General features: G+C 36.9%; 10 protein-coding genes and 1 long non-coding RNA gene across 38 annotated transcripts; 8 read left to right on the plus strand and 3 right to left on the minus strand.

Annotated features, from left to right (window-relative positions):
* The first annotated feature begins 17,452 nt into the window (after positions 1 to 17,452).
* STK39 (serine/threonine kinase 39) lies at positions 17,453 to 101,304 on the plus strand. Of its 3 annotated transcripts, none has more exons than XM_050339588.1 (17): positions 17,453 to 17,545; positions 37,024 to 37,136; positions 42,107 to 42,215; positions 43,526 to 43,667; positions 45,796 to 45,851; positions 47,524 to 47,633; positions 47,736 to 47,837; positions 48,031 to 48,164; positions 51,456 to 51,504; positions 51,611 to 51,676; positions 65,261 to 65,383; positions 65,512 to 65,544; positions 67,483 to 67,550; positions 83,962 to 84,014; positions 85,882 to 85,950; positions 95,749 to 95,813; positions 99,810 to 101,304. In XM_050339588.1, the coding sequence occupies exons 1-17, from the start codon at positions 17,515 to 17,517 to the stop codon at positions 99,882 to 99,884; spliced, it is 1,398 nt and encodes a 465-aa protein (XP_050195545.1). In that variant the 5' UTR covers positions 17,453 to 17,514; the 3' UTR covers positions 99,885 to 101,304. The 3 variants fall into 3 exon arrangements, with proteins under 3 accessions (XP_050195545.1, XP_050195547.1, XP_050195546.1); XM_050339590.1 differs by lacking the exon at positions 17,453 to 17,545 and adding an exon at positions 17,799 to 18,030; XM_050339589.1 differs by lacking the exon at positions 17,453 to 17,545 and adding an exon at positions 37,924 to 38,044 and having other exon boundaries at positions 37,021 to 37,136.
* A 19,837-nt stretch (positions 101,305 to 121,141) lies between these two features.
* B3GALT1 (beta-1,3-galactosyltransferase 1) lies at positions 121,142 to 305,573 on the minus strand. 5 transcript variants are annotated; one of them, XM_050339329.1, is made up of 5 exons: positions 305,431 to 305,573; positions 222,312 to 222,450; positions 172,995 to 173,099; positions 124,087 to 124,125; positions 121,142 to 123,501 (listed from the first exon to the last, which is right to left on the minus strand). In XM_050339329.1, exon 5 carries the CDS (start codon positions 123,270 to 123,272, stop codon positions 122,292 to 122,294), a length of 981 nt encoding a protein of 326 aa, XP_050195286.1. In that variant the 5' UTR covers positions 123,273 to 123,501; positions 124,087 to 124,125; positions 172,995 to 173,099; positions 222,312 to 222,450; positions 305,431 to 305,573; the 3' UTR covers positions 121,142 to 122,291. The 5 variants fall into 5 exon arrangements, 4 of the variants coding, with proteins under 4 accessions (XP_050195286.1, XP_050195288.1, XP_050195289.1 ...); XM_050339331.1 differs by having other exon boundaries at positions 305,394 to 305,498; XM_050339332.1 differs by lacking the exon at positions 305,431 to 305,573 and adding an exon at positions 233,752 to 233,825 and having other exon boundaries at positions 121,142 to 123,339.
* A 6,320-nt stretch (positions 305,574 to 311,893) lies between these two features.
* Positions 311,894 to 317,095, plus strand: LOC126652533 (uncharacterized). The gene is made up of 3 exons (XR_007632001.1): positions 311,894 to 312,057; positions 315,841 to 315,978; positions 316,989 to 317,095. It is a non-coding gene; the product is annotated as an uncharacterized LOC126652533 (long non-coding RNA).
* A 125,171-nt stretch (positions 317,096 to 442,266) lies between these two features.
* Positions 442,267 to 611,092, plus strand: LOC126653003 (sodium channel protein type 1 subunit alpha). 8 transcript variants are annotated; one of them, XM_050340354.1, is made up of 28 exons: positions 518,480 to 518,674; positions 526,446 to 526,525; positions 547,847 to 548,162; positions 554,606 to 554,723; positions 559,475 to 559,565; positions 560,037 to 560,165; positions 560,689 to 560,780; positions 561,878 to 562,150; positions 567,512 to 567,575; positions 567,912 to 568,053; positions 568,203 to 568,409; positions 568,890 to 569,198; positions 569,917 to 570,297; positions 571,463 to 571,595; positions 572,390 to 572,628; positions 574,838 to 575,011; positions 575,617 to 575,973; positions 576,689 to 577,171; positions 579,316 to 579,433; positions 580,694 to 580,848; positions 583,500 to 583,673; positions 586,095 to 586,217; positions 598,068 to 598,349; positions 604,533 to 604,586; positions 604,923 to 605,060; positions 606,747 to 606,851; positions 607,221 to 607,491; positions 607,846 to 611,092. In XM_050340354.1, exons 3-28 carry the CDS (start codon positions 547,899 to 547,901, stop codon positions 609,012 to 609,014), a joined length of 6,045 nt encoding a protein of 2,014 aa, XP_050196311.1. In that variant the 5' UTR covers positions 518,480 to 518,674; positions 526,446 to 526,525; positions 547,847 to 547,898; the 3' UTR covers positions 609,015 to 611,092. The 8 variants fall into 8 exon arrangements, with proteins under 8 accessions (XP_050196309.1, XP_050196315.1, XP_050196311.1 ...); XM_050340360.1 differs by having other exon boundaries at positions 569,917 to 570,264; XM_050340353.1 differs by lacking the exon at positions 560,689 to 560,780 and adding an exon at positions 560,879 to 560,970.
* Positions 611,093 to 612,893: 1,801 nt separating this feature from the next.
* Positions 612,894 to 646,619, plus strand: TTC21B (tetratricopeptide repeat domain 21B). The gene is given in 30 exon segments (XM_050339958.1): positions 612,894 to 612,930; positions 612,933 to 612,973; positions 613,207 to 613,336; positions 614,300 to 614,410; positions 615,071 to 615,237; positions 617,803 to 617,925; positions 619,394 to 619,551; positions 619,948 to 620,032; positions 621,548 to 621,646; positions 622,234 to 622,426; positions 623,339 to 623,436; positions 623,947 to 624,147; positions 625,016 to 625,145; positions 625,589 to 625,746; positions 627,054 to 627,278; positions 627,825 to 628,063; positions 628,370 to 628,442; positions 629,458 to 629,568; positions 630,489 to 630,627; positions 632,559 to 632,665; positions 633,958 to 634,137; positions 636,834 to 636,944; positions 638,120 to 638,201; positions 638,903 to 639,053; positions 639,452 to 639,613; positions 640,013 to 640,208; positions 642,448 to 642,672; positions 643,529 to 643,649; positions 645,247 to 645,314; positions 646,271 to 646,619. Coding segments are annotated over 30 exon segments (3,999 nt in total). The 3' UTR covers positions 646,349 to 646,619.
* Positions 646,620 to 650,524: 3,905 nt separating this feature from the next.
* On the plus strand, positions 650,525 to 670,583 carry GALNT3 (polypeptide N-acetylgalactosaminyltransferase 3). Of its 4 annotated transcripts, none has more exons than XM_050340017.1 (11): positions 650,525 to 650,685; positions 660,373 to 660,964; positions 661,803 to 661,975; positions 663,107 to 663,256; positions 663,476 to 663,734; positions 664,501 to 664,618; positions 664,990 to 665,190; positions 665,944 to 666,075; positions 666,700 to 666,801; positions 669,445 to 669,597; positions 670,049 to 670,583. In XM_050340017.1, exons 2-11 carry the CDS (start codon positions 660,456 to 660,458, stop codon positions 670,169 to 670,171), a joined length of 1,920 nt encoding a protein of 639 aa, XP_050195974.1. In that variant the 5' UTR covers positions 650,525 to 650,685; positions 660,373 to 660,455; the 3' UTR covers positions 670,172 to 670,583. The 4 variants fall into 4 exon arrangements, with proteins under 4 accessions (XP_050195974.1, XP_050195976.1, XP_050195977.1 ...); XM_050340019.1 differs by having other exon boundaries at positions 663,500 to 663,734; XM_050340020.1 differs by lacking the exons at positions 669,445 to 669,597; positions 670,049 to 670,583 and adding an exon at positions 667,193 to 669,414.
* Positions 670,584 to 674,432: 3,849 nt separating this feature from the next.
* CSRNP3 (cysteine and serine rich nuclear protein 3) lies at positions 674,433 to 785,086 on the minus strand. Of its 5 annotated transcripts, none has more exons than XM_050339752.1 (7): positions 784,944 to 785,086; positions 753,360 to 753,531; positions 708,200 to 708,370; positions 694,744 to 694,773; positions 692,782 to 693,041; positions 685,216 to 685,512; positions 674,433 to 683,714 (listed from the first exon to the last, which is right to left on the minus strand). In XM_050339752.1, exons 2-7 carry the CDS (start codon positions 753,505 to 753,507, stop codon positions 682,671 to 682,673), a joined length of 1,950 nt encoding a protein of 649 aa, XP_050195709.1. In that variant the 5' UTR covers positions 753,508 to 753,531; positions 784,944 to 785,086; the 3' UTR covers positions 674,433 to 682,670. The 5 variants fall into 5 exon arrangements, with proteins under 5 accessions (XP_050195709.1, XP_050195708.1, XP_050195712.1 ...); XM_050339751.1 differs by lacking the exon at positions 784,944 to 785,086 and adding an exon at positions 767,734 to 767,838; XM_050339755.1 differs by lacking the exon at positions 694,744 to 694,773.
* Positions 785,087 to 786,484: 1,398 nt separating this feature from the next.
* On the minus strand, positions 786,485 to 862,905 carry SCN2A (sodium voltage-gated channel alpha subunit 2). Of its 6 annotated transcripts, none has more exons than XM_050340271.1 (27): positions 862,611 to 862,905; positions 841,385 to 841,704; positions 838,413 to 838,533; positions 835,844 to 835,931; positions 834,037 to 834,165; positions 833,264 to 833,355; positions 832,074 to 832,346; positions 828,574 to 828,637; positions 827,861 to 828,002; positions 826,867 to 827,073; positions 825,433 to 825,723; positions 821,937 to 822,284; positions 820,658 to 820,790; positions 818,844 to 819,082; positions 817,806 to 817,979; positions 815,729 to 816,085; positions 813,677 to 814,156; positions 803,714 to 803,834; positions 803,352 to 803,506; positions 801,141 to 801,314; positions 798,952 to 799,074; positions 793,997 to 794,278; positions 793,409 to 793,462; positions 792,251 to 792,388; positions 791,507 to 791,611; positions 791,067 to 791,337; positions 786,485 to 789,816 (listed from the first exon to the last, which is right to left on the minus strand). In XM_050340271.1, exons 2-27 carry the CDS (start codon positions 841,649 to 841,651, stop codon positions 788,621 to 788,623), a joined length of 6,024 nt encoding a protein of 2,007 aa, XP_050196228.1. In that variant the 5' UTR covers positions 841,652 to 841,704; positions 862,611 to 862,905; the 3' UTR covers positions 786,485 to 788,620. The 6 variants fall into 6 exon arrangements, with proteins under 6 accessions (XP_050196228.1, XP_050196225.1, XP_050196229.1 ...); XM_050340268.1 differs by having other exon boundaries at positions 821,904 to 822,284; XM_050340272.1 differs by lacking the exon at positions 833,264 to 833,355 and adding an exon at positions 833,452 to 833,543.
* A 9,661-nt stretch (positions 862,906 to 872,566) lies between these two features.
* Positions 872,567 to 945,563, plus strand: LOC126652968 (sodium channel protein type 2 subunit alpha-like). Its single transcript, XM_050340275.1, is given in 28 exon segments — positions 872,567 to 872,806; positions 888,378 to 888,694; positions 892,359 to 892,476; positions 893,350 to 893,440; positions 895,079 to 895,207; positions 895,903 to 895,994; positions 896,847 to 897,119; positions 897,402 to 897,465; positions 898,371 to 898,512; positions 898,661 to 898,867; positions 901,208 to 901,265; positions 901,268 to 901,506; positions 904,965 to 905,312; positions 907,050 to 907,182; positions 908,718 to 908,956; positions 911,811 to 911,984; positions 913,244 to 913,600; positions 914,661 to 915,146; positions 925,177 to 925,297; positions 925,896 to 926,050; positions 927,069 to 927,242; positions 932,702 to 932,824; positions 934,307 to 934,588; positions 936,879 to 936,932; positions 938,098 to 938,235; positions 939,952 to 940,056; positions 941,169 to 941,439; positions 942,268 to 945,563. Coding segments are annotated over 27 exon segments (6,033 nt in total). The 5' UTR covers positions 872,567 to 872,806; positions 888,378 to 888,427; the 3' UTR covers positions 943,461 to 945,563.
* Positions 945,564 to 981,163: 35,600 nt separating this feature from the next.
* SLC38A11 (solute carrier family 38 member 11) lies at positions 981,164 to 1,003,984 on the plus strand. 3 transcript variants are annotated; one of them, XM_050340278.1, is made up of 12 exons: positions 981,164 to 981,282; positions 983,634 to 983,751; positions 984,168 to 984,242; positions 984,838 to 984,972; positions 986,637 to 986,702; positions 988,413 to 988,519; positions 988,670 to 988,749; positions 996,493 to 996,563; positions 997,375 to 997,536; positions 999,208 to 999,320; positions 999,996 to 1,000,127; positions 1,000,816 to 1,003,984. In XM_050340278.1, the coding sequence occupies exons 1-12, from the start codon at positions 981,253 to 981,255 to the stop codon at positions 1,001,059 to 1,001,061; spliced, it is 1,335 nt and encodes a 444-aa protein (XP_050196235.1). In that variant the 5' UTR covers positions 981,164 to 981,252; the 3' UTR covers positions 1,001,062 to 1,003,984. The 3 variants fall into 3 exon arrangements, with proteins under 3 accessions (XP_050196235.1, XP_050196233.1, XP_050196234.1); XM_050340276.1 differs by lacking the exon at positions 997,375 to 997,536; XM_050340277.1 differs by lacking the exons at positions 981,164 to 981,282; positions 997,375 to 997,536 and adding an exon at positions 981,709 to 981,829.
* A 22,344-nt stretch (positions 1,003,985 to 1,026,328) lies between these two features.
* Positions 1,026,329 to 1,104,385, plus strand: COBLL1 (cordon-bleu WH2 repeat protein like 1). Its single transcript, XM_050339902.1, is given in 18 exon segments — positions 1,026,329 to 1,026,402; positions 1,026,686 to 1,027,164; positions 1,069,735 to 1,069,912; positions 1,076,346 to 1,076,547; positions 1,077,469 to 1,077,697; positions 1,079,384 to 1,079,422; positions 1,080,426 to 1,080,520; positions 1,080,645 to 1,080,884; positions 1,086,314 to 1,086,458; positions 1,087,511 to 1,087,579; positions 1,092,997 to 1,093,255; positions 1,095,712 to 1,095,797; positions 1,097,495 to 1,097,885; positions 1,097,887 to 1,098,524; positions 1,098,527 to 1,098,711; positions 1,098,713 to 1,099,120; positions 1,099,754 to 1,099,936; positions 1,102,858 to 1,104,385. Coding segments are annotated over 18 exon segments (3,987 nt in total). The 3' UTR covers positions 1,102,945 to 1,104,385.
* Positions 1,104,386 to 1,113,706: the final 9,321 nt, after the last annotated feature.

Here is a 1,113,706-nt window from a genome sequence, read left to right on the forward strand (position 1 = left end):
GTGTAAGAGGACTTCTCTTGTTTTCTTATGCACAAATATATTCTTGTCAAGACACAGGATTTTACTTTTTCACAAATATTGTTCCAATCTTATTGATACAAACTCCTTCATAACATCAGATCTACACAATGGAATCAACAGGACAGGGACAGACAGGAGACTACTTTTTTTTTCTCAGGCTGCTGACCTGAAGCTCTTATCCCTTATCAAGAACTAAAGAATATTTAAAGTTGGAAGGACCGACGAGAATCATCAAGTACAACTCTTAAGTGAATGGCCCACACACGGCATTGAACCTGTGACCTTGGTGTTATCTCAGGGTCACTAGTTGTCTTCAGTTGTAGGTGCCACTCTACAGTTTGAGAAGTCACAAATAAGATGCTTATATACCAAGACATACTAAAGTCCTGAAAAATATGGAGGAAATAATCAACAGATTTTACTTCTCTTGCTTGGAGCAGTTTTTAAAACAAAGTGGGAAAGAGATGAGAGGGCAGATGATCACAGGCTGTGCTGCTAAGAACTAGGAACAAAGGTGGCTAAATCATCTTTTACATCTCACTGGAAAGTTTCCAGGAGAACTATACTTCACTGAATTAGTAACAAAAACTACACACAAGTAAAAAATAGTCCTACTATTTTTACGTGCTGTGTCAGATAGAGTTTTACAACACATGGTCTAAAGGAGGAGTTTTTCCAAATAATTCTTTAGGTAATAATTAAGTAGAATTTGGAAATCCACTGCAAAACACTGAATACTGCTTTTAGCTCAATTTATACACTGTGAACTCTGTTTTCAGCTACAGTTTGGGCATGAGATGGAGCCTCCATTCCTTAAAAAATATTTTAAAAATCATCAAGAAATCTGCAATCAGATATACACTCCCTTGTATTTTGGCTCTTGCTTGTCTATAGAGACCAGGCATTGGTTCAAGTTGTTGTCTCATACCTGGAAGATGGCATTTTCTGCAGACTCTCTGCCTCTACATGTTTATTAGCCAATATTTTCTGAACTAGGGTGACCTTTTCAATTGATACTGAGGCATATGAAGTGGATAATCATAGCAGAGGGAGACAGAAAAAACCTTTTTTGTTGAGGAAGTCCATTTTCCTTTAAGGACAGTCTGCAGTCCCAGAGATATTGTATCAGATTAAATTGTCATCACAATTTGACTTTTCCAGGCATCTGCAAAAATTATTTATTTATGGTAAGGGAGAGCTTCAAGTGTAGAAAGGGAGTAACAGCTCTCTCTCAAAAAATCATCTTCCTAAAATTGTTTTTTCTTGTGGATGTTTTTACTTTTCCCTGAAACAGTTAAAATATTTTAACTATTATTGGAACTGCAGAGGTTCAGTGTCTTTGTATAGCCACTATAATAAGTATCAAGAGCAGGAAGTCAAAACGAGGTAGAAATGACAGTTAATCAGGGCACAGACAATTAAAAATCCAGTAGCATCACTTAATTTGTTTAGGTTGATTGATCTCTATGAGGGAAGAGAAAAATTTCCACCTTTTAAATTTGGATGATGTTTCTAGGAAAAGCAAGAGCTCACTAAATCTGTGAATTAATTACCAGAGGCATAAGGGTTGATCAAAGCTTAGAGAAGGAGGACATTGGAGACCCAGTGGAAAAGCATACTACTGTCTCCTTGGCGTGTTACCATGGGGCAGATAGGACCAAAATGGTTAAAACAGTAGGAGTATAGAGCCAAAAGCTTGCCCAAGCAATCACACGGGTAATGATGCTAACTGCCAGGAAATAAGTGATTTGCAGTATGTTATGGCTGCATCAGTTGGTGAACTACCTGCTATTATCTAATGGAAGAAAAATACTTATTGAATTTTCCCTCTGTGATTTCAAAGATCATGCATTTAAAAAATTCTGTATGTTTTGCACATAGAAATTCCTATGATAAATTATCTTATCCACTGCACTATCTGCAGTAAGAACTGATATTTTGCTGATGTACAAATAAGAGGTCTTATTGATTGTAGATTTGTCTCAAACAGTTTTGCACTGCTATTCCTTTGAGACCACTGCTTTTAATTGCATAGAGTCATTGTCTGAACATAGAGCTGGGAAGCACTCTTCATCTCCAGTCTCAGCATTAAGTGTAAATTTCATCACTTCATTTTTAGTTAAATCTTGAAGAACTCACTGAAGAAAACAAATATTCCACAAAGTTGTAATCCTATGATTGTATGAGAGGACTTTAGAACTGCTGAAATAGGGTTAAGAGTGTCAGTTGGTTTTTCAGAAAAATATCAGGATCAAAGACCAATTGAAAAAAAATTGAGTCAACAAGGGATTCTGAAAGGCAATCAGGAAGTACTTTTGTAGACAAGAGATTGGATAAATTCTTCTTCTCTTTATTATGTGCTTGTCAAAATTGCAGTGCTTGTGAAAAGTACTGTACTCTGATCACCAGAGAATGCAGCATCCTCTTTGAAATCCAATTTTATGGAAAAAGTCAGGAAGAAAGGTAGGTACCCTATTGCCTGCTTCTTTGCGTGGCTTGGATACTATGGCATGGTGCCACCCTACGTTCCCTCTGCAATTTCAACATCAAAATGTAAAGTTCATATGTAAAATTGCTTTTCTGGGTACTTCTATCCACAAAATATAAATATTACATAATTTGAAATTGCATTTAATACATCAATTTCATACAAACAATTATCACTTCAGTACCACAGGAAAAAGGTGAGGAAAAATGTCAGACATTGAGCGTTACACGTCTTGATTGCCCACAGCAGCACAGAAGAAGGGATGGAACTACCTGCTTGAGTTCACAGGAGGTCCCTCTCCATTGCTGTGGTGCTCAGGCAGGTGACAGCCATTTGACTGCCACCTTCAGCCTTCCCCTAAGGAATCAGTTGTTTTGCTCCCAATGGTTTGATGTTCATTGCAGCAGTAATTGGTCTTAAAAGTAATCTGGGGGTTTGGATTAGTCTGGGAGAAGAACAGATGGAAAAGACTATCGTAACATAATAGATTTCAGGGGAGAAGAGCATCTAAAGACATTTGTGTGCTCTCTGAACCAAAGAGGACTAGACTGAGGTTTGGAAGCAGTAAAGGGCTTGGGAAATACAAATACCTTAGTGACAATGGGGGAAGGGGTGTTTAGGCAGCAGGAATGAGGTCTCTGGATTTTAATGGGAATTTCAACAGCTGAAAGATTGATTGTCACTGTATAGGACGTAGAGAGGTTAGGAAAATGCAACTAGAACTAATAAATGAGTTAGCAATATTCTGTTACCTGGATGTTGAGAAAGTGAATTATATTATGTCTGAAGAAGGCACATGTGATGTTGCATAAAAATCTCACTCTGGTATCATGCTTTGATCCGGTGTGATCCTCCCTGCCTTTTTAACATAACTGTGTTATGCAGAGCAGTGTCCATCCCCAGGGTTACTTTCTATTTGCCTTCCCAAACAGAGCCAGCGCTGGTCAGGAACAAAAGAATTTCTTTGAGACATGAGCTAAAGCCTGGGGTTCTCTTAAAAAAAATTCTGGGACATCCCACCCCCAAAAAATTGTATTCTAAAACCAAAATGCAAAAAAAAATGGCAAGGGACAGGTTTTAGATAACCTTGGTCCAAGTTACAATAATAATGATTAAACTAAATATGTGCCTTAGAATTGTTAAGGTTGGAAAAGACCTGCAAGATCATTGAGTCCAACTGTTAACTATGATTTTGGAAAATGAAGTGATTTACATTTTTTCTTTTTTCTCTCACTCCCTCCAACACTTGAATCATAATAATGACGATTGGAATAGAAAAGGAAGTATTTTTTTCTTTTTAAACTTTATGGTAGCCACTTAAGTAGCCATAATGACACTGCAGAGAGATTACCTGGTTGATTCCAAGATTTGTGGCATACGATAACTATCTCAAGTCACTTTGTATAATAAAAGCCATAAACAGACTTAAAACATACACGACAAAGAAAAACTGGGGACATAATTTTCAGAGTTGGTATTTCATTAAAAGTTGCTCTTTCATTCTCAGCTTCTATTTCAATAATTTATCACTTAAAGTGTTACGTGGTCCACAATTTCTGCTTTCTGAGAGAAGATTTTATTAAGTAATTTGATAATGAAATAGATACAAATTTCAGCTCCATAATCTCAATTTCATTAGTTGCTTTGCCAAGAAGCTGTTGGTACAGTCAGAGAAAAACACAGCCCTGCTCTGTTCAACAGCGCCAGGTTGGAAGCCCTTCCAACTCCTGGCAGTGCTTGGTGCAGTGCTGGTGCCCCTGTCTCAAGGAGACAATGAGCTGCCTCTGGGCGAGGGCATTCAGCGGGAGCAAAATGCAGCCTCCCCATGCCCTGAGCAGTAGCTCCCACAGCCATTGGCATATCTCAGCAAGCACACCATAGAATAGTGGTAATGGAGGGGCATAGTGTTTTGTGAATCTGTTTTATATTTGTCTCACTTGCCTGTGCCTCAGCTTGCCCTTTCCCCACCGAGGCAGGAGGAGTGGGCTCTTCTGGGACAACCCGTGTCTCTGTTCCCCATCTCTCTGGTGTCTAGGGAGTCTTTGAAATCTGAGGGCAAACTCTAGACTGGGGTATCTTTTGAAGGGAAAATCAAAGCATTAAAAATAGTTTTAACAAATCATTTAACAACCAAATACTGTATTTGAAGAAAGGTAAACTGTGGAAGGATTATCTTTTTGGTATGCTGGCATGATAGTGGGGTGGCTTTTTATAAAATTCCAAAGAGCTCTGCAAAACAACTATTTAACCCTCCAAAGTGAAACCCTCCAAACTTCTCTGAATGCCTTCATATTAGGAATCCATCTAGTTTTGCAGTTCTCTTACAAAGAGCTTGTATACCAACTAAATTATGTTGCATGTTCATCATACATGCACATATCCACCAGGGAACAAAGTCGATGCAAACAGATACACCAAAAACTCCCGCAAACAAGTAAATCCTCAGTAGGTCTTTCTCCCTCAGTTATCTCACAATGTTCATTTGAATACAGACTTTTAGAAGACTTGTTTCAGACATGTCAAATGTAGATGTCCTTTCTGATTAAAGGAAAATATTTTAGATGGTAGTTTTCAGCATTCAGATTTCACTGTTAATCTCTACCTTTTTTTTTCTTTTTCTAAAGACAAAGAAAAGACAAGGAAAGGACAAGGAAAGACAGCTTAAAAATCAGGTAACATAATGAGAATAAAGAGTATTATTAAATAAATAAACCAGCAGTGGACTGAACACACGTTGGGAGAAACATTATGTTGACACACATTTTCTGGCCACCCTTCCCTTCTCACCAGTGCTAGGTAGTGCTAGGAGGAGCCAGACACAGCTGTGAACTTTCTGAATCCCCATGTGTGAATGAAATTTTAAAAAATTGAACTGTAGTTACACAAGTGACCACTGAATTCTTTGGTTGGCTGCCATTAAGCACAACATAACTAGCACAAAATGTTAACATGCATCAGCTTCTCTTCAACATTACAGCTCTTGAGCTCCATTAGAAATGATGGACCCAAGTCAAGGAGCACTGCTTCTTCTTTGACTACAGGTCCCACCAGCAGCCCCTATAATTTACAAACCTGAACTTCAAATGGACAAAACTGAGTAAAACAAAGCCATAGGTCTGTCAGGACCTTGAGTGCATCATGAGGCTGTGTCCCCTTGCAGGGATTTCAGTGCCTGTGCTCAAAGCCTACTCTGATATAATGGGGCTTGGTGACCTGAAGCATCCTGATGTGAAAAGCTGTGAGACCTTTCCCCCGTCCCTGGCTGGGGTCTTGCCAGACTGACCCCTGCTCGGCATGGCCACTGATCCTTCTGCCTCGCTGGCACCCACAGCTCCCAGATCACCTGCCCTTGCAGGGCATGCAGCCCTTGCTGCTCCCTGATTGACACAGATGTACACAGTCACCTTCCAGAAAGCTTCAAATCTGGGAATACAGCCAACGCTAAAACCAAACAGAAGATGTATTCTCCCTTTTATGCACCTAAATGCACTTGCACTCACCCTCCCTGCCCTGTGATAAGTCCCAAAAATAGCCCATGGGTAAAAGTAATTGAGGTATCTGGAAGAGAAAGGAATGGTATTGTAAAGCTATGGTGGGACAAATATGAGAGATTACATCTTTTATAGAGCATTGATCAACCTACAAATCTAGAAACTGATAGTCTGCAAGTGAGATAGGTCCATTTGCCCCTGATTACAGAGTGTACCTGGCTCCGCCACCTAGATGAGAGAAATCAGTTTGTTTTCTCCTTGCAGTTTGGGGCCACTGCTAAATGATGTTCTGTGGCATTCTCTGCAGAGACCCCAAAGATTGATGGGGTGGTGGAGTCTGAGATTGTGTTGATTCTGCAGCTGGAGAAAACCTGTCTGCCTGCCTTGCAGTATTATTCTTCTTCCATTAAGCAAGTGGTTCCAGCATCCAGGATAGCCAGCTTTGCAACTTTCAGGGGCATGAGGTTAAAAATGCTTCAAGACCTGAGAAAACATCAGCTCTTTCTGTTTTGAAACCTCTCATGTGAAAGTAATAGTTCTTTGCATTTGTCTGGCTTGCCTCTACAAACAACATGAACTTATAATTAATCAAGAGAGAGGAAATGTCACCTGAAAGTTGCTGAGGAATCTAAGATCAGCACTAACACAAATCAATACAGGTTACTTTCCTGATTCATAAAGCGTGTGTCAGGTTGCAGTTCCCCTGGCTGAAGGCAGCCTGCCTAATATATTTATCTACTACTTGAATCAGTGCCGAGCTCTGCAGAACTTAAGATTTTCATTTAAAAGCAATAGTGAGTTTTGAAGCTTGTTGAGAGATCTCATATTGTCACTGGGGTGCACAGGTGTTTAAGTATGTTTGGATGTGCACACTAAGAAAATAGTCCTGGTGGTGGTGAGCGAGCAGCCCTATTTTCTGCTCAGGGTCCGCCACAGTCAGCAGGGGCAGTTTTCTGAAGGGTCTATCATTCATATGCTGGTGCATCACTGTACTGTAGCCAGTGAGCCTTAGACACTAGGAGAGAGTCCTGCACCTCTCATGAGTCACCTTTCTATTCTTTGCAAACATACCTAGTGAATGTTCTTTTCTTTTTTTCTTTCTTTTTTTTTTCTTTTTTTTTTTTAATCTGAAATATCAGTCAGTTTGGGATAAGGACCATTTAAACTGATTTAGGACCTTCCTCCTGCGTTTTGACTAGTTCATACACCAATTCTTCATAGAAGTTACACAGTTGGATAAATAGTTTCTCAGAATCTCTAAGCAGCTTTGAAGAGAACCAGTACTGTGTGCAGTGCAAATGCTAATTGAAGAAAACAAACACCAAACTATTTTATTTTTATTACAGGAAAATCTTGTGTAAGCCCAGAGTAGTTAATATTTTTACTTCACAGCCCAGAATCTAAGGCACTAATTAAAATTATAAGTCTTTGTTATTTGATTTAAAAGCATTGACGGACAAGAGCTGAATCTAAAAAGAAAACATATTTTCTCATTTCTTTTTGTCTCTATACATATGCTGTTGTTTTAATTGCTCAATGCAGCATTCATACTGCAAAGTTTATCAGAGAACATCAATAAATATGCACACTATTAGTGTGGAAAGAAAGGTTCTGTTTATTGCATTAAAATTAGCAGTATTTTACTGCAGTGGAATAAATAATTCTTGCAAATGTTAAAAGTCTTGGATATTTCTGGTTTACATATTGCACTGTTTCAAGCAGTGAAAAATACTCTTCTATAACTCCATCAAAGAGACAACATAAACTTGTCCCTTTAAAGGGCAGATAACAAACAGCCCTTTATGTGTTGTCACTTGCTGGGAGACTTCAGAGAATTAACAAAATAGAACTCATAATTTATTCCTCGTTTGACAAAGCAGCAGAGGAAATATTAATTTATATTAATTTCCTCTGCCATTATTAAAGGCTACAATTTTTCTGCCTATTAGAGAGAAACTATTAGATTTAAAAGCAAATACAAAACCTGTTGGGTCTTCCTTACCATGGTATTAATAGATTATTGGAATGCATTCAGATATCTGCTTGTTAAAAAGCTTGTAGCAGAGAAAGAAGATTCTACTCTTCAGTTGGGGTGGTGTAAATGACTATAGGAAAAGTCCTTACCTGATCTGACTGCTTCAACTTTCTTTCTGGACAACATTTAAAAATATATAGATATTTTTAAAATTTCCAAGTGATAAATGGCATCTACTTAGATGGCTTACAACTTTAAAATGACAGTGATTCTCAGATGAAATATTGCTGCCACTATTGATACAGAAAATTCATTTGTTCTGCTTGGTTTGTATCAGGAGATTTGGTGGTCTTGCCTTAGTTCTGCAGCAAGCCATCATTCTTACATCTGATTTTGTATGTTTGGTCTCACACCTTTCTGGGGGCTGGGTAAGGTGCCATATGTTCCTTTGACTGTCTCTGGCTGGAGATGACCTTATCTGTCATTTCTGATACCTGTTCCCATCTTTTCTTTTGCCTCCAGCTTCTTCGATTACAAGTATTATAGTTGGGAGTTTTCTATCAAAAATGTCTGCAGGTTACCAACAATCATTCATTGTTGAAACTGTCAAATTATACTTTGCACTATTAAATAACAGGACATGGCATCAATGAAAGCTGAATCTGACACTGTTTCATTACAATTCCTTTTCCATACGGATGGCATTACTTTCAAAGGACTTTCAGCAATCTACTAAATTAGGGATAAAGATGACCAACTTTACTGTGACCTGCCCAAACTTGTGCCACATAAACTGCAACTTAGAGGATTTATGTAGTTAAACAAGTCTGACTTTGTCAATCAGCTGCTTAGCTGAGATGCTCCTTTAGCATATCTGTTTCAGCAAATTGAGAGTATTAAATTGTATATTGTTGCCATCAACATAGGTCTATGAAAGATTTTACTTATGTCCTTTTTTTTTGTTACCAGGAAACACTCTTTTGTCTCCACTGAAGTTGTGTTGTGGCATATCTTGTTTGCTTTTAAAGTCCACTCATAGTCTATAATTTTTAATAAATTTTTATCTTAAAGATCAGCACTGCTGTTTTTTTAAAAAGATTGACATATGGGTGGTTTCTTGCTCCAGAATTGCTTAAGTGGAGCTGGGCACCTTCTGTCCCAACCTGTGCTAGCTTTAACTTTGCAGGGTCTGCCCTTCAGATATGTTTTGACAATCACAGTCCACATTTTGTTCAAGTCAATTTCTGGGTTTTGGTGAGGGTTTTTTGTTTGTTTGTTTTTGGTTTTAAATATAATTATTATTTATCTGCCTGCCTTTTACTTTTCTTCATGCATGGAAGCAAAGGCTTTCATGGCATTTCTTTGTTTTCTGTATATTGGGTAGTACCCTTGTTTGTGCTACTGTTAGAATCACCTGCAGGTCTTCCTGGATTCAGAGCTCTGCCACCTTTCCTCCCTCACGGGCTGTACTGGTTCTCAGTCCCAAATTTCTTCCTAGATGGATAACTTCAGTTGTCTCAGCATGTCAGCAGGCTAGCCAAGATTTTGGGCTATTGAAAGATGGGAATTAAGTTTTTGTTCATGCTTCCAGCCACAGTCCAGTCAACTGCAGGAAACCAGAGCAGGTTCATAAAGGCACAAGGCTTAGATAGGTTGCATATTCTCTTATAGTTTCACTTTCCTTTGGTTAAAAGACATCACACACATACATTTCAAATGTATGTGTAGCACATCGCTCAAGTCTTTATAATAAAATAAACTTATTCTAAGTGCCTGAGGTGCATGATGAAGAATTTTTAGTTATTGTAGGAAATGAGGTGATACTCCAAGAGTTTTTGTTTGTTATATTGGGTTTTTTATCGCTAACACTGCAGATTCAGGTGAAAGCTCTGTTTAAGTATCTTCCTGTTGTCTTTTGTACTGTCAGATCACAGAATAACAGAATTGCTAGGGTTGGAAGAGACCTCTGGAGATCATCATCTAGATATTCAGTTGTCCCAGAGCTTCCAGATACCCAGTTCTTCCCATCAGATACCATTCTTGCCTTTTGGTTGTTACCCAGCAATAGTCACCCTGGGCCCTACCCTGCTGCCCTGGCTTGTAGTATCCTCTTCCCATACAGCTCTCTCTGGTGCCACTCGAAGATCACATCCTAGAACTACACTGCTGCAGCTGATGCTCTGGGTAAGTGGCATGACCCATACCAGTGAGTACTTTCATACCAGCATAGTGCTGTGTGTTGGTGGTGTAATCATGGGTAAAACAAAGCTGTGCCTACGCTAGAACTAGTTTACCAACAGAGATAATTTGCGTTTTACTGGCACTGTTTTCAAGTATGTTTTTCTGTGTATTGGCAAAATTAGGCTTTTATATCAGTTCAGTAAGCACCCTTACATAAGCACAGCAAACAGAACTAGTCAGAGTGTGGTTTCTGCTGCTGTAACTAGTTTTGTAGGTGAAGTTTTACTCAGAGTACTGAGTCAGAGTTCAGACTTTGATTGCTGTTTGGCAGAGGATGCATTACAGGCTATAACAGCAAAACCTACTTAAACTAGGGTAGCCAACATTTGTGCACAGTTGATTCAACTATTTGTAATGATTGAAACAAAATCAGAAGTTCTTTCTTGTTGTATTACACTTAGTGGTATATACTGAATTTAGAGCTTTTATGGGTACATCACCCATGAATAATGATGTCTGCTATGGGTGTTTTATTTTAATGATATAGCAGTCAAAATTAAAAATAGATTGTGCCTAAACTGCCTAATTTCTGTTTCTTGTCTATTAAAAACACAGTGTTGATTAGTTTAGGTTTCTGGCATTCATGGATAAATTAGATTTTTAAAGAAACAATAAAACAAATAAGGGGTACAATAGAAAATAATGTTGTTTATATCGCTACATTTAAAGCCTTCTTTCCTGAATTATGCCAATGATGCAAGACTCAAAGCAATTGTTAAAGGTCTTTTAAAGATCTAAATATTTGAGTCAACAAATGGGTTTTTTTTAAATAAAAACATTCACATAAAAACATGTGAACATTCTAGGAGATACAGATAAGAATTAGAGTGTTTAGGAATTTTAAAGCACTTCACTGTTCTGAGGAAGAGAGATTTTTCTTTAGATTTGAGTTCTATTTTTAATGTTTTAAGTGGTATTTTTATCTTCCTAGAGTGAAGGCTGCTCATTTGTTGCTGGATTTTTATTTCAGACATTATTCCATAGCTTGTCTTAGGGCAGGGAAGCGTTACAGGCTTTAATTGATAAATAGGAAAGAATGGCATTTTCTGAACTTTCCCAAAAGGTAGTTTCATGCCATGTTTTAGCACTTTATTAGAGTAGAGGGAATTAGAGCCCTGGGCAGTTTTCTGAATTAAAATCTGAAGCTGTGCTGACAGTATTTTTGATCCGTCACGCGACAGTGGAAATTAATGGTGGGTATTGGCAAGCACTCCTAATAAGGGAAACACTTGAGACTTCTTGATGCTAAGCCCATGTTGCCAGGGCTCTGAGTGCACTGAGTGCATTTGCAACCTCTTTTCCTACTCCTAGGGGTTTTACTGTCTGTACTCAAGGCCAGCTCAGACATGATGCTCTGTAACCTTGGATCAGGTGTTGTGAAAACAGCCAAGTTGCAAGAAGGAGCTGTGAGAAGCCATGTCTGGGTCCACTTCTGTTCAAGCTCAGCCCCTTGCCTGTGGTTTTTGCCTGAGCAATGCTGTAGCTATGCTGGGTCCTTGCCTGAGCCTACTATGCTGTAGTAGTGCCCAGACTTGCACCTTGATGATCCTGACCTTGCCTTGCTGACTGAGCTTCCTCTCAGGTTTGGACCTGCCCTGTCCCTAGACTCACCTGACAGTCACTGAACTGTCACCAACCCTGGCTGCCATCCCTGGGGTCCTGCCAGGATGCCCCTGCTCGGTGTGGACACTGGCTCTGCTGCTTCACTGGCACACTTGTTGCTCCCAGCTCACCTGCCCTCCCAGGCAGCCCAGTCCTTGATGCTCCCTGACACAGCTTGCTCAAGCAGAAGCTCTTCATTAAACAGCTTTCTTCGTCTTGGATGACCTAGACTGAGGAGCTCTGCCAGTGCTGTCAAAGCCGAGCAAGCTGCCCTGAGAGATAGGAGCCTGAGCTTTTTATAATGCTCAAGTTGGACTCGGAATCTTGTTGAATTACTTGAGGAGAAATTTAGCCAGCAGCACTGGACAGTTTAATGTCTTGTTTATAAATCATAATGTTGGAGAGAAAGCATAAAATATGAGCAAGGTTTATGTTGGTTTTAACTGCCATTTTGGTTTCCCAGGAAGCACTGCTCATCAGACCCCAGGTTTTGCATCAGAAAAAGAAAATTCAAAATGTAATCACAATTTTTTTTTAATGGTTGAATTTCATACACAAGCTCACTTACAGCATTTAGATTACAAAATTATTTCAACTTATATCCCCCAAACTAAAAGGACAACCTTTAATCCCAGGAACTAAAGCACTTTCTAAACATTGCTGAATTGAACTTTGTAGCTTTGCAGTGAACTGTTCCCTAACCCTATAAAAAGAAAATGAACAAAGGCTAGGGTAAATTACTCAAATGATAAATAGCCTTTTACAATTAAGGTATTTGTTTTGAATTTAGTGTCATTCCATGACCATCTAACAAATGTCCACAACATCTAACTGTGCTCCTGTTAAAATGGTGGCATATCCCATTCTCCACTATTGGTCACATTTTTCTCATGTCTCCCTTGCTTAGCCTGTCTATCACTTGTTTGGCTGCCCAGTGACTAGCCAGTGTTTTCAGATGAGCCCAACCAGGAATTAGCCAGCTGTCAACCAGATTAGATCCCTGATCTTGCTGTGAGGCTGTGTGAAATCCCATCCTAAGAAAATACGTGTTACACTCCCAGTTTTGCTACACACTTCTTTTATGACCTTTAGCAAATCCCTTAAGCTTTCTCTGTTTCCACTTGTGAAATTGAGATAATTATATTCCCCAGTCTTTTTGTATGAGAAGATTAATTTATTAATATGCATGAGGTGTTCATATCCTACAGTGATGAAAGCTGTAGAAGTTCCTAGATCAACTCTTTTATATGTTTGAGTTTTATTCATTCACAGCTACGGAGAGTTCATTCCTGCTAAAAGCCTCAGTAAGCCCAGACACCTCCACATCATCTTAATGATAATAAACTGGAATGCAAAACCAACAGTAATCTTTAGTTTATTGTCATTTTCATGGTGACTGTATCCTAAATTAATTCAAATAATCATACTGGAAATGGTGATTGCTGCAGGTTCCAAGAGGCACTTGTTGTAAAAAGGTTACTGTTGCCAATACATGAATGGCTCACATGTAAATATTCTAAATGTAAGAAAAACTCTGAATTCTGAATGTTTGAAATGTGTAATCATTAGTGTGCCGTCATGATTTAGGTAATGAGACACTGGTGCTCATGCTGCTGGAATTAGCAAGTGATTTTTAGCTGGTGATTTTAAAGTTTTGGGTTGGTAACTACAGCAAGTTAACTGAAAAATGTGTTCACATGGCCTTATTTGAAAAGCTGGATAGGTGGATGTGAAGACTTACCTGCCTTAACAGGGATTCTACCTTGCAGTGCTAGCTGTGACATTGAGGGACAAACTCTGTTGACACTGAGGTTTCATCTGCTCTCCAGCTCTGCAGAGAAGTTCACATAGGCTCTGTTATTCTTCCGAGTGATGTCTTCAACATGCCTGTCAAGGTTCCTCACTTTCAGAGGGGTTGAGACAAAGATGAGAGCATTTCCTGTATCTGTGGTCTGAAAAACGGGATGATCAAACAAGAAAATACTTAAGAAAAAGCTTTGGTGTTCACATGAAAGAGAACAGTAGTTCATTCTGTTTGTAACAGAGTCACTAATCGCAGTGACATGTATTGTGGTGTTGAGTGTACTTACCAGAAAGGCAATGGAAGTTTCTATTTTAAAGGACCAGTAACAGCTTGGAGTGTGGCACATAAGGAAATAACTCAAAGGTGCATTTGACTTTATGTCAACAAACTATAGCTTAATGGTTACTGGCTCAACAATAACTAATATACAGAACATACAGTTTTCCTAGGAACTTAATAGGAATAATTTTCTCAGCTGAGCAGCTTGCAAAGGTTTACAAGGAGGAGGGGATAAGAAAAGAGATGAAGGCATCAAGGCCTTCAACCTAGGAAAAAAATAGGAGTGGCTTATTTTGTGAGGTGACTATGCTCTGACAGACATTAACTTCAGTGAGACTTAGTAAGAGTACATCTGACAGTGCCTTCAGAATCAAAGGTTTTCCAGTGTAAATCTTCCATTGTTTCCATCTCACCATGAGGAAGAACTCCTTTACATGGAGGGTGGCAGAGCACTGGAACAGGCTGCAGGGGAAGGTTGTGACTCTCCTTCTCTGGAGATATGCAAATCCCACTGGGTGTGTTCCTGTGTCACCTGCTCTAGGTGCTCCTGCCTTGGCAGGTGCAGAATTGGACTGAATGATTTTCAGAGGTCCCTTCCAACCCTAACATTTCTGTGATTCTGTATTAGGTAAGATGCTTTTTGTAATGTGAATTGCCAAGAAGATACTCATGTATTCTTTGTGAGCAGAAACTAAAGCTGCAGGCTTTGATGACAGTGAGCATCCTAGTGACAGTACCTTAAATAGCACGTTACCTATTTACCTATGCATTCACCAGAGAAGAAAGAGAGGTTGAAAGCATTTAACCCGCTCCCATCAGCACCAGCTGCTGTTGTGTCAGCCTTCGTATCCCATGATGTTGTTTAAAGCACAGCTATCCATTGCTGCTACCAAATTAGAGGCTTTCGGATCTTACCTACATAATTGGAGAGAGTTGTGCTACAGTATGTGATGGTCATAAATCCAATCTTTGACCATTTTTGGGGAGAGAGGGTGGTTTTACTTCACTAATTTCTCTGAGGTGGAAGCGAATTTGGAGAGAATAGTTCCTTCTTTCTCTGGTTTAGTCTTTGATAGGTTATATTGCTGTTTAGGTTGCATCTACTGCCTTTCTGCTCAGAAAAAAAGGAGTTTGGGTGGATGCTGTCCCTTTTCTATGCTACTAGTGTTTGTACCATTGCTTATAAACCAGTGTTTCTTTCTTAAATCCTGCACACCTAAAATGGAGTCTGAGTTATTTTGCTCTAAACACTTTCTAAATTTTTTTTAATTTTTTTTTTTTTTTTTTACCGTCTGCTGGGAACTTTTGAAAGGTCTGAGCATAGCTTAACTCTTCTCCCACGGTGGCCTATGTGGTTTTAAATATTGACAGTTTTGATTGTAGCCTGGCTATGTAAAGCTTTTATTCAGTCACCAAATGATTAATTCCAAAGTGGACCTAGTGACCCAGACAATCTCATGGAGTCCTATGTCTTCAAGCTCTCAGAAAGACCAAACCACGTTCAGAGGGGACAATTCTGAACTGCCATCAATTCGGAGAACAGTGATTTTTACGTGATTTCTATCCATACCTCTGGGATCTCCAAAACCGGCAGGTTACCATTCTCCCCAGTGTCGGAAAAGCCTTGCGAGAGCGGCGCGCAGCGGAGCGTGGGGCTGCGGGTGCTTCCCCGCCGCCTGCAGCAGGGGGCGGGCGGCCACAGGCACCGGCCCCGCTCGGGGACCGCACCGGCGCTGGGGCGCTCAGACCTCTCCTGAGTGGTACCCGGAATGCACAGAACACTTCCCGCGGGTCCGCCTGTTTATAAAATTGCCATCCTGGAAGGTTCTTCCTGTAAACACTGTTCATTTCGACAAATTGCAGAGTGCAGGTGCACCTAGGAATCCCCAAAGTTGTAGGGGGACAATAATAGGGACAAAAATAACTATAATGGTATCAGATGTTAACCAGAAGTTTAGATAGTGATATGGCAGCATCATCACAGAAATTCGTGGCTCATGAATAACCACCTCGTACCCTCCCTGCCACCACCCTCAACAACTGAGTACAGATGGAGAAATTGGCTGTTTTCCATCAATAGTGAGTAACCCATTTTCTGTGCTGATTGATTTGGCCTGTGCTGTTGCTCTCTTACTTCTCCCCCCAACCCCCGGTGCTATTGCTGGCAAAAAGGTCTTGGCATTAGACTAAATACTGAATAACAATTTAATACTTCCTCTTCCAAGTCTTGCTGCCCTTTGGTTTTGTAGCAAATAATTTCCAATTTGTGTATAGGAAAATATAGCAATCACCTATCTTATAAAAATGCGATTGAAAGGAATCATTGTTTTAGCACCAAAATGTGTGTTTTGGTTTTTTTTTTTTCTACTACTAGAAGCCTTTGTTGCTTTTGAGAAAATGGTGCAGTGCACAAATGATTCCATATTTGCAAGTTGCTGATACACCTTCTGATGAAACATTAAGCAGTGGCTGGGACAACTTCTTCCTTCAGCTTTTTCAGCAACACAACAAAAAACCCCACAAACTTCCTTTTTTGAGTAACTTTCAATTAACTGAAAGTCTTTGCTGAATAAGCCACACAAAAAAATTTAGTTACTAGAAGACGATTATCCCTAACTGAACTAGGACTGAATAAAGTATCCAACAGGTGTTAGTTGTTATATGTATCTTTTTGTGACTTTAAATCACATTACATCATAATACTTCACAATTTAAGAGGTTCAGTTCTTTTAATCAGTGCTGACTTTGAAAGCTTTCCTGTTCAAGTACTGTATTAGTTCCAATCACCTTAAATTCATGCTGTAGTAGGAAGTAAGATTATGAAATACATGGAAATCTTTTACTACCACTCTTTCTTCCAGATCTCCATAAATCTTAAAATACAAAGCATTCAGAGTAGGAGTGAGACTGTAGACTGCACAAATAGCTATGTGCTGTTACTTCATAGTAAGTAAAATCCTGCTGATATCACAAACACTTGACACAACTAAAAGGGTAGAAAGAAAAAAAAAATCTATACAGCAGAGTTTCACCTAACCATAGGGTCTTTTTTAACCTGATCTTGTATAATGGGAAGCATTAGAGAAGTTTAATTATGATTATTTCTTTATATCACTTGGTTCTGGTTAGCCAGGGGAGCATTCTCAACTGTGCTCACCCCTCGGTGGCATGACCTGAGGCAGTGTCTGCACTAAGATGACATGGTGTGGTTCTGCTACTCTACCATGAAAGGGACACTCATGCTATATGGCGATTTAACCACTTTGCAGGACTGCAGCCCGATCACCGATGAAAGCAAAGGCTTTCTTCACGTCCTCAAGTTTAAATACAAGTCATTTTGCGGCAGCAGCGTTCTCGGCAGTGACACTCGTGAGCTGTGCTCCAGAGAAGCCTGTGTGCTTCTGTTACCGGCCTAACAGGCGCAGCATCCCCGCCACGGGAAGAGGCTTCCCTGCAGCGCTTCCCGGCCCCGCGCTCGGCCCTGGCGGGTCCGGCAGTCCGCCGGCAGGGCCGTGGCCTGCACACGCTCAGCCCGCAGCCCTACGCGGCACCTCGCAGTGCTTCCAGCAGCGGAGAGCATCCCAAGGAGCCGCGGGATGAGCGGTGAAGGACGATGGGCAGGGATGCCGCCAGCAGGCGGACAGGTAAGGAGGCGCGGGGGAAGGCGGCGATCCCGGGGTGCCCGGAGCCGCTCCCGGGGGGCGCCTCTGCCGGAGCGGCTCCGCTTTTGCCGCGGGCGAGGCGCGTCCGGGGGCAGCGTCGCGCCCTGCCGGCACCGCCGGGCCCAGGCACCGGGCTCGGGTTCCGTCTCCCCGCAGCGGCAGCGGCCGGGGCCGGCGGCGGCGCCCGCCTCTGCCTCCTCCCCCTCGGTGCCCTGCCTCCTCCCTCCGCCGGGCGGGCGGCCGGCTGCGCGGGCAGGGCGGGCGGCAGGCAGAGCGCGGCCGAAAGGTGTTGCTGGAGGGGAAGTTTGGAGAAGGTCGCCGGGTGCCTGGGCGCTCCAGCAGCATCATGGCGGAGCAGGGCGAGTCGCCGGTCCACGTCCAGCAGCCCCAGCCGGCAGCTGCGCCCGCCGCCCCGGCCGCCGGCTGGCCCATCTGCAGGGACGCCTACGAGCTGCAGGAGGTGATCGGTCAGTGGAGCGGGGGCGCGGCGGGGCGGAGGCGGGGAAGGCAGGCAGGGATGCCGCGGCGGCCGGCCGGCCCCGGGCCTACCGGCGCTCGCTCTCCCGCAGGCTGGGCTCGCTCACTGCGGCGGACGCGCCCGGCACTGCAGCGGCGGCGCCGGCTGCTGCTGCTGCTGCAAACTTTATCCGCCCGGCAGCGGGCGGGCGGCCCCGGGGGGCGGTGGCTCCTTCTAGAACCCGCCGCGCCCCGCCCGGTGCGGCTCGGTGGTAGTGTCGGTGCTGCCCCGCGGTGCAGCGGGACCCTCCGCCACAGCCCTGACGTGCTGGTTGCACCGGGACCCCGACAACTCCGCGGATGCGCTCTCTGAGCTTTGTGTGCCTGCGCGTGTGTGCTTTCTGTGGATGCGCACATGTGCGTTTATCCGCTTAGATTACTCTGCATTTTTCCTGTGCTTTCATGGGGGAGGTAAATCTCACCCATAGGTCTGCTATTCACGTGATGACTTTCTCTTAATTCATATATATGTATCCTCCTCTCACTGTTTAATCTCGCTCCCATCTCCTTGCGTCCCTCGGCCCCGTCGCCAACGATGGCACGTAAGGCCAGCGGGGGATTACACTTCGTTTTGACCCCAGCCAACCTGCTTCTGACCCGGTTTGCCGTGTGAGGTTTAACCTGTCTGCTGGCCCCCTCCCATGTCCCTGTAGGAAGGGGACTTTCTGGCTGTGTGCTTCAGCGCTTCGTTCACGTGTCCAACTAATGCAGATCAGATGTGTTCAGTCTCCATTCCCTTTATTTGGATTAGATTATTTAGAATTTTACTTTGTGAAAGGGTAACTGTTGTTAACAGTATGTATGATGGAAAGTTTTTCATATCTTGGCCTAGATGTTGCCAATGAACTACTTTGGGATAACTTGGTTTTATTTGTGTGCAACATTTTAAACTTCCAGCAAATACTGCAAACGACAAAGGCCAACTCTAAGACTGTTGTTTCTTAGGAATGAGGCCACTTCAGTGAAAAAAGTCCAGGGGTCTTGCCTGCTGATGCTGTTGGCTATCTTCAGTATAATACACCAATTGCTAACTGTTGTCAGACTTATGACAATGAGAACTACATGTTATCCATCTGGGTTGGAAGCTTTGTGTACTCAGCTTTGTCCTTAAGCATTTTATTTTCCACAGGCAAAACCAAAATAGTTGAGAAAAGTACTTCCTTAGAACGGGATGGCTTTCTGTTGACCCAGGTGGTGCCTTTGTGCTTCTGTTTGCATTTCCTCAGCTGTGAATGGGGGCTGAGGAGGGATGAAGGTTCAGGTGTTCAGATCCCTGGAGGTGGCTGATCTGGACCAGTCTGGTGCTCAGTGTTGAACAGGTGCTGCCTGTGGAGTCCCCCCCGGGGTATGGGTTTACTGGACTTTGTCTTACTCTGGGGAATGGATCAGTTAGCCAAGAGGAAGCAGTTCTACTAGCATAAAGATGTAACTTTGCTGAGGAGTAAATCCCTCTTCTAAGGTAAAAAAGGCCTCAAAGGTGTTGGATTAATCCTTGTCTAGGGTGTAACATGAGCCATATGAGTTATTTAAATAGTAGTTGTTTTTCTGTTGCAGTACCTGTAGAATACCTCTGTGAAAGCTTCCTTTGGAAACTCCTTTCCTTCTTTCCACTTAAAAAACTTGTATCTTTTGGTATGTAAAATGTATTTCTAAATGTCTATATATAAGCATACGCCCATTAAACAGGTGGATACTAAATCTGTAGATAAACTTTATTGCTAGTTACTTATGGGTGCTATTAAATATTGATATTATTTCTTTAACTGACTGCCTAGGGAAGAAATTGAAGTCAGGGTATATTGAATCAGATTCTCGGACACAGTGAACTTGCCTGCCATAACTTTCACTAAGGTTAGGTTGCTTACATGACTTTCTTTCAAACTCATGGAGATTTATTTTATACCACTTGAGTTAAAAATTTTGTGCTTAGTCAAATACGTCTTTTCTCATTAACACCTTGTATTTGTTCTCTTAATTTACAGGAGACTTTCTGTGAGATTAAATTTAGTCTTAATACCATTAAAAATAGTAAAAAAACAACCAAACACACCCCACCCCACTTTCTCAAAAAAAAAACCAACAACAAACCCAAACCATATAAATGCTATGCATTTGACCAAATGCTGATATAATTTTGGAGCTGTTGGAGAATGTTGTTGGTTTTAATGAATCTGGTGAGGTACTCTTAAAACTATGTCATTCTCCTCTCCATCAGATATAAAAAGATGCTTTAACATGGTCCAGCGGTAGCTCTTTGTATGGGCTGTGCTGGGGTTAAGTACGTTGTGAACATGAATAGTTACCACTTGCTGAAGCAGAGCCAATCACCTCTGGAAAGCACTGGTACCTCTCCCTGAGGAGCTGGGTAGTGTCTTCAGGGAGGAGTTCAGTTACAACAGCCCTTTGCCAGTTAAATGAGAAAAATAACAATATATTGAAGCGCCTTTGTGGGCTTTGCAAGAGGAAAGGTGTGCAGGGTGATACACCATGATGGTTCATCACAAAGCTTTCAAACAGAACAGGCTTTAGATTCTCTGGGAACTAAGCACGGATGCAGAATAGCCTTTTTTAGGGAGGCATTTAAAAGTTTTAGTGGGGATTATAAAATTAAAGTAATTGTTAGTCATGTGGGCATCCATCCCTTTGATTTAGCAGGTTGGAGAAGTTCTGTTCTTTTTCTCTGTGAGAATGTGAATTTTTCTTGTTGTTCATCTGTGTCCAGCCACATGCGATTTTGAAAATCAAGGCCACGTGATGTGGATTTCCGATGATAAAGCTTTTTTGTCTGTTGTATCCTTCATGATGGGATATCCAAAGGCCTGTTGAAGAGAAAATGCTAGCTTTAAGGAGTGCTTCTTGTGATATGTTACTTGCTTTATTTTTTGAGGTGGCTAGCTAGGTCTCTGTAAACTCTTGGTGTGCAGTTTCATGATACGTTTATTCTGCTCTAACGGGCAGCTGCTGAAAGAATCTCATTGATCTGACAGCAAACTAGTTCTTCTGCTGGGTCAGTTTTCTGTTGGATCAGATTCCCTGTTTGACTTGCTGCATGACTGCGTGATTGATAGGTCTGATGCAAGGAAGAGGTTCTTCCTATTAATGCCTACATACTAATCTTTTCTGGAGCAGGAAAAAAACATTCTAATTGCTATCTGTAAGTGTATAGTGATTATATACAAATTGGAATATAAATTATATACAAGTGGAAAGTTAAGAGAAAGTTTTCACATTAATTCAGATTGATACAGGCTGTCAATAAACAAGCACATTTGGAAGTTAGAAGGGGGTTCCTAACTGTTAGGACAGGAGAATCCAACCAACCTTAAGGCAGTAGTTACAGAGATAAGAACTGTAATTGCTATTAAGGTAGAGCCAGATTTAGTTTAGTGAAGATCTGGGAGATCTCTTTCTAAGATTTTAATGCATTAAGTTAAAATATGCAGTGGATTTTTGTATTTTTGTATTTTTGGATTAAAAAAAAGCAGCTAATGAAAGCAATACTTTGAGAGGTGTCTGTATGCAGTTTGGGTTTATAACCAAGTATTCAGAATAAGATAACTGAAATGGATTTCTCTGAATTTATGTCATCTACATATGAGAGTCTTTTTCCTGAGAAACAGTATAAATCTTCACAAAACAAACATTTAAATCGTAATCAACATAAGAAACTGGATAGTGTTAAAATTGTCTGTATTTTTCACATTGTAATGAGCCTTACATCACCTGGATGAGACAAAACAACATTAAATCTTGGTTGAGTTTTTTGTCTTATTTTGGATGGTTTTTTTAAATTTCTGTTTTGGTTTTTAAAGGTTTTCTTAAACTGATATGATCAAGTGACTTTGACTTGTGTATGGAGAATCAGTGGATTATCTTATGATTAGGTTGGGTTCTAGTCTTCATTATAAAATTATATTTTTCTCTCTTCTGCTACAACTAACTTGGAAAATCAATTTGGCTAGAAAACAACCAGAATTAGATCGAGAAGAAAGGGTTACTTTTACAAGATGGATTATCTATATTGGCTGCAAATAATTAAAAACGTTACCCTAGTTGAACTTGTGCATTTGTCTAGTTTTGCCTTTCTAACTTTGAGCTCAAAAATATCTTGTGGTTTGTTGCCTCATGAGGTGCAGTGTTGCTAAGTCAAATGTGTTGGGATTTTGAGTAGAACAAGTTACCATTTGAGACTGTTCTGCTGATTTTATGGTTCTTATTGTAAGCAGTCTGTGAACCACTCTCAGTTAATGGCGCAGGGGTCTTTGTTGGTGTTTCCATGGTATGTTATTTACTTTTTCTTTCTCCCCTGCTGCATATATTGCTAATGGCTCTTTGTCTGACAGAGAATAGACTCTCCTATGTTTTTTGTTGTCAGAGATCTTTGACTCTGTAGAGTGGTCTCTGGTGATGATTCTCAGGAACCTATGTTCATGTTTGTAATGCTGTATGCTGCTTTGAAAAGCCTCTCTATAGAGGTAACATTACGAGTCTGTGGTGTTCTATTAATCAGATGCTTGTGTCTCATTCACTTTCCAAAATTTCTTATCCCTGTGCTTAATCAGATTTATTTATTTTTTTTAAACAATAGAAGGGCTTTCTTTCAGTAGTTTTTATGTATATGCTGTAAATTAAATCAAACTGTGCTTAGTGAAATACCACACTAGAGCAACTAAAGCTGTGGTAAAACTTGATAGTTGCTCTTGCCAAACCTCCGTAATTCTTGCACGAGAACCTGCATAATTTGATAAGTAATACTTAATGCTACCTAAGGTCTTTTACTAAAATTTTTTGTAAAAAGAAGGGCGTATCTGCCTTAATTCTGCTCCAAAGCAAATTCTGTTCCTTACCAATACATCTTAAAAGTTCCTACAGCAGCCCAAGCCTATCATACACGCACGTATTAAATACAGCCTTCATTACATTAATAGTAATTAATACAACTGTAATGAGACAGGAAGGGTTTAATTTTGTAAATTAAATTTTACATTTTGGGAAATATTGGTCAAGATTTTCTACAACCATTTGTAGAAACTGTGGAAATATTAGATCCCAATATAGTATTCTAACAAGGAGTGGCTTTTAATTCAGTTGCCAGGGTAAAGGTGGTCATGATGCAATTTGAAAATACCATGTAGAAAACTCACAGTGCTGTGCTGTTAATGAGGCTGTGCAGAGCTTGTAGTTAATTATTTGCCTTGTCTGCACATGATAGTAATAGTGTTGGGGAAGGAACCTCCGTCTTGGCTTTTATTTTGAATGGAAATGAACTTTCTGCATTAGAAATACCCGGACTGGAGACAAGGCTGTAGTTTTCATTGCTTCGAAGAAGTTAGACTTTAAGTGATTCAATGATCAAACTTTGTTATATAATTTAGTGACTTTAAAAAAAAAATTAACTCATGCAATTGGATTTCAGACTTGTCAGAAAGAAGATTATTTATAGTGCATGAAAATAAAATAAAAAAAAAGACAGCAAAACTTTCTTTGGGTTTCTCATGATAGCAAGTAACCACCATACAAAGCTTTTTTTAAAGTTACTGTAACTGGAAGGGTAAAGGAACATGTATCAACACATCAGACAGTTGACTGGTGCTATGTAATGATAATGTATAGAAAATATGCTTTCCTGCTCTTGGAATCTGCATACTTCCCTCCAGTCCCTATGCTTTCTCCTTCCTCTCTGATTATCCAAGTTCTTCCTACAGATAAGGCCCAGTACCTCTGGGACCTGGAAAGTCCTGGCTCAACTGAGTTGCTTGAGTGCTAGAAGAGGAGAAGTTCTACTGGTGAGCGAGTCGGAATTTGAAGGGATTGTGTAATTTTGACTCTTGCTAAGTGTTACAACAGCAAGGCTTTGCATCTTCAAAGTGGAACCACTGCTTGTAACCTGTGTTGTATTTCAGTAGCAGGGGCCAAATTCAAACCTGGGAGAGCTATTTTAGGTTGGGTCATAGCTTGCTCTGAAATAACTTTAGAACTATTTTACTTTTTTTTTTTCTTTCAGCAAAGAACCACTTTCTCTTGGGTCCAAGACCAGTTGTTTTTTTCCAGAATCTGTTTGTCAAATGGAGCTTCTCTTTGTTAACTGGAAACAAAACCACATCTGTTCTGAGTGGCTTGAGAGGAAAAAACAGTGAGCTCTCCATGCAAAGGAGATGTGGGTGGCTTATACAGAGGTTGCTTGTCTAGGTCATATTTCATTTCTGTGTGCCCCCTTTGGTTCTCTCCCTCTTCCCCTTCTCCCCCTCCAAAATAATTCAGAACTATAAGGCAGCAGTTGATAGAGGGTGTTTTTCCTTCCCATAATAACAGCAGTTCTTGGTTTTTAAGGAATGGGCTTTAAAAATTAACTTGGTTACTCTTGTTAACTTCTTGGGTTTGCTGAAGTCACTGTGATACTACTGAGCAGAGGCTTCACAGGAGCAATCTGCTTGCGGAACTTGGAAAATAAATGTTTTGTTAGGAAATTTTCTGATGCCCAAAATTAAAAGTGAGTTTCTCCAGTCCCCCACAAGGAATCATACTTAAACAGGTGTTGATACAGTTTACCCTGTGTAAATAAAGAATGAACTGTATTGAGTGAGTGGATTTTTACTTATTTCTGCCTTTTGCAGCACAGTCTTGCTAGTAGGATGAAATCCTGATGGCTCTGCTAGATTTCACTGTTTCTTTCTAAGTTTGAATGTCTTTGGGTGTGCATAAGGGTTGCATAGGTGAAGCTTGTGGGTGTAAGAACATTATTATCCAGCAGTGGCAGAATGAGGCAATGCTGGTACGGTATGACGTCAAGAATTTTTCTAAAACTTTGATTTTTTTCCCTCTAGGAAGGAAAAAGTCTATATCTATACATATATATCTATCAGTCTCTAGAACAGGATCTAGAACACTGTTCTAAATTCTGTGTGGTTGTAGGATCAAGTCTGTAAGTGAAACAAGCAGTGCATGCTGAATGTTTGTCTCTTGCCTTCTTTGATGGGATTTGGCTGCTGTCCTCCCTTGCTGACCCTAGGGTTGTGTGGTGGCTGTGCAGCGCTGTTGGCCACCTGCTTCCTCCTGCACAGTGCTTCTGGCTGGACACCATGCTGTGGTATTTAACATGTGCCTGGTAGACTAGGAGCACTAGACTGAAAAGATGGGGAAAAAAACAACCCTGCCCTGAAGCAGAAAATGTATTAAAGGAGAAAAAACAAGGAGAGTATACAGGGAGAAACAATTGTGGTACCTAACAGTGGGGGAGGAACCTGTTTTTTCCTGAAACTGCTGTCAAGTCGGAGTTACTTTGAGAGTTGGTTACCTTTCAAGAGATAAATGGTTGGGGAATGGCAGTAAAGAGGAAGCAGCTTAATCTTCATGGGAAAGTGTGCATGCTTCCTGGGATTGAGGCAGGCTTCACTTGACTAGGTGACTGCTCTGTAGAAAATTTACATGGCAGTAGTGGGATGCTGAAAATGCTGATGAAGGCAGTGAGTTTTAAAAAGTCCCTCAGAACAATTCTCAGGTTTGTTGTCACGTTTTTTCACGGTTGCTCTTTGTGACAGTTCTGCAGCTTCCTTGTGAGAGAAGCTCAGTGAAAAGTTGGGACAATGTTCTCCATTTGTTAGCTGAAGTGATAAGCTTGTGGCATTGGTGGAGTTAATATTTTCAGTCCTTTACCCTGTGGTATTTGACTAGGTATGTGGCTTTAGTCAGCAGCTTTGTGGAACTCCAGTATGATAAATTAGCTGTCTCCATTAATCCTTTGCCTTTACAAATAACAATTCCTGAATCATTTTATTAGCATAATTATTCCTGTGGATGTCTAAATGCCTCTGAGGTATTGTGATTGTAAGTTAAATATAGATGAAACTTGAGAATGTCCTGTAAGGCTGATGTAATGATTATGTTACATAGCTTTTAAGCTGAGCTGTGGTTATGCATTTAGAGAAATTAGAACTAGCAGCAGACTGAAAATTTGAGGCTTTTTCTGTGCTTGTGCTCTTAGAGAAATTAGAACTAGACTGAAAATTTGAAGCTTTTTCTGTGTTTCCAGTCATGCTTTCAGAAGAATTGTGTACTTAAAGGTCTTGAAGGTCAAGATCCATTTTGAATGTCTATGTGCCTCTTCAGCATAGTGGTATAAAAATAGTTAATTTAACAGATAAAAAAAATATTGTGTATTTGTTGATCGTGGTTTCTGACTTGTAGGAGTAATATGAACAAGATCCTAAACTTGAGCTGTTGTTTTAGACTTCTGAGAAGCAACATACTCAGCTTCAGAAGCATAGCCATTCAATTACAAAGTTGCTTTTTTTCTTCTCACTTCTCTGCTTTGAAGACATTTTATTACAGGGACTGAATTTAAACTTATAAATTATTCCTGTTAGTGTCTCGTGCTTCCAGACTCTGATCCACTTCAGACTAATAATAGGAACTTCATTAGAATTACATTAGAATCACCTAATGAAAATTTAATGATATGATAGTATTTATATTGCTTCAACTCTTCCATTGCTTCATATGAGGCAGTATGAAAAATAGGTATTTTTTTGCTTGTAGTGTGTGACTGCAATGAACTTAAATTCTAGCAGGCACATTCTGTTGGAGTGAACTAGCTGAAGATGATTTGTAGCTCAACACTGCAGTATTAATTAGAGATCTCTATGACTGGTCTAGTAGCAATAATGCCTTTGTTTTGGTAGGTTGCTGTTCTTCATTCTCAGAAGAGAATGATGCACTATGTGATGACATCCGGAAGACTTGGAAAATACTGCTTTCATGGTATTAGAATTGTTCCAAGTGTTTACTTTCAAACTAAATGACAAACAATAAAATATGCCAACTAAATCAACACCAGCATTTGTTTATAGTGCTACTTCAGAAATGAACAGTAATTCTCTTTTAACAGCTTTTTTTCTAGGCAGGAAGTCTGGTTCAGCATAGCAAATCTTCAATTTATCCTGTTTGTATAATGAGGAGTTCCGTGGAGTTCGGATGATACCCTGGTAAGGTAACTTTTGGCCCCACAGTGAATACCAGATATCAAGTTCTTGCGTAGTTATGCAGAGACATTTTCAGTGTGAGTTTTACCTTCCAGATGGTAAGATTTGTATGCATATTGAATAATGGTTTCTGTATTGACGATGAAACAACAGGGAGAAGGAAACAATCAGAATCCATGTTTCTCCTCGTGTGAGGATGAATGGATAATAACATGGCATATAAAATCCATAAATTCTTAAACCAAGTACTATCCTTTACTTTTTTTCATGCCTTTTGTTGTGAAAATGCAGAATGAATGTGGATTTGTTGGATTCATTCACGTGGAGTGCAGCAGATCTCCATTTCTCCCTATCACACGACAGCCCCACCGTGGTGTGTAGGATGGGAGCTGCCCCTGCCCGCGCTGTGCCGGCCGGGCAGCTGTGCTGCCGACCGTGCTGCAAGAGCAAGTGGCAGTGTGGGTGAAAGAGCCTGCTGCAAGTGCTTTGGCTGCTACTTTCTGTGTTTCTTCTTGCCTAACAAATTTGCAGTGTGAGTGAAGTTGGATTCTTTCTCATTTTGAAGGAAGCCGGAGTTTATCTGATTACAGAACTAATGTGAACTGGAGAAGGCCTCGTGTGCCTCAGAGGTTTTCTTCCCCTCTTCTGTCTTTCGAGCTAGTTTAACAGATAATAATACCTTTTGTATATGTGACATTATTACTTGTGGCTCAGCTCTTTGTTTTTGTCTTTTCAAGAATCCTTTCAGAAAACCTTTAAAGATGATCCACATTCCTACCAGCACATTCTTTTAGATAATCTAACCTAATGACAAACTAACAGAGTAATCTTTCTGTTTTTCCCCCTAGGTGCTGGACTCAAATGGATTTATTTATTTAGCTAGTTATTTTTCATTAACCCCAAAGAAAAGTATTCCTTTAAGTCTCTTTAAGTAATGGACTGTTATATGTTACTCGTTGTTTATTGGCACATGTATTTTTTAGTCCATAAGTAAATTGTAGTGAAATTCATATTCCAAGTGTAGTTGATTTTGCCCTTACATAACACCTTGTTTCACTTTTTTTTTGTCTTAATAATGGCAGCTCATATGGAAGTAATGAGTTTGAAAGGAAAAATCATTCCAGGTATAGAACTTGACTTTTCACTGCTCAGTTCAGTTTCATATTCTATAGTTCATTAAGCTCTTAAAATGCTGTGCTTGATATTACATCCTAATCACAACTTTGGAAACATGATAGTGAAGAGAGTATAAGTGGACAAGGTATATAAAGTGGCTATAAGATACTTCAAGCAGATCTGAAAGCCATGGGACTTGTGAGGAAAGCATAAGTTCTGCAAGCTGGAACAGAGGTGCTTTGTTTGCATTTCACATTTGATGCCCATTAATATATCGTATGTTTTAAGGAGCATGTTTTAAGAGAGGTTCGACATGTTTTGGGGTCAGAACTGAATGTTTTTAGCTAAATTACCTGTTTGCCTTAAGTTCAGCTGTATTTATTAAATAGTCTCTGTGGTTTGGTTGTTCCCCTCATACCCTTCTTTTTCAGCATATGAAAGCAGAGTAATTTTGAGGTGCCTGAGGAGTAAATTATGCACCAGATAATAACATCTCTTTGCTCCCAAGTATCTGCTAATCAAGCTTACCACTAAGGTGACAGACAGGTTGTTTTAGGGATCCTTGGCAGAATGATATAGTTGTAATTGGAGCTTTAGTTTCTTAGCAAGATAATATGAATACTGTAGCACAGAATGTGTGATTAGAATGGCACAGTTTCTACAATCAGAATCAGTTTAGTACAATTTATTAGTAGTGTAATACAGAATTTATAATATGACAAGGTAAGATTTCTAATTGCCTAGATCCTAACATGACTTATCATCAACTAAATAATACAGAATTTATAATACAACTTGACTTGCTATTTCTAGTCATGTGGACTCTCTGCAGATAGGGTCAAAATTCAATACGTTGTTTGTTGCATCAATACAACAATCATAATCTAGACTCGAGGATCAGACATGCGTAAGAGTCAGTCCTCAGAGGAAGCAGATGATGATGGAAGCTTATCTGGCCACCAGGGGTCATGGCTCTCACTGTCCTTACTCAGGACTTGTAAATTGCCCTGTTGCTCAGGAATCTTGAGGCTGGTAGGGAAAGGAAGAAGAAATCTGGTTTGTCTACTTGATTCACAGGACCTTCAGTAAGGGAGTAAGAGAAAAAAGAATGGCTGTGGGACCTGTTCGGTCACAGAGAATAACTGCTTGCCTTATGAAGTCATGTTAGTTATGTTAATCACATTACAAGGGGTCAGGAGCAGGGGCTACTGGTCACACCAGTCTAATCCTGACATTTCCACAAAGCAAATTCCAGTTCTAATTACTCTAAATTCTGAAATAGCGGCAATTGTGGATTTTGTATATGAACATTTTTCACTTATAAATAACACTTCTTATAAAGTTATTTGAAATGTGGAGCAGAGCAAAAGGAATTTAGTCTTGGATAGGGTTTATAATAGGGGGCTTACCTAGACAGCCTAATTTGAGTTGCTGTAGTTCCCTTTCAACTTTATTTAGATGACTTACCTATTTTAAAGGATAAGTCAGGGAGAAGGTAACACCTGTTGAAAGTGGACTGCTTTGCTTTAGGTTTTCCTTACTAGCTGTGGTGCTGATGTTTCTGTGGTGTAGCATACTTATGAATGGGAAGATGCTCTTAGATCTGAGAATGTTCCAGGCTCCCTGTGAGCTCTGTGACCAGCATGTAAGGACACTCGAGGCCATGAAGTACTCAGTTAAAAGTTAATTTTTGTGACAACACATGCAGATGAGCATTAAGCTGCCTGGATTTTTGGCATCACTCCACTTTCCTTTGTGACTTGTCTACATCTTTCTTTCAGTGTAAAGTATGAAGGTGTGATTGGAGTGTGTGCAGATTCATACTCAAAGATAAGCAAAAGGAGAGGCATTGTGGTTGCTGTTTCTTTCTGATGCACTTCTAAAGTTGATCCTCAACTTTGTTAGCACATTATCTTACCCAAAATACTTGAATTCCTTTGTAAGTACTTAAAAAGAGGGCAGGAATGTGTTTTTGTTATGTGCTGTATATTATTTTTCTGGGTGATAGTTTTCCGGTGTTGAAATGCGGGGCTAAGTGTGTCTCCTGTGGTGTTATCATTTTAAGCACTAATGATGATAGCACAGGGGGATAAAATCATATTCTGCACTAAAGAGAGTCCAGTGGATAGAAAAATTCATAAGGGAGCTGGGATACTAAATATCTTGCTGCTGTAGATTCAAAGGCAAGACAGTGAGTGTGTTATATGTGACGTGACTGTATGGGGTAGCAAGATGTATTTCTCCAGTAGTGAGGATTTGCTTCTACTGAACTTCAACAGAAAGTATCATCTTGATCCACCTCTAATTTATTGTTTCTCCCATAGGCTTAACAAACACAGCCGCTTTATTTTTGGTGCTTCATTTATTTTACTTGTATTAATAGAGTTGTAGTACATAAAGTCTCTATGACAAAGGAAAACAATAATCTCAGACTGGGGTTTAACATCAACGCTTGTCAGTCTGTTGGGAGAGCTGGGGAGGGCACAGAGAGGGGAGAGTTGTGAAGTGGAAGGAGGTAGTGGGGATAGTCTCTATTTTTTTATCCTCCCATTCTCACTGTGTGCTTATTACCAGGTTTACTTGAATGCCCCAGACATAGTTAATGGTCATCCTTGGACTTTTTAGTGTGTTGATGGCCTTGTATCAAGCTGACAAGTGCTGAGATATGTATGGCTCTAGGCAGAAGGGAAGTGCCTGAAAGCAAAAAGCCATCACATAGGCTGGTATTTCATTTCAAAGCTGAACACAGTGACTGTTAAATAAACCTATGTCAGATCTAAATATATCTGGTTTCACTTTCTAGCCACAGATTTCTTAAATACCTTTGTCAGTCAGACTAGAACACTTAAAATTCCTTTAACGATGACTGGTGGTGATAACTAATTATTTGTCAGATAAGATAGACACTTCAGAAGAGTTCCTGCAATATAGTGTGTCTGGGCACACCAATGGAGGGAAGCAAGACTTTTACATTTTCCAAATCATTGGTCTAGGTTCTCCACTTTTTTTGTATAGCTTCATTTGTCTTATTTCCTGAATAATTCGTGGTTGATAGTTATTTGCTGTACTCTGATGCTAGAACCCTCTGTGCTCGAGAAAGTAGATTTGAATTCTCCTGTGCTTTTAGCAGCAAAATTTTATTCTATTCTGCAGACTTGACAGGGGGCGATAACGTAGTACTGCATAGCAAACCTCAAAATATTTTCTATAATATGTCTTGGCAAAACATCTGTTATAACCAGTCCTTTCACTATTTTGGTGAGGAAATAAAGAGAATAGTTCAGAAAGTGAGATCATTCCCTCCTGTTCCTGTTTTTCATGTATGTAAATGGTTATTGTTGATTGTGAATCCTCCCACCTTTTTCCTTCTGTGTAGAGAACATGATGTCTGGTCCGTGCCAAAGCTTGCTGTATCTTACTTAGCCATAGTACAGATTGGCTTCATGTTACAGACGTATTTTCTTGGAGATTTTCTATAATGCATAGTAATTTTGATGTGGACATTTAGACTATTTCTCTAACATTTCATTGGGATCACAGAAATATTTGCAGACCTTTAGCTTATTTGGAGAGATTTTTCTGGATTGTTTATACAACATGCTTTTAAAGAGTAGCATGGGATAGGCTAGACCTCAGACTTTGTGTAAGCTACTGTCCCAGAAAAAGGTAAATACAACAGTTGAGTAACCCAGTGATTCTGTAGCCATAATGATGTTTTTAAATGTCCAGCTGCAAAGCAAATTCATTTTGTATAGTTCAATGAAGAACTAAAAGCGATTACTTGTTGAATGTTGAAAATGTAGAAGTAGCAGTTCTCTGTGTGGGCATAGGTTTTGATAGAACACTTAGTGTGTTTTAAGTGAATTATGTCATAAGCCTAATGGCTAGGATAAGCAAAGTAGTATCCAGGTGAGTTATAAGGGGAGAGATTTAATCCCAGCATGAATTAAGAACTCAAAAGGGGCAGAAATTGTTAGTAAATTGTATTTACATAATTATTGTGGAGTTTAAGAACACAAGTATTTATCATGATAATGTGAAGGGAAATCATGACTCATTTTCTGTGAAGCAGTTTCAGAAAGATTAAGAGTTTAGTATGGTGGTATAAATGAGCTTTAATCAGCTGATTTATAACTAATTTTTAATAAATGGAAGTAATATGAAAGAAAGTGAGTAATATTGAAAGTTGTCTAGAGTGTGGTAGAGTAAAAACTAGAAATAAAAAAAAATTAAAGGTTCTTTGTTTTCTGTTTCTTAACTGAAAGTATTGCTTTACCACCATCAGAGTTTATTCTTTCAAAATTGAAGAAACTAGTTTGGCCCAGTGCTGCTCTGGAGTATTTTGAAGTGTTGATCAGTTCATAATGCATTTATACTGGGAATATGCTACACAATATTGTATGCAATATGCAGGATATATGACATAGCTGTCCAAGCTTGTATATGAGCACAGAAGCTTTGTATGTTATGTAAAAAAACCTCCATGTTTTCATGAGTGGAAACCTAACCTAGGTTTGTACACTCACAGTTTGTGTGCACAAATCCATTCTGTTCTACACAGAAGGAATCCTGCAGTTACAACTGTGTATGATTTACATTTAAGAACGGTCTCGGGGACTCTTCTTTAGAAATGGGCTGTCTTGAGAGATTAAATAGAAATACTTGCATAGCTGCTTCATCCATTTTCATAGATTTTATTCTGTTTAGTACTGGCTCTTTACAGATAGCTACAGTTTAGTCTTGGATTTGAGGCTGACTTAAAATTTGTGTCCACTAATCAGCTACATTTAATAGAAGGTTTCTGTATGTTGGGGGAGCAGAAGATGTGTATAAAAATGCAAATGGTATAGGTTGGGATGTGAGACTTCGTAGATTCTGAGATAAGATATTTAGTATCCTCCATACCTAACCCTTCAGATACCTAGGCAACAAGAAAACTTACTGTTGTCAGTAAGTTTCATCCTCCTCTTCAGAAACTAGAACCACTGTGGTGTTGGGAAGGTCTGTTTGGGTAGGGACCTAGAATGCAGAAATCTTTAAAAGACATTTGTGCTGGAATACTGCAGAGACTTAACTCTGAGCTACTAAAAAGAAAAAGACTTGATAAATCATTATGGTCTAATGAGCTTACTGGCTTTTGTTTTTAAGGAGAAGAAGAAAATTGAAAAGAAATGCTGGTGATCTATTTCAGATACAGTTACTGTGCCATGATGAGTGGAAAGTGCCAGACCTTTATAAATAATGGAATAAATGAAGTGTCACATCCTTGTATGAGGGATGTGTGCATGTGCAATGTGCAAGTGATATGGTCCAGCCATCTCACCTCACTGTCCATCTTTTTGGGCCTTGACTAGTGGAGAGTAGTTAAAACTCAAATTTTAATTTTAGTTGTTGAACACAGTTGTTCAAATATCCTTCTGTTTGCCAGCTGTAAACAGGTTCTGCAAGGGTTATATTTGTGTTTAAAGAAAAAAGAGAAAAAATTTCTTTATGTCAGATTTAGAACAACTTGAAGGAACTTTTTCAGATAAGCTTAAATCCTGGATAATTTGTGGAGTTTTTATGAGTTTTCTGCGAAGTATATGCTAAGTGGAATGCAGAAAACTGCTTTTTCGCTATATCCTTTCAGAAGAGAAGTGTGGCCATATATAGAAGGTCTTTATAAGGTTTCTATTGTGTGAACCCAAATAGTTAAAGCAATTATAATGGTTCTGTTGCATTGAGGGCAGGATGGTAGGGAGTGCATGAAGGGGCAAGTTGTCTGTAAGGGCATGCTTGCACTAGAGGGAAGGATGGCAGCAAATACATAAGGACAAGATGAAACGCTCTGACCTGTTGTCTGTTGTGTAATGGGAGTAGTAGGCATCTTGATGTGGACTGAAATTGCATTATTTGACTGCTAACTTCTGAAACTGGCAAAGAGAACTTGTCTGCAGCAGAATGACTTTTCCAGTAGTGGAAAAAAACCCGTTGTTCGTACAAAGCTGTTTTTTTGAGTCTAACCACTGGTAATCCTTTTGTTTTGCTCTTCTCCAGGAGACAACTGGGTGCAAAGACTTCTTGGTTTATCCAGCCTGAACTTTCTTTAGAAATATATATATATATAATTTCATACAAGTTTCCTAAATAGAGACTGGATGCTAAAACCCGCCTGTGCTTTGGTTGTGGTATAGTTAATATTCTCTGCTGTGAGGGTTTTGGAAGACTTATAAGGCTCAACATACCCGAAGAAGTCCTGCCTTCTGACAAGATTGACTGCAATCTATTCTATGCAATCATTTTCTGTGATCCTAATTCGTTATGCTAAATAGTTGTCTGTGACAATTCAGTTTCACTGTATGATAGTGTATGACTTCTGTAGTCTGTTATCTCTCAACTGAAATGGGTAGTCTTGTCTGGGTAGTCTGGTTTCTGATAGCTGCTCTGGAACACTTCACACTTCTACTTGTTTAGTAGACCTCTCTTTATTGACACAAAAGGAGTCTTCTGACCAGATGTGGAAGCTGCACGTTTTCCTTATCTATATCTGTGGTTGTTCACCTTGTAAGCCAGAGGAGAGGAGAACATCTTTTAAGAGGAAGAAGGCATATTGCTACTTAGTGCTCAGCTCCTACTTCAGTACTTCAAACTGCATTCTCGAGTGAGTTTTATATATGTGTAGGTCCCACTGAGAATGCAGACTGCACAAACTGGCTTTACTGTCAAAACACTGTGTTGTGTAGAGTATTCAGAAAGATAGAGAAAGGCCAGTATGTCTGGTTTCTTCTTGTTCTAAACCTGGAAAGTTTTTTGCTTTGCCAGTGCATCACATTCATGAGGTGAAGAACATCCCATTGCGGGTCATCTCTGTCTGAGATGGAAAACATGGGAAAACATGGAAAAATGTACTTTTTTTTGTAACTTAATTTTTCCAAAATATTTGAAGTGTTACTTATTGTCATTTAACTTGAGGAAGCAGTCAAGATTTCATCCTGGCATTGGGTGAATAATTTTTTGGTGTGCTTTTTCTGATTTTCTTTTATGTGGCCTTATCTATTTTGAAAATTATTTTAGTTGTTTCCTGTATGTAGATAAAACTACTGGTATAGATGAAAAAGATGCATAAGTAAAATCTCAGTCTTTGTTCCTGTATACATAATAGCTAAAAATTTGATTTCTTTATCCTGCTTCAACCTATACTTGTGCAGTCAAAGTAACAATGTCTACTGAGGGATTCATTAAAGTGATGTTGATGAGTCTTACCCGAGCTGAATTGTCCTGACTTGGTGGTTCCTTCCTTGGGACGTCTTATTTAATTTTTAAAATCTCTTAATTCTTTTATTACTTACACTATTGGAATTTTGAAAAGCTTTGTTCTTAAGCAGACAGAACAGGACATGTCAATATTTGTCTGTGACCACATCCTGCAAAACCATGAGTAGTAAGTCCTGTTGAGACTTTTTTTTTTTTTAAAGATGAGCTCAGAATTTTGTAATGAAATTCATACACAGTTAAAAAGCTTTGTGATTTGAGTGAAAACATCATGTGAACCAACAATACATGAAAATAGCTAAGCAAGTAGCAATTAAAACACGGACAATAACTTTCAGTCATGAGGTATTGTTGGTGCTGTTTTCAGATGTGCAGAGGGAAAAGCTCTCAATTGTTCTTAAGTCGGCTGGTAACTGAATCCACGTTTGTAGAGCTTGACAACAAAAGGCTTTTTGTTCAAAATTTGTATTCATCTAGGACATGCCAAATAAATAGAACATAGTGTATAAGCAGGCCAATATAACACGTTGCTCAAAGGACTTACCAGAAATCCATAATTTATAATAAAATATTTAGAATAACAGGTAGAAGCTGCTTGTTGGGGGATTTTAGATTTCTGCATGGATGAACATGATGTAATTACTGTGAGGAAGCACACACTGCTGTATTTGATGGGGCAGCAAGATGTGCAATATGAGCAAAACTCTGTCTCAATATTACTTCCAATCATTTCATTAATTTAGTGAGGCAATACTGACTGGGGCAAGGCTGGTGGGTGCTTAATAAAAGAAGCAACAAGACCTTTTACTCTTGTTGTTCACAAAGAAAGCATAGTAAAGAAAATTATTCTATTCCTTTCCCCCAGATCTGTTCGATTCCCCCAGGCTTTGTTATCAGCGTAGTTGTGTGGCCGTATGTGATTTGCATGCCAAGTAAGCATGACTGACTTTCTCTGATGGGTCATTCAGTAACCTTCATCTTCACACTGGTGATGTGATACTTGTGCTTCCTGTGCTCTTTACGAGAATCAGCATGCTTTTTGTAGGATGTTACTCTAATCAGGATGAGTGAGCAGGAACACTGGTGGAACTGTGGAAGATTTGGCATATACAATTTTCCTGATATTTTTCTTTTCTTTGCATTGTGGGAAAAAAACCTAGTTAAACAGGGACTGACTTGAAAGAACACAAAGAAATAACCTTTGATAAAGCACACTTCTCACCCCAGTGTGTAATGCTTTAAATTGTATCACCTGTGCAGGTCATGTTCTTGATTGAAACAGATGTGTCTAAAGACAAAAGTGTAGTGATTCCTAAACTGTGAAATGCATTGAGGTGGTGGTTGTGATAAATGAGCACATCATTTTAAGTCGTTGACTTCAGAGTTTTTTGTGGAGTATGGAACAGAAACTTTGAGGTTTTTCTTCTCCATCTGAGAAGAAAAGTGTCTTGCCTAGTGGAAAGGTATGCATGTGGGGAAAACAACGCAAAAGGATAAACAGCAGATTTGAAGTTCTTGGTCAGTGTGGTGTTTTCATGTTGATCATTGGTTCAGACGCCTGTTGCATTAAGACTGTGTTCCTTCTCTGCCCTTTTTCAGGTAGTGGTGCTACAGCAGTTGTCCAGGCAGCACTGTGCAAACCCAGGCAAGAACGTGTAGCAATAAAGAGGATCAACTTAGAAAAATGCCAAACCAGTATGGATGAATTACTTGTAAGTAAATGGGCAGGGGGGTGGGGGGGCAGGCAATATATTACAGGGAGACGTACCTTGTGTTTTGGTTTTGTTTTTTCCTTGGTCCAAGAGCGAGGGTAGGATTTTATACAGGATGTGAGAGAAGGATTTGAAAACAATCTGAAAGACTTTTTACCCTTCCCTAAAAATAAAATTCACTAATGTGTATTTTTCTAATGTCAGAAAACCAAGATGTGCAAACTTGAATCCCAACTTGGGATAACTCTGGGAAGACCCTAACCCCTTGTTTTCTGGAGACTCAGTTTTTAAGAGATTACTGTCTGGTTGTCTGTCTTTTCTTAATACTGAGGAAAGATACATTTTTCTTTGGTTAAACACTTGATTAAAAAAATGGAGGTAAAATTTAGTAGGTCTCCTTAAAATGTCTAAACCACCAAAACATGTTGGAGGAATGGCTACATTGCCATCTACACAAGGAAACTCTTGTTAAAGGTGATAGCACGCATTTATCCGATAGGCCATAAGAAACTGTTTGAAGAATGCTGTTTGTTTGGGCCACTGATCAGAGAAGAAAAGGACCTGTAAGAGGCCCTCTGTAAAGGAACTGCAAGAGTTTTTCCTCTGCACTGGTTATGGCAATCCAGACAAAGTCACAAAGAACTGTTAAAATCCAAAACCTATTGCTTTCTAATGCTGCTAGTTAGGTGCTTATAAGACTAATGCATATTTATATATAGGCAGCATAACAAGATTTTAAGGACACAAAACCATTCTAAAAGTGAGAACACTTTCTTCTGTTCCACAGGTTATACTACTGCCTAGAGACTGTGGGCTTTTTCTAATGCAGAAATTCCTGCCTCTGAAGGAAATGATCTCCTCAGCAGGGAATTGCCAGTGCAAAAGATATCTTGAATTTGATACAGAGGGTATGGTCCGTCCAGTTTCTTCAGATAAAATGACTTTTTTACAGTGGAGGACCCAAAATGCTCTTCCCCTGGTGATTGATGACATTCACCTTCAGTTTATGTGACAGCTTGTATGCGACATTGTTGTGTTTTTTAAGAGGATTGTGGTAGTGGAAGTTACTTCTGAGGTAGTGAGAATTCTGTCAACTAAAAACTCAAAAGATAAATTCTGAAGTGCGTTTAAAAAGAAAACAGCCCAAGGTGAGATGCTGTGCATGATGTATTAACATCTATAGTCCACAAAGAACATTTCTATAAAAAGATAAATACTAATAATTGTAACATAAAGTGGTTTAAATTGGATCTTTTTAGTTAGAATTTGAACTTATAATGGGAATTAAGAATTAAAAAGTTAAAACAAATAAAATCAAACAAAACTGCCAAAAATCTGCAAGAGAGATTCATGTGGATTAGAGAAATGACTGCAGTTAGTTACCAGCTTGTTCAAAGTTACCTTACCAAGTGCTTGAGTGTCTTTACTGTTGATGTGTCTCCACTGTCTGTCAAAATAGGCAGCAGATCTAGAATTTTTGGTCCCATATTGCTTTTTTTTTTGGTACGAAGACAACTGTCCATACCATCTTTATTTTTTAGCATAAGTCAATTTCTGCTTTTCTGTGCTCAGATTTTTGTTTCTTTTATTTGTTGATCTGTTTTGATCTGAACATAAATTCTGTGTCTCCCAGTTCCTGGTTAGCAGAGCTTAAAAAGTGAGTACACACATGTGCATGCATACGCATATATAATTAACTTTTCTCTGTGAGGGTCAGTATACTTGCTCTGACTCAGTTCTCATAGAGAGATTTAAAAATTTTGTTTAAAATATAGATAGGTTTTTCTGGAAAGGTGTGCCATTGACCTTCAAAACTCTTGTTACAACTGTACTAACATTTTTATTTCAGTCGATAGTACTTAGAATGCTCTTGCGTTTTTGGCAGATTTTTGAGTCTAAAAATTATGAGTCTAATCAGTTTTTGATCACTTATTTTTCTGATGAAATGATGAAACAGTTTTTATTGGCACAGGGACGTTCTAAAACTGTCTGCTCTTTGAACACGCTGTTTTGTAAAATGCTGGTGCTGAGTGCTTACGGATGGTGTGCACGGGCACCCTTCAGGAATTCTCAGCTATGTGGCCTTCAGAGAAGTGGAAATGCAGCAAGCCTGGTGCCCATGTAAGCAGACTTAGGATTTGGGCCAGTGTCAATTAAAATAGAAAGGCAGTGTGGGAGTGAGTTCAAATAATACTAAGGTTACACAAACTGCCAAACTCCTGAAATTTGATACTCTGTTTCCTGCAATGTCCTGGGTTCTCACTATTGTAAGCGAAGTGTAACTTAACCCCATGAGCCAAGGAAAATGTTCCTGTCCTTAGTACTGTCCTGACTGGGCATCTTCTCCATCCCCTTACCTCCATTGTTTTTTTTAAATAATCAAAAACTCAAGACTACAACACAAAGAATATTCTGCAGAATGGTTGTTTGATTGAACAGTTTTTCTAGGCTGTTGGTGTTTCTGCTCTGGATAGCCCTTGGAGGCAGGCTCTCTGGAGGAGCCCCTGGCCTGTTAGGGGCCATGCCTGGGTGCTGGTGGAGGAGGCCCTGGGGAAGCACCTGTGGAGCGGTGGTCCCTGCCCAGTGACCGGGAGCGGGACCGGAGCCGTGGGCGCTGCAGCCGAGCGCTGAAAGAGCCGTCCTGCAGTTGCTTATTAACTGTGTCACCCACCTGCCCTGAGGCTGACAGACATTTTTGTGCAGCTGCTCAGTGAAACTGGATCAGGAATAACCTGGCCAAAACAAGTTAGCTTTTAACCTGGGCATATTGCCTGGCACAGTGCACAAATGCTCGTGCTAGTGCAAGGCAGGGAGAAGTAGAGGGATGAGGGAGAGACTGAAATTCCTGTTGAGGCTTTGGTGCTGTTGAATGTTTAAGGTGACATGGATGTGAAGGAGGTTCCAGGTTGTCCTCCTGGATGTTCTGTTGCAAGCTGTTTATCTGCAGCATATTTTAAGTGAATACTTTTTTCTCTTATCAGTGTTTATCATTAAACAAATAACTGAAGTTTATGAAGGCTTCCCATTCTCTGTGTGATAGGGGCTTTCTAGAACTGCAGGTCTGAAATGAATTCTTTCCTGACTAAATTTCATCCCTTATCTCTCATGGAGTGCTTTCTGTTTGTTTATTTTTGTTTTGCAAAGACTCTTTGAAAAAAGTCACCAAAGGTGAGACACAGGGTGCCTTTGGCCATGGCTACTGTGGTAGCTCAGTTTTTGCCTACGAGTTGATGCAGGTAGATAAAATACTCAAAGCACTTTTCAGTTAAAATAGTGAAGGTTATCTCAGTCAATTAGTTACATTTCTGCATTATTAATGTGTGAGAAAAAAATAGATAAGGTCCATTTTTGCTCAGTAGTGGCAGGTGGACTTTTTGAGATATTGTTACGTTACCAGCATAGGAAAATAGTAAAACAGTGTAAGAAATGAAATAGTAATTAGGAGCGGGAGAATTACACTTAAGATTTGGAATGGGTAGCTGAATTAAGAACTTCAGACAGTGATTTGATGTGTGTTTAAGACAGAAATGTACCCCACACGTCTGCCTTCTGTTTTCCACCTACTGTCTTCCTGAGGAATGAGGGAGCTATCTTGCAAATCGCTCTTGTTATTCAGTCTCATTGACTCATTATCTAGGCATTCTTTCTTCTGTGGTTCAGGACTCAGAAGTTGTCTAAGGAGGAGGACTTTGGTCAACAGGACAAGCTGAAATGTGTCTCAAACTACAGCCTGACTTTAATAGTCACCAGCAAGCATCATGAGATTAAATCACCATCTTTAATACATATAATTAAGTTTTTATTAGAAAACAGCTGTGATTTCAAGTACATTGCAAATAACAAAAAACCTCTTTCAAACATTTGCTAAATTGAAGTTGGAAGTTGAAAATGGCATTTGTGGCAGTTTTAGTCAACTTAAGTGGGACCTGCACAGTGCCTGCCTTTCACAAGTGCTGGTGAGTCAAAGTGTAACACAGGTCCACTTCAAAGCAGTTGCTTTTTGTGGAGGAAGGAGAGGTGGAAGAGTTTGGTTTTGAGCTGGATTGGCTCCCTGACTGGCTCATCCCCAGGACCATGTCCTTAGCACCAGGGATGGATCAGGGCTGTGTGGCCAAAGGTGGAATGGGAGAAGTGGGGTTGTGGGAGCTCAAATTGGTGTGAGGCCAAACTCTGCAGTAAAGAGAAGGTCTACGTGTTCCCATGTAAAGGATTGACAGAACAATGAGAGCTGCCAGAAAGGTGTTACAGAACAAATATGTGAAAGTGTGAATAGAAAAAGGACTCTGCTTGAATTAATAGATACAAGGCTGTCATTCTTAATGTGTACAGCTGTGGCATGTCACAGATAGCGTTACTTGGTAGTGCCACATTGTGCGTCTGTTGGTGGCTGTATGCTCCTCTAGGCAGTTGTTTCCTCTGACTTTTGGTCTGTAACACTGCTTTTTCTCCATTTCTGTTTGATTGCGTGGCTCTGGTGTCCACCTGTCCATCTCACAGTAACTGAGCCACTGGTGCTGCGTCCTTTGTCTGACAGCTTCCTTTCTCCTTTACCACCTGCTCCCATTCTACTCTTTGTATCCCTTTTGAACAGGAAAGGCATTAGATTTTGATCTTTCATTGCATTTTGTTGTCCAGGCTGTACCCACACCTTCAGCTCTTGGAGACTACTTGTTCTTCATTGCTTACTGTGAATTTGGGTCTTTTACAGTAATTTCTTTGCTGTTCTCAGAAGAAATGTGATGTAGCTGTGCCTGTATCTCCTGACCAAACCTCCCCCATGTTCTTAGCAATAATGTTTTTTTTTCTTGCATGCAGATCTATAGGTAAATTGAAATGTTTTAATGTCTTGATGCATATTCTGTATATACTTCAGTTCTGTTATAGTATTTTACTTTGGAAATTAAACTGTCTCTCTATGCAAGCAAAACTGATAGCTGGCTTTGTTATGTTGGGCTTTTTATTTCTTACAGAAAGAAATTCAAGCAATGAGTCAATGCAATCACCCCAATGTGGTGACCTATTACACATCTTTTGTGGTGAAGGATGAACTTTGGCTGGTTATGAAGCTGTTGAGTGGGGGTAAGTTACTGGTTTTATTTGTTCAGCTGCAAGGAAATACTATGATCTTTTTTCTGATGTACCTTCTTTGAGTTAATTCACCTAAACAAAGTAATGAGAGGGGGTAGATACTGTACAGGATGAACCTTGAGATGTAGGCGTGTTATAGCGGGAACGTGCAAGCTGAAAAAGTTTGTGTATGTATATTCATAGTACAGACTAAGAATTACTGAGATACAGTAGTTACATCAGCAGGATTTAATTTTTGTTCTGCATCAACATATCAAAATTCTCTATTAAGGCTCTATAGGGAAAACTGGTGAGAATTAAGTCAGTTCTGTCAATGTGGCCTTATTTTGAGTTTCTCTAGAATCCAGTCCATTTTTGTAAAAATGCATATTTCTGATTTCGTAAAGAGTGTTACTCATTCCTTATTCAGGGAAAATTCATCCTAGGACAAGTATTACAAATGTTGCATCCTTCTTCTTGCTTAAACTAACGAAACACTTACTGCCATTTTTTATCATGATGGTTTATGGGATAAAATCCTTATTTGGTTCTGGGAGAGGAGAAAGGGGATGAACTTAATGCGCTTCTGGCTTAGAAAAGAGAGGCTCCAAATTAAGATGTGGTGGTCCTGGTTGTTACATGATGTCCTTCAAGAGTAGTCTTGATGACAGGAGACTACTGCACCATGGTGCTAGAAAACAAGGATGGGAAATGCTCATAACACTTGTTACGTCGTAATGATTTATTTTGGCCAGTTCAATCTAAAGCAAGCATGGAACATGAGATAAACCAGTGATTTGTGACAGGAATTTACTGTGAACTGTTGAATAATGCTTGGTTAAAATCAAAATGTTTTTATTAAATACCTTTAAATTTATAATAGCTGAAGTTCAATGTCAAACTGTGTCGCTGGGAATGTTGTCATCATTTGTTTGCAGACAATATCTTCTTCCAATCTTGCAGCTATGGGTCTACATTGTGAACACATGAACCATAATCTAAGCTGGATAATAAACCAAGACCTTTGCAGCATATGTCTGTTTAAATGTGGAGTACTCCTGAATTTTAAATAAGTAGTCGCTTAGCAAGATGTCAACATATTCTTCTAACTGTTTTTGACAAAAAGCAGTGCTCTGTGTCTCATTTGAACAAGTTAGCGGTGTGCTTTATTCTAACAGCTAGTTACATGAAGCATTTATACACACATGCAAAAACTTAAATTGTAGTAGCATAGAAAGACTGAAGAAATACAGCTTTCTTAAGAATTTGATATAATAATGCTTTGTATTTGCTTTTTTTTCCTTCCTGGATCTGCAATACAGGTTCAATGCTTGATATAATAAAGTATATTGTCAACAGAGGAGAGCACAAAAGTGGAGTGCTTGAAGAACCCATAATAGCAACAATTCTTAAAGAAGTTTTGGAGGGCCTAGACTATCTACACAGGAATGGGCAAATTCACAGGTAGGAGCATATACACAGTGAAAAGCATTTCCCACATTGGCTGTGTAGTTTGTTGACACTGGTCAGCTGCAGTGGCCTGGCCAAGCAAACTGTACTGCCTCTGTCACGTACTGTAAATGCGATCGATAATTATCAGATGATAATGCTGGAGCAGATGCTGCAATCTTGATTGCAGTTTGTCACTAATACTTAGTACTTGCCTGGTCTTTATGCCATGTGTCTCTCTTCTAGTTGGGATAGGCCTGTGCTGCGATAAGGATGCCAGAACTGGGGACTATACTCCCATGCTTGCTGGTGCTCCAATATCTAATCTGATTCTAGCTTATGTGATATGTTTTGTGACTGGGTTATCGTGTTGCACAGTAAAACCTGTAATCTTGGTCTTGGGCACTCCTGTACAAATGTGAGATTATTTTTTTTCCTGGTAATCAGTAAATATCTATTACAAGTCTACAGATCTTTTTTATGATCACATGTGAAGCCAAGTTGGGTACTATGAAACTGCATCTTGGTGTGCATGCATCTAGTGATTGCTCTCTTATGCATATTCTCTCTCCACTGCCTTACACCATGTGAATTGTGCAGATCCCCTGGGGTGGTCTATACGTATCTGCTGAAAGAATCCAGAGGGTGCTTTCACTGTTTGGTTGTTGAAAGTGCTGTAGTCTGACTTTGCTAATTAAATTTACTGTGGTGAATTTGTCTTTTAAGAAAGGTACCTGCAGTAGATTCTCTCTTTCAAGCATTAACCTATTATAATTACACAAAAAACAGATTCACTGCAAACTGGACTCTGAGAATGGAGGTAGTGCAGATGTAACACAGTAATTGTTCTTTGTGTGCCTCTTATGTCTTGTCTTATAAATGAACTGCCTCTGATGTAAATCGAGAGCTATTTCCTCCTTTTGCAGAGGGAAAATTGAGATAAATGGAGAAATAAAGAACAATTATCTTGACTTCTGGTCTGGAATGCTGAAGATCTGCCTCAAACCTTAATTCATAGTCTTCTGTTAAGCTGATATTGTTGTGAAAGGCACATTCATGAGCTTTAAGGATAACAGGACTCTTTGAGGTCAGATGTGGGAATTCCCCTTGTCTCTTCTTAAAGTACATTATAAAACATAAAAAGAGAGAGATCTCTGTTACATGTGACATTTCTCCATTTTTATAAAATCGTCTGTAAACTGTGCCTTACCACAAAAGTCCTGTTAAAGATGATATGGTGTCCTTCTTTTTCTGATGTACATTGTAGGTGAAAGCTGTGGTATAGTTCAGTGAATACTGTGTCAGGTGGCATTTGCTAGTTAGAGATGTTTCCAAAATTGTTCAGGGTTTTTGTTCTGTTGTTTCAGTACATTCTTGTTTATATATTTATATATGTGTATATATATATATACAGGGAAACAGATTATGTTACCTTTCAGCAGTGATGCATTAAAAATGGAAGGCATGTTTCTATAAGAAAAAGAAACAAACCAAAGGAAAACAACCACAGAGGTTTCTTCTTAACATTACATGTGAATAGTATGGTAAATGGGTATAGTTGACACTTTAGTACATGCTGACTTTTTGACACATTCAGTGCCAAGTAACTTTTCATCACTGTACTCTGTAGCAAAATATGGCTGCTATTCCTGAGCTTTAATAGTTTAATTGGATAGAAATGTACAGTACATTTACCTTTCTTGAAAATGGGTCTCTTCTCTGAAGAGGTCAAAGAGGAAAACTTTTTTAACTTTTCTTTCTCAGTACTGGTACCGTTAGATTTGACAAAGTATTAATTCTTGGTTTATAGCTCTGAAAGCTCTCAGTTGGTGACAATATATTTATCAAAGGTGATAAAGTAGACTTTGGACCTAAATATTTATCTTCTTAAAAATCTACCCCTGAATTTTTTAATTTTATGCCAAAGCTGAATCCAGCTCTCTTTCTCTATGAGAATTTGTGAGTGTTTGAGTTCTACGCTGTGCTTTTATGTTATTCAGTTACATTTTATACTTCAGTTTCCTTTTTCTGCGTTTTAAATTTGAGAATGGTATCTTGTAAAACTATTCATTACGCAATATTTATTTGTTTACATAAAGTGCACATATGTACTGTCATGCTAACCTCTGTTTGTACATTCTAGAGATCTGAAGGCTGGCAACATTCTTCTGGGTGAGGATGGCTCTGTACAAATAGCAGGTAATGGCAGTTGTAGAGTGATGGATAAATAAAAGAAAAAGGTCACTGCAGCTGGATCAAGGGCAATATATACAGGTTTTTCTGTTGGCTTTTAACTGTTTCCTTTGGAGTGCTGTAGCCACAAGTTCCCCAGTTACATATTTCAGGATTCTTGGTTACTGATATGTGATTCAGAAATTATTCAGTGTTTCTCTGTGTCCCATCGAATGTATAAGGAAACTTTTTAATGTCCTTTTAATATTTGCTTTTGATTTGCCTATGTGCCCTAAAAAGCTTGCAAATGGTAACCAGTCATATTTCTATTAATTTTATTTATTTCTGTAAGTAATTATAATAGTTCTTGAGGATCCAAAAATCTGGATGTACTCCCTTCATAAGGACCTTGGCTATAAGTTAACTAGTCACTGAGATGCATGAGATATTTCTCACTGAGAATTGCTTTTGGCGTATCTGCCATTTGTCTTGTGGTGGTATCAGCTGGATACAGTTTAGCATCTTAAATATCCCCTGAGTGTGTCGATGTGCTTCTCAAGTGGTAGTCTGTAAGAATCAAATGATTTGGTCTCATAAGAGCTTCAGTACTGAGAAAGGCTCATATCCTGTCTCTCAAGTTAGTATGAGATTATCTGGAAGGTAGAGTGAGCAGGTGGTGACACCTGCCCCCTCTCTCAGCATACTGCCAGGCCTTTTGCAGTTTATAGCTGGTGACCGAGTGTTGAAAGCTGTGTGTTTAGCAGTCCTTGGTAATAAAAATGGCTATAAACAGAACTTGTATTTTTTTGTATAAATGATGCTTTCAAAGTACAATGTAAACATGTATTTTGAGAGTTTTAATATGCCAGTGTAAAATAATAATAAAACTACATTTTTCTGTAGTTACTGGGAGTTTTTTTCAACCTTAAAATCAAGTAACAATAAGAAAGCAATAGAAAAATTAAAAATTGAAGTAAGTCTACAGTAAACTACTTTATTTCAGTATAACTGGATTGTAAGTAGTACAGTGGAAAATATTCTTCATATAGCTCCATTCAAAATTGACAGTATTTCTCCATACACTGGTAACCTGCTTTTTCTTCCGCTTATAGCCCGATCTCTCCCATACGGCTGTCACCGACGTAGTAACAAGTTAACAGAACACTGAGCTTTTGTTTTTTGTTTTTGTTTTTCTATTTTAGAATTTGGAAAAAGCTATTCATGTCCTGGTCTACTGTTAAGTATACATTATTGATGACTTTGGTGTTGATCTTTGGTTTGTCAAATCTCCAGAAATATTTAAATTACATGTAATATTCCCATTTGTTCAAATTGCATTCAAATTTAGTAACTGTCAGAAGTAGCTTCTTGTCTGAACAACAGCAGATGCAAACCTTGGCTCAAAGTGCTTATTTGAAAACCTTAAGTGACAGATATTCTGGAGTCCTTTGCAACCTTACTCAGGAAGACACAGACTAGGAGCTTGGACTTGAGGGTGTTGTAGTGCAGATCTCCCAGATAAAACTATACCTTCTATTCCATAGGATTTTATGAACAGTTTGTCGTGGAACAAAGGTCAGCTCTAAAATGGAGAGTTTCTAGAAGTATACTGTTATAAACTGAGTTAATTTCTGAAATGTAAAACTTTTGCTTTTTTATTGCTAGTTTAACACATTTTGACTTTTTTTCTCCTTCCCAGATTTCGGTGTTAGTGCATTTTTAGCAACTGGAGGTGATGTTACTCGTAATAAAGTAAGGAAAACATTTGTTGGTACTCCCTGTTGGATGGCCCCTGAAGTCATGGAGCAGGTATTTCTGATGTTAAAAAAAAAAAAAATTAAAAGATTTTCAGTCTTATTTGTGGAACTTAAGACATTATCACCTTGGTTTTCCTTTCTGATTCTGTTTCAGGTGCGAGGTTACGACTTCAAGGCTGATATGTGGAGTTTTGGGATAACAGCCATTGAGTTAGCAACAGGAGCAGCACCTTATCACAAATACCCTCCTATGAAAGTAACAATCACTTTGCATTACTTAATGCTGTTGCCTGCATTATTAATGCTGCTAGATAGAGAGTACTACTTCATTTTCAATAGCAACTCAAGATATTTAAGTAGATGTATTCTGTGGATTATTTATTCTCTTGTAATTTCTGTGTTTTGAATTGGTTTTGCTTCCAACACCTCTTTTTTTGGATTTATTTTAGGTGTTAATGCTGACACTTCAAAATGACCCTCCCACTTTAGAGACAGGTGTAGAGGACAAGGAGATGACGAAAAAGTATGGCAAATCTTTTAGAAAACTAATCTCATTATGCCTTCAAAAAGATCCTTCCAAAAGGTAGGTCACTACTGCCATGTACAGTAGAATTATTTATTTTAAATATATGGGCTACTTTAAGTTACAGTGACATAATTTTTTAAGTGTATGATTTGAATTTTGTAAATAAAAGCCTTCAGTCATCTTCATCTGGGGAGAAGAAATTGCCTCTTAATGATGCCTTAAGTTTTCTTCTTCTGGGTTGTGAACCTAATGTATTTATAGGTAAACATGCTATTGAATTAAACTCTGATCAAACGAAAGTCCTTGCTCTACATCTTAATTTCTCATTTGAGACAAGATATAAGTCTTAATACATCTAACAATACTGCTCAGATTGATCAGCAGAACTGTGGGTAACCAAACGTATCAGTCTCTTGGCCTCTAAATGAAATTATAAATAAATAATTCTATGTTGTTTTTTGTAATTTTGTGACATTAACTTATTTTCCAGAGAAAATTACTTTTTAAGATATATTTATTTTTTACTGTAATGTTATTAGCTCCAAGGTTATTGAGTTTTCTTCATGTGTGTGTGGGCAATTGTGCATCATAGCATCTTTGCAATTTGTTCTTTCTTACTATGTTTTGTGGATGGGACAGCCAAGATGATGAAATTATTAAACATCTATTCCAAAGCCATTGCTGAGGTCCCAAAATGATTAATTTATTCATCCTTTGTTCATTTTTATGCAGACCCATTTTTGTAGGCTTCTTTTGCTGAAGACTTGTAGAAAGCACATTCTAATTAACATTGTTTCTTAAGGCATTTAATATATCACTGTTTTGTAGAGTTTCAGAGCTAGTATTTTTGGGGAAAGATTGTTCTGAGAGAGCAGTCCTGATTGTACGTGTCTCTTATGGTGTGTACTTCACTGATGTTATGCTAAGGATGTTTTTGTAGGGGGCATCAAGTCAAAAAGGTGACAGTAGGCATACTAGAGAAAAAGTATGATTAGTGAAACACCTTTTTATTCTCAAAATACTTGAAATTTTTTTATTTCACTCAAGGATCATTTGTGTACTGTTTTCAGATTCCCAAACCCCTTACACTTGTTGATCTTAGTAGCAAGTCTTGATGCTTTAAGCTTAGTGCTAGAGTTTGTCTGCTTAGGGATAAGCATGAAATGTGGTCTGGGTAATCAAGCTTCTTTTAGCTTCCAGTGTTCAGCAATTTTCAGGGCAAGATTAAAGAGGTTTGAAATCACAAGGAGTAAATAAAATGGGATTTCCTTGTCTCCTTGAACACATAATGCCAAGTTACATGACCTGTAGCTATGACATTAGTGCTGAAACACTAGTGTTTAAGGTAATTATGCTATTTTATTAAATCACATGCAGTATCTTCATACTCAGGATTGCCTTGCATTGAACAATAAGACCAGCAGATAGATGCTCAGAACTGTGCCAGTTACTCTATACTGGTATAGAGCGAGTATTTTTGTATTGGGGGTCATCTCTATTTTTTACATTTCTCACAAGCCAGGATGTAATTTAGCATGGAGATACCTCCAACAGCCATGTCAGTTGTGGGAAAAGTGCTTGGTCTTTGTGGCAAATTCTAGGACTGGCATTGCACTGTTGTTTTCTCAGACTGTGATGTTTTCCTTTTTGGGGATCTGTGTGTGGGTGTTTCTCTCTCTCCCCAGTACCAAGGATGCTGCTCACAGTCCTCAGCTGCAACTCCCTGCCGCAGGCTGGGTGGAAAAACAGGGCCAGAAAGCATGTCCAGACTGGTTCAGAAGTGTCTGACATAATTAATGATAGAGGAATGGAGAACAGTAGTTTGGATAAAACTTTAGTAAAATCTAGCTTTAACTGTGCTTAGCCCTGTTATGAGATGTGATGGTACTGGCTCACTGTAATCTGAGAAAGAACTTTAAAACTTTGACACAGAAGCTGATTTTTCTTTTTAATTGTTTCCCTTCCTTTTTTGCTCATCCAAGATACATGTATGAATTACTGCCAAGTCTGGTGGTCTCCATAGGACCATTAATGAGAACTCCTTTGCTGTAGAGTTTGGTATTTTGGAGGAGAAAAAAAACCCCATGCTCTATGGAACCTACTACCTGTGTCTAAATTGAATGCTTTTTGTCAATATCAAGGGTTGAGTCATTATTTCTAGCAGGAGTGAATTGATATGTACATACAGACCACTTACTACTCCTTTTTTCATCGCTAAAGAGATAGACTAGTTCAGATTTTAGATAGTTTTTAGACAGTTTTTAGACAGTTTTGAGTTTTAGATGGTTTTGAGACAGGAATGTTCCCCATTGAAGCTTTCTGCTGTCTCAACTAGTTTGTGCGATATTCCATCTCTTGCTTGAATTAAAATGGAAAACGGGAGCAGATGTTGCTACTGTTCATTTGGAAGTGACGAATCTTGAAGATTGCGACTTCCCTAAATTTAGCTGTGTCAAAATTACGCTTGGATGTGGTATGGGCTCCTCATGGAAATGATGAAAAGAACATGGAGGATTTCATTTCATCCCAGGAGATGCTTTGTTTTCTCTCCAGAGTCTGCTTCAGTACTAGAGTCTGGCTTTGGGTAGATAAGTAGCTTTTCTGTTCCCTGAAGCTAGGGGAGACAAAATCTGCTGTTGGAATCACTTTGGTAGCTCTGAGATTGTGATTATCTGTTGAAAATGTCAAAAATATAAACTTAATGATGATGGGAAGAACCAGACTTGAACAGAACTGCAAGTGAAAGTGGAATGTCTCAGTTTTGACATTACAGCTGTTGCTTTGATTTGTGTTTGTCCATTTGATTGGAAGATGCTCCTGAGGACTCTCTTTGGTTTATGCATCATGTTAATCGTGTCGGTATAGTTTCTTTTGAATACCTGCTAACATCAATCAAGTTAAAGAATGCCAGTAGCAGGTATCGATGCTGCTGTTTGGAAAATGTAATTATGCTTTTATTGCTGTGGAGCAAAGTTTTAGTTGCATTCATAGAGTCACTTGGGGAAGAAACCAATACCTGACTTTTTTGTGTGTTTTGTTTTTTGTTTGTTTTAAAGGTAAAATGCACTTGCACTTGTGTTAAACAAAAAAAGGGGGGAAATTGGCAGCTTGAGAGACTGATATTTTTTTCTCTTTTTTTTTTGGTATTTTTACCATAGAGAGGCTTAATTTTTTTCATGTGTGGTAAGTGAGTTTGTGTGAATTAATTCAGTAGCTATTATCATTCATTCCCCATTCATACAGTACTAATTCAAAAGTATTAGAGACGTACCATTTAACTAACGTCTTGTACTGTATTCACTGAGAGGGGTCTATGTTTTCTGTTCTAATTTATTATTGATCTTTCAGGCCCACAGCAGCAGAACTTTTAAAATGCAAATTTTTCCAGAAAGCCAAGGTAAAATGTTTAACCCTACGAGTAAATTTTGCTCTGCCTTAAAATCTATGTGAAATTTCTTCTTTCCTCATATTGATTTTTAACTTAACAAATGTTGGTTTTGCAGAATAGAGAGTACCTGATTGAAAAGCTTCTGACTAGAACACCTAATATAGCACAAAGAGCAAAAAAGGTGAGTATATTCACATCTTTTTCTTGACCGGTGTGGAAGAGAAAGCAGGGACTCTTTGGTTGCCTCACCTATTTAGTTGACTGACTGAGTCATTTATTTAATGCAGTCCTTCAAATATGGTGACTGTTGAATGAATGTTCTCTACAGCCTCGCTTTGTCTAGGAAGCCCTGAGGCATTTTGACTTCTTTTCTGGCCTTGTCAAAGTGATACATGAGGTTTTTCATACATGATATGATTTTTTAACATTTTTAGGAAGCTACAGGTGAAGTAGTTGTAGAAAAAAAGGTGATGTGCAAGCATAAAGGTTCATAAACTGCAGAATTGTTATCTTCACTGATGACTTAGAGAAAGGGTGAAGACAGTATAAATGGTATTTATTGAGGACTGCCTGGTTCTTTTGATTATTTCAGATGTTATTCTCAAGTGTACATAAGTCAGGTCCAAACTCTGCAAGAGTGCTTCTGAGTTACTCAGACCAGTGGAGCCTTATTCCATGGGTGGCAGAGTTAAACCCCAGCTATGGCATATAGTGGTATTTCTGTGGTGCCTTTGGCACTTGTATAAATGAGCTCATGTGCAGGAGAACGCAAAAAATAATAGTTCTCAATAGGTAGGTATTTTAAAACCTTTAAGTATACAGCAAACTACTGTTCATAAGAACTAAGAAATAGGAACGAATGTAGAATCCTGCTTGTTGTGTGTGACATTATGGAACTCCCTTTTCCTTTTCTGTTGTGACTGAACTCACATGTCTCTTCAGTATAAGGAACCTGCTCAGAGGCTGCTGTGGCTCTGCAGCTGTCAGGGTAGTGAGCCAAGTCCAGCTTTCTAAAAGTAGGCTTTCTGGGACAATGTTTTGAGGAGGGCATTTCAGAAAAGGACCTGTTTCAGGCTTTGTTGGCACATCAGTTAGACTTTGGCTGCCTGGACTGGTGTTTGGGAGATGTTCTGTTGTCTCTGAGAGTTACTGCTGTGGTGTAATTCTACAACACTGAAATTTCTGACAGCTGATGGCTCATATTTGGAAGACGCGGTCAGCAAGATTTGAATGCTATAAGTTCTTTCTAATCTTCTTTTAGATGGAAGTTATTCGGGGAAATTGTTGGCAGTGGTGGGGCTTTGAGAAGTTGGAGTGGAAAGCGTTCCTGAGAGGGCTTGTGGCAGGGGTGTGTGCTGAGCAGGTTCGCACCTGAGCGGGGCAGGGGAAGGGCAGTGCAGCGCTTTGGCCGTGTGGTGGCAGCAATGCCCACGTAAAAAATTATCTATCTGGGAAAAGTCAGAGTCGTTTGGTTTTCATTTTATGTCTCGAGCTGTACAGGAGTGACTCAGACATGTGCCAGTGCAGGCTGGTTCTCTCATACAGCGTGAGATTCGTCTCCCAGCTCATGCATGTTAACTCGTGCATATATGTGCATATACTTATTTCTTTAGGTAGCTTAGCTTTTGGAATTGCAAAATGAATGCAGGATAGCCTCCCGTACACCACCAGAAATAATTTTCTGAATGACTTTTTTGACAATTCTTTCTTATTTGCAAGATGTGTCAATCTTAAGAAATCAAAACTGGACAGTGATAGAGATAAATTAACAGGAATTTAATTACATCCTAAATAGAAAAAAATTTGGATTTTAGCTAGTGAAAATGCTACATTCTGTATATTTTAAAAAGGCACTATTAAAATTCATTTGAGATTTTAAATTTGATTAACTTCTTAGAACTTTGAATGTAGCTGCAGTTTTAAGACAACATAAAATATAAATGTACTCTAACAATAAAATGTTGTTGTTGTTGTTTGTTTGTTTTTAAAAAAGCTTGTGTAAGTAGAGTTTGGTTGCTCAAACATTAACATGTAAAATGTCTAAGACGTTGCTCTTGGAAGAAATAACCCCTGTAATTCAAAAACTGATGTCACTGGGGCAATAGAGAGGAAGGAACTGGTGTCATCACTGCTTAAATTATCTTCTGTAGCGCTTGGTGTAAAATGCCTGTGACTAATGATCTGTAGCACCACTGCTAGTACAGATGTCAGATCTGCCCTGCAGTAATTTAATTTTTCTTCCATTTACCACATCTATAATTGCTTTGCCTTGTTGCCCAGAACTCCAGCCTCAGTTTAGTTTTAACTTTAAATTCTTTTCTCTTGGCATATTATACACGTTTTGCTTCTGCCTTTACAACTTATACTGGACAGCTCTTTTTTACAGAATATGAGTTTAGGTCTGTTTGTAAAATCCTTAAACCAGGTACACAGGTCTTGTATATGTGAGGAAAACATTTGATGCTGTAAAGATGTGTCCTACTTTATATTTTGATACTAATTTGATAAGCAACATCTACACTGTTCCAGTGTTTCGTTATTTGTTTTTAATTCTACCTGTTTTTAAATGATGCCCTTTTTCCTTGCCTTAGCCTGGTAATTAAGGATGACACTGAACCCCTTCTGGAGTTCAGTTACTCAGGAGACACGCGTTGCCTCTCCCTGTGCAGAACCTGCTTAGATATACACTGGGGCTGATCCACAGGAATGAGTGTTACACCATACAACTTCTTGCTGACAATCCTGGGTTTCATTAATGGGACTGCTCACCTGTGAGAGTATTGCTGGTGTAAAAAAGAACTGGAGGAAAGGTATTGGTGGATGGTTTGAGCTCAGTGCAATTTGGTAAGCGAGGACATGGTCTGAAGCCACACTTTTGTCACTGATAGAAATGTGGGAGCAGAAACCCCCTTGCAGCCTCTGCATGGTTACGTGGTGTGATGGTAAACCAGCCTGCCCTGTCCTGCTTGGATGAGGGCTGTGTACACCCCCAGCTCGCCCAGATTTTGGATCTACTATTTATTAACCTGTGCTGAAGTAGTTTTGATTTTGAACCGAACCCGAAGTCGTATCATTTGTGATGATAATTGCTATATTGGAATAGAGCAAATCTGAAACAGCTTTTAAGAGTTCCACAGTCAGTTTTCAAACCTTGTCACACTAAAAAATTAATTATAACTATAAGTACTTTGTATGCCCAAAGGCCCTGGGTCAATTTTATGGTTTTATAATCCTATTTTTTTAATTTTGAAAATCTCCTGCATGACTGCCACTTCCACAAAGTGAACAGGGAAAAATACATTAAATGTATCTGCATTTCGTTTTATTGCTGTCTGAAGTGCTGCTAGTAAAAAAAAAAATCGAAGTAATAATTAGTCTTGAATTCTATTTTTGGAAAGGTGGTACTGCATTGTGCTCTTAATAGAAGCTTTTTTAGAGCTGGGAGTTGTAAGTTACTGGGGAAAACCTGTGACAGCATGAAGAGATGATTAGTATGAGCAATATCAGCTTTTATTATACTTCACTAAAAATGCCCTTACTGATGGGTTGAAATTCTAGCTCCTCAGTACAGCTATTTTAAGGAAATGGCCATGTTTCCTTACATAAGAAATCATCAATCCCCTGCATTTAATGAGCAAAATATCATTATATCCCGGATTTCTTGGACAGCTCTAACAGCATGATTGCACCTCAGCAAGCCATACAAGTGCAGCACTTCCTTGTTTCAGTAATGGACTTAATCTGATAGATACAGCACACCAGTGTTGCATGTTAGTACAGCTGGACTCCAGCTGGTTTGAAAAGCAAATAAAGTTAATAAAAATGTGTATTAATTTTTCTTTGCACTTTAAGAAATACTTATTTTATTAATGTTGATGTATCAAGTGAAGGGATATGTACTATACTGGAATACTTTTTCTGGAAAGCAGTAACTCAACTATAAATATGTATTTGGCAAGGCTTTGTGTGAGGGAGGCCTCTCCATCGCAGAGGATTAGTTGTTCAGTTTATCCAGAACACTGCTACAAATAAATAGTGCAACTGTGTTTATATATTTGGATATTACTAGAAAAAAATAAAGGAGAAATTGGTATTCAGACCATGTCAGGTTTTTTGTTTATTTTCAAGGAGTTGTTGGAAGGGAAATTTAATTAAAACACTTATTGCATAAAATGTAAATTTGACAAAAATTCACGTAGTGAGAAAGCAGTGCCTACTGTAGTAGTTAGTAGTAGTCGAAAGTGTTTTAAGGGACAGATACATGCAGTTGCATCAGCTTTATTTTAACATTTCAGATAAAGGAGGAAAATTGCTCAGCTTCTTAGCCTAAATGTAGTTGTACCATTAGATGCAAAGAACTTTATACAATGTATGGGTTTGTCCACCTTTTCTTTCATAGAGTGCATTTACCATCTGTATGGAGTTGGTGAGGTTGGATTTTTTGCCCTCTCAGATGGACTGAATTGGTACAGAATAGGCAAGCTTTAAAACAAACCATGGCTTACTTGAGTGCCTTTGTACTTTGTACAGATGGCCATATGCATATCTAAAATAAGTTGTGTTACTTGTTATGGCAGAGTTTAAAAGCTCATACATGATTCATCTTGGTCATTAAAAAGCAGCCCTCTTCTGTATTGGTGGGTTCATGGACTACCCCTGAGATTAACTTAGTTGGTTAAAGCATGGTGTTAATAATGCCAAGGTTGCATTCATACCGGTGATATTCTTGGGAGTTCCTTGGGGGAACTGCAAGGGAAGTATAGATGAAGCAGGACATCCTTGAGATGCTGCTACCTGGTGGTATTATAGGGGACTTAATTTAGCTGAGAAGTGCTCCTGGCTCAAAAATGGCTGGAGCCGAAAACTTCAAGGTTTTAATCAGAACAAGTAGATTAAGGCAAGCAGAGCAGAAAGGTGGGCTGGAATAGTAATAGTTCATTTCTGTTTAGCAGTGAAAAGCAGCTTCAGGAGAAGATGATTCAAACAGTGCATCTGCAGGTGAAGGTAAATCACACAGTATATGAGGAGAAAGGGGAATGACAGGGATGTGTGGATTCTCGTGGAGCTGTGTGGGGTTTCCCGGCAGCAGAGGGCAGCTGCGTTCAGTGTGCTGTGCATCCTGCCTGAGCTGTGTGTGGAGTCAGTCTGGGAGAGCATCACTCAATTAGGAGCACTTCCAGGTCTGGGATTTTAAATGCTGTAGCCTGGTTGAATGCATGCTTGAATGTGTGCTTCATTTTGGTGTCTGACTAAAACAGAAACACTGGCATTTTATAAAACTGGATTTTATAAAAAAATGCAGATCTGTGTTCATTATTTTCATGCCTATTTATAACTTTTTGGAGAACTACACTCAAATTTCATTTTAATCACTCTAATATTTTAGAAAATGTCTTGAATAAGTTTAGGTTTCTTTAAAATCTGTGAGGAATGCAGAATATATATTACAGTAATTTCTCGTATGCGCAAAAGCAAATGGAAACACTGGAGAAAATAGAAAAGGATAGAAGTCAGAATTTCACCTTGAAATGGTACTTTAAAGCCTCTGAGTTTGAAAGTAAGTGAAAGTCATAGTAAATTCTTCTTTGAATTCTACAGTAATAGACTATTTTCCTGAATATTTTTAAATGTCTCTATTGCTGACAGTGAAACTCACCTTATAAGGTGTTTTCTACTACTGAATAATGAAAGCTCTAAATAAGGCTTATTTGTCTTCTTTCTTTTCACCACTGGTTATTTTAAGAAAGTAAACGGCTTGCATGATAGAAAAGGATGGTGGAACCAGAAAACGCTGATTATAAAGGTGGATGTAGTGATCCCTCTAATGGAAAGTCTTTCAGTAGTGGATCTTTATCTTTCTTTGTCACCTTTCAGACTATTAAGTTACTTCGCCAATTTGCTGTATCTTTGATTTGCTTCCTTTGATTTTTGCAGGTACCTTCTTGGCCTTGGCACCTTAGTTTGATTGGGAGAAAGAAGGGGGGCAGGCAGGGAAAAGAAAGAGGATAGAAAAGAGCTTCTCTCTACATGTCATTCCTGATGGCCCTTTTGGGATTCCTTGTTTTTGAGGTGAAGTGTTGCTTTTGAGGAACAATGCATCTCCTCTGCACAATTAATTGAAAACATCCTCCTCAGCACAGGTACACATCATGCCTGAAAGGACTATTGTTAAAATGTGAATGAAAGGATCATTTGCAGTTAATAACATTCAGTAATGAAGTTTATGTAGTGGAACTTATAAAAGGAGAAATAATGTCTGAAAACCAAAAATCGTACTGAGTTACTAAATTTGCACATTTGCCATGCTACTGGAATTTCAGCAGAACACTGCAGTTTCTCAAAGCAAGATCAGATTCAAATTTTGGACTCCAGCTGAAAACAGAGATAATAAGTATGTTGCAGTACTTATGTAAAACTTCACGGTTTTGGAAAGCAGAATTAGGAGTGCAGGGAATTACCTACACTTGTAAACAAGACGGTAACAAAATAGTATCTCTAGTTTGAGCTGCTAGGTTTTGCTGTCTCTAAGCAGCATTATCCCAGCAGCAGAAGAATCTGTGATGAGCCATGGGAGGAGAGCTTTGGACAAGGAATCCCCCAGAGTGGATGGGCAGTTGTTACACTGGGCGTCTATACCCATTTTTCATCATTTCCTCTAGAGATGTAGGAATGTACTCTCTCCTCCCCTCTCTCTTCAGCTAATAATGCCTTTTTTTCCTCTCATTGATAGCTCCACTGTATTCCATTTCTAAACTGAGAGTGTAGGTAAGATTTCATGCCAGACAATTGGTGGCCATGCCCTCGGGTGTCATGCTTGTCATCATGTAAGCACGATACTGTTTGGCTATAAAAACAAACCATTATCATACATATTTAAAGAAAATGGTCTCTCTCTCTCTCTCTTTTTTTTTTTTTCTCCCTTAACAGGTTTCTGATTTTTGTTGACTTCTGCTGTGTTATCCCTTAAAAAGGGTGCTCTTCAAGAACCTGTAGAGAGAGCTAAAGAAACCCTGTTCAATGCAGAATTATCAGTTTCATTTATTCGGTGTTCTTCCATGAAGGAAAATGTAATGATCTTAGATTTCTTGACTTTAAATTGCCAGTGTAATTTATTCCAATAGTTCCTGCATATGAATACAAAACATTGCAAGTTCTGCCTAACTTTTTTTTCCAAGTGGAGAAAAACAAAAACTGACTAAGGACAATGTTTTTTTCCCATGATATTTGCAGTATGCAAGAGTGGCTTAAGAGAAGGGGACACTAACACCAAATTACTGGTATATCTTAACACCTTTTGAGTTCTACAAAGCAGAAATGCCAGAGTGTTGCTTTAGAAAGGCAGCCCCATTAATAATAGTCTGCATAAGTCATGGGGGAAAAACAAGGTTTCAAATTGTGTAAGACACATTCAGGTTTGCAGAACTTCTGTGGCTTCCATCAGAATAAAAAGAAGACTTCACATTATAATGAACTCAGAGGAATTTAAGAACAGTCAGCACTGAAAGGATTAGGATTTTCATGGGACCTGTGAGACTGGGTTGAATGGGGACTAGCCTTGTCTTGAGCTGATACCTCAACTCTTGTACAAAGGATCATGCGTACGTGTGGGAATTCATGCTCTGTCTTGGACCCAAGGTTATTTCTTTTTCTTTTTTGGCAAAAATGGGATTACAGTGTAGATGTTCTTATGCAAAAAGACTAATGTTCTTTTGCATTAATATATATTGTGAAAGTGACTTCTCCATGCATTTACCTCAGGTGCTAAGCTGTGAATTAATTTGTGACTGTTTTAAACAAAAGGCTCGTGTTGTGATTGGATAAACACAATGATATGCTGATTTTCTTTGTTCCATTGGAATAAAAATAATTTCACAGGGATGGGGATTAAAATTTGCTCTTGTACCTTGGGAAAGGTTTGCAAGGTGGCCAAAGGTAAAAATTATAAAATCTGGTTGCTCTATAGGCTTAAGCTATGTATGGAAAGAACTGGTCAGGTTTTTTTTGAGAGAAAAATATACCGAGCGAAGTGTGGTGCTAAAACCGAAACTGTGTTCAGTAACGTCCTATTTTTCATCATTGTTCTTTTAATAAAATAACTGGCATGGTAACTGATTTTGTAAATACTTCTCATGAAGTTGCATGAGAAGTGAAGCTCTTGGAACTTGATTTAAAAAAAAAAAAAAAGTAGGGGAACACTGGCTATGCAAAAACCCTCATCTTACCAATTACTAAGTAATATTCACACTTTAAAGAGTGTATTTTTTTCTATGAGAACTTCTGTATAATGGGGAGTCCTGCCTGCTGTAAGAACCAGTCTTAAGGGAAGGTGAAGGTACACAGTGTCAGTTGACTGGTCTGTCTTTCTCTCTGCCTGAAAGCCAAATTTAGGACAGAGGACAGAGTGCAGAAAATGAAAAACAATGAGGTGTTTAAATACTTTGTCATTCTTGCTCTCTGGGGCATATGGGATTGGATGTATCTTTACTGCTCTACTAACAGATGTACCACTGATGCTCTTTGGCTACAAGACAAAACAATTTTATCTCCAGGAAAAGCTAAGCTGCAGTATTTCCAGAAGGATATGTAAGTTGAAAAAAAAAAAAATGGATTGCCTTTTGTAGATATACAGATGCAAAAAATGGAGAACAGTACTGGCTGTTCCCGAGTTAGAAATTAATAGGAAGAAGTGTTAAGATTCCACAAAGACTTTTGCAGATGTGTTTAAAATGGGTGGAGTCTACACATTTGCTGCTCTCCAGCAATTCAGAAACAAATTAAATTGGAGTCTAAGTTACCTGTTTATGGAGAGTGGCAAGGCACCTTCCATGATAATGAATTATTAGTGCCATCAATTTTGCTTACACAAGTGCATTTCATTTACCATATCTTCAGGTCACCGCACTCTCTGTGGAACAGAATTTAAAAATGCTGTTTTAAATCTATCCAGGACTCCATTGCAAATATTCAGTTGCAAGAGACTTCAATAAGGATACCTTAAATAATTCAGATATTGGGTAAAAAAGATTACTAGCTTAGTCATTATATTCTAGAAAGAAGAAAAATACAATAGATACATAATATTACTCTTAATGAAAGAAGCAATTTGTAATGTGGTCTAGATCGTGGGCTGTACCTTGTATGAAATGCAGTAATGTGTGTATACATTGGTATTCCACAGTGTATCCTTTTTATTTATTAAATTTAGACACTGAAATAAAATTCTAAATCTGCAAGTGGGCCCAGTTCTTTGCTGTTTTGAGCAGTTGTGAATAACGAAGTAGAAAGATCTTAATGTTCAGAAAATGTTCATTCCCTTTCTTGTCACTCTACAAAAATAAACTTGTGAAGAGATTGCAGCAGCTAAAGAGTCAGTGATGAATAATAGATTCTTCTTTCCCCAGTCTCTAGCATCTACATATAGCCAGCACAGCAGTGCCTAGTAGACAACAATTTATGTTTTGCTTCCTTATGCTGCAGCCTTCTTTTTGTCAAGCCTTGGGAAATGTGGGCAGCTTCTGCATTCTGCTGCTGGAGGTCTCTCTCTTGTCAGGGTGATTTGGGCTAACCTTTGGTGGTGGGATTTAGTGTTGCCCTGTTCATCTGGTTAAACAAACATTTTCCTGGAAAGCTTCTGTGTGCTGTTATTACCTGGGAGTGTTAAAGTGTCTGTATCCTGTTTTTAAAAGGGCGGGGACAAAACAGTTCTGTCAGCAGCCTAATTTATTCTTAAATCTTTGTGACTGTGTTGTATTTTGGAATAAGCTTTAACCAGCGACAGCATATACAACAACAATAATAATATGCTGGTTAATATGTTGTGGTGGTCATGGTTTTTTCACTCACTGAACTGTCCAAGCATTCTCTGTTGTAACTGATGTTCGTAATGCCTCTCTTTCACAGCTGTGGTAATGTTGGCAGTGGTTTGTTAAGCTTTCCCTCTAGAAACTGCTTTTGGTTTTAGATTAAACTGTTCTGAGCTGCTTTTGTGTTGGGTGCAGTTTAACTGCCAGTAACTCAGATTCATTTTTTATTCTCTGGTGCTCTTGATTTATGTGAAATATGTTTTCTAATACACGTCAATTTATCTTGTAAAACTGAAGGCTTTAGTTTTTTTCTGTATTAGATAAAATTATGTATCAGTTCAGTTCCTACTTTGGAAGGGTCATTTAGATTTTGAATCAGTAAAATCCCAATTACAATTGGACATGTTTTCATTTGTTTTCCTTTCCCTCTGAAATGTTTCCTGAGAGATACACAATCCAAGGGATTATTGATGCTGTGTATTTTGACTGAAGCTGATGGAGAAAATGCATTTGTATGGCTACTGCATGCCATGTAAAACAACTTCTTTCTTATTTTTGTAGAGATACAAAGAGTTTGCTGTGATTCCCTACTCTGTCTTGAATTTGCTCCATGCCCTTGTATAAGTCGTTTCATTTGTCTGCTGCATTGTTTCCTTCTGTAAAATGGAAGACCTGTAGCAGGATGTCAGGAGAAATGTATAGAATATTCTCAACTGCCTTAATGCTGTAATTACTGGAGTGAAATGCAAGCATGCTGCCTAGGATACCAGTCTCCAAGTAGTATCTAAAATGATAGCCAGAACAGACATTTAAGCTAATGTATTTCCATCCAATATATGATATTAGTTATACATGTTTATGATGAATGAAGAGGCCATTAGTTTATCTGCAGACATAATGTGCTGCTTATTCTGTCTTGCACGTAGGTAGAGTGCATGTCCTCCATATGTGACTGATTCTTTGTGGCTCTAACCAGAACTGACCCGAGTTAAGCCAGGCTTGTCAGTCAAAAATCGTGCAAATGAGTTCACTGAGTGTTGCAAGTGTTAAGCACACACTTTAAGCACATCAGTTAAAACTTTGTAGACAACAACTTCACATTTTTAAAAGTTGAATAGGGTGTGTGCTTTGCTCTAGCTGAAATTATAATTTCTTTTCTGTGAATATGTTTGCTGGTGGGAGCCAGACTGATTGCAACAGAGTACTAGTAAACTTGTTTTTCTGTCTTCAGAAACCTTTCAAGAAAATAATTTAAATTAACATGGTATTTTGCTTTGTAGTAACTTTCTTTTCCTTGAGCCATTTGTTTATTGTTTATTAAAAGGCAATCTATTTAAAACTTGAAATGCACTCCATCTTCATCAGTAAAGCTTTCGGCCATAACTCTGCAGATGATGTGGACATCATTAGGCTCCATTAAAATAATTCTATTTAGAATAAGTGTTCAGAACAGTTGAAAATGGAAGCAGAAAAGATTTTGATTAATGCACGATGCAGTGTGTAAATGTGTCTGTAAACCATTCTGTTCTATTCTGTTTGAAAAGCATGTGTTTAGTTGTGGATGATGTCCTCTCCTAGGTTTGTGTATAGCTGTTGGGAAAATGCTTGTGCTGTTAAACAAAAGCCTTCGTCAGGAACTGAAGGATAATAAATTACATCCACAAGCACCAGGCAAACTGCCTGCTAGATTACCTTGTATCTGTGCTAATCCCTGATGATGTAGACAGTAAGAGCCCACTGATTGTGCCTGGGCTGATTGCAGCTGAGTAAAGAATTGCTGTGCTATTGCTTCCTTTGATTTCTTCTTGGTCCTTCCTCCCAAACATACACAAGCTTCTTTTGCCAAGCTTTGAGGCAGCTAGGCTAAAACTGGTGTATTAGGAGCCTGTAATGAGAAACAGGGAAAATGGTGCAGAATTTGTCCAAGTGATGGAGTAGGATGTTCCCCCAGTGTCCTGCATAGGTTTCCCCTCTTCTCAGTTACAAAGGAGTACAAAATATGGAGAAACTAAGTAGGGCACTCTAATCCAGTTGTGCAGGGAAGAAATGAAAGGGAGGAATATCGTAAGGACTGAAGAAGGTACAGAAACACACTGAGGTTCTGAAATCTTCACTCTTTTCTCTGGTTTTGCTCAAAAAGGAAGGAGAGGAGCAGATGGGTGTTTGGGAAAGTGAAGGAAAGAAGAGGAGAAAAACATCCAGGCAGATATCAAGATACCTGCTTGTGTATGACCAAGGTTTTGAAAGAAGGCTGCTCAGTTCACACTCATTCATGCTCTCGTGGTGTCAGGCCAGTCAGCTCCACACTGTGCTTGGTCCAAACCCAGTACAGAAATAGCTCAAGTGAAAAGCTACCCCATGAAGAGCTGCTTTGGAAAAAATGTATTAGTACCTGCATCACACAGTGTTCTTGGAAGGCTCACGATCTCAGACTTCTGGTATCCTGTGCTATTTTCATGCCACACATTGTGCTAATACAGTATCTGATGGGATTTAGAAGCAGCTGGAATTTGTCACATGCTGCATCTTTCTGCACATTGTGATTTGCAGCAACTGGAGCAGTTTAGAGCAGGGCTAATAGCAGTTTAGTCTTTTAAGTTTCATTTTGTCGAAAAAACCAGTAGTTTTCCTAGTAAAAAATCAGATTTTATATTTAAATTTTTTCCCCTGTTTTGTGGGGTATCTGTGCTGGCAGAATGGGTTTCCATCGCTGCCACCAACCATCAGAATGGTAGAACTAAGTTAATCAGTGCTCAGTATACTTCAGTGCAAGACAACAAAACACCACAGATGGGAATCTGGGAAACCAAAGTTTAGCTAAGCAGGTGTACAGTGCTGTGAATACTGGCAAACAGGTTATGCAATTCTAGGCTAAGACCATGTAGGTGGGGTTTTTTGGGGGGGTGTTTTTTGTTTGTTTATTGGTTTGGGTTTTTTAAAGTTATTTTTATTGATGTCTTTTCCAACAGTAGGTTTTGGTCTGAAATTACTTTTCTGCAAAGTTAGATCTTTCTTTTGTGTGATGTGAACATTTAATGCTTGGTTCCTTTTGTTCTCTTACCAATGTACAGTCTGTTTTCTGGAATAACTTCTTTGTAATGAAAAGGATATGCTTTAAGCTTTACAAATTTATAGCACTGGGGAGCTTACCTGTACAAGCATTTGAAGTTGTACAATGGAAACTCTATATTGGTTCAGTGGTGTGAAATAATTAGAGAAACAGATTCTAATCTAAACACCAGCAGGGCTCCTGCTTATTGTGCTTATTCCAGCATCGTGGGTCTCAAAATGGATAGGTGTGGGAAGAATTGATGGATGAATTGTTGTAGTCTAAACATGATCTGGGGGAAAACAAGCATGTTGTCTGGCTCTGAAAAAGAGCAAGATAACACCAGAGGAGTATTTGATTTTCAGATTTAGCTGCTGGATACTCCTATTATCCTGCGTTAGACTTTTTGATCTACAAGAGTTTGCCCAGCTAGTTTGGTGTGATGCATACCTGCCTGTCTTCTTAGTCTGCATACAATTGCTGGGTTTTTTTTCTTTTTTCTTAATAAGGATAACTTCACTTTTAAAGTATTCTTTATACCTTTACTTGAAGCTTTTTAGCAGAGCAATCCAAGTTCTTGTGTCCCAAAAACAACCTTGTCTGTGTAACTTTACTTTCTTGAATGGCTTCCTTTCATTTCAAGCAGTAAAGCAGTTGTCATTTACTTGAGCTTCTTCCTAAGTGGTTGTAAAATATATCCAAGCTCTGTTTCCCTGTATGAATTTTGCACAGTTTAGCTATTCCTGCTGGCTTAAGGATGACCCCTAAGGTCAAATATTATTAGAATATGGTAGCGACTCCTGCAGCAAATTACTGAAAGCACATAAAATAAAAATACCAAAGAATTGCTGATTAACCAGAACACTGATAAAGACTAAGGATGTCTGCGTAATGGTCAACAATATTTTGGTAGGTCAGGCGAGTGCCGGGTTCCAGTGGTCACCTCCATAAAACAGAAGATGGAGACTGGGAATGGAGTGATGATGAAATGGATGAGAAGAGCGAGGAAGGCAAAGCTGCTGTTTCTCAGGAAAAGGTACCTTCTGTTTCTGCCAAGACATTTACACTGTGCAAGATATTCTATCTTTATGTTAATTGTTCGTATTTCTGGATCTTTACTGTGTAAAGCTGCATAGCTCATATCTCACTGCATTTGTTTTCCAGTCACGAAGAGTGAAAGAGGAGGAGAACACAGAGGTAAAAATGTCTTTATCAATTTTTCTTTTCTTCCAAGTGTTTGAGTGAAGGGATTTCTTTTTTGTTTCTGCTGTTAAAAATGTGAATTGAGGTGGGAGTGTTCTTCTGCAGTCTCGTAGAGCAAGTACTTGTGAGGATAGAGCTGTATGCAATTGTACCTGTAATAATGAAGTTGAGCACACAGTGGATAAAATGGATAGGAATTTAAAAGTCATGTTTGTGCCCAGGAGAATTCACAAAAATAGGTAATTTGGCTATTTTTAGGGAACCTTCATAACTGGATCACAATGATTGCTGTCTTTGTCAGAGTAATGATGACTGTGTTCAGGAATAGCCAGAGGATCTCCAAATAATTTTTCATTCTTAGGATTTGTATCATGACTTGTAACTTATAATTAAAATGTTTTACTTATAATTATAAGTAAAATAGTTCAGAACTGAAACATATTTAGGTTAATTCAGAGGAACAAAATATCATGTTGAATTTCATGGCCCTGTGCTGCGAGTGTGGGAAGCATCACTGATATAAATAATTGCTTAATAGGACTATGTCTTAGAGAAAAAAATTCTCTTTCAAAAATGTCTCTTTCTTGGGTGGGTGACCCTTACCACTTTACCTGCAATTTTGGATTCTCTGGTTTTCATTGGTGTCATAGAAATCTTCTAAAAGACTAACAGCTTCCTGCCAGATTTGGGCCTGTTAGCTCCTGTGATGACTCCAGTCTCTTCGTTGCAGACCTAGCTTACACAGTGCTTCAGCATCTGAGACAAAGCTGAGTAGAATAAAAAAGGACTTCTACCTCACAGTCTTTCTGTGTCTTAGTTATTAAGAGTTCTACAGTTTGTGATTCAGTTTATACAGGTAGCTCGTAATAAAATAGTTGCTTAGTTTATGAAGGAGAAAAAAGCCTCTGCTTGAAGTCTTCTGTTGAGTTTTGTTTTCCTAAATGTGCCAGAAGATGACTTGGAACTAAGACTAGTGCAGCTTGCCACTGTTGGTGTGTGTCTGTTGGGTCTTTGGGATGCACATTCCTATACATTGAAATAACATGTCTGTTGAAGATGCAGAGGTAATAGTAGTAGTTTATATGAATGGAAGGAATTTAATAGAAGCAGGAAAAAAATCTGCTCTTGTTTTGTGGTAGTGATAATTTTCCAAATATGCATTAATGTTTGTTGAAAATACAAAGATAATTAAAGATAGATCCTGTGTAACATTTTTATAAGTAGCTCTGATATCGAAGACTGTTGCAAAAACAAGAAGAGAGTTGTGATGCAAGTCTTTTATTTTGGGAGAACTTGACTGTAACTTTTGAACTGGCTTCTGTGAGTGGTGACAATATGCCAAGTTGGCTATGAGGAGCGTGAGGTACCCTGTATGTAGGATAGAGTTTTGCCTGAGACTTCACGTGAATGTTAGTTGAGAGCCGGGGAGGATATCATAGTGTGAGGGAGGAGTGAGAGTGTGAAAGATATCCATATTCCTGATTTTTCTCTGTGAAGGACATCTCTGAGTTGTGATGCATGCTTTGATGTGGTACTAGTTCTTTGCATATGGGTAGATGCAAGACTTGCTTAACAACCAGAACTGTTACACAAAAATAATGTGAGTAGCTGTTTGGTATTCTCACTGTGTGCATATTATTTAATAGGTTATTTGAGCTTTGATGCAAGGTGGATTAAAAGCTCCTACACTCAGTACTTTAATGCATTATCATTTGTATCTCTGTAATTGAAATTTGGCAGTTTTACTGGTATCAGCTATATTTTAGACTGTGTACTGAAAGTGTTTAAAAGGTTTCTGAGAGTTAGAGAATGTGTTAAATATTCCATGCTAACTTCAAACTGTTAGCATGGAAAGTTTTTTTGTGATTTTTCTTTTCTTCTATTTCTTTTCATTTGGCATCCTTTATAAAACTTTCCTTTTTTCTCTAATAGTCTCAGCCTGTTGCTAGTGACGAATATAGTGAAGTTCCATGTGCGGTGAATCTTGTCTTAAGATTAAGGTAAGAGATTCTTCTATTTATTTAGCTGTATTATCTTGATCTCCCTCATTACTTTGATAATATTAACATAAAATCAGTACTTTATACCTCTCAGTATGACTGGTATGAGTAGTGTTTCTGTGACTAATTGCTGTCTTTTAATTACTTACCAAAACGGTGTAAAACGAAAATAAGAACATGAATGGGACTTCTGGTTAAGTGTACCCTTCATTAAGTATTTTCTTTCTTTTTAGCCTTGCAATGAAGGATCACAGTGAGAGATTTTTAATGAGTTTCTTTCACACTTCAGCAGTCAGCCTCTGACACAGGGAAACCATAGCTATATTACAAGTTGCCTACTCAAAACATTTTTCACTGGCAAGTTTGATCAGTCATTGTGGAGAAGTGACAGATATCTTAGAAAATGGATACAAATATGTTGTCTGACTTATACTTAGTTAAAATAAGTCAGATTACCTTTAATTATAATGGGTTTATAACTAAGATTTGAATTACTTAATTATGCAGTCTAGGTCTTGTATAAAACTGTTTTTTCAAAAGAAACTTTGGTAACTTTTTATGTATTTACAGCCATTTTCCTTAAATGGCTAACATAGCTAAAAAAACTCACTACCACTCTAAAACTTGCTTACATCTAGTTTGTGTTGACAGGCTATTTATGAGAGATTGTAAAGTCTTAATTATTGTTATTGGGAAAAGTTAAATGTTACAGGGGTTTTTTATGCTAATAAAGAGATAAGAAGACAGAAATAATTAGAAAATTACAACCAATGTATTGGAAACTAATAACAGATTTATGCATAACAAATAGCTTTAAAACAGTAACATAAAAAATCGTTAATATCCTGGTTTCAGCTGTTACCAATCAGAAAAAAACCAACTACACAGAATGAATGCCAACTTCTAAAATCTATTTTCTTACCTTTTCTTTTACTGCTTTTCTAGTGACAGCTGCAAAAAAATTGCAAAGGTTGTTTACAAAAGGGAGGATTAATAAATTTTATTGTGGGGATAGGAAAGACTTAGAGATTATTTGGAATCGTTTTAGTTGTCCAATTTACATAACTGCCCAGTTATGCTATCAATATTCTTTTTCATCTCTGCTGGCCGGTAGATGAAACCATTTACAAAGAGACCAATTTGTACTGCTATGTGGATGTGCCAGTGAGGTGCTTTGGGTACTTATAAATTATGATGAAACCTGTGGAGTGATTACCTTCTACCCAGTTACTTGCATATTCAGAGGGCAAACATTTTAGTCCTGCAAGTACAGTGAAATGTCAGGGATTATGCTTTCAGCTTTCTGCAGCTCTTAAGCCAGAAGTGAAGGGAGACTGATCCCAAGAGACTTGAGTTTCCGGGCTCTTATTTGCACAATGAACTTTTGTTCTTCTTAAGGATCCTCTTAATTTGGGTGGAAAAAATTCCCTCTCCCTGCCTTCCCTAAAAGCAAGTCTGTAGTAGCTAGATTAATGTGTTATAAATATGAAGGTTTGGGTGGCTATTGGTAGAGAGGGAAGAAACAAGAATTTCAGTTTTTAGGAATCAGAAAGTTTCCTTTAAGCAGAAAAAAAAAGTTAGTCTTGGAAAGCAGAGGCACTCTGGATTCTGGCAACACTGTTAGTGGTGTCTTGGAAAAAACCAAAAATCTGATGCATGATTTTGCAGAGTGAGTTTTGTTAATTTAGCTGTCCTACTTTTGAGGGAAGGATGATCTGCAGTGCAAACTTCTGTCCCCATGTAAGCCCTGGCTGTGTCCTGTCTCAGTGGTAGGAGTTGGGCAGAGTTAGAGATCTTTGCACTGTGCGTCTGGGTTTCCTTCAGATGGAAGCCTGAGCATGTGGGTAGGGTCAGAGCTGGCCCCTAATCAATGTGTGTGTGTCTGGGGGGAAGGCAGGAGCACGGGCTGTACTAAGCAACAGGCTTTTCTTTTAGCTGGCAGTCTACAGAGTGCTTATCTGAGAACAAGGGCTACAGGCTCCCTATGCTTCTGCCCAGTGGTGTAGATTTAGAGTTAGTATTTTAGCATTCCTTTATATTTGCTAATTTAAAGGCAAGAATTATTTTCTGTATGGAACACTCACCAAAATTCAGGGCAGCCGCTGTCTGACCGCTATATACATTGTGTTTAGCAAGGTACCTTCGACGGCATTTGAGTTGTGCTTCCTCTTCACTGTTGACCCCAGGAGGGGAACAGCTGAGGCTGCCGTGGACACAGCAGGGCTGTGCAGTCTGCTGAATACTTGTTGAGATTTGTGTTCAAATGTCTTGGTCTTCAGTAAGTTAACAGAAACCTTATTTTGGGAATGGAGCTGGTGATTATTTGTTAACTTTTAATAAAATACTTAAATTTCTTCCATTATTGGATTACCAGTGGGGAGTTATCTAGCTCATTTGCCCGTCAGTGTTAAGTGTCTTTCAGTATATTGTTAAAAGCTTTTCACCTTTGACCTTGCTGCAGACACGTTAATGGTGGCCCTGGCCTGGCAGTGAGTGGTTTCACCCAAGAACAGAAGGCTCTGCACATTTGGGTCTAGGTCTGTCTACAGTGAGCAAATTCAGAAAAGCCAGACCTGGAGAAGTAGTAACTGTGGTAACAGTGTCTGGGAGTCTTCTTCCTCAACACCAAAGTCTCGATACTTGGACCTTACTGCTGTGCTAAACAAAAGCCAGAGTAGGTTTGAGGCTGGCATTCTAGTGAAGTATTGACAAGCTTGTACCACACCAAGTAATGTAAGTGACAAGCTACAGAGATGCTGTTTTGGGAACACAGTGTTCAGAGCATTGAAGTGTTAGTGCTCAAACTATTCCTGTAATCTGTACAATTAATTCGACTGTGTCTTCTGTTCTTTTAGCAGAAATGCAAGTGTATGTGTTTTCTCCATAAAAGTCTTCCTGTGCCATAGGATGTAAACGTGGAGGCCCTCAGTCCCTCACAGTCAGTCCAGGATAACAGAGGAAGTTCCCTCTGCATTCCAGCGTGTGCAGCTGTCCTTACCCTGGGATCACTGCAGGGTGAATGAGCTTACATTTAGGGCAGCTGTATATGGAGAAAGGAGCCCCTGGTGGTCTAGTGGTAAAGGCGCCGCGCTATCACCGCCGAGACCCAGGTTCGATTCCCGGTCAGGGCCACTCCCGGGCAGGTGGGGCTCGTTAGCCCTTAAAGGCAACCCACCTACGTCCTAAGGACCTCACTGCCACCGTCCAAGCTCGCTTGGCCCCGGCAGATGAACCTTAGGATTAAAGGGTGGGCTCAGTTCCGCGCACACTGTGTCTCACCTAAAAAATCCAATGCGCAGGCTGGAAGGTGGAAAGACCTTCCCTGGATCTTCGCTCGCGAAGACTGGCCATTATATTATTATTATTATTATATGGAGAAAGATGCTCTGGCCCCAAACTGCTCTCTTTTGTTGTAATTAACTTACTGAGTAAAGGTTTTTTTGCGCATCTGAAAGTAAGAACACTGCTAGTTTCGGCATTTGTAGCCAATAAAAGGGGTGTAGGTGACTTGCTTTGTGTTATGCAGGATTCCCCTGTGATTGTAAGGTAGTAAACAGCTAATTTTATGAATTTATCTACCTCCACTGCAGATTTTAAACTATTCTGTTGATGTCTTTTGGTGAATCAATCATTAAGTCATATAGCAGATAGAGACTACAGCATATCACAGGGTTTTTATGGGATTTGTTAAAATGAACTAAATTGTGAATCGTATTAATAAGGATCAAGTTATTGTGATAACTGTGATGCTTCATCTACTACTATTAAATAGGTTTTAAAGTGTGGCTTGATATTCAGATAAACGTTGTAAGCATTAGATGCCAGACTTGAAGACTCAAAGCTCAGTTTATCATCCTAAATGTTGGAAGCTTTTTCTTTTAAAATAATTCAGTTCGTGCAATCAAATTATATAAACTGCATAGCTTGGTGAGTTCAGAACACACTGGTTTTAGATGCTGAGAATTACTGCTAAAAAAAAGAAAGTTCAGTACTGATGTGGGTAAAAATATAAATATTTGCAAAATATAAGAGGAATGAATTGACTGATGAGAAGGATGAGAGTGGAAGGGAAGTAAACACATCGAGGGAAGGCTCAGGGAGGTCTCATCTCTTCATTACTGCCCCAGAGAGGGGTCATGTGGTTTGGGGACAGCAAAAGGTGAGCATCTCCTATGAGAAGGAGCTCTTCCTGTGTGATAGAGGCCAGCTGGGCTAGGACCTGAGGGGAGAAGGCATTTCCCCAGGGCCCTTGGGCAAGAAGGGATGGTGGAGAGAAAACCTAGATGACATTTGTGGGTGCTGCTGAGCTTTTGGTTGCATGGTTTGTTGTGGAAGTTGATGCAAACATTTAGAACCTTATGGGCAGAAACAATTTAATACGAGGCTGCAGAGTGTGGACCATAAGGTTTAAAGAGTAGTTCCTGGGGATTTGGACAGGGCAAAAGCTTGGGAGATAGGCAACCTTAAACAGGAGGAGGGGGGCATGTGTGGTGCCTGATGGGCAGGAAGAAAATGCTCCTCTGCTTTGTTCTTTTTTCTTCTTCTACAATGAGGCTACACTGTGACAAAACCCATCAAAATTTAAATGATAGTTTGAATTTTTTTTAGCGGTATGTTCCAAGAAAGGTTAATAGTACCCATAAAAATTAAAAATTACTTTCACAAAGGAGGAATTCTGGCAGAAGAATCAATGCATTTTAGTAATTCTTTACCTGAATGGTCAGGTTCTGTTATTTTTTTCCCAACTGGAGCAGGGTTGGACTCATTCAGTAATTGAGTAGGGAGTGCTAAATTAACACCAGCCTCTGTTTAGTGCAAATGCCTTGATGTGGATCAGAAGCAGAACTCATGGCACCCTTTATACAAGCCGTGGTATTTAATACTCTTACTAAAGTTGGAAACCACACAGACCATCTGATTTTCATGTCCTTAAATTGTATTTAATACCTTTCTGTTTTCATAGTTTTCTCAGAAGGACTAACTTGTCAAAATATTCTCTCCTGTCAGAGTTGCTTCTTCAGTTGGAGATGACAATTTCCAGTTTATTTTCTATCTTTTCCCCTGTTGTGCCTTGGAGTATGTTTCCCCAGAAGTGAAATTAGCAGTAGTCTCTTTTAGGTAATTCCATGCAAAGCTTTTGAAAGGCTCTAGTATTAAATGCTAAATACAGTCCATTAGTGTTTTAAAGCTAAAGAGTAATTAAGAGATTTTGCTTGAATTTTGCAGTGAACTGAAAATACAGGTTCTTAGTTGCCACAGCGTGTAACCAGACTGAGCGATCATTACATTAAAATGCTGATGCTTCTGTATCCTCAGCCTCACAGAGGAAGGGGAATTTGAGAGTAGGGAGGAATGAAATCTGTAATTCACGTTTTGTCCAGTAAGACTGTTCACACCATGTGTCCTAGCAGCAGACCCTGGCAGAAACTCCACAAAGAGGGGCTGAAGGCAATTGCCTGTGATTTAGTCCTACAGCAGGTTCATACCACCAGGGAAAGGGAGCGGGGAGGAATTATCACCCTTGATTTGAGATTTCCAGTCTGACCACCAAGCTGTTACATTTACAGATTTCAGGAGGTGCCTGTCAGAGGATTTGACTACTTGGATTAATTACAGATATTTCATGTTATATTAGGAGACTTGTTAATGCTTAATAGTTAAGAATTGCAAATTATGTGCAGCAATCTAAAATGGTTAAATTAGCTCATATGACAGGAAGATAATTTACTGACAGTAATTTGCAATGTCCCAGGACCTAATTTCCTGCGCACTAGATGATTAAGCCTGTGGAAGAACAAAAGGGGCAAATGGAAATGTTTTACTGGCAAATGAATATTTCTGTTATTGCATATCTGATTTTAAATAGTGTGTAGGGAAAATGCTGAGGCAAACTTGTCTGTTATGTCACTCTGTTATTTACATGTAAATGCTTGTGTGCGTATTTCATACAAAAACAGTATTAGTATAACTGGAACCCAAGTGTTATTTGATCAGCTCTGTGGAATGGATCTTCTGGGGATCTGGGCAGGCACATACAAGTCCAAAGAGTAGTTAGTAGTGCCTGTGTCACACTACAGCCAGAGTTGTTAGGACTTCAGTCAAATGCGATTTCTTCTGTGTGCAAGAGCGTAGATGATGGGTACCACTCATCCATCTGAGCAGAAGCTCAAGTGCTAATCTTCCTGCTTTCATGTATGCCTAGTTTTTTTATCTCTTTCCTACAAAATTAGTTACATGTAAAATTAAGAGGGGAAATGTGCTTAGCTGGAGGTACCTAGTAGAGCTACTCCTGTGTTGCTAATATTTAGGTTTGAGGCTTAGATTGGTAGGAGTAAATACCCAAAAAACTATAAATAAACAAACCCCAAAATCTGTTCTGGCTAGAGGCAGAATGAGTTTGATAATTGTGTTAGTGTACCATAAGCCAGCGTTCTAAATTCTCATTATTTTCTTTTTTTTTTCTTTTTTTCTTTTTTTTCTTTTCTCCTTCTAATTTCATTTTGGTATCTTAAAAAAACTTCTGTCATTTCAGTCTCTTTTGTAAGAGGGGGGGCTGATGTGTGTCCTTCACCAAGGACAAGTAGCTCTCAACGTTGTTGCTATTAGAGTGATTTCTGTTCTCAAGTGTATTTAATGACAAAATCCACAAACTCGCAGCTGTGTGGTAGATTTACAACTGGAAAGTAACAGAACTTGTCTATAGTCTGGGAACTGATCCAGTAGCAAACATCATAAGCAAAACCATTTGTAGTATTCTTGAAATAAATGCACCTGTGATTACAGTATTGAGCATGTCTTATGTTTTATTTTGCCATCACCGCTCAGGCTTTGTCCTGTGAATCAGGGAGGTGTGGGCATGTGGTTACTGAACTAAATTTTATTTTCACAGCATGGAGACTTTATTTAAATAACCTGTTTAATCATGATTAAATCATGACTGAAATCAGTAAGCAGAACCCTTGATTAAACTATTGATTCTAATCCTGCTTTCTGTTTGTACCTCTATTTCCTTCAAAGTTTGCTCTTTAAAAATGATAAATTAATGCATTTCTTATTCACTAGTTAAGTATGTTTTTATTCCTTGCTGTATTTTTATTGAAAATACATTTTAAATTGAAAAATCTAATATAATTATGATCTGAATAATCCTGTATGCAATCATTATACCATCACTTATTTAACTGAGGAATGGTATATATATTTGGTTATAAAAATAACTTTTTAGTGTAAAAATTATAATTATTGAGCCAAAGAATCAGTATATTTTTTCTGCTTATTAAATTTGGGTTATCAACAAGATTTGCATGTCTAAATATTTAGATGGAAAGGAATTAGGCTTTTAACCTGCACAGCTGTGGTTGTAAATTATGCAGGCAATTGCATTTGGGGATGTTGCTGATACTGAAATTTTAAAATCACCAGAGCTTTTCTGTTCCATTCTTTTTATTGTACTAATTACAAAAGGAAAAAAAACCCCAAACAACAGGAGGAACAAAAAATAATAAAGAAACCTCAAACTTCAACCCCCAAGCTTCTTTATACTAAAGGAAATAATTTAAATCTTGACTTGATTTCAGTATTAAAAATAACTGTATTATTAATGGCATGTATGTTACTGGTCAACTGTAATAGGGTTTACATTTTGATAATTCAAAATTTAATTCTAAATGGATTTTTTTCTAATACTTTTAAGAATGTTGCTTTTTCATTGACAGACCACACTGCTTCATCTAACTGCTCTAGAGCTGCCTGTGAATGTGGCAATGTAATACACTGGGCAGGGTTGAAACCATTTGAAATAATTTTACCTGTTTGTTCCCACTTAGCGTTGTGGTTCTCTGCCTTTCTACTAGTAGGGATGTTCCTGGGACTGTATTGGGTCGCTGTAAAGCAGTCAGGTTTTGGTTGGTTCATTTGTGACTGCTGACATTTTTGAGGGAAAGGCAAAATTTTAACTAAACTGATTTTATTGATCTTGTTTCTCCATAAAGCACTTGTCATTGCTCCTTTAGTGAGGCCAGTGAACAGCCACAGGAGATGCACTGGGACACAAGAGGGACAAGAACTTTACCATAGGAGCAGACTTTACTGGTGAAGCTGATTTACTGTAAAGAGAAAGTTTGGCCTATGGCAGGAAAACCAGGTGAAACCTTTGAAAATTTTAAAACAAGACTTAGATTTTTTTCAATGCTTCCCACTCCTTTCGATAAGCAAGTTAGGATCCATGAATTTTAGATGGATGATATGCAGATAGTCATAATTTTTATGGTGGCTCAGATGTCTTTTTCCTTTACCTACAAATCTCCTTTGGTTTTAACAGTAATATACCGATAGGTAATCAGGAGTGTAAAACTCCAAGCGTCATTGACAGGATGCACACATCCAGGGAGTTTTTGATTCAACACGTTTAAAACTTCCTTTGATTTGGACAAAGCCAAAGGTTTCTCTGTACCTTCCCCTCAAAACCTGTGTGGTGCACTGAGGCCTTACACTATTCTGTTAAAAAATACATATACTTGTAGACCTTGTTTGCAGGTCTTTTGTCTTGATTTCATAAATGAAATCACTTTTCTAGAGCTCTATTCTGAAGTACCCTTGGCCTTCAGGCAACGATCGGCCTTTCACACTTTGATTTAAAGAAATTAAATTTTGCTTCAAGCAGTGTGGCTGTTTTTCAGGGCTGTAGTTGAAGAATTTGTCACTGGAATAACAGGTTATAATCTCTTTTCTTGTGCACCAGGCGTGCAGAAGCAAACAAAGTCAGCCATTACATGCTTAGTCTGTGTGTTGCTCTGGTATTTCTTACCAGTCAGGCAGATGGTGCATCATTTCAGTCACGCAGGTTATAGAGGTTTGACTTCCTTAAGGTGTGCACCAATCAATATTTGGTATCAAGAAATACAGAGATCTTTCAGAGACATAGTCATTAAATTATAAGCAAATCCAGAAAGGTGACTAAAACCAAAATAATGTAGTATTTAACAAAGTGATCAAATTATGTGCATGTTGTCCTCTCTGTTATTGAAATGCTCTCACTTCAGGATGATTGTTTTTTAACATTACTGGAGTTACGGGTACTTAACTTCAGTTCTTTTCAGGAACAGGTCTGTTTTCAGACTGAAATTTCTGGTTTCAACCGAGCATTGAGATTTTACCACATTAATAAATTCTCAGTATTACTGTGTACTGTCCTTTATTGTATTTCAAGTACTTGTTAAAAATTGATGCTTTTCAGAAGTTAAATCTTTACCTCTGGTCTTAAAAAAACTTTTGTGCTACTTCAGGAATAATATCAGGGGAAAAACACTTATGATCAATAATACCATCTCTGCAGCAAAAAAATCTGAGAGCTCTTTGACTAAGTTGTTTCCACCTACTGATATATGAAAGAAGGTGGAAAGTGTGAACCTCAGAAAAGATTATGCATGTGAATGCTTTTCACTGCCTGTGCAGTGAAAGGAGTCACTGATAACTGGGGCAAAAAATACTGTTTGTTTCAGTTTACTCTTTGATTTAGCTGGGAACGAACATAACAAGGAGGAAAAAAATTGAACGGCTTTTAATGTTCTTCTGATTTAGCTTCTGGCATCAGCATCTGCAGAAAGAGAGAAGCAGCATATTTAGATTTAGATATATCTAAAATGTCTCTAGTTCTAGCACTTCTATGTCACAATATGTAGACTGGGGCTGTAAACCAGGGGATGGAGAGAAAGGATATAATGTTCATATATCACTTCTACAATGTTAAACATGATTTTCCGGACTTGCCTGGTGGCATTTGCCATCAGCTAGTTTTCTTGAGTTTCTTCTATCACACAATTTGTGCGCCTTCTTAGTTTTACTATCACATCCCATCTGTTTTTACTAGGCTGAAGGCACTCTGGTTTCTCTTGAGTCTTAGGAAACATGGGCCTCTTAGCTATGGATAGAATAGCTGTAAAGTCCTTTCCTGAGGGAGGAGCTGTCAGCTACCCTGGAGCCTTGGGCAGTGTTCTTAGCTGATCTAATTGTGACCATAACAGTTCCTTTAGTGGCTGCTTTTTGTGATGTACACTTGCCTGTTCTGTATGGTAAGTGGCATACAGGCAGTAAATCCTTAACAGCTAACTGCTATCTCATTCCAACAGCTTAGCAGCCAACTGACAGTGTTTCATTTTGACACTGGCTGTTTTTCAGTCCTGAAAGCATCATTTGGCTGTGCTTTGCCTTTAATGTTGTTGCTATCTCTTGATGTGTACTGATTATCAAGAGTGTTGCATCATTTCAGGGATCTGCTCTTTACTCAAGATCGTGTGATGATTAAATGGTAGGAGCAGTTTTGTATATTTAACTATTGAGTCCTGTAACTTGATCTCGAAACATTGTATGCTAAATGTATTTCCTTCTTCCACTAATGTATACAGAGGGGGGAGAAGTTGTAAACCTATGGAGTATTTTCAGAGCCACTGAAGTAAATGTTAGGGTTTTAATGGACTTATAACTGTGTATTTCAGAACTACATTTTATTAATACAGAGAGATTTGAGTCCCATTCTTCTTGGTGGCAATCTGGAAGCAATCAGACTTCAAACATCTATTTTGCCCTTATGAAAAGTTAACAGCAATGCCTTTTCATTAAATCTAGAATTGACCTGAAGTCATTAAAAGTAAGTTGAGGAGAACCATCTCCATAGTGCTGAACAGACATAATCTGCTCTTGATAGTATGGTAATATGTAATGAGGAGCCTGGTTATTGATTAGCAAATGACAACTGAGCATGAAAGAAAGGGATTTACATAAGCATGTGGTGAATCCTCAGGAGCATAATGCTTCTTTACAGCAAATGCTCTGTTCTGTTGGCATTTATATGATCCCACAGGAGCTTTACAGTTCTGATTCACAAAATCACTTTAATAAACAGACTTCCTCTTCTTACTCCTCTGGTTCATCTGTGTGCACAGTACCGTGACTTCAGATATCAAGAAGAAAAGAGGGGCAGGGGCAGGGAAGAAGTGAGCGGTGATTTTTATTGGGGTAGGAGAGGGGTCTTACTTGCTCTGCTCTAGCTGAATGCTTAAATTACCACAGCTGATGCATAAGAATATTGCAGGGCAAGGAAAGTAAAGGTACAGAAAATTGAGATGCCAGGCCAAACCTTGACTTTGGAACCAATGTATACATTCACTTACAAAGATTTTACTCCTGCATCCTCTTTGCGATATTGGAAATACAGTGCCGGTTTGCATTTCACTGTTTTGTGTGTATTAACTGTGTTCTGTAAATCCAGTTGAAACAAAGTTTTAACTAATCAAAACTGATGTAAGAAACAGGTACTATGTACCTTCAGAACAGGTATTTAATATTTAAAATGGGGTACAGCATCACTTAATCTGTGGCTAGTCAGAAAATAAATTCGGCTGTTAATAAAAAATACAGGGCATTGACTGAAAAATACAGCACCTGTGAAATAAACTAGCACTATAAAAACAAGATTACAAAGGGAACCGTGTTTATCTTGTGTTTTATGCCTTAAGCATGTGAAAGTGAAAAATGGGTGAGAAGTTATTGATAGAATGATGACCTTTTGAATTTGAGTGACACTTGGTGTGGTCAAATACTGTTTGTCCCTCCGGCAAATTTTTTTTCAGCAAGAAAAAAAAAAGTAAAATTTCTTTTTAAAAAAACCTGCAAACCCTAGTCTTCTGTGGGTTTTTCCTCAATTATATTTCTCACATCATATGGACAATGATCTTGCCCCAGAGATGTAGAATAAAAATTGCATGAGTACAGCTCTAGGATGTACAACCCACCTATCACTCTGATTAGTCCACTTCATTTTGATGTGAACTGCTGCTTTCTCTGCAGTCTAAATGAGTAAGTAATTTAAATTCTTCTGTGATTTTAATTACACCAGCAACTGCAGTGAGGTAGTGCAAATGCCAGACTGCTTGCCCTTGTTTCTTAGGCTATGATGTCTTGTTTTTTCCATTCTAACTTAGTTTGCTTCCATGGTAGTTTCAATGCGGTTCAAATTATGGATGGAAGGAGCATCTGAGAGAATGAAATTTTGTACAAGTGTGATAAGTGTGGTTTGGTTTGGTTTTTTTTTATTTTCAGTGTGTGTTTTTTGTTAAAGCACGCTGACTTAGACTTGGCCAGTGTCTTTGGTCGCTGGTGGTGGGGGAGATTCTCTCCTGGTGGGAATAGGGCTTGTTAGAAGTATGAGGACGGGAGAGGCTGATTGATGAAGGGTACCATATGGCACCATGTGTTATGCTGCTATTCATAATAAAGTTTCTACAGTTTTAGTTGAAGACAAACTTACTTCTGGTTCTAGAAAAAAATATGTATCCTGCATTCTGCTGTTGTCTGTTCCACTCATGAGTCAACTTCCTTGATTACCACTGTCAGTACCTGCATTCTTGGAGGACTCTGGCTCCGTATTTCAGTCTTTGTAAAACACACGTGATGACTGAGTACATGCAGTCTGAAAATTAAGCAAGCAATGCAGAGACAAAAACAGGGTGTTCTTACACACATGCAAACACCCTTCATTTGGCTTACCTTGTCTGGGAATTTTTTCCTTATTTTGGGAAGGAAGAATATACAGTTACTTATCTATGGTAGGGTGCATCTCATCCAGGAATACAGTCTCTTCCTAAGGTGCTGAAGCTTGTGTGAAATAGAAAGCTGATGTTTCAGATAAGCTCTTCATGAGAAGTAGTGGATAAATTTGTAGGGGGAAAAAAAAGTAGTAAAGAAGAATGAAAATCTGCTGCTTGATATGTAATCAAGGTGTGCCAGCATGATTTAGACCTAAAGTTTAATCTTTTTCTTGAATCTCATTTTCTTGAATTGCAGTTAAATGATAGACATTCTGCATTTAAAGACAAAAGAAATAATGACATTTAATGTCTCTAATTTACAGTTGCATCATTACACAAACACGATTTCTATTTCAATTCAATATTGTAGATCTTTTGTCAATCATGTGGAACATAACTAATTGACTTTAGCAGGAATTATGCTATCATTGGGTAATTATTTGGAAGGATTTGGCATTAAATGTGAATGCCTGAAATCTCTTGTGGTTTAGGATTTTTTCAGTAGAACCGTGTCAATCTGAACAGCTGCATAATTTGTTTAGTCTCTAGTCCTGATTTTGGTAAATATTAGCATTGTTTGCCAAATAATTTCCTTCAAAACAGAGTATCTTCCTTTTTTATCCTAATGACAGGATTGCTGAAGTTAGTATGTGGGGGGCTAAGTGATGAAGTTGGCCTATGTGTTTTTTCTAGTTCTTTAAGGAAACATTATTCCCTAGAAAATCAGATCTGGCAATCTTAGTGTGCACATCAAGTGGTCCTGATAAAAGCAAAGTAATAATAACTTGCAGAACATGCTTTCATAAAGTATAAAGTTTTAAATTCTGAAATTATTTTGCCAGAAAGTTGGCTGACAAAACATCTTAGCATGGCATGCTTTGTTGTCCACCCTTATTCAAAGCATGTGGAATTCTTCCCGTTGGAGGTGAGTCCATAATGAAAAGCAACTTGCAGTGTACTAAAATGCACAAAAGTACCTAAAGTTTACTACTTTAAAAAAGAGATGGGCTGGTTTTATCCATGATAATCAAGGTATATTAGTCTGTAATGGCACAGAGCTAGAAGCAAATAAGAGGTATTATAAGAGATGGCAAAAAGGTCTGAGTTGGCAGTTTAAAATAGAAATAACTTGTTCACAAATACATTTGAGAAACCAGGAACCATTAAGAAATGATGAAGAAGATAAAATTATTAATCACAAAGATAGTAAGTACCTTTCTTTAAATCCTATTTCTATTTAGCAGAAATTTATTTAGCAGTCTATGTGTGCTGCTGCATGATAAGAGTGTAATGGATGTAAGTAAAAAAAGGAACAAATGAAACACTGCTTGGAAACTCTGCCTACAAATAAATCAACAAATCCAAACAGTTTTCACCAAGGGAACTAGCAAACTAATTTGCAGTTACGGTGTCATTAACTAGAACCAGAAAAGTGTCTGAAGGCTGGAGAAGAGCATGAGCAGCTTTTAGGGGAGAACTCAAGTGCATCTTCTATTTGGTGGATTATATAATGGAATACATAATTTATGGAAATCAATAACTGTCTGGAAGGTAATGGAACAATAAGCAAAAGCACTTACAGGCTTCTAACAAATTAATCTTGCCAAACTTCCTTTGTTTTGCTTTCCTGAATAGTAGTATATCATTAAAGAGAAAGCAGTGTCATGAGTTCAAAATACTTCAGAGTATAACAGTTCCCAACAGCAAAGTTGGATTGCTGAATACATATCAAGCTTCCTTGAATTTCCACCTTCACTTAAATAAACTGATTTGACGAGGTAAATTTCTCTTTGGGATATTCTGCCATTTGGAGACAAAGTAAAATGGACCCCACGTGCATCCTGCTTAAGGAAAGAGTCTTTGACAGGAGCAGCTGGTCTTTCACAGAGCTGTATCAGTCTGTTAAAAAGTGGTAATTTTTCATAAGAGATCATAATTACTTAGTGCCTTTTTATATGGGGGATATTTTACTTATGGGAGGTCTGTGGAAAGATACAATCTGAGAACTTAATGTATCACATTTCTAGGTCATAGAATCATAAAATGGTTTGGGTTGGAAAAGACTTTAAAGATCATTTAGTTCCTTCCTTCTGATTTATTTCTGCAAAGGTGCAAGAGACAGTTTTTATATGTTTGGTTTGTTTCTTCCAAAGTGTGTGCAGGAAATAAGTATTTGAGTTACATCACACATTCAGTCGAAACACATAATGCTAAATTTCTGTGCAATTTCCCTTTTATTGGAAAGCAGTAGGTTTAACAGACTTATTAGTTGTAATAAATGTCAGCAAAGGGATGTGGATTGTCAAAAGGGAACTTGGAGATGGGTCATATGTTGATTTTTTTGTTTATTTGTTTTCCTAAATATTTTTTTTAACAGAAAGCCATCCAGGTTCTTCTAGGAGGGGGGTGGAGGGGTGGGGGGAAACTAAGATTCATACTAATTCTCTGTTGAATAAAAATATAATGGCATACTTCTACAGAAGAAGTAAATAAGCCTTGTAAATCTGTACCTGGCTAACTGCATTATTTGCAGCTTTCTGTTAGTCATCTTAAATTCCTGTAGTTCCTTATTTAGGGAACATGAAACTCCTTCATCTTTGAAGCATTCAGTAGATTTAGTAAATGAGTACTTTTCATTTTAGGCACTGCATGTGGCATACTTATTTTTCAGGGTTTGCTGTCTTGCTGCTGCCTGTGCTGCCAATCATTCTGGGTTTTGTGTTTCTGCATGTTGCTGGCTTTGACTCTGTAGTATTCTTAGAATTATTTAGCAAGCGATAATAGCTGTTAAGTCACAGCTGAATATGCCTGCCTATTGGATTTAGTTTTCCCACAGCAAGACTTCATGGCCTGGTATGCTGAAATATGAGGTTGCATACAGATTCCTTGCTGAGGAGAAGAATAATGAACTGCAAAACACATTCTGTTGCTATTAGCTTTTCAAGTGGATTGAGCTATTCATTGGAAAAAGAGTGTGCTACAGCAATTAAGTTCATCCCTATGCTCAGTTGGCTTACCGTTTCCAAAAATTGGGTGGACGTCTGTTTTGCGAAGAGGCTAATGTTTTGTTGATGGTAGAAATTATTAACTAAGACTGAAGCTGGAAACATGCGAGGAATGGAGGTTTGGGGCACAGTATGAGGCTGTAAGGGAATTCTTTAGCATTGGTAATAAGCGGCTTCAGACAGTTTCACACACTGAACTGGTTAAAACACTCTTCGTGGCAAAGCAGGAAAGGAGAAAACCTTTGGCTTTACCACTCTGCTGCTTGTTTTATGTGTAGGTAGAACCTCACTGCTGAGGCAATGGTGGTCAGTGAAAAAATGTACTAATTTTAAAACAGTTTTATAAACATTCTGCATCAACACCACTTTTCACCATTTAACATTTGCTGGCTGCTTTGTCTCTTAAATGAACATCTTTGTATACATGTGATCTAAGGGAGGGAGCGTTAAGTCCAAGCCAATCTTGCATTGTTCTTGGACGATAAGGTACATAGGACTCAGACTGTATTAGCTATTAGAGTCAATATGGCAGAGTGTCTTTTGAAGATGAAAAGGAAAATATTAATCAGAGGACTTTATTTTATCCTTTAAGTTACTGAAGGAATTTTCAGCTTAAGCATATTTTTTTATTAGTTTTCCCAAAATACTGCCGTAAAAATGCAATGGAGTCTCTCCAGTCTGTGTGTGTTGGGAGAGTAGTGTTTTCAAGGAAATACACACTACAAAAATGTGATTGTCAATACCAGAGGTATTCTTTGGGTATAAGAGCTGAATAGTTCTATTCTTCATTACATTTTAATGTATACACTGACTGTTTTTCAGGAACTCCAGGAAAGAACTTAATGACATACGGTTTGAGTTTACTCCAGGCAGAGGTAAGGCTTCTGCAATTGAATTATTCTTTTACTGCTTAAAAAGGTATTTTGGAAATTGTGGTTAGTAGAGACTGCTTCTCTGGAGTGTTTCCTACTTTGCAGAGCTTTATATGGAACCTCACTTGAGTAAAAATGGCATATGTATGTAAACTCTACTGGCAAGGTTGCATAATATATATATTAGAAGACTTGATTTGCAGTATACTTTTACCAATTTCATGTCTTATTGAAATGATCTATGTGGTATGTAAGATTGTGCATAGTAATATTTACAGCTTTTGAATTTCCATTTTCACCCTTGGAAGACATCATAGGAAATGGAATATAGTAGCCATAAAAGTGTTTGTGGTGACGGTGGTAATGTTTAAGTTTCTTTCCACTTTGTAATAAAAGAAAGTCTTTTAATGAGTATAAAGTTCACAGCATTTTTCAAATGCTGTCTTCAACAGAAACTTCAGCTGTATCTCTAGCTTTGTTATTATCACCAGAAAGAAATTCTGATATCGAGACTGTAAATTCTGCTGCACGCTTGTAGAACTGTATAGGCTTTCTAGTGCTAAGAGTTTTAAGAGCTTGTACAGTTACCTTTGTTAGAAGAAAACCAAGTATTACTGGGATATTAATGCACAGTAGGCTGGTATGTTGAATAAGAAGGTATCATCCTTGTAAAATTACAACCCTTTGAACTACGAACACATTTCATATTCTTCAGAAGTCAGTATTCACTATATTTAGAATAGCCTTCAAAGAGTTTTCACCTAAAAATGAATCCAGATTGGGAGAGGTCTCTTTTCCGATAAATCCCAGCGTCTGTCATGTGCAGTAGTTCTGTGCATGGATATATTCTGTGTTCTCTGCCTGCCTTTCTCGTTGATTTTGGCAATGAGTAATAATGAAAGAGACCAGTTACTGAATTGGGCACAGAGCATCTTGGTTTGTCAAAAGAATTGCTTGGGAAGCAGTTACTTAAGCCATTTGAGAATTCTAACTTGGTCAAACAGTGGGAGGGTATACCAGGACTGTTCTAGTAGTCAGTCACTGAGGCAGCCAGAGGGCTGCTGTGGTTCTCATCTCCAGAGCTCTCCAGAAACTGCAGCTAGCTCAGCTATGTTGTTTTTCACCTGTGTGTGTTTCTTGAGGAAATTAAACAACTTCATGTAACTGCCTCAAAGCATTGACTCCATACAGATGTTTGGTGTTGGGGGCACATTACAGTTGAGATTTAGCTGGAATTTAGCTTGCTCCTGCTGTTTATGCCTAATTCCCTTTAAACCTTCTAAAGTCTTTATCCAGGAGCAAGTACTAGTCACAGCATCTTAGGAATTAACCCACTCAGGTACAGGAGTTAATAGAAAATAATCCAAAGCTTTGAATTTCCTGAGTCATAATACTTAAAAGGTATTTTAAACCTAAAGCTCAAAATAATGACTGTTCAACTCCTTTGCCCCACTGGTAACAAATAAGAAAGGCTACTCAGCGTATCTCTGTCTAGATATGTGGAACAATGGAGGGAATGAAGAAAACAATGAAAATCACACTAAAGCATAGTTTATTTTCTTGGTTGTGAAGATATTGAACTTGTAAAATGTGTAGAATATGTAGTTAGATAATAAAGGAAAAATGCTAGTGGCCAGGGGAGGTCTGTAGGGAGTTTGAAATGAATCAAATCGGCACCTCATGCAATTTGCTGTGCAGAGGCTGATAAGATAATTATCTTTTTTCCTTCTAATTAAAGATAATTTTGAATTCAAGCCTGCCTCCATTGGTGTTTTGGAACTAGAATATATTTTTGTTAAATTGCTTTGGATGATGATACTTTTTGTTGTTTTTGTGGCTCTCATACTTATTCATTTCACCTTTTGCACAGACACAGCAGATGGCGTTTCCCAGGAGCTGTTCTCTGCAGGCCTGGTTGATGGCCATGATGTAGTTATAGGTAAATTACATTTTAGTTTTGCTATTATGCTCTTGTGACAAGTTTGTGTTAAATGGATGTGACAAAATGTTTTCTCTGATGCTGGTTTTCACAAAATCCTTTTTTGTCCTAATTTTGCTTTTGTGTATGCATAGTTCAGTCAACAAGACAATTTTGATACCAGTCCAAGGACTGCTTTTGGAAGTCAGAACTCTTCAATGGTTTGAGAGGGATGATGTAATATAGTTCTCCTGAAGGATTATTTATAGTTCAATGATTGATCATTTTTGTGATAACTTCATTTTTTTGTTTAAAAATAAAATTATTTTTCAGTGGGATTTTGCAAAGTGTGCTTTGGCAGCTCTAAAGTTAGTAAGCAATCTGTTTATGTTCATAGAAATAGAAGAAAGACAGAGTTCAGGACCTATGGAAATTGCATCTAGAGATATTTTTTCTGTGGTAAACAAAGAGGTAATCAGAAATGCTTTCTGGCTGCTGAGAAGAAAGATAATTCTCTATTATTCTATTCTGTGCTTCAGTAATTTTTAAGGGGTTTTTTTTGGTTTTTTTTGGTTGGTTGGTTGGGGTTTTTTGGGGGGTTTGTGTGTTTTTTGTGTGGTTTTTTTGGTTGTTGTTGTTGGTTTTTTTAACTTGAAATTCAGTGGGTTGCTCAAGACTGGTAGATGTATACTCACCAATATCAGAGGGGGATAGTATAGGTTAAATGTGGGAGTAATGATTGGAAGAATATAAGCAAGTCAATTTTTGTGTTCCAGTCAGAGAAGTTCATATCAATTGGTTAAGAGATCCTTAACCAAACTCCTAAGTGGTATGAAGAGCGTTTTACAACTCCGTAATGTGACAGTGAGATGTAGTTCCCAATTAATCACAGCATTAAAGCATTTCAAATTGACACAGCTGTCTGACAGCTTCACATCTGCTGAAGGTACTTTCGTACTAGAATGGAACCATGATAAAGCAAGAAGCCCAGTTTATTAGTACACTGTCCTTAACATCTTAGTTTACAGTGACACTGCTAATCCAGTTCCTAGAAAAGCCACAGTGTTACACAGTAAATATCCTTTTGCTTTCCTTGATTTGCTCTGTGTTTGCTTATACCCGGTTTTATTTTGTCTTGTTAGATTATTTTTGAAACTGAATGAAGTGATGGCTTTTGTTCAACTAATTCTAACTCATCTTCTTACTGTAATCAGAAAATAGGATAGAGCTGCATGAGTAGCAAACACACTGCATGTATTTATGTGCTCAAAGAGCACTGTATTCTAAGGCATTTTGTAGAAAGTTTCGTGCCTTCAACAGGTGTGCTTAACTCAGTATTTCCAGCAAGATACACAAATGTATTACAGGTGGAAGAATATCTCTAAATCCTAGGGTTTAACTAAGGACTTAAATATTTCAACCCCTCTGGCTCATTTAGAGCTAATGCAATGAATGGTGACTCATAATGACTACACTGCCAGGAGTTCCGGAGGCTTGAGGGACATCCGCAGGTAATGAAGTTTTGCATCAATTGCACCGAAGTTATTTTAGCTGTATCTGTTGTGTGACAAAGGTGCACTTGAGAAAGTATATTGTGTGAAGCGGAGAGGTTTCACAGAAGTTCCCACACTGCTGAATTTTTGGCGTGGTGGAAACTTCAAGGTTCAAGGTGGAAAAAACCCTGTGTTAGGTGAATAATCACTGCTGCTGTAGTTGTGGCAGAACTATAAATACATGAGATAAGAAATTCTCCAAGTGTGCAAATTATTCTTCACACATACATATATGTAACATAGTGAATGTCCTTGTCTTATAGCCATGATAAAGTAAATAATAATTTTTAGCTACTTTAAAGAAAAAAAAAAAAAAGGAAAAGTAGAATTGGCAATTGCCTTCAAAGAAAGTTCCTTTTTTCAGCATGCAGTCCACCAGTTCCTACATAATTGTGTAAATGAGGAATAAATCTATATGGTTACTAGTGGGATTGAGTTTGCCTGATAGAGAAGTGATAAACTCTTAGGCCTAGAGTGTGTTCTCTGCCCTCGTGGATCTGAATCATAGTTTTGAGGACTTTCCTTTCTGGTTAAGATGGAAAAAACCCACAACTGTGAATTTGAATCAGAAATTGCAAAAGCAGCAATGTAAGGAATGGTTCCTATTTTTAATAGCAATTTAGTTGCTGTTATTTATTTCCTTGGCATTCACTTCTCTGCCAGTGGTTAGTATGTCACAATAAGGATTTATTGAGGTTTTACAAATTAGAGGTATTCTATTTCAGAACCTAACTTGAGCACATCAGGGAGGCTTTTTCAAATATATTTTTCCTTGTTTCAAGCTTCAGATAAAAAGTATTGAAGTAGCCTGGCTATTTCATCTTCTTAATAGTTTTGTCAGAACAATATCTATAATTCATAGCTGAATTTGGGACAGGAGGACTTGTGAAGATCTGATGGGGAGAGGAGACTACTAAGTAATACTATGCATAGCAGAATGTGACCTCCCTTATTTCTGCATAGACCTGTATTTCAAATCTAATCCAGCGTGATAGAAATGTTTGTTAGAGCTGTCTTCAACATCTTGACGACTATTAAACTGTTGCCAAAACCTGTGTCTGAAAGCCAGCACTTGCTTTCTACATTCAGTCGCAGGCAAATGATTTTTTTCAACTTTGTACTCTGACTCATTCTTTTGTATAGAGACTTTATGAGCACAATTTACTATAATAGCTCAAGCTCATTAAGTATCCCTACTAGCAGTGATCAGAAGCAGCTCTAAATTTTTATTTTAAATGTTCATTTGAGACTAGACTGAGGTTTAGAATGCTCAGGATCATCAAAATGAAGGGGAAATTATGAAATCTGTGTGTACTCATCCCTTATCTTCCTGGATAATCTACCCCATTAGACACATGTAGAATCAAGGTCTGAAATAGATAAGCATTTAAGTATCCAAATATATTCCACTTACCTTTTTGTAAACATTGTTTATCAACCTTGTTTTAAACATGCAGTGGTTTGCCTAAGTGGTGTTCTCACCCTCTGGGGGAAAAAATCAATTTGAAATACCAACCACCTATTTTTAATAAGTTTCTGGGAAAAGGTATAATTTGCCAGTTATATTAATATTTTAATTTATCAATAAAACCAGTTATCACAATTTCAGTCTTTTTCCTTTTTTTCCCTCTTCTCAACAACTGTAGAATGTAAAACACTACCTTGGAATCAGATATCCATACTAAGCAATTGAGAATTTAGTAGTTTAATAATGTGTTATTGGAATTGAAATAGGTAAATTTCTAGCACTAACTTATTTCACTTTCCATTTTGATACAGTGCTCCTATTTAGTAAAAATATACTGCCTCTGTTGGGTAGGAATTTTCCCATTAGCTACCTAGAGGAAGTTAAATCTTGTGTATTATTTTATCAGTCCTCAGTTTTCCCATTTTTGCTGTGACCTCTGGTTATTAATACCCCATGTTAAAGAATCTTAATGTGAAGACATTTGAGGTCTATTATTTTTCCATAAACTTGTAAGTTGTTTTTTTGTGTTTTTTTGTTTTTGTTTTTGTTTTTTTGTTGTTTTGGTTTGGTTTGGGTTTTTGTTTTTGTTTGTTTGTTTTGTTTTGTTTTCCCTTTTTTCCTCATTTTTTTTTTTCCATTTTTTTTCTTTTTTTTTTTCATTTTGGGCATGGGTAATTATTTAGTCTTTGTTTGTCAGTAGAGGTCAATCAGGAATATATGACTGATGTCTCTTCCATGCCTTTGAGTAACCTAGTGGAACTGGTTAGTCATTAAAGCTTTGATCCCAACCACCCCTTTTTTCTTTTTTTTTCTTTTGGAAAAAGATAGCCTGATGCCAAAATGCTAGTTAATGTCCTTGATGTCTAAAAAGACATGAACTAACCTAAACCTTGGTTGTCTAGAATAATGAATTAATAACCAAGGGAAATCAGCACACATCTTGGTACTCCTTAAGGGTAGAACAGCGTGCACCTACGAGTATTCTGTTCATAATTTGAGCATTGTTTGCTGCCTTTCTTTACTATTGCTGTACATTGGGCCATCCTTTGGGAGATGAGGATGGTTTTACTTGGTACTGTTCTTCCTTTCTACCCCGGACTTTACACAGGCATGAAACTGCATGCATTGCTGGGTTTACCAGGTTTGTGGTATTGGGGCTCAGAACTCGTATGAACCACAGGGTTCTAGTGGTTTTAATAATTGTTTTAAGCTGTGGAAATTGCACTGTGAAATTGTAGTCCTGTTCACTAGGATGTTCTGGGAGACCGTTTTCAGTCTCTTGGTGTTCTTTTCAAGATACAACTGCTTTGGCCTTCTTTTGTCCTGTAGCTGTCCTCTTGAAGCTGTGTTTTCTGATTGTAAGGCTGCAAATCAAGCTGTTGGATATTATTATAGTATCAAATGTTGAAATGGAGACAGTTTCCACTGTCTTTTATCTATATCTACTGATTTAGCAATGTACTTGGAGAATTTAGACAAATTTGTGAGCCTTAATCTCCCTTTGATAAATTCCTAATGACAACCTCATCGTAAATAATACATTTCTAAATGTTTTTAATGTTTCTGCCTTATCAGTGTCCAGTATCTTCCTCAGAAGAGAAGCCAGGCTTGCTGTTGATCTTTCTATTTGCTTTTATTTCTTTCTTATAGGAATCATGTCTAGGTCCTTGCAGTTGTCTGGTAATAAACACTTGTTACTTAGTTGCTTTAATGTTTCCCTTGCTACTGTTCTCAAGGAACATAAACCAAAGGGATTTTATGACTAACATCCTGAATGGGTGAACTGCTGGAATCACACTACACTTAAGTGACCTTTTTGATCTCTCTTTGAAAAAAACGGTAATGTTTCAGGCAGACAATTTGTGAGCTGTTAGATGGTAACAAGACAGAGATCTAGAGGAATTCCAAGTGCTCTAAAGGCTGATGGTTTTGATTGTTTGCATAATATACTATACTATATGTAATCCAGTGCTTGCTATGTTTTAAAACTTAGTTTTGATTTTGTTCTGAACTTGCAAATGCACAAACCCCAGTGTGTAGTATGAAATATAAATGAACGTGCAGATTACAACGAACCTCTTGCAATATGTGAAACTGCCTCAAGAGTGTGCATAATAAATTCAGCCCTTTGGAGGAAAACCCTAACAGTAGCTGAATTTTGAGGAGAGCTCATTCCACTGAAAAGTATTCCCTGCCACTCAGGCATCCTGCTTGCTAAGACCCATACAGGAGAACACAGCATTAATCCTCAAACCAGCAGACTCCCAAGGCGGTTAATTATGGTGAGCTCGGTGTATCAGATGAAAATGGTAAAATAACTACCTACAGTTGAGGAAGAGGTAATATTTGAAGCAATCAACAGGGAAGCCAATAAATCCGTGGAGCTTTGAGCCTGGTTTCTCTAACAGCCATACTGCTGATGAAGTAGGGAGCAGTGGAAGATGGCTATTTTTTACAGACTGAGTTTTGGACTATATTTTTCTTTTAACTTATTAAAAATATTTTTCATTGTCTCAGAGCTTACAATTTTTCTCTTTTTTTGGTGACAGTAATTTTCTGCCTGAATAATAGTTTTCCTTTCCTCATATCTGAATTTTAGGATTACAATATGCAATAGCTTTGCAAACTGTTGAACCTAAGCATCCTTTCAGAGGTTGCCGATCCATTCTCTGCAAAATAGAAAAGCAGATGAATCATTACTCTTTTGAGAGCACCCCAGAAATATCATCTCAAGCTTTAGATTCTGCTTGTGTCTGTGTTTATGCCAGATGGCTCCGACTCAGTTGGCTGGTTGGGCATTGTACTGGAAATAGTTTAACTGTACTTCATATAGCTTTATTTACTGTCTCATTAATTTTAACTTATCCAGAAGTTTTCCCTCTTCAGAAGCCATTAGGCTTAGGTTTCATGCCATGTTACAAATTTTTAAGTAACCAAAGAGAGCCCTGTCACATTACAGGAGCAAAACAATTATTTGAAACTACCTGAATTATGGTTATTCTCGTATATTTATTTGTGATCTTGAAGGTGGCATTTTTTGCTCTGTTACCTCAGCTTATACTGATCACTTGTTTAAAAATATAATTTCTATGTTAAGCAAAATTGTCATATAGCAGAGTGATTTGTATTGTATACGTGCTAGAGACTCTAGTTAGGTGTTGCTTTTTCTTTATTACATCTGCAATTAGCAGCCTGTGTTTATGTGCTGGGTTTAACCTTTTATCCTACTGCACTGTTTCACAAATGCAGATACTTATTTTGTTAGAGTGGCATAACCATTTGTCTCTGAGCAAAACCTGCAAAAGAGCCTGGAATGATTTGTGGTATATAGGTTGATCAAGTGTCCTTCAGAAGCCTTCTGAAGAAAGCAGAACAGCACCTCATTTATTGTTGAAAACAACAAAAAGCCTCTTGTGGTAACTGCTGGTAATGTTTGAAGAGGACTTTTGCTCCAAGGCATGAAGTATACTCTATTTACTCGAGGTTATGGCTAGCGAAGATTTTTCCGTTACCACTTAATTTTTTCCTGCGGTTATCTTGTTCATGTTTCTTCTTCTGACTTTTATAGGATCATGGTCATAACATATTGAGGAAAGACTCTGCAAAATAAAGTTGAGTATAGCATATCCAGATTTTGTAAAAATAGCGAATTCCCAACAGGGTTTTAATTATCAATTAGTGCTGCTTGCAGGCAAACTAATCTATGAATTTCACAAGTACAACATCCAAGGCATGACTTCAGAGTACTTGAAAGAAAAATGGTTTTGTCAATGGGAACTACAGTATACTTAACTTAGAGATAAGGTATAAAGTAGACTCAGAGACGTGTATTTTACAACACTCTCTACTTTTCCAAATAATTTAAGTATCAGTGGAGAGAACAATTTCTGCCTCTCAAGAAAGTCCTAATGTGAAACTCCTTTTCACTTTAGGAGAGCAGTACGGCATTAAATTGACTTTCTTCACCAACTTGCAATACAAGAATTGTTGGGAGTGCAGGACAGGGAGATGTGAGAATAGAATGGTGATTTTCCTCCCTAGTATTTACAGATGTGATTGGGTTCACCTGCATTTAGAAACTTTAGCCTCATTTGTCGTATTTAAGCCAAATTAGAACTTTGTACATGAACTGTACAAAGAGGGTTAGTGAGTCTCAACCTAGTGAATCATTTTCCTTGATGAAAGGAGCTGGGGGAGATTTTCATCAGTAAAACCCAATAGCAGTTCCACCTAAAAATAATTTGTTTTTCTTACTTGCCTGATGTGACCAGTGTTTCTGAATAGTACTGAACAGTAGCATCAACTGCCTGTAAGGGAGAGCATTGTTTAGTTGTGAGGGTATGCTGTCATGAATTTTTTGGTGTCTTTCAGGGTACTTTGCATATTTGGTGGTCCAAACTGTGTATGTTTATTAACAGTCCTGAATTTTTGGAAGTATATTCATAGGAGTGGTAAGCCAGTTATATTTAATGCAAATGATAGCTCAATTTAATTGCATTTAAATTAGGATGACTATTTAAGTGTAGAGTATGTTGTTGTATTTATAGTTTTGAGCATGTCTTTAGTGTAGTTAAGCTGGGATTCCCAAACTTTCTGGAGAAATAATTGGAAGTGGCTGCAGGCTGGCGTTCAGGAAGGACTTTCACCTGCTTGGATGGCTTCTCCTGACTGTGCTCCAGGCTCTATTTCCTAAGAAAATTAACTAAACTAGAGGTGCCGGGGACATCTCAGTTCATGGGTTAGGGCTGTTTTTCTTAGCTGACTACAGCAGGATCCAAAAGATTCCAGTTACCGTTTTAGATGCAGAGAGACACATCCAGTGCTTTGTGCTTGCTGAGGTCCTACTGAGTCCTTACTGAGAACCTTTGGCTTGCACTAAGGTGAGAGAAGTCATGGTTGTCTTATCACTAAAGAAAATGAACTATATTTTAAATAATTTCCTGAAGTACAGTCAGATATCCCAATTCTGACAGTTACCTCTGATTGGTGCCCTTGTGGTCTAAATAAGGACAAGACCCAGGAAAACCTTTTCTATATTTGCATGTATTTTATCAGGTAGGAGGTACTGCACTAAAATTTACTTACAGATTGTAGAAGCGAATTGTGTAATTAAAATAAAAACTGTTTGTAATGGTGAGATTAAAGAAGATTATGAATAATGAAGCTTAAAAAATGGAAATACTTTCTGTTGTAGTGCCTGTAGTTGAGTTCATTTTACTATGAAGGGTAATTTTTTTTCTCTCCAAAAACTACTCTCTACAAAATGCTTGCTTTTAAATCCTGTTTTTAATTTCAATCGCACTTTCATCTCTGGTTAAATTTATTACAGGTGTAGAAACAGTCCTTAGTGCCATTTTAATTGTATAAAGAAAATGAGACCCCAAAAAATTGATTTACATTTAACAGTGGTAGATTTGCCTAATTGTTTACTTCTCTAAATTCTCTTGCTAAATGCTGTACTTCCCCTGTGCGGCCAATTTCTGTTATTACAGAGTGAATCGTGTATGATCAGGCACGGAAGGAGTGAAAATGGTGCCATCACAATGTTAGAAGATGGAGGAAGTGGGAACCTGAGTTGATAGCAGTAGGACATTGAACATGCAAATGTTTGATGTGTTTCTCCCACCACATGAAGTATGTGGAAAGGGTTATTTATGGATAGCATCTAGTTTCTTGCTTCTCTGCTTTGTGGTACTTACCTATTCAGTGTACTAAGACATATCTGCTACTTAACACCTGTTTATTTCCTTTTTATAATCTTGTTTAAACAGCTCTGCCAGGTGTGAAGGCTTTATCTCGTATTCATGTCCTGTTGATGGCATCTTCCGCTCATAAGTCAGTCTTGAACAAAGGCACTTAATGATTCAGTCTGAGTTCAGGATCTATAAATGTGCAAAGCTGGGGAGCAAGTTTAGTAAACATACAAAGCTGAAAACAGCCCATTTTTTTTTCAAGGTAAATGGTAGCAATATTGTTAAAAAATACCAGTTAAAATTGTAACTTAGGTCTTTTGATAGAAAAAGAGTTTATTTTTTCCTGCCTCCTCCTCTGTTTTCAACGAGTATATTATTTCCTTTCTGCTACTTCTGTTACATCATACAGCTTCCTCTTTTGGACACTTGGGCTCTGTTCATCTAATTAAACTGTTTATTGCTATTACTTCACAAATCTTGATCATGTTTGCTAAGGGACTAGTTTGAAGATCAGCTCTTGTTGTATCACTCTTTTATTTTAACTCTTTTTTATTTTTTTGCTAGTGAACTGTAGCCACCAAGAGTCTGTGTGGCTGCTACTGCCCAGAAAGGAACAGAATAATATGCATATTTAAAGGGGACATTGAGCTCAGCCTTCTGCTAGAAACTTGTGCTGATGGTGGCCCTGGCTATAGCAGAAACATGATATAAATCATGCCAGCCATCAACTTATCCTTTGCTGCATGATTCTGTCACTTTTCTTGCACTTACATTTGTGTGATTGTTAATTGTTTATGGAATAGACTACACCGAAAATAAGTAGTTATTTTTTTCTGTTATTTGATTTGCAGGCAGATTTTTTTCCTTGAATCAGTTCTCATAGTCACAAAGTATCAAAGTGACTGTAAAGAAAGGAGGCAGGATTTCAGGCAGCCCAACTGCCCTCTGACTTTGAAACAACAGCTAGAGAGTGATTAAATGATTGAAGTAGTAATTTACAGACCTGTATGTGTGTAGAATTAAGCAGAAGATTCAATATGAGGCGTGATGGCATGTTGAATGCAATTTTCTATAAATCATGTTATTTTCATACTTTATTTTACAGTTGCTGCTAACTTACAGAAAATAGTAGATGATCCAAAGGCCTTGAAAACATTGACTTTTAAGTTGGTAAGTAACAGCATGAAGGGAAGAAACAAACTAATTATCACAATATTCACACACAACTGATTCTATCTCATTTACAGCTATTTTGTTGAATAAATGTGTTGACAGATGACTGAAACTGCCACGTATGAGAGAAAAAGCTTAAACCCTGTTATGACAGGATAGCTCCATAGCTCTACATGGGGAAGGAGGTTCAGTCACATGAGTTCTGAGGAAGTCTGAGGTTTAGGTGAGAAACTGCAGGAAGAAGACCCATGAGAAGAATTTCGGAAACAAGTAAAGCAGAGAAAACTGTAATTCCTAGGTTAACACTCCTTCAGCCCCACTCGCTTAGCTCTGCCCTGACTGAAATGTCCTCTGCTAATGGACATTTTGTTCCAACCCCATTTTTTCTAACGCCTGCCATCATTTTTCTTGCGTGCAGGTCACCCTCTTCACTTGCTGCTTCTTAGTTGTTCTTTTCAACCTTCTTTCAGTTGACCATCCACACCTGCAGGTTTATCTTGCTCCCACTCTATTTCATTACTTTTTCTCCTTCACTTTTGGTCTTCTGGATGTACATCATTAGATGTTGGGTTTGACTCTGTGACTCTTTTCTGTGCTGCATTTTGTGCCCTGGACCATGGGTCCTAATTTTGGTTGGTTTTGATGGTATCACGATAGATCTAATTTAATATTAATAAATTTACATTGCAGAAACTTTAGTCAGAATTAATGTGCTCTTTTTTTATTTTTTGCTAAAATTAAGTTGAAAAATTTATATGCCTGAAATAGTTGAATTATTAGCTATGGAAATACCAAGTTTTTACCAATTAAATTTCAGCACCTTTTGCTGAGAGTGACTCATCACATATGGAAAACTAGAATGAATATCTATTAGATAAGCTTTGTTTATAAAAGCAGCTACTTCAGATGGGCTGTAGAGAGCCATTTTTAGATCTGGTTGATGATAATGTATTCATTCAGGATTGTCGTTACCGTGCCATTCCTAGAATACAAAGCTGAATAGTTTTAGCTGACTCATTTGGACTCTTCTACAGTCCAGTAAAATCTCCAGAACTGACATGTTTCTTGTGAGAAGGGGTTGGGTGGGGGAATGAAGACATGTCACTCAAATGATTTTATTTCTGTGGCCTTTGCTATAAATACAGTGTAACAGCTGATGCTTCCCTCTTTGCAGCTGATCTGTGCTCTTGCTGCCTAAACATCTGAATTGGCTTTATTGTGTAGTCAATGGTTTCTCAGTAAGAGGATTTAGATAGATAGATATTCCTGAGGCTCTACAAAAGTCTGGGTTTCTTGTTCACACACTTAAAATAGAGGCTTGAAATTCCAAAGTGTAATATCCCATAATATTCAGGTTATATATGCTGAAAACAAATCCTCTTGAAAATTTAGGTTGAGGTATTTCTGTGATTCAGTTGGATTTATTCCTGGGGTGCAGTCAATGCCACATGGTATTTCAGATTCCAGTGAGTGAATGCTGCTATCATCCTTCTCCTTACCTTAATCAGAATTAATAGACAATGCAAACTCAATGCCTCTGTCCCTTCTGAAGGTAAGTCTCATTGGCTAGATAACAATTCCTGAGGTTATTTTTTTACCTAAGTTTCTTCCTGATAACTTTTGACCTAGGTTTCCTGCATTAGTTCCCTACTTCACAGGAAAAGAACATAACCACGAGAAATATACTAATTTATTTTTATCCTTGGATTAATTTAATGTATGTTCCATTTCTGCCTGTTTCTGTATTGTGTAGTTGCTAAATTAATTGTTGCCAGGAGAACTGTGTCATATCTTTGTAAGCCCCCCTGGGTCTTTGCTACCTCTTAGCAAGATCTCACTGAATTTGAGAGTGTTTGTATACAACATGATTAAAATACATTTTGCTGGTAAATATTTAATGGGGATTCAAGGTCTAAATGTAGCTAATCCTATATCCATTCAGAGAATTCAATTGAAAAATACTCCTTAGTCTAGGACTAGTTACTGCTATTTGTGGACAAAGAATCTGGCTAGTATCTTACTACTTGCAGATAGCTTTTGCTGGTGTAGAGTATTTCTGTTCAAATGACAAGCATTTCATCTTTGGGGGGGGAAAAAGGTAAAAAATTTATGTCTTGCCTATTTTTGTCTTTAATTATTACCAAAATGGTAAAGAACATTATTTTAAAGTGAGGTGCCTGGAGGGCAGGGGTTGGATTCTCCCTCTTGTGTATTTTTGAAACAGTGTGTCTTTGATCTTAAAATGTCATTCTGCAGAACATATATAGTATTAAATCTCCCTTAGTTGTTTTGACTAACACAGGATTAAGACTTCCCTGCAGGATCCAGCTGTGCACACTTAGGGAAGGAGGCTGCTTTAGTACACAAGTTATTGTGGCAACACTCAAGGAAACATAAAATTATTGCACAGCATAATTTGCATTTTATGTAAGGATTTTTTTTATGAGAAAGGATGGGAAAAAACACTAACGAAAGAGTGCTTTCAGTCACTACTGAATACTTTCATGTTGCAGTTTGTGTATAGTAGTTGTACTTACATTAAGCACAAAATCTAAGCTAATAAATTCCAGGTACATTACATAAATATAAGATGGTATTTATTGATAAGGAAGGCATTTAAAAATCTATATGCATCTAGGTATGTTACTTACATGGCTTTGAGAAGATTGATAGCTAGCTAGAGTGTAGAATGATGTTAGTAGTATTAGCTCTTTTTCGCATTTCAAGTGCAAAATACAAACTACATTTATTTAGTAAATTCCATTCCAAGAACCATTCAGATATCTTAATAGTAACCAATGGTGATGATCTCAGATCTTTAACTTGCTGCTTCAGTGAAATAACAGCTGTGAAATACTATCTGAAGAGAGAACTTCTGTTCTCTGTGTCTGCTCAATGTAAATTTAAAGGATTAGCCTGATGTAATACTTCCACAAGTGGCAACACAGTTTCTTTTTGGTCATGAAAATTGAGCAGATTATGTCACTTGGCACACCTTGTATGCACCGTCTGAGAGCTCTTTACCTTATCCTGCGTGAACATGAACTGGGTCTATTAAAGGATTCAACTGCTACTCATGCATGAAAGGTTCAAGAGCATTTTTATGGGGTGAATCAACTGTTCTGTTGGGGATTGTTTGTGATATGCAAAAAAATCTGAAGGCATCTGTCATATAAGTAAATTAGAACTACACACTTTTAATCCACTTGTACTATTGTTTTGTCTACCACACAGATAAAAATGCATAAAAAACTTTATTTAAAATGTAGTCACTTTTGTCCTACAGAAAAAAAAATAGATTTTAAAAGTGAAAATACAAAAATATTTTGCCTCCAGCATAATTGTATTTAAAGCAGACCTAAAGTAACAGTTCAGTCCTGAGCAAGGTGGGTTTATGTCCTTACCATTATGTGTGAAACTGATCTCTTGTGCCAGTTTGTGTTGTGACAGGCTTTACTGAAGAATCTCAACTATACAACTTCAAGTACCAGATTGTACTGTCAGAAGAGAGCTGTCCTTTTGCAAATCTTAATATTCACTCTTTGTAAACTGCTTCAGTTTCTTGTGTAAAAATTTAGTTGGTTGGTATTCCAAACTGACTTGCTGGCTGGACTCACGAGACGTTTGCTGTGTATAGCACAGTGGTAAAAAGTGGATTCTATACATGTATATTAATTGCTCTTCATGAGTAGGCAGCATGCTCACATGAAAAAACAAATTTGGCTCCAGTTGGGAAAGTTTGGTTTAAAGAACTTGGCTCTTTCATTGTTCATTTTCCAGTATGTTTTTCCCATAATCTTTAATATTGTTTACAGTGGTTTGCTAAAATTAAGGATACAATTGGCTGATGTTGACAGGGGCTATATCAAGCAGTCTGAAAACTCATTCAATTAAGGTATTTGCTGACTGGGCGATATGGGGAAAATTTGTATCCTGGCTGTCAGCTCCTCTGTTGTAGCGTGATATGCTAAACATTTCTGTTTGTACTTGCAGGCCTCTGGCTGTGATGGCACTGAGATTCCCGATGAAGTGAAACTGATTGGTTTTGCTCAGTTAAGCGTCAGCTGATGTCTGTCCCTTGACCCCAAGCCGAATTGTGAGATTGCGAAGAGGCCAGCTTAGATGCAAAGGAAAATTAATGCACCACACACTGAGTTCTGCTTCATTATCTAGCAATTCACAAAGTCAGAACAAGCAAAGCCCACAGCTACACTGCTGCTGTTAACATTCAAAATGCTCCTAAATGTCTCTTAGCAGTTGATTTGGATTCCCCCTAAGTGAAAAGCTTGTGGAAGTACACTCAGGTGGCTATATTTATTGGTTAAAAAAGGAATTTTCTATCAAGCTTACTTCTTTCATAAACTTTGAGTGATACTACTTTACCTGTACTTGTGGTTGATAATACTGCCTCTGTTCTGTTCTATTTAGAAATTAACATACATACAAAAGTTTAGAATTATTAGCCAAACTTGAATTCTAGTTTTAAAAATTACTGTGAATTTTATTTTTCATATATTTATGCATTACACATACTAGTAATAAGAAAATGATTTTACTTGATTATGTACTATTTGCAGTTAATCTCCCACTATTTAAAAAAGTTTCAGGTATGTCTTTGAAGTGTTTGGTAACTTCTAGAGGTTTTTTGAAATTAATTGATTCGGCATTAGCAAACTTTTGTTGGTTTTGTGTTAAAAAACCAGTCTACAAACTGATTGTCAAGGGAGTGGGAGGTGCCTTGAAGATATTAATGTTTTAAGAATGTGCCTGAGGCTGCTTATATAAATAATCTCCATTTTCTAAGTACCATACGTGTGGTACAATATATATAAATATATATAGTTATTTGAGCAAGGAGGGGATATAGAGTAGCAAAGGTATTAGAGTATTTTGACTATGCTTTATTGGGGAGTCTATGAGCTAGAGCTATTCTGAACTGTTGTTGTTAAGGTAGAATGCGTACTGTGTCCATCTCTGATCTGACTTACCCTTAATGATAGAAACTGGTTTCATACAGGTGATAAAAACTTGAAGAATGGAACTGAAGCTTTATTTCAAGTTCTGTAAAATACCAAGGTGGAGTGAAAATAATAGGGCTTTGTGCAATGATCAAGTAAAACTCTGTTACAAAGAAAACACTTCCGACCCAAGTAGTCTTCTGCTTAACCTGTGACATAGATGTTATGGAGCTAGTGAACCTTAGAAGGAATTCCAAATTTGGAGACGTTTCTCAGAGGTTACAATTTAAACTACTTCCTAGCTAATTCTAGATAAGCGGCAGCTCTGTAATGTACTGAAAATGGCAAATATATATTATTAAGAGAATTTATTTATAATGCCTTGTCATAATCGTTGAGGTGTTCTAGAACCATTTGCATACGACTCAATGTAATCCCATCCCATCCTACTGTTTACATGATGATTACTCCAAGATGACTGCAAAGGTTAAAAAAATAAAGTAAAAATAAAGGTGTATTGCACAAACTGATTTGTGTTTTGAATTTCCATGCTCTGTGTGCATCTCGGTGGCACGGCGGTGTTACAAATGGGGGCCGCCCTGACTTTGTTTATGAGCAGCACCTGAGGAGGAGGGAAACGATTGCTGCTTGCTCTCCACTGCTTTGCAGAAGCCGTTTTTAAGACTGCCAAGGTGTTTGTACTTAAAGAAATAATTTGTGTTTCTGGAGCTGTGCACCTGTGGGGTGCTGGTAGGTGTGAGGAGAGAAGGGATGGCCCCAGCTGAGGCGCGTTAGGGCTCATCAGGCCTCTGGGGGCAGGTGGTGCCCTCAGAGCACTTGGTGGGCGAACCCCCGTCAGGGGTGAGTTTGTCAGCCCTGGAGCAGCCGAACAACAGCGGTAAGTGAACCTTTCCCCAGTGACGTGGGCACTGTGGCCGGCCTTGGCTCCAGGGTGTCTCTGTGGGTGCAGCGGGCAGGGGCCTAGCCCCAGCCGCCTGTGGCCGTGTGGGGATGGTCCTGACTCCGGGGAGCTCGGCTGTGCCGGCTGGGAACACGTCATGTCTGGGCTGGGGGCAGGCTGCGACTGGGCAGCTGATTACTCACCTCTGTATTGGAATATGGAGTAAATTGGAAAGGTACCTTAAACGTGCCTCTACCAGTGACACAGTTGATAACCTGCAGTGGGGTGGTTGCTGAGCAGGACCGGGAGGAGTTAAATGCTGAGCGTTGCAATTGGTTTATTTTTGTTACATATCTTAATGTAGACTTCTCTAAACATTGCACCAGTATTGATTAATCCACCTGCAAAGTAGTTAGCTGGTTAGATTTCTTTTTCCAGACCAAAAAAAAGAAAAAGAAAAAACGTTCAGGGAAGCTTGTTGTTTGTACAGATTGAGAAAAAGAAGTGGGAATATATAGTTGGATGAAAATCATGTTCCACTCATTACATGCTTCCCCAAAGGCTGGGGAAAAGGTGTTGGGGTATGAATAGCAACTGTCGAAAGTGCTAATCTGCTGTGCTGGTTAGGGCTGCAGGAGGTATCTAAATAAAGAATGTAATACTTTAATTGTGGCAATCAGCAGTATTGTGCCAAGATAAAGTGGTAACAGTTGTTGCTCACTTGTAGTCTGATGTAGAAACGTGGTGATGCTTCACTGGGCTTCCTTGATTCAGTGAGACAGCAAATTCGTGCAGCAGTGTTATTTATCTCATCTGTGTTGGTTTCTTAATTTTTTTTTTTTGTGGCTGCCAAGATATTGTGAATAAATACAAAGTGAGCAAAACTAGTTTTTGAAAAAGTAGAAAGAAAAGGTAGTTAGAGCCTTAGTGTCTGTTAAAATTAGTTTATGAGTAGTTTATTCTCTTGGTACATACAGGTGGAAAAAAATGTGAAAATATATGCTATGTTGCACTAGAAAGCTGTGCAAGCAGTGATGCAGTAGAAATAAATGCTACATGCAATAGGAATTTTCTTCCTGAACACTGTGCTTGCATCTTCTGTTAAATAATATGTGAAAAGAGAAAATCAGCAGCTATTCATTTGTTCATGTTTACATGAAAAGCATTTAGGAGGTGGGTAAAGGTCTCACGTGTAGGACATGACTTGCCCCAAAGGAGTTGTGGTGCCTCTGTTAGAAAGGTGTTGCTGGCTGCAGCATGTGTCTGTGTTTGAAGGAAGAGGGCTCTAATTAATGAGGTGAAGCTGTAACAAGTGAGCTACCATATAGTTGTCTCTAAGGCCAAGAAAATAGGACCTAATTAGATGCTGCTAAAAATATAATCATCTCTGGTGATTATATGCCAGTGCTTGCAGCTGGGCACTTGCAGGCTCTGTGGGCTGATTAATGTCAGTATCCATGGAGCCAGCCATGCCAGTGGGCTCTGCTTCAGTTTGCTGAATGTAGCTCTGTGGGCTGAGATGAAAGTCCATTGATGAAACACAGTTCTGTATTTATTATTTTAAAGTGTTAGAAAAGATGAATGTAAATGTAGAATTTAGATCAGTACATAACTAGGCCTGGAGTGTAAAGGAGTGGGAGAGGAGGGACATTTCCAGCTTTTTATCTCCTGGGACTCCAGCATGGGCTTTAGGCCAGAAAAGCTGCCTCCCATGCTGGCACCATATGCTTTTTGTGCCAAGAGAACAGGAGCACGTGTCTGTTTCTTCTGACAAGTGCTGACCTCAGATATTCCCACCAACAATACAGTTTTGTGTTCAAACTGAAATTCAGCTAGCTAGTTGGGATAAGTATTCTTGCTTCCTAGAATATTATCTTATGTCCAATCACAATTTCCTCTGTAGAATTTCCTGCCCCAGAGCACATTTCTGTTTTGTGCATGTAAGTGGAAGGGGGAACAGGGAAATAAGTCAGGAAACATAATTGGATTTTCTCTCTCCATGTTCTCTCCTGAGATGAAGATGTGTGTCTCTTCACCCAGCTTGGTCCAATTTCACATCTCCCATTTTGGGGCTTCCAGAATGGTCCTATAAAATTTGATTGTGGGGCATCTGTTCGGAATGTTTTTAAACACGGTTATTTCTCTGAGAAGGAAATTCTGTGTGCAGCTTGTCATCGGTGTGCCTTCCCCTCATGCTTTTCTTCAATCAGAGATTTGTTTTCCTTCTCATCACCTACCTCTGCATAATGATGTTGGATGGTGAGATTGGCCTAGCGCCTGAGATCAATTAGCTGTGATGAGCAATGTGACACAGACCTAAAACACTGCTAATTGAGAGCATTGAAAATGCTGATTTCTGTTTAGCAGGAGCAGAGGATGTTACTGCCTGCTCCCCCCTCGTCTCCCGTATTTTATCAAAGCTGAAAAAAACCCCGAAGACCTTGTTGATAATGAATAGCAGTTGGTCTATTTTTTCCTCTGAATCAATTGTGATATAACTTTATTCAGTCAATTGCTGCGGGTTTTTCCACTCCATCAAGTGGGCAGCCTTTCCACCCTCTTGCAATGTACTCATGCATGTGCACACACAAAGAATACTAATTACTTTAAAATAAGTTGGAAAAGCAGCAGGAGCCTGTATCTTCAAGTTCCCTATCCATGAGCGCTGCTAATGAGCAGCTAGATTTACTCAAACCATGAAAACTCCAACCACGTTTTATTATACAGTGGTCCAGCTGATGAAATATCCAGACACAGTAGTTGAGTACTGTGACATTTTAGTTTTTTATTTCCCCTCAATGACTAAGAGTAACGTTGCAGTGCACATAAAAATGTGGGTTTATAGCTGCTTTATGATTGTTAGATTGATGCTCATCAAGCTGCTTGCATAGTCATTGTCATCTGAGATGTTGAATCAAACTCAGGAGTTGTGACGTTGTCTACTGCTAATAACATTCAGAATATGGAAAATGGTGGATCAATGAGCAAATACAGGGATTTGGAAGTGTCTGTAGTAAGAAGGAGAAATGTCATTTTCACTGCATAAACCAGTAGGGAGGCAATCTTGTTCTTCTTGGGACATAAATATTTTGTCATCTAATTATCAAATGTGAATTTGAAAGGCTATGCTTGTTTATTGTCTCAGTAGATGTAGAAAATCACTTATGCAATTGGATGCATTTATGTAGAGGAACAGCTATAAGAAATGGAATAGATGGGAAATACATGCCTTTCTCTTCTTACTTTTTTCCTTTAGGTACATATTTTAAGAATTAATGAAAACCAGGTATCTTTCAAATATGGAGCTTTCTTATTTATTTATTCTTGTGGAAAGAAACCAAATGGTTACATGGGGTTTTCTCATCCAAATAATAATTCAGATTCATTAACAAAAGATGCTGCTCTTGCATAGGAGTGCTGCATTCTTTAGATTTACTTTGAGCAAGAGGCTTTTTTAGTTTTGTCATGGTTTTCTCTCCTTCTGTATTGATATAGCTTTCTTTCCTTTGATGAGAGTTATGACATCTCAAAAATGTAAAGGAATTTAAGGTTATTTGGTAATGCAACCGTCCCTTCACATAAAAAGCAGTGCACGTAGCTGTCATCAACAGGCTATTCTGAAGAAATGAAGCAGAAGAAGCAGCAAGGGTCTAGTGGTTATGAGTAGGTGGACTCTGTGCTACTCATGTCATATAGAAATAAGTAAATAAGTAGGCAAAAAGATTTTATCCCCAGTAGTAAAACTTCTCTGTTCTAGAAGATGCAGTGTGTAGTGCTAAACTGCCTCTTTAAGGGAGAGGCCTGCATTTCTGCCTGCATCTCTGTTTTTGAAAGCTTGGAATGGGTTTTAGGAAGCAGTCTGGTGTTGGGGGAAACCCACCAAAATAATGTAAATAATTTGTAATGTAAAGGGCAAGAAAAGTTATTGAAGACTATTACCTTAACCTGCTGATATTTGTATTATTAAGTTTGATAAATTTTGGTTGTTTTGTTCTGGCAAAGATATAATTTTGCCAATGCCTTGCATTGTACCGATGCTCTCTTATTGACCCAGAAAGAACTAAATACTATATTAGAGAACAAAGTATAAAATCAAATGGTCAGCAAACACGACCTTGTCCAGATCAAGGGAGGTGTGGGTGTCAATCCTTCCCCTTCTCCTGAGCTTTCCTGTGGTTTAGTCCTGCTTCCTGCTGCAGCGCATCCCACCTCGCTGATGCTGCTCATCACTCTCGCAGTGAGCTGGGGCCTTTAGCTCTCAGCATGCCCAGGCAAGAAGTGAACAGTGCTCCATTCTGATATAAAAAGTACCTTCTTAAAGGTAAACTTGCTATGTCTTTTTTTGCAGGACTTTTGTGCTTACACCAAGAGCTATGTTTTAGGGTTTTCTAGGTTGTGTCAGTTGCAGAGGTTTTTCAGCATAAGATGAAAGCTGCAGCTTTCTGACAGTGCAAAATGTGCAGTTTGAGAAATTGAAAATTCCTAACCATTTTTTTCAGCTCTACAGAAAGGTTTTTGTGAAGTAAGTGTTTACATTGAGGAAAAGTGCAATAGATATCTGATTGAGGTTGTTAAACCTGGAACTAATCCCAGCATCTCATAGAATCAACTGAGAATCCTGCTGAATTCAGGACTTTTTTTTTTTCTCTCTCTTTTTTTTTTCCACCTCCTTGTTAGAGCACCTCTGATTAAAACAAACTTTAACTTCACTGGAGCGTTTACTCTATATTATGAGAACTAGGGAGAGGGTGGAGAAATCCACCTTAAATTAGAACAGAGAATCCAGAGGGAAGGACCATTACTGAAATCTCTGCCCCATGAATTAATAATACTTCACAATAGCTTCAGCGGGACTAAAATTTCACTCCCAATCTGCGCTGATTATGAGCTCCTCAGTTTACTCCTGGGGCTATAAAATGGAAAAGGATCCGATCATGATTAAAGAGTAGGTGTGATTTGAATGGAAGGTGATTACTAAAATCTCCCTGAAGTCTTCCACCCTGCTTGTGCTGCAAGCTTTTCCTATTTATAATAGCATAGCAGAGCTATCCAAGCAGAAAATGACACCAGAGAGAAAGAGTTTTCTGATTGTTTCTGATTAGGTTCAGTGCTAACCTTGTAAATCTGCCTGTCAGATGGGGCACTGCCAAGTCAACCATAAGCCTGATGCTTCACAAAAGATAGAAAGGGTGAGAGAAGTCCTGCATTTATGTGTTGCTTGATATTTTCTTTTTTTCTTTTTTTTTCACCAGAAGAATTTTTGAAAAGATAAATCTAGACTCTTGGTGGACAGCTACTGAGCTACAGTTTAGTGTTATATAAATTACTCATTTAAAACTGCTTTGTATTCACAGATTTGTGTGTATGTATTTATGTGTGTGAATTTATAAGGCCAACAAGGGTCTCAATCTCTGAGGTCTGTCCTATTTGAAGGTAGTTTAGCATAGATTGGTCTGTGGAAATCAAAGCAGGGCTGTGTTTAGGTGAACAAGTGAGTGTTACTTCTTCCCTTTTTTATCATCTATGTTCTGTTGTCAGCATACTCAAGTTTTTTTCGTAGACAAAGTTTTTAATTTTTAATAAAATAATTGCAGATAAAGTCTTGCAGTTAGGCTATATATATTTAAATCCAAAGATGACTAGGGCTTTTACATTTGCATATGCCCTATAAATTGTTTTAGGCAACATACATTATTATGCTAAAAATAACAGTACTGAAGTAAATTTAATATTCCTCTCCTAGTATAAGCCAAAGACCTAAAAATACCAATCAGAAGAGCACTCAAGTGACCTTGTGACAAATCAAATTTAAACTGAAGACAGCTGTTGGATGCAAAAAATTAAAGTGAATTAAACATTCTGTTTCAGTCCAGGAGAGTAAATAGATTTGTTTTCCAGTTTAGGGTATGTTTTCAATGTTATGGTTTTAATTGCTGTGAAATTAGCATCCTGACAAGATTTGGTACCATTTTAGTTTAGCAAGGGATATACTTTGACATACTGGAACATGCAGATAATATATTCTCAAATCCATTTGAGGCAAAATGTGTTCTTTAGCCTAAGATAAATTTTGACTGGTTAATGATTGCAAAAGGCCTGTTTTGTTGCATGTGCCAGGTATCCACGGTATCAAGTACACCTTATGTATGTATTTATGCTAATCACTGCCAAAGCAATGCAGAGAAAAAATTATTCCATAATATTTTGTAACTCTGTATGTCCCCATGTGTTTATCTGTCATAGTTTCTTTTCTATGCTGAACTGTCGTTATCATTCATGTTCACCTGGAAGTAAATTTGTATTAATTTATGTTAACTTATGTTAACCTGTATTTACCAGAACAATCTCATCTGAAAGAGAGGTTCCAGGTGATTCTACAAGTCAGCATGGTTTTGTAGAAGCTTTGTAAGTTAGGATACTTTGTGATCCTTGCAGATGTTAAGCAGGTGTAAGCTACACAGAGATCCTCCCTGACCGGTGCTGCCGAGGGCTGGGGACGGCCACACACTTCTGTTGTGCTCAGCTTGTACTGCTGGAGCTGGAATTAGCCTCTCCCTGTGCTGTCTCTGGTGCATCCCCCCTAGGTGTTTCTGGAAGAACAAAGCAAGTTTTGCAAAAATAGTCCATGAAAACAAAATTTAAAATAAAAAATAAAAAAAATGAAGCCATGTTTCCCCTGCCCCACTGCGTTTGGGATGCAGTGAGCTTTGCCAATTCCCCTTCCAAGGTAGCGTGCAGGACACAGCCCTCAGCCAGGGTGGTTTTAGTGCAGGTACCTGGAATAATCACATAGCAGTATGTAAAAACAACGGACTAAGGAAACAGACAGTGACATAAAAAGCAGTTCTGCTGCTGTGATGTGTTGTCCTTTTGGCTGGAAATGTTTTTTCCTATGGAGACTGGGTCAGTTATGGTACTAATGTACTACAATTCCAAAACTGCAGCTCAGGAAACTTGTTTGTCTTATGCTCTTCCTCGTGCAACTTTGTTCATGCTTTGTCCCCGCTGAGACAGTCAGTCCTTTCCTGGTGCAATCTTCCACATGGGCTCTCTGCTCTCTCTTGCATCTCTCCTCCCAGAGCCCTTGTCTGAGCTGCTCCAGCGAGGTCTGCTCTGTTTTTACGAGGTGGCTGAGCTCTTGTGCTCAAGGTAGCCCCGGGGCCACCCAGCAGGGCTGATCCTCCTGCCTCTCGCAGCGCCGCAGGGCATGGAGGCAGCAAGCCTTGCGTGTACATGGAGAGCAGGCGTGATAAACACCGAAGGAACTCCAAAACATTGCCTGAGTCTTGGTGCTCAGCCTGTGCTCATTATTTATTCAAAGAAGAGAGGAGAAAATTCTGTGGAGCAGGATGGCAAGTGCAGCGTTGCCAGTAGATACAGTGTATTTTATTACATCCTGGATTGCAGGTAGATTTTAAGTACCTGAAAACGAGTATCTTGGCTCTGTTCTCTCACTCTGCACCAGCTCTCTTGGAAATTTCTTTATTTTCTTTATTTTCACTCTGTGGTTTTAGTACTTGCTTGTACTGAGGTAGATGACAATAAAAACTTGAGAGTGAGGACAGAGTTCCTGATAAAGTAGTTAATAAGTCCTGGAGGTGTACACATCCTTTTGTGCTACTCTTGCTTGATTATAGGCTGTCTTTGCTTCCAATCTAGAAAGTACACGGTAGCAATTTCCTAAACAAACAAAACTTCACTACTTCACATACCAATTTAATTTTATTAGTGGCATTTGATTTTTCAAAAAAAAAAATAATTGAACAATTGATAATTGTTCAGCTTTACACAATATTTATTTTCTATTCTCAATTTATAGATACAATTATATAAAACTATTGTGAACCTTGCAGTTCACAAAATGCTTTGTTTTCTTTTTCCTCTGTTCTGCAGTATTTTTTTTTACAGGTGGATTTATCTTTTTGGGTGGGTTCCAGCATCACAGCCCTTCACTTGACAATGTGAGGTATCAGGCCCCTTGTTCCATCTTCCTACTCCTCTCTCGCCTTTGCCCTTTCCATGGACAGCTTGCTGTCTAATGAGGAAACCTCTGGGACCCACAACTGTCGTGTTGTGGTTCGTGCAGAGCTGTATGTGCAAACTCTTCAGAACTTGTAACTGCTTTTGCTTGGGAACTGCCCCTTCTAGAAGAACATTTCAGAGCTTCCTCACAGCTTTACACAATTTAGTTCCTGACAGACAGTGCTGGAGACAAGAGATGCAGCTGCACTAACTGTTGAGCAATTCCTAAATATTCCATATTACAAAATCCCCCAGGTTTGACTTACTCCAGCAGTCATTTGTGGTCTTTAAAGCTACCACTATAACTATGAACAAAATCAAATGGAGCTTTGATATTTGCAGAATTATGTGTAATGTGAGGAAAAAATCCAAACCTGTTCTGTAGCTGATACTTCAGCTGTATACGTAACTTAAAATATTGAGCTTTTGGTATGTCCATGCCACAATTTTTCTTTGATTGTCGCCTCTGAACTTGTGGTTTTTGTCCTAGACCTGAGGTCTGTTTGTGTGTCAGCACAAATTAAGCTAATGGAGCATTACTACTGCTTGACAAAATAAACCTGTGCACTTTAATGATTTGTTACTACTTTGAAAGGCATTTGTTATTAAAAAAAAAAAAAAACAACAAACCAAAACCATTTTAGTCACTTTCATGCTCACATCTCAATGAGAACCTGGTAAGTGCAGACAGTGATAAATTTAGGGACAAGGATATAAATGCACTTTGCAAGGTATAAAATGATACCTATATAAATTCAATTTTAACAATCAGGCAGGTGAAGCTAAGTTTTTGGTGTATGCCATCTGCATTTATATTACTAGCTTCTTTCTGGTTTGGATATTCTTTCAAACTGGCATGGAAAAAGTTTTTCCAGAAAAAAGAAAATTAGGTAAGTTTTAGTAATTTTGCCTGGTGGTGACATATGTTGAAAAAAATCTCATGTGGTTTATGGTCAAATAAGGTCTATGTTGTAATTTAAATTTGATATAACAAATGTAGTTTTGGCTTACATGCACTGTTTGAACTGAATTTGTTGGACAGCATGTTAGAATGAGTCGTAGGAAGAGGATGGAGTGCACACTACTCCTTTTAAAAATGCTGCTTTTCATCATGGTGTGGGTCCTGATACAATTAGAAGTGCAGTTTCAAAGATGTGTACTTTATGAACTGTTGAGATAAATCCGTTGCCAGTTGTCTAATGTGTTCCAGGCAGCTGCAAATCTCATAGATGATGTTGCCTCACGCATTGTGAGTTATTGCTTGAAGCAAAGATATGTCTTTACAGCAAACTGTAAATGTGGCATTACAGCAAACTGAGAATAAACACGTGGATCAGAGGCAGTGGTGGACATGAAATTTCACAACATGTTTATTTTTCTAAAGTTTTGTTATCTGGCATAGGCTTCAGAGAAATAAGTATTTTGTCATCTGTAGTGTACCACTTCCACTAAAATTTATGCGTCTCTCAAGTTTTTTGTGTCCTCGTATGTAAGGCTCCTTTGTTCCTTCTCCTGTTCAGAGTTTCTTCACCTGTAGCCAGTGATGTTGTTTTCACTTCCTTTTGTAGAATGGTTTGGGTTGGAAGGGACCTTTAAATGATCATCTGTTCCAATCTCCCTGCAATGAGCAAGGACATAGAATCATAGAATAGTTTGGATTGTAAGGGATCGTTAAAGGTCTTCTAATCCAACACTCAGTCTTTGATTAGATCATGTTTCCTTGCTCTCAAACAATAGCATGATAGTAAAAGTAAAACCTGGAAAAGGGTAGTGCTGTTTTCTCTAATCTCTCCTCATGAGCTGTCACCCATCCTCACAGTACATGTTCAGGGACAACAAAATATTTCTCACTTTGTTTCTATATTTCACGTCCATGTTACCAGCAAGCATATCCATGCAAATACAATTTTCCATTTGTTGTTTTATTTCTTTATTTTAAAAAGTTTGCATTACATTAACCTTTTTTTTTTTTAATTTAAACAAAATGCAGCTTTACAGAAATTGTGGTGCATAAAACAATAATAGACTGTTAGCTGCCATTGAAATGAAGGGCATAGAAAAGAAGAGAATAAAATGATTGATGATCAGAGCTGGAAAGGGAAAACATGGTCAGGTGGTAGTATTAACACAGACAGTTCTTATGATTTCAGTTTACTTACTGAAGTGTTTGTCCCAGCATTCAAATGAAATGTAAGGCACTCCTTTGAAGTGATATTTCTCTTGGACTTAGCAGAAGATAAAAGTTCAAGCTTGTTTTCAATGACATTTCCAGCACAGCAATTTCAAAGCCATGAAAAAAAAATTTAAAGCATTTAATTTTGAATGTCCGGGAAAGAGATTATTTGTTCACAGATGAGGTAACTTTGTCTGCTGAGAGTTCACTCTCATTACTCTCCTTAGATCCTAGAAATCCTAAAATGTAACATTTTGGGGCACCAGGATTTTTTTCTCTCCAGGTAAAATGTGCTCTTCCTTAGAGCAAGCTTTGTGCCAAAGTGTGACCTGGGATCCTGAAAGGTTTTTGCTTTGTTATGCTAGAAAGCTTTTCTAATATGGCTATTATGGAGCTCGATAACCATTCTTGCCCTACAGATTTTGTTTGGCTATCTAATTTGGGTGTACTCTTCTATGGTACTTAGTAGATTAGCCATTTTTCTACTCACTGACTTAGGATATCCACCACTTGTGGATTTAGGATATTCCCAGAGTTCAAGATGATAAGCGACATCTGGAGCTTAAACCTTAAATTGACTAGAATAGAGGTCTAGAGATTTCATAGGCTATTGCACGTTCTTGTGGACCTTCTTCCACTTATCTCATGTTTTAATAAGTGACTTTGCCCTTAACAAGGACCACAGTAATCATCCCACACTAGTTACATCAATTCCACACATAACAAGTGGGTTTTTTGGGGATAGTAAGGGTAATCTGTTTACATTTCCTTAATCTGATCATTCTCCACATATGGCTGGATATATTGTCTCCAACAGTCACCTGTCTCTGAGATACAATTATACAGCAATATCTGTCATTAGGCACACTTGTCTTGCGTGAATGGTGGGCTTTTTTGATCTTGTTTACATGTATTTACTTATATAAAACAAGCTGCCAATAACTATTTTGTTAAATACTTACTTGCAAGGCTCAGTTTGTTTTCCTATAGATACATGTTCAAAGTCCCTTTTAAAGGAATCTGTGAACCCTTGTGTGATTTACTGCACCAATTAACACAAGCCAATACTTTTACAAGTAATTAAATCAGTTTAAAAATGTTGCACAGCTCACCCATCTGTTTGAAGTAACAGCTAAATTGCATTATAATACCAATTAAAATGTATACTTCCATAACCTCTACTTCTAAGTAGATGACAGCACCTGCACTGTGTGCATGTATGTTCCCCTACTAAATAATGTAATTTTAATTACCTGCTGTATATATTTTTTATTCTAGCCCATTAGTTTTATCCCCATGTGTAGAAATGCTGAATCCAAGAAACAAGGCAGTAAATAATACTACCTTTTAATGACCAATTAAAGCAGCCTATCATCAACCTTGGCATCAGCTGAATCACTAATTGAAAGTACAGATATGGTTAGAATAAAATGGTGCTTGGGAAGTAGAGACTCAGCCTAATCTGTACTGGACACTACTCTCCAGAGGCAGCAATACTTCGTTTCATAAATTATCTTGCAACCAAAGCTTGTTAAAACTAGAAGCTAAATAAGTGATTCCGAAGTGATGGTAGGCATAATACAAAGCCTCAGTGCACCTTGATGGCTGTATCCTGAATGATCTGGACCTTTTTATGGCTTTTGTGAGGGGAAATGGTGCTGAATATAAAATTCATTAGCTACATACTTTAAAAAATACCGTGGGTCTGTTGACGCCTGTTGAGGAATACATCTTGTGCAGGTAGCTCTGTTTGCAAGCTGCAGTGTGAGATGCAGATTGAGCTCTGGGCGGGAGCCCAGAGAGACAAAAGGCTGTGAACTGCCAACCCTTTGCCAGGTGAATGGATACTGGGAGACAGTAGGAGTGGAGGACATAGGAGGAGAATCCAGACCTTCCTGCACCTGGACTGGGAGGGTATAAAAGCCCAGGGGTTCCTTTGTTGGGGTTCCCTCCTCAGAGGCAGCAGCTCGAGCTGTTTCTGTGTTACTGCACCGTGAATAAATTGCCTTATGGAACGAGATATTTGAAACTCTACCATGGGAAACTCAGGGTGAACCAGTATGGAAACTGGTCTGACTGTGAGTGGGGTTTGTAGGGAGTAAAGCAGGGACCTGTTGAGTCACTGGAGCTGCCGGTGTGAAGGGGCTTCAGTTCCAGCAGTGAAAGTCTCTGGTGTTTGGAGTGTCTTGTGCATGGTCAGACTGGGAAGTTTCCTTTAAAACACCTATGGTGTCTATAGCTGCTCTAGCCCTGTAGACTTGTTGTCTGTTCCAGATACCAGCAGAAGTTCATTTTCTGCTTTAAATGTGATAATATAAGATAAGCCATCCTATCTGGTGAAACCAATCCAATAATGCAGTAGTTGATATCTCAAAGACAGGGACAGAGAAAAATACTGCTGTGCTCAGCCTTCATGCAAATACTCTTGTAATAAGCTCACTGCTAGGTGTCAGACTATTAGGAAGATATGAGGAAAATGGAAGCAACACAGGGAGCAGAAGCAAGGTTAAAACATTGAAATTCTAGGGTAAAGTATACTTGATTAAATGGAAGTTAAAATGAAATATGAAAAAATGCTTTTTTCAAGGTTATGTGAGGAAAGGTAAAAGGAATAAGGAGAAAACCCCACCAAACCTTACAAAGTGTGTGACAATGAGATCTCTTAGGCCATGCAGTGATCTCTGCAGGCAGAGGCAAGATGAAGGATGATGGACCTATTTTTTTTCCCATATACCTTAAACTATACTAAGCAATATCAAAGAAGAAACTACTTCAAGTGCAACTTGTCCCCCGAAACTGGCTGAATTTACTTTGCCAGGTACTGACAGTGTAGGGACAGTGTAGGGACCATCTCCTCATAAAACCCCTGTTCTTATTTTTGTGGCTGGTTGCAATGGATACATTTAGAGTGGAGGATGCTGAGCTATGTAAAAGCACATAAGAAAAAAGGAGAATGATGAAAATGACAGGGAATTGTACCAGATTGAAGCAGATTAAAACTACAACAGAGTGAGGTTAAAGAGATTTTTGTAAATCAAGCGAAAAGCTGGAGTGGGAAGAGAAAGAGAGGAGACGGAATGTGTGGGAAAGTCAAGGTGCCTGTCCTGTCTTATGGTAATGAACTAATGTTGGGACTGGCAAACCATGTGCAACTCTCAGTTTTGTAAAAACTAATAATGGAAAGAAGTAAACATTCTTACAAGGAGAAAAAAGAATAATAGAAAAGCAAACAGGTGACAGCTTTCTAGAGTGTGCTGGCAGAAGGAGGAGTTACAGGGAAGAAGAATGTGTTGAGGGCTAAGCCACCCTGAAGCATCTGCTGATGCCTGAAGTCAACTGTGGCGATGACAAGGGTATGTGAGTGTGGAGGGAGAGCTCTGTGGATGCTGGAACTATACTAAATGAAAAGCTACCTGCACACAGAGAAAACAGAGCAGGTTTAGTGTTGCTTTAAGGTGAGAGACTAGAGCCAGAAGGGATCCACACTCAAAACTTTGAGGGTAGTGACTGGTCAGACGAATGGAGATGAAAGAACTGCAGGGACACCAGCAAGTCCTGATGCCAACTTGAAAAGACCATCTCTACTTGTTGCATTATCAAGGGGGAAGAAAATAAATCTTAAATTAGATTGTTGGGATTCTTCCAGATGAATGAAGTTTAAGAAAGGCATCATTATACCACCAATTTTTCTCCGGTGCAATGACTTCAGAAATAAAAGCTGGGTAGGAAATGAAACAAACAATTTCAAGAAGTAGGCATGGCCTCGTGAGGCTCTTGCTCTCATAGTGGCATGTGTTTGTTAGTGCTGCCAAACAAACTTCATGGGCAGAATGTAACATATTTATGAACTGGCAGAGAGCCAGGTGACAGATAACTCAGCACAGAGCCCACTCCTGTCAAGAGTTGGTGCTATGTGCCTGCTTTCATTGCACAGGTTACAAATGCCTTGGTCTCCTGTTCCATCTACTTTGTCTTCATAAAGAGCAGGCTTAATGGAAAATTGGAGGGATTTGTCTTCCTACTTGTGTTTGATACCAGGTTAAGTTTCAGGTGAGTGAAGTTCTGCATGGGATGGAGTGTTCTTCCCCAGGAACCTAGATGGTATTCCAGCTGATTTCACTGTAAGACTTGAGTTGGACAGAGAGGATGAAATTCAGCCCTTTGAAAACAGGCATGAATCCCACAGAAACTTATGGGGTTTGTGACTTGAATCAAATCTGATTTGCCTCTCACAGCTCAAACCAAATGCAGTCTGCAGGACAGTGGATAGTGGAGCCCAGTGTTACACTGTGCTGTCTTTAAGTATGTATGAGGATAAGATCTGCTGGATAATGGATAACTGTTGAAAATTCCTGCAGTAGAAGATGCTTTTTGAGAAGGGATTTTAATGCAAGTGAATAAACAATAAAAATTTATAAGATCTCAAAATTATAAGATCTCAAAATTATAAGATCCTGTTCTGCTCCTGCTACATTTTGGCACCACTTCTCTGTTATGATGTTCTATCAATGTCTCATGCTGGAAAGAATCGGTGCATGATCTGAGCATAATGCACTTGGAGCCCAATAGCTCATGCATCAAGATGGACAAGCTCAGGTGCTGGTTGTGGCTTATCTCACTTCTGTGGCTGCTTCTTTATTGCCAAAAGAGGATGGATGTCATGCTGAATAATTTTGTTCACTGGGCCTGCTAGCACTTCCATAATGATACTGTAGGGAGCCCTCTGCTTCCCTCTTGCTTTTACTACTATGCTAGGGTGCCTAGAGGTCCCATTTCTCTTTGAGAAAAGAGGTCATATTAGAAAATAGGCCAGAGAAAGGAACTCCTAGAGGAAAAAGGGATGTAGGGAGTGGACTTATTCTTGACAGTTTTCATTTAGCTGCAGATATGGTAGGTGTTAGCCAGGACACCTCAATTTTGGGGTATTTGCTTCCCCCAAATAAAAGTTGTCTGCATTACAAAACCACTGCACATAATTCTGCCTGGCTTGATATGTAATGCTGGCTTTGCAGAATAAATGCTCAAGGATAAATCTTGCATGACAAATAAATCGCCTCTTGCTCTCCTTGGCTCCTTCAGGTGAGACAGAGATATAATGTAGAGTCAGCTAATGTGCAGACCTAGCAGAAAAATGGATCTTTTTTCCTGCATTAGGCATGTCATCAGAGGTGATATTTAAGACAAGTCTCTTACAGGTGCAGCTGAATCAATAAGGTGGTTTTTTTTCCCCCAGATGACTCCTCTTCTTCCATTTCATAAATTCATATTTTTAACAAGAGAAAAGGAAGCAGCTGTTATTCAGTACAATGCTTCATGTCATATGGATCTCCCTTTTTTTTTTTTTTTTTTGGCACATTGCTGCTTCAATAAACCAGTTTCAGCCGTTTTAAGAAGGTTTTTTACATACTGTTTTCACTTAGGGCAGTGCAAATTTCTTTGGAAATCTATGACAATCAATTAAGTAAATGAGAGAATAGAATGCTTGTAATTAAGATAATCAAACTACATGAAATCCATCCTACAAGTGCTAATATCTGTATATCTCCAAGCTGTCTATTAATTAAACACCATGTAAGTGTTGCAATTAGGCTGCTTTCGTGAAAACGAGAGAAAGATGAAAATGATCGAAGGGGTTTTACTGTGTGTGGAACTCTTTGTTGGTTTAAAGCATCTCATTATGGTTTGTAAGGTTGCTGCATTGCTGCAGACACTCCCAGGATGCCTGAGGACTCTGTTGCAGGCTTGAGCTACTTCTGAAACAGGTGACCCAAAGCAAACATACTTTGTTTTCCAAAAGCTACATTTCTGCTGAGGGAGGGGTGTTATTTTCCCCTCAGTTTCATAAATGAAGCCAGTGGTCAAGATGTTAGGTATTTCCTTCTACATAGGGAACTGCAAAGGGAAGAATATAGAGAGAGGAATTTTTATGACTATTTCTTATGGTAAAAGGGAAGTTTTGCTACTTTTGTGTTATTTTGTCTTGTGTTTCTATTTTGTTGTGAGGACCCTGAAGTCACCCAGACCTTCCTGCTAGAAAAAACAGCATCTTCATATATTTTTGTTGGTAGACAAACACTACACAAGGTTAATTGGGTAATCTGGGTGTATTCGCACTGTGATCCTTCATTTATTTGCTGGTGCTTTGGGGGGGGCTTGGGGAAGTAAAAGGCTCTGTCATGCATCTATGAGAGATCAGGGGAGGACCCTTTCCCTCTGTTTAGGTACCCTCCTGGTGGTCACACAGCAACTTCAAAGCAATTTATTGTGTTTTTGTGAGATGGGGTTTTGGGGCTTTCTCTTTTTCTCCTGTGTGTAACTTTTGATGGCTGCAAGCACACATGTTAAGACACGACGGAGGTAGCAGAAGAACCATGTTGTAGGGCCAAGGGAGTCAAAAAGCTTCAGCACGTTAGAACAGCCAGACTTTGGTCTCATTGGCTGGGGCTGCCAAAACAGCTAAACAGGACAAAGCAGATGATGAACCCCTCTGCTACTTTGTCAGATATTGCCATGGCTACTTTAATATTATGTCTTTGGCTTCAAAGGAAGTAGTACACCTGATCCATGTGGACATCAGCTTGATGAAGTTGTTGCACAAATGATGAATAAAAGTAGTATTTTTTATTTTTTCAATTATTATTATTTTAAAATCTGCTTTTACAGCACAATATTCTTCCTTATGACAAATGAGCCTATTCACTGATACTGAATTTTCAGATAATACCATTTACATTTCTAGAAAGAAGCGAAGAAGAAAACTTACAGGACATCTTTAATTTTTCACTTGATTTTGTCGTTTTGTTTTTGTTAAATTTTTTTATTTCTGACATTGATACAAAAAATAGTATCTTGATTAGCAGCTTTGCTGGCAATCCCACAAAACTGTAAATAATACATTAATCTAAAAGAATACACTCCTACAGACACTATAGATAAAACAATATATACAATTTAGACAAATAAATACATAAGTACAGCCAGTCATATATAATGATACACCTAAAATTTGGTTACTGTTGACAAGCTTTTCTAGTTAATTACACTCTTCATTTACAAATTGCCATTGCCATCTACATTGGAAAGACAAAATAATCCCAATCAAGAATCAAAACTGATATTCATTATTATTAGGAAAGATGGAAAATGAACCTTGAGACTTCTGTTCAAATACTCTCATGGTTTTAGCAAAAAAAAAGAAGAAACACTTTTATGGAAAAACTCCTCCCAAAGAGAGGCACTTCCCCCTCAACCTGCTTTGCTCAATGTGCTTTGTTCATGTACATTTTGGAATCAAAATGTGATTATAGTCACACTTTCGATGTGACTGGAAGCCAGCATGTCTAACCAAGTTGTCATTTGTCCCATGCTCAGTGAAACAAAATGACTTTTAAGGTAATGTAAATACTTCTTTGATTAAAGGAAGTCTATTGCAAATATTTGTTTGTTAACAGTATTCCATGTGGCAAAAATACTACTGAGTGGAAGGGGCAGCTGTCCCTATGAGTAGGTGTATTGCTCCTTTTCTATCTGCAGGTTGCAATACTGAAATTTCTGAAATTTCTGAGCAAAGAGAAAATAATAACTCGTAAGTGTAACAAGTGAGTGAAATTTAATATCAGAAAATTAATAGAATTAGAAAATTAGACTTTTGTTTTGTTGCATTAAATTCACTTGACAGCAAAAGAAAAAATATCTTGTACATTCAAAAGTTAGGGCACACATGCTTAAGGCTCTTGAAACACTGGACAAATATGCCTCACTCAGCTCCATGCATAACAGAATGCTACATAGCAAGCAGACTTACACATATATACAGCTGAATACAGAAGAAAATGCCTTAGAAATATGTACATCAGTTTCAAGATGAACATTTACATTTCTGTTGAAGATCTATCTATTTATAAATGGCAGGAAATACACTTTTTCAGATACTATTTTCAAGGTGTACCTTGCAGCCACTAATGCAGTCTACTTGTGGTAGGAGAAATTCAAGGCTACCATGCTGCTTGAGCCCTGAGGTATCTGGACTGGGAGCCTTGCTGTCCTCTTGGTTACTAACCAAAGGCCACAGGAGCATCAGCAGAAGTAAGGCAACCAAATCCATTCAGTTGTGGATTCAGAAACCCCAAATTACTGCACAGTGCAGAGGGATAGCAGAAGTGATTGCAGCCTGTGTGTTCAAATCATTACAAAGTGTGTTCCTGGTAGGGTGGCATCTATGCTGTCTGACTTACCCAAGGGCTGGGGATGAATTCCAGCCTCCTTTCTGTTCATAAACAAGCATATTCTGGGGCTTGGGTAAGAAAAGCTGAACTTCATCCAATCACTGTGTTACGTATTCACTTATGCAGTTAGTTGTACCCTGTTTAGCTGGAGTTCTGAGTTTGACAGGAAGCGCAACTTTAACAAGGACTAGAACAACTAGGGAAGGATAAATCTTAATTATACTGCAAGAGATTCAGTATTTTTATAAAAATATCTGATTTTTTTTTTAAAATTTATGAAGGGTAGACGAGCTCCTGTTGATTAACAGTAACTCTTAGGCTGTCTGTTGTACAGCTTCACCTTAGATTTGTTTGAGATGGCTCCTGCTAGTGACTTGATTGCCAAGCACACTTTACCTTACTTAAAAGTATTTTCTTTCAAAATGATTCTGCTGCATCTGTGAACAACACTAACAGTATGACACGAAACTGCAAACCTTTTAGGGTAGCATCTTCATTCCTCTGTTACTGTTGTAAAGTGCTGCGTACACCTATGGCAAAATCAGGTCAGAGTTTTCTTCTAAATTCTTCTTCCATTAATTTCTGACAACTTTATAGACATCCTGAATAACATACAGACAGAACAGTTTTGCATATGTTGCACATAGTGCCAGGTGAAATGAATGAGGCTTTTGAATGTGCTGTGGATGGTGTGAGTAATCTACAGCTAATAATATATTTGGTGAGTTTTGTATTTTTGTAACTTGTCTGTGAGTTCTTCATTCCAAGTTATTTGCTGAGTGATATCGTATTTTATTTCTTTGTTATAAGATGGTGCTGAATAGAGAGAGCTTGAATTTATCAAAGAGTTTTCATGACATTTCATAAGCATTCATATTGAAAACACATATAAGCACATTATACAACTTGAATAAAATCTCGTGTATTTGAGTTCTGTTGCATGCTCAGGGGATCTCCTGAGTGGCACCTCAGTGAGTGTTGGCTCTGTGATAAGTAACCTGAGAGCTTTAACAGGTTTTTTAAAAGGCTAGAATTTTTTGTTGTTGTTTGGGTTTTTTTACTAGATGCTTCTTAAAAGCCCTCTATTTTGCTGTGAAATTTGTACATAACTCTTATGTACTCTGCTGTCCAATTGACAGAAAATGGACTCCATTCTTTTACTGGACTAAATTCTTCCTTTCTACACCATTAAAAATCTGGTAGAATCTCATTCCTGTATGTACTGTAGAAAAAAGTAGAGCTTACTTGTACAAAGCTGCTTTTGTGTTACTTTTTTTTAGGTAAATATGGCACTGACTGACACTGAAGAAATATGCTGCTTATTAACACTTTTAGCATTCAACATAATTAGATATTGCTACACCAGAGATTTAATTGAGAATCCATTGATACTTACGAGAGACATTGCCTTGCTTTGAAATTAAAACATAGTAATGCTTTTCTCATGTATTTTTAAGATAATTTTTCATACATCTCCTGTGTATTATTTCTCCTACAAATTCTACTTAATTTTTAAACTGTGTTACATATTTTATGGGCTATTTTAGGAAGTGTAAAGAAATGTACTGTCTTCTGAAATAAATTAAAGAAATACCATTTGGTAGATGAAAATATACTTCAGTGTGTGGGTTTGTTTCTAAGGCCAGTGGGACTTTGATGTTCTTACCTGTCTAAGTTCTGCTATTACACCATCAGTAAGCTATTTGGGAACTGCACACATTGTACTATCAAATATACATGTCAAGGTAGGTATATAACTTCAGTGCAAATGTAGACTGCTTAATTTATGAACACAGCTCTAAATAGAGATGGTTGTAGGGTGTCAAAAAAGAATAAAAGTTTCTTAGGGTCTGAGTCTTATCTCAGAGGCTGGGGCATGAACTGTTAAGCAGCTCATAATAGCTTATTACTGTCCTTTTACACACAGATGCAAGAGCTGATATGTGTGATAGATGATAATATACAAAATCTGAGACTTGACTCGAGTTCCTTTCGGTTGGTATAATGTCCTTACCAAAAAGAGCCTGAAGTTTGTAAACTAGTAGTCAAAGCGAGAATGAAAAATCAGTCATAAAAATCCTCTCACAGTTAATATCCCACAGTTCAACTTGTAAATCAGCAGATCACTTTGTCAAAAAATAACCCGACTAAACCAAAAAAAAAAAAAAAAAAAAGGTATTTACATCTGTAAAAATCTTAACATCTAAGATGTTTCTTGCTGGACATGTCATTCCAAATTCTGTGCATTTCTTCTGGTGTTATCTGGTGTACTGTGATCACCCTGCGGTACCTGCACAAGCTGTAGGCCATTTTCCAGTGATTGAAGCCACTGTTTTGGAAGGGGTGAATGCCCAGTTTCCGAAGGCAAAGTCCAACGTACACATCTTCAAGATGAAGAAGTCTGGTATGAAGGGAGGTTTTGTAAATCAGTTCTGCTACGTCAGCTGAAAAAATGTAGCCAGTGCCTGAACAGAAGGGTGGGTAATTGCTGTCAGGATACAAATCTCTCGGCATGTACCACTTACTGCGAACATCTCTTATTGGTCCTCCGTTTATAACGTAACCAGTGAAGTACCTTCTCCTTGGCTTGGTGTTAGGTTTGAGCAGCTTATAAATAAGATTGTCCATATTTACAAAAATATCACTGTCTGTCTTCATAACATACTTTGCTTTTGAACAAAATGTTGCTACCCACCTCATCCCCATCAGCGTTTTCAGAGTGAGGTTATGGTAAGAGTCGATAAAATCCTCCACAATAATGTCATGAAAAATTTGGCTTTCTTGCTCTACCATTTGATTTAACACAGGATCTGTATTTTTTCCAAGAAGAAATAGTGTAGCGATTTTAATTCCTTTAAAGTTGTTTTCATCTCCCCATGTTTCTCGAATGGCTTGCCTTGCATCAAACTCTTTGTGAGTTGTGCTGATAAGAATGACCAAGAAAGGGATGCTCTTCTCACATTTGTTGGGTTCATTGATAAGAAAATCAAAGGAATGTGGATTTATAGGTCGAGTTCTTATGTTGCCAAAGGAAACGTTTTTTCTGGCTATGGATATGCTACTGACCTGTCTGTGGCCAGTGTAGGAAGAAGTAGGACGAGTTATACTTAAGTACCAAAGAGCGCTTGCCCAACAAACTACTGTCAAAATGTATAAGCATGAGACCTTTGAAGCCATTGTTCCTCTAGCTCTTCTATTCCATGTGATGAATAAACAGCCTTTGTACGAGGAGTGCACCTATGTCCTGGAAAGGCAGCATATTATTAATGAAACTTGAAAGTTCGATATAGAAAAGCAACTCTGTAATCATTCATGGATCTCAAATAGGAGCTATTAACCCTGATGATACTCAGCTTTTCTTCTTTTACTAGCAGCGACTTCCATTTCTTGGAATTTTCTGTTATTTCTGAAAAATACGAAGAAAAATTTTCCATTGCTAGATCATAAAAGCCTGGGGCAAGAAAATGAGCTTATATAGGGCTGGCCATTAATAAGCTAAGTGTCTTAGTGCATTTCTCAGATATTCCTTTTTTTCTCATGAGGTACCACAATGCAAGATAGTGTACTAAAATAGAGCAGTGCAACTGAACTAATGCTTTTATGATTGGTAATTTCTCATAGATGGTTTTATATAGAAAACATTAAGCATGCATAGCATGTTGTTATTTAGATAACTTAAAAGGTATATGAAAATAATTTTCTGGTTTCTAGCATTTTCTTTCTTCATAACATTTTTTCTGAACAATCTTTCAAAATGTGCTTTGGAATATTTTAAAATTATTTAAAGAATGAAAAATAATGTACTTTATCTTAGGATCAACAGCGTCTGTGGCAGCTATGCACATGAATACCTACAAATCTAATTTGGCGTTAATGTTGTTAATGCCTGTCCTGCTAAGAAGAGCATGCTTTGGTGGAAATCAGACAGGAAATGGGACTGCTTGATAAAGGTACAGGAGAGGGAGAGAGCGAGATGCATGTGCTGTCTTACCCATGTAAAGATCAGCGCTGGAGTAGAGTCCATAAAAGTCTAGAAATAAATTAATACAGTTCAGTTATTTTTCTTGGCTTGTTTCTCCTCTCCCCCCAAACTGGTCTTTTCCTGAGCAAACATCATTTGTGTCCCATTAAAATAAACCACGATGGCAGCCTAGTAACAGTGTTGCCTTGCTGGTTAACCTGCAGAACACTCGCCAGCCTGGCCGGGGTTCCTGCAGCCCTATCCTGCTGCTGTTCCAGTCTTGCCTCCAGCATTGGGTGGATTTGAGGCTTTCCTGGATCCAGGGAGTGGTCAAGCCCTGTAGCTTCATCTGCTCTTAGCAAGTTGGCTGGGAACCAGTTCCATTTATCATCATTTCATGGATATTGGATAAGCTGCCTCAAGCCTGCCAGGTCAGTGCTGACTCCTCCAAGGAACACCAGCAGCTGGAGACTGCCTGCAGGCTCCACCTTCCTGGGTTTTACCACTGTGTTAGTTCAGAGCTAAAGGACAGCAGAAGCATGCAACAGAGGAGCTTTTTTGCAAGAGTCTTTGAAATATTTAACATTTGCTTTGGATAGAACAACAAAAAAAATATGGATTTGGATAAAAAGATAGAAGCTCTTTTTAGAAACGTCCTTTTTGATTTCACGCTGCTTTGACACAGACCCCCCGCCTCCCTAGGCAGGCCATCAGAAGGGAAGGACTGTTACCCTCTGTCACTATTTCACACTCAGGTTTAAGAACAGGAGAGAAACAATTTTAACATTTGCTAAATCCATACAGACTGTAATCTTCTTACAAGTTCTTATAGCTAGCACTGTCCTGCTCATCTTAATTACATGCACTTTTAGTTATTTAATGACCAGAACCTACATACTGCTCTTCCCTTCCACAAAATAGGGTAATGTGAATTTTTCACCTGTTCCAGAGCTCTATCAGTTTCAATTGGTTTTGCCCTATTCCTGAGGGAATTTAATGAAGTAGAGGTTGACTGTGATCTCCTTCATTACCTGCCCCAAGACCCAGGGTTTGTGATATTTTCCCACCAAGTAGTACCAGCAAACATTTGGGAGCAGTGTATTTAAGTGAGACTTTTAATTGCTCCATGGGGCTGCAGAGCAGGATGATCTTGGCAAGGCAGGCACATGTACATCCTTACAAATAAATACAGTAGCAATAAATATACACACAAATGCTACTGTAATGTCTGGAGAGGGGATCTATGCTGCTGTAACAACCCACTGTGATACAGTTCTGAGAAAGGCAAAACACATCCCTAATCTGGTGAGTTGGCTTGGTTTCTGGCTTAGTTTTTGTGCTCTGCAAACCACCCCCCCCGAAGTGCCAGAGAGGAAAACCACCAAGTGAGAAATGCCATAATGGAATGAAGACATAAGAGTGTAAAGTCTAGAAAACTGTGTTATTAAAGCAAGAAATACAGAAATCATGGATTGGAGATGTAGAGTGAGAGCTATGTAGGTCAGTGTATACAATGGACTCCTGCATTAAGATCTCACAAATAAGTAAAATATTCTGCATATGATGAATTATTTTAGGAAACTATATATTGCATTGTCTAAATGTGTATGGTGTTCTACATCTTTTCTTTCATAAAGGCAGGTGCATTAGTTACCATGAACACTGTGCAGATATCTGAGGGAAAGGAAAATTGCAACCACTGCCTCTTACAAACTGCAAAATTACATAAAATAGCTTTTCAGTCCAGCAATGTCATAGCTGTGATATCCAATCTTGCGTGCTCTGAAAGGATTAGAAGCAACAAAAACCTTACTCCATTTTGAAGAAAAATCCCAAGGTATTGTAGGGATTTTTTTTTCTCAGTTATTTTCTCAGATAACTGTGCGGGATGAATGTTTATTATGTTGGCCCTTCAATTGCTATCTCTTGAAACAAGTTTATCGTTTTCTGTTGTGTGCTTTGTTGGGAGTTTTTGTTTGTTTTGCTTTTTTAAAAGAAAAATAAGAGTTCAGATGGTATGCCTAGGCTTGGAGTGTTTACGCCATCCCTCTGGTAACTTTTGAGCAAAGTGCAGGTAAAGTGGTTAAGAATGAACTGGCTGTAGTTTTCCCCATGAGTGAGGTTTTAAATTTAATTACTTTTGGGGAAGATTGAGGAGGAAAAACAAAAAGAGAGCTTTCTGCTTTCCTGTGATGGGTCTCTCTGCTATTCCTACTCTGTTATGAGGTAAAGATGTAAAAATTAAAGTTCATGTTTCTGCTTTACTTGAGCTTTTTGCTATGAATGGGGAAGAAATTTGAAAGAAAATAATATAAGCAAAATTGGCCAATAATGTAAATACAACACTAAATTAGCTGAGGAGTCTTGGTGTGTAATTTAGGTGAGATTATTGTTGCCTCCAAAACGGATCTCTCCCCTCTTCATAGTATCACAGAGGGGGTTGAATAAGTAGCTATGTCATGTATTTTTTTTGGCCACAGTCAAATGCTCCTACAAATTATTTCTGGTTATATTGTTCCTGCACAGGAACTTCAATTACATTTAGCTTGCACAAGTAAGAAAATACATATCTTGATTAGGCAGGGAAATATGAACTAAGTAGTGAAACAGTTTGTGATGATTTAGTCAAGAATTTCAGAGGTTGCCAAGTTCTATTATCAAAGACTGCTAATTAATCAAGGACCTAAATAAGCGCCTAACTCAGGCTTACCCTCAACACAGGAATAGTTCTAGGAACCTTGCAAAATTATTCACAGTGTCAAAGTCTGTGATAGCAAACCTTTTCCTCGTCATGTGTTGTGACTTGAAAATAAAATTTTCAGCCATGCAATATGTGGGACTTGTATATCAAAAATGTGAATTACACGGAATGAAATTAGAGTGTACAAATAATGTACTCAAATTATAGTGAGTTAAAACTTTTGTGTTAATTCCTCATTTGGAAGAGGAGGAATAACGTATGTGAACTAAGATCACTATGATCTGAATAACAAGTGGAAGGGCTTCAATGCCCACATGTTACTGTGGTTCTTTTAGCAGTTTCCCCAGCAGCTGTTCAGAACATTTTTAACCTAGTCAATAGCACATAAAGCTGCCTTCAGTATTAAAGTGTCTAGCAAATTCATTAATATACTGTGTTTTAGTCCTGATTCGGGCTTCAGTACATTGTCACTGTAAGGAGGACTGGTTTTTTGGGGGTTTTGTTGTTGTTGTTGTTTTTGGTTTTTTTTCAGTTTTGCCATGATCATCTTGAATTTGGTATTGAAATTTGAAGATCCTGTGATGGGAGGATGTGGGTTATCACAGGGAGAGCGAAAAGCTTTTATCAGCTTTGGATATTATCTGTTGGAATAGGCTGTGTAACATTTGGGGACACACACAGGCAAAGGGAAGTGCCACCTCCTTTCTCCTGTGAAGTGAAAGAAATCTTTTTAGCAGGGCAGTAGCAACGCTTTAAGCTCTTGGATCCTTGTTTTTAAAAATATTTTCATTCAATCTGTCCCTTTTCTCAGCCTGTTTGTAACACTGTAAGTAATCAAAGGCTCAGGCTTTGCTAGGGTAGATGTTTGCAAAAAGCAAATGTTTAGCATCATGTTTCCGTACTGTGACATGAAGTTGAACACTTAATTGCACCATTCACAGCTCATGCTGTGAAAGCCAGAGAAGCCACCCAGCCAGAGCACAAAAAGCTGTACTGTGTAACTTCTGCAAGTAATTGTCTTGATGAGGACTGTGAGGATTTGCAGCAAGCCTTTTATGAACTGACTGCACATCAAGGATAATCCTCCAGATAATGAGCACATTTGAGAATCTTACTAACTGTTCATGGGCAATTTTCAGGCAGATGTCAAAAGAGTTCAGCAAACATTACTGTCAACTGCAATATTTTGCCAACATTTTGGAACATCGCTGTCTCTGCTGAGAGGCTGTTGATCTTTCTTTCAAGAAAGCCCAACCTATGTAAGTGCAGCAGCGTTAATGTATCTAAGATCTTGGTGGATGCACAGGATAGAAACCACAGCTCTTGAAGTCTGGCTTGTTGCCACAGCTGTAATCCATACTGTGTCACTACTGCTGAGGCAGGTGCTGAGTGGAGGCAGTCAGGATGCTGAGCCCTGGGGATGACCCTGAGTGAGAAGTTGAGGGAGATCACAGCTGCTCATCCAGACACCCAGGAGTCTGTTAGGCAGAGCACAACTGAGTCAAATTAACACTTTGCATCTCTGCCAGAATGTACCTTGGAAAAAAAGAGGGAATGCAGCTGCTAAATTATTTAGTAAATATAGCAAACTCTTCTCATTTTCCCCAAAGAGATGTTTTTGTAAGTTTTCTATGATCATGGCTTTCATCTGTATGTAGACCAAGGTGCTGAAATGCCTTCAACATTTATGAAGCCCTTAAATTACCAAATCTTGTTGAGAAGATAATTATCCTGAACATTAAGAACACATCTACAAAGAAATCTGGGGATGCTGTTATGTTCTTGGCTGCATGTTTTCATAGTAATTTCTTGAGGAAATTCTGGACAGATGGCATAGGTGATTTAACAGGAGATTGCAAGCTCCTCTCTGGCAACTTCATTTGAAGGTTTCTTAAATATTCTAAATAGTTTTGCTGTGCCTGGGTGTAATGGATCTGAAACCAAACCAGTGCTGCAAAGAAAGACCTTACTCTCTAGAACATTGTGGAGAGAGATTGTAATAGATGTAGGACCTACAGTCTTGGGCTGAAGGGAGGAAAGAACAAGCATTCATTTCAGGCCTACGTTTTTCAGAAAAATAAATTCCTCTATTTATGGGATTCCTAGAAGAGACGTGGGAGCTGCTAGGTTGGCCATGCACTGTTCAGTGGTTTTCACACAGTAAACTCCCTGGGGGGTTGGGCAATAGCAATTGGCTTCAGTGTGTCTGGGAGGCAGCTGCCTTCTCTCACGGTGACCTGGAGCCCACTATGCACCACATGTGGCTACATGGATCTTCTGTAGCTGCATTTTTTTCTCAGAGGTCTGATTCTGAATAAAACTGGTCTTGGAGAACCCCCTTTACTGGTGGCAGAGGACAAAGCAGGGAATGATCAAGATTCAAACTTGTCTAAACTGGACACTGTCTTTGAATATTTCATAAAAGCAAAACATTGACAGCTGGTTTGCTAACCAGAAAAAAAAGGCATGGTTTTGTAAAATCTGGTATCCATATGACATTGAAATAGGTTTTTATCCCATTTGGCACATCTCAGATTTACGTTTTCAATAGTTCTCTTACTGTTTTGGTAATTTTTTAAAAACAAGTCTCCCTCACATACAATGATTTATGACAACCTAGTCAACAGTGGTACCACAGAGCTGATTCCATGTGGAAAGAGATGAAAGGACAGATCAGACAGACCCTGAGGACTGCCTGTACAATAGATAGGTATCTAAAGTTTTAGCAAACAAGTTATGCTTTGTCATATATTAATCTATAATGGTTATATGCTAGATCTTTCTCAAAATAATATTACAACTCAGGGACATGCCAATCAGCAGTTCTGTCTTGCTGTATTGCTGATTACAGGTGATTTACCTGAAGACAGTGCATGCTGCTGTTAATTGGAGTTTTGCTGCTGTCTTTAGTAGAAGGCATTTTAAACATGTATCATTTGCACTAACTAAAAGGGAGAGGAATGGAAAACATCAAATGAAAGAGCAGAATATTTTTAAGCAGAAATCTTTTTCTTTTCTTTTTTCTCTTCTTTTAAAGTCACCCATGAGATGTCACGGTTCAAATCTGTGCATTTTTGTCCATGAATGCTTCTCAGAAACAAATTTAAAAAACACTTTGTGACTTCATGTTGTGATAGGTCATTTGTGACTACATCAATCATGTCCTTTTAGATCAGGAATGTGTAAATTGCATCTCAGTATGATTATAAACTGATGCAAATAACATATTTCACTTTCAGCTACCATAGTCACAACTGTTATTTCTGTAATTTTTTTTTGGCTATTCTGCTGTGTTCTAGTGTGAAATCTAACAGCAAGGTTCCTTAGCTCATGTCACAACCAAACTGGTTACATCTAATGAAAGTCTGGGACCAAAAAAAAAAAAAGTCGAGTTCTTAAAAAAAATTCAAGGAGAAAACCTTTAGAACTGCTTTAACAGAATCTTTATTACTCATGAAGCAATTTCACATACTCTATTACCAGTGTCCATAGCTTAAATTATTTTCAAGTAATAGTGTTTGAAATAAAGTATACTGCTGTTCTTGTCTTAACCTTCTTAAATTTCACTATTAGGTTCCTTTTGTATTCACAGCAGTGACTGTGAAACTGTAGTTTGGGTTATGACACCAAGAATAGATGACAGTGGCCTTGATTATAGAGATGCCTACCCTAGTGGCACTGCTATCCTCAATTAATCTTTGTCAAAAAAGAAGGAGTAACAATTATGTGAGGACTGGAACATCTGAAATCACAGTGTCTGTACTGATGGTAACTCATCAAACTGGATAATGAATCTACTTCCCATATTTCACGTGCTACTGGGGGCATTGATAGAAAAATACAAACAACTAAAACTTTTTGATTTACTGGGAAGAGTTCTAAAATAGTTTTGCACCTGCCCATCAAGGTATAAGTCATGATGCTTGGGGAACTTTGGTTTTAAGCTCATCAAAACTGGGGGTGCTTGGGGCTGGAAACAGCTGTGTATAAAGACATTGTTATAATCTCAGAGCACAGTTGTTATTGATAGACAGTGAGTGGAAGGATTCTGCAGTATCTCAGGCATATCTGTATGATACCTATATTTATTGCAATTGTTATGTATCTGTAAATGAGGATGTTGGAGACATATTTTTTTAAGGGCTGAAAAATAGCTGGAATTCATGTTATTTTCTCATTTCTTCCACGGCACTGAGGCCAGAAAATTTTGTAAACAGTGAATTTAGTCGATCATATAATAGCATAGTTCCAACTTCTTGTGCTTAAGAAAAAAGTTATGTAATATCAGATGTCCAAGGAAACTGTTGGATACTGTGTCTACATGGGTGTTTTTTTCCTTTCTTTTCCCTGCAAATATTCCTTATGTTGAGAAGGTCCCAGAGCCCTGAGCTGTCCATTCAGGAAGAGGTTGCAATATGATTTTTTCCATGTTCGCATTAGAGTAATTAATGCAAATCTACGTTGTGAAGCATTTGTCCCTGTGAGCTGTTCATGTCAAGCTTCAGGTTTTGAATTCCCTGTGTGAAGCAGTTATGATACATTTAACACAAGCTGTTGCTTTCAGAATTGCATACTTCTCACAGAACTGTAACTTAAAAAACCTCACAACCAAACAAATGACTTTTGTCTTCAACTTGGAAGATACAGCCCATACATCAGCCAGATAACTTATTCTCAGATATGTGAAACGCATTTCCTAGACATACAGCTTTTTCTTTTTTTCCTTTTTTGTAATTGGTTAGTCATGATTGAGATTCCCCATTTTATAGGGGCTTTCCTGTGCAGGATTTTCTGAAAGCATTGCCTTAAACCTGGCAGAGACAAATAGCTGGAGCTCTCCCACAGGCAGGCAGTGGCTGCAGGCAGCTGGCTGTGCCCCCTCCCCTCCAGCTGGTAGGTATTCCTAGGAGGCTCCCTCCCACACCTCTCCAGCTGCCACACCAAGCACCTGCAGTGCCAGCTGAGCTTCCCAAGCAAGTTACCTTGCAGAAAAGGATAGGCCTGTTGGGAAAGTGGGATTTGCCTACTCTTTGCATTGAAAAGAGATGGAATGATGTTTTACTGGCTTGAATGTTTTCCTTAAGTACATGAAATGGTGCTTTTCCACACAAGTGTTGGTGTGGCCACCAGCTGGTGTCCATGCTCACAGCCCCGCTGACCTCAGTGCAGCTGAGGGCCAGCACTTCTGGCTGTTGCCTCTGTATCACTGCCTTACAACGAAGACTGAAAACAGGTTTCTTTTCACTTTGTCATAACTAAATGATAGATGGGGTTTTGCTTGAACTTAAACAAAAGCCTACTTTTATTGGGGATTGAACAAGAAAAATTTCAGCTGCAGAAGAGAGGGCATTTTTTTGCAAAGCTGTTAACATTTGAGAGCAAGCTCGAGTCAGACTCTTTCAGCCGGCACATATGGAGCATTTCACAGATGTGACCCCAGACTATTTGTCAGCATTTAGTTTTCTGAGGCTCGCAGTTGAAAGGACCATTGCACATTGTTACACTTCGGCATTCACTCAACACAAGAGGCCATATCTCTTGTGGCAAGATTTAAAAATGGGCTTATAATAACTGGAGTTTTTTTGATGAATCAAATAATGGAGAGCATGCTATAGTAAATTGGTAAATACATATCCTGGTGAATCCACAGGAGTGAAACTGTCCTCCTTCTTCTACGATATTTCAAAAGTGCAGCAAATTGTGTCCTCAGCTGAGACACAAGTTTGAAAAATACTGTTTGGGTTCAGAAATGGGTTGCTACCTCCTTAGCTACACTTTAAACCTGTTCAGGATTATCAGCTATGCCTATCTAGTCCACCCTCTTTCCCAAAAAATTGTTTCTTTATTTTTCCACTTTATTTCCTTTATGAAAATTGTGAACATTGTCTATTAATATCAATGAAAGAAACCTGGGTGTCTCTGGAGAAAGCAACCAGTTAATAGCTTGTCCATTTTTGCTCAGATCAGCTTTTAACTTGAGCCCTATGAGAATCCTTAAAGGCAAAAATAGAGGAAGCTTTCTCGCAAACTGTTATTGATGAACATTTTGTGAGAATTTCTCTCTTAATAACTCTTATCTGCCAGCTGGGAAGAATATGGCTTACAATTTTGGGTATCTGATAAAGCTGCAGGAAGAACTGCATTCCAGTAAAGAGTAAATCTGAAGTCTAGTTTCAACTCACTTTTATCACTTATGTCATTAGAGATGTCCTTCATGTGTACCTTTAAAGCTTTCACTAGGGAGCATAAATTTCAAACCCCGAAGATCTATGTGAGTAGTCAGGAATACTAACTCTGATTTCTTACATTTTTTGTCTGTGAGCATTCCTAATTAGAGGTATTTGCAGTGACTGGTAACAAGGAAAATAGCTAAGCAAACTTCTTGCTAATATGTGTGCATGTGTGTTTGTCTGTCTTTTCACTAAACATAACAGGGGCCACTTCTATGGGCTCATTATGCTGCTAGCACACTTTACTTTCTCTTTTTCCTGTTGTGACTAGGGAAGCATAACCATTGCAATTGCAACTTCTCGGAATAATTGGAAACTCTCCAGTTGGCTTCTCCACCTGTAATTGCATTGTCTCTAGTGGGCTGATGTAGGTGTAAATGTGGACTCATTGTCCATACTGAAGGATTTCTCAAAACAGAGGCTAAGAACTGTTATGTAAAGGATGACCTCAAGTACAGAGTTGAAAAGCAGGGAAAACAGACTTCTTCCTCCTCCTTGACTCTCACTGAAACTCTGCTGTGGCAGAGGTAAAGCATGTGATTCCAGTGCCTCTCGGCAGAAGATTCAGCAGCAACTTGAACACAGTGCTGCTCAGTGCTTTCTGTTCATAGGATACACTGAGTTGGAAGGAACCCATCAGGATCATTGAGTCCAACTCCCAGCCCTGTGCAGGATACCCCAAGTGTCACACCTGAGAGCATTAGAGAGCATTATCCAAACGCTTCTTGAACTCTGTCAGGCTCGGGGCTGTGAGCACTTCCCTGGGGAGCCTTTCCAGTGCCCAACCACCCCCTGAGCGAAAAACCTTTTCCTGATATCCAACCTAAACCTCCCCTGACTCTGCTTCATGTCATTGCCTTGAGTCCTGTCACTGGTCATGAGAGTAAAGAGGTTGGCGCCTGCCCCTCTGCTTCCCCTCGTGAGGATGTTGAAGACCTCATGAGATTGCTCTGCTTTGGTGCATTGTGCCACGAGCATCACTGCCATCAAGGATGGCTGGCTGCTGCCTTGATTATGATGCAGCTCAATAGACAAAATTCTATTTTTTATCACCCACTTTTCTTTGGAATGTGTTGGCTCCTACTTGGATAGGAATGTAATGCACTTCTGATAGAAATCAACTTTGTGAGGCAATAAGCAGTAAATATGTTCTGTCACTGTGCCCAAGGGGAATCATATCATACCTTAGTTATCCATGTGTTCAAGGCCAAGCCTTAAAGAAGAAGAGGATACATGAATATCCAATGTAAAAATATAGATTGCTTCTCTTTGCTCTCCATCTGTGGACCTTCAAGAGTTTTATAAACACAAGCTCACTGAGCATCTGTATACCCCAAGGAGGCAGATAATACAGTAATAAAATCTGCCAAGCAAGTTAAGGGTCCAAATCTTGATTCATACCTCAGGGTTGTAAAAATTAAATTGAGTGGTTTCACAGAGAGACATTCTCCTGGGAGACTTTGTCTTACAGAAGCAGCATAAGATCAAACTCCCCTTTTGATCATTTTCCAGATTTCAGGTGTACTTAGTCTTTGAGCAGAATCAGAAGAGATTGCTGTATAAATAACGTGAACTCAGACCTTCTCTGGAGGAAGGTGTTTGGCTTACAGGGTGGCTGGAAACAACAGGGATTCTCCTGAGCATGTATTGACTCTGTGTAGGTCTTCCTCAACATCCTAAACCCTTTTCTCACTTTTAGCAGTCTCCTTTCAGCATTATTTTAATCTGAAAGATCTCTTGAACAAAAGAGATTTTAATGCAGTCTGCAGTCTTTGGTTCCATTTATTTCCCAGCTATTCTGATATCAAAGGCAGCATGAAGCAAAAATGAAATGAAATGTGGCAAAGCAGCTGTGGGGCCAACTGTTGTGGGATCACAGAGGCCATGAAAGGAACACTGCTCTGCTGTGTGACCCAGCACTTGACGTGGGGTCTGTTAGATGACACAGCCGGTGTCTCCGCTGGCACTCTGTGTCCAGCAAGGGAGGTGTGCTCTGACTCATTCTCCTCATGTAGAAAAAGCTAGGAAACATGAGGGTTGATGCAAACATCAGTAATGCTTCCTCCTGCTGCTCGGGATAAAAGGATTGATTTTTTGACACTCTCAGGAAAGGAGGATAAGAGCATGCTGGAGAGGCAGAGGGTGTCTATCTAAACCCTGCTGGGTATACAGAGGACAGGCCTGGGGTTTGTGGAGTGAAGACTCCGGTGTGGTTCAAGGTGAGAGGAAGACAAATGATCTAAATGTACAAAATTTCAATTTATTCTTTAAAAACCTTTCTTGCTACTGATGCAATGAAGAGTAATGCCACAAAGTAAAGGGATTTCTTGATTCTTTCTTTTGGCTACGTGGAAACGACATAGCTAAAAGCTGCCCCAGAACTTTTAATGAGAATTTCACTGTTTCGTTATTCTTTCTCGCTCTTCCTTTTTCTTTTCTTTGAACAAATTAATTTCCCTGTCTCTGTAGCTCAGAGTGCACACACTTTGCAAAGATGCTGCCATCTGCCATTTAGTTTCCTTTCTAAGCTGTGATCTTAGACATATATTTCAGGGAAAAGGAAACGAAGTGGTTGAGTTTATTTTCCCTTTGTGTGAACAACAATGGGAATAATTCCAGAGCCAGGCAGTAAGGCTGCCTGAAATGTCAACTGCAAATCACTTTTTCAGCAAGGCATTAATTCATTCTGTGAAAAATACGCTGAGTAAAAGAACTCCATTTCCATTCCTCCTCCTGTTCAGTGGCTGGATCAATTAAGTTCCACATAGCAAATTTTTGAGATTATGTCAAATAATTTTTTCCTTTTTCTAACCCTTATTCCAGATCATTTTCTTGCCCTCTCAGCCCCTTGCTACTTATGCCTCTTGCAGAAGACAGGGGAGAGGTGGAGGGTGCTGCTGGACATGTGGTAGGGCCAAGGCTGCCTGTCCTCAGGTCACCCCAGGTTGTCACCTCCGGCCAGAGCGTGGCCCTCCCAGCAGTCAGGAACCCCTCAGTGGATGAGGGGGAATAACTGTCCCTGCCTGCACACAGAGAGAGCAAGAGGAGGAGAAAGGGAGTCATCTTGTGCCTCCTTGACTGTTTGTGCCTTGTTATTGGAGACAAGTACTTTCAGGAGCTGAGAAAAATACTACATGACATCAAGATGGAAAACATTTCTTTGTATCTGAGAAACTGCAGCCACGATGTGTGTCTGTGTGTGTGTAAGCTGGCACTGTTCCCCAATCAGATGTGCCTCATAGTCACACAAAAGCCTTGATCAGCACAGCTAAAGGGCATCATCAGCCTGAGGCAGACGGGGCAAAACTGGACAGATCTGTTTTCACAACCTCAGTCTCATCTTAAGTGATTATCAGAGACCTCAGGTCTCCCCTTATTCCTCTGGGGACTGTAGCAGTAGCCCTTAGATTTCCTCTTACAAGAATAAGACCAAGAACTTAGCTCCTTTCTTCCTCTTGCATCAAAAAAAGCCTTTGCTTGCCTTTTAAATATTTAAATTTACATTTAATCGATTACTGGAAAGTTTTGGAAAACCATTCATGCACTTTTTGAGAATTAAAAAAAATACTCCCATTTTAATTTTTTTTTTCATTTGTTTTCACAATACCAAATGATCCTTTGTATCCTTTGACTCTCCCCAGATCACTTTGAACTTAAACTGGAAACTTAATTGGATTTTAACAGGAAACCTGGTCATGCATATAGCAGCTTTGAAGGGCATGAGTAGCGCAGTATTTGAGAATGTGCTGCTATTTTGAAGATTGATGTGATTTTCTGATTTTGACAGAAAATGAAAACATAGTGAGAGGCTGTCACAAGCCTCTGAATCAGCCAGATTCTTCTTAGAAGTCAAAGACAGCTTTTGGCTCAGGTAGGCTTTTACCCACACATGCATTTGCCAAAACAGAGTGTGTGCCAGGGCTTTTTTTTGCTGTTGTTTTTTTTCTCCAGATGGTGTAATGAGGGCTAGACTGCTTGTTGCTTGCCAAGGGTTGTATAATATGGTGGTAAAATGCAATCCCAAGCTGCAGTTTTGAAGGTAGCATATCAATCACTTACTCATCAGGTTCCTATACTTCTTGCTTTTAGGGTCAAATCTTTGTCATCAGGCCAAGCCTGTTATAACAAGTTTCATCCAAATGTTTTGAGAGCGATGAAATTTGGTACATTTTCTTTCCAAATGTTGATTAAAGTGTGCACTGTTAGGAAGGTAAGAGGCAACATGCAGCTGATCCTTTTTAAAAATCTGTACCTCAAACCTAAATCACTAAATCCCTCAGCTCAGCTAAAGATAATAATGCTTTGGGTTTGCTTGTGATTTTTCTCTATAGTATATCTAAAGTAAAAGCAAGAAGTATTGGGTGTCACAAATGATTTACTTTTATGGTTGTGGTTTGAAACACATTGAGTTTTTTAATTTAAAAAAAAAAAGCTAATTTAGGCTGTTTGGATGGAGCACGGATGAGATTTTAAGCATCTTAATGATATGACAACAGACAAAGTCTACAATCTTTCTTTAGGTGCCCTATACACTGTATTTGGACCACCAAAAGGATTTTCTTCCTCAAGCATACCAGATTATTATCCTGGCTGGCAGGAAATAACCTGTAAATTATATCTATATCTAGCACATATGGAAGAAAAGCCATCAGACAGTATCATACATGAAAAATTGGTTGCCTTGGTCGAATAACTAAAGGTTTAGGCACATCATCTTTTAACTTGAGAAATGATGAAAACAGCTGTGACAAGAACTACACTGCAAGTTTCCAAAAGTACATATATTGCATTGAGAGGTAGGTAATTTGTCAGCCACCTCCATAGATAAAATAAAATGGAAGACAAAAAAGTTTGCTCTGTATCACAAAGCCAGAGACTGCAGCACAAGATTACATATTCTAAGGCATCTACCTCTCTCTCTGTGCACCTCTAGAGACACCAAAGTAGGTCTTAAATTTCAGCATGCTCCAGCATCTCAAGTTCTGGAGGGAGATAGAGATTGCAGAGTTGTCTTTATACAGCTGACATCTGTAGCCTCGAATGCCATCCATAAATTAGGCCCCTATCGAACAACAGTGCCCCCGGGCACCTGCTGCTTAAAAACAGCCCTTTGGAGGATGTGAGCAATCTTCTGTAGGATGGATTACACATTTTACAGTCCTCATAAGAAACTAATCTGAAAAATAGTTACCAAACCAATTAAATAATCTCTGTTGGTGGATCTCCTTTAAGTCTTTTAAAAACCCGCTGAAAGAATTGAAGTTCCTTTTGCAGTATTTTTGGAAATTCTTTAGCTATAACTTTACTGATACAAGCAGAACAGGAATATAAAGGGACATTTCAATTCTGTCTTTCTTCTTTGTTTGGCAGTTGATCTTGAGTGCCCACAGAGCCTATTAAACTCATTTTGCTATAACTTTACTATTGACATTTGAGATTAAATGCCAGGGTATGAAAGATTTTTTTTTTAAGGGCTACGATGTTTTGTTTCAATACAACATTGTCAGGACCATAAGACTGTAACAGCCTCCTCTAGTGTGTTATTCCATCGTTTCCTCCTACCTAAGAAAAACATCTGGGATTAGCACAGCTACTGTACCTTTGTTACAAGGTTTATACAAAATTCAGCAGTGTTGATGCAATTGAACTTTATGGGACCTGTGAATGCTTGGTGCTGTCTTTTTCCTGTTTGCAGTGCTCACTTATCTCCTCTCACCTGAGAAGCTACAAAACAAGACAGCTCCTTTACCAAAGCAGGGGTGAATCTTGGCACTACAATACTACAGTAAAAGATTTTTTCAGTGCTAAGGTGATGCTTTACACATTGTATTCTCACCCCTCCAGTTGTCATTCAGTCTGAAAAAAAAAAAAGGAGGTTGGAGATCTGGGATGCTTTAGAAGCTGGGCTGAGAGTGCCCACCTGGACTGGCCTGCACACAAAGTGAGCCCAAAAGCCTTGTGTGAGGAGATGTGATGCAGAGTCATTGCCTTTTTACCTGTCGTGTTTGTTCAGGGGCAGCATCGCAGCACATCTGTGTTAACCTAGTTCTGTATATTCCTACCAAAAAACTAGGAGAGTCTATGGAAAGTTCATATTGGATTTGGGAGCTATTGGTAAAATAAAGATGTACCAAATCACTGTTTTTCAATATTTTCTGCTGTCAGAAATGTAAACCTCTGTATGCTCTATTTTAACTCAGTAGACAGAATATTTTGTTCCAGTGCATCATAGAATTGCTTTTAAATACTTGGTACTTTCTCTGAATTTATGATAGTAAAGGACAGAGCTAAAGTAATTTACAGATATTACGGATTTAGTGAAGACTTCAGAGTGATTTGCATGCCATGTGTTATACTGACATAAATTTAGAGCTCAATTCATTGCAATGAAAGAATTTTCATCAAAACTATTCCAAAATAAAGAATCACCTTATTTTCTATCTTAAAACTGCTGTTGTGTGATCAGATGCTTTTGCAGACTTAATCAAACAATGCATTTACAGAAAACATGTTCCTCCTATCATTATGCCCAGCACTACGGACTTGAATGATTCTTATTTCAGAATGAACTACACCTTTTACTGTTATCTGCCATGTAAAAGGCCACTGCAGCTTGCCTCTGTTTCACATAATATGTAGGTCTGTCTCGTTGGACTGAAGATACTGGAGACACCATCCATGGTACTGTTTGTTTCAGGTGTGTCATTGCAATTCTTTCCTCCCTGCTCTTTCTTACTGTAGTTTGTCCATCTTATTGTAGCTTGTCCATTACTTCCAAATTGGTCATGTAAAACTAGTCTGAATTGGTATCTTCAAAGCTCCCCATGAACAGCCAAATGCTTGGTCTCAGTGGTGGATGAAGTATTTAAATACTGATGGAAGCAGTTGTAGGACAATAGTTGTGCTAAGACAATAATGATTTTGGTTGCTGCAGGTTTAGTGTAGCTTGAATGTAGATAGCATTACATTTTTATGTGCTTCATAAAATAGCATTTTCCAATTCTGTGTCTCACTTTTAGAAGTGGTAGGGGACTACCACAGGGTAGTGTGTAAGTTAAAACTTTTTCAGTGTTTTTTCATGGTCTGAAACAATCCCAAAATTTCAGGGGCAATGAATGGTAGAAGAGGTGCTCATGAGGTGTTTATATAATTGTGATTGTGTGCAGCCTAATGAGACACTTTCTGCTCTCCTGCTTGATGGAAGCTTTTTCTTGATGTCCATTGGATATTAAGCAATCTACCGACTTGATGAGTAAGAACAAGGTGATTGCAGAAGTACTCTTGGCCGGCTAAAATAGAGCATGCAGCTCCTTTTGCTGCTCTGCATTCTGTTTAAATGGTGCATTTTACTGTAGGCATCACATCTGGGAGGAGTTCTTTGGTTTAAGGCAGATGCCTGACAATGTCATCTGAGTTTTTGTCTTCTGCCCTGAACTGATGCATCTGGTATTGAACGTTACAGTAAAGGGTTTGCCTGAGGGTTTGCCTGAATGATGTCCTTGTATCGCACCCAGCGCATAAGAAAAGACCTTCAGGGAGCAAACCCAGCCCAGGTATCTATTGCTGAAGTCACCTAAAAGGACTCAAAGCTTGCATGAGCTTTGAGCACTGTGCTGTCTCAGTGGCTAAAGAAAGGTTTTGGCCAGGACTGTGGCTGTCATCTTGCTTTCGTGGGGTTATTGCAGTCTGCCTGGGCCTTCCAGTGTAAATAGCATCTACACAATTAGTGTTGGCAGAGGTTATTTGAGGAGATTCTTCCTTTTTGCTGCTCATTTTCTTTTCTCCAAGAGCTCATGCACATACAGATACAGCTTTTAGTTACGGTTTTGACTACTAAATTTATAAATGAGTCTCAAGCTTCTTGTTGTGCTACTGCTGTTGCTGTCATCCATTTCATCTTTAGTGGGATGGGTCTTGCGACATCTGCAAGCTTTTTGTTTCTTAGTCTCTTCTTGAAAGGCACCCAAAATAGTATTAAATACTTCTGAAATGACTCCACAATATGTTTCTAGCACGTTTTCAGGCCTGTTATTTTTTTTTAGAGTATTTTGAATAGAATCTAGATTGGCATGTTAGATCCAGTTTGAAGCAACAGAGCTCTTACTGTGACCCCTGTGTGGCTCCATGGCAGGCTACTGAACTACTGAACATCTGCAGCTTCTTACCAGGGACGTGTAGCAATGTCTGATCAGCAGCAACTGCATTGCCATAGATTTCAAACAAGGAAAATCCAGAGTGTCTTCTGAGGAAAGGCTAATTTACCAAGGTCATTTGAAAGTCCTGCTGATGCCTGGTTTTCTGTCTCCTGTGTCTATAATTCGCCTGGGCAGTGCATGGCTGTTTGCATCTCATAAGGTGCAGTGCTTCATTTCAGTGGTAAAGGTTATGCTGTTTAACTGATTAATTGCCCAGTGCCAACAGACTAGATTCAGCAGTGGCAGCTCTTGGATTTTGAGATGATGCAGCGCATTGACTTTGCAAATGTAACATCTGGCTTTTCCTATTTTAACATGTGATAACATTTAAAGAGCTGGTCAGGCTTCTGGGATTTTAAATACCAGATGTGAATTTTATATTCCCTGTATACTTTGTCAGTGTCTTGTGCAGAGCCAGGAGTTGGACTCAATGATCCTTGTGGATCCCTTCCAGCTCGGCATGTTCTGTGATTCCATCATCTAGTAAATACTGAAAGAAGTGGTGGCTAACTCGAAGAGGACCTGTGCTTTTCAACTCATGATTGTGCATTCCTACTGCACAATGTTACTACTTTTAGAATTCTCATTATCACCTCTGTCCCTTCACCACCAAAACCTTGTCCATGTCCAGCATGTCTGCTTATCACTTCTCTAACACCTTTTTTTGGAGCAAGATGCTGCCTTATTCTTTTGTTGTCACAGTAGCTAAACTTAACAGCAAAAGGCAGATAGGAACTGGGCTGTACCCAGAGAAAGTTTGTAATGTTCTCAAGCATTTTAATATAAACAAAATTATTTTCAAAATAAATAAAGCCTATAGAGTCTTTTACTCCGCACTAGAAAAACAACAAGGCAAAAACCAAGCAGATTACAAGGCAAATGGTTTTAAATGCTTATGTACTGGTGCTGACTCCGTTTTAATTTTTAAAATATTTTTAAAGCTTCAAAATACTGAAATATGTCTTCTTCTTTATTTCTTATCATAAGTAGAAAGGTAAACACTGGATAACTGGAGAAAGAGTGCCTGTTCACTTGAGATTTACAGCTCACTATTGCAGATCCAGAAACTGAGTTGCTCATCTGAGCATCAAACCTTTAAACATTTGGTTTTGTCTTCTGACGTATAGGAATTCCTTTGAAAATATCAGATCACGAAACCTGCATAATTAGCACTGAATTCCCTGTATAATGAACAGAATTGTCAGACTATATTGTCTGTTCCTCATGATAAATCTGCTACCTAGCCATTGAATTATTATTGTATCATATATTTAAGCAATTAAAATAAAAATGAAACTTATTATCTGACATTTTCTAATTGTGGTTTTAATGGACAACATGAAAACAGGAACAGTGAAAGAAAAGTTTTCTATTCTTTACACTTCACTGGCCTTCATCCTTATTTCTAGCTTTTCTGCTAAATATCAAAAGATCTAGTGTAATAGAGAATGACAGGGAGCACATCTGACAAAACTCTCTCTTAAGTCTTGTTGAATAAAACATTTGGAGGAACTGCTTCTTAGCACCAGCAGGTTAGCATTAAAAGTTTTAAAGCAAGCCTAAACACCCCTCTGACAAATGACGGTTCCAGATTTTAAAATTAGGATTACAGATGCTGCTGAAGTTATCAAAAGCAATGTGCCCAGCAGTTGCCTGGTGCACTTGCTCATGACAGTGCTATTTGTCTGTCAGAAGATCACTCGTGTCGGTGATCTAACGCTGATGATGCTGGCACACATTATGAAAAGTAGAAGCCTTGATCATATTGTCAGTCACGCAGCCATGGTTCTTGCCCTCCTCTTTAATACATTAAGTTTCCCTTTCAGATTTCTCTAGCAGAGAAATTAACAGTTTGTTTCCATTTACTTGAAAAGTAAATCAGAAAAAAACAGTCCATAAAAGTTATTTATTTTGCTTATTTGTTTTCAGTAATAACCATGCTAAAAACTAAAAATATGGAAGGATATTTTGAAGGATTTAATCCTGGACAGAATTCTTAAGAGTTGGACTTAGATGATCTCTAAGGTGCCTTCCAACCCAACCCACTCTGTTTCTATGTTGAAGCCTAATATAGTAGAGGAAACTCCAGGCTTAGCTTCAGGTGCTTCGTACACAGGGGTTTTGCAGAGCAGATTTGAAAATCATAGACACGATACCTGCTGAAGTTGACTCCTGCTGTGAACTAGTCAGTGTGTTTGCACAACTTGTCTAGCACTCTCGAGCCTCCCCAAAGCTACACCACCGGGAAGCATTGCCTCCTTCAGCCTGTGATGCTATCAGAAGAGCCCGTTCATTATGGGTAATTACGAACACAGAATCCTTTTTCTGTATTTTACATAGTATGTTCAATCATCTTGAACTGCTATTAGTATTTTTCCTAACTAAATTGAGGACTACAGATTTATTTTTTTTTAATGCTATATCCAGACACTTAAAATGAAAGACTCCTGATATGCTCTCCTTGCCATTGGCTGTTGCTCAGGCAATAGTCACTGGATATGAGAATGAAGGTCTTGTCATCACTTGTTTTACATTTCTCTTGGAAAAGTTATCCCTCTGAGAACCATTAATCCTCCCCTTTTCAGAAAGAAATATCAATTAAAGTTGGAAATTTGAATGTAGATTTCAAAGATCCATGTTTAAAAATGAGAGATCAACTTCATCAGGCAATTCTGACCTAATTGCGTTTTTTTTTCAGTTTCTTGATAAGAGAGCTTAGAGAAAAATAAACAGAACATTGCTTAAGTTGATAGATACAGTTTTAGATTTCAAATATTTTTACGACTTACAAAAAATTACTCATTTTGCTCTTAAGACCTCTGGTATCACATAATTATTAACAAGTTGGGTTATTTTCTATTCAAAGGCAGTTCTGGTCTCATTATCCTCATATAGACACAACTCTCATTGGAATCATCCTGAACTTTGCTTCTGGTACCAGTATGTGTTTGAATAAGACATTGACATTTCCAGGAGGCCCATTGTTACACTTCTTCTACTTTGCTATATCTTCCATTTCCCTCCACCTTTATTGTGGCCAACCTATTGCCCAGTTTTCTTTTGTTCCAAAAATCTATTCATTCTTTTTTTTTTTTTTCTTCAGAGAACAAAAATAATCTCTGTATCAAAGAAAATGAATATTTGTGTCTCAAGGAATACTTCCTTTTAAAAGTTCCTTGAAAAACTTCAAGAAAATAAAACCTTAGATATATCCTGCATGTACTCTGGTGTATAAATGTCTGTATTTTTACCCAGTCTGTTTCAAGCAAGTCCATTAACAAGAACGTTTGACTTTTATATTGGTATAAAACAGCAATTAAATTAACTAGATGCTGAGTATATTTAAACTATAATTTCGCCAGTAGGTCATATGGTGAAATAATTTTTCCCTCCCCCTGCCTTCTAACAACCTGCTGTTTCTTGTCACTGTTGACATCAGAAAGTTCTTACAGACTATAATATACTAAACAAAGCATGCATTAGCCAAGAAATAATGGCAAAAGCCAGTACAATAAATGTTCCCTATGATGAAGTGCCCCATACACATAGGATTTCCAGGGTGCAACAAACTTCATCCAGTGCATCAGATGTCCCTGGTGAAACTCTTTAGAGAAAATTAAGTAACCCTCATGCACTGAGTGAAGCCATTAAAATATGTGAGAACAGACAAGAGTGTATAGTTGTGACAATACAGCTTCATCTCTAACATCAACCTTTCATGGAAGATGAGCTTGGAAAAGAAATTTCTTAGCACTGTTGGATAAAAATTCAGTAGATACTGTTTTTATGGCACATTGCAATTTTCTGTGTAAGACACCCTCACCTCACTGTTCCAAAGAAAATAATTAATTGGTTATCTGTCAAGCTTATCCCACAGGACCTAATCATCTCCCTTTTTGCTAGCACTCCCTTCTCCAAAGGTGCTTTTTCTTTCAAATTTAATAAATGATTACCATAATTAATTTAAGCATGGAGATTTGTTTGCAAGCTGCCCTTAGGCTGACGTCTGTTGTTTCTTTTTCAGACCTTGCTGGTGTTTCATACCTAAAACCCTGTCTGTTCTTTTGTCTGCTATATAATATCATCTTACAAACAGTGCTACCTCTGCCTACAAACTCAGTCTTACTTAGAAACTACATTAATTAGCTTCCATTATCCTTCTACTTTGCATATTTTCCTCTCTACTTATAGTTTTATGTAATTTGCTTTGCTTGGCTTTGTTTTGGTTTTTTTTTTTTTTTTTTTATTGGACTGTGAGCTTTTAAATTCAGGGATATAACTTGATTTAATAGGATCTGATTTAATAAGATGCCAGCAGGTAGTACGGGACATAAGTAGTAGAAATAATTGTCCATAAATGCCTATTAATGCAAATATGTCTCCAGTACTTATTTTTGAGCATATTATTTCAAATTTTCTATTTTGATCTAAAAGTTCTCTTTGTATTCTTTGTTCTCCTGCTCATCCAGCCTGTGAAGTTAAGCACTGAATGTTCTGCTGCTGCCAGGGGGCTAAGGGGAAATGTGTCACCAGCTAAAAGTCAGAGTGTTTTTAATTGCTATTTGCTACTAATTTGATGAACTTCCACATAGGACAGGTGTAATAGGATGTCTATTCAATATTCCCTTGAGTTCAGATTTAGACTGTTCAGTTTAGACTGTTCCCAGTCTAAACAGAGTGCTGACATTTCTGTCATCAAGTTTTAGTTTAGAATCCCAAAGTTAAGGTAGTTTGAAACAAATGATTTTGTGAACTTTATGATGATGATTAAAGAGAAAAGAAGTTCTACCCTCTCCAGAACATTAATGACAAACCAGATGATGCATCTTCCATACTAGAAATAAGATTAAGTACTTTGAAAGCCAAGGCATATCAATAGAAGTGAAATTGAGCTTTTCAGAGCAGACTATCCAATCATCTCACATAGCAAGTAAATCACTCAGCTCAGTGATTTTCTAATGTGTAATGTTTTTGGAGTGCTGTTGCAAAGCAAACTTCATACCATCCTCAAGCATAAGGCACCATACGTTTGTTATAGAAATGACCCTATTAGGGACAGCTGTACAAGTGACAAATCTGCACACAGACTGCCAAATAAAGTAGTACAAATTCTAGGCAGTAGCTGTGCTATTTAAACCTTTCAGTTTTCTTAAATACACTTCTCTAATGATGCTCATGTTGTTATTCCAGTAATAGATTACATCCAATCATTTCAGGATTTTAAAGCTAGTCTGGGAAAATATCAGCAAATGTAATTTACCATGCATTTGCAGTCGGCTGTAGTGAGCGAATTGACTGGCATTTCCTCCTCCTACAGTTTTTTGATCACTTTTACAATTTGATCATGAATTTTGGAAGGACAATGCCAGGTAATTCTACTCTTTTCACAACTGTGCTGGTGATGTTTGCTATCTCTTTCAAGGGGGGATAGAACAACATTCCTTTTACCAAAATTGGAAACCTACTTTATCAAATTGCAACCTGTTTTTGCACCTCAAGCCAATCAGAACTGTGCTGGAGCAAAATTCCATGAGCAATCCTCACCAAATGCTCTTCCTTAAGCCATTAAGCCACTCGGTACCTGTTTCTTTTAAACCTTCTGATAAAGAAATAATGACATTTCAGCATACAACATTATTTAAAGTCCAGGCTTGAGATGTAACTTTTCATAGTTTTAAAGTGTTCATATTTTTAGAATCTTTGGTGCTTTCTTCATGGCCAGGCAATTTTGCAGGGTGGAGAGATAGGAGGGTATTGCTATATAGTAGCTTGCTTTCACTTTCTAACTTGCCGGTAAGAAAGTGTTGCTGCATTTCGGAATATAAAACTATGCTTGTTTTTTGGTGAAGGCTGCAAAATTGGAGACTTGTGGCAGCTGTGGTGTATGCTTAGTTTTTCTCAGACAGATCTGGACTTCTGTTTCCAGAGGTCAAACCACAACCATGTGGCTCCAGCACAGGCAACGGACAGGGAGAGCTGAAATTTTGCCAGAAAAATACTGTTTTGCCTTAATCTGATGGAGGTTATGTCTGCAAGTTGACTTGTCCTTACTCTGACCTGCTTTATTCCTCTCATTCTGCTTGAGGAAAGTGGGTCTAAATTCTGCATATATTATCTAAAGCACTTTGAATGTTTGTTTCCCATTATCATTGGAGCTTTACTTATCAGCCGGTTTTAATCCTTTGCAAACATGGTTTAATAGAAAGCATAGGGGAAGGAACAAAGTAATCTAAATCTCCACGTGGATTTGCATCAGGAATGTAGCAAAGGACACATCCCCCAAAGCTGTAGATCCCCAATTACAGTACTTGCCTTTCGCATGCTGCAGCAGCAGGAGCTGTCAAGTCTGCAGTTGTCCTCTGCACCGCTGCTGTGCTCACAGAGCAGAAGTTACCTTTGCTTTGAGCCCCTCCTAAAACTTGGTTCCCAAAGGGATCTTCACCGTGCAGTGACTGCGAAGCGTGGTGGGTGGAACAGCTACTTCTTGTTTATCCTCACTCTCAGGCTCTGTCCTTGTTGGAAAGCACCAGAAAATAGATGTCTGTGTGGGGAAGGAAGAGGAATGTTCCCTTTGAGTGTCTTTTTTTCAGATTTCCTATCACTGAAGCCTGACAGGGACTTCATTATAAATAATTACTGTAATTTTCTGTAGCCAAGTTGTAAAGCAAAATGCCTATGTGGATACTTTTATACATTTACAGTATGGTCTGGCAGCTGGGAACTTTGTAAAGATGGAACTTTTGAATTCTGGGTGATTTTAGGAAGCCATTGTATCATGAATGCTTTGATATGAATGTGAACCATGATATGCTGTCAAGGTAGTGTCAAGGCTCTCAGAACAGGACTGAGGACTGGTGAGGAGGAGACGAAATGGCTGCTGAGCAGCTCTTCAGGACATGGGTGCAGGGATGTGAAAATTCAACCTCTAAAGAATGCCTGAAGAGCTTGGAGCAGTTACATTCTTTCACTGGATGTAGCAGCAAGCCTAAACTGTGTTCATTATTTAATATTCTAATATTTGCTTTGAAACACTGTTTTATTCTTATAGCGTGCCTTTTTAGTTTTATTAGTTTTATTATAGTTTTATTTTATAGCATGCCTTTATATGTTCTCTCTATATAGAAAGTATTTCTACAAAGTTTGTAAGATTTCCTTTTCCATTTACTGATTTAAATTAAACAGGAGAACCTTAACATGCTGTAGCTGTCTTTTAACCTTGCAGCACAGCACTATGGTATGTTATTATTTTTTATTAACTTGATAGTTTTGTCCATACCAAATGGAAATGCTAACAAATGAAAAACAGTAAAGCAGAATGCAGTAACACATCATATACTATCACTGCTCCATTGACAAAATTTATCTTTTTGCTCTAATGTGATAGGATCAGTCTTACCTCTCACTTCAAAATGTCATTGTATTGTAAATAGCACATACAGCATTCTGTATACACACTATAATTGCACTTAGGCTTGATTTGGTCTCATGCATCTTGTTTCACCGAAGTCAGTGAGGTTATGTGGTTAAGTGAGAGCAAAATGTACTCCTTTCATTTAGATTAAAATGGCAAATTACAGCTCTGAGTGCTTCTGGGAACATAGTGAAAGTCGCAATAAAATTAAAGCATAATTTCTGCATTGATCTGAAATGGGAAACTTTGAGTGCTCATGAATTTTACAGATTGGAGTCACTAGTGTTGAATTTTGGGCCTGTTTCTTCATTGTGTTTTCACCATCTCAGTACAGCTTATTACAGAATTTGAGATCTGGTATAGCTTCTCACAAAAGAGGAAAGTAGTTTTTGTCTAATGACAAAAGTAAAAGTGTTGGACTTAATTTTACTAGAAAGAAGTTAAAAAATTAGTTGAAAGAAATAAAATAATTTTTGTAAGAACATTTCATTTTTGAACACAGATATGGGCTGAAGATAATAAAATTTCATAATAAAATACTGGAACAGTGACTTTATCATCATTGTTATTTTAAATATGAATGAAGAGGGTTGAGGTTTGCACAAGTCAGTACACATATTCATCTGCATTAGATGTGCAAGCAAGACTTGACCTTTTCCTATCTTAGCTTTTTCTGTTCATACTATGGTATTCTCTGATCTTACACATGGAATAAAATAGAAGATTATATCCTCAGATTCCAACACCCAGTCCAAGTGTGAAAAGTCACCTACATGTATGCTTTAAAGACCAGCTTGCAGGATATCTATTACCTTTTTTAATCCAGAAGTACAGAGCCCTAGCAGCATTTGTGATTTATCAGGCAATCCAAAGAAGAGACTGGTTTCTTAAATCCACTAGACTTGCCTGTCCTGGCTCAGAGCTGAATCTTGGACTATTACTGAATTTTCAGTTTAGTGGGATAGATGCTGCATGGGGGCAGTGAAGACTGGCCTTATGATAAAGTGAGGAAGGCTTGGACAGCCTCTCAGCAGCAGTGCTTGGTATGGTGGCACAGATAATGCTCTGGGCATGTGTGAGGTATAGCAAATGAGGGCAGTGGTGCAACAAGGATTTTGTGCCAATCTCAGAAATCCAGGGAATTTGGTCTAAGGTATAACTTACAGTGAAACAAACAGAGGTGTACAGATGAATTGGCGGTGTACCAAAAGTTACAGGGATGAATGCTGATTCTCAATAGAAAGGCATGCTTCCTCATGTGTTTAGTTTCATGTAGGAAAATAAATCTAGTTTTGAATATCAGTAATATTTCTGCAAAAGTGAATGTTTTCCAGAGGAAAAACTGGACAGACTCACCTCTGCATAAGCAGCTACCATTAATACCACACTGTGGAACCTTTCAGTGAGTGGGTGGGTGTGGAGCATTGACCCAGGTGTTGCATGTGCAAGAAGTGGAACATGGAACCCCCTGGCTCCGATTGCTCTCTCCTGCACTCTCAGAAGCTGTGTGGGCCTTTCTGAATGTATGCTAGAGAAGTATAGTTTTACATGAGCAACTTAATTCCTTTCAGAAAGTCATAGAGCAAATAAATGCCCCCAGCTATGGCTCTACTTTTCACCTCACAGAGAGCTAATGTAGCCTGGTTAAATGGATCAAAGGAAAAAGTAGCTTTTTCTTGTAGCTTGGCCACAAGAAAAGTAAGTCCTCTAATTGATTGGGTCAAGAGGAGCTCAGGGACACCTGCTTGGATGAAAATGCAATGTCATTTACAATAGAGGCAGGAAATCTGATCTTACATGGCTAAAACAACTCAGGACTCTCAGAGATTCGAGTTAAAACTGAATTTAGAGACAAATGTGAATAGCTGAAGCTGTGGAGGGCCAACCTTTCTATGCTCAGAGCCATGTTCATTCCCAGGCTGATAGACAGGCCAAACCATGATAGTTATATTTTCCATGAAGAGCAGTTTTGCTAGGAAACCCTGCTCAATGCAAGCAAAATCTCTGTCTTTCACTGGCTTTCTTAGCTGACCCCTCCACCCAGCTGCCAAATCTGGCAGGCTCATAGGTCAGGTTAGGGTCCTGAACTGATTTGTTGGTCATTGTTAGTTGAAATCAATGTGAATTTGTGAGGACATGTGAAGCAACAACAACAAAACCGGTCATGTCTTCCTATACATTAGAAATAGAGGATATCATGGGTTAAAGCTGCAGTTTTCAGGAAAAGCTCTTACATTCTTTCAGATGCATTCTGCAGAGGAAACTGAACAGTATATTCTTTATGCACTAAGAGCAACCCAGAACACTGTCAGTGATATGAGGAAAAATCTAAAATCAACTCATAATACCAAGTATGCCCATTTTGTCTCTCCTTTCTGTGCTAATGTTTATGTCTTTTCCTACAAGTGCTCAGATTCATGTCCCCAACAGGATTCCCCTGGCAGGCAGAAATTGATGCAGCTGCCTCTTGCAGTTGCTAGTAAACATTATATTGGTCATGGGGCTCGGGCAGGGGAGCAGAGTGGTTTGTATATGATGAGTTATAGTCTCCATTTATGCCCTCGTGGGAGGACCACAGCCACCTGGAACACATCAGTGCAAACAGCTTTAATGTGTTCAAGAGGTGGGGCAGGAGATCAGGGCCCAGCCACAGGTGGTGGTGCTGGAGGGGATCCTCAGAAATGTCAGCTCCTGAAGTGTCAGCAGCCTCAGGTTTCCTCTAACAGGTTACTGCTTTGCACAGTAGTAGATTGGTAACACAAGGGAGGGAAGAATCAGCTGTACCAACTCCAGCCTGTAAACTGCACGAGTTTAAAGGAGTAAAGGATTATCTCATGTATATTAATTACCCACAGGTATGTGTGGGAGAACAACATGAGTGACTCAATCCATGGGTTATGACTTGTATAACATATTTGTCTATCTATGTACCTATAGAGAGACCTTCCTATAAGTATATAAATACAGATGGTTTGTTATGGCTGAATGATGTGTCTCCTTATTTTGTATTTGAAATTGATGTCTTTTTTTCTGACTAGGATTTTAATGCGCTCCTAGGAAATGCTCACTTTTCAGAAAATCTGTGATTATTTCAAAAGTTTTCTCTGAATTAATTGTCAGAAACTGATCTTGATCTCATTTTCCAGACCTTGGACAAAATGAAACTTAAGCAGTTGACAGCTACATATTAAATGACGACTTTGCACAATAATTTATTGTTAATTTATCTACTTGGAGATGACTGTCCTTGTACAGTGGGTTATTAGTATTTTTCTGTTATCTGCATTTCCCTTTTAATTATGCTATTAGTGTTCTATACACTGTTTTAGTAATATAGAATTTAGACTTTATTTTGGTTTTGTGAAGCTGTTAATTATTTTTCTACGTAAGTTTTTAGTGCCACCGCAGGAAAGAATGGTTCTGGTTTTGATTTATTTTGAAGTAAGATTCCTGAGGGCTGGATTCAATAATACAATCCATTTGTCTTAAGGACTGCAAAGGCTCATGGCAAAGCCCCGAAAATCAATTTTTTGACAGACAGAGAGAAGATGTGTAACTGTACACAGGTTTAAGCAGTGTGGAACTGCAAGGTGTTTTATTTTTTAACCAGTCTGTAAATGATTATAGATTTGTTTGTTCTAATAGGATCATAGTTAAGTATTTAAGGCTCAAAATACAGACTCTGTAGGCAGAAAAAGTGGAAAATGTTTGTAAAAGCAAATAAGAATATATTCCTGAATTTAAAATAAAATCCCATCAAAGCAGGTTGATTAGAATGCAAGATCTCTCTGACGACAGAACTGGATATAAAACTAAAACTAGGATGTTAACTAGAAATCACTTAATGCCGTGGTTCTGTGCTGACTAAATACAACATGTGAGTGGCCTGGCTGTCAAAAGTGAATTTGGAACCAAACGCAGGGATAATTTGAAAGGCTGTTAGCACAGCACACACACAGAGGGGGGTGGGAAGGAGATATTTTAGTCTTGATGGCATTGCCTTGAGTTCAGGCAGCTCCCCAGTGCTGAGCTGCTCCCAGGGGAAGTTCAGCTTTTGTCTGTGATGGAGCAACCTCTGCATCCTCCACAGCATTTCCAACCAAACTGGTGTGAGCTCTGCCTGTCACCTCTCTGGCCACTACCAGGAAGGCAAGTGCTCCAACGGGAGGTGGTGCCTTCCTTGGAGCCCAGCCAAGTGCTGGGGCTGGAGCAGCTGCTGGCACACAAGGGCCTTTGCCTGGTTGCCAGCACAGTGAGCCCCATTTCATCAGGTTTAATCAAATTATAAAGGTTTATAAAGTAACTTGCTCAGGAAATTGTTTGCAAATTTGTGATTCAAGTTTAGGAATGAAAATGGGGCTCAGAGTCCTTTGAGTTATTCAGCTCTTTCTATAGGCAGAGAAGTTGTCCTATGAAGCAGGTTTATTCTAGATTGCAGTAAGGCCTGACTGTAGTAATCCTGAAAATTAAGCAGTGAAAGTGTTATGGATAATATTACGCAAAACACAGTGAAGGAACTGAAGTATGTTTCTGATTTGCAATGCAGCAGGGAATATATCAAAAGGTCCTGTTTCGCTTTGCTACTGTGGAACAAAGTTTGCGAGAGCAATATGTGTATTGGTTATATTCTACATAAATCCTTAAAATGTTAACATTGGAGTGGATTTGTTTGAACAGAATAGAGATATGTTCAGTTCATTGGAAGCCTTCACAATATTCAGCGATAACAAAGCTGAGAAATAATTTAAGTAGACATTTTATTAAACATGAGAGACCTAATCCGTGTTTCAAAAATGTATTTGCATGGTTTGAGGGAACTTCTGTGACCGAAAGATGGTGAAAAAGAGGCTTAAAAGTAAGGAATTATACGGCAGTGAGACTTTAAAAAGACACTATGAATTTAATCCTATAAACCCTGTAGGAGTTACAGGACAGGACTTTAGCTGATACAAAGTTTTTGTTGCCCCATCAAAGTAATTCTCCTGTGTTTATGGAGAAGATCTGAGGACTTGCATTCTTATATAAAAATTCATCTCTGAATGGAAGTCTGTGATTAGGGGTTCACCTAAATGCAGGTTATATGACACTGCTGTCTCCTCCTTCTCACCCAGCCTGTAATGCCCAGAGCTGAAGACCGGGGATGTGCAGAGCCAGTGCTGAAAAGCAGGTAAGCTGATGGACCACAGTGACATTTTAAAGCAGGAAAAAATCAGATTAACCAGAAATAATGATGTGCCACTTTTAAAACAAAGAATTTACATGCAAGAAAGCATCCTCCCCTGTTTTCACCCCCATTCTCAGCTTGTCAGCCCTGGCAGAGTGAGTCTGTTGCTGGGCACGCGAGATGGAGCGGGAGGTGTGAGCTGTGCCATCCTGCACACACCCTGCCCACGCACAGGGAGATCTGCTCTGGCAGCTGTGTGCCCCACCTGTGAACAGTCATATGTTGGATTGGTAACTATGTGTGCATGGTAGGCACTTGCTCAGTGCCTCAAAAAGCCTTTCAGGTAATTGAAAAGTGGCCTGTTTTTTTGAAATGGATCTATGTGGATGTCTTTTTATTTCTTTTGTGAACCTCCAGACTCATATATGAAACAAATGAACTTTTAAGGTCCAAAGGAAACCAATTCATGTACCGACTTGCTGCAGAGACTTCTTAAGTAAAGACAGACATTTCTTTTGCCTCCATGTCACTTTTTTAAAGTGAAATGGATAGCATGTAAATGTTGACATTTAGAAATATATTATTTGCTAAATTATTAGTGGGTTTGCTCCCTGTTATCTTAATAATTTTGGGGTGCTAACTGCTAGCAAATTCTCCCTTTTTAGTAGTGGTGACTACTTTTAAAGTTATGAAGTTTTGTGAGTCATAGCATTACATGGAATTACACAGAAATGCTAAAACCAGATATTTTAGTTTACCTAAAACTTAGTAAGGTGAAATTCCTGGATAGCTGTGTCTGTAAGTTGTACAACGAATAATTTATGTGATTAGTTTGGCCTTTTTTCCTGTTTGTGCAATATCACTAATAGATCATAATTTCGTAATGGTGTCCATGTTTATTTACCAAAATGTCTTCTCAGCTTTTATCTCAAAGGACTGCAATTTAAAAAAAATTATGCTGTGATATTTAATTGTGCCTGTTTGGTTAAGCAAAATAGTAGGGCTTTATTTTAATCATTGGATAAATTTTCAAGTGTTTCTAGAACATATTTGTGTGTGTGAATTTACCATTTTATGGCTATGAATTCTCATACCTTCAGTTTTGAAATTTTTTTCTTCTGTTTGTGCCAACAAGTACCTGAATATTGTAAAAAGAAAATGCTAAGGAGTCTGGAGAAAATCAAGTAGGTGATTTAGAATCTAAAATAAAGAACTGGTACTTTTTTTGTGAAATTATGGGGAAAAAAGTGGGATAATAATACCGAAGACCAGGAATTAATTTATTCATCTCCTAATAAGCATTAAAAGTGAAGAAATTCTGGAAATTATTCAGAAAATGTGAATTGAAAGAAGGACCAATTAATGTAACCCTTACAAATTGAACGGAGTATTGAATGCATTTTATGCATTTATTATAAATTTTCTCTTGAGTCAAGGGTGATTCTACTGCTTTTAATCCCTTGACTGTTGACTTTTATTTTTAGGGTAGGATGTTTTCATAATTTTTTCTGATTTTGTAATTTATCAGTTAGGTCTCTGAAACATCCCTTTTAAACTTGAGCAACTTCACAATATGGTACCAGTAATTTAGCAGTTGCTGAAGTAGAATGGGATTGGGACATTCCTGTGATGTTTTTTCTAAACCTAAAGTAAATAAAGAGGAAATTGTACTTTTTCTCTGTGGTATGTTTCTTGAGGAATTGGTTTATGAGAGAGACGTAGTCATGTTAAAGACTTGGGAAATTTTGGCAGGAGAAAGACTTGAAGGTTATGGACTAATTTAGATAGAGGTTTATTTCACAGATAACTTATTTGGATTATTGGGATTTTACAAAAGGAGTCTGGGGAAATACATCTGTTTCTTTGAAGTGACTAAAGTATATGGTATTATGATTGTTCTCACTTTATTGGGTAATGCACCTTCCTGATTTCCTTCTAATGGCTCCCCAGGATGTGTTTATAACTTATAGGATCATGCCTAAGCTCAGTATGTGAACACGTGTTCATTGCCTGTGTGAATTAATAAATGATAATGGAAGAAGAGTACTGTTCTGTCAGATGCAGGGATTAGACACCTCTTTTTTGATGACCATGAATAAATACAGCTGATGGAAGATAACTGAATTCATGTACCTATTTATCTTTGTAGAAACATGGAGCATAGACTATGAGATACATATATATGAAGAGAGGGGAGAATTGAGGACATATGTTGGGCATTCCAGCAGTGTAAAGAATGCACATTTAAATGTGCTTATGAATAGGTCTATAAAGTTGAGCTAAACACCAAAAAACAAAAAAGTCAGCCAGATGTGACTTCCTATGCCTTGTAAGCCCTATTGAATAACTGCTTTTATTACTTTGAACACAGTGCTTTGCTAAACATGATTATAGAGATCTTAAATCCATATTGGTTCAGGGTAATGGGAAAAGAGCTCTGTTTAAAATCAGCAGGTAAATACATCCCATATTGATGGAATCTATGTCATCTAAGCTTGACCATGTGATTCTTATTATCATGATTGCCTTCATCTTAAATTGTATAATTAAAATGTTCCTAACTACCAGCTTATTAGGAGGGGCTTTGAATGAAGCTGTTGAGAAATTTGGATGAGAAAATAGGATAATTTTATGGTTTTATTGTTCTTTGTTCTTAGTGATGCTTGCTCCGTCCTCACAAGCTATCCCTGTGTGTGGTCACTTCCCTTTGTTGCAAGGCTTTGTTCTCATCTTGTCATGACATCTGCTCACAGCCTGTGTTATGGATTTCACTGCAGTGTCGTTTTTCCTGATGCTGTCAAAGTTTCTTTTTAAAAACATCCAATTCAGAAGATGCAAACAATGAAGTGAGAGTTAGAGATCATGTCTCTTATGTGAGTTCTGCTTTGCTAGATTTCCTGGTTTTATACCATAGAACAAAACTTTGTTGGAGAGCATGTAGTTACTGCAACCTCTCCTTACACTGTTTGCTGTTTTGCAGTATTGCTGCAAAATTTTACAGTGAAACCTGGAAGCATTCACAGTGTCAGTATGAGTCGCCACAGCTCTCTTGGCTCAGTAAAGCTGGCAGAGGCTAAACTCCATTTCTTTCTCTTCTGTTCCTTTCCTGCTGTAATTGCGTTTCCTGAAACTAAGACGACCGAACTTTCTATGGAAAATTTAAGATTTCATGCTACTTCCACTTTTCTTGTCATAATTTAGGAAAATAAACTCAAGAGAGTGAGAAATTGAGGTATCAGATGGGAATGAAAACCAAAAATTTTGTCTCTGAGCTCATGGAAGAGAGTGTCAACCCTTATAGATAGACACTTTTCTACTGCTGGCACTGCTAGTACTGTTCACTATGGCTTATGAAAAAGCATAATACAGAGAATGATCTGATTCTTTTTTAATCTTGTCTGTCTTTTCCTTCTTTTTACCTAGTACTTCAGGCTTTCAAACCCCTTCTACTTAAACTTCAAGTTCAGCCTTTAAAATTCCCTGTAGATAATTTTCTTCTGCTAACTAATGTACCAAAAGTAGATTTAGTTTGTCTTTGGATATAAGCCATGTCAATACTTGTCTATACAGAACATTTAATGAACTTCTCTGTACAAGGAAAATAGATAAAGAAAAAAAGACTGGATTAGGAACACAAAACCATGTGGAACAGAGAGGACAGAGTTTCTTGATTTAACCACCCAAAGTATAAAAGGTTTTGCAATACTTTTTTATCCCCAGAGATTCAGTTTTTTCCAAAATGCCTAGTGGTACAATATCTATGATGGAGTCCTTTTCTTAATTTCCTAAAATTTCTGCTGTTTCTTGAGATGCAGAAAAAAACCCAAACAGTGCATTTTAAAATTTATATTGTCTCCATTTATTGAGTAAATCACCCTGACAGGAGAGGAAATAGCTATCTCCCTGCTGTGGATATAAAAGATACACTCATCTTTGTACTGAATCTCTAGATCTCATGCATGTTATTGTAATAGACTTTGTTACTGCTGAGACATGGAATAAAGCTTTCACCAAAGGTTTATTTTAAATGCAGTGGTTTTTGAAACCTAAAGTGAGTATTAAAGTAATGAAATGTTTCATATTCAGCTTTAGCACTGGACAATCATTGCAAAAAGGAAATACTGCTCCATTCAGCCAGGTATTTTGTATTTAATGTTATTTATGTTAGGCAGGGAGAATAAGAGATGCAGAGGTAGCATGGAGATAGCTACGATTTTGCTAGAATTTTGCTTTTTAGGTGGTTTATAGAAGCTAACATTCTTTTAAGAATTTTTTTCTTTTTTAATATTACTAACTGTCATTGTTCTGTTAAGTATAAATTATGAAGCTTCAACTCATTCCAGCTTCATTGTAACATAGGGCCAGATTCCAAGTTCTGCATAACGTGCATATCCTTCTGCCAGACCAGACTGTATCAGCCTTGAAAACTCTTTAACATCAAGGTAGCTTCTATAAATAGCAACATTAGTAATTTGAAAGGATACAAAATGTCTCCTATTCTCTGGAAGTTCACAGAAACTTCTTTCACTTACTGAGATGTTTTACTACTTCTCTGTCCTTTAGAGAGGCGTGCCTCTATTCAGTCTGCTTGATAGTAAAGGATGTGATACTGGACAGTCATAAATGAACCTCTGGCTTAAGGGGAGGCATTAGGCAGACTGAGAAGGTCAGTTCCATTTAACCATCTGCTACATAAATACAGGGCTGAATTAATGTAGACTCGAGTAGCTGGACTGGTGAAGGCATAATTTATGAAAAGTAAAATATAAACACTTCATTTTATGGGGCTTTTACAGGTGGAAGTGCAGAGAATACTAGGAAATGACAGTGCCTAGAGGGGTTGGTACCTACTGAGGGTTGGAGATTCCATGTATCCATCATTTGTATGAGCTGGATTTTATTAAAATCAGCAGGCATTTTACCACTAATTTTCACTATGCTGATATCCTCTGTGCTATAAAAGCGCTCAGACAAGTACAGAGCAGTTGTCAAATCTCACCATAAATTGTACATTCCTGTGAGCTTGTTGCAGCACACAGTTTCTTCAGAATTTCAGTCATCCATAGCAAACCAAAGCATGTTATCAAAGTTTCTGTCAAATGAGTATGCAGTGATGCACAAAGCACATATTTTAGATTCTGGATTGTTAGGAGATTATGTAGGCTTACATGGACTAATATGAAAGTAAGCTCTTTCACATCTGTCCAGAAACGAATGTTATTTTTAAGTGACACTTCAGTATTCCTGTATGTTTTTTGCTAGCAGAAAGAGTCTGGGCAGGTACTGCTCAAGCTCATCTCCAAAGCTCTTTATTAAATAGTAAACTGAACTTTGGTAACCAGAGTTGCCAATGTCTGTGAGAAATATTAGTCTCAAAAAGGGAGATAGCTGCTGCTTTAACAAATATTATCCTCCAATGAAACAGTTGCTAAACAGTTGCTAAAAGCCAAAACTATGTTTTAGGAGATGTGAATTGTGGGTTTCCTGTTGATTTGGTCTATGGCCTCTGCTCTTCTCTATCTGCAAAACTTAGGTGGTCTTATATCATTCAGTGCTTCAATGATGCTTATGTCATTAATAATTCTCAGATGCTCCTCTGAAAGTTGCATAGTAGGATAAATCCTGTACAGCTTGTCAATAGACAGGGAATTTCAGGCTCTTAAAAAAATATTTCTCTATTAAAATGAAGATGCTTCAGGAACACTGATTTTATGATGATGGATGCTGAATGAAGGCTTTAAAATAGAGATGTATGTTAGTTATGTGTTGTTGCCCATTTTCTCTGGAGGATTTTTCCCCTCGTAATTTCTGGATGGATCTCTTCCTTTGGCAGACTCCCAGAACAGCAAGTAACCATACTAGGCTGTTGGGCATATGCTGTTAAAACTGATTGTCCGTGGCAGTGTTCAGACAATTTATATATTCCCTAAAACTTATTTTAAAAGGTCTTTTTTGTTCACCCTCTATCTTGAAAGTCAGTTTCAACAAGCAATACTGAGAGATTTGATTTACTGTTATGAGTGATTGTTTTAAATGTGCTGGCACTTTCACAGGAAGATGAAAAACTCTGGTGTTATGTTTTTTCAGTCCTGCCTGGGATTTCAAATACATAAGGCAGATTGTGCTTTTGCTGTACAAAGGCTCCTCTGACATTCCAATGACATTTAGGTATGGATTAATATTTTTGTTGATTATTTTTGGGCTAAGCATTACTAAATCCAAAGTCTGAGTGCGTTGCAAGCCTTTTTTTCAGAGAATTATTCATTCTTATTATCTGTAAAAGGATCTGTCATTCCATAATTTCATTACAGTCAAATAATCAGCAGTTATATACCTGAAGGGGATTATAAAATACTAAGAAGCTGTGAATGCTACAGCTTTGTTCATAGTAGGATTATTAAGATTTTGAGGTTTCTGTCCATCAATTGTTCTATAGAAAACAACAAAAGTGACAAATTTGGGGAATGATGAATCAGTGCTGAAATATTTGCACTAGGAAAATGACAAACTAAGTTTACAAATATTTTTTATTCATTAAGAATAAAGATAAGTGGGTATAGATAAAGACTGGGTATATAGAAAGATAATACCATTAACCGCTCACCAGACAATATTGCCTCTCCATCCTTTTATTCAGAAACAAATGTTGTGTGAAGCTACCATAAATGTAATCACTTTTATCTCACTGAATTTTTTTTCTGAATAAATATTTCAGTAAGACGTTCTGTTTTATTTATGTGCACAACGTGTATTTTTCTGAGAATGATTTGACTTTGATTTAAAATTCTTCATATAGGATATTCTTGTTTCTAAGTTCAAAATTACATCTTAAGAGTAAAAAATGAGCTTTTGTATTGATTTTTAAAATTCAGTCCTCAGCATGAAAAGAATAGGTGCTCGAACTAAACATTTGTAATAGCTTGAATTGTGACTTTTAAAAAATAGAAATATGCTAGGCTGAATTTTATTTAGGACAAGATTTTCAATTTCTCAAAATAAACAGTAGTTGCTTACCCAGTTCTACATAAGTTCGATTTCACACTGAGCTGCTCCCAGCTATACATAACCTTTAGTGAATGAGACTTCTACAAAATTAGAGTCTAACTTTTGGTCTAATTTTGTGGTGACTAGTATGAAAAATTCAGAACAGCTCAGTTGCAGAGTTCCATGGTTATTACTATCTTGAGTGAACAGTGCTCCAGGCATCTAAAAAATGAGATCCTCGGTTTTGCTTTTAATTATCGTCAGTGATCTTTTAAAATGTGGGTTTAATGGTGCAATGAGTACTGCAGTTGCTCTAAGATTGGGATATTACTGAGGACATCTTTTTCTGGTTCAGTGATCCCAACAGATGTCCTTTATCTCTGCTTCTTCTACAACTTGAAATGAACTGAAATGCATTTGCTTTCAGTTCAAGTTCAAGCCCTTCTTACGTTTCAGTAGAAGCATTGGTTACACAAAGACCTGCTTGAGAAGTTTTACTTTGCTCATAGTTTGACTGACATGAGCTGTCTTTTCTTTCAACCTGACTACATATATATGATTGTCACATGACAGAATTTCCCAATTCCTTTTTAACTGTATGGTGATACAGTCATAGGTGTAGTTGTGTGGTTTTAGGATGGAAAGTTCTCTCTGGGATGTAAAAATCTATTTCCTCGCCTTTTAACACAGTCTTTCTAACTTTGACAAGACTAGATAATTATTGGCTTTTGAATGTTGTAGTTAGAGACACGTAGCTTCATATTTATGTGAACTATTAGGCAACTATTAACCTGGAACTAGTCTAATATCAAAGCTTTCCCCATATCAGAAGTTTTTCTGACATATTCTGAATCCTCTGCAAAACTGGACAGTTGTGTGATGCTATGGTGATGCCCAGAAAAGTCCATGGTTATCAGTTTCAGCAGAAGTATTTATATAAACTCCCAGCTGTATATATATAAATACTCATAGGTATTTATGCAAACTCTTATCCTGGCATAATCCTTCACAGTACACACTTCAGACCAGTGAGAAAAAGCCTCACCACTGGAAAAGCACAATTCTAATGAAGCCAATTTATTCTTTGCATGTTGTAAGAAATATCCTGAATTATTATTCTCTAAAAAGTAAAATTTGTATGTACATATTTGCAAGGATCTGAGAAATATTAGACACACATTGATAACATAGTTGAGTTGTGTTGGGTTTTTTAATTATTATTTTTAAATTCCAAATAAATAGTTGGGTTTTTAATGATAGCAAAAACAGCACTCCAGTATCTTAACAGATTCATAATGACCACTGAAATGCTTGGATTTAATTAAATAAGTGGCTTTATTTAAGTAAAAACCAAGAAGAGAAACAATAAAGGTAACTCAGAACCTTACAGTGGATTGCAAAAATGCCACAAAAATTCCAGAAAGAACATTGCCCAAACTGAAACTGCTGAAGTCAGTAGGAATCTTGTGTAATGTAGTGCTCAGCTATTGTGGTTGTGACACCCACACATGAAGAAGAGTGCAACAATACTTTAATCTTTTTTCTTGTATCCCAGAGAGTTCTAATATACATTTTTATTGTGTTTACAGTGTCTTTTGGCTATGCAGTGCTAGCAATTGTCCATTGCCTTTTACTCCTCCTTCCTTTCTCATTTATGCATTATAATCAGATATGCCACTTACTTCTCTTGACAATCTCAATTTATAGTTGAGCTAGAGTACCCAGTTCTAGCTGGTCGTGGTTCTCAACTACTGCTTGTGTGTGAGGCCAAACTGTACTTTTCATGGACTTCTTAAGGATGTTAGAATAGACCTTTGTCTAACTCCATGTAACAGTCTTGACCAGCTACCCTGTAACCTCACCGTGCCTTTGTCATGCTTGTTAAGTCAACTAAAAGTCTTTTTCAAATACCTCTCAAATACTTCTTGACAGTGAAGTAAACGTCTTTGTGGTGCATTAGAGCACAGTTTGGGTAATGAAATTTCTAATCTCTGTGCATTTAGATGACTGGTAAGAGTAGAAAATGCTTGGAAAATTAAAGCCCATTGAGTAGCCTAAACATCCAGTCACTTGCATGTTGGTCCCTCTTACCTTACTGTTTAATTCTTTTGGACGCTACGATCCTCCTGAAATAAGCACAGAACATTGAAGTTCTGCATGGTTTACATTTTAAGAATAGATGGATAATGGCTGATCCTTAGCACCTTGACTGACATAATCCTAACATGCAGTGGGCGAAGTTTGATCCCTGGAACGATCTATCTGCTTTGCATGAACTACTTATGCACTAATATATAGCTAGAGGTATGATAAATGTACTATGTGATGACATACAGAGCTCATATTAATACTTGACACTACATATGGAATGAAAAGAAAGACCTTTTCTCTAATAACATGTACAAAGACTCCCATGGATATTTTGCTATTTTTAACTGCATACACGTGCAGTGAAATGAAACCTAATATTGACATAGCTCTGAAGTAAATGAAAAGATTATTATTATCATTGCAAGTATTGACTAGTGTGCATTTAAGTAACTTGCAGATTACCTTCCTCTGAATTTTAATTCTATTTAGTTTATCTTCCTTTAGATTTACCAAGAAATTTCCTTCATCTCTTTTCCTATCTGTTTGCAAAATAGAAATATACCTAAATATAAAAAATTAAAACTTTTCCAGTAAACATGACCAAGCATCTACCAGAAGCTTCCCTGAGGTAGGACATATACATTATGGTTAACCACAATGTTATCAAGCTATTTTTAATCAATACTTTTATTCTGAGTCACTGTTCCATTAGTGACTTGTGTAATACTAACCCAACTATTTGAGCCAAGGAGCCTCTACAGACCTTAAAGTTTCAAACACCTTTCTGAACAACTAATAATCTGTGCACACCAGGAATGTTGGCTCTATGGAGACATGAAGTAGCATTATAAGTTTAAAATTATTAGAAAATAGCAAAAAAAAAAAAAGTTATAACAAGGTAATCAGGAAAATCAAGAAAGATAAAAGATGTTAAACACTTCCCATTCCTAATCTCCCTGCTCACAAAGGTGTCTCAGCAGCACCTTCAGTGTGTTCAGTCACTGTGGTGGGAAATGTTTTCCTTACTTGCTTGTCATGCCCTGATGCAGTTTTAATTCTAGGGTTATAATCTGTCTCCTTAAAGCTAATATGTCAGATTCTGTTTTCTTCAGAAACATTAGATCTGGGATATGAGCTTAAGCCATTTCCATGGCAAGAAGGCCTCATATGATCCAACGTTTCATCTTGGTAGCTTCAGTGCTTTGAGTAGATCGCAACAACATCATAACTCTCATAGCAAACTGGGAATAAGCTAGGTTTGTGCTCTGAAGGCTAATAATTATTAATTAAAGGGAGCTTGAGACTGAGGGTATAACTGGTGAATGACAGTGCCCATCCCTGGCTGGTGGATAGTCACTTTGCTGCCGGGGTGGGAGTGTGACGCAGGGTTCTGCTTGGGTGACTCCCTGAGTTCCTCATTGTTCTGCCTTTGGTTATTTCATCCAGAGGTGCTCTAGATATGCTGTACATTCAGAACTACACCAAGATGTACCAAGAAGAAAAACAGAATTGTTAAACACATTTTTTTTTGGGGGGGGGGAGAGGGGTGAAGGATGTATCTTTTGATGATATTTCACAAAGATTGTTGTGTAATTGGGCAGGCATTAATCCAAACTTAGTTTATTTGTGTGCTTCAGTATCATTGTCTTGTACTGTCCAAAATAACTAGGCTTCAGACTTCAGCTTTGAGCTTGCATAGTAGGAGACATTCAGAACACTGTCATTAAGATTAATTTCATACCTGTCAATACAACTCATAAGTGATGATCTTGCCCCTTTACAATGCATAGAAAATTATGTAATAAACCAGTAAATTATGTAATAAACAAGTTCTGTGACAGTTTAGATAATTTTTGTGCTAGTTTTACAGGAATAAAAATAATCATCTGCATAGAATTAAAAAATTCAATTGCACTTTTATCTCTAAAGTTGAAAAGCTTGAAGGATGTGCAGTTACTGCTACATCTAAAATGTGCCTTTGTCTGTCAGTGGTGAATTGGTTTAAATGTTCTCTCATTTTTTCTAGTGTTTTTCTGTAAATAGGATTTCTATCATGTATGTTAGGAAATAGTTAGTTTTCATGTAAAGTCCCCATGTTTGGATTTGAGAATATTTACTGCTGGTGGTAGAAATGCTCACGCTTTGCTGAAAAACAGCAGCAGTAGTCCTGTGCAATGATGTCACCATAGTACTTGGTCTAAGATAAAGTAAAAGGAGAATTAATCATGTGTCCAACTTTTGCTTCGATTATTTTTCTTCAGAGGCTTCTATCAGATACTGCTAATGCATATTATTCTAGGCGAAAACAGTTAATGGCTCAACATGTTTCAGCCTGAAAGTATTCTACAGGGTGTGATGGATACACAAGACACCCGGAAGGAATGTCAGCTAATTTATATCTGAGCTGATGCATAGCTGACTTTTTTTTTTTTTTTTTTTTTTAAACAGAATCTTTTTTTGCTGTCACTTTATTTGGGCCAAAATCAATCTTGTATGGAAACTGTTTTGCAGGTTGTGCAGAATGCATGTGTGGTTTTGATTGGTTTCCTAACAAGATGGCCTTGCGCAGTAACTGTGAAAACAACCTTTACCTGATGCGTTTTATGGTCCTGTTGTCAAGATTAAAGAGATAAGAAAGGCATATCCTCAGGCAACTGAACATGTGGAGTTATTTACATTGCCAATGAGAGATGAATAAGTTTGATCCTCGTGATGTAGTTTGTTCTCTAAGCAAACAAAAAATGCTCATGCACAGATATTTGTTTGGACATATTCCCCAAAAGCTGTTTTCATATATGAAACCCCCCCAAAATTGAATGTATTTTGTAGCTTGGCAACCAGAAGATGTGCAGGCAGTTAGAGAAATGCTGATCCTATATTTAATTAACTTGTATGTCCTTTTTAATGTAGAGGACACAGTTATGCTGTGTTGTATCTTTTATGGGGGTATCAGGGTGCTGATTTTTATAACATGGAAAGAAGAAATAGAAGAGTCAGCAGGACAGGAACCTTTCTATGTTAGTAGCCAAAACAATAAAATCCGCCTCGGAATTACCACCTCCCGGCAGCGGTAATTCCAACAAAGACATAAAACTACTCCTGAGCAGCTTATACATGAATAGAAAGAAATAATCACTGTTTGACATGTTACTAGTATTTTTTTTTTATTATTTCTTCTGTTTCCTAAGTTTAGTCTAAATATGGAACTTTTTGAAAGCCACTTATAAGTGGTGTATACACTTATCCTATTATTCATTTATAGGATTAATGAGTGCACCTCCTGTATTAAGCTTTGAAAATCTATCCCTTAGGTCCCAAGCTTCCTTTTTTTGTGAATTGATTGTCAAGATAATCCACATCTATGTAAAGAAAAAAATCTAATATATTCATTCATCTATAACTTCAAACACAAATGGACAAATTATTATATTATGAAGATCAAAGTATCAGTGCATTATTAAAGTTGCAAACAGCTTTCTTAGTTCATAATGTTCTGGCTGCTGGTTTTTTCCTAAACAGAGCAGATACTGACGTGAAGGACAGACATCATGTGTTTCACTTTAAAGATCCAAAGTTGTTTCGAAGGCAGGTTCATTTTCAGAAGTATCATTGGTGTTCCTACAGGACTAAAGTTTTGAAAAGGCAGGTTTTTCTTTCCATTTGAACCTAAAAATGAGCTAGAATTGCTAAGAACAAAACTCAAGAGCTACCAATTAGAAAGAAACACTAGACTTCCTAATAATGTCATACTTTTCTTGTATTTGAAGTCCACTTCATCAGCTTCAGAGGCAAAGTGCTCATGTCTGCCAGCAGTTTTCAAGCTGGGATGTAGCTTAAATGGTGAATTAGAGTTGGGTTTTTCTTAAATTTATTTCTACACTGACATTGTACCAGATATGTCATCTAGTCAGCTTGCCTGCTTTACCTCTGAAGAAGTCATGCCTGTATAGTATTATTTTACATCCACAGGATTGTTTGGGGGTTTTTTTACTAGTATATTTTACTCTCCAGAGATTTAAATTTGTTTTGTAAAGTGTTTTTTTTACTGCTGGAGAAAAAACAAATTGACAGAAGCACAAAACATTTGCTACCTCTCACTTAATGACTTTTTGCTTCAGTGTTTTAATCGTTCATCGAATGATTCTTCTCTGCAAAATTATGTTGTTATAGAAGACAGGCTGACCATCTGCACAGATAAATTCCAGAGGTCTTATATTGGCTTAACGAAAATGTGGAAAAATATTTTAATTTTGCAATCGATAATACGTTCTTGATCTTTCCCTGAGCTTAACTCTTGATGTATTAGCAAAATCTAACATTATGTCTCTAATGCAATTCTAACAGAAAAATGGGTTTTGGTCTACGCAAAATGTTTGTTATTCACTAATAGGGCACTTAATGTTAACTGATTAAGTTCAAGAATGGAATAAATTTATCTTTGTGCATATTTTCATGAAATTAGCACAGTCTTAAGAAAATGAAATTAGAGAATCAAAAAACATTTTGCAAAATACCTTATTTAACATGGGTGTATATATATATTTTCAGAGACAAAAGTACAAAACTCCACAACTTCATATGAAAATTGGTGGGAGTTCAGACCTAGTTAGGCTTATGCAATTCTAACCATTGTACTTCTGTGTCAAAATACGTACTGTAATTTATTTTTTAATTTGAGTTTGTTCTGCATATGAAATATATTTGAGATGATTTTTATCATATATGTGAGTCTAAACCATTCTTGTTTTATCAATGCAGTGGATTAGCTGATGTCTTTTAGGACATGATTGAAAGGAAGAGTTATCTGCTTCTGTGCATATCTTTTTGTGTGGTTTTTGTCCTTTTTATTGTAACGGATAAAATAAGCACAATTAATATTTCTGGCTATAGACATGGTCTGTAGCAGTGAAATGGAGGCAGCAGTGTAAATGAAAATACATACATGATACCATGAATGGAAGAGGTCTGGACTGTACTTTTTCTCTACACAAACTTGCTGGAGCTAAACACAAGTATTTTGTGACCTTACAGAAGCCTGACATTTGCATTTTTTCAGTTCTAGCTCGTACTAAATGCATTCAATTTTCTATCAATAAGTGAAGAAAAAAGATGTGCAAAAAGGACAATAGAGGCATATATAGCTATTTTGCTACTAAATCTAATAACTGAGTATTTTGTGTCAGTTGTGGGTTAACCCTGGTAGGCAGCGATTTATCCATTTCAAGGAGAGTAGGGAGTCACTGTGCATAACAGTTACTTGGGAAGACAAACACTGTTACTCAGACCATCCCTCTTTCCCCTTTCTTTCCCCCAGCTTTATTGATCAGCTTGATGTAATGTGGTGTGTGGGGGATATTCTGCTCGTCATTTGGGGTTAGTTCTCCTGGCTGTGTCCCCTCCCAACTCCTCGAGCACCCTCAGCTTACTCAGTGGTAGGGTGGCATCAGAAAGAGGTGGCCTTGATGCTGATAACACTGTTCTGGCCACAAGTTCAAAACACAGCACCATACAAACTGCTATGAAGACAACTAGCTCTGTCCCAGCCAAAACCTTTTACAGGGTATGAAAGGAAGGGAGAAAGTCAACAGGCAAAGAATTAATCCAATAAATAGAAAATAGACGGCTGTACTAGCCTGACCAGAAGAGAACAAAAGCTCCTGCGTGAGCTACCGAAAAGTTGTGCCTTAGCTACAAGTGCTTTGGTACAGTAAAGAAAATAATCGAGTGACCATTAGCATGGTGAATTTCCTTGTACATCCAGGGATTATCATGGAGGAATATGCAAGCTTGACATTATGCAGGACTGGGCCTATATATGTTTCTTGCACACTGCTGCAGTTCTCCTGTAACATGACAGCATTCAGTGCTCATTTCTGTATGGATGGATATCAGTGTCATTTAAACCCATGTACAAGAAAAACAAGGAAAAGCTGTTTCTTTCTATGAGATATGAGTAAAGTGAAATTTCACCTCTTTGCTTTGCAATGTGAGTGCAGTTTGTTTTTGTCTGCCTAGCAAACTAAAGAGCAATTTCATGCCAGACCTAAACCCTACATATACATACATAATTAACTGCAATTTTAGTATAGCTCCTCAGGTTGCCATCATGAAAACTGTATTGGGTTTGTTCTTTAATACATTGATTGCAATAGATTATTCAGTAGCAGAGAGACCAGGCACAGCTGAGAAATATTGCCATGCTCACGGCATCAGGGCTGCTGTGCTTAACTTTGTTTCAGAAGGTAAAATATGTCCTACTGATAACGCTGAACTTGATGATGCAGAAGGTGGGCAGAAAAGAAAAAGGCATATCCCTCTGATGATTGATAGATCCTATTTATTTGCCTGTCTTTCAAGAGGCTATGTAAACACACTGTCAACATTTTCCATGTTTTGTTTGAATTAATGCAGATATTTGGTTTATTTGTGTCTCCAGCCTTGAGGATTCTCCTTTTTCTTTGCCATGTTCCTCAAGTCATCATTCACACAATTTGCTTTATGTAATCCTTGTTGTATTCTTGCCTCCAATATGCCATTCAGTTTGAATTTGAACAGGGAATTTTGCTTTTGGTGAGGTGAGGTGAGGTAAGCTAAGGTTTTTTCAGTTTGTTTCCTTCTTGGCACCTCCCCCTCCAAAGTTTCTATGTTTCTGAAGTCAGCCTTCTAGAAGAATATGAAACACCACAGACAATCATAATTTTGTGTTAATGAATATGTTATTTGTCAGTGAATTGAAATTCTGAAGTTTTCAGGTAATTAAATATAAAAAGATACCAAAAACTGCAATAGGCCCTGCTATTTTGATGTTAAGTTCCATTTATTTGACACTGCCTCTTTAGCTTTCAGTATTATGCAGATTTTCTGCATTAACAGTAAAATCTAAAAATCAAGTATGAATGAAAAGCATATTCTGATCTGTTAACCATAGAAAAATAAAATCCTGTAGTTCAGCACCTGTCTACAAACCAAAAGTAATTGAATAAATTTTCAGGTTGTGGTCTCATAGTCTTGAGTAGCTGGAAATTAAATAATTGGGGCTGTAACTACCTAAATGCATTCTCTGTGATCTAACTGCTTTTTCTTTAAATGATTATCTGTGTTCCTCACTTAGCATTCCCAGCGCATCCACTTAGACTTCCTTACACAATTAATTTTGCCCTCGCTTTAGGATAGACTGAAGTGATTGTGCTGTTCTGCTCTGAATCAGGAAGTTACGACAGAGTGTGTAATTTATTTGAAACTCAGGTAAATGCTATTTAGGTTAACATCCAGCTGGTGTGAAATAGGTTTCTGAAGGCACAGACTAGGGCTGGTCTAGGCTGCAAGTGCTGCCTCCTGTGCCATTGAGGGATCCCTATATTTGTGCAAATATTCTGCATGTCAGGGTAGCAGTATATAGCAAACAGGGAGCGTGGACACTGGGTTGTGTATTCCATCCTAGGCTGTGCTTTTTTGCACACTGATAAATAGTCAGTTGCTTTGGTTTATTTTTGTCACAGAAAATGTATATGCCAAGACTGAAGGGATATAGAATAGTCCCTTTTTAGGTGAAGGGATTGCTGCTACTTGGCTGGCAAAATGTTATATGTAAATTAATGCATTTTGCCTTTTTCTGTAGGCAGATGGTAGGTTGAGGCAAACCTAAAGATATTTCCTCCCATTTTGATTTTGTAAAGCAGCATAGCAAATTGTCAGTTTGTACACTGTTCTAATGGGACACATTTTTTGACTGCCGGCTTGCTGTGTGGTGCTAAAACTATGTGAATTATAGCTCAGTGCTGTATCCTGGTGAATCAATGTTTACAAGTGTCTGCAATCATACAGATCAGATTTCTAAGTGACTTTGCTTGTGAAGGATAATCATTTCAGGCTTCTTAATCTCCCTTCCTTTAGTGCAGATGTCTAAAAATAAAGGACACAGTTGTGCTTAACTTTGTGAAATCCAGCATGCAGCTTTTAACTTGGCTGACTTTAGTGGCACCTCTTCCTGTCCTTTCCCAAGGAAAATAACTTTCCCGACCCAGGTCCATTTCAGTCTCTCTAATGATGCTCTCCAGCTCTGAGTGGCTGAAGTGCCTTCTATTTTGTCCTTCATCAGCCTCCTTTTGCCAACATACAAAGATGTTGCTATTTGCTCCAAGAAACTGCTTGATATGCAATTCTGCAGTAAGTCTGTGAAACATGACTGTCCAAAACCAGCAGCTGAGCTACCCTTTGAAACTGAGAAGCCCTTACACCCACCTTGATGGAATTGACTCAGCATATCAATTTGAAATTTCAACCTCACTGCTGACCCCTATACTGTGTCAGCGTTGAGGTTTGAATTATAGCCTTGGATCATGCTTGTTTCTGAAGTTAACTTTATTCTCCTGCTTTTTTTATAAATATATGTTAAAAGAAAACTTATATCAAATTCCTGGAAAGGAATGGATTAGGTTACTAAGCACTCCCCAAGCCTCTGTTTTATTGATCATGAAAAAGAAAGCAATATGAGCAGCAGCTGACTTGCTGATCTCTGTCTTCACTTGAAAGTCAGAGCTCAGGCATTAATTTACAGGTCTGAATACTTTTTTTCACTAGAGTCTTTACAGTTCTGCCATTCACAGTTAATATTGATACTTTGCAGGGTAGGAAATATTACTAGTGAAAGAATGCACCAACACTGATTCTGCCTTTAATGGAGTTAGTGAAACTTTAACTATTGCTTGTAAAAGGAGAAAGATTAGACCAAAAAGATTAATGTGTTAAATATGTATCTGTATGATACAGATTTACTCACACCATTTTGAGTATACTTTAAAAGACTGCCCCTTATTTCCTAGGGCATTGTCTTGGTTTTAGTCTCTCCAAAATTAGTTTCTATTTATAGAGCAGATCAAGGTAAGTAGCTAGCAGATGTCTAAAAGATACATGTTTTTGCATGTAAGAGTTTTCTTGCTTTAGCTTTATGCAAATATTAATGCTTTTTAAAGGACTACAGGAGGCATATAGACTCTTATTTTTTTCTGTATGATTAATGCCATCCATTTGTTTTTTGCTTTCATTTGTAAGTGCTTCAAACTCGGCCATAGAAAGGAAAAATGGGCTTATATGTATTCAAATACTCATAAAGATTAAAAGAATGGCAATCCTCATTTTTTTAGCTGCCTAAATGATGGCAAATACTAAATAATGGATCTGTAATATGAAAGTTCTATTTTACAAAGTGCTATTACCAGGGCTTGTTTCTGTTTTCATCTTGGAAAAATATTTTATTTCTAACTTAAGTTCTCACTACACATTTCTAAGTTCCCTTATATTATAAACACTTCTATGTCGCAAGAGAGAGACAGCTTTTGACTAAATAAAATTCTTTCAGGCAGTTATGCTACTGAAATTTCGGTAAAATAATGTGTTGAATTAAAAAAACCTGAAGTGATAAGTAGAGTTACTATGATCCTAATCACAAAGTTGGGTGTTTAATTGCATGTTCCTGTAAACTGTATTCTGTATGCTAGTGTTCTTGATTATTCTATTCTGTGTAAATTCAATATCAGTTAAAAGACCTTTGTAGCACAAATAAATTGTAACTATTCCCTTTTAATGTGATGCCAATAATGAAGTGGTAAATGCATAAACCAAAGGCATGTAGGTATTCTAGATACCATTAGTGTAAAAGTTAAAGGCACCATGAACACTGACATACTTACATTTAAAGTGTGAGCCCTTTTATAGAGCAACAGCAACCCCCCTTGTTGACCTTTGAATGACCTCACTTACCACACTGCCTTAAAGATTAGATAATAATGGAAATATCCTTTGTTTATAGTATCCCATAAAACACATGGGGTTTAGTAGTGGCTTTTTTATTTGTGCTATTCAAAATTTCTCAAATAATTATTTTCAGCCTTTATATTGTATCTTCCATTTTGGATTGTAAGAGAGGAGGGATTTCTTGGATTTTCTTTTCCTGTTAAACACTTACATTTAGTGTAAAGAGTCAAATCCAAATCTTTAATCATTAACAGGCCAAAGAATTGTTGAAGATTAAAAAAAGTCAGTCAACACAGTTTAATAAAGGCTATATAATCCAATTAAATCACATAATTGTTGCATTTATATGTTATATTAGCTATAAAGATCTCACCCAGTCTATAAATCATACAGTTAAATAGGTACTTACCATTTTAAAAGCAGCATTAAGTGGACTTGGTGGAAAATCCCCAAGGTGTACTCAATAATTGATTAAAATGGTGAGCCGTTATGGTATTATTTTGAAATGCACCATCTGAAATCAGAAGAAATTTACTGACAGTTTATATTTTGTGGAAAGAAAGATTGCTCAGACACATATTAACCAAAAAATCTGTGTCTGTTGCCTTCTGCAGAGTAGAAGGGTGATTTATTTTGAAAATGTCTTTCAGCTGGGTAACTAGGTAACTTACACTGTGCTACATGAAAGAGCTTGGGTTTCATTTTGTGAAGCTGGATTCCAGTGCAATGAGTGAAGGAAACAGATGGAGTAAGAGGAGGACAGATGGGTATCAAAAAAATTACAGCCACTGTTTTCAGTACCTGTGAATTAACTGTTGTAAATCAATTTATTTTCATTTACTGAAACAGGAAAGTCAAGATTATTAAGCCAAAGCATTACAGGTCCCCAAACTACTCCATGTTGAAAGCATCTGTTTGTAGTAATTAATAGGAGCTCTAGATGAGCGACATCTGAGAATAAAGTTTTCTGTGGGCGAGAACATCACCCCAGGTCCAGTCCTTTCATTCTGTTAGGGAGATTTAAACATCTCTCTTTCAGTGGGGGGAAGGTTTGTTGGTTAGCAGTTGCTGTGTTGGACAGCTGTAAAATTTTCCTTGTAGACAAGAGTTAGGCTACTGAAGTGATGTAGTGAGTGCTAAGAGGCTGCTCCACCGTGAAGGCTTCAGGCAGCCTGCGAAGGAGCTGAACCTGTAGAACTCAAAGGCTGAGAGTGCAGGAGGCCACTTTCTCTCTCCTGCAGCAGCTCTGAATTGCAAGACATGAATGGTGGGTTAGAAAATCAAAACAGTATTGCTATATATATATATATATATATACACACACACCAGTAGTCCTCATTTGCTGCATGGCACAGCTGCTCTGTCACATACTTGACCTTGACTTAATTTGATCATCCCTGTGGTTAAATAGGAAGTTCAGCTGTGAGCCAAATAATTTCTTATACCCCTCAGCCCACCAGTTACTGCTAGCTTGTTGCTGATACTGTTGAATTTTTATGTGAACACCTGTCCATTAGAAATTGGATGGTGCTCATCAAGACAATTTACATTCATTTTAGAATTGCAATTAGTGGACTTGCAAAACTGTAGAATGCAAATAGAAATCACCCTAGTATTAAGAATATTTGAGAAACGAAGAAACACAGGTCAGAATATGTAATTGCTCTCTTTCTTGTTGACTTTATATCAGGAAGTTTTATGCTTAGAGGTACTGCATGAATTGCCACTGTATTTTGGTGCAGCAAAGGCAAAAGTAGGAAAAAGTCTGTGACTTGAATACCTTGGAATTGGTTTCTTTTTTTGGTCAGATTTTATCACAGGTCCTTTAAAATTTGTCTAAGAATAGTTTGAATTAAAAATCTACAGTTTTCTTGATTTTTTTTTTCTGAATAATTTTCTAATTAAAAAAAAATTTAGTGGTTAGACTGACTACTTTTGTAATAAACCAAATATGGTGTTGTCATATGTAAAAAGATTGGTTAGACTCTGTCTCACAATCTATTAAATGCAATTTAGAGCACAATGTGGCAAACACAAGTATTTACCTTTGTCAGGTGTTTGGAGATACCTCCCCAATACTGTCTCATTCAAGGTGAGCACTGTAGTGCTGGCTATTGTCACTGCTAGAGGCTGGGTTACAGTCTTCAGCCATCAACAAATCCTGTTCAAAATACATCATCTTCTCCTCCTACCTTTAAGGAAATCTCTGTTGGATGAGGATGTAGCCTATAAATCAGGCAAACAGTTCAGGAGGGGTGTGATGGGATAAAAAGGAAACAAAATGGTTTCCCTTGGTTTCATAACTGAAGTGGAAGAGAAGTCATCACTCAGTTTCCTTCAGCTAGGAAATATTAGCAATCTGAATCCATTTTCAGAAGGGTTCTATTTATGCAAATGCAAATATACTAGTTTTTAAATACAATTATAACTGTTGTCGTTATTTTGTTTCACTGGGGCTTCTTACAAAATTCTGCCTGTCCACAGTAACTGAGCTGCTTCTGCTCCCCAACCAATCACTCCTTTTCCAATCTGAGTTTGGAATAAAAGAAATGTGAAGTATTTTCTTGAAGCAGGTAGGAGAAGTAACTGTAAACTTCACAGCATTCTTAAACCATTGATCTGAAAGAGACCATTTAAAATCTTGACCAAGGTCAAAAGAGTGAGAAACTGTTTCTGATTTTTATAGTTTAAAGTAATTAAAGTAATGGAAAGTAATTATAACTTAATAATTTTAAAAGCATAGAATTGATTTAGAAATTAAACTGAGATTGGAACTTACTATTTGCTGCTATAATTCTTTGGAAAACAAACAAGCCTGCAACACACAAAGTAGTGACTCTTAAATCCCTATTAAATGTAATATCACTACTAAGTCCGCCTTAATAGATGACCCTTCAGCCCATTGAAATCTTGCAGCATGTAGTGTCAGGAGCATTTTGGATACTAGTAGGGAAGAGCAGTCTAACTATATAAGTTAGACTTGAAGAGTCCAGGGAAAAGGAAAAGGCCATGCTGCTGTCAATACTTCTCAGCAGTAAGTTTAAGTGATGTACAATTTCATTTATTTATTTGATTTGTATTCAGTGCAGGCTAAGATTGCCCTTTCTCAAACTGTCTGATCACTTTTAATTCCCTGGAGGAATGCTTTTAGAAAAGACAGCAATCTTGCATGACACTCTTGCTGATGACAAAAATGGGGGCTTCTTGCCCTGATGTGTAGAAACAAAGAATGTGTATGCACTGCAGAGAAGAGGGCTCTTGGTTAAAGATCTCCTGGCAGCCCTGAGCTGTTACACGCCGAAGGCTGGTTACTCAAGGACTAACAACACTAATCTAAGTTGCAGCAAAGAGGAAAACTCTCTAAAGTGGTCAAAGCTCAAGTGCTTGGTCTTGTTTTTTACCCACTACAAAAGCTGGTACACTAATTTAAGTGTTTCCTTGAGCTATCATCCCTGTGGGTCTGGTTGTACTGTTCTCAGAGCAGGAGACCGTAGGCAGTGGCTTATTAGGGTAACATAAGATGACTGTGGAAGAGCCGTGGGGAATACATGTCAAAAGAAAGGTCACAATCTTCTTAAAAGTACAAATGGGAATAAATGCCCAGTGTATTTGCTGCTTTTGGAGCATCTGTCAAGAGCTGACTGTCCAGCAAGATTCCCATATAGGAAATTACTCTTACCACAGAGTTGTTTCTTCCTGTATTTTTGTCAGACATCCAATCATTTGCAAATGAGTTGAGCATCATCTAATCTGCCAGTTGAAACCAATGAATTCTGTTCTCTATGTATATGCAATATATATGGATTAGTCTAATGGACTAGTTAGTAAGTTCACCAAAACAGCAGATTCCATTCTGTATATAAAATTAGAATCTTACACTTAAGATGCCAGTATCAAATTTTCAGATAATGAAAAACCTTTCAAATAAATTACTTCAGTGTGGTTCTGCTTTGCTGTCTCACTGTTAAGTAGTAGATTAAAAATGAAACTTAAATCTCAATGTATTGGTGGTTGTTAACACTGTTTCTGTTGTATCTTTGGGATTCTTGCTTACTACTCTTACTTATTCCAAAATACTTTAAAAATTAAAAAAGGCCCCTGGCAAGCAGTTATTCTCCTGACACTGGTTCTTCTTGTTGAAATTATTGGAATTGCAAACTCTTTTTGTGAGGGGAAAGATGGAGGTATAAAGGCTTGAGGCAAGTTTTAAAATTTTCAAGTCACAGCTAAAGCCAGTTTAGATCACTTGGCATGGGCTTGAGTGAATGTATGGACAAGCTGAGAGGAGATGGTTTGGACATACCATGAAAAATAAACACAGACAAACAAGAATATGATGAGGAAAACTGTAAATTAAGGTATAAAGAAACTTAAAATGTGGAGAGAACAGTGATTATTATATATAGCATAGTAAAAAACAAATGAGTACATAGCAATAAACCTCCAAAAATCAGAGACAGTGCAAGTGTAAAAGGATTGGGACTAAGAAGAGAAAAGTTTTCTGAAGATAACACCAGTCTGGCCTCTTTTGTTCCAGACTGATTCCATGATCCTCCACAGCTTTTTTTTGTGTTGTTTGGTTTTTTTGTTTGTTTGTTTGTTTGTTTGTTTTTAATCTCTCACTAAATAGTCACATAAAAAATTGCAGTGATTAATCAGGAAACATGGTACGTCAAGTGTTTTGGGTGAAGAGGGAAAAATAGGAGCAGTATCCAAAATGACTTCAAGAACACTGAAGAAGAAATAGGATGGGGAGGGAGTCTGAAGATACTTTTTTTAATATTTAGCTCTAACAATCAAGTGTTAATAATTTTGAGTGGTAGAAACAAGAACCAAAGCACCGTCTTGTCTGTATGTGTTTATTATAGAATCATCTGTAAACAAGATAATTTTTAAAATATCCAGTTCTGAATTTCTGACAATACCTTCTTCTCCCTCTTGACAACCATATTAGCAGTATAATAGGTTATGTTGTTTTCCCTTTTAAAATTTATATATATATATAAAATCTCCTACAAGTACAAAATACTGGGTACATACACAAATAAGAAGGTGTTAAGCAGAGAAGTTTGTATGAGGAAGCTGATTTTCTGATGATGAATGTTTTGCAGAATGGCTATCATGATATATCCTCCTACTTAGCAATAGGAGAGGGATGTATAACTAAATAACTCATCAGAACGATGAAGATCATGTTTAAGGCACATTCATTTTCCACATCCCTTTTTTCTCCCCCAGACATCCAGCTCACTAAAGAATTTATTGCTGCAAAGGATGATGTCTGGTGTATGACTGGTTTTATGCCAGCTATCTTTCACAGATGACCTTATTTGTATGACCTTATTCCTTTGACTCCATCCAAAAGGAAAGGTGCAGGATCACATGCCCTTGTATGCCCTTGCATTAGAAAGTAGGCCAGTGCTTGATTTTTGCCATGCATTTAATCAAGCCAGAGTAGTTCAGTAAGCTTCAGCATTAATACTTTTAAGCAAACAGAAAACAGTTATGACTACTATCGTAATTACTGTACTTCAAGCGAACGACTGAACTGTTGATGATGAAGAACTAGAAACCACCAGCCATGCTTAAACTTATATGTTCTTACTTTCTGTAGCCGGTTCTGTAATCCTAGAATTGAATCTCAAATTTTGCTTTATTCTGGTCGCATTTCCATTTGGAAATGTCATGTATTTCAGGAGAAATTTTATTCCTACAACTTCTTGAATTGAAGCCCTTTTAAGCAAATTTTTTTCTTGAAAAGCTGCATGGAATTCTAAATACACCCAATTCTAAACTTAAAACCTTTCTGAAATGTTTTATGTTAACATATGGACTCAGGAAAAAACCCCGAATATCTTAAGTTAATCTAAACTAATCTAATAGCATATTGGGTATGTGTTTGTCTGTATATGGCTAATAAATCCAACTATAAATATCCATTTGTTTTGTCATGACTGCTGTAGATTATAAGTGGGGCATCTGTATGCTGTCTGAGATGAAGTGGTTGCTTCTTCAGTTAGTAGCAGCAGAATTTTGATCTTTTTAAATAGCTGTTTATTGCAAAGTTCATGCCACCCTCATAAACTGAAGCTCTACTGTGTTTACATTAAATAATGACCAAGGTTTAGTTCTGCAGCCTACAATTATTTGAGTTATTTTTGCTTTGTGCTGAAGTCAGCAGAACTTATCACAGGTCAGGGACTCAGAACCAGCTTCTTGTGTTTGCTGAGTACTGTAATTCCATGCCAGCTTGACTTCTAATTATGTTCCTGACACTTGCTAAGTTTCTATCTGTTTTATATACAGTGAAAAAGGCCGCATATATTTTAAAAAGAGGCTTATCAAAAGATTTTACAGTCTCATTAAAACTTTTGACCAGTATGATCTATAATTTCATCTCTTTTTAATGCATTTCCATTTTCTCTATTTTGCCTACACATATGGAATTTAGAGGAGATATTACTTTATAAACTGTCTGCTTTTGTTACAGTCATTTTACACTTATTTCATCATTATTGCATGAGAATTGTATTGAGTACATAATTTAGCTTGCTGCCTGCCCTGTGTTCAATCAAAACACGAATTCTCTGCTGTAGCACTTTTATAAAAAGAAAAAAATGAAGCACTTAAACAGGATAAGGTTTGTTTTAGCATGGTGTGCAAAGTGAAACATCATACTTGTGGATGCAGGTTTGAATCCCCTACAGTTTTTCTTAAATAGCTGATGAGTATTTGGTTGTTTATATGAAGGGCTTCAGGACTTCTGCTGCAGTTCATAACACAAAAGCTTCTGGCACCATTAAGATCCTTAATGTGCTGGCTGGAAGTCCAAGGCAGAACAGGCAGGGAGTCAAAACCACTGCAACACCCATGAAATCTGGGCTGCCCTGACTTCAGTGGGAGTTTTGCCATGGATGACAGTGGGCCAAAGCTTTAATCCAGAAGTAGTTCTCCCTTGCTGATAATCCTAGTGTATGCCCCAGGGAAGCTTTTGCTTCTTTGCTGTCACCCAGACCGTGTCTGTCTGTGCAGAGAAGACACAATCTCTTAGGGTGTCACACTATGCCTTTTACAAGCACAGCATTTCCGGGAAGGAAATTAGGACAGAGCAGAAATAAAACCCTAAATGTGGACACATGCTGTCTTGTTGCTCATGTCCTGAGTCATTCCCAGGAACGTGGATGAAGCCCTCTGAACTGAGCAAGATTAGCTTCTTGAGACTGCAGTGGAGGGAGCCATCAGTGGCTGCAGCCAGTCCCTGCATCTCCCAGTCCCTGCTTCTGCATTTGCAGATTATCATTTAGTGACAGACATTTAGTATATGAAGCAATAGTATGTTCATTAATTCAGTCCTACGTAGCCCATGCAGACCGAGTTTTCCATGTAAATGTGATCTAGTCAGCTATTCACAGAGACCCTTCATAAATTTTTATGTTAAATGACAGCAGCAAATGGGAAGTGTTTGATACTTTTTTTGTTATGTGGAGGATGCGCCGTGCAGAGCATCAGAATTTGCATTTAGTCAGTGCTGTTTGAAAGAAGAAATAGCCTCAAGTTGTGCCAGGGGAGGTTTAGGTTGGATATTAGGAAAAATTTCTTCACAGAAAGGGTTATCCAGCACTGGAACAGGCTGCCCAATGAAGTGGTTGAGTCACCATCCATGGAGGTATTAAAAGATGTGTAGATGTGGCACTTAAGGACAAGGTTTAGTGGTGGACTTCACAGTATTAGGTTAATGGTTGGACTTCATGATCTTAAAGTATTTTTCTTTTCCTTTATGATTATAAAAGAAGAGAAATGGGTAAAATTAACTCCTTGTCCTTCAGGAAAATATATTTTATTCTTTCTGTCAGCTGAAACTGTTCTCATTAGAAATGTACTCAAGTTGTCTGTTTTCCAACAAGTTCTTATTCTCTTATGCATCCAATCTAAATTTTGCTGCTTTGTGAAACTGAATCAGAGACTTCCAGAATTCAGAATCCCTTAAGAGTTGTAAATAACACTCATCCCCCATCACGTACAAATAAATCACTGTTGCTTTACAGTGCTGAAAGTAAAAATAGTCTCTGTTAATAGCTGTGTTACTGTCTTAAATCTTCATTTAAAAAAATTTATAAAGTAATTAAAAGCAGTTTCGGGAGTTTTTAAAGAGTTACTGTTTGCTGCCTGTCTTTATACATCTCAAAGGTATGAAAAGAAATTGCTGTTGCTGCTTCTGCGGTAGGAGACATTAAATTCAAAAGTTGTTTACACAGCTAGTGTATAGTTCATTCATTTCACATTGAAGGTGGAAACTTAGTATTTTTATCTGTAATGAACTGAGAAGGCTCGTTAACTTCATTGCTAGTGGTTTATACAATATGAATAAGAATTTCTACATGAAGTACAATACATGTATCCATTACACTCACACAAGCCTTGTGCTCATTTTACAGAAAACAAAGTAAAAAAGTAGTGGTGCTATAATTCACAGAAAATTGTCAGATTTATTCTGTTACTTCAATCTTCACAGGACATACTTCCTTTCTACAATAGATCATAGGGGGTGGCAACTCAAATAGCACTTGCTGGTTGGGTAGTCATAACTATTACAATGCACTCCCATTTTTGGGTCTGAATGTGAGAAACTCTGCTAGATGTGCATTATTCTAGATTTATCTCTCAGTCAGTCCTTTCAATCCCTCTTGAATCTTTGAGTCCTTACAACATTCAATTCCCTTGTAGAATTCAGGTATTAATGAAGTAAATAAAATAGTCTTGCATCACTCAGAACAATTAAGTGTGTGCAAGTATGAAAGTTGTATTCTGAGACAACATTTCTGGATTCTGATACCTATACAGTGTATTTTGGGAGCAGAAAATAAGTGATGCTTCTTTTGCACTTCACAAGAAGTTCTGTTTGTGTTCTATCTTTTCTGTAGTTTGTAGAAAAGGTTAGTCTTTGAGAAGACATCCTTTTAGGAAATAATTTCTGCTTAGGATATCAGACCTCTTCTTTGGATATCTCTGTACATGGCTTTTGCTATTATGTATTTTCTAATCTTGCACCTTTTTTTTTTTTCTCAACAGTTGTCTACTTATTGCTAATTCCTGTCTGAGCACCCCTACATTGTATAGTGACACCTTAGGCCTTATTAGCAAGACACTGGATACTTCTTCAGAATAATTCATTGCATTTTTATTGTGATGACTAGAGGATAAAGCAGTTCCTATTCCACAATAATTTAGTTCATTCTAATACTCTCTTCATAGCAATTCTGATTTCCCATCTCTCCTCTTTGAGCAATCTGCACCAATTTAATTTTTATATGACAAAGCACTACACACATCTATGCAGGTCTATAAATAAAAAGCAATAAGCTGACATCTTTCACCTGTATCAAATGTATTTCATACCTTTTTTTTTTCTAGTATACTTGCTATTAAACTTCTGTTCTCTATATCCATTACCTGTCTGTATTTCCCACGTACCTCTTCCCCTTTTCTGTCAATTGACAGAATTTTCAGCTGCAGATGAAGTGTTATACCTCTTCTGCCTCTGTGCTGATGGGTTCACACAGACATTGCAGACAATTTTTCTGCTATGGCATATATATGTCTACAACCACGTACATTTGCTTTCACACATATAAAGTACTTCTTTCAAGCAATATGTCTACATCTGGGGGAAAGTTGTGGATCTCCCTAAAATCTGTTTCTAAAATGAAGATGAGGCTTAAAAACCAGAAACAACAATGGGCTGAGATCATTGTCAACTCAAAGCTCTCAATGATCTTCTCAAGCCACTTACTACATAGCAGTATCTAATATATTTTAAGCATCCATGTTATATTTGTGCATTGAGATTGTCCTATATTTCTCAGATTCAGATGGACATTCATGCACTCTTTTTTCAGTATTTGACTACCGCTGGTCACCTGGATGTAACTGGTCTACCAGGGTTGAAGACTGGTGTCTTAGCCTGACTGACAGTTGCCTACCCATCAGCCGTGGGAGCAAACTGCACTAATTGCTCTAGGACACTCAGCAGGTTGCTTTTGATTTTACTCCTACTGCATATTACTGTACCTTGTCCTTGTGGCTTGCTTATTATCCCTGCTGTTTAGCCCCTGATTCCTGCTCTTACTCCTAGAGCTCTCACTTGCAGTGCAATCCCTCTCTGGGTTTTGCTCACTTATCTTCTTTGCAGGCAGTACTCATATTTCTCAAGCCCTAGCATTCTATGATTTGTCCAGTTCTTGACTTAGAATCATCTTAAGTAGACCTCTCATCTACTGAACAAAACAGGAAGTTGAGCAGAGACTTGGATGACAATTTCTGTATGAGCCTGGACTTAACACTTATTTCAGGTTATTGTTGTAAAGTGGTCTGTCAATCCCTGTTAATGTTGTTTATTCACGCAGGTTTTTTACAACTTTAGATATTTTGGCCTTAAAAAATAACTTTTAAACCCTGTAACACCTAAAAGTGCAGTTCTAATTTGCAACCAAAGGAGATTAAGACTTCCTTGTAAACACTTTTGATTGAAGGATCTGAAAACCTAATAAAAATACCTTGTAAAATATTGTGAGATTTTTAGCAGAATCCCAAATTATAGTGATAATACAGTCTGTTCACTAAAGAAGTGACAGGATTTATAAATCCAAGTAAAGAGTTATGGAGAAATAAAGGAAAGGAGTAGATACCTTGGGTGTCAGCAGAAACAGTTGAGGTATTTCAGTTTGAATTTTATTCTTGTGTAGCAAGATATATAACTGAAGCTGAGTCTCTGTGTTGTTTTAAAATGTAAACATCAAGATTAAAAATATATGATGTCATATATGAGAGGATGGAGAAAAAGACAACAAACAAATTCTCAACAGTGAGGTAAATCAACATGCCCTCAAGTGGTAACAATGAGATCTTTAGGGGTACTTCTGTTAAACAAGTCTGCTTCTTGTATATTTGTCCTTTTTCATTTCCTTTTCCAGATGTTAGGCAAAATCCTATGGAATTTTATCTTACAGCAATATCACTGATGGATGCTATAGCTGTGATCTGTTCAAAGAACCAGTGAAATGACACTGGGCTTTTAACTGAACTGCACTGCTCACAGCTTTTCTGTTAGTAATATAACCAAATAATCAATGGATAAGTAAATTAAAAAAATTCTGGAAGAAGCCCTAAACAGAGAAATGTCCTAAGTAAAAAAGCAGCTCAGTCTAATCTTGTGTTCACTTCTAATGCACAGGAGTATAATCCTGTCAACAAAGGGAAGCATTTAGACAGATGAAAATAAAAGGTCTTTGTGTGCATAGGCTAAGTCAAGATTTTCATATTATTGAGCTTTGCTGTGATTTTAGCATTAGTGTTGTAGGTGAAGAGGGGAGCTTTTGGCTGTGAACTGAACTAATTGTCGACCTTTGTTTGGTCTTCCCACCTTCTGACCCTTTAAATGCTTTTTCACATTATTCCATATGTGCAACAGTAATCTTAGTCCTGGTAAAAAGCTCAAATCTGTCTGGAACATACAATTTTGATATATAGCTTTCACAGTCATGTACATTTGTCACCTTTTCACACTTGATTTTGAAACTACAGGTATAGCAGCTGGTGGGTTTAAAACTAGGAAGTGCCAGTCAGCAGAAGGACCCTTGCCAATATGTTTATTTCTGTACATTAGGATTGTTTATAATTCATTTTAATAAGTTTGAAAACACAAAATTCTTCCCTAGAAAACTCCTCCTTTCTATTGAAAACCTGTATCTCTGTCTTACTCCACTACAATTGCTTTTGTTGCTTACTAAACTGATTCCATAGTTTTTCCTCAGATTGCTTCCCAACGATTAGGGACAACAGCAGAATTCAGCCTTCAATTTATATCTACCCTTTGAAAGAAATTAGTCTTATGCAATCACATTATCTCTTTTTAACTCTTAATTGCATGCTTAAAAATATATAACCAATTTTTTTCCTACTAAATTCAGACAAATTTGAAAGAATAATAGATTTCCTAAGGATCCCACAGATACTTTGTGAAAACCATCAGCAGAAGTAGAGGAGAGACCAAAATTACTTTCCCCGCTAAGGGAATGAAAAGAACGACTCAGTATTTATAGGTTCTGTTAGACAGCAGCTGCTGGTTGGTTTTAATGCACATACTGAGCACTGCAGTGGCACAAATGGAGAGAGCAGGGGCAGTGGGACAGATAAGGATGCTGCTTTTGAAGATATTTCTGTGATATTCCTATGAGGGATGGGAGCATGACCCATTATATCACGTATCTCTGTGAATATTGGCCTTTCTTTTTAGTGGTTCAGTTATTATTTTACTTAACAATCTTAACTGCCTTGAAGGTATTCGGAAACTTATCTTAAAGCACAATTTTAAATGCAAATAAATTTAGCAGGCTCTACTATGCATTATTCATACTTTCTCCCAACCCCGGTCCCTGTATGGACAAAATGAACTGGAGGAACTGGGGAGAGAGTTCTTTAAAATATGAAAAAATGTATGTATGTTAAATTAGAGGCAAGAATAACTCCACTGCAATACCACTTCTTAATTGCAAACATTACTGTCCCTGTCTTTGATATCAGTTGAATTCATGTCTTTCTTCAGTTTTACCGATGCAGGCAATAACATACAGTACTGCAAAACCTGACAGCATACAGTATATTGTACAGTATCAGTATGGGTGCAGTGCTCAGGTTTATCCTTAGAAATCCATATCTGAAGGTTCTGATTTCACCTTTATCTGTGATATTAAGGTCTCAGAGGCACTACCACACAAGCTTGTAATGTGTAGAACTGAAACGTGAGATCATAATCTAAACAAAGAGAAAATAAAAAACACCACTCAAGAAAGAAGATAAAACCTTAGATTAGGGCTTTAATACTTCAGTACTTTGGTGAATAAGGTTTTTGTGTGTGTGAGATCTAGCATTTATTGTAGGCTTGTTATGTGTAACAGCATGTTGGAGCACTAATTGTTATTCATATTAGGTTTTTCACTTCCTATTTTTCAGGAGCTGTTTCAATGCGAAATAGTAGCAATCATCTGTCAGATAATAGATAAAAATCTGGTATTGCAATTAAATGTAGCTATAGTACATGCACTTAAATACTAATTAAATGACACCAACTCTGAGATCATAATCTGAGTGGTATTAACTAGACTCAATTCATGAACTGATTTTATCCATATAAGAGTTTTTTAATTCCTAATTCTTGTCTTGTATAAAAATAACAAAGAAGCTCTCATTCAATGAGAATTTCTGTCTTAAAGTTCTTAAAACATAAAACAAAGCTTTTTGACAGATTTGATCTTCCACCGTTGGAATGCTGTTCCAAACTGTTCTTGTGTTAGTTTGCAAAAGTGTTTCATTAGTTTTATGAGATTTTTTGTAATAAGTGTATGTTAGATGTGAGACAGGAAACAAGGCTATATTTGCACTTCCCAGAACTCATTATCATTGTAAGAGTTTTCATTCAGTTGCTAGGAGCTTAGCCAAACTTTTAAAATATTTGGGCTAAAATGTGGGTTTGTATTACGATGCAGACTTTAATTATGTGAGAGCACACTATTCTTCTCCAACTCTTTCCCTGCCTGCCTCATTCAGGCCACAAGATGGATAGTACTCATTTAACAGGCAGTTTGCAAACGTCATTTATAAATGCACTTCATTCAGTTTGTGGCCCCCTGGCCCATTGCAGCATTCAAATATTTCTCTGAATATGGCACGATTGATTTCCTCAAAAGAGCGATGGGCTCCACTGAAACTACAAATGTTACTGTCTCCATTTTATAATACTCTTGTGAAATGAGTGTTATTATTTCTGTGTTACAATGTGGTACTACGACACAGTAATATATCCTCAAAAGCAGTTTGGGTGACTAATGCGAAATAATTGTTACCTTATTTCTCAAAGAAAACAATTTTTAATGGTTGTCTAAAGCTGTAGTTTTTAAAACTGGCAAGTCAATTCACTTCACTTGTACCTATGAATTCTTAAAACTTCTGCAAACTGAAGCCTTTGTGTGTCACACTGAGTGCTCAGAATGCACAGCACTTTTGACTGAAGCAATATGCCTCAGTTCATGCAAGAATCAGTGGCAGAACTAAGAAGGAAATTCAGTTCTCTATTTTCTTTAGCACAAGAACTAGGCCTCCTTTCATTTCTGTAGCAAAGGAAAGTGGGATTACAAACATCAAGGCCATTCTCTACACAGCTGGCTTTCATCCTCCAAACCTCATTTTTCTGTGCACTGCAGTGACAAGATTTTTCTTTTTGAATTAAAAAATGCTGATGCTTGATATTTCACAGATAAGTAGGAGTCAGCAAGACATATGTTGTTTTATCTTCCCTCTTAGTCCCATAGAAGAAATCATCTAATTTAAGTAATATGGAAATATTTCAAGAACATTCTTTGCTCTTGAGTTTAGCTTGAACCCCCACTGCCATTTTAACCCCAGTCACTTGCAAAATGCACATGCTTGGGATCTACATGATGCAGCCCATGCCACTGCTTGTTTTAAACCTATATCAGTATTTCAGGTCCACATTGAGATACACTGGAATGACCTAATGACATATTCCAGAATATCTTCTCTGGCAATGTCTTCAACACTTTACTAAAAATATGACTTGATTATAGAAGCTGGAAGCTGACCTTCCCCCCTGCCCCCCTCATTCTTATGTGAGAAGCCTGCTTTTGAAAATACGGAGCCAAAAGCTTCTCTCACAAGGTGGTAAGGTGGACAAGCCTCTGCTCTGTCAGGACATAGGGCCTCTGGTGCTGAGGCTGGTTTAATCACCCACAACTACATGGTCCTGCCTTAATGTAGTAAAAGACTCCCTTCTGTATTGGTTGAAATATATACTATACTAAGCTGGCATAGGTATGCTAATTCAGGAAAACAGTATTTCTGGAGGGTTATTTTTAACCTGGATCAGTTCATAACATGGTTTATAGCAGAATTTCACAAGCAGTTACAGTGCTTCAAAGGAAAGTGTGAACCTCTTAAGCCAGCTTTTCACTGAAGTCCACTGATTGTGGAATTAGGAGTTAAGCATTGCAGTGTGACACCTAATTAACATCCTAAATCCTCTCTATTTGTGCGGTTTGTTACAAAGACTGTCAGTTCAGGTCAGGATTAACATCTTGGCTTATCCAAACCCACTTAGATGGAATCTGTGTTTACGGCAGCAAAACTGAGTTATCTTGCTCACCTTTTAAGTATAGAACCGAAAAGGATGGAGAGCAGCCATTGAATAAATTCCCAGGCAGAATCCTGCTGCTGTCGGTTTTTTTCCCAACCGAACAGTGTAGGGCATGTACATTATGGGATATGAAACCAGATACACAAGATATGACATTAACCTACATGAAGCTTCAGGAAAATGAGTGTCAAGAACAGAATGGAGAATCCCCACTGCCACTGGGATGCTATGGATATGTGGTCAGTTGTGATCCAACTGAAAAGAAATCTGATCCATGAGATGAAAGTGAGAAAATTAGTTTTGTGTGTGTTTTTGATAATGTACCTCTAATTCATCTTTGAAGGTGTCTCACAAGACTCAGGAATAAGGCTGCACCCTACACTTCATTATGAACCTCAATACCACAAGGAGGCTTGACCATGGTCATGAACACAATATTCAATAGTCTGCGAGTAAACTGAGCACTATCTCCTTAGAACGTGGCATTTTCATGTTAATAGGTGGGCACAGTGGAAATACTTCAAAGTTATCTCTTTTTTTAGAAAATAAATCATTCTTTTGGGGAAGCTGAGTGGCTTGTTTGTTTTGTTCATTTGTATCTTATACGGCCTTTGCAATCTTCTAGGCCTGATTTATGCATCTCTAGGGCACCAGAAAAATGGAATACATTAAATAAGTACAAAGGTTGTTCTACACATTAAATATCTGTGGAAGTAGACACTGGAGAAACTGCATGTGTTAGGCAGAATGAACAGTTTTCCTTTATTTTTTAAATGGCAGAGTTAGAATCTGTAGTTTATTAAAACTAGATAAAAAAAAATCAGCAAATCAAACTGCACTCTGAAGCAACGATTTTACTAACATTGTCTTTCAGCCTATCATTCAAAATTTCTACTTTTTGTTTTGTATTTATCATTAGTCAGTTTTTAGATGAATATAACCATATCCTTCCTAAATCATAGAATGGTTTGGGTTGAAAGGGACCTCAAAGTTCCTCTGGTTTCAACACCCTCTCTATATATGTAGACTAAAAAAATCAAAAGTAAGCATTCTTGCACATTTAGATATACTCATATCTGAAGGTGAAAAAGAGGGAGAACCATAATTACTCTTTCTCAGTAACAACTTCCATGAAACTGCCTCAAGACTCTAATGAAATGAAGAGATTTTGTCCTGCTGAGCAGCTGTCACTAAGAATGTTCTAAATTAATATTAAATATCTTTAAGTAAACGTTGTCTACATCTGAATAAGAATTTTTATTTTCTATACAATCTTTTAATAAGAAATATTTGTCGAGAAGTAATCCTTCATCATTATGTTTGGAATTATTCAGTAGATAGCTGAAAGGAAAAAGAAATCATTTAGACAAAGTAGTGTTGCAAGGTGACACACAATTATAGACCTGGAACAGTGTCAGCCAGTTAGATATTATTAATTTTTGTTAACTTCATGGAAGCTTGCTTTAATGTTCAGGAAAGAAGACTGCAAAATTGAAAACATATAACTGGTTGCAAAATTATTCTGTATTTTGATAACCTAAGGAAAAGAAACTCTGTCTTGTAAGATTAAAGTCCCAAATTGTCTGAAATTCATAATAAAATATAATTCTTCTGTCTTCCAGTGAAGCATGCACATAAATTCTGTGTGTATTCTTTGCCAGTAATTAGAAGTCAGCTTGGTAGAATTTTCTTTCTATAATCAGTGTCACTTATCTACATCTCTGTGGCAGTGCTATTGCAGGCTTACTAAAAGGTTTTTGAAGAACTAATGACAGATTTAGATTGTCCTGCTGAACCTACCCTGGCAACACAGAGAAAAACACACCTCAAGGAGGTTCAATTCACTGGACTACTAGAATTTATTTTAAAAATAGCAGTTTTCACATCTAACTCCTAAAGTTTTTAGTACTTTATCTCCACTGCCTGATGACAGGTAGTGGCCAGCAAACGCACCTGCAGAAGGCTAAGCTAGCAGGCCATCAGGTACCCATAGTGTATAATGTATTTGGAAAGGAGATGCAGATTCTGACATCCTGTGACTAAACAGCTGTATTTGTACTAGAAGTCCATTATGGTTATTTTTCTTTTAGTTTAAAGGGTAACCATATTAAGTACTTTAAATTTTTTCTTAATCTTACACAGGTACTCACTAAAGCTTTTTCTTGCTTAAATAGTGAAAGTGATGTCCCTCTTCATAGCATCTCAGAAATTCATTGCAGGATTCAAAAGCATTCACAGTGTCTTAAACGTTTTAAAAGTGATATGAACACTAAACCTGACTCACAATCTAGAGTGAATTTGCTGTGGAATTCTAGCTGTGGCACCGTGCTACGTCTTGGGAGCTAACACCAAAGTTCAGTTAAAAAACCTCATGGTAAACAAGAAGCCTCCTTGCTGAGGCTGTAAAACTTCAGAATTTTCAGGAAATGCAGCAAAATGCTTGGAATTGTTTATAATATAGCTGGCAGCATGTAGTTTCTTAACTGGGGCTAGCCCAATGACATGAAATGTCACTTCCATGTGGGAGTGTTATGTGTGATATTGTCTGTGGATTCATCCACACCAAGACAATGCAGAAAAAAGGGAAAATCTCATCTCCTCACAAAGAAGGAAAAAGACCTTCAATTGTATACAAGCAATATTCCTCTGAAGAGATAATAAATGTAACCAGTGCATAGATTTCCAGCTGGAAAAAGCATTAACCTTTTCGAGACTTGTGGGGAGTGATGGTCCTAGAATAATTATCCATATTATCAGGGAAGAGATAATGGCTAGAGAATATGTAAAATGTGTAAAATTAACACAAAAAATCTCTCAAAAGTTTTTGACAAGAGAAAAAAAATCCAATCCCTCCTTCCTGATATTTTTTCTGATTAAAATACATCCTAATTACTGTATTTTTCTATTATTCTGAATCAGTCTTGTGCTTCAAATGCTTCTTTGTTCTGAACCACTCTTGCCATTGCATCATACCCATTTTGTAAATGAGCATCACTAGCACAAAGATCAAAGCACACTGGTAAGAGAACATAAGCAGCAATTCTATACAAAAATGTGACATCTTTCTTGGAAAGGAAGATATGGCTAAGCTGTCTTAGTATCCACAAGTGGAAATAGACCATTTTTAAAATTTATTTTTCAGTTGTACTGTTTTCTAGAATTGTTTCCCAAAGAGTCAAATTCTGAAGGATTTCTTTAGGATCCAGTGGAATTATTAATTGTAGTACTTCATTGAATTTTGAATTAGATCACTGCTACTATTAATATTATTACTGCTATTGAGTTCTGATGAGATTAACCATGAGCGGGTGAGTCAGTATAAAATTCATCCTTCTGTAGAAAGGCCTGTGTGAGTTTGTGTGTCACTTTGATCTTATTTCACTTCTAATTCTTAATGCTACAGTCCTGTGCACTAATTTGATGTGTGTTGCTGGGAAGCTGGGTGCAGTTGGGCAAATATTTTACCTCTCAAATTCATATAAGAGCTCTGCAACACTCTGCATTTCAACAATGGCAGGTCTCTTGTATTTATTACATATCTCTCCATAGCTGGTGTTTTTCTTAAAGTCCTAGCTGCTAAATCAGGTTCTCAAAAATTTTTTAGGTCCTAATGACTACTGAAAGAAGTCTGAAAAAATGAGCAAATGTATATCAAGTCTCAAAAATCTGAAATAAACCAGAAAAACAAAGTGAAAAGGCTTTAAGTTCTTGGCACATGAGGGTAATCTCTATAAACACTTGGTGGTGAATTATTTGAAGCTTCTGGGGCTATAGAAGAGGTGTGTGATGTATGCACTTTTATTTTTTATATTTTCCTTTTCCTCTTCTATTTCCCAGTAAAACCCTAGCAGTTTTATAGTCACCCTGCAATGATGTAGCAATTAAGTGATTGCCACATTGCTTTAAGCCATGCTTGCAATACTTGGAAAAACTGGGTGGTTTTGATGCTACAATGTTCCTTGTTTCCACTATGAGGAGAATAATGGCATCTTCATGTTGCTCATTTGAGTATCAGCTCAATAACTGGGATTGTGCTACTTTTTATTGGTAGGCTTAGTTGGTCCTGAAAAAAAAGTATCCCCCAATATTTGTACGGGTTTTAGAATTCAGTTTTTTAATGCTGTTTGCTTTTTATGAATGCTCTAGCAAATAAACTTTACAGGAGTGTTCACAGAAGAATACACTTTGAGTTTATACTGGAGAAGAGGGTATTTGGAAAACTCACACTGGTTATAAGAACAACGTTCAGGCAAATACTAAACAAAGTCTAATGCATGGCTTAATTATTTTCACAGACTAAATTTTGAATAATAAACATTCATAATGGGATTGGGCTACAAAAGAGGAACTGTTTGCAGAAATTATTCAGCAAATAGTTGTAATGAATAATAAATATGAGAAAATTGTGATCCATTCATAGGCATTTCATTAGAAAGTAAAAAAGGCCAAAAAAAATCTCAGTTATGAATGGCAAGTAAATTATTAATAATTTCCACAAATTTACTGTTGCGAGATCATGTGATGACTTTGAAATTACTCAGAGTAGGTATGTGATTTCTTCTCCCTGGTTTTATTTTAACATGACAGGTTCTGAGTTCAAAAAGCAGATGCTGCTCACAAGAGATGTAACCCCTAGTAAATTATAAATCCAAAGCACCATATTGCTCTAGAGGCATTTATCCATATGTAAAGTCATTTATCTAATATAAATGAAAGGGTGTATTTGCCTTCAAACATACAAAAATGCTGGTTGACTTTGCTGGTCTATTTATGTGCCTGAAGATAAGCAAAGCCCCAAGTGTTTGCTTGCAGGTTGGATTGCAGATAGCAGTTGGGGCAGACTGCCTTGCCAGAGCTAATGAATGGCCCAAGTTCTTATTTTCGAAGTGCCACACAGCATGAGGTATCAACTTCTGGTAATGAACACCTGCATCTTTCACTGGGCTTTACAACAGGGGCTCACAGCTCCCGTTTTCACAGAATCACCGTAGCTGAGGTTGGACAGGACCTCTGGGGGTCAGCTGGTCCAACCTGCCTGCTCTAGCAGGGCCACCTAGAGCTGTTTGCCCCCAACTCTGTCCAGGTGGGTTTTGGCTATCTTCAAGGGTGGAAGTTCTACTTCATAGGCAGTAGGGCTTTCATGCCACAAGGGTAAATGCTGCTGCCGGATTACCATGCTGGTGAGAGGGATTCTTCATGGATCCCTAACCGTCATAAGTGGTTATATCCTACTTACATGCCACAGAGTAAATATAGTCATATTTTTTGGTTGAAGGGAAAAAGGAACTTTCGTATTATAAGGAAACTTCTTTAGGCTTTCTTGGCTTCACTTAGTTATCTGTAAGTGCAATGAGTACATACCTGTGGTGTAATGATTTCTCACTGTTTATAAAGTTTGCATAAGAAATCATTCTGGAAATTAGGAAGATATGTATTAGTACTTATTACACTAAACCACACTTTTAAGCAGAAGAGTAGAAGAACTCTGTTAGTTAAGTTACACACAGTGAATGTAAGTTCACTGAGATAGAAATCCCATGTACCTGAACAGTATACCAGTTCCAAAATATAAATAAAAATGCTGTTTTTTCCATGACAGTGTTTATTAGTAGAAATTATTTCCAAAATGTCTTACTAGAATAAACTATCCAGGAATTGGAGCTTTACAAAAATAAATAAATAGTAAAATAGCATTCCTCGGGAAATTTACAGGACTTACAGTTTGTGCACGAGTCCATAAATTTGTCTGTGATTGTCAATAACTGGCAGACTGTTGTGTTTTTCTCACATTTTTATATCCAATAAAGCCAAAATGCAGTTTTGAGAGGATATTTCTTCCCACATGTCACAAGGACATATGCTGGTTTTATAAATTACTATATTACTTTCAGACCCTAGTTTGTATACCACTGAGAGTAAAATGTGTTATTAACCATACATCTATATCACACATTTAGCCAGAATGATAAATGATAGTTTACCACATGTCCTTGAGAACTCCTTTTTTCTCAAATTTCAGAAGCATTTATTCCATTCCAGTCTCTGAAAAGCTTTTTTGAAAGGTTTCTTTTCTTATGCTTTTTATATCTTCCTATTTTTAAGATACAAATACTCTAGATTTCTACATTAATGTGTTCCATGTCTAAGCTTTGGTTTTCATGTCTCTAAGTGTTTTAAAAAGGAAAAAACAGTATTACTTGGGATATTATAGTGTATTCTAACTGCTGTTATACTAGTGGATGTTACGTTAGGGCTGGATGAGTTTGGTATTTAAAAGGAAGGATTCATGGTGTTATTAGAGAATTGGAATTCTATCCCTGAAAAACTGTTCAATTATTTTTCATCTCTCAAAATGGGCTGTGATCAAAATTCCTTTCCTCTAATGGAGAAGCTTGTGCATGAACACCTAGGACATGTAATATTCATTACAAGATCAGGTTCTGCAATATACACTGAATGTGTGAACAGGTCACTGTAAATTCTTTGCTTTCAAACATGTATGGCCAAAAAAAAAGGCTTCAATTTAATTGATTTATTCCTGGAGCCACTGCAGTGTTAGTGAGCATGAGAAGCAATCACCTTTCTTGACTGCAACAAAGAATGAGAGAAAACCTTTTCAGCTCTGGGTAACAGAAACTGATGTTTAGCGTGCCTGGCAAGTTTTCTTATCTGCTAATTCCCAAATGCTCATCTTTTCACTGTTGAACTGTGAAGTTCCTACACTGAACAGGGAGAAGGTGGATGAAATTTACACCTTCTTTGCCTCAGTCCCCAAGGACATCACTTGATGGTTTTTCAGAAAATCTGAACATAGCATATTGAATCTACACCACTGATCTTGGCAGTTAAAGAAGTGTTTCAGTTTATGTTTTGAGACAGTCATCATTGCTTCTGAATAAACTGAACAGTTTACCCACCTTTGTGGATAACAGTAAGCATTATTTAAGACCATGAGTAACACACTTTTCAAAATGGAAGACCAAAATGCCAAGTTATATTGAATTGTAAAGTGATAGAAAAACTACATGATCTCTTTGTTCTAGATATTGGTAATTACCTATGTTTCCATTATTATAAATCTGTACATAAGATCCTAATAGCAGTTATTTGCCAAGTGAAATGGTGATGGCACTCCCAATGTTATATAGCCATTGTAACCAATGAAAGTGTAATAACACATGATGACTTTAAGTTTGCAAAAGGGTTTCCAGTGGCATAACTCAAATCTAGCCTGAAAATGTGAGAAATCAATATTTCATTTGGGAAATATTACAGTTTGGGAATTTTTAATTGCAATACTGTGACAAGCTATTCTGTGTTATGCTTGATAAACTTCATGAGGAGATGGCAAATGGAACACCTGCATGTTTTGGACTGGGCTAGTTTCTATGTTTTAGCCTTCAGTAAGTTGTCGGCTGAGGGGTAAATTGCTAAAACAAAAACAGGGAAACTTCCTTTTGAGAGAATGGTTCTCTTTGCTTCCACTGGAGATCTGCTTTTGAATTCTGCTGCAATTTTATTGAAATTGTTCAGTTCTCTACATAATGGTTTGATTTTGACAAATCAGCAAGTTCTCATTTAAAAAAAAGTACATCTGGTGCTCTTTCTCTTTTCTTTCTTTGATACACTTTTATGGCACAGCACGGTTGAGGTGTTCTGCAGTGCTGCATTCCACTGCTGCAAGCAGGAGTAAATACACAGGTGCTGATTATTTTCATCAGTGGACACCTTACAAGACTTTTTCTTTTTAAACAATTATCAGAAATATAAATACTGACAATATAGTGAAAAGTATAAAATTGCCAGCCAGCCAAGGTGCCAATTGGCTGAGTAAGATATGGGGATATACTTGACATGTTTTCAAGGTTCCATTAAGAGCAAAATGCTGTGACTGGACTTCATCAGATATTATATTTAGTGTTATAGCTGTGTTCTTAGAAATTTAATCTGATACTTTAATAACATCTTGTGTTCTTGTGAATATTTTTTGTTCCAACATAATTTCCAGTCTAGCTCTTCTTGTTCACAAATGACTGCATTAGAATCCTGCTGCAGACTCTAAGAACAGCCAGGGAAGGAATTGTCTCAATCCCTAGCCCTTAACTCCAAACCATGCACACAGGACGAGACATGATAAGGGTTTAGTTATCCTTTGTAAATAGTTTTGCAGTGCAGACATTTTCTCAAAAGGTTAGTGTTGTAAGTTCTCACCGTTGCATCTCTCTGCTTTAATTTAAGGCATTTCCATTGGGATGCAACAGTCAACTTTTCTCATTTGATATTTACTTTATTTCCTCTGTGATTTAAACCTGCCTACATATCAATTTCCTTACCTCTTTAAAAAATTCAGTGATGGCTTTTTCCCTTCCACTAAAATATCCTGTTTCTAGGACTTTTACTTTTTTCTCTTGTATAAGTTGGCAAGTTTTTAGTGAACTTCTTGGAAGTTTCATTGCTTCTTCAGTCATTAAAAATCTCCTCAAAGTTTACATGTAGGACTTGTCACAGTTTTTGTGTGCTGAAAGATTATTCAATGCTGAAATTATATTCTCTGTCAACTCCCAGATTTCTCTTTTAATGCATATCTGGAGAAAGTTAGATAAATGAGAGACATTAGAGCTGAAGTAAATAATACAGTAGCAACAAAATAACTTAAAATGATATATAGGCTTCTATTGTACAAGAAGGTCATGCAACAGTATTATCCTTGCAGCTCGCTCTAAGAGACTGAGCTATTCTAAGATACATATGAAGCAGTTAAAATAATAATGTTACTAATCAAAAGGTGTCTTTTGAATACTCTGCTTTCTTAAACAGAGCTACGTGCACTGGTTGTGGTTTAAAATTTGTTGTTGACTTCAAGGTTGGTGCATTGCAGCTACTGAGTCACTCAATATCTAAGAGCTGGCTCACGGTAAATTTTTTTCTTACTTTGCTTAATTTGCATTCTTTTCAAATTGACATCTTTCCATTTTACTGTTTCAAAAATTTCCAGTTGATAAGGAAGTGCTGACAGAAGTGTAGGTAACTGAACTGCTGGGTTCTGAATGCTTTTGGCTTCTGGCCTCTATATTTATCAGTGCACGAGTGAATCTTTTAAGACCTTAGGTTGATTTCTGACTGGTTGTTACTGAGAAGGAAAATAGCTTAAAAAGTACTGCCATGGCCAGTGGAACTTAGTTTTGTTCTGTTCCTGCTGTTATACTCTTCTACTGGCTGCACGTGATAATTTCAAATCTGATTGTTATTATTTGTTTAGCCATCAGAGTCTGTTTTCTCTCCCACTATGATTATGTTTCAACATGGATTTTGGCACACAGCAGATCTGTGCTCTGACATTGTCAACCTTCTGGACTGGATGCCTCTAACATAAACCTACATCCTCTACACTCAGAGAGGGGGCATGTAGAAAAAATGTTCTGGACATGTACAAGCGCCTAAGAGATCACTGGGGCTGCAAAGTCACATTACTGACCAAAATGTATTGTCATCAGTGTTTCAGTAGGCTGCTGATCAAGATCAACAGGTTAATTGTTGTCAGCAGAGGAGGCAGGTTACTGGCAATCATTATCAATCACCAAACCTGGAAGGAGTTTGGGGATAGGCTGTTATTTCATGACTATTGATAACAATTACTGCTAGTCAGAAGAAGTTCCTTTTCATTATGAACAGAATCAAGGTAAGAATTCCTTAGCCCTACAGGACTTAGTGGAATGCGGACCATTCCCCTTTTCTTACAGCTGACGTGAAGTCTCCAAGGCTTTGGAGATGAGTCTTTCTTCTCTACTTGCTAAAGGATGAGCCATAACCAGGATCAGGCTATTGTGGGGAGACTGGGAGGGTTTAAGTATTGTGGTTTTTTGTTTTGCTTTGGGTTTTTTTGGTTGGTTGGGTTTTGGTTGTTTTGTTTCGGTTTTTTTTTTTTAAATCTCAACACCTATCTATCCATCAAAACAGCTTTATGCATTAAGATGGCTGTAAAAGCACTTCATATCAGTTCTCTGTGGGCTCAGGTCTCTCATAGTTTTTGCCTCCCCTACATCTAGTTGCCTTATTTGTTATTGGTTAAATAATTAAGACTCCTGTACCAAAATACTTTATTGTTGCAAACTGCTACATGTCATAGTGATGAATTGGCAAACAAATGCTTTCCATCGTGTAGTAATAATTTTAAAAATTACAAATGGGCATTAAATGAATAGCTAGCAAAGTTAAAGGATTGTACAGTCAAAGGTCAGAATAATTGTGGTGCTGTGAGTACTTCTCAAAAGGTTAACTCATTCATTTTAACTTCAATGGCATTTTGGTGGCCTTTTAGAGAAGCAAGCAGGTCTGTACTGGTGCAACATTAAAATACACTTGACTTGGATTTTAGAATACTTTGGAAGAAGATCATGAAGGAGTTTTTATATTGAGATTTCCATGTAATTTAACAGTAGTGTCCCTACATGTTTCTGAAATTTATTTAACTTTCTTGGCAAGCTTTTTGTAGAAAAGGGAGAAATTATAATTTTAATAATTGCAGCTTGAGATTTACTTTTCATTCAAGGTCAGGCCTTATGTTCTTTGGGAAACAGGTTTTGGTCTGACGGACACTAAATCCTGGAAAACTACACAGAGGTCATTAACTGATTGCTCAACCAACCCTCCCAATTCTTAGGAAAGCTATTGAGATTTATTTTCTAAAATAAAGAAATATGAGTAACTGTAGGTCATTCCAAGCTGGTTCATTATAAAAAATTGTAGGTGTTTCTATTTTGGCGTCAATTAAATTATAAGCAAATTATCATATTAAACAATATTTAAGCATTCTAAAAGATCTTAGAACTGTACATGCATATCTGTTTATAAAGAACAAATGAAACAACAGGACTAAGAAAGAATACGTCCTTTACAACATATATGTTCTCCTTTCCAATAAAACAAATGAATTAGATTTCTACAGACACACAAGTCCTGGTCTGGACTATTGGCAGGTATGAAGAGTATTTATTGTTAAGTTATAAAGAATTACAGCAGTTGTGTTGACATTTTCCTCAATATGGATATTTTGATAAAAGGAACAAATACAGGATCCAGCTGCAGAGATTTCAATTAGGTCTGAAGGAGAACAAGACAGTTTTCTGAGGTCACAGAATTTCTTGTAATCTCACTGTTGTCCTGGATGATATTTAGAAGACCTTTCCAAATTCTCTTTCTGAGTTGTCCTCATTACTTGAGTAATTCCACTTGTGGTCTGCGTTAAATGTTGCTGAAATTGCAAGGCTTGGAATGGATTAGCACTGATTACACATTAAATTCAGTATGCATGTCACAATATCAGTGGCAAATAAATTTCAGTGCTTGCTGAGACATTTTTATTAGAATTCTGTGTATCATTAATAAAACCTTTGCTTTTGCTCCTCTTTTTCCTAGCTGATATTATCTCTGCCTCACTGCCTCACCCAAAATTGGAATCCTTCTGCCTGGAAGAATGTTATATTTTTTTAGGGCATTTACTTAAAGACTGTTTATTCCTATTCCTTGGGCGAATGCTGTATGCACACTGCATGGCAGGAAAAGGCAGTGAGTGCCAGCAGCCTGTATAAATCTGTATGTGAGGTGCTCTCTGATCTCATTTGCCCCCCTCCCCAGCCTGACAATTACAAACCATTGGGAAGCTGGGAATGATATGAGCTCTTCTACATGTCTGATGACCTTCCCCACATATTTAGCCAGGATTTCAGGGAGCTGAGTTTGCCACAGAGGAATAGATACCTATGTGCAGCCTCAGCAAACAGAAAAAGTATTTTCTTCTGCTAAAACCAACCTATTAATTTCAGACAATCCATTAAAATCATGTCCAAATAGCCATGGCTCCCTGCAGCCTAATCCAGTTTTCTGTGAATCGCAGTCAGAGATGACTTGTTGACTGACTCCGATTGACTGAGAAATGAGATTTGAGAGGGGTGTTATCAAAGATGACTAGGATTAAAAGAAGAGCTGCTTCTGTAAATGAAACATAGTGATTGCATGGGATGCAGGAGGTTGTATCTGTGTGGTGTTACAGTGCAAAGCATCCACATGACCTTCGCAAGATACCATGCCCAGCTTGGCTTTAGAAAACACTGCCTTATCCCACATGAGACTGACATCTTAAGCAGCTACAACATTGCAGTGAAGAGCAATGACATCCAAGTTCCCAACACTTCATCATTCATCCCTCACTCAGGTTCAGTATCCAGCTATTTTCCCTGCACATTTTTCCTCTATCTCCTATCATCATCACAAACCGAGCACATTGCAAAGCAAACTTCATTCACCCTTCCTCATGCTTCACTGCCAGCTCTATATCCAGGTCTGCTGATGACTGTCCTTTCCTTTCTTCTGAACTGTCATGACAGGACAGCTTCCATAATGTTTTCTTTTCTGCCCTGTTACTGAAGTTCTTTTTCCTATTGTTCTCACTTGTGCCCTCTCTGACTCCTTGAACACCAAGCTCTTTTCTAATTCTCTCCCCTCCCCACATCATACCTCTCTGCAACAGTTGTATTTCTCTTAGTTTTCCTCTCCTTCCTTCTTCCTTGATATTTCTATTTTCTTTAATTTTAGAATAAAACAGAGTAGACCATTTCAGTTTGAAGGGACCTATAGGGATTATTTAGTGCAATGGCCTGACCGATTCAGGACTGAAGAGTTTAAGGCAGTCATTAAGGACATTATGCATAAGCCTCTTAAACACTGTCAGGCTCAGGGCATCAACCACCTCGCTAGGAAGCCTCTTCCAGTGTTTGACCACCCTCTTGGTAAAGAAATACTTCCTAGTGTCCTTTCTAAACCTCCCCTGGCACAGTTTTGAACCATTCCCATGTGTCCTATCACTGAATACCAGGGAGAAGAGATCAGCACCTCCTCTCCAAAGGAAGCTGTAGAGAGTGGTTACATCACCCCTCAGCCTTCTTTTCTCCAAACTAGACAAACGATGTCTTCATTAATGCTTCTCCTTGTATCTTGACAGAATTAAATTTACTGTCTACAAGATACACTTATCTCCTCTGTGCTCTTTTTTCTTTCTTTTCTATCTATCCTAAAAATATCATTCTAAGAGTTCTTGCTCTGTTCCCCTCACAATATTGTTTTTTGTCTTGCTCTTTTTGCATTCCATTAGACTGTGAGTTACTGTGTCTTTCTTACATTTTCTAACTCTTTGTTACTCAGCATCAGAATATACAAACAAATTTTGCTATTTCAATTAAATAAAAATGCGTTGTAGTAGTTAGTGTGAACACAGAAATGCAGCATTTTGGGGAGAAAACTGTATTTTTCATGTATGTAGCTACAATTTATTAAAAAAAAACACTTGCAAAAAGATTGCTCAATAATAGGGGTTTTTTTTCTTCTTCAAACATACAGTTTTGACACCCTAGATATTATTATAAGAGTATATTTATATGAAATGTTCTAGATTTTGTTGATCCTGCAGCATCTTGGAATATAAATGCAGAATTTATATACTAAACTTTTATATACTATTAAAATATTTTTCTGTCAGCTCAAATAACTAATATTTTAGAAGTATCACCACAAAGAAGACAGCATGTGGACGCTTCTTTACACATGGGGGAAATTTAGATATTGCTGTGTGCTGTTTGCATTCCATTTGTATATATACTTTGTAAAGTACTATTGGCAGCTCCTAGTGTAACCCTCAGAGGTCAAGAATTAATAAAGTATTTTGGTCAGGACAGCATAATTTGCCCCTTGTGAGGTAAAACAATGCATTATAACACCCCACTGTAGTGCGACAGAACCCAATACCATCCCAAGAAATGATGCTGGAGCATGTGAGCATGTGGGCATGTCTGATTTATCCCCTTCCTCTCGTATTTGTGCAAGAAAGGCTGGCTTATGAAACAACCACAACCTTCAAGGTGTACCTCAATATAGGACAAAAATTATTTCCATGCATTCAAATGACTTTTTCAGTCTCTTAATATAGACATTCCTGGATCATGGAGGGAATGAGCTAGCTGATGCTCACCTGAAGGGCCTGTGCTCAAGCTGATGCAGCAAGACATGGCCAGAGCAGGGTGTTGTCTAAGCAAGGCAGACTTGCACTCAGTAACCTTAGAGCACAGGCAGGATGAGCCCAATGCTGCCTGTGGGAGACCCAGCCATCTCCTTCTGTGTGTTCCCCTCACTTCATAATACCATGATTATAATTCATATCAGATGGGCCTAAGTAGGAAGGAGAAAAGAGGGAAAGGAGTCTTTTAATCACTGTTTTGGATGCATGGCCACAGTGATATGACTGTAATGCTTCTGGTGTCTCAGGCTGGTACAATTTCATTGCATCTTTCTGCAATGGTAGCTGTGTTTATGTTAGCACAGCTACATAAACACCCCTGCATTCCGCACGGCATTCCGTCCAACTTGGCACTTGGTGCACAGTGTACCTACTGGCTTAAGGTAGTAACCAGCTGCAACACATCTGTTCAGTACCTTGTTAGGGGTCTTGGGTTATCACACTGGAACATCATTTCACTTCACGGTGCAAATTAGCCTGTGATAGAAGTAGCAGTGTCACTGCCCTTCCTCAAATGCCAATTACGAACATTTTCTATATCGTTGTAGTACAAGTCACTTTTTACATTAGCAGTCTCAGCTACCTCCTGGAAGTGCTTTTCTATTTGATCGTTTTTAATTTTTTTCCAGGGGATAATGGAAAGAGTGGTTCTGTGACAGTGTTGTTCTTGACCTGCTTTGAAGGGAGGAATGGAAATGCTAATGGTTTACTGTAGGTGAAAATGTGTCTAAGTCTCAGTCTCGGTGCAAGAATCAGCCTGTCATGTTTGCCTCAGAATACTTGGATACAGCATGCTCTGGTAATTGTTTTATTGAAAAAGCAACTCAAAAGAAATTATATAAAACAAAGCATTGGTCAGGTTCTTTATCTGATAAACTTATTCAGCATTCTGTGTATTTGAAATGCAGAGGACCAATGGATACACTTTTTAATTTTTTTTTATTTTTTCTGTGAGCTAAAAAACCAGTGAAATATCTTCAAACTAAAGGTATATGAAAAAATAATTTTTCACAGCCCTAAGTGGAGGTCTGAAGGAAAGAAAAACTTGTTTTATAATAAATGATTTTATTCTCAACAAAATAGAAAACAAAAACTTTTGATACAATAATGGTATTTATTAGAGAATTGCAGACATGACAGACTACAGTTTGTTTGTCATCTAACTAATGAGTTGCTCTGTTCAAAGACATACAGATGTTTGTTCAGGGGGGCTTGGGCAAGAAGGTTGACAATCATGAAGCTACCATATCAGGAGTTCCATTTTACTTGCCAAAACAATTAGATGATTTTTATGTTATAATCCAGATGTGGACATAAAAAATAGAATGAAGTTTCTAATTTGTCTGAAACTTCTTACTCAGCTTTACTGAGTATTCCTGTCCTGTCAGTGTTTTTCATAGCTTGTTTGTATAGATATTTTCAAAATTTTTCTCTTTACCTTGATGTGATTTTTTGACTTTCTTTTCTCTATCATGTGCCGTGTTTTTCCTTTGTGAATGTTAATATTTTTTCCCCGTGTTAATAATGCAAATGAAAGAACACTAGCACTAAATCTCATTAGAACATAGTATAGTTAGATGGTGTTCTGAATGTGTTATATCTTTTAAGAAATCCTAGTTGGCCTAACAGCATGTGTTGTGCTACTGATTAATTATAGTCATGGAAGACACTACAGTTATCATGGAGGCAGTACTTGGTGTTGAAAGATCATCTGCTTTCAGGACTTGACATATTTCTGTCTGTAAAATGTTACTCTGAAATTTTTAATTTTCCATCTTCCAGCACAAATGCAGGATTATTTATGATTTTGGGGATGCTTAAGTCTTCTTTACTACATCTCTTTCCCTCAGCATAGAAATAGCCAAAATTCACTTCTCCTCCTTCTGTTCACCACATACACTTCCAGATATTTTATATGATTCTTAGATGAAAGAAAACAGATTTTACAAAGGAACAAGGGGTTCTTTTATGCATCTGAAGAAGCATATTTTAGAATAAAAGTTGGAAAATTCAGCATAGCACTCAGAGAAGTAGGTTAGGCCAATTATTGAACAGAAAGAACAGCCCTACATGACAGAATGGGTTTTCTGTGACCATGTGGCTCTGTTAAATGGAATGTTTGGAATATAACTTCACATAAATGTGTACCTGCTGTAGGCTGATTTAGGATGTCATATAAAAAGTTGTACATCTTGAGCTTAATTCTAGGAAATGAGCAAATGGAGATGATCTATAGAGACAAATTACTTCTTCAGCTCCCAACTCCTAACTGTCTAGTTAGAAAAGACAAGATACCACTACAGTAGCATCTTAAAAAAGGTTTATTCTTGAGATATTCTGCAGGGCCAGCCTATTCAGTCTTTTCTCTAGAGGACCCTGAGTGCATATGAATCCTAAGATAGCTATTTTCCATCAGTACAAGGTCTGTCTTAGACTGCTGGAGCTCCTAAAGGAGGATAAGATGTCATTAACTAGTGACTTATTTATGATCTACAAGTAGCTTCTATATGGCCATTGCTACATTTCTGTAAATTCTTATTTAGCTGTCATCAAATTCTATCAGGATCTTCCAGCTGACTGGATTTTTAGGAGTTGGATTTGTTAATTCTGTGTTTGTAGAGACAATATATTAATCCTTTTCTAAGGCACAGAAGTGCTCTATGATCACCTTTTTGTACTGAAATAGTCTGCCTCTTGCTTCTCTTCTTCTCAGATAGAGTTAATCAATCCCATACAAGTAACAGTTCACTGGTCCTTTGATTCCCCTACCCATTAAGCACAGGGGACTCTTATAAAGATGAACAGTCCTTGTGCTTCACTTGCACAAATTACCTGCAATGATGTTACTGGACAATGTCAGAATTTAGGAACTCAGCAGAGCTGGTCCCTCTGGGCTGAGCGATGAACATGCCTGTTGAGAGACTCTCTCAAGAAACTCTCTCATTGCATGAGGGTTCAGCTGCTGGGAGGGATATGACTCACCCTCAGAAGTGGTGGCAGTTTTTGAGGTTAATTGTGTTTAATTGAATCTGACTCTGCAGTTTCAGATAAACCATATAATACGTTCATTTGAATTTGCTATCAAACTTCTAATTCTTGGTTTAAAAAAGCCAAAGAAATTGCACGAGACAAAGTCCTGTGTTGTAATTACTGCTGGCATTTAAATACAGTAAGGAAATTCAACTCCTATCTCAAAGATAAGGTTTGGGGTTTTTTTAACAGAAACTTGGCCATAACATATATATAAATTTAACTCATAGCAAAAATCTAAGAGCTTGAAGACGTTTTTAGACATAAAAGAAAGCTTATGGGAAACAAGAAGACATGATATTAAAATATATCATAAGAATGTAAGAACAAGAAAAAACAAAAAAATGAACAAAGACAAAGGACAAAGTACTTGCCTTTTTTTCAAATACCTTGACTTTGGAAAAGAGGAATATATTGAGCTATAATATCTGTATGCCCATGTACAAGCATTCATGCAGTCATACATATGAATTACTTCTCCCTTCCACGGTAAAAACATTTTTATGAACTGCTACCATAGGAGCTAGGGGTAGAACTCTCATCAGTTTTAATGGCAGTGAGATCAGACCTTAGCTGTACTTTGTCATAAATATTTTCCAACTTCACGCATTAGGGTCAGGGATGTATGTTTACAATGAATTATTTCTGTATTTTCATACCCTTAGAACTTGGTTTAACATTAACTTGAAGCATTTAATAGTTATTAGTGCTGTTGCTTCATTTGAAGCTTTAAGGAACATGTTTTCATAGAATAAAGTCAGTGTGACTATGAACACTTCTGGCTGCCTGCCTGTTCCACACAAACAGGTCCTCCTGCATGTGACAAATAACTGTTTTGCACAGCAAAGGCTGTTGGAGAGGAGGCACTTGCACCTTCCTCTGTAGGTGAAAAAACACTTATCAATGTTTATGGAAACAATAAGCCTATGGCAAGTCCTACTGCAGCAGGGAGGGAGGCAGCAAACCTATAGGAAAGGGCTATGGAAAGTTGTACTGCAATACTTTCAAGAGATTATTTTACCATTTAGGTAATGAAGCTACTTAAAGGAAACTGCCATTAAAATTAAAGCTTCTGTTATCCCAGTTGCTATATACTAGTCTCACATTTAGAGTCTGTTTCCCTGTATTCTTCACATTACCTTCACACAGGGAAATCTCCTATTATGTTCATCATTTAGGACCAGAATAACTGAATAGGGTCAAAGTGAGTCTGTTTTCTGGGAGTACTCAATAGCACTCTGTCTACCTTATGTTCCAGGTTTTTTGTATGGTGAATAAATCTTATTTACTTTGTGTTAGACAAGACAGATAAGTTCAATTAAAATGTTTAAATAGAAAATTGTAAAATTTTGCAGGGGACCTAGTATTTGCAGAAACTTTTTTTTTCTTGTGTAATTCTCTGACCTTTCTCAATAAATGTATGTTACCTCAATATAATGCAAAAAATAGTATTTATGCGTATTACTATGGTATCATCACTACTTCACTGCTTGAGAGAAGGTGAGGTTGTAGGAAAAGAGGATGTATTTTGCTAAAACTAGCTCATATGGCTGGGTAAAATAGATGTGCTAACTCAGTGTTTGATAAGAGAAGCCCCAGTGGTGTATGTTAACTTGTAGTTAAGGGTTTGACTCTCTGAATATGCCCTACGTCACATTACTACATTGGTTATAATAGTGATATATTAAAAGGTGTTGTTCTAGATATCAAAAGGGAAGTTTTCCAGGGATTAGAGTTTCTATGAAAGCTGACAAGCTGCACTGGATGTTGCAAGAAGCAAAACCAGACCCATAATGTCTATTAATGTAATTCAAATACAATGAGGAGAAAATGGACTTATTTAAAGTTTTTTATCAATAATTAGGTTTTAGAGTAGAAGAGTACTACTCTTTAGAAGAGTATTGTGTGGTTACTCCAAGTAATTACAATTATTTTCTTACCCAGACCTGTTAATTTGTTTTACACTCTGCCTGCCAGAAATATATGGGGTTTTTTGAGGTTTCATGGCACCTACCTCAAAGGTACCACTCTTTTGCTACAACAAAAATTACAGTTAATTTTACATTTGCAGGTCAGTGCGAGGTAAAGATGGAATTTCTTTTTTTTTTACACACAGGTGATCATCATCCCCTTTAAAGATCATGTTGTGGATGGTTCCATACCAAGCAAGTTCTATTGCTATCTCCCAGTCATGTTGATAGCCAAAGCAGTTCATCAACACTGTGCTTACGCACTCTTTCAAATTGAACAATCTGTCACATTAATTTCCTCGCAGAACAGGAAAAATGACAGATTGTATTTTCAGGCTTTGCAAATGATTCCAGAGTCCTGGTGTAGAAAGCATTTAGGATCACTGTGGAAGAATTAGTTTTGAAAAGAAAGCAGAATTTAAAAAAATCTTGCAGCTGGAGAGTTCTGTTATAATTCTGGAATGTAATTAATGAACCGGTTTTGGACATCTAGAAGCTTAAATATAAATCAGGGCTCTAATTGCAAAACATAAAAAAATTACAGTAAATCAAAAATTACAGTAAACACTGTGTCATCTTCTGTATTAGGAATGGATACTTTACAGAGACACTACGAGAGAGGTACATGAAATCTGATCCTGGCATAAAGGCCTTGCCAGGGGCATCTTCAGTGAAAGCACTGGTTTTTATAATGCATATTTTCAGATTATTTTGTACAGTGCTTGTTCCTGCACAGGCATTTTCTACTAAAAACCAACTTTTTATAACTTGGTACCAAAAATAACTATGATTTTCAAAGAAAGATGAAGACCATGGCTCAATGATTCATTCATTTATCCATCCTGCACAGCAGTTTGTGGCAGGCCCTGAAGCTGGAGCAGCTGGATTAACTTTTGCCAATATATATGAAGGCACAGGCTGTTCTCTCCACCCACAAATCTGTAAAAGCATGCGATTTTCATAGAATGCAGTAGTTAAAATTTAACTGCTTTTTTCTTTTCCTTTGAAAAGATTGACAAGATTAAGCATTTAATTTAGCTTGTTGTTTTCTTATACTTCATGTTATATCATCACTGACAAACTGCAAAATAGCTATTGCTGGGCAGAATAAACCCATAGGGAAAAAAAAATTACATTTCTACCATGAGCATGAAACTGAATTAGTTTATCCAGTCTTAATAGGTAGGATGCAATCCCTAAGACTTTGTGACTTTCACAGAGGTTTTACCTGCAAGCTTTGGATCTTCCAGTTTTGGAGCCAGGTGAGCAGCCAGCTGAGATTTCTTTGTTTATAATTTATAATAAGGAGTGTGTATGCCTGTTGTCCAGTGAAAGGATCTTGAGCTGGTCCTAAAGACTGTCACTCAGTTCTGCCTTGAGGAAGACAACACTAGGTTTACCCCAGTGGCTTATTTAGTGGTGTCAGTAGAAGTTTTGTTTAATGGCAGGTTTTTGGAAAAAAAAATTTAAACCTGTAAATTCCTATTCACAAATGTGAAAGACTATAAAGAAATAAGAGACACCTACATGCAAATACTTTGTTATTTTGTACCCTGGTTCTTTCTTATTTTAGTCCATTAACACTATTGCAATTGCAAAAAGAATTTATGCCAGCCTTTTAACTTCTCTTTCTGTAGTCAAAGGCATCAGGTAAGTGTAAGATGAACAATTTTACATACTTTGCTACATCTTATTTAATTTACATGGCTAGTTAGACACTTCAGCACATGAGAAAGCCACCTTCTTTTAGACTAGCTTCTTAGGAGGGGAAACTGTTGCATAAATTGTCAGCAGTTGAGGCAGCCATGGGTGAAATGGCCCTTCTTATGAAATGTCACAAGATTTAATGTCAGAGTATAATTGGGATGGAAAGATAACTGAGCTAAGCTCAACATGTCTTTTTCTGCTAACACATTATTAATCTACAGGAGTGTTAAAATATGTGTTATAAAGGCCCTATTCACTTGAAAATTGTTGCTTCATAAGGAAAAAAAAACCAAACTGTTTTATTGCAGAGCTTATGAACAACAATTTTGGACTTCCTTCACAGAGAATTTAATTTGTAGGTAAAGCATACAGCAGAATGGAGCACAATAGTGGAATTCATGAAACACATAGCTTTAAAGATTATTTTTTTCAACCAGCAAACCCTACATATATAGCACCCAAACACCATAAAACAAGTAACAACTGAGAACTGATTTCCATTTGAAATTCCAGCATTTAACCCTCATTTGAGAAATTTCTTTTATTAATTTGACCTGATTAAATGTAAAAAATAATTTCTTGATATAATGAATTCATAGTTACTAACTCTCACTAACCACTTAGCTAAGCAATTCGGTGATGAAAGCCTTTCTGTCTCAGTAAGAAACCATTGTAGAACATTGTTTTACATGGCTGTGTCTTGAAATTTTAGATTTTTCCATTACCTTTCAAGTAAAATACAATAGCAGTAGAGAAGCCTTTTGCAGACATCATTACATTTCTGACCGTTTGTTCTTGAAATGTAAAAGAATTTTTTTATGGCACAGGTTATATCATAGAATCATTTAGGTTGGAAAAGACTTCTAGGTCACCAAGGCCATTTCCTCTTGTCCTGTCACTTGTTACTTAGGAGCTCCCTCAGCTGCTCCTCATTACACTTGTGCACCAGATTCATTGCCTTTGTCTGGACGTGCTCCATCACCTCTGTGTCCTTCCTCAGTTGAGGGGCCCAGAACTGGACAAAGGACTCAAGGTATGGCCTGACCAGTGCTGAGGACAGAGGGACAATCACTGCCCTGGTCCTGCTGGCCACACTGTTCCTGATACAAGCCAGGATACCACTGGCTGCCTTGGCCACCTGGGTACAGGCTGGCTCATGTTCAGGTGGCAGCTGACCAGCACCCCCAGGTACTTTTCCACTGAGCCACTTTCCAGCCACTGCCCCCAGCCTGTAGCACTGCTTGGGGTTATTGTGGCCAAAGTGCAGGACCCAGCGCTTCGCTTTGCTGAACCTCTTACAATTGACCTTGGCCCGTCGATCCAGCCTGTCCCAGGTCCCTCTGCAGAGCCTTCCTGCTCTCCAGCAGATTATTACTCTGAGCCAACTTGGTGTTGTCTGTAATATATTTATGCAATTTTTGGTAAGAAGACAATTCCCATGAGAAAGGTGACCAAATGTATGAATTAGTGATCCAATTATATCTATTTTTAAATTATATTTTTCCTTAGGTTTTTTGTTTTTTTTTGTTTTTTGTTTTTTTTTTTTTTTTTTCCAAATGGTTTTGATTGTTTTTCCAGCTGGATGATATAACATGAGTAAAGGAAACTATAATATACACACTTAAAATACATCATAAGTGTTCAGCTCTACCTTGACATCTTCTGGGGAAGCAGACTTTCATCACACAGCTTTTGCCACTAAGAATCATTCAGAAAGCTGAGAAAAAAATATTCCCATAGCCCTTTGTTACTGTTTCTCATTTGAAAAAATTGTTGGCAAACAGTTAAAGAACATTTCTCTTGTACTTTATATCTTGTACTTTTTGCTTATTTCCAAATGGAAAGCAGCTACTGTATTTGTCATCTTTTAAGGTGATGATGTCTTTGCACTCAGGAAGCATCCTTGCCAAAAAATTATTTTCAAACAAATGCTACAACTTTTATACTAAAAAGTCAGAAATATTTCTAACCAGAAACATTTTCCAATTAGATTAGCCTCTCTAAACAAAGCAAAAAGAACTACTTTCACTGAATATTTGAGTGCCACTTTGCTGTGATTCAGAAGGTTACGAATTCCCCATGTGCTGAGTTTGTTTTCTTTATTGGTCTGAATATATGAACTTTTTATGGCAAATAACTTGAAGGAAGCCAAATAACTTTAGGAAGCTAAATCTTTATAAATGTTCTGGAAAAGGAAGTCTTACACTTTAAAAGTACTGACTCTAATTTTAAATGAAAAATAAGAGAAGGCTATTCAAGCAATATATTCTCTTGTCTTTTTCCTTCTCAAAGAAAAAAATAAACAAAGGGCGCCTATGCTGATTAATCAAAATAATAACAGACAGTGGAAATGTTTAGAATTTGATGCAAATTCACTCAGTCTCCAAATCTTTTTGCCCATTTAATCATTTCTTCATCAATTATGTTCTGCATAATTTATCACAGTACTTTAATCTATATTCACATTCTGAGTATACAAAATGTCTTAGTCATGCAGAATGGCTGAAGTAAATTGCAGAGAACTTCAGAATACTGGCATTTCTAAAATAACCAGAGTAGAAAAACATGGAAAACCAGATCCATCTCACAGTATTTGCATGAGAGGTTTAGCATGATGAAATTCTTTTTTCAAAATAAAAAGTTAGTATTAGAGTTAAAGGACTTTTCTAATTTTTGGTTCCAAGTGGAAGTAATCACAGACAACCAACCAATTTGATAGCACTTGCTTCTATGCTTTTTTAATACAGTCTCAGTTCAAATGTATTCAGGCTCCCAAGGAAGTAGAATGCCAGGCAGAGCAGGTAGTTAAAAGAATTCTACACCAAGCTCTGTGTTATTCTGTTGAACTGTAGTGCAGCCTCACTATCTGTCAGTGCAGTAAGCTCAGCTCAGTTTTTTTACAGGCTGAAAGAACTGGATGTATCCAATCTTATTTAAGTGACTAAGTTAACGATGGTGATTTTGAGAAATGCACACTTAATAGGAATTCTGTCTTGTTGAGCTGCCAGACAGTAGTCCAAAGTTTACATATACTATGCCTAGGGTGCCTATTTCTGCAAGAAGTAGCTGAGGGGAAATTTCGTCTGTAAGACACCTTCCACTGTAATGGAAATGGATGAAGTTCACTCAGAAATATTGCACAGGTAGAACTCGGGACTGTAACTCCCTACAGAAGAACCATATGGCAAACTCAGGTGTTGCCAGGTACTGATAAATTACTGTGCAGTTCTCCTCCTGGTATTTGTAGACTAGCATTAGAGAATATAAAGAACTTTGCTTCAAAGGGAAAAATATTAAAAGTCAGCGCTTTTATTCCAGCTGGCTAAAAAATTCCTTAAAACTTTTCACAACTTGTCTATTTTCCTCAAATGTATTTTTGTTTTTAGTTGAAAAAAATCCTGAGTACTTTTATTTTCCAGTCTGAGAGTTGCTGTTTGCTTGTTACTTTTATAACAGAAATAAGTTTTTGGCCAGCTTGTCTCATTGTGAATTCAAAAGGAAGAATCCTCATTAAAGTCAAATCCCAATGAATTACAGATAAGTTTTACTGGTTTAGTTTGGGGTTTTGTTTTGTTTTAATCTCAGAACAAAATAAATACTTCATACAAATTCTTTTTACTAAAAAACATAGGTGGAAGAGCTCAAGGTGCATTTTTCCTACAGGAAGGAAAAATATGGCAAAATATTTCAGCAGGAGCTCTTCTGTGAAATAAGGGAGACAAAGCGAGTTCCTCCCAGAATTAAATTACTGCTAATTAAGCTCCCTATCTAGCATGAGAAAAAAAAGCCTTTTATTCTGCTGGGCTCTTATAATTACTGATAGTCATACAAATCATAAGATAAAATCCGTTCTTGTAGAAACAATTTATGACTAACATAGGCATATCAGGTGAACTTAGAAAAGCTGACAAAACCTGACAAAAATTATTTCTTGAAAACTGCACTCATTCTGTACCTGAAAAAGCATCTGTGACTACTTCTGTTTGGGATGGTTTATTTTCTTTTGTTTGCATGATGACACCACTGCAGTTTCCTGCAGTATTATAAAGGCTTAAAGTGGCCATCATCAGTTTCCAAAGTTTGTAGTACCTCTTACAGGTCATTCTCAATGTTACTTTGGGAACCAGACATGAAAAGTGGAATTAATGTGCCTTAAAAAACTTACTAAAAGAAGATTTCCATTTTGTAAGAATTGAGCCCAGTTTTTGTCAAAACATCCTGTTTGCTCAGAACTAAAAAAATGAACAGTTCTGTTTATCATGGTTTCCAAGATATCTGAGCATTATTTACTCAGTGCACATAGGTATCAGAAATATCAGCATAAATGGTCAGACCACAATTGCTCTCCTCAGTGCACACATTTCAATACTAGCTATTGAATGAAGCCTGGGCAAAGGAAGACAATGTACTTCTGAACTTTCCAGGATGAATGAATACAAGAGTTATATTCCTGTTAATGATACTGCTCCAAGACTGGTTAGTTGTCTTTCACAAAGACTTTTAGTTTTGGGCAAATGAAAGCAAAATTCAGATAAACGATTTCTTGAATTACCGAATCGTTTAGTTATAGTGGTATGTACAGCCTCTTGCAGCAGTGGATAAGTAGTTTTTCACTGAGAGGAAAGGGCTGGTGAGAAATCGTTCTGGCCATTGATGGAATCAGTGAACACCTGGAATAAAAGTCAGGTTTGCAACTCCCTCTCCTGTACGTCAAGGAACTTCTCTGATCAGTGCTGAGAAAAACTTTTAAGTATGCCCGTGTTTTGAGTCCATGTTCTAGGCTAAAGCCACAAAATTTAATTTCACTCTGCAGGAGGCTGAACTGCAAGTGCACAAAGTAATTAACCATTAGCAACTGATGTATGTTATAGTGCTGGAGAGGAAACTGCAGAGAATATAGACCAATTACCTCCTGCTAGGAGAGCTCAGAGAAGCTTTTGTCTGCTTATTAAACGTAAGTTATAGAAAGTAAGAAGGACAAATTGGAGAAGGCACATGCCTGAAATCCATGCACCTGAGAAGTGTAACAATGATGTGAGCATAGAAGCTCTGATACAGAGCTCTGTGAAAACTTGTTCGTATAATTGTGTGGTTTTTCCTGCTGCGAAAGTAAAGCAAATACTGATGAGCCTTCTATTAAAAATTGTGGCCAAACTCTTTTAGAGTTTAATTTTTCATGTGTGTGTACACTGGCAGTGTAGGCTAAAATAATCGTGCTTCTCCTGAAGTTCAGAAATAAAGCTACAAGCTGCAAACATAAACATAGCAGCAGTAAAATGTTAAGTTTTTAATTTCTTCTATTAATCAGATAAATTCTCAAGCACTACAGTCATAACATATGCTTACCATTAGTAAATAAGCAGAAAATCCCCAAATTCTAAAAGCCATAGGTTTTAGAGTAAAGGTAAAAGATGATATTCATCTCTCATGTTAAACACAGTCTTCCAGAGCACAGTACAACATGTGTGTGAATTTATTTCCACTTCACTCCATAGTAATATAAGTAGTTTTCTGGGCAGAGCCACTAGAATAGACAACATCCTCTGAGAAGATGGAGTAGCTAATGCTTTAGTGAGAGCTCTTCTAGCAGATGTTTTGACTGAATTTTTAAAACACACTCAGACAACCTCAATTTTATGTGAACAAAAGAGTATTTGTGTGGCCTATTCCTCCTTTCTGCTTGTAGCTTATGTTCTGCTTGGTTTCACTGTTCCCAATACTTACAGGCGCTATTCACAGTAAAAAAAAAAAGAAAATAACAGACAATTCTTCTGAGCAGCAAACAGCTGGGTCTCAGTTTCTAAATTTTTGCATGTATGTTCTGATGATTTTAATGCTATTGAATGTATGCATATTTGAATTATCTTGTTGCCCAAGGCATACTAAAACTGCTCTGTACTTGAAAACAAGAAAGGCACACAGATGCTAGAATCTATATCCCAAAAGTGACAACTAATGAAGCTCTGACATCCCTTGTTCTGCCCAGATGTACTGGCTTTCCCATGTCCCTGGAGTTTGCTTCAAGAAAATGTCTAGTTCCCTTACATGTTTGTAAAAGACTACATTTTGAAAACAGTAACTGAATTGCCAACATGAATTCTATGATGTTTCCAGAAATTCTTCAGTCATAAAATAAGTAACCCACACCTGATAAATTCAGCACTGGATATAGGACATACATTATGGGATTATCTTTGTTGGTATTGTCAAACCTTAGAGTTCCTGAAAATGATTTGTCTGAATAAGACATAAGAATTGGATCTACAGCCATTGCAATGCCTGGATTTGTGTTTCACAACAGAAAGATTAATGTTTTATTAGATTAGATCAAAGAATAGAACTGAATTGCTTTTTTGAACTCCCTCATCCTTCTCCATTGGATTACTGACATACATCTGTATACTTTGTTCTCCTTAGTCACGATGCTTTACGTCATAATTGTGAATTTAATTCAATGGCTTTTTTCCTTTAAATTTTATTATCCAAATAACATTGGGAGTTCAACAAAAATTATAAGAAAAAAAATTGTTCATAAAAAACCCCTAACTTACACTTAGCCAAAATTTACCTTGGGAATTGCAAAGCTGGTTATTTTTTGTATTTAGTCCCAACTTACTCTGCACTTGGTTTCACCTGGTCACAGTAGGACAAATACTAATTAGAGCTGTGAGGTGTAATATGCAACAAATAACTAATAGTAGTGTCACGAAACTGTAAGAAAAAACAGATGGTCTGAAGGCCAGGAGCAAAGTAAATATATCTGTATAATCATCCAAACTTTCACATTATGATTTTTCCAGGGAAACAAACAGGAATATCTTGGGAGGTTTTGCTATCACCAGCAGTAATTTTCTGCTTTTGCAAATCTGCCCAAACTAATCAAATAGTAATAAGGAAGGTCCTGATCCTGTTCTCATTGATTTCATTCAGAGTTTGGCATTGACTTGGAAATGATCACCCCTGAATGGAGATGTGCAACAGACAGCAGTTTTGACACGGAATTTTGTTAGAATTATCATAGTCATTTTTACTGTTGACTTTTCCCTTAACCTACTTTGCTGCAATAATTCGGTACTTCTTGGGGCAGGTTCTCATCTTACACTAGAATAACTTCCTTGTTTGGAAGAAAATTACAAGATTGAATTAGTAGAATTGTCTTTATTTGGGAGAGTAGTTAGATAATTTGTTTAAGATTAAACTAGAAAAATAATCAAAATTATCAGCAAATTTTAAGAGCATGTTGAAATAAGAGACAAAGCAGAAGAAACATTTATTTACAGTATTGTCATAGAAATGGTATCCTCTGCATCAAAAAATAAGTCAAGCAGAGTCCTAGGCAAAAGCACTTATGCAAGTGAAATCAGTATGTGCCTTGCTAATCAAGAAGCTTACTTTATAAAGTTCTTTCTCCACATTGTTCCCTTTCCCACTTTGTTGAACTTTATTCAGTGATCTGTGACTCAGATCCTGACAATGTAGATGTCTGTGTCAGAAATGCACTGGCTTCCTGAGTGTCAGAATTTTTATTAGTACACTTATATTTTCAAGATTTATCTCACAAGCATGTTAAACTTCAGAGCCTGTTGATTTCTCAGTTAAGAAACTTTAAAAATTGTTCTGTGAAGTTTAATGTAGCCACAATAAAGAATTATACCCTTTCCAGTCTCTCACAATAAACTCCATGCACCATTTTGTCCTGATGCAGATGACATTTTCAATCAACTTTATTTTGCATAGCTCTTTATTTCTCCCCTGTCCACTCCTCTGTGCCAGTCCTTGATTCCCTCTCCCTTCCTATTGGTTTTTTCGTTTGTTCCTTTGCTTTTTTTTTCCTTTTGACTGTAGGAAGTTTTTTCTACTGGGGAAATGGCCAAAGGTGAGGATGCTTCTCGGTGACTCTCCAAAAATCCATCTTTCACTTTACTGAAGATTCCCCTCCTCACTTCCACCATGCTGGAAATGAGAGTTACTGCCTTACATCTACAGCCCAGCCAGGTGTAGGCAGGACACTTGCAACTGGGTGGCTCTGCAACACTCCATTCCAGCTGGTGCTCGATACCAAGGAACAGAAACTTTTCTTGCCTCCCTTAAACATTGCACCTTGCCTATCAAATACCAGGGCAAAAACAACATCAATGACATTCAAAACCATCTTTACTGATACAGACCAAAGCACCCCATATTTCCAGAGAAATGTTAACATGTAATTGAATAATTTTAATGACTATAAAAATGATAATTCTCCAGATAAACATACATGTAACAAGAGTGATTACCACGCAACAATAAACCATCATTGCTATTATAAAACCATAAACTGTTATTCAATATACTATAAAATTCAAAATCTAATTGAAAGTACTAGTTTAGCATAATTCCCACAAGCCATCAAGTCTTTAATATTGTGAAATGAACGGGGGGTTTGTGGAGCTATTAATTGTTACTGACAAGCAATAACCACTGGAATGAAACTCCAATTATCAGCAGCCATTAATCACATCTACTGTCATCCGTGATGTCAAAAAAAATCAATAATATTCTAAACAGCAAAGAGGAATTTATATTTCTTATGTTTTAACTCACTTTATAAAAATCAGATGGTCTTTTGGTGGGATAAGCAAGGAATTACAAAAGAATATTTTCATTCCTGTTCAGTCTTGTGTTTTCCGGTTTAAAAAAATCCTTCCCCTTTATTGCATTTTGATGGGCTCTTAGATACCTCACAGTTTATTTCTATACAATTATGTACAATTTACAACACAAATGTTGCTAGCATGATGTTATTGCAGTCACTGCCTTTAAAAATAAGAAATTACAGTCATCATCTGAGCATGCAGTTCAGTAATCTGTTCCAGGAAAGCACTTAATGTTGCTTTTAGGATGCAGCTTGATCAGGAGGTGTTCTTGGAGATGAGGGTGTAAACAAGGGTGGTAGAGCCTCACTCAGAAAACATTTCTATACTTTTCTTCTTGTTCATTTTTCATATTCTGTGTTTACTTCAAATAATTACCTTCCTTTGAACATACACAGTATATCAAAAATATACACGTACATCTTTGGGAATAAAAGGATAGGGATCTGTTCAGTGCTAGTGAATGGACTGGCCAAATGTGCAATGTAGGCATGGCAGTTAAAAAGCCTCACTTGCAAAATGGAATCTGCTTTCTGAAAATTTCCCCTGAAAACAATAAATAACATTGTTGGACTACTAAGGACATATCATTATTAGGGCATATCATGTCCTTAAAACTCTCAAATGATATTGAGGTTTTTTCCAGAACTGCAGAAAATACAGATCATGCTGGGTGCTCAGGAGACTTTGTCAGTTGTTTACCTTGAGAGTCTGTCAGCTTTTACTGGCATAAAAAGACTTAGATTTAGAATAAGGAAACATTTTAGAAGCAGAATAAGGAAGAAGAATAAGGAAGAATTTGGAAACACTGGTCCACAGTCTGCTATGAAACATGTTTTTTTAGAAAAAGCACTGAAATCCTAATATATTTTGTTTACTACACTGTGTTTTCACTTACAGTTTAATCAACACTTCATAATCCAGTAAAGATATAAGAACTCTAACAGGAATCAGCAGAGCAGGTATAACATCTGTTCATAATGTACTGCAAATATCCAGCAGAGTATCTTTTTACAAGAAACATATGAGAATTGACAGTTGAATATATATCAAAAGAAACCCTAAAATGTACATAAATTGCATTTAACCAGGTCTTCGGCACCTCTAAAACATGGAGCAGCTGTTTATTTTTCAAGTTTTGAGTAGAGGTGTATTTATAAAATTGAATATAGTAGTGCCTCCGGAAGTGAAAATCAGAGGTTGACCATACTAAAAATTTATTATTCCAGTTTATATAACCAGTTTTCCAAGTTTTTAAATACTGCATTGTCTCTAAAAATGGGGGTTATGTAATCAACAATATGGTTTTATAGTGTACAATGTACTCTTGCATAGATCATGTCTTAGAGATCATATCTTTTCTCTCTGAAATTTTCTTAAAATACGGACACTGTTCAAGCCTGGTTACTAATAAACTATGGTTGGATAAAAATACTCCTGATTTTCCTGCTAGATGTAATTCAACATTCTACCTCTGAAGCATAGAAAATTTTTGGCTTATCTGAATTTTCTTAAACTAATTGAAGACTTTAAAAGTGTACACATCTAAATTAATCAATATTATGCTATAATACTCTTATGATCAATTAATAAAAAAATTAACTGCCTAAAAGAAGTGAACTAGCAGAAAAAAACTTTGTTTTTCTTGCGTTGTTCAGTGTGAAGCTTGAATGGTAAACTTGAATTTAGTAAAAAATAATAGTAGAAATAATTACTATGCTATGATGAGATTTTAGTTTTTAAAATTCATATTGACATTCCATTTCCCATATTTAATTAAATATTTCAATCTTTTCAGCAGAAATTACTAAGTATTTTAAAAAAAGTTATTTTCCAGTACCAATTTAAAACTGCTGCACTGAAAATTTATCATGACCTAACATATTCATTTATGCTTGTTGTCAGGGTAACAGAGCTTATCAGAATAGCAGAAATCAAAGTATTTAAAATGTAGTTGTAAATTCTCAATTTATTATGGTAAGGTAAACACTGATTCTGTCGAACACTGGTTATCTTTCATTAGCATGGAATTGAATACATTCTACAAATATTACTCTATCTTGTAATAATAAACAACTTTCCTTTAAAGAAGATAATAATAGACAAATGTTTGCTAATTTACCAAGTATGTTGACAACACTGAATCTTTAAACTTGAGCTGTTAGTTAACTCATATTCAAGATTCCAGCTCACTTAAAAAGGAAGAACACCCTTGAGTACAATAGTCAGAACTGGCTTTTCCCCTCCCTCTCTCCCTCCCTTTCTTTCCTTATCTCTCACTGAATAATAACCCTCATTTAGTGACATCAGTCATTTTTGCCATCAGCCTATTTTATGGCTGGAACAGAAGCTTGAGTGGCACACAGACTGAAATGTGTGAAAACTTCATAGATCTTGATAATACAGTGGAGAATGTGTTAGGAGTTGGTGTTCACATTAGCTGAGAAATGAAAATGGATGCAGTAATTTGCAGAGTAGTTGCAGTTCCTCCTGACATCACTGGATAGGGAGTATTTACAAATGTAAACAGTACAGTGTCAAATCTTGATACTGGTAAACTGCACTGGTTTTGGTAGGGAATGCAAGCTTTACAAGGGCCATATAGCCATGATCCTCTATTCTCTTTCCTGTGAGGTTCTGTTAGCTTTAAATGACCGTGAGACACTTGAATGACTTACCAAAAAAAAAAAAATCTTTTTAAAAGCTGGTAAAAACTAATAGGAAAGCAAAGTGCAAGTGGAAATACTGAGAATTACTAGAATTTTATCTGATTTATTCCTGCTAAAGATCTGGCTAATGGGAGTGATCTACTTTTTGGCTGCTCAAACTGAACAGTTGAATAGTTTTGAGGATGTCATCTGAAATATTGCACAATTATCGTGAATAATTTGAAAATGTCCTATTCCTGTAACTTAAAATGCCCCATCTAATGGACTATGGCATTTAGAGCCAAACTAGTGCAAAAAAAAGCAGGCCCATATGTTTATGCTATTTGGTATCACAACATTTGTCATTTAAAATTTAAGTGGTGACTGAATAATATCTCCCAATGAATGATCTAACCTTGGCCGAATTTTGGTTCAGAGTCAGATAAGAGCTGCAAAGATGGCACTCCAGGATAGAGAGGGGTAAAGCTCAATTTATTGGCATGCAAAGAATGGAGTTGGCAGACAAATACTACCATGTAAAATACGAAGTATTTTTTCACTGAAGAGTCTTTCCTCAAATCTTGCTTAAGTTTTGGCCACATTCATAACAATCTGCTTGTTAATTTTGATATATTGCAAAGAGAAAGCCTTTTTAACTTTGGAGTTTCTGCTTGTTTTGAAATTTCTTAGGCCCTGTGGACAGCTCACTTACCCGGTATCAAACGGACACAACTAATTGTTATGCTTTTACTTTAGCTGTTTTCAGCAAATACCCTCCCTTTATTGTTCCAGTAATTCATGTCATGGTTTTATTATAGCTGAGCATATGGGCTCTCATTTAGAGATTACTGATTAAATGTTTTCTCCAGCCTATCCCATGTAAAACTATTTTTGATGTAAACCCATATTTTGGGAATGTATGTAGCATTAAACATAGCATTTGCTGACTTTTGAGTCAACCTGCTTTGAGGTTGTCTGTAGGCTTTTACATATGGTGACTGGCAATTTCTTTCTGTTTAAATATTCCTGATAGAGTTCATTACTTTTCAGGAGCTGGGAAGCAGTATAATGCACTTTCAACTCTCATGTTTAGTTCCATCTCCATTTCACTTACAGTCTGTACTGATATAATTAAGAACTATGCAATTTGCCCTTATTATTCCATATACCTTGAGTGTGTTCTGTTCTTTCACTTTTAATGCACTCCCCAAGGTAATACAAAATAATAACATGACATATGGCAAATGGAATCAGCTGTAACACCACACAGCGTCTTTTATCACGTAGCTTTTACAATATGACATTCCCAAGTTTGTAACTGATGAATATTGCATGTCCTAGAGAAACTCCAGCTGTAGGATGCTGCTTCTCCCATTAGAGGCATCCTTGTGATACTCTGCATACATGCAGCAGTTATCAATCAGCAACGTACAAAGGGATAGACAGAATGTCTCAGTGTGTGCCAGTCTTACCAAACTGCACAAAGTTATCATGAACACAATACTGCATTATCAGGAATTGTGCAAGGTATAATCAGTATGACGCAAGAGTAATAATGACTTTTGAGGATTTTCGTTTGGTTGGTTTTTAATGTCTTTAGAGCTCTTAAGAATTCATAGAATGTGTTATTTCAGTAGTGAATTTCCACAGATATGGAGTCAGTTCTTCTGAAAAATGCTGTCTGGAAGCATTAGATGTTGTTCTACAGAAGTTAAATATAAGCATAACATTTTGTAGATGGGTTAAAGCTCTTCTACAAGGCCAAACTCTAAAAGGATTTCTGTTTTGTGGATAAACTAAATGGATGTGATAAGGTGATGGTGTTACTCAGGAATGCAAAAACCTATAAGTAACTATTTATTAATACTTCATGTGTGTTGCTATACCAGCATCTCAACTTAGTGTTAGTTTTGTGAGTGGAAAGGAGAGGTAAGGATTAAGCAGATTGATATGTAATGTTTAGCTATGATTTTCTTTCCACCTTCTGTTAAAGGTGAAAATTCAATTTCTGCAGTGTGCTTGTAATGCCCAAGAGATCGGTTCAAGGACAGAATCTACATTATAAGTTTTGAAAACTTAGAACTGTCGAGAAGGAACAGTAACACACATAGCACAGCATTCTTTTACTCCCCTGTCAAAATATTACTTGTCTGGCTTCCTGTAGAAATAGTACAATGTTTTATGTAAAGGAAATAAAATGAAATACAGAAAATGGATTTTATGAAGAGAAATGCCAAATACCAGTATAGTAAATATTTTCACTGAGGGTAACAGCAATTTTTTCAAAAAGTAAATTCCTTGTGTGAGTGGGTGTAAGTAGGGTATGTGTATGTCTGCGTGTAGGTATGTCCACAGACACATACAGCAGTAATTCTCAGAAATACTAGGAAGGGCAAGATCAACATACACTAGTTGAAACAATTCTTTTTACATTTTACACTTTACACAGAATCATCTGAATTACTTACCTGCTTTTTAGTAACTGCTCTGTCTTTTTGTTCTTAATTTTTCTTTCTTGCTTATCTGCATCACATGTACTGCCGTTCTCCACTGTTTGCTTGCCTCCTTGTCACATGTGAAACCAATGTGGACTCTATATTGATAAACCTGCATTGACAAATATCCATGAGTTACATGTGGGTAAATGAAAGACTTTTATTACTTTTCTTTCTGTCTTCCATGAAAACAGAGATAGAACAATTAGAGACTTGGGGTCAAGTACTAAAGTAGTAAGTTTGCAGATGTGAATACTGACATTTTTATATTGCTAACCACTTAGATTCATGCACAGAATCTACTTATATACATTTTTTCTGCATAAACTGTGGCAACACAAACATATATAAATAATATGTCTCTTGCAACACAAAACATGTGGGCTCAAGAGAAACACAAATCACCAGTGTTTGGCAAGTTGTCCTCTGTAAGTCCAAGCAACACCTTTAGAATGACCAGTTACACCTGGATGTGTCACAGACTAGTTTAGTTACAGCACTGATCTCTTTTCTTTCAGATCTGATCTTGAAGTTTACAACCAGCTGGCTATCTAAGACACCTCTGCAAGGTTCAACAATTTTCACAGAATTCTAATCGGGCACGGAAGACTTATCCTTGCATTGTAAATGGTAATTTTGTCCATTGCAGTTTTAAGGAGGTTTGCCTGATCCCTTTTCTGTTTTATCACTTTTTGGTTGGTTGTGTTTTGTTTTGTTTTGTTGTTGTTGTTTTGTTGGTTGGTTTTTTGGGGTTTTTTTTGGGTGTCTGCCCCCACTTCCTGAATTTTTATTTTGGCTTTTTCCGGTTCCTAACAATCCCTTCTCCATCTCTTGTGCCTCTTTTCCCCACTTTTCCTTTTTAATAATCATGCCTTTAGGCAAGAATTTGTAAATTAAAATTGTATTGTCCTAGGTTATGAACTTCATCTATTACCAACATTCTTATTTCTAAACCTCTAACGTCCTTAATTAAGCCCAAAATAAACACTTGTATCTGGAATCTGATGATGATTACTTGAAATGACACATTTTTGTCAAAGAAGTAGATATGAAAAATAGTTACAATTTGGGAACATAGAATGGTGCCAAGGAATTCTAATTGTATTAAACTATCAACTATTGGGACACCCTTTATAGAATTAAAAGAATATATTTGAAATAAATTTTACCTTCATGAGGAATTTATTTGCTTGAGGAAAACAACTACCGTATTTGTTGACCCTTTTCCAGGAGGATTTATGTCAGAATGAAGACAAAAAGCATAGAAATACTTAAAATGGTTTCTCCTTTACATGGTTCTACCTCTTAATGCAAGGAGTCCTTGAGTGTCCAGTGTCAAGGACTGCACAAACCTCTGCCCAAGCATGACTGACAACTGAGCCTGGACTGGCAGCCAGGGACACTCAAATATTGTACAGTGGACAGAGCCCTAAAAAAGATGTAATCAGCCTAAAACCAGCAGAATTTGAGTTCATGTTTCCCTTTGTCTCATTACCAAAAAGCTTTACATGTAATAAAGAGTTATAAAACTTCACTTCTGACAAGTGACAGTTAGCTTGTGCATCATTTATAGCAGTTCTGTGATTAGTCTCATCATCATACTTCATATTACTTTAACATGTGAGTTTCCTTACAGCTTGCCACATTTTATTAAGGTATCCAGCTTTTCACAATATTAAATGAAAAGCATTCTTATTTGCCTGGAAATTTATGCCATGCACCAAATACCATTTTATCTCTGATTACTTAGCAGGAACCATCTGTCATGTCGCCACCCCCACGGTGCTGAGGAAGGCACACACTGAAGGTGAGAAGTATATTTACTTTTGACTACAAAACCAGCTGTTGCCATTACTTTTATCTGGAAGGCAAACATGCTGGAAAAGGTGACTATCTGTTGTGATTCTAGTGTACTGGGACCAACTATGTCTGTTGACGACATCTGACCTCTTAAAATCTGGAAGAAAATTGCTTTATGGCTTATGCCAGGAGGGCATGTACAAATACAGCTCCAGCTGGAAGCTGGAACCAAGAAGAAGAAGAAACTTTGGGCTAGGAAAATACTAGGATGAATTCAAGGAAGAATCTGCCCCTTTTGCCTTCCTTTTGGTAGAAAATTATATCGCAAAAGAGATTGTTTTTCTCTAATGATAACACAAGATTCTGAAATTAAGCACCGCAGGTAGAAACATCCGGCACAGAATTAAAAAAATGTTGCATATTCATATGCTGAAATCTTTTCCAGTGCTGACAGTTAACTATTCCAAGTGGAAAAGGTACAAGCTCTGCTGTTCATTCTGCCAACTTCCCTTTTTAAAACTCTGGCACTGTGTTTTGGGGACTGTGTACTCTAATCCCTGTTATTCTTACCATCATCCATCAGACTTAGAAAGATATTTACAGAGCCAAATCATTTTGACTTTGAATAGGATTGTAGAAAATAGGTATATTTTCAAATTTATGGGAAAGGGAAAAGGGGTATTTCTTCACTAAAATGACAATGCCATTGTTACCTTCTTTCATATTGTACAAGGGGAGTGCTGTGCTGAGATGTAAATGTACCTAGAGCATATTTCAGGACCACAATATAAACACTGCTGGGAAAGGGCACTTTATGCAAATGTGTTTCCTGAGTGATGGCTCTTCCTCCCTGATGATTCTGGAAAGACATAATAATTTGGGAAAATAAGTGGAGTGCCCTGCCCTTCAGCTCTTTTCTCTAGAGCACCAACATCCCCTTGCAAATAGGATTATGACAAAATAAAAGGTTCATTTAGGTCGGAGCTTCTTTTAAAATATGTTCCATATATCACTGCAGAAAATAGTAGAGATAAAGCAGAGCTATAAATGCTCTCTCTTGCTTTTAGAAAGGGAAAACAGACCAACGTGCCTAACTCTATATTGCACTCCTTTTCCTTTTACAGCCCACCTGTCAGTCCTGTTATCATTGTCTAGAAAAGAATTTACGGTGAGTCTTTGCTTCAATCAGTTTCCATGGTAACTTGGTTCTGTTTTAAAACCTTTACATAACAATGGCTTGGTTAAAATGATAATGAGCTGCTGTGCTCGCCCATACCTGAACTACACCCTTCCCATTGCTCAGAAATAATCAGATAGGGATGTCACTCCACCTGCTCTAGTTCCTTCAGCTCCTACAGCACTTTCACTAACCAAGTAGGATCAGACTGCCACCAGGAAATCTCAGATGTAGTGGGTTCAGGGTACTGGGCAGTGTTTACATATGACACGCTGTGAAGCAGAGTAAGGTATGTTGGGATCTGGAGTCTTGGGTTCACTGGGGCAGGATCCCTGTGCATGTACAGTACCTACAGTGGGGCTGAAAGCTCCAAGGACCATGGCATCTTTTAAGATATGAACCAGAAGAGATCAGGTTGTCTACATTGTAGAAAACACTTTTCTCAAGGTAGGAAAATAAATTACCTTCGGGCTAGATCAAGGGAAAAAAAAATTCAGGAAAAAAAAAGTTTTACTTGATCCTAAGAATATTTTGATAATGTCCCACCATTGCATATAGGTATGTTTTATCCAACCTTTAGTTATCCCTTATCCTAATTTCAAGCTCATCTCTTGCACTTATAATTTCTGATTCTCTGGCCCAATTTGATTTTGTCTTTGACAGTCTTTTTCGTAATTCTGCTTACTTTATACCATCTCAAATCTTTTCTAGGAGAAAAATCAACTTTATTTTTATGTAACTTAAATAACTTCAGTAATAACACAAGGTTCAACTACAGGGAAATCTTAAAAGAACTTCTAGTGTGTATTTGTTAGAGCTCTTCACCAAGTATTCTGAAACCTTGCTGCAATTCATAGAAGATGATAACTTCTCTCTGATAGCAGATATTCTTAAAGTTCTATACTAAATCCCCTCTTGTTGTATTGGGTAGCTTAATATTTGTATAGGGAAGTTTTTTGTTGCATTAGAGGCACTGATAGAATTTATGAAAAATAATTTTACACATCCGTATCTTCCAGGCAGGCATTTAAAAAGCTGCTGAATGGTATGCACCAGATAATTTATACTTGAATTTGTCCAAAGACTTGGTAAAGATCTCATGTTTCAGCATGGGACAACACAGTATTATTTTTCCATGGCAAGTGGTTGCCCAGCTGTATTAAGCATCTTAAATAACAGATACAGGTCCATATTTTCATTGTGTTTCATGGTTTGGATAGTGTGAGATCCTGATGCCTTGGCCTTGGCAAAACACTGCAGGACACTGCTCAGGGATGTTTCACCCCTCCTCATTCCTCAATGGTGTTACTACACAAGGTGTATGCACACATATCCTGACACAGGTTTACTTCTGTATAGACTCAATTTGGTCATTTACTGATCCCTCTAGATATTGCAATCTTCCTGAAATTTACTTGCCATTTAAAGAAAGAATCAAATAAAGAAAGAATTAGTATCCTTGTCCCAAACCAAATAATATGGGGATACTAGAAGTTTGATTTAAACCTACATAAATCCTCCCAAAACAACTTGAAAAAACAAGCTTTCAAATGCATTTTTTTTCCCCAGGTCTTATTTTTACCTAACAGTTCCATTTACTCCTTATGTCCTAATGCTGTCCTGTAGTCATTAATTTCTGAGGGAAGGGCATTGTCAAATCAGGGTATCATAAATCTACTGAATTCCTTTCATCAGTCATGGCAGTAACGTCTTCACAGTACTCCTGTGTGTCAGTAAAGTATGACCTTCTCTGACTGATCTGTGCAGGCTATGCTTAATTGAACTGTGCTTTTCCAGGGAGCATTTTAACTTTCACACAATGATTTTGCGATAGCTGACATCCAAACAACTGGTCTCTGTTTTCTGGGTGAAAGAATAAATAACATCTGATGCTTCGTCAATTGAAAAATAGTTGCTTATTCTTAATACCTTTAACATCTTTTAACTCAATTGAACAATTAAATATGCTTACAATTTCCATTTTTTTATTCCTTTCATAATCTTTTGTATAAAAAAGAGGAGCGATTTTGTGCCTCATTACTCTTATAGCATTATCGATTCCATCCTGATGCTAATCACTGCTCCAGAAATACTGTAGCTTGATGTGAAAACTGATCATTTGAGTTGGCTGCTTGAGATGTGAAATTCCTTGTTAGACATGGCTTTAATACAGTTCTTACTGTATTTAATTAATCTAGTAATTACTGTGTAGTGCAATAGGGTATATTTTCTTTTGCCCTGAATATTGTTCATACGTATAGCAGATCAATTGCTAACTGCAAAACTATCTTGTATGTATTATTTAGTATTTCAGCCTCTGATTAAAAATTACTGTTAAATTAGGAGTCAGCTCATTACGGTGACTTACACTTTTAAAAAAATTCCTTTCTTGATTCTTTATTTTGAACTGTCTTTTATCATCTTATATTAATTATCAAGTATTTGTGAATACCAGTATCTATTACTAATTTAGTTGCCTTCTTGTAGGAATGCCAAATAGTTTATTTCTGTTCCTTAAATAATTATATGATTTTTTTCCCTCTGCTTTATGACTGCCCTCATGTTGCTCTACACAATTTTTCTTTTAATTTTGCACGAAATTAATAAGATTTTATTTGGTACCTATTTTCCCCCTCACTGTGCTTTCTGAAGATAGATATCATAATTTGAATGCTAGTTGTATTGTGATAAAAGTAGAACAAAACTGTTTGGATAAAATACTTAAAACTCAAATATTCATGCATCCACGAACCTTCACACTACATATCTCAGACACCTCTGCTGATGAAGGCTAAATGGGCTACATATAAACAAGTATGTAAATTGAGAATTAGTATGGGGAGAAGTTCACTGTGCCTGTATTTCCAGTTTGCTGCCATCTGTGGTATATGCTTTTGAGCTGGATAAACTTTGCAATGGTAATACAAACCTCAATCTCCCTCTTTCTTTCCTGGTTCCTTTGGTCCTCTTATGTCCTAAGTGATGCATCCTCTAAACTCCCACAGTATGTCCTAAAGTTACTTTCAGGATACCTCCCTCTGATTTTATTCTCTTTATGCAAAGTACCTCCTTTCCCTGGTTATATGTGAGAAATCATGTTTTGAAGTGTGCTACCCAGGAAGAGCTGAGCAGAGGAACACCATGGTGAATGTCGTGGGAGGGGAACCGGAGGCGCAGAGAGAGTTTGGAGAGCGTGAAGGCAGGGAAGGGCAGTGCTTTGTTTTCTCTCTCTGCCTACTTCTCCTGTGAGTAGCACAGCCAGGAGAGGAGTTTGAAAGCAAGTTTAGCAGGATCACTAAGTTGCTTGCTGCCAAATTATCAAAGTAGGAAGACTCATAAAACTGAATCGGATACTTTCCCTTTGGGATATGACATTTGTTTGAGTCAGTACTGCAGCACATGAATAGTCTTAAACTCTCTCACTTCTGCTGTTGTCTTGCCTCCAGTCCTCCTCCTGCTTTCAGCACTGTCCTAAATGCTAATGAATTTTATTGCTGTGAGTAGTAAACAATAATTATTTTATAATGGTACAGGACAGGATAGAGTGAATGGGTGCAACGGGCAGAGGAGTTAAGAGCTCAAACCAAACCTTCAGGTACACTTCAGAGACCACCAAACCCTGTTCTGTTCTGGAAGATCAAAAAAAAAAGGTTTTCAAGAAGTCTAATTTCAAACTAATGTCATACCCACTCAATTTAATTAAGAGACTCTTGTCTCTAGATACTCTTGTGATAAAAATTGAGACATTTTTTAGCATTACTGTTTTTAAAAAAACACACGTTCTGGACCCACTAAAATTTTAAAAGTTCCACCTGACTGGAACATAACCAGTTACCAGTGAAAATAAGAAGAACAAACAATGTTTTGATGTCACCTAACAGCACTGAATAAGTAGGTACATATAAAGTCAAACTGAGTTTGTTGTCACAAAATGACAAAGACACAATTAGCCATTGGGTCTGGATTATAACACAGGCAGGCCGGTGAATGGGCTAGGGGAAATTCAGGTTTCTTGCATGGCTCCTGGGCTTTTCTCCCTCTTCTATAAAATGGAGACAATAATACTTTCATATTTTGTATAGTAGTAAGAAATATATTCCAGATTCTGTGACTCCCAACTCTTATAGGGAAGAATGAGAGAGTTGCAGTGTATGTAAGTACCTAAACAGTAAATAGAAAAGAAATATTTCCTATTTTCTGGTCAACTGTCATACTTTTATCTGGGTTTACTTCATGATTTGTATCTTCCAGTGTAAAGCTTTTCAATGACATTACGCAAATAAATCTAGTTTAACATATCATTCTTCCAAAATTTATATCAGTTTCTAGATCATTGCATTTCTAGAAAGGAAGTATTGTATAACTCAATTTTTATCTGTGTACTGAGAATCTGGGGTTTAGGGATTTAGTAATAAAGTCCAAATTAGGATGTTTGATTTTCCACCTTCCTTTCCTTCTTTAAAAAAGCGTATAATTTGAAGGAAGCACAAAATCAGATTGAAGAAGTCAATTTTGGCTCTTAAGAGTATATGGCAATTACATTTTCTTTTACAAAGGAAAAAGAATTAATCTTTTCTAAATTACAGATGTGCAAAGAATCAGCTGTGGAGGTGTATGTCTTAAATAAGCTACAACAAGAAAAGCAGGGTCACTCAACAAGATAACTATCAGTCTGGCATTGAAAATGGGGCAAATAATAATCTAATTTACAGAATATTGTGAATTCCAGTGTTACATATGCCATAGCTATGTGGCTGATTCACCATCTTTGAAGTCCAGAGTGCCTTATAGATAAATGTGCTTTTGAACTAGAAGTAAAGCTTAAAGGTTTGATGATGTCAGCTTAGTCAGAGAATTGCTTAGAAAAATAGTATTAGGATGAAACACAAAGATTTTCACAAATCTGCCAATGTGTAAATGTGTAAGCTTCCTGGGCCACCTGTATTTTTCCCCACCACCTCCAAACCCACAAATATAAAATCAAGACATATTTAAAATAGAGTAACCTGTAACAGTGGAAGAAGCTCAGCTTTAAAAGGCTGAAAAACAAATCAAATCTATTCCTGTGAGAAAATTAGGGTAAGACTCTCCAGAAAAGCACAATCCCAAACACATGCTGAGGAGCTGACTGGTGGTCTGACTCTAGTTAAAAACAAAATAAAACAAAATATAGGTGATGTTCTAATCTTTGTGATGTTCATGTGTTTTCCTGTCAGAATTTTTCTACCCTAGCTTTTTCCTCCCCTCCAAACCCTGCAAATCTCTAATGCTGACTTTAATTCATATACAATTATCTTTCTAGCATCTCTTTTATACTGTTAAACTGCCCTATATTCAGAACCTTCACCAGCTAAATAACTTCTTTATGCATGACTTTCATTAGGAAGACACTGCATTTAGTGATTAGTAGAACAAAAGCCCTCTGAATTACTACCCTAACTGGTTTTTATGGAAGAACTTAATAGGCAAGCATAAAAATGTGGCTTTTTTTTTTTAGCAATTTTGTTTCAATAGGGCCATAATAGTGGGACTTGTTGTTCAATTGTTATTAGATTTTTTTGTCATTTTTTGTCTGATTTTGATCAACAGAAATTGCAAGACAACTTTTTGGCTCAACAAGCTTACTCACTTGGGAATTTTTTACCTTCTTTACTACTATGAAATTTACAAGCCCAGTAATTTTAGAAAATTAAGTGACAATTAAGTAAAATTAGCCATGCCAGACTTAAAAACAACTAAACCATTATTTTTTTTAAATAAGCATAATGAGTGCTGCGTAAGTGGAGTTGAGAGAACACAATGACACATCCAACAAATACAACGCAAGAGCTCAGTATTTTTAAGGTCAATTCTCTTTGTTATGAATATCCCTGATGGCTGCCTAAGATCAATTAGATTTAATTCACTCTGTTATTCCTCACTAAACTTCTGCTCCTCAGTCCTACAGTAACACATTTTATTAACAGTTGTGAGAGGGAAAACTGAGTTTTGGAGTTTTTAAAATACAGGAAAAGAAAGAAGTAAAAAAAGGAGAAAATGAAAGAAAGGTCATGAAAAATGTTGGTTGAATTACGGTTTTTTTCCTCTTAGGTTTGCTTTTCGTTTCTATGAATATTACATTGGGAAATATTTTTTTAACTTTTGTTTGTTTGGTTTGGGGTTTTTGTTTGTTTTTTTGTTTGTTTTCATTTGGTTTTGATTTCTAATTTTTTTGTTTGTGTCAGATGCCCAGGTGGTATAAATTAGCTACAATGACTTCACTGATGGAGTATGGATTTTTATCCCCATGGAATGGAGAGCATAGATGTGTAACACAGCATAGCATAACATAGCATAAAAGCTTTCTCATTTAGCAGAGATTATTATCTTCATGAGAATTTCCAGGTACTTTGTATCTTGGACTAAGGAATGAAAACTTGGTGGGAGCTTTACCACTACCTTCTCTGGAGCTAATGGGGAATATTTACACTACTCAATTTTAGGCTATTAGCTCAGATCAGATGATTACACAGAAATTTAGAAAAGGTAAAGTTGATTTTTTTTTTTTTTTTTGTGGCCCAAGTCCTTATTTAACATAAAAGAAAGGACTAAGCTCTTTTTTGAAATTCAAATTATGATGATACCTTAGGGGAAAGACTAACGAGAGGCTAACAGGGTTTGTGTGAGCTCCAGATGATTAACCTACTTTGTATTGCTCTCTCCATGCTGCATTGGTTAATCATTGTCTTTTAGCAGTGTCTTTAACAATTAGATAAAACAGCATTTATCTCCTTTCTATATTTAGAAGACCTTACACAGACTAATCTTATTTTTCCTTTGTTTTCTACCATGCTTGGCATATGATTGAATATGTACAGTAGAATTAATGTAAAACAAAAACCAACCAAACACCTCTATCCTTGACTCGATTCAGAGGAGTTAATTCTTTACTGTCTGTCCAGGCCCAGTGTCCATTACTGTTGAATGAAATAGTATGAGTTCCTACCTAGCAATGAGCAAATTTTAAAATTCAGTCAGGCATTTTCTCACTCAGAATCTGGTTTATCAGCTGATTTTTTTTTCCTGAAAAATTAGACAACTAATTGGGAAATCTGGTTAAAAGAACACAATTTGGAATGTTCTTTCCAGAATGAAACAATCAGTTATTATGGTAGTTCTGTGAGACAGTCTTGCGTATGTTTGATGATTTCATGGTGTATTTCAGCTCATAAAACAATTATGCTAAAGGTAGGAGAGATACTGGGTTGTCAGTTATTATAGATGAGCTTCTTAATGGTGATACATTTTGGGGGGGATGGGAAGAAGAGTTTTTCAGGTTCGTTTCTAGGCCTGCCAGCTGCAACCCTGCAGCCATAGCACAACTAGAGATGTCTAATCCACCTACTCATCCCTTCTCCTTTTTCAGGGATATAAACTTTAGTCTTCAGCTTTTCAAGACAGTCTTTCAGAATGTTTTCAATATTTGGTGTTGCAATGATTTTTTCAAATGACATGGGAATTTGCAATGGCCAGTTCTGCTCTATGTGCTGTATATTTGCAACTCACAGAGGAATCTGACAAAGGGACTTGTATTGTTCCACTAGAAAGTTCTCTTTTTGTATCCTCACATCCTCTTATAAAACTTCTTGTGTTTTTGTAAGAGAAATACAGTAGCTGGTTCTTACAACACTGTGAATGTTTGAAACATAATGTCAAAAGTGCTGTTTTTCTTTTTAACTTTTCTTAAGATGCTAAACTAACAAAGAATTCAAAAGCATATTCTCTATTCATTTGAAAAAAAGACTATATGTAAGAAAGGAACATATAATTGTGTTTACTAGTGTGCCTCATCATATCAATTTTTTTTCTGGTAGAAAACTAAGCTTCTTATTAAGTAGAAATATTATTAAGTAGAAATACATTTAGACATCTCTGAGAAAATCTTCTGGAGAAAAATAAATACAAACATTTAATAAATTTTTTACACATAAACCAGAAAATAGCAACGAAGTTCTTTTTCGCAAGGAATGCCATCACAATATCAGGCCATGTCATTTCCTTTGGGAGAAGGTATTTATCTGTGCCCTGTATCAGGGTAGAGTCAGCGTTTAAGGCCTCAAAATAAGGAACTAGTGATGAAGGAGTACAGAAAATGCAATAGCTGAGAAAAAGAGCAGGTTTACACTTATTTACTCTGCTAGATTGTATAGTGGATCTGATTTTTATCCATCTGTGTCATGAATTCCACAAGAATACTTAATTCTTATAATTCATGGGAGTAACAGGATAAAGAAAATAATTTTCCCTGGACTTCAGACAATTCACTAATGACATTGTCAAGAGTAATCCCCAAGAAGAGTTGGTCTTTTTTTTTTCCCAATCTTCCTGTACACTATCAAACAGAAATATCTCTCCCTAGAGAGACTTAGTTATCAAAAAAACTATTATAATACTTACTAAAACCACACAAATCCTTGAAAACTTCTATGTGGCATCAGAAAAGAGTTAAAGACGTGTGACATCAACATGTCCTACAAATAGAACAGAAGGAATGTTACCTGGTAAAAGTGCTCAAGTGACTGAGAAAAAAGGCTATCCCACATGTTATAGGAGGAGGCAAATGAAAATCAAGAGCTCCTGTCTGATTCTGTGCTAACTTCTTACCTAACTCTGACTGTTGCTAACCTTGGGCACGTAACCACAGTGCTCTAGTTGCACACCATAAGGTGCCTCTGCCCCTCAAAGCGTTCCCTCACTGTGCTCAGCTTCCAGCAGCAGTATGTGCATCTCAGCCATGCACACAGACCCGTCATCCCCTCCTGTGCTCAAACACCCGCGGTATTTACACTGCCTCGAGATGCCCAGTGCTACAAGTCAGAAATGTCAACTGAATAACTAAGACAAGCATGTATTTGTGGTGGCAAAGACTGGCTAATTTTGGAGACCTTTTATTTATGAGAATCCCACCCCATTTAAGAAAAGAATTATATATTGGGAGCATTTGAGAAAAACAGAGAACCCCACAAGCAGAGTTCATGCATAATAGCTTTTTTTTAATACAGCTTCTTCTAATTCAAAGAATTCAGTGCCACGTTTTTAACATTTCCCAAGCCCATATGTTTCAGAAACTATGTATTTAAATCTCTCTTTCCCAGAGCTGTAATAATAGAGGATTTCATTAGCAACTCTTACGTGTTTAAATTATTGCTGCAGAAACTGATATATTATACTGCACAAAGAGAATAGTTCCCCCCCTAGCATATTCTCAGTGTATATTACATGATTTATAGGGAGAACAATCATGTAAATGAACTGTGTTTTTCTGTTTGAAAAGATATAAAGCTAGATTTATATCCAAATTAAGAAAGTGTTATCAAAGTAAAATAAAAAATTCTCACCAGCAAAACCCCTAAATGAATACTAAGCATATACTGTATGCTCTGCATCTAAGCAATTTGTATTTGAAAAGGTAAAAAGGTGAGGTTTTTTAGAAAGAAACTGTGAAGAGCTGCTGTAAATTCTTGGAGACAAAAATGGTCTTCTAATGTGTCATAATAAATACCTTATAGTCCTGTGTTATTTTTCTTCTAAATTTCTACACAGGCTATGTACTAGACAAAAAAAAATCCATCCATTCTACTTCATTTTACTTTGATTTTATTTCACATGCCTGCTCAGTCTCATTCATTTAGTACAGACTCAACTCTTCCACCTCCCACACAGTTCCATGTCCCTTGGCATGGTGGTGGCACGTCATGTACTTGCTGGGCAGCTCCTCTCCTGATCCTGGACCACACATGCTGCACATAGTGGATCAGTAGATGGGTCAACTAATTTTGCCTGCAGTGTATTGTCCTGGGACAGAACAGAGGCACCAGCATTGCATATCAATGGCAAATTTGTTGCTAGCTCTGAAGGGGTTTGTTTGTGCCACCACCCTTCCAGCCTCGAATTCTCTCCGCTCTGAGAGATGTTATTTCCCTGCTGTCACTAACTCCACTGGTCAGACTGGTGAAAGAAGGGAGATCACTGTGCTGGATTTGATTATAGGCTTTTAAGCCATGCCAACAGCTTTTTAAAATTACATACTTACTATTTAACAATTAAAATAATGTAAAACTATCCATGCACTAGCTATTTCATTTTTTATCCTGCACATGACCTCTCGTGTCGTTCTGTGTACTCTGAATTGCAGCTGAAGTGCAATTATTTTTGACAACTCAAACACTGACTGTGCATCTGCTGCAGAAAAGAACTTTATGTGGGATAAGAATCTATGTGGGAGCCCTTAATGCAGGTGGTCAGCTCACACTGCCTTTGGCTTGGCAAACTGGTGCTTTGTTTGGATGTGTTTATGCGAGCTGCAGCCTACTTTTAACCACCTTGTAGACATGACCTCAATAGTAAACCTTTCACAACAAAATAATAACTCAAAATTTGAAAATCTGCATGGTAATGTTTTCGTTGTGCTCCAGATGCTACCATGACACTGCCTTACAGGCATAAAAAGTACTTTCACAGTGAATGCAGCTTATCAGCTTTTTGTTACTACAAATGTTTAATTGGCTTGAGAGCAAAATATTTTAATGAAAACTAGAGAAAGCAAAACAAGAATTTGATTTAAAACCTACTTCAAACAAACTCATTATCGGGCTGTTTCTGACATGGTTTAGGATTGAGGAAAAAAATTTAAACAGATTTACTATATAGTACTAAACATTAGAACAGAGAACATGCTATAGCATCATTCTTAATGTACTGCATAATGAGTGCAAGGGGTAATTGGCACTGCCTCTCACTTCAGTTCATTGCTGGCCTCAACCATTACTGTCCAAAGTTGCATTTTAGGCTGAATGCTGACTCTTCTGTCTGTGCAGAAACTTTCTGTTCACTCTAATTAAACCGGATAATACAATTCATGAACTGTTTCTGGATCAGTGCTCTCCTTACTTTAATGGAAATCAATGAAAAATAAGTAGGCTTCCGCAGGAGGAAATAAAAGTACAAACTCAATCCCAGAAAAACAACCCATGAAGATTTGTCAAAAGTAGAGCACATTGGTGACCTGTAGCCTTAATACACAGTGCTTGCCTTGGAAATGCTAATGGCCAGAGGGTACTATTTCATGCTACCTCAAAATGAATTATCAAATCAAGCTGCTAGTACACAACCAAATAAGCCAGAGTTTTGAAATAAGTCATCAAATCTCAGCACCAGTGCACCACCAACCACAGGTTTTGCAATAGAGCACTGTGGAATGACCAAAACAAATTTCCATGAAAGGAAAACCAGAACATTTTTGTGAATGCAGTTACAACAAAAAAAGGCTGCAGGTTGCTCAGTGCAGCAAATTCACTACCTCTACAAGCCTCTTCTCCAACATGTTTTGCTACTTAGGCTTCCTTTGTAAACTTGAAGATATAATGATTCCTGCTAAGAAACAGAAACGCAGCACCAAACTAGAGTCTCCTAGCCCTTCTCCAGTTTGTTTCCCTTTGCCTGTGCAGAGGGAGCTTTAAAAGATTTTTGTTTCTTCTGTGGCCTAAAGCATTCTTCCTTTAACACAGTGAATAGCTCCCTGTATTAATCTGGAGAGACAGCACTTGGGTAGTAGTGCGTGATGTGTTGCTCTTAGAGGAAGCCAAGGGGGGCTTTGGACAGTAAAGCAGAATTTGTGTTGCCTTCTTAATTTTTTCTTTTTTTGTACCTGTTCAGACATAAGTCTCTTTCTTATTTGGTAGCAGAGGGTGTGTAGGTCTTTTTTAACTACTGTCACATGGTGCAATAAAGGTGCTTTCCAGTTTCCAACATGTGATATAATTTGGAGGAAAATATTCATCGACTTTGGGGTGAACCAGCATTTCCACAACCTTGTATTTGATATGATAAAACAACTTTGTCGTCTGGAAAGCTAGAAGAGCCTAAATGCACTGAAAGAAACCTGTCCAAATTTTAATTTTAAAATTATAGATTTTAAAATTCTGCAAGAATCTTCCGTAAACAGGTTCTGAATATTTTTAACTCTGTGACTTATTTAACGTGTGCAATTTATAACTATCTAGGATGTTTAATGATAATACTTAGGTTTAAATGGAGACTTAGAGATATTATAGACTGACAACAAAAGCCCTTCAGTCCTACAGGGGCAACAAGGCGGATGACAAGTCACGTGCCATCTGTGCAAGAATGATGCACATCACTGTAAGGGGTTGGCAGGGAAGGTGACCAGGTCTCTATCTTTAGCTACGGAGCCCAAGCAGAGGACTACTCATCACATCTCAGATTATCAGTTCCAGCTCTCTATCCCTTCCTGCTTTTGTCAGTTTTGTCTGTTTTCCCCAGACTATTTCTCCTCTGTGCACTTTTTCCTGTCTCCTAACCCTCGATGAAATTAAAGTTTCAAGCCATTAATTGCAAAGGCATAATTTGTTTTCCACGATGTGAAACGAGTTCTTCCAAACATGGATTGTCTAGAAGAAAAAAAAAATTCCAAATAATCTGTTAAAGTGTTAAAAATAGTAATATTTCACATGATAACACACACTTCTTCAGTAGTCTTGAAGTTTTCATTTCTTAATAACTGAGGTTTCATCTGCTTGAGTTAGCTAATTAATATCTCTTCCATGTAGTAGTAGTGTTTGTTGCTACCTAAGAACTCCCCTACAAGAGGAAGGAACTACTGTTTAATGCTGAATAGTAAGGAATTAAGAAACTCCCATGAAAAGCTTTTTTTTAATTATGATGACAGGATGCAGATGAAACAATGACAAAAAGATTTCTTTTGTGAGACTAAGACTTGCCCTGCATGAAGAACCACACTGGAGAATGCCTAAAATAGATGTCTGTGCTTCTGTATCTGCCTGAGGTTACCAGCAGTTCACCTGAAGTAAGAGGCTTCCTGGCATTTCTCTCAGCACGTATCTAACAATTTAGTCACTCTGAGCTCAACAGTCATTATCTACCTTAGTTGTGTCACCTCCAAATGATCCTTTAAATATTTATAACATAAAACGTTTAAACATGAAAAAAGCAAGCAAAATCCTGTAAAATTAAAAAAAGGCATTAGAGATAGACTGCAGAGTCCTTAACAGTGTGTAACTGATTTTCCTCAGATGCAGTGAGAGAGTACTTAGTATACCTAAATATCAGACTCAAAGTTCCCTGGAGTTATTCACCTTTGAGGAAAAAAACAAGCTGAAAACATTTAAATACCAAAGTGGCTGCTGCTTTTAAATGGCTTTATTCCATTGCAATAAATTCCTGAAGCCATGTATAATATAAATCCCTGAACCCATACTCATTCCTGCCCTTGTATTTGTCATCCTCCTATCAGAAATAATTAAAGCCATCTCAAATTCTGCATCTTAATTGGACTAAATAATTTCCATGTAGATTTTACTTTCCAGGAGTCTGTTTATGATCTTCAAAGCCATTTCATCTTTAGAAATCCTGTATCTTTGATCATATGGTTTCAAAATGTATCCTATCATACCAGTAAAAGGATATTAATATTTAGAGGACACCTCCAGGTAATTGAGAATCCTAAAACAATAAAAGCATAATTACTTGGAGAAATACAGATTAAACCAGGGATCTAGTCCTCTTCTTTCTCATTAAGGGAAGATTTTGCAAAGGAAAGAGCCTTTTCTGAAATTTCACATGTATCAATAAACCATGTTATCTTTCCGTGCTGGCACACAGAGATCGCAGATTTTGCAGAATTAAGGACATTCTTGCAGATAATTTCAACTATGTCTTTCATCCTGCATACTTGTACTTCTCTTTTTTATTCTACCTAAAAGTCTGAAGAAAATTTCTGTGGTTCAGGAAAACCTCAGTGAAAAATTGACAAAAACAGGGGAGTATGTTGTATGTCATTCCCATTGTACCCTCTGCCCTATGCCTGTGTCTTTGCTCCCTGAATCCATAGTGTGTTGTGGCCTACAAGGAAATTTCCTTCTATGACAACAGTTTCATGGCAAAAAAGAGGCAGAGAATAGTTGTGGTGGCAGCTTGCTTTACTCTGACAACCAGATATTTCCTCCTTTTACAAAGCACAAATCTGTGGTGTCTATGTGGGAAGAGAGAGGGAAGCAGTAAATTGTGGGATTCAATTTATTGAATATTTAGCCACATCAGTGCAGTCTGCAGCAATAAGATAACCAAACCATGCATACCTCCATTGCAACTAACCAAATCAGACTACTAATTCAAAATCTAGAAGAAAACAGAATCAGAGTAAATCCAGAGTTGCTGCTCTGTCCCTATAATTTTTAGATGAATGATATTGTCCTGCCCCCTGAAACTCATTAAGGTGCAAACTACGCACAAACTGTGAAGGAAAGTCATGTTATTTAAGATCCTTCACTGATCATTCAAGCTAGGTTGTTGAAAGTAGTCTTATTTATGATCTTTCACTGTTTTTTCAATTTGCCATCTATCAGACAATTTATCATAAAGTTGTAATGAACACAAGATTCAGTGCTATTAACATCTGCACAAACAATACAAGCTGTAGATCATTAGTTTCTAAAATTCAATTTTATGTTCAAGTCACAGAGTATCTTGATTTTAGATTGCAAGTCATCCTGCCAAAGGCTATTTAATTTCTGTGCAATATCTGTAGCTGATTCCTGGGCTACCTTCTAACATTAAAAATAGCAGACACTTCTGAAATATTTTCAGACTTGATGCCTCAGTGATTTATGCAATTATTCTGATATAAGCAAGTACTAAAAGAAGGCTTTGGTTTGCAATGTTGACTCTTGGGGACACTAAACAGTTCCACCTCTCTCTAAGCTCATTTAATCAAAATTGTACTATCTATACACACATCTAGATAGGAATGGGAGGAATACCTATTCTCTTCTCTCCTGTACTGCTGGACAGTACTAAAATTTACTGTGTGCATGCTACCAAAGGCACAAAGACCTGAAACACTCTTTTGCAAACCAAATTTATTTATCCCTATCTTAACATTTGAATTAGTGCATTTTTATCTCAACCATTCATTTTGTTTCTCTGATACACTGAAAACAAAGACTCAATTTTAACCAAAATAAAACCACATGCTACAACTGTTTATACAAAATCACAGGTTAGGAAAGGACATCACTTCAAAAGGTAGAGAGTAGTAGTGGAAAGTCTTTAGATAAGATTGTAAATTGAAATGACTCCTGACGCAATGACTATTTATAGGTAAATAATGACTATCTATATAGTTCCTAGTAGGAATTAAAAAAACATTTCATGCCTTTTAATGAGTAAACAATAATTCTATGAAAACAATATGATTTTTTTTGTCTGAACCAGCAGCTTGATTTTAATGTATAATTTTTGCACAAGCAGTTCTAAGGATAATACTCTTTGAAATACTATATTCCATGTGTGCCACAGAATCCATTTGAAAGCACTACTCCTTGTGATTTTACACCTCCAGTAAGATAGAGCAATTTAAACTCTCTCACTCTGTCAAATATGCCATTTGTCTCAGAGATTATACAGATTATACAGCAGTACCATTCTTTTTAAGCTTGTTAGGACTAAGTATCCTTCAACACGTTGGGGATGATATTTAACACTTTCCCTCTTACCATGGATTAAAATCACTCCCTGAAAAGGGAATCTCTTTGTCACAGATAAATCATAATAGATTCACATATTTTAATTGAAAAATATGGTACAGAATCGCGGAATTGCAGCACAGAATTACCAGCACCATCAAATATGTCCTGTAAGGATAACTGTGATCTTTGAATTAGGAGTATGTATTTGCTAACAACTCAAACAACTTATATTTAAACAAGTAAAGGAAGAAACTATCCTTTTATCATAGTTCAATGAGACAAATTTGCTTTAATATAAATGAAAATCAAATGTGAAAGTGCAACTGTGAAGTCTGCACACAAACGCTGTTAGAGAAATGTTTCTAGATATTTCCAGCAGCTCACTTTATCTCCTTTCCCAATCTTAGCAACTAATTTCTTTGATGGACAGTCTTTTAGAATTTGTTCTTTGTTCAAGACTCATAAAATCTACTCTGAATTTTCTCTTAAATGAAAAAAACTACCTCTTTTCCCTCATATAAACAGTACCAAAAAAGTATGCTTTACAAATATTTTTAGTTCTAGACTTGGAATTCCTTCAGCTTCATTACTTGACAGTGAATCCTACCATAATCAGCAAGCACTGAGCAGAACATAGCTGCATGCTAAAGGAATCCAGATAGTTAGAGAGAGTGACAGTGCCTCCCCGAATAACAAAACTGGCTAAGGGTTGTCCACCTCAGCACATAAACTAGTGTTGCACAGATATTCACCAAGCACTTATGAACAGACCAAAGCTAATTTTTTGGAATATTTTTAATAGGGTCACCTAGGTAACCATCCCAGGCGATGCAATATGTTTCTGTCAGTCATCTTGCACTATGGATGAGCCATTTTCTAACATCTTAGTGACACAGAAAAGGTTTTATCTGTCTGTGTTACTGTTCCTGCATCTGCAGGAAAATGCTGCAGAAATTGTTCTGGGAACTCCTTGGGACCCACAGATTCTCTATTCAGGATGTTTATTAACAAATTTAAGCATTAATACAGTGCCTATGAAGTGTCTTAGGCACAGCAGAGGCTGTTTTTGGGAGTCTCCAGGACAGTCTGAAATTGCCACTTGTAGACCTGCAACAATTAGTCAAGTGCTTTGCTGTGAAAACAGGCAGATGTTCAGTCAATCTCAGGGTCTTTTGCTGGACTCATTTCCACAGAGACTAGCTGGGAAGTTCCTGGGCCAGTGATGGAATTAATACTTCAGTGCAGGTGTCTGACCGGGACATACTGAATACTAGGGATGATAAAGTTGCAGGTACACTAGGATTTTGGTAATATAAACTAAGTATAAGGCTTACAAAAGGTCATAATATTTGCTGTGCCTACAGGAAAGAAAGACAAACTGAGAAGTGAGTTTCTGCTGAGAAGCTGCCATGAGAGTGGCTACAAATTTGAGTCTGTGGTAGTCTTTGCAGGTACCTACGTCACCTCCCTATGGCTTTCCTTATTCCTATGGTAGCACAGTTTAACACCCTTTCAAAGCTTTACTTCAGTATTCTCTCTTGAGAGTACCCAGTACAGTGTACAGTTAATCTGATAAGGGTGCTGCTAACAGAGTCTGCAAGATCAACTAAAACTAATAAACGATACAGTGAGGAAGAGAATTAACGTTTTTTCCCGTAACACATTTAGTACCTTAAAGTCCACAGAACACACAGAGATCATATTTTTCATTCCCCGTCTCATGATGATAAATGTAGGAAAAAATAAGGAGCTTGATCCAGTGCCATATGAAATCAAGGCTGTCCTTTGTAGTCTTCCTTTTTCTTTTACTCTCTATTCTCAAATAGACAAAATGCTTGCAGCTAAGTATCAAATTGGAACTGTGAAATGTAACTTTATAGTGAATCATATTAGAAAGTTAAAGGTTATGAACAGGTCACTGTAATCTTGTTATCCAGGCACTTATTTCCTTACTCTTCAGTTCTAAGTATTTGGTGTAGCTATCTGATCTGCTTTTTTCACATAGTTTCCCATTTTGTCTGTTTGACTGCAATAGTGAGAATAACCATTGTATTTTATTCAGAATGCATTTTTGGTGTGGCAATTACGTTTAGTCTTGCTAGATATGAGTTGTCTTTCTAAATGCTGCGATGGGCAAATATGATTCTGTTTGACATTTTTGTTAATTCAACACACTTTTCTTGAGATGGAAATGATGCCTATCAACAGTAGCTCGCCTGCCCTTCCTGTACTGCCATTTACCCTTCAGGTATATTAGCCTGGGTTCTCATGTGCTCCCCATATCAGTTTGCTCTTCTACTACATCGTTACATTAACTTATGTGTATATGTTGGTCTTTAGCTGCCTCTACCCAATTTTTTAAGGTATACAACTGCTTTAAAGGGTGTAGGTTTGTTAGAATACTAACTAGAGTCTCTGCCAACCTGAAACAGGTAAAAAATTTCTCTAAGATATCTTCCTGTTGGTGAAAGTTAAAGACGTTATCTTTTACACCTAGCAAGGAAAATCGACTATTTCTGGGAGCAAAACAATGCAATGAATCCATTTTCACAAGCCTTAACAGACCATTATTTTTCCAACATTTCTCAGTGTGTTTTTCTATTAGGAAAGAACTATATTTCTAATAATAACAGTTTAGCTAAGAGGCCTTTTATTATTCTGAGTTTCAACTGTGTTGTACTCTATTTTTATTGGACAGCAAGAATACCTAGTTGTTAATTGCATTCTTCTCTTTTGATCCCTATTGTTTTTGAAGATTTTGGGCAAGTTATATAGCAGAGAAGAGGAGAAATAAAATGGGAAAAATTATAAGGTTGTAGAGGAAAAGAAACCCAAAAAATTAGAAAAGGAGAGAAAAATAAAGAAAAACTACAGGAAAACAGAGGTTACTGCTCTATTCTTGATATTTTTATATGAAATCTCATAGACTGAGCATGACCCTCTCCCCTTTCATTGCTTCTGCAGTGAGGTACCAGTACCACACATTTGTAGCACAGCTCCAGTCCTGCACCAGGATCCCACGTGTCTGAGTCAGCTGTTTTATTTGTGATCTGTCAACCACATCAGCTTCCAGGCTGAAAGAGGACAGTGCAACTTTGCAGCCAGAGATACCACTCCAAATATTGCCCTGCTAAGAGGCACACTCCCAGTGATGCCAGCCCTTCTTTCTCATGTGACAAGGCAGAGTCACAGCAGTACTGATTAACATGATTGAATGTCTGCATCCAGCATGGGGTAAAAGCTAATAGCTGCCCACTCTGTTGCAAGAGCCAGTGTTAAATTCAGTGCCTTGGAGAAAGCTGAGAATTCATCTCTTCTGTAAGGTCACAAAATCCCCAAACAGGGATTATGCCTCACTGCATGTTTGGGGCAGGAGTTTCACATGCACTACTGGCTCAGTGTAATTTCCATATGGGGTCAGCCTCTTCCTGCTTTCATTTGCAGCAGTAGATGTCTGATATTGAATGTTTTGGGAACCTCACCTGAAAAGATTTCCTCATGTTCATTCTACTGTCTGAAGTGAAATGCAGGCAGCATTAGATGCTTCTAAAGGTGATTGTGCTGGCTGTACTGCAGAGCATTTCACCTCCTGGTAATTAGACTCTGAGTGCACTGAGAACAGCTAGGCAGCTAATAGAGGAGGTTTTTGATTGTTGCTTATCTTTGCCATATTCCTAGCTGGGTAGATAGCAACCAGTTGTCAGTCTCGGCAGATTCAACCAGGACTTCAGTGTGCAGGGAAACCGAATTACCCTCATTTGCATTAGAATTAATTCCTCCAGCTCCAGAGTTTAGGAATGCTGGTAGAGTGTGCAGGTTCCTTCAGTGTACAAACAGCACACTGGTATCAGATTAATGTCTTCCAAAGAAGATAAAATTCACTAGGAAGAAAAAGAAAACATTGACGTGTTTAGGTTTCCACAGACACGCAGCTCATAATTCCTATAGATTTGGGAGATTTTTAAAATTACAAAATACCATAATTTCTGTGTTCTGCAAATGGCTGGGGGAGACATGTTAATGAATGCTGGAAACTTTACATGGTATGAACAAATGCTGCGGTTTTGCTTCTGTAGTGAAGTCAAAGTTGTTGGTATATTCCAATGTTTTGAATCTTTCTACCGATTCTAGGCATAATTTGTTTTCTGCTATTACACTGGTGTGGTACTTGGCTCTCTTTTTCATTTCTTCAGTTGTACATGTAGCTCAGTGTGCTGCCTTTCTTTTCTTTCTTATTTATTTTCTCTATTGTGATTCATGTTGCACAGTATTCTGGTAGAGATGTGAATTTCCATTTGTTCTGTCATGTGAAGACTGACTGTACGATCTTTCTTTGTTCAGTCCTCTACTGATTCATCCCCAAATTGCAGAAACACTGGGTTTCATATGTATTCAGATATCTTCTTGTCTAAAGTATCAATACAAATGCATTATATTTAGTTGATAAAGTCAGTAATTAATTCTAGTTTGAACTGCAGCTTAACTGCATTTACCACTAAGCTAAATTTTAAATAAGGAGATTTTGAGGTCCAAATGGAAAAAAAACATTCTGCAATTTTTCATGGAATGAATCCTTGTCCCTACCAAAATCAGTTTGGTTTACTGAAAGCATTTCTATCAATAAAGTCAAAAGGATTTTGACCTCTTTTATGACCTATTTTATTTAAAAATTTCATTCAAAAAAACTGTTTCAAAACAAAGAATACACAATATTTTGTTTGTCCTTTTTTAAGTGTCATATTAGGACATATTCCTAGCTGAAATAGTTAAATTATAAACTCTTAATTTCAAGAAGCATCAGTCTTGTTTTATAAACAATATTTTGCAAGTATTTGTTGTTTGACAGATTTTGATTATGATGAGTATATAATTTCTTCCTGAAAAAGCATTTTGACAGAAAGCTTTAATCAGCTCTGTTGAGAACCTAAATGATTAAGATGTTGCTTAGCACACTGCTAAGCTAGACCAGCACTCCCAGGCTGATAGTCTGTATTAAGAGGACAGAAAACATCCTCACTGAGACAAGGACAATTTCTTTCTCTTCTATTTTTCTCTAGCATTCTGCCTCTGCAGGTAACGGTGTCAAAAAGAAACTTCAGAAGTATTTTTTGGAGTTGCACTGTCAAAGGGATGGCAGGTTGTGTCACAACCTTCTAACCAGGTCATCTTTAAGGCTGCTCACCCCAGGCTGCCAGCTGATAAAAGCTGTTTTTCTCATGTTGCCTCCAAGAAACAAAAAATCAGAACAAGGTGTTTTTTTTAATTAAAATTATATATAAAAAGGAGGTTGCTGAATTACATACAAATATACATAAAATTTAAAACTTATTACTTGATAGTTTTCCTTTTATGATGTTTTTTAATTTTATACTGTAAATAAGTTTTTACATTATCACGATTGACTAAACCGTTTGGGTAATTTTGGAACAACTTCTAAATTGTGCTAGGGCTTTTGATGCCTATATCAAGTTGTGAATTGGCAGAAGGGTTGTGTTTCGCTATTGGACTTAGGCTTTCTAGGAGAGTTTACCACAGCAAGAAACCTCACCATATTCTTAATGCTTTGGTCTTCTCATTTACTTAGGAAAAGAATCGAGCACCTTTGTGTCTTTACAATGCTGTGTCATGGCTTCACCAGGGCAATGCAATATTGAACAGTATTCTCAGCTACCTTTTCAAAATGTGACATTTCCCTCAACAGCTTAGTTCAGCTAAGGAGGAAAACAACTCATCCACAGTATATCAGGAAGCTTCTACACAACTGTAATGATGCCAGCAGAGAGATACTTATTCGCACCTGCCTAGACATTTTCTGTCTTTATAGCAATAGTTTAAATCTAGTTTGAATCAAACCATTACAGCACACTACTGCGATTAGTGCCTTGAAATAATTTTGGTATGAAGACAGAATAAGACACCTATTAAAATTTATTCTTCCTTAAAAAAATTTTCATGTTGGGCTACTTGGCAAATGAGGACCCATGTTTCATTGAGTGGTTGCACCATCTACAGCCTGCCATCACAGAATCATAAAAAAATTATAATAATTGTGTTACAAGTGTGAGCTCATGGTATTTTAAACATTGCACAGCATGTTTTCAAGTTTTCTCTTTCATCCAGTCCTCCAGGTTTTGATATATTATTTATTGAGAAAATTCTCATTTCAGTAATGTTGGAATTCAGAGTGTGTTTTCTGCCCAGTTCTTGGTGCTGCAGCATCATAATAAAAGATAAATACTAGCTTTTAACAAAGTTGAACTGAAATTGCAGTGTTAATAAACATAAGCTCTGCACAAGCAGCAGTCTCCCATGAATAGCAGGATTCTGCTACTGCTTCAGATTTTGTCTCTCATCTCCAAGTGGTCAGGCTATGGGAAAAGTTTGTGTGCCATAGCCCAGGTTTGCAACTTTTCTAAATATTGGTAGCATTACTCTCCTTTTGTTGTTGTGGTAGTAGTGGTGTTATTAAGCCATTCTCTATTTGTCAAGGGATTAAGAAATGTCAGCCTAGTATTTATCTGTCATATGGAAAAGGGCCAACAGCAGAAGTTCTGCAAAGGTATACTGGAGCACAGTGTGAACAAGAGTACCAACTCCAGGTCAAGAGGTTAGCAAAATGTTAGCAGAAGAATGAGAAATGCTCAGCACTTATGCAAATCATGTTGGATATATGCTGTACATACGAAATCAATTACTTATAATTACATTAAAACACATGTATTACAAAACTAATATTTATAGAACCATAAAATATGCTGAGTTGGATGGGACTCATCAGGATCGTTGAGTCCAACTCCTGGCCCAGCACAAGACACCCCAAGTGTCACACCATGTGCCTGAGAGCATTGTCCAAATGCTTCTTGAACTCTGTCAGGCTTGGTGCTGTGACCGCTTCCCTGGAGAGCCTGTTCCAGTGCTCAAAAACTTTCTGAGTGAAAAACCCTTTCCTGATATCCAACCTAAACCTCCCCTGACTCAGCTTCATGCCATTCCCTCAGGTTCTGTCACTGGTCATGAGAGTGAAGGGGTTGGTACTTGATCCTCCACTTTCTCTTGTGAGAATGTTGAAGACTGCACTGAGGTCTCCTCTCAGTCTCTTCTCCAGGCTGAACAAGCCAATTGACCTCAGCTGCTCCTCACCAGATTTTCCTTCCAGACCCTTCACCATCCCCGTTGCCCTCCTCTGGATGCTGTCAAACAGCTTAATGTCTTTTTTATGTTGTAGTGCCCAAAACTGCACACAGTACCCACAGTGAGGCTGTACCAGTGCAGAGTGGGACAATCACCTCCTTTGACAGGCTGGCCATGTATTATTCACTTTATGTATAAAAATAATTTTTACTTTAAAAATAAAAATATAAAAATATTATTTACTTTAAAAATACTATTTAGCATTTTTTAAATGCTCTGAATATTTAAAAGGCCTTTTGAATCACTACCCGATAACAGAAACAGATGAAACAATCCCCTGGTGAATTTAAAATATAGATGCTTGTAGAATGTACTAAGTCATTAGTTTAAAAGAAACCTGTTGACAAACATTAATATCTTTGTCTCAATGGCTGTGGCAATAGTATTTTTAATGTGCTCTATTTGTTCTTGAGGTTTTAGCATTGGCATTATACTCTATAATTTACACTAATTCACAACAGGATTAACCTATAAAATACGTATTACTGATTTACTTTTGGACTATTCCCCTTACGATTCCTCTAATGCTCATCTGTCCATACCTGATTATATTCCTTTTTTTCCTCATTTTGTTAGATTTTTTCCACCATCCCTTCTGATTTCTGTATTTCTTCTGATGATTTTTTTTGTGCGCTTAAAAAGTTTATAGAGGTACAGAGTATAAGGACTCCATCACCTGCAGTTTACTAGAAATCCTGACCTGAAATATTGAGTATCTGTTAGCTGAGTGCTTGTTCTGCCTACAGGATACGTTAGGAGCACTGCATGAGTAAAAAGGTTTTCATCTGATCCACATACTGCATGCTCATTTGGAAGTTATTTATAGATGTGCTGTGCTGTTTCCATTTTCTATCCCTTTATCTCTCTCTCTCAAGATCAGTATTGCTTTCTGCCTCTTTCTGAATGCGAGCACTTCTACCATTGTAATTCTCCTGCTTTGATCCATTATTGTTCTACCACCTTTATTTAATACAAGTCATTAATTGAACTTCATACATTTTGGACAAAAGGAAGAAACATGATACAGATGGATTCAGTTGCTGTCACGTGAGAAACAGGACAGATAAGTGTGTTACAGTTGTACCCAGGCCAGTAAGAAGTTCAACTCATTGTGAACTCCCAAGTGTTTGGGGAAAACATGGGATAGTTTCAGGTCGAGTTAACTGCAGATCACCTCATGTTCCCTTCTTCCTTTCTGTTGTCAGAACACGATGCTGTAATTCAGCTGTAGCTGTACAGTCACCTTTATCTGAGTGCAGCCTCTCACTGCAGGTGTGATTCTCATTGCTCCTTTTAACTCAAGGCCAACCCTGCACTACCAGGCTACCATTCGCACAGCCAGACGATGGATCATGGACTAATCTGGCTACACACTAATCTAGCAAAAAGAAGCAAAAAAAATCCGTTGGCTCAGGCAGACTCGCTGCACTGACATGCAATTCTGGGATGAGAAAGTGCAATCATGCTTTTCAGCAGCTACCCATATATACCTGCACTAAAGCAGCCATGGAATTATAGTGTCAGGCAGTAGACTTGGGGGATGGGAGGGGAAAAACCCTATTGACTGTTTGAGCTACACGATTAAGGCTCCCCTTTTCACAAGTTCACGTGTCTCCACATTAACTCAGGGAGTTGTCTAGAAACACTGGACTTGCATGAAAGATTTATTTGCATTACAGTCATCAAAAACATTTTTCACTGCAATACTATGAAGATCCCAATTTTTTTTCACTTCACTTAAACAAAAAATTCTTCAGCACCCCTTACTCAGGTCAACAGAGAAATATCAGCATAATATAAAAGAAAATCTGTCCCAAAATATTTAATATGTAGGAGAAGGGATACTAAGTTCCTCTTTGCTTACAGTAACAAATTGTTTCAGTGAAAATACATGGGGGAAGGAATCTGGCTGAATTCTTGAAACAGTGGGAGGGGAAATGAGCGGCTGGAGGTTGAAACAAATTGGTTTCTGGGCCCTTGAGATGTCATGCCAGCCCTGTGAGCAGTACACTCTTCATTGCTTTTGATATCAGATAGTCTGTTTGTAAGGAAAATAAAATACCCAATGACAGTATCTACTCATTTTCTTTTGGACAAGAAATAATCCTTGCTGGAGCCCATGTGGTGCATAGGACTTGAAAGTGATGGCAATATGCAGTGCATTACTATAATCAAATAATCATAAATAAAATATTTTATGATTTGCAGCTGCATGCTTTCAGAAAAGCTGTACACAACTTTTCCAACACTCTGCTTTCAGAAATAAAAAGAAACCCACTCGAACTCGGTCAGTTCAAAATGTACTCTTGGCAGTGGAAACTCTGAAAGATGGACCGTATTTGGCATCATTTGTATCTGTTGGCTTCTATTAGTTCTAATATAAGTATTTCAAACAAAGATAGGATGTTTTCTTAGCTCTCTTGGAATGTTGACATTAAATCATCCATACTACAGGGATACTTGTCTAAGGATCGCAGAGTCTATTATGTACTTCCTGTGGCGAAAGAACAAAGATAACACTAAATCTGGTAGTAAAACAGTTTAACTTAGGAACAGCAGCACCAGCCTAATGTTGGGTTTTTGAACCCAAAAGCAATCAGTAGTCAGGAAAATATTTGAAATATTGTGAAAGTTTTAAGCATTTTAATTTATTGTTTGCATTTTATAGTGTTATTTTCTAGTTACACATATAATTCAAGCCTATATAATGAATTTTAATAGCTTTAAATATTTTTTTATTAATACTTTTTAAATTCTTGTGTGCATTGAAATACTTCATTACATTAATGTTAACAGATTCTGCTCCCAGTAATGCTAGAATCATGCAGTTCACTGAATGGAGTTATTCCAGTTGCAACAGGGTCACTAAAAGTAAAACTATGTCATGCTTTCTTGCCATATTCAGTTAAAAATAACTCAAATATTACATAGGCCATGTGGATTCTTTTTCATCATAGCAAAGATTGACATTCCATACAAGTACTCAGGTTCCAGGGGAGAAAAACATTCACAATCACGTACATTTTTTGTGAAGGACAAAATTAAACATACGTTTCCTACCATAAATAACTTGTTTTCCCACTGTATATACATAAATCATAAATAACTTGCCCACGCTAGAACTTTACAATTGAAGAAATTTCAGGATTTGAAATTGAAATTAATTAGTCATTCTATTCTTTTTATCACCTGTTGTCAAAAGTATTTACTGAAACTGCATTAACAAGAACTATATGCACTATGTAATACAATGACTAAAGAATTTCTCAGACTAGTTTCTTAAACATAGTATTATATTAGCAAAATATAATAATAAATTTTAAAATACAATAAAACCAATAAATATATATTACTAAAACATAATGATTCATAATAAAATAAATATAATAACCCCCATAATATTAGGGGGAAAAAAGCTATTACAGACTGTAGCATCATTAAAAAACACTGAAGGATTTGTGCAAGACAGAGACATTTGAAAGAAAGTCTCACCTCTGTTCTTGATGTGATTTGCTTAGATTGAAATGTCGGGTAAAAATTTCACAAAAGAAAAAAAACTCAGCTGCTCTTGAAGCAGGGAGAGGCAGGGCCTGCTTCACACCTCTACTGAGCAGCCTCATTCCCAAGATAAATGGGGAGAAAAGCAACCAAAAGATACCACTTCCATAGGAATGTCTTATATTCCTCGCTCAATTTGCTTTTGCACAGGTTGTCATGGTCAGAAATGCAAATTTCTCTTCAGGATATGTTTTTAAGCACCTTTAATGATGGTACTTTTGGTTTTGATGTGCACACAGTTTCCATTATTGGAACAACTTGATATGATTTGGTTTTCAAATTACTCGCAAGTAGCATTATATATCTGCTAACAACCTGACTAGAAGAATACAGAAAGGCAGAGAGCTCTTTCCAGTGACAGGAAATGGCTACACTTCTTCAATTAATTTACAAGACTCCCTTTTTTGCCCATACATTTATGCACATACTTATATTTTTTTACTGTCTTTATTTTTGACATAATGAATAATTTCTTCTATAAACATGTTGCTTAGGATAAAACAGAGCATTATAAAACAGCACAAATAATTTCTGCTCTCTGTCTTTTTTCAATACTTTGATAGCACGTCTAGAATTGTTTTCACTGTTTACATAATTGCATTCTAGTCATTTTAATAATGATTTAAGAGGGGCTTTCAGTGAAAACCTTAAAGTAAGAATGTTTTGAGAGTAGACAATATTCTTGCTTTCTGTGTGAAGAGCTTTGGGATTACATGTCTTATCATTCATCTTCCAAACCTAAAATATTAGTTTTCATGGGCTAAGACTTGTTGTTTCCTCAGCTTTCTTAACAATATCGTGTGGGGAAAAACTCCCCTGATTTTACCTCTGTTCCATTCATCAAAGGAAAAAATATTCCCTACCTTTATAGAACGGTAGAATGATTACAGTCATTTCCAGTAGGTTACATAGTAACCAGATTATCTATAAATGGCACAAAGTTACATCTCTGTAATAACTGGAAAAATGGAAGAGGAATAGAATTTATCCCTAAACTTCCTACAGTATTTCTGTGTTTGGTCTGTAAAGCTGATTTGCTGATCTGTTTTCTGCTGTTGCGGCTGATGTTTTGAGATGTCTGCCAAACACAGGAGAAAGAGCAATGAAAACTTAAAGACAGAGAATTTAGAACCAAACCTCAATAAATCAATTCTAACCCTAAAGATAAGAGGGTTTACACACCCAGCCTACCCTACCTAGAATAGTTAAATTTTGTCGCAGTACCTTAATTTATTTTTGTAAGTGCTTCTGTTCTGTCTGTGCACTTGCATTTAAATTTGAGAACCTTTGTGTAACACACTGCAATAAATTCTTGCCTATTCAAAAATAGTTATCTATGAATGTTTCCTAAGTCATAGCACTCTTTTCAGCCTGTTTATATTTCTATATAAAAAATTGGCATAAACTTTTTCAGAAAAAAAGCAATCACAAAATGAAAAATTAACAGTTGTTTTCAAAAAAGAAAAAATCATATTGGAATGCCTGTTCACTAAAGAGGTGTCCCTGTGAGTTCATCCTCCTCCTTTTTCTTCTCTTGAAAACCTCATTATTGAAACTGGAAGCAGTGTATTGATTATCTTGAAAAACCAGAGGCACTAATGAGTTTTCAAAAACGTATCTTTTCATATACATCATACCTGTAAACTTTCCTTTGAACAGATGGACATAATCTGGGATTACTGCTGTCCACAAAAAATCCTTTTTTTGTGGCTTTTTAGTTTAGCTCTGACAGGAGTGCCCTTGGCCACACAGTTGGTCAGACTTAACATAAAATTTGCTTCACAGTAACAGACTGCCTTTTACAGTCACAGAAATACTGCAACTGTAGTTTTAATCTCCTTTCACTTTAAGTTAATTTTAAAATAAGAAAATATAAATAATGAAATGTACAGTGGAGTTAGTAGTTTCCTTAGGAAAGCTTAATATCGTCAATGTTTTCTGAAAGTTGTACCTCCATTAATCACAGACACCTATAAGAAAACAAATGTTTTAGTAATAAATATGGGCTTAGGTACACTTGGCATACTAAAAGATTTTATTTTCCAAGTAGGGAAAAAAATGTCTCCTTTATCATTATTTACTGTCAAGCTTATGCAAACATCATTAAATCTATCCTTGCACCACCCTTCAGAAGATATTTGCTGCATCAGGTCTTTGCTATTTAAGATGTCTCTGGCAAAGCAAATAAAATCTGAAACCCATCCACAGTTTTTCTCCACAGTTGGGTTCCTTCAGTAATAACAGGTCAACATGGACTGAACTTTACAGGTCCATCTCCTTTGCCTTCTCCTAATGGTAAATGAATAGATGCTGTGTTTGCCTTCACTATTGCAGATGATTGCTAGTATTATGTTTCCCTCTTGAAAATATTTTGCCTCATGCTCCACCCTTTTAATCATCATTTACATTACAAAAAGCTATAGTGGTTGAAGGTCTTGCTGTCAGTATGATTTCTACTATACAGGTCCTCTGTCCCTCATCTAAGCAAGCCTGGAGATCCCAGAATAGCAGCTTAGGCACGCTAAAGTACCTTGTGCTGGTTTCTGCTTCTGTGTAAAGATGTAAAAGTCTGGAAAGCCAAATTCTTCTAGGTTTCTCTTACCATCTACATGCTAATGAAGTGGGGAGCAGATTCTGGGATCCATTTTAAACATAACATCTCAAAGAACAATTACCATTGGAGTAAGTATCCTTATCCATTTTTTTTTTTTGCCCCTGTGCTACTGAATCCTCCTGTAAATAAGTGATTAGCAGAGAATTTGTATTGTCTTCAGATGTGTGTTCTGGCTATATCCATCAAACCGTAATGCTAGGAGTGCTCTCCAAAGCAGACTTTGGAGTCCAAGGCACCTTTTTGTACAGAAATTGTTCTTCTTCTAGATTCCTCTCATATTCTAATCAAACTGCTGCTTTTACCGGGTTTTGCAGTGTCATGCACAAGAAAAAGAACACGCAAGAGCATGTAACAGAGCATACTCCAGCCACATCTGCTAGACAGCTGTATTTAAATGACTACAGTGTTACTGTAGAGCCTCAGGGGAGTAAATTTCATCTTTTCAGTTTCTAATAATTCAATATTCATTATATTTTCTAATTCTTTTGCTAGATCTGGTGCTTGACACACACAACAGACCTCCAAGCTGCTGCTTCTTCCAGAGGTTCTGTTGCAAGCCAGGACCCAAATGTTTTTTCTCTGGAGACTTGCTGTTAGGTCCTTGTCTGGAGTGATGCTTGGAGATCTTCAGGATTGAATTTGTCTCTATTTGGGTTGGGGTGACACTGCTGCTGCTTTTTTCCATCATCTTTTCACTCCTGGGTCCTGGCTGTGTATGCTTCTTGAAGAAAACTTTGTTCAAATGTCACCACATCGAGTAGTGGCACAGTAAAATTTGAGACTACTATTTCTGGACATAGGATTGAGAGAAAAGAAAATTGAGCATCTACATGAAAAAAATCTATTCTCCAGTCTGAAAAATAACAAAAGTAACTTTCTTGTATTGGTGTGGATCACATCCAAACCATTCAGCAGTACTTGCAGCAGTCAGAGCAAACTAACTGCTTCTTTGTATTTCACTACTTCTGCTACTGCAGGTCATTTTCTGTTAGTGCACATCACTGGAGCTGTGGCTTGTATGTTACTGGGTTTGGTCAAACTGTGTTTGGTGGTAGATGATTTACATAAAATATTGTGACCTTGTATTCATGAAAAGCACTAACATCTTCGTCTCCAGAACATGCATGACCTTGGAGCTCTTTTTATTTGGTATTAGATGTGCTCTGATTGTGCCCCAAAAATGTGTACATACAAATGTCTCAGCTCTTGTATTTCTGGCATTTGTAATTGCTAAGTCCTGTTCTGATTCTAGCCAATCAACCAGGATAATCTCAACTAGTACATGAGATTAAATGGCGTATAGGAAAAAGATGCTTCTGGAGATCATGTATCCTCAGTATATTATATGACTAGTTTAAATTCTATTTCTCCATCATAGAAATTATTCCTTCAGCCAAAAAAGAATATACCTCCATATGTCTGTCATGTTTGATTCTCAATTGTGAGCTACAATGATCTGATAAATCAGTTTTGGGCAACTGATGTTTTCATATTTCTTACTGGCATTCTTCGAGTATTCAATCTGAATCTGATACACATCAGCTGTAAACTCATTTTTTATTTTGTTGTTCTAGCACTAGTATTTTTAGGATTTAGAAATACTCTCTGCCATACTTATACTATATTAAAGTATTTGGCACATCTCAAAACTGTAGTTTATGTAAGTTCTGAAGATTTCTGCCCCACACCCAAAGCTATCCTATTAAGTGGGCAAGAAAATAGTAAGGATTAAGGTGAAGAATTATACAGAAGACTGTAAATCTTAAAGCAGCCACCTTCCTTCAATTCCCATCCTCTGTTGATCTGTCAGGGTGCTGACATTACTGATAAGCTCTGTGCAATGCTGCCTTCTTCCCCGTTCGTCAGATGAGGCACATCATTGCAGTGGGAACTTTAATTTCCCTTAGCAGGATCAGCAAATGGAAACGGATGGAGGAGCTTAAGCCTCTCCCCAACAAAATCCTTATACCTATGGGCTCTCTCCTGCCTGTGAGAGCACAGGTAACCACATATTAGCTTGGGTAACAATGACATTTGTTTACCATCCTAATATATGCCAGGGATTGTTGGGACAGCTGATCCCCAACTTGCTTCTCTCTAAAGCCAATTTTGCCCAATCCAGAAGTTCGACAAGTACCACACTGCATGGGAGCACATAAATATATGCCATTATTAGTGACTACCAGGCTCTTTTTGTTTGACAGCTTTCTTCATCAAGGTGCCACGAATTCTGAAGAAGACTAGGCCTCATTATATTAAATACTGTGCTAATGTACTTAAATTTGCCTTAATAATCTGAAGCTAATGGTATGCTGGACCAGCAACTTAATTTTACAAGATAAAGACTTGACTATTCCAAAACACTGAAGCCATTCACTGGATATGGAACGAATCTAATTCTCTTAAATCAGAATTTACATGATATTAAATATATTCTGACAGCACAGTGATAAAGAAGATTAAAAGAAAATTGTGTGCAGAGCTGTACCGGTTGCATCCATCTTCCTATTACTTTGAGGAAGTTTTTTTCCCCACTTAATCCTTAAGTTTAAAGAACCTTCCACAAAATGCAAATAAAAGGACAGGAGTTCAAATATAATAGCTTGTGTTTGTTACTATTAAGAAGCCCTGATGTTCTCAGTCATAACAAATTGGTTGGATCTGTTATGCATCATCAGATAAGAATTCAGGCAGATTATATCAACAAAACAGACACTAAATTAGTAGCTGGAATAATATGAATTAACAGACACTGCTTTAACATTTTTTTATATAGTAGATTTCCACAGCATAATCTTGACTCATTCATACAAATAAAATACCATGCTATGACCCCCAAAATGTACAAGTTTAGCCAAGTGCCCTTACGAACAGCAGAGATGTCAAGCACCAGTGTAAACAGCATTGCCAAATCCCTGGGTTTCTTTTATCTTTGGCTGGTTTTTGACCATGGGCTGTTATTGCCAGGCCAAGGACAGATAGCTGTAATTTGTGCTTCTTCACAGCTACCCACAGTCTCCTGAACTGGAAAATTGCTGACTGGACGGCATCCAGCAGCTGCCCAGGGCTGTGTTAGAATGGCCAGAAACTGGACAAGGTAATCATTAATCTGTGCCCGTGCTGCTTGGGCAGCTATCAGACTCGCTCATGGCCTGCCTAGGGCACTGAGGAAGCAGCATTTCTGACAGAGAGGCTCAGTGTTGCTCCCTCACACTTCTGAATGAGCTGGCAGGGCTTATGCCAAGCACTCAGCCATCAGTAAAGGGCACAGTAAAGAAACCTGAATGAAGTGAATATAGGAACACAAGAAAAGAGTTGGCAGGACCCATTGTTTAGGCCTGATAGTTTTGTTTCTTTGCCCCAGCTTCCTACAGACAATATTTTCTTTTAACCCATATTGAGCTTTTGAATGCTTTTACTGTGTATATTGTCAGTGTTATAAAGGTTACTTCTATGTATTGCTGTCCCTTTTGTTCATATTCCAGCCTGCTACAGAGAACATCAAGTTTTCTTCCTAAAGTCTTTGGGCTAGAGAAAGCTGCAGATACCTCAAGTGCCGTGTCCTCAGCCCTCCTGGTAAGCACACTGCTGTGCTTCTCTGCTGCATCCCAGGTAAGAGCACATCAGGGGATTTAGACCAAGTGAAAAGGCACAAAGAGCTGAAACTCAATTTCTTTTGAGGCTTAACCACTGTCACCTCAACTTTAACTGAAACTTATATTATACCACTGAACTTGTAGTGGCTTGTATTAGTACACTGTATCTGAGCAATTGATTAAATGGATTCCAAAAGGAAAATCTGGAGATTCAGGCACTTTGGACTTGAAAGAATTGTATGTATACAGCAGGAGTTGTAATTCCTTTACTTGGGCATAAGATTAGAAAATAACTTTTCACAAAATGAAGCATACAAAGGGGAATACAGAACTTACTTTTTTCTTGCATATATTATTTTTTTAAAGCAGTTGTATTAATAAAGGATCACTGGAGACACTCCCTAAATCTCTAGTTTTAGAAAGCTTTTCAGCTGATCTTATAAAACATTAAGCATTACTTATGATCTTTGATCACTATATTTTAATAAAACAGCTCAACCCTCCTTTCCTCTTTCTTCTCTCCTCCACTTCCCTGCTCCTGGAATTGTTTTTCTAATTCACCTTTGCTTCTAATATTACATTATTTATATAAATAATTTACATTGGCCAGGTTCATGCAGTTTGACAGGAAATTACATTCCATATTAAAAAGGAATAAACTCAGTTCATTCAACAATCTCAACAAGACAGAATATGCAAAAGTGCAGCCAAGCTAGAGAAATCTCCCTGATCCTATCTCTCCAAGTGACGTTGTACCTTACAACTTGGCTGCAGTGTTTGGGTCTGACCACGTGTTGTTGCCTGCACACAGACCCCCACAGTAAGAGGACTAAGCATTCCTTGGAAAACTTGGGCTAACAAATCTGGATAGATTTAAATAAAATTTGATTAGATTAATTTTAAACTGTTTCTGATTCCTGTTCCTGACTGTTCCCCTTGTGAAAAGATATGTATGAACAAATCCAGCAGATTTTTTCTGTTCTGTCCATTCAGAAATAAGATTTTACTTTCACGATTTATACATTGAGCATTATTGGAAATAAGATACAGTTCCTTATAATACTAAAACATTCTTACTGCACAAAATTTGCTTTTTAAAAATTTTACTTTAGTTTTCCTTGTGTAGTGCAGTATGAGTAAATTTATCTTTAAAAATATCATTTGAGCTGATACTATTATACCCATACCTTGTAACAGTAGTATTTTGACAGTTACATGATTTAACCCAGTATAATGTATGTAAACCCTATAGGGTAGATTATTCTACTGGAAGTACTCAGAAACCTGAGTTCAACATGCATGAGAAGACGAACACTTCTGAAACAATACTATTTAAAAATAGAAGTATCACATTACACCACAGTTAAGACTTTTTGAAGAATGGTCCATGAAAAATAATCTGCTTAAAAACAAACAGTCTAAAACTTACAGACATCAGTAAGTCAGTGTAAGAAAATTCTGTCAATGTATTCTGCCAATGCTGTGCAGTATTTTCAGACTCCTTTAACACATGAAGACCAGCAGGTGGAAAATTTAATCATATAATTACATATATTTAATCATTTCATGTAGCAGAATGACAGAATTTTACTGAAACATTATTACAGCTTTTAATTTTAAATTGCTTATTGAATAGACTAATTTTGACCTTTAGCCAAAGATAAAATTATCCATAAAAACAAAGGAATAAGAACGTCAGGTACTGCAATTTGTGATAGCTACTACAAGGTCAGCAGAGCTTTGGAGGTTTATCACTCCTGTCTAGTCAAATTAATTCAAGACAGGAATTCTAGATGTGCCAAGAGACGTAATGTAAATTAAGTGATAACTTCATTAATAATTTTAATTTTTAGTTAAAATTTTAAAATTTTTTTAAACTATTAAATTTGATTATTTTTCTAACCACTGAAGTTACTCCTGAGCTTTGTATTATAAATACATAATCTGTTTTTCATAAATTCTGTCTATATCATAAACCAACTATAAGCTAAAATTTTTAATGTATTATATTGTATATTTTACTTCCTTAGAAAGAACATAGAGAAAAACTGCAAAATTTTTTATCATTTTAAAGCATAGGCAGTTTCATTTCTGGTTTTCTGTTTGTTTGGTTTGGTTTTTTTTGTTTTGTTTTAGAAAAGCTCTCTCAGGACTTACTTTTGTGGGGGCTCGATATCATTCAGTAAATGCAGTTAGTAAAGGTAATAGCGCTACGGAACTATTGATATTCTCAGACATAACAAGTCATTATGCTGGTGATTCTGTCCATTTGACATGCACATCGATCCTTTGGGATTTACAGCTGAGTCCAGAAGAGGATCAGCTCTGTACTGATCAGCAAATTTAAGAACATGTAACACACAAACATGAGAACTGTGCTCTGCATCTTCTCAGGGGAGGGGCCTCCAGTGTGATTTACTCTTGCTGCCCAGAGAAGTCATGCATAATTTTGCAGTAACTTTGTGGTGATACCAGGTATCTCTAAACACTATTTTTCTCAATTTATTCACAGAGTAGGCACAAGATAGCCTCAGCACAGTTTTCACTAAATGATCTAAACTCCATGCCTAATCTCTGTTCTATTCCCTGTAATTTCCAAACTCTGCATTTAGACTGTAACTGCAGTTGATGGTCCCAGTTTGTGCAAATCTAGATGATTTTCCTGAAGAACTGTTCAGCAAAAGATTACACATTCTTTCCTTTCACTGTTTATAGGAAACAATTTATTAGATAAATACATAGATGTCATTTGATTTACAACTTTTTATAAACTGAAGATCAGGTTGCATATTCTGTCCATCTGTTCTTCAGGATTATGGTTCTTTAATCATATCTGTGTTTCGAATGAAGCACATTTCAGTATAAGGACTAAAAAATATGTTCTGTGTATGGAATTACATGGTTAATTTCATTTTTACATTTTCAGCTGTTATTTTTTGTATGGAAAACTTGACAAAATGCCTACGTATAAATGGTTAGTTAGGGAGATGATACCTGCCTATACAGTGTACTTGCCCACGGTGTTTCTGTAGTCCTGTGAAGTCTTTCATCAATACTAACCAAAATTAATCAGTTTAAAAATGAATAGCTGTGTCACACTGGAGACCATAATGAATTTCACAGCTAAGCACCATTTCTGTATTTCAAAGAAAGGTCAAAAATACTTAGGGTATTCTCAACCAGACTGCAATCTCATTTATATATAATGAGTCTCAAAAGGTTATGACTTTACATTCATTATGCTATCATTGCAATCTGTATATTCTTCTTCTAAGTCCCAAGACCTACACATTCTCCTAATGGAGTCAGTATATATTTATTAGTTAGAAAATAATTTAAATTCCTATTGCATTTAACCAATAATTAAAAAAAAGCTGTAGGTGTCAACAACTCACTGTCTTTTGCCTCTCAGTTACATCTGTCTGTACTGCATAAGCACCATGCACTGCTGAACAGACACGCTGTTCATATTAAAGCATTCCTAGATTTAGAAACCATCAATAGGAAATTCTGAGATGAGGGTGTACCTTCATGTTGCTATTCATTCATCACCTTTGTCACCAAAATAATATTGAAATTCAGATTTATTTCTAGTTCTGAACAGAACTTCTGTCATGGTTCAGACACAAGCTGCACTTGTGATCTCTTGAAAATTTCCTGCTCCAGGAAAACTTACACTCTGTGATCCAGCTGAAATTCATAATTAGTGAGGCACCCTCTTTGTTGTACTGTTGTTCTAGCAGAGACTTCTTACTGCAGTCTCCTCTGAGTGCCATGTAGGCTGTGTTGCCCAGCCTATGTTACCTCAGCTCGATCTGTCACTACTTTCTCAATATCATGAAGCCACAAAACAGTTTCCTACCTTGAATCATAGATTTGTTTTCAGATTACTTTGCCTAATACCTTCTTTTTAATTTAGCTCTGCCTAGTCAAACAGAGTAATACAAAACAGAGAAACCAATGTAAATATACTTTAGTGGCATCTTATACTACATTGTATAGCTGTATCTTAGCAGAAAAGAATAAAAATATTTTAAGGACATTAATATATTCACAGACTCTTGTGAGCAAAGAGATTTTCACAAATACTTCTGTGAACTGTTTGCACAGCCCTACTAAACGTCTACAAGAAATATTTCTTGGTTTGTACTAAGCAATTAAACGTAATGGATATTAGGAGGTGATGGACAGACAAGAGGAAAATGTGCTAGCGTCATGAAAATGAAGGAAACTGCTGTTCATCATCAGAGTTCTCAGAACTCTCTATATAGATAGGAACCTTTCGTTTTTAGAATTTTAAAATAAATGAATGACACAAAAATTAATGTCAACAGTGTAAAGGCAAATCCTAAAACAATTCACAGGAAGGCCTCTGAAGAAAGAAGTCTGGGTCATGTACAGCATTAAACAAGACAGAGGTTGGGGGATATGTGGATTCCAAGAATCACTCTCGCATGAAAACAACATAATTACAGGGCCAAATTTCTCAAAAGGTCAAACTCAGTTAGGTCTAGAAAGTTTAGAGTAGGTGCAAAGATTACTAAAGTATTTTTGGTGTCTACATTACAAGGTAGATGTAGCCATTGGATGATGGTCAAAACTTTCAGCTGTAAGCACAGAAAGCCAGAATTACTTTTCTTTCTAGTAAATGCTGGTGAATGTCGGCTTGAGGCTTCTCAATTAAGCCACTCTGTCTAATGCTATTTGCTTTCTAAAGGTAACTTTTTAAAAAATAATTTATTTTAGACTGCCACATCTAATGGAAGAAAATACACTTGCTTTACTTCTTGTCTTCTGGCATTATACAATGCTGTAGCATTTGCCATATGCTAGAAGAAAACGTGAATATTGAATCAATACCTTTTCTTATTACTGATTCTCTAGTATTTTTGTTGCTTACAGTGAGGAGTATGAAAAGTTAAATCTTGCTTTTAATGAAGTGCTGTTATGTTGTTGCAGCATCACTAACAGTAATATTTTACTATTTGATTAACTAAACTAGGTAAATGAAGAGTATAATTAAAATGCTATTCTCAACATCTAAAATAATTTAAGAAATTAGCTGAGCGATGGATCGGTTCACATACTTCACAGGAAATGAGAACAAAACCAGCACTACTATCTTCCACTTGAACAGTAAGTCAGCTGATTTCAACATGAATTAACCCTCCATAGTTTTTGGAAGTACAGCACTGCTTTCTTCTGGGGGGCATTGTAGATTAACAGTGTCTTTAAACCAAGCTAAAAAACCCCAGTGTTTCAATCAGTTCAAATGAGAGAGCTGAAGTTCTCAACTTTGTCTCTACTGAGACCTCCTTTTTCAGCTTGAGAGGTCTTGACTCACCAGTCAAGGAAAGAAATCTACTCTCCTTTGAAATATGGAAAGTATATAATCACCCTAATGCTCTGACACCAACTTACCACTCCATTGAGCATTATGACTCTTTGGACTCAATCCTTTGAGACATGATGGGTTTTTTGTTGTTGTTTCCAGTAGCTGATTAGACTCTAATGTAGATTAAAACAGTTGAGTGCATATCCAAGAACTAGAGAGAGATCAGCTCTTTGGAAGACCTCTTCTTTCTGATAACTAGGAGCTGACAATGTTACACCCAGTAGGCACCCTCAGAACTACAGACTATCTTGAAAATGTATGTAGAAAAGTGATTTGTCTGCTCTTTGTTATAACATAAAAACATGTCATGGATTTGTGCTCTTAAATTGATGTTAGTTTCTTAGTTATTTGTTGTCCAGGCATTGTCTTAAAACATAGACCCTGAGACAGGGCAGTAGTTCCAGGCAACAAACAACTCAGCATTCTAAAAGGGCACCAGTTAACACAAGTAGGAATATCTGTTTTTAAAATATATGTATACAAAAATTATATATATATATCCATACATAATACATTACAGATGTACGTATATTATATATATATATTTGTATATATGCAAGTCTTACAAGGAGTGGCTGAGGGAGGTGGGGCTGTTTAGCCTGGAGAAAAGGAGGCTCAGAGAGGGCCTTACTGCTCTCTACAACCACCTGAAAGGAGGTTGTAGCCAGGTGGGGCGGTCTCTTCTCCCAAGTAACAAGTGACAGGAGGAAATAGCCTCAAGTTGCACCAGGGGAGGTTTGAATTAGATATTGGGATGAATTTCTTCACAAAAAAGGTTATCAAGCAATGGAACAGGCTACTCAGGGAAGTGGTTGAGTCACCATCCCTGGAGGTATTTAGAAGACGTGCAGATGTGGCACTTGGGGATGTGGTTTAGTGGTGAACAGGGCCGTGTTAGATTAATGATTGGACTCAATGACCTCAAAGGTTTTTTCCAATGTAAATGAGTCTATGATTCTATATACCCACATATAATTTATATATTAATATATATATATTCATACATAGGCACACACATATTATATATTATATATATAATATACTATTTAAATAATTTCTTTAATACAAAACTTTGCTACTTCCTGGGCAGACAAAAATCTCTATTCTACTGACAAGGAAGACAAACCAGCATAGGAGGTGACCTATATGAACAGACAGGAATAGAAGGATAACCTATATAACTAGTATCCACATTTCATTGAGAACTGAGAATGCCAGTCAGTACCAGCTTGTTACCTCCCCATTTTTTCTTGACTCTTCCCATTTCTACACTTTACTTGAGAGTTCTGTATTGCCTCTCCTCATTTTCCCTCTCCCTTTTTTCCCCTCTATGAACTTTTCTGCCTGCTTTCTCTTTGACTTCAGTTTGCCTTAAAGGATTCAAAACAGTAGCAATGAACTTTCAACCACTGACATTCAAATAGGATCAGAATGATGTCAAAGGAGTTCACACCTCTCTACCAGTATGTGTTTATAGAAAATGACTTCTGGCTTCTTAAAATGTAAATGCTTCTTACAGAGAGAGAAATGTGCCATAAAAATGAAATACTAAAGAAAGCAAGAGGTTTTACTCTCCCCTCCTTACTTCTCATGCAGTTCACAGAAGGTGCACATTTATTTCACTCTAAAACCTGCTCAGGCTTCGGTCTGAAAAGATCTGGAATATTAAGTCCGTGTCCTGTCCTGCCATCCAGGAGTGAGGTGGGATTTCCCCAGATGTTACCTGTGAAATAATTAAGGCATACTGGGTACTGTATATTAAATCAGTGTTAGTGTCAAAATAAGAAAAAAACCAAACCAAAACAAACAAAGGACCCTGAGAAACAAACCTTAAAAACTGTGCACATATGTTATCTTTCTATTCATTCATACAGTTGCATTAAGGGATGCAAGAGAAAAAACCCACATTTTTCTGTGCAAAATGATGATGAAATTATCCATAAGATAGTTTCTAAAGAGTCAAAAGGTGTACATAATGTGGCTTCTTTCTGATATTATAACTGGTGATATACTTCAGTACTCAATGAATTCCAAGGCACCTGAGCTCCTCATATACTAACCCTAAACTGTTGGTCTGTTGATTTAAGATGGCATTATTGTCACTAGCATATTTCAAATGCATTAACAACCTCATTTTCAGTCAACTGTGAAATTTTTAGAGAAATGCCAACAAAAAGATAAAAATCTTTCCTTCTTGTCAGGATGTGAGAATGTTCATTTGCCTTCTCAGAGGTTTTTATTGCCTTTTCCACAGCTTGACCTCATATTGCTCTTTTCCTCGCAAATTTATCTTCTCACATAGAAACTATAAAACAGTCATATTGGTAACATTACCTCAAGGATTAATTGATATTTACTTAATTTGCATGTAACAGATTATCTATTAATATTCATGCAACCACTTATTTAACTGAATAATGAATTACTAATTCACAAACACAAGATTGCATAAATCATGTCTGGACCTATTTTTGCAGTGTATGAGCAGACTTGTGGGGGGTTTTGTCTGGCTGGGTTTTTTTGGGAGGGGTTGGTCTTTTGGTTTGGTTTGGGTTTGGTTGTTTTGGTTAAAGTTGGAAGGGACCACTGGAGGGCCATCTGGAGGTCATCTACTCCAACCTGCCTGCTCAAGCAGGGTCCCCAAAAACACGTTAGTCAGGATTGTGTCCAGATGGCTTTTGGGTATCTCCAGTGAGGGAGACTCCACAACCTCTCTGGGCAACCTGTTCTCAATTGCCCTCAGAGTAAAGACGTTCTTTGTCATGATTCTTAGGGTGTCCTATGGAGGGCCAGGAGTAGGACTCGATGATCCTAATCGGTCCCTTCCAACTCAGCTTTCTAAGATTCTGTGATTCTGTGTTCAGGTGGAACTTCCTGTGCATCAGTTCCTACCCATTGCCTCTCTGCCTATGAATCACAGAGCAAGTCTGAACAATACCACGAGCTGGTGCAAGCGTACGGGTAACGGCAGGGACACTACGTTGTTCAGGTTGAACATTTAGAGGAAAGATTGATACTGCCGCTTTCATTTTCTCGACACCCATTTTTTAGAGATTTCCTAAAACTATGTTCATGCCTTTACAAAACCAACTCTGGGAAGTTCAGGGACTTCACTAATTATTTATTTTAGCAACTTAAAATGAGCAGAAATGTTGACAATATATTGAATATTAAAATTTCTCAAGCATTTCCTTATTTGTATTATTTAAGTAGCTGTTTTACAGGTTCTACATGGTACTCTGATCGTCCTATCCCTAGGAAGACAGCAAGTTTACTGGAATAAGTTTATTCATCATGTCAACTATCTTAAAATTGATTAATTGCATCTACTCTTCATTAATCCATATAACTATTTTCTCCTTGTATTTCTATACACCCCGCAATCCATTTATAAGAGCTTTCATTCCTATACTGCCAACTGGGAAAATCTTTAATGAGCTGAAAGGTGTAGTAAGAGGTTTCCTGGTTTGTATCAATGCTTGCTAAAATGTTCTTTGTTTGATGAGTACAAGGACAGACCTAAAGAACAGCACCAGATTTTTACAAAATCCACTACCACCTACTAGCCTTGAATGACGCTGCAGCTTTCATGCAGAGAAATACAGAGTTGCTACACAGGATTTTAAATTAAAGATCAGATATATATTCTCAAAATATTCTTAAGTAGGACTACTGTAACTCAGTAACCTTCAAGATTACCACTGGATTTCATGATGGTACTGGTTTCTAGTCTAGTCTAGCCCAGTACTGCAGCATCACAAAATCAAATTGAAGAGAATTTATTTGAGAGGAACAACCTGCATAAGTAAATCCAGCATTCTTTCTTAATAAGTCTTATGATTTGTTCTACATGACCTTTGCCTTTTTTTGCTTAGTTTCTCTTTTACATGCCTTCCCCAATCATGAAGTCTTCTTAATCCTGAAATAAACAGCCTAAATGAATCTAGGTAAAAAAGTTATACAAAACAGTTACCTATGGAGGGCATTTCTCTTTGCTTTTTAAATTATGGGAAATAATTTTCTTGCAGCAGAAAAATCTTGATTTCCTGGTAGACTCTAATTCTCCTTTTAGTAATTTGATAGCTCAAACTCCAGCAGAGTCAAACCACCCAGTTTGATCGCACCAGTTTTACACCTGAATTCTTATCAGTCATCCTAAGAGCCCTTCTGCAATTATCTTATAAAGAATAAAATACTAATATTAATGAAATACTAATTAAAATCATTTCAGTTGCACTTGAAAATGAGGAAACACCCCCGTGGATAGCAAAGAAAATGCCAGTGTGTCAATAAAATCTTGTAAGCCCTATTTGAAATACTATCTTACCAGAGGAAAATCAATCTAACACCCGTTACATTTTACAGATGAGGGTGGGGGTTTTAAACATAATTTTTTTCTTTAACATGAACAGTTATTATAATCACAAACCTGCTCATTTGCACTGAAATCTTCATAGCATAATGGGCAAATAATGAGGAACTTTTATTCTTTCTTTTATGGAAAAATAAGTTTGTTGAACAATTTTTGCAAAGTATGTGCAAAGGCAAAAAACTATAACTAGATACACCATATAAATTCTTTATTATTCTAAATGAAAATTAAAACTGTGATAGGAAAATAACATTTAAAAAAAAACCTTTTTCCCTCTCTTTTTGAAGTATTGACTATTTAAAGGAAGAAAAACACCATTTTCAGTAATGAAACTAGAATATATATTGTGGCTAATATGACCTACTCTTTGCACTAAAAAAATCGATAATACTAAGAAGCAGCAAAAATCTCATTATTGATTATTTTATATTTTATTAATAGCTCTATAAAATGCACGATGAATTTTTTCTTTACATCAGATCCAGCATAGTTTAGTCACAGTTTTATCTGAAGTCAAGTTTTATCTGAAACCCATGGTCAGTATTTCACTTACACTGCAGTAGTTTTAAATAGTGGCAAACGGGGATGCTTAGAGATTTAACCTCGATGATATTAAAATACATTATTTTTAGTGAATTATAACAGTTATATTCTTTCTAGAGACATAAGCCTAGAAGTTTCATGCCTGACCTAATTTAGTAGTGAAATGAATCTTAAAAAAATTTACTGCTCATGTTAGAAATCTCAGGAGTTCTTATTAACAGAAAATTACATTCACGTGATCAAGAAAGCTTTTGTCATCCCGCAGATGAAATAAGTCTGTGTGGAGTCATGAACTATTTTGAAACGATTTGAAAAAGCAGCTAAAACAAAAAGAGGCTTTCTTCAGGTGATCTTACTAAAAAGAAATGTCACTAAGAAAGCTGATTATTCATGTTAATAGTTTCTATGAAAAAACAGCAGCTAACAAAAAGTTCCAGACTTGGCCTTGAACGTGTGCACAGGTGCCTGAAGCAGAACTAGTCCCCTTGCTGCACAGTGTTAGTTGGACACACATGCAACTGGCTCTTACAGCCAGTTATGTTAATGTTTCCAGATACAGCCAAGTCCTCTTAATTTGTACACAAATGGAAATCTACATTTTTTTTCTATTATTAAAAGCAGGTCAGCACATCATGAGGTGCTGTAGAGTTCAGCTGACTTCCCAAAATGCTTAGAAGTTTAACTAGTAGGTATATAATTGTATGTGGTTTTGTTTATGTATGTATCTTTGGAATTATGTGATTTTTAATACAGACACATTTTTTTATTTATCTCCATATATAAGGCTACCATATATAGTCATAACTTTGTCTACTTGTTGATCAAGGCAATTGAGAGAGTGATTAAGGCTGTAAACTGCTGGTAAAGTTTGCTATAAATTTGTTATTTCAAGTTAAAAGAAGGGCAAGAGAGAGAAGGAGGTTTTGTTGCTTGTTGGTTTTAATTTTGTAATATTTTAAGAAAGTAAATCCTTCCAACTGTATCACAAGTTATTACTTGACAGTAAAAAGTAGTTTTCAATGGTACATCAAACCTCAAACTGCTATCGTCTCAAATGTCATAATTTTATATAATGAACAAATAGCAATCAATTCACTTCCCATCACCTTATTTGTGCAAAGAATAGATAAGTTATTGTCTCCCTTATGGGTACTTGCTGGAAAAATATGTCCAGTACATCATGAAACTGTAGTAGAACTGCTACCTTCCCAACAGGCTTTGCACTAATTTATTCTACCATAATCTGTTAAATGTTAAGCATTCCTTCAGTATCTGTATTTTACTGATATTGTTAATTCTGTGCTTCTAACTGGAAGCTGCATATGGGCATATGCCATTGAATTCTTTTACTTGTCCAGATCATTCTGTGCATGATAAGAGATTTAAGACAAATGCCATGGCAACTTTTAGGGAAAAAACATCTATAGCCTTTATTCAATAAGAACTGCAGAGTCAAACATCATATTTGATCCATCTTAATGCTTCCAAAACTGGAAACACTCTGGTGTGCCCATATCTAAATTATAAATATTGTAATATTGCTTACCATTATTTCTAATATCCTTTCTAAAGCTGATGCCAGTTGGTTTCAAGAAAAAAACACCCTGGGGTTGCAGGGAGCAATAGTGGTGGTTCAGGAGGTGGTACTCACTGGCTCAATGCTCAGCTAAGGTCTTTTTGCTCAGCAGGGGACACTGGGTTCTCAGTGGTGCGTGCTCCTAAATACAAAAACAACGTCCTATCTACTTCACACAAAATATGCAGCTGCTCTAACAGATGGTGACCTAGTAAAAAGGTTAGAAGAAAAAAATCCACAATAATGATGTTGGTTGCAAAATATACTACTCACATCAGGACAAGGTGGAACTGCCTTGCAAGGGCAGTTATAAGTTTCTGAGTAACTACTGATAATCAGAAATAGCAGCAGAAATCGAGGCAAATGGCTCTTTAATGTTTTTAAGTACAGCAAAATTACTATCTGTGTATTTAAGAAATTTATTAGGTAACATCAGTACTAGTCTGGCCCAATCTAGACTGTGATGTAGACAGTTTACATTCATCTAACAAAAATGTCACTAAGAATGCAATTTTTCTTCATGGAAGACAAGGAATATGTGTGCCTTGTAATGCCAGCAAATTATAAAAATAACAATAGAATTAGAGTTGACTTCATGAATTTTTGGTGCTATCTGTATGTTTAATTTTTGCAATGTCTTCTATTTCACATGGTGCATTGAAAACAGCTGCAGGAGAGTATCATACCTTACTTCCTAGGCCTTTTCCACTTGTCGCCCAAGACTAAAACAATGGCACAAAGGTGTTGAACCTTTCTTGAAACAAGATTCCAGCTATTCAGACATGAGACAGTTGTTATTCCCAGGTGTTGCTTCCTGGCACAGTTTCCCTTTCTCTTTATGTAGAAAAGGAGTTTTTCCTCTTTGCAAAATAGGACTTTTTTCTTTTTGCAGGTTCTGAAGCTTACTTAAATGATGAATGAATAAGTTCCTCCTTTCAAAGGAATTAAATACTTTAGACAATACCCCTGAAGTCACTTGGTAAATATTGCTGTAAGTAAGAAAGAATTGTCCATGCATTGTGTGCAGCCTCATTTGGTATGGGTTATTGGTACCATGAGCAAGAAAAAAAATTGATATAGACCAGGCCAGCTCAGGTCCAGCAAGGTGATACAGGTCTGGAGTCTTGCCAGAATGTGGCATCTGGAGAAGCCAAACAGGACACAACTTGTGTGCTAGTTGCTCAATTGAAGCCATTTTTGGAGTGCCTGCTACACTCTGCCACATTTCTGGTTCCAAAAGGTCTTACTGGGTCAGGCAGACCCAGCTGCAGCACCTGAACTGGCTCCCTGTGTTGGCATTGTGTGCACATTGAGCAGTCCTGGGAGAGTCACAGGTGGCACATCAAACTTCAGAAGCAGTGGAACTAAATTTTCCCTCAGTCTGGAAAAGAGAGATTCTTCCAGTCTGTTTTTGTTACAGATAATGGAGCGTTGACTCGATTTTAATGCTTCAGAAATTTTTTCCCTTACTGGAAAGACTGTAAATAATATATTGTTTAGCAAAATTGGATGTGCAAACCCTGCCAGTTCCAAAATAAGTTTGTTAGTGCACAATGAATATTAAGAACTTTCCCCAAAAAGTTTCCACAAAAGAAAATAATGTAGACATCTGTGACTTTCTTTGAAAAATAGGTTTATCTTTGAAAACAATATTGTCTGTGCTACTAAGAAGCACTTTAGACAAATGTTCTCTACTATTCTTCTTTCTTTAGATTGACATGGGCTTTACAGGAACATTTATTTTATAACAGTGATATGAAACTTCAAAATGCCTTACTATTTGTTTATACTACATTTAGGTTCCTAAGTGAATAGTCATGTCTTTAGCTTTTAGAAAATATTTTCTTTTTCCTCACTTCCATTAAAAAGAGTTGATATTTGTCTTATGTATGAAAAATACTTGGCTACATCACCTTTACACCTGTGTTTCTTAAAGTCAAAGACTTGCAGCCTCTGTCTTTTGTTAAGTTTATTTTGACAGACATGTTTGATCTTTAAATGGGGGTTGACTGTGGGTGACTGAAAGCTCTGCACTATGGAAAAAATATGTCCCACATGTGTTAAAAATTCCATCATATTCCATATGCGTAGTTTAGATTCATATTCAGCTTTTCTTTTCACTGTCATTCATTCTTCCTGTGTTAAAGATCCAGTGATTTCATTCCTTATTCTTCCAACTTGTTTTTTAAAGTAATCTTGTAACTTTAGCGTCAGTGACAGATATATTTCTTGTGCACTTCCTTGAATTTATTCTGCTTTTTATCTACTGACTCAAGTTTTCCTCTTCAGAAAATGCCATCAAATATAAAAAAAAAAAAAATTATTGGGTGTCACAAACTAATAATATGTAGCTATTCTAGCCTGTGAAACTTTTTCATGCTATAAAATTCCAGGTGCTACAGAAATCAATAGGGAAACTCACATTAATGAGCTAGGATTTCACTGTATACTTGTTCTAAAAGAAAAATGCCAGTTTAGTAGGTTCCTAGTGATGGGCTACTCTACAGTGCAGTGTCCAAAGATCAATATGCCAAGCCACTAGAAGAAAAAGCAATTGTAATTCTATGTGGTGTGTTGTTGAGACAATGGTTTTTATAGAACAAACAAGTTTTCCCACACTTTCTCTCAAAAGTGAAGTCAGTGTTTAGGAAGAATGAATTGTACTGGTTCCAGATGCCTGCAGATGGTCCTGATCACCCTGGTGAAGTTCAGATTTCTAGGTTTCATGTCTCTTTAGGTCAGAGACATTATCTAAAGCTGAGATGGAAAGGAAGCTTGACATGAGCCCTCTCACATATTACCTTGAAACATCTACAGAAATTGCCAATACGCTGCTGAGCCACTGTCTCACCACAGATGCTTTGCCTTCTTCCTCGGCCATGGCTCAACATCTACATTGTGACTTGGCTTCCATACTAAATGGCAATTGTCCTGTGCACTACATCCATGAAATGTGATTGGACACAATTAGCATGGAATTGAGAAAATTAAATCTAGGTCTTAAAAGTTTCTTCAAAACACTTTCTCCCACAATGATCAGTACTGTGTAGCAATATAGATAGTATCTCAATCAATTGTGAAAGCTAATCTATAGTTTTTAAAGCATAAAAAATGAAAACATGTTTTTGTATTATTCTGGTTTTACATCATTGAGCACAGCCTGTACTGGTAGAAAAAAACAAGCTGTTTGAAGTAACTTCTTTTACTTCTCCAATGGCACATATTTTTCTATCTAGTTACAGATAATTATATACAATTACAACATCTTAGTAATCTCTGTGAAACAGCTAATTTAGTTGTCTTTTTTCTTTCTTTTAATTCTCTCCCTCCACTTTCTAAAGAGTAATCTGAAATACAGAATGGATAAGATACGGATTTCACAACAGTTTTTAACGGACCATCTACATATCCCATCTTTATTGCTACAATTTTTGTCCAGGCATCAGAACACTTGGTGTTGAGTACATCTCTCCTGTACCTCTTAAAAACTCCAACCAAATGGAGTCAGTGCATGGTCAGTTCCTTTAAAATCACACGACTGTTCATTTAAAATTCTGAAGAGCCAAATATTTCTCAAAATTTGTATTAAAAGCACCTCCATGAAAGTCTTTTTCCCGCTATAGCTTTTATTTTCACCCAAAGCACAGTGAGTTACATGCTCAGGTATTAAATCCTTGTACATTGTGAGTGTGGATAGTCTTTTAACAAGTAGACATAACAGAGTATACGAAAGAATGATTCATACAGAAAAAGAGAGTAATTTGTAAATGTTTATAATACCTTAATTAGACTAGCTAATTAATACTTCTAGAACACGTTGATTCTGCCTTTCTCAGGCAGGAAGAATCAGGGAACCTCTAGGTACCTTTGAAAATCTTGTCTATTACTCAAATTACTTTATTCCAATGAGGTTTCTTCTTGAAACACACAGAGTCTTTTCCTGCTAACAACAGACTTGTAAGTTTCAGTGCCAAAAAACTTTAGTAAATTGTCAGCATTTGCTACAAACAATATGCAAGTAAAACAGCTTTCCATTTGTAGTTTAAATTACCCATCAAATACAATGGAAAACCAAAACAACCTAATCTTGTAACAGACCCCAAAAGGCTTCTTAGGTATACTTTGTACACTTTATACAGGTTATGAAGAATGAATGATTATCCATATATAAGCATTTATAACCTGACTTTCTGAAATAAATCCTTTAGTAAAAAAAAAAAATTGTACAAGGCTGTGATGAAATTCAGAAGAGAGTTCTCCGTAAGCAAGCATAATGCTTTATTTTTCAGACTACCATATGCCATAAATTTAAGTATTCAATATTGTACCAGTCAGATGTCAGAAACGAAGAGAGAACCTGCCAGAAAAGATGTTTTCCATTCTTTAACCCTCATCCTTGTCTGTGACAGAACTGACTGGCTTTTCCACATATACTGCTACTAGCAGAGATAAAGTATTATCTCTCTTTAATAATTGTCTTTAGACCAAATTTGTTCACTTGAGTATGATATTTTCATTTTTAAAAAGATAAATGAAAGAATTAAATCCATAGTACTTTTCTGAGAGTACGAGAATAAACTTTTGAGAAAGGGTTTGCTTTAAAATTTAGGTATAATATAAGCACAGTGTGTAGTAGATTTTTCTTTTTTTCTTGGGAGTACTTGACTTTTATTCACTGAATGGGTAATCTATTAGGTACTGTATGTTGTTTCCTCTGAAAATTGGAGTTCTGAATCTGACTTGATTGCCTTTCACTATGGTTAAAGCTGTTTAGAGACTCAACAAGATTGTTCCACTGTCAAAACACTGACATAAGCTCATCAGTGACTGGTCACTTTTTAGGAATCTGCTGCATGGTGTAGCATTTCCTGTGATCTGTGAATTATGTGATCAATGTGCAACAGAAAACCATGACAGAATTACAGAAAAGTGTTGTTACCAAAACTGATTGCATCCCTCCTTAAAACTCTAAATAACATTATCTATTGGCAAAAAAAGAAAAAAAAAAAAAAAGCAAGAGCTTTGCTTTGAATCACATTCAATTATTTTTTTCTTCTGTTGTTTCTCCCTGCTGGCCAGCCCATGCTGATGCAGCATGAGACTCTCATAGAAAGGTCAGCATTGCAAGGTGAATGATCTACCATTAGGCAAACAAAGACTTGACTGATCAATCATCCAGGTCAAAGGGAGTCTTTTTTTCCTGGTTTAAACAGACCTTAGGCAAGGCTCATAATTTGGAATAGGTTGCCTCAAGATTGTTCTCAGGAGTGAACTCATTAAAATCTTTGGAAGATGAACTTTTCAAATTTCCTTTGCCATGTGTTCAGTTTTTTAATTAATTCATTTGGAATGCATCTGCATAATTTGGTTGTATGTTGGCATTGACTGGTTGTGATTTGCCTCCTGCTCTGCTTTATCACTAAAAGAATAATATACAAAACTCTATCACTGATCCAAAGTCATCCATCCTGTGCCTTTTGTAGCCTTACAATGAGTAGGCAATTTTGCTGCTTTCATTGCAAAAAGCCACATTTTGATTAGGAAGTCTTTGGAAATCCTCCTGAACTCCAAGTTCAGAAAATGCACATTTTAAACACTGCATCTGACTCAAAGATAGCTCAGTGAATAATAAAGGAAAACACTACTAGGATTCTCCAGTTTGCTATGGTTGTGATTCCTTCTTTCACGATCTTAATGTTCACTTAAAGCACTAGTTGTTTAATAATACGAAAGAAGAGTTATTCTGACTGTAACAAAACTAAAATGCCAAGTTACAGGAACATTTTTCTATATGTCTTGACAGATACTTTACAACAATAGCAAAGGGCTACCCCTGATTTCTCTGGATAAAAAGATTTGCATCACCCTTAAAACATTTTCTCATCTTCCATTATGATGCTTTCCACAGTGAGCTGGTAAGATGAAGGTATAATTATGCAAACCTAAGAAACTGTACAGTTCTCTTTAAACAGTAAGTTCTCTTCTTTGTAACAAAAAGGATTCAAAATCTGATTCTAAAAGCATATCACTCCTGGGGAAGGTTGTATTTCCCTAATTACTCTCAACAGCTCTATTTCAGAATTCTCAGTACATAAAATAGTTTATATTTGGAGAATACCTATGAAAAGCCATCTGCAATTCTACAGATGCTGTATATTGTCCAGTTATATCAATTTTAACTCCTAAAATCCTGATGCCTGGAGAAATACATGGGTTCTATATCATCAAAATCATAGTTAAGGATTTAGTGATAGAGTCATTTGTTTTAATAGACTGTTGGGAAATCTTTATATTTTCTACACCTCAGTAATTTCTTATGAGTTTCATGCAGTCCTGATGCAAATGGTCCAGCCCTGGAATGAGGAGGGAAAGGCAAAATTCAGCCAGCACAAAGCCAGCTCAGGTTTGGCAGCAATACAGCAGCGGTAGCACGAGGCAGCCAGGACTGGTGATGACTCAGAGCCTGTGGTGCACTCTTTGTCATAGGGGATGCTTTGGGGCCCCGTTGCTCTCTCTAGCACTGCACGTGTACAGTGTCCTACATCAGCCTGTGCTCAGCTTCTGAATTATTGAATTGCAGCTATTTATTGTGCCCAACAAAATACTAAATTGTGTTTTTATGTTGTGGTGCAAAGAAAACCACTGAAGAGGCTGAGTGGTCATTTCAAATTATTTCTCTGCCAAATGTGCTACAGACTTCATCCTTGGCAAATATTACTATATTGTTACCAAAGAAACAAAATGTAAAAAGGACAGAATAAGTTGTCGGTATTTGCATTGGTTTTAGCTAACAAAATGACTATCCAGAATGAGTACCATGAGTAGTGTTAGGATTATAAGCTGTGCTAAATCCAAATATCAAACATTTGTATTGTGAAAGCCAGCTACATTGCTTACATGCCTGCAAGATTCACTCTGGCTCAGCTGAAACGCTGATTGTAAAGTAGACATTTAGAAGTTTGAGTTATTGCCTATATTGATACAACAGGAAAGTTAAAAGCTAATGTCAGGTTTCTGCGATCTTTAAGAGTGTATATTTAAGTGAGGGATAATGCTGACTCAGCTTGCAAATCTTGACTTTTGTCCTTTTCAAATAAGCCACTCTTGCAGGCTACGTGCCCACTCTTTTGTTTCCTCCTTTGTCTGCTCTCATCTTCTCATCACAGTTGCACAGCTCTTGCCTGCAGTGTAGCAGCAACTCTGCTTAGGAAATGCACCCCAACACTCCAAGTTTCATTCTTAACCTCCTGGTTGAGTTACTCTTAATTCTATTCTACAGACACTTGTTTTCCATCAGTCTTCTCATGATCTCTTGACAGCCTCTCCTGTTTCATCTCTGTCCTCCCTCATGAGTACAGGCATACACACACACACACACACACTTACCCAGAGTTGTCACCCTCCTGTGTGCCCTCCTACCTTCTATCCCTCTGCTGCCAGCCTCATTTACCAGGATCCTCATTCAACCTCAAACTCATTTTTATTGCTTTCTTATAAATATAATTATGAAGGGAAGATGCTCTGGTTTTCTACTAGGAATGAAACACTTAGTAAAGAGGAATTGAAAAGTATAAGAATTTAATTTTCCTTTTGTACTTTTATTTCCATCTGTTTTGATTTATGTTGTGCAAAATTCAATTGATAAGACATAACTCAGAACAAACTCATTTCCAGCTATGTCAATTTATATTTAATAATTTTCCCATTCTTTCTAGTAATCTATTCCCTATTTCAAAAGATTAGAAGGTTGAATGTATGCTCTTTTCCACCAAAATCCATCAAAGCCTCTCAAAAGTCAGCTTAGCAACAATAAAGAAGTAGAAGGAGAGAGAGCACAACAAACAATGAAAGCTGAAAATGAATTTATTTGCATTTACTATTATAGCAGATGACATAGATGAGGGTTGAATGCCAGGTGAGTGCACTGGAAAAATCACTGAGCCTTCCTTGTTCTAGGGTGCAATATATAGTTATATAGTTGTTACTATATGTTATGTAAATATTTTTTTTAGGGCTTGGTTTCTTCCTTGGTGTCTTCTACTTTTTACTCAGGCATTTTATTCAAATTCTGCTTGAAAAAGGTACAGCAGGAAAGCTTTGACAAAATCCTAGATTAGTGCAGAAATTGAATATGTATTAAAGATGTGTGGTTAGATTAGTGCCCATAAAATGAATGGATATGAAGATATTTCTAAAAGGATGTATTAAATGCATTCTTTTCTTACTCCTATCTCTAAAAACTGCTTCACTGTTATCATTTGAGGCATATGGTTAGAGCATCTGGAACCAATCAGTCCATTGAAACTCATTCTTTCACATGTACTATTAATAAGAAAAGGACTCTTACAGTAGTTTAAAGGTACAGTAAGAACTTTTACTGCCTCCCTGCATTCTCTGCATGTTCACTGATGCTTTCAGGGAGAAAAAGAGGTACACTGAATTAAACTTCTGCCATGCTTCACTCTTCAGAGTATAATTGGAATTAAAAGGTATAAAAATGTTTCTTTCACATGAATAGCAGGCAATGGGTTTGGTGAGTGTAGAGTAAAAAGAGTGCCGCTTTTATGTAATTAATACAAAAAGCTGGGTTGTTATATACCCAAAGAGGTTATGGCATTTCACTGCAGATCTGGAGTGGATCACCTGAAGTGATACTGGAGAGGGTCCAAACAGCATCACACTGCTTTAGCTAGACAATTCAAAGCTGAAAAGGAGCACCAAAATTTCACATATTTTTTAGAAATTAATGCCAGGAAAGCTATGAGCTTCTTCCATGCTTCCTCTGAGAGGGATGTGGATAACACAAGCAGTCCTCTTCCCTAATCAGTGTAGCACAGCCTTTCACCTGGGATCAGTGACCTTTAGTAAATTTGTGCACATGCAGATGTAGACCATGGCTGGGATGGTTCAGAAATAGCATAAAAGCAAACCAAGAATAAATACTGGAGGGCAATATATTTATGCAAGTCTTTTAGATCTTAGTGTAGAACCTTCCTTGGCAGAATAACTATGAATACCATCAAGAATAAGGTATTTACTTACCAGAATACCTTACTAGCAAGCTAAGGAACTGGCTGCTTTGTTTTGGTATTTAAATCTTTGTTTAGTTAATGGAAGCTCACATTTCCTCCCTTTACCTTCTTTGCCCAGGATACACAGGTGCATAGTTAGCATACAGGCTTCAAGAGTAAAAAGGTCAGGTTTGTATCAGGGAAAAATGGTAAAGACAGGGTGTGAATGACAAGGCCAATTGCCCCGGGGAAAAGTAGTAACTTTTTTTGTAGCTGATGATGACTTGGATAGGAAACATCCTCTGTCTGACCTTATCTGCTAACTGCAAGTCATTCCCACTGCAAACAAGAATTTGCCCTGTCAGATTGTCAATACCACCTATCTCATATTTATTACAAATTACCCTTTTTTTCAGTGTGCTGGCTTTGGCCAGGACTTTCTCACCTCACTGTAAGAATGCAGCTGAATGCTGGCCGTGTTACCACACCAAACCTCAGCAGGCCTAGGGTGGGGGCTGATGAGAAAAAAGACATAACAGGTGTTGACTGTCCCTCTTCCACACATAAATAATGTCAGGAAAAGTTGGTGTGGCATTCATACATGGTTTCAAGCTCAGTAAGTTCAACCTATTATCAAAATTGTTTGTTAGGAAATGTAAAACCTATGGGTCTCTGACTGACTCCCCTGCAGCTGAGTGAGAGGCAAAAAAAGGGACCTTGTTAGCAGATGCTGTAGATTGTCCAATGGTAGGAGGGTCCTGACTTTTCTGCTGATTGTTAAAATACAAGTAAGTCCATTTAAGTGGAAATTACAACAGAATAAAGCAAATGTAGTATCAGCAGAGAGTATGTACAATGCAGTTTTCCTCATTTCTGTGTGCCAATATTATCATTTGGGGAAGAATAAAGTGCCATTATTTTCCTTAAATATATTCCATTATTTAAATGTCATCATCCAGATGACAAGGCAAAACAAAAGTTTCACTTTTCCCATAGGCTTTCAAACCAGAAAACTGCCTATGTTTTCCTGGTAGCTTTTCCTTTTTATAATGTAGGCAAATAATTTTTTAGAAAGTTAAAATACTAGGGAATCCTTATCCTTGGAAACTAGCTACAACCAAACTGACCCTCAACTTGCTGTCCTGAACTTACCCAAATGTACCACAGTGTTACATGGTATTACTTCCAGAGATGCTGGAACACTATTTGATCCCAACAGCAAGCTCATTTGCCCTAACAACTAGGTACCACTCGATAAAATTCAAAGACTTTCAGTGACAAAAACAGCTTTGAACTGAAATTAACTATTCACAGAAAAGATACATTCTGAAGACAAGACAGGTAATTTGCAGGTGTGTATGAGGACAAGAGTCACTTCAGCTGCTCTGTAAGGCAGGGATGGTCACAGTCACTGCAGGGAGAGGCTGCATGTTATGAGCAAGGCAAAAGCAAGGAACTTCTGCTTGAGTGGAAAAAAGGGCCAGTGGTGGATTATTTTAGCACACTGCAGATGGTTTTCTGAATGGGACAACAAAAAATGCTGTACTTTTTTCTCAGTGACTGTAAAACCTTACTCAGTAGAAAAAAAAAACCAAACAAACTAAAAAGGTCTCTTCACTTTCAGGTTCTTCCTTATATTTCTGTATTTCCCCTTAATGAAAACCCCCAGATATACCGTTCCAAGCACTGGGTAGAATTTTTAGCAGTTAATACCTTGTTAATGCTACTTAAAAATGTAAGCTTCAGTATATTTCTAATTATTAAATATTATCAAATTTATCAGTATATAACATCCTTCTTGATGTTCTACTGTAAAATAAGAAAACGTAACTGTCAGAAATAACATGAATGTTATTCCAATTTTTTAAAATTTAATGAATGGGCTCAATTTTAATACATATACCTGAGATTACTTCTGGGTCTTATCTGATGATGATTTTTCTTTGGATTTCATCTTCTCTTGGAGATATTTTATATCTCATTTTGGATCAAATATATTTATCCATGTGACTTATTTCAAGATAGGGGATATTTCTTTCCCACTGTAATTACGCTCCCTAACATTTTCAAGCGCTGTGAGTAGTAGTATTACTCCCATCTAGAAATCTATGAGCATGCAAGCAGCCAAGTTAAAAAGGAAACCAAAAAACATCCCCCAAATTCAAGCATGTCTTTTATTAGCATAATCATGAACAAAATACACTCTTTCCTGCCTATATTACAAAACAATTTTTTGAGCAAAAACATACGCTAGTGAACATGAGCTGTGCAACAAATTAATTTGTTATAATCCCATATTGATGTTTTTCTATGTTTGTAAAACTTGGATTATATTGCAGATTCCTCTTAAAGCATAGTGGTTCATTTCAGTGGTAGTTTAAAGCAAAAGGTTCTGAATAGATACTTCCTCAGAGATCTGCAGGGCTTCTCTAAAGAAGAGGATGGGATTAGAAAATAATACAATTTAGAAAGTAACATGAAAGTAACAGAGCAATAGGACAATTAATCATATTGTGTCAATCAATGAAAGTCACAGAATCTTTTTAAGGATATTTATACATTAAAGTTATAGACTCCATTGATTTCATGAAGGTCTGAATGCTTCAGTTTGTACCAACAGTAAGGTATAGGAACCTCTTTGAGGTAGAGAGCTCTAGAGGCCACTGGAAAAGATCAGAAAGGTGGGCAATGCGTCAAATTATTAATATCCCAAAAGTTAACAGCAACCTAACTATGTCAGTAATTTTGAGACTACAACCATAACACATGAGGCCTCAGATGTCACTGGCCAGAAACAGAGGGTGACACAAAGAATTCCAGGACGTTTCATTTTATAAAACACCAGGAAAGTTTATATACAGCTTTGGTATACAAAGGCAGGTGCAAAAGCTGTTTGCACAATCTGGCAGCTTATGCAGACTTCAAATGCAAAGTCCAGAGACTCCTGTGCCTCCATGACTGCACTGTTTATAATCCTCTGCCATCTCCTAAATGAGAGTGCATCTAAGTATCTAAAGGGAAAGATGTAAATACTGATGAAGATTAAGTTGGATTTTATTAGTTCTTTATAGTTTGATATTCCAAACTAAACCACAGCTGGGTACTGACTGACAAAGATGACATTATTAATTACATTATGATACACCTTAACGCAACAAAATTGTATACAACAGAGTAACCGAACTTGTGAGGTTTTACTTAGGAACCGGAGCTTCAGAAAATGAGAGTAGGGTTTTACTGTAACTATTAAAAATTCAAAACATGGTTTTAGTTTTTAAGGATTCATATAATAAATATTTGCATCCTTACTAATTTTAGATAATTTTGTTAACCCAAATAAAAAACCCAGTTTAATGTTTATGAAAATTTGAAAGAGACTTGTAGTTTCTGGTACCACAGTTTTCACAGCTTTTAATTTTAATTCGGTTTTAGTTCTTTATGTATTTTTAAGAAAGGTGATGAAAAATGCTGTATTTAAAAAATTAATGTTGATAAGAAACGCTTTAGCTGCAGGAGAAGCTTTATTGATTTTTAGGGCTGGGATTTGGGAATTGAATTTTTCTGGAGCATAACATTTTGTTTACTGGTGGTTGATAAACTGCAGTGTCACCTGCCAGCTGGCTTCAGCTAAAGAAAGCTGATTGATAGCCCAAGACATACATATGAAAAGCAAAATTATAAAAATGGTAGAAACTTTTTTTCACCCTAGAATTTGTCAGGCTAGGTATTCCTTTGGCTTGAACAGGATCATTCTTATTATTTACTGCCTGCATTATTCTCTCTCTTACAGTTAGCAATCACCATTACAGTTCTGTCTACTAAGCTCTTAACATTCTGTGCAAAAAAATAGCTTGGACACACTGTACAGTCTCTGAATGTGCATCATCATACAGCACAATTTAGACATTTATCCATGTGTCAACTGCTATTTCATGTCCTCTGCATGAAGATGCCTGTGTTTAAAAAACTACTCCAGTGTTCAGTAGTAAATAAAAAGAATTACATTAAAATAATTTACATGTTAAATGCAGAGGTAGAGAGCAATAGCAAGTGGTTTTATGGGGTGGGGTTGTTTGTTTGGCTTTATTTTTGTTTGGTTTTGGTTTTTTGAAGTTTCAAAAATAATCTAATGACTAATTTCTTCAGCTTTCTCTACACAACACTTAGTTCTATCAGTCTTGCCTTGACTTTTTTGTGCTGGCTATGGTCTGCAGGCAATTGCTTTTCACACCTACTAATCCTGTTTCTTGACTTGTGGTATGAAATAGGTTGGTCCATCAAAGGGGACGCCCTTCTCAAAGGGTCAAAAGCCCAACTCCCCCTGCCAAGTTTTGCATTGTGTTTAATAAAGGACTGGCAGCAAGGCCAAGGAATCCTGTACACCATCACATCAGTATTTCAAAACTGTCTTTTCTCTCATCAGATGTGTACCAAAGACTGTGAATGGCAGACAGTAATCATAATTTTAATTGGTATTAACAGTGATTTGGAATTTAAATTAGAAGTAATTTTCTGGAGGAGCACACAGTTTGGTGAAAAACAATGCTTAATTAAACTGCTATTATTAGAGAGGAGTATCTTTATTAGATACACTTTTTTTTATAATCCCAGAGAGCTCTGAATCCAAACAGATTCATGAAGACTACAGAATACATATTTAGTACAGTTATTCAGTTTTGTTCTGAATGTCTAGATCATACCAGATTAGACCACAGAAACAGCTTGTAATGTTTGAGGAAAACCACTTTCTAAGAAGGCTACTATCTGCTTGTTAGGAGTGGCCAAAAAGATATATTAGGGCATTACATTTATGAATGTAGGTGGTCTGTAGGCAGTCCACCAGCCAGACACATGGACACAAAGCAAACAGTATGGACAAACACTTCTGAAGAGTTTGTGGCTTTAGAGGCCTTTCTTTTGACTATAAGCTCTCACCATTCCATGCCAATTTTCTGTTCTAGGAAAGGGAACAAATGATCTGTCATTTACCTTTCTCTCTCTAATAGGGGCGTAGAAGAGATCCCCTATGCAGTGCTATTGAAAGATCCTTGAACTGCATCCCATTCCATTTAGAAAACAGGCAAACAAAATCCCTTTCCTCTTCATCAAAGTCTCAGAATGATTAATTTTGGCATTCATCCTGACCCAGTATCTTGTGATACCAAACACAGCAAGAGAGTAGGAAAGTGATTCTGCTGCTTTGTGGATGCTATCAATCTGGTTGGCCCCATACTTCAGAAAAGCAGACAAGGAGCTCTTAAGCTGTTTACTTCCTTCATTTATCATCAAGGAAATGCTGATCACAAGTTTTCTCAAGATTAGTTGGCAGTTTAAAAAACCCCAACAACACACAACAGAACCAGGCCTGCACTAAACAAGCATAACCCACATGGAGCATGTGACGCCTGTTCAGCATCTCCAGAATCTGCAAGAATGACAAATGATGAAGTTCATGAGTGGGTATTCTTACTCACATTTTAAAAGCAACTGCTAAATTAAGAAGACAGTAAGTGTTACTGATTTAGGTACCTTTATCAGTTAAAAAACCCCAGAGTTCTCAGCTTCATTCCCAGAGGAAAGCAGAATTACAGAATGGTTGAGGTTGGAAGGGACCATCTAATCAAACCCCCCTGGTAAGGAAGGTTTTCTTAGAGCAGATTGCACAGGATCACATCCAGGGAGGTTTTGGGTATCTCCAGAGAAGGAGATACTCAGCAAATAGAGCTGTGAGTGGGACCAAGGGAATTTAATGAGTTGAAACTACTGTTTGAAATCTAATATTTGCTTACTGAGTAGCAATAATGGAATCTTTACTAGGAGCAGGATTGTTAGACCTTGGCTGTGATTCACTGGAGTTTCTATTTTGTCTCACTGCTCTTGATCCTTTTCTTCTTCTTACAGCTTGAATAACCAGTTTACAGCCATCCCAGAATTGGGTGGAAATGCTGGGGTAAACACTGTAGTGAAAATTAAGGGTGTAATGGCAGAATACGATGATTCACTACTGTTCAGAATCTCTGGATCACTTCTGCATAACAAGGCCAAACTTTTTAATCTATATCTAAACACATATTCTATAAAAATGGCAATGCAGAGGTATGATGGCTCAGGCTACGTCCTCTAGGAGCTACAATTCTGTCACCTAAAACAGGTTCCAGCCCTGGCCTGTGGTTCCAACACAGAACAGCAGAGAAGAATCCTCCTTCCATCCACAGCCCATGTCTTTGAGCAGTCCATAGTTAATTCAGCCTTTTGCAAACATCTAGGTAAGATGTTCATCAAGAACAATGTAGCACTAAGATTATAGAATATATGGCATTAAAGACAAGGCATCATAATCTAACCTTGAAACGGCTTTCAATTATTCTACTAGTTGTAAAATTGATCTCTCTGGACATTTAAGAATTGTATGTATGTGGTATAAACCAACCAAACTAACTGAATGCCAGTCCTTGCTCAGACACAGCAATTTAGACAGCTCAGATACAGTATTTAGAGATATTTATAAGCATTAAGGGAGCAAAAGCAGTATTCCAGTATTTTCCCTATGTCGGCCCTCAAATTCCTGAACATTTCCCTGAGAGGGCTCAGGATTTACATGTAAGTGCCTACACTTTGGGTGACTGCTGCTCTGGAAATAGGGATTTCACAGATGTTCATTTTGCCTCCTGTAAATATCTGAGCTTTAACAGCTCAGTGCCAAAGCCTACTTAATTTTCCTTCCAACAAAATCAACAAAAAGTATCGTTGAATGATAAAATTAGAACCCACTACTACTACTATGTGTTTTTCCTCTGTAGTAGCAGTTAAAAATTAGGAAATACTGAAAGTGCAAAGACAGCTTGCAGACAGTTGCAACACATCACTAATCATGTTGACCTTACAAATTTTTATTTGTGATGAAACCCCAGATTCTCAGTTGACCTGAGAGATCAATCAGTGGATTGTCAATAATCCAATCAGATAAGAAGCTAAAGTCTGTAAAAATACAGTTTACTAGAAGATATTGCCCTTCTTTTAAAAATGTCTTACAAATTCAGAAATATGCTATAATTCTGTCACAAACTGAATCATTAACAGTAAACTTCAAGTCTGTGGCAGAAGGGGCTGTTGTCCTTTTTTATATTTTCACTGCTTCACACAAAGGCATCCAAGCTAAATACACATAAAAAAGAACACTACAATAATAACAACGTGATATGTAATACTATTATATATAATACTACCAATAATGGTGGAGTGGCTCTAAAATCAAATATGACATTCTGAAATACATTCCATTTTGCAACGGTATATGGCTATCTCAGAAAACTATGTTGCTGTAACAGACTTCAGTGAATAGAACCACCAAGAATACCTCCAATAAATATCAGTAAATTGCAATCTGCTATGAATGACCCTGGAGGACAGATATTTACTTAAAAATCACATCTTCCTTCACAGACTGTGCTGGTTTGGGCTGGAGTAGAGTTACTTTTCTTCACAGTAGTAGGTAATGGGGCGGTGTTTTAGATTTGCGCTGAAAACAATGTTGACAATATAGGGAGGTTTTGTTATTGCTGTGCAGGGCTTGCACAGTGTCAAGGCCTGTTCTGCTCCCTGTACAACCACAGGTGAGGGGACTGGCAGTGCATGGGAAATTGGGAAAAGGCACAGCCAGGACAGCTGGCCCCGCCTGACCTCAGGGATATGGTGTCATGCTCAATATGTAAAGCTGGAGGAATAAGAAGGAAGGGGTGTTTGCAGTGACACCGTTTGTCTTCCCAAGTCACCATTACACATGGTGGAGCCTGGCTGCCCTGGAGATGGCTGAACGTGGTGTTTCCCATGCTCACTGTCCAGGTCTGAACAGTTAAACTGAATGGAAGGAAAGAAGGAATAGAAATAATGCACTTCATATTTTAAGGGAGAGGTGAAAATGGTTTCCAGATGTTAAACTCTTTCTTTATAAAATATTCTTCTTTGTATTACTTACAGAAATGTTATTCTGCTGTTTCAGAAGTAAAATGAAAGTGGGGTAGTAGATAACTATATACAACAGCAATTACAAATTCTAGTCCTCTTTTCTTTTGAATGATTAGTTTTACATACTTCCTTCATAAGAGTAAACCCAAAGAGCTAAACAGAAAACATATGAATGTATATAAAAAGAATTAAAAATTATGATAATATAATCCACAGAGACATAAATTAAATAAAAATATAAAAAGCTACAGAAGGTGGGGTTTGCATTCAATTTAAAAAGAGCATTTCTGAAAGGAACTAAAGGCTTCTCAGTACAATGCACATGGAACAAGTCTATTCAAAAGAAGGCATCACTCAGAGTCTGTACAGTGACCAGAGCCTTTGGAATCAATGTCAGATGTTACTTCAACACCAAAAGATCTCTTTGGGAAAAAAATGTTGGATTTTTATTACAAAAATTACAGAAGTTAAACTATTGGAAGGAGGCTAAAGAAAGAGTCAAATCAACCTAAAGATTGATCAGACAAGAAAAAAACCTTCTAAAATTTAGAAAAGGTTGGAGAAGTAAGTAATCCACAAAAGCAGGTTACGAAGGTTGTTTTTGGAAAATCTTTGGCTATTGTACATAGCTATGACTTCATTAACTTCAGCTGCATTTTGATAATATCTTACTCACAGTTTTGTGAAGGCCAAGTCCAGTGGGTTGCAAATTGGTTTTAAGAATAATATCATGTTTTCAGACAGCTTACAGTAAGATTGCTTATTGAAAGCACCTTTCAAGGTGAGGTGGCTGAGCCTGGAGAGCTAAAATTGTTTGAAAACTATAAATATATGCCATACATTATTTCAAGAGACTGTAAACCCTCTTGTGTCACTTCAACTGCACAGTACAACTAGTCCTATCTGAATTCTGGCATAGCCTAAAAATGCTATGAAATACCTTTTGTTTTCATCTGAACATCACACTACTTGCTGGGTTCTTTAATCATCTAATTAAAAAGCATTCCCAACATTTTTGATTTTCTAATTCACTTTGAACAAACGCAGTAATTGCTGAGGAAAACACACTTGATCTCTGTGTACAGTATGAGACAAAAACTTGCGCCAATGTTCAAAGGAGTAAAGCAATTAACTTCAAGACAGTGTCACTGTGTTGATTCAATAAAGAAAAAATATTTGTGAAATTTTAACTATTATATTAAAATGGAAATATTTAGCAATATTTCATAATTTTTTTGACATGCTTAATGCTAGAAAAAGAAGAAAGCAGTGATATGGTTGTGAAATTTATGTATTGCATTTCCAGTTTTAGTAATACCAAACTGTAAAGGCATGTTTTCAACGAAAATAATTCCAACTTTACAGATTCAGAAATAAAATAACAAAGTTCTATAACCAAGTAATTATAAAGGTTTCTATTACAGAGGTTGATGTTTCATAGCTAAGCAGCTTTTTCCAAATGCTCTGGGGCAATTTCTCTTTGGAGCAGGGTCAGTCAGATTCCCCTATGATTTCTGCATCCTCATTTTGTTAAACAACATATTACTGGCAATACAGACGTCCAGCCAAGTGAGCTTCTCTTTAAAAAAGAATACGTGATCTTGGATTGTCAGGACCTCGATCATTCCAGAGAATCTGTCAAATACATAAAAACACAGGTTTTACTTCTTCTCATCTGGTCTGTTCTTTCCTCCCATCTAGCCAATGTATTAATTTTCTGCTCACCTAATCATAGCCCCACCTATGAATCATGTAGGACTGACATGGTCCTGTCAGCCTACTGACACATGTACTGCACCTCGTATACCACAGTGGCTCTGTCACCCAACATTACTAAGAACATCCATCTCATCTTCTTATTTTGTATGATGAGATGTGCTCTGTGAATGTATTATTCAGCTCTAACCACTATAAGGTAAATTATCAGTGTAGCGCATTATACACGACTCCCATTATATCCCACAGATACAGTATAAGCTGCTCCTTAGCAACTGCAGCAAAAATGTAGCCCTTTAGGCATTTTTTTTTCAGCTAAAGAAAGCAACTTTCTATTTTATGAACTTCATATATAAAACAATGTTGGCTACTGCCAGCTCAAATTGCTCTAACTAATGGTCCTTAAGATGTGTTTTTAGCCCTTTGTCTAGTTTGGGTTCTGATACTGAAGCTTCTTTTGCAGAACCTCCCACCACAATGATTTTAGCACCAAGGAAAAAAAATATTTCCAAACCAAGAAATATCTTCCTAATAAAAACTAACCATTTCTACAAGAATTATAATCATGAGATAGAAATCCATTTTAGATGGAAAATGTAACTCCCAGCATGCTGGCAAGAGTGATCACACTGGATTTATTTTGTGGAACACCAGAAAGAGTCTTTTGTTGTATTTCATTCACATATTGAATGGGATTGCAAATATTTTAAAAGGACTATAAAGCTTTTAAGTAGTCTATTGCTTCTTGTGTTATCTCAAATCTATTTAAGTAATCTATTACTCCTTGTTAGAAAAACTAGTCTCATGATCATGCATTTACCTTGTGAACAAGATGTGGCTGCTGTGAGATTGTTATTCAGATAACACACCATAAAATATTTTAAAGAGAATAACAGAATAATAACAGCTAAATAATAATTCACAAATGAACAGAACCCTCCATCAAATGACATCAAGGTTTAGGAATTCCTTCCTCCACCAGAGAAAAGGGTGTTACACAGGCAGTTAACTTCCCCACGCAAAGTCAAGCCTTCAAGTTTGATATTATCAGGCTGGTCAGGTTAGCAGGTTTAAGCAATGGCTAGTTTGGTATTGTTGCACTGCTGTGTAGGGTGAGCCAAAACCATTATCAAAAGAAGATGAGGGAGTTGCTGAAAAGGGAAAGACTGGAGCAGATACAATGCATCTTTGATACCTCCTGGTACCAGTTTGTTTGAATCTGGACCTTCCATTTGGCTTCCCACATAAAATGTCAAGCTAACTTTAGGCATCTTTGTACTTATATGGGTCTATTTCTAAGGTTGCTTAGATTAGGTTCCATGACTAGATTATGTTTGTAAGACTCTTGTACTCAACATGGTGGCAGCCACTGCAGACAAGGATAGCTGGAGTATAACACAATGCTGCTCTTATATCATGCAAAGCATATCTCCTAGTGATTGAATTCCTCAACACCTCAAAACCCAACGACTTGTGATGGTGAGACAGGTCATGTGCAAGAGTTCTGTAGTCACTCTCTTTTCTCTGGCCTTCCAGCATGGTGAAACTGTAACAAGTTCTCTTACTGACAATTCAGCAATGATAACTTCACCTCCAAGGTTCAGCATCTGCAACCATCAGATTCTGGTGTCTGTCTTAAGTCATGTCTAAAGTTTAGCTTTCTAAAGAGTGTAATAAGATATATATACACATTTAAAATATATACACATACACAAAAATACAACCTATATGTTATAGTTTGAGGCAACTTATTGAGTAAACAAAAGTTCTGTTGCTGCCAAAAACAATAATACTGGGTCCACGCTGCAGTGGTACATACAGAATCTATTAAATTCTACATGTTCCAGAAGTAACTTCTACAGAATCGTTGTACAATTGTATATAAGTGCACTAGTTTTCAACTTTTAAATAAAAAAAACCACTTGCAGAATGAAAAAAGAAATCCCTGGCTACAAGATGGTATATGCATGTAAAGAGCTACATATCATCAGCTTTCAAGAGGTGGTGTTTTTTTGAAACAGAGTACAGGCGCTCACAATGGCAAAAAGTGAGTGAATACACTACTGATTTTTTTTTTTTTGTGGAGCTGAGATGACATTAGTGAACTAACTTAATCTGGCATAAAAAGAACAAACCAACAAAACCAAAACCGACCAAACAAGCCTATAAACCTGATAAACCCTATCACAATAACCTCTTCTAATGAAGTATAAGGTGAATTTCTGACTTTTCCAAAAGGATAGAGAATATTTCAAAACTAACTTCTGTCTTCTTTATTAGACTACAGCTTCTTTCTCTCTAATTCCTTTTTCTGAACAACAAATATTTTAGAGAACATTAGAGAAACTTTTATTCCAAATAACATTCATTAATGCATTTTCTCTCTCCTGCCTTAATTTAATACTGGTATACAAGAAAGTAAAAGACACTGAAGAAATTCTAATTAAGATTTTTCAGGCAGTCCTGCTTGCCAGAATTGTTTTCTACTCAACATAAAAATTACAAGATCTGTAAAAGTTACATGATTGACTCTGGGTTCAGTGAAGAAGTACACAACTCAATTTAGATATTATGCTATTCTTACACAGTTGTATTTTCTCAGCTGAGTCAACTTACATACCAAGAGCTTCATGCCACTGTGATTACATTGCTTCCTGTACAGGAGTCATTTGGGTGTCTTTGTTCTGCACACAGAGAGAGTAGAGTTTCAGTGTTGCTGTGTACATTTACAGTAATTTACTGCATATTTTGTCCACATTTTATTAAAAATAAAAGCACTGTCCCATTTGTTGGTAATTTAAAATCAACCCTGAAAACCTTAAACCAAAGGCAGTAATTATGCAAAAAATAAAGCATGTGTATAAATTTTCTCATTGGGCATTGATACTGAATTATAAAAGACAAATAAGAAAACACTGGCATAGATGAGATTAGTTCAAGTTTTGTGGCCAAAGAGAAAAGTTCAACTTTTACAGATGTCAACACTTGTCCTCACTATCAAATTCAACTGAAAAAATCCTACTACACTTTCAAAAACGCATCTTCTGCAACATTACTTTCTAAAAGGCACAGAGCCCTCATGCTTCCAAAACTGCTACTCATGCCTACCTAACCAGTTCACCTGTATCCTTTCTATCATGCTGTGAAACATATGTGCTTCAGTTGCAAATGGTCTAAAAATAAGTACATGCATGCATTATCAATTCAAAAGAGAACTCCTATAAAGGCTTGAAAAATTAGGATCTACATCTTCCCCTGGCATGCAGCCTTGTGGATGGTCAAAAAGACATCAGTTCCAGGACAGGAGAGCAAACAGCTAGCCACAGAAAACAGCCATTCAAATAGCAAAAGCAGGACAGCCTTTCCCTTTAGGAAATTCTACTTACCTCTGCAGCTGTTACAGAGCTCTAGAGGATCTGTCCTGTCACTAGAACAGGAAAAGACAACAAACACTACCTCTGACTGTTTCCTCTGATAAAAAGCAAAGCATGTGCTGTGTGTACCTACACTTCAAGCCTCTTCCTTAGTACCCTTTAGTGAAACTGACCCTAAAAAGAACTGTAACTCAAATTCACATACAAGTTTATGCCAATTTTGATGTGACCCCAGAACAGGGTGCTGAACACCATCTCACTTGGTAAAGGAGACATATATTTTCTAAGAAGTCATATGTCACTGCCACCTGAGTCAAACACTATGGGGAAATTGGCATATCTAATAAAATGCCACTGAAATAAATCCTAGTTAGAATACTGCTAAATGACATGCCCAATTCCTGAACCAAAGTAATCATCTTCAATGTCAATGGGTAACTGGCACCTGGCACCAAAAAAATGGCATTACTATTAGAGCCATGAATTCATCACTTCTGTATTGGGTAAACATCTCCATGAGAGAGTTCAATATGGTATAGCTGGCACAGCGTTATGAATTCAACCTTGATGCACAATTTTACTGGTAGTAGCACAGTCTTTAGTTCAGTGAGATTCTCATTTCATGAGCAAACATCCTATTGACTTTTCTGGGAGATTTATGTAATTTAGGTCTACAAGGTCAGGTCTTCTGTATATATCTTAATAACCTAATTAAAAGAAAAACTGTCATACCACTGTCATACCAGATATAATATAGCAAGAAGGGGGGGGGCTGGGTGTTCCCTTTTTAAGTTAACAGGCACAAAAATTTCTAGGCAACACCTTCTCGTATAGTTCTGTATTTCCTCATAACAAGAAGTAACTGGGTTATACAAACTCCCCAAATGCTGAAGGATTTATGCACTTGAAAGGAACAAAGACCATATGTATGTGGCATGCCTTCCTACGTATGAAAATCCAGTTGAATCAGAAGAGAAAAAAACAAAAATAGTTTTGCAAACTTTACACTCAGAGAAAAAAAATAATGTACAAGCTTTCTAAGAATGCTGAAACAATCCTTGCAAAAGAGAACGTACCATTGTATTTCAAAACTCCATTAAAACCTTAAAATGTATGTCAACTTTAATATTAACTATGTTGCCAACTTAAATTTCTAGCCCAAACTCAGACAGTATCCACTGTTTCATCTCTCTAATTATTTCCAGAACCAATATAGTACAAACACTGAGTAAGGTGTTCCTGACAGTAAGCTAATACTAAAAAACAAAATTCAGTACAGGTACTAAACCCACAGGCTGCAGTTTTGTGGGAGAAGGAAGGTATAAACTTTCTCAACACTGTGTTCAAGAGAAAGCTGTTAAATACACTGAAGCTACCTAAATTCTGAAAACTGGATTCACTGAAACTCAGGCAAGTCCTGGTTTTTCATTCTCATGAAAGAGGGGAAAGGACTTGAGATTGATTGAATTAAACCGAGGTCTTAGAGATCACTTTTTCTCAGTCCAGTGGGCTTTGGTTAAGGATCTTAATGTGAAACTCACTTGGCAATCAACTATTTTCAATTTTGAAAAATATTTTATTTCTATCTACATCCTTGTATATTAGCCTGCCTTTTATGCATTTGTTAACATTTAATATGGCCATTTCATTCTTATGGTTCTGTTTATTGCAACTGTTCTTTGCATAAAACTTATTTAAGCCAAATAATTATACTGTTTGAAGAATAACTCCAGAGAGCTATAGTCGATATTCTTCTCTAAAGGTGCACAAGGTTATTACAATATTTCATTACCACAACACAATACATCTTCAGATAGAGGCAGTATTAGCTTGTAATAGTTCTTGCTACCATGGTACCAACCTTCCTTTGTAAAGCAATTTAATCACTTCCATATTGGTTATACATGAAATATTGATGCTGAGCTTCATAGGTAACACCTCCTGAATTTTCCTTACAATACAACTGTACTACTTACAGAGTCAAAAAACCTATTTATCTATAAGTATGTCATTACATCTCATGGAAAAAAAAAAGAACTGGTTTTCCACTTTTAAGTCCTCAATTCAACCAGTCTGGGGTTCATTAATTTTTAAGCCCACATGTCATCTTCATCCTTCTTTTAGTTATCATTCACATTAGCACCTATTAGAACTGTTCAGATACTACAAATCTTTGTCTTTTGAGACACAGAAAAATCACATAAATTTTAAAATACCATAAGATAACCTGGTACTTATACATCTAATATTAACTATAATCTTATCTAGCTACTATACACCAAAGTAGTTAAGATTACAACTATTTGTATTGTTTTACACTTGAAATATGTGGTCATCACCTTCAAAAGCTCAACATGATTTTATTTTTCAACAATGAAAATACATAAAAGTAAAACAAAATATTTTATTTTTCTCCACAAAAATAGTCCATCAGATAACAAAGAAGAGGTGCCTTTACTAGTACTATGCTCTTCTTGGGAAATCGGGCAAAAATGTCATCCCGTGAGTTATGAAATCCTGGCACATAAGAACAACAAGTACAAAATGGAAGCAATTACAGAATTCTGAGGTAGTGCACAAAGACAACATAATGGATTAACAGTTTAGCATGCATAAATAAAAACATACATACAGCATATTTAGATAGCTTTTGAACTGAGAAATGGGATACTAAACTTCTGATCAGCATTTTTATCATCACTGTGGAAATGTTAGGCCAGGCTCTCAGGTTCATGAAGATTCCACTCTGCAAGAGCAGAAGGCTGTCACGAAGCAGCCGTGACTAAAAGTTACTTTCAAACAACTGCATGTTGTGTAGGTGGAACCTTGCTTCTAGGTCATATTGGCCCAATAAAATAAAAATTTATAGAGTTTGAAAGATGGGAAAAACATATTTTGAAAAGTTTGAGTAGGTCTATAAAAGTTGGAAAACCCACACAGAACCATTATTGATATCTTGCTAGAAAGAACTGCATTAACATTTAACAATTCTGGATAGCAGAGGCTCTAAGTTAGTTTCAAAATATCAGGTAACATGCAGTCAAAATCAAAACCACCTGAGCCCAAAAGGTCTTAAACAAAAATTACAACATGTCTGAGTCTTCATTTCACTGACAATAGTACAAAGTGCATCGGAAGTGCTCGGATGTAACTGACCTGTTTGCTCATACCAAAAGTCTCACTACAGAGCAATCATCTCAAACAAGTATCCAGCAGAGAAATGAAAGCGTGCAGTAATGTGGCTGAGTGATCACATAGAAAACAGGGACATACTTTACAGAAGACAAGATCAATTAGCACTTGTGTGTTGCTTAATTTTACTGGGTTATAAAGAAATTTTCTTTTCCCAGAGTTTTCAAATTACGAAGGACTTAAGGTGTCCACAGCTGTGACATGTTAACCAATATAGGGCTTTCCCAGACTCTGAAGTTAATATATAGAATGGGTGTGATCTGGCCCAGGCTCAAACTTCTGTGTCCTGGTACATGCCTCTAAATGGACAAGTAATCCCATGACAGCCAGCCCGAACGATCTGCAGTAATTTAGCCACAACAATCAGATGCCTCAGTTAAAAGCCAGTGATGAAATGCAGCAGCAGGCACGGGCTCAGGGGAGTTTTCTACCTCCAGGTGGGCTGTCTTTGTTCTGACAAGTCCTTGCAGAGCAAACAAAACCTAGCAGAAGCCTACTGTGACAGTCTCCTTGTTATAAGATCCACCACTTCTGCTGCATCATCCATGCTCATTCACACATTTTACTATGACTTCATGCATAGCCTGATATGTAGTACAAGTGCAACATCTTCAAAGGAAAACCTATTACTTTTGACTCAGTTATTTTCTGTAAATTTTTATTGAGCTGTTTTGCAGTGTGTCATTTTATATTTTACTTTCTAAAAATATGTAATGAATTTTGTTTCAGAAAACTGAAATGACAAAACATCTGAAAGTGGACAGCTGATGCCATGGCATGACTTTCTTCTCCAAAAACCTGCAGGTGTGCATTTTGTTTTTACTACCAAATGCTCTTGCTATCTACTTTTGTCATGACTGTTTCATGAGACTACAGCACTGCCTAATTGTGTCAGATCTAAAGAGTAGTTTTACAATGTGAGTTGCAGTCCCAAAATCAGTTTGCAGGAGACTTCAGATGATATCAATACCAAATTTTAAACAGAAAGAATTTTCTACAAATGAAAAACAATTCACAGTAAGCATCTTATTTTGGAACTTCTTAGCAGTTGTCTGTTTATGCTTGGAATGAGCACCAATAACAAAAGTATTTCACTTCCCTATTATAAATAATTAAACAGTACAGAATTTCTGCAAGGTAGCCCTTAGTTTTACTATTTTTTTCATGCCTCTATGTACACCTCTTTTGTTCATGCCCACATCTATCAAGAATTTGTATTTTCTCCAGAAAAATATTGAGAATAAGATACCTGTAATATGGTATTTCAGTATCTCCTCCTCACTTATAACTAGGACATAATGTGTTGAATTCTATTCTCACTCGACTTCTAATTTCATAAGCTAGATAGAATATACAGATAAAGAAACTTTTTCTCAGTAGCAGTATATTTGCCATGTGAAATGTTTAATATGATCCAACTTCCAACATTAATAGCAGACCAGATGCTCAAATTCTATTCCAGACTTTTCTAGCCTGGTTAATCAATGGGAATATTTGACTTTGTGCAGTAATCTGAAATCTGTGCCTGAAAATTTCCAGGAAGTAGGCCAATCTCTTCAGAGTTTGCAAAACATTTTTTCACCTGAACTGCAACATAGCAAAATATTTGTGTAATAGGTATTACAGAGCAGAAGTAGTAACGTGCTCTTTAACAGACTGATCAGGTAGAGGTGAATCTCAAGCACGTAAACTTGAGACTTTGGACTCAACATGACCTAGCTGCCACTAACCTGGTGGAAAACTTTCATTTGAAGCTTTATTCATTGGATGAAAACCTCATGCATTTGAATCTTTCAGTCAACTTTTAGCAGTGCTCTGTTACTTCCTAGCTTATTTAAAGTAAATCCAGTAACAAACTACACATAGCAGAATTTGGTTTATGATTAATTTGAGATAAGATGCATTTTCTGTGGCTTTTTAAGAAACACCTAGCATACACAAAAGCTTGGCAAAAAGAAAAACTAGTGGGTTTAGTACAAAGTCTGAAATCTGAAGTCTGAAAAGTAAAATGTATTATTTTTTTACAGGGAAAAATCTTGCAAATTCTGAAAGCTTTATGTAAACATTAATATAATAGATTTTTACAGTATAATGCTATGAATGTACTATTGCCACTCTTACCAGGCATAACAGACCTGATAAATTCCTGAGATTTAAGGTATCTTCTAATGAAGCATAAAAAGAAGAAATTAACTTCTTCAGAATATTTTGTGGATGCCCACAACAGTGTGGCTTCATTTACATGTACCATCCTACCTACATGAAAGTATTTCTTCTAGGAGAGAGAATATTAAAATTTGGCTGGTGAGTCTGAAGTATCTTATAAAAATTTCAGATGAATGATTGCATATATCTTAACATAAAAAGATACTGTCATCATTGAACAATGGAACACAAGTTCCACTTTTTAGGATGATAGTCTGTTTAAGGCAGATAAGCAGCACAAGTGGCACTGCTTTATCAGTATGCTGCTAAATGTATTCAGCATGGATCCAGCAATTACCACTACCGTGGCCTATAAGTACTGGGGGAAAAAAAGACACTAACAGTGTTCCTGTCCATCCATTACATCCTTGCAGGATACCATGAACTCACTATTCCACATTCAACTAATCCTGAGCTGCATTAGCCTACAGAAAGCTGACCATGACTTTGCAGCTCTGTACACAAGGACGTGTTTTGTCATGAATAGGTGAGTTTCAAGCATACCATGCAAACAGAATACACCAAAACCTTTTCCTGTGGCAAACTGCCTTGTCTTGGTTGGTACATATTCCAGCAAACGCTACCCATTAAATACATCAGGAATCTGACTTTAAACCACCCATGACAAAATTTAAAAAGTAGAAATATATTTGTTATGTTCTTGAATACATGCTAGTTTGAAAAAGCTATTTTGGTGAACTGTATTGTAGTGCAAAACAAAATGAAAGAAGAATCCTATTGCTGCAACTAACTACAGTTGGTAACACAGTCTTTTAGACAACCAGATTTACACAGCAGATGACCTCATCAGTGCACAGCAGAACAGCTGAGGCCTTTCTTCAAAGGATATAAAATGTAATTCTTTAAGCTAAATATTTAAATTAACAAAGCAATAGGCTGACTACTAAAATAGTCCTGTACTTCTGCCAAGTACTTGAACAACAGTAAATCAAGAAACAGAACAGCATTCAGGCTGAAGTTAGACAAGCCCATAAGGCAATTTTTAACTGCTGCTGTTCAACCGTCTTGATCTCCTCTTGCATTTACCTTCATAGATCTATGTCCTCTCTTGCACAACCTTCCTAAGTCCTCTGTTAAACAGATCCAAGCTGGCAGAAAGTGGGTTTCTGGTTTGTTTTGTTTTTTTAAAACCAGTGGCCAAGGAGGCAGAATGGTCTTCTGCCAGACTAATGTGCTGAAGTATCCTGCAAAGTTTTAGGAAGGATGGAGTTATTGTGACTGGGACAATGGAAAAGGGGATCATCACAGACATGCTGCTGCAGTCACTTACACTGCTGTGAAACCACACCTATTACTCAGTAACACAAAGTAGTAACACAGCACACTAATAATGTTTCTTTAAACCTCACTCTCAGTGCTGTTTGCAATGCAGCAGCTCTTCTAAGTGACATGCCCTGAGTATCAAATGACTAGCCTGGTTTTGAACAAGGAACATGAAGAGGTCCTTTCTACATGCCAGGCTTCCAGCCTAACCTCTAATACAATTAGCAGGGAGGAGGGGAAAAACTTTGATTATTATTGAAATGTATTGCACAAATGGAAGGTGATTAATTAGATGGTAATGGAGTTAAGACTGTTGTGTAGTGAATCCATAGAGAGGCTAGGAAAGCACCGAAGTTATCTGAGTAAATGTTGCTTTGCAATCCAATATTTTTAAAAGCTTCTTTGGTTTTAATTAAGAATAATTGTAGTGGCAATCAGTGTGGATCAAATACCATATACCACCATTCTCCATTTCCCACTCAATGCAGCTGGAGTAAGTACTATGAATGGTATTTTTCAGAGTTTTCTTTCTGTTTTATCTGCTCTGGATTTCTGGACACAGCATTAACCTGTTAGCCTTATGAGCTTGTTTACCGAGGTTCAAAGAAACACAAGCTAAAACCAAAGCCTGTGTTACATACAAATAATTTTTAAGATTTACAAACACCCTTGACTGATATGCCACAACACTTTTATTCCTCTCAGACATCAGACATACATGCAAAAAAAACTCCTAAGGAATGACACTGTTGGCAAAATCAAGACAAAGACAAGAAGACTTTGAGCACAGAACTAATGCCATGATAATGGCAAAGAGCTCCAGAAGCACCACGCAGGACTCAGAGTGGACAAGAAGATGACAAATAAACTTCAGTGTAGATACACATAAGCTAATATATCTAATGAAAAATAATCTGTCACATATACACCGTGCTGACAAATAACTGGAGAAAAAAACCTAGCAGTCATTATTGACAGATCCCTAGGATTAACAGTTTTATGTACAACAGCAACAAAAAAACTTAGGAAAACACTGGGCATTGTGAGGAAAAGCATTGAGAAGAAGACAGAGCATATTTGCACAACCTTGGCCCACCCATATCTCAAGTAGCCTATGAAGTTTTGGTCTTTGCATCTCAAGGAAGGCTCTAGTCAGAAAAGGGCAAACAAAATATCAAAAGGATGGAGTGCCTGCCTTAAAAAAAGAGACTCAAGGGGAGTTAGGAAAGAAGGCTGAAGTAAGATATGATCAATCAAACCATGACGATGGTGAACAAACTAATGTAAAACTTCTGCTTGTTAAATCCTCCAGTAATAGAACTAAGGGACCTTGAAGAAAACTAGCACAACATTAGTCTATAAAAGATTAAAAGTGCTTTACAAAGCTAGTAGTAAGCTTCTGGAACTTGCCACCACAGGAGGATGTGAAGGTAGTAAGCATCAGCAAGTTTGAAAAAGACAAGTTCTTGGTTTGTAGGTCCACAAATGGGCTCTAAAAACACTGAGCAGATATATAAATACCATACCTAATATGAAAACTAAATAGGCAGGAAGAGTACAAGGGAATAGGTACATTAGATTGCTAGGTTTGTGTATAGCCCCTAATAGCACCCCTTAATGTCACTGTTGGAGACTGAATCCTGAGCAGGAAGGCCCACTGCTCTGACCCAGTAGAGCTTTTGTGATGTTCTGATGTTCTTCAGTTTTGACTAGTGAAAAATCACAAAGGTTACACCACTGCTTCTTGTCTGCTGTGAAAGACAGAGGTCAGATTTGAATAAAAGCAGACCTTTAGTATAAATTCTAACATACAATACCCTATGTTAAGTGATAAAGTAGTACTATATCTTTAAACAAAAATAAGGGTAGACCCAGGAGGAAATATTTGTGTTACTCCAGCCAGTGTGACCCCCACAAAGCCACAGACCTTTTTCCACAGCAGGATCAACTATTTGAGTGAAAATGTAGCCACCTGCTGAGGGACAAAAGAAACAAACATCAGCCCCTCAAAGAGTTGAGCTACAGAACTGCTCAAAGGGAAGAAAGGTTAGGCATGAAGAAAGGTTATTCATATTTTTACTAAAGCAAGTCTCAAAAGATAGTTAAAGCCTACTGGTATTCAGATAGCAGTCTTAAAAAACTGAGTGCAAAATCCAGTATCTGTAGGGTATTTCCTGCCCTTTTGTACAGAAAGTGTTTATACATGAAATAGGCATATTATAACTGAAATATTTTGAGGCTACGGATAATAAGGAACACCTGTAAAGGGAGAAGGTAAGCTGGTAATACTCCATAGAAATGAATAAATATAGCTCAACAGAATTCTCACATGGTTTCAGTTATATAGCATTTTTTTCATTCACTGCACTCTTAACCATTAGCTCCCTTTCCAGTATTTGGTAACTTCTACTTATTTAGACACAAAGAATGTATACTTATGTATTTCATAAATAGATGTAGTGATACATTTTGTGATACATTACATTATACACTTATATATGCACTAAATTACACATTTTAATTCTTAATGGAATAATAAAGTACAGTTTTTATGAGTAACTACTGCAGATATCTAGATTACTCCCATGAATTTGGGAGGTTAAATTGAGAGCTACAAAAATCAGAATGCATGAGGGTTAAAAAGAGAGTGTCCGCTCCCCACTACACATGCAATACCTCGCAATTTCACATTTTCATTACACACATTTACAATTTTCATTATCACACCTTGATTCATCTCTGTATTAATACTACCCAATGAGTACCCAATACTACTACCAATGAGCAGGCCCAAGCCTCTTGTATATCCTTTCTTTCTCCTGGATGTACCCGAGAAAGCTGAGCTCAGCCACCAACATATCTGCAGTCTGCACAGCTTTGCCAAAATTATGCCTGCCTGCTTATCAGTCAAAGAACAACTTGCCCATCTTCACCTCTCTCCCTCTGTTAAGAACTATGTTCTCAGCATCAGGAGCTGAATTCCTGTTTAAGCTTATCATTTTGATGTTCCTTGGAAAGCATTCACAGGAGACACAGGCGCTCAAGAGGAGCACTCTTGGTCATCCACACATGGCCATGGCAGTGTTAGACAGCAGCAAATACTATCACCATTTGGAAACATCTGAGGCCTGTGAACAAGCAACAGAGGGAACACTGGGATGCTGAGGCATTTTATACTTTGGTTTATCTGGAACTCTGCAGAGCTTCCATACATCAGCATTTAGAGTTGCTGCGTTTGCTAACAGCTACAAGTCAGTATTTTAACTGCAGTTCAAAAACAGCATTAGCTTTTCCAAAAAGAGCAGTGTACCATTCTCATGATCTAACAGAACTAGGAGATACATCATTCATTCATTCATTTATCTTTACTAAGAGCTTCTGCAACTCTTCAGTGGTTCAACTGAATGTGCATACATTTCACTTTCATGGTTAGGCTTCGCAAACGAAGATTTGAGAAGGGCTCCACCCACGCTTGCTGCAAGCGCACTGATGGCTAAAAAGGCCAATGCGAGATAGACAAGTCCGGTTGCAGAAGGCACAGCAGAAAGACTCCCCAGGTGATATCGACGAGACGCGATTCTGCGTTGTCTTTTCTCCTCGAGAGTGATCCTGCGTGTGTTCTCAAAAGCAGCAGCAGTGTTATAGATGGTGTGTCTCCAGGCCTCCCGATTGGAGGCCAGGGTAGACCAATGGTGATGATCAATATGGCCAAGGCTGAGGGATTGTTTCAGAGAGTCCTTGTATCTCCTCTTCGGGGCTCCTCTCTTGCGGCAGCCAGTGGCAAGTTCCCCATAGAGCACGATCTTAGGGAGGCGGTAGTCCTGCATCCTGGAGACGTGCCCTGCCCAGCGCAGCTGTGTTCTCAGCAGCATGGCCTCAATGCTCGTGACTGCTGCCTGTTCAAGGACAGGCGTGTTGGTCACACAGTCAGTCCAGTGCATGTTTAGGATTGTACGGAGGCAGCGCTGATGGAAGCGTTCTAAGAGATGCAAGTGGTGCCGGTAAATGACCCATGATTCAGATCCATATAAAAGAGCAGACAGTACAACGGCTCTGTAAACACTGATCTTAGTACTTTTCTTCAGGTGTTTGTTTTGCCACACTCTTTTATGGAGTTTATCAAAAGCTCTGTATGCCTTTGCTAACCTGTTGTCTATTTCTGCATCAATCTTACCGTCTGAGGAGATGATGCTTCCCAGGTAATTAAACTGCTGGACTGATTTGAGCTCTGTTTCACCAATGGTGATATGGGGATGATGGGAGACTTCCTGAGGTGCAGACAGATATTTCTAAAAAGCATGCTACTTGTTTCCCCTAGCTGTATCAACAGAAATAATTTTCCTAGTAGTCATGGAAAATTACATCAATAATATTTTAGTAGCCATCTTTATCGAAGCAACTAAATAGGTAGCAGGTTGGAGAATATGACAGGATTGACTGCTTCAGTTCCAGATTTCTTGTTATGTTACATATAGTGATACTACCTTATAAAAATTACTACTACAAAAGCAGCTTAGGAAAATCCAAGATATCTTTGAGTGTCCTTTTAGTTGGGAGGCATACAGATAGACTCACTTACTTTTATATAGAAGAAAACCATGAAAAGCAAACAATTACTGAAACTTCTACGTTTTTCTCTAACCTTTAACTAGGTATGAGCATTATATAATGATAATACTTCTGAATATTAGTAAATGTATAGCTGATTAATATTTTGAACAAGTAAATAGTTAATACACTTATATTCACTTTAGTGGGACAGTTGATCCTCCAAAAAAGTTCATTACTTATAAATAGACAGAGAAGTAAAATAAACACTGAATCAAGCACTCTTCTGAAGTTATACAGTTAAAATATTTTGATCTTTTAGAAAAGGTTTCCTTAGAACTGTGCAGGGAAAAAAGTAGTTAGATAAAGATTATCTGTGTAACAAATACGGTGGCATATATTCTCCATATGCATGTCCTCTTGTCCCAGTGAAATGAGTGTCACAAATAAATACTCATGTCCTGAAGGTTCTACAGGTTACCTATTCATAGACTAGATTTTAGATTAAAATTTGGTGTCACTCGTAAGGGAAAAAAAACCCACAAAAATTTTGGGTTTTCTTTCCTAAGAAAGCCCATAAGGAACACACAGGTGAGGTTACAAGGCAGACTAGCACAAATGAGCGCATCTCAGACGTTTTATCATGACTATGTGCAACACATACTTGTATCAGGATTGCTCATTAACCTAAAATACTCAAATGACATTGAATCAAGTTAATTCAAAGAGATTCCTGAAAAACTGGTTTGACAATATTGCATTTGATGAATCTATCTAGATCTATCCAAAATCAGTGATGTACAAGGACTGTCATTAGCAACTCCTATTCTGTCAAAAATGCTACTTAGTGGGTAAGTTTGCAAGGAGGGAACAATATTAACCTGTATCAGTTACAAATTCCACATCTCAAATCTTTTACACTTCCATGTGCTTTCCCCACAGCTGTAAAAATGGGCTGCAGCTCCCCAAAGCAGAGCATGCATGTGTAACAACGGTGTTTGCACTGGTTGTTTACCCTTGCATCTATCACATGATCTTAAAAAATTCTGAAAACGTTAAGCATCACGTGATTGAATGCATCCTTATAACAACTAGTGTATCAGAATACTCAATCAAGAAAGAGATAGCAATATCAGTACACTCCTAGAAAGTAGAAAAGGAAGCTTAAAGCTACAAAAGAACAAAAAAATCCAAATCAAATGAAGAGCTCTTTACGTATTCTGCAGACAGTGTTTCTTAATATTTAAAATGCCCAACCCAACACATGCAAAATAACCAAGAGATAGCAGGAACTATTCTCCCTTCAACTGTTAGTTGTGGATGCTACCCTGTTTCCTACAGAATCAATGTCCAAACTCCTCTTTATTTCCCCGATTGGAGGATCATGTCCTTCATCGCAAAGTCTGGCAACATCCTGTCAAATTCCTTGAAGTGTTATATAATCAAGATGCTGAATGTTTACATTGCCATCAATACAGACCCTTTAAAGTCTGTTTCTATCTAAATTATCAAAATTTGACAATACTAAAAAGCCCTCCTATGTCATCTTCTATCACTAAAAGTACAGTAGATTGAAGAACAATGGAAAAGAGCGCATAGGGATTTCATCGTTGGAATTCCTCCGTCTCAATAGCCAATGGTCATGTATCAACCGTCACCGTTACCCTTACTTTAAAACAACTTTTCTTTGAGGTAACTCTGTTAACAACTTTAAGATACAGTCTGCGGCCACACCACCACCATCGCCACGACCACCGTCTTCGACTGTGTGGATCGCCCAGCTGGGCGTCCGGGACCACCATGGAGTACAATCCTGCCTCGCAGGGAAGTTCCGATCGCCGTCCCCGGACGAGCCCGCCCGCGCTGAGCGCCCCCAGCGCTCCGCTGGACCGGGGCATGTCCGCGATGCGCTCCCGAGCGGGGTAGAGCCGGGCCCGGGCACCGCCGACGCCTCCGGGACCCGCGGCACCCGCCTTTCCAGCTGCAACCTCGGCAGCCCCGCACCGGCAGCGCCGGGGCCGCCAATCGGCGGCCCCGTTCGGCCCTCCCGAGCCGGCGGAGCGGAGGGGGCAGCGCTGCATCCCCTCCGCCAGCCCCGACCAGCGGGCTGGTGTCGCCCCCCGCCGCGGTACCCACGGGCACCGCCGGCAGCCGGGCGGCGGCGGACCAAGTTCCCAGCACGCCGCCGGTGCCGCCCGGGGACCGCGCCAGCACCACCGCGCCGAAGGGCACGGCAAGGGGTGGCGGGGAACGGCGCCCGCCCGCGCCCCCTGCCCACCGCGGCCCAGTGCCGCCGCCCGCCCCCGGCATCCCGCCCGCCGCTCCGCCCGTGCCGGCATCGCTGTCCGGCGCTGCCACCGGCCCCTTCAGCACGAGGCGCAAGGGACGCGCACCCGAGACAGGCATCCGCCTTCCCTGGCCGGACCTTACCGGCCGCGCTCGCCACCCCCGCTCCGCTGGGCGTTCGCCGCTGCCGCTGCCGCTCCCGCAGCCGGGGCGCATCCCTGCTCCGCCCGCAGCCGCCGCCGCCGCCGGCACCGCGCGCCGCACGGGAGTGCCGCGCGGGCACCGCCGGGGCGCGCCCTCGCCGACTGACGGCCCTGCCAGCCAATGGCCGACCGCGCAGCGGCGGGGAGGCGGGACGGAGTGGCGGAAAAAGGCCAATGGGAGCCGGCCCGTGCGGCAGTGCCGTTTCCGGGCGGGGGCAGCAGCGCTGGATTGAGGGGTGGCCGCGCGCGGGCGGCGGTGCCGGGCGGGCGGACCGGGAACCGGACCGGGCTGGGCCGGGCCGGGCAGCGCCGCGGAGTCCCCCTGACGCGCTCCAGCCCCGGCAGAGGCTGCCGGCGGTGATGCCGCGCGCGGCAGGGCCGGTCTCGCCCATCCCCAGCCGCTCTGAAAACGGGAGCGGGGCTGGGGGCCGGCCGTGCAGGTGGGGAGCGGGTGCCGCCCAACCCCCGTGAGCGCAGGAACAGAGAACTTCACGCTGAGGCGCTTTGTTAAAGGAAAAGGAAAAAAAAAAAAAAAAAAAAAAAAGGGGGCGTTCAGGATGTATCTTTGGCGGTGAAATCCCACCGATCTAAAAGCCGTGTCCGCTGGCAGCATCGCCGCGGCTGCCCGGCTGCCGCTGACCTTGGCGTGGCCGCGGCGGGCGCAGGACCGCGTCCTCGGCGGCTGCCGCGCTGCGGAGCGGCTGTGCCGAGCCGGGTGTGCCGAGCCGGGTGTGCCGAGCCGAGCTGTGCGTGCCGTGTGGGGGACCCTCCGTGGCACGGCTGGCGGTGCGCCGAGGGGTTTGCACGGAGTTTGCAAGACCTCAGAACTTGTCCCAGTGGCAGCGCCCGCACCTGTGTTCAACTTGGTTCAGAGATTTTGTCAGTGTACCAGTTGTCTGTTTAGTTTTTGTTTATGGGATACATCCATAGTTTTGCATTGCTGTTATTCTGCATAGAATAAGGTGTTTTGCGTGCTAACCACAGTGATGTAGAGGTATACAGGTAAGGTGCCAGAGGTTCTGGAGAAGTGAAGACCTGGGATGAACCATTGAGTCTGGAGAGCCTATGGCAATAAACAGCTCACCCGTGGTCAGCTAACGAAATGCAGGCCTGGAGCTGGACAGAAGTGGGTTTGGGGGTAGCAAAGAAATAGTATCTGACATACCTAAAAGGCAATGTACATATTAAATGAGGGTGTAGAATTAGAGCTGCAGACCAGTGAAGAAAGAGAAAGGTAGAAAAGTGTGTTAGCAAGGATAAAAATGACCTTAAGTAGAACCTAGAGGACAAAGAAGAAATCATAAACCCGGACATCATATTTCTCCTGGCCAAGGACTCCAAATGCTCACAAGTTACTGTTGTCACGCTAACTTAGAATGCAACTGATTGGGAGATCCAAAGGAGCAATGGAATGGTGAATGTAACAGCAGGAGAGGAGTACAACAACTTTAACTGCATTGTTACCACTTTTTTTGTATAACTAGTAATTACTAGACTCTTAAGATTTCAGTTATAGTAACAATAAATGTCTCTTCCCTCCTTTCCTGCCTCTTTCTCTAAAAAGCCAGATGAAATGCTAGAAAACATTTCAGAAATATGTTTTGTTGCTGGATTATTTTCATTGTTGGTTGTCTTTATACACTGTTTTGGAATTTGTCAGGTAGGACCCCTTGCCTAGTTTCGTACTTTCTTTGCTGATTCAAAAGGATGTGGAGGTTTATTAATTCCGAATAGCTTGCCATCATATTTCATGCTTTTTAGAAAGGTTTCTAAAATTAAATAACCTCTCAAGTTAATCTGGTCCCAAGCAAATGTTTGTTAAGTCCTTAATGAAGGAACTTATTGCTAATACTAATACTGTATTATTTATAGACAGAATTCCTTGTTTAGTCATACCAGATGCAGGTACCCTCATCTGTGCTGAGTTCAGAACTGTGAGTACTGTTGAACAACCTGAAAGTCATGTCCTTTCCTTTCATAGCAGCCTCTTAATGCAAATTTTATTCTGGTGACACTGATGCACTACAATGATAGATTTTTTTCTTCACACTCTTCAAGTGTTTACTTTTCTTCTTCTGTGGTAATGAGGCATTTGAGTTTACTGTGTCCAGTCTGAAGATTCAATACACATGCTTTTGTTTGGATTGAAATAACAAGAAATGTTTAAAATGCTTATGGATCTAGACACTGTGTGATAGCTCAGTCAAAATGGTTTTTTTTTTTCTAGCGAATGAGTTTTATTACTACAGGAACTACCTCAAGCCTTGAAAGAGTATGGTGTTAAAAAATACATATCAAAAAGTATCAGATTTTTTTACTCTTTGTTAAAGCAGGAAGGTTTTTTTTAACCTTTGATGTCAGCCATATCTTTATCTTGAAAAAACCCCAAACCCAACAAATATGGTTTATTTATTGTTAAGAGTTTTACAAATGTTGCAGAACTGACTAAACCATTGAACAGCTATAACTTCGTAACTCCTTCAAAGAAGGAGGAAATACGAAAAATAGTAATTAAAATGGAAGCTCTTTGTAGTGAGTAGAACATAAATGTCATTGTTTTTAATATTTTAATCTTATCTAAAAATGTAAAGAGAAATTCAGATATCCTCTCTGAATGTTATACTTATGTTAAAAGAGTAGCCTTTAAGGTTCTACACAAGCTTTTCGCAAGTCTATACAGCTCAGTGTGTAAGTTAACTAAATCATTAAAAAGCTAAATATCCTGAACATGTGAGGAAAAAAACCCAACACACCTGAAATATGAGTCTGTTCATGAAAGTGCCTTACAGTACACATAATATATTCTGAGGTTTAGCAGAGCTCTTAATACTCTGATAAACTGGGGGAATTTTTTGTGTCCCAGTTAGCCCACAAGACCATAATTTATCCTTCAGTCCTGTAAGTTTGCAGAGTTCAACAGTTCTTTCTGAAAAATGATACAGTACTCTTGAAAAGTATTAAAGGACATACAGGAGCTGAACTGCTCTTACTCACAGCAGAAACATCATAAGAAATTTAATCCCCGTACAGCTCTGTCAGCAGGATTTCTTTCTGGATCAACAGGGGTGGCAGAAGTCAGGAATCATACCTGTTAAATCATTGTTTTAGCTGTTAAAACAGCCAACAAGATGTGATCTGTGGGCTAAATATTGGTACTGGGAACCCTGGCAGATAGCAGGAACTATGCTGAAATTCATCTCAAAAAAAAAAAAAAAGGAAAAAAAAGGAAAAAAAAGAAACACAGTTCTGTATAAGCTTTAGTGTTTAACTTCAGATTTTAGGAGAGCAATACTGTATTATTGTACTGGCAGATATTTTACATCAAACTGTAAAATAACCTTTTAGAGATAAACGTTGTTTCACTCCTCCGTTCTGGTCAGGTTTGAATATTTAACTGATGCATGGATGTAGCACTGCCTTTACAGATCTGGGGGAAGAATACTTGACTTATTTATTTTTAAATGTGTTACAATTTGCTATTCAGCCTCATTTGGTAACCCGTTTCTTCATATCATGCAGATGTATGCTGTGAGATGCAAATCACAGTTATGTGCCAGGTACTATGTAGACGAGTAAGGAAACAAAGTTCTTATCCCCTTATGATTACTTCTGCAAGTGCATTGGGATCTGATTTCACACTGCATGACAAAGTGTTTCCTTTTGTTATTTTATCTCCCGTGTATTATGTCAGCTGAAAGGAGATGATCTCCCCATAAACAAAGCAAGGCAACTTCCTTTGTGTGCAGATTGAGTCCTTCAAGATGTTTGTTTATCTGCAGTGATCAGCTGCAAGCACAGCTTCCATTTATATAGTGTCCTTCATAGCAATGTTACCATGAACATAGTGAATATACTTAGAAGTATTTAAAAGCTCCATAAATATATATTTCTTTGTGACTGCCTTGAACAGTGATATAAGAGAGGCCTTTTGTATGGAAGAATGGATGGATGGTGGAGCATTTTTTCAGATCCAAGCAATTCTGCTTTGCGTGAGTGACCAGAACATGTGAAGAACTTTGTTTTTTCTCCATTGCTCCAGTCAATTTAGATATTTTTATCTTTGTTTTAAATGTATTATAGTTTTTATTGTTCCCCACCCCATATTTAATTTTGTGGTGGATCTACTGTTTTAACAAGCATTTACACTAATACCTAGGAAATTAATTATAAAAATTTAATCCAGCTCTCAGCTGGGTTAACCAAGAGAGAAGAGCCTTCACATCACAGTCAGTGGCTGAATCCAGCTGGCAAAAATCAATGTGGTTCTGTTTAATCATGATTAATGTTTTCACTTATTTTATAATTTTGCATGCAATTTTCTTTTTAAGGCTCTTGGAGGATGATTTGGCAATTGCTACTCGAACCAGAGAGCTTGATTCTTTGTCATGTGGTTTGCTTACCAGCAAAAGGATGTGACCAGTAGTGGAATGTGACTTGTCCTTAATTTCCTTTTTCTCAAAGGGCACAGTTACCAGAATTGAGGATTCATGTCCCTTGGTACTGCTCTGCAAAGGTTGGAATTGTCATCGCTGGTAGTATTTTGTGATTGATACACAGGACTGTTTCTGATAACCTTATTTTCACTGAAGATCATCTTAAGAGAAATTATTCACATGTTTCTGTTTCTGTAGTGGCATCTGCATACATAAGAATGTCAGCCCAGCAAGGGGCTGGGACATAGGTACCAACATTTTTTTCAGAGATAGAAGAACTACATAGGGAACATTTGACTGTGTGCTGTTGCTTATCATCTGGAAGAAAAATTTGTCCAAAGTCTTAGTCCCAAAGAGCTTGTAATGCAAGTAGAGGAGCAGTAAAGGGAAAAATGGAGTATATGGATAGAAAGAATGAGTGGAAAAACAGTGAAGTCACCACAATTATGAAGCAGTTTAGTGGTACTGAGCTTGCTAGTTCTGTATATACACAGCTGGTGTTACAGTAATTTCTTGATTGCTTGTGGTTCTACTTATGTATACATGAGTATTTCTCTACTTAAATACATACAGACATATGATATTCGTATATTACATTAAAAGAACATTAATTTTGAAAATGAAAATGCCTGAATTAAAAAGATATCTGGTATAGTCTTTAATTTTGTGATTTGTATTTTTCTTAAGACTCTTACCTTATTCAGAACATAGAAGGGATGAATCCTGCTACTTGCACAGTTGTTTAGTATTTTGATTTATTGAGTTATTAAAAATATGGCCTCAGGAGTTATTGATTACAATCTCCAGTGTATCTTCTAGCTGCTGCAGCAATTCAGAAAGAAATCATAATAAGAATATTCTCCTGGCTATGTATCACTAGGACATGATGTGTACCATAAAAACGTAATGTGATATGTTGCAGTGGAAAACTGTATTGCAAATATAGTCAAAATAGAACAATATCAAAACTGAGACACTAGACTGATTTAAGTTCGTTCAGATGAAAGGTATTTTTTAGCATGGGCAAAATTCTATGGTCTTACCAGGTGTTCTTCCTGGGAATGGAGAAAGCCTTTTTGGTAAAGCATTAAAAATAAATCTGTCTGTCCTTTCCTGTGTGCAGAAAGCTTCTCCTCAAAGAGATAACATTAGACAAAATTATAAGCAACTGAAAACAGAATCTTTTAAATGGCAAGTATGCAAAACTATTATTAGAATGGAATTACCTTTTCCCACAATTAAAATGCATACATGCCTGTGTAGGATAGAAGACGACATAGAATTTTAACAGCACAACTTAACAGGATAATATTACTCGAGTAAGAGTGTGTCATTTACAGAAATCACCCCAGACAGGTGTTGGTGTTTTTTTCTACTCCACCAAATCATTTAATATGTATTAAGAAAGAGTCATTCTGGAAAGTTCTTGAAAATTCTAGTTTTTATTTTTATCATTCCAAGACTTGAATCAGAGGAGGAATTACTCCTAATAAAACTTTAAAGTTCAGCAGTCCATAAAGCATGATATTTTGATGATGGTCTCTAACAGTTTTCAGAATTTTCAAGTTGATCCAGATTTTGAATTTCCAGAACTCAACCACTTTAATTGTATTTAGCACATATGTATGTCTTCAGCAGATCTATTAAAGGAACATTAAAGTTTCAAATTCAAGCACTCAGATGTTAGCAAATGGTAAAATTAAGGTTGTCTATTTGACCTTACTTTATGACCCGGTGAATTATGATTACTTTTTAGAAACTGTGATTGCATAATAATGAATCAATAATATAGCAGGTATTAGTAAATACAGTAATACATATACAAACATTTGGATAGAGACAGTAAAGGTACAGGTGGTGCAGAACTTCATTCATTAGTCATCTTTTCTGTGTAGCCAGGTCTCCATATCAAAAAAAAAACAATGCTATGTAATTTTTCTCTTTTGTAGGTGATGATGGAATTTGTAGCTGGCTAAAGAAAATGCTTTGTTTGATGGAGTACTGCAGTACTCTTGAAATGTCATCACAGAACATAAATGTCTGGACACCTAATCCCAACCTCTCCTAATTGGTTGGAAGGTATTTGGAAGAAGTTTATAAAGCTGAGTTTTCTTACACAGGCATTCACAAATAAGGTAAATTATCCCTGTTTAATTTTTTTACCCTCAATTTCCTGTCTTGACATCTATAGTGCACGTACACTTTCATTAAAAATTAAAAAAATAGGATACAGAATCAAAGAATTGTTAGGGTTGGAAGGGACCTCTGGAGATCATCTGGTCCAACCCGCTGCCAAGGCAGGGTCATCTAGAGCAAGCAACACGAAACACCCTCTTCAGAGAGGGTGACTTCACGACCTCCCTGGGCAGCCTGTCCCAGTGCTCTGACACCCTCAATGTAAAGAAGTTCTTCCTCATGTTGAAGTGGAACTTCTTGTGTTTTAGTTTATGGCCATTGCTCCTTGTCCTTTCACTGGGCACCACTGAAAAGAGCCTGACACCCTCCTCTTGGCACCCACCTTTGAGATACTGCTGCATTCCGCAGTACGTTAGTTTATAACATTAGTATTTTTAAATATAGTTTGCCCTACATTATAGAACATACAAATGTTCATATCACGATACATCCAGAAACATGTAAAGGTATTATTCTTGGTTGTTGTCTTAATACCTCACTTTGAAGAAAACAATTTAGACTTCATATTCTGGCCCAAGAAGCTGAGTCCATGCTGTTTCTGTTTTATGGCATGCTGTAGGCATGGATAGCTGCCAGAGCCTGTTAAAGCAACTTTTCATTACCTTTTCTCCAGGTTCTTAAAACTCACTGCTCACCATGGCAAAATACCTTTCTCAGTCAAAGCCACCAAGACTCAATCTGTAGCCTTCAGTGCAGGAGTACTGAAGTCATACCAAGTTAGAACAGCAGGGCATAATAAAGAAAAAGAGATTTTAAACCAGTATATGACACTATGCATATGCTATTTCCTCTCTAATATTGCTTTGTGAAATGCTGTACAAAACCTCTTAAGACTGGAACTGCAAAAATTATTTTTTGTGTTCATCTATATAAGCAGAATTCATAACTATCTATTTCCTCCTTTTTATCTACTATCCTATAGAGGTTTTAACTGTGATCACAGAAAGAAAGCATATTTTAAGGGGTAAGAGACTATTTCATATAGATTTGTTATTTTTCTTGTTACAATATGTGCACTAGTGTTACAATTAATATGACATAATCTAATTTACCAAGCAGTACATTGAAGTACTATTCCCTCATGGTTCAGCTGTACCTCCATTGCCCTGTAAAGTTTTTAACCATTTCATCTTTTGTACTGAATTTTTTTTTTTTTTGAGAGGTGACTTTCTTGTCACCTCTTTTTTTTTTGTATTTGGTTGAGGTTTGTTTTTTTTCTTCCCCTATAATAAGGATGACTGAAAAAACTGCCTTCTTTTCAGTTTGGAATACGCAGTTTCTGTGGGGAAGGGATCGCTCTTTCATAGATATCTACTGTGATAGAACATTATTCCTTTTCAGCATCATACATTTTATCACATGAATCATTTTATCAGCCTAAAAGTAATTTTAAATGGCTACTGACAGAGATGGTTACAGTGCTGAGAGACAGAAGTTTTTTTTTTTAGTTTTTTAAAATTTAAACAGATTATGAAATTTTGAAAATCATCTGCTGCCGATGTATAGTAGATTTTTTTCACATCTCTTTTAAATAAAATTGTAGTGTGCTTAGTTAATGAAATCCAGATTCAAGGTAAATGTGAAGACTTTATCTCTCTTACTCTCTCACACCCTACTCTACGAGAGGGGAGGTGAGGAAGCTGTAGGAATTAGGTCCATGGCGAGGTAAGACAGAGTTTTTCACCTCTTTTCCTGTAGCAGTGCAGTACACAGCTGTCTTATTTTTTTAAGGACTATATTGAAAATTTCAGATCTTTCATGGTTAACTTGTCATTTACTGTTTTAGAAAGCCCAAAATAAGGTCAGTCTGATTATGTTTCCAAGCCCATTTTTAACACTCTGAAACATTTAAAAATGCTTTTCATCTCAAAATCATTAAATGTAATCCACATACAAGGTGAAATGCTGTTAGTGAATGCCAATGAAAGTCATCCAAAGTTTTAAACTTAGGTGCCTCTTAAGAGATGAAAGCATGAAATGAGACAAAGGTTTTAATCTGTCTCTTTCTTTTTTTGTGTTTTCCTGTTTTTGTGAGTGTACCCAGGGTAGTTAATGTTTTTGCAATTATACCTAACAGCTGGAGGTATACTTGACTGAAATGACCAAAATCTTTTATAAGTAGTTCTGATAATTATCCTGCATTTTGAAAATAAGGCCTGAACTGTAATTATTTATAGGAGGGATATTTCAAGAAATATTCTGTGTTAGAATAAGGCAGATCCTTAGTATGGTTTTATTGTCTACCCTGAGCACTGTCATTTAAGGTAACTAGTGTAGGTCTGCCTATTGATATGTAAGAAGGAGATGAATGCTTAACAGAAGGCATAGAAGTTATGTACACTTTTTGAAGTAATCAAGCATTTGCTTTCAGCAAGTCCCTCTCCTAGGAGGAGTCCAGCTGTATAGTAGAAGTATTATTTAGGTCCCTCTATAGTTTTGAGGATGCCTCTGGCTCTACAAAGACTCCAAGGAGATTAGATGATATGCTGCATGTCTAAAAACAATTTAAATAGCTCTAAGTAAGTCTTTGTGCCAATTATGTTAATGAAGCTGCAAAAGGACTGCAAATTTAGAAGTCCTCTAAAGTCCAGTGCTGGCCTAGCCTTTAAATCATGCTCTTTAATCTCGCTAATTGGTGCTTTTGAGTATAGGAGAATACATGAACCCTGCTGTGTTCTAAAAGCAGTAGAGCGTCTTCACTAGCCAGCAATACCCAGTGAAAATAGAGTTCTCAGACTACCAAGTCTCCTGTAGTAAATAATGATGTGGAATAATTTCATTTCACTGCTACCTGTCAGTGCAGTTGTGCTTGTTGAACAGTGCTTGGCTGCACCTGTGCTGGTAATGGAACAGCTCTGATCTCCATGACTGTAAGGTTCCTGTCCTAGGCATGGCTAAATATCCTGTCCATGAGACAGTACCTAGGTGTAGCCAGAAATTCTTGTCTCACTGACAGAATAGGGGGTTCGGTGCCATGATTCCTCTTAAGAGCCATCAAGCCTCTCCTCACAGAATGAGAGTTTTACAGACTGATGACCAGTTATTTAAACTCAGGTATTGAAACTTAGATAGCACAGATGATTACTTAAAGTTTTTAAACTTAGATTAACAACTTTCTCTCACAAAAGTATGGTTCTAATGGATGTTAGTTCTTTTAAAACCATAAAGACCAGTTCCTTGGCTGCAGTGATTTTGTATGGTTTCACCAAAATGCATAAGGCTTTTTGGCAGCTAAGGAATTACTATCAATTTAGTATTTAATTTAGAGAATATCAGTAAGGTTGCTACTTTCTAGCTACAGATTTTATGCCAATATCACTTCCAGCTGCTATATGCATTCTTTTCACAGTGTGACTTCTGTAGTGGTAATACATGTATACATTAGGGTGACTCAGGCATATGCCATTACCCATCTCTTTTGCCTTGCTTGGAAAAGGGAGTTCCAGCCAGTGAATTCCAGCCTTATCTTGTCTCTGATTGCTTCTGCTCTAAGCTTCTGGACCAAGTTCTGAATAACTTTTCTACTTAATTTTTTTTTTTCAGATAATTTTCATTCTTCTGTAATTTTTTATTGGCTATTAGTTTTTTAGAATAGGTTTATAGGGTGTCATCCTTATGATTTGTATAAGAACACCAAGACAGTATAATGGGGGTTGTGCTTCAAAGAAAGAATTATGTAATATAATTTAATTTTTCCTTAACATTCACCCTCACTACTGGAGGAAGAAAAAAGGCTACTTGCTGAGAGAAGAGAATGCAAAGCTAATGAATCCACTGGAGAAAGGCTCTGCTCTTCTGTGTCCATCCCATGCTAAGCAGAATCTCAGTCATGGAATATCAAAAGAGATTTACCCTGTATGGTATGTCATTTATGTATGTTGAATTTAAATAATATTTCCTCTGGGAATAAAAAATTTCTTATAGTCTTGCTTTTTTTCTACTATTTCATCAAAGCCTTTATTTCAGTCATCTCTAGTTGGCCAAAACCACACTTTCTGTAACTCATTTTCTGTTTTGCTTAGGAGAAGCTAAAAGGTCTGTAGATATCTGTAAGGACATCTTCAGAGGCATTAATTTCTTGGTGTAAATGAGTTTTTAGTATCATAACTGATATTTGTCACTCCTCTAAAATTGTTCTATATACAAGTTTGAATTCATCAGAATATGCAAAAGGATGGAAAATGGCACAGGTACAACTGTTGCAATCATATTACCTTTTCATTTGAATAATTAACTTATATTTGATCACATCTACATATGTGCACATAAACAAATACTCACCATTTCCCCCCTAAGGTCACTTCTCTTTCCTAACTAATACAATCAAATGCAATCTTATATCTAATAAGAACTTTTGAGAAATGGGGGAGATTTAAAAGTTTGGTTCATGTAGAAGTCTAAATGTTCCGGACAAATTCCACTGATTTTCTTCAGGCATGCATTTTCTGAGATTTTTTTGTTGTCTCAGCAGGAATTTTGTTGATGTTATTTTTAGTTGTGTTATCTACTCAAAAAAACAAACAAAGTAATTTAGCTCTATTTACTCTCTTGGGTTTTAAAAAATAATTTATCATGGTTACAAGCAAGTGGAGTGTGAAATAAGAGAGAGATATCTTGCAAAAATAATTCTAAAATATTCACATTTGGCTGTAGGCTAATACTTTTTAATAAACTTCTCAAATAAAGTGGTATTGGAGTGCCTTGTATTGGATAGGCTTTTCTTCTGACAACATTCATTTTAAGGAGTCTTTCTATATTTCTCTATTTCATGATAATACTCTGAAGTAGTATACTCTTTAAGTATTCTTGTGGAAGAAATACTATGTGTAGCTTTTCTCTTGTGTGATACTTTACCATTGTTTCTGTGCAGGTATGGAGGAGTGACATGGATGTCCCACTTACCCACAATCTTGTTGCCTTGGGCAGTGAGTTGCAGTGCAGTAGGTATTCTGTTCTAGAACTCCGCACAATAATTTCTTAAATATTTTAACATCAGCCTATCTTTCCTGCAAATTATTCCAAACACCTGTCTGTGTCAGATACTTCAGGAATTATTTTAAAAACTGTATTTTTATTATCCTTCCTTTTCACTCACACTTCAGTTGAAAATAGTTATTGCATGAAGAATTTCATACACTATTTTAGGAAAATCATGTGTATAAATTCATATTGAAAAAATTTCACAAAGTACTTTTTTGTAAAGTGCTTTTTTATTATGCATTGTCAACAGTTAAATGATATGTTGCTGTTTCATGCAAGCTGGAGTAGTGTTAAGAGAGCAAATGTTAATCCATAAGCACAGGTTTTAAGGAAAGAAGTGCTAGTTCTGCATAAGTTTGTACAGGTTTAAGTATGAAACTGGAGAGCTGCTTCAGTTAAAATGACGTTGAATTAGTTACAGAGACAACCACTAGTATTAATTTATTAATTGCTCAGTGTCCCCAAACCTTATTCCAGTTCTGCTCAGGATGTTTAGTTTTATCCCGGTTTAAAATTTACACACTCTGGGGGCTTTTTCTCTCGTTCATTGTACCATAGGAGCAGCTCTAGGAATATAGCAAACCATAGCTGTTCACCAACCAGCTGCGGTTACTATTCAATAACGAGTCCATTTCAAACTAAGTACTGCATGATAATCCAAAAACACAAACAAAAAAACACACCAACCCTCCAAAGCCCAACCAAACCCAGATTTTCTACTATGAATTAACACAACAAGTGTACATAATTTGTCATGGAGCAACAGCTCAGTTACAATAATAATACATAAGAAAAAAACCTATGGAAATTTTTGTGCACACCAGGTGCTTCACATCTGAAATCTTTACAAACAATAAATATTAAAATTGATTGTTCCTCCAGGATGGTCATGTAATAAAATATTCCTTGCGATGTTCAGAAATGTAGAAAAACAAGGTGGGTTTTTTTTAATTACAGACTGAAAAAATTCTATCTTTTGCATCTTTATTGTCTTAAATATAAACTAAGTAGATAAAATCTGCGTAATTGACAGTATAATTGTATTAAATTTTATGAAATCTCTGGATATTAAATTCTTCAAGGAGGACTAAAATAACTGGACTGAAGAAATACCTATTTATGACATACTTTATAATGAGTGACAAATATACCTGACCACTTAGCTGCTTTAATAATTTTCATCATAAAATCTATTTCTTTTAATTTGTTCCTCTACAGTGAGCCTTTTGAACTTGACTTTTTTGCCTTGGAATGATGGAACAGCAGTATGTCTTGAGCTCAGTAAATCTAAGCTTGTATTTATGTCATTCTTTGCAACTTTTTTTATTTCACTTCCTCCGTAAGCATTAATATAATTCAGTTCTGTGTCATGATTTCCATGTTCTTTTGAATATGGAGTGCAGGAACTTTTACTTATGTCTACAGAGTCTATTAGACCACAGTTTAAAACCAGATTGTCTTTTTTAAGAAAAGATGTTTTCATGGTGTCAGATAAAATATTATATAAGTTTTTGTCTTTTTTGTCATTTTTGGATTCCTCTCCAATGCATACCAACTTGGTATCAACAGGCAGGGTTGTATTAGTTGCCTCCTTTAAACCTAATATGCCATTAGTATGAGACTTCTGAATAGTGGCATGATTGTTAAATTGAGCAAGACTCTTAGTGGTAACAGCATCTTCATCTTTTGAGTCCAGTTCATCCTGTGAAACAGTTACAGTATCACCAGAATAGCTCTCATGAGGTTCATACATCTCAAATATTTCTTCATTTCCAGACTGACTGTCCAGCTTTGCAAAGGCATGCTGTGATTCAGTGCAAATCACACAGCTTAATGTTGTCTTAGACATAGCTGAGAGAGTTGTTTCCTGTCTATAAATGTTTAGATGTGAAAAAGTGGCATAATTGTTATTGTTGTTCTTATTCAAGCTGCATTCTTTGGGATTCCTTTGTACTGTTACATCATCAATGTTAGTAACCTGTACAACTTCTGAATCATCAATTTCATTAATTTTTTTCTCTTGCTCCTTCCCAGTACTATTCATAATCACATTATCACCTTCCTTAATATCCTTTCCACTTTTCTCCTTATTCTGTGGTGCTTCTGGTTTATTCAGCTTATCTGGCATGTTCCCAGCTTTCTCATCATTTCCCTTGCCTGCTTCATTTTTGTTTGCTTCTTTTTCAGACAGAGAGCTAAAGGATGAGTGTTGATTTTGTTGTGCATTTGCAGTGTTATTTTTATTTTGCTCCATCTGACTATGTTTTTTCTGAGATTCAGTTTTGCTGCCCAGAGGTTTATGTGTATTCAAAGTAGAATCTTCTTGAACAAAACCTTCTGGAGGCCACTTTGACTTATTTAATTTAGCTACTTCTTCAATAGAAAATGTTTTCTTAGATGTTTCATCATCTGTTGAAGGAGGCCATGACATCTTTAATTTACTTCTTTCTGTGGATTTTTTCAAATTATTATCCAAAATAGTAGGATGAGCACCTTCAGTAGCTGAGTACAAGTCTTTATCAACTTCTGTAATTGGTTTAGGATCAACAGGTGTACTGTTAATGGGATTTGTTTCTTCAGCATGAGTACTGTCAACTGAACTACGTTGATCCTTAGAACTCCATAATTCTTTATGTTGCTTGTGTCCAAAACCTTCATCATAATTTCCTTTTGACTTGAAAAGTTGCTTAAAATGGGGTTTACAATATATTTTTCCATGGAGTGATGCATAATTTCCCAAGCTGCCAAATGCAAGAAAATTAATTTTATACTTTTACATATCATAAACTACCATGAACCTTACATTTTATTTGCTATTTCAGGTACCTCTCTATATAACAGTACATATAAAGAAAGGAAGAGCAAAAAGAGAGCGATGTATTGTCCAATTCTGACCACACACCTCCCCTGCTTTTACTTGCAAAGTCCCATACAATTTCAAAGTCAAGATGAAGAAGAAGAGTCATGGTTGGCACGTTAAGAAAGAACATAAACTCATTTGGTTGTTGCGTAGCCTAAGCTTCAAATAGAAATGTTCCACAGCACAATTTTTTTTTAGCCTTTGTGAAAATTACAGGAATTTGTGTTTAATTATATTTGGAATCTGCTCCCAAGTGAAGTAAAGGAAATGTGTGTAACTAACACTCAATGTGTTAAAATCAAAAGTGTTGGCCTTTGCAGTTTGATAGAGCAATAAATCCTGCATTTCATTTAAAGGTTGCAGAGTGGTTTGCTAATGCAGAGAACCATCATAACTCCTTTTATGGATGAGGAAAATTAGGAGAAAATCTGGTGTGTGTTCAGATATCTTAAATTCCACCCAAGTTTCTGTGTCTGCTGCTTCGTGAAGGTCTGTCACCGTCAGTAGGAAGTAATGTGCAGAAGAATTCAGAAGGTACTGGGGAGGAGCAGTTCTTTAGAGAATTTAAAGAACTTGTTCCCTGTCACAGGGTAGATGTAAGGAGCAGAGAAGAAAAGGGGAATTCAGGATACCTCGCTGTCAATCTTACATCCTACAGGCTGAATAGCACAGTTGAAAATAATTTCACCATCTGTATTTATACTCATGAGCAGAGTTCTGTGGGTGAACATGCAGTTACTTCTTACCTCAATTGACTGCCACAGTGGTGACATCGGAAACATGATTTATGAAAATTCTGCTTGTCAGCAACGAGGCACTCCATTGGGTAAACTCTCTGTTGACAGAGTTTACATGTTTCGTTTTCCTGAATCTGCAGTTTCTAGAACCACATATTAAAAAGTTATAAGTTAGTTTAAGCCATATGTTATGATTTGATTTTAACAAATATCCATATATTTTGTGAGAACATTATCCATTTTCCATTAGCTGGTGTCTCAGGTGGTAATTAATTATAGGGCTTCACTTTTGTTCAAGTAACAGTAAAGCTTAGAACGTGAAAGGCTATTTACCTTTCCCTTTGCAGGAATCCATGCATTGGAAAGGACTACTCACGTCATCAGGTACAATATTTCTATTTATTTGTAATAACTAATTATTTTGTGAAATGAGTTAGGATAATAAAAGGTTTTCTAGTATAAGTGGAATTGAGTATAATGTATTCACAATCTTTGAATGTACAATGTGATGGAAAGATCAATAAACAGGGGCAGATGTTTGAAATTCTGATGAGGAAGTTTTGCTTAACTATACCAAAAGCACATTAGGGGTTACTGCTTTTGTGGTAAACTGCAGACTGTGCACTCATATGGTCCAGATATGTTATGGATGTAATTATTTTTTATTTTTAAAATTTTAATTTCCACAAATCACGAGTAGAAAGTTTATTTCATACCAATAAGGGGCAGGAGGAAATAATGGATAATCCGTTGGGCTTGGAAAAATGCCTGCTGCTCTTCTGTCTTGATCTCTGAACTGCTATGAAAATGAAACTAGCAGACAAATACAAAGACAGTGGATGACATAATTGCTGTATAATTATATCTCCACTGACAATAATAATGCCCCTTCACATCAGCAGAAAATTTGGCCCCTTTCAGTATTCTGTCTGTGTTTGGTTTGCCTGCTGGTATTGATTTTATAGCAATTCACAAATCAAGACAAAAAGCAATGTAGATTTTATAACTACAGCTTTAGTTGCCACATACCTCTAGTCCATAAAGAGAGCTGTGAAAAATGCTGAAAATTAAGTATCTTCAAGATAATGTAGAACTTGCAAAAAGAATAAGCCCTAAGCAAGAACTCAGCGAATAATCTTTGGTACACAAGTATTCTGAATGTAAAGAGGGAGGAGAGGAAGGGGATAAGGTGATTGGGATGGGGGAAAAAGGTGACATGTCTCCTGGAAAACTATTTAATTGAATGGTTATACTTCAGTGTAGTTGGATAGTTGATAGTGTTGTGCCTCAGGAGGCAAGTCAAGAGAAGAGAAAAACAAAGAGGGGATTTAAGGGAAGTTTATCCCAAAACAATTGCAGGACTGAATAGTGGAGCCAATATTCATCTTCATGAAAATTAATCATGCACTGTGTGTTAGTGGTATGGTTTTGGTGTGGGGCTGTGGGGCAGCATCTGTGAGGAGAGGCAGGGGCTGTCCCTCACTGGTCACAACCAGTTCCAGATGGCTCCAGTGGACCCACAGCAGGGCATGGCTGGGCCCCTTTGTCACGCTTGTGGTGCCTCTGGGAAAACGTATTCAAGAAGAGGCAAAAAGCTGCACATGCAGCCAAGACTATGGGAAAATACTGTGGAAACACCAAGGTCAGAGAAGAATGGTCCTACAAAATCAGTGGGGGAAAGGCTGGTCTAATATTTGAGGTCATCGATATTTACCTGATAGAAGAGATTTAAAAAAAAAAAAAATCTAGAGCCTTGACTATATAGAGAACTTTTTATTCTACTGATACTGGGTATTTCTGCTCATTTCTGCTTTTAACATGCTTATATCCTGAGACTGTCTAAAATTCAGTTAACTATCTTCATAGCAGGCCATGTGGTGCTGTGTTTTGGATTTGTGGCTGAAGTGTTGAGAAGACACCAATGTTTTAGCTGTTGCTTATCTGTACTTGCACAGTGTTAAGGTCTTTTCTCCCTCCCACTCTGCTTCTCTTCCCTGTCTGAAGCAAGTAGGCTGGGGATGCACAAGTTGAGAGGGGGCATAACCAAGAGAGCTGACCCCAGCTGACTGGAGGGATACTTCATAGCATGTGAAATAAATCATGCTTAGCAATAAAAGTTAATGGAAAGGGGGAGGAAGACGGGACATTCAGAGCTATAATGTTTGTCTTCCAAAGTCACTGCTGTGCATGTTGAGGCCTGCCTTGCTTTCCAGGAAGTAGGTGGACATCTGCCTGCTGATGGGAAGTAGTGAATCAATTCCTTCTTTTGCTTTGCTTGGACCCCAGCTTTGCTTTCTCTCTTAAACTGCCTCTACCTCCACCCACAGGTTTTCTTGCTTTTGCTCTTCTGATTGTTTGTCGCATCCCACTGTGGGGGAGTGGGGGAGTGGGTGTGGACTTAGCTGTCAGCCACAGCCAACTCCCCATGTGAAGTATTTTGTTGGGCCACTACCAGACTGTGCCTGATTTTACAGGTTCACAAGCTGTTTGTGTTTAATTCTGGTCCTAGTGTTCACAGTGTTGGTAATCCCAAAGCAGAGTTTTCTGTTTAGGAGTTACGCTGGTACAGGAACATTTAGCTTTCTTCTACTGTTTTCTTTACTGTTCAAGCATAAGCATTTGGTTCATGTATTTCAAATGGCTAAAGCTATGGCAACATCTGGTCTTCCTGCAGGATGCCATACATATTCAGTGCCCAAAATAGATGTAAAAAAGGAGAACACTTGTGTTCATCATGTAATAGCATATGTAGTATTTTCTAAGTTTCAAACGCATAGCTGCAATCTAAATGCTATTTTAATATAATTTTTAAGTAGCACATGCACCATGAGAAAGCATTTACTTTCAGTTTACTTAATATTCAAATATAAAAATATATACCTATATTCACATAAAAGATTACTTCAATATGAAACAAATAATGGGCTTCAGCTCTTTGAGAGACACTGAATGGTTCCAGTCTGTCATGATGTGAAACCTGCACCCTGACATCAAGTTTTGCTGCCTGAATTCAGACTAGGGCCTTATGAAGTGGTGAAATCACCCAGTAAGAAACAGTAATGCTATTTTAATTTTAATATTTTTTAGTATCTTTTTATTTTGCTCTAAATAATTCTTCAGGATAGATTTTGTAGTGTTAATCCTAGTAATGATGGAAAAGATAGTAACTAGAGGTTTTCACTAAACAGAGACTTTCACAATAGTATCTGTGTCTTCAGCTTCTCAGCCTTCTCAGTCTTCATGGAAATCTATTTGAATTCCTACCTCGTATTTTTGTACTACTTGTGTATCATCACCATCAAATACAGACTCAGAAACTGTGCTTTGCTGTGGTGCTACAGGAGCTGCTGCATCTTTTGTGGGACCTTGGCTTTTGGGTTGTTTTTTTTTTCTTTTTTTTTTTCCCTCTCTCCTCTTTCTCTCTCTCTCTTTTTTTTTCTTTAAGTATAGTAACATAGGAAACTATTTTTCTATTCTAGTTCTAAGCTAGTTCTGCAAGCATCCAAGCAATAGGATTATAATAAGATCTGAAAAGACACAATCCATCAACTATTGCTCAGAATGCATAAAGCCAATCTTCTGAGCTAAGAGCTGCGCTATTTGCACCATAGAATATATATGAAAAGAACTGTGGAATTCATGCAATATGATGATTGAGCAGTCTTGGAGTTTTTGCTGCAACAAATGCAAACTTTGCATTATAAGCATAACGTAAACTTTAGCTGTGGCCTATGCTCATTTTCACTTCTTCTGAAAAGGATATTTTCTATGCTTCTGAGAATCTGTGGTGACAAATTATACATACATATTCAAAACAAGCAACAAGGAGACTATTCAGCAGAGGAGGACAGGAATGCAGAAGTTTTTACTTTTAATTGTGTTTGTCACATACTGTAAGCACTTTTGAGCCATCTAATGTGCTTCATATTATGTTACGTGCACTTAATTCCAAAAGTCCATATATTCCCACCACTTTCATAGGTTACATTTTGTATAATAATTATTCAAAATAGAAATTCAGACTGCATGACAGACCAGTTTCTTAACTTCTAGTTTGCATAAGGAAAGATCCCTCATTAAAAACACAGACCTTTACTTCTTTTGTAGATGATGTGATTTCTCTGTCAGAGTGAACGGCCCTTTCCTGAGCTGCCTTTTCAATTTGCTGTTTTAAAATCTCTGTTACAGTCTTTGGGAGCTCTTCCTTCTGAGCTGAATTGATTGCTGTGATGGGAAGAAGAAAAAAAAAAGTTGTTTTTCCCTCCAACCTGCATTTTATGAAATCGACTTTATCAGTGAATTATAGAAAATTATTATCTTAGAAAAGTTGTGCTTAGCCTTGTAGAAGTCTAGAGAGTCACTTGATCAAGAATAGAAATCCATAGAGAAAACAACAAAATAATTGTTGATGCCTGTGATATAACCTGTTTTGACATACCTGAGTGATGTGGCAGGGCTAAAGGTTGACTGGGATCTGTGGGAGAATATAACACCTGAATTCTAGTACAAGGATTAAACTGCAGCAGCAGCAGTGTTTTAATAGTGTGGTCATATTCTGCAGGGTTATTCAGTTTAGGTACAACTCAACCTTTGTCATCCACAGCTGTGTACATACATGGACTAATGTTTGCTTATGTTTTCAGTTCTTTCAAGCAACTGAGAACATATTTAAAAACTACATCCTTATGCAAAAGTAATCTCTTTGTACTGAATTTTAAACTCACTTAAGTCCCATTGAAGTTAAGGAATGTGCTTTGCTGAGAATTCAGAGCAATGTGTGTTTTCGTGTTTGTATGTTAAGAATGGTACATTTGTGTGAGTAAAGACAATTGCCATTGCTCATTTGTGAGCCTTTATTCTCATGCCACTTCTTACCTGTGTCGTGCTGAGCAGATGCAGAAGCCATTTTTATTTCATGACCAACTTGCTCAACATGAGAAACCTGGACACAAAACTTTCGCTTTAGTACAGGATTTATTACAATGCATAAGAAATTTCCATACTTCTAAAACTGTTCTTAAAATGCTATGTCAATGAAAAATATGAATGTAAATCTAATAATTATCATCTTAAAACAGTAACAAATTAAAAACACTTAATAAAACACCTTTAAAAATTATTATGCACTGCCTAATGAGAGAAGTTGTCAGCAGATCATGCAGATCTTGCTGTACCAACTGGTAAAGGAGGAAGGGACAAAACAGATATATTTGTCCAATGAGATTGTTATTAATTGATATAGTTACCTCTTGTGTTTGAGAGGCTTCTGTTTGACTTTCTTTGGAGGTCATTTTATTGCAGTCAGCTTCCCTGGCGCTTCTTGATACTGTGTGGTGCCTGCTACTTGATTTTTCCTCAAGACAAACAAAAATAATTGCACATTAACAGCTCATAGGTTTTTTGATTTTGTGTTTGTGGGGTTTTTTTTTGGTATATGAAGGGCTGTCACAAATAATTTCTAATGTAAGTGGTGTAACTAGAATAGTCATTTTACAGCAGAGTACCATTGTTATTATCTTTGATATTTGTTGCCATAAACATTGGTACAGGCTTTTTTATAACACAGAAGGTGTCAAGTCGTTTTTGTTACTACGGCCAGACACTGGCCAGCAGATATGGCAAGCTGCATGAATACAGTGCATAATTGCACTGGAAGGGGACAAAGGTGACTAGGAAGACTGGTTCTGGCTTTATGTGCTGTGCTGTCAACTTGTTGCCTGTCAGCAGCATGAGGCTAATGAAACTTTGCAAAAGGAAGTATAGCAATACAACTATATAAGGGGTGATGAATATGCTTTATACAGCTCTTCCAGTGCAAAAATCACACTGAATTGCAATTATGAAAAATATGACTGTAGGCTAATGAGAAGATCCTATAAAACACGTGTTAACACTGTATCTATAAGCCTGATAACTGCAGTGTAATAATCAGAGCATATTGGGAGTTTAAAGTACTGTCGGAGATGTCTGTGCTGATTTCTGAGGTTTTCTGAGTTTATTTTGGCTTCAAATTCTGGCAGTGATTTGTTTCCTTACTTGAAGCCTGACGTAGAACCTGTGCTACATTGCATTACTTGTGTCCGTGGGGTACTTTGAGGTTTAGTGATTAGAAAAAATAAGTCTGAAAGATTGATATTATTAAGGCAGCAATCTTGTGCTTCCTCTCTCATGCACACAGAGTCATCTAACAAATAATTTCACTCATGTCAAATTATATTTTCTTCTTCCTTTGTGAGAAGGAAGCTTTCCTACGAGTTTCTACTGATAATAAGCTTTCAAATGAAAGGAGCTTCTGGTCCCTCCAGCAAGAGCTTCCCCAGAGTTCCATGTAACTTGAATGGAGGCAGCACTGTGTTGCTGAGATTGCTGCTATATGTCTAGTGCAATAGAGAGCTGTAAGCTTCCTGCATCTCAAATCCTGGCACCTCCTTCAAATCCAGCTAATTTGGGGGCAAGAAATTAGCTCTCTCTGTTAGTCATCCCATGAAAAAGCATATGTTTATGGGATTTATTCCACCTTCAAACTAAAGAATGCTTACACTGCTTGCACTCCTTTAATATTTCTGCGGAATTAAGGTAGGGGGGCATCAACTGCCTGGCCCATAATTTCTGCCGTACAGGAGGCAGCAAGGGCTTTTAGGTTCTATGGCAGAGAAACAACATGCATCCCTTCATGGGCTTTAGGAATTCTTTTCCACTTCCGTGCTTTCAAATCCTCTATTTTAATTATAAGATTAATTAAAATCATACGAACAAAAGGCAGAATTAATTTTCTTATTACTGGCCCAGTAAATGACTTAGTGCATTACCAGTATCAAAATCAATCCTATCTGAACTGTCACAGTGAGTTGAGGCTGGAGGAGAGCACATCACAGCGTGGTTTACACTTGCAGGTTTCTGTATGCATAGCAGTTCTGAAGGAGCTGCACAACATAGGAGGAGACAAAGAGCTAACCCCATACCAAGTTGAAAAGAGGCAGTTCAAAGAAAATGAAGCGCAAATTTTCCCATCTATTCTCTCTTTAATGACTGCGTAGGTGTATGTGTGATATGCCTTTTCATTTTATATGGGTATACTTTTTAATATATTTATGCATATATATGCCTTTTTATTTAAGATATGCATTTCTCTTCTTATGTACATGTTTTAGATATGTAAGTCAAGCTCTCATTACTGGAAAACTCATTCATGAGACACGAAATATGTTCAGAATAGTCATTATGTGTCCTTTGAATGGTGTTGGGTATTAAAAAGAAATATAATTAGGCTTAATGTAGTCAGGAAGAAAATCTAATCTGAATGTCACTACTGCTTTATTGCTGTAATGTTGATATTGCTTATGAAATAGTTGCCATATTGCAAAAGATATAATCGTTTAATGTGATAGCTGTGGCTCTCTGAAATGCAGCCTAAACATTATAAGCCAGATTTTGACAATATAATTACACAGCCTTGCTCTGGTCATGCAGGGGGGAAGAGGGACGTGGAGGATCTCATATTTTGTGTGTCAGTAAAGATGGCTAATTGAAATTCCAGTAACAAAGTGTTAAATGCTGCTTGTTTATTATTCCAAACAAGTGGAGAGTTTGAAGACCTGTGGTTTCATCCCTCCTCTGTAATTGCCAGCTGTTGGATATAGGATAACTGCAGGTAGGATTAATTTAGTCTACCCCATCACGTTTATGGCATATTTTGTAGAGCCCATAGACTTTTGAGTATATTCTATAGAATTATTTGATGATCAATTACCTCTTGTTCATTCTATGACCTATCATGAATAAGCTTCAGAAAACACTGTCAGCTGGATGATTGTTGGAATGCTGCTAGCTCATGAATGGTTTCTTATGGTAATTTTATTTTTATTTCTATTTCAGACTTTCATCATCCTCCAGTCTCTCATGATGTTTCACATCACCCTTTATGTGGGCTGCTGGCCTTCCCATGCATATCTGTATGGTACTTAGCACAGAGGACTATAGTGTCCTTTGTGCCTCTGGGTAATAAGTCATTCTGGCCTAAAAAAATATGAGAACAAGTCTGTGTAAGTTTTGTTAGAGGAATTTTTTTTTTTTTAATGTAGGCTTTCAGACTCTGTTTCTAAAGAGAATTGTAATTGCCACACGCATTTTGTATGTTAGCGGCCCATGCATCAATTTTAGTGCCTCTGTGGTGCAATAATTTAGAAGGAATTCTGATTGCAAAATGTGCCAAGATTTGAATTTTCGATAAGTTCTCTATGTAATTTAGACCAAAGTTTGCTTTTTTTGTGTTGGTAGTTATACAGTTTCCTTCTTTTCTGATAACAGACAAAACATACTTTCCCTTTCAAAAATAAAATTGCTTTTCAGATGAGAATATGTCTGCTGTATGTATATGTACATAAAACATGTGTAAAGTTCTGTGTATATATGTACGTATGTATTGTTCAAGGGGATCAAAAGTTCATCCAAGCACATGAAAGCCTTTTACTAGTTCACATTTGAAGCATACTGCATTTAGGTGAACTGTATGTTATGGTCATCTTATAATCTCTCTGGGAAGTTGGCTAATGAGTATTGTTTATATATTGGCAGATTTAGAACTTTCTGTTCTTAATGAAGAATATGTACAAACTTGCAGGCAGCAATGGAAGTAAACATATTTCTTTTTTTACGTATTTACATTCTTAGCACAGTATCATCTGCATATCAGTACTGTGAGGGTCCCGTAGAAATTTCTTAGCAGAGCTTTACTTATCCTCACTTCATCTCTATGATTTGTCAGCCTTGCTTAGTTGTATGTGACTATTTAGGGTGTCTTGGGCACTGTGTGAAATATTTTCCTAAAAATGTAAGGTTTTCACCATTCAATAGCATCGTCCCATTATTCAGTCTTACCCTCTAGAGTTGCTAGAAAATTGGCAATTGCAACACTAGCAATCTTCAAAAATTTGTCTGGAGTGAGCCTCAGTGAAGAAAGGGGAGCTCTACCTGTGTCATTCCTGACACACAGCACTATAGGGCTGAGCAAATATCAGATGCCTTAGGTGTATTTCACTCCTCTTTGCTGTGTAGGAGGTTCAGATCACTTGCCAGAAACGGCTTGTTTCTGACAGTGTGAGACTTTGCCTGAGCAGATACCTACCTGAGCTGGGGTAGCAAAGCACTCCATGCTGGCATCTGCACAACTATAGCACCAAAGCTTATGGCCTCTTCTCAGCTTGGTGGCTGATGGCAAAAGGCACTCACAGTGCCAGTAGTCAAATGAAAGACCAGATATCTAATCAAACTCTGGCTGAGTTTGTGAGCACATGGCAAGTCTGTGATCAGGTTTCATTGCTGCTCACCATTCTGGACAAGAGTTTAGTGAACTGTACTGGTAATATGGAACCTACCACAAGTAGCCAATCTCCCTTATATTGTAGACAGCTATAAGTGATGGCTGCAGCCAGAGAAAAATAGAAAGATAAATAATTATCCTTTGCATATTTGATGGCAATATTTTTAATGAAAAGCCATGAGCTCCTTAGGCAATGATTGAATATGTAGTAAAATATTCAACTATTTAGATTACTCTTTTAAAAAATGAAGTGCTTTCTTATTTTAGCTTGGATTATTATTTTGAATTTATCCAGATTTGGAGATCTGTCTTCAAACTATGCGTTTTCTCTGTTTTGCCCCAGGATGGATTCAGTGACCTTGAATAATCTTTCAACTACCTAAGTGTATAATCCCATTTTCCATTTAAGTGCAGTTATGTTAGATAGAAATGGGATTTTATGGTCTTGCAGTAAGTTATTTAACCTGAATTTAAAGTTGCTTCCACATAGTCTGAGTGACTTTATTTTCTGTGAACGTGGCTATTTCTGCTTATGATTTGAGTGACCCTCCTCAACAAGCCACAGAGGACAAATACATGGGTAAGTATGCTTTGAGGTCACATCTTTGTTGAAGAAATGGAATCATCATAGTGGATTTGTGGAGAGCTAGATATCCAGGGAAAATGCATCTGCACATCACAGAAATGAAATTATTGGGTTCTGAATAAGAGACAAGTCACATAATTTCTGTACGTGGTTTTGCATTTCTCATCCAGCTATGCTGGGCCACATCATCAGAGAAGTATGTGCATAACATTTCCCATCACCATGGATTATGCACCAGTATGATTATGTCCCACTATGGGATTTTTCTGCTTAGTTGAAAATACATTAATACCTCTACAGCAACCTGCGCCTTCTCCCCTACAAACTGGAGTTTTGTTTATTGTCTGTGCAAATTGCCTATGTAGGTATTAATGTATAAGAAATGAGAGATGACTGGTAAATATGATGATACTTAAGATTAAATTGAGCCTATGGCAGAATATTGGTGTGTCTTTTTCTACAATTGGGTGAATGATATTTCTTAAAAATCTTTCCAAGAAGTGCAGGATGGTAAAGAAATTTATTGTGCCATTACCGTTTTTTAGAGTGCACAGGACAGATTGTACCATGTGTTTTATTGTAGGGGATTTCACATAGTCCAAAGTCATTATCTCTTACAACAATATTTCATGGTATATGCTAATGAGGTAATAAAATGTAAAGGCCTTTTATTTAAAATAACACTTAGCTGCTGCTTTGTTCTACTTTCATGTAGCATTCTGTGCAATTTTTGATCTCTTTAGGGGAGTTTATTAGATTTAATTCAATGGAAGCAGGAAACTCCTTTTGAAAGAGAATTACTTAATATCACATCAAGTGCAATAAATGCAAAATATCCTCATGATAGTTGGCAATGTATAAATTACAGTCTTACAGACAGGGCTCGGTATAAAATACTGCTATGGTAGTAACTGCTTTACTCAATCTATGTCTGATTGAGTCTAGTCTATATTGAGTGTTCATCTGCATAAAAAATATATGATTCCTGTGGTACATCTCAAAGATAAAATTCTGAGTATGAGCGTTAGGGAAATGTTGTCTCAGTGATAATGAAGACTCTTCAGTAAAGCAAGCAATCATATTTTTCCTCCAGTTATAAAGCAGAGCATACCTAATTTGTTAATATTGAAATGCTATTTTTACCTGTACAGATCTGTGCAGCTGCTGGTACTGAGCAAAGGTCTTCTGTGGAGAGATCCTCTGCACTTTCTCGAATTGTTTCCTCACTGCTTCCACTACTGTACCAGGCACGGTACAGAACTTGGTTTTCTGTGAACCCTAGAGTGATAAAATACATCCAATTGTTTTCCACTTGTACTAAGAATGTACTCCTATGAGTTGTTCTATTTTGGTTTTCGTGGTTTGTTTTTTTTTTTTTAATAATTAACAACAGTATGCTATAATGCTTATAAATTTCAAAAGGAAAATTTGGAAAGTCTTGGTTATGTTTGTAGCCTCTTACAGGCAACTTCCACCAATGTAATCTGTAAACCCTACTTATTTTAACATTGCACGTGAACTAACATTAGCATTCAAAATAGACACAGTAATGAGACAATTATTTTTCAGGTGTTATCATGAAGATACAAAACATATACCTACTGTTAACATTAACTATTGAATCTCATTGACCCATTTCAGGACTTGTCAACCAAAAATTAGGATCTGCAAATTATGAAGTTCTTATACAGTTTGAATTTTGCAATCTAGACCCTGGTTAATAGTAACATGCTTCTTATATGAAACAGCTCCTGCTGGTGTAGCTGCATATTTATCTCTCCCTATAGTACTGGCTGAGAACTCAGCGGTCTCCTCTGTAGTTTTAGGGATCAGCCATATATTTTGATCCATGTAATACTCTCTCTTTGCAGGAATGACTCAGAAAATCATAAATATCAGATTTGGTGAGTTCATAGAGCACTGCACAGGAGCCATACATTATTATGTTTTAGACAAATTAAAGGTGTGCTTGGCCTGAATCCATCTACTTGACTGGCAGTAGCAATCGCTTTCCAGAACAATCCTTCTGCTGTTCCCTCTTCTACTTGTCTCTTCTGAGTTCTGTGGCATTTAGAGTTGCCACCTGGTCTTCTCTGTATGTTTTCAATAGGTACTGTTGAAAATCATGCAGAGAGCTTCATGCAGGCCTTTGTGAGATGATCTGTCTTCACCAATAACAGCACTGAAGTTCATAAGACTGCCCTTACCCTCAGCTTCCTGTTCTAGTTCTGTCCCTTATGTGTTACCTCAGATGGTACTAGATGAAGCTTTCAGCATTTGAACTTATTAATCAGCCTACAGAAAATAAACAACCCAAAAATTAGGAATAGTCTTGTAATGGAGGCTGCTAAGTAAAGTTAGGTTTAGTGCTTACACCTGATGAGTAAGTAAGCGGGTCATAAAAAAAAAAAAACAGACTTTTTTTTCCCCCCAGTGATGTATAAATTCCCTTTAATGGAACCAGATATAAAGTTCTTTTTTTAGGCAACCATCCATTTCAACAAGAAATTGAGAGGAGTTCCTGAGTGAAAATAAAGTAGTTCCTATGTGCTCAACAGATAGGTTGGATCAGGCTTGATGTAGTTCTTTTCTTTGTGAGAGAGTACTATTTGAGAGGCAATGTTTCCAGCTACAGGATGGGGAAATTGGGACCTTCTCAACCAGGTGAACTGCAGAAATCTGCTCCAAACACACCTGACAGTCGGGAAATAAGGAAGTCAGCAGGCAGGAATTTGGTGATTGGAAAACACCTGGACTCTGGTGTCTGTTTTCACTATGTGGTTTCTGGGCTACCCATGCCCCCAGTTCCTTCAGGTAATGCAGACCACTTTTCCCAAGACCAAAGTGCAGGTAAGACTGGGGATCCTCCTACAGCTCTACTGGCATATGGACAAAAATTCAGGCTAGTGAAAGCTGAATTGTAGTTTTTCTTTTATACATACGGTCTCTGATTTACAGAAATTACTCTAGCCTAGTTTACAGGGAGAAAAAGGTGTTATACCCATGTGCCAAAAGTGTAAACAAAGAGACTTGGCATTCTCACATTATAGCAAGCCATCATAATGTCTTCCATTTCCTTGTTCAGGGAATATGAGCTACTGCTTCTAGGGAGGATTTTAAGATATGGTGAAAATACACTTTTTTTACCCTTAGTATTTCTGTAGAACTGAAGTAGATTTTTCTGGCTGAGATCTGAAGATCCAATTCTCCAATACTCCTGACTGATAAGTAAACATGTGGTGTTTATATTAAAATAGATTATAAATTCTCTCATACATTATGTGATACTTGGTATCAATATTTTAAACTTTGCAGTAAAATACTTAAGCCCTATTGATACAGAGAGATGAGTAAAACAAGTTTAAGATTTTTTCCCTATATATTCTTTATATATAATGCCCCCTTTTAAGAATTTTATTACAAAACAATACTTTTTCATACACCTTGTCCCATAGAGCTGCTATTTTAAAATGCAGCAATTTCAAATTCTTTACTTTGAACAGAGAGATCTAAACGTGTTTTTGAATATTATTTTTTTTTTACTAATATTTTTAGTAATGCAGAAACTGCTGGGGTTTGCCATTGTAAGCTGAAATAATAACTGTGTTGTTAATCTGCCACAAGCCTAAGGCACTAACTGCAGTTTGTGCAACAGTGGAAAAAGAAAGAGCAGTCCTTTCCATGAGTAAAGGGAATTGTCCAGGTGACCAAAGGTTTATAGCATGAAAAATCTCATTCAGCAGAGACTGATGCATTAATGTGTTTGCTAAGTAAATATAGTAATTTGGGTTTTGAATTTTGATCCCCATAACGGTCCGTGAGTCAGGTTGTTTAATAAAGAACGCAGGATATGTCACTAAGTGAAGCAAACAGAGAGCTGAGAGGTAAGAAACCATTGATATCTTACATGAGCAAAGGACACAGCAGCCTTGTACATGGCCATTCTTTCTTTAAAGGAGACAGTCTCCTGGAAATCCAGCAGTGTGTTGTCAGCCCTGGGAGTGCTCTCTTTAGGTCCTCTTACAGGTTTGCGAGACCCCACTGTAGGTGCAAACAGACATCTTATTTTCTAAGATGAAAATGGGTACCTTTTTTTCAAATCTTGATAGAAAAGCAGTAGTAGAAAAAAGCAGTTTTATCAACTTTTTAGCAACTGTATATTATTTTCAATTTAGAACTTACAGAGTACAGAAAAATTTAATTTAATGAAAGTTTTGAAACGGGGGGAAATTCCTTGGGGAAAAAACAAAAAGCTTTTTTTATAAAAAGTATATAATTATAACAGCGAGCATAGTATAATTTTCTTGATATTGTTATATTTTCATTATTTTATACCATAAAAAGTAATTGTAAGTACTACAAATAATCTATTATAATTAGATATATTATATTCTAATTAGCTTTATACATGATAGCATTAATTTGCTTACCAGTCTGTTCCAAGTCTATTGTAGATTTCAGTTGTTTACTGATACTGCAGAAGGGTATGTTTTAGTTGCTTTAGTGCTACCAAAACCTTATTGAAAAGGTCTTGATTGCCAACGACATTTTAACCTTGTTTCAAGGTGTGAACAGGTTATAGACTTATCTAGAAGTATCTGCAATTCAGCTCCAGTGAATGTGGAGACAACAGCTCAGAGCAGTCCTGAAGAAGCAGTGCTGAGTTACTAGCACTAGAAGGTTCATGTTGCTGGTTTCTACATACATTTGACTGTGTTAGAAGAATTCAATATACCAAGAAAAGTGCCTTAAATTTAGTGCAAAGGTATTTTTCCTTCTTCTTACAGACAAAGGAAAAAAAGTATGTGATGAGCATCTCTCTTGTCTGTGATAAGAGGCAGAAAACATTTTGTGTAATCGCACAGGCTGGAAGTTCCTCTTGTCCTCCCAGGGTTTTTCTGAAGTACATGCAAAATTGGGTTGAATGACACAGGGTTTCTGTAACCAGGAGGCTCCCTTACCTTTTGGGAGAGGCAGGAATTGTAAGACTTCAAGAAGATACATTTTTAGTAAAGCCACCAGAATCTAATTTTTTAATCCTTGTGCTTGTGCTGCTATCAGACCCATCTGATCTTCCTTAAATTCATCTGTGTTTCTCCTTGTCCTTACACAACAGGCCAGAATAAATTTGTTGCAATCTGCATTGCTTTTTTTAAAAACAATTGTATTTTCAGAAATTTCAGAAACAGGCCATAGCTGAATGGAATTATCTCAAAAAACTCCACCAAAACCCACTCTGTGTCCCATCCTACCCTCCACCTCTGCATCTCAGTCTCATATATCTTGGAGTTTCTCAAAGTTGAGGAAATTACTGATTTAACAAAGGAGAGAAAGGGGCAGGAAAAAACATGTGGATATGTCCTCCTTTTCTGTGTATTCAATTCAAGCCAGTAGATAATCAAATTAAAACCTTAAAATCCTTTCCAAACAGGAAAGGAAAGTCAAAGAGGAAGCTTCAGATGTGTGCTTTCTGCTAGCCATTGGCAGCTTACTTGAATTCTTAAGTATTTCAGCGCCACTGATACCCTGTCATCATCTTGATGATTTGCAGACATTACATTAAATAAATCAACTTACTTGATATAATTTTGCTAAGAAATTAGTAACTTTTCTTTGAACAGTGTTGGCTATCCATGATGTGCATTTTTAGGTCCTGACTGTAGCATTTGCCAAAGTCAACTCCTTGTCGTAGAAGCCTCACTGTATTACATACTGTTATACATATATGCATTACAAAATCATATTGTTATACATATATGCATTAAAAAACTATGTGCCTGGTCAACTGAATTTCTGCTTACCTAAGCTGCTTCACTATTGATTATTGTATTGCTTTAATGAGGCAGTGGCTGTGAAAACTAAAGATACAGATTACAAAAATCCTTTTTTTCTTTTTAAGTATCCACTCTATAGCATTATGAAATGCAGCAACAAAAGAGACTTTTCAAAAAGTTGTCCGTTCGTCTGGCACAGAACAGAGTGCCAGAGAAGGGATATCCCACCAAACGGAAAGATTTCCAAGGCATGTCTGGCCTTTCTGCCTGTTCCCTATAAAACTGTTAAGTTGGCATAGGTGTTTGGTTAGATACAAGCAAGCAAATGTATGAAGCAATTCTAATCTTCAGTAAAAATCAGATGCAGACATGCATGGAAGAGTGATCTCAATGTAAACATACACAATTTCTCAGAATTTTTAGCTGACCCTACTCATAACTTACATAAGGATAATTTTCTTTTTTATTATGCTTATCCCATGCAGTACATTTGCCTAATGAATGTAATCATAATAGAGTAAAGAATTGTACAGTTAAAGAAATAGTAATAGCAGCAGTGAAAGAATCAGTAAAAGTAAGGTGGAAGGAAAAGAAAAAGATTTTCAGAAAAAGTAGAAATCAGAAGAGGGAAAAAATTGCTGTTCTTCAAGTAAGAAGTCTGTACATTAAAACAAATCTAATCAAAACAATGGAAAGATTGGAAGGACCTTTTGGCAACACAGAAGGATAGTCTGTCATAGGCAAACAGTGTCAGTTCATTTTTAAAGGCAGATTGAATTATGTAACAGATTACCACCATAATGAAATTTCTCAGCCATTGCTTTAGTTCTCAAGAGCGTTAGGAGTTTTAAAACTTTCTTGGTGTTGCTCTGATTCAACAAGGGATTCTTGGATTCTACCTGGTCATAACTATGTGAATGGTTTCATTAAGTGCAATGGGAATACTTGTGTGCTTAAAGTTAGACATTTGATTTAATTCCTTGCTGATATGGGGCCAATGAATTTAATGGACTGTTTTAAAAAACATTTTAATAGAGACATATTATTAACCACCTGGGGAGTGAAGGTAATAGAAACTATTCTCTTGTTAGCTTTAAAAGCTTTAAACAGGAAGTGCCCTGTCTTTAGAAGTGAGTTGGTTTATAACGTAATGTGAAACTCTTTGTGGTGGTACGAGAGATTATATGATCTAAACTTTTGCTCATTCATTTTGCTCTAAGGTTTGCTCATTCAAGGGAACTTAAACGTGTAATATCTTTGATTCTTTCAGAAATAAACGTGTGGTTGTGTTAATCAAGGTTAGAGGTATGCCAACAAAATCTGTTTGCCTTTGTCATATGGGACTTGTACAATAGTACCTATTTCAGAGAATCTAATTTTTTATTAACAATGAGTTACATTAATTCTATAAAGTAAACAGAGCTTGACAAATCTTTGTGCATAATAGGACTTGAGAATTCTGGCTTTCTGCCATTTTTGTCTAACAATATGACCACATTAACTATACCTTGTGGACTTTAAAGACTCCAGGTTTTCATGGTAGGTTGAACAACAGTATGAGCATTGCCTTTATTGTTTTGTGGTGAAGACAATAGAAGTTGTTGGTACTCAGTCATAGAGCTTACTGTAAATGTTACTTGATACCTCTTCTAGGAAAATAAGATTTTGGCATAACTGAAACATTTAGCAAAAAATGCCATACCACTTTAGTGGTTAGAGGGTATTGTTCTTGCTGAAAAATTGAAGCAAGATGACATATATTGTTATTGGTTATAGAAAATTCAAATCTTATGATGATGGGAGAAATAATCTATGAATCAGGATTATCATATATTTTTCAGAACCTGAGTATTTATTCAAGTGCAGAGTTGCAGAATTCAGTGCCTAACTTCACCTATTAGAACTTTAAGAGTTTTCAGCAGTGCTTTCAAACACTAAAATGAGTCTGTAGGGAATTTACTTCTCATAAGACTGTCTGAATGCAAAATGGGATATTATTGCTCTCACAGGAACATAGAAAAACATTATCCCCTATAGGTCTGTCACATTTTTAGAAAAACCTTCAATTTTAGGAGGTATGAACTGTTGACTGTGCATTTTAACATAGCTCATATTCTTTGTTATTCCTGATGGACCAAAAAATGCTTCTGAAACATGCTGTACCAAATTTAGACTCAGAAGCAAAGTAGATGTGGAGGATTCTGTTCTCTTAGAGGGGAAAAAGAATGGCTTTGAACTAGAAGATTCCAAAAGGAGAATAGGAAAAAACCCCACTTAAAATAATTCTTACAATTGTATTATTAAAAAGATATCTTTAAAACTTGAGATGTAGAGAAGAGGCAAAAAAAATAAATACTACCACACAGAGAACTGCAGCTGTATCTGGTTAGTGGAATAGGTGGTTATGAAGTGTTATGGTCATAATGTATCACCATCCTTTGAAGAAGAAGAGAGCAGATGTTAAAGGTCTTGTTAATTTGGTAGGGGGAAGAAAAAAGAAAAAGAGATAATCAATAGCTGATAGTGAAACCTGATAAAAGATCAGATCTTTATTTGAACAATGACCATAATAAACTTAGCAACATTATCTACAAAAGGTCTTGTACACTGAAATTTCCTTTTCCCTTTGATCTTCTGAAATAGATAAACATGTAGACTAAACATTTTCTGATCAAAAAAAGAGTGGAATCAGTAATTGATTGATTCTGGCTTATTAATTTTCTTGACAGAGTGGAACAAGTCTTTTTATGCTATTTATTTGGGTAATCTGTTGTTTTATGTAAGGTCAGGTCCTAGACCCTCAGGAGTCAATAAGTGAGTCAGAAAATTTGATTATCTGTATCCTTTGTCCGTTAAAACAAACCAAAAGACATATACATACACTCTTTGATATTGTCAAGCAGTGGTCTCCAAAGTGAAATGTGTGCACCCCAGGGACTGTGCAAAACAGTTCATTGGGGTGCAGCAAGCTAATACTTTTTGTGAATAAGCACTTTTAAAGTATTTTTTTATTTATTTCATCCATCCTTCTGTAACTTTTATTTTTATTTATGTTGCCTAAGGGACATAATGTATTAGTGGAGTAGTACATGTATATGATTTGTAAATAAATAGATATACAAACATTGGAAGCACACGCTCAAAAATATTTAATGATAGAGGTGACCATCAAAAAGATTTGGAAACCACTGCCTTAAAGCAACATATCAGGTGAACATGGTAATGCTAACCTTCAAAGCTGTTGCTGTGGCCATTTACTGATGACATCTTTTCAAAGATTGCTCTCCCTCTTTTCACTGAAGACTCCTCCAGAGACATCATGGAATGGCTTCCAGGTTGAGTTTTCAATGTTGATGAAAGAGAACTTCTCTCACTTACTGTTTCCTGTTAGAAGACATCAAGAGGATGTGTGTTAAAATCTATTGGTAGGAAAGAGATATGGGGTTTGGGGTAAAGAGAGGGTATAGGGAGGCAGTGGATTAGAAGGCAGTGCTGTTCTGGGGGGAGATGTTCTCCAGAATGCCCTAGGGTAAATTTCTGTAGCACTGCAGCCTGCAGATTCTCATGTGCTGCCCAGTTTATTGTTCAACAGATAGGGGTGCTCAGAAGTTTTCTTTTGCCGTTTGTTGCCTGGGGTTTGTTCCTGTAAGAGAAAAGTGACGGTGGTAAGGATCACAATAAAAGACACCCGTTGCTCTTTTAAGCACCATTTGTACTTAGAAAACTTGACAGAGGGAATTTTATTGATTTTATTTATCGATATGTAGGAATATGTAAAATCAACAAATGATGACTTGGAAACCAGATGGGAATGGGCATTTGTATTTTAGAAATCTGATTTTCAATTCTCCTGTGTCCTATCAACTGAATTTAGCTTAATCAAGACAGTGGCTTGATGTTCCATACAGATATTTTATACAATATCATTAGTATATCATCACTGACTACACTGTGACCTCAGCCTTTTGGGGCCTAATGGGTAATTATTGCTAACCAAGACTTTAATATGTTGAAACTGGTGTTTTGGGGTGCTTCTCCTTCCTTCCATGCAATCCTGTATTCAGTATGGTGTTGCACACAATGACTGTAAATTCTCAACTAAAGCTCTTATATTATGTAAATAACAGAAACTCCTGCAGTAGCAAAAACAGCTTTCTTTTTCTGGCAAGGGAGTAACTTTAGAGGTCCACTGCATGTCCACTTCTGTTGTCCCTGTAAAACAGGTGATGATATCAAAAAAGAGAGTGGCTAAGTTGCTGGTCTGATGGCTGCATAAATGTCTCCAGCAAGAGTTTGCAGAACTTATTTGCAGAACTTATTAGCTCTTATTTAAGAGCCCCTAATTTCCTAAATGGCATAGTTTTCAAAATGTTTTGCCTTCATTAGACTACTTCCTTTTTTTTGTGTGCAGACAGCTTTAGTATTGTATACGAATGTAATGCTACCCTTGCTATGATCTCACTGAAGTAACTCTTAACTGCACTTAGTTTAGATATTATGCATGGTGTGTTAGAAGCAGAATAATTTGACCCCTGAATTGATTATTCTAGATTGGAGAGTAACTACTTGAAAAAAAAAAAAAAAGGAAAAGAAGTAATGTAATGCAACTTAATGAATCCTCAAATAGAATCTTTACAAAGAAAACAATATAAAATAAATTGTAAAATCCATTTTTGCTGTAACATGTAAGCAATTAATATGTTCACTTTTCAAATGAGTGCATCACTGGCAATCAAGGACAATTGTGCTTCACCTGTCTTTAATAAATTTCTGCTTTTCTCATAGCTGCTAATAGCTTTTATCTTAAATATGGGTTGTACTTCATTTCCTGACCTGTAGTCATTCATTGCAAGAATATTCTTCCAGTACACGTACAGTAGGTTACACCTTGTGGAAATTCATGTTTTTATAGCAGTCTGTTTACTTCTGCAATTTATAGTAGCTCTTACATTGAAAATAATGACTGGTTAGACCATAGAGGCTAAAGACGCTTTATTACCAGAAGTATTGTAAAGTCCTTTTTTCAGAAAAAATGCCTATGGTATCATCAATCACCCATTATCTTATTGCATCAGTCCACCCCTTCTGCCCCCCACACCCCTCCCTCCCAAATCCACTGCTGCTCCTGAATTGAACTTAAAAGGTAGTCTTGAATATGGTGGGTAGTTTTAGCAGATAGATCAGGAGGTAGAATCAAAAAAACCAACCCTTAAATAAATGTAGTTAGACTTAAAGGGGATCTTAACCAATACTGTGGGGTTTGTTGCCTTTTATTTATCAGGTTTATGAGACATAATTGGTTTAAAACTAATTCTAATTATTCTCTAATTGCTTTTACATTTAGATACATATTTTCCATGACTGTTATGGAAAGTAATTTTGCAGGCTAATTGCAAGAGAAAGATTTCTGGAGCAAAGAAATTAGCTGTCTTTCTACTCCGTGACTCTTCCTTGCACCTTCCTCACTAGTCTGTTGATATTTTCAGGTTGTACATCCCACTCAGAAATGACACAGTGGCACAGTGCCAGTGAGATAAGCTCTATGACCAGGCTGGGCTACACTTCAGGCATGACAGTGAAGGTGAGCAGTTGCAGCACAGGTAGGAGAGAGAGCTGGGCCAGAACGTAGGTACGCTGAGAGGAATGAGATACTGATGTACCAGGGTATCAGGAGACAGCAGATGATTAAAATGAAGAGGGTATTTTGTAGGGGAAGGGTTATGGCTTAAAACTGCTATTCATTTTGTACCCTTTTCCAGGGTTGGCTATGGGTTACAATTACAACCCAGTATTAATGATATTTTGGTTTAAAACAACTGAAGAGCTGTAGATTATGTCTGAAATGTTGTGGAGATAACCTGTGATGCAAAAATGGCTATGCAGAGGAGAAATAAGGGATGGGGGAAGGAGAGAAGAATTTGAAAAAAAGTGCAGCTGTGCGTGTTAGTAGATCATGTTTGTCTCCTTCAGGTACTACAGCACCCCAGTACCTGGCATAAATGACAACAGCCTCAGGATGATACTGTCCCAGCATTGTATGTGCTTTCAGGAGTGAACACTAGAGAATTGCTTTAATGATGTTCCAGCTTCTACAGTATTAGAACAAAACAGAAAACTCAAAATGCACTGTGTTTCCAATTACTATTGGCATCTTTGAGAACAAACTCAACCTTGTTTGATTTTTTTTTAACATTTTTCAGTAGTTACCAGTAACAGCTAAAAACCTTGAGAATTTACTGTTTCTTGTTCTTGCAAGCTAGGGAGCAATATAAACTTGATTTGCATTTTTCTTAACTCTGTGAATTTTGGTAACTTATAGCATGTTTCTATGATTTTTTTTTCTCAAATTTACATCTCTCTGGTAGCAATTCCATTACCTATAAAATTCAAATAGCTCTTTTGAACATTATGAAATAGTCTTTTGAACATTAATTTTAATAGGAATTAAAAAAATATCTCTTTTTTGACCATCTTTAGTATCAATTATAGGAATATTGGCCCTATGGAAGAGAAAATAATGTCAATTCGTTTATGGAGAGGTTTCTAAAATGTAGGCTGCTGTGGCAGAGGGTGCTTTGACTAAGCTTATTTTCCTGTGTTCAAAAAAAGTTATGTGTGAAATAAAACTGGAAATCTGGGATAATACTTACAAATTGCTTAGACATAAAATACTACCATTTGCCTTTAGTGCTTGATTTTTTCACCTGCAAGCTTGTCTAAATCTCTTGCACTAGGCATTATTCCCATTTTTCAAGATTGCAGTAGGGTTTCTACTTGGTATTTTTGTAGTTTGGGTATTTCAATAAACAGTATCAATTACCAATTCTAGGAATACTCTTTTCAGTTTTATGCCATGATATTAATTTGTCATCCTAGTCCCATGAAGCATTTTGTTATAGGCGACTAAATGCAATTTACTGTGGTGTCATAAGTAGTCTGAGGCTGGTGTTTATTGTTCCAAATTTCCTTGTTAATTTGTCTTCTGACTTGTGTTTACTGCTGCCTGTAATAATGGACCCAAAAAAGAACAACTTTATTTTCCTATGTAATTACACTGACAGTTGAGGGAATGCTTATGTATTTGTCCACAAGATGTACTTACACTGTAGTGTATCTATTGTTTTAAATACATTAATTCTCTCAGTTGTTTCAGGTTAAGTTATCCTTACTTTCATGGACAGTTTTAGCTTTTACCACAGGTTTCCACAGTATTCTTTAAATCCCTGATATGGTGAATCCCTATAGGCAAATGGTCCACTTAAAGTGTCTGTGAGGCTGGTGCTGGTCTGATTTACAGTGGGGATGATCTGGGGCAGAGGACCTGCATGCTTAGGACTGTGCAGAACTTTTTGCTTTAAACAAATCAGTTCTATAATCATGAGCATTCTCTTCTGTTATTCCCTTTCCCAGACACCCCCACGTGACAGACTCCAGCTGCTCCAGCCCCATTTTGCAAAGAACATCCCCATCTTAGGGGGCTTTGGAAGGATGATTTTCTTGCACTATTATTCCAGCTGCGGTGCTAGAGCTCAGAATTTTTCTCAGGAAATGGTATTTCCTATTATGTAAAAGTTATTGAGAGGTGTCATGATTACCATAAACTCTTTTATTGGGATATCTACCTAGATAACCTAATGACAGCGAATGCCAAAGACATCTGCTTAATAAGGGTAGAATTAACATTTGAAAAAGCAGTGAGGTAGTGCCAAGAGGTGCTTAATTAGAAGCTAATATGTGCAGCTCTTGCAAAGCTTGACAAATGAAAAGTAAAAGAATTTTTTTTTTCTTATTAATGCAGGGTTCAGTTCATGCCAAGCTTTTGTAATAGTCTTGGTGGGAGCAGGTATTCAACTGAGATATAAACTGTTCTTCTGAGCACCCTGTTTCACAGCATTTATTCCATTTTTTTGTTGGACATAATTTGTTGAAGTCTGTCTATATTTAAGTAACTTCCTATCATGCAATTACTGCAGTTTTATGTATCAGCTCTGATATTATATTCTATTTTTGCATGTACTTCTCAGAAAAAGGTGACACAAGAAGCTATTTTTATGTTCTGATCTCACACTCCAGACATGATGAAAAGAATAAAGCACTGGAGTACCAAATTTCGAGGAATATGCAGTCATTACAGTTAGAAATGCCAAGAATAAAGATTCCAATTTCAGTGGCCTACTAAGTTGCTATGCTTCATTTAGATAGTGGATTTTCCACTTGCTATCCAGTCCTGCACTAATCTAAAAGTCAGTAAACCAGAACACATGAAGTTTTAAACAGAGGAAAACTATTTACCGAATTACTACTACTTTTTTGCATACATAGAACTACCTTGAGTTGGAAGAGGAATTTGCAGTCAGCATATTAAAGAGATTGTCAAATCTACTATTAATGTTCAAAGTATTTAATCTTTTTTAAAGGACATCTTTAAGTGTATTCAAAAAATGCGCTCATCCATCGTATCTTAACTACTCTTGTTACGTGTGCTGCCTAAAGGAAAGCTGTCTACTACCTCACTTTCATTTTAACTGTGGTCTCCACTAAAAGAATGCATGTTAAGAAATGACAGAGGATTAGAAGGAATAGGCCCAAAGAGAAAGGGTAAAAGCAGAAGTTGAAAGGAAGTAATAAATCCACAAAAGTATAATTAGATAGGAAACAAGTGGAGCAGTAGGATAAGTGTATAGAAATCAAATCTGTTGCTTTAAAAAGTTACATAAAGTCTTGATTGATTAATGCACTACTGTGATTGTAACTTTAAATACTTGAGGGTTAGTATTCAAATAATTACTCTCAATGGCAATTCAAAATATACTTCATCTCTTAGCGCTTTGCTGGACTGGTTCCTGACATTTACTAACATTTATGTTGCCTACAAAAAGCTGGCATCTCAAATTCCAATTCAAAACAAGAGACTGCTTTGCTGGAGAGTACACAGAAATTTGATGTTAATTCTAGTGCTGAGCAAACTGGTAGTATCTTCTGTGAATCACTCAATCACAGTGAAATATAAAAAAATGAAAGATAAAACAATATAATCCTGGTCTGCCTGGGAAAAAGCCTTTGGAAATGCCAGCATGAGACAAGTCCATTTCTGAGATGTTTCTCATTTGTAATTAAAAATATGATGGAAATTCATTCTGGTGCAATTTAGAAACAGGGAGTGCAGGAATCAGGTCTACCATCTGCTGAAATGCTGATGGCATTATTAAGATTGATGACAGACCCCCTCAAGTGACTATTAGAGAGGAGTGCTAATAACACCTGCTGCATAAACTCTATGAAGCCAGTAAGCAAACTGTTGAGACAAAGCCACGGTTCTCGGTTGATGCTCTGCAATGCTCCATTTCACTAAGTCAGGATTTCTCAAGAGGCTTTAAAAAAATCCCTATGGCTGCCTGAAATCTGCTCATTCATTTTATCTCCAGACCAGCTCAAGAGATGCTTATCCTTTTCAGCTGTTACAGACAGTTTTAAAATAAGACTATTTTTATTTAGAGGAAGGGTGTAAAATAACTCTACTGTATACATGAAACAGAGGCCCTGAAAAGAACTTGTGTCAACCTGAGGAAACAGAAGATCTATTTGCAGAATTGCCATCTGTGCTGATTTTGGCTGGGATAGTGTTAATTTTTTTCATAGTAACTGTTATGGTTTGAATTTGTGCTGGAAATAGCCTTGGGTAATTCAGGGATGTTTCTGTTACTGCTGAGCAGGGCTAACACAGAGCCAAGGCCTTTTCTGCTCCTCACACTGGCCCACCAGCGAGGAGGCTGAGAGGGGACAGAGCCAGGACAGGTGACTCCAAATAACTACAGGGATGTTACAAACATTACACATATTTCATATATTGTCATGCTTAGCATATAAAGCTGGGGAAAGAAGGAGGAAAGTGGGACATTTTGAGTGACTGTATTTGTCTGCCCAAGGCACCAGTGGAGCCCTGCTATCCTGGGAATGGCTGAACACCTGCCTGCCCATGGGAAGTGGTGGATGAATGCCTTGCTAGGTTTTGCTTGTGTGCTCTGCTTTTGCTTTACCTGTTGACTGACCTGGCTCTACCTCAATCTGTGAGTTCCCTCACTTTTACCCTCCTGACTCTCTACCCCATCCCACAGGAGCAGTGGGTGTGAGGTGCTTAGTTGCCTGCTAGGGTTAAACTGCAACATCATCTCAGAATGTAGCTCTACACTAAGAAAAAGCATTGAGGGACTAAATTTTACCTATAGATTTCACTCTTAATTGACAAAATCCCACTGATTTGCCGTTTATTACCACAGCAAAATTGATACAGGGTTCCTGGACTTACTACTTAAAAAAGCAGTTGCCTAATTCTTTGAGCTAAAAGGGAAAATTGTTAACAGTGTTTGACATACATCAAATTATTGAGCTTTTCAGACTGTTTCCTGGAAGGAATGTCAGTTATATGCAGCTAATTGTATTATGTTGATTTGAAATAGTATAGCAGTTCTCACAGCATGATAGTGACTATTTGTGCTACATCAGCAACTGGACAATGGATTTAATAGACAGCTGTAGGCTATACAGTAGGTACAGAAACTTCCCTTCCTGAACCAATACTGTGCAATGGTCCCTGTCAACTGGCATTTTTGAAAGACAAAACACTTGTGTGTTTTAGAAGAACATAAGGAAACTGAGGCCCCAGTTAAGTAATTTGACAGTGACCAAACAGGTTTAATGAGCTTTTTTCAAAAATGTGATACTACTGTGATTAAATAACATTATTTAAAGTAGGCCAGCTACAATATCTGTAAAAAACTAAATCAAGATAAAATTTATGAAGACTAAAAATTAAAAAAACCTTGGTAGAAGTAAACCTTACTGCAGCTTTTGAAAGCAAATATAAATAAAATTACATAAAAATCAAACAGAATTTATACTAAGTTGGTATTAGAAGTCTGTATAAAAAACTGGCAATACGTTACCAGCAAAACATGCAGAGTAAGAAGTCTGGATCTGAGACAGCTGTATTTAATATGAAATATATTAGAAAGAACAGCAACAAAAGACTATAGAGAATACAGGAAGCATAGCTTTCTAACCAGCATTAACAGGCTACAATTTTCATACTTGGTTCAAGTTGTGGAAACTGTTTACTAAACCAGTGTGATTAGTAACCAAGAGTACTGTTGGAGTTCTTTTTCCAGAATCATGACCTGTGGCAGCATAAAAAGCTCACCACATAGGAGGGACAAACTAATGTTTGAAACATAGGGAAAATTAAACTCAGTAGCTTTGCTGTTCTACCTTCTCTTGCCTTGTTCACTTTTTTATTTACATGTATATATCAATCATTTGAATCAAATATAAGTGGTTTATATAGTTATAACTGTTTATATAATTCTAAAGTAAAAGAAAAATGTTTTACCACAACCTTGAAAAAAACCCAACACACCAACACTTTTGTATGTAATTCTGCTCCTTTTTAGTGCAGTGTGTGGGTTTCAGGTTTTTTTGTTTGTTCCATGTAAATTCACAGACAATATTTGCTTTTCTTTGCACACTCGCTGAAATTTGCTTAGATATAGAGGCATATGAGTTTAGACCTCTCAACATTCTTAAAATATCTGTGAGTCTGCCTTTAAGCAAAACAAGACAGTGATTGTGAAAGTGGTGTTTTTTAACATGGTTGTTTTGTGTCTAGTATTGCAGCAGACATTTACGTTCTTTCTGCCGTCATTTTCCACAGTTATTTGTTATTTCATTATTTTTGTAATTATTGTAAATAGCTGAAAATTATTAGAAGTACATATTGATGTGAAAGAGAAACAAAACTAACAAAGCAGAAACAAAAGCACTATCAGAGGGGGAAAGTAAATGACTTACAAGATGATTGGTATTTCTAGTTCTTAGCAGGCACTCTATTTTAGCTGCACATACACTTCTCCCTCGACCCTCCCCTTTGTTTTCTTCCACACTATTGCCTGGCTTCTCAGATTAGGCCATTTCCCAGTAATAATGAGCATGTGAGTTCCCAGATTTCACTGATAAAAATTTTAGAAGCAGGACAGAAGAAACATTTTCCTTCAGTTAAAGCAGCTGAAGCAGATCCCTCTGTTGTAGTCAAGAGCCAAAAGAAAAATGCACAGGCTTAGTCTAACTACAGTCTCTCCCTTGGTCAGAGCTCAAAGTAGTTGACACATTTTAAAGCCTCAAATGTATTTATTTCCATTAAACGTATACTAATTTAAAAAACCTAAATGTGCTGTATTCTCTGATGTTGCTTCCAAAATGACAGTAAACAAGAAGGGTTTGAGTCCCCAGAATTTTGCATTTATTTGATGATAATACAGGGCACCTTCTACACCTTTGCTCTTACATCATCAGAGAGTTACATCCTGGGAACTTTTGGTGAAGACTGCAGCACTCCTGAATTTAAAATTTCTTGTGAACTTTTTCTCAGTGAGCTAAATTAAGTTTTACCCCACTGCCTTTTATTATTATTATTTTTAATAGAATGGTTATATAGGCTCGAATAACTATCTTAAACAAAGACTTTTTTATCTAATACTCATTGAATGTTTTAAAATTAGTTTTCCCCACAGTATTACTATCTATAAAAGATAGTAAAATTATGTATTATCAGCATTCCCTACTTTTAAGAAATAGCATTTTATTTTGTCAAATGATTGAAAATAAGTAATAAGAGAAAATGAAACATATTCTATGATGGATGATTAACAATGAGCATATAAAGAGGGTATTATGTAAGAGATGTAGCTGCAGGGAATAAAGATGAGCTGTAAATGATGAAGACTCTGAGACAGTGGGTATAACCAGGGAGATTCTCAAATCTGTTATTGCTATAGCCCTTTTTTCATACCCATAGTCCAGCAGTGATATTCATTATCTGTGATAGAACTTAATATAAACACCTTCAGAGAAAGACAATGCATAACTTGAACACTCCTAGGCATGCAAAGTTCATAAACTGCCCAATCTCGAGTAGCATCTAAAATTCCAAACTTATTAATCAAGTGTTACAGTTGAAAAAACGTACCATCACACCATGACACATAAGAGAAAGAGTAAACAGGGTTAAAGTATGGCAGTGGTATTTTCTTTTAATTTTTCTTTACCATTTGCCTTGTGGTTGCTCAGCTTTAGGATAACATGTCATGGTGTTTTAAATCTAGGCAGCAAACATCTGGGAAAGGATTGCATCTTTACAGAACCTTTTTTAAAGAGGCAGCAGAGCAAACAGAAGAGCTGACAAAAGGGAAAAGAAACAGAGCTAAAGGAGCACAAAAAGAAGCACAAATGAGAGATCTTTTTAGTGAAAAGGATTCCTGAAAGATCTCTTCTGTTAAGACAGCTGAAGCAGTAAAATGTATTTAGCAGGTCAGTTGTACCTTCTGTCCTACAATGGCACTCCTTGGCATCTATCCATGTGCTGGTACTACCTGTGCCTTGGACATATAAAGATGGGAAGTCTTCTACTTCTCTTTGAAAACCCAGGAATTGTTCTGCTTTCATAAAGATTCACAACAGTAGCATGAAACTCCTGAGTATGGTTTGTTTGGACCCATTTACTTCAACCTCATAACAACTTAAGAAACACTGTGAGTCCGTTTCTCTTTCTAGATATTGTCAGAGAATATCAGAATTGTAATGGCTTCTGCTCACAAGTGCTATACAGGGTGGAGGAAAGATAACAGAATAGACATATTGGGGATTTTATTTCACATATTTAATAGCCTATTGAAATAGTTATTGTAAGTGCTGGTGCAGGTGCTTATTTGATTAACTTGATCTTGTTCGTTTGACACATTACACATTGTACTCTGCAAGCAATGTCTCTTTCACTCCTGTTTAATTTATGGATCTGCTCTCCCTTGCATGCCACCACCTGTGGATTTGTCAGGCTTTAGGTCATAAGCTTATATCCTTCCTAATCAACTCAGATGTTACATTTCCCTCCAAGTGCTGTTTCTAAAGGCATGCTACTAATGGACATATTTACTTCCCATGTTTTCATATCACTTTCATCCTTCAAGAAGTGATTAAGCTACCACAGGCTGATAAATAAGCCCAAATAAGAGCAGAGAGAATGACAGTGAAAATATTTTCAGATTTGTTGCTTTCTGCCACAAGGGACAAATATTTAAGAAGAAGTTACTTTGAATAAGAAGTATTGTCTGTAAAATATTGCACACTAAAATTAAACTAAATGTGTAAATGAAGTTAAAGAACATGTTATAAATAAAAAGTACTTTTCCAAACATTTTCTGGCCACTGACCGTGGAAAGGAGCTGTGCCTTTCCAAGTGCTTTATGGTCAGTTTCCCACAGAGGTTATCAAGCTCTGATGCTGCTGGCCAATAGGTTGGAAATCATACAACAAAAATAGACTTGGGCAAAGCGAGGTATTTGCTGACTTATGTGTCAGAAAGAGAAGAGGTAATTTTTTTTTTTTTTTTTGATGACCCAGAAAGCTCAGTTTCTCACCAAGATCAAACAGTACAAAACTCGATGGACATCATGACATCTCTCTAAGTTAAAAGTTTTGAACTTTATTGATCTCTGCAGATTTTAAAATGTTAAACATTATTTCTACAACATTCAGTTTTTAGGTCATTTGTAAGTGTATCTTTAGAGAACTTTTCTCTCTCTCTCTCTCTTTTTTTTTTTTTTTTTTTTTTTTTTGTGTTCCTTTCCTAGAAACTGCCGAGGATCATTTTCCTGGGTTCTTCATCCTTGGTGTGCTCACTTAAAAACACAGTGTGATTACAGGTAGCATCTGCATACAGAAGGCAGAGCTTCTCTGCTTTTCTCTGCCTTCTGGAGACTTGAGCCAAAGAATAGTCAGTCTTCTATAATATTGAACTTACAAGAAGATAATTTCTACTAAATCAGAAAATTATCAGAAATAAATAAATAAATAAATAAAAGATGAAATCTATCTGTTCAGAATAAAATTAACAGTTTTTAAAAAATGAAGTTAGTCAGGTTGTTTCAAAATCTAGTTTCTACTTGTAACCAGTGCAGCTTACAGTGCACTGTGAAAAGTGTAAAAAAAAACCCTTTAAAATCTCCTCTAAATCCTCCTAATACATCTTCCAAACTGTGAAAAACCAGTCCTATTTAGAGATGAGTTGAATAAGAATAAGTAATGTGAGAGGAGGATTGTTTCTTCAGATGATTCATAAAGTAACTGTAAAAAGCTGATACATTTGTTTAGCACAGAAGAAAAGTTTTCCTTTTGAAGGAAAATAAAAAAAGAATGTGAATTTTTACCAAAAGCTATTCTTCGATTCAAGTCCCAGAGAAAATGTGGTCTTTCCTTGTGGAACCTTTAGACATTAGAATGAATTCATGGAAAAAAAGAGAGGGGAATACATGTGTCAACAAAAAGAACGAGTTAAGGAAGGAATGAAGGCAAAATCCAGAAGGCTGACTATACAGCACTCCCTTCAATAGCAAGCTTTTCAACAAGGGGAATTTTTCAGACATCCTATGTACTCTTCATTAGCTTTCATTCACCCAAAAATACAAATGATGCAAGTGCTAACAGGATACAAAACTGACCTACGGTTGTCATGAGATTTCCATTCTTCTCCACACTACATGGCTATGCTAAATTAATATAAATTTTTCTGAGAGTACTAAGGGAAAAAAAAGATGTTGCTTGTTTAGACAATTTTAATGAAGTCTAACCATTTACATTAAACATTGGTTGCCTTCATTTACTTTCTGGCAGCAGTTCGTATGTTTTTAGCAAAGGACATAGTTTAATGAACATATATCAGATTATTTAAATGAATGGTTTTAATGAGTTCTTTGAATAGGTTTCTCTAAAAAGTAAGCATGAAATTACTTTCTCAGCTGGGATGTTTTAATGTGTTTCAACAAAAACATGCATAATCACTCTCCAGCAAACACAAGTCGTGTTTGACATTCCAATGCCTTTGAGTGCTAATAAACTAAAGTAGTTGTTTCATGGGAGTCATACACTAACACAGAAAATTGATGTTTAATACATTATTAATTCTTAAGAAACAGTTTTTTCTTATAGGAAAGGGAAAGATGCTTTTCTTTTTATCACAGTGGGACATCATTTTATGTCTACATAATTAAAATATGTGGACAGGCCTGATAGTATTGGCTTAAATTAAAAGGCTGCAATATCAGACTTGATTATTAACTTATTAATAATCCTAAGAGTGAAATATATCCAAGTTCCACTGGGATAAAATAAGGTGAAAGCAATTTGACTTCACTAATTGATTTAACTTCAAAATTACTTGGTCCCTGACTACTTACTCTTTTTTGTATTCTTCATTGAAATATGAAGTGTTAATTCCATTCAAATAAATAGGATTGGGCATAGTTCCCCATTTAGCCACCAGGAAGAAAAATATGCCAAAAGTCTAAATACATTTACAGCTGCCTATAATGATGTCTTTCACTTCTGAACAAGCAGAGTGTTCTTCGTATGATTGATCTAATTGTTTAGCAGTGACTTCATGGTTTAACGTGATTTAATTGACCTGATTTCTCTCTATTGATTTTGTACATATATAAATAACAGCATTGCAATGGAAATGCAATGTGAATGAGAAGGTTTAGAATTTTTAATCAGCAGTATTTTGGCTTAGAATAAAATATATTTTTCCTATGGATTAATGTAATAAAATGGGCATGGTCTTTAAAGCCTGATCAGCCAAGAGATAGTCCAGGCAAGGTTCCAACAGTTTTCTGTCTTTTTCTGTGCATAAAGTTTTGTTTAAATTTTTAAGATTTCACTGTGATTTCTGTGGCTTTGACTTAGTTTTACATTTAGCCATTTCTAATTTTGCTCTTTGTGGCTTCTGGGTGAAACTACTAAAAAAGTCCAAGGAAAATAGATCTGCTCATTCCCCATCCTTCACTCCTCCTGCCCATGGAAATGTACTATGAAGAGACTGAATCTTAAGCAATCAGTTTGTTAAAACCTTTGCATGACCTTGCATTATATTGTGATATAAGTATTTTTTTAATTACTCATTACTTGATAGAACTACAATAGAATATGCCTTTTAAAGCACACTAATACAAATGCTGTTGTTTTTCATGCTATCTTTTCTCTCATGGTATAATATTTAGCTACTAAAATACTTAACAATCATTAATATGAATAGATGCCTTTGTTACCTTTAATATCTAGAATCTTTATCATTAACCAGATACACATCAAATGCTTAATATGTATCTTTAAATGCATTCTGTATATTAATTTAAAATACAATACAAAATCCAGGCTTTATACATGCAAAGCTTGAGATTTCTGTGAATCATATTTATCTCACATAATTTTATTTTTTTCATGTTTATTGAACAGTTACCAGTGGAAGAATCAGTAATTTCGACATACTTTTTGTACAATTAGATCTTGTACATAAATGTTGATGCCATTGTTAGTAGCAGCATCAGTTTGGCTCCAACTTTTCATATTACTGAAATATTCTATTCTTTCATAGAAGACCTATGTCTATGGAATTCACACTTTTTTTTTGAAACCTTGCCAGTCTTGCATTTGGTCGCTGTTGCCAAGATTTGTAAGTGAACAACCCAAATTTAACAACCCAAGTGAAGAATGACCCAAGTTTAAATATCCATACTTCAACATCAGAAACCCTTGGTAGGAATGCCTGCATTTTTTGCAGTTTTACTTTCAAAATATTCTTTTTAGGTAAAAATGTGTGAAGTAATGCTTATATTGTGAAAGTCCTCTATGATACAGATTCCATTTTCCTACATTTCAAGTTGATTGTATCTTGGAAACCTCAAGACATTTTACAATGCTGGACAAATAAATCCTCAAAGGCAATATAAATCCTATTTCCTAAGACAGCTACCTGAACAGGATGACAGAATTCAAGCTTTTCCATTTGAATTCTGAAGAAAGGGACTGTTCATCATGCTTTTCCACCCCTTGTCACTTCCCAGTTTATAACCACACTCTGCTTTTCAATGTTCTTTGCAAAGTACTGATGTGAACAGTTGTGATTTCTGCAGGAGTTTCAGTGACTTAGAAAGGAGGAAAGCTCTCCAGAGAATACACCTCTTTTTTCACTTGCAGATTTGCAGAGAAAAAAATTTATTTTAACTAGAGCTCTAGTCAAATGCATTTCATATGTAGCAATCTTGGCAAACAAATGACCAGGAAGAGGAAAGCAACAGTTCCTTGATTCTTTTTCCCCCACCTCCTACCCTTTTTATTGAGCCTTTTTCTTCCCTTTTGTATCAGAAATGACAATTTTTCACTTGGAGGATAACCTAGCAAAAAGAAATATACTTGGACATAATTTTTATGAAGTATGTCAGTGAAACAATAATACTAATGGTTTGTTTCTAAGCTGCAAGTGAATTTAAAACATTTGCAGGTGGAACAGTCGCAAATTTTGAAAAAAAACATAACAAAACAATATTTAATTGATGTAACAGTTGTAAGATTGGAAGTAAGGAATTCCTTTACATGGTAAGCACTGTTTGAGTCAAAGTCTACCATTCTCTCAAGAGAATTTTCTGAACTGTAGTTTCTGGACCAGAAAACCATGTTTGAATCACTCTGGGCATTAAAATTATATGGTAAATGACTTGACTGCATCAACGGGCAGGGTCATCTTGCAGCAGAACACAGAGTTGTGAAATGGAGTATTAGTATACCTTTAATTGTGAAGCAGGGTAAAACTTATTCAAAGGGGATTTTTTATTTACTTTTGTTTTAACCTGGTAAGTGAACAAGAAGTGGGGAGTTAAAATGTGGAAGGTATAAAATACTCCATCAGCAACCAAAAGTTGCAGGGACATTTCAGTTTTCATGCAGAAGAAGGAAAGCTTGGTGAAAGACTTTTTAGCCACAAAAATGAATGAAGTCCCCCTAATTAAGATTACTAAATTTTTCAGTATCCTATACTTCTCTGAAGCATTTTCTAAGTAAGTTTAAAAAAAGTCTAGCTTCCCCCAAGACAGTTCAAAGAAATCACAGAAATTTCTCAGACAAAAATCTGATGCCAAATAAAGGTTGCAATTTGACCAGGTCATGTTAATGTCAATGAAAACCAATGGGTAAAGCAGGCCTCTCATTGAAAGGGAGTCAATGCTGCTCTACAAATAAGAAGCAATTGCTTCAGAAAGTTTTAGAGTGTTTATAAATAGTTTCATTTGGGAATTCCTCTCTCAGGCCAAAATACGAGACCCTGAGATGAGTTCAGTTGGTTGGAGCATGGTGCTAATAATGCCAAGGCTGTGGATTTGATTGCTGTACAGGCCATTCACTTGAGAGTTGAACTCGGTGATCCTTGTGGGTCCCTTTCAACTCAGAATGTTCTATGATTCTGTGAATTCTGTGATTCTTGGTTTTTTCCTCCTCTAAAAAGCACAAGCTAAATCCAATTGAACACTAACTTGCATGACAGCTTGGCAAATAGCACCAGTCAGCAACCATTAAAATGATCCAAACCAATAAAATCACGCAATAAGGAAACTAGGGATGATAATAGATAATGATAATCAGTACTAACATATTTATCCAAGCAGTCCTCAGGACATCCACAGGAGCTGAGACTGCCCATTCCCAGTGGGGCACAGCAGAGGAGCGGTGTGAGGCTGGGGAAACAGCTCTGGGGCCTCTCTCCATTCCTTCCCTCGAGGTGTCCACCCCACCCAGGCACTCACCTTCTTACCACCCAGGGCCTCGAAGTGGCTCCGCAGTTCTTCCACAGTGGCAGGGACATGCTCCATCATCTGAGAGCTATCTGAGGTCTCCTTGGACACGTCCAGCCTCCTGCTGTCTGATGGCACCTTCTCCAGGGTGCTGCTGCTGCTGATCTTATCTGGCACCAGGGATGGTGGAGCTGGTGAGTACCGGAGCATCAGGCCAGGTCTTGTAGCATTGGCAGACTCCCATCTCTGCTTGAGGAGCTCCACGGAGCCCTTCTGCAGGGGCAGGTCTGCCAGCTCCAGTGTGCCCTGCCAATGCAATGTGGACCTGGGGTCAATGGCCAGCGACACAATGCCAACAGAGGCCACCACAGAGCAGCTCAAGAGCCCCTGTGGGTCACAGACTGATTGCTGGGACAGGTACCCCTTCCCAATGGAAAGCAACTTGCAGTAAGACCAGATCCAGTAAGAGTCAGTGAAAGGGTTCAGTGTGTTCATATAAGAGGAATATGTTCATTATAGAGTGAATTAAGGGTGGTGTTCAGACATTTTATTCTTAAGCTTGGCAACAGAATTGCTGTCTATCACGAATGGAAAAGCAGCAAGCACACAATTAGGGAGAATTCCAAACAAGATGGGGTTAATGAATGAGTGCCTGGTAATCAGCATGTGCTGCATGAAAGGTGTTGTGACAGGTGACTGCTGTTTTCTTTTAGATTGATACAGCTGTCTGTATTGTGGAATGAGTCACAGCATTTAAATGCAGCCAGGAAACAGAAGGGCTACTGCATTAGCTGGGAGAGTGCTTGGATAGTCTGGAAACACAACCCAGGGCAGTTCTGCTAATTGCACTGAACTCTTCCATCAGGTAAATTGCTAAGTGTTGACATCAAATCTTTCTGATCAGTTGACTGTGTTCTCACAAAGGCTTATTCCATTTTTCTTACGGTATGCTTGGGAAGGAAAATTGCCACTCTGTCATTTTGCACCAGTTGCTGATATCTGCTCCCCTTTTCCTGAAATCAGCTCCCAAGTTGTTTGATTTTGAGGTTTTCTGCCCTGTAGCAAATACTTAAATGTGAGTTTTTACCCCTCATTCAAAAGGAAATTTGAGGAAAAGAATATGAATTTAAAACAGTAAAGAGAAAGAAATGTTAGAAGGAACTGAGATCCAACTAGTACCTAAAATATCAATTCATTTGTACCTTCCTTCTTGTAAAGAGATTCTTGTATGTGTGCAACTGTCCTACTTCAGGTGAGTGTGCTTTTCCTAATTCATGTTTTGCTTCACTGATAGTGTGTCCTTTTGTTGGTTTCAGTGATTTTCAGGGTATGTGTTATGCCATCATTAAAAGATAGTCTGGAGTTCACTTCCTTCTCCCTTGCAGAAGCAAGGTAGCTTCTTTGACCCTTGTCTAGTGTGGGACCTGTAGCTGATAGATGATGGATAAAATGAACATGTTTGTTTTGATCACCTGATGTGTTGGCCGAGGTGAAACTGTGTGGAGACTCAGTAGCTTATGAAGTTGGTGATTTGCTCTGCTTCCCCCCACCCCAAAAGGGAGATTTCGTTGTAATATCTTCATTTGTGTCAGGAATAAGTTTGGTGTGTCCTAGAGGTCATTTGAGGTTTTCAGATTTTATTACTGATGTCTCTGATCTTCACAGAATCACACAGAATCCTAGAATATGCTGAGTTGGAAAGGACCCACAGGGATCACTGAGTCCCACTCTTAGCCCAGCACAGGACTGTCCCCAAGAGTCACACCATGTGTCTGAGAGTATCGTCCAAACACTTCTTGAACTCCCTCAGGCTTGGTGCTGTGGTCACTTCCCTGGGTAGCCTGTTCCAGTGCCCAACCACCTGCTGGGTAAAGAACCTTTTCCTAATATCCAGCCTAAACCACCCCTGACACAACTTCAGGCCATTCCCTCAGGTCCTGTCACTGATCACCACATAGGAGAAATCAATGTCTGCCTCTTCTCTTCCCCTCACAAGGAAGTTGTAACTGCAATGGGGTGTCCCCTCAGTCTCCTCCAGGCTGAACAGACCAAGTGACCTCAACTGCTCCTCATACACCTTCCCCTCAAGGCCCTTTGTGGGAACAAACTGAGTTACTCTGCACCTGTCTTTAGTTAATCAGAATCCAAAGGGAGGATCGACCTTGGCTGAGTGCTTTGAGAGAGAGAATGTTATTTCTCAAAGTGGAAAACCACTTTAACAGCCTGTATGATAAGCGTGTGTTTTTTTCTTGTGGCTGAATACAGCCACCACATGTTGAGAGTGTGAACGTGTAGGATCAGGGCATTGGTTTGGGATGATCCTGGGAATACTGGGTGCTGTTTATTGGAGAATATGAATAAAAGGGGAACACTGAAAAGTGTCAGTGGACAAGTCCCAAAGTTCAACTTTGTGTGTGCAGCCTCATTTTCTTCTTCAGCACACAAAGCCTTTCACAACCTTTGTTGCTCTCCTTTGTACACTCTCCAACAGCTTTATATCTTTCTTATATTGTGGCACCCAAAACTGTAGAAAATATCCAAGGTAAGGCTGCTGCAGAGCAGAGCAGGACAATCCCCTCCCTGGACCAGCTGGTGATGCCCCAGGACCAGCAGGCTGTGTCTGATGTTCCCGAGAACATGGTTGGCCCTCCTGGTTGCCAGGGCACTGCTGACTGATGTTCAGCTTGCCATCAACCAGGACCCCCAGGGCACTTTCGGTGGCACTGCTTTCCTTACCTGTTCACAGTAATTTAAATCACTGTAGAACACTAAATGGAATTTATTTCAAGTAAAATATTTGATGAATACTAAATATCTAAGATTGTTATTTATTTTAGCTGTTTCCTGAGGTTTGGAGAGCCATAGCCTTTATGAAAATGTAGGAAGAAAATAGAGGAAATGAGAAAAGCACAGATTTTAACTTACCGAAATCATTATTATCATTTCATACTTGCTTGCTGACTGTTTTTAAATTTTACTGTCCATCTGTACAATTATCTTATTTAAGTGAAGGGGAGAATGGATATTGTTGCTTTTGTCAAGTATCATGGGGTTTTTCTTTTGTGTCTGCTATTTTTTGCTCTCAGCTATCTGACTATATTTGTTCTCTGGCCTAATTATTTCTCCCTCAAACTTACCTGGATGTATTCTCTCATAGTGAATATAGACTTGTTACATTATCCAATTTGCTGAAATTACAGGAAAATGCTTATCTGTGCGTCTGTGACTATCCTCTTCCCAGCTGATGCATAATAGGACCCCACCCATGAATGGGATTTGTGGTAAGGTAGAATTTAGTCTGTTATAGTCATGTTTTCTGTCCCATTGCACGTGCTCATAACAGTCAAGTAAGAGTCCATAAAATTGAACAACATATTTTAAAAAATTGTCAGTGTGATAAGATAAAGGTTTCAGCCTTGTTAAAACTCTTCAGGGAGCCTTGTCCTCCCATTTTCTTTGGTTTGGAGACTCAAGTGTGCTTCTGTGGCCAAAAGGGATGTGTTGGAGAGAAGAAGATTGCAGTAAGAAAAAATTCAGTTAGCCAGTGAGCAGTCATTCTGCCAGAAATGGATGGTGGAATTTTTGTGAGGGAACTACCTAAAATGCTGTACAACATTCAAAAGTAGGTGTTTGCGAATGCCAATTATAAATCTTTTGCTTTAATGTGTTTGTTTAATGAGGCCAGTGATAGTATATCATTCAAACACTGCAGCCAAACTGTAGGCTTTCCTATTTTTGTGTTTCTTCTCTGGGATCTTTTGTATCTCTCTCCCCCTGATTTTAAAAGAGGCCTATGGTAATTCTTCATTGCTTATAATAAATCTGATAAATGTATCCTTTTTCTGAGCAAAGAGCTATGGGAAGGCCTGTAGATTTTGTGCACTCATGAATTGCAGACATCCAATAAATTTCAGGGTTTTTTTTAAATATGAAGTTACTGGTAAATCTGTCTTCACAGTAGGGTCATAGAAGTGGTATTCTTTTTCTTGCACTTTAAATGAGATAAGCCCTTTTCTACAGTTCACAGACTGTGTATTCAATTGGTAGGTGAACATACGCATGCAAGGAAAGAGCTGTTGAGGAAAACTCTTATGTTCTGCTGTATGTTCCTTTGCCAAAATGGCTACCTGAATTTTCATCTCATTCTTGATATCTTAAATGTTTCTTGCATGTAAACTCTTTCATTTGTTCACTAACAAAACAGTAAATAGCAATTGAAAAAATAGTAAACTGATACAGTTTACTTGTAGGACTAGATGTTAATAGTGTTGCTTGTACCCCCATTATGCATATTTGTACTGGTGAGTCCTCTCCTAACATTAGAAAACAGTCTGTTATAAAATAACTGCCATTTGCCACTGCATATTAAGCTTCTCAGTTAAAACAAACAGACAAAAAACCCCAACAAAACAAACCACAACACAAAAAACCCCTCACACGCAAAAACCCCAAAAGCTTTTGGGACAGGATTAGATAAGTCCTGTCATGATCTGCCATCCTACTTCATCCAGCTCTTGCCTTTTACACTTCCCTTGCCATCCCACCACGATTCCAGGTAATCTTCACTGCCAAGAGTCCCTGGCATGAGGCTCCATAGGCCATCTTAGGATAAATTATGAGAGAAAGAACATGTTGCAAATGAAGACTAGATCTCATTCAACCCAATTTTTTTTGCAAACCACAGAAGAACAGCCCCTAGGATCCAGAGGAAGCTACAGAACAAAAAGCAGCTGACCCCTTACTTTATGGCAATTCTGGGAAGGGAGGCAGAGGGGTGAAAGAGGGGACCAGTAGCTGCATGAGCTCTCCTCTAAATCTAGTCAAGAACAAAATAAAATAGCTCAGTTGGAAGGGATCTGGAGCAATTATCTCATCCAACTGCAATATTCACTGGCCACATTACTAAATCTCTTTTATGCTAAGGACTCCTTATATCTGCACATGACAGGTAGCCTCATGCTTCTGACACCATTGCTTGAAAAGCTTGCAGTTTCTTCTGCAGGTAAGTAGAGCCTCCAGTATCTGTAACATTTCATTTACATTTCGGACACTTCTTAACAAAAGCACCTCAAACAACTTTATAAAGAGCTAAAATAGTTCTTGATTACTAGAACATATAAAGGACTTCCAGATTCTAAGTTATATTTTGAGAAAATACATTACTTGGGTCTATCATTTAACATGCCAATCTTTATCCTGATACAAATACAGATAGCTAAATAATAAAACTTTAGAAATGTTGTTTCAACTCTAAATTATGACAGACCCTGTTATAGCAAATATAACAAGGTTTCAGTATTTTAAGGCAAATCACACTGAAACATAATTCTCATATCTTACCAAACAAAATCAACACATTTTATCATCTAAGAAGAGAAGACTAGAAAGTGCATTATTTGTATTCGTGGGATTGAGGAAAGACTTATTTATTATTTTTCCTCTTACCCCACCATTCCCAGTTATTACATAAGCAGTATCAGGCCTCACACTAGAGAGCCTATTTACAAAGAGGGAAAAAAAAAAAAGATTAAAAAAGAAAAGCATAAATTGCATATTTGTATGGAGCTTATCTTACCACTCTGTTCTTCTCAGTCAAGTTTTCCGGTTGTGACTCCACTGCATTCATTGTGTGCCTGTTTAAAGGAAGACAATTTTAAACATTCTCTTAATTCATTGGTCTCATTTGACTAACGAACATGAAGCTTGATAGACACACGTCTGATAGTAGTTACGAGACACCAAATCTCTTACGTGCTTGCCTTGCCAATGTATTATTTAGTGAGGCATGGAGGTAAAGTATGCTGTCTGCCATACCTCTGGCTGCGCTCTGTGTGCTCACCTTACACTGCTTAGCGGTGGCAGAGGCTGGAGGCAACATCTTTTGTTTCAGTGCTCTTTGGCAGGAAACAAAGCACCTACCAGTAAAAAACTGTTGGTTCTTAAGTACTTAAGAAAGGTTTGGGGGAAAATTACGATTGGTAAATCATAATTCAAATGGATAAGAAAGTACATTCATATAATTCAGGCCATGTAAAGATATCACATTCCAATGCAGCTGACTTTCTTATAATTGCTTTTCAGTAGTTTCACTGTCGACCCAAAGTACATATTCTAAATCATACAGGAAAAAAGTTGGGATTTTCAAAGATTTTCCACTCCCTTTTTTTCTGTTTTCTGCTATGTTACAGGACAACATAGCATTCTCCCCTCCTGCCTCAGTCCACATCTGTCACAATCACACATCATCAGCTGAAGGCTGCAGTCAACAGGTGCTGCCTACTGACCTTTACCACACCGCTGTGGGCAAACACAGCCACATTCTGGGGTTTCTGGGCCACTGTCCCCACGGGCAGGCATATGCAACTCAGCACTGCCAACCTTGCCTCCTAGAACTCCTTTTCCAAGGACATCAGCATGGAGGATGCATGCAGGGATAGAACATGTTCTGTAACCTCTCCCCAAATGACTAGGTGTTCTTAAGATCATATTTTTTGGGTGGACTATTCAGTAGACAATAAAAGTACCCAAACATAGGCAGCACTTCTTTTTCATCGTTACTCAGAACTACTTGGCTAACTTCAGCTTCTCTCACATAGCCAACTGGGCAGAAGTGTCCAGTCAGCTTTGGCATGCCACACTTGGGGTTTTTTCTCTCTTTCTTTATAATTGAAACTTTTCTGACTTTCAGGCTAAAGCTCTTTGTGCTATAGCACTCTAAAGGACTCTTTGAGCAACAACAGGATACAGTAAGGGTACCCTCTTGTTTCCACTCTTGTGCCACATGTTTTTTAAAACACCTATGAAACTCTTTTGTTTTCCCCCCCTTATCTTTGAAGTAGTGCCAAAGCTTATACTGGAATATAACTTTTCCCCTCTTTCAAGTTTGATCATGGCTAAATGACTACAAGGCAACAGGGCCTTGTTTCATGTGTTTTAAACTGAAGGTTCAGAAAGCTCATGGCAAATATTGCTGAGCATGAAATCTCTGTTCTGAGGCTCATCTGTCTCATTGCTACACCTCCATAATTTCCACCCACTCCCCCAGGTCTGTCCTTGTGAACTGGTAGAATGCTCATATATACTTGTAAAGCTCTGAACAATCGAACTGCTGCAACTGTAGAATTTATTGCATTTAGCTTTGCTTAAGAAAATCTATTTAATCATTTATATTTTTTAATTAGGATTATGTTTTAAAATAGGAATTTACTTGATCAATATCTGCTCCTTATCATTCCTGATAAGTCTTAAAGCACAGTCATTGTGAGGCTATTTGATGTACACTACAGTTCTTTGAAAGCAGATTTTTTGGTTAACGTGTTCTTAGCAAAAGGGAAATTGGAGAGAAATCCTACACAGGCCTCTTTGCACTGACTTAGGAAACCAGCTGTTATTTATAAGATTTAGGTATTTAGGATTGCTTGAAGTTTTTAGGTTTTAAAGTAGCCTGGAACAGCTTTGGTCTACTGCTTTAGTTCTTTATCAGTCTTATGAATGTAGTTTCTGTGGTCTACTTGAAACAGCAGTGCTGGATGCGTTTACCTGACCATCCTGCCAGGATGTTCTGCAAGGAACCTCTCTGTCCTTTGCTCTGTTGGATTTGCAAGAGCACTGTCAGAAGGACATGACAGCATTTACTATCTCATATAAATAAATTTCTGCATCAAGACTGCTTGCTTTTGTCATCTTCTTTGGGCTATACTTCTCATCCTGACGGTGAAACACATTTCATTACTAATAGTAGCAGAAATAAATTGGTTTTCTTCTGGAAGAGACAGTGCTAATATTGTCTAAAATTCTGAAGAGAGGACAATCACTTTCAATGCTTTTTTCAGATATATTGCTGAGTAAGCAGGGGGAAAAAAAAGAAAGGAGACTTCATGTTTGTAAATAGCTTTTGTATAGCATCCAAAGTAAAAAGTAAGCAAGAGAACAACACAATTTTTTTTTTTTGGATTGTTATGTTTGCATTCAGATGCATCATATTGTACTGTCTAATTTTCAGTTATGGTCAGTGTCAGAAGTTGCAGGAAATTAGTGAATCTCATGAAATAAACTTACAAGAAATTTTCAGGGAGTTATTATGCCAAGTTTTGTGGGCCAAAGTATCAGGCACATGTAATGGGGATTTTATAAGGAAAAACTTAAGGAAAGAGAACATTTCAAATACCATTATCAATGAAAATAACAAGATGAGTAATTTTTAACCTGGAGGAATTCTACTGAGGAGTAACCATGACATCACGAACAGAACAGAAAAAAACATAGCTAAATCAACTGCAATGCTGACTAAAACACATACAAATCATTAATTTGTTTTGTTCTTGCTGCTAGTGGGTTTTATTTACCTTTCGGTCTCTCCCCATAAAATTTCCACTTTAACAGATGATATATAGTTAAGTGGTAGAGAGTAGTACTGGGAAATAAAATGTGATTTGCAATTTTTTATACCTCTTTCTCAATCTATGTTGTGCCTAGAAACATAAGCTTACAAATCCAACAATATAAGAAGAAATTAAATATTCACAGCTTTCTTTTAACAATTTGGAGCTCTTCTAGTGCACTGTTTTAATTTCTTGTCCCAGCAGAGAGGAGGATTCGACTTTATAATAAGGACATAATGGTTGAAGAGGTTGTCCTTTTTATTGGCTTGCTCTGGTTGTTTAAATGTGATCAGGAGAACTGTAAAATCAAGGAAATCCTTTCCTTTATATCTACCTGAAACAAATTTTTCCTTCTTTTTGTTTAGATGCTGGGTGGTCACATTGCTCACACTGCAACTGCAGCTTAGGAATGTAGATGTAAAATCTCATACTGATTCAGTATGAACGCTTGTTATGATGGTCTTTCATGTAGAGGTACAATGCTTTTTATTGAAAATGTCGTTTAAAAGCAGGTTGACTCTTTGTTTGTGACTTCAAGTACTGAAATGAATAAGAAATTTTAACAAGGGTTGGTTTTGTTTGTTTGTTTGTTTTGGTTTTGCCTACTCCTGTGAGCCTTGAACTGATGTACCCACATTCTTGTAGCTAAATATGTGGCTTACTAACTTTTCAGCTTGTCTCTATCCATTCTGCTTTTGCCAATTGAAAGTTTTACCATATCCTTGTGATGCCATAGTGCTTCTTTCAGCAAGTTGAAATGATAACTGGCTTTTCTCTAGAACTGGAGCAATCCTACCATTATTCCTATTAAAAGGAATGTTTCCTTGGGCACATGTATTTTAATTTGCTTCATTACTGAAGCTGTATCAGTGGAAGAGACAGGGTTTGTGGTGTGAACCTTCTAGATGGTGGTGGTGGAGAGATTATTTGTTCATTCTCTTCTAGGTCTTTCCATGAAACTAGTTGTGAGAGGTATTTTGATTGAAATACCCCTGCATTCACTTTCCTGCCTCAATAAGGCATTTTACCTCATTTCACATTCTTCCTCATTGAATCGTTTCATCATAAGTGTCAGTATATTTGTTGCTGCCAATGCTCTAACAAAGGACCTGTTTTCCAGTATATGCAATGATGTAGAATATTTTTTCTGAATGAGATTAATTTATAACTTCAGCAGCTGCTTATACTCCTCTTAATTAAGCCTGATGTGTCCTTTTTGTCAAGAAAAGACAAGCATAATTCTTGTATTCTGTCTTTTAATTTATAAGGACAATGACTTCTTGACTTAGGAAGACAAATTATTTGTGATTATGAATCAAAATTGTGGCTAGCTGGTTTTTGTTAACTCACCAAAGCAATATTAATTCTGTATAACCACAAGATAATTAAGGTGCTGGGAAGGGAGAAGGGGCATGTACTCTGTGAACCCTTAGACAACTGCCTCCACAGAAAGAAAAGGACAGTGATGACAGGAGATGGTAGATCTAGAGCATGAAATGTGTTTAGGGCTTACCGTAGAAGACATAAGTGCTCTCTGGTCTCTGCTTATACAGAATGAGTATTTCTTTGGGGACTGGGGGTAGAGGCAATAGTGAACCTATCCTTTCAGCACCTTTTAGGTTCTATGCTTTTTTAGTCAAGCTATGAAATAATAACCACAGTCTCATTAATTTTCTGTAAGACCTCCCACCTCACTGACTCAGTGCAGTGACCATATAGGTGTGAGTTAAAACTGGTTAGCTGAGTGAACTCATTTGCAGAGGTTCACAATCTGCTTTTTGGCACTTCTACTGTCAGTTCATGGTGGTTTTGCTTTCAACTCCCCTTCTGCATTTGCTTTCATGAAGGAAAATGATTTTATAAGAAAGTGGTAAGTTTTCCACAGTGTGTTGATAAACCACAGTGAAGCCACTGGTCCTGTCAGGATTTAGAAGTCTTTTAAAATTTGAGTACTGCTGTATAGAATGCATGGAGGTGTCATTTTAAGACATTGACATTAATTTTAGTACTAAAAAACCCCTTAAAATCATCCAAGATGTGTTTAATATCAGGATTGGGATTTTTAGTGTACATTTCCATAATTTATCTCAGCTTCTCTTCTGGCCCTTCCTTGCCTTCCCAAACCATGTAGAGCAGCAGCAGTGTCATTCTGAGGCAGCTGTGCTTTGAGTGTGTCTCCTAAACCTTGTCAGCTGTGTCAGGCAGTCCCCACCACAGTGCCTATTTTATTTTTTATTCACAGAATCACAGAATAAGCCAAGTTGGAAAGGACCCACAAGGATCATCAACTCGTGGTCTTGCACAGGACCAACCATAAAGTCACACCATGTGCCTTAGAGTATCATCCAAACATTTCTTGAACTCTGACAGGCTTGGTGCTGTGATCACTTCTCTGGTGACCCTGTTCTAATGGCCAACCACCCTCCAGGTGAAGAACCTTTTTCTAAACCTGAACCTTTTTCTTAGCCTAAAACACCCCTGAGACAATTTAAGGCTATTCCCTTGGGTTCTGTCACTGGTCACCACAGAGCAGGGATCAGTGCCTGCCTCTTCCCCTCACAAGGAAGTTGTAACTGCAATGAGGTCTCCCCACAGTCTCCTCTTCTCCAGGCTGAACAGACCAAGTGCCCTCAGCTGCTCTTCATACAGCTTCCCCTCAAGGCCCTTCACCATCTTTGTTGTCCTCCTTTGGACACTCTCTAACAGCTTTAGATCTTTCTTATATTGCAGTGACCAAAATTGCCACAATATTCAAGGTGAGGCAGCCCCAGTGCAGAGCAGAGTGGGACAATCCCCTCTCTTGACTGGTTGGCAATGCTTTTCCTGATGCCCTCAGGACACAGATGGCCCTCCTGGCTGCCCCCAGGCCACTTTCTGTGGCACTACTTTTCAGGATCTCATTCCCCAGTCTATATGAGCATCCAGGGTTGCCCTATCCCAGGTGCAGAATCCAGCACTTTCCCTCATTGAATTTGATATGGTTGGTGATTGCCCAGCCCTCTAATTTGTCCAGGTCTCTCTGCAGGGCCTTTGAGGGAGTCAACGGCTCCAGCCAGTTTTGTGTCATCTGCAAACTTGCTTAGTATTCCTTCCAGTCCTGCATCCAAGTCATTTATGAAGATGTTGAAGAGCACAAGGCCCAAGATGGAGCCCTGTGGAACCCCAGTAGTGACAGGTCTGATGTCACCCCATTCACTGTTACCCTCTGTGCTCAATCTGTGAGCCAATTACTCACCCACTGCATGATGTGTTTATCCAGCTGTGTTCTGTATTGAAAGCTTTATTGAAATCCAAAAAGATGACATCAACTGGCTTCCCTGGATCAATGAGGTGGGTTACCCTGTCAGAAAAGGAAATCAGGTTTGATAAGCAAGACTTTCCTTTCATGAAGCTGTGCTAGCTGTGACCAATGACTATGTTGTCTTTCGGGTGTTTTTCAATACTTCCCAGCATAATCTTCTCCATAAATTTACCAGGCAGTGTGAGACTGACAGGCTTGTAGTTTCCAAAGTCTTCCTTCTTGCCCTTCTTGAAAATCAGGACAATGTTCATCAGTTTCCAGTCAGCTGGGACCTCTCTGGATTCCCAGGACAACTCAAAAATCATCAAGAGAGGTTTTGTGATAACATCAGCCAGCTGCAATCCCTCTTTCATTAATTTCAAAACCAAAATCTTGTTAGGATTCACACAAAGCTATTACAAAATACTGTTTTCCTTCTTTCCTCTAACAAAGTTTAAGTTTAGAATGTTTTTCCCACAAGGAGACTAATAGGGAAAATACTAAATAAGGAAAGAGTAATAATTCTGTCAGTATGATTTTCCTTTCAGCTCAAGTTGTTCAAGGGCTGGGGTATGTAGGTACCGAAGGATTAGTGACAGGGAGAATACACCAGAGCTTTTCCCTTAAGAATTCAAAAATAAAAGGCTGGCTTATGTAACACAATAAAGCTTTTAAAAGAGAAAGTGACCTAAGTTATTAATATGCAATATTTTTAGGGGAACTTGGTAATTTTTCATTATGTATTCCCAGCCTTGTACTTGTGTGGCAACCATTTGTCCTATTAGGGTCGTAGTCCAAACCAACAATCAAGGAGGTGCAGATTTTTTAAATGAAAACAAAATCCCTACCAGCTTACCCAGAGGGTATTAGGTGTGGAAGGCCCCTCCCCTGCTTACACACTTGGGGCTGCCGCGGTATGGCAGGATGCCACTGTGGTACAGCAGCGTGCTGCCGTTCTGCTCTCCATCACAACTTGTGTCTGTTCGGTGACTGGGGCGTGACTGGCCACCCCACACCCACACAGGCAGCAGCCCCACAGTCAGGGAGCCCCCTACCCCAGCACTCAGGGAGTCTGCCACTTTTGGCTACTGCTTTTCCCACATGGGAAGCCAGAAGACTTTTTCGGTAGGAATTATTTGTTTGGTTTTAGTGTTCATTATCCAGACAGAGTGAGATGGAGACTGATTTTGTATTTTGCTAAGGGCTTTGGTATAAATGGCATGTCCTGTCCTGTAAGGAGAAAGCCATGAAGGCCCTGGGTGCAGAACCCCTCATCCCCTCCCATCTCAACAGACCCCAACACCTCATGCAAAAGCCATTCTGTCACCAGCAACTCCCGAAATAGCCACATCTGCAGCGCCGTTGGAAGTTGGGACTGTTGTCAACCAAGAAGTTCTGTGCTTTTAAATGTGGAGAGCTTGAGTGGTTTAAAATTAGTTCGGTGGAACTGTAATCAAATCCATTTATATCTATGTGAATAAGTACTTTGTCTGCAAGGCTTGACAGCAGTTGGGCCACTCACAGTGTGTGTGCCCAAATCCTCCAGGAGTAGAGTGCTTGTAAGCTGCCTACCCTGGAGACTATGTCTCTTTAATGTTTGTAAAGATCCTGATGCATAAGTGCTGTGAACCTCCTTGGAGTTTCTGCAATTTTCTGTTGCTTTTATAAATAAAATGAAATCATAAAATAAGACCAATGAAATGTGAAAACTGGGGACCAGTCTCTTACAGGCATTGTTATTCAACTTATTATTCATAAAGTAAACATGCCATTAGCATGTGACTGCTAAAAAATTCTGGTTAGCGTCATATAAGAGAGATGCACAAACAGAAAAAACAATACCTAGAATGTCTGTTTTCCTTTCTATCAATGGATAGGTAGACTCCATTTTTTTTTCATTTTGTCACATTAGGAAACTCTTACGTAAAAGAAAAAACCTGAAAGTCTTTTCAGGAAGAAAAAATATCTTATTTTGAGCTCCTCTATTTACATAATTTAGTGGGAGAGGGAGAAAACATAGCACAAATTCAAAGTTTGACTTTAATATGCCTTAGGGGAGAAGACATTTAGGAAAAGTGGGAATCATGGGATTTAGTGTGCCAGAGCAACATTTTTCGATAATGCTGCTGTTATTGAAATTAGTAACTGCTGTGCAGTGATAAGAAATACAATATTACAGTGGTCTGGTAGAGTTGTGCATATCATGCAGTGTTCTGTGTGCATGCACCCCAGCATTTATGTGCTTTTTGTGTGTTGGACTTGTCGACATCCCTAGCCACATGTTTATGTTAATTACATGAGGTGTAACACATGTTTTTTAAAGTAAAACTTTATAAAATTATTTTTTCTAAATTAAGGAAATTCTCTGAAGCAGCTCCAGAGTTCTTGAAAGTGAGAGACATCCTTCAGGCAACAATACTGTAGTGCAGATTTCTGACAATGTCTTTGAGGTCTACCATCAGCAGATCACTTGCAAAGTCAGCAATGTATATGTATGCTGTGTGAGACCCCAGAATGTCAGGACTTTGAGGCTTCTTGAATGCTTGAAATTTAACTCTGTTAGTAAAATATTGGTCCAGTTATGTATGCAGTAGAAGTATTGCTAGAATCTACTTATCTGCAGCTCTCTGCTGTTATCTTCATTTGCTGAACCTCCAGCAGTGAGATGCAGCCTTCTTGCTAAAGAACATTCATGTTTCAGCCTGATTAACATTTTTAAAATATTCATGAAAGAGACCGAGAAATTTTGCTGATGCTGTTTTTAGAGGACCTAAATGCTCTGGAGCACATATTGAATTGTACATGGCTGCTGTGGTAGAAAAAAAACACCCTGGAGACGTCTTTTTTCTGGGCTCCATGACAAATTTTACGTCCATCTGCACTTTACTCTCGCACGAACATAGATATCAAACTATTTTAACTTGCACCCAGCTGGAAAGTATATACTTTATGAGAAGAATGACATTTTTTAACAGTACTGTATTCGCAGGTTATGGGTCTCATGTGGGTGATAAACTTGAAACCTACACTGTATCTACTACTACATTACTAAAGAACTTGTCTTTCAGGAAAGTTTTTAGATTGTGTCCTTGCTTTATGAAGAACTCAAAAACAAGGAAAAAGTTCACCTTTTGTGTGCTTGTAGGTAATACATTAAAGCCCCCTGAATTTAGAAATTATGGGTATGTTTCTACGGAAATACTAATTATCTATTTATCCACATAGGGCTTGTTGAGCAGGATTCAGGTGAGAGTAAGGAAAACATTCCGTATTCTGGTCAGCGTTGAGCCTCCCTACTTTACCAAGAGAGTCATTAGTACCGGGGTTGTCTCTGTGTCAACAAAAATAATTACTCTGTAATTAAAAGTAACAAATACAACAAATGCACAGTATTACAAAGTGACTTGGTGATTACAAGTTGGGACTTGATGATCTAGGGGTCTTTTCCAACCTTTGATGATTCTGTGACTCTATGAAGCAGTGATGTTAAATCATCTCTTCTGGCAAAACAATACTGGTGGGAGGAATATCAGTAATCTTTGAAAAATAACTTTAACAAGGAGAGAAAAAAAGAAGAAAACAAGTTAAAAAAAAAAAAGTTGAAAAGGACAAGAAGAATTGTTTGAATATGGAGAATAAGAACCAAAAGGGAAGCTCAATGAGTTAAGAGACAGGCAGCTGTCAGTGCTGTGAGATTCCATGAATTCTCTCATATGCTGCTTTCTTGTGAACTGCAAAGAATGGTAGAGCTGAAGTATACACCTCTTTAGGAAGTCAATGCATTTTCAGTGCAGTGATATAATGTCCCTTTGTTGTTGTTGTCCCCCCTTTCCCTTCAAGGCAAAACAAACAATAAATAACAGAAATGCCTCTAGCAGAATTTTCCTGGCAGTGTTCTAGGAATCATGACTTCTGCAGGCAGTTTTTTCTCCACTTGCAGTTCAGACTTTTTTCCTATGGTACTAGTTGTGAAGCGAAAATACTGTGTGTCAATCTATTTACTTGTTGTATAGTCTTCTCCTTTCAGATGTTCCTATCCACCTCCATGCTCAACTTAAAATCCTCCTGTCCAGTTCTAGTTGCATTTTACTTTTGCTGGTACCAATCTGAGTGGTTCTTCTCCAGCCTCACTTCTGTAGTAACTCTCCTGAGTTTACTCTGTGTGTTTAACTGTCCTTTAAAAACAGAAATCATGTAAAAGCAAGAGTGTTCTCTCAGTCTATTTTGTTTCTTCAAATGTAGGTGTCAATATTTTCCTTCATTCTGGTCTAAAGAAGATAAAGATTAATGAAGTCCAAAGTCTGTATCAATGCACTGGTAAAGACTCAGATTGCCTTTGAAAGCCAGAAAGTTCAAAATGTATGAATCATAGCATAGTAATGTTATTACATATGTAAAGGTAGAGTTGTATCAGACAGCAAAAAGTAATGTCATATTAAGGTCATTGGAGTGTATATTTGAGAAATAAGTATTTCTGATTTATTTTATAGAACTATGGTCTTAATGTGTCAATAATACAGATTTCCACATTTATGTTCTCCAATTTTTAATAAATGGAATAGGAAAGGGCTAGAAGATGCCATTAAGTTTCATGAAGGGCTTCGGGCAGCCTTAAATGCAAGTATGGAATGAAGTATAGGAAAAACTCATTTTATCTCTCCTTATTCAGTATTTCTAATGGATTTGTTGGTCTAGTATTAATCAGTGTGATTAAGTAGCATTAATAATGTCTTATACCATCTTTTTTTTTTTTTTTTTTTTTTTTTCCTGTTCTTTGATTTCAGATTATCTGTATAATAAAAGTGCTGCTTGGGTAGGTATTCCAAATACCTTTTATACCTTTTGTTCTTTCTTAATTGTCCTTCATGTCAGCAAAGAAGCATTCTGACAACCTGATTTTGTTTAAATTAGCCCTATTTAATTTAACCCTCTTGTAAGTGTTTCAGGATGAGATCTTGGACTTTACTTTGAGTTTTCCATCCACTAATTTTTTTATGGATAATAAATATCTACATGGGTTTTGAAAAACAAGATTTAGGATTTTTATTAAAAAGACAGGATGTTGAGGCTGACTCCAGAGACAGGAAACCAGAATCACATGGCAGTAGTAGCCCAGATTTTCCTGTGCTTCCTATGTGGATTTCAACCATAGCAGAAACTGCATTTCCCTGCAATGTTAGCATTACCCTCAGAGTGATAGCTGTGTTCTGCTCTGTGCATGATGGCAGCATGTATTAGAGTGGCCAGGCTCTTATCTACAGTAAAGTTCTATTTTCTGGTCAGCAGAAGGGGAAATGCATTTCTCATTGTTTTGTAAGTGGATGATCCCACTGTTAGGTCATCTAGGGTACATTCAGAAGGCAGTTCCAGTTTCATGGCTAGGAATCAGCCTAACCACTGCAGGCGTGCTGGGTGATTTGGCCTCTGTCTGATCCTGACCATTGTCTCTGGCTCTGTCCTGGAGTTACTTCTTTAAATTCTGCCTCTTGTTGGTGCAAGTGCTCATGCCAGCCTTCCCACAGTGCTAGTTTCCAGCTTGCTCTCCCTTGCAGAGCAGCTGCCCCTCTGCTCTTTGCATGTCTTTTTGCTCTTTCTCCTCACCTTTTTCTCTACTCCTTCTTAACTCCTTCACTTTCTCTTCTGCTTACCAGAGAAGGATGTTAAGATTGTTGAAGGTGAAGGGACTCTGTTGGTGGAGAAATAATACCTGAAATGGCTGCTTGCCACATGAGGATACAGAAGAGTGTAAGTTTCAATCTAAAAGAACAGGAGTGAAATGTATTTTCTAATGTCTTCTGTCTGCTTTCTTTCTGTGTGTGTAGTTCTTGATAAACATCTAAGTAGAACTCTGGTGTATGGCAGACACTTTATGATTTTTTTGTCATATGGCAGTAGATATAAAGCACATTTACAAGTGAATCTTTACATGAAACATCAGAGTTTTCCAGGGACCCAGTTTAGGTAAGGGTTGATCCTTCACATACACTTGAAAACCACTAAAGTCTCAGTTCTTATTGCTGTAGTTATGAACTACACCAGTGGGTACGAACTGAAGAGTGGGCAGAACCGAGAAGTCTAATTCCAGCTTTGCTTATAAAGGTGTATTAGTAATAGCTTTAGGCAAGTAATTTATAAACAGTAACTCAGAAATTAAATCAGTATCTAAATAGGTCTTGCTGAAATTAGCATTTGCTTATATGGTGTGATTATGCAGATAATGGGGGGCACAGGCATACTGTATCTACATAGGAATAATTGTTGCTATATTTATTTTTCTATGTGCAGTTATTAAACTCAGAAAACATTGATCTTTTTGCCTCTTAGCCAGTGCTGACAGTGAAGATGTTCTGGACACCCATGATGTGATTCTCTTAGAGCTAGCTTAGCTACCAGCTCAGTGAGATTAATCTGCATGAAACATTTAGCTGCTGCAAGCAGATCTCACCTTCTAATGTAGCATGCTTTAGAGAAAATGTGCTTTAACTTGTCCTCTGTAGAATAGGAATAACGTTCATTCCCAATCACATGTTGGACGTGACACTGTGAGAATTAACCAGTCAATGTTTCTACAATACTCTGCTGCTGAGGGGGATGTTTTGTGCATGTTATTGGCTGTTAGGTGTGATTCCAAGCTATGACTAATGGCAAAGCACAGTTGTTATTCCCACGTTGCCATTAGGGATGAATAAATTATTTTAACATGTTCTCCACCCACAGAAATTTCTCAGTATCTTTCAATTTGTATGGCTTTTTATGAACAGCTTTTTAGGAAAATCAAGAGTGTTGAGGAAAAAGAAACTTGGTGCAAAAGAATCATATGGCATTGCCAGCCACACCCAATCAAAACTGCAAGTCAGAAAGCAATGTAGCTGTTAAGGAATTAAAAATGAAGGTAAGCATCTATTTGAGGGATGCAGTACAAACCAAAATTATTATACATAACTGCCAGTCTCTGAGACAAGCAGCGTTCCAGCAAAAAGAAAGGGAACAGTTCAGCATGTAGAGGCAAAATCTGAGAGAAGATGTAAAGGTTATTAAAGTTAGCTAAAGAAAATATTCTCCAAGTTTGCCTGGTTTGTTTGCGCTTTAAGTTCAAATGTGATGATTTAGGGGGGCACAAAATCTCTTTTCCTTATTAATATTTGTCCTTTGAATGAATATAACTTGAAAAATTCACAGTAATTAAGACCTTCTGTATTTATTCCAATATTTAATTTTCATATTCTTAGAATTCAAAGAGCTTGGAAAATCTTGGAAACTGCAACAAGAAAGGAAATTGAGCAAAAAGTGGAATTCCTTGTAACTAATTAGTGAAGACTGAGCCAAAAAAAGAGTGTTTGAGCTTTGCAGTCCTATTTGATTCCCAGACTAGTTTTATGCCAACCCACTGTAGTTTAGGGCAGTCTTGGAGATATTCTAAAATCATCCAACTGCCCCCTAAATAGTAACCTTCCAGGAGAGAAGAGAGAAAGTCCAGCATTGCCCCTTGTGCTTCCTGTACAGGAGCTGGGTCCTGGTGTAGAAATGCCAGCTTTGTGTCTGCCAGAGGGCCTCTGTACCAATTCTGCAATCACAGGGAAGTTCTTGGCTGGGGAAGTGTGCTTGGTTTTTGTTCTCTGTGTGGCCAGAGCAACACAAAGGAATTCAGACAAACTGGAGGGACTTAGCTTCTCAGTCTAGTATATAGCTTCTGGTCTAGTATATACTTACTCAGTATAGTACTTCATGCATTTTGTGCTATCTTGTTTGGAAATAAATCCAGGCATGTACAGAGAGGAGCCGATCCAACATTACTTTATTGCCAGAGCTCCAGCAGCTTGCTTAATACTGTGTAATATTTTATGAGTTACTGACAAATTCATTGGTCAGGTTGTCAAGGTAACCATATGGTTGGCTTTAGAGGAATGTACCAGTTTATTTGTTAGATCAAAATTTTTGTTTGATTAAGACGTTTTCAGTTAGCTGACCTTCAAGTTTGGTTACCTCAGAAACTGCTATTTACTAGAGCAGACTCCAGGCTTGCAGTGACAAACACCTGAATCGAACTTAAGTTCATCAATTTACCTGAAAAGTGTCAAGTGAACAGCTGTGTTAGATCACTGTGGAGATTTTACTCATCTCCCTGGTGAATATTCCAAGTGGGACGATGTTGTGTTGTACTTCAGACATAGTAGAGACTTGGCTTCAGGTTTAACATGCTTTTCTTTATCATATTTCTGTGGTAATACATAAGAGGACATCATTCACGCAATGTGTCAAAACACAGTGGATTTATTTTGACTTCCTGATATGATGCCTCTGTAACTCCTCCAATTTAGCAGTATTAGTGTTCTGACTACCAATTTAGATTCCTAGTTGGAAAAGAGGATGAAAGACCTATACCTATACCTAACTTTTCTTGGTCCCTATCCATTCTGGCACAACTGCAAGTGAAAATGGGAGTGGTGAAGACCTTGCACTTGTTCTGTAGTTTGACTTTTACCATCCCTCTTACCTCCTCTCTGGTGTGTTTTGTGGACACCTGAGGGTTGCTGCAAATTGTGTTACTTTTCCCTGTCCTTTTGGACCCCAAAAGAGAGAGGACACCACTTGTCTGGTGGTTATCAAATGCATTTTTACATGATTTGAGACCATTGTTCTATCTGATATAAATGGCCTGACTGAAACTGTTCTTCAGCCATCTGAGCAAGGCTTTGTATTTCATGATTTTATGAGCAGCAACAGCTTTTCCATCAGTTATGATGGTGTGAAAACTCAGGGCCAATTTGCCTTCATGTCATCTGACAAAATGTGCACATAGCATAGGATTCTACTGTATTTAAGGATGTTTTGAACTCCAGTATTGATTTACTGTAGGTGGGTACCACTTCAATATCAAAAGAATCATAATGAAAATTAAAGGTAGTATTACAATATTGGGTGGGAACAGTCTTGGACAGCTGAGGTGTATTTCAGATAAAAGATGATTTGAGTTGGCTACAGTAGAGATGCTGTTAGAACCTAGTAAAGTAGAAAATACTATTAATATGTGTGAACTGTTGCTTCCTTTTGGCAATTCAAACACATCAGTAATGTGTATTGTGAAGTTAGATACTATGTCACTTCCCAAGTGGCACTTGGCACTCTTGGAAATACTTGGAGATCTGCTGATTTATTAATACATTGACTGCTGCTTTTAATATGATCAGTTGCCTGTTCTCCTTGACTGCCTAACAGCCTTCTGGGAATTAATGCTATGTTTCTACTCATGCTAATCAAAAGTTGGTATACCAAGTATTTCTACTGTCAAGGGAGCTATAGTGAACAGGAAACACTGAACATGATGATCTGTCTGTGAATCAGCTTTATGCCATCTCTCTTTTTGTTTGTTCCTCTTTTTTTTCTCCCTCTATAACAGTAATCATCAAAAAGTAATTTTTCAATTAATTATTATTTTAAAGCTGAAACAGGAAGTAAATGTGCATTTTGAAAGCAAGAACAAGAAGCACCCGTCTCTAATTCATCATCTAAAATTTTGACACTTTCTGGTTAGGGCGCTTTCTTATAGGCAGATAGCAGACTGCAGTGATTTTGTCTGTGGAGAATTCATTCCTAATTCCCTGCTTCATGATGCTACTTACTTAAGCCCAATTATTGCTTTTTAGACATTTTGTTCATGGAGTAGTTAGTAAGTGCCTCCTGAAATAGCGATAATTTTTCTAGTTGCCACTCTTTTTTTCTACAGTGAACGAAAGATACCCTTTCACAAACAACTTTAGTCAACCTCACAGTCAGTAATATTCAAAATACTGGTTTTGTTTCTACTTTGCTGTTGTCCTATTTTCTCTGCAAAGATTCATTCAATTAATTAAAAATGTTCTATTTTATGCTGATCAAAACTGAAATAACAGTAAAAATATAATTTCTTTTAATAGTAAAATAGTTGTATTACTGTGAATTTTTTCCTAATGTTAATTATGCAGAAGCAGGTTTAGCATAGCATGGATCATGTCTATTTTTCTCCTGCATTTTAAGACTGTTAAGCCTTATGCTCCCTTAAATTACACAGTATCCTGTTTTTTGGGTTTTTTTCCACTAGCACTATTCCATGTTTGACATTGGCTTAGTGATAAACCTATCACTTATGTACATTTATAAGAATTGCTCTATTACAACCCATTCCTACCAGGTGTTTTGTATTTTGGACTTATTTAGCCATACCAATGGAATATTTAAAGTATTAGTTCCCTACATGAAGGTGCAATTTTAAAAACAACTAACAAAATTTACTATTTCCCCCCTTTATGTTGTATTTTTCGAGTTGTTGCTGGCCAATGCACAGAACAAAAGTTCTGTCTAAACTTTAGACATGAGGTTAATAATATGACATATGACTCAGAAAAGTATTTGAAAATGTACTTAAGAAGTTGAACATAGATGCTTAATTTCATGGGTTCTGTTCTCTCAGAGATTATTTTTTAAAATACCTTTAAAGACTGTTTTTTTTCTTCTCTCCATTCTTCCTTAGCCATCTTTTGGCCACCAGGTGAAGAAGAAAAGTAAACTTGACAGACTTTTCATTGGATTCCCACAATCACAGAATCAGATAGGTTAGAAAAGACCTCTCAGATCATCGAGTCCAACCTTTGACCTAACATCAAGACATTTCCAGGATTTGTCCATATTCTGGGTCTCTCCTGCTTTCTTCTTTGGCAAACAGTAGTTTTTTGTGGCTTTTTCAGTATTACTTTACTCATTGGATGTTGGGAATGCATATAAAGCATATTGTGCGTGAAGTGAGAAGGTGTTCAGTGATCATCTTGTCCAACATTTTTAATACCCATTTTCTGTTTCAAGGACTGAACTTAAAATAGTTCCAGCTTGGTCTGATGATCTTTGCAAGTTACAACTAAATGTGATGTATTTGGCCTTTGAAAGTACAGTTATTTTTGTATTTATGCCACCCGGTCAGTATTTTTGGTTCAGTTACAGTGCAGTCAACTTTCTCTCAGTAAATAAATGTAGAAGAGTATCTCATTTGTGAAACCTGTAACTTCCTTTGTTGGTTATTGCCAGTTAGGGAGCCTACATATAGGGGTATCATTAGCTTTGACAGATATGGAATTAGACTTTGATGTATTATCTGTATTTATTACTGACCAGTAAATACAAATTTGGAAAATAAATCAGAAAAAGGTTTCTGAATGTTGTGAAATAGGCTGAGAGGATGAGGAGACTCGAATATCTTGCATCAGGACAGAGCTTGCTAAAATGATGAAAGAGATAAGGTTTAGGAGGGAAGGGCTCATGAAGCTGAAAATTAAAATGCATACCTAGATCTCACAATTACTAATAGTAAATATAATAGTGTGGTGTGTATGTTGTAGACCTATCCTCTTGTATTTGATTTTAAATATATGACTAATTCTCCTATAGAACTACTTTGATATTTAAAAAGCAAGCACACAGTTATTTTACTATGACTTTCCACCTCAGAGGAAGAGAGCTGGGCACTGCGGAGCATCGTGTTCATGCTGGAGTGTGTGCAGCCCAGCTGGTTTTAGAAGCATTTGGCCAATGCTTTTATGTCAGTAATTAAGGCAATGTACGGCCAGTGATGAAGAGCAGCCTCACAGAAACTTGCAATGACATATATGAAATGAATGTTTGGAAAAAAGCATACTGAATGGAAGGAAGTGGCTACTTGGTAAGTTCAAAACAAATGAGTTCACAGATTTAAAAGGCAGAAAAGAGTAAGCAGCTTTTAAAAAGAATCAGAAAGTAGAAACACTGCACTAAGAGATAGGTATAAATGTTTAAACAGCACCACTACCAAGAAATGAAACATTTTTATATCATGAAGCAGAGGTATTTCTGTGAGTAATGGAGTTTACAGCACGTACCTTTGCAACAGAAGTCCTCCATAACATCATACTCATAGAAACAATAGTTGTTACATCATGAAGTGACATAAAATGAAACCAGAAAAGGTTTACACCAAAAATACAAAAAATTCAGTTACAATGCACTTTAGTTCCTATGCAACATATATGCTTATGGAAAAACATTTTCTTTATTTGGTCTGCACAGGAACTGTAAAATGGAATGCATCAAAAGATTGTTAAGTTTTCTCATCTAATTAATCTAGAAATCAAAGAGACCTTCAAACTAAATTTTCAAGGGACCATGAACTAGTAACACAAAGAGAAACTAATGGTTGTAATTGTTGCTTCTGTTGAATCTCTTGCAATAACTTTTATCTTCTTGAGATACACTTTTTTATATATAATGGCAATTTCAGAAAATTAAGTACATCAGAATATATGTATTGTATCCAAAATTGAATATGCTATATTGGAAATATTCTGCTCTGCAATTTCTCTCTTGTTGAACGAATTCGTGCTCTTTTCTGCTTAAATAATACTATATTGGAAGCTGACTTTCATTTCAATGTAATTTTTATTCATAACAAAGATGATGTTCAAAAGAACTGTAATTTTCTTTTGAAGTTCCTAATTTTCTTCTTTTTTTTCCGAGAGAGTTGAGATATAAAAATAGAAATGCATTTAATGGTGCAAAATGCCTAGGGGCTTACAGCCTGCAATTTAATGTTTTATTCATAATTTTCCGCAGTAATTGTAGTTATTTGTTGATCTTCATACAATTCTTTTCAATATCATTTGGAATTTAAAATTATTGACACAAATTTTTTTTCTGGAGTTTCAAGATCAGTTTTCCAGTCATAAAACCAGATATCCATATGCAATTCACAGTGAGTATTTCTTGCAAAGTACTCAACTACATGAATTATTTAATACTTTAGTTGTTCATCTCATTCTGTTTGCAAGGACTGCTTCATTTCTGTAGACACAGTAATGTCCTTGATTTGCTTTTCATACATATTAGTCTAACTTAGATACTGGTTTTGTGAGCTACCTTAGGTTGAATGACAAACAAAATAGTTGTGAAGACTATGAAGCAGAATCTCCCTTTGCAATTTAACCTGCTCTTAATTTCCACTGAATTTTCCATTGGACAAATCAAATACTGTTCTGCTGCAGACAATGAGCCAGTGACTTCTCATGTTCACATGGCACTGCTGTTGTCTGTGTATCTCTGAAGTGCTCTTATGCTACACTTTCCAGCAGACCTCATAGGGTATTTTAGTCAACTGAATTCTTGGATCTTTGGAAATGTTAACTCTCAATTTTTGACTATTTCTCACAAGAGACCACGACATAGAAATCTGATCACTGCAATAATGTACATCAGTTCATATCAACTTGATCTCTATATACTTTTCCTGTTACAATTTATTTCCTTTTTTGTCTTGCAGACTGAAATAAATGTCCCATCTGCAGATGAGATATTTTTGCATAGCTTTTCTTACATTAGATCTTTGTAATATTCATTCTGCTCCTTTGCTTTTTTACAAGTGTTTTTCTGCTCCGTATCTTCTTTTTAAATATCTTATTAACTTCTTCAGTCTCTCCAGTTTTAAATATTTCTAGAATTTTAACATACCACTTGGGCCATGCAGCTATTTGAGAGTTCCTATTTACATTTGGGCAGTAAATGTACTTTCAACTAGACTCTCTGTTTCAGGGTGTGCCTCTCTGAACTTCAGTTTCCATTTAGCAGTACTTGAATTCTACCACGAGAAGTCTTTAGTACACATCTGTTCTTCAGTCAGGACAGTAGCCAAACCACTTCATCAAGCAAGTTAGAATATTCTCTTTTATTTAAGTATAAAACATGTTTTATGCTGCAGGCAATACCAGTTAATCAATTGCACTGAGTACATATCTTATTGTGCATCTTTATGTTAGGTGAACAGTCAAGAACCGTCATGTTTAGTTTGGCCTCTCGTGTTTATTGAAAAGAGAAAAGATAACATTTTAGGCACAAAAATGAAGAATTTTTTGGAGAAGTTTTCTCTAGTTGCTAATAAGCAACACTGAATTTAGCTGCTGCATCTTATAGAAAATTCAGCTTCTGAAGCAATGAACTGAACTGTTGAGAAGCACAAAATATGTACAACCTGATAAGAAATGCATTTTCTTTGTCAGATATATATGCATATTTAGCTACAGAACATGGTTACTTTTATGCTAAAAGCAAAGTCATTTTGAAAAATAACACTTTCAAAAGAGTGATTGTTTCCATTCAAGACTTCTCAATCTTAACAGCATGCCCAAGAAATTTGAGACAGTTTCTGCCCTGATCTAGCTTTGCTAATACACTCATTTCTGAGCCCACTTGCCATCCATCCTGTTTGTATTTGTCTGTGTAGCCATCCATTTCATCTGGTCAGACCTGCAGACAAGCAGCTGTGCTGGGCAGGCTGGCTTACCTGCCCTTTTTCTAGGGCCTAGCATTGTCCAGGTAGCCTAAGACCAAGAATCCTAACTAAAGCTGTGAAGCATAATTGCATTCTATGCCACTGTCAGCAGTTCTATTTTACAACTATTCTTTGTTAAAATATAACCTTCATTAACTGAATATCTGAATATGTTGAAATAGCAATATAGAAGGAAAGTATGAAGTATTGAATAATGATACTAAAAAAATCAATAGAATTTCTTTTTTGTTGGTTTAAGGAGCAGAATTTCCTTGGGGTTATGTTGGATGATAACCTTTCAAGGACACCAAAAATTAAGAATGTGTTTCTTTGTCATGGGCAAGATTCCATATGCACTTAGTCTCCTCCTAGAGCTGTAACTGAATGAGGATTCAGAGAAGGGACTTCTCGATGATGGCATAACATTCACATCACAGAAATACTGGTATGAAAAAAAACTTACTTAGCTCTATTTAAAGACTATTATATTTAGGCAGGATCAGGTAATTGGAATATTAATACTCCCTTTCCCTCCTTTCAAACAGGGAAAACAGAATTATTTGGGTAAACAGAATACATTGTTAGCAGTTAGCCTTGGCTGACTTCTGCAGGCAAGTCTTATGTTTGAAATTCTAGCTCTTTTTTTATGACTCTGCAGTTGAGCATCTTCACTGAACTATTCTTAGAGTTGGAGATTTCAAGGAAAGACCATGGTGGCAATTTTCTATGATGTCTTGTATAAGACAAGGCGTACTTTCTACATGAAAACCACTGAACTGTAGTCAAAAAAGTAGTAATTGCTTACAACAGTTCTGTTTATCTTAACATTGAATGAAATAGTCTTATTTCCATCCCTATGAACTCATGTATGAAATATGAACAACTGTACAGAACTTGTCAGAAAGGTGCTTTGGCACAATTTACCTGAAAAAGCTAAATTATCAGTTGGAGATAAACTGCAATGGCAGAAATAACTAAGAATAAGAAGAATTTGGTACAATATTGTGTGTGAGACCTTACATTAAGTAAAGATGGGATTATTATTATTTATTATACAGGTGTTTGGTTTTTTCCCTTTCTCCTTTTTTTCCCCTCTCTCCTTTTTTTCCCATTCTCCTTTTTCCCCCTTCCCACCTCTTTTCCAGATGTGATAATAGTGAAGTTTCGCATTATTGAGATGCTGAGGATGCTGAAGCTGAGGTGGCTCAGTGACTATTGTTTCAGTGATTAAAGTGTGACTTTTTTAATTATTATGTTTATAATTTTATTTTAGCTCTGTGCTAAGTATACAATTCTCATATTTCTGTCATTCCTGAATGGAGAAAATTAAGGCAGAAGAATAACCTGTCACTCTGTCTCACACAGTGAAGTGTATCCTGGATTTTGGGGTTTCAAGTAAACAGTTGGCTGTTAATCTTGTTTTGTCATACCCAATTCCTGTTTCATAACTGGAGATCAGAAAGTGATGTTAAAGGTCTTCCCTAACAGGAAAACACATTAGTTAATCTAATAAGCCTTCTGCTACAAATACTTTGTGCAAAACCAGTTATGAAATCTAAGGCTAACCAGAGCCATATAACCTGCATTCAGTGTGAAACTTAATCTAATCAATGATCTATTCTTTCCCTGAGAAAATGATCAGGAAACATATGAACTCATAACTCCTTCCTGAATTAGATGCTCAGTCATAGAATGCATTTCAAAATACCTTTTAGCAATTGAATAATAGTGAACACATGGTAAAAAGAAAATAATCGTAACAAGAGTAACTGCTGAGAATAGAGATTGGCAGATAATTTGAAAATGAAACTAAAACAAAAATAAAATATATCTTAAAGCATCAACAAGAGAACTTTAGTGGATGTAAAATAGAATTTGCTCCATTTTCCATAGAGAACCATAAAAATAAACATGAAATCTGAGACATATTTCATTAAAATGCAGCATATGCCTCTTAAATTAAATTTTGGTACAGGAAAAACGTCATTGTGAGCTTTATATGTAAAATTTTACTCTAACTCATTTCTAAGAGCAGAGCTATGAGGCATTCTAATAAGAGATTCTTCATCTTAGCAGTGCAGCTTTCAAAATGGACTTTGTGCTGTCTTTTGCACAAATACTTCCAGAAAATAAAGTAATTCTGTAAAATAAGATGGTGTGCAAATTCTTTTGAGTATTTACATGATAAAGTAATATAAATTTCTGCTCCTACTTTAGATTCTTTTTGATAAAGTCCCAAGTACTGAGATGTGTGAGGGCTTGTTTATTCTCTCTTATGTTAAATCTGTACCACAAATATATTGAATATGTGTGTGATGATTTTTTTGCCGTCTGTTTTACTGGGAAGGGACAGTAACTAGCAAATGTAAGATAGAATCCTGTTATATTTCTACTCAGGAGAGGCACTTTCCCTGCCTATGTGAAACCACAGGTGCCAAAGCAGATTCTGTTTGTATTCCTGGCAAAATCTGTAAGTTCTCACATCTGCAGTGGTGATGCATTTTGATAATGAGAGGTGCTCCAACTTTCTGGTTCTGTTCAGATTCCTAAAGCATAGGGGGTGTTTTACTTTTTTCCCAGATTGTGTGTTACCCACAGCTTGCAAAGGTCAAAATTTTGGATGTTTGGGAATGAATTCAGAGTTTCTAGCCCAGCTGGAGAATAAAATGATAATCATTGGCTCATTTCTTAGCTTTTTCTCTTGGAGGCTGCTATTAGTGAATTTATAGTAGCTGCATTGTCCCTGCACTTCTGTGAAATATATCAAACACTGAAAAGCATGGTACCTTAAGGATCTATGCAGGCAGACGCCTATCTGAAGGTCTGTACTGCAGGCTGATGGTTTTTTGGTTTTTGGTTTTATTTTGCATTAAAAATAATTTTAAGGATTAGTTGCTAGAACTAGAGATCAAAAATTGTGATCAAAATTGAAGTACTTAAGCCTCTGCATGATTTTCTTTGTAAGAAAGTGGCCCAGGGAGATACAGTACAGAACGCATTTCCCTTCCTGTTACTAAAAACAAACAAAAACAAATTTAAAAACAAACAAACAAAAAGACATAGGAAAAACAACAAGGAGAGAAAAAAATCAACATGTATAAAATGCACATCACTAGATATAAGGGATGTGCTGATTGAAATACAACTGATGCAGAAGGGCTAATCAGTCCTTTGTGGTATTTGTGGGGTGCTTCCTGTGAAGGGAAGAAGTTGAAACACATTATATACAAATCCTATAGTATATAATCCAACTTAATTAATTGTCTGCCATGCATCATTTAATTTCATTTGATTTCATTCACAGCCATATTTGATAATTCATTTAACATATATTATTACATAAGTAACTGTAAGCAGAGCTAAAGTTAGGACAGGATTGCTATTTTTGTAGAAAATAAGAATTATTAAGGGGTTTACCTCAGAATATAGGATATTCAGAGAACAGCAGTTTATTTAGGAGGAACCAAGTGATTGCTAGATCTCAGTTTTAATCACAGCTGAAGAGTACTAGAACAAGGTGCATAAACCAGATGCTGTTACCCTTTCACTTGCATCTTTTTTGGGTTTGGGCTGTGTCATCTTCTGTGTCACAGTATAAGATGGAGTCACGGTGAGGCAGATAAATTTCATGATTTGGGGCCTACACAAAAGATTCAAGATCACTGTAGAGACCCATCAGGCCTGAAGTCCTCCTCAGGTTCCCTCCAAGCTGTTCAGCAATTAGTTGGCACCGAGATATGCAGACTATCTATTTACCAAGGATTATCATGGTAATGGTGGTCTTTACATGTTAGCATATTTTTTGCCCTTGATGGAATATAACATCTGTAATATGTCAGTAAATGTGTCGTGGGTTTTTTTGGCTTTTTTGGGGTGTTTTTGTTCTTTATTTTCTTGAATAATATAGCTGTTTGATGGAGTTTGTTGTTGTGAGTCCGTGAGGACTTCTTAGATGATTTAGTAATAATTTTTAACAGTACTTACATATTTTTCATAAATTAGGAAATAGTAAACCCATGAAACTACAATTTCAGAAAAGGGTTATTTGTTACAAAATACTATTTTCTCTAGATTTTGCCTACAAGGCAGAGGAAGAAACAAATTTTTAAATCCTAAAAGGTTTGAAACTGAATGAGAACAACATACAGAATAAACCTCTATGTGTACTTTGGGTTTAGTTTATCAAACTCACAGCATAACTTTAAATGGAAACAAAGAGGTCTCATGTATTTTGCTGGCAAATAACACACCTATAATCTTAAACAACACGTAACTACTTACAATAAATATGTCTACACACACACACACACACACACATATAAGTAAAATTCTTAGGTAACACACAATCACTTATAATCTGTTGCAAAACAATTACTAAAACTTCGGTGTGTTCGACTGGAAAGGAAGCTGGTGATACACAGATAAAGCACCTGGTTAGTGCTGTTTAAAATAGCAGCCTAACAGCTGTAGCTGTTACAGATGTAGCTTTTCCCATCTCCATACACAGTGTAAGCAGGTGTATTCACAGGGTTTAGAAGGTTGAATTTTGAGTTAGAACCTCATGTATGGGAAAGACAATATACTCTCTTGGAGGATGTTAATATGGAGTAGTTCAGCAAGTCTTATTTGCCTTTAAGTTCAGTAGGTAGTCATAAAACTCTGTTTTTTGTTAAAAAGTATATTTTTCAGGGACAGGTGAGTAGAAATATACACTGAGGTAGTTGCAGTTGAGTATAATGAAAGCCTGTCAAGGTCAGAGGGTCTTAGGAATCCAGGCAAGGCTCAAGGCATGGCTCCTATTTAAAATCTACGTAGTAAGAGGCAGCTCGTCATTTGTTAGAATAACTACAGCTTTCACTACAATCAAAGGTAACCATTCTTTTTGTCACTATTTCGCAAAAGAACTGACCCAGAATTTGAAAGCTCATCTATAAGTATTATTTGCTAGTTTTTCTGTGTAAACATGAGGGTGGATTACTCTTCCCCATAAAACCTAATTTATAGTATAGGTGCAGTCTTGTGACCACATGCTCTCTGTCCTTTCTGGTCTGGCTGGCTTGCCTAGAAGCTGATCTGCATTTGTAGCTAATCAAGATGCTTCGCTTCACCTCCCTTTTGTCAGCAGACAAAAGCTCATGTCAGGAAAGCTTTCAGAGGTAATCAATCCAGAAAAATAGATCAGCAAAAGGAAAACACGGTGAATAAATATTTCATTGCTCTATGTAAGCCCGTTGTTTTAAATAGCAAAACAAACCGCTTAGGCTGTTTTCTTTACATATTTTAATTATTCATTATTTTGTATGCAGACAATATGTATGTGTTCGTATGCAAGTATCATTCCAACATTTGGGATGATTTGTGCAGTGTTTGAAAGCATATAAGTTCCTTGAACCCCATCATGTTTTAGTAACTGCTTCCCAGAATGCAGTGATATGTCATCTCAGTGTATTAATGTACTCTCACTAGAGCATCCTTTCCCACTAATATTATTATAGCTACAACAAATTGTCCCACTTTACTGACTTTATAGATGTGGCCATGGGCTTGGCAACAGGGGTTATACAATCCTGACATCCTAAATAATATGATAGATGTTTGAAACAACTTTTTCCCTGGTTTACCCTACTAGGAATATCATTCTCAAATTGGGAATCAACAATAAACATGCACACATGCCTTATATTTAGCACAGATGTTTCTATGGCCTGTGGGAGACTATTGTGTGTGTCTGCAACTAAGAGGAACATTTATTTCCCAAGACTTTAAAAGCAAAGTGTCACACAGTGAGTAACCTCACAGCAGTGTAATCTGATCATGACAGTTGCAACTATGGGAAAGTAAAAATTGAATCAAAGTGATTATTAGTGTCTGTGTAATAATGGTTTGTGTTTATTAGCTAAGTGTTCAATAAGAGTAGAATCAGACTTTCTAACTGTATAAAGACAGGAGATCTGAATTGAGACTGCTTTTTTCCTTCCTAAAGGAAAACATAAGATAGATGCACATATTCTCTTTTTCCACCTTTTTATCAGATGTGTTGAATATTTTTATGACGTTCCTACAAGCAAGCCACTAGGCATAAATAAATTTGCAGTGAATTGCATGCTTTCTTTTCACAAATCTTCAGTGAGAATAATTGAAACGAGTAGCCATGTACTCACACAATGTACAGTTAGATCCACACAGGCAGCATTTGTGACTGAATAGAGGCATAGTTATAGATACTGTGGTCATACACTGTGACAGTTTTGACTTGTCCTACTCATAGAGCAGAACTGCAGCTATGACTCCTTTCAAAGGTTATACCAATTCTTTAAATTATGAACATTAGATTTTAATGTAAATATTCTGGTGGCTGTAAAATATATTGCTATTTTCTCTTTTGTATATTTTATCACTACTTTAAACTAAGATTTTTACCTTTTGCATAAAATTTGAATAAAATAATGAAACTAACCTTTTTCATTGAGTTTGATCTTTGAGCAATTATTTGCTTTTACTTCCATTAACTGGTCACAGTTTTAAGATTTCTTCATGTGCTCTTTCCCAATTTTCTTGTAAGTTATTTTTGATTATTACTAAATGAAGGAGAGGTAGTTCTAATTTTTGTTTTCAGAAAAGATTCAACCATTTGAGCTTTCTGTTTCAATGCTCATTTCATGTCTCTCTTGATCATTTTTTATTATATCTATGGTAATTCCAGGCAGACTAGAAGTATGTACAAACTCATTTGAATTGCAAAGTTGACTGCAACTGTGAAACTGTACTTAAAACACACATAATTTAGAGATTGAAAATTTCTTCTGGAAGTATATTTCCATTAATGTTGCTTTGTTTCTAACAGACCTCTTGTGGAAACTCCTATAGAAAACCCATTTAAGTGTGACAGCTGCAGTTCCTTTCCAAACATGAAAACTCATTTAATTGTAACTGAGTAACATCCAGTTGATGCCTGGTCACCAGTGGTGCTCCCCAGGGCTCAGGACTGGGGTCAGCCGTGTTTAATATCTTTATCAATGATCTGGACAAGGGGACTGAGGGCACGCTTGGTTTCCAGACAACACCAAGTTGGGAGGAATGTTGATTTACTGGAGGGTAGGAAGGCTCTGCAGAGGGATCTGGAAAGGCTGGATTTATGGGCCAAGACCAATTGCCTGAGGTTCAGCAACGTGAAATGCCAGGTCCTGCACTTGGGTCACAACAATCTCAAGTAGTGCTACAGGCTGGGAAAAGAATGGCTGGAAAGCTGCTTGTCAGAAAAGGAGCTGGGGGTGCTGGTCAACAGCTGGATGAACTTGAGCCAGCCTATGCCAAGGTGGACAAGAAGGCCAGTAGCATCCTGGCATGTATCAGAACTAATGTGGCCAGCAGGACCAGGAAAGTGATTGTCCCTCTGTATTTGGCACTGGTGAGGCTGCACCTCAGGTCCTGTGTCCAGTTCTGGGCCCCTCAGTACAAGAAAGACATTGAGGTGCTGGAGCATGTCCATGGAATGGCAACAAGGCTGAGGACGGTCTGGAGCACAAATCCTTTCAGGAGTGGCTGAGGGAGCTGGGTTTGTTTAGCTTGGAGTAAAGGAGACACAAGGACAATCTTATTTCACCCTGAAAGGAGGCTGTAGCCAGGTAGGGGGTCAGTATCTTCTCCAAGTAACAAGCAATAGAACAAGAGGAAATGGCCTCAAATTGTGCCAGGGGAGGTTTAGATTGGATCTTGGGGAAAATTTCTTCATGGAAAGGGTTGGCAAACATTGGAAAAGGCTGCCCAAGGAACCTGTGGAGTCACCATCCCTGGAGGTATTTAAAAGATGTAGATGTCTCACTTCAGGATATGATTTAATGGCAGACTTGGCAGTGCTGGGTTAACAGTTGGACTGGATGATCTTAGATGTCTTTTGCAATCTAAATTACTCTGTGATTCTATTCAATTGCTTATTTGGAAAGTCCATTTGTATTTAGAAAGCTGAATTTCTTTTTAGTTGAAAGGTGAGGATGATAGAAAGGAAAACATCAGCATTCTACATTTCTAGAAAAAGATGAGATGGCTCTTATCTCCATACCAAATGACACAACTAAACTTTAACTAAATCCTCCGTGATATTTTAAGCAGTTCAAACCCTTAATTGATGGCTGTGTTTTGATGAGAGGTAGAGGTAAATCTTCTACGCTGAAATATTCGAAAGCAAATTTTCTACTGAAATTAGAGATTACTGTGTTTATATTTTCAGTAGCTGTGAAGGACTCAGCTTTTGCTCTGCAGTATTCAAGCCCATCCGGTTTTATGTTTAATGTTTTTAAGATTTCTGATCAAAGGATAGTATTGACCTTGAGTCATGACAAAGGTGGTATATGAATGATATTGTATATAACCTTAGTATTTGTGCTTAAAGGTGAAGAATACTGCCTTCTCTAAATATGTGTGATAAAAACCCCAGGCTTTTCTTGTTGCTTACCACGGTAAGTTGGCTCATGTATTCTTATCATGCATTACAAGTATGTTCTCCAGGCCACTTTAGAAACGCTTGCTTGCTTGCTAAGTGGGTGGGAGTAGGATTTTATGGTCATTTGAGGAGTTCTCCAAGTACTTTTATTTTCATGTGTCTTAGTCACACAAGAAATTGTAAGAGCCATTCTGTTCAATGACACCATGTTTCTGTCTTCATCTGCTTTCATTGTACTAATTCCTCTTGTAATGTGAGTCGTGATGTACATCCAGTGGTTCTAAGAAAGTGTTTTCCTCCTTTTACAGTATAACAGGTTTTTGATGCCACATGTGACTTGATTCCTTACAGAAATTCAGTAGATTTTACTTTGGCAGAAGATGTCAGAGCAGATAGTTTCGGCATGGTTTGAACTTCAACAAGGACAAATTCTCTGCAGATAAAACAGTCTAATACATAGTGTTCATTTATATTTTTATAAATTCACAATATTTTATTACTGCTCAGTTTCAACACATCTCATGGGATTTGACTATTGAGAACACCAAGGGACCAACTGGATGGATTAATTTCTGAAACTTCCCCAGATCAAAAAAAAGTCTGGCAACTTAATTGACTTCCACAAATATTATACTTTTTCTAAGCTATATTGCTAAAATATACATGCAACTTAAATATGCATGCCATCAAACTCTCAAATTCCTTCATATTTGAAACACGCTGTATTTTCTTTGCCTTTTTTTCATCCATTTTGAATTAATTTCCTTTCAATATGTCTGACTATCTTTCCAGAGTCAAAAACTATTTATAAAATTCTTTCAAACCATCTTCTACTACTTTCCCTCATTTTGGCTTGCCTCATGAACAATAATAAATTCAGTTGTTAGCTGCTACCTCTATAGCTTGCTTCTCTTATTATACTGAAGGCCATCATATTTTTATATACAAACTATTTTTTGAGCCAGTGACTATTCAGGGATAGTTTCTACTCCCACTAACTGTCCTGTTGCACTGTACAAGGATTTGTATGTGAGCAGTGTGCCTAAAAATGACTGAAAGGTATTGAGCAGTGGAAATTTTCATTTTCCCCTCCTTTTTAATATCATCATAAGATTTTACTGCAACAGTATAGGCATGTGAGTTGCACTCTTTTCTACCATTACCCCCAATAAGAAACTATTTCTTCTTCCCTATTGGCATTCACAGTGTAGCAAGTCTTTGACGATACACTCATGAGGAGTTCGGTGAGCTTACAGTGTTGTAAATAGTGCTGGATGCTTATGAGTATTCAGTGAGTGTTGTGGGGCCTGCACCTATGTTCCACTGCCATAACTCATGGCACCATTATCAAGAATACTCGACAGTTATGTTTAGTTAGGGAGAAATGAAGAGCACTTGAAGGCCAAGGACTTTGTCTGTGAAGTTGGGAAAAAACCTGGCTGATGCTTTGCACCTGGGGATTCTTTCATGACTTTTGCAAGGACAGTGGTGAGACTGTTCATAGTAACTGGAAACCAGAGATTTTTAATGAACAGAGTGGCTTACATTTATCCTCCATGAGGTGGAACTGAGAGCTTAAGGATCATATATCCCCTATTCCTTTACTCGTGACTATCTTTTAGTTCCCCAACAATTTTATGATGTGCCTGAGGGCTTTGATCTGTGCTGATGTGGACCTTGTATGTTAATTCAGGGGCAGTCTGTTTTTCCCCTTTCTTGCTGATAATATTAAAATGGGGAGAGTGACTGATACACCTGAAGGCTGTGCTGCCATTCAGTGGGACCTTGATAGGCTAGAGAGATGGGCAGAGAGAAACCTAATGAGGTTCAGCAAAGGCAAGTGTAGGGTCCTGCACCTGGGCAGGAATATCCCCAAGTACCAGCACAGGTTGGGGTCTGACCTACCAGGGAGCAGTGCTGCCCAGGGATGTTGTGGAGTCTCCCTCTCTGGAAAAATTCAAACATTCAAAACCCACCTGGACATGTTACCTACTCTAGGTAACCCTGCCGTGGGAGCGGAAGGCTAGATGATTTCCAGAGGTCTCTTCTAACCCTAATAATTCTGTGATTCTTGGAAAACACGCAGTTCATCAATGTAAACAACGTATTAGTCCACTGGATTTACTCATCCTGACCTTATCATATCAATAGTGGTATTGACTATCCTCTGCTCTTCTCATGCTCCCCCCTTTTACTTCCAAGTGTAGCCCGGTGAATTGGCTATATAGAAAGTCCTTGATTAAAGCAGCTAAGATATTCCATACAACCTATCACTCTTGTCCTGAAGGTAAACTTACACATTATTCCCACTTGAAAAAAGATTGTCTCTGAGAATAACCAGGAAGGGTTAAGGAAAGTGAAAGAGGCAGACTGTCAGTGGATTTTCCAAATGGTGTAAGATGATTATGGGCTTCAGAGATTTGCACTAATTAGAATCTTTATGTGAGTAAACAATAAAATGAAAATGTTTCTGAACTCCCAATTATTTATACAGAGAAGAAACTGTATTCTGTTTTCTTTTAGAATATGTCTAGCCTTAACATGACAAATGATGATGCTCACAGTTTTCTTATGACACTGTCTGATCCAGTTAGAATCTCTTCAGAGAACATTAATACATTTATCCAATACTGAGAGCAAAAAAAGGATGTAGAAACATCAGCCAGAAATTGATATCTATGGTTAAATGATGGGATTTGTTCTGCTAACCAAAAGGCATTTATCCACTCAAAATTCTCTACTCAGTGACTGTGGGACATGAGGGGCCTAACTGTATCTTAACTCGGGTACAGAAAGTGAATTGTCCCCAGCAGTGAGGAGGTGTGGACTTAACTTTTTAATTCAGTTGCTGAGGTGTGATGATCAACTGGAATCTTAGACAATGTACTGTCTGAACAAGGACTTTATGCTCTTTATCATTTGTGTAAAGGCCTCATTTGAGATCGGGTCTCCAAATTCAAGAGGATTTAATTGCCTAGTGTAGTTTGGTGTTTTCAAAACTTTGATAGACATCTCAGTGCATCTTAAAATAGCTAAATAACTTTGTAGTGTTGACTAAAGAAGCATATGTGGCTCTAGATGGAGTTGAGGGCAGAACTGGAAACGGATCCAAGATCATTCAAAGTCCAGTCCAGCACATCTGCACAAATCATCCTTCCCCTTGAAATTTACTTCAGCTGTGTCAAAATTCTGTGCTTGATTCATTAATTTTTAAAAAGAGGTACTATAGACCTTAGAGTGAATTTAAGATTTAATATCTTATAATTTATTGATCACGTTGAGATCTTCATTAAAAACAGTGGATTGCCCTGAGTGTGCCCTTAAACTTACTTGAAACCAATATGTTTTAATAACTTGTCATAGTGGCTCCAGTTTTCTCCGGTGAGAGACCAATTTTATATTCAGTAGGTCTACATTATTATTCAAACAGCTCTGCATTCCACTGACAACACTTGTAAACAAAACAGTACAGGAGAGAGCATTTCTTCAGACAAGACAGTCTAGTGACAACAGTAATAATTTTCAACAAACGCCCATTCTAAGGCAGAGCAGATGTCACAGAGGACATCTAAGTTGTTCTTCTTTAAATCTGATTACATCCTGCTTTTACAACTGGTGCAAAGTGTTTCACCTGCCATTTTCAACCTTCAGGTTTAATTAGAATGCCCCTGATAGTCCTTTCAGTACTTAAAATTTTCTAAAAAGAAATTAGGTATACGAAAAAGTATAATTTACATTACTGTAGTTTTCTCAGGAAAAACCTTCTATTTAGAGAAAATTAGGCATAATCAGGTTCTGACTGTAGTCAAGCCATGATAAGTGTTACTGAAACTGCAATAAGCACTGAAGATTCATTCATTGTGATATTAGCAATCTGAAAGCTAGATATAAAATGAAGAACTTCTGTTGTCAGGGTCAGGTGATAGCCCAGATTCTGTTTTTATTATTTAGTCAGTCTGAATGCCTAAAGCAAGAGTAAAAACACTGTGTCCCTACAGAATTAAAATTTCCAGACTGAGCTCTCAGGGCAATGTTTCAGTCCTGTTTCTTCAGGGATAGAAAAAGTATGATATCATATTCTGTATAGTATATATCTCTCTGGTTCTTAAGAGAAACCACAGTACTGAAATTACCTTCTTAATAAGTGTTAATAAATATCTTAAATAAATATCTTAAATATCCTAAATCATGAAATTGTGGAAAAAAACACGTAAAGTTCTGCACAACAGGACATTACAAGATACCTGAGACTGGGACAAAATTCTCATTTACGGAAAGACAAACATTGCAAAGGCATCAAATATGGTAAATTTGAGTATGTTTGTAATGAAAACCACAGCTTATAAATTATATGTCATGGCTTTATTTGATGTCACATGCATTTGTAGCATAGATATTCTAATATCTTTTAGTAAGTCTGTATTAGTTATATATTATACTAAGTTATATATTTGGAAGTCAGAAGGAGCAGTACTGTAAAATTTTACATATGTACATTTGGAGAGAACTTACTTTAACACTTAGTTTAACAGAGTAATCTGTGCATGGAAGATTTCCTTCAGCATTAAGAGAAATTGTTACTTCAGTGTTAATCTCAGATGGAATTGGATTAAGACTTCATTTGTCATAAATGGCCATTCCCTACTTTCAAGTTCCTGGATCCTTCTGTGTCACAGGAGGATATTGCCTGACGATTGCAGAGTTTGAGGCTACTAGAACCCTGTGGAACTTTTTCCAACTTTGAAAAATGCTGCTCAGCTTGCTAACACTTCCTTTGTATGTGTTTTTTTGCTTGTTTGTTTGTTTTATGTTTGGGGTTTTGTGTGTTTGTATTATTTTCTTTTTTTTTTCTTTTTTTTTTTTCCCCCTCCCAGATCCTTGCCTGATTAAGTTTTATTGCATGAGATTTTGTGGGTAAGTGGAATTGGGAAGTTAACTTAGGAAAATGTGAACATCTGATCATTTTCATTCAAAAACCCTCCTTAAATTTCTATTGTGGTATACCTGAACAATAATATTGGTTTGAAAGTGTATGGGGTTTTTAAACTAATACTTCCTTTTTCTCCCTTCCTGTTTTCAAATACATTCAAAACCTGAGGCAAGGAAAAACCTGGATATTTTTAGAGGCAAATTTTTTAATCAAGACTAAGATGTTCTGGATTTTCAATGCACTTAAGGACTTGCAGAAGCACAGACTGCGTAGTGCTGAATTAAAGTGTCAGTTCTATTGTCTACTGATCAATAAGATCCCTTAAAGAATCCAGAGAGACTGACAAAAAAAAAGAAAAGGAAGTAATTTAGAGAGGAACATTGCAAATGCAGCAGTCATGATGCTTTGAGTGCAAAACCTGTGAGTTGAGCTGCAGTAAAAGAAATGTAGGCAAACAGCCTCAAAAGAAGTAAAATATACAAAAAAATGTATTTTTGTATTGACTGTGCCATATGTTGTACAAATTAGCAATAAATTATTTTTTCCAGGAATACTAAGTAGGATATGAAATGGGAAGTAATACTGATAGGTTTGATAGATGTGAAACAAATGCTGAGAGTGACAAAGGATACTAGTGAAGAGTAGTATACACTGCTGTTCTAATAGCCTGTCACCAAAGGGATATACTAAGGCCATAGCATGTGTTTGCTGGTGAATGCTTTATCTTTTTATTTTTTAGGAAAGAGAATGTAGTTGGATGACTCCTGACTAAACTTGTCAGTATTTAACTGTAAGCCTTTTCCATGTATCAGCAGTAAAACTCTCTGTCCTTGACCTTTCTGTATATTTTTCATTTAATCTTTTTTGCAGGGCAAAGGGGTGGGAAGGAGTGAAAGGAGAGAACAGAAATGGAAGGAAAGGATAACAGAAAAGGAGGTGGTATATTTAACAGATATTGAGAAAACAGTTTTTTTCCTGTTTCTTACACTGAATTTAAGCATGACTTTGGGCAAGTAAGGTAATGTTCTGGTTTCTAATATGCTTTAGTCTATATCTTGAGGATTATTTGTCTCTAGGTACCAGAAGTACAGAAGAGATGTAAATATATAAAAATCTTATTTGAAAGTGGTTTAAACTAGAGGTTTTCTAATGGGTGCCCTTGTAGATTGAAATGATGAATGGCTGAATGACAGCCTCACTAAGAGTAGTAGCCTATTTTGAAGTGCTTAAGAGTTTCATTATTTAGTGAGGTCACATTTTGAATAGTTACATTTTTTACAATTAAAGTGTTTTGTTCCATCCTCTGTGTAAAAAAAAAAAAAAAAACCCCAACCAAAAAACCCTTGATACTTTGCAAATATGCTTTATGATTCATATCTGCAAACAATACCAGCAAGATAAAAAAGAAAGACACAATGAGATATGTCAGATACGATTTTAAAAGCTTTGCCAGTGAGAGAGAATTGAAAATCCTGCACTTGATACCTAATGATAGAATATGGCTCAAGTTTTGGAATAACTTTTGCAGTATATTTGTGATACTGTTACTAGAAAACTATGGCTGTTCTTCCCAGGATCTGCATTACCATGGTAGTTTTCTCTGTTATGCATATAGGACTGTTCTGAATTTTAAAAGATCTGGATCTGGCTGAGGATGAATGAGCAGCCGTAGGCTGCAAACACCCTGCTTGTGACTTCTACAGGAGGTCACAGCAAAAGAGAATATCTGATCAATCACCCTGTTCCAAACCAGCCACAGGAAATCTTTGCTTCTGGTATGTGTGGGCTTGACAGACGTCTATCTGAGCATTGTGTATTACTGTTCGACAGATGTCTATCTGACCGTTGTGTTCAAATGTCTTTCAAGATAGAGACCTAAGAAACAAAATAAAATATGTGTTAAAGCAACACTGTTTTTTAAGATATAAGATAGAAAGTGACACGAGACAAGAGCACTCAAGATGCTGCTTTTTTCTTTTTCCACGAAGGTTTGACTTTTCCACTTGTTAATATTTCAAGCTGTTATCCACAAACCAGCAGAATGAGGCACTGCTTGATGTTGGCTACACAGAACAAACTTTGTAAGCAAAGCACAGCAGCAAAGATCCTTATCTGACTTTACAGGACACAAACCTCATTTTTAAAGAACTGGTTCTGTAGTCTATCTACAGCTGGACTGTCAAAAGATTGAAATGGATCAGCTGCTGGTTTCAGATACCTCTTTCCATGCTCTAATAAATTGTGTGGCTGCTGTTCAGAACCTTTATGCAACCAGACATAGTTTTCTAAGTATATGTAGAAGACTGGTCTTGACTTGCAGGATAGTTCTGACTTTTGTAATATCAATAACAATGATTGTGGTATCAAAGCAAGATTATGCAACAGTCCTTGTGACCTTAAAGCCCCTAGATTTGCTGTTGTGACACTTAGCTTCCCAAGATCCCTTTATAATGGTAGGTATGAATCTCCATTTTGCATCCTAGAGAACACAATACACAGGAGACCTAAAAAAATGTCTTAGTGTTTTCCCTTGACAGTGGAAAAAAATGAAATACATCAAACTTAAAATACAAACACCTGTTAATGACTGTGAAGGAACTACTGTAACTCAAAGGTTAAATTTCTATAACTTGAAAGAAAAAGCTGTAAGTCATTGGGCCCACAGAAGATAGCAAGGTGATTATCTGTGTGTTTGCTCTTGCCCTTATTCCCTATGGCATTTATTTAGCTAAATTCATAAAGGAAAAAATTGATTCAGGATACATTTCTTTAAAATGTCATGGAACAACTATGAATTGTTGAATTGAACTGTGAATTGAAAGACTACTTTTAGTAGTCTTTCTGTCCTCTTGGCCAGTGGGCTGAAAATGAGTGAGATAGAAAGAAATAACTGTATTTTTTCTTTTTGCAGTCTCCAGTGTGAATCTTTTGCAGAGGGAATCAAATGAGTAATTTCAGTCTAAATCACAAGGCATATATTAAAAAATTATTCTGTCAAATGTGAAGTTCTGGTGACCCCTTTATTAAAAAGGTGTTTGATGCCTTCGTTTAAAATTGTAATCACTACAGAATATATGTAGCTGTAGTTGTACATTTTTTATTCTGGAAAAAAATCTTGCATGCTTCCATGCAATGGTAACATGGCAATGAGAATCTTTATTTCCAGATGTTCCGACATGAAGTATTTTTCAAAATCATATTCAAACACATCTATAGCAGAATTGAATGAGTATAATGGAGGAGAAGAGGCACTTAAATCTAGAGATTGAGGTTGTAATTTAATGGCAAAAATCCATTTGAAAAGGGATCACTAAGCCCTGACTCTATTACAGTACAATTACTGAGAGAGGACACCTTGTGGCAGTGGGTGATTGAGTAAATGCACATGCCTGTAAAAAGTTTATGTAGCTGCTTCTTTGTAATAAATGTAATAAGAGCCCTATGGTGCTCTTCTCTTTAAGGATCAGACATAAGTCTGTTAAAGTCCATTTTATTATAATTAAAATATAAATTATCAATAGACAACTTGCTACTGTTTTGTATTTAGTTTTCTTTTTCTAAAACTTTCTTATCAGTGTTTTGCTCTTAAAATAATTATCATAAAATTTAAAGTCGCTTTTGCAAGCTCAGGATTAATTCCTGTTTGAGCAAGAATTCACAAGAATGGTTTTGGTGTTCAGTTTTTTTGGTAAACGTTACATCTTTTTATCCACACATTCTTTGTTTATATCTTTTGTTTATATTGTCTGTGCTTCTCTTTTCTCAGTTCAACACAGAAATATCTATGTTCAAGGTAGTCAGAATTTAGGTGATGGCTCTTGTTAAGAGCCCTTCAGAGTGACCCTCTGGTAGGATCATGGCAAGTAGTGTTTTCCAAAGAAATTTTTGAGTTGAGCATTTGAGATCTTAAGGTAGTGAGGTGCACATAGTTCTCTTTAAGGTGCTCCTTCAGCCAGTCATGGGGTATTTCAAACCTATACATGCAGTACTGAATTTTGAGTAGCCCTGGATTCACATCTGGTTTAGTAGATGGATCTGGGACCACCTATAATATTTAATTTCTTTTTTATGTCATTCTCTATTCTGAATCAAGACGAATTTAAGCAGAAGATCTCAAATGGATGAGATAAGGTTATCTTATGATCAGTTTTAATCATATTTTGACTTAAAAAAAATCATTGGCATAATATGTCATGTAGGCACATATTCCCCATGTACTTACACAGGGAATTCCTATTCAAAGCTTCAGTTGCAAAAGAAGTGCTGAAGGGTGAGAATCTTCATACAGAAGATTCTATACAGATTCTATTTCTGAATACAGAAATAGAGGGTAAGAATGCTCCTGTGAGTCTTGAGGATTTTCACAAATAGTGAAATACAGCAGAAAAACGAAATCGAGGGGGTTCATGTTGTGAATGTGTTCTTTTGAGAACCGGATTATATCAGGAATGTTTGCTGGGAGGCTCTAAATCTCAGTCTTACCAGTTTATGAAAAATTACAGTACTTAAAAAACCCAACTGCTTCTGAAAGATATGTGAGGCCAGAAAATTAATTTTTAAATCAAGGTAAGTAGTGGTAGTACAATCAGCCTGGCAGTTTGTTGGAATTTAATTTTTTTTGTACCTATGTTTTGTACCTATTTGCACCTATGTTCACAGCAGTAATCTCAAGTTCACACTTTTGATGCAGAACTAGTTTTCCTCAAATTACATATCTGCAAAACCCAAAAAGAGTACTTCTTCCCAGGTTGTTTGACTGTAGGAAATTAATCCAAACAAACAGATTAACATTACACTGCCATTGCAGTGAATGTAGTTAATGAATAGGACGATAAGCTGAATCACTTCTAATCGAATTGAAATGAAATTATTATTACCAAATAAGAGTGTATATCTCAGATTTTTAAATGGAATTACATCAAATATTAATTTAACATAAAACACAGGGGGAATTTCTCTTGAAGCATGGCCAAAGGTTTTCTGTTTTATTATTCTCTCTCACAAGGAGACCGTCAAAATTCAATCACTCTTTTGTTTTATTGATATCCAGAATTCCATTTAGACCTGGTCAGGTTGAAGGAAAGATGAAACATGCCAGCTTTTTATCTCTGTGTTCATGCTTCTTGCAAGTAAAAGCATGTAATGGGATTCTGAAAACCTCATTGGATATCTTCTCTAAGACTGCTGTCAGGGTTCTGGCATGCCTTTTTACAATTTCAGCTGCTAATCTACTCTATGTGATAGTTACAGTTACAGATTATTGTTTGTATGTTTTGCTATTCTAGGTCAACTGCACGGGTACATACAGAAATTTCTGCTCATCATTTGATGTGATTCTCCTCTGACAAATCCAGCATTTCACTGGGAATAACAAGAATTCAAATCCTGATGGAATCAGGCTGTTCAGGTAAAAATCCTTTTTGCAGCTCTGGTACCTTTTTTCTGATGGCAGCACTGAACCAACCATTACTGATGTACTAGGAACAGGAGCAGACAGCGAATGCTGCTGCTGAGGGCCAGTGTAGTCAAACAGCAGGAATTTATTGTTGCTCTGATACTACTGAGCACTTGATTTGCAGTATGGCACAGTATAGGATCAGTGTCTTCTCTGTGGCATCAAAGTTTTATCTAGTTGCTTGTGTTTAATTTTTCCTTACGTGGTTAAAACATAACCTAATACAGCTGTACAGTTTGGACTGTGTAGTACTTTATATAGTTGTATTAATATAATCTTATGATAATTCTGTATTCACTCAAGATATTGAGACATTGAGTCTCACAAAACTTCTTCATAGTAAGTTTCCATGTAAATGCTGGTTTTATATACAGGTATATGAAGTCACAGAGCTCATCTTAAGCATAAACCCTGTCTCTTGGTGTCTTAGAGGTCGGGTTTTGTCATGGTTTTTTTGCGTGTAATTAGGTATTTCAGTTAGTAGGACACACTGACACATTTAGTGTAACACTCTGAGACCCAGTACAGGTAATGGAGCCAAATTTAAGGATCCAACAGCCCAGAAAGACCTGAAGAAAGGGGGCTTTAGTGAATATATAAATGTATATATATATATATATCAGGTAGAAATACTGAATCAAATTGAGATTTATATTTATTTTCCTAATTTGTGTATTTCGTGCCCAGAGAGAGAGTGACCTGACATGCAAGAGTGGAATGCTGCTGCCAGAGAAAGCAGCTTTATTGGCACAGCCCTGCTTCTGGCTCTGCAACACTGGCACCCCAAAAATGGGCCAAAAGTAAGAACATGTGGAAAAGCCTTTTCCATTCCCTTTATTTCTCTTACTCCTTACTTAGTATTAGATTTATTTTTACTTACTATTATACTTCCATATTTAATAGATATATGAGTGATTTAACCATTATTTATTTCAAACTGAAACCTATTTTTGATCTATGGTTTATAGGAGAGTGCTTCAAGAATTTTCAGGCTTAGAAAAAAGTTAATTTTTAATCTTCACATTGCACAATTAAAGATTCAAAATGCATATTTATATTTATATTTATGAATACATAATTACTGAGACTTGTATATACGTTTATTTGTGTACATATCTAAATGTTACAAGAGAAGCATCAACTCAGTGTATTACTCTCACAGGATTTTGACAGATACTTGAAATGCAGATTTCTTTGTGCATAGCAAGAACACTTATGTATGTTTAAGAAACAGCATCTGTTTGCAGCTTATCTAAAAGAATATGAATAGATAAAAATAGATATTTTTCATCTCTCACATAATCTCCTGAATAGATAACCACGAACAGTGGGACACAAAGGGTAGTAGATGAAATACTGAAACATCTTAAGTCAATGGCAATTGTGTTATTGACTTCAATGGGATCAATATTTTTACTGATACATTGGAGTTCCAACCCTTACAAAAATGCAATAGGCAGGTCATTAATCATAACCATTTAGGGTTTCACTAGTACGAACCTGTACATTCAATTGCCATATGAAAAGTTGTTTTTTTCTCTGTACCCATGGGAGGGTGTGGTAATAGTACTCCCACAAAAATTAAATTTAAATGGGGCTTTTATTCAGGATGGAAAATATATGCTGATTGTAGCAAGAAATACTCTGTTTTTGGGTTTTTTTTAGAGAAATACAGTTATGAAGCACAGCTGAAATCTGAGCCTAAAAACATTCATTTCTTCAGATGTCCTAAAGCTCTTCTATCAACCGCTATTACTTCAAGACACATGCAACACTAGATATGAAATTAATATAGATGATTTAAACAAAAAAGTTATTTTAAATTACCACTGTTCACAAATATGTGGAATCTTTAAAACAAAAAGTGTGTGAAAGTGTTCTTTTGAAAAAGAAATATGAAATTCCCTTAGTCATTTGGAAGCATTTCCTGATGGTAGCCAAAATATCAGAAGTGAGTATTAAATAACTTCTGAATCACTGAGTTCATTCTTCGTCTTCCTTAGCAAACTTTTGAGGTACAAATGAGATGACTTTCAGTTTCAAGAAAGTACTTAAAAAAATGCTTTATTGGATACCAAGAGTAATTAAAGCATTTCTGGAACTGCCAAACTATAAATCTATGAGAATAATAATTAAAAAAAATAAGTGCATGGAAAATAAAGAGAGTCTGTATCTCACCAGTTCCTCTAACTGAATTTTTAATATACCATTTTCCAAATGAGTAGTCTATAATTGCTTTACTATTAAACAGACTCTTAGATAGTATGATGATCAGAATGATACAATTATCCAGGATGAGGGACTGAACTTTGAAAGTTAAGGATGGCTTACATAGTTTTGTTTATTTCCAAACACAAAACAAAATCTCAAATATGGTTATGCTTTGCTGGCTAAAAAGATATATTCTAGAAAAAATATTTCTCCTAATAAACTGAGAGGAGGTAAGTATTCTGGGAATTTAAAAGGAAGTTCTTTTCCACCTAGTTGTAATTATTTACAGCATGGTAAATTTTTCTATAACGTTCAAATAAAATAATCAAATTCAGTAAAAAAATATTCAAGAAATGTGCAAAATATTTGCATATATCTTGAAAATGTTAAATCACTTTTGAACTGGTGCCAAAAACATGAGACAACCATGTCAACTTATTCCAAGAAAGCAGACAGAAAAAATTTCATCCAGTCCAGCTATCTGAAATTCTTTAAGGGGCTATAAAGTAAAATACAGATAAATACTACAGATGATTACTCAGTCAGGAAAAACAGATTTGTCTGTTATTCTGTCCATTCATCTGCAGCCCTCGTCACTCAGCCTTTAACACATTTGTAAAAATAGTTTTCAGGCCAAAGCTCTGAAAAAGCTGACACAGACAGAAGAGTAAAACTTGCTGAGTGATTCCCTGATTTAAAAGGGTATTATATAAAATTCCCAATACCAATGGAAGGAAAGAAGTCTTCATTCCACCCCACTTCCTTAAGGCAGTAATAAGTACTGTAACTATCAAAATAATTCCATTCTTTGTTTTAATTTTGAATTTATCTCTTTGTCCTTAGTTTAGCAATGAGCATTTTTGCTACCAAAAAAAAGAAAAAGGTGGCATAGATATTCTACCATTTTGCCTTCATTCATAAACGTAGATGCAGGACTCATACAAAATGCTTTGGCTTTTAACCCATAGAGGAAGATGCCTCCAGTGAAGCAAATTTCCAAGGGTGGCCGCAGTGTTTCATTATGACCAGGCAGAAAATGAAATGCCACCATGTTGAAATAGTAATAAGCAAATAAGGTGTATCCAAATACCCAAAATAACCTGTGGGACAGAAGTTCTTTTTCATATGTGTAAATATGTGCTTTACTTTCCTCCAAAAATGTTACTCCTTTAAAAAAATGCATGGTATCATATTAATATCAGGGAAAAATATCAGGCAGAAAGCACCATTTTAGATTTGGTGCAGGTCACCCAATCCTTCCAGGATGTGTTTCTGCTCCAGTTGAGCTCCCTCTTTGTCATGCTGCTCAGGCAGCTTGTGCATCCTGCCACTGCATGACTGCCACTGTAGCCCTGCTCATCTATCAAACTCAAGGAAAAGGCCTCTGAGATTTCAAAGTCTGGTGGCTTAGGTGCAGACCCAGATTGATACAGTTCTTAGGTAATGTTACCCTTCTCTGACCCATCAGCACAATTGCTTTAAAATATACTTTATTATTTAAACATTTTTGTGGTTGGCCACAGAAGTTAAGCAAAGATATTGCACTGTTAACATTCTGAACCATGGCATTGCCCTCCTAAGAGAATTAGGGTAGTTCACATAACAGAGCATATAGAGGCTGCTTCAATATTCATGCAGGAATTATGTAATAGCTACACTATGAAAAAATTTGCCTTTGTAGTTTTTCACTAGTATGTTTCAAAATAGTCTCTTGTGAAATATTCTTTCTGTGCTGCTGCTTCCTTGATGGTTCATTTTTCGATTGCTCTCTTAAACATAAAATAGGCATCTCTGAAATATGCAATTAAAATGAGGATATAAAAGGGGATTAAGTTAAAGAAGGATTAGGAGGGGGATTCTAAATCTAACTATATAAATAAGGGCTACAAATGTAACCCAGTGCATTCATTAATCTGATTGGCAGAAATAATGTAGCAGCCAGCGGAGAAACAACATTGAAATTGTTTTCTTGTACTATGCACTTTGTCAGATGTATGCTAAAGAATTTCAGCGCTACCCAGTGTCACCTTGACTAATTCCACATTCCACTTACTATAAAGGAAAACAAATCCACACTATGTTGGTGCAACTGGCCCGGAGAAAGGGTATTTGGGAAGCGAATGCATAGACTTTGTAGAAAATCTGACCATCTTTCTGTCCTTCATTTACACAGCTACGCTGATAGAAATAGGACAGACTATGAATAATTTTGATGACTAATCCAACTAATGCTCTAATAGCTTTGGATTTCTTTCTGTTCTGTCACATTATTTCAGCTCTGTGTATGTCCATGCCGTCTCCTCTGCAATTCTGGAGATACAGGCAGCTTTCCTACCTTCCTACCTTGCCTGCTTTATCTTCCCAAAGTCATGCCATTAGTAAAAGGCAAGAATTCACAAGGGTACAATGGCTTCTAATGTAGAAATCGCCATAGATGACACATAGTGTAACACAAAGATAAAAATCTGTGTTTGGGTTTTGAGAACATGCTTCTATGAGATAAATGGCTATGCATTTAAGGTAACAGAGGAGGAAACTCAGCTACATTCTTACTGCCATCTAGACCCATTTCACTGCGCATCTGAATGGCCTGTCTGGCAGTTCAGAGTTTAGGTCTATTGAAAAGATGAGAAAACAGGAGTCACAGTGATTTCAGAGGTGTATTTGAATAGAAATGGCCATCCATGTCCAATCTGGAAACCAGGGTAGCTACAAAGACTGATTTCTTCCAAGCATGTCGGTAGGAGAGGGACAGCCTGAGAAACACGACAGCGTCATTTTTTGAGAGATTTCAGAGCCCAGTGCTCAGCTGGAAAAGCTTTGAAAAGCAAACTAGCTGTGCTACATGTCTGAGGGAAGCAGAAGGCAACAGCAGTTACCTTTGAAAATAATGACCTAGAAAGGGCAACTGGAATAGCAGAACTCAGAAGCAAAATATTCAATGAAATGTCTTTTGATTCCTATAATGTCTTTCAGCTGTACAACGTTCTTGCACCAATACACTCAAACACGGAGGTTAATACCCTTTGTTATGTTCCTAGAGGCCCCACTGATCTTGCTAACAGCTGCAGGAGAATGGAAGTGATGCTTTTAGATGTTTGTTGTTTACTGTTACGAAGAGAAAGTACCTGGTCTACTTTTTGGTCTTTCAAGGCATGCAAAGTTGAGCAAATTCTCCATGTTACTCAGCTTATTGAAGACAAGGATTCTCTTGGAGATGGCATTAATTTTTCCAGCTATTCCCACACTAAATCAGAGAAGAGACAGTGCTGGGTTAGATAGTAACAAAATAGGGATTACAATATGAAAACTGCTTGATAATTATTGTTCTTAGAAGACCAACTTCTGTATATATGTTTACTGAAGCAAACATTATGTTGGTCTGCAGTTTACAGGATGCTTTCCTATAGATAGAAAGAACACTTTTGGATCTTTGAAACTCATTCATTTTGAACCAAATTAATCTGGGCACATGAAGGAAACCTTTTGTGCAAAATAAACAACATTTGCATAAACAACTGAATTTTATTTTCTAGCTTCTTGCATGGATTTTTTTGTGACTGACAGCAAAGCTCTCCGTAATTCTCCAGTCAGATGAGTCTTTCAACAACACAGGATAACTATTTCCACTTCAAATTTTAAATTTTTAAAAGTGTAACTCCTTCCTTACCTTTTCTTTACATTAGAGCTTCTGCTGAGAAATCCTTGCTGCAGAGATCCTTCCTGTCTAGTTATACCAGCATGAACTTCTTAATCATCTTTCAGTTAAGTGGCACTGTATTTCTTCAACTGATATGTTTCCTTGGTAGACGGAAACAGTGACCTAAATTCTGGCATTTTAAATTTTTACTATTAGTCTGTTTTACCCTGTGAAGCTCGTGTGTATTCAAGTAATTTTTAAACAATGTGGGTTCTGCTGTCAGAATGAAAGGTAGGTCTCTTGTTCATTAAGTGTTGTTTCTGCTCATATAGCAGTTATCAATGGTTTCTGTGGAAAGTTCTTGCCAAAATCTTCATGGACATTTGCAGTCTTGTGTGATGTTCCTAGATGTGCTTAAGATGTCCTTCTTGTTTGGAAAGTCAACATCATGAATTTAATTTCTGGTTTTGATGTGTGATGTGCTGAAGTTACTGGAAAAGTGCAGGTGTATGAGTATCAATACTCAAAAGCTTTAACATAAGCCTTTAATGTAACTCTTTAAAATAACTCTCTAAACATATTCATTCAAACTAAAACCATATGTTAATCTATATTTGCAACTGCTTTTTTTAAGACCATATGCAGAGAGATATTCTACTTAAAAAAAAGGAAGTAACAAATGTATTTTTGTGCTTAGTTATCTGGGGTATTATAAACAGCATTTTTGGTTTATATTGGTTTAGCATTCATTCTTGCAAGCCCTTTACCTGTATTTTTGTTATCCAAAGCTACCAGTAAGACAGTGAACAGCTTTTTTTTTGTTTCATTTTTAATTTTTGTAACCTGTAACTAGGCCATGAAGCCATGGTGAGACACCCTGTCACACTTGTATAGAATTTCTGTGAGCCCCTGAGATCCTGGTTCAGAAGGTCAGTGTTGAAATTTTACTTCATTTCACAAATGTGTGGCTGTATGCTGCCATCTGTCTGCTCTGCAGCTGGGAGTCAAGTGCACCACTAGTTTTATGTATTAAATTGCAGCTATTTTCTGTGTTTCTGAAAAGCTTTAAAGGCTTCTGATGTACTGTTTTACCTCATTTCAAAGCAGTTTCTTGATCTGCTTTGGCTCTTCATGGGAAAGCAGATTGCAAGGCTGAAAGGTTTGCTATTTATAAACAGGTTATTTTTTTCTCTGTGCCCCAACACAATGCCATCTTTAGAGAATGAAAGAAGAACCAAATTAGTGTTGTCTGTGATATCTGTCATTCTCACAACTATTACTGTGACTATGTACCACTGTATTCCAAAATACTATATGAGAACTCAAAATGTTAATTCAAGCCAAAGCCTATGATGGACTTTTTCTTAACTCGTTTTTTATAAAAGCCTTGAGAGAGAATTGGGACTGACTAGCATCCTGCAAATTCTGTATATTAAAGACTATTAAAAATCATTATTGTGACAAAGACTGTAAGGGCAGAAAGAAATGGCATGCTGTGGTTTAAACTCATCTGGAAGCAAAGCACTTTACAGACACTCACTCACTTCCCACCTTCTCTGCCCTCACAGTGGGGAGGAGAATTGAGAAAAGCAAAACCCATGGGTTAGGATAAGAAGAGTTTAATAGTGCAAAAATATTATAATAACATTAATGATAATAATAACAATACTACTACTAATAATAATTGTCATGAAAATCGGAGAGTAATAAAACCCAAGAGAAACAGGAAACAGTTGCTCTCCACCCGCTAGCCAACGCCCAGCCCACCCCCAAGCAGTGATCGGCCCCTCCCAGCCAACTTCCCCCAGTTTGTGTACTGAGAGTGACATCCTATGCTATGGAATATCCCTTTGGCCACTTAGGGTCAGCTGTCCTGGCCACGTTCCCTGAAGTTCCTTGTGCAGCTCCTCACTGACAGAGCATGGGAAACTAAATTTAAAGTCTTTGACTTAGGGTAAGCACCACTTAGCAACATCCAAAACATCCGTGTGCTGTCAACATGATTTCCAGATTAAATCCAAAACACACCCCTCAATCAGCTATTAAAAAAAAAAAAAAAAGACTCTATCCCATGCAAAACCACAATATGGCACAATATTAATTTATTCTCTTCTTGTAATATGATGAGACTGATACTGTACATTTTATAAATTTATTCCTTTTTTTTTTTTTTTCCCCAGATTTTAACGTTCCATTCTTCCCCAAGTGCCATTTTGTCCATTTGAAGTTATGGTGCATGACCAAGTAGACGATGAACACAAAATAATTTGTAAAGCTCACATCATATCCATTTGACCATGCCAACATTAAGAAACTATTTGATAATTTCAAATTAGACAAATTGATAATTTGACAAATTTTTAATTTTATCAGTTTCAAACTTGAAATTGTCAAAATTACCTTTAATATTTATTACTTGTAATTGTGTAGTATTTTAGTGAATTTATGTCTTTAAAAAACTAAGAAATAACATATGTATTTTGGAGGCAAGAAGACTAGTTTTTATGTAGGGGCCATGTTTGAGATTTTTATTTATACTCCAAACTATTTAATTAAAAAAAAAAAGATGTTATTCAAATACTGAATATTTCCAAGTCTGCTCCAGAAGTTGATTTCTTTTAGCTAAACCCTGGATAACCCCTTCAGATTAAAAGCAAAGATATTTGTTATTGCAATAATCATGAAGAATAAGAGTTACATTTTCTGAAATAGGAAAGCAATTTGGCAAACTGTGTATATATTTTCCATGTAGTCAGCCGTTTCATGACAGTAAAACAAATCAAGAGAATATATTTTTATAAAATGCTGTTTCATTATTATTTAAACTATAATTTTCCCTGATAAACAGCACTGTGCAGTTTACTTATATGCAAAAGCACTTGTAAAACTGAGTGATTAATGGAGGGTCATCATTTACATCAAAGCATAAGGGAATGAATTCTGTACCTTTATGTTCCTGTGAGGAATATGAAGGTAATAAAACCAACACTTATTCTGAGGTTTTTTTCAAGAATACGTGCTGTTAAACTATTGCTAAACTTAGTACACAGGCTGTTTTCAAAAGAACAAGAAAAACAAAAGATCAGAAATGACATCTAAAATTTCCAGTGTGAAGTTCAAAGCATTAGAAAACTCCTCCTGCTGAGGAGTTTTTACAAAACTTTTCTTAATTATGTTCTTTATGCCCTTTAATTAGCAAGTTAAACAAAGATTTTAACTTTGATTTTTTTTCCATGAGAATTATCAGTCAACATGAATGCTTTTCAGTAAAGACTGGTTTTATTTCAAAATAGTTCTGCTTTCTGCAAATAACAATGAAACTGTCAAACACCTCGCCCACTACTGTTTTAGAAGGTGGTCATATCATAAGCAGGATAAAATATAGTGGTTTTGTTGTTGTTGTTCAATTTACTTCTCTTTCTTTCCAAGTAGATCCAGTTCCTTAAGTTTCCAATATAGGTATTATGAAACATTCACAATGTAGACCTGTAAACCCTGGGGAAAATGTCACCCAGAAGAGATTTAAACTGTAAAACTTTAAATCATTTTTTAACAAACCATATTTTTAGAGGTGGTCACCCAGTATCTCTCTCTCAGTGTGTATGTTTCATGAAAATCATGTAAAAGGTACTTCTTTCCTCGTTAGAGTTTGATTCCCAATGCAGTACCTCTAGCAGTAAGAGCTTAAGCAGTCGCTTGAGTACCTTCAGTGTTTTAACAGCCACACACTCAATTTAACTCAGTTTAAAAGTATCCATCATCAGATAGTCCATTTTGGTTAAACAGCCAGTGGATGTTTTTGCTGTCTGAATTGCTGGGAGGTCAAATCACATAATCAAAATGTGATGCTGAATAATATAGCTCATAAGAAATTGGTTAATCCTATCTTCTGAGGCCATTGTAACAGAAGTGATGGTTATATTATATTTATCAGAGCCACTGAGATTGAATTAAGTTGTACTATTTTCTGTGGAGACTGGGGGCTTTTTGTTTGTTCCAGGTCTTATTTGGTAAGTCTTTGGGTAAATTAGCACTCTTTCTGCTCAATAGATTCTCCATGTACCACTACTTAAAGTTACTCAAAAACGTTTTCAGCATAGAAGTCTAAACCAGAATTTGTAGTGCTTGGAGGATTCCTGCTGCCTTGATCTCAGAGTGAAGATTCTTGCATCCTTAGCTTTGTCTTAATCTTTTGTTCTTCATTTCTAGGCTGCTTTCTTCACAATAGATGTGATTGTAGCTGTAGATGCAATGTTCTGCAGACGAGGGATCACAGCCATGCTATGCTCAATAGTGGTTTGGGTTTTTCTCCAGGATCAGAAACTGCTAGTAGATTTTCATGGGTGCTAGGAATTAAATCCATAGAAGGAGTTCCAAAGATGGGATGAAATGAAATGAAATGAAACCAAACAGACCGAATTTCCTACACACAGGAAGCTTCACAATTTCTGGGTTTTCTCTTTGATTCAGAGTGAAAATGTTCCCAGCAGAATGAAATTTGAAAAGTCTGACCGGATCTATTTTGAAGTCCTTGTCAAGCATGCTCTCAAAAAGACTCCCAACTACATGCCTTTTTTTCCCTTCATCTCTCCTGTTTCCTGTGTAAAAAAATGTTTTGTTTATTACTCTTTTATTTTTCTTCCAGTCTTCTGGTTTGTCCTCTCAAACTTGCTCCACAGAGTTTGCCTTCTGCCAAAGTACTGCAACTTGTTCTTTCTTTCATGATGCAATCAGATGCTCATACTATATTGGAAGCACGATCAGTAAATGATATTGTTTAGTCTTATGTTCTTATGAATGTGTATAATTCTATCTGTGAAAATAATGCAATTTCCCTGATCAGAGGAATTTATCATCTTGTACCAGTAGGGGAACTCTCTGATTTCTGTGTGAGAGAAGTCCAAAAAACAGATCAAAGTACTCTTTTGTTCAGAATGCTTGAATGCATCTTTCTGCACAAGAAAAGAAAGAAAAAATAGAAAAAAAAGAGATCTGGTTTCAGTTAATTGTATTTCCACAATAATAATCCTTTGATATTAATCTGGATGCTCAGGTAAAAGGTAAGCTTTCCAGCAACACAGCAATCCCCTTTGAAGATCTAACTGTCCTTATAGCACAAATGCTCCATTTTCTTCTGTTTGGTTTCAGCCTCTGAACAAAAGCTAGACTGGAAAGCCCTTTCTGAAAAGAAAATTCTTACCGGAGAGTGACTGCTTAGAAACAGTGTCTCATTAAGTTTCCCTAAGACTTTCATCTTGCAGTTACTAGCAGAAAACTCAATACAGCTCACAGCTCTCCTATGCTCAAGACTTTAAAAGCATAATCCATTTATGAAATAGGCTTGGTTGCTCCTGGTTCCTTTAATGTGGGAACCCTCTTTGTCTCATGGCCTGTGAGTCTGCTTCCCATCTACTTGTATGCTTCTCTCTGAAAAGGTGAGAGCAGATTAATAGTGAATGGGTGTGTTTGTCAGGATTTCCACTTGCTGAGAATTCCTAGAAGCAAGGAGGAATGCTGTACAGATGAAAGCTTAGATCCGCTATGTGAAAATGAATACTCTGGCTTAATAATATTGAGTAGGCTGGAATAATTAGTGCAACAAAAAAATAAAAATATCTCAGTTGTACTTCAACCTTCTTAGAACGGTTGTGCCATCAATGTGTGTTGTCTAGTGGTATGCTAATAATAATCACTCTTGTCAATATGTAATATGGTCCACCTGACAGGCACATAAGGTAAGAAGAAGTTCACTTTTGGTAGATGCTATCAGTAAAGCCTCACAGGCACTATCTAGCCAATCCCCTGCCATATGGCTTCCTGTCCTACTGCTTGAATCAAGTGGAACTAAGTGAGAATTTTGAATGTTCAGTGCTGGAGAGAGGAAAGCTATAAGCCAAGAGAGAGGCTATTTCTTTTCTATCTTCATTCTGTCACTTTCCTCCAAATTCAAATTTTATTCCAGTCCTTTCAGCTCACCTGTCAAATTCCTGTTATTTTTATCTGTCATCCTTATACAGATGAAGTGTGTAATCTACTTCTGCTGCTTTAAAATAGGATGATACTCATCTCTGGGTAAGTAGGTCAAATTTGGCTTTTTATGATTATTGACATTCTCTTTATGGCCCCGCTATTTTACTGCTGTCAGCTATAATGCACATGTGGAAGCGCTCAAGGTAACATTAAAGATAGATGGGATAATGGCTGCAACCTGCTGCTGCATTGAGAAATGTAGTGCCACTACTTGTGCAGTGGAGGTCAGCTTCCAGTGGACACACACAGCACCATCACCATTTATATCTTTGATCTCTGGTTAGAATGAGTGAGTATTGAAACTGAACTATATGCCTCCCAAAGGTCCCCCTTTATCTTGGAGATAAATAAAGTTTGCTTTGCTGTGATGGGAGTTTTCCATCTCCAGGAAAATCAGTCCAATGCCTTCTAAGACTACTAAGAGCTATGTGGAAGTAAAAGTAAATGAAGTACATTATCCACTGCTGTCTGTTGGCATCATGGGTGACTTAAGTGTTTTGCATGTTCTTCTTGAGTAAAAGTGAAAAAACTCTAAACTGTGTAAAAATTAATTTCTTTTCATATTTATAGTACACTCTACCAAATAGTTGTGAGTTCAATGGTTCTAATTTTCACTTCTATCAGATTTGGGCCATTTAAAATAACTGGTGTGTATCTTAGTCTAATGAGAGCAGAATGTGTAAAAGAAACCAGGCCAAGTAAAGATTGAGGCAGAAGAAAAGAGGTAACAGTATTCTGTTTAAAAAAAAAAAAGTGAGAAAAGGTAAAACATGCATCTAAAGAAAATGTTGCTCAGCTCAACACATCAGGGGCATGAATTTCCTTTTATTTGACAGCTTTCCTGACAGCAAATGGCAGCTTTGGAATTAGTAATCCTTAAGTAAGTTACCCCATCTAGCTTGAATGAAAATGATTGTCCATTGGAAATTGGTAATTTTGTTCCCAAAATTCAACAGAGACAACCTACATCTTCTGAAAACAATATAAAATAATCTGTGACACTGAAAATTATGATTAAAAATTAATTTACTATTTATGGTCAAGTCATCCAACTTCATTCTCATGTGAAAAAAATTTCATTACATATTCCATTCTATTCACACAGTATGTTTAAAGTTTCCTCTGCTGTTGATTATGGCTGTGACTTCAAGCATGGAAATGACTGACGATTTTTTAATTTTCTTCTTCCTAAATCAGTGATGTTTTTCTTTGAACTACTGCTATTCAACAGGAGTGGGTCAGGGAGTGATTCAGAGAGGTTGCCCTTGGTATTTTGTAGGAATGGCAGAAGTCTGAAGGGAGCGAGTCGGGAGGATGGATCCAGGCTCTTCTCATTAGTGCTGAGCAATAGGACAAGAGGCAACAGGCAGAAACTGATGCACAGAAAGTTCCACCTGAACATAAGGGAGAACTCTATTGTGAGGGTGAGCATGCACTGGAACGGACTGCCCAGAAAGGTTGTGAAGTCTCTTTCCCCAGAGATGTTCAAAAGCCCTGGACACAACTCTGAGTAATGAGCTCTAGGGGCCCTGCTTGAGCAGGCAGGTTGACCTCAGGACTAGATGACCTTCAGTGCTCCCTTCAAACCTTACCCATTTTGTGATTTTGTGACACACAGTGGTTTGGCAACATATTTTCTGATTTGTTATGAAGAAATGGTGCAACTTGTCTTATCTTCAGTGTTATGTATAGAAAATGCTGCTAAATACTTTTCATAGAGATAAGGAGTAGGTCTTCTCAAATAAGGATGATTTCAGACTCAAGGAGTAATCCTGAGATCACCTCAGGTCAGCTGAATGAAAACCCACCTGTCTAGAAGGAACACCACTAGTCAGAAGGGAGCTGTAGCTAATCTCCTCCTATCAGCAATTCATGGTATCTTGGTGCTAAGCTTGTGCCTGTCTCATTATTACAGGGATTCTGCCCATTTGTGTTACTATACCCAGGAGATGATAGCAACAAATGATGTCTCATCTTAAAGACATTAAATTTGGGGACAGCGAAAATTACTCCCTAGTTACATGTAGTCAAAGCTAATAACCAAAGAAAGCCAGACAATGCAAAAGACAGAGTTTGCAAGCACATGTAGAAACTTTGGCACAGAACCAGTCTGAAATGCCTATTTAGAAGGTCTGTTTTTCTTCTGCATGAATATGATGGTCATTGGTATTTTATTCTGACAGCTGCACAAACTGAAATTTAGTGGCCCTTCTTTGGATCATGGTGTCATTTCTCATACAGTATGCTTTTATAGTTCTCCACATAAACATCTAGTCAAGTGACTTGTGAAAGATATACTCTTGAACCCTCTCCATCTTTTTAAATCCCTGTCTTAGATATGACCGTCTTACTGCTGCATGAAGTTCTTCATTCCACACATTACTACATTTCATGCATATTTTGCTTTTTAAAAATGTGTGAACTAGTAAAATGAGAAACTGAAGTGGATCCAGAGAAGGAGTTTTGTAAAACAAATTCTTTAAATAATAACTTTGGATTTTTTTTGTATATAGCACAATTTAATGTTGGGTTAATATTTAAATAACAAACATAATTATTAAAGATTCAGTAGTACTATATTTTAATCAAAATGCATTTCTGTGTGACAGTGTTCCTCAATCTTCTTTCAAACATTATTGCTAGTAAAAAAATTATGGAGATGGTGAGTGACCATGTATTTATTTGTGTTTAAGTTCCAGTAGGTTGACAGAAAAGCTGTAGAAATACGCATGAAATAGTATGCATGACCTATTTTGCTAGACAACGTTAAAAGAGCTAATTCTGATGGCCTTGTTTTGACTTTTATAGTAGGAGGAAACTGCAACAAAGTTGCAAAGGAAACCATTAGTTTGCACGCTTTACCGAGTTAAAGCATGCTTTAAATTAGATATGCCTTGTCAGCACTAAAATGACAATGAACATGATCTAGTAACTTTTTCTCTCACTATACTCTCCAAAGGGCTTTCTTCCCTCCTAAGGCTTTTAGAAAGGCCTTTAAAAAAAAAAAAAAAAAATTCCGCTGTTTGATAAGGGTGCCCTCTTATGGAGACTATGGGCACAAAGTCGTCTTGAGGATTTCAAGATTTTATCACGGGCTTAGTGGGCATGGTTTACTTTACAGATCAACACAATGTGTAATCAATAACTCAGCAGGTAGACAAGTAACAAAATGTGTAATTTAGAAAATAGAAATAGGCATTTTGTTTCTTCATCGTATCCTTTTGTGAAAATCTTACTGTTTAGGGCAGTTTTGCATTTTGCCTTCGACTCCAAGAACAATTGAATTTCTCTTTCAATTACAGGTAGAAATTGTGCAAGTACAATTAACATTGATGGAGAAAAAAATTATTCAACATGTGGGGAGAAAAATAAAATGTGAATAGCTGGGGTAAGGCTTGATTTAAATTATTAAATTTGTAAAAGCACCTAATCTCTGCCCAGAGTAATTTTCAGTATTAATTTATTAAGACTTATTTAGGGTTTAAGACAAGATAAAGGTATAAATTTCATATATGTAAAGTAGATCCAACTTTATCTGTAGTAGTCTGTGTTTTCATGTTGGAAAATCAGACAAATAGTTCTGTGGATCCGTTTTATGAATAGGAATATTTTCTTCATTTCCTACTAAAAACTTATTTATTCTTAATAAACTTTTTATTTCTTTCTCCTCTAAAGCACTTTTAAAGTGGCAATCAAATTGGTATTAATGTTTTTCATCTATCCACAAGTTTTCAGTCTTTTATATTCCATCCTCACAGATATAATGACATGCAGAAGTTTTTTCATTTGGATTGGTCAATATAATGTGACTGGAAAGATACACGAAAAATCCAAGATCTGATGCAGACCAAAAGAATGAGTTAAGATATAGAAATACTGTATTAGTATTTCTATTGATATTCAAAATTAAATAAAACAGAATGGTTTAGATGTTAGTGTGGTAATTAATTGCTTAAGCAAGAGTTAAATATCTTTAAACATACTTTCTTCACTGGTAACATTGAAAGTATTGAACATTGAAAAAAAGCTTTATAGTATCTATCTTTTTAGTATCTAAAGATCTAAATAGTTTGTGTCCAAGAGAAAAAGGAATTGCCTGAAGGAGCTCTATGAATCACTGACATATTTTTTATTGCTTTTTACTATGTAGCACATTTTACCTTGTGCTTTATAAGAAGGTAAATAGAAAGCTGCAGTTGGAGTTACTCTGACAAACAAATGCAGTTTTACTGAGGCTATTTGTGGAAAAATCATAGAATCATAGAATCATAGAATAGATTGGGTTGGAAAAGACCTCCAAGATCATCAAGTCCAACCCCTGATCCAACTCTAATTACTATATCATGGCACTAAGGGCCATGTCCAATCTCTTTTTAAAAACTTCCAGGGATGGTGAATCCACCACCTCTCTGGGCAGGCCATTCCAATACCTGATCACCCTCTCTGTAAAGAATTTCTTCCTAACATCTAACCTAAACTTCCCCTGGCAGAGCTTGAGCCCATGTCCCCTTGTCCTGTTGTTGGTTGCCTGGGAGAAGAGACCAACCCCCACCTGGCTATAACTTCCCTTCAGGTAGTTGAAGAGAGTGATGAGGTCACCTCTAAGCCTTCTCTTCTCTAGACTAAACAATCCCAGCTCCCTCAGCCTCTCCTCATAGGACTTGTGCTCAAGTCCCTTCACCAGCCTCGTTGCTCTTCTCTGGACCCGCTCCAGCACCTCAATATCCTTCCTGAACTGAGGGGCCCAGAGCTGAACACAATACTCAAGGTGCGGCCTCACCAACGCAGAGTACAGGGGAAGGATCACTTCCCTGCTCCTGCTGGCCACACTGTTCTTGATGCAGGCCAGGATGCCATTGGCCTTCTTGGCCACCTGGGCACACTGCTGGCTCATGTTCAGCCTCCTGTCAATCCAGACTCCCAGGTCCCTTTCCACCTGGCTGCTCTCCAGCCACTCTGTGCCCAGCCTGTAGCGCTGCAGGGGGTTGTTGTGGCCAAAGTGCATGACCCGGCACTTGGCCTTGTTGAACTTCATCCCATTGGAGTCAGCCCAGCTCTCCAGTCTATCCAGGTCCCTCTGCAGAGCCCTCCTGCCTTCTGGTAGGTTGACACTCCCTCCCAACTTGGTGTCATCAGCAAATTTGCTGATGATGGACTCAATCCCCTCATCTAGGTCATCGATAAAGATATTAAACAGGACTGGGCCCAGCACTGATCCCTGGGGGACACCACTGGTGACCGGCCGCCAGCTGGATGCAGCCCCGGTCACCAGCACTCTTTGGGCCCGGCCCTCCAACCAGTTCCTAACCCAGCACAGAGTGCCCCTGTCCAAGCCATGGGCTGCCAGCTTTTCCAGGAGTATATTATGGGAGACAGTGTCAAAGGCTTTGCTGAAGTCCAGATAGACCACATCCACAGCCTTCCCCTTGTCCACCAGGTGAGTCACCTGATCGTAAAAGGAGATCAGGTTGGTCAAGCAGGATCTGCCTCTCCTAAACCCGTGCTGGCTGGGTCTGATTCCTTGTCCATCCTGTAGCTGCTGTGTGATTGCACACAGGATGATCTGTTCCATAACTCTGCCAGGCACCGAGGTCAGGCTGACAGGCCTGTAGTTACCAGGGTCAGCCTTGCAGCCTTTTTTATGGATTGGGGTGATATTTGCCAACTTCCAATCATGTGGGACCTCCCCAGTGAGCCAGGACTGTTGGAAGATAATGGAGAGCGGCTTGGCAAGCTCTTCTGCCAGCTCCCTCATTACCCTAGGATGGATCCCATCTGGTCCCATAGACTTGTGAGGATCCAGATGGCTCAGTAAGTCACTAACTATTTCCTCCTGGAATACAGGGGGGCTATTTGGTTTCCTCTCTCTGTCTACCAGCTCCAGAGGCCAGTTGCCTTGAGGGCTACCTGTCTTACTGGTAAAAACTGAGGCAAAGTAGGTGTTAAGTACCTCAGCCTTCTCCTCATCTCTATTAACTATGTTTCCCTCCGAGTCCATCAAAGAATGGAGGTTTTCTTTGCCCCTCCTTTTGTTATTAATGTATTTATAGAAGGACTTTTTGTTATCCCTAACAGAAGTGGCCAATTTAACTTCAAATTGCGCTTTTTCAAATGTTCTACTGCCCTCCCACTTAAAGAATTAGCAAACTGGAAGGGGGTAAGACATTGATAGAATAAATAATCTGAAATCTAGGAAATATTTGTGATGCTAAGTAACTAAAGAACGATCTGCTCATCTTGTCTATAAGAACTGGCTGGCCCACAGTTACTTAAGATTGCTGATGATAATGTCTCTGCTTTGAACAGACAGAATAGGATGCAGTCTTCAAATACCTGTTCCAAGTTATGACTCTTCTGCCAAATACATTTTTCCATCCACTCTGCCTCTTCTTGTTTTTATAATGAGGTGGCAAAGGAATGTGCAGCAATATCTCATGGCACAGTACTTTTGGGTTTACTACTATTATTTACATACTATGTATTTTGGCATTTATATTGTCTATGATAATATTGACTCATACCATCAAGAAACATCTTGCATTGACGCTGAATTCTTAGATCACTGTCATGGCAGAATGAGTTCATACATAACAGTTCTCCCATAGGGTGCTGTCTGAATAGTTTATCTTAAAATACAGGAGATATGGCAACGGAAATCCAGGAGAAGGTAGAGAATATAATGCCAGAAGAAACACCTAACTGGACAATGTAAGTAGTGAAGTCTGATAGTACAATTTCTAAAATAAATACAACTAGTAACTAAGAGGAAGGGAGGATTAATATAAATACATGTTAAAAAAATCCAATAAAAATTTATTTGTTTATGACTGTTGTGGAAGTTGCTGATCCTGGTGCTCTGTGAAGGCATCAGTGAAGCAGCTCCTGAGACAGCAATATTTCATGGCTGACATAAAAAATTATTGCTGGAGAAGAAAATAGGATCATTTGCATTTTCCTTATATCCAATCCTTGTGAGGAAACCATGACAATTATTACAATAATTGTGACTTTAACATGGCTGAAAGCCAAGCTGGCAATACGATGAAAGATCTAGACTTTCTGAAGCCAATTATCAACTGTCTCCTTGCTAATCATGTTCATGAATAAAAAATTAGCACATTTATATGGTATAATGTTCTTTGATGAGAAGTGTGGGCAGATGATAAGTCTGTTCTGATCTTCAGGATGATCAATAGATATGAAATTAAAGGACTAAGCAGGTCAAAATAATTTCATAACTTTTGGATGCTGGTAACAACCTGTAGTGAGTTTTAATACTTCCACTGAGGGTAAATTGTATCAAGATAGGTACTAGACTTTTTTTTCCAGAATTTTTATATTCAGCACACATTTGTATCTGTGTGCTACTTCTCTCATGGTGTACCTAAAGTAAACTGCACATTGCCATATATATAGGATTAATGAGATTATAAATAGTACCATCACTGTGTTTCCTCAAGTGGCAATGCAGCTGTTGAGAAATGTTCTGATTACAAAGCCATATCCACTTTGAACACTGAGTGGTGCTATGATACTAAATATTGCAATTCACTCTTCTCCATTGGAAACAGGTTGTACCATCTGATAAACCCCCTCACTTTTCACTTATTTATTAGCAATTACAGTTACGATCCTATTATTGTATTAGTTAGTAATAATGACTTTATTATTTTTATTGTTATTATTATTAGGCATCATTAAGACTCTGTGTGAAAAGAGGGACCAAATAAGTAAAGTACTGTAGTTTGTATTCATTGTCTGAATGCAATTCTAGCATTAAGTAATTGCAGCTGAATAATGTAATCCAGGAGATCTTGCTATATAAACAGATGAAAAACACCACTGCTGTGTAGGAACACTCTGGAATGACCCATTTCAATTCAATATAAAAATTACTTATTTAATATAATTTAGCATTCTGTGTCGTAAGAAAGTCTATTGGGTTTATTGCATTGACACTGGCTACTGAAATATTACAGATTTCAACATAGACAAAGCATTCAGAAAGCAATTGTACATCAGCACTAAAACATCAAAATAGTAAGGAAAAGAAAAAAATCTGAAAGAATTTAAAAGAATGTTGGAAAAAGGGGTGGGGTTGAATCACTTTATTTGGGTTGAATTTTGAGAAAGAGGGAGGAAAAAGGAAAATTTTCCCTCTGCATGTGATTTCTTCCAGTTTAACACTTTATTTTTAAATGCACACAGAAATCTAAAAGGTTTCATTTGTAGTCACCAAAATCAGGCAGCACTGTCCCCTGTGCTAAGTTACAGCATCTTAGATCTATGTTGTTCAGAGCAGCCAGACTGAAGTTATCAAATGCTGTTACAATACTGCACAGAATAAGTGACTTTTTTTTTTAAATTTTATTTGACTGTACACAATCAAGAAGCTGGTTTCTGGCAGCCAGTCAAGACAATATGGATACTGATTCAAGCAGGTTCTATGGGGCTGCTACCATGTCTGACACAATTTGGGGAAATGGCTTCAGTGGGCTATAAAAACATGTGACGTGCTGCCTGTGCTAAAAAATGGAAGTGAAGAGGAAAATGCCTTCTTAGCATCTCTTCTTCCCTGCCATGGTATGCTAGTGCTGCATCAAGAGAAGTGAGATTTTGAGCAAGCAAATGTGAATATAGAAGCCAGAGCACGTAAGAACATTTTCAAATATGCTTATGAATTTTGTTAATGTATTTTTCATAGCTCTGAAGAAGGTGAGGATTTACTTCTAAATATTGAAAAAACACTTGCTGTTACTGTATTATTCTGATTTCACAGGTATATACTGAAGTTTCATACTTCAAATCAAAACTATCCTATGCTGCCCTTCCCTGCTCTGAAGCAGAAGGGAATTCAAACATTTGAATTCAAACATTTCAGTGATTTTTTTGTGGTCTTGTGCTATGACCACGGACAAAAACTACAGATGTGACCTATTTATGCAGCCTTTGAGATGCACCAATGTTCTATGAACATTGGAATGGGGTAATCAGTGCAGACAATATGCCCAGGCCACAGCAGGAGGCCTTCAGGAAGCACTGATCATGGAAGCGCTGGGAAGAAGTGGCAGGCTGGCATTTTAACTTAGGGGCTGAGAATTTTAACTTCTGTTTAGCTGTGGCTTTGGTTGAAACTGGTGATCCATAATGATTTCAGATGCACATTGTAAGAACGATGCTCTGCAGCTCTAATGCTTACTGCTCTTCAGGTGCCAATTTCCCCCTAAAATCTGCTCAGAATTACTGTCTGTTGTCCACACCCAAAAGCGTGGAGGACATATTTACGTATGTCTGAGGAAGAACACAATGCCTCTAAGGCACTTCCTTGAGTAATACATCACATAAAACACCTGTTCCCGCACAGAGCTGCAGACGAGCTTATTTTCCACTGACAGCTTTCCAAGGTATTACTTGGTCATCAGTAGAAAAGAAACACACATAAATGCTTTTAAAAGCTCTTAAGGCAAATGTTTAATGCCACTACCGTGGATTACGGCCAAGGAACATCGCGACTTCCTCTCGGAAACCCATCCGGCGTTGAACGCGAATGAAGCGCAGAAGAGGACGGCTGTGACAGCGCTGTCCAGCCGGTAAGTTGCTGGGTCGTCGCTGCCCACGCCGGGTGCCCGCGGGCCCGGAGGCGGTGCTGGGTACCCGGGGCGGTGGCTGACCCTGCCGGGGTTCCCCGGGGGCGGTGCTGGGTACCCGCGGCGGTGGCTGACCCTGCCGGGGTTCTCCCGGGGGCGGTGCTGGGTACCCGGGGCGGTGGCTGCCCCTGCCGGGGTTCCCCGGGGGCGGTGCTGGGTACCCGGGGCGGTGGCTGACCCTGCCGGGGTTCCCCGGGGGCGGTGCTGGGTACCCGGGGCGGTGGCTGCCCCTGCCGGGGTTCCCCGGGGGCGGTGCTGCGGCGGCGGGCGCGGCCGGGGCCGGGGCCGGGCGGGGCTCCCCGGGGCGGTGGCTGCGGCGCGGAGCGGGCGGGCAGCGCTCGGCACGGACCCGGCGGCCCCGCGGCGCGGAGACAGCACCTACCTGTGGCATGGCAGAGGTGAGTGTGGGCTTTCCGCCGTCCTGTTTGCGGGGTTCCTCCCAGGCTTGGGTCTAAGCTGCCTCGCCTCTCCCTGGAGGGCGGCTGGAGCGCTGAGTAAAAGTAGGTAGGGTGTTCGGTTGAGTCTCTTGTCTTTGCTTTTTTCCTCCCCATCCCCTGGTATCGGACCTTTTCAATTTTTTTCTTTCTTTCTTTTTTTTTTTTTTTTTTCCCCCCCACACCTGGTATTATCATACGGGGAGCAGTTTTATTGACAAGTCTCAGGTTCTCCACAGAGGAGAAAAATTCAAGCCACGTCTTGAGGTTCCCCTTGGTACCTCTGAGATAACAAAGAAAACATAGTCATCCTAATTTACTGTGAAAGGTAATTTGCTACTGTGGAGGCGGAGCAGGGTGAGCTCTAGATGCAGGATTTTCATCTGTGTCATCATGTCCCCTCGGTTGCTAAGCAGTGGTGACCACATCTGTGGGAAGATAGAAGAAGCACGCAGAGGAGAGAGCAATAGGAAAAGCCAGGAAGAACAGCAGGTTCTCCTCTGGAGCAGCCTTATCTGTTGGGAATTTGTATAGAAAATAAACACCTGATGCCTTCCACACCTGTTACCATAAATCTAAACTTCTGGCATTCCATCTTATACTTTAGGTAAAGCAAAGCTATTTTATTCAACCAAATTGGTTTGTTGTGACTTTTATATAAAGAGTAATAATTTATAAAAGTGCACTTTGTGCTTCCCAAGAGTGGCATTGCTTTAACCTCAAAAAAAATCTTGGTAGGAAAACAAATGATGGGAACAGCTCTTAAGAAAAGTACATGGTTGATTTATGACAAGTCACTCACTGAGAAGTTTTTCATCACAAAAATGAATTTCAGCACACTTTCTCTCTCCTGTAAAATCAGATTTGGTGATTTAATTTGAGGACTCCAATGTATCTAATGTTTCTTTTGTCAAAATATCTCATTGTTTCAGAAATGTATTTAAAAGACTTCTAGTTTGAATGGCATGAAAAAGCAAAATTATGTTCTGGAAAGGTAAATTTGATTTTTTTTTTTGCTTAGTTGAACTTGTTGAGCTTGAGAAATATGTGCATTTGAGTTAGCAACAAAAAAAAAACAAAATTTTGTATTACTGTAATGACATGATTACCATTTGCTGTGCAGCAGCACAGCACTATTAAGGTGAAAAACTTCCTTTGGAATGAAAGGCAGTTTTGACACTGCCATTTTCATGTCAGTTGTGTGTGTGTTAACATCTTCCAGCTTCTAAGTGGACCGAAAAGTCTACTTTTATTAGAATCTGATCCGTTGCTGCGTTGTTGTTGTTTGCCAAACACATCTGTTGCGGGCTGATAGGAAGAATCCATCTGTGAGAAGCACAGCAGCTCCTTGTCTGGTCCTGATGGGAAAGGGTGTGTCCGGGTGTGTCTGTGTTTTGTGCATTGCACACTGAGATTCGGGGTGGTCAGAGGTGTGTTCGAGGGGCTGCAAGATTTGGCAAGGGCTGTTTTGGTCATAGCCAGTCCAAGGCATTTGGTCTCATCTTCACCCACACTCCATCCCTGTCACTTTCCTGTGTTAGGGATTCAAGAGGATAGTTTCACATAGGCTCTTGTACTTTTCTTCTTTCTTACATATTTTTAAAAATACTCTGTTTTTTAACTGGATTTCTAAAGGTGTGTTTAGCTGAAGTTTATACCAACGGAGATTTGATGAAAATACAAGTTCTGTATACATCTTAGGCTTTGATAGATAATTTTTATATTATTCCTAAGAAACACAAAAGCAAACATTGCCCCTTCCCTATTTAAAATATTATTCTGTGTTTGCAGATGAAATTCAACAGAGAGAAATGGAAATGGGTGAAACAGGTTGTTGGTTTTAAAATTAAATACATTAAAAGAAATGTAAAGTGCAGATAAATAGTATAAGATGTAAACAATTTTCTGAGATATTTAAATAGATTTTGGTAATCTAAGGTTTTATTACCAACAGTACCATATTGGTATGGATGGCTTTTGCCTTCAAAATCTTATTATAAAACTTGTTCTCTTTTTTGAAGCAAAGACAAGGATTTTAGGTAATGCTGAAAAAACATATGCTTTGTTTTTCTCATATAAACAAAAGTAATTTATTGCTAATACATACTTACTACTAATAAACAACGATAGCACAAAATGTTCCATCTTATTCCAGTCCGAGGGAACATACTATACCTGAATCCAATCCTCCAAGCACATATCCTCATTGAACTTTTTTGCAGGGACATTGAGTTGGATGCCTTCTGCAGCATATCCCTAGGGGCTGTGTAAATGCATATAATCCAGAACACATGGAGAGAGGACTGGAGTAATTTAATCTTCAAGAATGTTTTCCCTTCCTGTTGAAATAAATTTTAAACTCAGGCCAGGACAAGGATGTATTTATCAATAATAATCACAGATGCCACGCTCCTTAGAGAGGGTTGAGTCACTCTCAATGTTGAATGGTTGTGCTGGTTGAAACACTTGTGTCCAAAACACATTGGTCTGTTAGCAGGGAAGATTTCTCATTAATCTTCTTGTTCCTTTTGTGAAGGTTTTGGCACCAATAACTAACGAGGAGACTAAACCTTTCTCACATTTCTAAGTGCAGGTTGTATTTTCCCAGGTGATGTAATGAGCACAGTATAAATAGTTTTCTTAAGGTCTTGGAAGAAATCCACTGTAGAAATTCAGTATCAAAGTAGAATTTAAAAGAAAAATTAGATCATCTTCCATCCAGTCATCGAGTAAGGGACAAACCCCCACTCCAACAGAAATTTGATTATATTTTCATATGAGAGCAGGTAAGTTTAATACAGTTATTTCCATAGAAGTTCTGTCATGTTTTCTGTCATGACTGGGCTCTTCCTTTGAAAGTCTCATCATCAGATTTCCTTACCTGCAATTCAGCAAGTTAAGTAAGGGAAAACAACAGCAACGCTCCAGCAAGCCTCTTTGATAATATGCACTTTTGTAACATATTTGTGACATATGTTAAATGGTAATCACTCCTATACCTGCAAGTTTAGTTGTTCTCTTAGGTTATTACTCTGTTGATGAAATTAGTGTATGGATCTAGGCTGGTAGGTTTTTTTAGCCTAAAAGCATATCTTTCTCAGATGATTCATTTGCAGAATCATTACCCAGTGTTATCCTGAATTTTTGTACCTGAATGCTTGTTTAAAGTTGCCATATCTTAGGGTGACCTGAGTAGTCAAGAGACATGGAGTGTTCCTCTGTGCCCTCACAGCGTTAGCTACTTCTGCAGATGGGCTGGAGCACATACTCTGTGGTGGCTGCTCCTTGTGCGGGCGTGGGCAGTGCTGGGTCCCACAGGGACTGGTACTGTGCCCAGTGTACTTGCCATGGTATAGAGATAGGATGCCACTTATGCTGCACCCAGAGCAGGAGACGGCAGTTTTTTTCTGTCTTGTGGGTGCTCCTGAGACACCACCAAATTCTGTAACAAAACAGGGAAGCCCTTAGTGTGACTCACCATTTGGCTTTGTGTCAGGACAGTGATGAGTTACAGTACAGACTATCCTGTTATAAAAATGAGTAGATAATCAGGAGATATGATGATGGGAAAATAACCAAATGGCAAACACAATCTTGAAACTCACTTTGATATACTTTTAAAGTGCATATAATTTTACAGTGCTTTTATAGATACTCATTTACCTTACTACAGCGTCATTGACAAGAGGGTTTTTGTGCCTTAAGTTGCCTTAATTTGAAAGCCTACTGTACTCATTATTACATCTCCAGGTTTCCTGAATGTATAATGTATGTCTTGGAATATTTACAACATCCCTGGGAAATGTTTTGCCCAACTGTTTTTACTGTGTATAAAAAACGTATGTCCAGTGGATATATACACTATTGCAGAGCCTATAAAGGCTGCATCTTCCCCTTCCTACTGCATTTGCTGCATTTCTTTTCTTTCCAAAATTTCTTTAGTAATTATTGAGTGTTTCACACCTCACCTGTCTTACCACAGTCACACTTATCTTCTGAGGTACCCCCATACTGCACGCACTGCAGTAATTGCCCTCCCAGCTGAGACACAGTTGTTCAGCTCTCATGCAGGCTTAACTGCAGGTGTAGAGGAAATGTTTGATATTTGATTGGACAGCAGCCAGGAAGGAGCTTTTTTTTCTAGTACCCAAATAATAAATGTGAATATACTTCTTGTCCATCTGGCTTGATCAGCTAGCATGCAAATAATTTATAATAATGAGATGTGTGCCTTCTAAGCAGCTGGCCAGCCAGTGAGGAAATGTTTGTTTTGGAGGTCTGCCACCTACTAGGGGCTTGTGCTTCTTTGCCCTAAATCCATCAGTGGCTTCTCTGGTACCTGCTGGCTGGGAGCTGCACATTTCCTCAGCATTGAGATGCGAGGTTGGGCAGCAAGTGGAGTGTTTTTCTGTGTTTGCTCATCTTTCGTGTCTCCACCCTGATTCTGTCTGGGAGCCCTTCTCTTACAGCAAGGCTTATATTCAAGTGGAAAACCTCAAATAAAATAAAATAAATTCAGTTGTTTGAAGATAAGCAGTACTTTCAGTGTTTTTAGTATGTATAGCCAGATTAATCAGTACAGTCAGAGGCAGAAGAGAGCAGTTATAATATATTTATCTACCATTTGTTTATGAAGGCTTTGCAGCATTCTTTTGGGAAAACAAACAACAAAACCTTCTGATTTGCTACAAGTTTTACTAGTTTTATTTTTTTGGTACCCAGGGTGTTTTAAAGTTTTGAGGTTTTCTCCTAACTAGATAGTTGGTGGGGGAAGAGGATATCCAGGATGGAGTCCTTCTAGTATTGTCTTTGATTACGTACAGGCCAGCTGAGGCAGGAGGAAGGAGAGATGGGGCTCTAAAAACAGGTGCATGGAAATGGTACTTACTGAGGAAAATAATATGTGAAGGCACTGCTTAGGTAAACATGTCGATATAAAAAACAGTGGGGATAACGAAACTTCCTGTTTGGAGTCAGCTCATGGTAAGGGTGCTAGGAAGGTGACTGCCTTCCATATCAAGCCATCAAAATCTGAAAGATCCTTATTAAAATAGATACCTCAGGTGCAGCACAGTCAGAGGGATCTCATCAAAGAATAGAGCCACTAGGTGGGTAGGAAATACCAATTTTTGTGGTGTAATCTATTTTTTCTTCTATCTGAATAAAAATACATTTTCATTTCTGTTACAGCACTTCTTTCTACCTTGGACTCCAGTTTTTTGTGTAAACAGTGGTGCTACTGGGTTGTGTTGAACTTCTGTTGATCTCATGGTCTGTCTTAGAGGATATAAGATAGCAGCTTGCTTGACCTCTGCCTGCAGGCAGTCCTGTTAGATACAATGCTCTTGATCAACAAAGCCTGTATTTCTTCTGTAGCCTGCACAAAAGATTTCCAAGGATGTAAAATATGACATAGTGGACCACTGTATTAGATAATTTTGAGTTCTATATTGTATACCACTTTTATTAAGAAAAATATGTTAATTAACATTACATTTGGATTCAGTAATAGATCTTATTTCTCGGAAGCTTATTTTTCTGTTTACAGCCTAACATGCATTTTTAAGAAGGGCTTACTATATTTTCCCCTGTTAGAAAAATTACACAGCACTTAGAGAGCTCTCGACTTACTCTCAAGTTATTCACTTCATTTTTAAGTGGGAGGAGATACTTCAGAATTAGAGCGATGCCTTGCAGGACTTTTAAAGAACTCATAAGTAAGTAAAACCAATGAGAATTGTTATGATAATTTTCCTTTATAATCTTAAGGACTTGAATCTATTGTATGTCCTTCAAGTGATGTATCAATTTTCAGTTCTGTTTTGTTAGATAAAGACTGTCACAGAGAAGAAGAGATTTATGATGTTTTAGAGATGATATTTAATGATATTTTGTAGCAGTTTCTGGGGCTTGAAAAATATTAGTTTGTTAATTAGATGAAATAAATTAAATTAAATTAAAGTCCTTTTGTCTGGAGTACCAGTAGCTATGATGACTTATTTTGTCTGTCTTTCCTTCATTCTCCTTCTGTCTCCTGGTCACTAGAGACATATTTTATTTTTTCATCCTGCTGCATCTTTGTCCTTTTACTGAACTCAAGTATGCTTCAGTTCTCTCCTTCTATGTATTGGTGATGTACTGCATCAGTGATGAAAAAGAACAAAATAACAACTCTCAGGAGCTTTCCTGCACTAAGTAAGCAGAGATTGAACTTGTGCTGATCTACACTTATGAGCAGAAGTATCTGCATTTATTATATTTGTAAATAATCACAGTGGTTTTCTATTTAGGGACAAGACACATAATTTTTTTCATGAAACATGTGCACCAAAATGTCTGAGATGATGTTTTAGAGAAATCCACAAGCATGAAATGGACTTTGGTGAGGCACTACAAAACTAAGAGTGTCTCTTTTTTTCTACCATATAAAGTTGATTCAGTTCTCCACAAAGTCTTCAGATATTTGCTTTCTCAGAAGTTTTACCATGAGAAGACAGTACTGGTCTTATCATAGCCTTTTGCTTTTCCAGCTTTTTGCTATGTTAATTCCCAAAATGTTCCAGAGCCTTCCAGAAACACTACTTTTCTGCATTCTTGTAAATTATGCTGTAAAATGCCTTATTTACTGTTTGGAGATTTGAGTTGTACACAGGGCCAAATGTTGCCCACAAGTTTCATATAATTACCTAAAAATTTAAAGGCATGCAGAGGGTGAAAGAGTGTTTCCATTACTCTAAAAAAATGATCTGACAACTCTGAGATGAAAAATCAGAGGAATTACTTTAAAATTAAATAGTACTGCATGGATATGCTGAACGAGTCTCTCACAATTTTACTGAGGGACAAAGCTATAGGATGATAGAGGGTGATCTGCACTGAAACCAAAGTTGCTCTATTCTAGAAATGAATCTCAAGTTCTACTGTAAAATGTGGTTTAGGATTTGTGTTTTGGAGGTGTGGCTTTTGGTTTTTTGGTGATTGTTTTGTGAGTTTGTTTGGGCTAGGTTTTTTTACAGCCTCATACCATTAGCTTTCACTGTAAGAAAGAAAAAAAATAAGTAAATTTCTAGTTCTTCGATGTGTGTTGACTTTTTTGGGGGAAAGGGTTGAAAGTGTGGCAAGTGAATCACAGAGGCAGATAAAACAGAAGGCAAACAGTGTCAAGCATTTGTAAGCCTCTGAACAGCAACTCCCATTCTTTTAAGCAAATGCCATCATCTCTAGGGCCAAACACAGATGTACTGTATGTTTAGAGCAGTGCTGATATCTTTTTCTTTTTCTCAAACTTTTACATTATTAAAACATTTATGTCAAGGTCTAGAATTAGGACAAGAGTGTCTGGCAAGGATACTAGTTGCTACTCAATTTGTATTTGTTTATAAGGATTCTATTCCAGCTGAAATGGAAATAATAAACAAGGATGTTCTTTCAGTTTTTCTGTTTAGAATCTGCCCCTGGTCAATCATGTTGAGGACAGTGTTCCTCCCATCTTTGGATGAATATGTCAAATGGCAATAGCTTAATACCTTGTAAGTAATTTAAGAAATGTAAACTTATTTACCAGCAAATCAGCTAGCTACAAAATTCACTGACATTTTCATGGTATTTGCATCTTTTAGATGGATATGGGTGTTTAATTTAAGAAGTCTCTGGCAACTTTTTTCTAAAAGTACTATTGTTTTAATGCCATTCTTCTAGTTTCAACTGCTGTATGAAACAGTTTTTTCCAAAAACTGTAATGTTACATTTAGGATGAGTATGTATTCACTTTTAATTTTATTAAGTTGTACATGAATTTGAAGATACTCATAAATTTCTTTTTATCTTAAACTTTTGGCTAAGCTAAAAAGAAAGATGTACAATGCTGAAGATCTAAGAGACACAAGGAAGTGAGGGGGAAGGAATGCAGGCACAGACTAATAGGCTGTTCCCTTCTTCTGATGAATACTTGATTCAATTATTTATTCCTACTGTATGACTGGAAAGGAAGGAACACGAAAGGTTTTGAAGCTGAACATCATTCTGCAGTAGTGAAAAAGTACAGTGGCTCTGGTGGTCTGGTCTGAAACAGCTGCTTGCTTTTTGCCTGAAACAGAAAATGGTGGTGTATGACGTAAAAAAAGAAAATTACTTTTTTTAAACCAACTGCTGGACTTTATATTCTGCTTTTGTAATGACTGTTTTCTGTGCCATTCTGCTTTATATTGGACAACTCAATATAATTAGTCACTGCTTTCTGCAGCAAGGTAGCACATCCAGACAGACTCCCATGTTTCCAGGGAAAGATTTACTACTGCACATGTATTATCAAAAGCTGTGTGCCTTCAGCAGAGGACAAGATGGGAGATGGCTTTGGTTGGTGTTTGGTTTCTTTTTTGGGGGGAGTGGGAGGAGAAGGTGGGCAGCGAGGATTTTTTTGTTGTCTGTCCCCTCTATGCTTATGACTACTTTTAGTTACTGTTGCTGAAGGTGTGTTTTCGAAGATCTGCCTGTAGGTTGCCCATACTCATCTGGTGCTTTGTTGTGCAAAGTAAATGATTACCAGGTGTCATTTCTGGAAGTATTCCTAGTGGCTGAAGAGGTGATGATGAGCAAGCACTATCAACAGAAACTATCAGGGCAATCTTGGGATGTTTCCTGTGCTAATTTTGCTGTGGTAATAGTGGGACTCTGTAAAGTGCTTTCATGTGTGTGAGGTGGGGCCTTTAAAGGTCGATAGGGTATTTACTTCTCCAGGTAGGGACAGGCCTGTTGTCAGAGGCAGGCAGGGACATCTTTCACTGCACCAGGGTGCTCAAAGCCCTGTCCACCCTGACATGTTGAACCATATCAGGGGGCTGGGTGGGCTTGTCCAGAAGAGTTTTGAATCACAGGGTTCAATGTGGGGGAAATGGATGATTCCAAACCAGTAGGTAGTTCTGTGACTTCTGAATAGGTGTTTTTGGCAGACACATTTCTGTGTTTTTTTTTCTTCTACCAAGTGGCACATCCTGATAATACAGTGAGAACTTGGATATTTTTTTAAATGTAGTCATGCAGGTGATTCAATGATTGCAAACATTTTGAATATTCACAATTTATCAAAAGCTAGGTCAATAACTTTGCCTCTTTATTCTTAATAATTGAATTTTTGGGCATACATGGGAAAATACGGATGTGTGGCATACTAATATGAAGTGAACAACATAATTTTCTTTCAATTCTTCATATATTGTCATTTACCAGAAGAGTGGATTGCACCAGAACATTTGTCTTTGTCTACAGATTATAATGAAATAGCTCATAGAAGTTGATCCTTTTCTTTCTGATCTTCAAGAATCTTTTGTTCTTATTTGCTGAACATTGCTTCTCGTTGTACACAGCAGTGACATCCTTTAAACTGGACTTTGAATCAGGTAAATTAGTTGCAGAATGTATTTCCCTGGCTAGATTCTAGCACTATCATTAGTAATACTTCATTAATTACTATCAATATTTCAGTATTTTTCAACCATCCAGTGTGGTGTAATGTTTTACAGCTGCCTCTTATTCATATGTCAGCTGACAATTGGTATCAGCCAGTGCAACCTTGATTTTGAAATTCTGAATTTAAATGCGAAAGGCAGAAAATTTTCAGTGGAAAAAAAGTAATTATGAAATCAAATTACTGCTTCACATTTGCCTTTCCTTTTTGATTCAGCAAGTTTTGTTTGCTTTTTAGAGGATACTATCATATCTGTTTATTTGTTCATAATTTCCTCTGCAGGTGCAAGGGTAGCAATAACTTTGGAGTTTTGTTTTAGAATAGCTTGATCTTATCCAGTTAACTTTTCTTGTCTATAATTTTTATTTAAATAATCTAGAACAGAAGTAATTTTCAAAACAAGTAACTAAGAAAAGGAAATGAAAACATGAGTTGTGTTTCCAGCTGTCCTTTACTCTCAAGTGGAGAGGGTTTTATATGAGAAAGGTTCCTTTTGTGTTACCAACTGGATAAATAATGTCAGATAAATTTGATGCAGACCTTTCTCACAATATAAAATGAGGAAGAAAAAGGAATGAGGGAAGACAAATACTTGAGAAAATATAAAGACTTTTGGATTCGACCTCCAGAGAAAACTACTGTCAAATCTGCCTGGAAGTTCCTTTGTTCTGGCTTGTGATCACATAATGTCTGAAAATGACTGATAAAGACTAAGAGAATTAGCACTGTTTACAGGAAAGACTCCGTGCTCATAAGGAAATAAGGAAGAATTTTCTTTTAAAAATAATTACATCCTGGAACAAAACAGCAAAACAGAGTGTAGCAAATGCAGAGTACTGTTCTTTTCAGAACATTTTCAGTTAAAAGTCCCAGAAACTTGAAGGTCTAGGTTGTATCGAAGCTTAAACATGAATTCAAGTATTTTAATGGTGACCAAAACAAGATTAGGAAAAAGGTTAACAAGCATTTTTATATCTGTCTAATATTCTGACTATATGGTAATTTTCTTAAGAACTGTTTTACAAGCTTAGGGAATTAATGATATTTTTATTTTCTTGGTTTATAAATATATCTACCATGCATGTTTATTTAGGAGTGCAGTTTATATAAACAGACTTCATACTACCTTAGGGGGTGACAGGAAAGAAAAAGGGTAACTGAGACTGCCAAATTAGGGAGCTTTTTTTTCATTCAAGATTCTGCAGTTTTGTGGCTGTTGTTGTTCTATTCCAGTTGGTACTTTGGGAAAACGGGCAACTTTGATAAAGATCTGTCCCTCTCCCCTGTTGTGGCTTTGCTTGGGGGACACAGCTCTTTCTAGGGCACTTTCTGTGGTGAACTGAATATGAAACTCTTAAAAGTATGCTAGTAGTTTTTTGCAGCCGGTTTAGTAAAAAGTGGCATTTAAAACTGCATTTTGTTAGGTGGGTTTTTTTGGTTTTTTGTTTGGTTTGTTTCTTTTAATTCAGATTTAAATATTTAGAAAGTAAAGCTTTCTGTGTATGGGTTGCCATGTGCTCTAGGATGACCCTGCTTGAGCAAGGAGGTTGGACCAGATGACCCGCTGTTGTCCTTTCCAACCTGACTGATTCTGTCATTTGATGGAGTATAAACAGTGGCATTAGTGTCTCTCCAAAATGTCTCTTTCCTATGGACAGAATGTTTAGATGGAAGTGGGTTATCAAAGCTTTGTCACAAGAATTAAGTTTCTCTTACATGCCTGCTTTGGTCTTTATCTCCTGTGTTTTCCTGTTGTGGGGTCAAGTATTCTAGCATATTTTCTTTTTCCTTCTCATGCTCTCCTGTGCATTGGGAAGCAGACAGTGAACTTAGTCAATGAGGCTGACAGCCTCAGAGTCTCTTGTAGCAGCACAGCATTGTGTTTCAGGCTGAAAGGTTGAACTGAAAGGAACAATTAGTATTGAACTCTCATTTCAGTTTTAAAGGCTTATTCTGCCGCTGTGGCTTTTCTAATGGATGTCATTAGTAAACATTTTTTTCTGATACATATAAAAATTCAATAATATACTGGAGGTGCTAAATCCTTTTTGAACCTGACAAATGAACCTTTTTAAGAAGAGCATCCTGCCATACATCTCTGTGTTGATGTATGCTAAGGCAATTTTCCACTTTTGTTGTGTTTGCACAAAGACATAGAATGGATTTGGGAATTTTACCTCCACATCGCTATAAACTGAGCCAGGTTTTACCAATCACCCCCAGCCTGTATCCATTTGCAGAACAGCAGCTGAGCCTCTCTAGGAAATTAGACCAGCACTGAAAGTAGACTCAGATTACACTAATGAGGCCATTAAATGAGATAAAGGGAGCCTGTCTGGCCAGAATGAGGAATTGAAAAAGGTCTGGCTGTACTTCTTGCTTTATGTCTTTTACATTCTGCAGCCAGTTTTCACATTCTGTGTATTTATTTGTGTGGGTGAGTTGCTTTACCTCCTCCCTGCCCCCCCCTTCTTTCCTGTATTCTCTTATCTGCAAAAAGAAAAAAAAATCTTACTCTTGTCCAACATTTGAGGGAGAAAATCTTACACAAGTGGTGTTTGCAGACTAAAAAGCTCGTGACAAAGCACTAACAGAGCACATTGGCTTTATAAAATCTTCCAAATAATATGTCTGACCACTTTACATAAGGCCTTATTTACAACATGGAAAATTAAAATGCAATGAAATTACTAATTTTTAATATAGTTATTAGAAACACTTAATAAAAATCCCTTCATGTTTATTAGGTGGTAGTAATGTTATCTGTAACAGCAAATAAACTGAAAGATCGTTTCAGAATTTTAGAAGTTTTCAGTCAATGGAAAAATGTATTTTACATTATAGGTAGACATGTTCTTTTCTGTTGTGATCTAAAGGAAACAATGTTTTGAGCTTTCTGATAGATAAAAAACAGAGTCAGTGTACATTTTAAGGATTTCAGAACATAATTTTTTTCTGTTTTAGATCTAGTGAAACATAAGTTTGTGTTCTGTACTGTTATTAATTTGTATCTTGTTAGCTTTGCTCATCATTATAATTGTTGTTAATATTCTTATTCAAGAGGACTTTGCTAATATAAAAAGTCTTCTGTGTTTTAAACCTTGATTTAGGATAGCTTAAAGAGCTCATTCTAATTAAGTTCCTAAGTCACTTTTGTTGTTCAGGAGGGCAACTTTCAACAGCATTTTTTGGGAGCTGTACTGGTTTGACACCATTTATTGCTGTTGCTTTACAGTGGTGGCTTGTGTTAGTGATGGCCCAATAACTGAGCATAACGCAAGAAAGGAGAGTGAAATTTTAATCACAGACAAGCAAAAACCTATAGCAAATACCCCAGAGCTCCACCTGCTAGAACAGGAGCCAGAAAGTTGGAGGGGCAGATGGTGCTGAAGGCTGATGGACAGCTGGTAAAAGAAGCCTGAGCTTGCTTGAGGAGCAGGTTGGAATGTGGTGGGTGGAGATCCTGGAGAGATCCAGTGCAGGAATATGAGGAAGCAACCTGGAACAGACCCCTTGAACTTACTTTTACTTAGTATAGCCTATAAAAGGTAGGTAACCTTAGCCTCCTTTGGAGCTGGATTTTGAGCTCTCTGCCTTCAAAAGGTGCTTCCCAAGCTATATTTTCCTCTGACATCTTCAATCGTGCTTTATGTAAATTATTATAAATACAATACCAAAATTTCTATCAGAAATTTACCTTCTTTTTTTCCTCTAGCTCCAGTCGATATAAACTAAACTTTTCTGCTTCAGACATGGCCTGCACGTTCCCTGTGTGGAAAAAGCAAATCCAGTGTTTTCTTCTAACTTTCATTAAATCAGTCATAATTCAGTATAATATTTTATGCATTAATGAAAGTTTCATTGATGTAGGTGTTGGTACAGTTGTAGAGGTCCTAATACATTGACTTTAATCTGATAGAGGTAAGGCATTCAAGATAAGTTTATTTTAAAATCAACTTTACAGTGAAGTAATCAGAATGATAACAAAACTGAGCCATGTAACAGTCTAAAGTCAAATATTTATAGCAAGTGGTTCACCTGCATGACTTGGAATAAATCACTTGGAGATGGTATCATGTACAAACTTTGAGTGATTTATTTGGAGCATTGGGATGCCTGTGGCTTGACAGATGACACTTGTAAGAGCCAAACTAATGAAAAATCCCATGTATGTGGATGTGTGCAGTTTCTTTGCTGTGCACAATGGTTATGTATTTTGTAATATTATGAGCACGTAATTTATTTATTACCATATTAATAATTAATTAATATGAACTTATGAGGTCTGAGCGCATTGTGGAGTAGTTCTGATTTGCTGCAGAGGCAGTCTCTCTGGAGAGTAAATGAACTTTGAGAGGGTATATTTTAATGAATCAACAGTGGGTTCACTGTGAACATTCTAGCACCTTGATATAAAAAGATGAAAGAAACTCTCAATTTCTTGCCTTCCTCCTGACACTATAATTTTGGGAATCGGACAGTTGCATGCTAGAGAGTTTGTGTAGCTAAAACAAGTTTAAGTGGTGTATTCAGTTTTGTAACTAATACAATTATTGGGTAATAAGCACTCTGTGTGAAGAAAATAAGCTTACCCTTTGTGATGGTTACCCTTCCTTCATGCTCTCTTTCAGCTAATCAGTTTAAGGAAACTAAACACTGCAAGCACCATGATTATATAAAAATATAGAGAGAGAGTATTGTTTTGTAGCTTATCCTCTAAGTGGCTACATGACTTATTCAGACCTAACTAGAAGTACGGTCTTGAAATATTTCTCTAGTCTGGAAAAATGTCATAAAATTCATGTGAATGACAGAAATATCCTACTTGATAGAATAAAAATATCTGTATATCACATTGCTGAGAATGAAAATCATGTTTTTCACAGTTTGATGCCTTGCTCATAGCAAAAAAGATTTGAACTTCTGTATTTACTGTGTTGGCTGTTTGATACCTGGTGATTGGGGTTGCTTGTTTGTGAGGACTGAATATCCTGGATCTGCACTTGATGAATGCATTTTCTAACATAAAGGAAAGAGGCAGATTGGTTTGCCTAGGTGGTTACAGATTGTAAAAATGGGCTTATATTAGAAAAAATTTTCTTTCTTAAGATCACCTATAGCATCCTCTACCTTTTAAACATTTTTCGTTTCTGCAATATTAGTATTTTTCAGATATCTTCTGTGAATTGCTGTAAATTAATAAGTTGGAATGAGAGGCTGTTGAAATGAAAATAGGTAGTTTGAGTAACTTTGCAATTAATACAAGTCATGTAAGGCGAGTTGCATATAAGAAGTTGAATCTCTACCTAAAATTGAACAGAAATTCAGCATTTGTTTTGATCTTTAAAATTATTGTCATGAACAAACTGTAGAAAAAGAAATTATTTATAAATTAATGACATGGTAAAATACTTTCTTTAAAATGAGCTGTCCCACTTAGTGCTATTGTATTGGCACAGTCTTTTGTTGAGAAGTATTGGGTGAAATGTGGCACAGGTCTAATTTCTTCAGTCTCAAAATAATTAATAATTCAGTGACATTTTAGTTTTTATTGATGTTTAGGTACAGATGCTTTCTAGATTAAACCATTGTCTAAGAATTGTCTGGATTTGTGTTACAGCTTCCTGCTTGTTTTGCAAACAATTGCAGAATAGTAATATTGAGGTAGCAGTAATAAACCCAGTTTATTTTCTGTAGAAACTGTTAACAGTCTGAAGGCTGCATCACTGAATAATGACAATCTAGTAATTAATCTAGTCTTAATTTATGGAGTAGAATTCAACAGACCTGGACAAAAACACCCATATTCTTTTACATACAGACGTGCACAAAAAAAGAGCATCTCAAAGAACGTACATGTGACTTTGCTTATGACTCACCAAATTTGATGACTTGCCTAACTGCATTTCACTGAGCATCTTCACCCAGCTATCATGGTAGTAGCTTCCTGTTTTTAATGAAGTTTCGTGTGTGTGAGACGTCAATGGTTTTTGAGACTTAGTAAGTTCAGTAGCACAGCTTCTTCAGTATGCTGAAAGCTTTGTTCAGGCTACTCAAATGAATGAAATGTACCATGAAATGTACTGTAGTACAGAGAACATTGAAAATAACATTGTAAAAAATCATCATTATGTTATGGAATGTAGAGTAGGAAGAGCAGATGTGTTGTTTCTATCTCCGAAAAAATATGAATATATTATGACTTTTTAGGAAACACATTTCATTTTCTCATTACTGTGGAGTTTTTTCTGTATGATTTGGGTCTAAATTTGACCATTATTTTTGCAAATATTAAAATAAACATCTTGTAGATTTCTATAGAAAATAGAAACAAAAAGCCCAATGTATTCATGCTTTTGTTTTTAGTCCAGTGGACTCGAGCTTAAAACCTCAAACTTGACATAAGTGACCCTGATGCTTTTCTTTGTATACATATTAAAAATATTATTTAACACATTGTTTATAAATTATTCTTGCTTACTCAGCCATACTCCATAAAATTATATTTTTGTTTACATTAGTATTGTGTTGTGAATTGTCTTGTTCCTGGCCCCAGGAGTTTCCTTCTAGTGCTGTGTTACTACCTAGTCTGTGGTATGTCACAGTTTTCTGTAATCTTTCATTTGTAATTTGCATTGTCTGTCCTGCTTGATAGAGGGAGTCTCCACTCAGGCTTATCTGCACAATATGGTAGATTAGGAGCCTAATTCTTCATAGTAAGATGAGAAAATAGGGGTTTATGTGCTGGTTTGGTTTTTTTTTTTTACTGATGGTGGGGTTTTTAATGTTGGACCTTTTTCTGTTTTCAGAAGGACTTTTGTGAGGTTTTGGGGGGAAAGGGCTAACAGTTTCTTTAGGATTCACATTATTTTTTGTTTTCTGATTTGATTGTTACTACCTCTTAGTTTGTAGTACAGAAGCCATCAAAATTGCAGAAAAGAGACATTCAAGTCATTAAAGCAACGCATCCTGCTTTATAATTTTTTTTTCATTCTGTTTCTTTCTTGGATAAACTGATTTCCAAGAAGTAATGATATAAGCAGCATCTCTTTGTTCCACAATATTACAAAATTTATATATTTTTAGTACTTAAAAAAAATCATAACAAGAAAATATGATCACTGAACTGTAACTCAAGATGTGTTTAATAGGTGTGAGGTTTTCCAAGCATGGGTTGTGATTAGGCTGCTAGGGTAGATCAGTCACAGAAGAGATTTGTCATGTGTTAGAAAATAATTTCTTTCAGTTTTTTGCTAACACCAAGAGATGTGCTGCAGTCACTGGCTGTGGTGCCTCTAGAGAGAAATGCTGGAGTTCATCTCAGCCCTAAGGGTACCACTTAAGCCTTGCTGCATAAACCAGTGGAATATGAACATGCAAGTGGAAACATTGGTTTACATTCCGATAACATCTGTAATAACTCAGAAAAACTGCCATAAGGCCGTAGTGGTATTTGGTAAAATGAACAGTCATGAACTTTTAATGTTATGCACTATAGACCTCTAAAGAGTAAACTTAGCCTTAATGCATAGACAGACATAACAGTTAGTGACATTTTCAAATGCATGTTTGATAACAAGTAGTTTCTGCAGGCATCATATTCCTCACCTTCTGAGTCTACATGCCTAACGTTGAATAGAAAACTATTTCTAAAGTTTTATAGAGCCTTTATCCAAGTGATGAGAACATCCTCCAAAAAACTAGCCAAATGTTTTGGTATATATTTGAATTCTCTGAGAGGGTTTCTGTGTTGTTATTGGTGGTGGAGTTTTTTTGTTGACATGTTTATTTCTGTCTGTATTGTTTTTGAAGATAGTCATTGAAACACAAATTTGCCTGAGTATTTCTTAGACTGCCAAGTGTGCCCCTACTTGTTTGTAGGCGTGGTGGACTGGTCAGTGGTGTGTAGATGTGCTGGAAAACCTGTTTTGTATTTAGCCTATAAAGGGCAACAAAACTGTAACAGGGCAACAAAACTGTAACAGGGCAGCAACACGTGTACTGCTCCTATTTTGTTTTTATAAGATAGAAGCTGGTCTAATGGCTGTTAGATCTTGCTGTCTTGCCTCTTCAGACTCTAATAGACTTTGTGCAATCATCTAACCATTTTAGAAAATCACTATGTGTAGACATTGTAGCTGCATATATATTAACTGGTGTTTGCATCATTCAATAAAGAAAAGACAAATTTTATTAAAAGCACCTCAGGGAAAACACATCCAAAAAAGAGCAAAATGCCACAGGTCAGTGTAAGGAGAAAAGTGTGAGAAACAGCCCTAACACTGAGGTCAGGGGAGCAGGAGCAGGAGGAGGGCTGCAGGTCTTGGAGCAGAAATTCCCTGGAAGCCTGAGGGAAAGGCCATGTCAAAGCAGGTGTTTCCCCAGAGCCCACAGAGGACAGTGCCAGATCAGGTATCCTGCAGCCTGGGCAGGACACAGCACTGGGGCGAGTGGATATTCCTTGTTGGGAAGGCACGTGTAGAGCCCACACTGCAGCAATCTTATCCTAAGCTCTATCCTGTGTGAGGGGCACATGCTGGAGCGAGGGAAAAACACGGGGAGGAAGGAGCAGCAAAGAAGAACTGAGGGGTCTGACCCCAGACCCCATTCCCCATCTTCCCTGTGCCACTTGGGCAGGGAGGAGGTAGGAGTAGAGATCAAAGCATTGAAGTTGAGCCTGGAACAAAGAGGCAAAGGGAAAGTTCTTTTAGGATTTGTCTTTGTTTTTCACTGTCCCATTCTGTTTTAACTGGCAATAAATTAATTTTCTCCAAGTGAGTCTGCTTTGCCCATGACAGTAATTTTTAAATGATCTCCCTGTCTTCATCTCAATACCTATGCTTTTTTTCACTACATTCTCCCCCACCCCACTGCTTTTTGTGGAGCAGGAGTGGAGAGCAGCCAGCCAAGGTCAGCTCACCACAATGTTGTTGACAAAGGCTACAACACTTAATGAGTGTCAGCAAGTGGGACCAGATTCTGGTTTTTCTCTATTCATAAAACTGGTTTATTCTGAAGATACTGCACCCTTGGGTATTAACTATTTTCTCACTATAGGAAGTGTAAACCAAGAAAGAAGTGATCAGTCAGGGTTTGTTGTAACTTAATGAATTTATTATTTTTAAGTATTTTGAAAATATCTTTGGCCTCAGAGTACTGCAACTTTGAGTAGAGTATGCTGTGCTTTCTGTGTAAATCTAAACCCCTTCATCTGTCATAACTTCCTTAATTATGGAGATAGTGCCATCAAAGTTAAAATTAAAAATCAGGTGGATAGAAATCAGAAACCCTAACAGAGAAAGACCAGACTTCAACCCAGTTGCTTTCTACTTGTGCACATGGCTTTAAATAAAGGATGCTTTCATATAGTACCTGTCTAATAGTATAATATGAACATTAGTTTAGCAAACATAGTATAAACCACCAGATGGAGTAATGTTGCCATGAGAAATTGGGAGAAATACCACGTTTTTTCTTTCTACTTTTGTAGTACACGTGACAAGATATTTTTTAAGGTACTGTGCCAGCAATTTATAAATCCATGTCTTAGAAATTGTAACCACTCACTGCAGCACTTAGCTGTGTTATCATATTTCTTACATTATCACTATAAGGTAACAATGTTAGGCTAGGGAAAGTTAGAATGTTTTTCCTTTTTCTTGTGAGATATTAACCTGAGCTGTAAACTAACTATATGCAAATCTGATCCTTTTTTTTCTCCTTTTTTTTTTTTTTTGTTTTGGTTTTTTTTTTGTTACATTATAAATTCTCTTTGTCAGATTGTTACTGGTAGCTATTTTTCTATTAAGTATCTGACAATTAATTGAAATACTTCTTGCTACGGTGCTTTATAAGTAGAAAAGGGGCAGATTATGACTATGCCAAAAACTTTTATGTAAGGATCTTGGTGGTGGTGCTCTCTATTTTCTGTTGTTTGTTTTTTTTCTCCTTGTTCTCCCAGGATCTTCTTGCACAAGAACCTAAAAGCATTTAAAATTTGCAGAATGAAAAGATGGCACAGGCAATGCTGGTACCACCAGGACCTGAAAGCTTCTTCTATTTCACCAAAGAATCTCTTGCAGCTATTGAAAAACGTATTGCTGATGAAATATCTCATTGTGACAAAGACGAACCTAAAGATGATGGTGGTCATGAAGAGAATCGCCCAAAGCCAAGTAATGACTTGGAGGCAGGAAAGATACTGCCATTTATCTATGGTGATATTCCTTCAGGAATGGTGTCTGAGCCCCTGGAGGACCTGGACCCATATTACATCAATAAAAAAGTAAGTATTTTATATTAAGAGTGTAATTAGAACACTCCTGTTGAACTCTATAGGGTTAAATGCTCTGGTGGGGAGGTGGTCAGAGGCCCTCATTGAAAGTATTTTGCAGGAGGTGATATCATGTTAATTATTTTAATTACACTATAAAGACAACTGACTTCAACTTGCTTAAGTTGTTTTTTGGTTGTTTTGTTTTGTTTGTTTGTTTGTTTTTTAAGAATTTTATTTCAACATCTAATGTTACTGTATTTTACTTAGTGGACTTTGCATTAAATGTCCTGTAATAACTTCATATCTGATTGAAAGCTGAAGCATTTGAAAACTTCCCCTCTGTCTGGCTGTTCTCTATTTTTTTTTTCAGGAAACATAGCCCCTGAGATCTAGTTCATTGTGGAGTCTTTGGACAAAATGCTTATTCAGTCACATGCCAAAATAATCACTGTCAAACAGTCCTTGAAATATCATGGAAATATTTGGTTTACAGAAGTAAAAAAAAAAAGGCAGTTTTTTAATATTAGGTCTATGTTATAGGCCCAATATAAACCTATATATTACAAAAATTGTATATATAAAATATATATAAAATGTAGAATATCAATAAACTCTATATAAATTCATATATAAAAATATGTAAGCATATGTTATATATATAAATTTATGCATAATGACTCCGTTTCTTTTGTAGATATAATAATAACAAAAGAAAAGAGCAAGGTGATTACTTTGGCAAGTACAGATGAAGAAAACATACTTTTATGTAGGCATGTGAAGTGAAATGTCCAGAAAGAAAACAAGTTGAGTTTACATTAAAAAGACAGTGCAAAGTAAGCAGCAAGTGGTTATTTTATTGTGTAAATCAATAAAATGCTTGTTAAATTAAAAACATAGAGCAGTTTCTTTAAATGGATAATCAACAAATTAGTATCTTGCAAGTAAGAAATTGATCAGAGAGCTGTATTATCTCTGTAAGAAGCAATTTAGTTAAAACAGTGGTCTTTTTCTAGTACAGAATGCTGAAGATTAATAATCAGGTGTAGATTTTTTGTTATTTTAGGTTTTGTTCTATCAACTTTGTGAATGCTGCTGACAAATGACCTATTCCTTTTACAGTAACATATCACTGGGATACAGAAAGATTCAGCATTATAACCTACCTGTTTCCAGATATTAGTCTTTTGGGGGGAATAATCATAAGATGTTAAAATCATAAGGATTAAGATTTCATTAGATGACATTTCATTGTGTTTCCAAGTCAAAATCAAAAATGGTTACATGGATGGTACTGGTGAGGAAAGCACAGGCAATAGAGACCATAAAACCTTTAAAAAAGGAAGGCTGTCTCAACTCAGAGGCAGTTTTAACATGCTGAAATGGTTAAATATTTGCTCATGAGTGTCCAAAAATGGTTAGTTAGGGCCTTTGATTTGCATTGACAACTTTGATCTAAAGTACAAGTAATAGAACTGCATTAAATTTAAATGTGAAAAGTGACATATTTTAAATTATATTTTTAATGTAATTACCTAATCCTGGAAAATGCTGACATGCAGATTTTGTTTAAGAGGACAGAAATAAAGAATGCATGGTGTAGAGTTTTCGTGGTTCATGTGAAAATTTAGAATCTGATATTTGCTTGTGTAATTCTACTGAAAACAAATTTGGTGGCTACTTAGATCTGTGTAAGTACAGCCTCTATAAAGGCAAGATTGCTACTATGTGTCTTTAATTTCCTATTTCCTATTCTACTTCCCCCATGCCCTTTTTGTCTATTTTTCAAAGACATTTATAGTATTGAATAAAGAGAAGAAAATCCACAGGTTCAGTGCCACACCTGCCTTGTACCTTTTCTCTCCTTTCAATGTTATTAGAAGAAAAGCTATTAAGATTTTGGTTCATTCATATCCTTTTCCAGTGGTTTGTTAAAAATTGTTACTGATTAATTTTACTATTATTAACACTAGTGGTTTTGGTTTAGTGTTTAAATGTGTTCCTGCCTTTAATTCTTTCCTCTCAAAATCAATCAGAGCTAAGATTAGTCACTATAAACTGCTGATTAAATTCAGAGGAAGTCACTAGTGGGGTTCCCCAAGGTGCAGTCCTGAGCCCAGCCCTGTTTAATATCTTTATTGATGATCTTCATGAAGGATTGAGTATATTCACTAAATTTGCAGACGGCACCAAGCTGGGTATGAACGTTGATCTGGTGAAGGATATGGAGGCTCTGCAGGGGGATTTGGACAAGCTTAAGATGGACCAAGACCAACAGCATGAGGTTCAACATAACCAAGTGCCAGGTCCTACCCTTTGGCCACAATAATTCCATGCAGGGACACGGGCTGGGCAAGAGTGTCTGGAAAGTGGCTCAGTGGAAAAGGACCTGGGGGTCGACAGCAGCTGAACATGAGCCAGCCTGTGCCCAGGTGGCCAAAAACGCCACTGGCATCCTGGCTTGCATCAGAAATAGTGTGGCCAGCAGGACTAGGGCGGTGATTGTTCTTGGCACTGGTGAGGCCACATCTCGAGTCCAGTTCTGGACCTCTCAGTACAAGAAAGACAGTGAGGTCCAGAGGACGGCAACGAAGCTGGTGAAGGGTCGGGAGCAGCGCATGTCCTGTGAGAAGCAGCTGCTGGAGTTGGGGGTGTTTAACCCGGAGAAAAGGAGGCTCAGGGGAGACTTTATATTTCTCTACAACTGCCTGAAAGGAGATTGTAGCTAGATGGGGGTTGGCCTCTTCTCCCAGGAAGCTAGTGACAGAGTGAGAGGATATAGCCTCAAGGTGTGCCAGGGGAGGTTCAGGTTGGATATCAGGAGGAATTTCTTCATGGAAGGGCTTACCAGGCATTGGAATGGGCTGCCCAGAGAAGTGGTGGAGTCACAATCCTTGGAGGTGTTCAAGAAGTGACTGGATGTGGTACTTCATGCCATGGTCTAGTTGACAGGTGATCAGACAAAGGTTGGACTTGATGGTCTCAGAGGTCTTTTCCAACCTAAATGATTCCTTGATAGGTGTATAGCCATCATTATTATGAAATATCTTTGCATTCCTTTTGACATTGCTAGTGATAATAAACTGATTTGTACTATATTTCTATCATATATGGTGTCAATATTCTATGGCCTGTCAATTCCTCATATTTTATGTTGTGCAAATTCAACTTTTAAAAGGAGTATGTTCCTTAACTACAGTCAACATGGTTCAGCAGGCTCATTATGCTCACTATTATGGCAAACTGTGTATGTATGACATGGGCTAAACCTCCAGAGTGGATGAAGATTGTAGAGTAAGTATACTTAAATTGGCTCATAATCTTTAAAGTGGTTTAAAAATGAAAAGCAAATTAAGAGCTACACCATGTAGTTTTACTTACCCTTCTATGTAATACCACCTTCTTACTTGGAGTTTGGTCCCAGCTGCAGCTCAAAGCAGCAGAGTCCTGCAAGCTCTGTGAAGGAAAGAAGCTATGACACTGTTAATCTTTTTCTCTGAACGAAACACTGATAAATACTTTTCATCAGAATATTTGTACAAATAATGTTCTTATGCATTCTCTCTCCTGAGCTATTCCTTTATCATTTAAAAAAAAAAAAAAAAGAGAATATAGCCATTCAAGACAAAACTAATGCTTTTCAGTACAGAAGATACTTTCTATAAACCCTTTGAAACACCTTCATTTTCTACAATAAAATTTTAAAAAATAGGACACACTCTCTTTAAAGAAAATACCTCTGCTGGGGATTATTGTTTGACATTCTCAAATCTATCTGCTCAACTCTCAAGTATCTTTAGTAAATAGTAGGTTTCACTTACCCATGGACTTTATTTCTGACAACCATGGCAACCATGCTGAAATTTCTATTTGAACAAAAATATTTTTTCATGTTAGTCATGATTATTATTATTAGTGCTGAAGTTTCAAAAACTTACATGCTAGGAACCGCAAAAATATGTTTCAGACAAAATAAAAATAATTCAATTATCTTACAGAAAAATGGCGGAAAAACAGTCATAGTTTATGCAAGTTTGTAACTGCTATTACGGTGCATGTACTTATCACTGGTTTTGAGTTATTTTCCCGTGATGTATCACTGAACAACACAACAATCTAACTTTTGCTTGAATGTTTCTTACAGGTACACTTTCACTGGAATTTATACTTTTGAATTTCTAGTAAAAGTCCTTGCAAGTGGCTTCTGTATAAATGATTTTACTTGCCTTCGTGACCCTTGGAACTGGCTTGATTTTATTGTCATTTCCTTAGCGTAAGTATATAGTATTTTTTAAGTAAAATGTTGGAAGTTTTCTTGAGCCTGTAATAATTTGTTTTGCTTATGTTAGTTAATTTGAAATGAATTGTAGTTGGATTGTGTTTCAATTTTTTCCACTTTAATATTTTACCTTAATGTAGCACATAACAGAATTAGTGGGCTATCCCACAGCACAAAAGAGAAGTTACCGGTGAACAATATTAAGTAGTATTTAAGAAATAAAATCAGCGATATACATCTCATTTTAAATTTGCATTTAGTGGAAAAACTTAAGGGTGCATTTCTTAGGGTAAATTTAATTGAAATAGGAAAATATGAAAGCAAGTTTTTCATTTAAACTTGCTCCTTCAAAGAAAAAAAAATCTCGATTACAGATCCAGGTAGGTAGTATACACCCTGCCTTAATTCTGAGTAACTGTGATTTAATCCTACAGGTATATAACAGAATTTGTAAACCTAGGCAACCTTTCAGCTCTTCGAACTTTCAGAGTATTGAGAGCTTTGAAAACTATTTCTGTAATTCCAGGTAAGAAGTAACTGTATAAAGTGGTAGGCACTCTGTGTCACCTCTGTTTAACTTTGTGCGTGCTGTCATTGTGTTTGTGTGTGGAATGCCTCACTACGGATATGTGACAGAGGTTGTGGACCTGGGCAATGTCTCAGCATTGAGAACATTCAGAGTTCTCCAAACATTGAAAACAATATCAGTAATTCCAGGTGAGAGAGAGATTAAACACTGAGGCTGACTGAAGCTCCACAGAATCTGAACTCATGTTTTTAAGAGAAACATCCAGGTTTTAGTATTAACTTCATTTTCGTTCCCTTTTCTAGTTCTCTAAAACACTCAGCCTCAGAGTTTAATACATTGTTGCATGGGAAACTCCTTTACATAGCCTGTATATGTTTCTATTTCGTGATGTCAAGTTTTCTCTCACGCATTAAGGATCAAAATTAATTCTTTGTATTTTTTCTAACTAATTTGAATGTTACTATTTATGAAAGATTGAAAACTTTAGTGTGTTGTAAAATTTGAATCCTAGAGGAATAAGATAATAAAAAGTAGCATGGAAATAGCATGACATATTTATTAGCTTATGATGCCTATCTTCACCAAACTCCACCTCCAGTAGAATAGGGTGCATTAGAATGCAGGCATTAAAATTACTACTGAAATACAATTGTGCTCTCTTTTTGTTTGCTGTTATAGAACCTATATATTGTATATTGGAATGGAACACTGGTTTGGAGTAAGAGGCATCAAAAAGCAAATGAAATGAACTATTTTCTTTAGGTATAATTTACATATATTGAGAGCATAAATTAAAAGTTCTTCATTTCAAGAGCAGGTGTTTTGGAATGTGTGACATTCATCCCCCTTTATATATTATTTTCAAATTAATCTTTCAGGAATGATGAGACTTATTGGTATCTCTTCCTTAGGAAAATCTTTTTGTGAAAAAAAAGACTTTTTTTGTGAAACTGTGCATGATAATTAGTAGTGTTTGCATTGCATTTCAGCTTGCGTAAATATTCAGTATTAAACAAAAATCTGTCTCTGTTTGCAGGCTTGAAGACTATTGTTGGAGCATTAATTCAGTCTGTGAAGAAGCTCTCAGATGTGATGATCCTGACTGTGTTTTGCCTGAGTGTATTTGCACTAATAGGATTGCAGCTGTTTATGGGCAATTTGAAGAATAAATGCTTGTTCTGGCCATCAGAAAATTCAACAGCTTTTGAAAAATACGTAGTTCCATACTTTAATGGTACAGAATTTGACTGGGAAGCATACATTAAGGAAGAAAGTAAGAAATACTGTTGTAACTTGCTAAAATTTTTGTGTAAAAATTTTACATACAAACACAAGTTAACTGTTTCATACTACAGACTAAAGATAAAACCCCATTTAAATAGGATGGCGAAGACTGGGGATTTGTATGTATTATATCCCAAACTTGTGCTGATATGATTGTTCTTTCCATTAACTGCACTTAGAAATGCATTTATAGGGTTAGTTTGGTTTTAGAATCACATAGGCTGGACAGGATCTCCACAGTCTTGACCAATTGCTGCTCAGCTGCAGGTCCAGTTAGATCAGACTGCTCAGTGCCTTGTCAGGTCAAGTTTTTAGTATCTCTAAGGATTGAGATACCAGAGCTGCTCTGGGCAGCCTGTTCCAGCGTTTGACCAGTTGCACAGTAACTTATTTCAATATCAATTCAGAATTTCCCATTCTCAAACTTCTGCTAGTCACCTCTTATCTTTCCAGTATGCACCCCTGAGAAGAGTCAGGCTCCATCTTTAATTACTGTCTTTGATGTTACGCTTGTGGGTACCTTGGAGATCCTCACACATCCCAACCCCCCTGCCCCACCTTCAGCCTTCTCAAGGCTAAACAAAACCAATTCTTTTTGGCTCTCCTAGTATCTTTAAGATACAGGACAGAGAAGCACTAGATAAATATCAGAGATTTTCCTACTTAAGATGTACTTTTATTATTAGGTAGAGGTAACAAACCAGTTTCCTAGACTGAAATACGTAACTTGTTAGGCAAGCAGAGATTCTGGTAGGAAAGGAGGTGGTATTCGTCTGTAGGGCTTGTTGCTCAGGGGGCTGCAAAGGCATCTGTAACAAGATATTTTTGAACATTTTTAATGTCAGTAGACTGAAGTGATAACGTTCAGGCTGCTTTAGAAACACGCAAATATTAATGTTTTGTGGTTTTGTGTTTTGTGTATTTTAAGAGATAACATCCGTAGTGTTACAATACACAATGAACTGTGAGATGTAATATAATAACTTTGCCAAAAATTTGGTTAATTTTCGTGTGTGGGTTTGTGCTGGAAGTGGATTTACAGGGTACTGGTCAGTAATAAATTGTAAAAGTAGTTTATTTAACTAAAGAGAAATTGATAAAATAATGCTAGCTTTCCTGACCCAAAAGTGAAGGAAAATACGGTTGTTAAAGGCTGAGTTCTGATGAATCATATTTTCTTCCTTTTTTAACACTGAACATTAAAGTTCTCTGTTATTTTCTGTGTTTTCAGGTTTTTTTTTCTATACTTCTGAATTTTTGAAATGTTGTGACTGTATTTATGTTTTCTGTGGAATCTATAATTTTAACTAGTTTATTTACCTAAGAAGGGTTGGGAAAGTGGAATGGTGATAGTACTTTGTGGGTAATTTTGACTGATGGTTTATGTGCTGTAGAACACTTGTGAATTCTCTCTTCAGACATACTATATATATTTTCTATTTCCATTTCCCACTAAGTAGCAATTTAAAGAAATTAAATTTTTTTCCATAATGTTCAGTTGCTTCTGTTCACTTTGATGTGAGTCTCTTACAGAGTGCTGATGCAGGCAAGGCTGTTAGATTTTGTTGTATTTTTGTTCTTCTTTTCTCATGTTACTATTCCTAATACTATGCACTCAATACAGTGCCATTGCAATATCGTGTCACTGGGCTCAATTGTGGGTCCTTCCAATATTTTTCCAGTGTATCATATTCTGGTCAGATGTGACAGAGTGTGTTATCCTCTTGTGACTTTTTTAAACGTGTGCATTTTCATTTATTAAGAAACAAGGCCGGAGTCGCTTTTTGAAAATACAGGCTCAGATCTTGGATCCACGTGCCAAAGAATTGGCACCTGGCATTTAGGTCATTATCTGAGTTTTGGCCAGCTCTAAAGCTCTTAGGGAAGTAATAGGATTATAATTTTTCTAACATTTATATAAGTACTGTTCTTTAATCGTAGGATTTTGGCATCACTATATTTGATTTAAGTGTTCAGTTTAGAATCCTCCTATGTTCTTATATTATTTATCCTATGGGCTGTTTCTGACTATTTAAATACTACAATAGCTTTTTACCCTGTGAAAATCAAAGCCTTTGTCAGCTTAAAAGGTACATTGATGAAATCAGTTGGGGATGACAACAGATTGATTTAGTTGAGATTAGAGGGTTTTTTCCAGATTTCTGTCTCTTTTCCAAATTTCAGTGCCTGGTTATCAGTAAGAACCTCTCTTGTTTCAGATTGTGCCCGTTGCCTGTCATTCTTCTGCTAAGCACCAGAACTTGTTTCTATCCCCATGATAACTTCCTTGTAGTTTCTGAATGATTTCAACCAACTCCCCCAGAGCCTTCGTTTTGCCTGATGAACATGGTTGGGTTCCTTGGTCTCTCCAAGGAACACTCCAGCCCCCTCACAACCTTGGTGACCCTCTGTTGCACTTCCTCCATTTTATCAGTCTTCCACTGTGGGACCAAACCTGGAAACAGTTCTCTGGGAGAAGTCTAATGAGTGCAGATCTGAGGGGGACAGTCACTTCCCTCACTCTGCAAGCTGGGCTTCTGTTCGTGCAGCCCCGGAGGCTGTTGACCCTCCAGGCTGCCAAGGCACGCTGCTGGCTCAGCCTCACCTTGCTCTCTGTCCAACAAAAGTCTCAGGGCACTTTGTGCAGAGCTGCTCAGCAGCTTGACAGTTCCCAGGCTGTGTCACTGCAGGGGCTCTCCCTTCCCAGGTGCACAACTGCATTTATCTTTGCTGAATTTTGTGTATCTCCTGTCAGCCTGTTCCTCCAGTCTGCCTCGGTCCCTCTGAATGGGGCCTACCCTCACTCCTATGAACTTCTTCCTTGATTTATTACCATCTTTTCATCTCTTTTTTTTTTGTTCTTTTTTTTTTCTTTTTTTTTTTTTAATTTTATTTTGAGGATAACAAAATTGTTAATCATTATCAACAAAATATATTTATTTATTTCTGAAGGCTACCACCTTATAATTAAAAGAAAAATTTTGCAAAGTTCTTTATAGTACTGCAGCTGTTATTGTCATTGGAACATCCATCTTCTTTTTAAATGCTGCCTTCATATTTTCAGTCACAGAATGTCCTAGTTAATGTTGTTCTGACTTCAAAACTGTCAACCAACCATTAGAAATAGTTCCATTTTAAATGAGATAAGCTATAATTTTCTGATTACAATCTACCTGCTGAATAAGAGAAGAAGTTTTAAGTTTTGTGTTTTCTTTCTCTCAGTTATTGGAAATTGTATTTTGGAAAGATATCCAGTGTGCAGTGGCTCAAGAAGAGAATATGCAATTTATGCTGTTTAATCATTGTTCTAGGATTTTATTTTTCCACAGTGTTTTTATTTTGTTACCCAGAGAGGTTGTGGATGCCCCATCTCTGCAAGTGTTTAAGGCCAGGTTGCATGGGGCCCTGATCTAGTAAGTGGCATCCCTGCACGTGGCAGGGGGCTTTGAAACCTCAGATAATCTTTAAGGTCCCTTCAAACCAAGCCATTCTATGATTCTGGGGTTGTGCCAATATTTGAACCCATTATTGGGAAAACATAGGTGGGAGATTGTGAACATTCAAAACATGATGATTTGAACCTAGCAAAACCCAAAACAACAACTCCTTCCATTTGTAAGCATGTCACTTCCTATTTTTTCTTTAGGTCACTTCTATCGCCTAGAAGGAGCAAAGGATTTTCTGCTTTGTGGCAATAGCACAGATGCGGGGTAAGGTACACTGAAAATGACATACTACATGTCTAAACATGTAAAAAATATCGGTCTAAGCTTAGATATTGTGTTATCAGTAGCTTAAGAACACACTTCTTTATCATAGGTTTTATGCAATTTCTCAAGTCTAAAATAGGCATGGGGCACTGAGACTTATGACCAGATTTGGGGAGGACCCCTTCAGGTTTCTTCTGTCTGGGGACTGCATGCATGGCATTGTCTTGCTTTCTCTTTGGGACAGTGCTTTGTAACAAAATCACACAATTCTGTGTGCTAATGGTATATCAGTCCATCCCTTGGTTTCGGTTGGTTATGGCTTTAAAACATGTATACTTAAACTATTTTTGTAGCAATTTAGTTCATATATGTAACTATGAGATAATTTTATGTGTCTGTAAGTACACATCAAACATATACACACATCTGTGAAAAGAAATCTTTATAGCATTTTTCTATAGAGTTAAGAACCTGTGGAGTTAGGAACCTTTTCCATCCTTCAAGAATAGAATCATAGATTGGATCACCTGCTCTCAAAACTGATATGCACAGATTCATGAGATAAAAACATCCCTATGCGGGTTATTTGTGGTTGAGGAATTGGTAGAATTCATAGTTTAGGCTTACAAATTCACAAATGTGAAGAAATCCAGAAATCTGGTGTGCCAACCTTGCTGATAGATGAACTTCAGCATAAAATACATATGCTTTCTTTTCTCTGCATAGAAGCAGCTGCCTCTTGAGATCTCTGTGTTAAGTAAATATGTTGTTTTAATTGAAGAGATATCTGCAGAGCTAATACCAAACTGTTGGGAATAAGTTTTATTTTGTGTATAATGAAAGGGGATAAGGAGAAATATTTTCATTTACTTGTTTGCTCTTCCTGGATTTTTCTTTAGAGAATAGTCTTTTAATTTCCTCATTAAGCCATAAAAAGCAGCACCCTTTACAGATGAAACTTCCTTAGAAGCTCAAGGCACAACAATTAAAAAAAAGTTATATGATATTTGTATGTGGATTGCTTTACCTCTTTTTCTTCTTTTTTTTTGCCTCCTAGTAAATGTCCAGAAGAGTTTATCTGCGTGAAAGTTGGTAGAAACCCCAACTATGGATATACTAGCTTTGACACATTCAGTTGGGCTTTCTTGTCACTGTTTCGACTGATGACACAGGACGGCTGGGAAAATCTTTATCAGTTGGTAAGAGTGTAATAAAAATATGATTAGTGTCTTATTGGCCCCAAATCAATCATGGAAAGACCATTCTTGTTGATAATCCACACCACTGGTGTTGTTAACAATTGAAAATCATTAAAGGTAGCAAATTGAGTTGCAGAATTGAGCAGACATGGACACTTGTTAGAGAGTCTCATATGATTTTTGAAGAGGCCCATGAGGGTTTTTTTGATCCTTAATGTAATTTTTACAGTGTATATTAGATTTTGTGCTGCATGATAAGATATTTTCAAAAATGTCAATATGGAGTTTAAATTGTAAAAATACTCCATTACAGCGAAATCTGACTCTTAATTTCTGTACTTTTAATCTTTAAGTTTCTGATAACTCAGAATGCATGTCTTGATATAAATTAATTTTCTTACCATAGCTTTTCATTATATGACGTGTGAAAATGTTTTAATTATAAGAAATATTACCTTCTAATTATCTAAACAATTGTGACATTTTTAACTGTTTTGTTTATTTCAAATGGAAAGCATGCTAATATATGGTAAACATTCCAAGCATGCAACCTGTGCTATTTGGTTTACATTAATAACTCTGATCCCACATCCTTTTCAAGATTATTAGGCATTGAAAGAGGTTTGTCTCAGAAAAGCACAATCCTGAAACATGTTTTCCAGATACATGAATGCTCCCTTTATTTTGATTACTTTGTAATTCAGAAAGCTTGTATGAGAAGAAAAATAACTCAGAATTAGTTTTCACTTTTCAAATTCATTAATGCTTATGAACTGCAGAATTGATGCATGTCTTCACCAGAAGGATCATTTCTCCTCTCCTCCTATAGACGTTACGAGCTGTTGGCAAATCGTACATGGTATTTTTTGTTTTGGTGATTTTTCTGGGTTCCTTCTATTTGATTAACTTGATTTTGGCTGTGGTTGCCATGGCCTATGAAGAACAAAATCAAGCAACTATCTTTGAAGCAGAGCAGAGGGAGGCAGACTTCCAACTGATGCTTGAACAGCTGAGAAAGCAGCAAGAAGAAGCTCAGGTATTTTCTAACAAGAGTTTGGGCTTTAGTATATTCCTCTGCATGCTATGTGTTAAAACCAATAATTAAATTCACATATTAAAAAAACCCCATTCTTCAACAAACCTCACAAGTACTTAAGATTGTTTTCTCTATGGCTCTTTATTGTTTTTTTAAAGGTAAAATGTCTAAAGCATTAATGAATTTCTGAACTGAGAATGAAAAGTACTCTCCAAATCAGAATAATAGTTTTAAAATAAATATTTCTTATCTAGAGGTAATATCTAGTAACCTGTCATGATGATTTTCCAAATTCTCAGCTTAGAAATATTTTCAATACTTGTCAGGCCTTTATTAGAGTGTACAATATGTTTATTCATAAATTTTTGACTGAATTTTGCTAATTGTGTTACTAACAGTGAATCAAAGACTGGAAGCAGTACCTCAAAGTTTTTTTCTTAAGAGCAGATTAAGGAAACTGTTATTACTTACAATAAAAGATAGAATTGGTTTGCTAAATTGGTTTGCTAAATTAATACAGACTGAAGTATGTAGAAGTTTGTTTTTTTTTTTTACCATTGCATTCGCTCTAATTATTATTTTTATTCATTTTGAAATATTTTGTGGCTGTAGACAGTGTGGTCTGTCTCGATATGGATGCAAAGTAGAACTCCATTCGTATTACAGAATGTCATTTGATATAAATTTTAGGAATGAGGGTATTAATCTTAGGAACAAGGGCTGTATTTTTCTTTTAAAAATGGTGTGATTTGTAAAGCATCTCATTAAATAATTACTGTAGCAGGCAATAGCAGCAGCTGCAGCAGAGATGACTGAGTACATTGGTGAAAGTGGGAATGCTGGACCCTCAGATACTTCTTCAGAAGCATCCAAGCTTAGCTCAAAAAGTGCCAAAGAAAGGAGAAATAGAAGGAAGAAAAGAAAGCAGAGAGAGCTCTCTGGAGAAGAAAATGACATAAAGCTTCCAAAATCTGAATCAGATGGAAGTATCAAAAGTAAAGGTTTCCGTTTTTCTTTTGATGGGAACAGACTTACTTATGGGAAGCCATTTACATCACCTCACCAGGTACTGTGAATAGTGCAGTGTCATTTTTGAAACTTGTGACATAACCGTCATATCCATATATTTAGGACCTAGTGGGTCTTACCATGCACAGAAGCCTTACGTTTTCCTATTTAATCTAAAATAGAAATATCTTCATAAAAGGAAAACTAAAGTATAATGTTTGAATGTGAAAGACTAAGGGTACCGATATCTTTAACTTAATGCATGATCTATGTGGATCATTAGAATTTCTACAAATCTTGATTTTTCTCTTTAAAGCAGATCAAAGTACTATGGCCTGATACATGTTAAATTTTTTCTCTCCTATTATTGTTTTAGGTACACTGTAAATTTACCCATTCAGATGACTTTCATCTCTCATGCATCTCTGAGATCTGCCTGAGGCACTGTATTAGAGATAACACTGACAGATTCCTGGGGAATATAAATTATTGTTTTTTAATACACAGACATGCATTTTCTGTATTTGAAATCTTCAGATGGTCAGTTTCTTGTGTTTCCTTTGCAGTCTTTGCTGAGTGTTCGTGGCTCCCTGTTTTCTCCCAGGCGTAGTAGCAGAACAAGCCTTTTCAGTTTTAGAGAATACAGAAGGGAGAGAGGATCTGAAAATGAGTTTGCTGATGATGAGCACAGCACATTTGAGGATAATTCGAGCAGAAGAGGTTCTCTGTTTTTGCCGTGCAGACACGGTGAACGGCGCAGCAGTAACATCAGTCAGGCCAGTAAATCGTCAAGAAGGCTGCCAGCATTTCCAGTGAATGGGAAGATGCAGAGTGCTGTGGATTGCAATGGAGTGGTTTCCTTAGTGGATGGACCACCAGGTCTGCTGTCGCCTACTGGACAACTTCTGCCAGAGGTGATAATAGATAAACCAGCAAGTGATGGCAATGTAAGACAGTTTTAAATTACTCCAGGTTTCATGGCCTTTCTTTATTGCACCAGACAATGTCTTAATGTAATTAAATTGCTTTGAAAATTGATGAGAAGTTGTGAATGCTTTTGCAGATCTTACTATAATGACATGGCTTTGCAGTTATTCAATCAAAAGTGAGTAGCTGAAGCATGAAAATGAAAGAGAACAAAGTAGTATGTTTTTTATATACCTGCAAAGCAAGGATATGCATGTTTAGTGAATCGAATTAGTAATCTTCCATTGCTAAATCTGTTTTAGAATTCAAAATAGGATGCTCAACTTTCTAAAATTTTCTGTAAATTATTAGGTTGTTTCAATTTTTTCTTCCTTTCTTTATGGTTTTAGCCTCCCTTTAAAAGTATTTCCTAATTCTCTGTCAGTAATCTGCTGGTTCTGCTTTTCTCTCTTGTCCATATATTTGGTATTGTGCAAATGTAGCGAAGTCTTTAAGACTATGTTGACATTGACATTTTAGAAGTACTGGAAGCATTTTTTTGTCCTGGGTCTCAGAGATTATCTGAGTTTCTCCTTGCCTAGGATCAGGGTATCATTGGGAAAAAAAAAAAAAAAAAAAGAAACCAACACCACAACATGAAAATTCATCCATTTATCCCTATGCTCTCTTTTTCCTTTTCCCTCAGTTTACTTTAGAAATGGACCGCAGACATTCATGAGAAACCTTATTTTATTGAAATAGAAATTCCTATATGGGTCACAGCACCTGAAAGGACGTTAGCCAGGTTTCTTCAGTTATTAGCCAGACACTCTACGGTTCTAATCTTCTTGTGGTTTGTTATAATTTCAGTTTCATGCATTTATTTAGTTTACTGAAAAAAAAACTACCCATCCTCATGCATTAAAAACTTTCTCAATAATAAAACTATAACATAGCTTTCTTTTTTTAAAATAAAATAGTGTAAAACAAGTGTTCATTTTTGGGGTCAATTATGTCAGACTGACTTTGTTTCTTCAGTTGAAATTCATAGAAGAAATAAGAGCTGATAGCTATTCAGTATAGAAAATATAATTTAAATAAGTTTTGAATGAGTATAGAGATCAAGACTCATCTATAAAAATTAATTTATGGAATAATTGTTGCTGCAGAAACCTTTGCATCATTAATAGCTTATTATAAGTATCTTGTGAATGAACTAGTTTAAAAAGGGAATATTAGTAGAGAAAATGTGTAACTAGGAAATGGGAGTTTTTCAACTCCAGTGCTGCAGTAGTCTTGCTTTGTTTCCATGGCTGTGACCCCCTCCAAAATTTGTTTGTGTCCAGTGTGGAATTGATAGTATTTAACTATAATGCAGTGGTTATTTGAAAACTAAATATTCAAATTTTTTTTAGTGCTTTGTAAGTATTAACAGAAAAACCCATGGTATTTCTAAGTTTAATTTAATTTACACCCCTCTTCTTTCTTTTTTTTTTCTTTTCTTTTTTTTTTTTAAAATAGAGCACCACTACAGAAATGGAAATAAAAACAAGGCGTACAAGTTCATATCAGATACCAGTGGAGTTGCTGGAGGATCCCATTGTAAGGCAAAGGGCCATGAGTATAGCTGACATTATCACAAATACAATGGAAGGTGTGTGATAACTGCAGTTACATGAACTTTCTTGATATAGACTTGCTTGAAGGTATTACATCACAGTGCAAATACAGAAGGGAAAAAATATGTAGCCATTGCAAATAAACTGAAGAGTAGGAAAAAAAAAAGCATGTACATAATGAATAAAGAAGGTGAAGAATGTGATAGGCAGGCTAGAAAAACCCACTGTAATTACGATAGATAATATGCATATGTTTATACTAATTATTAATGTTTAACAATGCAGTTATTGGAAGAAATGCCTTCTGATAACATTTCCCCTATCTGGACTGTAAATATATTACAGAAAATTAAAGGCCAGACCTTAGTTAATAAGGAGAAGGAAATTTTTAGTAGGATTATCTGGAATGATTACTAGTGAAAATCTTGAAAAAAGCTTAAATAATTTTCAAAAACCTATTTAGTATGAAATTAGCTTATTTTTCCTGAAAACAAATAATTATATGTTTGAGAAGACTGTGCAGTTGAAAGTGTTACTGAAAAAAAAAAAATCCCTAAACGTAAGCATAGGGGGTTTTATGTTGGTTTTGGTTTTTTTGAACAAGATTATATAATATTAAAAATAAACAACTTTTACAATTACTAACTCAAAACTCCTGAGGTTTTTCTCTTAGTCTTCCAAAACCTTTTCAGCCAGGAAACAATAGGTTAAATTCCTGGCAATCTGACAATGTTCCTCCAAACGTACTTAGTGGTTCCAGGTATAAAAATTAAAACCTTCACTTTCTCCAAAACTTGTTCCCTATAAGTTTCCTGTTTTTTTCTGCAGAACTTGAAGGATCCAGACAAAAATGTCCACCTTGCTGGTCCAAGTTTGCTCACACTTTCTTAATTTGGGATTGTTGTGAGCCCTGGTTAAAAGTAAAGAGTGTAGTTGAATTTGTTGTAATGGATCCACTTGTTGATCTGGCTATCACTGTGTGTATAGTTTTAAACACATTATTTATGGCCATGGAACATTATCCAATGACTGAAGATTTTGAGAATGTACTTAAAATAGGAAATCAGGTAAGTCCTTTGATCTCTAAAACTTGATACAATTGGAACTTGGTTTCTCTTTGAAATAGAATTGCTTTTATTATTTTTATTATTATCCCATAAAATGAATGTTAGAGGTTTAATTGTACTAAAAATACCATTTGAGATAAATTGTTTGTAAGAGTTTGATTTCTGTCCTAAAATTTCTTCAAATAGACTTTTCAACAACCAGAGTTTGAATGACACAAAACTGAAAGAAATCTGGCTTGTTTTTGTTTAGTATTACAAAAGCAAAGTAGGAGCCAAATTAGATTCTTTTATCTGTAGGTACCGTTCATAACACAAGAAAAGTTGAATGCTATTTTGGATTATTATTTTTCACTGCAATTTTTGTGTGTTGATTTTGTATTTTCATGAAGAATATTTATTTCATTGGTCCATAACAATTTGGAAGGCAGGGAACGTATGACTTGTAAGAGCATCTTGATATAATTGGGTTTTGTTCCCAAGCGGACAGAGCCTGTATGTCGTGTTTGGTGAGGTTTTGTGATCATACCTGCGTGTTTCACCCAGAAAACGCCCATTTTTTTCCTTTCCTGTGTAATGCAGTAGCTTGAGCTGTGTGTTCCTTAGCGCTAAAACTTTGTGTGTGCTCCCAGTCACCTAAAATGTCACTGCAATACTGATGTAGTTTCAGCAGTTGCATTTTTGCTTTTTGGACTGTGTAGCACTACCTTTTAAAGAATGCTTCTAATTTTTTTTAAGTTTGTTCATCTTTCTAGTAGAAGATAATAATTTATGCAGTTTTGTAGATACTGGTGATCATACAACTATCTACAGTAAATACAGTGAATTTATTTCAGAGGTGTTTTTTGTGTGCTGCTTCAGAAGACATTTTAGACATTCAGAGTCAGAAAGGAATTTTACTTCAAACATGACCCTTGGCACAACTGACCATTCTTTTGGCAGATAGAAAGAGAAGATGTGCTTCTCTCTGAGTTCCTATATAGTCTTCATTAATAGCACATCACTCCAATTTATGACCAATTCACGTTTTTCCGCACACCTTTGTTAAAGCAGATTCCATTTGTCAAAAGCAATTGTTAATTGTCTTGCTGGGAATAGTTCCTTTATTTAGATGGACAACAGGTATGAGGAGCAAACCAGAGACCCGTTAGGAATACTTTGTACTTTGGTAGTCACTGAATGTGTCTCAGGTTTAACTGAAATTATGGGTTTATGCTACAGCTCATTTTGATGTAGCCACTTACCTTCTCTGTGGGGTTCAGGTTGTGATAATTTTCCTTACTGACATCCTGCTGTAAGAGGGATGCTACTTCTTACTTAAGTTGTTCTTTATCTACTGGTTCAACTTCTTAATGTTTATCTATAAAGTAACAATAAACATTCTTTCTTCAGGTTTTTACTGGAATTTTTGCAGCTGAAATGGTTCTCAAGATAATTGCCATGCATCCTTTTTATTATTTCCAAGTTGGCTGGAATATTTTTGATAGCTTTATAGTTATGCTTAGTTTGGTGGAGCTTTTTCTGTCAAATGTGGATGGATTATCTGTTCTCCGGTCATTCAGATTGGTAAATAAAGTATCTGCATTAATTAATGAATTATATTTGTATTTCAACTGTACTCAGACCTTTTTAAGTATTATATGTATTTTTTACTAAGTGTCACAAGATATCTCTGCAAACATGTTTTACAAAATTATTTATGCTATCATTAAATGCTATGTGCCCTTTTATGCATCAGAAGCAACTAAATACTGTTTTAAGGGAAAGAACTGTAATTTTATTATAATTGTTTTAACATGGATGGGTAAAGCTCAGTGAAATGTATAATTTTTTAAGTATATATAGAGATATATAAATAAATAAAACATTTCTAGTCTTGTTAACTTCCATATATGGAAATAGCAAAGAGGTGTTCTTTTAAAGTGTAGAAAGTATAAAATTCATACTTCTAAAAAAATTCAAGAAGATTGATTTTTCTTTTCCTCTTAGTAAAAACAAAAAGCTTTATTGTATTAGAAAAATATTGTTGTTTTAAAAATGAGAAATTATGTGTGAAACGTTCTTTCCCTGTGTTCTTTTTCAATTTTGCATTTCTATTTTTCTTTTATCTGAAAACAGAAAATATTTAATGCATTTTTATTTTGAGTGGGTTAAGGGTAAGAAAGAATATGAATTACACTTTTTCCACTTCATAAGTTGAAGTATTTGACTTGCATATTGTTCTTTGTTTTATTTCCAGACAGTGGGCATCTGATCCTTTTTTAATTTATTGGAGGCAATATTCTTTTGGAAGACCCCATTCTTTGAGGATTTCAGAATCCTTTCTTTTCTGTCAGTAGAATTCTGTTGAGCTTTATTATTTTTTTAATTCATTTCTACACATAATGGTTTAGATGTGTGCCATGTTCAGAATTCACTGTCCAAACAAATACAACCACTGTTCTATTTTTTTCATGTGGAAAAGAATACGGATATGCAAGCACACACAAAAGGTGCAAAGCCTAAAATTTATTATGTTTTAAACGTGCAGATTTTTATGAAACTCCTGGATCTGTGTAAGTTATAGTTGTTGGAATCATGTTGAAGTCTATTCTTTTTGCTATTGTTGAGAGTCACTAGTTTATTGCTATAGTGTTGCTATTTCTATATATTTCTACTGCTATTTCCATAGCATTTTTGTAACTGCTGCAAATAATGCTTCTGTATTTTTGTTTTTCAGTTGCGAGTTTTCAAGTTGGCAAAATCTTGGCCAACTCTAAATATGCTGATTAAGATTATGGGCAACTCAGTGGGGGCTCTGGGGAATCTCACCCTGGTGCTGACAATCATTGTGTTCATTTTCGCTGTGGTTGGGATGCAGCTCTTTGGGAGATACTACAACGATTGTGTCTGCAAGATCTCTGACAACTGTAAACTTCCACGCTGGCACATGCATGACTTTTTCCACTCTTTCCTGATTGTGTTCCGAGTGCTGTGTGGAGAGTGGATAGAAACAATGTGGGACTGCATGGAGGTTGCTGGCCAAGCCATGTGCCTTACAGTCTTCTTGATGGTCATGGTGATTGGAAACCTGGTGGTATGTAGCCAAAATTATTCTAGAATTAATTTAGAACAAGAATGGTAACAGAACCAGTAAATATTTTTCTAAGCATTATTAAATGGGGGATTTAAATATGATTTTTATGATTTTGAATTTGTTACGAGTATGAATTCTGAAATAGAGTTTTCCATTTGTTAGATTTCTGATCCACTGTAGAATTCTCAGCTTGGAGGATGGTCTCCCTTTTGGGGGTCTGGAGTGGAATTCAGATGTGGGTGAGAGAGTGCAGCACCATATGTTCAGGCTTTTGTGGACTACTCCTGGTTACTTAGAGCAGGACAGAAGAATAAAGGCACCTCACGTGTTAGGCTTCCAGGATGGCATTTGCTGTTTTTAGAAGAGGCCCTCAATCCCTACCTGATTGAGGCATCACTTCCAATTACACATAGCCAGGGGTACTTTTTTAAGCTTCTTCTGCTCTCTCCTGTCTAAAAGACTGCTTTAACATTCATAAGACTGTGAAATGTATGCCATTTTGAGATCTCCTTATAGTATAGCCAGCACTTTACACAAATGGTATAAAGAAACTTGAATTAGAAGACAGTTGTTATGCAGAAAAAACACAGATTCGATTACTTCAGCCTTTCTTTCACTTCTTCACCTTTTTGCTTCCTATTCTGTGATATTTACAGATACTGCACCAGAATGTACATAAATACATATACAGTTCTGTTTTTAAATAAGTTTTATATTTATTAAGTCACCAGTATTTAAGACTTTAATTGCTCTGCCTTTTTCCTCTGCTTTTCTTATTTCCTTCTAAGTCTTCCTCTATTATTCTATATCTCCTCTTTAAACAACTGTCAGTAGCAGAAGAAATTTTAAATTGACCATCCTGGAAGCATTCTTTATGAATAAAATTTCTAGCAGGAATAAGTTAATTATCTTTAAACCAGACCTGCCTTGCTTTTGGTTGCATAGTCAGTTGCTTCAGTATTTTCTAGAAATCTATTGTCTTAGAGTGGATTGAATTGTGAAGCTTTTTGACCAAAGAAAACCTCCTCCTTAAGCAGTTTTCTAAACCAGAAGTTAGAACTTTGTGCAATGAAGCATCCACCTCTGTGAATTGTCCCACAGTGTTTACTGTATATGGATTTTATTCCATATCTCTAGTTGAATTTCTTACATGAGCAGAGATGCCTGCTGTATGATCAAGGCTGTTTTATCCATTTATCTTTCTGTGTTCCCAACACATAGTTTTACCCTGTTGTCTTCCAAGTTGGTATAAAAGCTGATTTGAAGATTCAGGAGCTGGTACTCTGCTGCTTTAGTGTCTGAGTTCCTGGGAGACCCTGAGCTCACGTAACTGATACATGTTCTAGGTTTTGTCTAGCTGTGGGAAGAGGATGACTTGGGTTACAAGACAAAGCACACTCCTCATTTTTTAAGTTGCACACAGCAAAATATTTGTGTGAGTTTGGACCAGCGTATAGGAAATGTGTTTTCTGCATAGATCAGTTGTGTCTTCTGTTGCAGAGTGCTTCGCTTTGCCAGGACAGTAAATGTGTTGAATCTGTTCAAGCAGAACCAAAGAATCCTTCGTTTCTGACCTTGTACAAACATGAGCAGAAAAAGAATTTACAAGTTTCAGCAATGCAAAACCACAAAACCCCCCATGTTGAGGTATAGGGCAGGTGTTGTGCTTAAATTGCATTTGCATTTTATTTTCTGTGTAATTTCCAGAATGTTATACTGTGAATGAAAACATGAAACCTGTGTTCATAGAAACATGTGAATGAAAACTGAAGAAATTCAACTCTCTGTTGTCTTCTTTTTGTTTTGTTTTTTGTTTGTTTGTTTGTTTTTAAATTTTTTTTAAATTAGGTGTTGAACCTTTTTCTGGCCTTGCTGCTGAGTTCATTTAGTTCAGACAATCTTGCTGCTACAGAGGATGATAATGAAATGAACAACTTGCAGACTGCTGTTGCAAGAATTAAGAATGGAATAGATTATCTGAAGAAAAAAGCAGGTGAATGTGTCCGAAAGTCTTGTTTGAGAACACAAGCTGTTGTAAATCAAAGAACAGCAACAGATCAGTTGAACGATGAGAGAGACCACTGCATTTCCAAGTGTACCATCCCTGAACTAAGGATAGATATGAATTATCACAAAAATGAGAATGGAATGGCCACTGTTATAGGTGGCAGTGATTATACATCATTCATAAACAACCCAAGCCTTACTGTTACAGTACCAATAGCTGTTGGAGAGTCTGATTTTGAACATCTAAACACAGAAGAGTTTAGCAGTGACTCAGATTTGGAGGAAAGCAAGGAGGTAAAATTTAAATTTTTTTTTATGAGCTAATTGATGCCAATTGTGTTATTTCTTTGTATGATACTTCCTCCTTAGGAATGGAAAACACTTGTAATTTGGTATTGTTGGACTGTGCTGAGAGTGAATAAACTGAAGTGGGCAAGTGGAGCTCAAGAGAGCTGGAAATCCAGGCAGAACTGTATAAACACACATGAACCCATTTATAAAAAGATTTTTGAAAACACACTCTCTTACAAATTGTTAGTTAGACAGAAAAACTAGTATATATGTACAGCATAAGCAGTTAAAAGACTGGGATTTTTATATAACTGTAATATATCTGTGAAGGAAGGATGAAAGAAAATTGGTATTTAAAAATACTAGAGAAGATATTAATATAGAATATTAATACCCTTTTAGGAAAATCAACATTACTTTTAGTGGATAAACTTAACAGAGGTGCTAACTCAGGCTAATGAGAGCAGTGACAACAATTTTCGAGGTCTGAAGTTAAAATGATGGGGAAGAGCCAAGGGAACAATATTAGTATTATAAGGTGAATACATCAATTAAAACCTAATGGGAAAAAGGAGAATTACTAAATGAAAAAATATTGGTTTCTTACTTGTTTGTGGGAGTTTTGGAGCAGTCACTTCAAAGACAACTGCCTGACTTGAAACTCGGTCAGCTTTAGGGAAGTAGTCATATATTAAGAACTGCAGACAGAGGGGGAAACGCAAAATTATGGATTTCAGGAGGATCCTGAGAGACACTGAAAATTCAGATTGCAATCTGTGGCTGAAGACCAGACTGTGTCTGGTATCAATACTTCTGGCACCTGAAGACATGAAGACATTAATAGAGTGTCACTGATTGTGTAGACAGCTGTACTCCAGCCTGGATTATTTTGGATTTGGGGAGGAGGGGTTTGTTTGTTTGTTGGTTTTTGGTGGTTCAGTTGATTGTTTGGGAGGGGGGTGGGTGGTTTATTGGTCATCAGCTTTTTAGGGTTTTAGTTGTTTTGTTTTAAATGGGTAATTAATTTGCCTATATAATTTCCAAATTGTAGAAAATAAGTTTGTTCCAGAAAAGTCTAGTGAAACTGCATTTAGAAAGGTGTAATAAGGCACTCTTAAGGTGTTTCTTTTATTGTAGAGTTCAGTGTTCAGCAGTATTACACTTATTTTTGCTATTTCACCAGCTCATTTTCTGACAATTTGTTCTATTTACTTTTTGGAGATTCTTCTACTTCATATATTGTGTTGACTACTCAGTTGAGAAGACCGTGAATTACTAAGAGGCCTCTTTAAAGCAAAGCAAATAATATTCTTTAAAAATCTGACGAAAGGATACTGGACTTAGTGTTTTAATAAAATTTGGTTTTTGTGAAAGGAGTATTTGATGAATCCAGGTAATTTGCTCTGATAACTGTGTTAAATCTCACTCTTACCTGGAAAATATTCTTCAGTTGAAAACACCTGTTTCTTCGCTATTTTATGTTTAAGTATTGGGTGACAAAATCTATGTCTTCTCACCTCTGATACTGAAGATGAAACATAAGTATTAGCTGTTTATATGATACTATTATCTAGTATTAATTTTAACACACTCTGATTTGGAAAAGAGGCTGAGGATTGGAATAGTTGAAAGACAACCATAGGAGATACACGAACTAACAACAAAAACTATTTCATGTAAACTAGTTCATAGGAAGGAAATTGTCTTTTGTAGATTATTTCAGCTCTTCCTTTCAGACTTTCCCTTTGAATGGGAACAGTTTATGTTGGAGTTATCAGATAACTACATTATTTGATAAGCTTTTGAGAAGTCATTGGTGAGAAGTGAGATTAGATTTATAACAGAAGACTAAGAAAAGATAGGTCTGAGATACTTGAGGAAATTACAGGTTTATTGTTAGGCATGGGATTTTGTTTTTGATTGCTCTATATCTGCTGCAATCCATAATGCACCTTAAAGTGTTTGAAACTTTTTTTTTAAAGTCATGCAGTTAAACATAATGTGTTTGGGAAAAATTGCTTACGCAGAAGTTTTCATGTTTAACATGGTATGATTTACTTTTTGTTTTGTTTTGCCTGCAGCTTCTTTCTGAAAGTGTATTCTAGATACATATTTAGCACCTAGTGAAGACCAAGAATAACTCTGAAAATGAAATGCAAGGAGAAATAAATTTCTGTCCTTTTAAAGGTCTACTTACTACTATTTAAAGGATGCTTAAACCTGTAGTATACACAGCGTGGGTGTATCTGTCTGTCTTTTTTGTTTGGGGCTTTTTGTTTGTTTTTTTTTTTAGGAGAAGGGGGATTTGAGGGTGAAAGGATTTTTGATGGTGGTTTGGTGTTTTTGTTTGTAGGGTGTTTTTTGTCTTCAGGCCCAAGTCCAGTGTACCTCTATGAACTTCAGATATTCTGCTAATCTTACCTTTTCCATTATATCTTTGTGTATGCTTAAAGCTCTTACCCACAGCTATAAATGTGATATTTTGCAAATGTGTGTCTTATCTAGAAAACATATTTTTTAGTCAGTTGGAATCCACTCTTCTGTTTCCAGAACTCAAACAGTGTAAAGGGTACCGTGTTTTAACATCATTGCGTACCATTCTTACTTCTCACAGGAGTAAAATCAAGCTGGATCAGTCGAGAATGCAGATCTGGTGTTTTTTAACCAGGCAGAGCAACGTGTCAGCATGTTTACACAGGTTACCTGAACAAATCATACATATATGGTCATTTTTGAGATTGATTGGCCTGCATGCTACTCAGCTACAATATATTTTTCCCCATGTGTTGCAATATAGTGGAAACATACACAGCTGCTCTGTAAGCTGAGCCCCATGACCCACATCACAGCATGACTGAGGGCAACACCAACATGTTCTTCTCTCCTTGTTATGTCTTTGGTATTTTCTGTATGACTTCTGTGGTATAACCTGCATGCTTTGTAGGTTTTTATTTTTGTTAACTGAATTATTAAGCATTAAGACTTTTCAAGGTTAAAAGAGGTTAGCAACCTATGATTTTATGAAAATGGAAAGATAGTCCTCACGATGTTTTCTGTCGTCTGTTGTACCATGTTTTTAGCTGTCGTGTAATTATGAACATTTTCTGATCATGTTCATTTGACCAATGCCTCTGTAATATTATATATATACAGTTACTTGTATGCTACAATGTTTATATCTTTGATATAAATTGTGTTTGCTCACAATGTTTTTATAATTTACATTCCAGTTTTCTCATATAAGAGAAGCTAAAATATAGGATGAAAGATACACTCCTAGGGATAATCAAATTTTTTTTAATACATATACATAGTTTGAATATGGATGTAATGGTTTAATTATATTCTCACAAAGTTTGTATATATCTGTAAGATTGGAAGTTAGGGTGTAATTTATGTAAGTTTTGTTCTTCATCATCAATAATTGTTTCTCTGTGAACTTAATCCAGTTGCTTAATTTTTATAAAGAGAGACTTAAAACATAATTTGAATCAAAAATTCTATGTAGGTTTCTGTGTAAGTGTCTAAATATATCTGGGTTTTTTATAACTATATAAATAGGGAAGTTCAAACAAGGAAGAAATATAAAAATAGGAAAATCCAGAATAGGAGTAAAATTAAGACAATAATTAAATAGACAAAATACAAACTAAAAGCCTACCGAACTCTAAATTCAGGAAAACTGTAAAATAAATCTTAATTGTACCAAGCTATGCAATTCTTATTCCTGATGATCTCTTCTCAATAGTGTTACACTTTGTCTCTTTGTCATATTGGGGTCATTCCTTTTCCAAATACAAATTTTGTTTATGTGGTTTTGTTATGGAATCCTACATTATTTTTCATGTATTCTGGTGCACTCTTTTATACATTGGAAAGATTTAAGCCTCACTTTTTTTTGTCCAAGGGTGGCCTGTAAGCTGTTCAGAAAGAAGGAATGTAAAAATATCTTTGTAAGGATTTTCCAAATCATTTTAGAAAAGGCACTTTTCTAAAAAAAAAAAGTGGGAGAGTATCCCATCCTAGTGGTCCCAAGTATGGGGAGATTAGTCTCATTTGATGGATATTGTTTATGTGACACTGCTCCTGCTTCAAGCTTCTGCTGGCATGACTCTGGACAAGTGCAGAGCAGCACACAAACCAGTAAAGCAGGAACTTGTAATCATTTGACTTGTAATCATCTGAATGTCACTTTATCTTACTTACCCCTCTTTGCATAATAAGATGATGCTTTTTTTAATAGATACACATGCCAATTTTTTTCTAACTTATAAAGTAGGAACGGGAGGTTTTGAGTTTAGTTTGTTGGAAAAAAAGTATTTTCTATGGAGAATCTTTTGGTTTCTTTAAAAGGTAAGCTTTAACTGTAGACATGGTTACTTTTAATCTTTCAGAAAAGGTCCCAATAAAAGTGACTACTAACTGTGATTATGCTGAAGAGTACCCTACTCAACAATAAGTCAAAATGATGATTACAAAAAAATGTGCTTTGTGTTCTTTTTGTTGTTTAAGTAATAGTTGACACTAAATGGAAAAAATAGGGTTTTTTTTAACTGAAGAAGTATTTCAATTTAAAAATAGATCTGATTGATTAGGCAGATAACCAGTGGATGGAATATCAAACAATCCACCACAGGTGCTTTCTCTTGTGTTTCTATATAATAATATTTTTGGATCCTCTTTTCTAATAGGTTCCTAACCATATTCTCCAAAGCACTGTTATCAGCAATTGTCTTGCACATTTACTGTAGTTCTTTACCTCTTCTTCAGCAAAAAGAGACTTGGTAGTCTTAAATTAAAATGCAAGAAAGAGAGCCTTAGTAAATGAAAATATGAGAGTATGAAGCACAGTCATCCAGTGAGTTGGGTTTTTTTGTTTTTGTTTTTTTTTAATTACACAAGACAATCTTTCCCTTTTATTCCTCCTCTTAATAACTGTATTGTTGGTATGTTTGTTCTTTGCTTTGGAGCTTCAGTGGAACAATTTGTGGTAGTAACATTATTCTTGCAAATATTTGTGCCATTACACCTTGAATCTTTCAGGACTACACCTAGATCATAAGCATCAGATTTTGACCTTGTAACAGTACAGGAGATATTTGTATTGAAAAAACTAAAGTGTTCAAAATCTGAATAACTTTTCACTGCCAACAGTGAAAGAGAAAAAAGAATATTATAGTGAGGGAATTTTTTCTAACAAAAACGATTTAGTGCTGATTTTGAAAACATCAAGGCCACTAATCAACTTCTGAGTATGTCACTTAACCCATTCAATCCAGTGCTTAGTGTATATACAATGTGGTCTTCTTACCTCAATCAGGCAAACTCTGAGCAGCAGCTAATTAGGTGCCCTGGAAGGTAAAGGATGAACATTTCTGTCTTTCCTAAAAGTCCCTTTCCCGGAGTGATTCCTATAATCAGTTAGATTTCTGCTAACTTTGAAAATAGCAAAGAAACTAGCTTTCAGATTTTTAATTAGAACAGGAAGGTCTTCTATGCATATTATTTTTAACAATCTTTCCCTTTTATTCCTCCTCTTAATAACTGTATTGTTGGTATGTTTGTTCTTTGCTTTGGAGCTTCAGTGGAACAATTTGTGGTAGTAACATTATTCTTGCAAATATTTGTGCCATTACACCTTGAATCTTTCAGGACTACACCTAGATCATAAGCATCAGATTTTGACCTTGTAACAGTACAGGAGATATTTGTATTGAAAAAACTAAAGTGTTCAAAATCTGAATAACTTTTCACTGCCAACAGTGAAAGAGAAAAAAGAATATTATAGTGAGGGAATTTTTTCTAACAAAAACGATTTAGTGCTGATTTTGAAAACATCAAGGCCACTAATCAACTTCTGAGTATGTCACTTAACCCATTCAATCCAGTGCTTAGTGTATATACAATGTGGTCTTCTTACCTCAATCAGGCAAACTCTGAGCAGCAGCTAATTAGGTGCCCTGGAAGGTAAAGGATGAACATTTCTGTCTTTCCTAAAAGTCCCTTTCCCGGAGTGATTCCTATAATCAGTTAGATTTCTGCTAACTTTGAAAATAGCAAAGAAACTAGCTTTCAGATTTTTAATTAGAACAGGAAGGTCTTCTATGCATATTATTTTTACAATCTCTTTTTGTTGTTTTTTGTTTTTGTTTTTTTTTTTTTGTTATTTGATACTTGTATCTTAATGAAAAATATGGGTATCCTACATAAAAAAAGAGAACCAATGTTTAATTAAATCAGTGAGTGTTCAAGCAGTAGGATTATATCCTACACTGTCTATAGAAGTAAGACTTTCACATTAGTGAAAGGCTGTCACATTCGTGACAAAGAAAGTCACTCACCAGACTACCTGGTTTATATCAAAATAGTTCATGGAATCTCTAATTTGATCCTAGAGTCAGGAAAATTGATTTTCTTAATTAAAACTAAATTTAAAAAAGCTCTAGTCTCTGATTCTTCTACTATGAGTTAGAGGATATATGTAACTTTTTGTTCCAAACACATTGATTCTCTTCAGTTCCTTTTGTATTTATGGTTGTTCATCTCATATTATTTCAGTTGAATTCATGTCATCTGCTCATACAATGTACTAAGCTTACAGTTAAAATGACCCAGGGTACTTCATGTTGGTTGCAATTTTTATTAGCAATATGACACAAAACTTCCATACACTTAAAAATATATTTCTTGAAATTAATAATTTGATTTTATAATTCAATTAAGAATTTCAGTTTACCCACCACCACTGCAACATTTTGCAATATATTTGCTATGTCATGGAATGATGAAAGCAGCATATTAATAAAATTATGGAGGGCATATAGTGCTATCCTCAGGTTCAGAAGAATTAATGATAGGAATAGTTGTTTGCTGTGACTATTGCTATTGTAAAATTAATGCTACTAAAAATAACGAGACATGTTTACAGTGGACATGAGTAATATGGGCCTTCAATTCCAGATAATCAGTTTGTAAAAAAGTAGCAGCAAAGTAGGCAATATAACAAAACCATTTTTAACCATTTTTAATAAAAGTAAATGCAGAACACTGTATTACTTATTGTATTGTCTCTGTCTTTCAAAAACATGAAAAAATTGTTTAATACGGAAAAAAATTTTATCTTTTCACATTTCACAATTGAGCTGTAAATACAACTTGATTGGATAGTAACTTTTCTACTTTTGTATCATAAGTATCTCTTAATCATGCAAGACTAGCTAAATTAATGAAAATGGTGTTGATTTGACAAAACCAAGGTTGTTTTATAAAGTGTGCTTACATCATTCCCTACAGACATTTACTTGTGTGACTTCATTACTGATGTTTTATACTTCTTGATAAAAACATAAAATGTCAGAGAATGCTGTGGCCAAAACTACTTTGACTTAGTTTGGTACTCATACTTGAGATTAAGTGTACAGGACACCACATCTTCCTTTAAAATCTCAGACTGTGGACTTTGCAAAACACAGGCAGATTACAAAATAAAAAATAAATTAAGACTTATTCTTTTATGGGTTGGGGGAGTTTTTTTGATTGTTTTGGTTTGTTTGAGTTGTTTTGGGCGTTTTGTTTGTTTTGTTATGTTGTTTTGTTTTGGTTGTTTGTTTTGTTTTGTTTTTTTTTCCTAATGTGACTTTTGTAATTTCAATTATTAAAACAAAAAAAAAAATTTCTTTCTGGGTGTTGACTGTACAGGTATGTGTACCAGAGTAATGGGTAGTTTCAGAATGCACAATGTACTACATATGTGCATTGGCAAAAAAGAATGCAAATTAATGCCAGTTGAAATGTATAAGAAAGTAATAGTACAAAACAAAATAAATAGAATATGTATCAACAAATCAACTTGGTAACAGTTAACTTTGATGAATGATCACACTGTACTATATTTAGACTAGAAATTCTGAAATTCCATGAAAAATTACATGATATGTCTTGCAATCTCTGGGTAGAAAGTGGATGATTTATGCACATTTCAACAGCATTGACTGCTACATGTGGGTGTTTGTGTGTATTTCTGGTGACAAATATTGTTCTTATTATTACTGGTACACAGTGTTGCATGCCTAAAGTCAATTACACTTCTAAAAATGTAAATATTAGAAAAGTAAAAATGTTATTGAATTTTACTTTCAGAAGTTAAATTTTTCCAGCTCATCTGAAGGAAGTACAGTTAATTTAGCTGTCTTTGGAGAAGAAAAAGCTGACACCGAGCCAGAAAAAGCATTAGAACTACAGGCATGTTTTACAGAAGGTATGGAAATAAAATTTGGGGTTAGAAATTAAATTTTGCTTGTTTGCAACAAACTGGCAGTTCAAGGAAGATATTGGCTACAATCTCCCTGGATCCTAATTTGTCAAGTCTTAGGGTACGATTAATTTTACCTTTTGTAGATAGTTATACTGAAGTCCACTGAGCCATTTGTGTGATGCAAAGATAAATATGTGTGTATGTGATCATTTATGATATTTTAAAAATAATCACTAGGCACAATTCTGTAAACTGATTCTCAGCCATCAGTAGTTCTGTTGATTTGAATTACATTGTCAGTAGTGAAATCTGTAAGACCAAGCCCTCCACAAGGTACACTCCACTGAGAAATTTAAACCATAATCATGGTTACTGACTCACAGTCACTTCCTAGTGCTAGAAATCAATCCAGTGGGTGATTCAGATCTTGGAAAGTTTTACTCTAACAATAGTTATTGTCTCAACATTATACCATTAACGGAGTGAGAGGGTACTTATATTATGTGATACCTATAAGTCCTTGGGCACAAGATTCCTTTTTTCATAATGTAAGCATTTTGACTAGTTGAAGGTGAGGTTAACCGTGTTCTTCACAGTGGTAGCTGTTTTATCTGAGCTGATGAAACATAATGTAACTTACTTGTAACATGTCAACTTAATGGCACTCACAGGAAACCCAGAATGCATTTGAGACCCATTAGTTTTGGCTTGGTTATGTTTTTATGTTATTAATAATTTTTAAAGTATTAAGGAGGCTACAGTTGGCTAAACAGATACTGATATTCATTGAAAACGATGCCTTGAGGGCCCCATGGTAGATGGGGATGGTTGTGTGGATGGTTGCCACAAATCTGTACCACATGGAAAAGCTCTCACAATCTCCAGTAAAACACCTGTTTATGTCATGAAAGAGTTATCCTTAGCCCTCGAAGCAGCAGTTTTTCCTCAGTGTAATATGTTAGGGTCTATGTCTGTGATTTATTTGAACCTTAGTTGAGAAGCAAAATTTCTTTTTAAAGGAGCTTCTGTACTCTTGAACTAGTTGATGTGAAAGTTGTTCTGTATGCTCTGTTTCTGCTCCCTGATAATTCTCATATGTTCTTTGATTATCTGTATATAAACTGAAAAATAATTTTTTTAATGTGTTTGTAAATGAAAATTAGCTGAAGTAGATTATATTATATCTCTTTTATTATAAGCTTGATGTCGCATCAGAGTAGAGAAAAAATTGTGCACATGCAAATTTTCCTACATCCAAAATATTAAATTGAGAAAGTTAAGTATGCTTTAAGTAGCATGCAGTAATTTGAAGTGCAAAGTGATTTGAACTTCTTGAAACAGGAGCTAGTTAAGAATAATTTGATTTTTCAGAATAATAAAAATTTTACCATATAAAAATCTGTAAATTTTTGTACTGCTAGGCTGTATACAGAAGTTTAAATGCTGTAAAGGCAGTGTGGAAAGCACAAAAGGAAGAATCTGGTGGAAGTTTCGAAAAACCTGTTACAAGATAGTAGAACATAACTGGTTTGAAACATTCATTGTCTTCATGATTCTTCTGAGCAGTGGTGCTCTGGTAAGTCGAGCTTGCACCCATAGGAATGGTACCTATAAAAATGTGTTATCAAAGGTAGTATTATAACACATGTTTTCATTAAGAAAAAATAAAAAGTTGTCTTGAAAGAGAACTTGGACCTAAATTCTCAGATTATTTCAGGTATTACATTTAAAATAAGTCCTTGAAATTTTTGCAGGTGAATCTTTTGATTAATACAAAGTAATGTGTGTGTGTTTGTGGAAAGGATTATGCTAAAATCCTTGTTTAAGAAATTATAAAAGTAATGAAAAATGGATTGTGTGCAATAAAGGAAGCAATTATTCTACTTCAAATTAAAATTGTCCCCAAAAGCAATATAGATACTAAATTCATTGTGCTCTCATTATTTTTTTCCTATAGGTTTAGTTTCAATATTTCTAGACTGTTACATGGGAATTCTGGAATTCCTTTATACTATTCCTAGTGACATTTAGTCCTTCACACAGTTTGGGCTCATTTTGGTTGTTGATTGATATAGGATTTGGAATATACTGTCATTATCTTGGCTCCAACACTTAAAGCACCGTGTCCCTTCCTTCTCTGACCTTGGTGTTTACAGGGTAGTTTTTCTCACCTTTTTCCTTCAGTACTCATACTGCCATGTGGTGTTTTGCCAGCTCTTTAATATATTTTCCCAGAGGCACCACCAGCTTTACTGCTGGGCTCAGCTGCTTGCAGTGTTGGGTCCATGGTGGAGCCCGCACAAATCAGCCCCCTGGTCTCTTCTCACAGTGGCCACACCTACAGCCTCCCACTGCTAAAACCTTGCCATCAGCACCTTATTCAGCAAAAATCATCAGCAACATAATATCTGGTCTCTGTAGCTCATTATTCTCTTCTATTAATTGAAGTTAATGTAATAATGAGACTGCCTCCTGACTGTGCTTTTCAGTGTTGAGTACCAAAATTTCTAAAAACTTTTGTAATTCCATTATCAGACAATGAGAAAATCTAAAACTCAGAAAGAATGCGATTGTAGTTTCTGCTCATATTGGTTTTTCAAGGTAAAAGGTCTCAAGTTGAAAGTGATTCTGCTTTGCTGTTTTAATTCAGTTCTGGCTTAATTTGTAATTTGCAAAGACTTTGATATCTGACTTATATATAACCCATTCTTCACAGGCTTTTGAAGATATAAATATTGAACAGCGCAAGACTGTAAAAATCATACTGGAATATGCTGATAAAATCTTTACTTATGTCTTTATTCTGGAAATGGTGTTAAAATGGGTGGCCTACGGTTTTCAGACTTACTTCACTAATGCTTGGTGCTGGCTGGACTTCCTGATTGTTGATGTAGGTACTACACTTTCTAAGTAGTCCATTTTTGTTGTTTAGGCAGGTCCTTTTATGTAACTCCAATATGATATGTATATAGTGAAGAATATGAATTGGGCTTAAAAGAACAGAAAATTACATACTTGTGAATAAGATTCCACTGTAATTACTCAGTGAGTAATTGAATCTGGCCTTGTGCCATCACTGACTGTGTGTTCTGTGCCTTACTCTGGGTTCTGACTGGTGTGTTAGGACTGTCAACTGGTTTGATGTCAGTCTTCTGGATATGGCAACGGAGAACAAGGAAGAAGCAGACATAGGAAGGAAAGGGAAATTAAAGAGAGCACATGGGGTAGTGGGGCAGTAGGACAGCTGATCCTGAGCTCAGTGGGTCACTGGCAAAGACCTGTGGGGGTGAATTGTCCTTCAACAATAGCAGTAAAAACTAGTGTTGAAATTACACTCCAAAGAAATTAATTAAATTACTGGTACTGCATATGTTTGTTTAAAGGAGTTCTTTCTTTTTGTGTAGACATTGGAGTGGAAATTCAATAAATGGACAGGAGAAAACTGTTAATTGGATGGTATCTGAAACCTACAACAGAATTTTGTCTCCTACCAATTGAAACTTACCTAATGCTCTTTTTAAAGTAGATTTTTTTGGAGGGAAAGGCACTAGTGGCGTTTTTGGTCTTCCTCATTTAACTGTGTTTCTCTTTTTAGTGAATTGGCACTGAGCAAATGGACTAGCTCAGTGACATGAGATAACACATGTTCTTTCTGGGAAAGTTTTCTGCTTTCTCCTTTCGTATCCTCTGCACTTCTTCTGTTGTGAAACCCAATTTGTATTTACACACAAGAACAAAGTCAAAACATATTCCCAGCACAGATGTATTGATCTGTAAGAAAATTAGAAAGTATAACATGTTATCTCTTTTCCTAAGATTAAATTTTTTAAAGTGAAATACCCTCAACAAGCAAAAGGAAAAAAAGTTAGGACTGTCTTTGAGTAAGGCTGAATATATTATGTGTTTTTATTAGCTTTCTTTATGGATGCCATTGGCTTCTGATTTTTCTTTATTGTAACTCAAATGAAAAGTTATAACGATTTTATAATTAATGGGAAATCAGCAGCAATCATCCAGATGGATTTTGTTGCCTTCACATAAAATTGTTGATGCCATGCTTTGGTCTCATTTCCTGTTAGGATTCTAAGACAGAAAGTTTCCAGAATCTTGTGATACTTAAATTTGCATATTTTTTTAATCCACTAGAGTTGTAATGGGTGAAAACGAAAGAAAATTAAACAGAAATAAATAAATTTATTACTAATTAGGTAATATTTAAGTAGTATTCAGAATTAGTATCTCTCTACAAGCCTGCATTGGGAAAGGTTGATCTTGAATTGTGTTTAACATCAGTGCTTCTAAGTAAAGCATACCATATCTCCATATGGATAGGTATGGGCTAATGTCCTAATCTTTTTATTCCAGTGCCTGCATTTTATGGCCCTGTAATAGCAGATTATATAATAGTTTATGTTGGATGGCACTTTTGGAGGTTTGCAATTAGCTCTAATCTCAAGGTTAGATTAGACAGCTCAGGCTGATGCTCCATTTTGAATGGAAAATGCCTTACCCCCTAAAATGCCTCACCCCTAAAGTCACTGGTGGTCTGCTTAGCTTTTTCTGACTTTACTGCCAGATTTACTTGTTACTGTGTTTAGCTAGTAGCCAGCAACTTTAACTCTTTCTCTTATTGCAGCCGTTTTACCTGCTGGTTTAGGTAACAGGCGGTATGCTGCCCTCAGCTGCATGAATCTATCTTTGCTTTATCTTCCTGTCTTATTCCTTTATCCAGCTAAACACTGAAAAATTTGCCATAGTAGTACCACCAGTCAAATTAAATTATCACAGTGAGGCAACATTTTACAGAATCGTTTTAGGCAAACTGTTTTGTACCTATTAGTCCAAACTCTCTAGCTGTTCCCTATTTGGGAAAGAATTTAGAGTATCTACAGAAGACTTCCTTGTGTAAATGCAACAGGAGACAATGATCTGGGGTGGAAGACTCAATGAGGACAGAAGTCATTGACTTTCACCAGAAGACAGCTTTTGAGCTGTTAATCCAACTGTACTTAAGGTTTCAAACATTTTTGTGGATTAAACCCTTTCTTCCACAAAAGCAATGCTGTTAAAAGAGGAAATCTCAAGGCACATTAATTATCCAAAACAGAAACAGTTTAAAATAAGAGGTTTCTCACTTATGATAACAGTGTGCTTTTCTTCAGTTGCCCCATTTGGTAGTTACAAGAGCAGAGAGTTGAAATGAAGCTTAGGTTGGGATTCTGCCTCACGTGTACCATTGCAGTGTTTTTTTACGTTTCCCCTTCTTTTTGTTGCAATACATCTTCTGAATTTACTATGTCAGTGAAAGTATATAATACTGTTTGCTAATTTTACATCTCAGAAATGTTACATTTAGCAGTTTTATATGAGGAAGACAATTCAGAGCTGGTGTCAGGAGTTGTCCAAACAATGATCAAACACAAGGAAGAAGAGGACTTTTTTTTTTAATGAAAATGCTTGTATGCACATAGACACACATCCACAGATGGTACCAGAAAAATTAAACTTTCATTGCCTTCAGCACCATGTGATGAGAGGAACTATCCTTCTTTCTCCCCTCCAAAAAAGGACAGCCAAAAAAAGCAGTGTTTTAAATTGTGTCATAATTTTCCAAGACAGGTAAAACTACAGCATTATTAAGTAGAGATGTGCTAATCTTGAGGGAAGAGGCTTTCCTGTAATGCAAATACAACAACTGGATTACCTAAGAAAGTGTGGTTATCTGACAGGAATACTTGAAACATTTTCTCTATAACTTTAATAGAATTTTGATCTGAAGGCATAATGATCTTAAGGTAATTAATTTAATTATAATTACTACAGTGCCTGAGTTACCTGAAGTTTTAGGTTGTTTCAAAAATCCAGGTAGTGATCACTGACTTGTATTTCTTATATTGCACAGTTGTTGCCTGGGTTAATTTGGTTTTATCAAGTTTATGTGATTTACAAAAAAAAAAAAAAAAAAATCTTAATTTTTTTAAAACTCTAAACTGTTGCATGCTATCTTTAAGAAAATTAGCCAGTTTCTCCTCGTTGTTTATCTGTTTTATTATGTGCCATTGTTTCACTCATTTCAATGCTCTAAGGTAGATAACTCTAAAACAAATCTGCCAGCTTCTTGATCACGTTTAGACAGAATTTTTACCTTCAGTTTTGAAGTTCAAACACAGGAAACAATGCTCTTTACCAAAAGGAGGTAAACACAGATTTTCTTCTGGTACTTGATATTATGGTTTTTAAATAACAAGATTGCAGGCATCTGAAGAGACAGTGAAGCAAAACTCACAATTAAATTATTAACTCTGTCATAACTCCACTTCCAGGAAAGTGCTGTCTATGCATTCAAGTGCACTACTTTTAGATAATTTTATTGCCATTGGTATTTTTTTGTATTGTATAGTTAGGAATCACACGTATTAAGTCCTGTCTGACTGAGTATGTGCCACTTCCAAGCCTGTCTTTTTCAGCAGGCAATATGAATTACTAGTTCTTCATATACCACCTATTTTGTGGGCTATTCTAAGTGCAAATTAGCAGAAGCAAATACTGCTGGCTCACATTTTATCATGAGTATAGTAAAGCACTGTTTAGTATTGCAATATGTTATGTAGAATGGGATTAGGTTTTCAATACATTTCAGGCATTGACCAAATTTATTGGGAAGCTGAGCTTTTATTAAAATTCTTTTTATCCAAATTGCCCTTCATTTTGCACAAGTATGATAGACATTATTCTAACGAGAACTCTGTGATGAAAATTCCAGAGATTAAGGTATCTTTTTGTTTAAGCCGTTCTGAAATTTACATGCAACGTTATACAGATTTTTTTCTCATGTTTTGTTCTTTTTTTTTATTTATTCTTGCTGGAAGATTAGGGACCTTGTAAACTTTTTTCCCAATATCCAGATCAAAATTTTTCATCCTTGAGGTATTTGTATTGTGAAGTTACTAAAAAAAAGTAAAAAAAAAAAGTTCTTTTGTTTTGTTTTTTTTCCCCCTCTAGGTCTCGTTGGTTAGCTTAGTAGCGAATGCCCTTGGTTTGTCAGACCTTGGTGCAATTAAATCCCTCCGAACCTTAAGAGCTTTGAGACCTCTAAGAGCTTTGTCACGCTTTGAAGGCATGAGGGTAAGAAAAAACCAAAGAAATAATGTGTAAAACAAATCCATAATAATACACCTAATTATAAAACCATGGAGGAACACTGAGTTGCATGTCTTTTTTCAAGGCCAACAGTAGCACGTTTGATTGTATTACATGTATTATTCCTTTTCTATTTGCACTACTTCCATGTAATGTAATGTTTTACATAAAATCTTTTTCTAGATTTAAAAAAATCAAACCCTTGTGTTGTTATAAAAAAAAAGTTGGTGTTTTTTTCTTTCCTGTTTTTATTTCCTAGGTGGTTGTGAATGCTCTTACTGGAGCAATCCCATCCATTATGAACGTGCTTCTAGTTTGTCTTACCTTCTGGCTAGTTTTCAGCATCATGGGAGTAAATTTGTTTGCTGGCAAGTTCTATCACTGTGTTAACACCACAACTGATGAGACATTCACACCAGAGGAAGTCAGTAATAAAAGTATGTGTGAAAAAATTAACATGACTACTGGAGGTGTTCGGTGGAAAAATGTGAAAGTAAACTTTGATAATGTTGCAATTGGTTATCTTTCTCTACTTCAAGTGGTAAGTGTATAAATTTTCCAGCTTTATTTTTTGTAGCAGTAACATTTAATTCCATAATTTTCAGTGTTGTTTTACACTATATGAGTGGATATGGGATTTGATTTTATTATTCTCTTCTATGAAGCTAATTAATGTATCTTATGGTAAAATCCTGATACATTCTCTGGCCTATTTGGAAGAGGAAGAATATCTCATATTTACCGGATGGATATAAAGTTCCTTGGCACCAAACTCCTAGTACCTTTTTAAATTCTCCAGAAACACAGCGTCTAGTTAAAATATCTAGATAAAAAATTGAGCTAGGTTTAATTTCCTGTTGTTTCTTTTATCTGGTAAGGCATATTGACTAAGATTTTTATCATGGTAGTCAAATAGATACATTCTAGGGCTCATCTGATCTTCAAACAAAAAGAAAGTGAACTACTGATTTAGAAAAAGGTTTTAAATTCACTTTTTCCTCTCTTTCTCTTTTTTATTTTCTTACTTGTACTCCAGTCATTGTCTATTATTGCCAAGTGAGTTTTTTCGGAGAAAGTTTTAACTTGTTTTTAAACAGTTGTGAAATTTATTAGTGTTAGCTTTCTAAACACAAACCTCTTTTAGAGACAGTGTCTGTAAATTGGAGCCAGTAAGACAGAAACAAACATTCATAATCAAGTTCTCTTGACAAAATGCTTGCGGAAACTTATTTGTGCTCATAAGCAATTGGCAATTATTCTGTCTTTACAAATTTCCAACTGGTAATATTTAATAGTTGGTATTATGCTAGTAGGCTATCATCTGATCACTTCAGGGAGTAGGAGTAGCTGTTGCTAAATAGCACTATGCATAAATTACCTGCTTAGAGAATGGCAGTGCTTTTAGCATTGGTAACATATCTTGCAGATACAGTTCACCTTTGTAATGTTAGCAGTAAACATACCATCCACACCTTGTATGCACTCAATGCCATTGCTCAGGCCCACTAGAGGGATAAGGAATTGGCTGGATGACTGTGTTGAAAGATTTATGGTCAACAGCTTAATGTCCAAGTGAAAACCAGTAACAAGTGGTGTCTCTCAAGGGTTTGCCCTAGGAACAATACTATCTAAGAGCTTCACCAAGGACATGAATAATGGAACTGAGTGCACCTTCAGCAGTTTGCAGATGACACCAAGTTGAGTGGTACAGCTGATATGCTTAGAGGGGATGCCAACCTGAGGCACCTCAGCAGACTCAAGGTTGTTGAACCTCATGCAGTTCAGCAAGGGCACGTGCAAGGTCCTGCACCTGATTCAGGACAGTCCCCAGTATCAATACATACTGGAGGATGAATGGATTGAGGTCAATTCCACAAAGGTGGTCTTGTGAATACTGGTGCAGAAAAATTGGACTTGAGCTGGAAATATGTGCTTGCATGTGATTGCACAGGATGTGATTGCAAAGTCAGTCATATCCTGGGCTGGACAATGAGAATTTTGGCCACAGATGAGAAAGGTGATTCTCCCCTCACACTCCATTCTTACGAGGCCTTACCAGTACACAGAAGATATAGACCTCTTAGACTGGGTCCAGAGGATGGCCAAGAAAAAAATGAAAGGACTAGAACACCTTACCTATGAAGAGAGGCCTGAGAGAGTTGGGAATTTCAGCCTGGAGAAGAGAAGGTTCCAGGAAGACCTTTTTTTGTCCTTTCAATGTTTAAAGGAGACTTATAAGAAAGAGTAAGATAAATTTTTTCCTAAGGCCTGTAGTGACAAAGGGCAGTGTTTTTTAACTGGAAGAGGGTAGGTTTATATTGCATATAAGTAAGATTTTCTTTTTTTTAAACAATAAGGCAGTTGGGGCACTCCAACAGGTTGCCCAGAGAAGCTGTGGATGGCCCATCATTGGCAGTATGTGATGTAGTGAAAGATGTCCTTGCCCCTGGTAGAGGGCTTGAACGATATAATGTCGAAAAGTTCCTTCCAAGTTAAACCATTCTATGGTTTTCTTATTTTCTCAAGAGTTTTTGGAACTACCTACCTTTTGGAGTTTCTTCTAGGACTATTTCCATATTCTGTCTGAGCAATGCCAACCAATTCTTTTTCTTTCTGGAGAAGTCCTCCAGTTTTTTTGGTAGTCAGAAAATTAGAACTGAGAGTCTTGTAATAAATTGCAGTCTCTCTGATAGTCTCAGATTGTTTGCAACTCATCTCACAGGGAGTTTATCTGAATTTGCATGAAGACTAGAATTTATTCAGTGTTTCATGAATTAGGGAGAAGTATTCCACAGTACAGTACTTCCTGTGAATGCTTCACTTGTGACCTATCAGACTTTTAATATTTCTCTTTATTTTTGTGGGTGCAAATACATAGCAGAAGACACGTTTTGTTTAGAATGCTTTTCAAAATTGGAGCTTTGATAGAAAATATCAACAAATTTTGCTTTTAGGCAACATTTAAAGGATGGATGGACATCATGTACGCTGCGGTTGATTCTACAGAAGTGAGTGCAATATAAAATCTACTGAGTAAAAAAATTTACTGAGTGAACACAAATATGCAATTGATGTGATGTTTCTTGAATGGCAGTTGAAATGGACTAAAGTATAAAAAATAAAATGTAAAACCTTGATAAATTTCCTATATAAACCTATGCACTACAAAGTGCATGCACTTTTAATAGGTAAAAAAAAATTATAGCCGTAGATCTACATAAAGTAATACTCATTTAATAAGTCATCTGAAAATTCAAAACTAATGAGATCTGATTTCCTAGTAATTTATCTCACTGAGATTGTTTTAACTGTGTCTTCAAAAATAACCCAAATAGTCAAGTGGCATCCCTGCAATAGCTAATCCAGAGCTGCAGACTCTGCTGTCAGAAAACAAATTGGCTAAATTTTGCCTGGTTCTCTTTTAATGTTGATATTTGTTTGCATCTCTCCTCTATCCAACTTGTAATTTGCATGAAGTCTGTAGGAACTGAATTGCTTCTGAGAGTTTTAAGATTTGTACGTTTCTGTCAAATTTAGTAGTACCTGTATGAAATGTCAGATGTCATTAAAGGGGACAGACAGAGAGGGGAGACAGGAAGGGGGAGGAATGGCAGGTCTGTGTGAGCAGTTACAGACGTGTATTAGAGGGATTTTCAAGTTGAAATTATAAGGCAAGTGTAGGGTATGCTTCAAAAAAGTCGGGTTTACCCCCTTGACAGACAGTTGCTGTCCATCTGGATGCCACTTCTGTTCCTGCTTGGTATACTGTGATTTGTCTTATCTGTTATTTGTGATGTGTTGCTGTTTTTCTATGTTACATAGGCAGAGAAGCAGCCCAAGTATGAGGAGAGCCTGTACATGTATATTTACTTTGTTGCCTTTATCATCTTTGGATCATTTTTCACCCTAAACTTATTTATTGGTGTCATCATAGATAATTTCAACCAACAAAAGAAGAAGATAAGTATCAAATATTTCATTTTCACAACACTTCATTGTTACTGAGCACTCAAAAACTGTATGCAAGGATAAAACTGAAACTTCTCATAGCAATAGAAAAAAAGAAATCAGCTGTTAAGATTTCTGTTTATTCAAAATAATGAAATAATAGTAGTTTCTTTTTAAGGCATTTGAAGTAATTTAAAGTTACACTGAGTGTCTGAGTGTTGTCAGCATTCCTGTACAGCCCAGTGATACGCTGTACATCCGAAAGTTACATCTTTGGTTTTTCTTACCCTTACAGTGCTGAGACAAAGCTTTGTGAAAATGCAGATGATTTAAGTCAAGCAAATAAATGAGAGGAAAGAAGAGAATATGCAGAACTATAAATATCAAAATTGATAAGGAGATATAGCAGTACCGTAAAGGCCTTCTCAATTACAGACACTCATACAGACAAGTTGAGTGCTGGAAATACTGCTCTGTACTGTAAGATTAAAGAGGGTTGGCAAATTCTTGAATTAGTAGTGAGTTTGCAAGAAAAAGAAAATCGATAACAATTGAAAATATGCAGTTTTTCTTTTCAACTAAAATAGTTTCTGTTATTCAAATGAACACAGGATTGTGTCAAGAACACCGGTAACATTTAGATAGATTAAAATGCAGACGACAATGGCAAATTAAACTGTACTTGCTATTTAAACTGTAAATGCTGCCTAAGGTCTATAATAGTCTTATTTTTCTGTGCCCATTTGGAGCAGAATCATACTGGAATATTGATTTCTTTCTTTCTTTTTTAAAGTGAGCTAAGTAATAACAAGGCAGTACATAATTTCTGCATTTGTGACTTGAGATGGTTTGTGAATGGTCCATTATACTGAAAAAGGATCCTGCTAGACTTACTGTAGTAGAAACTTCAGTAAATATTCCCACTTTAGACTGGTGTATGCAGCTTCCTATATTGCTTCTTCAGATCCTCTAAGACTGTTACCTGCAGACCCACCCAATAGAAAGGAGGAGTTTGTGGTTCCAAACCTAGTGGCATCTTGATCCTCCAAGGTGTTTGCACCTCCCTTGGAATAAACTTCAGGTGCATCCATTGCTTAGAAGGAAGGTGGTTCCATTTCTCATCCTTGGAGAGCAAGTCTAAAGTGATATACAGGTTATTGGCATTTTTGGCAGTCAATACATAACAAGGTGGCCTTACCCAGTAATGAGATGATTATAAATTCTATTAGGTTCACTTCGCAGACACTGTCTACTAGAATTATTATGACTCAGAAGGCAGAGGAGGGTTTCTGCTGAAGAGCTTTTTCTGGCAGTGTGGTACACACCCCTTTTACATTTGTAGCTGTTGTAACTGTCACCAAGAAAGCAAAATACTGCAGATACAGTTAGGCTGGGGAAAATTCTATCTACGTGTTATTCTTCAGTGTCATGCAGCAAATTAGCAAACATTCATCTCTCTTTTGAATTTGTAGATGCACCTGTGCTCACAGAAATACCCAGTAGTATTTTTCTTGTCTCTGTTCTGTCTTCACATTACTGACATCGCTTTGTTTTGGGCAGTGTTGTTGGAATATGAATGGGAAAAGACCTCATGTTGCAGTATACAGTCTCTGTGTACTTAAACTGTGTGCATCTCTGTGGTTCCTGTGTGTGTCCTACTTTCATCACTTTAGTTCCCATGAGGAAAGAAATGGTTCTGCTGGCTATCAACTTCCTAACCCTTACAATCCTCCAGGGTATCCTGTCTTGAGACCTGTATTCTCCCTATGGACAGCACTGAGCCAAGGATGACTTGTTCACTCATGGTAGCCATTATATCAGTGAGACAGTGGAAGAAATCCCCAGTTCAATGCCAGTTTCTTTATAGTTTGGTTTTTTATCATCATTTCCCACTGGGTAAGATTTTCTGACAGTCATATCACGTTTCCACCATAATTAGCAAATTTATTTCTTCTTTTTCTTCCAAAACCCTTATTCTCTAAGAAGTAAATTTCAGTTGAATGTTTGACTTATGAGGAGAGCATGCTAAACGGGGTCTTTTTTGACTTCTAAATCTTCATGTCTATATATAGCCACAGCTGAAAGAGTCATTTCATCCAGACTCATCATTACTTTGTCAATAAGGTTGACACTACATTTGATAAAGTCAGTGAGACAAAGTCGTGGAATCACCTGTGACTCTGAAATTCTTTTACAAATGCCACTGCTTTGACATCATAGATACTTGGAATGTAATTGCAAACAAATGCATGAAAGAGTAAACCAAGTTACTTGTCAATATAAACTGTATTTCTGTCAAGTGTTTCCATGTGTGAATTACACATACCAGTCTAGATACCCTTTTATTCAGATTGCTGTCCTCTTATTCAGGCAAGATACCTCAGAGTAAACTCATGCTTCTGATGATCTCTGTACAATACAGGGAGTCTATCAAGCCATAAATATGTATATATAGTGGAAGTATTATCTTCTGAACTGAGATACCCTTACTCAAATGGTAAAATGTGCATCCTGAAAAGTAAAATCACTAATTTCTTTCTCCTGATATGTTTTATCTGAAGGCATATCTGCTTGCAGTGAACCTTTGTACCTTTTGAAGCTTTTTTATTTCTGGTAGATTGATTTACAGTGTGGATTTTATGATGCTAGATTTTTAAGTATCCATGGAATGTATAGTTTACAAGTTGGGGTTTTTTCATACTTCTTTAATTGAATTAATCAGGTATGTATTTTTTAACATAACAAATAGATAGAAGTTCTGGAGGGTTCTTTGTTCCTTAATGTGTTTTATTTTTCCTTCAAGACTTCAGAGATTTTAACAATCTCCTTCAGAGATTTTAACAATCTTTGAAGTAATTGCTGTGTTTGGTTTTGATAACAATGTGTAAGAATGAATAAAGTGTTCCTTAAAACCATGTCTGCAATGCTGTGAATTAATGGATTTAAAGCCTTGGCTGTAATCAGTTTTGGGTCTTTTTTATTATTTTACCTTGGAGGTCAAGACATTTTTATGACAGAAGAACAAAAGAAATACTACAATGCAATGAAGAAGCTGGGATCCAAGAAACCACAAAAACCTATACCTAGACCAGTGGTAAGAATGTGTGCTGTTCTTCTATCATCTATATTTGGGAAGAAATGGCAGCAGTACATTAACTATCAAAAAAATTCTCCCTTGACTCTAAAAGGGTTTAGGCCTAATTCAAGTTATCTGTTTGTTCTGAAATGAACCATGTACATATGTCTATTCTGCAGGAAAAATCTCTCATGTTTGTTTTGCCTGAGGAAACAGAGAATCAAAGAATCTGAAGAAATATAAGCCTGTAGGTTTTCAGGGGAATACTTAGAACTGGCAAATAAAGAAGTTACTGGACAGTGTTTTTCTTAGATTTTGCAGCCTTTTGCTTGGTTATATATTTTGGGATGTATTCTGCAACCAAACTTGTCTATCTCACATTGGCCTTTTTAGCCATCAGCGCACTTGTAGGAAGCGTGGGTAGAGCCCTTCTCAAATCTTCGTTCGCGAAGCCTAGCCATGATGATGATGATATTTTGGGAGAGGAAAAAGGAAATAGGAGGGAGGAAAAGGATGTTCATTACATGCAACATACTATCACCTTTTCTTTTTTCTCCCCTCAGAACAAACTGCAAGGTCTGGTGTTTGATATTGTAACAAAACAAGCATTTGACATTACCATTATGGTTCTCATCTGTCTTAACATGGTCACAATGATGATAGAAACAGATGACCAGAGTGAAATGATGCAAAATATTTTATACTGGATTAACTTGGTCTTTGTTGTCCTTTTCACTGGAGAATGTGTCTTCAAAATATTCTCACTCCGTTGTTATTACTTCACCATTGGCTGGAATATTTTTGATTTTGTGGTTGTTATTCTTTCAATAATAGGTAAGAAATTTTTATATCTAAAATGAAATATAGTTAGATGCGTATTTAATGCTTTATCTCTGTCATGTTATGCAAACCAAAGGAGTTACTTAATTTTAATTTCTCTTGATTTATTTATTTAGGAAATAAAAATCATACTTGAGAGTAGTAACTTTCTTAATAGGTCTGTATCAGTTTTAATACTTCTAGGGTTTGTTCTTTTTTTGTTGTTCTAAGAGTGCTGGGAAAAAATCTTAAATTACTCATAGCGGTTAAAATTTAATCTTCAATTATAATTTCCACTAATTCCACAACTAGAGTTGCGTTTTGGTCACATTTTCTTGTGGAAAATGTAATCTGCTTTAAAAAGTTATTCTCTTAATTTTATTCTTTTGTTTCACAGGTATGTTCCTATCTGAGGTGATTGAGAAGTACTTCGTGTCCCCTACTTTGTTCAGAGTTGTAAGACTTGCCAGAATCGGTCGAATCCTGCGCCTCATTAAAGGCGCCAAGGGAATCCGCACTCTGCTTTTTGCTTTGATGATGTCTCTTCCTGCTCTGTTCAACATTGGTCTGCTGCTCTTCCTGGTCATGTTCATCTATGCCATATTTGGCATGTCCAACTTTGCCTATGTTAAGAGGGAAGCTGGGATCGATGACATGTTCAACTTTGAAACGTTTGGCAACAGCATGATCTGCCTGTTCCAGATCACCACGTCTGCTGGCTGGGATGCTTTGCTTGCCCCAATCCTGAACAGTGGGGAGCCCGACTGCGATCCCCATAAAGATCATCCGGGGAGCTCTGTGAAAGGTGACTGTGGCAACCCTTCTGTTGGGATCTTCTTCTTTGTCAGCTACATTATCATCTCCTTTCTGGTAGTGGTGAACATGTACATTGCTGTGATTTTGGAGAACTTTGGTGTTGCTACTGAGGAAAGCGCTGAACCCTTGGGTGAGGATGACTTTGAGATGTTCTATGAGGTTTGGGAAAAATACGATCCCGATGCAACACAATTCATAGAATTTAGCAAATTGTCTGATTTTGCAGCTTCTCTAGATCCTCCTCTTAATATACCAAAACCAAACACAATTCAGCTCATTGCGATGGATCTGCCCATGGTGAGTGGTGACAGGATTCACTGCCTTGACATCCTGTTTGCTTTCACAAAGCGTGTTTTGGGGGAAAGTGATGAGATGGATGCCCTCAGAATACAGATGGAAGATCGGTTTATGGCAGCCAATCCTTCTAAAGTCTCCTATGAACCAATTACAACCACATTGAAACGAAAACATGAAGAAGTGTCTGCTGTCATCATTCAGCGTGCTTACAGACGTCATCTTTTAAGGCAGTCGTTAAAGAAACTTTCATTTATATATCGGAAAGATGGGGTTGATCTGCTTATCAAAAAAGATATGATTATTGGTAAGCTAAGTGAAAACTCACCTTCAGAGAAAATGGATATGTCTGCATCCTCCAGAGCTCCACCTTCTTACGACAGTGTAACAAAACCAGAAAAAGAAAAATATGAAGATGACAAATCAGAGAAAGAAGACAAGGGAAAAAACAGAAAAGGAAATAAAAAGTAAAAACCAGAGAGGTTGTCCATGATAAATGCTCACAAGCCTGAGAAGATGATGTTTTTATCAATAGCATTCTTATTGGAAAATTATGCCAAAATTACAAGTTTTTACATATTCACCCACTGCTACAGTCAATGCCTGTACCAAGACTCTGACCCTTCACTAGTAAACTCTCAATTTGTAACAGGGAAACAAACTTGCAGAACAATCGTTTTGATTATCAGCTGTCATTAATGGAGAGGAGACAAAAAATTTGTACTTGGACTGTAGGAACCCTTAACGAAGTGCAAAATTACCAATCCTTATAAGCATGTGTTTTTGTGGAATAAGTGTATCCACCAAGTACATTTCACCTCCTGCGTTCCATGTGTGTCAGGTTTTTTTTTTTTTGTCAACATATTTGCTTTATTCACACACTGCTATCAGTAATTCTGCTGTGTGAGAAAAAAATCTAAATATATTTTATTTAGATAAATACTAAATGCTAAGTAATACTCTGTATGCAGAGAAACATAAATGTCAAGAATATGTGATTATGACATCATAATATAAACATAGTTCTCTTAAAGCCAACTCTAAACACAGAAAACTAAGATTCCAGATTGTTGAACCTCAGGATCTAGATCCAATTAGCAAATTATAAAAAAATCCCAGAGTTTAGATAGAGAGTTTATCAGAAAAATAAAACAAGGGAACAGTTTTCACTGAAAAGAGGTTGGTAGCTTAGTCTTTTAAGTTTCATATACTTACTTTTAATACCTTTTAGTAATTCTTCATTTATTATACTGTCCATTTCAGATACAGTGATTTAAATAAATGGTGCTACACAGAGCTCCCATTCCAAAAATCATGAAACTATGGAAAAAGACCAGTTCCTTTCAGAGTACAAGATGCTTCATAATTCCTGAGATATTCAAATAATTTTTTTCACAAAAAAGCTACAAATGCCAAATTGTGCCTATAGGAAATTATACAGATTAAAAAAAAAAAAAAAGAGGGTAAGCTTTTCTTTTTTTTTTTTTACCTTTAGACCCTGTAATATCATGAGTAGTTTCCATACTTCATTCCAGAGTCTGTATCTACACTTCTTTTTCCTCATGAGTATATCCCACTTAGGACAGTAATCAAAGCTATGTGAATAAATTGATAGTAGAGTAGCTTTGGGGGCAAATACTCCCTTAATGTATACCTCAGATTTAAAATTCTATGCTTTGGAAGGATGGATCATGCCAGAAACACAAAATAAGTAGGTCAGAGCTGGTTTTGACACTCCCTATGGCACTTTAGTCAGGTTTTCACTGTAATGAAATCTTCTTTAGAAAGCTAAGATGATGTACTTACATCAGCTTTGTCCTGCATTGTGTTTTAGATGACTTTTTTGTCATCCAGGCTGACACTATACGTGTAAGTAAAATATCCTCTGCTATTTAATCGTTTACACAACAGTACGTTTTTGAAGAAAGAGACAATGACCTAATGACTCTGTATGTGTCACATATGTACCCTAGTAAGTTAGTTTATTAAATTTCAGTAGATATTATGATATATTCTGTAATACTCCAAATAATTGGGAAGCTTTAACTGATGCATGCTTGCTGCTATTATCCTACAACTGATAAATTTTAAGACAGGAAGACGTGAGAGGTAAAAAGAAAAAAACTGTTCGACAAGACCGTCATTCCTCATACCAGTAAGCAATAGTTGCTGCTATTAAATATTTTATTTTGTTTGAATTTTGTAATCAGCAAATATGCAGTAAATTACTGGACTATACAGGACAAATACATGGCTTAAAATGTGGGGCTAGAAAAACTTTTATAATATATATCTATTGATCTATTCTTGTTGCTTTGAAAATAGTTTTAATTTATAACATTTTATACTTATAAAGAATTACAAATATCTTCATATTGTTATTAATTTTTATTGATGTCTGTCTTTAACACTTTACTTTTGGGAAGCCTAAGATACAATGTGAGTTGGTAATTGGAAGTTCCTACAAATTATTTTAAAAGCATTTTAATAAGGAATAATTTAAAAAGAAATGGACAGTACAGTTATTTTTCTGATCACTAAGTAGGTCTTTTTATGTGAAACAAGATAAAAGGTTTGTTTGTTTGTTTGTTTTTTAAATTATAATCCAGTTAATTTTCAGGGTAATCGTAGTCATGAAAACATTGCTTTCCCTAGAGTTAGTCCAACACTGTCTGCTTTGCTTACTGGTACACACTGCAGTAGAAATGCTTTAAATAAAATTTGGTATTCAAAATCTTCCTTCATGAGGACGAATAGCGAACTTGTGCAATCGGCAGTGCAATACTTTGCATTTCTTCTTTATTCTAGAATATAGATGGGCTCCTGCTTTTATACAAATTATTGGCTCGTTGTACTGATGAACTGCATGCAGGAAGCTGTTTTACCGAAAATAACTGCATTGCTAACAACCCAAAAGAATAAAGATAACCTTTTTATGTAATTATTTTAGTCTTTGTGTTTTCATTGTATGAAGTTTATGAAGATCAATGGTTGGTGGAATAAAAGGGGAACATCTTCAGCAGTGAGGTGATGTATTTTAAACATCTAGATCACATGTTGCTTCATGACGTAGATTAGTATCAAGTTGTCACCATCTAAATGAAATGAAATGCTTATATTGTCCTGACCTGAGAAGTTTTTCTAGAATTCAGAAAAGAAACCCATTCCAACTGTGTGACAAATTTTTTGAGCTGACCAGTGATACTCTCTATTGGTCAAGTCCAATGCAGGATGGCTCCACAGCTGATCCAGTAGACACTGCTCACCCTGGGATAGGTGATAGTGTCACCAAAAAACCCCATGAGGGCATAACAGAGTTACTTTAGTCCCATTCTCCCTTAAGAAATCCATGCTTGCCAAGAGGAGGGGAAAAGACCTGTTAGGGGTGTTAGTGGCCATGCCACAGCTGTTGTCAGGTCACTGATGCCTTTACAGAGCCAAAGACATGGCCCCTGGCAAGAGGCTACTGCACACAGGTGGCAGGAAATGGGACACAGTGTATGCATTGGACTCGTGTGTGGGGCAATTAATGCTTTTTTATGTGTGTTCTCATTTCTTTGTAAGGAGTAACTGCTCTATACTGCGACCAGTACAGCTACCAGGAAAAAAACCCTTGACTGTGCTGTGCTTAGAAGGACAATGTGCATGGTTTTAGTAACTCTCTGATTGGAATTAAAATGTGGGGTTTTTTCAATACAGAATAGTTAGTGTTTTACTATCCTAGTTTCTAACAATAATTACTCTTTAAATTGCTGCTTAAAGAAAAGTCAGTCAGTACTGCACAGGTATGTAGTTAACTTGAAAATTCTGTGTGAAATAAGCATAAAATATTTATGTGATAATTTTTCTAATAATTTAGTAATGTGCAGAAGTGTATGAGGTCACTTACAAAAACATTTTACCCTATAACATTTCTGTCATTTTTAAAGTTATGTTTATTAAACCCATGATCCAACTAAAGTCACTCTCCATTTTTTGGTATCTCAAGTGCTACACTTTTTGGTCCTTTACAAAAAGAGTAATGTATTTTTGGATTCCAAGTGTATGTATTTGAATAAATTTGTATCCTTTTATATTTCTTTGAAATTATTTCAGTGTTCCTTGAAGATAAAGAGCTTATGGAAGACACAGTTGACTTGCAGACTTCCTCTTTAACCTGCAGGTATAAAATAAATTAATATTTTATTGTTGATATAGGACAATTCTTTCAGAATAATGGGTCGGTCATATATTGTTATGTAAAGCATTAAGCAAAATTCCTAGAACAGTAGGACATTGCACTCTCTTACTGTCCCAGCTCACAGAGAATGAAAAATTAATCTGAAAGGCTACCTTAAAATTGTCTCAGAAATGAGCTTTCTTTACTCTCTGTTACTATTTCAGGAATGTAAGTTTATTGTGAAGGTGTCATCAACCTCCAGCCCTCCTCCACACCCCCCAAAAAAACTCCAACCATACCCCAAACCTGTATTAGGACATAAAAGGGGAAATTTATGGGATATTTCGAATCTTGGCCTTGTTCATCTCTATAACAAACTCAGTTATACATGTAAAAATATCAGATGGGGAGGTATCAGGGGGAATTGCTCATTGGTGGTTTTTTGGTGGGTTTTTTTGTTTATTTTTGTTTTGTTTGGGGGTTTTTGGTTGGTTTTTGTGTTTTGTATGGGGTTTTTTGTTTTTGTTTTGTTCGTGGGTTTTGTTTTTTGTGTGTGTGTGTGTTTGGTTGGTTGGTTGTTTGGGTTTTTTTTGCGTAAAGAGGCCTTCAATATGTTCTGGGGGTTATTTGTGTTTTTAAGCAGGAATTTCAGTGGCTGAGTACCATGCCCAGCTGGGATGCAGTCAGAGCATCGATCCGTGGCTTTCTCCAGCAGAGGGCACGGGCGGCCCGGCTGCTGCTGGAGCCGGGACTGCAACACGGGCGGGATCAACAGACTCAAATTGCAGGCACAGGGGAGAGCTTGCAGCTTTACAGACAATTGGTAGATTTCTGTACTTGTTACAGCATGATAGTTCGGCTTGTTCTGTAAATACAGGTTTGTTGTTAATACCTCTGTGGCTGAAGCAGCAGCTTCTGGGATTTAAGTTCTGTGCCCTGTAAGGTGTGTGGACCTCTATCCAGACCTGACACCACCTTGGTTAAGAACTGCCACGCTCGTCTGAGCTTACTAAAGTACAGCTGTAGGGTGTTGATGCATCGTGGTGTTGCACAAATAGCTTTAGTTTTACTTTTATTAATAGATACTATTCATCTAATCCCACGGCGCATCCCTGAAACAGCCCCAGCCTTCTAAAAGAATCACATATGAAAGTATCTGTGTCATTTTCATGGCAATCGGTCATAAATATAATGAAATATCGTTTAAAATACAATTTTTTTTACATACAAAATCCTTACAATACTCATTTTATAGCATAGATTCAGAAAGGCTTATCTATCTCAGTAAAGCATTAGAAGAACTAATCTGAAATATCTGCAGTGGAGGAATATTTAATGGCTCACAAACCTCTGCATTAGCAACATCCTTTTCAGTGGGGGATGGTACCATCTCTTTAATTGTCTGAGCACATCTAGGTTTTGTCTATGTGATACAGCATGCAAGCTCTGTCACTCAGCATATTTATTTCTCCTTGCTAATCAGTGGGAGCTGTTGCACGGTGAAAGAGAAATATTTCAGTGCTTGCCTTTAAAAAAAAAAAAAAAAAACCACCAAAAAAAAAGATACTGCAGTGTAACCCAAGCAAAGTAAACTGCGGCACATTGTCATCCCTCTGGAGAGGGAAAATTGCATGCTGAAGCACACATGATCTCTGCTGCAAGAAAAGCTTTTGATGAGAATAAGGAGTGACACTTCATAAACAATTTATAACAATCAAATCGAGCAGTTCCAGACACGCTCTGCACTTCCATTTTCTATTGTCTTAAAAGCATGTTACTTTCTCTTTAACAGCAATCTTGATAATAATCTTTGTGGAATGTGACAGCTGATTAAAATACACCACAATATATTTTTTAGAAAATGTACAGAATGTAATAAGCTGTTTTCGTTTTCAAAGAAGTAATTATCTGCAACATTCACATTTAAAAATGGTCAGAGAATTACGTGCTGTACTGCTGTTTGCGGTATTGCTTTATAAAATAGTCAAGCTTGCAGATACCATAGCAACCCCTCTCATGTGGTACTTTTTGATTGCTGAACTATATAGTAGCTTTATGCACATATTCTGCAGCCATACTTGCACTAATATCTTTATATAGTGTTTAGTAAAAATTGCATCTGCAACATAAGGCAAGCTGGACTATGCTAGCAGTGGTCTCAGGTTCGTGGTTAGAGACAGGCAAAAGGTTAAAATATTCTCTCCAATAATAAACACTGTGAATACCTGTAACTTCTCTCAACTTCTTCATGGCCCTCATGGCTGTCAAATGAGGTCAACAAGGATTCATGCAGCATTGGTGCAAACACTAGTATGTTTATTTATATAGATGGAAAGCATCTGCTCATGCTCTAACTGGGTAAGATTGGAAATTGGATGTGATTTATATGATGAAGAATAGGAGGGCAGATAAATGCAGGCTTCTGATAGCCTCTGTCTGGTACTGCATTTACATCCAAGAAAAACCCCACATTTTCAGAGTGATGCTCAAGAGCACTGTGAAGTCACCAGCTTTACTGCTCTTGCTTTCTCATTTATTTCAAAAGCAGTTATTTGAAACTTCATTTATCTGTCATGGTGCAACAATCTTTTAGAATCCTCTTATTTTTGTATAAAAATTAAAAGAACAAGGAAAGAAGAATGTTTCTGTTGAAAGGATAGCAACCAATGACAGATATAGAGAAAACATAATAAAATGTTAACATGATTTTTTTGCTTGTATTTTAGGACTAAAACATTTATTTCATAGTGGAATTCTACTCCATATAAGGAGAGCTTCAAACACAGGAAATTTCAAAAGGTGTACATAGAATAACTGACAGGAAAGGAAATTGCAGTGCTGATATTACTGAAAGGTTATTAATGTAAAATCTTTTGCAGAAGTTAATCGGAAGCTGATACACTCTGAAAATAAAAAATTGTGCCAAAGATTGTGGAGTGAGAAAGATCTGCAGCAGATTACAACGACAAATTACTGTCTTGGCACAGTGAAACTGTTTTGCTTTTGTGATTAGAGAGAAAACTTCATACTAAAACCTAAGATCAAAAAATACGTATCTGTTAATATCCAAAATGTATCTATGTGTATGTACCCTTTTTATTCATGTCTATTACTATATAAACTTCTTTAATAATTTTAGAGTATAAAAATCTTTTTTCTTAAGAAAAAAAGATAAAAGGTGCAATAAGAGGGCACACAGGCTCAACTTTTCTGTATTACTTGGTATCTACTCACATTCCATCTTCTCTTACCCTGTTCCACTATCAATTTGTTTGCATGAGATAAAGATTTCACATGACAATTCAGGCTGATGTGGTGGAATGCATTCCTTTTATAAAACCATGATGAAGTAAAATAAAATGTGTTTTCCCCTCTGAAGGACAGAGAAAGGTGGAGTTTGCAGGCCTTCCTAGCCTTGTTAGTAATATACTGTCCAAAAATCACTTGTGCAATTCTTAGTTTTGAAAAGCTCTGGGTTGTTAAATCAAAGGAACTGAACCTGAAAGGTTTCCTCAGTATTCCTTCCTACATATGACATCGTAAAAAACATTACATTCTTTAGAACTGCATTAGTCTACAGTCTCTGACTTCACTTTTGCCCTGGTTTTATGGAAGTATATTTGTGGAAGTATAAAGAAGAGCATGTAAGTAGTAGGTAAGAGCCTACACCTGTTCCTCTATACATAGGTTCTTCTCAGTCTTTAAGGCAGCTCTAGTAGAGTATAATTCAGTCTCCTTTCCTTTTCTTTCCTGTTCTGTTCCCAGTCTGGAAGACAGAAGAGTTGCTTTTCAAACAGGAAGACCACAAATCAATTTATTGTTGCAGGTGATTCATACAGTGGAGCTGAAGAGTAATTGGATCAGCTGTAGCAGTTATTTCACATATGACAGCACCAGCAAATGATGGTAGGTAACCTCATTAGCAAACAGACTTCAGCAGCAATTAGAATAAATGTTAAAGAGGGAAGAAAGAAGATACTGGTATTTGGAAAAAAAAAAAGAGAGAAGTTAAGGTCTTTTAGGTTTTATAGGTAATTGTATTCTACGTAAAACTATAACTTTGTGTATGAATTCTTTAAAAAGTGTAGATAGAATACTCAGACCTATCTCATGGGGATAGAGAACACTCTAGAAGTGATTTCAAATAACTTTGAAAGATGATAAAAATACTTTAAATGGAACACTTCAAAGTATTTTTAATTGTAATGCAGAAGCAGATAAAAATTCATGCTCAGAGACTGATAAACAACTTACTCCCTTCTTTTATTTTTTTTTTTTTCAGACAGAGAAGTTGGGTTTGTCTCTTTTAGATTTGTCCCATCTCATGAAAGTGAAAAGGACTTTTGGAAAGTATCTGGTTTGTTCATAACCTTGTGAAAGTTTCAAGAGTATAGTTAGATGTCAGGGCAGTTTCAACTGTGAACTTCTAAACATTTTCTCTCGGTGTCTAATGGCTGTCCTAAAAACTTGCTAATCTATACAGCACTAACTATATGAAAAAAAAATTGGAAAATAGTATCTGGCAGAACATAATCTAAATTTCTACTAAATTTCTAGTCCTTCTGTGCACAGCTGAGATGCTGGTCTGAAAAACCTTCCTTGGAGATCACTGGCTGCTGGCCATTCTGATGGTGAAAAGTAGTTAAGGCCAAAAAGCCACCAATTGTATCACCAAGCTAATCTAAGGTTTATCTGATTCCCTGGGTGAGACACTGACCAATCAATTGCTTTCTGACTCTTCCCAGCCCTTTGACTGCAGATGCACTGGAAAAGTCATGGTAGTTACCAAGCAGGTAAAAAGTTCTTTGATTAAACTGCAAACTTCCCAGCATCTTAATCCTTCAATTAGTCTGTTTGTGAAAGCACAGCAGTGAACAAGTCGTTGCTTCACCTTGCACGTTGTGGTGACAGCCTTGAGTGAGTAACTGGCAACTTCTGTTGGGTGAGGTGGAGTTTCTCCATCACAGTTTTCTGCTCTTTATTGTTTACCAGGGTGTGAGGTGAGGGAAATAAGGGAAGGGATGGAAAGGAAGTGGAGAAGTGACTCAGTTTAGAAAGCTGACATGGAGCTGGGCAGAGTAGGGATAAAGACAGAGGAAAGGAATGAAATAAAGCTGGGCAGTAACTCCTGTTGCAGATGTCAAAGACTGAATTAGCTGAACTGGTTTAATTTAGCATTAAGAGAAATTATGTCAGAAAATCTTGAGTCCACTATAAATATGAACCTGATATCAGTGAGGGGGTTCTTTAGGATAAGAGGTATTGAGCAATTGCACAGCTTGTATTTATAAAACTTGCATGCTTAAGATTTTCGAGCTGCTTCTGATCAGTTTATGTATTAAGAGACTACTGCAAACTTGTCTGAAATCATCTAGATCTATTACTATCAGTTACATTGACATGTCATGATCAATCTTTACTGTTACAGATGGTGCAGTGTAATTCAGTTAGCATTCCACACCACTACCCTTTCCTAATCTTAGTTGTTCCTAGCTGGGAAGAACTGAATATAACTGAAGAATACTCCAAGAGGCTCAGAAATTTGCTAGGATACACTGACAATTTGGCAGTTCTTTCACAACTCAGCTGTGAAAGACATTGTGGGAAAGCACTGTCAAAGTGTTTCTGGAAAGGATTTGTTATAGTACTCTTTGGTGCTTCTAATGTTCAGGGTTTATATAGCAGATTTATTAACACAGCTGCTAGACAGTGAATGGAACATGGAGAAGTTAGGGTCAAGTCTTACCAAATAAGTGAATTTTCCTGATTTTGGGTGATTTAGAAAGAAAATGTCATACTTTACATATTATTAATGCAAGATTATTCTCTTATTTTGTAGACTTATGTCAACTTTTTCCCAGTATTCCAGTTTCCTTCCTTAAAATGTAATGCATTAATCTTGACTCTCCTGATTCAGTGTGAATTTAGTAAAAGTAATACTGACAGCCATAATGCTTATAAACCTGGTTATCATACAATCATAATTTCTTTTAAGAAGGTATACATCTGTGGCTTTCTCTTTCCTCCTTAGAATTTTTGACAACTCTTTGGTGAGTAAGCTTTGGTGCTGGTGACTCACTGTGATTTTTGTTTCAGTAGCACTTCTGACAGCTGACATCTCTGAAAGTGTCTTATCCTTACTAGTTGTCAAGTGTAAGGTCTAAATTAGGCCATAGTTTCACAAGCATTTTAACTGCCATAAGGTGGCAATGTAAGTGAAAGAAGCAGACTGCTCCCCTAGGTTAGAACAACCATTTGTGTTTCTCTCTGACAGACTAAATTGGAGAACTAAAAACTTAGTGAGAACAAAAGTTTATCCCTAACCTAGATAATTTTCCTATTCAGTTCACTGTATGGCCTTACCAGTGCTTATGGTAGACAGAAGGGAGGTGGACAGCAGCAAACAATGCCATTGAGTGCTATTTTGGTATCTGTGAAACTATGGCTTTGGATATCTTTTGGTGGGTGAAACTATGGCTTTGGATATCTTTTGGTGGTCCCTCAAGCTAAAGCCTTGATGTTTTCCTTTACTGCTAGAAGAGAAATGAAACTGCAAAGTAGGCAAGATATTATCTGTATTATGAGAATTGAAAGTCAGCTTTTACTTACATAGCTTTATATTCCACGCCTCTACACCTGGTAGTTTTATAGCCTCAAAAACCTGATGCACAATGTCTTAATTTTCCTAATTGATCATTTTCCTTTCACTGTAGGAATTACTTTCTTCAAAGTTTTGCCTAACAGAAAACTGCATTCTTGTTCTTTCAACATCTTAGTTGCATTAATACTTTTATTTGTCACCCCCAAAGTAGCCTGCTCTATGCTCCATGTGTAGCTTCTGATTGATCAGCCAGTCATTTCATCTACCTATAGGAGAAATAAAAGGCATATAGCCATCTAACTTCACTTCTCAGTGATGATTTTTAAACTTGGATCCTTTATAACTCTTCCTGGGAGTTACCTCTCCATACCCAATCTTGCCACAAATAATTACACAGAAGTGTGGCTACAATGTAGTCCATAAATAATACATAGTGCTGCCTCTTAAGATGTTCTTATTCTGGTTATTCCAGTTTCCCAAAACCACTGTCTCCTAATAGTGAATTTTGAGGGGCATTGAGGTAGAATAAGCCAACACAGGCTACTTCCATTTTAGAAGAGGACTTTACCTCAGTTCCAAGTACAGGAATTTCATCTGTTACTCAGTGGTAGTATATAAAAATATATTTTTGTCTGACATGAAAGATGTACCTTGGCAAAGTGAGATGGCAATATGGTGGGTGGGTTAAGGCAGAGACAGTGGCTTGGTGAGGTGGGAGGAGAACCCAGTATTTCAGTTCAGCTACTGGAAGAAGCTACCACAGACAGCTGATATGACAACTTTGGTATGTGGCAGTGGTATAAAATCCAGGGTCAGGGGTAAGATGTCATCCATTCAGTGAATTAACCTCCACTTTCAAGTTGACTTTCGTCTTTTGGTTGTGTGTCCCTGTATTACTTGTTCTATGAAGATCTGTGAGTTTTTAGACTCAGGGCAAAACAAAAAAAAAAAGTGTTAGGTTTGGTTTCTTTTTGGGTTTTGAGTGTGCATAATAAATGCTTACTGAAGAATGCATAGCATCTGGGGATTAATATGATTTCCTCTTTAGGATTTGCATAACTTGGAAGTGGATCATGCACAACTGTGTTTGCCATAGCCATGTTTTCCAAGGATCAGAAGACTTTTTTTTTAAGTAATCTTTATTCAATTAAAGATAAGTCTTTGAATTCCAGAGGTCTTTTTATGAAGCAAAATGTCTCAGTGACTTTTTTTTTTTTTTAAATAGGCTATGTAAATGTTTATTACCATGCAGTTGATTTTTTTTTTTTATTTCTATACTAATTGTTCTTAAGGTATTTAGAGTCAAAATTAGGGATTTGTATCTTTTTAATCACTTCTTAATGTCTGACAGGACAGCTAATAATAATATTAAGAAGTAATCTCCCATGAGGGATTTTTTTTCTTTTTTTCATCTTGACAACCTACCTCTAATGGCTTTTTAGCTGCCTCAACCTATCAGCCTGAGTCATAGCATCAGGAAGCAAACTGTACCTAAGCTGAATGGGAGGATTCCAAGATGGTGTTTGTTTCTTTTTAAGTCAACCTGAGGTAGATACTTCACATTTATGAACAACCTTGAGAAACTCTCACTCTCTCAAAACCCTTATCAATCACTAAATGTAAGAAATTCAGCTTTTAGCAGCAATAAACCTTCTAGTAAAGAATATGCATAAATTTTCTTCTTTTAATAACTGTGGGTTTTTATATGAATATCTAAGCCATGTATCTGGAAATAATTGATTAGCCTAATTCATACATATGTCATGTAATTATAGATACCTCATTAAGAGAATAAAAATATATTTTCTTAGCTTTAAAGGATTTAGTCAAAGCAGTACTCCCCTATGAATGAATAGAATGATCCTTCTTCATCTTTGGGCTCTCTGCCAAGATTCCTGAGCATGGCAAAAAAATTACACTGAAGGGTATAAAATTAGATCTTACCTGTCTCTCCACAAATGCTAATAAAATGGAAAAAAAATATCTCACTTGGATGCCAGACTCAGTAAACGTACCAAGATTTTGGGGGCTAAAATAGAGAGAGACTGGATGGATTCTGCAGCAGCTTGCTGAGCAGGGGGTTAAATTTTGGAAGCAGGCAGCCAGCATGCTCTGCAGCAGTCTGCAGGTGTAAGGACAGCAGCCTTTTGCAGTTTGTGCTCTCAGAAATCCACTGATATTGCTGATGCCTTTTAAGATAATATTGAGCAATTCAACAGATTTCTGCTTCCTTAGAGGTTCAGGGCATAAATTAACACTATGAAGTCCAAAGGTATGAACTGGCTAAAACATCTTCACTACACAGGCCCAGGAAAATGTCTGTGTCATTGTAACAAATAGTAACAAGCCTATTAATGCAGATATTGATAGTGACTCTTCAGCTTTTGTGGGTTTTGTTCTAAATGGAGAATGTAAACTAACTGAAGAGTGAACTTCAATATTAAAAGAAAAAACCAAAACCACTAGTATTCATTGTCACAATATTTTTGGTATTAAAGGGGAGCACAATAAAAACAGAATAGTAGCAGTGAATTTATTATTTCAAAGTGAATGGTGGACACGTAGACTTGTGCTTATTAGTTGTGTTTTGATACGTTTTTTTTCCCCAGGGCAGGGTTGGAAGGCTGATTACAGGTACTGTTCCATCCAACACTAGCGCACAGTACCTGGAGGAATAGCCAAAAATGGTAGCAAAAAGCTGCAGGCTGTTGGCTTGTGTAGTGGGTGATTGAGCGAAGTGTGAAGTTATTAGCATGTAATCAAAACAGACAGACACGACTTTGAGCCCAGTTTTATTGATCATTAAAAATCTACATAGTAAATCAAGTGTGGAGGTGTTCATTTCTACCTGCCATGTGGGGATGAAGGCAGGCACGTCCAGAGAGCCTGAGCAGATTTCTGTGTTACAAAAAAGGGCTTGTTCTCTGGAAGGTACAGCTTTTGGGGGGGGAGAAGCTGGGGGTGGCAGCAAGCAGTACAAAAGCCCAGTGCCATCAACGTTTGGTGACATTGTTAGACCTAAATGTGTTTGTGTGATTATGTGCATGAACCCATTACTCTCAGAGTACACAAACAGGTGGGATTAGGTCCACAGGATCTCATTTCAGTCAGATTGGTGTTATTTACCCTGCCTCAGTGCAAAAACAGATGAGTACCTTTACAGAATGCTACCCTACTACTCCCATTTTACACATTATTTGCTTAATGAGAAAGACAATTTTTTGGGTTTGGTGGCTGTAATAGAGATAAGCCTGATTTACTGCTGCTTTACTAATTACAAAGCAACTGATGTAAAGGTGAACCTGCAGTTTTGTGGAATGATGTAGACATGGGGAAATGATTTTAGATTAAACCTTTTTTTTTTTTTTTTTTTTTTTTTAAATTCTGCATAGTATGAAGAAGTTCCTTCAGTCTCCTGACTCTTCCATCCAAAGAATTACTGGTAAGTACAATACTGAATGAATCTACTTTGTTCAGGTTTTCTTTTAAAAGATTTTCATACTTTCCATTACATTACATATGTATTTCAAAAGGGAAATTAAAAGAGAATTATTATATATTACCTAAGATTTTCCCTACTGTCAGTTATACTATATCTACACTCCTTCTAATTTCAGAGCATGACATACTTGCTAGATAAAATAAAAAAAGCAGTTACTTTTAACTCACTCACTATGGCACATAAGCAGACTTCTGTCAAATATTAGTTTCTAATCCTATTTGCCATATTTTTGGTGTACCTAAAACACCTTCTATTTACTGAATTAATGCTAATTCAAATTAATAGTAAAGGATGCAACTTCATTCTGGTGATTGATAATGAGATACAACCCCCTGTTCTAGCTTTAGAATAATAGGAATGCAGCAGTTTAAATCTCTGTAGGACTTTAGCAATTGTGAGCAGTTACCATTTGATGGTCATTCAGCAGCCTGTGTGAGATGAATCAGTGATTTGTGGAGCAGCCTAAACAAGCCTGCAATGCTCCTCTGCCTATTCCCTATATAAATAGACAGGCCAGATCTCCAGAGATGTCAGTCTGGCACTTCTCACAAGCTTTGCATTTACTTACTATTCATTATTAATTGTTAAGTGCTTGCAGCACACTTGATATTGTAAAAAGTACAAAGATACAGTCCCTGCCTGGAGGAGTTTACTTTAGAAGATAAACAGAACCAACTCTTCTTTTCCTATACAACAAATACAGTTTGCATTGTGTCTTGTTCAAATTCCTTGAAAACTCGGAGAATATGGACTTCAAGGCAGGTTACATAACATTTCTTTACTGACTTTCACTTTGCCCAGTTCAGAGTGAAAGAACTGTCAGAGTATGCTTGGCTATATGCAGTGTGACAGGTTTCACTGTTCTGAACAATTGGTCCCAACTGCTCTTATTTCTTGTTTGAGGTTTCAAACCACTTTGGAAGGCTATCAAATTTCACGTTAATCTCCTCAGGAGGAGAAAGAACGAATATCTGGATGGGAAGACAAGTCAGAGTTGATGCATACTGAACTGCAGGAGAGGCATAATATTACTTGGAACAGCTCTGACTAGTCTGTGCCCCCATCTCCATAAGGCAGAAAGTTTCATGATTTTGCTGGGCGGGGGTTGGGGGGAAAGAGGGAATTAATAGCTTAGGCAAATGTGGGATTTTCTTGAAACAAACAAACAAACAAAACCAAATGCACTACCCTGTGTTTCATAAATAGAATGTGTATGATTTTATTTGTTTGATTTCCTCTCAGGTAAAAATTAGAACATGAAACATTTGGGTTTTTCATGTCCATGGCTATATTTGCTCCATACCATGCATTCCAGAATCTCAAGCACAGCTGCCAATTTTTTTAAAGCTTTGTAACTAGTAATGAAGTGCTAAACGTTAAGATTTGGGTGAATGAGGGGGAAATTTTTAACTAAAAAAATAAAAGGGAAGGAAAAACAGGCATGAAGAAGTAGGTGACTTGAAACATGCAGAAAAGAGATATAAAAATATTCTGAAAAAAATTACAGATTGAATCACACTGGCTTTCTGATCATGACAAAGCACCTCTGCAGCAGTTTTTGAGTAGTGTATGTTTTACTTGTATTAGGCTGGTCCACGAATAAGTCAGTTGCTTTAACAGGACAGCAGATTATAATGATTAAAAAAAAGCGGGGAGATTGGAAGCAGTCACTGTGGGGGCTCCGAACTGGAGGGCAGTTGAGGTGCCAGGTCAGAACCAGTGATCTGGAAGACTTCTGGCTTGGCTGCCAACACGTCCCACTGAAGCTGACCCCTGAGTCAGGATCTGGAGCTTGTCAGGACTATGGGAGCACTGGCTACAAAATCAGGAACTGTCTTTTAAAAGGAGTGGTAGGTGTTCAGAGCTGCTCACTTTCTTGCTGTTAAGTATGTAGGAACTTCGAGATCTTGAGATTATATTTTTAGCAGAACACATACTCCATGTATACTGTCCTAAGTATCTTCCCTATTGGTAGTTATTCCTTCTGTTAAATCAGAAATGCCTGGTAACTATCCTCTCATTAAATGCACAAATGAAAGACCTACAGAAAAAGCGTCACAAAATTCAACATATAATTTTGGAATAAGTGTGGTCCAAGAGGATCTTGACATATTTATATTTGTTCTAAGGAACAGGCCAGGAGAAATACCAAGCTAATGCAAGTATAACTTCTTGCAAAATTTGCCTAATGGGAGGTGATCAACTGAAGGAAAAAAACCCAACTGAATTCAGAAAGTACATTAGAATAGGCAACAGAAGCAAATAAGAGGTCTAGGATTGATATTTCAGTCATAAGCAAATCTAAGCAAAACTAGCTTGGATATTGAATACTCAAGACAACTTCTATATAATGATGGAAACACATGTAATTGAAAGTGTTCTCCATTTTTGAAGCTCTTGACTAGGTAGTTAGTTTTAAAAATTAAGCATTCTGGATACCATCTGAGCACCGTAAATGGTAAGTGAGGAGAATGAATCTTACTTGTAACCATTTAGACAGAGCGCTGAAAGGCAATCAATATCTACAGAGTGCTGGGCAAAAAAGAGTTTTAAATTCTTTAAAATGTGGCAATCTGTAAAATTAGGCCTAGGCTTCATTCCAATACATACTTTTTTTTTATTTTTTTTTTATCAAAAAGATTAGAGAAAACAACTTTGGGCATGATAGTCCATCGGCTCAAGTACTTTATATTTGCTGTCTGAGATTTTTGAGTAACAATAGACTAACAACTTCTGCAACTTTCTTTGCTTTGATTTTCAAGTTGCTGGAATATACAGTACTTCAGTCTTTTTGCAAATAGAAATGTAGATACCAGGCACATTTGAAAGATGAAAAGGTTATTGTGATAAACAGCATAGCATGCATGTATGCTTTCCTCTAGAGACTCTCCTAAGCAGAAGCTCACGCATACGCCTTTATAGCAGCTGCAAAAAAGTCTGTTTCTCATCAGTTCTTATGTCTCATGATAAAAAGAGTTCCTGTTCCCAGTGTATTTCCTATTCTGTGTTATCTGCAGATGGTTTAGACAGTTTTTATTTCCAAATCATTTGTATACAGGCAAGGAAACACCAAGAGGTAAGGTCATAGAAATACTTCCCCAGTTCCAATACTACAGCATCTGCAGAGACATCAGGCTTTGTAATCATGAACTGTAACATGTAAGCACAGAGTGACACAGAAATACCTCTCTAGAGGTACCTGAAAAAAAAAAGTTAAATGTAGCATTAGCAGAAGGCAGCTTCACACAGGTGCACACCAGGAATATCTTAGGATGCAATAAGCACTTAAATAACAAAACCTTCAAGACACAGATGAAAAGTGAGCCACACTCCTACAGAAAAAGCTATACATAGTTTTATGCAGTGTTTGTAATTATTTATTATTATTTAAAAAAAAAAAAGAAAAAATACAATAACAAAATTTTAAAAGGAAAATTTTTAATAACAAACTCAAGAATTTTAATTTACCAAAACTAGTACAACTCGAAATATCAACATTTTCTACTATGTGATATATTGCATTTTATTCTGCTATTTATTCTGGTTTTAAAAAAAATTATTTGAGGAATATATTTTTTTTCCTACTGGTGTTTCAACAGGCCTGATAATGTTTTAGACTAAAGGTTTTATAATCTTTCTAAACATTATTATTTTGTTTTCTTTCAAAAATTTAATATTGTGTTCTGCACTTTGCTTGCAGGATTTTGGTTGAAAATTATCTAAACCAACTTTGATAATTATTTTACTAGTTAATATTATAAGCTTAAAATCATTTGGGAGAATGTCAAATTATGCCTCTATAATTATTAGAACTCTCTCCAGTTTCTGTTCAATTAAAAATTAGGATCAATAGCTCTTGGCATACAATAGCTATGCAGAGCTCCTTGTCTCTGCAGGCAAGAAATCTGAACCTATATAAATGATGGATTCTCATCACCATAAAATCCTGCATAATATTGTCTGTTATTCACCATTAATCCAGAGATTGTGTGAATCCTCTTTCTCTAGTAGTTATATATTTATATGTGATAGACTGCAAAGATATTTGGGAATAGGAGGAAGCTTTTCCCAGGAAAATGCTGAAGGAATCTTGGAAATGTTCCATAAGCTTGGTGAGTTCTAATGGCTATTCCTAGCCAAATAAACTGGTGATTCTAAGACTTCACACTCCTGTTGAAAATGAAGTATTCAAAGCATGGCAGACAGGCATTTGAATTAAGGTAAGCATTACTGATGTGTTTTAAATCATTAGAAGGACTGTCCTTTGTAGCAAGATGCCATCTAGGTAAAAACACCACCTTTTATTCTGTTCTGGGTAACTTTAGTGTGGGTTTGGGAATTTTTGTGCCCCCCCTTGGTTGTGTATTGGACTTGAGGAAATTAAAAAACCAACAAAACAACTTGCTGCTCTTTTGTGACTGCTGGAGTGCATCGAAAACCACTTCAAGTAGAATTCAGTTTCATTGCCCAAAATTTCACCGTCTATTGCTTGTGGTGGCAATATCCACAATGGTTATCAAGTGCTTGTAATACATCCAAAACAATACTTTTGCATATTTTTTTCTTAGGTCAGAAAAGAACTCTTCTGTTTAAAAATTATTCATAATGAAAATTTAAAAATTTGAAACATTAACAAAATAACACAAATACAACTGAGGCAGTAAAGAATCATTCACCTCCAAATTACCTGGAGTCAAGTCTTAGCCACATTATGAATTGCACAGGCCTGCTGCTGCTAATTATTTCCTGTTTCAAATCTCAGTTAAAATATTGCTAAAAGTACAGAAAACACTTTCCTACTATTGTCATCTTAAGAAGCCTCCACATTTTGCTTAAGGCAGTTATACCATTTTTAATGAGGTGGCATGCAGTGAGCACTGGCAGCGATGTGACCCCCCAAAAGTTTATCAGTAGAGATGTGTGCTCAAATTACACTAAAAAAGATGTTGTGGGTCTCAGAGTATTTTGTGAGAAATTTTAGTATGGTCCACAGGTAAACATGTGAATACACACTCTATTCATGGCACTAACAGTAGTCCTTGTGGCTGTTAAGAGTATTTTGCATTTTACTGGAATAACAGAAAAAAAAGAAAGATAAGCATCATGTCATTAGGACAAACAAGAAGAAAAGGAGAGAATCAATATATATTATTTTTAATATTCTGGATGCTGTCTGTTCACATATCGAGCATGGACTCCATTTTATTACTGTATATAAAAGTTGAAATAATGAGATTATTCAGTGAGAATTTGATGAACAATAGTAATATTCCCTTATTGTTAGCACAGTTAACAGCAAGTTTCTGAAAATGTGACATTGAGAACACTGGAGGACTGCCAATCTTACTCCAAATTTATAAACACTAGAAATCACATTTTGAAGAACTATTGATTAGTTACATGAATGTCAGTTCCGAGTGAAATAGTGAAGGTCTTTGGATATGAGCAACAAAAAATTAGGGACTAAAGTGCTAATTATGGTAATCAACACAAAGATAAATCTTGTGAGATGACTCCCTTTTTTGAAAAGATCACAGATTTATTTAAAAAGGCAAATGTAGAAGCACAGTTGGTTTGGGTTTTTTTTTAAGGCACTAAATATCATGTATATATTAAACACTTTGTTTGGATGTAAGAGAACATATAAGGTGGCCTACAGACTGGGCTGATAGATTTTAAAATATTACTGATGAGAAGATGTATCTGAGTGGTATTATTTCTAGGAAAGACTCTCTATGAATAGGTTCTTGATTTGTTACAATATTTTTGTAAATTATGCAGACAGTCCTGTAATGTTTTTGAAAGTAAGGTTTGCAGGTGAGATGGAGAAAAAATCAGATTGATAAGGTTGCTATTTCAGGGCAATCTGGTAGTCTGGTTTAAATATTCAAGTTGAAAACACTATATTTGAATATAGTGAAATGCAAGGTACAACAATTGGGACTTCAGAATATCGGATAGGATAGTTCATTTTCAAATGAAACAAGAATGAAATATTTAAAAGCCAAAATCACCTCAAAGTGAGTGGTCTGGGAAAAAAGATTTATGTGATAGTGTGATGACTGGAATGGAGAGCAGCAAGTAGAAGCAGGGACATGAGTGTAGTATGAGCTAAAACATGTTGCACTGATGTCGTTTCTTTAGAATATTCTGCCTTTTGTTCATTGAAGGTCTACTAACAGATTGTGGGAGAGCCACAAAGGTGTTTTGAGGGACTGGTAATGACATTTAAACCAAACTTAAACAACTCACAAACTTGCTGAAACGAATATTAAGGAGCACACATGACTGCTGGAGAAGATACTGCACTGGGACTTCCCAGCTTGTCTGACAATGACATAATATCTCCCAACAACCAGCACTTGATAGTAGAGAAGTTCACCTTGTAAAATGCAGTTTATTGTAAAGAAGTGTTGAAACAGCTAATACAAAAGGCAGTGGACATAAAACTGGTCTGGGCCTTTAATTCAGATTCAGAGCACATCAAATTTAAATTGTTTGCTTCCATCATGCAATTTGTTAACTTAGCATTTCCTCTTTTCCCTTCATCTTGAAGGAGGTTTTTGCTATGACTAATAGGAACAGTTCTGCTTTAAGATTATTATTATAATCAAATTATGTCCTTTAGAGGTCATGAAACAACTCCAAGATGCATAAATTAGTTAGCTATATTCTGTTCATTCTTTTTTCTCTAAATTGCTGAATTGCTTTGAGGAAGTGTAAATTAGCACTGGGGATTAGATAGTTTTTGGAATCTACCTGTAGTGGGAAGGACTAGTGGGAATTTGCCCGCTGTATCTTCCTCATGTCAATTTTGAAGTAGTTTTTGAGCCAGGGGGTTACAGTTGAGATCAGCAGAGAAAGGTTTTCCCTTGCTTTCTTCTGCAGCACAGGACACCTCAATACATTTCACCAGCAATCACTTGTCCATAGAGGAATTTGCTGAAATTATTTCTCTTCATTCTGTGACCTTTTTCACCAAATTACTTAATTTCCTTCTGATTCTAGTCCAAATAAATAAATTATGGTTGCATTAGAGGAGTAACTGAGCTAAATCCAGTGGAACGAGCTCAGACTAAGCATTCTAGTTCATGAGGTCTGAAGTTCTGTGAAGAAATGTTTCTTATATTTTCCAAATTTTTTTCTTAAAATCTCTTCTTTGTTTGAATGTGGCTGCAGTTGAGTAAACTCATCAGTGATTAGCATTCCTTTCTATACTGCTGTTGAAGATGCTTCAGATCAGCTCTCAGCAATGGCAGACTGTAACATACTGCTCCAATTCTAGACTGGCATGGCCATTACAGCAGACTCGGAGTAACAAAAAGGGGGACAGAGGTTGTAGAATGAAAATATCAGTGTAGACCCACAGCCAGTAGCAGGGTAACTCTGCTCAGGCTTAAGGTTAAGGGAACAACAGTTATGTAATTAGTGTCCTCACAGAAGTGCCATGTTAAAAAGTGAAAAATAAAAAATTACTCAATCCTCTTAGTCTTAAAGGAGAGGGTAATGAAAGTCCAGTGGAAAACCCACTGTTTCCAGGAAGCTGGTGAATCAAAATAGAAATTCTGGAGGAAGGTTTGAGACTGCAGAGCTGTTATAGGCAGAAAGTGCTTTTAATGTTTCTGTTCAAATTTCTATTCTAGAGGCACTTGGGGACATGGTTTAGTGGTGAACACAGTGGTGCTTAGGTTAATGGTTGGACTTGATGATCTTAGAGGTCTTTTCCAACCTTAATGATTCCATGATTCTATTTGAGTAGCACAGAAATCCTGACATGTCTTGTGAGACGGAGCTCAGTCTCTTTCCTGGATGACTCTGTTTAGACCTGGAGCTTTCATGTGGCTTCAACCATTTGTTCCTGGGCGAAAGAACAGAGAGATTTGCATTGCTTGATTTCCTTTGCAAGTCCACCTTTAGACAAAGAGAGACCAAAATCTGCATTTTGCCAGGCAATGATTCAAATTGTGATAGGCATAAATTGAGATACTGGTTCTGGGAAGAAGATAGTCTCTGACAGGATTGTGAGAGGCATCCCAATACTGCACTGTAAGTAACTGAAGAATGAAGAGTAGAGGCATGTCTTTCCCAAGGTCACATTGCCACAGCTTCCAATAAAAAATTAAAAAGTGTTAGAGAAGTAAATATAATGAAGGAAAGAATTTTTTCCTCATTAAAGTCCCATAAACAGTAGAATTTGTGGAATTCACCTGAGGTGACCTGGAAGAAACAGGAAGAGAAAATTATTTTCCCTTACTGACCTCTAAGAACCTAGTGATTGTAGTATATATAACTGAATCTTGAAGAATGACCTCTTAGGAGTGATTGAGAAAGGGGGAACTTCTGCAATAGATTGGTCTGAGATCTCATTGTTTTACATTGTGAAATCAGTTTGAAAGAGAGTAGCATAAAGACCTATTATCATTTAATGACAAGACATTTTATGCACTGCTTAGGTTCGTTTTGTTTGTTGGGTTTTCTTTTAACTCTGCCTGAAAGCAAGCCACAGTGACCTACAAGGACATTCAGTTTACTTTCTCACATAAGGGAAGGAAAAAGAGACAGCTATGTCAAAAAGATGAGCAAGATAAGCAAATATAATGCAGACTTTCATGTCTCTTTGTCCTGTAAGCTTCAAGATACTATTGCTGATTATGCAATTATTGTGTTAATTGGTTTTAGTTGAGAGTTTACTTAAACAAAAGATCAATTAATAGTGGCCAAAATAATACTTACAGATAAAATAAATGTTTTTAAAACAAGGCATTCTAGAAGTCACTAGAATTTTCTTTGGATGGCATAGTATTCATATATTTTTAAGGCTTTTCTGCAGTGCTTCTAAGCTCTGCATTAGACACAGGAGCACTTAAAGTGTAAGTGAAATGTGGATGCAAACCTAAGTCTATAAAGAGTGTTGGCAAGGATGTATCTTGCTATGTAAATAAATAATAACTGGTTATCAGTCAACAAAGGACTGAAGAACCTCAGAACCTGGGAGCTGAAGGATATAACTGACAGCCCCTGAATCCTCCTGCTCTGCAAGGCACTACCCTCAACTCACAAAGATTTGGGACATCTGGTGTGTTGGACCACTGTGTCTCAGTGCTGAATGAAGGTTTTATGTTTAGGTCAAAGGTATTGACCTGAAAGACTTGTCTCATTCTTACGAGTCTTTATCTTTGGGTTGGTGAAGGAGAAATGAAGAAGCAGCATGCCCTGACCTAGATGCCTGTGCACCATCCATATTTAACTCTGCATAGTGTGAAGGATGAACAGGCTTTTGCCTTTGAGTGATTCTAGTGTGCAAGGTCAGAATTTAGATGTGAAATACATAACCTGAAGAGCTTTGATTACTCCTCGGTAAGTCCTTTGTGGAAAACAGCTACAAATGCTAGAGACCTGAAAAATGGCCAGAGACACAAGCTTCTTTTTTAGGTAATTGTGAACTCTAATATTGTAAACTATGTCCAAGTGACTAGGAACCTCTCAGGAAGAAAAGCAAGAGACCAAAAGGGCATCTGTATTATATCCTGGAAGCATCCAAATGATGGAAATAAGAGGAACAGAGTACAGGAGCTAGAACTTACTTTGGTGGGAACCAAATAGATCTATTGAAAACATTTAACAGTGGTCACCCTCACTTTTGTTACCCTGCAGTTATTAAGCATATTTCTAAAATTTCCAGTAAAACAAAATACAAGAAGTATCACTTATCTATAAAGAATTGTCATGAGAGTGGGGGCTTTAGATAAAATTTATTAGAGAAGCCCTCCTGTTGAGTCACAAGGTGCTTTCTAAACTCCTCATCTGAGAAAGGAGCCTAGGTGCAGCTGGATCCAAACTTAGACCCAGACCTTGTCAGTAGTTTAAATACAACTTTGTCCTGCAGGATTAAAGATGGCAAACTGGGTATATTTATATAAAATTAATTATTTATCATGAAAAATGATAAGACAAAATATCTTAATCAGAATTATTTATTATACAGTATAAAAGCCAAAACTACTAGTAGAGTATAGTAGAGTGCACTATATTAAAGCAATTATATTAAAGTAAGCAAAAAGAAACAAAAATTAATTCGAGATCAATGTAACTCACCATACTAACATTTGGGGGCAGTTCTCTTTCACTCAGCTTCAAGGAGTATCCTTGAAGAGTTGTCCCCGCTTCAGGGGAGAACCTCCACACACTGCAAGAAGGGGCATGTTAGAAGAACCTGATCGATTTAAAGTGGACTGGGCTTCTATAGTATAAAGTGATAAGACTGTCAGATGTCTCCAGGTCAGCTTAGCATTTTATCTCCCAAATCTTTGCCTCACTACCAGGATGGTGATTTGGGGTTGATGTGCCGGACTATGGTTTTATGCCATGGTTTAGCATAATTCAATACCAAAAGCAGCACTTGGAATCCCATCTCAGCCCACCACTGATAGATTTACAAACAGGGCATTGTCCTATGGAGTTGCTTGACCACATTCCAGGATGAAGAACACTGCCACAAGAACTAAATCTGAATTCTTGCCCCCACCCCCTAGTAATATAGGCATTTCAAAGACTTGAAGAGATTAAAACCTATTGAAGGCTAAATATAGTTTGACCGGTCTAGGTCCATGCCAACTAAAGAAAGAAAAAAATAAGCTACTTGAATCCAGAATGAAATTGAAGTGATAAATTTATAGCTAAAAGTCAGTACTGATTGTATCTACATGTGTTGCTAGAGGGGACTACCAGTCTCGCAAACTTGTTCATTGCAGTAGGTCTTTCAAGATTTTTTGTTAGCCAGTTCTGCATCTGTGTTAAATCAATATCACAAATGATGTATGCTGTGGGCTATTTAGGAGGGGTTTGGGGAAAAAAAAAAGGGAAAAAAAAGGCATCTTACTGCTTTTAGTGCTAATGGTACTTTCATTATGCTGAACCATAAATCTGTTTTGCCTGATACTGTTCTTAGGCATCAATAACTCATGGCTTGGAGTTCAAGGCACTACCACTACAATTTATAGAAATGTTCTGATGGGAGACTTACAACTTTATTTCCAAAACTAAGTGTGGTTTGTTGCTTGCTCTTCGGCTCATAAGAGCTAGTTTAGCGAGGTGCTGCAAATAATTAAACTCTAAATTCAACATTCTGGCATCATTGATAGATGAAAATTCAACAGTAAAGCCTGCCAGTACTAATTATTTTCAGTTGATAAAGATCATTCATTTACTCAAAATAAATAGACATATTTATCAAATGGTTAATTAACTGCTTTTTCATCTTAACTTTTTTCTTTCCTCTATTTTTGCCATGCTCTTTTAGTATGAATATGCAAAACAGCAGATGTTTTCTTATAAGTACAAAAATAGTGGCTTGGCACTCTTAGAGGTATAATAGGCAACTCTAAATCTTACAAAAAATCTGGGAAATAAATTAAAAAGACTATTGTAGCTAGTTTTATTGTAGAGTAGAAGATGTCAAAGAGAAGTGAGAGACCAGTCCATGAATATTAAGATTACTGTGACCTTGACCTATTCAATGTTCATAGTTCAATTGTAAAAAGATTTTATGCTTAATTGGATTATAATTTTTCAGTTATTTTTTAGAATAATGTATATTGCTCTATGTCAGGAACTGCATGTGAGTACAAAATTACAAAATTACTGATATCTATCTCAAGGAGTATTCACTGAATTTGAGAATTCAGGGTTCACCTATCATTGCTGGAATAAGTCATAATTTGGAGAAAAATCAGGGACCTTCTTGTAAATATGTAGAATACTAAATATTGTAAAATACTAAGGAAAGGAGACTTGAAAACATTGACACATCTTAACCATGCATCTAAGCCATATAATTTCAGATGTTTGGAAATATAAATACTTTTAGAATGCTCTTTATTTCAGTTGCAAGTTTGATTAGGTATCATCTAAGAGTAAAAGAATATTTAGAGATATACTTCTACCTATTTGAATATTGGCATCAGTCAGAAGCCAGGAAGTTTAGTCAACTAAGGGAGAAGAATATTCCTCTTTGACTAGGCCTCAAGTGATCTTCATTGTGGTATGACTGAGTCAAATAACAAAAAAATATATTTAAACTGAGGTCTTGAGCTGTCAGATAATACTAAAAGAAAGAAATCAAAACCTTTTGCTACCTGTTTCAAAAAGGAGTTATGTGATATGCATTTATTGGTTTTGCTTGCAGAAATAGCACATGCAAGGTCTTCAGAGGGAATAAAGGACTCCTATATGGAATCTCCCTCCTCCCCCATTTATAAGAACATGTGTTACCAGGTCTGAATACAAGGATTTATTTTTTGAAGACTTTGAGCCACTGTTTACACATTTCAGCATGAATCGCTTGTGCAGGTTGTTCAGGAACACAAGGGATAAATTATTTTGAGAAAAGAAAGAAAGGTCAGAGAAGGATGGAAAAAACCCAAAAACCTGCACCTCGAGATATTGTAGTTCTCTCTCCAGTCAGTGATACCAGAACATTTTAATGTTTCAGCAGATCCCAAATGGAATCTATCTTAGTGTGAGCTAACCTCAAGTAATGATTTATTTATGTGCAAGGCATCTTAAGAGCAAGGTGTCTAAAAAAAATTGTCCTGTTTACTCAAGGTTGTTGGCAAGTGTAATGTCTATGAGATACTGTTTTCTTCATTTCACCATGGAACAGAAAAGACCTTATTGAAATAAACTCAGATAGTAAGGATAATTTAGTGATAAGCCTTGTAAACTTCTACTGCCAGATTTTCCATAGAAGAAAAATTCAAAAACTTTTCTCATAGGCTTACAGTTTTCTGTAAAAAATGATTGGCATTAGCTTTATAACATGGGTGTAGGACGAGAACTCCTCATTAAAACCCCAAACATGCCTATTTCCATCTCCATCCTTGTGTGAAGGGGTCGTCTAGTCCTTTCTTTTCCGATCAGCAGCTTTGTTCTACAGTCGTTTGCAAAAAATTACAATTTTTAAAAGACATTTTTTTCAAACTGCAATTACTTTATTTACTTTGACAGAAATCTTTCTATCTCCTGGGGCACCAGAATAATTAATTTGCTAGTTGAGAGTGATATAAACTTGAATTATTTTCTTACCACTGTCAAGCAGTAGACATTACTATTCACATTACCAGTGCAGCTGGCTCAGAAATGGTCTTTCACTGAGAGTCCTACAAGTCAGCAATTTCTGTATCAATTTGTGTTAAGATAGTCTTGAGTTGCCAGGAGATCAGGCCAAGTTCATGTACAGGAAAAATGCTTGTAAGAATTATTGTAAACTGAAAGGTTCTGTGGTTCAATGGGAGAGCAAGGTGGTTAGTACCTGAGAAAAGTAAACAGTTTTTATACTCCAGACAAAAGTTATGGTTCTTGGGTATATTTTGAACAACAACAGCCTAATGTTTGCAAATTATTACACTGTATTTACATATCCCCATGAAAACAGACAGATGAGGCAGTCATTGTTCTGCAATTGGGTATACAGTTTATGGGGAATATCATAGAAAAGAAGACTGGAAAAGCTCTTTGAAGGAATATCTAGTTCATTGCTTTGCCCAAAGATGGAATCAGCTGCATCAAACTTAGACAAATTTGCCCAAACTGTAACATCAAGCAAACTGTATATTGCCTTTGCAGTGCTGGCAGTCGTTTGCTAAAATGTCAAGGTGACATTTTCTGCTCAACCTTTGTATGTTTGGTTGGTTTATCTGTAATTTACTTATGAACTTACTTTATTTTTCTACCTGATGCAGTTCAACTTTTGGTTATCTGTAGGCAGATTGCCTTGGTGATATATTAACAGTGCCATGGCTGTGGAGGCATCTGAGCTTGCTTTAGGTGAGTAGTTTGGCTGCTTTGCTGTTTGAAGTGCCATGATCAACAGAACTGCTAAGTTTTTTAAACTTAATTAAACTTCTGTCATATGCTTTCATAGCCTAATACAGGTCATGATATTTTCAGCTCTTGATTAACCCAGGTCAAGTATGTAAAAAGATTTTTTCTAAAGCAAGTAATATCATTTAACTCTTGAAACACTGAAATAGAGGGTGGTACGTAGAGATTAGTTTTAATAGGGATTCCTCATTAACAGTCCACACCAATATACATAAAACAATAAATGCACAAAGGTACTTTTAATGTTACTTTTTAAAGTGGTATAAATAAATAGTAAAGATTAGGAAAAAAAGTTACTGATTTCAAATACAGCAATATTTGTTTTAAAAAATAATTCTCAAATTATATTTCCTTTACACTTTTTTGTTTCTACATTATACTTAACTCAGGATATGCTAGCTGTCTTTTAATTTTGCCACAGGATTTTGTGTCCAGATGAATTTCCTCTTGATTATGCCTAATCTAGCTGTCCCAAACAGAGCTAGAAAACTTGAGATGCCTCATCTTAATGGTACCTTCGCATTTTTTAAGGAGAAACTCCATCAATCAAAATATTCATTCAAGAATAGTTTGCATATGCATTATCAGTTTTAAGGCTCTTTACTTACGATTGAAGTATTTAAATTAAACAAAATATGGAATACAAGTTATATGAAGTAATTTTAATTATTATAAAGTACTTTCTGTAAACAAGGTTGTGTAGGTTTCTAATAGCTGGCTAAGCCTGCATATTTGTTTCTCCTGTTGTGCCCTACACAGAAGTTCTGATATAAGCCAAACAATAATAATATAGCAGTGTTTCTCTAAAATCAAACAAATAAAACAAAAAATCAACCCACAAACAAAAACAAAACCAAACAAACAAAAACTCAAACAGACATGACTGTAAACTTCTTCACAACCAGGAATGTATCTTACCCATCATTTTCTTGAAAAATAAAACCTCTGTAATACAAGCACCTTAACCTCTGTAACACCACGTAAAGCAGGTAAAAAATGGTTATTTTCCAGAAACTAACCTTCATGCAGTAAGATTTATTTGAGGGAATAGCACTTCCCTCTGGAAATCAACCCCAGATTTTATCTTATACCGTTGCTTTTCTTCTACTCACCACAGCAAGTAAGACACAGACAAACGTGTGCAGGTGCAGTCTGTCTCTGGTTCCTCGCTTTGCCTTGCTGTTGCTCTCCTATCAGCTGTGTCTGTGCACTCCTGTAGACACAGTGTGACAGGAACTCTGCTGCCTGGCGAGCAGGTACAGCTGCAGCTTTAGTGCTTGCTGCCTGCCTCACATTTGTAACACCCTCGCTCCTTCCGGTCATTCGTTCCAGGGGAGGAATGACACCAGCATTTCTGAGCTGTTCCTGTGTTTTCTCCCAGAACAGTCAGGGAAAGCAGACTTCGTGATCTCCATGCTAACTACCAGCCTGCCTGCTGCCAGTCCTCCCTACTTCTGCCAGTGATGACATTCAGCTTGCTCCTCCACACAGGATACAGCACTGATTCCTCATTATGTAAGGCAGTCTAGGTCAAGTGTAGGAGAGACACTGCTGGCCTGAGCAAGCTAGTGGATTGCTCCCTCAGCTTCATGGGGTCTGGAAGCTGGATCCTGATCTTTGCTACATCTTCTTGGGTGAGTGTTTTTGCATGACTTAAGTGGTTACTGTGCTGTTTTTCTATCCAGATAGCTGTCAGCCATGCTGTGAATTGCAGAGATAATTTGCTAGGTGAAACCAGCCCCGTCAGCATGATTGAATTAACAGAGTAGTACTTCTTCTAGGCATCTCGACTTTAAGACACTTTGTAAATAAATAAATCATAAATTGGGTTTGTTTAATGAACATCTTTTCTAACCATATGGGGATTAGGGTTAATTTGACTGATTAAGCAGTGAATTAAATCCATTTACTTGAAGATGGTGTGGGAAAACATTATTGGATATTGCTATTAGCTCTGAGAGGTTTACTGCAGTTCTTGGCTGTTGCATTGTTTTAGCCTTGCAAATTACAAATATGCTTCTTTTATTAAACTAAAGAAACAAAAAGGTATTTAATTTTCTTCTACTCTATGGTTATTTTCTGAAGTAGCCATTAAATTCAGGATGCTATTTGTCATTTACTGCATGAATTTATGAATCTGTATGCTTCTGAGATATGTAAGGTGAATACTGCAGATAAAATTACATTTAGTGACTGCTCTGCAGAATGCCAGAACAGTGCATGTGAGCTAGGTTTGTATGAGAGGGTAGCTTTTTTTTCATGCACCGTGTAGAATTCAAAGACATTTTTTGGATTTAAACCCTTCTGCAAATCAGTCTGTAACAAAGTATAGAACAGGTTTGTCCTTAAATGAATTATACATCCTGGGTATTGCCAGGTGCTGGAATGTCTGATCATACTGGAATGCAGCAGAAGAGGCCCTGGAAAGTAACAGCATAACACTGATACTGCAGTATCATGTAGGGAATTTCAACAAGGCTAGCTTCCTTCCTAAGGAAAAATACTGCCTAATAAATCTGAAAATATTTTTAATGCATTTGAGAGATTAACTGGAACACTTGTCTTTATGTGCAGTACCTTGGACAGCAACTTTTTTGTTCTGTGGTATTGTGACTTCATGGGAGTCAGCAATTTGTGAAATAATACAAATTTAAGATACATTAATAAATTCAAAAACACAGGGGAACATTAAAAAAAGGGGGAGAGAAACTTTGGACAGGGTTATATTTAACAGCTTACTACCATTTAATTTACTTTCATTTAATATTAATTTAAAAATAGCGATGTTTGTATTGAATTATGTTAATGAGTGTCAAAATAGAAAATTAAAAATGCAAAATTATTTGCTATTTAAAATAGGGCATTTACAGAATTTTCATGTCCAATAGGTAACTGCTCACTTTAAGAATAAGTACCAGGGCCCCTTTCTTAAGTCAAAATAAGATTGGATATTAATAAAAGTTTATGTATTAATACCAGATTAAAACTATTCATGATGGAAAGAATGTAAACCTTTTAAATGTGGTTTTCCTCCCCACAGGAAACTAGTTGTTCTTCACATTGTTCTAGAAATAACTGATAGAATTTAATATCAGCACTTGTTCCGAAGTGAGATGAGTTGTTTTATCATTTTCCTATTATCTTTAAAAACTCTCTTTCTCTGGAAAAGAACTGCCCAGCAGTCAATTTTCTCTTCATCATGGCCTTACCTCACCAGTTACCAAATTTTTTTTTTTTTTTTTTTTTTTTACTGACAGTCATATAAACCTATGCTGTGATTCATGAGAAATACCAGGCTGGTGCCTTCATTCATTGCATTGTGAAAGTTAGGTTCAGGAAAATGATTTTTGGTATCTCAATAACACCTCTGTTGCAATGCAGTATATTACATTGTATAACATTTTATAGATATATTTTCATGTTTCAAAATACAGAAGTATGACTTTCAAGCAAATAATAGAATAATACAGAAATTAGAACAAAACTGCTAGGTACCATGCATTATAATAATGATGTACTTCACATTCTTTGTTTCTTGCTGCATGAAGTGTTCTAAAATAGTTATGCTATTATATATGAGTACACTGTGTTCCATCCCATCTCAAGTGTGGGTGCTTGAGGTATCTTCTTACAGACTCAAGGAGTATTAATAACCTGTCTATTCAATTAGAAGAAAAAAATACTTACTGTCTTTAAATGTATAGTGATTTTCTGGAAGTGTTATTTTTATTTTTTGCATGAGGGTTCACAACAGGGCATGCACAGTACTTCTGAGCATAGCAAGCTGCAGATACTACAGCAGAATCGAAAGTGTTAGAAAATGGTGTTTCCTATGTGGATTTATATATTCTATATTCTGGTGTATCACTTTGGGTCTGAGAAATTGAATCTGAGCAGTAAAATATGTTTTGAACCCACTACAATATAGAATGGCCCTTAATGGTCAGTGCCTCCTCCTGTTATTTTTCTGTAGTTTAGTGGAATTGTCCAATCCACTACATCAGTAGCTTGCTTTCAGTGTTCTCTATACTTCCTCAAATCATAATATGCAACTTGAGTTTCTGACAAACTTTTCACTTTTCCTCACAGCACTAGTTGTCTGTACTGCAAGGGGGTTACCTTGTTCTCTTCATAGGCATGGAAATGGCACTAAAACTTAGGAGCATGGAATCAATATGAAAGTGTGTGAAATAGTTTATTTTAGAAGAATTTTTCTAGAATAAACAATGGTAAGACGATTTTTTGTAATCCATAATGTAAAAAAGTATAGCAATATATATTAGACTATTATTTTCTACAAAGGTATTTATATCTCAGATTTTATCTACCTATTTTGAGTAGTTGAGTGATGATAATCATATGATAAGTAAGTGCTAAATTGGAAGACTACAAAGGTCTGTGTTTTTGTTTATCTCATGAACATCTCAATGCAAGACTGATATAGTAAAACTGTCAAGCTTTCCGGGTAAGTATGGGCTCACAAATGCAGATCTTTCCTTGTCCAGAACAGCTATTTTTTATTTGCAACTAGTACGCAAAGCCTTCCAAATGTGATAAATATCTATTGCTGTAGAAATGGGCTTTGTCTCTTCTGAAGATACCTGTTTAGAAGCTGGCAGGTGTGCTCTGTTCCCTGTGCAAAAAGTTGCTCTTCTTTTTATTCAGAGGTTTCCCTTACTTTTCCTTAAAGTTGGTTGGATGAAGTCTTCTGTTCTGTGTTGCTACAGTTCATCTCATTTTTACAGCTTCTGGTTTTCCATTATTATATTTTTCCACTCTTAACTGCTTGTTTAGCACTTCTGTGACTGCAGTACAATTGGCTCACAAGTTTAGAAGGAGAAAATGTCCCCTGGATTATCATGTTCACCTGCTTGTCCATGGAGGAACTTGGTTGGCTCATCCCTTATATATTAGATCAAACACTCCATTAGCTGTTTTCCACATCCATTGTAATTCATAGAATTCATTCCTAGAACACTAGAAAGAGATACTGTAGAAAATCAAGGGAGATTTCTTAATGTTTTGATAAATAAAATATATCTCAGACACTCTCATAAAATAGATATATATATTTATTGCTCTTAACACTTTAATAATTGTGTATGTAGAGCACACTATTCTGCATTGTTGCTTATGTGGTTTACTGTCACATACGAATATCTCAGCTTCTAAGGTTAATTTTAAAGGTTTCTCTAGATGGTATACAACTTTGTTTGCACCAAAAATGCTGAAACAGGATAGTAACAAAAAGGACTACATTCTTTTTTTCTCCAGTTGCAGTGCATTATAGGTTCCATTCAGAAAGGGAACTGTGCTGCAGAGGATCTCCAGAGAAGAACTTCCAGATGAATCCATTCATGCTCTGCAGAAAAACAGTACCTCACAATGCCTGGTGATCACTAAGGCTCTTGAGCCAAAAACTTAGTGGGATGTTCTTCACCAGTGCTTTTAAACATTTACACAGTATTCCTGAGGTAGAGCCAAGAGTAGGACTGGTCAAAATTTTTATGAGAGCAAGTGAACCACAGATCTCCATTAATGCAAAGTTACCAGGTCTGCAGAACCTGAAATCTGCAAGATTGCAAGCTCATGGCTGCAATGGAAAGTTTGCCTGGCAACTGTGTCCTTGCTCTGCAGGGCATAGAGGGGTTCTTCTTTGGGCCTGTTGGATGGTTGCTTCAGCCCTTGCCCATTAAGATGATTTATGCTTGGGCATTCAGGGAGGGAGTTATCACCACACTTGCAGAAAGAAGTGCTCAGAAATTTCCAAACTAAATGCAGTGAGTATCCATGGTTTTGACTAGCTATTACCAATGTCCTATTTGTTTAGAGACAATAAAAAAGGCAAGTTAATTTTGGAGAGGAAAAGGAAGGGAGACCATGTTTTATTTATTAACTTTCCACGGATCTTAGAATCAGAGAAACTGTGATTTTTTTTTTTTCTTTCTTCAGTTGTGGTGCAATGTGTAAGTTTAAAACATTAAATATATAAGAATTCATGAGATATAGCTCTTCAGCAGTTGGAAAGAAGTTGCTGTTGTGTTGATGAAGTCTTCTCTCTCAAACCCCATATCAAATGACAGTCAGGTTCAAGAAGCCACCAAACAAGCTTGTTAAGATAACCAGAGACCCTATCTATTTTCCAGACTATATAAGCTGCTGGAGCTGAATTTGGGCACCTGATTATACCACTGTGAGCAGTGAAATCTGAGGCACGAGAAATGCTACTTAAAAAAACCCCTTTCATATTCTGTTTATTATACTTGGAGATTTCTCAAAGTCAGTGGTCATATTAAGCATCCTGTGCCGAATCTCTACTGATTCTAAGTTCTTCCTTAAAGGAGGACACCTTAGTTCATTCATTCCTGGTTTACTGTTTAATTTTGTGTTGTTTATTTCATTTCGAAGTGCAAGGTTTTAAAGGAGCTATGTCTGTAACCTGTCAAAGATGCCCAGATTATAGCAAAGACTGGAGGAACTCATATTAAAACTTCAAGCTGAGGAGCAAGTATTCTACCTTTTATCCGAGTCTATGTTTATAAACACCAGAAAATTCAGCATTTCCAGAAACATCCTCCCAAATTTCTGGGAATGATAAACTGGCATTAGCAATAGTATCTGAACATCTGTTTAGTATTTAAAATTTTTAGGATGATTCTGAGTCAGGTATGTTACTAGCGCTACAAGGTAATTTCTCACCTGAAAATGCTTTTCATGACCCTGAAGAACTTTGCAAATATATGAAAAAAGAAGCTTTTAGAGTTATACCTAAGAAAGCATGAAACAGCTGATGAGTGTGTTACCAGCTGACAATAAAAAGATAATGGTTTAAACAAAGCTCCTTCTACCCGAAGGTCATAGACTTGAACTGCATTGGGCTAATGGGGACCTGTCTGAGCAGTCTACCAGTAGTGCCATCAGAAAAGCTAAATTCAAAACTGGTGATCACAACAGTAATGATAGATGAAAGCATGGGAAGCAGTTCTAAATCAGACCTCAGGCATATTCAAAGGAGACAGGTTGCATGATTGTGTCCAGTTTGGTCTTGCCCTTTGTATGCCGGTATTTGAGTATTAGAATTATGGTGTATTTTATTATGATGTATATTATTATGGTGAATTTAAACTAAATATTTAGTGTTATAAGCTTGCTTGCTGTGTCCTTTTAGTCACTGCTATATTTGAAGAGAAAATATTTAAAATTTTGTGAGATTACATTTCATTGTTAGAACAATTGTTCATAACATTCTGTATTGATAAATGCTTGGAAATTAAGTGTTATACTGAGATATTCCAAGTGCTTCATGTGAGGGGACAGGCATGTCAGGTCACCACTAGGAGGTAGAGAAATTCATATTCACATAGTTTGGATTCAAGGAAAATTTAAGCAGTCAAAATCTCATGATGTAAAAATATTGGAACAAATCTTTATCAGAACAATACTGGAATTGACTCTAAGGCGTCAAGTTCATTAAAGCTGCCTTTACATGCAGAAATGGTATTAAACAATGAAATAAATGCAGTATTACTTTTGGCCCATCTTCCATGCATCTCTTACCTTCCCAGTCACTGCCCCCTTCCTTCCCTTCCTACCATACTGCACTCACCCCCCTCCAGCATGGTGGACACTGGGGTTTTCAGAAGTGTTTGCTCATGGCTATCCCGACTTTTTTTTTTGTCTTTTTTTTTTTTTACAATAAAGCAAAATGAGAAATATATAATGCCATCAGATTTAGCTCAAACTGAGGCTGAGCCAATGCAGATGGAGTTCATTGTGTTAGCAGTTACTGTTACTTAGCAGGCTGAATTTTAAAAAGGAGCATCTTTTTGTCTAGGTTCCAGATTTGGCTGCGCAGCTGCCATCTGAATACAGGGAATGTATAGAGCTGACGTGGCAGTCGTGTACCAGGCGCCGTGATTAGCAGTGCAGTCTGTAATAGATGGACACGTCACGGGACTCAGGCGCAGCAACCCTTTTTCTTTTTTTGTGATTGAACCCCATGACTGATGGTGTTGAATCTACCACCAGTACTCACTGGGGAGGTGTAAAATGAGACAGAGGACAGGTAACATTTAGCTGTGGCATGCCAGGGGCGGACCTGGAAAGGTGTCTGGTGCTTTCGTAATGGCCGGCACTTACCCAAAGTATTTCCTTTGCACGTTTCAGAGACAAGTAATTACCAGAAAATAAGTGAAAATTACTGAAATCTTTAGCTTATTTAACGCTGCATAAAGAAATCTACTTCTCATCGGAACCCCTGCCCTTTGTTCCTTGCTGAAGGAAAACGGGGTTGCAGATTTTCAGACTCGTTTAAGTCAGAAAATCTCCTAAAAAGCGATCTTTAACAACCTGTTCTTTGCTTTTGCCGATAGATGGGGCTGTCCTTTAAGGTGATGGCTTGCTATCTTCCGACCCCCTCCTCCTTTTTTCCTTTCTTCACCCTCCTCTCTGTCTCTCTTCACCCTCCTCCCATTCCCCCCACCCCCCTTTTTCTTTTCCTGCTATTTGCTGATTTGTGTTAGGTGCCACAGAATGAGCCTTAGAACAGGAAGCCGAGAATGAAGCAGAGAGGATACTGCAGAGGTCTTTCCCCCGCCCCCCCTTCTCGATGAGAATGCAGCAATTTATAAACACTTTGTAATCTTTTGCAACTGAGAATCTGAACAAGTTTATTAGCATTTCAAGCTTTTCATCATGACTATCTCTTGGTGTTTTTTAAATTTTCGTTTTCTTCATAATGCTTTTGAAATTCCCATTTTATCAGGTAAGCCAGCAGGATGTGAAATCCTAGACCTTAGTGCATTGATGTGAGCTGTTGGCATGGATCCCCCCACCCGACCCCCTACCTTTTGTTTCTTTTTTAAAATAATTTCTGAATGCTTGCTTTATAGTTATTGTTAAGCATATAATTAAGGAGAAAATAAAATTTTGGTGGTTTTAAAAATTTTTTAAAAGCTGCAGTCGGTTCTTTTTGGCATCACAGCATTTTGTTACATTTGTAGGATTTCAGAGGCCTTGTATTTTTGGGTGTTTGCCAGCTTGTTGGGGGGTGATTTTGTTTAAATTATTATTAAGTATTTTACCTGAACTGTTTAGAAGGTAAAAGAGGTCATGTTATTCCTTCACATGGAAAACATGTTAGGGACTAAAGCAAGCACTGCAGGAGTGTATAGTTATCCTTCCCATAGAGAAGCTCTGCTTTAAGGCTAAATGCTTCACAGGAATGTTTTACCAAAGGAAGAAAGGCATCCCTCTCCTTTATCTCTCTTGCCCTCTGCCCTTAGTCTTTCTGATCAGGTACACTGCTAGAAGCTCTTATTTTCATTTACATACTGACCAGAACTGGTTGTAATGCTGTAGATGTAACTCGGTTCATAATCTGAACCGTCTTGCTTTTTCAAACAGCACAAGAAATTTGCCAGGTGGACACCAACCTATTTCAGCGTCTTTTCTAAAATGGATTTCTCCTCTGCTGCCTGTCTGAGGTATGTGCTTAAAAGAATCCCACTGAAATAATTTACCTAGGATTGGGCTGTTTGTTCAAGACACCTGTCTTTTGTCTCCACTTTGAAAAAGGTGTTGTTACTCCTTTAGCCAGTATTTGAAAATGGATTGGTGTTTTCTATCACTGTTGAAAACCTGTTCAATTGTACTTTTATTGGCTGATGTTAGTGTTGCATGCTTAAAGTGCACCTACTTTTCTATTGCATTTTACAGGCTTGACCGAGGTGTTAATATAAAGTACAAAGGAAAAAAGGCTGTTCTAAAAATGACTCTGAGATCTAATGTGAAACAATAACAGGATGGATGATTGCTGTCAAGACTGACACCCTGATAGTTTATTCTGTTGAGCCTGGTTTGTGTGATCTTGAATATTTGCTGAAGTATTCAGGCATAGGAAAGCAAGTGAGAGACAAGCAGCCTCAAACTCGTTGTCCTCAGTTTGCTGGAAAGTTTCCATTATTTTAAAGGAATGGGGGGGAGCGACACAGGGAATTAAGGGAATCAAGAGCTTGCATAAAGCACAGTCTAATCAGTACAATTCTAGTGAGATTCTAGGAAAAACCAGCAATTTGCATATCATCTTGTACCAGAAATAATAGTCTGACTATGATGACTTAGAGGAAAATGATATAGATAAATGTATATCATGAAATCAGGTATCCCATCAGGTGTTTGAAACAATACTTTATGTTGGGGAAAGGGTAGTTTATTATCGATCACTGAAATCTATGTTGAAATTGTCATATTAGAACCTAAACTTGCTTTGAAGTTTCAGAAACTGTGAATGTCAGCAACTGAGATAGCTGGGAAGCTAAAATCAATTACATATTATTTAATTCTTAAAATGAAGGTGGCCTTGAGCTAGAAACCTTCAGGATGTCTATGAATATGACTTTTCAGTGTACTACCCCAATGCCAAACAGTTTAAAGGACATTTGGTTGTTGACATAAAGGATGGCATCACTGCTGCTATCCATATTACACCACATCCTTCCAACATGTGAATTCTACTTTTAGAGTTTTGTACATTATTGAGATGACCCAAAATATTTAAGGGACAAACCCACAAAGCTTAACATTGAATTTTGTCCCTTAAATGATATTTTATAAATCCTTCTCTCTAATTTTTGGTTACCTGAAACTGAAGAACTAAGAACAAAGTGTTAATGTTCTCCTGCTTTTAGTTATGAGAAATATTGTGGTAGTTATCAGGAGAAGTAGGTACTTCTTTGCAATTTTTTTTTTTTTTAAAGGAGCAGAAAGCTTGATCTTATTTGTGTGTGTGCATTTAGAACTGTGACACTCTTCTGGATTAATGTCTTTCCTTTCATCTTATTAATTTTCTGAACTCCAGTGCCACTCACCTGTGGAAAAACTTATTGGGTCTTTTGGGCTAAATATCATGAAGAGGATTGATGACTGTTTTCCAGCAATAGGAACATATTCTACCTTCTTTTTCTCCACTGATAACAGCTGATATATGTAGGAGGCAGTGGGATTCCACAAGAGTCCTGTATTTGACCTGCAGACTTCCTGTTGGTGCCAAAATGACTACAGCAGGAGACAAACCAAATTAAAAATTGAACAATATATATTCCCCCTTGTAAACTGAGACAACCAGTGTTATGGCGACAGTTTGACATACTAGAGAAGAAATACCATGAGGCTTTTTTTAGCATAATATTTTAGAGCACTTAAGAGATCACACTGCTCCAAGAGAAAAAAAGTCATGAAGCTGAAATATTCTAAAACGTGAAAAAAAGCAAACTTTGAGTAAATTTTAACAATTAAAACCTACAACCAGTGTTTCTGACTGAATGTAATTTTGGAGGGAGATGGCAAATATCATGGAAGTTCTCCATATTTTTTTCCCAAAACTCAGTAGTTCTGGTACATGTTTACTTCAGTTTTTCTAGTTGTAGGTTTAAGCTTTGTAGATTCTTATCCATAAAAAGATACAGAATTTGAATGGAAACATCTGAGAATTTGGTATGGGTGATTTAGTTAAATGACAAATGTGGAGTTAGAAATCATCTTCCTTTTCATACTGGGGTTAGTCCAACTTTTGTAAAATGAACTGATTTCTTTTTATTCACTATTAGTAATATTCACTGAAGGAATCACTGTGATGTCTTACTGAACACACGGGTGTTCAGTGTTTTTAGGCTTGCTGTCTTTTATTGATAATTGTGTCATCATTTCTGTCTCTTCTGTTTCCAGCAGTGTATGTGGTTCCATTTTCATGCTCTTCTGAAATGCTATTTAGCTCTGGCAAAAATAAACAATTTAAAAAAAAAATCAGTTGTTAAGAATTAGATTGTTTAAAAAAACTTGTTAAAAAAATTCTGGGTAGCAACCTTCCCTGCCATATTAAATATCACTTGAAAATCCACAATTCTAATTCAGCCACCGTGCTGTTTATTGTAGTTGTTTATCAGCCTCAGAAACTCTCTTCTTCCTGTTTCTGCCAGGAAATTCTGCTTACATTGCATTTTCTGAACACAAGTTTTCATTGCTTTCTGTCTCAGCAGTATCCAGTGGCTCTCTAACCTTCCAGTGCTCTATTTTAAAGTGTTTCCATCCTTCTTTTTATTAATTTTCTCTTTTTTCACAAGTATCTGAGAAAAAAAAAGGCATAACGCCTCTATTTTTGGTCTCAGAAACATCCAACTCAGTTTGAGCTTTCAAGCTCTATCCCATTTCATTCCCTCTATTTTGGTAATTTATATCAGTACCTTGTAAACATGCAGACCAATCTTCTTCATCTTTCTCTTACTCCTTAAACAGATCCTCTAATTTGCTTCCAGCACTGGCTTTTAAAATTACTTCATAATACAGTTCAAAACACTGAAGATCATTCTCCTGGTAAAACAAAACAAAACCAAACTGGAACCAAAATTCTGTCAAGGTCAGAAAGAAAAATTTAGGAATAAATGTAGAGTGTGTGACTCAATCAAGCTTTATTTAACAGCGGCACTGATCAAAGATGAAAGCACTAAATGCTACAGTACTGTTTAAGTGAAGCAATATGTCTGAAGAAAGCTATCAAATGCTTCGTTATTTAAGTGCATTTTAAGCCAGTAACAAGACTGTGTTCTAGATGTACATGCCTGCAATTCTTCCATCCTCTCATCCCTCCCCATGCTCCATTTTCTGCTTACTCTTTAATGGTGTTTCATTCAGAGCAAGATCTTTCATTTTCTTTAATTATTTAAAGTGCCCAACCTCTGTTTAAAATGATTGTTGAATTTGTTTGCTAAGAGGAAATCGTGATGGAGGTATTACTGAATGCAGATGATAGGTGCTCCTCTTAGGAATGTCTCAGCAGGGCTCTTTCAGTAGCTTTGCAGGATTCCTGGAGTAGGTCTACATCTGAAAACAGAAGTGAAGTGACTGGTGGCTCATTAGGAGCCGAACACTGAGGATGATTTCTGCTCTAGATGTCCAACTGGGTGGGATAGGAAGTGAAGATGGAAGAAATGGGCTCACCCAGATGAGATATGGGGACAAACATTCGACTAGAGAGGATAGTGAAGAGCTGCAGTAGTGTCAGAGAAAGCTGTGAAATTTGTCCTGAGGGTCTGAAGGAAGAGGTTAGATGAAACATCTGTTGGGAAATAGGTATGGCAATCTTGTTTTGGGCAGCGAGATGAACTAGGTGGCCTCTGATCTTTTTTTTCCAACCCCATTCTTCTCCGAGTCTACAAAAAGTAGATATCTGTCATATAACAGACTTAAAAGAAAAAAAAAATTATAAGAAATTATATAGGGTCCAAAATAGACGTAGTAATAGCTATCTTTATTTGGATTGCCTAAAAGTATATAAACATCTCCTTAAAACATTTATTCTATGGTATATACACTCTGCAACTCTTGAAATATATCTAGAAAGAACAGAAAATAGGTCCTGAGAAGTTACTTAATTTCTTAGTGTTTCTTTTAGGTTAAATAGACTTTACCTGTTAACAATAGCGAATGTGTGAATAAAAGGGGAGGAAAAAGGATATTTGGCAAATCTGACCAAATTTGCTTATTGTCAGGAGAATACTATGCATTTAATTAAAAAGATTTTTAAATTGATAGTTTTTCTTTATAGAAAACTAGGACACTTCAGAATCTGCTTAAAGTGAGTGTACCAGAGCCATTTCAAAGTTTTATTTTTAATGTTTATATTCAGTATTTTTACAGCTGAGAAACCCAATCTAATACATTTATTTTCTAAAATGAAACTCGAAATAATGCCAAATATACCACCTGAAATGTTCAGTGATGGATAAAGACAAGAGCACTGTTCACAGCTCCATACTGGTTACCTTAACAATGCTTAATTGAAAAAAAAGTTATCCAACAATTTAATTTTTCTCCTTAAATATTAACTATGTAACCCAAGCATAATCTAGAAACCTTGCATCTGAGTTTTTTTGCCTTCAATTCAACTTATTTTCTCTTTACTCACACAGGGGAACATAAAACAGAAAGGATGACTCTTTATTATGTTTTCAGGACTTCATGTTTTCTCAAAAAAATTTATTGTAAATCAAGTACTGTTAATTAATAAAACGTTTTACCTCAAACAAAAATTTTTACTCTAAGGAAAATAATATGTATATTACAATATAATATTTTCTTACTCATTTTGGCTCATTCTAAAACCAAGACTAACTGGCGTTGAGATACTCTGTGTCTGCAAAGGGTCTTTACCAACATCGTGGCTCTTTGCACCCTGTCAACAGGCTATGCTTTCTGCTGTGAGCTAACTCTTGAGTCTTGTTCCCAAACTCCTTGGGAAACTAACTAAAATGAGTGAAAATTGCACTAAGATCAGCTCTTTTTTAGCAAAAGAGGTGATTTTGTCCCTGGATCCAGAAGTATTTCTTACCATTGGTTAATGTATTGGCCTCTAAGCTACAGAGCAAATAAAATAAATATTGTTCATCTAAATATATATAATGAAAAATATTTATAGTTACCTAGGAAGAAATAATAACACTTTATTGATCAGATATTTTTTTAGAACGTGGTTTTAGAATTAGCTAAATAAATCCACAAACTAGTGTAACAGGTTACTCAACTGCATACAAGAGACCCTGAGATGAGCTCAGTTGATTAGAGCAGGTGCTGTCACCAAGGTTGTGGGTTCATATTACTGTATGGGCCATTCAATTAAGAGTTGGGCTCCATGATCCTTGTTGGTTTCTTACAACTCAGAATATTCTGTGAAAATATTGTGATTTCCAAATTAAAAATTGCAAATGGAACAGGACAATACTGTTCAAAGTGGCCCTTAGGAACATTTTATAGCTGGAAAAACATAAATTTGAAATGTATAGCTTCATTGTCTTCCATAAAAGCCAGTGTTATGGAGGGCCACATCGTCAGATAGATTGTTTAACTTTCATGCTAACTATAAAGTGTTAATTATAGTGTAGAGGACTGTTAATAAATACTTACAAGAAGGGCAAAACCAATTTAGAAAGTATCTTGCTAAATCAGATGCCAAACTGGATTTAATTCAAATAAAAAATTCTTTTATTTCTTTTTAATAATCCAGAATGCTTACATGAAAACCAGTGTACATAAATCATTAAAAATACATCACTATTTAATGGCACATTAAAGTGATTCTGCTTTAATAAATGATGGGTAATATATATAAATATATGGTCTGAGAAAATAAGGATATATAGAATATACTTAAAAACTGCTGCAAAATAGTGTACTCTATAGCACTGTTTTCTGGGACTGTGGAGCTTTGCAAAACTGTAGTTATTGGCACACCTAGATGAAGAAGGCTTGCCAGATGTTATTTCAGGATGTTGCTGTCTGATTTTTGATGGGCAAATATCAAATTGCCTGCCACATATTATAGCAGCAGAATGTACACCCACCTGGGCTACTTATCTGTGGGAAAATTTAGCAAAATGTCTTTATTCTAGTACAACAGCCAATCTCCAGAGGTGCCTTCCCACCTCAGGCAGTCTGTGAGTCTGTAACTCAAAACCACATTTTAGGAGTGCAGGTGAGGGGTGTCACCAGCTTGTTAATCTCTAATAAGGAACAACTAAGCACCAAAAAAACAGAAATGAGAACATAAATTATAAAATATAAAAATATATATTAAATGTATAAATTATAAAACTATTTCTATTCATATAAATTAGAAAATTGGACATGCTAATGTAGATGCAGTGTTGCATCACCAGGTATGCGGAGTGTACTGGTCTGAAGTCAAAACATTGTCTTATTTTATGAGTGGGACATACAGTAGACAGTTTTCAGCCTTATTGATGTGCAATGCGATTAGGGGGAAAAAATCTTAATTACTATGAGTACCTTTCAAATAGAATTCTAATTGAAGATCACTTTTGTTCAAAAAATATTTTAATTTTTTAGTTTTTGCTTTGTAATCATTTTTTTGAAACTGTTTTCATGCAACACTAGGAGCAGTGGTGCTACCACTTTATTTCGCACACAAACTTCAGCCCGACCTAGAAAGAGCCATTGTCTCTTTTGCTTTGCTATCAACCACATCTGCTGAGGGTGTCACTACAATGAGTTCAAAATGAGCAGCAGCTTAGAAGGGCTCATACATTCTGTGTTGAGTTTTTTAAAATATGATAAATGTTACATGTTATGCCTATCCCAGGGATTCTTACAGTTTATGGGAACTCCGGGGCTGCAGCGTGGGAAAAGAAATTCTCGTATCTTTTAGACAGTGCATCTGGTAGTTTTGCTGTAGGTTGTGTGCTGTCCAGCTGCTGCACAGGCTGCTTGGGAGTCTGTCCCTAGTGGGCATTGACCTCAGACTTGCTCTCTGCTTTCCCCCTCAAGACATGTTTCTGTACATCTGTGAAGTCTAAGTTCAGACTGTTCCTGAACCAGCACTAAATAATATTTAATGTCTGCACTGGGAGAAACAAAAATGCTTACTGACCAAGAGTAGAGAATGATAAATTATGAGACATGCTAACAAGAGAAAGCAAAGTAGCTGATACAGTCCCCCCTCTCTTAGGTCTGCATGCCTGCTTCCTAGATGGCAGCTAACACTGAGTTTTGGGAGGGGGGGGAGGGGAACACCTGGAGAAATAGGAGTTAATGAATTTTTTAAATGCAGGGGAGTAGTAAACATTAAATTTTATTTTTAAAAGCTGTTACTTTGTTTCAAAACAAATCTGTTTTCAGGATATTAAGTTCCATTTAACACTCTAATAGCATTAACAGTGGGTTTTTTCCCTTTTTCTTTGACCTCCTTGCATATAATATTTCTCTGTGTGTCTCAGCAGTGGCATTTATTTCTCAGGGTTATCTGCTTTGTATAATTCTGGAATATGGGAAATTGGTTGGTTTTAGCAGTAGCTTTTTTCCTCTTGTGATTAAAGTAAGATTGACTGTGATATAAGGCTAAAATTTCATACAAAAGGTATAAGCTTTTGTATATAAGTTTATATTTTGGTGCTGAGGCAAAAAAAATATATCTCCAAGCACAGTGACAAGAATTTCATATTGATTTTTGTGTAAATTCTTGATTACTTAGCACTTTAGAAAAGGATGGCTTATGCCTTTAGCTGTCTGTTCAGATAAGTTTCAGATAGGAAATACGAGCCATTTGCTCTCTTTCATGTGAGAAAAGATGGTGAAGATGCCTAAATAAAGGCTGAGGGTAGTGAAACTGTGATTAGCAGTATACTGAAGACCACAAAGTAAGCAGTTTTTGCCTCTTTTTAGAGCTCTGCAGGTCTGTGTTTCTGTGTGATGTTTCCAATTCAAGTGGCTTTGCTGAAACAGTAATTGTTAACAGCTTTGGTGGTTTAAAACAGGACAGATTTCAGGTTTTTTTGAAGCATTCATGTGCCATCCCAGTTAAAATACCATATTACAGTGTTGTGGGTCATATTTTTACTTCTGGAAGTTTCAGGAACTTTATTAAAAACCACTCCGGCTCAAGTTCTGAATGCATTCCTTCATACTACTCCTCTGAAGTACACACTCTTGAATTTTAACACCTCTTAAAATCCCGATTCTTACTTGCAAATTACTCTGTTTCAATTTGTGCCTACATTACAGATTGCCTTGGTATGGCATATTTTCGTATGCCTATAGTAGGCAGGCATTCAGCTATGGAATCGAGGACCCCAATCTGTATGTGCTGTTCAAATACAGAGAGAAATGGAATCCCTGCTCCAACCAGGATGCAATCTAGCATAAGGAAAAATGCTTAGATGTCACAGAGGGAAAGAAGGCCTTTAAGGTGATGGAGTAGTTTTGGTAGCTGAGCAGCCCAACCACTGAAGAGTTTTAGAAGGTGTCTTGAAAAAGAAAAGGTTAAAAGGAGAATAACGAGGAATCTTTGCAGTTATTAATATCTCCTAAATGGAACTGGAAATCTTCTTGAAAAGCACAGTGTTGATGTAAATTGAAAATTTAAACAACAGAGTTAATATCTAAAAAATGAAATTCAAGATAATGAAGAAAGGCGGCAAAGACCCTCAGAGAGGAAACCAGTCATCTGTTTTCTGAGAACTTATACAGCAGGATAACATAGCTCAAGCAAATACTTAGAAATTCATTCTGAATAAGGGCAGGTTTTCTTAGATAGGGAGAAAGAAACTTGTTTCTTTGTAAGCATGATGGAAAAGAGACCTTAGATATACGGGGGGTGTTACAAGTACAGTAAGATTTAAACTTAGTTTGCCTCCAAAACTTGGACAAGGACATTTGACATATATAAGAGTCAGATTCACTACGACTGCCAGTAGCACAGGCACCACTAACCTCAGCAGCCCTTAGGCTTGGTTGTCTTTCATGTGCTGAGCTGCTGTGTTAAGCACTCATAGTCCTGGATGAATCACTCTATCTAGAAATTGAAGACATTTACACCAGCAATGGCAGCAGAGGGAAGTCTGAAATAATTAAAACCTGGGTCAATTGAACTACATATAGGATAAACAGCGTTTTTCTGAAGGGAGCTTGGAGACTAAAATAGCTATAGCCATCCATTCTGCCTGCTTTCATCAGGGCCCACGTGGTTTGGACAGCTCCGACACTATTCTGAAAAGGTAAACTTCACAGGTGTGTAAAGCCATTTACCTGCAATGTGAACATGTCTTGTCTGTCTGGTGTTCAGGGCACAAAACCAAAAATAACTCAAGTGAGACTTTCCTAGAAAAGCTCAGATATCTGCAGACTTAAAGATTTGAAAGCAATCTGTCTCACAAGTCCAGAAAGACTACCTGTAAAAGGCAGTATCACCAGAAACACACCAGAAGTATGGGCAGGTTCATGTTGCCTTAGGAGCCTCAGAATACAGTTTTGGCTGCATACTGTCAAACAGAGTACAGATGTAGCCTGAGTAAAATAGATAGTAAAACAGAACACTAAAATTTCATATTGCTGCTGATAAATCTATGTGCTCTTGTTTCAAAACAAATGTCTTAAGATTTGATACTGTAAAATATATTGCACTTTTTCACTGAGATCCTCTCTTCTTAGGGGACGTAGTCACTAAGGAGACAAGCTGTGTAAGGTGCCTAATCACAGTCTTACGCTTTGGCCATCTGTTATGCATCAGGTTATTGTGTTCTTACTTAGAAAATGTCTCTTACTCCGCACTCTCACCTGGCTTCAACTCTTGTACAGTGGTAACAATTTTGATCTTGACCTTATTTGATTTTGGAATATTTTAGATACATTCAGCTCTTCCTGCTTATTGGCTTGCTTACAAGCGTTTGTGATCAGTGTGCAGTTCACCCAAGAATTCCCTCATCACTGAGCCAACAGAAAGCCCAACTTCACAACCACACACCTGAAAACTCTGGCTTCATCCAGTCCAGCCCAAAACACTCCCAAAGCACTCAGCTTCCAGGAGGCCCTGCCAGGCTGCCTGGGAAGGCTCAAACAGACGTGGAGGGAGGGAGCACACTTGCATCTCACTCTCTAAGACCCACTTACTTAAGGACAATCCTCCATGGGCTTGCCAGAAAGATGAAAAGATTTCGTGGAGGAGAGCAAAAATTTTCATACCTTTTTTTTTAAGGACTTTCCTCTGGCTAATCCCTGCCTCCCTATTCTCAACCTTTCCCACTTTGCTATTTTCTAGCAGTTGATTCCAATGACATTATATGTTGTATGACATTACATGTTATAGTATAAAAAGCATTTTATCATCCCACAATTTAAAGTATGAGAAGTAATTTGCACTATAAGTGACAAAAAAAGACCTCAATCGTAATGAATTTATAAATACAAAAATTTAATTATTGAATGGTGGATGATATATGTTTATTTACATGATTGCAATGGTAATTTTATTAATTTAGCCATAAAAATATATCTCACTCATCTTTCTTTTTTAAGCATTAGTCAAACAGCACTGAAATATCAAAATATGTTCAGAAAAACAAATTGCATCTTTTTAGCATATATGAAAGTCAGCTAATAAAATTTCAATATCTAAAAGAAAACTAGAGGGAAGTATTCTTCTGGGTTAATGTGCCTCTATTTTAAAGTAAGACAAAAGGACTTTTAGTTGAAATTACATTTTTACCTAGCACAAATCCGAATTCTTCAAGATATAACTCAAATATATCAATTAGGTAACAAAACTTACCTGCATGTTAATGGCATATTCTGAGAACAACTTTAATAGGATCAAGACTTCATATGTTAGATTACAAACATAAATCTTGATGCAGTTTTAAATCTTTAAGAAAACTAAAAATTTTAAGAGTGATAAATACAAAAAATTACATAAACAGGCATAACAAAAAAACTCCTATTCAAAATTGCTATACCCTGAAAATTATTCTGTATTTATACTTTTCATGTGCTTTTTCCTCAAAAACAAATTAAGATCTATTTGATGTCATTTCCGCTTATGATATTAACTCTCCAATTTGTCCTTGACTCACAATGAATGTGACATGAACATTTTTAAGCTTCTTATCTGTGCATGTTTCCCTCAGACTTAAATGTCCTTCGATTCCTTAGAGCCATGACCCTACAAATTGCATTGATCTTTTCTCTGACAGTGTTCACTGTTGACATACTTACTTTTTATAAGTGGATATTCCCATCTTTATGTAGTGCTCTTACTTCCATTGTTGTACCCTCACTCAAATGCGTTGAAAAATGGTTTTAAAAAGTGGAGTATACTACTTTGGCTTCTCACTGTAAGCTTGTTTATACAAATGCATCTAGGTTATATATATAACACCTGCAGAAACATTATTCAGCTCTCAGAGTCTGGTAGGAAATGGTGCCCTGTCTTCAGATGCATCGATCAGACAAGAAGCGTGACGTGCTGAGGAATGCCTCTCCTCATTTTTCTCAGCTGGGTGTACTGTAAATCAATACCTGACTGGGAGGTTGAGTGGCTGAAGCTTTCTCTCATCTAGCAGGGCTAGAACTAGCTTTCACACTGCTCTGCTAGTAGTGGAGTAAAGAGTTATGGATCAAAAATGACTAATCTTATAATTTAAGATACTGCCCTGAACACCTGATGCCAAAATACCAGAAGGCATTAAAACTCGTTATTATAAACTGAAAATTACTATTTACAAAAAGCTCTAATACATTAAAAATGACAATTTAGAACAGCAATAAGTAGTTTCAATTATAAATGCAAGAGTACTTTCAGTCAGTGAAAAGACAAAAGTGTAGGTTTATACTTTAATCACCAATCAGAAATACTATAAAATGGGCAAACTCTTATTCTTTGATCAGAAAAGCTGAGGTTGAAAGAGAGATCATTTGTTGCTAGTCAGATCTGGCATTGATTGCTGTGGTCTTCACTGTACCATGTTGATTCTCCTATTTGAGTTTTCATCTTAGAGGTGGAGCCACATGAACAGAGTCACCTGATACAGACCTTGTAACCTATGAGTTTCAATTTAAGGTAGAATGCAAGGTAGAAAAACTTTAAAATTATTAAATATTTTATTACTTCATTAGTCATATTAATATTGGTTTTGTACATTTGATGTGCGAGTGATATTTATAAAAACTACAGATCTCAAACCACTTTCCCTTTTTTTTCTATTTCTGTACCTAGATCTGAGAATAATTTCTTTGCAAAATCATTGCTAAATGTGCATTACAATTCTTCGTTTAACTACATAGCTCAGTACTATATTTGATAAAGTAAATGTTGCTTGCTTTTTAGCAGATTATCTGATCTTGAGGGCAGTACCAGAAAGTGGCTCAGAATTTGAATAACTGAATGTTTTTCTGCAAAATTTGTTATCATTTATGCTATTTTTAAGTATATATCAGTATTTCAGAAATTTCTGATTAATGGTTTTCCATTTTTAAATAACACATAATAGCTGGTGATAATGTCCTAGTTTTACATTTTTTCTGTTTTCTCAGTACACTTCATAGCATTAACTTCATTAATTTTCAAATTTTCTGGGCTGCTAAACATTTAAAATCCCTGCACATAACATATTCTTATTTATTTTACAGAAGCACGTTTCTCTAATTGTTCTTCCTGACCAGTCATAGGATTAAAAAAACCCTCTCAAAGTCCCAATATCACCAGATTTCATAGTCTGTAATTTTATTGCTCTTGGCATTTGACTAGATTGTTTATTATATCTTTACATTTCCATCAAAAATCAAATTTAACATCCTAAACATTTATTGTAAGGTTAGAATATAAGATATTAAGTGACTGGAAACTCACCAGTACCTCAAAAGGGAAAAAAAGGTGAAACCTTTGCTTTTAAATGAAAGTCAGTGTGGCTAACAATCTTCTCTCAGTGGCTTTCAAAACACTGCTTCTGCAGAAATACTAATTCCTAGGCTCTGCCTTTCTTTGCAAATCCAGAACTTTTTCCAATAAGGCATTGCTCGAAGGGTGGGGCAGAGGCAGCAGGTCCTGTTGCTGCAGCTTGTAGTTAACCATTTAATAGCAAGAACCATTTAGGAATGGTTTCTAGGGATTTTCAAGGTTGTTTTCCCTTTATGCAACTGAAAATACTAAGAGCCATGTAGGAGCTTTTTAGATCTCAAACCAAGCCAAATATTTAATATTCAATAGAGTACATGAACTATGCAACTGTACTACATCTAGGGCACAGGGTGTCAGGCCTTGAGCACTATCAAGTCTCAATATCATATCATCTATAGACATGCCTGGACATAAAACTGAGACATGGTGGCTTCATGAGTGTCCACTGAACAAGAACTTGGGAAAATTACATTGGACTATCGTTGTTAATTCAAAATTTTGTTGAAAATCACCTCAAATCTAATCAGGAAGGTGAGAGTTGCTTACATGTTTATTTTTGACCAGGTCTGCGTTTTTGAAGTTTCTTTACAGCAGTGATGTGACTTTTTTGAATTTTATTTTGGGAGCTATATGTATATACAAAATAAGTTTTTAAAGTTAAATAAATGTGTATCTGCAAGAAGAGATACTAGTTATGCTACTGTCAAGAGAAATTGTTTATCTCTTGGTAATAAGCCATTTCTCACATACTGTTAGGAAATTATTAAGTTTGAAGCAGCTTACTAAGAAGTAGCAGAATCCTCTTACTGTTGGTAAAAATGGTTGCTCATTTGTGTGTTCAGAATCACAAAACTGCTGAGGGGCATGTGGAGAGAGCTGCAGAGGAGTTCTCATCCTTAGGATCAGGAGTGGCCAGTGAACAACGATACATTGCCTTGTCCACGTAAAGAGCAATACAAATGCCATGTTACATGAAATGAGCATATACCGTCCAAATTACTCTGCCCATGTATTTGTTACATGTTGTAAAACCTAAGGTAGGCTGAGGGCTACAGAAGGGGCTGATGATCAAAGGCAGATTTCCAAAGTCCTGCAGTGGCAGTAGTGCTTCCCAGGCTGCAGAGCTGATTTGTGGTTTGAGCACCTCCCATTCCTTGAGCACTTGCTCCTTTCAAAGGCAGTCTGTGAGAGGATCCCTCAGTTTGGGTGCTGCACTGCAGTGACAGCGTATGACACCCTGCTTCTAAAACAGAGGAGTGAGGCTGTTACTGCCTCCTCTCTGCACCATGCACAGGCATGTGCTGAGGCATGCCTTGAGTGTAGAGTGACTTAGAAGCAAGGGGATAAAGCTTCAGAAGTTCTACCTTTCATATGTGTCTGAATTTCCTGTGCAGTATAAAAAAGTATTAACAAGTTTCTACAGTTTGGGGGGAGGTTACCACTTCATAGCAGCCCTATCAGTGTAAGTGAGAAGAAATTCTTTTGGTATACTTAATTACAGTTGATTTTTTTCCCCATTATCTTGTGTGTTAAGTATGTTCCTGATTTGGGTGAATCTCAAGAGTGAAATAAGCGCTTACTGTTCTGTTTGCAAAAACCCCACAGAAACAAGCATAACTAAAACTGTTCAAAAGTAAATACTTTTGTCATTGTGTCTTTCAGGCTTCTGGCCTTTCCACTGACCACATGAGATAGCAAGTACCTGAATGCTATTAATGGGGTTTGGCAGCCCATAAAACAAATAATTTGAGTATGGCGACGTCTTTGGGTTTGTTAGCTCTGCAAATTTGGCAACATCACAGGGTACAGAGCAATCTGTTTTCCATCAGCTTTTCTTTTTCTTTCCCAAGTGTGGTAATAGGCCAAGACCAGAAATTAAATCTTGTCTTAAATTCAATTTTATCTTAATGTAAAATGAATCAGTAGCATTATGTAATGTACACTGCATAGCCTACACGGCCTTGTTTATTTTTTTAACTGAAGAGAGGTGCTATTATGCTTGCTAAGGTAAATGGAAACAGATGTTTTGGAAACAGATATTTAAGAAAATTAATCTTGAGTCAGTAATGTAGATTGCCAGTAGAAGGGGTCAGTGCTCTAATCAAATGAAAGAAAGCAGAAAGATTGCTGCTCTGTACTGCAGTAATTTGCTGCACAAGATACACTGCAGGAACAGACTAAGCATTCAGCTTGGTAGCAGTCCAGTAGTTCTAAGCTAATAAAACTATTTGCTCGGATGGAGTAGTAATGCAGCTGCATTGTGACTTGTCCCATTAAAATATTTTTTTTCTTTCCATGGAACTGCGTAAATAATTTTTCTGTTTTCTAAAATAGAAATTACTTGCTTGCACTTAATAGAATTAAACTAGCAAAGCAGTAAGCAGAAGAAAACTTTTTTTTTAATCTGAAGCAAAGCGTATTGCCTATATTTTGATCTAGAGAGACATTAGTTAAATTTAAAAATGTAATGAGAATAACAATTTCAACAATGCATACATATATGTAACTAATAGAGATGGATAATATACTGTGTCTGCATCATGTGGCTTTCTGATTTCCTCTAAATAAGACACAAAGACAGGACTGAGAATCTAGGTGTTAAATCTAGGGGAAAAAAGGTTGCAGCGGACAACAGTTCCTCATACAGATAGCTCACAGGGAGCATTCTGTTTTTACCAGCATGTGGGTTTTGCTTGGCTAGTTATCTTGTTTGGGGAAGGCTGGCTTATTTTATTGTTTTATTTTTCAAAACTGAGGCTTGTATTTGCTTCCTAAATTAAAGAAATTAATTGTGAGTGAAAACTAGAACTAAACCCTCTTTTCCCGTAGGTAGTGCTGATTTTTTTCTTGTCAACTATGCATATATCTCTAGTTTTCAACTGCCTTTTCTCAAGTGAATTTACTAGATATAATAGAGAAATAGCTCTAGGAGCAAGGATCAGAAACCATGATTGCCTTCCCAAATGAAAGCTTACCATTAAGATGCCAAGTTCATGTTTTCTTACAGGCTTTCTTTCTATCCCATTAATCTTGATTTCATTCCTGCACAGTGATGGCAGAGAACTGCAAAGAGAGATCAGATGGTCTGTTGCCCGTGGCCATGTACGAGTTTTGCTGACTGATGGAAAATGTGGCTTTGAAATCCCTGGAGCTGATGAGGGAGTTTAGCAGAAATACTCATGTAATGAAATGTAAGCTAAGCAATTGTAGCACAGTGTGGATATCATAGACATGAGCTGCATTTCCTATTCCTGTCTGTTCTGTTTTCTGGCTGTTGGGCAGCCTAAGCTGAGCACTAAACTGCCTTTCTAAATCACATAACTAACCCCTGGCTGTTTGCAGCTCTGTGACAAACTAAATAGTCATCCTCTCCCTCATCACTCCCCTTCTGTGACTCTTTCATTGAGCCAATAACCTTGCTGTGTGTCAGGTTAGGTAATGGAAATACCCAGCTGCAAAGCATAGATTTTTACTTGAGCTAGTACTTATTATTTGATTACTTCCAATATTTCATATTATTTATTTATAGCTCAACACATATCTATGTACCCTATGCTGCTGTCTGCAGTATTATTGTACCTACCCATTCTTTAAAATTAATATGCATTAAATGAATACAGTTAGCCAAGTCCAAGTAATCTAATGCAAGCAAGTCCTTGTGCCCAGATCTGCATTGTCCATGCTGAGAGGGAATATCAAGAAGATGGTAAAAAAAGATATTGGAGAATCCTATTGACATTCTGGTAATATGCATGTTTCCCTTATAAAGTGATCCATGAGAATTACATTTAATTCTATATGTGAGCTACAGAGAGTCATAAAAAGTTGTATAGTCTCAGTATTCTAAACTGATTTCTGCCCTTCTGCCAAACATATTCCTTTGGATATTCTTACCTACCTTTGCTACCTGCAGTAGCCCTAAAATGGAGACAAACAGGTCAGACAGGCTTGGAATTTCTGCTTAGCTAAAACCGCACATATAAAACCACAGGGGTTTCACATATTCTCCTCTCACAAATCCACACTTTGAGGAAGCAAATTTATATTTATTCTGTATGTCTTGTCTTCAATATTCTGTATTGAAGACAGGAATCATAATGACTACCTGATAAATCAAAAGTAATGAGAAACTGTGCTGATAAACAATGTGAAGCATTATGACACAGAGATCTGGACTCTGTGAGTTTACATGTAGATCCACTAGTTTCTCTTCATTTCTCTCAGCAGCTAAATTTTAATTCATGGCTGTTGTACCAAGAGATCAAACATTGAAGCATGTTGTAGTTTTAGATTTAAACATATGGATAATATAAAGAAATTCACTTGCCAGAGTGCAGGTATTTTGCAGTCCTGTAGTTCTACATGTATGCTAAGGTTCTCCTGACCAAACTCTCCAGAAATTCACGTCACTATTTGTTATGAAGGCATAAAGAACATGAAAAGCAACAGTAAACTAGATGCTTACCAGGTCAGGAAATTATCTTCTTGTTCAAGCTTGTCTCTTTTTCAGAGTTATATATCATTTAGTGGACTTCTTCAAAGGGTAGTGTGTAACTGATATGGAAGCATTGTTTGACAAGGCACCATCTCTTTATCTATTTGCTAATATGTTCCTCTACTTTGCCAATAAAAATTATTTAGGTGAAATCTGAAGACTATAAAAATTTTCAGATGTTCCGTGGATATTTGATAGCTAAAGTTACTTTTGAAGTATGTGTAGATCTGAAATTACCCAAGGTGCACAGTAGTGGGAAGTGCTGAACCAACCTCATGTATATCATCCAGATGGTCTGTGTGTGCACAGCTAATCTGGTGTAGTTCTGGGTACTTCAGACTTAATATGCATGGGCAGATCAACTGTGCTTTGTGCAATTACACAGATGCAGCTGAACAACTTGTGGCTTATTCTGCTTGTGGTCTACAGATGGTCCGATCCATGCACACTGAGTGTACTGAGTGTGCTCTGCAGTTACCTGGCTTACAGCAAGGTATACCACAAAGTATATATGAATACACTTTGCTTGGGAAATATCAGAAGAAAAGCAATGATTCTATTCTCAGACATTCTGAGTACTTTATTTGCCAAAATTTGAAATGTTTTGCCTACTGATAAACTGCTCATAAGGAAGTCGCTCAGACTTGGAAATGCAGAAGGAAAAAAATCTCATTCCCTCAAGGAGAGTAGGAAAGAACTTAATGAGAAATCTGTATTTCTTGTATTCTTATATTCTTTCCTTTGTAAAATTAGTAAATATAAAAAAAAAAAAGTCCATTTGGATCATTTAAGCAATCTGTATTCAATTAATATTTGATAAATCATTTGGTAGAAATCAGAAGGATATAATTTGATTATGTTGTCTGGTATCAATTTTTATCCATAACAGATAAGTGAGAATAAATTCATTGACTGTAGTAAAGGAAATACAAACCTATAAGTAATCACTGTGATATGACAGATTAAAGTGCTTTGGGACTGATTGTAGTGAAATCTGTATGTATTTAGTATTGACTTTTAAATTTACGGAAGATTTCTATTTGCAATTCTAAATACTTAAAATCATTGAGATGCATGAAGAAATGGAAAATGCATCTATAATATCATCCTCTAATCTGCTAAGTAGAGGATAAAAAGTAGGTAATCTTCATAAAGCCTCCTGAAACATTTGTTAAGTACAGCCTACTTACATTTAGTTACATTCTAAAGGTGTAGCTAGCTAGCTCCATGTGCATTTGACAGACCTGTGAACATTCTAGGATTAGTTATAGAAAAACGATATAGAGTTCCTTTCTATAGAAAAAATACAAGTATTATTTGAAAAGCCCACAGCATTTGCCATTTTTAAACTCAGTGTGTAAACACAGGAGCTGAATCAGATGTTTTTCCAACATAACTAATGGCTATGAAGGAGTTTGTTTCTATGCACCTGCAGGCAAATCCTGTGGGCTTACCTCCTTGTCCTGCATCCCAGGTGGGAACACTCACTGAACTAAAAGGTGATCCTGACACAGCACCCTATGGTTTCAGAGCTCTTCTCTGCTGACTGCTCACATTTCCTTCCTCTTCAACACATGAGATTGCTCTTGCTACTGTCAAGCACCTTCCTCCCACTGTGCCAGGACTCGTTTGGCTTGCTGTACCCTCACTGGCCACTGTGGCAGGGAACACTAAGTGCTGTGTACAGTGGTGGTTTTGCACAGTGAATGAAATTTTCAAAGGAAAAATGGTAAAGGGGAAAGCCACCCTTCTGGGTCTCTCTAGGAGGAGGAGGAGGAGAGGGAAAGGCAGACATATCTGTGTAGACTCATTTGCTGTTGCCCATGGGGATTGCAGAAGAGGAGAAGAGGAAGGGAAGAGGAGACGAGAGAGAAGAGAAGGTCTTAGTCCCTTTCTTTGCCCAACAAACTAAGCAGAAAGGAGAGCCTGACTGTCTCTTCTCTCTTAAGTCTCTGAAGCCCATAGAGCAAGTAGTATCCACCTACAACTGTGTCTTCTGTAATATCTGACTAGCAGCTTAGCATGAGATCCGTTTTCCGAACTGTGGTGCCACTTGTGGAGATCAGTTTGGGATTTGAAAATTCAGTGATGTGGCAGGTAGTTTTTTCTCCTTCTTTCCCAGTATCCACAAGGTGTGATTGAACAGTGAGAAACAATGTCTGAGTGTGAGTTTATAATTGTTCAGTAGTTAAACGACTGAAGTTTCAATTCCCAGAAGTAACCAAAACCAGGACAGAGGGAGCTGAGGACTGTCTGGAGGACACTGTCTATGTAGAGGAAGGCAAGATTTTAAATCCTTTTTGGTTGAGGTATATTTTCTTGTTCCCCTCCCCCCCGCCAATGGAAACAGAACAGGATAATTCCTTTTCCCTTAGAAAGAAGGGAAAGCTGTACAGAACTAGGGTTGGCATGACTCTGTACTCTGCAAGAATGAATACTTTGTGTTTTGATAAGGGATTAGCTCCCTTTTATTTTTTTTTACAGTAAGAATTTTGCCACCTTGATTCTTTAGAAGTAATTCCTCTGTTTGGGGGTGATGATGATATATATCTGTGTGAAATATGGGGTGGCTTAACTTTCTTGAGAAATCAAGAAAATTGAGTTTGTAGAGCCCATAAGCACTTTGACCCCTTTCTTATGTTATCCACTGTATTCCATTACTCAGCACATATGTGTGATCAAGATGTTTGTGCTCACCCTGGCATTAATGATTTAGAGAATTTGGCATTTAGTACTTAAGATAATTGGATGACCTTCTCTTTAATTTCCCAGCTATATTTTTCTTTTTTCTGCCTTTGTTTGTCATCTAATTTCTTATTCTCCTTTTTGACTTTTCCTAAGTTTAACCCTATCTGTATTTGCTTCTCTTCCTGCTCCTTTCCCAGTTCTTCCACCTATGTTTTATTTTTCTTTTTTTCATCTGTGCATTTTTCTACTGCTAATCTTCCAGTCTTCCTATTTTTTTCTTTTTGCATTTTTCATTTTCTCCCCTAATTCTTTCTACATTCATTCACAGTCTACTCTTGAGCCATTTATTTTCCACAGTTTCTGGGGCTGTTTGTCACCTTTTAATTTGTTTTAATATATTATTCCTTAACCATCTCTTATATTCTTACTTCTTTCTCATTTCATATATCTAGCTTATTTCAATGGCTACTGACCTGCACTGATTCTTGAGTCTCCTGAAAGGCTGACTGATCATTTCATAAGGACCCCTGCAATGGATGGAGACTGCATATTTCTCTTTACATTCAGGCATATATACACCCTTGTGGGCCCACATATATATTTCCTCTGTATGTCTGGTGTAATCAGAAGTCTATTCAGCGGCATGAAAGATGCCAGATCAGTAGTCTTAACAGGATTTCTTTTTTTTTCCCCAACAGGTTTATTTTCTCTGTTGCAATATATAAATAAATATGTATATTAAAATACTTCCAGAATTTTCCAGTTACTGCTATTAAATAATGACCCAGGTACATAGTAACAGCTAATCTGAAATAAAACTAGGAAACTGCTCTTTTTCTTATCTAGAATAACTACTCATACAAAAACTTACTTGGAACCACTACTTTAATATTTCATAATACAGAGACTTAGTTTTTATTTGTTTAATAGAAATTCTGATTCTACAGTGCTTGTTTTCTGATACTGTTGCTGAACTCACTGAAAATTTCTGTGTTACCTCTGAGGAACTGTGCTATTTATAGCTACCAATGTAATCCTGCTTGATTCCAGAGGAGTATAAGGTGGCTGTAATATAACTAGAGTTATGAGGAAATAACGTATTTAATTATTCTTAAGTATCATACTTTTGCTTATTTGGACTAAAAGGCGATTATAATGCTGGAGTTGAGAAATTGTGCAGTTTCAATAACTACCATAAGAACCACAAAAGTGCTTTTTACAAATCAACAACTAAGCTTCTTACTTTATCTTTCTTTACATAATTTCAATATTGTGTATTTTAACATTTCAACGTAGCATAAACAAAAGCATTTAAAAATAAATGTTATATCTTTCTTACTTGGTGATTTCAACCTGTTTGTTTGAATTTTATTTTCTGCTTTCTTTTAGTATTTTCCTATGCAGAAGAATAAATGGTAATTAAAATGTGCAGGATGAAAAGATGGAGCAGTCAGTGCTTGTACCACCAGGACCAGACAGCTTCCAATACTTCACTAGAGAGTCTCTTGCAGCTATTGAACAACGCATTGCTGCAGAGAAGGCTAAGAATCCTAAACAAGATCGTAAAGACGACGACGAAAATGGGCCAAAACCAAACAGTGATTTGGAGGCAGGAAAAACACTCCCGTTTATATATGGCGACATACCTCCAGGAATGGTGTCTGAGCCCTTGGAAGACATGGACCCATATTATATCAACAAAAAAGTGAGTCTAATATCAGTCCTGTTCATATGCCAGTGTTTGGAGTGCTTTATCATGTTCATTTAATTTTCATGGAGCGGATCGTGTAGTTATTTCAGTATGTTGATTTGCAGCCAGAATCCATCCACCTTAACGGTTACTAATTTTCACCCTTTTCATTTACATCAAAATTTATTCCTTTGATACAACTGAATTTATATAAAATGAACATTTATATCAAAGCTGAAACATTGTACGTGGTCTTTGATTATAAGCAATATATAATACCCGTACAACACATGTATACAGAATATGTATATATTTTGAAAACTTTAAAAAAGTGAATATACATTGGAACTGAATACACCAACATTCTGTAAGGTTCTTCAGGTTTAAAACTGACAGCATGAACCAATACATAGAACATTTCGTTCACAGAAATCTGCTTTGACAGCATATTCTTAAAGAAATTTATGGAGTCAATAGAGAAACATATGGATAAACAGAAAATACAATAAAAGAAGTTTAAAACTTATTTTAAAGTTTCTAGTGGACCTGGCCTTGGACAGACCTGGAATCCTTTCAGGATGATTCTGTTGCACATCCCATATGCACCAGAAAAAGTTCCTGGTTTATAGCAATAGCTAGATTTGATGATACTTGATTTATTGAATTCTGTGATTATAAAAAGTCTATCAATATCAAGATAAGAGTTATTTTGACTTTAACAAACTACTGTGTTCTAGGTGTCTCAGCTTGCTAAATTTCATGAGTCCTTTTTTGACAAGAGAGAAAATACTTTATGAAAGAACATTTTTATCTGTATTATTTGATGCCTCTGAAAGAGCCTTTATCTGCCATTCACAGCATATGAAGATTTCTCTCTAAATCACAGTTCTACTTTTGCAAAGATAAAAGATGTGTTTCTATAAAAGCAGGCTTTGTAGAGTTCTGTACTAATTGTGTCTGTTTATGATACAATATCCGATATAATTTTATCCCTACCTGCCCACAGCTCAGCCCGGACCTTTATAGCCAAATCAGTCTGTCTTGTGTCTCTTACAGTGAAAACAGATACACAGTAGGTATGACCTATGACAGATATGCTTCTAGAGCCCTTAGGAATGGAAGACCCTTTCAATCCCTTCAGAAATGGAGCTGAAAACTTACCACATCATCCAGGTCTGATGATAGAGTTGCAAGAAATGGTGACAAACCAGCTGAACATATTGAATCAAGTTTCTGTACTATTTAAATGGAAGAATCTTTTTATTTGCACACTAAATAACCTTTATGGGCCAGTCACGTACCCTCTGAGATTCTCTTCTTTCTGCTGAAGTCCACACATGCTCTCTATGCAAATGCTTTAATCTTGTAGAGGACAGAAATAGAAACAGCCCTGTCAGTCTAAGACAAGACAAAAATTTCTCATATTCTGCAATTCTCTCTGTTTTTATTCCTTCAGTAAGAAGAAAATGGACTTTCCTAACAGAAATTCAACAATCTGTTTCAATTTTACATCACTAATTTAACTTTAAAATACCAGATTTCTAGATTTTCTTATCTAGCTGTATGTGAATTCTGGAAATACTTTTGTCTTGTTTCACTTGTGTTTTGAAAGCATTGGCAGCAGTTGATGCTCCTGCAAGTCTCAGAAGGAGAAATACTTTTAGAAAAGCCTGAAGTAGAAGTGAATATCTCCGGGAAGTTGCATAGGACTCTTAATGCTCTTTAACATTTAACACATCGGTTTCTTCTTTACCCCTCTTTGTGTGCTGATGGACTTGGCTTTACAAGATGGAATTCACTCTTCTGATGTAACAGTCTGATAACCATTGCACAATCATGAGAGATTTTATGTTTCTGCCTGGAGAAGCATCTATCTGAAGTATCATGGATCTAATGAGAAACACCAGAACGAAGGACAATATTTATTTGCAGGAAAGGGTTAGGACAAGAATATGTATTAGCAGATGTCACCATTGCTTCAAACCTCTCTTGAAATCTCTGCATAAACCAAAGCTGTTTTTGTTGACAGAAAGTGTATCAATTTAACTTCCAAACTTTCAAATAGGGAGTAGAAATGGTTGACCACAGAACTGGTCAAATGACACTAATGAACATCATCGTGGTTTTTATTTGGGAAATATGTATAGGATTTTTAGGAATATGTTTCTTATTACAAATTAGAGTCACAAATGAAATCACCCATCATTTGTCTCATATGCAAGTATTGATCCCACTTCCTGGTGTTTTGGGGTTTTTTTCCTGTTTTGGTCAAGGAAAGACTGGTCAGGCTCACTGTATTTTTGCATGCACTGAATGTTGAAAGATCATCTAGAATGTTCTACATTTCATCTTTGGGACTCTTTTTTCTAAACAAAAGATTTGTGCATGCCATGATTTGATACAGCTGAATACAAAATAGGACAGGAATAAATAAATGTGTTGAACTGATTTGAAAGCCCTAATTTATGCCTAAGGTAGCCCTGAGATGAAAAGTTAAAATGTGAAAACCTGTTAAGAGAAAAAAAAAGCAAATAGGTATACTAGATTTATGTTTTTGTAACTGTGTTTCTATGCAAAACCTACCACCAAAGAGGACATATTCATGCTCAATATTAATCTGAAGTTGAAGGAAAAAGGAAAAAATTAACAACCACTGTTTGACAACAGAATAGCCCATTGAAGCAGTTTTACACACCTGATAGTATTTTTGATTTACACTGTATCACAGATATCCCTAATGCCAGCAACAGTACCCTTGAAACATAATTATTTTATTATAATAGAATACAATACTGTTCTCATATACTTACGATTTCATTATAATAAAATGCTGATGAGTTCTTTAGAACTGTGAAGTTTAATATCCTAAAGAGTTGCAATGCTCTTTTTTTTAATCCATAATTGAGTAAAAGTGAATTGGAACTTTGTTCATTTCTGCTTCTGTGTAAGTGCAAATCAGTGTGTTCCCATTATAATAGTGACTGCCTGTTCATGCTCAAGCTGCCATCACAAAGGATCAACGATGTTCACATCACTGTCTATAGAAAAAAGATCAGCTGGAATCTGATTCCTTAAGATCCTGACCTGTGGGCATGAATCAAAATCTGGTCCACTTAGTTTCATACTTTAAGGGCTGGCTCTTTTCCTAAACCTTGCTGCTACGTTAAAGGGGAAGGAGAGAACAGGTGAAACTAAATGGGTAAACTTCACTTTCCTCCTGTTATAATAGAGATACAGCATTGTTTATTGTCACTGCATGCCCTGCCTCTTGCCAGAAGGATGTTGTATGATGTCTGTCAGATAACATGCCTCTCTTTGTCCTGGCATTTGGTAATATCAGTCCCTAATCTGATCAAATCACTAACTTCTGGCTTTCACAGACTTGTCTTGGGTTGCGAAAAACCAAAAAGATTCTGTAAAGTTGCTTCACTTAACTTTATAGCATCAGTAAAGTTGAATGCACTAGTGATTTTAAAATTTTCATAGTTGCAAGTTGTAGAATTTTAAGTGAAAAGTTCTAACAAAGCAAAAAATGAGGACTTGCTAGAAAACATGGTTTCAAAAGATAACCACAAAACCAAGAAATGGCAAATTCCCACATGCCATGAGCTTCTTGTTCAAGCTACCACTGGAGTTTTTCCAGAGAAACTGAGGGTCCAGCTCACTAATATGTCACCTTCTATCTTTCAAAAGGTCCTGTGAGGTTTCTGATGGTATTTATTTAACTGCAGGAAGTAGAAATGCAATGGGGTAGCAGTCAACCTGCTAAATGTAGCCTTCCAGAAACTATGTGTAAAGCTAACTAGGAGGAAGGAGAACAGAAGTAAGGTTTCGGGAATTCTTTGTCCCAAGAGATTCTTGGAGACCATATCTTTGTTCAGTGTTGACTATTCTTCTCTCTTAGCTACATCTTCTCAAAACACTCCTCCTCCTCCTTTGTCCTTTTAAAAATGCAGTTTCTGGCTTTATTTCCAACATGGCAGAAGTTAAAGATCTGGGTTTTAGGTTACAGATGCAAAAGCAGCAAATCAGGGACTTCTCTTCAGGGAATTCTTTGAATTTATATTCTCACTCTAATATTTTGAGTGTGAGCTGGTTTTGTGCCTTTATAAAAATGAACTAAGCACTTTATAAAACATAAACCCTAAAAAGTATACATAATCCTTCATATAGGAGCATCACTCCTACAATTCATTTAGAATTTTTTTAGCATTTCTCAATGTATGTCTACTTTGTCCTGACAGCTTTGGGTACAATACTTCATGTTCATCCACACTGCCTACACATTGGCTTGCATCTGGGTTGGGAGTTGAGTGAGCTATAGCAGGCATAAGGGGTAAGCTTACACAGGGATTGGATATCAGCTCGTATTTGTATTTTTTTAATGAAAATTCTTCTTCAGAGATAAGATACAATTTTAGTTCATGTCTAAGGCTAGAAGTCAGAGGACCAACAAAGTCATTCTGAAGGCTCGAGTCACAAAGAAGCTTTGAGTGAAAAATTAAAATGGAGTTAGGGAATTTATGTCTTGTTGGTTCTTCTTATGCAGGGCAGCAGAAAGTAGAACAGCTAAAATAGCAGCAGCTTCCAACTGAAACTGGAGCTGTGCCAGCATGCTGTTATTTTCCATAAGGCATGTTAGAAAATAGATGTATGTTTAATATGCTTGTGTTCAAAGATTTTTAAAAAAATGTAGGTTGACTAAATGTAGGTGGTGTAGTCTAAGATACAGAGTTAGTAGGAAGTGTGATTCTTTAATGCATTTTGTCAAGTATCTCATAGCTAGCTACAAGAGCAAAGAGCAGGAGTTGGAGGCTTCTGAGATGTGAGTCATGGGGGCTGGGGACAGACCTGGGAGGGGAAACTCATCTTCCCCCTCGGGGTGTGAGGCTTTAAAACATTGTGCCAAAAAATCATTCATCTTCATTGGTTGCTTCAGTAGTTGAAATTAAAGCTTTGTTTAAGGTCAGGTCATCTGCAGGCTGTAGTTACCTGTAAGCTGTAACTGGAAGTATAATTTGGAAACATTAGCTCAGGTTGTCCTCAGCTTCATATGCAGTTTCTCCATTTCTGTGCAGAAGCAGAGAAAACAAATGCATATCTTATACTATTCCTACACATCTTGAGTTTGGACTCAAGATAGTGTCAAGTCTGACTGGTAAGTCCCTTACTCGTAAGGGTTTGGTCTGTATGGGAAGGTGTGCTGTGTAGAGCTGTGACAGAGAGACAGCTCAGGGAAGAACTCAGCGAGTTGGGACTGGAATAGCTTTTCCTGAGGGTTTAATCCTTGCTTCTCACTCTGCCTTCAGTACCTGTCATCTGTAACAGATTGGTGGAAACCCTCAACTGTGCATCTCTCTCCACCTCCTGTGGGCTCCTAGAGATTTCTATCTATACTTCGTGGGTCATACATAATAAACTTTCCAAATCTCAGCAGACTGAAGAATTGTCCTTCTTGAACCTCCTTGGCATATTTTCTCTGTCTAGCAGCCTTTACAGAAATAATCTTATAGTTCACTTGCTTACAGTCTTGAAAAGATGCTTGATGTCATGGACACCAGATAAGACCAACATATCCTTTCCTGTACTTCCACTTGCATTCTACTTTACAGCTCATTTTGTCAGCAATATAACGAAAATCAAGGAGGATTTTTTCAGTAGCTTATTTGCAATATATACAACTCTGACAAAAAACAAAACAAAGCAAAACAAAAAACTGCAATTTTAGACATTTCTCTTTAATTTCATTTGAATTTAGGTTATAATCCTTGCATCATCCCTTCCACTGGATGTGGGTTTCTTTTGAGTTACTGAACCTTCTGCAGTGTTTTTCATTCTTTTGGGATTGATCTTGCAGTTGAAGAGCACTTTAGTGACACAAAGAAACCTGACAGTCCACTTTTCCTGTGCTGTAGCGTGAATGCTGTTGCAGCTATGATGGCCTGCAGTGGAAGCAAAGCAATGTTACTGCTATTTCCCTTTCTCCATAGCACAGAGACCAAGAAACAGACTAGAACAAAAAATATGAACAAGTATATAGTCTATTAAATCAGTTTCTAGAAGGACTTCTAATTAGTAAGACTAATATATCACTAACATCCATAGGTGAGGTTTCCCTGCTTATGATATTTCAAACAGGAAAAGAGAATTTTCTGTGGGAAAACATAAATAAGATTATAATTTTAGTTCATAATTTCTGCATATTTGTTTACAAGAAACATGTAAATGTATCATATTACTATACTGAGGTGTTTAACGGAGTATAAAAATATTAATGAATTAATTATATTTTCATATGTCAGGTATATCAGGTAAGTACTGGAAATAATTTTTATTTTAAAAATTAGTCATAGGTTTTGTGTATTAACTGTTCAAAAAGTTGCAATTTTGGTGATTGGTCACTTGGAACATCTCCGTGAATAAACACTTATAAAATGTCTTTTCTTTCTCTTTTTCAGACCTTTATAGTATTGAATAAAGGGAAGGCAATATTCCGATTCAGTGCCACCTCTGCCCTGTACATTTTAACTCCCTTCAATCCTCTTAGAAAAATAGCTATTAAAATTTTGGTACATTCATATCCTTTTTAAGTGGTTGTTCAAAATGTTACACACTGAAATTAAGAAAACACGTAACTGTTCCATCCTAAATAAATGTTTTTGCAAACTGTCATTTTTATTTTACAGTGGAGAACTTAACGGTAAGGTTTTATACATATGAGAAGATATATATGTATTTTATACATGCATTGATTTTTGAATCAAAATATTTTCTTGAATTTCAATTCTTCTGCTGCAGAAATCTGTCTAAGGATTTAGGAATCCATCTTGATTAATTTTTCAGGAAAGCTTTTTCAGATTTACCTTAAGATTGAATTTTATTTTTTTTTGGCATCCCAGATTTTTTGGGGTTTTTTTGCACTTTGAAGCCTATTTATAAAATAGTAACATCTTCTAAAAAAAAATAAAGCAGTTCGTGCTCATGAATTCTGGAAGAGCTCTGAGTTTTGCAAGCAGTTAGGCAGATATGCAGCTGTTTAGGATCAGCCAACTCAGGGTATGTTTATGCTGCCTTTTCTGGTTCCTTCTAGGGCCATCCTCAGGATTAGTTTGATCTGTGTTCCTGAAAGCCTGGCTCATGTGTGCTGATTCTCACACTCCCAAACCTGCCCAGTTGCACCATAAGCTTCTGCCAAATTTAATACTTTGCCAGAAAGCATAGGCAGCATTCCTGCAGGCGGTTTGCAAAGCATCTGCACATGCAGATGGTGGACAGATTGGGGGCCATAACTGATGGGATGGTGCGCAAGGTAAAGCTTTAGGCTGACGTGTGGGATTGCTGCCATCTGATGATCATAACAGTTTGATGGGAATTTCTGGTGGGTGAGATTTTGGTGCACTTCATTTTTTTTGCAAAACCTCAGGACTGGGAGATGTAGTTACCAAATTAAAACTTCAGTGTGACAGTAAGACTTTTAACATTGAACGAGTTGTCAAGGCAGAAGCCTTATCATTAGAGACTGCTGGCAGAATTTTCTAGGTGTTTGGAAAAAGTAAGAAACAAGGCTGATGGTTGCTGACTCAGAATATGTTTTCTTCTGAGCTCCTGGGAAGTTAAAGCAGTGAGAGAAGGGAAAGGTATCTGGAAAGGAGTCAGGGAGCATTTGGGGACAGTAGCTAAGGGACCTGACAGAGTTGTAAAGACACAGTGGTGGTGATGGTGAGAAAGCATGTCCAAATACTGTCAGATTGCAGCCTCTAATGAATGCTCATCCATTCACATGACAGACTGATTTACAACACCTTCCAACTCTGCTTCTGGGCTAATTGTGGGTAATGTTTTTCACTGGCATACTGGTTACTGACTTTGGTCTTGGTTTTAACTTTCTCTTAATTGTGTTCAAAGAGTGTCCAGCTGGTCTTGATGGCAGTAAGAACAAAAAAAAATCTAATAGACAATATGCAATTTCAGTATTTTTCCTTCTATCTATTAACTGATTGTGTGATCGTGTAATTCAGTTCTACTAAAGGAGGAGGAGGCTTCCCTTCACTATGTGGACTGATTTCTTTTTTGCAACCAGCTGACTATCGAAGGAACTATTTTTATATTAGATACAGACATAGGATTTTTTTTTTTTAATCTTAAACATAAGAATAGATGTGTAGGTTCTGTTACTTTCTTATTCTTTCTTTCTTTTTAAATTATTTTTCATTATGGTACAAACACTGTGATATGAAAGAATTTTAACTAAGAACCATGTAATATGTTCCATACTGTAGTTCAATTTTAGCTACTTATACAAGGTTAGCCACCTATACAAAAAGGATTATGGGGTAAAATTGATTACTATTTTTAATAACCTTCTGACTTCTATCTATAAATTCTACTGCCCTCACATTTTCTGGTAGGTGTTGGCATTTTGGCCTTTGTAACAGAAATGTGCCTTTCAGAGTGAAAGATGAGTGTTGAGCACAATGAAACTGGCACATCAGTTGGAAAACCTTCATCTCTTTGTCCTCCAAATTCCCTTAGCCTCTGTATAGGGCTCTGTCATCACATGTGCCCAGATGTGTGGGCAGATGTTGTTCTCCCTGAAGAAAAAGAGTGTGTCTCTTCCTAGTGCTCACAGACGTTCCCTATAAATATTCTTCCTCACTGCTGGTACCTGTTGTAATACTGGATACAGGAACTGGTAACAGCATGAATTTCTCTCTGCTGATTCACCTCCTGGTATTCTTCCCTTTTTCTTTTCCCTTTTGTCTGCCTGATTCGAGTTAAGGTAGAGCATGGAAAACTAAGGGGGCAACAAAAGAGTGATAGGAGATGGCCAGACTTTGGCAAATAATAGGAAAGGATGAAATGGTGAGAAGAGGTGAAGTGTTGAGCAGACAAAAAAAGGGAGGTGGCAGTGGCTGGGGCTGCAGAGTGTTAAGGAGTGTTAGAAAGGAATAGGGAGGTGTTCTAGAGAAAGTGTGTAAGTACCCTTGTGTAAGTCTTTGGAAGCTGAAACTATGGTATTCCTCAGTGTGACCTCACTGCTAGCAGTTATCTGTGAAACCAATTGGCAATGTTTTCTTTTTTTTTCCAATCTTCATCTTCCACCAATCCCTACAGGCTATAAGACACTTCAGCTGCTCCTGTGATTGATTAGCTTGAGGCTGTATGATGCCTCTAACCCTACTGCTTGCCTGTAAATCAATCACTCAAAATGTGGGAGAAGACGGAAGAGATGCACAGATATTGAATGTGTCAGCTGTGTTTGAGATTCCCATAAGGGAAAGCATGGTCAGCATTTATATTTCAAAGTATGTTAGCCCTTACTGAGCAGCTGTTCTGTTTGACAGTGAACAGCACTTTGGCCCTGCAGCTCACAGAGTGAGCAAGGAGACTTGTTATGAATGATAACGTGGTACTTACCTGAAAGCACATAACACACTGCACAGGGATAAAAACTCAGCTCTCCTAAGAGGACACTGTACTTTAACTCTTTTATGAGAAAACAAAAGCTGCAGCCAGGCATCTCCAAGTTGGATTTCAAAATGGATTCTCTTTATTTAAAGGAATTTCTCAATTATATTAAGACAAACTCTTTAGAGCTGTCTGTGGACTGTGATGAAAAGCACTGTAAGGCATTCTAACAATTTATTCTAAGGCACCAAACAATTTTTACTGTACAAAGCTTGTACAACAACATGGTCTTCAAAAACTAGTTAAGTCACTTACTGGAATAGATAACAATATTCACTGCTGGGTCAGGCATTTAGACAAAGGTCACACACCTATCTATGGGAATCAGACAGCTAAATCCTTCCCTGTGATTTACTTTTTATTTGAAAAGGTATGCTCAAGTTTGAATTTTTCAGTAGCTGTAAGCAATGATCTTAATGATTGCACCAATCTTCTGACAAGTTTAGACCAGGATGTTACTTCTCTATTCTTCCTTCACCCAGAATAAAGGGTGTTTTTTTGGTTTGTGTTTGTTAGTGGTGGTAGTGGTTGGTTGGTTTAGTTTTTGTTTCACTTTAGTTTTGTCCATGGTATAAAAATATACCCCAAACAACAACATACTATCTACTTGATTTAAAAAAAGAAAATAAAAAAAATTAAGTCCTGGGTCTCAGATACAAGTTTAGCTGTAAGTAGCTTTCTTCAGTTTAAACTAGCTTCTTTGTCAGTTATGCTGATGCAACTACTTTTAAGGAACACCTCAGTTAGAGAGATGACTGGAGAGAAAAAAAAAAGAGTTAAGCATTTGGTATAAATGTGAAGCAGAGAATTTTTGCTGCCATCCCGTGGCCATTTTGAGGCATGTTTTTGTCTAATTTTGTTATTTCAGTATTTCCAAATGTTTGAATAATTGAGTTTATTGTCATATAAAGGGAAGGATTGCAGTGTCTGTAGAGCCAGTGATCCGGTAAACCAAGAACATCGCACTGAGTGTAATGAAGCCCCAGTGGACTGTCAGATCTCCCTAGAACCGGGCCTTCTGAGCTGTTAGTCTGGGGTTCATAGTCCCAGGACACCTAAATACTCCTTGCTGGAACTTCAAATGAAGAATTCATTCTCACCAGTTTTACTCTTTACTGGTTTTCCATGCTTTTCAAGCAATTGACCACAGGGTACTATTGAATCAGTTTCAAATTCTAGCGTTGGTAGAAACAGAGGCTGCCTTTGCTGTTAACACGTGTTTTGAGAGAGCCCAAAAGTAATATTGGAAAATTATTCACCTTAATCTGAGAGCTCTCTGTGGATTTCTTTTTCACTGACTGAAGCATGTACTGCTAAGCTAGTGTTAGGGAAACATGAAATGCAGTCACTTCAGCAATTAAATCAGTACTCTGTGTTTTGTTCTGTTTTTGACAGACTGGCTGTGCTAGGTGCTGGAGTGGTACTGACTCAGCTCAGCTCTGACTCAGGGTGAAGAGGAGAAGTATTTTTTACCTTGCATATGCCAGCTCTTGAGTTTAGTACCAAACCTGTAGAACTGAAAAACTAACACTTATTCAGTCATGCCAGGTACTTAAGGCAAACTGTATTCTTCCACAAGGTGTTTCAGTTTTGGCTGTTGCTCAGCTGGTGTTACCTCTCAGCGTGGGAGAAGCCATTTCCTTCACCTTTCAGTACCAGCTGAAAACAAAACCAACAAATCAAGACTAATAATAAAGTTTAACATGCTAAACTGAAAACTATGAAGTTAAGGGAAATGTATGACAATGTTTATGAAAGTCTAAAAGATTTGTGTAAGTGGCAATGTTTTACTGTATGTAAGATATATGACTGATATGATATTGTGTGAATTACTGCTGTTTTTTCCTTAACTATATCTACATTATTCAGCATGCTTATCATGTGCACTATTTTGACCAACTGCGTATTTATGACCATGAGTAACCCTCCAGACTGGACAAAGAATGTAGAGTAAGTTGCACATTATTTAAATATATCTTTGGCTGTTCCTCTAGAAGTCAGCATGCCAATAACTGCAGTGTAAGGTGTGCTTGCACACCTTGAGATGTTAGTGATTCAGACAGTATCCAGTAACTTATCTCCACAGCTTGCTCAGTTAACAGTAATGTTAGTGTTGCATATTTTTAGACTGAATGTCACTAATAGATTTTTAATATATGCTATCTGTTTTTTGGATTTATTTATTTTGATTTATGTGCAAGACCAGCGCTGCTGTACTTCGACACCAGGTCATAACTAGTGCATGTAAATACACAAGTACCTATCATGAACACAGTGCATTTTAGAAGAAATTGCTTATTTACTTTATTTCTTCTGCAGTTTTGAAATAAAAAACTCTTTCATTTGATCATCATGTTTCTACCAGAATATCAGTGAAAATGTTGCTGCTTATTTTGATTGAATTTTTCCTATATTTTTCAGGTATACGTTCACTGGAATTTACACATTTGAGTCACTAATAAAAATCATTGCAAGGGGCTTTTGCTTAGAAGATTTTACTTTTCTTCGAGATCCATGGAACTGGCTTGATTTCACTGTCATTACCTTTGCGTAAGTTTTTGTTTTTTGCTTTTTCTTTGAAAGTGAAGGGCAAAAAGGGCATGAAATTAGTATCAATACATATCAATTCTGTTAAATGGAAAATCTTATATGAATTTGCTGTTGTCTAAAACAATTTTTACGTTCTAAAATGCATATTTTTCTATAAACATAAATACTGCAGAAGCCATTAGTACAGCTAGTATTAGTGAGGCTAATTTCATGTCCTGCTTTTTTTTTTTTTTTCTGAGCAGAAAAGGAACCTCCCTTTGACTTCATTCTCCAAACTTACCAATCTAGTCTAGATAAGTTTTAGGCTTTCAAAGTAAAATCAGTGCAATTCACTTCAGAGACATTTAATTTAGCTGAAGGCTCTGAAAGTGTATTAATGCAAGGCAAACTGCAGTGAAAGGTAAACCTCTGACTGTTGCTATTTAAGTTTTTGCTAAAAACGCCAAAGCGGTCTTGATGAAAGACCCAAGTAAGTAGCATAAACTTTGCCTAAATTCTGAATAACTGTGATTTAATCCTACAGGTATGTAACAGAATTTGTAAACCTAGGCAATGTTTCAGCTCTTCGAACTTTCAGAGTATTGAGAGCTTTGAAAACTATTTCTGTAATTCCAGGTAAGAAGTAACTGGTGTAAGGTGTTAGGCCCCTTGTACCTCCCAACTGTTCCTTTTTATCCTGTCATTGTGTTTGTGTGTGAACTCCCCTATTACAGATATGTGACAGAGTTTGTGGACCTGGGCAATGTCTCAGCGTTGAGAACATTCAGAGTTCTCCGAGCTTTGAAAACAATATCAGTCATTCCAGGTGAGAGAGAGGTTAAACACCGAGGCTGACTTTAATTCATTGAAATGGAATTCATATTTATTTAAACATAAATCCACCAAAAAAAGCAGGAATCAGATGATATCAGAATTCACTGAAATCTCTGATTATTTGCTTTTTAACATGAGCACTTTCCTTTTGAAGTCAGCCTTTGAGTTTAACAGATTCTTGCATGAGACATTGCAGTACACAGTGTGTGTGGTTTGCATCGTATGACGTCAAGCTTTCTTCTCCACATTCAACGAGTAGCAGTATCCCTGAAGTTTTTTACCCATGTGTATCCTACCTACATGATGTTATGTGGTATTTGTTGTGAATATTTGTGTGTACAAAATAGAACTGTCTGAAATGTTGACTTAGTAAGAAGATGAAGGAATAAGATAATAAAGAATAGCATGGGCATTGCATGGGGGATTTATTATCTTAAAAATCTAAAATTTTCCAAACCATTTCCAGTTTTATAGCATTCAATTTTAATCCCATTTATTGTTGAACAGGCTTTTTACTACTGTCTTCTAAATCTAGTATGTTATAAAACTGATAGTAGCAAAGGTTTGGAGCAAGAGGTATTGACAAATGAAAAGCAAGAAGACTTTTATGTGAGATTCATGTACAGCATGAAAAAAAATAGTTGCTTGTTTTATCATTAAAACAAGTGTTTTGAAATATATGCAACTCATTCCATTCATGGTTTCAAATGAACATAAATGTCAGCTATTTATTCATTTTCACAAGTGAAAAAGCTCTTCACAAAAATGTTATTTCACAGACATTACAATCATTTATTTGGGCTTATGCATGAAATCTGTGACTTTACTGGGAAACACTGTCATTTTTATGCTTTGAAAAAGTTTCCAACATTGGAATCAAAATTCCTTTCCATTTGCAGGCTTGAAGACTATTGTGGGAGCCCTAATTCAATCTGTGAAGAAGCTCTCAGATGTGATGATCCTGACTGTGTTTTGTCTGAGTGTATTTGCACTGATAGGGCTGCAGCTGTTCATGGGCAACTTGAGGAATAAATGCCTGCAGTGGCCTCCAGAAAACTTTACTTTGGAAACAAATATAACTTCCCAGCTTAACAGTACCATAGGTGAAAATGGTACACTGGTTAATTCAACGGTGGCTCCGTTTGACTGGAAGGGGTACATTGAAGATGAAAGTAAGTGTTGTCTGCAGAATTGTCGCTGTGGCTGACCCAGTTCTTAGAAGTAAGGAGGGGAAGGGATAATACATTTACTTAAGACAGAGCAAGAGAAGTGTTCTCTCTCTCTCTCTCTCTCTTATAGGTCTGCTCCAAAGACCTGTGTGAAAGAGGGAACATGGGCCATGGTGTCACTACTTGATATAGCTCTTTTTCTCAGCTCCATCTGCCAAATTCACATTTTCCCTGGAACAGAAAGGAGTTCAAAGGAGTTTTAAAATTACTTAATAGTCTTAAACATTTTCCTTTCCGATACTACAAAGCAAGATCAGCAGCAGCATGCTGTGTCATTTCTGACAGATATCAGAGATTTCTGACGTAAAGTGAGAAGTCCAGTGATGAAGTCCTCAGCATTTTCATCGTTTATCCATTCTTGTGCTTCGTTATCATTAGTATTAGAAAGGGAATTTTTTGAACTCCAGCAGATTTTTCTGCTAAAATTTATATTTAAAATTTATTGATAAGAACTTGTTGTTCTTATCAACTGCAACAAAAGCATCAAAGCCAAATTATTCCCTCCTATTAATCCCTGCCTCTGAAGTATTTGGAGACTATTCTTATGTTTCCATGCTGTGTTCTCTCCTCTTTCAGTCTTCTTTTATTTTAAACAACCCAGATCATGAACCGTTTTCTCCTACAATGTATTTTCTAGGTATTGATCTCTCATCTGGATTCTTTCTTGTTCATAAACATCCTTTTTAAAGTACAGTACCCACATCTAGGCATTTCTCCTCCACTCAAGGAGTACTAAGCAGGGAAGAAGGATGAGGTGATAGCATAGTGACTTATACTTCTGGTTTTTATATTCTATATAGCTTTCTGTTATTTACAACTGTAAATATTGTTCAGCTTGTCGTCTACCTGTTCCTGAATCTTTCACAGATTTCTACCTCACTGAGTTTTCACTTTGTGTTTGTACAGTTCATTGTTCCTGCCTGAACAGCACCTTATCTTTTCAAACCATCTCTCCAACTGTCCTGGGCCTTTTAAATTGTAATTGTTTCCTCAAACTCACCACCATCCTTATCAGATCAGTATCATTTGTAAATTTGTTAAGCATTCGTCAATAATCCAGATTAGTTAAAACCTTAAATAGCAGCAGTCTTAGAGAAATGCCTTCAGAAGTTGTTTCAGTGCATCTTTCCACTTTGATAATTTCCTGAAGGATGATTTCCCACAGTTTTGCTGATACAGAGCAGTCTGGCAAACTGAGAGTAGATAAAGAAATGCATTTCAGTGCAGTTAAACGTGAGAGGACAAACCTAAGCTCCCTATCCATATCAATGCAGTTCTCTTGAGACAGGTTTGCATGCATAGAGACTGTAGCTGATGGCATACATAATCTCTAACAGTGAAAGTTACTTTTGATGTAAATTAGAACTAAAGGGGGGAGAGGGACAGAAAAGGGAAGAGGAAAGGTAGAACTGACCACAGTGACCAGCTGCAAAAGAAGTGGTGGGATCCCCTGGTAAGTCTTCTCTCTTGGGTATCCTTTTTAGTGCAGCAGTGATCACTCCACAATACTTTTCCCATAGCAACTGTGAGTTTTTCATTAGCATCTCCTCAAATTCCCTACAGCTCTCTCCTTCTTACAGTGCTATTAGTACTAATTGGAATGCACTTTGATCAGAGTGAGTGCTGCATGTCTGCTTGGTTTTTAAGGTCATAATGTAAACCAAAAGCTACAAGCAAAGAGAAGGAAAATGCGGGAGAAAGAGGGGTGAATCTCAGACCAGGGCAATTGCTTCCTGCTGCAGCAATAGTGTGTTTGCAAGTGTAATGTCATAAGAATAAAAATTACATGACAAATAGCATGAGAACATAGGAAAAATAGTGCCACAGAGGCTCTGGAAAACAATTCCACAGCAGCTTGTGTGTAAGGCTGCAGAGCAACAGAGAGGCAGGATATAGAAATGCAGTTGGAAGGTCCTTAATAATAGAGAGGCTCAGGCACCTAAGGCACTGTGGAGCAGCCAGGACTGACAAATTAAGGCTAAAACTCTGCAGCCAAAGAGCTAAATAATATCCTGTTCTCATAAATAAATTATTGACTGGGAAGGCAGAATTACCCCTGCATTTAGCACTACTGCATTTGCTACTGGAATACTATATAAAGTTCAATTTAGATAGAATGTTGAAAAAATGAAGGATGTTCAGAAAAGCGCAGAATGATTAAAGAGTTGGAAAACATTCTTTATACCAAGATAGACCAGGAGCTCAGCCTACTTAGCATATCAAAGAGGAGGTTTAAGGGGTGATTTGATCACAGTTGAAAAAAAACCTCATGGGGAACAGAAATTTCATTCTAGACATATCTTTGATCTAGCAAAGATATAACAGGTTTGATAGCTGCAAGTTAAAGCCAGACAAATTCTGAAGAGAAGCAAGAGAGCTTCTAACTATGATCACACTGCTGAGCAATGACTATGATGGATTTCCAGTTGAATTTCTTAAATCAGTTTTTTTGTGAAACTTAATTTACTTGAACATGTGAATTCATGGAGATCCCATGCCATGGGGTATAATGAAGTCTAAGCAAAGTCTCCTAGTGAAGACCTAGACTTCAAGCCCTAACTTTATTTCCTCACTTTTTAACACAGAATGTATAAATTCAGGTTCTGATTTCATTTGATTTAAAAAGACCTGAGGCTCCTTGAAAACAAAGCTGAATTTAATTAGTTACAGAAAGTACTTTATTGAATGGCTATGTGAACCTTCGGTAGATTCACACAGGATTTCATATGTATTATGAAATTTATTATTAAATTATGAGTCTTATTATGAAGTTATTAAGCTTATCCTTGCTTACCAGCAGTTTCAAAGGGAAAAATTATCTTCTTATGGCTTCCTGCTCTCTTTTTGCAGGTGGGCAGACAGGATACAGAAACCAGCTCCATCATAGGGCAGTAGGGGGCTTACCTGCAGCTCAGAGCAGTGCTATGGCATTGTATTTTGTAGGAATTATAGGAGTATTTATGCTATTAGTTGTGTATACTATGTGAAAAAGGCAGGTAAGACCTAATTTTGCCACTGAACTCATTTTTGAAGATACCATTTAGAGGGTCTTCATGTAAGCATTCCTGTCATTAGTGAGTTAAGCACTCTTCTTTTTTTCCCTCCTTTTCTTTTTCCAAGATAGAAAGTCTGATAAACTTAGTTCTGGATAAGCTGAAGTTTATTTTGGCAAGCTTTCCATAAATACTTTTTTTTCTAGGAAAAACAATCTCATGATCTGTTTTGGGAAATAACAATTATTCTCTGTCATTTCCCTATGCTTACTCAAACAGCTATAAATCCCCTTGAAGTGCTCACTACCAGAGATTTCCCATATCCCAATCAATTAAAAGGGAGGCAAATATACACCTTTTATAAAGTGAGAGATTCTTCACCTTACTTTGGTAAAATGCAGTTCAAATTTTGCACCTAGTTCGGGGTGCATGCTTACGCTGCTCAGCTTGTGTGTTAGAAGAACTTTCCTATGATGATAACATTGTGAGCACTTGTCCTGGTTGTATCAATGTACTCAGAGAAAGCCTGAATGGCTCGTTTCCTGTGGAGCTGGCAAGTACAGCGTGCTCACAGAGCACATCTTGTCTGAAGCACAGAACTCGAATGCAGACCCTGTTGTAGCAGTTCAGCTCAGCTGGTGCAGTACTGATCATGAGTGACTGCTCCATGTACACTATATCAAGGCAGGTTTGCATTCTTCCTGTCAGCTGTTGTGTTCCAGCATGTTTTAATCATGATTAGCTGACATAATGCAGAATAAGATTTGCTTCCTAAGGGTCAGTTGTGGGCAGCATCCTGTCAGCTTACTGTTTACAGCTGTGTTTCAGCACGGGGCACTTTGCAATGCACACCAGCCCAGAGGGACAGCGGCTGCACACAGGGCTGTGCACTTCACACAGCACAGGAAATTGTTCTCTCTAAGATGCATATATATCATCAGACACTGAAAATGAGTCCTTCACAGAGTGTCAGAACAAGGTCTACGTGCAGCTTACAGTGCAGTTTTTCCAAATAGTGAATTTTGTTCACAGGATGGAGGGATGCAGCTGGCCCGGGTACAATGTCCCTCCTGCAACAAATCAATGTGCTCAGCCAGCAGCTTGTGACACCTCCCCAGACTCAGAATTCATTAATGTCTGTAGTAACCTGGCTTGGGCAGCTCAGTCAGCACAGCCAGAGTCAAGTTTAAACTCAGCTGTGCTGGTAGCATTTCAAATGAGATCATTTTAAGGGAATACAACAGGACAGTCCAATGGAAAAGAAATCCTATGTGGACTTTAAATCTTCTCAGGGAGCAAAATAGGAACCAACTTAATTCTGAAGCTGCTGTGCTACTGAAGTTTTGATGCTGAGAAGGTGCTCAGGGGAGCATCACCATGTCCCTGCCCTTACAGACAGCCTGAGGCAATGTTTTCTGTATCCATCAAAAATGGAATACTGGACAATGTGGTCTAACCCTGTATAAATTTCATCCTTAAGCCTGTAACCAAGTGGGACATCATTACTACAGGAGGAAGCTCCTCCTGTGATAATTCTTCCAAAAATCAAGAGTTTAGCAACTGTAGGCATGTGCTTTAAAGGGGAAAAACACTTCTCAAGGATACAGTCAAAATGAATCTTACTAAGCATGAAGTTTTAATAATTTCTTTGTTCCTCTAAGAAGAGATAGATAAATGTCTTTGTTATTTAAAACATCTAAAATGTCCTTTAACAACAGGATTACTCTACAGACTGTGGGATGGTTTGTTACAGGAACTTACCCAAGAATTTTTCCTAAGGCTTTCAATAATTTTATCACGTACTCTTAAAATCCTACCTACACAAGTGGGTGACTGCTGTAGTAATTCTGTCTGAGTTCAATTTAGGTGTATAGCAGGACCCTCCTAACCCCAGGCTACCTGCACATGTTAAGAGCCACAGGCAGCTGGCTGGATTTTTCCAGAGTTTACACATTAGACAACTGTCACAAGTGTTTTGTAAGTGATAAGTTGGAACCCTTGGCAATACGGATTGGAAAATTTAGTTCAGTGATCAGATGGAATGGAGAATCTGCATTCAGAAGCATTTGACAGAATTTTTAGGACATTTTGGCATTTTAACAGTTAGTGCTGTGAGTGATAGCGCTTACTGAAATTCATAAAGTCATTTACTCTCAAGTTATGGTCCTGCTGAAAAAATAACACTTCTTGTTTAAAATTGCATCTGAAATCACCTTAACACTTGGAGAGTAGAGATGTTTATTTCATAGAGCTTTAAGCTGACTTTTATATTTGGAATTCTATAACTTTTTTAAAATTCTTTTCTAAACAGGTCATTTTTATTTTCTGGAAGGCCAAAACGATGCTCTGCTTTGTGGAAATAGTTCTGATGCTGGGTAAGACCAAATTTCATTATCTCATTGCACTGTGTACAAATTAGATTCATGTTCTGTAGCTGTGCAGTTGAAGGGAGGCTCTATTTTGAGTGACCACTTCCTTTCACATAAGAAATACTAAGATTTTATACTGTACATAGCACAGTGGATTGGTTGGATGAACTTGGAGTAAATGAATATTTCTGTATTAGTGTATCTCCTGCCTGGTTGAAAAGTAATTGGAACAGGTATGAGAAAATGCCTGTTATTTTGTGGTTCCGGCTGCATATATGAAAGCATCAACATCCAAATGATATTAAAATTACTTAATAGGTAATATCCAGTTTGTCTTTGTAGGCAGTGCCCAGAAGGATATACATGTGTGAAAGCTGGTAGAAACCCCAATTATGGGTACACAAGTTTTGACACCTTCAGCTGGGCTTTCTTGTCACTATTTCGCTTGATGACTCAAGACTTCTGGGAAAACCTTTACCAGTTGGTGAGAAATTTTTAATTAAAAATACACTGAATATTTTTGTATCAGTAATGCAAGAGTAAAGTTAGAGTAAATTTTCTTAATTTTTAACAGCATGAAAAAAAGAACTTCTGTTAATGTATTCTTGCTTATAAATGTATTATTATTCCCAGACCCTGCGTGCTGCTGGGAAGACATACATGATATTTTTTGTTCTGGTGATTTTTCTGGGCTCTTTCTATCTGATCAACTTGATCCTGGCTGTGGTTGCCATGGCCTATGAAGAACAGAATCAAGCAACCTTGGAAGAAGCAGAGCAGAAAGAGGCAGAATTTCAGCAGATGCTGGAGCAACTGAAGAAGCAACAAGAAGCAGCTCAGGTATAATTTATGTTGTAGTAATGTAGAAGTGTATGGAAGTAATTTTACTAGGAATATTCACCATCTACTTTCTGAATTTGGAGATGTAAAACACCCCACTGGTCTTTCAGCAACAGAGCTAGCTCACGGGTTTTCTATTCCGCACTGAAGACATTGTATTGTGAATGGTTCAGCCATCAAGAAGGAGTATTCAAGACTAGATATACATTATCCACTATGTTTTTCTAGTCCAGTGTAATTAATACAGTCTGTTAGACTTCTGCATTTAAACTCTACCCAGGAAGAGTGGAAGAAGGTTATGGCCAACACATACCTTGAGTCAGTTGAGTAATAATAATTATTAAAAAAAAAACTAGGGAGAGGATATCCTATAGAAAGTGTTAAGACCTAGGACATTTGGACTAGAAATTATGTATAAGTAAATTTAAAAAAAAAATTATGGTTTGCTTGGTGACATAAATTCTTTCTGCATCATGGCAGGCAGCAGCAGTGGCAGCAGCAGCAGTAACAGCATCTGCAGAGTCCAGGGAGCCCAGTGCTGGAGGAGGAGAAGCAGGAGGGCTCTCCGAAAGTTCCTCAGACGCATCAAAATTGAGCTCAAAGAGTGCAAAAGAGAGGAGAAATAGAAGGAAAAAAAGAAAACAGAAAGAACAGTCTGGAGGAGAGGAAAAGGATGAGGATGAATTTCACAAGTCTGAGTCAGAAGACAGCATCAGAAGGAAAGGTTTCCGATTGTCTATTGAAGGCAATAGACTGACATACGAAAAGAAGTATTCTTCTCCACATCAGGTATTGCATACAGTTATATTTAGTAAAACCATACATTTAAACCATCATAGACTGTTGCAAAACTACTTTAGTCTTCCTGGTACTGCTGCCTAAACAAGGGAAGCACTGAGATTTTTACTAAGCTTTATTTGTATTGCTAGTTCTTGAGAGCAAGTGCTCTAGCTACCTGGTTAAAAAAACCCGAGAATTAAATATAACCTCATGTCTCTATTCTTCCAATAGGATTATTTAAAAATCATATTTAAATTTTTTGTGATTGATTCCGTGGGGTTTTTTTTAATCATGGTTATATATTACCTAGACTTATTAAAATGCCACAGTATATTTCCATTATGATAGACTAATATTTTCCTCCTGCTTCAATGAAGTTTGAACCAGCATTTGTTCACTATGGGCAGGATGCTGCGTACATGAAATAATGTGAATGTGTAGATTTCTCTTTTATCTTGGTGGGCATTATGTAACTAATCTGTTCAGCAGCTCTAGCTGAGAAAGGAGTGCTCAACACTGGTTTTGTCTTAAGAACCCATGAACAGTGATATTTCTGTCTGCAATATATATATATAAAATGAGATACATAAAAAATGTCACAGCAGCATTTAACTTCTGGGTAAAATGGTTACTCTTATATAAGAAAAAAAGAAAACCTATGCTAACCTAACAACAGTGCTAAGTTTGAGGATTTCAGCAAATAATCACATATTTTGTTTTCCTACAGTCTTTGCTGAGCATTCGCGGCTCCCTGTTCTCCCCGAGGCGCAACAGCAGAACAAGTCTTTTCAGCTTCAGAGGTCGAGCAAAGGATGTTGGATCAGAAAATGACTTTGCTGATGATGAGCACAGCACTTTTGAAGACAACGACAGCAGAAGAGACTCTCTCTTTGTGCCGCGCAGACACGGGGAACGGCGCAACAGTAACATTAGTCAGGCCAGTAGGTCATCCAGGATGCTGGCAGTGTTTCCAGTGAACGGGAAGATGCACAGCACTGTGGATTGCAATGGGGTGGTTTCCCTGGTTGGTGGACCATCTGTTCCTACATCGCCTGTTGGACAGCTTCTGCCAGAGGTGATAATAGATAAACCAGCTACTGATGACAATGTAAGAAAGTTTTAAATAGCTTAGGCATGGTGGCCTTTTCTTACTGCACCAGCCAGTGTTTTCTACAGAATGGAACCCTTGGCAATGCTCCCTGGTTGGTCAAGCTGTGAATGCTCCTGCATCTTGTAAAATCTTTAGTAGATAAAAGAGCTTAGATAGGTTTGCAACCTGAGCATCTACTTACAAAGATTCTCATAACTAACAAATGCAATTTGCAGTTTCCAAGTAATAAAATATTAACTTACATGTTCATAAAAATGCTATGCTTTACTGTATTACTCTGCCACACTTTCCTTTAGCTAATCTAAAGGTCCATCTAGCAATCATAGTTGGCATACAATTGAAATTATTATAGAAAAATGTTATATAATTGCAATCAATATGATACTGCTATTACCATTATCAAAATTAGCATTATTAGTTAATTTTGATAACAATCTTCCTTATCAGCCTGGTTAAAAATGTAAGGAAGTAGTCAATCTTTATTATAATTTATTTCTTATTCCTATATATTTTCCATCCATATCTGGTGGAGTTCTGTACTATAGATAACAAATAGTTCACTGGAAGATCACAGTTCAATACACACTTCCAAAAATACAATTGTCTGTGTGAACATATGTGCAGCATGTATTGCTGCTGTTCTCTTACCATATACAAGGTAAGAGAATAAGTCTAAAAAAATTTTCTTGCTTAGTTCAAATTTGTCCACTCACATTGCTAAAAAATACTAGCATGAGGAAGCATGAGGAAGTCAGACTTTTCTTACTTGCTACAGTTTGCTTAGGGGAAAAGATTGCTGTGTTACAAATCCCAGAATATTCTGTCAGCAGGAGCAAGGAAAGAAAATTACAGTTTGCAAAACTATATGCAATATTTTGAACTCAATGCTTTTCCATTTCTTTTAATGGTTTCTCATATTTTGAAGGAAAGAAATGCAAAAGTGAATAAACTTTATCTCAATCTTGAACAGTAGATAACTATGGCCGAATGCCTTTTTAAAATTACTTAAAAGATACTAAAAAGTAATAAAAGTCCGACATGATAAAAAATGAAGAGCACGAAGCACGTATCCGAGCTAAGATATTAATAACAGGGTAATATAGTGTTTACTCTTCTTATTGTTTCTTCAAGATGGTCTCACCTACTATTGTTCTCTGTACAGGGCACCACGACAGAAGCAGAAATGAGGAAGAGAATATCAGGCTCTTTTCATGTTTCTATGGACTTCCTGGAAGATCCAGCTTTAAGGGAAAGAGCCATGAGTATTGCTAGCATCCTCACAAACACTGTGGAAGGTGTGTTCCACACATAGCTTAATATTTAACATCTGTTTTCCCATGGATTTCTGAAAATTTGCATTGAAATGTAAAAACTGATTTAAAATAGCTTAAGTAACAGACAACATCCCAGAAACTTGAACATATTTTTTAGCAAACTCAAAGGTTTTTATTTATTAAGGTTATTGCATTAGCAAGCATTAAAGTTATTACATATGTCAGCATTTATATCTCATAATTTTGACACCATCTAACTCATGTAGATGGTCATAGCTGAGTGGATTCTTATGTGTGGTAATTAAAATATATTATTGGACAAAAAAAGGCAACTGAAAATTTTTCAAATGTTCAAATATGAAACTTATTAAAATATATATGTGTTTTAGCAGCTACATTTATTCAGTTACTCTTTAAAGAAGTGCTATTCTAGGTGATCAAAATGGTTTTTTCTTGAACTAGGAATGAAAATTTTTACCTAAATTTTACAAATTTCAAAATAAAAATATTTACATACCAGAACAATAAGTAGAAAAAACAGGCTGAAGAATAATCAAGGAAAAATTAAATACATAATACAAATTGATGCATAAATTGATGCTGATTGGCATAGTGATAGGCTTTGAACACAGTAAATATATTTGATAGCAATTTTTAAATACTTTCTTGAAAAGCCCTGTAGAAATGGGGCTTATGGGAGGTTAATTACTACCAGTACACATTGACAACTTGACTGGTACAATTCATATAGGGGTGAGGAGGGTTAGAGCAATAATGATTTAAAAATTACCTTTTTAAACTTTCTTTTGCCACAGAACTCGAAGAATCAAGACAGAAATGTCCACCATGTTGGTATAAATTTGCAAATATTTTCTTGATCTGGGACTGCAGTCCACATTGGCTAAGAGTAAAACATATTGTCAACTTAGTGGTAATGGACCCATTTGTTGACCTGGCTATTACAATTTGCATTGTTTTAAATACACTCTTTATGGCGATGGAACATTATCCAATGACTGATGAATTCAATAATGTGCTTTCAGTTGGAAATCTGGTAAGTCTGCTGGGTTTTTATGCCATGATTTGTAAGGAAATGTGCCTGAAAAAAAACTGAAAGGAGGAATTTTAACAGCTGGGGAGTTTATTAACTCTTCATAAAGTAGAATTATTATATATTTATTCATCTCTGGATATGAGTATCAGAGCATTTTTTGAAATTTCACCACCAACCCTGATTCATGTAAAATCAATATATTGCAGTGTTCTGCAAAATCAAATTAAAAATTTAAAACTTGGCTCCAATGCTACATTAAGTGAAGTCCATCTTAAACAGAAGTTAATTTGTGTAACTACTAAAGCAGGAAATGCATTGGTTCCATGGAAAAGACACTATCTAAATAAATGTAGTGTTAATTTCTCAATCAATGCAATACAAATCTTTAAATTATGAATGTGGTTTTAATTGCTGTTTCCTGAGCAAAAGTTTACAATAGCTAAAATGTCAATTTAAAAGCATTTCTAGAATTTTCTTCTGTAAACAACTTTTTATGTGGATAATGGATTGTTTTCTTTATATGCTTTATGTGAAAAATATCCTGCAGTACTTTTTCTCCTTATATTTTTTATTGTTTTTATCCTCAGATAATTAGTAAGATTTTTTTTTCCTCATGTTGTCAACTATATTTTCTCCCTTCTACTTCAAAAAGATAAATTATTAAAGATTTCAGGAGTTAACTTTTTGTAGCTCTCATGCTTTTGAACTGACAGGTTTGATCACATAGAAGTATCTGCAGCTGCAGTCCTACTTTATTTCTTATTTTAAGAATTGATTTCTTATAATGGGATTTTTAATAATCCTTGTTTTGTGATGAGGAAAAAAATAGATCATGTAAATAACTACAGGAATTAAGAGGGAGAAATAATAGATAATTGTATAGCTGATTTTCATATACTTGAAAAAAATTCCATATAAATCTTAGTGTACATCTGACTATGAAGGGCGTGTGAGAGAACCTGGCTATAAGCACCATGCTCTTCCATTTTTGGGCTCCCTGACATAAACCCCTCCTGCAATAAAGAGACTCTCAAGGGTTGCATGAAACTCCTTGAGAACCTTCCTGTCCTAATTGTTAGGAACCTTAGTCAGCGTTTCAAACTGTATTTATCATTCCTATGTCTTCCTCGGGGATTCCAGTCTTGTAGCTTAAAAATTTGTGACCTTTCCCTCTCTGGTGTCTGCATATAGAATGTATTTAAAGACTGTAACAAAATCTATCTTGAGTATCGGTGTTCCTAGGCAGAGCAAGTCAGACTCTTCTTTCCCATCTCCTGATTATCCCAGTTAGGTTATTCTCTTTAGCTGTCCCATTTTCTGTTCAGCTTGCTAGAAAACAGGTTATTGAAACCAAAAAAAGAAAGCATTTCAGAGCATGGCTTGAGCAGTCTTTAACTGTGGCTTTAGTACATCCCTCTCCTACAGGAAATTCTCCCAAGACTTCTCTCAAACCTACTCAGGGTCATTACCTTGGTGGCTCTTAAATGTGATTCCTACTTCATTCAGCATAGCATCCTGTGATGAGAAGCCATTACCAGCAATACCCTGTTAAAAAAGCATTCTTAAATGCTCTTTCATTCCTGACATCAAAGACATTGAGCCAACAAGGTTCACTGAACTTACTGGCAACACCCAGGTAGAAGTTACTCAGCTTCAGCAAATTGTTGTATCTCAGTATATTATAATGTATCTCAGTGTCTCCATCAACTGAAATAGATTATAATGTACCATTTATTCATCTGGTATAAAAAAATCAAAGCTCTGTTAAACTGAATGGCAGGTTATAGCAGCAAAGAAGCTGCCCCTCTGGAGTCTTAGATATGGCCTCATTTGTAACTCCTATACCAAGAAAGATGTTATACCATGTAATTTCTTGGAAAGCATTCTGGTTTATATTCTGAAAATCAAATTTGGGATATTTTTTGTACAGCACACGAGAAAGTCCATATCCTGACAGAGTTGAAATTGGATTATAAATGCTGTTTATGTAATTTGTATAGTATAAAACTTAATTAAATGAAAAATTACTTGGTTTGTATGGTACTTGTTAAGAGAAGTGGGCATAATAAATCAGTAAACATAACTATTCTTAAGTATCAGTTTTGGATAAGACATTGCGGATACGTATCTTGAATAAAGAACCTAGACAACAGCTAAAACTGTAGTAGTATATTTCACAATGAAGTAACAAACTGCACTTTGAACACAGGTCTTCACTGGAATCTTCACAGCAGAAATGTTTCTCAAGATAATTGCAATGGATCCTTACTATTATTTCCAGGAAGGCTGGAATATTTTTGATGGTTTTATTGTAACCCTTAGCTTGGTTGAGCTTGGTCTTGCAGATGTGGAAGGACTATCAGTTCTTCGATCATTCAGATTGGTAAATATACATCAACTGCACTGATTTTTCAATGGGGCTTCATTAAAATGATTTTATTTTTGCCTTAAGAGTTTTCTTGATGTTTCCCATGATACTGATCCTGATGGCACTTTCATTAGTGCAAATCCTTATTAATTGCAGTATCACACTGTCTTCAGTGGGAATTTATAGAGATACAGACAGACAGCAGTGGGTGCCCTGGGCCTATTTCTAGTGTATCTATTGCACATACATACTTTAAACATCCTGCTATGCAGAAATAAATTGACTCTCTAAATATATTGTGCTCTGATTTCCATTACAGGGATAGATATGCTCTACAAATACCAGTTGAAAAACGGCCCAGATGATTTTAACAGATGTACCCTAGAGTTTAAGCTCTATCTAATATGACAAGTAGTATCTTTGGACTTTGACAAAAACTTGCTTTGAGGGTATAAAACCCCAACTCTACAAAGTTTTCTCAAGGGAACCTTCCATCTTCATGCTTTTAGACAAGATGATTCCATCAGGGCATATTTTGCAGTAATATCCTTCCACAAATTAATTTTAAAATATCTTTGTGTCTTTCTGATTGTCCTAACAATATTTTTCTTTTCTTCCAGTTGCGAGTTTTCAAATTGGCAAAATCTTGGCCAACTCTAAATATGCTGATAAAAATTATCGGTAATTCTGTGGGAGCTCTGGGGAATCTGACCCTGGTGCTGGCCATCATTGTGTTCATTTTTGCTGTGGTCGGGATGCAGCTGTTTGGGAAAAACTACAAGGAATGTGTCTGCAAAATTGCAAGTGACTGTGTACTTCCACGCTGGCACATGCAAGATTTTTTCCACTCTTTCCTGATTGTGTTCCGAGTGCTGTGTGGAGAATGGATAGAAACGATGTGGGACTGCATGGAGGTTGCTGGCCAAGCCATGTGCCTTACGGTCTTCATGATGGTCATGGTGATTGGAAACCTGGTGGTATGTAATCAAAACGTTAGCAAAAACTTATTTGGCAATAGAGTGGTCTCAGTCCTGAAGTGAACTAAGTGCTCTGGCTCTGCTTCAAGAAAGCACTTAAGGAGGTGGTTTCATGCAATGTTTAAAGTTAAGCTTAAGAGCTTTTTTGGATAGAGAACAAAGTATTCTGCAATATCAAAATCCTAAGAATGTCAGAGTGAGCACTTAAAAATGTAACTAATTTGTCTTTTGGCTCTTTGTAAATATTTTGTGCTACAAATAATTTTAGTTTATCCACTCTTTATTACCTGTTTGCTGTGGATTTTTTTATTATTTATCCCATATGATTAGTCAACTAAATAATCTAATTTCTACTGTATGATGGAATAGATTAAACTTTTTTATGATGTTGAATTGCAACCTGATCTTTCCATTTTTAGATTATAAGATGTGGCACCAAAATATTTATTTACTGAGGGGATTTAAAGACACATTTATCGATATTAGTTTAGGAATATTTTTTGAATGATGAGCGGTACCTGAGCTAAATTAAATAAGCTTGGGTTTTTGTGGAGAAGAGAAAAAATTTTGATGGGGCTTTTTTGCTTATGGTGAATTATTGGGATGTCAGTCTTTGAAATCACTAATATGACATTTCTAATAAAATAACTGTTTTTTGTTGGGGTAAAGTCTAGAACATCTCTTTTTTTTTTTTTTTTTTTTTATCTTTCTGCAGGTACTGAACCTATTTTTGGCCTTGCTCTTGAGTTCATTTAGTGCGGACAACCTTGCTGTGACAGACGATGATAATGAAATGAATAATCTCCAAATTGCTGTAGCAAGAATGCAGAAAGGCATAGATTATGTGAAAAGGAAAGCACGTGAATTCATCCAAAAAGCTTTTGTTAAAAAACAAAAAGCGCTAGATGAAATCAAGCCACTTGAAGATCTGAACAACAAAAATAGCTGTATTTCTAACCATACAACTGTGGAACTGAGCAAGGACCATGATTATAATAAAGATCCAAATGGAACCACCAGTGGTATAGGCACAGGAAGCAGTGTGGAAAAATACATAATTGATGGAAGTGATTACATGTCATTCATAAACAACCCAAGCCTCACTGTGACAGTGCCCATTGCTGTGGGTGAATCCGACTTTGAAAATCTAAACACAGAGGAGTTTAGTAGTGAGTCAGACCTCGAAGAAAGCAAAGAGGTATTTAGATATTTTGTGCATTTCTCTCTAATCTTTTGAGGGGTTTTATTTTGAGGGAGGAGGAGGGGGGTTGGTTTGTTTGTAGAGGGCTTTTCTTGTTTGTTTTTCATAAGCCAGTGTATTCAATTCTTGATCATTTGTTATTTTTACACTTCTTCGTAGATGGGCATAAAAGAATGTATCAAGGAGGGTTTAATTCTTGATGAACAGAAGTGTGAGAAGGGGGTAAAAAAATATAACCTCCAAGAGGGGATAAGAGGCCAGGCAGTGGGAGACCAAACTAATCCATAAAAACTGTTTATGGTCCATAATGTAGTTGCAACAGCTATTAGAAGGCAGCGCCTTAGCTACAGTGTTATTCTATCAGAAACTTTTGTTTGCCTCCTGTAACAAGGGTCCAGTGAGGGGTGTCATACACCTCTCGGCCACTTAAAAAACACTCCTCTATGGAATTTTATTTCTGAGCAGATATAAACCAGAAAACATAAAAATAATTTATGTATGTCCTTTAGACACAGGAAATCTTTTAGATTTTAAAATTGGCAGCTCTTCTAGACCTAGATTCCCATAAATAAAGTCTTAACCATAGGCTCTTCCATATACTTCAAATTTACTTGTTAAAACTGAAAAATATTAACAGATGAAAATATCTAATGTTTCTAAAGGAATGCCAAAGCAGGCTATAGATGTAAAGCCTTTATGGGAACTGTAAATTCAAAAAACATATTGAGGCTATACCTGTTCTATTATGTGACTTTTTTTCTGTGGCTATTTTAACAAAATAATTTAAATTGATCCAATAACAAAATTTGCAAAATGACAACTTTGTTGATATTTTAGTCAAATGATAAAATTACCTTTCCAGGCACTTAATAATATTAATTTTCTGACTTGAGGAACTTCAACCTTGAACTATCTAGTTTCCATTCTGGTAGCAATGCAATTTCTTTATAGGATAGTTCATCTTCCCCCCTCCATCCCACTGTCATATTACTAGCAGTAATTCAGATACCTAATTTTAGGGTAACTGAATTCTTTACCACTGTCCCTTCAGTGTGCATAAGGCCTCCAGTGCTCTCAACAAAAACCCAGTGTTAAGCCAAGTGCAATCTTCAGATCCTCCCCCAAGAAAGGAAACCTGTACAAAACAGCCTTTCCACCCAGCAAGCTATTTCAGAGACAGCATTGTTCTCATTTTCAATTAATATCTGAAGCATTAACAATTCTTTTCCTGTTAACTATAACCAAAACCTCTATGATTCGGCTTTGCCTCACACTTCTAAACTGCTATTACAACAGAGGTTCTAAAAATTTATTTGAGCACACTATGCACTTGTCCCAGCATAAAGAATTTCAAAATAAAACATTTAAGCAAAGATTCTTTGGAGAAAATAATGGTTAATCATCTATTCTCCCCACAATTACCTTAATGCTAGTCAGTCCAATCTTCCAAACCATCATAGAGTAGGCAGTCAAATAGAGTGACAGAAGTTGGTTCATGACTGACCAATGGAGAATTGATTCCTTTTAGAAATAAACTCAGTTTATAAAAGGTTTCTGTTGATGTGCTGCTACATGTAGGAACAGGGCTACCTTATATCCCATTGAAAAAGTACTATGACACTTCTGACTTACTACTAACCCTGCTTTAGTAAGAGTTTAGTTGTTACTTACCTCTGAAGTATGGCCTTCTCTGCTTTTTTGCCCTCATTCCTCTGAGCTCCCATCTCATTTATGTAGTTATTTTTAGACTCTTACCTGATTTTTCAGTAGACGTTACAGATTCCTGTGTAATTATTTAAGCTTCATTATTTCTGTGTAGGTCAAGACATCATTACCATTTTTGGCTTGTTGTGCTCATAAATCTTTGCAGGTTCAGCATTATCACTCATATTTTTCAGTTTAAAGCAGAATTTTGTTTAAAGTCTTATCTATCACTGATACACCTTCCATTTAATAGATCCATACAAGGTAGAAGGAAAACCAAAGACTGTACAAATTTCACAGATGTTTATCAGCAATTTACTTATGTTGAATTCTAGAACATTCAAAAACATTGCCTAATTATTTACTTATCCCAGAACCAAATAATATTTGCCTTAAAATTATTGACCGTGAATTTGTGGTGCTTCTTTCCTTTACAGAAGTTAAATTCATCTAGTTCATCTGAAGGTAGCACAGTTGATATTGGACTTCCTGCAGAAGAACAACCAGAAGCTGAACCTGAAGAAGCCCAGGAGCCAGAAGCCTGCTTCACAGAAGGTGTTTGGAACAAAAATACTAATAATTCTTATTAATAGAATAATGAATCATTTTCTATTTAAATTAAGTATTAAGATGTATGGATCATACTGCTCTTTTGTTAATGTCTAAACTTTGATTATTAGCAGTAGTACTTTTAGTCTGTAATATATCAGATGGATACGGAGACTGCAATTATACTATATATCAGGTAAACAATTAAGAAAACATTTTATCAGAAATATATCACTATTTTTAAAATACAAAAAATACATTATTGAAAGTTTTATTTTAGTATGAGTTACTGTACTTTGAGTTCAGTTACAGTCTCTTAGATAACAACACTATTTTTAAAATGTTCCTCATAGATATCAAAGTGCTTTATAAAGTATACATTACTGATACAGCTGTTGAATGATAAATAAAAACTACACCTAGATAGTCTTGTGCAAAACACTAAATGAATCTTCTGTAAACTGACAAAAGAAAAAGGAAGAGCCTTGTGTGCCACCTGGGGCAAGAAGAATCTTACCTTCACCTTTCATTCTTCCTTCTATTGGCCCACAGTGCAATAAAACCAAAATTCAAAAATTCAGAATCAGGCCATAAATGTTTTTTCAATGACATTTCCTTTTGAGAAACCTTATGGATGTGTGCATGTGAAGAAGGTAGGGAAAGAAATATGTTTAAAACAGTAATTTAATGACAGAAATGCCTTTTCTGGTATCTGTAGGCAACAGTTAGATTTAGATACTGGAGCATAAATGCTACTGTCCTGTTGGGTTACTTCTGGATATGATAACAGATCATTCTTTAGAAATTTGTATTGAACTTGCAAGTCTAGAATTTGGTGAGGAAAATACCATTATTGTTAACTAGTATTTTTCTACATAAAAGAAAGAAGAAACAAAAGTCAGGAGGAAATCATAAAAGCTTAAATAAATTGGGAGCACGAGTTTGAGAAGTTAGCTGGTACAGAAAAGCCCAGAACTCAGCCAAGAGGCTTAGATTTTTTTCATTAAATGAATGCAACACTGTCTGAATTGAGCATCCTGAACAAAAGAGGGTACAATTCAATATCACTTGCCCATATCTTACTACATAAACCTACTTGATATTTGGATGAGAAGGTTGCCTATCTGAAAATCTATTTGGTTTTTATTAAAAGCACAGCTTCTGTAAAATAGCACTGTATAATTACCAAAATGCATAACCAAAATTAATGCAAGTCAACAAAAATCTCTTTTTTCTCTCTCTCTCATTACAAACACTGTTCTAAAGGCTGTGTAAGAAGGTTCAAGTGCTGTCAAGTAAGTATAGAAGAAGGGAGAGGAAAGCAGTGGTGGAACCTTAGAAAAACCTGCTTCAGGATTGTCGAACACAACTGGTTTGAGACTTTCATTGTCTTTATGATTCTCCTCAGCAGTGGAGCTCTGGTAAGTAAAACATGAACAGAATGTCTCATTGTTGTCAGAAAACTCCTTAGAACTTGTTCTAACTTTACACAGTTCCATGTCTTCAAATGACAGGACTAAATTTTAGTCAGGTTTTTGAAAAAAATGGCAAAAAAGTCTCTTCTCAGCAATATGTAGTAAAAAAGAATGGGTGTAAGTGATTAGAGAAAGCCTAAGTCCATTGCTGAAGGTGACCATGCTACACCTGAGGCAGATGGAGGAACCACATGTGAAGAAGAGAACATTTTTAACTTTGCTATTTGAGTTTCCTCTCTCTTTTCACTGGTGTTTACTGGTGTAACTCAGGAGAGAGAACTGTCACTGTTGGAGAATGTGGAGCTAACTGTAATGGCATAAACAGTTCCCCATAGCTTTCAAGAGCCAGGGCTGGCTTATGCAGTGTTATAAATGTTACGTGCTGGAACAGAAAGAAAGATTAAGACTGTGTATTTTTAATGATTCCTTTCTAAGATTAAGAATTTCTTACTTAGTCTTGCAATTCAGCTTTTACTGACTCATACTCATGCAGACTAGAGGGACATCTGTAAGAACATGAATTTGCTTTAACAAACATGTAAGGGTAGAAGAAAAAGAAGCCAACCATAATATAAATCTGTTACAACAAATGAAACAAAACATAGCAATAATCCATGATTTCAAAAATAAAAATAATGAAAAAGAATGAAGCAATTGGAGATGGATTGTGAAATATAGGCGAGCCTAGATATATAGTAAGGTAACGCTTCTTAGGCAAACTACTTGCTCTGAGATAATGTAGAGTATATCCAGCATCTACCCTGGTAGATGCAATTATCCTTTGGCAAGTTACTGAAGTCCCTACATAATAAAAATATTGTTTTGCAAAATTGTATTATAAACTCTTTAGACCATTCCCAGCACTTTAAACTACTGTTGATGGTTAGCAGTTTATGATTATACCTATCACTAGTTCCGTTACTTCTCTAAGAATTATTCTGCTTTTGTTTGGTCTAATGTCAGTGCATCCAACAAAAAAACAACTCTTACACAACACCACGTCACACTTTCCCTGTCATTTAAAGCCATCCAAATAACAAAAAATTCAAGCCTACCCTATTGAATTTTGGTTCATGTAACGAAGTGGAGAAAATCTTCACTGACAAGAATTTAAATGAGAGAAAAGTACTAGAAAGAGATCTGATAAAGGTGAATTTCTGTCACTATATTTAGAGGAAGTTTGAGACGAGATCCCATGGTGTTAGCACCTCGTGTTTGTGAACCTAAGGTGTGTCATCCACAAAACCTTTATTTTGTGAAAAGTCTTTGCAGACCATGGATTAGCCCAAGTCTCTGCAGATGTGAGGCCCAGCTCTCCCTTCAAATTCTTTTGTGATAGTGAAAAGGTCTCTTTGGATCTGCCGGTTCTGTATCCCAGTGTTCACCCCAAGGCTGTGCTCCAGACAAATCTCACTTCACCACAGCCAGGAAATCTGGCAGATACAGGCAGGCTGCAAACTACCTCCAAACCCCCATCCCAGGGGCACTCAGGGAGCCAACATAGTTCCAGCTGCCAGGAGCGCTGCTGGCTCAGCCTCTGGCACACCCACCTATACAAGGGAAATGATATCTGTTGACTTCCCAGTTCTGTGAGATATCTGTTGACTTCCCAGTTCTGGGAGATAAAGTTTTCAGTGAACACATATGAGTGTCAGGTACCCTAGTGCCTAACCTAAGTATCCAGAATTACTGGTACACAGTTGTTAGCTTGATGACTGATACACAAGCATTAATCATTTGAACTGATAGATGTAAAGTTATTCAAAAGCAGACTGAGTAAAAATAAATGTTAGCACCAATAAATATCCAAATCTTTGCAAGCTGGCAGTCTTCCAGTCTGATGAAATCAGTCATTCTCCATAACAAAAAATAGTGTAATTGAAATTTGAAAGAAATTAAAGGAAAAATATTTTGGAGACAGAAAAAAACTTACGAAACTTATGAAAATCAGAAGCTATTTGTTTTTTTGAATGCCTAAAAAAATGCCACAAAAAGTATAAATAACATTGCACGGAGCTCAGAAATTTTATATATCTCACAAAATGTGAATAATACAGTAAAGCAGGTATTTGATTTAAATAATTTCTTTTAAGAAAGGAAGAAGTTATTCTATGATTTATACCTTAAAATTTTCAAAAAGCAACAGGACTTAAAAACAAAAGGTCAATAGACTTTCTGTCCTGAAAATTTAAATAGCTATGGCCCTGGATTTTGAAATTGGATCTACCTACATACAAACGAAATTATCTGAGTAGAATTCAGTTCAGGCACAACATGCAGAATCAGTGCTATTTTTCAGTACAGAAAATGATCTGAGAAGAATAATTCACCATCAGCAATAAATAAATAAATAAAAATTCCTTGCCCAGTGAAGCAGTTGCTTTTTCCTCCTGTGAGCTGGAAATATAGTTCCATAGGGGGAAACAGGTATATACTGAGGTTAGCAGAAAAAGAAGCATCGGATAGAAGCGACATATCCATGCCTTTTCTTGAAGATTGTTTCCTTTTTTTGTTGCCTTTTTTTGGTTTGTTTTGTTGCAACCTGAAGTGTGTGCAGTAACAAAAAATAACATGTCTTCGAATGTTTATACTTGCAGGCTTTTGAAGACATATATATTGAACAACGAAAAACTATCAAGACCATGCTGGAATATGCTGACAAGGTCTTCACTTACATCTTCATATTGGAAATGCTGCTGAAGTGGGTGGCCTATGGCTACCAAACATACTTTACTAATGCCTGGTGCTGGCTGGACTTCCTGATTGTCGATGTATGTAGTGTATTTCCTAGGTGATATTTTTATATTTATCTGATTATTTTTAAAATTACTCTCTTCGCAACCATAATATCTGTTAATGCCAACTAGTTTACTTCTTGATTTACTCTGTCTTTCACTTTATACTTGCAGCACTGCCTTGTTATACCACAGAGTTAGGAAAGACTGAAAGTTCTCCTGCTAACAGCAGGACCTGACTTAGTAACCCCACAAGCAGTTAAAGGGTTTATCCCAACACTGCTATTGAAAGAGGCCATGCTGTCCTCCATTCTGGCCTGGGCTGCTCATTCCACCTTCAGACCCACCATCCCTCCTGCTGTGGTCTAAGTTGAATGCAGCATTTAGACAGATGTCTGATCCACCAGACATCCGACGCACATCTGAATCTAAACTCCCATGGCAAGAAAACAAACATCACATCTCCAAATTTCAGCATACGGATAAATTATGGTTTTACAAGGAAAGCAAGATATATCTTTAGCACTGGTAGTGTGGCTTACTTAGTATTAAAGTCCAGTAAATATTACTGAACTTGCAGTCTTCACAGCCATGTTTGAAATTAGGCTCAAGAATCTTTGCTGCAAGGGTTATCTGATAGTTCTAACTCTACTATGCTGTGCTGTGAAATGGGAGAGCACTTTTCTTAATGCATTGATACTATTAGGGAGAACTTAACATTATCCTAAGTATACCCTTTTGAGAAAGCCTCCAATGCTCAGGAATGCAAGTACTATGTTTTCCGTAGTTACAAACCCACAGCCAGTCACTGTATTTTTAAGACAGTAATTTCTGGCAAAACATACACAAACCCCAAATATTGAACAAGCTTGGTTTTAAAATTAAGATTCTTTTGTCTTGGTTTCAATGCATTAGAAACAGAGACAGAATAGGTAAAAAGTGAACTTCATAAGCACTTATTATCCCGAGGAATTGCCGAAAATCCAACAGTTTCTGATTGTGTTCCCAGCATACAAGGGCTAATCAGAGCAACTAATTTTGTTCAGTTTTGTTTTGTGAGGGGTCTCTACAACCTTTTTGATATGTGTACATTATGGTTTAAATATATCTAGGATTCAACCCCACATATAGAGCTACAGATGTTCATTCGAAGAAAGTACCCACTCTTGGGCTCTTTAGTATTGAAATTCTTCTCAAAATGGCTCCTACAACAAAAAAGCTTGAAGAAGCATGCGAGCAGAAGCAGCTGTTCCTTTTCTAAACTAATTTTCTCTAATATTTGACCTTATTTAAATCATAATATTGCAAACGGCCATCTTGTGAATGTGAAAATTTGAATGCATCATGTGAAGGTATAGCATGTATTCAGGTGTCTCAATAAGCTCGTGATCAAATCTTGGATTTACACATCTTTTACAAAGATGTTTAATTTTGTTTCAGACCATGGCAGCTTAAAAGTTTTTAGTAGTACGAGGAGTGTGCTGGAGAAAGAAATTCAGATATCCTAAGAACCTAGATTTGTGGGTTGCTAGAGCTCAGGATTGACAAGTACAGAAAAGCTAAAGATTTCAAAGCTAAAGATTGGGTTTAAATATGGTTCATAAAAAGCACTCTCCTAGAGTTCTCTTTACCTGATATATTTTTTCTTATAATAAAAGAGTACATGAGAACATTATGCTATTTTTAACCAAATAAATAGTTAAGGAATTAGAACAGCATAATGAAGGAACATTTAGGGGAAATGGGAAACAAACAGAAGGTAATATTTTGGACAGGAGCCATAGCAAATGTGGAGACTGTGGTATTTTGCACTGAGGTAATGTAGGGACATGGAATATTTAAGGGCCTGTCGAGTTCTGCCACCTATGGAACTGTTCTTATAAGGTCTTAGAAACAACATAATCCAGATCAATGTCAAGCTTGTAAAACACAAATTCAGCAGTCAGGCAAAAGAATTAGTCAGTGTAACTGATTATAGAAAAGTTAATCCTTTCTAACAATTTCCAGAGAAGCAATAGTGCTCTGTGACCCATCTGTTAGTTCAACCCAAACTTCAATCACTTTCCTTTCAGTTGTGGGCAATCAAATGGATGTTATCAACCATAATTATTGATCCCAAGAGAAATGTAAAACAAAAAGCGAGAGCAATACCTAAATTGGTAAAAAGGAGAGATTAATTTAATTTACTTTTGTTGTTTTAAATGCCCACAAATCACTAGCAAAATATGAAATTCAGAAATATTAATGTTTCCAGATATTAGTTATCTTATGCTATTTTTTATTTACCTCTTCTTCTTTCATATTACTTTTTTCTTCTTTTTTTCATTTGAAAGACTCTCTATTCCTGAAGAAAGTGGTCCAAAATTAGAATCTTCTAAAGAAGTGTATATCTCACATCTATGGTACGTAAAGTAGTATGTACAATATAATAATTTTTACTTTCCTGTTTTCATATAGGTCTCTTTGGTTAGCTTAACAGCAAATGCTTTGGGTTACTCTGAACTTGGTGCCATTAAGTCCCTTAGGACACTAAGAGCTTTGAGACCTCTAAGAGCTTTGTCACGATTTGAAGGCATGAGGGTAAGACAACATGAAAGAATCTGAAACTATGCATGCATAGAAGGAATACATGCATGCAGAATAAGGAATGAGAAGTCCATGCAGAAAGGCTGCACTATCTTTTTATCGCATATCTTTTACTAACAGATAAGCAAAAAGCTTCATCAATTCACCTAAATCCATATGCAGTGTCACATAGAAGTTACATTCATTAAGGTTACTTTACTTTCTAGCCAATCTCAGGAGTTTTTCATATAAGTCTTTGAAATTACCAACTATGAACTCACTTACAGACTCTTAATAATGAAACAAATGTAACAAAATTATATTAATTTTTTACTGATAAACATACTACAATATTGATACAGGAATCTAATTTAGCATCAGTTAAAGATACTGTCTGTTAAAATTTGAATTTTTTTCATTTTTCTTTATATTTGATAAACCCCTTAAGTCTAACCCCGCTGAATTTTACTAGGTGGTATTACAGATATATTCATACCCACTAGTGGTTTAAATCTATTTCTGAGTTTGGCTGACTTAAAAAAGCAAATCAAGTTATTTGATTTCTCTATGAAATTATTCTCTTTGTAAGGTAAATGCTTTTTTTTATTTCAAATAATCTCTATTCAATATTCAATACAGTGTATATAATGTCATTTCTTACTCCTCTGAGTAATTTAGAGGCCCTGCTTTCTATTCATCTCACTCAAGAAGGCATTTTAACTTATTTTTTCATTTGTTTATACCTTCTGTTCCTTAAAGCCACTGAATACAAACTAACTCTATATGCATGCCAATGAAATATGTTTTAAGAGAATGCTTTTTCCTGCTTCATGGAAATATAAGAGGAAACAATGAAATAATGAATTTCTAGTCAATTATAAACCAGTGGAATAGTCTGGAATATACTGTATTCAGAAAGAAATCAAAGTTTAGTGAAGTCCAATTGAAGCTTCAAATTCTTTTCCTTGAACTGTGTTCAGTAGATTACCTCTCTCTACTTCAGAATGCAGCAGAAAATATATCACTAACCAATGATTACTAGATTAATAAATTTCAGCTTCATACAGCAAATTGAATTTTAACAGTTTTCTGCTTATTTGAAACTGATGAATTCAGCAGGGTAAGAGCTGGTCAAGTGCTACAGAATGTACAACTATTTGATTTAGCCATTTTCTTTTTGTCTCTCTTTGTACATACTGTTCATGAACATTCAGAAAAATGTATGTGGTTTTGTGCAGAGAAATGTCATAAAACTGCTGTCAGCTTTACTTTTTTAATAACGTTCTGGTCAGCTGCAGGAGGACTGGGAGACCAGTATAGACATTACACAGGAAGGGAAAAAAAAAGCAGCTCTAAAAATTATATTGGAAAAAAAGGTCATTTCTAGAAAGATAATATCAAAATTGATTACCATATGTTTTATTCAATTTTTCTGTATCCTTACATGATTGCCTTAGTAAACTTTCCTCTTAAAAAATTTAGGATATTCATGCTCAAAGAAAAGTACCTGTTATTAGAAATCTATTTACTGCTATCCCTTATTTCTCACTGAATAACTGTTAAGTTATGCCAGAAGCCCAATCCTATGATAGAATTTCAGCTACAGAAGATGAATAATTCATGAGCAATTTACTGTGCAGGAATCACAGACAAGCTTGGAAAAGCAAAAAGGTTTCAGCTCTGTCCTCCAATATTAATGACAGTCAATGAAGTGCCTGATTCCCATCACTTAGCAGATTTGACTGGCCAATTATATAGGCCTTATATTTACTATTAGTTACATGAACTTCTGAATTTTTTTTTTCAAAGTACTTGGCAAGTATTCATAACAGCTCACTGACAGTTGTTGGCATTACTTTATGAATGACTCACGAACAGTAAAAAGATTCAAATAATAAATAATTGACCAGCTCATGGTAAGACTATAGTCAGATTGCAGTCTTCTCAGAAACTGAGTTCATTGCACAAGAATTAATAAAAGGAGATTTTTTTTTTCTCTGCCTGCAGAAAGTAAAAATAAATCATCCCTCTTTGTTTTCTTATCTTACCCATACCTACATTGAGCTGTGATAAAACAAGCTGACTTTTTATTCAGCATGTATTTAAATTTTAATATTTACCCCATGTTCAGAACTGTGCAAATTTTGCCTTGAAAATATAAAATATCTCAAGTATTCCACAGAAGTCTATGTATATAAAAAGCTCTGCATCATTTTGTAAAACAATCTGCCAAGTTCTCAACTACTTTAAATCAACCAATGTTTTTCTTGTATAAGTTTACCCTTCTGGGGAATTGGAAGAACACAGCATTTTACACAGTCAGTAAATACTCATGACTATTCCTCTTATCCCAAAATATGAAATATAATTCACATTTTAAGTTGCATTCTTGGAAGTGTACAGCTATACTCTGCAGTTACAGCTTGATTACATAATTATGCTTCATAAATGGGATAAATTCTCTTTCCAATGTGAATATAAGATATATGAATCTCTTGCACCAAAAAAGGGTACAATTGATCCACAGCCTGTGCTTGCCTTAAGCACTGAAGTGAATTTTGCCATATAAAAGGCATTTAGTATATCTCTAGTATACTGAAGTCTAAAATATTTTAATACTTTCTATAGAGAATCTCAAAACCAACTCCATCCAGATGCTGGAAGGCAAAGTAAAGAATTGCTTTAATTTAATTTAAATTTCTGTCCTAGGGTTTATATTCTCATCTCAATTAGTGTATGCACTAAGCAGAAGTAGCTGCAAACTGAGATTTGAATATACCCATTGCTTTTTGTTTAGCTTTCTAGTACTTGCAATATAATGCTTTTGCGCTAGTCCTGAATTGGTATGCTACCTGTAAATGTAGAATACTGAGTATACATTGCTTTGCTGAGTTAGAGAATTAAGTGACAATAAAGCATGCATTTGTGTCTAATTTCACAAAATAAAGCATGTCATGCCGTGCTTGATTTATTTATTAGAGAAATAGTAGAAGGCAGCAAACAATCTGAAACCTACTTGCACTTTCAGTTTTGCATGCCTTATGCATATTTCTGGCTGATGGCTTTAAACATTTACTGTATTTCAAATTTCCAGTCCAATTTCATAACTTGTAAAACTAAATTAGAGTATTTGATGTCTTAAATATCCTGTAAAATTTAATGGCTATTTCTTAGATTTCCTTACAAGGAAAGTGATAATGAGGCAATTTCAAGAGTACTCAAACCTTCATTAGTATAAAAGAAACATTTCTCATAAAGTTGAGTTATAAAACATAACATCAAGTGTCTGTCATTACAGATTCACAACTAATAACAGGCTATATATTTCTATTTCATATAGGATAACGTTTCAGCTTGGATGGGGTGGACCCCTGGTTCCTCCCCTTATCTGTATTATGGGTACAGTATTTCCCCTTTTCTACCCTTAATGAGTACAGTCTGACTTATCACTACATTGTATATTTTAGGGTTAGAAGGAGAGACAATCATATTTGAGAATCCCAGTACCGGCAAAGTAATATTATATTCACCCTACACTCCTTCTAAATCACTTCAAGTCTTTGGAAATAATGCTTTGAAATTTTTTATGTTACAGAAATAACATGAAAACTTTTGAGCAAATCAGTATTGTTATTTAGAGTTCCTCGAGTTCTTTTTGCAGGAGAAGGTACCTCAGCTGTTTTAACTTTTTTAACTGAGATAAAAATTGGCTTTCTTTAAAAATTTGAATCTGGCTTTTATATTGTTTTGGAAAGATCCATGCTTTACTCTGTTACTCAATTTATAGCTATATATATTTAAAAATATCCTATAGAAAGTTTTGCACATTACTCTTAATACATTAAGCCCACACCAAAACACTGTGATCTGAATAGTCACAATTATAGATATTTATATAATTGCAGTATACATTTTTGCATAATTTTATATATGTTACATTAAGTAAATCACTCCAAGTTTGATTGTGATTAAGTAAATCACTCCAAGTGTATACAGACAACATGAAACAACATATATATATAATCCTTTCTTGGAATCTGAAGTTAGTATTCTTTGGCCTATGTTGGAAACTAATTTCTGTAATTTTGATAAAATGCCAGTATTATGTTCCTTAGAGTTTAGAAATGTCCTGCAGGAGACATGTCAGTGATGTAAAAAATTTGCTTTCATTATAATCATTAGAAAAAGCCACTTCTTAGAACTAGAACCCTTGCAAGCACTAGCTGTAAGAGGGTATCATTAGTGCAGGAGTTTTTATAGCTTCAGTGTAAATGATGTATCAGCATAAACTACCTTCAGTGTAAATTTATCATCTTATCTCACAGTTAAGGATTATGTATTCACTCTCAAGAAAGTTTATTCTCTATTTTCTGCAAGTTTCTCTTGATTTTGAACTTCCAGGGATTCTTTGAGGACTGTGATCTTATTCATTACCTCTGAGTTTTAAGGAGTCTATGAAACATGTTATGTGTCCTGAAAGACAATTAAAAGCTTTACAAACTTTAGTGTCAGAAGTATCTATGTATAGATCTGCATAAATCATACAGGAAACATCCTAGCATTTTTTTAGATTATAATTCTACAAATAAAAGAGGACTATTGAAGAAGTATATGATATAATTGAAACCAATATGATTTTTTTCCAGATTTGTATTTGTTGTATCTTAAAGAAAATCCTTACTTTTAGAATCAAAATTTAATGAAATTTGAATGGGATACATAATATAGTTTGCATTTTAATTGGGAATGTTACAAGGCATGTAAAGGTCAATAACATTAATGCAACAGGAAGGGCAAAAAGTTGGCGTGTGTTCAGTGCATTCCGTGAAATACAAAGGTACTGTTCCCACATCAAGTAATTACTCTATTTTCATGCTCATGTTTCTTCACAATATTTACTGGCTCTTCTCAGACAAATAGAGCCATGTGATTTATTGCTTGGCAGATAATTATTGTATTTTATCATTCAGTATGTTAAATTATGTCTTTTCTTCTGTGTTTTCTTCAAAAGTACTTTGCTGTATACTTGATTTCTAGTGAAAAACAGAATCAGGCTGCTCCAGAACCTCCAGTCTTTTGTTAAATCCAACAGCATAGCTTGCCTTTAATAGGCTGTTATGTGAATAACAAATGCTTGTGTTGCTACTTTAACTAAGTTATATTTTCTTATAAAAGCTAGAACAGAACTGCAGTATCATCTAGCTGAACTTATCTGCTAACAGCTGTAGCATTCCAAGATATAAACTCACCACCCAATAGCATGAAATTTCTCCAGCACAAAGTGTTATAAAAAGAATTTGTGCATTAAATGTTTGAGGAAGTATTTTGCTTTCTTTGATGATAAAATTCACTATCAGGAGCACTCTTCAGTCAGATTGTATTTTACTGAATTCAGAAAAGTAAAAAATTCAGTAATTTGCTTGTTAAGGGAGTGATTTTCTTTTTCTCTGAGATTTTTTATGTTTTACTTCATCTTTATTTGTTCATTAATGTTCAGATTAAGATTTACTTGTAACTCCTTGTCAGGTCTCTTTGGTTCTTTCCTGCCTTTGCATACTCAGTTAAATCCAACTTTTTCTTTACAATCACTGCTTTAAATTGTAGTTTTCAAATAATCTTCATTGTGTATTCCCAATGCAATCTTCATTTTACTAAGAAAATGAAGACCTGGTCATAAATAATTTTTTTAAATTGATTCATATGAGATGCTTCTCATGCCAGTTCTAAAACTGACATTTCAGGATATTATTTTTTGTGCATTTTTTAAAAATTAATTTAAAGTATGGTATAGTCCCACTATCATAATCTACTTCTACAAACTTTCAATTTACTACTTTTCAGTGATCATGACTTAAGGCTAAACACTAGTTTGCTAGAAAAAGATTTTAGGTTTCTTTTTTTTCTATTTTCTTTTAACTTTTCTAAACATTTTTCTAAATGTTATTTAATTCTGGCCTTACATAATCATAGATCACGGAGTTGAGAATAAATTTTATATATGTACATAGCATTAAGGCAAACTGTGTAGCAAAGGTGGCAACTAGTTCTTTTACTATGCATTTCTTAAAGGCAAATCCATAAAATTACTTTAATTTTGGTTGGAAGATAGATAAAAGACAAAGCCAGACTCTTAGATGTGCCCAGTAGTAACAAGACAACAGACATAAGTTAGGTTATGGGAAATTCTTATTTGATATAAGGGGTTTTAAGGAGGTTTGTGGTTTTATGTTTTTAATTTGGAAGAGTGGGGGCATTTGATTTTCATTTTTGTGGGCTTTTTCTTGTTTGTGTTGGGAATTTTCTTTTTGCAGTGAGACAAATACTGGAACAATGGAATATAATTAGTGGATTACAGATCACACATTCATACCAACATGGTCTACCACCCTGATTTCTGTTTGTGGGACAAAGTTATGGAAGTTAGTTTCTTGTAAGAAATGCATCAGGATAAAATAAAGAGGAGTAATTAATTGAAAATGAGAAGGTTTGAATTACTTGGATTAATCTACATTTTTAGATTCCTAGAATCTAAAAATTCTCCTAGTTCCTCTCTAGAATCATTAACCTAGGGAGGAATTATCATGTCAAGTCGGTTGCCCTTTCTCTCACAGATATATTTAATTCTCATCCTCTGTTGTCTCTACAGCCAGTTCATAGCTGATAGAGCATATGCATTCCAAGCTACTCAATGAGAAAATATGTAGTTTAGAGGTAAAAGAATTATTACAATCTCTCTCAGTTCCTTTGCTGTCTTTCCTCTTTTCCCATTCTGTCATCATCTGCTAGACTGCATTGTCACATATATTTTATTGCCTGTTATACACATTGACAAAACAGGATAAATTTTCTTTATTATTTATGAATAAAAGTTCCCATCTACATTACTGCTGTGGCAATGCACATATACTTTTTTGTTTCAACATAATGAACTTTTAATCCTTGTATAGCCATACATGGCATCCCTCTTCCATCAAACCCCATGTATACACTCAGATGAGACAGGGTATCTTATGTGGGAATATTTTTCTTGAATTGCATCTTCAGTTATCTTCCTTCATGGGTACCTCCAAAACTCACACTAAGCAACTGTGGCAGAGGTCCCAGAGCCTCTCCTGAGGATCAGTCTTAATCCTGTGCATTGGGCAGTGTTTGTATTCAGTCTGCTGGCCCACAGGTCCAGTACCTCCCTTGCTTCTGTGACAGAAACATTTTCAATGGACGTAGCTACTCCTAAATTAGGCCTCATAACTATTTACTCCAATCCCACTTACTCTCTGCTGTGTTATGATTTATAGAGGAAGCTCCTCTAACTTCAGAGAAAGGCAACTTCCATCATCACTTTTATAGTACCAGGGAGAAGAGGAAGCCATTATTACACCATCATTACCCATAGTGGTAATCTTTTTGATTCAGGGAGGGGCTTTTTTCATGATCTGCCTCAGATGCTCCTTTGATCCCCTGACTGGGAAAGTTACTGTATTCTTTATGTCTTTTGCTCTCTGCTCTTTTGCCTCAGCTCTTCCACACCAAAAGAGAATACACCCGTCTGTTTCTCAATACCCAGTTAGTCAAATCAGTGTGGTTTCAGCATCTTCTAGCCTTCCTTGTGTGTTGTCCTCCAAGTCTCCAAGTTAGCTATGAGAACATGCTGAACTCAGATCATGTACATCACCTGCGCCTCCATTCCTGTCCACTCGCGGCTCACCTCCTGCTCATTGCAGCAGTCTTACCTATGTGATGTACCAAGAATCTAAACCAATGTCTACTTGCTCACTTCTTCATCTTTCAGGGCAAATGGTCTCTCTGGCAGCTCTTTGGGACCTTTTCCTGTTTAAGCATAAAATTATGAAGGTGACACCTTCCAAAGTGGAGGCAATTTTCATTTTAAGTGGGAAGAATGTTCCGGACACAATTCTATAATCTCCCCTTCCATCCCAAAGATGGTAACTTCCTCCTCATTTATACCAGGAACACAGTTTGGAACTTCTTCACAGAGTCTGCAAAAGTTATGGGGATAGTGGATAAGTAGATTTTTCGTGGTTTGTTTAAAGATTTCAGGAGGCCCTGATATATCCATTAGTCAGCTCCAAGGTAGAAATTCCTAGAAAGTCTGTGGCTGCTGAGGTGCCAGAATCTATGGAAAATATTTTGCTGTGGGAACTAAAGTAAGTTTATATCTCACTATGTGTTCAGCTGTGTCTCCCACAGCAAGGATGAATCTAGTAAAGCTTCTTAATATTCTATTCATACAGCAGGGATAAGCTGGTCTTTTGCACAATCCTCATTCTATACATATGAACAGGTCTGATAGAAAAACTGATTTTTTTCTAGTTTTTATTGTTTTCTTTGGAGAGTTGTCAAAAAAAAAGATAGAAACAGCAACAAAAAAGAACTGGGCTACTACTTTGTCTTGACATAAAGTCATATCAGCCAGAAGATAGGACAATTAGTATTGCAGTAATTATTTTATCTTATGTATAAATCTGATGTTGGAAGATAAATATTATGAAAATGTAAGCATGAAAAATTGTGTTTATATATGAAATACTGCTTTGTTCTAAAGGAGACATGGTTTCCCATGACAATTTTTTATTCCTGGGTGAATATCAGCTGAAATGAAAAATAGTCTAGAGACCCTTTGTCTTTGTAGGTATCAGGTGTTGTTTCTCACTTGCTCTTATTGCTGTTCCACCTACCTGGAGCTATAGGAAGGTGAACAAGCAGAATCAACTTGGGCTTTTGCAGATTGCTTGCTGGAGTCAGCCTGACCAACAACATCCCAGCCTTGAGGAAATACGTAGGTAATCTACAAAACGAAACAACTATGCAAACATATTTTTCCAGTTTACTGGCATTATATTCTGTAAGAAGAAATAACAGAAAATAGGTCCAAGAGAACAGACCCTTTTGAAATAAAAAATATATTTTGAATCACATATATCTGATCTAGACTTAAAGAACTAGCAAAAATAAGAGCCGTAGTTGCCAACATTTTCCTTTAATTTTCTACAGACTCTTCCCAACAAGATGAGAATGACAATTTTCATTTCCTAAATTAACTTATTAAGAAATGCTAATTGATCTCTTTTCTGCATTCAGTTCACTTTCCAATTGGTTCTCCCTTTCTTCTGTCCATTTGCTGTAACTTATGTGGGCAGGTGTTGTCTGTGTATGTATGGGTGCTATCTTGGATATATAGTATGTAAGTTAATATCATGGTTGCCCTGACATCCTCAGCCAATTCCCAAAGCAAATACAAAAAAAAAAGTAAACTACAAAAACGCTGTTAAAGCAATTACCTCCAAATGTATTGAAGGAATTAAAGACTTCTTCCTAAGGTGGACTTTACAGTCAGCCCAGCATCTGACCAGAGTGTAAAAATGCAGCTTTACATTATAAATATGACAGGGGAAAGGCTCAACACTGGTGGGGAGAAAAACATCAAACAAAACCAAGATGCAAACAGGAAACAACTTCTGAAAGTTTTAATTTTCTTTTCTTCTTTTCTTAAAAAACCTTCCAGGGGGACTGGATAGCTCAAGGGGTTGGTAATAGGATACAGAGCCTTTCATCTCTAGGTCACCAGTTCGCATCCAGGCCAGGTCAGTAGTGACCACAAATTGTTACCATTTGATGGGTTTTCAGTGACCTATATGAAATAAATTGTTGGAAGCACTGTTGGAACATTTGCTGGAAGCTGTTCTCTTTTTATCCAAGAAGATGTGGCTGATCTTCTCATAGTCTCAGTGGTGAGACTGCGTTACCCGTTCATCTAAAGATGCAAGACACACTGATGGCATTTTGTAGAAATCTTTCTTTCTACAACTATTATCAATTCATAGTTGTTGTAACAATTACTGTAGTTGTTAGTGTTCTGCTGCGTGTTCTGTATCTGTGCTGTGGTCCAGTGGATCTCGGGGTTGTTATAAAAGTAATTGCTACAGGCACGCGATTCATGCAAAACCATTCTTCGTGTGAGCACAGGTAACCATAATTTGTTTAAGTTGCAGAACTAAATCCCCATCTTTCTTTCTTGACATCTTTATTTTCAGGTTTTTCACAAGATTAAACAGAGGAATTCAATCAGTGTAACACATCCGGAACATTTTTATGAGTGGAAAAAAAAAGGATAAGACAAAAACTAGCTGGCTTAGAGTTTCAAAGCAGCAATAGCATAATACAGTCTCATAGACCAGGTCAGACTTGGAATAAATTCCAGAATTTCTAATTCCCTTTCTAAGTTTTATGCTGTTCTCAGTTCCATCAAGTTAAGTATCAACAGATTTACGTTCAGAATATTACTGGGACCTTTTTAGCTTTTTTAAACACTTCTGAAAATGGCTAGCTTATGCATACATTCCCTAGATACTTCACATTTTCTAAGAAATCTCAAGAAGCAAGAATGCTTCCTTTAAAGCTCTCATCAAAAATAGAGGCTACCAAAAAAAAAAAAAAAAAAAAAAAGCTAAATGTAAAAAAAATCATGGTTTTATAAAAGATAAGGATTATCCTCCGTTACAGAAAGGTCCCATTTCTACTTTCTCACAATGGAGGAGACCCTTCTAAATGAGAAGAAAATATGCCCTGAAAATAACATTTCTACCTCAGATCTCTAAACAGGTCCTAATTCCTGGCCATAACATTTGGGAGGAGGAGGGTGTGCTGAGTGACGAAAAACACAACCACAATATTCCTCTTCCAAAGGCCTTCAAGAGGCTGTGAAATACAGGTAGTAAGACTGAGTGGTTCTGAGCTTCCTCAGAACTATTTTGGTAGTGGGAAGGATGCATCTATATTGCAGGGAACAAAGACGGACTAAGACAACTTAATATGCTCCAAGTATCCATGCCAATCCTTTCCTGCCTCATTGCAGGACTTGGATTACTGACAATCACAGCCCTACTGTTTATCTTACTTTACCTTCATTCAAGGTTCCAAAAGTTTAAAAAGAAAAAAAAAATTAAATTAAAATATAATTTTTAAATGAGAATCTGCTATTGGATACTTAAGGAGAAATAACTGCTCATCATAAAAATTTTGGTAGCTCTGACAGACACATGTGATTAATTACTGTATATATCACAACAATATACTTTTTATTGACATGAGGTTTATTGACATCTTGCCTGCAAGTGGCTGAGAAAGCATCTGGCCAAAAGTAATTTAAAATGCAAAATCAAAAGCTGTAAATATGTCCTTCTTTAGATAAATGAAGGGTATTGCTGACTTAAACTTAATACCTGAAACAATAAGACTGGAGCTTGAAATAAATTATGTTGATTCAAGTAGACACATATTGCAAAACTGTCTTGCTTTTCTATACAAAGAAATTAATCTTTGTTATAATCTTGCATGGAACAATAAGGCAATAAAGATATGTATTTAATTTTGCATAATCCTTTTAATGTAGAGCTTAGTTTCTAGATTCATGGCGTTTGTGTTTTCAGCTTAAATTTCAAAGCTTTGTTGATCAAATCTACAGGTTGCTATTTTTCTTTAGACATTTTGAAGCTATAATTTGATCCATTTTTAGAATTTTGTTATGTCTGTATTTTCATTCAACACATTTTTCTTTTTTATCTAGAATACATCGGTGTTAGGCTTCATCTTATTACCATCAGCTCTTCTCATTTGTTTTTCTATTAATTATTTTGATTTTCTTGCTTATTTTCCTTTCATTACATGTACTAATGTTAATAATTTAAAAGAACAGTGCAATGCTACAGTTATTAATGTACTGCTTTAAAATTTATCGCATTGGTTTCTGAACAAGGATTTATTAAGCATTGGTGAAACAGTATACAAAATTTATTGCTGTAAATATGCTTATACTCTTTTCTCTTTCCCCCTGTATTTGTGTACTAGGTGGTTGTGAATGCCCTTTTAGGAGCAATTCCATCCATCATGAACGTGCTTCTCGTTTGTCTTATATTCTGGCTAATTTTCAGCATCATGGGAGTAAATCTGTTTGCTGGGAAGTTCTACTACTGTGTTAACACCACAACTGATGAAAGGTTTGAAGTCGACCAAATCAACAATTTTAGTCAGTGCGAGGAACTCATAAAAAACAATCAGAGTGCCCGATGGAAAAACGTGAAAGTAAACTTTGATAATGTAGGATTTGGGTATCTTTCTTTACTTCAAGTAGTAAGTGATCACTCTTTATATACCTTTTACTGTTTATATGTAATAGTGAAAAGAAATTCTAGCAACAAAGAGAGAAAACATTTACCTGATTATTTTTATCTGTGACTTAGTAATACCACTGCACTGGTAATTGATTACTCTTTTCATCATAAGCAGCAAATAGAGCCTACTAGGATAAAAAAAGAATTTTTAGGACATCTAAAGAAAGAAGTGTTGTTCTCCCCATTTATAGCTCCCCTAGACGCCCAGCCCCTTCCAACTTTTAAAGTTTCTAGAAGTACCTAGGAATGATATTCAGCTACCTGAATATTTCAAGTTTTCCTGTTGCTGAAAAACAAACACCTGCACTGGTGTGATTAAGTCACAGAGAAGAATTCCAGGTGGAAAATCTCATCTCAGTCATGTGGCTGCCACAAGTGCAGACTTAGGTGATCAAAGAAGCAATTTCTCGTTCAGGAGAGCAATAAGAAAAGAAAAGTATCACTGAATACCATAGCCTATGAAATATTTTCCTTGATATTTCTGTGCATAAGCACCTAGTGGAGTTTCTTTAGAAAAAAAAACAAGGGAAGAACGAAGAAAATATATGCAGAAAGATACTATAAGATTATGCATTCACTATCAAAAATTTTGTCCTCACAACACTATCTTTGTATTTTGAAGTAACTAACAGGCTGATCCAGCTTTAATCAAGAAAATTCTGAACTCTGGCATATGTCGTGTTCTTCAGCAATCTGTATGGCTTTTTTTAGGTTGCTGTCTAATTCTGTAGTGTCTTGGATTTCATTTTTTTAGCTTTTAAATAAGTTTCTAGCTTTTATGCTGGCATATGAAATCTCAGTAATACAAATCATTAACATGATGAAGTTGTATTGACATGGTCCTGCACAAAGTCTAAAACAGTAGTTCTGAGCAATGTGAACTGCCTCTCCCACATATCATCTTACCTGTGTGACTGATAACTCTGACAATTTAAATAATCATTTCATTATGATTATTTACTTTACTGTCACATCAGGAAAGAGCGGAGAGGGACCAACAGTATTAAAGAAGTAAACTACTGAATACAACTTGGTTTTGATAACAAAATTTTATTGTAATAGGAAGATTTTCAAATTCTTATTTTCTTTGCCTTATTTATGAAATCCACTGACCCAGAGGGCAGAATGTTTTATTACACATGTTCAGGATAAACAAGACATCAACAAAACTCAAAAATGATGGGGGTTTTTTGCATAAGTAGAATGTATCCAGGTATTGCTAAAATGCCTTTAAAAGCATAAAAGGTTTTTTTGTTTGACATACCAGAAAAAAAAGGGGCACTTCTTTCATTACACAAAACAGACACTTGGCCCTGCATCTTTTAAGGTTTGGTAAGTAAGCCACCAGTAATAATTTTGCAGTTCTGGAATGATAAGAGCCCTAGGGCAAAGAAAGAAAAATATCAGCTTGATTTTCAATTAATGTGTTATAATGTGCAGAATCTATATTTTTTCAGCTTCAAAACACAATTCATAAATGTTTGAGATTCTTACATTGCTTTCTCAATCAAAGAAGACAGTTATAACGTGATTTTCTATTTGATGTCTAAAGTACTTGGAATGACTCTAGAACAGGACTGCAAAGCCATCATGGCTAAAAGAAAACTGAGTAGATATGTCATTGTCCTTGACTTACCTACCATTCCTAAACAGCTTGCAGCAATAGTAAAGATGATTAAATACTAAGGTATTACTCAAAGAGAGGTATACATTACTGTGTCAGAAAAAACGATAAACTTTAGTATTTGGCCTGAAATAAGATACTGAGCCTGAAAAATCTGATTATAAAATCATGGTTGCAAATGGATATGCTTTTTGTGAACCTAATGTGAACATAACTGGCCTTTTTAAAACATCTTAATGATTAGTTGAAAAGTCTACTGAAGTCATTTGGTTCTCCACCTTAACAACTTCTGGCATAGACTGTTGTTAGGTTGTGATGGACCTGAGAAAATAACCTCATAGAGGCCAGTGTCATCTTTCTGACGACAATCTCCGTGATAAGTATCAGTGTGTGAATTACTGATACAAGGTCTCTATCTTCAGGAGTCTAGAAACTAACTACAGAAAGCTTCCTCTTATTCCCCAGTGTTATTTCCATTCTCCATTCTGCCCTCGGACTCGTGCCTTTTGCATGAGTTAAAGAACGTTGTAAATCCCTTCAGCTTTCCTGGGTTACCATAACAATAGTGTTACTTTCTGTATCACTATCTTGAATGAATACTACTGGAAATAGTACCTTTTTCATGACAAAAATTGGAAATGAAACCAAGTCAAAAGAACTCCAAAACTCCAAACCTGGGCACTGAGGATCCTACTATTCTGGGAAATACATAAATGAGTCCCTCTGAAAAACTTTTTTTTAATATTTCTGGTAGTACATGGGTCTGTTCATCCCAGAAAACCCTTCTTTTTTTAAGAGTTACATATAGAAAAGAAACATATATACTTCACACAGAAGCATTCAAAAATTGTGGCATAATCTCAGAAAGAAATATTGTGGGCTCAAAAAATAGAAATGTGTCATAGTAGCATTTTAAACAAAAATGACTCTCTGATAAGCTCGTTCTTGAGTTTACTTGGTAGTGCTGGCAAATGAATTTCTGGAATGAGGGGCTGAAGAAAACAACATAACCTAATTTTTTGTTGGCATTTGGTTTGTTTTTTTGGTTTTTTTTTTTTTTTTTTCTTTCAGGGGACATGTGTGTGTGGAAAATCTTTAGTATTATAGCAATGCTACAGTTCTTATTGCCCAAAAATACAGGCTAACCATATATGTCATTGATAAAACCAAGTTTTATTGATGAGACTATTTTCCAGAATTCTTACAGAATTTCGAGTATAAGTACTTATGCCACAAGTCACATAAGTTTACATTCTCTCTATAAGAATATTTTTCTTCCATGGTGCAGCATAGATCATGTTGGTTTGTGTGGATCTTCAAGCTTCTTTTTTCATTTCTTGGTCTGAACTTGCTTGAGTATTTCTCTGTCCCTAAAGAGAAGCATCAAAGCAGAGACAGATATGCTGGAGAAATTCCTTTCACAATTGGCATGCATCAATGAGTGAAGAGGAAGAGGTTGGTGTACACAGAGATGTGGCATGTGCCCTGATAATTTTATGGCCTTATGCCTTTTAACTTGAACCTAGTGTTTGGATTCTTTGGTAAGTAAATCTCACAGAGGCCTGATTTTATCCTGCTAGTAAGCGTATACCCTGCTTACCAGGATAAAATGTGGCAAACCAGTGGGTCTCAAAGCACAATATTATATTATAGTGCTGTTATTAATATCGTTAAGAAAATACATCTTGTGAAGTGTAGGGTAAAAAAATCAGAAGTTGAATTCTAGGTCTAGAAGTTTAGGATACCTCTAAAGTTCCAGCAGGTCAGTGTTATGCAAGATGCTATTGTATCTCCAAAAGGGAATCTTCCTGGTTGTTATTTCTGATAAAGAAATTGAGTAGTGAAACTCCAGCATGACTTACAACTTCATTAAAAATTATTTATCAGGGGAGAAAAAGTCTGTGTACTTTTACCAATACTAAAGGAGAAGGGGGATTTTTGTTCTGTTGTTTTTTCCAACTACATTTGAATCTGCATTTGAATATGTGTCGTTGAAATTTCCTTGGGGAAAAAAATTTGGAACAGATGCTGATTTCAGTTATACTGCTGTAATCTCTGAAATCAATTAATTACTCCTGATTTACTGTCACTGAAAATATACAATACACTTTACATGGTAATATGCAAAAAGAAACTAATAATTTGATCTGTCATTTTCTGTGTTATTTTCTATTCAGTATGCACAAATACTCAAATGATATCTTATTTCTGATAAAGAAAACATATTGCAGATAAATATAAGCAGGTCTACACATCTACAGTAGAAATAATGCTATCACTAAATGTGATGCCTTGACTTAATTTCCTAATTCCTTCAATAATTGTAACATCTTACAGTTTTGTGAAACTCATTGTGGAAAACACAAGATAGTAATGTGTTATACCTCTATTTTTCCATGCCCACACTCTTTTCAAGTTTCCTTTTTAACAACAGCAACAGCAATAATAAAGCTCAGTTCTTCAGTTTTCTAACACTAGCTGAAAGGTCCTGTCTGTTTATAGTGCAGTACTTTACTGATCATGGTGAAGCTTAATATTTTAAAATTAGTCTATTTTTTTTCATTCACTCTAGTCTAGGTTACACTAATAAATTTACAAAAAACCAATAATAATTCCATTTTGCGTGGAGGATGATATAAAAAGATCATCATGTGTCTGAAACTGAGGTAACAGCACACACTTTGCAGAAGTGCCACTCCATCACTTGCATAATCTTTCTGATGTAAAAGTATGCCAACTATTTGCATTTAGTGTTTCAGGTTGAAGTGCTGATTTCAAGTTGTGACATTCCAAAAAAATGCAAATAGTGGACCAAGACAGAAACAAAAGTAGCTCTGTAAGACATGAAGTAATCATCCTGCCCTATTTAGACCTCATTAGATGAAATACCGAGTCACGTTTTGGTTGTCATTTCAAGAGATGAACTAGTGTAAGAGAGCTCACAGGAGAATAAGGAGAATGATCTGAGGTCTGGAAAACAAGATCTATGTGGGAAGACTGAAGGAAGAGTGATCCCTGCCTAAAGAAGAATGGCAGCAACAATCAGTTTCCAAATAAGTAAAAGATGCTGCATGAAGGTGATTAATACTGTTCTCCTGATATGTAATGACTATGACAAGTGACAGTCTTAAATGGCAACAGAAAGATGTAAGTATTAGGAAACAATATAAGCAAGGTCTGGAATAAATATTTTTATATGGTTGTGGAGTGTTCACCATTATAAGCCTTTGAGAACAAGTTAAACATATATAAGTAATTACATAAATAAAGCCGATCTACTTCTCCTAATCCCTTGCAGTCTAAGTATTCCAAATGGACTTTAAATTCTTCAGCTGAGACTTCTACTTTTTCAGATTTATTGATTTATTGGTCCTCTGATACTACACTTCAGTTTCACCATTGCCTGAACTTCATATTTTCTGTGTTGACCCCACGATGTGAAAGTTGATGCATATTGGATCTGCATCTAAGGATAATCATGGTCTTTTCAGTATTCCACTGTTTCAAAAGTGTGTAAGGGACTTCTTTTCCTACAGGAGAATAATTTCTTCTTGTTTTAAGTTCACTTCAGGATGATGCCAAACTGCTGCATAAGGAAAGAGTTTTTGAAACTTCCACTAGAAATTAAACCTCAAGATGATGGTGGTAATAACCATGAAGAGTGTTCCACTCCTGATTCCATTCTGCAACTGCTCTCTATGGCAAGAAATATGAAGGAACCAATGATCTGCAGCGTTGTTTAGCAAAATTATAATGAGGATTGAATGATAGAGAACTGTCTACTTCTTTGCTTTATTTTGAGCACAACTGGATTAAAAAATGAGTGATTTGGAGATATTGTCTAGTTAAAAGATAATTGCTACAACAGAGAAAATGACTTTCTGTTTGAACTCCCAGATTAAGCAATTTACATTTACCATCAAATATAAAAATTTACGGATTTTGGGCAGAGGAAATAGCTATAAAATTTCACTAAATGCTGTCATCTATGAGGCATATGAAGTATTCAATGCACATAAAACACTTGTGAAAATAGAAGTATTAAATCAGGTATAATCTTTCTAAGTATAGAAAAATCTAAATTCTGGTTGATAGGAAAATACCTCTTTTGAGCTGATCAAATGTCTGGTTCCCTTTCATTGCCACCTTTTGACTTGAGAAGGAGGAACTACATATCAGTCTTCATTGGTGGTAACTCAGTTACATAAGGCTACTTCTCAGTCTTTGCAGTTGACATGATTTGGTGAACTAAAATGATACTGCCTTCCATGATTTTTGATAATTAATTAGAAATCAGAAATAAGTTGATTATGTGTACTGCTTAAAATTATCATATAGAGACAAACTAGCAGGATACACAGCAGTATATCTGATGAGCAGCTCTGTAGAAAGTCAAGAGACAAAATTCTCAGAAATCTAATATTATGCTAATTATTCCTGGTGCTGTATGAGTTGCTGGAAATTATTAAATGAGTTTTCTTCAAGCTTTATGCTTAAACAGGTGTGTACTGTTTACAGGCTACATTTAAAGGCTGGATGGATATTATGTATGCAGCTATTGACTCAAGAGACGTAAGTACTGCAAATATTTCAAATTACCTTTTTTTTCTTGAGGTCTGTCTATCAACAAATGTTTTACATATGCAATTAATATCCACACAAAAGAATGAAAAAATAAATTAATTAGTATGAGATTCTGTGGTAAAAAAATTTGGAATGCTGAATGCAAACTGCCAGGTGATCTCCCAGCTATAGAGATGGAATGGACAAAATATGTTGATAAATGTGATAGGAGTATTGTCCAAACACAAAATATTGGTGACATGTTATGCAAGGTTGCCACTTGTTCAGTTGAAGTTTTCACACGAAATCTTAGGAATGGTATTTCACTGTGTTTTTTTTCCTTAGGTATTACAGCAACCCAAGTATGAAGACAACCTGTACATGTATTTGTATTTTGTCATCTTTATTATTTTTGGGTCCTTTTTCACCTTGAACTTGTTCATTGGTGTCATTATTGATAACTTCAATCAGCAAAAAAAGAAGATGAGTATTGTTTCATTTCCCTTCTAAAGATATTCTAAAATTTTTGCAGGTGCATGTATGGAAAGTACACCCATGGTTTGTTCAAAATGGAAAAAGCTGAAGTATATTAGGATGTGAAATCATACCTCTAGTAGGCATTAACATCATAAGAGTTTTCATTGTAGTGAATAGGACAGATCCTTCTGTTGTCAATGTCCAGTTTAGTTCTTTCTCAAGTCATCTGCTTTTCCATGCCTAAACTTAATGAAATCTCCTTGCATGATCAAACCCCTGACTTAGGTCTCTACATCAAAGCACTTATCATTTCTTTAATTTTTTTTCTTCTTGATTTGTAGTTATTCTATCAGCACACAAAAAAATAACTATCTGGTCATGAAACATAAAACATTATTTCATCACATAACTTAGGTGCTGTTTTAATGGTCTCTACAGATGCTGTTTTAATGAACCCAAGTATTAAAGTTCTATTTTGTGGCACTGAACAATCTTAACCACTTGTGGCAGGAGTGGTTTGTAATTATCTCAGGGCCCTTTTTTTTTTTGTTTCACAGTGCAGATGTAGAGAATCTCACTGGTATAGATGGTCTGAGTATAAATGCTTATCTTTAAAATTATTTTCTGTAAATAGATAAAGCAGTGAAAGCTAAAGGACAAAAGCAGCTATGAATTACTAGATTAATTTTGCTTTACTGAATTGCATCAAGTTCTTCAGGTTTATATTAACAACAAGAGATGCTAAGTAAGATTTTGGAAGCTGTACCTGGTAGAGACCTAGAGATATATAGTTAGGGAGCCTGTCCAGCTTGGAGTCCATGCAATCCCATGTCTTCAAGCTTCCCACGCACTCATCCACAAAGGGCTGTATCCAGTCCCATGCATGCATTGACATTCCTGGAATTAGATGTCTGCAAGTATTTTTATCAAGGAAAAATTTTCTTCGAGAGGTATGGGAAGTCTGATAGGTTTTCATTCAAGCTGTCCCTAGAAGAAGGTTACTGTGGATTTTGCCTAGGTTGCCATGAAAGACCCATAGTTCTCTTTTGTTACTGTCAAACTCCAAATGCCTGTTCAGGCTTTTGCTAAACTGAACTACATTGAACATGGAAGCTAATCAAGATAAAAGACTTAAAAGAGAACATTTTGCTCTTAACAGTTATCAAGAGTGCTTCAATCTTTAGCTAAGTTTCTCCAAAGTCTGATAATCCATCTTCTCAAAAACCTTGAAGACTTTAAGTCCCAATGCTAATATTATGATTGCTAGAAATATCTAAAGCACTAACACATTAATGTACTGAAAACCTGACTTTGTCTGCTTCCTTTGTTTCACTAAAATTGAAGAAGTGACAGTGCTGAGCAGTCCAGACTATTTGAGTTTCTCTCAAATACTATATACTGTATCTCTTCCTATAAAAGTACTGAAAATGATTTCTTGTAGTTCAAGGAAAATAACTGTAGAAAAATGTTGCATTGCTTTTTGTTTTTGTGAGATGCAGTACTGGATGCCCAGGCAACTTCTAGACTAAATGTTTATATTGGACAGACAGCTGCATTTGCTAGCTAAGAGATTTTTCCCAATTCAGTGTTCTTGATTTTCTTTAAATCAGTCAATCAATCATATTTTTCTAACAGTTTTTTCAGCACTGCATATGAATGTGATTATAACCAGTTTTGATTTCATGTTTTTACTTTGGAGGTCAAGACATATTTATGACAGAAGAGCAGAAGAAATACTACAATGCAATGAAAAAGCTGGGATCCAAAAAACCACAAAAACCTATACCAAGACCAGGGGTAAAATTATTTATACACATCAGACCAATAGCTACTTAACAAAGAGTTTTTACTGATATAGAGAGAGCAGAAATATGCCCATGTGAAAATTACCATTACCTGTGTATTAGTCAGCAGAAATGGAAAATAAAAACACGGAAAAAAAATATTTTCCCTGACAACCATTTTATTTATGAATATGCAACTGAGGAGGCTAAACTAAGCCATTGTATTTGAGTATTCAAGACCACTAGTCTTAAGTACCACTAGACCACATTTTTATTAAAGTCTCATAGGCCTTACTGCATGTGTTTTTCTACTTTCTTCTAACAGGAAAAGAAAAAAAATTACAGTTTGTATTGAATGTTTCTTTTTTACTTTCTTCCTCAGAATAAATTCCAAGGCATGGTCTTTGATTTTGTGACACAGCAAGTATTTGACATCAGCATCATGATTCTGATTTGTCTTAACATGGTTACCATGATGGTAGAAACTGATGACCAGAGTAAAGAAATGGAAAATATTTTATACTGGATAAACCTGGTGTTCATTGTCCTTTTCACGGGAGAATGTGTCCTGAAATTAATTTCACTTCGCCATTACTACTTCACTATAGGCTGGAACATTTTTGATTTCGTGGTTGTCATTCTCTCAATAGTAGGTAAGTCTTGTGTACTAAAGTAAAAAGAAGGTGAAATGAGTATGAGTTGAACTTTTACTTTTAAAGAGCTTATATGGTTAGCTTTTGCCTTTGCAAGATTTATCAACTAAGGCATTCAACTTTTTGTTTTATCTCATAATTTAGCTAAACCAGCCATCAAAACTGTTATAATCATTCAACATATATTGCACCTGCAACTATTAACTTCTATAACAGAAACTATTCAAGTGGAATCTACAGAATATCTTTGATTGCTACACAGAACCAACAATTTTAAAACTATTTTTCTAAATTTCTATTTTGATATGGAGATTGAGTGATAATGTGTCTTGGTTTTCTTATTTTCTTTTTTAGGAATGTTTTTAGCTGAGATGATTGAGAAGTACTTCGTGTCCCCCACACTATTCAGAGTCATCCGACTTGCCAGAATCGGTCGAATCCTGCGCCTCATTAAAGGCGCCAAGGGAATCCGCACTCTGCTTTTTGCTTTGATGATGTCTCTTCCTGCTCTGTTCAACATTGGTCTGCTGCTCTTCCTGGTCATGTTCATCTATGCCATATTTGGCATGTCCAACTTTGCCTATGTTAAGAGGGAAGCTGGGATCGATGACATGTTCAACTTTGAAACGTTTGGCAACAGCATGATCTGCCTGTTCCAGATCACCACGTCTGCTGGCTGGGACGGTTTGCTCGCCCCAATCCTGAACAGTGGGGAGCCCGACTGTGACCCTAACAAGGCTCATCCAGGGAGCTCTGTGAAAGGTGACTGTGGCAACCCTTCTGTTGGGATCTTCTTCTTTGTCAGCTACATTATCATCTCCTTTCTGGTAGTGGTGAACATGTACATTGCTGTGATTTTGGAGAACTTTGGTGTTGCTACTGAAGAAAGCGCTGAACCCTTGAGTGAGGACGACTTTGAGATGTTCTATGAGGTTTGGGAGAAATTTGATCCCGATGCAACACAATTCATGGAATTTGAGAAACTGTCTGATTTTGCAGCAGCACTTGAGCCTCCTCTTCATTTACCCAAACCAAACAAAGTGCAGCTCATTGCAATGGATCTGCCCATGGTGAGTGGTGACAGGATTCACTGCCTTGACATCCTGTTTGCTTTCACAAAGCGTGTTCTGGGGGAGAGTGGAGAGATGGATGCCCTCAGAATACAGATGGAAGATCGGTTTATGGCATCCAATCCTTCAAAAGCTTCCTATGAACCAATTACGACTACATTAAAAAGAAAACAGGAGGAAGTATCTGCTGTTATTATCCAGCGTGCTTTCAGACGTCACCTTTTAAAACGAACAGTAAAACAAGCCTCCTTTATCTATAACAAAAACAAAACCGAAGGAGGGGCTGGTCAGGGTATGAAAGATGAAATCCTTATTGACAAGTTAAATGAAAACTCATTTACAGAGAAAACTGATATAACTGCATCAACAGCAGTTTGTCCACCTTCTTATGATCGTGTAATGAGGCCAGTCAAAGAAAAGCATGAAAAGGAAGATAAAGATGGTCAGAAATAAAAATCATATATGTGCAAAATAGTTCATAGCCCGTAAGGATCATGTGTTTGTGTCAACAGGACTCCTGAAGGAGGTCTATGCCAAACTGACAATTTTTACAAATATACTGTACATTAAAGGTCAGTGCCTATTAAAAGACAGTGACCCCTTGTCAGTGACTGTGACTGTGATAAGAGGAAACAACCGTGACAGGAGGTTACTGTTCTCACTACCAGCTGACACTGCTGAAGAGGAGAGAAAAAATGGCTACACAGACTGTAGGGACCAGTTAAAGGGGTGCAAAACCAAGTCTTTGTGTGTTTAGCATAAAACAATATGGTAACTGTATCCACTGTTCGCATTTCAACTGCCACATACTTCATATTTTTACAAAATCTGTGTTGGTGGATTCATCTTGTTTTTATTCATATGTTGTTTATTATATGTGACTATTTTTGTAAATGGGGCTTCTGTTGGGGAAGGGGATTAAGTACACCTTTACAGGTACAAGGGCCAGATGTTCTATTATACAACTAATATACACGACGAAATTATCTGCATGAAGGCATGCTGCACTTATAGATCATGCATGAAAATAACATTAAGTCACAAAGAAAAACAGGTTTTTTAGCACAGTGTTTTCAGAAAGGAATAACAGATTTTGAGGTGCTTAATTAATGTATTCATGTTGTATCATCTCCAAACAAGTCTTGGTATGCCTGTAAAGTCCCCTACAACTCACAAGAATAGTAGAGATGGTTTATTTTTTGCACAAACCATTAAGTTTCAAACAGTGCAAACTTCTTTCTAGGTCCGGAGTCACAGATTTTGTCTTAGTCAAATGTCTTTCTGCATACAAATACTAAATGAATCTGCCTCAGCCCTCCAAATTGATCAAAAGGAGCCCTTTATAAAGTTGTTCTGCTTTATCCTGCAGTATTGTTTAGCCATCTTCAGCTCTCAGTAAGGTTGATGTTGTTGTACACGTTAATGAAAAGCCCTCTGCTATGTAAATAGTAATTTTTAACCTGTGGTGCATGTTTGAGCAAACAGATAATGACTTCAGCACATTTATTGCATCAAATATGTACCACAATAAGTATAGTGTGCAAGCATTCAACAGGTAAAATTACGTATTATCTACCATTATAGATAGTTTGGATGCAATCAATGCATGTTTATATTGCCTATGCTGCTGTTCCTTTGACTGTCCAGGATTCTTGAACATGGAAAGCCATACATCAGAGCTAAGTGAAATAAACTACTCAACAAACCTCATTCCTCCATACCATTAAGCAATATTTTGCAGCTAATTAGGAGCTTATTTGGTTTACATTTCTGAATTTTCAGTGAAAAGCATATAGTGTATATCCAAACTGTACAGACATGTTGAAAATTACTAAACCTGTTGAAAATAATGTTAGGATTTTATAAGCAAATATAAATACTGTAAAAATCATTTTATTTTATTTTTCAGCATTATGTACATAAAACAAGAACTGAATTTTATCTTCAGGTTGATGTCACACCATTTTTGTTACTTTTTGTCCATAACACTTTTTCACTGAAGAACTCCAGAGAACAAGATACAACTAAGTGAATGGATAGCTGTAGGCTCTTATTTTTACAGTATTTGCCAACATGTCAATACTTTCTGCAAAATAAGTTCATAATTTGCTTCTAAAAATCTAAGATTTTTTGCAGTTGGGAAATGGTCTAAAGTTCAAATTGAATGTCTAAGCAGTGCCTGCATTCATAAGTTTTCAGATACAACCTTTCTTTTGCAGAATCCTTAATCTTTACTCATAGTTACTCACAGATTTTCTTTTTTATTCATGCTGCACTAGAACAGCTTAAAATGTTATCTAGGGTCCACAATATTTTTTCACAAAGAGAAAGTAGCAAAATTGTATAATCCAACACATCAGGACATTTTATGTTTCTTACACAGGAAAATTAAATATAGATTACTTTTATTAAAATTATTGACTAACTCTGTATTAGTGAACTGCATGCAGGAAAATGCTACTATTACCCTAACTGATGCTAAAGAACATTATTAATGCGCCAAAATAATAAAGATTACATTTTTTATTGTATGTTCCTTTTCTCTTTATTATCTGACATTAATATAAGAACCACGGAATGAGAGGGTACTGAAAACCTTTACAGCCATACTGATCTTTCACAAGCAAATCCTTAGGACTTGCTTGGCTTGTTAGTCACCAACTAGGAATTTCTACTTCAGTGTATGTTAGATAGTGAGGATTATGATTCTGCATGATCAATGGTTCTGCCCTGAGTGACCTCATGACTTCATGCAGCAGCCCCACGCAGTGGGGTACGACAGCTGTGCTGAGTGTGTCCCATGAGGCTCACAGCATTTACAGAAATGAGAATTGAGCATTCACGAGTATGCAAAGAGAAAATGAGTATTGAAAATAGTACTAGATATATTCCCCAACTTGGATTAAGAACCAGTTCATTCTTGATGGCTACGGTTCACAAACAGGCTAGACAGCATCGTGTACTCAAGTGCATTTCTGAAAAAGGTGAAACAGAGTTGGGATGAATAATCACTGGTCTTTTCCTCAGGAATTTTAAGAATCTGTCTCGAAGCACCATGTTCCTAGAAGCAATCATTTGTAGATACTGAAAGGGAAAAATGCAAATGCTGCTGGAAATTGAGGCTCCTCGTTGTTCTTTACCAATTGCTTCAGTGAATTTCTGAAAATATTCATTTTAATGTTTACATAATTTTATATTGCATTTCCCTACAATTTACAATGAAACACTCAAAGGTGAATACTGAACTTAGTATAAAACCAGTTTATGAGCAATTCAGTCTGTAAGCTTGCTCAGTGGCTAATGCAGAAATAAAATTTCATAGCATCTTCCCTGAAATTCATCAAAAGTCATCTGAGGGAGGGAAATGTTTCTCCTTCAAATTGTTCTTAAATGCATTATGAATAAAAAAAGTCTAAGACTTTGATAGAAAAGCCTAAGTATCAAAATTAAAAGGTAAGTATTTTCAGATTCATATGTAGACAAAATATGTCTTAAAAGTTTACCTTTAAAACTACGTAAAAAACCCTGTTGTTTCTCATGCCACTTTTAGGTTTTAAATGTTACCGAAGCCAAAATGTTGCTTCAGAACAAGTCAAGCATAACTTAAACAGAAAATTCACAGGATTGTCTGGACCAACAAGAAAACCAAATGTGCTTACATGGTGCTTCTTTGTCTCCTTCCTGATGAGGGGATAAGGGTGTGATGGAGGAGTGACAGGCGGGGTGGACTTGCTAGGAAAGCTCACTCTGCGCGCTCTCTGCTGGAAGAGTCGATCAGCTTCTCCTACAGCCTGAGCGCAGGGTGGGTTCTGCCCTTGTACTGGGTGGCGTTCCTGGCGGCTTTCCTGTTGGACGGAAAGCGCACCCGTTCCAAAGGAACGCTGTTTAGCAACTTTTGGTCCTGGTGTCTAGAAATTATGGCTGAGGATGCTTTCACCTCCAGAGTAAAATCTGAATTTTACTGGTCTTTGCACCTCTGTAATTCTCAAGGAGGAACGAATGGGGGAGGAGGGGAAAGCGACCTTTCTGTATCGGATTTTATCCTATTGCTATTTTATTTCTAAGAGAAGTGTCACGTAACTCGGAGTGCTCAGGGTTGAGTCACATTATGACACCTATGGAGGGTGGGCCCCTTAGTCGTATGTTCAGCCCAGAAAAGCAATAAAACAATCAAATTCCCGAAGCTCCCATCCGGCATTCCGGCTGCGACCACTCCCGAGGGACAACCGGCGGCACGGCCCACCCGCCGACAAGGGGCGCAATGGACACATTCCGCCGGCATCCACATGTTTTTCTTCCCGTGCCTCTCCCGCCTCCTTCCCGTCCAGGCCAATGGCAGTGCGCTGCCCTCGCCCTTCCGGAGCCGCCCCCGCTGCCGCTGGGTAGCAACCATGGACGCCGAGGTGCAGCAGGTGGGTGCCGCCCCGCCCCGCCCGGGGGAAGGAGCGGCTGGGAATGAGGGACGGAGCGGGGGCGGCCGGGGGAGCCGGGGCAGGAGGGCGAGCGGCCGGGCTGGGGCTGGGGCTGGGACTGGGGCTGGGGCTGGGGCGGGACCGGGACCGGGACCGGGCGGTCGGCGCGGCGTCCCCGGGGCCGTCCCGGGTGAAGCGATCGCACGAGTGACCCGCGGCCGCTCCCCCCGCAGGCGCTGCTCAATTACTACTGCCAGGAGGGGCGATTCCAGCACGTCCGGGCCGCGGCGGACGAGGCTCTCGGGCGGCTGGGCAGCGACCCCGTGCTGCTCTTCTACCGGGCCTACGGCGCGCTGAGGGCAGGTAATGCGGGATGCGGCCGCCGCCGCCCGAAACGCTGGTCGTCCTCGCCTCACAAAACTCAGTCTTTAGTCAGCTGCACAGGGAAAAGCAACATTGCGGAGCCTGAGTGTTTTCCGTGTAGAGGAAATCACCGGTGTGTCGTGATCTATCACCACTCCTCCCCAGTTAGAATGAAATTGATCACGTAGTACTAAAGGGAAATATACGGAGTATTTTTCTTTTTAATAGCTACGTGAACATGGATCAGGTAAATGGGTTCCCTGAAGGGAATTTAAGCCCTGCCCAAACGCATACAGCATTCGATCACAAAGTCATTCCCGTGTCCCAGCCAATAGCTCTTCCTTCAAAGCAGCTGTATCTCATTCTCTTGTATTGTCTGCCTCCGGGGAGCTGACAGCTAATGCCTATTGGCGAAATCTTTGTGTACATTAAACTCTTCTGAGATGTTTATTTAGCAATATTTGTATTTCAAGGATGTCACAGAATATTAACAAATAACCCAAAGTGGCAGAGGGCTGTGGCAGGGTCTAGGAAGGTGTGCTGATTTTGAGGTAGTGTTTTTTATTTGTGTTACAATCATATAATTTTTGAAGATATTGTCTATCCTATTGATGTTCAAAATATTCACACAAGCAGAACAAAAATCCTGGCTATATAAAGAAACAGGACCAAAAAGAGCTGCTCAATGCCCTGTATGAAGCAAATAATAAGTACGATTTTCATCTTTATGGCGGTTGGCAGAACTAGCACATAACTCCTTTCAAGTTCTCTGCATTGAGATGCTATTTTCTTTCTTGTGTCTGTTTGAAAGACTTGTACAAAGGAGTGAAAGTGGATGTGTGAATAATGAACAAAAGCATGGAATTAATAATGGAGAGGAAAATTTAAGTCAGATTGATGTTTGACGTTGATATTCTTTGTCTTGAAAAATGTTATAGCTTATTCTGCAATTGTTTTCCCTAGGTGATGTCCAAGAGGGTATTCGACAGTTGGAATCCCTTAAAAACAAACCAGACGTGTCACTTTGTACAGTGATGGCTCTGATTTATGCTCATAAAAAGAGCCCTAATCCAGGTATGCTCACTAAAACATGCTGCTTCATGTTTTAAACAGCTCTGTGTCAAGGCCTGAGAGTTGTTGGCTAATTCTGCCTAGTTTAAAAAGGTATACTTCAGCTTTGCATTTGACATAGGATTTGCTACTGAATTGAGGGACACTTACAAGATGGTAAACAAAAAACAAACTACAAAACTCTGAAGAGTAAGAGTGAACGTTAAAATAAAACACACACACACAAGTCTGATTTATCTACCATGATGAAAAAGTCTTTGAAGGAAAAAAAATTGAATCAAGGTTCTTGTGATTCTTGTTCACTCATGTCTGATATTGATACTTTTGAGCAAAACTGCAGTTTAAGAAGTCTTTAAAGCCATGCCATTTCTATCTTTCAAGTTTCCCTGACCATACAAATGGAGAAAAAGAACTTTGTGAACATTGGTATTCCTTTCTCCAATCTAAAAACTGGGACTTCCCATCAGCTGTGTTGATGGGAACCCTCTTCTACCTTTTCTGTCTGTAACTGATAAATATTTTTAATTGGGAGGTATTGCCAGTGTGTTTATCGATCTACAATACAGAAAACAGTGTTTGCTTAGGAAGACCTTGGCTTATGTGCTGCTCTTTTGTGATGTTTTGAGGGGCTATCAATAAGAGCTCTGAATAAAACCCTTTCAGATCGAGATGCTATTCTAGAGTTGGATGCAAAATTGAAGGAGCAGCGTAAAACAGCAGGACAGAAGGCTCTCTACTATGGTGGCTTGTTTTTGTGGCATCTTGGTCGTGAAGACAAAGCCCGGGAATATGTTGATAGAATGATCAAAATTTCTGGTGGTGGTAAAGAGGTAACTGTTTCTTTCCTATGTAAAATATTGATAGGGCCATGTATACTGTGAAGCTTGACTTTAATGCGTTAATGCTATTTGAAGGTTAACTATTTTCTGTTCTAGTACTTTCTTAATTAATGTCATAAATTCATTTAACACAGCTGAGTAAATTCCCATAATAATTTGCTTGTCCGCCAAGTATTTGTTTTTACTTAGTAAATAATAAATAATGGCTTAATAAATGGAAAAAAAATCATTTAATAAATGGAAATAATACCTACTAAAGCCAGTATTGTTACTTGATACTGAGTATCATAATTCCTAGCAAAAAAATAAGCATGATAGTCTCACTAGAGAGAGACAATCTGTTTTGAATCTGAAGACTCAAAAATACCCAGAGGATTGGGGATTTAAATTTTCAGCAGTTGTTAAAGGCTGACTTTGCCTAGGGTTCTACTGATTTTTTTTTTTAAGAAATCTGTTTAACTGTTGTATGTAGCAATGTCTTCTGCATTTATATACAGACATCAAAATTCACTAGAATCTTTAATATCTAAAGTGGTTTATGAAAACTTACAGTGTTATTTTTTTTAAGGAGGTATCAGCTTTAGCTCAAGCAGAGAAACAAAAAATTGGGGAGTTTTCGTAGTCCAACTTCTTTGAGGCAGAGCTGTCAGAACTGAGTGCATAATTGTTCTCTTAGGACACTAGTATTAAACACAAATGTTGCTTGTGAGTTGTCCCAGTGTGTGGTTCATTACGTTGCTCAATTTGTAATTTACAGTTTTATGGTTGATACAGTATTACATGGGTTAGAAATGTGCAACTATTCTAAACATTCATTTGTGACATTATGAATTAAGTGATGGCTTAGCTTTTCAACTAACACTGATTATTAATTACAGTTGGAAGTTATTTTAAATTACTGACTAATTTATACTAATTAAGAAATAATTAATTAATAATGAACAAGTAATTAAGGACACCACAAAGCATTAATATGTTAATTTCTAAAAAGACCAAGGCTAGGTCATTTTGGTGAAATAGCAGTATTTATGACTTTGCTTATTGAACTCATAGTAGTTGGGTTTTGTTCTTAAGAATTTGGCAATGTTGCTTAGCAGTAAATATTTCCAACTGAAGTATTTAATAATATTTGAATTTGGTAATTTATTTTTTTATAGATGAAAAAGTACATTAATATTTAAATATATAAAAAAATAGTTTTCCTTTTTTTTACTTTCATTTATGCTTATCTCTTTTTCTAGTTTGACAATACAGTTATATGTACTTCAGATTTTTTTAGAGGTTGTTCAGGGTGCTTAAACTTGGTGAAATGTGATTTACTTAGTATATACAGTTTGTTTTGATAAGATACTCTGTGTACTCCTTGTATAGAAGTACAATAACTGCCTTTCTTTAAAAAAATGCTCAATTATATGAAGTTCAGACAGTTTCTGTTGCATAACAAAATCATGACTCTGATTGTTAGCAGTTACAAAATATGGCTCTTTCACTAACCTTTGAGTTTCAAATACAAGACTCACTTCTTTAAGTTACAAAAGAGCTAGTGATATTTTATATTTTAAATTTTTGTTTTGATGCCAGTTATAATTTGGTTAAATAATTCAGCAATTCAAAATAGATTTGATTTACTTAAGCTACATTTAGTGTCTGGAACACATAAGAGAAATAAAATTCATAATTACAAGTAAAATTTCTTCAATGAAAAGACAAATTTCACCTTTAAAAGTCCTAATTTTTTTTAATAATACTGGTGAAGATTTTGGAAATGTCAGATTTTTGACCTTCATACACAAGTTGGGTTTTTTTTATCAAAAAGTAGAAGAAAAACCCCAAGTTTCTTACTTTTCTTCAGCACCCATATGTTTCTCTGTGTCTCATATAAGCACAATCTTAAGAAAACATTGCACAGAAAGGTTTGCAGAAGATATTCTGTTTAATGTGATCACTTCTATAAGGTTTTGTTCTGTCTGCTGAGCATGTTAGACTAGTTCAGTACCATCGGTGGTTTTTTTAATCCTTTAAGTAAATACATTATGAAATAATAATAATGGCCAGTCTTCGCGAGCGAAGATCCAGGGAAGGTCTTTACACCTTCCAGCCTGCGCATTGGATTTTTTTAGGTGAGACACAGTGTGCGCGGAACTGAGCCCACCCTTTAATCCTAAGGTTCATCTGCCGGGGCCAAGCGAGCTTGGACGGTGGCAGCGAGGTCCTCAGGACGTAGGTGGGTTGCCTTTAAGGGCTAACGAGCCCCACCTGCCCGGGAGTGGCCCTGACCGGGAATCGAACCCGGGCCTCCGCGGTGACAGCGCCGTGCCCTTAACCACTGGACCACCAGGGGCTCCCAAATACATTATATGTTTAATTTAACACTGGTATGAATTACTAACATTTTAGGTTATGCTGTAGACTGATTATAATTATATATATTCTAAATAATGTACATAGATACTCTTAAATCCTGTTTTATATTTAGGTTACTTCTGCTTATTGTATCTACTATAACTTTTTTACTGCCTATTTAGTGAAGAATTCCAATTTATATTTTGTTTACAGGGGTTAATTTTGAAAGCATGGCTTGATCTCACCTCTGGGAAGGAAACTCATATTAAAAAAGCTGTGAAATACTTTGATGAAGCACTGCAGGAGGGCAATGATGTTTTTGCACTGCTTGGTAAAGTAAGTGTACTTCATGATTTTGACTCTTCCTAAATGTCATATTAGTCTTGTAGAGTGATTAGAAAGATGCTGAGAAGAGTTGCCTATAGTGAGCTTGTCTAAGGTATAGAAATACAGCTTAGATCATAATAGACACATTAGACACCAGTGTAAAAAAGAGAGGTATAGATTAAATACAGTCAGTCTAAATGTCTATTGAAGTTATGACTTTACTATGTACACAAGAAAACCTTTTTATTCTTGCATTTGTATGTACAAAATGAGGTTTCAAATCACCTGAAAATGTAAAAATATGTGTGATTTCTTCCTTTTTGCGTGGGACACCTATGCACATTACAGAATTGCCGTGAGCCATGGCAAAAAAGTAGTAATTAAACACTGTAGTGTGATCTTTTGTGAACATTGTCACCACTCTTTTTTTAGTTGTCATGAGTCTGTTTCAAGTGTTTATTTTGATTATATTGTCTTCAAGGAGTGGTATGAATTGTCTTCTTCACACATTTTTCTGTTTCAGAGCATATTAGTTTCTTTATATCATCAGACATTGTTATTCACTGTCATAATGTTTGTTTTGTATTCTAAAGCTAAATGCAGAAAAACTTGTTCAATGAATATTAAAAGGATAAAGTTCAAGAGAGTATGCACAATGCTATCTAGTCAGGTGTGTGTGTTTGGCTGCATGTGGACCATTGAATTACATTAACAGTATATGTGAAATTTAGTTACTATTTTTCCTTCCCTGCACAGATAATGCAGGGCCAGGAAATTTAGGCAGACAGCTATCTTTCTAGGGCTTAAGAAATTAACTCTTAGAACTACTGTGTTTGCACCGTTTCTGTCTTAAAAAGATGAAATAAAATGGCACATATGAAACATGGTAAGTAAATTTAAAGCATCAAAACAAAACAGGGTTGAAGTCCTGATTTCTGCTTGAATTAATTTAAAACTGTTATGCTTGACTCGAAATAGTTTTGTATTTAGAGCACCCTGTAAATCGCTTTACAGTTTAAAAATTGTTAATTCTGGTAACAACAACAGTTCCCTTCTGAGTGTGGGTTTTTACAGGGTACATACCTCAGGGCTTGAAAAAATGTTTCATTAGTGGGTTGTGTTAAATATCCTAAAATTGTGAGACATTTAATACAAAGTTGTTTGAAAACTACTAAAACAATTTTAGGCTTCAGCTACATGTGTCTTTTTCTTGCTTGCAACTGACTGGTATGTTGTGAATGCTGCAGTTACCTGTTAGAGAGTGCTTACCACACACACACCCCCCAGGCTTTACACATCAGCTTTTGCTATTGGATTCGTGCAGTATGTCTAGCTGGGGTGGATACTGAGGTAAAGCTATTACTTAAGGGAAGATTTCTCTCTCACTAGCTCTTTATCCTGATTTCTGTATGAAAGAATCTTCTCAGCTGTTGTTGAGTGTATAGGTTGTTGATACGGCTTCCCTTCCTTCCATTAGGCACAGTATTTTGAGGTCCGACAGAATTATTCAGGAGCTCTGGAAATTGTGAACCAGATAATTGCAAACTTCCCGAACTTCATTCCCGCTTTCATAAAGAAAATGAAGCTACAACTAGCCTTGCAGGACTGGGAGCAGACAGTTGAAACAGCACACAGGTTGAGTATGAAGTAGCACACCACTAAATTGTTTTCTTATCGTGTTCACACTATACAGATCCTTAGAAACAAAAGTAGATAGGTTTTCATTCATTTTTAATGAATATGAATTAGTTAAATCAGTATTTTAAAAATAAATTTTAAGTAAATTAAGTTTTATTTGAACCCAGCCTTGCAATTCTGTGAGGATACTACATCAATACATGAATCAATTTGGGATGGAAAAGGACCTTTCTTGAGATGGGCATGAAGTAAGAACTGTCCTTTCAGTTGAGAGCCGTGATGTAAAATGACTGCGCATTACAAGTTATCTATTCTTATTTTAGGATAAAATAGATGATTGAGTAAAAGGTTTTTATTTTGGTTTCTTCACATTCACTTTTTATTTGGCTTTAGACTACTACAGAAAGATGCCCTCAATTTAGAAGCCATAAGAATGGAGGCCCTGCATTATCTGTGCAGGGAAGGAAATATAACTGAGGTGAGTCTTCTTATTAGCAGAATGTTGAGCACAACACAGCTTTTGTAGGGACTAGATGCGACATGCACTGTCTTCTTTAGGTCTTCTCCTCATATACTTTTGTCTGGTCCTGTGCTTCTTATCTGCAGAAGGAGTATATTCACCTATTCTGACTTGAATGGCTGCTCTAGCTTATCCTTGGGGTGTTTTCTGGATGCCAAGGAAAAGAAAATTTTTAACCTCATCTTTCCAGAAAATGGGTATCAAGCCAAACAGAAGTCTCCACTAGACAGTTAATTGATTCATGTTGTTTTGAATCAAAGCAAGCTTTTTTTTGTTTAAATACTCTTTTGATAAGTTCATAAGTTATTGTAAGTCTTCCATTATTTTTATGTATTTTATTAATTGAAATAAGGGAAATAATGAGATCTTCTAGTGATAGAATTTTGTAAGCAGGTCATGGTTAGTTATCAACAGTCTGTGATGTTAGACTGTGTGCCCTGTGTTTTGTTCACCATTTTTTGACAATTACTGTTTGTTTTTTTCAGCTCTAAGAATTCTACAGAACTTCCTTCTACTCACAAGATCCTTTTGTTTTTTTGCACAGGGCCATAGGCATGTATTTTGTACATATGGTGCTTGTGCCATTTTTCTGTAAATTTTAAAATACTTGATCTAAATTGTCGCTAAAAATACATTCAATATGTTTTCTTGTTATGCAAAAGATACTGGTATAATTTACATGGAGATTTAGCAAAAAATGTGTTTTCAGTGTGTTGTAGGAGTTTTCAAGTTCTAGAAGAAATAGTATTTTAGGTTATTTAACACATTTTCAGTTATTTAAAGAACCCTGTCATTTGTCTATTTATAATCAAATTTTACTTATGCAGTTATGGGAAATGTGGAGAAACAGTAAGAATTGCCAACTCCAGTGAATCTGTCCAAGAAAGAAACTTGCTGGACATAGTAGAGTGTAAGCTAAAGATTCTGGGGTAAAATGTCACATGTGACCAAGAGCCACATCTAGGGAAAAAATTTGAAGGCCTGATTAGATTTAAATATGTTTCAGGTGCCTGCATCTAAAATCATATTAAAAAATTCTGTGTACCTTATTATTGTAAGCCCAGAAAATCACCTTAGGTGTTTTGAGAAACCGATGCTAAAAGTCTGAGCACCTGGAATTGCTTTGTTTTTGAGCATGTGTGTCCATATCACAGCAAAGCCCAGACGGGATTGCCTGGTCAGATTTCTCAGACTGTCTTCCTTTATGGGACTTGTTTTGTATCAGACTTAAGTCTTTCACTTTTTGTAGAGCATGGCTAGAGGACACATGATCTGATTTATTGTTACTTTACTACTCCAGAGTATTTTCTTAGGAATTCTAAAGTCTTAACTCCTAGTCCTGAAAACCTCTGAATTTAAATTTTAATATATTATTCCCTAGTAAAAATGTGGCTAGTTTTTAGTGAAAACTGTTCAATTGTCCTAATCTGTTAATTCTTTCTGTTACTTATTTATATTTCCTTTCTCTCCAAGGCTTCAGCAAGACTGGGAGACCTAATTAAAGCACTGGATAGGTTAGAACCACATAATTCTCAGCTCTTCTGTAAAATGGCTTTAGCTTTCAGTAGAACAGTGAGTATGCTGGTTTTGTTTTTCCCTAAGCAGCATGCAACTATCTATATATCCTGGGTTTTGTTTTATTTTCTGGTAGGCAGATGTTAAATGTCTACTAAAAAGTAGAAGATTGCAGACAAATGAAATAGATTAACTCATGTAGCCTTTGGTAACCACATTCAGTATGAATTACAATACTGAAGCCATCTCATTCCAAAAATGGTTTTACTGCCTGCTTTTAAATTGGAAACAGGTTTGCAATGAAAATATTCAGATGTCTACCAATGATGTTCTTTATGTAGGAAAGTGACAATGTTAATCACATAGCCTTGAAATTGAAGGTTTCTTTAGTCTCTCTGTTTATCAGAAATGCTGTTAAGGAAGCATTCAAAGCAACTATCAACTATTCTTTATTGGATAGCATTGTGTATTTGTGTTTGAATCCATCCACCACTTTAATGTCACTGTTTTCATAGAATTACTACAGATTATATTATTTTTGTATGAGATGATGTTGTCTCGACTGCTACAGTATTTCAGTGTTTTTCTAATTGAATCTGAAAACTAAGAAAAGCTTAAGATTTAAAGATTGTTTTTACCATTAGTGTGGCCGGAACCAGCTCATCCTTCAACATACAAAAACCTTAGTCGAAAGAGCGTTTGATTTGGAATCTAACAATGCAGAATTTGCTACTGAACTTGGCTACCAAATGATTTTACAAGAGAAAGTGAAGGAAGCTTTAAAATGGTACAAGACCGCTATGACACTTGATGAAACAAGTGTTTCTGCACTAACTGGTAAGGTCTTACACTTTGTTTTACTGACAATGCTTTTTTGATCAAGTTTTCCTACTGCTGCTGCTAGGAAAATCCAGAACTATTGGAACAGGAGCGCTGGGCTGTACTTTCAGATTCATGTTGTGCTGTCTTCCCTGTAGAAACAGTTTCTCCTCACTGTATCTGTCTTTTGGTCTTCCTTTTTGAAAAGTGAAGCTTTTCTGACAGAACTCTCAAAGTAGTGTTAGGAACAGACATGTGTCTGCATTTTATTTATTTATTTTATTTCTGTAGCGCCTAGAAACTAGAGAAATCTTAGGCACTACAAAAATTAAAAAATCAAGGGCAGTTGATAGAACAGGCTGTCCATAACTACATTCATAGATGTCCAAATTAGATTGGAAAACATATAGTCAAAGCATCATACTTTGGATGCATGTTACATGAAAAAAAAACAAACCACTTTGTAAAAAGTCCCATTGCTGTCAAGAAAATGGAAAGCAAAATATGTCATATTTACTTGGCAGGTTTTCCCCTATATGACTATACCATTGCCTTAAACAGTATGAAAAATTTAGATGGTAGGAGTGATTTGTGTATGTGGTTGGAGGTGTGTCTGTTTTCCTTCTTGTACTTGTTCTGAATGTAGAAGCTAAACTTTATGGTGCTTCTGCTTAGTCTAGGACCAGTTGAACATCTGCTGTTTCAAACTGCTTTATAGTGTTTCCTGTATTAATGTATCAATCATGTATCATCTCCCCTAGGTTTTTCTAGGTATGTAAAATTTGCATTACCTTAAGTCTTGATCCATTCTTTCTTCTCATGTTACCACTTTATGAAGAGGTTGAGGAGAGGAAAAGTTAATTCTGGCAGACAAAGCATGTGCTTGACTAGGAAGATGAATTGGCAATAAAGTCTTTAAATATGTTACAGGAATTATCCGTTGTCAGCTAATACAAGGACAATTAGAAGACGCAGAGCAGCAGTTGGAGTTCCTTAATGAAATTCAACAGTCCATTGGGAAATCTGGGGTAGGAGACATCTTTCTTCATTAAAATACTTTGATTACAATCTCAACTGTGGTCTACTAGCTATTACATGTTCTATATTTCAGTCACTCGGGCAGAGCATTTTTAATTTAAACTATTAAATCTAAGTTTCAGTTTTTCTCCATAAGTAATGTGTTCCCTAACTTTGCAACACGAGTCTGTTTGCTTGCAGAGCGAAACCATCATTGCTTTCCAGCAGTGCTTTACCTCTGAAGATAAGTTTGAAATGTCAGGGAGGTGGAGATATTGATTATTTTCAGTATTTCGTGCTCAGACAAATTTAGAGCTTCTTGCACAAATTAAAGGAATGAATTGATATCATAATCATCAGTGCCCTTTACAGTGAACATACTTAAATGTCTTACAGTATTCCAAAATTTAAAGAAGAAATGGCTAACATTAATAATTATTTAGTATTTTATGAGTAACAGATGAATGCGTTTGGAATATGGAGAATGTTTGGGGATTTTCCTGTTGTTTTTTTTTCTGTAGGAATTATCTTTCTTGCGTGCAGTCCTTGCTATGAAAAAACATAAGAGACAAGAAGAAGTTATTGCCTTATTGAATGATGTTCTGGATACTCACTTTTCATCTTTGCATGGATTTCCTCTTGGTGTGGAATATTTTGAAAAACTAAACCCTGATTTCTTGCTGGAAATTATGAGAGAATACCTTAACTTTTGCCCAGCACAGGTAAGCAGCTGTAGATCACATCTGTCTGAAAATGGGAATTGCTTCATTTTGAGACCAGTTAATCATGGGAATTGCTTCATTTTGAGACCAGTTAATCAGGAAGCAAAAATACAGGAAATTTTCCCTCTTAAATTATAAATTTATTTAAAGTAAGAGTTTGTTTTAAGATCAAAGTAATGATAAAAATACATCTCTTGTGATGTGAGCAAGTTTCAGTAATGATAGCTGAGGAAACTTGGGGTATTTATTTAATGCACTCTGTGTGTCTAGTTATGCTTTCTTAGTATCTCTTTTGAAACTCTAACAACACAGTGAATAGAGCTATCTCATTGTGAAACTGCGGTGTTCACACTGACCACCCTATTCATGAAATATTTTTGTCAGCTTAGGATATTTTTTCAGTATACATATGTTCTTTCTTCATTTCATTTCATTTTGTGTGTTGGTAAAAATCAGTGGAATATTGCCTTTATGTATTACTTAGGTGGTTAATTTTCTGTGACTGACTTTGTGTGTGCTAGTTTTGGCAACGAAGGCATGTAGAACTTAATAAATTGAATGGGGACCTGACATCTTTAAAGCAGAAACACTGCTTTAAATTAAAGCAGAAATTTAAAATTTAAAATTTCTTTAAGTAGTGTCTTCCTTAAATGTATTATTCTTCTGAAATAACTGGGAGCTGACTTTTGTCATTCTGTCATTACTGGATTTCTAGCCTAATTATAGAACCTTTCCATAAGAGTTTTAAAATCTTAACAGGCAAACAAGTAGCTTTCTATTGTTATCATCTGTCCCACCATCTGTAATAAAATTATGATATTTGAAAGTCTAAAACATCAGTATGATATTTGTTTTTTTTTACTCCTAGCCTGCAAGTCCTGGGCAGTCTCCTTCACCACTTCTCAAGCACTGTGCTTCTGTTCTTGAAACTGTTGTGAAAACTGTGCCTGGTCTTCAACAAGCTGTCTTTTTAATTGCAAAAGTGAAGTACTTGTCAGGTAATAGTTATATGAATGGTTAGTTATCCACCTCTTTATTTTATTAAAGATTAAAAAATAATTTCACTCTTTTAAATCATAATGAATATTTTTCCTTCACTTCAGAACACTGTGTTAGAGCTAAGGGGAGAATATTTGCACTTGCCTTTTTTTGTAATTTATGAGGGTATCTTAATTGTACAGACATATAAATATAGTATTTTTTTATCTATTTCTTCCAAAAAAGTTCACTTATTGAATGATTTACAGATGGAACAATGGGAGAATATCATTCCTTTGACCTGTTTTTGATTTCATGTCATAGCCACATAATACTTTGTATATGAATTTAATCACTAAGTGGTGACATTTATTTAAAAAAATTGGTAAATAATACATGTTTTGTATTTAACCTTTGCATTTCATATCAACTGTTTTTTGCTTTTCCTTTTTTACCTTCCTAGGGGATATTGAAGCAGCCTTTAGTAATCTACGTTACTGTCTGGAAAGGAATCCTTCTTATGCAGATGCACACTTACTGATGGCCCAGGTGTATTTGGCTCAAAACGATACTAAACTATGCTCTCAGTCCTTGGAACTTTGTCTAAGCTACAATTTTGAGGTGAGTTGAACAAAAGAATGAAATAATTTTGTTCAGTCGGTCACCTGAAGTTGTATGGTTTTGGATCTAATAATTTTCAACTGAACTTTTTACGACTTCCACTACAAATTCAGTATCTAAATGTTTATATGAACATGGTTATCTGAATATTTATCAAACAAATTACCATAAGAACGAAACTAATACCATGTTACAACATGCTGAAATTGCTTTGAAATACAAAAGAAAGAAATGGCAGCTTTTCCTCAAATCCTTACTTAAATATTAAAAACATATCAACAGATTTTGTAATTTCAGACTAACCTTGAAACAGTCTTTAGAAGCCAACACAGAAGAACTTGAAGAGCGATCCAGTGTTGTTTCCTGACTTTTTGCACAGATGTACAATCGCTAATGAAAATATGCACAGATACATGAGGGGATCAGAAGGGCTCTGTAGTTACCTCTTGACAATTCCTGATGCTTAACCCTCTAAGTGTTAAAAGTAGCCATGTGCTGTACTGCCTTCCATTAATGTCTCATCTTTGTGCATTTTTTCTGTCCCTTCAGGAGCAAATATTGTAAATTGAGCACTCTATTAAAAAACATTCACTGTTTTGCAGCGGTCCTCACCAGTTTTATTTTATTTATAATGCGTTGTAGTATGGGATTTTTGATTTGTTGACATCAGTAGAACACAGAGTTAGAAACACTGTACACACCACCCATTAGGTCAGAGTTGTGCCACGTTTCTTGAGACTCCTTAGCTGAAAAGAGACAAACTGCCATTTCTTTGCAAGTATATTCCTGTCTTAGTTTCTTCCTCCAAGTGATACAAGAAAGCTGAAGACTAACACCTAACTGGGAGACACTGAGGTGCTTGCCCCTTCATACACAGTTATATTTCCCTTACAGACACTTCTTTTCATGTGAAGTGTGGTTTATGAAGGTGGAGAAATGGCAGGCAGGACTTGTACCAAAGAACGAATGTATAATTCTTTTAATTAATAGCCTGATAAACAGCAATGTGGGAGATACTTGGAATCCCTTAAAATTCAGTCTAGTTTGAAGTAAAGCTGCAATGAATGTTTTTCTATCCCGAAGTCTCATCTCATCATGTAATAGTTTTTCTTTTCTAATTAAAGACTTACTCAATTGCTACTTTGCATACTCTGAACATTCTTATATTTTCAAAAGTAAATTATTGAAATTATATGTATTTGGAGGAAAAAAAAGGAACAAAGGCCATTCTTTAAAAAGACGTCTTGCAAGGGGTTTTAATACTATACATAAAGTAAAATTTGGAAACTATCTTATATTTTTTGTAGGTGAGAGAACATCCCATTTATCACTTAATTAAGGCCCAAACGCAGAAGAAGATGGGAGAATTGTCAGAAGCTATTAAAACCTTACAGATGGCAAAGAACTTGCCTGGAATGAGAAAAACTACTGCTTCCTCGAAAACAAAAGGAAAAAGTATTGAAATTGATGCAAGTGATCGTGTGTCTGTATTCCTGGAGTTGGTAGAAGCTCATCGTTTGAATGGAGAACCGGTAAGATGGCAAACTTGTTGAGTTGTAAAACACACCTGAAAGCAGCTTCCTCTTGCCATTGACAGAAGAGTCTGTTCTCATTAGTTCAGACTAGAAATCCATCACCAAGAGGACTTACTTAGTAAAATTTCTAGCACATGAATATCTGACTAAAGAACTTGTACCTTAAATTGTACAGAGGAAAAAAACCCACCTGCTTCCAGGTGCTTAATTTTAAGCCTACAAAAACCCTTTAATTTTATACTGTTGATGTTCATTTGCTGGGTTGTAGATTTCCTGTTTTGTGATCAGAATGCTATTGGCAATATTTTTTAATCATATCCTTATCTTCGTGTCGCAGCGTTCTTACTACCAGCAATATCTGCATAAACGGTGGGACACACATATAAGAGTATAAAAATATGAGTATAAAAATATAAGATATAAAAATATAAGAGTATAAAAATATAAGAGGAGCCATACAGCCATGTAGTTTGGAGGTCATCCAAATAATGGGAAATAAATAACAGGAAATAAATTAATTCTATTTTTTTTTATTGTTTGCAGCATGAAGCTGCTATAGTACTCCAAGACGCCATTAATGAGTTTTCTGGAACTCCTGAGGAGCTAAGAGTTGTGATTGCAAATGCAGATCTGGCAATTGCTCAAGGAGATGTTGAACATGCCTTGACTATGCTCCGAAATATTACACCTGAACAGCCTTACTTTGTACAAGCTAAAGAAAAAATGGCAGATATTTATCTTCAATACAGGAAAAATAAGAAGTTATATGCTGCCTGCTACAGGTAAAAGTTTGTGGTGTGCATATATAGTTTCCTAGGTGTTTAATGATAGCATGGTGAGCTAATTTTTATTCTCTACTACAATAAATCAGAATTATTTAGTGACATGAATTCATTTGAGTAAGTTTGGTAACATTTAAAAGCGTTAATTGAATTCTTTCTTTGAAAAGATGTTTCAGATTTTTTTTGCTTTGTTTTTGGAAATAAAAACTAAAATCTACAGAGGATAAAATTGTTATGCCCTTCTGTTGTTTAGATATGAGTACTGACATGTTAAATATTGAGCAAGGTTTTGTCTTCTGTTTCCAGTGATCTAGTAGAAAAACTGCCAAGTGCTCATACTTTTCTTCTTCTTGGTGATGCATACATGAATATTCAAGAGGTAAGTGCTTGCAAGAGATGAATGAAGTTTGAGTGTTCCTTGACTTTGTCTGATTGAAGCAGTGTGGTGTGCTGACTGGACTGGTAATTGGCAAACAAACTGCTTTAGGATGTAAACCAGACAAATGATTGGCTACAATGTAACTGTTTAAATTCAAACAAAAACTACTAAAAACACATTTCTTCTAGAAACTGACCAGGTGAAAGTCAAGGAGGGAATTTTATCCAGAAGAACACTGACTTAACAATTATCTAGAGTGAGAGCTAAATTAAAATCAGAAAGGAGCTGAAGATGTAATAGAAGTATTCTGAAGTTTAGAATAATTCTAGGTAAAAGTTTTCACATTGATGGTTTTTATTTAAAAGTCTGAAATTATATAGTTCCTATACATTTTTTTACATCCTTTCCTTTCTTGGTGAACTGGAAATGTTCCTTGGTATTTGTAGAAGACCATGTAGTCAAGTAGACACAGCAATTTGAAGGATACAGGTGTAAATTCATATGTTAAAAGAATAGATTGAGTTAGGACAAGCAACTGATAATTTAGATTACTAATTTGGGGATCTATAAGTGATTAGTGATTGTTTATTTATTAGTGTTTGTTTATAATTTTCTCCTTAATGAAGAATTATCACACAAGGTAGAATTTGTTTGATCAGCTATAACATGGTTAGAGGAGAGAAATGGATGATCATCCAAGAGTAATACATTTGTCTCTTTGTTAACTAGTGACAAATAGTAGTAATAAAATTTCAGTGGAAAAGGAGTTAGGTTAATTCAAGCTCATTTGTTTGCTAAGTTCTCTCAGTATTTTTTTTTAGCATGGAAATGTTAATTTACATGGGCTTTATACTTACTGCAATTTTCCAGTGACCATTCTTCTCTCAGAAGTGTTGTACCTTATAAAACAGTACTATTTGGAAGTCACTCCTGGAGTTCTTACCAGATTTTGTTTTCTTCAAATGCTGCTTATCTTAATCCTTGATTTACGTGTGTTTATATTTTACTGTTGAAGCCTGATGAAGCCATAGAAGTGTATGAGCAGGCCTTGAAGAAAAATCCAAAAGATCCATCTCTAGCAAGTAAAATTGGAAAAGCCCTGATCAAAACACATAAATACTCAAAGGTATTCTATAAGTACTGTATTAGGTTAGTTGGGTGCTGTGTACATTATCGTCAACATGTGGGCTTTGCCTGACAGGTTGGGTAGAAGAAATACTTTACTTCAGAGTGCTAAAACAGGCATTTTATCCTGAAAATTGGTTTGTAGATCCCCTTCAGATCACCTTGCTGAAGGCACAGTTGGTGGACCCACATATTGGTGGATTCAAATCTGTTGTAGTTCTGGTGACTTGCAGTTTCTGTGGGTTTGGACCTGCACTCAAAACCATGTTTAATTACTTCTCCATTGACCCAGTTTTGCTACATCTCCTAACATTAACACTGAGTAGGAGGGTAGTAATAGAATTTTTGTCTTCTTACTGTAGTAGAAACAAACAAACAAAAAATGTTTGGGGAAAACTTGCATAAGCAAATGATTTTACTTGGGCAACCTCAAGCTACTGGAGAGTGTGTTCAAAGTGTGCTTTGTGTTTTCAGTGTTATTGTTTTCACTAGCTTCTGTTTAGGTCAGTATGGGGAAAATATATGTCCTTTGTACACACTGAAACAGAACTTTATGAAGTGTAGTCTGACTGGAATTATACAACTTCAGCAGCTAATGAAAATGTAGCTTAATTGGCAGTGATCCTGTCTAAGATAGAATGTGATAACATGGTTAAGCTATGTAAATGCATGCTTATCAAAATGTGGGCTCCAGTTATTCTATTTGTCTTTAATTCGGTATTACATTTTTGTAAGACTTGAACTTACAACTAAATAGCACTGTTTTAATATTATATTTATTAGAAATTACTTGGCTACAAGAGAAATAAAGAAAGTAAAGGAAATTCTTAAGCAACATGTCATTAAATACCAAAGTAACAAGGTTGTTGTCTTTAAGGTTTGTCTTTAAATTATACGCAGATTTTTGCATCTTCCTTTTAGGCAATCAGTTACTATGAGGCTGCACTGAGAAGCGGTGAACAGAATTTCCTTGGCTATGATTTGGCTGAGCTTTTAATGAAACTGAAGCAGTATGAAAAGGCAGAAAAAGTACTTCAGCAAGCTTTAGATCACGAGCCTGGTAGGACTGTTATTAATTCACAGCAAAACATACAATTTCTACTGTTATTTGTGTTTTCTGCATGATTCTAAGAAGTGTAAAAGAGTTCCATGCAAACTGTTTTTTTGAATGTTTCAACACAGGAAACTATTACGTGTCAAGCACTCTAAACTAATCTTTGCTTACATTTAGGTGTGTGTGTGTGTGTTTTGCCAGGACTTTTGAACTTGGAATATCTGTGCTAAATGAAGTCAGTAATGCAATAGCAGAGCTCCACACATGCAAGGTTCTTTCTCTTCTGCACTAACAAATGTTCTGATTCTGAATTGATCAAGTATAGATGAGTCAATCCGGCTGTTAGGGAATGGTCATTTAGGTGGTAAATACAACTCAGTATCCTGTAGAGCGAAGAGATTGAACTGGTCGAAGATGTTGTTTAGGATCTCCCTGTTACATGTTAGGAATATGAACTTACAAGACTTAAACTTCTGGACTTTTTTTCCCCTTGTTTTTGTTAAAAGGCAGTTAAGAAGTTTTGAGCTGTTTAGTTGAGCTATAGTCTTAATTAAGGAAATCTTTTTGTCAGTGGTTTAATTACATTAGTTAACCGTTGAGGCAATCTGAATATGGAAACAGTATTATCAAGTCTTATTACTACTTCATTCTGTAAGGTTTTTTACACCACTATTTTCTGAGTTCTTTTGTGCTTTGCAAGGGAGTGTTGGTTTTCTGTCTTGTTTACTTCATACTGAAAAAAATTCTCCAATTTAATGCTGTATTCCTGTCTTAGTTAAGCCTTTGAGGATCTGGCTAATTTAATAATCATGTTCAAGAAAGCTTGATTTTCTAGAGTGGAAAGATAATTAGCAGTAAATACAGTTTGCTCCATGTACTTTAAAATCTTCTCTTCCATCTTAAAATGAAGCAAAAAGTACATAAGCCAATACCCTTTTTGTACGTCTTTTGATATACACAAATTCTGCATGTGAAAATTGTTTATCTTAGCTGATTGGGAAAATTATTTAACAGTTTAATAATTATTTTATTTTTTTTTAGAAATGCTAAAAATACCCTTAGTTTGTGAAAGAAAAATTAATTACAGGAAATGTACTAGAGGGAATGATCTTACATGGTTGTCTCCACAGTCTAATCTCTGATTTAGAATAGCATGTCACAATTACAGCACCTTGAAGACCAATTTGCTAATAGAGTGTAGCTCTACATACTTACTTTTATATTTTAATAAAGACAAAACATAGATTTCCATGGCTTTTATATTTTAATGTGGAACTGTGCTCAAGATACCATTTTGTCAATAGATTAAAATAAATATAAACCAGGGAGAACTTGTATTCTTAAAATATTAATTTATGTGTATACACTTTAACTATTATTCAAAAGTAGCTTGCTGCTTTGTAAGTAGATACTGAAATATTTAGTTAAAATAACTTTGTATTCATGCCTGATTCAGACTCTAGCAAAAGTAACTTGAGGTTTGACTAGAAATTTCATCAGTCATGCTTTTTGCATGTACAGTAACACATTGAATCAATTTGGACATTTTTCATTGACTTTGAAGAGGATTTAGACAAGAAATGTCAGGAATGGCTTTATTTCCTGTCCATTTAAATCAAAATATTTTCTCTCCTATTTCTGAGAATGCAAATAGACTAGAGCATCTCAATTTTTTTGTATTCCTTTTTCATCTTTCAGTATCTTTGGCCTTAAGTTTCACTTTGTTTGTAGTGTGTAATGTTTGCTCTGCTCTCTACAAACATACTCTGCCTACCATCAAAACACTGCCTCAAATCACAATCCTGAGTAGGTAAGATGGAGCTTGTGAGTCTTTCATGTAAGCTCTTGCCTGCAGGATATGGAGAGCTTCATCTTTCTTTGACTTTACCAGGATCAGGTCCTTCAAGAATAACGTTTTTTTAACGTAATTATTACAGTTAATGAATTGTCTTCACTGATGGAAGATGTACGTTACCAGGTGCTTCTGGCAAAAATTTACAGCAAAATGGAGAAGATTGACAGTGCTATTGCTTCACTACAACAGGTAAAAGACAAGACATACCTATGAAAGCTTGCAATGTCCTCATGTTTATCCCTGGTTTCACTTTTATCCCAGATTCTAACCATAATACTCCTGCGAATGTGGGAATGCGTATATGCCAGGGGTAAAGCACTGGTGACTGTGCAAAATCTGAAATACATAAGGGGCTAGAAAGTCTAAGCTTTTTACAAGTAGTATTACCTGAATTTTAGATCAGAGTGCAAGCTTTTACTGGAAGCCTGCAGTTATAGTATGCCTTCATTTGTGTGTGGAGCATCGTTTTAGCAGAGCAGGTGACAATAAAATTGGCCGTGGACACAGCTATGTTACATATCTTTAGCTCGGCACTGAACACCATTCATAGAGCAATCTGCAACAGCTTTCAATGCCTACCTGTCATTTTGTTGTACTGCTGTTTATTTTAAAAAGCAATAATATCTTCTCATTCTGGAGTTGAATATTATCACTCAGGCTAGAAGGGACAAAGTTGGAAGCTAGAGATTTAGTCCCTAAGAAGATACTTTCTCAACACAAAGATTGAGCAAGAGGTTGAGCCAGTAGATTCTATTCCATTATACCTCAACTCCGTGAGAGTGAAGGTAACAGAAATGGTAAGCCTTGGTAGTGTCTTCTGACCAGCAAGAAAATTAAGGTGTTTAGATTGGTTAGAAAGGTAATTGTATGTAAGAATTAAAAGCCAACCGATACTGGTATTAAATCTGATGTTAAATTCTTACATCTTTTTTCCTTATAGTCTACCATTTTCTTTCACAAGGTTGACTTTTTTAAACCCAATTCTCCTTTAGTAAAATTACCCCTTGAGCAATCTCATTCTCTTATCTTTTCTTTACTTTCTTAGTTTTTCCAGGTTTCTCACTGTATCACACTTTAAAAAACTGTCTCTCTCCTTTTGTTGTTGCTGTTTTTGTTACTGCCCTCAAAACTGTCCTTCCTACTACCCATTCTCTTTGAAATATTTCTGTCCCCTTTCCTTTTGATGCCATGTTCATTTACACAAAACCACACCTGTATTTTGATCATTTTAGGAGAACTAACTGCTCAGTCATGTTACTGCCTCTTAAACAGGTTTATTCCCTTGGCTTTAGAAGTTCTCCCCAGATTCTACTTTGTGTTTTTGTTCTCCTTCCCTGCTAGGCAAAATGGTAGGGTGTATGAAGCAAAATAGTATTAATGCGTCCTTCTCTTAAAAAAATTAAGTACATTATTTTCAAGTAGATAATATAAAATTAATTCCTTTGAAAATTTTTGACTGCTCACTGCTCTCCCCACACTAGGCTCGGGAATTACAAGCCAGAGTGCTTAAACAGGCTCAGCTGGATGCAGTTCCTGCACAGAAACAGTTAGCAGCTGAAATTTGTGCTGAGATTGCAAAACATTCTACAGCCCAGCGAAACTATGAAAAAGCAATTAAATTTTACAAAGAAGCCCTTGTTCACTGTGAAACCAATAACAAGGTCAGTTCTCCCTCTGACTATTTTGCATTGTTTTTTCATTCGGTTTTTAGATCTCGCAGTACATTTTTCCAATTATCCACAGAGTAGAAGTGTATTTGCAATTGTTTCTGCTTCATGATATACATAGAGCCTTGAACTTTCTGCCCTTCATTGCTTATCATGATAAAATAGTTGTATGTACTGGTAATTTCTGCCTCTTATCCCAACTCCTGACTTAAGTGTTGGTGTGTGAGCACTCTGAGGTGTCCGTTAGGTCATACAGTGACTCTGTCTTCAGGTACCAGTTTAGTGTGCGTAAGGTATGGCAGGGTAATAATGGAAATTATTTTAGTCTTTCTTGTTACCTGTCCTCTGGAATGAACTCCCAGTGATTTTGGTCAGTTCAGACAATGTAATTTTTGTTCATTTTCCATTAATTTCTATCATAATTATGTTATATATTTAGTCGTGTGTGAAGATTTCTTATTTTACTGCTTCTTACTGAACAGCTGTCACATTCACCAGCTGCTAAATTATCAGCATATCACCTAGTTGTAATACTTGAACTCATGTGTTGTGGTTTCAAGAATCTAGGCCCTTCATAAAGATACAACTTCAGCATATCTGAGAAAGGCTTTCCTCAAGGCATCTTCTAAGAATGATGATGGAGAAGAGAAATAAATTAGAAGGGGAATAAAAACATCCTTAAAGTAGTGACTTCCCTATCTACCGTTAAGAGCAAGCCTGTCATAGTACAGGTGTGGCTTTGGCTTTTGTTATCAGTATCAAAGTCTTAATCTTTTACCAGCATGGCATTTCCCTTCAATTCTTGATAAAATCACACTATTGAGAGATTCACGTTGTTACCAGATGTGCTGTGCTGCTGGCATTTGTACTGAATATCTCTTAGATGCACTTACTGATGATTTTTGATTCAATCCTTCTTCACTAGCAAGACAGAATACAATGACATCTTAGAAAATACAAGTCTTAATTTATAATTAATTACTTATTGCCTGCTTAGCGTACTGAAAGCAAAATACTTTGCTACCCACAATTAGTATAAAGGAGTTATCTCAATTTATTTTTATAGCTTCGGTAGATTTGAACTTATTTGCATCCCTTCATTTTTAAAAAACGTTGCTAGTAGAAGATTGGAATTGAATTCTTTTAGGTTGCAAAATATGATTTTGAGCTCCTAAACATTCCCCTGTTTCTTGGTGTCTTCAGAGTTTACTTTCCTTAAAATTATATATGGAAATAATGGAAATTCCTTTAAAGCTATTTGTACCTTGTTTCATCAGAACAAAATATCCTGTATTTTAGCCAAAGTAACCCAAAATAGATTTGAAATATTTTGCATTAAACAAATTATTCAGGTGAATGTGAACAGATTGCTGCCTATGTCTTAAGGAGTTTGTGTTTTGTTGTTTTACATAGTTAAATCTGGTAGGAAGTACCCTACCTGTGGTTCTCTGACCAGGTAAGAGGCAAAGCAGTTTCTGGATGCAGACTTGAAGCGGATCACAGATTGTATCAAGCACATCATTTCATAGAATCGTTGTTTGTGTTGGAGCTGAAAATTTAGAGACCACTTCCAATCAGCAGAATGTAGTATGGAAGTTCAGCTTAACTGGCTAAATTTTTCTCTTACCTGCTCAAGGCAGGAAGAGTTCCTTGACAACAAGGCTGGATTTTTGATATTCCATTGTATTGTGCACATAAGAACAGTGGGTTAAAAAAGCTGTCATAATGAAAGTTCTTACATGCGTGGGTTCTCTGTATCATTTCAGTGCTTACCCTCCTGCCTTTCTGTTCCAGAATTACATGGTATATGTTTGAATATGTAAATAACAGGAAGTAAGAAGAAAACAGTTGTTAAAAACTATGCAAGTAGCCTGTGTATCCTGAACAGGATGTTCAAAACACTATTCTGATTCAGGAGTGCTTTTCACAAGTTTAACTAGAGAATGAATTATGATACCATTATAAATGCCTCCTTTTTGGAAACAAAATCAAAACACATTTAAAATTAAGCAGGAGTGACATTGCTTACTGTTTGTCTACTGCTAATTTTACTTTGTGATCAGTTTACCTTCTGTTTGCTTCAATGAAAGCTTGATTGAATATGTGGTAACTTGTGTTTATAAACTTTCCTGTGGCATTTTATTCCGAATAGTCTGTGATGGCACTTCAGCTTTAAGAATGCATGCTTACATACATTTCAGTTTGTTAATATTTGCTCTGTGATTGCTTCTCAGAAATGGATCCACACAGAGTCTTAATGTGGTAGGTTTGGAAATGCAAATAAGAAAACTGTTTCTTGCTTCTACTCCAGAACTAATTGGTGAATGTTAATGAGGTATTTGTTTCTTTCAATGAATTTAAAACTACTTGCACTTACATTTTTTTCCAAGACCATTATTCATACCAAAATACTATAGTCTTCAGAACAATACTATCTGAGCAGCTCTGTTTTCAACGTACCTTCAGAATATCCCTTGGAAGAAGAAAAGTTTTTTCTGTTCTAAAGGTGAGGGAAAGAAAATGAATTAAACTAATTGACTGAAAGCCCACAGGCAACAGTAGAGAAGGCTCTCTCTTTAGAAGAGATACAGTTTTTCCCTGAAACTCTACAATACCAGGTTGATACTTGTAGAACTGAACCAACTTTCTTCATCTTGGAATTACATATGGTTAAATATTTTAATGTACAGGCAATGTTGGAACTTGCACGTTTATATCTTGCACAAGATGATCTTGATGCCTGTCAATATCAATGTTCCTTACTGCTGAAGAATGACCAAGATAATGAAGCAGCAACGATGGTATGTGCTATTATACCAATCCTGAATCATGTTTTTTGAAGTTTACGTGCTTGTAATATACTGTATTCATAAATTATTACTTTTAAGAAAGCTTTTTATTTCAAAACACATGTGAAAAATCTGTTACAACAAAATGTTTTTCTGTTTATGCTGGATAATGTTTCGGTATGAAGTTTCTAGCAATCATAGTCTTTGTTCTATCTTGATACAAAAGTGTATCAATACAAAATGTGTCTTTAAAAGTAGAGGAAAAAGTGGTAGTAATAAGATTGGCTAAAGTATGGCTAAATGCATGTTTTGTTAGCAGTTGACTAATGGTCAAGGAAGAAACTATTTTTCCAGCACAGTAATATTAAGAAAAATATTTTTAAAAAGTTACAGAAGAAAAGAACTATGTTCTTTAGGTTGTTTTACAGCCTCATCCAACCTTGTTAATCATATTCCTACTTAACAAGTTTTAATCACAGCTGCAGGTTTTCTGTCCAGGGCTTGTATACTTCCTGGCTTAAAAGACATCTCAATAGACTGAGCAACTTTTGACTGAACAGATTAGGAACAAAATTATTTTAAGATGGAAATAATTCATTTTCTTATAGCAGTCTAACATCTGAAATTTATCCTAGTATGGTGCATGAACAGGAATAATAGCACTCTTAATATATGCTATTAAATCTACTCTGTATTAGATACCTATCAGTGGAGAGAAGCAGAAATAAAATAATTTCCTTTATTTGCACTGCTGTAGTGGGCTGCTGTCTTTTTTTTAACCCTAACTTTAAACTTTTCCTTTCCATATGCTTACTCTACATGTATGCTAAATAAAATCTAGGAGTGAAACTATGCAAGGGAAAACAAATGTATTTGAAAGGTAGAGCAGATTGCTTAATTATCTTTTAATTTCCACCTTCCATGAGAAATTGAGATATGAGCCTGTACCTGTTTGTTATTACCCTGTGTGTGTGTATATAGTGTTTGTTTTCCAGAGGGTAATGAAAAGTCCAACTCAGTTTACTTCTTGTGCAATTCCTGCAGCACTTTAAAACTATAGTTTTAGCTCCTCACTTCATATAGCCAGACTTCATTATTTATAATTTTTATTTAATATTATATTTGATATATATTTTCACAATTTATAATATCTTGATTTGTTTTCTCTAAATTGTTCAATGTTATAGATGATGGCTGATCTCATGTTCAGGAAGCAAGATTATGAACAAGCAGTTTTTCATTTCCAGCAGCTCCTAGAACGCAAGCCAGGTGAATATTTAGCAGTGATATTTTTAATTCTTTCTGATATATAGTTCTAACAAGAGAGAGGAATAAATATCTAAAGAAATTTTTACTTGATTAAAAGGATAGGTGTTAATTATACTGTAATGAATACTAGAGCCAAAGACCATTACTGTATATCTAATTATAAAGATATTGTAGGGGAATATGAGAAAATTATTTGTTATAGATACAGTAATTTACTTTGCTGCATTGTAATGTACGTAGTTTACCTTAATCCAAATACAGCTGGGGTGTTATTTACTTTTATGTTACTTATGTAACTATTATGTTAACAGTAAAGCACTTTCTTTTGTGTTTAAGATATTAAGTGCACAAATACATAGGTAGCATTTTATTTCAAGATTAGATAAAGGAAACTTGTCTTGGACAGGATTAAGTTTCTTTTAGCAATTTTCAAATTGTGACCAGAGAGAAAGAGCTACTAAAACTATTTTAAAATTGTACTATAATGATTGTAAAACTTTCTTGTGGACTTTGAAAGAAGTCATGAGAGTGCAAAAAATGGTTTTGTTTCTTTTGTCAGTGGTTACTACGTAATCTGGCCTTACTTATGTATTAAATCATATTTTATTTTTGTATGTGAAAAAATTAAGGCAGGCTATTTCTTAAGCTATTCGGACAGCAAGTAACTATAGTTACAGTGTCCTAATTATTTGTATATTTAGATAACTATGCAACCCTCTCGCGATTAATTGATCTGTTAAGAAGAGCTGGAAAACTAGAAGAAGTCCCAAGATTTCTTTTAATGGCTGAAAAACATTCTTCCAGAACAAAGCTTGAACCAGGATTTCACTACTGCAAAGGACTGTATCTTTGGTACTTGCAATTACAATTAAGATAAGATTTATTTGATTATGTAGTATGTATTTAAATTAGCTTTTTTGTCATCCACTGTCATTTAGAGGTGCTTTGTTAATTACTTAAGGTGCTAGGTTTTAAGGCAAGGTCTCAGTTTCTCTAAATATCTCCGGATATTTTTCCTGGTTCAATAATGTATTACTACTTATCTACACATTTTAGAATTTTGAAGACTATTTTTAGCTTGCAAAAACAAGTTCCTTGCAATAGTATGTGTGCTGTTCAAACCTTGCATTATCAGTGTGTGTAAGTGCTTTGTTTGTTTTTAAATACTTGGGTTTCTTCTTGGCATGTGGTGGGATTTGGAACAGCAAATTTTACTTGGCCAGGTTTAAATATTTTAATTCTCTGTGTAGGTATATAGGGGAACCAAATGATGCACTCCGGCATTTTAATAAAGCTCGAAAGGACAGCGACTGGGGACAGAATGCAGTCTACAACATGATTGAAATTTGTTTGAACCCAGATAATGAAACGGTGGGTGGAGAAGTCTTTGAAAATCTGGATGCTGACACAGGGTAGGTGAATTAAATGAATAATGCTTGGGTTCTTCTGTCATTCCTTTCCTCTGCTACCTGTTGATAATGTGCCTAATTTAGATTGTTAGAACATTGAGATCATCTAACACTATGAATATTTTATGTTATTGTAAGAGACCATTCTACTCTGTAGTAATTGAGTCTCAAGCACAAAATGTAGAAGATTTTCTCTGGAATCCTGATCACTTACAGGTTACAAACAGATTGTTGGATTAGAACTGCTTTTGTTACAGAAGAGAATCAGTGTAGAATGCCTATATACCAGAGCCATTTTTTACAAAATGGCACGCCTTTAGCATAGAAGCAGTTCTAACTTGTAATTAATTTGTTGTATGTTAAAAAAATAAGCTTTTATGAACACTTCCTTTCTGATAATAGTAATTCAACAGAGAAGCAGGAGTCTGTGCAGTTGGCTGTAAGAACAGCAGGAAACCTACTGAAGGAGCTCAAGCCTCAAACAATTAAGGGTCACATTCAACTGCGAATCATGGAAAATTATTGTCTCATGGCAACCAAACAAAAATCAAATGTTGAACAAGCGCTGAACACTTTCACTGAAATAGTCCTGGATGAGGTTAGTAACCTGTCTCATTTCCTCAGTCTTCCCTTTCATACTTACTACATTTTTTTAAACTAGTCTCACAGTTTACAGTCAGCAGTAGGACTATGTGTTGGTGCTATTCATTCTAAGGATTTTTTTTTCCTGTTAAAGAATATATAAAATTTGAAAAAACATTTCTGAAATAGCAGTGTATTTTAGAAGTTTTCAGTTGAATTGCATATTTAGAACACAACTGAATGCTAATATTGCCAGTTTCTGAAACGTGAATAGGCTATTTGGTTACTGGGTTTGTTGCTTTGTCTGATGATAAAGGCTATACAGTGCTTCATGGCAATTGGACAGAATTTAGACTCCAGGACAAGAATATCCATCACCTTAAAATTCATCCTTATGATGGAAATTTTCAATATTTTATAGCTGCTTGTATTCATTAGTTTTAGGATTAATAATGGATATTCCTGTTACCTGCAGCTTTTAACAGGTGTAACCAGCAGGTGTAGACACATTTAGTGCATCAGAATACCAGAAAATCATAGAATTAACTGGGTGGGAAGAGACCTCCGAGATCCAACCCTGCTGTGATTACTAGATCATGGCACTCAGTGCCACATCCAGCCTTATCTTAAAAACCTCCAGGGACGGTGAATCCACCACCTCCCTGGGCAGGCCATTCCAATGCCTGATCACTCTCTCTGTAAAGAACTTCTTTCTAATATCCAACCTAAACCTCCCCTGGCAGAGCTTAAGCCCATGCCCTCTTGTCCTATTGCTGATTGCCTGGGAGAAGAGACCGACCCCCACCTGGCTACAACCTCCTCTCAGGTAATTGTAGAGAGTGATGAGGTCACCCCTGAGCGTCCTCTTCTCCAGACCAAACAACCCCGGCTCTCTCAGCCTCTCCTCAGTAGGACTTGTGCTTGAGTCCCTTCACCAGCCTGGTTGCTCTTCTCTGGACCTGCTCCAGCACCTCAATATCCTTCCTGAACTGAGGGGCCCAGAACTGAACACAGCACTCCAGGTGTGGCGTCACCAGCGCAGAGTACAGGGGAAGGATCACTTTCCTGCTCCTGCTGGCCACACTGTTCCTGATCCAGGCCAGGATGCCATTGGCCCTCTTGGCCACCTGGGCACACTGCTGGCTCAATCCTTCAGTTACTACTACCTATTAACTGTGCTAAACTGCACCTTGTCTAAGTTGAATACACTGATGCTGATCTTGTGTAAGGCAGTTCTAAGAATTACAAACAAGGTGTCTCTTTGCCTTCAGTACTGGCCTCTCAATCCTGCTCAGGATTGATCTGAGGTCCTGTGAGTATGGAATGTTTTTCACATTGTGACAGTTCCAGCGAGGAAGAATGCTCCAGTTTATTTAGTTATTTCCTTCCGGGGTTACATAAAATGTATAGCTTTAATCCCTTCAGACTTCTGAGGTTATTGCTCCATGCCAGGTGTGACTGTTGAAGGAAAAGGGAATGAGGGGATTTTGGTGGGGTCATTTTTTTTTTAACACACTAAGACAAACGTATTTACAGCACAACCCTACAAAGAGATGTAGAGGCAGAATACCAGTAATGAACCAAGAACACTGAGAGGGAGAAAGAAGCTTTTAAGTTAGCTGCTGATAGAACTACTCTGCATTTAGGAGCCAGTTTCCGGATGTGAGCCCCATTCTCATCCTTTACTAATAAAGATGAGATGTTAAACATCACACTTGCTCTTGTACTTCTTTTACTACTTGCTTTTGAGGCTCTTGCATAGAATGGTGGCTTTTAAGAATCCTTTTTATTTATACACAGCTTTTAGATGAATATAATTTAGATTTATGCTTTTGGGAGCTGTACACCTAATGATAGGAATCAGTGTCCTTATTGGACAGGCACTTCTAAAAGTGGAAAATACCACTTGTATTGTAACCTCAAGTAAGTTCAGTTTCTATGTGAAGTAATTATTTTTATATAAAAAGGATAGCTCTCAGTGGTATCAGACTTCTTTTCTTTGCAGAAGAAATACCTGTGGATGTTTTCAGCACTTCCTTAGCCTGGTGTTTATTATAATTAGTCTTACAGAAATAATTATAGCACTAGGTGGAAAACATGTTTGTAAGATTAAATGTTCTATCTTTTCTTTATTTCCTGAGATTTAGCTTTTAGTTTAGTTTTCAGATAAAAGTGGTAAAAGTCTTTCTCTAAAAAAAAAACAATTGAAAGCAAAGTAAACCAGCACTAAGCAGTCACTATACTTATTACTGCAGAAGGATTATATACCAGCACTTTTGGGAATGGCCACGGCCTACATGATCTTGAAACAGACTCCACGAGCCAGAAATCAGTTAAAACGGATTTCAAAAATGAACTGGAATCTCATTGATGCAGAGGAGTTTGAAAAGAGTTGGCTTCTGCTTGCAGATATATATATTCAATCTGCAAAATACGATATGGCAGGTGAATTATTAAAACGGTGCCTCCGTCATAACAGGGTAAGTGAATGCACATTGAAAGTAACCTATTTGAACTAATCTAAATGTTTAGTTTTTCTCTGAAACAGAATTTTGAAATGTATTTCTTTGTTCAGTTGCCTGGTATTTTGCTTAGTAAGGACAAGTAGACCAAAACAAGGCAGGAAACCAGCAACTTTGCACTGGAGGGTAGTAAACAAGTATGTGAATGTTTCTTAGTCTTTTTTGTTGTAACTTATGCAAGTTTTAGTTGTGTGGACACTGAAAGCTTGAGGTGTTTATGGATTGTCAGAAATGCACTTTACTGAGTCTCACAAAACTGATGAAGAAAGAGTATAGCCATATAACTTCTGGAGACTTGCTCCATTTATTGAGACCTAACCTTCATCTCTTATATTATGTTTTTAAACATTTGTGTTCATAAGCCTGCTGCAGTCTAGGATTATTTTTTTTTAATGCTAGTATTAATCCTCTTCTGTGGTGATACTGTCTGGTAGATTGTCTGGAGACAAGCTCTAATACATTTACCTCAGGGTTTCTGAGCAGGCAAACTGCACAATACCCTGCTTTGACTATGGGAACAAACACAGATCTTAGCTCTTGTGCTTATTTTTCATTTTGTCCCTTTTTGCTGATCATGATTTTCTGTACGCTTCACTTTCCTTCATGTGAGGCAGTTCAATAGACTGGTCTTCCATAGATCCCATGCTGCACGTTCAGGATACTGTTTATAGAGCACAAATTTGGTTTAGAAAAAGACACAATGCTGTATATTTCCAGTTGTACGTATTTGAAGTATTTTAGCAATTAAGCTGTTGGTATTATTATATATAAGCTTATCTAAGTAAAATCTTGAATGAATATTTATGTTTTGCAGTCATGCTGCAAGGCTTATGAATACATGGGATACATAATGGAAAAGGAACAAGCATATAAGGATGCAGCAATAAATTATGAGATGGCCTGGAAATATGGAAACCAAACAAACCCAACAGTAGGTATGTGTATATATAACCCATAAGTATGATTTTGGGTACTACAGTAGGAATGAAACAACTACCCCTTACTGGAAAGATTGCTTTTAATTTTCAATAGAAATAGAGTATCACTGCTTTTCCTCACTTAAAAACCAGAAATGTTTAAAGGTATACTAAACAGTCACTTGGAAAGCCTCCATGGCAAGAGGTAGCAGCTTTATGATACTTCAGAAGATTCTGCTTTCTGTTTTAGTACAAGGTTTGATCTGAAACAGTTTTAGTTTTCTATTTGTGAACAACTTCTCTATAAGTACAGCATTAATTTTTAATAATGTATTTATAGTAATCTACTATGTACTGTCTATATCAGAGAATCTTTTATAAGACATAATACATATGATGGTGGCGGGTCATTGATTAGATTATTTCATTTTGACGATCAAACAGATTATCTGTTTATATGGATCAGGTTTTATATACATGAGTAAGGATTTAAAAAATAAATTATTTTAAATGTCTTTAAATATATCTGTTTTAAAAAAGATGGCCAGCTGAAAACTTTGGGCACTAATCAAGTTCCAGTTTGTATGGTACATTGAAGTTTGCACTAAATTGCCACATATTTAGACTGCTTAAATGTAGGAAACCCGTTCTGAAATGGATACACAGGATAAAATGCCCTTTTTTTCTCAACATCTATAGTCTGTCCATGGGTCCCAAGGCAGGTGGTTGACACAAATTCTGTTCCATATTTTGGGATATGTTTATTGCCCCTCAGAAATGCATACTATTTCCAGTTTTTAATCTGTGGTCCTTTTTTGTGCCCTAATTTTTACTAGATGTTTCTATAGACTGAGTCACAAATATCTAGGCTAAAATATTACAGTTGTTCATCAAATAAAATGTATTAGAACAAAGTTTTATTAGTAAAAAGTTGTGATTTCCAGAGTACTTACTTGGTAGTGAGAATAAGTTCATAAATGAAAGATCTAAAATTTCAGATTTTGGAATTTGCATGCTTATAATGTGGGTTTTTTTCTTCTTCAGGCGTGGTCTCTGTCCAGGCTGATAAACTTGAGCTTTACCTGTTAGTTGAAAGTATCAGCCTGGCACGTTGCTATGTGACTTAGCTACTCCATGTGACTTTTTATATCAGTAGTCTGCTGACAGTGGAACAGAATAGCATTTTAAATCCCTGGTTTGTTATCCTGATTCTTTTTCCTTTTGTCCTTTAGTAACGGAATTACCTTTACAGAGGGACAGTGTATTGTAGGTCACAGTGAGAAACTCTGTGGGGTACCGCAGTAATTGAAAGAGGACAACCATTATGCTATTCTCTGTAGTAGCACATGCTCTCCAGAATAATGACTCCTTTTGATTCAGACAGAGCTATCAGTGTGTAAAGGATTTCTGTTTACTACTTGGAGTGATTTTCAGTAGAAATTTTGATCACTAGCGGGCTTATATGAGAGAACACTAGAAAACAAACATACTAACTTTAGAAACACAAGATGACCAAAATGAATTCAAATGTGATGTTTTTGTTACTCTATACAGAAACTGAAACTGTTGCCTTCCTCTCCCCCTGCACCCCTCTCCCCCCCATCTTTACTTACAGGATACAAGCTGGCTTTCAATTACCTGAAAGGGAAGAGATATGTTGATGCAATCCATGTTTGTCATAAGGTAGGATTTGCATATGTACTTCATAGTCTGTCTTCTCCAGCAATGTTCCTTTACATGGTGATCCTTGGTTTTTTGTTGAGTTTAAATTTCTAAAATACATAGCTTAATGTCAAAAAGGTGCCGTATTTAATAAGTTTGATTAAATTAAATACCCTCTACGTAATCTGATCTATCCTGAGCTCTATGGCCACCAGATAGATAAGATATAAAAGTGGCTGTCATATGTGAAAGGATATTCAAATGGCACCACATTCTTTTGGCCATGTGGTTGCAAGTTGGTCAATCCCTACAGAGGTATTAGCTGAAGAAGTTTAGTCAAATGGCATCAGAAGACACTCTTGGAATGTAACCTTAAAGTATTACCTTTGTATGGTCCAAACATAAGTAGAGCAGATGCAGAGTAAGAGGACAGGCTACTATTAAAGAAGCAGAGTGAACATTATGAATGAATAATTATTTGTAGTAATAATAAAAGAAATCACATTTATTCTTTTTGGGGGAAATCAAGATAACTAGAAAGGACATATTGAATGGAAGGATAAGAGAAAAGAGGGAATTGAAGGGAAGAAGATGAAGTAGATATAATATAGTGAGAAAGAGCCTAAGGGAGTGAAAACATAAAGGCAGAGAAAGTATATTTAAAACCTCAGAAATGTCTCCAGACATCCCTGTTCTGATGTGTTCTCAAGCCACCCAGAGGCTTAATCCTTTGACCCGTGTCTTTCACACCAAGATGACAGGACAGTGGAAAGGGAAGCGAAGTGTCTCTGATAGACCTGTTTTTGACCTCTGTGTGTGGTGGTCTCTAACCATAATGAAATATTGGTGCATTCTTAAACTGGTCATGTTGTTATTTTAGTTTTGGAATGTGTAAGCTCAGTGATGAGGGTTACAACCAAATACAGAGTTCTTTCCTTTTAGAAACAGAACTTTTGGGTTTTTTTGTCTTTTGACAGGTCCTTGGAGCACATCCAAACTATCCAAAGATTAGAAAGGAAATACTTGACAAGGCCCGTGCTTCACTAAGAACCTGAATGTTTGGGGTTTTTTATGACTCATGGACTTTTGTTTAATCAGACTTTGGAAGCTATGAATGAAATGCTGCAGTGACAGAGGCCATATCAGCACAAAAGTATTGTGAATATGATGAATTTAATTATATTAGAGATCTGAATTATTTCAGGAGAAGTCTGTAACCCTGAAAGAAATTGTTTTGTTTCTCATTCAGGAAAGAATTGTACTCCTATGTATGTTATATAAAGTGACCATAAAAAAGCGTTATCAGCATTATAAAATTGTTTTAAAGGTTGTATCTCAGTATTTTGTTTTGTTTATTTGAAATAGCATGCAAAATAACAACCTTATCTAGTGGAGATGCATTGTTAAGGTGCTGGATTTCAGTTTGTGTAAACCATTACTTTATAATTACAGTGTAATCTTTATTCTACAGGTGTATTTCTAAAAGTTATGGGGTCTTTTTTTCTACATATAATAAAGTCGTGCTTTATTTTTTTTTAATCTTGAAAAAACAGATATGTGCATTGTTCTCAGTGAAATATACATTTTTTAATGAAAATGTAATAGTTAAAATTAAAATCCTATGTAAATATTCAGTAAAGACTTTTATAGATCATGCAAGTCTTACATGGCATTTACTTTCTACTCACAGTGTCTGTTATCATTATCCATCTGTTAGATTTCTGTGAAATGTCCTTAATTTGCAGTGCTTAGTCTTTCAGCATTGTATGTGTAGACAATACAGTCATATGTGCAGAAATTAACACTCCATATTAATTAATGCACTCCATATATTAATCCATATAAACCACCTTTTTAGAGAAATAATTTTTATTAGAGGGGATTATGATTTTGTCTCGCATACAGAATATACCTGTGGATCTTTAAGGGACCAATAGCATGTCATGAGTGAGAGGAAGGAGAAGGATCACATTGTTTTCACTGATGCAGAATTTTTGAAAAAAATAATGCCTTACAAAACCTACTGTTGTACTGCTGCATTTGGTTTTCAAATAGCACTTTTTGTTGTATGTATCTTACTAGAAAAGTAATGTTTTGGCATGAAAAGGGAATTCTTAATGCTAGTGATTAAGTTTTATTTTATAAGCAATTTCAGTTTCCTCCTCAGCTGACTTCAGCTTCTCCTGTTGACATTGTGTAAAGTCACTTTCTCTGGTTTCTTTTTATGACAACTGAATGTTAAGGCTACAAAAGGGAGCCTGTTTATAATCTTTTTTAATCTTGCTTATCAATACCTGGGTGCTGTATCTTGGGTAACTTGATAGTCTTGTTTCCTGAATACATGGATGTGCATCACTTACAGAGTGATGCTGCCTGCTGGTGTTTGCAGTTTGTTTTAGAGTAAAAATAGGTGGGTTTATATTAATACATGCAAGATGTTTTCAAAAAAGGCAAGACATCTGCATCTACGTTTTTCTCATAAGATGGACATTAGCCCTTCATAAGATGGGTGTGACAGTTTAAGTCATGACAGTGATAAGATAAAGAAATTAGTTGATAGAAATTGAACTGAGACTTTCAGCTTTCTGTGGCTAACTTCTGGTGAAGAGTTTTATGATAAACCTACATGCAGGTAAAAGACTTCTAAATCCCCATTAGCTGTCTTGAGCATATATAGGCGCTGGTGTCTTTATAGATAAAGTCTTTAAAAGAAGAGTGTAAATGAGAGATATCTTTGGATTTCAATTAAAAAAAAAGGTGGCTGTAAGTAGTCCTTCAGAGAAAATCTTGCTTTAATATAGTATTCTCGGAAGAAATTAGTGTCCTTTCCATATCCCTTTTGGTTTACACAAGCCAATTTAAGTTTTTCCATGCTTACCTTTTTTTTTTTTTACTTTCTCTGCAGAAGGAGTGGCTTTGGGCCATTTCTCTTTACTGCAACTAATTGAAAGTGTTAATTCAGCTTTCTCTCTGCTTTTACAGTTTCTTATTTTAAAAAATGCATGTTCTGGTGGTTTGGTGGGGGGTTATAGCCCTTTTCTTAATAAATGGGTTTGAATGGAAGAGACTTCTGGGATGGAGGGGAGTCAGTAATGCTAATTTCAAAGCACTGCACTCTTTAGTGTGATGTTGCTTAGCAACCCATCTTCCAGTTTTGCCTTTGATGAATAAAAGAGGAGAGTGAAGCTCTGGTTTCTATTGATTCATTCACTGAAACTGAAAATCTAAGCATCTTGTAGCTATGGTAACATAAGCCATAGGTGTCTCTTCCTCTTCTCTCTTGCCCCCCTTTTACTTGCAGGTAGAGAAGGCCTAGAATATATTCTGGAGAGTATGTAAAGACTGTTGATAACTGTTCTAAATAATAATTCTTTTTTAATTTGGCGCTGCTTTTCTCACATTTGTACCAATACCATAGAGGATGGTCTAGGAAGTATCGTTAGGCAAAGTAATTGATATGAGTAGCTAAAAATAACTAGTAAGACTCTAAAATACAACTAGAGTAAAAGGAATTTGAAAGCTTTTTCCCATTTTTGGACTAGGTTTTACTACTGCAAATAATTTCTCAAATGTAGTGTAGCTACAGCAGTTTTTAGAAAGGCTATAGACTTTCTAAAATCAGGCAGCTCTGGTTTAGTAAACTAAACTTTAATCTCATTATTCATTAGATGAGTGAGTAGTTTATTTACAAACACAATACTTTAAATGGAGTTTGTAACATTAGAGAATTTGCTGAAAATTTTCTGAACTAATTATCTTTGAAATTGGTCCAGGAGACATTTCAGGGAAGTCTCAATAGTGGGAGTAGATTCTGGCTCTTCAGAAGCTGATGATAGAGAGCTCATTAGTGTGTTCCATATACAATGCTGAACAGGGAGAAAAGAAATTAAGGAAGTATTTCATTAGCAAGTAGTTCTCCATCAGCTTGTGACTATGCCACTTTTCAAAGATCACAACAGTGATTTCGCTACCTGGCTTTATTTGCTCAGTGGTTTTACCTCTTGCTTCATCTTGCAATGAAATCAGAACCCTTTGTTGTTTGAAACATTGACCTGCCTTAAAATGTTGAGAATTGGACCATTACGGCAAAAATCACATGCTTTTATCTTTGCCCTGTTGTTGCTAATTATGTGACATGGTGCTTGCTAGAAAAGGAGCTAAGTGAACTGTCTGAGTCTTGTTCTGAAGTTATTTTTTGTTGTTGTTCTTGATGTTTGGTTGGGATTGTGGTGGTTTGTTTTTTGTTTTGTTTTGTTTTTTTTAGGAGTCATTATGCCTGTTAATGCAGGCTTTATTCTGGAAAACAGCATCTTTTGAAATGTTCACACTAGAAATTTGCCTTTAATTATGTGCTATTAAAGTTGAATAGCTGTGTGTGTTTCAGGTGATACAGCTACAGTTCAGGCCTCAATTTTCAAAGGCGTAAGGAAGGATTTTAACAAGCTATAAATACCAGAACACATTAATTGTGATAGATGCTGGTTTAAATTTTATTAAGTGTTCCTGGGCAATATTAATTAATTTGTAAAAAACCTGGTATTGACATTTTTGTTACTGCTATAGAATCAGTATAACTACTGCCAATTGCCCATGTAGTTGCTGAGCTTATGTCATGTTACCTGCAGTTCAGCAGTGAGAGAATGAAGCTTTGAAGTCCTGGGCTGGGACAGTGATTTGAGAATAGGAAGAAGGGAAAGCTCTACACTCCATTAAGGGAGTGCAAATAGTACTTTATTCTTTTTTTTTCTCCCGTAAATTAAACCATGCTTCAATAGAGAAGAGATTTTGCATCTGTCTCTCAGGGAAAGCGCATTGTGAAGAGAGGGAGCTCAGTGTGATATCCCTTCTCCGATCTGTGATCTCACCTCTGAGGGATTTTGTGTTCTGTTTCCCAGCAACATGAGCTGGGGAGCGCTTGGTCAACCACGTCTTGCACCACATCGCGCTTCGGTGGCTGAAGCAAGACCTGCAGCCCCCGCCGTGACGCTCGAACTGCGCTCCGCGGTTCGGACGGTGACGCGCGCACCGCTGCGGGGCGCGTTGTGTCACTGTGCCAAAAGGGCCGCGTCCCGAGGGAGCGAGAGGAGAACAAGGGAGCGGGGAAGGGGCTTGTGGCGGGCGGCCCCCGCTCCCGCACCCCTCCCGCCGCCCTTGTCCTTCACGGCCCTCACACCGCCCCCTCCCCGCCGGCGGCGCCTCGCGCACCTGGCGCCAGGTGAGGGCGGGGCGCGGGCGCGCAGGCGCGAGCCGCTGGCGCGCACCTGGCGGGCGCGGGGCGGAAGCCGCAGAGCCCGCCCGGCTCCGGCCTCCCGGGGCTCCCGGTGATCCCGGTGATCCCGGTGCCCGCGGCCGCTCGCGCGGCAGCGCCTTCGCCTTCCTCCCGCCGGACGAGGTGAGTGGGGCAGTTGCGGGAGCCCCCGCGCGGCTCCGCTCCCCCTTGGCCTCTCCGCGGGCTGTGGCCGGCGGCGGGGCAGCGCCTGGTGCCGCTTCGCGTCCGTTCGCCGCCGCTTGTGCGGGCGCGGGGCTCGGCGGGCGGGCGAGCGGGCGGGCGGGAGCCGTGACGCGAGGGAGCGGTCCCGGGGCGGCAGCGGTCCCGGGGCGGGCGCGGGGCTGGGGCTGGGGCTGCCCCGGGGTGCCCCCTCAGGCGCCCCTCGGCGCGCACTCCCCACGCGCGGTGCCCTCGGAGCCCCCCGAGGCCGCAGCGCCGGGGCCCTTCCCTGGAACGGCCCAGCCCAGCCCTGCGAGCCCTGCCCGGGGCCGGGACAGCCCCGCCAGCCCCGCTCCGGGACAGCGGGGAGTGGGCGAGGAGCCCAGGCTGCTGCCCGGGCAAACGGGTCTCCGGGGAGCGCCGGGCGGATGCGCTGGAGGTATTGACCGAGGGAGGTGTCTCCTGCCACGTACGGATCCCGCCCAAGGGTTTGCCCACAGTACCGCATTCATTCCAGAGCAGCAGGGTGGTAGTTTCATTGTGTACATTGCCAGCTAACTCTAGGATAGTTCATCCTGCACGAAGCGCTTTTGAAAAGTTACCAGATTGCCTCTTTTCCCCGGCACTTTGTTAGTCTTCTACACAGCGAGTGGCAATACTTCGAGAATATTTTCTGGGGTCTGGAGATAGGGGAAGTGTATTTTAACATTAATAACCTTAGTGCCATGGATTTTTATTTTTTTTTTTAACTTTGTGTAAAGTATTCTTGCACAAAGAAGAATTTATGGATAAACTTTTTCATTTGTTAAATAAAAAAATCTTACTGTAAATATGAATGTTATATACACATCTCAGTAGTACTTTACATGTTAGTTTTCTGTAACAAAACAAACTCTTTTGTTTAAAAAAATACAAATTACATTGATCTACTCAGTTTTGACTAAAGCCAGTGTTAACGCTGCTGAGCTGACAGAGTTAAAGACTGAGACAAAACAGCCAACTTTATGGGGTTTGGTTTCCTTTTTTAGCTAGGTTTGCTCAGTGGTCTGGTCAGTTTGGCATCTGCTACTGTCATCTAAAGGCTTCTCAATAACAGAGCAAAGTAAAAATTAAGTTGGTTACAGAGAGCCTGAATTACTGTTTTTGTTGCACTGTGGGAAGGAGCAGAAGACCAGTTTTCCTTGTAATTGCTATTGCCACTTAACTTTGCGCCTTTTTGGGGGCTGGGTAGTTACCAGAGGCAACCCAGGATATCTTGACCTCTGTTAAAATAAGAACAAGATATAATTGCCCTTTCTGTGACATTCCCCCAGAGTCTGTAGCTCCAGGTGACATATCATGCTGCTTTGACATGGTTTTTTTTGCTGTGTGTAAGTTTTGCTGCCTGGTTGATGTGTTCCAAGAGCTGTATCTAGTGCAGGCTTTCCCCTTTCTTTGGAATCAGTGTTGAGAATCACGTTCATGGTATGAACTGTTGCTCAGTTGCCTGCCAGCACTGATGAGTTTCTCATCCCAATCTGCTCATTGCTGATTTTGATTTGAAAGTGGCTCAAGTTTCTAGGCCAAGAAGTGCTAGGTTTTGTCCATTCATGTAAAGCATGAATTTATTCACTTGCTGTTACCACTGATTTTTTTCCTAACACTCACTGATATCATGTGCCATGGGCAATAGTTCATCTGACAAACAGAGAAATCATATCACAAAACTACTGACAGTGACTTCACAATTCCATAGTCAAATGATTAACTTGAGGGCACTAAGGTTATTCAGCAGTGAAATGTAGCTGGAAAATAAACACTGAAGTGGGAAGAGCAGGAAAGCAAAGACACCTTTGGGAGATTCTGACAAAGATTAGTTTAGCAGTCACTGACCCAATAAATCTCAGTAAATCTCCCATGAGGAGACTCTCTTTACTTTACACTTATCACTTCGGCAAGAGTTTAAGGCCAGTTGGAAAACTGTGATTTCAAGACCTGCACTTGATACTCCAATGCTTTTGTTATCTTAGAAGCATTACTACAATCAGGAAAACAAATAAAGTTCCCTTGGTTATTATCCAGACATTATCTTCTGGTGCTTAAATGACAATCAAACACTAATCCTTCTAAGATAAAACAGCACTTTACAGCTGCTATCATGCTCACTTGTCATAACGGCATTTTTAGGGACAGTCTAAAATTATTTTAACAGAGGCCCAAACGAATCTCACCCAGAAAAAAAAGGTAAGATACGGAGTTGAGTGAAATTTAAATTTACATATCCCAGGTCTTTACCTCATATACAGTCCCATGTCTGTAAAAATAAAACATAAATATTTTTAGAGTATACGGTTACTGTATATTTTTAATATGCTATTGGTTGTCAGAGAGAACTGCCTATCATATACAGTATTTGGCTGTAGAAAATAGTGTTAGTGCTCATTTTGAAAGACCATGTGATAGTTTGAATTTGAAACACTTCCATTAGAATACATAGAAAGTTTGGTGATGATTTTTGGGGGTTTTTTTCCCCATTTTTTTTTTGATCTCAAAGAAACTGCTGAAGGAGATAATTGACCACTGGTATTCCAGCAAGTTGTTTCAGTGCTGCTGTTGCTCAGAATTTCTTCAGCCTTCTGTGTGATCATCCATTTACAGCTTCTCATTTCTGTGTAATAATCAGTGTGGCAGATTACATCCAGCATTTGCTAGAATAATTTGTGCTCTCAGTGTTTCTAAAAGAAAGGCTCAGGAACTGAATACATTCAGTATTCCTCCTTCAATTTTTTTTGAGGAGGAGAACCACATTTCCAGTGGCTGAGCTTCAAAGAATGTACCCCGAGGAACAGCACCTGGGGCTTGTGAATCTCTGTTTCTTTTAGGTATGTGTACCCTATCTAGGAGTGTGTTCTTAGTGGAACAGATAAGCAATTGTCTTTTGTTGCAATTGTGGAGATAGAAACTAGTCGGCTGATTCTGTTTCTCCTTTTTGCATATGAAGCTATAGTCTTTCACTTCTCTACAGCTCATTTTATTATTTGTTTATTTAGGTCAAGGGCTAATATGCTTGTAAACAGTAGCATAGTTTGCTGGACTGAAGCAACTTTTTTAATTTTCCCTGATTTCTGAAGTGCTTTTGAATGTTTTTGATTGTATGAAGAGCCTTCATATTCCATGTTAAGGTAAACGTGTATGAAAAGTTCACTCCAAATTGGATGTTTCTTAGTCTGTCACAAAAGGTGCTTGTGTGAATGGGTGTTTCTCTAGGATGTACTTCCAGGAAGTGGAGACGGTTCTGTTCAGTGATTTATTTATTTTTTTTGCTGGTAGAAAAACCCTACCATTTCCATGGTGGTAGAAGATGAAAATATAATATACCAAACTGATTATTTCAGTAACTAATGTTTTAGTAATATCTACATTGATATTCATACAAAAAAACCTGTCTGGAATGTTAGATTCAGAAATACCAGTGATGAAAGTAGCACTTCTTACAGGTAAAGTATCCTGAAGTATCTTTGTCAGAGTTTTGCTAATTTGGAGAGGACGGTTGATCATGAGTGTCAGGTCTTGTTTTTCCTAAAGAATTTGCTGTGTTTCTATTCACACACCCACCTTCTGATTAAAGGGACATTAGGGTTTGATGAAGGGATTGTATACATTGATAACAAAGGAAAATAAATAAGCTGTAATTACAGAGGAATTAGAATAAGTTGAAGCAAAGTTATGTAGTTAAATAGTTTTGATTAGAATAGTTCTGAAGCATTTTTCCTATTTTCCCTTTTTTAGTTTTTTTTAAGTATTTTTAGTATTTTTTTACTTAGTGGTTTTTTTAGGGGTTTTTATGTTCTATAAGCAGCATTGTCAGGAAACATTTGAAACCTGTGTAATATTAAGATTTAAAAAGAAGTAGATTTTAAAATAGTTTTATTAAAAACTGTGGTCAAGTGTATTGTTGATACTAACCTCAATAAATTTTGCCTCACTGGCATGGTCTGAAAGAACTTCTGTTGATTTGGTTTATATTGACACTTTCATTTTTTTATACAAAAACATTATTGTCTGCAATGTTGTTCAGACCAGGCTAACAAAAAAAGCAGAGTTGTCTCCACGTTGGCTACAGCAGGGAGGCTTTCTTCTAAGTAAGAGATTTTGCAGACAGTCTGACATCAGTGTTAGTGGGTGGCATAATGTAACATAGACTGCATTGAATTCACACACTACCCATGTGATGTGGTTTGAAGCAGTGTGGCAGCTGCTTTTTGGCACTTTTAGAAGACTTTTGTAGTACATATTAGTTTTCTGGTTATTTTCTTCTTAAAAAAAAAAAAAAAACAAACACCCCCCTTCCCCCCCCCAAAACTTCTAATGTTTAAGGCTAGTTATTTCAAAGTGCTTTAAGAATCCAGACTGCTATTAGTGAAAATAACACTAATGAATAGAAGATTAAACACTTTGCTAAACAGTCACCCCAGGGAGTTTAATCATGCCACATAGTTCTTCAGCGTGTCCTGGAAGATTGAACGGTAGCTTGGTCTGTGTTTACTGACATCGCTGTGCGATGAAAATGTGAGAAGAATTTGTGGGGAATAAAGATTGTATTTCTGACTACAAAATTATCCTGGTAAAAACCCTAAGTAAGATACAGCTTTCATGGCAAAAGTTCTTCAGACAATGTAGCTTCTGTTCTGGAAAATGCTACTATTTTGTGCGACAGAGGGCTCTTCTCTAATTGTAAGCAATATCCCTGTCAGATATTTTGTTAACAAAACTGCACTCAGCATTTGTCTGTATCAGAAGGTTTTGCTGTATGTTTGTGGCAAATGACCCTCTGTCTACTTCATCTCTGCTGCACATGCTGTCCCAAAGCTGTCACTCGATCCTTCCTGTAAAAAAGAAACATCACTTGCACTTGTTCCTGTGCACGTCCTGCCTGCCATGTGTGCTGCTGCAGTGTTCTTATCCACACTGAAACGGTTTGTTGCTGTCTGCCACAATACACCTAACACAGGTGAGTTGTCTTTTCATTTCTAGGGACAGACACCTTTCCCCTGAGTGTTGTGGCAGCCTGCTGTAGTTAGACCTGAGCAGCCAAGACAGATGTATCCAATAAAAGGAAATATGTTGTCAAAGAGACGTCCAAGTGTGTGCAAATAACAGTGAATGTAGTAACACAGTACAACAACTGCTGAATGACTTGCTCTTGGTTGCTCACTGTGGAGAGTACTTTAATGACTTATTTGTCTGGAGGCAGATGTATGCAAAACAGGCTGTGCAAGAAATATTCTGGATGAATTTTAGATTTTGGATTTATGGATATCTTAACTTGTGTTAACCACGAGAATTCCGAGGATTTGTATGTGCTTAATTTGTGCAGGAAATAGTCCCAAATGAAAACAACAAGATGTTTAGTTTATGGTTTTGGTAGAACGTACAAATATAGTTTTTATGTTTTGTAAAGATTAGGTTAGTGTTTCAGCATCAAAAGTCTGAAGTATGTCCTAAAAATCTGTGAAAGAAATATTCGGTATTTTCTAGTCCATTTTTCCTTTTTGTTGCTGGAGGCAATGAAGTAAATATAAAACTAGAAAAAGTAATGTCTTAGTGAGCATAAGGTAAGTAAGTCTGACTGTGTTAATTGAAGAACTGAAGATGTTTGGGAATCTGACACTTGCAACTTTAGCTCTGTAAAGTAGTTGTTAAAATAGTTAAAAGGTTTCTTTGGTACTTAGACAGGTAACAGGTACGTAGCCACACTGTATTGTTCCCTTTTGAATAGTCTTAGGCCAGCTCATTAAAACAAAATGAGACAGATGTAAATATTTAACTCAAATATTGATTAAGTTCTCCACTTAAAGCGTGATTTCAGTGTTATACAATCAATGTTGCTATATAGAATTAACTTTAACCTCACTTCTCTTGACATATCTTACACCATCATGTTCATTAAAGGTTAATCTTTTTCTTGCTATGAACAAACTTAAGTTTCTTTACGAAGAGGAAGAGGTCTAGAGGAAGCTGGAGAACATAATTTCATGTTTAATGAGATAAAAGAAATATGAGGACAACAATGTTTGGAAACCAGCTGACAAATGCTAATTCCCTCCCTCCTCATGTGCTTACCTGATTGACTATGCTTAATGACTGCTTATGAGATAAAGAAGTTTTCAAACTTCTCTTCTGACATTATGTACTTAAAATATATATATATATAAGGTGTTTTCCTTTTTTCCATTTGAGGAAGATATATTGCTTATTGATTTCTAAGCTTTAAGATATACTACTACCATATGTGCTTGTGCATGATGCACTGAGAAACAGTAATGTGATTTTGTTTCTGATGGTGTTACAAAAGCATTCCTGATTAGCAACCTGCAGAGGCTGTAGCCCATGCAATGACAGTCTTCTTGCTGGGTGCTAATCTGTACATATGGTCAGTGTTTTACATTGTATATAGCATTTTCATGGCAAGTTGGGGGGTGAGGATGACTGCACAGGTGGCCTCTGTGATAAGAGACCGGGGGCGCTGCTCCCCTTCCCCCCATTCTGGGCTGGACACAGCTGGTTCCAGACAGCTGTAAAATAGACCCACTGTTGGCCAAAGCTGAGCCACCCATGTAGCAGGTGGTGCCTCTGTGATGTGGTATTTCAGAAAGGGTAAAAAATGCTACACAGCAGCTGTGAGAAAGAGGAGTGAGAAAAATGTGAGACCCTGCAGAAACCAAGGTCAGTAAAGAAGGAGGAGACAGCATGCTCCAGCCACTGGAGCAGATATTCCCCCTGCAGCTCATGGAGAAGACTGTGGTGAAGAAGTATTTCTCTACAGCCCATGAAGAACCACCCCAGAGCAGGTATCCACACTGCAGCCTGTGCAAGACCCCATGCCAAAGCAGGTGGATATGCCCTGAAAAAAGCTGCAGCCTCTGGAGAGCCCAGGAGCAAGATTCTTGCCAGGAGTAAGATTCTGGCAGGAACTGTGACCAATGGATGGCCTAATGCTGGAGCAGTTTATGCTGAAGAACTGTACTACACAGAGAGAACCCATGTTGGAGCAGGGGAAAAGTGTGAAGGGGCAGGAGTGGTAGAGATGATATCTTACAAGCTGACCACAGCCCTTATTCTTCATCTCCTCTGCATCACTTGGGAGAAAGGAGACAGAAGAACTGGCAACAAAGGAGTGAAGCTGAGCCAGGGGACGTAGTTTGAGTCTTGGTTTCTCACCATCCTACTCTATTTTTAATTGGCAGTAAATTAAAATTCATCATTACAAGTCTTTCTTCCCTATGACAGTAACTGATAAGTAATCACACTGCCCTTAGCTCAACCCATGTGATTTGCCATGGTAGGGAGAAAATTCGTGCAGCCAAAGTTCAGTTGGAGTTGAAGCTGCCAGAAAGCTGGGGGACGACAAAAAGAGTTTTTCAAAAGCTGGTCGAGGGAAGGGATTGTCCTGCTCTGCTCTGCATTGGGGCAGCCTCACCTCGAATATTGTGGCAGTTTTGGATGCCACATAAGAAAGATTTTTGAGAGTATCCAAAGCTTTTCGAGAGGGCAGCGAAGGTGAAGGGCCCTGAGGAGAAGCTGTGTGAGGAGCAGCTGAAGGCACTTGGTCTGCTCAGCCTGGAGGAGACTGAGGGGAGACCTCATTGCAGTTACAACTTCCTTGTGAGGAGAAGAGGAGGGGCAGGCACTGATCTCTTCTCTGTGGGGACCAGTGACAGGACCTGAGGGAATGGCCTGAAGTTGTGTCAGCAAAGTTTTAGGTTTAATATTACATAGAGGTTCTTCCCCCAGAGGATGGTTGGGTAGTGGGAGAGGCTCCTCAGGGAAGTGGTCACAGCACCAAGCCTGACAAAGTTCAAGAAGTGTTTAGATGATACACTTGGGCACATGGTGTGACTCTTGGGGATGGTCCTGTGCTGGGCTAAGGGTTGGACTCAGTGATCCTTGTGGGTCCCTTCCAAATCAGCATATTCTGTGATTATTTTTTTACCACTGTCATGCTGAGGATGGAAGTGGAGAGAGTGGCTAGGTGGGTGTCTGGCAGCCAGTCAAAATCAACCCGCCAGATATGGTGAGAAAACAAGACATTTTTCAATCTTGCAGTTTGGTAAATTGGTTGCAATCCTTTCATCAGGAAAGAAAGTTTAATTCTTAGTCTTACAGTATATAGCTACTGGTATTGTAGTGCAACTTTTTCAGTACTAAAGAAAAATGGAAAAATAATATGTGAGTCAGAAGTGGACTGATTTTGTGGTTTTGTTTTGGTTTTCTTCTAAATTTTGTGAGTTGTGAAGCACATTTTTGGTACCTTTTAGTATCTCTGGCAATGATGTAATAAGCTCCCCTCTGCATTCTTTTAACAATAACTCTATGGTAAAAGTACTGTAGTTTGAATGTATGAGTTTATTAAGCTGACACAAGCTCTGAAATACAGTATAATGTGAAGAAATCCAGATGTTTAATTTCTCCTACAAATTCTTAAAGGAAACCAGGTAGAGTGGTGTTTTTTTTGTTTTGTTTTCTCTGACTTATGTCTCTTCCTGAGTATATGTTGTTATTATATATTAAGAAATGCAGAATCTACTTGTATTTCAAAGAAATAAATAGAAAAGCAGTTTTTCTCACTTTTGTGGTCAGTAGTTATCACATGGGAACTAACTGTGGCTTTTAGTTAGATGCTGTTTATTTCTTTTCTCGGATCACATATGTGCAATTTGGACAAAAATGAAGCTGTTTCTTGAATTCAGGCTGGTTTCTATATTTCCCCCTCTTGTAAACTGCCAGTTTTGCAGAGAGAATTTAATTCAAATCACTTAGATTTTTGTAGTCCTCAAATGTTTTTCATAGTTTCATCTTTGAAAGCCACTGAATATGGCTTTCACTTGTCTGTGAAAAAAAACGTGGCAGAGTTCCTGAAAGACGAGAACTCTTTGGCATGTTCTCATGATGAGCTGCAGCAGCACATGCCAGAAAATGCAGCACAGGTGAATGAAAAAATATACAGAATGATTACTTGATCCACAGGCTAAATTATCCTACTCCAATTTACCTGTATCAAGTCTGCATTGAACACGTATACTAGATAACTGAATGAATCTAAGAATTTCCCACTTGAAGTCTGATTGCTTAAGAGTGATCCTGAAGTAGATTTTTTTAAAAAATATTGGAAACTGTCAAATTGTTAAGATATGTTGATTGAGAAGTCTTTCCTGTCCTTGTATTTCACTTTTTGTGTGGCTCTCTCTTTAATGTGAACTTGAACCTATGTATTGATTCCACCTGTTTTTGTTCTATCCCATCACTGAACTAAAATTCACTACTTCTAGAAGAATTTAAACAACACTTTCTTCCAATTTTAAACAATCGAATTGAAAGAAAATGAATGTGAAGTATTGGCACTGTGTAGAAACAGTGTTTTATTCTTAGTGGTATGCCTGATTTCTGGTTCATCTATTTGAAGTGTATTTAAAAATAAAACCCAAAACAAAAAACAGGGAAAGGGCATTTTGGGTATCTTATAGATAGCTGTGATGATATTTAAGTGATGTAGCACACATAACATTTGACATTTGGGAGTTGTGAATTAAATCTTCCCCATTAATTTCTTGTGGCTTTACATTGTTGAATATACTAGATGCCTAAATTAATACTCTTTGGTTTAATTCACAGGTATTATAATTCCAAGAAATGCTGTGACCTGTTTGAAGAACACACTCACAGAAAGTTGTTGTGTGAAATTTTTTAAAACTAGAATGGCCTTGAAAAAAACACACAAACTATTCAAGACACTTTTTCACTGGAAACTTTGGAAGTTTAGCATTATTGTGTTTGTCTTTTTGGTATTTTTATTTTTATTGCAAAGAGAAGTGGGTGTTCAAGATTTTAAAGATGAAGCAGGAATTGAGCCAGTTGTTGGAAAGAAAAGTCATGTATTAGGTCTTGTGTTAAATGCTATGAACAATATCAAAGGTGCAAAGCCAAAAATGCAGATAAAAGCACCAGTTAGGCAAACTAAGGTTCCTGGAGAGAGACACTGTTTGCCAGGGCACTATACTGCAGTGGAACTAAAACCCTTTCTAGATCGACCCCTTCAAGATCCTAATGCTCCTGGAGCTTCTGGTAAAGCATTTAAAACCACCAACTTGAATTCAGAAGAACAGAAAGAAAAACAACTTGGAGAAGAGAAACACTGTTTTAATGCATTTGCAAGTGATAGGATTTCTTTACACCGAGACCTTGGACCAGACACTCGACCTCCTGAGTATGTTGAACTGTGTATGTCCTGATAGTTGAAAAACTTCTCAGAAATTTAGACTGCAAAGTGATTTGAGTTCAACATTAGGTGATAGTTTAGGAAAGTCTCCTAGCTATACATGATTGGCTGTACATAACAGCCTGCAGTGCCAAAGCCAGGAATGTTTAGAAAAGCTCATTTCTTTCATGGTTTTGAATTCAAAGTAACCATATTTAAATAAAGTTTTCTGCTTCTGCCTTTAAGCTAAAATTTCTGAGTAACTTTCAGGAAGCTTGCTAAGTTTTGCCTAGAAGAAAACTGAAAATGTGGTTTAAACTTTTTTCCAATTTAAACACCACCCCTTGTTTTTTTAGTATTCAATGTTAATAAAACCACCAACATAATTTAATAAATTAGGAAATTGTAAACTGTTGAATAAGGTAATGGAACATCTCAGCAGGGGTCTTGTAGTTTTGAAAAATTTTATTAATGTAGACTTAGGACTTGGATAGAGTGGATTTTGGTTATGAGCAGTCTCTCAGTGTCAGATTACATGTTGTCAACCATCTGTGCCAGGAGTGACTGAACTTATCGAGCTGCTGCTGGTACCTGTGGTGCAGCTCCCCATAACCTTTGCTAGAGCATGACTGGTGAGCATAACTGTGTATTTTGTGAGGCAATGGCTGTGGTTATACTACCTTGGAGTAATAACCTCCAGTCTCTAAAGCTGACAGGTGGAAAACAGTAAGTGTGTATTTAATGTCCATAGTTATAAAGCTTTGTACTAGAAAGAGAAGGGTTTCTTTTAAGAGCTTGAGTCAAAAAACTGTTGTCCGTTTTGTAACACCTGACACTTTATCTGTAGATGTATTGAACAAAAGTTCAAGCGTTGCCCACCGCTGCCAACCACAAGTATTATAATAGTTTTTCATAATGAAGCATGGTCTACTCTGCTCAGAACTGTTCACAGTGTGATGTACACATCTCCTGCCATTCTGCTAAAGGAGATTATTTTGGTGGACGATGCCAGTGTAGATGGTAAGAAGTCTCTCTATTTTCACTTCTTTTTTTTTTTTTGATAAATTGCTTAAGAGGATATAATTTGTATAATGGTATTCTGGTTTGCTTCTTTCTTTTTCTTTAAAATACAAAGTAGCCCTCCCTCATCTTTTTTTTTTCACAGTGTAGTCAATATGAAATTCTTGTTCTCTAAAAGTTTTTAAACCCCATTTCTAGATTTTCCAATGCTAGTGCTACTTTAACTGCATAACTGGTTGCATGACAAGTAGCTTTGTAGTCTGTGCTTCAAACCAGTTGCAATTTATAGATCAAAGTATCCAATTACAAATTGACCAATACTTGTGGCAATTTGCATTTTATCATGCTGATTGTCTTTATGCAAATTAATTACATTAATATGAAGGGAAATGTCTTTACTAGAACGTAAAATTATTTATTGGAAAAATAATCTTCAGTACTCCAGCTGACTCTCAAACATAATCAACTGTATACTGAGTGTGAACACAAATGCAAGTTCAAAAAACTTTATATGCTTAACTTTAGAGGAACATGTCTTTACATATATGCTTCTATTAATCTATTTACACTTTTTTGCAAGTCTGTATTTAGTAACTGCACACTTGGACGTGAAATATGTTCATAGTACAGTTTAATACTAAGGACGGGCAAAGTATGGAAGATGATGTGGGATGTATAATGAGGGATGTGGGGTTGTTTCTCAAACCTTGAACATTTAAATAGTTCTCTATACGGCTTCTGTTGCTGTTGTAAACAGAGCCTTTGAAAACTGTAAATGTGCTATCATTAAGGAAAGAATTTGCATATTCTGCAGATAATGTAGGTATGTGATCCATTTGCTCTGAAAATGGAGGTTGAATTGGTATTCAAACTGTTAATGCTGCAGCAGAGATGTACTAGCATGTCCTTTCTCATTTAGAATATTTTTCGTGTTCCATCTCCTGTTCTCTGCCAGTCACCTCTTACTACACCCTACCTACAGCAAAACTCAGCCCCTAAAAATAACCTTCAGCAGTTTTGATGTTGAGGTAATTTCTGAGGTTTGTGAGTTGTTTACCTTGTTAGTTTAATAATGTAAAATTTTGGGCATTTATATACACTGAATATCCTAAAACTGATTCCTTGTTCCAGAATACCTGCACGATAAACTAGATGAATATGTGAAACAGTTCCAAATAGTTAAAGTAGTCCGTCAGAAGGAAAGAAAAGGTCTGATCACGGCACGGTTGTTGGGAGCTTCCGTAGCAACAGGAGAGACCCTTACCTTTCTGGATGCTCACTGTAAGTGTAACCTGTAACTATGCCAGGTCTGCTTTATAATGCTGTTCTCTTTGATTTGATGTTGCAGATATTTTATGAATTATAAGCATTTGCAATATGTCATCTTCCCTATTGCCGTTTCATATTCTTCAGAAGTATAATTAGCAATGCTGTTTAAAAGCTTGCTGGATGTGTTGAAAAATTCCCTGTGTAGTACTTTATAGCCAAGTAAAGATTCAGTGTTTGCTGCCATTGTGTCCACAGGTGAATGCTTTTATGGCTGGTTAGAGCCATTATTGGCAAGAATAGCTGAGAACCCTGTCGCTGTTGTAAGCCCTGACATTGCTTCGATAGATCTCAATACTTTTGAATTCAGTAAACCATCTCCTTACGGGCACAGCCATAACAGAGGAAATTTTGATTGGAGTTTGTCATTTGGATGGGAGTCTCTTCCTAAACATGAAAACAAAAGAAGAAAAGATGAAACCTATCCCATTAGGTAAACATTATTTGAATACTATTTAAATGCTTCTGTTTTCGTGGGGGTTTTGTTATGAACAGCAGTTTGTAAATAAACTTTCTTCAGATGAGTATAATCGGACATCTTAGTATCTTAGATGTTTTTTGTAATATTTTCTTTCAGAACCACATTTTAAAGCTTTCATAAAGATACGACCTTCTTAAGACAGTAATTGCTCTGCATTACCTTTTTTCTGTGTACACTGGGGATATAACAAGCAATTTCTATTGCTTATTATATTCCTAGCAGGAGGGGGCAGAGGAGGATTGTACGCAGGTTTTTTTCAGAGACAGTACCACAGATTCAGGCTTCTCTTTGATCATATTTGAAAGAATGACAAAATGGGTCAGAGCACCCAAATATTCTAGGCTGATACAGCAGTGCATTTGATGATCATTGTACCTGCTTTGGCCACAGACAGGTTACTGGTCTGTATGAGTAACAACTTTATTGATATCCTCCATACAGGGAAAATATGTTGGGAAAATATGACTGCTGTCTTTTATATCAGCAGTCATTAGTCTAAACTAGTTGTTAATAAATGGCAATAAAACTGTCAAATGAGTCTCCATGTGGGCAGATTTAATTGCTAGAGGTATTATCTATGCCAGGAAAATGCACCACTGCAATGAAACACTGACAAATTCATAGAAAATTCCTAGAACAGTTATAGCATGATTTTAAATCTATATTTAAAAAACCCTATGTATTTGAATCCTGTCTTCCTTCAATTTTGTTTTTGCAGAACACCTACTTTTGCTGGAGGTCTCTTTTCAATATCAAAAGACTACTTTGAACACATCGGAAGCTACGATGAAGAAATGGAAATATGGGGAGGTGAAAATATAGAAATGTCTTTCAGAGTAAGTTTAGCTCCTTAATTAACCATTGTCTCTATGCTGACAGTGTACAGGGGTTTTGAGGACAAATTAGTACTAGATCTTGACTTCTCTGCTGAATCAGCCAACTAGGATGTGGAAAAATGAATCACTGATTACCTATGAAGTAAAATACAAACTGAACTGATTTTAATTTTTTTAAGTGTTTTTAGGGTTGATAGCTGAAATTCATATTTTCAGAGTTTTCCTGACTAGGAAATTCTCTTACGGCATGCCTGACATATGTATTCTTACTAGTGGTTTGATGTTTTCTGGTGAACAGAAATATTGCTGAATTTTTTTCCACCCTCTTAATTCTGATTGCAGTGCACTTACACACTAAATGTTATTATTAGGTATGGCAATGTGGTGGACAGTTGGAGATCATGCCTTGCTCTGTTGTTGGCCATGTCTTTCGCAGCAAGAGTCCCCACACTTTCCCAAAAGGTACTCAAGTGATCACACGTAATCAAGTTCGCCTTGCAGAAGTGTGGATGGATGAATATAAAGAAATATTTTACCGAAGAAACACAGAGGCAGCAAAAATTGTGAAACAAGTAGGTGGTGGTGGTGGTATTAGAAATCACACTTGCTGCGTTGAAAGTTTTGGTGAGCAAAAGTTATTTATTGACAAAGTATGTAAGGATTCTAGATATTTTAATGAAAAGTCAGAGTTCAGTTTGTCTAATGCTGTAGCCCCAACAAACACGAAAAAACTAAAGTGGGTGGTGATAGTGTTGGAGTTTTATGGTGAGTTTTTCTGTTGGTGGGTTGTTTTATATGTTCTCCAAAGTCCTAGGTTGTTTGCATTGAGCAGATATGGGAACTACCAGAAGAGCATGAGAGAAACTACTGAGCATAGACAACGTAAACTAAATTATTTTTTAGAGTGAGAAACATAATGTCTTATTAGTCTTAAGTTGCTTAGTATTTTTACTTAAAAAGCAGGCTTTGTTGCTTTTTAACTGCAGAATAAAGCTTATTTGATGATGGATAACCATCCTATCTCTATCTGCTTATAAACTTCAGCTAATTTCAAGGGAGGCTGAGTTTTGGCTTATTAATTTTGTAAGTTTTTCTGTCAGTGAGAATCTAGAGTTCTCTTTGAGAAGCTACTTTTACTCCTTCAGGTGATAAATTTTCATGACTATCTAGTAGTACAGCATTAACAAGAAAAAAATCAACAAATGAAGCTTAAAACTTGCTTAATACTAGAACACAGAATATCATAGCTTTACATGTAAAAAGTTGATATTAGTAATTTTAATATATTTATCTTCCATCCTTCCTTACTTCCCCAACTCTAATAGAAAACATTTGGAGACATCTCAAAAAGACTTGATTTGAGACAGCGTCTGCAGTGTAAAAATTTTACCTGGTATCTCAGTAATGTTTATCCAGAAGCATATGTGCCAGACCTGAATCCCTTGTTTTCTGGATATGTAAGTTTAATTTTAATTATTTTCTATAGTCTTCATAATCCAGGAAGTTTGCTAATCTTTTGTGCTGTCTTAATCATAGCTTTTAGACTTTAGCTATCATTAACTGCTTTTAGAGTTTTCTGTCACTACTCTGGATAAAGAATCTCTTCTGCATACTTTGTTATTTGAATATTTTATGGCTTTGTCAATAGCTATGTAATTTTTATTTTTCATTCATGTGAATAGTCATTTTCCCTGCCAAATAACTTAAGACATTGCATTGCTGAAACTAAAAAAAAAACTAAAGTAATAATTCTTACCTTGAACATGAATGTTTAGCATGTATTTACAAATAAAACTTCTCCTTTATGTGTATCTGTTCAAACTTTAATTTGAATAACAGTAACATTGTTCACATTGTACACTAGTAGGTTAATCCATGTGTGACTCTGTAGTTATTAGGCTTTTAGTTAGAAAAGATTAACTGAGAGAACAGGATTTTTAGATTCAAGCATAGCAGAAAGTAAAAATGAACTAACAGCTGTAATTGTTGAACTAAAGGTTAGTTTTATATATGAGTGAGACAGTTTAATTTTTTATCACCCCCACTGAGCTTTTTTTATCCTGATAACACCCTTTCTTTAGTTAAAAAATATAGGAAACCACATGTGTCTGGATGTTGGTGAAAATAACCATGGTGGCAAACCACTGATTATGTATTCTTGTCATGGACTTGGAGGAAATCAGGTAAAATATTATATACATAATTTTTATGATCTCTCCTCTGTAGCATTACCATATAAAAGTTTTTAATTTATTTTAGTGAAATGGACTAATTTTTAATATTAAATATCTCTCCCCCATCTCTCTTTTTTTCCTTTTTTTTTCCTTAATAGTTAATTCCTATACATATTGTTAAAGGAAAATTGCATACCACTCTTAATGTTGTGTCCCACTTCTGATGTTTTAAATTCAGCATACAAATTCAGATTTCAAACACAGTTGCCCTGCTTCACTTGACCTGTCTTTTCTGTGCAAACCCTTTTTATCCTACCCTTATTCCTGTCCTGTAAGTGTTGTCTTCTTAATTCTTCCTTTCCTTATGCTTCCTCCTATTGCTTCTTTTCTCTGTCACCAGGACTCGCAGTGTCAAGGAAGATGTTGGTTGGAATCCGGCCAATGGGAGACCAAGTGTCCAGGCCTGAGCCACCTTCCCTATCATGCTTGCAGCCTCATAGTGCGAGGTCACAGTGGCCTACCCTGCACTGGCTAGTGCAAGGGAATAATGTGATCCCATTTGTTCAAGAGGAGCTCTCTTTGGTGCATAGCTCTTGGAGGCAGCAGTGGTTCTGTTCCTTCTACACTATACCTTGCAAGAGATGTGAGATACTGAATCCTTCAGTCACTACTGTAATAACAATAAAAGGAACATCTTCCCTGCCCAGAAGTGCACTCTGTTGCCTCTAAGAGTCAATAGAATTTAACAGCTCTAGATCCTTAATAACTGAACATTAGCAAAGGTTTTAAAGTTTTAGTTAGAATATAATTGTTATTTTGGGGGATGTTAAGGAGTTTTTTTCAACCTTAAAAGCCATCCATTGACAGCACTATGAAAATTCAGACACATAATCCTATAGTTAGTTGATACTTTCCTAATCCATTTTTGTGGGAGTTGGCACACTGTCTAGATTAGGAACTACCCTGTTATGTTAGCTTCTTACAGTATTGAACTTGGTTTTTTATTCTGTTGTGGATTAACACTATAATAGCCTTTTCACACTGTCACAGTCAGTAATTCAGGAACACTGCACTGAGACATTGTATTAAGAGATCTGCTGTATGCTTCTATTGTTCTCTCTCTCTAAGTTATCTTGGACTGTACTAAAACTCTATACTTTCAAGTGTTAATGTTTTTTGTTTTTCCTCCTGCCATAAATAACAGTCTGAAGCCCTTTAAATGCCAGCCTTCAGAGAACTTTAATATTGGTTTTGCTGGAAATGCTCAAGGAATGCATATTTGCTTACTTAACCCTTCTCATTACAATGCTCTGTTTTCAGTTGTTTTCTATCCTTTGCCAGGCTTTTTTCACTGTAGGCTGATATTTTCCATGTTACCTGTCATCTTTGTCTATATATTTGAGATGGCAGAAGGGAGTGGCAGATAGAACCTAATTGTCAGAGTTGTACATCAGTTGTATATTATTCTTCCTTTTTAGAATATTCTGGGACGGTGAACATGCCCATCTCAATATCCAAAATTAATGAGGTTTTAAACCGAGCTTTCAAGTCATATTTTTGGGGCGTGAAGAGACTTTGAAGTTCAAAAGATAAATCAGGACAGATTAAGTCAGATTACCAGATTAAGAGTAAATTATTATGTCTGAGAGCTGAGTGACTAAGCAGGTCACTCCTATCAGCACCTATTTCAGGGATTAATGTTGGTCACAGAGTCTTAAGAGGGAGATGCCTGTTTGTTCCTCAGTGCTATTCCCATTGCATCCAGTGAGGAGGTGATTGCTGACCAATTGGACAGATGGTTGAAAGCCACAAGGGAGTAACTGAGCCTGGTTTTAACAGTCAAAGAAAGATACAGTGCAGGCGGCTGACATGGAGCCAAGAAACAGGGGTAGTGGCATGTAATGATAGGAACTCTGCTGTTTAATGAGGGAGAAAAGGAAGAGACCAGGATGTTAGGGTAGGGCTTAGAGGGATAAAAGGACAGCAATGTCTCTTAACTGTTACAAGTAAATCCCTGTTAAGACCAGAATTATAGCCTAGAATTCCTGAGCCTTAACAGTACTGTGCTGTCAGGAAATCACGGTAAAATTAACTCACAAAATACATGCTTATATTACTTTTCTAATGGCTAGCTCACAAGAGAACATAACAGCATCCTATTGTTGACATTTATTGTTTAGATCAAGCAGAAAAAGTTGGCGCACAGCAATAATTATTGTTCCGTGTGACTTTTTTTTGTTTTGCTCTAAGAAAAGACAAAATCCAGCAACAGAATTGAATACAGATTTTTAAAGTTAAGAAATACCAAAATTTAAGTTATCTGTGCAACTATCTCTAGTCTTTGGTTGGCTTCCTTGAATTATATATAATCTGTGTGGGAGCACACAATGAGATATTGCATCATAATACATATGCAGCTAGAGTAATTTGCAATTTATACATGTAAATATTAATTAGCATTGCATTAGTATTAAAAAATCCTTTTAGCTTTGTAAACACTTTTAAAGTGTATGCTAAAACCCAAAAATTATTCTGTAGTCTCAAATTTTTTAATGAGAAAAGGCATTTATTACTTTGTATATGGGAACGTCAAAGATTTTAATACTTTTGCTTGGGTTTATTTACTGGATTTTTTTAAAATTATTTAAATAGTACTTTGAATATTCTGCACACCATGAAATTCGACATAACATTCAGAAGGAGCTTTGTCTACGTGCCTCTAAGGGACCTGTGCAGCTTCGAGAGTGCAGCTACAAAGGCCAGAAAACCTTCGCTGCTGGAGAGGAGCAGTGGCTGCACCAAAAGGTACGTGCAGTGAATTGGCATTTTTGTCAGTGATCTTTTTATATTATTTAATTTTAGATTTTCAGTAAAAATGAAAATGCCAACAAACCCAAACTCTGAAGCCAAAAAAGAGTAAGTTTAGTTTGGGCAGGAAACCGTAGGTAATTTCAGCTTTTCAGTTACCAGAACAAAGCTCGATTTCACTAGTAGGAGTGTCCCTTAAAAAACCAGTTTATATCCTTTTGTGTATATTTCTGGACATCCACCTGGAAGCCAATTTAGATGTTTTGTATCTTTTAAAATATTTTTAAAAATTTTTCTAACAAAACAAGTTGGCACCTGTGTACTACTTTTATTTATTTGCTAGCCCCCTCTGCACCATCTGTATGACCTTTAGCGATCAACCTGGGGGAAAACCAGTGGGGAAAACAGCATGCTCATTGTTTACTCTTTTTCTTCTTACTCACTTTAGGATCAAACTCTGTACAATGCAGCACTACATATGTGCCTTACAGGAAACGGAGAACATCCAAGTTTGGCATCCTGTAATCCATCAGATCCCTTCCAGAAATGGATCTTTGGCCAGAACAACTAAGATTTCATATTTATAGCCAGAAGCATTTATTAGAAGAGATGATCCATTCCGAACTGTGATCATATACTGCATTTTAAGTGATACTTTAAATGCAAAGTGTTTAAAGTTTCTTTTCCCTCTTAAGTTGGATATAAAAATGTGTCATTGGAGATTCATTCCCTAGGACTCTGCTATACCAAAGATAATTGAGATCCTGATTATATTTTGTTTACAATATTTCTATGATGAGACTTTGTACGTTGACCACTGATGTATGGATCCTATTAGTGCTCTTTCACCTTGGGGGCCATATGTATATTGTTTTTTCACATATATTGTAAGTACTTCTGAAGAAGACTAATTTTCTCTGTAGGGTTGTGAGAAATTATTGTCTACTGTCTAAAATCCAATACACTTTATATTTTTATGCTCAGTTGGTGGACTTTTTTTTAATAATTTACTTTATTCAGTGACACTTTCTTAATATTTTTCTAAGTTTCTTCATTTGAAAAATTAAATATTTGACTGTCAAGTAAGAGCCAAATAGGCTACCACACTGTGCTCAACTTCTAGCAAGTCAGTCCTTTTGCAGAAGAAAAAAGTAATTCTCACTGAAATATGTATTTATGATTATTCTAATGGAAAATCTGCTTATCCTGATACTAATCTTTTGTTTTGCCAAAACTTCTTCTATAAGGGTTTTTCATATTTCATGGACTATAAAATTTATGACAGTTATATTGTAATAGATTCACAACTGCTTAACATTTACACATTTTTTCAACCTTTTTTCTCATCATTACTTTTAAATTATTTGTTATCTACCAAAGTCGCTTTTTTTCTCCTACCTTTTAGTGATTTATGCCATGTTTACCTCACAGGTTTCTGATGTGATCTGTACAGGATCTCTTGTTGAACACCTGCATGGGTTTTTTTCTTATTTCTGTTTCCCCTTTTACAAATGAGTGACCTCAGTTCTATCAGTGCAAGTGAGACCTTGGCCTTCCTAACTATTCTGCTAACTATAGAAAATAATATAGCATAATTGAATATATAATCTATTTTTAAAAAAATTTAAAGTGAAGACAAAAATATTTAGCTGCATGATCAAATAGAAAGCTGACAATAAATCTAAAGGGGTGAGTATTAAAGACTGAATAGAACAAAATACACTAATAATAAATTTGTTCCTTTTTCCTAAATAATATCATTACAGATAAATGCTAATTTAGGTATAGGGTCTGGTGGGTGGATGACTGATAATGTGTGGGGTTTTTTACTTCTAATGGGGGGAGGGAGTCTGTCTGGATAATTTAATGATATCTACCTAATGAGTTCAGTTTCTGAATAAAAGCAAGAAGAAATCCTTTCAGTTGTTCTAAGTCATCTAAAAGGACAAAAAAGTGAATAAGCAAGAACCAATGATAATTTGTTGGAAGCATTACCTTAAACCAATTTATTTTTCTGGCTTGATAATACCTTTATGTTGTGTCTTGGCATCTGTCACAGGTGACACCTGTGAGAACGTCTTATGAAGTTAAAACTGTACAACTTAAAATAACTTGAGAAACTCTGGAAAGAAATTGATAAAAAGCCTGTACTGGGAAGGGTTATTAATACCACTGTGAAACTGGAAGGTTGTATAGAACGGCACTGCCTGTGTCCTCTGATAAATGTTTTAATTTGGTAATGGAATACCAACTTTTGCAGATCAAACCAATATTGGAAGGGCAACAAATGCTCTTGACAAATCGGAGGAGTTGAGGAAAAACAGAATGCAGGTCAATGAGAAAACTTTTGAACAGTATAAATAGAGGATGGGAGATTACACAGAGAGCAGCTGTGCTGTGTTGAACACCAGGTATGAAATGGGAACTCAGTGTTCAAGGAACATGTTCTAGAAGACAAGGTATTTAGCACAGTGGTTTAAAAGGACTTGTTCTTTTAGTTCTTAGTTCTCATGTTAAACAAAAAAATGCATTATATTATTTTTAATATCACCCAAGGATAATTTCTTCATGCAATCTGTATCTCTTACAATCTTGTCAGACTGGAATATGCATATGTTAATATCATTTATCTACTCATTACCAGTTGGGGTTTTGTGGGGTTTTTTTTAGAGGCAACGTTCCAAACGAGGGTAGAATTGGAATTTTAAGGAGACAAGTGTTCTCTTGCACTCAGAGTGAGGAACCTCTTCATGAGCAATGCTAGAGAAGCTCCACTTTGTATTTTTTGTTTTTCTAACTAATCTAAGATCATATCATAGCACATAGAGCAATATATGCAGTTGTTGCTCTGTTTTCTGCAAAGATTAGGTATAGCAGTTCACTTAGTTATTATATTCTGTCTTTAGTTCTAGGCGTGGAAGAGGAAAATTAATTCTGTGATTTAAAAATTGTCTTTTAAGATTTTCCTTTTATTTTTTGAGATTTCTGGTTTAACATGGGTCAGTTACACAAAATTCCTATTATACTCTAATTTCTTAAAGTATGTTTACTATCCTTTAAACTATGAATGACATTTTAGTCTGTAATTTTTCAGTACTTAGTACAGCAGCAATTCTGTCATACTTGGATTCCCTACTATCTTCCAGAAAAGAGGGAAGCAGATCTAAAACAGAGGAAAACTTTAAATGAGTTTTTTGTTCTCTTCTGTTTGAAGATCTGAAATTAACTTCTGTGTCTACACTGAATATTGCATTTCCAAATATTCATACATATGTGTGTGTACATACATATATATATAGAGAGAGAGAGACATTATACTAGAAGAACAATAAGAAATCTGTAAATACAACAGGAAATTTAAAAAGTCGGATTCTGGTTGTTTTTTTGTAATTTAATAAAAAACCAGCATCATCTTCTGGATGTTGTTAATGTTCTCCTGAAAGTGGCATTTTGAAAACCGGTTTGTTGCAGGGAGGTTCTCTGGTTCTGAAATGGCTGTACAAACTACTGAAGGTTGCTACAACAGCAGGCATCAGTTCAGTGTTAACCTGCATCTCACCACGCTCTTTTACACGTCCAGGGAAGTAATCACAAATGCTGAAGAAGGCTTGAATTCAGGCAAGGACAGCTCAGCCCCACTCCCAGCAGGACAAAACGGGTCCTAAACATTTTGGGACTTCAGGGCTTGTGGCTCTGGGCAGCAAACAAGAGGTCTGCACTTGCTTGTGGCTCTGCCTGGTTACAACACCGTTCACTGCAGTGTGAATTCACCACATCCGAGGATTTTGTTTTATCACCCTTGGCAGTAATTGCTGGTTTTCTCTAGGGTGAGTATAGAATAATGTGAGTACTATTAACAGATAACTTACCAGTGAATCTTAGTGTTAAATCTTCTTACTTCTGAATTGGCATCAGAACACCAGTGTTGAAAGTTGTTTTACAACATTTTTTATATCAGTATGGCTTAGCAAACCCTGGAGCAGCCCTGTTAACCATAGTTCAAGGTAATGCCAAAAGCAGTGTGAAGCAGATGTTAATCTGTTTCATTCTGTGTAACTCCTAACAAACTAAACCCAAATGATACCCTAAATCCTGTGAGAACTTTTTTTATAATCTTGAGAAAATCTGATCTTTATCCTTTTTTTTTTTTTTAATTCAAATAATTTAGCTATATGTAATTTATCATTAAAGCACACTTAGGGACAACTTTTATCAAAGTAGAGCTCAATTTTAATAAATATCAGAATGAAAATATGGCAGAGACCTGTGATTGTTAATTATTTTCTTAATGATCGGCAGTTTTCAAAATAAGCAGTTGTCCTGAGATGTAAAAGTTTGATTTATAGCCATAGAAATGATTTACTGTGTAACATTACTGCAAATTGTCCACCAGGGAGAGCTGGTGCAAAATTTTATTCCAACAGCTGCTGAAAACAATTGCTTCATTACCTTAAAATAAAAAATATTAAATTCACTGTGATAGGCACAGGTAAATCAGGTACTTTCTTTCACTGGCCAGAGAAAAGTGTAGGCAGTAGTATCATGAAAAAGCAGATGGATATACCTAACAAGGCATTTCTGTTTATTTCTTTAATTGGCATACAAATATTTGAAAATAAAAACAGGCACAAAAAAAAACCCCTCCACACAAACTGTTTACACTGTCAGGCTATGAGGAACGGGAGAAATGCCTGAAATTTCAGAGTGTCTTTAGAGGCTCTACAGGTCTTGGGGAGGAGCTGCAGGACTAATTCTGGTTTGCTTAGCTGAGAGAGGAATCTCTTGTGAGTGCACAGCAGAAATAAGACGCACATTCACTGGCAGCCATGATGTAACGTAGAAACCTGTTTTACTTCATTGCAAACAAATGGACAATATATATTGTACAATATATAATAAAAATACAGCTGATACAAGTGCCACTAATTAACAAAAAAACCTAATGTTAAGACTTAAAAATGCTCATTTTTGTAATATATACACTGCAGTAATAAGCCACAATAAATACATCAAATTCCATATCATTCATAATAAATACCGAAAATATAAATACAGAAGAATACAGTTAATTTGAATAAATTATTACAATGTAAGGTCTAGGTTAAGTTCTGTTGAATATTATTGTAGCTTATATTACCCTTTGGCATCTTTGATGTTACAACTTGTTTAAAAAAAGGAAATTAAGGAAATGTGTAGTTCATGAAGCTTAAAATTATTTCCATGTACAGATTTTAAGATGAACTTTCTTTCCCTTCACTTCTTCAAACAGTTTAAAAGCAGCAGTCCTATTAAATATCTTGCTTTACTGTTGAGCTCTCCATTATTTTAGTATGCAAGATAATCTGTAATGGAAAATGTTAAGTACTTAACATAATTATTTTTCTCAGAAATTAGTAAAGTTAGAAGCAATGTACAAATTTTAAACAAATGGCTGCAATTACACCACAGTTTTCCTAGTCCCATTTGAATGGATTACCTGTCTGAAAGACCGTCAGCTTAAGTGCTTTTGAATCTATGCTGCGGTGTATTATTTACCACTTGACAACAAAAATTTCAAAAGCAATTTTATATTCTTATGGGGAAATATATATATATATACAGAGAGAGATGAACCTCCTGAAAGACAGGGTTGGACTAGACAGTGTAAATGTTACATAGTCTGTATTTGTTAAAACAGTTAAAATACTTTAAACATATAAAAGGTAATAAGTGTTGGTTTTTGTTTGGTTGGTTTTTTTTACAAATTTTCTATCTATTAGCTATAGATGGAAACAAATCAAAATAACCAATTAGCCATGTTTTATGTTAACAGGTAATTAACAGTACATTTGTATTAATAATTTTATTTGTGAAAGATTATTACACCAGAATGTAATTTAACTTAAAAGATCAAGTTTACTAAGACAATATTACAGGCTGAGGCTCTTAGGAATGGATTTGTAATCTACAGATTTTGACTATTTGTGCACTGTTAAATGTCTAGCGCTTATTTTACATCAAACACTTTTTTAACGTTTCACAAACTACACTTCAGACGTATTTCCATAGAAGCGCCTACAATCAGTCAATTAAAAGAAGGGCCCAGTTGTTAAGCACTTTTTATATGAGTAGTTGGTGCTACTTGTGTCAAATGGTTGGGAAAAAAACAGCATGTTTGCTTTGGGTTTTGTTTTAAGAGAACCAGCTGCCAGTGCACAGGATGATCTTTTCAAGAACTGAAAAGTGGTGCTGAATCCGATCTGAGACTCACAAATGTGTCTTTACAACACTCCCCCGGTACCCCAGCAAAACCCAAAGCTTCATTCTTAAGAACATACTTTAAAAGTTCCAGATGGAGAAACCTAAAATAATTACCTGCCATAATGTCTAATAAGTAAGTCTTATTTGAAAATCCCAAACTAAAATGCTAATAAAAAGGACACCTACTTTGTCTTTGCTTTTAATATCCCTTGATATCTGAGAAACTGGTTATATGAGAATATGTGCTTGGGAGCAGAGTTTAACTGATACTGAAAATATCTTTGTAATTGCCATAGGCAAAGAAAGGACATGGTAGCAGTGCTTCTAGGTGTGGCTTTGCTTTGCATTTTTTACCCCATGCATTTGGATAAGTCTTTTATTTAATGGCCACCTGTATGTAACTGGTCTGGAAAAATGGCATTTCCTGTTTGCACTGAGTTCATGGTTGGTTTAAAGTATATTAAGTAACAGAATCAATATTATCATCTAACATGGGCAAGCTTGTAGTGAACATCCATGTACTTTTCCATCCTTGTTCTGGAGAGCTCTTTTTTTCCCATTTTCCTTCCTTTTTTAATATGTAATGTTTTGGTTTCTCCTTTAGAAGAAAGATCAATCTGCCTCATGCCTTCATCTTCTTTTCCTCTAAACTGTCCTTTCTATCCTCCCCTCACTCTAGTGCTTCAAGACCTAGGACTATATTGATTCTTGTGTTAGAACAATGATGTGCATTTGTATCTTCCTCCATTTTCCTATCCATCATGAAAAGCTAATCTCATCTTCATGGTTTATTGGAAAAGTGAACAGTTAGAGAAGAATGCACATGACAGGCAAACTTCAACTTGGTTCTACTGGACATTCATTCATGACGCAGAAGTGTCATTGCTAAGATCCAAATTAAGATAACTGAGTAAATAAAGGACAAAGTTTGACCTTTGACTTTTTTTGTCCCACCCCCAGCCTTGGATGAAGACTATCATCCTCTCAGCTGAGAAGCTGCAGTACAGAGCATCAGGAACATGGTTCTCCAGGCCGTGGGACCTCCTGAGTTCTGGATGTCCTCCAGCCACAAAGACTGCACAGCACCAGAGCAACACACATTTTACCTCACAGAATCACAGAACAACCCCGTCTGGAATGGACTTTAAAGATCTTCTACTGTCAACCTCCATGCCATGGGCAGAGGCCACCCCCTAGATCCAGTTGTTCAAAGCCCCATCCAACCTGGCTTTTCAAGATTTAATTCACAGCACAGAGGATGTGGGAGTTGCCCTTGTGCTCGACTGTAATGAAAAGTCTTACTGTACAACAGACCTCCCAAACACTGACAGGAAGGAAGGCATTAAAAAAGAACACTAAGGCTGCACAACAGATGTTCCATGAATTGGATGTTCCAATTAAAAAGTTAAATTCTTGGTATCAGCCATTAGGGTAGCAGAAAGTCCTCAAGGATATTACAACTTTCCTCCTTAAGTGGAAACAATACTCTGGCACATTTATTAGCAACAAAATTAAAAGCTGCCTTGGCTTTAGGAGTGGGAAGAGACAGTGAATAGGAAGAACTTCTGAAGAACCCAAGTCTATTCACTCAGACATCTTTAAAACTAAATTGCACTTGTTCATCACAATGTTTGAGCTTTGGATTTGACACTTCTTGGAGAAAATGGACAATTAATAATTTGCACGTGGACAATGATTACAGAGAACAGCAAAATTAAGAATATTAGAAAAACCTGGAAACACTGAAAAGGCAAATGCTGAGATTTCTCATACCAAGGAACATTTAAGTCCGTTTTGAAAATAACAGTTTTCTACCATTTTAAAAAAATAGTAATCAGATTTAATATTTTAGAAATAAATTCTATAGAATATATTCTCTGAGTTACTTCTAGTTTTTCAAAGTATTTTACATCAAACGTTCTGCAACCATAATAAAGTAGATAACAGAATTGCTCTTCAGCCTCAGCAGGAATGCTTGAGGATTTTCCGTATCATCCTCTTCTGTCCCTGTTCCTGACTCTTTCAGGAAATAAAACAATTGGCATAATGAAAACAAGTTCATACAACTCATGAGCTGTAACAAGGGAGATCCTTATTTAGCAAATGCTTTTTAAAAGGATATCATGGGTCTCTTGCTTTACCTTTGAGTGAGTAAGAGCAGCTGCTTTGCTACAGGAGCAGTCCAGGCAAGGAGTTCCAACTGAGAGAATTCAGCCAGCAAAAGAAGACACTGTGCATGGGAGTAAGACTGCCTGCTGCTGTCGAGTACGGTGTTGCAGACAAACTACAGTCCTGCTGCTCAAATGTTAAGCACTTGACAGGTAAATGTTGTATACGCAACACAGCTTTTATTCTAACTTTTCACTGTGCAATTTACTGTTAAACTTCTGCTCATTAATGCAGTCTAAGGAAAGGAGAGCTTGCTTTAGCTGTGCTTCACATTAATGAAAAATTTCTATTCACTTCTGGACTGGGCTTTATTTGGAAAGTGGCATAGTCTGCAGTACAGAAATTTAGTTATGATAGCACAAAAAGGGGGAAATAAAATAGTATTTTGCCTGTTTTATAGAATTATGTTTTATCAATCACAGTATCTCCAAGTACATTACAAATCAGAGCACAGAAGATGCAACTGACACAACAGGACAAAGGCAAAGCCAACAGAACCCAGGTGTCCTCTCTCTGAGCCCAGTACTCTCTATCCAGTATATCACATTTCTATCAGAGAGTCAGGAACACCTGAAATATTAAAAAACAAAACATATATTCTGTTTTGCATACAAATATATGCATACAATCTTTAAAAACTAGCTATGTTTGTGAAGATATTCCCTGTGAGGCAGGGAAAGCAAAAGTAACAGCACCACCAACACTATATGGGATTTCTGCAGCACTTCCACAAAGGACAGGATTGCTCTGTTACCAGAGCACTGATCAGGCTGAACTGTATCTATGGGCATGTACAATGGCCTTAAAGTAAATTAATGTCAACTCCAACTATGATTCACTAGCAGGAGTTTGTGTAAATGAAAAATAGTAAAACTTTACAAATCTAGAACTTTCTGATCTAAATGGCAGACAACTCAACAAAGAATAGTATAAAGTTCTACTGGCCAGCTTTTAATTTTCTAAGGATGTTCCAGTGGACATGAGTTATAGCTCTTAGAGCAATTGCAATTGCTGTAATTAATTGTGCAGAAAAGTTCTGATTTCATGTCTAACGTCAGTTAAAGCTTTTTTCCAAGAGAGGCAAAAAGTTCACCTTATAGGCAAAATGGGATCTGGTTTTAGGTGCTGTTCCAGTGATCTTCTGTGTGAAAATTCTGGTTTATTTTAACAGAAGGAAATGCTTTTGTTATGACTCATTTTTCTGAACTATGCAATATAATCATAAATTATTACCTAGCTCCCTAGGAGTGTTTATCAGTAGCCAGATATCTCAGGAAATAAAGCTGATATAACTATCAGTAAAGTAAACATTTCCTCAAATGATACACTGTGTTGACACAGAAGCAATACTGCTGGTTATCATTTAGTAGTATAATACTTTTATCAATCACACAGAAACAGCCTACCCAAAATGAAAGGACTGGTTATCAAAATGACTATTAGCCAGCTGAGAAATGGGACACAGCATTATATACTAGCCCAGAAAATAACATTAAAATATTTTCCATACTATGATTAATTTAAGTTTGTAAATGTTTGTTTTTAAATGAAAAGTATATTTTTTGCTATAAACAAAACATCGAAGTCTAATCAAGTGGTGAGAAACCAGACTCACCTGATTTCTACATCCTACTCTACATTTCAGGTAAAGTAGCCTACTTGTCAGTTAAATTAACTTTCCTGTTTGGTCAGGGCTGCAACTATTTTTTTTTTTGTCACTCTAGTGTTTACTTTGCAACCTGAGATGAAATCTTGATTGCAAAACATCAGATCAGATTAAAAGAAAGGTATTACTATATACATTATCACCAGCTAGTTAATTAGGAGTATTCTTTCAATTTAAATCATTATTCTGCACATTTTACTTCTTCTCAGGAATTAGCTACTTAAAACATGGCAAAACAGTGTATCACAAATAATTTATATAGTCACTGCTCTCTCTACCCTCTCTCTTCCAAGATGTAACTGCTTGTTATTCTGTGCTGCAGGCTTGAGAGAATTTGGCTGCATTCACCCCTGATGCCCCAATGGCATGGAATAACACACATATCTAAGTACTCAGAAGTTTATACAGGTGCTGATATTAAGCAGGACTGGGATCTGAAGCCTGTGCGAATGGAAATAGTAAATAACTACCACCTCAGTATTTTAAAACTGGCTGAGATGTATTTTTATGAAGTTAATCACTTACTGTGCTTGCTGATACAATTAAAGATATTTTTCAGGTGAAAGCACAGGGGCCAGGAAAATAATTTCTTATTGCTCAGTAAGGGGGTGAATAATAAAATATTTCATTTAACTGTCCCCTGAGATAAATACCCCAGTAAAGTGTGTGTGGTTTTCCAACACACTCTGAGGGTAAAGAGCTGCTCCTGATCCTCATCTACTGTCCCAGCTCAAGCAGAAGAGATTTGTGCTTTTTGTGCTGGTGTTGAGTGAGAGCGCCAAATCCAACTCAGTGTTGATGCAAGATACCTGTAGACAGAGAGACTTGTTACATTTGCCCTTAGAAGATCCTGAACAGAATAATATTCTCAGATGCAGAACTTTAAGAACTAGCACATTTCTCTTTAAAAATCAAGGGTATTTGCATTGGAGAATACAGATGTTTACCTGCTTACTCAGTCTTAGAAAAAGAGCCTAGAGTGTTCTGTGACTACAGGAGGAACGAGGCTACTGAACTGCTAAGCCCGATAACCAGCATGAATGCGCTTTCTCAGGAGGTGGAATATGTTTCAAGTTTGGAATCCAGTCCCTAGAGAACTAGACTTGTCAATGCAGTTCATATAAAACGTGTAGGACTTCTTGTGGAAACAAGTAAATAAAAAACCTTTCCAGCTACTACATGGAGTAAAAATATTTTGCTAATTTAGCATAAATATGAGAAATCACTTTGCCCAGATTTCATATAAAAACAACTAAGTTATCTTTTTTTTTTTTAAATGAAAAGCATATTTTACATCTGGCAGTTTTTCTACTGGAGTACTGTACATGATGTTTTAAAGAGTTTCTAACCAGAAGAGTCATTGTTACAGAGCTAAAATTTACAGTGTTTACATGCACACTGTTAACCATCTAGATTTGACACAGATAAAACTAAGATGCTGATCCTTATTTTGACAAACAAGACAGGTCTACATTTCAACTCACTTGATGTAGAATAAATAAAATTTCAATATCAGAAGACCAAAAATGCTAACATAGATTTTGAAACCAAAATAAGGCAGTGCAGAATTTCCAGTGCAGCAAAAACCTGGTTCCTATGCCTCCTTTTCTAGACAAGAGCAAGGTTGGTTAATAAATTAAAGGTTGATATACAGCAGGTACTTTTATTTCCCATTTCATTTAAAAACAAATGGATCACAAGAAAATGGATATCCATTTGATGCCCATGCTATTTTGCTTGCAGACTTTTGCAGATACAGAATTCCTGAAGCTTTTTTCCTCACTGAATCTGCTGTTTCCTATTTGTACCAAATGATGCTACATTTGAGGTATGACAAGAAGTCCACAAAAGCCAGTCTCATATTTCATAAAAAACTGTTAAATGTTTAGGCAATCTAGAGAGTTCCACATTATTTCCCATGCTTTATTTTAGCTTTGATCAGTAAGGCTCTGCTTTTATAAATCGCATACTGACATTCATAAACTGCCTTGGGAAAAACGTCCAGGTTTTGTTACAATAAATGTTAAGATCTTACAAATGCCTCAGAGAGTGGAGCTATGGCATTTCTCCAGAGTGGTTCACAGTTTCCACAGTTAATAAAGTCCTGCAAAACAGCACTAAAGTGCAAAGTATCTGAATGGTTGCTGGGCTAAAAGGTGCTGTGCAAGCTTAAGCTACTGCTTTGCCATTATATACAAGATCCTTTTTCTTTGGGGTGAGGGTGCTAGTTCTGGAATGCCTCTGATTTTAGTTTTAATGGAGGATTGTCTACCTTTCTAGAAGATGTAAATGCCCCCTTTCTGATTCTTCTGTTTGTCAAGAACAGTAAAAGAGAAAACAGCACACTCTAAAAATGTGTTTCAAGACAATTTACCAGACATGGTATTAAAAAAAAAAAGGAAAGAAGAATACAAGGTACTCCAGATGAAAAGTGGATATGCTCTTTGTAACTAGATATGGATCTTCTGCTCAAATGAACATGCTGTCCATTTCTATCAAAACAAGAATCTTAAACTACCATAAATAAAATACATACAGTACAGAACAATTAAAACTTTTTTTGTACAGTAGTTACTTTTACATTAAACTTACCATCTTTTCAGATATGTTGAAAATTAGGACTCTAAACATGATTATTTCAAAGTATCATTTTTAACATTTTTGCACAGGCCCGACAGTCAAAAACACAAAGCTTTGATTCAGATAGCTTGGCAGATTTCACACACGTCCATAGGTAGGCTACTCTGAAATAGGTTGGCTGTGTTTCTTTACTTACGTGTTTTATTTTTATCAAAAAAAAGGTTTGATTATTTAAATCTTTACGTGAACTGTTTTTGTGCAATACCACTGCCAGTGTAGCTTGAGAAAACACAATGTGTCTGGAACATTGATCGTAAGTCCAAGTGTTGTCTACCTCTTAAAAAAGTAAGATTCTAGGAAAATCCGATGGGAGTGAATTTTAATACAGGAAGTCAGTCCTAGAATAATTTTAATATTAAACAGGTACCGTTTCTACCACTGGAGATTTGATGCACTCCTCGTGCAGTCTGCTCTTTTCTGGGAGGTTTAGTGAATTCTCGGCAGGGTGCTCTTGCACGCGGCTGTCGCCGTTCAAAGCTGACACAAAGCCATCTGGAGAGGGACCTTTCAAGTAGGAGTGAAATTCCACTTGTGGGTGACTCGGCCTATGCTCAGTGTATAAACTGTTACATGGAGCACTGCCATCCCCTTCAGAAGATGAGCAGCAAACAATCACTGAGGGGTTTGCAGAAGGGTAATGAGGGCTGCTAAAAGTTTCCTCTGATTGCCGTGTGTAGTCAACGAACTGTTCAGAAGTCATGTTGTAAGGCACCAGAGAAAGGCTACCGTTCTTGACAGCATCCCTTTCTGAGTAAGTCTCACCGATCTGGTTAGCAGTGCCAGCAACGTGGTTCTCTATTTGGTAATACAGAGTTGAAGAGTTAGTATAGTATGAGGCATTTTTAGAGTGGTTTTCATGCACAGCAGTTCCATCAGAGTAGCAAAGGACAGAAGGAAGAGGCACCATATCAGCGTGGGAGCCCATGCTTTCTACAAAATCATCTGCTTTTTCTTCCTCCTCATCTTCCTCCTCATCTTCCTCTTCCTCTTCATCATCATCTGATTCACTAGGGGCTAAACTCTGTGTGCTAGAATCTGTAACTCCACTACAAAAGCTACTCCCATCTTCCTCTTCCTCCTCTTCCCCTGGGCAGTCCAAGTCCTCGGCTGACTGGGAATGCATAACCGCAGCCGGAGGTTCCGTTTCAATCTCAAAATTTTCTGCAATTGAATATTCAACCGGGTGGGCTCCTGGACTCATAGAACTAGTGTGTGCACTTATCTCAGTGTGGCAGCCATTAAGTGCTGGAACTTGCTGCTCTCTATTTTTCTCCAATTCAAGTTTCATTATTGTGTGCAAAAAGTGAGTCCGTACACGGATAGGGTTAAATTCGATTCTACCTGCAGTATTGCTACACCCTTCCTTAGTGCAACCGCATGGAAAAGACATACGATCCACCTTTTAAAGAAAAGAATACAGATTAACAACACGTAGCATAAGCCTGGAGATATGACAGAACCTACACAGCCTAGAGAAATACAGTGGTGAGGTGGCATTCACCTTGAGAAATACCTGTAAGACTAGTCCAAGCCAACAATAATTCAGGGAGTCAGCCCTGGAATTGAGCAGTACTGAGAGGAACACTAAATACATGCATCAGTGCTGCACAGTAGGAAAAATACATTTCTGTTCCATAGGTGAAAGTACTAAACAGTGGAACAAAAAATAGGTAGTTTTTATATTTATGGATCTGCTACAGCTTTACTTCATTTTGTGCTCAAATCCAGGCAAAATCATTACCAAAAAGCATCTTAAAATTTGGTAAAAATTGGTAAAAGTCATGGAAACTAGACACCTATTGAAACAAAATGATTTATATATAGAAACCTTTATAAAGTTGCCAACAAGGACACCTGACCATGGAAAATAGGAATAAAACCTCAAGTGCATTTTAAAAGGTATCCCCCTCTATTATAGGGGCAATATTGTAAGCTCAACAGACTGTGCACAGAACTTCTACATCTAAAAATACTAATATTAAGTTTTTTAAATGTGGTTGAATCCACGTCAGCCAGTTCCACCAGACAGCTGAAGGTCTATGACTTTCACCTACACTGTAATACCTAAACATCAGATACCATGCAGAGAAGTACGCTGTAACATAATCTAGTACATGTTCCTCACATGTGGAGATGAAAACAGGAACAGCAAGGAGAATATATTATTTAAAATAGCAGAGAAAGTTTAGCTTGGATTTACGAGATGATGAAAAATGCATAAAGGAAGAAAACTCAGCTGCACAACAGCAACTCAGCAGAAACTAGTAGAAACCTCTTTTAGGGAATATTTTGAGACATGTACAGCTGACACTATGTAAATGTACAATATGAAATACCTCTTCAGTCTGCAGAGGAAAACCTTCTATATTAGCTGATACATATTTTTATTGCCTACATGCAAATTTATCATGCATAGATTTCAAGTATCATGCATGTTATAAAAAGGACAGTACCACAGAGTGTCACTTATTGTTTCTCATTGAGTTTGGACTATAATTCACATTTGGAGTGTATGGTAATTGTCTCTAAAATAAAAGATAATATCCCTTCTGAAATCTGCAGGCTACTAGTTCTTCTGTTGTCTGCATCAGCCTATTTAGATAAAGGCCAAAGAAGAGCACGCGGAGCAGAATATTTGTATAGGAACAAAAAGCCACCCTAGACCATGTATGTGCCTGAATCAATCATAAAATAAATAAATATATTTTAAGAGATTGTTTATATTGATTGCCCACTATATACTCTTAAATCAGGGCCTTAAAAAACTGGTTTGAGATCCACAGGTATTACTAATACTTGATTTCCAATGGTTATAACTTCAACAACTAAAGGTACACGAGTGTGCATGGACACATCCCCCTCCCCCAGATAATTAAACTGGTAATAATGTAGACATTTACCTGACATTTTATGCCTGCCAGACTGCAAGTGCAGGTTTCTGGGTCACAGAAGACACGGCAGTCACAGCCACAATCCTCTCTGGACAGGCGGATGGCTCGCAGCTCGTGCTTCTCTTCCACGTCAATCTTCTTCACCCCAGACGCTCGCAGCAACGCCCTGCGCTTCTTTGTCGGCAGGGGCTGGAGAAAGAAGTACTCATCTACCTCAGTGTTGTCCAGATCAATGTCATCATCAGAAATGTCATCCAGCGTCAGCGTATTGGCTTCTTCGGACTCCACTGTCCCATTCTTTGTCATCTGTTGCACAGAACAACCAACAAAGTCCAGAACTGCACTCACACATATGTATGGCACAGATGTAACTTTGTCTAATGCATTGTGAGTGTGGAAAGCTGTGTGTAAAAATGCTGCATGACTGCCAGTAAGTTCCAGAATATGATCACATGTAGGGTGATCAGGCATTTCTTTCACATTTAGCTTATGAAGTAATGTACATTTTTAGTACCATGTTTGTAATGAAGATATTTTTTCTCCTAAGTTTCTAGTTACTTACCTGTTCTTTATTTACCTGTGCTTACCACTTGTCATTGACTGCCAGATCTCATGCCTTTCTGAAACTCTAGTCTTTTCTGTATTGTTTCACAAGATAACTTTTGACACCTTAATTGATTCCTGTCTCTGAGCTCTTTGAAATTCTTAAATATCCCTTTTGAGATAGTAATTATACTACTGACACAGGTTTAGATGATGATGCATCACAGGTTTGTAAATGGTGTATTTTATGTACTATTTATTATCCTATTCTTCTTTAGCCTGACAAGTTGTTTGATGTCTGTATAGATGAGAACACAGAGCAGTATTTCTACTTAATCAGTTGGGCAGATGGCTATGTTTGCTTCTTGAGTTGGCAGTTTTAAGCCTGAAAGCCACTTAGTTTTGCTCCTTTCTACCTACATTACTCCATTCGAACCTAAATGATTCTGTGACTGCAGGTTTATTAGCACTGTGTTTCACAGCGCTGATGCATACAGCTCTTCTGATGTTCCTTCTGGTTCTCTTTGGTCCTGAAAAGAACCCATTTAGCTTTGTGTTGTCATAGATTTTAGTACTTCAGTCATCAGTTCAGATTATTGTTAGGTAGCTAACAAATGCATACATTTAGAAAAAAAGGAAGCATATTGTAAACGTCTTGCAAAGGATCTTGAGAAAAGTTTTAAGACTTCTTTTCCTAGGAATATGAATTTTTGAGCCTCTATAGAAACAAGTATCCTGGCACTATATTATTACCTTTGTACAGTCTAGCTCTCAAACCTTTCAAAAGCTGTTTCAAAATTAAATGGCCATGGGCATTAGGTACAAACATCCAATGCCATATTCATAACATAGCACACTTCTGTACCACACTACTATAACTCATATAGTAAGGGGTGAATATGGTTAAGGAGGAAAAGGAAAAAAAATTACTGCTCTGAAGGAATGTAGAGCTCACTGGTTATATCTGCCACATAACACAACCACAGGGTTCATAAAAGTTCTTCCACAGAGAAAATTGCTTGAGAGTTGAAAGAATACCAAGCCTTAAAACAAAATTCAGAGAGACAATGACATTCACTACAAAAAATTTATTTCCTCAATCTCAATTTACTCAGATTGAGTATCATTGCAAATGTGAAGCAACTTAAGTTATATGATTTATTCTGTCATATAATAACTCTTTTATTATTGTTCTAATTTTGCTTTAAATGAGAAAACAAACAAAAAATTTCACAATGTTCACCCTGCTCTATGTAATGTTCTCAGCTGATGAAGCTGCTGAATTGCACTTGTCGAGCACCTGGTCTCATACTTTTGAGAAGAAAACATGGTGCAACAATGTTCATAAACTGGTGACGTGTCAAGTGCCATTTGCACTAACAGTTTCATCCTGGGCATTACCATGATTTCAGGAAAATGGCCCTCAGTGAACATCATTTGAATGTTTCTTACCTTTAGAAAAATAGCCATTGAAACTCTTTCTTGGTTTTGCCTTATTTACTTGCAGAAAATTTCACCTGGTGTGTTATCCCAAATAAATTTTTAGGCACCAGTTTTAAATACAGATAAAATGCTGAAGTCATAAATACCATAACCTGTTTCTTTTGCATTTCAGTGTGTAGATGTTTAAGATTTATCGCTGTAAAAGTAACTCCCCATTTTTCTGCTAATTTGTGTCATCTCCATCTAGCTGCGTTTCTGATGTGTGAGAAAGCAGTCCTGAATTTTACCCATTCCACTATTTCTGCTTTTCTTATATTGCCAATTGCTTAATTTTCCCATTTATATTAACAGTTCATCCTCTCCACAGTCTTTTGGATTGTAACTGTCATTTATGGCATTATTGAATTACTTGACAGTGACTTCCTACTGACTGCTTACTCATTTTGGCAATTGCAGTTTTGTGCTTATAACAACTGGTGTAAGACAATCACAGGAAAAAACCCCAACAACCTAGTTACTCCTGACTTGTAAAGGCAGGTTAAAAGCCATACTGCTCCCTTTAAAGGAGGAGTTTCAGTGTCATGAGTGGCAGTCCTTAACTACAGCTTTTGTGTACACATTACACTGCACAAAGAAAACTTCTCTTGAGATCAGCAATCATCCCATTTTAGCAATTCAGCACCGTATTTAGTTCATGCAGAGGTGTTCTGCCACTTCCACAACCCACTTTTTAAGCATTATTGTTTCTTTCTCTTTTCAATGTATTCTCAAACTTTCTCCCTGACTGAAGGCTTCAGAGTTTAGTGCCTTTGTTTTATGCAATGTTTCAGTGTATCACGTCTGTTATCCCTGTAACATGCAAATCCCTTCTAGCTCTTTCTTCATCTTAAATACAGGCATTTTCAAAATGTCCCCTCAAACTTCCTTCTGATTGTTTTCTTACTCCATTCTCTCTTATGCATTTCATGTTACAGTGGCTGGGAAAAGAGTAGGCAGTTCTGCCTGGCCCTGGCACAACAGAGAGATTATTTACACCAGGTATTTCAACATATTAGTTCAGTAAGGTAGGAAAGGCAACATTAGAAGTCATCCGTTTGTCTGTACGTTCTGCAGTGAGAGGCAGGTAAATCCACACAGTGATTAAATGCATCTTGAATTAGCTGCCTGAAGCGAGGGAGAGGAAATACTCCAGCGTACACAAAACTCAGCCTGAATATTCCAATCCAAAATGGCACACTTCAGGGTTTTTTACATTTTTCATTTTATATTAGCAAGGTAGAACTAAGTACAGTGTATTTATGCTTCATCTCTTGCCCTTTTTTTGGTTTCATATATAATAGGGAAATGACCTATCTAAGAAATCTGATTTCTCTACTTTTATATACGAAAGGCTTAAACCACTCCTTAATTTAATTTAAGTTTGAAACTGGGGAAGGGGAAGAATTCTAATCCCCACTTCTGTAATTATTTTAGCATTTTATTCAATTACTCCTTAATAAAAATTAACTTTTAGGGCTCTTACCCATGAGGTGAATGTTGTAACTGTTCAGCTCACAAAGGCACTACAGATACACACCAGTCCTGTCCTTTGTTTCTCCTCCTTCTCTGCAAATCTTAACTGCTTTGTTACACAGCAGTAGAGCATTAGGGAATGGACTCCAGTCACATGCTGAACACTACATGCCTCCAGCAGGCTGGAACGTCAAATGCCTGGGCATCAAGTGGGATTAGGCAGCAGTTTGCCATTTCAAAGCACCTTAGCTCCCAATTCCTCTGCTGGATGATTTCCTTTGTCTCCTCTGATTTTTTTTTTCCTCAATTTTGCCACACAAAGAACAAATGAATTAATGAAATGAAAGGTTCTAACATTTTTCAAACAAGTAACTGGGTAACTACAGAGAGAGGAAGATTATCATGAACCATCAAATACATTTTTCAACATGGAACTTCAGGGAAGCATTAAGTTCTCTTGATTGTCATAATATTGCTCATCTGAATTAAATCTGACATGTAGATGGGTAAATTTCTCTCATAAAGCTAAAGGTTAATGTCATAACCACAGAACAAGGCAAGGGCCGATGAATATGTGAAGCCTTTGGGTGAAACTCACTCTAACTCAGTAAAATTTAGGATGGAATTATTCCTTACAATTTCCCACAAAGGAAACCAACTGTGCCCATAGACCTGTGAGCCTTAACATCACTAGTCTCATGCTAATCATTTTAATAAATTTTAATCTGAGGACACATTATGAGTAAGCAATAAGGACTATTCCAGCTAATTTATTGTGCTTACTCATGTTTTCTCAAATGACTACCTTGTACCTTTCATTTGACAACATGTCTTTTCTGTCCAGATTGCCATTAGAATTTTCACACTCTGCTGCTAACAAGTGTTTATGCCACTGTCAGCAGTGTTTGTTTACACCAGAGTGCTGGTGCTAAATGGTCAAAATGACTTGAAGACGATTTCAGAGTCTTTATCTGCTTTTAATTAGACATGTTTCTTACTTGGCCCTTCACTTTTGGCAAGCAAAATAATAAACAGTACCTATTATGGAAACTCAATTTCAATATATTGCTGTAGTTCTATCTTTTTTAAACAAATTCTACCAGAGAGAGCACTTTCTACCCACTAACTTGTATATTTTAATGCAATGCAAAATATAAGAAAAATCCCAGGGAAACTGAGATTAAAAACCACAACGAAAATGTTACTGTTTGCATAATGGTTTTCAAACTGAAAAACCTCTGAGAAAACTTTGCACTATTTCATTTTCTTATTTCCTTCATTTTTCTGTGATGTACAGAAATTTTGATGCAAATCCTGATTAGCATATTTTCATTAAAGACCATAACTGGAATTAAAGACTACCTTGGAATGCCATTTCCTTTCTCTGTTCTTTTAGAAACTATGTGAATGACCAAGCAGCTCTTCCATCTCTATAATAGAAAATCAGTAAGGCTTTGTTGTCTTAAGCAAAAAAACATGCTCAGTACTTTACAGTGACTCTTCACTAATTCAGTGAGTCCTGCATTTGCTCTTATGCTTGAATTTCTTTTTTTCATCCCAAGTGCATAATCAGGGATGCAAGTAAACTGAGATTAATGGACTAGTTCAAAAAGGAAGTTTTTTGCTGCCTATGTTTTTATACACACTCCAGGGTGAAGAGAAATATTTTATACTAGTAAAAAACGAAAAAATTAGCACTACTAAGATGCAAATAAGGCTTTCCTTATTCACTGAATACTTAGGAAGAGATTTTGCAGGAACTTTGTCTCGATAAAGATTATCATCTACTTAAACAAGTGACTGGGAAGATCGAAAAACATCTTGTATTTGGAAGACAAGCAGAAAGTAGGGTCTATGTCCCACAAAAGACTAGGCTGAAGTGAAGCAAGTGAATGAAGAAAAGAAATCCATCCCAGTCAAGAGGTATGACATGAAAGGACAAAGAGCCCAGCTCTGCTCCATATAGATGAAGGCTAAAAGGCCTCATCAAATCTTTCAAGGTAAATAGGAACTGTGCTTTTTCTTGATTTACTTTTTAGCTAAGAAAACAAAAGGAAAAGTGAAATATTTACATGCTTGGCTATTCTTTACTCACTCCACTGGAGGCTCCTCTCTTTGAGCTGATTCCTGGAAGTCGGCCAAGGGTCCTACTGACAGTCATCAGTTAAACTCAGACACAATTCACACTTGATGCTCTCAAGATCCTGTGATGTGAAATGTTTAGAGGTATAACCTCTATCTAGTGATAAGTCACTAACACTCTAACCTGTCCAATATCTGTCTTCAACTGGCCTTTGTTCTGACTGGTTTTATGTTTGTTTTATGACAGATCATATTTTATGAACTTATTAATTTATTTCAGAATCCATTTAGCTATTTAGAATCTATTTATCTGTTTAAAAAAAAACAATTAGGAGACTGAAAAAAGTAAATACAAATGTAAAGGTCATGCACACTTCCTCAAATGTTCATGCATAAAACATGGTTCATTCTATGGAAAAATGCTGAAAGGCATTTCTTAAACTTGGAGGGTGCCACTTTGCTCTGAACAACAGCATGGACAGAGATGTACTGTCATAAAAAAGGGGATATGCAACACAGAAATGCCATTACAGTTCTAAATATTGTTCGCTTTTAATTACAGGATTCATCTGAAAAAGAGCCCAAAATACATGTAATAAAGGCCATACAGGAAGTGTTCCATCCACCACAAAAACATAAAATGTTCTGCCACCAGTTTAAAGTGACAGAAGGGACACTTCCAAGAACATAATCCCCTTCTGTGTTCTCCTCTTCTCAAATACACAGTTTCTTTCCTCTGCTATGCTGTACTTAAAAGGACATTTTCATGGGGAAGCTGGACCCAGGACAGACAATGGTATCTTGGGGTACATTGGAGGAGTGTGGCCAGCAGGTAAAGGGAGGTGATCCTTTCCTTTCTACTCAGCCCTAGTGAGGCCACACCTGGAGCATTGTGTTCAGTTCTGGTCTCCACAGTTCAAGAAAGACAAGGAGCTACTGGAGAAGGCCCAGAGGAGACCACAAAGATGATCAGGGGTGTGGAGTATCTCTCTTATGAGGAGAGACTGCAGGAGCTGGGCCTGTTTAGTCTAGAGAAGAGAAGACTAAGAGGGGATCTCATTAATGCAAATAAATATCTCAAAGGTGGGTGCCAAGAGGATGGTGCCAGACTTATTTCAGTGGTGCCCAGTGACAGGACGAGGAGCAATGGCCATAAACTAAAACATGAGAAGTTTCATCTCAACATGAGGAAGAACTTCTTTACATTGAGGGTGGCAGAGCACTGGAACAGGCTGCCCAGGGACGTTGTGGAATCTCTCTCTTTAGAGACATTCCAAACCCTCCCGGACGTGTACCTGTGTCACCTGCCCTAGGTGACCCTGCCTTGCTGGGGGTGGTTGGAGCAGATGATCTCCAAAGGTCTCTTCCAACCTTAATGATTCTGTGAAAACCATAGCCAAGATTTGTTCATACTAGCTGAACTGATACACTGGGTAATTTGTCTGACACATTTCTTTTTTGACACAGACATTCTTTGGTGAAATATTAAAGACACACAACCATATAAATTGGTACATTAAAAAAGAAAACATTTTGGTATTACTGTTTCTTACTTTTTGCCAAATTCTCTAAAGTTGGCCAAGAAAACAAGCCCTTTCACTTTCTATACTTAGGGTGTCACCATTCCCTTGTCTAATAGGGTCTGTGCACAGGTCAGAAGACTCATTCTCTTCCTGGTACTCCCAGACTTCTCTTGAACATGGAAGTTCAAGGCTAACTTCCACCACTCTCTGCTTTTACTTTCCTCTCTATAGAAAACTGGGAATAAACAAAAACCTCCCTGTAAAGCACTTGGAGGTACACAGCAATGACAGCTACAAGAGCACTTGGTATTGTCGAACAAAAATACATCTTCAGTAAAATTAAATAAAGAACATAAACAGAAATATTACTGTTTCAATTGAAAATGCTTAACACACACACTGGGCCCGTATGGCTCTGACACCACTCATTTAAATAAATAAGGCAGGGATCAAAGTCTTAAACAATTTTTACCTTTAATTTTAGAGAATTGAGTTTTTCCTCCCTCAGGTGCTCTCTCAACATCTCCCGGTGAAGCCTCTCCTGTTCCATCGCAAACTCTCCCAGAGTGTATTGGCGCACACTGTTGTGGCGAGTGGACATTCCCAGTGTGCTTCCCCCTTGGCTGGGAACACTGGTGAAGCCTTGCCTTCTCGTGAAGTAATACACAGTAACACAGTTAAAATGGACATTTTTTGTTCTCTTCCGCTTCTCTCTCTTCAGGATTGAAGACGCTGGAACAGGAGGAGATCATAGCATGAATAACTCGCAGTCGCACGGCAGAGGCGTTGAGGTAAAGTGACAGCACCTGACTGCCTACACATGCACAGACACTATATTCCAAGGTGTGCAGTCCAAATGAGGAGATAACTTTAGAAATATTTACCATCTATGCAAACCCAGAAGCCATTACAAACTTCTGCAATTGCAAACACCGTTGTCTACTTTGGAAGCGAAACTCTTGGCCAGGGCAGTTGCTTCCCATCACGTCATATTTTATCATTTTACCACAGAGGCAACTAAATCCCAGCCAAAGGAACTTCTTTCATAGTGTCACCACAGTGACCTAGGCTTGCACCTCTTCCAACCCCGTGAACAAAACAATGCTGCACCAGCCAGCAGTGAGAACTGCGGGTCCCACCCCTCACAGGTCTATGTACACTGCTGCCATCCTGCCAGCAAGGCAACATGGATCTGCAACTGCATCTCTGAAGCACTGGGTCACACTGACAGAAAAGATTCCTATCTCTTATAATCCAAACTGTGATAAATTAGTGTTATAAAAACTACAGCACTATGTTTAGTGTTTCATACTGTCTCAGAAATTCATACTGTTGTCATCGTCACCACTGAATGATATAGGAATAATGTTGTTTAGCAGTCAGACCCACTTCATTTTTCTTTACCTTCATCTTTCTTTCTGCTGCCATCTACTGAATACAAGTATGTATGTGTGTGTATATTCTAATGTGTAGGATGTTGACAAAAATGGTATCTAGTATTTTCTAATTATTTTCTGATTCCACTCACACTCATGCTCAGTTTTTCTTATACACATATGCAGTATCATATGAAACAAATTTGTTTAAAACCAAATGACAAATTTTAACTGTAAATATTCTTCTTTTTGTTCTACAGACACTTAGTAACTCCTTCCTACAATACTAATCTACTGTTTCTCACTGGTAACAATGGTGAGCCTGCACAGAAAAAAAACACACAAATGTTTGAGAAAGATAAGACATCACTTGATTTTTAAGATGAGCAGTCCAATTTATTTGATTTATTGCAAAATGGCAACAGGTTGTTGAGAATGCAGATAATAAGTCATTGCTTTGCAGTTTACAGGCAAGAACTGCAGGTGTGTGCAGGTGTGAAAGAGAGACCTCACTGCCAGGATTCAGGCAGTAAAATCATTTAAAGGGTGCCAGAACACTCTTGAATGGCTTGGAACTGTTCTATAAAAGCAATAAGAGCAACATGATGTGCACTGCTAATCTAAAATTGCACTGTCTCTAGAGATGGGAAGCACTTGGCCTTCAGCCTTGTTTTCATAACAGGTCTGGTTTATTGTCACAATTAAAACACGGTTCAGTCTCTAATATTATTATGTAGTGAAATGTTAATCACCACGCATGTAAATCCCCAAACTTCTACACAAAGTAATGCTGTCCAAAAAACCCAGCATAATCTACCTGACTGTAGGAAAATCAAGTATTTTAGAAAATACAGCCCTGTATCCAAATTACAGACAGTGTGTTCTACAGACATAACCACAGAACTCTTTGAGGCTCAGTGAAACACTGAAATAGTATTACTTCTCCTAAATACTAATAAGTGGCTAAAAGTATAGTTTATCATATAAATAACATGCATGCAGGTATGTTAGATTATAAATATAAAACATAAAAAAGATCAGGTCCTATATTCACTTACATGTTTTCCAGTGAAGGGTGTTCCCAAAAGCTGTAGGATGCAAATAGTGGAATCAAAAGACAAATTCTTTTACATTAGGCATGTTTAACTTACATGTAAACTCCACGACTAAGCAAATGTCATATCAACAGAGCCTGTCAAAAACATTTATAGGAAGCTTTTAGTGGGGAAGAGGATTATTTCGTTAGCAGAGACTAGCTGATAGGGGTGTGTCAATTTTGCATTATATTAAATATTGTTTTAATGTGCTGTTCTTTTTCATATATACCACAGTTTCAAAACAAAAGTACCTTTAATAAAACGAATTTTATAGCATTTGGAAGATGGGGTAATTTTGATACTGTGACATTCTTTCAATGTAGCATAAAAGCCAGTACTCTAAATCAGAACCCTCACTGCTATATGCTCTGTACATAGGGGAGTGCATATTAAAAAGTCCTTTTTCTGTTGAAGGAGGTACCTAAACCATTCTGGGGTGCATTCAATTTCTGATGTAACAGTATCAATGTTATTTGGATCTCACCTGGATGATGCCTCTATTTTGGAAGAAATACTGGCAGCTATTGAGACATATATATGTCATATATATGTCTCAATATATATGTCTCAATATGTCACATATATATGTCATATATATGTCTCATGAAGATATAGAAAGTAATTCTGTAAATTATACAAGCCAGTGTATATCCTTGAATCTTCCTCTGTAAACCTCAGTATCTATGATATAAAGTCTGTGTTTACAGTAATTTGGTTTATACCTTAGCTACGGAGCTCCTGACAGGGCTGCTTACTAGCGCGAATACCAAATGCTGCAGTAAAAGTACTCCTGTTTTTTAGAGTCTGTCAATCTCTTTATGGCAGAGATGCTACTTTCATACTAATTGCTATACATGAAGAAATGAACCTTCAGTTTTATTCAGAAACTACACACTAATATTAAATAAATGAAGCTAAGCAGAAGAGCCTGCAATCTAATTACTACCAGCTGAAAAAAAAAAGTTATCTATGATTAAAACTACATTACTAGCTTTCCACTATGTCAGTTTTTGCCCACCTGCGTGCTATGAAAATGCAGAACATGAATTTCATATATTGTCATATGTTTATGCCTAAAATTTGTCAGCAGTTTCTCAGTAAGACTGTAGTTGCTCATGAGCTGTCTTTGAGGAACCCACTAATGCATTTATAGTTCTTATCACTTTTAATAATTGAATTATCAGTGCCATACCATCGAAGTTGTTTGCTTGGTTGTTGGTTTTTGGGTTTTTTGTTTTTGTTTGTTTGTTTTGTTTTTTAATATATCACTGAGAAAAACTGTATTAAAGTACGATTGAACTGAAGTTCAAGAAAATGTTGGCATACTGTAATTGCACCATCAGCACCACTATAAATCCAGTATTGAAGACAGAACTGACATGCATTTGTTCTAAATGCCATTAAAGTTCATGATTTTATTTATTAATATTATAGTTCTGAGTCAGACAAATTCTATGATAATCTCTAAAGTTAAACATGAAAGTAAAAATTCATAGCCCTCAGAACACATGGGATTATTTTTTCTGAAACACATCCCATATTTTGAGTTTGCTTCTGTCTCACCCAGGAGCTCATTAAAGGGCAGAGCTAAGGCTCTGTGAAGAACCCCATGGTCATCTCTTGTATGCTACTGCTAGGAAGGAGTCAGAATATATTTGTATTTATAAGAAGAACAGATCTAGCAGGAACTGCAAAAGATTAGTGGATTTTATTTGATTACCCAAAAGCATAGATTAGAGATGTCAGCGAGGAGACGAGAGAACTGCAACCACCTCGGTAACCAAGGACACGAAAGGAAGCACAGTCAGCACCGCAAAGGCACTGTGCTCTTGCTCTATTATACTTACTAAAATCTCTGAGCAGAGGGGCTGCCTTAATGTGAGCTCAAAAGTAATATTAGATATTGAACAGAAATGTTGGACATTTTCCAACATCAGGGACAAAGTGCTCCACAACTCACTCAGTACATTTCCTTCAAGCCAACTAGAACTCAGATTCTCAGAGCATCTTATCAAGAGTCAGGGGCATATGTTATTTTGCATGCATTGTACCTTAAATAGTGTGTTCAAGTCAGCTGTAATTACTGCTAAGGACACTGCTTAACTCAAGACAGAGCAGAAGAACATACAAAATACATACGTTCTGTTATTAGAAAGCAGGAATTTACTATTATTATATTAGAAAACAAAATTTACTGGCATTAATCACTTAGTAAGCTCCACTCAGAATGAAGGACACGGACTGTGCAAGGCTTGCAGGCCTCTCTGGAGTCAGTTTCAAAGGTTTTGCAGGTAAGCCAAAGCTTGTAACCTATAAATTTATCCAGTGAGAGTCTAAACACTACAGTTTCCCAGAAGAGATCCAGTAATGGTTTGCTTGCTTGGCCAGTCTCAAAAAAGCATTTCCACGCCATCTGCCTGTGTAACAAGTGGAATCAGTGGATGCCACTATCATCTGTTCTGTACAAGGATGATAGTGACTCCAGGCAGAGGCTGTTAGGTGGAGAAGCAGATTTTCAGCATCTCTTGGACACACACTGTCAACACCAACTAGAAAATGGTTTTTGAAAATGAATGCCACCACTTTGGTGGGTGAGGATGCCAGAGGGAATAAAAATATTCATCACCACCTAAAACTGTCCAATGGATCACAGATGATACTTAACACATTTATATATTACAAGTCTGATATATTCCATGGAATGAAACAAATGCTCCATTCTCATGTATTTTAACATTTAATACAATTTTTAGTTCCATGTTTCAAGATCATACGGAGTTAAATATTTTTGACAGATACACAAGTATTGTAATTCATAAAACATACCAATAATCAGAGGGATGGAGGATAGCGTTAAGAACATGACTACCAGTACAGAACTGTCGTAAGTCCTATCTGAAATTATATCAACTACTGAATTTTTGATTTTTGGCATTTGACATTTGAGTGGCTCCATTTCTGGATTAAGCAGAGCTCAAGTTAATAACCTGCTTGCACCTGGCCTTGCTCCTCACAGAGTCAAGTCAGGTCCTGCAGGATTATCAGCTCCTTGCCATGCACAGGCAGCTGCTGCAGAGTCAGGGCTGTTATCTGGCCACAGCACTCGACCCACAGCACAGGCATCTGCACCACAAACCATCTACGGCAAAAATGGGAATTGTATGCAAACAAAATTCCTAAAGGTGAGCCCAAAATAGTTAAAGGAAAGCTTTTAATAGCAAACCAGTGTTTAACACCGAAGTGTGGTTAACCCAGCCTGGAAACACAACCTGCTCTTTGTGCTTTCCCTTTAGCTCTCTTTGTTCACGAAGCGCCTGCACAGACACACAAGAGGATGAGTTTACTCATTTTTTCTCAGTTGTTAACCTCTCTCCCTCATAACAATTCCCTTTATCCACAGTAGTTATAATTTATTCCATGACTGCACATATTTCTGTCATTTCTCTTTATGCAAAATTCCTGCCTACAGACTTCTCTGGCTATTGAGCACACAAGGAAAATCTAACGTTTCCAAAATTTAAGAATATCTGTATGGTGAGCCCGGGACCTGCAGAATGGCACAGTGCCTAAGCACTACATACTGGACTTTTGTGTTACAGCAAGATCCTTTTTCAGTCATTGACTGTAATACAGAGTAGAGATAAATGTTCAGCAGTCTATCAAGAAACTGAGATTTCAGTGATTTATTCATAAGGTTGCACACAAACATCATTATGGTTTTTATCACAGGTGATAAATTACACACATAGTTGAAGACCATCTCCCACACTGGGACACTAAGTCATAACCTTTATTAACACTATTCTTATTAAAAGGGTTGCAAAATAAAATGGTAACCTTTCACCTACCAAAAAGTACAGTTTTTATCTCCCAGTGGCTAACAGTAATGGAATATAAGATGGTTTACCAGAAAAAATAAGTGTTTCTCAGATTATTTTTTTTTCAGTCTCTGGGTGCTTGATCAAATACATTAAATGGATTTTTCCAAAACACAGTGTGTCCTGGGTGAAACATGAAGCCCCACTGATCCACTTTTCAAAGATACTCTAAAAATAAAACTTTAATGTCCAAATTGAAGAAAGTATCAGTGTAAAAAAAGAAAATACAGCTATCATGAAAATAACAATAGACTTAAAAAAGGCTGCAATTCAGCTTCCATGGCTGCTTTTCCTTCTTACTGCTGTCTCATGTAAGTCTCCATCACAATGACAATTAATGGGAAAAGGGAAAATATTACAAAGAGTGGTTTAACAATAAAACGTCCCTGTCAGATTCATCCTGGCTAAAGTATGTTGTACAAAGCATTGATCTGTGCTGGAATGCTGTCACCAAACAAACACAGCAAGTGAGGATTTGGAACAAGAGTCCTCAGAGAAGAAGCTAAGGAAAAATGGGAGCCATTCACATCACGTGAGGTTAGAGAATACAGAAAGGCCCTTGTTCATCAACACTTAATAAAAGAGAACAAAGTAATTTATATGGCAGAAAAGTTTAAACACACATCTAGAGGAATGTATTCCTGTAGGAATAGACAAAGATGAAGAAAGATACAGCAATACACTGATTTGTAACAAATAAGTGTCAGTATTTTTGCAGTATATTTTAATGTAACTAGAACACTACAGTTAGAGACTGTCTCCTTAGTGCCACAATTATATGGAAGAAAACAGATGGTTGCCATCACCTTATTCCTACCAACAACCTCATAATGGTACGATTTTCTGCACTTACCTTCTGTATTGCAAGCAAAAATTATCACTGTATGTAGTACTAGGGACTGAAGAATTTCTTCATTAATTCATTTTTTTACAGCTCTGTAACTTCTGAAATTGTGTGCCTTTCTTTCCCCTTCCTACCTACATCAGGATATTTTGAAAGCATAGAGTGGAGAGATAGAAGCAGAGATTCCTACTGCCCTCTGCACATGAGGCTGAACTGTTTATCCCCCTTGTCCCATCCACGGCAGCCAACCAGGCTGGGAAGTCCCAGCTCAGAAAAGAAAAGTGGAAGATCCTGGTGGTGCCACCGGCACTCAACAGCCCCACTGCCTCCTCCCACCACTGGTACAAAGTTGTGCAGCTGTTTCTGGTGCCCTCCCTTCTACACTTCAAGCTGTATTTTCTTCACCTATTCCTGAGAATAACATTATTTATCTATTTGTGAATTTTTTAAAAATGACAAGACACAAGTCCCCCAGCTCTTTCCACATTAGAAAAATTCAGGTTTTATCATATTTGGTCATCATATATTTCCTATATCTTTGTAATAGATGTCACCATTGGCCCATACAACTCCCGCATCCTACAGAAAAGGGAAAATCCAAAGGGGAAAATCAATATTTACACTAGCAGTCCAAAGTTTGCTTAAGAGAACCATCCAAGTTCCATTTGCAAATGAGTAAATTATAACTGATAAAATAGATAAGCAATGAAAATAATGTGCTGGCAGACTGAAAAAACATTTTCCTGAATTGCTCTCTCATACATAGAAGGCACTCTACAGCTGCACTGTTCATTCACCTTTGAACATCCTCACTTTTCCATCTGGGCAGAGGAGCTGCAGCAGTGTGAACCTGGGAAAGACACAGCATTTCCTTCCGCGTGTTTAGTGGCCAAAACAGAGCCCAAACTCCCACCCAGGAAAAGCACACGCTGTGGCTGCATCCATCCATAAAACACAAAATCTGCTTCCTATTTTTACAAAATCCTGATAGGAGTGACATTTTAAGCCCATCATGTTTTTCAAGCATTTTTTACCGAGAAAACTGGTAGTTCTTTGATTACGAAACTTAAACGATCTCAGTTCTGGCTGAACTCCAAGACATAAGCACTTTCTTCTGCTGTCTCAGCTATTCTCCTGATGTCAAAGACACATTAAAATAAATGTGAACCATATGGCTCCCCAGCAGATTACTCACACTCCTGCATCAATGAGGGCAAAGCAATTCATTGTCACCAGCGCAGAAATATTTTAGGCACGTGAAAATTTCAAAAGCCTGGAAAAAACATGCACGAAGCAGACTTTTGGATTAAAGCTCTTAGACCGGAGGAAATGCTGCATTTCTTACACTGTACTAACTGTTTGTCTGCTTTTTACATACTCTTACTGTCATAAAAACCATTATGGCAAGAAGGATTAGCACCATTCTCCACCTGCTCCATGACTTTCCCATGCAGTGTTTCATCAGTCTAACACCACAAAACAGAAAAGCCTAATCCATCATGGTAATCCAGGTCAGAACACCACTTAAAAAAGCCATCTTGCTTCCCCTTCTTCACAGAAAACAAAAACTGGGAAAAGGTCGTATCCAGAAATTGCTTCTACCTCTTTCTCCTGCCCCAATGCCTCCCGAAAGATTTTTTTCTAAGAGTCTCCATACACTAAATTTACAAATTTTCAACCCTGAATGATAAACCATTTTTCCTACATGCTAGAAATCCACATTAAGAGGAAATGCTGTGAAACAAAATACACACCACCACCCCCAAAGAAACATGTAAGCTTAAGGGCAGGGAGGTATTTTCTAGAATAAATTTTAATCTGGAAGTCTTAAAGGGAACTGCATACTCAGAAAGGTGTTAAATTGAGTAGTGGAAATTCGACAGGAAGGAGAGGGACAACGCTGTGGAACAGCAACACCTACCCTGGTAGCATTTTCACTGCTCCATCCTTCTGGTACCTTCCTTTGGTAAAGCCAAAGCTAAATTCACCTCACAGGAGGGGCTCAATGGGAATGATTGCCTAATGTTAGATTTAAGTCACATTTGAAAAGGCTTTCAAAAAATACTAGCTCACAGACAAGTCTGACATGAATAGGAGAGGTTTTTAATTTGTACTTTAAACATTTTACGTCATGGATGAGAGCTTTGCCTAAAATCTCACAGAAATGCTAAATTCTGAGGATGCATGTTAAAAGCTGGAACTTTACTGCTGCAATTTCAGTGAAAGCTTTAAGTTTACTTCCTCAGCACCCTCTATCTCCAGAAAGCTTTTCTGTGACATTCCTCATACTAGTCCAGTTTCTCCACTCTGCAAATATCATCAGCCTGTGGGGAGGAGTGGAGATGGTTAACTGCTCGCTGCCTCTCCATTTACTCTAAATGCCAGCTGCTGTTTCATAGATGATTATTCCTGACCTTGGCCCCAGCTTCATGAGGAGGAAAGCTGCTACCAGGGATCCTTGCAGGAACACCCATGCATAACAATTGCATTTGCTGTGCTCTCCTGTGACACTACAGGCAATCCTTTGTCCCATCTTATGGGTGATTTCTGTGAATAGCCATTTGATACAAATACAACTACCCATTCAGCTGTCTGGGACTTCGCATTTGCAAACATATTTTGTGTATCTGTCATGAACATCTACAACAAAAAAAATCTGTTTGATGTTTTCTAAGCCAACAAAAACATCATGTAAGGCAAAAACTGTCCCTCTGTGTGTATAGTGTATGAAATGCACTATTTATAGCAGAGAACTTATTTAAAAAATAAGAATTAGTTGCACAAATCCTTCTAAAACCCTGTGGGAGCCTGCTTCATAACTCCTCTTTGCAATTTTTAGAAACTCCCTCTACACTAGTCCTCATTCCAGATGAAAGACAGCAGGCAAGATCCTGTCATGGTATACCCTACCCTGTCATTCTGCAAGATTTTGAGAGAAGACAATGCACTGCATTTCACTGAATTTCTTTGCATGTCTATTTTTTTACTACTGAGATGAGCCAACTTATTTATAATCAAACATCAGAATCTTTCAACGAGTTAGCATTTCATAACATCAGTCAACAACAGCAGTAAGAACGTATTCCTCATTATCAAGGAAATTCCAAGCCTGGTTGCTGGCAATACAAATAACTGCAAGATGCCACGAAAAAAGAATACCTGCATTTAGCTACACCTAAGTGTTTTTCCATAATAAGTCCACAGCACCACTTCTAAGTCATTTAGATTCCATCATTAACCAGTAGTTAAACACACAGCTTAAGTTCAAAACTCAGGTAATGCCTTGTGCTATTGACCTTACACCAAATAAGGCTTTATCCGTCTGTAAAGATAAAGATGATTTCATGCCTTCTTCCAAGTTCTGCATGGCCACATACATGAGGCAATCTCAATATGTTAGCAACTCTAGAATATTCAAAAAGTACTTTTAAGGCCATATTGAAGGAAGTGCAACAGGGATGTATTTGTAATTTCAAATTCCTCGTTATCTTTAACAGTAAAATCAAAAAACAGCAGAAGCATTTAGAGATCAAAGGGTTTTCTCAGAACCCTTGACCTGTCACACTCCTACTGAACCTAAGGCATCCAACACCCTAAAGACAGTACCCTAATTAGTGGAATGACAGGACCTGTGATTATGGCTGCAGGATAACCTTGCTCATGACAGTGACAATGTTAATGGCAACACAGAGATAACTGATGGAGGTTATCAACTAGACTGTGGGATGGTACTACCTCCTGTTGGTGATGATCCCCTTATCAGATAAGCTGGTGCTGGTGATGTTCATGCAGGGGATGAAGAAAAGTCAGAAAGTTTCAGCTAAACACACTTAAGTTGAAATGGCAGAGTAAAGCAGCAGCTCCTCAAAGTATAGAGATGCCTCTGTGATTATTATGTTATGGGGAGTTTTTACCAGCACCAAAGTGCAAAAGACAGGACTTTATGAGGTCTTCCCAGGTCTTTCAATTATATGCAATTCTGTAACTTAAATTTGGGTATTTTTCTTTGCCAGAAAAAAAGTACATGCATTTAGAGTAAGGTACCTCAAAAAGGCAGGAAGAATCACAGAACCATAGATCGTTAAGGTTGGAAAAGACCTCCAAGATCATCAAGTCCAACTTTTGACCAAATACCATCATACCCTTTAAACTCTACTGTGAAGTGCCATGTCTACTTGTTTTTTGAACACTTCCAGGGATGGTGACTCCACCACTTCCCTGGAGAGCCTGTTCAATGCTTAACTATTCTTTCCTGAAAAACTGTAGCAGTTTTTCCTAATATCCAACCTGAAACTCCCCTGGCACAATTTGAGGCCATGTCCCCTTGTCTGGGAGAAGAGACCAACCCACACCTTGTCACAACCTTTCTGGTAGCTGTAGAGAGCAGTAAGGTCTGCCCTGAGCCTCCTTTTCTCCAGACTGAGCAGCCCCAGCTCCCTCAGCCGCTCTTCATGGGACTTTGTTCCAACCCTTTATCAGCTTCACTGCCCTTCTCTGGAAGGGCACATATCCCCCCACACCTGAGCAGGAATGTGGAACCCCGTGTCCCTCAGCGCACACAATCCCAGGAATGGTCAGGGTGTTTTACTGACATCCTGAACAACAATTCCAGATTCATCAGCTTGCTGTGGAGCTGATGAAACACAGCAGTGAAGTGCCCTAACTGAACAGGGCAATTTAAAGGAGCTGAAAAGGCATTGTGAGTGCTCCTGCCCTGCATTCCATGTACCCCTAAGGAAAAAAGGAACACATGCTATTAGTCCTGCCCATACTGTATATGCCAACTTGGACTGCTACTTGAAGATGAACATCCTTCTTTCTGAGATGAAGGTGGGGCTGTGAAATGGGACAGGCATGGAGACTAATTAGTAATATGATTTGGCATCCATTAAGGTAGTGTGACTAATGACCTGCTGAATCAAACTGAAATTACCTCAATAGACTGAGAAAGGTGAGTAAAAAAGGCAGTAGGGATTATATCTGCCAGCAGAAATCAAGGCACTCCAACACCATTTGCTAAGAGATTTAAAAATGTGCACATGTGTAAAAATACACACACCTGGCCAAAAAAATAGTATTTTATTCTTTTTTTTTTTTGTTACAAACCTGGTAACAGTTGTCTATTCTTTATAGGCTCGTAATTTTCATTTACTAACTCAGAAGCCTGTAACTTAGGCTAGGGATTTACTCATTTTTTGTTGTTATCATTTGTGTCTCTATTTGTATAAATGCTTAAAGAAACCCTGTACTTACCCCTGTGTAGTAGTCAGCACTTAGGAACATCTCAGTCATGTATTTCCTGCCATCACACTGCAGGGTTAACTGCTGACAACAAAGGTATCTTCTGGTAGTTCTGCCCCACCTGAACGATCCACAGCAGCTGTGTGCCACATTTAGCTGGTAGGTTCAACTGACCTTAAGGCTAATGGAGCAGGATAGCTGAAAAGCTCTTGTTTATCTGACCCAATACATACTGTTTCAAGGGTTATGTAAATATTGAGATGCATCAGCTATTCTAGATAGATTTATACACCAACTGCCTGCTTGCTGAAGCACTGAAAGGGCTGTAGTTACAAGTGATTTTAAATTATCTCTTTGTCAGGTCAATTAGAAAGGAAAAATAAGACTTAGAGGACCACGTTAGGATTTTTTTTAAAGTCTCAGTTTCATAATCAGCATATAGCTCTTGATGTTGACTACAGGACATCTACAATCCCCCATTTCCAGTCAGTAAAAGGGAGTATATACTGAACTTCATATTTACCTATATGAAAACAGACCAGAAGGAAGACAGTACACAGAATCTGACAATATCTCACCAAAGACAAATGGTATAACATGTCAGGAAAAGGCTTAGAAAGATAACCTGCACCAAGGAGGTACTTGGGCATGTAACAGGAATCTGGCCAGCCTTTTTTCTGCACTGGCTCTTTTCTGTCTGCTTACTGGAAAAGTCTCACAGACCTCATCCTTAACAGTACAGATTCAAATATATGACATGGAAAAGCTCTTATCTTTTATTTTAGGAGATGAATGTGTTTAAAGCATGAACAAAACACCTCCCAATGTACACTGTTAACAGTTTCATTACTGTACAACACATCTGCATGTAGTTTTTAGCTAAGCATCACTTAGTAGCTCTGTGAGACACCTGTGTTCATGAGACATAGCACTGACAATTTCCACGTATTCGGCTTTGACACGACAGGACTGAGTATTTATTTCAGTATGATCAGTTCATTTTTTATCACTTCCTGGAACTCAAAATACGCTTTTCAAATAAAACTTTCTAAAAAATCTAGAAGGTAAAAAAGAAAAAAAAATTATGTATATACAAAGGGAAAGTGCTCCTGCCCTGAAAAGCCCTGTTTTTCAGTAGAGATAGTCAGTTATCTTTCAGAGTTTTAACGTTAAACATAAACATGATTCATTTTTATTGCAAACACATAACTTTTAGTATAATACATCATCACTAAGACTCATCTTTTTAGTGCACATTTCCTCTTACGTAAAAAGCAGATGTGCCTAAGGCTGGCAAAGTGATTTTCTAACACTGCTCGATTGGTAGATATTGACTGTGTAAATATGTAAGTAACTGATATGCTTTACTATTAGAGAGAGAAGAAGGTGCAAAATCTCACTTAAAGCATTTAAATAATGGACTAACAAAATCTTATTTCTCTATCATGTGCGACATGGAGTGTCCTCGGTAAAGTTACAAAACAAAGATGCACACTGGAAGAGAGTCTGAATGCAAGAAGCATGCAATTAGGTAGGCATTAAACCATCTTTTCATTCTCCACCTGACCATCAATATCCTCTATTTTCTTACTAATAAAAAATGATCACCTTCATAAAGCTCCTGCAAGCATGCTGCGTTACAGTAAGAGCAAAGCACAATTTCAGACACTGATAAAAGTCTCCAAAAGCCTTTTCCTTGAGGACCTTGAGGTTTGCCTATTCAAAAGTAGTGCCAAGGCCATCAGTTCAAGTCTTTTCTTCCCAGACCAACGTTATATAATACTGGGATTCTGTATTTGATTTCTTGGAATTTAGGCTGGTGCATCTATATTAAAGACAATACTTTTTAAAAAGTAGTATCAATGCAATGCAAATCATTAACTTTCTCTATTTCCATATTGCCAACTGATTGAGATATATATATGTATTTTAAAAAATGTAAATGTAAATGTACAATTTCTACAAGCATGTGTGTGTGAGTGCACACACAGATAAACACTTATTACTCTGGCCACCAATATCTCAGTTAGATAGATCATTAGTCATAATGAATGAACACTGAAATGCTATAGTTTGCCTTGTAGATTTTATTCAAAACCTAAATTATTTATTGTGTCAACTAAATTAAAGCTTTTTGTTACATGCATATATTACAACTTCCAAGTTTCTCCCCTGAATTATTTGCTTTCTTTCTATTATCTGTGTATTCACAATAAAATCGTTGTCTTCTATGTGAGTGGGAATGACTGTTTGATGTAAAAAGACTGTTTTCAGCCTTTGATGAATCATCAACTAATTCCTTCAATAAAAGTTAAAATATCAGCATGCAGACAATATTGTTACCAAGATATTTCTTGATACTACCAAAGAGGTTTACTAGGTTGCTTACTCCCTTGTGGCATTTCAATAAAATAGGTCCGCTACTAATGCTGCATCTTAAATATAGCACATCGAGAGTGCTCCATGAAACCCACTTGAAAAGTTGTGTCTGTGCCCTCCTTGCACAGGAGAGTTCCACACTAGAGCAAAGAGGATTTGGACCCTCACGTCCAAACCCCAGCTCAAACTGCACTGCAGCATTTGGGAGAGGAATCAGTTATCAGAACACTCACATCCCGTGCTACAAACACGATTTCCAGGCACAATCCCAACCACACTGTGTACGGGCAGTGATGAGGAGCCTCACCTACTCCTCAGCTCACAGTCTTCACAAATTAACTCCAGTAGGGAGATCTATATTGCAACAGGGTTGAAGGAGGCAAACTCCTGCTTTTTAAAATGTGCAATTCACTTTTAAAACAATATAACTACGTAAAACAAATATTATTAACTGAAAACTAATAAAACAGTAAACTTATTTTTCCCAGAAACATATGCTGCACACACAGCTTCGCTAACTTAAGACCAAATTCTTATCCGTACACAAATCCATTGCCTAAGTACAGAGATACCCTGTGCTACATGAAGAACAGAAACCATTGAAAACATATGTCCCATACACAACATTCCTCAATTCCAAATAAAAGAAAGCTTCTATTTCCTTTGGAGAAGAACTCTCACCAATGCATTACTGCAGACAGCTGACAGCGGTACTGCATTTATCTAAGGAAAATAAACAAACTTGTATAAAACACTTTCCATACAGTGACTGTTTGAAATACTTTAAACACAACTCCCAGTGTTAACGACAAACACCTACATAATTCAAACAGCAAATAGGTAGGAGCTTTCAAGTGATTTTCAACTTTTACAATGAAAAAAAGCTTTGTATAATTAACAGGAGTCAAAAGGATACAAGTTTACTAAGTCATTTTGAGCGAGTCACAAACTAAACACCACAGGGAGTCCATTTTATCATCTGTTCAATTAAAAATCATCATGCTTATCAAACCATAAAATTTACTTTATTTTCAGAAACAGGAATCATTCTTTAAACACACGATTTAGTACTTACGGGTAAAATGATTAGAAGTGGATGGATTGACACTATCACCACTGTCAGCACTTTCACTGCTGGAAATGTCATCATCTGATTCCCGCACAGAGGAACAAGGTGAGGAGCCATCAACTTCTTCAAACTTCCTCTTTAAAATTCCACTCATCGCTGCAATGCTGTCACACGCACCTGTAACAGGAACAGAAGCAATGAGATGCTGAAAAATCCAGCTGCAAAATATGCAGGCATAACCTCCAAAGTAATTTTTACTTAGAAGTACCAAAACGTTGCCACCCTCTACTGTTGAATAACCATTTAGTATGAAATTACATATAATTAATTAGGAGACAGTGAAGCCACAGGAAAAAAAAAAAAACTTAAGCCATACTTTAACTTGACATGTACAGAGATGGTTATTTCACTAGGATAATGTGTAACAGCTTGCTTTCAGGGAGTATTTTTCCCATTTTGATGTCAATAGCATCCCTGATTTCTTGCTTATGTTGTGAAATTTCAAACAAAGAAAAAAATGCAGTTTCTCTTCAAAGAGCCTGACTTGGTTCCTCCCTTGGCTGCCACAGGACGAAGGAATGTTCAGAATCAGAGATTAAATAAGTAAGTAGAAATCATCCTGAACACTACAGTTCCCATAACCAAATACATGTGATCTAACCAGTGTTCACATCACTCTGTAAGAAATCCATCTCATAATTCCAATATTACAGACAGATAAAAGACAGTAAAAACCATATACCAATTTAGTGCTCAATAAACATCTGGAATTCAGAAATTCCTCATCCCAGTCAGAGGCACCAAATTACCTCCCAAATTTTCTCCTCTTCTCCCAGCCAGCATGGGTTTATGAAAGGCAGGTTGTGCTTGACTAATCTGATCCCCTTCTATGACAAGGTGACCTGCCTAGCGTTTAAAGCAAAAGCTGTTGATGTTGTCTACCTGGACTTTACTAAAGCCTTGGACACCACATTCTTATGGAGAAACTGGTTGCTCACATTTTTGTACTCTTCAACAGGTTAAAAACTGGCCCAGAGAGTGGTGGGGAATGGAACTAAATCCAGCTGGTTGCTGGGCACCAGTGGTGTTCCTCAGGGCTTAGAGCTGGGGCCAGTCCTGTTCAATATCTTTATCAGTAATCTGGACAAGGGGACTGAGTGCTCCCTCAGCCAGTTTGCAGATGACTGACACCAAGCTGGGCAGGAGTGTCGATCTGCTGGAGAACAGGAAGGCTCTGCAGAGGGACCTGGGACAGGCTGGACTGATAGGCCAAGACCAATTTGCCTAAGGTTCTGCAAGGCGAAGCACTGGTCCCACACTTTGGATCACAGCAACCCCAAGCAGTACTACAGGCTGGGGGCAGTGCCTGGAAGGTGGCCCAGCAGAAAAGGACCTGTGGGTGCTGGTCAACAGCAGCTGAACATGAGTCAGTGCCCAGGTGGCAAAGAAGGCCAATGGCATTTTGGTCAGTATCAAAAATACTGTGGCCAGTAGGACCAGGGCAGTGATTGTTGCCCTGAATTTGGCACTGGTGAGGCTGCACCTCTAGTGCTGTATTCAGTTCTGGGCCCCTCAGTACAAAAAAAGACATTGAGGTGCTGGAGTGAGTCCACAGAAGGGCAATGAAGCTGTTGAAGGGTCTAGAGGATCAGCTGAGGATCAGCTGAGGAAGCTGGGGGAACTTAGTCTGGAGAAAAAGAGGCTCAGAGAGGGCCTTACTGCTCACTACAGCTACCTGAAAGGAGGTTGTAGCCAGGTGGGGGTCAGCCTCTTCTCCCAAGTAACAAGTGATAGGACAAGAGGAAAGGGCCTCAAGCTGTGCCAGGGGATGTTTAGATTGGATATTGGGAAGGATTTCTTCACTGAAAGTGTCATCATGCATTAGAATAGGCTGGCCAGGGATGTGCTTGAGTCACCATTTCTGGAGGTATTTAAAGGACGCCCAGATGTGGCACTTGGGGACATATTTTAGTGGCGCACTTGTCAGTGTTAGGTTAATGGTTGGATTTGATGATCTTCTGAGGTCTTTTCCAACTTACATTATTCTGTGATAGCCACATTAAGAAGTAAGATGCCTCATATGTTCCTGAGGTTGAGTGGAAGATTATAAAACAAAGTAGTCAAGCAGAAATTTAGCAGCAGAGGTAGAAATATTGCATGTGATTACTGAGAAAGTGTACCCTTAAGTAACTGAGGAGAGATCAAGAACAGCTGGAGCCTGCCTAGAGGACACACAGATGCCACCATGCTGCCTGCAGCACTGCAAAGACAAGCACTGCTGACACCTACCCAGGCAAAAAGTTTGTCTAGGATTAATGACATACTATACTTGCAGAGGACACACACCTTGCACTACAGACTTACCACAGGGCTCTGCCAAATCCCACTGAAAGCAAGAAAAATAAAAGAGAAATTTACATTTCCCATGAAATGGGACTTCTTTAAAACCCTGCAGCTACCTTTAGGACTCATTAATTCTGAGCCAGCCACATTCTGCTCCTTCCAGAAAGCTGGAACTAGGTAACCTCCAGAACTCCCTTCCAACCAGCATTTCTATGGTTCTATGTTTAAAAGAACCAATAAATCTGTCAGGAAGCTATCATAAGTTGGGCTAAGTGGCTACTTGTAAAGAAGACAAGATTAAGGCAGAGACTCCAGTACTGGCCATACTGTTTAACAATTAGCACATTTCAGGGTTTTGGCCCAGGCCCTGGATAACACAGGATGAAGCAAGTGCCAGAACCCTTCCCAGTAGGCAGGCTGGATGAGGGTACCTGGGTTTTGGCAAAGGCCTGACAGCTTAGCCACTGTGGACAAGAGCTGCATCCTGCCACTTGGCAGCAAAAGACAGAGAATGCTGTCCCTAGCCTGCATCTTTCTTATCTTTTCAATTAGTACAGAAGTAGTATCAGTGATGTAGGTGCTCTGTTCTGACCCTGTAAGCACAGCACATCAGCAGATTCTCTGTTATCTTGGCTCAGACTTGGTGTCATACCAAGTAGTTTCAAAGTCTCTCATGCATTCTATAGCCCCCTTCAAGCTCCAACAACAGTTTCTTTCCTGGAAAGAAACAAAGTAACAGCATGAAGAGATCTGCAACCAACTTTTGGCCTGGTATGAAGCTAGAACAGGATCAAGGTGAGTTTATGAGGATGGGAACTACAAAAAATCAAAACAAACAACAAAAACCCACAAACAAACAAAACAAAAAACAAACAAACAAACAAAACCAAGAAAACCTCCATTAAACAACAAAACAAAAACAAAAACCACCAAACCAACCATAAAAACAATACAAACAAACAAAAACCAAACAAACAAAAAAAGGGGTAAGAAAAAATAGGACTCACCAGGTTACAGTCTGTAAGAACAACTCAAAATCATAATTAAGCAAACACTGAAGTCTATCTATTGGAAATTCTGTGGCTGAGGCGGCAAGAACATAGTGGTTTTTTTCCAGTGCAACAGAAAGTTAGTTCTAATTACTTGTTTTGCTTTGCTGACAAAGCATTTTACCTTGCCTACCAGCTCTTTAGCACAGCAGGAGGGAGTTACGCGCAGGTTTAAACTTGCCTTTGTAAGTCAAAACTAGAAATTACATATACATTATACAACATTTTTATTATGTTATTTAATTACAAGGACTAGAACAAAAGTTTTATAATAAGGGAGTTCATTCACCTCTTAAGAATCAAAAGCTCTAAGAAGCACACACACGATCACACCAAGTTTAATATCCTGTCTCCAGCAGTAGTCACTATTTAACGCTTCAGTGGAAAGCAATGGGATGCGAAATCCAGCCACAACCACTGCAGACACAGAGCTCTGCTTCCTCATCCTTGCAGTCAATTTCCCCTAAGCATAAGGCTGAAATGTTGCTATATGACAGGATGCAGCATCTCAGAAATTCATTTGACTTCATCTCCTGAGGCAACAAATTTCTTGTTAGTTTATGGGGAGAAAAAAAAACACAACAAAACACATCTCCTGAAACTATAGCCACAGACCCTTCAAAATCACAGCAGTTTCAATCTTTACAATATTTTGGACAGTAAAGAGCCGCAGAAAAACACCACTGTCTCCCAGCATGCTGTACTAGACAGAACTCCACTTCCACAGGTACTATCACAAAGTGGAAACAGCTGAAGAGAAGTCACTGACATCTTCTTGCTATATTATAGTGATATTTCCATTTCAATCACCTGAAGTAAATATATTACATGAGAGGCACAGTGCATCTGTTGATCCTGTATGGAACTAAGAAAATGCTTTTATATTTGGGGGCTGTGCAGGGAGGGAATGGTGATGGAGACGCAAATGGAACAGCAGCATCAAGTTCCTCATCCCAAAGCCAGGGAGTCTGTCCAATGGCTGCAGCTGCCAGAAAGCACCCGGCATGTTCTGCCTATACTCTCAGTCTCACAGCTGTGCACCCGGAACAGCCCTGACTCTGGGGAACTCCCAAAGCCACACAGCCTCTTGCTGACACTACCCTACTTTTAATGTGGTAACTAAAGTGTCCATCAGCCAGAATAAGAAAGAGAAAGGGAGCAAGAAACTGTGCAAGTCTGAAAACCCTTGTGCACTTTGTTGCAATTCAAATTCTTCCTGATTCTGAGTTAAAGATCCCCAGAACAAGACGTGGATTCCCATCAGAAGGTACAGCTCATGACAGTAACTTGGAGGCAACGCTGGTCCCTAATAAAGACAACTTGTGTCTGCTCGGGGAACTAATCCCAGATCCCCTAGGGCCAGCAAACAGAAGCAGAGGGAGCAATGTGCCATCTCAACAGGTACACACTGCCACCTCACAGTTACACCTGCTCATCTACCTCCTGCAAGGGCACAGGGGCATACAAATACCTGATTACTGCCTGCTGAATGAGAAACACGTGCTTTCACTGGAGCAACCAGTAACTTTTAAATTACTCCAACATCCTTGTCTTTGGCATGTCCTCAGATCAAAACCCCTTTTCTAGAAGGCTCTTCCCATGTCACCAAACTGTCTTCTTCAAAGGCATGTGAGCTTTTCCAGGGTCTCACTTTCTCATTCCCCCAGCATAAAGGCACTTCTGCACATACACAAAGTTACAGAGATTTGAAATGCCTGAATAAGCTCATGTTGAGGTCTCCCTGGGAGCCTGAAACTTCGTGTTCTTCCAAGTAAAGTGTCCAAGAACAAAAGGAAAATGCAGTATGAGTGCAGAGCACACTGAAAAGGAAAAGCCATGGAAAGACTGGGCCAGGTCCAAAACCAGGTTTATGTATCTGAAGGCTGGTAAATAAGTGCAGTGCTTGGCTTGTACCTGTGCCTACTCTCTTTGGATTAAGACTCTTGGCATTATTTTCTATCCAGTGAAATGGCCTCCACCTAAGCAAAAGAGCAGGATGCTCTCCACCAAGCAACAGCTTAGAGGCAGCAGTTACTGAACAACAGGTCCAGCTCTCCAGCATCCTGGTGAGTTTCTTCGTTGTTCTACTGTTCAAATTAACAACAAACCCATTCAGCAGCAGATCTTGACAAGAAAGGTGTTTTGACTCACACTCTGTTCTTGAAAGGGAAGGTCTGTGTGCCTGCCTTCAGAAGCAGGCACTGGACTGTGACCTGGAGCACAGGGAGCTCCAACAGGAAGCAGGCGAGCCATCGTTCCATGCTGAAGGGTAACCACCCCATGGGGGATTAAAACATTTATCTCTCAAGCATCTAACCTCCAATTGCCTCGCTTCTTACTTCATTAAGGGGATGTGACTTAGGGACTAATCCTGAAACCCTACTCAGAAGCAAAAGCCCTGCAGTCCTCAATGACCACAGACAGCCCTTAATGCAAGGAAAAAAAGCATTCCTGCTCGAAAAGAGCCATTGGAAAGATGGGGAATTTTACTGCCAGCTCAACACTGCTACGAAACACGCTCCTCCCTACATTATGCTACTGCATCTCTGCATCAGTAAATGAGCTCTGCTGGCACTGTAATTTTGCCTTGCCTTCAAGTACAATGGATTCTGATAAATTCTAAAATGCTTTAAAAGAAAATGTTTGAAAAACAAAGCAGATGTATTAACTATTAGGCATAATGATAGCTTGGCCTATTAATTTCAAAAATTCTTTTTCTGAACATAAATCACTCTCCCCTTCAACGAGAGGTAACTGAATTCCTTTATTTTATCTTCTGACTTTGAAATCAACTTTTCTCTCTTAAAAGCCTTAAATTACATCTTTAAAGCATTAAGTTTGCATACCACAGCTAACGTAATGTCAAGATTATAATTTAAATATTTAGTCAGAACTTCTTTATGAGCGAATATACCTTTTGCTACACAATGTTTGCTCTAATTGACAAAGCATTAACACTTGAGATGAGAGTGACACAGTATCTAGTTAGAGCCTAGATGCTTTCTTTCAAAAATATGTCCACGCATTACTATTTCAAATGCAGAGGAAGTGTAGTGAAAGTGTCAACAATGAGACTGCCAAGGGCATGGTCAAAAGAAATGGCTACAACAATTTAAATGGCTAAATAAATATAGGCTAAAAGTCAAGTCAAGGGTAAAGATATAAATTCATACTGCCTCTGGCAGGAATCAATTATGGTGGCTATTTTGACCTCTAAATAGGTTCTTCTGGAGAGGAAACATGAAGAGCTTGCTCTTACTCTCTCACTTTTTACCCATTTTCTCTCATTTTATTTGCAAGTACGTATGTATGTTCACATACGCTTAAACGCGGTAAAAATATTTAAAAAGAAAAAAGAGATAAATTATTTTATTTGTGTTTAAAAACACTGATAGTTAAAAAAATTTTGCAACTACGGTGGTTGAAAAGCATTCTCACTCCAAAGAACATTAAGGAAAAGATTTGAAATTCTTATTGGAGACATTCTGAGAAATGTCAAATATGTGCCTAAACAGATGAAAAATTGCCTATATTAGTCAGTTTTTGAGAATGACAATACAGACTGAATAACAGCACAGTGAAAGAGGTAAAACTGGAGAAAGAAAAAAAGATGAGAAGGGATTGAAGCAAAAGGTTATGAAAAAATTCCCTTCCTACAGAAGCCAGACTCTTGAGACAAAAATACTGAGTTTCAAATTTCTTTCACTGTTAAAGAGAAATATAAATGAAACAGCAAAGCCATGCACTGATCATTGTCACTGGAGGCCAGTTATAAAGGAGAAGGTAAACAAAGCAGATATAAAAAAATACAAGTGTCCTCGAAGTTGAGTGTTACCCTGCAGTGGTGTCCATCTCTGCTACATATCCCAGCATATAGATAAGGGTTTGCATTAGCTCAGCACAATCAGCAAAAGCAGATCGGTTCTACTAATATATGCTGCATCTCAGCAGAACAAATTTGTGAAGCAGAACACTGCCCTAACACGGTTAGACTATTTGCAGTACCCTTGTGAAATACATTCTTAGCTTCAACAGGCATCTCTGAAATGTAAATACACATTGCTTTGGATATCAAAGTAGAAAGCCATATGATGGCAAAAATTATGCTGTTTACCAATTATTCATTGCTTAACTCTGCAAATTTTGTTGCTCTTCTAACACAGGTTTTCCTCTATCGTACTGGCAAAATTTAATTATGTGTACACATTTAACTCACATGTTTAATACGCTTTACCAAATATTGTTAATAAGAATTCACCACAGAGGTGGCATGAAAAAGGGTCTTAGCTTATTATGCAGCAAATCCTGAGATATTAAAGACCTGCCTGTGCACAGCCAGCAGCCATTTGCGTTTTAGTACTGCTGCAGCGTTATACAATAGACATGCTCAGCACGTTCCCTAATGGAGACTGTTTCAACTTTCCTCTCCTCAATTCAGCATTCAAATTCCAGCCTGGCAGATGATTTTGTCCAACCCGATGCCTTTGTCTTGTCACATCCACCCAAGAAAAGGCACAGCTGCAGGAATACCTTCTCCTACGCCCACTGACACAGACGTAGGTGTTCCAGGAGTTTCCAGGTTCAGTGAGAGAAAACATGAAAAATGCTGTAAGCCCCTGATACTACAACAGTCAGACCATATTCTTCTCACTTCAAAACATTCCAGACATTTAAAACTTACACTATGAGCTTGGTTTTTGCATCCAACAATTTACAACCAACCAATCAAAAGATTTTGGATTGATGGGGTTTTTTTACTTTTTGTTTTCTCTCCTTTTTTTTTTTAGACACCAAAACCATAAAAATCTCCCATAGAAGCTTGTTTTTATTTTTTTAATAAATGTTAAACTTAGAAAGAATGCAATTATCCCAATTTTCTAATAACATCACAGGACTGTGCATATTTTTAAGACATCAAGTAAATATTTGACACAGCTATCAGTAGCCACTTAAAGTGACAGACTGGCTTCTCTGTTCCCCCAAAATGCTTCTTGAAGAGGTTACCCTGTTCTTTTTTCTACTCCAAAGCTGAAAGAAAATGATAAAAACTAAACTGTGGGTCAAAACTACCAGAAAACCTATCATTTTCTCCAGCAGAAATATCTAAGAGTGAAACAGGTCCCTAAAAACATAAACAATTTTGGTCAGCAGAAGACAACATTCAATTGCCACCAATGAAACAAATATAGCTCCATGGCATGAGAGTAAAATCATGACTTCATTCAAGGCTTGGCCTCAAGTAAAGCCAAAATTAGTAAAAAAACACTTAAGTGCATCTTTTTCCCCAGAGAATAGAGTCAATAAAACTATTTGAACTGGAAAATATAAATTATTAATATCTACTGGAAGGCTGTGATATTTTGAAATTACTATCTTCAGAAATAGCTTTATGGCTATAATAATTCAAGTTTTCTATCTAGATCAAGGACAACACACAACCAAGATACAATGTTACAATCTGCAGGTTACACGCACATCCAAGACAGTCCTAAGTAGGTGTTCAAACCCACAGAAAAATTACACCAAAAAAAAAAAAAAACCAACAAAAAAAACCCTGTAAAATTGCTGTTGTTTCTACTATTTGCTTTTTGACTCTTCACCATACATGGTGTATCTATTCAGCCATGAAACCCAATACGTTTACTGAAAAAAACCCTGAAGATTTTTAGTAAAAATATTATTTCAACAATAAACACTGATGGTGGAAATTCACCAGAAACCCCCCATAACATACACAACAAATTACTGACTGCAGGAAACAACAAATTTATACAAGAACTGGTAAGTTTCCTTCTGACACATATGTAGAGGATTGACATCTCCCCTTCTTTTTTAAGAACAACACAAGGTAAAAATAAGCTACTCAATTATGAGCTAAAAATACGAGTAGAATATAATTTCAAGTTTACAAAAAAGAAAAAAGAAAGAAAAAATCAGGGGAACTAATGAAACTTGATTATTTACTAATTTGCCTCTTCTGGATGGACTACCCAAGGCACAGTACAAGGGTTGCTTCAGTGATGCTCTTCCCCAGGGTCATGGTGTTTAAGCTTTCCTCTATGTGGTTACTTTGATAATCAGGGACTTAGTCATAGTGCAAATTGTTTTTCTCTAGTGTGAACAGTCTCTCTTTTCTGTCTCACCACCCATTTGCACAACACTTACAGAAGATCGACTGCCTTCTCTTCCAAGCTCAGCTGATATGAGATATCCAGTTAAAAAAAGTAATAAGGAAAATACGACAGACATATTGAGCAATATGATAGGCACAGAGAAAGCATAACTGCATATGCCTGATGTCCTTAAGAAATCAGTCAAAAAGATCAGCTGACCTAAGATTTCAAAGTCCCAAATTTAGCGACCACAGCATCACGGAATGAGATGTTTTTTATGAAGGCAGACAAAATAAGCACATTCAATGAACTAAAATGTTTCTCTGTAAGTCAGTCATCTTCTCAGAAATTTCTCAGAAAACCTCAAAGAGGATTTTTAAAGCATATATTCAATTACAGGCAATCTTTCCAATAATAACTTCTTATTTTTGGCCATCAAAAATAATCCACAGGTCCTTATTCACCTGTGTACCCATGTATAATCAACACAAAGCCACTCAGAGGCAGGGTGTACGGCGTTAACATGACAGACCACTCACTAGTAAGACTGATCTAAAATTAGATTCCCAATTGTGTTAAAATTGAATGTTGACTCTCTTCACTTGTTTTTTAATACTAAAGAAAATCAGGAGGTTTTGGCTGTAGAGACTTGTTATCATAACAAACATGTCTAGAAATCTCCTTCAGTTCACTTCATAATGCAAAGCTGAAAACGTCTCCAGAAGGCTGAGAGAAGAGCTGCAGATCTAACAGTAAGTTAGATCCCACCCGATTCCCAAGGCCCTCTTGTCATTAAGACAGTGATGAATAGGAACTGAGCAGCCAGCCCATTCCCATTGCCTTGCCTGACTTGTAAGGACCTTACAACCATCCAACAGCACTTCAGCCAGGGGAATCTGCTGGGGCAAAATTAATTATCTGCCCTACACGCTCCTGAAAAGAAGTGCTGTGAAGGTACGTGGCTTATGCTTTTAACCTGAGATGGGTTTTTTTTATTTCATATATTCTGCTTTATCAAATCTCTGATCGTTCTGCCTCTTCCGGGAGAGCTGAGATGAGAAGGTTAATACTCCGCAATTTTCACTTTTCCATTTTAATGTTAAAAGATGTTTGTTTAGAAATAAGAGTGGGTGAGGGGGGTATAAAGGTAAACAACCCAGCAACTTAATTGAAAGCTACAAAGTTAAACCTTGAGTTACTTTGAAAGTGAATGGTTCAATAAAGACTCAGGTACTGTAAGAGAGCAAAACAATGGCAGCCCTGTAAGGACTCCAAGTCCCTCCGGAGTCATGGGGTTTCCCTCCCGTTCCCATAATAGAATACTTGAAAGACAAAAATGTCTGCTTGAGAATAGTCTGCTCAGCTGTCACAGTTCATATTTGAAGTAAGCACACTAAACACAATTAAAAAACACATTTTGTGGCATTCAACATTTTTTTGTTTACCCTTTTACCCACACACAAATAGCATTTACTAGAGATTGCTATCAATTAGAAAATACAACAAAAAATGTGAAATCCAGCTTCTTTTTTTAACATATTCATGATACATTAAAAGCAGACTTTGTTCAATTATAACAAAGAACAGATTTTAAATCGCTGAGAAGTTCATTATCAAACTCAGATCCCTATTCAAAAAAACCCCAACCTCCTCCTGAAGCCATTGCAGTGTCAGCCTGTTTCATCCTCCCAGAAGGACGCTCCTCAGGTGGGAGATGCCCACAGACACTGGAGGAGCCCTGGCCCCCACTTTCAGGCAGCCCAAGGAGAGATGTGTTCGAAATGAAAGCTGCCTTCACCCAGCTGAGATGCCCAGTAGGGAACTGCAGGGCCTGGAGCTGGTCTATCAGCCCTTCCACAGATCCTGTGGTAGTGGGACGGCATCTGCGGAGTCACCTCAGCAGCTCCTGCCCCCTCACACAGGGTATGGGCCTGGGCCTGAGGTACCAACACCAGAACTGCTGCCACAGCACGGACCCAACACAGACCCATCTACCCCTGTCTGCAGCACAGATGAAAAACATGACTTATAGGCATACAAAGAAATGATTTACCAGAATTAAATACATAAATTGTATTGAAGCATACTAATGAGAGCTACAATTATGACAGATGCTTATTTACTCTGCAGCCTTACCCTACATAATGGTATCACTTGGCTGCATTTCCTCATCAAAATTCAAGAACTACATGAGATGGTGAAGCTACAATTGGTTAATTATGTAGTTCCTGCCCATATCCCTTAGAACAACTGATGAGGTTCAGGCTCCATACTATGTAGCCCTCATTTCCTACTTCTCACCTGACAATAAAATAAATACGCAAATCCATACTGCTTATGAAAGAGCAGGATACAAACCAATCCCAAAATGAACCAGGACTTCAAGTTAAATATTCCATGAAATTATTTATGAAGTAATAACCAAAAGGTATCTATCTGTTAATCAGAAAGCCTAAACACAAATGGTCCGACGCATTTTGATGTTAAGTTTTAAGAAGTATCCTTGCTTTTATTTTTGCACTTAAACATAGAAGAACCTGAAAAGTTCAAGCAGCTCTTCTCCCTTTTATCCCTAACTTCACAACATGTAAGTTGTCTACTTATATATTAAGTGGATTTTCTGTTAAATTGTCATGGTGACACACATTTTTGTTCCTTTTCCCGTTTTCCCTATTTTGTTGTGGAAAAATGATATTAGAGTGATGGAAAACTGAAGCAGAGGTGATAGAAATGCAAACCTTTTTGTAGGATGGGGAATAAGACTATGGGAAAGGGAGCCATTGGACATCATTACATGCAAATGTGAAGGAAGAAGAAGACCACAATTTTTCAGTTGATTTCTTCTTAGTCAATTACTCACATCTCCCATTTATCACAAGTTCCATACTGTATCCATATCTAGGAGAGATGGAAAATTAAAGCCATGCTATTTATCTTAGAGCTGTTTTAACCAAATGAATATTTTTGGCTTGTGTGCATTTGTAGATGAGTCATATCAGTCTTTTATCTATATTCAGTCCCTTTTTCACGGTGAAAAAAACCTACAAAAGAGAAATGAAGCAACAGTGATCAAAACTCACTGGTAGGACTTGGAATGGCATCAACATTTTAAGGATGTGATGGTATTTGGTGATATTTTACTGTGGGAATGGCACATCTATAATCCAGTTTTTCTCAGCTTCATAACTGGCTCAAAGCAAGGACAAAGAGAGAGATTGACAGACTACATGTAAATTTATCTTTCAGACAGCTTTGCCAATCTTACAATAGATTATACCTGCCTTGCTTCAGCCTGACCTTCCACCTGCTTATTCAAAGGGAAAACAACTCTCAAATTCAAGGTTCAGTTACAAGTACCCTTTAGAGCAAGTAAGAGTTTTAGATGACACAATCATCTGTTGCTATCTCAGAGAAAATATTTAAGCTTTGGAATGAATTTCCCAACATTTGCCGTTGTGTACTCTAAACCATGACTAACATGTCTTCAATTAATACTGAACTTAAACTTTAGTCAACTATTGCATCTGTCCAAAGTAACAAGTTTTTCAACAAATGCAAATGCCTCTCCCATAAACAAATAAGACCAAAAATCTAACATATACAGTAAACATTGCACATTCTCAAACCAAAATATTACACACCAGACTTCGGCTCCTCGGATCTAGAAGTAAATTAAGAGTAGTAAAAATAACACTACACTTCAGGAATATGGGAGATCATAATCATGTCTCTGTCTCCAAAATGCCAGACACTTACAGAAACATTTGGTTCTAGTTATGATTCTTAAAGGAGCTCAATAGCCACCATTCCCATTACAGCACAAAACGTTTACACAAACATACACCTTAGTTTGCATATAGGTGGAGGAAAAGTGTATCTCAAAATTACCATAACCTGGCAGCAACACAAAACACCTTTTTGCTTCAGGATTTTTTCCTTAAACTTTCTTAAATAACTTAATATTGGGAGTGCTTTAGAACATGAAATGTCTGATCCACAGGAAAAACTTTTTTTTGTTTTCTGCCTGCATAAACAAACAAGACAGGTGCATTTCAAAGTTGTGATTCCATTGTAACAGTGGGAATGCTCTTCTGTTGCAATGTTCCTATTGTTAGTTTACAGCACACTCTTAACTTTATCTCTGTATGTACTCACTTTAAGTACCTAACTGCCTCATAAATTCAAATTTAAAATCCACTTAACTCATTTTAGCGAAATATAGTAATTATAGGATAATTCTGTGACTACATATTGTTATATTTTCTACATTTAAATTAGTATAGAGTGACACATTCAGTGTACCTCATCCAATCTCATGGTACAAATCGCAGCGTTACTGTGATTTTAGCAGAGTTCCCTCTGAAACAAATTAATCGTTGCACCTAAGTATGATGAAAAAGTACTTTTACATATCCTTTCTGATCTATTGTCTAAAACACGAACAGGCCTGTTTCCTGAGACGCCAAGCCGCATCTGGTTTTCAATGAAGAATTACCTTTCACAGGAGAACTGTTTTAAAACAGGGATCGCAAAGCAATTTAAATTAGGTCTCAGCAATATTTACAACTGTAAAATTATGCACAATGGATTCCGAATCCGAGGGTGCGTGGGCTGCACTGCCGCGGCAGCTCCAGCGCCGTGTCCCGTCACGCGCGGGCAGGTCCCGCCCCGCCCGCGCGGCACGCCCGCACCGCGCGCCCCGCGCCCGCCTGCGCCACAAAGCGCCCGTACCTGCCCCGGCCGCTGCCCCGCCGAGCGCCCGCACCGCCCCCTCATCTGCATGGCCCGGCCCCGCCGCGGGGCACGCCGGGCACGGCCGGCCGGGCACACCGCGCCGGGCACCGCCGGCCGCCTTCCCCGCCCCCTCGGCCCGGGCCCTGCCGGCGCCGCCGCCGCGGCCGGAGCCGGGCCCAGAGAGGAGCGGCAGCGCCCGCGCCCCCCGCCCCGACCCGGGCGAGAGCCCGCCCGCCCACCGCGGCGGTTTCCAACGAGACCCCCTCCCCCTCCCCCGGCTCTGCGGCCAGAGCCCGGGCTTCCTTTTCCCTTTTTCCGCTCCTCATTTACAGGGGCAGGGAGCTCGGGGGAGGCGAGGGTCGGGTTGTGCACGGCTCGTTTCAGCGCGCACACAATAGCGAAGCGGTACGAACACAAGGCGAGGGCATCTCTCCGCCCGCAGCCCCGGCAGCGCCGGGCCCTGCCTTCCCCGCAGGGAGACGGCAGCGAAATTAACGTGGTGCTTATAAAGAACATTTCCCCACTGAAAGCATAAGTGCACATAAAAGAAGATCCTGTTCTCAACGTTTCGGGTTTTGTTTCTTTATTTCCCCAACTGCTTTTCAAGGGCTCCATCTCCTTTCTGCTGAAATACTCCCCCCAAATCAGCACAATCTATTTCTTTGAGGCATTGCCAACGTATCTAATTCACGATCTCCAGTATTAAGAAAACAAACAAACAAACAAACCAGTACTGCAAAGAGATTTCAGGATTAAAACTTTTACGTGGTTAATTTCTACGTGATGTGATACAACAGAAAAATTGCACGTCTATCCTCCGTAAGACAAACACAGGCCACAGAAATCTTTAGAAGCAGTTTTCAAAAAAAATAAAATAATTATGTATAATTAACTAAGAACTACTATGAGAAACAAATACTTGCTTGAAAAATAACATATATTGCATTAATATTAGAGTGAAATGCAGGCAGAGGGTTATAATTTATTACTCCCATGTGTATATAATTGCATCAAAAATAAGACAAAACACTACTTTCAAAATTATCCCAGAAGAATGTGTAGGAAAAAAACCATAAGTGCATTGTTAGATATGCTCTAATGTTACATTATTTTTAACCAAACATAGACGCTACAGATCTCCTACTGAGAAAGAATTAGTCTCGAATACATAGCAGAATAATAGATTGTTGTTACTAAATATTTTATGATATTGGTAAATGATCCATCTAGCATAAATTTAATTTTACTTGCTACCTCATTTTTCATGCACAATTGAAGTTTGAATTGCATAGGAATAATGGTAGAAACATTTTTACAATGAGTTTGATCACAGAACTTACACAATTTATTTAGCCTGGTATCACATTGATGTGAATCCTTCCAATCCCACCTTACAAAATGCAAAAACCCCTGGCTTTACTAATAAAAAGGAAATAGCAACCCCCCCCCACTTATATTTAAAATATTGAAGTGTGTGAAGAATCTATTAAAAAAACTGACCTGTTCAAATTGTTGTTTTTCCAATCCATGCACTGTTTTTATTAATTAGGAACCAAACCAGATTGATCGTCATTTTATAACGTTTGACATATTCACTGTCTTCCTACTTCCAGCAGAATCTTCTTAAATCTCCCAGCACTGTGTTTTATTGCTGGTACCATATGCTTTATTGTTCAGCCACAAGAGCTTCGCTCTGCACAAAGACTCATTACCTACTGCTTGCTGAGCAGCTTCAGGCTCACTGAGGCTGCCTGGGTGATCACATGGGAGTTTTGTCTGAGAAAGCCAGGCATGCCACTGATTTCACCGGCTACAGATATTTTTATCAGCTGAGGTCTACTATGAGGAAGGAATAACAAATTCTAGGGCTTCTTTAGCTCATTAAGATAGCAGTTGTTATGGAAATCCCCTCAACTTTTTTTTTTTTTCTTCAATTATTATTATTAGCACTCCCATTTTTAACACTGGTCCAAGTAGAAATTCAAGAGATCTATTACAAGTAATTTTTTCTTGTGGGGAGTGGCACAAACCATGCATTGTCTGCATCGCTCCGCACACGGCACACACTGAAATTAATATTCTGGAGAGGTAATATTTTGCCAACACTTAATCTGCCAGTGTTTATCCTTTATGGAGAGGATGAGCTTCCAAATGAAAAATTGTACCTAAAAAGCAGCCCCTTGATTTGAATTTGTCTCATCAGTCAAGGGCATTATCCTGTAATCTTTGGTCGTAAAATGAGTTTTGCTGGTTTCAGTGAGACTACTCAGGTGAATAAGAATTGGCCATTTGAGTGAGGATTAGTCTCAAACCCAAATGACAAATTATGTAATACAATGAAGTCTAATCTCTTCTTGGTAATAGTTGGTGATACTCAGGGCAGGGTTTTTTCATGTGCACGTGTTTGGTTGGTTGGGGATTCTTGTTTATTTCTTCAAAAATATAAATCTGAATAACGTTTTATATTGGTTAAAAACTTAATATTTACCTAAGCATTTCACACTAGAATAAGTAAATATCTACATTCAAATTACAAAAACCTTTATAGAAAATGGTAAATATTGCTGATCTTTTTTCACTAATGCATTATCAGCATGAAGGATCCATGTTGGAATATTTGGAGATAGCTTAACTCCTTCTGCAGAGTGAATTCGCCGAATATTCTAATTTAAAGCTCTCAACAAACAGCTAGTGACAATAAATGAACATCTCTTCTCCACCCTGAAAACTGGTAGTGAACACGCAATTATCCATAATTTTAACATTGCAAAGATGCAGCTATTCTATAAGTCAATTATCTCTAGAATAATTCATAGGATTTTGATAACATAAGATGGGAAGAAGAAACCGCTTTCTCATTAACATTCCACAAATGAAATACCTCCTTATTCTATTTAAGATCTCTCTCATTAGAATAAATGACAGCTCGTAGCTCATGGTTGGCATTATTCTGGTCCTATGGAAGTGAGTGGAAGTTTTGCTACTGATTTGCATGGAAGAAGGGACAAGCATGACTAATACAGTTTCATTCGCCTTACCGTGTCGTCATGCAAATCAATGACAAAACTCATTTCTTTATTGTTCTTGGCATCTTGCTCATCTTGTATTATTAAGGTTTTGTAACAGTTGATGCGCAGTCTCTGTGATTACACTGAATTATACGAGATGGTTAGTAAAGGATTCAGAATTACCCACAACTAAATCCAGTAATGAATATCTTCTAGACTCTCGCATTCATGTTTTTTAATAAAAAATTCCATTATCAAGAGTGAGTGTATTTTAAAGTGTCACCATTTTCATCTACCCAACGACACGGACCAAGCAGATTGTTCATGGCTGAGAATCTTCTATGTCTCTTAAGCAGCAAACACTACTTGTGTACATTAATGAGAAGAAACGAAAGCAGACTAGATGGGTTGCTAACGAACAGCTGGTTTAGCTAAAGCTATGCATTTTTTTTCCCCTGGCGATATCACTGATGATGTCACGATGCCAGAGCAGGAAGACATAAACAAAAGGCAGGCATTTTTGCTGCAGTAGCACTAAGGGAAAAAATAAAAACCAAACCTCTGACAGATGGGAAGAACAAAAACTGGTCAGAAAAATAGTACTATTGTCACATTTTTGTATTTTGTTTTTATATACGCTATGGAATAGTTCTCAAATACTGGAAGGTGCTTAGAGGAAAACACATTCAAGGACATGATACAGTTAAACCAGTTAGCAGCAAAGTGTTGTTTCTGCAGGAGACAATAGCAGCAAGCAGTCTCCAAGGCAGCCTCAGTTAATCACTTCTTCAAGGTTGATGGGGGGAGGGAGGGAAGCTTCAATCCTCCATAGTGGAATTTGGAATTTCCTAATTCTAACTTGACATTTTTAGGTAACTAAATTATATTCCAACCCCTACTCTCTTCTTACAGGATTACTGAATAGAAGGAAGTCTCTGTCAGAGCAACATTGTTGAATTTCTGCTCAAACATACTAAACAGTAAGACACTTGAAGAAGCGTCTTAACTGCTGTCATGGAAGGCATTATAGATCACCCAAGAGCCAGAACTTAGACCTCTCTTGTCACTCCTTAGTAAGAAGAGCTCCAAATGAGACTTTACAGTATCCCTCTTGTAAGAGACAGGATTTCTTCAAGAGAATCCAAATTCCCCTCTTCTTGAAACAACAGTGGGTGAATGCAAATGCTTAGCACTCTCTTCTAACCAAGGTCTCTCATGGGAGTCAAGGTAAGCAAGGGTCTCTTTCCTCTAATGTAAGGAAACAGAATCAAGAATCTGCTGATCCTCTGTAAATAAGGGTAAACTGTCAGATCCCACATCTGCTTTGTAGGAAAAACAATTCATAGGAACATTCTTACGCTTTCCCGTTCCACAGAAGCTACAGCAAAAGCAAACTGCCATGGAAATCTGGACTCTGAGTAATCTCTATCATTAATTAGAAATAAGTGTATAAATCCTGGTTTATTCTACTCTATATGCATTTAAACTTGAGTACTTTTATAAAGGTTATATGCATCCAGATATAGGTCTTGCACAGAATTTAAAAACAAACAAAAAACCCCCAAACCCAAAACTCTCACAACAATCCAAAATCAGCCCTATATTGCAAATCAGACTAAGCCTATGATTTGAAATTCAGATAATTTCCACCTTATACAACTAAATTATTTTGTTAGGTGTTGAACTTAATCTGCTCTTCAGTATCCTGTATCACAGTTGGATGAATCAGATATGAATCAAAACAATTACAGGAACAGACTGTTCAATTTCATGAAACAAAAAGGGGAACTTGCACTCAATACCTTGTTATTCTAAAGTTTGGAATCTTGCACCTTGCAATAAAATGCAAGAGCTCCTGTTTCTCCAAAAACACCACAAATGCAATAACTTCCATACCGGTTGAGTAAAAGAGGGTTTTGCTGAAACTCTTTTGCAGTCTAGTGCCAAAAAAGATCTGAAGTCCAGGATCTATAAAACGTGTTCAGTGGACCATGCATGCTCTACTCCAGCTCTTACAAACAGCATGGTTCACATGCCATGGTTTGCAATTTATGAGCTACAGCAGTAGAACCTCTGAATGCCTCAGCACTGGCTTTCAGGTTTGGAAATAGATGATTTGTGGTCACTTTTTTGGTAAGATCTATAAACCTTGCCCATGCCAACTCCTCTAATTTGAATTCAGGATGAGGCATAGCTGCAAACTTCCTGTGGAACTCTGGCATTACAGAAGTTCTAGAGAGTTAAAAATGCACACCTAAGAGAAAATAGTGTAATAAGTAACTTGAAGTTACCATCAGTAACAGTGGGGTAGGATAATCTTAAGTATAAATTCTACATATTTCTTTCCAGATAAAATATAATTTCATCAAATAAATTTCCACATCCTGGCCCCAAATGTCTTAGTTTCTCTAGATAGATCATAGTCACAGCTTAACTATCTTCCAGTAGTGCCACATTAACTCTTTGGTTCCAAATACTAGGGCTTGATGGATTTCTATAGCCTGCCAGGAAAAATGACACACTTTAGGTTCCTGAATTGTGCAAATATGAAAATCCTACTCATTCATAAATGACATTTTCAACAAAGAAATACAACCATGTTTTGAAATAAGAGCCTTGTCAGTGAAATGAATGAAAGTAGACAAAATTTATTTGAAAGGTAAGATGACATCCTCAGATCAATGGATGGAAAAGGCAACCTATAACTGAAGGGCAGGTCTGTAGGAAGCTGTTCTGATTTCTGCACCCTAGCAATCTCATCCCCAACTTCATGCAGTGACTCTTAGCTTGTCAATGTAGGGCTGCCAGTGCCACCCTTCACTCTATTTCTAGTCCCCTTACCCTGTCATGTCAATTTGAAGGATGCCATGTACAGTTTGCTTTTTTCCTGACTCTTTTAAAAATTACCTGCTTGACCAGGGTCAACTTCGTAAAAGCAGCCACAGAGTAAGAGTAAATTCTCTTTACACATACTATGAGGTATAGAACAGCATACCTCTTCCTAATGAATTTTAGCAAAACAGCTCTTGAAAACAACCTCATTTTTAATGATACATTCTTGCTACATCTTACCTAACCTGCATTTTTCCAAGATAAAATTAACCTCTTCCAGAGTGATATCTCAAAGGAAAAACACTTCCTTTCAGAAAACATTAGAAGAGCTATTGTATGCAAACAAAAATGCTCCCCTGTAGTAAACATACAGGGTTTCTTTCTCCTTTCACAACCTTTCTCAAAAACAAAATCAAAGAAATATTAGTTTTGGCAGGCAAACTAATGTACTGAGAGGTGTACAGCCAAGTGGCAAAAGAATCTCTTGACTGCTGTTGGGTTAGATGATGTGAATAATCAAAGCAAATAATTAATAACGTAATGCTTGATATAGCCATCATTCAAAATGGCAGCAGAGCACAGTGTTTTTCAAATAAAATTAAGCAAGTTATATCTGAAAAAGCAAACTGGTCATCACCTTGTTTTTTAAAAAAAAAAAAAAAAAAAGACTTAGAAGGCAGATACTTAAATAAGAGAGACTGCCTGGGCTGTCTTGTATGTGCTTTATAAGCCAGCTTTGCTCCAGCCAGTTTCCATGACACCTCCAACATTGCAACATGATCCATGCAGATTAGTAACTCAGCACTACACAGAACTATGCTTGGTGTGGTTAGGAATTGCAAGACATAAACAGAAGAAACAAAGGTGCCTTTTGGTTTATAATTAACTGGTTCCTTACTCCATTCCTTTTTCTCTTGCTTGGTCACTAAGCACACCTTTTCCCACAGTATCATTTTCCAGCTTACAAATTTCACTTGGCTGTTGACCAGCAAAAAGTTTAAAAATAAATAAAATTAAGAGATATTTGAAGTAAGCATGATAGCTAGTATTTTTTCCTCTCCAACTACTTGGTTATTCTAGTCTTCCTTATACCACAGTAAACCAAAAAAGTTTACTGAGTCAGTGCGGTTGAAACAGGAAAAAATCCAGTCAAAAGGAAGCAGACTGGACTTGTCATCAACAGAGCTTTATAAAGCACCACTGCTGCTAAACCAGCAACATTGCCTCATTCCTTGTTTTCTCAACTTCCAGAGCAGACAAGCTCTTTAGTTCTCATCTTCCACAGAAAGATGAATTTTTCATTGTTACAATTTTTGCATTTGTTCCTGTCTACCATAAACACAAGTATATTAATTTGAGCAGAGACAGATGTAAAAATATAACAGACACAGAGACAGATCTAAGCAGTAACATAAATTTTATAGCAGTTAGTTTATGAAGCATTCCAACTTAAAACACAAGTCTCTTCAATGTACTATTTAGAATAAAAAACAGAACACTGAATTACAGGTTATATGGTAACTTGTCACTGTTTCAAATAACATTTAAAGCCTAGAAACTGATTCTCCTTTAGTAATGTGTATTCAGTAGAACTTGAAAATAATTTTTATTTACTTTTTCATTTGTCTACTACCATCATGGATAACATCAGCACAGCAATGGGAATTTTATTGCTTATCTTGAGTCTTCTCTACCAGCAGAACACAACACATTTCCCCCCAATATGTTCCCTGACAGCAGCCTACATTAATAAAGTAAAAGTATTTTAAAGGCAATTTCCCTTCTCATACCCCAAAAAACATGGTAATGATTTCACTTGCCCTAAAATCAGCATTAAAGAAATTAAATGAAAAATATTTTCATATATTTTAGCATCCAAAATAATTTTCCTACCATGAGTACACATTTTCATAATAATAAAACCCAAACTGCTGTAGTTTTACAGCAAGCTTCTTCCTATATCATTGTAACATTCTAAAGCTTCAGAAAGTACATTAGCCAGTGATGTGTGTTCACAGCCCAGAAAGCCAACTGCATCAAAAGAGGAGTGGTCAGCATGTCAAGGGAGGTGATTCTGCCCCTCTACCATCATAAGAGCCCACCTGGAGTGCTCCATCCAGCTCTGGGGTCCTCAGCACAAGAAAAACATGAGCCTGTTAGAGCAGGTCCCAAGGAGAGCCACAAAGATGTTCAGAGGGCTGAAGGACCTCTCCTATGAGGACAAGTTGAGAGCCTGGAGAAGAGAAGACTTCATGAAGACCTCATTGTGGCCTTCTGGTACTTAAAAGGGGCTTAGGACAAGTGTGAACTGTTTTAAACTAAAAGAGGGGAGATTTAGATTAGACATTTGAAGAAATTCTTTAGTCAAAGGGTAGTGAGGCACTGGAACAGGCTTGCCCACAGAAGCTGTGGAAGTGGTCAAGTTCAAGTTGGATGGGGGTTGCTCAAAGCAAGCCTGGGCAAGCCTGTTCCCAGGTGGGGAATGGGTGCCCACAGCAGGGGGCTTTGAACTGGATGATCTTTAAGGTCCCTTCCAAACCAAGCCTTTCTATGATTCTATGATTCTACTCCATGAAAGTAAGCCGCTCCAATTCAGAAATGTGCTTTGTAAGGAATGCTGATTGCCATTTCTTCTCTTTAGAAAGAAGATGGATAGCAGTATTTAAATAACAGTCATACTAGCAAATCAGTGGACAGTTCCAGGATGCACTGGTTTAAATCTGTAACTTCATAATTTGATTGCAGTGTTTTCAACTGGTGTTCAAAGACATTGTGTTTTCGATCTAACTTTCCAAGAGCTGAAGGGTTAAGTGTAGTAGTCACATGCCCTGAAACTTGTGCAAGGATCAACATTTTCGCAACAGGCTCAAGTTTGGAAGTTCTTTTGTAGAAGCAGCTATTGAGTGACTGTTTTATCTAAAGTTCTACCTAAAAGGGATCAGAACTAAATGAAGATTTTTACTAGAGTATTTTTATAGCCCAAATACCTTTCAAGACTTCAGCACTTCAGAAACCATCATGATTTTTTTTTTAAAAAATTAAACTGCTTGATACCTACCAGCTGCAGAACCTCATGTTTCAGTTAGAGTTTCATTCACAATATTAAGTAGACAGACGTATCATTCTGACAGCAGTACAATAGCCCTGGGTTGAGGATGTCAGGCTATGGTCCCTAAAGACTGGAGCCTCTTGTGTTGGTGCACTTGCAGGGGAGAAGATTTTTTTCCTTCCTTTTAAAATCATTATTCGACATATTTTCCAGTGAATGGCTTAAAAAAAAATTAGGCTTTCAATGAGGATTACATTCAAATACTTTGACTAAGGCTCACCGATTTATGGTACAGGCAAAACTTGTAGGGACCGCTGATACCACCTGATACAAAGTTGCATCATCAGACAGTTTCCTGTGTTGCAGAAAAAAAGCAATTACCAACTCAGTGGGATATTTGGCATCCCTGCAATGATTGTGGTTTCTTGGCCAGATTTAGCCCTTTGGCCTAGGATCTTAAAGCACTGAGAATAATATTGTTTTCGTCACAATATTTCTTCTTTTAGGAACATGAGGATCATGTTTGTTACTGCTATGCTAAGTTGAGATAATACTAGGCTTGTCAGATATTTTAAAAGAGTGTAGTCAGTGCGTCTGTCTTGACCTTCCAGGTCACAGCAAAGGTGCAAGCTGACAGCACCAGCTGTCATTTGCAGTTAAAAGACTTTCATCAGATCAACAGCTCATTGGGGAACTCACCAGTTTTGTGACTGAAGAACAAGAAACCAAGGTTCTTGGCTCTCTCTTTCCGTCTTCAGTGACCCTACCATTACTCTAGCTGCCTATCTGGAATTCTCTCCTGCCCGAAGTCCACTATTGGTAGCACTTAGGCAATTAACTGGATACAGGATTGTAAATGCAGACTTCAGCCATTCTAAGATTTTAAGAAATATTTGCCAGTGCCAACTGCTCTACTTTTTCAGAGCAAAAGACATTCTCACTGCCCTGGATGTCTTGGACTGAGAGAAAGGAGTGACCGCATTCACATTCAGAAAACATATTCCATGTCATTTACAATGGCAATGAGTTCACAACTGCAGTGTGTATCTTGCAGTTTTCTTATTATCTCCAGTACTGTGAGAATTCCTGAAAAGCTGTCATATTTAGCTTGTTACATACTTACAACAGCAAATTGGTACATGCTCCATGCTGATATTCTTGTTATTTTCTGTAGTTGCAAACAATGAAAAAATTACTTTAAGATCATAATCACACAGGAACAGACCCAGATCAACAATTGCAAGCCTTGTGACATTCAGTGTGTCAAGCAATGACATAGGCAGACTTTGCAGAGAACAGCAGGATCTTGAAGTAGACAAGTTGAGCTGAGTAGGAAACTCAAACCCTTTGAGGATGTGAGAAAGGGGTCATGGAAAAGTAGGTAGGCTTTTGTGTCTAACTGTAGAAGTTAATCTAATTAAAAAATGCTAATTTCCCCACAAACCTTGCTTGATGCCTTAAATGATCATACCACAATAATGACAGCATTAACAGCCTTAAAAGCTATATATAACCTAATATATCACTTTAGAAGCTAAGTATCTTAAATATCAAGCAGGAAACAAAGATGGACACAAAGACCTAGGGCTGCAGAGAAAACAAAGATCTACCACTTATAACAGTTACTTTTACATGGCAACTAAAAATTCTGTACACATAATGACAAAGGTGAGTTTTAAAAAAGATTTAAAAAACCCAATGAAATAGATTTGCAGGAACTGCTCAAAAACATTGGAGTATAGGAGTTAAAAATTTTTAAAGTAACCAATATTAATGAACCCTGACAGGTAAGTGGAGAGGAAAAGACCAAGATCTTGCCTCTATTTCAAGAGTCAGAGACAAAGAAGGTACATTTATGACAGTAAAATTGATGCTAATGGGGATACAAAGAGATGCATCAGTAGGTCAAAGTAACACCACTCTTAAAGTAGTGCTGAGATATACATGAGAACACAGCAGGAATGCATTTTTAAGGCCAGGATTTTGTGATATTGAGATGGAAAAGGCTAAAAGGTTTATATAAGAATTTTTTGCTTCACAGTTAAGTCAGCCATCTTGGAGGAGAGATAAACTGCTTACTGGAAAACAACCTTACAGTAAAAATCTGAGGGGGACACATCTATTGTTAGCAGAGACATCATAAATGAACTTTTTTTTTCTAGATTAGCCAGAAAAAGTACAGATGGAAATGAAAAGACCACTAAAAATATATCTGTGTAGAAAGTTGTAAGATATGGAAGGAATTAAGTGCCTTTTAAAAAATAAACTGAGTAGCAATTAGAAGAATAAAAGAACCAAGAGTGGGGGAAAAAAGCACAGGCAAGTCAACATTTCAGAAGATGAAATATGGTAAACTCTTGAAGATGGGTTGTGGAAGATGAGGCTAAAATCTTTATTTTGAGATCTAGGAAATATATTTGTATCTAGTGTATATATGCTGAAAATAAGGCATGTGGGTCCTAAAGTAACTGAATGACAGAGAAAAATGAATTGAATAAGAATACCAGAAATACCATACTGTGACACTGACTGCCAATTTATGCTAGAAACATAATTCTATCCATTAACTAGAAAAATAAAAAGGAATTCCCCTTGCATCCTAATCCTCCAGCAAACTCAGAAGCAAAATTCACCAAGTGTAACATGCACTAAGCAAGAAGTGGAATATTTGAAAGGTATCACTTTGTTATACAAAATCAGAGAATTTGCTGAAAATACATCAATGACCTTGGACTACTATCAGTGGGATGGGGAATGCCAAAATCCAGAACACAAGACAGACTGACAGCTAAGTCAAATATAGCCTGAACTAGAACTGAAAATTCCTGCCTGTCCACACATCCAGTGTTTCATTCCGTCTAAGCAAACAAACAAGGTGACTCTGCTAAAGATATCCAGCACTGTGGTCTCTATTCAACACCCAGTCATCAGCCAAAAGCCAAATCTTCAGAGAACAAACCCAAATGTTCAGAGGCCCACATATTAAATGTCAAATAACATGCAGAGGAATTTTTTTACTAGACAGTGGGTAACCACTGAGGACTCTCAAGCCATAGCCTGACTGCATACAATTCACCACTAGGAATAAACACTAGCAACTAATAGCAAGCCAAGCACTTTTTAATTGCTATACTACTGTTATTTCCATTCTACAGATGTTATTATTACTTTAGCTAATGGTTATACTGCAAAACCTTTCTCTGGACTGTAATAAGAACCTACCAAACTGCTAGCACTGGACTGACAGCAGAGACGTGAAATCAGTTTGCATAATCGATTGGATCCCAAAATCCATTTTTTATTAGTAATTCTGTGAAACTTTGAGCAACTTAACTTTTCCAAACTTAGCATTTCTATACGAAAAAAAAATTAAAAAATCAAATATCTTATTGTTACTTATCCCACAGTTGTGCTGTTAATGGTTAAAATGTACGCTTCAAGATCACCAGTTAGAGAGAACCTATTTCATTAAACAAGTCAAACAATTAGAGGAACAAAATCAGTTCAGAGCTACTTTGCACTTTCATCAATAACAAAGGAGGGGGGGAAGGACAATTATAGTGGCAGGTCTGAAAATTTAAGCCCGATATGAACTTTACAATTCTATTTCTAAGTAATATCAGTAAGTGGATGGGAAGGTACTGTTTCTTCTGATCAGGGTGATAAGCTTTCACTTGAATTTAAAATAAAAAAAAATTCTTCAGGTAGGAAAAATTTAAAACATCTAACATTATTTTAATACACAAAGCAGTTAAAAGCCATTTATTTTTCCTCTCAAAGATAATCCCTACTAATTGCTCTAGTTGTGGAAATACATTTTGTGGGAAAGGATAATGAAGACTACTTGTCAAATTGCTCATGTCATTATTTCACTGCAGAATCCAAATACTATAGCCAGACCCATTCCCGGCATGCTGAGTATCAGCCTACAGAAAAGGACCCATGCATAAGCCACTCTGACCTTTCTTGCTAGTTTCTTCTGACCTTTCTGACCTCATTAGGCTGCTATAAAGAAAATAAAGGAGCTGTTGGGTACTCTTGATGGATTAGAAATAACAAGAATGTGTCTAGGACTTAAGTACTAAACCAGACCACTGAATCATAATGCTTTTCAAATCAATTAAAAGTATAAGAGGGATGATGATTAAAAAATAGAAATGGATTCTGAAAGTACTAAGCGTGAATAGTATGCTTTTTGGAAATAGTTCATCAACATCCTTAACCATTTATTCTGCTGCAATTTTAGATGGTTGAATTTTTAAGGCCCCATTTGAGTGAGGACAGATATTAAAAAACAATGGTCCCAGCAGAGTTAGTCTCATTAAGTATGAATCTAACTTAAGCACCGTGCTGGAAGAGGGCTTTGGTCTCTTCTGGTCAGATTTATTTAATGAATTCTTCAAATTCCCAAAGGAAGGAAACTCTAGAGGCTAAAATGTAATCTGAATTCCCTGTGTCACATTTCAAACACGACATCATATTATCAAAAAAATTTGTATCTTCACAGACAAAAGGGTAGAAATGCTATGGAGGTGCTTATTCTTTACATACACACCTTCTCCAGTGGAATTACTTGGGATTTTTAAACTCTTCCAGTCCTGAAATGGAAAAATCACGCATTTTTATAGCTTACATCATAAGAAATACAAGACTCACAAATTGATTTTGCTCTCTAGATACTGGGTTTTGCCATCTCCAGTAAATATTTTTTTTAACTATTTATAGTTGTTTATAACTAATACTGGCATCTTAACAAAACTCTCAGAAAGGAAAGCACAGGCCACAACTTATACACTCCAAGTATTACAAGATAAATTTTACAGCAGCTGTTCTCTCAGTCGCAACATGGGACACATGCCTTTTTTTTTTATTCTGTATTTCTAATTTCTAGGCAGAGAAGTGCTAAGGGAATTTACAGTCACAGAAATCTTCTAAGTTCCCATATACTGTGATTTCTGATTAAAAGCTCTTGTACTTAAACCACTGGAAAATATTTATGGGAAATGAAGAATTTTTCTTCATATGCTAAGCTACTACTAAAAGAAGACACTAGTAGATAGGCTGACCTCAGCCAAAGGGTTCAGGCTGTATTATGCTATGCATTAAAATGCAGACACCGTCACATAAAATTAAATTATGTCCTTTTTAAAAGTAAGACTATGCCATCATTTCTTCCTGAAACATCCTCTGTTCAGCTGTCCTGCAGTTTTATAGATCTTGACATGGGAAAACTGTTGCAGTTGTGATAGTGGGGACTGTCCCTTTCAGAAATTTACAGCCATTGGTAAATCTCTGCATGTCTCACATCTCTCCTGCACTGAGTGCACAAGCAGCCCCAAGCCAGCAGGAGGGAGGAGGATGCACACACTGCATTTGTGCAGGAGCTCTCATCGGGCTTTATCCCCACCAGCTAAAACGTCTTAAAGCAGCACTGGATCCAGATACTGTCACACTGCACACAGAGCTAAGTTAAATGACACAGTGGTTAGAAAACAACTTAATAATGTTTCTAGCACAGATTTCACAGTTGCTGTATCTGGGCAGCTGTTCTAGTACAATTGGATTAGTGATTTATGCTGTCTCTCTGCTCCCCCCTTTTAAGACAGTGGATTAAGATTTGAACATGTAAATTTTTCATCCTCATCACTATTCAGGATTTGTGAATGCAGAGACACTTCAAGACTTGTAGAAGGGTTTTGGTTTGGTTTGTTTTTGTTTGGGCATTTGTTTGTTTTTTGTTGTGGTGGGTTTTTTTTCCCCTTTGTTGTTAGCCAGATATTATGGTGTGAAGATAAATGGTGGACAAGGGCCTTGTGTTTGGATATTTGAAATTTTAAAAAAAAAATCAAAGCAGAATTGGTACAAGCTGGCAATTCCTCCCTATTATGTATAGGGCAAAACCCATTTCATCAAAATTGTCATATTACAGGAATGCAGACATTTCTATCATCTGTCTGTCCTGTAAAAAAAAAAAAAAAAAAGAGAAATTCAAAAGATCCCACCTATTTGAAGTGAAATTATTAATTTTTCCCAGCTTGTCCTTGTTTTGGAATTTGCTTATTTCTGTGGATTAGTTACAGCAGTTAACCTGTCATTTAAAGAGCACATAGAACAAAATTCACAAAACAAAAGGGCAAGGGAGAAAAAAAAATCAAAACAATAGGTAACTGTTCTTTTATCATATTATTTATTTATGCTATTATCTCATGTATTAGGTATGTTACTTATGTTATTTATTAAATAAAATCTGGAAAAGAAACCCCTTTAAACTCATCTCTTATGTAGACCAGAAAATGAACACCAAGTACCAGAGGGAGAAGCAGGGATGGGGTGGGAACTCCTGTCCTTCCTCCACATCTCAAATCAGAACAATATGACAAAACCTTGGTTTCACACTGCAGGACTTCAATAGCAGATATAGGAAGGAATCAGTAGTAGGCAGGACATGTCTTTCAGTGACTGATGATGACTTTTTAGGTGCAACTGTATCAACAAATTTTGCAAGATCACTAACATTTAGGCATCTAAGAAATTGATTCCAAAATCTAGCACATATTTTCATAGTAACTGAAATAAATGAAGCATTTTGATCACTAAAAAAGTAATTTTTAAACAAGTCTAAGATTCCTATTAAATCCCATAGTAAGTCAAGAATAACATCCTCTCCTCTTATATGTGTTACTGTAAGAAAAAAACCTCCCTGAAGTGTTACACACACAGCATCATCATGTAGGTACCAAGCTTTACTTTCAAAAGCTTTTCTTCAATAATGACTGTATGATTATATGTTGCAAGACTTATTTATATATTCTAATCCAAAACCAGTTGACATTATTACACTGCAAGACAAATATAACATACTTCTGAAGAGTTTCCCAAAATTTTGCATATATATATATACACGATTCAGTTTGCCATAATGTCATTTACTTCCTACTTGCAGATTCCCCACAAGCCTCCTCTCTTAAGCAGTCACTAACGGAATATTGGTCTATTACCTTTCTAAATCACATTTTTAATTGCACCCAGCAGTGGACAAATGGTAACACTAAGGATCATTTGGAAATTTTTTCTGCAGCATTTACCAATCTAACTAATGGAGCACCTCTTAAGTCAGCAGTACCATTTTCTCATTTGAGGTTTTTTTCCAGTAGGGTTCCATCTTACTGTATGCTAAGCACACAAATAATAATAATAATAATGGCCAGTCTTCGCGAGCGAAGATCCGGGGAAGGTCTTTACACCTTCCAGCCTGCGCATTGGATTTTTTAGGTGAGACACAGTGTGCGCGGAACTGAGCACACAAATAAGAGAAACGTATTTCACATCACTTGAGTACAGCTAAAGAAAAATACTTCCATACTGAGGGTGTTCTTTCTTAAATGAATATTATGTGAAAATTCCAATATATTCATCTTTACTTATGCACCAAAAATGAGGAAAGTTGGGCCAAGTGAGCCTTCATTAAGTGTCTGGCGTACTCTTCACTGTAGAAACTTACCAGATAATCGAAATCAGACACAACACAATATATGGCTTAAGCTACTGAAAGAGAATCAACTACCTTCAATAATGTGTGACAAGGATAATCCAGGTAAGGTAAAAAGACATAATATAATAAGTTCATTTGAGTCAGGCTATAAAGACATTCACCAAGGTAAATCAGGAAAGGAGATCAGTAACTCTGTGGTCATGGACTACTGCTCTACATGGGCATGTCCACTAGATGCTGTACACAATCTGCATACCACTACAGTCAGACTCCCCCCCCCCCCAAACTATTTGAGATGTGTTGACCAGCTCTTTGTAGCTAAATCACATCCCTTACTTCCAGTCTTTGGAAAAAATAGATCACATCACAATGCGACAAATTACAAAAAAAGCCTTGAAAGCAACTCTTCAGATTAAGTTGGTGTTTCGTTTTCCAAAACATTAAAGACCTGATACCTTTGCAAGCAAGTGACAAAAGATGCAAATATGCAACAATTAACTTATTTACAAACATGGGCAACAAGTTAGGAACATTTTACCTGTCTGCATCTAATTACACTGAAAGCTACTGATATATACTAATGCAATAGCTTTCAGCATGAATTTTAAGCATTTGTAAACACAAAGTTGCAGATGGAAACCTGATTTTTCTTTTACTACTGTTGTTCCAAAATTGCTAATCAAAAATCTCAACAGAGACGTGAAATATAACATCGTGTTTTGTATCATCAAATGGTACAAAAATGAAACTGGGACTGTATAATTGTATAGATATATGCATGTGAATAACTGCTACTGTACTACTGACCTTGTGATCTCAAAGAACGCAAGTTTCTCTCAGGAGATTTTTACATCTCTGAAATCATGTTTTCAGTCTGTAGACATTTCCTTAATCTGTCCTTAAAAAATGAAACTCATGTCTCATTACTGTTAAAATGATACCAACAAACTTTTAGAACTTCTGTCAAAGCATTGGCAATGCCATGTGCAAACTCACTGAATAAACAGAAAATTCAGTTTGTTTGCAATGAAACCAGGTACCATATTGGGGTGAAAAAATTCAGAAAAAATGTGAGTCACATGTATGAGAAAACGCAGGTGGGGCTCGTTAGCCCTTAAAGGCAACCCACCTACGTCCTAAGGACCTCGCTGCCACCGTCCAAGCTCGCTTGGCCCCGGCAGATGAACCTTAGGATTAAAGGGTGGGCTCAGTTCCGCGCACACTGTGTCTCACCTAAAAAATCCAATGCGCAGGCTGGAAGGTGGAAAGACCTTCCCCGGATCTTCGCTCGCGAAGACTGGCCATTATTATTATTATTATTATATTACCAAAATATTTAATTGTTGCAAACAATTATTTACTGACTTATAAAGTAATATGTATCTCAGAAGAAGAGACCTGACTTTTAGAAAATTACATATATATGTGTGTTTATATCTATCTATCTATATAAAATAAATTATCTTAAACCTTTAAGCATATAGCCAGTATGCACATTTGGTTTCTGGTACACATGAGCTACTTCTGCTCTGACACAACAGGGAGTCTGAAAACCTTGCTATATTGCACTGAACAGAACAAAATTCATTAATTGCAAGGACAATTAAACATTAATCCTGCTTACCATGGTAGGTGACAGACTTGCCATCTGTTGAAGTCCTTAAAGCAAGGTTGGATATCTTTCTAAAAGATGTCTTAGGATATCGTTTTTGGGAGGAGTGGGGAGGTAAAAGGAAATCCAAACCAAAAAACTAACATTGGACCCATACGGCAAACCTGTGGCCGTGGTTGGGGTATAGAGAGAAGGGACTGGTGGCCCAGCCAGCGACAGTGCTGGCTTTGCCATTACAGATGCCTGTTTGTGTCTGCCACGTTTAACCCAGCCGAGCCCTGCGCAGCCGCTCGTCACTCCCCTGCCAGCGGCACTGGGGACAGGATTGAAGGGTAAAACCAAGAAAACTCGTGGATTGAGATAAAGACAGTTTAACAGGGAACATGAGAGCCATGCATGCAAGCAAAGCAAAACAAGGAATTAGGTCACTGCTTCCCATGGCAGGCAGGCATTCAGCCATCTCCAGGAAAGCAGGGTCCCATCACGGGTAATGGTGATTTGGGAAGACAAACATGTCACTCCAAACATCCCCCCCCTTCCTCATTCTTCCCCCCAGCTTTATATACTGAGCATGATGTCATATGGTCTGGAATATCCCTATGGTCAGCTGGGGTCACTGTCCCACTTGTGTCTGCTCCCAATTTCCCATACATCCCCCACTTCCTTGCCAGCGTGACAGTACAGAAAGCAGAAAAGGCCTTGGCTCTGCTCAGCAACAACATCATATCTGTATTATCAACCCTGTGTTCAGCATAAATCTACAACATAGCCCCATACCAACCACTTGAAGAAAATTAACTCCATCCCAGCAAAATCCAGCACAGTGATCCTTTCCATTTTGGCCCCAAATACTTGTGATCCTGCTTTAAAATGATGTTGGAATCTTAGCTTGGTCAGTCTTAGCTTTTGGTCCTCCAATTTTCATACCCTCCTTCAGCCTAGGTCATGACTCTCCTGGGATACAGCTCCTACATATTGTCTTTGCTATGATCTTGAGCATCAGAGCTGCAACACTTCCTATTGTGCCACTCTCTTCTTAAGGGGCACATCAGATTTTTTAGGATCAATATGATTTGGGAAAAGAAGATTTTGATCATGGATACAGGAAGCGTTGGTGATGATCAAATTCTACATCATAAAGGCAAACTAGATCAAATCCCAAAAGCATTCAGTACTTTCTGTTTTACACCATTAATATATCTTGCCTATACTACTGCTACGTTTCCAGATATCAGAGTGTAGGCAGATGGACACAGAGCATACAACTCAAGCTTTCTGAAGCAAGAAAAAAGGTAACAAAAAATGCCTTATTTTTTGAGGTATGCAAACAAATGAGTTTGTAGTTAATCTAATAACATAAGACTGAAGTGATGGAGCATAGCATACCATGCAGTATAGATGAAAATGAGTGACTGTATCAACTTTAAAGCAAAAAAACAGGTTACAAAAGATGCGTGAGCACAGGGGAGAAAGTGGAAAATACAGGAGAAATCGCAAGGTGGTTCTATTACCAGCTGCAGGGTGCTTATGATCCAAATGTCATGATAGACTTACGGCTATGAGAGGGCTCCAGTAATTAGCAGATGGTCCATAAACTTATGACAAAAAACATATTTGGTCTCTAAAAAGTCTATATTGTAGCATTTCACTGTCCCTTTATTTGTGTGAAACTAAAGATTCTTTCACCTACAAAGCACAATAAACAATTCAAAATAGAACAGTGTATTTATATAAAGACCATCAAATTCATCAAAATTTAAAAAAAAAAGAAAAACCACAATAAAAATTAAAGTAAATCCTTTCTCCATTTTATTTTAACAAAATTTTCTGAAAATCTAAGCCTGGCTCATCTGCAAGCCAAAGTTCTAGCATATCGCAACATTTAATGACTTTCCTAGGCACATGCTCTGACCCAATTCCTACTATTCTGTGTTAATCTCACAGTGAGAAATTTATATTTAAAATGCGAACTTAAGCTTTATCTGAAATGTCACACTTTGCCCTCTCTCCTGGCTGCTCTTTTGTCTGTCTGCAGAACATTCGCATTTTTTGAGAAAAGTCTTACGTCCTGAAAGGATGATGAACTTACTAAAGCAAAAAACATTTTTGATGCTTACTTGAAGTCCAATAGTTTGAGCAGCTTTATTCATACAGTAGCCTACTGACTTGTAATGTTAGTGAAATAGGTAAAGTCACAAGAATGAGCCTTGCCACTGCAAGTTGTTACAGACCATACCCTGGTAGCTTTACAAATAATACATTATTATATCACACACCGTAATTAATTAAATTGTGATACCTTTTTGCTAAGAACATACAATTAGACATGACATCAAAGGTAAAAATTGTAAATAGTAGTGTAACCATGAAATGGTATCTTTGTTCCACAATTTTTTCTGTCCATTCCACACTAATCACTCAAACCCAAGAACACTACTTGAGTAAAACAATGTATAAAAGATGAAAAGCAGTAGGAGAAATCAATGAATGTGTTTCATTTAAAAAACAAAAAGAAACTTGATCACTTTTTGGTAAAATGTAGGTCACCTATGGTTTCCATAGTAACCACTGCTGAACTATTGCTCTGCAGATGACCACTGCCTATGGCTGCTTTCCTAGCAGGTGATGTACAGATACAGTCATACCTCATTAAAAATAAGAAAGGTTAAAAAAGGGCTTGGAATTGCCATTAGTTTACTTGCAAACACAACTCCTACCTAAACATTTTCATAAGTCTTTCCTAATCTTGCCTAGATAAAATACTCAGCTAACCAATTAAAACACATAAAACCCAGTTTTCGGTTCTAAAAAATCTGCTCTTTGTCTGTATCTCAGGCCTGAAGTCTCCAAAATGGAACACACAACTTTACAAGAAGTTGTAAATACAAAAAATATTTATACAGAGCAACTCACTAAACATCAGTAACACAGAAGTCAACAAGCACTGCCATTAGGTTAAGCTTAGTTCTGTGACAGTGTATTGAGGACATTCACTGCAAGTGGGAGTTAATGGGTTGGCATATTAATATTTTGCACACAAGTGAAAACCAGTCATGTAACAAGGCTAGAGCCACGGATAATAACAGTTAAAGCCTCACTTGGGACGAAGTCATATAGTCTTCAGTAAGCTTGATAGTGAAACTTCTCACCACTATTACTCTGGGGCATATATAATTGATGATGAATTCATTAAAGCACAAAAGACTCCGTGTTACAAAAAGAGTGAACTGGCTTTGATAGTGATCTGGGAAATAATGGGACAAGCCAATGACATTGATAACTGTTAACTGGTCTTCCCCTTCAGAACAATCATATCACTATTGTGTGAGTTCAGACTAAATGAGCTACTTTTTTTTTTTTCAGGTATTATAAAAACTCTGAAATATAAGTTTTGACGTCTGGAAGTGACCAACATCCCTTAATGCTATTAATGCTACAAATACACTGAGGTAGGGCAGCATCAGTATTCACGTACACAATCAGAACACCAAAAATACCACATATTCAGTGAACAGAAAAATGATGATCAACACTGTTGAATACCATCAATGAAGAACCATGTCCCCTCACCTGCTTTGAAAGTTCAAAACAGACAGATGAACAGGTACATGAACACAAGGCACTGCAGCAAGACTGCTGGGAAGACAAACAGACAAACCATGACTGAATGGAGACAGCTTGAGAAAGCTGTCTGGTTTCCATCAGAGCTTTAGAATCAAACAATACATGCTGCTGTTTTTAATACACTGAATTGCCACATTCCAAAGAAACAGTAGTTTTTATATATTCTCCTAATTGCAACTGCTGAAAACATCACTCCAGTATTTTGTGGAGGGGGGAGGATTGATACTCTATCTCTTTATATTCCTGTAAGGATCAGGATCTCCAATACCCCATTATGCTCAGTGCACACCAGTGGACTGCCATGAGCACCACGACATCTCAAAGAGCAAGACTAGAATACATGTGGGAGACGAATCAGGCCTACAGAGGAAGAAGAAAGTAAGAAGTCAATACAGCCTCTAGCAATCAGAATACTTTTCTTTTTCTCTAATGTTTCAGTCAAAGTTCTTGAATTTTTTGCTCACAGGTCAGTAATTCTCATGGATTCAGTCCCCCCTGCAGTCCTACATTTACTGTATATCGTTGCTGTCTCATAAGACTGTAAATTATTGCAGGAAGTCTGTGTTTTCTGTAGGCAGATATAACCTTTCATCTTAAGCAGGTCCAGGTCTAGGCCCAGTAGAGCCAAAAAACCCTAGTCCAATACAATCATTGAAGGCTAATAAGACTGAAAACAGAGAAAAGAAATACAGTTGCATCTTTCTTGTAAGCGTTAGAACAGCGTTTTGTTAAGAAGCACCAAGAAAAGATACAACTCCTGAGTACATCTGCTTGTTAATTCTACTTTGCAAGCACATCTGCTAGTCTATTAAAACAAAACAAAACAAAAACAACAAACCAAACAAAACACAAACCACAAAAAGAACAACCAAACCAAATCCCATGGAAGACTGTTCCCAGATCACTGCTAGAGACTGAAGATCCCTTACAGCATGTTAATACAAACAACACCTGTATCAACTGATGGAGAAAAATCCTTTGAGCAGGAACAAGCCACTGGATTGAAGGAACTTCTCAAGGAAGATCTACTACCAGCAGAAACTATGCCTTTATGTTGCTGTCCTTCTGGTGTTAACTCCCCTCAGTCGTGCCTATTCCTAAATCAGCTGCTTGTGTGAGCGAAGAACAACTGAGCAACGTTCAGCAAGGAGAAAACACAACCCAATGGCTCATGTATGGAGGGTGGAACAGGCTGACTTAGTTACAAAGTTTACAGTAATGATGATCATAGAGTGGTTTAGTTTGGAAAGCACCTTAAAGTTCATTTAGTTCCAACCTCCCCACCATGGGCGGGGGTGCCACCCATGAGGATCAGGCTGCTCAGGGCCACATTTAACCTGGCCAGTAGGACAATATGCTTTGTTAAAAGCACTGAATCTCATTTGGCTTTAAATTCCAAAACATTCTTAAAAGCCATCTTTACACAGACTGGTAGGAAAAGCTGTAAACTAGTATAAAATGCCGAATACATACTAAACATGGCACTAGATAAGGAGAGGATATTGCAATAATCTTTCTGAAGCTTCATTTGCTTTGTAAGAGCACATAAAACAATTCAAAGAAATGTGCTGAAGGGCCATTGGGACTCTCACTAGGGATAAAAGCCAGAGTTAGGATAGAGCAGAGAAAGCAAGCATGAAACATTTTTTCAGACAAAAATGAAGCTATTCAAAGTCATAAGCTGGTAACAGAAAAATCCATTTTTCCCTCCTTCTTGATTTGATTCACCAATTATTTCCCTACAGAAGTTAGAATAGTGGTATCATGCCACCCACAGCTTTCACTGGTATCCAAATATTGCAATAATGCTTCTTCTTATCTGAAGAACAGGACAGTGACTTTTAGTACCCAAGACATCCTAAGGTTTTTTACCCTTAGAAACACATTTTAAAATTCTGATCTTATTTGCTAAAGACCATGAAGCAAGTCTTCACTAAAATTAAACTATCTACATCCCACCTTTATGTATTCTCCAGAGAAGGAGGTTGGCTGAGACTAGTTCATATCCAAGCTAAAGGAAGAACTTCTGAAAGAACTTTCAAGACTGTGGGCTTACATATGTTCTTCTTCGTCAAGAAAGCCATTGTCATCATGATTTTGCATTTTTAAAATTGCACGCATGTGTTTCTGGTGAGAGAAAAAAATAAACTTCATATTCTCTGAGTCTATAAATTAGACCATAAAGTTATTTAAAGTATTTTGCATGTTGTAATAGAATATAAAGACAGCAACTGCTATAAAAAGTCTAAAATCAGGGACTAAGGGTTGATCTGGTATACTACTCCAGTTGTAGATCTAATTTTTATTCTGTTTAACAAACCAAGGGCAATAGCCAACCATCTTGTTTGATTTTTATCAAATCTCACAGACAACCACCACTCAGTAAACATAATTTTATACACTGTGTTAGCATCCTTCTGAACTAGAGATCCCAGATTTGCCTGCAGAGGGTGGTTCCAGACCTGCCGACAGTACATACTCCTCAATATGGACCAGAATTTATTCATATGTTCTCAGTGCAAGGTGCTTTCTCTAACTGATAAATACAGAACAGATCTGGAAGTCCTACAGAATCTCAATCAACATTTCCCAGTAATTTTCTAATTTGTTTTTGAAATATGTTCCATACACACCAATGTAGTGAGAGAGGATGACTCACTTCGACTAAGAATTTGCAGACTCCTGGAGCATTAAATTCCTTTGATCTTGATAAACTGGCTCATTCTCATTCTGTTCATTAGCCCCCCCTCTTTTCCCAGTTTTGAGCCAGCCAATCTGTAGCCCTTTCTGCAAGCTGACATATTTACTAAGTAAAATCTGTTACCATTGCTTTCTTGCTCTTAATGAAAAACACCCTGTTGCTTGTCAAGCTCCTCATCTTAGGGAACCTCCTTCTCTCTTTTCTTTCATACAGGACATAGTCAACAAGCTGTCTTCCCACCCTGATCAGCTCTTCATTAGCTCTTCTCTGTATTTCCCCAGTAACCACAAACTGCTGACCTGTGCATTCTGTTCTTCTCTTTTTTTTTTTTTTTTGACTCTCACCTAATGAAATTTCATCAAGTACCATTTTGCTGATGACTTGCAAAAAGTGCCAAAGAGTCTCTGAAAACAATCCAGTGGTGTTGCTTTGAACCTTGTCTTGATAAGTACATTTCTTAAGGGTTAACCTGGAAATGTAAATATCTACATGACTTGAGAAATAAGAACGTCTTAAATTGTAAGTATAAATTATCAGTAATTTTACAGAGAGTTATTTGGCAACTGTAACAGGGCTATTTTCTCATCTGTTCTATCTCAAAAATTAGTGTATGTGGAGTCTGCCACAAACAGGTATCCACATTTAGACAGCAATTCAATTTCAATACTGATTAGCAAAAATCATCTTCATATTTTCGCTCTACTCCTTTGATGGAAAAATACTGTACAGCCCAAAAAAATCCTTTAGTACTTGATTCTTTACCAATCAAAATCATGGTTGTCATAGAAACTGTAAAAACTGAAGTCAGTCATGACATAACAACAGAGTAATGGAAAATGTCTGCAGGCTCAGGGTTTTGTATTGGAGAGATTTCTATGAATTTAACTAGGGAGCCAAGCAGTTTCCTACATCCAACAAAGAATATTATAACAACACGTATTGTTATGTTTTTAATAACCTGCTCAGAGTCTGAAATGTAACAGTATTTATCACTCCTGCTCTACACACTGGCTACATTAACAGCAAACAGACTCTTCCCAAAACATTCAGTGCTATAAGGGGAGTGAATTTCTCTGATCACACATCTTAGATACCCTGGAGGGACTTTTGGTCAGTGTTCTTAGCATTCCTCAGATCCCATTTTTGGCATTTTAAATTGATGCAAACTACTTTAAAAATCTATATTGGCATTAGTTTCTGTCTCTTGCATATGCTGTTCAGAAAAGGACTTCTAATCTGCAGGCCTCTGCCACAACCCAAGGTGATTCAGCTTAATACCAAACATTATTTCAGGTTTTTTCCCCCATGACATGAAACTGTGTAAAATAAAACTCTACTCCTGACTAACAAAGGCTACAAGAGCCTTTCCATCTCCCAGAGCTAATTCATAGACCAACTCCACACAACGGAGTTCTTCTGCCTTTTACTGGAACCACTTGATACTTCATAATTACTAATTGACAGGGCTGCTTTACTGCAAACACTTGCCCTTTAAGCAGAGACCATCCTGCTGAAAAGAAAATAATCATAATACACAGGAATACTGTAGGGCTGGCCTCACTGCAGGTGAGCAAACTGAGTAGCTTAACCACAAATAACATGAAAGGCAGCAATGTGAATGTGGAAGTACTTTGATCTTTAAAAAAAATAATAACCTCAGAGCCTTGAATTAAATTTTGTGATGAAATTTAAGAGACTTTTTGTTTCAGCTAGTTTCCTAAGACATATTTAATTTATTCTGTCAAAATAACTAGGTACACATATTTTGAATAGAGAGCAAACAGGTACCGGCATTCCCTATGCTTTCCTAGAATTATCTTAAATAAACTGTTTTATCATGATTGCCATCGAGCCATTTCCAGACCTGTTAAACTGGTCACTGACACCCACACCACACCCCCGTCCCCACCCTGCTTAAGAATTAATTTAATGGCATGGTTGAGCCTAGTTAGTGTGTAACATGCTTCAGCAGTCTACAAAAGTTTAACTTTCCAGTTGCACCTGAGTTAAAAGCTTGAGCCAGTGAAATTCACCTGTTCCCTAACCCTGAGTTTAGAAGAAAAAGTTCTCATTTAAAACAAAGTGAAATCCTGCTTCCAGAAAATACCTAGCAAACAACCCATGAGTAAAACAGTACACTTTTTTAAGGGAACAAAGAAAAAAATACAAATCATACAAATTTCCTTTAAAAAATAGCATGTCATTTGTTTACTGCATTATATAGTGCAGGCTTCTTACTAGAAAAGTTCCTGATTCACACAGATCCCTAAACCTCAGGGAGAGAGAGACATATATTTCTTCAGTTAGCATGATTAAAACCCAGGTCAACAACATGTACAAACCCTGTAGCTTCTCACTCTTCAGTTCTATGGAATTCTGTCAGACTTTACAATTAAAATATCACTCAACGCTTCTGATTGCCATTACCACATTTACTGCACTTGTACATATATATGTACAGAAACATGTGTGTATATATATATATGTAATTTGACAAAGCTTACATAAATAACTAGTTACACTTTTTTCACATTATAAATATATGCCCATGTGTTCACATGCAGCAGACCTGTATCTTGAATTCTGAAAAAGGCATATTCATTTCTATGGATGCCACTGAGGAAATGAAAAGCAATATAAGGGTACTGTAATCATTTAACTGATTTGGATATGCACCTTTATTTTTTAATAAAACGTGCTAGCACAGGAAAATAAATATAAATATTAATGTATAATATTGAGTATTAATTATTAACAACAGCCTTAATCTACATTCAGCTTCTAAAATACTGTTACAACATTCCAGTATCACAGAGAATTACTGTGTACTGACAGGGTTTACTGGAGCTCATGGCACAATAAAGAATTTTTTAGATTGCTGTTGTGTGTCTCAGCAGTCCCTTTGAGAAGCAATGAATCTGCACATGTATTGATAAATAAGAGTAGGAAGAATTTATATGAATCTTTTTAGATTTTTCTGAACAGCAGAATGGTTTTGGGCACACAGTAGGAGACCAGACTTCATGGACAGAATATACACATTACTGCATAAAGTAGGCTGAAGAGGTAAGAATTTTACACTGATCTCAGATGAGGCTACAGCAAACATGCCTTACATATTCTAAAAGCCTGCTGTTTTGTGTGTAACATATGCTAGTGAGGATAGGGTTGTTTGCAACAGCAAGTGTTTTCTTGTTTTGCTCCATATTCAAATGTTATGCAATGCAATCTTGCAACCACCTCTCACACACGCAAAAAAAATCTTTATTTGGAAATATTCTTACTGATTTCCATTTTACATCTAGAGATCTTGGACTGTCAATAAATTTGGCATTTGGATTTTGCAGAAGCTGATGACTAATAGAAAATAACCACAACAGAGGACAGGAATCAGAAAACCACTCCTATCAGAATCTGATTGTAAAGAAATGAGTTCTAATACAAAATATGCTATTCCAGATCCTCAAAAAAAACCTTAAGTAGTAATCTGTTGCAGCAATCCCTCCAATAAATCCATTCTTGCCAGAAAAATATAAAACTGTACTTCCAAAAAACCAACAGATTACAGTAAAATTTTGAAAAAAAAACAACTTAGATAGGAATTGCTAAATTTTCTTTGACATAACAAACCGGAAAATATCCAGAAGTTTCTCAGCTAATTTAAATGAAGTATTATCTTTTCTTCAGCTATAGGTCTGATTCTTCACCACCTTATATAAACACCATTGTAAAAAGTAGATGTGGCTTCTATTTTGACACCACTAAATTGTACAAGATTCAACTGTGGAGAGCCAAGCTCCTTAAATTCAATCTTTGTTGTTTATTTCTGCTTTACAAAAAACAAATGAACAATTGTGATTTATAAAGTCTGCTGCTGCAGCAGTCAGGAATGTTTAGGTTGTTTCTTCCCCACAAGAATATTATAAAATACTTACCTAGACAGTTATATTAGAAAAGCTCTGTCATTGCCTACAGAAACATGAGCAAAAAGGTTGTGACTCGAGATCTAAAGAATGAAACAATGAAAATAAAGAAATAAATAAAAAGCCCAAAACAAAACAAAACCTCAAACCAACCAATGAAAATAAATAAATCAATAAAAATCCCAGACCAAAACAAAACCCCAAACCAACCAAAACTCCAAACCACATAAAAATGGAAAATAAATTAAAGCTAAGCAAAATAAATATATCTGCCTCATGCCCTGAAACCTATTCAGTAGAAAAAAGCACTGGCAGACTGCAAAATAAAAGAAATTCCAGGTTGAGAATTCTATCACTAAATTTGGAGAGTTCAAGTTCCAAGAGCAAACATCAAGAGCCTCAAGCTCTTGAGGCTCTTCAGCTTAACCATTAAAGCAGGGTAATGAGTTGGGAGAGGGGAGTGGGACATCTTATATCTACCTGTGTCTCAAATCATCCCAGTCTTTGTTCTTCCCACTAGCACTCTACATTCAGCAAGAAGCCTACAGAAAACCTAAGCTTTTCAAACCCAGTAAGTACTGGGTTGCCATCTGTATTCACAGAGGTGAGGCAACAGAGCTGAATGTATCAAAATAGAACACAGTAGAACAAATACATATTGCAGTGGAAAAGGGCAAATAGATCTCAGAGATACTAAACTGATAAAGCAAAACACAGTTCCCTATAGAAATATCAGATGAGGCCCAAAAGCAGTCTAATTGAGGATTCACAGCACTGTACAAACTGCTTCTGGACACGTTCTTGCTGCTACCCCTTTCAGCTTAACAGTGAACTTGGCTCTGGAACAAGAACAAGCAGTGCTACTTCAGCTCTCTCTGAACCTCTGATGCACATAAGCTATAAACCCACCAAATGATTCAGGTGGAAAGGACTTCAGCAGGTCTCTAGTCCAACCTCCTGCTCAAGGATGGCTGAGATATCAGACAAGGCTGCTCACAACTTTAGCCAGCCAAGTCTTAAGAATCTGTAAGAAGGGAGACTACACAGCCCCTCTGGGCAACCTTTTCCAGTGCCTGGCTATCCTCAAGGAGAAAAGTTTCTCCTTATATCCAGCCGGAACACATCTTATTTCAATCTACATTGGTCCCTCACCCTCCCATCCCTGACCACTAGAAAGAGCTGCACATTGTGCATGAGCTCCTCAAAGGTACTGCACGGTTTCTACTGGGTCCACCCAGAGCCTTCCCCTTGCCAGGGTGAACACGGGCAGGTTCCTCAGTCTCTCCTCACATGGTGAATGCTCCAGTCCCCTCATCCCCTTGGTGACCCTCTGCTGCACTTGCTCCATTTTATCAAAGTCTTGCACTGTGGGACCAAACCTGGACACAGTTCTCTAGGTCAGTTCCCAGCCTGTATCACTGCAGGGGCTCTCCCTTCCCAGGTGCACAGCTGCATTTGTCTTTGCTGAATTTTGTGTTTCTCCTTTCAGCCTGTTCCTCCAGTCTGTCCAGGTCCCTCTGAATGGGAGTTTTTCTCTTAAGGGTACCAACCATTCCTCTCAATGTAGTTCTCTGCAAATGATGTAAGTCACTGTCACCTCCTTCAGGTGACTAAAGATCTTAAGCACAACAGGTTTCATAACAGACTCCTGTGGTGCCCAGTCAAACTAAAACACAATCCCTTCACCACCACCCTCATCTGAACATCCAGGTCCTCAGAGTACTTTTGAAAAGTCTGCTCTAAGAAAAGGTGGTACAGAAGTATCTCTTAGAGAAGTCTTTTTCCTTTTGGGATAAGGAGCTACACTAATTCTGTTGCCAGCTGTAATTCACAAATAGCTCTAGCCTAGCATTATTAGGCAGTCAATACATAAAATTCTAAAACATGGAGACACTCTTCTTGCTGCTACATATGAACTGTTAAATAAAGTCCAAATCACTTACTGCTACTCATTTACACGCAGATATGAGGCTTTATATAGTCCACAATTTATGCCAGTTTAGTAACTGGTAACCTCAACCCGAGAAGTCAAAAGAAAAATATGCTGTAAATTAACTATTCATGTTCAGCTGATTGAGTGGGAACAAGAAAAGGATTTCTGTCCTTCAAGTGTCTCACGGAGACATCAAATATGAATCTAACACCCTCTCAGGGAGGATTACAAATTTCTTCCTCTGTTTACTCCTGTAACAAGTGAAAGAAAAAGACTGAAAGCCGTATGGTTGCACTGGCTAAAGGGGCAGGATGACTGATCAGATTCTATCCCAGATTGAGTACTCTACTCTCAACTCTGAACACACAGCACTAAGCAGAAGCACTGGCCTTCAAAGGTAGTTTCTGCTGGCATTAGCTCTTCCCCCAAATCATCACCCAAAATGGAAGACATACTCCTTATATACTTAAAACATTTCATACTAACTAGATATGAATGATAAAGCATAAAAGTGGAGTTTCTCCTCAAACTCACTTTGACATACAAATTTGCACAGAAACAATTACCAGATGAAATAGCCCTTTTTCAAAAATAAGTACTTCCTCACGGTGTCAGCACTTAAATGTAATAAACCAGAAAAACACTTCAAAATAAAACCAGATAGCCTTCAGTGTATTTCTTACAAGTAAAATGAACCTTTCTTAGCTTATATAAAAAGCAGTATCATGCCAGACACACCGCTTTAGTACTTACGAGTAAAATGATTAGAAGTGGATGGATGGACACTACTTCCACTGTCAGCACTTTCACTGCTAGACATGTCATCATCTGATTCCCACACACAGGAACAGGGTGAGGTGCCACCAACTTCTTCAAACTTCCTCTTTAAAATTCCACTCATCGCTGCAATGCTCTCAACATACACCTGTAACAGGAACAGAGGCAATGAGATGCTGACACACCTGTCTACTGTGCAGGTCTTCCAATTCCTTCACCTTGGAAGAGTTCACAGTCAGATGCTACGACCAGTAGCTAAATGGCTCCTTACCAAGAGTTTTAAACAACTTTTCCAAGAAGGAGTCAAAAAAAATTATCAGTATATTTATCATCTGTAATGTAAATTTATCAGATGTAATGTCAATGTTACCTGTATTCTGCCAGAGCAGACAAAATTCTATAACCAATCTCATGTGTAAAAATATATATATATTTCAGTCATGCAGCAATTTTGGGCCAAGCATAAAGTATACAGACTCCAATACAATTCACAAGAAATTTTCCTTTATACAACACTTAGAAACTTACTTGGCACCAAGAAACATTACATGACAAAAATCAGTGTTCACTAATTAATATAGTTCAGAAAAAACATTCTCTTTTGATTTATTTTAAAAGGTCTGATTTATGTAATACTCACTACTAACAAATGTCCACATTTGCAATTAGATTTGAGAGCTGTATGACAAACTCAGCATCAGGCCAGGCCCTGCAAACACAGTTCTGGCTCATTTTGTCATTTTAATTTATGCAGGAGTTTCTTGCATAGTCTTTTTGAAATTCAGATATGAGTACTGGCACACATGTAGACTATTTCCATTCAAACAAGTATCAAGGGACTGAATCTATCCTTATGGACTCGACTTCCTAATAACATTGCCCAACAAAGCCAGAGTCATGTTGAGTATTCCTTATTGTTTCTCTTTCATATATAACAGCTGATCTTCATATATCCATTTATGAAATACCAAGCGAAAAAATATCAAAATATTTTAAAGCAATTCCTAAATCACTTTAATACATCTGATGGGCTGAAACATTTTTTCCTCTATCTTTAATTAAAAAATATCTTGATAGTTTACTGTCACCATCACTACTGATTACATCCTACTGAGGACTGAAAATTAATTCTAAGATCTTAAGTTAAAAGTTACAGATAATATCTACTCTCTGACTACACTAAACAGTGAAATGCTGTTGTAAATAGCTGGGGAAAAAAGGCTGCTGTTTGATGCTTTTAAGCATGTAGTACCAGAAGTTTTTATGCTTCTGAATGCCACTTGCCTTCATCTTCTTAAGCTGCCAATTCGATTGATTTTATAACAAACTTATTTCCTCCAGTAAGCTTCACTCTACCTTTATAGTTTTGTCTAAATTAGAGAAAAGATTTCAGTATAGACACGGAATCCTGACATAATGCTAAGAACAGATGCTGTATAAACATGACTTTCAGCTCACAACTTGTTCGTATGCAGAGCACACTAAAAATTAAATAACGAATATATTAGGATTTAATACTCTCAGTAAGACAGCTTTGAATGCATATGCTCACCATGATGTTCTCAGCTTGTTTTACTATTTATGAAAAAAAAAGGTTTTCCTGAAAGGGATTTCTTCAGGCTAAATATATGACTCAAACAGAATATGCTTAGATCTCAACCTCTGCCCTTTTGTCCAAAAATGAATTACTATAAGCTGCAAAGAAAGGATTGTATTTTTATTCTGAGGACATGGAAAGGAGAATTTAGCATCACTTTGTAATAACCTTTGCAAAAAATGTAAGAATACATGACATTTTTATGAATCAACTTTAATAAAAACACATTTACACACAGAAAAAAAAAAAAGAAAGACAAGAACTAAACATACACACACTGAAACCTCACAATTACAAAGAGGGGGAAGAAACCCCTTACCCCTTTCCTGAAAAACAGATTTAGAAAAACTCCTCTGAATTGTCCCCCATGTCCTCACTATATCTCTTGCCAACTACCTTTTCCATTGACTCCTGCAGTGCTTACAGCACTGAAATTGTGAAATCACCATTATTTCCATGGCAACAGCCTGCAATATCAAATCCACAGGATTATAGCTTGACTGCAGAAGAGGGTAAAGAAGCAGCTGGAGTGTGAGAAAGAAAATGCTTACACTCAAACATCTCAGTGAAGAGAGTGAGAAATGGGCTGACAAAGAGTTTATCGTACAAGTGAGACCTAAATCAAATCCATGTCTGTGCCCATTGAAATTGTGGCTACAGGAGTTGTGGAGTTCCAGGTCCTAAGAACCTCAGTCATAAGTGCACTGCAAGGCAAGCCTAATAGCTGCAATCATCACTAGTGCACAGACTGTCAGAGAGCAAGATCCGATTTCATAGCCTGAGATGATTTCCAGACAAAAGCCCTTTTGTCAGACACTGTCTTCCACCATGATACCACACAGTGACTGGATGACTAATGTGCATCCTGCACATCAGTAAAGCCTTTGCAGATAGAGAGTTTCAACAGCCAGAACTGTTCACAACAAGTGGCAGAAACAAATATTTTTCACAACAAAGGGTTTTAAATTTGCTTGCTTTTGGTACAGCCTACATTTGCAACAAGTGTCACAACCTGGTAGAAGAAAAGCCATTTCATTAAGACTTATAGAATGAACCATAACAAGTTATTCCCAGGATCCTTGGAAATGGCATATAGGTTAGCTCTACACTCAGCTAGCTGATTTAGATAAGCCAGGAGGTACAGGAATACTGCAGAACCTGAGTATCACCACAGCACAAGAAGGCATAACTATCCATTATATATATTTAGTGTGACTGTTGCCTGATTTTTGTTCTGAATCTCTTCTAAGAAGATTATTGAGAAGGTGGTTTGACAAAGTAGTTGCGATACAATTTACGTGTTGCCACTTTCCCCAGATCTGTTGATTCTAATCTTTCTGCTATCAAGTCTCCCCAGGAAAATGTTATGTGGGGGAAAGGAGACACTTCCATTATTTAAGAGCTTGGCTATCACACAGACAGATTAAAGAGTATCTAAAGCTGTTTGTATACACTATGTACCAGCGGGAGATCCCTTCAGAATAACATCTGTATAAACAGATGCCTCTCCATAAGCCAATATCCTTCAGAAAGAGGCACATCTGCACAGTACACACAAGGCATGTTCAGTCTGATTGCCTTGTTTACACAGGCATCCTGCAGTACCTGCGAGACCCACTTCTCCAGGAACTAGGACATACTAAGCATGGGACACACAACCCAATGCTGTTTATTAAAGTGTTATTTTCTCTCTGCTCATTATGTGATATATCCCAGTGGAAGGCAGGGATATATGCAGAGACCAATAGGAATAAACAACAGTCAAACTTCTACCAGCAATGCGGCCACAGAGTCAGTGATATCATGAAAGGTTCCCTAAGTCAATGATCAGGAAACCAGGACAGGGAACTCAACTGAATTGGTTTTTGTCCTGAACCATAATTACAACTCGATAGGTACTTTCAGATTTTGGGGAATCCAACTGAAGCAACTGCAGTCACAAAGAAATCTGAATGCAACCTCATCTGAACAGAAGACCCTCCAGGTTTAGGGAATAAGGCCCCAAAGATGACACAAGTCAACTTTTCAATACATGAATGGAAAGCAAAACTATACATCAACCCTTTATCTCATAAGAGGAATCATACAGGTAATGTAAGTACACAGCAGTACAATTTTGCTAACAAAAGTCACTTAGGGCATATGAAAAAGTGCCACCACACAGGATGGGAAAACTCAAACACAAAAGTGCTGTAGCAATATATGTATTCTGAAAAAAAAATGAGCAAATGTACATAGGTATAGAATCCAGTACACAGAAGTCCACAACTGACTACGGGAACCAAACATGACTAAGAAAAACAAATGTAGAGTGGTGAAACAATATTCTTGGACTTTCAGTAAGTCAGACACCAGTGACATTCAGCCTTCAGAGGCAAACACTGAAAACCAAACACCAGCTACAGTTCAGAGATCTGCTATAAGTTTCACTTATCTATATGGTTAAAAAGAGCAAAAGTTGTCTTGAAAAGTTCAATTAGAAACAGACCTTTCTGGATGATTACTAAATAGCTGTCTAGTAGCTATGATTCATTTGGAGCAGCATCCTGCTGATTCACACAACTGAGTAACAAGCAGGCACTGGAAGCTTTCCTGTTTGTTGATACATCCTTCACACAAAAAAATCCTTGCACAGCGATGTGATACATCATCCTCTGCCATCCCTCACCGTGCTCATGTGCCATTAATCCACGGCAAAGCAAAACAAAGTTGAAAAGGAGGGAGCAGAGTATTAAAGCAAGGAAAACCAGCTAATACACACAATGCTGTGAGCTCTAGGTCAAACACCAATTGCCTGGCACAGTTAAGGATTCTTCAAGAAAATGGCAACCTGACACAGCAGAAGCATGTGATGGATGTGGGCTGCGAGAAGGATACATCTTTCTTAAACATGCCCTATCCATTTTTTCCTCCTTTCTTTCCTAATTTTCCTCCACCCTGAAGAAACTACTCCTACAAAGAGATCATTTCTCTAGTTCTCTAGCTGCAGGTATGCTGACTTCAGGTCCTCAAAGCTCCATGGCAACAGGCTTTGCCTTGCTATGATGCCAGATAATTGGCAGGCACCATATATTCAAATTCAGAGGCAACATGTTATTACTAGAAGACAAAAATCCCATGTAAGTGTGGGCGATAGATTTAAAACAGTCACAATATGACCTGGAACCTACAAAGTAAAATAATGTAAAAGCCTGGCTGGTTTGATTTTTTTCTGGTACTTAAAAAGGCTGGAAACTTTAGAAAATCTTTGTAACAATCTCATTGCAGCAGGCATCTCCAAATCCCAGTAAAAACCCCAAAAGAGTGATGTTAGAATTACTGAGGGAGTGAAGGGGAGGGACAACAGTGCGTTCATATACCAGTGCTCCCAAGAGGAAATTCTTATGGCATTGCAACAACAACAACATACACTGCCAAACTTGTTCTACAAAACCTAACTTTAAGTTGCCATATCCTCAGTGTCTCACTGACACACATATAGACTGGAAAAAAGTAAACCAAAAAATAATCCACAAGAAAAGCACCAGGACCACATTAGATAAGCACTGTAAGGAGAGGTAAAAGCATGTCTCGTAACTTGCACTTCAGCTATTGCTTTGAAATGTGCTAAAAGATACTACTACAACAGACAAAAAACTGCAACATGAAAATAAAGAATTGACAAAATCTTTGTGCAGTGGTGTCGTGGTTTAACACCAGCCAGCAAATAAATACCATGCAGCTGCTCCTTCACTCTCCCTCCCCATCCTGCAGTGGGAGGGAGAATTAAAAATAAAAAAGGTAAACCTCATGTGTTGAGATAAGAACCATTTAATAATTGAAACAAAATTTAATAATAATCATAATAATAACAACAATAATTGCAATTCTAAGGAGAGGGAGAGAGCAACAGATCCCAAGGCAGACAAGTGATGCACAGCACATTTGCTCACCACTCTCTGACTGATGCCCAGTTTGTGCCCAAGCAGTGACTGGCCTCCTTCCTGGTAAGTCCCCCAGTTTATATGCTGGCCATGACGATCTGTGGTATGGAATATCCCTTTGGCCACTTCAGGTCAGCTGTCCTGGCCATGCTCACCATAGCCCCTTGTGCAGCTCCTCACTGACAGAGCAGAAGACACTGAAAAGTCCTTGACTTAGGGGAAGCACCACTTAGCAACAACTGTTGATATGAGTGTGTTATCAACATCATTCTCATACTGAATCCAAAAAGCACTAAACCAGCTACTGAAAATAAAGCAAACTCTTTCCCAGACAAAATCAGGACAAGTCACAAAGACAAATCCAAAGATATTTCCATTCTTGCCAAAATCTTCAAATGAATGTTTTGCAATGTTCAGCATTATAGTATACAGTTCATACAACATCACTTGGGAAATTGAACAAGCGTGGAATATACCTATGAAGACAAACATCAAGCATGTACCATATGCAGTAAGCATAAAGAAACAAATATGAAATAATAAAATAGGACCCTGCTTCAAATTACATACCCTCATGAGTTAAGAGAAAAGCCTCACTACAGAAATCAGTTATTGACTAAAGCTCAGGAAAAATCAAGAGGAAAAAAGCCCAAGAATACATTGGCACTTGGGGTTGGGAAGGCATGGGAAGGGGAAGAAATCTAATTACTTGTTTCTTTGATTCATTAATGAAATCTTATTTTGTACTAATTCCTTCTTGAGACCTGATCACATTTCATGATAAAATCTACCTGGATAAAAAGTTTTGATCTGAAAATAGAAATCAAAATAAAGGCAGGCATTAAATAAATACCTGTCCTATGAGTCACACTGGATTTTGCTTTGTCTCAAATGTACCATCTGAAAATACAGAAAAATTTAAAGACTGTAGCAGCAACACAGATTCTCTTCTGAACATAAAACATTTCTATGCAAATTACTTCAAACTGAACAGGAGGATGCAGAAAACAGATGTTACACATAAAACATTACTGCTAAGTACTCATCACAAACAACTCCCACCCACTGGCCAGTCAGCATGTACTATAACATGCTAGGGAGACTTGGCAAATAATTTCACAGTCAAATCATGAATATTGATGCTCACAAACAGAGATGTTGGGGTTATTTGTTGTGATTAATACTGGTTTTGAATTTAGGTCTTTTTCTTAGCTTGCAAACAAAGCTTCTTTTTTTTTAAAGACATTTTTTCTACCTGTGAATAAATGTTAGCAGCAGAGATGGTTTTGAACTACTCAGTGTGCTTGCTTGGTCCCACATATTGCACTGAATTATTGCTCTGTGTAACTGACAGTTTTAAATTTGGGAGGGGAGCAGGTAGTGGAACCCAAAAGCACCTACAGTGACATCATCACTCACACAGATATTTAGAATATTACTTGCTTCTAAAGAATATTATTTGCTTCTAAAAATGACTATTCTAAAATGACTAAAGAACTGCATTGATGCAGAAAACAAAAAAAAACATTTGCATGTATGCTTACAAACAGTGAACAACAAAGGTACACCAACATGAATCAAACAGCTGTTCAGAATTCAAATTAATGTTTGCAATACATGTTTTGCTGTATTTGGCAGCTCTAATCACAAGCACCAGTTGCCAAAGGTAGACTTGGGTAGTTTCAGTACTACAGTCTGTGAAAGTTAAAAACACGTAGCAAGCCAATCCCACTTAAGACACTAAACTGTATAGGCACAGGGAATACCATTAATATAATCTTACTCATATATTTGTGCTTACAGCTGTGGTCAAGTTACACAAACATAAAACAGAAAAAGTCTTCCTCTCTTCACTTGTTTCAGTCTAAGTCCACAGCACCAAGTAAATCCTGCAGGATAAGACTGCGCAATTCAACCTGGGGAATCTGTTCTGGCATTGCAAGCCAAATCCTGCCAAGTCTGCTCTTTGCAGGGTTTCTATACCACCACTTTACAGCATTCCTGATTTCACACTTGAGTACTAATCCTCTAATCTTCTAGACTGCCTACACATTGTTGTACACTAACACATGCCACCTAGCTCCACTGGCAAGGAATTTAAAATGCAGAAACAATACTGGCATATGCTTACCTCCTGTCTCTGCAATCAGTACGGATGAAATGCTGGTAGATCTGGCTCCCTTAGTCTTCCAAAAGAATCTCACACGCACCGAGCATGCAAATATCCCCCCTCCATCATCTAAGTGCCAGAGTCCTGCATATAACAGCAGTAAAATTGCTTTCTACCTCTTAGCTACATCAACTGATGTCAACAGTTGAATTAAATGCTTTTAGAACTCAGCCAACAGAAGAAAATTCTAGGCTAGTTCTCAAGTTTTCTTTCAGCATGCTCCCCAGAGAGCAAAATAACACGAGTAAAAAGTAGTAGTAATTCAACTAGGAACCCAGGAGCTTAGCATAGAGGTCTCCGATGGTGAAGGTGCAACCAGGGAGCAAGGGATTCAGAGGCATTCAGCAAGACAGCTTTCCTGTCAAGATGAGATTTGTCCAAAAAAAGCTGTTTAGTTTGAGCTTGTGTTTCATTTTTAACAATTTTCCAAGCTTGCTACAGCAAGAACTGCTTCTATGAGAATGAAAGATGCATAAATCACACCAAGTCCTGGAGGGACACGGGAGATGCAGGAGAAAGACACGCTGAAGCTGGGTCACAAACTCAGGTTCATAATGCCTAACCTGCATATAAGTAACTTAGGACACTTTTAGCAGCACTTGTCAAAGTCCTTTCCAAAGGTAACACTACCGAAGATCTGGTATTGGGCGCTTCTAGATTTTTAAGTCTTCATGATGAAATTCCATCAATTATAATCTCTTCACCTAAAATCTCTGAAGAAGATTTTCTTTTGCTCTTTTAAAGAAAAAAAAAGAAATTACTATCTGTACCCCAGAAAAAAATTCAGTGTTTTGTATGTATGCTCCCACGAAAGGTTTACTGCTGTTTAGACTATACTGCTGGACTACCTGAAGCAAAGGTCTGGCCAGGAGATGTCACAACCCTTCATAAAACTGAAGTGTGAAAACAGAAAAAACACTGCTACCAGTCCTACTGGCTTCTACAGATACACAGACCTTAGAGCAGAATGAGCATGCAGGTGATGGGGAGAACTGGTCTGTCTGCTACATGGAAGACAGCATACCAACAACACATCTTTATTGCACCTCTTTTCAAAAGGACATATAACTTTTGACTTGCTTAGCACCTTCCCAACACCTGGAGTGAGGTTCTGAGCCTGGCAGCAGTGCTTTTGGCACAGCAGCTTTGGATTATGCTGCTCCCAGCTGCAAGACTGGCAGTAGGGTCCAGCTCTGTAACCAAGATTGGAATGCTATCAATTTCCTGAGTGCTGGAAATAAGTGGTCTTTTATATAAATTTTGCTCTGATTAGCCCCAGTAGTAATACTAATTGGCTCATTGCAACACCTCTTCGTAGTATTTCAGTGGTGATTTCCCCCGCTGTTCTTTCATGAACATCAGTCAGCGAACAAGCAGTGAGCAAGCACTGCCTGCAGAGGAACTGCACAACATGGCAGGGTATCCTGTGTATCTCAGTAAGCTCCTGCCAAAGTTCAGCATGGTCATGACTGGCAAATGCCAAAGGGGCCTTCCCACCTCTGTAGCCCCAATACAATGGTACTCAGCTCCCTGTTGCCTGCTGTTTGACACACAGCCTGGCTGCTCCTTCACCATTAACATCAAAGCCAGCAAGAGAGAGCATGAATTCAACAGCTCTCCTCTTCTGCCCCATGTTCTCTGCATCTTGACACAAGGGGCAGCCATTCTCTCCTCTGAAATACATCATCTTTAACAGAGTTTCAAAACACAAACTAACAAAACAAATCAAACAAACCCACAAAAACACCCAACACACCCCAACTCAGAACACTTGAATTCCCAGAGCAACAGTATGAACTTGTAACACAAAAACGTACTGAAATATATTTGCAAAACTCACTCTGAACTGGGTTTTCCTCTTTTTTTTTTTTTTTCCTAAAAAGATGGGAGCAAACTCTTCCAGATTAACTGTTTATGTATTAAGGGATGTGTGTATGCGTCCAAGTGGTGCAAATTTTAGGTAACAAAGGACCAAATACTTCATACCTTGCTCTGGTCATAATTATTGATAATAATGATACTACTTCGATGTGACAAGATTAAAAAAAGGTCTCATTTTAGGAGATAAGACCTTAGAAACAAGATGAATGGATAGTTTGGGGGTTTTCTTGAGAGCAGCAAATGTGGTAAGATGACTTGTCTTCACTTGCATGGTCTGATATTAGCTGTACAGCACAGAACTGTCTTTCTTCTAGGTGTGAACAAGCAATGTTAAAAATTGCTGGAAAAATCTAGCCTGGCAGAAACTTCAGCTCATCTGCTTGCAACTCTTTATAAAAAACTCCAAACCAAACCAAAAAAAAAAAAGCAGTGCTTCCTCCATGTTATCATCACCATCTTCCACAACCAAGGCACGATAGGCAATATGCAACAAACTTTCTCATCAGTATTTTCACCACTATTTTCACTTCTGCTTCTATATCCAAAAAAAAAAAAAAAAATCCAATGATTGATATCAAATTGGCACAACTTGCTTACCAATATAAAATGCAATGATGCTACTTCCAGTAACATATCATACCTTTACTTCCTCAAATAATGTTTAGATTTACTTATTATCTCCATGGAATCTTAAATTACATACTTAGAAAAGGGGGATTTAAAATTAGACAAATCTGAGTTGCTTTATCTCAATAGAAAACAAATTATTCCCCATAAGAAGATCCACTATGATTAAATTTTATTTTTCTCATAGAAAAGTTTCTATAATCCATTTAATAATCTGCTTTCTTAGTATGCTAATAGTTTCTTACAGAATGGAAGATACCAGATCCTTTCCTCTCACTCATATCACCAGGTTAAGAACTGGCTGGATGGCAGGGCTCAGAGAGTGGTGGTGAGCGGTGCTGCATCCAGGTGGCATCTGGTCAGTAGTGGTGTCCCCCCGGGATCAGTGTTGGGCCCAGTCCTGTTCAATATCTTTACTGATGAACTGAATGAGGGAATCGAGTGTACCATCACCAAATTCACAGCCTTAATCTGCTGAAGGGTAGTGAGGCTCTGCAGAGGGACCTGGGACAGGCTGGATCAATGGGCTGAGACCAACAGCATGAGGTTCAAGAAGACCAAGTGCCAGGTCCTGCACCTTGGCCAGAACAGCCCCATACAGCACTTACAGCCTGGGGCAAGAATGTCTGGAAAGTGGTCCAGCAGAAAAAGTCCTGGGGGTGCTGGTTGACAGTGGTTGAACATGAGCCAGCCTGTGCCCAGAGGGCCAAGAAGGCCAAAGACATCCTGGCTTGTATCAGAAATAATGTGGCCAGCATTACTGTTCCCCTGTTTTCAGCACTGGTGAGGCCTCACCTGGAATCCTGTGTCCAGTTCTGGGCCCATCAATTCAGGAAGAATGCTGAAGCGCTGGAGTGTGTCCAGAGAAGTGCAACAAGACTGAAGGTGAAGGATCTGGAGAGCTTGTCCTATGAGGAGTGGCTGAGGGAGCTGGGGTTGTTTAGTTAGCCTGGAGAAAAGGAGGCTCAGAGTCGACCTTATCTCCCTCTACATGAAAGGAGGTGGTACCCAGGTGGGGGTTGGCCTCTTCTCCCAAGCAGCTAGTGACAGGATGAGAGGACAGTCTTCAGCTGTGCCAGGGAAGGTTTAGGTTGGACATTAGGAAGAATTTCTTCACAGAATGGTGACTGGATATTGGAATGGGCTGCCCAGGGAGGTGGTGGAGTCACCATTCCTGAAGACGTTTAAGGAAGGGCTGGATGTGGTACTTAGTGCCATGGTCTGGTTGACATGACAGTGTTCAGTTTTAAGTTGGACTCAATGATCTCAGAGGTCTTTTCCAACCTAAGTCTGTGACTTCAAGTAATCAAAATAAAGTATTCAACTTTTACTTTAAGTGACCTTTGGTACTTCTGTTGTCAGCTAAAAATGGATTTTAGTATTAATTTGCAGAGGATTCATTATTTGTAGGTGTAACAATACCTTGTAATATTTTAATACTATCTTTAAGACACAGCATAACAGGAAAAATACCCTGTTCAATGATGAAAAATTAATCAGCATGCTGACTAACATGCAAAAAAAATCACATATATATCAACAAAATAAGAGGAGAAAGAGAGGTATATTTAACCCACTAAAAAAATGCCACTTGTTCTGTTTTCTGGGCACAATCAGGAAGCCATTCAATGGGAAAGGAGAAATCAAAAAAATAGCAGTGATATTTTTCATTTATACTGAAGAGCAGTTAACAACAAAATAAGTGATGATATATGGAGGGAATAAATAATAAAGAACAGGATTTAAAAAAGTAGTATCGTAGAACATCCCAAGTTGGAAGGAAGTCACAAGGAACATAGAGTCCAACTGTTGAAAGCAGTGGCTACAAATTCTTCATTGAAAATAATTAATTCTTTAAAAGATTAAATTCCTTAGCAATGCTAAGTAATGGAATGGCATTTCTTGCTTACAACACGTTCCTTAGTAATTTAGATTTTGGTTTTTGTTTGAGGTAATTTAGTATTTTACTTAAAATGGTTTGTATAATATTTCAGTCTCCTGCAGATACAACTGACAAGGAAGCATTCATTAATGCAATAAATAAAAAAAAAAATTTGCATTTACAGGTTGTTAACTTACAAAGGCATGGTTTAAGCACATTTTACCTATCATAGACTTCCCTGGGAATAAACCTGCATCTTCAAATATTATATAACACATATCTGCATCACCACTATGATTTTTTTAACCAACTTTCTACCTGGTTTCAAACTCTTCATCCAGTCTTTCTCCCACTCACATGATCCCTTCTCAGCAGGGTCTCCAACACAGGCTAATGAGCTTATCTCCTTTCCACTGAGCTGGTGAGTGCTGGCAGCAGCTGACAGGGAATACTGGACAGAAAATGCAAATCTGTAGTTCATGTAGAATACCTGAATCATTAGGGAACTTTAAAACTAGTGACAGCACAGTAGTTTTATTCAGTATCTTTCATGTTGTCATTATCAAGAGGTAGATATTTTTAGCCACCAAAAGCCAAATCCATCTGCAGCAGCAGCGTTTCCAAGGAGACAGAATAATTTAAACACATGTGGAACTAGATCGCTGTTTTCATCAACTCCTCTCTGTTACTGGAGCTCCTCTGAGTCAGATTTTTTCATTTGAGGGGAGAAGAGTGATTTGAATACATGGATTTGAGACTGTAATTTAACAGTTGTGCTTATGCTTTCAGATACATATCTATTACTTAAAAATAACAAACCTTAGGATGCAACTCAACTCTTTTTCAGTCAGTGTCATTTACCAGTGTTTACATTCCAGTACAAAAAAAATAAAGAAGATACAGCTCGCTAGCCTTTAGAATAATTTGGGAATTGCTAACATTTGCTATATTTTTTTTTTAATTGATTGGTGTTTTTTTAGAAAACATACCAGGCTTCACTTTCTGAAGAAACAGCTAGGAGGAAAGGACACCATTCCAGTAGCTGCAGATGGTAAGGTACATAAATAAGTGGGCAGCTTCTTCCAGTGCTTTTTAGCACTCCTAAGACTTGTATTGACTTGTTCCAGTTTTTCTTAAATGACATCACTTTTTAATAATTTTAGATCTGCTCTAAGGGAATTCACTCAGTGAATACAACAAAAATAGATACATGCATTTACTGAGTTTAATCTCTGAAATCTGTTAAAACTAAACTCAAACATTTTAGCTTTAGTAAATATATTTTATGAATACATATACCCTCAAACCAATGATAATCACAATTTATTAATGTCAATTAAGATTTTTGCTTCAAACCAGAAAAATGGCGATGTGTATAATAATTATTTGCTACAAGTAAAATGTGGAAGTCAGTCAGTATAGAGCTGATACATTGAAATGCTTGCCCCAGTAAGGCCAGTATCAAAATCTCCAGTTCTTTCAGTGGGACCAGGACTTCTGCCTGTAGTCCTATATCCTCATACAATGTGGCTTGATAAACAAATCTATTTTCCATATCAAGTTATTTGCTACTTGCCATCTCCAGCCTCTGTGAACTGCACAGCTGCTGCTAACACAAACCCAGCAGAAGAAAGCTATTTCAACAGTTTATTAAAACTGGTACACAAATGCTGTAGGTACCACAAGCATTTATCTGTCTCATACACATAATTATATGCATCGTGTTTTCCTTTATGACGAGGATAATTTTATGACTCAGTTATCAACCACATTCATTCCAAACTTAAAAAAAAAAGGCAAAAATCCACAAAATCCCTTTCAGTTTGTTCTGAGGAACCATTCTTACTGTTTGTTCAATGCTAAATAAGACACAGTTTTAGAAGCAGTTCAGCTCCTATCCAAACGCAGAGAAAACATTTTTAGATCTTCCCGTTGGTAGCATACACTGTATTTTCAACAGCAAGTCTTTCCATCACACAAAATGACCTCTCTTTCTACAGCTTGCTGAACAACTTGGGTATCAATGAGATGCAATGCGTACACTGTCACATGAGAAAGCTGTCAGCATCAGGCATGCCTGTGATTTCACTGCTCACGGATCTCACATCGGCTGGAACCTCCCGGGCAGGAGGAATAATAACTGAAAAGCTGCTTCACAGTAATTTGTGAGGAACAAGCAAGATGCTTGCACATGCATTTTTTATATCTGAAAACCGTTGTGGTAAGGATCAAGAATAGCTACTCATAACAGGAATTTTTTTCACCCTTACCTGTAAATCGGGTTTCTGTGTTTCAGCTCTGTCAGTGCAGAATGAAAGGTTTACTCCTCCTTTTTCCGTCTATCAGACAGCAGTCATCCAATAACTGAAGTCATCCTGGCATCCTCTGGAACATGCTCTCTCCCTTATTTCCCACTCCCCACCCCCATCTGCATGCTAGCAAAATGGGAAAACAGCAAGAAGAAAACAGAACAAAAAAGCACATCTAAAAACCAGCTTTAATGAGCTACTTAGTAATCAGTGAGGACACTCTGTACTGAAAGGTAATGACAAAATTTAATGACAAGAAGAGAAAAAAGTCTCTCTATTAATAAACCTTCAGCTCCACTACTGAATAGTAATTCTCCCTTTCAGGTCCTTCTTGTAAGGAAGAAACAAGCAAACAGCTGTAGGAACACAGTTAGTGCCTGTATACATTCTTTGAGACTGACTCAGCTATCCAGATCTTCAGTGAAGAGTGCCGCTGTGTATTTAGGAAAGCTTGTGATTATCAAAATAACAGTGGTGCTTTTATACAAACGAGGATCTGAAATCTCAATGCAAATTAGAATAATTCAGAGACAGATGCCAGGAATTTCCTACTAAATAGGAAATTTCTGTTTGAGGCAGTATTTGTAAAATACCTGGAAGGGAATAATTAGTACATATTTTTTCTTGAAGTGTTGGGTATATAAAGGTCTACCTGTATAACTGGTGCACGTGCAATGATTTTACTGTATTTATAATATAGTAGACAAAGTTCAATGTGGTACATGAATTTCATTCACATAAAACTTTCTACCTAAATAAGAATTCAAATGGTGAAAAATTTTCAATTCATGTGCCTCAAACATACTATTAATCTATTTGTAGCCTCTTAAATCCAGTTGAAAAAAATTACTTCCAAGATCAGAGAATTTTTATTTTCTTCATATCTATATAAATTGGGTATCAGCTCAGCTGAAAACATCACATTTAGTTTATGACAGTTTAATTACATTTAAAAATCAAAATGAAGCATGAGTCTTCCTAGCTACATCAAAGCATTTGTACTCCAGGATTTCCCCTTGAAAGGAAAATGTTAAGCAGCAGAAGCTGACAAATACCTTTGTGTTTACAAATTTCAATCTTCAGCTATAGCTATCCAATAAAATTAACTGTGAATTCCTTTAAATAAGAGCATCTGTTCTCTTCACTGAATTATTGATCTTTAACCACACAAGACTATATCAATTAGCATACTTTCAGTACAAAGTAATAGCTGATTTAGCTTCTGAAAAAATTAGCTGTCAGTCTTATCACAACGAACTGCCAGCAGATCCTATGCACAACATTCAGATTCTGTCTTAACAAGTAAAGTAGGTGTCTTTTTAACCAAATTACCTCAGTTTAACATAAACCCTCTTTCTATATGCCTAGAAAAATGGAAATCCATTCCTGAAAGCACTAACAAACTATTAGGTTTCAAATCCAGACAATCAATGCAGTTTTCTTTAGTGGGAAAGAACTGAAGGGAACATTGAGGAAAACCTAAACAGACATTTTACCCTGATAAAGAATTGGTTGGAAGACTTCTGCAAATTTATTTTCTTTCTGATCTGCAGAAAGAAATTTGGAGTTGAGCACCACGGCTTCACCTCTCAACCAGCCTGACTGCTGAGGGAAACGCACAGACATACAGTGTAGTGTCATAACTAGACTTAATAAACATCTTTTAAATACAGATGCAAGGTGCAACACTGATTTCATCCCCAAAGCACTATCAGAATAGCTAGTCAGAGGCAGTAGATTCAAAATAAATCAGAATGCCTTGCAAAATCTACTATGAAAAAAAGCAGGTTATTAACAACAAAATCCCTAACAGCTCTTCAACGCTCCCAGAATGAAGCAACTCTACAAACTGTAGGTGTTTCTAAAGTAAAACACAAATAGCATTGCTACAAAAACTGATTAACTGGGCTGGTGCTTCCCCTGCACTTCACAAGGGATGCATACAGGAGCCTCCCCAAACGGTAGGGTCTGTGCAATCTCCATAACCCAACCTTGCCAGCTTCCTTGGACTTCTGGGTAACATCAGAGAGTCCTTGTGAAACTTGCCCCAGTTTGCACATCAAAAATTAAGTAAACTCATTTACTTGATAAATGCATTTTAAATATATGAATCACTTCTGCAACTACTGCAGAGTGCTGAGGTGCCCTGTGCAGGTGGGGGTTTGGCTCTCTGGGCACAAGGCCAACCTACAAACAGCGCAGCAGGTGGCCTTAAGAGAGGATGGGAGCAGCAGCCCCTGCCCACCCTGTGCCAGGACTCTGCCTTCGAGTTCAGTCTCTCGCCCCTGGCCCTGCCCGACTGTGCTCCCACTGCTGCAGCCTTGCTGGGGCCCAGCCAGGCAGCCCCTGACCCTGGGGGGCTGACCCAGACCCAACTGCCTGCTCCTGCAGGATCTCAGCCGTGCCTCTCCACCTGACTCCAGACGGAGCCTGGCAGCCATCCCCAGGCCTGACCTGCTCCCCACTGCTGGGCTGCCCTCCACTTATGTCTTACCTGCCCTTTCCAAGCCACCTGCTGCACTGGCTGCTCCCCGGCAGAGCACCTGGACCTGACTGTCCCTTTCCAGAGCCAGCACCTGCTAAATCTCAGCAATGCTTTCCAGCTCCAAAGTGCCATTATTGGACTAATTAATCACATATACACAGAGACGGAAAAAAGGAAATTGGCTCCTTTCTGAATCCAGGTTTGTACTCAGTCCCTGCTGTGACTCAATGGTTTACTCTTTGTGCTTGTATTTGTTTGGCTATTTCTCCTTTACTCTTTTTCTTGAATTTATATTTGATACTCCATACAAGACACATTTATCTTTTTTCTCCAGAGCTGTTACAAGGGACAAAAGGAAAACTCTCCCAGGAAGCAGGTTCTTCCCTTCTTTCTGTGATTCTGTCTGTTGCTACCCAAATATGTACTTCCACTTTTTCTGACTCTACAAAGAAGGAGTCAGGATTTTGGCAATCCCTGACAGTACTGCAACAGGATCACCACCTTCCTGCATAAATCTTCTGGTTAAGGTACTGGGTAGCATCTTCAGCACCATTTTAGTTTCTTCTGAAATGCAAATCTTTACAAATAGGAGAGAAGGGAAACAATGGCTGGAGGCAAAAGGGCCTTGGAGGTGTGTATCTCTCAAAGAACTCTGGTTCCTGGTAACTACCATCTCTTGATCTCCACTCAGGCACTCACACAGCCCCTGGATTCCAGAAGCTATCCTCAGCTTATGTAACTTTGGGATAGCTCCATTAGAAACCAGTTACTGTAGATCTCTTCTGTCCAATGCGAGATCAGCTCTAACATACTGCTTCATGAAGACACGGGTGGAGCTTGATGTTTGGAGAAAATTACAGGCAGATTTCTGAGACTATTACTAATTTGTTTCCCAGGATACTGACTGCAGGATCAAGTATTTGCCTACAAAAAGCAGCAGCTCCTGTCTGGCTCAGGAGCAAAAGAGCTACTACCTGGCCTGTTAATGAAAAAGGGCAGGTCTCCCACAGCCATTCTGAGAGATGGTTGTTTAGACATCAAAACAAAATTTCTCACTTAATAAGCAATAAGAACCTCCTTCACTCTTTGGAATTTTATTCACGTTCAGGAAGGTATCACGTTTCACACATCAGATCTACTACGATCTCCTAAATGGAGACATGTAACACCTTGTTTCTCAGCATTCTACACCTCTGTGCAAATACTTCAAGAAGGAGGAACCTGGCTGGTAAAGCAGCAATAAGACTATGGGAATTTCACAGCCACTGGCAATTCCATGTTTCAACTTAGTATCCAGTGTCATTTTGAAACATGCCAGCATGGTTCCCATGCAGAGTAAATACCAATGGAGAAAAAAAGGTGAAGAATGAACGATGTATCACTTACTGGTGAGCACTCAGCTTCCTGGAAAAATCCTGCACGGTCAAAAGAACCGGAACCCACTGATGTTTGATTATGAAAAACAGGCCAAGGTTTCCTTAATTGAAGCTGCTGCCACTGCAAGGAAATTACTTATGATTTGTGACTGAAAACAAATGGAAAATTGATGTTTCTTTCTCACAAATGGTAGACAAGTGCCATCATCTACCAGTCTCATAAATCTCTCAAGGCACGCAGAATTCCAGTAGTCTGTGTTTTAAACAGTGAGAAGCTATCAAACAGGATGTGTGTGATTCAGTTTCCACGAGTCTCTGAAAAAACCAAAACTCCACAGTCAAACAGCAAAGCCATACAACAAGCTATACCGGCTTTAATGCCCTACTGACTGCATTAATGAAGCCTGAAGGGATGACTGTTCAGACTGGAGAAGGTAGTGGATAATTATGGGCAATGCACAGTGAAAACACATCACCATATAGTTTAAAAAACAAAACTGCTTCAGGAAAGAAGAGTAGGATTACTTAGCCACAGCACTCGTACATTTTTACTCTTTTATAGAGCTGAGAGAACTCTACTGTGTCTCAAGTCTGTTTATTCCAGTCCAGAACAGTAGAAACCAAGCCCTTTTTATAAAGGCACATCACACTGCTCAGTGGATCTGACACTTGAATACATTCCTCCTATTACATGAGGAGGAATTAACTATCAAAGAGCTGTAAAAACTACATGGAGACTTGGGGGGTGTTGTGGAATACACCTGGTCCAGGTAGCTCGGCTTGTCAGCTGCAGAGTGACATGCAGATTGAGCCCTGGGTGGGAGTCCAAGACAAAAGGCCCTGAACTGCCAACCTTTGAGACATCAAAGGGCACAAAGACCAGTGATGCCATCCAGGAGAATGGACACAGAGGCACAGCAGGAGGCAGGAAATGCTGACATTTTGGATAACAAAGGAGATGAAGTCAGGTGACATCAGCAAGGTGGATGAATGGACACAGAAAGGGGAGTAGGAGCAGAAGACTCAGGAGGAAGAGAGGCTTGCACTCACCTGGACTGTGAGGGTATAAAAGCCCAGGGGTTCCTTTGCTGGGGGTCCCTCCTCAAAGGCAGCAGCTCGAGCTGTTTCTGTGTTACTGCACCGTGAATAAATTGCCTTATGGAACGAGATGTTTGAAACTCTGCCATGGGAAACCCAGGGTGAACCGGTAAGGAAACTGGTCTGACTGTGGGTGTCAGGGTGTCAAGTGGGGACCCGTTGGGTCACTGGAGCTGCTGGTGTGAAGGGGCTTTGGTCCCTGCAGTGAACCTCTCCGTGTTGGGAGTGTGGTTGCAAGAGTGGCTCCTGAATGGTCAGACTGGGAAGTTTCCTTAATAGGAGGAGAGGGAAGGACTACGCTGCTTATTGCACTGCTGAAGGCCAAACAGCATTTCTTCCTTAGTTTTAACACAAACAGTACTGCAGCACCTGTTATAATAAGTTTTTCTTTACTCCTTGATAAACAACCAAGTAACACCAAACCAAATTTTCCTTTCCTCTTAAAATATATGTAGAGAGCTTGTGCGAAAACAAATAAAATCAAATAAATAAATAAAACCCCAGAAAAAACCAAAACCACACCACAGAAACCTCCATGAAAATATTGTTAGGTGAGAACAAATCAAAGGCTAAAACTCAAAAACATATTCAAGGCACACCAATTTTAACTTCTTAGAAATGCAAGTTACATAAATTTCAGGTTTCTCAGACTCCCACCCACATACCAAGATCCATTTATATTCCTTCAATCAACTAAAGAGTACAGTCATCTGCCTTCAGTCAAAGCAAAAGTTGTATAATTAATGATACAAAAAGAGATAAAAGGTAAGCGAAGAACTTCTGCACAAGAATATACCTGGATTTCCATTAATTCATCTGTGACTATCTTATAAAGCAGTTTACTAGCGTGGAAATTATTTCCAATTTTGCTTATTTACATACTAAGTCAGGTAAGCTCTTCCCAAAATCAGGAATTGACTTCTCATAACCAAATAACAGTACAAAACCCCAAAACATCTGACTTCAAAAACAAGTTTCTCTTGAACCATCATCTACACATCATGACTGAAAGGCAAAATTAAGCAAACCTGAAAAAGTTTAATAACCCAGTTTTTATTAGCTGTAAATAAAAATTCCTGGTTTTCAGCTACATCTGCTCCAGTGAGGAGCACAGCAGTGGCACAGCACAGTTCGAAAAAAGGTGAGGTATTACCCCCTTTGAAAGGAACACAGACACAGACTGACAGCTAAGTCAGGGAGCAATGCCACTTCTCACTGCTATGACAGGCACCTTTTGAGATTTTACTTAGTCACTACAGCTGAGTACCTGAAAGATTAATAAGGGTTATTTTGCCAGTTGGGTGAGTTTCTTCTTTTATTTATATTCCTCTTCCTTTACTAATGCACCAACCTGATGAAACCTTTAAGCTTAATAAAATGTACAAAATCACGAATGCATGAAGCCAAATATTCTGAGCCTAAGCAGCTGTATCACAGTTAGTTACAAACATCTAATTCAAACAGGAAAGGTGGGAAAACATTAAGAACAGGGATAATGCCTAAATACATTTCCTCCAAACATTTGATGTTTACCCCAAGGTGGTAGTGTGGGTATCTCTAATTTTTTCAAGAATAAAATTAAAAATCAACTAGATTTAGATAAATTTTGCCCTGCATGCTACCATCCTGATTCCAACCATATGCACAATGTCCTAATCATCTTAATTTGGTTTTTCCCTATAACTTTTAGCTCTCTCCACTCAGCCCAGCTTCATGCATGACTCTATAGCTACCCTGTCCTCAGCCTCACCTATTAGTCATGTTCACTTAAAAGTAGCCTTTTACTCAGGCACAGTTAATACTGGGGGACTGTCACAATCAGTCCACAAATTACCAGAGAGGTCACAAGACTACGCTAATATCTAAAAGTCACCCTTCTGTATTAGATTTTGGATTTAGTGCCATATGCCACATGTGTCCATATGCCAACCAGTGATCAAAGAGAGGTACCAAATGGTGAATCAGGTCCTCAAGTACACTATACAAATACAAAACATTTTATTAATAACCTAAGTTCTGATTTAAAAAAAAAAAACAAACCCACAACATTGTTTTACATTTCTACCAATACAAGTACTACATTTTTAAATACAATTGTGCAAAATCTAGTTCCAGAAATCACTGAAGGAGCTCCTCCTTTACCCCATACATCATAGAGTGATACTTCTCACTGTTTTTCCCCTATGCTGCTAATGCACAGCTCATCAAGACAGACAGGGAAATAGAGCATCCAAGGAAATCATGTCCAGTGCATGAGGACATGTGACTAAACAGTACTCACCAGCCTTTCAATACAGCTACTTCCTTGGGGTCATTCTTGCACCTGTTCCACAGCACATTTATGGTTTTTTCTAGAGTGTATTTTTTAAAATAGCATAATTGGCTCTTTAAGGTAAAATATGCCGTTGTACATACAACAACCGTAAGAAGTTGGGCATCACACAGGCCCTGGGTAAAGATCTGTAATCACAAGAGATGCTCGGTACAGCATGAAGTTAAGCAGTTGAATAGTAAACAAATATAAAGCTTGAAAGCAACAAATCTGGTTTAAAAAAAAAAAAGAGGGGATAAAAAAGAAGTTATATGAAAGATCAGCTGCCTTTTCAGAAATTCAGAGTGTGTCTGATTTGTCTTGTTGCTCCATGTAACAAGAAAGGTCTTTATTTACCTTTTTGCTCCATCATAGCTAAGTGGAATTCAAAATGTACGTAGTTTTGCTGCTAAATTAAAATTTACTCATTCCCCAAGTGACATGAACTTCAGCTGCACCAAAGTAAGCAGTGTTCTGGAAAAAATAGACCTGTGTCTTCACATACAGATTTGTAAAAGTGTTCTAGAAGAGAATACTCACTTGGGAGGGAACAAGAATCTAATCCCTATTGCCAAATCAATCTTGCGAACAACAAAGCCCAGCTATCCCTCCATACAAGTGAATGGCCCAATATTATACTGTTATGCCTGATTTCATCCAGTATCAACTAAAAAAAAAAAAAAAGGGCAGACCAATGCTTAGCACTATCTTCCCAAAATTATTTCATAGCTTGTCAATTATGGTACATTTCTGAAAGATCTCACTTTCAGGCTGAGAGAAAAACAGTAACCAAGTCTCTCACTTCCTTAGGAACTGCTCTTAACTACACTTAACAGGTACATGTCTATCATTGCTAGAAGAGAAAAATCCTATTACGTTAAGAGTTCACCCATAGAAAAGGGATCAGAGCTGTGGATTCCAAGTGCACACAGCTGTCGATAGCTCAGAAAATTCAGATATCCTGCCGTGCTGCTATGTCCATTTCAGCAAGGAGGAAATCCCAGTAAAATGCAAGATGACCGAATTTCTCTTTGCATGTTTTGCAGAGACACAAGCTCTACTGGCTGTGTTAAAAACACAGTAGGAATTACTTTAAAAGTTGCAGCTGCAGATAGCCATCAAATGGATTTCCTGAGTTGCAAATGCCTTTTTAATCACCTTCACTGCAGCAGCAGGCCTGCAAGAAACTGCTTAGTAGAATCATGAACTTTAAAGGAGCGATACCAACAAAGCTTTGGGGTTGGCAACGAAAAGCAGGACAGTAGAAAGAAACCACCATTTTAAACAACTTTCTCAAGACAGGTCAAACAAGGTAAGACAAAAAATTTGTCATTAGGCAGAGAGATCTCTTTTCAGACAGATCAGCTTCTGAAGAGAGGTCCTGGAAGAATCTCCAAATTGTCATGAAAAAGAGAAGCCAGCACTTCTTACACATAAATTGTTAAGCCTTAGGTTAGGAACAATATTTAAGACAGTAACAGAGTCTGCTTTATTTTGCATGATTGTGAATAGGTAATAATTTTTGGTGAAGTTAAAGAGCAATTGAAGTTAGAGAATGGGTTTTTGTTCAGTGTTCAGAGACACAAAATCAAAGCCACGTCATGAGAAGTCATTCGAGCTCTCCTTTATTTCAAACTTGTTACATGTGTTTATATTCAGTCTGTAAGGGAGAGGTGCAGTCTCTATGGTCTTCCTACTGTATCTCTTACGGATCTTCTTATACAAGCTCAATCAAAATTTGTCTGAAAATCTGACCAGTCCAGTAGTTGTGTCCCATGATGAGAGATGCAGGGTTTAAATTTAACTGGAGGGACACTGGGATGGAAGAAATATTCCTTTGTCTGATGGTCAGATGGTTTCTATCTGACAGGTAAGAATAAGATCAAGCAAAGATGGCACCAAAGATGGTACTCTTATAGAGCTACAACAACAGGGAAAATACTGAAGGTTGGCCATCAGACAATCCCAGTAATATTTCTGCTACATATTGAATATGTATGGTGCACAGCACCACCCCAAAAACTTGTCTTTGTAACCAAGCTAACTTCTCTGATCTATTTGCACAACTATCAGCACTTCCCTTAGGGTAACATGGAACAGCTCTAAAAAAGGCCTCACTTGTAAACAGATTGAGTATAAAAGGGTAACATGTAAATGCTTTTACCATTCATTAAGTACTATGGATTAAAATTTAATAGGAGAAGTTCAATACAAACTGGAAGATACAGGAAAGCCATTACAAGTATTTGCATTTATCAACTAAACTACTCTTTTTGCTATTTTAACCTATTGATGTGCACTTCACACCAAATACTTTCATATGCAATATAAAAAAAATCCATTTTGCAACAATTTAAATTTCTAATGAATGCTGATCACTCTATACAAACTGAAAAGATGAGTTTCCCTAATGATTTATTACTAAAACTAGACTAAATACAGATTTAAAACTGTTTAAAAATATTTTTAAAAATCTAATGCTGAGATGCAAGCAATTCAAGACATTTAATAAACATGGTATTTCATTCTAAGGACATGGTATGGCAAGAGAAAACCAGGCAATTTTAGCTAGATTCATGGGGATCTCCTCCTCTTTTACTGACATTTACAAACTCAATCTTCAACAACCCTTAAAGAAAACAACAGTTTTGCAAATAATTAAGTGAATGAGTTAATTTTACAGATAATGTATCACTGTGATACATTTGGTCACACCAAGGATCAGCAGCAGTATGAGTAGAGAGTTTGATCAGTCATATACCAGCTACTGACAAGAAACCCTAATAGTGATCAATTTAGGGACTATTCTAAGTCTTTAAATTATCTTCATTAATCACAAAACATCTTAGTAATTTTTTTTAATCAGAATTTTTATCAGACTGCTTCTAAAAAAAAGATGGAAATAATTACTTTTAATCATTAGCTATTCTTAAATTTAATCCATACTGCATTCTGAAAACCAAAGTAGGAATCTTCTTTAAAATCCCTATTCATAAGGCAGGCAAAGAACTTCTCAGTGAGAACATCAGTGTGATGCAATCACGCACTGACACCTAGTGAATACTTGCAGTTAAGAAGTCCTGTTGCTTATCTCCTCATGTTATCTCCGTGCAGGACAAGTGTTACCAATATATTCATCCTGACAAGACGCTTCACATACAGACTATGTTTCTCTTCTTGGAATTAGAGAGACATTAGGATGTGCGGTATTTCTTGTACACGAGCATGAGAAGACACGAACAGTATCTGACCTGTTTAAAAGGGTGTATGTCCCTGTAAATGAGTTACTACTTTGTTCTGTTTTGCATCCATCATGGCAGTCTAGTGACCAGTGCACAGGGTGTCAGTGAGAACAAGCAGACAAGTTCTTCGAGATGAGATGTATTTTGCAAACCCCCACTCAGGGAGTCAGCTGGCTCCATACACAGCACAATTGTTTTCTTTCCATTATGCAGCAGATGGTGCTGGAGATGATCTGAAAAGCCCTTAAACGTGAACAGCACATGCAGAGAAACAGCAGAGACTGCAACCAGAGGATTTATAGCCGAGAACAATCTGGGGTCAGTGATTATGTCATCACATTGTCACTCCTCCTAATGCATCTCAACAGAGATGCAGAAGCTGGCTGTGTGACCCATTCATCCAGCTTCATGCACAATCACCAGCCCCACATCCTCTCCACAAGCAACAGAAAATATCTGACATTGCAATTCAGCTCTTCTTATTCTTTAATTGCATTTAAGGGATCCCTTCCCATAAACTTTGCACATTTCTCAAGCATGAAACCCAAGGTAGCAACTATCTGTTCTCTTGAATTCTCAGGGAGCACTGGACAAATTACTCATGGAAAAACTGCACTGTATGGTATTACAAGCAAAGCCAGAAAATCAAATGCCAAAATAAGCCTTCAAGCTCTTACAAATGGGTTGAGGTTGTGTTGGGAGGCAGGGCAGGAGATAATGCAATACTCTGCCAGATGCTATCAGTCATCATAAATCTTTTCAGACCCATGTTCAAAAGTCCAGTTTTCATTGGTTTTCCTAATATCCCAAACATATGGATGTCCCAGAATCACATACAGAATTGCGAATTATATACTACTGCAGCCTGTAAGCTTTTTTTTTTTTTTTTTCAATATTAGCACTAAATTGACTTTGGTGGAAGTCAGTTGGAAGAAAAAGTTGAAGTTCTGAAATGACTAATTTTAATCCTCACTTGAAAAAACTGACATGTATCCAGAGTATTCAAGCCTTGGGTCTAGCTCAATTTCCCTCTGGTGTATAACTCTCTCAGGTTATTTTGTTACAGCTATGACATACACAGGTGACAGCACTACTGAAAGGTCTTTTACAAATGGGTATTTGGATGAAGTTATACTATGTTGCCCTACTCCTGGACAATATTTGTCCAGCAGAACTGCTTGTCTTTGGATGAGTAGCTTCAGTTGCAGAGATCAAAGTGGTGTTTTATCCTTTTCATGATTCCATCGTAACCCTACATTTCAGTGGTGATGGTGGCAAGGGGAGACAGAGGTCTCCCAGCCCAAATCCCATGAAGACCAGCAGGCCATTGGCCTTCACTTTCAAATTTATTTTTAATGCATCTCTAAATTGCCTTTCCCACATCACAAGGATACATTTCTTAGATGTACTATTCAGAGGCTTTTACAACATAAAATTATGTAGTTTACCCATGTTGTTTGTTTTAGCCACTGCATCATTCCCATTTTCTTTTTTACCAGTTACAAAACAAAACAATCCAAACTGAACTGTGGGGGTATGGAGGGAACCTGACAAATCTTAATAATCAGTTTCTTATTTTGGAACAAGTGCTCAAAAGCAAAAACAATAACAAAGAAAACCTACCTAACTCAGAAAAAATGACCCATGCCCTAAGCAGAGTTACAGGATAAGCCTTGATAGAGTAACTGTTTGGCTCAGGATACATCCCAAACCACCCATGTAGTCATCTGAGATGGTGAGGGATAGTCCCAGAAAAAAACACAAGACTATTGCCACTGTTAATAAATTTTAGTTCATGAATCCGGAGCAGTACTTTGAGATCTTGTAGTAAAAATGTATAAATCCCTTTAAAAAGTAAATATTTTATAAATGCATCTTAGGAACAAGTCCAAGCCAAACTAAACATTAGCAGAAGCCAACACAAACCTTGAACAACTTTAATTGTCATTGCTTTTTATATGCATATGCAATGTTCACAAATACATCAACATACAAATTTCTGCCTATATACAGTGGTCTCCTGTTTGACAAGACTGCACCTGGCAGAGGACATGTTTTTCTATGCTACCACAACAGTAAGCCTTGACAATTTTTCCACCGTCTCTCATCCTATGTTAAAAATTAGAGCAGGTAACTGTATTCTTGTCAAATAGGAATTCCCACTTAGGTGTAAGCTCACGGGCAAAACACAGATGATTAAGGGGAGGGACATGAAGGGGGACAGTAGAGCACCTGATCGGATTTCATGGTTCATTATTTTTTCTGTAATAAAGAAAATTTATACCCCCTCAAACCAATATCCTGCTTTGCAGCTCAAAAATCCTTGTTGCCATGGGAACTGCAAAAGAAGCCAGTCATGACATAGCAAGGCTGTAGCAGAAACAAGTCCGCTGTGAAATGACCAGTAGTCCAGGGCTTTGTGTAAAACACACTTGAGTATTTTCAACCTGACAACAAAACGCTTCCTCAAATCTTACTTCCAAACACTCCTTCCACAAATATTTTGCAAATTTTCACTAAAACCTGATATGTATATATTATTTATACAAAACAAGGCTAAATACATTTGTTTTTAAGATCTACTATATCCAGTGCAAAAATACCAACTTGCATATATGTCTTTTCCACACATACTTGGCACAAAGTGTACACTACTGGTTTACATTACTGTGCTATGCGTAGGTGGACTGAGCAAACAGATCTTTCTGAAAAAGGTAGTAGAGACAAAAAAAAGACTAATGCACCTGGTAAGAAGCATACACATAAACAAACAAACAAAAAAAAGATTGTATAGGACAAACTATATAAAGCAAGGCTCCTAATGCAATTGTTTAAAACAATATTTCAAGGTTGCACATGTAATTTGCCTCACCAGGTAATAAAAATTAGTGCTTGATTACTGAAATAGAGTAAGCCTTTTGAGAAGGCTGTTGGCACTTCAAAGCAAAGTGAAAAATCAGTGTCAAACCCTGAGTCACGCAATTCCCACTTGAACACAAACAGTTCCCTGAAGTGTGAATTAAAAAAACCCAACCGGCTGATCAAAGGATCCATGCAATAACATGGAATTCATACGATCAAACATACCCTTTTCAGCACCCCATTATAATCTTATCAAGGCACTAGATTTATTTTCCTGTCAAATATGTGTATGATACAAAATGTCTCAAGAACACTGCATAGTAAGTACTGCACTGAAATGATGCGACCTCTAGGTTATATATACCAATTCATAACACAACAATGAAGCTGGGAAACACCCTGGAGAAAACAGTTCTGCAGAATAATATCTGCAAGAATTGCTTTTACATGTCAAAGCAGGCTCAACATATATGTTTAAAATACCTTTTCCTTTTAACATTATAACTACTTAATTATCAGATTATGGCAAACTAGTTTAAAAAGAATGCTTGGAAACTAGGTACAAGTCTTATCTTCAGATTGGTTCATGGTTCCAGATTGCTCTTCAGAAACATTAATTAGAAAATACATTCTTTTTTATCTGTTCTTAAATAAATACCTTTTTATCTGTTCTAACAACACTTGCTTATCAGACAGCACAGTATACAGAATGTATTATCACTGAAACCAATTAGTTTGGATTATCTTCATTTCATCCCCCTCCCTGGAGTGCAGATAAGCATGGTTGCCTCCAATCTGGCCATGCCCACTCTCCTTTTTGACCTGGCCTGTGCACCGCTGGCACAGAGCTGCTCAGGTCTTGCAAAATGCTTGGAGAAATCATCAAATAACTGAGAATATTCAGAGCAATGGAAGGCACTGCTAATGGAGAAGGTACTCACCTAGGGAATAGGAAACGCAACAGGTTTTGGGGGTGTTTTACCTATCAAAGCCACCTAGTAAACAGGATAATGGGGAGGGGGGCAGCAATACCTGCATCTTTATTATGGCCTGCAAAAGTATTTAAATTGGGCTCGAGAAGTCAAGCAATTTACAACAAAGTGAAACAGTTAAGTGTGAAATACTTTTCAAGGTAAATTGTTATATTCAAAATAACATGTAATTATTCATTTGAAAAGTTTTTAGAATTAGCAAAAACGTAAGTTTCTTTAAACAGGTTGTGGGGCAAGAAAGTAACTAATATAGCACAACAATGTATACTAGAAATAGTAAAACACATAGGAAAATATTTCATCTTCTAGATCATCTGCATATCTCAGTCCTTCACTTAACATTGCATCTATTTGATGAATCCATTTTTCAGTGACATGAATGCTCTGCATTTTTCAGATACATATACACATTAGGCAGATGTCTTTGCTGCCAGAGACATCCAAACCTTGTCCTCTGGTTGACTGTTACTCTAAAATAGTGTGCTGGTTTGGGTTGGGAGGGAATTAATTTTCTTCAAAGTAGCTAGTATTGTGGTGCTGTGTTTTGGATTTGTGCTGAAAATGGTGCTGGTAATTCAGAGGTGTTTCTGTTACTGCTGAGCTGGGCTCACACGGAGTCAAGGCCTTTGCTGCTCCTCACACTGCCCTACCAGGAAGGAAGCTTGGAGTGCACAGGAGCTGGGAGGGGACACAGCTGAGACAGCTGATCCCAACTGACCACAGGGATATCCCACACCATATGGTGTCATGCTCAGCATGCAAAGCTGGGGGAAGGAGGACAGGTTTGGAGTGACTGCTTTTGTCTTCCCAAGTCACCATTCCCTGTGGTGGAGCCCTGCTGTCCTGGGGATGACTGAAAACCTCCCACACCATGGGAAGTGGTGGATAAATACCTTATTTGGCTTTGTTCATGCGCACCAATTTTGCTTTACCTATTGAACCATCTTCGCTTCAACTCACAAGTCTCACTTTTACCCTTCTGATTCTCTTCCCCCACTGGTGGGGGCTGAGCGAGCAGCTGTGCAGCATTTAGTTGGCAGCTGCAGCTAAACCACAACAATCAGTCAACATCAACCACCTGTGGAAGATTCGCCCTATAGGAAGTAAACCAAACGACACTTCGGCTCCATTCACTCTCCACTTGGAACAAACAGACTGATGTAGCACCTGTCTGTGGTAAAGCCGAGCTGTGCTATCAGTGTGACAATACCAAACTAAGCTGTGTGCAGCTCTGTAGCCTCTCTACAAGGCCATTTTTTTCCAAAGTATAACAATTTACAATAGTGGATGTGTGTTGTACAACCTCCTGCCATTGCTGATTGCTCACTCCCCCCCAAAGCCACTGCTACGCAATCACAAAGGAAGGAAATAATTTCGAACTGTTATTAGAACAACCTGACAGAATCCAAAATCTAGAAAGAAAGGCACAAGACCTATCACAAAGGTAAAGTCACAGCAAGGTAACACTGCATGCTGCAAACCCTTCTCAGACTATTACACAAGTGAGGGTCCCCACAGAGTGAACAAGCTAGTCTACGTTCAAGTGCTTTTTACTCCAGAAATCTGAAACTACCTAATTCACGCTACTAATAGAGTTCTCAGGCTTCAACCAAACTTACACCACATACTAAAGAAACTTCTATTCATTTAATGATAAAAGCTAAAGATAAAACCTCCAAGAACATTTTAAAATAAAGGATGCTTAGTCTTTCTCTCCAAGTTATCTGGTTTTGCTGCTCTTAATTGCATTCTCTAAAATAAATTATGAGGGTTTTAGTGTCTTGAACTCAACTAGTAAGGGATATTGCTGGGCTAGCATGAACTATCGTTCATACAATAAACACAAAAATAACATATTAAAATAATAACCACAAATAAGAATCAGCATACAGAAAAGGTAGACCTTTCTTAATTTTAAAAATTTTTAAAAGCTGTATTCTAAAGATTACTTTGGTTTGCTTTCCTCTGACAAGACTAAATAGCACAGAAGTCATTCTGGAGTCACCCTATGGTATGCCACTCTAGCATCTTTGCCCGTGGGTCTTTATTTACTTTGCCGCTTCTCAGGGTAAATACACTGAAATCTACAAGCCTCTTTGCTATGTAAAAAAAATCCATTCTCCAGTTTGCACACTGACAGAACAAGGGGATGTGAAATCTTCCGTGGTGGACTTTTGTTAACAAATCTTCCCCCCATAAAACGCATCCTCATTCAGAACACTACAATATATGGTGGGTGGGTATAACTCACTGGTATGTGTGAAAGAACACGGGTAATGAGCGTTTTTCAGCCTGTAGCAACCCGACTATTATTTAGCTCTACTGGCCTGGGTCAGCCACTGCCCCAGCACAGCCTCTCCCATTTAGGGACTATCACTCTCTCTGTGACTTACAAACCCAGGTGCCCGTGGGGTTTTCTCTTCTTCTCACCCAGAACCCGCCGCTCCCGGGCTGGCAGCGGGTGCTCCCGAGCTCCACCGCCGCCTTGTGCTTGGAGACACCCCCCGTGCTTACCTGAACCGCCGCTATCCCAGCGCATCCCGCCGCCTCCCCGCTTCGACAGCCGGTCCTTCGCTGGCAGCCGCGAGTAGCGGGAACGCCCGGCCCCAGCCCTCCATCCCCGGCGGGGACCGCGGCCAAGCGGCGCTTCCCCAGCCCCGGGGCGAGGTGACCCCAGGCAGGGGTGACCCCGGGCGGCTCTCCAGGACCGCTCCCCCCTCTCCGGGCAGCCGCTCGGACCCCGCCTCCCGCCCGGAGCTCGCGGTGTCCCCGGGAATCAGGCGCGTCTCCCCGCTCCCCCCTCACCTGCAGGCGTGAGCGGGTCCCGAGACCCCCGATGGCCCCCGGGATGGAGCGGGCGCTCCCTACCTGCCCGCTGCCCCCCGCTCCATGCGCGCCGCGCCCGCTGCTCCAGTGGAGGGCGGGGCGCTCTCGGCCGGGGGCGGCGCTGTGCCTGCACCGGGGGCCGGGGGGCGGTGCGGGGCCGGGGGCGGTGCGGGGCCGGAGGGGCGGTGCGGGACCGGAGGGCGGTGCGGGGCCGGGGGCCGGCCGGGGCCGGCGGGGCCGGAGCCGCCTCGCGGGGTGCGCTGTGGGGACACGGGCGGGCAGCGCCGGTGTCCGATGGGACACGGGTGTGTCCAGCACATCTACACGTGTGTTAGCAAAACAAAAAAGAAAAAAAGAGGGAGGGGGACAGCTGTTTGTCAGGTTTGAGTCATTAATTAATTTTTTCCTTTGTACTAGTCTTCTGTTAAGCACAAACCTCTGCCGAACGCATACTGGTTATTTTCAGAATGGTCTAATTCATACGTGTATATTATTTATGTACCTGCCTTTTGTTGTTGTGGTGGTGGTGGGTTTGTTTTTCCAGAAAAACAAACAAACTGAGGAAACTTGTCCGGAAATTACAGAATTTCAGATTCTCTCATTTCTCCCTATCTTACACCTTATCCTGACAATTGTTACTTCACAGGCTGAGGTAAGAAATGGAATTGCAACACTGCAGCCTAAGAGCTCGCTACACTAATGTAGCAACACTCATTTGTAGAGTAAACAATCTCCACAGACCATCAGTAGTAGAAGACTGCGGAGGGAAGAGATGAAGGGCACCCACCATCCCACTGCTCCATTTGGAAGTGTTTCTGCTGCAGTCCACACCCAAAGCTTGCACTTCTACATCACAAAGATCATTGGGTGTATCTCGGTTCCCTGATACTCTACGGAGTATCTGATCTGCACATCTGCACATCTATGATGATTATTAGAGTTTGTGCTTTTAATTTGTTCAGTGTATCCTACCTTTATGACATGACTTTAAATTTATAACAGGGGAAACTTCTTTTTTGAAATACCACTCAAATATGACTGCTGCCTAAAAATCTGACTCTCATGTCTTAACATAAAATAAGAAATTACACTTTAAAAAATATGAGGTAAATAATTTTTTCTTTATAGCACAAATATAATTCTTCACGTCGAATGTAAAGTATTGCTGAAATGATACATACCGCTTTTCAGCCTTGACAGCTAGAGAGTTAACATCTGTGTTTCTAGTTATCTTAGAATAAATTATATGAAAAAGGGATTTAAGCATCATGAGCACACAAACATTATCCTACTAGGATCCTAAACAGTACTAACATCAAACTTGTAAGTGCAAATCATATTAAACATCTTCCCGAAAGCATACAGCTTTGATTATTTTTAATTTTTGCAAATCTATTATTATAATAAATTCTAATCACTACTTATTATTTCTAACACTTTATATATTCATGTTCTATTTTCATAGCATCTCTTGATAGCCAATAGTTTGTAGTGAAAAAAAACAACAAAGAACCATTAAATACAATAAAAAATGAAGTCTTTATTCTTTTGGCTCAACTGTAATGTGGTTTACTGTTCTTTATGGTAATAGCATTTTCCTGCATGCAGTTCACCGACACACAAGTCAATATTTTTGTAAAAGGAGGAGTCAACATCGAATTTTTGCTTGTGTAAGAAACACAAAATGTCCTGATGTGATCAATTATACAAGTTTGCTATTTAATTCCTGTGGAAAAAAAAGCATTGTGGATCCCATATTATATTTAGAACAGTTCTAGTGCAGCATGAATCAACAAGAATAAGAATAGTCTATGTAAACAAACACTGGTAAAGATTTCATGAATAAAAAGACTACCTTGAGACTTCTGATGCAGGCAGTGCTAGAATTTTAAACAAATCTTCCCCACCACATTTCAATTACAAGTTATATTTATTTGGAAGCAAGTGCATTTTGGACTCAGTTTGAAACTTATTTCACATTAAAATGTGTGCAAAAATACAGTACTAATAAAAAAGCAGAAACCTAAAGCTACCCCATTCTTTCCTTTGTTTCTTATTTTGTGAAGTTATTGAATTAAAAAGTGCTATGGATAGAAAGTAACAAAAGTGACAGTAACATCAACCTGAAGATAATTCTCATTTCTTATTTTATGTACAAAACGCTGAAAAATAAAATAAAATGGTATTTTTTACAATATTTATATTTTCTTAGAAAATTCTATCCATGTATTTTTCAACAGATTAAGCAGTTTGCAACATATCCTGTACAGTCTGACTATACACCGTACAGTAGTCACTTAAAATTTCAGAATGCAAAGCAAGAAGCTCTTAAATAGCTGCAAACTATTGCTTGATGTTGTGAAAGAATGATGACCGATTGAACAATTTATTTCACTTAACCACTGAGATATGGCTTCCCATATTAGACTCTTAACAGTGGAAGGAGTAGAATTACAGCAGCAAAGGCAAGATAAACATGCATCAGTGATAGCTTCCAAACTATCTAAAATGGTACAGAATACTTCATCTTAGCTGTTGAGAGCTTGCAAATTACACTTACTGTGGTACATATTTGATGCAATAAATATTGTGCACGTCATTATTTGTTTGCTCAAACATGCACCACGGGATAAAATAACTATTTACATAGACGGTACTTTTTTAATCAACATATACAATGTCAACCTTGCTGAGAGCAGGAGATGGCTAAATGATACTGCAGGGTGAAGCAGAACAACTTTATAATTCTTAAGTTTTGCAGGTTTTTGGTAAACACAATTTCCCAAGGTCAGGTAGGCGGTTTTTCGCACAAGAATACTTAAAAGTGGACTCATGTCCCTTGGAAAAATTTTTACGCAGAGTTTGTTCAACTACAGTTAAATGACTTATGAAAAAATAAAACATCTGTTCTATTATTGTAGACTCTATGGGACTTTACAGGCACATTAAGATTTGTCTGGATGAGATACTAGATGGATACTGTTATTAAGCACCTCAAAATATAGAGCCACCCTGAAACATGGAAGTAGTCAGACTGCTGCTTTGTGCGACGTCATGTTTTTCCATGCATGAACTACAAGTGCAGCATGCCTTCATGCAAATCACTTCAGTCTGTACATTATAGAGAATCCGAGAGTAGAACACCTGGTCCTCATACCCCTTTCCCCAACATAAAACCCATTTACAAAAATAGTCACATATAATAGTAAACAACCTGTGAATTAAAAAATGATAAGTTCACCAACACTGATTTTTGTAAAAATATGGCAAATGTGACTGTTGAAATGCTAACAGTGGATACAATTTTTGTACTGTGTGTTTCATGTTAAACACAGAGATTCATAGGTTTGCATCCTTTTTTTTTTTGACTGGTCCCTACCATCTGATTGGCCATTTTATCATCTCTTCAGCACTGTCAGCTGGTACTAAAAACAACAACCTCCTGTCAAGATGTTACCCTGTTTTACAGAGTTGCAGTTTGATGACGAGGGGTCACTGTCTTGTTATAGGCACTGACCTTATATATATATATAATTATATATATATCTATATATGTAAAAACTGACAGTTTGGCATGTACCTCCTACAGGAGTCCTGTTGACACAAATACATACTTTTTCAGGCTGTAAACAGTTTATCACAAACATCATTCTGTGTTACTTTTTACTTTCCTTGCTGTCTTTACCTTTGTCTTCTTTTTCTGATTTATCTTTTTCATATTTATCCTTGTCTGGCTTTGTTACACTGTCATAAGAAGGTGGGGAGGTTGTGGATGGGGTCATGTCTGTTTTTTCTGGAGTAGAGTTCTCATTTAGTTTATCCATAATAATATCTTCTTTCATGGGCAGATCGTCCTCCTCTTTACCTTTATCCTGACTAAATATACATGACACTTTTTTGAATTTTTGCCTTAAAAGATGACGTCTGTAAGCACGCTGAATGATGACAGCAGACACCTCCTCCTGCTTCCGTTTCAGTGTGGTTGTAATTGGTTCATAGGAGACTTTAGAAGGATTGGCTGCCATAAACCGATCTTCCATCTGTATTCTGAGGGCATCCATCTCCCCACTTTCCCCCAAAACACGCTTTGTGAAAGCAAACAGGATGTCAAGGCAGTGAATTCTGTCACCGCTCACCATGGGCAGATCCATCGCAATGAGCTGCACTTTGTTTGGTTTTGCGATGAGAAGAGGCGGATCTAATGAAGCTGCGAAATCGGACAATTTACTGAACTCTATGAATTGTGTTGCATCGGGATCAAATTTCTCCCAGACCTCATAGAACATCTCAAAGTCATCCTCGCTCAAGGGTTCAGCACTTTCCTCAGTAGCGACACTGAAGTTCTCCAAAATCACAGCAATGTACATGTTCACCACTACCAGAAAGGAGATGATAATGTAGCTGACAAAGAAGAAGATCCCAACAGAAGGGTTGCCACAGTCACCTTTCACAGAGCTCCCCGGATGATCTTTATGGGGATCGCAGTCGGGCTCCCCACTGTTCAGGATTGGGGCGAGCAAACCGTCCCAGCCAGCAGACGTGGTGATCTGGAACAGGCAGATCATGCTGTTGCCAAACGTTTCAAAGTTGAACATGTCATCGATCCCAACTTCCCTCTTAACATAGGCAAAGTTGGACATGCCAAATATGGCATAGATGAACATGACCAGGAAGAGCAGCAGACCAATGTTGAACAGAGCAGGAAGAGACATCATCAAAGCAAAAAGCAGAGTGCGGATTCCCTTGGCGCCTTTAATGAGGCGCAGGATTCGACCGATTCTGGCAAGTCGGATGACTCTGAATAGTGTGGGGGACACAAAGTACTTCTCAATCATCTCAGCTAAGAACATACCTAGAGAAAAACAAGTTAAATCAGTAAAGAATATTATTATATTTTAAAAACACTGCTAAAGATTTATTCTACAAATATTGTAGAACTTTAAGAAGAATAAGATATTTAAACAGATTTTTAGAAATTAGCCATTCAGTTGTTTTTACAAAGCCTTTATAGTTTGGTATGCTTTGGAAACTCATAAATCCCAATTCTGAAGTTCTGAAGTAATTTGCAGGATAATGGAAAACTGCACCAATGATGTTTTTGAGTATTAATCGCATGAGAATGTATGTGAAGAGAAAAACAAATACAGACCATCAATCTTTTTTTAGGGCAAACTGATAACTAGTGTATGTGTATTAAAAAATGCTGAGACCAGAGGAACACCCTTCTGTTTAATTGTAACAAAAATAATCTCAGTTAATCTGAAGAAAGGTCATATGTACAGTACTATTAAAATGTCATGTAATCAAGTTATGGTACTCAAAGAAAACACGTATGTTTGTAGAGAACTGCAACTTCTTAATCATACATAAAATAACATGAACACAAGTTCATTATTAATGACACAGGGATTCAAATGTAAACAAACTGGTAATAAAAAGGTTTGTTAAACCTCACTGAAGAGTAGGAGAATTGAGGATTATTTTATGTGCCTCAAAGCAGAAAAACAACTACATCCTGTTTGGATATAAATAGAGTAAACCCAATTCGCATATCAAGGAGTTCTGAAAAGTTAAAATAACATAAGTTTTACTCAGGTTCTTTCAGGTTTGCTGCTCTAGGTGAAGCAAAGATTAGTGGAGTTATTATTTGCTGCTTTATCTGCTTCAGCTCTGCTTCTCCAGTTGCTCACTCCAGCTCAGGCATGAAACCTCCCAGGATCAAGCAAAACTGAAGTCAGCTAAGGGTTTTACCTTGCTGCCTGGGCTATGTGCATGCTAGCCAATAATAGTCCCACACAGCTTTTGCTCTTGGATTTTGGACTGCTGGACTCTTTCACCTGCAACTGCCACTGTAAGTTTATATAAAAATTGCCTTTCATGTATACATAGAAATCTCAGAATAAAGATCTAATTTCAACTAATAAAAAAGTAGGAATGTATGAAGCCTCTTGCTAAACTATTTCTTACCATACATTTTTCAGTTATTTTATGGATAAGACTTTCTAGTGACAAAGTTGAAACAAAATATAAATAGATTTTACATGCCAAAAATATTTCTGCTTTTACAGAATGAGACATTTCATAAAAATTAATTGCTCTTACCTACTATGGAGAGAATGACAACCACAAAATCAAAAATATTCCAACCTATAGTAAAGTAGTAATGGCGAAGAGAAACCAATTTCAGGACAAATTCTCCAGTGAAAAGTACGATAAACACCAGGTTAATCCAGTATAAAATGTTTTCCATATCTTCACTCTGATCATCTGTTTCTACCATCATTGTGACCATGTTAAGGCAGATAAGTATCATGATGCTGATGTCAAATGCTTGTTTTGTTACAAAATCAAAGACCATGCCTTGGAATTTGTTCTGTTGAGGGGGTAGGGGAAAAGAGAAAATAAAAGGTATTTGAGATAAATAAGGCTTTTCTTACATCATTTCTTGTTTTAGCTTACAACTTATTTCAGCCTAAGGCATAATTGAAAAAATCAAATTTTCATACAGATGTGAAAATAACAGAAAATATTTTTATTCTTACTGCTGGTCGAGGTATAGGCTTCTGTGGTTTCTTTGAACCCAATTTTTTCATTGCATTGTAGTATTTCTTCTGTTCCTCTGTCATAAAAATGTCTTGACCTCCAAAGTAAACCAAAGAGACAAAAACTGGTTACAATCATGTATCTTTATCAATTACTTAAAAATAATAGTAGTAATCACTCTTGTTCATATTTTCATCTGTGGGAAAATTTAGGACAGATATAAAAATCCTCTTCTATAATCTTTATAAATTAAGTAATAAGCTACACAAAGGGTTAAGTTCTGCAGCTGAAACACTGATACCTTTTGATGCAGTGTTGACAAAACACAATGACTAAAGAGTACAAATGAAGATAATACAAAGTTTTTTATTAAAGTTCAGAAATCTACACTGCTGAGCTCTGTGACATGAAGGTAGCATAGCAAAGCGTTTTTATAGCTAATTTTGCTATTTCAATGGATAGACTTTTTATGAGTCTACTATAGACTCCAGCCCCAAATCCACATCTTTACAAAAATGACAATGAGTATTTCACTAACCATGGACAGACATATATTGTCAATTGCCCATCAAGCCCTCATCAAGTCATGCTGTAAGCTTTAATAATTTGATGTATTTAGTATGCAGAGTTCATATTAATTTATCATAGAAGAAAAAAAAAACCCTAATGAATAAAGTTTTCATGAGTGGACCAAACCCAAGCATCTGTTTGCTTTCTTTTCAGAATAATAATGAAGTACTTATCTTCTTTTTCTGCTGGTTGAAATTGTCTATGATGACACCAATAAAAAGATTCAAGGTAAAAAATGATCCAAAGATGATAAAGATCACAAAGTAAAGATACATGTACAGGTTATCTTCATACTTAGGCTGATCCAAAACCTACAAAACCAGAAACTAAATCTTAGTTTAACAGTGAGCACAAAATGTATGCTGGATAAAATTTAGGGCTCTATCACTGATCTTTGCTTCTTACAGTCAAGTTCTGACATATCCATTCCACTGACTTTCAATCTATTTAGTTATATTCTTGAAAAAGAACTTTGCTATCAAACTTGATATCTCATTATAAAAAATGTAACTGGCCTATATGAATGTAGAATAAATACTGAAGACACGACCTACTAGAGTTCCATCTGTCTGGGTCTACAGACAAGGAGAAATACCAGCATGTAAATCTGCAGAATTTTCTGTAAATCTTGTGGGAGGCCCCTGATTTGGGCAGGTGGAGCTTTCACTGCTATCGGCACTTGGGAAACTGCACCGGATTATTGAAGAGAGGCATCCAAGCCATGTTTAGACTGAGCACATTTTCTTGGTACAGCTATGCACACTGGTACAGCTACAACAGGCCTGCTGTGAGTGTAGCTGGAGCTTTACCAGTATAGTTTATTCAGTTGTCCACTTAGAACTAGAGAAAAACTTGGACCAAGTGAGCAAGGGGGAGGCAAAAGGGTAAGAAAATGCACAGACTGAATTAAAATTAGGTACTGTGCCCAAAGAAAGGAGTCAGGCAGCTTGCAGAGCATAGCGAAAGTCTTAGCTTTTAAAAAAGATCAGTATTACAAAAAAACTTATCCCTGTATCCTGTTTCCAAATATAAATAATTCCTCAATGCACAATAAGAGGAGGAAAAGGTGTTTAAGGCAGCAGTTAAACCTGTTGTGGGATTGAGGGATTTTGGTCCAACTGTACCATCAAGGACATCAAACCCTTTAGGATTGCTCCTCTGCTTTCCCTGTCTCTTGTATTTTTCCTATGGTTTACCATTTTCTTTGACTACAAAATTATAACTCCTTGTTCTCTCATTTTTACTGTTATTTCTGAAAGATGTTAAAATTACATTCTCAAATCTTGGCACTCATCCAGTCAAAACAAATGGAGTCAAGGGACAACACTTACATTACGAGAATCCACAGCTGCGTACATGATATCCATCCATCCTTTAAATGTAGCCTATATAAAGAACACTGGTGTTTACATCACACTTTTCCTGGAAAATGGCTTGTCAGAAATATTGTTTAAGACCTGAAGACTAAGTGTCTCTAGCTCTCATCATAAAAACCAGCACAGTGCAACGTTAATAGCTGACTCTTGCCTGCTATTGTATGTTTTATTCATGCACAAGAATTGCAAGCAAATTCTAGTACCTCACTATAGAGGACACAGCACCTATTAAGAACTTTTATCTATTATGAGTAATATCTGATGTAAAAGTTATTTTATTATGCAAGTTATTTTTTTCAATACAGCTAAGGTGCATTAGGCTTAAATTATGTATTTTTTCTCATATTCAGCACAGACTCTAGGCCTTGAATGATTTCTGTAGAGTCACAGATTTATCCCACACTTCATAATTCAAACTAAGAAGTAACAGACAAAATTTCTAAATTAAAAAAAAAAAAAACCAATGAAAAATAGCTTTTTACTGTTACAAGTCAACAATAGAGATATAGAAAGAGAAACAGAAATTAAGGAGTGGTGACTTACCACTTGAAGTAGAGAAAGATAACCAAGGCCTACATTATCAAAGTTAACCTTCACATTCTTCCACCGGGCAGTTTCATTGTTTTGTATGAGCTCCTCACACTGACTGTAGTTGTTGATTTGGCTGATGTCAAATCTCTCATCAGTTGTAGTGTTAACGCAGTAGTAAAATTTTCCAGCAAACAGATTTACTCCCATGATACTGAAGATCAGCCAGAATATAAGGCAAACAAGAAGCACATTCATGATAGATGGAATTGCTCCCAACAGGGCATTCACAACGACCTAGAGGACAAACGAAGCCAAAGAGAGACATTGTAAGAACACAGGTGTCAGCATCTTACAAATGCATCATCAGCCTTTCTTAAATGTAACTCTATTATAGTTCTAATATCTGTGTTACACTCTTATAATTGTTGAGAGGAACAAGTCAGAAAAACAGTATAGAGAAAAGATAAAATGTCAACATAATTAGAAGTTAAAAATACAAACAGTAGCAAATGGTAGCTTTAAAGACTGGGAAAAAATGAGAACAAACCAGTAAAATAAACTAAAAAAATAATCCCCAAAAAAGTATTTATTAATTCTTTTTAGAATATTTACTTTATGTATGTCTGCAAAATCATGTCCATAATAATTATAATCACTGACTGAATCAAACAAACCAAATTTTTTATATTACATGTTTACCATGTAAACAATTAAAATATATTACTGAGTAAATTTTTAATTGAAATTAATTTTAAGTCTTTTTAAAAATAAAACTCAGGGATGTGTGCATGTTCATTTGGATGGTTACATATAAAATGAGAAAAGCAGCAATGTTCAAACCAGGAAACCTGCTGAGTGTCTGAACACACCAAAGCTGTTAGGGTTCAGGCAAATGGCAGATCAACACTGAAGAAGAGACTTGATTTAATTCTCAAACAAATTTTGGGAAAAATTAGGCTTCAGAAAAGAAAAATGTGAAAATGAGTTCATGTATGATGAAAAGCAATGATTAAAAACATGCCAGAATGAAAATTAAACAGTAAGGAAAATAAAATAAGGGAGAAAGTAGGTCCATTATGAATGAGAATTATTAATTTAATGATGGAATTGATGAACCACTAAATTAGTTAATTTCTATTTTCAATCTTCCTGTAAATAACTCTATAAAATTTAGTAATTGTGGATCACAGATGCCAACTTTGCCAAAACAATTGAATCAGATTCTTAGGCCCTAACGAAGATTTTTTTCTATAATACAGAATAGTAGCTATTACACTGATGGCATTGTTTATAATTAATTAGTTTCTATGATGTAGGCACTAGGGCAGATCCTCTAGTATACTAAGCTCATTGTTTCTGTTTGAAATACAAATATGTAGTTTAAGCCTGTAAAGTATTTTGGTATTACAATTATATCTACTATTAAGAGTATCCATAGATTCAATTAATTATAAAATTAGTCATCCAGGTAGATCACCTTTCATTCCTTGCCATTTTACAGGACAGAAAATAAAATCTTTGAATGTTAGAATAGGTGGTGAACACCACCATCATGTGTTGAACTGGGCTGAAGGAAAGGAGAAATACCTCTTACTTTCAGGGCTCTATTCCTGCCAAAACACTATCTCTTTCGGGTGATACACACAGTGGACTACATTTGAGATCCTACAGGACTTCAATGAATTGTTTTTATGTTCAATTTAGAAGCTGTCCAAACCTGCCATCCTTTTGTTTGTTTGCTTGCTTCCTCTCTCTCCCTCCCCCCCCACATTTTAAATCATGTTTTAATAATTGGTTATTTCTAGTGAGGAAATTTTAAAAAAATATGAGAATGGTTTCTTAATCATACTAAAACTCCCCTTAGCAATACCTATTATAAATCAATACGCAAAAATAATATAGCATTTCATCACTCAGCAAGTGGTTACAGAAGATTCCCTGACTGCTGGATAAATCTCTTCTATTTCAGCAGTGCTGTCTTATGCTGCCAGGCTTGTACTCAGCACTGTCAGTGCCATGACTGTGGAAGGCCATAAGGAGTTGTTTGACCTAAGCAAATGAATATTCTAATAAGAATCCTGAATTAGTTTAAACTGGAAATTCACAGAGCTCACTGATTTTAGTGGTAAGTTTGACTGGAATAATAAATGGCAAGATAATTTTTTCCCAATTTGGGGATATTTTCCAAATGTATTAGTCATTATTTTTACATAAATTTTTTTAAAGTTATCTCAATTCTTCTACCTAAAAAATATAAGTAGATTTCTTAAATGAAGTGATATCATCCATCAGGAATAATTATTGAGATATAAAGGGATAGTTAAGGAAATAAAAATAGTTGTCCTCAAGCTTCCAGTTTCAGTTCACCTGAGAATTCTGTTCTGTTTCTGCTACTCTGAAAGGTCCAGTCATGTTCTTCATTCTTTAATTGCTGGATTCCTACAGGTGACCTACTTTCTCTGGTTTTAGTCTGAGTCCTGAAGCTATAGAGGACCAGCTTGTAATATGAATCATTTGAAGACACTTAAAACACACAGTTGTGCATCACTGGAAAAACTGATCCAGACACCTCCCAACTTCCACTGGTAGCAAGGGTGTGAGAAAAGAGGGCAAGGCCTGACAGCAAGTGAAAGTAGCGGAAGCACGAGAAAGACACTGAAGTGTTGTTTTCTGGTTGAAAAAAAGGTCTTATGTGCCTAGCACCATATAGCAGTAACTGCTCGGGACACAGCATGGACAGATTAATTATATCCACACAGGCTATTTTCATGAAGTACCAAGTGAAAATTAAAGTGTATTCTCCCTGGCAATAATAGTCATGGGAAGATGTAGAGAAAAGATCACGTTTTTCATAGGGTCAATTTTTTCCATTAATTATTAGTTTGGGCAGACACAGGTCCTGATCCCAGAGAATAGTACAGTGGATTAAAATTTTTATATGTGTATAATGGAATTTCCTGCTTGTACATGAGAAGTATAATCCTCACTGGAAGTAATTTTAAATGCCTATGCTGTATTTTCAGTTCATATATGTTAAACACCAATGAAATGATTATGTTATGAACAGACATCTTGAATTGTCTCAGACCTTAAAATGTTCTCATACTAATTCCTTCATCAACTTCAGCTACAGTATCTTTAAAGACACTAAACCTAGAATTAATTACTTTAAATAAGGCAAAATTCATTATATCTATAGGAAAATTTCAATCGCTAATTGCTTAACCAATAAAAATACAGATCATATTTCTAGCCTGACGTTATCTAACTTTTTATTATATCTTTTGCTACAGTCATAAATCTCCTCCGTATCTGAGTATTTTAAAAAGGTACAGTTGGCACATCAGGATCCAATCAGTAGGTAAAGTTTACACCAACACAGAAGTCATGGGACTGACAATTACCAATAAATCTTCATGACAAAGTGATTGTTTTTTCCTTGCCACGATAAATTGCCACATAGGCAATTTACTGTGCATAAAAGATTTGTAATATTTTTGGTTTGGTTTTTTGCTAATCATTGTCATAAAAAAAACCCAGCTAATGCAGTTTTTAGTGAGACACTACTCAGGTTTTAGACAGGCCTTACTCTTGATGTAAACACCCCAAATTTTCAAATTTGCTTTAGCAAAGCTCCAGAAATGTGTTGGAGGTAAGGAAATGGTATTTCCTATTTGAATTTATAATGTTTCATCAAAGCCTGTCTTTTTTTGGTTGAAGCCTCTTCTCTTACTTTCCACACACATAGAGTATCACCTTTTCTTCTCACCAATCTGTAGTTGACTTACAAATTTGCTAATCAGCTTACAACCTGGGGTGCCAAAGATCAGTGATTGCAGCAGAGAGCTCACACAAGGATCACTTTTAATAACAGCAATAGGGTTCCAGTTCAGATGCATCTGCTGTTTAGATCTGTGGCAGTATGTCCACGAGAGACAGATGGGCCCTAAAGGTGTATGTCAGACATCTTCCTGTGGCTGGAACTACAAACAGCTACAAATATCTACCATCTCCAATTGTTCACTACTATCCCTAAGAGAAATATTTCTAGAGCTTTCAAGTCACAGCAGAATACATAAGATCTTTGTCCATTTCAGTGCACTGCAGAAGTGATCTAAACTAATCAATCTGACTTTGCAGTGGAACAGACTGAGTATGCCCCGCTGGGCAGCTGAGGGGCTCAGCTGTGGTAACTGCCACGCTGCTAATGAACAGCTGGGGACAGGTTATTCTCAAATATACCCAACTCTCACAGCAAAAGCCCGATATGTTTTCAGGCTCCTTAGTGCTCCATAGATTATAATCAACATTTTAGAATCAGTATGGAAAGCAGTATACAACCAGAAATAAAACCAGCTCAATCTCTGATATGCTAGAAAAGTTTTCTTAAATAGAATGCAATAGTTCTACTATGAAAGAGAGAAGGTATTTTAACAGTGTCAATTTACTTATTAACATACAAATTCATTATAAAAATTTTAGTTGTAACAGACATTCCCAACTAAGATATACAGAATAGTAGGTTAAAAGATGTTTGATAGACTATGATACTTTATACTTGTAAGAAATACACATGTGCATATATATATGGGTGTATGTGCACACACTTTTAAGAGGAAGTATTGGGGTTTTTTTAACTGTTCTGACTATAGTAGGATGTATTTTTATAGGATAAATTCAATTTTGTAGTAATATTGCATAGATCCATGCAGTTCATAAATCCTTGGGCCATTCATGAAAATATGAAATAGGACAAAAGGCCAAGGAGCCAAAATAAATGTAAAATGTGTGCAGTAACACATGAATTCATATAAGCAGAGGAAGCCTTTTGCTTATATGTTAGTGATAAATGTGAAATATACAGGATGACAGTGTAGCACTTCTGCATGGATTTGCCGCTGAGTATTCTGCATGCATTGTTTTTCCGTGGATGCATGCACCATTTCAGTTCTTTCATGTTGTCTTACCCTCATCCCTTCAAATCGCGACAAGGCTCTTAGAGGTCTCAAAGCTCTTAGTGTCCTAAGGGATTTAATCGCACCAAGTTCTGAGTAGCCCAAGGCATTAGCTGTTAAGCTAACCAAAGAGACCTACACAAAAACAGAAAGGCAATATTGCTCATTCATCTTGTATATCCTTTCAAGACATATGGTGGGAATGATGCGTGCCCTGAACTTCTCGAGAAGATTCAAGGCTGGACCTCTTTCTCCAGGAATCCCTCTATAATGCAGAAAGATCTATCAAGTCAGACAAAGTAGAATAAAAGTATATTCTAGGTACCTGTTGATGAAACCATGTTGGTAGAATGGTATAGAAAATGCCTTCTACATTCACATACATCAGTCAATATTTGGTGGTATTTAAAGAAAAATGAAGTCACATGCAAAAAGAAAACTCTCAAAAGATGGGTGAATTAGAATGGCCAATTTAGGTCAGGACTTCCCATGATATCTTCAGAACTTGATGAGAATGTAAAAGCTCTCAAAAACCACATCCAGACCTGGCCTTTGGTCAAATGTAACTTTCTAATGTCCAGAAAATCTCATTCAATATTCATAGCTACCAGTGCTGTTCACATTTAACCAGACTAATCAAGACTGAGAACCAACTGTTAGACAATGGTGGAAGCTTCATTGTTAGGCATATCCACACTTCATTACATTCCCTGTGATTCCTTTAACAACTTCATCAATTCTGGCTTGCATAACGCTGGTCTGGTCTGCAGGCAGATGAGTAAATAAACTAGAATAGCTGTAAAATAAATAATACAATTATCTTTCATCATTAATCCTTGGAAATGTATTTATAATAGCCATTGGGAAGGAGTGGCCCTATAAAGAAAAAATAAACCAATTCACCCCGTTTCCCTCCATTTAATGCTCTTCCCTTCCATCCTTCCTAGTCTCTCAATTCTTTCATCTCCAAATTGATCTTTTCAATTTTTTTTAATCTCAATCCCCTGACCACGGATTAAAAGGAATTCTTAGGATATTAATTTTTTCATGAAAAAAATTGCAGCAGGGTAAGGTTGCCATGAAAAACTAGTGAAGTTATTTATAAACTTCACAGAAGTAACTAAATCCCTGATTATCAAATTAGAATAAAATATTTGATGATAAATACAAGCTCTACTAGTCATGGCAATTTACACATCTGATGACTGAGCTAATACAAAGCCAATGACTGCTTCATACAAAGGTACAGACTCATTCACAGAATACTAAATGTGCATATAGTCATGTTTTATCATAGGATTTGCAATGCTGACACAGATTTAAAAGTTTTAATGTTTTCCAAGTTCTGCATAGTAAAGACTCCATGACCTATCACATCATTGTAATTTTAGGAGATACACAGTAATTCCTATAGAATTCTGCTGCTTTTTGAAATGAGCAAATAAGTGAATCAAGACACCTTCTTAGCTTGCTTTCCATGGGAATTACATCTGTGGAACTGAGAGATGCCTATTATCACAGTCAGGCTATTGGGGGCGCAAGAGAAATGAGTGTCTGCTATATGGTAGAAGACCTGTAATCTTCCATTTGTACTACCCAGCACTGTGCACATTTTGAGCATGTAGACTTGATATCACAATGCACTTCTCACCAGGTCTCTTTCAGACAATGTGTATCTGCTCCTTGGTAGTGCAGCCTTTCGAAAATCATTTGAGAACCCACTGTAAGGGTGCTCATCTATGGTACCACGAGGCATCTCTTTGAGGTCACTCACAATATGGTGAAAAGTGCAGGAGTACAGAATAGTACAATGGAACTGAGAATTCTTAGCAGTATTTTCCTTTCATATTGCACAGACTAAGTGACAAGACACTTAGACAGTAATTGATTAGAATATTAGAAACCCTTAAAGAAATTGCTTCCATATATAGCAAAAACTGAAGAGGATCCTTTCCATACCAAAAAAAAATTAAGATAGTAAAAATTATTATCTCAATAAAGCATTACAAATTCATAAAACTAGAGAATTTCAATACATCTCTAGAGTAACAAGTATACACAAATATTTTTTCCTTTCTGAAAAGAATTATAAACCACAGTTAAAATAGAGTTTTCATTAAACAGAACAGAAATCTTATCCTGAAAACATAATATTCTGATTTTTAGAGCCTGTAGTACAGGACATGAAAAAGAATACATACATCAACAATCAGGAAGTCCAGCCAGCACCACGCATTAGTGAAATAGGTCTGAAAGCCATAAGCCACCCATTTTAAAAGCATTTCCAGAATGAAGATGTAAGTGAAAACTTTGTCAGCATATTCCAGCATGGTCTTGATAGTTTTACGTTGCTCTATGTAAATATCTTCAAATGCCTGTGAAAGAGATTTTTCAAGATATAATTAAATATCTTCACAATTTGCAGTGGGGTATATAATGGCCAAGAAAGAATTTAAATTGAAAAAATACATGTGATGATAAGGCATACATCCTTCCCTCAGCTTCGGCTTTCGCTTCACACTTTTGATAAAGCTGGGTCAAAACACAATATTCATCTCTCAGCTAAGCTGAACAGCTACACGCAAAACTTACTGTAGTATCACACTCCAAACTTAATTTTAATTTGTTTCCATGGATAATGTACTAGGCTTGTATGGCCAGGTTTTGGTAGCAGGTGGGGGCGTAGGGGTGGTTTCTATGAGAAGCTGCCAGAAGCTTCCCCCACGTCTGGCAGAGCCAATGCCAGCTGACTCCAGGATGGACCCGCTGCTGGCCAAGGCTGAGCCAATCACGAATGACAGTAGTGCCTCTGGGATAAAATATTTAAGAAGGGGAAAAAAGTTATTGCATAGAGGTAATTGCAGCCAGGGAAGAGTAGAGTGAGAACATGTGAGCGGAACAGCCCTGGAGACACCAAGGCCACTGTAGAAGGAAGGGCAGGAGGTGTTTCAGGCACCAGAGATGAGGTTTCCCTACAGCCCGTGGTGCAGATCATGGTGAAGAAGCTGTGCCTCTGCAGCCCATGGAGGTCAATGGGATGCAGAGATCCACCTGCAGCTCATGGAGGAGATCCCATGCCAAGGCAGGGGGACACCTGAAAGAGGACTGTGAACTAGCAGGAAACCCATGTTGGAGCAGGCTCCTGGCTCAGACCTGCAGTGCCATGGAGAGAGGAGCCCACGCTGGAGCAGGTTTCCTGGCAGGACCTGTGGCCCTGTGGGGGACCCACACTGCAGCAGCCTGTGCCTGAAGTACTGCACGCCCTGGAAGAGTGACCAGTGTTGAAGCAGTTCATAGAGAACTGCTGCCCATGGGATAGACTCATGTTGGAGAAGTTCGTGGAGGACTCTCTCCCTTGGGAGGGACCCCACACTGGAGCAGGGAAATCTCTGCCTGAGCAGCAGCAGGAACAATCTGTGATGAACTGACTGTAACCCCCATTCCCCATCTCCCTGCAGTACTGGGAGGAAGAAGGTGGAGCCTGGGAAAGAGGGAGGGGTAGGGGGAAGATGTCTTTAAGATTTATTTTAGTTCCCGTTATCCTACTCTGATGTGGTAAGTAATAAATTCAATTAATACCCCCAATTCGAGTCTGTTTTGCCCATGACAGTAATTGGTAAGTGATCTCTCCCAGTCCTTATCTCAATTCATGAACCCTTGGTTATATTTTTTCTCCCCTCTCCTCTTGTGGAGGGGAGTGATTAGAGCAGCTTTGGTGGGTGCCTGGCATCCAGCCAGGGTCAATGCATTACAGAGAGCAATGGCTTACTGACACAAGGATTTCCTTTGTGGTAGCTACAAATTTATATCAAAATTATAGGAAGGATTTAAAAATGACTCTGTGATACAGTATTTTTAATGAATAATTGAAACCAAACTCTGCAAGCTAACCCACAAAACAATCCTCAGTAAAGAGAACTCTCTTGTCAAAAGAAAATGTCTACAATGACCGTGAATCACTGTGCATTGAACCAAGTGTAGGAAGAATATTATATTTTGCTCCTGCTATGAGGAACTAATTACTTCAGTACTTGTTCAGTGCACTTGATTTAACACCAATTCAAGTTGCTCTTTATAAGTCCCTAGCTCAGCTGTGGTTTTATTTCAATGTTTATATGAAAAAAAAAGCTATTATCATCAATATGAAGGTATGTGAACACCAGTCTGATAAAACCATTTCTTATTTCCATTAAATCTAAATTTTGAACTTGCCAAATGATTTGTTCCGTAGCCTGTGAGCAAACTCTTATGTATCCTACAACATATGCCAAATACTTGCTGATACATGTTTACATTATAACATTTATGAATTGGATATCAAATTCTGATTTTTTCCCTGCAGCTATATGATTAACTGAAATTCTAAATGCTTGCTGCTTAAAATAGTCACAATAGTTTCACACTTAATTTACCAGAGCACCGCTGCTGAGAAGAATCATGAAGACTATGAAGGTCTCAAACCAGTTGTGTTCAACAATCTTATAGCAGGTTTTCCTAAGATTCCACCAGATTTTCCCTTTTCCATCTTCTACACTGACTTGACAGCATTTGAATCTCCGTACACACCCTAAATGTGATGAGAAATTTTAAAATGTCAGAATAAGGTAAATATTTATTAGGAATTACAGTGAACAGTAGTCATTTATTTCAGTAATGCAAATAAAAATTACAACTATAATCACAAAGCTTCTTTCTGATTTTGAATAAAAACAGAACTCAGTGCAAGGCAATATCATAAAGTCTATGTGTCTTGCATATATTTTGCTTTCCCTACCTTCTGTAAAACAAGCCTCTGGCTCCAGAACTTCTTCTGGTTCTGCTTCTGGCTGTTCCCCCTCTGGAGGTAATCCAATATCAACTGTGCTGCCTTCTGATGAACTGGATGCATTTAATTTCTGTGAATGAAACCCCACGTGTTTATTTTTTTTCAGTTTCAGTTATTTTGAATAGAAATTAATGTTTGAAATGTGTATCAAAATATTTTGCATGTATTCAGTGCTCTGACATTAAAATAACTTCTTATCTACAATCAATAATGCCAAATTTGCTCTACTACAGGTGAGGTCACAAGATTAGAAACTACATCATGTGCATTTTCCCTATTGAAAATATTTTGATATTTTCATACAAGGAATTGCCGAAATTAATAGACTACTATTCTGAGCCACACATAAGAATTTTGAAGGGAAATTTCAGTATGTAAGGAATGAGTAACTTCCACACTTTGTACTGTTTAATTATTCCAATCATTGTGGCTGCATTTTAGATTACACTTCAGATAGCATGTGTTAATACAAATAAATTTCCAACGTCATGACCAAACCAACAGCAAGCTCCACAGATGTATTTTCATGTCTCAAGTAAATGTTACTCTATCAAGTTAGTAAAAATCTAAATCTAAAAAGTTTCAAGGCAAACTTTTCATTACCATTGACATGAAAACACATATTATGAGTTGTATAGAGTAGTTTAATTCTCTCTGTTTCCAAAAGAGCAGCACATTACTTTAGGAGCAGTAGCTGATATTTTGCATTCTCACTTGCCAATGCATTTTCTGAATTTTTTGTGCATTTTGAAACTACTTATTACTGTGGTACAGTACACATAGATGTCCAATCACCATAAAGGGCCAAAAAATTTTTGGAAGACTAAAGCGAAAACAAATGCTTTTTAAAACAATACCATCATAAAATAATACTGCACCAATAAATCATACTGATAATACAATCCAAACTTTAAAAATTATTCTTTTACACCATCACATTATGTTGGCAACAGACAAATATGAGTACTATAATAAGTAAAAGTAGTTTAATCACAGCATTCTATGACTCTTCTAATGTTATCACTATGTGGAGTATAACATCAGTAAAATGGCTGCATTGATAAGTAGCTAATCTTATAAAGGGAATGATGTAAGCAGATTTAGAATAGAGACTGCAGGGAATTAACACTAAACAGAGATGGTCCATGGTAACATTAAAGATATGTATTTTTGCTGACACTTCAATCTGAAGTTAGAGGCATTATTCCTTTAAAACATCTTTGAGAAACTTCAGGTTTTTTGTAAAGGAAATGTCAACAATATTAGTCTGTGGATACAGAAAGTAACTTAAGATTTAATGGAATTTTACATTTCAGGAAATATTCAGTACGTTCTTCAAACAAAAAGAAGATTCTTTTCTTTATCCTCCACTCTGATTCTGTTGAATCAAACTGACAATATATTGTGTTGTGATTTTGACACAGACTTAACTCTGATTTTTGTGTACGAAGATGCACTATAGAGCACAATTTAGAGGAAGGCCAAACAAATGGAAAAATGTATTGTAGGGTGTATTATGCACTTAATTTCAGTGATATCTGCACACTCATTTTCTCTACATTTTTTTAAAAATTCTGGCTTACATATTAATGTCACATGTCTGTGCACGACTTTTAGCACCCATGAGGTCAGGTCCAGTGTACAGAGATATGGATGCACCCTTTTCTACAGATTATTATTTATAAATTTCCCACTGTAGTATGTTCAAATTATAGACAATGCATGGCAGTTTGGTCATTGTGGAATACTGCCTCTAAAATGGAGAAACTGGACAGCATGGAATAAATACTCTAGTCCTCAAGTAAGGACAACAGTATTTAAACACCAATGTAAGTCCATCATCAGTTTGAGCAAAGGCCAAAAATACCATAAATGCAAGGTACATTCCAAAGAAATGTATATATGGTGTTAAAAATTACCATTTCTCAATACAAAATAGTACATTATTTTTAAACTGAGAAGTTACTATCTGGTTTTATTATGACATGTTTTCTTAAAATGTTGCTTGCATCATTCCAATCTGGACAGCATTTCTAGCAGAATGCTGTAGTAGCAGCAGAGCAAACAAAAATGATGAACTGGCTAAACAGTAAGTCTGAAAGACCTACTGTCCATTCTTTCACAAGAAAATGAAGAGTTCAGTAACTCGGATATTATGAACTTAGTTTAATAAGCACACGGGATAATGAATTCCTATTACTGAAGTTGTGTAAGACTAACAGTTAACATGGAAGAATTGAGATATTCACTGTAAGGAGAGATCAAAAAGATCAGATAGAAAAGGTAGAAAATTATCAGCAGAACTGTCAATTATCAGGAACATCAAAAAGCTTAATTTATGTGGGGCACTGTGTATGGTGAGTTGTATCCTGGAAATGGTCCATGTTATTGCTGATTATGCTTTGTCCATATGCTTTACTACATAGGAAGACTATTGCTACCACTTACTGTGACTTGCCAGTGTTCACACATGGAATCCAGCTGGATAGCCAGACTATCCTAAATTGAAGACCCTGATATATTAAGTATTTGACATATATCCCGGCTCTTTACCTTAACATATCTGAAAGTTACCTTTGTACCTGGTAAATTGTTCTCTGCTCACCTGCATTACAAAAACTGGATTTAGGCAATGACTGTATACAGAACATGCACATAGCCCTTAAAAAAAATGAACCTGTAGAAACAAGATAATTGTAACCCAACCGTTAGCTTTGATCTAATAGTAAATCCCTTTTAAGCTTTTTGTTATACCATGGTTCTAGATTTCAAAAGTACTCAGTCATGCAGATTATAAGAGATTTATCAGGATCAAGCATTAGACACTCTTTGAGAGTTATGATCATTGATTTTTTTCTGAATAGTATGCAAAGAAAATGATTCTCAGAGAAATCTGTTTTTCAAAACCTTAGAATGTACATACTCCTTTACATACATACATCCTTTACACACAAGACAGTAAGGGGACAAAAGTATTTACATGTTTCTAAAGCATCAAAATACTGATTATCATAGAGATTTATATATCTTTTACATCACATGTACCAACAGCCTTGCCAGTCATGCTTTAATCAGCAATACAGTACATTATGAGACACAGGTTTTAGTTTAGCTTTCAAGATAGGAAAGCAGCTTGCCTATCAGAGCAGCATCACAAAAAGCAGCAGCCAAGATTAGGTCAGGAAGTTTTTTACATTATTACTTTCTGAACCTCGACAACATCTCATAGATTCATACAATTCTGCTTCACTTACAGCCAGGCCACTTTTAACTGCTAACATTTCTTTCTTTGTTTGTTTCAAAGATGATTCTCTGAGAGTAGCTGAACAGCTCTTAGCTTAACATTTTTAACAAAGCCTGAAATTTCAAGATTGGCCAGGATGCCACTAATAGCTGTTGAAATCATCATTTAAGGGACTGAAGGAGCAAAGAGCAGAACAGACATAAGCAGGAAGATGGCACCAAGAGAAACCACCATTCTGGTTTTGCTTTCTATTTCCTTTCCTCCCAAATACCTGTGAAAATGTTAAATAATGGAAATTACATTGCTTTTATTTTCTCAGTGCTGTGTGGATGTCAGTATGAAAATGAGATGTTCTGTGATATAAATGGCAATATTATATCTAACTATCCAGTCTTTTTCAGTACAGCTATATCACCTATAAAACCAGTGCAGTGGTAAATAGCATTGTGATTCCCCTGGTATAATTAAGTGGAATCTGGATGTCACTCTTTCTAGTTCTGATATAGTCAGGCATATGAAGTCTATCAGGACAAAATACCTGAACGCTGTAAATCAAAGTAAAACCATTTTGTGATGATTGTTGGCTGTGAATACTGCGAAAACCTAGGATCCCTAAATTATAGCCCACTCTGTACTTTACTGATATTCATAATTCCTTCTATCTACTTATTTATGAGCATTTCATAAATGAAAATATTTGCAAAAAAGTTGTATGAAGGCAAAAGCATTGTAAGTAGCAATGGAAATATGCTCCAGTGGGAAAAGTTCTCCCACTGGAAGCTACTTAAAAAGGCTCTTTAGTTCATACAAGAAATAGTGAAAGGATATTTCTGGAACAGAGTAAGGGAATTCTGTTTGCAAAGACTAATTAAGCAAACTCCAATTAACTCTAACATTAAGAATTTAATATCATCCACTATGAATCACAATATGCCAATACAATGTGACCAATTCACAAACAATACAAAGCCTAAATTCTTCAGAGCATCAAAAGACTTTGAATAATGAATATTTTTAAATTAAAATACATCTTATCAGATAAATTATTCTGGGGGAAAAAAAAGATAAAAATCTCTGCAACAAGTATATTTTAATTCCACTGATTTACCAAATTGGAAGCAACATCATACAACTGTGGTGTTGTAAACATTATGGCAATGTTTAAGAGGTGAGATGTAAATCACACTGAAGCTGGGGACTTTTTGGTCCAAACTCAGTAGCTTATTTACTAGACTGCTGAACTTTATTTTTTACTGATTAGATGAGAACAAGTTCAAGTTTCTCAGGCCAGACAATTTTAGATTTTCTGGGAGGTAATTAATTTGTGAGCAAAAATTAAAGAGTTATATTAAGACTAATTTGGGCCAGATCTTACTATCAGTTTTCTCTTTGCACCTCTACACCTGTAAGTGTGGGCGTAAGTAAGAGCAGAACTGATCTCTGAATGTTTGACCAGCCAAATACCAGTTTTGCATGAAACCTTTTAACCAAATTATGGTCACATGCTTTGACTGCAGAAATTAAGTTAATTTCATGCTTAAAGGTGCTTCAAGTACTGCATATTAATCTCCAAAATAACTAAATGCTTATATAAGTACTAAAGAAAAGTATTTCTAAAACAAAAAAAAGTGAAAAATTAAAACATGACTATCATGAGTTTGCAAGTTACCTCCATTATAAGCTAAAATACAATAGTATAAATGTTTTCCAAAACAGCTAGCAGCTTTTCATTATCAACACGATTTACAGATGGACTTCTGATGAGAAACATATCATATGTGTTACATTATCTGTCTTCCTTCAGAACAAAAGAAAGCCCTTCAAAAATAGAAACCTGAAAACTATACCATCAAAATTGGGAAAGGTACAAAGCATGCACTGCAAAATACTTTTGAAATACCATGGACAGTATAGCACCTGTACCACAGGAATGTTGGGGCTGCCGATCTTGCCTGACCATGCTGTGATGCGAGTCCCGTGACTCGGCAGAGAGCAGCTGTGCATGTCGGTACTTATTGCAATGGATGGGGCAGGATCATAGCTGAGCATGCAGGCCAATCCATACCCGCTAAAAAGTGATTAAGTAGGATATACATAGAGATGTATAACTTGCTTAGGTAACCTGTGTTAAACTGGTGACACGATGCTCTGCCTCGCTAAAAGGCACCAGAGCTGCCCGCTTGACTGATCCAGCTTGGTTCTACTCCTGTGAGAAGTAAGAACGGTAGGAAAGGAAGTTCAGGACACAGCACCTCTGGTGTTTTGCGCTGAATATTGCTTTAAGTAAAATATAGATTATTAATGTGTCTGCAACAGCATTAGGAGATTCCATTTTTTTTCAAACCATTTAAAAATATAATTGGTATAACTTCATGTAATTACTGGCCTAGAAGTTACACTTAGCATACATTAATTATTACCAGCTATTATTATTTTTATTATCATTATTTTAACTAATTATTACACAGTCACACGTACTACAAAAATTTCCATATAAACCATCCCCGTAGTACTTAAGCGTCTAATATGGCAAAATTATCTTTATGCTTTCTACACTGGGTAGCAGCAATGCAGCTCAGATCCACAGACCTTTACCTACAGGATAATGGACTCAGCACAGTGGTCCCACATTTACTAATGGCCCTACTTCCATGGTAAAGTTTTATTTAGTATTTGTTCTCTAATTCCCTTATTACACTGTATTCACCTCCTGCCATTGTTATTGACACAATGTTCTTATAACTAATTTAATCTTAGTTTTCAGGCAATTTTCTATAAAATTCCTTGTTAATTCACACCTACTATGCATGTACTACATTGTATGTATTGTTTCTAGAAAGGTGTAATCTAGTTAACATTGCCATTAAAATACTGGTATATATGTGTGTTACAATAAAGAATTCACCAAACATTAATATACTTAATTAAAACTTGTTAATAAATCACAACTACTTTGTTGAAATTCAGCTTATTGCCCTATACCAGGGTGAATATATGTATTCTGTGTATACATAAAAGCAAGGAGAAGCACAGTCTGTGTCAGCCTCTGGCTGTCCTGTGCAGTCTCTGGCAGATCAACTCGGCAACAGCAGTATCATATAAATGGAAAAACATGAGAGGGCAGAAATGTAAGGCACATTATGGCATGGAAAAAAGAAGAACCCTTAAACAAAAAGCCATTTGTAGCCACTTTTTTTTTAAAATTTAAAAAATGCCTTCTTTTGCTATAGATCATTTTCACGACAAGAGTGTTGGTCCTCTAACTGAGTAAGCCATCACTCTTTCCTATATCAAAAAAACATGGTGGATAAGAGTATCTAGTGAAGAGCAGGAACTAGGATTAAGATTTTTAAAATGTGCTTTTGTGACTCAAATCTACTTGAAATCTAGGCATTTCAATAAGAAATCTGCTCACAATCTTTGCTTACTGCTCTGTCTCTATTTAAAGTTCCTGAATTTTGTAAACATTTCAATTTTCCACCTTCAGCTTCTGCAAGAGTAAGAAATTTTGGTCCTGAATATGCTCAGACAAGTTTCAGCTTGACCAGTCAAAACTTCCTGGCTCTAGCTCATTCCTCACTTAATATGCATTTCTTTGTCTCATCACCTGATCAGTTTGCAGTTCCTGAAGAACAACAGGATTAAGTTCCTCCAAGAATGCAATGAGCACACTGTTTTCTTCTAAAGATGATATATGGAATCGGAAGCCTTCCTTTTATGGTGGAAGCTTAATGACAGGAACTCACGCCGAATGTGGGATAAACCTCTTTAAAATTTTCCCTAGAGGAATTCAATACTTTTTGCCACCCTGTAGAATAACCCAGTTAGGGTCCTTCAATCGGAAGAAAGGGATGACTGGGCTATTGAAAACAGTCAGCAGTCATCCCATCCTGTTACAAAATGAAGTAACAGATGCACCACTGTCACTATGGTCATACTCAGCCCTGCTACCCAGCAGCACAGAGGGTTGTATGAGGTGTATCCTCCATCTCTTCTACTGACATAATGTTCTTGTGCAGTAAATACTTAAGGAAAGAGCTGGGGGCAAAGAGAAGCAAATGGGAGAATACTGGTGAATTCATCTGATTTTGGTCCCTATTTCAAGATAATTTAGCCACTTACTACAGACTGTTAAAAAAATGTATAAATAGATTTTGTAGCAGGAAAAGATTTCATTCTGAAAACAGATGCCTTGATCATTAGGCAAGTTCCTTCTTGCTGTCACTGTTCAGTGAATCACAAATTATTTTCTGCACAACAATGGTAGTTTCAGCAAAAGAAGTGGAGACTACTCCACTAGTACAGAACATTCTTGTGATTATATTTTTAAAAACTTCAGCAACTTATTAATATCACTAATGAAAATATTTAAAATTACTTTTCAGTCATTTTAATGACATATAGTATTTAAATTGGTAGAATCTAATTACACTGCCAAATAAACTTTTGCAGAGAAGTTGCCAATTAAAAATTATCAGTGCAATAATCTACAATCTATAAACTTCAGTATGTACATAACTTCATAACTTTTAAAAGAGAACAGGCATAGGAAAAGTATATGACAATTAAAATAGTTTACTAGTACCATGAGTAGTGGTGATATCATAACCAGTAACATCATCAAAATTAATCTGATATGGGTGGGAGCACAAAATAAGCAGTGAAGAGAGAAGTTTTCTTGTGTGCATACTTCTAAATGTACTAGAATTTCACAGTCAACATCTCACACTGTGTTTGCGTCAGATTTTCTTTTAATGTCATTCATATGGCAATATAATCTGAAATATCATTTATGATGTATCTGCAGAACAACAGTATCTTCTTCACACTTTCCAAGGCATTTAAAATGTTTTATAAAAAGTGACAGGTTTAGGTTGACAGCATCCTTGAAACTGATAAAATACTATACTAACCTTACAGACAAATACAGATCAATAGATAGGTATTTCTTATTCCACCGAGACAGCAATAAATATTTTGTGAGGAAAAAATCCAAAGTATTATGGTTCCTAGTACTGAACTTGAACTGAAAACACTTTACTCCCCAACTTGCAGGACATCCTCTGGCTATCACTAGTTGCTAAGCAGGGAAGAGGTTGAAAGGGATAGATGTACTTGAAAAGACAAACAAACCCAGAAGGACCAGGACCAGGACTACACTAAGAAAGTACATGATTCACAAAGACAGAGAAATTACTGTGCCATCACTGTCACATGCATTTATTATGGATGATTTCACTGATGGGTGGAATTTCACCAGATCAGCAATAGAATTTGCTCCTCCTTTGGTAGCAGTAAGTTTTGAAACAGTTAACAATGGGACAATATGACAGTGGAAGGACAGAGCGATGCTCTAGAGTCTATGTGGCTTAAAGGTGCCTGAGAAGATTCTTTTTCTTATCTTATGTACAAAGATAGAATAGAATCAACCAAAATTCTACATTCAGTGAAACTTCATCTTCATTACACAGTAAAATTAGAGGTTAAAGTACAATAACCTCTGACTTGTTCTACACCCAAGTCATGGTCTTGAAGAGTAAGATAAATATTAATATAATCAACCTGAAAAAGAAATGTTTTTAAAAGAACAATAAAGACATTTGTGACAAGAAAAAAGAAAATATGACTAAACGTGTAATACAGTTTGTACAAAAACAGATCTCAGGGTGAAAATTACTGAATCTTACCCATAGTTATACCCTGAGATTCAAGCATGAGAAAATCACTTATGAAAACCTTTATGTTAGTTGTCAACTACCCCACAGCATGCAATACTGCTTAAAAATACCCATACTAATGCCAAATGATCTCTCATCTGTACTAAGCATTACATAAACTTACTCCATTGAGATGGTGTGCCTCCACCACTTTCAGTTGTGCCGGACAGAGCACTGGGTTAAACTCTGTAATAATGCTTTGGCATCCACTGTAACTCTTTGAGTGTTAGCTTGGATTTATTCACTTGGCATCACATTGTGCCAGAAAGAGGTACATTTTATTACAGCCACAGTAGGGAGATTCAGTAGATTCAAATATCTTAAAGCTTGGAAAATAACAACAGGTAGTCACATGAAAGCATCTTATACTGAGATATAAAGGTTTTTTTACCAGAAGGCCATTACTTCACTTCTTCAGTGGTTCCGTTACTATCAAAAGCATTATTAGTGATTTATATGAAATTGCCTTGATGCTGGTCCAGTATTCAAATGTACCTATCTTTGATGTATTTAGATGTATTCCAACCATATCAGAAAGGTTAAAAACATCATAATGAACTGCTGAGTTGACAGGAGGCACTCCAGAAAGCAGATAAAGGAATAAATGAACTTCACTGATGAAATAGGTATGGAGAAACTTGAACCAGCCACACATACTTGGTACGACTTCTGGTATCCAGGGCTATTAATTGATTCCTTTGCTTGTTAAAGATTTAACTAAATAAACATTTTCTAAAATATTGTGTTATGTATCTTGATTATTACTGTAAATGCAATATCGTACCACCATCTCACTCAAAACTTGCAACCTTACATCAATTCATTTTAAATAACATTACAAGTTTGTATATGCTGTTACAAAGGAATTAAAGAGATATTTCAATTCAACACTAGTAACCTTCTGAGGAAAAGAAAAGCATCATAGTATTTTAAATCTAGAAGTAGTCTTACCTCTTTGCTTTCTTCCAGGTCCGACTCACTGCTGAACTCCTCCGTATTTAAATTTTCAAAATCTGATTCCCCAACAGCAATTGGCACTGTCACGGTGAGACTTGGGTTGTTTATGAATGACATGTAATCACTTTCATCAACAACGTATTTTTCCACGCTGCTGCCTATGCCACTGGTAGTTCCATTCCCTTCTTTAAGATAGGCAAGGTTTTTACCTATGTCTACTATTGTATGGTTGGAAATACAGCTGTCTTTTTTATTGTTTAGGTCTTCAAGAGGTTTGATTTCATCTAAAACTTTCTGTTTTCTAACAAAGGCTTTTTGGATGAATTCACGCACTTTTCTCTTCACATAATCTATGCCTTTCTGGATCCTTGCCACAGCAATCTGGAGATTGTTCATTTCATTATCATCATCTGTAGCAGCAAGGTTGTCTGAACTAAATGAGCTCAGCAGCAAGGCCAAAAAGAGGTTGAGTACCTAAAAGACAGTAACAAAAAAACATTTTGTACTTCTTACTTTTATGTCATAAAAGCAATTCCATTATGAGTTGTTCAGTATGACATAAATTTTATTTCACAGCTAGTACTTTATTTCAACCCCATTGTCCTGCTATTCTTGCCAGTCCATAGTCCTTGTTCCCCACATTTTATTTTCTGGACAAAACCATTTTAAGCTGATTTAACTTCACTAATATAAGTGAAAATCAGAGCTGTTCTTTGACTTTCTCCTTCACACTGGTAGTGCAGATCTGCTCCTCAAAATGGAGAATGACATAAGGAGGTGAGATACAACATAACATAGTAATTTACGCAATAAATAGTAATACATCCACTGCAGTGTTCATAGGCCAGGGCAATGCAGCCAGACACCAGTCTTCTACTGTTCAACAGACCATAGTTTCAGTGTCTCTAATTCAGAATACAATAAACTTACATTTGGCAAAAATGTATGAGTCTATTTTGGTTTTGAGTAGGAAAACTAGCTAACTGAAAAAGGGTCCATGGGATACACCTCAACTTCAGGAAACTATTTCAGAATTACTTGCATGATATTTTACAAACATACAAGAGGAATTAGGATTCCATGAAATTATGATAGACTGCGCAAAACTGATAAAAAATCAGTTCAATTATATCTGTCAATTCTTCCTGTTCAAACTTGCAGAATATTTCAGAAGGTATATCACAGGACTCTCATATTAGTCTGGTAAGAGTTGATATTTATCCTGTGGATACGGATATTTATAAAATTTGTGGATTACACCAAAGAGAGAAGGGGATACTAGCACTCAACAAGTAAGAACTACAATTAAGCATAACCACGGTAAATCAGTGAAATAATTGAAAATCAATGTGACATTTAATTCTGAAGTACTAGTGGTACAGGAAATAATTGTTTAGAAAAAATGAAAAGTGTATATATACAGAATGTGGAAGGGGGAAGCAAAGCTGGTACGGAAATGTTATGTCGTTTGGGGAGGTACTACAAGGAATGTTGGGTGTAAGAAATGGAAGTATAACTATTCCACATTATTAATACTTAGGTCTCTATTCAAAATGTTTAGGAGGAATTCAGAGGCCAGTAGCAAAAGGGACAAATAGTTTACAAATCATCACCTATGAGAAAAAATTGAAGAGCTAGGCTTGTTTTGTTTCAGAGAGAAAAGACTGAAAGTGGAAACAGTAAGACTTCAATATTATAAATGTTGTCATGAAGACTAACAGTTTCCACTATTGTGACCAGTTAGTTTAATTGGCTGTAAAAGGTAATTTAAGTTAGATGATTTTTAAAAGGCATGTAAAATGCATTTTTAACTCTAAGCATAATTCAGCACTGATCTTGCTAAAGAGGTTATAAACTTACTGAGATTCAAAAGAAAATGCAGACAAATATTTTTGATAAATGATCAAGGTCTATTTGAACCTGGTTTAGAGAAAAGGCAAATGAACTACATGATCTCCTGAAGTCCTCCTCAGGTCTTCTTCTCTAAATCATAAAAAATAGGAAGTATGTTCTAAGAGTTAAAAAAAATCCCCACTGATTACATACCACCAGGTTTCCAATCACCATGACCATCATGAAGACTGTAAGGCACATGGTTTGGCCTGCAACCTCCATGCAGTCCCACATCGTTTCTATCCATTCTCCACACAGCACTCGGAATACAATCAGGAAAGAGTGGAAAAAGTCATGCATGTGCCAGCGTGGAAGTTCACAGTCACTGGAGATCTTGCAGACACATTCCTTGTAGCTTTTCCCAAAGAGCTGCATCCCAACCACAGCGAAAATGAACACGATGATGGCCAGCACCAGGGTGAGATTCCCCAGAGCCCCCACCGAGTTGCCAATAATCTTAATCAGCATATTTAGAGTTGGCCAAGATTTTGCCAATTTGAAAACTCGAAGCTGTAAAACAGAAGAATGGTATACAGTTATTCATGCTACTAATTGTAATGAATTTATACTGCTATACATTTCATATTGTAGTTACCCTGTGTTTAAAGCATGTCTTATGTAACCTGTAGAAACTTTAGTTACAAAATTTCTGCTTCCAGTTCTTTGTACAAGACAACACATCAGGTCTTAAGTCCTGATTCAAATGATAACAAATCAAAAATAATGTCTTTTATGCTCATTCCAATTACATTGCAATTATCACAATTATCACTCTCCAATTCAGACCTCGCCTCTTTTGGTGATTTTAGATATTCATAAAAAAGCTGCACTTGTTAGGTGGACAAAACAGTCTCTCTCCTTTAGTTAACTCTAAGAGAATATTACTAAAATAAATGAGCACATATTAAATGTGATCAGTTTAACAGGATCATAAGTGTATAGACACTTCCAGATCACTTTCATCTTAACTGGCAGTGAGATGGAAGAAATGGTTTTCCTAGAAAGAGAAACAAGCTAGAGTTGTTAATGTCAGACATACAAGTTACTCACAAATATCTTTAACAATATCTTTTCTGTCATTTAAAATTAACGTTCTGTGTCTTACAAAGTTTGTCCTACAACATTGAGAAAAAAAAAAGGAAAGTATTACATTAAAGTACAACTTGAACCAGACAAAAATGAAATTACTGGAAAGTTACAGTAAGTGTTCAGACAAGAGGAGAATACTAAAATGAATCTAAAACTAAATATTATTTCACGAGATGAGATATAAATAAAATACATACATGCAGATTTAAAACCAGAATTCTATTACTGCAAGAGAAGTCAATCCAGACAGATACCAGATTTCAGGCAAGGTACAGTATAATGCTACACACAGAACAAGAAAACATATGTATTTAAACCCCCTCCTTTTTAAAAGGGGATTTATTTAACTTTTATTTAAAGTTAAATATCTTTTTTGCTTTATTTAAGGTAAAAATTGAGCTTGATGACTAGGAACTCTAGCTTCATGTCTCTTACTGTGTAGGTCTTTTCAGAAGAGGATTTGGCCATCTACTTGCATGCTAACCTAGTCTGCAGCAAGACCAAGGTTTTTAAAGCTCCTGTTAATGAAAGAGAATATCTAATAATAGACAGAAATATTGCAGTGACTTCTGAACAGAAAAGCTGTTAGACAGCAGATGGACCTTGCAGAGGATGGCAAGAAGGTAGGCAGTGATGAAAGACACCTACACAAAGAAAAATCTTAACACTACTCTCTTTTAAAACTAACCATGCAAGCCAATTGGTAATGGAAGTTTGTAAGTTAAAACTGTTAACAAACTTTTATTAATTAACCCATTATTTATGAATTGATTTACCAATCTTCAGGCACAGGCAGTGAGGGCCTGTGGCTCTTGCATTTTTTGTTCTCTCATCTAGGGAGAAGACTCTAAGAGATACTTCTATTAAAAAAACTTAACCCTTAAAGCACACTTACTGCAGGAACAGAATTGATGGTGACAGTGTCTTAAAGGAAAATAGATGGTACTAAGATGATATGTAAAACGAACGAGGAACGACACAATAGATGCATGCCATCTAGTGGGTGTGGAAGCATTTTGTAAATTCTAAAAAGATCTTCTATCTTAGCCAAATATATAAGGTATAAATGAAAAATCTACAAAGTATATATGCAAAAATACAAAAAAAAACCATAGAAACATATTTTATTTAGTGTACTTACCAATCGGAATGATCGAAGGACAGATAATCCTTCCACATTGGCAAGGCCAAGTTCCATTAAACTAAGACTAACAATAAAACCATCAAAAATATTCCAGCCCTCTTGGAAATAATAATAAGGATCCATGGCAATTATCTTGAGAAACATTTCTGCCGTGAAAATTCCAGTAAACACCTGCAAGGAAAATAGAGTTTTGTACTCCAGTTTAATGGGAAAATATTTAAAAAGTAAAACTACTGGTATCAACTTTTGGTAAGTTATATTTTCAGCAAGCAATTCATGATAAATCTGAATAGCTTCTTTATGTGGCCATACATTGGGGTTACGAATAAAATTCAGATTTGAAGCTCACATATGCATTGTAATGTTTGGTTTCCAAAAGAAAAAGAGGTACATGGGAAAATGTGGGTTTTATCTAGCCTGCTAACATGCATGTATGCCAACACAGAGAATCTTTTCTGATTTTAATTCCCCTTAGATGTCATCTTTGCCCATAGGCATCTTTTTGCTTCTAGTGATAAAGACAAGTTTATGATAAGGACAATTATTTCATTAAGAAAAAAAACCAGACTTAAAGTTGAGAACTGTTCTTCTTCAGATAACCTGTGGAAGGCACTGTCATTCCATTTCTCCAGTTCTTGCAGAGTTGCAGTAAAGCTGCCATGCTTACTGGGTGTTTCTCCTCTACAATTCCCTGAACACCCAAAACCTCAGGAGGTGCTAGTGAGGAGTAGAATAAGTGTGGGAAAGGAACTAAAATCTCTTAGGATTTGTAACTATCCATCCAAGAAAATAAAAATTCCTTTAACCAGTTTCAATGACAGAAGCTGAAGGTTTTAAAAATCAGTAAATCTTACTACCTTTTGCTCTGTAAAGCAAGAGTGGTGAAATCCACAAATGTCAACAGCTTAAATGTAAATTTAAATTCAACCATCCCAAGCCTATACATATCCAGTCAACATTTTCTTCTGTGCATTGGTCACAGAAGAATTAAATAAAAATGTATTCCACATACATGGCACAGGATGAAAGACTTACAAGGTTTCCTACGGAAAGCACACCACTAAACTGTTCTGTCATCGGATAGTGCTCCATGGCCATGAACAGGGTGTTTAGGACGATGCAGATGGTAATGGCCAGATCAACAAATGGGTCCATCACAATCAAATTTACAATATGTTTGACTTTCAGCCAGGGAGTACAGCAGTCCCAAATCAAGCAAGTGTTAGCAAATTTGTACCAGCACGGTGGGCATTTCTGTCTGGATTCTTCCAGTTCTAGAGAGAAAAATGAAACAAACATTTTAAACATGTTTCTCTATTCCAGCATCACCTGGGTATTTCCTTGAAGCCTAAATGCTGTTTTCCAAGGTACTGTTGATCAACTGTGTTGATATTTTGAAACCAAGACTGCAGTCAGTCAAGAGAAACAACAACTTTTTTTGTAATTTTTAAAAAATGGGAAAAAAAGTATACTAAAGATTCAGTAGATAAAAGAACTATTCACAAGCCAATGCTACATAGGATGCAAAAGAGAAATTTGTCTCAGAAATCTGTCACACAGGCTGGGTGATGAGGGGATTGAGAGCAGCCCAGAGGAGAAAGACTTGGGGGTATTGGTGGATGAAAAATTGAACATGACCCAACAACGTTGGTCTTAGCTCAGAAAACCAATCTCCTCGTGGGCAGCATCAAAAAAAGTCTGACCAGTAGGCTGAGGGAGGTGATTCTCCCCCTCTACTCCACTCTGGTGAGACCCCACCTGGACTGCTGTGTTCAGCTCCAGGGTTCCCAGGGTAAGAAAGATGTGGACCTCTTAGAGCTGGTTCAGAGGAGGTCACAAAGATGATTAGGGGCTGGAACAACTCTCCTATGAGGACAGGCTGAGAGAGCTCAGGTTGTTTATCCTAGAGAAGGGTCCAAGGGGACATTTTAGTGCAGCCTTCCAGTACTTAAAGGGGGCCTGCTTGGGACTCATGGAATGGAGTGATAGGACAAGGGGTTAAGAGTTTTGAACAGAAAGAAGGTAGATTTAGATTAGATATTCTGAAAAAATTCTTTACTGTGAGAGTGGTGAGGCACTGGCACAGGTTGCCCAGAGAAGTTGTGGATGCCCCCTCCCTGGAAGTGTCCAAGGCCAGGTTGGATGGGGCTTTGAGCAACCTGATCCAGTAAAAGGTATTCCTGCAGGGGTGCTGGAACTAGATGATCTTCAGTGTTTCTTCAAACAAAATATTTTAAAGTTTCCTCATGAAAGATAAAAATTTATAACAAACCTGAAGTCAGACAAGTATTACAGCATTATGGTCCTCATGTGCACAACTGCTCATTATTGCCTTCCAATCTGCTCTTTTGAACACAGACAATCAAGCCTCAAAGTAATGTTTTGCCCTTTCTTACAAATAGTTGCTTAATTCCATGATTCAGGTTCATTGCATTTAGCCTTACAGAAAGAAGAATGTGATCCTTCCTTTGTGAAACAGCATGTCTATTGAATTGGTAGAAGGGGATTGTTCTACTGCAAGAAGTATAGCCATTTCAGTAACCTGAAAAGAGCTTTTACACCAAAACATAACTTTACTAAAGAAAGACTACATTAAACAATTGTTTTCACTTGCATTTAAATTAGAAGCTTGTTGCTTCCACCTCAAACCTATCAGTACACTGCAAGCTTGACCGCTTTTCCAAATTTAGCAGTTCCATACTAAAAAAACCTACCTCTATATAGAAATCTTCTCTTGTCTGTACCCTCTAGGCTGAAATAGCTGCCTTAAAACACCACTACTACATAATATTTCATACATTTAATAGCACTTTAAGGCACTGTCATACAAAAAGATACGTGTTACATACCTTCCATTGTGTTTGTAAGCATGCTGGCTATACTCATTGCCCTTTGCCTTGCACTAGGATCTGTCAGGTAGTCCATAGGAACGTGGTAAGAACTGGACCGTCTCTTTCTTAAGTCAGTTTCTGTAGTAGTGCCCTGAAAATAAAATACCAGTAAAATAGTTAATTGATGGTTCATTTAATAAGAACAGCACTTAAATTATTGTAGAAGTATACTGGTTTAAATACTGCTGTCACACACCATTCCATGCTGTCCATTCATGCTGTGGCTTTGCAATACACTAATGTATGCCTAATTTTGTATAAAACAAATAGTCAACTACTGCAATAGGACTGCTCTTGTGCTTAAAGAATATGTTTTTAAGTATTTTGCTGAAACAGGGCTGGACATTAAAACAGATTTTAGACTATAAACAGTTTCTAAACTATAAAATTTTTCACAATGCTTATCAATGAGCTCTGCCCTAAATATCTTTCTAATTAGGCACTGAAGTCTTTTTCTAAACATGAAAATGCACAGCCCACACAGCTGGCAGTAAAAGAACAAAGAGTAAGTGCGTTTTAAGATACCTCTTAATTTAGAATATATTATCGATTTCCTGGCAGATTTTTTTCAAATAAAATAAAAGAAATATTTAGTAATGTTGACCAGAAAAAAAAACCCACACCAAAAACCCACAGAAAAATTAACTATGTTACAGGAACACTACTGCAACCCATGTAAGTTGCTGTATCAGGGTTACATCAAAAGTTTCATGTATGGTCAGTGGGAAATTAAGACTCATTTAATATATTCCATTACATAAATATAATTAATTTAAACATGTATATTAAAGATATAATTTTTACATAATTGATATATTATATAATATTATATCTAATAAATGTATTGTACATTCAATATCATAAATATTAAGTAAATATAATTAGGTTTTTTCCATTTGGATATCCTTTAAAGTACAGAATCTTCCAGTTAAGAATAATGAATCAATGGGTGTAAGACTACACAGACTAAGCTTACTATGCAATTCTGCTAATTCCCAGTAAATTAGCATGTATTTTCACATATTTAGTCAATGAGTGGCAGACAATTTCAGTTTTTCCGTTAGCTTATAACTGGAATATATGAAAGGAGCATTCACAGCTTGGCCAGAAGGGTAATCCTTGCCAAGTAACTAAACTTTGTAGAAACAGTTGCTGATCCTACAGTGAGAGAACATCATGCCTGAGCTATTGCAGACTTCCTTACATTGCTAGCAGAGGCTGCTTTATCAATCATCACCTCTGGCAGGAGCTGTCCAGTAGGTGAGGTCAGAGCTGGCGGCCCACCGACTAAAGACACCACTCCGTTGCAATCCACAGTGCTGTGCATCTTCCCATTTGCTGGAAGTGCAGGTACTGTTCGGGATGACCTACTGGCCTGACTAATGTTACTGTTGCGCCGTTCCCCGTGTCTATGAGGAACAAAGAGAGAATCTCTTCTGCTCTCATTGTCTTCAAAAGTGCTGTGCTCATCATCAGCAAAGTCATTTTCTGATCCAACATCCTTTGCTCGACCTCTGAAGCTGAAAAGACTTGTTCTGCTGTTGCGCCTTGGGGAGAACAGGGAGCCACGAATGCTCAGCAAGGACTGTAGGCAAATAAAACCAATTATTATCAGATGAAAATTCTTTAAAATACAACATTTTCATATTGAGGAAAAACCCACTATGTCTTAAAAGGGTAAGGTAATCTACAAAGAAATGAACTGGTACAGTCCCCCCTTAATACACTCCCTTTTGGGTAGTAAACAAAGAGAACATAAGTGACAGACAAAGACTAGTTATTTTACCAATTTGGATATATGAAATCAACTGATTTAATTAGAGTAAAAGAAACTGCTTTACAGAATTGTTTCCTCTGCTATTCTGCCTGTGTTACACCAACTGTTCAAAAACTGAGTAAGTGTATCTAGACACTATTTACTCCAGGATGGCATTAGTCTGACAGGCTGAGTAAATAAAATTTTAGGCAAATTTCCTGTGATTCAGTCTGCACAAAGAGGTAGCTCCCAAATACTGCCTAGTATCTTTTAGATACTAGGCAAGTAAGACATAACAAGGTTTTGATTTTTAAAGTCTTAGCTATGCTGAATATGCAAAGATGCACCTGTAATTTTGTATTAACAGCTTCACTAATCTTCATCAGTTTATCATGTGAGTAAATGTTCTGCTATGCGAGGATCTTATCAGGGTCACAATTCAAATAATGCTCTAATCTTACAAATAATTATACATGTTCTTAATTTTAATTCATATCAGTAATTGCCTTGACTTGATTGATTAGCATTAGCACCTGATTTCACCCAAGACCTCTATGAACAGCAGAGATGGTACATAACAAAGCAGTCAAAGCAGTGTCTTTGTTTCTCTTCTGCAACTTATCTTTGTGGACCTGAGCCCCACTGTTCTAGGTACTGTAAAATGCAGAACAAAAAGGCACTCTGCAAAGAACTTATCATCTAAGTGTAACACAACAGATGGATACAAAAAGAGAGGGAATACAAGGAGGCAAATTGATGAGTATGATAAACAGTCATCTTAGCTCACCTGAAGTCACTTCCCTGTCAAGCTTTCTGTAGGCAGCATGGTAAAAGAGAGTTTTAAAGAGGGATTTGAGGAAAGCAATGAAGTGTTCTGTGAAAACTCATGGGAGCTTCTTCCAAGCATGAGGGGCAGCACACCAGAAAGGGCTCAAAGAAACTAGTTTGAAAATTTAACAGGAGGTTATGGATGCTGGCATGGGTCAGTCAAAGCTGGGATTTCACTTGTTTACTGTAAGTAGACAAGGTGGGTTGAGAGGAACTTTAGGTACAATATGTTTAATGGAATTAAAAAAATTTCTTTAGGTAAATATGTTTACTAGCAGATTAGATAAAAGCAATGGGATAGGTTAGTGCTTTTTGCAATAACGTTCTTGATGAATACAGCAGTAATTGGGAAATGGAAAGAGGCCCGAGGTAGACATGGTTCACAGTTGTGGGTCCAGAATAGAGTTTATTAAAAAAAAAAAAAAAAAAAAGAAAAAGAGAGAGAGAAAAAAAAAGGCCTCTTGGAAATCCCTTTGAAATTGTCAAAGGGGTAAAAGGATCTTCTAAAGCACAGCTAAACCAGGAGAATTGAGAGGACACAAAATCATGAATGGTAGGAAGAATAAGCTTTCAAGAGGAATAAAATGGTCATTTACACTGAAAGAAAATGAAATGTCAAGGAAAAAGTCAAAGATGAGATATAAAACTGAGTTTTCTCTAGGAAAAAACTGGTGAGCGGAACTTCTGTTTAGTGGTTAGAATTCAGAGTGAAAAGGAACTAAGGCTGGAAAACCAGAAGGAAGGGTATTTCTAGACTATCATAGTCATACAGCTGTAAATGAACTTGGGAGATGAAAAGGTTAGAAGAGGAAGTTATATGAGGGATGCTTCATTTCTCATCTCAGATGGATGAACTGAGCTGCAGCTGAATAAGGCTGCTGTTTGAATGAAGACACAGGTAAGAATATGCACTAAGGGATCAGATGGGTCTTCAACACAAAGTTGAAGTCAATTGATACAGGTGTGAAAATTTGTATAAGAAACAGAATGAATCACGAACTAACTAAATTCAGCAATGAAGTCTTACAGAGATTAGTTAGACAGTTAACAACATAAAATGGTGGCAGACCAAGGAGGTGAGATGGGGGGGAAGTATTGAGAAAGAAAGTACAATAGGAAGTGAGTGGAAGGAGTAGCAGAAATAGAAAGTTGGAAACGTTATATTCCCACCATGGTCTGATCTAAGAAGGACAGTCCTTAATAAGAAAACACTGGATGAAGAGGTCTGAGCTTCTTTGAGAATGGGAGCTGGAGAAAATGATACATGAAGAGAATATGAATGCTCATGATCTAGTAAGGGATGAAACAGGCTTTCCAGAGGCAGTAATTAGAAGAGGATTAAAAAAGACAGGAATGAGTTTAGTAATAATGACTAAAGAAGGGAGAAAGCAAGTCATAAAGATCAGGGAGAATTGAGAAGGTGGGGATAAAAGGAAGAAGCATACTGAGGTACAAAAAGAGGTAGAAAAAGGAGAGAATGTATGTGAGATCTGGATTTAAAGTGCTGAGGGGAGAGTGAGAGGTAGGCAAAGGAAGAGGAGCTTTGAAAACTGCAGAAGGGATAACATAACAGAACTATCAAAGGAAATAAATGTCTGGATGGGAGATGCAGATGGCACTCTGAATCACTGGTGTGTCAATGTAAGAGAACACATGCAAGGACACATTGCCACACATATTTCTACCTTCTTTAAGGTAACACAATTAATGGTCTCACATCAATTAATTTTTCAAATTTCACATGAACATTTACGTAATTTCTGATGACCTTTTTGCATCCCAAATTTTAGTGCTTTTCTCATTTGAAACACTACATTTCTTTGTATGTGTGCACCATATTTTGAAGCCACTAATCATGCTGAACACATCCAACTTCATGGGGAGACAGGTCTATTTTCATTAAGAAATTTGAAATACAGCTCATGCTAATTACACAAAAAATTTTAAATTTTCAGACATAAATTCAGAATAAACCAAAAATCTCTCAAATTCTTACACTTTCATATCTGTTTTAAGTTGGTCATACTTTGATTTAAGGTGCTAATGAATCTGTGGCATCTTGCAAGAATTAACCAAACTACTTTACAGGGTTTTGTTTATATGATGAGTAGACAACAAAGGTGCTGAAGAGGTAATAATACTATGGTACCTGATGCGGGGAAGAGAATCTCTTTTCGTATGTCAGTCTATTTCCCTCAATGGAAAATCGGAAACCTTTCTTTTTGATGCTGTCCTCTGATCCGGATTTGTGAAATTCTTCCCCATCCTTCTCCTCGCCTTCAGATTGTTCTTTTTGCTTTTTTTTCTTTCTTCTATTCCTTCTCTCTTTAGCACTCTTTGAACTCAGCTTTGATGCCTCAGAAGAACTTTCGGAGAATCCACCTATTCCACCTACTCCACTATAATCTCTTGAGTCAGCTGCTGCAGCTGCTGCTGCCGCCTATACGTACAAGCACATACGCAATTTACAGCATTTATACACAAACACACACCACTATTTTACATTTATTGCCATTCTTAGAACAAACATTATTATTTTGAAATAAAACCAATGCTTCCACTTCACTGAACCCAGTGTATCATAAGAAGAATAATTTGTGAAATACCACAAGGACGATAATTTTGCCACTGCTCCATAAACCAGGAGTTAGAGCAACCCAATGAAAACTGTGCTGTCAGATAAACAAGTGAATAAGCATCTGTTTTAAACTGGAGCAACATGTTGCAATGAATTTTTCATCTGAAATACTTTGTAGAAGTAAAGATTCAAGGCTCAAGCAACTGGTAAGATCCCTGTTAAGAGGAAGCAACACTTTCTTACAACATTTTGATGGATTTTCAATACTCTCTTGTCTATTAAAGATCTGGTGTGGCATTGATATCTCAGTTTGGCAGATCATAATCAGAGATTTGTGTTAAAGTACAGACTATTAGATATCTTTTGCTGTTTGGTTTTCAAAATACGTGGAGCATTTTATTAACATTTATTTACAAGCTGTGGTAAAGAACCAAACTAAACCAAACAATCCCAACAGAGAGTAACTAAACAATGATTTTTGCTGAAGCAAAATATTTCTCCTATAGCACCTACAATAGTTTTGATTCTGTTACTTATATAAACAGAATTACTGTTTGGGGGGGTTTTCCCACATCCCCATAACCATTTCAGACAATCACAGAATAGCTGAGGTTAGAAGGAAACCTTGAAGGTCATCGTGTCCAACTTTCCAGTACAGATAGGGTCACCTGAAGCAGGCTGCCCAAGGACCATATCCAGACCGCTCTTGATTATCTGCACAAGCACTCTGGGAAACTTGTTCAAGTGCTCAGTTAAAAAGTGGATTTCCATCTCCAATTTGAAAATCCAGTGTTTTAGCTTGTTGGTTATATTTTTTCACAAATTAACAGATTCACTCGAGCCAGCAGAAACAGTGCAATGTAAAACACTAAAGATTGTTTGCAATAGAAGGAATTTATGAGACAGAATAATACATTGTTAGGAGCAGGAGAGTAAAAGTATTCTCATATAAAGCATCCGATCACACTCATGAATGGAAGAAGAAATTTTACTTTATAAGGATACCTGAGCTTCTTCCTGTTGCTTTTTCAGTTGTTCCAGCATTTGCTGAAATTCTGCTTCTTTCTGTTCTGCTTCTTCCATGGTTGCCTGATTCTGTTCTTCATAGGCCATGGCAACCACAGCCAAGATCAAGTTGATCAGGTAGAAAGAACCCAGGAAAATGACCAAAACAAAAAATATCATGTATGTCTTCCCAGCAGCACGCAGGGTCTGGAGAAAAAGAGATCATACACATTTTTAGCAGACTTTATAAATACTGTTGCATAATATGGTAGCCTCTGTGTTATAATCTATAAATACATTATAAGACTGCTTTGTGTTAGCACAAGACTATTAAGTTACTTATTCCATATAGAAACAAAAATATATCCTGAATATATATGCAAAAATCCAACTTTTATGTCTACTATTGTCAAGGGAAATCAGATTCTGAATACTTCAGAACTTATACCAATAACAATCCATACATCTACTTTATAGCCTTTAAATTTAACAGTAGTGGGGCCAATCAGCATCTTACCTTCTTGTCTCATCAGTCCCAAACTAGACTGCCACAAAGACAGTGCAGTATATAAAATGTCACAGTGAACAAAATTACTGTCCTTCACATTAAGGATATGTGTGGTTCAGGGACAAGATGGAACCTTTTCAAACACAACATATTTTTACTAGATTGAAAATCAATTTAACCAGCATTTATTTACAGCATGTTTGGGTAAGAAACTTGAACAACTTAAGTTCATTTACACAGTTGGGAAAACAAACAATAAAGTTTAACCACCTTCATAAAAGCTATTCCTTATTATGTATTTAAGTAGCACATGGTAACTTAAATCATTAATAAGGGCCTTATTGTTTAAGACAATAGCTTATATAAATGAAATTAAAGATGATATCTGGTCCAAAGGCCTTAGGGACATGTGAATGACAATAACTATGCAAGTACTATGTAGTAATGGTATTGGTGATGGTGCTGTTTATTTTAATAAGTCCTCACCAGCTGGTAAAGATTCTCCCAAAAGTCCTGAGTCATCAATCGAAACAGTGACAAGAATGCCCAACTGAATGTATCAAAACTTGTGTAGCCATAGTTGGGGTTTCTACCAGCTTTCACACATATATATCCTTCTGGACATTGACTACAAAAGAAGAGGAAATGCTATTTTTAACAACTACTCTATATTACCATATGCTGTAGTAAAACAAAATTGTTCAGGAATACCAGTTGCTAACAAAACTATGAACAAGTAAAATTTTATTCTACATATCTAAGATAAAAATATATATCTTATTGTTTTTCAATTTTTAATTGCCTTTCCTAATGATATTTCCATGCTTTAATAACATAATTAGTATTATTCTACCTACCCTTCCCCACAATTTGTCATAATAACACATTTCCACCAGGATAAGAGAAGAACATCAAGTAGCATGGCAGATGAAAAACAGTTGCCAGCAAGCTGGCAGCAACATTTATGCATATTGCATTCATGTGGTTACCTTCAGAAAAGTAGCCTAAGATGCTGATGGAAGTGCCTGTGTAAATTCAAATCACATAGATGGGTGTATTTAGGTACAGCTTCAAATGCAAAACATCAGTAATCTGTAACTCTACAGTACAGCTGATATTAAAGTTGACCACCTGAGCTATTCTAGGCAGCTAATTGTTTTTCCTTTATGCATAACGAAAAATGATGCTCATCTTCTTACCCTGCATCTGAGCTATTGCCACACAGCAGTGCATCATTTTGTCCTTCCAAGAAGTAGAAATGATCTGATTAAAAAAAAAATCAAAAAGGTGATGAGAAAGGTATATTTCTGCCCAATGGAAATTGAGCAATTATATAGGCTTTTACACTTGAAAGAAATTAGCAGAGCTAACAAACTTTTTAACTACAATATGTAATGGTTAGGAATAATAAAAGCATGGAAAATACTGTTTTGACAGGAAAGTGGTTTTCTATAGAGTCTTAAAGTTGGCCTTTCTTTAGAAAATGGAAAGGTAGTTGCACAGTTAATTCTCAGAAACCTAACCGAATTATTAATATACAATGGCTGGAATACCAAATTGTGTATGTCAGCAAATAGAAAAGCAGCAGGAAAACAAGGCAAAGGATGAGGGCAATTCTCTGCCTTTGTGGACTTTGATACAGAACACTTAGTATTATTAATTTATCATTTTTATTACATATTATTTTATCCAAGTATTCCTTGAAAAAATACTGGAATTTTGCAGCATGAAAACAGAACACAAGATGCCCAAGAAATTGCTAACTGGATCCTAATTTGAGCAGCTGGGGGAGGAACCAAGCTTTTATTGTACATTACACAAAATTACTACACGAAATTCTATAGCAGAGGAATAGACTTGAAGAATCTATATGTATTTTTTAATTAACTACTAAAATGAGGCAAAACATAATTTAAAGAGGTGGAACTCCTAAAAGCCCCTGACACATTCTTTCATTTTCTTTGTTCTGCTTCATGGCAGAAAGGGAAAAACAATTTGCCTTCGATTCCTAGTTTGGGATTCTTATGGTAAAATGGGAATCTCTAGTGGAGAGTTTTGGGTCAGGTGGCCTATTAAGCTAAAGTTGCCAGAATTAGGTATGATGTTCTGGCTGTTCCCAGGAAGCAGATGGTTCTGTGAGATTCACTGCCAGCTGGCACTGACTATATTAGATGGCATGAACTAACTGAGGACTAATGCTAAACAGACAAGCAGGGAATTGCAACCAGTTCCTACTGACTGCTTCTACTCTGTCACCACCTGTATACAACAGAGGCAGCATAAAATCTGCTTGTTTTAAACAGAGAGAGAGATTATGTGCATAATTTATAGATCAGCAATCTAGTCTCAGATATCAAAGAAGAAATCAGTGGATTTTCAGACATTCTGGTGATCACATAGTCAGATCCTGTGAGACATCTAATGTCTACTTAAAAAGTTTAAGAAGTTTAAAGATGCCAATAGGCTTCAAGCAGGACTTTCAAAATTTGCATTCTCATATGGCAGAGCTTCTCCTCTGGAAAGCAGAGGATCCAGTTAAACCATCCAGTCAGCTCAACTCTCAGCCAACTATTTTGGAAAACACTGAAGATTTTTTTTTTTTAACAAAAGTGATAAAGTAATAAAAACAGTCAATGTGAGTTTGTAAAAAATATGCCATATTCAAAACTATTCCTGTCTCCTGCCAATTTAATAACAAGACAGCAGTCATGTGTACAAGCCCTACATGACACTTTCATATGCAAATAAAGGAGATATGTTCTGGCTGGAAATGCCACAAAATACTTGAAATCAGAGAGGAGTCACCAGTGACCCAGTGTCAATTCATAAGGATACCTCTCCGAAGATCCTCCAGGGATCTGTGCTAGACAGTTTTCATAACAAGTTTCATTACCAATTTAAGACATGAAACAATAGAAAAAAATGTATGAAGTATTCTGAAGACATCAAGCTAGGAGAGAAGACAACTGAAATTTAGAATGACCTTCACAAATGGACTAGCTGGTCTGAAAACAATTGGATTTATTTCAACAGAGACAAGTGGAAAATGTTACACCTGACAAGGTAAAATCAAATACGTAAATGAAAAATAGAGAGGATGCAGCCACAGCCACCACAGTAGAAAAAGATGCAGTGACTGTCACAGTTGACTGTGAATCAACAACACATTGCTGACATAAACCTGAGGTAATTTTGAAATGTGTTAGTAGAATGCTGCATATATGGCACACAAGGTAAAGATACAAATTTGAAGTAATTGTTAGAGGAGTAAGTACCCAGTTTAAAAGTCTCATAAAAAACCTCAACCAACCAAATCCCAGAACAAAAAAAGGCAGTGGAAAAATAACAAAAAGAAAAAAGTTCCCAGACTAACTGGAAAGAGTCCAAAAGGAAAGTAAAAATAAGCATAGAAAATGCAAAACAGAAAATAGCATTGCTTGGCTCAGAAAAGACTAGAAATAAAGAAGATAAAGAGTTTTTAAAGATCATAAAGACTAATACAAATAAGTTTATGATTATTGTATTCCTAATTCTACAGGAGAAGCAGTAATATATTTAAGATGAAATTAGGAAAACATAGGTTAGATATTTAGAAAAAAAAAATCTATTTGGTAATATAGTACCAGAAACAACTAAAGGGTAATTGAATGTATCTGTTCTTCAGATGGTTTTATGAATAGTTTATCATTCAAAATTTCTCCATAACACTTGTATACTACAAGTATGCTGAGACGATAAGTATATTAAAAGATTATAAGGCAATGAGACTTGGATCTAAAAGTATTTAGTTCTTAAACAGAGGTTTTCTACCTTTTAGTGATATAGCCATCAGTTATGACATTTATATAGACTTTATAAAAACCCTGAGATTATGCCTAATTATGAAGTTAAAACATTAAATACACTAAAATAAATAGAAGGGGTTGAACAGATAAATAGGAGAAACTGCCACCACCATTATGAATGACAGAATAGCAATCTACTATAGGTATGTTCAGAGTTGTTCTATCTGAATTTTAAAACAATTTTTGTTAACACAGTACTGACATTACCTAAAACAGTAGAAATATTGTATTACGAGGTACAAAGGAGGTGAACATGCTCATTTCTTGATTTTCCAAAGAAAAGAAACAAATTAAAAGACAGGAATATGGAATCTAGTTCTTATTTTGCAAGAATGAGAAGCACAGGATAAATCAGGAGTACTGTCATAAAGGTATGTCTGTGCTGTGCAAGAATGTGTGATGCAGAGACACCAAGCTGTAAAGAAACAACACAGTTGCACTGACGTGCTATGGTAGGACTCACAGGCTAACTGATGTTCAAACGTGGGTTTATGATAGTGGGCACTATCTTGCACTAATCCAGCCATTACATTTCAGATCCCATATTAGGGCTGTCACACTACTTCAGGAGGCTCGAAACTAGCATGGAAATTTCTGGTTTAAGCCGAGATATGATTTTACTTTAAAAGTCATATTTGGTAAAAGGTAAAAACATATTTTGGCATCCAGTATGGTATTATGAGTATGTCAGATTACATTATGACTGTTCTTTTATTTACTAGAGAAAATGAGTTCTTTCCTGTCTGTTGGCCAGGCTACAAACTTTTGAAGGCAAGGGAAAGATACTGATGTTCTTTATCTGTTTAAATAAATTCCAGAAAATCAATGCAGTAGATTATATAATTAACTCTTACTTTCATCTTCGATGTACTCATCCCAGTTAAATGTTGTCATTGTTGTATTAATAAATGTACCATTTTCACCTATAGAGCTATTAAAGATGGAAATAACAGTTGTTTCAAAAGTAGAATTGTCTGGAGGCCACTGCAGGCATTTATTCCTCAAGTTGCCCATGAACAGCTGCAGCCCTATCAGTGCAAATACACTCAGACAAAACACAGTCAGGATCATCACATCTGAGAGTTTCTTCACAGATTGAATTAGGGCTCCCACGATAGTCTTCAAGCCTGCAACGAGAAAAGATTTTTATGATGATGTTACATAGATACAAAACACACACATTAAAAAAAAAAAAAAAAAAAAGCACGTGATTTTTTCCCGATAAAGATTTCATGCAAAAATCTAGTTAATTACTCAAATATTTGTGATACAATAAATTTAATGAAAAGCCTTATTACTTGTGAAGATGAATGAAAGACGTAAGTTTATGCTTATTTTATAGTGTACAGAAATAAAAAGGAGATAATTCCAAACACGTTGTTTATGCCAAAACAAGTGCTTCTGTTATCCATGCTATATCTCAACCCTATGTAGAATAGCACTATTCATTTTTTGCTGATGCTTCTTGCCCAAACCTTTCTTATATGAACCTTTTATAATGTATTCTACATTAGCAAACCCATTATAAAGACATGATAAGTGTATATTTAAATGACGTCATAATAATCTTCTTATAGTAATAAGAGGGGTGATGGTTTGGAGAAGAAAGACATCTTTAAAACAATACCCCATGCATGGCCCATGCTATCCTTCAGAATTTAATTTTTCATACATGAGTTAAAACTGAATTCAGTTGCTGTATCAAGTGCTTTCAATAAATGATAAAATTTGCATCACTATGAAAGCTTTAAATTAACTTATATTTAAAACATGTAAAGGAAAGCTTGATGTCATAAGATGCAAATCACATAGGCTGTTTACTGCAAATATCCCATGCAAGAATTTGTTAAACTCAAAGGCTGATTTTTTTAAAAATAGAAATACAACTAATACACGCATGAATCAATTTAAATAAAATTACATGTCTTGATTCCTGCTTTTTTGTTTAGTTGACAACGTGTAGCAAACAAGGCTTATGCTTTAAAAATGTGAATACAGCCTTTGTAGAACAAAAGTCAGCCTCGGTGTTTAACCTCGCTCTCACCTGGAATGACTGATATTGTTTTCAAAGCTCGGAGAACTCTGAATGTTCTCAACGCTGAGACATTGCCCAGGTCCACAAACTCTGTCACATATCTGTAATAGGGGAGTTCACACACAAACACAATGACAGCACACAAATAACAGTTGGAGATACGAGGGGCCTAACACCTTACACCAACTTCTTCTTACCTGGAATTACAGAAATAGTTTTCAAAGCTCTCAATACTCTGAAAGTTCGAAGAGCTGAAACATTGCCTAGGTTTACAAATTCTGTTACATACCTGTAGGATTAAATCACAGTTACTCAGAATTGAGGCAGATTTTTATCCTATTTTCTTGGCTCTTTGATCAAGACCTCTTGACCATTCATTGTATTTTGCCTTTGTTATAAATATATTTCTGCCCATAAAATTAAATTAAGTTTTATCAAAATAAACCACATTGACTTGACGTTTGAAACCTAATTTGGTCAGCTACTAGCACGAAGTCAAGAGGATTCCTTTTAATTCTGGTATGCAGAAAGGAGACAGGATATGAACAGCTCAGGCTGATGGCATTCCCAATCCTAACGGGCTGGCACACCATGCTGGCCTCTGCAGCACATGCTTGGTTAGAAATACTAAAATGTGTAAAAGAGGTAGAAGAAACATATTGAAACCACAGGAAGTCCAGGCTCCAAATGTTCTGGCTGACAAGATACGAGGCAATTTTTAGTCACTAATCTCATGATATCAGAAAGAATTTTTATTAAAAAAAAATAAGTAGAAGACTTACGCAAATGTTATGACAGTGAAATCTAGCCAATTCCATGGGTCTCGAAGAAATGTAAAATCTTCTAAACAGAAGCCCCTTGCAAGAATTTTAATAAGTGATTCAAAGGTATAAATTCCAGTGAATGTGTATCTGAAGAAAATATGCAAGACAGAGTTTACAGGTACAAACGTTATTGTCACAGTTTATGCTTTCTAGTTGCTTTATTCTCATTTTCTTCTCTTTAAGAGGCATAAGAATTTAACGGCAGCTACAACCAACTTTAATCATACACATAATTTATACAATAGGGAAGGAGAAATTAAAGGATTCAGAAACTAAATGAAAATCCATAGCTTAAGTTCAAATTCTGTCATCTGCACCAATAAGAGAGATGCAAAATTCCCAGTTACTTTGCTGTTGCATGTTTATGTCCAGTCTGAATTCATATCATAACAAAACACACAGATGGATTATATAGGATTTCAGAAATTGCTTCCAGACTAAAAATTTCTTTCCTCAATGTTTTTTCATGCTGAAAATTTGCTTAGTACCATGAGCTTGCAAGTGCCAACCCTCATCAGCCCTCATTCATTACAGAGTAGGTATATCCAGTACTTCACCTTCAGCAAGATACAGTACTGGAATGAAACAAAGTCACTTGAGATGCAAAATCATGTGCAAGAACAAAAGAAAATATTTATGAATGCCAATAAAATTCAGCTACTCATTTTGACTAAAAAAAATGTAGTTGAAATGTAAATTAAAAAAATATTTAATTCTGGCATTTTGAGTAATTTCAATCCTCTGTGTCCAAGAGATATCTTGAATTTAGTTTAATTTATATCCTTAATAAAAAACAATTCAAATTAAATCGCTTAAAAAGCTTATAACTGAGTCAACCTGAAAACCATTTTCCAGTGTGAATGTTTTCAGTTCAGTTACTAAAAAATTTCTTTCCTGCACAACTTTACTTAACAGATGAGGACGTGTTGTAAATCTAAATGGCACAACACAAAACCGAAAAGAAATATTCAAGCAATCAATCTTTATCATAAATATTTACTACATGTTAAACAGACTTAAAGGTTCGCACTGAACTCAGAATGAGAATGCCTTTGTTGACTTTAATAGCCCTATGATTTCACTTTTGATTACTGGAGATTAAACAGGTATGTATCATCCCAAACACTAAGAAATGAAGAAGCAGCAGAAGCATAAAATGCTATTGCAAAAATGAAGCACCACAAAGAGCAGCGTTTCACACCATGGTCTACAGCCTTGGAAGTGTCACTGACCATCAGTACCATGTAGCTGACACCATAATGGACCAATTAGCCATCAAGCTGACATCATGTTGGACCAATAATTAGCTAACCATTTCAATAGTTATTTTGCATACATGCTTTCCATTCTTTGGGAAAAGAAAGCTGCAGTATAGTGAACACAATCATCCATAAGATAATCCCTTTATCTGTTAATGGTTATTGCAATTCAGATCAAAGAGTGCCTTGCCTGCATTCTTCCAAAAATGCAATATAGAATGCAGTAAAAACATTTATAATTCACTTTTTCTGTATGATCATAAGACTAGCTTTTCTTCTTACATCCCCCATCTAATACTGCAAACAGAAGATGGACATTAAACAACTTGTCATGAGACAATTACATGTATTTAATGCTACAGTGAAGAAACTAGCATCAAACAGCTGTTGAAAGGATATGCCAACAAGGTACCTGCTGCCAGGGGATGCCATCCTAATATAAAATAATTTACAGGAGTTTATTTCTGATTGCTGAATATTATTTAGAGAAAATTCATTTTACTTACTCTACATTCTTTGTCCAGTCTGGAGGGTTACTCATGGTCATAAATACACAGTTGGTCAAAATAGTGCACATGATAAGCATGCTGAATAATGTAGGTTAAGAGTTAAGGAATGTAAGCCAGAAAAATCTCATAGAAAGAGTATCAAATAACACACTGTTTTGTTAGATTTTCACTTTCAGGAGCTATTTAACTCTCCCCAGCCCTTTTAATAGCCAGGGAAAGGCCTGAATATGTTACATTTTTCACAGTCACCACTTTATAGCTGGAAGAGAACCATCATATACGAAAAATCAGAAAATCTGAAAGATGCTAAAAAGACAGACCCATATCTTAATTTTAGGAGATCCTGTCTTCCTTTTTGAGTAAAAATGTGAAAATTTGAAGTAGTAGCTTCTAGTTTCTTGGAATAATACAAAAATCATTACTTTTAGATGATCTAGACAAATATGATGTACTTCATGCACACAAAGGAATGAAAATACATTTTCTTCAATTTTATGTTTCACCATAAAATTTGGCATATATGAAATTTTTGCTGATCATTATGATACATATATTAAAGCTAGCTGCAACATAATAGGAGAGAACATAGGGAAATCTTAAGGAGAAAAGTATTTTATTGCTGTTTGCTTTCTATATGACTTTTATAATTTAAATGCAGTTGGAAGGGAAGACACATGTTAAGAAACCTAAACAGAATTCCTGAACAGGTCCAAGTCATAAATAATTTATTTTAACAGAACTGCTCCAGATCTACAACCTTTCACTCTCGGAATTCCTGACATTCTTCTAAGATACAAAAACACAACCACCAAAATGAAAACCACACAGGTGAATCACCAAATGTCCACATGATGGCACCATCACCTAAAACTAGAGAGGACAAAGCTCGATTTTGAGAAGAGCTTTAGCTCTCGGAGGTTCAGGTGGTGCTCCTAAACAGAAATCCGAATATAACGGAGTGAGAAGTACAGTGATGTTCCCCTCATGAAGTTTTCTTTGCACATCTACATTAATTTAAAAAACCTTCAAGGAACAAAAAATACCTCTGCCTTCTGAACTGTGGAATAACTGTGGCATTACATTCAAAAATTCTTTGGGTTTCTGCTCAATAAATATATTTTAAATCCCTTACTCAGAAACTTCCTTCTTTTTCTGTAATTCGTAAATGAACAGAAGAGAAAGGAATATTTAAAACATAAAAAACTCATGCTATGAGAGTTTTCCCAGCCTGCATTTTACATAGGCTTTCAAAATCCTTTTTGATGAAATGTCCTTTCAGAGTTGCAAATCCTCACTATTCATCAGTGGAGAAATAACTATACCTTCCCACAACGTTCTCTAACATTCTGACTTCAGTGACTAACTCTTCACCACCATCTCAATCCCACAGTCTTCTATTATTCCACATAACTGAGTAACGCTCTAGAATATGGTAAGGAGTGTTATATAATTGAATAGTAATTAGTTGTAGTGGCACCTATAGCAAGAAAATACAAGACAGGCTATGTAGTATCATAATTGATTCTGGAGTAATTTGTAGGCTAGCCACTGGCAACAACATCCAACACAAAACAATTGTGGTAATTATCAGATTTTCATTATACTAAGACTGAAAGAAATCCTTTCAAGATTTATTCTACATGATCTTAGGATCCCTATATGCAGTGCTACACACAGAACTACTTTCAGTATGCTTATGTTAGATATTTGTAAAAATAAGTGTGCAAACATTTGTATTTGCTCCTTAAGTAAGCAGACTTGCGGAAGTCAATGCCCTCATTTCTCACAAGAGCACTTGGGATCAGACCAGTAGGATGCCTACTACAGGCAGCTATCATAACACTAAAACCCACAAAATAATATGTAAGTAATTATAATAATTTAGCTTTTCAAATCTCTACCTGCAACGTGGAAATCTCACGACCTACTTGAAGACTGAAATTAAAACATCAACAGGATTATGAGTGTATAGTGCAGTAATGACCAAGAATAAGAGACAGGTGAGATACATATAAGACTGAGAATGTATAATAAAACAAGAAACCTAAGTTGGTTTATGAATCTATCTTTCTGCAATTGTTATCTCAATAAGAAAATAAAAGGAATAATGAAACTATATTTTCACTAAATATTCATGCAAGCACAGACCTGGGATCAAAGATACGATTTTAACACACAATGTCAGGGAAAAACTGAAACTATTTTGAGCAATATATCTGCAGTTTATGAAAAATGTGGAGGAGGGGAAAAGATAAAAAAAAGATGTGAAGATTACAGGAAAAATAAGAGGGAAGGAAAAAATATGTGGGGGAAGAAAGAAGACAGAGAAAGAAATCGTAAAGGACGATGACTGGTTGTCTGGCTTCTGGTATTACTATATTAGGATCCAGCAATGAACACAAATGTAAAAAGAGAAAAAGAAAAAGAACAGAAGACAGAAATAGTAGATAGAAGAGGGACAAAGCACTACAGATCATATTGATCCTGGGACATGTGCCAGAGAATGATTTAAATACTAAGTAACATCTCATTCATTACAGTTTCAGACTAACCACTTGAAAAGGATATGAATGTACCAAAATCTTAATAGCTATTTTTCTAAGAGGATTGAAAGGAGTTAACATGTACAGGGCAGAGGTGGCACTGAATCGGAATATTGCCTTCCCTTTATTCAATACTATAAAGGTCTGGAAAAAGAAAACCAGAATGAAAAACAGCATTTAGAAGATACCAAGTTACAAAACCCAGAATAATTTTTATTTCATCATTAATTGTATTTGCTCAATATGCTCTTCTTTCATTTACACAATTCCCTTGTCCAGTTCAAACATCACAGAGGCCAGTCAAATTACGATAAATATAACTGAATGAAAACATTTTAGTAAGTTTATTTAGAAACCAACGACAATAGTACCTCAAAGTATCTAAATTTCAAAGGTGATCATGAAAATATGAAAGTGTTCAACAAGTTTTTCAACGTAACACTAATGCACTCAGTAGTTTTTGCTGTACTCTGAATAGTGTATTCCTTCCCTTTCCAACTATTGCTTTATACTTGCAATTTTGTCTCTTCTTCTTGAGTCATGCTTTATTTTTACCTAATACAGGATTCATTAATCCATGTATTTTCACTGCCTCTCCACAGTTTCAGCAATAACTCGTGTACTACCAACATTTTTTAAAAAGCATTTCTGAATGTAATAATTTTCTTTAAAAGTGGGAAACAAAGAAGAACAAAGTCTTTAAATTTTTTTAAAATTCTTTTGATTCCCGCACATTTGGGGAAATTCTTATCCATTCCTATCATCTCTTCTCTCTACACATGGGTCAAAGTTCATGCTTGTTGAAAGGAAGTGGATCCAGCCAGCATTGTGGCAGTCCTAGAAAGCCCAGAGGGCATATTAGCCATGCAGACCTGGAACACTGCCAGTAGCCATATCTGCCTCAACTGGAATCAGAGGGCAGCATTTGTAAAGATTTATGCTCTACTTTTCTGAGCAGGTGTGGCAAACAGAGCAGCTGAAATCCTGAAAACGCAATGCCTCTCCCTGCCTGAAAGAATAGATTTCAGACTTCCAAACTGAGCATGTTTGCATTCCCACATAATTATTGATTCTCAATTCACACTTTGGTCCTTTATTGTAGGGAAGAAAGGTTTGGTCTGTAAAGTGCCATTGACTACCATCACTTTTCAACTCTCTTACTATTATTCCTGGAGTTCATTAAAAAATGGCCTCCTATAATCAGACTTCTTATGTTTTCTGTTCCCTTTACTCTAACAAAATGTGTGATGCTAACTCATCAAGATATATTAAAAAGAAAAAATTGAGCCTGACATAAGCAAGGATCTTTAAAGGTATTCAAAGAACACCAAGAAAAATAATAGGAGGAATTATGATTGCAACATATAGCTTGAAGTCTTGTGTCTCCTAGTAGAAACCACTATGCTTTTGGAAAAGATCAAGACAACTGCTGTCCATTTCTCAATCAGGAAAAAGCATTCCTCAGGATTTTACCCCACATCCACACTTAATTGCAGAATTACTTTTCTAGTTTCCAAAGCATGATAGTACATGCTCTAACTTTAGGTTTTCTGGCATTGAATTTAGATTTTTACTACTACAGAACAAGGAAAGAAGGAAGGAATCAGTCGTTTGACCCAAATAATATTTGCCTTCCAGACTTCAACAGGGTAAATCACTTGAGTAAAGGGACCAGAGCATGATATTTAATTGAAAACCTTGTTTTCAAATTTAACTCATGATTCTCCATACACGAATGGAGTTTTAGAAATTCTGCAACGAACATTTCAGGCACAGCTGATTTTTTATGAGCTGTTCTGTTTAGTTCCTCATGGTATGCCTGTATCACTATTGCTTCAACATACTACTGATGAGGCATACCCCTAATTCCTGCAGGAAATATCTTCATTTGTATTTTTTCACTTAGTTCAAGTTTGACTCATGACAATTCTCGGGGTTTTTCTTCATTTTTCTTTGAAGTAGCTTCTTCGCTTTCATGTTTTTTATTTGTTTGTTTTTAAATTCAATTGGTTTTATTCGCTAGCTAGTTTCCACAGAAAAAGAAAAGAAAGCACAAGAAAAAAATTATGAAAACGGGAAAAAAAATTCATTAATTTCTTCTTTACTGGTATAATAATGATGGTGCAATATATATGATGCCAAAATCTAAGGGACTGAAATTCTGGAGGAAAACCAAGGCCATCTGGACACAATTCTAAAGTTCAGCACTTTTGTTCTGGCCACAACAGTTGTTGTTACTTTAAACAAAAATAAAACATGGTTGGTTTGTTTGTTTGTTTTTTAAATTAGCATCTCTAGATAAATATTTTTTAAATTATGTAACATTCTGTCAACACTCTAAGAGCAATTCGTACCTCCTCTTTATGGCCCACTTTTAAACACCTCTTCTTTGAAAACAATCATAAAAAATATAAAACTGAATGTCATAACTTTTTCAAGCAGACTAAGTTGGATATATGATGTCTCCATAGAGTACAATATGGAAGAGGATGATCTTCGTCATATCCTGAGAAATTACCTTTACATGCTTCCCTATCCTTCCCAGCACCAAGAGAATGCAACCTAGACTTTCCACATGACAGTGAAGAAATCTAGTAACAAGGTGCCTAGCTACCTTTGAGATGGGTTTCATATTGAAGGTCTGCTCCTTTCACATCTGTAATACAGCAATTCGTAATAATTCTAAAGATAACTCCAGTGTTATTTGTTCAATTTGCCTGCATGTAAAACCCTGAAAGTAACAGTTTTTGTAAAATGCCAGCTATATTAAAATAAATCTAAATGTACCTCTACTGACAGACCACCAGGTCCTGCAAACTTACATTACTAACTTCTGTTCTTACAATGGAGATTTCTGCCTATCAGATCAGCTGTTGGGGGAATTTATTAGACACAAGGACTGAAGGGCTGCATCAAAAAAACTAGAAATACTATGAGAAGGGTTTTTTGTTACTTAATCTTCTTACAGTCTGGTGGAAATATACAACACACTCACTTTTTTATTGATATAATATGGGTCCAGGTCTTCCAAGGGCTCGGACACCATTCCTGGAGGTATGTCGCCGTAAATAAATGGCAGTGTCTTTCCTGCCTCCAAGTCACTATTTGGCTTTGGGCCATCTTCATCATCCTCATCTTTGCGTTCTTGTTTGGATTTTTGAGCTTTTTCTTCATTGATACGCTGCTCAATAGCTGCAAGTGATTCTCTTGTGAAATAGCGGAAGCTGTCGGGTCCTGGTGGTACCAGCACTGATTGTGCCATCTTTTCATCCTGCACCTCTTAGTTACTGTTTAGCCTCTCTCATAAAAAAAGTGCTAAAAATATAAAAAATACAGAAATAATTTAGAGTAACACAGACAGTTACAAACAAGTAAAGGAATATACTTCCACAGAAATTTCTGTGGGACATCTTGTTAAATTCAATAATCATCATCCAAGAGGAGGCTGCTGTGAAATGAATTTTTAAATTTGTTTTTATTTCAAGACAAACCACTTTGCTTTGCAGCTTGCCTCTTAGAGTTGTCTTGAAGGTATCAGTTCTTAAAACATTTAGTTTAAAGTTCACTTGAATTAACTTAGTGCTTGCAACGATTGTCAGTTCTATAGACTAATAAAAAAGTCACATGCGATACAATAACAAGTTTGCCTTTATTAAGGGTGATGTTATCCATTCCAGTGATTAAAGTAGGAGATATTTTCCACTACATTCAGTGTGAGGAATCAACAGTTCTGAAGTGTTTGATTTGGTGTTGAGGAGCAAGACTCCAGGCAATTCACCTCCTTATTATCCTGGAAGCTGCATCTTGGACCAATCCTCCCTCTAGCTATATGGACCAGAAATGACTCCTAGAATTCACTATTGCCATGTAAAGCCAGAGGGATCAATTGAAAGCAATAGGAGATGCTCCTTCTCTTCGGGTACAAAAATGCTGCCTTTGCAGAGCTGCCAGCTCAGGAAACAAGATTCAAGCATAAGCACCTGTATACAGATCCCCCACCTGGCAACACGCTGTGCACTGGAAGAATTGCTGAATGGAATAAAAATGCTCTTTAATCATTACATACTACACTTAGATCTCTTATGTCTGATATCATATCAATTGTATATATTTTTCATAAATTTCACTACCAAGAGCGGGACCATCTCTTCTTAATGTCTCCAGACAGCTCACCTAAAAAGAACAAGTGGAAAATATTCCCTATGCAAATACTTTGATCTGAAATCACAAACAGGATCTCTGCTGTAGTCTCCAAGAATTTTTCTCAAGAGTCCTTCTGAGTAAACACATTAAAAATATAGCAAATTAAATAAAGCAACAGATTTTGAGTAAGACAATATATCCAGAAAGAGTTATCAAATTAAAATGATACAACAGTTTGAACACAATCAGCAGGATCCTATTTTACTGCCTCACATAACAGACAGACTCCAGCACAGCCGCAACAAACTCCTATTTTTGAAGGCTGCTGAATAAGCTGCAACATGATGCCTTCTCCTCCTTTTCAACCATATGCACACAGCCATTTACACCTACACAAACATCCACACATATCCTAGCTCCTGTAGGTCTCCCTTGAGCATGCTCTCCCACTGCAGGAAAATGCACCTGGTGCATTCTGTTATGGACGGTCTGTAGCAAACTGCTGCTGGAAGCTGCACTGACCAGTAGCAGCAGAAAGGTTAATTAGGAAAATTAAAGTGGTCCTGCAGCAGAATCCTATTAGATTATATTTTTAATTACAGAACGAAAAAGGAAAAAAACAAGAAACCATAATTCTGTTTTAATACTGCAGGCAACAATTAAAAATTCATTACCAGTGAAGAATCTTGCACTTATGTGGGTTTGGAATGGCACCAAGGAAGACTGCAGCTAAAATTCCATCATCTCTTTTCCTTTTTTCTTTTTTTTTCTCTCTCTCTTTTTTTTTTTTTTTTTTTTTTTTTTTTTTTTTTAATTCTCCTTGTACAGACCACACCTAACTTCCTGCTGAAGGATCCTGGTTATTGAAGTCAAACCTGGCATTTCCTGTGTGAGCCTACTAAGCGCTGTAACTCTCATTGCCAGTAGATGGTACTGATACACACCCATAAATTCTTGTCAGAAATGGTAAAGAATTTTTGCATGCTCAAACATTTGCTTAAACTGAGATTCTGGGACTAAAATATATGATTTTATATAACCAGCCAAGTCTCAGGATTCTCAAAAATTCTTTTGAATACTCAGCAGATACTGTCGAGGAGACCATAGCGGTTAAAACTGTGAAGGTGAGACAGAAAGTAGGGGGGATAGCAAAGTGAGAGAAATTAAAAAATGGAGGTTACACTGGCTGTATACAACCAAAGCATTGCTGAAACCATATTACTGTCAGTCTAGATTACTTTAAACTATAGCTTGTGTAAATTTTCAAAGATAAATGCATACAATGTATTCAATGTGTACTCTTTCCAAATCTGGAAAGGCAGCAATGAGAGGGAAGAAGGACAGTTTAGAGTGTTCACAGCAGTGGTAAGTTCCTGTACAGAAATCATCTCCTCTTGCTCCCTGCTACAGCAGGTGACCAGGAGCACTGTAAGCCCCTCCTTCCATGTGGCAGATCAGTAAGACACCACCTTTGGGTACCACTCCACCGAGATGCCATCCTACCTCTTTCCACTCTTCTGCCTTCTATTTTCTTTGCTTACTGATTTTCATCCTTTTTCTCCGTTGCACTAATAAAACTTTTTTACCTCTCTCCTACCTCACCACTGACCTTCTGCCCTTCCCTCCCTCTCACATATACACAAATCTTTTCTAAACTTTCCAAGCACACAGGTCTTGCTGTATCTATACATTCAGATGTTCTGGTAGTCATTTTACTCCCTACCATTTCCCTTCCTTCAGCTATGAAGAGGTCAAAAAAAAGCTGTGAAAAGTAATGAAAAGCGAAAGGTCATTCTAAAGTGAGAGAAGAATGACAATGAGAGAAGTTGGAGAAGAATATAGTAGCTGAAGAAATGCCACCGTGCCTCTGAGAAAGAAACAATGAAGAGAGGGAAAATATTGATAATTTGTTCTTTTGGTAATCATGGTGAGAGAATGATCAGTTTGACTTAATCAAAATAAGGTTTTTGAAATTTTCAGCAACTATATGCCAAATTAGCAAATATGTCAAATTCAAACACATCAAAAGTATTGATTTGGTTTTGATTCATGTAAGTATTACACAATATTTTAAAATAATGTTAAAAGTCTTTTTAGTGTTTCATTTGACAGGCTTTTCTAATTTCACAGATGATTCAATGAAATCAACAAAAAGTTTACAAACAATTCCATGTTAGCAATTTTTTTTGTTGTTGTTTAAAAGAAGCTTTGGATGAAAACTTCTGCCTGGCTCTAATTAGGACTGTGGTTTACTTGGAGCTGCTCTGAAGTCTCAAAATAAGAGGATTGTGAGACAGCACACATTCACAGGAGGAGTAAACGAGCTTCTAACTACAAAAACATCTTGATCATTTATTCATGTGTATATGCACATATGTGTTTATGCAGCTGTTTATATATGAAAGTTACAGTAAATCAAGTACCTGAAAAGCTGGGCTCATTCACACAATATGGAAAAGTAGCTTCATTCTTCCATTAGTGGCACATTAAGTTACAGTACCTGATTATTTGTTTCTTATCGTAAAGGACTGAAATTAGCCAAGATCTCAATTCGATTTCTGCCAGTGCAATACAATCTACATGCACAGTGTTAGGTAGTGAAAAGTGAAGATGAAAAGGAAATAGTCAGTGACACATTGTATCCCATTGCCTTAGATGCTTGGGTCTAGACTTAGCAGGCTGTAGAAAGTCAACAAATACTTTAAACAGGCAGACCAGACAGGAAATGCAATATGATCTTTGCAGTCTAGAAGAGAAATATATCTACTTCTAAAGATGAGACCACAGTAATACATCTGGAGAAGCTAGTAACAATCCTAAAAATATATTAAAATAATTAGATACTACATAGCTGTAATAAATGTAACAAATAAAATTATTAGAGATAGAAAAGGAAAATTATTAAATTGAATAGCAAATACCAACCAAAACCCAATCCAATACAGCCTATATTTAAAAACTATTGTTCAAACATTGTCAAAATTTACCTCAAATATAAATACGAAATAAGTATAATAATTCTGGTAAAAGGTAACTTCTGGTTGCTGTCAGTCTTCCCACCTACAGCTACGGGTACATTTTATAAACAACTGTATCACTAGTGGTGTCCATCCTCCCTCTACTATGGCACATTGGAAAGCTTGAAGTGGACCTCATCCTTCAATGACTTGGTGAAACACATGGCCCATATAAAGGGTAGAGATGAAGAAGTGTTCAGTGTCGTATGTAAAGAAACTCTACATGAGGGTGAAGGATTTTTGATAGGACAGAGTGAAGAGAAACTTGCGAGTCTTCTCCTGGCTGCCGAGCAGCTCTTCATCTATAGACAATCCTTGTTAATAAAATCAGAAGAAAAACACATTGACAGTTTCTCCTCAGAAATCTGTAAAAATTAACTAACTGTCTTTGTTCAATGGTAAAGCATAGCATTAAAAGGCACAAGTGCCAATCTGCCATCATTCTGTGGTTCTGTGACCCTTTTACTCTCCAGCTCTGTGTTCCCATACTATATGAGATTGCCCTGAAGTGCATGACTTTTCATTTATAGTTCTGAATTTCATCTCGTTCCAGTAACACCAGTCATCAAGCTCATCTAGTCCTTTCTGTATAATAGCTTGCTCAGTCTTTAACAATGCCTTCCAACTTTGTGATAGGAGCAAATTACATTGGCGTTTGTCCATTTTCTTTGCCGAAACAATAAATTAAACTTTAAATACAATCTGTCCCAAAACTGTAACAATGACAAGCAACTTCAACCAAAGTGTAGGTTACTGTGATACTTGCGGTACTTTGCAAGATGTGCTAGTACTACCCTAAAAACTTTAATCTTCAAAAAATTTTTAAATTTATGCTCTTTAAAAATGAAATTGTATTTTTTAATTGAAGAGTAAAAGGGGTAGAAAATCAGAGCTTTTTCTTCTTGTAAATAGTATCCATTTAATCAAATACACTGAATTCCTGTCACCTCTTCCTCCCATGCTACTTAAAACACTTACTATAGTACTAAATTATTCATGGTGATCTAGATGACTGAAAAACATGTTTTTTAGTTTTGAGATGACATGAAACTGGGAGGATTACAGGTAAACAGGAAGACAGTATTAGAATTTAAAATATCCTGGTAAATAACAAAATGAGTTCAAAAAGTGATTCGATTCAAGAGATAAAAATTCCACCTTTTTTATTTGGGCAAGAATAAGTAACTGAAAAATTGCAGGATGAGGAAAAAAACCCACCAATAGCTCTGCAGGAAATGATCTAGAGTACTTACCACATCGCAGACCAAGCATGAATGAAAACTGTCAGTCTTGCAAGGAAAAAAAAAAGGCAAGTACTTGGATTTACAAACTTCTGAACTGATCTTTTACTCTTCTACTTGGATCAGTATGTCCAATTTGGGTATTACATTTCAAAAAGTATGGAAAGAATTCAGACCACAGCAATAAAATGTAAGTTATGAGAAAACATCCAAGGAAATGTAGGATTTGAGTTCTTTCTGCCTTAATTTTACATTAGAAAGATTGACTGAAGACACAGTGACAGTGTTTATACATCCAGAAAGCTCCTCGGAGGAAAAGGAGGAATTTGTTTTCTTTCTATCTAGCATATATGTAAACTGGTTGTGGGGTTAACCTGCAGCAAGAGGGGTTTCTTAGAACCTTTTACCAATGAAAAATGGGAATGAACAGAGTAGACACATGACAATCATTTAAGTGTTTTAAGGAAGTCTAGACCTTGGAAAAAAAACAAGATCAGTGGCGAGTGTGAGTTTTGTAGCCAAACTGATCAGGATGAGAATCAAGAAACTTGTAACAGGCCCTCACTGTGTTAGGGGTTTAATAAGCATAGATTTCTCTTTGTTTTGTGCTGCTTCATCTGCTATTTTTCTCCCCAGGCCTCAAGGGAGCAAGAACTTATTGTTTAAGTACCAGAGAAACAGAAAAGAAAGGGGTTTGATTTCAGTCACTGTACAGTGAGAAAGTTCTTTAAAAGTCAGTGGGGGTACAGTGTAGAAAAAAAATTACATCACATGCAAGAAATTCTAAGGACTTCTTTAGAGTGAAAGGGATGAGAGTACCTAAGGAAGCACTGGTGTGGAATAGGAGAGATCTCCCCCCAGTTTTTCTTTACCCTTTCCTTCCAGTGCTTTTCTTTTCACCTAGCCTGACAAAAAGAAATTAAAACAATCAAGTTTAGAAAGCTATATTAGTCCATTCTCTTACTTGCAGCTCACATTACTGTTATTCTTATACATGGGTAAAATAAACCCTGGAAACAGCCTGTTCCATCTCACTGGGTATTATCTCTGCAACCCTTCCGGATCTGTCAGCACTCCATGGCACTGCATGAAAGATTGTATAACATGTGATAACCCTGTCTGAAGGTAGAAGGTTTACAGCTGGTGTAGTATCTCTGCTAAGATTTATGGGCTCACTACTCCATGGCTGAAATTAGACAGCAAATAAACATCAGTTTTCCTATGCTTGAGGTTTGTGTGTTTCATTCAATGCTGCACTGCCTGTTCAGTAGCCAGAGCTGTGACAGAGGTCCCTTCATACAGGATCCACATGCTGAATTGTGCACTTCGAACAGTAGGTGTTCCTGCACAACAAATCTTTCCAAACAGCTCTTAGAAGAGCTATATAAAAATAACAGCTTCCTACACATTTTCCAACATTTTAAATGGATGTATAACTAGCAAGTCACCTTTGAAAATGCAGTTACTGAAAAATCTTAAGCCAATATGAGATAATGCTGTCAGAAAGGACAGACGCATTTTCCACCCGCTCTTACCCTGCTCATTTCCCACTATGCTAGTCTGAGCATTTCTGCACCTCTGCATTTTAGCCAGATCAGACCACTGGTCTGGCTGAAAACTGTAAATAACTGGCTGGATTTCAGACAGATCAAATAGCTGATCCATCACACTTTGGAAAAGAAATTAAGACGCTTAATATGTCCTCTCACTTCTAGAATGCAAAGGACTAGGTGACTACCTTCGGTGTCATCCAAATTTTAGTGCTCCTCCTGTGTGCAAGCTCAAGAGGGCTTAAGACACCAGAGTATGAATAAATGGATCTCCAGTTCTTAAATAATGGAGCACAACAGGGCTCTAAAAATTGTAGTCAACAAATATTGGCATAGAGCCTGTACCTGGTATAGAACCCAGTGTAAGTAGGATAAAAAACCAGAAAGGGTTATTAAAATGCCCTAACACTAGCAAATCTAAAGATCAAAATTGCATTAGCATTCAGTTACAGCAACCTCAGGACTGCTCTTCCAAGATCAGAAGGTCAACAGGACTACTCCTTTTTTTTTAACATGGACATCAAGACACCATTTTATGCGAAATGTGCAGCAAGGATCTTCTAATGTGAAAACAGGTATACAAAGATCCCTACTGGGAAAGTTTGGAGGTCCTTCAAAACAATTTTCTTACTCTCTTCAAAACTTATTTCAGAAAACTGCCCACAGGGCTACGTCAAGATGTATTCCAAAGAAGCATGAAAAACACATTGGTAAAAATCAGTAGATTGTTATCTTTACTTACTGTTAGCCAATAACAGGCAATGTTAAAGCTACTCCATTTTACCCTTTTATCAGAAATGGCCTTTGAACAACTGCTGATTTTCAATCATATGTCAGTGCCTGAACAAAAAAGCTACTTGTCTTTCCAGATAAAAGGCCCTTAAATCTCTCTTTCTAGCATTAGACAATTTGGTTTTTTTCATTTGATGAAAATACTATTCTTAACTTTTTTTTTTTTTTAAATACAGTGAAATAAACTTTCTGCCAGACTCCAATGAGGTCCTGCAGTTCTCCTTGACCAGAGAAAAAAACAAAGGCCAATTCCCACTCAAGAAAGACTCAAAACAACAGTTCAAGCTTCCCTTGACAAAAAGAGAAATACTGTCTCCAAAGCAAACAGCAAATGTGGAAAAACAATGCAAGACTATTCACCAAATCCCTAATGAAGCTGGTTAAGTGATTAAGCCCTTTCTGGCTGTTCATGGGTTTTTCTTAAATCAACAGTGATCTGGCTGTTGATTGCTTTTCTTAAATCAGTCTTTGCCCTAATATCCATTATGAGAAACATATCCCCACAAGTACAGTCTTGTGTGTCAGGCTAGAGATATATCCATTTTTAGTGTGTTTGTGTGGGGAGAGAGAATATACAATTCAAAGATGTAATGATAACAGAAATGCCATATGTATGGGATGAGCTAGATATTTCCAGATGCCTGAACAGGAGAATGTGCTGACTACTTATGTTGTTAATAAAACATGCTGTGATTTCTTTCCTGACAAACCAGAACTCAGAGTTTAACATTCTCAGTATGGGCATTATGTAAAGACGTTTAGAATGAAATCTCCATTAATCTTAACTGTAGCACGGCTACAGAAAATTCATATGCAATTTATAGCCTTTTAGATACAAGACACCAGGTAGATAGGAGATTCTAATATCCCCCTAACATCTGCCCAGCAGTTCTGGATGAACAATCATAAATCGTGATTCTGAAGCTAATGACAAATGACTGTGGGAAATACAGCGTGATTCCACTTTTAAAGCCTCTGTCTTCTGTTGCAAACACAGCCTATGAACAAGACTGTCCCTTTTCACTTATGGCTTACGTAAGCCCAAGTCAGGTCTCGGCAGCGAAGCCGGGCCACGCTCCCCTCAAGCCAGGGACAAATGGCCAGGGACCGAGCCCTCCGCCTCCGGGAACTGCTGCCACCAGCTTCCACTGCCACCCAAAACACTTCCACCCGCTCCTTGGAACCCGACAGTGCCAACACCCCGATACCGCGGGCGCTGCGGAGAGCGAGGCGGAAAGCGGCGGGGGAAGGTCGAAGGCGGTGTGGGAAAGGCAGCGGAGCCCGCGGAGCGCCACTGCCCAGCCCGCCCCGCCGGCGGGCGCTGCAGGTGCGGCACCGAACCTCCGCCCCGGGTCTCGGCACCCCCCGCTGCCAAAACGAGGGAAGGTGGGCAGCTCGATATGGCTGTAAGCGACAAGCCCGAGAGAAAAGCCGGCCGGGGAGGCGGCCGGGGAGCTGCCGGGCTCCGCAATGGCGCGGCGCCGAGGGGGGTTGCCAGGCAACCGGGCCGGCGGCTGCGGCACCGCGCGATGCGGGGGTGCGGCGGCGCCGCCCGCGGGCTGCGGAGACTCCCGAGAAACCCCCTCGGCACGGGCCTTTCCAGAAGGAAAGGTGTCCCTGCGTGCTTCAGCCGGACCTGATCACACGGGAGAAGCAGGAGGGGCGCGAAGGAGCGGGCGTTTAGTGTAGGGCAGATAGCGGCAGGTCGCGGAGAGGCGGACGTGGAGGGAGTTGCTGTGGAGAAGGGGGGCTCGGCCGCATTCGCGGGGATGGGGAGAACCCGCCCTTCAAGGAGTCGCCAGCGAGGGACAGTCGAGGCTCTGGGCAAGTCCAGGGCTGGAGCCCTGCTGGGCGAGGTCCTTTCCCGCTGGCTCACAAGCTGAGCTGAGCAGCGATGGAGCTCTACCACCAAGACGGCAAGGAACCGGGGGATCACCATCCCACCTTCTGCTAAATTTGTGAGCCGTCTGTATTGGATACAGATAGTCAGCCATGCTGCTCACTGCCTGCAGCCAGCCAACTCCCCTTTTCCAAGCTGAGGGGAGTGTTGCGGGTTTTTTTAAATAGGAAACGGTGACTGTAAAACCATAGAAACGGACATGGGGAGCGGGGCGCTGGGACAGTTCTTACATCATCTCCACTCACTTCAAACTGTTGGTACATTTTTAAGAAAAACCTTCCACTACATGCCCTGGGTTTCAGTTTAGTATATGTGAGAAGGCATGAAGAAGATAAGTATCCATTTGTAACTTTGCAAAATACACAAAAAGAATCTGGATCGAAACGGAGCACTCTCTAAATAGGCCTGCAATTGCAATGATTGCTTAGTAGTAACAAAACACAACTTCTTCTTGAGAAACTTATTTCCAAACCCGAAAAACAATAGACATGGAAAGTGTGAGGGCCATCCCACAGGGGGAAACAAATATCTCCATGGATAACAGATGAGAATTTCCCCCCCGGGAACTGCACTGACGCTGACAGGCTCCCTGCAGCTGCACAGCACCAGCTGCCACGGGGATCTTGCAGGGGTTAATGCAGCTTGAAAGAAGCATTAACTCCATGAATATCTATCAGCCTTCAAGGGCAGGATGCCACAAAATGTCTCCTCATAAGCACTACTCATGCCCCTACGATACAGTTGCACCTGGAAACTAAGGAAGGTCTCCAAAGCAGATAGAAGACACACACAAAAAAAGCCCAACTACAAAGCACAACTCCTTTCCACTTGCATGGTGTCCACCAGATTCCCTTTGCCACTGCAATGGAAGAACTGGCTTTGTTTCAGGAAAGTGCCACTTCAAATAAGCCAGAAGCAAAGTGGTTTCAGTGGAAATTAAAGTCACAGATGAGGTCCCATATTTACTTTAAATATTCTTTTAGTCTTAGGATGGTTTATGAGTTAGCAGTTGTTACTATATCCTTAGGGACAGAACGCAGATGGGTCCAAGCCAGCTACTAGTTACAGGTTGTCATGTTTCATGATAACTGCAGATGAGGCTCATGGTACTGTTTATTACTGAGATGCTCAACTTCTCTTTTTTCTTTTTTTTTTTTTTTGTTCCCCCTTTGCTAGGTTATGCCAAATTTGAAGTGCCAGGGCTAAAAGTTTCCATTTTTCCCTCAGACTGATTTTTGAAGGGAAGCTTCAACTCAAATGATGCAACCATTTCCAAAAAGCTAAATATTTCTCCTTAAAATTTTATAGCTGCTGATTTTCAAAGCAGGAATATGAACCCCTGCAGCAATTTTTGCAGTACAGCATTCTGAATTTGGGACTTTTTCTTTTGGAATGGTATCTATAATACTTGCCCAGAGTTGAAAAATTTTGAAAAATTAGTTTGCATATATTTGAAGTAACACCCCAGAGGTTTAAAAATGTGAATTACAGAGATAATGCCTTTTCCTGTTAACATTTCCTTGTCCATTTGAGGGGATTTTCCTGCAGCTGAAGTCTGTCTTTGTGGACTCTGCTGGTTCAGGAGTGGGAATGCTCTCATCTTTGTGTTCCATATTATCCTATATGCTGTTTATTAAAAAAAAAAAAAAAAAAAAACACAGACCAAATAAAACAAGAGCAAACAAGAAAAAAACCCCACCAAAATCCAGAAGGAAATACAAAAGGAAGAGGGGGCATTTCAGAAGAAATATCTGAGATTGAAGACAGCATAAAAAACCTCCAGGGAAATGATATGTGTAAGAACTGTCTGCCTGGATAACGAGGTTGTCTCAAAATTAGCTGCAATAGTCCTGGAGGCTAGCTGGAGAGACATGAAAAGCTCAAAGACTTGTAGATTATTATGATCAAGAAATTCGTGTAGGTTGATCAGTTTGACCTCAAAGGAGACCAGGCTGGGAAAAGGTCAAGGAAAAGAGAAGCGGGGGAGCCACTATAAAGGGGCAAGCTGAGATAGGACAAAGCAAAACAGCTTGGGATGAATAGGCAAGAGAGGGAATAAAAAGCTGAGATGACAACTGGACTGGAATTAATTGGAAGGACAGATATGAAGATGAAAAAATGGGTTTATAAAGAGCTATAAAGATGACAAGTTCAGAGCTCTGAAGTATGTGTGAATGTACATGTAATAATTTCTGATCATTCATATAAGGTATCAATATGGTCTCCCTAATATTGTGTACAAACACTCCAACAAAAAACACCTATTACTGCAGGCAGGAGGACTCAAATGACAGCGTATACTCAAACTGAGATCTGCTTTACTTTTGGTCCATTTGTCAGTAGATCCTGTAATGCAATGTTTACCGTCTTCTGCAGTACACAATATGAACGAATTCTTACAAGCAGTGAGATTAATTTTGGAGGAGACTTCTTTGATTCATTGGTGGTGCACAGGGATTGGGAGAAGTGACTAGTGGGAAAGAGGAAAAAAGATGATAACTGTGTGGGCAAAAAGCACTGTCCTTTGTGCAAGATCTGTATGCTGTCTTGGGGAACTGGGTGTCACCTCTGCCTGTGTCATGAAGTAGGATTCCCCTTCTCTGGCATCAGGTGCCTGTACCTTTAGGCATCCACATCTAAGCCAATCTGAACTCCTTTCATATTCACTGAAGAAAAACAGGTCCTTTAAAAGGCAATTCTGACCTATTTCAGATATCTACCTTAAGATGAGGCAAGTTTTGCTCTAGAAGTGCCTGTCTCTCTCGACTGATTAGAAAGGGAGAGAGATGAGATGAATCCTACTCAGTACTGCCTGATGGCAGGCAATTCACTCAAACTGCTGTTTTCACAGGTGGCTACAAACCATGTGTGTGATTTCCAGAATGTAAAGACAGCCTTAATTTAGTGTTCCACAATTGACTGCTTGGCTCTGTCACTTACAAAGGTACTTTTAATGTGATTTTTAAAATGTGAAATATTTAGTGGATCCTTTTACTTCCACACTTCTTTATTAAATATCAGCCACTTACTTTGCACCTATTACTATTATTCCCACTTTGCGTTTTGAGAAGAAGAACCACATGTGGTTTTGGAACCAGAATGACGTATGAAAATACATGTGGTTTGTGGATAGATACCCAATAGCAAAGGGTGAGAATTGAATATTCCTGTTGTAGTACTTAACAATATAGATTAATTACTGTTATTTTAGTAGTTTTATGTTAGTTTTATATTTTTTTAATATTATGTTTTATTATAGTTCTGCCAACTGTCCAAAACTTCACATTACAGGCATTTCTACAGCTGAGTAACTATATCTTTTAAATGAAGATATCACCAGTGTAAGACACATAAGGCTGGATGTATACTCAAAATTTGGCAACTGAAAAGGAAAAATTAAACCAAACAGCATGAAATTAGATCCCATGATGACTAATATGGTTGGTGACTTGTGCAGAACAGCCGAGCAGTGATATAGCATTTCCCAGATCAGCATACAGGAACTGTTTAGGGAACTTCAGAGCTGCAGCTTCATCCCTCCCATGCAAAGGAAGAGAGCAAACATCACCATTGCTCCCTGGTGACCTGACCAGCATGTTTGTTTCTCTGAGTAATGAAAAGCTCAGTCAGACATATAACATTAGAAAGCATTAAACAGGTCTCTATTAAATTTAGAAAATTTTTTTAATCTGAAAGGAAACAGAGTAGTTAATTGCCCACAATTAAATAGAAATGCCATTAAAACCCCCGGAAACAGTTTACCAGGCCCAATTTCTGTTTGCCTTTTACAGTGTCCTGATAACCCAACTGTCACATCAAGACATAAACTGAGAACTGAACACTCTAAAAACATCGTTACAAATCAGGCTATCCTGAGGGACAAAATGCATATGGCAGACACATGCAGTTAAGTAAGAGCAGAAAGGTAGTGTCAGTATTCCATCAAGAAACTTGAAAGGTCTGAGGGAGCAACACAGATTCATAAATGTAGGATAAGAGGGGGAGTTCATGAGTGTGTTTATTCTGACATTCTGCACAGTATGGATTATACCAGTCTCCTGACTTAAAATGAGCCTCAGCTGGAACATGCCAAATTCATGAGAATCCCTTAGTAAGTTACCTGATGGCAAAGTATTATTGCAATAACATGGGTGCCTTGTTTAATACTTAGACATCATTTTCCTGGGTAGTGATGTTTAGAAAACTTCTCTACCACTTCTCTTTTTAAGTATGGAAATGTGCCAGAAATGGAAAGCTGAATAGTTACATCATACATCTGCCCAGAACTAATTTTTTATAGCTCCTGATTTTTTTTTTCATAAGAGGGGCAAAACAAACAACAAATGTTAAGTTTAGTGACTTTCTTTAAAAATACAGATTCAGGTTCAAGGTAACTAAAAAAAAAAGGAGTAGAGGCTTGTTCATTGTAGTATTTTATAACTATGGGGAAAAGAAATATTGCTGAAGATAATCTACAAAATTGTAGGCTAAAATAGAACTGCAGCTCATTATAACTGGGTGACTTGGAACTGAGATTTTTTCTGTAGAGTTTGATAATTTTCTCCAGTTTAGAATAATTTCCTAACTGTAAATTTTCTTAGAGTATATTCCATTTGCATTTGTTGGTATATGTGAAAAAAGCAAGGGAGCAGATGTTGAAAACCTCCTCAGGAGAGTTCTTCCTTTCCCACTACGTTTGAGCCAGCAAAACAGGTTCTGATTAGATGGAATGCAGGAGCTCCCCAAAGAGTTTGCACAAGCATTCCTTGCTCACAGCATCACCTGCGACTTGGAGCTGTACCAGTGCAAGGAGATTTTCCCACTGGAGCCACGCATGCCACACTGCTTACATCCATAAAGGAACATGGATACACGTGTCAAGATTTCCTTTACAATGTATTCTACTTTTTTCTCATATAAACTCAATTTGTGTACCCTTCTAAAATTTCACTTCCCTGCTCTTATATTTGACTGTTTCCCCCCATCAGTCTCTCTTCTCTAGATTCCCAGGGGATATTTCTTTTCTTTACCACAATTCCAGAGTCATTCACCCATCCTCACAATATACGAGCTCACCAGCTCACTCAATTTCTGCATCATATCCATCATCTTTTTCACTAAGGACAGATTATTTTGAGAATGTGTGAATCCTTAAACTAATTTGGAACTGAGGTCAATACTGAGAAATGCCACATAATCCCTTTCCTAGCAATGGAGCACGATTCTGGGTTCCCAGCCCCTGCCACTCCACAGAGCAAGATATCAGCTTGAGTAATAGCACCCAAGTGTTCCATGTAACATCAAAGGTCATCATCATCATCCCACCCTGAGGCTTATGTTCAGTTTCCTCCCCGCCAAAGAATACTAGTGTAGTAAAGTGCCAGATTTGTCTCTGTGAGACTTGCTCACCTTTGGCTTGGCTTAGAGGGCCAAAGCTTTGCTTCAGATTAAAGATCATGTAATTCATAAAAACTTGAGCTGGCAAAAGCACAGATATCTTTTTACAGTCACAGAGGTAAAGGCTGTGAGGTGCTGTAAATGTTAACTCTAACTGAAAGTACTGTAAAAAATAATTTGAAACAGTAAGTCTTGAAAATGTTCTGACTGTTGCATATGTTTAGCTGACATAACTACAAAAATAAACTGCAAGATGTAAATGTTATTCTGTTGAAAAGTGACTCTTATAAGTGTGGCCCAGTAGCATTTACAGTCTATTGCGTTCTAATCAAATTCATTTCCCTAATAACTTTTAAGATTTGCGTCTTACCATTGCTTCTGACAGTAAAACTGTGCGCTTTCCATTTTGTCAATAAGTATTTTCCAGAAACCAAATGAAAAGGTTAGCTCAACCTGCACCCTATTTTCAAGGCGTATTCTCACTGTAGGAGAATTTTTCAGTAGTATTAAGGCAGTACCTCGGAAGCCGCCTCCTGTCAGCACTTTTGCAGGGCTTCCCATTCTACAAAATGGAAACCAGCCTCTGCACTGCAAAATCCAACCTGTGCAAGTGCATTTGCACAGGGGGTTTGTGCAGCCATCACTGAAGTCTCAATCTGCAAACAATCGTGCAGTGTTTGCCCCATGTCTGCTTTCAGGTTAACACAACTACAGATGGAAGATTTTTTCATTCTGCCTTGTGTCAGTACTTATCTTTTAGTTTCCATGGTTGCATTATTGACTCTCAGCAAAGAGAAAACACATGGAGCTCACACACTCTACAAACACACCTGTTATACTCTTGTGATACGACCTTGCATTCCACAGTCCCAGTTAAAATAACCTTGCCAGAGACTACCACTAGGGAAAACTGATCTAAGAAAGCTTGTCTTGTGGTCCAAGAGATAGGATTTTCCCCTATTTTTTACTTGGTACAAATATTTACTAGTAAACAAAATACAATGAGTATACATAGAGATAGGTTGTCAAATTTCAACTATCCTGGGCAGAGCTTTTGTTTCATAATAGTGTTTGTATAGAAATTTGCCATACACTTCTTTATAAGTACATGGTCTGTTTAGATACTCAGGTGCTACTTCAACATTATTTTTGTTTGCACCTGTTTACAGAACTCATTTTTAAACAGCACATCCCAATCCCAGTGTCTAGGCAAAAGACGTTTGTTTCTAACCTTGCTCCATGCAGTTTATGATGCATTAAACTCCAGCCACTATTTCTATCAAGATCACAGACTGTCAAATTTTTCAGGATGCATCTGACTCCATTTTATATACGTGTATGGAATCTGCCTCCTAATATATCTGGGATCCTACTGAGACAAATGGGTGAGTCTAGAACACAATGTATTGCTTTAGAGAACTTGAGTCAGAATCCTAATTTCAGAGTGAGTCATTTACATTTATCATCAAACAAAACTACATTGGAGTCAAAGTCTGAGAAAGATTTTGCAGTTACACTGAGGATGGTGAGACATGGTGAGGTTGGTATAGAAAAAATAAAAGTATAAATAACACCCATTCAGACAGGAAGACTGTTTCTGTGCCCCACTGTGAAAGCCTGCTGGTAATAATTCATCTAAGGCAAAATTCACCCTGCTGTCACAGGAGAGACAGCAGGAGTGACAGCACTAGATCTGGAAATATTGTAGCTTTAATTAAGTTAACTCCAAACCAGCAAGCAGAAAGCTACAGAGTGGTGAGTTAGCGGGTCAAAATAATCAGATGGGTTTGTGTAGGTCAGTACAGCACAAACGCTGCCTTTGAAACCAAAGTGCTGAGCTGAGAGCTGGCTAGACAGACCTACTGCCGTCATGCTTTTTACTGCAGGGTTGAATGGTACCCAATTTTTTTGGCTAGAGGGAGTCATTTGGCATTTTCCAAATTACTCAAAGCTATATGTTACAACTCCACTTAAGACCGGACAAGCAGCACTACATGCCATAAAAATCAGGCATCTCCTGTGATATGACAAGGCCACTTCAGAGGATGAGAAGACCACTTGCTGTATGTTGAAAACCTGGACATCCATCATCTTAAAATGCATGCGACGTGTTACCAGTTTGTGCAGGTAAGATAAGCAATAATTATCTTATTGAACATGATCCTCTTTCCTGGTAGAGGAAGTTTGCATTTTTAATGCATAATGGGAAGCACCTGTGAGGATCTCCAAAAAGATGAGTGAGAACCAACTAGAATTAGCAGTTCAAGAACAATTCTTCTGGCCAAAATCATATTCTGCCCACACTTAAGGAAAGCCAAGGTAAGAATCAAGCAGCAAGTGGGATTGCAATTACACAAAACTTACGAAAACTTCATACAGAAACAATCACTGAACTTCAGCTAGAGAGACCTAAAAAATAACTTATTCACAATTTTAAAAAAAAAAAACAAACACCTTTTTTTCCCCCATATAGTATGAACAGAGCTGATGGAGCTTTGTTTGCTTAATAGTTTCCATCATGTTAATCTCTTCATAATGCCTTCAGCTTTGCCAAACATTAATTGTTGAGAATGGATTTATTTCTTTAATGACACTATAAATAGTGAGTTACTCCTTTCAATGAAGTTAGAAAGAAAAGCTTAACTTGACAATGCAGATTCATGTATCCTCATGATACTTGTTTCTTTCAGTCTGAATGCTTGTAACAACAAAATCATCAACATTTAATAGAAAAAGTACATTTGTAGTCTGCTTATTGGAAAAAGTTTGAAAGCATATGTCAGTAATCGACAAGTTTATAAACCAGTAGGCAAGAATAATGGACCTATGTTCTTGGGTTTTTTAATAGGAATGATTCAAAACTATTTTTGTAATTATTTAATGAGCATGATGGTGATGCTGCAGCATTAAAGTGCAGCCATTTTTTTTGAGAACTTTTGCTACAATCTATTTACCCTGAATTGTGTCAAGTAGGCTGCTCAGGCAATATAAGAGTTTGAGTTTTGTTGCTCCTGTTTAAATTTATTGAAATCTGGCCATTCAGCACTTCTCTAAATAATTTCTAAATATGCTCAGAAAAAAAAGCTTCTTAGCAGCTTTTAATAAATACTTACAGAGCTGCCACATGTTGCCTATGTTTCTGCCTGGTATTAGCAGCCCCTTCAGCAGCACTGATAGTGAGAGCTGCTGAGGCATCAAACATGGAAACCAGGAGCGGAAACAAAGCCCTTCTGCTGGTCCCAAACCAGTCAGAGGCAGAAAGAGGAAGCAGCCTAACTTCGGTTGGAGGTAAGGGTTGGAGAAAAGGAACAACAGTAGGTTCAGGAGCAGAAGTAAGAGAGGTAAAGTTGCAAACTTAGAATTCAATCTGAATAACATGAATGTGGTCCTCTTTTAGTACTTTGGTCCCAAACCTCCTTTACTGCATATTTTCCCAAACATGCAGTGAGTACAGAATTAATAACTTCCTCCTTAGCTTGTTTGTTTGTTTTATCCTTATGGTATTTAGTAATTCACAACATCATTTGCCTCCTGTCATTAACACCTCTTGGAAATTGGGTACATTATTTGCCTTTCAAAGACAATAACAGAAGAACAGGAGATTCAGGCCCTGATTGGCAAAAACGCCTTTTAACCCAGCATTTCTGAGACCGGTAGGTGTCAGTGAGACAACAGGAGGCACAAAAAATGGATTTATTCGAGTGACTTCGGGAAGGCTCTAGAAAGGAGGCCCTGGAGTCCCTGACGCCTGCTTAGCAAGCTGGGACTGAGGGTGAGAGGAACAGGAGGGCTTTGATGGGTGAGAGGCTGCTCCCACTCAGGGGGAGTACAGGACCAGTGTCTGTGGCTGCAAAGGATCCACGCTGTGCTCTGGAGAAGCTGGTGTGAACATTTGGAAACACTGGAAGCAACACAGTAAAAAGCTTGTTTGAGATTTTCATGCTCCAGCCAAGAGCTGGATGCATAAGAGGGCATTATGGTTGCATTTCTTGCTACCAAGTAGGATTCAAGCAGACAGACTACATGAGATTTCAGTGTCCCCTCCATCCTTTCGGTGGAAGAGTTTTAGGGCTACTGAGGAGTCGAGTGGGGCTGCAGGCAATGACCCAATGAATCCATTCATCCAGGTCTGTGACAAAGAAATCATCAGCAAGCAGCCCTGGCAGCGTAACTGATGCTGGACTCTTGCTCTGGCTGCAGAGTAGGTATGCTGGGATCTCCTGTGGAGATCTGATGCTTATATGAGTACAGAGTACACTTCAATTAGAGAAGAGCAAGAAGGCTTAAATACCCCCTAAAATTAAGTTTCACAAAAGGGAGAGAGGGACACCTTTCTCCTGGGGTCAAGTTTTGCTTGAACTCCTCCAGAAATATCCAACTTCATTCCTACTGAAAGGTAACTGGATCATGCTTTCATATAATATGGCCATTTATGTGCCTCTTATTTCCCAAGACCTAATGCTCACAATGAACGTACTCAAAACCTGTAATAACTCTATGGATTTTCTTTTTATTTTTTAAACATACAAGTTAATCTATAGCTTGTCTTTGAAACTACATGCTCATTTGGCCTACTAGCTGCATTTTATGAACATTGCAAAATTTCTGTGATTAAAAAAGTTATTCTTTCCCTGAAAATTGGTGCAGTCAAAAATCAAGAGAACAGAGCCAGGTAGTTATCCACTTGCCTAATACTAAGAATGTGAGTCATCCCATTGACATGCCTGTTTGTTGTTGAAGTGGGGCCTATAGACATATGAGAGCATCATTTATTTAATGCATTTGTCACTGGAGGAAATTGCAGATCATTTGGACATGATTATTCATCGTTTCTCCAAATCTGTTCAAGAACTGAGGATCCTTTACCATCTAGTGAAGAGATTTTCAGATACTACAGTGGCTGAACCATACCCAGATATACATATTGTAAACATCAATCACAAAAATACAGCCAAGCAGGCAACCTGCACAGATGGTGAGAACGAGCGTGAACCTTCTTAACATTTCACATGTATCTATGGAGTCATCTAAACCCAACGCAGCACCCAGCATTCAAATCCCAACAGGCAATTTTCTGTTGCTTCACTAATCACCACTAAAACAGAAAGATTTACCGTTATACAGGTGTGTGAAAATTTTGATTAAGTGCTACTTACCACCTTATACTCAAAAGCAAAATGCATTTAAACTGATGGCACATTCTTTATTTTTTCACAAATTGGCTACTAAGCCCCTTCTCTGATCTGTGAGTGTGTAAGTCAATGCTTTTCTGTGTTGTTTTTCCCAACTATAAACATATTATTGGTGTAATTCAAAGAAGGTAAGATAAAAGACCAGAAGGTTTGAAAGAAGAGTCAGGGGGTGCTGCATGAGCTTCCCACCTCCTGAGTCATTCTGCTGTCTCTCCCAGTGTGTATCATGCTTCTAAAAAAATAATGAAAGGAATAATTTTTCCCTCTCGTGCAATATGGGATGAATTTTTTTTTAATAAAAATTTCATTCTTGTATATGTAAAACAATTCACGAAACATATGTGTTTCATATGGTATATGCAGCAGTGCAAAACCATGTTTAGTCACAGACAAGTCCTCCATTCTGTCTTCCATCAGGGAGAGGCTGTTTTGGGAGATGAGGGAGGGGAGAATCCTGTAAATCTCCCATGGCTCACAGAAACAAAATGATGAATTTAGGAAGTAAAGAAAGCCTCAGTCTGAAGATAGCATAAAGAAGCAACAGCACATTTCTGCATCAAAATTGTGCCATCCCAAGGATGCATTTGTGTGCTTTAGAACATACTCCAATTTGTATTCTGAATACAGCACAGTATATAGCCTCCAGTAGAAAAAGAAAACACTTGTGGATGACCACCTCAAAATAACAGCAACAAATTACCACAATTAGGACAAAAAACACAAACTCAAAAGTAATCCCTATAAACATGCAAGGTTAAAAAACACGGGACCAGAAACCTCCAAAGAACAACATTTTTGTTATTGTGCTAAGACCTAATTAAATGCAGTGAAAAATCCATGCAGTGGCAAAGATGGCTATGATTTCCTCTCCTCTTGCTCTATTAATATTAATTGAAAACTAGGTGTGGCACCACAAGAGAAGAATCTTGGTATAAAACAACTGGAATTTGTTGTCTAAAGCATTCAAATTAAATAAAAAAGGGTCTTACCTGATTAAAAGAGAATTAAAAATCATAGCACAAGAAATATCCATACACTTGTAGATAGATGATGAGAGGCTCCTACTGCAGATACAGGTTCCTGGGCAAAGAAGCTTGTAAACTCTTAATTTCACTGAAATGAAAAAGGAAAGAAATAAAGCAAGAACCTCCCCATAAAGGCAACAAAGAAACCTCTGCAGTATTCTGTAGTCTCTTCGCCTGCTTCCTGTTCTGAGATTCACTCCTTGAATCCCAGCATCGATCAGAAAATTGGTTGTGGGGGAAATGAAAGGGAGGGAGGGGGGAGAAGAGCGGAGGGGGAGGAAACAAGGCGGCCGCGGGTTCTCTGCGGGCTCCACCTACTGGCACAGAACGAGCCCGCTGGATCCGCACACCCTGCCCAGCCACCGGGGAGGTGTGGATCGCAGTTAGCCCCTGACTGCACAGCTCTAAAATAAAGACTAATAAATGCTTACCAGTATTTGAAAATGGGTTCGAGGTTTAAACTGCACAGCTTTTTTTTTTTTTTTTTACATTGAAGTAAGTATATACATCAATATACAAATAATGGCAGAAAACTCAAAGTTCTGCCAGATATCTTTATTTTACTACGTCCTAATGCACTTTGTGTTTAGAAATAAGTAAGTCATTCTTTATTCAGACCCCCCCACTACAAAATAGTAGAAAATAAGTGTGCTTACTATTTTGCCTTTGATTATTGATTCTCCAAAATTATAAATTATATCCTCATTGAAAGACAGAGGAAGAAAGATCTTTATGTAAGACAGGAGGAAGAGATGCTTGGATTTCACGAGTGCTATTACATTATTGCTCAGTAAAGAGTTTTTAGGGTGATCTGTTTTATTTATTTTAACCCAAGGCTCTATTGCCTCGATCTTTTGTACTCTGGACACTATTAGTTATAAAAGACTAACATACAAGTTGCCTCACCCAGTTGTCTCTAACCACTATTCCGGTAATAGCAATGTTGGATTTACTGTTACTAAAGGATACCTTATACTGGAATGCTGGGTAGCTGACTGTTTCTACTTTTATCTTCTATTTCTATCACGTACACCTGCTCTGTCACATCACACAGCAGCCACCTGCATGTGGGGTTGGCTCAACAGTTCTCAGCTGTGCAAGGAATTTTATTCACACCAAAACATGGGAGGGGTTTGGGGGAGGAAAAAATGCATAAGTTAACTAGGAATGAATCTAGATGAAGACCATGGAATTTTCAATTAGGATCCATGATCTGACTCATTACAAAAATCACTAATGTCAGCACTGGGAAGTAGCTCGAGAGATAGTTCCTTTGAGTAGCAACTTGCAGTTGAATCAGCTTAAACCGCTCATCATGGTTAACACAAACCCTTGAAGTGTCTTCAGGAAAATGATCCATTTCTATGCTTTTTCAATCCCTACAATGAGCTCTTGGACCTTGTAAGAACTCTGAAGTATTAAAATATAGTGTTCAAGTAATTACAATAATAGGTCAGAACACCTATGTGTGAGCATGGACTGTCTTAGAAATCCTATTGTCATTAAAAAAAAGAAAACAAAACACAAACCACCCCACAAACACTTTAGACTAACTTTGTTTCAAGCATTTTTTCCTATAAAATACTATTTCATGCAGAAATAATATCTTTAGGTTGTGAAGGATCCGCGTTGCCCGCAGTGAGCGCTGTCCGTGGTGCTGCAGCACGGCCTGGCTCCACGGACACTGCATCTCCCACTGCCCACACTCTCGAGGAATGGAGCAGGAAATACTTTGGAATATACTTTGAAAACTTTGTAAAAACATGAAAATGCACTATGAAAGACTATGGGCCTACTTTAGACCTAAAATAATGAAGCTGATATTCTAAGCCTAATTCTAAAGTCACTTCTTGAAGGTACTTTTCACAAAACAATAATTTAATTGGAATATGTAACATTAAAGTTTCAAATATTAATCCAACTTCCTTCATAAGTAAAACAAACACTTTTAGGCTATCTAAAAAATATACATAATTTGAATTAATAAAATCTGAAATATTAAATGTGAGATAAAACTGTTACAAGAGATTTGGAGATTGTATGATTTTTTTATTACTTTTACTAATATATAATTCTTAGCAGTAGAGTAAAAATTTAGTTAAAAGTGTACTGGTAAGAAACATGCATTTCCGCTCCATTATACAGAATATTTTCTCTCTCACAAATTCATAGACGCTTTTACTCTGTTTTATATTCTGTAATCTTAATCCTTCTACAGTCTATTATCTCACTTCTTTAATCTGTAGGTTTATAACAATTACACCTTAGTGGTAAAGCTCATCGACAAAGCAAGATTTGATTTTCCATATCTTCTGTGAAGAGTACATTGAAAATGAGATATGATAATATCTCACATGTATCACAATAAAATGCCACAGTAAGTCAAACACAATAGACTTTTAACTGCTGAAATTCAGAGGATTTTTCTAAGTTTATATTTTCCCATAAAAACTGCATTTTTCAGTGGTACAACCTTTCAGTTACATGTCTGTGAGAAAATAAAGGTTTTCTATGAAAAATTCAGAAGAGATTCAGAGAACTGATTCTAAGTCTCCTAAAGCTCTCCAACAACACCTTCAAACATGATTTATTCATGGTGTTATTAATCATAGTAATTATAGTAAATATAGGAATGAAAGCAAATACCCATTGAACAAATCTCATTTTATGATTTTTTTTTTTATTATTTAAGTGGCCTAAAACTAGCATAGCTGGAAGAATCATTTTGTTTATTCAACCATGCTGATAGAGCTAGTTTCTACCAGAAATTTCTCTTTGCCTCTCAGAGCATGGCTAACAGTCATCTGCATAAAAAATAACCATTCTATTAAATCATGCAAAAACATTTGCCCAGAAGAGATGGAGCAAAAGGTCAAACTCCAGTTTCCACAGCACATGGGATGTTAAGCTTAAGGAGCAATGCCCGCAGCTATTCTGGCCAACAGACACTTATCTACGCCTGTCATTTACGTGCCTCAAAGAAGATATTTAGAACCCTTTATTTTCCTTTTTGTCTTTCTTTAATCCACAAATCTCTTAAATCGCAAACTCCAGAGCTGAATTTCTAAATTGCTAAGGCAAAAGACAAGGTCTGCAGATTGAACAGGTATCCTGGTTCCTTCATATGTCATCTTTTTAAAAGACATAAATTATTCTCAATCAAAAGTTATTAGGCTTTGTTATTTAGTTCTGATGAAATCATAAAGCAAATCATTCTTGCCTTTAAAGTCTGAGAGTCACCCTTGCAAATTACTCATTCAAGTGAAACTGAACTTTAATGTGATTTTAAATATGAGGTATTTTGCCTTGTTCCAGGGTTACTTAGAGAGAAATTGGTGACCAGCAAACATCAGCAATCTTTTAATTTTGTTGCTTTTCTGTCATATCTAAAAACTTTGCATCTGAGGTGTATTAGTGCAGGCTGCCAGATTTCACCTCTGCCTAAGAAAGATAGCTTTGGAATTTAAGAGGTTTCTGAATATTTTTCTATGTAACAAAAACTACTTGGTCTTGCTAATTGTTTTTGAAGAAGAATTGTTTTTGTATCACGTTCATAATGTTTTCAAAATGTAAAGCCAGTAATTTCTTGGCTACCTGGGGCTAATACTGAAGTCTCTTTTAATGACCAACAGTGAAGACAGATTTGAAAAGGAACGTGTACAACAGTATTTGAAAGTAAATTTCACTTCCATTTTTGCTCTCTTTGACACTGTATGCCTATAGTAGAACTATTAAGGCATTAGCTTGTGCTTACTTCATAATTCAGCGTGCTGAATAGTTTACAGCTTCTGTATCCTCATCATTCTTGGCTGAAAGCAGATCAAAGTACAGTTACTTTTCTTTAACACATTAGAGTCAATTGTTTGGAATTTGTTGTCATCTCTCTGTACTATATTTTCACAGCTTAGTTATAAAGGTACCATTTTTAGTGCAGATAACTCCTAGGCATTCTGAGATGCAGAGAAACTTTCTAATGCAAAATCAACTTGGCAAGCATATGTTATTAAACAGAGCAATTATTCTAGCATTCCAGCTTTTAAAGACTAGCAAATAAATAAATTATAACTTGAGGTTTGCTAAGCAAAACCTCCCCTCTCTCGAAGTGATGATTACCTTTCATCTGACCAATTAAACCACATGACTCAGTAGCAATAAATGGAATGAAAACGTATGAATGCAATCTCTCTGTTTATAGGTGTCCTGGGAGGACATTATTAGATTTTGTTACTAGCTCTGAGAGCACTAGGGCACTTGTTGCTGAGGTATCATTTAATTCATTTCTCCACCTCTTAAAATCTGACTATCTTAAATTGTATTTGTTCACTCTGAAATCGATTGCTTGCATTTCGTCTTTGTTTATTGATCTTGTCATATATATATAGTAGATTCTTTTGAACATGTTCTGTGTCCTATGAATATATAGGGCCTGAAATAATAGCTTCCAAGGCTTGGCTGGCTCCTTTGGACATTACAAGGAATATTAAAATATTTCTTCACTCTTGATCTCCATAGCTTGGTTAGCAAACAAAATTAACTTATCCTATAGCCCCTTCTAAAGTCAGGAATTATCTCCATTTCAGAGTTGAGGAACTGAGACATACATACATTATGTTCTGGAACTTAGACAAGAAGTTTGCTGAAGTCAGTGCCTGCTCCCTGTTCTAATTCTTATTATTCACATAAAAATCTAATGTTTTTCAGAATCCTCCTAAGCCTGTATCTCCGGAAGTTCTTCAGGTCACATGTCGTGCAAAAAAGTATTTCCTAATAAATTAGTTGCCTTCTATGACTCTTGTGTGTCATGCCAAAATAGACATAAAATAAAAAATCTTGTCAAGTAAGATTAATAAGATTAGAAGGAATGTTTTTTCTAGCAATCAGAAATCCCTAAACTTCTGCAGTGGCAGCAGATGCAGTGCCTGCTACATGCTAGAGGATAGAAGCATCTAGAAGATACATGGTGGGAAAGCTGCATCTTTCCAGTTAACCTATGGAACTTTTCACCAACTCTCTCATTAAGTAATTAACAATGCCAAGTGAAGTTGGCTGTGAAGCTCCTGAAACAAGCACTGTGCCACCGAGACCCACCTCTAGCTTGAGGATCACTAGCATAAGAAAAAAAAATCTTTTTTTGTTGACTTTATTATTGCCTGCTGCTAATTATCTTGAACTTAGACTAAACAGAGATCAGTCTCACATGATGATCTCATTTCTTCAAAACAGAATTCCTACTCTTTCTAAATATATGAACAGCATGTGTGCATATATAAATTGAATATTTTAAGGTATCTCTGAGCTGTGATTGCTGTGTACATTTTGTTCAGCTCACGATAATTTTATAACTGTGACTGTAGTTCATCTGAAAGTTGTAACCTGAGGACAAGATTTTGGAAGCACTTAGGCATATATGGAAGGTGGTTGGGGTGGTTTATGCTTTGTGATTTATTTTTATTTAATTTTTGCTAAACCAATGGAATTATCACAACTGAGTCCATTTTTGTATGGCCTTTGTATTGTTTTTTCTACAAGAGTTGGAGGGGTTTAGCTATTATTTATTAACATTAATTTTAAAATAATTTTGTTATTATTAAAAGCTACAACCATTAAAGTACAGATTGCTGATCACATATCTTTATTATGATGTTAGGAATAATTTAAAACAGCTAATTTTTCAGATAGTGTGCTCTATGGCCTGTTAAAATATTTTAGTGGTCAAAGGCTTAAGTTACTACGAAGTCATTTTACTTTTAAGTGAGCCTATACAAAGGGAATATAATGTTATTACTGATGAAACAATGAGGATGTGGCATTGAAGTGTAACCTCAGGCTTGTCTTTATCCCAAGAAGCTCTGCAGTTCTGTTCTGTAGCATTTGACTGCTAGCCACATTTTGTATTTTCTTTCCCAATTTTGAAATTCCACATGTGCAACCCACAAGTTTGCGAATAAAAAGAAATGGTAGAAACTCATCTGCGTGTCTACCACTGATCTTCCTAAAAGATCCTTAGACCAGATATTTCCACTGGAGTTCGACTTCCCTAAATTTTGCTTGCCACTGCATGCAACAGTCAAATAAAAATATATTCTCAAGTAAAAGTGGAGATTATTAACTGGAAAGCCACTACGTCAGGTCCTCAACTTGTAAATATGCATTAGTAGATGGTACAAAATTTATTAAAAACAGGGGTTTTTGATTCTGCACACTAGAGACAAAAGGAGGGAAACCAATGATGAAGAAGAAGAGTTTTATACACTTACATCAGCCAGTCCTGAATTGAAGTCAGATTCATTGCACTTAGCTCAATACTGCAAATTCAATCATTTTCAAAGGCTAATACCGGTAAGTAGTTGAAGAAATAATTATCACATAAAGTCTTGTATTTTGGTATCTTTAAGTACACCTTACTGTTCACAAAAGTGTCTGAGAATTAATAAAGAGAATTATTGTCCAAAAGTAATTGTATTAGTCAAACAAAATATTTGATGTTATAATCAGGCTGATGACTGCATTGCTGAAAATTTACATGTGAGTTACATACAGGGCTTGTCCTTATGAGACCTCATAAAGGGGCTGTATTCATGTTTAACACTTCAAAACTATTTTTCTCTTTGGAACTAAGATTTTTCAACATTTGTATTTCAGCTGTTTAGTTAAAAGTGACTGAATAGCTTTGCATTTATTCAGACATTACTGAGAGCATAACTGCACCTGGGGCAAGATTCCCAGACAGATTATTTAGAAATGTCAGGGCTTTTCAACCTAGATTTTAAATGTAATTTCTGAACTGAACTTTCAGTGATGATTCATTAGAAGTTGTACAAATAATTTAAATTGAAACAAGTGTCAGGCTGGCATTGCTATAAATTACTTTTGTCAAAGCAGCCTGTTTGTTGAATGACCACTTCTGATTTTCAGATCTGGCAGTGGGATCTAGTGAGGCAGAGGAAAGGAAGGAGAGAGATTTTGTATACACAGTATGTGTCACATATATACATTTGATATGGATTTTTGAAATGAAATTTTCATGTTTAAGAATTCAGGGCTTTGGAGGGCAGTTGTTCCATACAGTTGGTTTGATGTATTTACAGTATAATTGTATATAGGTTTTTGTTTCTGCCCTGTTGTTCCACATAATTCAAGAGCATAATTCAAACTCTGTTTCAGTAAATCAAAGACTCTGACTGGTTTCAGTGAATTTGAATCACTGTACAGGCAATCTTGGACATTGATTAAAGAAGAATATAGGTCGTATATGAGCTATAGGTGATCTGGGCCTGTTTGCCCTGGAGAAGAGACAAAGGGGATTTTATCAATGCATACAGATATCTTAAGGACAGATGTCAAGAAGATGAGACCAGACTCTCTTCAATGGTGCCCAGTGACAGGACAAGGGACAATGGACACAAACTGAAACACAGTGGTCTCCTTGCCTGGAGACATTCAAAACCCACTTGTCTGTGATCCTGTGCAACCTGCTCTAGGTGAGCTTGCTTTAGCAGAGGGGTTGGACTAGATGTTCTCCAGAGGTCCCTTCCAACCCAGCCATTCCATGATTCTGAAATATTAATAAATGAATATTTACCATAAATTTGTGTGCCATGAGCATTTCTACAAAAAAACCTACATTTTCTGGATTTTTTTTTTTTTTTTGCAGTGTGAGGGTTGATAATTGAACTGTTTAAATCAGTGGCACAACATTTCTCTAATATCAGACCTACACCTATGAGAAGGCTGTCTTGGTATCAACAAATACATTGTGTATAGTCATTGTGTCAACTGCTATACCACTGAAAATTGCAATAAATATAAGGACCACAAAAAAATAGTTCTTTAGTAATACGACAGTAGTCTAACCATCTTGTGGAACGTTAGTTCACAAAAATTAGCTATTCTAAGACTATACTGTAATAAAACTTATCAGAGACTCAAATCTCTGAACCAGCTTAGATTCAGAAGGTATGCCTGTTTCTGTTGGAATTACACAGCTAGTATTGAGGGCTGTGTTTCTTATTTTTTTAACAAGGTTGAAATAGTTTGTTATGTAGATTAGAATTTCTTTATTTTTCCAAGAGAAACAGATTCATGATGTATAACTTCTCCTTAACTATGATGTTACTAGATGATGATTACATTTGGATGATGACATAAAGACTTTCTAAAGAAAACTTCCAAAGACTGTAAGAAATGTTTTTAAGATTAAAAATGATACATAAAAGAAATTAAGCATTTATGCAAATGAAAGTCCTCCCCAAGGACTGGTTTGATTTTCAAAACACAATGCATTTGCAAAACAATGTTCCTAAGGAGTTTAAAATGTAGACATCAGCTTCTCTTCATTCATGGGTTTGCTAAATTAGCATAATCCCATGAAAGCAAAACCTATGCTGTAGAGACAATGAAAACTTTTTTTATTAAAATACATTCCTTCTTAACTTCTGGAAGTTTGAAAATGTAAATATTAAAATCAATGGGAGAACAATTTTTTTTTTAAATAAGAAAGTGGTATATGTTCATGCTCACAAAGTCTTTTTGAAACAAAAAGGGGATTTGCTTGGAGTGTCCTTGTGTGGCCCAGTTTTACAAAAGAAACCCATTTTTAAGGTGGGGGTACATCTCTTTCATTTAATATACAGAATATGTACATCCCCTAAAATTGTATTTCTGTTTGCTGCTGCCTTATTCAGGAATTTGGTGTTGATATCTGTCAAGCACACAGCAAGTGTAACTGAAATCAAAAGGACTACTCACAAATTGCACAAATGCTTAAGGATAAATGCTAACTGAAAAAGGGATGTCCATTGATGGTAGAGATGAGGGATGTGAATCATAGGCAGTTCCCACCACTACTGCTGCTTTGTGCAGCTGTGATTTGGTAGTGACCATCAGGCTGGATACATGCCCTGGGATTCTCACTTCCAAGAAGAAGCGTGTGCCCAGTGGGACAGAGAACTGGGCTGTTTCTAGGCACTACAGAAAAGGTATTTAAAGGAACTACAGGAGCTACAAGAAAGCAAAATATTGGTTTTATATGCTTGTCTTCTTGTTTTGTGCAATAATGTTTGTTCATTAAATCCCACATGACTGAACAAAGCTGATAGCTTGATTTTAAATTCTTTGGGAACTGTAGTGGCCTCTAACCCCAGGCTGTGGGTCAATATATTGCACACACTTGCTGACATTGCTCAGCGTTCCTACGCTTTGCTTTCCATAGACACAATACTCCTTAAACTGACACGCAGGACAAAATAATATGCTGCCTGAAGGACATTATTCACTCAGTGATGTTGCCCTTGGACCAGGGGATGCTGGAGCCACTGCTCTAATAACCCTTCCCAGGAGGGCCAGAGGAATCCTAGGTAAGCAGATGGAAATCTGCACATGCCCAGGAATCCTGTCTTAGGGAAAGACTTTGAGCTATGCTTTTTACATGGGCTTAGTACATTTTACGCACATGAAGGAAATGAACATGATGCCAAAAAATGTGTAGTAGTATTTAATGAATAAGGCAGTAGATAATCAGCAAGTTCTGCATACATGAGTAAGGGGGGCAGTCAGTAGCTGTGCTCTGTTATTTTCACCTCCCTTCCCATGCATTTTTAAAGGAAACAGCACATTTAGAACTGAATGCTCTGCTCAGTGCATAGAGACAATTTAAATTTAATTATTTTAATAAAAAGTATTTCAAGGGGCTATTCAACAAACAGTGTGGTTCTGTTGATCTGTTCTGGTTCTCGCCTGAAGGAAGTTATTACCCAGGAGCTGTTTGAAGTGCAGGTCAGAACGCCTGGGCTGGAGCAGCCTCGGAGGCTGCGCTCGGTCCCTGCTGTGCTGGCCACCAGTAGGTGGAGCTGCCACGTCAGGTGCTGCGGGCTCGTCACTTCTCCCCCTCCATCCATCCCCCTCCCTCCAGCCCCCCTTCTCCTAATAAGCTGTTTTCTGATATATGTTGGGTACCATAGAGTGAGACTGAGAACAGGAAGCGGAGGCAGAATCAGAGAGGATTCTGGAAAGGTCTCTGTGTTTTCTTTTCCACTGAGAATACAGAAATTATAATTAATTAGTAAAGCTTTGTGGATGGAAATCTGGACTATTTCAGGAGGAGACATACATTATTTTTGGATGCTGGGCTTTGCTGTGATTGTTCATTCTCCTTCAATCAGGTAAGCTGGAAATGCATTTGATTTTACCTGTAATAAATCATAGCAACATGATCTTTTCCACGTTTCGGAATTAGATTGTACCCTCTGGTTTGCTGTTAAGGTAGAGCCAAAGATGGAACGGGGAATTCAAAGCCATTTTGTACTGACTGACTGTGATGATGGTGTGATTTTTTTTCTTTTTAACCTCGTTAAATCTGGTATCTGGCCTCTACTCTTAATGTGATGTTGTGATGCAGTACTCTTACTTGCAAAATCAGATCATTTTATAATCAAGGTATACTACATTAATTCCAAGCATTTTATTGAAGTGACCTTGTTCCTTGTTTCCTAGGAAGAAAAATCTGGTGATATTCAGACTCAGGAACAGCAGGTCTCATAAGATTCTGAGCATCTCAGATTCTGATGATTCAGGAATAAAATCTCTGTTGTTTTCAATATATATATATGTATGGTATCTGAAGAAATTCCCTTATTAGATAAATTTTGCAAAAAATATATAAGGAAATATTTTTTCTTTGGCTTTTTTTTCATGCTTGTATGTCTGTGTGTATGAGAGAATGGGCTCACCAACTGTTAACTAACCAGAGGTCCACACTAAATATATAGTTCACATATTGTCTGAATCATTACTGTCAAGCTTAATATATGCTTCTTAACAGGACTGTTTGGAGAAATCAGCAAAAGAATTATTATATTTGTTTTATTTTCCATTCATCCATTGTCTCATTCATTGTTATCACTGATAATTAAACCTGTCAGTTATTAAAGGTAAATGGAAAATATCTGTCGAAGATCACTTTGATATGTGAATTCTTTTTTTTACTAATGGTTCTACAGACACACATAGACATTAAAAGTATATGTGTTATGTTAGTATTGATTTGGAAAATATCTCCAAAAGAAAATAGTAGAAATAAAAAAATGCCAGAAAACCCCATACAGCAGAATAAGGAGCCCACAGATTACAAATCACCACCTCAATCCATACATGACAAGAAAGCTGGATTGCTCTCAGGTGGTACTCAGAGTAGCAAGTGAGGCCTGTACCTGAAGCAGTGACATGAAAGAATGAAGTTTTTAATTTGTATTTTTTATGGTACCAAATCAATGTGCCTTTGGTGTCCTTGTGTAACTTCAAAATAAATAATCAGTAATAATGGTGCTGTTTGTTTTAGAAACGTATCATGTTTGTGCTTTTATAATTGATTTGTCAAGAAAACAGTTTCAGAAGGAGACTTTTTAAGCCTAACAGTTTAATATTTAATATTTGCTCTCCTGCACATCTCCATTTGAATTACTGCTGCTGCAGTAATTCAAAGCTTCGTAGCACCTATTAAACAGATACTTTTTTATTAGGCCTTGATATTTACAGAAATTATGCTTGTGTTGTCAGCTGATGATTTTTCCCTCTAATAAGCAGAAGTTAAGCACCTATACTGATTTTTCTGAGCTGTGCCAACTGAGCTCAGTATTGCAAAATTCTGTTTAGATTAACACTAGATGCTAGCAAAAGTAGACAATTTCACATTTTCAGTGGAGAACATAAATTCCCCTATGCCCTCCTAGATTGTTGGAGTGGTAGTTTGGTAATTTCCTTTTGTTGTCAGGTAACCTGCAGTGAGGAGGGATCAAGGGAAAGAAAAAAGTATAGAAAGTATGGGGAGTTTAATCAATATGCTGAAGACACATTTTGTGCTTCTGCCTCTTTTTCCTCACAGATTAACTTGAGTTAACTTGTACCTTATGAAGATTAGATTTGGAGAGATTTGCCCTCAAAAGAGTAAGGATTTTAGAAGGAAAAAGGGCAGTAGGATGTAAGATGGAACTGTCTGACCGGTGATATCCATTTCGTTCTGCTGCTCACATCTCACCCAGTATATTTGTTGTGTTTAAGCAATGTACTAATTATATGACTGGAGTCCCACAACTTTTCATGAATCAGAGAATAGCAGATACTAAGAGAGTTCTTTGTATAAGGCAAGCAAGTTGTGACCTTGTTCTCTAAAGTACAAATCTTGGCCCTTTTTATCCATACACTGTTCTTGCCATAAGATGACAAATTTAAAAAAATTGCAGTTAAACCTAAGGGGATATAAATGCAACTTTCTGGTATTTGGTATTTTATTTGCTAAGATGATCTATTTGCTGAACTCTGAAATTTTCTATTGAAAATAAGTTTCAGGAAGTTACATTTACTCTGTTCTTTATCACAGAATTCTACTTAGAAGGTAGAAAGTTTACATTCCAAATTCTAGTCAGCTTATTTTCCACTCAGTGTAACCCTTTGTTGTTTTTTATTTAGCTTATAGCTGTTAATCAGTAGTATATACTGTTGCCATTTACAGGAAATACTGGCTTTTTCATCCTCACAAGGTTTGAAGTATCATAAGAAAATCGGTTCTCACTAATTCATACTGCTTACAGAACACATGCACACGCTCTGAGCTGTGATTTCAGTGAGCCCATCAAATCAAGGGTCAACCACCATAAAATCCATCTATAGGAAAAGTCATCCACTTAATTGGAAACCTGATGTTACTCATTACATCTACTACTCCTGATTAAAAGCTCTGAAGCACATTGCAGTGCCATCTCTTTAAGTCTGATATTGACCAATAGGACTGCCACAGGATCTTGATACTGGAGCTGGTATCTTACAAGCAGTTCATCTGCTTTCATCAAAATCGTCTTTATGAACAGCTGGAATCCCTAGTGTGTTACTATGATAGTGTTACTGCTTGACTTTCCTTGTCTTATGATGAGGTAAAGCAGAGGGAATAGGGATAAGAGCAGTTCAGGCAAGCGCTGTATTACTTTGAATATAAATATAGAGTAGGAACACCATATGCTCTGGAGTAACCATAATGTGTGTGTACTACCACTGTAATCCTAAAGAGAAGTAGGCAAGTTAAATTCTAGGTCAAAAAAGTATCTAGTATCTCATTTGTTTATTACCCAACCCAAAATTATTTCTTCCCAGTACAAAAAAAAACCCAAAAAACCCACAAATCAAAAAACCCCAAAACCAAACCACAAAGCAAACCAAACAAACAATAAAAGAAAACCTCAAAAATCACCAGCTAATCTACCCCAAAACTGTGATTTCAAATTGTTACTAAATTTTAATGTGGTCACCAGTCTTGTTACATCTTCTTACAAAAAATTACTGTTCTCTTATGCTATCAGCTAAGTCAAATCACAGAATGTGTTTTACAGTGAAAAATGCAACTAAAAAATTAAAATGGAATTTAAAAGCTTGAGCTTTTATGGGGCTCTTTCACATGTAAAGCTTATTTATGATCAGATTAATTACTTGCTTAGTTATTAATCTTTATTGCTATTGATCTTTTTCTTACTGAGTAGTGTTACTTAGGGAAGTGTAATCACAGAGCTACCATGTTCACAGGTCCCCTTTTCAACCTGGAATTGTTTTTCCAGCCACTTCTTTGGGTCCACCTGCTCAATGTCATATATCCTTATCAAATCATCAGATTTTGAATATGTATATACTGACTGTATATCACAGATATTTTGATTGCATACATGCTGTGTCTGCTTAGCAAAGCTGATGTTTCACATGTTTTGAAGTTACTACATATGTATAGATCGCCTGAAGAGCACTTACAGCTGACACATCCCTGCAATGCCTCAGGCACATCCTTGTATTTCACTGCAGGATCTCCTGAACAAAAGTATCAGGCACATTGGTAAATCTGAAAGGTTATCACAGATGCCAGTATGGAAAATGGCTGGGAAGAGTATCAGCACTACTGGCTCTGTGATCCCCTTTGTCATACCTTGGTATAACCTCTGTTAATTAACAGGGTGATCTTGGGATAGGTATACATTGCAGACAATTTCCGTTTATAGATTATTTATGCTTAAATTAGATGATGCTTATTTAATTTTAAGGCCTCCTTTCTCAATATGAGAAGGGATCAGTATTTATGGTCTTTTAGCATAAGTTATTTTAAGAACAATGTGAAACAAAAAACTTAATTTACCTTCCTAATCATAAAATATTATTATGTATGATTATATAGGTTCCTAGGAGGTTACAAATCTGTGGTCAAAATCACTACAGAAATGCAGATGAAGAGTTAAATAAATTAATTGCTCACAAGAAAAATAGTTCCTTTTATGCAGGGCAATGTAGCACTATGTGGCCTGGCTACTGTATTAATTGAGAAAATAATCTACCATCATTCCTCATAAAGAATGTCCTTTCATTGCCTGGTCATCTTGGAATAGAAGCAGAAATTTCCTGACTCTATGTAGCCTGACTTTGGGCCCACATGTCCCATATTTTTGCCTGCCTTGGTTTGAATATCCTGAAAACTCTGGCCTTTCTTAGGCATTATTGTGCCATGTTTTAATGCTTGGACAAACTGAGGAATTCCAAATTTCCGCTAGTTAAAAATATGCTCTCTGAAGACCAAAATTCTTGGTTTAATTTTAAATATGTCCGAGTATGAAGTTTTCAAATGTTAAAATGAGTGCACTTAGCAAACAGCTCTCATTGCCTTCTCAAAAGGCCAGCCACAGAGGGCAGCTGTGGGACTGTACCAAGACTTTGATACAAGAGTATTTTATCCCTTTTTATTAATATTTGAAATCTGTGTGTGGTGGTCTTGGAAATCTGAAGGTGAATTTGCCTCTGTCCCACCTAAAAACATAGGATTTTTTTTTCTCAGGTGCAGTTAATATTATACCAACTTGATTTCCTTGAACATGGAAATTTCTCCACAGTTATTACTATGAAGAACATTTACTTTTCAATGTACATGTGATTGTGCAGCAGTTAGATAGTAAGGATTAAACTGGTAGACTACAAAATTAGGATATTACGTCACAGGAATGAAGAATCCTTATACATTTTAGCAAAGTTAACCTAACTCTATAGTGACACTCAGAGATAGACATTTTTCACCACAGATAATTATCTCAACAGATAATTGAGTGTGTTTTCCATTCAATAGCAATCTTTATAGAAAAATAATTCTCTAAATCTAAACTGTGGAATAACTTTTATGTTACATAAAGAGCACTTTTAAATGGTAAGTGAAAGCATACACCTAACTTGCACTCTTGTATCTTATCAAGGAGCAAACTCCACTCATAACAAATGACTTTGAATCTTAAAAAATATAAATAAATTTAAGGTTATTTAAACTTACTAGCCCAATCATCTGTAGAACTTGTTTATGACAGATGAAAGCCAAAGGTCTAGGGTTTACAGTAAAAAAAGGCAATCAATAATGTTATTTTTAGGTCTGAGTGGTGTAAACTTGATGATGGAAATGAGTAGTAATCTCAAAATGGCCCAAGAGTCCAAGGTCAGATTGAACTGAAGAAGGGCAGTCCTAATGTTTACTGTCATTTACATGAAATGTCTAAAGAAAAGACTGTCACTAATATTTAAAGCCAAAAATGCTCATATGAAGAAATGTGACCTGAATCAGAAGTTCTGACCAAAAGCAATATAAATAAACTTCAACCTGTATTATGGAGGAATTCCTTACCTACTGAGTGAAGCTGTAACTGAGTATTTAAGGAGCCTTCCTCAAAGGTTTTTACTTATACCAGTTTAAGTTACTTACCATGTATTTCCTACACATCAATTTGCTTTAGTTAGTGTTACAACAGGAAGAATACTAGAGTTCTAGGAGCTGCTATATCACTAGCTATTATTCTGTAGTGTATGTTACTTAAAGCTGTAGGCCTCCAATTAGTACAATATTTTGTAATATACTGAAATTTTGATATTACAAGAGAGAACTTTTAAAGAAGTGGTAGAATTTGTAACTCATATGCTTTGCATCTTTGGATTTATTATGTGCAGATAGTGACTAGTCATACTCCCATAATACATTTGGAAAACATTCCAAACCTAAGGCTTGGTTAAGTTTTATTAGTCACTTCCATGATACTGGAATAAATGCCTTGGAGAAATCCAAGTACATTTTTCATATGCTGTGTTAAACCCCAGTATAAAGCATTCTATTTTCATGTTGACTTTCTGTGCATTTTCCTCCCTGTGTAGTAACGATCACATTCAGCCAAGAACTGTGTGTAAGCCTCTCAAACAGAAGTTCCAATTTTTTCCCTTTCGGTTTCCTAGACAACTGTCAAATTCTAAATACAGTCCATTAATCTTGTGCTATATGATGTTTATTCTTTCATATTTTGTATTGATTAGTTTCTGGGGCATAGTAAGACTAGGAAAGTAAGTGTTCCAGCTGCATGGTTCTTAATGATTCAATTAATTTTCTGAGTTTAGTTTGTTATTTCTTCTTAAGTTCATAAGCAATATTTTCTGTTGCAAATGCATTTTCATAAGTTTCCCTAGAAAAATTTAGAAAAGAGTATTACTTTACAAACTGAGCTTTCTGATTTTTTTACAAGCAAAATCAATGCTGCAATGTATTTAGATATTGCTAACTGATGTTTTATTTTAGCTCGTTTAACACCTTCCCAGTGGATACTGGTGAATGTACCAGTGTTTAACTTGTCAGCACATTTAAATTTTGAGTACATAAAACATTAGGAATTATTTGAATTGGTACCATTAAGTTTTTTTGATAACTCTGTTGTTAATCTAAAACTGGGTCGACACTTTCATGATTGCTTAACACCAAATGTCCATATGGTTGCCCATGATTTCTGTTCATTGCATTTGCCTCTAACATTAGATTTCACTTAGTTGACACCATCCCTGGCATATTGCCTTATAATGGTCTTGATGAGAGTATCTGATTTTTAATAACCCCATTTCTTTCTTTTCCATTTTATCATTACGTTGAAAGGGAGCTCAAGTGTGTGAGGATATAGTTTGAAACATTTTTTGAAGCAATATCATGTCTCAGAATTTGAAAGATATTCTAGTAAGTCTTAAAATAAATGCTCATGCCATACATGCTGAAGACTTCAGGGAAGAGCCTTACAGGAAACAATATATATGGTCTGTCTATAGAGGAATCACCTCTGACTAGGCCTGAGATTCTACCTATGATTCATTCTTGGGAGATGATCAAGATAAGTTACCCTAAATAAAAATTATTTTGGTCAATGTGTTATCATTCAAAATAATTCTCTATCATCACCTTCATCTACAGTAAAACTGTATAATCTGGACCCACCTATGAAAATTTCTGGTATTGGGGTGATAACCAAAGACATTCATTTAAGAAAAAAAAAAAGGTTGTGTTTTTTAGTGTATCGCAAATAATTGTGTTATACAAAGAAAAGCCAAAAACTATATGAGATAAGATATTAATTGAAATTCTGTGATGAAATCACACTGACATGGCCTAGGCCTATTATTCAGGACAAAGGGCTCAGAATTCAACCAACCTCCTTCCTTCAAGATTTACTGTGACTACCACTGTTGCTGCTATAGCACCATGATGCATAGAGATGACATGATAGGATTACATGTGAAAATAGTTCTCAGTCTTTTGCTTTAATTCAAAATACAGATTTATTGAAATTACCTGCACTGCTAGTGCTATGAACAATTTTCACATTCAAAATTGCTTCCTCAGCATTTTTCAAACTGGCAAATATTTTACAACTTGATAGTTGTAAAACTCTTTTGAAAATAAGTGTCATATGAATGTTTCGTATTAGTGATTAGTCTTTTAATAAGAAGCTATAGAATCCCTTTCATATTATTTTTAAATTTGTGTGCAGCAGCACTTAAACGTTTTGCTGTATCTGACCATGAGATCAGAGTTCTGCCACAGCGCTGCTTCAGAGGCAGGATCCAGATGCACCCAATAGGCAAAGGGATGGGGAAGTCCCCTGTGTACCCCCAGGGAAAGCTGCATTCAGTGTAAAATATGCATTGGTGGATAAGTATCACTGGTGGCAGAGTCATGATCCCCTGAGGTTAGTACTGGAGACACAGCTTTCAGATGTCTTCAGTGGAGCCTCTCCAGTAGTGACTCACCACAGCAAAATGTGCTGAATCAGTGCCTTACTCAAAATGACCAGGACATTGAAAGAATTTGCTCTTAGCAATCGTTGGAATGACTTGATGCTACATTATTAAACAATTGAAGCTCTAATTGTGGTAGCACTTACTGTATCTTTGGGGAAAATGTAATTCTAGATTGATAGGACTAATACTAGGTAAATTCTAGGTTAGTTTTTGAAACACATTTTCTTGTAAGAGGACTTGGAGATCTAATGTAAAAACAGGAGAAGCAGTGGTCTAATAGAAAGCTTTCACTTTTTGTTTTTTCTACCTTCTGTGTTCTCTTTGACCTGATTTATGTCTACTCAGATTTTCTTTATTTTATCTACAGAGTTTCTACAGTGGCTGCTCATTCTCACTATATTTGGATAAAAATGTTACTGAGGGCCGCTTTGGCAAGAGCAGAGACCTAAAAGAGAGGGATGTCGTCGTCTTCTTTTCTTCTCCAGGAGTAAAAGCAAAATAACAACAATATAAAAAAGTACAAAAAAAAGCCAGAAATACATCTAGATGAGATATCCAAATGTCTCAAAGACAGCTCATCTCAGTCTTCGATGGCTGAAGACTAAAATTATGTAAGATGTAAGTAGACTATTTAATTAACTAGATACTCAGATTATTAAAGACCAAGGAAGCCACAACCAACCTTTGGTCAGCTCTTGTAATGACGCAGTCTTTAACTGAGGAACCTGAAGATACTGTCTTTGTCTGCTATTACATTACTTGACATGGAGGAAAAAGATTTTATGCAAAGAAAAACACTTTAAGCAACATTCCCTGGGAAAAATAACTTGAAGAAGTGTCTGTGTTTTCATGCAAATTCAAAGTTAATTAACTTCTATTTCTGGTTAAAGACAGTAAATCCAGTGAGGAGTAATGATACACTGTGCAGTTCCCCAGGTGGCAGATGGGAGCACTCCTGTTAGCCTGGGCACACAATTATCTTTATCCCATGTCTACTAAAGACTCCACTAGTCATGCAGTAATGTCAACAAGACTCATTTTCCCCTTTTAGTTAAAGCATGAAGGTAAAATATTAAATGGAATTTAAAAGGGATTTTTGAAACTCATATCACTTAAAGAATATTCTTATATGTACTTTTGTTCTGTATAAGGTTTTTCGGAATAACCCATTTTGAATCCTGCTTTTCCTACCTCTCTCTGCTCTTAGGTTGGAAAAATATGTCCATGTGAATATGTAGACTTACGTTTACTGCAATTAATTTTGAGAAGCTTTGGACACAGGAGCAAAGAATGAGAGAGTCTTAATGAAACTTCAGTCTTGAAGAAGCTTCAGCTCCCAAGGAGAAACTTTTCTTGTCAATTCCATTTTCTGCTAGAAATGCAGCTTTTTTTTTTTCACGTTAGCACAAGATACATAGGCTAAATTCTGAGATTTGGCATTTCTTAGAAAAATAAAGGTAAGACTTATCTTTTCTTCTCAGCCAGAAATAATGTTTCACTTCATAAGATGGCCTTTTGATATAACACTACATTCCTTCACTAAAATACCAGCGGGAAAATGAGATGAACAACTTTAATGAGGTCTAGTCATAGAAGTTTGTGTTACATATACTGTAGCTATTTTGCATTATAATGTAAGCATCTTTAACATTTGAAGGTATTTGCAAAATGTTAATTAAGTATTGTATTCCAACTCAGTTGATGGGATAAGAAAGAGGCCCTTCTTCTTCCTCTTAAATTACATATGGTTTTCATTTGTCCTTCAGGTTTCTCCAATATTTCAAGTATTGACACTTGATCTCTTTTCACACCTTCTCAGAGGCAACTTTTGGTGTTGAAGAAAATACAAGGCAGGCCTCCATTTAAAGAATTCCTAGAGATTTGAGTGAATTTTTACAAATAAATGGGTCAGATGATTTATTTTGGGAGTTCTGCAATTGCAGGTACATATCTGAGGAATCTAGATTCATGCCTTTACATAACCTATCAATTTTTACTCCAGTTTAGCACGTACAGTTGGCCTTGGTGGAGGAATCATAATTCATTATTTGCCACTCCTAGGCAGGAGGAGAGAAGAAATAGGAACAAATTAATTCAAAAGCAAATGTTGCAGTGAGATAGAGGGAAGAAAAGAGATTCCTGTGGGATGGCAATGGGCATAAACAGGCAAATAAGTGGGGGAAAGGCTATTCATAGCAAGGTCTGGTGAGCGTGAGCAGTGTCCAACCATATTTTCCCAAGATGCAGCTTCTAGATCTTTCAGATAGTTCTGAAATTGCTTTCCAGTCTCTGATCTAATCTGTTTTGAGTGTTTTCCCATCTGCCTAGTCTTTCACCAGTCAGACTGAACCTCGTATAATATATTCTACCACATTTCCAAATTCTTACAGTGTTTTGTTGAGGTTGGGGTTCTAAAAATTTAGTTAATGTGCTTTCACACCTAAATGCAGGGCATTACTGAGGATATTAAATAAAATTGCACGTAATATCCCTGAAGAACCCTGAACTATTTGCTACATTTACTGTTTTTTGGTCAGGTTTCAGCCAGTGTGAACTATCAGTACTTATCACTACCCCATTCTAAAAAATTTTAAAGGAAGTTTTTATTAAGGAATATTATTTCTGTGACATACCCTCATTAGTTGATTTCATATTCTCATAACAAGTAAGTGTTTTTGTCTTAGTGATTTATTAATTTTATTAATAAATACCTGGTGGTGATTTCATTATTTTTATTTTGAATAGTTACATAACACTAATGCCTACAGGCTACTGGGGCTGACTGTACAAATACAGACAAAAATTATAGTCATTGCTACAGATAAATTATAGTCTAAAGAAAACGACACAATGGATGAATGGTAAATGTTGAATTGAATGGAAAAAAGGGAAATAAATCCTATGCGTTAGTCCGTGAGGACCTGTAAACACAAACTATCATAGTTTAAATTAGTAGGTTACAGTTTAAAGAAGGGGCAGGTTCTGACCAGGTGCTAAATGCTGGAGGCTGTTTTCAGCTTTAAGGAAGTCCTGCCTTTCCTTGAAATACCCACTTTTGTGAAGCCAACTTGCATGGATTCCTTGCCTTAGGATCCACAGATAGATTTGACTGGATGTCTCTTTAGATATCTCAAATAAATCTGCCTTGCATTGCATTTACCACTGTGAACCACTGTGAACTACAGCACTGACATTTTGGGTCTCTTTTTTTCTTTTCAAAATTCTGTTTCTTACTCAAATATTTTTAAAGAAGTAAAAAATAGGGTGGATACGCCAGGAAAAACATGGTAAATGTCAGTTATGAAAGGACAATGATCTATAACTTAAATATTTCAAAGCACTTTAGCAGATAAGGGGATTGATTTTCTGTCATGAAATTAGTCTCTATGCACAAATGCCAAGAGAGATGTCAATAAAAAGATTTCATTTTAGATCGTGTCCACAACAAACTAATATTTACCCATCTTTTTGTTTTTAGAACAAATTGAAGACAGCATTTCCTGATTTGTAATTTGATCAGAGCATAGTAACTTAAACACGTAACTTACCTTCACTTCCAGAAAAACCAATATCTGAATTTTGCAGAGCAACTTCCCAAATACTGAGAGACAGAGTTAAGACTTTTCCCTTTAGATTGTCCCTAGACTCCTCTGTACCCCTTTCCTCCTCAGGACAGTGATAGTTTGAGTTGAGGTAATTTTCTGATGATATCAGCATCCAGCAACTACACTTTTTACTTCTAACCTGCAGAAAGTAATCTCCAGCTGATGCTGAGGTGGTGCCATCAGCCCTGGTGTTTCTGTCTCTCCTACCATGGGAACCCACCTGTTTTATTTGGACAAATAGCTTTTCTTCAGTGTGAGACAGCTAGTCTTATTAACACTAGTGATTTAGAGGAGAGTTTTTAATCCAGGCTTTACCATCTGGGAGGCTATTGCAGGGCTTGGCACAGCGGAGGATATTAGTCCCAAATTACAGCTTCTCAAATAAAAGATTAGCATAAGAAAACTATGATAGTTGGTCATTTTACAGATTCCATTTGCTATCCTTGCACTTATTCCAACCCTAACCAACTGTTTCAGTTTTAGTGGAATCAAAATCTCAGTAGTCAGCTTTTTCAAGGTTTTAGCAGGAAAATAATTCTCATGCCAGTTCTCCAAAGGGGAAAAAAAGAAAAAAAAAAACAAAACACTGCAAGGTTTGCTGTTTCTCCATATTGAAAATTTTGAAGGGTGTGTGTGGACTGTTTCATGCAAAGTATAAATAACCTGTTAGAGAACCCTAGTGTCCACCTGCTACTTACACTGATGCTTTCACTTTTACCATTTGCCCTATTTAAAATACTGCAAAAATAGATACCTTCAGGCCACTTCTTCTGCCTTTTTCAGAGACACAGAAAAATTAATTTGACATGTTAGCACAGATATTTTACTTACTATCTGACTCATCTTCTGTGGAAATGTTGAGAAGATAATTATGTTTAGAAAAGAGTTTAACAAGAATTGTATTTTTTTAAAATTTAATAATTTATCCATGGACATAATATAATTAGCTGAAATATGTGTAAAATTAAGAACATATGGACACTGTTTATTGTTCAATCCTATTATTTAAAGGAAGAGACAGAAGGAAAACTGGAGAAGGATTTATGAAATGCAATGCTCAGTTACAACTAAATGGATTTATTTGGCAAAAGTGTGCCTTTAACAAATTGGAACCTTATTTTTCTAATGAAATTTATTGAATTATAGAGCATTATACATATGGTATCTAGGCCCAAATTGTATTTCAAATGCTTGAAACTCTATGCTGAGCAGCATTGGTTACTGAGGGGCCTGCACCACACGTATTTTTAAGACTATTTCTTTAAAGGTTGTTTGATAATGAAAGTTATTCTGAATTCTACCTAGTATCATTCATGTCCTGGCAGTTTAGTTTCCAGATAAGAAACGATTTTAAAACCAGTGAAGGAAGGAGAGGGAAGCTATCACTAACAAATGAGTGGTTCATCATTCAAGGATTGCTAAGAGCTTGTTTAGGGCTCAGTACAGGGAACAGAACAACTTCTGTTTCATTTTTCCATTAAATTAATGCATGTATAGCAACACTAATAAAAATCCTATTTCTGTGTTGTTCTGTTAAGCTTTGTCATCTGAATGAAAATGCGTGGGGCACATTTAGTTTAGGAAAACCCTTCTTTAATAGCAGCAGCCAGGAAAGATATAACTGTGCTAGAGAGCAGAGGAGGCAGGTCTCAAGTGATGTTTCCAACCTGGTGGGAAAACTTTTTTTAAGCACCTTTGTTTGCCTGTCTGAGAAACACAGTGAAACCCCAAGTCTGCTAATACTTTCCTGTGTCACTCATTGGCCTCTTTGTGGACTTCTAGCAATACAAATGCGTTTATTTCAAGTGAGGGCAGTGCACTGAGTTGTAGCATTCATACCTGTAACTGTCAACACGTGAAAAGCAACCTAAACAAACGCACTGAACTATAAAGACAAGACAGACCCATTGATGACTCTATTTGGATGCACCTTTTAAGACTAGTTTCATAGAAAAGGCACCTATCTTGAGAACTTGAATCAGAGACCTGTAAAGTGTGGAATAAAGCAATGAATTATTCAGAAAGACCAAAGGGAAACTCTGAATATCTTCTTAGTTTATTAATCCTGCATGGGCAAAAGTAATAATCAAAGGACTGTGGACTGTATCCAGAGAATGAATGTTCTTTTAATTCTGAAATAAAGGGCAATTTTGAGTTTAGGATTCTTATAATTGGGATTTACATTAATTAAAAAAAAAAAAGGGGATCAGCAAAGGCTTACATCTTGTATAAAGTAAAAATCAGTAGCAGAAGTTTCAGCGTAGAAACATGTGATAAGGTTGCCTGCTGGCTTTCACGTTTATTTTTCCATTTATACTGCATCTGTACCTCCAGCCACTCCAGGATCTCTCTCATTCTGCACATTACATTAACTCATAGTTCTCCAGGATATTCCTTGAGAGAAGCTTTCTTCATGTCTACAGTACAGTGTATTTTATTTATGAATTTATGGTCAGGTACCTCGGTTCTGGTCTTGTGTCACTTAGCTGCTTGGTGCTGACTAAATTATTGTAGTGACCTCAGTGCTGATCATACACACCAGTGCTGTGCTGTGAACCCACTCCAGAGATAAAGATTTGAGGGGGCACAGGAGCATGTTTACCCACCATGTCATTGGATTGGTAATTCAGATTTAGGTATATAGTGTTGCATTTATTTCCACCAGTTTTCTACTCTAGATATTTCAAGCACTTCTTAACATCACCCTCTGCCATCGTACATCTTATTTCATAAGATCATTACTGTAGCACTTTGTGTGCCTCTGTGTGTGTGTGGATTTGCACAAACTGCTTCAGACAGGCAAAAAGCTTTAGGAGAAGGACTATTGAATGAGTGCAATTGAATAGAATATTATGTCTCAAATCTAGACATGGCAACTCCAGGATACAGGAAGGTTACATGGCTTCATGTACCAGAAAACATAAACTCATCTTAAACATTGAAACTCACTCTTAAAATTTATTTACGTATGTAAAATTTTTATGCCACTATGCCACAAACTATTGCAAAGTAGACAACAACTAAGACTGTAATTTCCTTCCTGGTGGCACTGCTCCTCAACCAGATCTGCCTTCCTTCTGCCGTTGTCTCCCTCCAGCTATTTGAGCCTCCCAGCTGCGCTGTACAGTGCATCAGTTTAAATAACTGGTCCTGCTGCAGAAGGACTTGGAAGAGACAAAATAACACGACTTTCAGCTGATGCACTGCAGGGCTTCATAGAGAGACCTGCTGTACAGGGGAGAGTTCAGTGCAGAGAGCAGGAAAAAGCAGCATCATCCAGCACTGGCACTAAAAACATTCACAGGGAACCAGAGTCTCAGATTTCAAACTACTTTCAGTCTGAAATAACTGTGACACTTGCCTTGCAAAAAATCAGAAGCAGCATTCTTTTTCCACATAGTCTTGATTGTACATCCTGTTTCCTTTTACTTAAAAGGCCTGTGGTTTTGATTCACAGCTCACAGACAGTCAATAAATGCAACCTAACCTTTAGCATATAATATTAGCCTTCACCACAGTTAACTGTCAGTAGGAAAGAATCATGCTTGTTCCTCCCATAATTCAGTTGCTGTCATTTGAGCGGCACTAGTTGTGCAAAACTTTCATGTTTGCATTTGTAAGGATTTATTATTGATACTTGAAAAAATATGGGAAGATAAAATCTAAGTAGTAAAATATAGGTTTAAAATTTTCAAGAGTATCTCACAGAACATGTGTTTACACTTGGTGTTACAAAAAAAAAAAGCTATACTGTTAAAACACTTGTATCAGCAGTTTGCTCTAACTGAGAGTCCAAGGACAGAGGCAAAGAAGTGTTTGTGGGCAGAAATAGTGTTTTTTTCTGGATCAGCAGGAAAAAGCAGAAAAATTATTTATAAAATTCTGATCAGTTGTTTTTAACTTTCATTCAACCTTGAAATATGCTGCTTCTATTTACACCTGGAAAGAGTTTCTGACCAAATGTTGGCTTTCTTTTCTATTGGTACAATCTAGTTTGCCTAAATTATTTAATTTTCTTTTATAGGTCATTCTTATGCAAGAAGCTAAAAGTAATTAAATTTGCAGGATGAAAACATGGCACAGGCACTGCTGGCACCACCTGGACCTGAAAGCTTCCGCTATTTTACTAGAGATTCTCTCGCAGCTATTGAAAAGCGTTGTGCAGAAGAAAAAGCTAAAAAGCCCAAGCAAGAACATACAGATGATGATGACGAAAATGGTCCAAAACCAAACAGTGACTTGGAGGCAGGAAAGACACTGCCATTTATTTATGGTGACATACCTCCAGGAATGGTATCTGAACCTTTGGAAGACCTGGACCCATATTATATCAATAAAAAAGTGAGTGAATAATGTTTTGCACAAAATAGAATATAATTTTCTGCACAAGAAAAGTTTAATCACAAAATATGACGGTTAGAGCTATCAATCTACTAAATATCCAGAAACATCCTTTCATTTAACCAAACTGATTTATGCTCTTTAGCGTTGTGACTACGTCAGTTCCATTGAGTTACTTGTTTCTTACCTCATTGTAAGGAAGATGCACCTTCCATGATCTTGCCTGAACTTGAGAACATGAATGAATTTTCCTGCTTTCAATATAGTAGTAAGACTGCATATGACGAAAGAGATGTTCTGAGCATCATTTTGCAATGGACATAGTTGTAGATAGCCAGGAAGCATCCATAAAAGTTAGTGAAATAAAGGACTGTAACCATATTTGTTTCTGCTATAGCAATATAATATATGTAAACATATATATGTATGTATGAAATATATCTATAAATGTAGCATATATAAAGACTCTATGTAAATCTTGGCTCATACAAAACTACCACAATGAAAACTATTGTTTGGAGTGCTTGGCATTGCTATGGTAGATCTCTACTGCACAGCTGTCAATTATAAGTCTGTGGCAGACACCATGGAAAAGCTGGGTTTTGAGTAAAGAATCGAAAAAAGACGTTTCTGGTGTTCCAAAGAGGTTTTTTACATAAAGAGCAGAGTGAAGAGTTACATGTTGTGAGTGAAGAGTTACATGTTGTGAGATAAAAGCAGTGTTTCTGAGTTACATGTGTAAGGCTGTAACACAACTGGACCTTTAGTAGCGTAGTTGTGCTCCGTGAAGAATGTAAACTGCTAAAAGAGGTGCATTTTCCCTTACAATTTGCAGAGTCTTTCAGATTCTTTCTTTTCACGTGATCTGCAAACCAGTGACTTGGATATAGAAAGAGTAGTTCAAACAGTTCCATTAAAAAGGTTTGACTTTTAAAAGTCAGGATCTGCAGTAGTGTGTGTGTCTTTTGGTCTTGTAGCAATGATCCATTCAGTTTGGAAACAGAATACCATTATTTGACTTAAGAGATAGACAAGGAACAAACAAGTATACCTCGTAGCTGGGACTAATTGTAGACCATTTTGAACTCCTCCAGGGTCTGAAATGGTCCAGCCTGGGAATAGTTAAAAGTACCTTGTGTCCTGCAGTGATTAGGGAAAGGTACAGATGACAGGAAGAGCAGGTTTTCCTCTGTATTCTTGTTTATTTCTGTGTGCTCCTTTAGCAGTATCAAGATGTTCTCTCAGTTCCTGATAGGCCTGCAAAGTGTAGTGGGTAAGGAGAGTGAAGGAAGATCAGGATCTGGATAACACCCCTAAATTAAAAAATGCAGTAGAGTGTTTTATGGATAAATCTTTGGGATTATCTTTTCCTGTCTCTCTGAAACAGAGAAATGGACACAGTTGCTCTGATGACAGCTTGAAGCATCAGGCTGCCATCAAGATAAGAAACTTGACGTTGAGCAACTATAAAACAATCAAGACATAAAATATTTTAAACTCTAAAGAAATTTACTTTGTTAGGAAAAAATCATGCAAATAATACACTCAGTTTTGTGGCTAAATTTTTGGTTGCCTCTGGTTTGCAAAACAGGTTTAAAAATTATGGATTGGGTAACAGGAAAATAAAATAGAGTAGAAAATAAAGCAGAATCTGTATGTAATTGTGTAACCTAACAGTTGACAAAGTTAAATAAACAGTTCTGTATATAATACAAATATTAACATTATTAAGGAAATGCAAAGAAATGAAAGCCCAGAGAATAAGCATTGCCAAGGGTTACTTTAAGGTTTATGGTTTGGGTTATATCAACAGTTCCATGCAAATTATTACTTACAATTGAATTGTCTGCACTAAGTTTCTGGAGTAACTGCAAAAAAACCCAAAACCAAAACAAAAACCCAAACAAACAAAACCAAACAAAACCACTAAAAACCAAAACAAAAACAAAAACAAAAAAAAAAAAAAAAAAGGAATAAAGTTGCATAAATAAGGTCAGGGATAAAGTTATCTGAACAAGCCGTCTGCAAGTGAAGTAGCAGAAAACCTGAGAAGTACTCAAGTATAGTCTCTAACCTCCATTTAACAGAAAAAGTAGTCAGATTTTTTGGAGCAAAAGTATAAAAACTCAGACTACTGATGGACTTTTAATCTTTTGTCACAGGTGACATTTGTATTTATATTACATACCAGTCTAATTGTGCTTAACAGAAAACAAATGGATATCTTAAATGAGGGGCTAGAAGTAGTCACCCCTCTCCCTGTGTATAGCAGAAACTACTCTTAATCATGGACTTGTCAGTGCAGAGAAAATCATACGTGAATTGTAGTCTGTCTTCAGGCTCTGCTGCAGCAGTGACCTTGGGACAGGCAACATCTCTCTAGCATTTCCAGCTGGGTGAAGGACTGTAGGGCAGAGGGAAATGCCAATGAGTGTGCGTCCATTCTCTGCCACCCTCAGCATTTCCTTGATGTTATTCTGTGAACAGGCACCAGCAACACTCTACCTATTTTCTTTTCCACCATGGAGAGGTTTGCTTTCCCTGCCAGAGATGACAGACCAGATAGGCAGTAAAGGCCTTGGAGAGGGCAGCATTTTTCTGATCACAGACAACTTCTTACAGAGAACAGAAATCAACATGGAGAACAGTGATACTGTATAGCTCTGCTGAGAGTGTAACAAAGACTCTATTATGTTAACACAAAGCAGAGCCATTACCATCGACAAAGAGCAAAAGGAATGAAGAATAGTTATGTCCTGAAGAAATTTCAAGCAGCACCAGAGATGCAAGTAAACCTCATTCACGCACAAATACACTTAGGCAATGACTGCCAACAGGAACAGAATAAAATGAACACAAACCACAGCTTTATCAGGTCAAATTTTAAAAGATAATAACTAGCTAAATTTGCTGCTCGCATATAGGGGAAACGAGAGCATATTGTTAGAATCAAACCCAGCAATTTTTTTATAAGTGGTTTGTTGTCATAGGATGCCAAATTCTGGTGTATGTTTGTCTCAGACTGCTCAGAGCTATGCAACTGGTAATTTATTAATCCTTTTTGGTTTTTTTCACAGATATATTTTTGGAATATAAGTTTAATTGATATTGGTAGTATTTAAAATATAAAATGAAAACAATATTATTTTAAAGTTATAGTTGATTGTGTAGTAACAAGTATTTCTCCTTGTTGCCATATATATGTGTATGTAATTCTGTCAAGGATTTGTTCCAAATACAAACTGGCATTTAGAATTGTCCTATTGATATTTTAGTTTTGTTTGTGTTTGCTCACAAGGTAGAATGTATTTGATTAATTTGACACTCACTTTAATCAAAGACTTCATTAGAAATAAAGCTGAAATATTTTAGTGATAAAATGCTGCATTTTGCTATTATTGATAAACTGTCATTGTTTTTTATAATTCCCACCAATTTTAATATCATCAGAATTCAGTCTGCATGCTGGGATATTTTGCAAATTGGAGAATTGGCTGTGGAAGGCCTAATTAACTGTATTTATAGAAATCAGTTATTTTCCTACCACAGGTAGGCAGTAGAATGGAACTTGTACCTCTCAGGTGGAGAATGGGAACTTTTACTAGGAGATAAAGATATTTATGTAGTCAAGACTGTATTTTAATTTTGTATTTCTTTTTTGCAGACTTTCATAGTATTGAATAAGGGAAAAGCAATTTTCCGATTCAGCGCCACATCTGCCTTGTATATTTTAACTCCTTTTAATCCCATCAGAAAAATTGCTATCAAGATTTTGGTACATTCATATCCTTTTTTCTAATGTTGATTTAAGATTTGCCATTTAAAACTATTTAATGACTGAAAGAATGTTTTTCATGTGGATATACAAATTGTGTCCATGGGGGTGTACTGTGCTAAATAAATATAAGCTGTTCACACTTTAAAAAGGAGCAATATTACACATGAATTACAGTATGATCTTCAGTCTCACCAAGAGAATTCTCTACTGAACCACCTAAAGCTGTCAGAGTTTAAATATCAGGATTTATATCTAAAAGGAGACCTGATCCCATACTAAGCCCTGCAGCTAAGGCCAAATTAGTAACAAACCATTGCACTTGAACATATCTAAGGTCACACTTTTACCAAGACCAGTAGTACTATTCATAAACTAGACTCACTTAGCAAGGACAAAAGAGCATGACTAAAGAGCTGTTTTCTCAGCGTTGTGTTTTCAGCATTGGGGTAGGTGTCCTATAAAAAATTCAGGATAAAGGTCAATATTTTCAAATGCATTTCAGTCATGTCCAAAGGAAAACTTGGGCTTAAACAATGAATCTCTGACTAAAGATCTTTTAGAATGATCCCCCTGTCTTCAAGGAATACTTATATTTGGGTACTCATATCCTATTTTACAGACTTAAGGATGTGTTTAGGTTTCATTTAAAACCCAAACCTGCTATAATTACAAAAGTAATGCAGTTTTTTGCAGAAGTGCACTATAACATGACAGATGGCATACCATTTAAAAATAGATAAAATTATGCACTATTTTCAGACATTAATTACAATGTCACGTTATTTGTATATATTTCTGTACACCTAATAGTTTTACTTTATATCAGTGTTATAAAATTGTTATGCTTTTTTGACTTACATGCCTTGACTATAACCTACATTATTCAGCATGCTTATCATGTGCACTATTTTGACCAATTGTGTATTTATGACCATGAGTAACCCTCCAGACTGGACAAAGAATGTAGAGTAAGTTAAACATTTTTACTTCTTTTTTTTCACCTTTGTTTTTATATGACTCCAGACAAGAGATCATTTATTAAAAAGCTGCATGCCAGAATGGGCTTGTCCAGAGTCGTGAAGAATCAGATTCCATAAGACCATCAGTATCTTTCTGGTTTCCTCCTGAATAACTTAAATGCTTTAAGCGTAACACCTTTTTCTTTAAAATTATGTCTGAGGAATATCTGAACTTCTGCCGTGAAATACTAACAGAAGCTCTTGTCCTTGGATATTCTGAGCTGTAAATCGGAAAAGGAGCTCCAGAACTAGAAATGTGCATGTAAAATTGTTGCATGTCATTGGTGAGGCCAGCCATATATTGCTTGAGTATCCATGATCTTATCACAGTGGGACATTTATTGTGTCTCGCTGATGTGAACTCCTGAGTGCCTGCTACAGCAAGCACACACAACCCCAAGCACAACAAACTCAAATGGCTGAGGAAAGGGCCTTACCTATGAAGGAGTAACAAAGAGCTGATGGAAGTAAGGAAACAAAAAAGTATCTATTTCTTTTTCTTGTTCATGGTTATAAATGCATGTTTGATCTCTAGCAAAATAGAGATAGGTGTTTTCATCTGAAATATTGTAGAATCATAGAATCATAGAAGGGTTTTGGTTGGAAGGAACCTTAAAGATTATCTGGTTCCAATCCCGTGCCATGGGCAGGGACACCTTCCACAAGACCAGGTTGCTCAAAGCCCTTTATGTTTTTATTTGAAATAATACTACTCATGAAAAACCTGGTTCTAACCACTTGTTTCTTTCATTCCCTCCTGTTCTCAAATAACCATTATTGATTTTTATTTATTTATTTCACTGCATTAATGAGCCTTACTCTGAATGCTTTAGAGTTTAGAAACCACTACTATTAACCCATTCCCAGTATGCTCAGCAGTGACTATGGCTTGTTAAGAGTTGCTGAGAGTCTGAAAAGAGAGCAGTAGGGTCTGTAGGTAGGGTTGCTTTATTCTGAAAGTCCACACAGATCCATGTGGGTCTCAGGAAGTGCCTGCATTATGCCGGTTATAGCTGTTTATTCTATGTTGTTAAATGAATGGTTGTTCCCACACAGGTAAACTGGTAATCATGCTCCACATACTCAAGAATAACAGTCTGAGCGTGCTTTCTTATATTAAATGATGACTTATGAAATAAACATGTAATATAGACATGAGTATAGTTATTATCCAGAACTCATTTTCACAAAACTCTCTGATTTTGACAAAAAAAAAATTCTTCATTTTTTTTGTAGCACTTAGATATCTACCTGATTTGTGAATGCAAGCAAAGAGGCAACCCTGTGAGTGCCAGAGAATGTACATATAAATATCGAAGTCTGAAATGTATCTATAAATACAAGAGTCTGAAATTATTTTCAAGCACATGAAATGAGATTAAAACAACCTTTTAGAAAATGAGTAGTATATATATCAGGTTCAAAATTCAACTATTGAATTTTGACTACAATGTTTAGGGCAAGTGAAGTTAATGATTTACTCCTTTCACGTCTAAATACTTTTCTTTTCTTGTAAGTCATCTTTGCTAAAGAATGGTACTGTCTATAAGTATGCAAAACCACTATTCCTGCTCTGATGATTTTCAGGTACACTTTCACCGGAATTTATACATTTGAATCACTTATCAAAATTCTTGCAAGGGGCTTCTGCTTAGAAGGTTTTACTTTTCTGCGAGACCCATGGAACTGGCTTGACTTCAGTGTCATTTTAATGGCGTAAGTGGTTCAAGAACTTTTTAAGCTTTTAGGGCATGAAATTAGTGGTAAATATTATCCTAATAAATGTATATATTTAAACATATTTAATTTCTGAAACCTGTGAAGTTTAGCCATTGTATCACACATTTTAGTACGCACAAATCAAAGTAAAATGCAGCAGGAGCCGACACGGAGTGTCAGCCACTAGTGTAATTACTGCTGAGGGACGCTAATTTCATGTCCTGCATTTTTCTGCTCACCATAAATGAAGCCATCCCTTTGACTTCATGTCATCATCCCATTACAAGCTAGTTAGTTTAATTAGCTGTTCCACTACAAATCAGTGAGTTTCACTTCAATGACATTTAAGAAAAATTGAGGGAAATAATTATTAAAGTGAGATGTACTGAAGAGACAGGTAAATTTTGAAGTATAGTTGCTAGTATTGCCACAGAGGTTTTGAAGACCCACATAATTAGTATAAGCTCTGCCTCAATTCTGAATAACTGTGATTTAATCCTACAGGTATGTAACAGAATTTGTAAACCTAGGCAATGTTTCAGCTCTTCGAACTTTCAGAGTATTGAGAGCTTTGAAAACTATTTCTGTAATTCCAGGTAAGAAGAAGTTGGTGTAAGGTGTTAGGCCCCTCGTATCTCCAACTGTTATTTGTGTGCTGTCATTGTGTTTGTGTGTGAACTCCCCTATTACAGATATGTGACAGAGTTTGTGGACCTGGGCAATGTCTCAGCGTTGAGAACATTCAGAGTTCTCCGAGCTTTGAAAACAATATCAGTCATTCCAGGTGAGAGCGAGGTTAAACACCGAGGCTGACTTTCGTTCCATTGAAGTCGAATTCACTTCCTTTGAGCATAAGTCTTGCTGTTCGCTGCTCATGTTGCCAAAAAAGAAAAAGAAAAAAAAAAAAAAAGGCATGGATCATAAACCTAGTTTATGACTCTTTGCCTTTTCAGCATTAGCTTCTTTTATTTTGCAAAATCAGCCTTTGAGTTTAACAGATGCTTGCATGAAACATAAAATATATGAGGCCTAAGGGTTATTTTGCTTTGTTTTTCTGCATTTTATTACAAAAACTTGCCTCTACATTACAAAAGCTTTAGTGCTCTGGCTTTCTTGGCTTTGAATTTTTTCCTTTATTTTGCCACTTAAAATTGTCGTTAGTCTTACAGAAAATGAAGTAACAACAAAAAAGCTACCAAAAAGGAAATAAATGATGCACAGGAAAATTTATCAAATGCAAATGATTTTTTTTCCTCAAAGTTACTTGCAATTCTATCTTGTGCTGTCTTCATACTGTTGTGAAGTAATATTTAATATTAACTAGAAATGGAATTATTGGCAGAACATTAAATGCAGAGAAAAATTAAGAAATGAAATCAAATCTATAATAGGAAAGCAAGATTGATAAAATTTCCTGCTTGACAATAACATTATATATTTGGTTTATTGGAATATATGTATTTTGCCTATTCATAAAAAGGAATCTTTTTCTTTCATTCATCTTCACAAGCTCTGAGGCTGCTCATGAAGCTTTACTTTTTGAAAAATAAAAATTTAAGTGTCTGCATGACATCTTAATTATATGGGAAGGGCAAAGATACTCTTTGATAATTCTATGGATCTTTTTTCTTTGCAGGCTTGAAGACTATTGTGGGAGCCCTAATTCAGTCTGTGAAGAAACTCTCTGACGTGATGATCCTGACCGTGTTTTGTCTGAGTGTATTTGCACTGATAGGGCTGCAGCTGTTCATGGGCAACTTGAGGAATAAATGCCTGCAGTGGCCTCCAGACAATTCTACTTTTGAAATAAGCATTATTTCCTACTTTAACAGCACAATGAATGAAAATGGTACATTTGTTAATATGACAGTGAGCACATTTAACTGGAAGGATTACATTGAGGATGAAAGTAAGAAACTTTTAAATATATTTGTGGCTAAAATGTGTAACTATTTGTGATCAAACAAAGACCATTGTGTAGTTTATATTTCTGACTTATGTAGAACTGCTTACAGTCATTGACAGAGATGAAATACATACAACAAAAAAGTACAGTAACCAGAGAGGTTCCTAAACAAGCTACAAAGTAATCAGCAGCTAGCCACTTTAACACTGTTTATTTTATTTTACTTTTTAGCACTTCCAGATTTATTTGATTTATTCATATATATTTCTAATGCTTTCTACACAGCTCATTTTTACATTTTGGAAGGACAGAGAGATGCCCTACTTTGTGGTAATAGCTCTGATGCAGGGTAAGACCCTTTCAGAAATTCTCTGTTATCCTCTGCAGAAAAAACAGTAACACAAAACCTACTTGCAACTCCATATTTAGCAGGGTTATAGAACTTACGGAGTTTTGCTGCTAAGCAAGAATTTCTTACTTAAGTCAAAATATTTTATTCTCTGTCTAAAACAAAATACCAGTTAACAACGCTTTTTCCTGCTTAATTGGAAAATGATGTCAATGGTGTTAATGATAAAATTTGAACTCTCATAAAGTCTATTTTGGTGATTTTCTGATTCAAAAAAGTAGTAGGAAAGCAAAAGTTAGAACTGAGAAAGAGAGCCTGCAATATATTAAGAAAGCACAACAGTGACTTCACAGTTAAAGACTCAATCTTTTTCTTCAAGCTGAAATCTTCCATTACTGGCAAATTCTGCCATTCGCATGTGCCCTCTTATGAACCTAGAATTGTTAGCTGAACTTGGATATCTGACTGGCAACAGTAAAGAGGCTTACTAAAAATGTATATGTCAGCATATATATATCAGATAGGGAGATCCCTAATACTACAATTGGATTTAGCTAATAGTATTGTTTAATCTGTTTGTAACCTTAACAACCTATTAGCAATTATTTCTGCTCAGAAATGATTCATTTGGAATAAAGATTTGCAAAACGTGACTGAGGAGAAGTTTAATATTTGAGTCATTTCAACCAGTGAATGGATGGAAAGGATATCTCTCATTTACTCTCTTATTATTTAGTTTCTTAGGACTTTTTCTTTGAATGAATTTAATTGTAATTTACGGATTTCCTGTGGAAAAATAAATGCATATTGTTCCAGAAGATAATGAATTGTTCCAGAAGATAATGAATTGTTCTAGAGGGGAATAAAAGTTATGACTAAGTACCTCCTGTTTGGTTTTCATGTAGGCAATGCCCAGAAGGGTATATATGTGTGAAAGCTGGTAGAAACCCCAATTATGGTTATACAAGTTTTGACACCTTCAGTTGGGCTTTTTTGTCATTGTTTCGGCTAATGACTCAGGACTTCTGGGAAAACCTGTATCAACTGGTAAGAAATTGTTATGACATAACAAGTAAACTGTTGGTGACATCCAAAATTATATAAATAGGCTTATTTTTATGTGAGCTGAAAGCATAATGCTGTTGCAGTAACAAAGATATAAGTGCTTGAATAACACATGCTTTCCACTCCCTAGACCCTGCGTGCTGCTGGGAAGACATACATGATATTTTTTGTTCTGGTGATTTTTCTGGGCTCTTTCTATCTGATCAACTTGATCCTGGCTGTGGTTGCCATGGCCTATGAAGAACAGAATCAGGCAACCATGGAAGAAGCAGAGCAGAAAGAGGCAGAATTTCAGCAGATGCTGGAGCAACTGAAGAAGCAACAAGAAGAAGCTCAGGTAGTGATGGAAATTGTACTTACTGAACAGCCTTGTTCTTAAGGCAAGGATAAAAATGTTTTATGAATTAGAACATGTATGAATTGTGCAATGAATTACAGAAAAAAAGACAGGTCTTCTTTACCATGCAAGTGGAAATATTTACTCCATAAAAGTGGAAATAGCCAAATTAAAACAGGAACTAAGCAAATAGCAAAAAAAACACAAGCTAATGGCGCAGAGAAGAGCCTTCTAGAAACCTGACTATAATAGTGATAATTCACGATGCTTTTATTTTACAGATCTTATGAACAACATGAAAAAAGTCTAGTGATGTTACTTCTGGTTTACATCTGAGTGAGAATTGTGAGGCTGTACTTAGTAGTTCTTTACAAATATTCATCAACTAGAGAGAAGGATCGTAATCAGTGTTCTTTTAGGTTTCTATCCAGGAAGGTACTGAAACATGTCCTTAATTGACACTGAAGTAAATCAGAAGTTTATATATCCTTAGAACAGACAAGCAATATTCATAACCAGACAAGCAATATTATTAACAGAGGTATTACTTCGGAATTCTTGTAAAGTAATCTTTGTTTTCTGTGAAAAAGGAGGAAAATTATTTAAAGTTTTATGAGAAAAAGACATTTTAATAGATACTTTTGAGAAAGGCTTTCTTATCCAAAAGTAAAATGTATGCAGGAGTTCAGCTCTGTGAGTCAGCCACCTAATTTCTGGACTGACTTTCCATTGCTTTTCAAATGGCATTTAGTAATTTTCAACAGGACAGTGTTTATAAAATGCAAGCAAATTAGAATCATTTATGAAACTATATTTTTGGTACTATTTTACACTTACTTTCACTAAGGTTGAATGACTCCATAAAGTGCAAATAAAAAGAGAAATTCTTAATCTTTTTCTTGAAATGAAATCTTTATGTATGACCTGTGAAATCTAATTAGCCTATCTTTATTTAGTCATTAAACCTTATCACTTTCAAATCACTAAAGAAAAAGCAGAATCTGTAAAATTTAAATTTTAAAATGTTAAATGTCAGCAAAGAGTATGTTGTTGGGTTTTTCTTAAATCTGTTATTTTGATCAATTAAAGGCACTAAATCACATTATATCAAAAGATATCAGGAGGCTTATCTAGATACTTGTATGTTTGAGAGTTGGGACAGATGAAACTGATCCAGAATTAGGAAGAATAGAATATGAAACAGAGACTATAAGGCAGGTTGGATAAAGACTCTGTAAAGTCATATTTTTTAAAATGAATGATCACTAAATTCACTGTAAGTAAAGCATTATTACAGTCAGATTCTTTTTTGTTTATGAAAAATATTATCAGAAAGTAGCCATTACAAGGTGCATCACTGAGCTGTTGAATGAAAAGTGAGTTTGGGACCCATCTCTTCACCCTCTTGACACTGAACCTATTCATCCACAAAAATTAAGTCATCACAGTGGTCTCTGTTTGACCTTTGCTGTTACTATTATGAAGTAGATGGGTGATGACTCAGCATTTGCTGCCTTTGTTTCTGTTAGAGTCTTTGAAGGATGATATTGTGTGAACCAGTATGACAAAATTCGGAGTATCGCTTCTTTAATTTACAAACACTTCAGAATCCTTTTAATGCTCCATTTTAGCAGAAAAAGTCTGTATCAAGTCAACTTGTATAGCATGGGCTGTATATTAACGCAAAGAAAGACATTAATTCATACTATGAGCTTTCAAACTACCCTTTCCCACTGTAGAGAGGTATGTCATCATTCCTGAAATACTTGGCATTGAATATAATATGTTTTGCTGGATAATTACTAGTTATCTTTGTTATATAACCCTTGCCATTTATCAAAACACCATTTTTTGTAAGCTCACAGCAACCTATTACCTTCCCAAATGTATTTTCCACTGCAGAATTTCATAGAATCTCCCACAGTCCTTTCTAGGAACAGCACTGGACATACTCTCAATTCTACCCTTTTTGATGACTAAATGAACCTGTTTCCCTAATGAAGCAAACCAAGTAGGCTGAGCACGGTAGCTAAAGATACTGGTCCTGAGTTTTGGGATGACTCTGTGCTCCAGTAAATAATCTTACTCCTTTCCATCAGAGAAAAAATATAAATGTTTTCTTCTGTCTGGCTGCAGCACCAACAGGCAGTAAATGTACCTTTTCCATATCTATAACAAAGACATGGAGTGCTGATACCATGGGAAATGTGGGAGGAAGAGGAAGGCAGGGCTTGAAGATGTGTCTAGGGAGTGTGGCTGTTTCCAGTGCAGGTAGAGGGAAAGTAAGGGGAGTGTTATTATTATTTTGGCCTACTAATACCTTGCTTTGTAACCTGACAGACAACAGCAGCAGTAGCAGCAGCATCAGTTGCATCAAGAGATTTCAGTGGTGTAGGGGGTTAGGAGAACTCTTGGAAAGCTCTTCAGAAGCATCAAAGTTGAGCTCAAAGAGTGCTAAAGAAAGAAGAAACAGAAGGAAGAAAAGAAGACAAAGAGAAATGTCTGAAGCAGAGGACAAAGGAGATATTGATACATTCCCCAAGTCTGAGTCAGAAGACAGTATCAGAAGAAAAAGTTTCCGCTTCTCCACAGAAGGAAGTCAACTGACATATGAAAAAAGGCTCACATCTCCTCACCAGGTACAACGCTCTCTTTTGCTACTTTTGTTTTCACTGACTTTACAGCAGCTTTATATGTTGAAAATTATATAACTGGTGAGTGAAGGAAAAAAACAGTGGCAGTACGATTCACAGTGTTACAGTTTGAGATGGTTTGACCCTTTCTATTCGCAAAGGGATAAAAAGAATGTACCAACAACGATTGCAAACTTAATTAACACAGAAAATGTATTTCTGAAGATGTATCTAGCAGTCTGGAGAAAGTATCAAAGACTCTTTGATTAGTATTCATATATTTGCATTAATCAACCATAGGTTCTCTGTTCTGGATCCATTTCAAAATTGTATAGATATGTAGGCTTTTTAGCAGACTGCAACATCAAAACACCTTGCATAGGAAATCCCACATAACCAGTAGTTTCTATTATTTTCTTTAATTAGCTTCTCTAACAGATAGATAATAAGAGAAGCAGTGCTGGTACTCCACAATAAAGAAAAACTACATAAGGATTGTTTGGGCTTGTATTTATAAGAATTTAGTCAAACCATTCTTTTTCATTAGAAATTCATTATACGTTATGGAGAATCATTGCAATCGTAGAAGAAAAGTAGTTTATGGAGGACCTCTGGAAATCAATTAGTCCAAATTTCAAAGCTCTACACTTATAAATCAAAGGATATCTTCTGTCACCTAATGATACTTCCTCTGTACCTGGCACTGTTGAGGCTGCACCTGGAATCCTGTGTCCTGTTCCGGGCCCTTCTCTTTAAGATGGACATGGAGGTGCTGGAGGGTGTCTGGAGAAAGGCAGTGGAGCTGGCAAAGGTCTAGAGAGTGAATCATATGGAGAGTGGCTGAGGGAGCTGGGGTTGTTTACCCTGGAGAAAAGGAGGCTCAGAGGAGACCTTATCACTCTCTACGACTCCCTGAAAGGCAGCTGTAGCCAGATGGGGGTCGGCCTCTTCTCCCAGACAACAAGCAACAGGGCAAGAGGACATAGCTTCAAGCTGTGCCAGGGCAGACTCAGGTGGGACATCAGCAGGAATTTCTTCACAGAAAGGATTGTTAAATATTGGAATAGACTGCCCAGGGAGATGGTGGAGTCACCATCTCTTGAGGTGTTCAAGAAATGACTGGATGTGGCACTTAGTGCCATGGTCTAGTTGACAAGGTGCTGATAAGTCAAAGGTTGGACTTGATGATCTTGGAGGTCTTTTGCAACCCAAATGCTTTTGTGATTCTGAGATACCTTTGCTTATTCCAAGGCTGCACACAGTTATGGCATTTGTAGAAAAAGTCACTCAAAATGCATCTCTTCAAAATGATAACGTGTGGTCTGAGCCAGTAGATGACATTGACCGACCTGTATCACCCATGTTGAGGATAATTTATTAATTAAAGACTCTCCTGATAATTGCTTTTACAGTTGTAAAAATGCTTGGGGGCAAAAGTTGCCAGCATATAACTAAAACTGAGGTGCCACAAGAATGAAGTAATTGCAAACAGTAGAAATTAATAAAGGAAGAACTCTTTGTCTTGTTAGCCATGCAGTATCTCACTGGTGAGACAGGGTCCAGAGCATAAAACAGTGAGGCAGAATGGTAAGGGGAGATAATCTATCTGCTCAGTTGGCCCCTGTGAGAGGTTTTGTCCTTTGACACAATATTGCATGTCCAGATGAATGATGCACCCTGCCAGGAAAGTCAAGCCTTCATTTCAGACCTTATTTTCCAAGAGCATGTAGGCATATATATTTTTGCCTCTCCATGTGTTAAAATTGTAGCCATTTTGGCTTATATCTTTTGTCTCAATGCAACAGAGACTTGCAGAGCAGGCATCACTCCTCCCAAATCCCCGAGGGGGCTGATGCAATTAGCTGTGCTCAGAACATGGTAACGCATACTGGAAAGATTGGCCTGCAAATAAAACATAGCAGCCATGGGAACATTCTCTGAAAGCATAAGGGTATCACTGGTAGTCATACAAACCCTAGTGAGCACATGATTTTTTTGAAGGACTGAAGGTTGGCCAGATATGTTTACAAAGAAATGTAAAAAGGGTGTAGCAATTAGTTCACTGCTTTGTCAGAATTCAGAGTCATACTCCGTGAAAGCCAGAGATTGGGGTTTTTTTCTGGATAAAATTATCTTTCAGTATAAGCAAAATAACACTTTTTCTCCAGCCAAGTTTACATAAATGGGCTAGCAAAACCATTTGGTTGATATTCTTCAAGTAACTCAGCCTGGGGCTGACAGCCAGCATAGAAAATTTCATCCCAAAAAATTAAAATTTGGTGTAGCTGTAAGAGCAGAAAAAAATACATCTCATAATGGTAAACACCTGTCAGCCCTTATAACAGGCAGTGCTACCAGTTTAGCACACATATTATGTGTGTGAATTTATACATCTGACTGTGCATATACAGAGATACATATGGATTGATATATCTATATATTCAGTGTTTGGTTTTCACTGTATTAACATAGGTTTATACACTACAGGGCCATTTTCACTTTCACTTTAATTATCCTGAGAAAAAACTCACTGCTATTACGTATGAGCATTTTCCACCTGCAAAACTAGTGAAAAATTGAGACTTATCTCAAACTAGGTTTTTGATGTACCAAGATGGGAAAATTTGTACAAATGCAGAATTGAAGAAAGCTGAATGCAAGGTTTCTTTTCTGCACAGTTAGTACTCATTTTATTTATTCATGAAGGCTGTTAATAAAATATGTAGTAAGGGAGAAGAACACTCCATTAACCAGCTTCTACTGTAATTAAAAGATGAATTATCAACAACCCCTGATTTATTTTTCTCACTTGTAAGAGAATATCTTTAGGTACCTGTGCCCCTGGTGAATATTTGCTTTGAGCTCCTGAAGGCCAAGTGGTACCTTCTGGCAGGTGTGCAGCCTGCTATAGTCCCCAGAGAGCTATGATGGGAGTGCTATTACTGTCCCTCCAGAGCTTCCCCGAGCTGTCACCTCTGTCTTCTAGCTGCTGTTCCTACACTATTGAGCCTATTGTGAAGAGGTCAGTCAAGTTCTTTACATCAACTTAGACTAAATTTAATGCCAAACCGAAGATCACTTCAGTGGTGGGTGAGCATTATTAATTGTTATCCCTAGAAAGCCGGGGGTAAAAGACAAATATCTGGAAATCCTTGATAGTGATGTTGAAAACTGTCTCCAGCACACTTGTGGGTCCATACCAGTTCAGTGCACCTTCTTCACTCAAAACTGGTAAACTTTACTTATATCTTCTGCACAACCTTTCCTCAGTCCTACGATATTACGGTAAATGCCCCTCTATTTCGGGTCCCCTGATGAGCACACTCACCTAATGGACACAGTTAGACTATGGGAAAAAAATTGACTATCCTTCCTCCAGCACTGTAACTATTCTTTGAAAGGCCAAGAACTTAAAACTTCAGTTCTAATGCTGTTTTGTTTGGTTTGTTTTAAATCTTTTACAGTCTTTGTTAAGCATTCGTGGTTCTCTGTTCTCACCAAGACGCAACAGCAAAACAAGCATTTTCAGTTTCAGAGGTCATGCAAAGGATATAGGATCAGAAAATGACTTTGCTGATGATGAGCACAGCACTCTTGAAGACAATGAGAGCAGAAGAGATTCTCTCTTTGTTCCAAATCGACATGGAGAACGGCGCAACAGTAATATCAGTCAGGCAAGTGTGTCATCTAGAATGATACCAGCCCTTCCAGTAAATGGGAAGATGCACAGCACTGTGGATTGCAATGGAGTAGTTTCCTTGGTTGGAGGACCTTCAGCTTTAACTTCACCCACTGGTCAGCTCATACCAGAGGTAATTATAAGTAAACCAGTTTACAGTTTGGTTCAGGCACAGAATTTTGTCTTACTCCTTATCTCTGCATTCCTTATAATTTCTTAGAGCAATGAGAAATAATTTGCAATAATTTCTAAATAACAGACCATAAAGGAAAACAAGTCCTCAACCTGCTATGTTGCTTTCAGCAAGAGATCTGCACATAGAAAGAAAAAAGAAAAGAATTTGACAATTTGTATAAAGTTTCACTTCAACAAAGGTAGAGATTCTATATATAACTAAGGCTATGGCTTGGAAATATGTACAGGAAAACATCTGTAAAATTAAGCAGAATACTGTCATGATAATTAATAGAAATACCACTTACTGAGTTTATCTTGAGGAATTTTTTCTTATAACTTTCATGTGAAAAATACATAAATTCCTATGTACCTTTGCAATTACATTACATTGTAGTCTCAGTTTCAGACTTCTGTAAGCTAAGATGTTCTTTCAAACTTTCAAAAAGGCAAGCCTTTTCATATATAGTATTTTACTATGGATTCAGTATGGTATTTTGAAGTCTATAATAGCTTGTTATCTAAGCTGCAAAGTATTTGCATTAGAAATAAGTACCGAGTTTTCAGTACTTCTATTACACATTTATCTTTATTTTTTCTCCTGTCTTGATATAGACCTCCATAACAGAAATTCCATCAGATTACCTCAGAGATTATGCATATATAGTTCTGTTTCAGAAGTAGGTTCACTTGAAATCAGCCATTCAACTCAAGAGTCTTCTCTAAAGAAGTAGTACTAGTAATTGCTCAAAGATGATTTTTCACCTTCGCACTAAGATAACTTTGAAATCCCTTACGAATTCTGCAAGTTTTGTTGTCCTTTTAATGAATGGGGACATAATAATGTGAAAAAGAGTGAGTGATTTCCCTGAATCACAGAGTCAGTGGTAAAGCAGAAACCAAGATTTAGGAGCTTTTTAATCCCACTCCTATGCTTAGATGCCTAGGTCTCAGTCCAGAAGAAAAGCAAAGCAGCTGAAAGGACATCTACATGATACAGAGTAGAGACATGTTAGTCACATTTAAATCAGAGTTGAGTATTATTGCTTTGAAAAGATAATTAAAAGTCATAAAAAACAAAGGGGACTCCCAAACTCTGTATGAGCATTGTGGTGGGTGAGAATCAGGTAGAAGAAATATTAAATAAGATGAGAGGCTTTTCTCATATAAAATTTTCCAAACACACTTAACAGGTTAGGAATACATTAAATAGTATTGTAGATATACTTAATTCCTAAAATTATATTCATGTTTCTTGTATCAAAGTCGCTTTCTTAAGTAAAAGTTCACTTTTCTCTGTATTCACACTTTCATTATTTAACATGAGTAGCTGCTGGAAATGAGGGTGTCAGCTTTCAATTTTGAGCATTTTTTCTTGAAATAACAACAACAACAACAAAAACAACAACAGTAATAATAATAATAATAGTAATAATAATATACTTAGCACAGTCATATAAATGACAACTACCTCTGGTCCCAAATTGCATTGATATTGGGTCTTCCAGATGATTATTTATAGCAATGTACAAAGTACTGAGTTCTGCAATGAAGAAGAAAGAAATCCCTACAGGAACAGAAACCTTCACTGTGTAAGAAAAGCTTAGTATGTTGCACAAAGCTGATTTTGATTTTAAATACAGTTTTAATTGGCCAATGAAAAGGATAGTCTAATTTCTCAGTATTTCATTTACAGGGCACCACTACAGAAACAGAAATAAGGAAAAGAAGACTGAGTTCTTACCAAATTTCCATGGAAATGTTGGAAGAGTCTGCTGCAAGACAAAGAGCAATGAGCATAGCCAGCATTCTTACAAATACAATGGAAGGTACTTGATGCATTTTATCTGACAGGCAGTTCAGTGAATTTCTGCTAACTATATGTACAGAGAAATTATTTACATAATTTCCTTTGTAAATGTAAAACTGGACATGTGAACTCTCTGTACATCAGATCCAAAAAGGCTTTTGAGCATTTCCAAGATAATTTACGCATTGTAAATGCTTAGCCATTTATTTTTCATGACACCTTCCAAAATATTACTCTACTCAGTGGACTAACAGAGATAAAATAACCATAGCTAGGGCATTGCTACAGCCTTAAACAGAGTATGTAGGGATTTTCTTCCCATTAGACATAAGCGGTATATTCCTTCAGAAGCACTGTGTTTTTTATGGTTTATAGAGACTACAGAAATCTTTTGCTACTTATGATACTCTTTTCTGCCAGGAGAACTTGTTTCAATCAGTTTGAAAGCTGGCAACTGACCTTTGAAATTCCAGTAATTCCACCCATATATGACAGACAGTATTAGAGGCAAAAATTCAATCTACTGGTCCTCAAAGTGTAGATTTTTGCACTAAATCCTTATTAGGAAATCTGTAAAACAGCATGCTTGCTATTTTAGAAGAATCACTCATAAGTGTCATGATGATGTGCTCTAAGGAATGCCTGAAAAATGGGAAATTTCAGAATTGGGTTAATGCCACTATGTAGAAATTTTACCAAAACTTGTGTCCATGTCTTACATATTTTTAGTATAAGTATTTCTCACTTAGGCAAACATCAATCTTCCTTCTGGGCTGTCCTCAAACATTCCATCATATTAGATATTCGTCCCTGCTATTATTAACTCAGTAGTTAATATTCTTCTGTAACTTTGAAAATATTGACAGTGAAATGGAAATGCAAAGATTCTAATTGAAAGCAGTTGTTCCACAGTTGCTCAGCAGAGTTGTTCTGCTAATACTAATGTTGCTCTGTTTCTCAGAAAATAGACACTGTAACTGTACAAGACATTTTCAAGCAAAATCAAATTATGATATTAAAATAAAACAGGCATTCAGTATATTAAAAATATTGATTCAAATAAAAAATGATAGGTATGCACACCAAATCATTTCTCTGATATTGTAGTGGTTCAGTGTAGTAGCAAATATAACACTTTTGGTATCTCAAATCAAAATATGTCCTCATGTACTTAACACAAAAATGTTAATCTTTTATGAAGTTTATACTAATTAAATACATCAGGTCTCTGATGTGATAAGATATCTGCTGTAAGCAAGTCAAGTAACCTAAACTAAATGTCTAGATTCTCCCTACTGTCATGGGAAAGACAAACACATTTCTCTCTTTAGGCAGACATTGAGATGATTCACCCTTTAGTGAATGTACTTCCCTGTCCACTGGTTGTAGAGGAGCTTAAATAAATTAGGTGCCTTACTTTTAGATGGCTAAACATAAGTGAGAGAAAAGCCATGTTAGTGAGAGCTGTTTATTTGAATGATACAATCATATTTTAAACAAGGACTTCCAGAGGATACAATCGGAATATTCTTTTTTTTTCTATTTTTTTTTCAGAGCTTGAAGAATCCAGACAGAAATGCCCACCATGCTGGTACAGATTTGCAAACACTTTCTTGATCTGGGATTGCTGGAGTCCATGGTTAAAAGTAAAGCATGTCGTCAATTTAGTTGTGATGGATCCATTTGTTGATCTTGCTATAACTATTTGCATTGTTTTAAACACCTTGTTTATGGCCATGGAACATTACCCAATGACAGAACAGTTTAGCAGTGTCCTTTCTGTGGGGAATCTGGTAAGTGGTTTGTCATGCACTACTTGGTGTAAAAACCCTTTTCTAAATAAAGAAATGTATAAATACGTTGCATTTGTTTTCAGTTTATTCTATGATGGGTTTTTATAGTTAGTTTAGAAATTATATATAAGATTTTCACAGTTAAAGCAATTTTTGCTGGCCTTTAGCCTTCAGGAATCTATTTTGTAACTGCTATAATGAAATAACTGAATATGTATTGAAGTGCAGTCTTCACTGGAATGCTACATTTCTTGATATCTACCTTGGGTGTTTTCTTTAAAATGTTAAGGTAGATTATGTAATTTTTATTATGATACTGATATTCCATAACAGAAAATATTTTTCTTCTGTACAAAACTGATGAAATATTCAGACGTCAGAACTTCTCTTAGAACTTTTTTCAGTTACACTTCAATGAAAGTACTTTTCAAAAAAAAAAAAAAGGCACGTTCCTTGTTACCAGTAAGTCCTTGCCACTTTAGGTAACTGAAAATAATAAATGAGAAGACTACTATTTATTCTCTTTTTTAAAAGCGTCTTTTGTCTCTGAGCTTATTGATGATGCCTTTCCCATTTTTAACCTGATCCAGAGACTGAGGGTTACATGTAATTCCTTTTCTCAGCAGATACCTGAATGCAGCGTAACACTTACATGTTCTTATCTGTTTCTCTCCATTTGCTTCCAGTGCTGAGGAAGCAGAGGGCTGAACCTTGCAAGTGTTTATTTCAGAAGCATATTCATACATTTTTAATTTTTTGTCAGCTCATGTAACTACCAATAGTTTACATAGGAGAGGTCTGGATTGACTCACACAGCATGCAGTCCTGAAAATCGAAACCAACCAAGTGTTCTGAACTAATCACTCAAAAAGATTAGTTTTGAAAAGCCAGCTAATGTTTAATTGGAACACTAATAGATTTCTCAGTCAGAGAATGTTTTAAAGGCTAAACATTTTCCTTATATGTACTGGTAATACATCCTTCTATGACATTTTTTAAAAATAGAACTAAAATTGAACTTACTACCTATGTGTTCTTGTGTTCATTACAGTTTCCTTCCTCCTGGACAGAGATCTAATTGCAGCTTATTCTTATGTTCAGGACAGATTACAGAATATTGTATTTTAAAATGTTGGTCTGTCATATTGTTAAAATTATTTATTTCCAATTATTTATGTTTACAAGGTCTTCTGCTTTTTCCCATCTCATTTCTTTTTTTTACTCTAAGCTAGAAACAGTCATATTTTTACCTACCTTTGTAACAATTTGGTATCCTTAATTAGGACTATATATGTGCACTGAATACTATTCCTGCTGGTTTCAATTAAATTCTCTGTTTCTTGCTGTATTCATCTATTAACCTTAATTTTGTGCTTTCCATTTAAATTATGTTAATTTACTCTTTCCTTGTGACATCACGTGTGTTTGAGGATAAATTAAATATGAAAAATTTGACTGAAGGAAGAAGTAGTTCTAAAATGCAATGATTCATTTTCCATAATACTAAAATTCATTCAGTATTCAAATTCCTATTTCTTATAGAAAACTTGAGTTTACTTCTGTTAAAGTGTATTTCTGTATTTAGGGATGTGGTTATGCTGAAGAAAAAGTAGTTTGTGGGTGGAATAGGAAATATCTTGAAATTAAATGTTTTGGTGGCGCTTTTTTTCCGATTATTTTGACAAATATGAGAGTTTTGTCACGAATAATTTTCTTTGTTGTGTTCTTTTTACCACATATACGCCTGTTACATTCTTCTGATTATACAGCAACATCTCTTATAAATCAATTTAATAGTATAACATTTCTGGCTATAGCTCTAGTCTGTTAAAAGTATACACTTTAAAAAATGTTAATATTTACACTTGGACAATGGTGAATGTTTCTGCAGCATCATATCCACCTCCTAATCCTCTTAAATTAATAGGTAACCATGAGTGTAGTTACGTAGTGCTGTAAAAAGTTAGCTTTGCTACCATAAAACTTCGTAGTAGGACAGAGAACAGGCTGGGTAAAGGAAATAGCAGAGTACATTGGTGTACATTAGTAGACTTGATACAGGATAGCTTTTGATTGTTGTACAGAATGTTCATATGTTTTTATGGTTTTACATCGTGCTCCAAAACATCTTTTTTAATCTCCATGAACCACTGACCACTACTTATTGCGAGAAAGTGTGGAGTTACATTCTGGACTGAAAAACACTAAGAAGCATTGATAATTTCACATTTGGCACTTCCAAATATTTCAAATAACATTATTGCCCTGAAGTTCTTTTTCACAAAAGGAAGTAGCTGTCACACAGCATGGTAGTTGCATGGTAGTTGTGAGTGAAAGCCCTATATCCTTATAAAAAGCCCAGTACAAGAAACTCCAACCTCCCCTGTCTATTCCACCCAAACTCCTCCACTGTCCCACAAGACAGACCTTACAGAGTCTGTCCTTAGAGAGTCTGACATCAGAGAGTGTCTTCTAACACTTCTGTTTAGACTGTGAGCTAGGAAGAAAACTTGCTGTCAAATCTTCTTTTACTTTACTGGGACTATCCTCTTAAAATGGGACTGAAAACAGCAGATCACATCACATCATTTGCTGCATGGATGGTCCAGCACACACAGTCAAATCTGAGCTGGAGCTGAGCTGCTGACTGGTCAATAGCTACTATGTATGTCCTGATTTAGGAGTTAGTTTTCAATGGTTAGAAATACTTAGATGCCATTTGGAGAGAGCAATCAGCTGTTCTTTATTCCTATAAAGAGTAATGAGTATGAGAATGAGAACTGGATTAAAACAATTTACTCAGGTATATAAATTTCTCTTAACAACTCAATTAATTAATTCAATTTTGTTTTAGGTATTCACTGGAATATTCACAGCAGAAATGGTACTAAAGATAATTGCCATGGACCCTTATTATTATTTCCAAGAAGGCTGGAATATTTTTGATGGTATTATTGTTAGCCTTAGTTTAATGGAGCTTGGTCTTGCAAATGTTGAAGGATTATCTGTTCTTCGATCATTCAGATTGGTAAATACCTTGACAATTAAATATTTGCATGCAATTGTCTCACTCAAAATTAAAAAAAAAAAAGTGCTGGTTGGTGCCTGTAATGATTAAAATATTTTTAAAATATATTTTGTATGCTTCAGTAGCTCTCATTATTTTTCCTATATGTCTAATTTGCAAGCCATGTTTGATAAGGCATTTGTCAACTGATATCCTTCGATATCTTCTGGTATCAAAATTATCCTATTGATCTTCTATCCTACAGATATCCTTTTCCACCCTAAGTGCTGTCTTTTAAGAATTTTGTACATCTTCATCATACTGATTTCATTAAGAATAATTAGAGCTAAATATCTATAAATACGTACATATTGTCACCAACATAAAGATTCATGACATTTTTTTGTCTTTATATTGTGAACATTAATTTGTGTTACTTGTAAAGACCCTAGGCAGATCATGTCTACACATTTATTTCAGTGGGCACCAACTAAAAACTTTTAGTAACTCCATTGCATATAACAAAGGGTCATAACAAGCTGATTATGGTAACATTTACATTCAAATATTACTGAGTTTCTACTAAAAATGTATTTTAATGGCAATTAGTGTTGTACACAAACTAATTTATAGATGTTTTCTAGAGGCACAAGATACATGATTTGAAAGTCCTAATTACCAGTAGTTATCACATGACTCGAACACCTGAGTTATCTCCTAATATATAGAATAGGAAAGCAGTGAATTAGTTTACTGGCACTACTTGCAATGGTAACCAGCTTCACATAACATGGTTATGAATATTGTTTTTAAGTTAGTGTTTATGATTTGAATGGACATCACAATATCAGCATCAACTTTTTGCTTAAAAAAATTGTCCTCTAACTAAACATGAAAAGCTTACTGAGGTGCTGAGGGAAATGTGCAATCAAGCCAGCAAAAACGGTGTAGTGAAGGTGATGAAAAGAGTACAAAATTCTAAAATGTCTTGAAGAATTGTTCATCAACCATCTGTGAGTGGATGTTTAAAAATATTAAAATCAAATGTCACACAAACACAAATTTAGATTTTTTTTTACTGTGTGCATCACTTGAATGAAATGTTGAACAATGCATTTTTGACAAATACTTCATGTTCACTGCTTTCCATTAAAATAATAATGTGTTCCTACTGAAGAACAAACTAATCTACAGAAATTGATAAGCTCTGCTAAATGACTTGAACCTAGCTTCTATTGCATAGCTAACACTAATGATTCCTCTGCATTTTTGTTTTGCAGCTTCGAGTTTTCAAATTGGCAAAATCTTGGCCAACTCTAAATATGCTGATTAAGATTATTGGCAACTCGGTGGGGGCTCTGGGGAATCTCACCCTGGTGCTGGCCATCATCGTGTTCATTTTCGCTGTGGTTGGGATGCAGCTCTTTGGGAAAAGCTACAAGGAATGTGTCTGCAAGATCTCCAGTGACTGTGAACTTCCACGCTGGCACATGCATGACTTTTTCCACTCTTTCCTGATTGTATTCCGAGTGCTGTGTGGAGAATGGATAGAAACAATGTGGGACTGCATGGAGGTTGCAGGCCAAACCATGTGCCTTATTGTTTTCATGCTGGTCATGGTGATTGGAAACCTGGTGGTACGTGGTGAATATTTTTGAGCATTAACTAATAAAAATGTACAGGACTTAGAGCTAAGCAATGAAAATGTTTGCTGAACTTTTGTTTAGAAATAAAAAATTAATCCAAATGTGCTAATTTTGGGTGAAAACATATGCTGTCCCTTCTTTTTTTCACTCATTTCTATACACTGAAATACTCTTACAATGGGTACAGGAATTTAGAAGTACACCAAAATGCCAAATCAAACACCTTGTCTGCAGCTAATTTAGAGGTGCTGTTTAAATTCAAATGTCTTCCTCACTACCCTTGAAATAATACAGCTTATGCTGCACAAGCTCCTGGAAAGCTGCTGCTTCAGAAGTACTCTCATTACAGCTAACTCCAGCACTTGTACTTCTGACTTAATAAAAATAATGTATAGTGTAGCTGATCTTGTTTAGAATATCTTGAATTTACGTACTGAACTTTTGGGCTTTTTAGGTGTAAACCCCAAAAAACTAAACACAGAGTGATTGGCCATCCAGCGTAAAAATGCATTTAAAAGCTTCTAACTCAAAATTGTAGAAGAAACATTTATAGAAAAATTTTAAATCAAGCTGACAAGTTAAAATGTGAAATTGCAATTGCTAAATATTGAATTGGTGAGAACTTCTTAGAAATCAATGTTGTAAATAGAATGCACCATTGACACTTTATTTTTCAGTTTCTTTTATTGTTAAACTTTGTGGTTCATTCTGATAAGCTTAAAACCTATAATTCACTATCTGTCAGAACTGTGTTTCTTTAGTGATATATTTTAACATGATTAAAATTTTTATAATATAGAGTTCAAAATGTTTGTACCCTGGTCATTTCCGTGACCTTGCAGTCTTGACATTGTCAACAGAAATGTGCAGAGCTCCAGAAAGTTATTTATGATCAACAACCTGCTCTACTAATTTCTTTAGAACCACAGAATTGTTTAAATTGGAAAAGGCCTTTGAGATCATCAAGTACAACTGTTAACCTAGCATTGCCAAGTCTAACACTCCTTATATGTATGTATTTACTATACCTCTGTATTCTCTCATCTTTTAGGTACTGAACCTATTTCTGGCCTTGCTGCTGAGCTCATTTAGTTCAGACAACCTTGCTGCTACAGATGATGATAATGAAATGAACAATCTCCAGATTGCTGTGGCAAGGATCCAGAAGGGAATAGATTATGTTAAAAAAAAGATACAGGAGTTCATCCAAAAAGCCTTCGTTAGAAAGCAGAAATCTTTAGAGGAAATCAAAGCACTTGAAGAGCTAAACAACAAGAAAGACAGCTGCATTTCCAATCATACCGCTGTTGAAATAAGCAAAGATCTGAATTATCTCAAAGATGGGAATGGAACCACCAGTGGTGTAGGCACAGGCAGCAGTGTGGAAAAATACGCAATTGATGAAAATGATTATATGTCATTCATAAACAACCCAGGCCTCACTGTGACAGTGCCCATTGCAGTTGGAGAATCAGATTTTGAAAATTTAAATACAGAAGAATTTAGCAGCGAATCTGATATGGAAGAAAGCAAACAGGTAAGATTTTTCATATCTTAACAATTAAATGGTCATGCCTTTACATGTTTTAATTACATGTTTAGAGTTGTTTAAAAACTGTATTATCCTGTGTAAATATATTTTATGTTTTATAATTTTATGTAACTATAATTCAAGAAAAAAAAATCACCTTGTATGATGGTATAGTAGAGGGTCCTCAGAGTTTATATTTTTGGTACTTTGTTTATTAACATTTGGAAGATGTCTGGTTTTAAATACGATTATTTCTTTCACAGTTTTATGAGGTTTTAGGACTAGCACACATTTCATAAAGCATTCTTTATGTAGTACCTACAATGCAATAAGAATTTCTGGAATAAGAGTAGAAGGATAAGGAACTATCACAAGTACACAGCTTTGCATACCCAAGCAAATATAAGTGGAGAAAAAAATTTTTTTGATAGTGTAGTTCTAAAAATTAACCCTGAGACATCACAAATCAGTAATGTATTCTGGATTGTCTAAGAAGTTTTGTGAGCAATATTCTTATAGATTTTGGGTTCAGAGACCACGGCTGATTTAATCAAAGTTGCAGGTACCAATGAATGTCGCAGTAAAGCGGTATCTCAAGTTATGGTGGAGATCAGAATGATCTTGTAATATAGATGTGTGTGGAAACAACTTACTTGAGAGCTTTATGCTATTATTATTGTGCAAAGTGACAGAAGCTGGTCTAAAAACCAAATGCCATGTGTTTTGAAATCTAAGTGGCTCAAATACCAGAAGTGATCATGAACAGGTGCTAATGGTATTCAAGGAAAACTTTGTTTGTTGAAGTAGTGATCAACAATGAGCTAATAAATGCATTATCAGAATATAATTATATTCAGTGCCATTAGAAATCTGGGAATTTTGAGGTTTAAGGGGTCAGGAACCATGGCTAAATTTGTTTTGAATTAGATTAGAAGTTGTGATGTTGTTTGATAACTCACTGATATGAAAGGGTTTGTTTACCATAAAGAAAGCTCTTCTATAAAGAAGCCCTGCATTCATGACTTTATCATAGCTGTATAGCTGCTATATTTGCAAATAATTATGTATTCCTCAGCAATATCAAACTATACCACATGAAATTAAGGGATCCACTGAATCATAGTATGGGTCTTTTGCTAAATAACATAAAGGAACATAAAGAGTGTGTGCTTATTTGCAGCTACAAAGAATGTTGCTCTGTGTAACAATTGTAAGATGAAGAACAAGATATTCTATCACCCAGCTAAGTTGCTCAGTTCTGAAACAAACGTTTTCAAGGCAGATATATAAGATAGTATAGCAGTAGTGCTTATCCATGGCAATTTAAGAATGTAAGAGGTGCAGGAATTGTAAAGGAATGTAAGTTATGAGATCATTTACAATTACCAAAAAAAAACCCATTCAGAGTGACTCTGAGTCAGAGTTCAGTATTTTTCATGTAAACTGATCTAATAAAAATTGTCATTTCCAATGAACTTTTAGCAAAGTCTTCTATATCTTTTCATATATTACGATTTTTTAATTACATTTTGCTATACATTTATTGCTTTCCTTATGCTTAGTTCTGATAAATACAATGATGAGTGCCTTGCTAGTAACTTCCTTTTATGAAGTTACGAGTCTAGAAATTTTCTGTATTTGTTACTTTTTAAAAGGTTTGTAATATGCATTAGGAAGCTGAGGGGCTTATAGTCTGTGCAGATGCTAAATGTGTGGTTACATGACATCTCATCCTCAGCAGCAGAACAACTTGGGAAGTTCCCATCCACACCTGGCTATTGATCCCCTGGCAGTGTTTACCACTTTCTCTGCCTCAGTTCTTGTGGGTCTGTGCTATAAGGCAGGTCACTGGTTGTGCCATAGGTATTATTTGTTTATTTCTTCTGTAAGGTAGATTGAATGGCTCAGTTTACAGTGTACCGCTGTATATTCTTTCAAAAGAGCTGAGGACAAAACAAATGCAATGCAAAGACAGAAACTCCTCTGCTTTCCAGGTGATTTTGTGATGTGTGTATACAAGAAAAAGGAGTAAAAGCCCTTGTTGTTATGCTAAAAAGTTCTGAATACCAATTTCAAGGTGACTTTCACAAGTCAATTGCTCTGTTCATCCCCATCTTTGCTTGGTTCAGGCATTATGCTTTTGTATTCTAAGGTCATCCTGAAGTTTCTGGAGGGTAATAAATCAAAAGAGATTTTGTGGGTTTTTTTTATGGACTCGTATCCATATGTCTTCAGGAAGAGAAACCAAATCCAGAAGTCTGTATAAGCAGTTTGAAAGTGGAAATTTCAGGAGACTGTGGGAAATCCAGCAGTAACTGATAGATGGTGTTTATAATAAGAAATTTTCAATGGAGTTAGGATAGGTTTAGCACTTCTGTGCAGCCTCAGTGTTTCCTTACAATTGATACCATTACAAAGCTGGAGCTGTAAAACTTCCCTCAGATTCTGCTCTCACACAATGTTTGGCTGTCTGATGTGTATTCATACAGTGCAAGTGTGCAAATGGTGAACAGTATCTAACCAGACAGTGCCCTGAAAATTGTGAATCCTGTATTACTTGCACTTTCAGCTCTGGATTCCTTATTCCTTTAGGATGATTTCTAGGGAAAGGATAAAGTGGGTTTGTTTTTCTTTTATTGTGTGTATATAAATCCACCAGCTTTGGTAATATATGAACAGATGTTCTGGTGAAGGTTCCCAATCTTCTCCTACGAAGTCAACAGTACTGTTGAATCTTTTCCTGCCTTCTGACTGTCTTTTAAGGAAGATAAAGAGTCCATTGTTGCAGTGTTTAAGTTACCTCTCTAGGACAGTACACCATCATTTGCTTTGTTTTGCCTCTCAAGGCGTACCACTGAGAGAACATTTCTGCCAGAAGGCCTGGTCTGCAAAAGGAGGGGTAAGAGATGGGGCAGAACTTTCCCTGCCTTAACTGTGGCAGTGCTTAGCATTTAAAATACTTTGAAGAGGTATCCCCTGTAATAACATTTTATTTAACAACAGAGCTGTGGGAAGCTACATCTGCACAGGAACTGTAAAATGATTCATATTTTTCTGGTGTCTTACTGACTGTAACTGACATTAAGAGCAGAATGATTATTTGAAGTGTGTCATGCTAGAAGTGGGGTAGAGGCTGTGTACCCCCGAGGAATATGCCAGGAGCAGGTAATTACTAGAGAAATTGCAACTGAGGGTGAGTGAGAACAAATTGTAATATTTCCTATTTTTATTATCAGATATACTGTGGTACAAAATAACTCTAGTCACAGAGCTTCTTTTGGAAGGCTAGTTCTTTTTCTCCTGTTTGTTTTAGGGGTTTTGTTGGTTTTTTTTTCTGTTTCATGAAAACACTTTCTAATTAATTTCCTAGTTAATAACTTCCAAAATCTGCAAGAACCTATTCTGAAACCCAGTTGCACCTTTCAGACCTAAACAAGATCTTTCTAATACATATCACTAGAAATTTGAGGAACATTCTGTTTGGATGAAACAGGACAATAATATTTATTAGATTATAAAGTTACCCACTGCTTTAGAGCAATAGTTAGCTGAAGGTACCTGGAAGAAGTGAACATTTCATTGGTACTTTGCAGGTCTTTGAAATAATAATCAGAAAATAGAGGTGCAATATCCAATGAAATAATCTTCACAAAAAAACCCCAGATTTCTGTTCTGAAAGTAAGATACTTGAGACCATTAATTTTGAAGATAATAAGAAAATTAGAAGTAACTAAAGGGGATGATTTGGTGGGTTTTAATATTAGCACTGCGGGTGCTGTTTCTATTATAAAATATGCTTCTAATCAGTGAAATGACTACACTATGTTAATCTTACCAAACATGACTCTTAACTATTGTATATTGTATATGCCACTTAACAACTGTTCATTATATCTGAGTCACAACTTTATAAATAAAGTTTTGCATTTCAACATGGAAAAATAATTTCAAATATATTCCTTGGTTACAGAAATTTTACAACTAAAGAAATGTATATACCTATAGGCCTCTATCATTCGGAATTCCAAAACCCTTTCTATCTACAGTATATATACAGTAAGTACAAATTCAGAATGCAGAAGTAAGACTACTCAATTGACTTCTGAAATCAAAGCAGATGATTTTGATAAAATTAAAAATATCCTTCATCATCTGATCTACTAAATTTTCAAAAAAAGGAATAAGTTCGGTTTTCTGATTGGCTTCACTAGTGCCTTTGTGCCTGGCTGAAGTTAAAAAGATAAGAACACAGTCACTGCATTCACAAAAGTTAAGCATTATCATTGGGCTTCAGTAAATTTCTTAGCCAAAACAGACCCAGTAGTATTTGATCAGTTTGTTGTAAGATTCTTTTCCACGTTTAAAATGTCCAGCAACCTAAATTATCTTTTGTAAAACTGACCAATTCTGGGACAGTATCTTCAAAAGTCACAAATTATTTAAGTTATGGACTAGCTGTGGATAATGATTTAAACCATATCTCTGGATACACTGATGTTCCACTGTAAGACACTGATCCAATCCTCTTTTGAAAGAATTAGGCAAAGATGATAGAGTCAGAAGTGTATAACATACTAAATCTAGACTAAAAGCCTACACAATATGATAATTCATAATATTTAATCTGAATAGAAATTGGAGAAATTTATTTTCATTGAGATCTAGAAGTTCTATCATTATTAGAGGATGAAGGAAGCCATACAACTTCAAAATATTTTGCTTACTGTATGTATATATTTTTCGAATAAAAGAGATAATCACTTAGTCAATTAAATCAAGACTAGAACATGAAACAAACAAACCCCCTTAAAATTCTCATTAATATGCATTAAGCACTATATAAATACAGAAATAGTTTCCAAATCTGCTAACCATGTCTTTTTTAATTTTATTCATTCATTTATTTATGCATCACAATTTCTCAGTGCAGATTACTAGTTCTAGCTTCTGCATTTCTAATTTCTCTAAAATAAACTAACAAGCTCTGTAGAAAAGTTTGTTGAATATTACAGATGGTATGTATTTCCCTTTTTCCAACTAATAATAAAATATTTAATAATTATGTTTTAATTGTGTTAAAGCCATGTTTGAATTAGAGATTCCAAAAAGAGGAAAACTAGTGATCCTGTGTCTTGAACTTCACTACCTACCATTCTTACTTCTCACAGGGGTAAAACCAAGCTGGAGCAATCAAGAATGCAGCTCTGGTGCTTTTTAACCAGGTAGAGCAACGTGTCACCACTTTCACACAGGTTACCTAAGCAAGTTATACATATATATGTATATATATATATAATCACTTTTTAATGGATTTTGACTGGCCTGCATGCTCTTCAGCTATGTACCTTCCCTATCCATTGCAAGACAGTAGAAACATGCACAGCTGCTCTCTGCTGAGTCACAAGACTCACATCACAGCATGGTCAGGTGGGATTGGCAACCCCAAGATATATTTTTTAACTCTGCTAATGATCTTTCTGAATATTTTAATACAGTTTTTAGCAATAACTGCATGCTCTTCAGGTTTTGAATTATGGATCATAAAAGTACTGGAATGTTTTACGCTAAAGAAGCCAAAGAAAAAGGGAGCATGCATAGTTTTTAAAAATAAAAACAACCCTTTTTGATTCAGCCCTTATAAATGTAAGTATTTAATGAAATGTATTAAGTGATTTATGAAATTATTATGGCCATGACTTCAGCTCCTTGTTGAATAACATTTGATTTATCGCAGTAGCTACTTGCTTAAAAATTACAGTGTTAAACTTTTAAAACTACAATGCACTGTAATGCAAATATCCAAGATCCTACAAACTACACTGTACTCATTTGGACAGTGCATATCTTGAGTTTTATAAACTGAAAGCAGAGAAAACAGTTTCATAATTTCTAAAATGACAGCAAATAACTCTCCTTAACGCAGTCTCAAAGCAAAACATTTTACAAATCCTCTTTTCTCTAATCTTAAACTCATTCATAAGTAGTGGTTTTTTGGAAGGTGTTTCACAACAGTGGTCTGTAAATGAGTTGGGGGACTTCTGTGTAAATTAGAAAGGCTATAGAGTAGTCAACGTAATTTTTATAAAATTCTGTGTATATTTACCCTGAGGCTTTTTTTCATAATAGCAAACATGGGACAGCACAGGAGTCAAAGTTACATGAAACTAAGGAGGTCAAATTATCCTAGTAAAACTAGGCATCAAAATTTTGAAGGGATTGAAATTTCAGTCCTATAGCAGGATTGAAAGCTGTTTCCTTTAGGCAGTTTACTGACTTCAAAAGGATCACCAAGTAGTTAATTTTGTACCCTTGATTATAATGCAGTATCATCTACTTATAATATATAGTAGTCTAAATTGCCCAGAGATGCCAAAAGAAATTAATATTGATATGTATTCCGAAAATTCTCAGATTTTACTGATTAAATTTTAAACCAAGATATGCTCTAAACATCAAATAAAACTCTAATGAAAGAGATTTTTAAAGTAATTTTCTTAATATTATATAAAAATCAAAGATCATAACATCTGAGATTTAAAGTCAGTTTAGAATCATCAGTTTCCATTATTTTATATTTTTTCACTCAATTACAGTGCAGCTTTCAAGATTCAAAGGATAAAACCACATGGCTGGATTACTAAAGGCAATTTGTAATGGCTGAATCCCTTTATTTTATTGTCACTTGAATCATGAAGCCATTTGTAAAGCTTAAAATTTTAGTAGCCTTCTCTTGCTCTCATTGAAATCTAGAATAGAATCAAATGAGAGCAAGACTGGGCGTTAAGTGAATGCTTTTTCTTGTAAATGGGCACACTAATACGCTGTTGGTCAAAGCTTGTTTTAATGATCAAAGCTGTTGGTAAAAGATGCATTGCTCTGAAAGGACATTATGGAGGCTGATTATACACACATTAACCAAGTACTTGGGTTTTGGTGCTGAAGCATTTTTTTCTGTTATATTCTACACAATAATATTTATATTACTGTTTTCAGCAAAATATAATCCCATTGAGGTAGTCTGTTTGTTTTTTTATTTTTGTGTGTGATATCCACAGTATTGCTCAGGCTTCTGCTCTAGTCAAGCATGTTGTTTTGCTGATTCAGGCCTTGAGAATGCTGCATCATAAGCAATCGCTTTCAAATGTTTCCTTATAAAGGAAAATGTGATATCATTGAAGACGCAAATAAGTGTTTATAGGCCATGGTGTGTTCTAGAGGCTGATAATCACATTTCTGAGCTGAAAAGAAGATTGTGCTAATCTATCATGTATCTTGAGCTTCCTATTAACTTTATTAGTTTCATTGCTAGAAAGAATATCATTAATGTCACCTTATTTAAAATATATTGGTTCTTTCCTAATTTAGGGTCTTGAAGCAAAGAAGAGGAGTTTTATTAACTAATGAGGTTTTTTCTTAAAAATGCAGTTGTTCAAGATTATTTGAAAAATAGTGAAGGGAATGCTTTATGTGAAAATTATTTAAGAGAATTATAGTAGGATTTTTTTTGTTATAAGTTGCACTTTTGTCACGTGGTTTTTTAGCAACTATGCTGACAGGACTATCTGCAGCAGAGTTTACATTGAAAGATGCAGTTAAAAATTTGACTGCCTTTTAATTTGCACTCCTAGATTTAGAATTGATGCTTACTGTGAACCTTTGCCTTGCTGCTGTAAAGTCAGTAATTGATTTAATGATGATGGATCAGACCATGAATTAGTCTTAATTTTCCTAACTTGAATGTGACAGATAATTATTTTCACAACATTTGTTTTTTATTTAATGAAGAAACTGCCTATAATTTCAATGAAAAGTTTCAGACTTCTTATTTCTTGGTATTTCTATGATATATAAAAAGAGAGTTAATTCACAAGTATTATTTCCTTTTTAAAAGACAGAGAACCTTATGTGTGGATAATAAGGTGGTGTGCTAATAATGCTTAATGTAGCATACGTTACTGGGCATTTCAGTTTGTAAATGTAATATAGATGATGAAATTTAAAATATTCTCACAATGTAAGATACGCAATATTTTATTCCAGACTTACAGATTTACATGACCAGTAATAAATGATTCCATTTAGAGGCAATATGTCTGTAACTATTTTACATATATAAATTCTGGAAATCATAGAGGAAGCGGAGTATGAAAAAATGAAACAAGGAATTTTAACATGTTTAGTAAACAAAACCCCTAAACTTTGGAGGCATCTAGTTCTCAATGTATTTATCCAAATCTTTTCACATTTATCAGAAGGATTTTTCATGACAGATGATGATATTTAAAAAGGGAAAGAATGGTTTTTAAACTCATACCTGTGTGCTTGTCAGAAATCTTTTCTATTATGTGACAAGTCCTTTATTTTTGGTCACAATGCAGTAACAACCTGATGTCTGAGTGACCCTATATTGATTACATTTGCACATGTGTGCAAAAGGCAGCTTCTTGAAAATTAGCCCTGAAAATTATCCATTACCCAACATGACTTTTAGTTTAAACTTCATTCATCTCATGTAAGAGTTGAATATGAGGAAAGAATTGATTACAAAGCTATATTAAGATATATGTGCCATTTACTTAATTTCTGGCGGAGAAAGCCCTTAGCTGCCAATATATTCTCCTGAAGAGACTGGCTTTTAACTGAAGAGTTAAATAACAAGTTTTAATTTGCAGCAGTGTCTCTGAAGAAGAAGAGACTACATGGAAATGCCTCTTTCAAAAAACAAGTTATTGTTTATTATTTGTTGCAAAACCTTTCAAATCTTCTGAACAGAAGGGTTTTTTTATATTCTAAAAATATCACTATCTTGAAAACTAAATGCAAAACGTGGTTGCTATTAAGCATTCTCTCAACAAAATTGTATAGAAAGGTCTTCATCCTTTCTCTACATGGCCTTCATCCAGAGGTCAAAGGACATGATCAGATTTGCTAAACTAAATCCACAGGTCTAGTCAGTGACCAAATGCCCTTTTATTACATCAGTATCTGTACAATTTAAAGTATTTAAGTTAGAGGTGCATTCTACGTCCCCCCTTAAAATTCCTATGTACTATTGCTACACAGGGTAAATCAGAAGAATTTCGCTACCATGATTTTTTTAATGTCGCTTTCTGATTACAAGCCTTATTTCACGGTTAAAGAGAATGTATTTTGGATGAAAACAATTAAAGACACAACAGTATTGACAACTGAAAACAAGTTATAAACTCTGTCTGATTATTGTGTTTGTTGTGTGCATTTTTAGCAGGTTTGTCCTTTCAAAATACGCTTTCTTAAAAGGACAAAATTATGGGCAGTCTTGCATGACTGATGAACAGTTTGACCTGATCAGAATTTGAATGTACTTGGTAAAAAGTTTCTTTATTTGAGTTGGTTTATATCACTCTCCAATTCTTGCAGTTTTCAGATCTAGAAGTGCTTTTACTGTAGTAAGGGCTATAGTATTTCACTGTACAAAAAAGTAGTAGAATGGCAGAAAAATTTGGGGTAGAAAGGACATCAGGAGGTCTTTCAATAAGCACATGAGACAGGAATGCAAAGAAGGTATTTTGGATCTGTTAATTTGTGCTTTATGCAAAAATTAAATTGTGCAGAAAATTGCCATTAAATGCTATTATATTTACAGCTTTTAAATCCAGATAAGGTGTATGTTAGTGGAGATTTCTGTTAGTTCATTTCACTCAGAAAACTAAGACACATTTTCAGTGTAATCCAGTATAATAGTAAAGAAAATGAAGTAATTTGAGAGTTGGGTACATGCAGACTCTGCCGTTTTAATTCTGTTGAGAATTCTTCAGAAGTCGTATACGTGGATCAGGTTAGTAGCTAAATTATATTTAATTGTTCCCTATGAGAAGATAAAATGGGAAACAGAACTGTACAATGTACATGTCATTACTGTGGTTTTACTTTTGGTGATGCATATTTGTAAGTTTACCATTCTTCAAAAGTCAGACTGGCATGATTTGATTCAGTATCATTTCTTACGGAGTATGTGTCTAATGAGAAAAATTGTTCTGTGGAACTTTATTTGCAGAAACTAAATGCATCAAGCTCATCAGAAGGCAGCACAGTTGATATTGCTCCTCCTGGAGAGGGCGAGCAAGCAGAAATTGAAAGTGAAGAAGCTCTTGAACCAGAAGCCTGTTTTACAGAAGGTTGTAGAATAACTGTTGACTTAAGAGATGTGTTGCTAAAATGACATTATTGCTAGGCATATGAAAGTTCTTGAGGGTTCCAAGTCTAATGGACCTTCATGACCTCAAAAATCAAAAGAAAATACTTTCAACCTAGAATGCTGGAAATCAGAAAACAAGGTTTCCCTAGGCTTTGAGTAACTTTATCTATCTGGCCACTGCATACATTTTGTAATGAAGAAATGTCATTAACTTTTCTGCTGTTAAAATGGTTTTCAGTTATTTGAAAGGGCCCTTTAAATTTGGAACAAATAAATTTTTGTGTGACTCCACCAACAGTTGGAAGAGTTACATGCTAGCAGTCAAAAAAAAAATCAGTGTTTTTTGGTTGACTTTACTCATAATTATGTCTACTATTGTCTGGTTTATATCAAGGTTAGTTATCTAAATTCAGGTATTCAGCATCCTATGTGATTTGATATCCTATTCAGCATTCCAGTGATTAATTTAAAAAAATAATATAAAATTAGTTAAAGCTTCTAGCAATATTGATATGACAGTAAATGTTGACTTTGAAGTAATTGGCTTTTGGATCCTAATGTCTCTTAATCTAATGCAGGTTGTGTGCAGAAATTTCCGTGTTGTCAAGTAAGTATAGAGGATGGCAAAGGAAAAACCTGGTGGAATCTTAGAAAGACCTGCTACAGCATAGTTGAACACAACTGGTTTGAGACTTTCATTGTATTCATGATTCTCCTCAGCAGTGGAGCACTAGTAAGTAGAACAAAATTGCAGATGCTGATATATTTAGGTATCTCTTTAGGAGCAACAGCAAAAATCAAATTTGCTTCTGAAAGACTTGTTTTGCTTGGAGCTGTATAAAACCCTCTGCATTTTATTATTTCAGGATGGAATGAAACTTGACCTAAACTTGAAAAAGTTTGATAAATTTCACATGCACCTTTTTAGTGATACATTTTTCTTATCAGTGTAAAACTAAAACTTGTGCAATTTTCTCACTCAAAGCCACTCAAAGTTTAAATTGCCTGCCAATTTTCAGCATGTTTATAAGAGGGTTGAGTACAAAGGACTGTTAACTGGGAATATATAACTAAATGTATGGTTTTAAATCCTTAATTCCTTCTAGACTCAGCCACTCCTTGAATTTTCCTTATGAAAGACCATACCAAAAAATGAAATAATTGCTTCATTCTGTTCCTTTTTTTGAAGGTAGGAGCTATGGAACAGTGCAGCAGCAAATTAAACCTAACAATCACTTTCCAAAAAGATTTATATTACCTGTCTTTCCAGCTTTACTCAAGTTGAACAGTTGTTACAATATGCAGAGTTGTACATTCTAGCAAATACACTGCTTTTTAATTTGACTTTTAAACATATGTTTGATTGATGGAGGATAGAAATGGAATCCTTCTAGGGGCTTTCTAGAATGCAATAGACATATCTAGAACTGATGTTCTATAAGAAAGGGTTGGTGTTTTTTGTGTGTGTATGTGAAGGTTTCTTAATACCACAGAAGATAAAAAATCATTCTGTGAGTTTATTTCTTCATACATTGCTAAAATAGAATATACATATATATATATATATATATATGTGTGTGTGTGTGTGTGTTCAACTCCAGACAGGAAAGAATACATAATATTGCTCTAACTTATAACATGATTAAAGATGGGAAAGGTATAAAATAAGAAGATGAAGAAGAACAAGGGGAAAGATTAGCTCTAACCTACTTACTTTATATTATTTATTCCTTAATTTTATCATTTTTTAGGCTTTTGAAGATATATATATTGAACAACGCAAAACCATCAAGACCATGCTGGAATATGCTGACAAAGTTTTTACGTATATTTTCATTTTGGAAATGCTTTTAAAATGGGTAGCATATGGTTTTCAAATATATTTTACTAATGCCTGGTGCTGGCTGGACTTCCTGATTGTTGATGTAAGTACGCAGTCATTAATATTGTAAAATTCACTAAAGTTTTTGATGTAAAATTCATTACCACTAAGTAATCTTATAAACGTGCAAAACTAATTCACATTGTATAGTTACACTGCATTAATAATAGCCTGCAGTGACCTGGAGGTGTTTTTTGAAGTGCATTCATATGTCAAAAGGAAAAAGATGGCTGGATGTTCTCCATGGTTAATAATTTCATACCCATGATGTATCAAGAGATTTTACGAGGAAAAAAACTAGTTTTTAAACATGTTATCTTTAATAGACTTTGATTATACTACGTTATTCCTTAGCAAATAAGACAGTTCATTGTTCAAGTTTCTTCTACAAACACTGCAACTTTTCAAGTGAAACAAAATACATTTGGTCCAGATTTCATCTGAGTTCTCAGAACTTTCTCCCTCAAAACCATCCTGTTACCGTTTGTAGTAAAAACAGAAAGGAGGTGGCTATGTGGTCTAAAAATTAATTAGTTTTAATAGGCTGACAATCTGCGATAGTTAAATCAGCTGTGACTTGGCAGGGTTTATGACAGAAGACAATACAAGGTTTCTTGGCTGCCTTCCCAGATGTGATATACTTCTGTGCAAAGGCCTTGCTTATGTTGTCAGAAGGGATCAAAGTTGGTTTTGCTCCCAGAATATTTTGGTTTCTTGCCTTCACACATTATCTGACCCAGTTCATTGGCTCTACATGTCCTCAGTGTGGAACTGAGAGATGGCATCTCAGGGCAATTTATAGTAATTTCTGTCTATGCTGCCATATTTCTTGAGAAGTTTGCCTAAATCTCGGTCCCATCAATATTTATTCCTTATGTATGCAGAAATGTATGAGATTTGTAACTCCCACTAAAAAAAACCAAAAAAACCAAAAAACCAAAAAACTAGCTAGATTGGCCCATAACTCAAAATGAAAGACCACACCTCTTTTTTTCTAACCTGCTCAGGTTGATTTTGTTGTGCACTTAATCTCTAGATCTGTCTGAAAATCTACTCTAGAATGAAGCGGTGTGAATGGTTTTCTTAAGAGGATGTTAATGAAGTAGAGATGCTGCTTTACAGGATTATGTTAAGAATGGATTTTTTTCAGATGAACTAAAATTCATATTTTAATTATTCTTTTTGTAACTTACACCTAAACAGATTATTCTAAACCATACTCTGTGGTTTTTTAGTTTGGTCTAAGAGATGCTATTTTTTAGCACTATCAGACAGCACTTGGAAGAAATATGTGACCTCATGTTATCTTCCCATAGAACGGCAGAGAATCTATGCTGCTTTAACAGACAGTTTAAACAGGTGTGATTCAGTGGCATTCTGCCAGTGAGAACACCAGTGTCTCCTTCCTCATTAGAAGTGACTAAAGTTAATCAAATCGTTTAATTCCATTCTCTAGAATTATTCAAGAGTAAACACTGATAATCCTTTAGGGCTTTGACCTTTAATATCTCAGATACCCGAGTCACTCACTGTGAGAAGTAACCATAGTTGTTCTCACTGTCTGTGACCAAATTAGATTTTAATAATTACACTAAGAAATGGTAATTTTCAGCTCTGTCAATTTACAGTTGTGACAGATGACTCCTGGTACATCTGCCTACCTCAGTTTAAGACTTTATCATGCCATCTCTCCGCTCCACTCTTCTGCCTGATGCCAGAATGTCTGTAGCAAGGAGTAGATATTTGGGTGGAGTGGCTTATGTACCCAAAATCACAATCTGGTAAATTAGATCAAACACATTTATCGGTGGTTTCAGCAAAGAGACTGAATTTTGTATGCAGACAGCTGTGGATAAGGGACATACTCACTTTTTTGGAAGAAGGCTAATTGTGACAGAGATATCCAGAAAAGGTTTGAGACAACAATGTCTTAACCCAACATAACATGATTGTATGAAACATGTCATCCTGTACTTTGGTTTTTGCTTTTACCCCTCCTTCCAGAAGCCATCTCTCATGAGTTCATTTTGTCTAGGTTTTAAGGTACAACTGTAATGATTTTAAGTTGTCTTTGCCACATACCAAGCTAGGAACTAACTAGGACGTCAGGAAAGAAGACTAGGAATACCCAATGAGTTTTTCAGTTATTACATTTGTTTGTGTAGTTTTCTGCTATGATGTGTAACCTTAGATAATCTTTAATTGATAACTTTTTTTTTTGCTGTATATTTTTAAACTTTATGAGTTGGTCCTATAATTTGGTATAGACACTTTATTTTTAAATTACTATGTTAATAAATCCTATATGCATGAAATGGAAATAAGCAACATTTAAAACAAATCATGTATTTGCCAAATACTGAGGGACAATAATGGGTCTGTAAGTGGAATGAAATATATGACCCCCCTGAAATTGCTCACACCTGATAGAATTCCACTGGGTACAAGTTTTGAACAATTAAATGTGAAATCCTCCAACTGGGCTTGTGTTATAGTACATTAAAAGACGGTCATATTGATGGCCTGTTTAATATTTCTTTCATATAGCTAAAAATGTTTCATGCTTTTTGTGAAACAGTTAAAGTAATTTAATTAAACTATGCTTTCAACTCTTTTGTTATCTTTCCAGAATAATTAACTCAGCAGCAACATTCTGGAAAATATCAAAGCCACATTATACTACTGCATTAAATGCCATGTGTATAAAGTAAGAGGAAACTGATGCCCTGACCACTTCATAATAAAACTAATAAGAAATAAGAATATTGATGTTCTGGGAAACCAGATATATAAAGAAATGTCTCTTTGTCTTCCCAGCCAGTCTCATATTTCATTATGTGCATCTTAACATGTATGCTATCTGGCTTGGAACATCCAGAAAATAATGATATTCATTAATTAATTCAAAGGGATATTCCAATGACATAGGCATAAACCCCAAGACTGTTGTTCAGTGAGTCAGGAAACAGAATCATAGCTTGCAATTATGCATCTAAACAAAATAAATTTTGATTACTTGCCAGTAAAACAGGTTAAATTAATGAAGTACATATAGAAATACATACATTTTAGCATAGGGCCATAATTAGCCCCATCCCCAAGTAGCACAGAATTCCTATGGATCAGACTTTTAGGCCTAAATAGAAATAAAGTCAAAGTGTGTGTGAACAATGATCTGGCTCAGATGACAACCCTGAGTGAAGATTTTGAGCAGGGCTAATTGTGACTGCCAAGTTTCTACATTAGAAGATAAATAAAGATAAGGACATACCATTCCATAGTTTTAGGAGACAAATGTTAAAAATCTTTCCACCATTTTGAGTTCATTTTCATTTCTTAAAATTACTGCATCTGCATGCGTTCTTATCTCAAAATAAAGAAATTAATCTAATTATCAGTGCATAGAGACATTTATTTTCTCACCTACTAGCAACAAAACAAGTGGAATGGTTGAGAGAAGACCAAGCTGAGAAGACTAAGAACACCAGAGCAGTACAGAACAGCTGTATATCCAATAGAATTCCAAGCAGATCTCTGCTTCTCGTATGAACTGTCCTTCAGAGGGAAACCTGTTGTTTCCAACAGATGAAGTATTTCTCTTCAGGTTTATGGTGTAAGAGCATTAGCACCATCATAAGAAAGCTGCCAATAGTTTGAAATAGAAAGCACAAAAAAGACCTTACAGTCAGAACCTGAGAACTGCCAGTGCACACAGTGCTACTGAGTTTACAGGAGCTCCAGTATCTAACAAGCTTGGAAGGAGTCTGGTTTGTGAAAGACAGCTGAGGCACAGAGCTAGTTTAAGGAGAAAGGTATAAAATGAAGTAGCCATTAATGTGAGTTCAATTTTAAAAGAAATGTCTTACTCTCCCAGAGGGATTTTTTTAAATATTTGTTTCATAGTTTAATTTTCATTCATAAAATGTCTTGTCTTTACTCTAAAGTTTATTGTCATGTCTGGGCATCTCGTTGATGTGAGTGAATAAATGAATATTCTATTAAAAATACAGAAAATTCCATGTCTTGTTATCTCTGGAATATATTAAAGGTGGCTAAGGATAAAAAAGAACTCTCTCACTGCAGAATCACAAGACAAATAAGGTGAACAAATGGCAGTTATTAATAACAATTAATGATAATAGTTAATGTAGTGGCAGAAACACTAATGTTATATCTCCTAACTGAACAGAGTTCAGTTACAGACTACAGAAAATGAGTAAGATTTTCTTCCTAATATGCTTATAAATCACAGCAAGTTCCATTTATCCATTACAGCAATAAAATAATCCGTTGATAAAAAGAATTACATCCTGGCATGTAATCCAGTTGAAATATACAGTGATATGAATTCACTAAAATACTATTTTCTGTTAGATTAATATATATATAGCAACATAGTAATGAATAATTGATTTGTATTTGCTCTTGGCTTGTACTTTTGAGACGTGATCTTGTAACCTTTGTGTTTGTAATCATCTAATTGTTCCTTATGGATATAAGTAACATAGGAAACCCACGTTTCAAATAATGGACAAAATTTTACCACCCATATCAGTGAATGCCTATCTCTGTACAGCCTTTGAAGAGCTCTGCACAGAAATGAACATTTGAGGAATGTTCTCAAGGACTGAAATATGTCTATGTTCATTTATGTGTCTTCCATGCTTTTGGTGGTAGAACTGAATAAAATATGAGTAAGGTATGATGTTTCCCCACTCCTGTCTCCAAAACTGCTCCAAGTAAATGAATTTCTTTCACATTAACACTGTCTAAACCTCAGTTTCATTTGAGAAGCAAATTAATTGTGCCTTACTTAAGTGGACTGTCTTATAATAAAATCCCAATAACATGCATCAGGATCTTACCTAGTATGTTGTAGATCATAAAGCCCTTACTATAAGATTTATAAGGCTAGTATCTGTCAATATCTATCCCACAATTCCTATACAAAATATTTTCTTATATAAAAAACCAAAGTGATTTGTCAGGCAAGTGAGAAAGTACCACCTCTTTCAATACATATTTCAGAAATATCCTCTGTTATTGTTGCTATGAACTGTTTGACTTAGAAGTAATATTTATAACAAATATTTAAAATTAACCACTAAAATATTTAGTACATTATTAGTGATTCAGGACATTCAGAAGATTGTCAGTAGTTAATTAAATATTCTAATATATTCAGAATTTTAAATTGTTTGGAAGGTTAAACCTCAATGAAGTTATGGAAAGTATGGCTATTTTGTCTTTATATATTCCCGAAAATCATATCCTTCACTAACACTGTGCTTCCATATGACTGTTAAATATTATTGAACCATAATAGACATTTAATAGCATATATTCCTTTATCAACCATGCCTTTCTCAGACCTTTATGAGTATGAAAATTGTATCATTTTTTAGTTTGTCACTGTTGATTTGTTGATTGGATCTGTTGGGGTTTTTTTTAAATAAACAATGTAGAAACATTTTTAAATAATATTGTTTCTGTATTTTATAGGTCTCATTGGTTAGTTTAATAGCCAATGCTCTGGGCTATTCTGAACTTGGTGCCATTAAATCACTACGGACTTTAAGAGCTTTAAGACCTTTAAGGGCCTTGTCACGATTTGAAGGAATGAGGGTGAGATAAAATGGATGAGTCTGAATGAATGTATGCATATAAAAATTCATGTGTTAATGGTTCCACTCATGCCTTCTTCAAAGAACTCCAGAATGGGAATACATGCAAAAACATATGGAAAAAGGCCTACCAACATGTCCTTATAAACAAGACCTGTGTACAGCTTACATTTGGAGATCAGACCTTGTGCTCATTACATTTGTGTACTCACTGCTGCAGTTCTCTTATCCCAGCCCACTGACCGTTGAAATTTCCATGGATTTCTGGACCTAGAAAAGTAAATGGATATGGCAGATTTTAGAACAAAGGATTGGAGGTTTTTTGCAGTTTAGCTGGCAACTTTTTTTTATCAATTTCTGTAGCTAACTTCTGTTAGTTTGTCAGTGGTTCAGGATGGAACAGGATTAGACAGAAAAAACAAAACAAGACAAGATTAAGAAGCTAACAAGAGTGACACACCAGAAACTAAAACCTCACTGTAGCTCCCTGTCTATCTGCCCGAGGGAAAAAAAGTCCCACAATAAATGCTGTAGTATAGGGCAAGATTTTCTGAACTGACACCTGAAATAAGCATAGGGTTGGAAGTATAGAAGGGGAGAGATGTGAAATTGTTTTCTCAGCTAGTGTTCTTTTACTTCATTTGAATGCATCTGGTGTACTCTTATATCTCCTCATAGAAAGCTAAAACCATCCTGTTGAGAAAATTTTCATATTTTGCCAATCTGACCAAAAAAAAAACCAAAAAACACCCAAACCAACCAAACAAAAAAACCACACAAATACAAAAAAAACAACTAAAAAAACTCTACTATAAGCTGTCTGCTAAAAATGCAGACTATGCTATTTCCTGGAAAAACAAGGAAAAATTATTGAGAAATCTCCTTTTAATTTTTCACCCCAAAGTACTCCAGTGCTGCAATACATGTTTATAGTCTGGTCATAGCTCTTCATCATCCAAATAAGTAGTGTGTTGCATTGTATATGGATACTAAAATACACTGCTGCCAATATATACATAAAGTTTCTAAGAATAAAATTATTAGTAAAGATAGTTTTACATGCACACATTTGTATTCAGTCTTCCGCATCATCATTTTTTAAGCTTTTTCTGGTTTATTTTCTTTTTATTTTTATTTATAGATTTTGATTTATATTGTTGAAATTTAACATTTATTTCTCTCTTTTTCTCTAGAGCACACAAATTCTAAGAATCCATCTTGCTACTAACAGGTTTTCTTTTCGCTTTTTGATTTTTTTCAGACTTTTGCATTGTCTTTGGTTTCATGTTATTTTATTTCTTGCTTTTTGCAATCTCATTAACATTTTATTAAACCCTAATTAATGTTTCCTCCGTAAATTTTAATGTAGTATTTAAATGGCTTATCCCATATTAATAATGTTTTAACGTTTTTAAAGTGTTTAAAAAAATTTTTTTTTTCTCTTCATGAACTAAGTGGCTATTTTGTCTAATTTGTACACTAGGTGGTTGTAAATGCCCTTGTTGGAGCAATCCCTTCTATCATGAATGTATTGCTGGTATGTCTTATATTCTGGCTAATCTTCAGCATCATGGGAGTAAATCTGTTTGCTGGAAAATTCTATCACTGTGTCAACACCACAACTGGTGAGATGTTTGATATCAGTGATGTCAACAATTATACTCAGTGTCAGGAACTCATAAAAAACAATCAAAGTGCCCGATGGAAAAATGTGAAAGTAAACTTCGATAACGTAGGAGCTGGATATCTTGCTCTGCTTCAAGTAGTAAGTAAATTTATATATTTTATTTTTAAGATTCTAGGAAAAATTACTGTTAAGTGGTGGAATAATTTCTTTGTTGCAGTGATTTGCAGCTCACACAGCTCTATTGCATTGTTTCTTGTAATTTTTGTATTAATAGTAGTATAATTTTCCATTCCAAGGCTAGGGAATACAATCTCATGATGATGATAATAATAACATGAAAATAGTTAAAAATGTACAAGAATCTTTTTAGTGATGCACACTATAGAACTATCATATTCCTTAATGCTTATTAAAGAGTCATTATAGTATATTAAATAAGCATTATGTTACTTATAGTATTATCTTTGTGAAGTATTAGATGTTATCCTATTGCATGGAATATTCGTCCCATTAATTACTGCTACTTATACAAAATCTGTAAATTGTATTTCCCCTTCAATTCCTTATCCTGTGGTACAGAAATGCCTTTGTCCTGAGTACTGAGCATATTTTATTTATGTCAGAGAAATGAAGACCTTAGCTCTTTACAGGCTCTTTGGCTTAAAATGGACCTTCTGATGGGTGGGATCGACCTAAAACACAAGCAAGAAAGCATGAAATTTAGATGATTGAACTGTGTAGAATCACTTATCTCTAACTTGACATACAGCTTCATTGAATGAAAGGATGTCAGAAATGTCATGAGATTGTTACAGCTTTGATATTCAAAGTTATCTAAGAATTGTATGCTTATCCCTTCTATCTCAGAGCAGGTCAATATCCCTTGTTGACCTTAATTCCAGAATTAACTACCTGGCTTAAAATGTTTTGCCTCTAAAGGCAATGTGACTCTCATGTGCTGAGTAGTAGTACTGACTGATGACTCTGATTCTCTGACTTCAGATCTCATTGCTGCTCTTGTACTGGAGGTTAAAGGGAACTGTCTTATTACCAATAGTTGCCTCTGAAGATGTATAAGGAAACTGCTAGTCTCTTGAAGCTCTGTCTGAATTTCATCCATATCACATATCCAGACAGTCTTGGTCTTTAATGACTACTTCAATACTGTAAAACTTTTCATTCTTCTTCTCTCTTTTTTTTTTTTTTGTCCTGATTTTCCAAAATTTTCCTTTTCGAATATTCCCTTCTGACCTTTACTCTTCCTGCAGAGATTAAGGGATCCTTGAGCATTTTCACCTCTTCATCTGATTCCCTCCATTAACAGCCTCCCTCCACTCTTATTCTGCATTTATTGCTCTTATTGAACTCTCCTCCTTTCCTAATGTTGCTATGCAAAGTGTGCCAATTGTCAACTGAGCCAGAAAGTTCTGTGGAGCCTGGCTCCAAGCATACCTTCCCAGTAAATTGGTGTTGCACTGCAAGATTCAGGAGGATATGAACACTTCCAGAGTGCAAGTTTTCTGCTGTGAAAACTGGCAACTGTACTAAAACACCAGAGCTACTTCTGGCAAGCATAGATGGAAATATATTTCTTGGAATTGTTCTCCTGAATCTCCTCAGAGTGATGCTCTTTGCCTGTTCATTTCACAAGCTTTTTAGTCCCTTTTTTCTTTATTGTGAATAAGCATGGCAATTCTTGTGGCTAGCGATTGTGCACTCACACTTCCACCAGCATGTCACACCAACCCTTTGGCGTTCCTTAGAAAGTGGACATTCTGCATCCGTCAAAATCACCTTCTTAGAGCAATGATTTTACTTTTTTACTCAGCCAAATTCTTATAGATGTTAATCGCAGCTCTTGCACAGTTCGCTTTTTGGTCTTCTGTAAAACAAACCTCTCAAGAACCAATGTATATTTTTACTTTGAACAGTCTATTCCTTTTAGCTATGTGGGATTAAAACATTTCAAAAAATACCATGTCAGTGTAGGCACATTAAAAACCATTCAGATGCATGTTGGTATCTGTCCAGAAGTTGTATTGCTGAGTTCATCAATTCATGCTGTAAACTTAACAAAATGGCTGCGGCCATGGGTGATTCTAGTGGATTCTACCTAAACATCTCTAGCATTAATGTCTTAAGTCTATCATCCTTCACCTGCAAAGTAATCATCTGCAGCTCCAAACACACTGTGGCCTTGCTGAGACCTTCAGAGCCTGGTTTTCAACATTTTTTGAATACTTAAAAAATAAATTCTCAAAAAAATCTATGAAAAATGTTTTATTATGCCTGTGTTGTTAGTTGTGGTTTATACATTTAGAATTCATTTTATTAACAGTTATGGTCTAGAAAAATAAATAATTAACCTAGTTCATGTCCACATTTTGAATTTTTACAGGGAAGATAAACAACTGTGTTTTATTTCTAGGCTACTTTCAAAGGATGGATGGACATTATGTATGCTGCTGTTGATTCACGAGATGTAAGTGTAAGACTTTAAAGATCATCTGTTGGTTATATTCTGATATAGAGTATAGAATTTAAACAGCTACACACGAAGTAGCATGAAAAATTATTATCAGCACCAATACACATTTTTTGATTCTTAGAATTTTTACTGGAAAGAATTAATCCCACTTCTTCTGTTTAGGTCATATAAGCTGAATTAATTTAGGCATTTTTTTAAATGTTAATATTAATGTAAAAGAACAAAGAAGAGTTTTTGTAACTCATTCCTTTGGTAATCATTGGAATGAATTCATTTAAAATTATATAATGCAGTTATTAAATCTGAAATATATTAATCTTGTTCCATAATTTATGAAGGTGCATTTAATTGTTTCCTTAGGTTGAGCAGTTATGTTATCTAGATATGTAGGAGCAATGGAATTTTAAGGTTGAAGATCATCTGTTAAGCTTTCTAGAGATTAGAATTTTATCTTGGCTACAAAACTAAAACTGTGTTTAACCTGTACAAACACTCATGTTAGCGATATTGTCTCCCAGAGTAAAATATCCTGTTTCATTATCTTCAGCATTTCTACACTGGTGCTCATTCCTGCTGTAGAGGTGCAAGTGTTGAGATGTGGAATCCAGAAGAATCAAGACAATACAAAATCCTCCTTGCCATTTGCCTCAATTTAATGGATTTCATAAAACATATATTCACTAGAAATGTATTGAAAGCATCTGTTCTTAGCTTACGTCTGTTAGGATGTAAGAATGCTCATGCAAGATCAAAAGAGTTCCAGGGAGATTTAGGCAATAGTAAAATTTACTGATTTTGTTGCATGTAAATATACTGACTGCAGTATAAAATATTTAGATTTCTGCTGTTAAAATTTTAAGTACTAATGACTGTTCTAAGTCCCACATTACTTCTTCCTTCTATATGAGAAACTTTTTATATATGTACATACACAAACATATCTGTGGGCACATTTACTTGAAGATTCCATATGAGCAATAATTCTGTCAGCTCCCAGTTCTCCAGATATTGATAGGAATGGACATGTTGGATCTTCTTAATAAATTAGTGCAGTTTATAGCTTTTCTAGCTGGGATAGCATATGCTTAGTTATAAATGATATACATTGGTTTTTACATCTAGTAATCTCACGGGTAATAAAATTTATAATATTTTGTAGGTAGAAGATCAACCCAAGTATGAGGACAACTTGTATATGTACCTCTATTTTGTCATCTTCATCATATTTGGATCATTTTTTACCTTGAACCTTTTCATTGGTGTCATTATAGACAACTTCAACCAACAAAAAAAGAAGATAAGTATTTAAAATGTTTCCATAGTGCTATAAGTTATTAGCTATAATTAATTAATAAGATATTTATTTAAGGCTAATAAAAATCAAAAGTAATGTCAAGACCTTGAATAAAAATGTCTCTTTTTTAAGAATAATCTGTTTTAAAATCTGTGGATGTGGTTTTGACCTTTGCATTTTAGCATTTTGACAAATGTAGAAGCACAAATCACGAGTCAGTTCATAATAGTTTGGAGATGGTGTAAACAGCTAAAATGAAGATGAAAAAAGGGAATGCATATTATTGGTTTGATTAGAAGTAATATTATCTGCCATGAAATAATTTCTTTTTTTCATTAACTTTAAAGAATTACGATAAATTAATTTTAATTAATCTTATAAATTGTTGACACTTAATGAAGATACAATTTGGCATTGTGTTCATACAGTGGATAATGGATCTGCAAACTGATTAAAGAGTGGGTTAACAATACATCCAATAGCCCTTACATGAATAAGATTATAGATACACGTTAAAATGTGTACAAAAGAGCTCGGTTTTTCTAAGAAACACAGTTTTGTGAGGAATAAGATGAAGTCATTAGACACAAATACAAACTATAATTTCTTATCAATAATAAAGGTATAACAGGAAGGGTGTTTTTTTCTGTATAGATTTGACACAGAAGTATGTTTAAAGTAATACTATTGATAATGCATACAATTCTGTTTTAAAGAACTTTTAAAATCTAAAAATACAATTAATCACATTTAAGATGCTTGGAAGCCTCACAATTCTAAGCCTTCAAATGCCAAAAAGAACTAGAACCTGAGGGTCATTCTAAATTTTTGTATGTTGTGAAAAAGCAGTCTAATATGATTTGCATTTATGCAATCACCAAATAAAAACCAGCAGTACTAAACAGGAATATATGATAGAAAATTGTGAACTACAGAAATTTTTCCATGTGAAAATATTCTTTAGCTTCCTAAAAGAGTCATAAACATATCTGAGATTACTTTCTATCAGTTATGATGATGCTTCAGGCTGTGACAGCCAGTTTAGCAGACAGTGACTTCTATCTGACTTAATGCAGACTCATCAATAAGTACAATTTACTTATATGGAAATTAAGTCAGTCAGTTGCACATCTGACTGGCAGCTTTTGCATCTGCAAACAAGAGCTAATTTGAGTTAGTCAAGGTTCCAGTAGTGTTTGAATTATTAATTTCCTATGGTATGATACGGATCACTTTTCTTAAGTTTATATAAAAGGTGATTTTTTTTTTTGTCATTAAAACCCACAGACGAGACACAAATACCCTCCCTTGACACAACTCGTGTCTCAAAGTTATGCCACTTTTAGACCTATCTAGCTGTAATCCTAAAAATCCATATAGAATACAGGACATGGAAGGCACTAGTCACTCTCCTATTCACTAAACATATCCTAATCAGCAAGGTAGTTGCCAGCATCAGTATAGATTGCCGTGTCAGCAAATGTGAGCATGAAGGCACTGGAAAAACCTACTGTCAACCTGACAGGGCACTAGTAACGGGGTTTCTCTGTGTATTAGGAATGTACATGAGCATCCACACTGTAAATACCTGAAAAAAACCCTTTTTTTAAAAATATAAATAAAATATACATGTAATGTTATATTACAAAGACACATATCGTAGTTAAATGGTTTTTTGTGTGGATGTGATAGTAATTAATTTTGGTATTATTTCTTTACTTTGGAGGTCAGGATATATTTATGACAGAAGAACAGAAGAAATATTACAATGCAATGAAAAAACTGGGATCCAAAAAGCCACAGAAACCTATTCCAAGGCCAGTGGTAAGAGTGATTTGATTCATATACCCCTAATATTAAATACTCACTTGGGATTATGACATTAGAGAAGGAGAAAGTTATATGTCTGGCAAGAAAATATTTTTTTCACTTATTTTCTTGTAAATGTAGAATTTGTCCCCTTTTGAATCCAGCTGATTAGATCATTCACGTTTCATTTAAAAACATACACTCTGAATTGTGAACTGTAGGATTTAATGAGGCTAATGTGATACATTTCAAATTTTCCTGCCAAAGTCCTAGAAAATCACAGTTGATTGTATCATTTATTGGTTCTTATTACCAGGGATAAACTTCATTTTTTGGTTTTTTTTCTCCTCACAGAGAATTTGTAGGAAATGGGGACACATTGGCCCTTGCTGCTGAAGACAGAAAGGGGCAGTGGTCACCTAATCTGAAAGAAAAAGACAGATGCAGAAAATCTTACAGAATAAAAGAATGCCCTAGGGAGTAAAGCATAAATTAGGATAAATTTTTCTCTGAGATAAGACACTACTCTTGTTATTTACTGAACTCCTACAGTGTTTGGAAAAAATAAACTACTTGTTGCACATTATGCACCAAGCAGTTATAAATAGCCTTTCTAAGGAGAGACATATGGCAATAAACATTGCGCTAAGCACTAAAGAAGAACTAGGATATTGCAGTCATGGTGTGTTTGAGACATGTAACTTCAGTGGTCTAATGATCTCACCGAGCACAATTAGTTTAGGAAGAAAGAGGGCTAGCATTCTAAAGCTGTCTTAGAATAAAGATAAGAAAATTAGTTTCTATTTGGCTGGTATTCTTGCTGGCTATCAAATTACAACATCTTTTTTTACACCAGTAATATCAATTGTCATTTTTATTACTCTTATTATTGCATTGTTTCCTTTCCTGTCTCTTCAGCCAACAGTGTTGAACTTGATTCACTCTAATAGGATGAGACAAAAACCAGCATGGGTTGGGCATATATTAGCACCTGTATTGAGAATGGGTCTTGCTCTGCACTCCTAAATCTTGAAGGGAGTTGCTTTCCCATTTGGTATTTTTAAATTTATTTTTGGTATTTCAAATATATTCAGAGTATAAACTGTATTCCATCTTTGTTTTTGCAGAACAAATTCCAAGGCATGATCTTTGATTTTGTAACTAAACAAGTATTTGATATCAGCATCATGATACTTATCTGCCTTAACATGGTAACAATGATGGTAGAAACAGACGACCAGAGTAAAGAAATGGAAACAATTTTATCTCGGATTAACCTGGTGTTCATTATCCTTTTCACTGGAGAATTTGTGCTGAAACTGATTTCACTTCGACATTACTACTTCACTATAGGCTGGAATATTTTTGATTTTGTCGTTGTGATTCTCTCCATAGTAGGTAAGAGCAATTCCCTTTCCAGAAATAACTAGTGAAAGGAAGTAGGGAACATTTGTTTCAAGAATGTTATGATACTGAAGATGAAATTTTCTGTTTCCTTGTTGACTTACATGTTGATTCAGATCTTCATACTTTATGGCATACAATATATGAAATGTTGCATATAAGATTTTTATCTTTCCTATTAGATTTACTGTCACTTTCCATATCAAAAGACACAAAGGAACTGTTTGGCACATTAGATTAACATGCACAAATATAAAGAGTAGTGTTCAGTAATATATACAAACTAACCCCAGATTTGCTTTCAGTATGAAAACTGGAAACTACGTGAAAGAGGTGAGATTTTTCTTTACTTCTGCTGAGATCTTGGTAAAGAGGTTTCTGTCAGTTAAAAGCTAATGACTCTCCATGGTGCAAATGAGGCATGTGACAAAACTTTATTCTTAAAGAGTGATATATCTGAGAGATTTGCTGATACAGTGTAGATCTGTTAAAAAATCACTGATTTGCAAAAATTAAGTCAACATCATCCTTCATAAAAGACAGTGGTTATAGGCTCAGCTTCAAGACTTAAATGTATCTAAGACATAAATTTCCCTTTCCTGGCAGACTTTCTTTTACTTATTTCCCTTCTCTGAGGTAGCATTTCAACATGAGGAAGATGCTTCCACCTTAATAACAACTTTCAATAAAATGTAACAACTGCTATAATGTTTTACTATAACATAGACTCCCTATACTGATTGTTTTGGAGATATCAATACATAAATCATTCTATAGGTAATGAATAAATTTAAAATTGGATGTAATTTTTTTTTTCTATAGGAATGTTTTTAGCTGAGATGATTGAGAAGTACTTCGTGTCCCCCACACTATTCAGAGTCATCCGACTTGCCAGAATCGGTCGAATCCTGCGCCTCATTAAAGGCGCCAAGGGAATCCGCACTCTGCTTTTTGCTTTGATGATGTCTCTTCCTGCTCTGTTCAACATTGGTCTGCTGCTCTTCCTGGTCATGTTCATCTATGCCATATTTGGCATGTCCAACTTTGCCTATGTTAAGAGGGAAGTTGGGATCGATGACATGTTCAACTTTGAAACGTTTGGCAACAGCATGATCTGCCTGTTCCAGATCACCACATCTGCTGGCTGGGACGGTTTGCTCGCCCCAATCCTGAACAGTGGGGAGCCCGACTGCGATCCCCATAAAGATCATCCAGGGAGCTCTGTGAAAGGTGACTGTGGCAACCCTTCTGTTGGGATCTTCTTCTTTGTCAGCTACATTATCATCTCCTTTCTGGTAGTGGTGAACATGTACATTGCTGTGATTTTGGAGAACTTCAGTGTCGCTACTGAGGAAAGTGCTGAACCCTTGAGTGAGGACGACTTTGAGATGTTCTATGAGGTTTGGGAGAAATTTGATCCTGATGCAACACAATTCATAGAATATAGTAAACTATCGGATTTCGCAGCTTCATTAGATCCGCCTCTTCTCATCGCAAAACCAAACAAAGTGCAGCTCATTGCGATGGATCTGCCCATGGTGAGTGGTGACAGGATTCACTGCCTTGACATCCTGTTTGCTTTCACAAAGCGTGTTTTGGGGGAAAGTGGGGAGATGGATGCCCTCAGAATACAGATGGAAGATCGGTTTATGGCAGCCAATCCTTCTAAAGTCTCCTATGAACCAATTACAACCACACTGAAACGGAAGCAGGAGGAGGTGTCTGCTGTCATCATTCAGCGTGCTTACAGATGTTATCTTCTAAGGCAAAAAGTTAAACAGGTGTCTAGTATGTATAATAGAAATAAAAACAAAGAAGGAGATGGACAAGTTATAAAAGAGATAATTATTGATAAATTAAAGGGGAACTCCACTCCAGAAAAAACAGATGAGAGTTCCTCTACAACTTCTCCACCTTCTTATGACAGTGTAACAAAGCCAGACAAAGAAAAATATGAGAAAGATAAAGCAGAAAAGAACTACAAAGGTAAAGACATCAGGGAAAATAAAAAATAACGATCTAAGAATTTTTCTTGTGGGACAACATGTTTACAGTCTTTGAGAATGAAGCAACAACTGGACTCCTGCAGGAGATTTATGCCAAACTGACAGTTTTTACACATATATATGTGTGTGTGTGCGCGCGCATGTGTGTGCATATATATACATTATATATATACTTAAGGTCAGTGCCTATAACAAAACAGTGAACCTCCATCATCAGACTGTGACTCTGTCAATCAGGGTAAAAAACTTGACAAGAGGTTACTGTTTTCACTACAGCTGACACTGCTAAGAATAAGAGGAAAAGTGGCTCCACAGAGAAGACAGAGCGTGAAATGAGTGCAAAAGGATACTTTATGTTTCACAATATGTAGAACAGTAATTCTCTTCACCATTTGTAATGCAACAGCTACATTTGTCATATTTTTACAAAATCGGTATTAGTGTATTTATCATTTTTTAATTCACAGGTTGTTTACTATTATATGTGACTATTTTTGTAATAGGTTTTATGTTGGGGAAAGAGGTATGAGGACCAGGAGTTCTACTCTCAGATTCTCTATAATGTACAGATAAAAGTGATTTACATAGGCATGCTGCACTTGTCAATCATGCATAAATAAAAATATGACATTGCACAAAGCTAATGATTTTAAGAACTTTCATGTCAGGGTTGCTCTTAAATTTGAGGTGTTCTAACTACTTGTATGGCTGCATCCAGATTATGTGCACCCATATTAATGTGCCTGGAAAGCCTCCTCTATTTTACAGGAATCTGCAATGACTTATTTTTATGTGAATCATTAAACATGAACAAGTTCATGGTTTTGTTAAAATATTTACAGCTCAAAAAATATTGTGTGGTTTCTGCGCTAGAAAAATAGCTTCACCAAAATATATGTGGGAGCTTTTTTGTTTTCTTTTTTTTTTTTTTTTAAACAGCTCAGATTTTTTCCTAGACTGTTCTTTGGTTGCTGTCTTCTCTCATTATGGCCAACATCCAATGAATCCATAAAATACCCTTTTCCATGTAAATATTAACTGCATACTGATGTACATATTTGAGCAAAGAATTAAATGGCTTTGCCACATTGAATTGCATCAGATATGTACCACAGTATGGTTAATTCACAAGAGCTCAACAGGACATGTTATATTCTGTGTCATTATAGATAGTTAGGAGAGTATCACTGATGCTTTTGCTGCTGTACCTTGGTCCTTCCACTGTCCACAGTCTCCACTATAGGAAACCATGTGTCAGTGGTGAAGTGAATCAAATTGTCCAACCAGACCTCATTCTTTCAAATCATTAAGCAATAGTTTGCAGCTATTTATGAGCTTTTTTAATTTTGCATTTTAAATTTGAAGTGGCTGCTATATGGTGTAGAATTGGACTGTACAGGCCATATTGCAAACTGTTTAACCTGTTGAAAATGTGGTTAGCATATATAAATAATGTAAAGAAATACCGTTTGGCAACAGTTTTGTATATAAGAAAAGTGTCTTCAAGTTTAGGTCACTGTTTCTTATATTTCTTTTCTCATTCACGTGGCTTATTTTTGAACCACAGTAATTCCAAACTGGCATCATCACACTATGAGAAAAAAAAAAAAAGTGAGTATTTGTAGACTATCTTGTTTTAATATTATATCTGCATATATTTCAATGTGAAGTAAATTGTGTAAATCTGGAACCCAGCTTGTTTCCAAATAGTTACTGGACATAACAAGGAAAGCATTAGGGGATTGTGCAGATTTCTAGCACTGTTTGCATCAGAAGTTCCAAGATAGTCTCATAGTTCGTTAAATCCTTGCTAACTTACAGTGTTTGTTTACATAGTCTGCTCTTATTCTTTTTTCAATCACGCTGCATTAGGCTTGTACAAATAAAATATTTCCCAAGAAAAAAATGGCACATTTGTATAATCAAGGACATCAGGACATTTTGTGTTTCATACACAAGCTAACATGAAATGTAGAATCTTTCTTTTACAAATGCTTTTGACTTGTAATGTGTTGGTGAAATGCATGCAGGAAATTGTTATTATCATAAACAACGCAAACAATATTACAAATGAGCCAAAAAATAAAGATTTCTTTTTTTTTATTGTGCTAATTTTGCTTTGTCTCTGTCCTTCTGTTGGTTAAAGCAAGACAAAAGCTGGCTTTGGTGCAAATAAAGAATGCTTTCTTTTTCACTAGAGCTAAGTACCTTATTCTTCACATTTTATCTTTTAGGTTAAGTAATTTTAAAAAAAAATAATCCAAAAACATATCTTTTTTATTTTGTTTGACTTTTTTGTCACCAGCATATTGTCTGGGAATAACACAGGATGAGCCAACAGCCTTTCTGTCAACCCTCAAGAGCCCTTCTCAACCATAGAGGCACTGCTCAGTACCTAAGGTATTCAGTTTGCCACAGTGCTGCCACCAAAGCTGCTCATGTTTTATGAGCAATGCTCATGTTTTAAATATGCAAACAAACTCACCAACAAAGTTCCTTTGTTTGGTCCCATGTAACATTCAGCCAAAGTGCTCATTGCAAACAGGTGAAAGTTGGGTTTTGTTGTACTGTGATTCTTTTTACTCCAGTAATTCTCAAAAGTAATAAATACCATTTCACTTGATCTCAAAAAAAGGAACCACACTCCAACTCAGCTGTGTTAAGCAGTGTGCATAACCATAATATCCAGATGTTACACGGTAGCTTTTGACTTAATATGGGTGTTCTCAAACTGTTCAAGGGCAGAAAGATATAGGGCATTGAAACAGTAAGTAGAATATCCATGGAGTTTGCTCACTGGCATGTTTTCAATGTTTCTTAATATGTGGATGTTATGCCATACTATCCATATTTTGGCTAAACATTGAATTGCTTATATAACTGTGAAATAACTGATGGAACATTGTAACACTACAATCTATTAAAATCTCTAATATGATAAGCATCAGCAATCCCTGCAGCAGTCTCTGAGTTGGGCAACCATGTAATAGGGAAGCCATACTTGCTTATATGAATGGCTGTCCCCACATCAGAAAAAATGTCTTACCAAGAACATGCAGAATTGTCTAGCGTGCTCATACCATTAGCCCCTGGCCCTCTTAGAATACACGGTCAAAGCTCAGGACATGGCCTTCCACAGTTGGCTGGGCATCCCTACAAGCACCTGGCCTGCAGGCCCAAATGAGAGAATCCTCTACCTTCTGTCAGTGTCAGTATGTACATCCTTGAAGTCAAAGTCATGTACATTATTTATTTCACCACTCCTCTGACTACCTCATCTAACCTTATAAATGATTCAGTTTACTTCCAGAGAATTTTGGAGCTCTTCTGCTCCTTTGGTTCCTGACTTCATATCTAACAATTATATTTTATCTATCCGTATTATCTGTTCAAAACAGCATCTAAAATCCACAGAACTTTTGCTCTGTGAACAGGTTGGCAAGTGTTCTGATGAGGAATGACAGTTCATGATTCATTTGCAGGAACCTGGAGTCTCTTACAGTACTCTGCAAATGAAGGTTATTGTATCCATCTTCATTACCAAGTACTATATGTGCGAAAACACTGACGATCCTTTTGGTGCATTAGCAGGAATGGCTGAGGGTCTTGGTTTAACCTGAACTGGAAATAGGCTCACTGCTTTGAGGGCATGTGTGTCCTTCTGATTACCCTTTGCTACTTCTGTGAACAACTTCTTCCCTTCTACCTATTCCTTTTTCCGCAGAAATCAATCAAGTTTGTATAATTTAAATCTCACTTTACTCTTCTCCTACGTTTCCAGAACATTGGAACAGAAATGCCACTTGAAAGAACTCTCCACGTGATACTAGGCAAGCCAGTAGTGATGGCTATTCGAGTTAAGCATGGTCATATACTCCCAAAATCCTCATTGTACGACTATAGTGATCCATGTCCAGGTGAATTTTGAACATGTCCAACCACAGACAAAATGCCTTCCACTTTGTATTAAACTTCTTATCTGTCACGTATTGCCAAAACAAGAGCATCAGTAATGCTGACAGTAGAGCTGGATCACTCTCCTAGTATAAGTTCATTGCTCAGTACTTTTCCTTAATGAGTTTTAAGATGAAAAAATTTCCACATGGATGCCCAGAAAGGAGACATATTCCTGTTCAGTCCATTACAAATTAATTCATAGGGCAGCACAGCTTAATGCTATTCCCAAGCAAGCGTTCTCAGAAGTCCCGGTGTCTCACATGAGCCAATGCAGCAGTAGCTAACATGTGCACAGTCATAAAAGAGTAATGAGCTTGCAGAATTAACTAAAGCTAATTCAGCACTGAAGTAATATTAAGAAAAGAGGAAAGATCAGTGTGTGGTGCTAAAAAGACTCCAACCATTTCCTCCAAGAAGGAGCAGACTGGTCACAACAAAGAAAAGCAGCACTGCCATTATGGCAAGTTAAGATCCTGAGTAGTCAGATGTATTTACTGTGAAATTCATTAATCCATTAACGGAAATGGTGAGTACTCAACACTTCTTAGTCCATTATTAATTGCATTACTTTAGAGGAAAAAAATTAAATCATTTGAAAGGTAAAAGCATGATAGGAATAAATAAAATTAAGAAAGCCCTCACTCAGAGGGTTCATCTCTAGTATATGATTTACATGATACATTATTATTATTGATACATGAATTGTCATAATTGTGTGAAGGTTTTTACATTTAAGAGCTTAACTCTCTTGAAGCATAATTTGTTATTTTTATGTTCATCTCTTTAGTTCATCTAGATAGGTAAAATTTTAAAAAAAAAGAAATCTAAGCAGAAAAGATTACTGAACTAACAACAAAATCTTAAAATCAGCTTTTATTATTTTCTAATTTTTGCCATTTTGAAGAATGTTTGATTATCCAGACAAAGATAAGCCTCAGAAAAGACAACACCAAGTGAGTGAGGCTCAAAGCCACAGAAATACTTAATTATAAATAGACAAAGCAAATAGCAACCACAGTTCATTAGTCATGTGTTCAAATTACTGAGCTGGTTACAATGGATGTTTTCTAAAAGATCATGATTAGTTCACGTACAGTTTAGTAACAAGACAAGATAAGGTAAAGAGGGATGGTGGAGTGCTGTCATCTGTTTCCACTAAACACCACAGAGCAGGGGTGTGCGTCATCTTTGTAATGTAATGCATACTCTCCAACACTTAACAAATTAAATACTTCACCCTCATAGAAAGAAAACATACTGCAACATGAGGCTCGGCTAAGCTAAGAAAATAAATTGTACTGCAGTAGCCTAAGTAAACTGAAGCCAATTACCGTCTCTCAGGAGAGAAGACAAATCACATGCATCTCTGCAGCAAGTGCTATGTTTGATGCATATAAGAAAAGACATATCATGAACAATTTATAGCAGTAAAGCAGGCATTCGTTCCCAAGCAGCCTACACTCCAAGTACATTTCCTGTATAATAAAAGCCATTTAATGTTTTTTTCTCATAACCTACATTAAGGGATAACAGGGAAAATGGTATCACCCCTAAAAGGTATTCTTTGTTTTTATAGGAAATACACATTAAAAATACAAAAAGGGTTTACCAGACCTTCCATGGCATTACTGTTTTTTTAACAAAACTAGAAGTCTCTCCTGGGAATTTCAGTATCAGAGGGTTATTTACTCTTTATTCTAAAACCCTTATAGCCTGCACATCGACCACAAACACTCTGCCTCACCATTTTTCTGATGTAGAAGTGTTAGGTTTGTTTTCAGAAGGCATAGCCCCAGGTATGTGCTTACAGCAAAGTACAAGCAAAGTGCGATCTTAATGAGTGCAATCGGTCATCCTAAATCAAAGTGGGTCATGCCATTTTTTCCCTCAGTCTAATGCAGTGATTTCACCTCCAGCAAACCAAAAGAAGCAGTTTAACAACATGCCATATAATAGCAGCTGTATTCAAAGATAACATGCACAGGTTTTTTAATTATGTCATACAAACACTGTAAGTGATTGTATTATGAATTTCTTCCTCAGAGAATTTGAACTGATTGACTGAGTTGAACAGCCACAAAAATTTACACTTCTTCACAGTTTTTCTCTTGTTGCTCTTACAGGGGGATGACAGTGATGGGTCTAATTTTATGACTGCAGGAAGCTCAGTTCTGATATACACTTCAGAGATCCCAGCTCTGATCTAAGGAAGGAAATTGATTGACCCAGAAAAAATAACAGCTTTTTGTCTCTGCTGAATACCAAAGGCCTTATCCTACCTCTTCATGCAAATAAGCAGAGAAAGATCTGAGAAGCATGTGAAAGTATGCAATGGGAAAGCTGTATAAATTCTCTCTCTCAACTAAGAAACATAAAATTAAATACATAACCACAAAAATATACAGAAGATAAAAGGGATAGTAGTTTTAATTGGCCTAGTCAGATCCTACCATGTGGAACACTTATCCTAGGTATCATTAATTCTTTGGATGGGATTTTGCTACTGCAAGTCCAGGGAACAGCACATTCCTTTCAAATTCTGCAAGTGAAAAGAGACAAAACTGGCAGAGCATATGCTACTTCCATGAATGTGTGCTGTGTAGAAAGGATGTTACTAACATCTCCCATCTGCACCAGGCACATCCTTAATTCATGTGTTGCAGAGTTTGTTCAGAAATTAGGACAAGCAATGATTTTTATTTTACTGTTATCTTCACTTACCATAATGCAGTATTTTAACCCAGAATCTGTATTTTAAATGCTTGACTTACACATGTATTTTCAATTACATGTTTTAGAAATAAAAAAACTATAACTGCTCCATTTGGCACACTTTTTTTTTTCCTCTTTTTTCTTTTTTTACCAAAGAGTGAGACAAATTATCTGGTGCATCCAGGTTGTGCAATAGGCAGGCAGCAGTGGTATTTAAATTACCTGCATCCTCCACCCTGCCCTCCGGGTTCCCGATACACAGCAGAAGAATTTCAAGAGTTCTAAATGGGGACAAGAAGGAATATCCTGCTTGCTGCCCATATATATGGAAATATATGAGTACAAATAGCCTTAAGGGGTACTTGGCCCTCAATGGGCAGTCCTATAGGGGAACTCTCAGTTCCTAAATCCAGCATGATTATAGGTTTTTTGCATACTGTGATCCACCAGAACTCTGACACTGACAATCTGTATGTCTCCGTGACTGGTGTGCAAAAACAAGTCCTAAAACTAAGTAGATAACTGAAATACAACCCCCCCATTTTTTTGGTAATCTCAGAATATTTGTCCAGAACACTTATGCTGTCAATGGAGCAGGTGGGGCAATTTGATGGTTGAGTAGTAAATTTTCAAAGTGATTTTGAAAGCCTGCATGTCTTGTACTAACAACTCTGTTTCTATTTTACAGATTGTGCATATATACAAGAACGTCCTTGTTGTACTTCAGATTAAAATATGCAACTGACAATTTTGGAAGACAATGCAGTTTACTAGCTTGGCTGTTCCCAATTCACATCCTGCAGAATTTGTCTAACTGAAGCTAGAGATGGTAAATATTTTACAGTAAAATGATATTTCTATATTTTCTAGGTCACTGCTTTTTCTGTTCCAGAATCACTAGGAACAAACAGCAGACTGAAGGAAATACTGCATCTGAAGATGGAGTACAAAGGAGACCAATTGTTGTCTGTAGCTCGCTGCTGCTCCCACACTGAAAACATACACAGAGTTTCTTCCCTTGGGAAATGAAGATCCAGGTAGTAACTCTCATTCAACTCTCATTCTCATTCGACTTACACACTTCAAGGAAGTACTAGCTGGAGTCCTTTCTTCCATTTAGCCAATTCACTCTAAATAATTGCCCATTAAAACGACAGGGTTTCTTTGCATCTTACTCTCCTAGAGCACTATATTCTCTTTCAAATTAATTTGGAGCAGAGACATCTTTCTGTTGTCTGTGTACAGCATTTCTGGCTGAACTTTAGGCTGAAAATTCCAGCTCTGAATAATATTAGTAATATCACAGATTATTAACTGTTCACCTGCTATTACATGTACACAGAACAGGGTGACAACTCAGTGGTCCTTAAAGTAAAATTTCAGTCACGTAAACCACAAAAAAACTCCCAGCTTTCAATTACCATGTTCTGTCCCCTGAAGTCTGACAGTGCTTTTCCATTTTTTCAATCTATGATAACTCTCTTATGTACCTCTCAAGTATCTCCCTCCTTACTCAAACACAGGACTTCCTCTGGTAGCAGAGATGTTTACCTGCACTGCTGCAAAAGAGGAGTGGAATTGAAACGACAAATATCCTGCAGCAATACCAACTCCAGCTGCGGTCTTGGCAGAGCTCAGAAGTTTAAACGAGGCCACACCAGGTCAGGCCACAGAAAGCATGTAGAAGGAAAATACTGGCAATTCATTAGGTGGCATTTTTATAAACCACTTGAGTCTGTGGCCAAAGATGATGAAATCTCATTTTTCTGCTATGACATCAACAAGGTCAAACCACATTTCTTCACTGAAAATGCTATTAGACCTCTTTCACAAGCAAAAGCTGGTGGTCTGTGTGTCCTAAGCAAATTCACCCTTCATATTTCTACTTACTTAAATTGCTGGGACATACTGAGAGAAGGCTGAACTGAAGGACTTTCCCCATTTATTCTCATTAACGCTTCCCAGCATGCATGTCTTTCTGCCACTAGAAGTGGTCATAGCCACAGAGCTCTCTCTTCCCATTCAGACCAGTGCCATGTTAACATGCTTTCACATCAGCACAGGTATAATACCTTTCCTTCTGAAGTGCCTAATTCTGCGAAAACCTTTGGTTCATATGATACTTAAGCTCCAGCTGTGTCCAACTCACAGTCAAACTGTGATTGTGCTCTTGCTTTTCCAATCCACGTGAAGACTTTAAATGGCAAATGTGAGCAGCCCCTGCTGCGCTGTGTGCAGTGATGTATTCCTTCCCCTTCCTGCGTTTCAGAGAGCACACATGCACATGACAGGGTAGACAGGGTAGGCATGTAATCATGTGCAACCCATACAAAAGAACCCACAGCTAGAAGGAGAATATCTTCATGCCCTTCCCCCATTCAGAAATTACTATCATCTTATAAGAGCCCTCCCTAAGGGCTGTATGTAGTCATGGTGACAAGACATCACCACCTGTCTGCCCCTGCAATGGAGGCAATGAGCCAGAATGCAAAGCTTTGTTTTGCTGCTGCTGAATGCATACAGCACATTTCCAAATAGCCTGATTCTAACAGAAACCGAAGAAAATTACAACAGTTTTCAAAGGATAAAATCTGAAGAAAGTTCTAGATTTATTATTAAAGGCTTATGAAAATGAAGCAGTAAAGCAAATAAACAAAAAATGTATCTTGAAAATGTACATTAATTGGCATGCTTCACACCCTTCAAAATGCAATTTTGATCATAAAATCATAAAAGGGATGCTTTATGGCTGAAATCTGAAAATGCAGCCATTACAGAAATAATTTAAAATGGGCAGCAGTTGTTACCACACATTGCTTTCATTCCCAGGGAAATGCACAAGGATTATTACATACTGCTTCTCTGCCATTAACAGTGTCCAGCTTGCAGCAATTTGCCAGTTTTATGAGACTCCAAACATCAGCTGACCAAAAAATCACAGAGAAACTGGCTAAACTACTTTCACAGTACCACTCAGTGAAGGGAAGCAGTAAACAGTATAAATAATGAAACAGGCAGGTGAAATGCATCCCAGCAGAGAAAGGAGACAGCCTAAACAGGATGGTAGCAGAGGATCTCCTCCTTCTTATTCTGTGTCTATCTCAGGTTATGCATATATTATGGAATTAGGAAGCACCTCACAGCTCTCAGATGGGGCTGCATGCCCCTACCTTAGGTTGACCTTACAGTGGGCAAGACACAGTGAGTACCTCCTTTCTCTTCTCTTCCCCGCACATTGATACAGCCTGTACAGTTCCCTCAGTAAAACCTTCCTGCCCTCAGGCAGATCAACAGTCCCACACAACTTGGTGTCATCTGCAAACTGACTGAGGGAGCACTAGATCCCCTTGTCCTGATCATCAAAACAGATACGTAACAGGATTGGCCCCAGCACTGAGCCCTGAGGAGCACCACTGGTGACCAGCCACCAACTGGATTTAACTCCATTCACCACCACTCTCAGGGCCCAGCCATCCATCCAGTTTTTTCCCCAGAGAAGAGTGTACCCATCCAAGCCATGAATAGCCAGTTCCTACAGGAGAATTCTATGGGAAACAGTGTTAAAGGCTTTAGTAATGTCTAAGTAGATGACATCCATAGCCTTTCCCTCATCCACTAAGTGAGGCACCTTGTCACAGGAGATTACGTCAGATGTTATACCATCCTTTTACCACAGAACTTGTAAACAGCAAACATTTTATCTTTCAAGTGGTTAGTAGAGAAGACAGAGTTTTGGTGAAGTTAGGAGAAATTAAGAGTGGTTCAGTATGCTCAGATACTTTTTTTCAGTTTTGACTAATCTTTACAACTGCACAAAGGAGAGGTGCTTGTACACTCTGCCTATAGTTACTCTCTTTGCAACATATACTCATTTAACAATCAGGCAGAGGCTTTCTGGCATCAATAAAACATAAAATCTTCATTTCTAAACCCCAAATTCAACAAATGCTAAAGGTCACATGAGCTAACCTGCCATCTTGTGGGTATATACTACAATACACTTTTAAAAATATCAACTATACAAATTATTACAGAAAACTTAGTATCTTGTATTTGCATATAAACTATCTAAAGGTTTCTGAATGAAAAATGGAAGATACAAATACAACCTACCACCTGGTAGGTGAGACATACGCAATGAGTATTGTATGTCCCATTTCACTTTTTGAACAATTAGAAATCAAAGCTCTGGTTATGTCTTAGCAAAAGATATTTAGGGTACTTTAATATAAACAATTAAATGGAATTAAAGTACAGGCAAATAGCATTTTAAACCATCATTGTTAGAGGCATGACGTGTGTCCCTTGTGTAAGTATTGTGGTAGAGATTCAGTATTTTCTAGAACAGGATTGAGGATTTAGCTTCATTCATGGATTAGAAACCTGGAATCTCTATGGGCTAACTAAAGCAAAATGCCAGCTTCACTGGCATGAAGAAAGTTAAAAGAAGGCTGAAGAAACAGTAATGGAAACCAGAAAGAAACCAGAAAATACGGCTTGATAGCTTATTATATCCCTCCAAAATGCTATTCAAAAGGAAAAAAAAAAAGTTATTCTGTAATAAACATTTGGGCTGTATTTTCAGACTGATAAAAAAAGTCTACAGAGCTTTTGGCTGTTTACCCAGACAAAGATAACAATCCTAGCAGTAGATAGACAGGAAAATATTGCAGATATGCTGTTATTTTGAGTCCTTGAATGAATCTGTCTGGGTACAAAAACTATGTCACAGGGAGAACAAGATCATCAGAAGACCTCTTTGGGTCACCTCTTACCTCCAGTGTAGCTGATTTGGAGATGAGGGGGGAACTGTAATAGATAAATATAATAATATTCTTGATTTAATGATTACATTAAATATTTTCATGGTAGACTAGCTTGTTAGCCTGCTGAGTCAAAATTCTGCCTTCACCATGAAAAAAAATTATTTTACTCATCAGGGTAAAGAAGAGAATGTCTTCTTCCACTTTCAGAAAGTACTCTAAGAGATATACAAACTCAGGTATGATAGATACAGCAAAGAAAAATTTATAATTTTTTTATTTATTTGTACAATCCACTTGGATTGTTTCTGCTACACTTTAAGAGTGTTGTATCAGTTAAATCATGGGGCATTGATTAATTTCAATTAAATTTGTCATCAGAAATGGAAGCTTGCCACAAAACTAAGACATGGATTTTGAGTTACTAATCTTTCAGGGGAATTACTGCCAAGATTTTGATTCAGTTCACTTTAAAATTAAATATTGTTTGCAAATCCAAATTCTAGATATGTGATGTGGTTTTGAATAAAAATTCTTACCATGTCTCTGTACCAGTCATGGCATTTTGGTGTGATATCTGAATATATATTCTAAAAAGGCTTCACACAATGACACAATATCAAATGAAATAAATTTATTCAGTTATCTATAACTTTGCCTTTCCTTATTATGTGCATGTATTATATACACATGGACAAAATGCAGTTCAGATAATTTCATATACAAAGATTCAGCAGTGTTACACAGACAAAGGCGACAATGTCTCATTTATGGGTACTAGAGGTTATATCAATGTCTTCCCATGATCAAATCAGACATTAAATCAGAATCTGTAACCTGGATGCAGGGATTCTGTTCTCCTTGTCACCTACATGTGAACATGCCTCATGCAAAAGAACGGAGAGAATACTACAGAAATCATGGGCCTGCTACTGAATGGAACAGAGACCCTTGCAACAGTAGCTGAAGAGAAGGTCGAGATGCTGAACACCTTCTTTGATTCAGTTCTCACTGTCAGGACCAGCCCTCAGGAATTCCTGACCCAGGAGGCCAGGGAGAAAGTCTGGAGAAAGAAGATTTCCTTTCAGTTGAGGAGAATCGGGTTATAGGACATTTACTCAAACTTGACTTCCAGAGGTTCACGGGCCCTGAAGGACTGCGCACACAAGTGCCAAGGGAACTGGCAGACATTGTTGCTAAGACCACTCTCAATCATCTTTGAAAGATCAAGGTAATCAGCCTGAGGGCTGGAAGAAAGCAAATGTTCCCTCAGTCTTAAAATGGGCAAGAAGGAAAACTCAGGGATTACAGGCCAGTCTGCCTCACCTCAGTCCCCAGAAAGGTGATGGAACAGCTCATCCTGGAGGTCATCTCAAAGCAGGTGGAAGACAAGAAGACGATCAGGAGTAGACAGTGTGGATTCACCAAAACTCATGCTTGACTAACCTGATTACCTTACACAAAGGGACAACTGACTATGCAGAGGAGGGGAGAGCTGGAGCGTTGTCTACCTGGATTTCAGCAAGGCCTTTGACACTGTCCCCCATGATACCCTCATAAGCCAGCCCAGAAAGTGCAGGCTGGACAAGTGGATGGTGTGGTGGATTAAGAACTGGTTGAATGGCAGGTCTCAGAGGGTAGTAGTCAGTGGCACAGAGGCTACTTGTCTAAACAGTCTCTAAAGCAAGTCAGTGGTATTATAAGAGGACAAATGCTAACAAGATATCTCTGCCAGAACAGTAAAGAGAAAAATCAGAAAACAGAATCAAAACAGAATCAAAACAAAAATTCCCAGTTTATTCAACTGTCTTGTATTTTCTTTGCAATAAATTAATATAAAATACATGAAAATAAATTTCAGATGACCTTAAACAACTATAAGCCTTCTCTGAAGAAAATGCACTAAAATGATACTGTTCCTTCAGTGTTGCTCAAATAAATTACATTTACTTGGATTGCAAATTGAACAAACTTAAATAAATCATTCACTAAGTTGTGTTATTTGTTTCTCTTCCCTTCCAAATTCAAATTCCAGAAACAGAATTTGAAGATCAATCTAAGTTATTTTTGGCTTTTCAAATGATGCTGACTGAAATACGTTCTCGCCCTACAGCTACAATTTACCTGTTACTCTTCCGAAGTAAATGATCACCTTGGCACCTCTCTTCCCTACTTATATCCACCCTTCCTGCTTCACTCCATAGGTATCACCTATATCCTTTCTCATATAATCTTAGACCAGTTATTCTCAATGGTATTTAATTTTGAATTTTGTTGTTCTCTTTCCAATCAAATGCCACCTTGCCAACTGTACTGATTGTTCCAAGAAAACGTATCACCTCTACTTACAATTCCAATCTAACATCTGACAAGATATACACAGCCAGTATTATCAACAACATTGATAAACAATAATGTTGTTTTAATAATTTCAAATGAGATTAGATGAGATAAAGAGATTATTGCCCCACTTAAGTGATGCAACTGAGATCTGTGCATAAATGAATAAAAGATGTCACAGGTTAGACTTCAATAAAATGCTCGCAAGGGTTGAATTCCAGGGTTTTAGTCGCTGGACAGTCATGTGGCTGCTGTTAAATGTGCTCTTAAATGTGCCTCAAGCCTTAAGATTTTCTTTAAAATATATCTTGATCTGTAAAGGAGCGATGAATAAAACAACTAGGAAATGTTATTTCTTCCCTCATGGTGTAGTGGGGGAAAGAAGGGAGAGTAAGATTCAGGATTCACAGCAGATCATGTTGTGAAGTCAAAGAACCCCGTATACAAAGGAAAGTGAAAGCGGTGGCATCACAACTGATAATTACTTACTTACTACAGTATTATTCACATTGAAACACTGAAAATTTCAGATGAAAATAGGATCTTTTCCAGTTTTCAGTTATTTAGCTTTAAAGGAGATAGCCTTTGTCATAAAAAAGAGGGTTTGTTAAAACCCAGTCATTGGTGAAAAACAGAACACTATCAATCTAGCCTAGTAATTTTTGTAAATTTAATCTTAATAATAAAATTAATTCCCTTAGTAAGCAATTTTCTAAACAACAAAGTCAACTTCCTCCATTTCTGTCCTATCAGTGAGTTTAAAGTTCTACTGTTTTGAGTAAACCACACACTACCAGAAAGTGGAGGAATCACTAAATAAATCACATATTGTACAAGATCATCTATTTACATACATTCATGTTTCTAAAATAGAAGCAGATGCAAAGATATCAAGCAGAACAGGAGGAAGCAGGGAAATGGAAAGAGATAATAAGCCTTTCATGTGGACAGTATACTCAACCTACCAAGCATTGCAGAAAGATTCTAGTATATCTATTCTTATCCTATTTCTGAGTAATAAAAAAGTGACAAATACAAAAGAAAGGTATGTCCTGGAGACAGACCCTTGGTCTCTTAGGTTGGTATTAATACAGATTTTAACATAAGCACTCTGCCCATTTACAGAACCTGAGATAAATAACATAGAAAACTTATGACTAATAAAACATTAACAATTTTCTCTCAGTTCTCATAAAGCTTTGCATTTTTTGTTCTGAACAATACTGGACACTAGCAGGGGTAATTGAAGCATTATTCTTATGCTATTTGCCAAGCTGACAAAAAACACACTGAAATCCAATAAAATTTTTTTAATATCTTTTGTATTATTGCCATAAAGTGGCAAGAGATTCAGAAAAAGAAAACAAAAGTGAACTGCAAGTAGGGCTTCTTTAGGAAAACAGGTTGCATTTCAACTCACTAGAATCAATTCACTGATGATGCTGGCTGTGAACAGGCAGCACAGATAAGGCAGAACAGAATTTCCAAAAATCTCACCACACCTTTGGAGTTTACCCCAGTTTACCTCATGTGATCCTGAAATTTTTTAAACTCTCTCCATAAATGACAGTTTAAACCTAAAAATCAGTACAAACTATGTATAAACTACTGCTGTAATACTAAGCACTTTTTTCATGTGTAGTTGTATCACTAGCCTCATATTTCTCATTAACTGCCAAATAATAAGAGTTTGGAGTGAAAAACTGCTGGCCTGTTTACAGATCACTTTAGCAAAATGAAGGGCTGACTGGGCATATGGTCTGACTAATGTGGGGTGACGGAAGGAAGGAGCTTTACATCACCATATTTTAAATTAATTTCATGGCTAAAAAGACTACTATGTAATGGTCATGTATGGTATGGCCATGTAATCTGGCATGATCTTGTTCTCTTGGTGGTGACCAGTCCTGTCTAAAGGTACCCTACCTTTAGACAAATTATGGGAAGCACTGGATCAATGCTGGTTAAATACCAGTCTGCTTCCATGGCTTACATTTTTAGTGAAGAATCTCCTTAAAAATTAAATATCAGACTATGGATGAGTAAAGTAAATCCAATTAGGTAAAAACCAGAATAGGTCAATAACTAATAAAAAATAATAGTTATTTCATGACAACATGCAATAAGGTTATTCTAACATTCTTATTGATTTGCCTAATCCTAGGAAAGTCCTTCTAATGTGTTTTTATAGACCATCACTTTGCAGTACAGCAAGCAGGGTTTGTGCATAAACAAGATGACCTAGTTTTCAACATCTGCAAGTCTTAGCTTGAAGCTTGTTTGTTACTTGAAAAGGCAATTAAAATTTAAACAAGTGTGAAAGAACAAACCCTTATTTTCCTTGAACTTCTGTGAAAAAAAACCCAGTTACCCATTAACTAATATTTAATACAAAGCCACATTAGAACTCAAAATAACATCAGAAAATTAACAGTCACATTTTTGAGAATAAAACAAATTACAGAGGGATAGTAAAGCATATGCAGAAATAGACAAGAACAGTAGAGGACAATTCAGGAGACTAGGCTGGGCAATTATAAACCATGTAAAGAAAGTGTAATTTCACAGAACATTGTTCAAGTAAGAAATAAGCTCTGAGATGATGAACAAAGTGACCTGTCTATTATTGTATGGAATTCATTAAAAATTAAGGTACTCAACTTCCAAAAGACAAACACTGCACATTACCAATAGTAATTTTTCTTTTGTTGTATATGTATCTGTTACTATTTAACTGTGCGTTTCAGGATGGATTTATTGTTATTTATTGAACTTTATTTATTACTTGTTATTTATTACAAGCTGAAAAGTGATACACCAATGAAAATAATTTCTGCACCAAAGAGCTTGTAAACCAGGCAAACACAGGGAAACACAGGAAAATCTGCCAAAGAACCAAGGGGCATTACAGCACTTGTTTCTCAAGGAAGCTAAAGAACCCAAGTAATTTTCTACTCAGCATCCTGAAATACATTCTGGAAGACAAAGGTGCAAGAACTTAATATATGTTATATTAAGGAACTATACAGAGTAAATTTAGCTCCATCCTTGCCAATGCTCCAGAGGATGGGTTTTTAGTTAAAGCAAAAATGCTGAAGCAAACAGGACTATATCCAGTTACGAGCTTGTCCTCCACAGAACTTCAGACCTTTGGTTGAAACTGTTATGTATTTTATTTACTTCATTCTGTGTTCAGAGACCAAATGTACATGTTACACAAATGTACGTAACATTTACATAAACAAGTGTTCTAGAGTTTCCCTACAGAAAGTCAACTTGGTTTATGTAAGCCATATAAACTATTTTGACGACAAAATGTGGTGTTCTACAGACAAGTGCACGATACCAGAAATGCAAGGCTTCTGCTTTCACAGACTTTAGCATTCATAAAAGGACTAACTGAGAAGGACCAAGGATGGGAGATAGAGTAGTCACAGGACATTATGTCTCCTTTAAAATTAAGTGTACATTGCCATCCTTTGTGAACTTAAATTTCAAAGCTCAAATACTATTCAAACACAAGTACATTATCTGATTATATAAATACCTGATCTTGGTACATTGAAAGAACATCAAAGAATAAAGGCTGAGGTTGCCATTATTGCAGAAATGTCAATATTAGTATTTCCTCGCTGTACATTTATATACTTTCTGCTTCTTATATTTATCCTAAATTCACTCTTCAAATTGTCACGATTTCTTTGTTTTTTAATTAGCACCTACTTTGACCTTTTCCTCTTAATAATACAAAGTATTTTCAAAGCATGAAAGAGATCAGACACATAAATATACACTGTTATTTTGACACTGATCCTGGGTAAAATCATAGAATGGAAAATAAAGACTAAAGACTGCAATCAGTTTAGAATTAGAGATGCTAGAATAACTGATCAGCATCAGAACAGCTTAAGGAGAGCTAAGTCTTGCCAAACATCACTTTTTTCTGAATACAGGTTTATTTGATCAAAGTAACTGTGTCGACATCAAATGCCTTGCAGAGTCTTTTAATAGGCTTATGTGACATTCTGAGACACAGAAAAAAAAATCAGTACTATATAAAATACAGGTATCCAGAGGTAAATGAGATGCTACTAATACAAGGGCGCATTCCCATGCAGAGTCGATGTGGATGGTTTTGGCCAGTAGTAACATAGACTCCTATTGTAGTCTGGGAATGACTTTGCATCACATTCTGGCATCCTCAATCAAGAAGAAAAAGAAAAAAAAGTTTACAAACCAAAAGTTGTAAGACAAAAAGACCAAAAAAAAAAAAAAGGTAAAAATGATGAGTGAATATTGTGCTTCATGTACCAATTATCCAACTGAACACTGAAGAAACGTGATTATCATCTACACGCTCTTACATGCAGAAGGTATTCCTTTTACATTTTTAAAATGCAATAATATGGCTTGCACACTATTCTCTTCAATATCATAATCTAGTAATTGATGCAAAGCCTAACACACAATCTTAGAATACTTGTATAAAAGCTACAGCTCTGTAAAATCACCTCTTTTACTATGATTTAAACACCTTATTTTACTCTCCCAAGGAAGAGTTATTAGAATTATTACTAGAATCCTAGAAAAAATTAAAAAACCCAAAGAATCAACCCCCATTCAAGAAACAGAAAGTAACAAGATTTACAAGCTTAAAAAAAACCCCAAACATACAAACATCTCTTTGGATTCAGTGTATTACCATGCACATGAGATTACATACACTGGAATTCCAATTGCCTGACTCCAGTATTTTTTTCACCAGTAGAAGAACTTTATGTGTTAAATGATATATATCTTGTTATTGAAGAATTCTGCCTTAGTGCAAGTTATGTTTAGATTTCTTCTTTCTACCATCCTCTCATTCTCTTAGGTCATTCATTTGCTTATGGCACCATCTGAGAAAAGATTACAGGTTAACCTGGACCTATCAGCCAGCAGACAGTTTCCCTTTCAGGACAGCACTTCTGGGCAGATGGTCTGGCAGGCCAGCTCTCTCCATCCTGATTCTACCCAGACAGGCACACAAGTGATTCATCGCCCCTGGCAGATAAGCTGCTGACATTTCCATCTCTGTTTACTGGGTTAGCTGACAGACTGTTGACATGATCCCTTTGTTTTCTCCCTATTCTCTTCAAATTAGAGCCAGGAACTCTAGCAGGTGAACACCTACTCCCTGCTACAGAATGGAAACACCATATGGTGTCAACTTTACTAGTAGTTTCATTTTCAGAGTATAGAGGTTAAGCACTTGTATTAAAAATCTACATTGCAAAACTCAGTTTGACAAAAAAAGTATCACAAGCCATATGATGCATATTAATTTCAAATACAGTTGTTACTTATCAGATGTTATTTTTGCAAAAATTTCTTAAGGTACGATAAAACCACTCCATAAAAAAGTTTTTTTAACTTGAGTGACAAGCAGTTTTAATTCCATAAGCTAAAGAATTTTAAACTCAGAACCTCCAGAAGGAAATGTACCTTTTTAAAACAAACAAGGGACTTAAGTAGTTCAGGAGTTAAGAGTCTTATCCAAAAGTTCTACCTACCTGTAAAAAAAAGATAAATTATAAATTTTTATATTGCCAGATCCATAAATTTTAAGCAAGTTAATATGTAGGCTGCTCAACTGTAAAACTCAAAAAAACTTTAATTATATATATAGCATTACACAAATAAATCTTCCTAGGACTAGAACTTTAAAGGCCCTATATACAGGGTTAGCAGAATTAAAATAGACCACTACTACTCTAAAAGGCAGGAAAAGCACTTCTGACACCACTAGACTAGATATTACATGGCACACAAAAACGTGGAAAGCCATTTGTTTATTCACTATTTACTCAAAACTCGCTAAATTGTGACAATACATTGGGGCTTTTTCAAAGAATGAATCTTCATGAACAAAAAGTACCATTTTGCATAAAGATTTGTCTGACAGGATAGTTAAAACCCCAAAACATTCTTCAGCATCCTAATACAAAGCAAGAATCACAGCCTAAATTTTAATATACTCCAGGAATTCACAAAATTCCAATGTGCCCACCTCCTCCTCTCTATGCTATCATTCCCTTTTTTGCAGTTTCTCTAGACCTCATAAATGCTGCTTGCACACAGCTAAAAGAGTCCCTGGAAAAAAAGAAGCTATTAATTATAGCCTCTGAAAATAAAATTAACTTTCACTTCTACATATCCTTCAACTTCTTTCTCAGTTTATTTGTTTCTGGTCAGTTTTAAGGGGAGAATGTGAAAAATGTTGCTCAGGACGCACCAGAGCTTCACTATTCATAACACAGCAGCTCTTGGGACAGTAGAAGAGGGTTGGTTTGAATACTGTAATTTTAAAAACAAAGGGAGAGTGGAGAAGACAAATTTATCTTGAGAAACAGAAGTAATTTTTGATTTTTGATTCCCACCAACTTCTAGGTTTGAATTCAATGTGTTTTTGAACACCTGAAAATAATTCTACATGTCCCTCCCTGCTTCCCCTCAGTATTCACCTCCTGTATTTAACCTCCTTTTTTTTTTCTTACATGAAAGCAAGAGTTTTCCTGACTCAAAATGCCTTTCAGTTTATCTTAAGAAGAGAGATTTTAAAGCACAAAACTGAATTTGGCAGAAACTGAACATCTTTTTATATTTTATAAAATGAAGACCTGCAAGTAAATTCAATTTGTGGTCAGAAGAGACACAATGTTTCCTTCAAATGCATGGTAGGATAGCTCAAAGTGGCTGTAAAATGTGCTCACTGATGCAAATGCTTAAAACATTATCTACTGCCAGTAGCTGCACCACTGGCAGTAGATTATAAGTGCAGAAAATTTCTATCTACTATAGCAGAAAACTGACACTTTATACATGCTCATAACTAGGCTGAAAAGCCTAGCAAAAAGCATAAAAGCCTTTTTAATACATAGAATGATAAAAATCAGGTTTTAGATAAAAAAATTCGTATACTGTAAAGTCTTATCTCACTGAGTTGGTAGTGATTAATAAAAACATTTTAAAAATTTTTTCCTATAGGTTTTTACTATTTCTGTAAGAATAGGCCTTAAAAAAGAAGAAAACCTGGGCTCTATATGTTGTAAGAAAAGAAATTGTGTTATAGTGGCCATCTAGCTGTTATGACTAATACAGTTCTCAGTTCTGAATCTCTCAATGCATTAAATATCTTAGATTGTAAATGTTTCCATCAAACCTGTTTATATTAAGTGAAAATTGTGTATTTTATTCAGTCATTCTTTCCTTTTACTGTCACACCACAGTGTCAGATGAACATATTCCATTATATGCTGACAGACTGCCCCACAAAAGCTGCAACTAGAAAGTTTCTTTCACGAATCTGTATGGAGCAGTAAAGTCCTGATGGGAAAGATACCAGAGTCCACTGGTCTAAGCACAGTTCAGTAAGCTTATGGGGAAGCCCACAACAACAGGATGCATTGTTGTGCCAGTGACAGATTCCACCACAGCTTCTTTCCACATTTCTATTAGTTAAGCACAACTAATTGAGATTTATGTACATACACAGCCATTTTGATAATTTTTTCCCACCATATTATCTGAAGGTAAGAGAAACCACCATTTAGGTTTGAAGGGACCTCTGGAGATCATCTAGTCCAACCCTCTTACACAAGCAGCGTCATAGAGACCAGGTTGTGCAGGAACCTACTCCAGACATTTTTTTAATATCTCTACAGAGATCCCACCACCTCTCCAGGCAAGTCATTCCAATGTTTGATCATCCTCACAGTAAAAAAAGGGGGTTATTTTGTTCACAGGGAATTTCAAGTGTTTTAATTTGTGCCCATCACCTCTTATCCTACCACTAGGGACTACTGATAAAAGTCTAGCTCCCTTTTCTTCATTCTCTCCCAAAGGTACTTAAACACATAAGATTTATGCTGAGCTTTCTCTCCTCCAGACTGGAAGTCCCACTTCTTTCAGCCTCTCTTTGCATGAAAATATGCTCCAAGACCTTAATGATCTTTGAGGTCCTTCTATAAACTTAGTACAGAAAGTCCACATATTTCTCTTACTGTGGAGCCCAGAAGTGGACATGGTACTTCAGATATGACCTCATCAATACCAAGTACAAAGGATGACCTGCCTCAATCTGCTGGCAGTTCTCTTCCTGCTGCAGCCCAAGATGCAGTTGGCTTTCCTTGCTGTGATGGTGCATTGCTGGCTCATGATCAATTTCTTGGCCCCCAAGACCCCAGAATCCTACTCTGCATTGCCACTTTCCAGCCACTTGGTCCCCAAGCATGTATTGCTAGGACTTGGCACTCCCCTTTGTTGAATATCATGAGATTCCTCTCTGCTCCATTATCCAGCCTGATCAGGTCCATCTGAATGGCAGCACAACCACTGGATTTACAATATTGTGCAGTAACTCTTCACCTTTTTTGTATTGTCTGCAAATCTGCTGAGGGTACGCTCTGTCCCATCAGCAGGTGATTGACAGAAAGGTCAAAGAGTGCTGGCCCAAGTATCAATACTCAGGGTACATATCAAATGGTAATTTGTCTCCAACTGAACTTTGTGCTGTAGTGTTACTCTTCAGCAATTAACATAAGAACTTCAGTTTGTTGGCTTAAAATTAGTTATTTATATTTTTTCTTGGTTCAACAAATTCCATAAATATTAATACAACTAAATAACTCGTGAGTACAGTTTTTCTATTTGCCATCTGCAATCAAAAGCTTTCTGAAGAAACATGGAGAGGAAACGTGAGTACTACAAAAGCCTAAGAGCATAAGAATTTAAAATAGAGACTGTCTAAAGACAGGTTAAGTTACTGTGTCCTCAGTCTGTGGCAACTAATTTCTAAAGAGGTTTTTATACTGTGTTATCTTTGTACTATTAACAATACTATGCATATTTTATCACCAGTTCCCTTTTGACAGAACTAGGTCTCCACAAACACATACAGATATGGAAGCAGAGTAAAAGTAAAAGCAAACATCTCAAATGTTAGGCAGCATATGAAAGCTAAAACATTCCAGCTGTTTTTACCATTGCTGGCATTGTATTATACAATGAGGTTATATGCTGGATTTTCTTTCTGATATTAGTGTTGCAACAAGAAGCCAGAATTTTAAGATGACTCTTCTGAAAGCCAAGCAAATTCTATCATGACTCCCCTTTCCCTCTTCGAACTGCTGGTAAAGCACGTGGGGAACACACCTAAATTCTGACTCTATAAGCTGCCTTGCTGTGAGACCTACCTACTCTATAGGGAACCTTGCCATGAGACCAAAGAGTCTTACTATTCCTAATTCCACATTTTAGTTAATTTATGCCATGTACAATTACTTATGTATTTTATAAGTGCATTATTCAGGGGAATAATTGAAGTTACTGATTTAATATTTCTGGTATCATGATTTTCTGCATATAAGGTCTATATCACTGGGGTTTTAACTCCATTAAGTTACCTTTAGACCAAATAAATCCAAAGTTAAGCACAATTAGAAAAAAATACAAACAAAAAACCAACAAAGTAAACAACCCCACTCACTGGTCCTTCAGGTTGGAGACGTGAGGGAGAAATGAAGTAACAAGCCAAGAAAAATCCTTGTAAAAATGCAATTATTGTTTTAATCCCTCATGCCTTAATTGCTGTCAGGAAAGACTAGGTCAACTTCTACAATACTAAGCAGAGATCTGCTGTCAAGGATTTACTACTCAAAAGGTCCTTCTTCATCTAGCTCAAGGCACAGAGAATTTCATTTAGTTGACTCCAGTGCATGCAATCAGCAGGCTAAAAGGTGAGATATACTTCTGGAGCCAAGGCTGCCCTATGTTCATATTGTATAAATTGATTCACTGCTATTTGTAAGTGATTGGATTGATACTGTACCATGAATTTTGCACATGTATCTAGCTGCCTGTCATTCTCTTCCCAATCCAAGTATTTATACCTGTTTAGTTACTAGATGTGTTGCAGGACTTAACTAAATAAATTACTTAACACCTCATAATGCTGTACATACAAAAGCTTCTGTTAGTTTAAAAGAAATAAAACTTTTAGAAACAACTATTCAAAACAAATCCCACAAGAAATTGTTTTAAAATGTGTCATACTAGATATTCTCTTTGTAGACTATGTTCATCTTCAGTGGAATAAATATTTCCTAACATTATTAAACATCAATAATTTAAAAATATAATAATTTATTAAAACATATAGCTACAAAATATCTATGGAAATTGTGGCTGAAATATCTTATAATTTGCAAAGAAAAAATTAAAAGAGTAACTTTTTTTGAAGAATTGTACACACATATACAAAGTACAAACTAGAGACAGATAAAAAAAACAACACTGAAAAGGACATTACTCAATGTATAATATCTACTGAGATAGTTTTAAGCCTGTTTCTCATTGTTTGGAAAAAAAATGTTGAGGCTCTTGCACCTAAAATTAGACTCACTAATATCAGTTCTGTTTGTGTTCTTGGCTGCAACATCCTTTCAGTCTGCCCCTACACTGCACTCTTGTGTGCTAGTGTGGTAATGCAGTAGCTAAAGATGTTCCAACAGTGTGCAGTCTCATCCATACAGAGATGTACAATGGGAAAGGAGTGACACAGCAGTTACAGGCATGGGAGAGAACTCCTTGGCCTTAATTTGCTGCTGCTGGAGAATTCAGCAAGAAAAACAGATTTAACACACCTGCAACTGTTCTTTTCTGAACTGGCCCTGTAGATCAGAACTACGAAATATTTATTTTGCAAATAGAACTGAGAGAGGAGAAAGCAATCAGAAAAGCTTTTAATATCACATTACGGTTCAATAATAATTATTCATAGAATAATAATGAAAATGTTATTTTTATTTTTAGTGAAAATAACCTTCTGTAACTCATTATGCAATTCAATCTCTTAGATGTAGCAGGAATCAAGATATTCAACCCCTTCACAACAATGTGTTTTTCTTGGCTTTAAGCAGGTCTATGCTTATCCTGCCTATAATGACTGTGACCACATTAGTGCCCTTCTGAACCAAATCTAGTGAACTGTTGATACGGTGGTCTTTGGTAAAAGGTTGGACTCAGTAATCTTGGGGGCCTTTTCCAACCTTAAGAATTTGTTGATTCTCCACCAATAACCTACTGGTGATCACCTGGATCATTCAGATGTTTCCAATTTGATAATAAGTTGTATTTATGTTTTTAAGGCAGCACCAATACCTTAAAATAATCTTTAAAAGAATTTAAATAATGTGCTATCTCTACTGCTCTGCTAGGAAATCAACATTGGAAAGACTGGGCAAGGCTGTTCAGCTAGATTTCAGTTATACAAATTTGATGCTTATTTGCATATGTTATGTCAGTAAAAACATGTATTGAGGAAAAGAGGAAAGGAATTGATAGAGGATCATCTTAAACAGCAATCCATAACTATGGAAAAACTCTAGCTGCAGTCCTTTCTGCAATGTCACTAACGGTTGCTGTGGAAATAACTGCCATTAATCCAAAACTGAAAGCAGGGAGCATCTGAAAACTCACAGCTCAGTCTGCAGCATCCCTAGTGTTAAATTTCTGATGTAAAAATTTATTTACAGGATTGTATTTCGCACCCATAAATCATATTCTCTCAATCCTCTTTTCTGCCTCCCACCTAGCTGCACCTCCACCCACCCTACTTCAAGGCTGTACTGTTTGTGCAAGGTAATTTTCATCGCTGCATATAGTAAAATGATTCTGCCTTCTGTTACCCAACAGTGCTTCTTTTTCACTCCAGATCATTAATAGTTAGTCATAGAGCTATTATTTGTTCTCTGAACTCCTAAAATGAGATATCACTGACAGGTTTATATCCTTAGCAACTGCACATACTACGGAGAACTGTATTTTGTTCAGCTGTATCATCACATGTTCCTATTTCTGCTTGCAAACAGACTCTTGTTGTTGAAGAATGTGTGTCAACAATGGGCTTCGACAAGATATTTCATACTAGTTAATATTTAGACACGTCTTTACCTCCCCAGCAATGTCACTAGCTTGAGTTATTGCACTCTTTCAGACCAAAAGTAGATCTCTCTATCTATTAACCCTTGGTTCTGCTATAAAAAAAAAAGCATGCACATATATCCCTGGTTTTTGACTTAAATAATACTGCCTCTTTATATGTAGAATATGTTAAATTGCCTAAAATATTTGATCACATAGTGATAATTACTCCTGTAAATAGAAATGCTTTTTGTTTTAAAACATATTTACTATATTTTATTTTAGTTATTTACTGTATCTTCCTCAATTGTACTCCACATGCATAGTAGGGAATGCCCTATATAGAAGAGGTAAGACTGCAAAATTCTTTTAGAAAATTAGATTGTTTCAATAGTCATAATCAAATTTTACATATACTGGGAAAAAACACGCAGAATATGCAAGAACTTTAAAAAATAACATATCTAACTTTAAACATGTTTGCATTAGCATACTTTTCTATAATGAAGGAAGAGGTGGTGGAAGACTACCTTTTGTTATACTATGCATGAAGTGGATTGAGAGGTCAGCTGTTCTTTCAACATAGGCCCAACCTGGACAGACCCTTATCACATATAATTTATCCCTTTCCCAACCTGGTAACAGTGTTCAGAAATGCAGAAAATCCTACAGTGGCAGGAATACTTAAAAGCTGACATCTCTGTAAGTAAATTCTCCATTTGCTAAGGAAAACGTGTCTACTGTTGAAATCCCATGTCTTGTTTCTGTATGCTTTTTGGCCAGTATTGGCAGTGGGTTTCTTACAATTCTATATTCCTTTTAGATCCACCACGCTTCAAAAGCACTACAAGGAATCAAAAAAATGCAAACTTAATAAAACTATTATCTCCCTACACATTGGGGAACTTTTGTTCATGCAGGGCTTTAGTACCATCTTGTTCCACACACAGACCCAGGTGGTATGAGCTGCTTCCCTTTTTCATGTATACAAACATGTTTAAAAAAAACAAACAACCAAACCAAAAACCAACAGAACTTTAAAAATATTTTTGAAGTTATTTATTACACTATACTATAATTTTGCTCAATTTACCCCTCTTTTTGTTATTCTTTTGCCAGAGCCCCAGTTTCTTAAACCTTTCCTAAAGAAAGACAGAGCCACTGTGTCTTATAGACATAAATACTTTACCCCTAAAACAGAACGAACAGAGAGACAGAACGATTTGAATTTTGAATAAGGGAAGTGAGACCTACAGGGACCACTGTTGTTCCCTCAGGCTTCAAAGAGAGCCTGAAAAGTCCATTACCCTTTTTCTCAGAGGATATTATCAACTCAAACAGCACAAGGAGTTTTTCTGTAGGCCTAGGTCTTCTGAAGGCAGAAATAGGGCAGCAGGTGAAGTAGTGTTTCTTGAGGAGCAGGAGGTAAAGTTGGGGTGCTGAAGGGATAGCAATAATAGCAAAATGGGATTAAATTGTGTGTGGAAGTACTTAACACTGAAACTAGAGTGTGTCTGTACTTTTTTTTTTTTTTTTAAACAAAGATGATTAAATGACGGAGGACAAATGAAATACCAGTGCTGTATTACATGCCACCCCTACTTCTATGAAAGAGATGTCCTCAGGTATATATGCACCTTGTGTGCCAAGCTCTTCAACACAGTGTCTCTTCAGTAACTCTCCTAGGAAAAGTATGGTTTTGGCCTTGAGAGACAGAAAATATTCTGTAATACCCCCAGCTGAATTTGTCTGTTGAACATAGATATGTGTATATATATCATGGACATATTCACACAGTTGCACACACACAGTTATCAACATTTCCTTTTCTACCTTCCATTGAAAATGTTACAAAAGTCTCTCTTGCCAGTTATCTGTACTGAAAATAGAAAAGGATTGTTTTTATTAGCAAATACTTTATTGTTATAATCACAGTTATCCATTCCTTTAGTTGTTATTGCCAATGGAGATTATTCTCAGTCTTTCCCCAGTGACGCTCTATTTGTCACTATTCCGGGCATTAATCCAAGTCCAAAGATAGGAATGAAATTATAGGCTCTTCCTACATAGCTTTCCTTTTTAGCAACTTCATGCAGGCTCCACATTAGCAACTTCTAACTCCTCTCAGATTTCTTCCTACATAGGTCATTCTCCAAATGGATCAAAAGTGGGAAAAAATTCAGCTCAGTGATATAAGTGAAATTATTCTTTAACTTCTTATTAAAAATAATATTTTCCATTTTTTTTCCAAATTCAAATAAAGATAATGAGGATTTTTTTGTGCTTGTGTTTTACTTGTAGCATTTTCTATAGCATAAAGCACATTAATATCTGAGATAAAATATTAATGGGTTTTTCTACACAGTAGTTCTGTAAAATGGAAAATATCATTATCCTCGTTTTAGCAATAGGGAACTCATGCACAGATAGTAAACTGTAAGTGCAACATCATAACAGAAGATTATGCCGAAATCAGGAATATCTTTCTGAAAATACAATCCTTTGTGTTCCTAATTATTTTCAGTGTTTTGGAAAATGTTGCTATATATTTTTACTGTTGTACCATGATGTTAAATAAATGGAATGCTGAATGCAACTTTTTAATTTAATCTTATTCTTCACACTATATTAACAGGTAGGAGCCCTATCATGGGTCAGGATTTATTCTGCTAAATGTTAACAAACAAGGACATGGGAAATGCTAATAATACTAAGTATTAACTAACCAATAAATAATAGGCAAATTTAATTCACTTCTAGTCTGAAATAACTGACAGCAAGTCTATTTTGAAGCAGAAGACAGAACTAAGGTGTCACTGATACCATCTGTCACTTGTGCTTTGACAAAGAAGAGAGATTTGTAAGGTACATCCACATCCTACTGCTAATGGAAAATCTCTGTATGTGATTCTATGAGTCCCTACATAGCAGTAGGAGTATGTTGGACTAAACTGCTCTCTATATGTTCACCAAATCCCTTGGATTATATCAAATAGATACTTCAAAAAAGTTTTACTCTTTTACTGAACTTCAGTGGACATATTGACAACACACTGGAGGTCTGCTTGACTTTTTTTTTCTTTCCTCTTGAGACTCTTCCTCTTTCTTTACTTCTCTATGAAAAGGTAAAAATAAGGAAACCATATCTGCATGTAGCTCTTCAATCTCTCTCTAAAATAAAACCAGCAACTCTTGCCAGATGCTTCTTGTCTACATTTCACAATGTAATGTATTCACTTAGGACTAAAATGAGCAATCAGATATGATTACGAAGTGAAGGGTGATTGGGAAGCACTTAATCACCTAACTAAGATAAAACATTAGGACTGGCAAATCAGAAAATTCTTCTGCAAGGAAAATCTCAGAGGCTGCAAATGCAGTCAAAAGAGAAACTAAATGGCAGGAAAGTCATTAGCAAAACAGTATTTGATAAGCCTGATTGCCTTGTACTTATTTTTTCCTATCATTTTTAAATCATTGCTTCCCACACTCCATTTCTAGTTTTCTCTCTTTTTTCCTTCCCCTTGCCAGTCCTTTCGGCAAAATAAAAACTACCTGTTCTTCTACTCATTCTAAAAACACAACAGTCATGTACTAATGTGCTCCAAACCTGCATTACTGTAGAACTTACTACACGATACACACAAACAGGTCTGTCACGCCTACAGATAACAAAAACACACAGGAAGCATAACAAAGTAATCCATTACATCCTAAAGTTGTATGGAATTGGCTAGCTCTTATGCTATATTTTTACTATACCACAGAGCATTTAGGACTGACACCACTGACTTCTCTTTGTCCAAGTTTTCATCATGAATATTCTCTCTGTAAATCATATTTTAAAATAGCAAACAAGCAAAAGCTTATGAGGAGTTCTAATAGTTTCCAAAAGTATAGTCAAAATATTTTGCCACTTGATACATCATAAATAAACTATAATCAGTTTATTGCCTGTAACATTTTACATCGCAAGTATCTTAAGTCCTTGCCTAGAATGATTCAAACACCAACTTCCTTCCTCAGATTTGCAACATCTTACCTCACCACTCTGCAAAAAACCAAAGAGAAACGAAGAAAAATGAAAGAACAACAACAACAACAAACCCCAAACAAAACAAACACACACACAAAAACAAAACACAGGGAAATGAGTTTGAAAATGATCAAGACTCATAACTGGACAGACAGTTGTAAGGGATGCCAAGTTACCAAGATTGTTATGAACATCTTAACAAAAGACAGGAGGTTTGACTAATCTCCGATACAATTATCACTTACTGTACATAATTTTTGTCATGTTTTTATAACACGACACTCTCTTGTTAGGGGAAAAAAAAAAGGAATTGGAACGGTATCACTTGATTTTATTTTTGTCTTCCATCCCTGGTAAATCTTTCCAGCATGTCAAAACGCCCACAATGGGTTCATAGTTCAGGGGCTGTTTCCTGCTTTCCGACTGCGGCGGTGCCCGGGGCGCCGCTCAGCGCCGGGGGCGGTGCGAGCCGAGGCGGGGGCAGCGGGACCCCCGGGGTGAGCCCGGCCCAGCCCCGCCCGGGGCGCTCCGCGGGACCCGCCGAGCGCGGTCCGACACCGCCCCCTGCTGCCCGGCACCCTCAGGGACACGCTGCGCTGTTCCTCACGCGGGGGAATCGCAGCGGGAACTTGCGGCGGGAGCAGGGAGGATTGCGGGAACGCACAACTACAAGGCCCAGCAAAAAGCTGTGCTCCTTAACCCCTGCTGGGTGAACTCCTCACGATTTAGCTCAGAAACGTGTCTGAGTGTACACCTGAGCAGGAACCACTCCGCTCTGCAAAGGGGAGTTACAAACACTAGCAAAGAACTTCAAGAAGGAATCAGTATTGTGTACTAGGGATACAAGGGATATGCATGTGAAAAGATGAGGAAAGGGGGTCTTTTTATACTCAAAAGTATATTCTGTTCTAAACTAGAAGAAAAACGTTGAGAAAAATTGACGTTAGTTTTCCAAACAAACCAAGAGTTTACCATATTAAGGGCAGCATTTTTTATGCTACTACAAATAATCAGTTCACCATCCACGTTAGAAAACACAGAAGTTATATTCTCTGATAATCAAGGGAATCATGCCACTGACTAGTATTTATTCTGAAGACATTCAAAGATTAAAGCACTAAAAGCATAGCCAAAACAGCAAGACCTAGTAACAGAAATTAATACCGTAACATCTATTTTAAACCTTTGAAAATAAAAGCACATAAGTGGTAATCAAAATAACTTAGTGTACCTCTGTATAGGATCTGTTAAGGCACTGGAGAAATACAGCAAAAGCTCTAGGATTGCACCTGGCTTCACATCCTCAGTGAATCACAAACACCCAGCAGAATACCAGCACTGTCTTCCACTTCTGAACCAACTCAGTTGATCAGTGGGTAACCACAATGCCATTGCACTCAGCATAAATCAAAACCATGCATGAAGCAAAGAAACTTAGAACACTTTGCAAAAACACCCTTAAACACAGATATATGCCCGCCAAGCATGCCTCTGTGTCCTTACCTTTCATTCTCTGAACACTGAATGCCTGCAGGCAAACTGGAGGCTAGTAAGTTATCAGTTACTTGCACCTTACTTTCTTGCCTCTAGGTCTCCTACTTTATTATATTTATATTCTTTAATCTAAAATAATTCTGTAGTATTATTTTTTATATTTATAGTCCTGTAGTCAGAAGAGAAGGTTAAATAAGAAGCCTGAAGATTCCACAGTTCAACCCCTCATGACATCACCAATTTGTATATTATTGCACATTCAGTAAGCAACCTATTTTATGCACTGAACATTATAATTTCTTTAAACATTATCAGGACACCAATATCTACCATCTAGGAAAAAAATCATCTGACACTAAGGGCTTAAACTAACATAAATATGTATGAGAGGCACAGATATTGTTATGAATTAAAACTGTAAGATCCAGGATCAAAACAGGGAAAAAAAGATAGTAGATACTAAAAGCTGAAGCATCTAATGGAGAAGCAGGGTAAACCACACTACTTAATAACCCAAGGCTACAGCCAAATACCACTGTCATTTAGTCAACACTGAAGGTGACGTAACTGAGTAATCTTAAGGCAGCTTAAGGCCACTAGCTAGCTACATCAGTTCTTTTGTATCTTTATGGATTAAAATGGCTTTAAGATTTTTTTCCTGACAACTAGTCAGCTTTCTCAACCAACTGCTAGCATCAAAATTTATCCACTGAATATGAGGCATATTGGCATAGTTTGTTTATACCTTTTTGGTAGACCTGGCTAAAAACACTGACTTGGTTTTTGAGAGATCAAAACCTTTGCAAAAGACATTGTAAAAGTCTTCTCAAGAACATTCCTTTACTACAAACCTGGTTGGTTTGTGGAAACCAGTGCCTGTTACCATTTACCTCCAGTTTCAGATAAAAATGATAATTTTAGTGTGAAATAACAAAGTAAAGTGGGAGAAGAAAACCTCTGAAGCAGTTGACTCTTAGCCTCACCAGTTTGTCTGCAGAATGTAATTCATCAATCCCAATGGTTCCCAACTCTTCCAAATGGTTCCCAACTTCACCCCAATTTATCAAGTCCTCAGGGATACAGACAGACTCTGTTTCTCTCATATGCCTTCCTCACTACTACCCAGCTACTCAGTTTGTTCTTCCATATTCCTGGCACCAGGCCTGGTGGAAGCTGGCACGCTTACTCTGGGGGACAGGAGGAGACAGGAAGATTTTTTTCATACTTTTTCTTCCCCCAGGTACTTTTTGCATTCCTGTAAGCAAAATATGATGGGTTTCAGCATTTGTTGAAAAGTCTGCTTGTGAAAATTCCACAATCAGTTCACAGTTCAAAGTACCCTTTCTCAGAGTGATTTTTTTTCCCTTGCAGATTTTATATTAAGTCCTATATTAGCACTGTAGAAATACCAAACTTTTCTATAACTCAACAGCCCTACTAAATGAAGTTTGGGAACTTCTTTGTATTTAGGATAAATTTATTTAAAAATCTGTGCACTCAATGACATCATTCACATGTTCAGGATCAAACTGTAGCCAAAAGGAAACCAGCTTTCTTGTAGACCAGGCAATATCTTACATATTTTGTACAGCTCGTAGATATCTATGTAGTCAACACTTGGAGAGAGAATTAGCCAGGTGTTACAACCCCTGAGAAAGATTTACACCTACATTAATAACATAACTCCGATAACCACACTACACTGTATCTTTATGTAGGTAACAAGTTTGAGACGTGGCACAAAAATTTCAGTACTATTGTTAAGATTTGTAAGACACATCTGTTCAGACTGATGACAAAAGATGTTTTTTCAAATGGTGAAGGGCCATACTTGGCTTACCTTCTCATACCCTTTCAAATCTGTTCAAGTAGCACCAAAGGAGATATCCAGACCTGCTACTCCAAGACTTCAAGAAAATTCCAATGTTTGTAACTTCCTCCTCACTCAAATTCTAGCTCATACCCAATAAACAATCAAGCAGACATGACTGACTTCTGTGTCCAGTTCCAATTTTTCCCACCAACGAGGGCAATCCAGCAGCTAAAAATGTGACATCAACTTCAATCCTAAACCCTCATTTAAGCACAAGCACAGTTAGTTGTACCGACATCCTGTCCACTTAGAGTAATTTGAATATGGAGCAACAATTTATTCTCTTACTTACTTTCTCAATTATAGTAAATAAAAAGCAAATAAGAAGTTCTTTTTGGGCTCATACACTTTAGCTGAAGAGTTATAGGGTGTAGCACAGCAAGGCAGTTCCCAATTCAGAGTCATGAGTTTTCCCACAGCAGCATGGCTGCCCTCTGGGCTTCATTGTGGCTATTTTGAACCAGAAGAATTTTGATTTTCTCAGATAGAGATCTCATGACTCAATGATTTAGAGAAAGAAACAATGAATTTACATTTCAAATTTGCTATAAGAAAAAGCATATGTAAAGCTTCAAATTCTCTTATTTTGCTGGGTTTATGTGAACTTTAAATTTAATAAATAGTTTATTATTTGTCACAATCAACTAGTAGCGCATAGCCAGTTGCAGTTTGAGATTATTTTTTTTCCTCCCTGTGCTTCTTTTGACCAAAACTGCAGGCTAGGAGGCAGAAAATGTTATCATATGAGACTGAAGACACAGGATCCACAAAGAGAACCATCAATGAAACATTACCAACACTTCTCCAAAACAGATTATGGTAGTTTCAGCTCAGAGGAGAGGAGTTCAGTTGTTCAGCGTTTGTCCACTAACTTCACAAAGACTACAGGTTCTTATGAGGGCCAGGTTAGAAGTTTTCAGGCATAAACAAACATTTTCATCAAAACAGAATTTTTTTAAGTAGTTTCTGCAATGGTTTATATACTTTTACTGGAGACCACGTGCTTGGTGTTTATTAAGATCATCAATTTAGCAACACAAGCAGAACTGCCTACAGCTGTGTTATTGGGAGGTTACATTCCCCTGTAGTCCTGACAGTACTTGCAGGGGGGTACAACAATATTTGGACTGTTTCCACGCCACAGAAGCTCACTTCTCAACAAAATCTTTTTTAAAAGTGGTCCATAATCTCTTACTGGCAGATTAGGTATCTTACATCTAAATTAATTTACTGTTGAGAACATTAGTCCTTTTTTAATATGTTTGCCTCACAGACAAAGACACTATTAAAAAGTAAAAGATTACTGACCTTTTCAGGAAGGACTAGTGAAGCTGACATTAAAGTGACATGTGATTATAAAGATCATTCCCTACCAAAAAAATGCTGATTTTTTTTCTGTTTTATTCCTTCATTTAAAGACAGACATAAAAGGAAATTAATTCTCTCTTTTATGTCTGTCAATTTGCATCACATGTCTTTTCTTTTTCTAGGCCTGCTTTGTGTGTAATCTTAAATCTTTTACCTTATATGTTTTCAGATGATCAAGACAACATCCTTGGAGTACACAAAAAGCTTATAGTACTGAGTTTTCTTTGTTTTTTTTTTTTAATGCCTTGTTTGGTTTACTATGTTTAATGCTTGTGAAGGGTGACAGTGGGTTTATTGGCATTTAGAAATCTAGTTCTCAAGCAGTAACACTGGCAAAGCAAAAGTTTTAACACTGCAGGCTTGTCCACAAAGCTCTGCCAACACAGCTCAACGCCATCCCATTCTAGTATTTATTATAGTTTCTGCTACACTGCCTAGTGGAGGTGTCAGGTGTGTTTGTATACAGTTTCCCAGATAATTCCTGGAGTCATTTTAGGAAGTCATTTTTATGTCACATTTTTCATTTTCCAATACCGCTACTATCATTGATATTAAATAAAAACTTAGCAGTTCCTTCCCCAGACACAAATTGATATATGATTCCAAGATGAATACATCTGATCATCCCAAATCATTATTGCTAATATTTTTCATCACTGTATTGATAATTTGGTATAAGGCATATTCTCTGTTGGGCCCTCCTTGTGGGAAGTGTTTTGCTGTGGAAAACTTCCCAAGATACCCTCCAGTGAAAAAAAAACCTCTTTACTTTCTCTGTTCTGATTTTGTTATGATTGCTCTTCCCACCCAGCCTTAATTTTCTGTGGATCCTCAGGACTTATTTCATAAATAGTACAGTTAATAATGATTCCTTTTTACCGATTGTTGCTCTAATTCATTTTAGCCTGCCTTAATATGTTTCCACATTTCGTGAGGATTTGTGGTTCTTTCTGTTTCCTTTTTTGAACACAACTTCCTTTGTGTCCATCTTTTTGGAAGCTGCTTTCTGGTTGTTGGTTGTTTTTTTTTTTGTAATTGTCCTACTCTTGCAGTTCAATTGTGTTGGCATCCTTCAGAGCTCGGCCCTGCACTGCAACTAGAGGTGTAAACTATTGTACAAACAGTCCTGCAGCAAACTCCACAGAATGCAATCATAATTCAAACCATGGATTATGGACTTTCAATGCATCCTGTAATTTTATTTTATTCAGAATGTATTCCTACGCTTCTTTCTAAGACCAAAACCAGTATTTAACTGTCCATGCAATAATCACATCCCAAAGCACAGCAAGGAGCACAGAGCTCTCATAGTACACAAAAAAAGATCCTCTACACAATCTTTTGGGATGCGCCAACTCCTTTCCCCAATTCGCTGTTAGTATACTGAATTGAAATTGATAAGTTTACAAACACTACTTGGAATCAAGCCACTATGACTGGTACAAACAAAATTCTAGGACTCTTAAATAATTGGGTGCCACATTTGGCACCGTCCCCCTCACATACAAAGAGCTGCATAGTGGGAGCTTCACTGAATTTGTATCAAAAGGATGCCTGAAGAAAGTATCTGATTAATAACAAGGACATGTAAGAGAAAGTATTTGCACAGAAGAGAAATTATTTTCTGAGGTAACAAATGCACACTTCAAATGGGAATTAAAACAAAATCACATAACTCAGAGGGACTAGTGTAGAGCATGTGGGTTTGCAAGGAAGTTGCTACAGTACTAAACATAGAGAGCCTGGTAGAAGACTGTCATGAAAACATACTGTGTGCTCTATTACACTCTGCTTTAAGACAGCTTCATTATGTGTTTTTACACAGAATTCTTTGTACAGTTCAAGAAAGAAAATAACACTGCTACAAATCACAGGCATTTTCTCTGCATCTTATGCCTCTAAGCTTTTCTCTGCTGAGTCATGTCATCTGACTGGTCACACAAGAATACACGTCAGCTTGAAGCTTGTCATGGAGCTGATTAAAGACTTTTTTTGAAGGAGTTGAAGCTAATGTGCTTAAGCTATTGAACAAAAATGTCATATATGCTCTTCATGTGCACTTTGTTCTCCATATTAAATCATATGCATCATAGATCTTTAAGGACAAAATTACTGATGCACAGCACATGTACTCCTTTAACCACCACAGTTCACCCTAGAAAAGTATTATCAAATATAGGAGTTCCTAAGACTATAGAAAGGAAATTATCATGCTCTATTTTCTTCTGATATTAAGTTGTCATGTCTCAGGGATTTTTTTCCCCCATAATGATTTAATCTTGTTGAAAATGTTGGCTCCATATCCTGTTGATGGTGCACTCTCGTAATTGGACTAAGTTTCCAAAGTGTTTTTTTTAACTCTTGTAGGCTCTAAATTTTATGTCCAGCAACACTTTACAAAATTCACGACTGACTCCAATTTTATCAGTGCTTTCTACTTCCTACAAGTTTTTGTTTAAGATATACATTTCTTTGTGTGGCTTGTTCCATATTGACAAAGCATGTTTCTGATGGAGGCTGCTCAAGGCAACAGAGATATCTACAGACTCTAAATTTACTTTTCAGCACTGTCATTTTGAATCTTTTAATTAGTTTGGTCTCTTCCCAAGGATCTATTAGATTTAAAATCATACATATGTGAATTACACATGCACAATACAAATTTAATTTGTTTTTGTACTTTGTAGATTTAAAATCACACAAATGTACTTTCACTGGAACCTCGATGTGTTCTTTATCTGACTTAGCACCCATAAGAGCAGCTTGCCCTCCCTGAGGAGACCAAACAAGGACTGCAGTGGCGAGTCCTCACCGATAACACCGATATTGAAAAGCAGCCACGAATGAACAGAAATGACATTTGAGCTGGTTTTCGCTGCACATCCCACCGAGGAAACTTTCCTTGTGCCCTCGGGATAAACAAATACCGGGTAAATTTGGGGTCTCACAGACTCGAGGCATAGGCACTTACTTTCTGGAGCGTTTCCAGGGAAGGGCGTCCCGGAGGAGGGGCGGCCGCCTCAGAGCCCCCGCCCGCCCGTGCGGGGCTGGGGCGCTGCTCGCGCCCCGGCCGCGCTGCCACAGGTCCGTGTGCGGAGCGGGGCGGGCAGGGCAGGGCTCGGGCGAGCCGGGCACACACACACCCGCCTCCCCAACACCCGCGGAGGTGCCGCGGGACCCTCCCGAGCCCGCCCGGGGGACTCCCGCCGCCCCGGTCCCTGCCCGTGCCGGCGGCCGAGGGGCCCCGCAGCCCAGCGGCGCCCGAGGAACCCGCCGCCCCGGCCCGCCCCGCGGGCGATGGAGCCGCCGGCGGCCGCCGCTCGCCAGGTACCGGGGCTGACACCGGGGGGGCGAGGCGGGGGACTCTCCGGGCTCAGCGAGCCCGCCGGCACCGCCTGACCCCTCTCGGCCCGCGTCCGCGGGACGGGCATGGGGTGTGAGGGGCAGCACGGCCGGTTGTGACGGCTGAGCGAGACCGGCCGCTGGAACGTCCCCTCCGCGGCCGAGCCGGAGGCAGCGATGGCCTCTTCATCTCTGCTCGGTTGTCCCCGAACTCGTACGAGGGAAAAAGAGTCATAGGTACCACGGAGGGGAAAAAATGCGTTCTGAGGGGCTTTATCCTTGTGATGCAGGGGAAGGGCGGCTGCTGGGCACGGCTGAAATTCGGTGTCGAGTGAGGACCAGGGCGTGAGCGTGGTCCGGCCGTGCCCCATCATCTCCTGCCGTGCCCGGCGCTGTCGGTGCCATAGCGGGTGGCCCCAGGAGAGGACCTTGCGAGAGACAAACGCCTCCTGTTCCCTGTCCCGCAGCCTCCTGCGTTGCACAGCTCTCCAGCCGGGCTCCCAGCAGACGTCCCTCCCCATCTGCAGGCCAGGTGCACTCTCGAGAGCGCTACCGGAGCCGTTTCACCTATGTCACAACTTCTGTTGTCCTTTCTTCTCCTTTTTTGCCCATTTAAATGGGTCCCTTCCAAGTGGGGAAGGGACCAGGACTGTGCAATTCACATTGTGTTCTTTTCTTGTAGCCGCTGAAGAGAGGGAACTGGACTGTTCTAGTTCAGTGCAATTCCACATGTACAGTGCTGTAAGTAGCAGAGGGCATTAAAATTTCAGGAGAGAATGACAGGGATGCTCCTGCTGCTGAAATCAGTAGTGAAATAAAAATGTAGCACCAGTAAGTCTAGTTAAGAAACAGCTGAGGGAGAATGCTACTTATGAAACTGCATGTGATATGAAGAAGATACGAATTGGTGCTTAGTTTGTCTGTGATGAAACAAAAATTTGTGGGACACCAGGTGGATATACGTAATGGTAGATTCAGAACAAAGAAAAATACCTGTCTGTTTACATGATGCATAGTTAAAACCTGGCATTCACTGCCACATGACACTGCAGATGCTAAAAATTATACATGGTTTCAAAAAAGGGAAAATTCAAATCCATTAAGGGATGTGATGCACCAAGAACACATCTATTTTGGGAAATCCAGAATACACAAACTGAGAAAAGCTGGGACAGGAAAGTAATTTGCTAACTGACTATTTTCCATGTCCTTATGCTCTTCCCTAGGCGCCTTCCACGGTCACTCTCAGAAATGGGATACCAGCTTATACTGGCCTTCGATCTGAGCCACTATTACTCTTATGTTAGTACTGCTTAAGGATTAAAGGTTCCAATTAAATATGTAGCCCTCCTTGAGGCATTTTTATGCTTGTCAGCTTATGCCTCTATCTAGAGATGACTTGGATTTTTCAGTAATTTTTTTTCCAGGAGGATTAATGACAAGCATCTGAGTTTGTACTACCTGCTATATAAGTTAAATAGGCTCCTGCATCCATGAAATAGTGGGTTTACTTTTACTTTACACCGTATTTTGCTTTTGTAGAACACAGGTAGGCATTTTCTTCATTAAATGCATGTTCCTCTTTTGAATTTCACAACTTCAGTTAAAATACTGTCTTTCTAGTGAATAATTCTAAAATGTTCTCTTGACAGTAGAGTGGTGATCTGAGGAGAGGACCACTGCATGCTTATGAAGAAATACTTTATGAAGATAAGAAATTTAGTTTTTGAAGCCACTTGCTACAAATTGTGCTTTGAACTTTGGCTTGTACCAGATTTTCCCACAGAAACTTTCTGGGACTAGCTGATTTTATAGTGTCATTAACTATTCATAATTAACTAAACCACTGAATGGCACAGAAATATTTGAAATACTGGATAAGACCTTGGATTAGAGTATGTTCAAATGTTGGCAAGCTTTACCAGTAACTCTTGAAATTAATTTCATTTCTCTGAATCAGGGGCAATTTTTACTGACTATTCATATTAATCAAAGTAGTTTCAAAAATACTTTGATTCACATTTCTGCCTTTGATTGTGACTAAAAAGCTCTTTGTTTAGCTGCCTACCTCTGAGTTTATATACATTTCTGTCCTTCCACTTATTATTTTTCAGAGAAGAATTACAGAAGATTATGGGTCAGACTTATACAGGAATTAGATGCCTAATACCCCTTTGATTTCTCACTGAAAGAAATGGGATTTATATATCAAAATACCTCTACAAATCCAAGTCTATGAAAAGTGGGGTGTTTTTATCTTTCACAGGCTACATGTAAAATCCTTGTTCTCACCTCTTTTTCTCATGTATGGTGTTTTGATTGTCTTCCTGAAATAGGTAGAAACAGATGACCAAATAGCCCTCCTTAGTAAGCCCAGGAAAAAAGGAGGAAACAGTGATCTGGCATCAGCTGCATTTAACATTGTCAATTCAATCATAGGATCAGGCATTATAGGTAAGTCTACTTTCCTTTGCACTCCTGCGTTCAGCCTTGTTTATTCATGCATGACTATCCAGCTTGGAGAATAACACTGTCATCTCACTTTCTGCTGCTGTTTCTAAAGATTTTTCCCTATATTTATTTGCTTACAATACAAAAATGCAGAGGGGTCAGCTGAGATCACATCTCAGTGACAAATACCCCACAGTCTCTTGGCCATAATGATGAGAGAGGTTGGACAGGTGCTGACTGAATTTCATACCTAGAGAACTCTTTGTCACTGAAAATTATCTTTCTGAGGTTATGAAGCATGCTGGTCCAATTTTGGAGATTCCTTGCATTTTTTAAAAAATCTGAGTATTTCTTTATTTTGGTTGTCACAAATAATTATTTGTAAAGGTTTTTATCTAAATCTCTCCTTTTCTTTGCAGGATTGCCATATTCAATGAAGGAAGCTGGTTTTCCTCTAGGAGTGCTACTTTTATTTGTGGTTGCCTACATCACAGGTACTCCAAATGCAGTTTCTGTTTTAAAGGGAAATTTAGTCCTGCAACATTTTGGCTGATCTTGAGCTTAATGATAATTTAAACAAGTATACCTATAAGAGTAAAAATTACTAATTTTTTCCTTTACCTCACTAATCCTTTGAGCAGATTAGTAAAAGTAGAGAATTACACTGTACAACATATAAAGCTGCTTTTTGTGTGCATTTTTTTCATAAAGCCTAGTTTCTTAGACTAGTCAAGGTAACATTTGAAAGAACGTTTTTATTTATGCCTCATTATGGCCTGTTTTAGTCCACTGTTTTTACCCTAATTAAGAGACTGATCCTGGAGTGGGTTGTATATCACTGTTTTTAAATGTACCACAGAATGCAAACCTTTGGTTGTACTATGATTTTGAATATTTTCCTTTCAATATAAACCTGTAACTCCTGGATTTCATGGGTTGAAATATTTTGTGAGATTTCTAATCCCTGATCTTCCCAATGCCACTGTTTTCCTTTTTATAGACTTTCTTTTTTAAGGAGTGAAAGAAGTGAGAAGTAACCAACCACAAGTTGGTTCATATTGTCTTTAACAGTACTTTATATTTTGACAGATTATTCCATTATATTATTGATCAAAGGAGGAAACCTGTCCAGTACCAACACATATCAAGAGCTGGTCAGAAAAACCTATGGTCGTGCAGGTTATATAATTCTTTCAACTCTTCAGTTTTTATATCCATTTATTGGTAAGCTCACATAAAGTATCAATGTTTGAGTTTTATAGGTTTTATTTTTCACATTGCCTCATTGTTTCACTGGTTAAATATTAAGAACTGTGTAAAGAATATACTGTATGTGCCTCTTTATTATTAAAAAAAATATTAAATTTACGCACAGTGTGTTCTGAAGAATTACTGAGGAAGAATTCAATGAATTGGAGGACCAGAATAATAGAAATTAACTGAAATGTAACAGCAGAGAAATTTACGATCACACACGTAAAAATGAACAACAAAAGTAGCTATGAAAAATAACAAAGGAGATTCTGTTCTAGAATGAGTAACAGCACAAAGTTGATGTGCCTGAAACAAAAGGAAAATACAGCTTTAGGAGTATACAGAATTACTGTTTTTTCAGAGATGCAATATTACTGCAATTGGAAAAGCCACTAATCAGCTCTTGCTTGAATATTGTGTGCTGTCATTGTTCTTCAAAAGCATTAGTTCAGCCTCACACTCAATAAGCTACGGGGAAGTAGGGCAGTCAAGACTCCTTTGAAGAGGAAATAGTAAAAGAACAAACAGGTGTAATCTGGGCAGGAATTTATGAGACGAGAAGTTTGAAATAAAGTGATATTCTGAATCTGTCGCTTACAGTAGTAACATGATTAAATCAATTGTTACATAATCTTGATATTTTCACACATGGGGCTGCAAAAGGTGGTGACTTGGGATACCAAGAGTCTGGACTCAGTGACCAGACAGTCTGATTACAGGTAGCTGAGATTTTTAAGGGAGTCAAGTTACTGTTACTGCAGGCAACGATGGTACACACGTAATTATCCCCCTTTGTAAATCAACTACTTTGTAGATAATACGAAAACGAATTGTAAAGATCTCTGTCCTTACCACGGAACTAGTTATGCACCTGTATGTGCTTGAATTTATTTCTGTAAGTAGTGTTAATGACTTACAATTTCACAACAGTGGATATTTATGCATTGAAGTCAGTACCTACATGTATGCTGTCTAAATGTTGAATACCACAGGAGTGTATAAATATAGTTTATTTGTATACACACATATGCACAAATATACACACTTTTAGTGTAGAATTAGACAAGAATGAAATGTGAATGTTAAATCCACAGCACTTATTAATGAGAGAGAGGACTGGAAGTCCATATCTGATATCCGAATGTATTTTCTCCTTTCTTCTGGTGTAAAGATTTGCTAGTTTTTTGCATTAGCTAGAAAGTGCCTTGTGTTTCATTGCAGGGCTTATTTATTAGACTAACACAAGAACTTCACTAAATGGAAACAAGAATTTGAAAAGAAAGTGAGGCCGAATTGCTATTTGAAACAAACTATTTCAAAAAGCCTTTTTTTCCTCTTCTGAAGGAAGTTTATATGGCAAGTCAGCACAATGGCCTTGCATATCAGGCTGGATTATTGCTTAGGTTGTACCTGAAAAAACAAACAAACAAAAAACAAAAACAAAAGAAAAATAAAAGGAAGTGGTTTTTGATTCTATTTTAAACCTGAAACATAAAACTTAATGGTGCTAGCCAGGATTAATATAAGAGGGATAGTGGCATATGATCCTGAAGTCTGCGAAATATGTGTGTTCAGTGTTTATCAACTATTTTGGATATGACTTGTACTAACAAAAGAAAATTATTTTCTTTAAGCTATGATCAGTTACAACATAATTACAGGAGACACTTTAACCAAAGTTTTTCAGAGAATTCCTGGAGGTAAGAGGCATTTAAAAAATTCAGAATGGGGAATTATGTATTGGATAGGAGTGTAGCATAAGTATTTGGGGATTACCTGTTGCTTTGCTTCTAAATTGCTCTTAAATATAGTTCAAGTGAAGAACTTGAAGCCTATGAGTGGGTTTTCTTGACGTTTTTATTTTTTGTTTGTTTCTTTCTGTTTTTGTTCTGAGTTTGTGTTTTCTTTCTTTGTCTCAAAAAGTCTTTAAATAAGTCTTAAATAAAACTCTTAATCTTTGGTTATTAGTGGACTCAGTGTCAGTGAAGAGACCACACGCTTCGGTGAAATACTAAGCAAATAGGAGTGAGTCTTCCACAGTTGTTTATTTACAACACCCTAATTTTTTGTCATCTTTTTTAGATAATTCCTGTAATGGTCATTTGAAGTGCATTGGAAACTGCGCTTCATCTAGTGAATAATTCCGGATGAGTTGCAAATAATATAATGAATTTAATGTAGTAGTTGGTCATGAACTGTGTGTGTAACTTTCAGTTCTCTTAGATATTCACTGCAAAACCAGATGTGGCTTTTGCGCTTTTTAACTCATGCCCTTGTTTCCCTTCCTGTGCTCTAAGTTTTCACAGCAAAATCAGTGGAGCAATTTGTGTGCATGTACCATCTACTTTAGCACAAAGCCAGCTAAGTTAAAACATTCTTCACTGGGAAATTAAACTAAAAACAAACATGTCTGCAATGAAGTAGAAATTAGTATTTCTATGAACTGTTCCATGGGACTAGAATTTTCAGCATGTGAAGCCTGCAAGGTGTGGATGTAGTTTTAACTGTCACACTCTGTTGTTCTGTGAATACTTGATCAAATTGATAGTGACAGTGAATATCAGGATTTATATGTAATATGACTTCTGTAATAGAAGGAACCCCCAGCATGGCAAATCTTTTTACCTGTCTGGTAAAATAGCTGCCTGGAAAGATGTGAGAAAGCATTATAATCTCCCAAAGAAAAGAGCACAGATTTTTGCAAGTCAATTGCCAGTCATTTTCCAGCCATAATTATTCAGCAAGTGTTCATTCAAGCCTAGGGTTTATGGTAGCCTGACTGAACCTGAGATGTGTTTTATTTTAAATTGCCATTGGCTTGAAAAAACCTACAAGTTATACAAATAATTCCAACTGATCGCATGGAATATTATAACATTATTATTGCCTTCACATGGTAATCTGTTTTGCAAGTGGAAGCCAACTGATGGCAAGAAAGGTGCTCAAAAGAAACCTCAAAATTAACTTATTTTAAGATTGTTCTTTAAGATCTGACTTGTCTTCAACAGCCCGGTAATTGAAGTCAACACACAGGGTGAAAAAATCCTCAAGAGTAAATGGCATAAAGAAGTAGTAGTATGTTTTACTTGCAGTTTCTCAACATTGAGCCAGACACAATGAAAGATATTAATACTAATCTATATGTAGGAATGCCAGCCTTTTAAATTTTGGTTTAATGTATCCCATAAATTATGCATTTGGCTTGAATTTGCAGAATTCTCTTGATTATGCACATGGTGTGCATGGCTTCCTAAAGGTTAGTTAATGCGTAGTTTTCAGTGTTACTTAGCTTGAGTAAAGGGGGTAAAAACTTGATCACCAACAGTTTGTTTTTCCTAAACTTTCAAATGTAATTACGTGTTCCTCATGTCAGTCTCTTAAGGAAATAAATTATTTTCTTTTCTCTTTAGTTGGGCTGGATAACGTGCTTACTGACCGTCACTTCATAATTCTTCTTACCACCATCATCTTTACCTTACCCTTATCTTTATATCAAGACATAGCAAAATTGGGAAAGGTAAATCATTACAGTGGTTTATTTTTTTGTATGACATTAGAAAATAAGTGCCAGTCATAACTTAATGTAAATAATCAAAAAATACATTTGCTGCTAAAAGAACAGCCTTTCAGCATCTTACTAACTGAAGTAATATTTTTACCTTTACAGATATCTCTTATTTCTCTGATTTTAACCATTGTCATCCTGATAATTGTGATGGTGAGAACGGTAACCTTCAGTCCACAAGTGTGAGTATTCTTACACTTGCCACAAATTTAATTTTTGATTATGTAATCTGTTAGTTCAGTCTTGCATATATTGCATAATTCTGGAGCATGCCTATTTTGGGACAGACAGATAATTGAAAAAGTTGTATAAATAGTAATATAAAACGAACGGCTAAATATGCTTTATCCTTTTTCTTTTCTTCTTTTGCACGTATGCAAATTTAGAAAAAGTCCCCAAAACACTACAGTTTAATTGGAAATTGTGGATGATATGACTAACAGCAGGTTTGTTTTGAATGGGCATGTGAAGTTGTCTGTAATTTGGGAATTTTTTATTTTGTTCATTTGTCAGATGGCCTATATTTACAACCTGAAGATAGCTAGTATCTTAGGAATACTACTTCTGTGAATATAATAATGTCATAATAAAAATCAAATAGAAATAATGAAAATTTTAAAAAATGAACACAATAATAAAAAATTTATTTTGTCATTTGAGAAAAGCGTGCAAAACTTTTCCAGCACTCATACTCTAAAAGTAAAGTTTAACATTAGACATTGGAGTGTTCTAGACAATTTAGTACACGTAAGTATATGTTGTGACAATATTTTTGTAATTATATTGCAAGAAAGTGTTATGAATCTTTTCTTCTTCTTTAATGGCCTAGAAGAGCTGTCTTTTTCTTCATCCTTTAAATGTGAAAATATAATAAAGATGAAAACCTCTCCTTCTGAATGTGCTGTTTTATTTATTGGAACAGGTTTATATGGTATGTCTTATGTGCCTGTAAGAAGTGGATCCTTCCACCAGGATTGTTTCAACACTGTTATGCATAATTGTTCATTTGTTTTACTGCTGTGATACGTGGGTTAATTGCAGAGTGTTCAGGTTTAATGCTAGGAAGATGCCTAGAATAGCAGTTTCTAGAGTTGTCCCAGATGATGTTGTCTATCATCCACAAAATGACGCACTCAGAACAGTGTGGGACTTTCCTCCCCACCATCTTTCTGAAGCAGTGTTTTTCATACTGTGTGTTGAAGGGGTATTTGAAAGGTTAATCTCAAAATCCCCTGTCAAAAAAGCAAGAAGCTATATATAATAGTTACTGATGACCTTGTTACTATGGTAACGTTTCTTCTGCACAGTTGTGATGCACTGAAAAATAAGGAATGCATGGTTTTATTTTTTCTTACAATAAGTAATGTTGGGGTTTGGGTGATTCTTGAAGTTTTACTTTTTAATTCTTCAGGGACTTTCATTCTTGCCTTTACACTTCTTGTTTTCAAAAATGCATCTAGCAAGTTGATAAAATGTTTGTCAGAATTTTTTTTCCTTGCAAACATTTTGTTAATGTCTGCATTTTCGGCTTTTACTATTTTTACAATATTTATTTTACAGTTAGGTATAAACATGTATGTTAATTATTAAAACTCTCTTCTATTATTTTGTTAGTTATATAGTGCTATACCATCTCTCATTTTTGCTATGAGAATAAAGACCACTGTTTTATTTTAATATGGGTCTGATCAAATTACAAATGAAACAAGCGAATTAACACATTTATTGTGAATCCTTATTAAAATACAATATAATTTGGAGTTTCCAAAGAGGCTTGATTGGGCCAAGAATATTTAATCCCTACAGTTCTTATATGGCTGAACTGATTATATGGCTGCCATAAGGTCATTTATTCTTGGTAATTCCAAGGTTTCCCATTCCAGTTCTGATGCATTCTTCCTAAATGTGTATTGCATGTCTCTTACTCCATTTTATATAGGTTGCTTCTTGGCCTAACCACAGTGGAGAAGGACAGCAAACTGCTCATTCTTTTTCAAATTCTTGAAAAACACCAGTAAAAAGTTGTAACTTGTTCCAGTTTGGGGATCCTTTCAATAGACTAAACAAACACAGTTCCTTTAGTGTTTTATCTTTTTGTTGTTTCCTGTGCTCCTCATCATGCTCAATGGCTGCCTTAAGTTTTCTGCAGATAAAAGTGAGATCATGATGCCCCAGCTGCCTGTGGTATTCCCTCTGAGAAGCAGAGAAGAAAGATTGATGTATCTTAAATGCAAGTGTCTTGAGATCCCTTTCAACTGTGTTGTTTGGGAGTTGCCACACTTCTGTTTATACAATTTAATTTGATGTTTGTTTTTTTGGAAAGTAGCATGATATTGTGGATGGGCCTTGAGTTTGCAGTCTGGTAGAAGTACCAAGTCATTCTCTGCAGAACTGTGAGGTGGTGAATTTGTCTTTCTTTTATTCTGTTCTCATGAAATTTGGGATTTCCCCCCAGCCTCCAACCCTGTTTTTGCAAAGCCTTTCTTTTTGCCTGCATAACTGTAGAATTTGTCATTACAAAATTGAATGCTACTTTGTCAGATGATTTCTTCATTTCCCAACATATTTATGATTTTTCTTTTTTCATCCCATTCTCTATCATCCTTGTGTTAACTGTACATTTCATACTTTCTGTTAAGGACACTTCTTGCTTTTTTTTCTGTTGTTCAAGTTACTGCTGAACACATTAAAAAATACTGGACTCAGGTCAGGTTCCACAGGAATCCCATGTGGATATCTTCCCATTTTGATAATTACTAAGAAGTAATGAGTTTTCACTTACCTTTAGATTTTTTAAAATGAAGATTGCTTCCCTTTGAGAGGTCCAAGAAGATTATCTGGAGATGATAAAACTTTTTTTGCTTAAATGCAATCCATGCTCCAGTTGAAAATTAAACTTATTATTTAAATAACACAGAATATTTTTGTCAATATGAAACCCTCTGTGACATTTTTAGTTTTTTTCCTTTTATAACAAATATCAAACTGAGAAACTGAGGTACTTTTTTTTTTTCAGTTTTGCTTTTGATTACTATCATCCATATGATTATTGTTGCCTGAATGACATAATGAACCTGTAGATAAAATCCAGTGTTCTGGATTACTCAGAGTTTACTCTCAGTATTTCAAGATGTTGGATAAAACTACATTTTGATGATCTGATCATTATTTCCACCTGCTTATAGCTGGTGATCAAAAACAATAGGTTAGAACTATCTCAAACTGTAAATGTACAGTATGTTAATACTGCATAAAATAGTTTCAGCTTTGAAACATGAAGTTAACATTCATTGCTGTAAAAAGAAATATTTTATGTTTATACTATAAAGGTGGATCGTTTTAATTTAATTTGGCATTCTTTTACAAAGAATGTCCTGATGTCAGTGTCTACATAGTACATAAATCTCTAGGAAAAGCTTCAAGAGCATCTGCTACATGTAAAGAGGATGTGAGAATTACTCAACTAGCAGCTGATCATAGGGATGAAACACCAAGTGCTCAGGAAAAAAACATGAAAGTGGAAAGTTGATTCTTTCCTTCATATAAAAAAATTCATTAGTAAGCAAAGGTAAACTTTTATGTGTGATGAAATTAAAAAATAAATCTAAGCTCCCATATATTTACAGTACTGCTAAGTAATTCATTAAGGAAGAAAGAAGAATTAAAACACCTGTAAATAAGTGAGGCTGACATAATAGCTTTTCCTTGTCTGTGTTCTTTCACAAGATGACTTTGATTAATATAAAATACAAGGCTGATGTGGGCTGTATTCATTTTCCTTCTCTTATATTGATTGAAGGCATATTCAGCATCTATAAAGTTCTCAATATCTTTAAACCTCTAAAGCTTAAAAAGAACTAAAAAGGTCTTTTACCTTAGAATAGAATGAAATTGAAATTTTACAGTTAATTTCCTAAAGGTCTAAATAATTGAATTGAACCTGAATTAATCTGTGAGATGTTTCTGGATTGACTGCCTGTTTTTATCTAAACTTGGTGGTTTGTCCCTGATCTTCAATCCAAACCAATGGAAGTCTTTCACGCATTCCAACATGTAGCTCCCCTGCCAAAAATATGACTTTGTGCCTCTGTAGGAATTAACTTTTTTTTCAGTCAATATTCCATACCCACAAAATGGGTTGAGATCAGGGATATGTGTTTTTCTTGCCTCCCTTAAAGATGTTTTGCTTCTCATGCACTCTGCTGCTGTATTATATTTGGCAGTGTTTCTACATAAATGACAGAAAAGATTTTTGCATAACATGGATAGATGGGAAATATTATGCTGTAAGTGTTTTACAAGAAGTAGAAGATAGGCAGTTTTAGACTGCCAAACAAATTGGCCCAACTCTCACTCATGGTCTGGGGTGAAATTCCTTTCACCCGGTTAGGATGTTGTAACCTTTGTCTGGTTCATTTGTTCTTTTCATTTCACACTGTTCTTATGTGGATAAACATGAATATTTTCAAAACATTTAGAAGCTTACTAACATGTTTATTATGCCATACTTTCACTCACCTATGCTGAGTAGAGTCTTATCTTCTTAACCTTTAGGCTTTCTTCATCGCTAGGCCTCACTACCTGCAGTCTGTCTTGCTGTTGCCTTAGTTTCAGCTGATATTTTCCTGTCTGGGAACTCCCTTGGACTGCCTTTTTGCTGAATCGTTTATTATTTTTATTCCAAGAATCACAGTTATATAACATCTCAGGCTTTACTTTGTGTTAAAGCTTCTACTATATATGATAGACAGTACAGCTGTCAACAAGGGCATTTAGTATCAAAAATGTATTTCTTCTGTTACTTTTCACTGTTTGATGTAATACTCCTTCTCTGGCCTGAGAAAAGCTTTTCAGTTCATGCAGGCATAGCCTGTGTTTCTATACACTGAGTGAGGAACAGAGGGCTGGCTGGTTTTGTCAATCATGGATTTTTGCAGCTACTGCTATTCTTGTATAGGCAGCAGTTAAAATCTTCCTGTAGCAACCCCTAACAAGAATGTAGGTCAAACTGGTCAGAACAAAGTCCTTCTCAAAAAAAAAAAAAAGTCCTTCTTGAACAGTGGCAGCAGGATTGAAAAAGCCCAGCAGGTGTGATGTTACCCTGTATTCTACACACTCTTTCAGGGGGTGTGTGCATCCGCCTACACAGACGTATACATTTATATCAATGTGTGTATGTTTACCCTGACACTTGATGTTTCCCCTCGGTGCCCTTTGCCTTGTGAGTGGTTTTGTATGATTGTTCACTGTATGGCTTTTCCATAACTAATGCCTATGGTTCCCTGACACAGTTTTCTCTTTCTGACTATGAAGTCTTATTTTATATAAAACACCTTCATGTCACCTGCACCCTTTTCCAGGAGCTTTGCATAAGTCTGTATGTCCTGCAGACTGAACTTGAGGATAATTTCTTACTGGTGTGGTCACAACTCTACAGCTGTTGACTCTCAGAAAGGAAATTTCTTCCTGAGACCTTTCATGATGTGAGATCCCTCTATTCCCACAGTATGAAAATGTTTTTCAAAGCCCATGCAGCAGTATATGAGCTACTGTAGAAAATAGTACGCCTGTACCAACATGCATTGTAGGACATTAAAAGCTGCTGGTTGTGTTTCAATCAGGGATCTGAAATTCTTCCTCTATTCTGCAACTAGAATGGAACGAATTTATCTTCTTAGACTGCTAAATAAGCAGGATTTTGTTCTTTTGGATTTTTTTCCCCCAAATAATACTCCTAATCTGATTTACCATTCATCCCTAAAGTAAAGCTGTATTTTGGTCTGTTGCATATTGCTGGTGCATAATGTAACACTGTGCAGGAGGAAAACTAGCTCCTGTGATTTTTATTTTTTTAATTGATTATTTGGCCACTTTATTCAAAATGTTTCAAATTAAATTCCTGTGCTTTCTGCATTTTCTTTTTTAAAATCCTTATTTGTATGAGCTCAGCTATAATGTTGCATAAGATGTGCCATTTTAACAGAAATTAAATATGTTTCAGACAGAAACATTCTTTATTTCTGTGAATTTAAAAATATTTTAGTTTGTAAGGTATTACATAATCTAATTGTTAATTATTAATATAAAAGGGCTGAAGAAAACTGATAAGTTTTGCTGTCAAAGGATAAAAATAAACCAAATTTTCATTCTGTATGTTTACTAACAAAGCTGACCTCTAGTGGTTACAGAGAGGAACAGTTGTAGTGTTAGTTTTCTATAAGCTATTTTTATTTTCAAATATTATTTACATTTTTCCAATCAATTGCGAATGTTTTACTTAAAAATAATACATTCAGAATTATTTCCATAGGCATTTCTAATGATAGTGATTTGGAATCAGTGGCATAAAGTTAAGGGAGCCTATATAAGGAACTACAGCAGCCAAATAGGGTCAGAAGTCCTATTTCTTTTACAAGACAAATGCCAGATAGCTCTATTTCATCCCTAATATTTATTACATCTACATGCTGAGTCTGAGGAATATTTTAGGAGGACCGTATTCAGCTGCTTAAGACTTGGAGCAGTATGTTACAGCAGTCAAAACAATATACTACGTCTGAGGACAAAGAAAATGAACTTTTTATACCTGAGTTTTGTTCACTTCAAAGTTAAGCTTAGCAACCACAGCTTAAGAGCTGAAAAGGTGGTCTAAGTCTGAACTGAATGTGCTGTAAATATAGGGGGTTTAATATAAAAAGGAAGGATTGACTATTTGAGCACTGAAGAAATAGTAAGATGAGTTCTGAAATAGGAAACAGCATCTTTTTTTTTTCTTTTTCTTCTCTTTCCTTTTTTTTTTTTTTTTTTTTTTTTAATTTTAGGAGCTGGAGGTGGAATTTAAACGTTTGAAAGCCATGAAACCAGGCACAGCATATGCCACTATAGCTGTCAAAGCCAGCTAGTTATCACCAGAGAGAGGGAGAGACAAAGCTGTCATTGTTACCTTCACAGAAATGGCCTGAGTGCCATACTGCTTTCTAGGGCAGTAGGAAAAGAGTAGCTAAGCCTCAGGTGGCAGCAGCTTTCCCTCTAAATAAAAACAGCAATCAAAGTTAGTAGCATCCAACTTTTTTACAAGCAAGTTTCTCTGCATTGTTTTTTGTCTGTGTTTTAATATCACAAATACAATGTTAAACTGGTTTGTGAATGTCATTTGATGTTTTTAGCAAATTGTATTTCTGGAAAAGGATATTTTATGTCTTTCTCCATTTCTTCAGTTTGGTTCTTTATTCAGAGATGATGTTCATGCAGTAAATGTTTTTCAGCAAAGTTCGTTGTTCGTTTTCCATGGTCCTCCTCTAAGCATTACAATTACCAAAACTGTGGTCCAAAACTGTGGGCATCCCTTAAAGAAGGAGATAGGGGGAATATTATATTCTTGCCTGATTATGAAAGTCTCTCTCTTACACTTTCTTTTGTCTTTTGGGAAGTAGCAGAATCTTCTTACTTTGAGGAGTAGGTGGAACTGGTGTAAAGAAAGGTAAACTGCTTTGCTTGATTTGTAGCTTAGGAGAAGATATCTCTAGACTGTATGGATTACATGTGCAAATTCAGAGGCAGAAATTGCCTCTAAATTGTCAGAAGGTGTTTCAGATTGAGATAACCTTAGTCAGAATCAGTAACAGCCTTTGCCTTCCCTGTTGCTATTTCCTGGTATGTGATGACTTGAAGAGTTTATTTACAAAACTGAAATAGGCTGACATTTTTTACTATGAAATCTGGTTACAGAAATACTTGAGTCAAAACAAGGGAGGTGCGAAAGGTACCTCCCCAGTTTAAAGTTGCTGTGAACACTGAGGCCTACTTCAGAGAGTTGTGGAGATCTGACTAGCAGCAGTTCTGTATTACAGCACAATATTTTAAGCAATTTTTAATAACTGATAATTGAAAAGAGGATAATCTATTAAAACAAATGTCTGTTTTAGACCCAAATCAGAAAATGCATGGACATTTGCAAGATCAAATGCAGTACAAGCCATTGGGGTGATGTCATTTGGTAAGTATTTTTTTCTGGTTTTTTCAATATTCAGATCAGCTGTAAGAAATCATTTAATATTTTGGACCAAGAAATTGAATTTTTTATGGTTTGGTTGTTTTGTTTTGTTTTGTTTTGTTTTTTATATATATATATTAATGTTAAGCTGGTGTAGGGAAAAAAAATAAAATTGCCTGAGTCATCCATATGAATTTCGTTTTTATGGTGTAAGACTTTATCCTCATCCATTGCCCCCTGGCAGTTGCCACTGTAGCAGAGACAGAGGTGTGCATGTGAATCCAGCTCATCTTAAAGCACCTGCATCAGTGGGGTTAGTCTAACTCGATAAACTGAGGAGGCTGTGATTGCTCTGCATTCCTTTGGATAACCTCTAGCAGAAAAGTCCTCATTCTGAAATCTGTTCCTGCCTGCAGGATCCGGTATATTATTTCCTGTTACCATCTGAGGCCTCCCAGTGCTTGCTGCTGCCTAAAATGGATGCCATAGGAAGTCTGAAAGTAGCAAATGGCTCTGTGGATTAAAAAAAAAAAATCTCAAATCTGCTGTTGGGTTCTTAAGCAAAAGAAGAGCAGGAAGAGATGGAATGGAGGTGTGGAGGGTGGGAAATGACGTTTAAGGGTAATGTAATCAGAATCAGGATGAATATATATCTTCATCAAATCAACTAAGCAAGTAAAAGTTCTAGCCATTTATCTTTGCCACTTATTGCAGGATTAATGTTTAATAATGAGTAGATTCAAACAGTGCTGTGTGTCTCTATGCGTTTATGCGTGAATTCATACATTTGCTGTAACTGTCCTGTGTGTTTCAGCATTCATCTGCAACCATAACAGCTTCTTAATATATGGGTCTCTGGAAGAACCCACATTAAAGAACTGGTCTCAAGTCACACATGTGTCTGTCTCACTGGCTGTTGTAATCAGTGTCTTGTTTGCTGCATGCGGATATATGACTTTTACAGGATACACAGAAGGTAAACTGCTTGATCCCTCAATTTTGGTGCTTGCTATAATCCTTACATTTCTGCCTTTCTGTCTGACTTTTGACGTAAATACCTTAGTGACTATAAAAAATACAAAAATCAGAGTAGTGTGGATAGAAATGGGATATTCCTCATGGTTACCCAAGAACCAAAATGGGATACAAAAGTGTCAGCTGCATATTAATAGGTGTCAGATTCCCAAGTGTAAGCCTCACTGGTGAAAGTCACCTTTGAATATTTCCATAACCAAAACACTTCTGAGGACTAAAGATCTATGATTTAGCCACATGGTCCAGCAGGAGAGAGCAGGAAGAACAAAAAGATGCCTTGATTTTTCTACAGCGTGTCTGGTCTGTGCTAATATATCTCTGACTGATAGATATTTCCTATCTTTACAACAGCTGTTCTGCTGTAGCTAATCCTACTGTCCCCTTTGTGGGTATATGAATATGCATAAAAGTTGATGTTGCATCATGTTATTTAACATAATTTTGTTGAATTAAAAAAGGTGTGTTCAGAGGAACAAGGCATAAATTTGTTCAGTGCATTACCTTTTCAGGAATAATACACATTTCATAAGCAGGCAGATTTTCTGTTACTTAATAGTGACATTCTAGACTGTAGAAGGCTTCCAAGCTTTTTCCTTTTCTAATGAGCAGTTGCATGTAGTTGAGAACACAGGAATTGTATGATGGGGGTTACTGCTTGATCTGTCCTTTTCTCCTGCCTCCAGTCCTTACTCCAGCAGAGTAAGTTACTGTCCTAAATGTCCTAGATATACTAGCTAGACTAAGTGCAGGCTAGCTAAGACATTTAAAATTTGCAAAGCTCGGACTGCAGCTGACCCTCAGCATACGACTCTAGTGTTAGCAGGTTCCACATTACCTTGTCTCCCCATCCACACCTTTTGGCTGTTTTCTGTAAAGTACACCTTATTGCTTCTTCAGTGCCATAGTGAGCATAAAATTAGTAAGTCTTGAGACAGTATTGTAGTTGGATAGAAAAGACCTGATGGGTCATCTCATCGCTGTGTTGCACTGTCTCTTGTGCCTCAGAGTTCATTATTAGAGATTCCTTGTGGTAAATGCTAAGCAAGATGATGATTTGAATTCTTTAGTAATGCTTTTGTTGTTAGATATAAGATTTGCTAGGTAATGATCCATATATTTATAATGGGCTTTTGGGGTCAGAATATTTGAAGTTATTCACTACAGCTTACCAGGGAAATGCAATTCTCCAGAGATAACTCCCTGGTCTTCCTTATGTAATTGTTGTTCTAGGAGATACATTTCCTCTAAAAATGTATGTTTTACACACAACTTTTCTTTCTGAATCTGTCACATGTTTATTTAAACAAACACCAGCATGTCACACAAAATCTGTGTTAAGGGGAGGATAACAGATGACAAACTCTGATATGCATATTTTAAAATATTTTTTAAAGATAAATGCTACTTCAGAGAAAAACACTGCTACTAGCAATGTAAGCTTAAAGTTCCTCCTGGATACAACTTGTGACTATAACTGCAATTTCTTGATTATGTGTCTGGAGAGGGGATCAGAAAATCTCAATTACTCCAGTAACTCCAGTAACATGGAATTCAATTTGCAAATAGGCATATGATGTGAAGTTCAAGCTAATTATGTTTTGCTGTGCCTTAGGAGATATATTTGAAAACTACTGTAGAGATGACAACCTTGCTACATTTGGAAGGTTTTGTTATGGAATTACTGTAATTCTGACCTTCCCCCTTGAATGTTTTGTGACCAGAGAGGTAAGATTGTATTACATTTTCCATTTAACAGTGTTGTTATATATTAATAATATTCTTACATGATTAATACGTATTGTAGCTGAAGTCTATGGTTGATCTGTAGTAAATATCACCATATTTTATCCTGATACATGCAATGAATGTGAGGGACTAGCTATACTCTTTAGACACTGGCCATGTAATGTTGCATTACATTCATTATAATATTACCCAACATTATATTAATAATTACTTAATAATATCAGGACTGCTTAAAATTCCAAGTTTGGCATAAATGCCACTGTTGTTACTATGTTGAGAATAGCCAAAAATAGCATACTTTTCATGCTTAATAGTTTGTCTTTTTTTAGAAGCATCTCTGTCTAGGAAATCCGTCTGTTCAATAACTAATTGTAAGTTGGTTTTATTCTGTAGTGGGCAAATGAGAAGAAAGTTAAGTATCGTCTAAATCCTACAGGTATAACTAAGTCAGTCTTGGAAGTGTTCAGCAATTTTAGTAATGCTTGTTACAAGTTAGTTTTGGAAGTAGATGGAGATGTTTCCTTGAAGCAAGATAAGTAAAATTCAGTTTATTCTCACACATTTGTTTAGTTTCCTAAGGTTAAAAGATTTGAAAAAATCTGTTTGATAACACAAAGAGCAAACACAAGGTTAAAAATTGTGGTTCTGTTTCAGGTGATTGCCAATGTGTTTTTCCATGGGAACCTCTCAACAGTTTTCCATATTGTTGTGACAGTAGTTATCGTTGCTGTAGCGACTGGTGTATCGTTAGTGTATGATTGCCTTGGAATAGTTTTAGAGCTGAATGTAAGTGAACCTCTATACTCTTTTATTTTAAAAAATCACTTTTTAATAAAACAGAACACTGTAAAATCCACAGCTCTACTGAAAATCTTACATAATTTGATGTAGTAGTCAGTAGTAATGTTAGTAGGAAAAAAAGAAATTATTCGCTGCTTCAAAATCCAATAACAAAGGAGAAAGGAGGTTCAGGAGGTAAAGTTCATATGACTGGGGAGGGCTTTTAGAACAGTTTTGGAGATATGGCAAATGGCTATGACTGAACAAATGTATTTGAACTGCAGTAAAAATCACTGACATACTCATCCAACCTGTATAGTGATACTGAATCTAGCATTTCTTTCCCTAGTCTCTACCTCTGATGAAGTTGGCAAATTACTAAACACTGAGACAGATCCTACTGACTGCGTTGTGCCAAAGGGGCAAAAAAAAAAGAAGAGTGTAGAAGGAAAGAACCAGTAGTAGTCAAACCAGAGAGATAGTAACTAAGTAATTAAGTATGTGCATACAAACAAACACCCATTCGGGCCAAATATACAAATACTTCCAAAGCAAGCATTCCATCAATGCAGTATTTTTTTGCCTAAGCAATTACTCAATAGTGAAGCTGATATTTAAAAACTAGGTTTTTGTTCTTCACATCTAAATATACATGCTTACAAGGTTTTTTTCTATTGTTGTTTCCCACATGCAGGGAGTTCTGAGTGCTACCCCACTTGTTTTTATCATCCCATCAGCATGTTACCTGAAGCTGTCCAAGGAGCGATGGAACCATTCTGATAACCTCATATCCGGCCTGATTCTTGCTCTTGGTGTGCTAGTGATGGCAGTTGGGTTTGTTATGACTGTCTTGCACCCCCAGGAGTGTAGCCATGGAAAAGAAATGTTCTACTGCTTCCCTAGTAATGTTTCTGTTCACAACAGTACACTGCCACCATAGGTAGCACACCAGTCTCCAGACTGGATCAGGTACATCTCGCGGTGAGCCACACATGCCAGTTTAAAGGAGGGTGGAACAAAGAGCTTTGATAGTTTGATATGCACTAAGAATTTTAAACTATATAACTGTATTTATGTACTTGATTTTATGCTGCCATCCTTTCCCAGGTAAGACTTGAGTTTTAACTATGGAAACACAAATTCTCAGAGGTGCCTTTCAGTAGACATTACTTGAATAACTTGCAAGCCTAAGAAAAAGGTTGCATTTTTTTAACTTGGTCTGCAATGCTGTTTAAAAGCTAGAAATTAAATGTTCTGGAATGTAAACAACTCCCATGTTTCATTGATTTAATTTAATTTTTATTAATTTTATAATCTTTTCATGTATATTTATTAGCACACTATAGTATAGGACTTTTTGAAGTCCTGGGGAAAAATATGTCTGGATCTCTGTGTATTAAAATTCTGCTGTTAAACTGAAAGACCCTTATTAATTCTGTCTTTGATTTTGCAATAACTGCCCTTAAGTGCTGAAAGCTTTCCTTATAGTGGCTCTTAAGTCAAGGACAATTTTGTATTCTGACTGAACTGTAACTGACACAATTTAATTGTGACTGCTACAATTTGTGGTCTTCTAATTAAAAGATATTGCATAAATAAATCCACGGAGGTGAATTGAAAAAGATTGTACTAGGCTATCATTGTAAAAATTTAAAGATTGACAGAGAAAAAATTACATGCGTAACAAACACAGTTTGATTCTTACATTTATAACCCCATTTATTATTTCTGAAACTGAAATGAAAATGTTGTACGTCAGGCATGTGCAGCTTGAGCGAATGCTGTGAGAAGACATTCTAAACTTGATTATCATTCTACTCCTCTGATTCTTTTCAGTATATGACTGTTCATTTTGTCATGGTTTGTCAAATTTTGGTGAATTATGTTTTCCAAAATTCATGTAACATCAAGGATTCATATATATATATGTATGTGTATATTTATGTATGTATATACACATATATATTTATAAATAGACTTACATATGCCTTTAGAATATGAATAATTTGAAATTGAGTAATACAAGTATCCTCAGTCATATCAGTGCTGGGATTCTGCAAATGTCTTGTTATCAAATCAAACTGTATACTTTGAGTTAATTTTTGCATTATTGTGGTCATTGTGGTTCCTCTTGCCAACTAGATATAAAAGGCTGTTTCATTTTTTTGCTGCTTAATGGAGATTGATTTTGTCTTCATTTCATAGTGCATGACAAAGGTATTTCATTCAAGACTTCTACCTAAGTAGATCTTTAAGCAAGAGTCAGTAGATGGCGATAATACTTTTAAGAATAATACCCTTTTTAAAAGTAGTGTTTCCAAAATGAATGTTTTAAGTAATAGTGGGTTTTTTTTAGGGTGATGGGGGTTTTTTGTTTTGTTTGGTTTATTTGTTTTGTTTGGGGTTTTTTTAAGTTGTAAAGCAATTAGAGAGAACTGTGAGTGTTACTCTGCTTTAATTTCCTTATGTAGAGTCAGGTTTGACGGTGATAATTTTTCTGTTGTCCACATACCTGATACAGTTGACAGTATATTTTTCACCAGTTTTGGTAAAGCAGTAGCTGATTTTGTCTTAGCTGTGGATGAGATTCACTTGCTTCTATGCCAAATGGAGTTAAACCTAAATAATGTTTCCTTGTGACAGCTCATTGATGAATCAAAAATCTCTCATGAGCTTAATTTTCTTTTTTTTTCTGATTTTTTTCACTGTTGAAGTGTGTTACCTTGTTTCAAGTATCCATTATAAGTTGTCTTTGCTTTAGAGTGTCAGTGAAATAATTTATAACGTGTTGTAGTATTGCCTGTTCAATTTAAACACTCTGCTGAGGCTGTGTTGATATTAAATCGTGTTTGCATGTCCTTTATGAAGGATTAGTCTTTCTGTTCTTTTCTACTTTACAAATGCAAATTTAAAGAAAATTTGTTTAATTATTCTTTCTAATTTGTAAAGTGTAAAGTCTGAGATAATACTGGTCAGTTAAATGTTTTCATTGCTGATAAAGCTTCTTGTGCTCTTAGAAGATTATTTTGCCAAAAATAATTGCATTCCTGTAATCATATGCTCAGTGGTTTTTGTTCATGAATTTTCCAGGTGATGATAGGGCTCTCCCAGCCAACAAAGGGAAGTCAGGTGTCATGGATACCATAAAGTTAACTGCTATTTGGGTAATGGATTTATAAAAGCCATGGTCACTTCCTTTCCAGTATTGCATAGTGCAGCTTCATTGAAATGACAAATAACAGCACCCTGCTATATACTTTCTTAAGGTCTAGGAGGTCTGAATACAGAAAGAAGCACCTTTTTATTTAATAAGGAAAACTGTGATAGCCAGTGTTTTTTTGAAACCCCGAAAATAAATTTGTAGATATTACTAAAGCAATGCATTTAGTATTTAAGCATATAAAAAGAAAGTTGTTATAAATATGACAGTAAGTCAGTCTTGATGATATAGAAAAGAAAGATACATAAACTTAACAGGAGACATTATGGCAGAGTATAATCAAAATAAATAATTACTGGTGAATATACTTAAATTAGGCTAAAGTGTCTTTCTGTGACTAAAAAAAATATAAGGCAAAAGCAGCACTTTACAGCCTGATAGTTTTAGTGTAGCTCAATGAGAATGAATGAAACCTGGTTACCCCTATATTATACTGTTGGACTTCGCAGTGATTTGCAGTGAAGAGTCTGCTTTAGGTTTGTAGTTGTAAAGGTTTGGTTGGAAAGCTGGAGGTATGTAGAACTGCTTAGTTACTGAACAAACCACAACCCCTGGCTCTTTATATTTCAGTACAATAAAGTTTTCTTTTTCATCTCAGTAATTTTCAGATTTTTATCTTGTTTGGTCTGGTTAACATTGCAGACTGGGGTTTGCTCTAACTTTGTAAAATCCATTGGGAACCTCTCACTGGCCTCAGCATGTGCAGGATCTCACCATCAAGCAGAGATGTGCTGGGCACAGAAGTGGAAGGAGTCCTGGGAGCAGCAATATTCCCAACTCCAAATGCTCTGTGGTAACAGAACGTCATGGAGTCCATGCAGAGGGAGAACAGTGAAGTTCCACAAGTGCTTGCTGGCAGGATTTTCACATGAAAAGCTGTGACTCACAATTTCTCCAAGTCCCTTTCTCCAGCTGAGAAGGCATTTCAGGTCACCAGCTGTACAATTGCCATTCTCACAGGAGCTAAGCAGACAATTTTTGACTTTCTAGAGCAGTGTGCTTCTTGTCAATCTCAGACTTCTACACATTCACAAAATACTTCCTCCTGAAAGTCTTTCGGATGACCAAACCCCATGTATTACCTTGGACTCCCTAGAGAATTTTTCTTCCTCCTCAAGTTTCTCTGTGGAGCGGGGAGGAAAATGGTTCAGGTTTGCTAAATGGACATAATTCCATATATTTTTCACACACAACACTTTTATATCTCATATTACACACATCTGGATCTGATAGGGGAGGGATATTTATCTATTTAATAGACACACTGTTTAGTATTTGCAACTCTTTGGCAACCAAAACTTACATGTAGTGTGAGGATGTGTTCAGATGCTGCTGTGAACACTGAGTAGACATAAGGGGGAGATACAAAAGTTGCAGACTAAAGAAGTGTATTGTGAGTGAAAAACATGAGATTGAACACATTCCCATAGGAGGAATGAGGGAGAAATCGAAAACCAAACATAATGCACAGAAGAGTTATATTCTTATAGTAGTTCTATTACCTGGAGATTTAATTTTAAAAGGAATTCTCAAGTTTCAGCCTAGGAAGTGTGTTGCAACAGTTGTTTGATTTTTTTTTTTTTAATTAGTGTAAATTCTAAAACGTACAAGGTTTTAATTCAGGTCAGTGAAGGAAATAAGAAGAAGCTTTCCAGTTTCTGCCATTCCATGCTATTGGAGAAGATGAGACTAAGGTACGTGCTTTCCACTCTTTCATAAATGGGATGTAATTTCATTTAGGTTTTAGAAGAGCAGGCCTCAGTGGTGAAATGCAAATATATAATTGATGTCATATCAAATTGTTGGTGGGCTCTGTTGTACTTATCCCAGCTATGAGAAAAGCATGTGGATGCAGCAGCCTGAAACCAGCACACTGGGAGAGAGGAAGGAGATCTAGAGCATAGAGGTATGAAGCACTGTCAATTTTCTTAATTTAGGTCAGCTGCAAAAGCAGTGGAAAGCAATGGCAAAGCACACATTTCTTTCTTGCAGTTCCTCCTTTCAGCTCTGTGCTTCCAGGCTATTGTATTAAGTGATTTACAGGACACTGTAATAGGAAAAGACCATGAGAGTGAGTGAGCTGGATGAGTATTCTAACTTTGTAGGTAGAGACGAGTATGAGGAGCTTTAACAGAGAGGGAATGGTGTAGCTGTGGATCCCGTGGATCTGCAGGTGACTGAAGGCCCACGCCATTTTATTTCATGGAGAAGTTACTCATTGTGAAACTGAACAGGAGAACAAATTTCATTTCTTGCACATGAAAAATACAGGTAACATTATATAGAGAGTTTGTTGTTTTAAATAAAGAATGAATATTTTTATCTACTTTCTGGGAATATGCAATCTTGTATTATCTAAGAATAACAACAGAAGGATATTAACAATTCTGCTTGCTGTAAACCAATTCAATCTTCTGGAATTGATTTAGCCACCTCTGTCTGCTCTGAAGTACACAGCAACCATTGACTGAAAGGGCAGGGAGATGCAGAAATACGCAAGGAAAATTGAAACTAGTCTTTCACTTTGGCAGCTTCTGCTGTTATCAAACACCAGCTGAACCAGGAAATCAACATAAGCATTCAAAATGCAAATCTTCAATAGGTAGAAATACTGTTTACTATACACAATCAATCTGTAAAAATAAAGAACTGTGGACTTCTCGGAGCAGAATTTGTTCTAAAAGATTTTCTGAGTTCTGTTGCTTGCTACTTTGTATTATTAATTGCTGATAGTCTGTTCCCACCTTCTTTTATTAGAGTGCAGTTCTTCCTTAGATGGATGTTCTATTGTAATTTTTTTCCTTGGAAGACTGTGAAACTTGTAGGGTGCTTCCAAGAGGGTTTATATCTTGGAACTAAAGCAGGATGCAAAAAGAAAAACATCCTGAAACTTCAGTAGAGCATCAAAAGAGGAGCCTCCTAGAACTGAGGAAGGAACTTTGTTGAAAATTTGCACATATTCCCAACTGATGGTTAATGCTTCCAAAACTAGAGCCAAGAAAAACCCCAACATTGTGCTGGTTGTGCTATAGTTAGATGTAAGCTGGGAACTCACAACAGTATTTTAACAATGTAAATTGCATTACCATGGACTGTGTTTTTTAATCGTTGAGATAAGAATGTTTTACAAGTGATTATTGGTTATGATGAGATTTACTAACCTGTGCAACAGCTTCTGTCCATCCTGTAATAAGTGGAATAGCTCTAGTGTAGAATTATAAAATAACATATCCCACGCATCAGGATGTCAGTAGGTGCTAGACAGAGTATCATGGGACTGCTACAAATTTATGAAGGATATCACTGTGAGCCACGAGAAAGAAGTTGTTAGTGTGAGAAGATGAAGTAAACTAGATACAAACAGGCAACTGGATAAGCTGTTGTGTTAAAATGTTTATAAATTTTCCTTCTCTATAGAACAATGATAAATAAAAAGTTGTCTATGTATTTTCATTGTAGTATACCTACTTTTTTTTTTTTTTAAAACAAAACAAAACAAAACACAATCAAATCTTTTAAGTGCTGTTCTGGAAATGCAAAAATTATGTCTTAATTGGAATAATGTCCTAAAGGAATTGCAGAAACATTTCTACTTAGGTTATTCCAAGATCTTCACTTTTGGATTAACTCTACTACCAGTACACTTGTAAATGAAAGTCTGTACCAATGTCCTTGGGATTCCTGCAAATTATCAATGGATATTAATAATTGATTGCATTTTTTCTTTTTAGAATCATCTTGATCCAGACCAACAACTTGGGTTTTCTTCTTCTGTATGAAGTGTTAATTTTCCTTGAAGTATTAAGCATATTTCAATGTTGAAAAGACTCATTCACGAACTGCAGCCTTCTGCATGCTCTTTTACTTGGATTTAAATTTTTATGAGCCTCCACAAGACTCCAAAGTCTCAGTTATGAACATGTGTGGTTAACTAAAAATGCAGAAGTGGTCCTATTTGCTTCAACAGGAAAATAAGAAAAAAGCTTTAAGTGTGTGTTGGAATATTGTAGGAATCAAGATTTTATTCTGACAGCAGTCTACTGTGAAATATTGATCATTACACAAACTATATCTACACTGGTTAAAATATTTTGGGCAGTAGACAAAGTACTTGGGGGATATAAATAAGCAATTCAATCGGTAATTTTTAGTGACTGTTCAAAAATGAGACAAATAAGTAAATGTTTAGCAGATCAATAGACTGGCATTTTATATCTAGGCCTTGAAAGCTGTATCTTCAGTTTGATACTGAACCTATCTTTACTTTATTTTATGTTTAAAAAAAACCCCTTTAGTTCATTATGTGGTATTTAAATATATTTGTCAGAAGTGTGGGAAGAAAGTTTTAAGATTCAAATGTCCTCATCTAAACTGGACACTAGAAGGCAATTCAAACTGGAAATCGATTATCTTTAACAGAAAGCAATTACTGCCTTTTTTTTTTTAATATATTACAAAATGTTTTGATATGTGTAAGTTAAGCAAATATGTATTTAGAATCCTAGGGAGAAGGAGGAAAGAACAGAGCTCCAAATTTTTAAAGTTAGCCCTGCCAGAATCCAGGCTCCTAACATAGGACATTTTCATCCTGTCCTAGAGGAAATGTGAGGAAAAAGGAGAAAGACAAGAAAAACAGATGGCACTGTACTGCTAGGAACAAGAGGTGAGCAAGAAATAATCATGATGATGAATTTGAGGATGAGGTTCTGTCTTTGTAGGTTTCTCTACAACTTTTTGCAGTTCTGAGAATCTGCAAGAAATAAAATATTGCAGTGATATTTCTTCTTGCTGACAAGAGTTGTGGTAAGGGTGACATATGGTATGTTAAGAGAAAACAGTGGCCAAGTTGCTTTCATTTCCAATATACTTTAGAAACCTTTTCAGCATAAAAACATCACTGTGACAAGGTTGTCTCAACTAATGTTAACTGCAGAGCAGCCGTTTTAACTTCCCAACACATCTCCTCTATAGCCATCCATTATTACATGAATTCTGTTATTTCCTCTAGTATGATGATAGTGCATGACTCGTGGGATCTTTTAATAAATAGGTAACAAAATACATAATAAGTCAATACAGACCTGATGATTTATCCGGGTGTTACCAGCAGTTGGGAAATTCGGTTGTTGTTTTAGAAGCAAACCAGCAGATGGTGCTCGAAAATTAGTCGCAGGGTAACTGAGTTGTCATGGTGAATTTTCAGTTCGTTTTTTTTCTTTTCCGTTCTTTATAGTACTACTATTACACACATTTCTGAATTAAATGGAATTGTGAATAAGGATGGAAGAACAGAATACCCAACACTTTTTGGAAATCAGTCACTGAATTCTTACTATTTTTTTCATAGCAATAATTGTTTTAATTTTGTCTTTTATCTTAAAATATAAAATTTTGTCTTTTATCTTTTTCAGTTCAAATGTTAACAGTTTTGTCTTAAAACTGAGTTGGTTTGTCTGGTAGATTTAAGCATAATTGTAATAGTATTTGAGCAGTGACGGTAGATGCAGATGATAGTAATTGATTGTTTTTTTGAATAAAGTCTCTGCTTGAGCTGACGTTAAGCTCCAGTGATACATAATAATCTGAAGAGCCTTGGGAATTTTATACTCAGTACATTAACCATAAAACCTTCTGCAAATGAGAAAATTCAGTGTTAATTTGATATTCAGAAAGTAAGCATTGGCCTGTGTTAAAATGCAGTAAGCTTATCATGCTCTGCTATCCTGCTATGTCCCAGTCTATGGCTGTGACAACCTGTTGACATGCTATATTCTAGATTCTGCAGATGGTATGCCCAGGTACTTTGAAACTTGGCAGCTTTACAGTCCCTGCTTTCTTGAGTATTTCACTTGCAGACACCTTGATAAATGCCCACTTCAGTTTATGCAACAGAGTGTGAAAATGAACCCAATGTGGGAGTTGTGTAAGCCCCACCCAAGGTGGATAGTCTGTTTTTAATTAGATATATTGGCAAGTTGATGAAGAAGTTTGTTTGGACAGTAAAAGCTTAACAGTGGCAGTAACTGCCTTGAGGTAGCTGTGGTGGGACGGAGAGAGAGATTTGACAAAATGCCACAAAAGTGACAGATAGTGTAGTGGTGGTGGCATTTTATGAGGAAAAGATGATTTAGACTGGTCTTGGGCAGGATAGGGATGTATACAGTGCTAACTTGTATATCAGGGGAGATAACTGTGGAAGTCACTACTAATATAAGAAGTCTGTGACAAGTAAAAAAGTTTGGGCTACATAAATTCCAGGAAAATGCAAGTAGCGTGCACTACACTGGAGTTTGGGAAGTAGAAATTTTGTATGTGCATATACACAAAACAAAAACCACCCACACATTCTTTGGAAAGGAGAAAATGCACTTTAGAAACAAGAAAAACTTGCCAAACAACATGAAAATAAAACAGAGTATCTGTCTTTGTTTCTTGCTGTTAAGCCTATTGTCATAGACTTACTCTTAAAATAAACTTTCCATTAATGTTTCAACAGATGCATTAGGGGAAAAAAGATTTATGTTTATTGTTAGGTTGCACATAAAAGGAGGCACCTTAATACAGGACCTTTGGAAAAGCATTTTCAAGTAATTACAGCTCTTATAGTTGATCTGAACACTCCTCAGTTGGTGCTTAGCACACCTGCAGTATCCATGAGAAACATGTCTCTGTTAAGTTTTTGCTGGAAGATACTGATATTGCTTCATTTCCAGCAGAAAAAAATTAAATTACTAAAATATTAGTTAGGATTCAATTCAAAATTGTGTGCACGTAGATACAATGTAATTTTCATGCAGCTCAAATATATGTCTTCAGACCTCTGAAAGACTGAGAATGAAACAGACTCCCCAGCAAGTCCAAAGCCATGTGTGTGGACCTGACTGACTTTCAGGTATGCTGTAGGCATGGAGAGAAAAAGAAAGCTATTTTTGTAACTGCCAGCGTCACAGTAATTCATTTTGGAAGTTTTGTATGCTGATATGTCTGTGAACTCAAAGCTGATCAAACAGTTTTGTATTCCTCAGTTCTTACTCTGCTGGCAGATGAGGCTCCTGTATACAGAACACCTCCTTTTGCTTTCTCAAATACAGGAATGAAGTCATTTGTTCATGTTTCCAGTGAACAGACAGGCATTGTAATGGTGTGTATTGTAATTCATGGACTATATGCAATACCTGAACTTTCATGGCCAAGTTAGGGACAAGTACAAGCAAGTAATTTACTTACACATTTAGAGCCTTTGAATACAGCTATTGCTCTGTACTGCACGTGAAGTTAGAGCTGAAGCTCATGTGCAGCTTGAAGTCAAGGCCATTCATTAGCCAGTCTAACCCAAGGCAAGATGCTTTGGGTGTGTTATCATGGAAATGGTCAGGAGCTACTGTGGATATAACAAAAATGATGGTGACTATTAAAGTCAAGCAGTCTTCCTCTGTCACACTGCCATCCTTTCTTGGGTTTGATTTTTAGTACTTTTGTTGCTTTGTACTCTTGTTGCATATGACATTTAGTGCACTTTACATGGTGTCCATCAGCCTTTTTATTCCAGTAAAGACTATGTTTAAAAGCCTTGTTTCCTGCCCTGAATTTGTAATAGTCTTCAAACAGTTTCATTCACATTCATCCTTGGCTAAGGGATGAGATCATTCTTCTCTTAAACTGAGTGCATATATTTATATTTTTGTTGATGTCATCCACAGTAGACTTGGTCAGTCAGAAAAACAGCATGAATATGCTGAGATGGAGGTCATGGGGCTGAATGTCACAGAGTTCAGGCATGCAATAGTTGCTGACTGATGTTTTTCTGTGAAGAATAGGAGATTGCTGTGACAGAGGCTCTGAAACCTCTAGCAACATGTAGTGGACAAAGACAGCAGTGGGCTCAGAGCAGGCCTATATAAGCCTGGTGGTTTAGCACCTGTTTTGATAACAGCTTCAACAGGAAGCTGTTTTCACCTGATGCTTGTGGGCTACCTAACATCAGACCTAACAACTGTGGGCGCCCCCACAGTAAACTGCCCCTTCAGGAAAATGCAGTATTGATTATGTCAAAACCTGGCTCTTGCCAGGCACACCTGCAGTAGGTTATTGAGGCTTTAGAGAGAGTAGCCTGGTCTCTAAATCAGAGGTCAAATGGCACAGAACTGGTTATATCCACAATATGCATTAGTTGGCCCTTTATACCCCTGGGTAAAATAGAATACTCCTCTGGTTCCAGGCATAATTTGTGTGTATGTGCATGTGCATGTGTGTGAGAGAGCTCAAAGTATTTAGAACTATGGGAAGGATACACAGCACCCCCTGGGACTGGTAAGAGACTTAAAGAAAACCTTATACACAGGATATGGGAAAGACTACTGGTTGGTACAGTCAAACCACGCAAGGGTTCGATCTTTTTTCATGTTCCTATCTAATTCAGCAATATAGACGCCATCTGCATTTGTGACTGGTGAAAAGTGTGTGATAGATGATCAACTATCAACGATATCAGAAGATGCCTCTGTACCATTTAGAGTTTTCAGACGACGTCAGAACAGGCTAATAAGGACTAATATAGACCTGTTTGTGTAGTTCCTTCTTAACAAATAGGCAGGGTGAAATTAATTCCAGAATTATAGCGGTTCTGTGTTCTCCCTGCAGAGGGCATTCATACTATTCAGTACATCATTCCTGTTCACTTGACAGGGAAGGGATTATTTACAGTTATCTCAGTTAAGGGTGCACGAATAAGGAGCTTTATGATACTTGGTTTACTGAGCATACCTGCTGTCCGTGAAGGCACTGAGAACCTACAGCTGCGTATATATGAAACAGCTGAAAAATGCAGTTTTGAGAAGACTTGTAAGAGAGGGTCAGACATTTCCCTAAGCAAAAATACCTTGAGCTTGCTGAACTATTTTTTTTCATTTTAGTTATAAAATGTTTTAAGTTATTCTTACTATTAATTTCTAACCCTTTGCATTTTAATAATTTTTACGCACAGTTTGTGTCCAGTGCAAAACTCTTAAACTCCTCTTTAATAAAGCTATGCCTCAAACCTTGCACTGAACTTGCACAGAGCAGAAAAAGTTGCACATATGAAAATTTTGGAAAAGACATAATGAAATCAATCTAGAATGTAGAAAGATGATATTTTATTTTCTTGGAATGAAGAAGCATAAGAGGAAAAATATCATTTTATCAGAGCTATTAATCAAATATTTTTCAAAGTATTTGTTTCAGTTTTAAATTTATTACGAAAGTGATAATTGTAGTTGAAGAGGGAGCATGCCTTTTTGGCAGGCTCAGGAAGTATCTTCATAAAGGATCTCCCCATCCTGGAAGTGGCAAGGGCAAGGAATGTAGACTAGCTGGAAGAACAGGTCTGAGATATGGTAACCAGGCCCTTTGTATCAGACAATGGCAACTGCTGAACAAACAGTGGCAGGGCAGTATTATTCTGCACAAAGACAAGCTGAAGCACAGAACACTTAAGAACCTATTCATGAGATAGTTGTTGATCCTTCGATGGCTATGGAAGTGAAGATGACTGTTAAAAAGTTAGGAGTCTCTAACAGTTGAGAATAGAGCTTTAAGAAACACAGAAAGAGGAACAAGAGGAGCCTCTACCTCTTTTTGAGATTAGGCATTCTAGTTTTGGGGATTTGTTCTTAATCACAAGGTATAAGACAATATTCTAGGAAGTCTGTATTCATTATGTCAAAGTGATTATAAAGTATATAATTGAGAATCCAGGGCACTGAGATGAGAATAAGGTGCTTGTTAGGAAGGTCATCCTTGGCAGCAGACAAACCTGTATTGCAGAACACAGTATTGCTAGAGCTGCAGCTTCCCTTCATGCAATAATCCAGCGTGTATTCTCGAAACTGAGTGACTGAATGCTATATTCCAACTTCTCGGTGCCTGACAGCTCTCCCCTTGGATGCATATATTTCTGTAGTCGCTTTATACTGTCACAAGCTGCTTGACACACAGCTTTCTCCTCTGAACTCTCATCAGCTCTCTGACAAAACTTATTGAGTATTCCTTAGTGGAACTTACATAATAAATATTTGAGTATGCTCACTGCAGATGGTGTGCTAAGACTTGCTACTCTCAATCATATTTTTAATAGAGGGGCATTTCTGCTTATTCACACTTCCAGTAAAAGGGTTTATGAGCCTTAACGATTTTACATGTGACTAGGGTTACAGTGATTGCCAGGTGGAAGAAATTCAGGAGAGCTTTTATTGTGGACTGACACATAGATCTCTTTCCGTGGAATCCACCCATCCTTACAATGGGCTCTATAATATTAGGCTTCTGGTGCCTAGTGCATATATCTAGGTATGGGAATACAAAAAGTACTCTTAGGTCAGTTGGATCAAATTTTGCTAAAGAGATTGAATTGCAGCAGTTAGGACTTTTGTATGCCTTTGGGTAGTGAAAGGGAGGACTGGAGGAGTTGTTGGAACTTGCTGTTTGTTGTAAGTTTGGCAAGGGATTCTACTCATCTTATTTTCTCTTTCATGTATTGCAGATTAAGCACGAGTATTATTCAGGCAGGATCTGCTGGTGAAGTAGATCCTGAAGCAAATGAGAAGTGAGATTTCTAGCAGAAATTTGAAAAGGCATTACCACCCTGTGCCTTTTCCATCAGTTCCATGGTGGCAATCATAAAAAGTTAAATAGATTAGATTATAATTCCACTATTCCAAACAGGTCACATTTTCTGTCGTGCCTACTGTGTAAATTTGAGCCTTGACTTCAGAGGTCTGTGTTTTTTCATTGGACAAATTAATAATCTCTGGAAAGTATACTTAGTCTTTATGAGAATTCTCACAAAAAGCTGATAAACTATATTCAAAGCTAAAACATATAGTACAATCATGTCCTGAGGTTTTTCTCTAAGTTCCAGCATGCTTTTTTCACACCTTGCTTTTACCAGCTACTAATTTTCTCCTTCAATAATTTAAATCTTTTCTGTTAATCTGTAACTGATGTAGACTGTTTGGAAATGAAATGGTACAGTTCTAATCAGATTGCAGCCTGCCATGGCATTTTGCAACGTGTGATACTCATTGGTATCTGGTGCAACCTGGAGAGATCTCTGGAAAGGCCAGTTTGCTGGGTAAACACAAGGAGTAAGCTCTGTTGCACAGAAGTGGGATTTAAGAAATATTAATTCACTTTCTTCTCCCCAGCATCACGGCTGGTTCTCATGACTTAAGCACATTACAGATTCGTAGTGTTCTCTGTCATTTCTGTTCTGTACTCCTGTTTTTTACTTGGATGATATTTGATTTGCACAGCCATCAGAGAAAGCTTACAGATTTTAGTAATTTTTAAAGTTACTGCGTACAACTTAGATTCATGTTTCTAACAGCTACATGTAGTTTCTTCAGCTCTTAAGAGAAGATCCTCTTTACAGTGACTGTGATAATGAATTCTGAACACTACCCTCGCTATCTCTCCCATGTTCTATTTTGCTGAAGATTGCAAAGGGCTTCTTTTCTTATCATAAGCCCCAGATGTCTAAGATTCTTTCACAGAAGTAACTTTCAAAATATATCTCATGATTTAATTTAGAGTTAAGAAGAGAGACTTAGTTAAAACTAGAAAAATAGACATCTGTAAGGGCAGAACTTCAATACATTACAAAACTGTTGCTCTGAAATCTGCCTCCTGGCTTTTTTCTCCTTCTGCATTGTGATTCAAGTCTGTCTCTGAACTTAAAGTGTGGAACGTGTTCAAAAATTATATTGAAAGAGCCATCAGTTAGGAGTGATCTTTGCAATGATCAGTAATTGTTATTGGTACCCTTCCAGGCACATACATAACACAGATGGAAATTCTGGTACAAATTCACTCAGAAGATAGGACAGCAGTTCCCAGCTGTCTGCCGTGTGCAGGTGAACAGGCACGATTTTCTGATTGAAGTCTCAGTTACAAACTATGCATGAGAAAACCTGCTGCATGTAGTGTTAGGACATAAAGTCTTAATAAAATAAAAAGTATGCAAGATAGTATTATGTCATGTATAAAACAAGGTGCATGTTGTCCACAATAATTAAATCCATTAGGAAAAAGAAAGAAAAATTAAAAAGCTTCCACATAAATTTAAAATAGTTTAAGATAATTCCATCTACCTCGTTATTCCCTATCTAAGTGATCCTTCTCTAAGTCCAGTCTTTTACCTGCTTTTGTGAAGTGATTTAAAGAGAAATGAAGACTTAAATTTCTATGACCTTTGAAAAATGAGACTTCTTAGCAACCTTGAAATCACCTATGCTTGAACCTTGAGACATGAGGTAAATTTGCACCCCTAAGAATCACAAATGATTTTGATCTTGCCCTTGAAGTCAGTATGTTGGAGCTCGTCCATTGTGTCTGTGTGTTCTGAGTTGTTGAGTCAGTAGAATAGGATAGAATAGGTTCTCTTCTTTCTAGAGAGTAATTTCTGTTAGGTTTAACTGGAGAAGCAATACATGTTTCTGTGATGTGACTCTTAGAATACAATACATTCACTTTCGTTGTTTTCTTTGCTTTCAACAGCACATATATTTAGTCTGATTTGCAAATCAGAAGCATCATATTAACTGTTCAAGACACATTCAGGTTAACTAACAGCAGTTTAAGTCTTTATGAATTAGAGTTTACTTTTTGTCATCTGAAAATTCATTTTGTAACAGATACAATTTTTCATAAGAAGGATTTAAAAACTGTTATTTTATTGAAATACAAAGGAAAATTAATTTTATATTCAGTAATTCCAACCAGAAATTGCAGTTGTCGAGAAAATTAAGAATTTAGTTGTCTCTGCCATTTCAGTTTGAAGTACATAAATTCTGATTCACGTTCACTGCTTTTCAGGTTTACATAGTAATGATCCTACTTGATGTAGCTGCATCACTTCTGTTCTTGTCATATATAGCATGTCAGTAATAAATCTGATTTTCTGACTCAGACTGTTGGTCAAAGTCATCAGAGCACAGATTTTGAAGAGTACCAGCATTAAACTCTTTCAGTCTTCACTAAGGAGGAGATTGTAGCAAAATTCATACTGCACTTTTCTTTATCCATTCTACGTTTTTTTCATCAGTGGCACATGAAGTGGAAAAAGGGTGGCTTGGAAAAGTTAAAAAGAAGTAACAGGTATTATTACTGTTGTTGATATAACTATTATAATAATTATACAGTCTATCCTAAAAGTCACTCTGATCTAGAGAGGGCAGAGTGACTTGTGGATTAAAGCCTCAGAAAGCAAGGTTAACCCTCTGTCCAGCCCAAGGACATTATTTTTACTTGTGCTATTAATTTGTTCCTGCACCTTTGTGTTTCTTAACCATATAATCTGGCCTTGCCAGACATTTTTACCTGTTGATTCTCTTCCTCTTATCTCAGTCTTCATATTTTATGCTGAAAAATACCATATTTCCTTTTAACCTTGATAATCACAGTCTATGATTTAAAACAATTTCCTTCTGCCCTCACAGGAATCTCTCGTCTGAGCCACTGTGCAGCTTTATCTTCCTGTTCTTTTTCATTCACTTTAAAAGTTTCAAAAATTTTCTGCCCTTGGGCCAAGGATTTTCTAAGGTGCATCTTGAATTACTTAAAACAGGTTATGCAGCAGGGTTCTGTCTGTAAAATCAAGAGACAAGAGTTAGTTCGCTTAAAAAATGGTTGTGTGACTCAGCTCAAATTGATATCATGTTGATCAGAGTCAACAGCTGCCTATTTCTCAAATGTCGTTTCATAAGACGTAAAATAATAAAAGAGCACAAAACATTTAAGGTTACATTTTATTTCCCCTTACTTTCTCCTGCTTCTACATCTGGGCAGCTTAACCCTGTTTCTGTCTTTTCTCTTTAACTATTTGACCTAAATAGACTCTGATGAATTTAATTAGCATATACATGTTTATTTTTGTGAATCTTAGCCTGGAATGAAGCCCAAGAACTTGTATTTTACTATAATGGCCTGACTTCTAAGGATCAACCCAGTCAATAAGCATTTCATACACTGCTAGGGAGAGATAAAACATCTCCTTGTCCTTGTGCCTTCACTTTCAGGCACACTGACCTCAGAGTTGTTAATGAGGCCATTCAGCATCAGTACTTTACTTAGAGCTTCTAAAGTCAGTACCCAAGCAAGTCATTCACCAGAGCTGTAATTTACCTTCTAACACCACCAAACTGCCTTTACCAGCTCTTTGAGTGCTTAAGTGCTTGAAAGGTGTGGTTCATTACAATGTAAAAAATAAGACCGAAGGCAAAATCTTGAAATAGCAATTACAGTAAGTTCAAAGAAACCACATACATCTATAGCACTCTTATGCCTTTATTAAAAAATGAGGTCTTTCTGTTTTAAAGTCAGACCTCCAAATATATCTAAAGAACCACAGAACATAAGAATAGCCTCTCAGTGTCAGACTGAATGTCTTATCTAGCCTGGTATCCTGTCTCAGACAATGTCCAAAAATGGATGTTGAGGGAACACTATAAATGAAGGGAAAGCATGTATACTTCCATAAATATTCCTATCATCAAGTATGTGGTTCAGGAACTTCCTGAGCCAGAGATGGTGCTTTGTATTTAAGAACTCTTGATGGATTTCTTTCCCATTAACTTGCCCAGTCTTCTCCAGGAAGAGATAGGGGAGATAAAATGGGTGCTCTTTTAATTTTCTAACCTTTAGTTCTGAGAAAAACACTGGACCTATTCAAAGTCAGAAATAGCTATAGTGCTGTTATAGCAGCTCAGTGGCCTATGGCTCCAGTTCGAATGACAATGGGAGTTTCACATCTCGTGGCATAAATGTGTGATGCTGGAGCTGCACGTTTGCCATGGAGTGGGACTAATCGATGCATTCAAAGTCTTTTTGTTATATTTAGTTAGGTTCTTCTTTCCAAAGAAAAAGCTTAAAAAATACCTTTAATGAGTTACTTAAAAGTTGAATCTTCGGATGTTTTAATTGTGTGGTTCTACTGCCATGAACAGAGTTTTGCAGAGTCTTCTAAATCTGGTCTAACGCCCAAGTCATACTGGGTGAGCTAAGGGCATTTCTTTTGCTGATTCCATATAGAGCATTTAAAGCTACAGTCTAGCTGCTTTTTTTTTTTTTTTTTTTTTTTTAAACTTTATTTGTAATGAAAATATTTGGACAATCTCATGCAACCTTTGTCTCTGAGTAGTACACAGTACTTAACTAGAGGGAACTAATAGATGTTACTGTAGAGTAAAAAGCAATATAAACTGCTGCACATATACATACTGATTAGCATGTGAGGATTCTAAGCATAATTAAACTTGGTTTTATACCATAGTAAACAGAAAAAATCCAACGTAGATTGTTAAACCTTTTTTCCTTCCTGACTGTGTCAAGATAGAAATGAAATTTTCCAAACTGTGCCTTATTCAGTGGATAGTAAGCAGTGATTTTAGCACAGCAATTTGGAAGGAAGGAAGATTGAAAGAACAGCATCTCTGATGCCAAGAAGTGTGCTTCCTATGGTGTATAGACACAATCCCTCAGTAAAAAAAAAGCAAAAACCAGTGCTAGAAAATGCTTCATACATTTCTTACATAAAATTAATCTTAGCTAAAACTTCTTAAATTACAAGCATTTCAAGATGCTGAATTGTTTGCTGCAGTTTGATAAATCAATAGCAAATAGGTATGATTACACGTTATGTTTTCACACAACACACACAAAGGCAAGGCAGCTTTCTCAGTCTGTGTTGCCGGCAGCACATTGTTATGTGTGAGACTACTTTGCTGCTTAATTACAATTTTTTTGTTTACAGGGCAGATATAGTGATATATACTGGTCGATACATATCAGAGAATATACTTGTGCTACCTCTGAGCTATCCTGTCCTGTGTACTGCTGCTAAGCACAGCTGAGGAGACAAATGATTTCACTTCTACATCTCCAGAAACATGGCTCTGAAACGGAGTTGTTAGCCCGAGCTGAGCTTCACACAGCTGCTAGTTTCAAACTGTCTTTGACAAGTCTGCACAAGCTGTGTTGACTACACACAGATGCTCACTAACAAGGTAATTCTGCAAGGAGGCACTGGCAAACTGCAGAAAAAAAGCAGAGTCGAAGCTGGGCTTTGAAATTACTTGAAATTATTAATGCAAACTCTCAACTCAGGTCACTAATAATTTTCAGATGAAAACCTCAAAGAATTTCTGCAACTTATGTTTCATCCTCCCTGATGAGGCATATACTAGACTTAAAGCCACATTCACCCGTAATACAAAGCCTTGGGCTCCTGTCCAATGTGCTTGAAAAGGTAGTGGGAATTAATACAGCTGGTAAACTCTGCCAGGTACTCTGACTGAAACCTTCATGTAAGTATCTGTTCATGACTTTTTTTCTTAGGTTTATTGGGGGAAAAAAATCCAGCTTTCCAAAAGCTTAGAACACTAATAATTTCTGGATCTATGAAACAGTATATGTGCTTACAGTGTGACTTAAATAGAACTTGGTGCTTTGTTGTATTGAAATTGCCAACATATGAAAGTGGAATGAGCCTTTTTTTCCAAAAAATACATTTCTTCAGGTCCTTTGAATTCACCGTATGCATATATGTGATTAAAATTATTTCTGATTTGTCTGTGCTGTGTCTCAGTACCATCTTGTGTTTAAAATAGACATGATAAATACTTCCCTTTGGAGCTCAGTTGTGGGGCCCATTCCAGCAGAAGGTCCCTAAAGCACACCTGAATAAGGATGCTGCACACAGAACAGCTTCTCTTTCCTATTAGCATTGCAGAGGAGGAGCATCTCTTCCCTTTCTTCTCCCCATCTATTCAGTTGTCTAATCAAAGCACACAGTTCATAATGTACAAGTTAAGTGTTTAACTCCCTCTCCATGCTTCAAAAGCAGCTTCACATATGTCACTAGATTTTACCAAATGTATGTAGCACCTCCAAGGATGTCCAGAGAGCGTTAGCCCTGTAAACTTAGCCAGGCTAGTTCTGAAAGAGCTGGCTGAGTACCAAGAGATGTGTACTTGTGCAGCATAAGGCTTCTTCTCAGCTAATACATCTTGTTATCATGGCACAGTACAACCACAGCAATATAGATTTCAGGACCTAAGATAACTCCTCTACTGATAGCTTAGCTATTGCTACATTTTCCGTATCTCTGTTTAAGAAATTCCCAGATCTCTTTTGGATTTAAGTGTATTTTTCTAATAGAAAAAGGAGATTATGTTTCTTGTAGTGATATGATGTATAAGACAATAAGCTATAAGCTAATGCTTGAACAGATACTATGAATATATTTTTCCAGGAGGTGATTTTCTTCAGAAATATTTTTTACTGTTTAGAGTTTACAGACTTCAGTGTTGAGGATTTTTGCACAGCATACTTTCATAGTTATATATGCACATTCCAGAAATTTAGTGCACGGTAGTGATTTAGTGAACGTGTAGTTTTTCCTAAACCCTAGCTAAGACTAACATTTAAATTCATTAATATCTATCCTTCATTGCAACGACTGTGGTTAACATGATTTGAAATTTTTAGATAAAGCTGTTTTAAAAATAATTAGCACTGCAATAGGACTCTTTGTGGCATGTGTGATTCTATATCTGAAGTCACTACTTAGCATTTTCTGAAGCTTTCTAATATAACTCAGGTGCAAAGTTATTCCACATGAATTGTGAAACTCACTAATTGTTGTTTAATGCATCCCCAAAATATTGCTCAACAAACAAAATAACTTAGAAATCATGATACATTAGTGGTAAAACATTTGCTTTGATGATCCAAAGGCAAAAATAAAATACTAGTGGAGTGAAAACGTAATGGTAGTAATGGGAATGCATCATGGTATCATCATGCTGGTCTTAAATATGACCTAAAAGGACAATGTATCTCTAAGAAAGTAAATGTCTGTAGTGCACACATAAGGAGCAAAAAATATTTGGGACAGTTTTATATGTAGTAGTGACTATTGGGAAACCCTATATGAAAGGCAATAATTACTTAGTCCTGTATCTGACAGTATATGGGGTATCTTTTTGTAGACTTATTTGTACTTCAACTATCAGGCCAAAGCATTAAACAGACAACTCCATTACTTACAATTTAGAACAACATGATCCATCTACTTCTCAGGGTGAAGCCTGTCTTTGTGTAGATGGCCAGCATAGATATGAGCTATGTATAAATTATTTAAAAATAACATTAAACATGAGGACTAAATAGCACTGTTTGTGTAAGAGTATTTAGATTAGTGGAATCTGTGGGAGTCTGTGGTACTTTATTTACTGTAATTGGACTCCATTGCAAAGCATTGTATACCTGTACAAACCTACCTGTAGGGTAATTTTAATATTAGTTTGGGTCACATAGATAGGACAGTTCTAACTTGATATATTTTCTACTTTTTCCTTTTGTAAGATGAGAGAAATAATTCTTTTTATACAAATAGTAGTGATATAAATTAGTGCTATCCCATTTGTGTTGCTAACTAGATGTGATTTTAGCAAATTGTGTAATCTCCAGGCACTGAGGTGATTTGAAAAATATGAGAAACAGAAATAATATTTTTAACTTCTCTTTGATGGTAACATTTTACTATATAAAAATGTTCCCCCAGCTCTTTAGAAGAAAGGTGTTAACAAAATGCTTACTATTCCTCTTGTGTATTTACAGATGAGATCATTGAGTCATAAAAGTGTTTGGGTTGGAAAAGACCTCAAAGATCACCAAGCCCAACCATTAACCTGACACTGCCAAATCCACCACTAAACCATGTCCCCAAGTGCCACATCTACACATCTTAAATACCTTTAGGGAAGGTGACTTCACACCACTGCCTTGGGCAGCCTGTTCCAATTCCTGACTCTTTCTGTGACTCAGTTTCCCCCAATATCCAACTTGAACCTCTCTTGACAAAATTTGAGGCCCTTTCCTCTTGTCCTGTCACTTGTTACTTGGGAGAAGAGGCCGGCCCCCATCTATCTGGCTGTAATCTCAGGCAGTTGTAGAGAGCAGTAAGGTTCCCCTGAATCTCCTTTTCTCCAGGGTAAACACCCCCAGTTCCTTCAGCTGCTGCTCATTAGACTTGTCCTCCAGACCCTTCCCCAGCTCTGTTGCCATTCTCTGGATGCACTCCAGCACCTCAATGTCCTTCTTGTAGTGAGGGACCCAGAACTGAACACAAGATTCGAGATGCAGCCTCACTAGTGCTGAGTACGGGGGACAGTGTTCTTTAATTAAGTGCACAGTTTAAATGGGCAAAAAAACCTGTCCTTGTGACTACAGCAGTACTTTCAGTAGCTATGTACATGTGTGTGCATGCTTCCCAAAACCTAACCCACATTCTGGAATGCAAACACAGAGAAAAGGCAACTGTTGAACAGAATGTGATGTAAACTGATTGCCTGCTCTTGTAGAAAAAAAAAATTACATACGTATTTAGTTTTCACTTAAACAAAAGGAAGAATCATATAATAATTCCTTGTTTTATCTTTATACTACAAGGGTAAAACCCTGATTTTTATCATGTCTGTTATACTGGCAGAATAAAACAGCTCAGCTTTCTAATATATTTGAATTATGCATCAAAAAATTAATTTAACAAAAAATTACCTTTCAATTCCGTATTCTATTTCACAGCTACTTTGCACAATATTATTTAAAACAACTACTGTGTGACACAGTATGATTTCCAGTGTACATTAGGAATACATTCTGGTTTCATCTTTGAATCAGAAAATGCCACTAATAACCTATTATATATTAAGAGATTCAAAAAGATCTTGTAAGCAGACCTTTACAATAGTGAAAAATATTGCAAGGCTCATGAGGTCTATTTAGCACTTCACGTAGCTTTCACCACATGCAACAATGGGCATACCTGTTTGAAAAATCATACATTTTTACAGCATCTTTTATTCAAATGTATTTGTATTCAGATTTCTGGCAACCTCTTGAACAGAGGAGAGCAACCATCAGCACTAAAGCATTCTAGGACAACCCCTGATTGCTATGAAAAATGCCATGGGATATTGATGCTTTTTCAGAACAGGCAGGGCTTTGTTTTTAGTAGTTAACTTATATGAAAATCCAATAGTTAGCAAGCTGCCTGGAACTTTATGTCTCTTCTGGAGATAGAAGTTCTCCTGCAAATACCAATTGCAATTTACAATTCTCATTACATGCATAACTCGAAGGTTATGCTAACAGTAATCAGAACTAGGTATTAATCTGCAAACATTTATACTAAATATACAGTGGCACCAAGTACATTCACAGAGTGCAGTGGGTGGTGACTTGTCTCATGGATTAACGCCTCCAGATAAAAGATTGTTTTACCTCAACCCATCGACAAAAAATGACATTATTGCAATGGTGCAATTAATAACCTGCCACTTCAATAATTGTTAATGATATCTTCATGGATCATCTTGGAAAATCTAGAGAACTTTAAATGTTTTGTTGTGGTTTTTTTGCTTTGACTATTCAATAGGAGAGACAATGAATATGTGTGTTAATATCCCACTTGGTATTCTCTAATGTAGCCCTCTTTTTATTGTGTTTGAGAGTTATGTTTGTTTTATATGAACAATGTCTTGAGGTCGGGACTAAGTTGGAAACTTTATGAAAATAGAAAAAATAAAAAAAGAACATTTGTCTCCATCAACATCTTTTGAAACTCGAACACAGAATTCATTTTCTATTGATAAAGAAATAAAATACCACAGGTGTTCAGAATCTGTTTCTAAAAACTAAGAGAAATGGTATCTCCAGTATCTCATAAACCAAACTATTTTAAGTCTAGCTACCATAAAACTGTCACTGCAGAACATGGCCTGCAGGCACTCAAGTTTAGAGCCTACAATGTTGCTAGTGATCCTTATTTCAGATGTGTTTAGTTAACAACCAAGATAAGAATAAGAGATGTGGTAATGTAAGAAAATAAGCATAACCTCTCCCCTCTTAAAGTGAGATTGGCATTATTCAGTAAACTGCTTTTTTAGATAATCCTGCAGGTTGTACTGGAAATTTTCACCACTAGTAATTTTTTTTTTTTTTAGGTTATTCCTCTGATGTCACTTTTCTACCTGGCATCGCTGAGTTTCTATTATTAGCCCATGTGAGCTATTCAATAGATTGCAATCTTTGTGGCAATAGTACTTGCCAAAACAATTAGACTATAGAATGTATTGGTTTTCAAATGAGATTGCAAAGGGATTGCTACAACCATTCCTTATCTGCTGGTGGTGCTGCAGTGTTTATTAGAACGGATGACAACATGACACCAGTGTATGTCATTATTCTAATACACAATCACTTATGAGGGTCTTTTTAGTCAAAACAGCACTATAGTGCTGAATCATCTCACACTTGGCAACATGGGAGTTTCATTACCATTTAGAAGGTGCTGTCATGTAATGGTTTTGCCTGAAAAGTAGCTGGTTAGAAACATGAAGTTCTTTTGTACTTACACTGAGGCTACAAACTGAATGCAGAAAGTTACTGTATCCTGACTGCAGAAACAGTCAACATATAAAAGAATTTGTCAGCCTTCATCCTAACCTATGAAGAAGCCAAACAATTTGAGGACCATGAGAAAAGAAAGTGGACTGTCAAAAGAGAAAACTGATCAAAAACTTACATAAGGTCTTCAATGAGATTCTTAATTGATCAAATAATTGAACACTGTCTCTCTGAGAACTGGAAAACCCATCTGACTCACCGGTGATTAATTTTTTGGTTTAAGAAACACACACAGATTAATGGGGTGTGCCCGATAATGGCATGTGGTTATTCAGGGTGTGAACAACTTCTAGGGTCTGTCAAAACTTCAGGTTTAGTCTCCATTGAAGACTCAAAAATAAAACCAGAATTTCGAAAATCTTTTTTAAAGAAGCGCAGTACAAATCAGAAGGGCATACAGTGAGAAGCAAAATCTTAAAGTGCAGTATTTATACTGTGCTATATACAGTACTATAGTAGATATTATTAATATTAACATTGAATATTATGAATGTTAAAATCAATTGGTCAATTATATTAATTTTTTCCGAGATATATAATCTTACAAATAGTCAGAAAAAGGACTTTATAGTATTTATACTAGAATGCAACTTTCTATTTCTTTCCTATGGAGAAAAAAACCAAAGGTATAAATGCTTTGTCATTGACTATTTTTCAACTTCTGTTAAGCGCTGGCCAAAATATTACCTGCATAAAGAGTCGTATTTACTGTGCAATATCATCTCCTGGTCCCACTGCACAGCAGGAAAGGCAGTCTGTGCTGACACAGGTAAGCAGCGCGTTACAGCCAGATCTGCTCCCTAGATATTGCATAGAAAAGCCAAGGTGCCGTCATGCTCAACGAGCAAAGTGAAGATCAGGCTAAAACCGCATCTGACACCGGCAGCTCGTCACCCGTGACACGGGCAGGTCGCGGCTCAGCCGAGTCCCGGGCGCGCTCATCAGTGGCACAGGGCGGCACAGCCCGGGTGGCCGGGCAGGACAGTCCCCACCGCGGGCTCCGCGCTCGGCTCTCCCCACCTGTGGGCATTTCGCCCTGCGCCCTGGTGGCTGGAATGGGGAAGAGCTGAGCCCGAGGCGGCCGCCGGGACGCTTCGCTCGGGGAGAGGAATTTTCCAGCCGAGAGGAGCGGCCCTGCCCCCGCTGGCCGCTGTCAGCCCGCGGCCGGGGCCGAGTGGAGTCCCCGCTCCCGGAGGGACAGCCGGGTGTGCGGGGGCGGGAGGGAGGCGCTGGGACGGGAACAGGGAGTCTCTGTATCTTCGCGCGTGCTCTAGGGGGACGGTTCCGCGTTTCAAATTTCTCGCCGAGAAGTTTGTTTGGTGGTTTGTTTGTTTGTTTTTTTTTTTTTTTTGTATTTGTGTATGTTTTTTCTCCTCCACCCAAGGTGTGTGGTTCCGTGAGCGGCAGGAGCCTAGCGGAGCCCTGAGCGCGGCCGCCGCCTCGGGAAGCCGCCCCGTGTCCGCGCTGTAAACAGCGGGCAATGCCCGCGCTCGGGGGCGAGGCGGTGCCGGGGGCAGCGCGGCGGGGCCGCCCCCGCCAGCCCGCCCCGAGCAGGTGAGGCGGGGAGCCGGGGCGCCGTGCGGGCGGGTCCCCGCGCTGCGCCCGCCCTGCGCTCCCTCGGCCGCTGGCATGGACGCCCGCGCTCGGCCGGCAGCCGCCCCGCCGCCCTCCGGGTAAGCGCAGCTCACGGCTCGGGCGGGAGCCTCGGCCGCCCCGGCTCCAGAGGGGAAGCGGGTTGGGAACCGCGGCCGTGCGCGGGGCCGGGTGAGGTGAGGTGAGGTGAGGGCGAGGGGGCAGCTCGGGTCGGGGAGGCCGGTGCAGAGCCGCCCGGCTGTAGGTGCGCGTTTGGGAAGCAGCCAGGGGCGAGAGGCGGCTCCCCAGCGCCGGGGGCCGGGCGGGATGTGCCCCTGCCCAGCGCTCCTGCGGCGGGGGCGAGGCGGGAGCCCCGGGCGGGCTCGCAGCGGGGCAGGCGGAGCGGCGCGACCGTTGAACGGCCGCGGGAGCGCGCGGAGCGCCGGGGCCGGAGCCTCGACGGCATCGCGGCCGGTTCCGCGCGCTGGGCGCGGGCTGCCCCGCACGGCCGAGGCTGTGGGAGCGCCCCGCCGGCGTCCTCCTTGGCGGTGCCCGGCAGAGCAGCGGCGAGAGAGGAACGAGCATCGCCGTCCCGGTCCTGTGCCAGGCTGCAGCGCTGCCAGCGCGGGACCCGCCGGGTGCGCGGCACTGCGGGGGAAATCTCTCCTCGGGGAGATCTCTGCAGGTCAACACTTGCCGGTCGGAGCATCCTTAGGTGTGCGGAGTCAGTTTCAAGCTCTGCGGGTGAGAGTGGCGGCGGTGGGAGCGCTGGGCCCTCCTCGGTGCTCTGGTAACTGCCCACGCTGAGGGGCAAGGAAAATAAATAAGCGGCATCTGTTGAGAGTAGTAAAAGGGCTGGTTTGTTTCTTTCTAAATGTTAGGTCTCTCAGAACATTTGCTTATAAAATGTCAGAAAATATAACTTGAAAGAATACATTTTTAAAATTTTAAGTAAAACTACCCCAGTTATAGATCAGGAGGCAGATAATTTCTCCTTAAGTAGTCAGATATGTTTGAAGAAAATTAATTTACTCAATAACTTCAGTAGGAAATTGAATGAATCAAGCTACTGGTAAGATTGCTGGAGTTATCTGTAAATAGAAGAGACAAAACTTGGTGAGTGTATTTTTTAATAATGAAGCTTACATACTATATGCAAAAATGGATTACTTGGTTTTCTGACCAAGTGTCTATAGGATAAACAGATGCAAATGATGGCAATTTACTGTAGTATTTGCAGCAGCAATCAAATCAGTTTGAAGTCATTGCTGTAGTGAATATGGAAGACTCAAAAAGGGATGGATATTTATTTACTTAAGGCCTTGTCAACATTCTACATTTTTATGTAGCTGTCGAGAAATGAACTTTATATTTTTAAACAATGTAGAAGGTATAATTACAGAGGAGATAATCACTGCATTTTTAAGACTCTGGTATGTAAACACAGTTGGAAGGACTGAATGTAGGATAGTAGGGCTTGATTCCAGATTAGGAAGGGGCTGAAAGAGTATGTCTTGGGGGTCTTAAGTTTTACGTGTGGGTAGGAACATGAAAACAAGCAAAAAGACACAATTAAATATTTAGCTGTTCTGACAGTCTCACTAGGCCTGTTGCTTGCCATAATGCTGTTGGGTATAGTGAATTTTGGCTGCTGCTTGACATCTGAGTCAGGAAAAGTAGTCTGTTCCCTTTTTTGTGACTTCAAGCATCTGTCAGCATCCACATCTCAGTTGTGAGAAACACATAGCTAACAGCAGTGCTCATTGCATTAGCCCTGCAGGTGTATTTTCAGGCCTTTTATCAGCTCTTCCCATATAATTTGGTACTTAGGAAATCAAGTTACCATGCCTTTCTTTTTATGAGAGTTCTTTATTGGTGATCTTAATTATTTCCTGGAGATGGTGTCATTTGCTCATCAAAACGCTGGATTTGAGGAAAAAAATGTGGTTATACCAAAAATGGCAACTCCCAGTTTTACTGAAAATGGTCCATGGATACATTTTTGAATAGTAAGCACGGACTGTGGTTCTCTGTCTGAGATAATAGGAAAAACTGTGCAATCTGGGAAGAATTTCAGTTGAAATAGCAATTTTCTTTAAATGTGTTACCAAATGATGAGATATACTGCATTATATATCTTCTTAACTCCTCTAGCCAGGTTAAAAGTGTTGTTAATCTGCAGCTGAAAACTGTTTACCACTCAGTATGTTCTTAAATCAGTATATAAAGTTCTGTGGAGTAATTACTGCTAACTCTTCACAGCTTAGAAAGTTTATTTATGCTCACTGCTAAGAAGGCTAGTTTTCAAGCATTGATGTTTGTTTAGGCTTGGAACTCCTACATAACTTAATCACTGGTGGCTGTTCAATATAGAACTTTGTTATCAGATCTATGGGAATAAGCTCTGGGAAAGGATCCTGTCATATCTTGGAAGACTTTTTTTTATTATTTTTTGTACGGGATTGTGCTATTGTATTGAAAAATTGTTTATTAAAACTGATTCTGGATAAAAATATTTGTCTGAATTTGGTGAAAAAACATGACCTTTTTATTCTCACTGTACATACACGGGAAACAGGAAAAATTTTTAAAAAACAGCTTCTGCTAGATTTTTTTTCTTTAATATGGTGAATAGAAAGTGTGCCCAGCAACTGGCTGGAATTTTTTGGAATATGATGAATAGGAGGTGTGCCTAGTAACTGGCTGGACATGACACATAGTTTCTTCTTTTAGCAGAAGAAACTTGGTTGGACCTACTTTTAAGGCATTTTTATAGCTCATCTATCTTACCCTGAGTAGCACTCATGACACTGTGCTCCTGTCAGGCCAGTTGACACAGTCTGCTGCTGTTCATTACAGAGTTGAATAGGCTTTATATATGGGATGATAGGAAAATGTGTGATTTAATACTTGCAAATAAAAAAAGTGGCTGTAGTTGGTATCCTACCTTTTGAACACAATTTTCCTGCTATTGCTGGATATTCGATATCCTGGAGTAAATAAATTTTTATATTATAAGTAGATGTCAGTAGTTGACACAGGATTTTACCATGAAGAACTGCGTTATAGCTTAATAAACCATTAGAAAATTGGAACAAATGTGGATTTAGGTAAACAGAAGATTGATATCCTTTGAAATATTAGAATGCACGTTGAGATCCACCTTTAATTCAATTGTAATCAGTTTCTGAGAATTTCACATGGTTTCATTTGTTCCCTTAAGTCATATTTAAAGCTATATTCTTACTTACAAAATAACAGCTTCAGACCTGCTTTAGCCGAGCAAACCCCCTTTGTTTTGTCCTTCTGATTGCGTGACTAAGGAACACATGCTTAGGAGATAGAGCTGCTCTCCAGGGGCTGAAGTTGACATGGTTATATGGGGGAGGGGGCAGAGCCAAAGAGTTTTGGTTTGCTTTCTGCCAGAAACACTCCTCGTGTGTGTCTTCATGCTCCCATTCACTGCTGCTTGGCCTAGTGAATGTATTTGAAGAAATTAATAAGGAGAACTGGAGAGAAGTCTTTTTCCCATGGTTCCCAGGTCTGTCTCAGGAAGTGAGAGATGTTTTCAGGAAGAACAAGAAATTTACCTTTTTTTCTCACATGTAGACTGTCGAGTTTTTATCCAATAATGTCAATCAGATTATGGATTTCTGGAGACATCAGCTGTGGTGCAGTGTTGGCAAGTGTCTGGCAGCAAGCTGGGAATACTGTTTTGAGCTCTCTTCCTCTCTTCCTTGTGTTTGGTTGAGTCAGTTCACAACATAGCCACAGGTTTATTCAAGTGTAAATGGAAGTCCTCTCTGTGTGGAGTGTGGGGAGAGACAGAAAGTGTAGCAATAGCTTCAAACAAAGCATTCTATGGCCAAGCCACAGCAGCAGACTGGGGTTGGGAGGGGTGGGTTGTGTCTGAATTTGGTCACTTTAGTGAAATTTTAGTCAGGGCTGAAAGTACATTTTTTTCTCTTGCAATAAATTAGATGTTGCTATTGGTCTAAATGATGCATTGTTGTATAAATGTTTATCAATAAAAGCAAGACCTTTTGTACTTGTGCTACTAAATGTTAGTGCTATTTAGGACAGAGGTTAGGCTGTCGTGGGTTTAACAAGTAGTTCCATCTCAGATGAGCTTCATCTCCTAGACTGAAGTCTTCAAGATAATAGCACGTTCTTCTTACCCCCATGACCCTGATGAAGAACAACTAATGGAGCAATAACAAAATGGAAAGAATTCTGAGAATTTGTGGCCATTGAGATGGCTAGATGTTTGAAGCAGGGAGTTAGCTCCTTGGTGGGTGGATGCCCATCAGGAGCCACTTGAATGCTAATCATTCCAGGGGCCAATTTACCATCTGAGTTCCAAGTGTACACATAACACTTATCGAGGTGATTATGTTGCTCTTTTTAATATATCTACCTTATCAAAGGCAACATCAAATAGTTGCGTGACACTGGTACCATTACCTGAATGTTGTGTTTAAAGGCTGGTTTGATTACTCAAACTTTGTCAAGTCTGAAGTCATAGCTGGGTGCCTATGGAGTAGTTAGTGGTAATATTCACTGTTGGAGTGTGTTGCTGTGGGAATGAGATCAAGAAAACATTAGAGGGTTGAGGAATGTGGATACTAGGGTGAAAAAATGTGTGGGAGCGTAATACACAAATAGAGAAATCATCAGAGTTATTTCAAAGCTTTGTCCAAGTGTGATGGTATGCTGTGAAAAAAGAAAAGCGAGAGCTAGATCATGAAGTATAAAAGCATTTGAGGGGAAAAAGTGCTTGAGACTGGAAGGTGGGTTTTGGTGTAATTTTAGGGTAGCTTCTTTCTATTGTTACCGGAATTTTTTTTTGTTGAGTTTTGTTTTGTGTACTTTAAATGAGGTCACAGTGTTTATGTAAACCTGAAGATCACTGTTTATTTTGAGTAGGCACATCTGTGTTGCATGGAATAAGAAAGGAGTTCATTGCAGGGGACCAAAAGCTTAGGTTCCAGAGGAAACTGAAGGTCTTCACGGGACTCTTGCCATCTGACAGATAAAACAATTCACTCAGAATATTTTAAAGTCTCAAATAAGTGTTTTCTCCTGTAATCTGGCAAACATAAATAGGTCTCCCTTCATGAAGTCCAGTACTGCTTCTGACTATTAGTTTGGAAAAAAAAAAATTCTAAGCTTGCAAGTTTTTCTAGCTTGACTGCTGTTCTTTTGAGCTGCCACTGCTGTAGCTTTATGTGTGCTGGGGAACAGCAGATGCCAGATTATCCAGCCAGCCCTTGGAGTTATAGCAAGGTTAACATGCTCAACTAAATATTTATTCCTTTTTCTAGAAATTACAAGTCAGTATGACGAGTTGCTCTGTTAATGTAGTGGATATAAGGAATGCCAGGTGTTCTCTTTTATGGATGCTTGCAAGTTAAAACAGATCTGATGGTGCAGTTTTCTTTTCACCTGGCTCTCACTTGCTTCCCCAACAACTGACCTGCTCCTCTGACTTCAGTTCACATAACTGCCTGCTGGTTGAGAAAGAGTTGCTCTTCACTGTGGGTATTTGCTGTCACTGCTCTAAAACTCAGAGCTGACGTCAGGGCATTAGAGGATGACAAGAAGCCAAGATGTTGGCTCCTAGATTCCTGTAGAGTTCTGTGGCTGTGCCCAGTGTTAGCACAATGAAGAGGAAACTCTTACTGTGCAGTATAGGACAATGGAGAGTTCAAGGGGGAAAACCACCCCTGCTGTTCTGAGCTGTAACAACCAATTAAAAACTTGACGACGCTTCACCTGAAGTCTCTCCTGATTTAAGGACGCACAATAAAAAATGCAACTCTTCATGAAAGTAGACTTAAATATTTACTAACGAGTTCCAGTAGGTGTGTTCTGACTTAAAATTTCCCTGGTGATAGACTGATGGATAAAAGCGAATTTTTTTTTCATGGTTTAAGAAATGCTTATTTCTGCAGAAGTGGAATGCCATGGGAATCCTTACAAAATTCAGAGTTCCTGGATTTGATTTTTATTTTCTAGGAGGCTATCCAGCTCAGAAGGGGCATGTACATTTGTTTGTACCTTTTGGTTGTTGTAAATGATTAAAGTGCTGTAGGTGGTTACTGGATGGATCCCTAATCTATCTACGAAATGTCACCCTTGGGAGTTTGCATTAATGTCAACTCAGCTGCAAGATTAGGGTTGTCAGGATTGGTATTTTCAGTTAAAGAAAATAGAGTTTGTGAGTATTTTTAGCTAGGCATAAACTTTCTCCTGTGAGAAAGCATTGGTTTTGTTGGGAGCTTTAGTTCTACAGAGGTTCTTGTTGAAGAAATAGCTTCCAAGCTGTGCTTTCTTAGCTGTGTTTTAAAAATACTTTCTGCATATTTCTTTCATTTTTCATTTCTGTTCTGGAAAAAGAGCTACTTGGTTTGGAAACTATAGATCAATCTTATTTAATAACATAAACCTCTCGTCCTCCCCAAACAATGCAAACGGTCGCTCTATGTTAAACAAGAAGTGAGCTTGAATTTTTCTCACTGAGAAAGAAACAATGCTCCCCCCCAACAAACAGAACACCATCCTGTCTCAAAGGAACAGCATTAGAAATGTAGATATTTTTCTTTAAAATTGAATCCATTTTCAGTTTAGTATTCCTGAATTACTGATGTATTGATTTAACAGTCTTGTTTTTTTCATGGGCCTTGGTTTCCTGTTGAGAATTAATTTTCCCTTTTGATATTGTATCTGACTTTCATGTCAGATCTTCAGATGGATTTTGTTCCCAAGACTGATGCTCTATACCTGGGGTTTAGCAGGTAACTTTTAAATGTTTTGCTATGGGAAGAGCATAAGCATCTTCATCTGCCCCTTTAATACAGACTTACTATTGATGAAGTTATCTGGAGGAACTGTTTCTTCTATTCTTTTCACAAAATGAAGTGTATTTTTTATGTTTCACTCAGTTTAACTTTTTGTTTGCTTCTTTAGTTTGGTTTTTTGTCTGTGTCTCCTCCATGCCCTCCAGTTTGATGTGCTGGAAGCTTTGTTGAATAACGTGAATTAAGTAACAACTTTTAAGGATGTGGAACCATCAGTCAAGCAGCAATGGAAAGTTTGTGTTACTATTGCCCTGAAACTTTTTATGCATAGGTATCACGATAATTTGGAGGATAGTAGGGAAGAATACAGTGTGCCAAGTTTGAGTTGTGTTGTTTTGGTTTTTATCATTCACTTATTTACCAGCTGTTTGTTTATCATTGTATTGCTCTTGACTTCTGTAAAACCCAGATCAGTTTTTCTGTACTGTTAAACTAGACTGACAAAAGAACTGAATGTAATATTGAAGGTAGAATGTAAGCTACTGAAGTAGCTGTTGTTTAACTGTTTGTGTGACAGCAATGTTGAAAGCTCTTTCTGCTTGGGAAGAACAATGTTTTGTCTCTGTATCTACTAAAATAAAAGAAAAAAAAAAGAGGAGCCAAGATGTCTGTTAATAACAAAGTTGAGAAAACAAATATTTGCATCTTGTCACGCTGGGTTGTAACCCCTTGAAGCAAAGATGAAGTACATCTTTATTTACTAGTAGCTGTGGATTTAAACATTTTGTCCTTTTCATTAAAAATTAATGTTGTGCAAAGTTAAATATGTAACCATTTTGGCTTTGAGAGAGTAGAAATGATTTGCAGGAATGGATGGATTTTTTACTTCTTTAGTTAGTTAGTCACCACACAAGGTGTGTGTTAGGTGATGACGATAATGCAGTGGGTGGAATTTCCAGAAGCAGAATTTCTGATGACTTTCAGGCATTTGTGTAAAAACAGAAATTCAAGCCACGACAGAAATCTGGGCTTTAATTTTATTTTTTTTATATTTATTTTTTAAATTCAGAAACTCAAAATACTCAAAAATCAGGTAACACTCTATGTTGAAAATTTTCCCTAGGTTCCCAAACTTTCATTTCCTATTAATTACTGCTTTTTCTGTTTACTCTCTAAAGTCTCCAGACTTAAACTTTTCTGTATTCTCTGCTGGTCTCTGATTCATGGTCTCTGACTTCCCCTTGCCTGCAATTTTGATCCTCTCCTTCCACCCACATTACAAAGCAGCCTCACTAATTCCATCCTTGGCACCCTCCTTGAGCTATATTTACCTCATTTAGTTTTAAAAGTACTCACTGCTTGGAGGAAGTCCTTTTTTGCTGAATTTTAAACTTCAAGTAAGTTTGTAAGTCCACAGCTATTAGTAAAAAAAAGTACTTTGTTTTTGCTTCAAGGGGCTACAAACCAGAATGACAATTGGACCTTTTTGGATTCTACCTTTGTGTGTTCTTTTACATCTTCAGATTTAACAACAGTTTGGGCCTTCAGCTTGGGTCTTCCATTTGGTGTGAGTTTTTGTTTGTTTGGTTATTTTTTGTTTGCTTGTTTGTTTTGTTTTCCTCCTGTGTCCCATTCTCCCTGTATCTGATTCCTCCTCCCCGACATCACTCTGAAACTACAGATGCTTCTTATAAATGTGGCTTTGTGTTTAAATATTGCATGACACATTTTACCAAGCATAATGCATCTTATTCCCTTGTACTTATATGGGCATGGAGACTATTTTTGCCGCAGTGGTTAAGGGGAGAAGGATTTCCCAGGCCCTTTCATATGGCACTTCAGGCGGGGTCGTTGACTGTCTTTGCAGTTGTTGATCTCATCTGCTCACTTATCTACAGTTGAGTAATGCCTTGGACATTGCAGGATTTGGAGCTGAGGTCTTAAGGCAGGCAGTGATAGCTGGAGACATGAAATACGATTTTTTCTTTCTTCTTTTAACTAACTCAGAGTTTACTTAGCACTTTGTTGTGCCAGTAACAATAATTATATTAATGTATTATATACTGTCCTTCCTCAGAATGAGGTAGGTTTAATTTGATGTCTGCATGACACGCTATCAAGATGTTTGTTGTAGAAATGAACTGATGGAACTGGGTCAAATGTGTCTTTATTCCTTTAGCTTCTTAATGCTTCTCTTGTTGCTTAATGGTTGATTGGGGTTTTTTTTGGGGGGGTGGGTAGGGAGAGGAGTCTTGTTTTCTGCCAAGTGATAACTGCAGGGATCAGAGGATTTTAAAATCTAGGTAATTCTGGGGTTTTGTTTGGTGGTTCTTTTGCAGTGAAGGACACATTCCCTCCTTCCCCATATGTATCGTTGAGATATTCTCAACATGCCACACGATGCTTGTTCACTTCTGTAGAAAAGCAATATGAAAATGTAGAAGATATGGAAAAGCAAAGCATTTCATAAGCACTTCTTCAGAGCTGGTTGGCAATTGTGAGGGGTATAGGAGAGAATCTGAAGCAGCTTATTTTGGAAAAGTAATAAAGATCTGACATCACTGTCTGAACTGCTGGAATCTCTGTGTTATTTCTAAGCATCTTTCTTTGACTGTTCCCATATTTCCACTGCCCAAACATTCTTACAAACTTTCCAGTCTTCCTCCCAAAATACAGTGCTGTAATGCATCTTTATCCATAAAACTCAAATAAGTAAGGGAGGAAAGACACAATGAATTGTAAATGAAACCTTAAAAATATTCAGTGGTTTATTAAAAAAAAAACACAAATGGGGATTTGGTACTATGATAGTTCTAGAAATATTCAAGCAGATCAATAGGTTTTTATTTTTTCTTTCTCATGGTATTCTTTAAAATACTTCTTGTAGGCTCCCATTGTTAGATTTTCTTCCTGCTTTCACTTACCTCAAAATTTTCCTGGATTCTGTAGTTCCAATATGTAAAACCTACCAGCTAACAGGTTTACGGGATTTATTTATTTTTTAAGACTGCTTGCCAGCACTTAATCCAGAATAAGATTTTATATTATAATTGAGAATGTTTGGAAATAATGACACGTAACATAAATGCTGACATTTCATCCTATACAATGCCAAGCAGTATTTTGTACATATTGAGGGTAAATGGAAATTATAAAATTACTTGGTACTCTGACTGAGCGGTCTTGTGGCAAGATCTATATAGTGTCGGTCACCACTCTGCCCCTCTGTGTATTTCTTCACTTTTCCTGATTGAAATCTGTCTATTCTCAGATAAGCTGATGCTGCCTTTTCCTGCTCATGGTGCAGAGATATGCAGTAGGAAATGAAGTGTCCAGTGAATTGTTTATTTTGTAAAAATGTTTGTCGGAGCCACTTGGGAGAACTTTAGCAACTTAAGATAGAAATACAGTTGCAGAATTCTACCCTAGTTAATTGTGTGCAATTTATTTGCTAACACCACACTCTCATAAAGGAAAAATGGTTGAGTATGGAAAGAGTTCTTCTGTGACATGGAATCAAAAGCTTCAAGATTAGAAGTAATATTTTACAATCTTTTAACTTTCATTTAAAAATAATTAAAGAAGTGTAATGAGATCTGGAAAACTATATCTACAGTTATTCACCCTTCCCACATCCTGTCACATCACATTTCACATCTCAGTCATACACTGAGTATTTCCCTGAACCAGTTCGTGGTATCATGTGAATAAATGCTCAACATGGTAGAAAGATCTCCAGTCTGTTTGTAAAAGAGCATGTGATGCTTTATCAAAGACAAGAAGGCATAGCTAAATGTGGCACAGCATTGGTTGAAACTGTAAACATTCAGTCATTTAGCTCAACTCAGTAAAAAAACTTTTGGCTCCTGAAGGTAAAATGAGATCCATCAGAAAAGGTGAATCACATCCTCAAACTGACGTAATGTAACCAATGTTATGTATTATTGTGTTTGTCATTCAATTAACAAATAGTTTCACTTAAATATTGAAGTGACAGTGAGAAAGAAGTGGCTTGGTGACTCTTGAGAAAGACCAATTCATTCAGAGATCTGACACTGGATATGGAGATTCATTTTCTCTTTCCCCTGCCATTTTTTTTGGTTGATTGGTTTTTGATAATCATTGGATAATTAACAGCAGTTGCATACCTTTCTACCTCCCTTATGGCCTATCTAGGTAGAAGGATGTTTCCATGTCTTGTTCTCAACTGAGTAGGTTTGCTGCTGCTGTTCAGTTGGTGGAGTGGCTTTGTTGCAGCTTCTTTATATCCTCTTCTTCAGTCAGAAGAAGCCAGTGATAAACTGTTGGTCATCATGAAAGTCTGGGGTAATTCCTTCTTCTCTTTTTAAGGTTAGACAAGGCTTTTGTTCCTTTGTCTGTATTAATCTTAGGATATGCTTGTAGTTTGGGATGTTTTTGAAGTGTCAGCTTTGAATTTCTGGATCCAAAGAGAGCCTTTCTGCTTTAAACTGACAGCATTACATTAGTGACTTTATATCTGTGTAATAAAAATCTCAAAAATTCTGATTGTCGTCATTTTATGTGTGTCAGAAGAACAACTAGGATGGCCATTACCCACAATTTGAGTCTCTTCTCTGGTAAGAAGCCAGTGTTCCTTCCATGGATTTCCTCCTTTGGGTGGCATTCAAAACCCAACCCATACTTAGTGGGAGAGAGAAAATGTGGCACTTAGGAGATGTTGATGGGCTTTGGGTTACTGGCACTTAAAGTTTTACTCAATAAGGTTAAGGTGGACTTCTGAAAAGCTCACAGAGTTTTCAGCTGAGGTTTAGTGCTCCCTTGTTTGTGTCTTGTTCTGCTTCTATGATCTGTGTAGGTATCTACCCATGTAGTCTTGATCCAGATTGACTGACTGCTCTGCTTTTCCATGTTAACTTCAGTTTTGTGATAACATTCTGTGAAAGCACCGATCTACTGCGGTTAAATTAAGGGAAATCATGACAAATTTTGGAGAGATTTCAGCAAATGAACTGTCTGCAGCTTGTCCCTGACCTAGCTTCTAGCACTAGGAGTAGGTCTGGTCTAGGTGATGTTCTGATCTGCATACCTTGTCACTTTGGCTTCTGCTGTAGCAGTGTTGGTGTAATTTTGCCTATTTTTCAGCCCTACCACAAGGTGTTTTTTGGCCAGTGTAGACAAAGCCTATGTTCTTTATTGCTCTTGAATCAGGGTCACTAGTTACTAAATATGAAGTTTGCCCTATATTGATATTAGTAATTGCCTTTTTGTTTCCATTGAGATTGTGCTGACATGCCTCTTACCATTTACTTGAAGATTAATTGATTAAAAAATCTGGATGTCTTGTAGATACAGCTAAAAAAAGTTTCCTCATTTTATAAGTTTTTACTGATTTACTGTGTGCAAGAAACAACAATTTGTCCTAAAACCCTTTTGAACAAATCCAGTGGTTAACAGTTAAGCACTTGCGGTCTTTCTATTTCTGAAGTGTGACAACATATGAATGGCATGTTCATGAGTTACTGCATGGTTACAGAGTATGAGCATATAAATAATTCAAAATGCTATTTGGCTGGTTACTTTCATGGGTAAGAATGTGGAAAATACTGCATTTCTGACAGGATTCTGACTGTTGTAATAACACAGGATACGGAATTATTAAATACACAGAATAATCTGGGAGATGTCTCTTCAAATGTTTTATATGTATATTCCTTTAGACATTTACAAAGATTTGCTGTTATATTCAGGGAAAACTTGTCAATCCAGGGAGAACTTTACTGAGACGGTTTCAGATATCAGGAATTTGTGTGTGTTTTAAGGGCTTTAGGAGATCTTACAGCTTAGATAATTTGAGCAATATTTTTGTCCTTTTCTCTGAAATCCATAAAGTAAAAAAATCCTTTTTCTGTGAATTTTCTTAATTTTTTTTTTACATGACTTCCTGGGTGCGAGAAATGTGTTACTATTTTAGTTAATATTTATAAACTTAAATCACATCGTTTCAAATCACTTCGTAAACATCCATGTGCTCTGTAGATTGGGTTGGTACCATGTAAGAATTTTCCTAAGGAAAGAACCAGGAAGATAAAATACTGCTAAGTTGAAGGGTGCTGTTTCTTATAATGACAAGGCACTCAGTTAAAGAGTCTGATAAATGAAGCCTGTAGACAAACTGCCCAGCTGTACTTTAAGATGAAAACAGGATGTTGGTTGTATTGCTGGAGAACTGCAGTATAAATCAAAGGATATGCTATTATTGCTGTTTAAGGAAGCTGTACTCCCTTAGAGTAGTTCTGTATATAAAAGAATGGTAATTGCTAAGCTTATCAAGGACTGGCAGTTCTCCTTTTCCAATTGTAACCTAGTGAATCCACCTCTAGCTCATGACTTAAAACGTTGCCAGTTATTTTAATCCCCTATTCAATAGGACAAACAGAATGTGGTTATTTTTATCTCTTTATGGTGCTTAGAACAAGTAGAAAACCCCTTTGCCATAGTCAAGTCAAAGGTGGTTTTACTGAGGGGCATGAGAATTTTTTCCCCCAGTGCCTGTTAAACCCCGTCAGTTCAAGTTGTGTCCCATTGTTCATGGCATATGGGAATGGCCAGGTGGCTTTCTCCCCTTGCAGTGTCTCACCTTTCCTTCTACTCACTGTTTTTTTTGAAGAGTTCACTTACAGTCCCTTTAAATTCTTCTTTGATAGCCTAAGCCATTTTTTTGTTTTGTTTTTGTTATTTTTTTTCTCATACTCTCTTTTAAAGTGCTTCTTTGCCCCTCTTGCACTCATTGTACTGTTGTACTGTGTCTTAATGCCAACTGGAATGGTGTTGCCTTTGTTTTTAAAATTAATTTAATAGTTTTTGTGCTTCTAAGCACTACATCCAGGTATACTTTCTCTCCTCAGGAACAAAGTATGCCAAAATGCTTTTATGCTTTTGATTTCCATCAGTTTATTTTTTCTCTTCAGGGAAATCACAGAATCATAGAATTGTTTGGCTTGGAAGAGACCTTTGAAGACTGTCTAGTCCAACCCCCACGGTGGATCTGTAGTACACTGTAGGCTACTAGGTTGTTATTAAGGAAGTACAAGTAAGTTTCTCTTATGCAGAAGTAGCTGAATCTGGAACAACAATCAGTACATGGATAAAGGTTAAATGGATATTCCTATAATATAGATATGTTTCTATAGAAATTTTTTTATAAGTCCTCAAAGCTGGAATTGTTTTGGTAGAGTGCTTTTATCATAGCAGTTTACAATGGTTAGTAAAGAGTTGGCAGCCTCTCAGTATTTGTACTCAAGTGCAGAGTTAGCTTCCCTGCAGTAAGAATCCTGACCATGAATCAGGTTGGAAACCAGTCCATGCTGCTGATGGAAGCAGAGAAACAAAGAATCTGATAAGAAAGGGAGAAGGCAGCAATGGTGAGTCAGTTGTGCAGGACTGTGAGGGAAAGCAGATATACTTCCCTCCTGAAAGACTCTTAACTCTTGAAAACTTTACAGCATAAACTTAATATTGTTTTAATACCAATTGTACTTTATACTGAAATATAAATTCATCTTTCAAATGTATAGTTTTTATTAATTTGACATTCAACATGATTCTATTATTTACCATCACTTATCTACATTTTGCTGAAGTTGTGTGAGAGAAGGATGTTGCAGGAACTTTTTAGGCTTATGGAGGATCTTGGGTTAGCTATTGGTATCCCCTTTTCATAATTTCTGATTCCTTATTGTACCCACTTTTCATTATTTTTTTAAACATAAATGTTGATAAAATAACTATATTTAAAACTAGGACTTTACTATATTCCCATAACAATTAATGGATGTATTTTTGAAGAAGTAAGTCCTCTAATCTGTTTCTTTCTGCTTTTTCACAGGGCTAGAATAAGAGGAAGAAGTCTTAAAATCTTAAATTTGTTTAACTTCTATACTAAACAGTTTTAAGTATTAATCAGGAGTGAAGTATTTTTGTTGAAACACAAGGAGTTCTGTAGTAAAGATCAAGTTATATTAGATGTAGTTGGGAAGATATCCTATTATATGTAGAGATAAATAATTTCTATGAAGGGGAGCCTTTTCTGGGGCCAGAAACTAATTTTTTAAAAGATATTTGTTAGTTATCAGATATCTTAATTTCTGTAGCAGTGCTTTTTAAAATAAGGATAGGTAATGATTTAGAGTCGACCAGTGATTTTGGAAAATGCATATAATTTCGTTTCTGGTTATTAAAGAAAAATTTCAAATTCTAGTTGTTCATATAAATGGTTGGTGTTCTGTAACAGGCCAGAAGCATGGTTATCAGGAGACATGCAGTGGAATTACCCTGGTGTGACCTTGTAACTGGTGGATTTGAACAGCATTAAGCATTTTTTGAACTGGTTCAGTACTCTGAAGGCCTCTTAATTGTACTGCCAGTATTCTTTTTCTTAAAAATTCTGATGAAGCGGGATGTATTTTGGGGTGCTTGTCTTAGTTATACACTCTCACAGGCAGTTCTCACTGTGCAGCTGTATTGTACCTTAAAATAATTGTGATTTGTTTGCTTGTTTGTTTTTTCTTTTTAATTTTGAGCAAATACTACAACTTTTTATCCACAAATGTTACTTTTGATTAGTAACTAAAACCTTGGCAAGTATGTAAATTCCTCAGCAGGGCACTGGTTTTGAAGAGCTACTTATGTTCCAGTGAGAAATCTTTTGAACAGATTGTTTTAGAACATGTGATTTTTATTTTTCTTTAAACTTTTTTCCTGCTTCTGTGCTACATTATCTGCACTGATTTACTCCTTTCCTCCAGGAAACACATTTGCATTAAAGATCCGGCCTTCTGTTTATTTAGTTCCTGCTGCTTATTGCTTCCATGAGATCCTCTTTGACCTTACAATTAACAGAAAAATAACTGATATCCTGGGAATTAAATCGAGAAGAAATTAAATACAAGGAGCTGGTAAATTCTGATGGATTCTTTCACTGATCAAACTTCTGTTTTGACATGCAAAGATCCTCAGTAATAAAAAACCTCATAAGAAGCATATTTTTTGTAGCACCTCTGATGCATCATGTAAGGCTTTAAACTACAAGAGTCAGGGATACCACTGGTTGCTATTGTTTGATGTTGGCTTTGTCATAGAAAAAGTTCAGTATTTTCCGGAAGGTGCTCTAACCTGCTCTGAACCAATTTTTATTGATCTGAGCCCTTTTGACTGGCTGGCTTTTAGGTAGAAGAGTTGCATTGCACCACAGCGTTTCATAGTCCCAGCTGATATACTCTGACTTCTATTTTAATTTGGTCAGCTGTTGTAAGGATTCCTGCTGCAATTAGTGCAATACTGAAATAATAGTAATTATAAGGGATCATTCAGCTTGCTTTTAAGCTTAATCATATACAGCAAATCTAGTGAAATAAATTATGTTATTATTATTTTGTTGGAAATAAACAAGACTGGTGAGGGATAAAACTGTCATATCAAAGAATTGGAAGTGTTAACCTCAATGTTGTCTGCTTAGTGCCACTTGAAATAGGCCTGGTAATTTGGTCTGATTTGAATATAGCAGTGTCATGTTCAGAGGCACAGGATGCTGAGAAAGGAAGGAGATGATTTGCATCCCTTAAGTTTTCATAAGTGGGAGTTTCAGATTTGAATTTGGCAACAAAATACTGAGATTTTTCAGAAAGAACTGTGTGGTAAAAGAGGATGGGGTACCAAGGCCTGCATCTGGGTCCTTTGGCAAATAAGCTTGTATGTAATATTAATGGCCCGTCTTCGCGAGCGAAGATCCGGGGAAGGTCTTTACACCTTCCAGCCTGCGCATTGGATTTTTTAGGTGAGACACAGTGTGCGCGGAACTGAGCCCACCCTTTAATCCTAAGGTTCATCTGCCGGGGCCAAGCGAGCTTGGACAGTGGCAGCAAGGTCCTCAGGACGTAGATGGATTGCCTTTTTACATGGTTAATGAGCTCCATCAGCCCGGGGAGTGTCCCTGACCGGGAATCGAACCCGGGCCTCGGCGGTGGCGGTGACAGAGCTGCGCCCTTAACCACTAGACCACCAGGGGCTCCCAAGCTTGTATGTACCTTTTCCAAAATGGAAAGACCAATTTCCTTTGATTTTTTTTTTTTCATATTTAAAAGAATATGAACTGCAGTGGACAACCTGAAAAGGCAGTTTCATCCCTCCAATGAAGAAGGTAAGAACTTGGCAGTGTTCAGTTTATGGTTGGACTTGATGATCTTAACAGTCTTTTCCAACCTGACTTATTCTATGATTCTGTCGTTTCCTTCACACAGTCACTGAGCTGCATCACTTAGCATCAGTTGTGCTAAAGTTATACCATCATGTAATTACTAATTTCAAAGATAGAGAACTGAGAGCTCGGCCTAGCTGTAAAATTTGCCTTGCAATTTTCTCAGAACCTTTTGTCATTGTTTTGATTCTTTGTTTTTGACAGTCACCTGCTATCCTTATTAGTCAACTTTGACACCAGAAAACTAATGGTATATTTTTAAAGGCTGCTGGATCATACTTGCAGTCTGAAAAAATGTTTCCTATAGTCTACAACGTTACTGTGACAGAGGTATCCCCCGTTCAACCCTGCTTCACATTAGCAAATATGGAGAAAATGGAATTGTCAGACAATGACGGTGAGCTTGAGTAATCATGTGACAACATGCACAGAAACAGTGCACTGATGGGAGGTGTTTTATGAACATCCATTTATGAACATCCATTATTTACCCATGTTAATTTTGTTTCTTGCTTAGCAAAGAGCCAGGCTGCTGGTGAGTATTTAGAAGGTGTGATCTCGTAATTCATAATGTGATTAGCAGTGCGATCCACTGAGGTTGTGTAGCCAATGGCTGATCCTTAGATGGAGAAGATGGTGAGAGGTTGGTGAACCTTATGAAGAGGAGGAGGGTGAAGGCATCCAGAATCAGTCAGTGTGTTTCCTCTATCTTTACTCCTAATTTGACAGGTGAATTCTGGTCTCTCCTAGCAGCAAGTCACAGCTTGTTTGAGCCTCTGTACATATGTGAAGTGACAAATAGAGCTGTAGCCTATTTTCCTGGTCCCTCTTAATATGTCTGAGTCAATACTAGACCAGCTTTGTCTAATAAACCTAATTTGTGGCTTTCCCAGAACTTTCAACACAGAATCACTTGTGTATTATGTTAGCTGCAGTTACACAATTCCAACAATTTTCCATCCACGTTCACTCCTTAGTTCTATTGAAATTGTTAAAGAAGTCTTTCTGAGTAGAAACTGAGTAGAAGTCCAGGAGTGCGAGTAGCTTTTGATCCATTAGATACTGTTGATAGCTGTTATTAATCTGCCTTTTAAGTAGATAATAAAATCAATTTATTTCTGCTAGAAAGATGCTGAAAACGTAAGTTTTAGTCATGCCAACAAGAGACAGAGACAAGATTGTCATATGTGATGGGGCTTCTGCATCATGGTTTTTGGACTCCTGGGAGTGAGATGATGATAGTAGTCACTTGTCTGAAGTTTTTAATGTGGCAGAATTTGTACTCACAAGATAGTTTTGTACTGTTCACTGAAACAGGCTTTGTGTGCATGTTTAGCTTATGCTGTCAAGCATACCATACTAGCAATACAGATATTTTTGTCTCTTCTGGATTTTTTTTTTTTTTTTATCATGGAGTAATTGGTTGTTCATTTAAAGGAAGACATTTGTGTTCTAAAAACAGATGACACACATGCAGCTGTGTAGCCAAGTGACCCAGAGAAAATGAGTTCCCATGATCTGTGTGTATGTGCAAGTGGTGGGGACCAGAACTTGTTCTTTGTCCAGCAGTTCAGTTGTGCCTGGCCTCAAGGGAACAAGCAGCCATGCTCCTTGTGCTGTTAACTTTCCATGGGAATGTAAGAATGTGCCTCACACTGCTGGCTAAGAATAGTTGTGTGCAAGGTTTTGGTTTGCTTTTTAAAATTTCAGATATCTAAATTCCTGTGGGTTGTGCTGAAATTTGGGCGAAATATTGATTGCAGTTTGAGGAAGGGTGTAAAATTATGTGATACTGCAGTTGTTAGGAGTTGGACATAAATGTTTTGCATTGCAGTGACAAAAGCTATGCAGCCATTTAATTTCCGTCTTTGATGTTCTTGAACAAATACTTCTGTTCAAGGATATTTGAAAAATGAAGGAACTATTTAGTCATCTGCATAAATAAATAGATATGAAGTTCTCAGATACCTGAGATGTGAAAACATAGATTATATTTGTTTGTTTTGTTTGTTTGTTCTACATTGGTTGAGACAGGACTAGGATTGGCAGAATAGTTTGTTTGGTATTTGTTTTTATTAGTTAAAATTTTAGTATGTGATTTTATTTTTTTTTTCTTTTGAAGATGTTGTGTGTATGACCTTCCATCTAGAACTGAAAATTCTGTAATGGCATATCGTAAACCAAGTGCTGTTCCAGTGCTAATGGCAAACTGTGAAAGCCTAGTGGCTTGGCTAGTTTCAAAGTTATGATCAGCAATTTTATTTTTAGAAATACGATTAGCAAAATTAGCAGTATTATTGCATAAGTTTCCTAGTCCTGTCCAGAGACGTTATTCCAAAACTGCCCAAAGTATGTACAAATTAACTATGAACACTTCTCTGTCTTAAGGAAGGAAATTAAAAGGCAGAAGAATACAGAATTCAAATAGGGGACATGCTAGTTACTTCCATATATCTTTTTACACACAGCTTTCTCAAAGCCCATACTTTTAAAGTTATGGCCTTGATGACCAATGCACCTTCTTCCCAAATTTGTCCACTTTGATTTAGCTTTCTATTAATAACGGTATAGGTGTCAATAGAGGGGAACAGAGAAGCTTATTTGAAGCACTTTTAGATTGCATCCAGTGTGTGTATTTTTGGCTTAAATAGTTATTTTATTTAGAATTAATGGACTTCACTTCCGTTAGATGCATCAGCACATGACCTTGGAGTGTTATGTGTAAACAGTGCCCTAGTTCATGTCACTGATGAACTGGGATTGTATGCAGTGTTGTAAGTATGCTTACACACTGTCTATGTGCCAACACTTGAGCAGAAGCCTTCGCTCTCCCAGTCCAAGCAGAGGAAATAATAATAGATAAGTCTTTACAAGAGTATTTTCCTTTGTGTTTTGTGGTTGGCTGGTGGGTTTGTTTGTTTGTTTGTATTTTTTAATGAGGAGGTACCTTAATACTTTTCTGTTAAATTTTTCTGTTAAATTTTTCTATTACGTTTTCAAGCGACATTGATACCAGGCCCTGAGGTTTTAGTACCAAAAACAATTTACCTTAGCAGGTCACTAACTTTTTAATTTAGTATTTGTCAGGCATGTGTTCTGAAACCATTTGCTAGCATGTAGAGTGCCTTAGTGTAGGAGTCCACAAAATAGGTAAATAATATACTCAAATCAAATTTGTATAGCTTTGGCAATCAATGCTATTACATAATCATCTACTTTATCCAATGTTAAAGCCACAGCTATATTGGCATTATTTCTTAGCTAATATATTAATGTCATGCTATCTACTTGCAAAATAATCTCCATATATAAACAGTTTAAACATACAGGGAACAATCTTGTAGCAGAAAGAATGGCTTATGTTCCACTTGGCAGTTGGAACAATTACCAGGCCACTCTTGAACTTCTGTCTGAACTTCATTTCTGAGGAAATAAAAGTTTCTATTTTTTAGAATTCTTGCCCTCTGGAGTAAGAAAAAAGACAGGAGATTAATTGATGTTCTAATTTATATTACGGTGCAACTGAACTAAAATACAACTTTTTGTTTATTTTCAATTGTTACTAGAAACATCAAAGGAAGACTGTTACTGATCATACTTTCAAACTGAAAACTTAGAATGAGGACTTCAGCAACTAAAATGGTTGTGCATAGTCATATATTATCTGTTGGTTCAGAATCTACTTCAATACCTTGAAGGGACTTTTGTTTTATAAAGTAGAAAGTAACTGTTGCAATCCTGGATGACCTCCAAATCTCCTTTGAAAATCAGTTTCTTCACTAAATGAACAGGAATTGCTCTTTTTGCAATGGTTTTTGCTTTTAACTCAATTGGTAGCGGTTTGAAATTTGGGGGTAAAGCAGCCAACAAAGCAGATTAAATAGACTCTGAAGTCTAGGTTTGAAATATTGCTGTAATAAATTGTCTATTTTGGATGAAATTATGTATTGATTCTTTTGTATATGAGAGTGAAAATGTTTTAAAAGGATGTGATAGTGTTGATTGCAGTGTTAAGACTTTTTCATATGCTTTTGTAAGTTAACACTGTCCTTCCTTTCAGAGGAAGAGAGAATTGTCTGAGATTTTTCCATTGCAACATTGATAAAAAATCATGATATGAAGCAAATTCTTTAGCTGTTGTATGAAAATGTACATACTTTATGAAGATTTTCTTCTTAAATTGTTTCAAAATGAACTGATAAACCCAAAATAGGTATCAATTCCTAACCTATCTTTACAGTAGCAGTCTTGTGTTAATGCTCTTAAATGCCATTTCATGAATTTATAAAATACTCTGAAAATTCTGAAGTAGGTGTCTCTTTTATGATGTGATTTATATTTTAGGGATATTTTTTGCTGGACAATACAATACTTAAAGAAAAACTAATGAACTACTCTCCTGTGTTATACAGATGGGATTAGATAACTCTTGATTTACCCAGAAAAGAATAAGCAGCCAAGTAGTTTCAAAATACAACCTACCTGCAGTGCCACCCTGTGGCTTTCTTTTTTCATGGCTTCTGTTAATCCAACCAGTTTCTCTTGCCTCATCCCCAGAGGCAAAATTACTTGTAGACTTGTAAAATGTCTGTGCTCATGTCTGCAGACCTGGTCTAACTAGGATTGCACAGCACATTTTTTTGCCTAACTTTAGGGTTATTTATCCCTGCTGAAACCTGCTTAGATGGAGAACCAGAAAAAGGATTTCTGAGCAGTAACAGTTTATTCACCTACCACATCAAATCACTGAGCTGGCTTGGTCATTGAAAAGGAAATATCACACGGGAGCTGGAAAGTAAAACATGTCAATTCTCAGCAGTAACTTGAAGGACTGCGTTAATTGATCTCATCAGTTCCAGTGATGTTACGTGTGCAAATAGTTTATTTCCAGTAGTCAGTTTTCTAGGAAGGTGGTTTACCTTTACAATTAGATTGTCTAGGTAAACACAGCATTGCTTATGGAGACAGTTGATATTTTGCATTCGAGACATCTGCATTTTTGTTGGCTTCAACTGAAGGATGTCAGAGAGACTTTATTTTTAAAAGCAGCATTATGCTTTGAGGTAGCAGTGCTTTGCCTTGGCAGGGTAAGTACCTTCATGTTCAAGACTAGCTTTCACATATGGGAAGTAATACAATGTTGAGGATATTTCATGCCAAGCAAGCGCACAGGAAGGAAATTTTCAGCACTGAACCTGTTTGGCATGCCTTGCAGAGGAGAGAACCTGTTTTCTTCCTTACAGCCTGCTTAGCTGTGAGGATAACTAATGTCTCTGAATGAAGACAGGGTTTTACTTATCTGTATTTTCTTACTGCCATTCTATTAGGGAACAGCAGAACAGTCTCTCTTGCCCCTTCTGTCCAGGTGGGAGCAGTAACATCACTGCTCAGTGCAGGCATCAGCAGCAGTTTTCTGGGCCACAGCCCACCGTCTCTCCACAGAACCCCAAAACCTGGCCTGCCACTCCCTAGTCCGAGGACAGTGTTTGATGACATTTTTGACTGTTTAAAATCAGTGCTTTTAGTGTTGTAAGAGTTTTTATTGTAATACTTTGACCATGCTTTCAGTGTTTTCCTGCTGCAAAAGTATTTGTTTTAACAAAAGGCACTTCCCACGCTCATGTCTCTGTTCTTGGCCTGACGACGTTGCCCTGGTTCTATCACTCTCACCAAACACTTGCTGCCTCTGCCCCAGAGCTGCTTGCTGAGCAGAGGCAGGATGACTGACTAAGGGACAAATCAAGTCTGGGCTGGCAAAGCCTCAGCATACGTTACTGAGACACCTCTGGACTTCACTGAGGGCTTTGTATTTTTCTCTGATGGAAACGAAAAATGTAAGAGCTTGGTAAGTATCAAGCTGTGTATTTAATGTTTGTAGGCTTTCTCTGATAAGCAAGTGCTTACATTCACATTTGTCTCGTAATTGCTAAAGTTATACTTGGCCTTTTCTGGAAAGTGAATGTTTCTTTTTCCAAATTGACGTATTTTGTGTGTGAACTGTAAGTAGAGGTGTATGAATTTGAGGTCTGAGTTCTGGCAGAATCTTAAAACTAGCAGTGGAAATATGTGATACTACTGTTCATACCTGTAGGTTGTACTGTTTGTTGGAAAATCTTGTACTAAAGTTGGAAAGTCTTTAATAGTGAGAATTAAAAATTGAGTTTTCTGGTGTTGGCAGAATGGTTTTCATTCTTTGAAAAGAAGTGTTGTGCTTTTTTGTGTATTATTTTTATTATAAATGCAGTATATATCTAAGCAAAATTATGAACAAAAGGCTTAAAAAGAAAATGCTTAAAGATTGTACTTTATTATTGTAAAAGTGCTTTGAGTGGTTTGATACTTGCAGTTAAACACATGTTTTTGGAAGTCTGGATTTCCAGATAGGAACAACCAAGGTAGAAGAAGTAGATGTGAGGGAAAGCATCGGAGAAGGTTTTGATTACTTGTCTTTATTTAGAAAGCCTATTGCTCTTTCTATCCCACATCAGGCTTCTGCAGTACTGGGGATGTGTAAACTGAAGTGTCTGTGATTTAAGGTGGTTATCGCAGAAACTCTTCAAGCTGCTATAAATTGCAATGGAAGGAGCAAGTTAATTGTACTTCAGATTTTGGGTTTTGTTTTTCAAATGATTCAAATGTAAGTCATGGATAATTCTGATTGTTCTTTCTTAAAACAGAAGACAAAATATTGAAATGTTGAAATGTACACATACAAGTACATTCTTGTGTATCACAGGCCCTGACTTGTGTCCTTCCTGTATTACAGTTTTACCTGGCAAAACATCTCAGTTCAAGACTTTAGATCACAAAAGGAGTGCAATTTTATTTTAAGAAAATACATTTAAAAACTTGTATACTTTGTATCAAATTCTTGTAAGTCTCAGCCCTGTGAGTAAAAGCCTGTTACTGTTTCTGATGACACTTTATTTCATTGTCAAAGGAAACCTCTGCTCATTCTTGTGAAAGTGAAATTCGTGACTGTGCTGTAAGCCCTGCTATATCTTTTTGATAAGTACTTTTGTTTATGTCATTCTTTTAAGTAAAATTAAAAAAATCGTCACAAGAACTCACCTGTAAAACTTTCTCTCTTTAGGAAACTTTATGAAAAGATACTTTTTTGTTTCTACAAACAGCCCACAAAGGGACGGGGAGAACAGAGCAAAAAACCCAAACAAAACCCTCCAGTTTTGATACATACTGTTCCTTCAGTTCTGGGTTATGTTGTGTCTAACTTGGACTGTTTGATGTTTGATAGAAAAAAAAATTGCCAGAAATAGCCCCTTACTGTAACTGTTCACCTTTCTCTTGAAGTCTTGCGATGTTTACAGGGCTAAAGTAAAACACTGAATCATAAAAACTTGGTGTATTGCATTCCTAAATTTCAAAGTAGATAATATCAGGTAGAGCAGACCAAATGTTCTGTGACTGGTATATAACTACAATAATACAAGGCTTTTTTAGCAGCACATCAAGAAACACTAGTCAACTTACTATGGCGTCAGAAGTCTCTTACAACAAATATTTTCCTTTCTCTCTTTCTCTCTTTTTTTTTTTTTTTTTTTTTTTGTCCACCGGAACTCAGCTTCTTTAAACTGTGCTGTTGGAATTTCTTCTTTCCTCTTACTTTCATTCATTTTTTTTCTTTGCAAGATTTTTAATTTGATAGAATTTCAGTATTTGTAGTCTACACAAATAGAAGGGTTTGAATACTTGTATCACCTCTTCTTTTAATCTTTTCTGAGTTGGTAGAAAATCAAGCTGACAGTCCTGCTATGTGAAGAGCTTTTAAGAACTTGGGATATATATTAATATACAAAACTTTTTAAAGCATATTTTGTACTATTTGCACAGAGGAGACAGTCTGCACAAGTGGTATAGCACTGTGTGGTGAGCTGTACACCCATGCAATTATCAGGAGTGCCATCCTGCAGGATGTACAGGACCACCGGGGGATCAGTCCCAGCTAGAATGGGTTTGTCGAAGGCTTGACCAACCCAGTGTACTGCTATGATAAAGCCTAGTGAATGTTGTTTACCTGGACCTTAGTAAAGCCTTTGACAGCATTTCCCACAGCATTCTCCTGGAGAAACTGTGGCTGCTCATGACTTGGATGGGTGTACTCTGTGCTGGGTAAAAAACACACGTAATAGAGACTGTGTATGACTGGAGCACTTGTACTTCTGAATATTAAGTTGATGTGATACGATCCCAGTTTAGTGATACTGATTCCAAAGATATGTGCTTATCTGAATTAAGTAGCTTATGTGTGTGCATGGTAAGTAAAAAAGAACATTGTATTTTTTCCTCATTCCTGTCTTATGGGTACAAGGGAACCTGAGGCATATTCCTTCCCACATGCCATCTTTGCAACCATGGACTTTTGCTCTTCAGACGACTTCTTACCCCTCTGGAATGAAGGCCCTCCTGTAAATCAGTTTCAGCTTCTGTAGAACAAACTCTGCTCTGAATTGTTTGATATCATAATTAAAAGGGCAGGACTTTTCATTACAAATTTTAGTACTTACCCCAGTGCAATTAACTGTGTAATTTTTCCATTGCCTTGTGTTTACTTCACTTTGAGGAAGTACCTGAAACTTTCATGACAAAGTTTATAAGTGTAGTATAATGTTTGCTTTTTTATTTTTATTTTTTCTTTTTATAATCTGATAAGCACAGCATCTCAAAAGATTAAGAGAACACCACCAGATACACTGTTCTGAAGAATGGAGTGAGGGAGTGCTGGATGAAGCAAAGACAAGGTGTCCTTGCTTCACAAACTGTTTAGCATTGAAACATTGCAATTATTTTTAACTTTTTGTTTTGTAATGAGAAGAGCAAGTATTACTGAACTGACCAGAGGTAGTTTTTAAAGGCAGCATTATACTATGTGTAAATATTCAGAACAAGAAACTTTTTAAACTTCTCATTAAAGCTACAGCTAAATTTCTTACAGCACCAGTACCATAAAAAGATCTGTCAAAGTACAGACTGTTCTGTCAGGGAATGGATATAATTACGAAAACTTGTATGTGAAACTGGATCTGAAAGTTTCTCAATTAAATCGTGGGATTTTCCAGAAGAAAATCAGTGTAGGAGTTTTATTTTGTCTGTCATTTTTTGATTAACTTTCTAGGCCTCTGAGGGTGATTTAAGAAAGCAGAGTAACTCTGTTTGGAACTGTAATTCTCAGATTTCTAAAAATGTAATTTTTTTTTTTTTGGGGGGTTTATTTGACTGTTGAATCCCATAGTGATATTTAGTGTTCCAGAATGTCCTTGTTGTGCATGGCTCCTGCTTCTGCTGGTTAAAAAAAATAATACTGTTTCAATTCTCCTTAATGTTGCCTAAATAAATTGTTATCTAAAGAAATATGAGGGGCTACAGAATAGTCATCAAAATAATGGGATTCTTAGAGAATTGAAATTCTCTTTCTCTATGGTTCTCTGCCATAAGTGAGTTTAGTGGGCTTAAAAGGTATTTTTAGCATGAAATTTTGTCATAATAATTTTAAATAGTTGGATACTGTCTCTTTTTGACTATGTAGCTTCAGTCACAACCCAGGTTTTCCACGTTATGTTCCTTTCAGGAGGGTTTGGCAGTGGCTATCCTCTTCTGAACCTCTAGCGCTTCAAAAAGCTGTGTGGTTGTTTCCATTGGTCTGTGCCCCGTGACAAGGGTGCCACACTTTCTCCATCTAGTTTTTTGGTGATGGCAGTTAAAAAAGAAAAAAATTCAATAATGTTTTGGGACCTGGTTCTGCCAAGTTCCTGGCTTCCTTGTCCCACAGCACCCAGCGCGGGTATCGGTTGTGTGGGGGTGTGGCTGCACCACCCCGGGAAGGCACGGCTGGGCGGGGGGATGGCTTGGGCTGCAGCCTAAATCTTATAGCATAAGTAGCACAGTAATGAAGGCACCCTGTCATCAGTTGGTAACTAGTTTGTGGCTATTGAAATCCAGGGGGGTTTTAGTGCTGAACTCTACATCTTTGACTGCTATTTTAGTCATAGTGTTTAATAATGTAACTTGCAGCTGGCATTATGCCACCTTGTGATTATAACAGCAGCTTAGTTTATGGAAATAACCTGAATACAAGATTTATGGTGATTCTTTTTTTTGGTTCTCTTTCTAGATCTGAGATTTAGGGATATCTTGGTGTGCTATTAAGCACATATTTCAAGCTTTTGCAGAGGATTATAAACTGCCATTGTAGCAGCAGACCAGTAGTTGTTGATCCCAGCTTTTCTGTACAATGTAGTATGTATTGGAAGACTTCTCGAAGTTGGTATCTCTGAAATAAAAACAGGCTGAAACTTCCCAGAGGCAGCTGAATTAGGCCTGTTCATGGCTTTCCTGCCTACACGCTCTGCTAAATAAAATAATACAGTTGTTTCACAAGCAGAGGGAGGGTTATAAAGGTAACTTTACTGTGACATTAAATCTGTCTTGAGAGCTTTCCCAGAAATATGAATATAGTAATTATATGATTAAACAATAAGGAAACTTTTTGGGTTGTGCACTTCCTCAGGCTATTAACCTAACCACTAATTAACCAACAGGAAATTCCAGACCTGAAAGTTTCATTATTGCCATACTGAACTGAGAAAATATAAGTGTGTTAATGAGGATTTCATTATAGCCATCTGTAGCTTGTTTTTAAATTGTGTCAAGGCAGGAAAAACATAATATACCATCTGTTACCTAGTTATATCAAGTTGACATGAAAAATATATAAAAAAAAAATCCCCCAGTTTTACAACCCCTGTTGTCTCATTTCTTATCTTTTATTTCTGGCAAACATTAGTCCTGTGGCAGTACTATCACCATGTAGTAATGTGTTATTTACTCCTTAAATGATGTATTTTGTTCAGTTTCAGTTTTGTTTAGTAACTTCCATACTTGGTGAAGGGGGAAGAGATGCTGACTTCTCTAAACGGTAATTTCTGAGTGATTATTGATCCCTTAATTTCAATGTCATACTGAAAGTCATACTCTCAAGTATGTCTGAATCACCAAAATTCAGAAGTTGAGGATTGTATTGCAGTTTGCATTTCTTTTTGGGTTTAAGTGAATAAAGCTGCTGGATAACTTCTATTAGTATTCTTTCTTTCTCTGACCTAGTGAGCATGAATTGAAGCATTTTGCTCATCAGACACTGGGGTTTTTGCCACTTCTTAACCCTTGTGTTCCTCTGTAGAGCTTAATCAACACAGACTTTCCCAAGTCCCTTAATTTGTGGTTTTCTTTGACCCTAAAAATGAGGGAAGTTGTAATGTACTACCATGCACTTACCAAGAAATATTATGGATTCCTAATTGTCATATGTCCGTAGGTGTAATGGAGCTTCAGGTGAGAAGAAGGTGATGGTCCTGTGGAAAAAGTTATAAAAATTGCTCTCAGGGGAGGAAGAGAATTGGCACAGAAGAAAGTACTGAAACAATTTTGATACGGTGAGGCAGATCCTTAGCAGTTGTTATGAAATAATGACTCAGGAAGGTAAAAAAATGTGCTAATGTTTGCATATTACCTTCTTTGCTGTGTAGAGAGGAGCTCTATAATGTAAAAGTGAGGATTAAAAGTTGTAATTGAGGTAGAGAGGTGAAAGGGTCAGGCACCAGTTTAAGGGAAGTTATGCTGTCGATAGGTGGCCCAAAATATGGGTTTGTCCTTTTGTCCCCAGATGTCTTCTGAGTAGACACTCTCATTTTGTTCTGAATTTGCACAACAACTAGGACAGCTTTGGTGAAGTCTCTTAAGTGCTACTTTAGTATTCAAGACAAACTATAAATTTGGTGGCCGAATTTAAGAACAAAATCTGTTTCTCTGCAGAGTGGTGCAACAACCACAGTTGGAATAAAATGAGGGACTTGTTGATATAGCAGTGTATCTACAGTGTAAATGTCTTAAGGCTGTAAAAATATAAAAAGAATCTAAGGGCTGTGCAGACCAAACATATGAGGAAAAGCCAGCTGGCACAGTCATGCTCGTCTTTCAAAAGACCAAAAACCCACACCCTTTTTGGGAAACTAAACAAATATGGCATAAAGTTGGTAAACCTTGCAAGGTTAAATAATTTGACCCAAAATAAGAACAGAGATATGGGAAATGGTCTGCTGTGAAGGTGAGGGGCTGCCACCTCAGAGTTCCACAGGGATCTGCGCTGAACCCTTAGTTCAACATGCTGGTAACCTAGAAAAGCAGCTTAATAATGAGGTGACAGTAAAAAAAAACCAAACAAACTATTCATAGTAATTAGAGAAGACATGACTGAAGACTTGCAGAAGGATTTTACAAAAATAAATGGATAATAAAATGAGATTAAATTCACTTTAGATAGACTCAGTAGAAATCAATTTGCCATGTACATTAGCAAAGGAATAGAGAAGAAAGCACGATTTTGCCAATGTATAAATCTATAATGACAATCCAGTGCATGGTTATAGACTCTGTCATCTCCAAAAGGATATAATAAAACAGAATAAGATTCAGTGAAAATCAAGAGGGATGGTCAAAGGTGTGGCTTTCATGTAAGGGGCATGAGAACTGAGAGACCACGTCATTATGTTCTTAGATTTACCTTTTGTACATGTACTAATTTGTTGTGTTTTAACTGTTCCAAGTAAGTGAAGAGAACATGCGATAGAATTGTTTAACGATGATGCACAAAATCCTTAAACCAAATGTTAACTAATGGTAAAATAATTAAGTCCCCCTTAATGTTGAGTGATTATACAATCAAAAATCAACTTTCTTTGTTGATGTGTGACTTGCACAGAAAAACAAGTTCTTGGTCTGCTTCCAAGCCATTTGGAAGTCTCTTGTCTATGCTCTCTTCTCCAATTCTCTTTAATATAACAAAACTATTTTCCTTTCCCTTGGAGACTTGACTGTGTTGGTCCATCACAGATGAGATGTCATCTCAGTAGGTACAAAGCAACTGAAGAGAGAGTATTTAATAAAGCAGGAATTTTATCTGGAGGAATGCCTATTTTTAGCCTAGTAATCTAAGTTTCCTGCTATTCTTGCTGCTTTCAGACTTCAGTTTCTAATGGATATTATTTTTAAAAAATAATCATTACTATTTCAGGGTCAGATGAAATATCAGATAGTTTTAAAAAACAGTCTTTTGTTTATAACAAGAGAAATAATAAGTTCAAAGAGCTCTCAGCTTCACAGATACGTCTCTATTGGGGATTTTTAAAAACAGATAATTCTGAGAAGCTTTTCCATATGCAGATAATTGATACACATTATCTGGGGTCTAACAGCCTATTGGGCTTTCAGAGTTGTGGTTTGGGGTTCTTTTGGTTTTGTTCTTTTCTTTTTGTTTCTCCCCTTTGCAAAAGTACTAAATGCTCTGGGTAATCACAGACAATTGAACCTGAAGGTATTAAAGATCCAAAAATGAATATTGGGAAGGTTTTGGTTTTTTTACTCACTAGTATATACAAGTCTTCATATCCTTTTGGTCTTGGAAACAATTCTATGGATTATAGATCATGAAACATCTGCAGTAAAATATGACCTGTACTGGGACCTTTTTAGAAAGTGTTTTGTATTTAGCACTACACCATCATTCTATTTAGCAAAATTAGATGGTTTGCTTCTTTTAAATCATACACACAAGAAATAAAATAAATCTGAGTTTATGGTCCATTCATATGCATTGCCTTTTGTTGCTGATGCTATTCAGTTGATGTTTCATTTCTGGAAGTGTTTGCTACACAGCAATGCCATGAGTAATTTAAGTAGATGGTTTGTACAAAATGAGAAGTAGTTTAAAATTCTAATCCAAAGTCTTACCAAACTTTTAAATTCCATTCCCTTACATAGTGGTTTGGGGTTTTTTCCCTAATGCCACGTGTAAGCTCTTCTCACACCCCATCTTTTAAAATTCCAAACATTTTACCTTCCACAAGTATTCTAGGAACTAAAACAAACAACAACGAAACAAACCATTAACCCCGACCACACAACCAAAAAAAAACCCCTAGTAGTCCAGCGGAGTGATATTGGTGGGGGAAAAAGTAAAAGTAACCTCTGTGAGATGTAGGGGAAACAGCCAGGTACATACTTGTGAGAAGTCGAAAACCTTTCTTTCAGGTTATCTGAAATGCTGGCACGCACTTATTGTGGTCATTAGTACAAAATTCCATTGGTTATCTCTCTGAATGAAAGCCATATGATTTTTTAACAGTGATAAATTTACTGTTTAATCTGTGAAAGCCATAAAAAGTAAATTGCTAACTAGATTAACTAGTATGTAAACTAGGTTACTAGTATGTAAAATTTAGTAGTGCAAAATAACAGCAGGACTAAAAAAATCAGGTATTTTATTATTGTATTAATTGTATTTTTCTAGCTATGGCCCTTAGACCCAGATAGCAATTAATGCCTCTAGGTGAAATTCTCAGTGTTTTGTCCTGGGTAGGACATACTGGCCATAGGCAATATCTCGGTGTTTTAGCCAGAATTTGTACCCTGTCTGCACTGGAACTTTTGCTACTGGCAGCCTTGTCCTGCAACCCTGGCTGTGTCGGGATTATTGCCCTCCCCAGATTATCCAGCAAGTGAAATTGCTTCAAGGATTTTTATTCTTTCTACTGTTAATTCTTGAAGTTTGGTTGCAGAGGGGCAGTCGGCTTTAACACAGTCAATTGATCTGAGTGTTTGTTTCATTCACCCTTAACACAGGTTTAGGCAAAGCTGACTTCGATTTCTGTTTTCTCTGGGATGATGGGTGACAGGACTTCTCAGGTAAGAAAGGTTAGATAAGGAACTGTCAGTAATGCTGTTCACTCAGCACACACGCACTCAGGCAGATGTTATCCTCTCCCTCAAGCAGTACTCAGCCCACTCCGAAACACATTGTGGCCTGATACTGATCTAGAAGCAACGTTTACCACTGATAGAAACCTTCAGGATGTTGCCATTGATGACAGCACTTGCCCAAAGAGTTTGTTGATTGCATTCCTTGCCACTCCTTGGGCAGACTGAGCTGTAAGCAGTCCTCACACGGCTGTAGGCATTAGGTTTGAAAAGGTAACTGAATTGAGAATTGCTTTTAAGCAGCTTCTGCTTTTAATTGACTATGAGGTCAAGCTTCTGTAAATTATCCTACTTGAAACACCGCTGAGTTGGTTGTTTGTTTTCCTGATAGCATAAATATTGTCCTTTTGTTTGTGAAATTGATTTGTAAAGATCTTAAGCTTCAATAATTTTGTAGGTAGTACTGATGATCAAATTAACTGGATGTAAACGGGTATTTGCCTTTGCTGTGTGAATATTCCACTAATCACTAAAATTTGCTCACCTGAGCTGTTTAGTTTGGTATCTTACAGGCAGAGAAATAGATAAAGCTAAAAACACAGAGAGAAGGATAAGTCCTAATTCTAGAAATTCCCATTAAACTTGTTTTGCAAAAATAAAAGGGGTGCGGAAAACAGGATTGGATTCTTTTTATGGTATAAAGCCACAGAAGACATAACAAAGCTACTTAATACTCTCTTTTGAATTGGCTGAAGTAGATATGTCAGGATTACAGGCTATACAAATCTCTAGATGTACTCTGTAGGCTGTTTGGTCAGGTGGTGGGATTATAAATAGGTAGGCTTACTGAGGTCAGCAGTAGCGGAAGGAAGCAGTGAGCTTGCCATGCACACACACAGTCCCTCCCTTCTACCTCCATGTGCTATTGAAAGAAACTCACCTCATATTAATGGAGAAGAAGAACCTGTGCTATCTTGGAGGTAAGCAGAAAAGTAATATAATCAGTTTTAGCTATTATTCTTCCTTCTCCTTGTTTAGATGATCAGCAGAATGGCTTCAAAGTAATATGTTATCTTACTTTTCCTAACACTTACTGGGAGAAAAATATTTATCAATACTTATATACCTGCAGCAACATATAAGTCCTTGCTCTTTGAGGGAATGCTGAATTCACGTGTAGGGCAGCACATAAATTGCCAGTTACCACTTAAACACAGGCCTGTAAGAAGAAAGAATAATTCATGTCTGTTGTCCTTTTTCAGCCAAAGCATGTGATTCTTTTAGTCAAAGATACAAAAGCTTTTCAAAATCCCACTTCTGGCTCAACGATGAGAGTATATAAAGGTCTAGAAATTTATCAAGGTGTAGGGACTGCTGGAATTTCAGTGGTACATATCTGGGTTAGAGAAGCTGTTGCATATTTTTGCTGAGTTGATGATTGGTACCTTGAAACTCAAATGAGGTTATTGAGATTATTTTAATCGAGGAATGCTGTTATTTCATGTAGACTGTAAGGTTTTTCTGATTTCTTTGATTTGCTTTCTTCTGATTTTGATCTAAAATTTGTCTGGAAAAAACCCCATTAGTTGCTTGTAATAACTTGTAAAAAGTCAATTCTTTTAGTGTTTAACATAGTAGAATCCTTGCTGTGCATTCTGTGTATTCCTTGAATCATGTATATCACTTTCATTTATCATGGAAAGCATTGAAACAACTTTGTAGTACCTAAGTGGACTAAATACTCAAATAACTGTACAATGCCAAGATGCACTTTGCTAACAGCAACAAAGGAAGAATTTAAGAAATAGTGTTCCGTTGAACTTCTTGTAAAAGTCTGTTTTCTACTGGCACTAAATCATCTGTTAGCATGTTAAAAACTCATCAGCGAAGTATGCTGGCTGGAAACCTGTGGTAGTGAAAGTTGAAAAGGATGTGGGTGTGAATACAGGAGTGAAGTATAGCAGTTGGAGCAAATTATTCATCAGCATAGTTGTATGGGAAAGGTTCTTTACGTTTCCCAGAGCAGACTGCTGATAATTGTAATCATTATTGTATAAATAAGATTTTTTCCTACTTTATATTTAATGCTGAAGTCCTGTACCTTTTTACAGAAAGTGCAGAAGCTTTCTAATGGAGGTAATGGGTCCTGTTACCACCATCATGCAGGGAGACAGTTTTCTTCGTAAAAATACCTTCTTCCTTGTCTGTTGTGAGCATCCAGTAAGAAATGGATCCAGGGGATTTTGAGTGGGCAGAAGAAAGAAGAGAAAGGGGCTAATGACAGCTCTTGTGTGTAGATGGGGATGACTTTGGGGAGGAAATAAGTGCATTCATTTGGAGCCCCGGAAGTGCCAACCAATGAGGGAGTTAAAGTAGAACAAAGGGGAGGGAGCTCCTGCTTGTCAGCAGCTGCAAAGGTGACTATGTAAACTTCTGGTCGGGCTCAGGCTGTGAAGAGAGCTGGGCTGTATTTGTACAACCCATTTTCTCTCACATATAAGAAATGGGGCTGGGGCTCCAACAGCAGCCCTTGCATTTGAGGAGGTAGAAGATTTGACTCTGTTCCTGGAGGTAAAAGGTTTTTTTACTTCACTTTCTGAGGAGGATGCAGGCAGGGGAGTGAATGTTGAGGAGGAAGCTGTGAAAGACAAACAGGAGAATCTGGTGTCAGGTAGGTACTCATAGCACTTCTTAGTTTTACAAGCAGTACTAGCTCGAGATGCTCAGTATTTCTGTCTGGGGAGCTGTAGCTACATTCTTCATACCTTGGGAGAAACCTCTTTACTACATCCTACCTTTAAGGACACTAACTGCCAAGATGCCCCTCTTGCAATCTGGTAAAGAAAATTATTGGTTTAGTACAATTTTTTAGCCTATACTTAACTTAGTTTTCTCTTTAGTTTTCTTTCAAGTAATGAACAAGGATGCCTTGTTTGCTGACACAGTTTTCTGTGTAGGAACTCTGTCCATTCTTCATGTGTCTCATAGCATCTGTTGGTGCATATATATATTTTAGCTTCTTACTCAGGATCGGAAACTTTTCCTGCTTCCCTTTCCCTTCCAATGCTTTAATGTCATCTTTGCTCTTCAATTACTAACCGTCCTATTTCTTGGTTATGCAAACATACAAAACATTTTGAAATATTATGAAGCTCTAGGTAGATAAAGGACATAGCTGCTATGAGAAGGTTTCTAGTGGATGAATAACTTTCTACAGGTGAAAAAACTTCTTCTGTTGCAAACACCTGCAGGAAAAAATGAAAATTAGCTGCAGTTCAAAGTTGCATCACTGTGCTTTCTTAGTTATTTTTCCTGTATCTGAATTATCAGCTAGGAAATGGACTGTTGCAGTTGAACCCAACCTTCTATAGCAGCTAAAGGACAGGAGTAAAGTTTGTCTTCCTTGTTACTACAGAGCGTCTTAACTGCTGTCCTGCATTAATTTATCTATTAAACACCCACATCTACACCCACATACCTGTGTGGGATGCATGTGTGTATGTGAGGGAAAAGGGAGGGGTCCATATTAGCTTCTTTTTGCTGTGATATGGAGTTGCTCTGCTTTTCTTTCCTTACCTTTCCCAGCCTCTAAATCCATCCAGTGCCAGCCTCCAGTGTTACTTCTAAAACATGATTTTGAACAGGAGAGAAAAGCAGCAGCAGCAAAGCTCAGATAAATTGACAATTCTTACATCTATTGATGTTCAGAATAGCAGCTGAAAAAGCCACGAGCAGAGCTAGGTGTTTCATCTGCAGCCTTTGAAAAGACAGTGCTGTTATACCTGCTTTCATGGCTGGGAGATAAAGGCCAGAGGGACAGATTCAGGTTTTGTTCTATTTGAGAGCCCTTAATTGAACTTTCTTACTAGTCATGGAAGGAAAACATCTGTATGAGAAACCTTTTAGCAGTTCTTGAAAAAGATTTGAGGGTTTGTTCCTAGCGGAGGTGACATGTGTTTGCTTGAGTTTTAAGTATTTGTAGATTTATTAGTGTATCAAAGGTTAAGCTCCCCCTTTCAGATCAAGCTGCTCTTTGTTTTCTTTTCCTGTTTATTCAACCAGTTATATATTACTCAATTATTGTTACAGATTTACTGCTTTCTCTTGCCTGCTCTCCTTCCATTCTGTCAGGCTGTTTTCATAACTGCAAATATAATAAAGGCTAAGTGAGTCATAGAAGGCTTTAATAGTTTTGAATACCATTCAGATTTTTTGTTCTTTCTTTTGGTAGCAAATCTGGGTTACTTTTGCATTTTTTTACTTTGTGAAAAAGTTGCAAATAGATTTGAGTATCTGCTTACTGCAGAGGTATGTCACACATGGACACGCCGAGTTTGTATTCTGTCCTATTCTGTATTTTATATAGTACAAATACATATATTATGTATTTTTATTTTGCCCTATTTACTTCAGGAGTCTAAGTTCTTAACCCCCTGAGAAGTATTGTCATCAGAAATAGTTTTCCACAATATTTTGTTCCTTGTTGTTTTTGGTTTGGGTTTTGTTTTTTGTTTTCTCTTTAGGAGAAAAAGAATTACCTCTCTTGGCACAACAGAATGTACTGTAATGAAATTTTTCTATCAGAACACATTTCTGTAATCCCTCAATAGTAATAGTAAACTTCATGCTAATTTATAGGATAAAGTATTTTTTTTATCCTCTGCTGCCTGCTAGGATTCTGAAGCTCTTGACTGTCTTCCTAACAACGAGGAAATTCTTATGCCTAGAGAGGAGCTAACCATGTCTTGTTGGATGGTACAAGATCTGTGCTCAGGAGTTGGGTCTTTCATATGCTTTAAGTGAGCTTGAAAAGATCATTGTAATATTAGTTATTATTTGGCTTTGAAGGACAAAGTTTTTCTAGAAAAGTTTTAGATTTGTGCTTTAATTACATGTTTATATTGGAGTTGGTGCCTCTTTAATGCTAAGAGGGGCACAATTGAAAACATGCCCATCATGCAGATTTGTGTTTACATTGGCTCTGAATTGCCCCTTTTTCCTTGTAATAAGAGAAACATTGCATGAATTACGTCTCAAATACAGTCACTTCTGTTTTCAAGACTGCCACTGCCATGGGGACAGACAATCAGAGGGGGCAAGTGTCTGTTCCAAATGGTCTGGAGGGAACCAAACGATTCATTTGCTCCTTTCTCGCTTTTAGTGTGAACCAGACATCCGAAGATTCCGTTAAGCTTTCACCTTACTGTCATGGTTACTGTCCTAGTTCTGTGATTTATTTCTCTCTAGTATAAGACTTCTTAAAAAAAGTATCTTTTCTTCAGAGCAATGAGGCTATCTAGGGGGTAAATCCCCACATCCCATGGACTAGGGAAACCTTTTCTCTAGCAAGACCTTTGAAAACGTGTCCTGATTTCAGGGATGCCTTATTTTCTTGATCCAATTTACTTATGGAAAGACAGTGGAAATGCATTTTACATTTTTTTTTTCTTTCTTTGTAGCAGTCATTTGAATATAGGCATGACTAAGGGAACATCTGCAGATGGTTTATTGTTTGCTGGAACCTTGCTGAGTAAACCCATAGAGATAATCTTCAAAGATCACTTTATTAATACTATTATCACCCATAGTATTACTACTAACATGTAATTTTATTTATCAGTTGCACAATGAATTATTTTGTTGGCAGAGCTATATACCCAGTACCTTATTTCTAGTGCCCTCTTACTCTTATCTAACATTTTTACAATGCCAGTGTTATTTGCAATATTGGTATCCTTTCAGTCTTGGCAATCTATATACAGAAATGCACTGTAAAATACTCCAGTATTACAGAAGATTTACAAATTGTCCATGTTTGTTCCTCTATCTGGAAACTGAAATTAAAATGTGTTTCTGAACTATTTTTCCCTTGGTACCTATTGAGCCACCTGCTAAACACAATATCCTTTCAATATGACCTCAGAGTCTTGCCCAGATAACTAAGTGGATGAGTTTAGAACCTGAAAGATCATAATTCTCTAAGGAGCAGGTACAGCATGTATTTTTCCTTTATTTTGTCATACATGTATCATAAGCCTGGCTAGAAGGGATAACCTAAGAATGGGCAGTGTTTGACGCTCATTGATCCATAGCTTGATCTTAACATCTAGCTGGTGCTTTTATAGCAGAAATAGATTGTATATCAAACAGTGATATTGATGTTGAGATAAAAAACTAGTGTCAAGGCTGACAGTCATGTTATATAGTTGCTATGAGGCTGGTACAGCAAATATTTGGGCTGCTAAATGTTAAGGAAAAATATTAAAATACTACAGTATGTTTCACTTAAAAATGACCTTTTTTGCAGCACTTATTGTTTGCCAAATTTTGTATAGAACCCTGTGTGCCAGATAATAATTTAGTCAAGATGAATAGAATTTATTTTTAAAGAGGTCTTCTCTTCATATGCCTGAAATATATAGCAGTGATTTTTTGAGTGACTTGCCTTGATAACTTGAGCCATTTGCCGGACTATGATAAGCAGATCAGACAGTAATGACAGTAATGCTGCAGGTGTCTCCAAGGTTTTTCCTTGCAAGTAGTGTTTGATTTTGAAGACTTGAGGTGAAACCATTAACCCCAAAGAAGGAACAGAATAAACTTAGTGTAGAAGACAAATTTGTTCTGTGAGTATTAAAGATGAGTGTTGGTCTGGGAATGCTTATAGGTGAAACTAGGGGCCTAAATATTTTGTACACCTGTTGGCCAAAACGGATGTATCATTCTAAAAAAATCCCACATCGATGTTATTAATGTAGGCCTGAACTCTTGTTTGAGAAGATTATGTGTGAGGTTTTTGGCAGTCTGCTACTGTGACGTGGCAGCGAAGCAGCATTGTTGTAATACTCAAAAGCATTCTGATCATTGCTTGGGGTGAGAGGTCAAAGACAAGCAAAACTCTAGAAGAAGCCTTTTTTTTTCTCTTGATGTAATTTTAGTAGAGTTAGATCCTTTTCTGACTTTGAGTGAAAATAAAACAAAGTTCTGCTTGTACTTTTGGTGTTTTGTAAAGTTTGATTTAAAAAAGGAAAGTTGCTTTTTGTATAAGCCAGTGTTCTTCATGTTGCCCTAAGTCAAATTAATCAACTGAACTCTACCTGTTGTGCTTAGAAGGTTTTTATTGCACTACATTTAATGAACTATTTCAGTACCTTAGAGATGATTGAATTGCAAGTGAGATCCTTGTGACCTTTCCTGTCCTTGGTGATTGCTATAGAAAACTTGAGAAAAGGTTCTGATGTTGGAGCTTAGATTCAAAATAATTTCAGTGAGAGTGCAATCAAGCTGTCTTTGTGTAGGGTCTCATGTAACTGTTCCAAATGGGAAGTTAAGCATTGTAAACAGTAATATTCCTTGATGCTGTAGCCTTTGGTTGTGCACAAACAGCAGTAGATAGATTTCCTCTCTTTTCTGGAAAGTGTTTCTTATTGAAAGGAAGTGCTGGTGACAACTGGGATATCCAGGTCAGTGTCAGTTCAAGTATTTCTCATTATTTTGTAGTGAATTTTTCTGGTTGCTGATAGTTAAAAATATACTGTTTGTAACTTTTTAACAACAGGAATTTTTTGAAAATCAAATAAATAGATGTATTATTTATTTACTGTCTTAGATCTTTATTTGAAAAAGGGCTTCCACACATTCAGATCACTGACTTTTATTTTTTAAAATTTTTTGGCAAGCAGGAAAGCTGTTGAGATAACAGCAGTGACACTCTATTCTGTAGAAGTGGGATCTGAAGCACATAAAATACTGACTTTATGCCCTTGCATTTGATTTAAAAAGATGTACTGTTTTCTTAACAAAATGATGATGTCTTCTATCTGCATTTGGCTGAAGGAATTCTTTAATATAGGAATTGTATTCTGTCACAAAGACAGGCAGGAATTGCAGGTGGGACTTCAGAAATTTAAATTTCTAAGAGATGCGAATCAGTTCTCTGGAGAACAATATAATCTTTTCAAGATGAGGGCCAGCTGAAAGACTTGGCATAAACAGTGGGCTCAAGGTGCTCTGGTAACAAGGGAAATAGAAACTCTGCCCAGGCTGCACCACCTTATGTTTGTGGGTCCCTGTGAGAGCACTGTGGGTGTTCCTCTGGCTGCCTTTTCCAGGACTAGGAAGAATCAGAGAAAAAACTTTTGTTTATTTTTTTATTTTTCTGTTTTGTCTCGTTGTTTAAAGAGAAGATTTACATAGAAGGTAATATGTTGCTGTGATTGTTTATCTGATTATAAACCGTGGGGAGCACGTCCCTGACAGAGTTGAGACTGGGCAATTTGAATGTCTGGTGTAGGGAAGGTCAGGCAGTTGTTGGGGCTGGGACCATGGGGACAAGAAATGAGTGAAGACCCACATTGTGTAGGATACTGCAGTGCAATTTCCAGAGGAATTCTTATTGTGACTTGTGGCCTCATTCGATTAAAATTTCTCTTTTAACTTCCTCTGTGTCATAGCTAAATAAGCTGCACTTTGATTCTTCCTGCAGCTTTCCTTTAATTCTGTAGTAACCGTGAAAATGAAGAGTAGGTTTTTAGTTGTTCTAACTTCTTCTGAGATTTACTTTGAAAAGTAGCACAGGTCTGCTTAGGTCCTAGAACATCTGGAAGCTATCTGAACATGAAAGGTGCTGTCAGTGAGACCATTTACTGAACACCTTTTTTTTCTGGCTTCTGAAGTGTTGTTTTCATATGATTGGGAATCTTTGTTATAACTGTATTTTGTCTTACTAAAAATAATGGGTTCCTTTATCAGGAGAAGAAACCTGCTTAACAACTCTGTCTTTTTAACAAAATCATTACAAATCAACAGCTCTCCAGGTTTTCTGAGTACCTGGTAAAGGGGAAGAAACAAGAGAGAGCCAGGCTTGTGTTTGTTGTTTGTGGTAGAGAAGTATTTGAAATGATGGCGTAAACTTGGAGTTACTTTTGGTGTTTGAATAAAGTGATGTGTGGAGGATGCCTTTATGAGAAAATCTCCTGTGTCAGCTTCTTGAATTGCAAAAAAGGGAGAGGAGGGGGTTTGTAGGTTAAAACTACCCCTGCAAGTGTATTTCCACCATCATCTGTATATGCAGTTGTGGTCACTTGAATTGTTCTTGCTGTCTGGTACTAGCTCTGGGGCTGGGGATGCAACCCAGCCTACCTGTCAGGCAGCTGCTTCTCTGGGAAGGTAGAGAGACAAATAAACAAAGAGCTGTAAGCCCAAATGCAAATACTTTGGGCTAAGAAGGAGAGATGGGAGAATTGGTGAAAAGTGAAGAAAAAAGAGACATGCTATCTGGAAACAGAAAATGAAAGCATTGGAATCCCTGTTGTTTCATAGGAGGTTGCCAGACACTTGGTATGACTTCTGAGAAAGTACACTTGGGGAATTTTCCTCCTTTGTGTGGGGTGGGAGGCATAAGAATAACTAACCCTAAAGCACATGCAGAGGTGTTAGAGATAGGTAGGGCTCAAGGCTCTGCAGTGGGGGATGTGAGGATTCAGCAGTCTTAGACTGCCTGACCTCATGTGTGTGTGTGTTCTTTACACATGCATGGAGCTCCATCTCTCCAGCTGTTGCACACGTTTTAATAAGAATATTTGGTCACTTTTTAGCTCTCTACAGTGTAAGTTAGATACTGCCTGAGTAAAGCCGTATTTTACTGATGTGGACCATGCATTTTTTGCTGCGTCATTACACCCTCTCTAGTAATAGTAGAGTTGCAGTGATAAAATTGCATTCGTCTGCTCTGTGGAAAATAGAGTCCACTAGCATTTGTGAACAAGTCTCTCTGTGACACTTCTTCAAAGATTAAATTCAGAGTTCAGCTGTGATAAATACCTTATCATAGTCATTTGAAGTCACTTAAAGATGTAAGAAAGAGTAAAGATGGGGACAAGCAGTATTGGTTCACTTTGGGTTTGGATTTTTTTGTATTAATGTTGTAGGGTGGGTTTTTATGTTTTGGGGGCTTTATTTTTTTTAATAGTTGTATTGATGCTCTGTATTAGCTAATAATTTATATTTGGCAGTTATATGAAAACTAAAAACCATGCAAAAAAACCCTAAAGAAGTTGGGGAGGAGTAAAAAGAAATTTGATTCATACTTTTTGCAAAGTTTGTGTAAGCCTGAAACAATGCAGGCTGCTTTATAGACCAAAGTTAAATTTTCAGTTCATGTTGCACGTCTTGAATTGTGTGTGGAGCGAACCAGACTAATTTAAAACATTAACAGAGAAGTGGTATAAATTTTGAATGCGTATCCTCATGCAGTGTGTTGGGAGGCTGTGAGTGCTCTCGATTAGCTCTGAGGGGCTGTGAATAGTTAATTATTCAGCACGGAGTTCTGAAGTTCAAAACTGTAAGCACTTTCAGCAACAGGTCAGTCATGTGAAGTCTCAGTCCTCAGTCGTTTTTTGCAGTGCTGCTCTGGACCTTGTTTGCTCTTCACTGTGAGTGACTTTAAACTTTGTTTTCCCAAGAAAGATGTGTGTTTCTAATTGTGGTACACTAGATGTTTTGTTTTAATTCTGTCAGGCAATTATAGAAGTTAATTTCTTTCCTTAGGTTTAAAGTAAACAAACTTTGGTACAGCTCCAGCGTCTGAATGACAGGTGTATTTTTGGAACTTTTGTGTATTATGTTTGAGATGTATTAACTTTCTGTGAATGTGGCTCCATTCAAGCTTTTTTAAAAGAATGTTTATAAGAAATTAAAAAGGTCTTGTGAGGTAATGTGTCTTCACTGAGGTTTGGTTTTGTTTCTAATGGTAAAATTCTTAGTAATAGTGTCTTTTCCCTCCAAATATATTGGTAAAGTGTGGAGAGTTATTTGAATTAAAGGAGATGTTGGACTGTATGTTGTAGGACATGAGAGTGCTGCCTTCAGAATTTACTGTAACATAAACATATTAAGAGATGTTGAGAGTTTTCCTTTTATGCTGTTTTGGATTTTTTTTGAAGTTAAATAAGTGAAACTTAATGATCACTCTTTGCATTCAAGAGTATACTGGCTAGTCACTAAGATGGGGATGGGTGTCAAGATAATTAAAACAGGAAATCAGCTTAGATGAGGGGAATATGTTAAAACAAATTGTGACTGAAATGTCAAGAAATAAATGTAGATCTGGTAGGATTTGTTTGAATAATTTTAATAATGAAAAATTTTGGTAGGAAAAGTATCACTATTTCAACCCTATTTCAATTCTATATTAAGTACACTGGCACTGCAATTTGGCTTCAGACTTCATAGTACAGTATTTTCTGTTTATACTAATCCAGTAAATCTGTTTGAAGAATGCACAATTAGGGTTCTTTACATAATGCAAGGGAGGTAAAAAAGTAACTAATTTACTTTTTTCACAGTACATATAAGAAACTTGTTTTGGGCTTGATCTTTATTGACCTTTTTTTCCCCCTTTTTCTTTGTGGATAAAGTCTGGTTCATTCCTGTTTTGAAAATTTTCAGTTTATCCGTGTGGAATCATATGTATAAATACATAATTGACTTCTAATTTTTATCCATTTATTTCAGAAGAAAACCTAAAGCACCCTCCTCCTTCTGAAGCAACACCCACTGCTGTTTCTCCATTTGGTAACACAGAGTCAACCAACCTCATCATGGAACAGAAAGAGAATGTAATCGATAAAGATATTGAACTATCAGTGGTCCTGCCAGGAGATGTGATCAAGTATACTACAGTTAACGGGAGGTATGTTACACAGAATTTTTGTTTAATTTTCTTTTCTTGCTCAAGTTTACCTCAACCTTCATCCAGGTTTTAATCACTTGGTAAAACACTTGAGTTAAGTAAGTCTTTTGAGCGGAAAGTGCGTCCAAAAAAGAGCAGCAAAGTTGGTGAAGGGTCTAGATCACAGGTCTTATGAGAAGTGGCTGAGGGAGCTGGGGTTGTTTAGCCTGGAAAAAAGGCTCAGAGGGGACCTCACCTTTCTCTACAATTACCTCCAAGGAGGTTATAGTGAGGTTGTGATCAGTCTCTGCTCCCAAGCAACAAATGATAGGATAAGAAGAAATGGCCTTAAGTTGTGCCAGGGGAGGTTTAGATTGGATATTACGAAAAATTTGCTCATGGTAAGGATTATCAAGCACTTCAACAGGTGGCTCAGAAGTGGTTAAATCACCATCCCTGGAGGTATTTAAAAGACATGAAGATATGATACTTAAGGACATGGTTTAGGGGTGGACTTCGCGGTGCTGCATTAGTGGCTGGATCTGATGATCTTAAAGATCTTTTTCAACCTAAATGATTCTGTTATTCTACTATGATTTGGGGTAGATATGGACACATCTACTTTATACATTTATCTACCATTTGGGAAGAATGTTTTTTTTGAGATTCAGAAATTCTGTGTGGCACCTCTCAGGATGTGTGGCTATACCTGTTGTTTTTCTTAGTCACTACAAATGTCTATAAAATACTGGTTTGTATGATTCACTGAATTTTCCCAGATAAGACATTTACTGGTAGGTTAAAATTATAAATCCTGGGACTTAAAATGTTGTATTAATTATCATAGCTGGTCTACTAAGAAGGCTGGTATTCAAGGCTGTGTGTGGATCACAGCAACTCAGATGCTAGTTCATTGCTATCCTAAGCTGTAATAAACAAACCTATTTGTGTATTGTGCTTGTGTTAGTGTATCACCTGTGTCTTTGCTACTGAAAGCAAGAAGGTTGATTTACTTACTTACTCATTCAAACCAGGTAGTGTATATGTGTGCTTATACCTGCTTCACTTCTTAATGAGAGATAAAGTCTGGCTCAAGTCTGTTTGCACGCTGTGTCGTTTGCTAGAGTTCATGAGGTCATTGCTTAGACATCAAATATGAGTTTGTTCACCAGAGCTGCAGTGGATGAACTTCTGTGGTTTTTTTTTATGCCTCTCCCTGAGGTATAAAACCTCTGTGTGATTTTCAGGATAACTTATAGCTGAGATTTTAGTTCCTGGAAGAAATTTTCTGAAATAATTAGTGACTACCTGATGCTTTATGGTGTTCTTGCCAGCATGTTTACAAGGAATATTGCAGTCTGGAAATACAGTACCTTCCTTTGTTTTTAAAATTTCTTAAAGGTGAGACTCCATGTGTACACTGTCAGGAACATTTCTTTCTTCTTTTCTCTCCCTTTGTCCACACTGATGAGTACCATGGCCCTCCCTCATGCCTTGCTCAGAACAAAGTGCTGGAGTGTTGCATGTATCTTCACTTGGTCAGATTACATTGAGAATAATTACTCAGTGTTCAAGACAGGCCTCACAGGCTTATCAGGAAATGCATGTTTCCCAATCAGTTTTATTATCCCAGTTACAGGGATTTTTCAATCCAGATACTGTATGCAATTGGTTTCATGAATCTCTCTCTTGCAAATAAGAGCCAATATTAGCGCTGCTAAGATCATTCAGAATGAGGGGAGATACTGTGCAGGACCTGCAGTCCACTGTGAAACATATTTCAACTATCTTTTAGTCTAGCTTTGCTCTATCTTCATAGTCATATTTTGTGAATAAACAGGCAAGATCCCTCTAGAAATGACGTAAACAGAAAAATTGGGAATTTGTCTCTTTCCTGTTCATAATTGGAGATGAGCAGCTTCAAATGTCCTGTGAAGAGAATACCTTTTAAGTCTTGTACTAGAAAAAGCAAAATGGTGAGTTTGAACAGCCATTTGTTTGAATTCTGTAGTCCACTAGAAGAAACATCTCTATTTCAGATAAAGTTGGGTTGGTTTGCTCCCTCTGCTTTGGCATAATGGATAGCAAGAGCTATGCAGCACGAAGCAAGGTGTTACAGGGGTCAAAGTCCTGAGTATGTATAAGTAAGCAAAAGAGCATCAAAATGAAATTCAAAAGGAATTTTAGAGAAAAAGATTACAAGACAGAAGAATATTTGATTCTTGTGTTGATGTCAAATAAGTAAAGTAAAAGACTGAGAAAAGGAAGGAGAGCTGAAATAACTCATCCCTCATTCCAAAACTTCAGGCATGGGTGAATTCTCTTATTTAAACCTCAACACCGATTTATACTTTGCAGTAGTTGGCAATAGGGATTCAGTTCAGCTCTTCAGAATCTGACAGTGACGTGCACTCTCCTAAGGTCAGAATTCCTGAAGGGGGATCCAGGTAAACAGTTATTTCAAAACAATGACCAACACCCCCTCCCCCCTCAAACCGGGTAAGAGCAATGAGTGGGAGGAAGTGAAGGTTCACTGTTCTGAGGCAGGAATAGAAAGATGAGTGAAGTTGTTTGTTTTGCGTTTTTTTTAGTTGGAATGTTCTTCAGAGTGATTTTACAACATATGACTGAAGAATTTTCTGCAGCCAAAGAAGAAAAAAAACCCAAACCAACACGAAGAACTATTTTATATTTTTTTTTGCAGCCCAGTCATTTTAATTTAGTTTTTTTGTTTTCCCACAGGAAAGAAATGCAGAGTTTGAGAAAGTTTTCTTGAAATTGGGTAATTAGTTTCAGTTGTATGCATCAGTAAATTAACTTGGCAATTTCAAGGGCCAATATGATAGTGACATTCATTTAATTTGGAAATGGTGTGTCAAACATAGTTTTGCAGAGTAGTATATTTAGGACTTCAGTTTGAGATGCCTTTTAGAGAGACCTTAGCTTTGCTGAATTTGTTTTATAAGAGTCCTTTGTGAGTTTTCATTTGATCCGTTCTGGAGTGTTTTCAGTCATTAATAAACTGTTAGTTTATTCTGTATAGCTACCTACTGAATAACAAGCTTTGTGATGTCGCCCTACTTTTCTAAACCTATTGTACTTAAATTTATTTGTAACAAATTCTGGGAGTTTTGGTGGGTTTTCTTGTTCTCCATGACAACATATGTCTTTGTCTCTTTAGAGAATGGGATTAGTAAATATTTTTTCAAGGAAGACCGCAAAGCCACAGTAATCAGAGATCTATAGAAAGCCACGCTGTGTGTAGGTTTCTTGTCTCTCTCCTTTTTTTTGTTTTTTTTTAATTCTATCCCTACCTAGGAATACATCTGGTGGTTATTGACAATTTCGCTTGTTCAGTGGTGCTTACTTCAAGTTTCGTGATGGGAAGGCCATCTTCCTGAAGTTTGATTGTATCAGAATCTCAACTCCTTTTTTTATTTAAGTAGCAAGTTTCTAGCGCTTGTTTTTGGAGAGGAGTGTGGAAATTTGGTGCAGTTGTTCTTTTAAACACTTGATTGAGTATTTGAAGGTACACCTTATACTGCTGATTGCAAACATAACATGGTTTGATACATTCTGGTGAAGGTTCATCCTTTAACTGTGTTATGTAATGAGGCTTAGCCACTTTTTATTCAGTCAGGTAGGAATAACCAGAGGAAAACAGATGAGAGATGAAGGAGTGTGGGAATATGTAAATATATGTACAATCGGAGATTTCCAGAAAACTTAAGTAATGTCATGAAGTTAAGTTGCAAATAAGTATTTTACTGAAATTAGATAAAGCAGGACAAAGAGATGATGTAGTCTGAGGCAGCTGATGGCCACTTTCTGGCATTTTACAAAATATTAATTATGGAAGCTGTTAAATTTGCTGTGATAGATGTAGTCTCCCATCTATAATCCTGAGGGTTTTAGCAAGAATAGTTTTACAAGTTTTGGAGGATATGATTACAAGAAAAGCTTGATTTTTGTACAACTGTAGGAATATCTTTCTAAAGCAGTTGTTGAAGATGTCTTGGCCTCCAGTGGAGGATGGGGGGACTTAAAGTCCATCATATTCCAGTCAAGCAGGTAATTTCTGGAAGTACCAATGGAAAGTCAACTTGCACTAAATCACTGTTCTCAGATACTAATTTACATGTACCTGTCTTGTTTGTGAGCAGCTGTTTCTCACTCATCATTCTGTCACTTCCTGTGTCACTAGTTAATGTGAGGGCTTACCCCTCTCACTGTGGTGAATTTCTATAGGATGGCTTTCTGTGATCTTTGCTTGGGAACTCTCACACTGGTCATCTCTGTTGTTCTTACTGTTCTCCAGTAATTGAAGGCAGCTTTTAAAGCTAGTCAGTGTATAAAAATGCACCAGAAAAAAAGTAATGTGTAACTTATTGGATATGCTGATAACCAGAAAGGTCACTGCAGAACTAGTGTCTACAGTCACCTCTGCCTCCCTCTTCCCTCGCTGTCCCCAGCCCCCAGTGAGATGGGGAAATGATATGATTTTCATTTGCAGCCCTTTTCTTATTAGGGTGGAATGGGTGTATTGGTTTTTTTAAGGATTAGAAGTACAAGAAATGGAGGAGTTCCTCCTTCTTTCTTCTAACAGGAGATGAAATAAACTCTCCGGTTTAGCTATGTGAAGAGGGAGAAGTAGTTATTATTCTGCATTTTGCATGGTATTCCTCAGACTATTGTATATATTATCCTGATGAAAGCATAGGAATATATGACATTCTTCTGTACCTCTTCAGACCATCTGATGACTACTTTTTGATACACTGGAGTATCATTTCTGTATGTTTTGTTTTATTGTTCCTTTCTGCCTTTGTCTCCTGAGGCAAGTGTTCTTCTGCCCCTGAAGCAGCCTTTCCTCTGGAAAAAAAATGTCTGTAGTATCTATACCTGTCAACTTTCAAGTTTCCATCTTCTGGAAGTGCAGCTGCAGCATGTGCGCCAGAGTACAGCCCTGCTGCCAGAGATCAGAAGACAGTCTGCTTAAGGAACACTTGGTCTTAAAGACAAAGTGAAAACAGGAATGATATTCCAGGGTAAATGAAAGGAAGGAAAAATTCAGTGTTCACAGTAATTTCTAACATTGAGTCATTCTTAATTCTTTTTACAGAACTGTATCATAGGAAAAGTCTGTTTTAACTTACTACTTAATAAATGTATTCATGTTCTTTGTTATCTAGAATTCTGCTTGGCCTGAGTGTTCTTTGTAGAAGCTCTCTATTTCCACATTTGGCTATGCTACCAGGATACTTGCATCTGTTATGAGATTACATCTAGACTTCAAGATTTCTGATAAAGCCATACCAGCCAAACCCTGTATTAATTTTCTCACAGAGGCTTCAGCATTCTTTTCAACATACCATTTCATTGCTTCACAGACTTTTAAATTATTTTCATAATATACTTGTGAGACAGAGCAGGTCACGGATTTCTGTGTTTGTAGCTGTAACTGAGAGATGCAGAGAATGTAAAAAAGAAACAGTTCTTACAGATGGTTACCCAACTGAAAAAAAATTATTGAGGAATGATCTGATAGTACTGTAACCGTATTCAGTTGCTGTAACATGCAAAGTTAGTATACTCTCCTTACCTTTGGTCTATTTAAACATTTATGACCCTTCTTTTCCAAGTACAACTTTAATATATTTATTTCAGTAGCAACTGGAAATGCTCAGCATATCTTAATATGCTGTTCTGCATGTTCTTCCTTGAGCACTGTGAGAACAAGGACATACAGTTACTGACTACATATGACAAATTCAGTTTGCTGTGCTTCATTGTGGAAAGAACATCTGTTGCATCACACAGAGCTTCTCAAGAAATTGTATCCACCTGCTATATTGTCATTTAGCTTCTTTCTGTCTGTATTAAAAACCTAGATAATTTTAGGATCCTTAATGCAAAACCTCCTTAAAAGGGTGATTTCCTCAAACTTTATTTCTCCTGCTCCTTCCAAAAGGCTCATCCTCGCCCTCTCATACAAGGGACTTTCTGAAAATAAAGTCCCTCGTAACTCTGAACAAATATAAAAATTTCAAGCTTCAGGAGAGAACTGTTCTTAATGAATAGCAGGGCATTTATCACCAGTGTTAAAGTTCCCACTTAATGTCAAATGAGGTGGCTAATCCACATGTCCCTGTTGACCTCAGGGAAGCTCTGCTTCACACAAACAAAAATTTCCCCCTTTGCTCAAGCACTTGGCATACTTCTGTGCAAACTCGTCTTGTTTTCCCTTTAGTGTTTTTTTTGGGGGGAGTTGGCTGTTTTCTTTTTAATTTAATTTTTTTTTTTTTAAATTGTGAAGATATTTAAAATTGGTGCCTGGCAGTAATTACTTAGCCATGGAAGGGAAGGGATGATCTGAATTAAATGTTTAGAAGCATGTTTTGTTATAACCTGATTAATTGTCTCCTATTGTGACAGTTCCATATGTCTTTTACAGGAAGCCCATGATGGACTTGCTGATCTTTCTCTGTGCACAGTATCATTTAAATCCATCAAGTTATACTATAGAGTTGGTATCAGCAGAAAATAGCCAGATTAAATTCAAACCCAATACACCAGTGGGAATGCTTGAAGTGGAAAAGGTGATTTTAAAGCCAAAACAAATAGATAAGAAGAAACCTGCTCCAGTTATACCAGAGGTGAGAACTAAAGTTAAAGCATATTGAGAAATTAGAGTCACTGTTGTATTCAACATGTTGAGCTTGTAGCTCAGCATCTTGTTTCAACTTTTCCTGTTGTGTCTCATCTTCTCACCTTGCAGCATTGGGAAATGCTTCACTCTATGTTCTTGATAACCTTCTCTTAGGTAAAATATATTTGAATTTGTTGCAACAAATGTCTTTGCTGCCAAAAGAAGGAAATATTACAATATTACTTGAAATTCCACACCCTACTGTCATTTTGAAAAATCCTGCAGATGAAGTGTGGCTGAATACAGCCTTCCACAAACTGAAAATCAGCATCTTGTACAATCTGTCATGCTGTGATGTATGTGCCCTTCTGACTGTATGTTCATTTTCCTTTAATGCATACTGTACTCTCTTGTTACTTGGCTTTATTTATATATTCTTAAGAAGGCAGAAGCTTTTAGAAGTTCTGAACCAACTTCTGGATGTTGCCTAAATCTTTCCTTCCAACTTTGTCCTTCTACTGTATGGAAGAATACTGTAATTTATCTAAAGCACTGAGCAGAGGGCGAGAAGTGTTTTTCTGCTGCACTTTTACCTTCCTCCTACACATGTGCACACACTCACTCCTGGCTCATCACCGGACTTCTGCAGCTCCCGAATGTAACCTCGCAGGGCACCTCACTGCAGGCACGCCCTGCTGCACAGGCACGTGGCAGGTGCTAAAGGAGAAGCAGACTGTTTGACGTGTCCTTTCCTTGCATCAAAGGGAATAGCAAAATAGTTCTTAGTTTCTCATGCACTGATTCTGAACCTAGAACACTGGTGAAGTTGGCCATAAGTGGAGTTCCTGTGGTTGCTCTGAGGCTGTTGTAAAAATGCCAGTTCTTTCCGAATTTCTGTTGGTATTTATTGGAATTTTCTTCTCTTCAGCAAACAGTAAGGGTAGTGATAAACTACAAGAAGACACAGAAGACAGTTGTAAGAGTTAGTCCACATTCACCCCTTCAAGAACTCATACCAATTATCTGTAGCAAATGTGAATTTGATCCTTCACACACTCTGCTGTTGAAGAATTACCAGTCTCAAGAACCCCTTGATGTGACAAAATCTCTTAATGACCTTGGACTAAGAGAACTATATGCCATGGATATCAGTCGAGGTAAGATACTTTTCTAAAATGCAGTTATATAAAAGATATTTACTTAATATTTTAATAATTTATACATTTCATGGGGCTTTTTTACTTATGAAGAAATTATTTTCTAGCAATTTAGTATATATACTTCATTAGTCTTCCACAAACTTGAAACTGAGACAGGTTTACCTGGACTTTTGTTTTTAGAAGTACTGTGTAGAAGTTTTATTTTCTAACCAAGTGTTAGGTACCAGCAAAGGTAGCTGAGTACAAATCCTCACTTGAAAGCAAAGCTTTTTTTTCTTCCCTTGCACCTTCCCCGAAAAGCCCAACAACAAACTGTGTTTCCCTTAGCTCATAGACATAAGATCATGATAACCTAAAATGAACGGAAACATTAGAGAAAATTGGTTTTACTTTAAAACTTTTTAAAATTTGTAAAGTGTTAGAATATTCTGATGGTGTAATGTATATTCCTGAGTGCTGCTTGTTAATTTTATAGGTTGTGAAGGAATAATAATGGTCTTTTTAATTGTGGTCCAACACAGGCACAGTGAACTAACTTCCTAATATTTGTACAGGCATTCCTAGGCCAGTTTTAATTTCAACTGGACACGTCTGTTTTTCATGACAGATTTGTTGTACTGTGATTAAAAATTCTCTACAGTGTGGTTTGTTCCATTTTAGACATTTCTCACAAGAAATTTTACCTCTATGTAAAAAACAGTAATATTGATTGACTCACTCCTGGTTTTGACCACTATTGTATTTGGTTGACTATATTTTTGCTCTAAAACTTGGGGAGTTTGTTGGGGTTTTGTTTGTATCTTTACCCTTCTTTCTATCCAAATATGGTAACCTTACTCTTTGGTGGTTACAGTTTTAAGAGTTCTCAGTTACTTCCTAAAGGTCAGAATGACAGGTTTGGACAATACGTCCGTTTTCCATAAAGAAAACAAAAATGTAATATCTTTCGCTTCCTCAGTGGAAAACAACACATTTTAGGTTGTCTAAACATGTTACTTTGACTACATGTGCCCATAGTGCATTGTCTGGTTTGTTGTCTGGTGACTGACCTACTGCTTTCATTTACAGACTGGCAAAGCTGCATTTTGCACAAAATGACTTTTGCTTCATTTGTATCAATAGCCAAAAATCCTTAGGAGGGCATACAAGGTCATATATTGGCAGTGCCCTACTAGAAAATTCAGATATTCTTCAGTTCTTAATATGAAGTAGTTTCAGCATTTCAATTTTGCAGACAGGTTTAAAGTTCTGAATGTTCAGTTATCTTTATAAAAGTAAATGGTGAGGTATGCTTTTTACTTAATAGAATTTAAATTCAAATTTTATTTGATTAACATTATATTTTTATTTTACATTCATCTTTGTTTTCCAAGTTTGGACTGCCTGACAATCCAAAGTATTACAGAGCAAAGTATTCTATATACTGATTTTTCTCTTTGCTTCAGAAATATAAGTGGAACCTTCCTTCTTATGAACAAGATTCCAGTCTTTGTTGTATGTCTTCAGTTTCAAGTTGTTGAATGGCTCATGGTAGTAAAGATACACATCCTGTTATTTTCAGCAAAATAGCCAGTTAATTTTTCCCTAGTCTTGAAGGTTCAGCTTGGTTTCTGTGTTTATAACTTGTAACTTCATCCTTGATTCAGATTCACATTTTCTGTCTTTCTTTTTGTCTTTCTGTAGCCACATCACCAGTTGATTTAAATTTACCATCTTTGCAAGGTACGATTTACTGAAATAGGCGGTGAAACTGTAGCACTTACATGACATTACCACCTGCTCCTATTGTAACATCTGCTTAACTGTGACATGAGTAATATCTCCGTCCTATCTTAAATGCATATTTTAAATGGTAGTGCAGAAATGGATATACCCAACTATATAAAAAGTATTTTTAAATAGTTTTACCCTAGATCAATTTATTCCATTTAGTGTCATGTTTATATTGATACTTGTACCAGCTTTGCTGATTTCTGTTGCTCATTGCATTTGCATTCAATGGGATTTCTTTAAGAAAGTTCATTCCAGTAAAAAATTAAAAAAAAAGACAGCTATTACATATACAAATTCTCTGCGTGAATAGAACCCAAGATTATCTCAGTTGGTGATAAAACCACCAAGACTGGGGGCTTGATCCCCATATGGGCCCTTCACTTAAAAGTTGGACTCAGTGATCCTTGTGGAACTCAGAATATTCTGTTATTCTGTAAAAAAAAACTAAGGAGGACAAATTCTGCAAGACACCAGAATGGACCAGGACTGCCACACAGTTATGGGTACAGCACCGATCGAGGCTTTGGGTGATCTTTCTCCATAGCCACACCACATGCAGGCTGGGACCGGGATGTCCCACTTGACACTTTGCCAGGAATTTAAGCTGTCAGGAATGGAGGCCTGAAAAGACTGTGCTCTTTTTCCCTTTTACAGCCTTTGTGGTATGAACCATAACATATGTCAAGTGGGATGGGCTGGAGTAAGTGCTAGGGGTATTAAGAACTGCTGAATCTCATCTGACCTGAGTTCTGAGAAGGACAGGAGGAACATGGATGGTGAGAGATGCGTTAATTTTGCAGCACCTAGAAAAAGTGTTAGTATAGGTGATTTACGATGTGTTTGGTGTATCACTGCAGGAGGTTTATGACCTCCTCCTGCAGTGAAATAGAAAGAATCAGGAGAAACAATATCTGCATGAAATAACATTTAGAACTATTGTTTTCTGTTTTAGACTCTTATCAATCTGAAAACATAGATGTTCTGAGGGAGAAAGAAAACAAAGGATTTTTCAGCTTTTTTCAACGAAACAAGAAGAAAAGAGACCAAGTAAGGTGTAACTTTGTATCAGCAAAACTTCTAGAAACATATTGATATTGAACAATCAATACTGTTGATTGTTTTCCAGAAAGTATATGCAACTTGGGTTTCTTTTTATTTCCTGCACTTCAAGGCTGCAAGTGCCCCGGCAACTCCATTGATGAGCAAGCCAAGGCCAGCATCTATCACGAGATCTAACACTGTCAGCAAGCAGTATGATTCAAACACTCTGCCATCAGAAATGCCGAAGAAACGGAGAGCTCCTTTGCCACCTATGCCAAACTCCCAGAGCGCTCCCCAGGAACTCTCACAAGCCCAAGTCAGACCTGAACCTGATATTGTGAAATCCAACAGCTTTGATAGGAATGCACAGGTTAGTTACATTTCCTTCACTTCTCTTCATGAGTAGAGACATAATAATCCTGACAAACCTGTTGCTGGTATATGATGAGGCTCAAAATAAATGGGAAATAAAAGTGTAGTACTTGCTTTTAAAAATTTTAGCTTGAAAATAACTATAGAAATTGAAAGATGCATTGCTTTTAAACTTCAGATCCAAAATAGCTGCTGTATTTTGAAAAGGTAAAACCAACTTCTTGTATAAGTTGGTCTTGTAAGCCCCTTTTTGTTTTTTTGTTTTCATATACTTAAATGTGAAAACGTGGTCTTGCTTGACAATATCTAGTAACTGATGTTGTGATATTTCTATTAACTTTTAATATTTTAGTTACATGGGATAATAAGTAGTTTGTTCTTTACATTGTTAGAAAAAGGTGGGCATTTTGGGGAGCGGTCTAAACATTGTTGTGCTCCCAGCAAGTCAAAGTAAGTTTTTTATTTTAATCGAATAGGGTTGTATTTTATTGAACCTGTGAGGTGTGGGCTACATATTTAAGTTACCTATATATCCCCTGACTTGAAGAAATTCTGCCAATAGAATTTGGTAGAATTGATGCATTAGCTCATACCCTGGTATTGCACAAGGTTAAATTTTTTTTTTTTTTAATTTATTTCATACTTTGCTGTGAATGCAGTTAAAGGTTGTTTGCTTTTTGATATGAGGTTATTGGCATGCTAGAAAAAGTAAATGCAGAAGTAATATACAAGTGTGAGGGATTAATAGTTAGACTTGGAGACAAATTTCAGACTGTGACTTCCTTTATCTTTATACAATGATTTAGTCTTTCACTGATTCACAGAACCACAAGAGAGCACTGTTTAACAGAAGTTCTGTCTTTGAGTATTGTGTCTTGCTGAAAAGCTTTATCATTTATCATTTGAAGAAGACAAAGGTTTCTTTCTGAATTTTAATAAAAGGAACCTGGGGGAGAGAAGAAAATCATGATCTTTTTTTACCTCACTATGTTTGTCTTTTAATTGAATTCAAATTTTTTGAAAATAATTTATTAATGTCAACATGCTTTAAATTATTAATATCCTATTATGTCTAAAAGTAACGTATGACTGCTTGGCTGTCACTCAAAAAATTGCTTAGATTTATTATTTTGTACTGACATTTCTTACTCATCTGAAGTGATTTGACTGAAGTTGAATGGCTCACAAAGAGAGGACAGAACAAGTTATATTTTTGTGTGGATTTTCTGTTTTGTACTACTTTGTGCAGCCCCCTTAGAGAATGCATGCCAAAGACTTCTAAGGTGACTTCTGTTTCATTCTGACTTGATTACTCAGTGATTTATCAGAAAACATAGAGCTTGGGATTTAAATGTGCTCCATGCTTTGAATTAATTCAAATAAAATATTTTGTCTTTTGATATCCACTTTCCAATAAATATCATTAATTAATGAATTTGGACTGAATGGTACATATTGCTCAACTTGTTAAGGGAACTCTTGGGAGGGATCCTATAAGATACTTCTTTGGAGAATAAAGCTGCTCCTTGAAAGAGTGCTGAGACATTTCCAGAGACCTTCCTGCAGCACAAGAGTGGTCCATTTACATAACCCTAACCCTAAAGAAATTTAAATCTCAAGTCTACCCCTTGGAGAAGAAAGGGAAGGGAGAAGATGGGAGAGTAGGAGAAGGGTGGAAAGCAGCTAAACAGGTGGGAAGCAGCTAAACAATAAAGTACTTCTGAAAAGATTTTTTAGCCACTGTCACAGAACAGCTAAGTCAGGATTTCTGGGAGGGATGAGTTCCATGCTTAAAAAATTACACCAGAGCCTTTCTTGCCTGCAGCTTCATAGTCAGCCCTTTAAAGGAAAAGTTGGGTAATGATGCAGTGAGTACTATGGGCCTCAGGCAGGTTTTGAGTAGAGTCGGGGCTACTTCAGAGAAGACAATGCTCAGGACTACCTGTACTGAAATCTACCTGAGAATCATTTGCTATTATTCTGAGATTTTTCAGAATTGGTGTTGAATGTTGCATGAATCCACTTTTCCATACGTCAAATGCATAACCTTGTCCCTTTATTGTATTTGTACCAGCAAGGGTGCAGCTATATCCTAGCAGATAATAGTAATATCAGGTGTTTGGACAGAATATCACCAGCTGAGTTGCTCCAAATAAATTCTGTATGTACTTGCTTTCCAACAGATCAGAGGTATATTACTTCCTCTGTAGTATTTTGGCTAAGTTTAAGTATTTTGGGAAGCTTAAGTCATGTAATAGAAACTGAGCACATGAACACTCTCAATGCAGGAGCAAATACATTTTTTTACTGTTACACCTTGGAAATCCATTTGCCTGCATACTTGTACAAAGGGAAGAAAGAAATAGTAGCAATATGGCTGGCAGTGTGCTTTGATATCCTTACATGATATAGTGGCTTGTATATCCCCTGTTAAACTAAGATGGGTATGGAGCAAAAGAGGTAGGTACTGGTGGAGTGTGAGGTAAGGTTTCCAGCACACTGAAATGCTCTACTATGTTTAACTACTACATTGTTTCCCAAATACTTTTGTTTTCTTCCATTCCAGTTGCAAAATTATTGTGGCTTAAATACCTTTTTTTGGTTTTTGAATTGGTAAGAAGGACAAGGCACCATGTCTGTCACTGTGTACAGAGGCTGGAACTTGGGGAGCACTGATATGTATAAGTGTCTGCTTGGAATAGAGTGGCATTTGGTGCCAAATTTGTCTGTACATATTTAAGAATAAAAAGTTTCATATCCACCCTTGCTTGTTCCAGGATGAGGAGGGTGTATAGTGTTAAAAGTAGAACTCTGGCATATGTTGTGGAAGTTACGACAGAGTTCACTGGTGTTTCTGCACAAGCATAGTTAATTAGTTTAGTGATTCTAAAAAGAATTTTAATTTAAATGTAACTGATAAAGCACTGGTTATCATTGGCAGTTGGTATGCCACATGAATACCCAGATGTATATTCCAAAACTTTGTCAGATATGTCTTAATAACATTATTTTAATTTTTTCCATCTGTTTAAAGTACTATTTTCACATTACAGCCTTTGTTAGAATTTGAAAGCTCTTAATATTCATATGTTGAATAATTCCTGAGAAAATCTGTTCAGCACTCGAACCTTTACTGGAACATTTAGTACTTTCTTGAAATCTCTCTTTGCAAGTCGTTTGTTTCTTTGGATGCAAAGGGCAGTAGAAAGGCTTATAAAAATTTTCTAGTAGCATTTGTGCTCTTATGCTGAGAACATTATTCCCCCCCCACAGACACTCGTTCTGTGCAGAAGGGAACTCTGGTGACATCTGTTTGGCTGAGCGAGTGTGCGCAGAGCTCTGAGCCAGCCGAGTCAGCTGAGGGAGCCTGTGTGAAGCAGACGAGGGTGAGACCTTTGAGCAGAGAAACGTGTCTTTGTGCAGAACAGAGGGGCTGCAGCCAGCAGCTACCAGAGAGGAGACAAATAGAACTGCCCAAATGCAAGGAGGAAGTACTTTAGCAACCAAAAACCCGCTCATTTAGGGAAATAATATTGTATTTGACATCCTCTCCTGAACAAATTCAAAGGCTGAATATTAATTGTTTTTCCTTTTTGAAGAACTATTTGGTAACTGTGAATATGAAACTATAAAAGTGTAAAGTGATTTTTGTTGTGTGACAATATAATCAAGAAACTGACTTGTTTAAAGACTATTCAAGCATGCAAGTATTTTTAATTAGGAGTAGAGTATGTCCCTATCCTCTGGTGTTCTTAAAAGACCATTTCTCCTTGTGATTTGTTTTTTCTCTTTAAAACCATGAGTTCTGCTTTGCTGTAAAAGATTTGAGTTGCTTGCTTTGGCAAGTGATTTTTTATTTTTTTTAGAGTGATGGGTGGAAGAATTGTGTGAACATTTTGGACAGTGTTGCTCCTTACAGTGCAGTAAAATATCTAAGCATTTCTCATACCTGATATCAAGGTGGGACAAACCAGATGACGGAGTGTGCTCAGGGTGGCTCAGAGGATAGTTTTCATCATTTCAGTTCATTCATTCAAGTATTCTATTGAGATCTAACAGGAGCTGCCAAACACTGCCTGACAGACATTTTGTGCCAACATCTTTTCTCTTTTAATTTTCTTTATAGATTTGATTGTATACAATCAAATACTCTAGCTTTTGCTCTTTAATATCCTGCCTACTGTAGGATATGTATTTCTTCAGTAGTAGCTTTCTAAATACTACCATCTTATTCCATGGAAATTAACACTGTCAACAGTTCTGTTGTCTGTGATGCTTTCAAAAGGATTGCCTGTGAAACAAGAATTTGTAGGTGTTTTTATACCATCTCTGTTCCTCGATATTGTGCTTTGTGCTGTGGGCTGATTAATTGAAGCACAGAGAAGTTCTTCTCTGAAGATGACCCCTCCATCCAGTTGCTGTGTGGATCAGTCAGAAATGAATGTTATTGCTAAATTTTATCATATTGTTGAGTAGAAAGTGATAGGGATCAGAATTACTACAGAAAAAGGCATCTGTGTCTAGTGCAAAATGCATTCTTTTATTGCTGGGATCCTGAACATTGTCATTGTAATAACTGTGGATATAGAAGGTTTCTTCAGCATAAGGCAAACTGCAATTAGGAATGGCAGGCAAACTTACATCCACTGTCTTTGAGACAGAGAATGTGTTTCTAAAACAACTTAAAATGCAGTTAGGCTGCTATATCATGAAAATATGGGGTCTTTAACAGGTATCCTTTGTCCATTTTAAATGGTTTTGATTATTTGTGAATTAAGAACTTTTTTTACTTTTGCTACAATAAAAAGGGCATTACTACACGGCAACATCAGTAGGTACTGTAATTATTGTTTTGCAACTTACTAAAATTTAACTTTGATAAGTATTATAGGATAGTTGTGCTTTCCAATGTAAGTTTTGAAATTGGGTATTCCAGAAATTTCTATGAAAGTTCAAGTATTTCAGGGAGGGAAAGAAATTCCTAGTAATTGAGTATACAACCCAATTAGGACTGCTGTTGAAGGAAGGCAGAAGGAAATGTGTTCTGTCGTTGCAGTGGGGTGTAGTTGAAGCTTCTTTCTACAGTGATTTTAGCTACTTTTAGAAAATAATTATTTTTGGGTTTGTAGAATAGCCTTTGGGCATAAAAGAATTCAAATTCTCATTTATACTGTATGTAACAACTGATTTTCTTTTACTGATCTATGTTACACCTCTGTGAATATATTCAATTACTGCAGAAAAAAATTTTTTTTTTAAACAACTCCTTGGAGGAATTAAGATGAAAAACATAATACATTTGGTAATAGATATATATTCTCTCTTTCCCAAATGTATATTATAAATACTTCTGGAGAATAATTACTAAAGCCATTTTACTGTGTTTCATTGATTGCTAATAATCTTCCTCCCTGTCTCCCTTCCCAGGCCCCTGCAGGATTAGTACGGAAAGGTTCCCTGCCGCTCAGTGACACTGCTTCCGTGAACTCCTCTCTAAGGAGGATGAAGCGCAAGGCGCCCTCACCACCCTCCAGAGCACCAGAAGATCAAAGTGAAAGCAGTAATGAGCCTGGTAATCTTTTTATGCTGTTTAATTGGAAGGCAACAGAAAGTATAGCTGTTTGGCTAAACATTAAAGCAACACCACCTTATGAGACAAGAATTTCAAGTTAAATTATGAGTGCCAAACCTCTTCAGGTGGTAAGGAGCTGGTTTATGGGACTGGCTCGCGTAGTGTGGTGTGAACTGGCACAGGAAGGACACAGGAGCAACCACAGAACTGCAGATGCAAAGGGTAGATCATTTTTGATACCTCACCAACAGGGGAAACCTTGGAGCAGCACCTGGGCAGAGGCACCCGAGCAGGGACGCAGAGCTCGGTCCGTGCGAGGGACTGACACACCTGCTGTATTCCCTCTGTGTCAGGGGTTCTCGCAGGAGCAGTTCACCAACCACCGCGCTTTGATCTTTGCCACAGCAGGGCAGGGATCTCCGGCATGTTCCATGAGGTGCCTTGCGAATCTGTTGCAGGCCTGTGTTATCTAAACACAGGTGTTCTGCCTGTCAAACACACAAGACTAAACAACAATTAGTATCATATATGTGGTTTTTTGCAGCCCTGCTGCAAATCACTTGAGCATGTTTACAGTCCTCCTCACCAGTCTTCTGTTATTTTCCCACAAGTGTGAGGAAGGCAGGTATTTAGAGCACGCAGATCAGAAAAACACAGACAATGCCAAATTAATTGGAGTTAGGTTAAGTAGAAAACTGTGTTTCTGTTACTCAGATGGATTACTTGGGGTGGGGAGAAAAGATTAGCTTCTCTGTATCAGAGAGGGTATAACAGGAAATGGACTGCCAAGAAGAATCTTAGGGAAAGTTTTATGTCAGTTTTTTTGTGATTCTTCTGTTTGATCAAAAATTCAGTTATCTGGTTCAAAAATACCTAAGAGTTGAGATTAAAATATCTGGAAAACGTGACAATGAGCAATAGTTGTTTAAGAGAAATGTATTTATTGAAGAACTCAGTAGTCTGTAAGACCATAATCTAACAATTTATCTAGAACTTTCCTTGGTGCACAAATTGAGAGGAAATAAAAGAGCTCATTGCTTCACTTTTTGCAGTAATGGAGACAACAGAATCAGCCTCCACTAAAGTGGAAGAAAGAGCCACCGAAATGCAGCCTGAAACAGGTTGGTTCTTTTTCTAAAAGCGTTGATAAAATCTACTTCATAGCAAGTTATGATTATTCATATCAATAAATTACTATACTGTAGATGTGTCATAAAAATAGAACTAATTTTATTTGTTCAGATCACTCAACTTTTCCCTTGAAGTACAAATATGGCTTTCTAAAATAAAGATGTTTTACTTTTAATGTCTGCAGAAACACATCCAATGTATTTTGTAGTGGTATCTGTGCTTTATATTTAATAAACTAAACATTGTCCCTGCTTTCCCACCTCCCTCACAAGTTGTAGAGAAGAACTAGACATAATTTCTGTTAATTTTTTTTTTGTACCTCATAACAAATCTTTCAAAAGCTAAAGCCCAGTCTTGTTTTTTAGAGCCCTGCTTTGTGCTGCCCTTGACCTGTGTAACCCAGGGGCAGAAGCAAATCTGCGTCTGCCTTTTGGTTGACATCTGAACAGCCTTTGAAAACATAAGTTGTAAATATAAACTGAATGCATAAATAGCTGTTCATAGGTTATTTGTTGGGTGGTATGGAAAAAATGTGATATATGAAAGTATAACTGTTCAAAATACAATTATTTAACTGCTGAACATAATGCTTTTTTAATTTAGGGAGTTTGTACTGTGAAGTACTTTTGTTTGTAAGCACCAGACTATAGGGTTCAGATACAGGGTACAGCATCTAGAAGTCTTCTAAAATTTTTAAAAGCTTCTAGAATAATCAGTGCCAGTGCAGCCTGGAAAAATCACTTTTAAATGCATTACACTAAGAATGAAATCTATAAATGCTAAGCCTGTGGAGTGCCACTGGCATTATATGAGGCTAAACACTCACTTTCTTTGCTAGTTCTCCAGCTGTTTTATTCAGGATACCAGTGTACCAGTCAAATTGGTTGGACTAAGAAAACACAGATGTACCACAAAAGCTGAAAAAGTCACCTGCTAGGATGTTAGGTCTCTGGCAAAGGGAAAAAAATGAAGATCAGTAATCAGTAAACTTGGGCTTGCTTTGTGTTTAGGGCACTTTATTTAAATTGTCAGAAAAGACATTAAGTAGAAAGAACATAATACATTAGAGTGTGAATGTATACGATGCAGTCTGAGGCTGAAGATGTAACGAGGCTGTAACCTTTCCTTTTCCTACTTGTAGCAGATGAAGGAGAGTAACCAATGCTGAGTTATGTTTATTATTACTTAATTTTCTGTGTTGAAAACTGTTATCTACATGCAGTGGGTCTAAGATGATAAGCAAGGTTATCATAATGTGATTTAAGTTTTTTTGTTTCCTTATACTTGTTTCTATCTTAAGATTATAGATCTGTGCTAGAATTTCTGATGTTCCCATCACTGTCCCAGTGCTGTGTAAATAAACAGCTCTGAACTTCATAGAAATGACTGTTTTTCCGTAGGTTTAGGGAACTCTGCTTGAGGCATTGGAGTTCTATAATTAAATATTTCAATTTAAGCTGTAATGGAAAGAAATAGAAAAATCTTCACTGGGCTTAGAACAGTCTTAGAACAGCCCTAGGATTTACCTCTGCAGTTAGTGACAGGCTTCATTCTCTAGTTCTCCTGCTGTCTTCATGCAATGGCCTTTGCTGAACGCTTAAAGTAGTGCAGTATTTTTAAAATGTAGAAACAAGTCACATAGCACAGCTTCATGGCCTCTGTTTTCTTTTTCTCATGGGATACTGCTGCTCTCTGGTGGCATCTCTGAAACTGTCCTGAGGCCTATGTATAAAGGGTCCTTTTAGCAAAGCCCCTCCTGCTGTGAGAGCCCACGGTAACCTGTGGCACAGACAGCTGCAGTCACTTGTCCTGTGCCTGGTCTGAAAATTATAGACATTTGGGTATTGTTTTAAATGGATAAACTAGTTCAATATCTCTTTAATTGTGAAGTTGGACATAATTTTAACTTTACAGAAAACCTGCAGTTCCTTCCATTTGGATTAATATTGCTTTAATTGTTGGGCTTCTGGGAAGCATTGTGAGTTTTTGTTTGGTTGTGACTGGCATTCGAAAGTAGTTCTGTTATCCATTGCTACTTCTGCAAATAAGCAAAAAAACCCCTAAGCTAAGCTGCAAATACAGTGTTACCTTCTGCCCTAAAATGAACGATTACAAATATTCAATTTGGTGTATATTAGCTATGCACTACTTAGACACATAGACATTATGTGAAGCTGTATAATATGGAATAGGCAACATTTCTATTGTGAAATGACAGCTTTCCCATGGTGTAAAAAGCCTATACCTTGACAAAAATACTTTGAAGGCTCACATCTACTAGAATAAACCTTGACAGAGAATTAATTTGAACATTTGGGATTATAAACAACAATTTTCTTTCTCAATTATGACTTTTGTTCCCCTTCCCAAAGTTTAATTAATGCTTAGCCTTTTTTTTTTTTCACCAGGGAAGAAGGTAAAAGGTGTTTAAAAAAATATTTTGAAATTACAGATATTTAAATAACTTTCCATTAAAACAAATCCCTTGCTGTAATCCTATTGGTTACAGTATCTCTTAAGAACCTTGTTATGGCTGTAGAGTCAGGAGCAGATTTGCATGATGTAGTCAAGGCCTTCCGGCTCCGGTGCTTACGAGCATAACAGCTCACAGAGCAGCACCAGCCTGTTCTCTGCAGGGCAAAGAGTGTTCTTGCTACTGAAAGGAGACTTGCAGTTGGTATGTCAGTCATCTCATCAGGTATATCCTCAGTGTCACGGTGGAGGCTTTAACAATGTTGTTTTAGGGCTAATTAAAACCCAATGACTAATGTTCAGGGAGCATAAACTGTACACAGATACAAATGCAGTAGATATTGCATATGGAACTACATATAGAGTGTACAGGCAGTAAGGAAACAGCGTGTGGCCAGTATTGCTGTAAGCTCTTCCTAGCGATATGATGCATGTACAAGCTGTAGACTGAGGTTTTGGAAATAAGTCAAAATCTGAACTACTCCCCTGGAGAGTTAACTACATGATGTATGTGAAGGATGGTTGTTAAATATTGTTTGTGTATCAAATGCATTCAGACTTTATTCTGCTGCAGCAGTGGTGGCCCAGGCCTGGAATGAGATCCAGTAATAGATAAAAACCCACTAGCAAGCAAGGCTGATCTAATACTGGCAAATGAAGTAGAGCGCTTTGGAAAAAGTGTGAGGGTTGTTTTTGTTTATTGTCCATTTGTAGGTCAGGTTAGTCCACTCCAAAGCTTGGAAGATTTTCTAACACAGCAAAGAACAGAATTTCATATAGTAGGAATGTCAGGAATGTCTCCTACCAACCCAAGCAAAGTTTCCATCCCATGAGTATAGATACAACTCAGCCTTTGTTACACTCCTCTGCAGAGGAAAAGCAGCAGAGAGATGACAGCAGTGCCTGGGCAAAAAGCCACAGCAGCTCGAGAATGCTTCCATTTCTCTTGTCAGAAGTCCTGGCTGTGCTTTGTTTGTATAATTCAGGTTTCCATAGAGTATTTAGACTGAAAATCGTGTTCTTTGTACTTGTGAGTGGTGATGGCTCAGGCCCATGGCATAATAGTTCTCACCAGTGAAGGAAGCACTGTTCCTTAGAGCAGGTTATGGGCTGTGGAATAGTCTCAGCAGGTTTGATTTTTGCTCACATTCTCTTATGCTTTGTTGTGCATTCTGACGTATATATTTATTTTTGCACACATAAAGTAACACTGTCATCAATAAAATGGTCTCCTTAAGTATGAGGTTGCTGGGTATGACTTTTCCCGAGGTAGAGATGAAAGGGGTTGGCAGCAGGTGAGAGGGAGAGAAGGCCCTCGAGACTAGTCAATTCTTAGGAGTCCCTGTAATACCAGTGTGGCATATGTGTATGTACCTGTGCTGAAACCACATGGAAGGAGCTCACTTGCACCACTTTATAATCTTGTCTTTCTTTCCCTGGGGATCTAAATCACCTCTGCATTCAACACTATGGCACATGTTGATCACATTGCTTAATATGTAACTACAAAACCTTATTACAAAAATGCAATATAATACCAAGAATTAAATGGCGAAGTGTTTGGCTTTTGTAGTTGGTCTGATATAGTGAATGGGTAACTTTGGTATTACTGAACTCTTAATTAATGACCCTATTGGGAAAATCCAAGTTTCTGTTCTGTACTGAGCCTTTCTCCAATATAGACCAGTCCTCTCATTACTTTTCTGTAACAGTGCACTTCTCAAGAAGTACTGGAATTGAGTGGATCTTAACCACTACGAAAAAAAGTCAGTCTTAAGATTTTTTTGTACTCTGGGATTTGAGACTCTCCATTACTCCTTGCTTTTTGTTTTGATTGTTGGCTTGGTTCACACTTGGAAATTTACTGATACTACATAGAAAAGTCTGAAATGTAATTGCCCAAGCGCAAAGCCTGTACCTGGCAGGTATCGGTGCACCCAAAGCTGACAGGTCAGGCCAAGTGCACTCAGTTGTTCCCAGTAGCCTTCCACAGCACCATATTGCATTGTAGGGATGGAATTACTATCTTTGTATATAGAATGCTAGTTTAAAAGCCAAGAGGTTTATTGTATAGCCTACTTACTAATATTTGATAAATGTGAATCATCATCTTGTGATGGGAATATATTGCTGGCAGGGAAGTAAAGCTAGTGATGGTTAATCCTTCTGGAAATCAGAATAGGTGCATTTATTAGTTCAGCTTCAGGTATGCTGATTTATGTGTGTCCTAATCTACTAACTAAACTTTTTAGTTTTAACTATACTCTGGCTGCAAAATGTCAGTATTTTTATGGATTAACACTTTTCTATGACCTTTTTTTTCTACTGTAACATGAGACTCTGTGCAAGACACTTCCAATTATGTTTTAATACATTTAGGATGGTTCTGAGAAATTTTTGATAGTGATGGTGAAACTTGTTCAAACGTATGGGCAAAATTGGTATTTGGTTTGCTCTTTAGTCCTCTAACATTCCTACTCTATAGAGAAACTGTGTGTCTTAAAACTCACTGGAGAGCTAATGGAAGTATAAGAAATCTGGGGAAAAGAAACTGTCTGCCTCCATGAAACTTGGGATTATGAGAACATTAAATATATTTTGATGTATCTTAATCCAGTACTTGGGTTAAAAAAGGAAAATGTTATACAATAGTTACAGATGCAGAACTAAATGTGTAAAAAGAGAGAATTGGAAAGAACCAGAGAATACTGTGAAGTTGGAAAGTCTGAATGGGTCTCTCTTTTTTTCCCCCCTACTTATTTTTTTTTTAAACTTATCTGAATTATGAAAACAGTCAGTTTTCCCTCTTCAAACTATTTAGGCTGCCTTCAACAGTCCTTTTGTGTCTAGGCCCTGCATTGAGAGCTGTGGGTTGTTTTGGTTTTGTTGGGTGTTGGGTTTTTTTGCTTTCTTTTGTTTTCTTTTGTAAGTGTAGGTGTAAGGAGCGCAGAACACAACCTGGAAGAAATTGATGAAAGGGAAGAGATAAGCGTGCAACAGAGAGAGGACAGTGAAAGTACCAATACCTCTCCCAGGACAGGAGAGGTTACTGCAGCCTTCAGCTCTGTTGAGGTACCACTGGAAAATGAAAAAAATGATCCTGCTCTATCAGCTCCTGTTCCTGGCAGTGTTTCTGTAGACAACTTGCAAAGCTTCAAGGAAGAAAAACAAGGAAATATGAGCACAGATGGCAAGTAAGTACGTTTTGTGACAAAGAAAGGAGTACTGGGGAGGCAATGGGGGAGGCAAATAAAATGCAGTGCTGTTTCATTGTGGAGCACAGAATAGAGAATTGTGAGAGGAATGAGCTTTAATATGATTAGCTTTCATTGTAGCACTCTTCTGTGCACAGTAATTCATGAAGCTTTTCAACAAAAATGACAATGAAGTGTTCTGCAGGCTATTCTGTTTAAGCCTCCCTTTCCTTACTACTCAAACAGCTGGACCCCAGAAAAACTGAACCCAGCTCTAAAATACCCTATTTACTAGAACAGTATGCTGCAAAAAATATTGGGATTGATTAGTTAAATAAAAATACACAAGTTCTTTCTTAGAGATGGGGAAAAGCGGGTAGATCGGCCATTTCTGGTTTTTTGGGCATGGTTATCTATTGCTTACATCTTTTTTGGCTTTAATTTTTATTTTTTTTCTTTTCCTTATATGTTGTCTTGACCTGCCTCAATCCATTTGCTCTCAGGAAAACAATTTAATTCTGCTTTTTTAAAGAATAAACACATTAGTTTCCTTAAGCGCTCTTTTTCCCTTCTGTTGATGCTGTACCTTTGCCCTTCAGCATGTTTGTTAAAGTACCTGACTCAGCAGGTTCCCAACATGAGTTAGTGCCTACTTGAAATAAATGTTGATTGTCCAGAGAAGTCCCATTGTGTTAATGTAATTCACTGTTTCTCTGTTCCCTGGGGCAACTAAACTGGCTACTGTTCCCAAATTAAATTGAAAGAACTATTTCAATTATTGTACTGAAGCTAAAATGTGACTGCCCTAGTAGCCAAGAACTTTCAAGGTAGTAAGGAGAGCTTTGACTTGTATTTGAAGGGGCTTTTTTGTCAGTCCAAGGCCAAATGTGGCTTTGCAAAAATCTTTGATGCTCTGTCCTGACAAATATTGTTCCAATTGCTTAGGTGTGTCTCCTCTGTGGGGGTCTAATAAGTTGTCTTGAACTTATCAGACCTTTATTATTGGGCCAGTTTGGGTAGTTGTCCAGGGGTTTTTTAATCCACCCCACTGATGAATTTGCAGTAGCCTTTCACACCTTGTGATCCTGGTGAGTATCATCTAGCCTGTACTGTGCTCCAGCTTTAGAGTTTGGCAGTTGTTTCCTGAAATATCACAAGGATTACAAAATGAGGACTAGGGTTTCTTGACATTATATTTCTGGAAAACTTTTGATAATTCAGATCTTTTATATAAGATCTAGTTACTTTGAGAAGTATTTTCTTTAATCAAAGCTGGGAAGTAAGTATGTGTAATGTTCCAGTCAAAACCACTAATTTCTGTAATGATACTCTGTGGTATTTTGTGGCTTTTGAGTTTGGTGGTTTTTGATTATTTTTTTTCTATTAAAAGACCAATTCAGCCTGTTGTTAATAGTTGTAGCTCAGTCCCTCAGCTGTGTTAAAAGAAATGAAGATAAAAAAGAGTACCGAGTGCAGGACTGAGCTTTAACTTTCTTCCACCAATAATTTTGAGAGCATGCACTCCTGTTCAGTGGTTTATTGGACAATTATAGTGTATTTGGTACTATAAAGCAGCATATGCATGGATGGTTATTGAGAAATTTATGATTTTAAATGATTCAAAGCAGATGTGTCAGCTCAAGGCACTGGTTTCTGACAACTAATCCATTTGATGTGGCAAATGAATTGGAATCTTCATAATGCCAGTATTTCTAACTACAGAAAGTACGAAGATGGATGTTGAAAGTTCTAATAACTTTCTATAGAGAAATGTTAAGTATTTTTGCCCTTTTCATTTACCTTTTTAATCCAAGGACTTAATATCCCCCCTCCCCGTTATTCAGCATTTGTGCAGTTCTCTTGTCCCCCATGATCTGAGAGGAACAGATACTATATGCATTTGTAAAATACTTAGTATGCAAGTACTATGTTTTAGGGAAGTTTCTTTGCTGTTCTCCAGGTATTGCTGGAAAGAGACTATTTTGAAAAGGCTGTCCTGCACAGTTCATGTGTTCATACACAGCATCTCACGCAGCTTCCTGTGTATTGTGGTGTGCACAAAATCAAGGGCACGTTTTAGATGTCGGGAATGTCAGAACACTTCACACTGATATTGTTATATGAGTGATAAACCATTGTGGATTGTTACTGGAAAGGGACTTGTTCAGACTGCACGTGTAAGCAAAAGGAGGGGGGGAAGAGAAAGGAAAACTGATCATCTGCTTACACAGAAGCAAGTGGAACTGCTTGTCATTTTGGTAGAATATCATGGCAGCATTTCCTCTTGTTTTATAAAAAATAAAATAATCTATTCTGTCGAGTATTCCAGTGTTTGGCAGAGGGATTCTATTTTGTCCATCTGTGTTTGGAGAATATTGCCAGTTCTCTTGCATCGTTTCTTGTGTTTACTGAAATGAATGATACCAGCATATTTAATGTACTGTTGTGCTTTGCAGAGGACTACAGACTAAGATAAGCAGTGAGGATGCTGAATTTGAAAAAGACAGGAACCTTAAAATTTTAGATCAAAATAAAACCAATGGTGAGTAGTTCCCACTCGTTTTTAATACTTCAAAGCAAGGTGGAAGAGAACTTTTCTATTCCTTTGAAGAAATGACAATACAGTCAACTCTTGAATTGTTATCATCAGATTATTTTCTTTACGGAGCCCCTGGTGGTCTAGTGGTAAGGGTGCGGCGCTGTCACTGCCGAGGCCCGGGTTCGATTCCCGGTCAGGACCACTCCCGGGCAGATGGAGCTCATTAACCCTTAAAAAGGCAACCCATCTACGTCCTAAGGACCTCACTGCCACCGTCCAAGCTCGCTTGGCCCCGGCAGATGAACCTTAGGATTAAAGGGTGGGCTCAGTTCCGCGCACACTGTGTCTCACCTAAAAAATCCAATGCGCAGGCTGGAAGGTGTAAAGACCTTCCCCGGATCTTCGCTTGCGAAGACTGGCCATTATTTTTTATTTTCTTTACACTTTCTCTAGCTTTGGTGTATTCTCTTTGAGATGAGGTGGCAAGAATTGGATGCAGAGTTTTTTTGGGAGGGGGTATTTTTGGTATGTTTTTGTTATAGCAGTAGTCAAAGCTGTGTCGTGCTGTTGTAGGGTGGGATGGGTGGGACAGTGCCAAGGAGAGGGAAGGCCAGACACAGAGGTTATCCTGCCACGTGGGGTGCCATGGGTACCATACCCCAGCAGAGAAGAAGAGGCTGTCATTTGTTCTTTGCTTATGAAATTAGTGTGAGTTTTCTGCCTGAAAATGCAAATGTTTTTAAGCACAAATAGAAGAAAGTGACATGCTGATCTGAAATGAAATGACGACATCCTGTGCAGCAAATGGATCATAAATTTTTCTGTGGATTTAGTGACCTGACTGATTTATTTTACCCTTTTGTGACACTGATTTTCAGATTTATATATTAGGCCTTCCATAGTCTTTTTATACTCAGTACACCTCTGTTTATAAATCATAACAACACTGCATGAGTCCTGTTTATATGTGATATAAATTTTAGCTTCCATTTTATAACATACTTGAAACGAGGACTTTTTTTCCCCCCACAAAATAACCACTTCGAATGATTATTCCTGAAAACTTTAATTTTTCCCAATATTGTGTTTAAAACAATTTGACTCAAATATTCACATGTTTTGGAGACGATCTCATGTTTAGTCCAGGGGTAGAAAATTGAATTATCAGACCAACTAAAGAGTAGGAAAAATAGGTTTGGAAAATTGCTCTTGTCCATATGTTTTTCAGTTGTTTCCATGTACAAATACATAAGGTGTAGTTGACAAATAAGATTTGTAACATTAAAACTAAAGAACAGAAGCCACAAATGTGTGGAACTAAATAAAATCTGTATCTAACTTGATATTAAATAGTCCTTAAGGTCTTGAGTCACCAATGCCTATATAATCAACTGAAATTTCCTTAGCACTTCTTAAATTATTCTAGAATAGTTTTTTCTATTCAGTCAATGCGTGGCACCAGTTGCCTGTTAATTAAGGAAGAATACCTTGAGTTAGAATACTACTATTTTGCAATATTAGTCAAATATACTTATATCTTTAAATAGTTTTTAAAAGTAAGTGTTAAGGAAATATTTAATGTCAGTGAGATGCCAGTCATTGTAGTTAAATACATTAGATGCAGAGTGTCTTGATGTAAGGAGGAAGATTGAATCTTTTTCACATTTGTATTAATTTTGGAATCTTTCTTTAACTTGAAGATCACAGTGATACAAAACTCCTTCCAACAACAGAAGAAGAGAAAGAACTTCAGACAGCTGAAATTAAACCAGTAGATTTTACAGAAAATAACAAGCTTGAAGTTGACAGACTATCAAACTTCCAGGCATGTAAAAATGACATCTCTGTAAGTCATAGGAATTATCCTCAACTGATGTCAGAAAAGCAAGATGACAAAACAAATCAAACCAGCTTGGATACAGTAAAAATGCAGGATGTTGCAATCCAGACAGGTCCTTTGGATAGCAGTTTGGGAAGGTCTACTCAGAAAGAAATTATTGTTCCTCAGGGTGTTGAATCATCCATATTCAGAGAACTGGTCACTCAACACAACACAGATACAAACAACCCCCTTCTTCAAGTGATGCATGGAACAGCAAGGGGATGAAGATACATCAGTGGAACAAAATCTTGAGACACAAGAAGTTATCCATGGAAGTGTAATTCCCATAAAAGACCTGAGTCACGTCTGCATAAATGGCAGTAATTTTGTTTCACCAGAAACAACTGCAAAAACTCCAGATGACTTTTCTGTAAAAGGTCACCCTTTTTATAGACAGGAGACCAGACCTAAGCCCAAGCCTGCTAATGAAATTACAAGGGATTACATACCAAAAATTGGGATGACTACTTATAAAATAGTGCCTCCAAAATTCTTAGAAATAATGAAGAATTGGGAATCAGAAGTTCCATCAGATGATAAGGATCAAGAGGTGTCTACTTTGGGAGATTCTCTGAAGCATGAAGACCCCAAAGAATTCATAGTGCAAGCTGAAATTCCTCATCTGTCAAAAAGTGTGGGTGATTTACAGGTTGGTTCACAAAATGAAGCTGCAGCAGCGAATGATCTGCTGCAGAGAGTGAACAGCATTTCTGAACATACTGTGACCTCTGGAGCTGAGATTACTACGGAGAGCAACCAGAGGGAAAAAGAGTCTTTCAAGCAGCGTGTCCCACTGATGCTAAGCCTGGATAATACAAATGCTTCTTCTGAGACTCAGGACAAGTCAAATCATTAAGTCCTACAACAAAGCCTAGTTCTTTTTATCTGCAGATGCAACGAAGAGCTTCAGGTCATTATGTGACATCTGCAGTTGCCAGAAGTACCATTTGTGCTCCTAATTCAATTCAAAATGAAGCTAAGAGTACAGAGATGGGGAAAAAAATCTCATCACCTGATCTGACTTCTTTGGCTTTACAATAAAACAAGTATTTCCTCTCCTCCAACAAATGAAGAAAAAGTTGATGATGGAAAAAACATTGAATCCTCCACTTCTCCTGTTAAAAGCAATAAACCTTCAATTTTTCCCCCCTGTCCTCCAACACCACTGAACCTAAAAACTCTAAGAACTTTTGCAGTTCCAAAGCCATACTCCAGTTCAAGACCATCCCCTTTTGCTCTTGCTGTCTCCTCTGCGGTCAAAAGGTCACAATCATTCAATAAGACACGTACAATCACTAGCCAGGCACCTAGAGAGGAATTTCCTGTTGAAGTCTCCTCTGCCACTTTGGCAGCTGAATTCTCCTCAGCTACCTCCATGCCTCAAGTGAAAAGCCCTTCCTTACAGACCTTAACAGCAGAGCCACAAAATAGTCTAATGGATAAGGTAAACTCTATTTCTAATACTGGTTGACTGTTGATCCACTGCCATCTAGGGCAACCAGTCTAAAGGCTTGTCTGTGAACTACTCCCTGGTCAGAAAGCGCTGTATTTGTACAGTGAAAACACCCGGTGGTGTCCAGCAGTAGCTCAGCATTATAATGAAGTACATGAATACAAGGGAATGTTAAAAATGAGAGCAATATAATTCAGATGATTTGAAATATTTATTTCTTGCCATAATTAGCATCCCCTGCTCTAAAGAACTGTAAATTAAATAGTTATTTATACTGTGCATACCTATTTTTATGCTTGGAGTGCTTATGATTTGTTCCTTATGGTTCTGTGTGTTAATTTCTTAAATTTAATTCTAGGTGGTGTGATTAGTTTGGCTGCAAGTGTTCATGCCACAAACACACTTGAATGGAGGCATAAAATTTTACTGGCATAATTATTTGAGGGAGAAACTGTGTGCTACAGTGGGAATGTGGCTGGTCTCTGAAATCTTGTATCAAGCAAACCCTAGAATGGCAGCAGTTTGCTATGCAACCTTGTGCCAGGTTGACTCAGTTTTCCATTTATAAGTAATTCAGATTAAAATTTTTTGGTTTCTTTTTCCTCCCACTTCCTCCCTTTATAGAAAGGCAGCAATGTGAATAGTGAGCAGAAGAGTCAGGCGCAGTCAGGTGCTTCCACTGACCACCCACCCCCTGTCACTAAGAGACAAACCGCGATGACGTTCCCGCGCTCTGACCCAGAACAGATCCACCAGAGCTTGCTGGCTGCAATCCGCTCTGGAGAAGCTGCTGCCAAATTGAAAAGGGTGAGTTTTCATCATTGCATCCATAACAATGAATTCATGGCACTTCCTTCAAAATTACCATACTAATGCCTGACACTAAAAGCAGTTAGCTTTGGCACAAAGTGCTGCCAGGAGGTCTCTTAACAATGGGAAAGGAGGTGGGGAAGAGGGGTCAGTTTTGCAGAGTAAAGTGGTGAATGCACACTTTTCAAACAGTACAAATGTAATCAAATCTTTCTGAAAGGCAACAGAATTCTCTAGGATATCAGTTAGGCATATCTTTCATAAAATCTGACTTATGTTTGAAATTGTATGGCTTTAGAAAACAGCTAAGCAGCTTCACTCTAGACATGAAGTGGCTGCAATCTTTTGCAGACAGATAACACACAGTTCTGAAGACTATTTTCCTATTTATTAGACTTTATCAGATAATTTGTAAATGTTCTTCAAGCCTCCTGCTGCTGTTTGGCATCATTACTAAGACATTTTTAAATGTTTTGTCAACAGTCCTTGTAGGACCATCTTCCTCTACCCCCTCTGGTTAAAACTGGGGCTTAATTTTTCTTTTCTCTCTCCTAAAATTAACCTATAAATGTCTCATTGGATAAAACATTGCACACTTTAGAAATCTGTACTGTTTTGAATTTGCAACGAGACATTCATAGTCTCACACAAACTTTTCTTGACCTTAAATTAGTGTTTTGCATTCTGTATTAAGAAATAATTTCCCATTGCAGAAGTTTAAAGAAATTCAGCAGTTTTCTTTCTCTTCTCTTTTCCGCTTGAAACTTGAAAGAAACAAATGATGTGAGCTGGGTAGATACAAGGGATTTTTTGTTTGTTTGTTTTATGGAAGTCTTTGATACCGTCAGGTCAAACTCTTTCAGTGGATGGTCAGATGTTGGAACATTCCATTTCATACGTAAGGTTTTGTTTCAGTGTTGTAGTACAACAGCCTCTCTGGAGCTTATAGACCCCCCATGATTTCTACACTGAATAGGAAGATTGAGTTTCCTGGAAAAGTTACAGGCATGATCAAGTAGTTTTTGATCTCTGGTCAGTAAAAATGGTACATAATACAAGTAGCATTACTTCTAACTACATGTCACTAACTACAGCCACTTTAAAAACAGTATAAGATTTAAGAAAATGCTGTATTGTTTGGAGTCAGAGGTCAAGTCTATCTGTTCTACCAGAAATACTGTTCAAATTTTGTTTGCATGTATTTTCATCAAGGCTTTATTTTCCTCCAGTGCATAATTACATTCTGAATAATACAGAACTTTATTTATTTTTCATAGTGTGTCACCTTTGTTTTATGATTCTATGGGAAATATGCATAGGCATGGCTGTTGGCCCAGTTGCTTCTAACTGTTTTAAAAAATAAAGTCCATGATGTACTTTTCAAAATTCAAGAAAACTATTTCTACTAGAAAGAAAACAAGGAAAAGCTTCATTATGCAGTTATTCATTCTTTTTTTAATATAAATGCCCTCCATGTAAATTTGACCTATATAGTCTTTATCAGTGTAGGTACAAGAATTGCTTGTGGAAGGGGAGAGTAATGATAATTGAAGTCAGTTTTCCCCTCCAGTTCTCTTCTGTGTGTGGGAAATGTCCTTTTTCAGTGTACTATGTGTTGAGGCTGGGATGAGGAGAGGGCTGTAATTTTTAGGGAGAAATTTTAATAATGAAGAAGCTGTAACCATAAAGAAGAGCAGTCTGCAGCACAGAAACCTGAAACAGGCCTCAAAAAAAGCCTGGAACACAAACAAAATGTAGTGAAGAACTCACTGAAGTTTTGCCAAACATAAAATTGTACATGCTGTTCTTCTCCCTCTCACCCAGAGCACATATGCTGTGGTGCAGGTATGTCTGACGGCAGAAAGAAGTTTCTTGGCCTATGGCAAATTTAACAAAAACATGGTCTCATTTTATGTTTAGCATAGAGAACTGGCAGTAGTAGGATAGAGGAGTGATGCATTTTGTATCAATAACTTATTTTCACCCAAAAGTGATTTTTAGTATTGAAAAGACTTTTAAAATGCATACACCTCATCTTCCAGTATTGTGCTGCAGTCAGGAAAAAGTGATAATCTGATCCGTTAGAATTGTGAGAGAGGTCTGTCAGGTGCTTGCTTCTCATTAAAAAATAAAATCCTGGCACCACTAGCCAAATTCTTTAATTTTTTTTTTTTTCACCCTCTGTTTTACTTAATATGTTGTGAGTATGCAGTGCTGAGATCTGTGGCCTTTTGTGTTATTGGTCTTTCCTGTTCAATAGAGCCCTCAGTAATTACTAACCTAAAATGGGTCAAGTGAGGTTTCTTTTTAACCATTTTTTCTCTTGAGAATGTTTTCATTGTGTTTAGTAAACTGTGCTTTGGTGTGTGGTTCTCATGGCTATGGAGCCTCCACAGCTTCCATTAACTCCAGTTGGAATTGTTGGTTTATGCAGCTCCAATGAAAATCAGGCCTTTGCTATCTATCATAAAAGTTATGGTTTGCTCCTGATAAAAGAAACATTACCATGGTATAAAGGAGTGTTAGAAAGAAATCAGCTCTATTTAATATTTAATAAAAGGTTTAGTAATGTTCTTCAAGTATTACTTTGCAACTGGGTCTGGAGAAGGACTAAAATTTATTCATGTTTTGAATAGTTAGCCATGGAATTTTTAGATAGGATAAATTTTTTAATTTTTTTATAAATTTTTTTAATAAAATACGTTTTTAGGTAATGTCTTGTATTTCCACTTCTGTAGCATATATGCTTTGTACAGAAATCATGTAGGAGGTCATTGACTGCAATGAGAAAAATGCTCACTGAAGTAACAGTATTTCTGTTTCCTTGAAGTAATACTGTGTGACATACTGTAGAGAGAAAAATATGGAAAGTTAGGCTAATATTTCTTTAATATTTTTTTCTCTTCCTCTCCCTCCAGGTTGGTCCTCCATCAAACGCCATAGCTGTTAATGGAAGAGCCAGACTTAATCCTTTGTATTCCACAGAAGCAAAAGCTAATCACTAGATATTATACCAAATATTTTGCACTTTACTACTGCTTCATAGGCCAACTTTACACTAACTACAAATTTTTGAAAGTGTAAATGCAAGTATATGTTAATATATTTTTGTCAACAGTTATAAGAATTTCAAGCTGTGTCTTTTGATGCCTTGGAAAGATTATTAGCATATGTAAATTATGGTAATATTTTGCCTTTTCCTCTTTATAAAGCTGACTATGCTGCTAGAAAGGTTTAAGAAAAGGTGCAGGTGAGCTTTGCTTATGACAGAAAGAGAATCAAAGGTTTTTGATTTTAGCCTCAAGACTGAACAATATGTAGCACTATGCTGAAATTACAGATGGGAAGCAACCTAAAAATTCTAGATCACATCATTAATTTTCAGTTGTGTATTACTTTAACAGATTGTATCAACTTAAATCTACCACATGCTGCCTCCATATTCCTTTATTAAATTAAAATTGTAATTAGTAGAATATCTTAATTAAATGCAATACTTTGTATCTGTCTAAAAAATAGATGGTTTTGTTCCTTTAGCAGAGAGTAACTGGGATACGTATTTTGATTATTTTTTTTAAACTCTCCTGTAATTTTTTCCTGGTAGCACACACAAAAAAATCAGGACATAAATTATTGAAAATTTTTTTACTACTTAAAAGCTTTTATTAACAGTAGCACTACATGACATTTCTCTTTGGGTATCTGTATATAGTATTTACCTAGCACTCAGATAAGCAATACTTTTGTGAATTACATATATATTGAAGTAGTCATCAACATATACTCACATACTGATAAAATGCAAATTCCAGTTTTGATACTTAATGAAATAGAAGAAATTTATTTTTTTTTCACTTGAAGTATAACTAAAGAATGAACTGCTTTGGACTTATTCATGTGAAATATTTTAATCTTAAAACAGCACAATAATGCACTTACAAATCATGCTTGTGTCAGAGACTGTCTATTTATAGATTAAGCATTAAATACCAAGATGGGAATATACATTAAAAGAGAATGCTTTGTGTTATATTTTATCTATTTTGCATTTCTTGTCAATATTATACATTTTGGGGAGGGAGTGGAAATATGATAACACCCATGATAAATAGCTAGATTATGGATGCATGCAGGAAGTGCTGGGGTATTTGCCATTTTAAAAATATTTTCTTGCTGGACTTGATTCAAATAAAAGTAATTGTATTTCATTTCTCTTCTTTAACAATATATATATTTTGTACTTTAGAAACATTCTGTAATTCAATTTCAGAAACTGATCTATATGTGCATTTCAAAGGCTTATTAATTGTTTGCTACCAGGTTTTTGTGCAATAATCTCAAAGAGGTCTCATTACTTTCCACATACAGAGTCAATTAATGATTACAAGTAACAGTGTTAATGCTGAAACTCTTTAAGGAACATTTTAGTAAATAAAAATTCATAAAGAGGGTTTATGGACATTTGTTCACTGCTGTTCTCTCCTGCTTACTCTCCTGTATCTTAGTCCCTGTCAAAGTGTGTTACCACTTCCGTCTCTTCCTTGTTTTGCCTCCAATCAAGGGCTTACTCCGAGGGTGGGAGGGGAACGCATAGGGTAATTCAAAAAATCTGTTTCAGGGTCTGACTGCAAAAGAAAGCTTCTGCCTTCACTTGAAAACAGTGAGGTAGAAGAGATGTGGGGTTTTTTCTAGTTTCTAACTGGGGCTTACATTCCAGATTTCACTGTGTCTTGAGCGACAGACTTGAAAGTTGTAACTCACTCCCAGGATTCCAGTGTCTGTGTTTGCTGTGGTATTTGAAGTCTGTGTTTTAAGCGTTCCTACACAACGTGCTGATCTGTAACTGCCAGAGAGAGGTTGCCCTGCAAAAAGAGTCTCCTTACTTGTACTTTGGGTGCAATGGGGTTACAGGTTTTTTCACAAACCTTGGTATTCTCTGCCAAGGTGACCAAAGTTATTTCATAAAATTAATTTAATCTCCATCTATGGTAATACAAGTCTATATGATGTTTCACTTTTTCAACCAAATCAGTAGAGACTGATTATTCTTGTTTTGGGGAAAGTTCAGATAGCCATGTTTGTTGTTTTCTTTGGTTTTCATCACAAAACTGTACTATATGTTTCTTAGTCCCATATGTTAAACTACCTTTTCATGTGAACTCCTGAAGGTAAATATCATCTTATGTATCAGAGATTAAACTAAGACCACCTTGCTTGAATTTTAAGGTTTCTTGTCTGTGTCACTGAACTTGCTTGATAACTGAAATGTCTACACATGCTATAATACTATGAAACTCTTTAATGAGACTTTCTGCTATAGCTGGCAATACTGTCTAGCAAAACTTTCTCTTTCTCTCTTCTTCCAACATGTGTATGTAAGACATTTTTAAATCTTGCTGTTGTACTTTTAGAGACTTGTTTTTTCTTATACTCTTTCATTAAATTCTCCTAGAGAAACTCTTGTTGGTGAACTTGACATGTTTGTTCAAGTTTTCTAGTGTTTCTAGTAACTGCAAGCCCAGACTAGAAAGCAGTAAATTTTTGTTATGGATGCCTTACATGCACAGTAAACAGACTTGGGTTTGGTCCAAAGTATTCATCGCACATAATGTGTCACGGATGTCGTCCAACAGGAGGCAACTAGTTATGCCATACTTGTTATAATCCCTTTTCTTTTGCATTACAGTCAAAATGTTTAGGAAGGAAAGTCAGGATATTGAAGTAAGTGATAGTCAATGCAATTGTCTGAACAAAACAGCTGACCCCAGTGAAAGTGCACTGTGACTTACTGTTACGAGTACTTTGAAGAAGCAGCAGATGTCCATGCAGCACAGTGCCATCTTCATCTAGTTCACATTCCAGGGCTTGGTAAGTAAAGGAGGGCTAGAAAAGCAAAGAGATCTTGTTAGTTGTTATTATAGAAGATTTCTTATTTTTATTTATTCTACAGAAGAATAAAATTTAGACTACAGATGTACCCTGCAGTAGGGAGGAATTTTGCTGGAGCAGCATCCCCAGATAGCTTTTGGAAATATTCTTGTGACTAGAGGTTATAAGATCAAGGCAAGAACTCTCATACTGTGCAACTGAAAGATGTTAAACAACTCAGTGTCTCCATTTTTGGGACATATATTCAGTAATCAGTGCCCTAGTTTTTCTAGCTGCTCGTAATTTTAGCATTATTGTAGCATGCAGTATGAAGATCTCCAAGGAAGACATGAAAATTATGTTGATATGGACCAAGAGGCATTGTATCACACATACTACGTAAAGCAGGAAAATACAACATAAAAGCAGCTAAGAGAGACCTCAACAAACCAGAGGACTGGGCAGTCACCAACCGTATGAAGTTCAACAAGGGAAAGTGCTGGATTCTGCACCTGGGGTGGGGCAACCCTGGATCAACGCAGAGACTGGGGAATGAGATGCTGGAAAGCAGTGCCATGGAAAGGGACCTGGAGGTCCTGCTCAATGACAGGATGACTATGGCAATGGCAAGTTGACTGAGTCAGCAGTGCCCTGGCAGCCAACCATGTCCTGGGGGGCATCGCCAGCTGGTCGAGGGACGGGATTGTCCTGCTCTGCTCTGCATTGGGATGGCCTCACCTTGAATATTGTGGCAGTTTTGGGCACCACAGTATAAGCAAGATATTATGCTGTTAGAGAGTGTCCAGAGGAGGGTAACGAAGATGGTGAAGGGCCTTGAGGAGAAGCCGTATGAGGAGCAGCTGAGGGCACTTGGTCTGTTCAGCCTGGAGGAGACTGAGAGGAGACCTCATTGCAGTTACAACTTCCTTGTGAGAGGGAGAGGAGGGGCAGGCACTGATCTCTGCTCTGTGGGGACCAGTGACAGGACCTGAGGGAATGGCCTGAAGTTGTGTCAGGGGAGGTTTAGGTTGGATATTAAAAAAAGCTTTTTCCCCAGAGGGTGGTTGGGCACTGGAACAGATTCCCCAGGCAAGTTGTCACAGCACCAAGCCTGACAGAGTTCAAGAAGTGTTTGGACAATAGTCTCAGGCACATGGTGTGACTCTTGCAGATGGTCCTGTGCAGGGCCAGGAGTTGGACTCGATGATCCTTGTGGGTCCCTTCCAACTCTGTATATTCTATGATTCTGTGAATACTTTAAAGTTTGTTACAGGCACCTGTTACCAGCCAAAGCAAGCATTTTCAGTTGGAGCTGCTTAGAATCCTGTTTTAATATACAGTTGCTGAGAAGACTTCTATTAAATAGAAACAAAGGAAAGATGCTGTTGAGCAGCAGGGTGTACTTTCTTGAGTTGTTGGCCAGGCTGTGTCTATCAGGTGTGGGACAACTACAGCTAGACAGGAGACTAACTGTAAATAACTAAGTAGATGGGTTGGTAGCCAAAAAAACTGAACTCTTTGCGGAAGGGAATGTGTCTTGATTTGTCTGTCTGTGTTAAGAGAATGTGAGGCTGAAGTCAAAATAGCATGTTTGGACCAGAGCTACCGCAATCACAGGCATGAGAACTGTTTGTGGTCTGAGGTTCAGAAGCTGTGACATTTTGTTAGTGCTTGGCTGCTGATGGGGTAGATGAAACCACTCATTGTAGACAGATTGCTTATGAAGTCTATTTTAATGATAAAGCAAAGCTGTAGAAGTATCACTGGAAATGTTTTACACCTGGTAATTGAAAAGGATGCTTTCTATGTGGATTATTTTATACAATCCAATTGAAAATTACAGATAAGATGGATTTTTTTTCTTTAACATTTCTGATTAGGTAGCACTGTGAGAGGGAAAGTATTCCTGTTAAAATGACATGAAATTTGCAAGTAACAGGAAGCTACATTTGTTAAAAACTTAAAATACTTAACTTTGCTTTGTCTTCCTTGAAAGAGCTATGTGGAATGGGAACTAACACAGAAACTCTGTCAAGAGTCTGTTGTGATATATTGTAGGTAAAGCTGCATTATTTTTTGTCAGCTGTTCCTACTTGTTAACACAAGCACTTCACATTTTTTTTAAGTATATGGGTTTATGTCTTCCAGGAGCATGTGTGGAAGAGATGTACAGTTTTCTCTTTTTAGCTATATTAAGCCTCACAACTACTAGTGTTTAGGTGAAAGAGGAGATGAGCAGTTCCTTCTCCCGTCACTCCATCACCCTGGAAAGACCACCAAAACTGTTAATGGACTAAGTTATTCCTAAATTATTCAAGACACTTAAAGGGAAAAAAATAATGGAAGGGGGAAGGAGAAGGGATGAGGTAGAGAAAAAGGTGTTTTGCTTTTTTTGATCTGGAGAATCAGCACATCTCTGAGGATAGCCAGAAACATATTTCTGCTCCTCGCTTGTTTACTGCACAAAGGAGTAATCTACAGACAAGTTATCAGCTGAGGAATTATTTCACTTGTTTCCCATTGGAAGATGTTAAATGAATTTGTCATTCTTCATCAGTGTCTAACAGTAGGAAGTGCTGCTTCTCCCCTCACCTTTCATGTTCTATGTTTTCTGTTTTACCTTCAGGTATCTACAAATATTGTACCATTTTGAAGCATGTGGGACAAGCCAGAAACTAAAAGTTTAACTCTGAAAACCTGATAACTCTTGATAGCTGTTCATGTAATTGGCACAAAGATGAAAATGCAATCCTGCACAGGACAGGATGTTCTGCATTTGCTATTATAGTGATGGAAGAAAATCTCTTAGCGTTGGGAAAAGGAGAAGCAACTGTATCTGAAAAGGACACTAAAACTGTTAGGAAATTTCAGCTACTTGTATTGATAATGTTATTTCAGAGTGATTGTGCATTTACGAACCTGGAAATAACAAGGCCTGTATCATTCCCAACAAAAATGGATATAATTCTAGTGCCAAAAAGAATGCCAAAGAGTTGAATTTGGATGTAAGTTGCGAATTTCTCTGTGAACTTTTTAAGCTTTGAGAACAGTCTTTTGCCCATAACATAGTGGTTTCATTATACACAAATGCCAGTGGTGTTTACTAGTTACCAGTTTGTGATTGTACAATGAGTATATTTTTAGTAGCTGTTTTGATGATAGCAGCTGTAACAATTGTCTTCTGTTTCAACAAATTATCTGCTTGGTGATTTCTAAAGCATTGCTTTCCATGAGTATCTGGGCATTCCCAAACAATGCTTAAAAAGCGAGTTTGGGCATAGGAGTTTTGGCATAGGGTAGGAAGCTGATTCTTAGGTTTGTCTTTAGTAATTTGAGTACTCCTCAGAACTACTGGTACAATACCCTTGATGTCTACTCTTTACTGAGAGAGAGTTGGGTTACTGTTAATACAAATAATAAAGCAATGACAATTTACATATCACGTAAGAGAAGACTAGAATGTGTTCTTCAGAAATTCAGAGTCTTTCACATTGATGGAATAAGTTTTCTTCAGCCTCTTCATTTATTTTAGCAGTTGTTCTAAGTACTCTGCAGGGCAGACCTTGCTTTGCCTGTGATATTTGATATCATCATAGCCAGAGCAACAGGAGCATGCTAAAAGACAGTACGAACAAGGAAATCTTCACAAGTGACAGAATAGTTAAAAGAACATGAAAGTTAAAGATGGGGCTTGGGTATGTGATAGTGAACATCTGGAGCAGTAGAGGCACTGAAGTGTACGATCAGCTCAGGGCAGAGGGGAGTTAAATCCACAGAACCTGCAGCTGCAACAGCTGTTAAAATATAAATCTGGCCAACAAGGGCTCTATGCAAGTACTAGTGTACTTAGTGTGCTAGCACTGCTGTACATTAACCACTAGAGTAATTACTAACGGTTAATATATTTCTAGCTAAAAAAACCAAAAACCAACAAACAACAAAAACAAACTATAACTGGACTCAGAATTTCATAATTTCCCCTCAGCTATATGTGTCTGCCTGTTTGTTTAATCTCTTTTTCCCTTTTTTTCCCCCTATGCAATCCTGAGCAAGAAGTAAGACATGATAGCTACAATCACACTTAATCTGAAGTGGTAAAGGAAGGAAAAATGAATTTATTTCATAGTTGCTTTAGGCTTTATATAGCTCTGAATTATCAAAAACACTGTAAAAATAGTATTTTAAATAATTAGGCTGATTGCAGTTTTCTAAATTAAATACTTGAACTAAATAGGGAGATGGAATGCAGGAAGAGCTGCAATTGGTCACCTTTGTTAAACAGCATGATTGGTCCCATCAGCAGACACTATTTAATTTCTTCAATTGCTAAAAGCTAATTAAGCACTTGTGCTTTTCAAACTGAAGTGTATTTGGCCACCTGCAGCTACAAAGTGCACTTACTAAACCAGGAAATCCCTATGGTACGTGTGTCAAGCTGCTGCACTTCTAAACTCCAGCACCTATGTTAAACAAAGAGGTGAAGCAAAGGCTGAAGAAGTGGATTGCAGAAGACTTCCTTTTTAAATTGCAGAGGATGGGGAGAAAGGTGGGCACCCAGGCAGCTGCACAGTCAGGTGCCTCACTTTCCAGGATTATCAGACTGTTACCCCTTATCAAAAGCTCAGTAGTATGAGCAGTAATTCTTGAGTGGTCAGAAGGTCTGCTGGGAGACAGCCCACAGGCAGTCAAGCTGCCGGTGGTTCCAGCTCTTTGAGTTGGCATAGTTGACCATCTCCAGCATTCTGAGGACAAAAAGGTCTCAAAGGCACCTGAGTTTCCCTTTACCAAGACATCTGAGGGGTAGAAAGAGGAGGGCATTCCAGTTTGTGTACCTGCTGGTAAGTGCATGGCACCCCTCTTAGACATCTGTGTTAGAGAGCTCTACCAGAGCTCTACTGTGAGCTGTGTTAAGAGCTTTATCAGGAGCTACCATGAGACACAGGCACAAGTTGTATGCATGGAGATCACCTGGGGCTGGTCCATCAGGAAGAGGAACCTTGAGAGAGGGAGGTTTTGGGAGGAGGTGGACTTCAGGGCGTTGCCTGGAAATGGTGAGTTTAATTTGGTTTTTATTTTTTTCAAACTGTGTCTGCTATTAATGCCTTTAAAAAAAAGTTCACATTGAAAAAAATATTTTCGGCTGTCAGATGTGCTTGGAAGTTCACTAGATGTAAAAGGCATAGTCTTTGACACCAACTAAAGATAAAAGGATGCGAAGGTGTAAGGAAGGGTCTGCTAGACCATACTGTCAGGAAAAGGAAGGTGTGTCTTATTTTGTGTAACTATTACATTACTTTAAAAACACAGTTTGGTGGTGATGTGAAATGTGAGTTGCCTGATCATCAGTGGCAAAAGCAACATAATTTCTAAGTGAAAAAAAACCAAACCAAACCAAAAAAACAAACCAAAAACCAAACAGTTAAAAGCAGCAGATATTTTAGATTGAATTCTGACTTCTTAGATTGCTAATCTAATGGTGGAAGGTCAATTTGGACGAGAGAGAACAAAACGAGAGTTATTAGAACTTTAGAAACCATGTCAGGAAAGATTAAAGGAATGGGGCTGCTTTAGAGTAAAAAACAAAAGTGGAAGACTGATCAGGATGACATAACCATGTTTCAACACAAAAGTTGCTACACAAAGGCAAGATTAATCACTTTATCTTCAAGCAATAGTCTGTTCTAGCTTTAGAGCATAATGGAAGGATCGCTATACTGGGCCAAGCTGAGGTCTCATTTAGCCTGTTACCTCGCTTTTGACAGGGATGAAAAATTTATATCTAGGGAAAATCATAAGATTATAAAATATAAAAAGCATGCTCAACCTTCCACAATTTTAGTTCTGAGAATGCCAAAGTGAAGATGATTTGTATGTATTTAATAGTCTGAATTAGTCTTGTTCAAAACTCAGCAACTCATTCTTTCAACTCCTGTAAATTTTGAGCAGCTACACAGCACAGTGTGACATGAAGTTCTTTGACTTAATGACACGTATCTGAAGAACCATCTCGTTTGTTTGTTTGTTGTGAAGTTCCACTTCGTAGCTTAATTTAATCCCCTCGAACTTTTCTTCTGAAAGAGACATTAACTCATCAATCCCCACTGATGTTCTCTGTGCCACTTGTATCCTTATACAACATAAGAAGTTGTACCATAGGCATTTGAAACATAGACTCTTGTCAGTTTATCAGTTAAATGTCATCAAGGTTTATCAAAACAAAGATCTAGGTCTGAGTATGCCTTATCCTTCATTTATCTCAATATCTTAGGAAGAGAATATTTTCTCCTAGACACATTTATTTTTTTGATTCTGCCTTCTTTTGTAGCTGTAGCAAGTCACCTGCAGGATACATGTACTCTGTTCAAGAGTTTGAGAGAAGTTTGTGGTCACACTTCTAAAGCACTAAATATCCAGCTGAATAGAACCTTGCTAAATCCTATTTATTCACAAATGTGATCATCTGAATCACAGGCAATCTTTTCAGTTCCCTGGCCAGTGAACAAAAGAGCTTAAAACATTAAGGTTGCTATATGTGTGTGTGTATATATATATATATATGATATATGTAGGTTGCTTAGTTTACTGTGATAGTTGTTTATTAGTTTCAGCTTAGAGACCATGTACTTACATGATAAATACTTTTGCCTACAAATACAGGTATCTGTCTAGAAATACAGGGAGAATGTATTGCCTTTAGTTCAAACATTCTTTCTAGTCTGGCTTGCAATCAAATGCCATTTTCTCTTGAACTATTTCTGCTGATTCATTATCAGCTTACTTTGTATTGCAATGTTAAAGTGAAACATGCTGCTTTAACTCTCTTTAAATGAACTACCTTTGTGGCAGTATTTTTAGATGGGTCTTTTGATGCCTTTTTAATGGTACATTAAAACTTAATGAATGCTTAGTAACAGTGGAATCCCTATGGAAGCACATATGGTATCTACATTAATACTGAATGAATGCATAATGATCAGTAAAATTTCACTGATTTCCACATGAATCAACAGTGATGAGCCACTTAGTGTTACACTCAATTACATCATGTTTAATTTATGTAGCATTGTTTGGACATTATGTTTAAAATGTCTTTAGTAAATCATTGAGACTCTAATTGAGCCTCCATTTCAGTGACAAATAGCACCGTAAACATAAAATTCATTTTTTTACACAACAATTAATTTATGTTGAAACCTGCTTGCAAAGGGTCAACAATTTGATATATTCTCACTACTGCTCCCTGGAAAATGGAATCCTTGTATGAAAACAAATTGCAATAGCTGTTAAATTGTTTCTGTTTCCGTAGTTATGCAGCAGCCGGACACTGGAAATGCATTATTTCCCTGAACTCTGGGAACAATTGCCATACTTCACCTGCTCTAACTGACTGCTGCCAAGCACTTCAGAAGACCTCTTTAGGTCAGAGTATCTTGTCCACATCTATACAGCAGACTCAGAAGAGGATGCTATGCTAGACTCCACTTTTCTCGACTGACTCCACACAAAAACTAGAGGTATGCATATATCTGATCATGGGGAAAAATAATACAAGTAATGCACTTTGTAGGGGAAAATGGAAATAAAATATGCATACTTCAAACCTTCCTAGGAACAGTAAACTTCTCCTTGGCTTTCACTTTTCCTGATATCTTTTAGCAGATAAGCTCCTGACACAGTTTCAGCAGGTGTCTGCTTGAGCTGGTTTTGAACATGTTCCATGGCAGGTCTGGAAAGTTTCATTCATACGATAAAGCTGACTATTTTATTCAATCAGCTCAGTTACCTAAAGAACCATGTCTAAACTGATGTGACTTTTGGCAGAGAAGGCACCCTTTTCCACTACTCCAGAAGGGATCTTGCACTCTCTGTTCTCTCAGTCCTCCTCACTGGTAGTTCAGG

Source organism: Myiozetetes cayanensis, unplaced genomic scaffold (genome assembly GCF_022539395.1).
Source record: "Myiozetetes cayanensis isolate MyiCay16 unplaced genomic scaffold, myiCay2020 scf9, whole genome shotgun sequence".
In the NCBI taxonomy this organism is placed as follows: domain Eukaryota; kingdom Metazoa; phylum Chordata; class Aves; order Passeriformes; family Tyrannidae; genus Myiozetetes; species Myiozetetes cayanensis.

Excerpts from the sequence above, each read along its gene's own strand:
- SLC38A11 (XM_050340278.1), top strand. The coding sequence starts at position 981,253 with ATGGAGCCGCCGGCGGCCGCCGCTCGCCAG. Across the intron at positions 983,752-984,167 it reads CATAGGATCAGGCATTATAG|GATTGCCATATTCAATGAAG; the intron begins GTAAGTCTACTT and ends TTTTCTTTGCAG. Across the intron at positions 988,520-988,669 it reads ACATAGCAAAATTGGGAAAG|ATATCTCTTATTTCTCTGAT; the intron begins GTAAATCATTAC and ends TTACCTTTACAG.
- CSRNP3 (XM_050339752.1), bottom strand. The coding sequence starts at position 753,507 with ATGAGTGGAATTTTAAAGAGGAAGTTTGAAGAAGTTGGTGGCACCTCA. Across the intron at positions 694,774-708,199 it reads CACTTCTAATCATTTTACCC|CTTTTGGGAACACCCTTCAC; the intron begins GTAAGTACTAAA and ends TGCATCCTACAG. Across the intron at positions 693,042-694,743 it reads CACCCTTCACTGGAAAACAT|CGTCTTCAATCCTGAAGAGA; the intron begins GTAAGTGAATAT and ends CTCCTGTTCCAG.
- GALNT3 (XM_050340017.1), top strand. The coding sequence starts at position 660,456 with ATGGCCTTGAAAAAAACACACAAACTATTCAAGACACTTTTTCACTGG. Across the intron at positions 660,965-661,802 it reads CCAGACACTCGACCTCCTGA|ATGTATTGAACAAAAGTTCA; the intron begins GTATGTTGAACT and ends CTTTATCTGTAG. Across the intron at positions 666,802-669,444 it reads ATGGACTTGGAGGAAATCAG|TACTTTGAATATTCTGCACA; the intron begins GTAAAATATTAT and ends TTATTTAAATAG.
- B3GALT1 (XM_050339329.1), bottom strand. The coding sequence starts at position 123,272 with ATGGCTTCAAAGGTCTCATGCTTATACATTTTGACAGTAGTTTGTTGG.
- LOC126653003 (XM_050340352.1), top strand. The coding sequence starts at position 442,282 with ATGGCACAGGCAATGCTGGTACCACCAGGACCTGAAAGCTTCTTCTAT. Across the intron at positions 583,674-586,094 it reads TGGACTTCCTGATTGTCGAT|GTCTCTTTGGTTAGCTTAAC; the intron begins GTATGTAGTGTA and ends GTTTTCATATAG. Across the intron at positions 586,218-598,067 it reads CACGATTTGAAGGCATGAGG|GTGGTTGTGAATGCCCTTTT; the intron begins GTAAGACAACAT and ends TTTGTGTACTAG.
- SCN2A (XM_050340268.1), bottom strand. The coding sequence starts at position 841,651 with ATGGCACAATCAGTGCTGGTACCACCAGGACCCGACAGCTTCCGCTAT. Across the intron at positions 838,534-841,384 it reads CATATTATATCAATAAAAAA|ACCTTTATAGTATTGAATAA; the intron begins GTGAGTGTGTTG and ends TTCTTTTTCCAG. Across the intron at positions 791,338-791,506 it reads AGCCTATACCTCGACCAGCA|AACAAATTCCAAGGCATGGT; the intron begins GTAAGAATAAAA and ends CCCCCTCAACAG.
- STK39 (XM_050339590.1), top strand. The coding sequence starts at position 17,910 with ATGGCGGAGCAGGGCGAGTCGCCGGTCCACGTCCAGCAGCCCCAGCCG. Across the intron at positions 43,668-45,795 it reads AGGAATGGGCAAATTCACAG|AGATCTGAAGGCTGGCAACA; the intron begins GTAGGAGCATAT and ends TGTACATTCTAG. Across the intron at positions 84,015-85,881 it reads TGAGTTTACTCCAGGCAGAG|ACACAGCAGATGGCGTTTCC; the intron begins GTAAGGCTTCTG and ends CCTTTTGCACAG.